The sequence below is a fragment of the Argiope bruennichi genome, chromosome 10, assembly GCF_947563725.1.
Source record: "Argiope bruennichi chromosome 10, qqArgBrue1.1, whole genome shotgun sequence".
Lineage (NCBI taxonomy): Eukaryota > Metazoa > Arthropoda > Arachnida > Araneae > Araneidae > Argiope > Argiope bruennichi.
The window spans coordinates 45,220,113-46,373,545 of record NC_079160.1 but is presented as its reverse complement, the minus strand read 5'-3'; the positions used below and the strand labels follow the sequence as shown (position 1 = coordinate 46,373,545).

Here is a 1,153,433-nt window from a genome sequence, read left to right as displayed (position 1 = left end):
ATTTCCCATCATTTCAAAATTTCAAAAATTGTTTTTTTATGATATCAATTTTATAGGAGTGCACACTTTTCCTAAATTATTTTGGCAATTTAAAAAAAAGAATCGCCTAATTTCCAATAGTGGTTTACACTGTTGCCTCGAACCTCACAAGATGAATAAATCGAGAAATTTAGAAGATTCTTGAGCCCAAAATTTATGTTTTAATTACACAAATTATTATGGGAATTGTCCTCATTTGTGAAGTTCATTTGCACAACAAATAAAGCATATACAGGGTGTCCCTGATTTCATGGGCGAAACTTTAGGGGTCGATAAAATGCCTATAAAGAATAATTTTTTGTATAGCAATGAAATATCAAAAATGGAAAATTTAGCGGGAAAAACAAAAATGATGAAGAAATAAAAAGAAATAATATTATAGTAAGTGCTCAAATGTGCAACCACCAGTATTTATATAGGCTTGGACACCTCTAACGGCTTATTGGCGTATTGTTTCGAAGATGTCTGTTGTTACACGAACAGATGCAGCAGCAGCTGAAAGTTTTAGATCTCATCATAGTCAATTGGAGTGTTGGAGACACTGCATTTTTCAGCCTTGTTTGCACTTACTTACACTTGCTTATTCTGCCTACACTTTTTATTTCCAAAGCTATATTGTTATACAAAAATTGTTTCTTTATATGTATTTTTCCTACCCTTAAAGTTTGGCCCATGAATTCAGGGACGTCCTGTATAAAACAATTAAAATAACGCGACTTTAATATCTAAGAAAATGTCGAACATGAGGTTATATCTAAACGATTTAATTTCAATTAAATATAACCAATATCCTCGGTTAACCAGCTGCCCACTAAAAGCGAATCTGGATTATAAAATAATACCAATAGTAATCTGAAATTAAAGTCGTAAGCTTAGTTTTAATTGAACTGAGATCAATAGTCATTTAATGCACTTAATTTTCAAAATGACCATTTTAAACAATCAACTAATCGAGGCTAACTTATGAAGATTTTTTTATCTATTTGTTTATTTTTCAGTGGAATTTATTTATTTTCTTACATTTCAATAAACTAAAATATTTCTATATGTGTACACCAAAAACACCTTAATTATAATTTACAAAATGAAATAAGAATATCAATACATTTCACCTATTTCCTCCGTATAGATTAACCGCAAACAAATTTAGAAATATACCATTGAAAAATTCTTGTTTCAATAAAGGAGGAAAAAAAGAAAGAACACTTGTGTAAATCGGGAGGCAAACCCTCTTGAACATTTTATCAAAATCCGTAACCTTTAAGATTGTTTCGCAATTCACTGTGACTTCTTTCTCTCCACTACATTCCCTGGAGATATTTCCGACGACCGTAATAGCTGCAGAGCCGGAACGATATTTGCATATAAACATAGTTCAGCGTCCGAGTGAATAAAATCGGAATGTTAAAATCTTTCCATTTCCAGCTGCCCTTGCAGTTCAAAAAGGCAGAGTCTGCAGCAGTTGTAGTTGCCTGCTGCTTGCACTATTGAAGTTTTCATTTTGTGGAATATGTTATTTTTATGAGGTTTTTTCCCTCCAGATTGCAGACGATAGTACAAAGTGCAAAATTAAATAGTGATGTCAACAATGTAGAATTCAATTTCCCTCCGCAAATAATACAATGAGTTTATTTAGAAATGAAAACTGCTGTGTATAAGTAATTGAATAAACATTGTTTATTTTAGCTTTATATTTTTTATGAAGAAAGGTTCTATGTTCACCATTATGAATATTTTTGTAAAGAAATGTAGTCTAATTTAAGAAAAAAATTACATTTATTTAATAGAATTCTTGCAATGATGATAATGAATTCTAGCGGATGTTGTTTTCATTAAAATGAGAATTTAAATAATTGAACAATGTGACATATTTCCGGATCTGGGCTTGAAATTATTATTATTATTTTAATATTTTGTGCGATCAACAATGCTTTTTTGTTTTTTAAAGGAATAATAAAATAATACGACTAATAATCTGAAAGATTAATAAGATAAATTTGGTTTTTATTTTCTCATAGATTATATCTCATAGATTCTGGTTAAGTTTTAAAAAGAAAACACAGTAATTTGCGTGGTATATTCCTATGGATAATTACTATCGCAATCATATATCGTCGTTTCATATACTTTCGTATTCAGCCATTAATTACAAGCATGGAGTCACTTAATTCTTGAAAAATATTCTCCAAATATATTAAATTGTACAATAATTGAAAATCAATGTCAAATATTCAAAGTTTGGCAATTCCTGGAATTATCCTAGATTTATAACTATCTTTTGAAAGGAAGAGATTGAAACTTCTGTTGTAGGCAGCAAACATTAAACTACGTTTGTTGACAATCACATTTTAATGTCTATTTAATGTGTAACAGGAATTAAGATAAAATAATTATACTACGAAGATTAATATAGACACTTAACATTTAATGAAAGCATTAACCGACCTGATATTTAACATTAGTGATAACCATTGTATTTCATTTAGTTACCTAAATACTGGCATTTTGTCTTTAATGAAACTCTTAATAGATGTACATATTTAACATTTCAATTAAGTACATTTTCGAAGATTAATATAGATACTTAACTGGTGCATATAATTAATGTTTGCAATGGGTTTAAGTAAAATTAATATCTTTAAAGACAAGGATTCTAGAGGGAGAACTGCAAAATTTTCTTTTTCTTCTTTTCAAATTATGAAAAGAAATGCAATTATCTATTCTTCAACTCTCTTATGACCAATGAACCTACCCAAGATCATGTTACAATACAATAAAATAAAATATTACTAAACGAAGCGAGATTAAGGTTTCATTAGATTAATAGCTCCATGAGAAGAATGTAATAATTTCCCTAATAGCATGCAGAATATTGCCAATATTACATGTAATTTCTGTGGAGTATTGCATGAGATTCTTTACCCATTATCCGAGTCGAATTATATGTTTGAAGTTGAGTGGGAAAAGAAGAAGAAATGCCATACAACTGAAGAATATTAAATTTGGTGGATTTGGCAGCACCTGAAAAAAATGATATTATATAAAAAATGATTACTAATGCTTTTTTTTTCTAAAATTATTTTCTACCTTTCAGGAAAACTGGCCTTCCGAAATCCATTGCATGACCCCAGAGTGTACGAGGGAGCTCCTCCGGGTATTCATGTCCACACAGTCCATGCTTATGATCCCGGCAGAAAATCTGTCATGTACAACTTACTGGACGTCCGGGATCATACGTATTTCAGTATGGACTCGTCGTCGGGCAACATCTCGACAGCAAAGACGATTGATAAGAAAGTTGGCGATACATATGAGGTATGTCTTATCTTATTTCGTAGGATAACATTTTGATACAGTATCATCAAAACACATATTCGCATAATAAATTCAGTAAAAATGCTATATTTCCACCAAAGATCTATAACAATACATGGTTCAACAATGCTATGTAAGACATTTGCGGCCATGCCGTAGATCCACAATTTTGCGTGAGGAGAGGGGACTGAAACCTTTATTAGAGAGTTTGCGAGAAAGTTCCAGGAAGACCACTCCACTGTTTTTTGTTGCTTCTATATAAATAATTGGATTTAAATCTCAAATAATGATAGGCAAATCGAGCATAAAATCTCATACTTTGAAGTTTCTTATTAAAGAAACGAGTCTTTAACTTTTTCAAGTATCAATATTATCAATACAATCAGAGTTATATCAATACACATACAAATTCAAATGTTATAGTATATGAAGCGAAAATTGTAGAAAGCTTTATACAGTCATACCTCTGTTTTTACCCTTCTTTTTGTGTGATTTTTTTATGTGTTACAAAGAAAAAGTCATCAAATAATAATGATAAAATAGAACATAAAAAATTCATCAATAAGCTTAGTATAAATAAAAAATATAACAACACATCGTAGACAAGTTTTTACATCATCAATTAACAAAAAATATATTCACATTGCATCATTTTCTTTATTAGATATGTATGAAGAATTATTGTTATAAAGTATATTTTGAAATTTTCGTTTATGTAATATTTAATTTCCATTCTATATGCGGTCTCTATTTACAACATAATTTTTAGACATGCTATAAATTATATATATTTTATAGCTATTTACGCAGTTTTAAAATATGTTTACTCATTTTAATTCATGCGGCCAATAAACTCTGTAAAAAAAACTATTAAGAATATATTAGAAAATCTTTAAGAAAATTATTAATTGTGAATTTTAAGTATTGATAATAAGATTCTAAAAATACTAATTCTACTTATTTATATTAAACAATGTATATGTGCTTCAATTAGCTTCAAAATATGATTGAAAAATAAAGCCAATAGCTTTACATTGAAGAAAATGAAAAATTATTTTAAAACTTCAACGGCAGCCGTTAAAAACAATAACCTTAATTACGAAGATTCTATAAAAAAATAATAGGTTGCTTTTCCTTAATAATGAGTTGTGCAAATAACCAGCAAATTTCCATCGCGATATTAATTAAAAAGTAAAAAGGGGTGCCTTAATTTTGTATTCTACAGCTATTTAAAAAAACAAAGAAATATCTCTAAGATTTTATTTAGCTATAAAGAAAGGCTTTATCACATAAAGAACAGGGAGAAAAACGTAATTAGCTTAATTTCCAGATGACGTCCATTTTTTCCTCCTTAAATTGAAATGAACCATACATAAACTGGTAACTTAAACGAATATTTACATTTAAAAATAACTTTAATTAGATATATTTAATTAAAGAACACGGCTACATTGAATTTCCATTTTCTCCAGTATTAAACATTTACGGAAAAATACGTTCTCTGAAAATTTTCACTTGAACTCTCTTCTTAAAGAGGTTAAAAAAGTTTTGCGACTTAATTAAAGATAACTGAAGTTTATATCACAGTAGCATTCTCGGAACACAGACTCCCAGTGACATAGGCGTCTCTCTCTTAATTATTTAATTTAATTCCACGGGAGTTACAAATAATCAAGCTGGAGCAAAAGAAAAGATATTAACGTATTTTTAACTGAATTCTGTGCATATTACCAGTAATTTCTAAAAGTTTTTTTTTACTAATTAAAGTACAGCAAAATATTTTCAAGAGAAATGGGAATTTCTATAAGTGATTATAATTAAAATAGTCACATCTTTATTCGTAAATCAAAAAGCATGCAAATTATTGTTATTAATTTTAAATTGGAATATAAAAAAATCCCATATATTATTCGGAAATTTGATATTTAAATAGTTTATGCAAATATTATAGTTCTAGAGTTGAATTTTCCTTTCAATGTTTCTTTAAATTGTTTTTTTATGCATTTAATTTATTAAAATTTTCAACCCCTTGGGTATTTTGTACTTCTATTGAGCTGTTCTGCATGTACTGAATTACTATATATTTCTTATAACATATGGAAGAACTAATTGGGTTGTCTGTTAGAATTTTTGCTCACATAATACATTTCTTATCTTACAGTGTAATTGCCAAATATTTGATTTAAGGTTTTTTTATTTGGTCAGAAATGCCAAATTTAGATATCCAATAAAGTCATAGAGCGTTTTTCACAAATACAAAAACCCATTTCGTTATATATCTCTTCAAACAAAAGAATAAAGTAACGATTTAGTAACTTGGGAAGTACAACACTTAATAACTGTATATTTCTTATAAAAATACAAGAATAAATTGGATTGTATACAGAAAAAATTGGATAGGAATTTTTGTTCACGTAATACATTTCTTATAATGTACTGTAATTACCAAATAAATGTTTTAATTCTTTTTATTTAATGAGAAACGCCAAATTTTGAGGTTCAATAAAGCCACAGAACGTTTTGCAAAAGAACAAAAAAAAAACCATTTTGTTATATATCACTTCAAATAAACAGAATAAAATAGCTATTTAGTGATTTGGAAAATGCAATACTTAGTTATTGTATATTTGTTACAAAATATGCAAGAACAAATTGGATTGGATACAAGAAAAATTGGATTGTGTAATTGGAATTTTTGTTCATATAAAACATTTTCATTATTCCGTGTAATTACCAAATATTTGATTTAATTTTCTATTTTGTGAGAAATGCCAAATGTTGACATCCAATGAAAGAAACAAAAACCCATTTCGTTATACATCATTTCAAACAAAAGAATAAAGCAACAATTTAGTTTGAGCAATACAATAATTAATTACTGTATATTTCTTATACAAGAATAAATTGGATTGGATAAAAGACAAATTGGATTGTGTAATAGGAATTTTTGTTCATATAATATATTTCTTATCATATAATGTAATTGCGAAATATTTGATTTAATGTTTTTTTATTTGATGAGAAATGCCAAATTTTGGCATCTAATAAAGCCATACAGTGTTTAAAAAAAAAAAACATTTCCTTATATATCACTTCATAATCAATCATTTCGTTACATCGTTACTAAAAGAATCCAGTAACTATTTAGTAACTTGGGAAATACAATGTTTAATTACTATATATTTCTTATAAAATATAAAAGAACAAATTGGATTGGATATAAGACAAATTGGATTGTGTAATATGAATTTTTGTTTACATAATACATTTCTTATCATGTATTTTTCAATTAAATTTTAATATTATCATGTATTAAATTTTTCATTTGGTATGAAATGCCAAACTTTGGCATCCAATAAGGTTTATAGAATGTTTTGCAAAAGAAACAAAAGCCCACTTCGTTATATATCACTTCAAATATAAAGAATAAAATTGCGATTTAGTAACTTGAGAAATACAATACTAAATTACTGTACATTTGTTATAAAATATACAAGAAAAGATTGGATTAGATACAGAAAAAAATTTAATTTTTAATAGAAATTTTCGTTCACATAATACATTTTTTATCATATAATGTAATTGCCAAATATTTTATTTAATTTTTAATTTTGTGAGAAATGCCAAATTTTGGCATCCTAGTGAAGTTATAGAGCATTTTGCAAAAGAAATAAATACCCGTTTCGTTATACATCGCTTCAAATTAACAGAATAAATTAGCGATTTAGTAACTTGAAAAATGCTATTTATATAATGAAGAAGTAACTGTAACTGAAGAAGTAAACTGTAGGTGTAAAGCTAAACATTACTTTTTAAAAAGCATTAATAATAATATGGGTGACGGCCTGAATTGGTAAACATATTCCTTATAAAAGGTTTTGAAATCAAGATAATAATAACAAACAATGTTCAACGTAATCTACTAGCGCAATACATTTTTTTTTCTAGTGCATTGGGACACATTTGGATTCATCTAAATAAAGTAGGAGTAAAGACTGGTAACTTTTTTCCATTTTATTGCATCGTACAGAAATGATTTTTTAATTGTAATTCTCTGCATAAAATATACACCTTTCATGACACCTTACGGTGGCTAGCTTGAAAATCTTTAACTTACTAAATTGTTGAAGCAATTGAAATAAATTAAAGATTTAAACCAGCAGAAGTAGCCAATCCGAAAACTTTTCTCATCGCCCTTAGTATACATTTCATACCACCTCCTGTCACATGAAAATTAGGCAAAAATTGAAGGCCACGAGTAATCAAATGTTTATTTTCAATGTCAAACACATAAGTGGAATTTTTTTTAATGTATAGTTAACAAAATTCAGGATGCTTTTTATGTCTTATCAACAGACTGATAGCAGCATTTGACAAAAAAAACTACAATTTTAGTAAAAATACCACATCCCGAATACTGTTTTTAAGCAAACATGATTATATACATACGAATGTACAGACAGACTGATGACAAACCCTCTGACGGATTTCATTGAAAATATGATATGATGAAAATATGATATAATAACTATGTACCAAATTATATTTATATAATTTTTTTTGTTGTTGTTATTTTGTTAACTTATATTCGGACAGCCGAACAGACAGACGTCTTCTGAATGTATGTCGTTGAAAATTTGAAAGAAATCTACATAATTTGATCTAAAGATCATATGCCAAATTCCATCCATGCAACCTCAAAACGTTTTTGAGGTATCATTGTCATAAATGAACAGACATAATTCCAAAAACTGTCTTTTTTTGTATTCACAGTGGTCTGACATGTGTAGATTTATCAAAACCTCAAGGTCGAATTTTTAATGATCATTATAGGTACTTTCTCTATGCATACTTATATGAGAAAATAAAACTGCATTACAATTTTACAATATTCATCACATGATACTGTTTAAAGACCTTGAATTCTTAACAAAGTCATTTAAAATCATTTAAATGACTTAAAAGTCATTCCTTTTCTAAAAAAAAAAAGTTATTTAAAGGTCATTTCCTTTTCTAGATTAAATATCCACTACAAGTTCTATTAGAAGAATTTAAAGCCCCGAATAGCTGTTTAAATTCATCTATTCCCAACACACGCTTATCAAAACCACAGACAGCTTCTAAAATATCCAATATCCGGAAGGATTTCCGTCTGAGGTTCCATCACAAATAGCTACCCATTTCAATGCATCCAATAAATTCCTTCAAATAACCCAACCGTTTTGCAGCCATCACTACAAATCAATACCCCTTTTTGCCGCTTCCACCTCCAGAGCAATCCTTCCTGGTCTACGCATCTATTCCCACGCTATTTAACGCCTATGGATTAAAGGTTCCGGCAGGAAATTCCTCCTCCCCTAGATAATGGAGCCCTTCAACGCTCTCGTCACAAAACGCGCCACGTGCAAGTGACAAGTGACGGAGCGCCGCCATGTTGGATTGACCGACACAATGAATTCGGTAATCCTCACCGGCGGAATAGATATATGCGAGGAACTGACGGTTCTTCCTCGGACTAAGGCTAACACAGATGACAAAGCGTTAAGTTCAAGTGCATACAATTTAACGTTTTGGGCCGCGAAAGTCATTCGCTGCACTGTTGTGTGAATACATGCGAATCCGCTGACCATGTCACAAATCTATTCAGATGACAGCCGCATATGTTAGATGGTATGCGATGAGTTAACGTATGCAGAAACCTTGATAAATGGACTCTGTAAAGGGCAGAAGCACATTTTGGTTAATGCCTGATGGTGTTATAACTATTCATGGACGAAACGCTTCCGAAAGTTAGGATGAAAAATAGAACTGTGAGCTGTGGATTGTTTGGTAATTCTTTGGATTGAAGTTACGGTGAGAAATGAACCACCGAATTTAAAATTAATGTAGAAATATAATCATGTTGACAATAAAAGGGATTAATCAAATTTTCTCTATAAAATTTTCAATAAACAGAAAATTTTGGACACAAATCTAAAGTTTGTTTATTAGTAAGGCAATTCATTTTAAAAACAGATAAGCAATGTGGTTGGTGTCACATCCAATTGCGAACCAAGTACTCAAGATTTCATTATGCATGCCCCTCACCCTTCGAACAATAAGTGCAACTGCTTTCTTTTTTGGCGCAATATAGCCAATATTCTACCGCCAAGCAATTGTGACTATGTGCAGTTAATAAATCCGTGTTTTTGCCCTTCCCCTATATTTCATTTAATCAGCTTTATGGGTTTAAATTTTAAATTAAATTTTGTTGTTTTATTTTACACAAAAAAAATTTCAAAAACTTTCATGCTGTTTTAACTGTAAACTGTTTAACAAAAAAGTATGGAAACAATATAGTTGGTAGAACAATCAATTGCGAACCAAGTGCTCAAGATTCAATCATGCTTGTCCCCCTCCCCTCTTCTAACAATGAGTACAGCTATTTTATTTTTGGCGCAATTTAAACAATATTCTACCTTCAAGCAATTGCGACCATGTGCAGTTAATAAATCGGTGTTTTTGCCTCCCCATGTTTCACTTTATGGATTTAAATTTTAAATTATGTTTTGTTGTTTACATTACACAAAAAATTTTGCAATAATATTCGTGTAAAACTGATCAACAAATTATAATTTAACTCGATTTTAAGATAAATAAAAGAATAAATGTAATAATATGTAATTCCATTTAAGAAATAAAATGAAAGGTTTATTAATTGAGTGTTACTAATTTTGACTAAATATCAGATATATAAAAACAAAATATATTTATATACTATTTTTTTTAAGTTATGATTACAGATTGTATAGAAGGAAAAAAAAATATATTCAGGAATATAACTTCTACGTTTTCTACTAACATCACCCCCAAGGTTGGAAAAACCAATCCTCGAAATACATATTAAATTATCCGTAAAATTTCAATCGTTGAATCGATTTTGAATCGATTTCGTTGTTATCGATTAAAACAAGTATTCCACTGTACATTTAAATCTTACAAGGACAAATAGAAAAAAAAAAAAAAAAAAAAAAAAAAACGACACTGTTTAAATGACCTTTTGAAAAACTGTATAAAAGATAGGTTCCCATCTGGCTGGTTTATCGACAGAAACAAGAAAAAAATATCCAGAATCTAAAGAAGAAGGCTTAAAGATCCTGAATTGAAAAATTGAGAAGCCTCTAGTGAGAGGCCACGGCTTTTAAAAGAAACTTCAAATACTTGTTACAGTTGTCAAGTATCAACACTTCACTGAAACCAAATTCAAAAGCCTTCTATCTACAAAATAAAATTTCGATTCGCTTTTAAATAAAATCTTATAAAAATTTAATGTATGAAAAATTAAATTATTGGGTTATATAGATGTCATATTTCTTTATTTTTTGTTCTCTTTGTACAGACTGGTAAACAGTCTTACTACTAATTCTTTAAGTAATCAATTTAATCACGTTAAAGACTACTTCAGTCCTTTATTTGTTGTATAATGATGTGTATAATATATCCACTTGTTACTAATAATGAAAGATAAGAAAAGATTAGGTAAAGTGCAATATAAAAAGAAGAAACCAAGCCATAGAATAGAAGAAACCATACTTTTTTTCTCTTTACTGTACTAATTCTCTTTTTCAGAGGCATTCTGAAATTTTGTCTTTGTCAGCCATAATCTAAAAGTCAATACTGTACGACATTTAAAATAAGTAAACAATGTTATTAAAAGTCAATACGGTTCGAAATTTCATATCAATAAATAGTGTTAAAGAAACCTGAATTTAAGCTCAAAATGCTTTCCTTTCTTTATCATATCTGATCATCTATCTAGGGGTTATGTTATCATGTTGTTCTGTTGTTCCCATATCGCATTTCAGATGATAATGAAATACGCAATTTCTTTTTAATCGAATTACATAATTTATTTATAATTTAATTTCAGCTTTCATTTTTGAAATTATAATAATTTGATGTATATGCGACGCACGGAACTTTTAAAACTCTTAATTCCAATCGTCGTCTATCACTTCACATAATAAAAAAAATGTTCAAAATGCCGCCCAATTATTGTCTAACCCAAACAGTAGCCCATAACTTTCTTGCAGGAAAATTCCCCAAATCTTAATATCCATTTGGTTATCCCAATAGTCACTCATAACTTCCAGCAGAAAAAATGCCTAATGCGCCATCCGATCTCTTCGTTAATCCTAACAGATAAATACAGTTCTATTTAGGAAAATATTCGATATGCCATGTGGTCCATTAATCAACATTAATAGTTGCCCATAGTCTACTTGACTGAAAATTTTCAAGACGCTATCCTTATTTGATGCACGGGGCATTTAGAATTCTTAATTCCAATCGCCGTCCATAACTTTATATAATAAAATGTCCAAAATGCCACTGACTATTAACTAACCCCAACAATAGCCCTTAACTTTGCTGTAGGAAAATTTCCAAACCCTTCTCCGATCCATTTGGTAATCCCAATAGTCTCTTATAACATCGTGCAGAAAAATGCCTCAATGCATCATCAGATTTCTTTGTTAATCTTAACTTGCAAATACAGTTCTGTGGTGAAAGCTTATAAGCCAGTTAACAGCTACGCTGCACGAGCAATTGCTTTTGTGTTGTGTTCATGTTAATGGGCTGCGAACCACAAGGTTACAGGTTCTATCCCCGCTCATCTCAAACCGCCACAGTTCTATTTAGGAAAATTATCAGTATGCCATGCGATCCATTAATCAACATTAACAGTAGCCCATAGTTTATTTGACTGAAAATTACCAAAACGCTATCCAATGCATTTGGTAATCCCAACAGAAGCCTCTTAATATTCAGTTTGCCAACGAATCTTTTTTGTTAATCCTAGCCATCGAACATAGCTTTCTCGTAGGAAAATTTCCAAAATCTTATCCGATCCATTTGGTAATACCAATAGTCGCTCATAACTTCTTGTAAAAATTGTTCAATGCACCATCCAATTTCTTGATTAATCCTAACAGACAAATACACTTCTGTGTAGAAAAATTTTCAATATGCCATGGCCACGCGATCCATTAATTAACATTAACAGTAGACCATAGTCTACTTGACTGAAAATATCCAAAACGCTATCCAATACATATGATAATTCCAACAGTTGCCAATAACTTCCTATAAGAAAATATTCAATTTACCATCAGATTTATTGGGTAATCCTAGCAATCGAACATAGGAAAGATTTATCTGTTTTGCAATTCCATTAACAAACTTTTTTTTAATTTCCCCTATTTACAAGGCATTTAGGCATATGAACTAACAGTTCTATTAGTTTTTTGAACGTAAGTTGAGATTATGAAGATGAAAAGCGACTTTTCTAAACTATCTTCAATTATATAAGATTAATTAGAATATAGAAAATTATTACCAAATAATAAATTAATTTTTTTTGAAAATTACAGGTTTTTCTATCACTCCAATAACGGAAAACTTCCCTGTATTATAATCTGGTTTTTCAATAATTTTTAAAATTCAATTAGTGTCGGCAATCATGCATTTAGTTGCTTAGGAGCAATGTAATGTAAAGGATGTGCAATCTAAAAGTTGTTGAAATTAAATTTTAAAAAAATTGCATCTTTCCATTATTATATTATGTGCATTTCCATCAAACATTTGAAATAAATTTTAAGATTTATAAATTTATTGAGAATTATTTCCAATTTATCTTAAACATTCCGAAAATATTTCAGAAACAAATTCTTTGAAAATTCTTATTTACTAAACGAAGCAAACGATTTTTTTTCTTTGCTTTTGACTTTTGCAATTAAGTTCTTTTTTTTTTTTGTCTTTTTTTTTATTTACGAAATGATAATAAATTATTTCTTTAGAGCCTTTAATCATGATACTAAAATGGATCCTATCTAGACTACAGCCGCAATTACTGCAAAAGAATTCGACTAACTTAATGGTATCAAGAATTTGAGAGAAACAGTTAAAGAAAAAGTGCACTTTCAACAAAAATGTCTGAAGATCCATTAAGTTTTTATTAAACCGTTGGATTTGCTTAAAGAAAATGGGAAATATACGAGAAAACTAAGCTCTTTCCAAATTTCTCCTAAAAAACATGCAATTTCCTAAGCTTCGCACATAATCACTGAATTTCAAAGTTTGCTTTTTAAACTAAAACAACTTTTACACTGGATATTAATACATCATCAGTTTATCGCATTATAATATTTTTAAGTCTTTTTATTTACGTTTATTCTCTTTTCTTGTTTAATCGGTATTTAAAACTCTTAGTATTTAAAATCAAATATTTTTGTCATATTTTTTATTAGACTGACTTTATTATACATTTTTAATAAGTAACATTTTAACATGATGATGTTTAAAAGCTAGATTATTACCTCAAAATATCACTGAAAATTATCTTTAAAGCAGATTGTTGAATATAGAGATAGTAAATTCTCATATTTTTTGTTGTGAAAACTTACTAAATAAGAATTTCTCAAAATTTTAACAAAATTTTTAATTAAAAAAAAGTATTCAAAATTTTAATGTTTTTCACAATAATTTAATAACATATTGCACAAAATCAATATTCAGATGACTTTAAAATTTAAAAAATTCCGTGTGATTTCCGTAGTTTTTAAAAAATTTTAAGAAATATTTTAATCGCTGTTTATGTCAGTAATTTAATTTTTTTTTTTTTGAAATTTTAAGAAAATTAGAATTATTTGTTATATTATTTATAGACAAGTAATCAAAGTTATAGACAATTTTAGAAAGAATCTTGGTATCTTTAAAGAATTGATTTATAAAAACTTAAATTAATAGTTTATGCAAAAAGAGGGGGAAATTCGATATTCATAATTTACAAAAACAAAATATTGTCTAAAATTATGTTTTAATCATCTACAAACAATTCTAAGAATTTTTTTTTCTTTTTTATATTTTCTTTTTTATATCCTTCTTTCAAAGATTTTTTTCTGCATATATTATAGGAATTCAAAAATTAATTATTGTTATTATTATTATTGAAAGTTATTTTCTTAGAAATTCTTTGAAACGAATAACCAACTCCGTTTATAAGTTCATAATTATATTTATTACATTAACGAAACCAAAACAAGGCTAATTCGCCTAGTTGAAAATGACAACTCGTTGCAAATTACCACAATTAAACATTAAAGAAAATTGTAAATATTAAATATGGGTAATTATAAACAATTTAAGAAAAATCAGTGGCAACTAATAAGGCAGAAACCATAAAATAAAAAAGAGAAAGAGAAAGAACCTCAAACCTCCGTATGTAATGAGGCTCGAAGCAATTACTCGCTCGAATTACTCTGAAGAAATACTTAAAATGAATAAAAAATGTTCTTTTGAATTCAAATGGCTGATAAAAAATGTTAAAAAAGGAAAAAAAAATATATTATTCTTTATTTTTGAAAAATGTCGGAAGTCAACTCCATCCCTGGAGTCACAGAAAGAAGGAAAAAAAAAAAAAAAAAAGAACTTCAACTTCTTTTACTTCAATTTTCTGAAACAAACGAGGCAAGATTTCAAGAACCATTTTTGTCGAAACTAATTCAAAGTAACCATCTTTTTTCCTTCAATGGAAAAATTAATAGCTATTTCCATTAATAGGTAACTGTTTGCATATTTAAATAGGTTTTAAGTTTTAGTCCCAGAGCTTTTGGATCAAAGGATTTTCAGCATTAGGATTTGACATTGTATACAAATCTTATTAACGTGGTTAGATAAGGGTCTTATTTGAGAAGTTAATAAAAATGATTCAATAGGCAATTTAAAACCGGTCTCTCTTTATAATCTCTATGAACTTTTAATATTTGATCTGTTGATTGAAATATAAATATATATTAAAAGTCTGATATAAAATTTGTAACCACAATAAATGGACACACTGGAGATTTCAAATTAATTGATTTTTATCAGATTATTCCAGAATCAACATGATTTAAATTCCTTAAGATAGGCCCAACGTTTTCTGACACATGTAAATTCTTCAAATATTTAATCGGTGTGGAAGGTGTGAATTTTTAATCGGTGTGGTAGACACTTTTAATTAGTAGATAATTAATATGTAAGAGATCCTGTTTAATATGGTATAAAAACTGTCCTAATGTATTGTATTAAATTCAGTTTAATGTATTAGAATCAATAAAAAATTACAAACTATTACCAGATAAACAAATGTAACTTGGCTCTAACAAGTTGGTATTATGTTGCAAGAACTTCGAGATATCAGATGAAAGGTTTTGACAAATGAAGAGTCCCATGTACTGAGGAAAGAACTAGATGTCGAAGTAAATGCCCCCTAGTTATGGGGGGTCAAAGGCGTTAACCAAATCAATGAAGGAAATGGCTTTAAAGGTTTGATTACAAGCTGAATAATACCCAACGAGAAAATAGCTTCTAGTCCCTGAAGATATTGCTCTAAAGGATAGTGACCTTCGGAAGGACAACCGCCTTCCTCTCAAGTCCTGCAGTCGGCCTCACCGCGGAGAGGGGATGCCCTTGGGCGGACCGGGCGAAGTACGTCGGGAGAATTTTCTCCTAATAGGGCCACCCAAGGCGTGAGTTCCACTATGCTCAGCTAATGGCTGTAGGTGAACCCAGAGGTCAAGTCAGTCTTCTGCCCTAGTGGTTCCTCTAACTTAAAAGAATCCTTTCTGCGTACAGCCCACCACCCCGCCACCACTGAAAGTAGCAGTATCGACAGGATTTGTTGTGGCCGACTTCAGATGGTCCGGTCGCATAATGATTCTCATACTGCATCGTCCTTCTCGCAAGATATTTTTTTTTCCTGCTAGTCCTGTTCACCTTCTTTTTTGTCTTGGCGCTTCTTATAAGCAGCTGCTGGTTGAACGCAACTTTCTGCAGATTTATGAGGAACTGACGCGACGGGGCCTCCTGGACCTGGTCTAGGCTTTCCTTCTCAAGCCGCGGTCCAACGGCCGGATGATCTTCACAGATGTTGTCATAAAATTGTCACCCTTCCTTCGTCGTTCCACCCCCGCCTGTGGCAGCGGACCCACGACCAGAGAAATCTTCAGACGGCACGCGTTCACCTTTCGACCGCTCAAAACCCTCAGTTTCTTTGACTCCCTCCCCCCCCCCCATAGCCCAAACAAATTTTCCGGTTCTTTGATGTTTATCCATCTACCGACATTTTGCGGGAAACTACAGGCGTACCACGGACGAAGGGGGAGTGTGGTCCCCCAGTGGGTTGGATGTCAGATTTATGACCAAATCAGTGAGGTGGCAGGTCGTTGGACCGCCGCTTCAGGGGGATGTGTAACAACAAGGACAGCCGACCCAAAGTAAAACTTTCCCTTATTCTTTGAAGAGGTCTTTGGAAAGCCGATACTGTCTTTAGTTCGAACACTACTAGAGGGGGTGGGGGTGATAAGCCATCCAAACTTATGTAGGAAAGATATTCTTTGAGTTAGATATTTCGTATTTTCTCTATTTGTAGAACGCAGTGCGGTCGTTAGAATGACTCTTAGAACATAGAACTCCTCTTTGATTAATTATTGAAGCACTTCTATTTTTAGACATTTAATTGTTTTTTATAATTTTGTTGATTAATATTAGAGAATCCTGTAATTTAGAAGAAGTAAGGGAATAATTCTGTATTTATAGCATTTCGTTTGGCACAACTTTAATTTTTAACAATAATTACATTTATTAATTTTTCAATCTAATTGGATCAGGCAAGATCTTTGTGCCTATGAAATTGTAAGATCTTGGATTCATTACCAAAGAATGGACTCAATCTTCTCATTCGATAGTTTAAGTACTAACAGCGAATTTTAATAAAATGCATCTGATTTTTTGGAGTTTTATAAGTAAATTATTTAATTAAAAAGTACTTAATAGGCTTAATTCAGAAAGAAAACGAAAAAAATTAAGTTGATTTTCTCAACTCTTGCTACATATTTGATATGTAACTGCTTGATTCAAAGTTTCTCATGTTTCGCTTGATTTCGCTCCTTCATAATGCGCAATTGAATATGTATATCAAACGCACCCAATTCAAACACAATCGAGCTTATTATAACCTTATTATTTCTCCAAGACTTGCTCTTTGTTTCAAACCTTTCTACCTAACATGAAATGTAATATATCTGAAATTGAAGGTCATCTGTCAACTCGTTAGAGTCACAAAATACAAGTTTTAAGTGTTAAGTTCATTAAGAATAGAAGTTTTGATAAGAGAGGGTCTGTTTAATTTCTGACTTCCTCCGGTTTGTTAGCTTTGAGTTTTAATTCAATAGATGGCGCTTCAAGTTTGATGACGATGCATTATGACGAAACGTGGGAGGCGGATATAGCTGTAAACGTGGAAAAATTAAATTTCAGTTTAGTTTAACTAAATGCATCTACAATAGCACGTTTTAACCTCAAGTAGTTTTCTTCAAAATTGTACTTTCAATTTGTAAGTATTTTGCCTTGTGTTTATATTACTTTTTTGGTTCTATTTTCATGTATTTTGTGGTTTGATTTGCTGTGGTATTATTTGGATTGTTTTTTGCTAGTGTTTTTACTTGTTTTAATCTTGTGATACTAATTTATCTCTAAAACCTCAATTTTCTGAGATTTTCGGGTCACGAGGGGTCAGTTTGTTGGACGAAAGTCAGACCCCTCACAGAAAAAATCCCTGGTTTGAATCCTTGCCTGAGGGTGATCCTTGAGAAAGTCTTCGGGCCGGATTCAGTTAATCTTTCTTTTTGATTCTTTGGCTATTAACTTAATATTTATTTCTAATTTTGGTTAAGTTCATTAAGTGACCTTCTGACATTCTTTCAATTATCTTGCGCAATTGCATGTAAGTATGTCCTCTGAAACTTGGAGTTTGAGTTTGATAAAGGATTGATTTGACTTGATTCGGAGCTAAAACCATTTCTCATTGTTCAGCCATAAATTATATGCAAACACATAATAAAAAATAAATTATTATAACACATAATAATTATATGCAAACATCATAAAAAAAGCGTATCGTCATATTTTTAAAAAGGTTAATTAAAAATCATGTTCAATGTTACAAATATTCTATTTGCTGCAATAAAAACTGAAACTTGGGAAATAGAATGTTATATTAATATGATATGTGATTACGTCAATGTGTTTTCCTTTATATGTGATACGATTAAGCATGTCCAATAAAATCACGAATTTAAGATCTATTTTGAGCTAATTCTTAAAGAAAAGTATGAAAAAAAGTCTTAAATAATAAAAAGTTTACAGAATGAAAATAAATACCGAAGAAGGCTTATAAATTACCACAGTTGCTTAAATAAAAATACGTTAACTATTTGTATAAGAAATTTTGTATTTACAAATATTAAATACAAATTATTAGAATGTGTAGACTAATGTCTATTAATTTAGTTCTAGTAACTCACACTTCACCACTGTCGGCTGAATCCCATGACCCTCTGTACTTATTAAGAGATTAGAGAGTTAAGAGATATAAAAATCTAAAAATCTAACAGTATTTTCAAGTCTAAACATGTGGAGAAATTTCACCAATAGTTTTCAGTAATTTATTTCATAATTTCATATTTTTCAATTTTATATAGCAAGTAGATGTTTGATAAATTAGACAATTAATAAAATAATTATGCTTTCTGAATTTAAAATCTAGGCAAGTCAAACAAGATGATCGCCAAAGGCTGCTAGGTAAATTTCATATGCACATCTTACAACTTTAAACGAGCAATTCTTTCATAAATATATAAATTTATTTCACGTATCTCGGAAACGGCTCTAATGTTTCGGATCAAATTTTAGATAAGGCTTTGCTTTTTAAGTTTATCTATATGGGTGTCTTTCCTGGGAAAAACACGATTTTACACACACACACACACACACACACACATATATAACATTTTTTATAACTATTAATTTGAGCCTTTTTCTATCTGCTCTTATTCCGACAAAGTCGTATAGCGCCATATTGAAGACGATTTCAACGTTGTAAAACCGAATGCAAATTGAACAATATAAGTAATGATAGATAAATTGTAAAAGGAATACTATAATTTAGCAGATTGTTTCCAATATCATGTTAAACTAAGTGCATTCATTAATGATTTTTTATTTATTTAAATGCCCAGTTCGTATGAAGGTAAGATTGAAAAATATTCGTATGTAATCAGTAGAGGATTCGAATGTAAATATTTTCTACGAAAAAACACAAAACAAATACTACAAACAAATAAAAATTTCGAGTGAAACTCGGTCATTTATATATTTGGAATTTTTTACTACGCCTAAACTATATTCAATTAGAAGAAAAACATTAAAAAATAATTATTTATTACAAAAAATCCTTTCAAAATTTTTAATAATAATCTGAGAAATGAATCATCTATTTTACTCTCAAATTATCTAATACCAAACTCAATATTTCTTGTCTCGTGATTTGAATTCTATGAAGTTCTAACACTTCTTCATCGAATAAGCTAATTTCCGAAGAAGATTATATGAAATAAGCTGTTAAATGGCTCGAAGAAAGTGTAAGTTGTAGTTTATAACGCGAATCCTGAACTAAATACGTTTGAGCACGCACCAGATAACTGTGGAAGGAATTTCAGTTGGCCGCTTACCAAAAGTGGCAGCAATGGAAAGTGGGTCTGCTCCTGAAAACGATTAAATGGAGCGTTATCTGGAAACTCTGATATCTCAGTTTCACGACAGAAACGACGGAATGTCACTTAATCACGAGGAGGAAGACGTTAGTTTCCGGAAAATTCTTGGTCTAAACTTGTAACGGCAACTTTCTTTGGGGTCACTGAAAAAATTGGGACTTAACTGGGTTTTTAAAGTTTGGAGATGGTAAAATTAGTTTTCGGTTCGGGTATCTGATATCAAGTTTTTGCCTATGGTCTTTCTCATATTTAGGATATAAGTTCTGATTAAAAGTGTTAAATTTCATAACATTATCCCAACTTGCTTAACATTTCTTAGCCTATAGGCAGAAGCTAAGAATATTATGCAATTTTTTTTAATAAAATAGATTGATAATTAGTTAATAAACGATTCAAATTATTAAACCACTGGTAATTTTTTATAATTTTTTTATAAAAAATTAAAATAATATAAGAAAATATATATAAGAAATTAAAATTATTTGAGATCAATACACTGAAATCATTATATTAATGAATACTTTATCAAATTTATAATACATTGTTCGAATTCCATTACCTCCTAATAATGTTAAAAAAAAACTATTAAAAAATGACTGACAAAAATGCAAAACTGAATACATTTTTTTTTGACATAATAAGAAAGTTATTAGAAATTATATAATTATCTATTAATTATTAGACACTCCAGAACGAGTTAATCAAGTTTTCAAAAAATGTAGAAAATAAATATGGGTTATTGAATAATTCAGGAAACTACATCTTTCTTGAAGAAACTATAATTTTTAACATATTACCTCTTTAGCTATGTAATAATGTAATTATTACTATCGGATATAAAAATGAAGCTTCATCATTTTTTTTTCATTATAGCTTCTTTTGTAATAACTTAGAAATAGAAATCGTTAAATAGTTATAAATTTGTTAGAAAGTTAGAAATCCATATATTTTACATGTTATTAAAAATTATATTACGTGTATTCTCAGTCAATACAAGTTTTGCTGGAAAAAAAAATCCAACTTTTTATATAGTTTCGGGATTCTAATTATCACATTTAGTAAAATATTTTAGACAGAAATATTTTATACAAAAAAAAACACATTCTTCTGTTATCACAACTAATTGAAGTATGACCTTTTGATTGTACGAGTAATTGTAATGGGGTAAATTAAAAAAATATTTGTTTAATACCAATCAATTGACACCTCAGAAACTTTTAATTAGATGGTGTTTTTTGAAACAGAAATTATTTAAACTCGTCTTAAATAGTGATATTCAAAGCATTCGATAGCGCAATAATGGATAGCTTTTAGTTTAGAATGTTTGTATGTGAAAAGCATATAACAGGTAGCGCAAAATTTTAGATTCGAGTTTTTTTCTATCTATGCATTAATAAGTGAAGCAATTCTAAATATTTTCCCATTGAAATCATATGCTTATAATTAATGGTTTAGATATTAGTCATTGGGTACCAATTAAAGTGAATTTTCTGTACATCTTTAATGGATTTTTAAATATATAATAATCTTGTTTTAAAATATCAGCATTATTTTTTTTAAATTTCTCATATAACTGAGGTGTCGTCCTGGTGTTCAAAATTACGAAATCCGACTCAAATTAGCCCATGTGTTGCTTCTGAATAGGGCATTAATATAATTAAAAATTTTACTTTTTCATATAATAAGTATACCAAGAAAAAGTAATGTAACTGCCAAAAAAATTCGAATCTCAAATATTTGATGATTTTTCTAATTTTAAATTTCAATGAACTCAAAAAACACATTTTCGGAATCATGTATTTGGATAAAATAGCTCAAAAACGATTTGAGCTATTTCGATGAAATTCTGTTTCTAGTTCTTACACTAAATTTGTTGTTTTCTATCATATGAAGGAAATCCATTCAAGGGAAGTCTGTCTGTCTGAATGCAATCAAACACAGTAACAGTAAACCTAAATATCTATATGAATTAATTTTAAGGAAAACAACATTAAAATCTAAAGTGTAGGTATATCTCAAATTTTGAATCAAATCCATGAATGGTCTGGCCATCTGTCTGTTTGTAAAGTCACATGTATGCAAATGGGATACATTAAAAACACAGCTACTTTAATGCATGAAATTTGGTATGTGGTTAAAATTATAGTTTTGTGTCGATTTTTCGTTACAATCTATCAAAAAGACGCGTGTATTCGTAAAGTATATATTCGTTTTTTTTTATTTCACTATACGATGAGACACAAAATATCCTTCTCAGGGACTCTGAAAATAAAACTCTGAGCTCTCATGACTTTGCCAGAGATTCATAGTTTTATGCGGGACGAGGAGAACACCTTTATTAAACAATATGCCAGAAAGTGTTGTAGAAACTAAGTAACTTACTCTTTTAGGTGACTTAAGTTTTAAAGTGACTTACTCTTTTATTTAAATAGGACTTTCGATACATTAGTCTTTTACTATAAAATGCAAATCATTCTTCCAGTAAGAATAATGTAAATTTTCAAGATAAATTCTCTTTAATTACAATTCAATTGTTTAACACTTTCGATAATTAAAGAAATAGCTCTTAAGTTTTTAAAAAGTGTCCCAAATAAAAAAATAAAACATTATTTCTCTTTGTATTAAATGTTATCTCTTGCTTAAACTTTAAAATTCATAAATGGAAATCTGACGAAGCCAAAGCGATACTTAAACAAAATTACCGGTGATTTAATACCATTGGACTAATCTCAACCTATTCCAGACTAATCTTAAACCTTTCCATTCCAATAGTTTAAACATCTCCTTATTAGGCCACATATCATTTACTTTAATAGATAGTCAGTGATGTCCAAATCTTCCCCCCAATGCAGATTTAAACCATTAGAAAGTCTGGTACGTAACGGACAGGAAATAATTACTCCTCTTCAGAATTAAACTGCTGAACTTTCAGATCAAGCGGGGAGGGGAGGGTTTTAAAGAATGATTTAATCGAACTGACCCATCTATTAGCGCTAACAACACCTATTTACTCAAAATGGAGCTCGAGTAACTAAACAAATATCCGATGGTTACACAGACCATACGATTTCGTCCATTCTACCCAAATAATCCTCAAATTTCGCCTTATAACTGCAATCAGGGCAGAACAGAGCATGGGGCTCGCAATAAGCCCTTCCTTCAACACAAGGGCGCTGGTACAAGTACCGATCATTGTTGGGCGCAATCATGGATCGGGTGATCCCGCTTATCCGTTCTGAAATCCCCTGGCATTAATTAGCAATCAATGTATTTCTCATTAAACGTGGTATTTGAACAATTCATAGTAAAGGAAGAGGGGTGTAGGCGGCAATTGGCTGGCCCACTATTTGGACAGGCTCTGTATTATGCATCCATGTTTTGACATGGTATGGCTTTGACGAGCGAAGACAGGTTTTATCACAGATTCGCCCTGAAGGGGAAGGCGGTGTTTTGATAAGGGGATAACGCGATGATAGAGCGTTCCGTCTCTGGACAGAACGGATGGGTTTGAATTGTGAAATTGTATTCGAAGTATCTCTTCGCCATCGATTATCATTGGTTGAATGTGGTCACTCGCGTGATCGGTCTATAGCGATTGTGTTAGATGGATCAGAGTTATATTTAATGGAATAGCAATAGGATTTGTTTAAGCAAGGCTTCATAAAGTCTGGAGTTGGAGTCGAAAATAAGTTGGGATCAAAGAGAATAATGGCAGAGTCTCAGACAAAAATTGAACCTTCATTTATGTATATTTATTTTAGATTACAGTAATATCTCGATTCTTCTTTTTTGTTAATTTAAAAATGTAGCCAAAAATTACAATTACAAGCAAAAATAATTGTGTGTGTTTAGGGGGTAGGATGAAAAATAAGTCGACAACCTGGTAATTATAGATATACGTTAAGATTCCAAATATAAAAAAGATTTAAACAAATGGAAATCTGCTATGGCAAATTTCAAGTTATCATGCGAGAAGGTTATTTTTTAAGTCACGTGATGTCAAGCCGATAGAATCTCATCATGTTCTTACCCATATTTCGGAACCACTAACATTTAGAAAAACAATGGTTTTTGATTATCTCATAGTCAATAGTTCATTTTTTTTTTTCTCGAGGTAAGACTTTTCTTTCGTGAAACCGGTTTTAAACAATCATGTTACTATCAGATTACGCGTAAATGCGGTTTAAACTAGATTGGAATGATGACATGACTGTTGTATTACACAATCGTTAAATTTTAGAAAAACGATGTTTTTTTTTTTTTTGTTTTTTTTTCCCCTTCTCAAAATCTTTCGAGCTCTAAAATATTTTTCGCCAGTTAGAAAAGTTGAAAATTTAAAAGAAATTATATATATAACTTTCAATATATCTCTTCGCTGTTTCGCATTCATTCCCATTTTCTTCTCTGTGCTTCTTCACGCAATAATTTCCTATAACTCTGTCCTTTATTGGCCGGCAGAAGAATCGGGAACATGGCTGACATTCGTGCCAAGTCGTAACTTTTTTTAGGTGATAAGTCGCCAAATGTGATAAACAAATATGACAAAAGTGAAAACTTTCTTTATCATTTTCTAATAAACCTAAAAGTAAAAAGTTGAAAGCGATAAATCGACAATTTTTAGTCTCTGCATTTTAAGGTTTCAAAAACCCCAAAACCAAGATAACTTCATAATCTCACATGATAAAATTTTTTTGATACTCTTTTCATATTGATTTATAAGATTTTTGGTGAGTTTACGGATTATCCATGGAATTATTTCACTTGTCACTCAATTCGACAGTTTACAATAACTATTTCAAAAATTTATTTATTCTCCGTTTCTTTGCATTACTGTAAAGTATTGATTATCTGCGGATTTTACACCCAATATGTTAATAACAATCTTCACTCATAAATTAATGATTGTATTTAGCACATAAAATATTACATATTTCTCGTAGAAAAAAAAAGTCAACCATTGTGCAATTACAAATATTTACTGTTTATTAAATATAACTGTTTATGAAGTCTGTGTATTTCATATACTGCTGATAAAAATTGTTCAAAAGCTTTTCTTAAGGTTTGTCACTCAGTAATTTTACTGATTATCCGCAATTTCCGCACCATCTACTACTGCGGATAATCGTTTTATTATAAATAGTTATGCAACAGTACTAAAATTATTAGACCACAATTATTTTTAAACTTTAGATAAAATAAAGTATACCTTCGAAATAGTTTCAGGTCCATTTCTAGACCATAGCTTGCAATTTTTCTGAGCTGACATCTCATTCTCCATACTGTCACCCGACGCAAATTTAATAATTCTTTTGAATTCTTACCGGAATGAGAATACATATTTTTAATTCACAATTTTAGAAAACGTTTAGAATATTTTTAATCATGCATATTTCATATTTGGAATACGAAAACGCATTCAATAACAAAATTCCCTTCAAAAACAAATTCAAATTTAGCGTTTCTTTTGCATTCTAACTAGAATGAGAATACATATTTTAAATTCATAATTTTATAGAAAGTTTAGAATATTTTTAATCATGCATCAGTCATATTTCTAATATGAAAACAAATTCAATTAAAAAATGAATTCAAATTTAGTAATTCTTTTGAATTCTAACTAGAATGAGAGTACATATTTTAAATTCACAGTTTTATAGAAAGTTAAGAATATTTTTAATCATGCATCTTCCATATTTCTAATATGAAAACAAATTCAATTCAAAAATAAATTCAAATTTGGTAATTCTTTTGAATTCTAACGAAAATGAGAGTTCATATTTTGAATTCAGCATTTTATAGAAAATTTAGAATATTTTTAACCATGCATCTTTCATATTTCGAGTATGAAAACAAATTCAATTAGAAAATTCATATTTAGTAATTATTTTGAATTCTAACTAGAATGAGAATACATGTATTAAATTTACAATTGTATAGAAAATTTAGAGTCTTTTTAATCATGCATATTTCATATTTCTAATACGAAAACGAATTCAATAACAAAATTGAATTCAAAAACAAATTCAAATTTAGTAATTCTTTGGAATTCTAACTAGAATGAAAACGTATGTTTTGAATTCACAATTTTAGAATACTTTTTATAATCCATCTTTCACATTTCGAATATGAAAACAAGTTCAATAGCTTTAGTGAAAATTCTAGATTGTAGTAACAAAGAGCATAAAGAAAAGATAAAAAAATTTTATAAGATTTTTGAAAAAGGGAGCTAATGCAAATTCAAAACTTTGCAAAATATTGACACAGAAGAATCGTTTGCTAATGAAAACTTTTGCAGAAAATAGGATATTTAAATTCTATTTCTTTTCAGGATTTTGGTATAATATATATTAAAGCTAACATCTGAATAATTTCGTTTCTTTTTATTTATCTCAACAAAAAAAAGTAAATTCTATTAAAAAAATATATTTCCTCTTTTGAAATTTCGAATTCAGAAATTTTCCATAAATAAAATATATTATCATAAATAAACGCACGCCATAAGAATAATAGTTCATAAATGCTTATATTACACATCATATTTTAATATAAAGATAATTTTACTTTTTCTAAACGACAGCTAATCATTTGTAGAAAAAAGCAATTGCGTAAAATTATTTTAGCTTTATCATAAACTTATTAAGATTTTTCCAAAATATGTATTCGAAACGAATTCTATAGAATATTATCTTACATTTTCTAAAGCCTTTTAAATTGCTAATGATATTATAATCAATTTTATTTCTGCTGAAAACTGAGAAATTTCAAAACTCTGCCTTGAGAATTTTTCAATTTATGCAACGTATTTTAAAAGGATCTGAATGCTGAAAAGACATTTAATAATTTGCTGGATTTTTAAAATTAATAATCGTTTGGAGATTCGTTAACTATCGTTTGCTGCAAAGTCAATTTCATCGCAATTAAAATTTGTTTAAGCTGGCTTTATTCAATTCATTCAAGTGATTTAATTCAAGATTATTTTGCAAAAATGGATCGCAATCTTCATATTTCATCCAACAAGTTTCGTTGTATTCATTTCTAAAAATGATAAAAAGCATAATCTTACAGAAGATGAATGATCTTCTGTTAACATTGAATCCAAATTTTAGATGCAATTAAAATAATCATTTATGATTTGAAATTTAATTGTTTCCTGTATTTATTGTTAAAGCTACATTATATAAAAATGATGATTTTAAATGTTTCAACTGCTATGTTTCAAGAACTGATATTTTGCAATTGTTTTAAATAAAAAAAATATATTTAAATGTTGTTGTATTTTAAATGAAATAGAAAAATTCATTATTTTCCAACAAAGGGCATACATATTTGTTTGTTAAAGTATTTTCGTATTTCATCATCAAACTTCCGTTTCAGAATAGTAAATCTTTCATTTTCGTCTAATAAAAGAATATTTCATTTATTTAGATTAACATGGGAAATTTTGATAATCTTTAATAACAATTCATGGATTAAATTTAAAGAAGAACAGGATATCCTAGCAAGTTGCAAATTACACTTTGAATTTAAATGATTCACTATCTAAATAAGCAATTGCAATATCTAAAATTAAATAGAAAATAATATCTTAAAAAAGTTTCTAATAAGCGATTTGTATTTTCAGCAATACTATCTATCTATCTATATATATATATATATATAAAACGCTACCATGCGTGACACAGATATCCCTTTGATTATTTTTTGTCGAATGGCAACTGTCAAATGTAAACAAGGCATCTTACGAATTCCAGCCTGTTTCATTGAACGTTTTAAATGCTGTATTAAATTGAGCGCTTTTCTTCAGTAATTAAATGTTATTCGAAATGTTTGGAGACTATTCATCGTATCACAAAAAATGCCATTCAATCAAAAGGAAAACTATATAAAAGAAATCAAGAAATAGGCTTCAAACAGAACGTTTATTTGAGCGCAATAACAAGCTTCATCATTGCCTAATGGTTAATCCTTATGGCTTGCCTATGAAAATATATGTCTACATATTCCAAAAAATTATCTTACAAAAATGGTCCTCGTGTTGTCTTAAGACTTAAAACCTTACATTTAGATTATATCAATTTGATTTCCACTCAGTATTTTCTCTCAATTTTAATAAGATTTTTTAATTCAAGTTGTTAATCGAAACCGTTCATCTTCAGTGAAATTTTAATAATGTTTGTAATTTAAGTTGTTACTTAATCTAAACCGTTCATCTTCAGTGAAATTTTAATAATATTTGTAATTCAAGTTTTTATTCATTCTTAACCGTTATCTTCAATGAAATTTTTGAACTAGTCTCGAACTGCTATGACACTTACAAAGGAATGTCATAAGGGTGAAATTTATCATATTCGTGGCTTTTCGCAACTATAAATTTGTATTTCTAGTGAATATAAATTATATGAAATATTATATATTTTTCAACAGACATTGTGCATTTCCCATATTGCATTTAAAATTTGCAATCAGAATTTTTCATGTTGTTAAAACACACTTTTGAATATGATTATACAAATTAGAATGTAAATGTGATTATTGTATTCCATCTGGTTCCCCCCATCATTTCCGTAAGAGTTTTGTTTCATACTTAATATCTGATGTTGTGTTCTGCACATAGTATAAGCTTTTGGCAATAAACTATAAAATTTCTTACTTGAAACAAGTATAAAATATAAAAATCTTATAAAAATATGCTATAATATTTGGTAAAAGATCTATTCAGATGTTCAATAGTAAAATATTTATGTAAATCTACGTTGCTATAATGAAATGTAATGATATTGAATGTAAAACATTTTAAGAAAGATTCTTGATTGTTCTAATATCTTTTTCAGATCATTGCTGTTGCTATCAGCCAAGGCGAAACAAAACTTCGCCAACTCCAAATCACAGTGACAGACTTCAATATCCATCCACCAGTGTTCGAACACGATGTCTACAGAGGCGAACTGCACGTTCGATCCAAAGTTGGAGTCACTGTACTCAGAGTTCGAGCCTTGGATGACGATCCAGTTCCCTACAATGCAGAAGTGTACTATAAACTGGACGAACCCAAAGACCCAAGAGGAAGATTCAGCATGGATCCTAACACTGGTGTCCTGACTCTAGCGAGGTCATTAGAAATGAGTCCCTCAGAGCCAATAGTTGAATTAGGGGTGACAGCCGTTGATGGTGGATCTCCGAAGAGATCAGATTATGCCCGAATCGAAGTCCTCATCAAAACTATTTCAGGTAAAATATTAATGCTTTTAATTGAAAAATTATCTTTTTCCTTCATCACAAACAATTGTAAGCAATTAATTATTCCAATGATTTAAATCGGTTAAAACAATCCAATGATATCCTCGACAGTACGCTAGTGTGCATATGTTTTGTTCTTTCTTTCAGTTCTTAAATTACTTAAATAGAACAGCACCTTTTCTGTATAGATTCTCCGTACTGAAAAGAGAACATAATGTCTTATTTGACCTAAAAACTAATATATAATTGCTATTCTATGTATTAATTTTTGGTTTAAATCCGCAAAAGCCAAATCGCCCGGATATACAAATAGATTTCCTTTTGTTAGAATCCATTCCCATTTCAGTACAGATCTCATGTTTGCTGTTTGTCTCACACAAATTCCATATCCCTTATTATTCCCTCTTAGATGTCCCACAAGGTACCCCCCGGGGGGCACCTCGAAATGAGGATGAGATGCTTCCGGCATGGTGGTTGGATCTCGCCACCCTGGAGGGTACACTAATAGGTGGGGGATCTGACTCCTCCCATCGATGACGGGACGTACTTCCTTCGGGGAGGGTTGTACCGTGGCCGGTGACGTCCCTTAGGACTCAACCATAGTTCCCGCCAATGTTGCTGTTGCGGCAGTCCTTTCATTCAGTTTTATGGTTTAAATCCGTGTGCCTTCGTGGTGGGTCGGAGAGTTAGATGGTTGTTTTGTCCCACATGTTAACACCTCGAAAATGAAAGTGGGAAGCTTTTAGTATGACGGTTATTTCTACCATTTTGATGAGTATAGTAACAGTGTAGGGTCAAATCACACCTCCTCCGATGGCAAGGTGTGCTTCCTGCGAGAAAAGTTGCACTGTGGCCCGTGATGGCCTTTTAGGACTCAATCATAATTACCACTTTTTATTATCAAAACATCTCGATCATTCAGTTTAAGCGAATGATTCTGGAAGATCAGGATCTCTCAAGTATGCTTTCCAGTATTAGTACAAGATATTATACAAAAAAAAAAATCAATATTCAGAATGCTGAACAACATCGCAACATTGTCGAGGGATATTTTGTTTATATGGTTATGTTCAATGGCATAGATAATTCCAAAAAGTATATGTGTTTGTTTTTCAAATTCAAGGAGGTTTAAAATTTGCATTTTTATCATAGCTGTATTTTTTGTCATTTACAATGCATTCTTCTTGTACATTTCGCACACGAGAAAGTAAACAATGATTGTATTTACTATAAGTTCATTTTCTTTAATGTTATGGGCGAGTTATTCTCCATTCCATTCAGTGTACTTGTGAACATTACCTTTTCCTGCGCGATGCTCTAAAAAAATTTCATTCTAAATATACTATGTCTTTTTAAAGAAACTGTTCTATTCGTTCTAATGGATCAAACTCCAACTGTCTTTCTCCAACTTAACATAAATGAAGAGTTCGCGCTCAAATATCAGTTGTTTCATCTTTAACCAAACTGATTTTCGAGTACAACCGATATCGAGAATTTTAGTCTAATTCATATCCTATCTATTATCCCCCTAATACTACTGCTTCAATTATAATTACTCTGCTATTATTATGCTGGACCGGTTCACATTATAATAATTGCACGAGGGGGTGCCCTAACAAGTCGGATCATTTCATCTGTGAGCATGCCATTCGCTCAAACCAGGCATTCGTTATTTACCCGATACAATTTTCGAAATAGTAGCGTATAGATAGATATGCATATAGTCATTTCAGATATCTGAAAAGGCTTAGGCGGTGTCCAGTTCTAATAATCAAACGATTTGACTGTATTGTGTAATGCATATTGTGAAGTGGGGTACGTTTTGATGGTAATGTGGATTTCTGGATGGATTTGTCTTAATTTGGCACTCGCTATGAGCTAAAGTATAATTTTAATGTTGAAAGCCAGTTCTAATCTAGCCAGCAGCTGTATGTCACCTTACTAAATATGAGAGAGCCTCTTGTTGGTAATGTGGATTTTGGATGCATTTGTTTAAATGGGTGGTTGAGACGAATTGTAATAATACTTAAATGGAATGGGCTCAATCCCGCATTAAACATATTGAATTATACGAAAGAAGTTGCTACGTTGGAACCGGTTTTCGGGAAAAATGTATCATATAATCTTACATTGGAAACTATTTTACTAGAATGCAGTGTTGTAGGAAAATGTCGCAATTCCTGTACAGAGGTATGTGTAAAATATGTTAAATCCATTAGATATAAAAGCATGGTTCTTGGAAAATTGCTACTGTTTTTATCACGAATTATATGAAGAAGATATTCTGTCAGAAATCAGTGCTTTAGAATATCTATACAGAGTCTATTTGTCAGAATGCAGGGCTATAAGGAAACGATGTTATATCCTTTAGTAATAGAAGAAGAATGAGGTGGCATTGTTGCCTTTTTTTGCTCTTACAATATATGCAAGAAAACTATTATGATTGAATGCAGTATTATAAAAATTGTCATAATTTTTTTATATACTATAAGGATACGATGTTAAATTCATTCGATAGAGATATAATAAAAACCACTGCTTTTGGAATTACATCACTAACAATAAGAATAACACTGTTTAAGTTGCTATTTTTATTGCGAGTGATATGGAAAAGGCCATTTTGTTTTAATGCAGTATTGTAAAAAGAACGTTCCAATTCTGGCATAGCACAAAATAAAAACGACTTGTTATTCTTTAGTTCTAGATTTAAAAAAAAATAACACGGTTTTGCGTTTTTTTTGGGGGGGGGATCGGACAGAGATGTATATAAGAAATGATATTGATCAAATCTATAAACACAACATTCCTCTCTAAATTTCACCTGTTGTCACCATTTTTTGAGGTATTTTTTCATTTTACTATTATTTCGTTAAATCATTAAATATAGCAGCCCAGGATGTGACTTCGACGGTGTTCTATCTAGAAATCCTGTGAGTGGTTTATCGAATCTTTCTTTGTTCTTTTCTTTGTCTTTTCCTTCCATCTTATATCCATCCAAACTGCTAGATAACTCAGTGTTATAAACAAAGGAATCGTATATGACATTATTTATATTATGTTACGTTACCAAATTGCATTGTTGTATCATGATGTCGCAATTCTTGCATAGTGCTTTGTGGAAAACTGTTAAATTTAATAGATACAGATGTAAGAGATTGAAAGTACAGCTGAAGAAGTGAGTGAGAAAATTTGATTTTTATGAAGCAAGATCCAGATTTAACCATACTCCTCCGGAATGTTCTGCCAGTTTTATGGTTGGAGTAGAAGGAAAGTTATTTCTTAAATTATATGGATGAAATCACTTGGATAGATTTTAATTTAAAGATTACAAGTCTTTGTACCGTGCCATATGGAAACTATTTCATCATTGTTTTTTTAAGAATGTCAATTTAAAATACAGATTTCAAAAAGAGTTAACTATGTTTTAAAATTACATGCAAATGACATTAAAATATCAGTTCTTTAGATGCATATGAAGAAAAATACTCTAAAACTTTGTAACGTTTTTAAAGCATTACGAAAGCAAAGAAAGAGAATGATTCAATGATTTATTAAGAATGCAAAGAATGAAGAAAAATCAATGATTCATGAAAAATTCAAAAAATAAAGAATGAAGATGAATCAATGATTCATGAAGAATGTAAAGAATGAAGATGAGTGAATGATTCACGAAGAATGCAAAGAATGTAGAGGAATCAATGATTCATGAAGAATGTAAAGCTTCTAAAGTATTGTAAATTTAGAGGCGATGCCTTTATTTATTTTGCCAAATGGATTTTTCAAAATATTCTGCGATAAATTTATTTTAAAAAAATCAAACAACTTAAACGTAATCTCAATAATAATTATTGCTTGTCAAAGCTTAAAAAAATCCTCGAAGACAAAAATGCAGCAAACTCTTTCCAACAAGAATTATCCCTTTCTGTGTAAAATAATGTTAACTCCTCAATAAAACGTATCTGAACAACTTTATTTAAATTAACACTATCCATCTAAAACTTTTTAGTCGATTGCTTAAATCGATTAAAATCTTCATCAGATGATGCGGAGGTTACATCGATAGAATAATTTATAATCAAAATCATTATAACTACAAAAAAGATATAAAAATCAAGCTTTCATGTTAGAATAATCATTTTTCGTTCATTTTCTCACAAAGGCAAACCAATCGTGCCTTTTGAGATTTTTGTCCAATCAAATATACATGACTCATATTTACTCGAATAATGTAGCATCCATCAGTTAATGGATTTTTGCTCATTCGAAAATGACGTTTTTTATGTACAGCAGTAGTGGTTTTATGGAAGTAAAACATGCATTATACGTGGAAATGCATGTAATAGGAATCGGAATATTTATTTGAAATATTCCTCGGTTGTCATGTAGAATTTGACATTATTTTGGAACTGACTTAATTTCAGAGTCAGTTCAAGATTTCTTTCATTTTTTTTTTTAATATTGCTTTTGTAATATTAAAAAAATAAAGCAATTTCATTGGCTTTATCTATGGGATTTGAAAGTTTGTGTCCTTTCAAAAGTATAAATCAAGAGAAAATTGAAAATTTTTCCAGAGATTTACTAAATTTTATGTGATTGGAATAATGAAATAATTTACATGAATGGAAGTGAAATGAATTTTAGTATGCAGATTATTTCAATGAAATAACAAACAAATATTTGGGTAAATTATATTTTTAAAGCTGAATCCTTTCATAATTCATCCATTTCTCAATATATTCAGAAATAAAGATTGAAAGCCATATAGGCATTATGTAACAGTTTTAAATTATGTGTAATATCAACCCTGTTGATCTATATCTATCTAATTTGCTGAGTTTTTCTAAACTTATCATGTTCGAATGTACATGGATAGACAGATAGAAATCTTTCTAGAAATGTACTTTCCGTGCTATAATGCTTAAAATTGTGAAATAAATCAAGAAAGATTTTTAAACACACAAAATATTTACTGCATATGTAAATTGTGTGTCAGGAAACAATCAAGAGTAATAGTCACTTTCTCTGCCTAATAAAGATGTCACGGTTCTCTTTCCCGCATAAAATTAGACAGCACTGTTAATACCAGAAATGCTCAAATTTTTGTTTTCAGTGCCGAACGAAGTTCACAAGAAAATTTTGCGTTTAAAAATATACTAAAAGAAACTGAATATGTACTTTGGGGTCTTCTTTTTTTTACCAATCGGCCCAAACTACGATTTAAGTTACCAGGTTACGTACCAAATTTCATTTACTTAAGTAGATTCTTTTTGAGTTATGGTATTTGCATGCATACGAAAGAACAGACCAACAAATGGTCAACCATTATCTTATTTAATCCTAAATTTGATACAAATCATCATATTGGATAAAAACACGTGCATAAAGTTGTATCCATCTAACCTCTTTCTTTCTGTAGTTATAACTCGGGCATTTTTACTCAGACATATTTCTTTGAAGAAGAATTTGATATAAATCTACAAGTTTTATTTATTAAGCCCAACGCATTTTTGAGTTATCTTTTTTTATCTTTTCAGTTAAGCCTAATAAATATTTTTTCGGACTCAGAAGATATCCGAACTGTGCAGATTCTTCGAAATCTCAAGCTCACGATTTTTGACGAACTACATTACTTTATCTTAGGATACTTCGAAAAAATAGAATTTAGAAAAAGGAAACCCACTCTTGCAAAAAGTTGTTTTATTGGACTTTATATAATTTCTTTACGCTTCATTTCCTTTTCCACAATTTAGATTGCAATCAATTCCCCAAAGTATCAAATAAAACAGATCTTAAAGCTACTTGGAGTAATTAATGTTAATATCATAATAGTGACTGAATCTGATTACTCTTCACAACTTTATTTCTAGCCAGCAAAAGATAATATTCCAATGCAATAAGAATAACTGCAACTGCACACGGCCTCAGCCCAGAATGTGGATTGAGGTGGTAGTGGTAGGGGTGTGGGAAGCGGAGATTTCTCCGCTTTTGTGTCACCAAACGATTAATTTATTTTGCGTGCTAAGCAAGTGTCAAAGTCTGCGCATGGGAAAATCGTAAAGAATAATAAATAACTTTGAGAGCTCTTGCGATCGTCGTATCCGGTACCTATCAGAAACGTGTATCGTGTAACGAAAGGAGGGTGCCAATGCTTGTAAAAATGCCTTTTACAAATGACCCTGATAAATATTTGGTACTGGCACGCATCTGTTATGTAAAGAATTTGAGATTTATTTCATATGATTTCTTTTTGCACCAGATGTCATGTTCTGTGCTAGTTCTTTTGTAAAGCTTTCAGAACGTTTTGTGCTTGTGTATGCCTTAACTTCGAAAATTGGCAGTTTTACAAAACGTATCTTTTGGGTTTCTTTTAATATGTTCTTTTTCAGATTTGTTATGTCAGTCATGAACCTAATTTGAATTTCATGAACACATGAAGGAAAGGCTTAGCTTTTGAAACGTAAATTCTCTACATTCGGCTTTATTACAAACGTTTCCGTAATATGTCGTTATTAGCTTTTAAAATGTCTTTATGATATTTATAGCATAAATAAATGAGTCAAACAAATTTATGGAGAAAAAAAAACATAAAGGTTTAGTTAAAACGTTCGCTTATTACGCTGTTTGCTAAAGCTAGAAACCTATGAAACCATTTGGATCTTTTTAAAATCATAAAATATAAATATTTATTTTTACTTTATCATAAACGTAGTGTATAGAAAGTATAGTAATCGTTAAGAATTCGAACTCGAGATTTTGACGAATGTCCACCTTTTTAACCTCTTTGAGTTCGAAAAACACGTTTTTGAAAAATGTCCGTCTGTCTGTCTGTGATAAAGATAATTCAAAAACATTTATGCTAGACGGATGAAATATGGTATATGATCTTTACACAATGTAGTGAAAATTTTTATCAAATTTGAGCAAAATCTGTCCTTTTTAGACATAGTCTCTCGCTGTCTGGTTATTCGAAAATAATTATCATGATAATTATAAACGGAAGAGAGCTAGATAAATCAAATTTGGTACACACATTTTACAACTATAGTGTAGACACCTATTAAATTTTGAGCCAAATTCCATAAGGGATTGACTGTCTATCGGTCTGTTCTTTCAGAGACATAAACGCTACAACTCAAAAACATAATGACTTTAATACATCAAATTCGGTATGGTATTTTGCGACCCTAAATATATTTTTGTGCCAAATGTTTATTTCAATTGATTAGAAAAAACGCAGATTCGATTTTCAGATGTTATTAACCGCTACCACGGCTTAATCGCCAAGGATGGCACGATAGATTCAATAAAAATGCTAAATTTATGCCACTATTTCTTAGCTATTTTACGTCGATAGCATGCAAGACCTGTGGAATAACATCTTTATTAGAGAGTGTGTGATAAAGTTTTAAGCTAAACCACTCCCTCTGGTTTCTATTACATCTATTGTGCCTTTTGTTTTGTTTGGTTTGGTATAGTTATATTAATGTCCCTTTTTAAAGCAAACACTAGGGCTGTTTTGGGACTGACCTCGTAATTTTGAACCTCGCTAAGATAACGAGAACGATACCTGAGCTGGCGCCCCCTCATCAAACTTCCAGACCACACCAGCTAGAGAATGTTTGATCCCGTTGGATGTAGCTTGCACCAGACCCATTTACACGACAATTCTTTGATGGTATCGGGTTTCGAGCCTGAAACCCTCCGGTTCCCAAGCCGAGACTTTACCAACAGGCCCCCCGGCCCCATTGTGCCTTTTGTAATAAAATATGTAAAATACAAAAATTGTATATAAAAGTTGGCCACCACAATTCATCAACTATATTAATAGTTTTAATCTATTTTATTCATCAAGTTTAATGCACGGTCCATTATTGCAACAAAAGAAATTATTATTTTAAAGAGAATTTAAATAATAAAGATAAAAAAATAAAGCATACTGAATGATTAATAATACATGAAAACAGGCAGAATTAATTGTATAGTAAAATGAATAAGTATTTACAACTAGCATTTAGAAGATATACACTATGGCCCGGTCATTATTGTTATCCGTTTTTAATCTCAGTGTGACATTATGGCTCTCGTAGGAATGTTCATGTATATAATAAACAGAACAGGTGCAAGGTAACTTTAATGTCTATCACAGTTTGATGCTTAGAAATAATACTTTATTAATGAGATCATACACATTAAACTATCCATAAGAAACATTATAGAAAATGAATGCAACGAATATTTCTAGCAAGATAAGTAAAATTATTTTATCTAAATAGCACTAGCGAGAAACAAAACTGCAGACACATGACGCTGTAATGGCTTAAATCTCTGTTTGGTGAGCACTAGTATAATGCCGATTCATATGTGTTTTATTTTATCTCAAAATAGTGTTTGCGAAAAACAAAAACGCAGATACGAAATTCTGTAATGGCTTAAATCTCTGTTTAGTGAGTATCAGTATACTGCCAATTCATAATTATTTTATCTTACTTTTAAAAAGTACTAGAGAAAAACAAAAATGCGAATGAGTAATACTATAATGGCTTAAATCTTTGCTTAGTAAGTACTAGTATGATGCCAATTCATATTTATTTTCTCTAAATAGTACTAGTAATAACAAAACACAATAGTACTAGTAATAAAAACACAGATAAGTAATGCTGTAATTGTTTACATCTATGTTTAGTGAATACAATTATAATGCCAATTTATATTTATTTTATTTTATCTCTAAATAATATTAGCGAAAATCAAAAACTCGGATACGAAATTCTGTAATGGCTTAAATCTCTGTTTAGTGAGTATCAGTATACTGCCAATTCATAATTATTTTATCTTACTTTTAAAAAGTACTAGAGAAAAACAAAAATGCGAATGAGTAATACTATAATGGCTTAAATCTTTGCTTAGTAAGTACTAGTATGATGCCAATTCATATTTATTTTCTCTAAATAGTACTAGTAATAACAAAACACAATAGTACTAGTAATAAAAACACAGATAAGTAATGCTGTAATTGTTTACATCTATGTTTAGTGAATACAATTATAATGCCAATTTATATTTATTTTATTTTATCTCTAAATAATATTAGCGAAAATCAAAAACTCGGATACGAAATTCTGTAATGGCTTAAATCTCTGTTTAGTGAGTATCAGTATACTGCCAATTCATAATTATTTTATCTTACTTTTAAAAAGTACTAGAGAAAAACAAAAATGCGAATGAGTAATACTATAATGGCTTAAATCTTTGCTTAGTAAGTACTAGTATGATGCCAATTCATATTTATTTTCTCTAAATAGTACTAGTAATAACAAAACACAATAGTACTAGTAATAAAAACACAGATAAGTAATGCTGTAATTGTTTACATCTATGTTTAGTGAATACAATTATAATGCCAATTTATATTTATTTTATTTTATCTCTAAATAATATTAGCGAAAATCAAAAACTCGGATACGAAATTCTGTAATGGCTTAAATCTCTGTTTAGTGAGTATCAGTATACTGCCAATTCATAATTATTTTATCTTACTTTTAAAAAGTACTAGAGAAAAACAAAAATGCGAATGAGTAATACTATAATGGCTTAAATCTTTGCTTAGTAAGTACTAGTATGATGCCAATTCATATTTATTTTCTCTAAATAGTACTAGTAATAACAAAACACAATAGTACTAGTAATAAAAACACAGATAAGTAATGCTGTAATTGTTTACATCTATGTTTAGTGAATACAATTATAATGCCAATTTATATTTATTTTATTTTATCTCTAAATAATATTAGCGAAAATCAAAAACTCGGATACGAAATTCTGTAATGGCTTAAATCTCTGTTTAGTGAGTATCAGTATACTGCCAATTCATAATTATTTTATCTTACTTTTAAAAAGTACTAGAGAAAAACAAAAATGCGAATGAGTAATACTATAATGGCTTAAATCTTTGCTTAGTAAGTACTAGTATGATGCCAATTCATATTTATTTTCTCTAAATAGTACTAGTAATAACAAAACACAATAGTACTAGTAATAAAAACACAGATAAGTAATGCTGTAATTGTTTACATCTATGTTTAGTGAATACAATTATAATGCCAATTTATATTTATTTTATTTTATCTCTAAATAATATTAGCGAAAATCAAAAACTCGGATACGAAATTCTGTAATGGCTTAAATCTCTGTTTAGTGAGTATCAGTATACTGCCAATTCATAATTATTTTATCTTACTTTTAAAAAGTACTAGAGAAAAACAAAAATGCGAATGAGTAATACTATAATGGCTTAAATCTTTGCTTAGTAAGTACTAGTATGATGCCAATTCATATTTATTTTCTCTAAATAGTACTAGTAATAACAAAACACAATAGTACTAGTAATAAAAACACAGATAAGTAATGCTGTAATTGTTTACATCTATGTTTAGTGAATACAATTATAATGCCAATTTATATTTATTTTATTTTATCTCTAAATAATATTAGCGAAAATCAAAAACTCGGATACGAAATTCTGTAATGGCTTAAATCTCTGTTTAGTGAGTATCAGTATACTGCCAATTCATAATTATTTTATCTTACTTTTAAAAAGTACTAGAGAAAAACAAAAATGCGAATGAGTAATACTATAATGGCTTAAATCTTTGCTTAGTAAGTACTAGTATGATGCCAATTCATATTTATTTTCTCTAAATAGTACTAGTAATAACAAAACACAATAGTACTAGTAATAAAAACACAGATAAGTAATGCTGTAATTGTTTACATCTATGTTTAGTGAATACAATTATAATGCCAATTTATATTTATTTTATTTTATCTCTAAATAATATTAGCGAAAATCAAAAACTCGGATACGAAATTCTGTAATGGCTTAAATCTCTGTTTAGTGAGTATCAGTATACTGCCAATTCATAATTATTTTATCTTACTTTTAAAAAGTACTAGAGAAAAACAAAAATGCGAATGAGTAATACTATAATGGCTTAAATCTTTGCTTAGTAAGTACTAGTATGATGCCAATTCATATTTATTTTCTCTAAATAGTACTAGTAATAACAAAACACAATAGTACTAGTAATAAAAACACAGATAAGTAATGCTGTAATTGTTTACATCTATGTTTAGTGAATACAATTATAATGCCAATTTATATTTATTTTATTTTATCTCTAAATAATATTAGCGAAAATCAAAAACTCGGATACGAAATTCTGTAATGGCTTAAATCTCTGTTTAGTGAGTATCAGTATACTGCCAATTCATAATTATTTTATCTTACTTTTAAAAAGTACTAGAGAAAAACAAAAATGCGAATGAGTAATACTATAATGGCTTAAATCTTTGCTTAGTAAGTACTAGTATGATGCCAATTCATATTTATTTTCTCTAAATAGTACTAGTAATAACAAAACACAATAGTACTAGTAATAAAAACACAGATAAGTAATGCTGTAATTGTTTACATCTATGTTTAGTGAATACAATTATAATGCCAATTTATATTTATTTTATTTTATCTCTAAATAATATTAGCGAAAATCAAAAACTCGGATACGAAATTCTGTAATGGCTTAAATCTCTGTTTAGTGAGTATCAGTATACTGCCAATTCATAATTATTTTATCTTACTTTTAAAAAGTACTAGAGAAAAACAAAAATGCGAATGAGTAATACTATAATGGCTTAAATCTTTGCTTAGTAAGTACTAGTATGATGCCAATTCATATTTATTTTCTCTAAATAGTACTAGTAATAACAAAACACAATAGTACTAGTAATAAAAACACAGATAAGTAATGCTGTAATTGTTTACATCTATGTTTAGTGAATACAATTATAATGCCAATTTATATTTATTTTATTTTATCTCTAAATAATATTAGCGAAAATCAAAAACTCGGATACGAAATTCTGTAATGGCTTAAATCTCTGTTTAGTGAGTATCAGTATACTGCCAATTCATAATTATTTTATCTTACTTTTAAAAAGTACTAGAGAAAAACAAAAATGCGAATGAGTAATACTATAATGGCTTAAATCTTTGCTTAGTAAGTACTAGTATGATGCCAATTCATATTTATTTTCTCTAAATAGTACTAGTAATAACAAAACACAATAGTACTAGTAATAAAAACACAGATAAGTAATGCTGTAATTGTTTACATCTATGTTTAGTGAATACAATTATGATGCCAATTTATATTTATTTTATTTTATCTCTAAATAATATTAGCGAAAATCAAAAACTCGGATACGTAATGCTGTAATGGCTTAAATCTCTGTTTAGTGAGTACTAGTGTAATGCCAATTCATATTTATTTTATCTTATCTTTAAATAGTACTAGCGAAAAACAAAAATCGGATAAAGTAATGCTGTAGTGGCTTAAATCTTTTCTTAATAAGTACTAGTATAATGTCAATTCATATTTATTTTATCTCTAAATAGTACTAGAGAAGCATAAACGCGGATACGTTATGTTTTAATGGCTTAAATCTCTATTCAGTGAGTACAAGTATAATTGCAATTCATATTTGTTTTATTTTACTCTAAATAGTACAAGTGGAAAAAAAAGCTGTAGATACGTAATGCTGTAATGGCTTAAATCTCTGTTTAGTAAGTATTAGTATAAGGCCAATTCACATTTATTCTATTTTATCTCTAATTAGTACCAGAGAAAAATGAAAAAGCGGGTACGTAATGCTGTAATGGCTTAAATCTCTGTTTAGTGAGTATTAGTATAATGTCAATTCATATTTATTTTATTTTATCTCTAAATAATGCGAAAAATAAAAACGCAGATATGTAATGTTGTAATTGCTTACATCTCTTACAGTGAGAACTAGTATAAGGCCAATTCATATTTATTTTATTTGAACTGTAATTAGTACTTGCGAAAAATTAAAATGCGAATGCATAGTTCTCTAATGACTTAAATCTTTATTTAGTGAGTATTCGTCTGCAAATTGTGAGATATTAAAAAATAATAAAAACTATTCAACTATTAATAAAAACTATTCAACAATCCAACTTTGTCAAGAGCTCCCAGCAATTTAATAAAAATTATTTCATACTTATATAATTGTGTAATCTTCATCCTTACATTCTCTGAATACTTTCAACAACCTTGCAATTTATTTCCTAAAGGAAAGTTCAATAACCGTAATATCTCTCCCACCCATCTCAATATATATCCCATTTCCCTTTTTTGACCTACCATGTACGATAACTATAATCATAAAATCTTCTCTTTTATTAGAACCAAGATATGAATTATAGATCACCACCTTAATCGAGTTTGAAAAAAAAATACCCGCCACACCGTCTCCATTAACCCCATCAACTGTCTTGATATGCTCTTTCCTTAGCACGCAATACATATACAGAGTTAAGGAATAGAGAACTGGTCGAAATAAATAGCGCGGGTAACATAGAAAACTTGTGAAACTTAAAGAGTTCAATTTGATGAAGCTCATATAAGTAAAATGTTAAAATGTAGTGATTGCTTCAAAGTACTTAAATGATTTAAATCCTTTAATCGAGAACAACATGAATAAATGTTCAAATTTGAAGTATATTTTACGATTTTTTAATGGTTTTAGTCATGTTCAGTTTTGTGGTTGTACAGTACAACTTGTTGCAAATATCAGTGATTAAATGCAATAATTAAAAAGTGAAAAAATGGGTTCAATATATTTTGGAAAAATATCACGCAAAAACACACTAATATTTAATTTAATTTTTCATTAATTAAAATTATAAATTAAAGGATTAAAAATTCGTTTCAAGGTGCATATTTCCACCCTCAAATTTTGGAAATCTAGGTCGATTTTGTATCTTATGAAGCGCTAACTCATATTTGAGTTCAGATACCACAAAATATTAAAATACTCGAGTTTTTTTTATAAGAAACCTTCTCTAATCCCCCATTTGAAAATTGTTATTACAGACGATGTCTTAAGTAGTGTATATACAAAAGAGGATCCCGCGTATTTGATGGCAATCTGGCGCATGTATGCTCTGGCCTTTTTTAAAAGTTCTCAGAAAACTCTGCCAAACCAATCAGGGAAGCATATCTAACAGACAAAGCACGTTTCTCGGGTATTCAACCAATCACTCTTTACGAAAGAGGGAAGAATCTTACAATGACATTCAGGAGTCCCGAGTTGTAATTGTAATTTCATCAAACGGACTTTTAGAACCTTTCGGTATTGTGTGAGTTAAAACCACGTCACTCTAGTCCCATGCATGTTGTCGATCAACCGTCCAATAATATCCAGTGCCATTAAAAATATAATTTCATGGGTAATATATGTCTTAATTTGACATTTTTAGCAGTATTATAATTTCATCTTTTTATTATATTTGCAAACTAGCCAGATAGATATTAAAGCTTTGTACCAAAATATATTATATAACTCTTAGTTTCATAGCTATCAAATAAAATTTATTTTAGAGCAGCTAGACATACAGAATTCCTGTGAATGAATTTCATTCAGAATTTGGCAGAACCCTAAAAAATTAGAATAAAATCCATATACCAAATTTCCCTCCGTCTGGCTCAGAATTTTCGAGCTCTCGTGTTAATAAGCAGTCAATTAGAGTGAAAGAAAGATGTAATTTCAAAAATGTATTTTGGAATTCAGGGAAGTTAGAAACGTGGATTTTCTACAAAATCTTGAGGTCCAATTCTTTTAAAGATGGCAATACTTTCTCTTTGTATGTTCGTATACGAGAAAGTAAAAAATTATCCAAGAAATTCCAGAAAAAAAAAATTGAACAGAAAGTAAATTGGTGTAATTAAAAAAAATAATTTCCTTAATTTCTGCAATGGCATAAAAATTAGTCTGATGTATTAATGTTTTTGGGATTTATCGTTGAAAAGCGCCCAAATTTCGCTTAATTTTTAATTGAAAAAATTCTAATTAATTTTTTAAAAAAACGCTCCTAGAAACGTTTTTTTATTATGTATCTATGTAAAAATTGGTAGCTGTAGATCAAACAGATTGACTGCAAACAAACTGAATTTGTAGTCACAAAATCCCAAAGTCACAAATTTGTTTTATTTAAGTCGCTGTGTTTTTGAATTATCGTGTTTACATATTTCTGAAAGTACAGATGGACAGACAGCAAATCTGATGTTCGATTTGATTCAAACTTTGACAGGTGTCTATATTATAGATGTTAAATCTGTGTATCTAATCTTATTTATTTAGCTCTCTTCATTTTGTAGTTATCATTTTAAATTATATTCGTACAGTTGGACAGATGAATTTCCTTTGAACAAATTTTACTTAAAATTTGATAGGAATCTGCAAATTTAGTGTAAAAACCCTATACCACATTTCAACCATCTAGCTCAAAACGTTTATTTTTATCACAGGCGGACATTTACTGGGGAGATTTGAAATGAAGAAATTCGTCAAAAACACGAGCTCGAATTTGGTGACGATTGCTATACTTTCTCTATATTAAGAGAAAATAAAAAGGAACTGTTACAGAAGACAGGATGTAAATACAGCATATCAAATAATCAGGAAATGCGGAAAATGAAAAAAAGAGGGTTGCTCATGCAAACATCACAATATAAAAATGAGAATCCATAATAATGCATAAAAGATGGCATATAGTTAACGGTAAAATATGATGAAGAAATCGAAGGAACAGAAACAAAAAAGCATTAAAAGAAGTCGCAAAAAAATTACGGGCTAAAATCGATTGTGGTATAACAAAATACAGAATGCTGGTCGAATGACAAGTAATATTGCTCCGTTGGAGTGGAATCAATATGAAGGATTATCTTTCGTTTTTCTGCATCGACGATCAATGGTTTAACATTACATGGGTTGACTGACCTTCATATATCATAAATATTCTATGAATGATTAGCCATCAAACTTAAAGGATATGAAATTCATAATAGTCTTCTAGCTAAATCATTACTGTTAATTTGTATATATCTGCCCGGTAGCCCACTTTTTACTAACTTAGTACAAAGTAATTCATTAAGTACATTTGCCCTGCTGTCCGTGTATAACAGAAGAAGATAACAATCAAAATACAGAATGTTGGTCGAATGACAAGTAATATTGCTCCGTTGGAGTGGAATCAATATGAAGGATTATCTTTCGTTTTTCTGCATCGACGATCAATGGTTTAACATTACATGGGTTGACTGACCTTCATATATCATAAATATTCTATGAATGATTAGCCATCAAGCTTAAAGGATATGAAATTCATAATAGTCTTCTAGCTAAATCATTACTGTTAATTTGTATATATCTGCCCGGTAGCCCACTTTTTACTAACTTAGTACAAAGTAATTCATTAAGTATGTTTGCCCTGCTGTCCGTGTATAACAGAAGAAGATAACAATCAAAATACAGAATGTTGGTCGAATGACAAGTAATATTGCTCCGTTGGAGTGGAATCAATATGAAGGATTATCTTTCGTTTTTCTGCATCGACGATCAATGGTTTAACATTACATGGGTTGACTGACCTTCATATATCATAAATATTCTATGAATGATTAGCCATCAAGCTTAAAGGATATGAAATTCATAATAGTCTTCTAGCTAAATCATTACTGTTAATTTGTATATATCTGCCCGGTAGCCCACTTTTTACTAACTTAGTACAAAGTAATTCATTAAGTACATTTGCCCTGCTGTCCGTGTATAACAGAAGAAGATAACAATCAAAATACAGAATGTTGGTCGAATGACAAGTAATATTGCTCCGTTGGAGTGGAATCAATATGAAGGATTATCTTTCGTTTTTCTGCATCGACGATCAATGGTTTAACATTACATGGGTTGACTGACCTTCATATATCATAAATATTCTATGAATGATTAGCCATCAAGCTTAAAGGATATGAAATTCATAATAGTCTTCTAGCTAAATCATTACTGTTAATTTGTATATATCTGCCCGGTAGCCCACTTTTTACTAACTTAGTACAAAGTAATTCATTAAGTATGTTTGCCCTGCTGTCCGTGTATAACAGAAGAAGATAACAATCAAAATACAGAATGTTGGTCGAATGACAAGTAATATTGCTCCGTTGGAGTGGAATCAATATGAAGGATTATCTTTCGTTTTTCTGCATCGGCGATCAATGGTTTAACATTACATGGGTTGACTGACCTTCATATATCATAAATATTCTATGAATGATTAGCCATCAAACTTAAAGGATATGAAATTCATAATAGTCTTCTAGCTAAATCATTACTGTTAATTTGTATATATCTGCCCGGTAGCCCACTTTTTACTAACTTAGTACAAAGTAATTCATTAAGTACATTTGCCCTGCTGTCCGTGTATAACAGAAGAAGATAACAATCAAAATACAGAATGTTGGTCGAATGACAAGTAATATTGCTCCGTTGGAGTGGAATCAATATGAAGGATTATCTTTCGTTTTTCTGCATCGACGATCAATGGTTTAACATTACATGGGTTGACTGACCTTCATATATCATAAATATTCTATGAATGATTAGCCATCAAGCTTAAAGGATATGAAATTCATAATAGTCTTCTAGCTAAATCATTACTGTTAATTTGTATATATCTGCCCGGTAGCCCACTTTTTACTAACTTAGTACAAAGTAATTCATTAAGTACATTTGCCCTGCTGTCCGTGTATAACAGAAGAAGATAACAATCAAAATACAGAATGTTGGTCGAATGACAAGTAATATTGCTCCGTTGGAGTGGAATCAATATGAAGGATTATCTTTCGTTTTTCTGCATCGACGATCAATGGTTTAACATTACATGGGTTGACTGACCTTCATATATCATAAATATTCTATGAATGATTAGCCATCAAGCTTAAAGGATATGAAATTCATAATAGTCTTCTAGCTAAATCATTACTGTTAATTTGTATATATCTGCCCGGTAGCCCACTTTTTACTAACTTAGTACAAAGTAATTCATTAAGTATGTTTGCCCTGCTGTCCGTGTATAACAGAAGAAGATAACAATCAAAATACAGAATGTTGGTCGAATGACAAGTAATATTGCTCCGTTGGAGTGGAATCAATATGAAGGATTATCTTTCGTTTTTCTGCATCGACGATCAATGGTTTAACATTACATGGGTTGACTGACCTTCATATATCATAAATATTCTATGAATGATTAGCCATCAAGCTTAAAGGATATGAAATTCATAATAGTCTTCTAGCTAAATCATTACTGTTAATTTGTATATATCTGCCCGGTAGCCCACTTTTTACTAACTTAGTACAAAGTAATTCATTAAGTACATTTGCCCTGCTGTCCGTGTATAACAGAAGAAGATAACAATCAAAATACAGAATGTTGGTCGAATGACAAGTAATATTGCTCCGTTGGAGTGGAATCAATATGAAGGATTATCTTTCGTTTTTCTGCATCGACGATCAATGGTTTAACATTACATGGGTTGACTGACCTTCATATATCATAAATATTCTATGAATGATTAGCCATCAAGCTTAAAGGATATGAAATTCATAATAGTCTTCTAGCTAAATCATTACTGTTAATTTGTATATATCTGCCCGGTAGCCCACTTTTTACTAACTTAGTACAAAGTAATTCATTAAGTATGTTTGCCCTGCTGTCCGTGTATAACAGAAGAAGATAACAATCAAAATACAGAATGTTGGTCGAATGACAAGTAATATTGCTCCGTTGGAGTGGAATCAATATGAAGGATTATCTTTCGTTTTTCTGCATCGACGATCAATGGTTTAACATTACATGGGTTGACTGACCTTCATATATCATAAATATTCTATGAATGATTAGCCATCAAGCTTAAAGGATATGAAATTCATAATAGTCTTCTAGCTAAATCATTACTGTTAATTTGTATATATCTGCCCGGTAGCCCACTTTTTACTAACTTAGTACAAAGTAATTCATTAAGTATGTTTGCCCTGCTGTCCGTGTATAACAGAAGAAGATAACAATCAAAATACAGAATGTTGGTCGAATGACAAGTAATATTGCTCCGTTGGAGTGGAATCAATATGAAGGATTATCTTTCGTTTTTCTGCATCGACGATCAATGGTTTAACATTACATGGGTTGACTGACCTTCATATATCATAAATATTCTATGAATGATTAGCCATCAAGCTTAAAGGATATGAAATTCATAATAGTCTTCTAGCTAAATCATTACTGTTAATTTGTATATATCTGCCCGGTAGCCCACTTTTTACTAACTTAGTACAAAGTAATTCATTAAGTACATTTGCCCTGCTGTCCGTGTATAACAGAAGAAGATAACAATCAAAATACAGAATGTTGGTCGAATGACAAGTAATATTGCTCCGTTGGAGTGGAATCAATATGAAGGATTATCTTTCGTTTTTCTGCATCGACGATCAATGGTTTAACATTACATGGGTTGACTGACCTTCATATATCATAAATATTCTATGAATGATTAGCCATCAAGCTTAAAGGATATGAAATTCATAATAGTCTTCTAGCTAAATCATTACTGTTAATTTGTATATATCTGCCCGGTAGCCCACTTTTTACTAACTTAGTACAAAGTAATTCATTAAGTATGTTTGCCCTGCTGTCCGTGTATAACAGAAGAAGATAACAATCAAAATACAGAATGTTGGTCGAATCAAAATACAGAATGTTGGTCGAATGACAAGTAATATTGCTCCGTTGGAGTGGAATCAATATGAAGGATTATCTTTCGTTTTTCTGCATCGACGATCAATGGTTTAACATTACATGGGTTGACTGACCTTCATATATCATAAATATTCTATGAATGATTAGCCATCAAGCTTAAAGGATATGAAATTCATAATAGTCTTCTAGCTAAATCATTACTGTTAATTTGTATATATCTGCCCGGTAGCCCACTTTTTACTAACTTAGTACAAAGTAATTCATTAAGTACATTTGCCCTGCTGTCCGTGTATAACAGAAGAAGATAACAATCAAAATACAGAATGTTGGTCGAATGACAAGTAATATTGCTCCGTTGGAGTGGAATCAATATGAAGGATTATCTTTCGTTTTTCTGCATCGACGATCAATGGTTTAACATTACATGGGTTGACTGACCTTCATATATCATAAATATTCTATGAATGATTAGCCATCAAGCTTAAAGGATATGAAATTCATAATAGTCTTCTAGCTAAATCATTACTTTTAATTTGTATATATCTGCCCGGTAGCCCACTTTTTACTAACTTAGTACAAAGTAATTCATTAAGTACATTTGCCCTGCTGTCCGTGTATAACAGAAGAAGATAACAATCAAAATACAGAATGTTGGTCGAATGACAAGTAATATTGCTCCGTTGGAGTGGAATCAATATGAAGGATTATCTTTCGTTTTTCTGCATCGACGATCAATGGTTTAACATTACATGGGTTGACTGACCTTCATATATCATAAATATTCTATGAATGATTAGCCATCAAGCTTAAAGGATATGAAATTCATAATAGTCTTCTAGCTAAATCATTACTGTTAATTTGTATATATCTGCCCGGTAGCCCACTTTTTACTAACTTAGTACAAAGTAATTCATTAAGTATGTTTGCCCTGCTGTCCGTGTATAACAGAAGAAGATAACAATCAAAATACAGAATGTTGGTCGAATCAAAATACAGAATGTTGGTCGAATGACAAGTAATATTGCTCCGTTGGAGTGGAATCAATATGAAGGATTATCTTTCGTTTTTCTGCATCGACGATCAATGGTTTAACATTACATGGGTTGACTGACCTTCATATATCATAAATATTCTATGAATGATTAGCCATCAAGCTTAAAGGATATGAAATTCATAATAGTCTTCTAGCTAAATCATTACTGTTAATTTGTATATATCTGCCCGGTAGCCCACTTTTTACTAACTTAGTACAAAGTAATTCATTAAGTACATTTGCCCTGCTGTCCGTGTATAACAGAAGAAGATAACAATCAAAATACAGAATGTTGGTCGAATGACAAGTAATATTGCTCCGTTGGAGTGGAATCAATATGAAGGATTATCTTTCGTTTTTCTGCATCGACGATCAATGGTTTAACATTACATGGGTTGACTGACCTTCATATATCATAAATATTCTATGAATGATTAGCCATCAAGCTTAAAGGATATGAAATTCATAATAGTCTTCTAGCTAAATCATTACTTTTAATTTGTATATATCTGCCCGGTAGCCCACTTTTTACTAACTTAGTACAAAGTAATTCATTAAGTATGTTTGCCCTGCTGTCCGTGTATAACAGAAGAAGATAACAATCAAAATGAAAGAACTATATAAATAAAATTTGATACATCTAATGTATAAATACTATCAAATTTTGATCTAAAATTAGGCAAAGTATTGATTATCTATTGATCTATTTTTTCCAAAATATGTAAATACAATAACTCAAAAAAAAAAAAAAAACGTAATGAAGTAAGTATACGAAATTTGGTTAGTGATTACAAATATATTTCTGTGCCGAATTTTGGTTTTGATAGGTCAGAAAAAAGTCCCCCGAAATGCACATTCGGTTTTCTGAAGTTTGTGTATTAACCACATCTCAGCGTTTTGAACGCCAAAAATATCGCCGAAGATCGCCAGCTAATAGGCTATTTCGTAACAAATGCCATGCAGTTACTAATACACAAATATCTTTATTACAGAGTATAAGAAAATATTTGTAGAGGACTTCTCCCGCTGGTAACTTTGTTTGTACAAAGCATATAAAAAGTGAGTATTATAATAGACCTTGGGATTTGAAGAATCTACGTTTCAGATCACTCTCAGTCCGAAAAACACATTTTGAGAATTATGTCTGCCGATCTGCGTGTTTGTGAACTTGTTTTATTTGTTTTAGTTATATTAACATTCCGTTGTAAAGCAACACTAGGGCTATTTTGGGACGAACTTCGTAATTTTGATCCACGGTCAGATGACGAGGAAGATATGAGTTCAAATACTTATACTGTCATACTTTTGTAGTAAAATGTCATTACATTTCTTCCTAAATGTATAATATATTCGGTATTCTAAGCTGAATTGTCAAAATCAGAACATTTTCAATCATTAAATTTCAAACAATCATTAAATATCCCTCTTAGGATTTATAAAGATTTACCTGTACAAATAATTTTAGTTTTCATACATCGCTGCGAAATTTGATAAATGTGGATCATATCTCGTATTACAATCGCACGGATTAACACATCTTTCTCTGGTAAAGCAACTGCTGACTCCGCACCTCCACCAAAGAGCGATTATGACTTATTTATTACGCATTATTTCATCCACTTCCGCATATATCCGCATTTCAAGAGCAGAAAACCCATCAATTCACATTCACGGACCGAAATCCGAGTTATGGTAATGCGGATATTCCAACATTATGTCATTACTCTTATTCCCCTTAGAAGATTCTGGAGCAGCAAGCGGCCATGACAGGATCCTGACTTTCACCGGAAAAGAGTTTTCCCGTTTTCGTCCGATGAAAAGTCCTCTTTTCTCTCTAAGAAACCCTGCTCTCCATCCCCTACCTCCTGCCCTTCCTCTTTCCCAATTTAAGAATATCTCTCCGGGACCCGGTAATTCATTTCGTGCTTGCTTAGGAGGGTAGCACGAATCTTGGGTAATTACACTTTTGTAGAAAGCGTGCCACCGATTTATTCTTCAACTTAGTGCAAATTCTTGGTGCACAAGCCCAAGATTTCTGAGTGATTATCTCTGTTTGGCAACACGCCGCTATGCTGTTTATTTCAACAACTTATTTTCCATTTCTTAAGTCTGGATAAGCTCGCGTGATGTGAGGGGGTAGAAAGGTTTTCTTTCCAGGCTCGTTTAGGGGTGCTGATCTGTGATTCATACCTTGGGTTTAACATAAAGGGGAGAGGTTTTATTATAATAACTATCGTAGTGGTATGCGAGAAAGAAAAATTGACATAGTGTATTTGGGCAGACACGTTTTTCAAAATTGGTTTGTTTATATAAGATAGCATAGATAGACCAAAAGAAAAATTGATGTAGTGTATTTGAGCAGACACGTTTTTCAAAATTGGTTTTTTTATATAAGATAGCATAGATAGACCAAAAGAAAAATTGATGTAGTGTATTTGAGCAGACACGTTTTTCAAAATTGGTTTGTTTATATAAGATAGCATAGATAGACCAAAAGAAAAATTGACATAGTGTATTTAGGCAGACACGTTTTTCAAAATTGGTTTGTTTATATAAGATAGCATAGATAGACCAAAAGAAAAATTGATGTAGTGTATTTGAGCAGACACGTTTTTCAAAATTGGTTTATTGATATAAGATAGCATAGACAGATAGGTCAAAAGAAAAATTGATGTAGTGTACGTCTTGAGCAGGAGCAGGCACATTTTCTAAAATTTGTTTATATATATAATATAGCATAGATAGATAAACAAAAATATGCCTTTTTAAACAGATATATTGCATTTATTTTATAGTCTTCATATATGATTGAACTGCTTTTTTTCTGAAATTTATTCCAACTTTTAATAATATAAAGGAAATGCAAAAATTCTATTATTTTTTTTAACACTAGAACTAGCAAGACCTTCATTTTGATGTTTTTCAAATTGCATCCGCAAAAGTTTGGATATAATTTATCTAATGTTCTAGAACTTTATGATGTTCTTTAATGAAAAATAAGGACAATTACATATTCAATTCCCACTCATCCATCTCAGCTTTCATATTCTCTATGACCTACAACTATTGATACCAAGATCCGTCAAAATGACGGCTTTAGCAATTTCAGAGTTTATAATATTTTATAGATCATCTATGCAATGAAGGACATCAATACGTATTTACATTCATTTATAAATCGCTTTCAGATATTTCCTGGAAAAAGTTGAATTACATTTTTTCATATAAAATTATATTGATTGATCCAAAGTGCTCGGCAGCCGTTTTAATTGGATTTATTTTTATTTTGATTATGACTCAGTTTAGAATTAAAAGCTGTAACTAGATATCCTCTAAATGTAAATAGAAAATGTTTTTTTTCATTAATAATTAATGAATTATCATATTAAATGATGTTTTTGTTAAATGATATTCTTTTATTTACTTAAGCTAAGTCAAAGGTTACAATGAAAACCAATGGATTTTTTAGTTAGTGATTAATTTTATTGGTTTATTTGAATGATTCATTTTATCATCATTTCGTTTACAAATTTGTATTTTTTATCCATTTTCACTTCGCATTGAAATGTCTTTTATTAAATAAAAAGAGTCTTCATATTGATATTGATAACATTTAAGAATATTATGGAAATTAGCTTTGTTCATTCCATTTCTTTCAATTTATTACTTTTTTGTTTATCAAAACAAAACAGAATTTTTTTTCTTTTTACTATTTAGCTTATTTAGATTCTTTAGTATCTGTAAAGATAATTATTATTTGAGAATATATTATATTGTAATGTTTACTTATAATAATTACCATTACATAATTTAATCAAGCTTTCATCATTCGAATGGCGAAACAATTATCAAATAATGCAATGTAAAAGCGATACAATATCCAATCTTACATAACCCAAAATATATACTTTCCATAATCATGATTTAATTATATATCGCTGTATAATCAAAATCCACTGGCGGAATTGCTGGTAATAGATGAGCAATGGACTCAAATTTGAATAGTGCATCAGAAATTATCTTATTCTGAATCCTTTAAATAATGCATATAAATTCATAATAATATTTAAACTTCTTTTCAAATAGTATTTTATTTTTTTCTCTGTGCTTGGCCTCTTTGGGTTGCCAAAAATTTTTAAATACAAAATTAGTTTATGAAACATTTTTCTGTAATAAAAAATTATCAAAAATAAATAAACTTTTGGATCTAAGATGGTTATCTAAATTACTTTCAAAAATTCCATTATGAAGGCATTTTAAAATATTTACTCTAGATTAAGGTACTGCTGTGGAAACATATGAATATTATTTAGAGCGGTACCTTGTAATTTTGATCTTTAGGTATAAAATGAAAATCATATTTTAGTTAACATTCAAATTCCCTGAAATCTATGCCACACCAATTCCATTCGATAAGACCCATATCAACAAATTTAAAATATACTAAGCTGATATACATGGTAATATTTCATTTCTGTAAAATCAGGTGATATATTTAGTGTTGCTGTTTTAAAATTGAAACTATACCACCCGGCTAATTGAGGCTGGAAATTTTACTAAAATAATCCTGAGGTGAACGTTTGGAAGACTTCAGATCTGAAATAACATCCGAATTTCCTGAATTCCATGCCACACAAATTCCATTCAATATGGTCATATCAGCCAATTTAAAACATGCTAAGCTGATATACATGGTAATATTTTATTCATGTGAAATCGGGTTATATACTTGGTAGTCCTATTTCAAAATTAAAACTATACCACCAGGGTAAACGAGTCTCTAAATTTTATTAAAATAATCTGCAGAAGAACGTTTGGAAGACTTCATACCTGAGTTAACCTCCGAATTCCTTCAATTTCATGTCACACCAATTCCTTCTCTCTGATCCATATCAATAAATTTGAAATATGCTAAGCTGTTATATATGATAATATTTCATGTGGAACCGGGTCATATACTTGGTACTCCTATTTCAAAATTGAAACTATACCACCAGAATAAAATATTCTCGAAATTTTATTAAAGTCCTCTTAAAGTGAACCTTGGAAGATACTTTACATAAAGCCATGATTTTGTTGTGAATATCTTCCACCATTCCAAAAAATGACTCTAATGTGCAGAGGCCCAGAGCCAATAATGATAATTATTTGGTATTAATTTGTAACTTGTGATTCTGTTTTTTCAATTACATTCAAGATTAATTAAAAGTATCAAAAGGATATTTCCCTCCTGAAAGGAGTTTATACTAATAAAGATTACATTTTTTATTCCTAGAACCTAGAGATGTCCGTTCTGCAAATGCAACAGGATCGACCGTTCAAGTATGCTGGACAAGACCAGAATTTGGTCAAGTGTTGGGCTACATTGTCAAATACAGAGAAGTTGAGAATCCTCACGGGCAACCTTCTTTTCTAAACATAACTTCAGATGCAACTTCCAAGTGTTCCACACTTGTTGAATTAAAGCCTTGGACGGACTATGAATTCCGAGTGTATGGATGGAACAGATTTGAAACTGGACAAGGAAGCACTGTTGGACGATTTGGTACTCGACCTGATTGTAAGTTTTCTTCTTTAGTTCAACAACATTTTCAATAACCTTACATTGTTTCATTTATTTTGCACATAGACCTTTCCAATAAATTGAGTTTTTTGGCATCATAATACCATTAAAATATCAAGTATCTACATAAAATATTTCAACTTCCTTGTTGCGTTTTTCAATAACATTATTTATCTTTATAATCCCCAATATAAAATATATAGATAATAATTTTCTTCGACTTTAAAAACAATGCATATGTAAAGCATTAATATTGGTGGTACAGAATTCAGTTTTATTTTTTAATCTAATGATGTTGCCGGAAATTTGGGAGATATTTTTAAAATAGTCATTAAATAAAATTGCTTTATTTTGCTATATATAATAAAACATATTGAAAGAAAATATAAACTTTATTAAAACAAAAATACAAAATTAAGGCATAAATACTGAATAAAAATTAATTTTTTAGATAATTAAGAAAATTATTCATAATAAATTCATTCGACAAATTAAAATAACAGAAGAAATTCCGTACAAATAAATCATGAATAAATTATGATTATTTGCCTCTTAAAGAAGGTAAATTGCTCCAAAAACTATTTCATCAATTTATTATAAAAGAACATACGACATTTTATAATTAATTATATGAAATTGCATAGTATAATAAATAGTTATGTTTGAAATTTAAATCTCAACTCCTTACTAAATATGAGTTTTTAACATAAAAATATGCATATTATTTCATGTTTATTTCTTCCGTCGTTAAATAATTAAAAAGTCTATTCTTAGCTTCATAGATAATGTTTTCTTCTAAATTTTACCAATAAGGAATATTTGATTAAAGAAGAATTTTGTATAAATAAACTTGAGTCAAGAATATTTTGAAATTGTTTGGATTTACGGGAAGTATTTACATTTTTATATTTATAATTTTCGAACACATGCAAGCAAAAATGGTCTAAGAGAAATTCATATTGTTATTATTTCCAACTGAGTCTAATTATATATTTCATTTATCAAATGATAATTTTGTTTAGAGTTTCTTTCTATTTTTTTTCTGATTTAGAATGTCAGCAATCTTTTTTTGATAATAAGAATTATTAATTTTTCAATGCATATATTGTAAAAAAAAAATTATTTTCATTGTTTTTATCTTACATTTATGTTTTAGCCATAATCGAAATTCAATGATTATCTGCGTATATTTCCACAAAAAATAAATATTTTTAATACACAAAAATTTCGAAAAAGAACAAACCCTTGAACAAAAAAGGAAAATGACATTCTGCTTAAAACTGAAGCGAGCATAATCAGTGGTTTTATAAGCGTGTGCATCAACAAATTTCCCGAAAGTTAAAAAAAAATGAAAAAACAGGTCCGAAATTCATTAAGATTCTAAAAACTCAACTAGAAAACACATCATTACCGCTTAAGAAACGGACGGAAAACATGAATAAGGTCTGCTGTTATTCAATAAACCTTTCCCGCTAAAAGTATTTTCCAACTTGTCTCTGGAGCAGACGATTAATCATTTTCGGAATTTAACCATCAAATTCTTTCAGGGGAAACTTAAAGAAAATGGAATTCCTTAAAAATGACAAAAACAGTTCGTGCATTCTGCGCTAGGTGGGCAAAGAACTGTTCTTTTTTTGTTTTTAAATCCATTATACGATAAGAATTAGGTAGCTCTTTATTTATTTATTTTGTGTACGTTCAGTGATTGATAAGTATTCACTATTTATTTTCCACAGCACAGTTATTAGTCTACTTAAATTAAAGCAGTATACTTACCAACGGAAAATAGTTTTTTTTTTTTTATTTATTAAATTTCGAAAATCTTTTTTTTTTTTTTTTTAATATTTTTCGCTTAGTAATCGCTGTTATGTAATTACGTGAACTGTCCGACATACATCACTTTAAAAGATGTCGACTTGTATTAGACGTAAATAATTGAAGATGACTTTAAAGATTATCGCATCTGACACTTGAACATCATTTTTCTTTTGCACTCGCATAATGCTATCTTGTCGATGTTAGGTAAACATTCTGTATTTTTAATTGTTTACATGCATCAAATGATGTGATACTTTATGGGGGCATTGTAGCTCCCAAAAAATTCTCATTTATAAGTTAAAAGAAATAGCATTCATAATTTTTACTAATTCATGAAAAATTTAATTTTTAGCATTTCTCGGTTTAAAGATGGAAATTTTTTTAATTAAATAATAATTATTATTTTTCACATCAATTACTTTACTTATTTGTCAACAAAAAACGAATTTTTGCTTTTGCATTGGCATGGTAAACTAAATTCTCTTGTTTATAAGAAGAAAATAATTGTTAAAAATGGATTTTTAATTTTTTTAAGACACGAGAATTTCTAATTTTTTCTCGAAAATGAAAGACATACATTTTATTTTTGAATCAAACAAACCAACTTCAAATTACTTTTGAATCTTCATGAGCTTCAAAAAATACTTCAAATTTTGAGTTAATTATATAAGAATAAGTTTAATTATATAAGAATTAGTTGAATTATATATTTTTAACGTCAAAATTATATAAGCAAATGTAATTCCAATTATTGAAAATTATTCTTCTTAAAGTATATTAGCATTGTCGTTTGTTTTAAAAAAAAAACTTCTAGATCCTATCTTGCAATAATATGCTAGTTAATAAAAGTTAAGAATTGTCGATTATTTCCGAATCCTTATTTCTTCCATGTTTCTGAAAATTAAGATTAAATCTCTTAAACTTTCTTATGTATTTTAGTTTGGCCGTAATAATCATTTATTAATCGACTTATTCAAATAAATGTTGCAGACACATTAGACTGCTTAGATTCAACTACAAATAAAATAATAAATAATAGTTTGAATCCTAAACTATTAAATAATATAGTTTCAATCTAGATAATTGAATATGTATTTTCTATAGATGTAAAACTTGAATCGGTTGACTGTTATCGAAAAACTTTTGCAAAATTCAATACAGATTAAATATATATAAGATAACGTAAAAAAGCTACATTTATTATTTTAATTAAAAAAATATTTTTTTTTATCTGAAATTAGAAGGCGAAGATTTAAAAACTTGAGTTAAAGAATTTAAAGAAATTCTGTTAAAATATTTATTTTACCGTTTTATATAACAAAAAGAATTAAAAATAAGAAAACATATTTTTTTTAAAATATAAAAATAAATGTTTAGCAGATTAATTTTAAACTTAATTATAATAATATCATGAGTATGAAAATTAGAAACAAAAATATTAGATTGTTAAAGGAAATTAAATAGTTAAGAATAAAAGTAATCAAACACAATATTAAAAGTGAAGGAATATTACGTAAATGACTTATAAAAATTTAACACATTTATAAATTTTATATACATATCTTCTAAATCAGACGCATCAAATATGAACTTTTGAGCTTCTAGACAACTTAAAAGTATTAATTTTATTAATGTGTTTGTTACGAACCTAAATAATTTGTCCAAGTTCCTACTGCGTTATAAAACGACAAATAGGACAAATAACAACGCATTTTGCAAAAAAAAAAAAAAAAAAAAATCCTATTTTTAAGAACCCTAAATCTACATATTTAAGAATTTACCTTCAATTATATCCTTTTCTTCATAAAGGATTATAAAAAACAACAACAAACGAATATTTCAAGTAGTTATTTATAAGTGCTAAACCGTGACCAAAAACAGAAACGCAAACTATCATCAGAAGACGGAATATCTTTCTCATTTGAACTTAAGAATTCTCGAAATTTTGTCCAAAACTTTTGTAGCTTTGAGCTCCTTCAAACCATGGACTTGTTCGCGAGATGCCATAGATAATTAGGGCTATACCTTTCTCTTAAGTGGAGTCCTCTAAAATTCTAGAATTAAAAGAAGGTAATTTCCCTCCAAAAGAATTTTTTGATATTTTAAAAAGTTGCTGCAGTCGTTAATTGTTTGATTTTGAAGGATCATTTTCGGTGGTGGAAGAAAACTGAGAGAGTATTAGTTAATTTTCTCTCTCGTTGTCTTCAAGGAATCAATTATTATAATTAGGTACACACTAGGGAGTTAGATTAGAATGGGACTTAATCTGAGAGCACCGCGGCAGGAAATAAGGTATGAGTGATGAGAAGCTGGGAATTAGTTTAATAATTAGATGGAGATGGGATATGTGGTGAAAATGAGTGTTTTTGGAAATATATTAGTTTACTTCTTAAGTTGCCATCAGAGAATAGCTGAAATGATAATACGCGTGATTTGTTCATAGTGATTTATCACCGGTTTATTAATAACTGCGATTGAAAACCAATCATATCACAGATCTAATACCATAACTAAGAGTTCGATGAGAATTTTTTCACTAACTGAATTATTTTAAATATGATTAAAATCTTCTAATCATCACATAATATTTCTTATTGAATAGAAGATTTCTTTCTGGTTCCAAAAGGGTTTGAGGGATCTATAAGAATTTAATATAATATTTGCTATTGTTTCCAAAAATAAATATTCGAGTTGTTTGTTATATATATTTGATTAGTTGATTACTTTTTAAGTATTCCTTCAAGAAATAATTGGAATAAAATATTTGTGTGATTTATTTTTTTTTTAGATTTTAAATTAACTTACTGTAAAATTGATTTATATTTAACCGTATCACATATTAATATCACAAATCATTTTTCTGAATTATTAAAACATGTTTTATTTTAGACAGAATTTTCTTCGTGTATTAACAGTAAAAAAAAAAATTACTTTTAGAAAAAGATAAAAACTTATTCTAACAATTTAAATGATTTTCGTTGATTAGTAGGGATTTTTTAGAAATTTTTCAAAAGATGATTCTATTATATTCTGTGACACTGTAACAATAGATGCTTATGAAGTATTTATAGTAAACACATCTCCAGCAAAAAAATTTTTATTTCAACCTAGTTTACAGCAATTACTAAGCATAGTCAAAAGTATTGCTACATATCTCTCATACGGTTCCAAGCGCAATAAGTCCCATACTAATGTAGACATATTTGCACTTAATGAAATGATGAATGTATGACAAATGAAAGAATTTCGCTCTTCTCGACAAAATTGAAAATTATAGAAAATGCTAGAATTTTGGCAATTAACTCTGAAAAAAACCGAGATCTGTAGATTTTTATAGAAACTTCCATGTCTTGGCAGAGGACTTGTATGTATGCTAGGATTTTAAAGGATTGAATTGATTGTAAATTAAATGCTGAATGCATTACGAGCTGGTGAGGCTGAGCTCTTCTCAATGCACTGTTAATGTTAATTAATGATTTCCTGCTTGTATGCGTTATATATATTTTTGCAAGTGCTGTTGTTTGTGTGCACCTCGGCTGTAATTTTGTTGCCTGTACATTCTATTTTCTCTCAAAATAAAGCTCCGTAATCTATTTACAAGATTACTTGGCTTTTTCTTCCGTATAGATTGAGGATAATTTTCTATGATTATATATAAAAATGATACGTACGAGCGCATATAAATGGTTAGAGATATCTAATTAATATTTACATATGACAAAGACCAAACCGGAGAGATGGAAAACCGAATTCGAACAAGACACTAAGATTTAATCTCATATTTTTTTGCCGACAACACATCTAGAAATATTTCGCAGCAGCTGATTAGATTATAAGTATAAAATTTTTCCGACCGAATATCTGTACCTCTATTGTTTCTGAAAAAGTTTATAAAATAAGAAAACTTTATTCTTATATTCAGATTACCTTTAATGATTTATATTGCTTTAGTTAGAGTTATTATTAAGTAAAAAATCTTTGGATCAGTAAATCGCAAAAACGATAGCATTTCTTCTAAAATTATTTCATGAATGTTTCATTTATATAGGATCCTTTGAAGATAAAAATAAATCCTTTAGTTAGTGAATAATTTTCATTGGATTATAACAATCCTGGAAACATATCACAATAACGGTCACGAGCACATCAATAATTATTCTAAGAAAATTGTTCTAAATTATAATACTTTTTAAAAAGGTTTTTAAGAAAGTTAAACATTTTCCCTAACAAACTGAGTAAAAAACTGCCATTGTGAGAGATACTGCCAGATTTTAAAAATATTGTTTAACAAATTTTTCTTATGTGTTAATTAATAACACACCAAATAAATACTCAGGAGGAAGAAATGAAATCGTGTTATATATAGAGAATTGTATCACTCTTCATACTGATATATTAGAATATAATTTAATTTTCCTGAACAAGATAATCATTATTTAGTTAGTAAAATTAAGTAGCTATCATTATTTATTAAGTCATATAAGAATGTAAATAATTATTTAGACTTTTGAGGGCATTAAAACGTTTTATAATAATAAAATATTTAACTCGAATCTTGATTTTCAAAATTATATCATGCATTTGATCAAATGAAGAACATTATAGAATCGAAGAATATTTTTTTCGGTGATTCAAAATAAACATACACGATTATTTCATTGTCCAAAATATCGAATTAATATTTCTAAATATAACAGTTTATTATGAATGATATATAGATGAATTTTTATCTATTAAAAATAATCTATTTGTACTTCAATTCATAGCTTTTATATCTCGTATTTAAATCACTACAAGTCACTACACTTAATCATTACACTTTCTCCCCATTCTAAGTTTGAGTCAAAAAATTCTACACATCTTTCTATAAAATAACACAAAATTATGAAGGGAAAAAATTATTTCATTTTTTTATTTTTACAAATAGCATGTTTGTACAAATTCCTTCAGTTTGAAAGATGTAATTGTATATTTACTGCTTTGATAGAATGACCTAAATTCCACACTACGTCATTAAGAAATGCCCCCTTACCTAATTCCTAGATCATACTGCAAAAGACGTTTCGGTGGCAAATTCCAACGCGCATTCATTTAACACAAACTAACTCTTCCAATTTTCGCAGTAAGTCGTTCATCATATTCATTACGTCGCCAAATTGGCGACATTGTGCTCGAAAAGTGATTAATGACAATTGCTGGGCGCAAAAGTGCAAATGACGTCCGCCAACAGATGCTCAACATACCGCAAAGACTTAACCCTCCGACGCATAGCCGAAACTCATAATTTCTCAAAATACTTTTCTCTTGAGTGGAAAATAAATTGTGGTAAAACAGTTTTGTCGGAGTGGATTGGAACGGTGGCAGTTATTTGTGCGTTCATTAGGGCGCAAAACGACGAAAAGACTCTTAAATTGGCGACATATCTGTATTAGATGAAATGAAATGGGAAGTGGTGCTTCAGATTGTCGAGTAATTTTAAGTTAAATTCGGTGAGATGCGCGGAATGTGTAGAAAAAGAAAATGCATTATTTTTGGTAACTTTATGTTACTGTAGTTTAAAAGAAAACTAGTTTCTTAATTTTAATCGCAATTTTGAATCGTACTTGGTATAAGAATGCAGTCCATGCTTGTACTTATTGCAATATCCAAATAATAATTTTATTTACCTATTATGGATTTTTTTTCATTGCTAATTATTTCTGTTATTGGTGTATTTTCATAAAGGGTATTTTTAAAAGAAGTTTTCATTTTATTTTTCTTATCTTTCTAAATGTACATTCAACGAAATAAAACCATTTTCATATTTTGCAGATTTACTTGCCATTATATATTAAAATTAATTATTTTGCAGAATACATTTGTCCAAAAAAATTTCTAAAATAATTTTTATAAATATATATATTTTATATAATTTATATTTAAAAATATATATTTGATATTTTTACAAAATATTTTTTTTATATTTTATAATTATTGTATTTGCTAAATATATTTATAAAAATATTTTATACACATTTTTATAGCTTTAATCATTTTATATAGTTTTAAATTATTTCCTGTAACATATACTACAAAAGAAAATAAATCTGTTACCAGGAAAAAAATTATCCTTTGTTTGTAAGCGGCCATGATTTGTTTATCACTTTTATTTATCTGCTTTAGTCTGAAACAAAACAATCATTTTATTCATACATAAAGAATAAAAGAATAAAAGCAAACAATTGATTTCAGTCCTTCTGTAGAGATAGATCAAAAACACAATTTCAATCTCAGACGATAATATTTTTTTTCTTCTCCTTCGTTGCCAGATCTGGAAAGACAAACAATTTGGGGAAATAAATGACTTCAATAAGTAAAACTGGATTCAATAAAAGAATCTTTTATCATTAATAATACAATAACTAATTGTAGTTTTAGAAATTATTCTTGTAATTGAAAAAATGATTGTTTGCTTCGGAAAATTTCTCTAATTATAAAACTATTTTTAGTTCATTTGTCATCAATTTAAATGAATCGTGAAAAGAAATAGAAAAGGAAATTTTCAAAATATGAATTAAAAAATAATTGGCATAAATTATATACCAAGAAAAATAGTTATATATTTAGACAATAGCAAGAAATTCGACTATTTAATAGAATTCGAATTTTTATTCCAGTAAAAATCTCTAATAGCTATGAAAAGCATCGCACTTATGAGGGATCATTCTCTAACCTGCGCTGATTTATAAAACTGAATTGACTGACAATTTTCTGTAAGTAAAATAAATGTAACTAAGGAAATATTGTAGTCGATTTCAGTCTGTTTATAATCATTTCAGAAAAAAATGGAATAAATATTAATTAATAATTTCAATTCTTTATTGATAAATTATAATGTAATATATTATCATATATTGCATTTTTAAATAGCTACGAAATTCTACATCAGAATTTTACTGTTAATATTCTTTAACCGACTCTGTTGTCGAAGTAAATATAGCTGCTTAAATCATGAATATAATAATGGATAACGCTAAATCTGATTTTATTTTTAAGATCCCTAAAATAACTGAATTGTCGAGATAAATATGGCTGCAAAAATCATAAATGTAATAAAGAATAATTCCAGAACTCAATAGTTTGTTAAAAAGCTGTAAAACAAGCTGTGTTGTTGAGATAAATATGGCTTCAAAAATCATAAATGTAATAAAGAATTATTCCAGAACTCAATAGTTTATTAAAAAGCTGTAAAACAAACTGTGTTGTTGAGATAAATATGGCTTCAAAAATCATAAATGTAATAAAGAATAATTCCAGAACTCAATAATTTTTAAGTCTCTAAAATGAACTGCGTTGTTAAGATAAATATGGTAGCAAAAATCATAAATGTAATAAAGTAAAATTCCAGAACTCAATAATTTGTTAAATGTCTCTAAAACAAACTGTGTTGTTGAGATAAATATGGCAGCAAAAATCATAAATGTAACGAAGAATAATACCAAAACTCAATAGTTTGTTAAAAATCTGTAAAAAAAACTGTGCTGTTGAGATAAATATGGCTTCAAAAATCATAAATGTAATAAATAATAATTCCAGAACTCAATAATTTGTTAAAAGTTTCTAAAACAAACTGTGTTGTTGGGATAAATATGGTAGCAAAAATCATAAATGTAATAAAGAATTATTCCAGAGCTCAATAATTTGTTAAAAGTCTCTAAAACAAACTGAGTTGTTGAGATAAATATGGCTTCCAAAATCATAAATGTAATAAAGAATAATTCCAGAACTCAATAATTTGTTAAATGTCTCTAAAACAAACTGTGTTGTTGAGATAAATATGGCAGCAAAAATCATAAATGTAACGAAGAATAATACCAAAACTCAATAGTTTGTTAAAAATCTGTAAAAAAAACTGTGCTGTTGAGATAAATATGGCTTCAAAAATCATGAATGTAATAATTTATTCTTTAATAATAATTTAAGGATAATTCATCTAACAAATGCTAATTTATGAAATTACTTTATTTTACGGATGATTGTCTCTCAATATATATTTAAATTTAATTAACAATAAAATTAATTAATTTCTAGCGTAAATCCTCTTCTTTATATATAATTACAGATCCATAAATAAAATATTTATCAATCGTACAAATTATTAACAATTATAAATTGCATTCTCAACAGGAAGTCCCCCTAGAGTATCAATTTATTGTCCAAACTAGTTACATTGTCACCGATCAATATAGCTCTCAAAATCATCGTTCTTATGAAGGATCATTCATCTAACCTTCTCCGATTTATGGGACCGTTTTGTTTGACTGGCAGAAGCTAATAAGCAACAAATGTTAATTAATTTGAATAATGAATCCTCTTTTTGATTAATAATTCCGGGGAACCAAATAAAACCTCCCATAGTCAATATTGACGTAAGGAACTTGTACCGGCCGGTCCTAAATTAAAAATACGTCATCGGTCTATGTGGTACTACTGTTTGTTTTTAATTTCGATTTCTCTTCGGCAATAATGTGACAATATTTATTTTAGTAGGCGATCTCGAAGAACAGTTCCCCAAGAGCTATAGAGAGATATTTTTAATTTCAGCAAGTAATTCTCTAAAAATATGATTTGGGTCCGCATGAGGAAAGTCATTTCCTTAACAGGGGTCAGATTGTTTGGTAATTAAAGAATAAGGCAGATTAGCATTCAATGGGATTTTACCAAATGCTTGGTTGAGTAGTCTGAGACTTAATTAGTTTAGTCTGAATATAGCAGCTGAAAATGTTTAGTCTAAACACTTGAAATTTGGTTCCATTTTCCGGTGTTTATTTTAGTAGTTGAAGGCATATCTCTTCCTTTATCTGGATTCATATCTCTTTCGCCTTTTGGGAGCTACCTATTTGTTTAACTGATGTTAATTACCTTGCGTAGAATAGAAGAGTTTATTTAACATGCATAAATATTCTGAACTAATTATTTTACCGTGTTTAGTATGATACATGCAATTAATATTGTAATAATAATCGATTGTTTTGCCTGATAATTTCTCAAAGTAAATTAACAAATAATTTATGCATTTACTACAGAGTTCAAAAGCCTTATTTAATTTTTAATCCATGGTATTGTGATTAAAATAATACATTTAGTAGTGGTACGTTTTAAGTACATTTAGTGGTAGTTTACATTTTATCTTTCCTTTTAATTAGTTGTTTTTGTTTTAACCTTCTTACGAAATATAGAAAACGAATTAGATTAGATTAGAATTATAAAGTGCACTGTGCCGAATTTCCATGAATCCAGTCAAAATTACGCCAAATAATAAAAAGTCACCAAATGTCTTTCCTGTATTATTTTGGCAACCACATAAGCCTAGCAATCCCAAAGAAAAACTCAAGTTTGGCGACTGAATAATATAATTTAATCTAACTACGACTATATTAGAGAAAACACCAAACTTAGACATCGCTAAAATGTAATGAATTTACATTTTTCTTAAAGTATTATATCCGACATTTTTCAAATGGGATATTTTTAATTTGGTGTCTCAATGTTCCATGCTGAAATTACACGAAACTATTTTGGGGAACATCTCAGAATTCAGAATCTTTGTCAGATTATGACAATATCTGTGTACTCTACTCATCAGTCGTCACGCCTCAATAATGTGAAGAAATAACATGAAAGCTAAAGAAGAAATAATGTAAAAACTAAGGAAAAAAGATTTTTGCTTATTATTACCTCAGTTTATATCAGAATAAGAAGTTGAAGTTACAAAACCGCGAAAAGCAATGTGTATTTTGATAAATTATTCATTGGTTAAATGTTCAATGTCTCTATGATGTCGTGGGATTTGACTCCATTAGGCATATTTATATACACAATAAACAGTATAAAGCTATTTAAACAAAAACAAATAAAAAAGGTTATCACAATTTGATGCTCAAAAGTATTTTGTTAATTAATTGTAGACTAACTATGAACTTCACGTTATCAGAAAAAGAATTAATTGAAGTTAAATATAACCAATATTCCGGCGAACCAGTTGCTCGCCAAAGGTGGCTAGATATATAAGATGAAACTATTATGACATTATAACTTTATAATTATATAGATTTACGAGATTACAAAGGAATTATTTTGTTGGACAGATATTGAAGCCACAAAAATACTACTTATAAAAGTAGTCAATTATATCATAAATTGAAATTGTTATGACTTTATGACATTATTATAACCAAACAGATTTATGATGTTGCAAAGAAATTATTATATTTCACAAACAGCAAAGCAACTAAAAAAATATTTATTACTTTATAAGTAGTCATTTTACGTCATAAGATGAAGTTATTATGGCATTATTGCTTTATAATAAGTATACAAATTCTTGATGTTACAAAGAAATTGTTATATTACACAAACAGCGAAGCAACATCATTATTTTATAATCAGTCACTTATATCACATCAATGACTTTACTGTCGTTCTTACTTATTTGTATGTGCTGTCCTATATACTTTGACAAAAAATAATTAAAAAGTTTACATAAAACTGCCTAAAAATTTTAATTAGACATGACTATTACATGTTACAAACCAACTATAGTTAACAAAATCAATGTAATTTGCTTTTCTTTGAAATTAATTAATTGTAGACAATTTATGAATTTTTCTTTGGAGAGAATCAGACTTTACTGTGGCATGACATTAACCAGTGACAATATGATTATTTGCAAAATCATTATTATTAATTGATGTCTATCTTTGATTAACCCCAAATATCTATACAATTCTGAACCATTAAGTTTTGGTGAGATATTGTATTTAAGTTTATTTTTAAGAATTAAATTCAACTCTCCTTATATTCATAAAATATTTATCTTTTTCAGATTGTCAGATGAACATATGCCAACACGGCGAATGCCACGTCCTGAATGAAGAACCTGGTTACCACTGCGACTGCGTGGAAGGGTACTTCGGCGAAGTCTGTGACAAGTTTGACCCTTGTTCTCGAAGCCCCTGCGAGAACTTCGGTGTCTGTCGCAACATTTCCAGCAACAAGTACCGCTGCGAATGCCTCTCAGGATTCTCGGGCCAGAACTGCAGCGAGTTCAACCCCTGTGCCCTTCGCCCATCGCCTTGCCAACATGGCGGTCGTTGTGAAAGCACTGCCAGCCATAAATATCAGTGCTACTGCACGAAGGGGTTTTACGGGAAGACGTGCCAATTTTTCGATCCGTGTTCGCTCGACCCCTGTCAGAACGGTGGAAAGTGCCAGAACTCTTCTCAAGTGGATTACGTGTGTAAATGCATACCGGGCTACGCTGGTAAGGCCTGTTGCAATCTTGATAATAGCTTAAGGAATGGGGAGGGGTTGTTTCTTTTCTTAATTAATAATAAGGGCTTTTCTGGAAAAACTGGGAAAATAAAGATTGGTTGCGTACCACGTACCATGTAGCTTGGGGATGGAGCTTTTGGAAAACATTCACCGATTGAACCGCACTATAGCTAGATTTAATTTTTAATCGTGATTGATTAAGAATTATGTTAAATATACGAAAGCCTGAGAATGAAAAATTTAACAGCAGAGGATATTCATTAAAATGTAGAAAATGTAGAAAATTTTCCACGTTGGAAGTCAATCCATTTTCAGTTGTCTCACGATTTTCCCGGATTATAGTTCTTTTATTTTACAGTTTTAAATTATATCATGCCTTTACTGGATAGCAAGTAATACCAACTTTTTTCGAGCTAGAAATATTTGAATTTTCTTATACATGTTGAAACTAATTGCTGATTTTCAAAAAAAAAAAAAAAAAAAAAAAAAAAAATTGAATTCAGAGGTTAATAATTTATAAACAAAAGTTAATTGGAAATATTATATAAAGTATTATACTGACTATTTTGATTATTTCAAATAACATATGAAATAAAAATCCAATGCTTCTATATAAAAAATTTTTAGTTGAATTATGTGAAATAAAATTATAGTCTTGTTTAAACGGTTAATCTAGACAGTGAATAAAAAAAGATTCTATTTTTATTTAAGAAATTGATTAAAAATATTATATGAGATAAATTTGAAGTTTTTTAATAATTTAAGTAATCCTATGAATCGGTGACTAGTTAATTGTTAATTAGATTAACTAACTAATTTAACTACATTTAAGTAACTAATCATTTATTTAATATCAAAAATACATAATGCTCATTATTATTATTCAGCTTTAATAATAAAATAAATGATTCTGCAATAGTTTAAAAATTTTATTGCTATAAATTAACAATAAGATTAACAAATTTATGTACAATTTCCATTTTTTATGTACAGATGGCACCACAATACATTTACAAAAAACCCCAGAAAGTTGTTGTTTCTAATGGCACTTGTCATAGACAAGCCCACTGACTTTAGAAGTCAGTGATTTTAAGCCAAGGGTGCATCTCTTGTTTTTTCAGTAGCGCCATCTAGGGCCAAGAGTACGACTTTAGCTACACACACGTCACAACCCTTTTTACGGGTCGGGCTTCATTCCTGCATTTCATTCAATCAACCACAGATCGTAATTTAGACCTGAATCATAGAGCGAAAAAAATTGTAAATATTAGATTCATTTATATCTTCTTACTTCGGAGCTTTATTAGTTTAGTAGATGATTAACGACATGGTGAAGAAACTGGATTCAGCTGTCACTTCAAAGTGGTTGCTTATAGATTTGGGCCACCGAGGTCTGAAAAAGTTGTGGTGCCATCTACTTTGAAATGAAATTTCAATACTAAATTAACCCTTTACACTCGAGAGGTGACTAACGGTCACCACTCAAGTCGGTGCATCATTTTCACGTTTTATTTATCTATTTTTCAATTTTAATTGTTAAAAATACCAACAGAATGGTAAAAAAATTACTTTTAGAGGAAATTCAACAATTATGTATATTTTTTTTTTTTTTGCGACAAACCATTGTATTAGGTGAATAATTTTGTATTAAATTACTATAATTATTTGAACTAATCAGAAGCATTATATACAATCATCATAATCATACATTACTTTAAATACAATATAACACAATACTTTTAATACAAATAATCAATCATTATTTTAAATTTTTCATCATGTTATATAACAAGATCAAATATCTAAGGATTATACATAAAGTATTATATATAATATATTGTGTATTATGTATATATAATTATTATTGTGCATATATATTTTATTAATTATATGTAAAATAAATAAAATTTAATAAAAATATTCATAAATTAAAGTGAAGCAAAACCGGCTGCAAATTCAGAATTGCATTAAAAATGTACATAAATTGTACTATATATTTATAATATTAAATTTCATGCTTATTTAGTTTATTGCAATTTTATAATTGATGTTAGTAAAACTGATTTACTACTGATGCTTGAGTAGAATTATTTCAGTTTCTAAAAATTTCATAAAGCTTCAAACGATTTTCTTCTACATATAATATTTGCTAAAGAAAATTTCATTTACTCTAACTATCTATAAAATAAAGATGTAAGAAAATTAAAAGATTTTAACTTCTTAGTAAAACATGCAAAAAAATATTTAAGTAGTTAATGAAACTGATTTTTAAACTGAGTTTTAAGATAATCCTTAAAGCAAATTAGTAAGTAAAAATTCAAATTGGCTTTCTATTACGAAATCAAACTAAGTTTTTTTTTTTTTTTTTGGCTGAGCTTAAATTTAACAATCTAGAATTATTTGGAAAATGAAATTTAAAACTGTTGAAAGTATTATCTTTTAAATTTTGACACGGCAGATTATCAAAAAAAAAAAAAAAAAAATTAAAAATCTAAAATTTCCAAGAAATACTGGCGTTTATTTTTCATTAAACAATGATAATTATATATTTTTAAAGATTAATTGCAAAATATTATTAAGAAAATTACTAAAAGTTCGCCACACTGTTTCACACGCGGAAGAGTATATTTCTATAACAATTTTCTAATTACTTTTGATTCAAAAGAGATTGAAATAAAAATTTTAAAGAATTAAATTAAATAATCTCTAATTCAAATATTTTTCTTTCAGAAAGTCTTCCGGCCCTTTTCTCTTAATTAGTCTTTAACAATTTAAATTTATCTTGTTAAAAAAATTCTAAATTTCGAACACTTTAGAAGTGCAATTGGATAACATTTATTTTCATAAATAGAGATCATAATTTAATTTCAAAATGCACCCAATTTGTAAATATTTAAAACAAAAAATTGTTTAACGTAGAAATGTAAGGTATGTATTTATTGCTTAATTTAACAATTAACAACGCTTAGGGTATTTCTATTAGTCTTTGGAAATTGTTTAGAAAGTATTTTAATTAAACATAGTTGCTACATTTCAAAAAGAGAAAACACTAACATCTGCACTAAATTATTGTTCGTTAAAACTCATTTGCATAAACGATAAAATATTTCTGCTTTCACTTTTTTAAACTTTTTAATAATTCTGCAATAAAATTACTAGCACAATAAACTTAAATTATGAACATTGGTTTGAAATATTTAAAAAATGTTTATCTATTTAGTTTAATTCATTAAGTATCGACTATGGACTACGATTATCTAACAATGTAAAATATCCGAAAATAAATAAAACATAACGATGAAGCATCGATCGTAGTAAGATTTGTAATTAATTTACACAAATCTCCAGTCAATATTTACAAAATAACTATTCAACACTCATTTTAATAGGAGTTAACTATTTTGAAATCTTTCAAAAAAATGAATAATAGTGCGTGGTAATTACAAATAATATTATAGTAGTTATCTAATTTTGTTGAAAATCCCTCTGTTGACCTTCAGATAAAAAGCAAAAATGAGATTGTATAAGCCTTTAAGCTTTCTAGATCAGAACTCATGTTTTAAGAACAAATATTTTCTTAATATACAATGTCTAGACAAAGGATTGTAACATCCCATCAGGTAATTTGTATGAAACAGACGAATTTTTCCATGATTTCATCAAGGCAATTACTCCTTATTTAACAAAAACAACAAAAAACTTCTTTAAATCCAAAAATTTCAGGAAATGTCACACAATTTAAACTCTTCTGATCCATTTACTTCAGTTTACTTCAAAAATCTGTTAAGAATTATATTTCAGAAATGTTTTTAATCCTTTTTTTATTTCTTGCTTTCATGTATTATTTTATTTTAGAGAAAATCAAATATTTGAGTCTAATAAGTTGGAAAATCTCTATTTGAATAATGAAAAAAATAAAGAGGCATAAAAGTTTTAGTATTATTCGTGAAAAATTTACAAGAGCTTGATAAAGTAATTTTGTAAAATAAATATTTTTATAAGAATGAAATGAAATTGGATCTTAATATAAAGAAGTGTTATGAGAAGAATACAATGAAATTTTCAGTAGGCAGTTCTTTTTTTTATAAGACTGTATATAATTATTTATTTTTAAACGTAAATATAATTCTATTGTATAAATAAATGAATATTAACTTACTCTTGCTAATATAATCAAAATTTCCGATTTTGCTACCAGCCGTCTTTGATGACTAATTATTTCACCGGAAATGGAAGAATATTCACTGTATTTGTATAAAATTAAATTGAATGAATAATTTTATGTTCATGATAGACACACACACACACACACACACACACACACACACACATAAACACATTCTCTTATATTATTAGCAGAGATTATCGTTTTAAATGGTAATTTTTTTCGCACAAACACAGATTTGAGAGCCATATATTCATATATTTTTTAATCATTTCTAAAGCTAAATTGTTAAAAGATTGTTAGTATTTTCAATTACTGAAATTATTCTAAATTTTTACTTCTTAAGAAAAATCTAATTCCAGCATTAAGGCTTAGCTTTCATAATAGGCGCAAATACATTACAAATCCTTATAATATTTCCAAAAGCTTTGCGAGAATAATTATTTATATAAAACAATTTTCCAGAAATTAGAAATGATTGTTATAAAAGATGTGCATTTTCCTAGAATAACTAAGATTGATTCATAATTATGTGCAGTTTATATTTGCAAATTTTAATGAAATTTTCAAGTGAGTAGATTAACTGATATACATATTTTCATACAATAATGATCAAGTCGTGTCGTCATATTATATATTTTTATTTATTTTGAAAAGAAGGCTTTGTCAGTGATCCTTTAAATTAGAAAATTTTTTATAGACGCATAATCTGCTTGAAAACTTTTATTAAGTTGCCAGATTCAATTTTGATAATTTAGTCTCTTGATTATTTCTAATGTTGCCATTGTAATGCAAATAAATCTAAAAAAATATCGTAATGCCAAAACTAACAATAAATTATATGTAATTTATTCAGAATCATCCTTTTGACATCATCTCTAATAAAATTTATTTTATTACTATGTGAGAACATGATGTTGTTTTGGTTAGAGGGTTTTGAAGCTCGAAATCGCGTAGGCAGTGAATACTGAAGCTTGAAATTGCCTAGGCAATAATATTGAGGCTCGTAGGCAATAAAGCAGAAATGGCAATTTTCATCATCATCTTTTAATCGCATGTATTTTATTACTTGCTTTTACCAGTATTGCATTATTATTACGTATGCTTCTTTGAAAGCAGATGCGTTTTTAAAAGGGTGTCCTGCTTTTACCAATATTGCTTTATTATTACATATGCTTCTTTGACAGCCGATGTGTTTTTAAAAGGTTGACGTAGAACTATGACATCATACATGTTATTTCATCCCAAAATCGGTCGGGCTCCAAAACCTTGTTTAACAGCTAGAAAAATTGAATTGAGTTTAAAAAAAGTTATCATTACCGATAGAGAAGTCTTGTGATTGTCTCAAACCGTTTTAAATTGGTTAATGACTTAAATTAATTAAGAAAAATAATAACTTTAAAATAATAATGTTCTCACATGATAACTTGAATTCTGCGATCGTAGATTTCATTTGAATTCTTTTAAATTGAGTTTCCATGAAATAAAATTTAATAAAAGTTAGACGGTACTGGAGAAAGAAATATTTCTACTATCATTTTAGTAAGAGTTAAACATACAATTATGTTATTTTTAGTTAAAAGAAACATATCCAATTTCTCTTCTTATGTTTCATTTCGAGAAACTTTTGCATATTACTAAGCTCGGCTGGAACAAATTTTGTGAAGGGAAAAAAAGACTTTTGTTTAATTAAAATTTATCGATATCAATCGATTAAGATTAAAATTAAGATTCATTCTACTGAAATCTTGTCAAATTGTTTTTAATCAATGAAACAATATTTTTTAACAATCAATATTATTTTACTTAATAATAACAAAAGAATACATTTTTAGTAATAAATAAATAAATAATATTCTCATTTAAAAATAATAAAAAAAATAAGTTTGTTTGAATATGTTTTGATTTTCTAAAACTTTAATAAAATGTTAAGATATATTGTGTTATCAAAAATATTGAAGATGTCTTAATAATCATAAAAGAATGAATCGTAGATAGATATACTGAGCAACTGAAATTTTACACAGATTTACATTATACAATAATTCCATTTGAATGTTCAGAAATTCTTTTATTATCATATTCATTAAAGGCTTAATTGATTTATAGCGTTTTTTCTATGTCTATTGAAACATTTACAATTTTGTTTTATTGTATATGTTTTTTGTTTGAAAAATGCTTTTTTAACTTTTAAGTACAGAAAAAAAAACGCGTTTTATAACTTTTATTTTACACAGATTTACATTATACAATAATTTCATTTGAATGTTCAGAAATTCTTTTATTATCATATTCATTAAAGGCTTAATTGATTTATAGCGTTTTTTCTATGTCTATTGAAACATTTACGATTTTGTTCCATTGTATATGTTTTTTGTTTGAAAAATGCTTTTTTAACTTTTAAGTACAGAAAAAAACTGCGTTTTTTAACTTTTATTTTTTATTCCTTTTCTATTATTTCTTCTTCATTATGATTAATAATTAATTCTTATGAAATTTATGGAATGTTAAAATAAATTTTTCTCAATTTCAGTATCAAATGGGATGATGCATATATAAATAAAATTGATCAATTAATCGATAATTTGTAGATTTTTCCAGGAAATTTCTGATATGGAAACCATCAGATTTCAGATGCATGCTCTTATGGTATGCATGGACTAATTGTTTAAAAATAACACAGCAGATGAAAGAAAATATGCTTATTTTTTACTAAGCGGCTTATAAAAACATTTAATATTTTCAAAATAAATTCCAGACAATACAATTAAAAAAACAAAACGAAATTCAACATCGGTAAAGAATAGCAATAAAAAAATTCACCGAACAAATAACTCCAAAAAATGCCCTTCTTACTCACTATACATCACACCTTTTCAGAATAAAATCCTCCAAAATTGATAAACAAGGGGTCCGAAACAAAAAGAAAGAGATTGACACTTCATTCATGTATTCAGCCTTTCATTATTAGTCCTTATGCAATAACCGAGTAATTTTTTTTTTCACATTCATAACCTAACATTTCCTTTCATACTTTTTCTAGATGCTTTAATTTAGATAGCTGAAAATTCAATTCATATATTCTTTGGACTGATTAGAATTTAAGCGCGCTTTGCTCGCTTCTGATTTAATTGGCGGCGTCCTCTAATTACTTTCTTATTTGCAGGCAAACAGTGTGAAATTGACATTGATGAATGTGCATCCTCTCCTTGTAAACACGGGGCCACTTGTCGAGACGGAATTAATACGTTTCACTGTCAGTGCGCCCCGGGTTATAGAGGGACAAGGTGCAAGCAGATAGGTAAGCAACTCTCTCTCTCTAAATAAAACCTAAAACATAAGTGTCTCTAAAATAGTGTTCTTTAAAAATGTGTTTTGATAGAAATCAATACTATTGCTAAGTTTCCTTCAAGTGTAATTACATTAGAATACATGTTATATATAATTATGCAAAATAAATAACTTGATTGTAAATAATATACTCATTATAACTAAAAAACATTGATAGGAAGAAATATTTTGAACAGAAGAAAGTATAAAATTATTTCAACTAAAAAATCGCCACCCCCTCGTTTATTTATAATCCTAAAGAATTTCAGCATGGTTTGGAAGCACTACAGTAACCAAATTCTGAAGTGAAACTCTACAGTAAGAATTTCCAGTACTTCCTGTAAACTAAATTTACAGAAACCTTTACAAAACATCTCCAAAAATGGTGATAAGGCTTCGGTTTGGGAAGGAAGGATTTCAGGTTCGAAATCCGATTTCACTGAAGAACAGTCGTGTAAAAAGGTGTGGTGTAAGTTAAATCCGTCCGGGCTAAACGTCCTCCCACTGGTATGGTACGGAAGCTTGGAGAGGAGCTGCCAGATCAAATCTCAACCTCGTCATCTGATCACGGTTCAAAATTACGAGATCCGTACTGAATAGCCCTAGTGTAGCTTAAAAACGGGATATTAATATAATTAAACTGAATTCATGATCATTTCAATTCAATCTGCGCACGTCCTTGTAGAAATGGTTCCTATGCAAACACAAACTAACTCTTTTTCCTATCTTTGTTTACAATAAAATTATAACTATTTTTAATGGATAAATTATTATAAATAAATGTGTATTGACTTTAACAATTCTTTTATACTGTTCGTTTCAGCGTTCTGAGACAACCACTTTTCGGTGGTTCTATCTTACTAAAGAAAACGGAAGGATGTGCGCCATTTCGTGCGAATTTATTTTATTGTCAAATGTAACCATTTCCTACTTTCCTCTTTCCTCTCACCCCTATTTTACCGAACTAAACCCATCCTAACGCATGCGCAAAAGCACGGAGGGTTTTAGAATCCGTTGGAAAATAATAAATGTGTATATATCCTCCTTCCTACCATCCTATACCACTGCCTTAGAAGTTTGTTATGCGAAATACAAATCTATATTTTACATCCAAACATTTTAAGAAGTCAAAAAATGAAATATTAGACCCTTCATTCATTTAATATCCTGAGGAAAGCACTATAGTAACCAAATTCCGATGTAAAACTATACAGTAAGAATCTCCAGTACTTCCAGGAAGCTAAATCTACAGAATCTCCTATAAAACATCTCCCAAAACCGACCCTGTAATTCCAGCATGTAAAAAAATACCCTCTTAACCTAAAGAGCCTTGAATGTCTACTTGCTCCATGGTCATTTCAATCCATTCTGCCCACGTCCTTGTAGAAATGGATCCTATGCAATCCCAAATTAACTCTTTTTCTTTTTTTTTTATGTCTTTCTTTCCAGAGCACTGTTCGCCGAATACGACGATCAGTGAGAAAGGGGTGTTCCGGTGGAATTCTACCTCCCACGGGAGAGTCCAGTTGATCGAATGTCCTTTCGGCTCGACGTTCCCCGACCGGGAATCGGCCACGGGATATGCGAAGAGGAGATGCTACCTTTTTCCCAATGGGTCAGTCGCCTGGGGACCCGTGGATCTCAGCAGTTGTAGAGAAGAGGTAATAGGGATTGTCCCCTCTATCTGTGTACCAAATTTATTCGTATAAGTAGACACTGCCATGTATTTTGAAAGGATCTTGAAATTCTATGGAGTTCTGGGAGGTGTTCATAGAATTTTAGTAGCCAATTCGAGAGAAAGTGAATCTTTGAAGGGAATTGTTTAAAGGTTTGAATCATACACGTGTTCAATTATATAAAAGGTCTCCACTATAATTTTAGTTCAATGGCCAATTTCTAAGCTTTAGGTGTAGGAATATGCATAATTCCTATTGGAAAAATGGTTAAAATAACATAGAATTATAATTTGTGCCTTTTGATTCAATTAATGCAATGCACGATTAAATAGAAAGATAAAGATTCATCTAGTTGACGTATTTGGTATTACATTTAATGCACATTTACATGTTTGATGACAAAATTATATACCAAATTTCATCTACCTATCTCTGTACTTTTTTTAATTATAATAAAAGGAAAAATTGGAAAGAATAAGATGAATTCCCTTCGATTGTCCAATCCAACATTTGATAAAATAACTGCAATTTTCTTAGGATCATTTACCTTATTTCATCGCCTTATTTCACGGGGTAGCGCATCTTCCCTGTGACCCCGGGTTCGAATCCCGGTTCGGGCATGGTTGTTCTTCATCTGTGTTCTATCTGTGAGGTGTGTGAATGTGCCCCCCCCCCCATCTATAAAAAGGGGTTGTGCAAGCGAATGCGTGAGTTTCATCTTCATATGAGCTAGAAGTCAGACTTCTGCCATCGGGTGCTCAGGGGTCTTTACCCTCAGAAGCTACTGCAGCCCATTTCCGTGGTAACGCGGGAAACACACCATCATCATCCTATTTCATCAATGGTGTTTAATACTTACCGCTCTCAGTTCTCCCAAACAGAAAGATATAATTACAACTAGATGGAGTGGTTTCCTCAAAACTTTTTCTCATTCTCTGTAATAAAGTCAGATCATTTTTGCTGAATCTATCGTGTGATCCTTGACAAGATTTTAGGCGATTAATCCTTGGCATGCGTTAATAGTATCCAAAAATCGAATTGGTGTTTCAGACACTTTTTTCTCAACCAATTGGAACAAAAATTTAACACACAACTATATTTGTAATCATAAATTCCCAAACTAAATCTGATATGTTTAAATCATTGCATTTGTGAATTATCGCGTTTACGTGTTTCTGAAAGCACAGACCGCCAGACATTCAACCCTTTGTTGGTTTTGGCTTAAAATTTGACAAGTCTCTACAATATAGATGTTAAATATATATTCAGAATCTTATCTATCAAATCTTCGTTTTGTAGTTATCGTTCATCTACCCGGTTGTATATTCGAACTGTCGGACAGACGAACTTTTTCTGAACAAATTTTATTCAAAATTTGATAGAAATCTCCACATTTGGTGTCAGGACCGTATACAAAATTTCAACCCTCCAGCTGAAAGTATTTTTGAATTATCTTTGTACAGAAAGATAATTCTAAAAAAGTATTTTTAGAACTCAGGGAGATCTAAAACGTGGAGATTCATTAAAATATCGAGTTGAATTTTTTTTTGACAATTACTATATCTTTTCTATACTACGTATACGAGAAAGTAAAAATGTATTTTTCGAGCTCAAAGGAGGTGTAAATCATGCAGAATAAAAAAAAATATGTCGAATTTTTGACCATTTTAAAATTTTCCATTCATAGATGTGAATATAAAATTCATCATCAGCTTTATTGATTGGTTAATTTCATCCAGGAATCAGCTACAAAAGCAGTATTAATATTCCTTTCTAAAAATTATTATTTCAGCATCATTAATCAGGAATAGTTAGTGCTTTAAAAATATATTCGAGGTGCATATTTCTACTCTTCAAAGTATATATGTGTCAAGTTTGATAACTCTTAATCAAATGGTAAGGTCTATAAAGCGCCAACATGAATTACACATATCATCTTTATTATTAATGTATGTACATACTTGAAACTTTGAAAATCGTTCAAAATATCGAATATTTTTTTATTGTTTAATAATATTCTCTGATCCTTTAGCTTTCAGATGATACCAAGATGTTGTCAATATTCGAAATATTTCTCGAGTTATAATTATTTTTCTTGAGGTGCTTTCATTAAAAACTCTAGTTACTGTGTTTTTAAAACCCATTTTATGAAGGATGATATTTTTCCACTATGTTGCTTCATTCAAACAATCATAACTCAACAAGAAATGAACCAAATACAGTTATTTATATATCAAAATAATCTGTATGAAAAAAGCGGATATTTTGTACTTCAATAAAAGTTAAATTTATAGAAATAAATTTTTGATAGCTGTTTAAAAGTTAAAATTACAGAAAAAATCTCGCTTTTTCTATTCACCGTTGATGAAAAAATTGTTTAAAAAAAACTATACATTTTTGTAATTTGCTTGATACAGACAACATGAAGACTAATATTAGGCATAATTTCCAACTAGAATTGTGTGTCTGTACAAATTTATTTAAGATATTATGTTTCAAAAAATAGGCTCATTAGCTCATTAAATATTATTTAATTAATTAATAATTAGTGTAATGTGGTTTTTTTTCGCAGAAATGAGTTTAAACATATATTAATAACTTACTATGAAAAAACTGGATTTTTAAAGTTAAAATTTTAAAAAAATCTTCAAGTGTGTACGTACACCTTAGAAATTTTAAAAAATAAAATTTTGAAAACAACCGCAACATTCAGCATTGAGGTCTTCTGAATAATTTCAGAATGTAATAGCATAGTTTCCCTGAAAAAAAGACATATTAAATGTTTCTAAAAAAATTAATTTTTATATAAGCGTCTGTGAACAAAAATTTCTGAAATATTTCAGTTTATTTATGTCACACGCATCAATGAAAAAGGAAAATTCGAAAAATCTCAATTAGGGGATTCTTTTTATTCTCAAAAATTTGCTTCTAAAATCTGAAGAAGGAATAGGCAAATAATCCTGTATCCATCTTGAAAAATAAATTTTTGCTAGAATAATCTTGTGATGCTTTTATAATTTTTAATTATTAGAATCTCTGAAGCTATGATCTATATCGCACTTTATTTTTCTTGTGGCTTCTACCTATTTAAATTTTCGTTAAAATTCCCAGACTTTTAAAATGTTGTCGCCAACTAATTATAAAAAATTCACATTGGTGTAAATATATCCTAAGGAGGGAAAAATAAAATTTTCAATTTTCCCCCCCGCGAAATAAGGGGAAAAGTTATAAAAATATACTTATAGCTGCTTGACGTCAAAATAAATTTGCTTATAATGTTCTTTATAAATTATGTTGCAGTTGTTTTAATTATAGTCTAGTACAAAAGGATAAAAAATTATAAAAGATTAAAATATAAAGCTAGTAGAAATTTTAATTATAGTTTCATAATAATAAATTTCTGGTAGAAATCACACTTTGAATTTTAAAAATCCTATTTTTAAAATATTTTTGCAAGTGTATTTTCAAAAAATATAATTACGAAATAAAATTAGAAATGATTTCCTGTAGAGGAAATAAAATTCTAACCAAAATATTTCCTCAAAGTTTTGATTCATCTTTTTTCGAATCAGTTGATGGGTGAAATTGTTCATCAGTGCTTAAAATAATAGTTATTAAAAACTGTGTTTGAGGTACTTGAACACATTCATTCTTTTCTGTGATTATTATAGAAAATTCCAAGTGTTTTATGAACCAGTTCGATTGCTTGATGTTTTAGATGTATAAAAAATCTCTACTATTTCATTCATAGATTTAATATGAAACAAATGAATGATGCATAAAATGATTTTTCACTTCAATACCGATTTGTGATGATTTACCTAAAATTGCTTAACCCTATCAGAACGAAATACCTAAAACTCTCATTCAACGAAATTACGATGGGGCTCTGAGACGCCTGAATATCCAATACGCCTTTATTCTTTGGTGTTGTTCTTCCAGATTATCTTAGAGTACTGGAAAATTTTCTCCTAACCCTCATATGATGTCCAAGCATACATCTGCTCAATAGCCTTCAGGCAAGAGAGACCTCTTTTATTTTAACCCCCTTAACAGCACAGCTATCGTTGCGGTTGTTAAAGGGTGCTGGAGTTTTTTTCCCCTTATCTTTGAGAGAGGAACTAATATCTAATATTTTGATGTAGATGAAATGAAATGAGCTTAGAAAAGAGAGGTCTAAACAAGAACATTGTTTTCTTCTTATAAACCTTCTTCTTCATAAGCATACTGCTATGCTCATAAACTTATAGAACTTGTTGAATATTTCCTAAATGTGAATGAAGCATGTAATTTCCTACAAAAAAAGCAAATATTACCAACTGACCGAGTTATGAATATAGATTCCATCTAGTTCAGTTATGTACAAACATGCTTCACTACTTATGATCATAAGCATTCAAAACTTCCTCTCGCACACGGAAGGCCAAGTTTTGGTTGTTTCATTACGATAATGGCGCTGGCTCATAGGTACCACTTGACATCAAATTACAAATCAAAACACCTTATGTGAAGAATTCTGAAGGCAATTCAGATCTCATCCCATATTACTTTTTTTCTGATAAAGAATATACTTAAGGAAAAAGATTCTCAACAGAAATATTGAGAGGAAGACATAAAAGGAGACCTGTAACTAATATTTATCTCATTATAAGAACGATGGCAAAAATACATGGATGTTTAAACTATTACATTTGAAGGAAATACTGAATAAACATATTCTAATTGTATTAATTTTTACGCGGTAAAATAAATCTGGACATTCTTTCCGGATAACAGTTTTAAATGTAGAAAATCGGAAGAAGAACATGCTGACATAATGTATTCTGCTATCTAGTAATTACTTAATGAGGAATTATTTTTTTACAAATAAGCTTCTCTCTTAAGAACCGAAGTAACAATTTTTGAAAACAGTATTCTATGAAATGTATATTATGTAATTTTAATTTATTAAGGACATAGACATAAAAATAACATACTTAAAAATGCATACATAGAAACTGAAATACATAGAATACATATGCATGCATATAAATACTTAGAATACATATCCATACACAGGCATATGCATGCATGGAAATAGAATACATTGAAATACATAGGCATAGAATGCATACATAGAAATAGAAATAGAATACATATCCATACACAGGCATATACATGCATAGAAATAGAATACATAGAAATGCATAGGCATAGAATGCATATAGAAATAGAAATACAGAATACATATCCATACACAGGCATATGCAAGCATAGAAATAGAATACATAGAAATACATAGGCATAGAAGACATACATCGAAATAGAAATAGAATACATAGAAATACATAGGCTTAGAAGACATACATCGTAATAGAAATAGAATACATGTGCATACATTGTATATGCATGCATAGAAATAGAAATACTTAGAATGCATATGCATACATAGTTATATGCATAGAAAGAAATAGAAATACATAGAATACATATGTATATATATAGAAATACATAGGCATAGCGTGCATACATAGAAATACATAGGCATAGAATGCATACATAGAAGTAACTCTACAGAATTTTTTTGATACAACAAAAGCTAAATTTATTTGTATCTTCTGTATTATTTTTTACTGACCATATTATTAAAATTGTTAGAACATTTTTAAAAAAAATTATGCTTCATTATACGAAATAAAATTGCATGATTAAAAGTTACTTGAAAAATAAATGTTTATTCTTGCAATTTATTCTTAGAAAATACCTCACAGGTAAATATATAATTCGTACAAAGTTGCATAAATTATTTATTTATATATTTTATAAATACTGATGATATTTGTTTTGATCAAAAGTTGTTTTCAAGGTATATTAACGTTTTCTTCAAATGTATGCTTAATAAGTGTATTCCCATAATGGAAAACATAAAAGTGCTTTCACAAAATTCATCATAATTATGAATTTACTGTTTAAATACTTACTTTAATACTTAAACACTAAAATAATTTTTATTACATTTAACGTGTTTTTTCTTATTTGCAGAATAAGCGCATAAATTTTATTAATTAATTCATCTAACACCGATTATGAGCCATATTTTTTTTTCAAGGCGTCTAGCAGTTATAAGCTGGAATAAAAATTATAATAAGGAAATTCAACTTTATTCATGTTTAATTAATCTTCAGTAACTAACTTTTGATGAAGTTATTAATCCTTAAGGAATTTTTTCCTCTCCTTCACATATTAAAAAATTTCCCAGCTGATTTAATCGATAAAAACATGAAAATTCCTATTTCAAGGAACCAATTCATTCCTGCTGGGACCGTTCTTTATGTCGTGTAAAGGACACAAAAGGACAATAAAAAAATGAAAACTGTCCTTTGAAGCTGAAATAAAATAGTAAAAGTGTTTTTCTGCGGACTTTTTACTTTCTCGTTTATCGCGGAAAATTTATTGTAGCTGTAAAAAAAAAAATCGACCTCAAGGTTTTGATAAATTTTTACGTTACGTAACGTTTTAAAACCCAAAACTTTACAAGTTTGGAATAATGCCTTTATGTCTGTCAGTCCATGAACACAATAATTCAAAAATGAACAATCTATAGACTTGAAATTTGGTATCTGGCCTTTTGATTACATTTGCAGATTTCTTCTTAAAAAATTCATGTACTGATAGTCTATTCATCCTTTTAAAAACTCGATAGTTCAAAAGCACAAGCTGACAGACAAATATACATAAATTTATCTTTAAAACTGTAGATTTTGTATCAAATTTTGAACCCCTAACCATCATTATATCATTGATCATCAACAGATGGTCAATGCAAGTATTGATCATCTATCGATTTGTATATTTGTGATGGTATAAATGTGAAAATTCAGAAATGTAGCGTCTTAGAAGTAAAAAAAAAAAATTGGTATGTAGTCTTATCATCAATAATGTTGATCAGTCTCAATTTTTTAACTCAGACGGTAAGAAAGACAGAAGTAGTTTAACCCTCCAAGCGGCAACCCCGGAAAAAGACGGAATCTTTTCTCCCTTCAAAACGGCGGACCCGTCTATAGACGGAAACAAAAACTCCCTTAAAACTGTCACTGCCCGTATTTTTACGGGTTCCAGTTTTTCCCTACCCCCAATCTCAAGCTGTGAGATAATGAGAAGGGAATGTGAGATAAGGAAAAGTGAATCGTTATCAGTGGACTATATGATTGATGTCTTCCTGCTCGCGCCCTTTTAAGCATTTTAAAATCTCGCTTACGTTCTGAGGCGTTACTTTTGAGATTTTGATAATAATTACGTATCTAAAATGAAATTTAAATAACGAGAATAAAATTGAAAGTATGAAAATATATACCTGGAATGAATACATACATAAACGTATTATTATTAATGATTTGAAACATAAGATTTTAAAGCTTTCTAGCATAAGAAAATAGTTAATGTAAAAAATAAATAAAAAATATATAATTAAAATTTGACAAGTTTCTTTTTTATAGCGTGCTTTCATTTAAGGATTTTAGAATTGACATTGCTTATGCAACTTATTTTTGGAAATAAGACACTAAACTTATTTACAGAATTTACTTAACGAACGAAACTTTTTAACTTTTAATGAATTATTTTTTTTAGTGTTCATTAATAAGTGTATTTCAAAACGGGGAGATATATAGAACCAATATATTAAAGTGCGATTTTTCGGAAAGATTAGTATTCGTTACATTAAATCCTTATTTTTATAACGTAATAAACTATATATGAAAATTGAATATTTGTTTCATTCTTTAAACCTTATAGAATTTCACACTCTTTGACGAATTCGAACAAAAGTGTAAGCATTGTAGAGATATAAGTTTCATTGTTTTTATATTTTTCCTCTGGTTTTTAATAATATTTTCAAAGTTAATATAAGCGCAGTTTTTAAAGGTTCTATTTTTTGTATCGAAATATTAATCTTATTTCACTGCACAATCTTATATATACATCGCACGATTCTGTTTATATGAAAGTGGTTTATATTGACATTTTTACTCTTAATGCTGAGTAATTTAATCCACGAATTTTAATCCACTTGAAAGTGAGTGAATGTGTGAGTTAAATGTGAGAATAAATAATTTTAAAATTGTTGCCATTATTTTAACTCCTTGATCTAATTTTATCTCATATGTTAGCATTTAAAAAATTTTTAATGCGTACAACTGGCATTTAGACTATTTTCTTCTCCTGTTTGGTCAGTTCGAGTTCACTGGATGTGATTTTTAACAAACAAGACGGGATATGATCTTTGTTTTATTTTATTTTTGATCACGAGAGTAAAAAAAATTCGGAAACTCCCACTTCCATGTAATTTGAAATTCTTTATTCTTAATAACCTTTAGCCTCACATTTTCATTTTTTAAAAACAGAACTAGTTTGAACAAGGGTGTCAGACATGAAGGTCGCTTGCGAATATTTCTATTAAAGTAGCGAATATCTCTAATTATAATGAATATGAATGTTCGTATTGGCGATCTCCAGATTAAACTGTTTGACTTAGAGCGAACGCACTTTGCCATTAAATAATTAGAAAACTGTTAACGTTCACCTCGAGAGGAAATTTTCAAAATTTTAATTAAAACTTCTGTTAATTAAAAATTATTTAAAATTTTACCATTTATCAGCGATAAAATACGAAATTATTCTAATATAATTTATACAATGTGTCATTTATACATTTGAATGTATCACCAAGAAAAATCATTCTTTGAGGTAAAATTAAGATCTTGAACTTTTAGTGTCTTATTTATTGCGATGCTAATTACGGAGCATTCTTTTCAGCCACATGGTTTATTTGTATTTCAGTAAAGAAATTTTTACCCCTTTGCTTTTAGCTTAGATCTTTTTAACCTTTTAACTAAATCATCATCAATGGGTAAAAAGCCGGAATGAAATATAAGGATAACAATGAAAACGTTTAGTTTCAATTCAAAAATAAAATAAATTTTTAAAATATGCTAAAATATTTTTAATTTAATTAAAAGTGGGGGAAAAAATTTGAATTCACAATTAATGTACAAATTATTTTTCTACTGTGATATTTTCGAATGAACTTTAAAATTTTAATAATTTTTATTAACCCTTTAAAGGGCCTTTTTTTCCTGGTCATGGTGGAGTAAAATGTTTTTAAAATTAAGATTGGCCTAGGAAAAGTAATTCATTCAACTTATTAGATCAGTTTAATCTGATTTATTAATTAATTTTTCCAATTAATAACTAAGAAATAAATCAAGGCACTTCATTTTATTTGAGATAAACAATTGAAACCTCTAACCTACAATTGAAACCTTATTGAAAAATTCGTAAGAATTTATGCCAACTTACATAACTTTATTCAAAAATTGTTGAATTTGGTGATGAGCATACTTCCATTGTCCCTTGAAAGGGTTAATTAAAATTTTAAAGAAATGATTCCCACATTCCCACTGTCCAATGTATGTAAATGCAGATTTTGGTAATTCTATTTCAAATTGTCTGGTCTGAAAAGTACCAATACAGCCAGACAAGTAATGACACACACACTCGTCCATCTTTATTATTAACTTAGACGAATGTTTGTGCGTGGCGTCTATTAGATCTTCTATATATATCTTAGTGGAATATGCATCTTAGAAAATAAAAATGCGTAAAATGTTTTTTTTTTTGTTTTTTTTTCTAAAAATTTTTAAAAATTATGAATTAAAAATAAAATGAGATTTTGAAGTGTATTCCATCATAGCTTTCAAAATTATTACAGAATAAGAAGGAATTTTTGGAAATTTTTATTGAATAAGAGATATGAGAAATCATCTGAGTCATTTCAAAAATTAAAAAGAAATATTCAGTATATACATAAAACTTTATTGCTGAATGATTCTATTCCCTGTATTTAGAAATTTAATAAGCCTGATTGGTTTCAACAAAAAAGGTTTTGCATTAATTGAAGTTTATTCACTCCCGTTTTAAATTAAGGAATTACTGTCAAGGAGCTGACAGAAAATTAAAAAAATCTGCAATACAGAATGGTACAATGAGTCTGCAATAGTATGAATTATATGACAATCAAAATTTGAAATTTCAAGATGTTTTGCTGAAGAAAACATTTAATTAAAAATTTTATATTGGCTAGTAACCTCGACGTAACACATGTGCTGATCACCAAAAGCAATAAATAACGTAAAAGTAATAAGTAAAAAAGATCAATGCAACTGTATTTGCAAAGCTTTTAAATTCAGATTTTTCTTTTTAATGATTCGTTTACCCCACGGTTTGTCGTTATCCGATTGCAAAATAGTAAGAGCTTTGATTCTAACCCGAAAAACTTAAAACTGAGATTTTTCAAAAATTGTAATTTATTTTAAAACAGTACTTAATATTCTGTAGGAACTTGATTTGCAGGTATTCAAAAAATTCCAGTTGCAAATGGTTAATTATGAGTCTAAATAATCTGTATCATTTGAGTCATTTTTCCAGGCCAAATTTGTATCATGAATATTACAAAGAAATATTTTGACAATTATTTTTATTTGTTACAGTCATAAGGCGCAAGGTTATTTCAGCATTACTGAATAACTGGCCAATTAAATATTGTATAGTATATTTAATTGTAAAATTTTAATCATGCAGATAAATACTGAAAATCGATATATTTGAAAGTGAAATATTGCATAAAATTCCCTAATTATACAATTTTTTTTTTTTTTTGAATACTGAAGAAACAAAGTTATAACGTAGTGTTACTTATCACAATTAATGTTTTAAACACGCATTTTAAAATATTAAAATAAATTGGCAATGCGCTGAAAGGGTTTTTTTTTTTTAAATTAAATCACTTGCAGGTAATGTCGAGAAATAATTTCACAGTACTACGGAATAAAATAATTTGCGAAACATATTGCAATGAAAAAAAATATTAGACGAGGACTTTCATTTTATAAAAACCAGACTAGTATCAAAATAAACATGATAATAACTTATTCCTAATATAAATTTTATGCATTGTTTTATAAAATAATCGAAAAACCTCTAAAAAAACCAATCACATTTTCGCATTTTCAGCCGATGTTATTGTCAATCTCTTCCTAAGCACTGAAAGAAAAATGCTCTTAGAAATCGAAAGACTACGATAAGAAACACCTGCTACTCACAGCATGAAATTTGCTAATCACTTCCCACCTGCAGCGCTGAACTGACCGCAAAAGGGGAAAGCAATGCTTTTGACCAAACCGCGACATTTTTAAGGTTGAACCTGTTATTCCGGCGTGCCGCTTTCGGTAAGGATAGCAATCTGAAAGCCGCCGACAGGAGGGTTAAAGTTCAGACGAAATCCATACTGAAAAAATTCAGTATGAATTTTAAATTGCTGAATTTTAAAAAAATTGGCATTTCAAAAGCAAAACAGGCATATTAATTTCTCATTAAAATTACAGATCTGCATCACATTTTGAAAATAATCAATCAAAGTATTGGCCATACATCGATTTTTATGTTTGCATTGATATAATTTGATAATTCAAGACTGTAGTCCTTAGAAGTATAGAATTTAGTATGAGATTTTATCGCCAATACTCTAGATCTGTCTCACTTTTTTGGTTCAATCGGTGGAAAAGATGACAGTCGAAATCAGTATTGAGGTTTCTTCACAGCAATATAAAGCGCAAAACGTGCCATATTGTGTTAATATACTAGAAAGAGGCAACATTGCTTACATATAATTAATTATTCAATATGTCACATTTGTTTTGAGTTGAATATAACTTATAGAATATTGTTATAAATATATATTACTGTTATATTGCTTTCCTGAGCAGTTATTCTCCAAGTAAGAAAGACAGATTTGCAAATATTTTTAAAGGATGGATACTAAGTCAATAACATCTGACCTCAGCGATAAATTTAATATTAGACAACTTGACGACGAATTTGAATACAAAAGAGACTAAAAAGAAATTTTGCGATATCATTATTAGGAGCCGAGATCTGCAGATCATTCTAGAAAATTCTACAAATGTAAAACTATAAAAAAGTAAAGCAGTTACATTAGGAGACAATTCTTTCTTTAGAGTGTTGATAAGGGAGAGATCTCTATTGCACTCTAACTATTTTTGCTGTTATCGCCTGTGTTTCTCATTTCTGAAAATGCTGTTGTTTGAGTATGTCTCGATTGCTCTTTTCATATACGTGTTTTGCCTTGTCTCGCTCCCGAGTGCACTTTATATATGAGAATGAGAAGCTTCCAGCGTGGTGGTTGATTCTCACTACCTGGGAGGGTACAGAAATGGTGGGAGTTCGCTGCCTACTACGATGACAGGACTTGCTTCCCAAGGGAACTTTGGCCGGTGATGGTTCTTATGACTCAAACTTTGCTCCCATCAATGCAACTATTGCAGTTCGGTCATTCGAATTGAATCCGTAGCCTTAGTTAGGTGGGTAGGAGGAGACAAGTTGTGGTTACATGTGCCCTTGTATTTTCTAGTGGAAAAAAAATTCATTATCCGTTATTAAGCTTACTGGATATCTTAAACCTATTATATCTAAAAATTTGATTATAATATTAGTGTTAAGCCCTCAAATAAAATTTAATTTTTCTGGCTCGTTGTGTTTATAAATTATAGTGTTCACATTTAAAGAAAAAAATAAACTTCTAGTTGACGGATTTAATTGAAAACTATACATAAATCTACAATTTTGTCTTGCAGAATGTATACAAGAATCTATACCTCTACCTTAGCGCTTTCTAAACTTTTATTTTATTCCGTATCGCTTGATGAGCCTTTTCTACTTTTGAGGATCTCGTACTAGTATATTTTTCAGCCATTCCTTTCATCAAAGAAATTTTTATTTATGCAAATGCAAAACAATTTTAATACAATCCTTGAACTCGTTTCATGAGACGACTTAGATTAAGAATAAGTTACTAGATACAAATAAAAATATATCATCTCATCCCTGGAGCTACATCAAGCTTACAAGTTAATTTATGTTTTGAGATATGCATTAAATGAAAGTATTCTTTGTTCCATCCATAAATTTAGACAAAATTTCTTACTAGCTCTTACTTTTATTTTCATTTGCCAAGGAAGACAAATTTTTATAACATGTTACTTTCTCGTGTGCTAAATATACAAAAAGAAAGAATTATAATTCTCAAAAAATTCAAATTTGAGATTTTGAAAGGAATCTCCGTGTTTCAGATCTCCACAAACTGAATAACACTTTTTTTGTATTATATCTATTTGTCTGGGAAAAAAAAATTTAAAAACTCATTGAGTTAGAAGAATGGAGTTTGGTATATGGTGTTTATATCAAATTTTTAGATTTATACCGCAGTTTTTTCGAAATTCACTTAAGAGAAATCTATCTAGATGTCCGAGTATAAATGAATAAGATAACTACAAAACGCAAAGAGCTTTATAGATAAAATTTGATACATATGCTTCGTATAGATTGTGTAGAATTGTATCGAATTTAGATCAAATCCGTCAAGAAGTTTACAGGCTATTAGTGTGTATTTTTGAAGGCATGCAAACTCTATAACTACACTACAAATAACTACAAATAATTTTAAAAAGTGAGTCATTTAAAAAGGTAACGTCTTAAATAATGAAATTTAGTATATAATTTTGTAATCACATAGAACAGATTTTCCTTAATATACTACATTATCTACTACTATTATCCTGCGTTAAATAAGAAATCTAAGTCCTCTTGGCGTCCACGTCCTTTACCCAAAGTCCACAATTTTATGTAGAATAACACCTTTATTAAAGAATGAGCGAAACCCCCCCCCTCCGTTGCTTTTACTTTTAAATTCTCTTGTTGCATATTTTTCACCATTCATTGAAAACAATACGTTCGTTATTTTCAAAGACCCGCGCGCCACATACTGGGAACAGCTGCTTCAACTTGTGGAGCTATCGTATTCACAAGCAGATCGACAGCATAATACAAATTTAAAGATTACGCAATGTATAACATTTGTTCAATCTTTCAATTAATGGTCATCATGAACACTGTCGGAAGTAATTCTAATAAGGAAATCAATGCTTTTACATTCTGAGAGGTCAGAAGTGTGACAAATAATTAAACTCTCAAAAGGGGTATTTTTGAAATATTGATAGCTATATTTTCTCTTTATATCTGTAAATATAATACAAGGACCGCATGACAAATATCGTTTCAAACTCGTTTCCTTTAGAGTAAAACACTCTCATACAAGCATAATTCTAAAAAGAAAGCAATGTTTTTTCATTCTACGAAGTTTAAAATATAACCAACCATCAAAATCTCTAGATCGAATTTTTTTTATGCTAATGTGTAATTCACTAGTTTATATTATTATCATTTCTATCCATTACATGACTATAAGGTTGAAAGTATTAGGGTGGTATGACATACGCCTAGCTCATTCTTTTTATAAGTTATAATATGTGGAAGCAGACGTAATTTTAAACAGTAAATAATATTTTTGAACTCTGAAGTCTCACGCGTGACGAATCATCCAGAGAGATTCACAGACAATGTACTTATAAGTAGAAAATATTTTTTTCTAGATTCTGGAAGGCTATGCGTGGCGAAAAATCCAGAGAAACTCAATTAAAAAGTAATTTTAAAGAGAAAATAATTTTTGGGTCTTTAGAAGACTAAGCGTGACGAATCATTCAAAGAAGGTCCCTCGCAGATGTAATTTGAAAGAGAAAATAATTTTATGGCCTCTGGAAGACTAAGCATGACGAATCCTCAGAGAAAAATTCACAGACAAGAGTAATTCTAAAGAGAAAATAGATTTTTTGTTGTTGTTTTTTTGAATTCTGGATGAATTATTCAGAGAAATTCACACACAGACTTAATTCTCAAGAGAAAATAATTTTTTGATCTCTGGAAGACTAAGCGTGACGAGTTATCCGAAAAAATTCACAAACAGGAGTATTTTAAAGAAAAAATAGTTTTGGGGACTTTGGATGAATTATTCAGAGAAATTCACACACAGACTTAATTCTCAAGAGAGAATATTTTTTTTGATCTCTGAAAGACTAAGCGTGACGAATCATCCGAAGAAATTCACAAACAGGAATATTTTAAAGAAAAAATAGTTTTGGGGACTTTGGATGAATTATTCAGAGAAATTCACACACAGACTTAATTCTCAAGAGAAAATAATTTTTTGATCTCTGGAAGACTAAGCGTGACGAGTTATCCGGAAAAATTCACAAACAGGAGTATTTTAAAGAAAAAGTAGTTTTGGGGACTTTGGATGAATTATTCAGAGAAATTCACACACAGACTTAATTCTCAAGTGAGAATTTTTTTTTTTTTTTTTTTTTTTTTTTTGATCTCTGGAAGACTAAGCGTGACGAATCATCCGAAGAAATTCACAAACAGGAGTATTTTAAAGAAAAAATAGCTTTGGGGACTTTGGATGAATTATTCAGAGAAATTCACACACAGACTTAATTCTCAAGAGAGAATTTTTTCTTTTTTTTTTTTGATCTCTGGAAGACTAAGCGTGACGAATCATCCGAAGAAATTCACAAACAGGAATATTTTAAAGAAAAAATAGCTTTGGGGACTTTGGATGAATTATTCAGAGAAATTCACACACAGACTTAATTCTCAAGAGAAAATAATTTTTTGATCTCTGGAAGACTAAGCGTGACGAATCATCCGAAGAAATTCACAAACAGGAGTATTTTAAAGAAAAAATAGTTTTGGGGACTTTGGATGAATTATTCAGAGAAATTCACACACAGACTTAATTCTCAAGAGAGAATATTTTTTTTGATCTCTGAAAGACTAAGCGTGACGAATCACCCGAAGAAATTCACAAACAGGAATATTTTAAAGAAAAAATAGTTTTGGGGACTTTGGATGAATTATTCAGAGAAATTCACACACAGACTTAATTCTCAAGAGAGAATATTTTTTTTGATCTCTGAAAGACTAAGCGTGACGAATCATCCGAAGAAATTCACAAACAGGAATATTTTAAAGAAAAAATAGTTTTGGGGACTTTGGATGAATTATTCAGAGAAATTCACACACAGACTTAATTCTCAAGAGAGAACATTTTTTTTTATCTCTGAAAGACTAAGCGTGACGAATCATCCGAAGAAATTCACAAACAGGAATATTTTAAAGAAAAAATAGTTCGGGGGACTTTGGATGAATTATTCAGAGAAATTCACACACAGACTTAATTCTGAAGAGAAAATAATTTTTTGGCCTCTGGAAGACTAAGCATGACGAATCATCAGAGAAAAATTCACAGACAGGAGTAATTCTAAAGAGAAAATAGATTTTTTGTTGTGGTTTTTTTGAACTCTGGATGAATTATTCAGAGAAATTCACACACAGACTTAATTCTGAAGAGAAAATAATTTTTTGATCTCTGGAAGACTAAGCGTGACGAGTTATCCGAAGAAATTCACAAACAGGAATATTTTAAAGAAAAAATAGTTTTGGGGACTTTGGATGAATTATTCAGAGAAATTCACACAAAGAAGTAATTCTGAAGAGAAAATATTGTTTTTTGGTCTCTGGATAATCTAAAAAATTGTCGAATCATCAAAATCATTAAGATAAAAATAATTATTCCTTGTGTTCATCATATACAAGAAAATACAAAATTATTTGTTGCGTTAATGCATTCTTAAAATGGAGATAAAAATATTAGGTATTTAATATTAATTGCCTAAAATACAAATTTAAATCAAATAGGGGAATATTATTTTTTTCTAAGAGAGGTGATTAAACTAGATAGGGAAATATTGTTATCTGGAAATCAGATCTGGAAAAAGGTTTAACTGTTGAAATATCTCTACAAAAATTTGTCTCTGGAACGAGCGGTCACTATTATAAATAGGACAAGAAATTTCACAACATTTTCTTTTTTAGTAGAAAACCTATATTATATTTATGATAGTTATATATATATATATATATATATATGATACTTTTATAATCTGCCAAGCCATGTCCCAAACTGGAATGATTACTTATCTCATTAGAAGCTCCCATTTAAACTTTCTCAGTTTAGACGAAAAACTAGTTGAAAGCACTTTTAGACAGAAACAATTAATTCTTCAAGACAAAGACTTTACGTCTGACTTTGAGAAAGACAATGACTCTAGAATAAAGAAGACTTGAAGTTTAAAGATTACATTCATTTAAAACTTTAATGAATGTGCAACGCCATAAGATTTTTAGCTTGCGGTTTTGAGAAGAAAATTAAATAAAAAAGAAATTTTGATTTTTTTTTCCTTATTCTTCCATTGTTTGTATGACTCTTTTAATTGTAAAACACAGAGTTTTCAGTTATCTTAACAAATTTAACGGCCAAATTTAGAGAATATTTAAAGTAGTACCTATTTAAATCAAAGGTTTTTAATTCGAATGCTTCGATAATTGAAATTTTTTCTCAAATTCCATGTATCTCCATTATCATAATTTCAATTTATTTCTTAATAATGAGGAAGCAAATCTAAAATAAAATTAACTTTTCCTACTTCTGAATTGCTTAAAATAGTAACTTTGTACAAAGCCTGTCTGGTCTATTTTAAGTGATATCTGCAGGCTAACGTTAATTTTGCAGTATGATTGTAGAATTGTTTTATTTAATTTGTTGGGTCTTATTTATTTATTAAAATAACTTATTTTTTTCATATAGTTATATTTTCAAAAATAGCAAAAATAAATTTTTAAAATTATAATTTGTATAATTATTATTATAATTTTTAAAATTTGTAATTATAATATTATAATATTTATAATTTATTGTGGCTTATTTTATAATTATTTAACCTTACTATACTGTACTTTCATTATGCACTGAAAAGCAGAGTTGTGTTCAACTCACGAGCTTTTGATAAAAGAATCGACTGACTTTAATTTCGGGTGCCTAACTCAAATTCAAAATAAGATTTTTTTTTTTTTTTTTTTTTGCTTTTGCTTTTTTTTTCTTTACATTAAAAGTCTATGTATACATTCTTTATTACGAAGTTGCAAAATTTGAAAGATGAATTTTTAATTTCACATACTTAATGCTATCTCTTGTGAGGAAGAATTAAATAAAGCAAAGGAAAAAAAACTAACTTTCAAGCGTAGATATTGATAAGTAATTTTTTAGTATTTATGATTCAGGTTGCGGCAAATATATGGATCCCTCACCTTCTCCCCCCCCCCCGTGCATGAAAGTGCTCGTAGCCCGAGTGGTGTTTTTATAATTAATCACTTACCCTAAGTCTACATACCTAAATTATACGAAGCTAGAAATTGGCCAAATTTAAGAATTTTGATTTTATACAAACTGGAGCATAATTCATACATAAAACATGAGAAACAAAATTTAAATAACATTGTGTGTGTGTGTGTATGTGCGTGTGTGTAATAAAGCAAAATGGAGATATTAACAATTCATAATAAATTAATACACAATATAAAACTTCGCAATGCCTAACATGGATGAAACATTATACGTTTATATATTAATTTTGTTTCAAATTTTAGAATAAAAAAAGATTTATATCCCAAATTTTAAAAACGTACCATTATGAAATCATATATATTTAAAAGATACTATTACGGTAGAAAAAAGATAAATTAAAAGATATTATTTAGATTATTTAAAAGAATTAAGAGTTTTAAAGAAATCATGATCATAAGAAAAGAATACATTTGTTTCACTTCATAATGTCAATTATGTCTAAAAGAGCTTAATAATATATAAGAAATAAATATAATATATATAGCCGCCATTGATTTTAGTGATGTACCACTAACAATCAGATACAGGCAGATGAAATGTTGAGGCTCACAAGATATTATTCCTCGTAGAGCTGTATTAAATAATAGATCGGACATGCTATTATAGCTAGAAATATATGTTAGTCAAACAAAGCAAAAAAATTATTTATATGATATGTATGTAAGAAAAAACTATCAATCCAAGAAAAAATCATGTTAAAAATTTAAAATAAACTATATGTGACTTTCTGCTATAAAACTTTTTACCAAATCTTCGCCCTGTGTTCTCACTGTAGAGTAGGCCGTAAATGGAAATCAGTGTAGGAGGAAAGAATTTAGTGGGAAATGCCGAAAACCTATGTTGAAATTGGAAGTTTTGGCCCCAAGGCATAAATAAACAAGAATTGCGGGTTTTTTTTTTTTTTGTTTCCTAACATACATAACGGATTTAGGCGGATAAAAATTGCACATTTTGTTCCCTCTGAAGATTACGTTTCTAAAGATTTGTATGCACAGTTTTTGCAATTTCCGTTAACAAAAAAAAAAAAAAAAAAAAAAAAAAATGTAATTTTTGAAGGAAAAAAAAATTTTGAAATTACCATATCGGAAAAACTGAAATTAAATCAATTACCATATTGAAAAACTGAAATTAAATCAATTACCATATTGAAAAATTGAGATTAAATCAATTACCATATTAGAAAATTAAAATTAAATCAATTACCATATTGAAAAATTTGAAATTAAATCAATCACCATATTGAAATTATTATATCGAATTTTCTAATTACCATATTGAAATTAAAAACATGTTTATTTGTTAGTTTTTTTTAAATCAAAAGGGGATAAAAAGGATTTATTTATATATTATTCTAGACAGTAAACCCTTATTAAACTGTCCACTTTCAATATTTAAATTTTATTCAATGCAGCAAAATGGATGAATTGATTGGATATTTGAAAAAAGTTCTTAGGGAATGATATAAACCTAGTTCTTATTTCTGAATATATTTCTAGGGCTATAAGAATGCCGAGGATCTTACAGGAGAACTATGGATGCTCACAGAAGATCCTAAGCATCTGAATGTGGAACGTCTACAAGCGGCTACAAAGCAGATTGAAGGAGTCATTGAATACGCAATACATGACAAAAAGGTATGAAAATAATTATTTATAATATTGACTTTTGAAATTAACTTTTGCTATTCAATGCTATATTTCTATTCAATTCTATATTTAATATTCAATTCTATATTTTATGTTTCTCTGTATTTCTGTCAGAGATAATTTCTATATAATTTTTTTTTGTAATGCCAAATTTGATAACAAAATAGATGATTATTTGTAATTACAGTGGGCATTAAGGATGAAAGCAGTCAGGAATAAAATTTGAAAGTATGATTGATTAAAATATATTTATGACAAAAAATACATTTACGACATGCCGTGTAGTTTTAAGTGTACGTCATGTTTTAATCGATTGTCCTGTTTTTAATAATCATCGGTTTCGGTTTTTTTAATGCAGTTTCTGTAGACATGCTTGAACTACTGGGTGAGAAACCTCACTCTAGTATTTTTAAATTTCTACAGACCATTGGTTTGTTGCATTTTATTTAAGTTTTGATCAATTTGGAATCTTTTTTCGAGTGTCATTAATTTATGTACTTTTACTTTTTTCATGAATGTTTTTTTAAATACCGTTTCAATGCATAACATTTAATGAATAACTTTTTTTAATATCTTTGAAATGCTTCTTACCATTTGATTGGCGCAGCATGACCAAGATATGGCTTTTGAGCCAGAAAATTTGAACAACCGACCAAGCAACGACATAAAAAATTCAAAAGTTTTGGATCAATTGATATTATAGGATAAGTCAACATCAGTTGATATTATGTTAACCTTTCATGTTAATATATTATTGTTATAGTTGACAGTATAATGAAATATCACTTGCAATCGTATTACTCTAATACAATCCCGAAATAGTTAACATACTTTTGATATTTTCACAATTACACAAAATACCGGAAATTTGACTTTTTTTTATCTAGCTCTTTACTATTTATGTCACCATAAATAAGTGCCTTCGTCTTTTTCTTCTTCTTCAAAACCCCCTTGATCTCTTGTTGGTACAGTTCTTACGCAGTAGCCCTTTTACATTTTCGTTTACGTAGAGGATGTATTATAATGTATTAGAGGAAATATAAAAATACGAATTTGAGATTTCGAAGAATTTCCACTTTCAAACCTCCATGAGTTCGGGAACCAAACTTTTGACATTATATTTATTTGTCTATCCATATGTTTGCCTGTACACCGCCCTGTACGCTGATAACTAAAAAAAAACAGTTTGAGCTAGAGATGGATGAAATTTGATGGATTTACAACCAAATTTGTAGATTTTCGTCATATTTTGCATGAAATTCATTCAGAGGAAATCTATTTGTCGGTTCTATAACAAGTGAACTCCCTAAATCCAAAACACAAAACGCTAGATAAATAAAATCTGGTGCACTAATTTAGTATCTAAAACGTAGACATCAAATTTAGACCTAAATCTGTTAAACGATTGTCTGTTATTCTATCTATACTTTCGCATGCATATACATATAGACGCAATAATTCATAAACGGAATGATTTCAATCAACGAAACTCAGTATGTTATCTTGTGACTAAAACTGAAGTTTCGTATCTAATTATGGTTCATTAGGGTTGGGAAAAAAATTTTCAAATACATATTCGTAAGATAGATTCAATAAGATTTAAGGCAAGTAATTACATTTCATAGTTACTGCTCACAAGAGATTTGAGATCTTATCCAAAGTCTATAATTTTATACGAGGAGGGGGGAGAGAACAGGACTTTTATTGAAGATTATACGAGAAAGTTTCGCGGAGACCATTCCCTGTTCGTCTCAGTAAAGATCACACATAATTTTTTACTTTCCAAAAATGTCTTTCCAATTTATTGTAAATTGATAGTTATACAGATAATAATAAGAGTGATGCAGATAATAGTTATACATTTTTAAATATAGCTATATTTAATAAAAGGCTATATAAGCATTCATTTTTTTTCTAGTCCAGTTCTTTAGCGGTAAAATTTCTTACAAAAAATAATGATTACTGTTACTCTATTTCGGAATTATTTTCTCTCTCAAAAATATAATTTATATTATGTTCACGTTTACTTATGGCATGTATTGAATCTTTTTTTTTCTTGAAGATAAATCGTTTAATGTTTTCTTATTGTATCCCTTCCCGATTTTGGCGTTTTGTATTGAAATTAAATTTTTATATATTAGGAATCCATAATAAATCAATAAATTTTCTTCCATAATATATCACGAAAAGAATATTATATCATCCAAAAATCCTATTATTATCTAATTATTTTTTTTGAATTTTTATTCTAAAATGATGTGTATTGACTTCCTTCAACAAAAACTAAAATGAAATACAGAGTTACTGCCATATTTGGATAACAAGCTTAAAAGAATTTTGTCAGACATTATTTTACCGCGTAAGTGTTTATTTTAATAAATGAAGGACAATGCATTTTTAAATATAAATAAGTTTAATAATTAAATAAAGTTTTATTAAGTTTCCTATCTTTAAAAAATAATAATAATAATATACTTTTTTGGCAAAGTATAGCCATAAATAGATTGAGAATTCTCATTCTTAAATGCCATCTACATTTATAAAAATTAAATGAAAACCATTTATTATATATGAAAAAATGTGTCTTTTGCAGTATAGAAAAAAATGGCGTATGGAAGATTACATATAACCTTTCTATTTCTATATCTACCTTTGAGCGATGACTGGACCTCTTAATTAAAAAGATTATTAAATAAAGGCTGAAAAAAACTTTTGCTAATAGTTTTCAGATAGTTAAGAAACGAAAAATGTACTTAAATATGACTTAGTCGAACAAAATAAAAATGGTATAAGACAAATTTCATTGGATTGTGCAATTTTTGTCAAAAAATATGCCACTTAGAGTTTAATGATGGCTTTACGTTTTTGCTCATTATTCTATCGTATATTTAGAACGTATATTAGAGAGAAATATGTCTCCAATATAACACAATTGAATTGATATTTTTTATTTCTCTTTTTGCTTTTTACTTCATTCTTTTCATTCATGTTTTGTTATTGCTGTTGTTTAATTAAAGATCCAAGCATAATTATTTATTCCATAGAAAACTTTCGCAATATTTTAAAACTATTTAATCATTTATTATTTATAAGTGCGTTTTTCTTTTCTTAATTTTTGCATTATTTTAGAAATTTATGGCTAAATAATCTTAATTTTTAATGACGAAAATATATTAAACGAATGTATACATATAAGAAATTAAATTGATAAAACTATATTGACAATTTTATCAAAAGAAAAAATTCATTTTGGATATTAAAGTAAAGTTAAAATTAGGTAATGAATTTTTTTAATTAGTTTTTGAAAGTTTATTGTAATTCGAATTCTAATGAAATAAGTTCTTAATTAACCTGTAATCCTATTACAAGTCAGTTTACGTTATTCACTTTTTTAAATTTTTGTGCGTTATAATTAGTGTGTTTTTACGTGTGTGCGTGCGTGTGCTAGTTTTCATTTCGGTTTTAGAAATTAAACCAGTTTAAATAGACACAAAAATTAATTTAAAATTTATTTCCTTCGATTTCGAATTACAATCATCTTTCAATATCTTATAAAATTTCATTACATGATGTCGACTTTACTTCAATAGTCGGTTATTATTAATAATAAGCAGTCAAAGTGATTAATCGATTTATCACAGTGACTGGTTATGTTTAATAATTACAGGTTATTGTTAATGCTAGCAGGATTTATTATATATTAATAATAGCAGATTAATTACATTGATCATAGTGTATGCATATAAAATAAGTAGAGAAACTTATAAAAAGTATTTATAAATGTGTTTTCCGTGAAAATTAAAGATACGAATGAAACATATATGATTAATTTGTATTATTTGATTAATTTATATTAAGTTATATAATCCAGATTTAATTTGGTATGTAGATTTCGGTTTTCCATATTTAATTCGGTATATCGATTTCGGTTTTTCAGATTTAATTCGGTATATCGATTTCGGTTTTTCAGATTTAATTCGGTATGTGTGCACATATACTCTATAAGCATTAATTGATGGCCATTGCCAAGGATTTAGAAAATACAAAAAAAATGCAATAGTGTCAGTGTATATAGCAGTAATGATCTATTTCAAAATGAGTACCTATTTATCTTGTAATAATTTAAAATAAAATAATACCAATTTGGATTGCTTGTCGATTGAAAAAAATGGTTCGAATTCATGTTGGTTCCGTTAATTATATGACGAATTATACTGTGCAAAATCTCAGCAATGTTTCTTTTTATCAAATTTTTTAAAGGCTTTTACCAAATTAAAATTTACTCAATATATTAATTCTTATTAACATTCATTAAATTCAGTAGAAACAAAAAATCTTTTATAAATAATATTTAATCAAAAATTGTACTTTATGTCAATTTTAAACAACTGTTATATTTGCACTCATTAACCCTCTGGCTGCGTAATTCTTTAAAATCACTATTTAGATGCGATGTTTGCAAATAAGTTCATATATTTTCAAAGAAAGTGAACTGATACTATATGTTACACGATAATAATATAATATAATAAAAATAAATAAGTTATAGTAAAAATAAACACTCTAAACTGCGAAAAACGCGGGATACTGAAATCGCGGGAAACACAGTTGGAGGGTTAAGTTTCTATATAATCGCCATCAATCGATTCGGTATTAAAAATTAAACTATATAGTTGGACATAAATAAAAATTATATGCAAATAATTGTGACATAATTTAATGCACGATTATCACTTTGTAGGACATCAAAAATATAAAAACAAATTTTTGGTATGCTAATATCTCTAGTTTAAATTTCTAAAACAATTATTAGCATAACTTTAAAATATTTCATTAGCATCTTAATGATATACAGAAAAATTAACAAAATTATCCTTTAAGCGTAATTAACTATCAAATTTTGTTTCTTTTTTTACCAATCTTTTATCACAGTGTCTGAAAGGATGTTGTACCATTTCTGGTACAATTAAGTTCTTTAATTACGAATAAAGAAAGCTAAGAATATTGGAACTTTAATTACAAGTATTTTTGTAACTTTTAAAAGTGATACAGACATTTCTAATTACCGTAAACGCGATGTAATCAAGTCTATTAATAGAAGGGCAATAACAATGTTTCGCATAAGTACATTAACATAAGATAAGGAGAGTTTCTTAAAGTAAACAATTTCTTAAATGTAGTCATAAACACCTTCATTGGTAATTAGGTATTTACGATATTAAAAAATATGAAAGGGTTTCGAACATCATTCAAAAGAATGTGAACTAACAATCATTTAATATGTGCAATAAAAGTTTTAGAAAAATATTGCATTTAACTTTGAATGTTCAATTTAAATTCATTTATATAAAATACAATCAATTTTTGAAAAGACAATTTGCATTAAATGAGGTTATTAGATTAAATGCTTATAAAGATGCATTGAATATGCCTAAAGTATTAATAATTACATAAATGCTTATAAAATTTCATTAGAATGAATTAAAAAGGATTTAAAAAATTCCGCTTTTACACACTTGACATAAGTGAAATTGCATAAAAGGGCATTGAATTAACTAAATAAAAAAGTATTAACTTTTCAAATTCAAACTATTTAAATTAAAGTTTTCTAATACACTAAAATAACACTTTATTTTAGAATATAAAAATGGCAATGTATTTTTAGTCTCTAATTATTATATATTTTTAATTCATTTCGAATTTGCATCATTCATAAAATAAATTCATAATTATTTTACAGAAATTTATCTTTATTTAATGTAGTATTCATTAAATAGAGTATTAGTTTAGTTCATAGTAAAAATTTATAACATGTTATTTTTAACTTGTATGAAAGCATTGTATTAACTTTACTTGAATGCATTATCTGAAGGAATTAAAAAAAAATTCCATAAAATGCTGTTCTGTTATAATATTATCTATTTTGCTGACAGCTTTTTTATTTCAGTAGTTAAAAAGCTTCTTTTTTAAAACACAATTTTATTATTATATTAATCAGTATTTTTTATTTCAATTATATTCTATTTTTTAATCTTGTTCTAAGTCACTTATAGATGGCGACACTGCTACAAAATCAAACTTGAATTTAATTACTGATCAACCGATTTATAAGTTCTAAAAAATACTTATTAACTTATTATTAACTTTAATTATTATTAATTATATTATTTATATTATTTATTAACTTTAATTATTTATTATTCGCAGTATACGATCATTAATACAATCTCTCATTATTTGTCAACCAGACAAATTCGTCATCGAAATATAAATCTCTAACAAACCAGGAAATGAGAATTAAAAAACTAATTTACAAAATTCCATGTTTAGAAAGATTAAGCAATTCCATCTAATTAAAAGTACTTTTTAAAATGGAGAAATTTTCTATTATAATTTTAGAATAGTTCGCATTTGAGTAAAAAAGATAAATAATACTCAGGATATCAATTCTAATTTAATAAACTTTTAAATAAATATTACATTAAGTTAGTTCACCGTTAAATTAGATGTACATATAATTCTTATATTAAGGTATTTTAATAGCTTTATTAGGATACACAATCTAAACGAATACAAAAAAACACTAGAAAATGTCGTCCTTTTATAATATTAGCTAATTTTCTGTCAACAAAACAAAATTTCATTTTAAAATAAGTAATTTAATTAAATGCCTCTTTTTAAAACACACCTTTATTATTATATTAATCAGAATTAAAAAAAAATTTTTTTAATCATGAAATTTATTTTTTCTCCAAGTCATTACGAGATGGCAGCATTACTACTACGAAATCAAATTTGAACCTACTTAATGATTAACTACCATTTAAATTTCAAAAAATATTAAAATAATAAATTTGTAAAAATTTTAAACCTGTATCGCTTCAGAAAATGAGAAAAAATCTCAAATCCATCGTTACAAGAATGAAGTAATTCAAATTAAACAAAGGCATTTTTTTTTAACTTCTAAAATTTTCCCACAAAATTTTAGAAAACACCACATTTTGAATAAAAAAGCTAACTACTTTTACCTACCCCGACATTAGAATGGTATAAAAACATTTCCTGCTGAATAAAGTTGTAAGTGACCCTAGAAACGAAAGAATTCGAATGTTGGTATTGGTCCATTGTGTTCGAGAACTATTGCTTCCAATTACTTGGATACTCATGTCGTTTTTATGGAACACCGAATAAAAAGTCTATCCCACCGATTCGGTGGTTATTCGGATCGGTCGGTACTGCTTCATACGATATTTTCGAGGGGTGGGGGTGGGTGGGGGGATTTAAGGAAAAAAAACTAGGAATGAAGCTCAAATAAACAATCTGTTTCAATTGAAAAAAAAAGGTTATACCTAAAAGAGGAAAGGATGCTGTGGTCTAGTTTATTTTAACATTTTGTTTCTTTCCTATTTCAAGTGCGGACACCAATTTTTAGGTTTTCTTCTAAAAGTGCATCTCATTTCGCAATCTACAATTTGAAATTATGTATATAATAATTTGTTATAAGATCTTGCAAAATTCAAAAGAAGCGCATTCCAATTACAATAGAATTGGTTATTATAGGTTGATAGGATAACGATAAAAATCCGAATTAACAAAACTCGTTGAGAAAATTTTTATGGAAAGAGTAAGCTGAAATGTAAACAAAAGTTTGTTCGAAACTGTAATATTGTTTTCCTGCACAATTACCTGCGGGGTAAGGAAGAAAAATTTAGAGATATTTTAATGTATGCCAAACCTTAAAACAAAATTGAGAGTAACTGATATATGAATCTTTATTTACTTGATTATTCATTTTTTTCAAAAAACATCTGTAAGATTGTATCTAAATTTGTCTTCTTTACACAAAAACTTACTGCACAGAAAATGATGTTCCAGATTCATAACAATGTTTAATAAATAAAAAATACAGTAATTTCTATAAATAAGCTGCTTGTTTTTATAATATTAACCCCTTCGCCTTCCTCCCTGTCTACGAAAATTTCTCTTTTTCCACTTTTTTTCGCCGCATTTGGACAAACAAAAATAAAATTCAAACCATAAAACATTTACAGAACGTTTTAAATATTTAAAAGTTTTTAAATGTAGAAAAACGCTTGGAGGGCGTTACGGCCGCCCTGCAGAAGTTTCAATTGGACACGCAAGTTTCAATTAAACCAAAAATAGAGATCCCTCCGAAAATTTTATACATACTCTCGAATAAAGGTCTTATCTTCTTACCTTCACATAAAATTGTAGGGCTTAGGTTATTCCGCGAATGCCTGGCATGGTAATGGCGAGCGATAGTTATAAAATATAGGTCTTTGGGCATGTAAAAGTACAGACCAGCAGACGGTCAATATTTTGACGGATTTGGTTCAAAATTTGATAAATATCTATATTTTAGATAATAAATCGATTCACCAAATTATATCTATCCAGCTCTTTTCGTTTTGTAGTTAGCATTGTTCGAAAATATAGTGACAGCTGTTGCGGTTCAATCGACATTTTTATATTATATGATTCTCATTTATTATATTGAATTAATCAATCCTGTTCAGAAAATTATATTTATTTTTATCTATTGTCTGTTTTCAGATTGCTCGAAATATGCTGTCCATTGTAAGTAACATGCTAGCAATAAATGAGTCACTTCTTAGAATGGGCGATCTGAATGGAACAGCAGCAACCAGGTGATATTCTTTTTATCATTATTTTTATATATCCAATCATCTCAAACAATATTTTAAAATATTATAGCAATTTTCGCGAAACATTTTTTAACTTTTTTTTCTTACAATGCATCATTAATAAAAATTAAATAGTGATGTTTTTTTATTAATTTTATTTCCAATCATGTCAAACAACATTTTAAAAGATTATAGCAATTTTTGTAAAGCATTTTTAAATTTTTTCTTCTTACAGTACATTACTAATAAAAATAAACTAAGTTTTTTTAAAATCATTTTTATATTTCCAATCATGTCAAACAATATTTAAAAAAATTTATAGCAATTTTTGTTAAGTATTTTTTAAATTTTTTTCCTTACAATACATTATTAAGAAAAATTAACCAGGTCATAGTTTTTATTATTTTTATACTTCCAATCATGTCAAACAACATTAAAAAATTTTATAGCAATTTTTTTAAACGTTTTTAAAACTTTTTTCTTACAGCTCATTACTAATAAAAATTAATTAAGCGATTTTTTATATAATTTTTACATTTCCAATCACATTAATCAACATTTAAAAAAATTTATAGTAATTTTTATTAAGCACTTTTTAAACTTTTTTTAACTTACAATGCATTATTAATAAAAATTAATCAGATGGTATTTTGCAATTATTTTTATATTTCCAATCATGTAAAGCAATATTTTAAAAAATTTATAGCAATTTTTGTAAAGCATTTTTAAAATTTCTTTACAATGCATTGTTAAAAAATTATACTTCTTACAATACATTTTTAATGAAAATCTAACTTACTATAAAAAATATATGTATCAAAGAACTTCACGAGTTTTGATCGAAATATTGATATTGCATATAGTGTATACAGTGTATTTTCTGAAATAAAATATTAATGCATCTCTAGATTTCAAACGATTAACATCTCGCATGAAAAATGTGTCGCATTAAAAATATAAAAACACTTTGTATCAATTTTGTTGTTTGAAGGAAATATATATATATATATATATATATATATATATATATATTAATGACTAACAATGGGTTTCTTCAATGACTCTTTCAGAATTAGTGAAAATCCTGGTCATCCCATTTTTAAAATTACAAAATAAAAAGGGATTAAAACTATCTAACTGTTGATTAGAACTTCTCCAAGATTAGTTAATGAGGAAAGAAAAATTTTAATACTTTCATACTAAGAAATTATATCATTAAGTAAAAAGAAGAGTTAAATCGCTTCATAAGATGGGTCATTTCGCATTAGATTATCCAAATCACGAAAATTATGGAAAAACCAAACCAGTTTTAATATATAATAAAATATCTTTCTTTTAAAATTTGTGTGAAAAAGTATTTATCATATGCAGATATTTTGAATTATATGTAAGAAATCAGTTATATATGCATTCGAAAACCCCTCAGTTAGCACGTAAATTAGTCTTTTAAAATAAAGCATGTAGATTACTTTGTAACGATATGAAATGCATACTTCAAAAGTCTAATATATTTAAAACAAATTAAAATTACAATTTAATTTCTAATTTAATTTCAGCCTTATTTCAAAATTCTAGACTAATTTCTAGTCTTTCTTCTTCTAAATGAGAATTCTATACGGATTCAGATTAATTAAATAATAAAAATTTCCATTTACTCCTAAAACTATTTTAGGAAATCACCCCTATTTTAGTTTTTGCTTTTCAAAACTCCAGACTTCTCTTGTAATAAATATTGGATTCTGAAATAAAGCAGAAGCAAATAACTTAATATTATACCAATAAAAGTAGTAAATTTACTATCCAATGAAGGTAAATTAACTGTAAAGACATATGAAATGCTCTTGATGGAAAAGGTGAAGACAAATTTTAAAATGAATTTTTGAATTAATATTAGATTTGTGAGGGTTTTAATTCAGTCTGAAACTGATATTAAAAATTAATGAAATTTATTAAATTATTGGATAAGGGATTGCTTTTACACTTATCAAGCAATAAATACTTGCAGTCCAAATGTAAATTCAAATTACTACACATTTTGATATGAAAACTTATTTTTTTTATCATATTTCTACTTAAGTTATATTTTATTTTAACTATTCTGAATTTGTATTAATATCTTATTAGTGTACATAAAATGGTTTTCAAATTCGTAGTGAATAAAAAAAGTTTTATCTCTTTCTTTTTGTGTTATAGGATTTACAACTTTTATTTTGTAAAAGGAATTATGTTTTCACTTTATTAATTGTTACTATATTAAAATATTTATGTCATTTCATGCAATTTTCTTTTTAATCATTCTTAAATTTTGGTTACATTTTTAATATACATGATAAACTTAAAACTTATTTGAATTAAACTTAAGTTTTTTTTAACTTATGATTCATGAAAAAGCTAAATTTCTTATTTTATACTACAAGTGTTGTAATCTATATGGTTTTATGTAAAAATCTTATGTTTTTAAATTATTAATTATTACAGTACAAGTTTATCAATGCAGAATTGATTTTTTTGAGAAAAGTTTTTCTATTCATTTGGTATAACTGAAAATTAACGTTAAGTATTTTTTAATTAAATATTGATCAGGTTTACATCTTTTATTTTCTTTTCATATTTATTTTTCAAAAACATATGAAGCAATTGTCTTTCATTTTCCTTAGTCACCAAATTTGGTGTAACCAGCTTTCGATTTTTATTTTCTTTCCAATTTTAGAAAGAGAATGCATGCTTTTCTATAAATGGTAGATTTGAAGATCAGAAAAACTCCAAAACTTACCCGGTTGTTTTAGACCAGGGAATATGTTCTTCAGCGTTATTCCACTTTTGGGAATTGCCGCTTAGAGGAAATTTCCCTTTAGGGAATTTGTGCTTTAGGGATTTTCGGCTTAATGGAATGAATACTTTCGACTACTTTTCCCATTTACCTTTTCATCAATATCATTTCAAACATTCCTGCGGCATTTCCTCCAGCTAATTTTGATGAAAGTATCCGAAATAATTGAAATTTTATGTTGCCATTTATATAAATGGGGCTGTACAAATACTATAAAAAATTAATAGTCCATTCATAATAATCTATCTAATCTTTAACAACAGAAATTCTTAAATTATGAATTTTTCTTCCAGTTAGGATAGCAAACATTACTCTCATGTTCCTTCACTAGATTTTTCTTATTAATATTAGTTGATTATTATTATTATTAAAAAATATCTTTCATTAATGTTTTCAAATTTTTAACTTGCTTTCTTAGTTATCGGTGGTCCATTATATTTATCTTCATTTTTAAGTAAAAAAATACTTGTATTAGGACTTGAAGGGAAAATATTTAATCAGATTTTTTGTATGCGAAATATGTACATGAAATATATCTTTCTCACAGCCTGGCAAATGTTGCGAATGAAGAAAATTAAAAAGATTTTGAATTGTTTCATTACAAGTGTTTTTCCCTCTGCAACAAAAGTATTTTTTTTCCTTAAATAGAGCCGATACGATACTTTTATTTAGCAAGCTTAAAAGTTTTGTCATCCTCACATAGCTAATTTGTTATGATTTTAACACCTCTGCCTTCCGTATGCCATAATAACCATATTGTATTTCTATTCTATAATTACACATATCCCGAATAACTCATATTGAATAACCCATATAATCCATATCTGTCTTGTAATGGATTTATAAATATCAGAAAAGGCAAAAATAAATAATCCAAGAGATAGTCAAAAACGGTCACAATACTTATCTTCTAATAATTTGTAGGGGCCGTTGTTGACATAAATGTAAAATCTAACTGTAAAATTGAAAAGCCGATTCCGCTCATTATGCGTGTCTGATACATTATATATGCTTTAAAGGCCATTGGTTCCACACATTGATGTGGCAGGGGATTTTGATACGGATTGTCTTATCCATCTGACCCTGAATCAAAACTGCAAGATCCATCCCAAAATAGCTTCAAAAATTTGGATTTAATCTAACTAGAAATGATTTAGATTTTTTAAAAAAATAGTTTTCATTTTTTTCTTCATAAAAACATTGTTCTCAAGAGGATGTTTGAGATCTCCTTTATTTATAAAGAAGACATTCAAAGTATCTTCTATTCGTATTCAGGAAAAGTGAATTCTCCTCTATCCATGATCAAAAGCAAAGCAATATTTAAGAGAATAAGCCTCGAGCTTTAATTTTATATTCTCCTTTATCCATAGCTGTCCTCTATCCAGATGATGGTGCAGTAGAGTCTATTTTTGGCTCTTGCGCGATTAAACTTAAATCAACCAACCAACCTATCCAGTTGAATTCTCCTCCATCCATAATCAAAATGAAAGCAATATTTAAGAGAATAAACTTCGAGGTTTAATTTTGAATTATCCTCTATCCATGGTTATCATCTATTTAGTTGAATTTCTTCTACCCATAATCAAAAGGAAAGCAATATTTTAGATAATAAGTCTCGAGCTTTAATTCTAAATTCTCCTTTATTCATAATTATCCTCTATTCAGTTGAATTCTTCTCTATAGACAATATCAAGATGATAAACTTCAAATTTTACTTTTTTTATCGTATTTAATGCAAAATCAAAATTTATATGATGTAAAAACGACATCGTATGCCATTTTAATCTCCTCATTTGCAGATCCTGTTTTTCCTATTACGGCTTATTCGCCATAAATTCCATCCAATGTATTTTTAACTGACCATGTAAAGGATATAGCAATGTGAGATACTTCACCTTTATCCAAAGCTCAATAAAGCAATTTATAATCATTTTATTTTCCTGCTGCTCCACAAAAATCTTTGTTTTAAATGGTTATTTTAAGATAACTTTCACGATTAAACTAAAGATTAATTCACCATCTGATTCAAATACAATTTTGTTCCAACTTAATCAGAATCCATCTGATCTAATCATTCTTTTTCAGAATAACGAATCTGGTGGACCGATTCGCTTCTGAAGTGAAGCTGGCTCGGGGCGAGGCCATCACTCTCAAGACAGAAAACTTGGTGGTGAAGGCCATCTCCTGGGACCCCGAGACGAATGATGTAGAAGACGACTCTCTCACCTTCTCTGTCAATTACCAACAGCGTCAGAGGAGGGAGTACTCGGGCAAGGGCAGGTACAGACCTTTGCCACCCTCACAGACATTCTGGGCAGAAGAAAATGACTCCCTTAGGGAAGACCAGGGATCATCTTCTTTTTATAACGTAAGTAGCCCTAATGTCATTTGATAAAGAACTGTTCAACAGCTGTTGGAATGATTAGCTCAAAGATATATTGAGAGAAATGGCAAGTGATACAGCTTGCAAGTGCAAGTCTTGGGGGCTTTAAGAAGGCAAAAGTAAACTAAATTAAAGGAAAGGATACTAAGCCAAAAGGTGGAGGATAAATACTACAGGCATCTCAACCGTACTTCTCATTTTCATTGCTTAGTGTTTCGGTTGGTTTTCAACAAAGCAAAGCAATATTAAATGTATTGTTTCCTTCTTAAACCCAATTAGACGTATGTCCATTTCTTCATTACTTGCATCGCTTTCGCTTTCATAGGCAATCGCCAATTTTTTTACTATTCTTAATTTTGAAGCAGTTGCCGTACATACAATCGAGTAAAACGCATATCTTGTCTTTCCAACTAACGGTAAAATTCTCCAACAAAACAAAAATAAAAAATAGATAAAAATTAAAATGAAATCTACCATCGCAAATTTCAAGTTATCATGTGAGAACATTATTATTTTTAAGTCATTATTTGTCTTAATTAATTTAAGTCATTAACCAGTTTGAAACAATCACGAGACTTCTCTGTCGGTCTCTATTCCTTTATATATATAAAACTTTTATTTTCAATTTTTCTAGCTGGCAAACAAAGTTTTGGAGCTCGACCGATTTTTAATATGAAATAACAGCTATGATGCCATATTTCTAAATCAACCTTTTAAAAAAACGCATCTGCTTTCAAAGAAGCATACATAATAATAATGCTATACTGGCAAAAGCAGGAAAAAATATATGTGATTAAAAGATGATGATGAAAATTGCCATTCATGCTTTATTCATTGCCTACGCGATTTCGAGCTTCTATATTCATTGCCTATGCGGTTTCGAGCTTTAAACCCCCTAATCAAAACAACATCATGTTCTCACTTGATAATACAAAAAATTTCATTCAATGCAAAATGTTTTATGTCCTTTTAAGCTTCAGGCCGTGTAAAAATGTAATCAAACTAATCGTGTTGACAAATTCTACTAAGTCAGACTTTTTTCGGGATAGAAATTAATTGAGAATATCCCAAAATAACTCGGTACAATCAGCGAAACGGTTAAAACGAACATTATAATTTATACTAGGCAGAAGCTTTTAGAAAGAAAATTTCAGTGCACAACTGTGCAGTATAGAACGTATATGCGACAAAAAAACCCCATGATTTTTATTTTTAGTCTTTTTTTTAGTTTTAAAGTGAAATAATTTTGTACTTTTATATTTTCGCCCTCTCTTATAACACTTTTGGACTTTAAATCTATAGTCATTTGCACCTCTGCTACTTTATTGTTACCCAAGTTGTAATTTTTCTTCAAACGGGGGGGAGGCTTATATTACTGAGATGAGTACACTAAATTTAATTTAAAAGTTATTTGGTAAATTTGATAATTGAAAACTATTAGCTACAATCAATTTTTTAATATAAAAATAGTTTTGTATAAAATATCCAAGTTGAATTCAGTCTATTTTAATTTTATATTCTATGTATATAAATCTTATCGAACAACAGAAATCGTTTTTCATTAAAAAAAAGAAATTAATCATTTTAAGACAATCAATCACGTTCCTTTTTAATGAAAATATAAAAATCAAGACGAGTGAATTACTAAGACTTGTGGCGCCATCTTCCGATACAGATATTAACTAAATTGCAGTGTTGCAAAATGTGCTAGTTTAGTTCGATAAAAGTAGTAGTTTAATTTGAAATATATATACTATATTTTTGCTACCCCTCTCTTAAAATATAGCTGTATTTATTGCACCCTTCATAAATAAAGCAGAATTATTAACGTATTTTTTTTAATAATTAATTACTTAAAGATCTCTTGAAGAATGTTTTCAGATATTTCACAAGACCATGCTCATTTTTATTGAATTTTTTAAACATGATTAACTGAAGAATTTTTCTATCCAACTATTTTTAAGATAACCGCAATATGCTTAACAAACAAAATGTAAATAGATTCTGTTTATAATCTTTTTTTAATAAATTTAATAAATACTTTAATCATCAAAAAATTATTAAAATGTTGATTTTTAAAATTATTTACTTCTATTGTAGGATGCAGAGATGACCATACCGCTTGAAGCTTTACTTATGGCACAAAATCAAAGCAATCAAGAATTGAGGATCAAATTTGTGGCATACAGAAACGACAAATTCTTTAGAGAAAAACCAACTGCCAGATGGAGGCATTGCTATGATGGCTCTGGGTATCGTAGAAGGTACAACTGCCTACAGGCAGAAACTACAGGTTTTCCAGGTACTGAATGCAATTTTAATTATTAAAGCATTTAATGTTTACTAACATTCTGAAACTTCATATAGATATTATTTTCACAATATCCTCTTTAGCACACAAATATCATCAAAATAAAAAATAAGCTATTGAAAATGAGAATATCATAAAATTGACTTTATTGATATACATTTCCTAAGTATTGCAACTATGTTTTTTTTTAAATCCAGAATCGCAATTTATAGATTTAAATCATTTAATTTATGGTTTGGAAATATTTTCTTGGGTTAAGTTTTAAAAAAAGTATGTTTGTTATGAAATATACTATTTTTTTTAAAAATCCGCATCATTATTTTTTAGAAACTTTAAAATTTGGTAATTTTATTATTCATCATTTTTTGGGATAATCGTTTTGTTTCTTGTGATGCCTTCAGTGATTTCTCATTCTTCGACCAATCCATGACAATCTTTACCAATCAATTCATTTTGTTTTCCATTTTAAATTATTCTAAAAAGCAATTGTCTTCCTTTACGAATGCACATTTTCATCTAATTTTAAATTCTTATAAATTTCTATATTCCTTTTATTTCTTAAAGGGAGAATAATTGCTTAATCAAATTTTTTGCCTTAATTAGGCTACCACATTTCCCACTGTAGATGCTCCATGTTATCAATAAATTACTCAAAATATGCTTACTTTGAATATGTCACTATCCACTTAGAAATCAATGTTTGCAGATATGCAATATACAAAACAAAATAAATATATATATCATGTACATGTATTAAAAGATTATTATAAGTTTCATAATATTTTGAGATTTCAGGTTGTTTTTTCAATGTTAATCACCCCATGTTTTGAATTTCATTATAAATATTGCTTTATTTCTTTATTTGTAGTTTTACTTAATTACTTTGTTTTGCAAATGAACTGAATTCTTGCTTGAAAATTTCAGGTCGTCGCGTTCTTCAGGCAAGCATCTCGAATGCAACTGTGTCCAATTTGACAGATCCACTCATCTATGTCTTGCCATCCCCTCTGAATGTCAGAGTTTTCTGCGCTTATTGGAAGGAAAGTGGTAAGAAAGATATCAAATAATGTTTCCTTAAAGAGGATTTTGAAATTAATCTAAAATTAAAACTATGCAAGCTTGTAAAACTCAAGCTCACACTCATTTCATATTTTGAAGTCATTTTGTTTCATATTCATTAATCGTAATGATTGTTAGAAACAATTAGGTTAAAAGGTAAAACTGAATATATGCAAGATCGTTTTGTCTTATATTCATGCTCACATATATTAATCACGATTACATTAGAGGATAAAACTGGTTGGATGAGAGAGTTTTTTTTTTCTCATATTCATCCAACTGTCCACTAATCTTAATGATTGCTGGTCAAAATTACATTAAATGATAAAACTGAGTTCATGTAGAATATTTTTGTCTCACATTCATCCAACTGTTCTTTAATTTTAGGCACAATTACCTTAAAGAGTAAAACTGATTAGATATGACATATTTTTCTCCTGATCTTATGAGATCATTTTGTTCATTCAACTATTCACCATTCTTAATGATTGTTAGGCACAGTTATATTAAAGGGTAGCACTGAAGGGATGTGAGATCTTTTTGTCCCATATTCATCCTTTTCGATATCACTAATAATATCGAAAAGCGATCAGAATGATAAATACACATCATATATAAATATCATTTGTCATACATTTTTTGTACTTCTTTCTCTAATATTTTGTATTTTTTTTTCTCATCACTTTTACCGTTTTATAAAAACTTTTCTCATAATATAAATGTCAGCGATATAAACGTTATTTTCACTTAGTGCCGAATGATTCAAAATTTTCATCAGTGCTGCCATCTATTGTACTAAACGAAAATCACAACACCGTGATTATTTTGTATGCAGTAGGAAACAATTTAAAATCAAATAAAATAATTATTTTAATTTAAAATGAAGATTAGTGATTAATAGGAAAAATTATAATAAAAAGTCCTAAATATTGGCCCCAAATGAGTGGTATATTCGTACTTTCAATGTAAGCTGTATGTATTTAATATATTAACTATGTTTATGTATGGTTTCCACAGAAAGAATTTGGTCAACAGATGGACTGATTACAAATCAAAGTGGAAATTCAACAGTTTGTCTTTCCTCACATATGACCTCATTTTCTCTCTTGCTGGTACGTATTAAATATCAGTTCATACTGTTTTATAAACATCTATGTAATGATTATTAATTTAAGGTTTTATGTCTTCTTAATATTAGTTATAATTTTTTATTCTATTTCACAAAACATGATTTTGTTATTGGCGCAGTTTAGCCATAATTAGCCATTAAAACACAAATAAAAACCAAAAACAAACCAAAATAATTTTACCATTTCCATTAATAGAAGAAAATGAACATTTCTTAAAAAGAATTTAATAATTTTCATTGTATTATTTTGTATCATGCTTTCACGCTAAAATACATTTAATTTCAAAATACTTTGTTCAATTAAATGTTGTATATTTCCTTAATGTATTCATAATAAACTTAAGGTAAAAGTTTTTGACAAAAGTTGCTTTCGTATATAAATGAGGATGAGGAATGCCAGACAAGTAATATTTTATTATGAGCTTTTAACCTAGTTTTCTTTTTTATTTTTTTTATTTAGAAAAAAAAAGAAAATTATTTTTAGTTCATATTTTTTGTTATATTACTTTTCTTTAGGTAAAATAATCAATAATTTTATTTAGCATTAATTAAATTGCACAGTAATTATCCAAAAAAATTATGAATAGCCATGTTTCAATTAAGGTCCATTATATAATATAAAATTAAATAAATAACTACAATCTTCAAGAACAATAAGAAATTGTTATTTTGTTGTCCTCATTTTTGTTTGTAAATTTATTATTTTCGATTTCAGTTAAGTTTTTATTACTTTTTTCTTTGTCATTCTCCATATTTTTTTTAATTTATTTTTGTTCCTACGCAAACCTTTAAAAACCTAATGTAAATAAAAAAATTAAGACTAAATTTACTCTCACTTAAAAAAAATATCTTGAGTCATATTTTAAAATTTAAATCTTATTTTTTGAAAATTTGAATTAGATTCTACCAAATTATTAATTCATCAAATTAGGAGAACAGAATACGACTTAGAGTTAAGAAAAATATAAATACTGTTTTATTTTATATATATATATTTATTTACATGTATATGCAGTACTTCCTGTTAAATGCAGAATATTAACTAATTTTAATGTTTCTTTAATTGAATTTTTCGTACTGATCTCTTTATGTCGTATCAAAGTTTTTGGATTGCTTTGAGGGAAAAATAATCTTTGCAAATAGGATTTATTTATAATTATAGATAACAAAAAATAAAAATTATTTTTAAAAACCTGTCCATCAGTATTCAGTTACTGTGCAGATGTTTCTGTATTCATAATGTATAATTTCGAATTTTTAATGAAAATTTCATTATAATCGAACAATAAAACGTTTCCAGTAATAAGATTATAATTTGTCTATTTATATGGTTTTGAAGTATTATATATTGAGATATGCATATGTTATTTGAATCTTTAAAAGAAGAAACTGTTGCCATTATTCATGAAAGTATATATATTAATCGAATTGGCAGTTTGAGGAAAATAAGTAATCCGAAAACTGTTTTCTCAGGGAAATAAAAATGGATCATATTTTTCTTTCCTATTTTCTTTTTAATTCAAACTATTATAAGAGATTTTTTATATCATTTATTTACTAACCGCCTTTTGCAACTAGCTTAATCTTCAGAGTCTAATATCAATTAAATCTCTTCTTTATTATTTCTTATCCGTGATTCCGTCATTATACTATTTTTAAGCTTCAAATTATCCTTCCATATTCTCTATTCATTATTACATGAACATTTGTAATGGTAATGAGTCCCATAATATTATTGTGTTATTAATAATATAATTGTCCGGTTTATCTATGTTCTAACCTTCGCGGTTCTGTAATTCTCCTATTCTAAATCATTATACAAACTGCACATATATTAAAAAGTCTATTTTTTTTTTTAGCTGACAACAGTAAAACAAAATCATGCAATTAAATATTTGATGTAACAAAGAATGTTTGAATATCAAAGAAATAATGATGTCTGAGGACATAAATAAATTATTGGAATAAATACAAAAATAATTTTATTAATTAATACATTTATTTCAATCTTTATTTTTAATTAATATATTTTAAATTAAAATTCCAAAAAAATTCCTCTGAGGTGCGTATGTTTGGTGTATATCATGATTTTTTTTTTTTTTTTTTGGCGTTTATTCTTTTTTTCCAGTTAGCTGTTTATTTATTGTTTTTTGTGGTAAATTTAACAAATTTTTACATGATGTTTCAAAACTTAACACTCATTTTAATTTTTCGTCAATTTTCTTCTCCACGGTGATTTAGCTGCCTTAGGATTCGAAAGACAAAATCTTCCTTCTTCTGTCGCCTTTCCCAATAGAAATTATGATTTATTATTCTTAATTTCAGTTTAATATATTTAAAACATTTAGTATAATACATTTAAAACATTATGTTTAAACGATTATAAGGATAATATTTTCACATTAATTTTACATTTCAAAATGCATTAAAATTAATACCGAAAAAAGATTTATTCCTTACCGCATCATTACATTTTTTATTTTTATTCTTATTGTCCAAGATTATTCTTACAGTTTCAGTTAAAAAATTTAATAAAAACAATTGCATTTTTTTAAAGGATCCTACTCCAAACGAAGGGATTTCACCTGATCATCTGTTTACACTTTCGATCATATCTTATATTGGATGCGGTTTGTCAATGCTGGGGCTAGTTCTCACAATAATTACATACTCTTTATTTAGGTAAATAAAAGGATTAGTTATCATTATTTCATGTTTATCGTGCTGGAGTCTATAAAATTGTAATCGCAAAAAATTATTTTGAATTAATAGAGCAATAGTAAAAACTAGTAATAATTCAGTAGTAACAATTGTATTTGAAAATAATTAATCATATATTTTAATTCTAAAGATAGTTTTTATTTAATAGTGTAAAAAATTATGTTGTGTCAATAATTTCTGAATTTGTATTATAGATCTGATGTTTAAATTTAGACAAAATAAAACATTCTTAACAACTCCATAATTATTATTCTACATGAGCTTATTTTATTGATAGTTAAAAAGTAATTTTGCCTAAAATTATAAATTTCAATATTTTTTTAAATATTTAATTAATTTTTAATGCCATTTTAACAACAGAATCATTTTATATAATCTTTAAATTACTTCAAAAATTAAATCATGTTCTTCGCTTTTTTTTATTAAAACCTAATTTAAAATTAAAATTTGTAATTTTTTCTTACTTGTAGTTGATTTAATATTATATAAAAAAAAAAAGGCTTGACGGAATTAATTTATCATGAAAATATTTAGCAAAAGTTATTGTGCTGCCATCTATAGCATAAAGCTAAAGACATTGGTATTGTAGTCTTAAAATAATTCGACAGATGGCAGCACTAAAACAACTCCAATGGGGAAACTTGAATGTTCATGATGAATGAATAGATTGCTGCATTTTAAGTGCGCTCTTAATTATTTTGATTGATAATGAATAGTAACTCCGTAAAGTCTTGTAAAGCACAATTTTAAGCTGTAATTATTCATTTTCTAATAAATTTTGACAATTTTTGAAATTGTACACATATAATAATTATTTATAAAGATTAGTTTCTTAAGAAATTAAAGAAGTCTTTGTCATAAAATTCCAGATGCTTAAATCGGGATCACCCAGGACAAATTTTAATTCATCTTTGTGTGTCGATGCTGATGATGAATGCTGTATTCGTAGTGGGTTCTCAAAAAGGACATGTACTTGGGGGAGTCGATGTGTGTGTTACAGTTGCAATTCTCATACACTACTTCCTTTTGACAACACTGACATGGATGTGTGTGGAGGCTATCAACATGTATCAACTTCTGATTCATGTTTTTGCATCTTCAGAATCCCATTTCATGCTTAAAAGAGCTATTCTGGCTTGGGGTAAGCATTATATAATATAAATCAATTGCAATTATTAACAATTATTTCCCATCATTTTATATAATGTTTAAATTTTTCATTTATTCTATTACATAAATATTTTATGCTAAATTTTTAAAATTCATTTTTAATCCCATTAAACAGAAATAATTTACCATTTTATGGATAGAAAATTCGTTTTTCCAAACTGTTTGTGTGTACTTTGCACTAAAAAACTGAAACTACTGTACATTTTTACATAAAATATTACTTTAATTACAGTAATCAATTACTGAAAAACGAAGAATGTGTGGTGCGGATTTTTTTCTTTATTGCACAAAAATCTCCAAATAATATAGCTTCAATTTTAAAGAGTCTGTACAACATAGTCTTTAAAAAAAATGAAATTGCATAATTCAAGCTTTCTTCGTAAAAAGAATTAGTATAAGTAATTATGTGTTACATCTCAAACAATATTTTAAAAAAATATCTTTTGTTTGTAGTCTTTAAACATAAATTAATTTTGTTATACTTTCATTTATTATATTTTAGCAATAATTTTCTATAAACATCATAATACTAATTATGAGACAATCTTCAAGCTTTTTCTTCCACTTATATAACGTTATAAATTTTTGTGTTTTCCCGCTTAAACTTTCAATATATTATTCCACAAAAACTGATATTTACACCATTTTAAAATTTAAAAAGTATCTTTCTAAGTAAATAAATTCAATTGTAACGCAACTGTTGACTACATTTTGTCAATTTTTTTTAAAAAACACTCTTCACATAATTTTTAATAATAAATTTCATTGTTGCAATGAAATTCAAATCGTTTTTATTGCTTTATAATATTTAATTCTGTTTGTTTTTTTCGTTATTGGTAGCTAAAATGGAAGATTAATTTTAATATCTTCACAGTCTAAATGAGGAAAATAAGTAAAGCTATAGTACCGGAAAAGACAACTTACGATTGGAAAATAAATTACCGAGACATTTATATTTTTAATAGCACAATGGGTCTTGACTCCATAGGAAGATTCATGAATAAAGTAAACAAAACATCTAGAAATCTCTTAAAATATTACATCTTTAATGTCCGTTGAGGTTAATTGAATTCAAATACAATCAATATTCTGTTAGTACCAAATTGAAACCAAAAGTGGTTAGTGGAAAATATTAACTCATTCTAATGCTCAGTTGCTTAATTTTTTTGACATAAAAAATTAATTTCGGTTGCTTAATTTAATTATTCTGACATTTGTTAATAGAATGAATTTAATGTCATAACATTTTTTTATTGTTTCAGGAATTCCATTTATCATTGTTGGAGTAACGGTTCTAATGGACTGGGAAGTTTACTACAACCGAAATGAATAGTAAGCAATCAACTAATTACATTTAATATATACATCCTAAATGATAATTTTTTTGTCCATAGCTATCTAATATGCTGAATAATAATAACTTTCTTTTAAATTAATTATTTATATTGGAATATAAAATAGTACCATAAAAGAATCATAGATGGCACTACTATCCCACATGACAAAAACACTCCAAAATTCATTAATGTTTTGGAATTCAAACTATTTTCTAGAATTTATATTATGCGAAATTTTTGTAAAGGATAACAATAAAGCTTTTATCCAAAAAATTGAATAACATTTTATTTCTCTCTTAAATTACATTGAGTTCCCAAGTAGAAGACTTTTAAGAGCTGGTCAAAAATATGGATGATGTTACACATTAGCTACGCACTACTATTATAATAAATTCTGTAATTCTTTTCTTTATGTTTTTTAAATATGAAGCTTGATAATCAAGTATATATAACAAAATAATAACACTGTGAGAACTATTATATAAACTAATAATATTATCGTGCAAGCAATTGTTACTTTTATTGGCATTGAAATGAAATGAAAATATTGAAATAATTATCTTAACTATTTTATTTTAGTTTGTACATGTGACAAAAACTGACAATTTAGCTTAACTACAAGTTTTTTGTATTTTTTCGTATCTTTAATCTGATAAAATTTAATTCAATTTATTTTTAATATTGTAAAATTTCAAAAGCATATGTTCTTTTAATAAAATAATAATTTTTACTTCTTTTAATAAATATTAATTTATTTTTTATCCAAAATGTTTCGATTTTTTTTTCATAAAATTTTTTTTTTCTTATTTAATTTCTCAAGTATGTACTATGAAATTAAAATGCAACTTACGTAGCAGAAGACAAGTCAAAATGCCCTCTTAGAAATTTAAGAGTGGCAGCATAACTTTGAATGACACTATGCAAATTTCTACCCTTCTTAGGACTCCTTACTGTTCATCATCACTTCTTTTTAAGCGCAAAAAGTTTTATTGTACAGAATATCAACCATGCTAGTTTCTTTCCCTCTTAGAATTCCTCACTGTTCAGTCCCATTTTTTTTCAATTATAGAGATTCATTACACAAAATAGTAACCACACAAGTTTCTATTTTCTTAATGATTGCTCACTGCTCTGTCACGCTTCTTTTTTTTAATATGTATTTTTAGAATTTTGCTTTTATGTATTTTTTCTTTTATAGTAGTCACAATCTAATTTTTCTTTTTTCTTATTAATAAATTCCTTATAATTTCTTATCTAATTAACAAAATCCTTATCATTTTTGTCTAATTAATAAACTTCTTATCTTTCCTAATCTAATTAATTAATTCCTTATCAGTCCTTGTCTAATTGATAAATACCTTATCATTCCTTATCTAATTGATAAATTCCTTATCTAATTAATAAATTCCTTATCATTCCTTATCTAATTTATAAATTCCTTATCATTCCTTATCTAATTAATAAATTCCTTATCATTCCTTATCTAATTTATAAATTCCTTATCATTCCTTATCTAATTAATAAATAGCTTATCGTTTCTAATTTATAAATTCCTTTTAACCACAATGTAAATGTTAAAACTAATTTCTATTTAAATATATGAAATACTTTTAAATAACATTAACATCTTTAACAAGATTCTCTAACTAGAGGTAATGATACAGTTTGCAGTTTGCCATATGCTATCAACTTAAACACTGTCTGACTTTGATATATTTCTAAGCACCGATTTTGAGGCTTTCTTTTCTCGTATTTTCAGCTGCATGTTATCAGCATCCAACCCTTACGTGTACTACATCAGCTTCTTGGGACCCTCTTGCCTGATTCTTTTTGTCAACCTGACGGTATTTCTGATGGTGACGCGAGTCCTCTTCACTCCCAGGAATGTGTCCGCCAAGAAGCCACCACAATGTAGCAAGAAAGATAAGATCCTGGTCACCACTGCCCAAGTCAGAGGAGCGTTCACTGTCATGGTAAACATTTCTTCATTGGAATCCGAAATCCATGTTATTAACAATCTTAACTTATTATATTTTGAGTATCTTCATAAATATGTATCTTTCATTAATTGGCTTTATTTCTGTTATTGCTACGAATTAGTAATCATAACAGTTATATTACTACTACTAATTATAGAAATTAATTTTAACGTGTAGAAAAAAGTAACCTATAGAATTTAATTTTTGTATATATTTTACTATGATAGGCTTGATTGACAAAATCAGTGAAGTTTCATTCTATTTTCTTTTATTCCTTATATTTAAAAAAATCATGTTAATATAAATAACTAATAAATATAAAAGCCGTTACCAAATAAAGCGAGCTTTGCATTTGTGGCGGATTGAATTGAGTGAGTATAGAACCAGAGACCTTATGGTTCGCATCCCAGTAACATGACCACAATACAAAAGCAATTTCCCGGGTAGCGTAGCTGTTAACTGGCTTATAAGCTTTCACCACACATTTATTGCTCACAAATTTGAAAAAAAAAATTGTCAACAAATTAGTATATTAATATTGTTCCTGGAGTTTATGTTCTCACACGCTTTTAAAATACGATACTGAACGAATACTAAACTACAATTAAATGAACGTAAAAGGAATTAGTTGCTATCTGTATATTACTGCAATCCGAAAGCGGGTCATGTTTTCTTGAAACACATTCAATCGGCCTTATTTAAAAATCATCACAAATTTGTATTGGTACCTACTTTTAGGAATTTTCCAATTTTAATGCGATACTCCAATAATATTCTTTACAATTATCCATCTTTGAACCTTAAGAATATTTATGTTAAATATTATTCAAACATTTATTTCGAAAACTTGATTTACATATGCTTTATAATTCTTAAATGATTGAAAATTAGAGTGTTCATTATTACCAAATATTTCATTTTGGTTATGTCTTTGCATATTTTTTTAGGTTAGATAACTGACTCAGATTAAGTCTTTAACTTAAGTATTATTTATGTTTTGTTGTTCAATCATTTGCATGAAGTCTTTCCTGTAAACTTAATTAAAAATCAGAACCCTATGATGTTGCCACCGGTAACAACAACGTCTGAAGAAGAATATCATATGTGTTCATTTTTCTTTTCTAAAGTGGAGAATATTTTAGTAAACTTGAATGTTTATCATGTCTTATCTGAAACTATGCTTTTCATTTTGAAAACTCCTAATCGAATTCCCTCTGAAAAACAAATGCAACATGCCTTTGAGTTATTCGAATCCGTTGCACCAATTACAAATAACTACAACATTATTATAAACAACGATAGAGAAAAAAAAATTAAATATTTCACAAAAGGGAAAATCTATGTGAGAATGTAATAACTGTCCTATATAACTTTCCTTGGTCATACAGACTACATTTACGTTGTAATCTATTTCACACTAGACTCTATGAATCATTTTCGCGCCTATTGATGCGTGACCAATATTTACTTTCATGTGTTTATCTAAATCTTTTGATGTCTTCCTTTTATTAAGATGCGTCATAAACTATGTCATAATGCCTTCTTTGAGTGTAAAAGGGAATGAACTGAAGGTATGATTGCGAAATGTGCTATACATGGTCCATGTTGCCGATGTAAACCAAGAGAAGTCACACACAGCAATTATTACAAGCATAATCAAAACTTTATCTTTCTCCTGCACTATAGTTAAAGTTGTTCTTGATATCCTTATTGACAAGAAAGTTACAGCCATTTACATTAAATGCAAAATTTTCAAATATACTAATAAAGTGCCTCTATATTTCTCTTATTTAAAAGTCAAAGCAAATTCTGCCGGCATTCTGGCATAGGGGTAGCGCATATTCCTCGTGATCTGGGCGTCCCGGGTTCGAATCCCGGTTCGGGCATGGTTGTTCTTCATCTGTGTTCTATATGTGAGGTGTGTGAATGTGCCCCCATGTAAAAAGGGGTTGTGCAAGCGAGTGTGTGTGCGTCATCTTCATTTGAGCTAGAAGTCAGACTTCTGTCCACGGGTGCTCAGGGTTTTTTACCCTCAGAAGCTACTGCACCCCCTTTCCGTGGTGACACGACATCAACATCATCACAGCAAATTCTACTGTTTATGATGAGCGGTAATAAATACTGAACTATGATTGTATATGTATAGTTTTTATTTACATGATTTTATTGATTATTGAAACTATATTTTCCATACAGGTTTTACTCGGAGTTTCTTGGGTATTCGGAGCCTTCGCCGTGGGTGAAGCTAGACTCATTTTCCAGTACATCTTCTGCGTTGCCAACTCGCTTCAAGGATTTCTCATATTTATTGTCAGATGCCTGCAGTACCCGGAAGCCAGGAGTGCTTGGTGAGAAATATTTTCAGCTCTAGAGTTAAAGATTGTTGATAATGTTTAATATTCCTGAAACATATATACAAACATTTTATCTGAAATAGAAGATCTGTTTCAAAATATAAATAAATATAGGAATACAATAGCTTCAACATTCCTCATCTGATACACATAATATGTATTATTAGCATGCTTTGTCGATGATATATATATATATATATATATATATTACTACAAATTATATATATTTAAAAGTCATAATATTTTAATTCCTTGCTTCTAGTCAATACTCATATGTTATACTAACTCGCGTACTGATATACTATATTATTCATGTTATGTAATTTAAATACTCATATTTCAATATTTTTTATACTTTCTTATGCTTTATTTAACCCTTTCTAAGGCCGTGGGAAGTATCCTTCCCACCAAATTTATCAATCTTTGTATGAAATGATGTAGGTTGGCATAAGTTCTGACAAATTTTTTTAGAAAGACAGAAACTTAGATGCTTCAGTTCTTTATCTCACACAAAATGATGTGTCTTGGTTTGTCACTTAATTATTAATTAACCAAATTAATTAATTAATCAAATTCAATTTATCTAATAAGCTAAATGAATCCCTTTTCTTATTCTAATTTCAAGCCTAAAAATATTTTAACATAATATGACTAAAAAAAAATGGCCCTTTAAAGGGTTAAAATATGTCAATACCTTATCTCAAAGCATTTATTTAACTCCAAGTTTCTCGACTTTTCACAAATTTATCCGCTAAATAGTTGTTATTTTAGTACCTTATTATCACTGTCTGATTATAAAGAATTTAAGATTATATATTAACAATTACAATATAAACAAGTTTAGAATTTATATATTAATAATTAATATTTTATTCAACATCCCAAGTTTAATAATCAAGCTTTTTTAATAATAATACGCTGTTAATTCTGTTGGTTTTTATTACATTTTAAAGAGCTATTAATCTTTACATTAATAATCAGTACACAAATGATTATTAGTATATTGCAAAATTTTTTTGTCCATTGTTAGTAACCTGAAAAAAGCGATACCTAAAAATTTATGCAACAAAAACAATTTACTTGAAATACCAATTAAATGTCTGCTTTGAAAAAAACCAAAATTGCCATCTTAATATATAAACAAGAATTTTATTTAATTAATGTGCTTAAGAATTTAAATGGATAAACAATACTGAGATATATTTTAGAAAATATATTTCAACATTATCTACATACTTTATATTACAGTTTTGAAACATTATAAGAAATTGTAAGGCAGTTCAAAAACGTTACATAGCAGTTTTTGTACAAGTTGTTGAAAATGCAGAATTCTTATTTTCAAATTCACACCACCATCTGAATGTCTAAATGCTGCACTATGTTTAACTTCAGATTTATTTTTTATAATTAAGGAGCTTAAATATAACTTCTACAGTGCGTATAACAATCTTTGTACAAATTTATGTTATCCATTATTAAATACAATTTCAATTATTGAATCAAATGATATTTAAATAATTTACTGAATATAAGTATTGTACATATTATATAAATTATAATTATAATATTATTTAAGTGTATACAATAATTTTATAAATATTGTACTTATTAATGGAATTTATTGTGTAAATCTACTGAAAAAAAAGAAAAAAAGATATAGGTACCAAAATCTTTTAAAAATAATTTAATATATTATTCATAAAATGCATCACAAGATATTGAAAGGCTTATTTTTTAAAAAAAGATATTAACAAATGATGCGGTTTTATTTTAAAAAATAAGTAAAAGATTGTGCATATAATATTCTGAAAATAATTTTGAACCATGTATTTTTGCTTTTTTGACTTGATAACAAATAATGTAAAAGCAAATGTAAATATTTATAGAACCGCAAGTAAGCAAACATGTCATTGCTCTTCAAATGAATGTTGAAATTGTAATAATGACGTTTTACTAAAAGAGGTTTTATGTGTTTATGTTGTGTAATACTATATGTTAACGCTCTACAGGTCATACTGTATAATCTATATTAATCACATTTGGAATTAATATACATTAGAGTACAAAAATGAGCAGTTCAAAATATTTTTTTTTGAAATTTTAATTACAATTTAAAATAATTAAAAATAAGAATTCTGAAAATTTTACTACTCAAAGATGATACAATGAACACAAAGGCACTACAATCCAATATCTAAAAAAATATTATTTCAACAATATTAATTTAATTGTTGTGTAATTTTTTTCTTAAGAATTCTAAAAAAATATTTTTTTTTGTATAATTTTCAACAATAAATTTTATTGCTGCAATGAAATTCACACAGTTTTCATCACTTCATCAAATATTTAATCATGTGATTTTCCTTTCATTTTTTAAAGCTGAGGAAGAAATATTATGTGTTTTATCTGCACAGTTTAATTGATTAAAACAGAAGTAGATGAATTACAGAAAGTGACTACCAGTTAGACCGTTCCCTTAAGAAGATACGCGCACACAATTTACAGAGCAGGTGTAAGGCTATTTTAATTGCACAGTTTTAATGTCTTTTATACTATGATGCTTAAAAATCCTTGCTTGAAGAAATGAAAAACGTGTTATGCCTAAAATAGATATAAGTGAAATTAAGTACAGCTAATACACACGGTGGACCAGTTAACTATATATCCAAATAATTTTTGACAGCAATAATTCATTAAAAAAATATTTAAAATATTATTTTTTTCTTTAAAATGAATTGTTATCAATTTTCATTTATAATAATAACTCCATAGGTAGCACTTTTCAATTTATCATTTTCATTGCAATAATTAATCCATTAAGCACCATTATTCAATATATATTTTTTCATGGCAACAATCAATCCATTAAGCACCAATGGATTAATTCTTGATCAATACACTTTTTTCTTGGAAATAATTAATTTAGTGACTTTATACTACTTTTCTCGTAGGTATCAACTTCTGAAGACTGGAACCTTCAAAAAATACCGCGGTATGGTACCACCTGGCAGTTGGTCGGGCAATTCCAATTCCGGGCACAACAAGCAAAATGGACACTCGACGACAACTCGGCTGGGCAGTGCAGACATGACTAACGTCGGACCCTTCAACACCAATGCTTTCTGGGGGCAGGAAAAGACCTCTCTCCCCGTAGATGTCACCTCTTCAGTCAAAGACGATTGCTGTGACGTCAGCTACGATGATCCGATACCCATACCTTCTGATGCCGTGCTGGACTATGCGACTATAACTCGAGGGTCAGCTCAGTTGTTGACATTCAGCAGCAGTGGAAATACATTGAAAAGTACAGCCAGCAAGGATGATAAGGCTAGAAGAGGGTCTAAGAACAAGAATATGAGCAGGTTAGATGGACAGTTATTGAATAATAATCTTTATGTAATAACGCTTTTCTTTCTTTTTTTTTTCCAATTGCCTTGAAAAGTGGTATTTTATTTTGCAACAATTGATACTGAAGTTTTCAAACCAGTTTGTGACTAGAATTTACCCATTTACTGCCAAATTTTATTTTCAACATTTTTGGCCGGAAACATTTTGGCCAACATTTTTTACCCTATTAGCATTCAGAACATCGAACGATATTCTTAGATATCTTCCCTACATTGGCACGTATTCAGAACATCGAAGTATATTGTGGGAATATCGTAGAATATTTTGTGCTAATTGGTATTTCTGTAGAAAAATTTATGTAACAGTATAATTTTATTCAAATTATATTTTGTTTTGAAAATATTTGATGTTTTTAAATAGGAGTATCGTTATAAAATGATCAATAAAATCATTTTAATAAAAGGCAAAGGACTGATTAAACAACAGATTGTTACTATAATCTTTAAATTACATATTTATATACGATATTTCATTATAGGTTATGTAACAGTATAATTATATTCAAATTATATTCTGTTTTCTAAATATCTGGTATATTTGAAAAGAGTGTCGCTATAAAATGATCAATAAAATCATTTCAATAAAAACAAAACATTGCGTAAGTATTAGATAGTTATTATAACTTTTAAAATTGCATATTTACATTATTACGTATTATTATATATTTCATTATGATATAGAAAATAAACCAAAAATATAATGCTTCAAATATAACAGTTTCATTCAACTTACAGATGAATTTCAAATCTGTCCGCTTGTTGTAAAGAAAGGAAACGCAGAATACACACTTTCTTTTATGCACAATATTGACTGATATATATAGAATAAACTGAATTGAAAGGCGTATAAAATGTAATTTTATATCCAAATTATGAATGTAAAATTCCAAATTCCTCAAATGGGGATCATGGAATCTAATGGTTAACCACCGCACACAACAAAAACACACTTACCAATGAATTCCGGAACCTACGTCTTTCTTAATTGTTTTGCAAATTATGTATAGTTAACCTCTTACTTACAAGCAATACAGAAACTATATCAGTATTTTTTTTTTTTCGTTTTACTTACAGATTCTTATATAATGCTAGAAGCTCATGTATTTTTAGCTTTAATTACATACTCATGTATAATGCTACTCTAGTAGATCATTAGAATTTTCTTACATTCAAGAATTAGCTTTACTTACAGGCTAATAAATTGCAGATTTTTTTTGTTGTTACTTACAGGCTAGTACATATGCTGTATCAATAGACTACTCTGATTTTCTTCAATATAGTAGATGTTTACGATTTTGCTTATAGGCAGATATGTTGTGTTACCAAATTTTTAACATTCCTTACATGATAGTATATATACAGGACCGATAGACCATTCGATATACTTTCCAGTTTCGATTTTCTTTACATATTTACTTTCAGGACAGTATATTAGATGCTGCGTGAGTAAATTGTTTTTTATCTTAACTTGTAGGCCGATAAACATGCAGTAACAATAGGCCATTCATATTTATTTCAACTCTTTTTTTTTACTTCTACTTACAGTCTGATATATATATAACCAATCAAAGTAAGAAATATTTTGAAAAAGAAACTAAAACTAAAACGAAACGAAATAGTTATACGAATATATATAGTAAACGAAATAGTTAGAATATATATATACTTGTCTGTAATTTGATCTCACGAAACGTGTTCATTATATGGAATCATCTCCAATCATTTTGTGGGTGTTATTGTCCTCCTGTCAAAAAAAATAATTATAGGTACTACAGACGGTCTAAATTAATTATAAGTGTTATTTTTCAATGAATTGAAAAGGAGTGAATATATCCCTATTTCATCTTTAAAATACTTGTCTGTAAAGACGATATAAGGTTTTTTTAGCTATCATTTAAAAATTACTGTAAAAATTAAAATTAACAAAAAATTGTATTTACTTATTTAAAAGACTAATATCTGGGATCAATCTTATTTTTGAATAATTCGCAAACTGAATATTTTCCTTTTTTGTCATTTTTTATAGTTACATTATATATATATATATATATATATATTTAGACAGAAAACTTTAAATTTCGATAAAAAAAAATGTTTTACATAGTTTGAAGTTGAAAGCATATAAATAAATGAGAAGTTGAAAGTATACAAAAAGTTGAAAGTTGTCAAAAGTATATAAATAAATGGGAAGTTTAAAATTGTCAAAAGCATTATAAATAAATGGAAAAAAAGCATACAAAAAGTTGAAAGTTGTCAAACGCATATAAATAAAAGAAAAATTGAAAGGTCAAATTATTTTATTTTCATTAGATCATGCCAAAATATCTTAACAATTTACGGAAGATAAATTAAAAGAAATTTAATTATAATCACTTAGTTAGAAAAAATTTAATTAATGATCAAAATCCAGATGGATATTAGAATTATTTCTGGTTTCTTATATTAAATAAATTAACCTAAGCATTCGCTATTTAATTTCTTTTTACGAAATGAATATTTAAGGACATATTGTAAATTAATATTTACATTTTATACTCTTTATCTATTATACAACTTTATTTAAAAAATTGTGCTGATTATAAATAGTTATGACTTTTTTGGCAAAAATGATAGTGAGAAAATATTTTGATATGATAAGAAGAAAGTTCAAAGTTTTGTTTGCATACAAATAAATCTATATGTTACTTTCTTTGGTCACATGGGTAGCATTAATTCAAAAACAAGTCTTCATTATTCACAAGCATAATACAACTACTCTGTTGAGTTAAAATTATAAGCTGATTGCATTTTTCAAAATGTATTTAGTCACATTTTTTTTAATATATAATTTCTTTTATCTTCAAACCTACTATGAAAGACAACTCAGACAAAAAAAAAATTCCGACATATTTTCTTACGGTTTTGCAATATTTACATTTTAATTTTTCAGCGAAAGAAATAATTGTATGCTTTAGAAATATTCTAAAAAGCATTAAAAAAACATTTGAATCTTTTAAATAACAGTTTTTCACACGAAGTAAAAATCAAATTTTCTTTTATCCATATGCATCGATAGCATTCTGATATCATAAAATTTCTCACCAGAAACAAAGCCAATGTGCGAACGTCGACTGATAACATCTTTTATTATCTTCATCTATCAGTTTCTGATGGAAAATTAGCTTTATTGTCTGGAAAAACAAATCGTAGTTGTTTTCACTCTGTAAAACTGGTTATTGAACTACATGACCTATATTGCTGGAATGCCATTTCTACCTGTACAAAAGATCTTGGATAAATTGATAATGTTTAGTTCATTTGTGAAAACCGATTTGAAGGTCAAACACGAACTTGAATTTTATGCAATCAGCAGAATTCGATAAATTACCTATAATATACAAATATTATTCATGTATTCTAAGATTACCTCATTGGCCATTATGGAAAAAACTTCTAATAATACTAAATATATCTGTAAAAAAGAAACCATGGCTGTAATTTACATAATACAGATGTTAAATTCATTCTCATTAAATTTGTAAATTGTGTTTGGTAAATTAGTAATAAATCTAGATTAAAATATATGCAAAACGCTTATTAACATAGTTATAAAAATTAATTCCGAAAAAGCCACGAAAAAAGTGTTTTATTGCTCGCGTATTGCTCAAATTCAAATTTATGCCTATACCTAGTAGAGCATTACTTTTAAATATATTGTCTGCGAACACTGAATATCAACATTTCCGTTATGTTAAACCTTAAAATGCATTACGACACAAAGAAAAAAAAGTATCATTTTTCACATTATTGAAGTTCTAATAAACTATAAATGTGTTTCAGATCCAATTCGGAATCATCTCAAGACCAATCGAAACTCGGCAGTGAACACCTTGGATCGGAAATCACCAGCAGTCATTACACCTTCGGCCTCAGCCCGGCCGTCGTAGTCGAAACGACCGACAGTGATAATGAAGACAAAAGATCCTACCGCGAAGCCGTCAAGAACGAAATTCCGGATGTCACATCCTCTAAGGACACTGAACTCAGCTCACTCCCTGCAGAACCCAAAAGCCGAAGTTCCTACAGTTCCTCCATAGGCTACATTGATGAAGAAGCAGAACGAAGGGACAAGATAGCTGCCAGCACTTTGGACAGGAAGATGTTCTCACCAAAAGGATCCACTCTGTTCGGTCACATAAAACCGGACTCTCCCCCAGATCTAGACAAGCAGAATTCTTGGCCTCGAACCCTCAGCTCTTTCATGGGAGGCAAGGAACCTATGAAGTTCTCTGTGTCTGACATGAACAGCGGTAACCAGCAGCTGAGCAAGAGAGGTCAGAATCTCGGTGAATGTCAAGACAGACATTCATGTCAGGTCATACCTCTGCAAGTCAGACCTTCAACACCATCCGCCACACATACGTTTACCCCAGCAATCAGGGACAGTGAATTCACGCATTTAAGTCCAGGTATCCACTCACCATTCAGCGACACAGCCTCATTACCGGATAGGTCAGTCGGACACCACCCACATCACCACCTGCACCACCATCATCATCACCATGCCGTACCGGATCGCTACGGTCGTGTCGTACCCCAGCCAGCGACTCATCCTTGGCACAACTCGTCCTTGGACTGCGAAGATGTAGTTGAAGAGAGTGATGTGTCCATCTCTGGACCGGCCACGCACGTTTTCGTCCCTCAGTTGCCACTAGACAATCAGCAGGGTGAGTCCACCCCTCAAAGCGAGTTGACGCCACCTGATCAAGAGACTTTTAGAATTTGGGAAAGACAAGGTCTGGTGTCTCCAAGCGAGTCCATGTTTATAGACTCGGCTGCATCGAGACTGTGAGACTGATTTTGCAGAGAGTTTTTGTGATACGCTCGTTTTTTGTGATCTGCCTGAAAGTACGTTTGAGCCCCTTCCTCCAAAGATGATTCATTCGCTGTCATGTGATATACACATACAGTTTGAGTCGTGATTTTTTGAGATTCTTTTTTTATGATTCTTATTTTATTTCTATCAGCTACTCTTTTTCTTTGATGAATGCCATTTGTATTACCGTTTCAGATGTGTGGACTCTCTTCGTCTTTTGTGAACAATGTGCATCTGAAGCTCTTTAGAGCTTGAATATCTACTTAAATTGCTGAAGTCAGCTATATTTCAGCTTTTTACAAGAGACTTCGAAACGTTGATTTTCGAAACAAATTAAGTATTGAAACATCCCTTATTCGTATCTTTGTTTAAACAGTGGTAAATATCACTGACAAATCAACAATATTATCAAACCTGGTTGAATCTCATTGTTGTAATCGTCATGGTGTATTTGATGTAATTATTTGAAATCCCGGACGAAATGTAAGTGTTTAGTGAAATATGGTATATCATTTAATCAGTGTTGTAACATCACAATCATTAAATTTCCAGGAATGATGATTTTTCTAGGTTTCACAAAATTTAGCAAAATTAATTGTATAATTCAAGGCAATTATCTACAATTATGCATCCAAATAAATATGGATAAAATTATAAATACCGAAAAATCTTGTGAAATCGTCAGCCTGAATGTAATTTCAGTATTTGAAATTACCAATCAAATTTCTGTCAAGTTAGTTGTTACAAGCAACTAGCTTATGATATCTTAAGCATTAAGTTTGCATGATTAACTGTTTATCAGAGTTTTATTGCATTTTCTTTGTGATTGTACTAATCAATTTCTTTTTAAGTCAGTTAGTTATAACTAAATTTCAAGCTCAGGTAAAGAAATTAATAATTAACAGAAAAAAATGCAAAGTTGTAACAACTGCAATGTAAAGGCTGTAAAATTATATGTCAATACAGCAAATGCGGAAATATGCTAGATGGTCTGCCTGATAAGGAAAATATGTGATAGAGAGCATTTGTGAACTGACCAAATCTACTATATATGTGTGTTTGTCTGAAGTGTTCGTTTTAAAAAATTTCTTTAAAAAGGCCGGATTGTGTTTGTGATTATGGATCAGTGCCTATGCATGTGTTAAACAGATAAAATGTGCAATTTGAAGAATGTGCTATAAAGAATTCCCTTTTTAAATAAAAACTGAAAAATATTTTGATGAATATTTATGATGAAGTGAAAATATTTAAATATCCGTAAATCGCAGTTATTATCTAGACTGATGGATTATAGTTAAGTCGGCAAAATTGTCAAACTTTCATCAAATGTTAAAATATTCGCCAAATAGAACGCCAATTTGGATGATGGCGAGAAAAAAAATTACTCCTGAGGAACATGGGAAAAATTAAAATTTATCGACCATACAATAGTGCGTGTCTATTTGATAATTGCGACTGATGTGCTATTATAGAAAATGATTATTTAAAAAATTTTAAGATATTATTCTGCATCGAGACCTTTAAAAAATTAATTCCAAAATAACATTATTTCTTTAAAAAATATTTTACTTTGTAATAAAAGAATAATACAAGAACAGAGGGAGCAGGTGTATAGAAAAGAAAATGTATATTTTGAAGAATCTAGTAACAGAATCTTTCTATCATAAGTTATAATTTCCTAAAGTCTCTCTTGTGTATATGTTCTGGCATATGCAAATTTCAATTTAACAGTTTCAGTTATTTTTTATTTATAAACAATTAATAAATTGTGATTCTGACATCCAAATATATAAATAGAATAATTCGACAAAAACATTACTTTTATCTTTTTTTTTAAATAAAGTACCGATAAATTATCAGATTTGTAATAAATCTGCTTTTTAATTGAAATTATATGATACTTGGTTGAAATAAAACAGTAAAAGAAATATTGTAGAAAAAATTATAATTCTTTGAAGAATAATTAAAATTTACAAGTTACGTCATCATTTTTTAAAATTTAAGTAATACTTGGCATCACTCACTTTAATTGTAAGATCATATATTAAGTTTGTGTCTCAAATTAAATAGCATTTTGAAAGAAGAAAAAATATTATTTGAATGATAGAATATTTAATTACTACAACTGATTTTGCATGAGTGCCAAAAATTTATAAATAATATATTAAACCATTCAGAACTCGACGTAAAAATAATCTCCGGCTACAAAGTTGAATTTGTGGCACTTTCTTGCCAAATGTGGTAAACGTTACAATTTGTATTGCAAATAATATCATTTCTAATAGCCATACAAGATGGTGGACTTTTGGCAAGATTTTGGATGCTTGACACAATTTTGTTTTGCTTGGCGAGAAACCAGACATTAAGTCTTATATATTTCAAATTTCAAAAAGTTTATATTTTATAATGCATATATTCAATTTCCTTGTTTTTCTTTTTAATACAACAAAAAATCTTATCATTAAAATGATTTTTGAAAATATTTACAATTACATTTGAATATTAACTATCACATTCGAGTTTTTAAGAGCACAAAACCATTCATCTATTTGGCATCACTTGTTTTAAAGGCTATTGGATATTTTAAATTCGAATTATACTCTTTAACATTCCATCATTTGAAATCTTTAACTTCAATTTATTATGAGATTCTGTCGTCAGACGGTTATCATCTTGAATATCCACACAAAAAATTCCCGTTAGAAAAACATTCAATTCTCTTTTTCTTGGGTTGCAACTGAAATCTATGGATTGCCACATTTAGCAAATTATCGCTTGGAAAAATTTGGCGACTACTATATTGGCGGATAATGTGATAAACAGTAGGTTAACAGTAAACCATACATTAACTTTTAATTGGAACAAAGCAACTGATTTGTAACTTGAATAATTCTTAATCTTTACTGATTCTAAAAGTTCAAGACATGGATTTTTTAAAGAAAAAAGGTACATTTTTTAAAAGAGAAACATTTAAACCAAATATACTGTTCTTTATAACAAAGTAATTCATGTGTAATCCAACATGTTTTTCAGAAGTATATGAATTCTGATAATGTATTATCTCCTCTTCTTCTTAAAAAAAACATACATTGAAAAACAGCAAACATGATCTTCAGTAAACTTTGTTTTTGATGCAAAATATTTGATTTGTGAACGAACTTGCACTATTGTCATAAATTAGTGCTAGAAATGTATTAATCTACCAAAAACATAATCATATACTTTTATACTAAAACTAATATGTCATGTCTTAGATGTGTTGTGCATTTTTGGAAGAAAATACATAAAAAAAGAGCTTCGATTAGACCCATTCACTGACTGGTTGTATAGTTGTACCTCATACGTGGCAATCGTGTAAAGAAGAATTAGAATGTATTATGTATTAAAGAACCGAGAAGAGCAATAACTTACCAGTTCGGCCTGTTGTACAGAATTCAATTTAAATACGTACTTTAACTATTGTATATGTTATATTTCTGTCCTATTGTCTACTGCCATTGTACAAACTGCACGTACCGTGTACTTTAGTGTTTAGCATGTTTAGTCTTGCAACTGAATCGTACAGATGAAGTCACACGTTGTTTTGAAGTCATTTTCTTTCACACTGAAATGTATGAAAATAATTTTTTTCGTATTTTTACTAATAAGGGCGAACACATTGACGCCATTGTTTCAGATTAAAATAACGCGGTAAGATCGAAAACTCATGTCTCTCAACATTCTAATTGATAATGAAGATTTTTTGGATGTATGAATTTTAAAAAAACGATGAATACTTTGGAAAATTAAACTGTATTTGCAAAAGAGAATTCTTTATTAAATGAAAATAGTTTTAATGATACAAAATATTGATATTAAGCTGCATAATGGAAGCTTTATTTTTTAATTCATTTTATTAATACCAAACTCTTTTTAATGATATTTTTAAAATAATTCCTTTCAATTTATTTTTAAACTAAATATATGCTAATAAATAAATTTAATAGAATCGGGACCAAATACCATAAAAATAACAGCTATTAAACCCCGTAAATATCTAATAAAGGGGTAAATGCATTTATCATTATATGCACAGTTAAACTAACAAATTATTCAATTAAATGTATCTTCAAATGCAAAATTTTTACAGTCATTTGAAATTTAAAAAATTTGTCAATACTTTTAGAACAAGTGCAATACCTGAGCATATTTTATAAAGAAATCCAATTATCTCTATTTTTCTTAAAATTGACATTTCTTTTGGAATCTGTCTTATTATATAATGCATATAAACAAAACAAATCGATAAATGCTATATTAATCTTTAAATCAACCTTTCTTACTCAAATGTATAAACATAAATATTTGGAATAATATGATGAAAGAAAAGAATGAAAATATAACAATAATGGCAAAATTTTAAAAAAATATTAATATTTCTTTGCATCTAATTACTCGAATTTTACATGCAGTTGTTATCAAAAATATATCAAACATAAAAATTCAATGTTTAATCTCTCAACTTATATATTTCGTAGTTGCTTTTCTTTAAATGTACAAGGCTTAATTTATATTGCTGACAGATTTCATTATTGTGTTCACAGAAGGTTAAGATATTCAGGAATAAAAATCGAAAAAAAGTCTTATTATATGAGTATTCTCATTATATTTTTGCTAGATGAACATCCACTTTAATTAAATACGAATGCAATTTAAAGAAGATTATCATTGGTAACAATTGTCATTCCAAACATTGATTGCCTTATTTTGCATTAATTGACAAAATATTGTAACAGTATCATTCAAAAACATTGACATTTTTAACCCTTTAACTGGTTATTTTCTCTTCTCTCTAATGAACTGGTATCCACTATTTCGGGAATATGACATCGTTTTGATTCAATTGAATACAATTCCCTAGAATACAAGAGACAATTTTGTATTCAAAGTAATTTTTTTCTGAATTATAAAATTTATACATGGCATATTTATTGTTTAAAAGTCTAAAAATGCGTTAAATCAATGCATGCGTGGCGTTCGGCCAAACGGATTAAAGGGTTAATCATGTATAATTTCCTATCAGCTTAATTCCTTTACTAATATTTTTGTTACATTCATATTTCGAAGCATGACTTTTCGATCGCACTGTATATAAAAATTTTAAAATGCATGGATTTGTCTATGTTAAGATTTCTTCAAATATCTATTATTTATTTTCTATAAATGAAGAAAATGCCGTTAATCCTTCGAAGAAATGCAAGCATTTACTCTTACTAATATTTGCTATACATTACCTTCATATGAGTGTCATTTACTATACATTGTTTAAGTGCATTGATTTAAATGAAAGTTTTTCTCGAATTGCTTTTACGTATTTAAACTGTTTTGTGATTTCTAAAGAATCTTATATCAAGCGTTCTTTCTAATGAATGGATATATTTCTATTGTCTACATATTATATGTTCTAACAGATATAATCTGATTGTCTGATTCTACAGCAGCTTTGTGTTGAGTGGTCTAGTGTTTTTGTTAACAGATGCATACAAATTAGATATATGTACGTATTTGTAAGCTATAAATGAGTTTTCAAATAAAAGATATTATGAAGCACAAATTGTTTGTTTCTATTAGTCCAATTTTGCGCAAAATAAAAATTTGTAATTCAAATTAAAAATATTAAAATTTGTATTTGATATTTTAAACTTTAGGCATGGTGTAAATTTTATGAATCGGATTAATTTTCATTTTTATAAACATTTAAGATAGCCGAATTTACAAGTTTAACAATTTCCGTCTAATTTCATGGATTACGTTATATTTCTCCTAGTTTTTATTTCAATTTTCCGTATGTTTTATGGGGCCGCGGTGGCCTGGTGATAAGGTCTCGGCGTCGGAACCGGAGGGTTTCAGGTTAGTGACCCGATTCCACCGAAGAACCGTCGTGTGAGGGGGTCTGTTGCACGCTAAATCCGTCATGATCAAATGTCCTCCCGCTGGTGTGGTGTGGAGAGTGGGGTGCCAGCTCAGGTGTCGTCCTCGTCATCTGACAGCGGTTCAAAATGACGAGGTCCGTCCCAAAATAGCCCTAGTGTTGCTTCAAACGGGACGTTAATATAACTAAACCAACCAACCAACCGTATGTTTTATTTTAAAAAAATACTGCAATTCAAGGTATACACACAGGCATGTAATATATTTGACATATAATATATATTCTGAATCGTAATAGATCAAATTTTCATAATATTTAATGAAATAAATTATTATTATTTTCATATAATTCTTTTACATAAAGAACAAATGTTTGTCTACATTCCCTAATTGTCAAGAAGTACAATAAAAATCAAGATTCTCAAACAAAATAAAATGAACAATGCATAAATAAATAATAATTTATTTTTAATTTGAATAGCCTATCACCAATTCTAATTATAGTTAATTATTTATAATTCTAATTAATTATTGAACAGTTGGAAGAATTAACACGAACACAGCCGATGTATAGATTAACATTATCTATTAAGATTTAAGATCTATAATGTAGAAACCTGTCAAATTTTGAGCCAAATCCAATTAAGGGTTGAATGTCTGTCGGTCTGTATTTTCATTAAATTTGTAAACGCGATAGTTCAAAAACGCGGTGATTTAAATGTATCAAATTTCATATGGCATTCTGTGATTACAAGTGCAGTTCAAGATTGTGTTTCAATCGGTTGAGAAAAACGTCTAAAATGCAAATTTGGCTTTTGGATCTATTAACGCATGCCGAGGATTAATCGCCAAATAACTCGCCAAAGTTGACACGACAGATTCAGTAAAAATGCTAAGTTCACGCCAAAAGTTAATATTTCGTAACTATTGCACATGAATACCATCAAAGGCGTTCTCTGGCACGATAACTTTATTAGAAAGTATACGACAAAGTTGGGGACAGTATTCTTCCTGGTTTCAAGCTCCATTTCGCCTAATATAAAATTTACGCCATTTACTTAAAATGCAATTTTATAGAACGAAAATTTTTTATCAATCGGATTTTTTTCTGCTATCTAAGATGGCGAACATTTGCAACGATTAGTGAACATTTCGCGAGCTTGGCGACAAGACTTAATCTTAAGTCTAATAATTTATTACAAACACGGTAAGTGAATATCTTTGACAATTTATATGAGTATTAACATTTGATATAGAAACATGATATTCAATAAAACAAAACGAAACAATGCAAGTTTCTTACATAAGAAATAAATTTTAATTGTTTTTTTTTATTATTATTTTTTTACACAATTTGAGTTTACAGTTCTAAAATTTCACAGAAGAAAATCGTAAGTGTAGTTTGATTCTGTTGTAAATTATTTCAAAAATAACTCAAAAATTATTGAGTACATTCACATTTTTTTTAAAAAATTATTATTAAGAACACTTGAGGAAGTTGAATGATGTAAATAATGTTAAAGATATTGAATCCGCTGGTAAAATAATGTCTTAAAATTATAATACAGAAAAGTTCAGCTTAAATACTGAATTATTCGCCATACTGGTGAACATTTCGAATTATTTCGAATTTTTTTTTTTTTTTTGTTTAAAAAATCACCAGTCTTTAAATGAAATTAATTTCAAATTTTCTACATAATTTCACCGAATATATATATATATATATATATATATATATATATATATATATATATATATATATATATATATATATATGAGCTACCTAATGCTTACAGAGTCTACTAATAGATAGCATTCTATTAGGATGTCTAAATACAGCCTTGGTATCAGCTGTCCGAGTGCAGGTAGTTTGATTTAGCTACTTTCCATCCTTCTCCAAATAATTTTCAATATTTGTGATTCAAAATAATTTATTGAATTTCCGAATACCCTTGTACAGTCACAGATAAGAATAAAATTATTAAAAAAATGGTATTTTAAAAATTTGTTTTGGTTCAATTCTAGCTTAGAGTATCTTTTAACCTCACAAAGGATGTCAAGTCGCCAATCCAGATGCCTGACCCGATAAATAATACTGCAATTATTGTGAGCTATCTAGATTTTTGACTTTGGCGATTTGACGATGTTTGCTTCCTTGACGAAGTGAAGGAGTATCTCTCACCAAGGAAGTCCTAAATTAGACTTCAACTTTTATTTTATGTAGATTAATACGTAAAAGCTTTATCTCACTTATTCTAATCAATTTCAAAAGTCATCGTGTTTTTCTTATAGATGCTGATCCTGTAATAAGGGACATATGATTAAAAATATAAGTATAAATTTATAAAGCGATGCCAAAATTCAAGAAGGATTCTGAAGTCGGGGCCAAAGTGATTGATCTGAGGATACAATGAAGTTTGCAGTGGCAAGTTTTGCGAAGAATAAAATATCTGGAAGAGTTTTTCCAACCCTTAGAGTGTTCCTTGTAAATATTTTATAAAAAAATAGTAAAAGTGAATTTCATGAATCATCTCCCGAATATGAAATTCAGATGGGAGAATTCAATATATTTGGAAATGCATATGAAACCAAAGTTAAGAAAAACATTTTAGAATTCGTAATTTAAGATTAATGTTCCTATATAAAACAGAATTTCTGAAGTTTGTATACTGCTTTTAAATGTCCTACTTAGATTTAATACGCAAATACGAAACTCCAGTAAAGAATTTTATGCAGGTATTATAAAAGAAAAAAAAAGATATCCAGAATTAAGCTATATGGAACCTTAATTAATAAGCTGAAGCTCCATTGTATAAGATTTAATAAGATGCAAGATGAAAAATGATTTGTTCAATCATTTCGTATTTTACTATTGCCTTATTTGTAAATTAAATGATTAATAAGTTAATAATGAAAATGTCGGAAAATTTATTTCTAATATAGTGATTTGGCAACAGTACTAAAATAAATCCATTTGCACCCATAACATTATTTGTTTCTACTTTAAATCATGTGATTTTAGTATTATTTAATTAATATAAGTATTTAAATTTTTGAAAAGTAATGACAGAAAATTGTCATTCACATTTTGTAAATTTTCGGTACATTTATTTTACATAATCTACATGAAGAAAACTGTTCAAAAAGCTTTTGATCCGTTATAGCTCATTCTAGAAAAACAAAACAAAATTATATGAAATTTTTCTTCATCAACTCATATTTTTCGCTATTATAACAAGATTAAAGCATATCTACACAAAATGTACAGTTCGCATGGAAAGCATATTTTTGTTGTTAATGAGTATACATATGTTTTTTTTCCCTTCAATAAATAAGTTTTAAAATATTTGTTTTAAATTTTTTTTTAAAAAAAATTAATTTTATGATTCACAATCAAGCTAATAAAATGTCTTTTCTTAATGGCATGCAAATAGATATGCTAATAAAAATAATTATGATAATCAAAAAAACACATTCATTAATTCAGTTTCATGTTTTAACTTATTTATTCTTTTACTTTCTCATATTCAAAATACAAAGAAAATTTTGTAATTATCAAAAAAATTCTCAAACGAGATTTTATGGAATGATCACTTTTCAAAAATTCCTGTACTTGAAAAACGCATTTTTGTCACTACATCTATTTGTCTGTGAACACAATAACTTAAATTTTTTGTGATATACGAATTAAACTTAAAATAATAGAATTACCACCAAGTTTACAGAGCATTTCTAGCAAATTTTGAATGAAATCCATTCGTAGAAAGTCTCTTTGTCTGGCTCTTTAAATACAAGTAAACTTGATCATTACAAAAAGTTAAGTGGATAAATGTTGGTGCATAGTTTCGCATCTAAAATGTAGATTCTTATAAAAGTTTGAACCAAATTTGTCAAAGGGTTCATTGTTTTTGAAGCAATAATTTATATTCACATTAATAATTAATAATTTAGTATTAAACGCAATCATACATTAAAACAATGATTTAAACCAATAAAATTTGGTATGATATCTTGAGATTGCAATGTGATTCCGTTTCAAATTTTGGTTTAATTCGGTCAGCAAAAATGCTTTCAATATATATATTCGCACGATAAATTCAGAAAAACCGTTCGATTCACGTCAGATATCTATATTTCATAACTATTGTACTTTAATGTCGAACAATAGCTATAAAATGATAGATGTTGCAGTTCGTCTATTTACCGTCTCAAGGCATTTGAACCATACTCTAAATCTGTAATTTTATGCAAGGAGTAGTTCATAGGATTTCGGCGAGACCAGTCCCGCTGGTATTTCTTTAAAGGTCTTACATGCATCTGACTAAGAGATATTTACCGTTGGTTGAAGAGCTTCGGGATTCATTCTTACCCTTTGAAGTTTTCAGTTTGATTATGGTTGATTTCTAGATTGAAGCAGTATATTGCTCCCTGAAGCCCTTCATGCACCTCCTCAGCGCTACTTAGTTGTTGTGTTTGCCTTTGTTTTGCCAAAAAATTTAGATATAATTAAAATTAAAGTTAAATGTTTACGATGAATAAGCCTAAAATTGAGGTCCTTTAACAATTTGTTTTCTAACTATTATAGTTTTACTATAGATTGCCATGGAAATTCGATTAATTCGATATGGAAACTTCCAATCCGGACAATCGGTCAATAAACATTTTTTTTTGTTCGGATAAAGAAGTGTCAATTATAAGATTTTTTTCACTAACTAATCATCTTTTGTCATGGATTTCAATAAAAATTTTATTATTTCGATCTAGTGATGAGATTTTAATCACATAGAAAGGAAATTATACTATCACTATCTGATAACCTAATGATTATCGAGCCATAATTTTAATTTCATAAGAAATATTATCGAGCCATAATTTTCAGCTTACTGATGAGCTTTCAGCAGTAATCTGATTCATGCCATTGATTTATATATTCATCAGAATCTTTTTAATAAAGTCTCATGTAAACTTAAATGTATTAATTTTCGTTTTATATTTTAAAAAATCATTGATTATTCAGTAAGAGGTGATTGTTGGAGTAAGTCGAAATGGAAAAATTTGAACTCAGCAAGAATGTTGAGGTTCAGAAAAGTTTAAGAATCATTGCTTTTCAAATTTAAATTTTACGCGAGATAAACTAATGATTTGAGTCCCATTCGCATTTTACTTCCTCGTATACGATGTGTACAAAGATAAATATACGAAGTACATTTGTGTTTTAGACACTTCTGAACCGATTAAAATAAAAATTTGACACAAACTCCCATACCAAATTTGATATATTTAAGTCATTGCATTTTTGACTTATCGAGTTTACTTATTTCTGAAAGTACAGACTAACAGACAATAAATCCGTAATTGAATTTGTCTCAAAATTTTACAAGTGTCTACACTATAGTTGTTAAATCTGTGTTCAAAATTTTATCTATCTAGCTCTCTTCATTTTCTAATTATCGTACTAACTTATATTCGAATATATGGATTTCCACTGAACAGATTTTATTCAAAATTCGGTAAAAAAATCGCATACCAAATTTTAACTGTCTGGATCAAAGCGGTTTTGAGTTATCTTTGTCGCAGACTAATAAATAGACGGATATTTTCCAAAAATATATTTTTCGCACTCAGTTAACGTAGAGATTCATCAAACGCTCAAGTTCGTATTTTTTTTATGATTATTATACTTTCTCTGTACCATGTATACCAGAAAGAAAAGTATCACCCAGAAAAGAAACAAACATACACTGACTGGCCTAGACATTTAGACAGATGCGTTGTATAAAGAAAATACTAGATATACTTCATTGGTAATACTGAAAGAAAAGAAAAGTAATATATTTTAATATCATAACTAATATTCTCTGGCATATCATATGCTGTATGTATCAACAAGTATATAACCATTTATACAATGATCATTGTCTTTCTTTTAGTAACTGCTACTGGCATTCTGGTGCAACTGTTTTAATGTTCTGATACAATTGGCTTTATCATTTTAGCCTAACGATTATTAACATTTTGATTTAGCCTAACGATTATTAACATTTTGATAATTAATATTCTTTAATGACTTTAATAATTTTGTTACAACTGCCGTTATTTTAGTAAAACAGCCATTAGTATTCTAGTATTATTATTATTAACATTATGATGCAATTGTATTTGATATTATGATCCAACTACCTTTAGCATTCTGGTATAACTGCCATGTGAAACAATTGTCATAGTATTTTGGTACAAATTTCATTGACATTCTAATCAAATAGACGTATTTGAGTCGTCAATATGCTTGTACAAATGATGCTAGAATTTAATAACTTTTTATGATTCCCTTAACAATGGAAATAATCTTACAGAATTCCAAGGACCTCGAAACCGCTTCACTCCTTTATCTTATCGTGTTTTCATATATGGAATTACTGAATTCGTAATTCATAAAAAGACAGAATGAAAGGACAATAACAAATGTAAAAGAACAGTGAAAAAGACAATATAAATGGATAGTAAGTATCTCAATGGTCAATCGAAAGAAAGTACACAAAGTATTGTCCAATGAATTCGAAAAGTGGTAAACATTTTCATAGTTGTCCGTGCAAATCATCGTTTGAAGAAATAATTCATTTCTACCATCCGTAATTTAAAAGATACTTTTAAGGTCATAATTTAAAAAGATTCTTATATTTAAGAAGAAACATAATTTTAAAAACATACGAATTTATTTACGTGCACATTGTAATTTTCAGACATAAATTATTTATTACATAAATAATTTATTAACAACATTTTATATTTGGACGTTTCAGTTTTCTTTGGAGGTTCTTTTATGCTGATTGACATCTCTAAAAGAAACATTTTAAACAGATATTAAAATTATTTTCAAACGCACTAATTATAATTTTCATAAATTTTATAGTTTCAAAGGTGCGATAACTTTAGAATTTTTGCTTCCAATCAAAACTCTATTATATTCTGTAAATATTTGAAAAGCCAAATAAACAATATCGCATTCATTTTTAGAAGCAAATTCAAATTTAGATTAAATCTTTAATAAGTTAAGGTGAAATTAATTTATTTTGCTGGAATAATAGTATTTAAAATCAGCAAAATCAACGTTTCCACGGAATTTATTTCAGTACTTTCACTTTTTTTGTTGATTTTAGAGAGAATACGGACAAAAATCAATTTAAAACTAACTATTGAATGGAATAGAAAAAAAATGCTTTTATAGAAATAACGAATATCTCTTTTTTATTATCAAATGTGATATCTGCATAGCGAAGATGCTTTGAAATTAGGAATTTGTATAAATATACAGAATTTCATTTTTTTTAGCTTATTCAAAACTACTTAACCTCTTTTTTTTATTGAATTCTACGAAAATGTAAAAAAAGTTTGTTTATTTTTAATAAGCCATGTTTGTATGAAAAGAAATGCCAATTTATTCACATTCAAATGAACGTGTTTATTATTTCGTTCCAATTTGCAGGCAAAAAGTTGAAATGAATGTTTTTTAAAAAGAAACCCCAAGAAAATAAAAGAATTTGAAAAACATGCATTTTAAATATGCCTATTTACTATTGCTTTTATAGCTTCTGGTGGAACAAAAAAATGTAACGTTTTCAATTGAAGTAGACTTTCAGATGGAATACAAGATTTTTTTTGTTGATATTTATCGTGACGAAAATAATTTCGCATAAAAGTCAAAAAAGTTGTTCCAAAACCCCTTTTATTTCTCTTGTTATTAATTTTTTTTCATTCTTTAAACGCTCTTTTTTTTTATGTCCTCAGACTTTTAAAGTATTTTTCTGCCTGAAACTAATAAATAATGTAGTAAATTAAAGATATTTTAAGTTCTTTTGAATGAAAAAAATGAAAAAAAGAAAATGAGAACTTTATCTTTAGTAAACCTTCACTTCCCTTTTTTTTTTTTTTTTACTTTATCAATTTGTAGCCAGTTTCATGACGAAAAAGCGTTTCAGAAAAATATATAAATAAAGAAATAAGCTGTGGCAATAAAAAAAGGTGGAAGTCACGCGTATATTCACTTTTTAATCAGATTCTTGTGTTTTCTTTCATTTTTAAAAGAGGAAAGAAAAAAAATAATATATATTTCTAAGGTTAAGTTGGCGCTAGAACGACTAGTCATTAACAAAAATATGTTTCATAAAGATTCTCTCGACCGCGTTCATTAGTAGTACCTGAATATTATAATGCAAAAAGATGGCGTCGGGTTTAAAAAAAAACACCAAACGATAAAATGAAGAACAAAGAAAAGTGCGGGAAAAAATCGGTACGCTGGGTTCGAGGTTAGCGCGAGTTGGACTTCCCGCTTTTCGTGATTCAATTAATGAAGTGCTTTAATTGTTCTTTCGGTGCTTTTAAACCAACTGCAGACAGTGCCAAGCTTTTAATTTCTCCGTAAAAACACGGCTTTTGGAATAAGTTCTCTGAGAAAATTAGTTGCAAAAAGAAACAGTTTAAAAACTTAATACAATAATATATTTAAAAAAAATAATTAAAAAAGAGCAGTTAGTTTTTCGTGCACATTACCACCTTCCGGATTTTTGCCAGTGGTCGTCAGACGATTTTTTTTTCTTTTCCTTACACACATTCGAAATTTATTTTTAATTATCGTTTTTCAACTGAGTTTCGTGGGGGTTATTACGTATTTTTTCAGTACCTTCATTCATTAAAAAATGTGCGTTTTTAAAACTAACTTTTCATTCGAGCGTTAATAGGATGTAGTGGTCGAAAGTTTAATTTATTTTGGTTTCGAGTCATTGTGTAAAAAAAATACTTTTTTTAAGAAGTTTCTTTTTCTTCAAACACTGATTTGTTCCAAGAAATGAACTTAATTTTTATCACGGAACAAGGCTTAACCAATGTTCTAAATTAAAAACGGACGAACCTTTTTTTTGCTTATTTAGCTTCCGTGTAGAAAAACCTTTTAAATTCGTCCACTTCAATTTTTTTCACAAAAATACATTAAACTACTGTTTTAAAGTTAAAACACGTCGATAAATTTAATCTTAATTCGCTGTATGGATAATTTAACATTCATACCAAAAACTTCGTTTCCAGAACTAGTGATTTCATTCCATATTCATTGCCACACAAAAATCCTTAATTTGAATTCTTTTCCATAACATTAGAACTTTTTAAGAATTAAGTGAAATTCCAAATCTAATCAGTCTGCTTTCACAGTAATCTCCAATGATTTACTTAGCTGAAGTTTCTCTGATATCGATATTTTAACTTTCATCAAGAAATTATTTTAGAATTTAAATCAAAATTAATCAAATCTCATGAAGAATTTTCTTGTGAAAGAAAATAAGATGGATTGACGATTAATACTATATTTAATACTTAACTTTACTATATTGCTAACAAATAAATATATGAATTTTGCAATTAATTCATTATTAAAGCCATTAAAGATATAAAAAGATCTTTAAATATGAATATCTTGTCATTTAATTGAAACAAATATGATTTAGAGAATCGACCCCAAATCATATAGTTTCAGAAATTAAATTTTGGTAAGATATTACAGAAACAAATGGCAATGTTTCCCCTCGATTACTTACCTATTAGAGGTTACTTATACTTATTTATTACTCGTATACTTACCTATTACGGCACAATTTGTTTAATTTGTTTGACTTTAACTTTTTAGTATAAAGAAGAAAATACAGAACTGATACTGTACTTATCTGTGATCAACTGAAATTACCCAGCATTTGCAATAAATTCACAACATGTGATTCAACGACAAACATCGAAATTCGTTTTTAAAATCTTGTTCAAAAATACTTGAACAGACAAAATAAAAGTGAGTTTACCAAAAATAGAGTTGGTTCAAAAGTTAATGTAGAGCATCAATTTTGGTGTAGAAATAATGTACTAAAATTCATTAATCTAGGTTATACATGTGTTATCGGATATATATGAATGGATTGATTGACAAGTTAGCATCATATGCCAATTTGATGAGTTTCTATTTCATTTAAATTGCTTACTTTGATTCTTTTTCACCTGGAAAAATTTACAATATGTCTATTTCATTCGGTAGCTTAATGTGTTTCAGTTTCATCTGGCTAGCTTATTGCATTTATGTTTCACCTGGAAATTTACTATATTTCTATTTCATTAGGTAGCTTAATGTGTTTCAGCTTCATCTGGCTAGCTTAATGCATTTCTGTTTCATCTAGCTAGCTTAATGCATTTCTGTTTCATCTAGCTAGCTTAATGCATTACTGTTTTATCTAGCTAGCTTAATGCATTCCTGTTTCATCTAGCTAGCTTATTGCATTCCTGTTTCATCTGGCTAGCTTACTGCATTCCTGTTTCATTTCATTTAAATTGCTTACTTTGATTCTGTTCCACCTGGAAAATTTACTATATTTCTATTTCATTAGGTAGCTTAATGTGTTTCAGCTTCATCTGGATAGCTTTGAGTTTCTGTTGAGTATTGAGTTTTGAGTATCAAGTTTCTGTTTCATCTAGCTAGCTTATTGCATTTCTGTTTCATCCGGGTAGCTTACTCTTTTATGCTTCATTAGGTAGCTTACAACGTTTCTCTTTCATATCTATAACTTTCTTATTTTTTTCAGTTATTGTGTTTATAAACCGATCATTAAACTGGCAGAAATATCAAAAGAATTCCGAAAAATAGCGTGGATTACGCTGGGTAGGGAACCAGGGAATTCATACCCAGCAAAAATAGGAAGAGCACAAAATTTCGGGTTCGAATATTTCTACGACTGCAATTAGTGTATACTTTTTACACGAGAAGACAAAGTAGCCAAAAAAGCTCATTATTTCTTCACAACTAGAAAGTTATAGTATGAACTAGAGTAAGCTCAATTTTGTACTGCAAACCATATCTCACTCATGTGGTACAAATTCTTAGAATGAAATCAATTAACAATGTCCAGTTGACAATTATTTGTGTGATGGCACGAAAGATTATTTATATATATATTTTATAGACGATGATTTCATGATATTTTAAAAATATTGGATTTAATAGAGTTTTTCTTAATATTTAGCTACTGGCAACTTATATCAGCTTCTTCAGAAATCAAAGCGGTACTTATAGAGAGCCCTGGCTCATTCAGTACTACAAAAAAGTAATTCAAAAATCAAACTCAATAATAATCAAATTGAAAATAGAAATCAAATTTCAACTCTCATTAAAAATTCATAAATGCGTCGAATGCAATTTCATTTATTTCGTAAATTCATTTTGAGAAAAGGAAAAGACCATGCCATTTCCGAAAATTATATCTCGTATTCGCTAGAAGAAACTCAAAAAATAACATAAAGGGAAGAATAAAAGATATTTTATTGAATTGTGGTGATTGAGATTGTGGTTGGATACTTTTAATAAATAGTTTATAGTAATTTCAGATTGGTGATACTTTGTAAAGAAATTTACCATGACATTTGAATCAAGGCATCCAATTGGAAAAAAAGTCATCGTACAGGATTGTGCAGCAGAATAAGTTCTCAATTAACCACAATTTTAAATTGAAAACAAAGTTAAAAGCTTCAGTTCTTGCTAATATTAAGTGTGTGTGTGTGTGTGTGTGTGTGTGTGTGTGTGTGTGTGTGTGTGTGTGTGTGTGTGTGTGTGTGTGTGTGTGTGTGTGTGTAATGACTTCCTCTTGGGGGAATATTCCTGTAGAAAATTAGGTAATACCCAACGATGATTAGCCATAAATAAAAATAATGCATTTTAGCACAAAAACAAATGATTTTTTTCGTTACAAAATAAACTATAAAATTGCAGAACTCAACAGAACAGTATTATTACAACTTAATAAATAGAAATTTTCTATTTATAAAATCATCATAATAATCTAAGCAAATAAAAAAAAAATTTAAGTATCTTCTGGTGTCCTTTATTTGTCTTTAGATGGATTTCAATCGAATTATCCGTTTAGTTTGATTAACGATGGTTGCCGAATTACTAGATTCAACGAATTTTCTAGAGTTTGTACAACATGTTTGATGCTGTTAAACATCCCTTTACTTTTAAAATCTAAGATAGCTACGGTTAACTACATGCAATAATACAGCTGATAATTCTTCCAAAAAATTTTCTTTCAAAATCATGATTAGTCCTAAGGTTCATACAACGACATAATAGTAAATTTCATTATTCTTACCATTAGATTTTAACATTAATATTTCACCAATAAATGTTATTAAGAATGTATTGCGCTCATCAAATAAATTTATCAAATAAAATCCTGCATCTCTGCAACATACAAATTAAATTCCCCTATTAAAAATTATGATGTTCAGGTACTTGTGAAAACTTTTTACACCACACAATACACATCGCTGCTGTCGGTTTGTTAAATATTCGCGTTCTTTTTTTATAACCAGACTTTCATCTAAAGCCCTGCAAATATTAGCACAAAACCTCAATGTGATCATGCAATTTTTCTACTTTCCTTTAAATTTTTTTAGTTGTAAAGTTTTCTCTCCAATATTTCCTCAAACGCTCACTGCCTGATTTATTTCCTCCCACGCACACCCATCTATTCTGTTTAGGATTCGTCGTCACAGATTTTAGAAATAGGGACATGGATGGTGTTAAAGTATAAAATTGTGCTCTAGGAAATCTTGGCCGATGGCACTGTTCTTACATTCTTTTTTATTGGAAATCAAATGACTGAAATATAGCTACCAATCTCAATTTTTTCATTTGGGAAAAAATAAATGTTGAAAAAATCTCTTGCAACCTTTCCGCGTTTAAATTAACTTGCCTGAGGGTAATATCTAGACTTCCGGCTTCAGGTTTAAAATTCGATTTTACTAAAGATCCACAATGGATGAAAGTTCAAAAATATTCTGGTAAAAAGGGTCAAACGGATTCCTGCATCTATGCTACAAATTTGGTAAAAGTATTGCTGGAGCAGATATTACTTTTATTATCTGACCTTGATTCAGAAAAAAGAAGAGCGTTTCGAAAATAGTCTTCTTTTACGGTACTTCTTTTAACTTCTTTTAAAATAGTACTTCTTTTAACGGATTCTATTAGTATATCTAAACTAAGTCAAATAGTAATTTCATTGTATAATGGAATAATTGAAAACAACCACTTGACTTAATTAGATAGATTTCTGAGCGTTGGTTTAACTCATTTGACTTTACTTTGAAGAATAAATAATAAATTAAGAAAAGAATAAATATCAAAAAGTATTTTAATTTTTTTAAAAAAATTAAATTATTTTTACATTAATTAAATTTAAAGTAAATTAATTTAATTTAACTAATTTAAATTTTCATCAAATTTAGTGATTCCATCAATATTGGATATTGTCATAAAATGATATTTAATCTTTTACATTCAGAAAATTAATTCGATGTATAATTATTCACCTAATAATACAAGGAATTTATTGCATTGGAAACTATATTATATATATATACAATTGTCTCCACTTGAATTTCCCCGAAAATTCATTTATATTTTCTTACCACTCTAAAAGTATTTTTAACAATCAAAATTAAAAATTAAATAAATAAATCGTCAAAATAATGCATCGTCTTGAATTCACCAAATAGATAAACTCCACTTTTTGATATATTCTAGTGCCAAAATACTTAATATAAGCCTTATTTTTTATATTAATAGTAAATTTACTCAACAATAAAAATCAAGACTTCCTGAAAAAAATTTACTAGCAAGTGAAAAAAAAATATTGTTCTTTTCAGAAACCATTTTACTCAACTGCATTCTCCAACTACAGTATAATTTCACCAACGTACACCACGGAATGCATTGCATTCCAAAATGTTGTACAATGCAAATGCGCTAACAAATACACCCTGCACATTTCGGCATTATTGAATCACTTGCTAATTCAAAATATTTTCTCAACAGATGATTACTACGATATAAATAAAATTTTTGAAAAATTAAACATTTAACGTAATTCAAATGCCACATCAGAAATTTTTCTTAAAAACTTCATTAGAAAAATCTGTCTTAAACAGAAAAGTAACAATTACAGCAGTGGAAATAAATTGGCTAAAAATGTTCTGTGGAGAAGTGGAGAAATCGAAGCCCATCCCACAAATAAAATATGAATTAAACGAATTATTTAATATCTTTAATATTAGAAAATATGTAGCCCATAACAACTGGATCCGAAAAATGTAAACCGGTCTTTAGAATGAATTCAATTAACAATGTCCAATTGGCAATGATGTATGTGATGGCACGAAAGATTATTTATACATATATTTTGGAGCTGATGATTTCATGATATTTTAAAAATAGTGAATTTAATGGAATTTTTCTTAATGTTTGGCTATTGGCTACTTATATAAGCTTCTTCAGAAATCAAAGCGGTACTTATAGAGAGCCCTGGCTCATTCAGTACTACAAAAAAGTAATTGAAAAATCAAACTCAATAATAATCAAATTGAAAATAGAAATCAAATTTCAACATTTTTCACAGGTCTATATAGAACTATGACACGAGGAAAGATATAATGAACCAATTGAAATTCCTCACATTAAAATAATTATTATAAAAATGTAAGATCAAATCGACATAATGGGACTTTAAATAAAGTTTACGAAGAAGATATAATTTATACAAACTACTAATAATAATCATTGTTAACTCATTAATAAAAAATGTACGATAGTAAAATTTCTCATTAATAAAAAATTTGAGGATTAAATGTGATTTTATTACTTTTCTCGCTTGTCACATCTATAAACTCCCTCAGTTCTCATCAAATTTTTAAAAACAATAACGACCACCCCAAAAATGTGTTATTTTATATATTTTATAATCCATTAAATAAAAACTACATACGGGAAAATATATTTAATAATTTTATTTGATTTCATATTTTAAATGGAATTTTGGAAAACTGAGTTTATTATCTTATTTTTCTTAACTATCTGTTTTATGGAGTTAATTGATTTGGCATGTGAGCGCACTTTGATGCAATAGGCTCCATTTTTTTCAGATTTCTAGTTATACATAGTTATTTATAAAATGTTAGTCAAAATACGTATTACCAAAAAATCTAAGACAAAGATTTTACTCACTCCAATATGACATGAATTTTAAAAAATCCAAGCTTTAAGTCAAGATTTTGAAAGATTAGAAGAAGATTTTGAAAAAAAGAAAGAAATCGTGGATGTTTCGACACGTTGATTGCATTGTCACCCATATTCAGGTGACAGCAAAAATTCTCAGCAATGCAAAATTCGGTACTAGTAAACCACGAATGTTTAATTTATATCTCCTTGTTTCAACATGTTGTTCACCTTGTGAATCGTCTGTAATTCATACTTACTATATAATTAGATATTCTCTTCTTTAAATTAAGAAACAGCAGAGTAGTATCTTATTAAATAGTGGTCCGAATCATTGGCATAAATCATGAAAGCGAACGCATTAAAAGACTGAATAATATTTATAGCAATAGGAACATTCCATGAAGAAAAGTATCCTTCGAGCATAACATAACGATATGATGTCAATTATAGGAGAATTATTTCCGATTATTATAATCATGTATATAAAATCATAGCAACTGCAAGAAAATGACATCAAAGTTTATAATTCATTAGATATAGTGTAACTGCACAAAAATAAATATTGGTTATTCAATGTATTATTATTTTATTTTTCATTTTAACAGCATAATTATCGTATTACATCAACCATTTTGCCAGCATGGCGGCTATCGATAAGAACAGACGATATAATATCACTTCCAAAACCAATGAGAAGATTCGGACCGTTAAATTAAATCAAATAAATTAAATGAAATAAAATAAAATAAATTAAATTAAATAAATGAATAATTTATAATAAATAAATTAAATTAACCGCTAAATTAATATTTTTTCAAGAATGTTATTTTATTTTGTATACAATTTCTGTTATTGTTTGTCAGTTTGTGGCAACATGTTGCGCTTTTTTAATTTAGAATTCTTCATAGAGTGAAGTTCTTTTTATAATAAAATGAGAAAGAATTGACGTTTAATTAGATTCGTTCTGTAATTGATGCTTTCTTATTCTAATTTTTTATTAATATAAATTAAATACAAGGATTTAGAATCTATTTAAACTTTGAAAAATGACTGAGGAATTTTACTAAACATAGATTGACATCGTAATGACAGAAATATTATTGGTGCTGTCGACAGAATTAAATATATTAAACCGCCGAACTAGGCAGCTGTAAAGGTAAGAGTTTTATGTTATTGTGAAATTGACTGTTCGTTATCGCGAATATTTATTTAAGTGGAACACCTGTTTTAGTTGTATCACATTGTAATGGCAGTTAGAATTTATTTTAATAAAATTTGTATTTAATGGTTTTGCATTGCATCTAAATGCAATAACTTTTAGAATTGTTTTGTAAGAATTATTTTGCATTGCATTATTTGAAGTAGAACATTAGTAGTTTTGATTCATAACTGCCCCTGTAGTCGTTGCCTTCTGATTTAATTATTTACATCTATATCAAATAGAATAATTTAGAACTTATCTAAATAACAAAAAATGACTTCAGATTTCCATAACGAATAAATTTTGTCTCGCAATAAAGTTATTGATGACAACAAGTTTTTTTTTTGTTTATTTTTCATTTTGTTTATGCACGTTCTTTATGCGATATTTCATTCCCTTACCTTATTTCAATTATAAAAAATGTTTTAATAAGTATGAATCATTGAATGAATCCAATGCGATTCATTTGATTTGTGAATGAGCCACATGATTCCTATTGGCTTCACACGATATTTTTATCACAGCTTTGTAGTTCATGTCATTGAAATGAAGACTTATGGATAATGGAAGTGTGGAGTCTCTTAAATAAATGTAAATAATTTACTCACAAGAATTTAAGGCAATTGGGTTATCATAATAGCAGTGGATCTACAAAAATTATATTTATTCATACATTTTCAAACATTTAATTTCTAAGAACAACTATGTACGAGTGCATGTTAAATTCTTGTGGGACTAAATCTCTTTCCATTGATGTCTTTCGGAAGTTTAGATAAGAAGTGCTAGTTCAGGGTCCATCTTCATAATCCAACCGTGGCAATCAAAATAGTATAGCTACAAGATTGTACGCTAACATATCTAACTTTAATAAGAAAATGTGTCAGATTATACATAATCTAAAGAATTGATAAATAGATATAAACAAATCCTGAGATTTCAAATAAAATACATCAGATAAAATTCCATTAACCAAATCTTCAAAATAGCGTTTTCTTTTTCTTACTTTCTCTTATTAGGACAATTTCATACAGCATATGCATTATATATATCTCAAAAAAATCAAAGAACCAGTCCTCCAACCAAAAACCACTGTATCGATTTTGAAACTTTTTCTATATGAATACTTACGACCTTTAGATGCATCATAAATGGCCGACTGCCCTCCAATACTATCCATTTTCGTATGGAATCTCAAAAACCTCATTTCATTGTACACTCTAAATGGTGAAAAATTCTGATATAGCCCTTCAACTACAAACACAGTGCCGGTTTCAAAAATTATTATTTCAAAATAAAACTCTTGATGCCTCGATACGTCATCAACGGGTTCCTGCTTTTTCCTTCAGTCTAAAGTTCCGATAGTCATCACAAAATAAAACTTGAACTGTACAGATTTTGCCAATTTATAGACATTTCTAATCAACCAAAATGTCCTACGTTTATTTTTAAAGTTTAATTTAAAGCAATATTTTCCCTTGTGACAATATGTCGTTCATCAAAGTTGGTTCATAATAAAGATAGCAAACAATTGATAACTGAAGGCGGCTAATCTGTTTTAATTTTAATTTCTTAAAAAATTCTCCATCATTCTTCTTAATGGAATTCTTATCAGAATTCTGTCTTTTAAGGAGATCCGAAAAAATTCTTTGCGATAAATAAAATATTACTTATAGTTGGCGTTATTTAGCTTATCTATGTTCAAATTCAAATATATATTGATCAAATTAGAATGCACTTTCTTTTCTTGCAATCATTCATCTGAATATATTGATATGAGTAAGTTAATATTATTGACATGGTCACGAATAACTAAACTGGTCGCCAAAGGGGGCTTTATTACAAATAAAAGCTACTCCTTGGATTATAACTAAGAAAGTTTACAATTTTGACCAATACCTATAGGCGCAAATGTGTATAGAGAAAGTATAAAAAAATCCTAGCTATGCGTCTCTAATTCTTACTTATCAAACCTATTTCATTAAAATTCCTATAAAATTAATCAAAATCATAATATATGATTACTTTTCGGTAACATAGGGTAAATTTTTTGACGATCGTATGATCAGTATGTTATACAGTACAATGTATAGTCAGACTGGATGACATGCGCAGTTTAGATTTTTCATGTGACTGTAAGATCATTGTCTTTCATTTGTTTTATATCAAAGATTCTCGCGAACACACAATTATAAAAGAACACAGAATAAGTAAAGAGGTCCGATGGCCAAAAAAAGTAATTTTTTGTAATTTATAACTAAAAATAATTGAAACTAATAGAAAAACTCATTAATAAAGGTGAATTAACAAGAGGTATTTTTAATGAATAAAAATAACTCTTAAATTATATATATTAGTACCAAAACAGACATTTTTCTATTATTCTTTAGTTCCTAAATTTTCTTTAAAAGGGGGAAAAATTCAACAGAATTCTTTATTAAGGGAGATTACTAAACCCGAAAAGGTAAATTCGAATCCCAGTATTAAAAAGTTATATTTTTATATCGAATTATTAAAGGTATAATACTATACAGTTTGAAAGATAATACTTTCCTGGAAATTCTTATCAGTTCTTATTTATCAGGAAGAACTTTGATGTAAGCAAATAATCAATTTCATAATTTGGTTTTAAACAAGTGACTGGTCGAATATTAAAGTAGTATTCACAAAGGTTCATAGATGGCGCATTAAGCCAGCTGAAGGAGCTCTTGCAATCCTTTTTAATTTCCAGCGGAAACTAATTTTCCATGCTCTGCGAATGTCTATTTTAATCTTCAAAAAATGTTTAAAATATATAAAAATTATTCCTCCAACATTAATTTTAGAATAAAATGTATCGAAGAAAATTATGCATTAGAAATAAGAAATATTCCAATCAAATTGGCTATCAATTTTTGTTAACAAGAAATTCTCAACATATAAATTCAAAAAGAATTCTAAACAAGTTCCCAAAATAATTCGAAGATATCTTATAATAATAATAATATTTAAGATATTTTATATATATTTAAAGTCAATTAAACTGCAATAAAATGTATGAATCGTAGATATCCCTTAATTCGGTTTCAGTAATATGATCCATTCTCGAATGATGAGAAATATTCTATTACACCACTTCCGTCACTTTATTTAAGAGACTTAAAGTTATTTTATAGTTTGCATGAATGAATGTAGATTTTATTATTTTAAGAAAAATGTATGAATTAAGAATGAAATGTACTTACGGAACTTACAGGCATAAATAAGATATATAAAACATATAGGAAACTAAATTTAATTATAAACATAATAAGAAAATCAAGAAGCAAATTATTTCCGCCTTTGCATGTCACTTTCGGTTAGGATGAATTGAATCGCGTTCCTTTGTAAAAAGGTATTTTTCTAATGTAGCGAATTAAAATATTAAGCCTTGTGAGGATTTTTGAACATTCTAATTTATTCTGCTAAAGCAGTTATTCTATTGATTAAAACATACAATCAATTTTTTTGAACATTTCATTTAATTTGACATGTTTCCTACTTCTTTTTAAAAAAGACTATAGTAATCAATTTTGAAAAAATTTTAAATTTTTGAATTTTTTCCCTCGGTCCACAGACATGATTTTTTAAATATTTTTTTCAGTCATAATTATTAATTAATCGAATAATTTAACTAAATTTTGACTTCAGACGAAGGTCGCCACATGGTAATAAGTTCAAGGAAAAATTAATTTCACAATTTCATAATATTTATAATAATGAATTATAAATTCAACACGAAGGATAATACAAATAACACTTATCATTTTAAAACAATGAAAAAGTGTTTTTAAATTCTATTTTTATTAAAATTATCTAATCAAAAGTTATTTCTTTAAATCTTGTTTATGAATTATTGTAATCTTAATTAAATCATTCTAGAATAAAAATATGAGCACGACAGTTGAAAGCTCAGTTTTCAGAATAAAATTTTTAATTTAAATTCCCTATCATTTTTTTCAAATCACAGACATATCCGGCATTCTGATATGTTACTAGGCGATTTTATTACGTTTTTTGCACGACAGTTTACCATCTATTTCCAATTAAAAATATTTTTGCCTAATTTTGTCCTATTTAAATCAATATAAATAATTTAAAGAAGAGATATCGTATTTGGACCGTCACTAGTTTTGAATCATTAGCCTAATTGGTAACCAAATCGTAACTCTAGTTCTAATAAATACCAGTCGCATCTGGCAATCAGATAGTTCCTTGAGATTGACGATTCCAAAAACTTCAATTATATACTATAACAGTAACTTAAATTGATGATTCCTCCAAAAAATTTTAACTTCAATTTTTATGCTATTTTAGAAGCGGTTCTGTTTATTAAGGTATGCACTTCCCTAATTCTTTGGGTAGGTAGGTAGGTATGGTTTATTGGCACAAGAGCCATGTGAGGCCATACTGCGCCAGTCATATGGTTTAATCCCTAATTCTTTGACATTTCGCCTAAAATTTGAAATTGGAATCAATGAAATTTTAATTAATCAAGTAATTTTTTTTTTTGGATCGTAAATTCCAATCGAGGAGACAATTGTCTTTCAGGTGACATTTGAAAAGATTTAGTAAACATTTCTTACGTAAAGATAAGATTTATTAGAAGATTCATAACGAATTCATTTCAGAAAAGGGGCTAAGATCAATCGGTAAAAGGCTTTCATTTCACGATTATAACTAAGAAAACTATCTCGAACGTAAGAACAACTGTTAATCTTTGATATTCCATAAATTTCTTTAATAGGACATGGAACCGCTTGCCGCCTTGAAATTTTGAAGGCCAAACAATCAAAATTGATTTATATAAACACTTTAAACAAAACGACTAGTCAGCTATTTCATTGAGGCTATAATTACTTGTTTTGTCTACCAACTTATTCTGTTTACGTATTTCGATAGTAGAATATCATTTAGATGGTATATCATGTGAATACATTACTGATATCCGCATACAAAAGCGACCCATGGATTGTAAAGTAATTATTGTTGTGTACCATGACTAAAAAAATATTTCTACTATTGTGATTGGTTTGAAGATATTGGTGGTCTAAGGTGAAAAATCAGTTTTAATTGAAGTTCTTCCTAGTGTCCAGTTTTTGTTATTTTCCAACTATTTTAAAATATGTTTCTGGAAAAATTCATCATATTATTTTGAAATGATATCCAAAATATCAAACACTCTTTTTTTTACTTATACGAAGCATAGAGCAAAAATTGTAGTCTTTAAAAAATTCTAACTGAAGAATCCTTACTTTGCAGATTACCCCGAGTTCGAAAAATACACTTTTGGCATTATTTCTGTACGTTTCAGAACAGGATAGCTCGAAAACGCTTTGAATTAGAAGGATGCTATATTGATTTACGACCAAATTGGCAGATTTCTATGCAATTTTGAACGAAATCCCTTCACAGGAAGGCCAATCCACATCCAAAACAATCATTCACAGGAAAATTTGGAACACAGATTTAGTAACTAAAATATAAATTTCTAATCAATTTTGAACAAGATCTATGAAACTGTTGACCAACTGCCGATCTGAATTTTCGCATGCATGCATGCAAATGCAATAACTCATAAACGCGATGATTTAAATCGATGAAATTATGCTGTGATAACAATTGTAGTTTCATATCAAATTTTGGCTTCAATTGGTTCGAAAAAAAAAAAAAGACTTCAAACATTTATTGGTTTAGTAGATTCTCTGAAAATGTTAAATTCTCGCCAAAACTACCTTTTATTACTACCGTTCGGAAGTTCCATGTAAAGCAATCTCAGCTTACCCAGGATCACTAATTTTATGTGTAGGAAGGTAGATAGCTCTTTTATTGGAGAGTATGGGCGAATATTTCAGAGAGACTATAGGCCTGGTGGTACGGTCTCGGCTTCGGAACAGGAGGGGTTCAGGTTCGAGACCCGATTCTACCGAAGAACCGTCGTGTAAGGGGGTCTGTTGCACGGTAAATCCGTCCTGACCAAACGTCCTCCTACTGGTGTGGTGTGGAGAGGGGGGTGCCAGCTCAGGTGTCGTTCTCGTCATCTGACCGTGGTTCAAAATGACGAGGTCCGTCCCAAAATAGTCCTAGTGTTGTTTCAAACGGGACGTTCATATAACTAAACTAAACTAAACTTCAGAGAGACTACTTCCGCTGTTTTACTTATATAAAGAAAAAGTATTGTTATCATCTAAAAATTCGAAATCAAGATTTTGACGAATCTCCAAATTTGAATCCCGAAACGCAATTTTGGAATTATGTCTATTTGTTGCTCTGGCAGTCTGTGACACGATAATTAAAAAGCTTTTTAAGCTAGGTGGATGTAACTTATTATGTGGTCTTTAACGAAATGTGTCAATATCTATCAATTTTGTATATCGAATTTTGAATTAAATCTATTCACAGAAAGTCTGTCTCACTGCAATCAAGAAAAAGTAAAAAATTTTCAGTTTATGGATAGTTAATTGGATAAAAATGTGTACACAGATTGCACATCTAAAAAGAAAGTTATTGTCTAATTTTGAATTAAATCCATCAAAGAGCTGATCGTCTGTTAATCTGTATATCTGTATTGAAAAATGCGATGATTTAGATAATTTGCGCTCAAACTTCTTAGGAATGGAATTTGTTCCAAACTTCACAAAAATTTAAAAATGTGGTATATGATTACATACCAACTTCTATGCTTATAACTTGTGTTTTTGAGTAATTTTACAGATTATGTCCTATTTATTTACAGATTATGTATTTACTATTCAATTCCATAAATTTATTTTTCGGTTTCAAGGTGGTATAAAACTTAGAAATATGCTAAAATCTCGAGGCCAACTTTTCTGACGATTACAATACTTTCTCTTCATATACAAAACAGTAAAAAAATGAAAGTTCAACAAACCCAATGGCGCATTATTTAAACAATACTGCCTACTTCTCCGTTGGCGTAAGAAAGCATATGTAAGTAGACATCGCCCAGTTGTTTAGCTTTCACTGCAATCTTAAACAAGGTTGAATATCTTCTTAAAGCAACGCTTTCACGAGTTGTCAAGCGGTCAAGATTTGTTTCGAGTTAAAGTTATAATTTTTTTAGTTTCTCGTATACGAAGTACAAAGAAAGTATGGCATTCATCAAAAAAAAAAAAAAAAAATCACGCTTAAGATTTCGAATCTTCACATTTAGAACTCTCCGAGGTCGAAAAACAGTTTTAAAGAATGTTCGCCTGTCTTTGACAAAGATAACTCAAAACCGCTATAAGCTACATAAATGGAATTTGGCATACGGGCTTAAAACCAAATTTATAGATTTCTATCTTTATCGAAATCCATTTATAGAGGAAGTCTGTTCGAATATAAATTAGTATGATTGCTATATGACCGCATTTCAAAATTACGCGGTCCGTCCCGAAATAGCCCTAGTGTTGCTTTAAAACGGAACGTTAATATAACTATACTATATTAGCATGATAATTATGAAACGAAGAAAGCTAAATGGATGAAATTCAGTACACAGATTTAACAATTTAGTATAGACACTTACCAAATTTTGTGCCAAATCCAAAAAGGGTTTGAATGTCTGTACTTTCGAAAACATGTAAACGCATTAACTCAAAACCGCAGTAACTTAAATATATCAAATTTGGTATGTGATTTTCTGACTTTAAGTATAATATTGTCTCAAATTTTTATTTTAATAGAAGGAATGAGTCTAAATGATTATTACGAATGTAAATACGAATATTCCATACAAGAATTAATCGCCGAAAACACTCGCCAATGATTACATGTTAGATTCAGTAATAATGCTAAATTAATCGTAAAAGTTAATATTTCTTAACTATTGCACGCTAAGGCCACGCAAAATGTTCATTGCTGAAGGGGGGGCATCTTTATTAGAGAATATGCGAGAAAGTGTTTATTTACTTGAATATTATTGTTGATCGAATTCTTATATCATATTTAAAACGAAGATACAGAAGATTTAAAAAAGGGAAAGTGTTTTCCCGATATCCAAGTTAATAGTGTGTGTGTTTGTCCGTGTGTCACGACACAGGCACATACATTCTTAAATTGTTCCGAATTCAACAAACTTTTGCACTCATGTGAGAAAGAATATTGCTCACTTCTCCAAGTCCGCTATTCGTTTAATTAGATATTAAACCAGAATTTTGCCTTTTTTTATTTTGAACTACTTTACCATTATTTTAATGAGCCTTTTATTCTAACAATGCTTACATGCAAGCTTAAGTTAATTTTTCAAGCTTAAATGAAGGTTAAAAAGAAAAGTAAAATCTTGTCATCCAATAATCTAGATGTTTAATAACAGCAGTTTTGGCTTTAGTGGGAGACCGTAACAAAGTATCAGAATCTGAGGAATAGGAAAACAAAGAGAATACCATCTCCAACAAATGCAGGGGTACCTTTCCAGTGATATCAGATATTTTTCTGTGCGATTTACCTAAATTTTTATTGATTTTTCAAAATATAATAAATAAATGAATAGTTGGGGACGATTTTGAAATTTATCCGTTATTAGTGGAAAATTATAGATAATCCATTTTTTTAGGTATAGTTGAAATACTAATCTATCGCAATGTTTTAAAATGTTAGCTTCATTTTTTATTTGTTTAGCAATTAAATTTGTTTTTAAAAGAATTATTTTTCTTTTAGATAAAAAGATTTTTAAAAAAGAATTAGATTATGAAATTACTGCCACTGAACTCTTTTGTCACTTTAATCAGCTATTTCTATGAAATATTAAATAAACAGAATTTTATTTGAGAAATATATAGTTTTTGAGTAGTGAAAAATTTGGAGTACTGACCTAACGATGCCTAAAAAAATCTGTCTCTGAAATTATAATGATAGTAGTGAAAATAAATATTTCGGAAGAAACTGAAATATTTTTTCTGATTAAAGAATAAGCATACAATCGAAGAATTCTTCGCATTTAAGGGCGACAAATCACAAAGGCTTAGTGGCAAATTTTATATACCAGACTGTGCACGAAAATAAAAATAATTCAAGAAAAAATGAAGTACTATTCACCACAAATAGATTTAAAATATTTTTATTAGAAAATCATCAAAAGTAAAAAACAAAGTTTTTGTATTTGCATTGTAATATAAAGCAAAGTAGCACGCAAGTGAAATCATAAAAAAGAAAAAAAAATCTTATTTTAACGAGTTTTTTTGTGACAGATATCAAATTTAATGATTTAAGAAAATCGTGATGATCTTGAAAGTTTTGATTTAAGAAACTCTGAGTGATAAATTTAGCTGTTAATTTCACTATAAAACATTTCATAAAAAGAGTAGAGAGTGACTGTGTTTATAAAGAAATGTTACATGAAAAAAAATCAGGACATTTTGTAATAAATGGACTCTAATGAAATGATTTTATTTGGAAGAAAATACAGCAATAAAATTTCATAAAGAGAAAATAATAGTATCATTGTTGTATCGTTTGAATTGTATTACTTTATTATAATTCTGATTCTTGTAGGATTTTGATAGCAATGACCATTCAAATTATCAAAGACACTTTCAAAGATATCTTTATATTTTTATCAACCAAGGGAAGTGGTCTCTTCAAAACTTTCTCATATACTCTACCAAACTTGTAATGTCAAAGAACGCCTTGCATGTGTCTATCGTGTCATCTTTGGGCCGCGGTGGGCCGGTGGTAAGGTCTCGGCTTCGGAATCGGAGGGTTTCAGGTTCGTGACCCGATTCCACCGAAGAACCGTCACGTAAGGGGGTCTGTTGCACGTTAAATCCGTCATGCCAAACGTCCTCCCGTTGGTGTGGTGTGGAAAGGGGGTGCCAGCTCAGGTGTCGTCCTCGTCATCTGACCGTGGTTCGAAATTACGAGGTCCGTCCCAAAATAGCCCTAGTGTTGCTTCAAACGGGACGTTAATATAACCAAACCAATCGTGTCATCTTTGGCAAGTGTTTTGGCAATAATTTCTGGCATGTCGGTGAAAACCATGCATTTGAAAATCAAATTTTGTATTTTAGATACCTTTTTCTCAATCAATTTAAACAAAGGTTTTACATAAAACTGCACTTGTAATCACAAAATCCATACCAAATTTGATATATTTAAGTCATTGCGTTTTTGAATTATCGCGTTTATATGTTTCAGGAAGTACGGGCCGACAGATGTCAAGCAATTGTTAGATTTGGCTCAAACTTTGACAAGCGTCTACACTATAGATGCTAAATTTATGTACGGAATATTATCTATCTAGCTTCCTTCGTTTTGTAGTAGTTATCTTGTTAACAACTTTAAAGGAACATTTTTTTTCTAATCATATGTTAAAATATTTTTAGGCTTGAAATTAGAATAAGAAAAGGGATTCATTTAGCTTATTAGATTAATTTAAGACACATCATTTTGTCCGAGATAACTGTAGCATCTAAGTTTCTGACTTACTAAAAAAATTTGTCAGAACTTATGCGAACCTACATAATTTCATACAAAGATTGATAAATTTGGTGGGAAGCATGCTTCTCACGGCCTTAGAAAGGGTTAACTTATATTCGAACAGTCGGAAAGACAGACTTCCTCGGAACAGATTTTACACAAAATTTGTCAGAAATCTGAAAATTTGTAAAGACCGTATACCAAATTTCAACCGTCTAGCACAAAGCATTTTTTATTTATATTTCTCACAGATGGAAGTTTTCCAATTAACATCTAACACATGGAGATTCTCAATCTCTAGTTCGAACTTTTTAACTATTACTAAAATTTCTCTATACTTCGTATAATATTAGAAAGTAAAAATATATTATCTCATCTTGCCATGCTTTTTAATAACTAATAAACAGTTTTAATTTGATTGAAATTGACTAGGGAGACGAGTTAATTTATTAATTTGTTGTTTCTAACAAACTTTAAATTTACTATAAATTATAATATGGTGAAACGACATTTTTATTTAATTTCTCCTCAATGCCGATATATATATTATCACTCTGCCATCAGAATTTCTAATCCATTTCTCATCTAATCAACTCATAGATTATGTTTTAACCTTGAGTAATTTTATCACCTGAAATTAGAAGATTATAATGTCAATATGATAAGATTATTATAAGATACAGATTATCAATTCTAATCAAAAGCCGTTAACTTAATTATATTCCTCTAAAATTGGGTATTCACTTTCAGTTGAAAAAACACCCTAAATGAAATTAAGAATTTTATGTATTGTTTCAAATAATATATTTCAGAAAAAAAATGGTCTAAATTTTAGTACAGTGGCTCAGTCTTATCAGTAATATTTAGCAAAGTATTCTTTACGAATTAACATTTCCTGCAAATAAAAAAAAAAAATTCCACTTTTCCGTGGCAAATTCTAACCGAATCAATAAAGAAAATTCCATTAATTAGCAGATTTTTTTCGAAGTTGACGTTAAAATGGTCTAAATGGGCAAAAATAATACAATATAAGGTTTCATAATTCGGTCGATTTTGATAGCAAATATTTTGATTTTTTTTTTTTTTCCTTTCTTAAAGTAGAGTTTCTGAATTATTTTACTAATAGGACTAAGGGACTGTAGAAAAATTTATTTGAAAAAAATTTAAATAAAAACGAATTTTTAACTCAACATTAATTGACTCAAAGAGCATAAGCTTGCATAGTTTCCTCATTTAAAGCTTTTCTCTAATCCAATGCAATTCTCTAATGCACTATTTCTAAAGGTTTCGAAATTAGCAAGAAAAGATCTTATTTATTTGCATTGATCATTTATGGAGTAATCCTATTGGACAAGGTTATAAAATTCTCTGCAGCTGATAAGAAGAAAGACGAAATAATTACCGGGTAATAATTATCGCTAATTATAATAAATACCGGGAGCAAAATTGGTATTGTATATATCTATATAGTAAGCAAGGAAATGGGTAATGAAATAGAATTTATATAATGTAATGAAGATTTGCAGATTATTCAAAATCTTACAAATATTCAGTAGTATATTATCTTATAGCAAGAATAATAAAGTAACTTTACAACTGAACATTGACTTGTTAACAATATTTTCAACCTGAAGTATTGCCTTCTGGAATTTCTAAAGTATGAACACATTTTGAGATGGAAGCTTTAAGTATCCTAGCAAGTAGTGCTACAAAAAAAAAAATACAATTAAAATGTACTTTTTAAATAACTTTACTTTTAAATATAAATTTTTAATTACAATTATTTGAATTTTATTCAAGATTTTTTTTTGTCGCTGAGACTTCTAACAAAAAAAGCAAATGTATTTTATAGCGAAAGAATTACGTCTGAGGTAACGCCAACAATAATTTTCCAATTGGGGGATTTTAAATAGAATTAGAAATTTTCAAATTATATATATTTATAAAGACTACAAAACAAATTTCATCTGTTTATCTTGTTACAATTCGAGATTATTGCTCATTTATATAATGCCAATTTCTAAGAAATTTAGATTTCGAAAAAATTGCTCCCATGTGCACATTTTCCATCTCCAAAATATATCTTAAGTAAATGTGATAGCTCTAGATTAAACTATGTTTTATAGAATTCAGACTTGAGCTCCAACAAATACATTCTCCCTTATTATTAGTAAAGATAGTAATATTTCATTTTTTAGCTTACATGGAAAAAATAATTGTAGAATATTACCAGACACGTGGGCAATTTCATATTTATAATACCGTCACACTTTTTTGAAAAATGTTGATCAGAATTCCACAGTCTAATCACTTTAAAAACTAGTGCGTGGCATTTCCCACAACTCCCCAAACAGAATCCTATTTAGCACGTTCGATAAATGGGTGTGCCTTTTGGGGATTTTTTTTTCTTTTTATCGCCATGTCTACTGCCCGTAAACGATCACTTTTTAGGGTCGCCTTAAAACTGTCTCGCTTAATCAATTACGTAATAGCCGAGTACACTATCGCCCGCTATATATCACCGAAAGAAAAACTACCACTCGCAACTTTATAGCGCACAAAGACGGGAGAAAAAAGAAATTTATTTGAACTTGATGATGAGCAAATTGTTGTGCCGACCTGCGTTTTATAAATAATGACATCCTTTTTAAAAGTATACGCCTAGTGCTATTGACGTCACCCAATTTCACACTTCCCGGATGTGATAATGACGCCCTCTTGTGTTGTCGTTTATGATCCTTTAAACATGTCCTGTGTTTACACAGTATTGGAGGCATCAATGAAAGTGTTATGAGCCCTGATTGCCGAGCATTTCCTGACAATGCTCACGGCCGCTTTGGTTTCCAAGATAACGAAACTAGGTAACTGATAGGGTTGCGAGTGACAGTTCAAAAGGTCTACCCTCTTCTTACTCTTTCCAATATTTATTGGTTTTGGGCTTGGAACAGTGGCCTGTTTCCGATTTAGTAGCTGTCTAATGTCATTAGTATGACGGTAGTAGCAGGCAGCTCGATTAAATAAATTTGTAAAAAGTAAAATACTATAAATTATAAAATAGTAGAGTAATATGAATATTTTTCTCAATTTATCATAGGTTGAATTCCCATTAATTTCATTATGTTCATTTTTTCCACTACAGTATCTATAAACACGAAATGTCTGCTTAAAATAAATTATGAACAAATGAGAATGTCGAGAAATAATAATTAAATGAACATGCGCTTTTATAAAATAGTACTTAAAATAAAAATTTAACATCAAATAATTCATGAACATATTAATAATTAAAATGCGTTGTAGTATAAAACTAATTCAACCAGTTTGTTTTAAAAAGAACTATAAGGGAAATTACTTAGCTCCCAAAATGCCAAAATTCGCCTCTGGCTAGTAAAGTCCTTCACTTGAGGTAGTCAGTCATTCGGGCCCTTTGCAATATTTATTGGTTTTGGGCTAGCTGCAGTGGCGTGTTTCCGACTTAGTAACTGTCTAATGCCGTTTGCATAACGGTAGTCGCAGGCAGCTCGATTAAATAAAATGTTACTACGTTGCTAAATAAATTTGTAAGACGTAAAATACTATTAATTATAAAATAGTAAGATAGTATGAACATTTTGCCCAATTTATCATAGGTTAAACTCCTATTAATTTCATTATGTTCCTTTCTTCCATTGCAGTATCTATAAACACAAATAACCGCTTAAAATATTATTGCGGATGTCGAAAAATAATAATTAGATTATTAACATGCGCATTTATTAAAAGTTATTAAAATAAAAATTTAACTTCAAAGAAGTCATTAGCATATTGGTAAGTAAAAATGCGTTGAAATGTGAAACTAATTTAACCAATTTATTTAAGAAAGATCCATAATATGTACTACCCGAGGCCCAAAATGCCTAAATCCGCTTCTGGCTAGAAAAGTCCTTTATGTGAGATAATCAGGCAACCGGGCTCTTTGCAATATTTATTGGCTTTGGCTTAGGAGTAGTGGCGTGTCTCCAACTTAGTAGCTGTTGAATGCCGTTTATATGGCGGTAGTTACAGGCAGTTCGATTAAATAAAATGTTACTAACCAAGTTGATAAATAAATATATAAGAAGTATAATACTATAAATTATAAGAAAATAGGATAATATAAACATTTGGTCCACTTTATCAATAGTTAAACTATTAATTTCATATTTCTTTTTTTTTCCATTACAATATCTATAAACACCAAATATCTGCTAATATTATGTGGATGCCGATTTTAATAATTATTTGATAAGTGTATATGTTAATAATAATCAGTTATATGTTAATAATAATAATATACACTTATAAAAATAATTATTAAATAAGAATTAACGTAAAATAAGTCTAACATGTTGATTAAGTTAAAATGTGAAATTAAATTGACCAGATTATTTAAGAAGCGACCTATTACGTATTACCCAGGGCCCAAAATGTCTTAATCCGCCTCTGGCTAGAAACGTAGTTTAAGTGAGGTAATCAGGCATCCTAATTTAATCGGAACAGCCATGAATTTTAATTGCCAGTTCCGGATTAAGAAAAGAATCTTGAATAATTGCAATTAAATGTCTGCGACAAGACCGAATTTAATTTATTAATAGATTATATTAAAAACATTAACTACATTAAATTTTCTTAATGTTAGCTACAATTCTTATTTTTAAGTGCGTAAAATGATTAGACAACTCAAATTCATTGTAAGTTTCCGATTTTCAAATTATGTGTCCTAAATTTGAAAAAAAAATACCCAGAATGGTCCAAATTTTCATTCAGCAATATACTATTTCATAAAGAGATTGAAAACATTTTATTCATTTATTTTTTTGATTACCTTTTGAAGAAAGTTTGTTCCAAAATTCTGCCAAACATAGAATGTATTCATCCTCTTGTGATTGATTTAGATACTTTAACTTAAATGAAATCTATTAAATCCCTTTGCATAGAGTTAGTTACATTTCTGACAGACACATCGAATAACTGATATTTTTTAGTCCTAAATATGCAATTTTTAAGCAATTTAAAATGTAAAATTCATATTGTTCAATATCTGAAATGGCCCATATATTATTATAAGAATTAAAATAACAATAAATGCCCCAAACAAGGATGTGTCAACTAATTAGCAAGTTATTTAAACTCATAAGTCAAGGGGTTGATGAACTAGGCGAAATAGAAAAAGCCATAGTGAAATATATTATTTAGATCATTGAATTTTTCCTTTGAATTTTAAAAAAATAACTATTTTATTATTTCTACTAATTTTTAAATTCAATTCTATATTTCTTCGATATGTTTTTTCCAATACATTCACTACCACCCCAAACCAAAATCATTGACTGAATTACACAAAATTTAGTTGCTTTAAAATATGTAATATATACTTAAAGTTAGTTATGCAATATTTAAAAAAATCAGTTTTTTTTTATATTATGAGGCTTTTTCAGATGTTAATATCTGAGTCCAAAACACGCATTCTTCAATTTTTTTTCTTTTTTTGTGCGTCTCTATGCATGTGAACTCAAAACCGAAAGAAACTAGATGGATGCGCTTTGGTTTGTGACATTTACACCTAAATAGTATTCCTGCATTAAACTAAGCTGGAAATATTATCAGCAGTCTGTATTATTATTGATTTCAGTATGATTCTTATTCAAAAAAGATGTTGTAATCAAACAAGGCAGCACTCTTACCTGTTACAAGCAAGGTTTAAACCAGCTGGAGTGCTCTCTCCAAGACTTCCTCGCATATTTTCTAACAAAGGTGTTATCCCAGAAAACGCCTTGCATTGCGTTGGCATACAATAGTTATAAAATATTAAACTTTATCGTGAATTTAGCATTTTTACTGAATCTATCTTGCCATCCTTGTTGTTTGATCCCTCGCATGCAATTAATAGTATCTGAAAATCGAATATGTTTCAGATGGTTTTACCAATTGATTGAAGCAAAACTTTGACACACAACTAGATTGTGGTCGTAAATTTAAAAACTGAATTTTATATATTTAAGTCGTTGCGTTTAAATGTTTCTGAAAATGCAAACCAATAGACGGTGAACCCTTTCTAGAATTCGGTGTCTGTATCGAATTTTATCTATATCTCTCTCTTCGATTTGTAGCTATGTTATTTTATATCAGAACAGCCAGATAGACTTTCTGTGATCGTATTTTACTCAATTTGATAGAGACCTACAAATTCGAGGTAATGACTGCATACCGAATTTCATCAGCCTAGCTTAAAGCGTTTTTGAGTTATCTTCGTCACAGACATACTGACGGACATTTTCCAAAAATGAGTTTTTCAAATTTAGAGAAGTCTAAGACGTTGAGATTCGATAAAATCTCAATTTTGAATTTTTTGACGATTACAATACTACGTACTACTTATACTACACGTACTCTATACTACCTATATGAGAAAGTAAAAATAAAAAAAGCGAAAGTAAATTCATAATTTTTGAAATTCATTTTCATGACTTCCATCACAAAATTCATAGAGCTATATTAAATTTCGGATAAAGACTATATATCTATCCATTTGTATGTGAACATCGCAAGTTAGAAATCCTGCAGCTTCAATAAATTGAATGGAACAGGCAGCATTTACATCAAAATTCCAAATTTTGAATTCAGTCCATTAAAGAGTATTAGATTATCGCTGTGCCCGAGTGTATATGATTTCGATATTTAAAGCCATATCTAGTTTGTAACTACAATTATGTCGAAAAATTATGTATGCATCATATTTTGAATAGCATCATGGAAAGGAGATAAATATTGTCCCGAAATGTTATACTGATTTCGTTTCTATTGAAATTTGATGAAACTCTATCAAAAAAAGTGTCACTTTCTAGAAATATATAAGAAAGTTCAGAAAAGAATATTCTTGAATTATGCCAACTGGAAGGCATTCCATTAGATAAGGAAAGATTAATATGATATTTAGTCAGAACTTTATGATGCAAAAGCGACTGTGCTGCACCAAACTCGATATTAAGAGATGTAAATAAAAAAGACGTGTTTTATTAAATGATAAATAATTATTTTTAAATATTTTAAGTAAAAAAAGGAGTACTCGGAATCATTTAATTCACTTTTTTGATTTCGTACACAGTTGCTATTTAGGACTCTCCCACTAATCCTGAACGTTTACGCATTTTAATAGTAAATCAAAATTTTATTAAAACTCAAGCTCAAGTAAAATCAAAATATAATAAATGTTTTAAAAAAATTAATATGTTATATTTAATAAGTAAATTTCAGGCCAATAAAAACGCTTTTAATCTGAGACAATCTCGGCTAATTAAGATGTCAGATTTTTACTGCAAAAAGAGTTCGTACAGGTTGGCATATAATTATATAACTAATTATTGCAGCAGTATAATATGCTACGTTAGAAATATAATTACGTTTAAAGCAGTATAATATATTATACTGCTTCAAACATTTTAATAATTAATGTAACTCATAAGTTAAACTTAATTACATGAAGCTTATTATGACTCTGAATATCCCACAATAATCTTGCCAATGTAATTGTAAGACAGTATCATACAATTATTGAAATCGGAAATATCATGGGAAAGACAATGTGTAAAACCTCAAAAAAAAGTTATAAAATTAAATGTACTTATAGCTTAAATTTTTGAATTTAATATTTTATGGCTTAGTTTTCTTTCCGTAAGTGAAGTTTAAAATTTATTTTTCCGAATCAATATTGATCGTATCTTTTGAATGCGAAGTCAAAATACATTTCCTTAAATTTTATCATCTTATTCAATATGAAATTACTGTAATGTTTCTATGCTTTCTATTCTTTTTTACGAATTCTTTTCCTTTATATGTTTCAAATAGCACTCGAATGGTCTTATGTATTCAATTGTTTTAAACAAATAACCAGTAATGGAATATTTTAAGTTTATTTTTTTAAATATCCTTCATTGTATCTTAAATTATAAAAAATAAATGTATGATGTATTTTCGCTTTCTATTCTTGCTTTTACAGGTTTTTTTTTTCGAGTTTGTTTTGTGACATATATTTACAAATTTATGATTACTTTAAAATATACTCTAATATTATTATATCCTGTAACTGCTTTGTTCTTTAAACAAATAACTGATATATGGAATTTTATGTCTTTATATTAACATATCTCTAAAAATGGATCCATCCAACAGGATACGAATCTCTTGTATAACACTTCCTTTCTTATTTGTTTTGTCAATTTCTTGTAACTTTCCTATTATATTAAATTGCACACAAGTTTTATGGACTGTATATTTCCATTAATCATTAAAGTAATAACCTGTAATGGAATATTACAAGTCTTTAAGCTAATAATCCTTGTCGGAAAACGTTCCATTTAGGCTTAAGATATTTGAGATCATTTTCTCTAAACAGACTATTTCATTCTCTTTTATGATTCTACGAAAGAGACTTTGTAAGCTGCCTTTTGCTATCTCATATTTATTAAACACTCATTTTCATTGCAAATAAGCAAATGGCATTCTCTAGAATATTTAAAGTATGCAGAGAACGATCTCAATTCCATTTCAATATGTCTACTAGTGTTAGGCTGAGATTGCATAATAGACGTAACTGGAAATGGCGTTATGCCAAATCGAATTTAATTTCAAAGAGGAAAACATTGTTACTCTTTCGCAATAGACATGGGACTTTTCACCGAAAAATCTGCTCTTTTTAAAGCTTCTTGGATAGTTTACCATTTGTTAAAACTTGTTTACAAAAAGTAGCTGCAATGAAATGTGTATTCTTTAAAATAGTTTTTCATGAATGTGTTTTCAAGTATTGCTTCTTAAAAAATAAAAGCATCTATTTTAAATTGAATTTCATTTTAGTTAAATTTTCTCACGAGTGAATAATACTTTTTATTCTTTTATAATGGAATTTTAACATGATACCTAAACTTGTCTGTAAAAATTATACAGTTATTCTCTAGAATAATCTATCCTGTAATAAATTTCTTGAAAAAATATTTTTTTAATTAAAATGACTGCTTAATTTTTTATAAATAGAAGTTTTATGCATGCAATTTTTATTATCTGAATTTTAGCATTCTATTAAATCTGTCAGTAAAAAATAGCAATAATTAAGATTAATAACAACCATTTAGAATTATTTGCCATGAAAATATTAAGAAATGATAATAAGAAATAAATGTATTTTAAATAAAATTCATTTAATATGAAAGGTAGTGGTCTAGTTACTCTTCTGCAAAAGATAGGAAACTGTTCATTGCAAAATACATTGCTCTTGAAGCTATTTGGAAAGCTTAACATTCTATCAAAATTTGTCTAGAAATTAGAAACAAGCCATGCATTAATTTATAAGAATTTTATACAAATAATATATTTCAAGCAAAAATTAAGATGTGTTTAAGAAAATAAGAATTATTATTACCGAATAAATTCTTTTCTAAATGGAATAGGGTTTATTCTTTTGTTAACAAACATTTAAAATTACATCAAAACGTATTTGCAAAAAGTAGCAACAATTAAGACACTTATTCTTTAGAATAGTTTGTAATATATTGCTTCTAAGAAATAAAAGAAATAAAATGAATTTTATAGGAATTAAATTTGCGTGAGACAAAACATTTAGAGATAAATGTTTTCATGTTCATAACAAATTCTTTGCATTGAAAAATGTACAATTATTGTAGTATTTTAGAAATAAATCACTTTTTGAAGATTTTTCAGCAAAAAGCATCAACTTAAAAACTAATTTTTTAGAATAATTATTAATGTAAATACTATTTTAAAAGAAATTTTTAAAAATGTTTAAAACAACGATTTTAATTTAAAAGAAGAATAAGTTATTAATCTTTTACAACAGAAGAGGTATTTTACAATGCCAAAATTTATTTTTCTTCAAATATCTTTGAACAACATTGTATCAAAGTTACTTACAAAAAAAGCCTCAATATGTGATAAATTTATTCTTTATAGAAGTTTTTTCATGTAGATTATATAAGATTAGAAAAAAAATCATTTTAAACATAATATTGCTTTCAAGCGTTTGATTGTATTGATAAATATTTGTCCATAAATATTTGATCACGCAGATAAATAGCATTTGTTTTTATCAAGTACAAATAAGACCTCATTTTGGAAATGAGGTCGATAAAAAAAAATCAGTCGTTGTCATGATCATTGGAAGAAAAAAACATTTTTTTTTAGTATTTAAACATTATTTTTTATTACTTCTATGAGTTTAGTTTTAAAATCCTTCATTAAATTATTTGGAACTGCAATTTAATATTTTTTTTGTTAGCATTTACTTTTTTCAGTTAATATTTTATTTGATATAAAATAAGCTTGGTTAGGGTGTTTTGCGTATATGCGTACATAAATGTAAAGAAATATTTTCAAATGGATGTATTCATTAAAAATATAATTAATTATACAAATGATAGCTATAAATAACTACTTCATATTTAATAGTTAACTGGTTATATTAAAAATAATTCACACAACACGTGTAAAATCTTCTTTTTTTTTCATTATCACATCCGGACAATCATTTCATTCTACATAAGAAATGCATTAGTAGAAATTGACAATGATAAATGAACTTAAGACTTTAAATTTTAAAAAAGCATTTATATTTTTTAAACTCAAGGATATTTTTCTACCATATTTGTTCCACTACTATATATCCTGTTTCGGTCAAAATCTTACCCACAAGTATTAATTACAAAATTGTTCCGATGAGGGAATTTCAGTGATTCTCAATGTCATGACAGTTATTTTCCACTCATTTTTTATAGTAGTAATTTCACGTGTATTTTTAATGTTTTTTTTCCTCGATGCAAAAGTTTTATAAAATTCAATTATCCCAAGACCAGTGACTTTCATATTTGAATTGAAATCACACTTTGTTTCGATTACATATTCTGTGATATTAAGAAAAAATTTTATATTATAAAAATCCAAAACAATCATTTATCATTTATTTTTTGGTTTCCTCATACATTTTTATTTATATCTTTGTTACTTATTTACTTAAATCATGGCAATATTTTTATTTTAGCATACATTCATTTTTTCCCAAAAAATTTTAAACCCTCAACTTTTTAATCCGGTTTAAAAGGTTATAAAGTTTTCGCAAATTTTTGATATGATTCACTTTTAGTTAGTTTTCATAAATTATTATGAATAATTTGGTATGGATCAGTGACGGATTTCCAATGAAGCTTTCTAAATAGCTGCTTAATACCGCTAGCTGAGCAGATACCTCAAGCAGGTTGATTAAAAAAACTTTTATTTTCTTAATTGGCAAATTTATAAAATTTTAATAATACAAACTATATGACTGACATAATATTAGAGCAATATTAATATATTATCAAATACAATTAGTCAGATTCCTATGTTTCTTTACTTTCACTTAGTTAAAAAAATATTTATAAAACCATAAACCTCTGCTCTCTATAAAATTACTTATAAACGCGGATGCCGATCAGTCTTGAGTCGTGATAGGTAAATAAAAATTAATGCGGATTCATAAAATTCGTAAAATAGAAAATATTAATCTAAAATAAGTTACCGACATATTAAAAATATGATCCAATGTAAAATTAAATTGACCATCTTATTAAAAGAGAGGTCATATAATATATATTTCCTACGGCCGCATAGTACTTAAATCCGCCAATGGTATAAAGACATCAGGTTAAGGTATTTTTAACAAACCTTCCGTAACATATTAGTACCATATGTGAGGCATTCGAGTGGACGTGTTTAAATCAGACATTTTAAAATGATAAACTAATGAAAACGAATCTTAGTTAACGCAGTCTCCATTTTATTATCTAATCTACATTAGAGATTAGATAGTTTATTTCAGTGTTTAATATATTATATTATTATAAATAATATAGAATCTTGTGTGCAGTTTTTCCACAAATTCATTGCCAAGTGGTGTCGCCACGTGTATGGAATGAAAATTTTAGAAAATGAATATTAACTAATATATATATTAACTAATAATTAAATTCTGGTAACAGTGAAATTTTCTATTTTCATTAAAAACACTGAATTAAAATCTTTAGACCTTTAGCATATTAGATTAATTAAAATCGATTACAAAGCTTCATTCTTCACAAACATAAAACAAATCATATTAAATAAAAAGTGTAAAGTAATGCGTAGTATTTACATACTTTAATCTGATGATTAATTCATTTCATTTCCGTTTTTATTTATTCGATGATGAATAGGAAAAACGAAGATTTTTTCAGGAAAAAGATTTATTGATAGTACGATGATGTAAATATCCTTCAGGAAATTAAACAGCAGTATCCATCAGGAAATTAAACAGCAGTATCCATCAGGAAATTAAACAGCAGTATCCATCAGGAAATTAAACTGTAAGTTTAATTGCCATACGATTTATCATATACGCTGTAAAATTTCATACTTAAAAATAAATTTTAGAATTTGTAAAATACTCACCGCTTTTGGCAACCAGATGGTTTGACATGTAAATAAGCTATTAAGTTTGAATTAAATCAATCATTTATATATAACATTTACCTCAAATAAGTATTTCTAATTATAAAATTATTATAGACATTACAGCTGTGTTATTTTAATAATTTTACACTTCTGTTTATTGTGAACTTCGTTGAAATTGGATGTAGTTTTAACGTAGTTGAAATTGGACGTTGTGTTTTCGTGGAAACTTAGCAATTATTGTATACTAGCGGTTGTTGCTGGCTAGCCGGAATTAATGCTCCCTAAAATTTTCTATTAAATATTTTATGTACTTGGTTTCTTAAAATTTTCAATCTAAATTTCCTGATTCAATTCCACACTTTTTGTTTAATTAATACTACACGAGCTCTATAAAACTGCTGAAATCGGCAAGTTCTCATACCCTGAGGAAGGGATAAAAATCTGTCTAGCTACGCAAATTCGTTTAAAAGATACCTATAATTCCCTTTCCTAAATCGACACTGTAAAGAAATAGCTATCAGAATCCCATAGTATAAAACCACCGGGAAAAACATTTGTCTCTTTCGCTCTTCTGCTTTTCTATCGCTTGTGAATCGCTATCAGGATTGGTCTTCCCCTAACTTCGTCGCATACTCTCTAATAAATTTGGCATGCCAGAAAACACCTTTCATAGCACTGGAGTACAATAGTTACAAAATATAAACTTTTGGCATTTATTTAGCACTTTTAACGAATCTATTGTGTGATCCTTCGCTAAATGTTTGAAACTTAATATCGGCATGCGGTTAATAGTAACCAAAAATCAAATTTGTTTTTACACCCGTTTTTCTCAATCGATTGAAACAAAAATTTGGCCCGAAAGTGCTCTTTTAGTCGTAAAATCTCTTACCAAATTTGATACATTTAAGTTATTGCGTCATTGAGTTTTCGTGTTTACATGTTTCTAAAAGTACGGACCGACAAACAGTCAACACTTAGATGGATTTGTCTCAAAATATGATATAAGTCGATAGTATAGATGTTAAATCTACGCACGGAATTTTATCTATCTAGCTCTCTTCATTTTGTATTATCGTGTTCACTTATATTCGAACAGCCGTACTGACGAATTTCGTCTGAACAAATTTTATTTAAAATTTGACACATATCCGCAAATTTGGTATAAAGACCTTATATCAAATTTCAACCGTCTAGCTCAAAGCTATTTGAGTTATCTTTGTCACAGGCAGACAGACATTTTCCAGAAATGTTTTTCGAACTCAGGGGGGTCTAAAACAAGGAAATTCATCAGAATCTCGAATTCGAATTTTTTGGCGATTACTGTACTTTCTCTATATTACGTATACGAGAAAGTAATATAATAATAATAAAAAAATAAGTCAATTCCTACTTTCGCAAGAATTGAACTCGCATTCTTCACCTTCACGTGAAAAATACTGAAATCCTTGCATTTTACCGATTGAGCTACTGTCTGTTGATTTCAATTTTCATTACAAACTGCTAAAACTCTATTTAAAGTATTAAAAATGAATTTAATTTAATAATTAATGAATTAATATTTGAAAAAACTGTATTAACATCAAGTGTCATCCACTACAAGTTTTAAAAAATGTATTTGAACTTGAGTGGATGAATAAAAATATTTTATTAACGATTGAAAATTTGAACAAGATGTATAAATAAATATATATAGGAAGAGTGTGAAATAATAGTAGGAATTGAAGAAACTTAAAAAAAATATAACGCCTTAATATTGCATACAACAATTATAGGCGACTTGCAATACTATATATATATTTTAGGAATTCATATCTCCACCCATTTCCCCCCCCCACATTTTTATTATTTCGTTTAAATTGACTCTGAATAGCTAATTAGCAACAGAAACGATGTGGAGAGGGACAGGTAAATTCTCATCGAAAAAATTCTCAGATACATATATTTTTTTAGCCAAGAATAAAGACAGGAAATATAAAAGATTAAAATAAGTAAGAAATTTTATTTTACGTTTCAATAGGAAAAAAAATATTAAAAACTGCTTTAAAAGCTATTTAAATTGAAATTTGCTTTGAGATTTCTGCATCAATGTGAAAACATAAATTTAAAATTCCATGCATTTAAAAAGTTCAATATTTTCATTTAATTATGAGGTTTCTCGCAGTTTTTTTTATTCCTCCGGAACTTAAGCAAAAAAATTATTTTTAACTCTAAAAGGGTTTAAAAAAATATACATAGCATCGCTTTTGATAATTTAAATTAGAAAGATTCCGAAGTTAAGCACAAGCAAATGCCAGCATTTTACTCTCTGAATAGGAGTGGGTATTTTATTTTAGCTGAATCATCTATTACTGATAAATCCCATCCTACGATGAAAAAAAAATAGTGCAGAAGAGACCAGAGTTTGAAGGTAAAAAAAATAAAGTCATTAAAACATTTTTGTGAATTTACTTCGTCTTGTATAAAAAGGGGGAGGCGGATTGGCAATAAGAGTCCTGCTAAAAGTATCCCCCATACTTGCAAATGAAAATAAGGACTTAGCAAAACTTTTAAAGTTTTATTTTTTCATCACTTCATTTCATGGAACGCAGTTCTCATCAAATAATTTCTTCTCCTTTTTTTATGTTATATATTTGTATTTTTAATCGATAATAAAAATAATTTTTTTTCCACGCAGCAAGGCACTCGTATTTAATCGATTAAAATAAATGCGTTGGTTATTTTGCATTCATTTTAATCGATTATAAGATTTTCATGTTGATAATGGGAGATTGAAGTTACGTATGTATAAAAAAAAAGAAAGAGATCGAGAAAGATAGAGAGTATGAAATAAAAATAGCGGACGATAAAAAGAAGCAAAAGAAGACCGAGGGGAAAAATACATCAGTAATGAATAAATATGCGACCAGGAGGCGCTAGCGTCGCGTTCTAGTGTCTTACCTCTCTCTTCGCTTCACTTTGCTAACTCAGCTTCCCGTGTTTTTGCTTTTTATTAATGACTTAAGGAGACGCCGTACGCTCCGCGTTTGCTTTCAATAATCCAAGCATTGGGAAGGCTTTGTGCAAATGTCATTAGAATCCAGACGAGTTTTATGTAAAAATCACGATTTAAGTGTGGGGGTTTCAAAAGTGAGGGGAAGGGAAAGGAGAAAAAAGTACGAATGCTACAAAAGGATTAGTTATGTTCTGCGATGCAAATTCATTCACACGAGCGAGAAAGACATATTTATGAAACAAAAAAAAAATATCTAAAAAAAAAAAGATGGGCGCACCAAGTTGAAACGGAAGCAAAATTTATTATAAAAGAGAACGATGAGATACGGAGAAATACATACATACATGCAGATAGGATGAACATTTGTTTGACTATATATTAGTTTGCTTCGAGTCCTTTTTCATTATTTTATTTTATTTCTTTATTCTTTTGTTTTTATGTAACCGCACCCCGCTCCGAGTTGAATGGGGGGTGGAGGATTTTGTTTTAAGACATTTAAACATCTATGTTCTTAAATCATCAAGGAGGAACAGAATATACATGGGAATGAGGGGAAAATGCCGTTTTTTGAATCATATTTCTGATCTTTTAAGCTTTAAGTGAACAACTGTTGTTTCGATTCCATTTCTTTATTCCTTTTTTTATTTTTTTACTTATGCCTTTTCTCTCGGCAAGCGCGTGATGGAATAAGAAAAGTACCATGTAAATGTTTTAATCAAATGTTCTTTATCGAAGAAAACGATAAACATTGGCGGGAACGGGGCGCAAAAATATGATTTTTAATGAATTTGAATTCGTAAGCCTTTTTTCCACAAATGGAAGTTCTCTTTTCCGTACTTTACTTTATTCGTTTTTAGGAAGGATTGTTTTAAAAGAGCACGCAAGCTTGTTCTTTTTTGCTAGAATCATCAGTAAATTGAGTTATGTTAACGAAAGTTTTTGAGTTTTAATTCCCGCCTTTTTAAGTTTTTGGATGGATGAAAAGTTTTCTTTTGTTGTGTTTTTTCGCTTAGGGCGAGCAGTTGCTCGAGATTAATTGTTTGGCAGTTGAATAATGCGTTGTTTTAATAAATGGAAAAGTAAAAGGAATTTTATTTTAAGTTATTATTATTGAGTGCTGATTGCTGTAAGTGTGTTTGATTTATGCTGGTTCGGAAAGGAAAAAAAATTGATGTAAGTAATGCTTTCAATGACGATTGAATGATGAAATTTTAAGGAACTGCTTTTCTCGTTACTTTGCTTATAAGGAAAAAATTAAGATTATTCTGTTTTTTTAATAACATGCACTAGACTTGGTGACTAATTTCTTGCCCATAATATTAATTTTAATTTGATCATATCAGCCAACTTTGATAAACTATATTTTATCGTAACGAAAAATATTATTTTAGACTAAACACCTTTGGCGAGTAAGTGGCTTAATTAGAAAATTGGCTGTGTTTTATTTCTATTAAGTAACTTATGAATTATTTCCCCTCTTCATCAGACCCGCCTCCGTATAGGACATACACGTTTTACTCATAAACATCTCATTTGTGGAGAGAGGAAACCCATGTGTCCTACATTCTGTACTGATTTTACTGTAAAACACATTCTTATTGAATGTCCAGATTTTAAATCGCATCGTGAGTTATTTTTCCAGCCATCGTCTCTAACTATGCAGGAAACACCACCCAAAACTTTTTAATTTTTTAAAAGATACTCGCTTTTTTGTGTATTTGATAGATATTTATCTTGGATAAACTTAATCCTTTTTTCAACTGCGCTCCTTTTATTAACTTAGTAATTTTTTGGCAGTTGTATCTTATTTTCATATTTTGAGGTATTTTCTTATTTATAGCTTCATTAAACTTGTATTTTAATTTTTAAATATTACTTTTGTTACTGGAAATGATTTTTAACCATGTGTAATGCGCAGTTTAGCCAAGACTGGCTGTTGTGCCATTAAACCTCATAAACCAACCAAACCCCCTTCATCAAGGCCGTGTTTACTATACTAGTATTTTGCACCTCTTCCCTGTATTGTAAATACAAAATTCATCGAGTCCAATCTCATGAAAACATGGTGCTATTAAAAATTTAAGTACCCGAGTAGTTTATTTCATTATTTTTTTCTGATAAGATATTTACACTTTCCAATTTCTCATGTAAGCTAAATTAAAAAATGGAAGCAATTAGCAAAATTTTTTCCAACATAATTTTAGAATAAACACCTTTGGTGACTATCTGTTTTACCTGAAACATTGACTGTGTTGAGCTTTTAAATAATGAATAATTTGGTGATCAACCCTCTTCGTCAAAGCCATGTTACTTTATTAGTTTTTTACATTTATTTTGCTTATTGTGAACACGATGCTTCTAATGGTCTAATTCCATGAAATCATGGTGCTATGATTTCTGAGCACTCTACTCCCTTATCTTTTCTGGTGATGTATTTACACTTTGTTTCCTCAAGTTAAATAACTACAAAAGTGCATACAATTAGCCGAATGCATTTTCCTTTATTTATAACAATGAAAGAAATTCATGCAAATAAATATTTGATGAAAGAATGAACATATATGCTTTTTATTGCAACAATCATACTGAAAGATTCTTAAAAGTTGTAAAAAAAATTTTTAAAAAATTCAGTGGAAATTAAATTCTTATTATTAAAAGACAATTTTAAAATGATGCAAGTCATAGTCATATCACTCACTGTCTGTCCGCCCGCCCGAATGCACATGGATAAAGAAAATGGAATGACTGGATCGCCGCAACAGCAACATTGGCGGGAACTGTGATTGAGTTCTAAGAGCCATCACCGGCCACGGTACAACCTTTCACGCAGGAAGTGCGTCCCGTCATCGATGGGAGGAGCCAGATCCCCCACCCACCACCAGGGTAGCGAGATCCAAGCACCATACCGGAAACATCTCATCCTCTTTTCGAGATGCCTCCCGGGTTTTTTTTTTTAAATGATGCAAAAATTAATTTTGCATAATAATCTTTTAGGGACTTATCACTCAAACTCCCAAAATCTCGATTGATTTTTTCTTAATTAAAATTGCAATCCAAATTACAAAAAAAAAAAGCGTTCCATCATACCTCACACTCCGTTGCCAAATTTTTGATAACTCTGGGTTAAACATTTTGTTCTGTTACACATATCGATTAGCAAATACATTCGCTTTACTATTGGTATTAATTAAAGCACTCTGATTGATCATCTATCTTTAGAAACTGGCAATTCCAGCTTCTGAAGGATGGGACTGTGCCAAAATTTCATTTTGCGATACAACTAGACAATGTATAACGTTGGATAATAGGCACTCACTGGCATGAATTTTTATTTGGGGAATAGGTTACCCAAAATTTTCTCGCATATTGTCTAATAAGCATAACGTACTATCAACTTCCCTGCATAAAATTGTAGCCCTTGGGTAAGACCGCAAATGACTTGCATGGCACGAAATAACAATATTTAGGAAATATTTATCTTTGCGAGAATTTAGACTTTTTACAGAATCTATCGTGTGATCTTTGGTGATTTTTTTTGGCCGATTAATCTCTGGCATGTGGTTAAAAATCAATGATTCGAAAATCGAATTCGTATTTTTGACGCCTTTATTCTAACGGATTGAAATAAGAATCTGACATAGGACTACAATTCTCTTCACAAGATTACATACCAAATTTTATTTGTCATTGTGTTTTTCAGCATTGCGTTTACAAGCATGCGATCGACAGATATGACTGAAAATTTGACAAAAATTTAAAAGTGTAAGAATTGCAGCAAATTTTTTATTATTATAAGTATGCCTTCCAGTTTCTTATTCGTTATTTTACCCCTTAGAGCTTCGCCTTTTTCCCATTTATAATCTTTAATGAAAAGCAATTATTTTATAATGATAAATTGTTCCCTTTGGTCATTGTTTGCTATTCCATATTTTATTGTATGTATAGCCATTCCTTAAAGTTCCTACTATTATTTTAGGAACACCGTGTACAGAAATATCAGTCAGATGGATATATTAAGGATGGGGTTCGAATTATCTCCATTTCCATGATGGACATTTCTCCTATAGAAGAGGATGAAATCGTTGCCTAATTTATGCCGGTTGCGAAAGAACTAATGTAAGTAATGCTTTCAATAATAACTATTGAGTTATTGAGAATATTCTTTTTTCTCTATATCTTGATATTTAGAAGAAATGAAAACATTCAATTTTACACAAATATACAGCAAATCTGTATATTTTTCATAAATTTTTTAAATGAATAGTTATTAATGTATAGAGTAATCGGTACAAATTCTTAGAAATTTCTTGGAAATTAAAGGTATTACTAGTATTTATAGTTTCGAAAGAAACAGATGCAAATATTGCCTTCAATGATGCAAGTTCAAGAAAATATAATTCTGCCATTATTTTATTTATATTTATTATTTTTAAAATAAAAGCACCTAGTTGTATTTAATCTGCAATTGGTTTAACCCTAAATAGTTATATAACAAACTATGAATAACACAACAGTTAATTTCAAGGAGGAAAAATCAGGATTTTGTTTTGTACTTTGTTTTATAAAAATAAATACTATTCGCAAAAAGCCGAGTTTTCGATCCTTCAATATTATTAAAATATATGATTTGAAGCTCAAGATATTTGATCCTCATTTTTTTAACTGTTTTTTTTAACTTTTAAGTTAAAAGTCAAGTTAAATAAAAGTATTTCGCATGTTTTTCTCATACTACATTTCTGTGCTAAAACTCTGAAAAATGGTACTCAGTTATTTGTTCATGATGACAATGTACCATTATGTTGAATTCAGTGTTATATTAGTCACTTTATTTTTATTCCTTTTGAGAAAATACCATCTCGTAACAAATTTGTGAAAACGGATTACAAATTTTCGTTCTGATTTTAATATTGAGTCTAAAAAATAGAAAAAAAGATATGAAGGGTTTGGAGTTCGAAATAAAGATTAAAAAAACATGTTATTAAAATCGTTAAAGCATAAGTCTCTGAAAATGATGAGATAAGAAATCAAAACTAAATAAGTCTCGCAATTAAAAAAAATTGAAATCATTTATAAAATATTGACATGTATAGTTATTTTTAATTATGCATTTTATTCCAATTTAAATTTAATTCTAATTTACTTAGTTTGATTGCCCTTGCTTTGACCTCTAGATTTTTGATTATAAAAATATTTTTTACCTTTCTGTACACCGATAAAAAGCAATTTTTGAGAGAAATAAACTTTTTGCAGTAAATGTTAAGTCAAACGTTTATAAACAAAGTTTGTTTGCCCTTTTATGTAAAATTTCTTATAATTAGATCCAGGAAGAAAACAATACTCAAATATTGGTGGTAAGTAATTTTGTTATGGCAGAAAATCACAAAACGTTTATAAGTTTGCTTTGTGTTTTAAACACAACACGCTGCTGAAAATGGTTTCAATGCAGTTAAGGGCAGTGGTGCATCTATTGTTGTAATCTTTTTACTCCAAATAAGTTAGTAAACAACAAAATATTTAATTCGATTTCTCATTCAAATAAACAATTGCGTGTCCGCGTTTGGTAAAATTATTACCTTTCGACCAATACATTTTCGATATTGCTTACAAAAAATGCAGGTTTTTATAGATTTCCTAAAGATAATTTAAACAGCATGAAAAAAGTTTTAAAATTACTGTTTGTTAGGGAAAGGCAGTTTTGAATAAATGTAGTTTGTCAACATATAATATTGTTTTGGAAACAGGAATTGTTTGCGAAAAAGTACAATCTGAAAGTAGGTTGGCGATTGAAAATCCGTAATAAATAAGTTGAATTTAGAAATCTATACAATAATTATTGATCGATTCGATCAGTTAAACTACCATTCCTACCGAAGATAATTTATTTTAAATAAATTTATATTAGATAGTTCGAATTATTGAAGAATAGTCAGATAATGATTATGATATTCTAGCCAGTATGCACTATGTGGATTTTAACGTAAAATCTAGATGTTTGATATAAGTCAACATTTGAACGTAAAATCAAGATGTTTGACGTAAGCCAACATTTTAATGAAAAATCAAGTTGTTTGACGCAAGCCAACATTTGAACGCAAAATCAAGTTGTTTGACGCAAGCCAACATTTGAACGTAAAATCAAGTTGTTTGACGCCAGCCAACATTTTAACGTAAAATCAAGTTGTTTGACGCAAGCCAACATTTGAACGTTAAATCAAGTTGTTTGACGCAAGCCAACATTTGAACGTAAAATCAAGTTGTTTGATGTAAGTCAATATTTGAACGTAAAATCAAGATGCTTGATGCAAGCAGACATTTGAACGAAAAATCAAGATGCTTGATGCAAGCAGACATATTTTAACGTAAAATCAAGATGCTTGATGCAAGCAGACATTTGAACGTAAAATCAAGATGCTTGATGCAAGCAGACATATTTTAACGTAAAATCAAGATGCTTGATGCAAGCAGATATATTTTAACGTAAAATCAAGATGCTTGATGCAAGCAGAAATTTTAACATAAAGTCAAGATGTTTGATGCAAGCAGACAAATGTAACGTGCACTAGACCCATACATACGATGTATTTTTATCGAAATAATTTCAAATCCGAGATTTTTGAATCTGTGAATTCTTTATCACACCACAGCGGCCTACATCTCTTCCTCAAATATAAAAAAAACAAAAAAACATCAGCGATAATCATCTCACCAAAACTTTCTCGCACATTCGTTTAAAAAGGTGTTATCCATCTCCCAAAAACTTCAAAAACTACATCTTCGAAAAGATTGTGAACACCACGAGTGCTCTGATTTCCATTTTAGGGTTCCTCACATGAAAAGAAAAGAGAATATTCATTTAAGAAATCTTTTTTTTTTCGTCCGAACCAAAATATGACCCACAATACTATATCAAGATCACCACACAGAATTTTATTTATCTAAGTTGGTGTGTCTTTGAGTTATCGCGTTTATGTACAAGCGTGTGTACAGACCGATGGACTGACTCAAATGTTGATGCAGATCTAGAATTTGAATCTTCTCTTTTCTATGCCAAACCTTTGTACCAGATTTTTTCGTTCTAGAGTTCGTTTTATAGTTATCGTGTTCATGAATTCTAGAACAGTCAGAAAGTCAGAATTCTAGTGAATGAATTTGTTTAAATTTTCTCAGAAATCTACATATTCGATGTAAAGACTAAATCAAATTTTATTCGTTAACCGATAAGCGCATTCAAGTTGCCTCTTTCACATAAACAGTATTGTAAATATTTTATGGACTCAGGGCAATTTGAATCGTGGACATTCATGAATACCTTGATGTCTTTCTTTTTTCTATAGAATCGATGGACTAGAAATGACAGCGAATGCAAACCGAACAGTATATATACTGAGATATAAAATCAGAAGTGAAAATCCTACTTCATAGTTAATACTCCAAAAAAAAGCAATTTCTTATTTAATTTTAACATGGCAGAAAGCCACCCGTTTGAATGGTTTGATGGAAGCAATGAAATTAGTTTGATTTTCATCATCAAATGAAACAATAGTGCTGAAGAATCTGTATCAAAATAAATGTATAAAACTTATTGAATTTAGAAAAAAAATTGTTCGGAAATGAAATTGATATCATTAAAATAATACTTATTTGAATTTTAGTGTAATGAAACCAACATTTCTGTTAAATACTTTTGAAAGATATATCTGAAAAACACTGAAACATGCTTAATTTTTTAATCAAATGATATTTTAATTAACTTTTGGAATATGAAAAATCTTGCAATGACCTTCTGCTTATCTTATAGAGCACGAGTGTGAAATTTCATCAAGTTCGGATAAGAACTGAAGATTTGTGTAAACCTTTGAAGCAAAACATATAAAAATTCATCTTTATACAGATTAGGGAATCGAGGCAAAATAATTAGGGAGAAAAATGGAATCGATAAAATACTAAATAAGGTTAAATGAAATAAATTCTGTTATATAATATCAGTTACAACAAATACAAAACAAAATGAAAAACAACAAATACAAAATGAAAATGAAAAATATACCACAAAATGAGAATAATAACTTTACGTGATTAATAAAGTAGGGAAATTGTAAGGCTTTTTTAAATTTTCAATCGCTTTCTTTGTTTATTATCTTGCATGAAATTTAAAATGTTTACACGGAAAATAAATTCTGAGGCATAGTATCAGTTACAAATGCAAAATGAAAATTCAAGATTTATTACAAAATGAGAATAATAACTTTATTATACGTGATTAAATAAAGTGCAGAAATTTTAAAGTTTCTTTTTTTATTTTCATTCTTTTTAATGTTTATCATCATCCTTGAAATTTAAAATGTTTGCAAGGGAAATAAATTCTGCTACATAATATCGGTTACAAATACAAAATGAAAATTCAAAAAGAGAAAAATAACTTTATTATACGTGATTAAATAAAGTAGGAAAAATTTAAGAGTTTTTTTTTAAGTCTCTTTATTTGTTCCATTTTCCATGAAATTTACAACGTAAAACGCTAATAATATGCATTTATATTATCGAATTTGAATAAAATTTATTCACACATTCTTTGAATCTCATGATTCGATTTTGTGAGATAACGGAACAAATACCACCGTTTGTTTGTTGCCAAAGCAGAATATACAAAAAGGGATTGAAAATTTCGAGATAGTGCCCATAATGAGTAGAATTTTACATCATTTATTCTAATTTCACTTTAAATTATTTTCAAGATTCTACATTTTTACCATTTAATTGATCATGAGAATTTCATATTTGATTTTTAATTCTTCATTTAATGATTACATAAAGTGTGTATACAGATTTAGTATACCTTAGAGACGCGTAAATGACCCAAATCGACAAAAAAACGTGTATCAATTTGTAACAACAGAAAATACTAGTGTTAGTGTATTTCCAGCTTTATCGGCTATTGTTATTAGTGGCCACCTAAACAAACATAATTACCTTCACTACTGATGACTTAAAAGATTCGATATTTTCATCAATTAAATTTGTTATAAAAAGTATTGTATAAGAATATTTATTATGTGTTTTTTAAATTCTTCTAATAGTTTTAGAAGTTATTCTAAAAGTTATATATACCTTTGTCACACCCTTTCATCCACAAACCGCACGAATTCGAAAAGTAGAGAGAACAAACGATTTTGCTCTATTTCTCATGGCAGAAAATGTCAAAGCTTAACACATTTACTATACTTCCGCTCACAATAGCTAACAATTTCAAAGCAACTGCAGTTAACTTCAGTTACGATAGTGACGAATCAGTCCAATGATCTCTCCGAACGATATTTCTGTTGAATAAGTCGATATGAAACTGAAGTATGTTATCATCAGCACCTAGCCTTCAACAAATTTAAAAGATGTATGCATACATTCTTAAGGAAACCCAAAGCCCGAGCTTATATGTGCATGGCAGTATACATGTGGATAATCAATTTATCAATTTTATGCCCACTAATTTTGTATTGTTGTTTTTGTTGCTGTACTCAATCATTCAGGGTTTTTATTCTTATATTTCACAAAGTAATGCAGCTTCCCTATTTTCTTCACGCTACAGAATGAAAAATATTACGACAAATATAGAGAAGTATTCTGTCCGGTAGGATTAAGCAGTATGAACTCCATAGCAGGAAGAAAAACTAAAGTCTAGAGAATAATCTTTCATTCAAGATATCATATCCCTTGATGGATGCTATTGGGAAACTTGAAAAAAAAATGAATATACGTTTTAATGAACATTTGCTTATGCTAAAATCGAGCTGGTCAATCCTTAGTTCATGTAATTTTTCTCAATATGTAACATGAATCATTGCCATATTCTTTTTCTTATTATTATAATATACCAGGACGGAACCAAAAGACTTTCGGCTAAATAATACCTTACAGACTTTAATAAGAATCATAGAAAGAAGAAAATATACAATTGTGTAAATCATTTTAAAGTATCCTGTAATAATTTTAACTGAAAAATGAAATAACTCTTGATTAAAGGTTTCTTCAGTCTGTTTATGATAGATATCCTATCTTATTTCCTATAGAAATTATACCATATTCCTAATTCATGCAAGAAACCTTGTGTTTTCAATAAACTTTTCCTACCAGATTTATGGCCATTCAATACTGGTCTTAGTGATAATAAAAGTTTTTGTCATAAAGTAACCAGGTACTTAATGACCTTCGTCTCCTCAGAGCTATATATCACATAGACTGAACTCGAACCTAAGGATATCAACTATAAAATGCCAATGTTCTTTGATGAGCTAATTTTCTTACTAAATGAAGTTCGATTCGTATTTGGGATATGAATCGGAAATATTTAGTGACCTGCTTCCACTTATGCTGCTAAGTATGAAGAAAACGGTTCTTGAGATTTTCCTTACAGCTAAATGTACAGGAGATCAATCCTAATATTAATAGTAGTATCGTGAGCAGGTTATTTGACTAACTGATCAACAACCTTGGTTCACTAGAACTTTTATGTATCATTAAATCTAGGATATGTGAACTTTTGTTTTTATGAACTGCATTTTAAAAGACTTTCTGGTTAAGATTGACTCTGAAGCTACAATAATTTGCAATGACAACAATTATTTGTATGAATAGTACATTCAGCTAGAAATTCTTGTGATAACCAATGGATGACCTCTTTCACTACTATAACTTCAAACAAAAAAAAATTGTATTGTTGCCCGATTTCATACATAGTTTTAGGCATCAATTTATGACAGAAAACGCAGAAGGAAGAGACCTTTGCTCATTTTTGACTCTTCGCTAAAAATATGGAACTCGTTTAATATTGTGTCATTTCTTTCCTAGAGATATGTTTTATGAATATGTATATATATTTTAAAGAAATAGAACCGCATTTTGAGCAGGATGGAGTAGAAAATTATGAAGTTATAAAAATATTAAAGATATAAGGCACTAAAATGTTATTTTTATAAGACAGTATTTGAAATCTTGTTTGAAAAAACTAAATGGTACTAAAACTTTACATAATGTTTAATTTCGAAATTACACTAGGAGTGTGAGCAATGAATCTATAAGACAAGGACATCTGACTTTTCAAATTTACATTCTCAGAGCATCACTCATCGCACTCTAACTATTTACGACACATTTAGAGCTTGAAAACTGTTACCTCAGAACAGCAGATCGAACATGGAACGGCCACGTATGTGGTGAAATCCTGTGTCCAACCTATGATCCTCTGAGTCGAGATTCTGAATTATAGCAGCCCTTAACTAGTTTTACAAACATGATGTAACAAGTGGAATTGAAAATCGAATTTATGATTGTGATATTTTTTTATTCGATCATAACTTACACTAGCTTTTAACAGACTTTGGAAATTATAAGCGTTAGCTGTGTACTTGTATTTTTTCTATTAAATGTTTCTTTAGAAAATATTAAAATTCTCAGAGTTTAGTAAAACTTTCGTTTTTAAGAATTGTTGCATTGGGTGGCGTTAAAAAGCGAAGATAAATGAATAAATGTTCGAAGCTTTTGTGGTTAATATATATCAAAATATGTAACCGAAATTTTAATAAAAGTATGAATCTTAAATTTATTTCATTTTAAATTTTGTTTATATACGATTCTTAATCATGCCTGCTTTTAATTGTAACATACAATAAAAAAATGTTCCGTCTCGAAATCAATTCGAAGAAAGGTACAGTACATAATATACGTTTTTTTTTTATCCTCTCAGCATTATAGATATCATATTTAAATTTATGTAATCCGAAACTAATTGCAAACTTTCTATATCGCTGTCTGAGATTGAACAAATTTCTTTTTGTAATAACCTGTATTAAATAAAGACAGCCAAAAAAAAAAGTTTTCCTCATCGCTATAAAGTAAAAGTGTAAATTAAATCCTCTCCTCCTATGTTAAAATGGGTAGGATTAATTTTTTTTAATAAAATAAACCGTTTCCAATTTTAAAAAAAATTTACAGATATAACTAATTATCATTATTAAAAACTACATAATAAAACATTCATTTATGTTTACATCGTATAATCTATTTCATAATAAACTGATTTGGAATCGTTTATTTATAAAAAAAAATTATCTTTTTAATTACTTGCTAATATTTCCAACTATGCTTAGAATAAAATTACTTTCATGTTTCTTATTAACGAATTGGCAAAAGCCGTAATTAAAATCTTTCTTATACTTTAGTATCTCCAACAGAGGATGCTCCAAAAATGAGGATGAGAAACTTCCGGTATGGTGGTTGGTTCTTGTTTTCTTAATGGATAAAACAAAATATGGAGTAAAGTCTCTTTCATTCCGATTACAGAACATTCAAAGGGAGTAGGGGATAATACGGTGCCCGATGAAGGCCATTAGGACTCAACCATAGTTCCCGCTTACGTGGTGACATGATGTGACTCTCACTAAATTTTGTTGGCTGCTATGGAAGGGCGGGAGTAGCTCGCTTTGCCAACTGTATTTCGGTATTTGTAAGTAAAATTTGAAATCCTTATAACAAATATTAAAAGTATAAAAAAATATAGTAATTGTTCTTATATTTATAATATATAATATTAAATGTTTCAACAATTTAAAATATATGAAACAAATCTTGGGCACCGCTATGTTTTTGCCTGAGCAATACTGCGCAATGGAAGGAAATGGAATGTATTTTCTTAAATTTTCTTATATATCGTATTATTTTAGAAATTTTACACCATTCCGTGTCTTTTCATTATACATTTCCCTTATTTTCTGTCAACTTACCAAAAATTTGAGCTTCATGAAATTTAATCATTTGTTTCAAAAACCTTTTATTCTGTAACCAAATGTATTTTTAATGAACAATAATGCATAAAATAGAATCGTTTAGCATTGAAGTCCTATTATATAAATTATTTTTTTGTAATTAATTTATGCTAGATCTCGAAAGATTATTCAATAAAATTTTCTGATTCATCATAAAATTCATCATGCAGTTTTAATTTCAGAAGAATTAAATGACGTAAATAATGATATTTCATTTTGTTTCAGTCTATAGATGTACTTCCGAAAATACTATGAAGTCTTAATTTTATATAGTCATCCGATCTATAAATCCCATTCAGTAAAATGTTTGACACTTCACCTTTTAAATCAAAAAGCGTTTAAACTTTCTGCGATCAAATACAACCGAATAATGAAGCTTTGAATATCGTTATTTTAAGACAATCAACAATTTCATTATTTTAGGCTTATCAATCTTCGGAAAATTCTGGACGTATTGGGATTGGTATATTTTCTTCGAAAAGGTCAATGAAGCGATAAAAATTCACGTAATTTTATTAAATAATGCTATTCAAATGTTCATAACAATCGGTTATTTTTACAAAAAAATTTAAACTTCAAACAAAAGAAAGTGTTAATATCTCAAAAAAAAAACTTGTTAAATATAATTTATTGAACCGAGGGTCTGTATAAAAATTTAAAATTTCTGACTCATTAAAGCATCTATTGCCTCAAACTACATAAAATATAATTTTTTACTTCATTTACACCAATCCCTTTATTAGATGTATAAGCCTATTAACGACAAGGAAATCAGCTATTCGGACCTGATTAGGCTAGTTTAAATATATAAACGTCCTGTTTAAAAACAACAGTAATGTTATATGAGGACGGACTTCATAATTTTGAGCTGCGGTCAGGTGACGAAAATGACACTTCGGTTGGCACCACTCTCCAAACTTCCTTTGCACACCGGCGATTAGATATTTAGCCCCGATGGATTAACGTGCACTACACCCATTTACATAGCGATTCTTCAGTGGAATCGGGTATCAAATCTGGAGTCTTCCAATACCGTGACAGAAAACTAACCACGGGACACCAAGACCTTCTGGGACCCAATTTAAGTGGATATAAGGTATAGATTAAAGATACTGGGCTTAAATAAATCGAATTATTGAATTATTAATACGATTATTTAAAAAAATTACTAAATAAAAATCTTGCATTTATTTTTCCAGAAAATATTATGATTCGTATTTATTTCATTTCATACAAACACGTACTAAAAATTAGTTTTATATATGAGTTTTAATTAAAAATTTCTTTTGCGCTTTTGTCGGCATGATGCCAATATATTAAAATTGATTGAAAATAAAACAAATTTAAACGGCAAATGGACTGATATCATTGGAAATATAATTTCTGTAATATATAATACATCAGAATAAATGCGCAGAAGAATTTTAAAATTTCTAATCAATTGGTATTTTTGCATTTTAAGTTAATGTAACAATCAATTTTGTGCTGTTACATTTTCGAAAATAATAGCGTTAAAGCGCCAACATTTTGTTCAATTTTTAATTGAAATTTCAAAATAATTCGTTACAAGGTGCAAGTTCTTTTCCTCTACTAAATGCATGTGCCAATTTAGGACAAGCGGTGTAGCCTGTACAGCACCAACACGCACATAAGTGCATATTCAACTTTAATATAAGTAGAGACGGGAATTCTGAAGAGTTCATGAGTCAGCTTAGGAAAACAAAATTTTTCGAAAGCAAGCAACAGATTTGCAACAAACATAATAAACAGGAATCCAACAAACAAGAAAAATAAATTTTTTGACAGCAAGTCGAGGCTTAACAAACCAAAAAGACGGATAACGAATACATTCTCCTCTGAATAATTTTCCTGCCTTCTAAACGCTACACATGCAAATCGAAATATTTCTGGTACAGAAACAGGAATTTGGATGCATAAAAAGTGGAATATTTCATTTTTCTCCTCATTCCAAAATACGTTCATATATAAAACTAAATAAACGAATAATTATAAAAACAACCATTTAAATAGTTCATCATTTTTTACTTTCGCGTATACGTAGTATAGAGAAAGTATAATAATAGTCAAAAAATTCGATTTTGACGAATCTCCATGTTTAGACCTCCCTGAGTTAAGGCACATTTTTGAAAATGTCCATCTGTCTGTCTGTAACAAATATAACTCAAACGCTTTGAGCTAGACGGATGAAATTTGGTACACGGCTTTTACGTCAAATGTGTAGATTTCTTTCAAAGTTTGAACCAAGTCAGTTCTGAGGACGTATGTCTGTTCAGTTGTTCAAATGTAAGTTAACACGATAACGGTAAAATGAAGACAGTTAGATAAAATTTGGCACACATATTTAGCATCTATAGTGTAGACAGCAATTTAATTTAGAATCAAATCCAAAGACGGCGGCTGACCGTCTATAGGTCCGTACTTTCAGAAGTATATAAGAGCAATAATATTAAATTTGGTATGTGATTTTGAGACTACAAATGTAGTTCTGTGTGAAATTTTTTTCAATCGATTGAGTAAAGCTCATCTAAAATACTGATTCGATTTTCGGACCTTAGTAACTGCATAATAGAGCTTAATCGCCAAATAACTAGCCAAGAATGACACAACAAATTCCTTAAAAATGCGAAACTCAAGCAAAAGATTAATATTTCATAAATATTGTACGTTAATGCCAGGTGTTCTCTGGTATAACACCGCATGCGACAAAGTTTTGTGGAGACTACTCTTGTTGATTTAAAAAAAGTTTTTAACAGCAGATTGGCAAAATAGGCAAAATAATATATTTTACGATTAATTTCATAATTTTTGTCTTAACATTAATTTCGTCACTTAGATTATACCATTTTATATAATATAAAGTTAAAAATGGCAGTAAACAACAGTAAACTTAATGAAAAACTTGTAGTTTCAACAGTAAACTTGCTGAAGAATTACATTCAATTTATATTTTTATTACTTTAAACTATTAATTGATTAAAAAATGGGAAAATCTGGAACCTTCTTCTTAAAAGCGGGATAGTTTTTGCCATTCTGAGGCCAAAGTCGGAAACCAGAACCGTATTTGCTAATTCAATCATAATGATCATATTCTATGGGCAATGTAAGATAGACATGACGGAAAACAGAATAGACATGAACTAATTAAATTAAATATCCTTTCCATATTAGTTTTTTTATTTATAAGCGTATTTCAGGTAAATATAAAACATCTGATTTAATCAGAGATAAATCTGAGGTGCTGCTTTGAACCGCATAAAAATATTAAATGAGTATAGTTTCGCTTAATTCAATATATCGGATCATCTTATAATTTTTCAAAAAGTTTATTATAAATTATCATTTGAAGTAAATCCTCAATTTCACTTGCACAACCACTTGTTAAGAAATCTCATTATATGTCATTATCTTATTCACTTGCTATGTCCGACGGTTAAGAACATTCAGTTCAGGCATTCCGCGGCACTTCTCTCAAATCGGCAAATCATCTTAGGAGAATTGATTTCATTTTCTTTCTCTTATCTAACTAAAGAGATAACATTCTATGCATTGTACATACTGAGAAGGAGAATTAAAATTTAAAACTAATCTTGTACAGATTGAATCAATTATAAACAACTCGATGCAATTTGAGAGTTATTCAAATCCCTTTTTTTTCAGTTCAGGACAAATATGCAGGATCCTGATATCTGACCTCTTTCATTCCCTTTAAAAGAACAGTGTATTTAAATAACATCTTCCATCTAATACAATACTAACTCAACTAATGAAACATATCAATTAAATACAACAGGGAACAAACAGTTAAAATTCGGGAGTGCGTGGAAACATCCGGGGCGTCTCACTTCGCTCTAATCCCTTCTTTCTTCCATTTGCACGTTTAGCTCATTTAACTATTATATTTACTATAAAGATATATTATCTCTACAAACTAAAATCTGATGTTTCAAGGTGAAAGCCATATTGCTCAGAACAAGTTTGGTAAAAACAGTTATCAAATGATTTAGGAAAGTAAGAAATTTCGAGAGGTTTAATCACCAGTTGTTATTTTACTTTCGTTTAATTTGTGCAAATATATCACTTAAATAATTATTATGATGTAAAAAATAATACTGTAATCCAATACTTCAGAGTCGAATTTTTTGTAACAAAAAGTTAATATTCAATATAAAATATCTAAGACATCTGATCGCCCACTGCTATTTCCTTCTTTGTTTGCAGTCAGTGCAGTTAAATAATGTCCAAAAAGATACTAACTCATCAAAATAAAATTACTCGAAATGAGAATTGTATTCTTCAGATGATTGTTCATGCCAAACAATTATCAAATAATTCGGCACTGCAAATCCGGGACGTCTACGTATCACGCTGCTATTCATCTTTTATTATTCATTTTGTGCGAACAGAGCAGTTAAATAATATTTATGGTTTAAAAATATGCTGATGCAACCAATAACTAAAACCTAATGCTTCAAAAGTGCGAGTCATATTGTTCTACATTAAGTACTGGGTTTCAATATATTCACGATTTGCGTGTCCCCATCCATCGCAGAAGGCAAGCTGTCAAAGAAGTAAATTCGAATTCTGGAAGTTTAATAAGTATATAAAGCAATGTGAATGTCCGCGGGAATCTTTTAACTGATAGTTACACTCGGCACAAACTTTTTATTTATTCGAACATTCGGCATGGAATGTTCGACTAAAGACTACGTTTGTATTCTTAGAAACATTTAAGAATAAATTTGACGCTCATCAATCATCCATCTCTACCGCACAACGTTATCTCATCAACGAGTAGTCAGAAAATACGAAATCGAAACATCTGGGAATAAGTTCTCTTTCCAACGCCCTAAACATGGCGACCGCCGTCACCTGAAACAAAATGAAATACAAAGTTAAAAACGTTTCACATTCTTTTGTGACTTTACGACGCAGGCAACCACAAACACAAAACACAAGCAAATGCCATTAAAAAAATAGAAATTTGAGTTGTTTATCCAATGAGAGGTAGGTGTGGCTTCAGCGATAGCGCCATGTTCAAGGGCACCAGCCAAATGCATGCCGGGAGAAGTGTTCATGTTTACCTGTACCTACCCCTTTCTAGCTTAACAGAAAGCCTTTTTATTGCTGTTTACATAAGTCTTGTCAATAACTTTTATCTGCTTATTTGGACGGAGGGTGTGTGTGAGGTACCGGATAAAAGAATAGTTTTCTTTCTTTTTTTGTTCTTTTTATTATTATTTTTTTCTTTTTTTTTATTATCCCCTTTTCCTTCTCTGGCTGAGTGAAGTGCTACTTAGCATAGAATATTCGCTTGTTCTAGACTTGAATTGCATTTTTGGGTTTTGTCAAGTGTGTTGACATCGTCCCAAGTAGTAAAAGGATTTATTAAATTGGGATGAAAAATTTTCGCGGATTTAAGCATTGTGCTTAGTTTTAGAGTAGTTGGGTCGACTTTTTTGCGTTCTCTATCCTTTTGTTTTTCAAGTAAGTGAATAGCAAGATTAACAGAAAGAGAGTTTAAAAAAGATTTAACATTTATTGAAGTTATTGAAATCTCTAGATAATAAAGATATAAAGATTTTTATTCTTGAAATTCTAACGTACCTTATAAGTTAATTAACTTTTAAGTTGAAAAAAAATATTATGGAAAATTTCAAATTTTTGTAGATTACTTTTCTAAAATGCACTTTTTTTTAGAATAAGAGACTGGAATTGTTGACATTTAGTTAATTATTTTTCTATGAGTTAATGGCAATAATTAAAAAGTAATTACTGTTAATTTTAAAATTAATATGTACTATTTAAAATGGTGAATTAAAAAATATTTTAGCGAAAATAAAACAGCGTACTTGCTAGAGATGAAAATAGTAAAAAAAAAAATTATAATTTAATCACCCTAATTAAGCCACTAATATTATCTTTAAAGAAATATTTTCAAATATACGTTTTAAAAAAATTTCAGCTTTCAAAATCATTATTAATTTCATATTAAATATCTTGTTCATAAATTATTTTCCTTATCGCACTCAAGTAAAGAATTTAAAAAAATATTTGCACATTAAATACTTAAAAAATTTTGTTATAATCAAACTGACATTTTACACCGATAATAAATATTAAAGCTTCTATCCTTATCCTCTAATTTAGACGAGATTAGTTTCAAATATCAATCTCCTTTAAATCTACGAAATTTCATTTGCATGGTTTGAATTGCCTAACGTATTCAAATTCTGCATTATCTTTCTGGTTGAATAAATTTTTGTGCATTTTTAATGGAGTTCTGATTTGTCGACTAATTTAAATGGAATTAGTCGAAATTAATACAACTTTTAGAATATTCCAGATGCATTTGATATACTAAATTTGAATGAAAGTTATCCATTTTGTGAAAATAACTAATAGCTTTGAAACGCTTTAGATACAGTATATCTTTGCAAATTAATTTTTTTAAAATGATTTATTCAGTGAATAATTTTTTAAAAAATGCATCGATTGCTTATAAGGCAGTCTGAATAACTTCTAAATATTGGGCAATTTGAAAACTAAATTGAATTTCCATAATATTTTTAAAAAAATTATTTTATATTCAACCAGACGATTGTGGAAGAACAAATTATGCTAATTATTTACTCATATATGTATTGAATAATTATTAAAATAAAAGAACTGACAAGGTATAACAGAAAATACAAAAATTTAAATTACAAAACAATTGAATTTTATAATTAAGATTAGATTATCTAAATATTTCTAAATTCTAAGATTTTTTTGAAACTTAATTATGACTTATTCTTAAAACTGTAAGACACCTTTCGAGCTTAAATGTATGTATGTAAATTTATTAGGGTTTTTATTTTGCTTTTTTTATTGAAAATAAAGTTAACGTATATAATAAGAACGAAATGAAAATTTTAAAATGAAATATTTTTGGGTTTTTTCCCCTAAAATGTTTTTTCTACAGGTTAAGAGTTCATAAAGATCGAAAATGATTTTTTTTGCCACTGTTATGAGTTGAAATTTATGCAAGTCATACTAACTAAAAGTGCACACTTATCTTTTTACGTCATCTAAATTATCTTTCTTGATTCCTTTAACCGTTTTGCCGAGGAAAAGAATTCTGTTTTCATTAATATAACTCAATATCTTTTTTTTTTAGAATAAATTCAGATAAATCATATGATTCACGTTTGAAAATGATTCCAGAAAACGTTTTTCTTTGCCATCCAAAATTAACAGAGAATAATGTTTTTATTATTATTTATTTATGGTTATTTTTATTAATTTTCCTAATTTGTTCTGCAGAATAATCAACACTGGATTAAACATTTTTTTATGTAACTAGACATATCTGATTATGCTTGTATAACTCAACTTAAATACTATATATTTATATATATGTATAGGAAAATAAAAACTGAAAATAAAAATTTCATATGAAATAGGAATTAAAAACATTATATTTCTATCAATACATTGAAATTCTTGAGAACTATTTTACTGTACTATTCTTTTCTGGGATAAAAAAAAGAACCGTCACAGTTACAGAGATCCATACTTTGCGGGGAAATCATTAAATAAGGTGTCTGCTCCGAGAAGAATGTCCAAATAAAGGATTTCTTGAAACTTTACTGGAAGAATTAAACTTTACTTAAAGGATTTCTTCTTATTCATTTGAAGTTTATCTATTTTTTCAGTTTAGTGGGAAATGAGTATAATTTCAACTTCGAACAGAGACAGTTTTAGACAACAGAGAAAGTCTGTACCGTATTAAAAAGTGAAACGAACGTTTTCATTTGTTCTATTATTTAATTCAGCCGAAATGTTTGCAAAAATTAAGTTGGAACAAATATTTTAGAAAGAAGAAATAATTTACAATGCTTTGTCTTTTTGGTAAGGGAAGCGAACGTCTTCTCTTGAAACCTTGTATGTTAAATCGTGGTAATCTACTTTGTACAAGCAATTTAGATAGAAGACAGTCTACAGCTAAGGATGAGTAAAATTCTGCTAAAATTTGTTATTAACAAAAGCTGAATTATTCTAAACTATCCTGTGTATATGCAAAGATTTTCAAAATAGGAAGATTTTGTTATGGAATATATTTCTGTTCCGCAATAGCACTTGTAAATACTGGCACCAAAGGAAGATATAAAAAGCTAAGTAAGCAGAAAAATAAAGACAAGAAATGCAGACATTTTAATAATATATAATCATTAAAATCAAAAGAAAAGAGCATTTTAGCGAGTCAACTTTTCACAGTACATGTTTAAACATGTGACCTTCTACAATAATACAAGATCCATATCGGCAAGGTATGGATCACAAATATTGGTAAAAGCAATCGATTATTTTGACTACTAGATTTCTTTCGGAATCGATCACCTTCATAGGGCATGGGCTTAATGAAACGCTTAAAAGAATAAACATACTCATGTGATCGAGGTGACCATGGAATAGTTCAATTACCAATCACAGCTCTTCCTCGGTCATCTCAGACAGAGATACCATTAACCACATTCATTTTGTTACAAAATCTGCTACTTTTGTTTTACTCTCCATAGCTTTCGATTTTCCCTCATTATTTGTGGGCATTCCTCCTGTTTTTAAATATATAAATCTCTCTTAATTAATTATATCTTATAAATTAATTTAATTATCTTATTTACAGTAAAACCATCCGATGCCTTTAAAAGTAAACACGTCTTATTGCATATAGTTGAATTAAATCGGATGTTATAAAAATGTCACAATATCATTATTATAAAATATATCAAATATTTGCAAGATGGTTCAAAATTTCTACAATAAAAGAAATTTCTTTCAGAGAAAAAAAGAATAAGCAAACCATATTTGCTTAATGTAGATTTTCCTACATGCAATATTTTTACAATAAGAAAGACATGATTATGCTATCATTCACACGATTACTTTCCGTAGAAATCTTTCAAACTTTATTGTGCTAAGCTTATTATTTGCTGGTATCCTTACAGTCCGTGATAATATCAATTATATGCGATATCTTTGCGTTTCAGTTGTCCAGCTTATATTACAGTGATTGATCGAGGCTCGGAACACTTCTGAATTGAATGGCTGCTTGCCAAATTCTAAAAAATTTGAAGGTCTTTGACGAAGTTTGGACCGTGCCTTTTCATATATCCAGGTACCTTTCATACGAATATATTCTTTTACACTTTATTCCCCTCCCCCTTATCCAATTGTTACAAATATTTTTTTAACATACGCATTGCTACTGTGAGTTGAAGAAAATGTTGCAAAGATGTTTAAATATCGGATCAAGTTTTATTTGCGCATTGCCACTGAATACTATAAATATTTCAAACAATTTTATTTATTATGCGTATTTACAGCCTTGTTACCGTCTCATTCAGTGGAAATATAATCTCCACTAATTTTTGTGCTTAATATAGTGGTTTAAATGAAAACATTAAAAAATTTTATAAATAAGGAAAGCAAAAGGCTCGACTATGAAACTGGTACCAATACTGACCGATAAGTGTTGATTTTTATAGCATTTTAATCGCTATTTATTTAGAGAATAATTTCTCAATTTATTATCAGAAAATATAATATATAGAGACAAAGTTAATTTTTGGCCACGCCTTATAAGAGACTTTGACATTTCCTTGACTTTTGCTATTTCGTTAAGTATATTTTATTGTGTATTTATAAAGCTTAGTGTAACCTTTAAAAAAATTCGACGTCGAAAACTATGGTATATTTCCACTTTTTGAAATTCCCTTTATCTGAAAAGATTTATTTTAGAATTTTCCCTGCTTTTATTTCAAAACATTTGTCTCATGATAACTCAAAACCCAAAAAATAGACGGCTGGATTTTGATATGAGATTCGCACAACAAAATTTTAGATTTCTATCAAATTTTGGGTGAAAATGGTTAATTCTGTATGTCATTTCATGTGAAAAAATCGCAATAGGCTGGTTAGAGGAAATGCGGCGTATATTTTATCAGTATCTGATTTGTAACAAATCCATCTACAGTTTTACCATCTATTATATATATGGAAATACAATTGCTCAAAATCGTCGAAACATAAATTAGTGAATTGTTTATAAACTTTTGAACCATTTTTTTTTAGATTTAATCTAATTTGAAATCAAATTCTTTGAGTGATAGACTGACGATCTGTTTGTACGCTTATACATAATTGAAACTGGTATCATATGTTAATATAGTCTTATATATGACTTACAAATTGTGAATGGTATGCGATTTTAATTTTAAGCTTAGAAAATTTATTAAATTTAGAGCCTGTCGTCGACCAGAGGTTAAAAAAAAGCCTCTTAGTTTTCTTCAATACACTATAAATTTAATCACAAAACACTTCATACACAATATTCCTTAATAAGCATATGAAAATGTTAAATAATAAATACATTCATCGGTTTATCAAAATACTTATTCTAACTTATACTATAGTAGAATTCCTATTTTCCTCTTTTCTAAAAAATTAAACTTAAAAATTAGGTTTAAATCATTAGTAAAACGTTATTTACTTTAAAATGATTAAACTTTAAAATGTATTTACAAGAATTTAATTTATAAATTTAAGGCTAAACTTGCCTTGCGATTTTCGCATATATTAACTGGAACATAGATCCATGCTTTGCTAGGAAATCACCAAATGTCAACCACAATTGTTTTCTCGACTCAGAAGTCCAAATAAAAGATCTTTCACTAATATAATCTATTGGTTTAGTTTCTATATTCGGTCTGATTTGATGATAAAATGCAATTATCATTTCACTGCGTATCTTTCCATCCTAAAACCCACTTTTAAATTTAATTAAGATCTAAACACTCTTGGTGAAAGAATAAGATACCAAATTTATGCTAAAAATAAAAAAAAAATATTAAATAAGATGAAGATAATTAAATTTAAACTATAGGGTAAGAAACTCTTTGGCTTTCTAAAAAAATAGTTTCAGCATTGCGTTGTCTAAACTGCATATTTTACACCTGCTCTTACGCCCATATTAAGTTCTAAGTGAAAGGTGTTGACAGGCTCCTGACTAGCCTCTACTTTCTATGCAGTTTTGTCTCCCACCCGCTTTAGGTGAAAGACTGCTTTTAAGCGAGTAATATCTGAAGAAGCATTAAACAATTTAGCAACAAAATAGTAAAGTCATAGTAAGCATTTTCCTTAAGTATGACACATCATGTATTTGAAGTTAATTCAATGTTCTAGCTCAGCACGCATATTTTGTTCTAAATGTTGATTTCATGCTTAGAAAACGTTGCACTTAACAATAAAATAATTTTATATTTAGCGAAGCAAATGAAATACTGAGGGAATAAAACTGAAGCATTCCTTTTCAGAATACTGTAGAAAAAATATTAATTTAAGAATTTTAGAAAACGTCAACACATTTTTATGAATGATCTATAAAAGAGTAAAATATCTTTTTTTTTTATCGAAGTCGTGCAGTCGAAATTAAAAATAATCAAAAACGTAGGCTTCTGCTAGGTATACTCTAAACAAACGAGAAATTGGATCATATTTACAATTTTTAATCAATAGGAGTTTTTTTTTCTCCTGATATACAAGGGAGGAGGGACCATAAATTCCGGCCTGATAGTAAATTATTCTTACGGAAGAACCAACGAATATAACGCAGTAAAATGTTTACTGTGAAACAGCGATGTTCTTAATTTTTTTCAATCCAATAAAGAAGCAGAAGTAATGATTTTATATTGGATTATTATGGAATTGAAGTCAATGAAGGAACGTCTATATGTTCTTTATTCGCATGAATTTAAATCTGTTATTATTGTTCCGTCTCAATTTAGGAGTTACTACAGGTCAAAGTTTTTGCAACGCCAGCTGAAGATATAGATACACTCAAAGTTAGATAACAGTTGCTGTGTCTAGTGTGACAACCGCAATGTTGGGCAATCGGTAGCTAGAATTGAAATGCAACTTTGATATCCATCGAGCTACTAAGGCTGTTGACAATGAAATTTACTGACATAAGTTATTTTATGGAAAAATTTTATAAACATTTTTATGATATTATTTGGAACACAGTTGTTTCGATATAAGTTATTTTTTATAATAATTTTTTTTGTTATAAGGGATGGACTGTTATCACCCTGTACATTTAAGATGAATTCATGATATATTTTCAAAATTTCTTGCTCTGATTATGAAGAAAACAGGCAACCTAACACCATACTTTCGAAAAGAATGCATCAAAGAATTCCATCGTATGCTTAAGGGCGTATTAATATAAATTATAGTAATTAATTAAATGAGTTAGAAATAGTGTATTGGTATGAATTAATTACTGTAAATAACCAATTACAAATTAAATTGGTCTCCAAATTTTCCAAAGTGACCGATGATATTTGACCGTGCACTTTTATAATCGCCATTACTTTTCTGTCTAAAGCAACATCTTAATGGCACATAATAAAAAGAAAGGCATGGTAAAATGAAAAGAAATAATATATTGGTAATTATTAATTCCTCAAAATTTAATAATTTACAAAAAAATATATGGCTTCCATATTTTTCACTGTTACCACTTTTACAAACAACCAATTTGAAACAGTTACAGTAATTTATCCCTTTATAGTTCTTGGGTGCATTTTCTTACCACCTGTAAGAGTTTTTTATGAGGGCCCAAAAAATATTTTAAAATGATAAATAGGCTAATTAGATGCTTAAAAGTTCGATTGATCTATCTTAAGAGCTCTGAAATACATAGTCAACAATTAAATATCATTTAAATTCAAAAGTGGTAAGTGTACTTACCACTACCCGTTCACTATGTAAGAGGCTTCGTAGCGAAATTAAGTTTCTGCGTCTGTCAATAAATTTTTACTCCTAAAAATTTTTCCAGACTTGAAAAACCATTTTTTTATATTCTCTATATCTAAGATATTCTTATATTTAATTATCATTTTGTTATTGAATTTATTTAATTTAAATTCAATATTCACTTTAAAAAATGAACAAAAATCGTTGACGCTGTTGGAATTTATTAAAATTCGGAATCTTCCTGTTAATTTTATGCACATTTAAACGTCTTTTTTGATATATTGATTATTTGAATACTGCAGTTTATGAAATTTTAATTTATTTCTTAAAGCAAAACGTAGCTAAAGTTTTATTAAATAAAATTGCATCAGATTGCAACAGTTTTCTTGTAGAATAGACAATGTAGCTAACCACCGAATCGGTCTGATAAATACAAAATGAATTTCAAACTTTGATGTAAGACATTACTGAATTTGAATTCCGTGATTTTTCATTTTAAAAAATATATATAGTTGTTTTAAATTACTTAAAATTGAGTGATAAGTATACATATCGATGAATGTTCAATGATATTTTTAGCCTTAACGCTCAGTGGTGTGCTTATCACTTTCAGTTTCCCCTGTACGGTCTCTTTTAAATATATTTTACCGCCCCTTATTTCATAAATTAAAAGGCAAATCCACACACTTTTGATGTTTCAGTATTTACATCATCGGTTTATCCTGATATAACCTTAAAATTTTTTATTTGTCAATGCCCCAGTATTATGCTCTATAAAGGATTATTATAACTTGCCTATGAAAATCTTTTTCAAATTGACCCTGCTTCTTCACCTAAACTGTCTTATTGTCAAATTATAAAAGATTTAAATAAAACAAAAATGAATATTGTATTATATAATACAGAAAGTACAAAATTCAATCAGTTATTAAAATAAATGTTACTTTATCCTCGAAAGCATCAACTCTTATGCAATTAGTTTTATGGTATTACGTTTCCCAATGATTTTCCTGTGTCATTTTATAACTCCCATTATTACTCTATATAAAGCAGCATTCTGTTGCAAGAAGATTAAAAAAAAAAGATTTAAATAAACAAAAAAAAGGAACGCCCAAAAATACCTTTAACATATGGCAGTCAGTCTAATGCACAAAACAAAATTTTCCCTAAATGCTGAAAAATTATCAGATGCGTAACAGGAAATGCGAACTGCACAAACAGAAACAGCTGTTTGTTAAGAATGGTTTAAAAAAATAACCTGTCTATTTGATAGGCTGACAATAACCAGAAGAGAAAAACATGTATCACTTTTCCAGTGGATGTTTCAAATTCTAAACTTTTGTAAGGTTTTCTCGAATATGCTTTGGAAAAACATGTGTTTCACAGAACAACATGTAATCTTGCTGTTGTAAATATGCGAAATTATTTTGTGACTTGTTGAAAAAAAAAATCCAGATTCATTTCTTTCTGCAACAGAAGTTTTTTTTTATAATGCTTTAGTTTATGGATTTGGCATCTTTCTTTTGGTTTTATTATTATATAGATTTGGCATCTTTCTTTTGGATGTTTTTTTTTGCATCTTTTTTTGATTTTTCTATTTGAAAGTAATATGACTTGATCTATATTGCCACCCACTTGCATGAATACTTTAACTTTGGATCAGACACTAAATTGATATCAAATAAATTAAAGAAATTTCATTCTGTCTGGAAAATCTATTCATTAACATCACCTAAAAGTCTTCAAATAAGTTAAACTTCTGAAAATTGTAATTTCTTTTCAAAATTTCTAATAATTTCAGTGTGCTAACATATTTTTATGTGCTTAAATTTGAAATTTCGGCCTAATCAGAAATATAATTTGGAAAGACAAGAACATTGAACTTATCCTAAAAGCAATATATCTTGAAAACGCATCGGTCAATAGCAGCATTTATATTTTCCTGTGAAAAATTTAGTATTTCATTATGAACTAACAATTGAAAATTACTAAACACATTTTGATGCTAAGAGTTAGCATACATCTTTTAACCTGAAGTATGCACATACTAACAGATATTAGAGATAAAGATCTGCTAGAAAGAAAGAAATTGCATATGACATCTAAAAATAACTAAATCTCTGAAGCTATTTCATAAACTGTCCAAAGAACTTTTAATGCCTTGAGATGATATCCTTTGTCAAATCTTCACTTATATGCACGTTTATTATATTTCAGTCGCGATATTAAAGTGTAATTTTCAGTTATATTTATGGTGTGAGCAACCGCTAGTATCCTGTGATTAGAAAATTACATGTATCGACTTTTTTTATGAATAACTTGTATAAATATCACAGAATATCAAATTCCGACAAGCTTTTCTTTGCTTATTCATATTCTACAATTAGTATTATACAGAAAGCGATGTTTGTACTTCTGGAAAAACTGCTGTGTCGATGTCGATCGTTTAAAAATAGAATTCGAGTCACCTTTTTTTCAATACATAAAAATTCTATTAGTTTTGCATAAAACTCGAATCTCATTATAGTAAAGAGATAATTTCACATGAAACCATATATCAGAAGTGAAAATAATGCATTGGTAATTGTTTCAGCTCATAAATGTGGAATGTGTGTCGATAAACAATCAATAATAAGAGATAAACAATCAATAACAATTTGAGAAATTCAGTCCGCAATCATTTTTAAATTAAAGTCTTGGATAAAATCGCTTCGGAACAAGTTGAGCTTCGGAACGGGGTTGAAAGTTTTTATTTTTATATAACATTTAGGTGAAAACAAATCATAAACTAAAGCTATAAGATCCAATTAAATTGAATCTCCTTTTTTTAAATGGCGAATCTTTCCAAACAACCCCTTTTTTACAGGATATTGGGAAATTAAATCTTTATTTTGGATGACTTTTCATGGTTAGTTACAAATCTATTAATATTTTGGCCACTTAACAAGTTATACATTCAGTGTCTTATTTAAAGAGCAGCTGCGTTTCATTCCCTTTGCTGAACCGAATACATTAAGTTGACTTTTTTTTAACTTTTCTGATAAAGTCGATACACTTTCCAAAACTCCTACATGATTTTCAACTGTCATGTAACATCCATTATCGAAATTTTGAAGTTAAAGTGCTATTTGGATCTTTGTTTATGTCTTGTTGAAGGTTTTGAGACAAAGCTACAAAATTAGTAAGTGATATTTAATAGTTAGCTATATTTGAAAACTCTTTTAAAAAACGTTTTGTTGGTCAAAGATATTTTGCTAACATTATAATTTTTCAAAAATAAAGTAAAAAAAAAAACGAATTTTTTTCGGTATTTTGCGCCACAGTTATCTTAGAAATTTTATTATAAAAGTAATTCATTGAAATCTATGAATTAAACTGCAGTTGGACGTTAATGGGTTAAATGAACAATAGAGATTTATTCCACAGAAATCTTTAGGTATTAACAATAGATCTATCAATAGTAGAGCGTGTCATCAATTAAGAAGAAAATATTAAACTACATTTTAACCGTCAAAGATTTTTGACCTATATCTACAGAGCGGTCAAATTTTCTAGATAAACACCATAATAATAAAGGTGATAATTTCAATTTCTTCAATGCCGCATTCCTGTAAATTTACAGCATTTGTCAATAAACTAACCCTAAAAGCCCCTCTTTTTCCCATGCCCAATATCAATAAAGGAAAAAAACAGAGCTGCGACGTCCAGCGAGTAAGTGGAGTGGGTGCGTCTTCAATTGCATCTGAACTAATATCCTCCTTTCCGTGAAAAATGCCGTGGAGAACCGTTTTGGATGAAGGGAAATGAACTGATTTGATCTCTGGAATAAATAGGATGGACACATTTTCAGTTAGTAAACGACTTCGGAGGAGTGGAGGGAACATCCGGGATGTGGTGGACGGCAGCTGATGGCTTTTTTTACTCGAAAGTGTCATTGAACACATCATAGTGCATCCCGTTTGATTTAAAGGGTTGAATTAAAAAAAATTATCTTACAATTCTAGTGAACTGAACTAAAATGTAATCAATGGTCAGAAATCAAATCATAAAAAAGAACTGTATACTTAAGTTCAATGCATTACTTTAAGATTAGTAAATTGTACAATCCTGAAGTTTATGAAATATTAGATAATTTTAACACGATAATGCTTTTAATCTGGTATTTTTTACAATAAATTGAGACTCATAAAATACGACGTTCTATAGGACAAACAAGTGAGTCTAGAGCTACCACAATGGGCATATAGATATTTTTTGAGTAGTAGATGTTTTAGAAATTAACCATATTTTAATGTGTTTTAGCAATAATTCAGAAATATATAATCACATAAAAACTAATTTTGTTCCAATAAAATTTAAAATTCAAAAAGTTTTTCAGTGACTTCAGTTTCAATTCTTAATTTTTCATGAATTTATTTTAAATTACTTTAAAATAGCCATAATATTTTTAAGGATGTAATGAAATTATTTCATCAAATCTCTCACTCGGATGCTTTGGCAAAAAATAGTTTTTCAATGACGACATTTTTTTTACCCCAATTTTTAATTTCTAGAGTTTTTAAAAATTGAATTTAAAGAACGTTAAATGAGTTGTAATGTTTTTTAGTGATGTAGTGAAATTCTCACCGATTTTACTGCTTTATCAAATCTTTCACGCGCGTTCTTTTGCTATTATAAAAGTTACGGTAATAAATCGGATTTTTTTTCTTCACTTTAATTCTAAAGCGGAATTTTTCACTTTCAGTTTTATTAAAATTATAAGCTTTTTAGATTCGAATTTTTCATTGAACTATTTAGTGTAAAAATCGTTTCGCCCAGAATGCAAAAGTGGGTGCAAGCAGGCTAAGCGGAAATAAATTAAGTCTAAAACACTAAATGCTATGTTTCCAGCTAGATATTATGCACACATTTTTGTATGCTATATGCACACTATCATTGTATCTGGTTAAATAGTTCTGAATATAGCCCTAATATGTAAGGAAATTGAGAAATGTTTGCATATGTAGGCATTTTGTGGCCTTAGGCAGTAAAAAATTGGAAATCCTTCTTTTAATAAAATGGGTAATTTAATCACAAATTTCAACACATTTTTAACTTTCGTGCTAATGATTTGATCTGATTATTCTTTATTTTAGTAGCTTCGGGAAATGCATATGCTTTTATTTACTTACTATGAACCATTGACTGTGTATGATTCATTATATGCTCTTTCATTTAAGCAAAAACTCACCTTTGCAAGTGTTAGTAAATACCAACGTAATGAAACGGATATGATAATGCAGCCACTTCATCATGGCCAGGTTCTTAATATTTTACAATTCGTAGAATTTGCAATTTTTTTTACAAATTTATTGACTTCGAATGAGACTCGAACTACTTGCGGCCCTCATTAGCCCAATGGCTTTAGGTAGCTGCCTAATCTGCCAAGTCGGGCTGCGGTGGCCTGGTGATAAGGTCTTGACTCGTGAGTCGTAGGGATTCAGATTAGAGACCCGACTCCACCAAAGAACCGTCGTGTAAGGGGGGGGGGGTCTGTTGCACTTTAAATCCATCAGGGCCAAACGTCCTCCCGCTGGTGTCGTGTGGAGAGGGGGTGACAGCTCAGGTGTCGTTCTCGTCATCTGACCGCGGTAAATAACGAGGTCCGTCGCAAAATAACCATAGTGTTGCTTTAATACGGGACGTTAATATAACTAAACTAATCTAATTTGCCAAGTCGAATATCCGCCACGGGTTTTCAATAACAAGAATAATCGAAAAGAGAGTTGTTAAGTAAAGATGTCTCTTTTTTCAATTAAAAACTATCTAAATGGGAATGCATTTTTTATAGAAAAAATGAGATTTTTATCATAGAACAATAAATAATTTTTATCCCAAAGTATTTTATTTTTAATAGTTAATGGAAAATGAATGCGATGAAATAAAGTGTAAATACATAACCACAGATCGGTATGCTAAAACAATTATAAATAAAATCGCCTAAAAATTCGCATAATATGTGAATAACGTGCCAATTTCAGTGAACTTATCTTAAATTAAATAAAATTTTTAAATATATATTTTTAAAAACATGGACTTGAGAACTTGAAAGTATTTTGTATTTCTCAGATTCTCAAACTAAATAAGAATCTCAGAAATACGCGGTTCTTTCATTATAAATGGCTTCAAAAACATGAAATAAATAAATAAATTTAGTAGGTGCGTAATGTTTATAAATAACAAATTTCTCATTTATTTATTGAAAAGGATTTAATGCGTGCATGTCTAAATATAATGAACATGTTTTGAGAAACTGTGTCAAAAATTTCAAAATAATATATATATATATTTTAATTCTTTTGTTCACATCTTTAAAAGTTAATTTTTAAAATTTCCGCATTTTTAACCTGTATATATTATACTTCATTTTAATTTATTTCCTGAATCCTTTAAATTCCTTTAAACTTAAGCGATTCAAATTTAAAAATTGTTATAGTAATAGAAAACATCCCAGTTCCCTCAAACTTAATTTTGGCATATACTACCAAAATTTAATTCTAAACATAACTTATCCATTTTCCATGAAATGAAAATCTATAAGACGATTATTTCTTAATAGTTAAGCGTTATTTTCGGAAATATGAGGACTGAGTGGTTTTCGTAGAACTAAGAAATCTAATCAGTAATCCCTTTTAACTAATCTGTAGAGAGAAAGTTCAATGTGCCGTCTGCTCAAGTCCCTCTTTACATAAATTATAGAAATAACTTATAAATAGAACTCAATGGTATTTAAACGAATAAGATTAAGCAACTGAAATTATTCACTGAAATGTGGTGATAGGAAGTTGGGGAACAAAATTTTAGAGTAACTAAATTTTCGAAATTAAATCAAATTTAGTTCTTAAAAATGTAATATTATTTTTCTCTTGAAAGTAAAATAAGGGAATAAATTGTTAAACATTTATTTCATAATTATTTATAGAAAAAAAAGTTAAAGATCGATTATAAATCCAAATTTAAGATATGTGAAAAACTACGAGTCTATTTTGAAAAGTAGCCCTCTACCAAAAGCATTTCATTGTTGTTAGAAATCCGATTACGATTTTAAATCAAAATCTATTATTATATAATAAAAATCTATATTACTATCTATATACAACAGAAAAAAAGTAACAAAAAGTGTGTTCTTGTTTTAAATATCAATAATGAAACAGAAAAAGGATCAAATATATCTATATGCCATCAGTATGCAATACATATATATATTGTTGTTGCTGCTGCTGCTAATTTCCATGGCTTGACTTATTCAGACCAAATCCAAAAATCCGTTGACAAGAAGAAAGTCATAAACGAGGAAGGGAGAAGAATAAATTCTCCCCAATGAAGTCCTAAACAGTCTAGAATATGTTCAGCAGAGGCCTGATGTTGGCAGCATTTCGGGCAAAGAGGGTAAAATTTTTCATCCTGAGAAAAGAAAAGACATTTAAGGTGGCCACTGGCAAGGCGAGACAGGCAAGTGTTAGTTTTTCTATCACAAGGAAGAATTAAGGACTGGCCCGGCTTATTGGCTTTATATCAATCATGAGTAGGGGGAACCATCCAATTCTTCTTATTTAGGAATTTCACCTGAGAGAATAGTTCTAAGTATGCGAGCTCAGCAGAAGATGAAGTATATATTGATACATATATATTGATATGAACAATTTTTCTCTGTTACAGCGATGATACAATGAGAATACATTAACCCATTCTTTTTTCTTTTGATTTTATAACTTTTTGCTATTATCAATGATATATTAAATTCTTTATACAATTAACTACAAAAGTTATTTAAAACAACTTAAGAATTAGATGAAATAATGGGAGATTCTAAATGTTACGAATGTTCAATCTATTTCATTTGATTGTTAATTGGTAAGAATAATGTTGACTGTCAAACTTTCTAAACTTTAATTAAATACCAATGACAAGCAAGAAATAACAAGGTAAATATCAGTAAAAGTTATTTTTTAATAATGAACTGTCATTATTCACTAAAATGGAGCAACCATATTTTATGCATAGTCAAAATATTTGAGACATAGAATTTCACAAAAGCTAATTTTCCTAAATAAAGTTTGAAGGATTCACTCTCTTATATTAACTGGACATTGCTGTCTTATCAAAATGTTTTATCAAAATTTTAAATCTGTGTTCTAGATTAATTATAAAATTGTGAAAACGCAGTGTTATTGTGTCAAAAAGTAATTCTTTTAGAAATGAATAAATAAATTATTCCTTATAACAAGTATGATGATGAAATGACCAGAAGATCTGAATTTCAAACCAGAATATTAGATATTTAAGGACAGATGTGAAATCTAATTCTAGAACTGTCCCGTTAATTTCGGCCAAAATTTTCCTTTACCATTGGTAATAACAGTAGTATAAGCTAATTCACGGTTTTAATGGTCTAAAAAAAATCTGTATGACAGTAGTAAATGGTGACTCCTGATAAATCTATCTTTAAAAACAGGGAATAAGGTTTTAGCTCGCCTTTTTATTAAATCAATCTTTTTAAAATTAAAATACTTATACGCATTTAACTCATTTCATAGTCAAAAATGGAAAAGCTGGAGACATTTTCTTCAAAACCAGGGCAAATTTTCTATTCAGAACAGAAAATTCAAAGTTCTAAGATCCTGATAATCTTGGGATGTCCAATCATAAAAACATTACGATTGGACAATCCTAGGTTATAAGAAGATTATATGAATTTTCTTGGCAGTTCTTCCGTCGAAAAGAAACTCTTTAGCAAATGGGCTTAAATTGACATTCAGCACAATCTGATAAATTGTTCAAATAACTACCTTCCCTTGCAAGAAGACTAATTTTCTTGCCTTGTTCAATTGATTTCTTACAAATAATTGGAAGATGAAATTGTATTTTTTACTGTAAACTCGATATTTAGAAGCTGCTTACCATTAGTAATATTGTAAATATGGGAACAAAAATGACTAAAGAAATTTCAAAGTTAGTTTGCCAAAGTAAAACAAATAACTATAAGAAGATTGTATTAGTTTAAATGAACCTAAAATTAACTTACATTCCTTAATGCCTCTTTGCCTCATTTCTTGGCATCTTAGAAAGCAAGAACTTCGTGAACTTAGCACTTAGCAAGAACTTTGTGAGGATATCTGCCCATTTCAGGGCACAAGAGCCATCCACATTTCTGTTAAAAGATTTATTCAGCAATTAATTAAACAAAATTTGCAAGAATTTATAAAACTTTTATCATTCGCTGGTATTAAGGATCGACTACTTTTGAGGAAAAAAAGACTTTCCTGCGAAGTAGCATAAACACCTTTTATATCAGAGGAGGCCCTCTGGTGAGAAATCGCGGAACCAAACGTTTTCAAGACTTATATGGATGTTGGGGGAAAAAAACTACCCGGTGCAGTTTGAGTTGACATCTGGTATTGCTTGTTTTAATGTTTGAATATTAGCATCAAAGAAAGGATGCTACATTAAGGAAAAAAAAAAAAGATTGGCTTATATAATAATGCACGTTTTCCAACATCATTTTCAACAAGTATCGCGTTATGCTAAGGTAATCAAGTTTTCTGGAATACCCGAACAATTCTGGATTAATCCAAAAATTGGCTGATATTTGATATAAGTATCTTGCTTTTTCTTAAAGAAGAGTAGCTCTAAATAAATAGTCAAAAGATGAAATAAATTTTTAATATTAGTTTTTTAAGAATGTTTCTTCCCAATCTTTATTATGTATGGAAGTTGGCACTTTTAATATCATTATTCCTTAAAATATTATCCTTATTTTCCCGATGTGTAAACTTGCAATTATCTTGTAATCTTGTATCAGTGGTAAAATGGAAAGGCTTCTCTAATAGCTCGAGACAATTCTTGGATTTTGGATACTGCACCATCCTATCCCTATTATATTCAGAGTCCTAGAGTTAAGTTTAAAATGCTGTCCACATGAAAGTAAACTTTCTTTAATACTTGATTGCTTTCATTAATACTTGATTGCTTTCATTAATACTTGATTGCTTTCATTAATACTTGATTTTCATTATAATGTGCTGGATTTATGATCTGTTCTTATACATTATGGATTCGAGTTCGTACAGAATATGATCTGTAAATTGATTGGGTTAAAAAGATCGTGTAATTTTATAAATCGCGATTGTTTTCTATTGTATATTAGCTTACTCGTGAATTTTATTATCTAAATGGTACAAAAAAGTAATGCGTTTTCATTTTTTTTACATCATTTATGTTTTTTTCTATGATGCAACATTTGTGGCATATTTTATTCTGTTTGGAGTAGATTTCAAAGAATCAGATTCATGAAGTAATCGACAATAAAAGGTCGAAAGTAGCTAGTACTGCATATTTTGTGATTGAATTCAATATTTTTCTTTCTAGTTTTATATTTATTTCATATTACTTTTCACAATGGTGCGAAATATTTACTGTTATACTTTCCTTTGCAACATCTATTGAATTTCCCAATAATGTGTGAAACTAATATATTTTATTTTCATTCATGATGGGTTTGATTGATTCAAAGTAGGATTTGAAATTGAAAGGAAGCAGCTTTCTTATTTTTAGTAATTATTTATTCAAATACTTCTCAAACGAAACTGAATTTTCTTTATCAATGTATCTTTGTGAAAGTGAATATTTTATGTTTCGTGTCATATTTCGTGTAGATATTTTATGTGTGTTGAAGTCATTATTTCTTGTCCGGTTGTTGGAGAAATTTGAAAATTTAAAACTGAAATTTTTGAGGGGGGGATATATTCGAATAGGTTTTTGAAATATTGATAATCTTTTTGATTAAAATTCTGTTTCATATGAATTTGTCATTTTTGATGTTTAATATGACAATCTGAAATTAAACTTTCATGGATGTATTTCGGGGCATGAATTGTTTGAGGTTATGAGACTAAAAATTTCCTTAGATCTTTACTTTTGGAGTTGATTTTCTTGTTTCTTTCTTCATTTGTGTTCTTGATATTTTTTCTTTTGTGATTTTCTTGTGTTTCCATTTGGTATACATCCCTATGCATGAGGCGTGGTGCTTTCCATGTGTAAATTGAATCCATTTGTGATATTACACACGAATAAATAAATAGATTGTCTACATAAATATCCCTCTGGTCCAAAATTTGATACAAATCTGTAATTTTTATGGCAAAATCGAATTCCAAATTTTTTTTCTTACTGCTATTTTTTTATCTCTAATACATATTTATTTAAACTTTAGATTCTAAAGGATCAAAGAGACTAACATAATTTCAGAAATGTGTTTTTAGGAAACACATTGGATTAAAGAGATTTATCTGACTTACAATATATATATTTTTTGCGCTTTGTATGAGAGAATATGAAAAGAATATGTATAACGAATAACTTGGATGTGATATTCTCTTTAGCATTTCCAGTGTTTCTATGATAAAAATCTTATTAGAAATTTCAACGGCTTTTTGATACTAAAACGGATAACTTTAAAAATCTACGTAATTAAAAGTATTTATTTAGGCAATGCCCATTTATCAAATATCTTTCATTTTAGCAAATAAAACGCAACTATAAATAAATTCATGCATTTGTATAGATTGTTATTACGCTCGATAGAAGGTATCGAAATTTGCTCTGCATATCAGATAACATGTGGAAAAGCAAATTTTATATTATGCATACGGACAATTGAAAAATAAATAGGTAAAACTAAATAAATAGGACAATTGAAATAATAGACTGATAGATAAAACTAAAAATATAATTTAGATTTTTAAAAATGAAAATTTAAAATTCAAAGAAGTAATTTGAAATAGAAAAGATATGCTATAGATGAAATTTTAACCGTGATCTGAAATTTTTACCCTGTGATGTAACTCACAAAAGAATATGCCCCTTATTCTTTATTTCAATCAACCAAAAGGCGAATATAATGGTTTTTACTTAAATAATAAACGTAAATGTCTACTTCTGAATATGTCTTGAAATAAAGAATAAAAGCTATAAATGGAAGTTAAAGAATACTAATCAATAGAAAAACCTTAATCTGAAGGGTTTTTTTTTTATTTTGTACTTTTCTGCAAATATTCTAGGAAAAATTCTTAAAGAAGTAATAACACCATTTACATATTTCTTTTTCTAATTTTAGTTTCGCAATTTTCTTGTTATTTAATTTTTTCGAATAGTTTTATTTCTCCATAATTTCTTTTAAATATTATATTCCTTTTTTTTTTTGAAAATGGAAAAAGTATTCATTAAAAACACTAGCACTTAATCAGAATGTTAGTTTATTCAAATATTAACTCTCCTTCAGCAAAAAAAAAAAAAATGTGTTGTAAAAAAACACCTAAAAATCTATAAAAAAAATTCTGCTATTCTAAAAATCTGTAAAAAAAAACAATTTTTCTTCTGAAGAATATCTTTTCCCAAATTTTATAAATTATATATAGTGATTTTGTTTTAAGGAATAATACATTACATAAAATAATTCCCTCAAATTCTATTGCACTTTATATTCTTGCAAGCATTTTTTAGGCAAGACGAAACACCTTAAATTTATTACAGTCATGGTTTCCGATGTACAGTACACTCCCGATTATCCGCGGAACTGGGTGGCGCGGCCGCCGCGGATAACAAAAATCGCGGATAATACGAAAAAAGCTAAAAACGGGTATAGCAAAAAAGAAAACAGTCCTTCCAACTTTGAAAAATCGTTTTATGTACAATAAAACGTAAAATAAACAGCAGGAAATGTTTAACTAAGGCTTCATATTTTAGTATATCACTCAAAACTGACCAACCTAAAATGCATTTTGTTAATGAAAACAGAAAAGTGCTTAGTATTTACAAGAGGCGTCAAGGATACACAGAAAAATTAATACATATGTACTGTTTTAATACGGTAATGTATTATGTAATTACAAAAGCATAACTGTAAAACTGCATCTTTTTAAAAAAATCAGTCAAAAAAAAAAAACTTTGTGCGGCAGGCGCGGATAATCCGCACCGCGGATAACCCGCCCGCGGATAATCGGGAGTCTACTGTACTTTACATCTACTCCAACGAACACCCAATATTCATACTGGTTCTTGATTGAACACTAAGGGTTGGAATTCAGAAAATGTCACATTATTTTCAGGAAAATTGTAATTTCCGCACATCAAATGAGTCCCTCAGGGCTTAACATCTCCATTTCTTAGGAATGTTGGGATTCAAAGGTATCGGAATTGTGCTTGATCATGAATATGGTATTGATTCCTTTAAACAGCCTTTCTATCCTTTAAATCTATTTGGCAAAAGGACTTCAGTACTTGAAAATTGGTATTAATATTTGTCTCCTTCAAGAGAGGATTCTTTTATTTATAAGTTAATTTATGTAAAATATTACTAATTATTTATGGATTGGTTATTGTTAAAAATAATTTAATATACATGTTTCAAATATGCTCCAATTTATTTTAATTCTTTCTATAATCATAAAGCTTCCTCCAATGCATGAGAATTTCAAGCATTTTATTGAATTGAACAAATTATTCGAAGAATTAGAAATTCCTACGTGAATCCCAGAAAAAAATGTCACTCTTATATGATTCTGTAGAGAAAATGATAAGAATTTTAACTTCAATTATCATACAGGCAAGTCTACGAGATACAAAACATTTGAACAAAACTCAGATCCATTAAAAAATTTGTGTCAAAATATTATTTATACCCATATAACAATCTGATCAATCTGACCATTCTCAAATTCTTAAGAGCGAAAAATATCACTCAGTTAACTATCTTCACAAACACAGGTTTCGAGTTGTTCAAGAATGCTCACCTCCTCTCTTTCCAAATTCCTTCATTTCGATATCATAGAGAATTTCAGTTCTTGCAATGGGCAATTCGTATCATCATACTGATGCATTTTTTGAAGAAGAAAAAAATTGAACAATTATTTCTAAAGATCACAAGATATTTTGATCAAGGTAATTGTTATATTATTAAACGAGAAACATCCTGAACAATTGATTGCACCGGTAGTAACAATCATGAAATCACTGGCTATTGATCAAGGAGATAATGTTATATTGCTAAAGGAGAAACATCCTGAACAGTTGCAGCTGCCATAACAATCACTGAATCACTGGCCATTTAATCTAGGAGATTATGTTATATTGCTAAAGGAGAAACGTCCTGAACAATTGATTGTGGTTGCAATTACAATCATGGACCCTCTAGCCTTTTGAACAGCGTTTCATCTTCTTCAAACTGCAAATCTTTCGATAGATTTGTCGCCTCTGATGATCAGATTCAAAAAAAAGAGTGTAAACATGTTTCTATAAACGTTTGTTTTTATTGTGGCATCATATTCTTCGAGGATAATGGTTCTCAGATCCTGAAAATACTAATTTTATATCAAAATGTTACTTTTTAACTATATAGTGGTAATCCTTGGAAAATTTAGAGGAATCTGAGAAGGGAACTTGGCTGGCTATTTCTGCAGTGAATTTTGATCACAGAATCATCGCTTTCATTGAAAGTATTACAAACAAACTTTTAGCTCTTTTAAATCCACAATGGCATGATTGATACTAAATAGCACTCTTTAGTGGAGTCAACTTACACTTGTCCTAGTTTCTTTCTTATCCTATCAGCAAAACTCAGAGCCATTTTAAAAGCGTCAGCTTACCGTCTCCTGGCTTGTATATATCATGTATTCTGATGATTAGGCTGAATCAAATGAATATCGTGTGCAAGAAAAAAAGTATAAAGAGATGCAAAAAGCTTAAAAGTTATGCTTTAATGTCCCTTTCATTTCTTTTTCTTCCTCTCTGAAATATTCACGCATTCTAGCTGAGGACTCGACGACCTAATGATTAGAGCATTACTTTAACATGCGACATGACTCGAGTTAAAGAACTATTGTTTATTTTTATTTCATTTATTTAATTTGTATGCAGATTTAAAGTATGTAAATTTGATAAATGTAAATATCCTCCCTGTTTGAGTGTTCTAGAATATTCCTCCAGGCATGTAAAAAGACTACAGCTAAATAAGTCTTCAGTTGTACTGCTGTCCGTTTGAAGTGCTACTGCAAAATAAATCTATTTAGAAATTGTATCTTATTACAAGTTCATTTCTAAGTGACAATATTTTTAAATCAAATCTATTTAATGTTTCTAAAAATAAACTATTCAATACATGCAAAATTAGGATAACTTGGGATATTTTATTCACATTTTTAGAAAAATTCGTTAGCTTTTTTTTCAAGGAATGAGAAACAATCGAAGCTCTGGAATATCTGGTCTCTTATGCTTTACTAGTTCATGCTCATGCTGCTTCAATGGTAATGAATTTCGATTTTTCCAGAAACAAATGCTGCATTCGTAGAAGAGTCTTTTTATATTAATTTCAAATTCTTTCAAATCGTATACAGGATCCACAGGGTAATAAACCTCTGAAAAAAAATCAACGTGTGAGGATATATATTAAGTTTTCCGGTCAACTGATGGCAAATTAAACGGGTTAAAAGGCTCCCCAGATATGGGGGTAACTTAATTTGCTACATTATATCTAGGGGCGCTTTTCTGCGGTTTAGAACCAGGTGCTGTTGCATCTAGACGATCGGTAATAACACTGGAAGATGAATGAACATGTCTGCATGTGTACCGTCTAGGATGAACGTTCCTAAGTGAAGAAAAAAGAAAATGCAAGAACTGCGGAACTTGTTTATGATACAACTTTGCTTTTAACTGGCTTTTTTTCCGTGAATCGCCGACAAATATGATCTCGTTTTTCCCTCCAGCATATTGAGCAGTTTCAGCTGTTTAAATTTGTTCCAGTCTTAACGCACCGAGTGAAACTTTTTTTCTTTTGTTCAAAAATTTTCCGTGTTAATTTCTAGTTTTTTAAAAAATTAAACTGGGTGATGAGATTATTTTTGCAGACGTGTACTTTTCAATAGTTCTCCAAGGCGATGCAGTTTACTAAGTAAAAAATAATTCATATATAACTCAAAATTATTAATAAGTTAAAATATGCTATGATGTTTGGTACTCTTTTAAATAAGTTTCATGATATAAGAATTATGTAATTATTAAATATAACTATTAAATATATTAAAATCTATTATAAAGCTGAGGTACTTAAATTGATTTTAACACTAATCATAAAATTATGGTACAAATACTACATCTTTAAATGCCGGAGAATCAGAAAGGTGAAAAAATGAAAATGAAGAACGAATGATAAAATCAGATTTTTAATACACCTATTCTAACTCCAGAAATGTCCACATTACTTCAGACGTTAATCCATTCGAGAATTATTGCTCTTTGAGAATTTCTCTCTCTTTGCTCGTATAAGCATCAAATGTTCAATAAGTGAGATAAACATTCTTAGAACCTTTTAGAAACACAATATGCATCTGTTTTAGTAGAAGGGTCAATATACTTTCCATCCTTCACATTATCATTATTCATTTTTACTTTCACGTATATGAAGTATAGGCAAAATATTGTCATCATCAAAAAACTCGAACTCGAGATTTTAACTTATCTTGTATTAGACTACTTTGAGGGCTAAAAACCCTCAAAAATGCTTTGAGCGTGACAGCTGAAATGTTTTATCTAATCACAAGCAAATCTGTAGATTTCTCAATTTTTGGATGAAATCCACTAACTTGGTGGTTTGAGTTGGTTGCTAACTGCTTGGCGGTTTGAGTACAAGTGAACTCAATAACAGCCAAACACGAAGAGCTAAGTATATAAAATTTAGACACGGGTTTAGCATCTAAAATATAAATATTTGTCATATTTTGAACCAAATTCGACAAACAGCTAACCGTCTGTCTGTACTTTCATATGCATGTAAAATATGATTAAATAATTGATGAAATTCGATATATGTTGAGTCAATCAACCAGCAGAATGATGTCGGTAATACATATTCTCGATAGATATAGTAAGAATAGTAGATTCACGTCAAAGATCTGTATTTCTTAACTACCGTTCACCAATACCATGGAAGGAATGCGCCTTATCCGCCGTTCACATTTTTATGCGGAGGAATAGGGTTAAAACTTTATTGAAACGAGAAACTTTTTTTGACGAGAATACTCCCGCTGGGTTTTAGAATTAAACATGATAAACTAATTCGCAAAATTTGTTTTTTATATCTTTCCTAAATGTTAGCGACTTGAAAATCCCGAGAAACAGCATCATTTATAATCACTAAGGGAGACTTGCTGCTTATTTCAATATCATCTGAAAGCCCTGCTCACAACAAGCGCAAACTCTTGTAAATTGCCTATAACTGGCAAATAAGAGCAAAATCGACTTTTGACATTCACACTTTCTCGGTCGTGAAGACAGTTTTACAGTAATTTACCAAGTTATCTCCAACTGGCTTTTCCGGTAGGGAAGATGCAGAGATTGTGACCTACAAAATGTCAACCTATTTGATAGGCCTGTTTGCCCGATATTACTGAACAATTCGTTCAGCAAGTATGTCAACAACAAAGAGTATAGCTTTTGTAATATATATAATATGATATTACATTTCATAAAGCTTGATTGATTTTTAAAGTTTCGTTATCTCCGTGGAAAAAAAAGAGGGATTAGCAGAACTTAACTGTCTTTATATTGTAAATCAGACAAAAATTTAAAATAAAATGCTTGTAACACATTATATTAAAATAAAAATGATTCATCGATTTCTTATATTCGTCATAATTTTAAATACAGCCTGATATATTTAACTTCACTCTCAAAGACAAAAGATGTCAGTTGTCAAATTATTTACTGATATAACTCTGCATGACCAGATTCACCGAGTAATAATTTAACTATCAGTTTATATGGCTAGATTCATCGAGTAATGATTTAGCTATCAGTTTATATGGCTAGATTCATCGAGTAATGATTTAGATCAGTTTGTATGGCTAGATTCACCGAGTAATGATGTAATTGCCAGTTTATATGGCCAGATTCACCGAGTAATGATTTAACTATCATTTTATATGGCCAGATTCATCGGGTAATGATGTAATTGTCAGTTTATATGGCCAGATTCACCAAGTAATGATTTCATTGTCAGTTTATATGGCCAGACTCGCCGAGAGAGAAAGAATAGTGACCATCTGGAAAATCGGGATGGGAGTGCTTTTATTTACTGGACACTGGGATAACATTCTATCGAATATCTAACTATATATTGCCTAACACTGCATTGTACTCATTACGTTTTTTTTTTCCATTTTTTTCCTCTTTCACAATGCGCATTCGATTCCAAAACTAAATTTGAAGGACAGGAGCATTTAACGTGTATCACATTGCATAAAAGTATTCTATTTAATGAATGTTTTTAAGATTAATTTCTCACATTTCGACATCGAATAATTGTTGCTGGTGGTTCTCGCAAATATTAATATCCTTACAAATCTCATCACACGAATGAGGTTTTTACTAAACATGTATGCCAGAAATATATTTCAACCGTAAATATGAAATCGTTAATGGCTATAAATAAAGTTAACAAGCGTAAGATATGACTTACTTTTTAAACTTTTGAGAACTGTCGTTGAGAAATTTTAGAAACTCTGAATTTTCGTGTGACAGTTTTTTGAATTCATAATTGCAAGCTGTGAAAAATTTTCTGAAATGAATCGAAACCACATTACGAAAGTGCGAAAAATCATTGCAGAACCTTTTCACTGATTTGTTTATTTCTTGTCAGAAAGTAATCTGATGTTACAATCGCCAACTCTTGCAGCATCAAAATCTTCATTATCTATTATGTCAAATATTTTATTTGTAACATAAAAACAAGACTGCATGATCAGTTTAAAAAATATTATTAAATATTTTCCATTTTTATGTTTTTAATGGAAGATTTTCTGTCGCGTCATCGCGATACATAATCCTAAATTAAATAAATAGTTAGGTTTTTTTAGTTATAGTTAAAGGTCGCGCAAATATGCAATTGGAAGAAAATGATTATATTGCGAAAGTTAATTACAGAATGTTTTTTTTTTTTTGATTAACTATACAAAAAAATTATACAATAAAGACGACACACATTTTTGAAAATTATTTGAGTGGTCGTTTTTCGTTTTATATAAACTTCATTAGCATTTTAAATCTCATTACTTTAAAGCGAACAAAGAAATGGATGGTAAATTCTCTTCAAGGATTTTTTTCTTCTGTTTAATTTCATTGTTCATTTTCGTAAGGCATGGTAAATGAGAACTGGCAAATCAGAGAATTGAGTATGCATTTTGTATCAGAATTCTTTTTTTTCTCGTTGACATTTAGCTCAAAATATGTCTCTCTGATCTTCAATTTTGTTGAAAAGGTCATATATTAAAATCCATGCGTTTGGTTTGTTGTAAATTTGAGATGGGTGGGGCCGTGGTTGCCTGGTGGTAAGGTCTTGGATTCGGAAATGGAGGGTTTCAAGTTCAATTCCCGATTCCACCGAAGAACCATCGTGAAGCTAGACTGATGCATGCTAAATCCATCGGAGTCAAATGTCCTACTACTGGTTATGTATGGAAATTTGAAGAGGGGCTGCCAACTCAAGTGTCCTCGTATTCAAAATTACTAGTTCCGTCCCAAAATAGCCCTAGTGTTTCTTTAAAACGTTAACGTTAATATAACTAAACGTTATTTAACGTCGATATAACTAAACTAAACCATTCGAATAAGGAAATTGACAGACATACAGTCAGTCAGTCGGCGATTTGATTCTGAATTTAATGAACATCTTCAATCCTGCTGATAAAATGACATACAAAATTTCATATTTCTAATTTGTAACGATTTGTGATTATCTTTCTGCATGTAAATGCGATTACCAAATTTTTCCTCAACGTATTTCATCCAAAGTTTAGCTTCAAATTATGATTTTCGTGTAAATTCCGCATATGTTTTGCTCTGACTAAATGTGGTATAAAATGCATAGATTCACCAGTTTTAAGGAGGAAATCTTCTTTCCGACGATAAGAGGATTTACTATATTTCATACAAGAAAAGGTAACTATTCTATTGAACAAATCTTAATTTTCCTGAAGAATTAGGTTAATTTATAAGATTGTTCATATTTTAATAGAAAGTATGTTATTAAGCTTATTATTTCCCAGCTTAAAGGAAAATATAATAAATATCCAACAATAAAATCGCCGCATTTGCATGCAATTACGAACATATACCATATATTTTTGAAAGGAGAATAAATAATAGTAGTAATAAGCGGACTTTTGTTCAAGTGTTTTATTGAATAAAGCTGTTTGGTCAAAATCAAAAAAAAGAATTCTGTAATATAATGGGCAATAAATGAAGAAATTATGTAATTCTACCTCATTTATAGAATTCTGCAAATCCAAATAATGATTTCGAATCCAAGAAAAATATTTAGTTTGCTACTATGAGGAACAATGTCTTGTGTATTCAAAACTTTGGTAAGAATTTAGGACGGTTCAGAAAACAAAGAATCAAAACTGTCAGGCCGTATTAATTGGTTCTCACTGTATTAATAATATTAACTTAGCCATTTCAACGCCATACAATCGTAATAATTTCAATATATAAGCTGACAGGAATGTAATATTGAATCAAAAAAATTCGAAAGATGATATTGTTATTCTTATTTTAAACCAGCTTATACCTGGCATTTTCCATAATTTAAATTTATATGTAATATTTTTAATGCAAAAACTATTTTTGTATTAACAATCCTTTAATATACTACACAATCCTTTATGTTGCACTACTTGATTTATTGTCCTTGGGCCTTCGTTATTTGTAATCACTTGAAAATGAAAGATTATATCATTTGATCCTTTCATATTTTTTAAACACCGTTAAACAACTAGTTAAAACCAGTAAAAAAATTTATTTTCAAACGGTATGAAACAGACATGATGTTCTGGATATGTTTGAATTTTGTAATTGTTCTATAACAATTCTAAAGTTTAAAGTCAAATTACATCAACTTCTAACATTTACATCGCAGTGCACGTGTCAGGATGTGTACTTTTTAAATTGATAGTTATTTATTTTATCTATAGAAAGTTTGCCTTTTTTACTTTAATCGGTATATTTTATGAATTTTTGAAACTTTTTTTTTATTTTCCCTAATATATATAAATATTATATTAATATTACGATAAAAAAATTCACGAAGAAAAATTCGAACGAAAGAATAAAAACATGAACAGAAAAAATAATGAATACTGTTCCGTTTTTAAGTGCCTTCATTTAACTCGTCTTGATTAATGTTTTTTAAAATGGAATTTTGAGATCCGTCTTTCTTACTTTCGAATGTGCTGAAAGTGTAGAATATTTTTGTATATATATTGTCTGCTACTTTGATAATTAAGTTCTGAAAATATTAGTTATCATTCCTTCAATTAAATTTCTATTTCGTGTCTGTAGCGCCATCCGATAGTGAGTTTCAAAAACAATATATCTCAATATTAAAAAAAGGAAAATAATTAGTTTAAAAAAATTATTTTTGGAATGTTAACAAAGGAACCTTTTTGGAAAATGCTGTTAATTATGTTTAATGTTATAAGTAGTTAATAAAAACTAACTGGATTTAAATTTTTTTACAAAATATCCTTGCTATCTACCTTCATATACATAAGATGACCATTTTACTCTGACCGAAGTGAAATTATTAAGTTAAATTTATTAGCAAGTGAATTTATTACCTGCAAAAATAATACAAATAATTGCGTGATATGTTGTTTGTTTCTTTATCTGCTATTACATTTTTTGCAATTTTTCATTGATTATTAATTTATTCTTTCAGAACTTTATTACTTTATTTATTATTTTAAAATGTTACCGCCCCCCCCGCTTCTTTCCGCATTTCATTTTCAGCATTCGGGTTAAAGAACATGTTAGAGTGAAATCCAGAAAATTCTTATCACTTCATTTAAGACCTACACATGCTTGCTATCATCACTGGAATGACGAAATTAGTGCACGGAATTCTTAGTTGTTTGACTTCACAAATGTCTAATTAGAGCAGAAAAAATAATTGAGGTTCTGTAAACAGTGAAACAAATAATTTATGTTGATCCAACCATCAAAATATCTTCTTTCATTATACGTTCAGAGTTGTTCATATTTGAAGAGGTAGAAAACAAAGCTATTTCAATATGCCTATTATTTTAATTAAAGGTGGTAAATCCGATGAAAAACTAGTGTTTTTCCTTTGCAAAAATATCATTTTTTTCCATTCAATATACTGGATTTCCAAATATTCTTCATAATTGAAGTTTGAATTTTGTTTCTAAGCTTATTTTTACATTGAAGTTACATTGATTTTTATAGTTTTATAGTTTTAATGACAATTCGCATCTTTAAATGTCATGTTTTCAAATTCTAAATTTTGGTAGAATTTCCATTGATGTTTTTCAATCTATTTTATGCAGAAACTTCAAAAAATATTACAATTTTACAAAGTTTTTCAAAAAAAATTCATCCCGAAAGTAACCGAAAAGCGAACTTACACTGTAAAGCAAAAATTAGCCTTTTTCACTTTTAATAATCTGTTTTTCTATTATTATACCAATTAAATTAATTTATAGATATTTAACGCTTTCCTTCTATGTTTTTCTGAAATCTATTATTAAATTAATTTATTTTAAGGACTTTATGATAAAATAATTTTATTTTTGCAAATACTTTTACAGAGATTTTCAATCTGCAAGCAGTTTATACATAGTGAATTTCAAATCGAAAATTCATTCTAAACTAGGCAATTACTTTTAAGTATCTCAATATATATATATATATATAAAGTAAAGTTATTTTATTAGAATAACTTGTTACAATAGTATAAATCGTCTAAGAAATGATTTTTTTACTTAAATAAATTACAATAGCAATTTTAATCAAATTAACATTTGGAATAACCCTTAAAAATATACTTTAATAGCATCCACATTCCAATGAATTCAATGACTTTGTGCAATACAACAAATAATATCAAAATTCTTAATACCATACTTACGTGTATAAATCAACGTGACCAGATATGATAAGTTATCGCGAATTTTAATTATACGCAAAAACTCATCTCTACTTATAATAAAGATGAAATTGTGTTGTGTATGTTGCCACTCTTCAAAACATATCATAACAAACATATCTAAATTTAACGTAGATATACTTTAGAAGATGGTAATGCGTGCCTTGTGAAATTTTTTTATAAAATTTGAATTTGTATTTTAGTGAAAAGTTAGGCAAGACTTTTAGCACTTTTTCGTGATTGTCTCTGAAAATATTACTGCACAAATTTAAATTTTGCACTTCTTCAAAATTTATAAAAATGCCTTTTTAATGACAGCATTTAAATTAATGTGATAACTTTCCTGAAATTTGGCAATATTTAAAAGTATTTTTGTGTAATTTTCAACAATAGACTTCATCGTTGAACTAAAATTTAAATATTCTCAACTGTTTCATCGAATATTGAACCGTTTAATTTTTCTGCCATTCTTGAAGGCTAAGAAAAGTAATTCTGTTTATTACTTCCCTAATTTTTATTAAGAATAAAATAAACTGACTGAACAGTATCTAGAAATTTAAAAAAAAAATCGATGAATCAGAGAATTACTCTCATAAACAATATGCTATCATAGGACTTAATTCTGTTTCGGTGATTCATGTAAACAATGAATAGAATAGGTGTAAGGCTATAAAGCTAACATGGTTTCAATGTCTGTCTCATTTTGATTTAGTAATTTTCTTCAGGATATATGAATATTAATATATGAGAGATTTCATTGAGATTAAACATAAAATGCAGTCTCGGTGACCCAACTGCTCCCCAAAGAGGATCCTAGATTGACATTAGGAAAAATATTGTCATTTTTACTTAGTGAACTTTCTATTATCCGTGGTGAATTATCTCTTTCGTGAATTATCCAAGGATCTCAGATCAGACACTTTAACAGACATTTTTAGACATGCCGTTTCTTAACATTTCTGAGTATCCATAAAATATTAAACTAAATTTACTTGTAATAAGTGAAAATTAAAATATATGAAATTTACCAATATAACAATATTTATAAAATAAAAGTAATAGTGAGGCTTAAAGTGGGAAAAATGGAAATTGTAATGTACAGTGCAAATATAAATAATAATAATAATAAATACGACAGTTATATTTTTTTCCTTTTATATTTAAATATAAAATACATCATATGATGAAACTAGATAGTAATTTGAATAAATGATACTTAATAAATTTTATTATTAATTATTTATTAAATGATGAAAAGAAGTAAGGTATATACGATTAATATGTGACATATTTAGCAACAAAACGGCTCAAAATCTCTGTCAATTCTAAGTGCCATTATGCAAGAGAGTTTCCAATATATTTTGTATTGTGTTTTTCATACCAATTTTTCCAGTTTTGTACTGAACCAATTCCAAAATTCAATTGTTTTATAATTTGTCTCGAATAATCTTTATTTCGAATATCCACACGTATAATATCTGACACTTTCTTCATAAATGGCGTAGGTACAATATGGTGATTTTCCAAAGAAATGACTCGGACGCACCGGAAAATAACCCAGAATCATTGAAATTGGATTTATATAAAAGTCTCCTCGACATTTTTAAAATTCACTGAAGGAGATGACCAAGATATGAAAATTCGATTTGTTTGTTACATGATGAATTGGTTTCAGTGTAAGGTGTAATTTTAATAATGTTTTTGAAAATTTTGATGTATTTACAATTTAGATTTCACTTTAAAATAGAACAATTAAAAAAAGTTTTAAATGCGCCCGTTTTTTCATAATACTGTTCTTACTTGTGATGTAATTAGATATTTAATAATAGACAAAAAAAATTAAGGAAATTTGAAACACAATGAATATATCAGTATAAGGTTTCGAAAATAGTATAAATTAATTTTTTAAGAATTTGAAGTTTAAAAATATTTTTCTAAAGAAGCCATTAAAGCACAATTACGCAAAATATTTAATTGAAAGTTTTAGCAGATGTTAATCTTAACGAAACAAATGATCACTAAAAGCGGCTAGTCACAAATATAAAAGATATTTTAACACTAAAAATTATTACAAAGGCAAGATTTTTTCTAGAAAAAGTAAATCAACAAACTTTTAAATATGGAAATCTGCTATTTATTAAATCATAATTATATATTCGTATTAATTCTAATTTAAATAAAATGAACTGAAAAGCATCTTGTTGATTTGTTTTTATTTTCTTGTTCATTTTATGGATTATCCACAGCTATTACCTATCTACATGGAATTAGTTTATAGTATTACCTATTTTTAAGGGATGATGTTCACTTATTTATTTATTTTGTTATCGGAAATATATTTTCATTTTTTTTTACTTAAATAGTAGCCTTTTTTGAATTTTTAGCCCTAATTATTCGATCGAAAATCAATGCAGCAGTAGAAAACTAAACGAACAAGAAAAACCATTGGTTTATTGCAATATATGTTTTCAAAGGATTGTCGCTACTACTACATAAAACGACTGACTGAGAACATGCGACTTCACCAGTGCCTAATTAGAGTTAGAAATATAATTGAGTTTTAGCAAACATTTTGTTATGTTGATCCAACCAGCAAAACATCGTCTTCCATTAAGTTCATATTTGAAGAGGCAAGAAACAACAACATTTAGCCATTTTTCCAACTGCGCAATACTTTTTTCCCCGTCGTCCGTAGCGGCAGAAGCATCTGTGTTTATTTATCAATTGAGCGAGCCTAACGATGCTGCAGACAAACAACGAACACGAAGCAGTAGAGAAATTTTTGAATGCGATTACAAGGTTGCGCAACTGAAAGAAAGAATGAAGAGTGAGAGGGGAGGGAAAAAAAGAAGCAAAAAACAAGCAAAACATGAAAAAACAAACAAGAACCGACCAGCAAACAATTTATGTCATCAAAAAACAAGAAGGAAGCATGTGAAATAACTTTTAGCGCACGCACAAGGTCATGGCAAGCTCTCTCTGCAACAAGAGAGACGTTATGTATGCATAAATGCAAAGCGTTCGTCGGCCACACTGTTGCCAGATCCCTCCCGACGATTGTAGTTTTTCTCTCCCGTTTAATAGGGAAATAGACTGGTTTAATAGGGAAATTGGCGACTTAATTTCGTTTCGTTTGTTGCAGAATATGCAAGACGACTTTTTTTAAGAGGAAAAATAATTATTTTAGGCTTTTGTTTTATTCCACACTGATTGTTATCTGTGACGTAATAATTGATTCTTATTTAATTTGTTATACAATAATATCCGTGATTGAAGTACGCTAAATAATCAGCAATCGTTTGGTTTTTCATTGTTTCTAAATAATCAAAAATTTATTGTCAGAATTTTATAGCAAAAAAAAATTGCCATAAAATGCATAATATGTATCCTGTAATGTAACATTCATTATACAATTTTAATGTTAAGATAAAGAGGTTTTAAAAAATAAGCAATTTAAAATTTCCTCTAAAATGTTTTCATGTTCTGTTCTGACGTTTTTCATGTGAGTCTTTTTTAATCCATTGAGAATAATGAGAATTTAGTAATGAAATATTTGTGATAATCAAAATTAAACTACATTGTATCGCTCTATACGTAAATGTTTGAGAGATGTTTCTGCAAGTTTTTAAATCAAATTCAAAGAATCTGAAAAATATGTTTTAAAAACTGCGAGCTGTTTCAAAATTACATTATTTGTTGTAAATTATCTATTAATTTCCCTCAAATAATTTCAAAACGTTAAAAGGGTTTACAAAATCATTTTCTGCTTGTTTAAAATGCAAACAATAAAACTATTATTTTAACTTTTAAGGAGTAAAATTTGCAATGTTTCTTTATTAATTTTCGATCATTTATTATTATGAATAAACAATACCAAGAGTTATTATAAAATATTTTAAAAGCTCTATAATGGCATGACACAGCTGGAAAAATTCATTTGCATGTTATTTCAGTTAGAAAAATTCACTTTTGATAAAAATTTCTTATCTGTTTTGAAGTTACTTGTTTGATATTATAATTAAATATTTCATACAAAATATATTAATTAAAAATATAATATTTTTTACATAGCGTATTATACATATTATTTGATTTCACTTGCTTTTTCATTATATTAGAATATCTTGTGAATCAAAATGAAAAATTGTTAAGTCACTGTAATTAGAATTCTATCTTCAGTTTAACATTTATTTTGTAAAATAGGATCAAATAAAATTTCAAGACGCCGTTTTTTTTATTGGTTTAAGTAATAAATGTTTATACATCATGTAATAACTTTTAATAATGAAAATATTAGAGAAAATGGTTGAAGAAACGAAATTTTTAACAGAATTCTGACTAACATTTTTAGAAATGAAAATATTTCTTTTTGTGATATTCTAATATTTTCATATTTTATTTTTTATGCAAATTTGTTGAATTGCATTTGATTTATTCGCTCATTAGATTATTCATATGCAATTTTACTTTTTCCGAATATAATTCATCTTAGTATATATAGAATCTTTGTATAATTATTAGTTAGTGGTGATTACTTGGGATTATTCGGTATTTGAGTACTTTCCTGTATAATATTTTAATGTATGAATTATTATAATCATGCACAGAATTCTTTGCATTGTACCATGCCACTTGATTGATTGCTCTTGGGTATTGCTTACTTGCAAACGAAAGGTACATCTTTTTTTCTTTCAGTTCTTTTGGGCATCATTAAATAATTACTTTATTTAACCATCAATAAACAATTACTTAAGATATAAAACAAAAATGTTAAAAAAATAGTGATATATTATATCATAGTGGCACTGTTTTTGTATTTTAAAATCGTCGGCTTTAAACTTTTAAAGAATTAATTGAAGAAAATTTCATAGAAAGGAATTTAGTATTACTGATAAGGTAAAATTTTAAATTGTAAGATGGCATTAAATTATTTCAAGTAAATTAATTTGTTCCCAGGTTATTGCAGAAATAACGATATTCAAAAGAAAAATCCATAACGATCTAACTAATTTCTAATTAACTGAATCTGTAATTAACTTTTGAATTAAAAAAATGACTGTATTCTTTGTCTTCTTTTAAAGAATAAGTTAACAAACTTTGGATAAAATCGGTCCAGTCATTTAGGAAGGAGATGTAGAATATACACACACAACTGAAATGATTTTTATCTATTTATATTAGGATGTTCCCCTCGAATCATATGGATGAGAAAATATCTCTTAAGATGTTACAAAATTCCGTTGTTTTTGTCTTTCGTTCTTCCTTTGCTCAACCGACAAAATATGCAATAGGTAAATATTTTTTATTCGAATAATAGAAGCTGAGTTAAATATTAATTACTTAATTTTTAGTATCATAATTTTTTATTATTTGAATTATTAACTATAATCATTGATTTGATATCATACAGGGCCTTAAAATTACATACGCTATGAATAACTATCACATTAACAATAAATAGAATATATTAAAATTTTATTGCACAAATATATCATTTTGTTAATTTTCGGAAATGTTCGAATTTTTATTCCCTTATTGATTAGATATTAGTGGTAAAACTGACCAATGGAAATGCAATTTTCTCTATTCTTATCAGTTGCTATTTGTCCTCATTTTCATTAAATGCTTGTTTTCTTACATTTGTATATGAACATAAAAGGAAATCCAGCCGTGTGAGATCCAGTGACTTCGGAATAGTTTAATGTCACATCTTATTCCTAGTCATCTGGTTAGCACATTGACATGAAGACATTAATGCAGCAATGTATTCAGCTTGAAATATTATATTCAGATATTTTTGAATGCATGGTATAATACACTCATGATTCAAGTTCAGATGCACGTCACAGTTCAAATTTATTGACTGACTGTTAAACTTCTTAGCATTTAATCAGCTCTATTAATGTCAAGTGAGCTCATATGCCATTCTATTATCAAATGGGAATTATCAGTTGCTGAATCGCTGTAATTTTAATGACTGATTGAGCAATTTTTTTTTATGAATAAAAAAGAACTTTAGTGTAAAAAATAATAGTTGTTTAAGAGAAAAAAAAATGTTTTCTATTCGGTTTACGAAATTTTAGGTAGTTAACAAGATTTTATATTTGTATTTATTAATTTAAATTTTGAATGTTGATATACTCTATTAATTAACAAAGTATGTAAAGTTGTATGGTATATCCGGTAGATAGAACGTTTTAGAAGTTTTAACTGCCAAATATTTGTGAAATTCAAGCATCCCAACATAAGTAAATATTCAATCGAAATTATATTCGATTTTCATTTGCATATAAATAGGCCTAAAAACATGCAAAATTATGAATTAAGCAATTATAATTATCAAAAGTGTAAAATTATTTAATAGAATTAATTATAAGATTCATAATAAATATTTTAGGGGCAACGTATTAAATGCATACATTTTATAGAAAAGCGTTCTATAGAATTTTATGCTTTTTTAGGTAATGTATAAAATGAGAAAAAGAACACGAAGGTGAATTTTAATTAACAGTTTTAGTTACTCGTAGTTTTGATGAAGGTAATGAATATTGGAAGCAGTTTTTATGTTTTTACTCCTAAATTTTAACTTGCCGTTTGCATTAATTATTCTTAAAATTAGTGAACAGAAATTATAGAGCTTTTATAGTCATAGACAAACATAGTTTCAAAGAAATGTATCTATAAACAATCACTAACATATTTTTTTTATATTCTAAATGGTTTATTTCTAAGCGACATGTTTAAATGCAAATTATACATTAGATCATATATGTTAAATCATTTTTTAATTCATGTTTTATGCTGAGTACAGGTAACGTAGTCAATTGATTATAAACAGGCAATATAATCAATCTGAAGATAATAATCAAACTGAAGATGCAATCAGATGAATGGAAGTATGAGTAGTAGTTTTATAAATAAGTATCTATCCGAATTTCGATAACATATGATGAAAGGAATCGACCTTGTTAGATAAGAATTTCATATAAAAAATCATTTATCATTTTTTTCGAGGTATAATAATTTTAATGTAGTACAAGAAATGAGAAATTTAAAAAGAGAAAAAAATTATTTTTTTTTTTCGATCACAACAAAAAATATTCTTAAGTAATCTATTCATTTTTGTTTCAATTTAAGTTGATATTTAAATCAAAATTGCAATGTGCAGTATTAACTTGTTATTGACATAGAGTAAATTGGTACTCCTTTCAACGATTTTCAACAATTTTATTTGTATGCCGATGAATTATACATTTCATGCTCATGTAAATGTTAAAAAATTCACCCGCTTTGCAATATATTGGAATTAAATTGCATATTGTATACTCATAGTCTGAAAAGTAGTGGTTGAATAGACAACGAAAATTTTTTTAAAGGAATAATTAAATTTATTAAAAGTAAATAATATTAAAACTATTTACTATATATGAATTTATACGATTTTTAAAAATTTTCATTTTTATTAAAAGGATTATAAATCAGCTGGTAAATACCTGTTAAGGCCTCATACTAGGTCGTGAAGAGTGAAGGAAGTAAAGAAGAATGAGTTGAAGTTATTTCACCTTTTTTTAAAAAGATGCAATGGATCTCATTAAAAAACACTCCAATTCCGTTTGTGAGAATGGTGATGGGAAAATATTCAACGAAATGAAATAAATACATATTGCTAATAGGTAATAATTCATAATGCCATAGATCAGGTTTGGGCATTATGTCGATCACGATCGACAGGTAAGACATTTTGGGGTGACCGCCGCTTTTACTAAGACCTAAGACGCATATACTAAAAGAAACATATTTATTTTAAATTATATTTTCTTTGTATGTATCTCTTGTAAAAAATTAAGTTTTTCTCATTCAAAATGGCATAATTTTAAAAGTACTTAGTTCAGAACCTCGGAATAACTCTAGGAATCTAATGAACGAAATAAAGTATCCTAATTTACAAAAAGTTGCATATCATTTAACATCTTTCTGTGGTTCTATCCATTTTTGTGAATTTGAATTTTCAACAACGAATATATGTAAGACAACATATCGTTCCCGTCTCACCAAAGACCACTTACAAATCAATTGCAAGATTATCAGTTAGGTTGCATACTGTCCGCCAGGATCTATATAATTACTAAGTCTTCTACTAACTATAACTGCAAGAACTAACTTTAGAAGAAAATTATTTATTTTTTTAATGTATTTTGAATTTTTTGATATTAAATACATTATTTGATATTATCATATTTGCTGCAGTTATTATTTTGATTGTAGTTCTACAGGTAAGTATTCGTTATTAAGTTATAATAAATATTGTAGACCTACACTACTGGCCTCAACACCTCTGCCCACCCTTACTGTAGATAATCGGTATGTCAAGTGACAATTAAGGATTTTAATTAAACATCTGCCAGCACATGATGTATATAAATTATGAAATGTGTAATTGATTGATTTTCCTAATATGCAATATGGGTATGCTGTATCACTTTTACGATAAATGCATAATTTTGAAATCCAATCGTTGTTTCCAATATTATAAAGTAATATAATATCCGTATTATACATAATTATTATCATTAACTTTTTAATAAAATTGTTTATCGAAATTGTTCTATGCGGTTTTAAGCTAATCCATTGTAAGGCATGAACAGAAGAATTTCTATTGAATCGTTATTGAAGAATCTCCATTATTATCAACTCGGGCTAAATGTAATTCACGCGGCATGCATAAGAAATATAGAGTTAATCATATTTTTTTCATATATCGGTCATTGTTTTAATCCGTAAATCTCAAAATTTCTGTAATCAACATCAAACATTAAAATGAGCTTTGTTTAATTATCATTTCTACTACTAATAAAGATGAATGTGTGTGTCTAAGCGCTCTGCTGGCCAGACTGTTTGACCTATAATTGTCAAATTTTATGTATACCATGGGTGAAATTCCGTACATCGGGGAGTCTATTTTTTAAATTTTACATAGTTTTAATTAATGAATAATTAAACTGCATTTTTGCGTTTTTCCGCTATAACTTCCAAAACTATCATCGCACTTAAATAAATTTCACTCAGTTTCAAAAGTAAAAAAAAAAAAAATTGTTTAATTATATTCATTAGTCGCGCGAATTTTTGTTGAATTTTGGAAATTTTGCTTTGAAATTCAAATAGTTTCCATTATTTCGTCAGATATCTGATCGCATGACTTTCTTCTATTGTTGAAAGCTGAAAGAAAAAGATTTTGTTTAATATCCATGTAGTTTACGAGACGGAAAAGTGAAAGTACGATACCTCAAAATTTATTAGAAAGATGAACCTCACATTTTCATTTTTAATAGCCGCATTATATCATGAAACTGGTCTCCATTAGGCAAGTTCATACACACAATAAAGAGAACTTAGGCAAGACAATTCGAAGGAATCATAAAGTTACAGCTAAACAATTTATCTGTAATCAAATATAACCAATAACCTCGGCGAATCAACAGATTGCATGAGGCGATCTAGTGTATCAAATAAAATGCAGGTTTTCTTCGTTTATTAATAACAATACAAATCAGGACGTGGTAGAGATAATTATTATATTAGAAATAACACGATGATTAATAACTAAATGCTATCAACATTTTGGCAATAAATATATATTAGTTAATATTTCTATAAGCTATTTGTCATGTAAAATTACATAAAATATCTGAATGTAAATCTTTTAGCTTATAAAAAAATATTATTCAATACAAGTTTGTCTTTATTGCGATTGTTTTCAATTATTCCGAATTATCATAAGTATATATCATACTGAAATATTATAAGTACATTTTTTAGTTTTTATATATTTATCATATGTATTATTATTATTGTTTATCTCTAAACTCTTTGAATTTTATAATGAAAAAGAAAGTAACCTACATCGGTCACGTGAAATTGTAATACGTTTCAAATTTTATCGACGATGAAAATTCTCTTTCATAAGTGTTTTCGTTACATCTTGTGACTCATTTTTATCACACAATGTTCTCAAAAAGTTTTGTAATTCCCTACAAGACAAGCCGATTTGAAATCATATCTAGATACATCAATAAACATAAAGGAACCAGAAAGAATGAGTATTAAAGCCTTATGGCGCCAGCGCCAAATATGACCATTCGGCGCTAAAACAAATAGTTGAATTTCTAAAGCTACAAAATTAATAGCAAATTTATGATGTTAAAGACTTCAATTTACAATATGTCCAAAGCATGCCAAGTAATAAAATTTGAAAAAAGAAATAAATGTAAGGGATGAATAAAAAATAAATTTAATCATTAAAAGAATTAATTGAAAATCTTTTATTTAATTATAATTAATAATCAGTAATAATTAAAAATATTTTAATTGCAATTGACATCATTTTTACTTTCTCTTATACGTAGTATAGAGAAAGTATAATAAATGTCAAAAATTCGAACTCGGATTTTGAGAAATCTCTACGTTTTTACTTTTCTGAATTCGAAAAATATATTTTTGGAAAAGGATCGTCTGCCTGTCTCTTACAAAGATAACTGAAAAATGCTTTGAGCTAAACGGTTGAATTCCGTATACGTTTCTGACATCAAAGTTGCAGATTTCTATCACTTTATTGTGTTTAATTTGTTCAGTAGAAATTCGTCTGTCTGGCTGTTCGTTTATAAGTTAAGAGGACAATTAGAAAACTAAGAGAGATAGATAGACTAAATTAGATACTTAGATTTAACATCTATAGTATAGAGACATGTAAAATTTTGAGCCAAATCCAACAAAGGATTGACTGTCTGTCGATCTGTACTTTCAGAAAAATGTAAATGAAATCATTAAAAACTGCAATGATTTAAATTTATCAAATTTGGTATGGGAGTTTGCGACTACAAGTACAATTTTGCGTCAAATTTTGTTTTAATCGGAGAAAAAAGTGTCTAAAACACAAATTCGATATTTTGGAAATTATTAACTCACGCCAGGGATTAATTGTCTCATAAATCGCCAAGGATGACACGATAGATTAAGTAAAAATGCTAAATTCATGCCAAAAATATTTCATAAGTATTTTGCTCAAAGCCATGTAAGGCGTTCTCTGGCACGACAAATTTATTAGAGAGTAAACGAGAAAGTTTAGTAGAGACCACTCCCGCTGGTCTAGATATTTTTTGAAATAATCAGTGATCTCATTAATATTGCATATTTCAGGTTACATTCAATAAAATGAAGTTGATAGCAAGGATTTCGTATAATGAAATTTCTTCATGGGACTCCAAATTTGGTATGATTGTGATTTATTTTATTATTTAAATTTTAAAAATGAAAGAAATATTGATATTTTAATAGACATTTATATGTTTATATAACCGTTTATTATTGCATGTAGTTAAGTATAAATGCTGTGTTTTCAATTGCATTATAGTCCTTTGCAAAATTTTTAGTTACATATTTTTGAAATTTCATCAGAGTTTTGAACACCAATGAATCCTATACATAGCGTTTTCAATGGTTAGGTTTCTACCGTAGGAATAAAAACTATTAAATAAACATCCTGAATAATTTGCAATACAATTTGAAAAGGATTGATTTTTTTAATATTTTAATAATCGCGTGCAAAATTTATATGATTGTATAATCTCTTTCATCAAATGCAGAATAACTTTTCTCAAAAAGATTTAATATCGAAATGCAAAATTTAAGTGTTCCCAAACTTAAGTTCATTCTTTTGAAATGTTAATGAAAACTATTTATGTTTTATCTGATTTGCCATATTAAATCATAATTTAAATTTATATTGAAATTTGCAGTTTTATGCTAGATAAAAGGAAAATCAAATATAATGCATGGTTAAAAAGCTTTGTGAACAAATTAACACATTATTAAATATTAATTTCATCTGAAATAGTAACTTTGAAATTGTTTTTTTTTATTCAATTACAGACTTTTTTTCTTGAAATTTGCAGTTTTACAAAATTACAAATTTATTAATAAACATAGAAAAATTATCAATAAAGTGGTATTATCTAAAATTTGACTTCAAAATCAAAATTCTTATGCATAACTATAGTTTCAAGTTCTGATGAGTTTTAAAATTTTGATATTTAAAAGGCTATCATTTACAACTAATCAACTAACTATATCAACAACAACTAATATTTTTTCTTTAGACAAAAACATTGAAGTACATAACTTTATAGTACGACTCGCCGAAATTTTAGGTTACCTTCTTAAATGAGGACTCAGGTTGGAAAGACACCAAAGTTCCTCAACGTTTTGAAAGCATACAAAAATCAAGTCAATGATTCCTTTCAACTATTCGCAGTTTTATTTATTTTTGCTTATTGGCAATAAATCTAAATATCATATATATATATATATATATATATATATATATATATATATATATATATATATATATATATTGATATAATAGTGTAAAATTATCTATAGAATAATTAGATTTCTTACAGAAACATTCCACCAAAGGGAAGGAAATCATAATCCTAATGATAGAAATACAACATTTGTATCAAACTGTTTAAAAGTCTTCGAAACAATTTTTTATTCTAAATTCTAAACAGTCCAACCAGGAGATTTTGGTATTTTATCAAGTTATTTTCTCATTATCATTGAATCAAATACATTTCCCATTACCATTGAACCAAACAAATTCTCTTTCATGAGATTGGAGGAAATTCAACTCAACAGCATTGAAGAATGCAAAACCTTCCTTCCTTTTCTTAATTATAAATTACATAATTATAAAAATATTGCACATAATTATGTGGTTATTTTTTTAAAAAAATGTATTTAAATAATTATAACTTTTTAGAATAAAATAGATAATTATTTCATTCAATAGAGTAAATAAATTCAAAATTATTTATTTTGGAATGCAAATTTTTTTAGACAGGGAACAAAAATTTTCTTTTCAAGAATCAATATTCAAAAAGATAATCATACAAACCAAATATTGTCGTAATAATTTTCTCAACATTTTTTCTTTAATATTATGGAATTTTCCGCTTTCATAAGAATTTCAATGTACTCAAATGATATAATTCTTAGAATTCCACATTCATATGTCCTTGTTATTCTTCTAAAAACTGCGGAAATATATTATTTGATTAAATCGGAGGAAAGGTCATTATAATATGTAAAGTTATTACTATTTCTGAAAAAAAAAGCTTTTCGAATATTTATTATTGTTGGCTGCGTTATATATATAATATTCGATACCAGTTCAGCTCCAGTTCTATTCCGAAATTATTTCTCACAGAAAATAAAATATCCTCCTATGACTGAGTTTAATTTTTATTTTCGAAAATTGTTCACCAATATTAGAATATTTATACTGACTAAGTTTTATTTCTATTATTTCCCTGAAACTGTTTTTATTATCTGAATTTGTTACTTTGATTTTCAAATAATCATTGTACATTTACAAGAAGTTTTAATAATTATTTGATAAAAAAACGAAAGAAACAATTTCATTTTTGAAGAAATATTTATTTAGGGATTGGTGTAATTTCGTTTTTCTTCACCTTTATGCAGTGCAATAAAACTAGATAAAATAAAAGCGGAATAAAATTATTCTTTAAATCTTATTCAATAAAAGAAAAGCGAAATAAAATTATTCTTCAAATCTTAGGACTAAATATTCCAAGAACATCCGATTCGTTTCACTCAAAGAATTGTACAATTGTATTTCTGCATTTATTTTACAAACTATAACTATACATTTAATGTTGTATAACGATAACTATAAAATATATTATACATTTTTAAATTATGCATATCAGCAGCGTATTCATTTTTTATTTGCCCTCAAATGACAAAAAAGCGCAATTTAGATTTTTAAAAATTCCATCATTTGGCTGCTAATTATTTATCCACGTTCCTAACGATTTCAAATGATATATCTTAGCATTTTAATTTACTTATGTATGTAATTAAAAAAATTTTGATTTCCATTGCAAGATTACTTGAATACTTGTTTGTTTGTATATAAAATATCTCATTCATTGAGATTTGAAAATGATTTTGTAAAATTTCATTTTTACAAAATCATGAAGCAACTTAATAAAAAAAGAATTTAATACTATTTTGACACTACTTTAACATAAATGAACAGGTGATCTGTTTTAAGACAACACGACTAGTCGATCCATACTGAGGGAGTGCCGCAAGATAGGCGATTAAAAAAAACTTATTTTTCTAATTGCCAAAAGAATAAGTTTGTAAAAATATAAAATTTATGGATAGTAAATTATTAAAATAATATTAATATCTTATCAAGTGTAATTTGTCAGGTTCCTATATATTTAAAAACATTCACGGAATTATAAATTATAAATAAAATCGAACCTCTGCTACAGTAGTTTTGAGTACAAGCATTGAATACTAGGAAATCTTAATTCATAATAGATTTATAATAACAGAAAGCATATCCACAAATTTAAAAAAATAAAAATATTAACCTAAAATAAATTATTAAAGCATTAAATATGTGCTGAAATCTGAAATTAAATTTACCATGTTGTTAAAAGAGGAATCTCTTAATATATTCTGCCAAGGGCCGCATAATATTTAAAATTGACAATGTATCAGTCATGTATTAAGTGTATGTATCTATTTTACATACTGTTGAAATGATTATTTAAAAAGAAGTAATTATATTATCTAAAAGTCGAAGTTAATATCTTTCCATGATCCATGGGATTTAATCATCATTTTGGTGAAATAATAATATTATTTCTTTATTTCATACATAATTATTATAATTATTTTTATTTATTTTCTTTATTGTTATTAGTGTCTTTATTGTTATTTGTACTTTATTGTTAGTGTCTTTATTGTTATTTGTACTTTATTGTTAGTGTCTTTATTGTTATCGTTGTTCGTTATTTTCATTATTGTTTATTGTCTTTAGTGTTATTTTCTTTATTAATTAATACTTTCCGATCTCATTTTGTTTTGTTTTCCCCCTCCCCTCCCCACTGAGTTATCATCTCAGATTTTAGATATACAGGAAATGCAGCTACTTCAATCATACTAATTTGTAATCCTTGGTTAATAAATCTAACCACACTGCGCCCAGCCGATTCTTTTATTTTCACATTCAAATAACTGTTACACATTTACAAGTGATGCATATCTAATTCTTGTGTTAGATAAATTGTCACAAGGTCAATGTGCATAAAGTGATCGTTAAGGTGTTCGCGCGAACCGGTTGACGACGATACGTGTGTACGAATATCGTTACTTAAGTTGCGTAAGTTTGCAGTATTCACCATTCATTATTTAAACAAATTTGCCGATGATGTATGCTAAAAACCTGCTAGTCATCTTTTTCACTGACCTTAAGGCTGCAACTAAGTGTAAATACTTTTCTCGCAATAGCCTTGGTCAGAATCTGGATGTTTGTCTACAGCTTGTTTCAATTTTCCTCTTGTTTGTGGAGGGTGTGTGATTTCCCTTTTTTGAATACTGAGGCGCAACTTGCTATTGCGGCAACTTCCAAGTACAGGTAATTGTGGGAAACTCGATTAAGTTCTTTTCCCCCTCGATGGGAAATATAATTTTTTTTTTTATGCAAATGACCTTCCTACTAATTCATGCAAGAAATTTTCCGAGTTCGATTAGAATATGTTTCTTAATGGATAATGTTCCTTAAATATGTAGAATGCATTCCTTAAATTTTATATTAATTAAAAGGCCATTTAATAATATTGAAAAAAAATCATTAAACATTGTTGGAAAAAAGCATTTAGTATTATTGTAAAGGGTTATTTAAAGTTGTTGGAAAAGATAATTTATCAGTATTGGAAAAATTACTCACCTTTGTTAGAAAAGTCACCCGATTTTGGTGGGATGGCTCATTTAACGTTAACAGGAAACAAAGTAACATTGTTACTTTGTTTCCTACAGGTACAAAGTAACATTTGTACTTTGTAGCTGTAGTTCAATCATTTTTTTTAATCTCTATAGTACATTACCACTAGTGGTATATTACGTTATGTTTTCTGGTACAAATTTTTCGATTAAAAAGTTTAATGAATGTACCGTATTTTGGTATTTTCCTGTAATATTTATTATTCTGATTTGTAGAAATATATTTAGCGTTTTCGTCTCTCTTCTCCCATTAAATTGATGTTTGTGATGGGTGTCACAATGATTATTAATTCTTAATTGTAAAATGTTTTTAAGATTTTGCGCATTTGTTTTCAATCTTATCTATGTAATACAAAACTTTAAAAGATTAAGAATCTTTGGTATGCTGTTAAGGCATTTAATGTTACTGGAAATGGTTATTTAACATTGTTGGAAATGGTTATTTAATATTGCCGGAAAATTCATTTATCATTGTTGGAAAGGTCACTCTACGTTTCTGGGAAGGGCTATTTAATGTTAGCAGGAAACAAAGTAACGTTGTTACTTTGTAGCTGTAATTCAATCATTCATTAATCTACAACAAGGTTTTTCAACCTATGGTACATTACCACTAGTGGTATATTATATTTTTTTTTGTACAAATTTTCTTTAAAAAATTTTAATGAATGTATCCTATTTTAACATTTTTCTGTAATATCTATTGTTCAGATTTTTATAAATATATTTATCATTTTTGTTAGTCTTCTCCTGTTAAATTGGTTCTTATAATGGGTGTCACACTGACCATATTAATTCTTAATTGTAAAATGTTTTTAGAATGGTGAATATATATTTTTATTCTTAACTATGCGATACAAAATTTAAAAAGTTGAGAATTTTTGATGTACTGTACTCATAATTAGAAAGCAATTTAATAATAGTACAAATTTAATAATAGTACAGCAATTTAAATTACTCAGACTTTGTTCTTAAGTCAAAAATTATTATTTTCTAAGGAATAAAATATCGGAATTGTAATTTTATCGCGAAAATGGCCGACAATTTAATTTTAGTCTTTCAAAAGGAATTTGACATTTTATACGAATTAGTCAACAAACTTGATACCTGTAAGAAATGTTTTTGAGCTATTCTTTTAGTATATTATCTTTTAGTGTATTAGTGTAGAGTATGTTCTTTTTTTTTAAACAATATGCAATTGTTAAAAAATAGCTGCGCAGTGATATCGGCAGATTATAGACTTTCAGTGACTATTATAGACTAACTTAATTCATCTTAGAATATACAGAATTATATATAATATTAGAATACATATTTTATTCATCTAATATTCTAAGATGAATAAAATTTTCTGGGCCGAATTAACAAATCTTCAGCTGCCAAAATTATCAAATGTTTCCCTTAGTTCAAATTGTATTTCTAATATTGTAAGAGTTAAATTATAAGAATTATATTTTTTCGCGAATATGACCTGTTATTAATTACAGAACATTTTAAAAACTTTTCCCTTCAAAATAATTTTTTTTATAAATGAGTGAGCAATTTTGGTATATAAGAATATTTACAAAGGAAAAAAAAAACTTTTTTTATTTCATTTAAAAATTTTCAAATTTATATATGCACATGTCTCAAAGTTAGAAACACAGAAACTTTATGAGCTCATAACGTAACTCTTCCAATAATTTTCTGATGAATAATGAACAGTTTTAAAAGTTAAACTGATGTAAATTCGGCTGTCTCTTAATTAGAAAAATTTCGTTGTTAAGACAAATTGGTTCTTCATCATTGTAAGAACTAAAAAAATACAGGAATGATATTTGTCATGAAAATGATCATCCCGATTTAAAATATGTAAATATCAATTACTAATCTTCTGCTTTAATAAGCAGGCAATATACTAGGTTTTCTTTTATGCCGTTCGAATATTACTTAAGAAAATAATAAGGTATTCTAAGAAGTTAAACTTATACTAAACCATCCAATAACCACACATCGTTAATAAATATTTATAGTTTCAATATATCAATGAAATGTTAGTACCTATCGATTAGTTTCTCTAAATATTCATGGCAAAATAAAATCTAATTTTAAATCGAATTACAATTGTCATTTTTTTTTCCTTTATGGATTTAGTACATACCTTGGGGTACTTAAAAATCATATTAAATGGCACGACGCATTTACTAATAACTACTATGATCAATTAACTAATAAAACTTATTATATTTTTATAAATAACTTATGATATTTTTGATAAAATAAAATATATAATAAAGAAAATATTGAATACATGTTTGATTAATAGCAATTCGGTCGATAAATCTCATCATTTAAAGCTGCTATGGATTACCTGCTGATTACCTTTTGACTTTTTTTGAGTAACAAAAGTAGAAGTTCCACGCCAGTTTTTATTTCATTGAGAAGAAATCGCAGTTTTCAATACATGACACAATCACGAGGCCATAAATGAGATCTTAAAATGTCACGTCAAAATAAGGAATCAGTGTTTCTAATTATTTTTCCTTTGTTATCTATTTTCCAAATCAATTTGAAAATTTTATATTTTAATGTAAAAATGTTAGTAGTTTTTCATCGTATGCAGAGTCTATTGTGATAGTTCGTTTTTTTTTTATTAGCATATAATTTTTAAATCTTTACGAATGCTCTTGCGACTGAATTTCAAGAAGAAATGGAAGCTTAATACAAGATTAAACTAGATAGCCCACTCTAAACGTTAACGTAAGGCTTCGATGGCTTAGTGTTAAGGTCACGGCTTCGAGGGCGGTAGATTCGAAATTCGAATTTGGTTTCATTAAAGATCCATCCTGTACAGGCCTGGTGCACGTTGGATCTATTTAGTAAGATTTCTTCTCTTTGATGTGATACGTCAATTTAGAGAGAGGATGCCATCTCGGGTGTCGTCCTCATCATCCGATCAGTTTTAAAAATTACAAGGTCCGTTCCAGAATTGCCTTCGTATAACTTTCAAAAGGGATATTAATGTAACCAAACGTTAAGCCAGCATAATATTAAGCAGAACGACTAAAACTACTTTGTACTAGGTATAAGAATAAAAATAAAAACTATATTTCATAGTAACAATCTGATTGTTACCCAAAAACTGATTACACATTAATTATATTAATTATATATATCCAAATAATTAATAGATTTAAAATTATATGTTAACACTAAGGGTCATAATGATTTGGTAGAAGTTTCGAAATAGTAATCGTCAGTTCATTTCTCAATTCAAGCGAGTATTCATTATAATTGTGGTATTGGTGTATGCTAAATCTATTTTCATGCCATAAGTTTCGTGTTGCTGTGGTATAGATGTCTGGAGAACATGTTGCTAACTCGGCTAAATGTTGCTAAAAAATCTATTGTCATAACCCATGTGTAATTAATGTTTAAACAATATTACAGGAATTTCAAAAAAAGTAAATGAAATGTATTAGAAAGACTTTAAATGAGTTCTCTAATTTATGCATAGTTATAAGTAGAAAGATTACCATTTCATAAAATTTATATGATGAGAGCAATGATGATGGTCGTAAATTATGACTTAAATTGCGTTTTCAGGTTGTTAGTCATCATGATTTAAAATGATGTATAACATTAAAAACTTTACATAAGTTAAAAGATGTTATCGAATTGAACAGTTAAAATCTTTTGTTTCACTTTTAAGGTTTCCTGGAGATAAAATTGATATATTCGTGATTCTGAATTCAATTTAAATTAAATTTTCAAAACTGCGACTGTTAAGATTAATAAAATTTCCTTTAATAAAAAATAAAGTGCTTGATATTTTTAGATTCTTAGAAAATTCTTAGATTTTAACTGAAAGAACCGACTTCTATCTTTACTTAAAAATGTTTTAACTTCTATTTCAAAATTGTATAAAACCTATTCGTAAAATTTTAATACTTAATATTTATCTTATCTTTTCTTTTTCCTCAAAAATTGCATTCTTTGTGATAATTCTGAAGAGTATAAAAGCGAAAAATTATGTATTAGCTGAACATTAATTGGAATATCTGCAAAATGCATTCAAAACCATGAAATTCTAATTTGTAACGCTTCGTTAAACGATAGTGAAGAAGATTGATTTTCTTAATAATTTTAACACTTTTGTCTTTTTTTTTTCATTATAATTATTACCAACATTAAGACAGTAACTTGAAAAAATTAAGACCTTATGAGTTGAAAATTTTTAGACATATTATTTACAAAATTTTAGTGAATATATCAAGGAATACTTCATAAATTGAGCATTTAAAATTTCGTCCTTAGGAAATCTGTGTATATATCCGGTTGTTCGAATATAAGTTAACAAGATAATTAGCAAACTATGAATACTATAAAAATAAAATTCAGTATATAGATGTAATATTTACAGTGTAGACTCCTATCAAATTCTAAGTCAAATTAATAGGCGTTTGCACATATAGGTGACCAACAAGAGGTTGACCGTCGGTCGATCTATAATTTCAAAAATATGCAAACCCAGCAACTATACAACGCAATGACTTAAATTTATAAAATCTGGTGTAGGATTTTATGACTACAAGTGTAGTTTTGTATCAGTTTTTGTTTTATTTCAATCGGTAGGAAAATACTAGTGTCAAACACAGATTTGATTTTCGGACATTATTAATAGCATACCTTGGATTAATCGCCAAAACACTCGCCAAGGGTCACAAGATAGCGTCATTGAAAATACTAAATTCAAGTCAACGCTTAATATTCCATAATTATTGTACGAGAATGCCACACAAAGTCTTCTTTAGAATAACAATTTTATTAGAGAGTATGGAGATAGGTTTTGTAAAAACTACTCCCAGTAGTTAGTGATTAATATATCCTCTAATCTTATTAAATATCCTGCCCATGTAATTCGTTTTATTTTTATGAATTTAACAATATTTAGTTCTTTAAATAGTGTAAACTCCTGTGTTGGTTCTTCTTCTCGAATAATTATCACATTTGATTCCACCAAATATCTTTCTTAAAGTTCCTCTTTCAAATATAACACAAATATAACTCTATTTTTCACAATTATTGCCCATGTTTTTTCAGCATCGTATGTGAGAACGAACCTAATCAAAGTTTGTTAATGAATATTCACCTTTTTGGTAAATGAGTAATTTGGTTACTTTTATACAACACGATGCTTGGTTTAAGTACGTTTCTATTATATTGAGTTTTCGTATTTAATGATTTTAAACGCAAAAAGCTTAACAGCGCTTCCCAGGTCATTCTCTAAAAGTTACCAGTCATTGTCAAGAATTAATCTCATAATTTAGAAAATAATTAGTGAATTTGTTAAATATTATATTGCCTTTTCATGCCTATAACATTTAATACAATAATTAATTACAACAATTAATTGTCCAATACAATTAATTTTGATTAATTCTGCATATAAATGCTACGATCTGGAAGAACATAAGTAATTTAACCAAAGACATCATATTTGTTTTCCATGTTTATTCTAAACATGCGAGTATAGTAAGCATTACCTTATTTCAATAATTTCTGAAATCGAATTCAAAATTACCGGATTCGATTATGTATTCATGTATCAACATCTTGCATCTATTATGCCACTTTCTTTTGTATATTTCTTTCATAAACTGATACCATACCAAGAGTCACGATACGGTGTCAGTGCAACCTGTCAAGGAATAGATGCTTCATTCAGAAATCCGAATCATTCAGTCATATATTTGTGGCAGGTGTTGAATGCATAATGATGCATTTCATGCCGCTTTCCATTCATCATTACTAGAAGGTTCGGCATTTGTTTATACATACGCCGCATGTCACATATTTTCTGTACAAATAACATTGCCAAATGGGCATAAGTAAAATAGTTGGTATTGTTAGTCAATATGGAAGGTGAATTGAAGCGATTATATATGTAGATTGTTTTGTGGTATGTTAATTACTAGAAGATGAAAACTTTAAATGTTCACAAATTTATTATTTCTAACATATAAATGAATAATTATATACTATTCGTTTCAGAATCCTGAAACTAACACTTTTCAATGATTGCACTTCGCAAAGGGATGATACGCAGGAAGATGAACAATTATTAAGCGTAATTAGGCGAATAATCTGAGTTCACTGTGTTGCTAAATATAATGATCTCCTACTTTCATTTTTTTTCTTTCATCCCTCCCTCTCCTATTTTTGATGAAATAAACGCCTTCTAACGCATGATCCAAAGAGCAGAGGGTTTCTGAATCTGAGAATGAACCCTACAGAAGTCCGTAAAACAAATAATAATAAAGTAATATCAAAATTTTTATCTATAGAATATGGATTTTATACCATTGAAAATCATTTTTTCTTAGAATCGATATGAAATAGTTAAATTTTATTAATTTTTAAATTCGCATCTATTTGTTGCATTAATACATTTTCCCGATGGCAATGACACGGCCTTTGATTACTAAGAGACATTGTCACTTAATTTTGACCTGTGATCAGATGATGAGAGCAGCATCAAGATCTCCAATCTAGTCACCGAAGTTTCACATCCAGCTAAAAATGGCCAACATGCTATTATGGATGAAACATTTACCATGCGTATTTTACGGTCTGTATTTGAGGGAATGTGTTTTTGAACACAAGAACCTTAGTTTCATTTGTACACAAAAAGCTTTGTTGTAGCCCCATCTAGATTTATATTTGGGTAATATATCTTTTTGACAAATTTAGTCGAATATACTCAAATTAATTTTTAATTCTAAATCTTGGCATAAAATTTTATTTATCTCCTCTTTATGTTTTATTATCGTATCTACCTGTGCTCGTACAGGCGTGCAGACAGACGTCTTCTAAATGGATTTCGTCCAAAATTTAATGGAAAATTAAAGCTTTTGTGTTCAGTTCATATGCCAAATTTCATCTGTCTAGCTCAAAACCTTTTTAAATTATTGTGTTCACAGACAAACATAATTTCAGATTTGCATTTTCCGTACTCAAAGAGGTCTAAAACATAAAAATTCGCAAAATTCTCGAGTTCAAAATTTTTTGACGATTACAATACTTTTTCTTTGCCTACTTCGTAAGTGAGAAAATAGTGAAGCAACTCATGCTAATGATATTCGATATGTGGTCATGTCGCACACATTGGAAATCTGCATCAAATTTTGAATTCAATAAGAAAAAACGAAATTAACCAAAATTCGTACTCAATTTTCTATTGTACAACAAAACACAAAATACAACATTCTGCATTAAAATACGTCCAATTTTAAATAGTCATGCAGTGCTTTTTAAAGTTAATTATTTCTAATAAAAGTTGTGGGCATTTAATTCAGCTTTTAGAGCATATCACTTATGCCTTTTATTCTGTAAATTGCAAATGTATAATTGAAGAGAGAGATTTTATTTCCAACTTTCCAATAAATTTTTCTAAACATTTTAAAAACTTGATTCAAGGCAAATTCGCCCTATATATATTCGCATGAAACAAATGTGTCGAGTAGTTCATTGGTATGGTGTGGAAATATGGAAAGGGATAGCCGATTGAGGTAACGTCTTCGACATTTTACTATTGTTGAAAAGTTCATTTCGAAATTCTTCCCAAAAAGTGCTTCAATACGGAAAGTTAAATAAGCTAAATTAAAAAAAAAAATTAAAATACCAAATCAATTTGTTTGTACACATTTTAAACATTGTTACTTCTTTACAAATAATAGTATTTATGCCGAATTTTTTTTTATTTATAAAAAAAAAGTAATTCAAAAGAAATCAAAAGTTCATACATCAGTTAGCCATTTTCACTGTTTTCTCCTCAAAACGTGGCGGCATTAAGGCGCTCTGCGGAAAAGTTTGCCTCTGAATGTAAAGAAGCTAAGCAGTGAAAATTCCAAATAATTTACCTTTACTTGAATACGCTTGTATCAGGAATTTAAATATTTCAAGGCATTTTCATATCAGTTATAGTTAGATTTAAATATATTATTATGAATTTAAAATTACTTATTGTGTTTTAAAACGGATGCATATATGTTATGTAATTTATAAAATTTCTCTCGAATTGCATTCTAAAAATGCGTATTCTCAGAGACAATCTCTAATCTTTATCTATTTCAATTTTCAAAGTTGCATTGTCTTAATATGCAAAGTTAAAAATGTAACTCTTTTATTATATACAAATATATGTGATATAAAATTATTAAAATTATACTTATTATGGATTTATTTAAAATATTTATAAATGTAAGTGAGGTTACTCAGCAATGTGCTAAATTTTGGAAAATAAATTCAGTAACTTTCTGAGAATCAAATCCGGCGCTTTACAGAAATCTCCCAGGATAAATTGTTTCACAGTGAACAATAATTTGTTTATATATTAATATAATTACCAAATTTCCAAATTCGTTTCTCAGTACTTAAAGGTATCATATTTGTTTATTTGTAGTGTAAATAATTTTAGATATTCTAATATCAATTATTCAAATAAAAATTACTCAGATTTTTAGCACTGCAATGTTTGAAGTAACAGACTGAAGAAATTCCAATTTTATATTCTTTAAATTTCTTATCATAGCTAAATGTCGTTGAATTTTAATTTAATTCCTAAAATGCATACATTCATTTAAATTTGCATTGATATTTCGATAATGAATAATTACATTATTTTTACCTTGTTCCTTAGTCACATTTTCCAAAACTTTCAGATTTTTAATAAATTATAAGTTCCATAGCTATTCTTAACTCTTCATATTTAATAGTTAAGCAGATAAATTTAAATGTCTGTAATTTGGCTCAAAAATTGCATTAGTTAATATTTGCACGGCCAAGCATTACCAAATAGTTTAAATCGGACTCAATCAGGCTATAACGATAAAGTTAAGCAAGGTCAGTTATAACTATTATCATTTGAATGTGTATTTGAAACTGTTAATATGACTAGAACTAGCAATAATTTTCGAACCCGACCGGCTGAAGACTCTTCGTGTGTGTGGTGGCTGGCACACGTGTAAATCCGTCGTGGTCTAAAGTCATCCATACCGAGAGTAGTACCACTAGGGGTACTGGCTCAGAGGTGGTCATTCTCTGATTCAGGTCTAAATTACGATCTGTGTATGAATGAATGAAATGCATGCATGAAGTCTGTCCCGTAAAAAGGGTTGTGACGCATGAAGTAGCTAAGTCGTACTTTTGGCTCTAGTTGGCGCTGCTGATAAAAACAGGAGACGCTCACTCGGCTTAAATCACTGACAGATAACTGTTTTTTTTTTTTTGTACATACTAAAAATTAAATATACGACAATATTACTTTATGTTAAAATATTCCGGTGTAACATTATTTTGGTATTTTAATTACAATTAAATGACTTCTTTCATTAATTGTTAGGGTTTTTTTTTACTCGTAAGGCTTTTCCCCGTAAAAAAAATGGCAATCTACTTTATTTTATTTATTCAAAAAAATTTATCAATGTTCTATGTATAACAATATTAAACTTGTAGAATACGAAATGACTCCCTTTTTTTTGTGTGTATATATATAGTTTGTTTAGTTGTATTTTATCAGTAAGATAATTTTAAAAATAAATTTTTCTGGAGTTTAATTCGCGCAATGCACTGCAAAGTTACTAATGATGAGATTACGTTTTCATATAGAAAACAAAAATATGAAGGAAAATTGCAATATATATGCATTATAATAACTCTAGGTACAGTTACACGTACTTTTTTTGGACTATTTATGTCAACACGAGACATGTTTAGAAAATTTTTTGTAATAATAATTCATTTGTTTAATAAATACATTTATCAATTTTGCATCTCCTTAATAAAATTTATTTGAAAATGCTAGGTTAATTTTATTCAAAATAGTTTGATTTCAATGCAATAGCGTTATCATTGCAAATGAGTTTATATTTAAATCAATCAATCAAGTCAAGTATCAAGTTAAATATCAAGTTTGGGTGAATCTAAAGTGAAACTTCGAGTTTGTGCTAAATTTACTTGCAAATTATTTGTTCTTGGATTTTTTTTCTTTAAAAAATAAGCTTACTTTTGATATAAATAGTTATAACTACAATAATATATTCTACTCATTTTTAAAAGAAAATTTTACAAAAATATAATATGAGTTAAGAAAATGTAAATTTAAAAAAATATGGAGTTTGCAAATTACTTATTTACTTGATTTTATTTTATTTAAACTAATGCCTTTTCGATGTAAATAGTCGCATGTGCAAGATTCATTTAAAAAAAAATAGTTTTGCTACAATACAAGACGAACTCAGAAAAGCATTTTTTTAAACAATAAATTTAATTCAAATATGACTTTTCATGGACGGCTCTAGTTAAAGGTGAAATGCAGCAGGTGTCATTCGAAACAATACGCAACAATAACAACAAAAACAAATAAACCAATAACTGGCGAAAAAAACCACAAAAACCGCAATAATAGCCAGCGCGAAGCGGTTGAATCGACGATGCATTTTTTAACAGAAAAAAAATAAGTCGAAGACGGTTCTTCTAAAACTTTCTCGGGCGCAAAGATAGAGAAAGTAAAACTGGCTGGCATCGAAAATACAGATTTGAAAGCCCAGAGCCGCGCGCTAAACTGACATCTCTCCCCTACTAAAATGGCTGCCAGTACAAAACAAAACAAAGTAGCAGAGCGATCTGTTAAAAACTTTTATCTTACGGGTAAGAGACAAGAAATAAAAGAACAGCACCATCAAAAAGAGAGAAGGAGAAAAGAAAAAATAAAATAAAAAGAGTTAGAAACAGTCTAAGAGCCATGGACGTATGACCTTGTATCATCCTAGGCAGAGGGATCTAAACTTGTCTCTCATTCTCTGTTTACCCAGCAGGTGCGTGTGACGTCACGCACAGTGGGCAAATCGCAGCCAGGAATAACAACGGCCACATCCGCGACTGTAAAGTAGTGCGCCGTTCGAAATCCGCCGATCGGATGAAAGTTACTGCAGAAACTTGTTAAAAAGTTCACATTTAAGCATCAAGAGCACCTGTTCTTTCCGAGAATATTAGTTTGGGAACTATTTTTTGTAGGCGATCGCGGAGGAATATATTTATATTTACACGCCGGTTTCGTAACACGCGAAAGCGAGCTCACAGCTAAGTGTAGGGTTGATAGAGAGAATTCTACGCAATGCCGCCTACCGCTAACTCTTCAGTGTTCCAGTAAATATGGAGGTGAGTTCTTATGAAATTAATCATGCCAAACGATTACCAGGGAGTGTCATGGTACAAACTATAGTCTGTCGGACAGTATCGAACGGCAGGGATGGGACAAAACTAACGGTTGGGATTCTTCTAACGGCGGTTATCATCAATTGCCGGCTTTTCAATCGGCGATGCATTTATAATTAGTGTTACACAATAGCTGGGGGAGACGTCATTAATATATCGTTTGCACTCTCCGAACCTAGTGAGAATGGAATCGCGCAGCTCCCGCTTATTTCTTGTATTCTATTTTTCTCTTATAAAGAACTCCAATAAAATGTCCATTTCTTCTTACAAAATTGAATTAAAAAAATATTTTTTGAGTGCAAAAATAAAATAAATGCATCCTATAGGCATTTTTATGCATTGAATAGCTCACACATGCAGAGATTTGCGATGTAAATGGGAAAAAAGAAAGTTTTTTTAAGATCTCTTGCGTGCGCGTTCGCCGGTGCAAGAGAAAAAAAGACGCCGGCAAAGAGCGCGTGGTTTGCGGCGTGTCCGTCAGCACTGTCGCCGGCGGCTCAGATGTTTTGCCGGAGAAAATTTTTTTAAGTGACACATTTTTATATCTATTGATGTTTCGGTGGGTGCTTTTCAATTAAGTTTTCTTTTTATATTTTGAACGCTTGGGTTTTTATTCTTTTAAGACATTTTTTGTTGGGAAAAATTTTTGCAAGTTACATATATTTTGAACGGTTTTTGTTTATTTCAAAAAAATATTTTGTGTTGTTGCATCACATGTCTTGTTAAACAGAGACGCTTTTCTGAACTTATCAAATTGCATATTGAATTGATTTTTTTTTATAATTCAACTTTGTATCGCAGCATTTATAATATATACACATATTTCTGTGAAATTTCCATAGCATTGAAATAAACATTTTTGCCGAAATGTTTGTTTTTAAATGTATTTTAAAATTTATATCTATATATTTTTATGAACGTTATTATTTTGCATTATTTATTTTTTAAATATATATATTATATATTTGTTTTATTTACACATGTATGAAAACTTTTTATTAATAACAGAAATATATAAAATAATTTGATTTAAAAAAATTTTTTTAACGTTTTTAATCTAAAAAAATGATCCAGCTAACTTCACAAATTACTTGAATGATCTAGATAAATTATCTAGATCATTCAAGACATGCAGATAATAAAAGTATGAATTGTTTTTTTTATTTTAGTATTGATATTGATTATATAGTTATTGTTGTTATATCCATTTTTCGTTGAATAAATGATGAAAATGAATCATTGTTAAAAACTTGATAACAATTAGATATAAAAATAAACAAGAGATATGATATTCAATTGAAAATTAATATCTCGTTGTTTTTTTGTTTTGATACTAAAATATCTTTTTCATTACTTTTATTGCAACTTGTGTAGAATTTGCGAATAATTTGTATTGATAAAAAAGAAATTAAGTAATAATCGCAATAAATATTGCAGTTTCAATTTTATGTAATGAATGTATTGTCTGAAATAAGAATTTCAAGTTTTCATTTCAGATATAATATTTATTATATAAATCAATATTAATTAAATAATTCTGAATCATCTAAAATAAAAAAAAATATATTTATCATTATATCATTTAATCCCTGATACACAGAATTTAATAATAATAAAAATTTAAATAAAATGCAATTATTTTTTATGATTAAGTTTTTACACTCGATTTAAAAAGTATTTTTATAAAATTGTGATTCTTATATCTTTTGAAAAATATTAAATTTTAGAACCTTTCAAGCAAGGATTATATTTAAAAATTTTTTTATTAATATATAGATAGTTGATATTCAAGGGGAAAAACTGTATGGATACATATTTTTAATTCAATATCTTCAGTCTAAAACTTTTTGAATCAACAGTTTGAACTACGTTTAAACTTGAGTTTTAATAACGTTCGCTTGATATTGATCTGGTTTCATATGATGTCGCTACAATTTATTCTATTTATAGCGTTCATATTACATCATAAAATCGATAATTCTGAGAATTATTACTAAGCTAGTATATTTTTTGTCAAAGACATTGTGATTTAATTCATTGTTTTTTTTTCATTATATCTGTTTGTATTATTTTATTGAATTGTAATTGTTTTAAAGATTTTGATAAAACATAGTTAACAAAATATCGCACGTTTCTAAAGTTATAATGTGAACATTATTTAAATTTATCGATTATCATCATTATTATCATAAATCATTAACTTATTATGTTATTAATGAATTAATCATGTCAACATAAATATATTTTACTCTTAATTTATTTTTTATGTCTTTAAAACCAAATTATTGTGTTTGGAATAGCATTTTTAAACGAAGATTGAAAATTATTATATAATTTCAGATTGATTAATTCACAAAATACCGTAGCATGCAATAATGAATTTATATTACATAATAAATTATTAATGCAATAATTATTTTTAATACTATATTTGAAACGCAATTAGTTAGCGTACGAATACAATAGAAATTTGTAAAAAACTGAAATACTTCGGAATGCTTCAAGATGAAATGCTTAGGAATAACAATATAAAAATTATGACATGGCATTACGTAATTTTGATTAAATTTGTATCGAAAGCTTTTTCTTTAAAAATTGGTTTGCTGGTGATGATGTAATGCTGTGACAATTTAAAACTCTTTTGGAATTCATTAAGCATTATTCGGAAAGAAATGCACTAAATAAATAAAATTCAGCAAGTATGGAAAATATTTTGTTGAAATATGTGTGCCTAACACGCGGATTCATTTGTGTACAAGTAGGAAGAAAATGTTTTTATATCCTTCATCACCTTGCTGTGGGATTAGAAGATATTTCTTTTCAGTGTTCATTAATTATTTCTAAAAACAATGTATTCATAAATAATATAGTATTATTTTGGTTGCGGAAATAATAAGTTAATACCGGTAATAACTTCACAAATTACTTGCAACCTATCTATGCATCCTGGGTTCATTTGAAGGTGTTTTTTTGTCCAGAAAACTATACAGAAATTGAGGATCTGATCTTAATGGTCATTACTAACCATTTCCCAACCGTTTCTTCAGGAGGTACATCCCGTCATAGAAGTAGAGGTAATTCAATCCCACATTATTATCTCTGTAGGAGAAGCGAGAATGTTGTTAATCCGGCTACTTCTGATTCACTTGCTTATGATGTCCCTCAAGAAATAAAACGCTGCGTACTTCTTGGGAGAGGGGGGCTTTTGGTAAAGAATTGTTTTAGTTTTGTCATATTTTTAACCTTCTGATCAAACTGAATAAAATCACAATTCCGTTCTCTTTTTACAAATTTAGTCTAGCCTCTTTAAAACAGTGTTTTTGTTAGACAACGTGGAATATATTTTCTCATCTTTTTTTCAAGTATTTCAAAGATAAGATTTATATTTCTCTTCACCTACCCGTTGAATTATAATTCATGTCTTCCTTTGTCAACAATTAATGAAAAGCGCAAGTAGTAATATATTAGTTCAATAGAATAAAACGTTCTGGAGGGTGATTAAAAGACAACAGATCGGCTATGTGACAGGAGTATAACTGGACTTGTTGGTATAACTAATGTCTTAGTGATACCACTCCTTAACGAAAAGAGGAAAACTCCGCTGGTCCAGCATTTATATAATTTGTACTGGAAAGTTAATATACATAGTTAATATATGTTAAATATGTGGAATACAGAAATTTTATTAGCATTCAGAGCACAAAAATAATTCATTCCTCCCCTTATCAGCCTGGGATAAAAATTAGCCATGTTACTGAAGACAACACTTCAAAGGAATTTTTTTTTCTTTATATAAATTTTTTAGAACTGGAAATTTTTAATGTACAGAAACATGTTTTAAATTTTAAATTCTGTAATTAATATGGTTAACACTCTCTTTGTTATAAAACCACATAACCTGGTGACATTGTCTTCATTTTTAAATCAAGTTTATGCAGTTTCAGCTAATATTACCATTTACATGGTCATGGTACACATTAAACGCGTTCGTGAGAAGACCTTCTCTCTGATTTTGCTTTGGAGAGCAGAATAACTACTCACCTTCGTCTTTTTTTTTATCTAATCTCTGATTAGAATTATGACGAACATCTGAAAATAACTTCTTTAATGTTTCTTCAAAATGAGACAAAAAAAAATCTCCAAAATGGATTTCAAATTAGTACAACTATAATAATTATCACATTTTATATGTATGATGATATAATTTATAGAATTGTTGGTATAATTAAAACATTATCGTTTCTTCTAGATTGTATATATTAATTGGCATTAAATAATTAGACTGCAAAAAATAGCATTTGATATCTCGTTTAAATTACTTCTAAGCGACTGTAAAACGTTTTTACATAATATACAGTTTTTTTTGTGTGTTTATAACAATTTCATCCTAAGTTTCATTTCGCTGATTATCCCAGACACATATGTATTCTTAATTAACAGCTGACTCTCAATAGATAACAGTAATAAAGCTTTAAGATCTAGACAACAAAAATTACTTTATTAAATCGTCCGTTCTTCAAATTTCAAGTATTGAAATATTTTTGTTTGAAATTTCTTTATTGTAGGAGAATTTAAAAATATCAATCTTAAGTAAAAAAAGTGCTTAGAAAAATGACTGAAGAAATATTTAAAATTATATATAAGATTTAAAAGACCTTTATATGCTTGAGCTAGTCTTTGTCTAAACATATTTCTCATAAATGCAATCATTATGCCAAGATATTAAATCCTCTTTAATAAATCTGTTCTTCCCAGATTGCATATGCGTTAACATACTATAGTACAGTTTAGATTAATTAGATTGCTTAATTTTGAATCTATGCGAGGTCTATTTGTAAATAATATTTGCAGGTTTATGTCGCATCACCGCCTTCTCCAAAACGTAAACGTCAACACAAACACATTTGACCCTATAGTTTATTTGAAATTTACCAGTATTAATGAAATAGCATATTGATGAAATCAGATCAGGAACCCGCGATTTTCCGGACTTAAAAACGTTCCCAGTAGACCAAGGTCATTTGAATGTATTGAATATTCATGAAACTGACATAAAGGATGAAATAATTATATTAAAACAATACAGTTATCTGCATTTATTAAAGAAATGAAAAACATAAAAATTAATCCTTCAGTTTTTGAAAAAAATAGAATTAAAAGACAAACAAATTAGTGGAAATGGTCTTTCGAAACTTCATCATATATATATATAATAATATAAGTATTTTTATTAGATAGTATATCAACTTACTTATATATTATCAATTACGTGCTATTGGCATATTATCATTTCGCTTTATTGGCGATTAATCTCAGGATTGCGGTTAATACACAATATCCAGAACACCGAATGTGTATTTTGGACATGTATTTTTCAACCTTTTTTTTAACATCTTGTTTCTTAATTTCACACAGAACTACAATTGCAGTCATGAAATCACATACTGAATTTCATATATTTAATTCAGTATGTGTATGTTATATCGCACTTTATGTTTGTGAACGTACATACTGGAGACGATTGATCTCTTGAGACACATGATCCCAAATTTTATGAAAAACTAAGATTCAGATAGTAAAACTGTGTAATAAATTTTATCTATGTAACTATTTTTGTTTTGTGGCTATGGTGTTAATTTTTATTTGAACAACTGGAGGGACAGACTTCCTTTGATATGATTCCATGCAAAATTGGACCGAAAATCTACAATTTTGGTGAAAAGACCATTTACCAGATTTCATCCATCTAGCTCCAAGAGGTTTTGAGTTATCGTTTTCACTAAACGGGCACATTATTAAACAAAATGTGGTTTTGGGACTCAGTTAAGTCTGAAACATGGAGTGTCGTCATAGTCGCGTCATTCGAATTTTTGACGATTAGACTATTTTCTCATTTTAATTTCTCACTTTGAATACGAGAAAGTAATAAAATGGTAGTATTCTGAAGTTTTGAATATTATTGAAATCTATACCAAACACAGGTGCTGTTAATAGAAAATTAATGTGCAAAACATATATATATATAGATATATATAAAGGAAAAAGTCGTACTTTCTGTTTTAAATGCTATTATGTAAGTACGAAAAATGCAAAGTATTTGAGACAAGTATAAATATTTCATATATGACTAGTGAATATAAATCTTTAAGAAAAACTACAATTTCGTATCTCCCTATAAATGTATAATCCAATAAATGATTTTTTGACTTTAGGCACTGATAGGATTTCACTTTACTTAAAAGCAATTTGACATTTCCTTAAAATTTCAAAGCTTTAAGCATTTTTCCCTGTTGAAAGAGATCATAGACATATAAAATTGCGAACATTTGACTCTTCATGTATAACCATATAAAAAAAACGTGCTTTGCATGAATATGAAATTTTTTTTATATGTCTTTGGATTGAGGAGTTTTTAAAATGGATTATTTAGATGCGGCCTTTTCAGTAAGAAATACGTCAATCTACATCACAATACAAGGGCAGAAGAGAGCGAAATCTTTCCCTTCAGTGATTTTACTATGAGATTTTGATAGGGATTTCTTTGACACTTGTGGACTTAGGAAAGGGTATCCTAGGTATATCTAAAAGAATGTTGCAAGCATTAGGGATTTCTATTCCATCGCTCAGAGAGTGAGAAAATGAATAGTCATTAGTTTTCTAGAGCGCGTATTGAAAATAATTAAATTAAAAAATGGGAATTGGATCAGGAAATAATAGAATATTTTAGAATGAAATTAACATAGACTCATTTAAGATAAAAATTAAGAAATTAATTAGGATTTAATTTATATTTTAAAAAAAATCCTGTATATATATATTGTAACTTAACTCTTTCTTGTGTATATATATTTATATAGAAAGATAGAAAGAATAATATTTATAAAACAATGTTAATAAAAGGATTTATAAGAATATTATAAATAAAAAAACAATTGATGTTTGTTTAAATTTTAGATAAAAGCAAATAAAAGTTATCCTCTCGATCCACACTCTTTACTGAAATAGATAAAAAAAAAATATATTAAATATAATTGAAATCTAACCAATATCCTCTGTAAAATAAGTTTTCTCGCAATACACAATTCATCATGAGAAAAACAGATTTAAGTGGTGCGTTTCACAATTCTTACTTTTCTTTTTTTGACATTATTTGTACCAAAAGCTTCAGTTACAGCGTCTTTGAGATTGCCTTAAAAATGTTGTTTAAAATATAAATATATTAATTACTCTTGAAACTTTTTAGGCAAGTTCCAGAGAAATATTAACAATGTTACTTTGATCATCTCATCAATTAAATGGCTTTTAATTAATTAGAAACCTTAATGCTTTAATTTGCATTTTTAGAATATGCATTTCCTTGCTCACTTTAATTATCGAAATGTTTTATTCGTTTTTAAATATGATACCCATAATATGCGTGCCTCAACTTTAAAAAAAGAATTATATATGCTGAAATTTTCCATTTCAGAATCATTGCGTATTCTCTTACAGTCTAACACAAACAATATTTGTTAGTCCGGGAATTTTCTTTGGCAAGTTCTTGGAAGTTAGTATCATTATTACACTATCATCTTTTCCGTGAAATTACTTCTAATTAATTAGAAATCTTAATATTTTTTTATTTTTAGGATAAGCATTTTCTTATCCACTTATAATTATTAAAATCAACTATGTTGGATTTGCTTTTAAATGCGACACCAATAAATTTCCAAAATCAACTAAAAAGAAGAGGAGACAAATTGAATGGCTTTTGCAATTAAATAAACTACCATTAAAAAGTTCTCTAATAAACATATTTTCGCTAGCTAAATCCTAGAATTACAATCATGGAATGTTCAAGTCACGAATTTCATAAATTTAGTAGCATAATAAATATACATAATTATAACCTGACTAAAGTATTTAGTTGCTACATGAAGAAGAGAATTAGTTACAAGGACATTTGTCCTTCCAGTTCGAAATAATTACATGCGTTTCTTGCACCAAGCATGTATCTTTTTGGGGCTCCTTCATTTGCTGCTGTATCTGAAAGTTTCTTGATTTATTCTTAATAATTGTTAATTTCAGATGTTCTTTGGTTAATTTGAATTTGATTTATACAATCAAAGAACGTATGTACCATACTTATTATTTTTTTGTAAACGAAGTACAGAGAATGTAGTGTAAAGGTAATTTAAAAAAAAATCATACTCAAGATTTTGACGAGTCTTTACATTTCACATCTTAATGAGCTCGAAAATATCATTTTTGTCATTTTGTCTATCTTTCTGTTAATAGGATAAACCAACGGGATAATTTACACTTGATAATCCAATAGGATATCCTGCATGACAGGATAATTCTGTGTTGTGTCATTATGTCTATCCATGAATTAGATTTCGTCTATCTAGTTAAAAACCGTTCAGCATAACAGGATAATTCTGTGTCATTATGTCTATCCGTGAATTAGATTTCGTCTATCTAGTTAAAAACCGTTTTGAACTATATAGATGAAATTTGGTATAGGGAATTCCGACCATATTTGTTGAATTTTATTAAATTTGGAACCAACTCCATGCACAGCAAGTCTGTCTGGATATCTGTTCGAATTCCAGTGAACTCAATAACGCCAGAACTCAAAAATCTAAGTAAATAAAATTTGGAATGCAAGTTTAGCAACTAAAATAAAGTTTCTTATCTAATTTTGAACCAGATGTGTCAAAGAGTGAACCGTCTGTCGGTATGTACTTTCGCTTGCATGTATACCCAATAACTCTTAAATGAAATTAAATCAAAGAAATTTGATACGTTATCTACTAGAAGTATAATTTCGTATCATATTTTGATTTCATTCGAAGTAAAACATTCAAAACGCATATTCGCATGATAGATCCAGTAAAATGTTAGATTCACGCAAAACATCTATATTTCGTAGCTATTGTTCGCTAATGACATGCATGACATTTGCGGCCTTGCCCTAGGTCTATAATTTTTGGCGGGTTGAGGTGGATAAGATCTTAATTGGAGAGTATGCGAGAAAGTTTCGGGGAGACCAGTCCATCTTGTGTTTCATTGGAGGTACTACGTATGACTGATACTTTTGGGCTGAAAAAATAACTTAATACTAAATTAATTTAATAATGAATAATTAACTTAAATGAATTAATTAATAAAAAATGAACCTAAAATAAACTTGTTGATTAAGGTAAAATAAATCGGTCTTTTATCGGAAAAGTTTGCCTCAAGGCAACAGGTACCTAAATACGCCGATGAACGCGTGTCTGATAACTTTACGATTACGTAAATGATTCAAATTTATATTAAGAATAAAATATTCCGACAAATAATAGTATGAAACTGATTTATTCATTGAAATACTACCCATTATTCTTTGTCGATTAAAGAGCCGTGGTGATCTAGTGATCAATTCGCATCTTCGCGATTGGAAGGTTCCAGGTTCGAGACCCGATTCCACCGAAGAACCGTCGTGTAAGCGGGTGGAGCAAAATGTCATCACGCTGGTGTGAAGTAGATGTTTGCAGAGGGGAGTTGCTAGCTCAGGTGTCGTCCTCGTCATCATCGGTTCAACTTTAGGAGAACCGTGCCACAATAGCCTTCGTTTTGCTTTAAACGGGCATTAATGTAACTAAATTAAATCTTTTTGGAGTAACTATTCAGATGGGTTATTGGGAATTTATGAGAGGTTATTTTTAAATGATGACATCATATAAATCTTTTCAAAGACTATATAAGAGTTATTTATTTTTATAAATGAAGAAAAGTAACTTTTATTCAAAAATTGGGACAACTCCGGATCGATTTTTAAAATTTTAAAAATTACTTTCGAGAAATACAATAGCTAAGAGCTTCCTAAACTGTCTATTCATAAATGAGAAATAAAATGTATCTTAAATTCTATTTTCTCACATTTCTGTAATTCTGTAATAGAAAACGTAGTTTATTTATAGGTTTTCTTAGCAAAAATACAAAGAAGCAATATTTTATACTCCTTCTTTCTTCAAGATATTTCAATAAAACTTTCAAAACTACTCGAAACCTAAATATTGTTTTTTTGCCATTAAAGTCAGGATTTAATATTTTTTCCCAATTGCTATATCTAAGCAGTTATATAAAAATACCTATGGTTTTATCTATGTATAGCGAATTTTATTTCAAAATTCGAAAATAAAATAAATACTCAGTAAGATGGTAATTAATAACAATTCAGATAAACTATGTTTTGTGGGAGAAATTTACTAATTCTGAATAATTTTTGATTAATAATGTAAAAGATCGGAGTGTTTTTTTTCGTAATGCCATGCCCATCAAGACCTCTAACCTATAAAACCTTGGGTAAAATTTTTTAATATTTCACCTTTTTTATGAAATCTCTATATACAATTAACACGCCTGACATGCTTCTATTGTAAAAATGAAATGGCCGTGTTGCCATTTACTTTAAAAAACAAATTTTTGATTTTATGGCAAGGTCTCTACTACGAGATGGGAAGATTATGAGGCGGGAAACCGATTTCATTAAAGATACGCCTTCTCTGTTCATGCTTGTTAAACATGTCTTCACAGATTAAACATGCTCGCGTTGGAGTGGCATGAAAGTTGGACATGAGGTAGTTCTGTTTTTGTTCTTATCATCTGATCATAGATTAAAATTTTGAGGCTCGGCATCGAAATTGCCCATATGCAGCTTCGAAAATGAACATAAATCAAATTAAGTGATATTTATTCTTATATAAAAATATTAATTATTACTCGCGTTGAAAAAATGATCGTGCATTTAATTGTGATATGAATTAGGAATTTGAATACAGTCCTTAAAATGAGTCTTAACGTTGATTTATATAAAGTTGCTAGTCTCCGTTTGCGACCAGCTTGTTCATTTGGGACATAGGTTTTCCTAACTGTTAAGCTGAATGCGTTTTTTTAAAAATTTAATCTTGTTATTTGATAAAATTGAAAAATATGAATTGAATGGAATCTGTCTAATATAATGTACAGCGGGTACAAATTAAATAATGCATATACTCAGGAATGAAAGTGGAAGTTACAATCCGTCTTCAGAGTTAAATATTCAACAAAAGTATTTTTTATCTTAACACTGGCCGAAGCTCGTGATTGTATGGTTTGATAAAACAATTTAATGAATTTGAATTTTTTAGTAACAATAAAAATGTTATAACTGATTATTGCGTATCAAGTGTGACTTTTAAACGAAATACTTATTTGATATCATTATATCGGCAATTAAATTAATTTTATTAAAAAGCAATTTTTTGAATTTTAAAATATTATAGAAATTTTTATGAAGTAATATTTTCTAAGGATATAGTTAAAAAATGTACTTATATTTTTATAAACTTGGACCTTGGGAATGTTCAGCCTTCTCACATGAGCTAAATTTCATTCAGTATCCGATAAATATAGTAAATGCATATCGAAACGTACAAACAAACATTCTTCGATTTATTCATTCTGAATTATTCGATAATCTTTATCACCCCACTGTTAAACTACGCTTTGAATTTAATTGATTGTAATAAAAATGTAATAGATATATGCAGAGTACTTCAAAAATCATCAGACAGACTTTAAATATAGATCAGGCATGCAGAAATAATTCATTTTTTTACGATAGGATATGGGATCTCAAATGTAAAGGGAACTTTTTGAACGGTGAGTTAAGTTTAAAAAAGTTACATAATAATAATACAAAATTATTATTACTTAACAGCCTAGTTGCATTAATAACAACACTACAAATCAAAAGTAGCGTCTGCAAGATACTTTCATTCATGTGTTCAAAGGACTTGTTGTTTGAAGTGATATACGCTTCACATCATATTGTGTATCAAATCCTGTAACTGCATTTTTTTATTATTGTAATTTTGTATTCTGTTATGTCTGTATTATACATTTTATTTGTTGCATCATTTTCTTAATTCATTGATAAACTGCCTATTTGAAATAAGAAGATTGTAAAAATAATTTATTTTTTAATAATTTTATTCTTTTGTAAAAATTGCTTTACTTTATAAGCATGACATATCCATAAAAGTCCTCACGTTTTTTAGGTATTTGTTTTCTAATTAGGCATTAGCTCATTGAACTGGAGTTCCAGCATTGAGAACTAAAGAAATGTAAATTTCATTCCTTTAAAAACACGAATATATTGCGCTTTCTTCTGGCCTTACTGCTGGCGATTCAAGTTCAAAAATATGCAAAAGGAAAAACGTGTGCGTTGAAACATTGATTTCACTTTCTTTTTTTTACTTTCTTTTTTTTTATGTGTTTCACATATATTTATTCCGCATCTTTTGTTGTAATTTTTCTCGCTTTCGCAATTTTTCCTCACTACATGATCAGAAAAGGGGGAAAAAACGATCACAAATGCCATATGTCGTTTTACACTCTTCTATTATGTCACATGAACGATTTATTGCGAATTGTTGGCTTGTTGGATATTTCTGTTGCATATTATAAACTTGTGATTTTTTTTGTTCAGTTACTTTGCTTGGCGTTTCGGTTAAAATTTGGTTTCTAATTTTATCTGAAATAGTTAATATTTTTTATTTCTAACTTCAATTTGGATGCGGCCATAAGAATGCAAGTTTAAACCTATTGTAGATACTGAAATTCTTGAGCTGTTTCAAAACCTTACGGATATATGACCGAACCTAGTTAAATATTTTTTTGAATTTATTACATTTTGTTTTATTTTTTAAGCGAAATATATAAAGTATTATAATTTCATGAGATTATGAATGACCTAAGATATTTTACCTTGAGTCCAAAAAAAAATCTGTTTTCTTATTTTGTTCTATAAATCAAAAGTTCAAACCGCCAGATAGATGGAATTTTATATTTGTTCATTTATACTGATATTGTTGATTTTTATTAAATTATGAACGAAATCTGTCTTTGGGAAAATTTTATATACTTCCGTGTGCATGTTGGATTCAGTAATTCAAAAACGTCAAAATGCTGAAAGAATGGTAGTTGATGTATGGTATATTATCCTTAAAATCCCTGATCTATATGAAATTTTGACTCGAATCCTTCAAATGGCTAATAGTTTATCGCACGGTGTCCTCGTGTGTATATGTACTTTAAAACATTGTGATGGGGGATGTAGTATGTGATACTGATGAGAAATGTAGTATGAATTTAGTATGTGATCTTGGCACCTAAATTGCACATTCGTATCAAATATTAGTTCCTTAAGAAAGAAAGAAAAATATATAAAAAACATATATGTGTTTTTCTTTCCTTTATGGCAAAGCAAAAAAAAGCTATATCTTAATATAAATAAGTCATTGTGATTATGTATGTTCCACATATCTTCTTTAACAAGTACACCGAATTCAACCAAATTGTGCATATTTATTGTATTCTAGTCACCATATTATGTATTTCCACATATTTGCACAGCAAGTAGACAGAATTCAACCAAATTTTGCATATTTATTGTATTCTAATCACCATATTATGTATTTCCACATATCTTCTTTAACAAATAGACCAAATTCAATCAAATTTTGCATATTTATTGTATTCTAACACCCTATTATGTATGTATTTCCACATATCTTCTTTAACAAGTAGACCAAATTCAACCAAATTTTGCATATTTATTGTATTCTAATCACCCTATTATGTATGTATTTCCACCTATCTTCTTTAACAAGTAGACCAAATTCAACCAAATTTTGCGTATTTATTGTGTTCTAATCACCATATTAAGTATGTATTTCCACATATTTTCACAACAAGTAGACCTAATTCAACCAAATTTTGCATATTTATTGTGTTCTAATCACCATATTATGTATTTCCACATATTTTCGCAATAAGTAGGCCGAATTCAACTAAATTTTGCATATTTATTGTACACTAAACACCATATTATGTATGTATTTGCACATGTTTTCACAACAAGTACACCGAATTCAACCAAATTTTGCATGTTTCTTGTATTTTAATCACCATCTTGTTCGTCGGGATATTGACAGCCGTTAATTTCAGCTTAATCGTTTAGATATGACTTCATATCCATAATATGTAAATTTACAGACAATAAGTATGTTACTTTAATTGTCACACATATATTCCACTCACTGTGTGTCCGAAATTCTCTATTAGGGAACAGTCCCATGACATCAAAGCGCTACTAAACATGCAAATGCCTGGTTCATCTATCGTTATAATTTCGCGGTATTGTAACTTCAATTGTTACAATACTGCGAGCTGTCTCATAAACTACAGAGATATTAAGCAAAATTCTTCTTCTTTAACTTTCAATTGTGGAAGAAAATCATGTAATCAGATAGCTGATGAAACAATGAAAATGATATGAACTTCAAAGTAAAAATGTAAATCTATAGTTGGAAATATATTTAAAACAATTTACAAAATTCAGCAAAAATTCTTACGGTTATTAAATTAGTATCGTCAAAAAGATATTTTTTTAAAAAAATTTGAAATGGTATAAAATTTACATTGTGCTATAATATTTTTTGAAGTTATAGCGAGAAAATGCCAAAATTTAGCTTAATTGTTAAATAAAATTTTAATTTAATTAATATTTCAAAACATAGCTCCAAGATGTACATTTGCAGCCTTTAAGGTATATGTCTACTAGATTCTATATCTATAAATCTATCTATAAAGAATATTGTCAGCTCTTTAAAGTACAAAAATGAACTTTTCTAATAAATTTTTGTTTATTGTAAATTAACAAACTTTTGCGCATTTTACATTTTGAAAAGCTCTATCATTATTTTTTTAATTTCTATCTTATTTTAATTGAATTTACAACAATTTTATTCGTTTTAAAATAGTTGCGATTTAACCATGCTTTTAACTTACCTAAAGATCCCTCAAACGAAGACGATCTTTCTTTCACTTCCGTATTTGTTATCAAAATGTGTATTGCTAATGTTACAAATATTAATAATTAATTAAGGAAATTAATTTTCAATGGGTTTTTTAAAAAAACCATTTAGTTTAATCGATACTCTAATTTCAATAGAAAGCAGACGATTAAGATTTAAGCCGATGAAAAGCTTTTTGTGTATTATAGTGTATATTATTTAACAGTAGTTTTTACTTTAAAAATATTATGCATGAAAAGATTAATCCACAACAATTCTAGGTATATCAATTAGTTATATACATGCGAGGTAAGGTGAAGGAATAAAATCTCTGATTAAAATTCATACACCTTGGTATGGTGAAAATGTTTCCCACTCGAAATGATGTCGCTAATGGATGAATAAGAATGCTTGCTCCATTCAGTCACTGAACCTCTTTCTGTAAATGAAGTTTCCGTTACCTTTCTAGGTCTAGGTTGTGAAGCCCAGCTCGCTTCCAGTCTCGCGTATTTCAAAGCTGAAATTTTTGGTTGAAACAAAACGGATTGTTTCATCTTTCATGTCGATTCTCAGGTAAAAGAAAATAATGTACTATAAATGTAGATAAATAATAAAAACTGTCGTAATAATTTAATGCAAATAAGCTCGTAAATGCGGTGTATTTATTTATTCACAAAAAACTATCAAAAATGCTGCAATTTATGTAATGTGAGTAAGCTATGAAAATTATTGTAATTAGTTTAATGCTGTTTATAAAAATTTGCTGCAATAGATTTAGTGTGAGTAAATTATGAAAATTATTATAATTAATTTAATGTTTGTAAGCAAATTATAAATATTACTGTAATTTATTTCATCTGAGAAAACTCTAAAAATTGTTATTATCGATATGATGTGCATAAATTATAAATTTGGGAAATTTAGTGAGTAAATTTTGAAAATTAGTGTAATTAAATAAATTTTAAAAAAATTATTATTAATTTAATCTTAGTAAATTTAAAAGATTGGTGTAATTAATTCAATATCTAGAAAAATTATTCTAAAAAATCAATGTCAATTCTTCAAAATTTCCATCATTTTCTGAATTTTGTTTTTGATTACTGCAAATTACGCAGAAAATGGATGAATTTAATGATTTTTATACGACGTGAATGTAAATGTTAAAATGAAATGAAAAGAATTATATCAAATTATTTCTTTTGTTGCGAGCTTCGTCGTTGTTTTTTTTATGTGGAAATTTTAAAACATGAAGATTTATTGAAATGATATCGTTATTTTTCTTTCAATTCTTTGTGTATAATTGGAATAAGAGGAAGGAATGTGTCACTCATATTATATCTCAACCAAAATCCAAAGCTGTATCCTTTTAATTGATAAGTAAAGAGTTTTCCTGAAATGGGATATTAGTTTTGTTTTAAAGGTAGTTGAACATAGTAAAAAAAACTTATTTTAATTTTAATTCCCAAGGTATAAAATTTTCAATTGACAAAATTCATAAATTAATTTTTTTTAAATCTTTCTTCGTACAGTCGAAATTTTTTCTCGGGATTTTGCTTAAGTATCCTGTTACAAAATTTTTGCCGACGAAATAATTTAGGCACTAAGTTTTAGAACCAATATTATAAATTATTAAATCAAATTTATCGTATTGTTTAATATTAAATTATAAGAAATTTAAGCTATATTGTAATTATTTAAATTTTCCCCCAAAAAAATCTTTTACTTAAAAGGATTTTTTTTATTTACATTAAAATTTCATTTTTTAAAAGAATTTTCTTAAAATTTTAAATTAAGAAGTGGTGATTTTATGAATAAGTTTCTCATTTTTTACGTTTTAATCTAAAGTTGAATGTATTTTAGTAATTTTTGTATTAATCGCAAAGAAAGTAATGGGGGACATTTTTATTTTGTTTTCAGCTAATATTCAATTTTCCATATCTTATTCAAAATTTCATTAATAAAAAGTATTGTATTTGGTAAAAAAAAAAAAAAATGAAGATCGATGCCTTTCCATATTTTTAACTTCCGTGATTCGGAAAAACAGTTTTACAATTATATCCATTTCAGATATATTATCATTTGTGAACATGAATTACTCAAAAGCCAAACTAGACAAATGAAATGTGGCATGTGGTCTTAATGCCAAAACTTCATGCCGGATTTCTATCAATATCTGTTCGGGTATCTTTCCAGGTATATTCTTTATAAGCCGACATATATGGACCGGACACTTAACAAACTAATATCCGGAATACGGAAAATCATATAAGCATAGTTGAATTATATAATGATACGTTTTTTTACAACTGAGGAACAAACTAAGAATGTGTTAAAATGAAAAATATGTTAATGTTTTGAGTAGCAGCAACAGGTATATCGGAATTGCAGGAGTTTCGGTAAATCTATTGTACTAAAAAACATTTGTCTATACGTGTTTTTTCAATGCTTAACTTAAAACTGCTGTACTGGTGAAACTCGGCGTGTGTTTTTTACAATAGCATTGTTTATTTTAATTAATTTTTGAATCAATTCCGTTTGTGCTTAGACTATTTATTGTTATATCTATTTGTGCGCATATATAATGTACGCCTAATTAAATTCTCATAAATGTAGCGAGCTAAGTATATGGAATTTTGTATTTGGTTTCTATAACTAAGTTTCAGATCTATATCAAACTCCGGACATCGTTGGTCATAAAAAAAAGTGATAGAGGTATACTGTGTTACTATGTTAATGCAAAAGATGAGATTTTATTCAAATGTACGAGAAATTCGAAAGAACATTTACGGTGATTGGACCTGTATTTCCATCCCTCCGTGTAAAGATTATCTTTCATTACTCCATTCTTAAATTCGAGGAAAGTTAAAAAGATCATGCTTAATTTTAGTACCATCACTGTTTTTACTTCCTCTCATATATTTTAACTGACAAATGTTCGAATTCGAGACTCACGAATTTTCATACTTCAGATATTTTTCAGACCGAAAAAAAATGACTGTCCTCAGTCCCAGTTCCGAATTTTGGGAATTATTTCTGTCTGCCTGGGAACAAGTTAATTTTAAAATGCTTTGAGCTCAGTGGATGAAATTTAATATGTAGATTTTTCCATAAAAGTTAAAGAAATAAATCAAATTTCAAACTTCTATTCATAAAAAGTCTGTCTGTCCGTCTGTTGAAGCACAAGTGAACTCGATAACTGCAAAAGGGAAAGAGATATAGGTAAAATTTGATATGCAGGTTCAGCACCTAAAATGGGATTTCTTATAAAATTTTGGATCAAACCTGTCAAAGGATTGATCATCTGTTGGTCTATGCATTGTATGAATGTAAACACAACCTAAATAAATAAATTGTGTTATGTGATCTTGTAACTATGATTATAATTTTCTGTCAAATTTTGGGTTTAATCAATCGGTAAAAGAAGTCAAAAATATATATTTGATTTTCGGGTACGTATATTAGCCACATGTCAGGAATTAATCGACAAAAAATTATCGTATATCGTGTGATAAATTCTGTAAAATTTCTAGTTTCTCGTAAAAGATCTTTATTCATAATTATTGTTTGCCAATTTCATGGAAGGCATTCGGGCTCTTAACAACACAGAGTCCACAATTTTATGCGGAAAGATAGAAGATAAAGCCATTATTGGGGAGTATGCGAAAATGTCTTGGTGTTACTGATTCCACTGATTTTTATTTTACTAATATATTTTGGAAAAATATTAATAGAATCTCTTTGTGTATACTTTGGTCCAGATGTTCTATTTTGCTTAAAAATCTTTTCCTTTATAGATAAGTTTAATATACGAATAAAAAGGAAATATTCTTTTCAATGGTAAACACTCCCCGTTTCTTGAGAAACTAAGTCCTATATTAACCTGTACTTAGCTCTTTTTTTTACATAGGAACATCTAAGCATTGGAATTTGCTGCAAAAATGCACAAAAATAAAATTCAAATTTTGTAGAATTAAATTCTTATATATCCTGATTAATACATGCAGTATTATACTTGAGAAATGATATCACACGCAATAACCTGAAAATTGATAAAATTGAAAATTACATCTATAAATTATCTAAAAACTTCTTCAAACAAATCGAGTCATCCTAGCAGAATCATTAACAACCAAAAATTAATCTGCAATAGTAAAGAGAAGCGGTCTTACCCATCAGCTACCCAGGAACTTCTTTAAAAAAACATCAAGAGTCATCGTAATTGAATCATCAAACACTAATCTTCCACAGTTAAGAGAAACATGCTTACCCATAAGTTCTTCTAGGAACTTCTGCAGCCAAATCAAGTGACATCCTACCCCAGATATCAACTGTCGTAAGATAATTTTCAATGGTAACGGCAGGCATACGTACCCATAAGCAGTTGAATTTCTTCAACCAAATCAAAAATCATCATACTCTAATCATTAACTGCCAACCATTAAACATGCGTCCTTATAAACGATTGCATAATGTTCAATCTTTCTGAAATCATCCTAACTGGAGACAATCTGACCTGAAATCTTATTTTGAATTCTTTTACTACAACTTCAGAATTATTCAAAACTTTTAATTGTCTAATAAACTTTAATTGATTCTTCTTGAATCTAGTTCTAAGAGATTTCTATAAAAATGTTTATTTACTAGATTGCTCAGATTTTCGCAAGGATCTTTTTAACTAAATTCTTTATAGGAATATTATTTTAACAATCATATTGATATATAAAAAAGCATAGATATTGTATTCAGACTAATATATGAATCGGGCTGTTTGTGCATTTTTACTTCTATAACTTATGTTTAAATTTCCATTTATCTCTTATAAATATTTTCCATTCATTTCAAAATCATTTCTTTAATCCAAACGGAAGTTATAAAGAAAGGAAGGACGGAAGTTATAAAGAATTTTATTTGTCTTAATTTTATTGCCATTTGACTATCTATGTTTTAGAATGAAATAAAACATCGCATTGGAAAAGATCGTATCGAATATATTGTTTCAAAAATTCGGCTACAATTTATGAGCATTGATACATGGAATATTAGATATAGTTTGATTTGCATAAAATCGCAACCAGGATTCTTGAATTTTAATTATTTTCGAAAATATATGGTGTTCTTTTTACAATAAGTTGTTTTTCTGCCCAAGATAGATGAAATACAAATAAACAGGTATCAAAAGTTAACAAAAAAAAATCGGAGAATTATTATGTTACTGAAGAATTTCAATCAAACCGGTTTGAATAGATATGTAAAACATCAAAGTATCTTCGTGCGCAATAGCGATTCCGTTCTTGAAGTAGCCTTTGGATACAAACAAATTTGAATTTCAAATGAATTCCGGTTGATTTGTATGAATATCTTGTTTCTCCAGCTGGCCATTTGAATTTCTGGCAATTAACGATTATACTTTGTAAGCAAAGTTCTCTTTTTCCGTCTTGCTAAATATGATTTGCATAGTTAATCGGCATTATTTGTTATCAATTATCACTTAGTGTGACATTATTGCAGTATTTCTTATAATTAAATTGGCAAATATACTTTTTTACGTTCGATTTCATTGTTATGGATAACCTGCGTCGTCCTTCATTAGTTATAGAGAATTCTGGATTTATTCTGTGAATTTAATTAGCGTCTGAATTTTAAGATTTTTTTTCTTACGTATCCTTTTGAAAAATTAAATGAAAGGATAAATTATAAGCGTTATGCAATTCTTTCAAGAATCAACAATTCTCAATAGATATTGAGCATTTTTTAAATTTAGATGTTTGGGATCTGAGTGAAAAAATAAATCTAATTTATAAAAATAAAGTTTTGTTTGTCCATATTTTATGCGCTGCGTATCGTTCAACTGATTGCGATAAAATTTACCAACTTATTGCTTTGACCTCACAAAATCCATGTTTTTCAACATGGCCAGTTGTATGTTGGGTGCGCACGAATCGGACAGCCAAGAAAAATTCATTTGTTTTTGCTGAAGATGGTAAAACAAAAAATATTGTCTACCCTAATATATACTTGAATAATGAAGTAAAAAAAATAGGATAAATATTATTAATACTTCTCCTTTAATAAATAAATAGTAAATTTCTAAATTTAATCTATGCGCCAGTTTTTGGGTGTTTTATATATATATCTACTGTAAATTTACATCTACACGTAATTTATTAACAATTACTCCATCCTTTAATGTAATTATTATTAAAATATATTACAGTAATTGATATCTAAATCATTCATGATTCCTACTGTTCTATATGTCTTATTTTCGGTTGCAAAGGCGTTCAATAAAAATAAGTATACCGAAGTGTACCTAAACATACCAAAAATAAATAAATATAACCGTTAAAATTGTAATTGTGTCATACCCCTCTCTGGAATTTAAAATCAATATTTGTGAACTGAAAACTGAATAATTTATTTTCGTTTGAACAAAATTAATGACATGATGTCAGATGTCTGTCGCATTATTGTGTGAATTGTTTGCAAACGGTTTTGTTTTCTGTAATTCTCTGGTAATATCATTTCCAAATCATCAGACATTATTTACTTAATTCAAATCGTTCTTCCTATTGTTTTCATTTTCGTCTTGAAAATGTAGACAGTAAATATTTTAGAATAAATTTATTTCATTATATGCGAATACTTTTTCAGGCTAATAAAAAAGGAGATATATTTAAAAAGTTATTTTTAAAATCTGTTTTTAAATTATAAAAAAAGAATATCGTTCAAATTATAATCTCAAAATAGATACTTGTTTTAAGTTTTCAATCCAAATATTTAATAAAACAGATGCTATTTAATTACTCGAAATAAAACTAAAAATCGCTTAGAAAGCATGCTTTTTAATTTTTAAATTAAAGCAATTATGAAACGATTAAATGAAATTTATTATTTATTTATTAACGATTAAATGAAAACGATTATGATGAACAATCATCTTTTCTGTTGGATAATAAAGAGTAGTATTTTTTACTGTTTAAGCATATTGCTTGGCTTCATTGTTGTTTAAATGTTGAAAGAAAATTCTTCTGTCAATTAATTATTCTTATTTTTTTTTTCTTTTTCAATTTGTACAGAAGTGAGTTTATTTGAAGTATTTTATTCTTAAGGTATATGATGTATAGGTATTCAAATGGATTATTTTTTTAATTATATGAAAATGCTTATATTTTTGGACTTTTGTATAAAATAGATTGAAAGAAAAGTCACACAGAACAAAAATATACAATTTAAAGCCAAGCCTTTTTTAATTGAAAAAAATATGGGGGGGGGGTGACAAAAATGAGGTATAAAGAAAAACCATTTAGTTTAGATATGTATCATACGAATTGCCCAGATTCTAACTTATACGAATTGTCCGAATTTTGCTGATAGCTTAAGAAATATATTACCTAGTTCCTGAACTGAAGTTGTAATTCTATTTGGTCTTTAAATATTGGAGTTCAGTCGTTAAGTAACAGGGCATTGTTAATTTTTTTAAAATTGCGAAACGCTAAAAAAGTTATAAAATCTTTTAAATGAACAGATTGCTAATTCTATAATTTAAAGGCTGCATAACATATTGAGAAATTATTATATCAAATTTAATGATAAATATGCGTTAAAACTGAATTTATGATATTTTTATACAAAGAGTTTTACAAAATTTAGAATTTGAGAAAACACCTTTGAAAAATGTAAAACAGCATTAAAAGATGTCTTAAACAAATATAAAAGCCATTGTAACTTCCGAAAGAATTCCCAAAAAATCGAATAATTTTATGAAGAAAAGTGTTCAGAAAATATCGAATAATCTCTCCATATCGAATTTGGTACTCCCCATAAAAAGCAGCATTTCGCAGTAGTCTTACCTTAAAATAAAAAATAAAAAAAAAATTTGAATTGTTTACGAGTTTTCTTATTGGAAGAAATAATCCAACATCTTTGATAAGATTTCATTTGAAAATTTTTAGACTTTGTTATTGATTTCAGTGTTGATAATGCACTTCAAGGACAAGGATGATACGAGTGTATAAGTAAATAAATATAGCTTCGAGTTTTAAAATTAAATTGCTGAACTTTTTAACTATGTTTAGTTAAGTATTCTTATGAGAAAATTTATTTAATATAAAATATACTAGAAGTCTGATTCCTATTAATAAAAAAAATCAACATTTTTAAGGATTTATAAAAAAATGATATTAGTTTACATTCCTTTGATAGAATTTCATTTAATAGTATCTGCATGTTTAATTTTAAAAATAAATATTTTTTTATTAAGTGTTTCTTCTAAAATAGGCTTAAATAGTATCTCTTTTTTAGAACAACTTAAATTACTCAACTTAGTTGTTACCGTACCTTTATTTTATTTTGCAGCTGCAGCATTAAAAGTTTTATTATAAAAATGCCGTAGTAATACACATGATGTAATGTTGTAACTTTTAAATATTATGTTTTTATTATGTAAGATCAACACATAAAAACAATACGCTTTTCTAAAGTTTCCTACGCGGTTATAGTTTTTATTCGATGAATTTAAAATTTATCTACGGAATTCAGTTCATGCGTGAATATTGTTGTGTAACATTTTGAAAAAAAAAGAGAAACAATTATAAATGTTGTAGATAAATTTCGATAATAGATTTTGAAGAATTTGTTGATATTAAAATGCAACAAATAACAGTAATTTCTAGAAATTTAAGATACACAACGACTTTATGCATAATTTAGGAATATACACAAAATTGTCCGTAATATTATTTTTTATTGTTTCTTATTTGCTTAAATGATTTTTAAAAAATGTTTTTATACTTATTTCTCAAGACGTTGTGTACTTCTCAGCTGATCTATTTTTGCAATCGTGAATGATGAAACTAAATTAAGATCGCAAAGTTTAAATAATTTGAAATGTTGTTATGGTGAAAAAAAAATTAATTTTTGCTAATTTAAGCTTTATAGCTGTTTTATCTATACTTTAGATACATGTAAAAGTTTATTTGTTTTTATTATTTGTAAGTCATTGTTTGTTGAAAAGATTAAACAGAGACGAATTTATTTTATTTCAAAATCGTATGTTCTAATTATTCTGATAATTATACATAGTAAACTTTTCGTTTCCGTCGTATATGAAACATATCAAACTGTTATTATTAGTTACTGTCTTTAATTATTAGTTAATATATTAACAACTTCATGAAGCTGATTTGTAGTTCTAATATTCATAATAATTTTAATCTTTTAAATTTTTTTCTTTATTTTTCTTTAGAGAATTATTTTTTAGAGTTCAATTCATCTTGTATTTTAAATCTATAATTGATTATTAATTTTAGCCATGATGCCGTACTCTATTATTTCAGACATTTTCTTGAATAGTTTGTATAGTGCTTTTTTTTTTCTTTTCTGCATCACTGTTTTTGGCTTAAAATGTGATTTTTGCTTATTTGAGTGCATTGCATTTTTTCCTGCTCCAAATGCAGAATATATATTATAATACGTAAAGAATTTTTGATGTGCAAACGATAATTAAAAGCATGCCATTAAAATAATGAATTTATTAAATATATGACAAAAATGAATGATTAGCATTTAACACTTTAAGTGAGTTAATTTATTAATTAAACAATTTAATTTATTAATTCATTAATAATATATCGATATTTCTTTTTACTGATTTTTATGGGATCAGTCATTAAATTGGAATCATTTATTCAATGAAGTTTTTTGCTATTGATTCTTCGATCTAAAATAATATCTTTTAATGTAAAGGATTTTCGGATATTTAAATCTAAAAATAACATTCTTTTTTTTATACGTTCAATAAAACTGATAATCCGATATTATTGAATGAAATGTATTTATTAGAATTTATTGAATGGCCCTTAAATACAAACGATGTTTTTTGCACCCAAAAATGCTACTCACGCATACATTGTTGCAAGATAATAATCACTTATTATAAAATATCGCATATTTAACACAATTTTTCAATGGTGAGAATATTACTTACAGTGTATATTTTGAATTAAACTATTTGCATGTTAATAACAAACAAAAATTTTGTGTTATACCAAGAATGTTTAAATTATCACAAAAATGCAAAATGAAATATTTAATTGCTGTCTCACAACAGTAATTAGAAAGCAAAAGCCTTAGAAGCCGAAATTATTGAATTTCCTTTTCTGCTATGAGAAATGGCGTGACAGAAGAGTTGACCATATAATCACTCTAACCGGTTCTCATCTATTTTAGTTGATCTATTAACTGTCAAGTATTTGGTTTGTTGATAAACTTGACATTGTGACGATATGTCCTAGTATGCGAATTGATAATCTTTGAAAACATTTCTAATTGTTAAAAAAAATGGTGGTGGTTTTTTAAATACATATTATAGTTTAGAAAAATTTCGTACGAAGTTGAAAATTGTTGTAAAAGTTAACATCTTCAAGAACATGAGATATTAGTATTTTATTTTATTACTTATGATACATACTTATTACAGAATTATTAAATTTACTGCTTATTATAGATACGTACTTATTATTATAGATACATACTTATTACAGATACATCTAGAATTAATATAATTAGAATACATAATTTCTTTTTTCTATTTTTTTTAAATTTTTATACTTAGGTTTTTTAATAGTTAAGGAAAAAAATGTGTTCTGTATTATTTGGTTTTACATTGAATTTAATGATTTGTATTAAATTGCTTTCTTGTTTAAATTGTATTGAATTAAATAATTTATTCGTTTAAATTAAATAGTTTACTTGTTTAATTCCACTATTCGGATCAAAACGAAACCAGAGAATATATTTTGCTTAAGAACTTAATTAAAATTTTAAAAAGGTGTTTCATTTTTGTCAAAATAACGAAGTATTGATTTATTTATCAGGTGTTTTTTATGTAATTTTCAGTATTTAGAAACTTAGATGTTATTTTGTTCGTAATGTTTTAAAAAATATGATTCTATTATCAAAATATGCAATTATAGATGATTGATAAAATAAATAAAAATCGAGTTCTTCCATTTTTATTTAAAAGAGTACTTATAAGAAATTTTGGTTTGCAATAAAAAGTAAGAATAATAAAATTAGCATAGCTTGAAGTGATAGTATCTAAATGTAGCAATTTTATAAATAGTTTTCAGAAATTTTAGATTATCTTATCGATATATCTTCATTATTTCATTGCTTCTAAAATGATAAATTAATAAAAAATAAAAAGTAGAAATTTCGAAAAAAAAATCATTTATAAATGCATAAAAATTCTATTATTTTTATTTAAGGAATGTTATTTCAGAAAATTTATTTATTCTCATTTTTTGTTTATTTTTATCTAAAACACATTCCAAAACCACATTTTATTCGGTGTCTTCCGTTCTGTTGATAATCGAGAATTCTATTAATTACTGAGCCCTTATCTAGAATATCCACTTTGTTTATGCTTCTATATTTTTTATGCATTACACTTTTTTTTTTTTTTGCCAAATATGTTATATATTCTTTATGACATTACCATGTATCATACAGCTGGAAATGAATGTAAAAACTGCAGAATAAAATTCTTTCCAAAATGCTTGAATGATTTTGACTTGCATTCTGAAGAATGCTAAAGAAGAATTCTAGAACTTTCATTAAATTTCCATCTATATTCGTACTGTTTCCTATATATTAAAAGCAGTTCTAACTTTCAAATGTAATTGCGCCATTTACACAGTGGTGTTTTTATTCATATTGCTTAAAATACTTTGTATTTCAATTGTTAAGAATACGTATTGAATACATGCTAAATGAATTAGATAAAATTGGACGAATTTGTTTATTACTGTACATCCCTTTTATTACTGTACATCATTTATTTGTTACATCCCTTGGGAGACCTTTTTTTAAATTTTTCTGTATAAAATCGGGAATAGTTTTTTTTAATCATTCTTACACCTTTTCGTTTACGAGGCATACAAAGAAGTTTTTGTAACCATCAAAGAATTCGATCTCGAGATTTGCAGGAATCTGTACATTTCACGTCTGTTTGAGACCGAAAGATTTACGGAATTCTGCCTATGTGTGAAATATGAAAACATAAAAACACTTTTGATATGTGTTGTTTCGGTATTTAGATATTTGATACGTGATCTTGGAACTGGATGAATGAAATTTGATTTGTGATTTTTACATAAAATTTGTAGATATTTATCAAAATTTGGATGTAATCCATTCACAGGAAGCTTGTCTGTCTTGCGGAATGAACGCAGTAACTACAAATTAATATTAGTTAGATCAATAAAATTTGGTGTACTGTTTACATTGAAAAAACATAGTGGCGTTAAAACGTAGATCCATATCAATTTTGAACCAAATCCGTCATAGTGTTGATACTTAGTTGCTCTTTACATTCGCATATAAACACATTTGTATGCTAAAATTCAAAAATGTAACGACTTAGATAAATTAAATTTGGTTTCTAATCTTGTTACCTAAATTGTAATTTTGTATCAAATTTTCGTCTCAGTAGATGGAAAAAAAGTAATTCAAAAGTATAATCGGCTATTTTTCGCTATACGATGTTGTTGCTGTCGTGTCTATGCTTACAGTGCTAATGCAAAAGATTAGAGTCCTCCAAAAACTTTGGTGACAGGATCTGCAAGTTCTGGAGCCCAATGGCTATGGAGGATTTCAATTTGGGGTGCTCCAAGTTGAAAGAGGGAACCGATAATGGCCTGGCAGTCAAAGACATGATCTGGAGTTAATTGCGAATGGAGACAGTACTTGCAGATGGGACAGGATTTTATATTGGTTCGTGAGATCTTCATGCTTTTGAAATATCCAGTACCGAGCCTAGCTATTGTAGAGGAAAGTCACTATACGATGACACATTTAATACACATGTGCTGTACTGTGAAAATAAAAATCTGAACACTCGTGAAGTTCATGGTCTTGCTTAGGTTCACAGTTTTAATGTGAGGGAAAGGAGTATCACGTATTTATTAAAGAGTGTACGAAAATTGTTGGGAAACATTAATCCTGCCGCTTTTTATATAAATGTTTAAATGGTGTCAACCCTCAAGCGATTTATGTTCTCATAGATAACATTTCAGTTCAATAATTTATATTAAAGTGCTTTATTAAATGTGAAGTATTTTATGTAAAAGATATTTTTCTCTTCCTTTATTTGATGACTTTAATTTAATGAGTTGCACTAAAATGATGATCCAATTAGTCCTTGACTAACCTTGGTCTTTGCGCTAGCAATTCATCGTACCTGAAGCTGAACTAATGGGCAATAATTCAAATAATCAGAGGATAATTGTTATTGGAAAGGCAGCTGTTCACTCAGTATAAGACGGTCTAGCATTTTCAGGGATTAGAAAAAAAAATTAATGTAATTTTCACACATTTTGTCACTTCTAAGTTTATCTTGAAGTAATTCTTAAGTTATGTTTTATGACACAGCTGTTTTTGTTAGACTTCCAAAAATGCTACATTTTTTCCCTAAATGATTACTGAATATTAACCGGGTAATTAAATTATATTCAGTTCGTTTTGCATTGGAATATTTCGTCATACCCAATTAACAGGTTAAATAAATAGTTACGCACAGAATTGGAGTCATTTGAAATTTACACCGATAACTGAACGCTTTTAAGTACGGTTAAGGGTGATATTAAGGGGTTCGGTTAGAGATTAACAGGTTAAAATGGAGCCGTACTCAATGATATAATTTGTGTACAGAAAATTTTATAAAAATGGGGCTTGGAGTTAATACAAAGTACAGGGAAGATGATGTTTGGGAATAAACTGTACCATTATACGATGTATGGCCTTATTTAAAATTTTAAGAGCTGATATTTTTATGAATTTTAATTCATTAATTATTAACTTTGATTTGACGTTTTTTCTGCGATAACGTGTGGAATTATTTTTTCACAGTTCTAAAATTTAAAAAAATGATTTCTAATGCCACAGATTTAATAATTGTGCAAATTTTTGTTGAATTTTAACAATTTTTTTTAAAAAAATATTTTTTTGTCTAATTTATAAAAATAGATTATATTGTTGCTTTTATATTCAAACCGTTTTCATTGCTTCGTCAAATATTTAATAGCGTGATTTTCTTCCATTCTTGAAAGCTAAAAATGAAGATTTTTGTTTAATATATGTGTTGTTTCCGTAAAAAAATGCAATACGGAAAACGTTAGAAAATGGATTAACCGGATAATTTTTAATAGCGCTCTGCTGCCACGACACTGGCCTCCATTAGGAATCGCATACACATTGAACAGATGTAAGATAATTAAAACAATTCAGTTTTAATGTTTGGCAATTTTATACTAAAAATTGATAGTTAGTGGAATCATGGATATGAAGCTATGTCACGGAGATTTAATTGAAATTAAATACAGGCAGTATCCTAGGTGAAACAGCTGGTCGCCAAAAGCAGCTAGTAAATAAATAAATAAATGAAATATCGATTTTTCTATATTATTAAAATAAAATGTATCTTTATGTTTATTAAGTTAAAAATGTGCCTATGTAAAGTTTACTAATTTTCAGAAGATGTTATACACTCATGATATGCTCTGGCTAGGGCAGTATAAAGCCTAGATTAGCTAATGTCATATATAAAATATATTTCGCTTGTATTTTAATTGGAAATAAATAAAAAAAATATGATATAAATAAAAAAATCCCAATTTTTTCAATTAAATTAACACAAATTAATGGGTTTGGTATAGTTATCTTACAGCACATACATTAATTCTCTCACAAACCTACACTTTTTTTTATCAACATATGCCAGTTTAAGAAAATAAATGAAACGGTAATAAAATTACCTCTTAAAAGGCTCCGTTCTCGAATTATCTTTTTAATTTGCTTAACGTTTCAAACGTGAAACAAACCGTTGCATAATCCTACTCAATATTCCAAACCCATACTCCCCCTCCTATTTAACCCCGAGAGTTGTCTTTTTTAAAGGAAAAGCGACGTAAAAACCACTTAGCGATTCTTTTTAACGATAAGTCTCCTAAAGAAGTCAATTCTTTATTCTTCCCCGGACCCCATCGCGTCAACAAAATAACCGTGAAAAAAAAATAAAAAATAAAAAAACACACAAAAAAAGGGAAATTCGCATTAGATACTATTCCCTCTTTTTTCTCACTGTGGTCACTCTCAAACCTGTTTTTAACGATGTGAAATCGAAAGCACATTTGCTTTGTAGAACTTTTGATACTAACCAACATTTTGACACTTTTTTTGACCGCCTCATTAACTCGGAACTCTTATTGTTTTTCCTGGCAGATTTCGGAATCGTCTGCAACAATTTTCACTGGCAGACGAGAAGTGATACCCTTTCTCTCTCTCACTTTTTTTTCTTCCTCCGCCGAAGAACGAAGACATTAATTCAGGTTTGTGCGTTGGCAACAGTTGTTTCTTTGAATAACAATGTTGCTCTTAGTTTGTAATGAATTGTTCCACGTTCACTGATCTGTCTCACTACGTGGTACATATGCATGTTTACGTCACTGCATTCTACCAATGTCGCTTCCTTTATTATTATTGTTTTCCTTTTCTCTCTTTTTTTGGCGCATGCAAATAGATTTGTTGTGTTTATTTAAACAACGAAGCAATCTGTTCAAACAAAACCCAGCTTGATTATTGTTATTTTTATGCAAAATGTTTTAAATATGTTTTCTGTCCTTGAAATCAGGCCGACATTTTTTTTTTTTTTTTGAAATGTAATTGTGTTAAATTAGCGAAACGGAAAAAGTTTAAAAGGAACTTTTTTACGAATTCACATTATGTTATTACATGCGTTCAATTACATGTATATCTGACAATTTTTTAGGAAAGCATTTATAAATAGATGTACGCACATTTATAAATAAATGCACGCATTTTTATAGAATTGTGTATATTTAAAAATAGAAAAGCTTTTTCATAACTGATAACCCAAAAAAAATATATAAGCTGGTATGAAACAATTATTCTGCATTTGTGACATTGATATGCATATTTTTTTAAAAACCGTAATATTTGATATAGAAATCGAATATATTTTTTATAATTGAATAATACTATTTGCTATCTCAACTAATCATTGCATTTTTTAATTGAAATTCGTTTTTTTGAAGCAAAACCTAAAGTTTGAAAAATAATAATTTTCTACGATAAAGACAGTTATTTAGTATCCTTATTTTTGGCAAATGTTAAACAATCTTAAATGATTACATTTCTTAATAAATGCAAAAAAAAAACTTTTATATAGCAAAAATTATTTTTAATGGGCATATATAGCAAAATATATAGCAAATATATTTATATTTATTTGCTATATATTTAATATATAGCAAAAATTATTTTTAATCTTTTCCACTGCAAAAGAAATTCGATGCATAATTGTTCATCTAATAAAAGGACTTGTTTATTGCTCCGAAAAATTTAAAAATATACTTGTATAATTGTTTAAAGTTGAATTTCTTTGAAAAATTGATCTGCGTCTTCTTACTTCTTTGTAGATATTTTCAATAATCGAAATTTTTTTAAATGAATAAAACGTCGAAATAATGCACCGACTTGGGTGGTACATGAGAAAAGGCATGCAAAAAGTTAAATATATTTTTAAATGCAGTACTTGATAAAATAAATATATTTTTAAATGCAGTACTTGATAAAATAAATATATTTTTAAATGCAGTACTTGATAAAATATATTTTTAAGAGCATACATCTCGTTTTTTCTAATTAAATTGCGTATAATTTCTTAATTAATTGTTCAAACTAATAATTTGGATTTGGATTTATTCGATGTAAGAAATATTCTTTTCAAAATGTCGTATTGCATCAAATGTGAATATGAGTTTTTGGGATCAATTCATATAACATCGCAGCTATTAAATAAACGTTACGCCGCGTGTCATATAACATATATATAATGTGACGTCATGTCCTAAAACCTACTATTTGCTTTGGAATCTGCATTTAAATTTGCGATACGCAAATTATACGCGATGAGCATGAATCGATTCGATTTTATGAAATAAATATTTTCGCCTTTTCGGGAATTTTTTCATAAATATTTAATTCCGCTTTTCTTATGTATTTTTGTTATGAAACCTTTGATTGTCCTTTCTCTAACCGTTGCGGTGATTCATTTAGTTTCCGATGTTTTTCATATTGTCTTTTTTATTTATTTATTACTTACTGTTCAAGAAATGTTAGTCACTATTGTTATTATTGTTTTCTGAACAAACTTCCTTTACTTCAAGGAAATATAGGCGGTCTCAGTTATCTTTTTTTATCAGGCTTTTTGTTTTATTTTTTCTTTAGGAAAATGTATATGCAAAGAGAATTTTTTTGAAATATTCATATATTTCGATAAAAACATTATATTCATAAATTACTTAATTTTTAATTGCAATATATTTGCTAACGATGAATTAAATATTAAAGAAGTGTGTTATTCTAAATAGACTAATTTAGGTGTTTATATGCTAATCTAATGTTGCAAATTTAATTGGCATATTAACTAATTTTGGTAAAAGATATAAATTAAGATATATTTTTAAAAAAATAGAAAATTTCTGCAATTTCGATTTTTAATGAATTTGAAATTATTTTAAAGGAATAAAATTAAATAATTAAATAGGAAATTAGAAACTATATAATGAACAGCTTCTTTCAAGAAAACTCTGAGTAATTTTTCATATTAGAACTATGAAAATTTTATTATATATATATATAATATTAAGGCTAAACCTCCCGATTAAGCCTGCTTAAACTGAACTTCGACATTTTGTGCCGAAGTGTTTTAGTCCCTTGAATTATAGGTTCCTTCTTTATCAGCAAATAATTCATATTACCGATAATTTATTAGATTTAGTTTTTAAAAATGCAATCAGAAGGATTATTCTTCCCAATTTAACTATACATAGATTATGGTAATCCAGATTCTGCAAATACCAAATTATTAACCAGAAGAAAAAACAGTAAAGAAATGATATCGAAATAACGAAGTAGTTTCTTCATCTCCATTTACATTTTTTTAAGTATATTCAGCAATCACTAATTCTTATTTTGTTTTATTCATTTAAATTCTTTGTTTTGTTCGAAATCTTCATCTCATCCCTCCTCTTTAGTATTCTTAATTTAATTTCAACAAATCTGAACATTTAATAGACTTTTTAAACATTTTTGAAATAATGTAAGAGTTTCGTTGTCATTTTAAGCGAATATCGTAATAATACAATTTAGCAAGACAATATTAACTAAGATAAATTTTAAAACTTTTTTAGGTAGATTCAATTGGAAGACTACCTACTGCAATGGTTCTCATGACACGACTTCGAGAAAATTTCTTCAGTTCTTAACCGATCATGGTCCCTATAACCCTAAACCTCCCTTAGTTCAAAATTTATAGACTATATACGTATAACGCTTTGCCCATGTTATCTGGTGAATAGGATAACTAGAGTAATTTTGTTTGAATTGTAACTGGATTGGAATATGTTGTTAGAAATGTAAAAATCTCGGATGAGTTCGTAAATGGCTTATCCGGCTCAAAGAAAGTGGAAATAGTGGGTGGGATGGGGGTGAAATTTTCATTTCGCTATAACTTTCTTATTACTGAAAATAGAAAAATAAATCCAATTAGCAAAACTAGTTCCTCATTAAGATAAACACCTTGTGCATTTAAAGATTTTGATAACAGCAATATCTTAAAAATTAGTGGCTGATGCTCTAATTTTGATTGTTTCTAACATCAACAATTTATGTTGCCAGATAGCAGATTAGATGTAAAGGAATCTTTCTTTGCCTTCCAGCTTGCCTTGAGGAATTTTTAAAATTTTTTACAAAGGTGTTAAATCCATATAAAAAATAACTGCATCTGCATCAGAACAACAGTAACATTTGTAGTATTTTTCATTGAATGATCTTATGCAATTAATCATGCAATAAATTATTCTTAATCACATTTTATATCTGCTATTTAATTGTGAAAGCATATTGTAAATCTACGAAATTTCTATTAACACATTGGCTGTGGTGCTGAATTTCGTTCAATGTAATTTATAAGGGTCCGCCAGTCAACGGTGATCCCTACGGCAGTCAGGGTGTTAAATCAAGGAACTGTTCTTCGCGGTAGCTGAAAATTGATGGAAGATCGATTATACGCGTTGTTACAGTGATGTATAAATTAGGAAAAAAGGTGTTACCGGATCTTTTTCATAGTAATTGGAATATAGAGAAATTGACTTTCTACTAATACCCTCTCCTCTATATCCTTGTCTATATTTTAAAGAATATAGGGTAAGGGATTACTTTTTGACTATTTCACTGAAATATTTATATGACAAGCTGTTTATTAGAACTTATTTAAGCCGTTTTTTCTCTAATTATTTATTCTGACACAGTGAAGAAACAAGCACATCTTGGCATTCATTTTCAGATTGATGCCAAAACCTTTATCTGAGAATGGAGCAGATTGGACAGACATTAAAATCTACTTATTTAATGCTGAGATCAATATAAGCTAAATCCCATTTCTAAAAAAAACATTTTAGATGATGTACTGGCTCTTGAATTGACCATGAGCCACTGCATGTAAAAATTTAACCACCGACGCCAGTCGTCAACACACCCTGGCAGTGTCGATCCGTGCCTTTAATACCCGTCAAAAGAAAAAGCTTGTAGGTAAAGAAAGAATTGGCAACTTTCGCGTAGCAACAGGAATAAATTTATTGTCTTCGTCGACACTGTAATTTCCTGTCTCGAGCAACAAAGAAACAAAATTCCATAAACAACAACACCAAGAAACGTAGAAAACACCCTACTTAACTCACGCCCAGAATTTTCACGAACCTACAATTCAAGAGAGGAGAATTTTTTTTTTTTTTACTCTATGTGCGTCCACTTCTTTTATTTTTTTTAATACTTCATTTTATATCCCCTTCCAACTCTTTTACCTTTATTCTCTTGTACGGGTAGTAAGATCGCCTGCTTGACTGAGTACAACAAGGAAAAAAAATAGCACAAATATAAAGTAAAATTTAAGTTTTAAAGTTGCAACCCCAACAGTTCGGATTACAGCCAGCAGTAATTTTACAGTCAAGATATTCAGTTCATGCAAATCTCGGACAGGAATGATTCTCCTTGATAATGTTGAGAGTAAATAACAAGTCTTAAAAAGAAGTAATAACAAGTTTTTGAGGCAGCAGTAATTTTTGCTTTTTGCTTTATTTTTCTATCTTTTACGATTGCGCCGGTACCGGCGGCCTTGACTGGGGACCTTGATCATCCTAATGCTAGACTACTTTTAGCGAGTCGTATGCAGAAGCTCCACTTTAGACAGTTATACTTATTTGTGGCACTTTTCAACAAAATAGATTTTTTTTTATTCGCATTTGTTTCATTTATTTTGAATCACGCCATTCGGGTTGCGCAAGAGCGCGAAGGAGGAAAATTAATGCCGGGGTTATTTTGAATACCAATGATACGAAAAAGGAAAGCGATAATTATTCAAATTGTATAACTTGTTGGTACAGTGAGACATTAGAGAAATTTACCTTTGGAGAAAGAGAGTAGCACTCGGGGTTTCCAGTTTGTTTATCGAAGACGCAATCTAAGTTACATCATATTTTTAACAAATTTCCGAAAAACAGAATTAACCTGTTAACTGTTTTTGACGAGTATACTCGTCATGGATATTATATCATATATATCATAAAGTTATATCATATTTTTAACAAATTTCCGAAAAACAGAATTAACCTGTTAACTGTTTTTGACGAGTATACTCGTCAAGGATATTATATCATATATATCATAAAGTTATATCATATTTTTAACAAATTTCCGAAAAACATAATTAAGCTGTTAACTGTTTTTGACGAGTATACTCGTCATGGAAAAAGTGCAACATTTTGCGATAACACGAATTTATTCAATGACAGTTATTGTATTTATATAATAAATGTTTGATTATTATACTTATAATTAATTTATTATATTATATATTAAATATATATGTTTATAGCAATTTCATATATATATATATATATAATATATATATGTTTATGGCAATTTTTTTTCGCATTTACCGAAGAGGTCGAAACTGTTAACTGGTTAAGTTCAGCGGCATTGTTTGAGGTTACAAGCAGCGGCGGATTTAGTTATATTGCGGCCCTTCTTTTAATAATATTTCCCTTTAGTTTCACATTTCAGTAAAATTTAAAATTAAACTAAAATAAAACATTAAATTGTTTATGGATTTTTTATTTTTATTTTTGTAACTTAAAAAAAAAATGTTTTTTATTCATATGTCATAAAAAAAATAACAAATTTCAAGAAAATTTAACCATAAATATTCATTAATGACTTCTTTACTTAGAAGTAAAATAAAATTGATTTATTATGGTATTTTATAAATAATTGATAAATTTCAAACAGATGTAATATTCAAAATTATTTTACAGGACTTATCTGGTGAAATATCGCACAATTATATTGAAATATATAATTAATATTTTTATTCCTTATAATAAATTAATTTATTTGACAACGAATTTGATATTTATAAGACTTTATATTTTACAATTTATAATTTTTTTTGGAACTTTTTCAAATTTGTATGGCTAAGAACCTAATAATGGTTTTAATTTGCCTATCTTTTTACTCATCCCAGTGGTTTTAGACGAAACTAGTTGGAATTCCACTAATGATTACAAGCAAAAAGCGGATTTTCAACAAGATAGTTACTTAAGTCAGCTAACTTGAGGTGGGGGTGGAGTCTTAGAAAATGAGCAGTTAGATCCAAAGGATTAGCTTATCTGCCTAATAAATAACAAAAATATCCTATAAGTTATAAAACATTAAGATAATATTAGCACTTTCCTTTTTCAAGTATAAATAGTCAGCTTCACTGCTACATTATTTATAAACTGCAAACATTTACTTTAATATTATTGTTACAAACATAAATGTTGCTCAATTATAAACTGTAATAAGTAAATAAATATAAACATATCAGATTTCTCTCAAAAATTACATATGCTCTTTGCCAAAATATTGAACACAGGCATTCACACTGAAGACATGCACATTTTCACAGAATTGCTAAAACTTTTTTAATAAATCCTAATCTTTTTTATTAAGCTCAAAATATGTAGAAATTGAAATTAAATAGACCAATATATCTATAAAAAAAGTCTTCATATTCTGCATTGCTTAAGGCTTCAATATGTCTGAAATAGATACTGACGACAACGCTATTTCTTATTTGCAATTACAGCAGAGCTTCAGAATCCGAAATAAATAAGACCAAACCCCCATTCCAATGATCGAATATCCTAATAATTGGGTAATTGACGAAAAGAAAGTTATTTGGGGAAAATCGAAATTTACTTATAACATATTAATATCTAAAAATGCACAATGCTGTTTTACGTACCGTATGGCTACATGTTGCATTAAGAAATTACTTCTTGAATATATCAAGTGATTATCAATTGTTGTCTTGTCTTCGCTTTTTCTCCCTTGAAAGATTTTATTTGTGGATCTCTTTTTTTCTTTCTTTCAAATTATTTGGGTGACTTGTAGATCGTACAATTGGAATTTTGCTATATTTCATTTCACTATATTCTTTTACTATATAAAATTTCTTTAGTTATTTTTGTTATCAATTATCGACATTTCCTTACTGAAATTTTCAAGACTGTTAGGAATTATAGATAAAAATAAATTTTTAATCACGTCCTATAATAAAAGGTTATTTTTTATCAGTCTTAAGTAATAAATAATCGTATTTTATATTCCTAAATTATATAATGAAAGTTTTGTTGAGAATTTACTTGAAAGTGAACATTTTTTTTTTCCTTCACCAATTTTTAATGGCATGGCTATGATTTTTTTTTTTTGTATATTTTATATTTTTGTATGACCTCTGTCTATATTCCAACTCGTTAACTAACTTTGTTCAAAAAATCTTCATATATACCGGATTTTGAATATTTGCACATCGTAAAAATGTACCGAATTTTTCCCAGTTTAAGAGAGATGTTTTGAACTGCCTAGTTATAATTCTCAGGTAGATATTTCAAATTAAGTGATTGCTTAAAATAAAGACGAATTACTTTTTTAAAAAAGTCACTTCTAATATGGTGATTTTTTTTTTCATTCTCTGCGAACCTCATGGCATCATCTATGATACACATTATTTATTGCAGATGTAGTCAATTTTTCTTGTAACATTTTATTTTTTCAGTTAGCGTTATGATTAAAATATAATTCTTTTTAGATAATTAAACTGGCTTTTCGCTTAATTTCGCTGGAAATGAATTCATATCTATTGATGGGATATTAAACAAACAAAAAGTCCGTTGTCGATGTTAATTCTTTTTAAAGCCATGGAAAGCACCAGTGTTTATATATCAATTTTTAAATGCATTTGGTAAGTTATTTTACCAATTTTCTCTCTCTCCAGAAGTTCAAATATCATAAAAAAATATTAATTAATAAATTAATGACATAATTTGTTTTGAAATTATAATTTTATTATAAAAATCTTTATTCAATTATTACGAGATAGTACTGCGCCAGCAACTGACATTAAAAATAAGTTTGACATTTTCTTCCCAAATATTAATTGAAACAAAGGCCTGGATATTTCAGTTTCTTATCTCACACTAATCTTGATTTGTTAATTAATTATTAATGAACCAAGTTAATCAACAAACCAAGATAATATTTACTCGGATTAATGATTTTTTTAAACCAATCTTAATCACAAAAATTATTTTATCATATCATTACTAGAAACAAAATGACTCTTTCAAGTGTTTGTTAAAGCTATAATACAGAACTCGAAAGTGTAATAAAATGGAATGTTTAATTTTACTCTAAAATTTACTAAGCCCGATTTTGTTATTTAAATAATGTGTCCTAGTTTTTGTCTTGTAATAGAGACACGGTTTTATAATAAACTTAAATAAATTTCTTTTTTTATTTAGCATTTATTTTTTACACATTATATATTATTTCCGAATTAAATTCTTGATCCGCCTCTCAATAATTCCCGCTAATTGAGTTGGTTGAATCAAAAACTTGACCCTGGTTTCTTTTTTTTATGCATGCCAGGATGAAACTTATTTTTGTATTATTATAGTATAGATACACGAAGACTGAAATACCAAGATTATATCGCTAAAAATATTCATAGATGTCTGCAATGAAGGATAATGAAGGTCAAAGTCCTTGGCCCGTCAACGAATCCTAAAATTATTCATAATTATGTAACTGAAAACTTTCATTAAGGCAAACGTTTTTCAAATTGGATGTAGGGTTAATTATAAATATTGGTTTATAAATATAGTTATTGACTCAGATTTAAATTATGTTGAATGATCAAACTTTCTATTTAGTTGATTCTGTTAGTTCAGTATAAATTAAATATGCAGGATCTTGAAAGCAAGATAGTACAGAAAACTCAAACTAAATTATGCTTAATATGATATTGGCTTGGAGCTTCCTGAATACTGCTATTTTCTATGCGTCTAATACTAAAATGACCTGGAATATCCAAGACAACCTCGAATTTCGAAACTTTGCCCCAGATTGAGTGTAAATGAACCATCTCGAAGAACGTGTACTAAAAATTATAACGAATAGTATTCATCATGTCTCTTAGTTTCATACTGCTTTAGCTCTTACATAACTAAAGGGCCGCCTGGTGGTAAGGTCTCGGCTCGTGAGCTGTAGGGTTTCAGGTTAGAGACCCGATTCCACTGAAGAAGCGTTGTGTAAGGGGGGTCTGTTGCACTTTAAATCCGCCAGGGCCAAACGTCCTCCCGCTTGTGTGGTGTGGAGAGGGAGGGGGTGCCAGCTCAGGTGTCGTGCGCATCATCTGACCGCGGTTCAAAATTACGAGATCCGTCCCAAAACAGCCCTAGTGTTGCTTTACAGCGGGGCGTTAATATATCTAAACTTACACAACTAAAGCCTTCAGCTTACTAAATGCTTCATACAGCTTTTTCAAACATTGTTAAATAATTAACTCTGTAGTCATTTTTTTTTTCATTTCATTTATTTATTTTGAAAACTTCCTCGCATCAGGCAACACACCGCCTTCAAAAGCACCTCGAATCATACCTAAGATTTTTCGTTTTGTTTTTTAATGTATGTTTATACTTACAAATTTGTTATTACTATTCCTAGCATTGATAATTATATAATTTAGGATTCAGAAATAGCAATGTAAGTTTGTAAGACCACAAGTACATATATCATTCTTATGCCTTGTCTTTGCTTAGCTGGCTGTAAGTCTGACATGACTTTAGAAATCGAGTATAAAGAAATGCTTGAAATTCCACGTGCATATTTTACTTTAAAAAAACTAGATTTAACTTCAAATAAAAAAAAAAACTTCGTAAGTAATTATTCCGATGATCTATATAAGTGAGCCTAGTTCAAATAAAATTTAACAATTCTGATTAAATGGTTTTTCTACATAATTATGCAAAATTTTAGAAAAATACTGCCTGTGATGGCGTCGTCGTCATCTGACCACAACTTAAAATTTCACTGCCAATCCCAATGCAGTCTACTTGTAACATCATAATAGGTCATTAATTTACCTAAACTGAACTAAACGGTTAAGACTATTTGAACATAAAGTACCAAATTTCAAATATATATATTATGTAAACATATTTTTTTAAGCAATAGCGTGACCGAAGAGCGTAGAAATTTTTGAATTTTTAGCTTTGATTTATTCTATCACAGGAAGCATATTATGTGCGATGGTCAAAAGACGCGTGTCCGTTTCTATAGCGACACAGGAGTGAAGAGACAGAAATTTTTCTTTTCGATAATTTTACTATGACATTTTAATGGAGATTTCTTTGATACATGTAATTTTAGGTAAGGGAATTTAGGTATCTTTAAAAGAATTTGCTAGTATTCGATACAATTTGCTTGAAGTGATTAAGGATTTTTATCCCTTCACTGACAGCGTGAGAACCTGCAGATTAAAGCAGTTTTACAGAGCTCGTGTTGAATTAATTAAATAAAAAAGGGTGGAATTGGATCAGGAAATAAGAGAACATTTTAACATTATGTTAAAATGGGCTAAATTAAGATAAAAATTAGGAAATTAAGTTTTAAATTAGAATTAAAAATATCATTGCATATATATTTGTAATGTCATATATAATATGCCTTTATAAAGATCTAAATGGAATGGAAATAACAATAAAAAATATCTCGTATCTCTGGACAAAACCAGTCGGCTCAAATATAATAGATTGCTTTTGGAGATTCTTCGAATAAGGTGATTGTTTTCTAATTCATTAAATGCAGGAGATGTTATCTTCGAATCTTCAAGAAAACCGCAGAAAATTAGATGGGAACATTAGTAAACAAATCCAAAATTGCACGCTCAGATGTCTTCCATTCTCGAAGAACCTGTCTGACCCTTGAGTTGCAACTATGTCTTCCCTTTCCGCTGCTCAATATCAAAGGAAAAACCATATGTAAAGGGGAAACCCTGGGTTTACTTGCAGGAAATGCCAAGAATCAGTAGCTGAAGTATTATTATGGGAAGAAAGATCAAAAAGTCCCTCTGTCGCAGTGCTTTTGTAAATATTTTTTCATTATAATTTCAGTGGGATAGTGAATAGTGTAATATGAAATTCTGTCTTTGCCTTTTTTTTATTGATTTCATTATTTTATTGCAAGCTTGCTTTTGCCTTTTCGAATTTTTTTCATTAACCAGACATATTTTTCTCTTCGTCTTTTTAGTCAGAAAAATTTACCTGGTGTAAGTATAGTTTATTATTAGTTATTTTGAAATAATGCATTTTGACATGGGGTCACTATAATAAAATGATGAATTCCCAAACGCATTTGTGAGTAATAACGGTATGACATAATTTTGTCGTGATCAAATCGAGTATTATCTTTTAAGCAAAAGCTTCTGCTTTACTTGATTAAATTAAATAATATGCTACAATTTCATTACATTGTTATAAATGATGAGATATATTCAAATCTATTAAAAATGGATATCTATAGTCAGTGACATTTAGTGTATGTGATAGAAATCATGCGAAATGTCATCGCTGTCTGTTTAGTTTTTTGAATATGATTTTACTATGTTAGATAGGCAGCTTTATATTTAAAGGAATGCATTTTAAAGCTTTCTTAACTGTTATTCTATTTGATGAAATTTTGAAATGAAAAGTTTTTATTTCTTGAAAATATTCTTTCGGCCATTAAATAAAAAAACTACATAATATATTACTCTCCGATGGTGTAATATATTATGTTACAGTTTTCTGTGCATTGTATATTTAATTTGTCACAAATGCTTACATAATTATTTTTCTAATAAATTTAAGGATTTCTTATTCTAGATTCTCTTTATCTTCAACATTCTCGTGGCTTTGATTCATACCATCATCTAATAAAATGTTTACTTCTTTCTTATCTCTTTATTTTAATAAAGAAGAGAATAGTTAATTCGATAATAAGTACGAATCTTACAGTCGATTCAAACTGCGAGCAGCGTGCTAAAACTAAAAAAGATATAAACTAAATAGTTTATATCCTTTAATTACAATAATACATCATTTCATTTACGCCGTATGCATAGGTAAGGCGGGGGTAGCTTTCTTTTGGCTAATATATTATTGTTCTTTTTACTGATGATGACAAATTTCGGGCGATATGACTTAAAGACCCATATCCACTTAAGATCTATCCTGTTTCTGAAGGACAGGTGCATATTAAATATTTTGTCAGAATTCTTCACGTTTGTGCGGCATGAAAGCTTGTAGAATTGAATGACAATTCTGGGTGTACTCCTCCTAATGTAGCCCTAATTCAGAATTATATCTCATGTTAATTAGTTTTTATGTGTCATTGAAATGGTTCCATTGAAAATCATTATTTACAATGGATTTTATTAATATTTAATATATATATATATATATATATATATATTATACATAAAAACTTGGAATGAGAGCACATGATAAAAATATTTTAGCATCAAAAGTGATGTAATTTCAAATAAAAAATTGCGTAACAGTTTATATTAATAATTAGAATTACTTATTAGAATTTTTTTTTGATACATACAATTAAGACTTGAAATGAGAGCACAATAATAAAAATAAGTTAGCATCAAAATTGTTAAGCGATGTAATTTCAAATAAAAATATTGCGCAACAGTTTATATTAATAATTAGAATTACTAAATGCTATATATTTTATTAAAAAAGGTCTTATATGAAACGATCTTTTATTATTTATATATAAAATAACTTACGATAATAGTTCATAAATATTCATCACAAGCAAAGACAATAAGACCTTTCGAAAAATTTAATATTCTGTTAATATTTTATTCATGTGATAGTGTTATTTAATATTTTATATTTTCCGAAAAGCAAAACGGAATAATAATTACTGCGTAGATAACAGAACATTAATATGTTCTGTGTCGCTTGTAGTTTTTATTTCGCAAGATAGTCTTTTTCTTTGTGAAGTATATGCTTTCAAGTAACAATTTTCAAAGTGCATTTATATTATTTGTTTATTTTTTTATACCAATCAAATTATTGGAAGGAGGCGGAAAGTTTTATTCTATGCTTGAATATTATTAATTTTCTTTTATAAGTGTTAAGAAATGTCGAATGCGAAATAGTTTTTTTTATACTTATGATTAATAAAAAAAATATAAGAAACGAATGATTATTATCCATAAAAAAAAGAATGCAATGTAATCTTACAGCATGTTGCCTTACAAAATTCTATGTAAAATAAATTAGCAGAATCAACATTATTATTTTAAATAAAAACTCATATGACTATGAAATATAATAGATGAAACTTAATTCTTAGCACGTATTAACCAGAGGAAAAAACCGTTGAAATATTTGAAACGTTTTTGTTTCTGATAAACTATGACTGTTAGATCTAAGCTTCAAAGTGTCAGAGGCGTAAATATAATACTTTTATTTGTTTACTTTGATCAACTTTAAAAAAATTTGTCCTTTGAGTTTATTATAAAAATATTATATAATATTATTTTTATTATTGTATAGTTATATTATCTTTAAAAAAACCCAGCGGGAGTAGCCTGTCTAAAATTTCTTGGACGCTCTGTAATAAACGTGTCTTGCCAGAGAACGCCTTACATAGCTTTGGCGTAAAATAGTTACTAAATATTAAATTTGGCATGAATCTAGCATTTTTACTGAATCTATAGAGTGATCCTTGATGAGTTTTTAGCTATTAATCCCTGGCATGACTTAATAGTATCCCCAAATTGAATTTGTGTTTTATCACAAAATTGCACTTGAAGTCATAAAATCCCATATCAAATATGATATAGTTAAATCACTCCATTTTTTGAATTACCATGTTTAAATGTTTCTCACAGGCAATCAACCGGTGGTTGGATTCGGCTCAATATTTGATTGCTGTCTGTTTTATAGATGGTAAAATCTATGTACTAAATTTTACTTAGCTAGCCCTCTTCGTTTTGTAACTATCGAGTTAAGCTATATTTGAACAGCAAGACCGACGGATTACCTCTGAACAGATTTTACTTAAAATTTTATAGAAATCTGGAAATGTTTTGTTAAGACTACACCAAATTTCGACACTCCAGCTCAAAGTGTTTTTGAGTTATCTTTGTCATAGACAGACAGACAGAGAGACGACAATTTTTTAAATGTAATTTTCGAACTTAGGGGGTGTTTAAAACATAGAGATTCGTCAAAATATCGAATTTCGTTTTTTTGACAATTACTGTATTTTCTCTATACTGCGTATGCTGGAAAGTGAAAAAGGTTTCTAAACTTTTAAATATTTCGTCTCATCTTTTAGAAACCGAATTCATACGGACTCGGTTCATCCTAGGCGCATAGAATTTTGTTTTATATGAAAGTTTGTTCTTTCGATTAGAGTTTTTATTGGCCAAAAAAAAGGAACTTTTGTAAAGATAAAACATTTATTATTAAATGTAATTTCACAATAAATATTTCTAATATACAATTTAATAAGAATTTTAAGCCCACGTCACATTTTTGTAAGTAGTAGAAATATGTATGTAAACATACTTTAGCAGATGCATGGCCGAGAGCAAGAAATTTTTGAAAAAATAACTTCGATTTATTTCACTACGGGAAGCATTTTATAATCAAGAAGCGATGATGAAACTGACGTCCGTTCACATCGCGACCAAAAACAAAATTTTCCCCTTTAATGGTTTTACTATGAAATTTTAATAGGGATTTCTTTCACATGTGTGGTTCTAAGAAATGTAAACTTGGGTAAAAGAATCTTGTAAGCATTAGGGATTTTTATCACTTCATTTGGAGGGTGAAAAAAATACTAAGACCATCAGTTTTCTATAGAGCATATAGAATTAATTAAATAAAAAGTGGGAATTAGATCAGGAACTAATAAAGCATTTTAAACTGAAAATATTTGCTAAATTAAGATAAAAATTATTAAATTATTTAGGATTTAAATTAGATTAAGAGATATTATATATCTTGCCGCGTTCTACCTAAAAAATTGAATCACAGCCCATAGTATGATGACTTATCTTTTATATAATATATGCTATTTGATGCATTTATTTATAAATATTTTTTTAAATGCGTTTTATGAAATGATGCTTTCTTCTTATCACTTTATAAAACAATGTGTCATGTATGGAATGTAGGTGAATGCCATGAGCTCCGAATTGTTCTTTTTAATCATGCGGAAGTTTAAAAAATCGAGTTCTTCCTTTAAGCACCTATTTCATTTTTATTTATTATTTTTTATTTTTGCCTATTCATTGCATTTAGTTTCTGCATTTCCCTTTTATGATGAATCTGCATAGAATAATCAAATAATTTCCTGATGTTACTTTTTCTATTCACTTTTAATGCATCAGAACCATATTTTATTTCATTTTCATATAACAGCTCGTTTCCTTTTCTGTTATTTGTTTTTATGAACGCAAATTCATACTTTATCGTTAACTGAATTTCTTGGAACTGTAACTCAACTTTATAAAATCATTAATTCCTTTCAGTAAAATTTTAAATTTTAAATGGTGAATATCATAACTCCTTTTATCTTATTTGTATGTATATATAAGTTTTTAAGTGGTTAGGAAGATGGCAACTGATCTTAACTGAGGGAATAATTCAAGGAAAGGAGAAAAACCTTACATTACCGTTTCTGTAATCGTATCATTAATGTAATGATGACCCATGTTACTAAATGAGTTTACAAATGTAAATGTTGCTCTAGTCATTTGACCTCTTTTCAAGATTGCTCAGAAAATGACACTCGTGTTGTTTCAAAATGGACTCTTAATTTAATTAGAATAAATTGCTTCAAATACTATTTTATTTTTTCAGCTTACAGCATGTATCTTATTTAACCCTTTATAAGGCATTGACAAATAAAACGTTTTAGGTTTATGTCATGATAAACCGATGATGTAAATACTAAAACATCAAACGTCTGTTGTCTTTTAATTTATGAAATAACGAGTAAATATACTCACTAGAGATCGTTAAAGAAAAATTGGAAGTGGTAAGCATAGTTGCCACTCTATTATATTGTATGTAATTCAAAACAAATTTATATATATTTTTTTCTTTAGAAATCGTGGAATTCAAATTCAGTAATATCTTACTTTAAATGCAATATGAGCTTCAAAATTTATTAGGCTGGCTGGGCGGATTGCTACATTGCATGGAAATCAAACTTTTACAATCTAATGCAATTTTATTAATAAAATCTTGTTTTTCCTTAAGAAATAAACTTAAATGTCATTCTGTTAATCAATACATCCAAACTGAAGTCAAAATTTGCATAAAATCGTTAACAGGAAGACTTCTAATTTTAAGAAATTCCAACTGCATTAACAGTTTTTGTTACTTTTTAAAAATGAATGTTGAATTTAAATTAAATAAACTCAATAATTAATAATGATAATTAAATATAAGAATTTCTTAGACATAAGGAACACAACACAGTGGTTTTTTTTCATGTCTAAAAAGTTTTCTGGAGTTAAAATTTATTGACAAACGCTGGAACTTAATGCTACGAAAATCCTTTCTTCGTGAACGGGCAGTGGTAAGCATATTTACCACTTTTGAATTTAAACGATATTTAACTATGGACTTAATTTATATCAAAGCTATTAAGGTAGCTTTATCTAATTTTAAGCATCTGATTATGCTATTTATTATTTTAAAATATTTATTTGAATCCTCATAAAAAATATTTTACAGGTGGTAAGAATATATATACCAGAGAACTATAAAGGGTTAAGGTTAATTCAGAAATGGACAAAATTCATGATATCGCAATCATATGATCACCATCACATTTCATGTTATTTGATGTATAGTTAAATTCTCATAAAATTGTTTTGAAAGTGTTGCCTTTAAAAAAAGAATTAAAATAATTTGTAAATACAAGATGATTATAATTAAAGTTCCACTTTAAAATGGTCATAAAAGGGAAACTGTTAGACCAAATGTTATCAAACTTGGTAATGATTTAAAGGAAGTCATGAAAATTTCTTTTCTGCCAAAAAAAAAGTTCAAAAATTCATCACTTGGTGTGAAATGGCGCTGTATGCAATATTGTTAAGCAAAACATGACATGAAGATATCGGATTAAAATGTTTTTAATCGTTTCTGAAACATGTTGCAAAGCATGTTTAATGTATTTTATCTCAAAAACACTGTTAATGATGATATTCAAAACAATTTGGCGGAACTGAAAGAAACGATACGCCGACATGTGCGTAACTTTCCTCCTGATATGCTAAGAGCTACTGTTGAGAATGCAGTAATGCGATTTAACTTGCTTTCAGAAAATGGTGGACGCACATTGAACATGCTTTGTAACAAGTTTCAGAAACGATTAAACACATTTTAAACCGATGTCTTCATGTCCTATTTTGTTTAACAACATTGCATTGCATACAGCGTTATTTCTCTTGTGATGTTGAGTTTTTGAATTTTTTTTTGGCAGAAAAGAAATATCCATGACCTCCTTTAAAGTAGTACTATATTTTATAACATTTGGTCCAGTAATTTTCCTTTTATGACCATTTCAAAATGTTGAATGGTCATAATGAAGAATGGTATTTTCCCACTATGTTGCTTCATTCAAACAATCATAACTCAACCAGAAATGAACCAAATACAATTACTTATATATCAAAATAATCTGTATGAAACAGCGGATGTTTTGTGCCGCAATCAAAGTTATATTTACAGAAATATATTTTTAATAGCTATTTAAAAGTTAAAATTACAGAAAAAATATCGCTTCTTCTATTCATCGTTGATGGAAAAAATTGTTTAAAAAAACTATATATTTTTATAACTTGACTGAGGCAGACAACATCAAGACTAATATTAGGCATCATTTCCATCTAGAATTGTGTGTCTGTACAAATTAGAATTGAAGATATCATGTTTCAAAAAAAATACTAACTAGCTCATTAAATATTATTTAATTAATTAATAATTAGTGTAATATGGTTTTTTTCTCACTGAAATGATTTTAAACATATATTAATGACCTACTGTAAAAAACCTGTATTTTTAAAATTAAAATTTTAAAAAAAATCTTCTAGTGTGTACGTTCACCTTAAAACGAATGGTTTGAATTTCGGATCGCATTTTTAAAAATTTTACTTATGTTTATCTTGAAAAAAATATACTTGCGATATACTTAATCTTAATACAGAAGTCTGCTTTAGCTCCTCATCTAAGGAAACACTACGGATGTGAGTTAATTGGTATAAATATCCAATGATTATTTGTTACTTGCTTTCTTTTTCTGCCATTCAGTAAAACACAATACCTCGGCGAAATCAACACTTCCTCTTCTACATGTGCCTTGCTATTCGACTTGAATAGATTTTATTCGCCAATAAACATTAGAATAAACAGGAAGCTGCAGATACGATGTATGTTTTGCTTGATGGAGTCTTTTAATATTACGTCAACCTTTATATTTATCATAATTTACGCAATCGGAAGCTAACCTTGACATACGATTGCAGCAGTAAGCAACGTTTATTTACTTTTCTACAAGCGATTATTTCTTTTTTACTGATGCGACAGTTATATGAATTATTTCCTTTGCAAAAATATTTCTTTTTTGAGTTTCAAGGCAGCTGGCGTTCAGAGGATTAAGTCGTTAAATTTGCTTATAGAGAATTTGTTTTATTTTAAATTGCATATGTTGTTTTTAAATTGATATATTGCTCTTTAATCAAATATCTTCAGCTGCTGTAATGATTATGATGTTATATCTATTTGAATTATGTGTTGGAAATCGTCATTTTAAAATAATTATGGATTTTTAAAATCTTTTATTGTAGCAAACTGTGATGATTCATTATAAATCATTTTTTTTTATTTGACTGATTTAACTATTACCTGATTACAAATTTCTATAGAACAAAATCTATTCTTAATACAATAGATTTTGTTAAAAATATAATATTTTAAATATAAATTTATATTTAAAACTATAATATTAAATTATGTTTTTCCTTTTGTTGAAAATAGAATATTTTAATTATAAATTTTATATTTGAAAATAGAAAAATAAATTTATATATTCTATTTTGAACAATATAAATTTATTGCTAAAAATATAATATATAAATTTTTGTTAAAAATAGAATCTGTTTTTAACAAATATTATTTATTTGCAACATCTAATATGTGGTCATAAATAAATTGCGAGTGGAGATTTTTTTTATCCTTTTTTTTATTGAAAACGTGCTATTTTTTTATTTGTGAATATTATTTATCTGTTAATTTATTGCTTTCACTGACTTGATCCATGGCATTAAATTGTCTCTTCATTTGTTATGCTTGTATTCTTTGTGAAATATTTTTGTTGTGATATATAATTCATTTTAAATTCTCTATGACCTTTTGAAATCTCATTTTTCTATTAAATTGAGATATTTTTTAAAAATTTAGTATATTTAGATATGTCATTCAACAATTATATTTTAAATAAAATATTACGTGGTAGTTATTCTTGATTGTAGATTGAAAGAAAAGCATTTTTTTTTTCAATTTTTGGAAAATTCATTATTATTAATTTAATCTGGCTACTTTTAAATGTGCAAAAATTATTAAAATAATCTATACACAAAATAGTCTTTCATTAGTGTAATTGTACATTTTAGAAAAAAAAATGCAGGTTTCTATGAAAAGTAAATTAAATTTAGTAAATGTTTCTTAAATTGAGAAATGTTTATTAAAGATAACCTCATTTATGGAGATAATTATAAACATTTTAATGAAGCTAAAACCGTAGAGTATTAATAAATGACACTGTGTATAAAAATATGTATAATTCAAAAATTCTTATTATATCTGATAAATGCTGTAGTATTTCAAATACGCCTCTAGAATTTATAATTTTAGTAATAAAAAAAATTATTTTGTATAACATAACATTTATATATTTATGATATTCACCTTGTACTTATCTCTAAGTTACAATATATCATCCGATTTTTGTCGCGAATCACTTTTGTACTTTTTTATATATTAGAATTCCAAGAAATTCACTGACAAGTCCTCATAGAATATTTATATCTCATAAAATCTAACGTTCTAATGCTGGTTTATATCTGAACTTTCCTTATGAAAACAGTACTCGTTAATTAACAATTCTTCCAAGATATGACGGATAAAAATTTCCACATGTTCAGGAAAACTCGAGTCGTATGTTTATAAATAGATAAATATGTAAAAAATTGCTCTTTGTAACTTACTTGTACCATCCTGGCAGTAAATAGCGGAAGAAATATTCTTAAATACTTGATTGCCCCCACTCATTTTTAAAAGCTGCCTTTAAAACTTTTGTGTCAATATTCGGTTTTCACTAAAGCTTATCAGTTAAGACAATCACTCATACTTATAAATGTTACAACTAATATTTTATTTTGTAGAAAATTTAATGAATTGTCCATATATAAACTTGAGTCTTATAATTATATAATATGAAGTTTCTTCGTAGTTTAATGCATAGCTATTATTAACCCATTCTGCAACACATACTTTCCGTTTTAGAATCCAAACCATACAAATATTTTAGAAAAATCAGAACGTTCTGCAATTTTTTTTTCTTTTTTGTAAAAATAATTTACTTTTATGTATTTAGTCTGTTATTATAATGTGAAATTTACTTTTATGTATTTTAGTCTGTTATTCCTACTCTATAATGCTTAATAACATATTATATAAAATTCTTATGCATTATTATAACACTTGATATCTAGTATTACCCACTTATTGATTACGAATCTTAGTTATATAGTTTTGATGTTCAATGTTCTCTCAAAAAAAGCATTAGATACGTTTATAATAACTTTGCACGTGTTCTATTTTTTTGTGCAAATGAATCCTCTCCTAATGGAGTCAAGTGCCATGACATCATATTGCTATTAATAATGTTCTATTGGTTGTTTCGTCTAATTTTTTGTAATACTGTAACTTTACTTTCTTATTCCTTACACAGATATTAACCATAATTCATCTTCATTTTTAGTTTTTAAAAAACGGAAGAAAACCGCTCAATAATTTATAAATAATTTAAAATGGTTTGAATTTTATTAAAACAATGATAACTATTTTTAAAGATTTTGAAAAAAATATTTAAAAGTTATAGAAATTTAGGAGTTGCGTGATAATTAAATTGGTATCGGTAAGAAAACAATTTTGTAAATGTTAAAACGGTGAGAAATCAGTTTTGTTAGATAATATTTGCCTTGAAAAGTGTCGTGAGAAAACGCCACAATCTCACTTAACTTTTAATTAATTAAAATTTTAAACTCGCTTCGAAGTGCACGTTGCCAATCTCCAAAATGTATCAATGGAAAATTTGATTGCTTTCGGTCAAATAGTTTGAACACACACACAGACATTAATGAAAATAAAAATAGAGATTATTAAGCACTTATTTAACTCTGTTCTTTCAGGAAAACCGAAAATGTATACACATTTAATTTACGATTCTAGTAAATATTTTATGATTATCTAATCTCAAACTATTTACCTATCTTCAAGCACATATACTTTCGTGATTCGTGCTTGTGAACATTTGGTTTTGCCTTGCACGCCATCTTTATGAATTTCCATAATTTCTGAATGTTAATTTTAACTTATTGATGTGAAACACAAAATTTCTCGTTAGAAAATAAAACGTATAAATATTTCAAAACTTATGTATTTCGCTGTCAACGGTTTTCAACCTATCTATCTATCTCTAAGTATGACTACAAACTTGATTCGTGATTACTGGTACTTGATCATACATAACAATTAATTTTTCCGCCCGCATATGGAACAACACAACATCATTAAACAAACTCTAATCACTAATGGTACATTTTTTTCTTCTCTAAAAACAGACAGTGTACCATGGAATGCATTATTAAGCAAAAACATCGAAACAGTAATGAGGCCATTTAGTTGCAATACCATCAAGATAAATCATTCATGACAAACAGCCTTTCTCTGATCAAACACAGGGAGGCACATAACAAGGCCCATTGTAAGAACATAAACTACATAACCAGCCCAAGTATTAACCGGACTTTATGACGTCGATACTTTCATTTAATATTGGACATCTCATCATTACAACTACTACACCACCCTTTTTCCACGACGACCCCCTTCTCCCAGAAGTCCTTCCACCAATTCGAAATTCCTGGCCCGGGCACCACCAGAACATGCTTCGTTTTCATTCTAGCTTCCTGTCATCGGATGTGTCCGTCCGTCTCTTTCGTGTGGTCACGATATCTGATACTGTCACGCAAACGATTTTGATTCCATCCCTTTTCCTCCACCCCAGTACCCCTCTCCCTTGGGAGTCAACTGTTTATTTGTACTTCTTGCTGCCTTGCCTGCCTTCCAGATTGCTCATCGGGTGCCTTTTTAAAAGAAAGCGACATTTGTAGTATTTGATCTGTCCCTGCTACTGCATCTATTGATGTTGTCTGCTCTAAAGACAGGCGAGGGTTGTTTATTGAGTAATTATGCCAGAGTCGTGAAGTCGTGCAGTTAGTTCAGCTGCAGATATGGCCATTGTCGTTGTAATGGGGATGAATTGCTATAGGGATGTGTTTTTTTAGGTTGGATGACAGTTGGTTCGTTTGATTGTCACTCGACACCCACGCATAATTGACTGATTATTGGTTCTTTTTATTTTGAGAGGAGAGGGTAAAAAATTAAAATTACCATATTGGACGCTATAGATATTAATATAAGTAGTGATTATTTCTTATTATTTCATCGGTCGTCTTCGTAACCCATCTTTAATAAACCAAATTACACCTAAACCAAATATTTTTCTCATTTTATTTTTTTCTTTGTTAGCGGCTTTTAAATGCTATGAATTTTTACGATAAATATCGTGAGAAATTGAAATAATAAAACATTTTATTGTGGGTTACCTTTTTGAGAGCACGTAATTATCTTTTGTATAATCTTATTTTAAGTCATTTTAAACAAAATATAAAATAAGGAATTTTTAAAATAAAATCCTAATATTTGAATGCAACTTTTCACAGTGTTTTTTATTTGTAACTTGGTCAATCGAATATAAAAGAAGGAAAAAAATGTTAAACATCGTGTTATTCGATATTTTATTTATATTAATTTTATTTGATTTAGTATAAATATTGATTTTAATTTCAATAAATTTGTATGCTTGGTCATAAAAGAAATGACAGCATTTAAAATGAAGTAATTACATTAAAAATGAAGTTTAAAAACCTCAAGAAATTACATTGGACCTCTAAAAGTAGCGGGGTCTCTAAGCAATTGCTTATTCTGTTTAATTAATAATCCCGCCTTGGTGGCGATGGGGAACCTGGATTAAAAAAACAAACCAAAAAGCGATACTATTACATGTAATAAACCAGATTTAATTGTGTTATATTCTAATAATATTTAATATTATTACAATATTGAACTGAAGTTATTCGCTAAAATAGAATAAGTGTGAACTATGTGTAGTCAAGTATTGGAAGAATTTTTCTGGTGCACTGATTTTTAGTCAGAACTGTAAACAGAAGAAAATTTATCTTTTAAAATATTTTTTATTAACTATTCATTTATATGAAACATGCTGGACTAACGGGCATGTTTAATTCAACATCAGAAAGTTTCCATGATATTTTTTCTTCATTAAAAAGAAGGTCAAAATTTGAGACTGTTGTCAGAACGAAACAGAACTTCAGAATTGTCCCGGTTAATTTAGGAGCATTTTAAGTTAAAATATTTTAATTCAAAATGATTTAATTGGCAAAATTTAGACATTAATCAATTATTTTAATTCAAAATTATTTCATTGCCGAAATTTGGACATTAATAAATTATTTTAATTAAAAATGATTTCGCTGCTGAAATTTAGACATCATTTTATTTCAAAATGATTTCTTTGGCGAAATTTGAACATTATTTTGATTCAAAATGATTTTATTGGCGAAATTCAAACATTTATAAATCACATTTTAAAATATTTGACGAATTAAATTGATTTAACATAAATTTGGCATTTTATCTCTTTATGAATGATTGAAAAATGTCCCAGATTGCTAAGTTTTTAAAAGTTAATAATTCATCTTTAAAAATTTTAACGACAGACTGTTTTAATTTTTAAAATCAACAACTAAAAAATGAAAACTTCTTTTTTACATTTATTATGCATATATTTCGTTTTGCATAAATAATTTAATTTAGAGAACAATGGCGATTCAGTTAGGTGATTATATTAATTTGCGTTTTGTATGGACTCATGCTGTCATTTTTGTAATACTTAAATAATCAGATACCCTAGATGACCCTGGCTATCTGATGACATTTTGTCTGCAGCTTTATAATGCCTTCCTTCCCTGATATTTTGAACGTTCCGTGTCGGCGCTCAGAAAATCTGATAATTTTACCAAAACCTGCATCATTTAAAAATATTTATAGATGAATCATAATTCTTTCAGATCTTTTTTACTTTTCTGACTAGTAATCTTGCTGATTTCGTAATTTGAATTCCTGTTTGAATGACGAGAAAAACCCAGAAGTTGACACAAAATTCTCTGAAAATCATCACTAGAATGCACGGACCTTGACATTTAAATATCACTGTAGTTACCTGTGTGAGACACCCTTTGAAAATTATGCTTATATTTGGTACCTTTTGAATAATTGAAACTACAGTTTCTCTTCAAAAAAAAAGTTTTAATAATTATTTTGATTTTAACCGATTTGATCTGTCTAAAATACGACGAAATTTTTTTAATGTTTGTTTTGAAATGTTTTTTTCTGAAATTATGAAATAAATTTTGAAATATTACTTGAACAATTATAAAAAAACGATTCATTCACCTAACACTATAGTGAAAATAGCTTTAAAATATATAGATCTTCAGAAATTTCAGTATGTAATTATTGCAAGGCATTTTTGTGAAGTTTCGAGGATTAAAGTGTAATTTTAAGAAACAATATTAATTTTATTAACAATATATTTATTTACGTCAGGTTACGTCTTTTTATTTAGCATTTCTAAAACTGCTAATTAAATTTCATTATTTTAAAACTCTTGTTACCTTTTCGAAACTCTAGATTTGCGAGCAATAAAGACATGAATGGCGTTTGGAGTATAGAACTTCTAATGTAGCTTGTTAAATACTAATATTTCATACTTAAGTTCATGATACACTATAATTTTGAAATTTTAATTAATTGAAAATTAAACGGAATTTTGACTCTTTACATCTATTTTGAAATTTAAAACATTTTCCTTTTAATGATATAAATTTAACTGCCGTACAAATTTTTCCCGAATTTTGGCAATTTTTTAAAATTATTTTTTGTGGAATTTTCAATAATAATTTAATTAAAATTCGCACCGTTTTCAAAGTTCTGTCAAACATTTAATCATGTGATTTTCTTTCCTTGTTAAGGTTAAGAAAGAAAGATTCTATTTAACATTATATGATTTACTTGAAAAATTAGAAAGTAAAACTGCATCTATTGATGAACCAGATAGTTGCTAGTATGATTGATCTCTTAAAACGTGACGCAATTACGAAGTTTCGTAAACGCAATGAAACGAGCAGAACTATTAAAATAACACGGCTTTGATATCAGCCCCAGTTTGATACTTAAACATACTTTTGGGGGGAATCATGATCTTTAACTTGAGCATAAGAGATTTTATTGAAAATAGATGTAAACGAATGTTCCCGGTGCCAGCTGTTTTTTGGTTGCGTTGTCTTTATTTTAACTAATTTATCTTTTTATCGTCTTTTTATCTCTCTATGCGTCTTTTGATCAGCTGGTCGTCAAAGACGGCTAATTTCAAATAAATAAATGTGATTTTTAATATATATATATATATATATATATATATATATATATATATATATGCACTTAATATCTAAGTTGGGCAGGCATTTCTTTTTTATACGAAACCAAAAAAATGAATTTGCAAATTCTTTTCTAAAACTACATAAATTCCATATACATTCTGCCGCTTTCTCTTTTCTGTTTTCTACCTTTCTATTCGGTTCGCTATGCTGCTCTCGCTATAATTTAGACAATGACATCTTAAGGTGTATTTATACACTTGAAACTTCAAAAATCGTTCAAAATATCGAATATTTTTTTTTATTGCTTAATAATGTTCTCTGATCCTTTAGCTTTCAAACGATACCAAGATGTTGTCAGTATTTGAAATATTTCTCAAGTTATAATTATTTTTCTTGCGGTGCTTTCATTAAAAACTCTAGTTACGGATTTTTTAAAACTCATTTTATGAAGAATGATATTTTTCTACTATGTTGTTTCATTCAAACAATCATAACTCAACAAGAAATGAACCAAATACAATTATTTATCTATCAAAGTAATCTGTATGAAATAACGGATGTTTTGTGCCTCAGTCAAAGTTATATTTATAGAAATAAATTTTTAATAGCTATTTAAAAGTTAAAATTAAAGAAAAAATCTCGCTTTTTTCTATTCATTGTTGATAAAAAAATTGTTTAAAAAAAACTATATATTTTTAAACTTGATTGAGACAGACAACATGAAGACTATTATCAGGCATAATTTCCAACTAGAATTGTGTGCCTGTAGAAATTAAAATTGAAGATATCATGTTTCAAAAAATATGCTAATTAGCTCATTAAATAGTATTTAATTAATTAATAATTAGTGTAATATGGTTTTTTCTCACTGAAATGAGTTTAAACATATATTAATGACCTACTATAAAAAACTGAATTTTTAAAGTTAAAATTAAAAAAAAATCTTCTAGTGTATACGTACACCTTAACAAAATTGGATTATTTCATTGAAATTGTGAAGAATAAAAATCGTTAAAGACCTTCAGAAGCACTTTTTCAAAGCATGTTTTACAGACCCACACATTTATTTTCTGATATGTGTCTCGAATAGCTCAAATGTTCATTTAAAATATGCATTCCTATTTCAAAAGATTTATATGAATCGCCATTTCGCCGCGTGCAGTTTAATGACTCAATGGATTTCTTTCAATAAAATTCTTCCCACCACGTGCTTTTTGTTTATTCCCTCCCACCGTACTAAATATCGTCCGTTTGCGCCGTTGCCACAGAACTTAACGCAAGTCTTACTATTCGGGCTGAACGCCACAGTCCACTTCATGCGGATTATCTCCTTATCCATCCCCCAGTGCTCGTGGGATCGTTTGCTAGTGTGTACGATCCTTCTGGTAGCCATAGCAACCATTGTTGCCCCTTCGGAAGCTTTTCCAATTAAAACTAGCCGTCCCCGCTTTTTCAAATAAACAAATAAGTGAAAAATTAATCTCCGCCAGCGTCTCAGATAGATATTGAAAAGTTCGCTTGTGTAAAACGATAATAAGTAAAATGAAAATAGGGACAGTATAAAAAAAAATTAAAAACACTAAGCCGAGTGCACGTGTTTGGGGTGGGGGTGTGCTCTGTTATTGTGTTTGTTTTTTAAGTGCATTTCAGGGGGAGGGAAGATACCGCTGTGACAGATGCATCTGAGATGACGTCATTTTCGAGCTAAAAGCAGACAGTTGTCTGATTGTATTTGGGGATACGCGTTACATGCAGCCGTGCAATTTCCAAAAATAAAATGAAAAGTTTCTTGCTGTATTTTAATATAGTTTTGGCGTTTCTCGAACTTAAACGTTGTTTAAAAATGATATATTTGGCTTATACTTTCTTTTTTTCTTTTTAATTCAAATAACTGTAATTTTAAAAAAAATAAAAGTTATGAGAAAAAGAAGCTTTCTATTTAGCTATTTAAATTATTTTATTATTATTTTAAATAGCCTATTATTATTTTTAAAAAACAATGTAGGGCTAATACATTAATTGTTTAGATATTTGGATGACTGCTAGTCAAGAGACGAAAAATTTCCCTTACTCAAAAAAGGCAAATAAACTGGAAAGTTATTCCTTCGTGTTGCCACAAGCAATGTGTCTAAAAGCAGAATTTTCAAATAATTTTTAAACTCATTAACTTTTAATTTGATGTTAATTTAAACTTTATTTTTCCTTTTTTGTCACTGTTTCATCGTCAAGTGCAATATCAATAGTAACTATGACGTAATAATAATTTTCATTAAATATTTCAAAACAATACTGGTAAAACAAACCTCAAATGTCCTGAGTTAGGTGACTCGCTACCTACTAATCATAAAGCGAATAAAACGCAATGTTTACGTAATATATATATAATAGATAGATATAAAATAACCAACATATTTGACAGCGACTTTACTTCTGCATCTAACATTCCACGTTAACAAACTATTTCTTTCTTAGGCTTTGTAGCCAATATATATTCCTCATTACAGTCCATATTCCTCATCCCTCATTAGCCCATAAACTATAACCATCCATAACTTCTTCATTGCCTCCAAAATCTGTTACAACGTGACGAGACCTCTTGCTAAACTTATTACAATTGTCATTTATTTTTCTTTTTGGATGTGGACCTGTGTTTGGATTCTGCGCAATTAATTTGCTCATGCATATTAATGAATTCAGGATCAATATCTTACTGACACCATTACAGTAATCAAGTGTCGATTGCCAAACCTAATTGCTTGGGTAGATTGACAACTTCTGTTATACGAGGGACTTGATCAGTTTCTAATATTGTGTACAGCTGGGTCATTTGTGAAAAAGATTGTACAAAATTCTTTTGAATTTCTAACATCTGCAATTATCGAACTAGGAGTCAAATCATAAAATAAAGTTGTTTCGTAGAATAAATTTCTATAAAACTCTCGTGTGGCTTTAAAATAGGCAGTAATACTTTCAGCTCCGTTTCAGTTGACGGTCCCTGACACAGACTGAACTTTCAGTTTGGATCGTGTCAGTTACTAATGACTGGCATTGTACTGTCAGTCAGTCAGTTGGCTGATAAAATAATTTTGATCTAAGCATATGCATTTAAATAAGTTATGCTCATAAATCTTAATCTGAAAATCACAAAATAATGCTCTTAAATCCATGCAGTCTTATCGCAACTTTACATAGATCTGGTTGTCAGCATATCGAAGAAATCGGACGTCGCGGCTTGACTGAAAGGATGCCAAAATAGGCTTCCGCGTTATGCATGCTCATTTATCTAAGTCTATCTAATCCATGTATTTAATGCCAGAACTATGTATAAGCTACACAAACTATATCTAAAGTCCCCTGCACAACATTGTCCAAGTGAGTAAGTGTCTTATATATTAAATGTGTTTATAAAGAGTCCGATCTCAGATAACAGTGAGATTTTTAATTTCTCGTATCTGTTGTATATAATCGGTTACTGTCTGTTTAATCTGTACTCTAGAGACCTAACTGAGTCCGTAAAACACATTTTTAGAAAATATCTGTCTTACTGAGACAAAGATAATATTAAAAGATTTCGATCTAGATTCTTGAAATTTGGTATATGGTCTTTAAATCAAATTTTGAGCAATGTCAGCAGCAAATTTTGAACAATCAGAGGAAGTCTGTCTGTCTAGCTGTTTGGATATAAGTTAACATGATAATTAGAAAACGAAGAGAGCTAGATAGGTAAAATTCAGTAGATAGATCTAACATCTGTAGTGTAGACGACACCTGTCAAATTTTGAGCCAAATCCAATCACGGGTTGAACGTCTGTCGGTCTGTACTTTCAGAAGTATGTAAACGCGATAATTCCAAAATGCGGTAACTTACATATTTCAAATTTGGTATATGATTCTGTGACTACAAATACAATTTTGTATCAAATTTTCGCATCAATCAGTTGATAAAAACGCGTTTAAAATACAAATTCGATTTTTGGATACTATTAATGCATGCAAGAGATTAACTGCCAAATAACTCGCCAAGGATGATAGATTCAGTAAAAGTACTAATTTCATGCCAAAAGTTAATATTTCGTAACTGTTATATGCTAGTACCATCTAAGGCATTCGCTGGCATGACATTTTTGTTAAAAAGTATGCGAGAAAATTTAGGGGAGACCACTTACGCTGTTTCAAGTCTCAATCCGGTTGGCGAGAGTTGCTAATATATGCCTCATTTAAAAATGTATAGGTTTTTCATCTCTCCCAGCTATTTGTTTTGTGCGTAATTTCTCATGTTGTTATTTATTTTTTTGCATTTGTGAAAACTTAAAATATTTGCCGCAGCACGCTTCACTGAATTTCCATTGTTATTATTCAGCATCGGCGTAGGCTCATAGACATTATAAATATTAACGTATTGTCTTCGTTGGCCGCTGCCGTGTTCATCCTGCGAAGAATCTCTTGATTCGTAAGCTGTAATTACTTCCAGAGAAAAGTTCTCAGTTACTAACTTCGCTATGAAAAGAAGTAAATATAAACAAACCGCCATTATAATTCTTTTCGCAATTATTAAGACATCGTAGAATTTTCCGTGCAGAAAGCTTTAAATCGAATATGAGGCGTTTCAAAAAGGCATTACCAAATAAAAGAAAAAAAAATATTCCTTCCTCTTTTTCTCATGATGGTTGTGGAGAAAAAGGAAAAAAGGGATAAAATAACAATGCAGGAAAGAGGCTTGCTCGGAGAAGAAAAACTTTATTTCTTAGTCACAGAAGATGCTATAAGTCAACAACTTCGTTGATGCGAACCACGGAGCGAAGGTAAAAGAAAAACAGAGAAAAAAGTAAATAGATAAATAAATAAAATAAGGGTGAAAAGAAAATTTTAAATGAAAAATAATAGAAAAATGTCTTGTAATCTGCTGTGTGTGAAAGAAACACGCCTCAACAATGTAAATAATCGAAAAATTTACACTGGTTTTGCGTGACCGAGGTTCTCTCATTGTTGAATAAATATCAGTTTGTGTTTCCAAAGTTAACGTTTACTGTTACTTTTTTCTATCTCACAGAGAGAAAAAAAAATATGATAAATTGCAAACTGGATTTTTGGTTTAAACTTTATTATTTTTTTTATCTTTATCTCACACTTGCTCTCATTGTTGCTCTTGGTTTTATTTACATTACAGGGACATCACTCCACAGTCAGATTTGCATTTGATTTCGTACATTTTATTATTTTATTCTAATCTTCCTTGCGTTTTACTTTTCCAGTCGCCAATCTGCAGAGTGTTTGTTTTAAGAGGTAGTTGATTTAATATGCCTCAGGTTCCTTGATGTAATTTTTTTTCGCCGTCTGGAGTTGATGGAAGTTGCTCCTCGCATTGAGAATAATACGATTTACTGTTATTGTTGTGTGAAACTGTGACAAACAATGTGTCTCAGCGGGTAAAATATTATTACCTCGCTGTCCAGTAAATTTCTAGTTAAGTTGGGAAGACTTGACTTTTATTTACATTAAAATCCTCAGTGTTTGGTAAGCTGAGTTGTATTGTAAATAAAACTGATACTGTCTCTTATGGGAGATATTGTTTAATGCATTTTTTTCGCGAAGTCAGAAACATTTCAAGACACTAAATGGGGAAATGATGTCATCCCTGACGTATCTGTTACAAAATATTATATATTTTTACTTTTTTATAGTTTTTACAAATATATTTGTCTAAATGAAATGCACGAAAAAAAATTTTTTTGGAGATATTATGGAATTCTTTGATTTATAGATTTTCTATTACTATTGAGTTACCTTTTGATTTCAAAAACTGTAAATACTCATTAAGAAAACTTTTATGGATGTAACGTCATTTTTAAAGTGATTAAATAGTTTTATTAAGTTCAAAATGCTTACATTTCATTTTAATAATTAGCAGATGCAAAGTATTGAAAATGGAGGTTGAATTATTGCGAATGAGAACGCAAAAAATTAAAAGATGAAAAAGAAAATTTTAAAAATTAAAAAAGGTGGACAATTTTGTTACCACCATTTTAATATTTTAAAAACCTTTAAAATAAGATATTGTCAATCAATTTCAATTTTTTTTTTCTGTTTATTCAAAAATATACAGCGCATTTTCAAAAAATGCATATGTAATATAAAGTTAAACAAGAAAACATAAAACAACTAAGAATTCGTGCTGTTTTCATTATTATTATACTAATTTAAATTTATTTACTTCAATTTCATAAATAATTTTTTTTTTGCAAACTAATATCATTTGAATAGCAAAAAAGTAAATATATTTATTTGGCCGCCAATTTTGACGGCTTAAGTCTATGTAGTGGTTCATTTGTTTCACTTTTTGAGACTCATAAATGACTATAGATAATGCTTTGTAAATGATATTATAAATATGCGCTATTTATGTTTTTGCTACCCAGCGTGATTCAGGCCTAATTGTTTGAAACCAAATATCAAATGGCTTAGTTGGTAATGGTCATTAGTAATTAGCTTAATTAGTAGTATTCATTAGTAGTTAGTACTGGTCATTAGTAACTGGCTTAATTAGTAGTGGTCATTCCTGTTTAATTAGAATATACCTACTATGCTATAATTAAATCAATCAATTTTAAATTATTATATTCCCAATAAGTAAATACTGACTCTGTATATTATTACTTAAATAAGAAAAAGATTCCTAAAAAATAATTATATGTTCTTGATCATTTTAGCTCTGTATTATTAAACTCTAAAAATTTATTGCAATAAGAATTCTCTGATCAAACAATAATTTTGGAGTAAGTAATAATTATTAATAAAGAAAACTAATAAAGAAAATCCGTCGTTACGATGCTAAAGATGCTTTCATACATAAATTCTTAACTCTAATTAAAAAATGCGAACCTCAAATTTTAAGTTACATGTTTATGTCAAAACCTAAATTTAATCCTTAAAGCTTACAAATCTCTTATTTTTCCCTTCTCAGAGCTCAGTTAGTAATTCTAACTTCCAAAAAAAAAAAAAAAATGGTGAAGACATTTATATTTCCTTTATAATGTTTTATTAAAATCCTATGACCACTCATCACACATGTTAGCGTGTGGTCTTAACTTCTTCCCTTCTATTTTTGCCAACATTTTTAAACAAAAAAAATTTAATAAGGACTCTTCTTAATGAAAACTTTTAAATCCGTTATGTGGGCGTTCCTTTCCCAATTACTATTTATCAAGACGTTCTGTCTGAATAATATGGCGAAATTTGATCATAACCGGACCATATAATAAACCGTTCACATCACAGTTGAGGTTGTTCTTCTTAATATACTGCTAAATAAGTGACGGAATTATTTAGTACTTATTAAGTCCATTAATACGTGGTGACACATCGATTATCATAAAAGAGCATATTATATTATTATGTATTCCATAATTTCATTATTAAACGTCCTCTATCATTTATATATCCTATCCCCACCCTCATGTCTTAATAAAAAATGCTATTCAACGTATAAAAAACTTAATCTTTGTCCGTGTAGAAAAATAAAATAATAAAAATCTTCCGTCTTAGATTATCGAGCAAATTATTGTTGAACATTCCTTGTGTCGCCTTAATCTCTTGAAGTCACTGAGATTACGGAATGTAGTCGGGGGTGGGGAATGCGAGGGACGGAAATTTTTTGACCCCACCCTTTTTTTGTGGACGGTTTTTCGAAAGAGTGTATTTTTATCATCCCCTTTTTTTGTCACGTAGACGACGGATGACTATTATTAGTAAAAATTAGTACCTTCATATTCCCGGGGCAGTTGCTTGTAATGTTTTCTTTTAACTAATATACGTGCGTGTTCTTTAAGTCGCTGCTTTGGAGAAAGAGGGAGAGAAAGTGGTTCCAATGTGCGCTCTGGGGAAAAGTTCATTTCTTTGAATGAAATGGATGCAATTGAATGTAGGGGGGAGTGCTTTCCTTTCAGATGATAACTTTTAGACCCCTTCCAAGGGACATTTCTTCTGCCATAGCAATAGCCGAAGGACTTTCTTTTTTTCCCTACAATATATAATTTTAAATCCTTATTATATAGAAATTAGTGGAGAGATGTAAAGATGAATACAGTAAAAATATATGAATACAGCAAAGAAAAAAAAGAAATTACTAATTAGCTTTTGTTAATTCGAGAAAATTATTTTTTAGGTTTCGTTAATTAAAAATGTTATCATTGTTAGATTTTTGTTTTTTATCAGCATTTAGTAAGCATATTTTAATGTATGTTTATTCCGTTCTATTTCCGTAAAAAAATTTAATTAAATTTAAAAAAATTTTACTTTTAAGTATGCTTACATTTCTGTGCCAAAAACGTAAATCTTTTTCTGATTATTTCTTCTTTTATAAATTAGTTCATCTTTAGTAAGTTGGAATCTAAATGATAAAAAAAACATTTGCTTTTAAGGCAGTAAGAATATTTTAATCAAATAAAGTAGTTTTCTTATTAACATCGAGTTCTAATGCTATGACCATGAACTATTTGTCATAAAGCAAACAAGATTTCGGATGTAATTCTCTTGGGAATTCTTCAGCTATGTGACCATTTTATTATTGTCTTATGTCCGTCCCTCTATACTTCTTATATGAATTTTTTTCATGATGTCTGCTATTCACAAGTGTCATATAATGTTAAGAAATAATGAAATAATTTCCAATATTTCTTAAAATATAATTAAGAATTATTAAACCAAATCTCTCTGATTTATTTAATACATTTTTTTTTTCGTTTAGCAGCTTGATATTTCTGCAAGAAATGACTGGATGTGTTAAAATTGGATGTGCAATATTTCACATCCAATTTTAGAGAGAGAGAGTCTATTATGATAACGAAATGTACCAATATAACAGGCAGCAGGAGGGTGCAAATGTGCCCCTCAGAATTTTATTTGCAATTCTAATTAATTGGAATTTAAATTGCATTTTGGCATTTTCCTGGCATTAACTCCCGAAAATATGATCGCACAATAATTAATTTTATGCCATTTCATAATTTCAAAAAATGCCGATCTCATATGCTAAAATGTCTCTCATACCAAAATGATATCAATTCAATAGTTGTACAAATTTTTCTTGAATCTCTGAATTTTTTAAAATTTTGCCTGAAGTTCAAATTATTTTCATAATTTCATCAAATATTTAATTTCTTTATTCTTTACCATTGTTGAAATTTTAAGAAGAAGGATTCTGTTTATTTGTGCTCTTTGCAAAATAAAAAAAGTGAATTAATGTATTACGCAAGTTAGAAAATAAATTAGCCGGGCATTTACCATGAGACTAGTCTTTATTTGGTTCAAGGTTCATGTGGACAATGAACAGAACATTACTAAGACAATTGAAATAATACGGCTATAATGTCGAATTATTTGATGAAACATAGACATGAACTTATATCAAAATGATTTAACTAAATTAAATATAACCAATATCCTGGTGAGCCAGTTGGTCACCGAGGACGTCTAACATTGAAAACTCATTTTGAAATTGTATCTTTAAAAAAACTTTTTATTTTGGCGTCAAAGCAATTTGGCAACTTTTCTCCCAATAGAATTTAGTACTTCTCCCCCTCCAAAAAATTGTCTGCATAACCTTTGATATAAATACTGATAAACTTAGAAACTAATTACAAATGCGATCCTTATTGCAGCAAAACAATGAATAAAACTGGAAATCCCATTTAGATGTATTATATTAAATTTAATTTGTTAAGTAATTATTTTAGAGATGCAGCCAAGGTAATATGATCCAGGCAAGTTTTCTTAATCAAAATAGTTAAAATCTGAACAAATGAAAAAATAAAAGTCGCGTCTTTTACCAGTAATTTTATATAAAATCTTAAACCTACCTTTTCTAATGATTAAAAATTTTAGTTTCGCCATTACAGTCGTGGTCTATTTTCCAATAAATGAATATTTCAAATGTGAACTTTTATGGAGTATTTAATTTCCAAGTTTTCGACATTTTTCTCTGGAAACAAAAATCAAGTTATATTGAATTAAAAAAATAAACAAATTAATTGAGATAAAATAACACATATAAATCTTTTCTATTGTTTCTTACCTATTCTTTAGAGTGTTTCTTGGAATATCATATAAAATGTTAAAGCTTTTTAACAATTAAAAACTTTTAACTTCGCTTTTAACATATTTATATCGCTTTATACATATTTTCAAATTTTTTATATTTTGACTACGAACCTTCATGGCTTATATTAACATCCATGATTTCGACATTCTAAAAAAGAAGAGTTTTTAAAAAATATTTTTATGACAGTATCTATGATGAAATTTTAATCCTTTATATTAACTCTATTACGGCAGTATTTGAAATAACCACTTTAATTATCGACATACCTTCGCAATTCGACCTTCTCTTTCTTGATTATATTCACAAGAAAATGAAAAATGCAACTATGAAAATGTATATCAGATTGTAGAAATTCATTTGTTTTAATTTTTAATTAATTAGCAAATTATTTTAATGTGTCTTTAAGTTATTATACACCAAAACCTCTCTAATAAAATATTTAATAATTATAATTAAAATTTTGTTGAAAAATTCAGAATATAAAGGATTAATATATATATATATATATATATATATATATATATATATATATATATATATATATATATATATATATATATATATATATATATATATATATATATATATATATATATGTATTAAATATATATATAAATATACAATATATATAAAAATTTATGAATATATATGTATATGTATTAAATATATATATAAATATACAATATATATAAAAATTTATGAATATATATGTATATGTATTAAATATATATATAAATATACAATATATATAAAAATTTATGAATATATATGTATATGTATTAAATATATATATAAATATACAATATATATAAAAATTTATGAATATATATGTATATGTATTAAATATATATATAAATATACAATATATATAAAAATTTATGAATATATATGTATATGTATTAAATATATATATAAATATACAATATATATAAAAATTTATGAATATACAATATGTGTTAAATATATATATAAATATACAATATATATAAAAATTTATGAATATACAATATGTGTTAAATATATATATAAATATACAATATATATAAAAATTTATGAATATATATGTATATGTATTAAATATATATATAAATATACAATATATATAAAAATTTATGAATATACAATATGTGTTAAATATATATATAAATATACAATATATATAAAAATTTATGAATATATAATATGTATAAAATATATGTATATAAATATACAATGTATATAAAAAGTATATAAATGTATAATATATATATAAAATATAAAAAACATCCTTTCGATTTTTCGAGTAGAAAACTCTTTCCTACCAAATATTAAAGATACTGAGAAATATTATCCATTAAAAACATGCAACATTTATTTTCTTTTTTTAAACACAGTGATAAGTTTAGAGACTACATTCCAGACTCACTTCGCTCTTATCAAATGGAAGATAAGTAGCTCGCTGTCGGTTGCTTAAATTGTTTCCATGAGAAACTTACAATGGAACTGATTTGGGGCAGAAAGGATTGAGCTTTCTGTAAACATCTAATGTAAACAAAATTGTTATCATTGTTGTTGATTTGTTTCTTTCAATTACCGTGGCCTTGACTTTCATTTCCCTTCGATTACAATATCGCTATCGAATATTCTATTACGAAACGGGACATTATCTGTTGCAAACGTCCTAATAAGTCCTTAACCATGAGTCAGATAGCGCCCTTTTTTTCAGGGTTAGATTGCGTGTCGCATTTTGGCATTGATACGCGAGTGTGAAATGTTGGCTCGTGTTTGTTATTTTGTGTTTAGTAAAATGTGATTTCTTATTAGCTATTTACTGGAATTAAATGTTTCTTCCCAACCATATACAATATAAACCATATAATGATTGCAATAACGATTTTTATGAAAGTCAACAGTGTTTATTTATGATATACAATAAATTACTGAGATCAATTAAAATGCCAAAGTTATAATTAAAGGTTATATAGTAGAAAAAAAATTATGTAGTAGAAATCACCTTTTTTTTTTTTTTTTTTTTTTTTTTTTGAAGAAAATAAGGTGAAAGTTTGAAAAAAAAATACCTAGAAGGTGAAGTTCTCAATCATTCCAAATGTTAAAGAAAGAAATTAGAAGAGAGATGACAATGTAGTGACAGCTTAGATGGATCATGTCGAGCAAAGGACGCATGACGTATAAGTTCATACCGGAACCAAAAATTATAAAAAGAATATTTCACCCGATTCTAGTGCAAATTATATCGGGGTATGGTAGATTTCCTGAACACTTCTACAGATTCGGAAGGATGCTAGACAACACATGTGTAAGTCGGGGAATAGGTTCAGTTCAGCAATACATAAGAGAATGTGTCGAACACAAAAGAATTATAGGAAGAGTCATTATGGATAGTAATTTTAACACAATATAACAATATCCAGGAAATTTTAAAATATTAAAAAAAAATGATGGAAAATATTTCTAGCCTTTTACCAACATTTTGAAGATTCTTTGAACTTCTGTTGACCGTTGTTTTCTTATCTAAAAATTTGGATAGTTAATGTGCATAACAACCAGTCATAGACCGTGCTTATACGGTTTAGTTTTGTGGTAACGGTAACTGCGTGTAATTTTTTTTTAAGTTGAAGTAGATTTTAGAGACCAGATATTTTTTGAATTTCAAAGGGCGATGTTCTAGTCAAGAATACCACTACTTCTCTGGGACTACTCATAGTTTTGCCATTGATACCATTTATAATAAGAAAGTGTATTAATATCTTATTATTCAATGGCATTGTTATATCGATGCCTGGAAGACCTCAGTTTAAATACTTCACCCACCTTCTCATGTATTGGTATACGTTCTGGAATGTTTCGATTTTACTTGTCAATAAATTACTTTATAAAAGTGAAGTGAAAGATTTAAAAATATGAATTGATCTTGATCTCATTTTCAATTTAGAATTTGTTTAGTATTCAAATCAAGCAAAATATTCTTTGTCCATTTTCTTTTGAATACTTTTTGTATAGAATATGATCTGTAGTACATTTATTCCAAAATAGAAAAGCATCATTCGGCGAAAATGTATATAATTGAAAAAATAATTTTTAATGTAAAAATTTTGTTATATTTTTGGAACGTATCGCGGAAAGAGCCAAAATATTGCTTAATTTTAGTTAATAAAATTGTTAATTTTTTTAAAAAATCAAAATCGCCCCGAGATGTTCATTCGCATTTTTCATAGTATATATATGGGCCAAATTTAATGATTCCAGGACAAATGGTCTGTCCTGTGAAACGCCTGCACACACAAGCACGCATGCACACGCATTTTCTTTTAAACTTAGCTGAGGTAGAGACTAAAATTAACCATGAATTCCATGAAAACATATATTAATTTCTTCATTTTATTCTTGTTTTTAAAAAGTGATTGCAAAGTTTTTGTTTTTCAAAAAAGCAGGTTCTTTTCTTCCTCCTGGTAATAAAGTTAGAAACATTCTTCCTCTTTCTCGGGCTTGTACGTTTTTTTTTTTTTTTTTTTTTGTTTAGAAGTATTACAACACTTCACATAATTATGTGTTTTCACAATTTTGTTGCATGCTAATTCCTGTGATTTCAGATAAATTTCAAATTGAAAACAATTACACTGTTATTCTTTCATGTTTTATCTCCTTTCATATTTCTCTACTTCATTCTGTATTTTTCCTTTGCTACGCTAATTATATGTTTCATAAATTACATTCTCCGTCCTCTACAAATTTAAAAATAAATTTTTCCACATGATGTTTTTAAATGACTATACTAGATACATTTTTAACTCTTACATTTATTTTTATTTACTTTAGCATCCTTGTTTAGCCTCGAGGTTGAAACGGAATTGCCACAAATGACCTTATCGTGTCGAGCTGAAGACTTTGAATTACGCAACTTTTTGGTGCTGTGTTAGTTGAGGAATTTTTTCACGTTCAAATAATGTAACAAAAATTACCGTTTCCTTATTTTAAAATACAATGCAAACAAATATTCAAATAAAAGTTAGTAATCAGATAATTTCCAAGGTTAAGCGAAGACTACATCACTAGCAAGTTTAAACGAATCGTTTATCATTTCAAATGAAACCGAGGTTCTTTTTTTTTCCCGTGTTGCCACATTCATCTTATTCAAAAGCTGCAGCTGAAAGCCATTTATTATTTAGAATAAATGCTCAATATCTTGTTGGACTAGGTTTATATTATGTAATAATTTTGCAAAACTGTGTTTCTGTTTAAAATTTAATTTTAAGAAACTATGTTTCTTGTAGTATCAAGTGACTAGATTTTTTTTTTACATGTCAATAAAAGTAAATCAGGCGTCTCGGATTAACTGGAATGAAAATGTTTGTCTAGTATTTGTTTGTAATTTAAATTAAATATCCTAGATTCTATTTATGAATTGATAACTCATATTAAGTAAAATAATTAGTTTTTTTGTTAAACAGTGTTTAATTAAAATAAAGTAAAAGAAATGACATTGTTTCCAACTTATGTGCGTTTATAGTCGCAATTTTTTTACCGGGTTTGTCCAGGCCGTTTTACATTATTTCTTCCCGTCACCGCCAGAAAAAAAAGATTTTCAGGAACTGGAATGACTTTTCATTTAAATTAAATTTCCCGGTATTTACTTTTTGATTAATTCAGAATTTAAGGACAACTTTATATATTTCCTCCTCTTTCCGGTCAAATCTCCTCCGCAGCATTTTACTGATTAAAAAGAAATGATTTTTTAAAAGCATTTAATGGTACTAATGTAATACTATTTTTGTTGAAAATAATTAAATATTAAATTAAACATTTTTATGAAAATTGTATTTATTGACTACTTTGAGAATGAATTGCGCGTTTCTTAATTTATAATATTTATGTTATACAAGGTCTTTAATCAGAAAATATTTAAGTATTAACATTATGAATCGAAATTAGCTCATTAAGAGATTTTTCATTGGCATTTTGATCAACGAAGTTTTCCCATGGAATCTATAGTGTCTTTAAAATCAGTGGAAGTAGTCGTCTTAGAACTTTCTCGTATATTTTCTAATAAAGGTATTAATATCCCAATCCCACCGCCAAAAATTGTAGTCTTTGAATAAGTCAGAAAACACATTGCATGGTATTGGCTTAGAATATTTAAGAGATATTAACTTTTGGCATAAATTTACATTTTTTTTAAATCTGTTGTATTATCCTTGGCGATTAATCCCTGGCTTACGGTTGATAATATCTGAAAATCGGATTTTTGTTTTTTAGATACGTTTTTCCTAATTAAATGAACTCCTATCTGGAAACAAAACTATGATTGTTATCACAAAATCACATACCGAAATTGTTGTATTAAGTCATTTCATAAGTATCTACATTATAGATACTTAAATCTGATATACCAAATTTTACCCGTCTCTCTTCGTTTTGTTGTTGTCGTGTTATTCGAACAACTGGATAGAAATACTTCCTCTAAATTTTAAATCAAAATTTGATAGAAATCTACAAATTTGTTGTAAAGGACCATATTCCAAATTTCATTTGTCTAGTTGAAAGCGTTTTTGAGTTATCTTTATCACCGACAGCAATGCGGTTTTCGTATACTTTCATTTACTTTCTGTACACTTTATATACTAGGAATTAAAAACGTTGTATATATTCGTCACATTATTTATAGTTATCGTTGAAATTAACATCTGACATTTTTCTGCAATCAGCTCATCATTTGAAAATAATTCTGAAGTTATGATATCAGTGAAAAGATTCCCATACTATTCGAAAATAACCTCGAAATATGCGGGAAAAGTGACGTAGAACTGCAACTTCGCGGCGTATAAACGAAATTATTTTATAATTACAATAGCAACAAACGGAAATATGACAAAGTGACATATAAATGAAAAAAGCACATAAACTGTGATTTATTAGTGGCCGCGGTGGCCTGATGGCAAGGTCTTGGCTCGTAAGCTGTAGGGCTTCAGGTTCGAGACCCGATTCCGCCGAAGAACCGTCGTGTAAAGGGGTCTAAAAATTATACGAATAGTATTCGTCATGTCTCTTAGTTTCATACTGCTTTGGGTCGTACACAACTAAAGGGCCGCGGTGGCCTGGTGGTAAGGTCTCGGATCGTGAGCTGTAGGGTTTCATTTTCGAGACCCGATTCCACCGAAGAACCGTCTTGTAAAGGGGTCTATTGCACGTTAAATCCGTCAGGGCCAAACGTTCTCCCGCTGGTGTGGTATGGAAAGGAGGTGCCAGCTCAGGTGTTGTCCTCGTCAACTGACCGCGGTTCAAAATTACAAGGTCCGTCCCAAAATAGCCTTTTTGTTGCTTTACAACGGGACGTTATTATAACTGAACTAAACTAAACTAAAAGCTCTGATTTATTGTACTTTTTTTATTTGCAAATGACATTTATTAAATGTTTCGTTTTACAAACGTTTTTCCGATCTTTTTCTCGAAATTATTGTTGTATTCAAATATATCTTTGGTGTAGTAAAGCATTATAATTAAACACGTACCAAAAAAACATGCACGCAAGATTTGTATTTGAAAATGTCTTCATTCCATTAAAGATTTGTGCATATTTAGACCAGAAGTCCTGAAGAAAGAGACATTTAATTTGATCTGATTTCACGTTGCGTAATTTCTTTTAATGAAGGAAATGAAATTTTATGTAAAATTCTATAATTTTAGTTAAAGCGAATAAAAATTAATTATGTTTTTACTTTAAAAATTTTTACGCTTATATTATAGGTCACATTAATTACCTGTAAAACATGTCTTTGATTAAAACCTTCTTTCCCGGAAATTATATTTAAAAAAAAAACAGGCTTCCAGCCATGAAGGAAAAAATAGTTATTGAAAAAGTATTCGATTCTTATCAAGTTACATTTTAATTTAATTCAAGTGTTAGAACCTAAAATATATATCAACTGATAAAATCAAAAAGAAAGAAAATAAAAATTCAAAAACGGACACAGAAAATTCTCGACTGAAGTTTCCAGCGGTTTGAATTAGATGTATTATCAGATCACAGCTTATTGTTCAAAACCACAAAGCCAGCACAATTAATACAAAGCCAAACATGAGGTAAATTTTTAGGGATGAGAAAAACTTTGGAATGAGAGAGAGAAAAAAAAATAGAATCGAAAGAGAGAAAAAAAATTAAAATCCCAGAAACTCTTTTCTAAATCAATTAATCATCAAAATGTAAGACACATAAAAAATAAGGTGCGCAACACTTAGATAAAAAAAAATTAACAAGTTGCATGGGAGAGAAAAAAAAATTCCGATTAAAGCGACAAAATTGAGATGAAAAGGCGGCTAAAACAGACAATAAAAAACTTGATGAAAACGTTTAAAATAAGGAAACTGAAACAATGAGTGACAATCTCTCCTTTTTTTGCAGTTCTGTGTCTGAATTTTTTTTCCTTCACTCCATAGTTTAAAAAACACTAAATGAGCAATGGCTAGAAAAAAGATCGTTTTATAAAAGCGAAGCATGCACTGAACGTAATTTTTTTGCTGCCATTAACGTTTTTAATTTATTATTCAAAACACTTTTTTTTTCTTTGCTTTTGTATGGCAGCTAGAGAATTCGTTAATTTGTTTGTCAAACAGGATGTCAAGTAATTCCTGTTGCCAAGTGTTTTGGGTTTTCCTGTATTCTGATCCCAAACCATTATGAGGCGTTTATCTTATTCTAATCGTAAGTCCCGCTGTGTTCCTATATTTCCGGCGTAAACAATAGATGCGTATTCAGAAAAAAAAAATTAAAAAATGAACAACGGTGGGGTGGGAAAAAAATGTATTTAAAAAAAAAAACATAACCCGAAAGTGCATTTTGTTTGAATTAATATCTTTTATTATTCGATTTTGCGAAGCAAGAGATACCGCAGTGAGATATATAGCCTTAATGACCGTAGTGTCAAAAGAAAAAAAAATATTGAAAAAAAAGTTATTGTGTACATATCAGACTGTAGATTAGGCATTGGATAGACGGAAATGTTGGATTCAAAAGGAAAAAGACAGAAATGAATTTTAAAAAAATGCATTGGGTAAAAAAAAAGGGAAAGAAAAAAAAGTTGCGAATCACACTTTCTCCCCCCCTCCTCCGGATGATAGAAACGGAGGTATAAGCAAAACAAAGGGCAACCCGAAATTTCCAATAATTACATTTTGGCTTCATTTACAAAAATGGGTAGATTACATTTAAAATAGTAAGAAAAAAGATGAAGGAATAAAAAGTCGTTCGCCATGCGAATAAAAAAGCAACAAAAAAAGGAGGCAGGAAACAGTTTTTAACATTTTCCTAAACTGTGCACCCCCCACACAATTCCCCAGACGGGTGGTATAACAATAGCGTAAATACTAATGTAGTTTCTATAGATCGCTGTTAGAGACTGTTTTTAAACAAAAGACGATGAAAAGGCGACGAGTCAGATAACAGAAGAGAAAAAGGTTACCAATCTCAAACATTTTTACTCTAAATCGTTTTTTGTTTTTGAAATAATAGTCTCTCCAGAGTTAGCGTCTTCCCTCCCTTTACCCCCGTGCTCCGCTTGAGGGGGGTGCTTGCCTTTTTACAAATATACCCTATTTCGTTGTGCTGTATGAGATAATAAAACAGACATTGCGCTATCGTCGTTTTTGGGTTTTTGGAAAAAGCGGAGACAAAAAGCGACAACTTCTGACAAATAAAACACTGAGTAAGAAAAAAAAATTCTAATGCAGAGAAAAGCAGAAAAAAAATTACCGGATTATACTATTGTGTGAACAATAACAATAATCGGTGCCTTACAAAAAAACAGAATGTGACTGAAAAATTAAATGTAAAAAAAAAAAAAAAAAACCCTGTGTGATCGAGAAAAATGCGTGTTTATTTGCTTAAAGATCGGTTAGGGAAAGATTTTTTTCCCCTTTTTTATTCTTCTTCGATATATATGATTTTTTTTTTATTGTCCCTCACTTGTCATTCGGTACAATGAAATAAAAATGTTTTAAAACGTTCATGGGTTTTTGTTTAATAAAGTTAAAAGTGTAAAAAAGTGGGCAAGGGGGGGGGGGAGGAGGAGAGAAATAAAAAGAGAGGGAGAGGAACTGCAGTGATAAGAACTGGTGGGTATTGTTTTGTTTCCACCTTTTTATTCGACTCATTTAGCAAAGGTTCTTGCCGAAGAAGATGCGAAAAGAAAGGCGTGACGTCATATTCATTGTTTTCCCGCCATTGTTTGTTCGAAATGGTCGTTTGGGAATCGGGCAATTTTGCGCTTTCTCTTGATTAAAAGAAAATGGCGAGAGGGTGAATTAAAAAAAAATTGGCAGGAATTAATTGCCGCCCAGAACTGACTTTGTCGTCTGCTGCTGCTTCTAAGGGCGCCCAATGAATTCGTCGTTGCCACTTCAAAGTAAAATACTACAAAAATGAGGTGCGAAAAAAGGGTGGGTAGGAAAAAAAATATCTTAATGGAAAGTCGTCAATTTTTTGCAACGTCTTTGAGGGCAAGGGACTTGCGTCGATTAAAAAAAAAAGTAGAAATTTTTTTTGGTCTCGAGTTTATTTAATTAGAAGAAAAAACGATATAAAAGTTTACGTTCCCCAGAAAATACTTCTAAGTAGAGAGGGGAAAAAAGCTGCGGCCATAATAATCATCATAAAGAACAAATAATTTTCGAACCTTTTTTTTAACATTTTTTCTCGCCTCTCATTTGGTCTTAAAAAGTGGTCTGACAAACCTTTATTATTAAACACGAGCATGGCTTCTTTAGAGAGATTGGATAGCAGCAACTCTGGGTAAACATACGAAGAAAAAAAATAAAACAAGCTTCCATAAAATTAGTGAAATAAATAGATGGCGAAAGAATGCGCTAGGAAAACAATACTGAATTTAATATTCGCCGGACAAATGAATTTCTTTCAGTAAAACAAATCTAAATAATTTTTTTAAGAAATTTTTTTTGACTAGCTTTTGTAATGAAAATTTATGGATTATTTTTAGAATATATTATTCACTTTACACCTCAAACGATAACAATGGGTTCTTTCTGTCTTTCAGATCTGGAATAACAATTAAATGCATGAATGTAGCATATAATATTACATGCATAATATTTTCAACTTGCTTTATTATGAAAATGTAATATAATGCTCTCTTTTTAAACTTATTAGATGTACTCTATTTATTTTTAAATTATTATTATATGCAAATGATTTCTGATATGTTATTTCTTATTATTAATTATTTTTTGTTAGTCAACTTATATTTTAAGAATATAAGATAACATTTCCGTTTTTAATTAATGTTATGTAATCTTTTGTCTCCAAAAAAGCTCCTGTTTCTTCTTTGCAATAAGTTTGAGTCATAAAAAAAGTCCATTGTAATTTGGCGTTGGATTCGCCGGACCTATATTAGTTCTAGTAATGTCTAGCATTTAAGCATGATCTTTGAGACCAAAGTCTCGCATGCTGGTGTGAAGTAGAAGCTTGGAGAAGGCATCGATAGCATAAATATGATGTTAGTCTCATAAGAGATCTTGTATTACTTAGTAATATTAGTGATGTCGAGTTTGTACGCATGATCCTTGAGACCATAGGCTCGCATGCTGATTTAGAATGAAAGTTTGGAGAAAGCATTGATCACAGAATTATGATGTTCTTCTCATAAGAGAACTTGCTTAACTTAATAATTTTAGTGATGTAGTTTGTAGGCATGATCTTTGAGACCAAAGGTTTTTGGTATGGAGTGGAAGTTTGGAGAAAGCATTGATCGCAGAATTATGATCGTCTTTTCGTTATCGTAGTAATTTTAATAATGTCGAGCATGTAGGCATGATCTTTGATTCCAAAAATTATTGATTTGGAGTGGAAGTTTGAAGAAGGCACTGATGGCAAAATTTTGATTTTCTTCTAATAAATGATCTTGCATAACTTAGGAATTTTAGTTTGTTGAGAATGTAGGCATGATCTTTGAGACTCCAAAAGCTCGCATGCTGGTATGGAGTGGAATTTTGGAGAAGGCATTGATCGCAGAATTGTGATGTTCGTCCCGTTGGAAATCTTATAAAACTTCAAAACATAATGTTAATCTAACTAAATTAAATCAATTTGATAAATATATTTTATTTGGTGAAAATTTTACTGTTATTCTCAGATAAATATTTAAATAGATAGAAAATCATATAAATTATTTCTTCATTTTTTTTGTTGTTGTTGTTGAACTAGATTGCAAACAACAAGGGTGAAATGTATTTTCACCCTTCTCAAAATCAATACAGCTTACCGTGGCCTTTATTTGAATGCTGTAACCTGGTTTAAAAATACAATTTTAAATTGCCTTAATGGGTTGAATTAACAAAATTGTATAAAATTTAATGATTCAATATTTTGTACCAAATAACTATTTGAAACTATTATTAAGTGAATCAATAAATAGAACTTTGATGCACTGAATACAAACTTTTGTCACTGCTTGAAAATTTTAATTCTAATACACAAGTTATGATAATGCTTATTACTAAATAACATGATATTTAGATTCTTAAATGGAAACTTATATTGTTACTCTAATATAGAATTTACTATAAATCTGTGTTCAAATATGCTTTGAAAAGCTTATTTAATATTTATTTCTGATATTTGGAGGTAATAATTGCATAAAATATTTCTCTACACACTTTACGGGTCTAACATATACGTTTAATTTTCTGTGATATTAATATTAAAACTTTATTAGCTGTAATGTTCCCCCACCATATTAAAAGTATTAATTTATTTAAGTCAGTCAACTTTGATCAGTTATATCTTCATCATGACAAAACAAAATATTATTTACAATCGTGCTTGGGAAATAAATATAGAGCATTCTGATTGGTTAGTTATGTTTGCAAAATTGTAAAATTAATTGGGAAGTGCTATTGGTTATACAGGTATAGTTTTTGGAGCTGTGGAGGGGGGTGGGTGGGGCACTGTTGTGGTCATTTTCCTCCAGGTAATATACAATGAAGTAATATTTTTTTAGATTTCTCTCAAAAGTTGGGGATAACGGTGTATTACCGACTCATCTAAAGTAATGATCTTCCATATGACATAAAAATTGTCGAAAACGGACCAATGATTGAAGATAATAGATTGGGTTTTTTTTTCTAATTATTTTAAATATATTGACCATATCGGTCTAGTCGTTAACGCCGGGGACTGCCAATTTTTTTTATTTGTTTCATCACAGAAAGTGAAAAGCAATGGGCAGAAGAGGGGGAGGGAATTAAATGATCAATGATGCATATCCAGAATTCGTATGAAATAAAAAATGAATGGGGTGGGATATTCTTCGGAGGCTTTTTTCCATAGAGTAAAAGAGAGCGTTTGGGATTTCTCTTAAAATCGGAGGATGGTGATAGGCAGTTGACTATTGATGCACCTAGCGGTCATGAAATCGTAATGTTGATTTGAACGGAGCAAATCTATCATGGATTTTTTCCAAACAGAACGCGTAGTAAAGTAATGTTTTTGAGATTTTTCACCAAAATGGGAGTCGAATGACCATTGATGACTTATCTACAGATCGCAAATTTTCATATGAACAAAATTGATAAATTCTAACCTGCGAGTGATACAGATGTAAGTCTAATTTTTCGTTTTAATTATTATTTTAAGCATGTTTAATCAAATTTATTACTTTTTATTTAAAACAAAGCTTATCTTTCCGTATTTATTTATTATTATTAATATTTTGCTTAGCGCTGTAGACTCATGAAACTATATTATTTCACACTATATTCTCTTTAGCTAAATGCAAAAATTAATATCAGCTGCATTATTTACCCAGCCATTGATTCATAACTCTTTTGGCATTATTTCGTTTCATTTTATGACTCTATATTTACCGTAAGTTTTCAGTTATTCGGATGTAAGGTGTTTTTCGAGGCGTGGAATCATATCGATGTTGATTTAAAAGTTAGACTTGAAGTGTTTCTGTAAAAGATAAATTTAAGTAAATAAGAATTGAAATAGGTGAATAGGCGTAAAAGATAACAAGGTGGCAAGATAGTGTGTGAATTGATTTTCTTTGCAACTGAATTTATTTGTCAAGGGCGATAACACTTTTGCAAAGCATTAGAGAAAGAAAATGTAAGCTCATTTTTAAATAAATTTAATTCATGCGGCGTCCTTATGTTTTTGCAATTGCAGTAAAACTTATTTAATTCTTCGCCAGTTGACAAATCCTTTTAATTTGGACTTGGATGTCTTTGGCCCATTACATCATGGACACTTGCGATGAAATTTAACTCTGATAAGAACGCTTAAATAAAAGACAAAGAAAGAATTACTAAGTAAATAAACAGTAAAAAGAATTCAAAACGTAAATAAATATTAAAATGAATTGATAATAAATAATGTTAACTAATAAAAACTCACCAAGAAAATTATATTAGTAGATTAAAGTAAGCCAGGTATAAGATTTTTGGTAATAATAAATAATATGTCATTAAATGAAATACAAAGAAATAATGAATAAACATTATAAAAGAATTAAAAAATAAATAAATATTAAAATTAGTTAAAAAATAAAAAAATGTTAATTAAAAACGCGACTAGAAAACTATAACAGTAGATTGAAGCAAGTCAGATATAAGATTTTTGGTAATAATAAATAATAAATGTCATTAAATTTTTAAAAAAGATGGAAAGAAATCACTCAAGAATTACATCTTTAAACAAATTTTTATTCAGCATGGCAGTTATAGAAAAGTTGAAAAAGTTACAGTTAAGAAAGGGAAGAGTTGCAAATTATTCAAATCTGCTTGTAACAAATAAACAACGAAAAACAAATAAATAAAATGAAAAATGAATGATGATGAAACAAAAAAAAAACGACGAATAACAAATAAAACATTATTATCTATTAGGTAATGAAGTTTTATTTGTTAATTCGGCATTTTAAGAGACTCGCGTGAAATCCGACCCAAGTGCGCGCTCTAAGTCAAAAGATTAAAAAATGCGAATTAATAAAAATAATAATAATCACATTCATGCGTTTTCTTTTATTTCGCATTCCTCGTTTTATTTCATTAAAAGAAATGTAAGTCTTTCGTTACTGTTAAAACTATTCGGTATGGCTTAAATGGAATCTTTAAAAAGAAATGCAACAATGTATTTAACTCTATTTCAATGAAATTCTATACTATTCCGTTTTTAACTGCATTTTTCAAGAAGAATTTAAATAATTATGATGCATATCTACAATGCCCATAATAAATTTTGAAATCTGAACAGCTCTGTTTGTGAGGAAAAAATATTCCTAGCATGAAAATAATGAATCAGAAATAAAATTATTATATATTTTATTTAATAAAATATAACTGATTATTAATAACATGTTTCACTCAAATTTCTACTATCTTACTTAATTCATTCATATTGGCTTTAATCTTTGTATGGAAAAAGCTGAAAAGCTTTTCAAAATTTTTGATTTAACCCTTTAAAGGGCCATTTTTTTCTAGTCATATTATGTTTAAATATTTTTAGGCTTGAAATTAGAATAAGAAAAGAGATTCATTTTGCTTATTAGATAAATTTAATTTGATTAATTAATTAATTTAATAATTAAGTAACAAATCAAGACACATCATTTTGTGTAAAATAAAGAACTGAAGCATCTAAGTTACTGTCTTTCTAAAAAAATAAAATGTCAGAACTTATGCCAACCTACAAAATTTCATACAAAGATTGATAAATTTGGTGGGAAGCATACTTCCCACGGCCCTAGAAAAGGTTAAACTATTTTTACTTCCTGTAAACTGGAAAACTCGAGACATTTAACTGAAAATCTGGACAAATCTAGGATATAATATAAAGAATAGGAAACGACCCCTCTAATCAATCTACACTTGCCTTATATACTGAATTCATCGGTGGCTAAAAAAAGGAAATAATTCATTTCATCGAAGAAATAAAAGCAATTTAAAGGCAAAACTTTTAAATCTACAGCTATAAAAATTATTATTTGTTCACATATAACCGTATATTAGCTTAACATTTTAACTAATAAAGAGCATAGAAATACGTATCTTAAATTTTTTTCTAAATAAATAGTTTAAAGCAAACGATTAGTCATACTTCTTGTGTACAGCCGACCACTCTGCCACCATGGAACGAAGTAATGTCGACAGGATTTGTTGTGGCCAACTGCTGATTAGTCATACTAAAAAATGAGCTCAAATCTGGGATTAAATGTTAAAAAGAGGGAATATCCTCCTAATAAAGGATATCCTGTCATTTTCTAAAAGATACAGTCTATTGGTGATGAGAAACAGATGAACCATCTCCAATTATTAATATTGAACCTAAAAGCTGTTTGAAGGCAAAAATGTTTAAATATGAAGCTATTTTGAATTATAATCCATTATAAGCATATTATTATACATAAAGTACTATATAATTTATAAAATATATCGGAATGCCACACTTAAAGATTTTAAATGAAGTTAATAATTTGATTGATAACGATTAGTGATTCTTAAAATCGAGACAGAATGTCGGAATTAAGAACTCTCTCGGATATATAACCACCCTTTAAACGTATCGTGAACCAACGATGAGAAAAAGTTGAACCACCTCCAATGATTTATAGGATACGTAGGTGAAATTTGGAAGTAGAAACTTTTTCAATCTGAATCCGTTTTAGATTATTATTTACTACCCACGCACAACCTCATATGTTAAATACTGTTTCAGTTAATGAAGTATTTTGAAATACCGCTCTAAAATATTTTAAATGAAGATAATAGTTTTGTGGTGACGCTTTATAAGCCAGATAACAGCTACGAGACATGAGAAATTTCTTTTGTCTAGTGGTCTTGTTACTCGGCTACGAACCCAAAGGTTACGAGTTCGATCCTCGCTTATCGCCAGTAGCAACATTGGTGACCCGATGACGAAAATACGCAAACTTCATATAACTGTTGTGGCGCCCTCTACCAGAAATAAATAATTGAAAAAAAAGCTGATAAAAAATCAGCCAATAAATAAAAAAATAAAAAAAATGAAGCTGATAAATAGTCAGCCAATAAAAATGCAGCTGATAAATAATCAGCCAATAAATAAACTAAGCTGATAAATAATCAGCCAATAAATAAACTAAGCTGATAAATAATCAGCCAATAAAAAAAAATGGATATGGCTCAACAGCCAATATATCACCACTAATAACAGCAAAAACAGGACAAAAAATCGTTCGTCTCACCTCCGACGCACTGAAGGGGGAGTAATGTGGTGACGCTTTATAAGCCAGATAACAGCTACGAGACATGAGAAATTTCTTTTGTCTAGTGGTCTTGTTACTCGGCTACGAACCCAAAGGTTGCGAGTTCGATCCTCGCCTATCGCCCAGTAGCAACAGTTTAAATGACGAATGATTTGCCGTATTCAAATAAGTCTAAGTGTCAAAGTTAGATTATTTTCAATTACAGCCAATCACCCTTTTACCACAGAACTAAGCCGTATAAACAGGAATTATTGTGACTATCTGTTATGTCCATTAACTATTTAATTTTTACCGAAGAAGCCTTAATCCAATTTAATCTAATCCATTTGTTCTCTTTAGCCTTTCTCGAGTTTTCTTTAATTTTTCAGACTTCTTTATTTTTCAAAGTTTGACTAATGAAGCGTATAGTCATTTTAATTTAAAATACAATCTACGAATGATCAAAAAGAGGTAAAATACTCCAATTCTTACTAGAAAACATATGTAATTAAAAGGCAATTTTTAAAGATATTTGCCTAGTTGTAAATATTATGATTATTCACATATTTTATACATAAAACACTTCTTTAATTAATAAAATATATCAAAAAACAAACTAACATTTTTAAATGAAGTTAATATAATAGTTTGATTGACTTGACATGACTTAATATCGAAGAGGGAGACGGAGTGGAAGAGCTAGTAATTTAAATGGGATTTTTTAAAATCTTTTTCCTAATTTGAAACATTACGACGATCCACATATTCATTATCCACATATCTTATGCATAAAATACTTCTTTAATTAATAAAATATATCAAGGAACACACTAATATATCTTTAAATGAAGTTAACATAATACTTTAATTGACGAATGATTGACTTGACATCGGAGAGGGAGTGGGAGTGGAAAAACTAATAATTAAAAGGCAATTTTTTTTTAATTCTTTGCCGAATTTGAAACGTTATGAGTATCTACATATTCACTATCCACATGTCTTATTCATAAAATATTTCTTTAATTAATAAAATATATCAAGAAACACAATAATATATTTTCGTTGACGAATGATTAACTTAACATCGAAGTGGAAGAGGGAGTGAAAGAGCTAGTAATTAACAGGAGCATTTTTAAATTCTTTGTCTAATTTGAAATATTACGACTATTCACATATCTTATACATAAAATACTTCTTTAATTAATAAAATATATCAAGGAACATACTAATATATCTTTAAATGAAATTTAGTTTAATTGACGAATGATTGGTCATCCATTAAATTCTCCCATCCCATCTGATTGTACGTTTTCATATCTAAACCTCACAGAATGCATAATAATTATGTCAAATCTGTGATATTATGTTCATCTTTTCTTGCATGTTTCTGGTGAAGGGGTAGGAGTTGGCGCACACAAATTCATCATGGCGATCTTAACATCGAAGAGGGAAGGGGGTGGAAGAGCTAGGAAATATATTCCCTGTCACACAATGTCGCTGCTATACTCACATGGGCGTTAACGAGGTTAGATAAGGGTTATTTTTTTTAGATTTATTTTTTTTGCGAGGTGATCTTTTTTCCGAAGGACTCACCTGCTTCAATTTGAGGACTAAGTTTCGAAAATTAGCCCTGATTAGCTTTTTTAAGAGACATTTTTTTCCCTAACTTTTTTCATCTTTTTTTTTTTCTATCCCTCTTTTCTTAATACCCAAGCGTAAGCATATTTGCGAGATATATGCATATTTAAACATCCGCCGGCAAATGATTTCGAACGAGGGAGGGGTGCTGGTCGTTCTAAAGACTGCCTGGCATCTGAGGGGTGAGGGTGGGAGAAAAAAAAAATTATCGTCTGTGTATTTTTTTTTTTTTTTTTCGTTATCGTTCTTCATGAGTGATTGCATTTTCAGAAGAGAAAATTGTCACTGACAACGAAAAATTCATGAAAGGGTTACGTGTTCCGTCTTTTTTGGGCGCAATTTCGAAACGATAACGAACGCAGAAATCAGGAAAAAGCAATAAGTAAGTGATTTTTGCGGAGGGAAACATCATTTACAGTATCGTGTGGGACCGAGTTGTGGTTGTCATTTATTATTGACGCTGGTTTACGTTCGCACAAAGCAACATTAACTAGATTGTAGAAAAGTATTTGAATTTTTAAACATTTCATTTGGTGTGTGAGATTCTAATTTATTTATGTTTGAAAACATTTAATCTATCATTTTATTCAATAATTAGAATTTCATTATGAAATTCTAATTATTGAAATATTTTATTTATTACCTTATCGCATAAATCTAAGGACATATAGGATAAATATGCTGTTATTAGGCAAATAAAAATCATCGAGGTTAAAATCTGAAATATTAAAACTAATTTATATTAATTGTGGATTACCTAAATTACTTAAGCAAGAGATTTTATTAAAAAATCTCTATTGATAAAGCAAGATATTCTCTATAAACGACTTGAAAATTTATTTGATTTAGAAAATTTTCAATAATAGCAGTACTGCAATGACTATTATTTAAATGCTATAGAATAAAATTAGGTTATTTGGCGACCAAATTGGCTTAGCAAAGATTTTTTTGAAATGGAAATATCATGAAACCGGATGTAATAATCGTTTTAAAAATGTAATATAAAAGAAAGCAATCAGACTTCAGACTTATTTCATGCAAAATAATAGTACCACATTGGTTGCATTTAAATTATGTAATATAATACATAACACTTTTTCTTAATTGAACCTAAAGTATCGCATGTGAAAAACGAAAAAATGCAAAAAAAAAAAATCTATAAATAATTTGTTTATTGCTTGTAAATAATTTTTTAATAACTAATCAGAATTATTTGTTAATAGTTATTAATAAGTGATATATACCAAAGAAATATTAAAAACGAAAACTAAATAAATTGAATTTTAGATTGCTTTGAATCCGAATATTATTCAAGAGAGTTTTCCTCTCGAAATACAATGAAGAAATTGTGTGCTTGGCTGTTATTAAGGACAAAAATTGTAATTAGCAAGCAATCAGATTTAATACATATATATAATAGTACTACAAAGGTTATGTGAATTTTAAAATCAAAAGTGAACACAATTATTGATAACTATATATTACACTGTAATATAATTACGCATTATACATTTATGTAAAATTTAAGCTACCAATTGCTTTCAAATAATTTATTAATCAATCGTCTGGTATAATTATTTATAACTATATAAAAAAAGATTCATAATAGAGAAATTCTTAAACTGCTTTAGATAGTTGATTTTTCGGTAAACCGTCATTCGTGGATTCCAGCCAGCGACGTTAATGATGTCGCTAACTGGATTAACTTGATAATTCACTGACTTGATGATTCAGAACTTACTGATATTGAAAACACTCATTTCATACCTTACATCAACTAAATTAAATTAATTTTTAATGACGAAGTAGATTGATTGATGTCTTTTGTATATAATAAATTAATAAATTGTGCGACCAGTGGTTTTTAAATGAAACAAACTTAATTGAGATATTTCATAATATGAACAAAGAAATGACTAAAGATTTAGAAACTGCATATTTCAAAAAGTGATTAAAAAATTGAGTCTTTCTAAATTTGTCTCTAATCAATATTAAACTTAAATTATTAAAGTTATGATAAGAAATATTTGAAATAAAGATTACAAACTTCAAATTTTAATATCTTTAAACATATTCTATAAATTTCTTTCAAATATTTATCTTAAATTATCAGCAGAAGATTTTTAGCACAATATAAACATATTCTGTACATTTCTTCATTAATTTACGGAAGGTTAAAAGGGAACAATCACGTGAACTCACGGAACACCTGCTGTAGATTCATAGGAGGGGCGGCTTGACTGAGAAACGTGACATAACACTGTGCATAATTGCAGGAAGTGTTCTTCCTCTGATTGTTTTAAAATACTTCCCTATATCCTATCTTATTGCCCTTCTCTTGATAATTGCATTATTTCTTTATGAATGCCCTCACTTCATTTTCAGTGTATTATGTGGTATTAATTCAACGTCAATTAGGAAAGTACTTTAATAGAGTCGTGATGAAAGCTGAAGAAATAGTAATTATCTGCATATGCTTTAAAGCATAAATTTCAGTTGTGTTTTGAAGCGTTTCTCCTAATAGAGAATGTTTAGTTTTAAATGCAGTAATATCCAATTGCTTAAAATCGACAGTTTTAGATTGCTGTTTTGTATTATTTGAATTGTTTTTCCAGACTTTTTAGCTGATTTAACCCTTTAAAGGGCCATTTTTTTTCTAGTCATATTATGTTAAAATATTTTTAGGCTTGAAATTAGAATAAGAAAAGGGATTCATTTAGCTTATTAGATAAATTTAATTTGATTAATTAATTTGGTTAATTAATAATTAAATAACAAATCAAGACACATCATTTTGTGTGAGATAAAGAACTGAAGCATCTAAGTTTGTCTTTGTAAAACAAATTGTCAGAACTTATTCCAACCTACATAATTTCATACAAAGATTGATAAATTTGGTTGGAAGCATTCTTCCCACGGTCCTAGAAAGGGTTAATATGCCAAAAGAGTTTAAAAAATTATTGTTTATATTTCATAGTAAAAGAAATTACATTTTGAATCATTAAGTTAAAAGTTTGTTTTACTTCTATGCTTATTATCATCCGACACATTTTACCATATCCATGATTGAGAACATAGAAATGTAAAGAAAATCGCTGCTATTATAACATTTTCTACAACTCTTGTGGCATGTAGTCTTTATAATTTAATAGGAACTAAAGCTTGATTATAAGTCAGATATAGCCAGGAATTTGAAATATTTTACTTCTACAAATTCAAAAATTCTAGATTTGAGTGCATGTAGAATATTGTAGTATATTGAATATCTTGATGCTGTGTATAGTATAAAACATCGATTTTCCCCATGAAACAACAACAACAAAAACTGTGAAGTTTTGAATCAGCATATCTCTCAAATTCCTAGTGCTAAAGATTTGATTGTTAGTGTATTAAATAGATGTTTAATTTACAACATTTCTTTTAATCCATTGGACCTCTATCTGCAAGAATTCATGCATCGTCGATCCCTTGTTATTATACACCCTTGTTTTATCTTATTTAAGTATACTAATGTATATGCTTTAATTATACTCAAGTTTTTGATTAGAGTTCCAATATCGTATACTTTAATATAATATTTGAAATGTTAACTACATCATTTATCTCAAAATGTCTTGTCTACTGTACTATTCACTTGTTAATAAAAACTCATCAGTTCTCAAAACTTAAAAAAAAAATCTAACAGAAAAGCGAAATTTTTCCTTGGTAAAAATTATTGAAAAATCATAAAATTTAGCAACTTCCTGAAATGTTTTAATAAAGTATTGATTATTTTTTATAAAATTATCAAATTACATTTTTTGTTTCGATAATTACTTGGTTTTATAATCTTTGTGATTACGTCCTTGCATTTGTATCTCATTATCTTTCTTAAATATTTGAATAATGTCAAATGTTTACTCCATGATAGTTTTCAGAATATTTTGAAAGGGGTCGCAATCACACTTGTAGAAATAAATAAGGTAGATATTAAACTTGATGCACCGTCATAATTACATAAAAATATGTTTTAAGTGCATAAAAAATTGTATTAATGACCCTGCATAATGATGCTTTCAAATCGTTTTATATTCTTATATGTCTCTATTATCAATTATTTGTAGCTTTTCTTTTTATTTTCGTCAAAGAATATCCACTCACTTGGAATCTCTAGGATCCCCTTTCAGTTAAATGGATATAAGTGGAAAGATTAATTAAGAAAAAAAGAGTTAAAGTTTACCAACTGTATACAAAATAACAACGCAAAACCTATACACAATACAATAATTAGAAAAGGAGGGTTTGGCGGGGAATATTAATTGAAGAATTTTGATGAAGCTAATATTTCTTGGAAAAGGGCTTGATTGAGGAAAGATACAAAAATTTATTCTGGGCTTCCAGAAACCGCACAAGATTTGTAGTTTTGATTTTGGACATTGTATTTAATGATTTTCTTCAATACTTATTTAATAGTTTTTTGTCTAAAGATGGTAATTAACGAATCACATTGCTTCCACTGTTATTGACGGTGCCTAGCTTTGAGTAACAACGTTTATGAAATTTGCTTTTACTGTGCATAACTGTCATTTACCATACATGTTCAAAGAATATGATACAAAAGCCGGAAGATCTAGTCATCTCCTTAGCTTCGTCTGAGACACCCGATAAGGTTATAAGGACACTAATAATGAGAGCTTCGGAATTTCTCGGGACAACTCGTGCACGCTCGGAAATGGTCGATACCCATTATCACGACACAACTGCACATGACGCCACTCAGCAACTGTTCAGCGTGCGGTGAACTAGTTTAGTACCCTCCCCCCAATCCTGGATTAAACCTCTGAAGGGATCAAGATTCCAGATAGCGGAGGCGCAAGAGAGGGAGGCAGGGCCCTTTGTTGTCGTTTTTATGTTGTTTGAGTTTGCGGGAGGTGACTCATGATGTGTTGTCCGACAGCTTGCCGACTGCAGGGAAGAGTTTGGTGGAGGCAGGCATGGGGAGGTTTGGGGCGCAAAGTAAACAGTCGCTGGATATTGTGTGAGGGGTGGTGAGGATGCGGATCGATAATTTCGGTGGGCTATCGGTTGGGCATCGTAATTATCGATTTGCGTGCGAATTATCGATTGGGCATTTTGATCGTCCGTTTTGTTTTGGTCTGGATGCGGTGGTTTCCTTTTGAAGGTTGGGTTGCAAGGATGGGTGGCAGGGTGTCTTCAGTTGTGTATGGCGGATCCAAAATGGTAGCAAGTATCAATTTTACAGTCGCCAAAAACCTTTACTGTACGTTATTATTAAATCGAAGTTACGTACAAAATAGTTTGGATTTAAATCTTTTTATTAAAATAATTATAATATGCTTGCATTAACATTTGATGTGGTGTATTCATGATAATAAAATGATGACAACATTTAATTCAGCAAGTTTTTAAATGCATATAAAGTATCCATCATGCCCTAATTTTGAAATAACTGCATGGGCTTTTTTTATCACCAAGAAAAATATTCAAAACAGTTTGGAGAATGACAATATACTGTGCAACTTTTGAGGATTAAAGTCTTTGTAATTATTGTCAATGAGTGATTTCTTTTTCTAATTTATGGCTTCTGTGTGGTTGTACGATAGGAATTTGCCAAACGTATTTAGCAAAATTGGTTTTAAAATAATCATTTAATTGAATGTATAAGGAAAATGTTAAGATTTTTGATATGATATCGTGGCCCAATTTATGAAGTAATTGACCGAATTTTTAAAAATACACTCAAGAATGATCGAATGTGTGAATTCAAGATTTGAAAAAGGATGAAAAAAATTAAATGTAAAATAAATCTCGATTAAAATCATGAGTAATCTACGTCTTTGTGGAAAATTTCACTACATAAAGACTTCTAGGTCTCGATTGCCTGGAATATCTATTATATATTATTATTTTGTGATATGAACATATACGTTATTGATGTGTATGTGTCATTATTTCCTCGCCTTTCTTTCGTAAATGCTTTTTAAAATTAAGACGTATAAAGACTGTATTTAGAGCAATAAATTTACCTTTTTAGGAAAAATTCTCGTACGGAATATACATGCTACAATAAATGACAGAAATTATTAATTGTCGCCTTAATTTTACTTCTAATTATACGGAGTAGACAGAACTATGCCGGCGTCCTGGCATAGGAGTAGCGCGTCTTCCCCGTGATCTGGGCGTCCTGGGTTCGAGTCCTGGTTCGTGCATGGTTTTTCTTCGTCTGTTCTATCTGTGAGATGTGTGAATGTGCCCCTCTGTAAAAAGGGGTTGTGCAAGCGAATGTGATGCGTGAATAGCTAAGACGTACTCTTGGCCCTAGTTGGCGCTACTAAAACAAGAGACGCTCCCTTGGCTTGAAAATCGCTGAATTCGTCAATGAGCTTGTCCATGGCAAGTGCCATTATAAAACAACAACAGAACAAAAAGACAGAGCTATTCTTAAAATTCTGAAAAGTCATTGCAAATATTGTACGAAATAGAAATATGCAGCTGCTAACGTATCCATGGGAACAAAATACACTCTTTTTAGAAACAGCATACCTCGGACTGTCTATTTACATATAAAATTGCTGTAAATAGTGACGAAAAGCTGTAACTTTTATAGCTTTTAAAGCAAATATGGTACATCTCGAGTTTAAAACATGAAGTAAAAAAAAATATATTTCTTGAGTGGTTTTATTTAAAAATAAATATACTTCCTTGTTTAGTTTTCTATATTATTTTCTGATATATTTCCGACTAAGAAAATATTTTAACATGAATTTTATAGTACTCGTCAAAAAAAAAGTGTCTTATGTCCTTCAGAAGGAATAAAATACTGTAAATTATTTACGCTTGGAAGCAATTTCCTCTAATCTGTCTAGCTTATATACTTTTTTCTTTGTTAATAAAGTGAAAAATGCTTCCTTTATGCAATCCTTTCAACTGTACTTGTATGGAGTAGATTTCCTGTTTATACTGCATGTGATTCTATTTTGTGACTGAAAAATTTGTTAGTCTTTGAATGTTTGTATTTGAATGCGTAAGGGTTTCACAATTGTCAAGATTTCTATCACTTATTTTTTCAAAAAAGCTTTTAAGATTTTTCCAAGACATCCTAATGTTTAAGTTAGTGAAAAAAATAATATAAAGCAATGGATAATTAATGATATAAAATAAACATATATGTTTCTAAACTTTTAATGAAATGATTTATTTCAAAAGGACTTTTAAACAATTTTTGAAAAATTATTTTCATTATTTATTTTTTAAAATTTACTTTTTTTACCTTCATTCTACGATTTTACACTAAGAGTTCTATGGCGCATCTAAGCATTAAAATTATAAAGAAATGAATAACAATGAGCTGCAGGAAAATTTCGACTCATTTTTAACGCGCATGGTAAAATGATAAATCATGAGGAAAAAACGATGTTTTTATTTCACGATTTTGTGCTACAAGATTTGGAAGTTGTGCAGTTCAACACGTTTCATATTATTATTATTTTAATTTTTGCTTTAATAATTTCTATTTATTTATAAATATTACTGCTACAAGATATTGTTATGTAGAAAACTTTTCCGTTTAAATGCATATCGTTTGGTAAATTTTCTCTTTATATTTTAGTTCACAAATATCATTTTAATCAAAAAAGTTATTACTTTTTCAAAGATGATTACAGTGGAAAATAAACATAATTGTAGAAATGCAGTTTTAATGTATTTTAGAATAAACGATTTATCATTTAATTTGCTTTTATTACAGTATACGTATTTCAGTGTACTGTCAAATAGTATCAAATACATTTTAAAATAATGCTGTCGCAGATGAAATAAGGGGATGAATGAGAAATTTATATTTGTAGAATATTCAAGCCAAATCTTTCCTGGAATATTTTACTAAATATAATTTACTTGAACAAATATCTGTTACTGGTTATTGAATATTAAAAAAAGAAAAACTATGAATAAAGAACACTTAAAAGTTAACACTTTGGACTTGGAAAAATAATTCGATACATATTTATTCACTTAAGACAAGGACTTATATTTTCCCTTGCTATTTTTCACATTTTCTTACCATTTTGTTGTTGTTTCTTATGGCCCTTGCCACGGACAGCCCGCTGTTACGAAGACAGCGATTTAAGCCGGAGGGGAAGCGTCTCTGGTTTTTATAGCAGCGCCAACTAGGGCCAAAAGTACGACTTAGCTACTCACACATCACTCATTCGCTTGCAGAACCCCTTTTTATGGGAGGGCACATTCACACATCTCACAGATAGAACAACCATGCCCAAACCGGGACTCGAACCCGGGACGCCCAGATCACGGGGAAGACGCGCTACCCCTATGCCAGGACGCCGGCTTACCATTTTTTATATATTTTTAACAATTAAAATTTAAAAATAAATAAAACGTCTAAACGATACATCGTCTTGAATGGTGAGTGAGCTTTGCCACCCGAGTGCAAAGGGTTAATTTATAAATTGTATATTTCAATCATTTAAAATTACGCTTTGTCTCACTACTCTTTTCCAAGCTGACGGAGCATGTAAACTCTGCATTAAAAGATTTTAGAACTGAAAACAGTAAAATGAATGTCTTTTGTTTTCCCGAAATAGTTCAAGAAAATCCAATACTTAAACACTAGCTGTTTAGTTGATCTTAGCCAATGCCGTTAGATAATGTAAATTATAGCAAACACAAAACCTGATGTGACGCTGGCTGAAATCTGATAACGTAAAAGAACTGAAAGAACAAAATTGCATTATTGTCCTCCCCCATCAAACCCTTTAGTCTCCTTTATTGTGAATCCAACCCCTTTACTCCCCAAAAGCATGAACGGATGCCCCAAATTAAATAAGTGCCTACGGTAAGTAAGAAAGGGTAACGGCCACGTTGGTTGTCATGGAAACAGCGTCTGAGCACGCGGGACGGGGGTTTGGCGTGAATAGAAATAAATAGAAAAGCCATTGTCCACCAGGCTGTCAGAGGGATATTGCTTCCTAGTCAGTCTGAAGGCAGTTAATTAACGCGATAACGCCACAACACGCCACGCTTAAGTTTCCGCACAAATATTTAAATTGGTATAAATAGTTTTCATCCTTTGGAAAAGGTAGCTCCTGTTTAATTACGAAATAATTTTTCATTGGGAATTACCGGTAAAGGGAGCTCTAGTTAATAATTTTTCAATTGCAATAATTCTCAGAAATCTATACAATTTGGGAATTTTTAAAAATGCTTTATTGATAAATGTGAGAATTTGAAGTCTTTTGAATTTTTTGCGAATGTGATATAAAGAAATTAATATTGTAAACGTCAGAGATATTCAACTTCGAGATTTTTACTAATCTATGCGTTCAAACTTCCCCCGAGTTCGAAAACATATGTTTGGTATTATATCTGTTTGTTTATGAACAAATGAATTGAACTAGAGGAATAAAATATGACAATTGACTTCTATTCCAAATTTGTATATTTCTGTCACATTTTTAACAATATCTAATCGCAAAAAGTTTGTCTGTCTGTCTGTCTGTCTGATTGTGAGCGTTACAGAATATAGACACGTATTATTATATTCTGTGAACACTACAGAATATAATGATAGCTACAGAATATAATGCGATAAATTTAATCCATCTAATACATAGTTTTATCATCTTAACCAGTTAACTATTTTTGATGAGTATACTCGCCATGGAAAAAGTACAACATTTTGCGTTATAACGAGTTTATTCAATGGCAATTATTATATTTATATAATAATTATTTAATTATTATATTTATAATTATTTATGATATTTATATAATATATATAAGTTTATGACAATTTAAATATGCATTTTCCGAAGAGATCGAAGCATTTAATTAAGTGTAGATATATATCTAATTTTGAGCCAAATCTTTCGACGGGCTGGTTGAACATCTGTCGGTCTCTATTTCCACATTAATATAAACACCATAATTCAAAAACATGACTATAATAATTGAAATTCGTTATGTTATCTTATTACTAAAATTGTAATTACATGTCAAAATTTTATTTCAATTCGTTAGGAAGAAATGCACTCAAAATGCATACTCGGTTGTTCTTCATTGTACAACGAAAACCTAAATGCTCATGTGCTGGAATCTGAAAATAAAAATCTGAGATTTCATGGCGTTCATAGCTTTCTTCAAGGTCCATAATTTTTAAGCAGAGTAGAGAGGGTAGGGATAACATCTTTATTAGAAAGTGTGGGACAAAATTTCGTGGAGACGGCTGTTAATTATATTGTTTCTTTCCATTATCTCTTTATTGTGTCATTTTAATTTTCTAACTGAATTTACTTAATTGTAATGTATTTATCGAACTCGCATTTTTTAGTTGTCTTTTACTTCTTATATTCATCAATTTCTTAAAAGCGTACAGAATTTTAGTATCTTCATAATACCAAAATAAAATATCTTTCCTGATAGAAAAGTTAGAAAAAAAATAGTTGTTAATGATAAATAAAAATAAGTAGTTGATAATGATAAATAAAAATAAGTAGTTGATAATGATAAATAAAACGTCAAACTTGATAATCATTCGAGATTTGATTATCAGTTGCTATCGACAAATATGGAAAAATTTTCATTCAAAAGCGATATGGTAGTTTTCGACCTCTTCCCACCCCATGTATTGTTTATCCTGACTCTTCACAAAGCCTTATTATGCTTCGGTCCAATTTCAGAGGACCTCCTATGAAAATATTATGTATTGAGTGGTTTTTTGATGGTTTTTGATCTGAGGATCTTGGCGAGTGCCTAGTGCTATGAGTTTTATCTTTTTTAATATCATGACTCACTGTTAAAAAAAATGCTCCACTTTAAACTGCGTTGTTCAGTGATTTGCAGATTAGAATTTTTTTTGTATTGCATTTCCTCACACTTTAAATTCTATGACAAGATCCAAAAAAATTAATAAAAGAAAATTAGAAAAATTTTATTCTTAGAATATCTGTCTCAACAATAGTTATAATTAAAATGAGACGAATAGTAACGTGTTTATGACACTGGGGTTTCTTTTATTAGTTCTATTCAGTATTACGGCTGAAACTAATTTATTGTGTATCAAGTTTATGATACTAATAGGTTTGTGACTCGTGACCCTTCGATACTGAAAGTGAGGATGATAATAGTAACTTTAAAAATAATTGCTCAGTCATTTAACGCAAAAATAATGAATTTAAGAATGCAATTTCGAAATCAATTTAACGAATTTAAAAATGATTTTGGAAAACTATCTAATTAGCTGCGTAATTGTTAAATATTTATATATATATATATATTTTATTTTGGGTTTAAGAATTTGACAATGGTTTTGTGTTGTCAGTGCATGTTTTATTCTATGCGTCATTCATCTGGTACAAAATTTATTACAATGTTTTTTAATTCCATTATCTCACCTTGTAATTTTTTAAAAATATCTAAAAATATTTAGACATAGGGGAGAAAGAAAAAAAAATGAGGAAGTTCCAGTCCCTCGTGGCTCTCGGCATACCACCACATGAACCACTTAATCCTTGACCACCCAACGTCACACCTTCATTGTTAGTGCTAGTGTTTCCATGGCAACCCGGTTCAGTATACTGTGAATAAAACTACCTTTTTCTAACTAAAACTTAGCGAACTACCTCTTCCTTTCTTTCACATGGCTTTTCCCCTCTCTTATTGTGACTGTGTAGCGGAGGTTATTTATTAATTTGTTACCCATAAATGTGATAATTTTTTATCTTTATTTTCGTCTTTTGTATTTTTTTTCTCGTGTGTTGAGTTTCTTTTGGATGTAGTGGTATGCGAAGTATGTATGGATATGATGGCATGCATGCTTCGCTTAGTGATTATTGTAATGGTATCTATTTCCCTCTTATAAGGTTTTTTTTTTTTATGTTGTGGTTATTAGTTTCGTTACGGAGTTCTGCCTGTGATGTATGCTTTGTCGTTTGTGTGAGCTGTTATGTATTTTGATCGGCTGTGATTATGATTGAAGTGGGGTCTGTTTTCCCAAGGTTGTACAAGATATGTACAATAAATTAATGAAATATTCAATATAAATTGGATTCGGTGGAAGCGAATATTGTTAAAAGGTTTTATTTATAGTAACAGGAAACCGATTTTATTTTAATCTAATTAATTGTTAGCCCAACATAAGTTAATTTGTTAATAAAAAGTATTTCTACAAAATGCTGTTTCAAGTCGAGCAGAATAAATCAATATATTTCTTTGTTTTACTAAATTTTTAACTCTTCGTAGAAATACAATAAGTTATGAAGATTTTTTTTTATGATAAACCGATTCTCTCTTGTACAGAGAAAAAAAAGAGCAGCTGAAACTAACAAATGTTTATTTTCATTGTAGTTGGGTTTTGTAAATTGTGTTCAGGACCATTTTATAATTTTCTTGTATTCGTACTTTTTTTCTTTTCTTTATAAAATTTGGCACTCTAATTTTGTTCTTTTAAAGGTAAATATGAATTTACGTAATGAGCATATTTATACAAAAAATTCTTTGCATTCAAATATTGTGTTTTTATGAAAGTATTTTTTTTAAATGTCTTATAAACTTTTCGGAAATCTTTCTTTCAGTTTTAGCCACTTCAGTGATTTTGTATTTGGTTTATCTATTCTAAATTAGGTGACAATTACTTCTGACAAACATGGTAATCAAAAACCAGATTTTCTGGGCTGAAAAAATAAAGATAAGAAATATATATATATATATATATATATATATATATATATATATATATAATATATTGTGGCAAAATTATAGCTTTGAAAACATTTATTCGTAATCATTTTCTAATAAAAATCCGAAATTTCAATAAATTTTTATAAACATTGAAACAATGATGTTTTGAGTTTCCCTCTTAGCTTATAATAAATAAAACGATTAAAATTTTAAGTAATTAAATCTTGCTACATCAACATTCATATGTTTTTATTTTTAATGATAATCAGGAATTATCTGATTCGAGTACTTCCAATATTATTTTTATTTAATTCTCAATTTTTTTATGAAAGATTTTATTACATTTATTTAATTTATAATTGGTTAAAAATAATATTATGAAGAATTATTTTTAATGATCGATCAGATTACTTTTGGCATATTTGATTCCATCACAGAAATAAATTATTCTCTAAAAATATTTCATTATTCGTTATTCAGTATGAAACTGACGAATAATAATAATTCTTATATAATTCTTCAAAAAGTCCCATTAGTTGAATATTTTAATCAAGGAAAAGAATCTGATTAGAACCTCATTGCGACATTGAAAGTAATAATTTAATTGATTAATAAATTGCTATTGCGATAAATTAATGAATTAATTATAATTGAAATAGCTTTAGTCTTAATCTAATTAATAAATTGTTGAATGAGAATGAAAGCTTTATTATTCATCTTTTATAGATTTTAATTAATTGGCGAATAAGTTAAAGTTATTGTATTTGTTTTTCTTCTAAGCCAGCACTTTAGATAGAAATTCATCAAATATAAAATTATATTTTCTAAATTAAACTGAGAATGGTTTTCATAAATATAGTATTTCAGCTCCAAGAAATAATTAATTCTCAAATCGAAATTTTACAGAATGTATTTAACAATAACAAAATCCAGACTTCTTTTTGTTAATAAAATGAACTTTTGCAGAAAAATATCATTCTTAATTTCTTTTAATACAAAATGCTTTACAATTAACCTCATCTATCCGAGTTTATTACATAAACCCACAGTTTTAAACCAGACAAACTCAATAGCAGAATTCAAAGAATGCATACTCAAATCGAAATTTTACAGAATGTACTTAACAATAACAGAATTCAGACTTCTTTTTATTAATAAAATGAACTTTTGCCGAAAAATATCATTCTTAATTTCTTTTAATACAAAATGCTTTACAATTAACCTCATCTATCCGAGTTTATTACATAAACCCACAGTTTTAAACCAGACAAACTCAATAGCAGAATTCAAAGAATACATACTCAAATCGAAATTTTACAGAATGTACTTAACAATAGCAAAATTCAGACATCTTTTTATTAATAAAATGAACTTTTGCCGAAAAATATCATTCTTAATTTCTTTTAATACAAAATGCTTTACAATTAACCTCATCTATCCGAGTTTATTACATAAACCCACAGTTTTAAACCAGACAAACTCAATAGCAGAATTCAAAGAATACATAACCGTTCTCAATATATCTTTCCATAAATTCTGCTTTTATGTACATTGCCATCAACTTCAGTCACCAGCCGTTCTCGAAATACATTTAAGGACGCTTCATCTTCGGCGTCTGTTTATCTGGGCTCATACACTTACCTCAAGCTCGGATAAACAAATATTGAATAATGTTAATCAACTTCCTCAAAATTCATCTGCCATTTTAAGCTGGGTTGACTGGTCTCGCCGTCGAGAAGGTGTCCATCCATTTTAACTTGAGATGAAAGAGCTGGTGTTTAGAACTTCAAAAATGAGTCTTTGAAGTTTATGTGACATTCTGGGAGCATGTCTTTTAAAGCTATTTACAGTTGTTCATAATGCCAAGCGATATTTAAGTTGCAAGTAATCAACTGACTTTAATTTTAGAGGGAAGTCATTAATTTATTTTTGTGTAAGATTTGTTGTAGTTGTTATTCGATTTGGCTCCTGAACAAATTTTATTCGTGATTTAATCGTCTGCGTGAAAACGTTTAGGAAAATAAAAATCGGAGAATCGCGAAATATTTAAATGTCCAGTTTTTTTTAATTATTCTGCATTAATCGTTTTTAACGAAGAGTACAATATTACTGCCAGTACAGAAGTACACTAGTCCGCCGAGGATATTGGTTATATTAAATTTCAAATAAATCGCTTAGATATTTCATGTCCATAATTCAGCCACATTGTTAGGTATTAAAGCCATCTTATTTTAATTATCTAATATTTGTTCCATCTTTTTATGTATTTGAACTTTTCTAATAGAAACCAGTCCCATATCACCATTGTGCTATTAAAAAAGTAAATATCAGGTTGGTCCATCTGATACATTTTGCGTATTGCAACTTTATTTTTTAAGATATTAAATAGAATCATCCATCGTTAACTTACAGCAATTGGAGAAAATTAGCGCTTAAATAAATAGCTGATGAAACAATAAAAACGGTTAATTTCAAGGCTATTACTGGTAATTAGGCAAAAAAAAAGTTTTTTTTATTCTGAATTTTGATAAATCTTTAAAAAAAATTGAAGGAAATTTTAATTATATGTTACGAAGCAGTGCCGTAAATTAAAAATTATTTTGTATAACTGCATGTTCCAAATGACTAATAATGTAAAAGTCATATTCATCACATTTTGTTAGAAATGCTGACTTGTGATGCTGGATGTAAAATACTGTGATTGATTTCGATATTGTATTATAGTTGGCAAGACAACGTGTTTGTGTCTATTGTGATTTTACCATATGTTTGGCACAGTATAGCCAATTATGGCTTTGCGCAAATAAAGCAGACAACAACAACAACGCCGTATTTGTATCATTGCAGTAATGAAAAAAAAAATCCTACTTTGCGTTTGAATTTAAATTAATTAAACAATATAATCAATCAATCAATTATTATTTTAATTATTTATAACTAATCATTTTCTTATGGATTTCGAATTCCTGATTGGAAAATACATGCATTAAAGCATTTATCGTCCTTCGTAGAATACATTAATGATAATGTAATAATTATTTGCGGATACATGTTCAGATTATCGGATTTTAATTTTTTTGCTATGTTTTGTGGCATAAATATATTTTAAATTTGAAGTTGGTTCCAATTCTCTATCAAAATATTATCGGAGCAATTAGCACACAATAATTTATACGAGGAATTAATATTTCATGAATTTTGCATAAGCATTCTTCATGATTCACTCGCTGTCTGCCTGGGAAAGAAAATGGGAATCCCTCAAGGCAAAAGCGTTCCAAATTCGTTGGTAAAACCTCCAGCATATACGCAGCATAAGAAAGAAGAAGACGTAGGCGTCAGTCAATGTAAAAAAAAGCAAAGAAACACAAGCAAACGGGCAAAAATAAAAACATGAGAAAACACATTTTGCAGCTAAGGTCAACTTTTGCTGGTACGAACATTTTTGCTGCAAAGCAGGATGTTTACATAAGTTGCGGCCACGTCCAACAAACAGTTGTTGATCTAAGGACTAGCCGCTTTTTTTCTGTTGACACAACTGCCTCTTCCTTTTCTGCCATCTTCTCGAACTACCAATAACCTACGCCTTCTAGCCTCTGCCATCCTGCAGTCCTTAAACTGGGCGCGGACGCCAGCAGATAGCTGCATGTATACATACCGAGTATAAATGCATTTATGGGTAGGGAAATGGCAACAGAAAAGCGAACCAATGAAAAAAGCCTCCGATGCGTTGTGGAATTATTATTTATATAACGGTAAGGATGTTTAAATGGCAATAGCTGATCTGTCCATGTCCCAGTTTGAAATAGAATTTGTCGGTATTAGTATAAAACTTGAGTATAATAAAGATGAAAATAAAAGCTTTACCAAACAAATAAAGAAAACGGGGTTATTTATTATTTGTATTTGGGTGCAAGAATTGCATGTTTTGTAATTGGATTCTTTTTTTTTATTTTTTATTATCAAAGTGATCGGCAGAGATAATTTTAAACATTTCGAAAAAATTAATAAAATTTATTTTTTCGGATTTATAGCTATGTTATTAATAATATTATTATATACGACAAGAATATTTGAATAACAATAATTGACCTGCGCAAGCTCCAGTTTCCGTAGGATTTTTGAATACTAGAATAAAGCATGGTTTGAGAAGATGATAGAAGTGCATTGAGAACCTTACGAAATGGAATTATTGGTTGTTTGTGTTTCATTCAGGTATGCCTACTCGGTTAGACTCCTTCTGATTTCTTGTATTAAATCGCTTGTTGCTGGCAACTTAGCAAAAATTACAAGAAAATCAAATTATTTCTGATTTGTTATGGGTTTAATGGCAACATTTTTTTTTCATTCTGTACCAAAATTGTAGTTAATTTTTTTATTTGTTTAAATAAAATTAGCGAATTGCTAAGAAAAAGTAAAGGGTTAAAAGCTATGTTAAGAACGGGGATACCTACGGTATTTATTTTAAAATCATGATTAAAATGTGAAAATGTCTTTAAATTTAGGTTAAATGGTAAAAATAATGTTCTAGGGATAGAATAAGAATTTCGGCAGTCACTATTGAGAATTCTCCCTGAATTGTTTTCCCCTGAATGATTTGTTGAATTCTCCCTGAAATGACTTGTAATATGTGTAATACTAAGTTTCAAGATGTTATTATCGATTTTTCAAGTGCACCAGCTTCTCCTAAAAATGTTTAGATTTTGGATATGGTATGAATAAAAAAAAAAATTAGGAATCGTGGTCTAATGCTATATTTATAATTATCCTGATACATCAGTCAGACATTCATGTCACAGCTTCCTGATGATACAGCTTTCTGATTTTAAAATATGTATTGAGATAGGATTTACAAAAAAAAAAGGATAAGGTTTCGTGAATAATTATTATTTTTGTCATAATTTTTATGGTGACGAAAAACGTTAATCGTTCGAAAGTTTTCTTTGTCTTGATATTCCTATACATTTAAAAGAAATAGATATTACTCTTAACAAGTATATTGCACTCCGTTATTGTTCTTATCACCTAATTCTGTTTCCGATATATGTCCCATATTTCAAGTTAAATGTCATTAGATGATGGGGATGAAACTTTTCCTAAACTTCCAAACTAAACTAATAAGATTTTTTTTTTTACCTGATAGCGATTTAGCTTGTACTGTTTCCCCATAACAACAGATCTTAGAATCTAGTCTCGAATCCACTATCCTCTGACCTAGAAGCTCTGATAATGACCCACCATGGCCCCTGGTTAAAGTCCTTGAAATCAAATATCATATCGCTGGTGTGGTGTAAAATCTTTGAGAGAAGGGGTGCCAGTTCAGGTGCCCTGCTTATCAATTGAGCGCTGCACAAAATAAGTAGGTATTTTTTAACCCTTTCTAGGGCCGTGGGAAGTATACTTCCCACCAAATTTATCAATCTTTGTATGAAATTTTGTAGGTTGGCATAAGTTCTGACAAATTTTTTTAGAAAAACAGAAATTTAGATGCTTCTGTTCTTTATCCCAATCAAAATGATGTGTCTTGATTTGTTACTTAATTATTAATTAACCAAATTAATTAATTAATCAAATTAAATTTATCTAATAAGCTAAATGAATCCCTTTTCTTATTCTAATTTCAAGCCTAAAAATATTTTAACATAATAGGACTAGAAAAAAATGGCCCTTTAAAGGGTTAAAAATGCCTAATATTGCTTGAAACGCGACGTTAATATAACTAAACTAAATTAAAGCGGCGCGGCGCCACAACGTTTAAATGTAAAAGATTAAAAGAATATTTCTCTCAACAAATGCTATGCGCATGGATAAATAATAGGGACAAATATTCATGTTTTTTCTGTCGGTGGAATTCCAGGAATTTTGAAATAATGTATACTCCATTTCTTTAATATTAAAATTTAGGAGTGATGCATATCAAATAGAAGAAAATCGGATTTTAAATTATAATAGAACCTTTTAGAGTTATGAAACGTTAGAAAATGAATTTCTAAGTATTAGATCGACTTTTTTTTATTCTGTATATGTCTCTAAATAAAAGTCCTGTTTCGATTTTCATAATAATCACTTTTAAGGACGCATTTTTATCTACATATAGTTTGGGAATTGACAAAAATAAACTTTTCTCTAGTGAATTTCACAGAATTTTGAGCTTCGTAGAATTTCTGAAATAGATAATATTTGAAATTTATTTCTATCTTTCTCTTGCAACTGTCGCTTTGAATATAATAGTTTCTTTGCTGTGCTGTTCTTGGAAATTTGATTAGTTCATAATCCATCTTTGATTATTTTATTTAATATCATATTGCAACGATTTCTGTTCATTTATGTCTGGGATTTATTTTTTAAAAATGCTCTTTTATATTGTCTTTATTGAAAAGTATGATATGTATTGCAACTTTGGCTTTCAATTGTTTTGTAATTCTAAAAGAATTTATTCTGAAATTGCTTTAGAGAATTTATATTTTTAAATAAGACTGCATTTTGTAAAAATTTGACAATTTATAATTATATTTCTGTGAAATATGACGCATACACATTTTCTATTACATGAAATTCAATTAAGTAACGCTATGAGAATTGAAACTTCAGGGAATTTGTAATTATAATTATATGTTATTTTAAATTTAAAAAAAATGTGCGTAATCTTTGTTGTTTTATAGATACATTTAAAACAGAAGCTGCTGCATTTTCAACTATATTTTACATTTTATTACGAATTTTCATGACTTAATGTCTTGTGCATTATAATATTTATACAGGTTTATATAAACTTTAAATTTTGAAATGCGTATAACATGCCGCATCTTGCCATTGCAATAAATTTTCCTACCTTCCTGCAGGCAAAAGCGTTTTACAAAATTGTAAAATCTGAATAATTCAAATTTTCAAAATTTTCTTTTTACAGCTTACTGTATTTGAGAAATGATAAATTGCTTGAATATGCACATATCATATTTAAAATGCATTTACCGTATTTAAAAATAGGAAATAATATTCGCAATACATACCAATGTCTTTATAATTTTTTTGTGGAAATTTGTATTCTATGAGAGTAAGAATGTGGTTTCCTTTATTACTCTCTGCCTGCATTGGGGCTTTACTGAACGCATATAGGCATTAAATCTGTTTTTATTTTAATCACGCATATATTTTACAATTTTGCATTTGCCATAAATTAATATTAAAATTGCTGTTTTAATAAATATTCAAATTATACGTTTTTCAATAAATTTTCACATACTTCTTTCCTTTAGTTTTAACTGTATCATTTGATTTAAATAAAAAAAAAATTTTACTTTGAACTTTTGTTAATCTAAACTCAAGCCACGATTTTGTTATTTATACGATTCTGGTTTGTGGATTGTTCTGATCAAAATTAGACTGATAATTTCATCAAAATATTTCTAAATATTATGTGAATTAATATATATATATTAAAATTAATATTAAAAGTTTTAAAGATCTGTATTTTTGAATTCAAATTCTGTCACATCAGAAAATAAACGAATGCATCCCTAGTGTTACATCAATGCGTTAAAGTAATTGCTTAGCAAGAGCTTAGAGGAAAATGATGATCCATTTTATTTATAATTAATTTAATTTAGCATGTTATTACACAGTGCATTAAGAATTATAATAAGAATAATTGCCTTTGCAATAAATGGCGTGCCAGAAAAGTTTATATGTTGGTATTGGTTGGTTTTATTGTTGGTAGGCTCTCTTATACCGACTGTACTTAAAATATAGTCCTTTCACAGACAGCAAATGTCGAATTTTCAAAGTTTGGGCTTTATTTTAGATTCCCAAATATTAGTATTTTCTAGAAAAAGCGCCTTTACAATCTAAATAAATACCTGAAGCATTTTTAATTCTAGGGAAGATGGAGGAGATCAGTAGTATCAATTTTGTTTCGCTTTAATGGCTGTTGCAGGTTTTTGGAATCCAACTTCGGAACTGTTTTTAAGTCCGTCGTGTTCTTAAATCTATGTCTAGGAATTAACATCTTTCCCATTGTGTGGCACGGAGGTTTGGGGAAATAATAACAGTTCAGATATCATCCACGTCATCTACCCAGTGTCCAAAATTATGAAGTCCACTCTAAATGGATCCTCGTAATGCTTCAAAATTGGATTTGGTATAAATAAACTATATGAAATTAAGCAAAAACGATTTAATTTAATAATCATATACTTGCATATTATTAGTAAAATGCGTTTTCATTTATTTCCTTTTGTTTATATCAACAAATTTTTATCTTTAAAATGATAAATAAGTATTAATATTTCGTATTTTATAATGTAAAATTTTCTTGAAATATTTGAACAGGCGCTCTAATCCTCTTCTGCATATTTCTGCAAGTGTTTCTAGTACAAGTGTAGGATCAGTTGCAAATGGCTGCGAGGTGTTATTATCTTCTGTCACGTTAGTTTAAGGAAGTTTTTCCCCGTTGCTTGTGCACATTATTTAATTCGGCTCGTGCGGTGAATTTTTCCCGTGCGAAAACCCGTTCATTTACATATCACGTATTTGTCCACCTGTTGCATGCTCTTATTGCTGAGTTTAGCGCAGTTGAACAAAGTCACAGTTCAATCCGTACAGTACCAAGACGGAAATTTGCCGAGCAGTTTCGTTTTTTTGCTATCCTCCACCCCCCCCCCCTTCTCACGCGCGTTGAAATCTGTGGTAAATGCATGCCAGTTTCCTTCTTTCGGTGATTATGATTGATGTTCTAGATATCAGTTTTAGTGGTTGTTTCAGCGGTGTGTATATGTTTCTTTTGGATGGTTTATATTGGAAATATTTCGACATTTAGAAAAATTACTATATTTAAGTTGTAATTAAATAATAACAATTGTTGTAAATAACTAACTGTTAACTAATTAACTGTAACTGTTATAATTAACTAATTTTTTTTTTTGTGTGTGTGTGTTGTTTGTTTGTCGAAAAAAACCCAGGATACTCTATAAAGTTTTTTTTTTCCGAATTTTTGTACAATAAAATTTTATTGATAATGCAACTGTTATTTAAAAGGATATATAAATTAACCCTTTCTAGGGCCGTGGGAAGGATGCTTCCCACCAAATTTATCAATCTTTGTATGAAATTATGTAGGACAAAGTTCTGACAAATTTTTTTAGTAATTCAGAAACTTAAATGCTTCAGTTCTTTATCTCAAACAAAATGATGTGTCTTGATTTGTTACTTAATTATTGATTAACCAAATTAATTAATTAATCAAGTTAAATTATCTAATAAACTAAATGAATCCCTTTTCTTATTTGAATTTCAAGCCTAAAAATATTTTAACATAATATGACTCGAAAAAAATGGCCCTTTAAAGAGTTAAGTACAATTTTAAGTCTTATTTTTTAAATTAAATTGCGGAAAGCTTTCTTATTTTATTTACTTCTTTGACTTAATATTTTTACTATCGCTTTAAAAAATACAATTTAAACTAAACTTGACATTATTTGAAAGGTTTTATTATTATTATTATTATTTTAATTTTGTGTTTTTCAAAATCTGCATGAACATTTAACCATAAATGTGAAGTAGGAAACATATTCCCAAATTTATATAAATGTATAGTAAAACTATTTACAGTTGCAACATTGTATATACAATGCCCTCAAAAAGTTAGACATTTGGATCATTTCAAAGACATTATAATTTTATAAAAAAGAAGAAAAAAGTATTTTCAGAAAATGTTATTTAAGATATACCTACTCCTCTGAGCACATTTATTATTTGTATTTTCAGCAAGTTATTTGTTTATTTTTAAAATACAATAAAGCGTAAAATCTTCCTTGAAATAGAGCATTCATTAAACTCTGAATTGTGTCATGAACAATATTAAAAATCAGATATTGCGACAGACAGACAGACAGAGACGACGTTCGTACCAAACTAGTCTTTGTACCTTTGATTCAAAACCTTGTTTAAATATAAAAGAAACTAAAATCAACAGTTAAACCGTTTATGTGTTTCTCATTCATGCGTCGTTTCGTCACAATCCAGATACAATCGAAACTACTACAATAATAAAGTATTTCGTTAATACAACTCATAAAATCCGAAATTTCGATTATATGTCGTTTACTTCGCTGGTTTCTAGATCATTTTCTTGAAGTATGTAAACTGTATCGATAACATAATTTTAGAATTATTCCTAATTGTTGGTATACCCGACAGACCTAGGATTAAAAATATTTTTAACTTAGAAAATCTTATATAAAATATTATAATATATTAAAACCTTTTATCATCTAATACTTTTTTTAATAAAAAATTACACTATCAGTTATTCTAGACGATTTTTAAAGGAGGATTGGATTTAAAGAGGAAAAAATGGAAATTAAAAAGGGAAATTTTAAAAAGTATTAGATGATAAATATATATTCATATATTTATCATCTAATACTTTTATATACATATTCATTCAACTATTAAGTAGCTGTAATTTCTTCAGGTGCAAGGACATAGGGCGGCGTAATGTCAAAAGTGTACCTAAATCTTCTAGGATAATTTCTTTAAGAATTGATAACAGTTAAAAGAAAAATGGCAAATAACTGGAATTCATATCGCTGAAAGAGTAAATTTTGAATTTTAAGGTGGTTTAAAAATATTTTTAGGGGTGATTTATGCTAAACCTTATTTCAGAAAAAAAAAGGCAAAATTTTAATTAATTTCCCAAAGCTTGAAGCTGCTGCTGTCGTCGAACATTTTTTTTAAAATTCATTTTCAAAAGCTTTACTTTTCTTGCCTTCGTTTGAGGTTGAGCGATTGTTATATTCTAGCTTTTAAGCATTCCTAAACCACTTCTTCAAATCTAATAATATTGTCAAAAGATATATTTGCAATAACTTTAAATTCTGTTGCCTAGCTAAGAAGTACTAATTTTAAAATTTTATGCCTTAAATCAATAAAGTTAATTCGATTCATACTATACTTAATCACTATTAGTTCACCAGGCGACGATTAATGTTTTTGAATTAAAAATTCCTATGCATCATATAATTTTTTTAAAATAAAAAAATGTAAGCTTGTATTAAAGATATACAGTAAAGATAAGATTCTTTTTACTTTTATGATAAGTATTTAATTTTAAATTAAATTATTGTTTACACGCCAAGTATAATGATATATTAATACCATCTTAAAATCTTGAAATTATTGCTTTAAAATAATTTTCATTTATGGCAATTATTTTGTAATAATCCAAGATATTTATTTAAATCGTGACTATATTTTTTATTTATATATCGTTTTATTTATATGTCGTCAGTTAGTTGATGCACAAAACAAATGCAAAATGACAAGAAATGAAAATATTTATGTAAATTTAAAGCCTTTTCACTTGTCTTTTTTGAATTTTTTTAAACTCTTTTTAGTTTTCTATTTTTTTATAAACATTTGCTTGAATTTCACAATGGACGTGCTCTAAACGTAGATAACAACACTATGTGAACTTATTTTACTTAATAGAACGAAAAAACTACGTAATCGATTTAGTAACGTCATTGTCTTTTTAAAAATTCCATTACTTTTCTTCAGTATCCACCCGTAGCAGAATCCTCACCAACTCAAAACATTCCTAAATTTAAATGCTCGACTGCTATTGGATGCTACTATTTGATGTCCGTTTCCGTTTTTGTACGAATCATCCCCTTACGCTGAGAAACTTTACCTCAAAGTTTGTATTCAATAGCCAAATCCCATTTTATTTTTTTACATCTTTATCTGAGGTAAACCCGGAATATAATAGAATAAAACATTAGATAATGATATAAAATTTACCCTGGAATAAGGGTACACACGCTATGTATATTTGTTTAAACGAAATTTTCTGCCATCGTTGTTGACATACTGTTGTGTCGCGACAAACCCCCCCCCCCGCAGCTCAGCGGGTTTTGGTCCAGTGGAAGCTGCACAAACATTGACCAATCCGAGAAAGGGCCCTGAAAATGTAGGTAAAATGATTTTGTGTTTGAATATTCTGAAGACGCTCTTTTGGATATCATGGTGTGTCCTCGGGATATGCAGAAGTCTAATTCATTTTATAAAACACGGTGGAACTTTCAATGTTTGTCGTGCTGCCGTGGATCTTTGGAATATAAAAGTAACCTATATTGTGGTATTTGCTTATGGAGATGTTTAAATTCCTGTAGGGATGCCCTTGTTTAATTTTTAAAATTATTTGCAGATATTTTGATAAAATTTACAAAAATCAATTTCTGAATGAGAAAAATTCAATTTTTTTCACAATGTTTAAATTAAGGATCAGTTTTCTTACCAAAAAAAAACTACATTTATTAAAATATCAATTTAATAAAACTAATTGGGTCAATGTTTCCTTTAATCAAAGTTCGTCATGATTGTTTCTATTTTCATAAGTTTCTATTTTCATAAAGCATACTAGTTGGGGAGGACGTGTAATAGCGAAAATTAGTGCATTTTTGTCAATTTAAAGAAAAAAATTCTGAATTTCCATTTTGTTTCTTTTTTACATTTTCTACTGCTTTACTTACTAAAAGAAAAAGTACGGTTTATTTGTTTAGTATTATTCTGTATTTTTAATAATTTTTATTTTGCTGATATGAACGTATTAGAAAACGGGAATCCCTCAAGGCAAAAGCGAAAATTCTCTCCGAAATTTTCTTGTATGTACTTGTACTTCTCTAAGAAATGTACTTGTACATTGTTATATGCATGCCATTGACCAACAACAACTACGAAAAAGTCAACTAATCTGCGATCTTTGATATTAATCGTTGAAATACATTTAATACATAAGCACCAGGAACCTAATGCGTATTTTGGACGCTTTTTTCCCGACCAAATAAAACCAAAATTTGACACAAAACAATTATAGTACACAAAAGTCACATATCAACTTTCATATATTTAAGTCATTGCGTTTTCGAATTTATATGTTTCTGAAAGTACAGCTGACAGATGGTCAATATCTTGTCGGATTTGGTTCAAAATTTGATTATGTCTACATTCTGGATGTTTAACATTGTAATAAGGTTCATCTATCTAGCTCTCTTCGATTTGTAGTTATCGTGTGAGCTTGTATTCGGACAAACAAATTCCATCTATCTCTTTGAAAACATTTTTGGGCTATGTTCATAGACAAGCAAATGCAATTTTTTAAAAATGTGATTATCGGATTTATGGATGCCTGAAACAAAGAGATTCATCAAAAGTCTCGAGTTCAGACTTTTTTGACGATTATATTTTCTCTGTTATATTTCATACCCTACAAAAAAAAATTTTAGAGGCAAATTTAAAAATTCCTTTCTTCCATTATTACTGAGTGTGTTTTTAGGTAAATTAGGCAGTAAATATTCTACGAATGCTTTTGCTTTGATGTAGTGTGAAAGTTTTTTTTCAACGGTTTGCCAACTCAGACAGCGTCCTAGTCATCTGAATTTCTTTTCTTGCTTTCTTCAGACATTAACTTCGAAATAAAATTTTCACTTTTATTTTTATTTCGTAGTACATATATATATTTTTTTTATTTTGCACATGCTATATTTTGCAATAGTGATCCCATTAAATCCATATATTTTGGCCTTATCCAATAAAAAAATCAAATTTTAAATAAATACATTCCATATCAATATTAAAAAAAGCATGAAAGCTAGTATTATTCGCGAATTAATTGCCAAAGGCAGCTAGCATATAAATAAATAGGGGTTTTAATATAAAAAATATACCGTTTTCTCAACTTGATTTTCATATATGATATACCAGCATATTGATATTTTATGAATGAATCATAAATTTTAAATAAGTTATGTCAATTAATATCATTTATTTTTGGCTATTTTATTTTTGTTCTTGTGGAATTTACTCCTTGTGAGTTTTTTTTTCATTTTAAATTTAGTGTCAATCCTAAACAATTGGAACAGCATTTGACTGCATGACAAATTCTGATAAATATTATGTTTACTCAATCTAAATCACAATATCTTCTAGATTAGATAAGAACTGCTTGGTATAAATTTTATGTTGTTGGCACGTGTTAAATGTCATAATTATATTCTTGAATAAAAAAAAATTGAAAAAAAAAGCTAAAGTTCTGCGTTATTGAAGCTCATTTCTTAGCACTTGGAGGAAAGCTTTTTGGATTTTGATACAATTATTTCATTTTGTCTGTCTGCTTATTGTTTATTGTTAAAGTGATATTTTTTTATTATGTATATAAGCATAATTTTTGAAGCAGAAGGCAGTTTCGAAGACAATGAAGAGATTTTCGATTTTTTAACTTCGTTTTATTTCGGTAACGGTAACAAACAGAAGCGAAGCACAACACAGAACGACACAACACGAAATGAGGAAAAGCTGATGAAAATTTTATCCCTGTAATATATACTGCGAGATTTTAATAGGGATTTCTAACACGTGTCAATCATAAGTAAGGAAATCATAGGGATCTTTTAAAAGAATGTGCTTAGCTGGACAGTATTTTATCCCTTCACTCAGAGTGTGGGAACCGCTGACTAAAACGTTTTCACAGAGCTTTTGTTGCATTAATAAAGTAGAAAACGTATAATGGAATCAAGAAATAAAAGAATATTTTAGAATGAAGTTAATATGAGCTAATTTAAGACAAAACTCTGGAAATTAATTAAGTTTAAATTAGATTTTAAAATACCATTTTATATATATATATATATATAATATAATTATTATTAACTACTCTGTTTTGATTTAACATGAGGGTCTGATTGTTTAATTGTTTAACCATGCATATATTATAATGTAGCTTTGACGAGTTGCTGGTTATGTAAGAACTGCATAATAGTATATTATTCTATTTTATTTTTATTTTGATAAATAAGGAGAATGGATGCGTATTAAAGTTTACAAAATCTTGTTTTTTTCTTTTATATATACGATGCAACTTAAGATATATCAGTAGTAAGAAGCAGGATGAAAATAAAAATCCCAAAGAGTTCAATACAATCATATATATATATATAAATGTAAGCATGTTTTAGCCGTTGCGTGACCTAATAGAAGAAACTTTTGAAATTTTAAAATTTCGATTTACTCATCATGTGAGACATAATTTCCGTACAAAAAATAAGTGGTAAGAAATATGTCAATCTACATCTCATCATAAGGGCAGAAGAAATCAAGCTTTTCCCTTCAGTAATATGGTCGCGGTGGTCTCGTGGTAAGGTCCCGGCATAGGAACCGGACGGTTTCAGGTTCAAGACCCGATTCCAACGAAGAACCTTCGCGTAAGAGGGTGTGGTCCTTCGGGACTAAACGTCCTTCCGATGGCGTAGTGTGGAAGTTTGGAGAGAGAGGTGCCAGCTCAGATGTCGTCCTTGTCATCTGACTGCGGTTCAAAATTACATGTTCCGTCCCAAAATAGCCCTATTGTTGCTTTAAAAACGGGATGTTAATGTAACTGAATTAAATTAAACCATCCAGTGATTTTACCACGAGATTTTAATAAGGATTTCTGTAAAACGTGTCTATTTAGAATAGGGAAATTTGGTATCTATAAAAGTATGTTGTAAACGTTAAGGATTTTTATCCTTTCACTCGGAACATGGAGAAAATGCTGAGACTAGCAGTTTTACAGAGCACTTGTAGCATTAATTAAATAAAAAAAAAAGATGGAATTGTTAGAATGAAGTTAATACGGGCTAAATTAAGATAAAAGTTAGGAAATTAATTAGGATTTAAATTAGATTAAGAAATATCTTTACGTATATAAACCACTAACATACATGGTACAGAAATCGCTCCTATTACTTATTATCGAATGGCATAAGTCAAGTATAAATAAACCTTTGTACGAATTTCAAACTGCTACATTGAACATTTTGAATACTGTTGAATAGAGAGCTGCAAAATGTTATTAGAAATGTTCTAAAGAGAGTTCATCATGTCAAAAAAGTTGTCTGTTGATTCAAAGAAAAGAAGATGTGAAAAGAGATCAAAAGACGGGTTTCAAACCGAAAATTAAATCGAGCTCAGAAATAGATTTAACGCCGCCAAAAAGGTAATCGCTATGACTTGCCTATCGGTTTTGTGTCGGCTTTCTGCCTATTCCTCTTTCTACAGTTTTTCCCTTAAATTTAATAATTAATTCAATTTGATGCACTATTTGTGACAATGTTTATAAGTGTTATTATGAACCCAAACTCATATAAGTCAACCATCTAACTCTCCGACCCGCCCTAAGGCACACGGATTTAAACCATAAAACTGAATGATCGGACCGCCGCAACAGCAATTGGCGGGAACTGTGGTTGAGTCCTAAGGGCCGTCACCGGCCACGGTACAACCCTCCCCGAAGGAAGTACGTCCCGTCATCGATGGGAGGAGCTAGATCCCCCACCTATTAGTGTACCCTCCAGGGTGGCGAGATCCAACCACCATGCCGGAAGCATCTCATCCTCATTTCGAGGTGCCCCCCCCGGGGATTACTCAAACTCATATAAGGCAATATACGCTTTTGTCAATCATTAACTCCATGTAGAATATTCATTTCCGCTTTTATTGCATAATATGTACAATTTTTGATTTGCAATAAATTAATTCATTTGAATTCATGTTTCTAAATCGTATCAAATAACAAGGTGAAATTCATTTTTTTTAAATGTATTCGATGTTAATTATTTAACAGCCATAATTTTAACAGTTAAATAACCCTAATTATAACACTTAATTAATTAACAGCCATTTAATAATTTGGACGAACAAACTGGTCGCCGAAGGTGGCTAGTTTATAATAACTTTATTTTTCCACAATAGATTCAAAGCAAATGCATTCAAATGTCTGAGAATAGATGTTAGCCATCAACTCGTTAGAACTATGCCGTAGCTTTTCTAACTCAAAATCGAAACGTATGGAGCTCGTTGGATGAAACACTATTTAGTCTTTGTATCAACATCTTACGCTTCTGCGCTTGCGCCAACTTGTTTTGGTTTTAATAAAATAGGAATGAGATGACTGATGGCAGAGGAGATATTTATATTTCACTAAGCAATTTATAAAGGAAAAACAATTTTTGAATTGAAACATAATAGCTCATTTCAAAAACAGAATGAAAATCAACATCAGATCAAAATAAAAAAGCGCATGGAACAAAAGAAAACTTCAACATACGCTCTTCTTGTACGCTGCATGTCGCCCCTTTATGAAGTAAAATCATCCAAAAGTGATAGTCACTGGAATCTGAAAAAGCAAGTACTGTATTTTCATTTATAGGATGAAACTAAACCAAAACTGCACTATATTGTGTAAATAGATTATTGTGTAAATAAATTGTTTAAATTATAATATTGTTTAAATAAATAGACATTTTCTATTTAAGGAAGTAAGCAGTGATTTTGTAAATTATTCTTTTATTCTCAAAAAATTGATCAATTTTTAAATACTTTAAAAACATTTTCGTCAAAATCCCTGATTAGTGAGGGATATGCTCCAAACATAAAAGCAGAAATCGAGAAAAAGATGATTTAGGAATGCTTTTAGAATTCGTATAGCTTAAAAGTGAATTACCCGAAATTTAACTCGGGAGACAATTTGATTTTGGCTCGTCTAGACTTGGAACTTGGGAAACAATAAAGCGCCCAACTCTGAAATTATATATATGAATTCAAGTGATTAGAAATGGACTCATACTAAGAATAAACTGGTTATTACATAGATAAATCGGGAAAAAATCGAGTCCCAATGAATTATTTAATTGTATCTTACACTTTTATAAATATAACATTCTTTTTCCTTAAATTCTAATATATAATATATGTAATGATGTATCTTAATCTAATTTAAATTCTAATTAATTTCCTAATTTTTATCTTAATTTAGACCATATTGACTTCATTCTAAAATGTTCTTTTATTTCCTGATCTAATTCCTACTTATTTTTATTTAATTAATCCTACACATGCTCTGTATTCAGCAGATTCTGAGGCTCCGAGTGAAAGGATAAAAATCCCTAATGTTTGCAGCATTCTTTTAAAGATACCTAAGTTTCCCTATCCTAAATCAACACATGTCAAAGAAATCCCTATCAAAATCTCATTGTAAAAACCATTGAAGGGAGAATTTCGCTCACTTTTTTGCTCTTTCGCACTTGTATCGCGATGTAAAGGGACGTCAGTTTTAGCTTTGCTTCTTGTACATAATAGGCTTTCCGTGATGAAATAAATCGAAGTTTAAAATTTCAATAGATTTCTTCTATTCGGCCACGCAACTGCTAAAAAATATATTTATATATAATATGTGAAATTTATACAAATAAAATCGAGTTTCCCTCAGGTACCTGCATTGAATTTTTTGCACTTAACGCGGAAGCATAGAAACATTTCGCACTTGCAGATAACCTTCAGTTTGATCGTTGAGCTTTATTTCTTTCTATAAATATTATATAAGCAAGCTCTCGTATTCTGTTTTATGTGAATGACATAAGAAGTTAATGGTCTAAAGAGAGTACATTTTTAACTCTATGCACCTGGAATTTTATTTATCGCTCACATAATAAATAACAAAAGTCCGTTTTTCTCATAAAAAGCTGTTGACTTTTGCAAGGAATGCTTATAAATTTGCTTTACAAGGAAGTTTGTAAATTGAAAATGTCCGACGTAAATGCATGTTTATTTGAGAAAATTCTTCTACGCTTTTCTGTGCTTTTATTGCATTGGGAAACAAGTTTAAAGATATCATATTCAGCTTTTTGTCATATTTTACATTACTTCTCCCTGGACTTTAAAAATGCATTTGTGCTAATTTTATTTTAATTTATTAATCCTTTGAGCTCGGATGGTTTCTCTCGAGTACCATTCAGGACGGTGCATCATTTTAAAGTTTTATTTATTTTATTTTTTAAATTTTGATTGTTAAAAATATTTTCAGAAGTGGTAAGAGGATGTCGATTTTAGGGTAAATTCAATTTGACAATTATATATACTTTTCTGAGCAATACACTTCTTGTAATAAATGAGTAATTATGCATCGAATGACTTGTCCAAGTGCAAAGAATTAAATTGCCATATGCCTTTGGTGATCACCTAATTCGACTGAAACATTTATTTGTTTAATTTTTCTTGAATATGTTATGCTTAAATTTCATGTACTCGATTCTCTCATATACATATTGTTGCAAACCTGTAATTTTGCTACCCGGCACGAATAGAGTATAATCGTAAGAAAGACCGTTGTACGATCGGTCCTGTACGTGCTAAGAACAATGAACTTAGAGCTTGGCGACAGACTTGGCGAGCATTTGGCGATTTGGCGGTAAATTTGGCGGGTTTGGCGACTAAATGGATAATACCGGAAAGTTCGAGAAGTTTCACGATCCATCTAGTAATAACCGAGATACACCCAGGTACTCTCTGATTGGTCTGAAGATTCTAGTCCCGCCTCCGGAACTATAAAAGACGAGCACTCCGAAGCTGGAAAAAAGTGGTGTGTATCGTAAAGAAGTTGTGTGTGTGAGAGAGAGGAGTCGGAGTCGCCGACAAATAAGAGAAATTAGAGGATTAGACAGCAAGCAAGCAAGTTGCTGAACTAATGATTAGTGATTAAATGCGCTGAGTAATTACAATTGAGTGGCGGTATTTGTAGTAGAAAAAATTTCGTAACAATATATTTACGAATCAAGTTCTTCTATATTATATTATTATAGGCATCTTGTTATTTTAATACCCTTCAATTGCTGCCTAAAGCTGTAATTCTTATTGCGTAAGGCTTACTTTTGTGTATATATGAATCTTCCTAATGGAGTCGAGTCCCGTGATATCATAGTACTTTTAAAAATGTTACTCTGGGATTTCTATCTTCTAATTATATTTTATCGTCATTTTCAGAGCTTCACTTTCACCTCACTTTTTTCCCATTATATATAAAGTGCGTAGGTAATAAGTAGAATCTTTGTTGAGGGTTAAACAATAGAGAAAGATTTGAAAGACATTTAAAGATTTGAAACAATGAAAATGATTTGAAGTCCATTGCAATAATGAAATATAATAGTTGAAAATTATATAAAAAGTATTTTTTAATAAAAAAAGTGACAAAATTTAAAAATAAAATTAACGACAAATAAATTTGTATCACTAAAAAGATAATTTTTAAATTTTAAAATGGCATAAAAAATTTTGTGGGGAAATTATTAAAAAACAAATATTTAAATCTCGCTTAATTTTCTAATTAAAATTTTAAAAAATAGCTTTGAGGTGCATATATCACCTGCCAAAGTATGTTTATGGAATTTGGTAATTCTGGGGCAAGTTATTTGCTCTAAAGCGAAAACATACATACATACATACATACATACTCTCCTTTATTATTAATAGATATTAAGATTTTAATTGCGATAATTATTATTTAAGCTGCAATAATTATTATGAACTACAATAATTAGTATTTAGCTGCTAAAGTTGAATTACGATTCAATTTATTTTTAATAATGCTTATAGTGAGATATTTATTTACTTTGCTACTCATCATTATTTTGAATTAAAATATTTCTTTTATTGCACTAAACGCAGCTTGTATTTGTCCAACCAAAAATATAATCAAAAACACCAAAAAATGCAAATAACTATGTCATTATTATGAGTTCACTAAAATAATGATTTGTGCTTATGGATTTTGAAAAATAATTTATCTTACATAATTAATCAACTTCAGAAATAATTAATTTTGTAAGTTGGGAATAGCAGATTGATATAAAAATAGATTTTAGAATGCAATGTACACATTTGATGTTGCCTGCCTATTCTTTACTTCAAAGAGATTTTGGTTTTAGATGATCAGATTCTTGTATTTTCTCTTTAAAATTTAATTAAATTCAAGTATATCGGCAGTTATTTGTAAAAGGATCCGGTTTAAGAGATCATTCCTATTAGTATTGGAATCTGTTCACAATAGTATGTAATTGGATCAAAAAAATATTGGTATTTTGAAGAAGTTTAGAGTATTAGGCATCAGTTTAATCACTTATATAGTATGGGTAAAAATTTGGTAATTCGTGTTCTAATAGAATTTTGAAACTTCAAAACGATATATGTTAATTGATTAACCCTATAAATTGAAGGAAAAATGATTTCCCGAAGTATTTTTTAAAGAAATGACGTATTGGTATAAACCTAAAGAATATCCTTGAAACAAGTTTAACCACAATACAATAATTTCTTGGGCACTTTTATTTTGGTAGTTAAGCAGGAAATTATTTGAACTTACATCTGGGTTGAGATTAAATATACTTTTTTAATAATATTTAAAGAAATACTCAATGTTTTTTCATGGTGATTTTGTTGAAACTGGCATCGTTGTGCTATTCGTTTTAGATCTAAGCGATTTACAAAGTTTACATTATTCATTATTAATATACTTTTATAATTTGAATAAGATATTAAAAATTTTAATAATTTTATTGTTGCATTGATTAAATAAGTCTGTATTGTAAATATCCATGAATCATCGCTTTAATTCATCTTATTTTCTTTTACTATTCCAGAAACTGTTCTTGTTTTTTCTGCAATAAGATTCGAATGACGAATATTTTTGAAGATTATCGTCTTTGGCGGCTACTTGAATCACATTTAGAAGCTGTTAAATTAGACCGAAATAATCAAATGAAATTCTTTACTATAGAGCCTAAATATCAAGGTAAGTTAATTTGTAAATACCTTATTCATATTATAGAAAAATATCTTTAATATTTGATTCTGGCTAGTGGCGAATTTCAAACTAGGCAAACGCTTAGAGTCGCTACATTGAAAGGGGACCACAAATGGTGATTTTTTTAAAATCTAACCGCCTCTGACGACCAGCTTGTTCGTCCAGATTATAGATAGATTTTTTAAATAATTAATATGAAATAGTTCAGTCATAGCTATTATCTATTTGGCGATGTTTCATTTGACACTGAATAAACTTTCTGTTTGGCGCCTTTTTATTATTTCCTTTACATCATGTTTCTTCTGACTGAATGAAATCCAGCTTTCACCAGATAATTTTTAACAATATTTTGTAGTTCAAGTAATTAGCGAAGCATTGGATTAAATTAATTTGTAGGTATGGGTTGGGATGTGTAGCAACAATGGCTGTTGTTTATTGTTCCCTTTTTTTCCGATGTATACATGAAATAAACTTGCCAGCATGCATGCACGATTTTAAAAAATCACAATTTGCATAATTTGAGATAATAATAGACAATAAAATAAATGCATATTCACAAAAATAATAAAATGAAAAATATTGACCTAAAATAAATCATTATTATTATATTAAAAATATGCCGAAATATAAAACTATGGTCAAATATGAATGGTCAATTGACCATCCAATTAAAAGAGGGTCCTTATAATGTATACTACGTAGGACCGAAAAGAACGATTTTTGCCACTTATAAAGAATTAAAAAAATTATGAGCAGTTTTTTTTTTCTAAAAAAGAAATCATAGAAATTAGAGCATTAGAGTAATTGTTTAGTTCGATCAAGTTAAAATCGATAAAGTATTTAGGGAAAAGTAGAATTTATTACAAAATATGTTTTAGAACTGTAATTTTGGCAGTCAGAACCATGCATAAAATTTCATTCATTTAAATCATTATTTTCATCATTAATCATACGCCATCTACCAAATTTTATTCATTTCTTAGCTATTATACTCACATATAAATTGAACATAATTTAGAAATTGTACTCGGACACAAGGAAAATCTGAAATGTTGAACTTCATCAAAATCTTGAGGTCGAATGTTTCGATAGTTGTATTTCCTTTTATACTTTATTAAAGAAAAGTGAAAAACAAAAAAATGCATGCGATACAATCAGTAAATAAATTTACATAATCTGCAGAAGATACAGTTGTTGCAAAATTATTTCCTTTAAAAGAAACTTCGAAAAACCTTGGTTGCTCTTCTACAATTTTAAATGGTATTTTCTGTAAACGAGGCGCACACATTTTCCTTGACAGTAAACAAAGTCCTTTGAAGCGAACATAATTAGCATTACTGTTCATAATCTCGCTACCAAATCGTATCCATCAACTGTCTTGCATAAAAAAGAAAAATAAAAAGGAACAAACAAATCATGTTCTTTTTCAGCCTTGACCTTCACGCCTCCTGAGACGTAGCGAGCCGATTCTTCGTCGTAAATAATGTTTCTCTGAGCTGTCTTTTTCCTGCTTGTTTATCGTGCTGTTCTTTGTAATCGTCTGCAGAAGAAATAAAGAATAAAAAAGCAGTAGACACTTTAAAGGGAAAAACATTAAAAAGAAGCAACGAGAAACAATGTACATATTCTAACGGTACCATCTGTTATTGGAAGGAAAGCTGAATTATTGTTATGTCAATCAGTTTGAATTGGAGGAAAATGTATAACTTGATGATTGTCATTCATGCTGATTGGAATTATTACCAATGTTTTTTTTTGGCAGATTTATTTTGTTCTTTTTTTTTTCGTATTGTTTGCAATTCGTAAACCGATGTCGAATGAAAATTTATAATCTATAACTTAGTGATATTACTACAGCTTGCATAAATTAATTATTAAAATTTCTAGCTCTAATTATTTAAATGTTGTGTCCTTGGCTTTGTTTGTAATATTGGTGAAACCATAAGTAAAGTTCGCTGATAGCCATTGAATATGAGTATTTTTCATAAACGTCTCATTTAAAAGCTATTAAATTTCGAATTCAAAATTTAAATGATTTTTTCCCTATTCTATAAGCAAGATACGATTTGTTTCGTTAGCATCCGTTTTTGAAGCTACTTGAAAGTTATTGAATCACGAATTTAAGCTTTTAAAGAATATCCTTCCCATTAAATAAATAAGATGCAATTTGATTTATTTGATGCACATTCCATTTTGAAACTGTTTGAAAGCTATTGTGTCTCAAATTTAAGCTTCTAATGAATATTTTAACTTTAAATTAATGAGATGATCTAATTTATACAATTAATGCCCCGTTTAGAAGCTACTCAAAGTTTTTCAATATCGAATATGTAAACCTTCAGTCTCGGAACAAAGACTTTATGCAGATCACCCTATCTATTGAATGATATATATCTCAATTTTTTATGTTGTATACTTAAAACCTATTGAATTTTGAATTAAGGATTTAAATGAATTTTTCCCCATTCTATAAGGAAGATGTGATTTATTTATTTGGTTTGCACCCCTTTTGAAAGCTAGCAAATTTTGAATTTAGGCTTTTAATGAATGTTTTTTCCCATTAAATAAATAAGATGCGATTTGATTTGTATGATGGACATCTCATCTTGAAACTATTTGAAAACTATTGTGTCTCAAATTTAAGCTTCTAACGAACATTTTTAACTTTAAATAAATGAGATGCGATTTAATTTGAACAATTAATGCCCCGTTTAGAAGCTACTCAAAAGTTTTCAATATCGAATATGTAATACTTCAGTCTGGGAACAAAACCTTTATGCAGATCACCCTATCTATTGAATTGTATATTTCAATTTGTAATGGTGTTTTTTAACATCTACTTTCACTTGGATGTCTTACTTAACAAACAATATCTAAATTATTTAACAAACTATAAAAAAAGCAATCTAGTAAACAGTATAACAACTATCTAACAATATCTAAATTGTTATGAATGAAATAATCTCATATGACTCAAAATAAATAAGATTAAAAAGAGATATTTAATTTTAAATGGTGAACAAGAAAATGAAATCGTTTGGTAACCAAAGAGAAACTGAAGAATAGAAAATCAGTGGTGTTTTTATTTGTTTTTAAAGGTTTTGGAGGGAATATATATATAATTGCATAAAACTCTCCTGTGAGCTAAAATAATTATGTTTCAAAATATGTTCAGTATGGTTTCCCTACTTCTTTTTAGCGGAATATTTTAAATTTAATCGTTAAAAACAAATATCGACAAAGAAATGGATAATGTAAAATCTATTCGTAGTTCGTATAAAGAGTTGAAGGAACAGATATTTAATGAGAAGACATTTTAAAGCGTTCGATTATTAATAAGTGGAATACCCCCTCCCTCCCTCTTCTTAGAACAATCGGAAAAATGCATAAAATGACATTACAACTAAGAAAAACACACACTTTTTCCTTTATTATACAATGTTGCAACTTCTCTAGAGGCAGTTCATAATTTTGAAGTTTGGTCATTTCACGTATTTCTAAAAATAATGCAGCATTATAAAATATCATTAAATTCGATTTCATAAATTTTGTTTCATTAAGGATTTATAAATAATACTCAACAAGTATTAAACTGTATTAGTTTGTTTTTTTTGCATCAGTTTATTTCAGATTTATCGAACTGAAAGACAGTTCTTTTCTGTTTTGTCATTAAAAATGTTGAAAAATATAAATCGGCTTAAAGTTTTCTTATTTTCTTACAGAAACACTTAAATAATTTAAATTTATTTGCATTGTACACATTTTTGACAAATTTGTCAATTTTATGGGAATAATATAAAATTACATCTATAAAATGCATATAATATTAATAATGATAAAAATGATTAATTAAAAGTTTCTATAACAGAGGAAATGAAAATGGATATGAAGATTTTTTTTATTCATTATTAATTGACTATTACTTTATCAAATGCAAATGAAATGTTTATGATTGTAAATTAATTTAAGAAATATTTAATTTTTATTAAGTTATCGCAAGCAAATTCATATGTCATTTTAAATATTTTTCTCAAGTTATAAATTATGTCACAAAAATAATTAATTTATTAATTTTAATTAATTAGTATTCTGTATTCACGATTTTGTTAAATATTCTATAAAAAAATTATTTCATTTTAATAAAAAATTTCCAAACTATGAAATTTACAAAGAATTCAACATTTCTTGAATATCTTTGAAGTCGCTTATGTTATTAATTATTATATTCCAAGAGATGGCGCTAGAGTCGTGCTTCGTTTGCTAATGTATTACATTAGAAATTCAAGAAATGATGTTAGTAAAATATTCTTCTAGAAAATTTATGCGTGAAAGTGATTTTCTTTATCAATCAAAAAAATTTCGACGTTTTCTGAAATTATTTTTCAAAAATTTCAATTAGAATTCATTAAAATTCATCTTTGAAGAGCTAAATCGAAAAGTCTTTTAAATTTTATCTTTAGATTTTTCGCTTCTACACTTCAAAAGAAAATTTTGCTTTTATCCAAAAGATTTCTAAACCTCATGTTCTTCTTCTTGTTTCATTTTGAAAATTATTTCACTAGTTTCGCAACCGGGAAACATGGTTTTCAGATTCACTATTAAAAATTATATTTAATGTCAATGATGGGTTTAGATATTTTGTGACTCTTAGGACTGACTGTACATCAAATGGATCGATTTATTTTCACATTTCAACTATTTTTTAACTCAAACAACAGATTACTGGATTATTTTATGCTAATTTTTTCTTATTTCAGTTACTTCGCGAAAATGCATATGTCTTATTTATTAACATATATTCTAATAATATATTTTCTAATATATTCTTGTAATATTTTTAATTGACTTGCTTGCGTTCACTACACATATCTTTACATAGTTTTAATTAATTTGTATTCGTGTCTTAGTAATTTTTAGCATCGAATTAATGATTCATTTTTATTCTGTCTGAAAACTCTGAATTCGATGTTTATTATTTTTGCTTAAAATTCGAACATGGTTTTAATAATTTTTTTCTCATACTAGGAAATATTTTAATTCAACTATCCTGAACCAATGATTCAAACAAATAAAAATCCATATTTTTTTATTTACTTATTTTACAAGAATGATGTATACGTTTAAAAAAAGTAAGCAAGCATATTTAAATAATTCCCAGAATGTTTTATAAAGTTACAAATTAAATTGAAATTATGGCAAAGTTCATGGAAAAGAGATCTAGGTGCCCGATTAATTCATAAAGAAAATATACTTTATATAAAAATGGCTGAAAAACCTTATTCTACTTGTTATTGATTGCTCGTAAAATTAATGGTCAATAAGATTTCATTAATAACCACAAATTATTGATTACTGACAAAATGAGTTTTCACAAGGATAGTTGGATCCCAAATATACAAAACTAATTAAGAACCTTTATTTTGTTTTATTGTTGATTGATTACTTGTAAAATTATTCATTATTATGAATTCATTAGTAATTACAAATTACTGGCTATTGATAAATTTAATTTTCTTACCGATAGTTGGATCCCAAATATACAAAATTGATTAGGAACCCTTTTTTTTGTTTTATTGCTGGTTGCTTGTAAAATTGTTTAACGTTATGAATTCGTTAGTAATTACAAATTACTAGTTAGACAGAATTAATTTTTATAAGGAAAGTTGGATCCCAAATGTACAAAATTCATTAAGGAGCCTTATTTTATTTTACTTCTAACATTGTTTATCATTATGAATTACAAATAGTAATTACAAATTATTGATTACTAACAAAATTAATTTTCATAAGGAAAGTTGGATCTCGAATGTACAAAACTGATTAAGAAGCCTTATATTATTTTATTCTTGGCTACTTGTATAATTATACATCATTTTCGTCAGCAATTTCAATTTTTTAATTACTGACAAAATTAATTCTCGTAAGGTAAGTTGGATCCTAAATATACAAAATTAAGTAGTCTTATTTTGTTTTATTGTTGGTTACTTGTAAAATTGTTGGACATTATGAATTCATTAGTAATTACGAATTATTGTGACTGAATTACAAAATTAATTTTCATAAAGTTCGATCCGAAGTATACAAAATTGATTAAGAAGCCTTGTTTTGTTTTATTGTTGGTTACTTGTAAAATTGTTTATCTTTATGAATTCGTTAGTAATAAATTAATGACGAATTGTTATTGACAACTAACAAACTAATTTTGATAAGGAAAGTTGGATTCCAAATGTACAAAAAATGACTGAGAAGCCCTATTTTATTTTAATCCCGATTACTTATAATATTATGGTTTGGTCAATAACTACAAGTTATTGATTACTGACAAAATTAATTTCTTCTTCACTTTCTATCCACTGAAAGTTTCAAAGGATTTTTTGTTTGTAGAAATTTATCCTTTTGGATCCTTTCAGATAAAACCATCCATTATAATTCTTAAAAAATACATATTTCGAAGACGATCAACTTTTACCTTGCTTGTAAGGTAAAAACACTACGGGACATTCGGTAATCCTCACCTTTGACCCCACTATTCAAAAACAAAATTATAACCACACTATGGCAAGAAAAACATAAATGATAGCATGCCACCAGGAATAACTGGTGTGGGTAACGAAGCGTTCCGTTTCTTTACCGACAGCCTTCTAATTTTGTTGACTTTACTCGAGGCATTACAGGATGTGCGGCTAAACAAAACTTTGCATAAGACTAAGATAAAGATTTACAAAAAGAGGATAGAAAGAACAACAAAGAATCCAGTTGTTAGGATGGATAAATAAACCAAACTGTGGCTTGCAAATTTAAAGTGATTTTGCACCTAAAGTGTCATAAACGTGGAACGCATCAGTTAACCGATATTGCGTAGAGGATATGGAATTGATGAGTAAATAGTTGTTGCACGTAGTTTATTATTTTTATAAAGATCCGAAGAAAAAAACACCACCATCGCTTTTGTGTTGTAGATTTTATTTGTTATTTTTGTACGACTTTCTGAATATGTTCTGTACAGTTTGGTTACATTCGGTATTTGTAGGAATGCATCGATTAAAATAAGTAGCTAGAAATAGTTAAATCATACCCCTGAAATATTTCGATAATTTTTATGCTAAAAAATGTGAGTAAATCTCACTGAATATAGAATAACGAAGATACATATGAATTAACTGTTCAGTATTTGATATGCGTACATCTACAGAGGGATGATATGATCCTTAAAGTATAATTGAATAATATGATGGGTTTTTTTTTAAATTTTAATGCAAGACACTCTGCATGCTACCTTGAGGAGATTGCATTTGCAAAGGAATATTGGATAGGCTCAAAAAAAGGTGTAAATAACTAAAAAAACTACTACAAATTCATAAATGATGAAATAGTGAATTATTTTTTAACGGTGGTAGAACTGAAGTACAATAATTATTTTAATATTTTTTCCCTTCATATTAAATTACCAACATATTATGAAGCGGCATCATATAGTAAGATGATCATATTGTTTGTGTTATAAAAATTAGGAAGGAATTCCTCAAAGGTTGACTTTTAAAAATTTAATTTTAAATTATCTTTTATTGCTGAATCAAACATAATCCTGTATAGTTGATTTAAACTCGAGGAAATCATCAAACTGTGAAGAAATAGGTTTAAAGTCAGGATTACCCCATGGTAATATGACGATTATTTCAAGTTATATGCAATAAAATATCTGGGAGTATAAAATTATTTTTATCTAACGTTTCAGGATATAAATTTAGTTAATATTTTAATATGAACTATTCATTTATAAATAAATGATTGATTAATACAAATTTAATTCAAATGTAGAACAAATTCTGGAGCTTTTTAAAATCCAAAATAAGTAGTCAGAATTTGGCACTGTATCGGAAAATTCTGAAAACATCTTCTAAGAGAAGTGCTGTAGAATGTATCAGTTAACTACAATTTATAATGGTTTTTTTTATGTACTTGTTACTAGCTAGTAGTTCAATAATGATATTTTTCTTTTATTATTCAATATCTTTTATACCTCACTTTGTATTTCTTACAATTCAAATAAATTAATTACATTAAATAGTTCAGTAACGATAGTTTTCTTTTATTATTCAATATCTTTTATACCTCACTTTGTATTTCTTACAATTCAAATAAATTAATTACATTAAGTAGTTCAGTAAAGATATTTTTCTTTTATTATTCAATATCTTTTATTCCTCACTTTGTATTTGTTCATTTCAAATAAATATATTACATTAAATAGTTCAGTAACGATAGTTTTCTTGTATTATTCAATATCTTTTATTCTTCATTTTGTATTTTTTACATTTCAAATTACTTGCCAATACAAATCATGTTTGGTTCGAATTATTTCCAATGCATTTTGTACTCTAAAATCTACACGTCATTACAGTAAAAGCTATATATTTTAGTATTTATTTTAATAAAAATCAGGCGCTTTAAAATCTAATGTCAGTATAATGTCATTCAGCGCATGAACTGGCATGAACAGAATTTCTACCTTAAGATGAAAATGGAGAAATTTAAAAATATTTTAATGTACTTGTTACTAGCTAGAAGTTCAGTAATGATATGTTTATGTTATTATTCAGTATCTTCTATCCGCATTTCTTACATTTCAAATTACTTATCAATACAAACCGTCTTTCGTTCGACTTATTTCCATTGCATTTCGTATGCTGAAATCTACAAATCACTGCAGATAAAGTTATATATTTTAGCATTTATTTTAATAAAAATCAGGCGCTTTAAAATCTAATGGCAGTATAATGTCATTCAGCACATGAACTGGCATGAACAGAATTTCTACCTTAAGATGAAAATGGAGAAATTTAAAAATATTTTAATGTACTTGTTACTAGCTAGAAGTTCAGTAATGATATGTTTATGTTATTATTCAGTATCTTCTATCCGCATTTCTTACATTTCAAATTACTTATCAATACAAACCGTCTTTCGTTCGACTTATTTCCATTGCATTTCGTATGCTGAAATCTACAAATCACTGCAGATAAAGTTATATATTTTAGCATTTATTTTAATAAAAATCAGGCGCTTTAAAATCTAATGGCAGTATAATGTCATTCAGCGCATGAACTGGCATGAACAGAATTTCTACCTTAAGATGAAAATGGAGAAATTTAAAAATATTTTAATGTACTTGTTACTAGCTAGAAGTTCAGTAATGATATGTTTATGTTATTATTCAGTATCTTCTATCCGCATTTCTTACATTTCAAATTACTTATCAATACAAACCGTCTTTCGTTCGACTTATTTCCATTGCATTTCGTATGCTGAAATCTACAAATCACTGCAGATAAAGTTATATATTTTAGCATTTATTTTAATAAAAATCAGGCGCTTTAAAATCTAATGTCAGTATAATGTCATTCAGCACATGAACTGGCATGAACAGAATTTCTACCTTAAGATGAAAATGGAGAAATTTAAAAATATTTTAATGTACTTGTTACTAGCTAGAAGTTCAGTAATGATATGTTTATGTTATTATTCAGTATCTTCTATCCGCATTTCTTACATTTCAAATTACTTATCAATACAAACCGTCTTTCGTTCGACTTATTTCCATTGCATTTCGTATGCTGAAATCTACAAATCACTGCAGATAAAGTTATATATTTTAGCATTTATTTTAATAAAAATCAGGCGCTTTAAAATCTAATGGCAGTATAATGTCGTTCAGCGCATGAACCGGAATGAACAGAATTTCTACCTTAAGATGAAAATGGAGAAATTTAAAAATATTTTAATGTACTTGTTACTAGCTAGAAGTTCAGTAATGATATGTTTATGTTATTATTCAGTATCTTCTATCCGCATTTCTTACATTTCAAATTACTTATCAATACAAACCGTCTTTCGTTCGACTTATTTCCATTGCATTTCGTATGCTGAAATCTACAAATCACTGCAGATAAAGTTATATATTTTAGCATTTATTTTAATAAAAATCAGGCGCTTTAAAATCTAATGTCAGTATAATGTCGTTCAGCGCATGAACTGGCATGAACAGAATTTCTACCTTAAGATGAAAATGGAGAAATTTAAAAATATTTTAATGTACTTGTTACTAGCTAGAAGTTCAGTAATGATATGTTTATGTTATTATTCAGTATCTTCTATCCGCATTTCTTACATTTCAAATTACTTATCAATACAAACCGTCTTTCGTTCGACTTATTTCCATTGCATTTCGTATGCTGAAATCTACAAATCACTGCAGATAAAGTTATATATTTTAGCATTTATTTTAATAAAAATCAGGCGCTTTAAAATCTAATGGCAGTATAATGTCGTTCAGCGCATGAACCGGAATGAACCGAATTTCTACCTTAAGATGAAAATGGAGAAATTTAAAAATATTTTAATGTACTTGTTACTAGCTAGAAGTTCAGTAATGATATGTTTATGTTATTATTCAGTATCTTCTATCCGCATTTCTTACATTTCAAATTACTTATCAATACAAACCGTCTTTCGTTCGACTTATTTCCATTGCATTTCGTATGCTGAAATCTACAAATCACTGCAGATAAAGTTATATATTTTAGCATTTATTTTAATAAAAATCAGGCGCTTTAAAATCTAATGGCAGTATAATGTCATTCAGCACATGAACTGGCATGAACAGAATTTCTACCTTAAGATGAAAATGGAGAAATTTAAAAATATTTTAATGTACTTGTTACTAGCTAGAAGTTCAGTAATGATATGTTTATGTTATTATTCAGTATCTTCTATCCGCATTTCTTACATTTCAAATTACTTATCAATACAAACCGTCTTTCGTTCGACTTATTTCCATTGCATTTCGTATGCTGAAATCTACAAATCACTGCAGATAAAGTTATATATTTTAGCATTTATTTTAATAAAAATCAGGCGCTTTAAAATCTAATGGCAGTATAATGTCATTCAGCGCATGAACCGGAATGAACCGAATTTCTACCTTAAGATGAAAATGGAGAAATTTAAAAATATTTTAATGTACTTGTTACTAGCTAGAAGTTCAGTAATGATATGTTTATGTTATTATTCAGTATCTTCTATCCGCATTTCTTACATTTCAAATTACTTATCAATACAAACCGTCTTTCGTTCGACTTATTTCCATTGCATTTCGTATGCTGAAATCTACAAATCACTGCAGATAAAGTTATATATTTTAGCATTTATTTTAATAAAAATCAGGCGCTTTAAAATCTAATGGCAGTATAATGTCGTTCAGCGCATGAACCGGAATGAACAGAATTTCTACCTTAAGATGAAAATGGAGAAATTTAAAAATATTTTAATGTACTTGTTACTAGCTAGAAGTTCAGTAATGATATGTTTATGTTATTATTCAGTATCTTCTATCCGCATTTCTTACATTTCAAATTACTTATCAATACAAACCGTCTTTCGTTCGACTTATTTCCATTGCATTTCGTATGCTGAAATCTACAAATCACTGCAGATAAAGTTATATATTTTAGCATTTATTTTAATAAAAATCAGGCGCTTTAAAATCTAATGGCAGTATAATGTCATTCAGCACATGAACTGGCATGAACAGAATTTCTACCTTAAGATGAAAATGGAGAAATTTAAAAATATTTTAATGTACTTGTTACTAGCTAGAAGTTCAGTAATGATATGTTTATGTTATTATTCAGTATCTTCTATCCGCATTTCTTACATTTCAAATTACTTATCAATACAAACCGTCTTTCGTTCGACTTATTTCCATTGCATTTCGTATGCTGAAATCTACAAATCACTGCAGATAAAGTTATATATTTTAGCATTTATTTTAATAAAAATCAGGCGCTTTAAAATCTAATGGCAGTATAATGTCATTCAGCGCATGAACTGGCATGAACAGAATTTCTACCTTAAGATGAAAATGGAGAAATTTAAAAATATTTTAATGTACTTGTTACTAGCTAGAAGTTCAGTAATGATATGTTTATGTTATTATTCAGTATCTTCTATCCGCATTTCTTACATTTCAAATTACTTATCAATACAAACCGTCTTTCGTTCGACTTATTTCCATTGCATTTCGTATGCTGAAATCTACAAATCACTGCAGATAAAGTTATATATTTTAGCATTTATTTTAATAAAAATCAGGCGCTTTAAAATCTAATGTCAGTATAATGTCATTCAGCACATGAACTGGCATGAACAGAATTTCTACCTTAAGATGAAAATGGAGAAATTTAAAAATATTTTAATGTACTTGTTACTAGCTAGAAGTTCAGTAATGATATGTTTATGTTATTATTCAGTATCTTCTATCCGCATTTCTTACATTTCAAATTACTTATCAATACAAACCGTCTTTCGTTCGACTTATTTCCATTGCATTTCGTATGCTGAAATCTACAAATCACTGCAGATAAAGTTATATATTTTAGCATTTATTTTAATAAAAATCAGGCGCTTTAAAATCTAATGGCAGTATAATGTCGTTCAGCGCATGAACCGGAATGAACAGAATTTCTACCTTAAGATGAAAATGGAGAAATTTAAAAATATTTTAATGTACTTGTTACTAGCTAGAAGTTCAGTAATGATATGTTTATGTTATTATTCAGTATCTTCTATCCGCATTTCTTACATTTCAAATTACTTATCAATACAAACCGTCTTTCGTTCGACTTATTTCCATTGCATTTCGTATGCTGAAATCTACAAATCACTGCAGATAAAGTTATATATTTTAGCATTTATTTTAATAAAAATCAGGCGCTTTAAAATCTAATGTCAGTATAATGTCGTTCAGCGCATGAACTGGCATGAACAGAATTTCTACCTTAAGATGAAAATGGAGAAATTTAAAAATATTTTAATGTACTTGTTACTAGCTAGAAGTTCAGTAATGATATGTTTATGTTATTATTCAGTATCTTCTATCCGCATTTCTTACATTTCAAATTACTTATCAATACAAACCGTCTTTCGTTCGACTTATTTCCATTGCATTTCGTATGCTGAAATCTACAAATCACTGCAGATAAAGTTATATATTTTAGCATTTATTTTAATAAAAATCAGGCGCTTTAAAATCTAATGGCAGTATAATGTCGTTCAGCGCATGAACCGGAATGAACCGAATTTCTACCTTAAGATGAAAATGGAGAAATTTAAAAATATTTTAATGTACTTGTTACTAGCTAGAAGTTCAGTAATGATATGTTTATGTTATTATTCAGTATCTTCTATCCGCATTTCTTACATTTCAAATTACTTATCAATACAAACCGTCTTTCGTTCGACTTATTTCCATTGCATTTCGTATGCTGAAATCTACAAATCACTGCAGATAAAGTTATATATTTTAGCATTTATTTTAATAAAAATCAGGCGCTTTAAAATCTAATGTCAGTATAATGTCATTCAGCACATGAACTGGCATGAACAGAATTTCTACCTTAAGATGAAAATGGAGAAATTTAAAAATATTTTAATGTACTTGTTACTAGCTAGAAGTTCAGTAATGATATGTTTATGTTATTATTCAGTATCTTCTATCCGCATTTCTTACATTTCAAATTACTTATCAATACAAACCGTCTTTCGTTCGACTTATTTCCATTGCATTTCGTATGCTGAAATCTACAAATCACTGCAGATAAAGTTATATATTTTAGCATTTATTTTAATAAAAATCAGGCGCTTTAAAATCTAATGGCAGTATAATGTCATTCAGCGCATGAACCGGAATGAACCGAATTTCTACCTTAAGATGAAAATGGAGAAATTTAAAAATATTTTAATGTACTTGTTACTAGCTAGAAGTTCAGTAATGATATGTTTATGTTATTATTCAGTATCTTCTATCCGCATTTCTTACATTTCAAATTACTTATCAATACAAACCGTCTTTCGTTCGACTTATTTCCATTGCATTTCGTATGCTGAAATCTACAAATCACTGCAGATAAAGTTATATATTTTAGCATTTATTTTAATAAAAATCAGGCGCTTTAAAATCTAATGGCAGTATAATGTCATTCAGCGCATGAACTGGCATGAACAGAATTTCTACCTTAAGATGAAAATGGAGAAATTTAAAAATATTTTAATGTACTTGTTACTAGCTAGAAGTTCAGTAATGATATGTTTATGTTATTATTCAGTATCTTCTATCCGCATTTCTTACATTTCAAATTACTTATCAATACAAACCGTCTTTCGTTCGACTTATTTCCATTGCATTTCGTATGCTGAAATCTACAAATCACTGCAGATAAAGTTATATATTTTAGCATTTATTTTAATAAAAATCAGGCGCTTTAAAATCTAATGGCAGTATAATGTCATTCAGCGCATGAACTGGCATGAACAGAATTTCTACCTTAAGATGAAAATGGAGAAATTTAAAAATATTTTAATGTACTTGTTACTAGCTAGAAGTTCAGTAATGATATGTTTATGTTATTATTCAGTATCTTCTATCCGCATTTCTTACATTTCAAATTACTTATCAATACAAACCGTCTTTCGTTCGACTTATTTCCATTGCATTTCGTATGCTGAAATCTACAAATCACTGCAGATAAAGTTATATATTTTAGCATTTATTTTAATAAAAATCAGGCGCTTTAAAATCTAATGGCAGTATAATGTCATTCAGCACATGAACTGGCATGAACAGAATTTCTACCTTAAGATGAAAATGGAGAAATTTAAAAATATTTTAATGTACTTGTTACTAGCTAGAAGTTCAGTAATGATATGTTTATGTTATTATTCAGTATCTTCTATCCGCATTTCTTACATTTCAAATTACTTATCAATACAAACCGTCTTTCGTTCGACTTATTTCCATTGCATTTCGTATGCTGAAATCTACAAATCACTGCAGATAAAGTTATATATTTTAGCATTTATTTTAATAAAAATCAGGCGCTTTAAAATCTAATGGCAGTATAATGTCATTCAGCACATGAACCGGAATGAACCGAATTTCTACCTTAAGATGAAAATGGAGAAATTTAAAAATATTTTAATGTACTTGTTACTAGCTAGAAGTTCAGTAATGATATGTTTATGTTATTATTCAGTATCTTCTATCCGCATTTCTTACATTTCAAATTACTTATCAATACAAACCGTCTTTCGTTCGACTTATTTCCATTGCATTTCGTATGCTGAAATCTACAAATCACTGCAGATAAAGTTATATATTTTAGCATTTATTTTAATAAAAATCAGGCGCTTTAAAATCTAATGGCAGTATAATGTCATTCAGCACATGAACCGGAATGAACCGAATTTCTACCTTAGGAAGAAACTGAAGAAATATGAAAACTGCGTATCATTTCAAATCTGCTACAATAAACTTGAAATGCTGCCTCTAAATCTTGACCTTGACATATCGATTCAAAAATAGCAAGCAGGTACAATCAAAAATATCAGTTTATATCACGTAAGAGAATGAATAAGTCAAGAGAAATGCAAGCAGATCGCGATAAGAAAAATTTCGCTAGTCATTGCTGCAAATAAAAACAAGGATAAATATTGGTAGGTTTTGCTTTCCTGATATCATAATACATTCATCCTTATTTCTTGTAACATTCAGTGTCAGATACTCCTACTGAATAATTTCCCGGAAAAAATTAATCCACTTACATGAGAATGCGTATATAAATGCATACATAATTCGCATAACAGCTTTGATTTTTATCAAAGTAACAAAGAAACATATTCGTAAATAATCAGATCTTCAAGGAAGAAATGGAATTGCAATTCGATCTGAAATTATACAAATATTAACGGATGTAAAAAATGTGCTGATACAATAGGGGATACTTTTTTTATTTTTTGTTTCATTTTTATCTGTTGCAGCAAGGTCGCAGGAAATAACATAATCATTGTGTAATTTTAAAGAAAAAAAAAATGTTCAGGTAGAATTTGCTGACTAGACAAAAATATTCAAAATATATTTATTACATAAATGATAAATATTCATGAAAATGATTGAACTTTTTGTCAGTATGTGTGAAATAAGAGGGCCTTCTTCTTTCTAATGGATCATTTGACTTCTTTATAGTCTATCGAAACTTTAAGGGAAAAGAAAGCCCAATCCTAATATTTGCTAATAAATAGATTAGTTTAGTTATATTAACCTCCCCTTGTAAAGCAACACTAGGGCTATTTTGGGACGTACCTCGTAATTATGAACCGCGGTCAGATGACGAGGACGACACCTGAGCGGGCACCCCCCTCACCATGCCACACCCCACCACACCAGCGGAAGGACGTTTGGCATGACGGATTTAACGTGCAACAGACCCCCTTATATGACGGTCCTTCGATGGAATCGGGTCTCGAACCTGAAACCTTACGGCTCACAAGCTGAGACCTTATCACCAGGCCACCGCGGCCAGCTAATAAATAGAAGAGCCATTTAACAAATTTCAATAACATGCGAAAAAACTACAAAGTGTCAAAATGTATGCAATAAACCAGTGGGTGTAGTCTTCCCAAAACCTTCCCACACACTTCCTAGTAAAAGTGTTATTCCAAAGAACGCTTGAATTTAGCATTTTTACTGAATCTATCGTGTGATCCTTGGTCCTTTCGTAACTTTTGACAATTAATCTTTAATATACGGTTAATAGTATACAAAAATAGATTTTGTGTTTCAGACACGTTCTTCCTAACAGACTGAAACAAAAGAGCGGCAAAAATTACAATTATAATCATAAAATCCCATAGGGGATTTGGCTCAAAATGTGAAAAGTGTCTAGACTATAGTTGTTAATTTTGTGTATTGAATTTTATTTGTCTAGTTCTTTCCGTTTTGTAGTTATCATATTAAATTTAAATTCGAACAGCCAGGCAGATAGACTTCCTTTGAGTGGATATGGCTCGAAATTTGATAGAAATCTATAAATTTGGTATAAAGATGGTAAATTTCATCCGTCTAGATCAAACCGGGTTTTTTTAAGTTGTCCGTCTGTCTGCCTGTGACAAAGATATTTTCCAAAAATGTGTTTTTCAGATTCAGGGAGATCTAAAAATTCGTCACAATGTCGAATTCGGATTTTTCGGCGATTGCTATACTTTCTCTATACTACATATACGGAAAGTAAAAAGAGCGGTCCCACAGTATTCACCAAACTATGTTAAACGCCATTTTAAAACTGAAAGTATATCTTCCAAAACCATAATGGACGAACGGGCTTTTAATTATACTGTCTTAGACAGCAGCCGCATTTATCATTAACAAATCATTCACTTTCATTGTTAATAAATATGATGCCTTAACTCAGCATTTTCGAAGTTGTGAATTTATCAGTATGTTTCTAAATCAAAAATAAGAGCATTAAATATATTTGAATTCGAATACTATCCATGCTAAATAAATTATTTATTCTGATTTCTACAGTGCTTCATCTATTTATACGTTTTGTTTGTTTTTTTTAGAATTTTTTTAGTATTTTTGGAAATTTTTGTATTATTTTCAGAAAGAATTATTACTTTGAATGTTATTTTCATCTATTACTCAAAATGTTATTTTCTTACTCATTCTTATTATTTTTATTATGTTTTAAATCAAAATGAAATGTAAATTATTTTTGAAAATAATATTTAAAAGTAGCAGTTATCTTTTATTAACAGTTACAGAATAATTTAAATCTTAATTTGTTTTGTGTATATTTTTATCGCGTAATTTTTTGTCCGCAATCTTTTGTATTCTGCATGAATTTTAACATACAGCTTTTATTCATATTTAAATCATTTTTAATGCACACATCTTTCAAATTTCTTCAATAAAATTTTTGATAATTTCGTGTAGCATCCAAGAAAAGAAATGCAACTCACAGCTATGTAGGCCATGACAATGTGGAGCATGATTTTTGAAGATAATTAATAAAATTTCTTCCTTATTAAGGGGCAAATTATAAAAATTTAAAATAAAATATATAAATAAGCATAATTAATAAAACGGTGAAAGATTTTTTTTGGAATTAAAAAAAGAACAGAAAAGTCTCATCTAATTTTAACAACTGAAAAAATCTGGCATAAAACATCTAAGTAATTCTAAAGTATAAATATTTTTTAAAATTTCACTTTTCAAAAATTCATTTTTAATGCTTGTTTTAACATGTATACAGGGTGTCTCAAAAACCTTGACCTTGGCTTTTATTCCTTAAATATTGATCATAGACATATACTGTAAATTACAAAGTTGCGTAAAAAAAGGTGTAAAATGTTATGAAATCGATTAAAATTTTCAGGGGATTAAACTGCAAAAAATACAAAATTTAAATTTTTCTACAGACCCCGTACAAAAAAAAAAAAAAAAAAAAAAAAAATCCCAATGAGTAAAATGTGCCCCATTTTCTAATAAGGTCATGTACAAAATTTCAGCAATTTATTACAAAAAGTCCCAAAGATATGAAACTACATAAATGCTGACTTAAACCACTTTTCTATGCCTGGATATGAGTTCGCAAAGTGGAAAAATCATGTCGGATGTTCGTGTTTTTGGGGTCGCACATAAATTAACAAAGAAAGTAATGATTAAATAAATAAATAATAATTTTTCTATTTATTGGTTCAAAAGTATTGAAAATTTGTAGAAATAATAACTTAAAGGAAAGATTACATAATTTTTTTTACAAGTACATTGACTGTGCTATTTTTAAGTTATATTCTGTAATTCAGGATATACAGTTTTCAAGTATTTTTCAGGAAGCATAGATTTTAAAATTTGTATTTAAAACTAAAGATATAAAGCATTCTTTTCTTATGATGCATTCCGGCGTCACGTCATTTGCACTGAAGCTGTAAACATTTGCATTTTAATTTGTGATTGACCCTTCACTAACTATGTTTTAACATATCTTTGAGAGTTTTCATGATAAAATTCTGAAATTTTGTACATGACCTTATTAGAGAATGGGGCACATTTTACTCCTTGGTATTTTTTTTTTTTTTGTATGGGGTCCGTATAAAACTTTAAATTTTGTATTTTTTAAAGTTTAATCCCCTGAAAATTTTAACCGATTTCATAACATTTTGCACCTTTTTTTATGCAACTTCGTAATTTACAGTATATGTTTGTGATCAATATTTAAGAAATAAAAGCCGCGGTCAAGGTTTTTGAGACAATTGTATAGCTTTAAAATATCAAACTTACAATATCATACTTATAACTTCAAATTATAATATCTTGCAGAGACATCAAAGCTTAATTTTATTGAAGCTACAACTAAAAATAAACAATTTTCATTTCCATGTCACATCAAAATTTATTTGATTTTATTGAAGTTGCAACTAATGTTGGTATGATATTACCGTTTGCATTTTACAGTAAAGTTTAATTTTATTGAAAATGGAACTTAATATAAACACGGTATTATCGTTTGCATTTCGCAGCAATGTTTAATTTTATTGAAAATGGAATTTAATATAAGCAAGATATTATAGTTTGCATTTCACAGCAATGTTTAATTTTATTGAAAATAAAACTTAATATAAACAAAGTATTATCGTTTGCATTTCACAGTAAAGTTTAATTTTATTGAAAATGGAATTTAATATAAGCAAGATATTATAGTTTGCCTTTACATTTAAATTTATTTTTATATTGAAATTTCGACTTAGCATTGAATAGTTATTACTTTTTGCTCTTTGACATTGAGTTTTAGAAACAGAATTGTTGAATGTTTCATGCATCAAATGCAAAAACAAGATATGCAGACTGAGCAAAAAGATCTTAGCTTAAAACATTCAACTTCAAGTAAAAATTCAAGTACACGTTCAAATGTCCATGTTAAATTCGGTTTCTAAATTAAATCTTAAGCAAATCAAACTTTTTTTTTTCAAAAAAGAAAAAAAAATTATTCTTCGACTTATTTTGTTTAGACACGCCCGGTGTGTCCAACCGATGCATTTAAAATCTTCTAATCTCTTGGGTTATCACAGAAATGCAAGATATCACAGAAAGTTAAGAGAGGAAAAAAAATGTGAAAGATTGAAAATAAGAGATCCTTACTAAATTCTAAACTTTTTCGCCTTTTTAAAACTTTGGCAACCGTGTAATTACACCTTGCTCCTTTATTTACGTAAATAGAACAAAACATGGAACAACAACACAAACAGCAAACCAAAAAGCCCCCAAAATTTTTCTTCCTCTAAAACCTTGTTTTCTTTTATAACCAAAAGTCTATGCAATTTTTTTTTATTTATTTTCTACTTTATTTTCTTTTTAAGTCTTCTTTCTTCTCTAATTTTTTAAATCTATATTCGTTCGCAAGAAGGGGGGGAAGAGAGAGAGAAAGTTCTAGGAATAAAAGGCAGCAGAGATAGGAGTCGGGGGTGTACAGAGGGGTTGCGTAACGGACGAATCCAATTGCCAGTGTCACAGTGTGATAGAATGGTCCCATGGGGTTGCCAGGGGTGGGTGGGTCGCCAGCAATGACATAAGTGGCCGTGTAGAAAGATAATTGTGTCTAGGAGGAGCGACGGAGGAGAGAAAAACGGATTGAGAGAACAAATTTCGGAAATAGTGTCTGTCAGATTGAGGTCGGAATGATAGAGGATTGGCTGTGTTTGGTGAGCGTTTGGCGCGAACAACAAGATTTTTCCTTTTTGTAAATGATTTACTTCGGTTGCGTTTCGTTCTGAAAGGTAAACAAAGAGCCTTTATGCTGGATATTTATGTGGCCTTATTTGTGGATTATATATAAGATGGTTTGGATTAATATTATTTTTTTTTTAAATTTTGTTGTTAGTAAAATTATAAATAATGTAATTCGGTTATTACTTTTTGGAGGATGCGGTAGTCTGTTAGTCTAGGCTTAACCCTTAAATGCATGATTATTTGTTTTGAATTTAAAAAAAAAAAACGTTTAATATAGGAAAATTGTCATAGATTACGTAAATAATATATAAAAAAAATCCAAATAATAATATGGTATATTTATTTTGAAAAAAGTTGTATGTAGACTTTTGGCAACATACAGTATTTTCCAAATTTCTATCTTGTATCTAATATAATTTTGAAATGCAATATCAAACATTGATAGCTTACCTGACAACAGAGGAGAAGTAATTTTTTAACAATTAGATAGGTAACTCTTTTATAGGGAACTCAACAATAGAAACTGCCTCCTCAGGCAACACACTGAACTTCATCCCCCACCACATTCAAATGTAAAAAAATATAACTTACCCGTCAAAAGTGGTGTCGCCTTTTTTCTTTCACACATGATTTATTGTCTATGTTTATCAATGTGCGTTCGGACACACTCAGGTTTTCGAATAAAATTAAGTGGAACTGGATGTAGACAATTGGCAACAATATACATTTAAGGATTATTATTATTTTTTTAATTCGTAGGTTAGGATCGTGCCATTTTTACTTTCTCATGTAAGTAGTATGGATAAAGTATAGTATTCGTCATAAAATTCGAATTCGAGATTTTGACGAATCTCCACGTTTTAGACTGTCCTTAATTTGAGAAACACACTTTTTGAAAAGGTCCGTTTGTCTGTCTGTCTGTCAGTGACAAAGATAACTCAAAAACGCTTTGAGCTAGACGGTTGAAATTCGGTATATGATCTTTACACCAAATTTGCATATTTGCTCATGCATTTGCATATTGCATGAGCAAAATCTGATAAGAAGTCTGTCTATCCGGTTGTTCGAATATAAGTTAACACGATAGCTACAAAACGAAAACAGCTAGACAGATGAAATTTGTTCTTCTGTTATCACCCAACCATCGTACCAGTGCGAGAAATATGATGTTAAATTAACAAAGTTCGTTTGCTGATAGGAGTTGGCATGTACTTAACTCCTTTAAAAATACTAAAAATTGGTATATTTATCGGTATCGGTAACAAAATCAAAAGTCTAATCCAATATATGGTTTCCGTAAAAATAAAATAATCATGCTTATATATATATATATATATATATATATATATATATATATATATATATATATATATATATTTTAAAAACTTTTCATGCCATTCATGCCGTTTATTTATATGAGTTGACAGTTTATGACAAGAGCTATAAATATTGCAACAGGTTGACAAAAGCTGTAAATTTTGAATTCCAAAGGTTGACAGTTGATTTTTTTTTTCGATGAATAAATCAAACTTTTCATTTATCTCATTTCCATTTTCATAATAACCAATAATAAAAGTTACTGTCTAAAATCAAAAGTTACCTTTCGACCAGTGGTTTGGTAAAAATAGATGACGTCCAATTCCTTATATTTTTTTCTAATTACTTCGTTATGTTTAAATACAATAAATGCATAAATATTTTTCTTACGATTATTAAATGCATAATTATTATTATTGACAAGTGCCATTAGAAACAACAACATTATTATTCCCTAACAAAAGTAACAAAAACCGAAAGTTCTGTATTCCTTTGCGCTTTCCTTCGCAATGCTAGAGCGAGTGGTAGACAAACGAAAGTATAAATGGCCTGAATGCCAACAGAATAAAAATGCATTAAGTTATATAAATTTTTGAAATGAAAATACATTAGAGGGGGGGGGGAGCCAAACATTTACTTACTAAACCACTGATAATGAACTGAGACTAAAAAAAAAAAAATGTTGCGGAGCTCGATTAACCCGGGTTACATCATCGCCCATTGCAACTTTGTCGACTCATGTGCCACCCTCTTCGTCTGATTAAAGTCCAAACTATTTTCAATTGTTTAATTTTTTTTTCCCCTTCGAAAATTCAGCTTCAAAACGTATCCTAATATAATTAAATATTATTCCACTGTTTCTTTCACGTGTTCAGCGTAAAATTTATAGTTTTACCCATTTAGAAAACTTATTCTTTACTAAACAGAAACGGAAAACTTAAAAGATTCCCAGCCATAATCTGTCCAGCATTACCTTAATTCTTTGCAATTAAGAATGTTTTGATTCACTGTCATTTTGAAAGCGTGACTTTCTGCTAGTGCTTCTGGTTTACCATCCCGATATTCAATCGAATTCTTTCCGAACGCTGGCGTGCTTCTTATCGGGTATTTTCAGCTGTCCACAAGTAAACTAATCCAAGCTTGACAAGTGCTCTGTATATGAGCTGAAACTCATGATCACACGCTTTGCGTTTGTTTTCAAATTGTCTCATCCCTCATGTTTTGCACTTTATCAACCAATATGCGTCTGTTATTTGCAAGTATCAGAAATGATTTTTCCGTGAAGATTTAGAAACTGCTTAAACAATATGCCTTTCAATATAAGGTACGACGAGAGAATTTTAATCATCGCGAGATTTTGATGAATTACGATACTTGCTTATTTGTCTCCTTGTCTTCGGAACACTATTTTTAAATCTTTTTTTTATTTTATTTGATTTGTTTCATATTTGTAACGAAATGTTTTCCACCCCTCTCTGTTTTTGGAGAGCTTCAATTTTAGAATTTTGAACATTGTGTGTTCTTGGCCAATATATATTATTTTAATATTTTCAAAGATTTATTATCAGCTTATCAATTAATTTAATTATATTTTGATTCCATATGATTGACACCATCTCGTAGTTCATTTGAAAAAGGAAACAAAAAAAAATAATTAAAGTAAAAAGTTCTGAATGTAGCATATTGTCGCATTGAAAAAAGACACAATCGAATCTCCATGGCCGAATGGTCATAGCACTGGACTTATAATCAAGAGATCGCGAGTTCGAATCTCCCTAGCAACAATGCGATGTACAGTTTGTGTAAATATCTAATTCTTTGATTTTATGTTTCCCTTTATTTCATGTTCCAGAAGATTCTGGACATTTCTTTAGTTTACCAGACAAGTGTTCTGGACTTTTCTTACTGCCTCCAGAAAAGTATTCTGGAACTTTCCCTGCTAATATAAAAGCAGAAGATTTGTCAGTCACTGTGTTCTCAGTTCAGTTAATAAATTGATTTAGCTCTACTTCTTCTGTGTGTGTCATTGAGTTCTATACTAAAGTATCTACGTGACAATATAAATGTGTGTTTTAAACTGCTTAAAAGTTAGTTTCATTATTGGAATTATGTCTGTGAGTGTATAAAATTGGTGTTTATTGCATTCTTTTAAAAAATTTCGTTACATCTAATAAATCTACTAAGAATAAAAACGTGTGTGTATCGGCACTCTAATGGCAAGAACATTTGACCTACAGTTACCAAATTTGGTACATATATACTTTGGAGGTTGGGCATGTGTACCTCAGAGCGTTTTTCTTTCTTTCTTCCTTTTTCAAACTTTCATTAGAATTTGAGTTAATTAAAAATTGATCTGAATCTTGGCATTTCTCCGCAATAATTAAAAATTTTCGACAATAATATTACTCAAAATGAATTTTGTGCCTTTTTAAGATTTTAATAAATGTTTTTAAATTATACTAATTTAATAGCCCTGAGGATAAATTTTGTCATTTTTCAAGAACAATTTTTTCCGCCTAGTTTTCAACTATATGTTACATTTTTGCTTTGAAATTCAAACTGTTATCATTGCTTCATCAAATATTTAATCGTTTGATTTTCTTCCATTATTGAAACCTTAAGATTAATTCTGTTTAATAACAATGCAGATCCCAAGACGATTAAAAAATGATGTTACAATAAAGTGAAAATTGGAGGATTGACGAACCCAATATTTATTTTTTAATAGCGTTGTGATGTTACGGGTTTCCATTAGAAAGGTTCATGTACACAGTAGACAGAACGTATGTAAACCAATTAAAATAACGCTCCATTAATGACTGACAGTTTGACTAATCATAGGCATGAAACTGTATCTAAACGATTTACCTAAAATTAAATTTAACCAACATAGCCAAAAGTAAAGAACTATTCGCCAAAGTTGACTAATCGACAGAAAAGTATCTTTTTATTATTTATTTTTGAAATTCTTTAAATTTTACATTGTGTTATTACATTTTTATCTCATATATTTAAAAGAGAAATGCAAATTGTTACATGACGCCGCCCGACACCTTTTTACTTTTATTCTAATTTATGTGACGATTGAAAAGAATTGTAGTGAGTAAAAAATTACATTTAATCTGCTACAAAGAAAATGCGAAACACCTAAAAGGCGTCTAGGGAGGGGGAAGCAAATGACCAAACGATTTTTCTCCACGCGTTGTTCGCTGCCAAGCGATAACTGATGGTAGGTCCCATGTAACCGAAAATAGAAGCATTTGTCTCTCTTCTCCAATAGTCCGCCCCACGTTTATTTTTCAACGCAACTTCCACTGTTTACAACTTTGAGTGAGCAACGGGTTTTCTATTCCCTGTGCTTTTAGGGTTTTATCTGTGCTTTGCTGTTCCTTTTTTTTTGTTGTTGCTTGCCTTCCTGGATCTTTTTTTCTTGCCTTCACACGCATCTGCCATGTTGTTGCAAGATGGATATTGTTTTCTGCGAACTTGGCGAATTTGGTGGTATTTTTGGGTGGTTAATTTCCGTCAAGGTTTGGCGAACGTGTTTCGGCATGTACCAACTGAATGAGAATACGGCCCGCCAGATATTAATCTTTGCTATTTGTTTCAATTCGACTGGTTTTCGGATGCGTTGTTTGGCGATTTGGAATGGTGATAAGGGTTTAGAATTGGAAATGGCTTTTGGGTTTCAAAAATTTTATGCAACTAAACAACGAGTATTTTTTATTTATTGACCCCATTTTCTCGGTAATGGCTGATTCAAATGCTATAAATCATGTAACATGTTGCAACTAATTATGCTCGTTGCATTTTTTTTATCCATTGCTGCCTATATTATGGATTTAATGCATTAAAGGAATTAAATAATGCAGAAAATAATAAGAAATATAAGAAATGACGCAAAGATTAATAGGTGAAATGAAAAAAATTATTTATTAAAAAAGAAATGTATTAAAATAAATCCAATGACCGCAAATATTCTTGAATAATTCATTTTCCTTATTAAGGTATCCAACTAGATTAAAAGCATAAATTTAGATTTTTTTTTTTTTTTTTTTTTTGCAGTCTATTGACTTGAAAGTGATGCTTATTTATAAGCATATGAAAACGTCAAATGCATTTCCTGAAGGATAAGTTTTTCATATTTCTATTGTAGAGTATCATCATGTCTTAAAAAACTATCAAGATATCTTAATTAAATTAATAATTAATGCTCCTTATGTTATGCAGAATGTAATAAACTTTGGATTTGATGTTGAATGCTCTAGAAATGGATTTATGATTCTTTAATGTAAATATTGTTGAAAAAAAATCCAAAATTGTATGGATAATTTTGTATATTATACAATTTTTTTTATTTATATATATTTCTTAGATAATAGTTGTTTGCACTTTAAGATATGTTATACATGTAATGTTATAAAGAAAAATTTAAGTTTCTTTTCTCTAGAGCAATCCTAGTTTTGTAAGTAAATGCTAAAATTTATATCAAAATATGCCTTTTTCTTCAGAAGTTATAGATATTTAAATAATTTCACTTTTATTCATCATTTTTTGCTTATATTAATATAAAAATATAATATAAACTTTAAAATATTTCGGTTTTTTTTTAAATCTTTGGACCTACTTAGATGCTTCAATAAAGTTTATATCTTAATTCGTTGCTGTTAATAGATTATTAGCTTTATATTCATTATCTACAGATAATTCTCTTTTTATTAACAACTAGCGACCTGTCAGTTTACTGGGAATATTGGTTGCGTTTAATTTTCATTTAATTTCGTGTGAAAATTTTTGATAATCGTCATTCCCGAAAAGAGTATTTTTAAGCACCAAGTTCTGATAGACATTAAAGTAGGGTTCAAAAAATCTTCACCTTCCTTATGGCATCAAGTCCCATGACATTATAGTGTCATTAAAAATGTAATTTTCCAAGTAATCTACTTCAAAATCCATGTCATCTTTCGCAATTGCTGTAAACATGACTTTCTTGTTTCGCTTTATAAACTGCACAGATAATAACAGAACAGAATCTTTTAATAAAATTAGTTTTCAACAATAAAAATGTTAAATATTTGCTGAAACAATAAAAAGGGTTTGAATTTCATTGCAACAATGAAATTTATCATTAAAAACTGTGCAAGAAAATATTTTTATATCAAATTGAGGGAAAAATTATATAACAAATTGTCATTGAAAAGATTTGTATTTTAAACAATACGAAAATTATTTTTATGCAGTAATATTTTTGGAAAGTATCGCCGAAAAACGATAAAATCCCACTTTCTATTTAATTAATTAAATTTCTAAAAAAAAAATAAGATGGAATGTCTTGCTTTCTAATGTTGTTTTTACTAGGTATGATATCTCTAGATTCAGTAGTTTGGTTTGTAAAGTGCCTGCCTATATACAAACACTGATATTATCCTTTATAATTAAAAGGAATGGAGATTTCCTACTGATATTTAATCTGCTATGGACGAGTTACGAATTATCTTGTACACATCTAGATTCCATAATGTTTTTAAAAAAGATAAATTATAATTTCTTTTTTTATTCACATTTAATTTCATTTTTTTTTATGTTTGTAGAGATGGAATCTTGTAATTGTTCCTTGAATTTCTTCCTGCTGTGCTGGCATTTTGATATTTTGCTGATTATGTGTCCTTGAGGACAATACACAATTGAGTTATCAGTTAATTCATTAGTTTAATTAAATTGTGATTCCATTCACGTAGTACCATCTGGTTGTCGATTTGAGAAGTAAAATTGATTTTAAAATTTTTATTTTATTTATAATTATTATTAATTAAAGATTGAAAGTTAGAAAATATTTGGAATAAAAAAATATCTTTTTAGTATACTAAAAAATTATTTTATAAATAATTTTATTAAATTTTTGTAATCAAAGCTCAATTTATTCGAAAGTTTATGAAAATTGAAATCTTAATATTATTATATAAAATAAATTATTTTATATTAATTATAAATGATTTTATCTCCACTCTCACAACACATGAAAAAAAATTTCTCATCCGTACAAAAGTTAATATCATCATTGAAGTATTCTAAGGACAAAGATCAAATTACTTCTCTTCCTTCATTAATAGTTCACGCGTTTCTCCAAAGATGGCGCTCTGTTAAGTTAAACGGTTATATTTCCACTTGCAGAATACTAGGCAATCCCCTAGAAATCAAGTATTTTGAATTTATGTTAATAACTGCATACATTTCAAACTGTTATGCATTATTTTCCTTTTCATTTTCTCGTCTACGTAATATAGAGAAAATATAGTAATCATCAAAAATTATGAATTCGAGATTTTGACGAATCTCCATGTTTTAGACCTCTCTGAGTTCGAAACACATATTTCTAGAAAATGTCCGTCTGTCTGTCTAACTCAAAAACGCTTTGAGCTAAACGGTTGAAATTTGATATACGTTTCTTACACCAAATTTGCAGACTTTTATCAGATTTAAAACAAAAATATATTCAGAGGAAGTCCGTCTGTACGGCTGTTCGAATATAACTTAACACGGTAATTACTAAATAAAGAGAGATAGGTAAATAAGACTCACTGTATTGATTTAACATCTATAGTGTAGATAGATTACCTGTCAAATTTTAAACCAAATTCAATCAAGGATTGACTCGCTGTCGAACTCTCACTTTCGGTATTTCAAAACACTAATTCAGAATTCCAAAAGCTAAACGATAATTCAAGAACACAATAATTTAAATATACTAAACACTATGTTTAATTTTGTGACTACAAGTGTATTTTTGTGTCAAATTGTTTCTGTTTCAATCGGATCAGAGAAACGTGTCTGAAACACAGATTCGATTTTTGAATACTATTAAGGCATGCCAGGGATTAATCGCGAAAATACTCGCCGAAGTTCACACGATAGATTCAGTAAAAATGTTAAATTCGCTCCAAAAGTTAATATTTCGTATCTGTTGTCCGCCATTGCCATGCAAGACCATCTCTGACGTGACAAGTTTATTTGAGAGCATGCGAGAAAGTTTTGCGGAGACCACTTTCGCTCATTTCATTAGATTTTCTCTCTAGTTTTTTCGTTTAAACAAATCTTATAAAAGGTATCGAGAAATAAAGAATTGATTTCTGAATGTGATTAGAATACAAATAAATGAAAATTCAGCGTTTCATTTCAAACAGATTATTTCAAATAATCGTTTCTAAATGATTTTGGACCGGAATCTTAGATGCGCGCTTTAATCAGGAGGTTGAAATAATCTCACTCCTCAATTTGATAGATTGTTCTGACAGCAGTGCTTTAGGCGCTTTGGGGGAAAGGTCACCAGAGCACATTCCCCCCGCCCCTTCCAACTTCCTCCGCTTTTCTCCCCCTTAAATGGGAAAAGCTAACCTACATTTCATTTAAAATATGGAATAGTTTTATCTGTGCACTTAACGTAATGATTCATGCTGTGCATAAAGACAGTTAAATAACGATTTTGCTTAGAATTTTGTTACATTGTATCATTTTACATTTTGAAGATATTAGCTACATTGATATAGTGGGCGCTGTCGACGTTGTATATTATTGCTCTTTTAATTAAGCTTAATACGTTTTCTTGCTGGCTTTTTTTAAGAAAATTCCGTTGCGTTTTCATGAACTTTATGAATGTCAGGTAACTATGAGAAAGAATCGATTTTTATGAAAAATATCGATTATTTTAAATTTTTGAATAGTTCCCTTTAAATTTTGATTTTCAGTTCGTTTTTTGCAGAATTACATTATTTTTTTTTTATTTTTATAAAGTACCTTTTAATGATATATTTGCCTTTTTAAATGCTGTTTCCTCAAATTTTAAATTTTAATAAAATGATCCTGAAAAAAAAAAAGACTCATACATTGAAATCCAATTCGTATTTTGCGTTCAAATTTCAGACAGTAATTTCTCAATATGTTCCGTACATCTTGAACTATAGTAATAAGCCATTTGCTTATTTAGAAAAAGATTGTGCACTTGTTTCAATGTTCCATAATGTGAAAAAAAATGAAAACTTCATTACAATTATTAGTTTGAAACCCAATATTTCAAGATTGGATAGAAATACAACTTATTTCTTAATTCAGTAGCTTTATTTCTTAAATTTTCTGCAACATTTTAAACAAATCATTTAATAAATTTTAAAATTGGAAGGTTTTGGTTTTTTTACCTTTTTACTTTCTCTTGTACGCAGAAAAAGTATTGTAATCGACCCCCTCCCCCCCCCCCCCAAAAAAAAAAATCGAATTTGAAATTGGGACGCGTTTCCAAATTTCAGACTTCATTGATAGACAAAAACATATTTTTGGAATGCCTATTTATTCGTTTCTCTGACTGCGAATACGATATTCAGAAACGCTTTGAGTTAGATTGATAAAATTTGGTTTTTGGTCTCTACTTCAAGTTATTTACATTTTTATCAATTTTGAATGATAACTATTCGGAAAAGTCTGTCTTTCCGGTTATCCGAGTATTGGTTAATTCGATATCTATAAAAAAGGAGAGGCAGATGGTTAAAATTTGATGCATGGATTTAATATTTGAATTGTTAGATATGTTTTAAAGTTGGAACGAAATCCGTCGAGTGGTAAATCTTCCATCGGTCTGTATTTTTACAAACATATAAATTTAATAGTTCAAGGAATGACTTAAATATATGAAATTTCATAAATGATTTTGTCATGACAGTTATAATTCTATGCCAAAATTTGGTTTGGTTTTAATTGGTCGGTAAAAAGACATCACATCCATAATACATGTTCGGTTTTATGGTAATTTTGTATTAATCATATTTCAGCGATTAGTCTCAAAAAAAAGCATCAAAGATCGAACAGTAAGTAATAGGCACTTTCGATACTGGTGTTCGCCAGTGGCATGGAATTAATAATTTTCCAATGTATTTATTAGAAAGTGTGGGAAAAGTTTCGGAAAAACGATTGCCGCTGGTCCCCTCCCCCCGGAAAAAAAACTCGTTCCTCCCAGTTTAAAAAAAAAATACCTTTTTCTTATATTGTTTTATTTTTAGGTGTTCTTTCAATTTTTTATGCAAAAATTTAAAAATATTATTTTATAGAAATTTTCGAAACATTAATCGCCAGCACAGTCCTATGTTTATGTATTAATGTGAGATTTACTGTTTTTTAAAATTACAATGACGCTTAATGAAATTATATTATTGTGACGAAGTGTTCTGATATTTTTACCTGAGATTTCGTTAAGGAAATTTGATTTGCTTTTATGCATTATGAATTTTTTTAACTTATTGAGGATTACTAAATAATGCTTTCTTTTATGAATTAGCATGCTGTTTAATTTTATGAGCATGAAAATTATTGCAAGGAAACATAAATGCCTTTCATCTACATGTAACGTTGTTTAAAACATATATATTTTTAATTTTTGTAAACGTTACTACTTGATTCTCTGCTTTTTATGCAAACTTTTGAAGTACAGAAAATTTTATAGTTAAATTTTCTGCTGGTTGTAGCGTAAAGTTAAAGCATAACTGAATTTATATTCCCAAATTTTTTTTAATTTTTCTCATTGGTATTCTGATTTTAAAGTGGTGTTAAAGTTGGGTTCTATTTTAATTATTTTATTTGTGGATATTAAAATTGAAAAGAAAATATATTACTTGGAAAACATCAAACTTATTTATAAAAAATATTACAGTATCCATGATAAGCATTAAAAGCAAATTAAAATATTGCTTAAGCATTATTAATTATTAAAATATTGTTTAAGCAGGCAGTAAAAATTCAGTAAAATCTGGTTCAAATTAATCTTTTAGTTAAGTTTTTGTGCCTTCTAGATGATTTTAGCGAATAATGTTAGGTTCAATTTAATTTTGCGACCTGGATTAACTGCAATAATCTATTAAATTAACAAAAAATTGCTATCATTCTCAATATTATAAAAGTTAAAAGTGTTATCATTAAAAAAAATTAACTTAATCAGTAAAATTGAAACTACATTGCATAACCCTTAGTAAACAGTTCGCCATCATTTTGCAAAATTTTGAAATATTTCCAACTTGAATAGACTTCCAAAAAATATATATATATATATATATATATATATATATATATATATCTCTTTCTGATTACATCACCTGTATGCAATCGAATAGTACACCATAAATAACGTATGACGTTAAAATGCGTTCTTTCTATGTTTTTCTGCGTTATGCAAGGCCTCAATTTCTTGCAAGACGAGGGGCCCTCCGCTTAAGGATGCGAGAGGCCCTTTCTTCCCCTCAAAACTAACAAAGCTGGCATCTTGCAGATGCTACGTTTTGGGGGGAAAATAAAGGGCTACGTGTCGGAACCCCTCGATAAGGTTTCATTACTGACCTTGACTTGGGGTTAGTTTATGGAGAAGGAAACAAAAAGGGGGCATCTGAAGAAATTCTGCGAGCGTCCCACAAAAACCACCCACTTGCTCCCTCCCGTGACTCTGTAAGGTGTCATTCCTGATAGTGGAAGAAATGCCAGGCATGCAAAGGAGGCCCAAAAGTTTCAAAGTGAAGATTTCTGGGCGTGCAAGCCCGTTGCAGTTTGTATTAAAGTCCTAACCTCCAACGGACGTTGAATCGAACAGTCGGTGCTTAAAATACCAATTTTCATAATATCATTCCATCTGTATCATAATATAAAAATGAAGTAGATTATTATATTTATTTAATTTCTAATATATAGAGTTCAAAATGCTTTCTGGGCTAAGCTGCCATTTGCATTTTCTGCCTTCAAATGGATGTTACTTGGAATGGAACTTATATCGAACTTCGTTTAAAGACCATTTATTGCATTCATTTATTGAATAAACTGCGATATTCTTTTATGAGGGATTAAAAAAAAAAGAGTCATAACCCAAAATAATGTCGAGGTATTTAGCTTTTGGTTCTGGGCTTTCTTTTTTGAACATTATCTTATAAGCAAACTGTTTTGAATTTCCCTCAGACTGAAACAAAATTACTTTTTCAGCTTAGGATCCAGAGCTAGCTGGAAAAACTTCAATATATTGTTTTAACCTCTAAAGCATCATCTAAGCAAGCACAGATCTCTTTAATATTATCCAAAAGGAATTTTCAAAAACTTTGCTAATAAGTGCATCTGAATGCATTTATCTTTTTGGTACAAGCCTTTTATTTAGGCTCATTTTCTATTAAATGTTATTTAAAATTAGTACTTCACCCGGGATAAACTGCTATTGAAGTTTGTAAATTGTGAATTTAAATATTTTTGTAGCCTTTAAAATTATTGAAATTTCTGTTCTGTTCTTCTCTTATGTCTTAACCCATACCAATTACCTATTTTTTCTTTTTTTTCACTTTAGAAAAAAAAGTTGTATGATGGTGAGATATAATGAGATTATATTTTAAAATGTTTGTAATAATTAAAATTGTAGAGCAAAAATAAGAGTAATTCAGTTTTAAAAATGTAAATTTTTTTTAAATATTAGTCTAATTTTTTGTATATTTTTATTTTTATTAATTTGTTGATATGTCAAAAAATGATAACTATAGATTGGAAATTTTGATATCATGGTAATGTAGCTAAAATACAAAAATTGTTTAATGTTTTTTTTTTTTTTGTAGAAATGTTAATTAGTTGATAAATATATAATTTTACTAATTACTGTAAGTTTTTATGTTTTGTTGTTTAACATATTTCGTGCAAATATTTTTAGTTACTTTTATTGTAGTAATTTTTTTAAATAGGTATTAGAATATTTTAATTCTTAAACTAGGCAATCAGGAATATATATTGACTTCCTTGAATTTTGATGCGGTCATTTTTAAAAATACTTATAGTAATTAAAAAAAATTAGTAGAACGAAAATGAGGATCATTCAGCTTTTAAATTTAAATTATTTTGTTTTAAATTTTATTATTCCAATTTTTCATATATTTTTATTTTTATTTTTTTATTAATTTGTCAAAAAAAATGGTAACTTTGGATTGGAAATTTTGATATCATGATAATGTAATTGAAATACAAAAAATGTTTAATGTTTTGTAGAAATATTAATTAGTTGATAAATATATAATTTTACTAATTGCAGTAAAGTGTTTATGCTTTATTGTTTAACATATTGCAAGTATTTTTAAAATTATTTTTATTGTAATAAAAAAATTAATATTAGGAATTAGAATATTTTAATTTTTAAACTAAACAATCAGTGATGTAGATTGATTTCCTTGAATTTTTTAAAAATCATTTAAGTTAGTTTAATTGTAATAAAAAAATTAAATTAGGAATTAGAATATTTTAACTTTTAAAATAAACAGTCAATGATGCTGATCGATTTTCAGGAATTTTTATTCGAATCGTGAGAATTTACAGAAAGAACAAGGGAGGTAAAAATTACTATTCTTTCATGTTTTTGAATCCGTATTTTATTATTCAATATTTCCTTGATTATTTTCAATATTAATTTTTTTCTCTCTCATCCTCTTGATCGAACTAATTGCAACTGGTTTTCTACTGTACAAAGTTGAATGTTCGAGCTAAAACTTTCCGAATTAGTTGCTTTGTGTACCGTGGGGGTGTCTTTGTACCCATGAAGGTAGGATTAAATGTCATGCCTGATCGCATTTCCACCCCTGCCCAGCCCGTAGCCTTCTCTCTCTGCTCCAAGACGAGGGCTGAACAATTGTAAAAAATAAAATAATAAAGAGAATCATGCGAAATTCTTTGTTGTGTTGAGCAGAGGCTATAGAAAAAGGGGGGGAATACATGTTTGTATGACGTCACGATCAGGGGGTGAGTTGAGGCCTCTTTGTAGGAAGCTTTCTTTCGCTCTCATTTTTTTTTTCAGGTGAATGGGGCACCGCGTTTGGGATGACGCAATTTGTTTTTTTGTTTTGTTTTAAATATTCCTGAATAGGAATAAAGCCGCTTTTTAGGGGACTGTCCACTCATTTAAAATTTGCTTTTTTTTTTTTGCAAAGCTTTCTTTTTTTGTGTGTTTGCTTATTTGGAATGAATGAATTATGGTGTTTGCTTCATGATTTATTTTTGATTATATTTAATGGTTTATTTAAATATAATATTAAAATATTTTTTAATTAATTTTTATTAAATTTATAATTTAATAATTTTAAAATTAATAATATTAAAATCATTTATTCAGAAATAGTTAAAAGTAATATCTTAGGTATTCGATTGCCACTTAAAGTAAACGCTGCAAAAACAATATTATTATTTGATACTAATGTCGAGGGAGCTTTATATCATAATCGTCTTATTTATTTGAAATATAAGCTTGAATGTATTTTATCATTATAAAAGAAGGATATAAAAAAAATCACATGCTTCTTTTGAGAAATTGTAGAATACATGAAATCGAATCGTGATGAAGACGGCATATAATCCTGTACCGTCTTCTTCAAACTTCCACACCACTCCAATAGGCAGAGGAATATAAAGCTTATTTAGAAATTGTCATTGTGCTTAAAAAAATGTGTAATCCATAGATATGCGAGGTTTCCCGAGGATATCATTTCAGAAGACAGATGAAGAGTAAAAATAAAGACTTTTTTTTTTGGGGGGGGGAGGCAAATTATTGATGTAAAAAATTTATGATAAAACACAAAAATGATGAATGCATTATTACCTCTTTTGTTATACCATTGTAAAAATTATAATTAAAACGATTTTTTTGTGTGAAAAAGTAATCACTAGATTTTCTAAACTTTAATCGAGAATCTCTAGTTATTAAATACAGGCTCAGAGTCAAACCTAAATCAAAAATCGGATTGTTCTTGTCAGAACCAGCATCTAGTTACTCTTTACTGGTATTCAGACAGTATGGCCACAAATATAATGGAATTTAATTGTTTAAAACAATTGCGTTGTTAAACTACAATTATGTACTAGAAAAATGTAATCATATTTTGTATAGAATGAAAACTGAGAAGAACTTTATTATTTTAAAAATTAAAAATAGCTATTATAAATTTTTATTATAAATATTTTTAAAAAATCTGGCTGAAGTATCACGCGAAATAGTCTTATACAGTCTGTAGAGCTCTGGCAATTCTAAGCTGTCATCTTTTTATTTAATACAGCAATCATTTATAGCCAATTTATGATAAATTGTTACAAAACTGATGAGAGGCATTAAAAATTCTCAAAAATAATAGCTTACAATAATCAAGATAATGCAATTTTTTATTTCTATTTTTTCTTTTTGGAACTAGGGAATAAATATTCCGTGTTGACGATTTGTCATTTGAATTTTTTAATGCTCCTCTAGATTAATATTCACGAGCGTTTTAAATGTCAAAAAAGACTTTTTACATCATTAAATGTGTAATTTGGAAATTGACGCTTATTCTTTGAATTATGCGACGTTTCTGCTTTTTAATAATTCAGCTGGGATCAAAATAATTGGTTTTCGAGAACCTTTTTTTTTATTTGTTGTTGTTGTTGTTGTTGTGCAAGCTTATGAATGTTTCAATCGATATATTTTTTATTATTATTTGAGTAAATCTTGAATTTCAAATAATAGGAGTAAAAATAAACTCTTAAATAGCAAAAGAATGCGTATTAAGTTTATTTGTTTATATTAATTTGATAATTTTTTTGTGTGTGTGTGTGTGTGTTTTGTCTCAAACGGTGATGATTCAGAAAATATAATTAATTTCTCTTTTCTCCAGTCTTCTGTTCAATTTCTAAGGCTGTAATAAACAAATAATATTTATTAAGATTTAAGATTATGTTAATATTTTTAATATAAGCAATCCTGTAAATTCATAAGTTGTTATTTTTATAATAACTTAATAAGTTAAATTATTTTTATTGTAAGTTATTTTTTTACTTAAGAAAATATCATTAAAAAGCGCCAAATTGAATGGTTTTTGCTGGCTTTTTTTTTTACTAATAGCATAAATTAGTATTTTAAAGTAGACGCTTTATTTAATCGTTAAATTATTTTATTGTGATATTTTTTAAATTTTATATTTACTTATCTTATTTACTTCTTCATTTCAATTTTGAAAAACTGCATCAAAATTATATTAAAAAAAAAAGAAAATTGAAATCAAAATATAATCTTTTAGCGAAAGAAATAATGTTTTGTAATTCTATAACTTTATCGTATAACTTTTAGGTAATATGCAACGAATTAAAATTAGAAACGTTTTGTAGATATTCTTTTATTTAAAATAACAATGATAAATGTATTATCCTCAAGTAATTAGATAATATTTTTATTAAATTTAATAATATTACTAACTATTAAATCTTTTATTTTATAAAAAAGTAATTATAAATTAGTAATAGTAGTTAGTGCAAAATAACTATTATTTGCGAATTTATTATTCTAATTACAATTCTTAGTTAACTATATTATTATTTTATTTGCAATATTTTTATAATAATTATATTTTGCGATTATAACTATTATTTTGCTATTACATTTTATTTAATTACACGTCAAGAACATTTAAATTGCAAATGTTATCGCTCTGTTTAATTTTTTGAGAAAATCATATGAAATTAAATTAGTATGTTTGTTATTACAATTAAAAAAATAAAATATTATCACTGGAAATTTATACTTTTCTAACTATTCCTTAGAGTTATTTTTATGAAATGAAAATTTTAAAATAGTAGTATTAAATAGTGTAAAATTTTTTTGTCAAAAACACACAAAAACTTTTAAATGTTTCTCTGATTCTTCGCTATGCAATATAAACTTAATTTTATTTTTAAATTAACTAGTTATTCTATGAGCTACAGCATGTACAAAAACAGCGAACGCCAATCAAACACCAATAAAAAAAGTGCCATTTCTACCCGACCCCTATTAAAAAAAACGGCATCATTGGCCAGATCTTCCCCCGTTTGTAGTGTATACAAGTAGTCTATAGGGGCGAATCTTCTGGGGACTCGAACCTAGGCTGGTGTTGTGTTTAGAGGGGCCTCCAAGACCAAAAGGGGCCTGGTCCGGATGTTTGGTTGCTAGGCAACAAAGGGGCCTTTGCATAGGGGATGCTCCAAGGCCCTGGACCCAGCCGCGAATCGCGAGCGAGGCGATTTTTTTATTATTATTTGTTTATTTCACCATCATTTCATTATAATTCATTTCAGCGTGCGGTTTTCGCAGAGAGCGATTCACTTTTTTTAAAAAAACGGTTCTGTGCAGCGGTTCCGCGGAGACGCTCCGGCCGGTGAGCAAGAGGAGGCGCGCTGCTTTTGAGATTTGCTTAAAAGAGAATAAATGCAGAATCGGGGCACTTTTTGGATTATTGACAATTGTGGGATAAAGGTGATAGCGAAGTTGAAAAGTGAGTGAGTGAGTTATTTATTTATTATTAGTTCGCGTTTTCATGGAAATGTTTTTATTTTCAGAAGTCTTAACGATTCAGTTAAGACTTCTTCTTAATTTATTATTCAGAAGCTTAATAGAATATTTTAGACTTTGGATTAATTAATTTTTTTCGTAGAATTTGGTTAATTGTTGTAAATTTAATGCTATTTTACAAATACTGTACTGAGTTGATATTATAGAGACAGAAAAATAAGTGAATTACTTATTAATAAAATAATTTCTTTTTAAATTTCTTTCCAACGCTTTGATGATTTTAGCTTAATATGATATTTAGTATTCAAAAGCTTATTTAAAGCTTAATTTAATTTGTTTTTGCTGAGTGGGGCTTCGGTTAATTGTATTAAATGAGTCTCACTTTACAAATGATGACAAATCGGAATTGAAAATTGAATTATTTATTTCTTTATAATAGAGTTCGCAAAAAAAAAAAAAAAAAAAAAAAAGATTTTCTAAGGTTGTTTTTTTTTTTTTGCTTTTGTTTAATATATTATTTAATTTTTAAAAGCTTATTAGGATATTTCTGAAATAATTTGTTTAGTTTATTTTTATAATAATTTGGTTAATGGATAAATATTTTCGAATTTAATTATTTTCTTCTTCTTAATTTTAAATTTGCAATTCTTTATTAATGCATGAATAAAAGTTCATGTATATTCTGTAATAGAAATAAGGAATATTATTTTATATCTAACATTTTTTTTTTAAATTCACTACTGTCATTATACTTATGAATCAAAATTTAATTTAATCTATTAAATGGTGATTAAACCTTGAAAATATTAAAATAGTATATTGCCTTCTACAGACGTGCAAAATTTCAAATGCTCTTAAAGAAATTGTGAAAAACTGATTACAAAATTCCATTTTTACAAACGTAACACAAGAGAATTTATATCGAATTGTGTAAAAATGGGTACGTAATATGGAGCATTGATTTAATTTTGGTGTATTCAAATTGGCTGCTCATTAATAGGTGTAATCGATTAAATGTAATTTCAAAGATTTTATTTTAACTAGATATTTATTTAAAATTCTGTTTAAGGATGAAATGAATATTTTAAAATTTGGTATATGGAGCATCAATTTGATTTTAATAAAAGTTTCTGCTTGCACTTTTTATGTATTCAAATAAACTGGATATTATCAATTTTTTTAACATAAAGTGAGCAGTAAAATTTAATTTTTCTAATTATATTTGAAACTTTAAGATGTATAATTTAACTAACTGCATCGCTAGCATGCATTTTTTAATGTTTAGCATTGTTTTCAAGTTAATTTGTAATTAATTATGTAAATTTTAAATTTTATATCATATTGCAAAATTAACTGTGAAATTTTCAAAAGTTATTTTTAAATTTTCAATGATTTAAAATTGAGATAATGCCGTTAATATTAAAACATTGTATTTTCTGTCCAAAGGTTTTATTCTACTTCAATAATTAAATATATATATAAATATTGAATGTATAAATATTAATTACATATTGAGGAGTAATGAAAAAAAAAACTGAACCGAGTTTTAAAAAATCGTACTTTACTTATTAATCATTTGAAATTGTTATAAATAATGAAAATTCTGTGTAAATATTTAAATTTTATTATGATATTTATTTTATAATCATAAAATGTGCTAAAATATATATATATTTTTTTAATATTCCAAATTGCGTTTTTAAACACGTTTTCCTGTTAGTCTGAATTGAAACAATTTTGAAACTAATTTCTTTTTATAAAGCTTAAAAATCTTTTTCTCTAAAGCGTCGTTTATATGCTACTATTATACTATACGCCGTTTATTTAACAAAATATATTTATGCGTTAGTTGTTTGTGTTAGATACTGAAAAAATGCAATCTTAGATGAAAAATTTGTTTATTATTGTTTGTGTATTGTATTTTTTTTCCCATACTCGTTGATGTTAAACTTTGTACTTTCCCATTAATCGTTTGATGTTAAAATTTGTATATTTTGCTAAGAGTAAAACGTTTTATTGATATGCATTTTTGAAAATTTTCATTCATAAGCGAAAAAACAATGTCTTTTAAATTACCGAAAAGTAGCATTTATCCAGCAGTTTATGTCGAACGTTAGTGTATTTAGGTTATCAGATTATTATTATTATTTTGCAATATAACTATATGAGAAATATGATAATATTTATTATTTATCGTCTCAATCTATTTTTGATGAAACTATCTTTGTATTCAGGTTTAAGTATTTGTTTAGATTGCGTATGCTATAATTTTCACTGTAATTCCTAACCACTAGCTAAGTTTTTATGAAAATTCATTAATCGGAACAGTGGCAGTATTATTAAAATTAATTGTGCATCAATTATTGCTGTATCCGTAATTAATAGTTTCTTATTTCATTTAAAAACCGAAATGCACCATATTTAATTTATGTCAAGTTTTCGTGAAACTTCATAAACAACTTTCTGACTGAAATTGTAAAATTCTAGAACATTCCAGTAGCGAATCCCGGCTACAGTGGTTAGCAAACTTGTAATTTTTATCACAAAATTTTCATTAATTTGAAATGCTATATTAAATATTTATTAAAAATCCTTTGATATGTTCTTTCATTGCTGTATGATTAACTAAAACATCCAAGTTGAATGAGAATTTTTTAACATTTTATTGAAAAGAGATGAAAGATACCCGTGTTCTTGTTTTGGTAATTGAGAAAATTTTGCGTGACTGAATTTTTGAATGGCTGATAATTTTTGGATATATTCATTTATTGATTCAAAAAGATTGAAGTAGTGACAGAATTTTTAATAAATCAAAGGTTTATAGTAATGATTTGTTCTTTAATTAGATCGAGTAGCTTTAATTTATTTTTCTTTTAACAGACTCTGCATCCTACTAAATGGGTTTGCGTATATTGTATTATATAGTTTGCGTTTAGTCAGTTTATTATTAATGTGTCTATTTAGTACATATTTAAGATATTACCTTTGTTTCTGTGCTATAATTTCCAAAAGAACTTCTAATTTCCATTTATTAATGAATTTATTAATATTCAATACTGGGGAAATCTTGAATATTTTTAAAGCAACATTGTGGAAAATAAGTGACATTTATTGACATTTGCTACATTATTACTTTTAAATAATTTATTTATATAACTTCTATCAAATTTTTAATTCAAAATTTCTAGAATATTTATTACATGTAGTTAAAAAAATGTTTACGTCATTATAAATTTTATATTGAAAGAGTTCTTTAATCAGATATCGGTCTCTTTTAGTATACATTTAAATATATTTCAGTCATTAGATGAGGAACTTTATTTTTCACATCAGAATCAGAAAATAACTTTCTCTTCAAAAAGAAATTTAAAAAAAAAAGCATCGCAGCAAAATGAATAAATAATAAATAAATAAAAATAAAAAATTTCCATTTTGTGGTTTTGTCTTATCGCCATATTTTAAATCTCCCGGAAACTTTTTATTTTCTTTCAACTATGTTTATTTATAAATGCAATATCTAAAAAAGGGAGCGAGCTAGATAGATGATATTTGGTATTTGATCTGTTCGTCATACCAAAATTTTATGTATTCACGAAATTTTAAAAGAAATATGTTAAAGAGAAACTTGTATACAATTTACTACCGTCTAATGCAAATATGATATCTAGAACACACATAAAGCTGAATGAATGAAAATTGGAATATGGTTTTGTCGCTGGAATTTTATATGTATGTTAATTTTAGTACAAATCTCATGATGTTAATTGCCTTCCAGTCTGTCTATTCAATCTGTATATGTATGCGATAATTCGTATGTACAGAAGGCTTGATGGATCAAATTAATATGTAATCGTCCGAAATTCTAAGTCTATACCGAAGTTTAGATTTAATTGGATAATGAAAACAGATACAAATGCGTACACGATCTTCATTAATTGTATAACGAAGCTAAATATGAAATGTATTATATTGTAGAAATACATGCTAAAGTAGAAGAGAGGAAATTCACATTCACTATTTTGAAAAATACCTTATTTTATATATTTTCAAAGGCAGTTAATAATAGATAGCTTCAGTGATAATACCATCTTTTAGTTTTTACATCAAATAAATCTTTATTTTTACTCAAGTATGAGATTTCTAAGTACAACACCACTCAAATAATAGTCTTCCAAAGTATTTTATATTTAACATTAACCTATAAATGGCATTTCATTGCTCAATATCATGAATTTGTTTTGTATTTACTTATTTTTAGATGATTTAGTTTCAGTTGTATTTTGTTTCAGTACCTTTTCGTATAACTCATTCCTTTTATGATTGATTGTAGGAGTTTACAATTTTATTTACCTTTTTGTGGTCTGAAATTCTGAATAAATGAGTCAATAAATTAAGAAATAATATTATGTTTGTTGAACAGAGATGCGAAGAATAAGAAATAAATAATTTGTTTAAAACTAATTATTTATCTGCGTCTTAAGATAAATAAATATGAACTGCGTCTTAAAAAGAAAATGATTGACAAATAAAATATTTCATTGCTGTAATTTAAGTTAAAAATAATTTCTTTTCTGTATTTCATTCTGCTGATATATAAATAAATAATTATATTATTTATTATTTCTCTCAATTTAATGGAAAGCAATATGTAAATCCCTTTTCTGTTCATATATTGGTTTTAAAAAATAAATTGAAATTTGATTAAGCAAACATTTTGTTTTAGCGTGAATTTAATTGAAATCTTATCGCTGTTTTTGTAAATACAAATTTAATATTATTGCTAATATTAAATAAATAGTTAATATTTCACTGTAATTGCACTACATGTAATAAATGCTTATACTTTGGAGAAAGAATCCAAATTAAAAGTGTAGTTACAGGACCAAAATATAAACTTATTAATTTCAGATGTATACGAAGTAATAACTTAAAAGAGCACTTGAATTTCAGAATAAATTTTACCTCTTCAGTTCAATGAATTAAAATACTAAAAAAAATGTAATGAATAAATTCAAATAAGACAAGTGAATAAATATAAAATAATGCAATGAATTGAATATAAAAACTGAGGTGGGAAACCACTCCGTCAAATAAGTATCAATTTCTACTTAAGAAATATTAATAAGATCAAAATTGGAATCTTAAATTGTTAAAAATTATTTTTAAAAATTAAAATAAAATTGCAAAGCATGTATTAATTAGAAACTGTGTACGAGATTGTTATCTTTCTATATTTAAATTTAGTGAGCTTAAATCGACAATTTTCGTTAGATGATAAGTTTATTTTCTCCATATCAGTTAAATGCAAAAGAATATTAATATATTTTTCTGTAATTATCTATATGAAAAATCAAAAATGCGGTACTCCACAAACAAAAAAAAGATGTAAATTTCAAATTAAATCGTATGGAATGGAAAAAATGATTTTTATTTGCATTATAATACTATATTCATTGCAATATTATAAATATGTGTTTTATATTATGTAGAGAGCAATTATTATTTTTTTTTTTCATTTTAAAAGATCCCAATTTTTGTTGTAACTTTTCAAAAACCCACAATTCTTCTGCTATGTTCTGTTGCACTGAATAAAAAGTCTTCCAAAATCGTACAGAATGGAAAAAAATAATTTACTATTTCACATTGTAATACTATATTCATTGCTATATTATAAATATGTGTTTTATATTGTGCAAAGAGTCATTATTATTATTTTTTTCATTTTAAAAGATGCAGATTTTTATTTTATCTTTGCAAAAAACCAGCAAATCTTCTCTTATGTTCTGTTACACTGCATAAAAAGTCTTCCAAAACGGAACAAACTTCGATATATTTCTAACTTCATCTTCTTTCGTATTCACCAAATCTACCCTCCGAACCTGTTTTCTAAACATCTAAGGGCCATTGGCACCGAGGAACACCATCTGGAGAAAAAAAAAATAGGGGCCCTACAAGGGTTAACCTCGCTTCTTCGCCCCTTTTTTTTAAGGGTAAGAAGGGCCCCTGACGCACGATAAGACTAAGAGAGGCCCCTTTACGTACCCCTCGTGGTCTTTTTTGAAGGTCGCTCTACCTCTTGTTGGCCCCTTTCGTAAACAACCAACCGGCTCTAAGTATGGAATTTTTAGGACGTAATTTTTTTTCCTCCATATTTTCTGCTTCGTTAAAAATGTTGCTATGTGTTGAGGTTATGTAATAAACTCTGTGATGTTACGTGCTCACGCAACGACAGTTTTTTGGTTTGATTTTTTTTTCTTTCTTTAATATTCTTTAACTTTCTTTTGTGTCGATAAATTAACGAATAATTTAATATTTTCCCCATAACTATTATTCTAAAATTATAGAAAGGATATTTTCTATAATTTGTATGAAAAAGAAATATAAAAATATGGTAAATCTCAAGAAATAATATATCACAACTATGAAATGAATTTTTAGATATTTATTATTTGTAATTAATTCAGTATACTGCTATTTTCTGAACAAAGAATATATATATAATATATATTAATATAAAGAAATATATGTGTACGTCTGTATGTGTATGTACTCAACAGAGCAGAGTATTTGATCTGTAGCTATCAAATTTGATGAAATTTGACTATCAAATTTTTTTGACTTTTGAGAATTGAGAGATGCTCTTGCAGTGATTTTTTTAAAATTTTAATTAAACAAAAATTAAGCTATATTTTTCTGCTGTTATTTCCGATATTATTATTGCACAAAAGATATTTTTTACGTCATTTTAAAATTTAAAGAATTGTGATTTTAACGATTCTTATTTAATTGCCTTGAAATTATTTCCTGTTTGTTAATTGTCTTGCAGCATGAAGACTTCATACTTAACGAAGAGATTTCCTTCCCCCCCCCCAATTTGTTGTGTGTACTCAAACGAAACCAGTGATGCACACGCATGAGGTAAATTCGGTAAAAAAAAGTTCATAAATTATGCCATCTTGCTAATAAAGACCTATGAATTGAATATTTTATGCACTCTTTTTTCAAAACTCAATAGCCTTTGCAACAGTTTTTTCATACTTTGCCTGAACATTATTTGTTATTATAAAGAATGCCTAGATTATTGCTTATAATGCCTGGAAAAAATATATAAAAAATTCTCATATTCTATACTTTGTCTAAGAATGCCCGCATTCTATAAAATGCCTAGGTATTCTATAGAATGCCGGTATTTCATACATTGTCGATAAGAATCTGATTGCGTTTCTAACTTCCTTATTTTTCACGTAACTGTATCTATTTGATATTTCACCTTTATACACTGTTATGTCTGGCGTTGAAAAAATTCTAGTTCGGGTACTCCACCCAGCTCGCAAATCGGTATTTTCGAGTTGGCGAAATACAAAGAAAATATAGATTCTAACTGCTAGACAATTCGAATTCGAGTACTCCCTTAACCCGCCCGAAAATCAGCATTTTTGCGATAGCGAAATACATCGAACATATAGATAGATGCTGACAATTTCACATCAATGTATTCGCCTAAAATTTGATGAAAATTTACAACTTTAGTCTAAGAATCACTTTGAAAATTTTTATCCTTTCCCGTAGTATCAAATTTGCGGGCAGATATAATTCCAAACATGATATTTACAAACTCTTGTGAATTAAAATGTAAAGATACTTGATAATCTCGGGATTCGATGTCTGTGACAATTACAATGTTTTTTTTCTTTGTATATAGAAATAAATATCAAACGTATTAATCGCATTTTTTTGTGATATTTCTTTAATGTGTAAATTTCTATCATACGAAATCTTAACAAATCATATTTAAAGAAGCCCAAGAAATAAAAGCAAATTTATTCATTTAACTAATATGTATAATTTGTTTCATTTCAAAATAAATTAGATTTTAATATTCATGAATCCCTTCTCTCAAATAAATAAATAATAGAAATCCATTACATTTTGAGCATTTTTGAGTTTTTATCGGCATAAAATATATCTGAAAAATAATCTTTCTCGTTAAATATGTATCGAAAACAGGATCTGACAAAAAATAAACAACTGCAATTGTAATAGGATGGTATTTATTATTAATTTCACAATGCGTTTAGAATTGATCAGTTTTTAGAAGTTTTTTTTTTTTTTAAATAATTCGCTGTTTTTATTTTCATTTTTCAATTAAGAAAGCCCTTATTATAGTGATGAGAGGAGGAGAAAAAGATTCTAAAGATAAAAAAATTTGTTAAAACTAATTGATGAACTATAAATAATAAAAACGTGTCTTATGTGTAAAAATTAAAATCTTAAAAATTGATAATCAGATGTAATTAAACGGACGCTTTCTGACACTGCTTATATTAAATTCGAAATTAGAAAATTCTCTGAAACGCGGATGCGACTGAAATTGATTTAGAAATATGGGTTCGGAATGTTCAATGATTAGGAACAGCTACATTAAGGTACTGTTAAAATTTATTTCATATACCTTTTTTTCATTTATAATACATTACATTCATATATTAAATAATACATTGCAGATAACATTTATTGCATATTATTGTTGTGTGCATGTATTGAAATGTTCTCTCTCTCTTTTGAAACCAGCGGGAGTCTCCCCGAAATTTCCTCGCGTATTTTCTAATAAATGTACTTGTGTATTATTAACCATATGCCATTGGCAAACAGTAGTTGCGAAAATGCCTATTAGTATGTTATCCTAAGTTATTTTTTTAAAGATTAATCGCTAAGATGCGATTAATTAGTTAATATTAAAAAAACCGAATGTGTATTTTGAGCGTCGTTTTTTCGAACCGATTAAAATCAAAATGTGAACACAGAACTACAGTTGTAGTCATAAAATCGCATACCAAATTTCATGTATTTGCGTTTTAAAGATACTTGTCTGTGAAAGTACAGATGGACGGATAGTCAACGCCTTGACAGACTTGGCTCAAAATTTTATAGGTTCTATACTTTAGTTGTTAAATCTACGTATTTCATTTTATTCATCCAATTTTTTTCGTTTTGTTCTATCCGGTTAACTTATATTCGGAAAGCTTGATATTGAGAAATTTTCAGGATGGATTTTATTGAAAATTTGATAGAAATCTCGTAATTAGAGAACCATATTCTAAACAAGAAGACCATCATAATTTTAAAAGTGTATTTTTCATATTTAGAGAGGCCTGAAATGTAAAGATTTATCAAAATCTGGAATTCGAATTTTTTGGATGATAGCAATACTTTTTCTTTTTATATTGTGAGTAAAAAAAAAATGGTATGCGCATTATGTATTCCTCTTACAGTTTTCTTTCTTTTATATAAAACGATACAATCAACTTATTGTTTTTTTTTCTCAGATGGAAACATTTTCTGAATTCAATTAGTTTCCCTACTTTTTCCTGTGTGAATTATTGCATTTTCGATGATTTCAAACAGCAGTAGAATAATTATCTAATGAATTCTTCTTAGAGAGTTTGTTGAATCGCCACGCGAAAGGTGAAAAATCGATTTTTTAAATTGTACTGTTATCTATTTGTCTATGAATACGATTACTCGAAAAAACGCCCAATGTACACTAATGGGTTGTGCACTCTTGAACTCAAAGATTCTAATCGCTGAACGTCTCTATTACCGGAATGTGCCATTTTAAAATTGATCAAAAATACGTAATCTATACTTATAATAAAGCTCAATGTGTGTGTGTGTGTGTGTGTGTGTGTGTGTGTGTGTTGGCGCTCTACAGGCCAGGTCATTTGTCTTAAAGCTACCAAATTTGGTACATGTATACCTTAGAGGTCGGGAATGTGCACCAGGGGTCCCTTTTTTTGAAATTTTAATTAGAATTTTATTAATTAAAAACTAACTTTCCCGCCAAAAAAATCTTCCATTTTCCCCACCGCCAACTTTTCCGCCAAAAAAATCTTCCATTTTCCCCACCGCCAAATGAGTAAGGCTTCAGAATTTTTTTTCTCCCAACAGTAATGAGGCTAGGGTTAACGTTTTTCGGCGGATTATTTCAAACGATTCTGTTTATTTTCTTAATGTTTTATGCATTTAAAATGAAACATTGTTAATTAATCCACGTTTCAGATTTATTCTGAAGTACTTTTGAATTAAAATAACACAGAATAAAGGAAATTAAAAATGTATAATCTGCATAGCGTTACCCCAACTGGCGTAGAAAAATTCACTCATTTGCGTTACCGTAAAAGGCGAAGAAAATTCACGCATGCGCACTGTGTTCTGATTGTTGGCATGGCAACCATTATCAACGGACGATTTAAATTGCTTTTAGGTTAGTTGTATGCGTTTGTAAGTAAATTGTATTTATGTTAGTTATATATTTTTTGTATATGCTTATAGTTTTAAGTACATCGTTTTTTAAGTAGTTTTTTTAAGCCTGTTTTCGACCGATTATTTTAAACGATTCATTTTATTTTCTTAGTGTTTGATGCATTTAAAATGACATTGTTAATGAATCGATCCGTTCATGATGAATCTGAGAAAATTTTGTTGATAAATTGAGATATTACATAAATTAAGAAAGATATTCTTTAGTGCTCATAAAGTTTAAACGCTCAGTGACTCTATTATCAGTAATCATATTATTAAAAAAAATGCTTTGTTTCAGTAAAAAAATATTATTATATTAATTGCAGATTAATCCTTTACACTTTAATTTAAAGCATAAATTCTACGAGGGGTAACAGAAAATTAGAGATACATATCACGTTATGACTGAAGGCCTTTATAATATTATGAGTGAATTATATGACTATCAAAATTTGAAGTTTTAAAATATTTTGCTGAAGAATCTATTAAAGTTGGAATTGCATAAAATATTTAATTATTAAAATTTTAACGAACATTAAGATTGGCGAACCGGCTGGTCGCCAAAGGCGGCTAGTAGAAAATAAAACTGCAACTTAATGACAATGTGCGAATAATAATAAGTATTGGTTTTCACGAATTAAAATATATTACATAATGAATTTACAATATAATGTAATCCATTTGTAATAATTCGATTTCATATAGTAATCAAGGAAGGGAAAGTGAAGTGAATCTTCTACGTCTATGCTTGTATAAACGTAACGATTCACTTGAATTCACATTCAAGTGAACCTTCTACGTCTATGTTTATGTTTTGAGTATCCTAAAATCTATGAAAAAGTTGGGGAATGAAATTGGCATGTGATCTTTACGGTAAAATTGCCTATGAGAAAAGGTACTGCTGCCAAATGCATACTCAATTCATTGCATAATGTGACAAAAATTAAACACAAAACGAGCCGTACTTAGGAAGTATATTGTTAAATCACGAGAACTTCCGCTGTGTAATGTGTATCATTTGAGTGTGAATCACAATGTAAATTCAAAGGAATTTTTTACGTCTATGCTTATGCCTTGAGTAACTCAAAACCAGAAAGAACTAGGGAATGAAATTGGTATGTCTTTACTGTAAAATTGTCTATGAGAAAAAGTACAGCTGCCAAATACTTACTCATTTCTTAATACAATATAATAAAGTTAAATACACGCGTGTAGTATTTAAGAAGTATGTAACTAAATCACGAAAATTTCCGCTGTTTATTGAATTTCATGGATTTCCCATTTTTACTAAATTTATTTAAATAAAAATATAATCGATTTAATTTTAGAAAAATCATTTTCTGAAGAATTCTTCCCGACTTTTATATTTATAAAATATGGGCATTTAAAATATGATCACTATTTGAATGAATATGTCATTAATGATAGCAATTTCTTTAAATAATGTAAATTTTTTATAGTTCATTTCGTTGAAGTTAGTGGTAGAGAACAATTGGACATCCCATGTTTTTGATTAATTACCTTGAATTCATCGCTTCCCTGATATTAAGAGTATCCTGATTTAAAAGTCAGAAAATTGCACCATTTTAGCTATTTTTTATTGGTTGAAGAGAAGCCATGCTTCGATGAATTAAAATATAAATAATTAATGTTTCTATCAGAACTGATTTACAGAAAATTCACTGTTTTCTTTTGAAATATCTGTTCAGGTACAAATTTTATTTTTGATTTTTAAATTTACACGAACATTTTTATCCTCAATCTTCTGTCCCTCCGATGCGGTTTTCTGTAGTCCGAACGCGTCGTAACCCTATTCCATTTCAGCACCTATTCTTCTCTCCTGGTCCAAATTCTCCCCTTTTGCAATCCGTATCCAGTTTTCTCACATACAATCACACAACGTGTGCTTAGACCCGAATTGCATATATTAGGGTGCAATCGAAACCGTCTTACTTGGCGATATATATGCACTTGACAAAACTTCGTGCAGGCTCACGTATTCATATTTTTGTTGGGCCCTCCCGCTTTTATTACGGTTTTATTCAAGGAATTTTGAGTCCGTGAGAATGACTTTTAAGAGAAGGTGTGGTATTTCACCCTTTTTCCACCGGAAAACGCCACTGGCATTTTAGAGGTACTTTACACAGGTTTTGTGTTTTTTCTGGCCTAAAAACATCGCCAGGATTTATTTTGTTTCTGTGTTTTTATAAATCCTTTTGTTTTACTCTAGAGCGCTGTGATACGGCGCCCTTATCTTTGTGAGTATATAGAGTTTACTTTTTTTAGGGAGTTTATTCTCTCTGGTATTTATTACGCACTTTCGGGAGTTTTTTAGGAAGTTTATTCTATCTGGTATTTATTACGCACTTTCAGAGGTTTGTTTTTCTAGATCTGATGTATTCCATTATGTATATTGTTTGCCTCCTCCATATTTTTCGCGCATTTGAATGCGAAGAGGCCTTAGTTTTTCATATTCTTTTATCTCTGTGTGGGGTTACATGCGAAACATATGAATGTTGCAGTTCAATCGCTGTTACTTTTTCGTGAAAATAGCATTTTGTAAAGGGTTAAGGTTACGATACTTCAAAAAAGGAGCATGTGTTTTTTAAGGAGTTAAAATTTCCAAAAATATGCCTGTTTCACATCACAAAAAAGGTCATTTTTGCATAATGCTTCTGTTGCATTCCAAAGGAACAATCTATTCTCTTGTTTTTTAGAAAGTTTAAAAGAATATGAGTTCATGAGTTCGAGTTAACGAGGTCTCATAAAGTACGAGGTCTCTGTACTTTCAGAAACATGTAAACGCGATAATTCAAAAATGCAATAACTTAAATATATCAAATTTGTTATGGGATTTTGTTACTGCAACAGACACTCTGAGACAAATTTTTGTTTCAGTCGGTTGGAAGAAACGATTGTTGAAACATAAATTCGATTTTTGGATATCATTAATCACATGCCAGGGATTAAAAGCAAAATAACTCGCCTGGGATTATACAATAGATTTAGTAAAAATGCTAGATTCACGTCGAAGTTTAATATTTCGTAACTATTATACGTCAATACTATGCAAGGCGTTCTCTGTGATAACACCTCCTTTATCAGAGATTATGCGAGAAGGCTTTGGATTGACTTCTACCACTGGTTAATGAATAATTATTACAAATTTATTTATTTAATGGATTTTTTTTGGTATTTTCTCCAACATCCCCTCTTTTCTCCCTAGTCAGAATGTCGGCGTTCTTGTTTACGCTTTTAGATTTTAGTGAAAATTTGATCACTTTAGTCATCACTTAAGTAGAGATAGGAGAAATTTTAATAAATCTGAAATGTGTGAATATCAAGCTATTTTAATTATTCATCAAAATCAACAACGAAAATTGTCTTTAACATAAGTAATTTTTATTGTATTTACAAATTAACATAATTAAAATGATTTTTTTATTTATAATTCATAATTGATTTAATAATTTTGAGACCAGGAGGGATTTCTTAGACGAAAATAGTGTTGGGTAAAGTTTTTACAGCCTAAATAAGTAGCGCGAAAAACAGGTTCAAAAAGCTATATTTCAGATGATTATCATTCTATCGGATTTTATTTGCACTCATTCCATATTCTCTCCAATTTTTCTCTTTAAGTGCTTTCTTTTTCTCTTATCTTCTATTTATTTTTACTTAACAATTTCATTAGTTTCTATCAACTTTTCCAGTCATCTCGTTGAGATCGTCTCAGACGTTCCTTTTTACACTTTGCTTTTAAGGAAAAACCAATTGAAATTGTTTTTACGACGCTGTTCAATTAATTCTGTTATCGCCAATGCCATGTTACGCAAAGTTCTTTGAAAACACTGAAAACTAGACGCACAAATTAAAATTAGACACTAGAAACAAGATCAAGAAATACGACGGCAGATCATCTGCCAGTTTCCACATGCTCATTGAAAAATGACTGCTCGTCCCGGAGCTTGTAAGACCTCTTCCCTAAAATAAAATAAAATGTTTGCTAAATAGGTCAGCAGAATTCTTGGGAAGCTATACGAGTTACCAGTTCTATGCTATAGATAAGTTTGGACTTCTTTATGTGCGCCATTCTGAATTTCAATGTTCCAGAATGAAATCTGTGGCTTTTTTTTTTTTCGCCCCTATGGCCGCCCAAGGACGTCGTGTGACACAATAGGAATGCATATTACCATATCTGAGATATCGGGGGGCTCCAGTAAGGCCTAGTTGCTGACGCCTGAGGCCATTAACATTTTACCTGCTTTCAGCGGCGAAACCGGATTATTTATCTGTTTTTATTTTCTAATATCTTCCACATGTCGAAATGGTTCAAACTCTACTCATGCGTTGTATTAATAGTCCAATATAAAAGTTGTTTTATTTTTAAAGTTCCGTTACTTAATGCATTTCCATTTGTCACTCGCTGATAATGATGTAAAATTTTAAAGTATTTTATATTAGAAAAAAAAACAGTTCACTTATCCTTATCAAAACTCGACTTTTTATTTCACTTATTTCCTTTGAACAGAACTTTTTAAAATGCTTTAAAATCTGTCGTATAAAACATGAATCAGCAATTCTTCGACACGTGTAATGTGGTAGATTGTACATAAATATAGAAAACAAGAATACAAACCATTTTATCCCCTAATTTTTTTTTTTTTTCCATTTCTAATAATGAAATTTAGTTAGTCTTTTTAAGTGGTATTTAGGTTTTAAGAAAATTATTATTACTTAAAGCAGCCTGATTTGAAATTTTATCAGTAAAATAACAGTATGCGTATTTTCTTTAATTTGCTTTATTCCACTTACTGCACCTTTTCTTATCTAAAACAGTGAAAATGGACTGATTTCTTTTGTTAATTTTATTTGCTGTTCAGCAATGTTTTTAAAATGGAGAACTGTACTTAACGCATTCCGATCATTGCAAAAAATTTGATATCAAGCATTTATAAATATAGCTTGCTAGTTCAGAATTTATTTTCACACAGAGTAAATACTGCAATCGCTAAAGAATTTATTTCTTGATTTTGATAAAACTTATACGTTTTGCGTTTTTTATAAACCTAAAAAAAACGAATAAATAATGCATGAAATTAAAAATAAAAAACTATTGAATTTATCAATTTAAATAACATGACCACCTAGTTATTTACTAATTGTTATGCCTTTAGATGAATATTGTCTGTTGTTTATACGGCAATGCCATAATATAACAGACAAAAACTGAGTAAAATGTGTATGTAATTTTTGTTTTCTACCAAAATTGCGAATAGTTGTTATATTTTGTTTCTAGTTCGTCAATGAATATTTTATCTGTTTGATTGTGTACGCATACTTATATAAAATAACGAACGCCACATTATTGATGGATGAAATTTAGTGTTTCATTAAATTTGTGCCCAATATATTTAAAAACTAAGTGAGCCATTTTAATAGATTAGCGTTTATAAATTGAGGAATTAATAAACTCAATTTATAAACATGGATATGCAGAATTTCAATCCCTTTGATCTAAAGAAAATACTTATCTAATAAAATAACAGAGAAGCAAAGATACATAAAAGAATAAAGCATCTACTCTCTAATTATAATTTTGCAAATATGGGCCTTTTCAGAATAGTATTTTATAAATAAGTTTCCGACATTTATTATTATATAAATGATTATAATTTTTTATAAAGCGATGGTTAAAATTGAAATTAATGTTAAATACGTTTTTTGGTCCAAAATGAACTCAACATTGTAAATTTTTAAGACCTCTTGAATTAAAGATGCGCCCGGATTGCAGCCCTCTAATCCCACTAGATAAGGTAGCTTATCTAGTGGGCTTACAGTATACTCATAATCAATTCATTAATATCATTGTAGGTATTAATAAAGTTATCTCTTATCGTATAATGGTATTTAAGTGAACAGTGGCATAAGTCACTTATTAAACTTCAATGTGTTAGTTTTATAACTGCATTTAAAAGACTGTGCCGTACACAGTCTGAGTTAACCCTCTGCTATGAGTACAAAGTCTACTTTATAAAATAGATTAAGAAATGTTGAAAATATTTCACAAAAACTATATTTTCGTTGAAAATTTGGCAGTGATTAAAAATTATATGTTCCAAAATATTTTTTCTTTATAATCAGCACAGTAAAAGTTCTGCATGAAAAAAAATCATCGTAGAGTAAACAATTCATAGTTAGTGATCATGAGATATCTCTCAGCATATATTTTTGCTTTCTTATTTTTAGTTTGTTTATTTATTTTCCCAATGCAACTTTAAAATGTGTATTATTACGTCATGAAACCAAGTATAATCAAAGCATACTCCATTATCAAATTTATTTATTTATATATTTAATTTTTTAAAAGATTTTTCTTCACGCTGAAATACAAAGTTTTTTCCCTATATTTTTCTTCACAAAAAACATATTTGTGTATATCTGTATTTTTCTGCCATATGTATACATGTTATTCTTTCAGTTTTTTTTTTTTTTTTTTTTCCTTTAAATTTCTTTCGGATTATAACAGGAAAGCCAGACCTATTTTACCAACAATCTGTTCCACTGGAACACGAATTTTTCTCCTACAATTCTGCAAGAGAATTCATTGTAACGGTTCTTTTGATTGATTCCCACAATGATTTCCTTAAAAAATAAGTAAATAAATTCTGAAATCTGTATACACCATCTGCTTGTCTTACACCTCCCCCCTCCACCTAAGTCTTCAATACGCGTTGCAAAAATAACTTCAATAGAAACTTCCGTATATGAATTATAGTCACCTATATATATATCGGTGCATATAAAAAAACAGCCTAGGGATTCCAGAAGCAGTTCTCTATCCCCATTCTTGTACCATGGATATTTTCACGTGTTCGATGTTTTTAATTTTTATTTATTTTTCCCAGACCATGGCGTCTTTTTTTTTTTTTTTTTTTTTTTCTTTTTTTTTTCAAAAATGTTTTTATATCTTCTGCTGTAGCAGTCTGCCCTCTAAAAATAGTCCTTTTACCATTACCAAATGGTCCGAATTAACATAACGGTAATTCTCGTATCGCATGCTTGGCGATAGTGTGCTTCGTATTTGGCGATTTTTGAATTGAGTGTTGTATTAGAAAAAAAGAAAAGAAAAACCTTTGATGAAAGTTTAGAGATATTCCCATTTTATAAGGTACTGAATGTTTTTTTTTCTCCGTTCTGAAAGTTATTATTATTTTATTTTATTTTTTGTTGACAGAAAAAAAATTACTTTTAATTACTATTTAATTTATAGAAAATTGCAGTCAACGAATAAATTATTTCATTCTTTTCTTTGTATTAATAATTTTTCAGTAATTTTTTTAATGAAAATTCAAATCACTGCAATTTTCTTTTAGTATTACATTTCTATTATTAATCCTCTGATATGATGCGATTGAGTATGAATTTAAGGATGTCCCCAAAAATGTAGGCACAGTTTGAATGATTATAATTTCAGTTTTTATTCATATATATTTAAATTAAATTTCAAAAGAATCTATGTAAAATTATAATTTTACTTTTTACATTATTATTGCCGTTACAAACATTATTGCCGTTCTGCTGATAATGTGGATTGGAGATTCATAAGTTTCAACAAGCATTTCTTTTGGTGTTGAGGCGCATTCTTTTTCTACTGCAGCGTTTGCTTCTTTCAGTATCGTCGGAATTCTGAAATTATCATTTATCTTTAAAGTATCCCCATATAAGGAAATCGAGTGGCGTCAGGTCTGGGAAGAGGCGATGTATTCTATGTGACCTCTTGCTCCAAACCATCTGTTTGGACGATTATCATCAAGATATGCTGTTATATCATATAATGATGGTGTGGAGATATTCCATTATTTATTAGGTGATAATTTTTATGTTATATATTATGTCGCATTTCACTGTGTATGCATTTTTTTAACCTCGTAATTTTTTTTGTTAAATTTTGAGTCAAAGATTAGAAAAGGGGATAATGCGATTCTAATTTCTACCTGTTCTTTGCAAATTGTTCTCTTTGACAAGTTATGGAAAAATTTATGATCTTCTTTGGTCGTTTAGGGAGTTATCTTTTTTTCTTTCTTCTATTTTTTTTCTTTTTATCACACATTTGGTGATACAAATGAATATAATGAACATAGTAAATATGATTATCGTTAAAATGATAATATATAGATTAGTTTTGAAGACAGGAAGCTGACAATTCTAATGGGTTAATCATGCAGGAGCTCTATTAATGCTTGCATAAAGGAGAAAATCTACTGATACACTGCCTGTGTTGTCAAAAATAGATAAAAATATAAGTATGTAATTCCAAAAATATTATCACACCGAAAATTATTTTTTAATGCATTTTTCATAGCATCATTTTTTTTTTCAAATTTTGACAATATTTTAAATATATATATATTTGCATAATTTTCAATAACAGACTTTATTGTTGCTATGAAGTTCGAAGAGTTTCCATTGTTTCATCAAATTTTTAATGACGTGGATTTTTTTTCCCCCATTGGTAAAAGCTAAGAAAGAAAAATTCTGCTAATCATCTGTGTAGTTTACGTAAGAAATCCGAAAGTGAAGTTATGTTGCTGCGAATGACAAAGTGCAATTAGAAAGTAAGTTACTCAAAAGAACTGTATTTTTGAACACAATGTGATGTCACTAGACTCAACTTTATTAGAATTATTCATGTACCTATAAACAGAACAGGTGCGAGACTATTAAAATTACCCGATTTTAAATTTGATGCTTGTGATTTCTGTATTCAAAGAATTCTTAACATCAAATAAGACATAAGATATTTAATTGAAGTTAAATACAACCAATATTCGCCTAGAATCAGCTAATTGTCAAAAGTGATAATTCTTTTATAATTACATTTTTGTAAGTCACATTGCTTTCCGAATACAAGAATTATACAATAAGAAGTATAGTGTTCAAAGTGAAACACATAATCTGAATAGTTAAAATGCAAATATATTATTTAAAAGGAAGTGTTTTAATCGGATTTCATATTAACGTTCTTTTAAATGCTCATTTAGTCAATTTTTATATTAATTTTATACACTAAATTCATGGCATATCCAATCTAATCTTCATTCAATCCCATCCAAATTGCTCAGATTCGTAACCTTCTATTCGCACTTGGCATCACCAGAAACAACTTGGCGACAAAAACTCTCTTCTAACTTTCGCTAAGTTTTCACCCTCCCCTATCAAAAGAAGCGGGAAGTGCCAAGTCCGTGACGTAACAACCGGCGCACCATTTTCTCTTCCGGTTTTCTGTTACTGTGGTGACGTAACAATAAGATCGAACCCTAACAATGAAATCGCTTCCCCCTACAATAAATAGGTAAATAAAAATACAACAATGCTCCCATCCCCTGGCCAAAAAAGCACTTAAAAAAAGAAGAAAAAAGGAACCCATAACGGTACCAAGTGTGCATGCTATTTTTGGGCTTAGATTTTAAGGGGGAGAGGGGTGCTGGTACGTTATACTTTAGGGTCAGCTTCCCATCTTACGGTAAAAAAGCTTTTTTTTGCCCTTCCGCATCTAGTTGTGTTGCATTGTTGACAAGGTGGGGGGAGGGGTTAGCCCCCCTCTTTTGACAGCTGGGGAGCAGGGGGATGGGTCGAAAGGACAGCTTGCTGTGCGACAGGTGCGCGATTGATGAAAGGTACACTACGCTGGTTTTGAGAGGAGATGGGACTAAGGGAAAGGGGGGGGGGGTAGAGATGGAATACTCATCACAAAGTCCCGTTAGATGCCCTCCAAAAAAAAAAAAACTTTTATTTACGCCGTAAATAAAAACGTGCCGTGTGAAAAATTGGGAACTATGTTGCCAGAAATAGACTAGCGGCTGTTTGATTTTTTTTTCCACTCCTTCTTTGGGGAATAGTTGTATTTGAATACCTTAGTCTTTATGCTAAATTCCAAATTCTCGCAGATGTTATGTAGAAATTCGTGATGATGACTGAATTTTAAATTTTCATTATCATTATATATCGTTTATTTATTTGTTAATTTTGTTTATTTTACTTAAGTATCAGATCCTACAGAATTAAATTACATTTGATTAAAAAAAACAGAAATATAGAAATTAAAGTTAACTAAAAATTTAAATTAGAAAAAATAATCTATATTTTAAGCATTTGAAATCAATTAAGCTTTTTTTTACTGAAATGAATGCAATAATTAGTTTTTGATTAAGCACTTAACTGAATGCCTACGCGTCACGTGTACTCCAAATTATTGTATTTTAAAGTTTATTAACTAAAATAAAATCATTCGCAAGCATCATGATTCAATGCAAAAATAAAGTGTGGAGTTTTAAATGTTTCAACATTCCTATGATTTCTTATTTTGGGTCATATCAGCTGCATGCTTTCGAATACGTCATTTAATTGAATATTCGAAAATATTAAATAGATAAGTGATCAGTAATTATCTGTAAATTTGGTGAGAAACTTCCTGATGTGCAATATCTTTGAAATGGTGTTGGTTATTTATGAGTTGGTTTTCTATCTAATCAAATTTAATTGACTTTGAGTTTATTGAAAGGATTATACAGTGGAAAATTGGAAAATGTTAACGTTTCTTATTTTCACAAATTATGGTTAGACAAATTTTGCCATTTTGAAATTTTCTTTTTGGAAGCAAGCTTTTAATACATGTTGACTAGCTTCTTCTAAATATTTAGGGAGATATAGTTTCTCTCCATAAAACGTATAATTTTTGTAACGAAAATTCATTTTACTAATATTTTACAAAAGTTTAAATTCCATCAATTAAGCATTTCATCATTTCATTTGACTTTTAAAATGTTCTTAATTATCCAAGTAGTCCTCAATTTAAAAAAAAAAATCTATGCAATTCAATTATAGTAAAAAGATTGTAAGTTGGATTTTAAAATAAAGAACTTATATTAATTAAATTATCTGAATGAAGAAATTATTATTTTTTAGAGTGATTATTATTATCATCGTTTTATTTTATTTGTTTATTGTTATCATTGCTTTATGGTATTTGTTTATTATTATAATTTGCGGCGTTTGAATTCCATAAATTCTTGTCCTTATTCTTGTTGAAATTTGATGTTTGGTAGTAGAAATATATAATATAATATTTATGATTAGATTTGTAACTGGAATAGAAAATGAAATTTACAAAATAAATTACAGAAAAATTGACAGAAGATTAGTAATAATTAAATGGATGAATTCTCTAATTTGTATTTTTTCATTGAAACAAAAAACACACTGCTTATAAATATGTATGCTAATGCTAGCAATTTTTTTTAATAATTTTATTCCCTTTTTTTAAAAAATTTTATTCTTATGATTTCATCCTATAATCAACCCTATGATAGTTTGATAAACTTAGATTTCATTTTACATATGTTAAATTATAAAGACTGCAATTATAACTCAGTTATCTGATTGAATTTGATAACATCTATTTTCTTATAAAAAATTTAGTATTCTTGCTGAAAATTATAGACATTATGAATAGATTATATCCATACACTCTGAATTAGAAAGAATCATTCTCTTATCATAAGGCATCTAATAAAATGAATATTATATGGTGATATATAAATTATACTACCGAATCTGATTTGTTTAAATCTACCAATCATTAACGATCTCAGCCAAACCGTATGTGGTAAACATTCTGATCTGCTGATCTTTTAAATCTGCGAAAAAAACATTATTTTCACGTCAAATTTATTCTCTTCGTTAACTTTATTTTTGCGCTGGGAAAGTGAATGTTTTTTTTCCCCTTTCTATTAAGCAAATATTTTAAAAATAATGTCATTCTTTTATCTATCTACTCTACATATTACACATTCTTCTGCAACATTTGTGTATTTTTTACAAAGAAATCTTTCCAATCCAGCTACTGGGTTAAACTTTCATCCTCTTTTTTTTTTCTTTTTTTCTTCCCATTTTTACTCCCTTTCTTTCCTATTAAAAGCTGGGTTGCATTTCTGAGTGTTCGGAATCTAAAATGAGGACGCAGACCCATGACTTAAAGAAGCGTCCCTGCCCACCTACCCTCCACAAGCATTGTTTGTGGGGCGCAATCCCGAAATGGAACGTCCCAGGCCTTGGGTAAACATTCACTTCTGCATCTCCAGCTGGACATGGTTTGTTTGGAAGGGGTGCGTGGCTCCCTTTTCCCACTCCAGTTGGGGAAATTGGGAGTGATTAAAAAATATTACAATAAAAATAGGAAATAATAAAATTTATGCTGCGTCACGTTATTACGTAAAGCTGAATGTTGTAATTGAGTAAACAAGAAATAAAAAATAACGCCATGCTAATGAGGTTTAATCCGAATAAATTGATTTCTTTTTTTGTATGAGTGTGTGGATAATTTTTTTTTTCGCGCCAGAATCCATGTTTGTTTTATGGGGCTTTTCTTCTATTTATCAGCGTCAGTTTTTATTATAATATTTTAATTTATGTTAGGTAAATAATCATACTAATGAATGTGGTTCTTTCTGAATATTATTTTTAAGGCACTAATTTTGTTTATCTTAGAATTTTAGTGCTTTTTTATAACCGATGATGCATGGGCCATTTTCATTTTTTCTCCCCATTCCAATTATTTTCGTCTTATTATTTTTTTGGGTATTTTTCTCTTTATTTTATGAATTGATTAATGATTTGAGGAATTTAAATAAATTATGTTTTAATTTTACACGAATTTTAAAAACCATACGTATACAGTTGAACTGTAACTATTAAAATTCATTTTGAGTTGAAATGTTGTATTTTTTATTTTGCCGAAATTAGATGTCTATTAATTGACGATGATTTTTAAATATGTTTGAGAACTGTTTTCCTCCTTAAAAGTGAAAGTAAGATGTTTATGGCGTATGCTATTTCCACGATGCAGCATTCTGATAACTAACAAATTATATTAAATGAATATTTTTTTGCCGGGGGATTATATTTTTAAAGGATTTTTCTTTTTATTGTAGTTTTATTTCAATGCTATCATTGTCCTTCAGTTGAATGTTGCAAAGCCTCAGATGCATCAATATGCATGATTTGTTTGTTTGTAATAATTTTTTTTTTTCGTTTTTTCATTTTTATGTTCCAAGAATTTCAAAATTTCAGTTTTGTTCTGTAAAAAAAAGTGTATTGACTAAAGCTCATTGCTAAATTGGCATAAAATTTGATGATTAAAAGAATGCAACCATGAACAAACTCTTTTTGCACGTTTCATATGAACAGAACTGTGTAATGTGATAAAAATTACTGTTACTTTTTTGAGTAATTCAAAAGAGCTTGCAAAGAGTGTATTAATGTGAACAGCTTTTTTCATTTTTTCTCTTTTGGTACTTAAACGTTCAATACTTTTAATCTTCAGTTTTATCCTAGAACAGTAAGTAATTAAATTTCTTCTTCAGTTATTGAAAATTTCTGAAAAGGCATGTATTATAGACTTAAAGTTATTATGTAAGCTGATTGTTTTTTGAATTTCCGGCCCAAAACGGTCTTGATATTTTTAGAAGAAGGAATAATATGTCGTTCAGAAAAATTTTGAAAACGGTTTTTCTAACTACTTTGATTTATTTTTAATAAAAGCATTATTCTGTGCATAATACAGGTGAATAATATTTAAAGAAAATACAAAAAAATGTAAGGAAGTTTAGCAGAAAAGATCATACAAGGCTAAGATTTTCTAAAATTAAATCTAGTTTAATAATATTTTAATATGAATTATTTACCTCATTAATTATTACTTAATTTGTTTTATTTAGTTAAAAAAATCAAAGCACTTTGGTTTGGCAATCGGTTTCTTTAAAAACTAATTCCAGATAATTTTTTTTTAAATTTTAAATTTGGGGCAAAAAGTGATAAATTAATTGTGACTAATCTGGGATGTCTTATCACTTAAGACTTTATATTATAGATTTTTAAGTTATCTATATTTCACAGTATTTCCTGTTATGTAACAAAATTGCATGAATTCGAATTGTATTTCAAACTAAAATTTCATCATAAATTATATTGCCGTGTTTTTATTAAAATTCTTGAACTGTATTTATAAACCTCGTTGTGGAATTGGAAAATGAATAAGTTTACAATCTGTACTAAAATCAGTCGTTTGAAATCTGGAAAAATATGATAATTTTGATTATCAACGCACTGCTATGCCTTTATAATCCCTGAAATCTAAAATGAACAAAAAAGATGCTACATTAGATACACTTCCATCGTTTTATATCAAATTCTTCGAACATTCCAATTCCACAAGTAAAGTCCGATAATTAAAAACTCCCTAGACGTACTGCCTCGTAATTCATCGGCATTTAAACTTTTTCAACAACTGGAGATAAGCATTATTATTATTATTATTATTTTGGAAACATAAGTTTTCGAGCCATGGGAACAAAAAGAGGAACTAGCTAAGAGAGAGGGGGGCATGGGGAGTTAAAGAAGCGATGCTAAAAAACGTCTCCAAAGCAAGTCATTATTTTTAATCACTTCAATGAGCAACGTTTCCATCCTTCCCTCCATCCCCTTACCCCCGCCCCCCTGAGGAGTGTTACGATTGCGATATTATAGTTTTCTGTTCCCGAAATGTTCTTCACAAACACCAATTCCTACCACATAAACAAACGATGACGAAGTTTTGTCTTAACAAGTCTCTGTGGGCTTTTTTGATTTGGAATTATTGGCCCGTATGAAACGCCGCGCAGTTCAATAGCAGTGTGTCCCTTAGTTTTCAATTATGAAAATATAAACTTTTATTTGAGATTAAACTTACGTCCACACTGGAGGATAATTAGGAAAAATACTTTTTTGTTATTCCCTTCCTTCCCATTCCTTTTATGTAAAGGTAGTAGGGATTTTTTTTTCTCGTCTGCTTCCTGCTTCAATTTGAGATATTATTGAGGACCGCTTATTTGGAAATGAGCTGTGATTTGTTAAGAATAAGAAAATGTGTGTTTTTCTGAATTTTTTAATGGGCTTTAGTTATTGATATTTAGCGTGGTTTTTTTTCCCGAAATCAGATGGTATTCTGGTATGGTAATCAATTATTTCGACTTAACAGTATTTCATCGTCGAATAGGTTCTTTTTTTACATTTGGATAATTTTATTGAGATTATTACCGGATTTTCAATTGCTTTTTTTCTCCTCTATTTTTACCAGTTGTTTCATAGTTCATATGCTTTTCGAAAATGCGGTTATAATTGGGATTTCTCTATATGTAGCAAAAGAAAAAAAAGTTTAATTATTCCAAAATATAATTGCGTTTTTTAAAAATATTTTTATTAGTCAATAAAATGAACAAACAAAAGTATGACGTTAAATTTAGGTATCTAATGAAATGTATATTACATTTCATAGATTAGATTAATGTATATTACATTTCATAGATTATATTTAGTTCTGTGATTTTTAACTAATGAATATGCTTGATCCTCATTGAGGAACAATAGTAAAATGACAAATCAATTTATCAGCAAATATAAGGCTATTAGACCTGCGCGATCGATTATAGCGTTTTGCTTTTATATAATCTTAAAGTTGAAAATCACTATAAGATTAAACAACTTCTCTTTCCTGAAGTGCATTTAAACTTAATATCGGTTAATAGTGTTTACATTCAAATTCATATAAGATCATTGATAAAATAATTCGATTCAAATAAAATTAGAATCACTTATTAATTAGAATCACTATTTAATTGAGTGCAAGGTTATGCCGTATAACTTCTCCCATACGGTCAAATTAAGTTGTCACCAATTACAGAAGGTAGGATTGTGATTATTATTTGTACAATCGAACTGTATTTATTGAAACTCTCAAAAATAAAGTAAATCTTCAAAAAACTGAATTGCTAAACATTCGAGGGGCCGCGGTGGCCAGGTGGTAAGGTTTCGGCTTCGGAACCGGAGTGTTTCTGGCTCGAGACCCGATTCCGCCAAAGAACCGTCGTGTAAGCGGGTCTGGTGCACGTTAAGTTCGCCCGGGCCAAACGTCCTCCCGCTGGTGTCGTGTGATGTGGAGAGGGAGGTGTCGTCCTCTTCATCTGATCGTGGTTCAAAATTATAAGGTCCTTCCCTAATTAGCCCTAGCGTTGCTTTAAAACGGACGTTAATATAATTAAACTAAACTAAACTTAAAATTCGAATTAACAAGTGAGAAACATTCAGTTTATATATCAGTTATAAACTTCGGTTTAATACTACGGGCAATTTATTGTGAGTAAAAATTAAAGATCAGGCTTTACAAATTTTTATAATTCTAACTGCCTTTAACCTTAAATGCATGATTATTTGTTTTGAATTTTTTACAAAAAATCATTTATTTTAGGAAAATAGTCACAGGTTACGTAAAAAATAAATTTAAAAAATCCAGGTAATGATATAGTATATTTATTTTGAAAGAAGTTGTATGTAGACTTTTGGCAACATACAATATTTCCCCAAAATCTAGCTTGTATCTAATATAATTTTCAAATACAACATCAAACACTGATACCTTACCTGACAGCAGAGGAGAAGTAATTTTTTAACAATTAGATAGATCACTCCTTTACAGGGAACTCGACAATAGAAACTGTCTCTTCAGGCAAGACACTGAACTTACTCCCCCACCACATTCAAATGTAAAAAAACGATATAACGTACTCGCCAAAATTAATGTCAGCTTTACTTTTGGAGATAATTTATTATCTCACATGATTTATTATCTATGGTTATCAGCATGTGTTCGGAAACGGACTCACTGAGATTTTTGAATAAAATTAAATGGAACTGGATGTAAACAGTTGGTAACAATATGCATTTAAGGGTTAATATTTCCTTCATTCAGATATGATTTACATTATTAAATCTTGGATTTCAGGTCTCTATTTTAATTTATTTTATAGTTTTCCAATAAAAAAATGTTAATCTGATCACTTATTTTTGCGTGCAATTAATTGAATTGAGGATTTGGATTTTTGGTACTGTGGCGTAGCTGCAAAAACCTTGATCAAGCTGTCTTATCCGAAGTGGAAAATTTTTTCAAAGTCACCTTTAAAAAGAGCGAGGCGGCCAAGAGCATCGCCTTCAAACGTATATGACACATTGTGTATACTTTCTATAAATCCCGTTTCTTTTTCAATGATACTTACTTTTAGACTTTTGAATCTCACGTTTGTCTGTTTTCTCTTAGATTTATACTTTATTACTTTTCGTGTTTGTTATTGTTATCGCGTTGAATGAATGAATGAGAATGCATGGGGCTGCGTGCTTTTGTGTACCTGAAAGAATGAACAAACAATGCCCGGCAAATAAAGTAGGAACGGATTCTTTCTATACATAATCCACACTTTTCCTGTGTATTGGCAAATAATAAATTTGTTTTCTTTCGATGCTGCCTAAGCATGCAGTCGCAATAAAAGCAATCAAAATATGGGACTGACTGAAAGTATTTTCCTTACACCGAGGGCTGATTGTTTTTTCTGGATATGATGAAACGGCGTCGTGATGCATGGTGAATTAATCAAACGCTTAGACAGAACTCGTCTCCTGCATGGATTTTTCTTTTCCTTTCTTTTTTTTATTGGCCGTGTAAGAAAAAATTCTCATGATGGCAACCCTGTGTTCATTTAGCCGCTTCTTGTAGTAGTTTTGATGTTTTTAAGTGTATTAAAATTTGATGATATGAGTTATTACGTTTTACGATGTTTTCGAAGTTTTTGGTATACACCACTAGTGGCGGATTAAGTTTATTAAGTCGGTTTTCGTAGTATTTTTAACTATTAAAATTTAATCGTTAATATTGTGGACCTGCAAAATTTCTGTATTACCTCCTGTGGCGAATTTAGGCATTTTTTAGCTCTAGGTAGTACTTATGATATTTTTAAGTGTATTATCATTTGATGATTGATGTTATTGAGCATGAAATTTTCGGTATCACCACTAATGGCGGGTTAAGTTCATTAAGAGATTTTTTGTAATGCTTTTGGTATTTTTGACTACTAAAATAGTGATGGTTGATATTGTACACCAGGAAGATTTCTGTATTACCTGCTGTGACGAATTGAAGCATTTTTCAGTCCTAGGTAATACTTATATTTTTAAGTATATTAAAATTTGATTTTTGTTGTTACTGAGTGTGAAATTTCTGGTATTACCAATAGTTACGGATTTAGTTCATTAAGTCGGTTTTTGTAGTAGTTTTGACAGTTTTATTAAAATTTACTGGTTAATATTGTACACTAGGAAGATTTCTATATGACTTCCTGTGGTGAATTTAGGCATTTTGCAACCCTAGATAGTGCTTATGATATTTTTAAGTATGTTAAAATTTGATGATTGATGTTCTGAAGTTTTCAGTATCACAATTAGTGGCGGATTAAGTCATTTTATTAGTGATGTTGGTATTTTTCAACTATTAAAATTTAATGCTTAATATTGTAGACCTTGAAGTTTTCTGTATTACCTCCTATGGCGAATCTAGGCATTTTGCAGCCCCATGTATTACTTATGATATTTTTATGTATTAAAATTTGATAATTAGTGTTATTGAGCTTGAAGTTTTCGGTATCACCGCTAGTAGCGGATTAAGTTCATTAAGTTGGTTTTCGTTGTAATTTGATATTTTTAAATATTAAAATTTAATGGTTAATATTGTGAACCGCGAAGATTACTAAGTTACCTCCTGTAGAGAATTCGGACATTTTGCAGCTCTAGGTACTACTACCTATGATACAGCCTCTCTTTTAATGAACCGATTGATTCAGTTACATATCCCAACGCATTTTGATCTTAATCTCTATAGCAATGATTTATATTAGATAGATTTATTTCAGTAATTAATATAATTCAAATTTATGTTAAAAAATTTATTTGTGAAAATGTATGTAATTTTTTTTAATGATTTATGACTACAAGACATCTATATTACATATTATTATCTGAGTATACGCTCAGTGTCTATAAGTACTGTAATAAATAAACGTAATAAAACAAATAAGAACTTGAGAATTATGTATGATAAAGTATTTATATTATTCTAATATTTTGTAATTTACGGAATATTTTAACATTTGGTTTCAGCTAATATTTCATATATTAAATAAATAACTAATAATATATATTATATAAATTATTATATATTATTATAAGTTATATTATATATTATATAACTAATATATATTAAATTTGATCAACTTAAATCTTTTACTTCGCTTTAATTATAATTATTTTATTGCATAAGACAGAAAATAAATAAACTGTTGAGCTGTCTCTTTTCTATTAACAGTGTTTAAATATATATTGCAAGGCATTATTGCGTTATATTCTTGAGCATGCATTCTTGAAATTATTGCGTTATATTCTTGAGCATGCATTCTTGAAATTATTGCGTTATATTCTTGAGCATGCATTCTTGAAATTATTGCGTTATATTCTTGAGCATGCATTCTTGAAATTATTGCGTTATATTCTTGAGCATGCATTCTTGAAATTATTGCGTTATATTCTTGAGCATGCATTCTTGAAATTATTGCGTTATATTCTTGAGCATGCATTCTTGAACATGTTTAATTGTGTCAATCTTGCCAGAAAACTAATATTTGGTTTCAATTAGGCTTGAATTTTTAATATCTAAACTATGATTGCTTCAACTGAAATTACTAGTTTCTATAGCGTTTCATTATTTTATTTTTTTGTATAAATAAAAAAGAAAAAAATCCAAATTATGGTAACACTGTCTTTATTGAACCCTCTGCTCTTAGAAATATTTTAAATATTCATGTTAAATATTTCATTAATTAAAGATTAATGATGTGTTAAATTTTGAATTTAAATATAGGAGCATGCTTTTCAAAAATTCTTGTCTAGGCTGAAATTAGAATAATTTCATCTTGGTAATATCGGCGTAAGTTTATTAGTATGCTTGTTTTTATGATCCTTATTACGTTTAAGAAGTATGAGCCTGAATGGAAAGAAACTAGAATAAAATATTATTATAGACTTTGATTCAAATTATGCAAATTTTAAAAATTATAACTCTTAACTGTTTGTATAGTTGATAATACTTTTATATAAATTTATGCTTTATGGTTAATATTTGAGAACAATTGAAATTAATTTATGTGTAATTTATTGTGTTTCTTTAAAACATTAATATACGTTAATAGAGAATTTCTCAAAAAAATTCAAGATCTTTATGGAGGAAATTCTTCGTATTAAGTTGTATAAACGGCTATAATCTTTCTTCAGCAGAATCAAAAAGAATATGTTCCGAAAATTAGCATGTATTTTTTTCTCAGTATGCTTATATGCGTCAAATACGAGCGAGTAACTGTATGAAATTATTTCTCCTTGTTAAAAACTGTTACTTAGGTTAATAACAGTATGAAAATATAATGATTATATTTAATAGAATATCTTCATTTTTTTTGATTTACAGACCGTAAAATTAAAATGAAACTTCTATGCAATCGTATCTATTTCGTTTATGATTTAATAACAAAAAAATGGTATTTTGAAGTGGTTTCCCCCACCAAAAAAAATTTGGAAGGAAATAACGACCAGCATTTTATTTTTTTAATAAAGTCATCCTTTCGCAAGACTTGATATCTGTACAAGTTGAAACTCCATTTATTAAACAGATAATAATTAAGTTAATTTTATAATAATAGTGAATGTGATTTATAATTCGGATATCTCTGAAAATAAGCCAAAAAAAAGTAAAAGAAAAAAAAACCCCAAGAATTAAAATAATCAGATGTAAAAGAAATAATAGTAAAAATAATAAATATAATTGAAAAAATTAACTATAAAGAGTTTATTTCACATAATATTTATAAGCTGACATATAATTCTTAAATAACTCCATACCACATTCATAATTAAAAATTGTGCGATATGCTACAGGACAGAACTAGTTCGAATTTTGCAGATAGTGGCTTTTTAAATAGTAGGTGCATCCTACGATAATGATTTTCAAAGTTTAATCCGATTTTTAATTGAATGGAATCGTAATTTTGACATTTTATTTCATTAACTTCGCAGAATGTTATGGCACAAAAACATTTTTACATCAGTTTAAAATTCATAAAAAATAACTTTTCAGTAACAATAATCATACTACCACGCAATTTTTTGTCTTTAATTTTTAAGTACGTTTTATAAAAATTTACATTTAAAGAATTTGCTCTTATTTAAATAATATTTATAGGCTGGCATGCTACATTTACCCTTATGTTCATTTTGTGTAGTGTACCATACATACAACTTTATAAAAATATACTACCACTATAAAATAATTTTTAACTTAGTTTTATTAAACACATGACATTCTAGATTTTTTAATTTACTTTTTGATGTTTTTTATAGCGTAAAGAAGCTACCTATATACATTTTTTTTTTTGCTTTTCTTCAAAAAATCCATCTTGTCACGATAAGGGTTAATGATGTGATTAAAACTCTTGACAGCTCTACCGGACAAAACATTGGACTTGAATGTAGAATTTTTCCGTAGTGAATTCTTGAATAATAAGTGCATACTAAGAAAGTGATTTATAAATTTTTAAGGTAATGGAATCATTTTTTTTTCGCCAATTTTGTAAAATATTATCGTTCAAAAACATTTTTACATTATTTTAAAATTTATAAAAATCAGTTTTCCAGAGTTAATCATGTACTTTTAGTTGTTACTGTAACTCTCTTTATACACTCGCGCACTTCACTCATATTAAAAACGTTTTTTTTTTTTGTGTGTGTGTGCACGTCACAAATGTCGTAATTTAAGAGTAAATTTTTAAAAATAAAATATACAAAAACGAATAATCAGACTGAAGACAGACGAATCAATCACAAAAGATTATCATATTACTGTACGCAAAAACATTTTTACATTATATTTTAAAAATTTATAAAAATCAGTTTTCCAGTGTTAATATTGTAATTTTCCTTAGTTTTTATGTATATATATAATAAAAAAATGTATATTTTTTAATTTATAGACCGTAAAATATGTTAAATATGCTCATGCTATGTTTTGAACTGAACGTTCGAATTCCCTTTAATTTTCTTCTTTCTAGGGGGAAAAAAAAAAAAAAAAAAAAAAAAACTCCCTTACTACGATTTTAACAATGACCAGGTTATGAATGTTTGAAACAACAACAAGTTAACATATTTTTTTATTATTAATAATCAGCTAATTAAATGTAATGACAACCTGGCTGTGATGGAAAAATCATAAAAACAAGACAATTTTAGAGAGAGGATTAAAATACTGAATAGAAAAACACAAATGCTCTTTTTGCTATTTAGATACCGTTAAATACACGATAAGAAAGCTATAAAGATTTCTCTTGTTGAGTATGTAGCAATGTAGGTTAGTGGGACTGGAAATAATTCTACGGAAAATATTCTGGAAATTCTACGAAGTGCTTTGATAGATAAGATGTTAATAAATGTAATTAAAAATGGAAGTGTGTCTGACAGATATATATTTATATGGTCTATGGATAAATAGTGTCATTTTGAGATAGTGTGTAACAGAGTATACGAAAATGTGGCGAAATGGCGTTAAAAGTAAGTGGCATCTGTAATCTAACAGCTGCTACTTTTGACATTATTTAGCCATTAGATGCTGATTGGAGAACAGCTGTATCTTGATAAGGAGAAAATTTAAAATGTCCATAAAGGATTACATCATTATGTCTGTAACAGGTTTACAATTTGATACCGTATGGCAGAAACTTTTCCCCCGTCAATCGCTACTTTATTTCCATTTAGAATTTTTTTTTTTCGAACTCCACGTGTAGAATAAAAATTTTTTAAACAAATCGAAGTATTAATAATGGCAGATAAATTTAGTGTAATGGAAATACTCTATCTATTTTAATTCTTTTTATCTCAATATAGTGTTTTTAAATATTCATTTTATGCTGTCTGGTACAAGATGCTCGATATTTGTAACGAACAAACTCTGAATTTTTATTCCCAAAATTTAATGGCAGTATATCATACTATTGTTTCATAATGTCTTTGAGACTTCCCATTATATAGCCAGAAATCAGATTTAATACAATCAATTTATTTCTCTCCATCCACATTGATTACAAAAATTCTTAACGCATTCTTGTAACAGTATAAATACATCATACCAAAAGCTTTGCCACCCTGAAGATCTTTGCTCTTCTGTCTGGAGTTGTAATCTGTAGTTTAAATATTTACATCTCATGGCGTTTTGTTGTAGGAATTTCAGTTCTAACTTACTTACTTAATTTATACTTAAATTATTAATTTGATAATTGATATGAATCACCTTTAAATTTGAAAATGCTACCAATTTTTTTAAAAATAATCAAATACAAAAAAAAAAAATGGACCAAAGTTAAAAATTGAATTTTTAAAGTTTACTCATTAGCGTTGTTATAATTTAATTGTTAACTTATGCGTTTAAATAAAATGCATAGGTATAAATCTTAAAAATATGACGTAAATGAAAAAGTATTCAGATATGATTTGCCTACTTATTCAGAATCCCTTAATATTAGCATGTTTTATATGAAAAAAATCACCCAAAATCTACTATCGTTTGTTATTACGATTCAAGTTTCACAATTTTGCAATTTTTCTTATAATAATAATTTAAAAAAACAAACAGAATTCATGCTATTAGGGGGGTGGTTACTCTCACTTCAGTACAGTTCATGAGTTTGAATTTATAAAATTAAACTTGAATGTACCAATCACAGAATAAGGACAAGAATCTTTTTTTAAATATTTAAATATGATATAACAAATAATCAATTGGCGAGCCATTTTCATAAAACGGTTAAACGATTTCCTATTTATAGTTCAAATTACTTTCATATATGCATTGTTAAGAATTCTATTAGCTACTTGTTTGGCACGTTATTGACAATCAATGATCATTTACACCCTTTTTATCACTGGCGATCAATTATTTAGAAAAATAGAACTACTCTGTAGTTGCGAAAGTATTTGATTCCAGATATCCCTTAAGAATTCTACTAAAAATCCCTAAAATCCTTAAGGGAGAGGGGGGTCTTTAAGTGTTCGAATTTTGACGCAAAAAAAAAAAAAAAAAAGATACAATTTTTTTCTTTGAAAATTCACTCCAAATTTACTATTGTTGTTACTATGATTCAAATGGCAGAATTTTGAAATGTCTCTAAAATTTAAAAAAAAGCAGTATTGTTACTCTCACTTCAGTACAGTTCGCGTTTCAATTTATAAAATCGAGCTGGAATGTATTGATAACATATTTAGAACAACAGTTTTTTAAATATTTAAATATACCCGTTTAAATATAATCAACAACGTGATAAATAAATGAACTGGCGAGCCATTTTCTTAAAACGGTTAAATGATTTCCTATTTATAGTGCAAATTACTCTCATATATGCTAAGAATCCTATTGGCTACCTGTTTGGCACGTGGAAATTACTCTCATATAAACATTGCTATGAATCCTATTGGCTATCTGTTTTGCTCGCTATCGACAATCGATGATCATTTGCACTCATTTTGTTTAAGAATCAATATTTTTAAAAAATAAAGCTATTCTCTTGTTGCGAAAGTATTTGATTCCAAATACCCCTTAAGAATTCTGCTAAAAATCCCTAAAATCCTTTCAGGAGAGTTCCTTAAGTATGCGAATTTAAGAGCGAAAAAAAGTGATGCAACTTATTCTTTGAATTTGATATCCCCATCCCTCTCCCAGTGATAAAAGAACGCGTCAGAGCCCACCACCTAACATGATCCTCAAGGCAGGTGGGTTAAAAGGAGCAGCGCCCGTCCATGTGTTTTCCCGAGGTAAACAAAGCCATCTGCCACCGAGGGAAGATGAAGAGCAGGAGGTGCCCGATGGGATGAAAAAGGGATGGAGAGGGGGAGGGTGTAGAAGATGCTTCTCTCTCTCTCCTCAACTCTTCTCTCTCAGCACGTATTCGGGTGTAGAAAAGAGGGTGAGGTAAAAATGAGGGAAAGTTGGTGGATGGAGAGATCTGTCCCGGTTGCCTCTGGATGGAGATTAAAGGAAAGTTGAGGAACGACTTGGCTGATTGGGTTGTTTGTTGGGTTGAAGGGCAACTTTAGAAACAAAAGAAATGTCGTTAAGTGGAAAAGGTTTGGTTGGCTCGACAAATCGGAATTTCGCAGTTTTACCGGATGGGAAAATTGGTTCAGATTTGGAAAATATGTTTGTTTCGGCGATGGAGTTTGAGGATGGATGATAAGTTTTTGTGAAAAAACCGATCTAAATTTGCTAGTAGTGAGGATCTCGTTTGTTATGGATGAGGAATTTAAAAAAATGTTGAGAAAGTGTAATGAATTGACTGGCTTTATAACTGAGGAAAGGCTTTAGAATAAAAAGAAATGTCGTTAAGTGGAAAAGGTTTGATTGGCTCGACAAATCGGGATTTCACAGTTTTAACGGTTGGGAAAATTGGTGCAGATTTGGAAAAGATGTTTGTTTCAGCGATGGAGTTTGAGGATGGATGATAATTTTTTGTTAAAAACCTGTCTACATTGCCGGTAGTTAGGATAGAGAAATTTATCTCGTTTAAGATGGATGAGGAATTTTAAAAAACAGTTGAGTAAGTGTTGTGAATCAAATGGCTTTATACTTGAGGAGCGGCTTTAGAAAAAAAGAAATGGCGATAAGTGGAAGGCTTTGGTTGGATCGACAAATGAGAATTTCACAGTTTTTTAACAGATGGAAATTTTTTTGGCTTCCATTAAAAGATGTTTTGATTTTGATATCCATTTATAAAATCTGAAGATGATAATATATGTTTTTCTATAGCTTTAAATTGTTTAGAATTGACAGTCAGCGGCGTTTTAAATGAATAAGCATTAAAAGAAAGGTGAGGAACAATTATTGATTGGGTAAATTGATATGCATAGGCTTATTTTAAAAACAAAAGAAATGTCGTCAAGTGGAAAAGTTTGGCGATATATTGAACTTCACACTTTTAATGGATAAGGTGAATAAGAAAGGTGAGGAATGATTGATTGGGTAAATTAATATGTGTATACTTATTTTAAAAACAAGTAATATATAAAACAAAATTTTTTAAGTCAATTTTTTTTAGGTCAACAAAAACCTTTTTATTTTAGTTACTTTTTAATAAATAATTACAAAATTGGTGACAAACTTGGCGACCATTTCGCGACATGGCGACGGATTTGGCGACTTTGGCGATCAAATAGAAATTACTGGACAAATTTAATTAATTAATTAATATTTGAAAAACTGTATTAACATCAAGTGTCATCCACTAAAAGTTTAAAAAAATGTATTTGAACTTGAGTGGATGAATAAAAAGAATTTTATTAACGATTGAAAATTTGGACAAGTTACATAAATATATATCGGGAGAGTGTGAGCTAATAGTAGGAATTGAACAAAAGAAATGTCGTCAAGTGGTAAAGTTTGGCGATGCGTAGAGACTTCACACTTTTAATGGATCCAAAATTTGCAATTGGTTTGTGGTATATAGATTTAGTAAAGGCGTTTGAATAATTTAAAATCCACTGATTAAATTTAAGGATTATGATAAAAGTATTTTATAAAACCATTTGCTCCAAGTTAGAATTGAGACATCCGTTCATTTGATGTGGATGAACGATGACGGAAAATTGAGAAAATGCCGCAGATTGAGTGATTTTTTTATTTTTTTTATTATCTAAGCGACTTGAGAATCAAAAGACATGCCGTTAGCTGATTGCAATAATTTTTGAAAACTATTCTTAAAAAGTATTTCTAATTTTATTGAAATTAATTTGGGAATAATATAAAAATGGTTTTGTGCAATAATATGATTCGAAGTTACTGGAGGAAAACTATTAAAATTCCTACTAAATTTTTTTATTAAATGTCTGATTAAAAATTTGAAGGACCTTTTTTCACTGGAACCTACAACACAAGCGGTAACTACATTATAATATTTCAATACTGTCATGTTAAAAATATATCAGTGGCATTTGAAACTATAATCGTATTGTATTTGAAGCAAAGAGATAACAGATTATTAATATATATCGTAATGCTACGTTATTTCCTTATTAGCACAAACCAATAACAGTGTCACAAAATCTTCACGGTATTACGCAACATATAGATATCAAATATGTTATTGATATCGTGCAATAGTTTGTGCTAATAGAGTTTTAAATAGCGTTTTAATATTTTATAAAATGTTTCATTCAATAAAAACCATCAGAATTATATTAAAATCTTAGAATACTATGATTTAGTAATAATTCCTCCTAATTCTAACAGATATGTTACTAGTTTTTTTTTTTATTTAAAAGTTAAATTTTTACTTCCTTTTAAGAACCTTTTCCATTATCAATCTTCCATATTATATCGAATCTTTTTTATGGGCATTCAACATTAACAACAATAGATAAACATTCTTTTTGATCATTTTAACATTTAAGACTAAATAAGTTATCTAAATTGGATAGATATTATTTGAATATGCAACTGTATATGGCTTAAGGACATTACTTAAACCTTTTTACAAAATAAGAAGTGCCACATTCTTATTACATTTTATCATTGAATGGCTCAAATAATACCTTCACCCCCCCCCTTCCTAATCAATACTGTTGTTTCCCTACCACCCCTTAATGGCCCCCTAAATTGCACGTGGTACTAATTTCATCCGATCATTTCCCTCATCTCTGACTATATCGTTTTCTTTCCCCCCTCTACTGTTTTCTGTGCAAAATATACTCCTAATACACCCAGTCGCTCGATTCCATCCCTCCCCCCATTGCTTACCCCCACCCTTTAAAGACTTTATTTTTATTTTCTATAAACCACTCTGAAAATGGATAAAAAAAATTAGCTCCCGTTTCTTTTTCGATAGATTAAGGATTTATAAAAATAAAAGATTAAAGAAAATAAGATGAGAAAAAAAATATATAAGTTAGGAAAAAATAATGGAAGGAGGGTGGGGGGTGAGGGTGAGAGACTGGCTTCAAAAATAATGAAAGCTTTCTTTTCTCCTATCCCTCCTTGTGTCCGTTGTTTATTTGTTTTTAATACCACATAATTACTGCCTATACCCCTGACTTAATGTACTCTCAATCTTTCCCTCTTCTTAAGAAAAAGTTAAAAGTAATGCAGACAAAAAAAAAAAAAAATGTCGTAGGTGCTACTTTGTATGCAAAGTGGTAAGAGTCATTGGAAGTGCAATCGGTTCGAGTTTGGTGTTGTTTAATTATTGTTTTGATTTCCTTTTCACATATTTTGCTGCATTTATAATGATTTTTGACGTTTCGCAAGCCCTTTCTGTAACTGTGTCCTAATTAAATAGAATTAAAATATTTTTATGAAAATTCTATTGATTTTTACGTAGTTATAACCAAACTTACGAAAAAAAAGGAAGTTTGTTATATTAACCTGTTAACTGGGTATGACGAAATATTTCAATGCAAAACGAATTGAATATGAGTTAATTACCCGGTTAATAGGTTAAGTTAAGTCTTTCACTTTTCACAGTTCAACAAAAATCCTTTCTTCGAATTGAACACATAACTACGTCCCATTTATTTAATATCGAAAAATTAAACACGAAGTTTACTTTCTATTGTTAAATACCATACGCTAGATTTTATTTCGATAAAGTACATAAAAAATGTTTTTTTTTCAATAAAAAATATTTATCGAGCAAAATATGAATGCTCTTTATGTTAATTCTGTAGCCTTTTTACATGTTATTGTAAATCTTATAGTCTTGAAAAGTTGCCATTCGCTGAAAAAACGGATTAAATATTAAATTCTATTGATTTTCATATAAACTTAATATCAAAAGTAAGCAATTTATCTTTTTAAGTTTTACAATTATTCTACAAAAATCATTTGTTCGAATTGAATACGCAACTACATCTCATTTATAAAATACCGAAAAATTAAGAACAAAGTTTACTTTCTATTTTTAAATACCATAAAAATATCTTATAAAACACATTTTTTCAATAAAAAATGTATAGTAAAAAGTATATAAAGAATGCATTTTTTTAAATAATAAAACATTATGTCTCCAGAAAAGTGCAGATGCTATTTATGTTAATTCTGTAGTTTTTACATATATATATATATATATGTGTGTGTGTGTGTGTGTGTGTGTGTGTGTGTGTGTTTTACTATGAATATTATAGTATTGAATAGTTGTCATTCGCTGAAAAAAAAGATTAAGTAAAAATAATTTGTAAATTAAATATTTGCCCACCGAAAATTCCTTCGTTAGTATGTGATATTTTAAATAATAAAAATAAATTATACGTACAAATATCCTGGGTATAAAAGTACACTACATATAAATGTAAAAGTGATAATATTAATTATGTGAAAGAAACATTTAAAAAAATAATTATGCTTCATTCGAACTAATTTTATTCAAAATTATATTCCAAATGCGATTTAAAGTTCTATTTAGTTTCATTTTAATCAAAAATGAGAAACAGTAATAAAATGTTTACTTTTTATATGAATTATAAGAGAGTTGAAATATAGTTAACTAAATTAATATTCTAAATTCTCAAAACTTATTTGTTTATGAAATATATTCAATTGCATCTTTGAATTTAATTACAGAATCTGCGTATATCATCACTAGTTAAAAATGCTGTTCTAATTTTCCTTTGCTAACCTTATTGAGTCGTAAATTTGTCATTTTTATAAAAAATATGATTAAATAATCGTTTCTATTGCTTATTTATCAGTATTTGAAATTTTTATTAATGTGGTTTGAATCCAGTAAGATCTTAACGATCGATTCTGTGCTCAATTATATCGCTTTTTGAATTCTAAGCTTTCAGAAACACAAATCTATTACTATAAATAATTTCATATTAAATTTGATTTGAAAGATTTATAACTATTATTTTAATATATTCCTGTTTACTACTTCTAAACTACTGTTTTAGCTTAGTCTATACCTCAATGCTGTTTTTTGAAAATGAGCAGCAAAATTAAACTCAATTAATTTCTTTGTAAGTTAAAATGCAATAAAAATTACAATGATTCTTTATGAAAATTTCTCATTAAGCGTATTTTTCATGTAATATATAGAAATATAATATCTAATTCTGAAAATAAACAGTAATTACTAAACTAAATTAATTTCTTTGTAAATTAAAATGCAATAAAAATTTCAATGATTCTTTATGAAAATTTCTCATTAAGCATATTTTCCATGTAATATATCGAAGTATTATCTATCCCTAGTTCTTTCTATTTTATTCTATTATCCAACAAAAAAATTAAAAAGACTAATTATTGATGTTCATTAGTTTATGATTCTGTTTTCAAAAATGTACACAAACATTGCTATTAAAGCATATTACTCGCATTTTAAATTCGCATTATTCTCTTTGTGAAACTGTTCGGTATTATTCGGTAGATTGTATCGTATTGTACACAAAAACTATTGTTTTTTTTTAAAAAAAATCTTTTTTTTTGTCTCATATTGTTTTACAGAAAATAGTTTTAATTCTTATTAATTGGTGTTTTGGAGACTTTTTTTTTTGCTATCTTTTTATATTTGTTTCTTGTAAGCGTGTTCTCCCACAACGGAATGGAATTCCAACAAAAAAAGTTCTGACGAGGAAAAAAAAATGTTGAACACATACAAAAAAATTCCATGCAAAAAATATTACGGGAAAAAATCGTCTGCTTAGGGGAACTCTTCCATTTCAATTTGTTAAGATCTAGTTTACTTAGTCCTTTCACAGTGTTTTCAGACATTTTATTCCAAATGGAATTTCTATTTTCTTTTTTGTCCTGTTTACAGTTAATTTTTTACTGCTTTGTATCGTTTCAATATTGTTGAATTTTTTCCCCTTCCAACATTTTTTTCTTTTTTCTTGAAATGGATTCCAGCAAATTGTTTTTTTTTAATTTTTTTTATTTCTTAAATTCGTTTGATTCCTGTGTACATCAATGTTCTGAATGTTCGAATGTTCTCCCAGATAATATCCATTGATTTAACAAAAATATTTGTCATTTATTTTCCTTTTTTTTTACCTTCTTATTTTTTTCTATTGAAAAAAATTGTCTCTTTCTATCAAAAGAAAAAAAGATTCTCTGCGAATTGTTTCTCCCTTCCCTTTGAAAGCATTAATGTGGGTGACAATGAAATTTATATTTTGTGTCAAAATCTGTTCAAATTTAAATGGAGTTCATTCAAATCTGTTCAAATTGCATTCTTTTCTTTTACATTCAGTTAATGCTAAATAATTGTTTTGTAATATTATTCCACTATCGTTCATTTATATTAAAAGAAAAATTCAAATCTGTTAAAACTACATTCTTTTCTTTTACATTCAGTTAGTGCTAAATAATTGTTATTCCACAATTGTTGATTTATACTAAAAGAAAAGATAAATATTAGGTTTATATTTGTTAATATTATATTGGGATATTTTTACTAATTTTTTTTACCGATTAATAAAAGCTTGGATTGTGAAAAAGGTGAAATAGAAATTCGAGATAAAGCTTTAAAATTTTGAAAAGAAATTGTTTATTATCAGGAAAATCCATATTTCGAGATGACTGTTTTTTCTTAAATTTATCCGTACAAATTCTGACTATACATTCTTTTTCCAAACTCAATAATTTAATTACAAGTAGTTTGCTTTCAATTCACTTGGAGTTTCAATTTGGAATTATAAACCATATTCTCTTGGGTATAATTTGAATTATTGAAGCGGAAATCCACAAAATGACTGTTGGTTTCCGATTGCAATACTGCATTAATCGGTGGAATATTTTTAACAATATTTTTCATTTTTCACTTTTCTTGCAAGGTTGTTCAAATATTGCTAATTCTAGATTTATCTCTCGCATTTTCATAGATTTAGTGTAATGTTTTTGACTTTAAGTTTTACAAATAGGTTGGTATCATATTGCTGTAATAATTCACTTTTCAAACTCTACATTTAAAATTTGATTTACATTAACGTAAAGGTAACAGTGTCTAATGATGTTGTGGTAGCCGCTTTCTTACTATGTAGCCATTTAGTTTCAAATGCATTAAATTTCTGACTGTGCAGAGTAGATAAATGTTATGCGAGTGCAAATTCTTTTTACACTTTTGATCTATTCGTGCATTTTAATCATCGCTATTCCAGATGATGACATAACTGATTCAAAATTTATGCAAATATGATAATACATGTAATTTGTTCTGTGCCATTTTATTTTTCTAATCTACTTCGCATCTCCTGTTCGATATTTATTACATTATGTCAGAGCACGTTATTAACTGTGACATCTTTATTGCTTTGAGTAGTTGAAGAAGCCAACTTTTTGTTGATAAACTTTTATATATGACTAATAGATATTTATGTAACATATTGCCTTACCCTGTTCATTAGGTTCCTGTCCTTTTTCTTTCTATGAGCTGTGCAATGCAATTAAATTAAAACAGCTCACTTGAAGTGTATGAAGTAGACAAGTATTGAAACTATTGTACTTTATACAACAAGTTGGTACCCTTTGTACAATATTTTAGCAGGAATTGAATCCATTGTACATTATCGAGCTGGAATTGAAACCATTTATTTTACAATGTAGGAATAGAACCGTCTGAACTTTACTGAGCAAGAATTGAACCCATTGTACATTATTGAGCAGAAATTAAACCCGCTATATATTATTTAGCTAGAATTGAACTCATTGCATATCATCGTATAGAAATTAAACCCATTCTATGTTATTGAGCTGAAATTGACATTATTCCACATTACTGAAGTCAATTTACGTGCATCTCAGTCACATGACTGAATTAGTAATATAAGTCTTTAATATTTTATGACTTAGCGAGATTCCTCAATGGATTACAGAATTAAATAAGAAAGGCTTATAGGACGTGAAATGAATCCATTGCTGGGTGTTCATTTTATTCATGCGACGTCGAATATAGATATCGTACATTCATTCAAAGACTATTTTTAAGTAAATTGTTGTGCATAAAATGATCTGTATTATTTGCATAACTTACTTACATTTGCCAGTACATTATTTCAATTACATAGCGTACTGGCATTTACTTCTTAAATATATACATTTGTTTTCCAACTTAAATTATTTACGTAATATACATTTACTTCTAATTTACAGTACAACACTGTTTATACTTCTCATTTGTGCATATTTAATTCATACGTCGTTTCTTCGCGCTTTTGATGCCTTTTGTTACGATTATAATGATAAAATACTTCTTTACATGACGCAGAAGACACAAACTTCCATTATATGTCGGTTTTCACTACTCATTTCGAGATCATATTTGATGAATATGTAGAATTTATATCGTTTTTATATGACTTTGAAATTTTCCATAAATAATAAATTAATAAAATATGTCCAATTAAACAATTTATGAATTGATAGAAATGTCGTGTGATAATTATGACGACGAAGAATATGACGAACATTATATATAATATGAAAGATATTATGGACCTCAAATGAAAAATTCCAATAGTTGGAAAAACATTAATGAACTTAATTCGATTCAAACTGCTGTAATTAATATAGACAGTCAGTATATGACAATTAATTTTTTTTTTATTATTATATGCTGATGAACATATAATAAGCATAAAATAATTAGTATTCTGTATAGGCGATAATGGTGTGATTTTTCTCTCTTTTAAGAAAATGTTTAATTTCAGACTTTTATTTTTATTGTACATTATATATTTTAACATCATCTCAAAAAATACTATCATACATTTACGATTGATATAATAAAACATTAAATTTGTAATGTAAGTTAAGAAGAAAACATATAATTAATGTTTTTTAATTAAAATTTTGATTTGAAATCTTTACAAATATTTTAATTGAATAGTTGTTTATCGAAGTACTGGCAATGTCTAACTATTAATCACTTCTGGTATCTTCCCAACAGCTGACATGGAATGTTGCGTCTCATAGCCGTTGTAAAATACTTTCCGTGACTTATGCCACTGTAGTCGCAAATCGTGTTATATATTTAAAAAAAAAAATGCGAGTGGCTTTTAAAAGCGGTTATCAGCGAATAATGCATAAAGAGAAATAAAGTATTTTCTTTCTGTTTTTCCCATTGCGATTAAGAAATTATTGACTGCCTCTAGTGATGATCATTGTCGAAGTCATGAAACTGTTTCTCTCTCTCCCTTCATATATTTATTATCTTCCGGTGGTTTCAAATACAATTTCCTATCGATGCTTTAAAAGTTATTTTTGTTCTTTGACTGTTTTTTATTCTTTTTTTTAAAAAAAAAAAGGGGGGAGGGGGGAAACTCGTCAAGTATCGGTATGCTTATTGTTATTGAGATTCGTTAATGTTACTTCGAAAAAAAAATAAGATTTCTATAATCGATATTTCATCATTTTATGTTTGTTTAAAAACAAAAAGAGCTAGCTATCTAGAAGACAAGAAAATGTCTTATTATATTTTGTGTGCTTAGCATATTAAATGTTCAAATGAATCGATTATATCATATATTTCTTTTGGTTGATAAAAATATTCCTGTATAAAAATACAGTTTTGGTAAATGAAAAAAAAAATTAATTGCTCTTTTGGATGAGGAAAGCAGATAAATTCTTTTATTTATTTTTTTAAAATGAAATTGATATTTTGAAAATTAAAATTATGTAGTTAATTTTGCTATATTATATAGAAATATACAGATATTTCTTTAAGAATATAAAATTTTATACATAACTTTTATTCCTTTGAGCAAGACTGTTTTTTTTAAGAATTTATGTATTATTTTACAATATCCAGAAGCGATTTTGATATTATTTTTACGGGGTTATTATTATTATTTTATTATTCTTTTTCTTACTGTTATTATTATTTTATTTCTACATGAACAAAAAGTAGTTGTAATTTATTTGAACATTTTATTTTTCATTAAAAGAATATTTTATAGAAGTAAAATTTCTTCTGTGAATCCATATTCACATTAGGAAAAAAAATTAACTTTGCATTTCATTGTACTTTTGTAGAGAAAAAAAAAAGAAAATTAGCTTTGCATTTCGTTATCCTACAATAGAAAACAAGAAAATTAACTTATCCTTTCGTTGTACTACTATAGAAAAAAATTAATTTTGCATTTCGTTTTACTACAATAGAAAAAAATTAATCTTGCATTTCGTTTTACTACAATAGAAAAAAGTTAACTTTGCATTTCGTTTTACTACAATAGAAAAAAAAGAAAATTAACTTTGCATTTCATTGTACTACAATAGAAAGGAAAAGAAAGAAAATTTACTTTGCATTTCGTTCTACTAGGATTGAAAAAAAAGAAAATTAACATTGCATTTCGCTGTACTACAATAGAAAAAAAAGAAAATTAACTTTGCATTTTGTTGTTTATGAAATATATTTTCTGTGATACATTTCTAAATAAATAATATTTCTGAAATATTCTGTTGATATATAGGCGTTAGATTACCTTTTGCTGTTAGTTTAAGAACACGTTTGTGTAGAGAGAAAATTTAAAAATGTGTACTGTCAGCACAGATGTTATCGTTTTCATTAAATCACTTTTCAATGCTCATATCACCACATGCTTTAAAAATATAACTCGTATACAGAGTGTTGTATTATCTCAAGGTAATAAATACTCTATTGCGTTACCAGCGCATCTATGACTGTGCGCATTGAGCAGACAATAGCTCTAAAAAACCGAAGACTCTAAAATATAGCGAAAAGTTAAGAGGAAATAAGCAGACGTTTTCTTGCATCCATTTCATTTATTTTCAGAACACATAATTTTTAAACTGAATTCAAAATACGTTCAAACAACAGTTATTAGGTTACAGTTAATAAAACTAATACTAAATAAAAGATCGATAGACATGACACAGAGTAAAAGATTTCGCAGTGAATCTCTAGTGGCTGTATAATTTTGTGGATGTCATTTAATACATTCATTTTGCGATTGATATAATTTTTGAATGTGACGATTCACATTATTTTGAACGATTTTTCTTTACATCTTTTAGTAATAATTTAACATTTTCTCTAATCTTTTAAAGACATCATTTGGAAAATTATTTCAATTCACTTTTAGAATTTCAGTTAATTTATCATCAATTTCGTGTTTTTAGCTATTATTTCGAATTTCATCTTTCTACTGAAATGTTTTAATAAGGAATCTTGAGCTTTGATATTATTTGTTTATTTCATTCACACAGTGTTAGAAAATAAGAGTCTAAATTTTATTGATATATAAGCTTTACGTATGAAGGCTAATATATTTTAAGTCGAAGTAATAAAAACTTGATGTTGTTTGAAGATATCAATGGCAATGATGCGGTGACTGCGTCATGAATCGTGACGTTTTCTAAATTTCATCTATTGATAAATAATTTTCGGTTTATTGAGTCCTCAAAAGTGGATTCTCAAAAACAATTTTATTGAAATTTTTATTTATTCAATGCTTGCTTGTTTTCCAGAAAACTGCAAATGTAGTCATTCTGTGGCATATCTACGTTCGTTCTTACCATAAGCAATAAGTGCTAAACGGTGTTTTGTTCATCTCGATTGGCAATGGTATGGTCATTACGTCACGAATCGTATTAACTATGACGTCATCAGGACTTTCCTCCCGCTGGTCAAAAACAGAAGTGATTAGCGAGCAGTTTTTGTCGGTAAAAATGCTCGGCTATTGGAAAAGTTTAGGGAAGGGGAGATCGAGGGAAAAAAAAATGAAAAAGCTGAACGGTTTAAGCTTGATTACCTGTACCCTATTTTATTTTATACTCTTTAACTCTTTTTTTTTTCTTTACTTTTATTTTTCCCACAGTGCTCGGGGGATCCCTTTTTTTTACTTCTTTTTTTTATCCACATAAGTTTGATGATCGTTCCAGGGCAATCAGGAAAGTCATTGTCTTATTTTAAAGTATATAGCTGTGGAACAAAATAAAGTAGTAAAAAAAAGACTGAGTGGGGATGGAAAACGGATTTAAAAAAAAGAGAGAAAGAGAGAGATGGTAGCTGCTTGAGAATCGGTGGGAAACTACTTTGTAATATCGGTTTTAAAGCCTTCGGACTCCCTTTTAATAGTGGGTTCGATTTAGTAAATAAAACGGTTTTAGCTTTTTCTTCCAGTTTAAATAATGCTCTTCCTCTTTAGTGGGTCTAATTATTCCGAAGTTTTAACATAAAGGTACTTAGGTATTAGTCCTGGGTGTTTAGTCTCTGCCTTCGTTCCTTATTGGAATTGCAATTTGTGCAATTTGAGAGGATTCGTCCTGCAAGAGCTATTTAACTCTTTTTCTGCTGCATTTGCATCACTGGAATGTATTTTGTAATGCTGTTACCCCAATTTATGAAGGGAAATACTTGAAATAGCCTATTTACGCTGTTGAACCACCTATAAACGCTGAAAAACAGACACTTAAGAGTTCTTAAAACATCCACTGCACACCTGGAAGATATCTACTTTTTTTAATTCGAAGTGTAAGAACATGATTTGGGAACAATGTTTGCCAATTCAATAAAAAAATAGTTTTACTTAACATTTTTAAATTTGCTGAAAATACTTTTTCCAACTGCGAAACTTTGTTTTTAATCCTTTCTTTTATAATTGTATTACTTTTCCTCAAATTCTGATTTTGAATTGAAATGTTTATTTGTCTCTGAATGATGTTAATAAGCATTTGATCGAAGCTTGAGATTAAAAATATGTTTAATGGCGCTTTAGCAAAGCTTTTGAGCTTCTGTGTCTGAAAAGTAAGATTGATGTAATGTAGTTAGTGGCGCAGAATAGCCAAATATGACAATGAACTACATTTGTGGTAATGTAGTTGGCTAAGGTTGATGCAATGTAGTTTATTGCCATATTTGGCTGTTCTGCGCCACTCATCGTACGAGGGAAGGGAGGGGGGACTTAGAATTGACAAGATGATTTATTTGCTTAGTTCCTAAACCTTACGACTTGTTTACGTTGCTTTCTCTTAACTGCGCATCGTAAGAATGGAAGATGAGATTATTAAGTTTATTAGACTAAAAGTATTAAATTGTTTGGATGCAATTATTTATTTATTTAACATCACAATAACATTGTAATCGAAGGCATTAAACTGATTGATGCAATATAGATTAAAAGTGACAGCTGTTTTCACAATACGTATTTGTTTTTTATTGCATAGGCTTTTTGTTTATTTGGTGAACTAGGTTTTTTTTTATTCTGTTTTTGCTCTTTAGATTTAGGTGTATTTGCAAACATTACGTGGAATATAAAAACCTTGTCCGACGTCATCAGTATGAGAATTTTTGATAAATGTATGATAAAATTGTTTTTTTAAGAACGTCAAAGTGTTGCCTTAAAAATATTTTTGCTATTTTTTTTCTTATTATTGTCTATTAAAATGTCTTACAAGTGCTGTTGCTTTCTGTCCAAGGCCTCAAAATTATTTTTAAATTCTGTATAGAATTTAATACGACAATTATTAATTTTAAAACAGTTTTGGGTCACTAAAAACTAATTAAATAATAGAATTTTTCGCAAATTGAATAAATTTTAAAATTGAAAATACGCTGGTGTTTATAAAGGTACGCTGGTTATTATTTAACCGAAGATTTGAATTTGCCACCATTCGTGCAATAAAGTGTTGGCAACTCTATAAAAAATCCATTTGCCAGCTGATAGTTTAGGGTTAGTTAAAATGGAGTGTTACACGATAAAAGAACATATTTCCATTGTTGAACAATATTTCAAAAATAATGAAAGTCTTGCAGCTACAGTTCGAAAATGTGAAAATTTGCCCTCTAGATCGTGTGATTTAACACCGTTTGATTTCTTTTTGTGGGGTTATTTGAAGTCAAAGTTCTAAGCCAACAAGCCCACAAGCACGTGTGAATTGAAGAAGGAAATTCCTCCATATTTATGCAAAATTTTCATGGAAAATTTTGACAAAAGAGTGCGTATATGTCAGCAAAGCTGTGGAGGCCATTTGCCGTATGTGTTATTTCATACATAATTCTATCTTGTGTACTTTACAATTCAATACAAATATAATAATATAAAAACTTTTTTTGTTTTGTTTAATTCAGTTCTTATGTTAGCACGTTGTTCTATCGTGTAACGATCCGTTTTTACTAATCCTAAACCATCAGCTGTCAAATGGATTTTCATAGGGCTGTCAATACTTTATACACAAATAGTAGCAAATTCAAATCTTGAGCTAATATTGGGACACACTTTATAATAATGAGAGGGAGAAAGAGATGTTCGGTATATACTTCTTGCAAAACTTCAGGATGAATTTTCATTATATTTCACTTCACCTTTCCCCTATGGAGAAATTATTATTAGAGTGATGAAATCATTCTCTCTTTATGGTTTTCTTTTAAATACCACTCTATTTAATGTGAGATAATCTTAAATGGAAATAAAAACATACTAGGAGTAAGTGTAAAAATAATAATTTTACGGTATTTTCCTATTGCAGATATGTAAAGGAAAAATTATACCACGCAGAATAATAAAACATATTTCATGTCTATTGAATTTTTTTTCTTCTGAAAATTAGCTTTAATTAATAATTTCATACAAATTCTAGAGCCTACTAAATACATACAGATATGTATTACGTGAGAGTAAATAGTTATATAAAGCTTAGAATGCTTAAAATTTAATTATTTCCGCATTCCCAAATATTTTATAGCAGGGCATTATTGTATATATTAAACTTATCTTCATATGCCCATGACATCCTTCATTTAACTGAAAACATTAGCAAAAATAAATTCTTTTCTCAGTTTGTACCATATTGTTTTCCTTTTTAAAAAAGAAATTTACTGAAGAAATGGTATAATTATACGTTTACTACCGAATGTTATAGTATATATAGAATTTTTTGTGATAAATGTTTTAATTTTTATTCTAATTTAAGAAAGCAAATCTCATATAAGCTATTTCTAACTGTGAAATGTACTACTGAATTTCCTAGTTGTCAATAAAAGTATTCCATTCTAAGACAATCCATTTTGATTAATATTGATATTGTCAGATAAAATCAAATAAATTATAGGTTTTGGAGTAAAACGCGTATATTTAGAATTGATTGAATTATCTTAATCACTAGTTTTAAAATTCCTACTAAACTAATATTTTCGTATCAAATAGTGTGTAATTTGAGGTACATTCAATCCTGTTTTTACTCAGTTAATTTATTGTTATCTTTAAATAGTATTCATTCATTATTATTCCATTCCATTATTTTTAATGTATTATTTATTTATAATATTTTGTTTCTTTGGTTTCTAATACATTGCAAACGAAATTCATAATTGTTCAAAAATATACCGATTCCCGTTTTCATTTCACGTTTAATTTCTTGAGCCTTTGACTTTTTCTTACTTCTACTAAGTAGCAACACTAAATCTCACCTCCATTCATTTGAGTTAGATTATTTTTTTTAATTCTTCCAACGCCATCTATTGTTCGAAGCCCGAAGTAATTAGAAAGCATTAGCAGTTGCCGCTCAGTGTAGTGTCTTTAACGCATTATACGAGGAAGACCATGGGACGAACCGAAGCCTTCTTGATTGGTCGACAATTGCTGAGCCAAGCGGTTTTAACGGGAAGGGAGTAGGGGAAAAAAAAGCCCTAAATGAAAGAAGGAAAAAAAAAAAAAAAGTAAAAAGCAAGAAAAAAAAACAAGTTGAAAAAAAGGGAGTTGTTTAATTTTTTCTCCCCTTTTTTTTAGAAATCGATATTTTGGAGATGTTGGTAGACAGAAGCATTGTTTTTTTTTTCTTTTCGTGTGTGTGTGTGTTAGTGTCTGCTGTATGTTGTTAGGCCGGGTTCTTTAGCGAGAATAAGAGTTTATTGTACGGCTGGTTTTAGATTAAAACGAGATGATCCCTTGGGGGATATAATGTAATTAACTGGTAATAACTTCTTAATTTCCAAATGTTTCTGGCTATTTTATGTTGTTTCACCATCTCGAATAATTAGCCCTCCACTCTTTTATTATTTTTAGTTTTTGAATTCAATTTTGCTTTGATACTGGTAATTATTTTCATTCTAGTTATTTTGAAAACAATTTTTTGTATTCAGAACTTCATGAAGTATTGTTTAAAAAAAACGCATCTTTGAAATAATGAAAACATAGACATTTTTTTTCTAATTATGTGCGGGGGCTGCGTAATTTAAGAAATAAACAATTTCAACATTTTTTTTTTTTTTTGCTCTTATTATTATGGTGATAACAGTACAAAATACAGAACAAAATTATTAATTTCATTAAAAAAATAGATTAGAGATTGAATCGTTAATAAAGAAATAATTACTTCAAGTTTTTGTTATAAACAGTATACAATGTTTTGGGGTTTTAATTGATATAAAAACAATTTTAATAAATTCTTCAGCAGAATATTTTGTAATTATTTTCGTGTATGCTTTGATATATGTTGCAATACTGTATGTATTTGATCTGCATTTTTTTTTCAGTTCTTGTTGGTGTCTTAATCTTTATAATTTCCAATAGAATTAAAGATCATGAAATTCTAGCATGAATGTTTTTTAACTTCAATCCAAAACTGAAAGTGGCATTTGTATAGTTAAATTATCATTAAGAAAAATAAATATAGTCATATAAAAATGACAATGGTATAAAAATATGAGTAAAATTAAATATATTTCAAGAAAACGTATAATTAATGAAATTTGATTTTATTTTTAGAAGATGCCATATAATCTTAAATTTAATTAAAACGCTGACTTTACTCCTTCTTCTCATAGACAAAATTATTTGTATTCCAAATTACTTTAATTTGAACTAATATTCTTATTCGGATAATTAAATATATATAATAATTAAATATTTAAATATATTTAATAATTTTAGCATTAATTGAACATTATTAAAAACAAATTAATAATATAATTTTGTATATCCGTATCAATAAATTTCTATAATTGTATGACTGTTGCCAATTACTATTTTTATTAATTTTTACTTAAAAATGCATTTATTTTTAGAGAATATAGAACCAAATGCAGAACTGAAAACATTTTTTTGCAAAAACATAAATAATTTTTTTAAATTAAAGTTCTTCTATTATTTTCTTTATTATTTCATTATTTTTCTTTAATTTTCTAAAAAAATCAAAACTGTTTTGTCGTTTTGATTCAACAATTTTTTTAAAAAATTTCGTATTTGATTTATTTTGTGTTGTTAACTGAAAGACTTATGATAGAGTAACTGTGTTGGCAGCACTTCATTGATAACAAACGGCTTTATAATTTAACAGTTTATAATTTTACTCTAGTTGTTTGTTCTTTAAAATATGATTAAATTTAGACGTTTAAATATAGTTCGACCTGCTGAGTCAAGTATTTTTTTTTTTAATTTTCCACTCATTTCATGAGTTAGGCATTAATTAAATTATTATTAAACTGTAAAATGTTTCCAACAGTAATTTGCTTTTATTCAGTTTGATAGTTTTGTATAATAGTAAAAAGATGTTTTAAAAGGGTTTAATATACCATCCATATTCTTTTTTAAACGATTAAAAATTTAGTATAGCCCTGCTGAAACCTTCAAAAGCAGGTTTTTCTGTTAAAGTCTAATAAGACTGATAGTATTATTTTAAATATCTATATCGCTTTATTTTTAAAAAAATAAAAATGCATCTTTTCGAGAATATAAAAGCTTTCCAGCTTATGTAGTCTTGTTTTCTACATACTTATTCAAGAAATTATCGATATACAGTGACAACCCAGGTTAATAATAATTTAAAATTTAATCTCTGTCTCTCCACCCACGAAATTTCGTCTATAATCAATGGCAACGCAAAATAGTAGTTCGTTGAAATCTTTATCTATTCTCCTAAGAAATTATTTATAATCGGTGACTGCTTAAGATAATAGTTTATTAAAAGCTAGGTTCTATCAAAAAACTATAAATAGTCAATGACAAAATCAAGGTAGACATACATAGAAAGCTAAGCTTTATCTACTTACAGAAAAAAATTATAAAAAACGACAATTCAAATTAACAATGACTAAATTATTGGAAACTAAAAGTGAGCCAATCGCTTAAATAATCGGTTTTGAAAGCTTCTTATGGTTACAAAAAGAATTCCATGAAATTAAATAACTTTCGTTTTAAATATGGAGTTTTACTACATTCATTATTGATATTTGGAAATGTATCCGGTTGAAATATATATTTAATTTTAAAATAATTATAATCATATTCAGTGCTTATGTAATAAGGTATAGTAATATATCGTCTTGGTTTTCTCTATACGGGCAATTTAAACTGTTTCCCGTTATAGTTTGTGAACATGGCATATGAAAAATAAAAATTTTGGATTTTAATGTTTTCAGATTCATTTTGAAAAGAATGATATGAACCAGTTGATATTTATTTGTAAAGGAGTATAAACAATCATTTTTTGTTCATCAACTCGGAGTTCGCATATAACTTTTAGACACAAAAAATAGAGATAATGTCAGTAACTAAAATTTATTTTTGTAAGCATTTTTGTATTTGTTAAAATGAGATTTTAGAACTCTTTAATAGAATCTAAATTCCTAGTGATATCTAATTGAAGCAATCAAAGCTAAGGTAAACTGTTTAACTCATTAATTGTCGCGTTAGATAAATATTTTTTCATAGGACGTAGTATTTCTTGAAATAAAGAAATAAAGTGGCTTATGAATTGCATGTGCTTCATGAAAACTCGTTATCAAAAATATTGTGAGTTAAATGCGTCTCGCATAAGAATTGTCAGGAATGTCTGGATATTTAGAATCATAATGGCATTGAGAGTAATCTTCTTGTAACATAAAACGAGGTTTCTTTGTGAGAAAATATTAAACATCTTTTGAAAAAGGTCATCTATAATAAATTCAGTGAAATTTAGTTTTTAAATGAAAATTCACGCATTTTGTTAAGTAACGTTTGAAAATTACATCTTTGTTTATTTCTATGTAAAATTTAAGAACAATGAGCTTTCAGAAATAAAATAGGAATCAAATGAAACTGCAATAACAAGACTAAGAAATAATAGAATGTATTTATTGTGTTTGTTTTCAACGCAATAGCTTCATCAGAACATTAAACATTTTTTAAAAAGTATTTATAATGAAAAGGTTTAACATTTTTCATATGTTGATTTATTTTTATCTTACCACATATCATAAAAACTATTTTCTATATTTTTACATGCAAATTTGATATACTATAACCAAACAAAAATGTTAACAAATTCTGAAATATTCTTATTTATTTTGTATATCGGCATTTTCATTTAAGCACTCTTTAACTTAATTATTTTCCTTTCTTTCCCTCCTATTAATGTAAAACAAAAAAGAAAATCTTTTTTGCAAAAAAGAAAAGGAAGTAAATCAAGGAGCGCCTTAAGTGTTGATCTCAAAGATTTTAGCCTGACTTTTTTTTTTTTTTTTGTTCTTTACTAACATAGGTATAAAATGACACCTCTTTCTCATACGAAGAGGAATAAATTTACTGCATAAAATTCTTGGAGCGTTTCTGTATTGTTCGCAACCGCGACTGTCAAAAGGCTAAAGCCCACTTACAAAACGACGTACTATAAATAAATAGATTTATAAAAAAAAAATGAAGAAAAAAAATTTGAAGAGAATATCGCCTTTATGAGCTAAAAAACCCTGTCGAAGGATCTTTTTCTCCTCTTTTCTCTGCTTCACTTTTGCTTTTTTTTTTTTTTTTTACTGCTTCATTTTTTTGTTCCCTCTGTCTCCCTCCTCTTGCCTGGATCCCAAATACCTTGTGCTGAATCGACGAGAAAAATCCCGATGTAAACACCAACTTATCGATCTTGCAAGGAACTGAAAAATAATAATAACGAAAAAAGTATATAAAAAAATGGAGAAAATGGTGAAAAAAAAGTAGAGAAAGAAAGGCGAAGACGGGGTTTTTCTGAAACCACTACTCGTGGTTACGTAACATACTACACGCGGAATAGACGAAGGTGGGAAAAGGTTGCATTTCGATCTTTTTCGGCATTTTACGAGGCTTGACTGGAGTGTCGGTAATAGGCAATAAATGATTTTTTCCACCCACCCTCGCCATTGTAGCGTTTTCTCGCTGACTGAACCGGAGAAAAAAAATTAATAAAAAAAAAAAGTGTTTGCACCCAAAGGAGGAAGCAACTACTATAAAAAAATTGCCGCTATTAATCTTGGTGCTGCCATCTAGGGAATAACGAAGAAATTAATTCGGAGGAAGATCTTTCCACTGAAGGAGGAGTGGCTGTGGTGGTTTTTATTTTTTTATTGTGGTGGTTGTTAGGAGCCGCGTTTACAGGGGTGGGGTCAGCGGCGGCTGCGCGCGCGGGAAAGAAGTGATCTTGGTTTGTTTACGCGGCGCAACGTAGCGCGTTGTTCGACTAACGGCCGCGCTGTACACATGCGACTTCTCCATGTGCGTTCATAACTCTGATTGAGAAGTCCGTCTTGTATCGATATGTTTCTGACCATCGATGACAGCGACGCCGTTAAGAGGTGATCGATTAATTTCTTAAGAACGTGTTGAGGTAAGTGGTTTATTTTTTGTTTTCTCTAGTCTAAATGAAGTGTTAATTTTTAATTTTCTTCTGAAACATTCTTATAGCCGGTATTTTATTTTTCGTTTTCCGTGATATATTTCTGTATGATTTTTGTTTAAATATTTTGTTTATAATTGTATTTCTCTTTTATTCTTTTTTTCATTTGATTTTGCTTTTAAGAATATTGTTTAACGTTTACAAAGCTTTATATATCTGCTGCTTTACATTTTTTCTGTCGCTTCTAATTTTCTATCACTTTTCTATACTTAAAATTCCACATGTTTAAACCAATAATTCTTTCATACAATGCCACATGATTATACCTAATATTTACTTCAGGTTCTGTAAAATGTTTTCGCTAATTTTTTCATTTAAACACTTCGCTTAATTAACATTATTTTGTAAGAATGCTACAGCCTTTCTGTGTCATTTTAGGAAGTATTTATAATGGCATTTAAATGGTTATTTATGCTTTATAATTAGTGACTATACCTTTATGTTAGTATTTTTAATTGAGAAATAAATATATAGCTATTTCATTGAAATCGAATGTTTGTATATTTCAAATGTGAGAGAATTTATTAGCCCTTTCCATAATTTTATTTTTATTAGTTTGAGATAGAAACACTAAAAAAACCCACTGAAAACCGTAATTTTAATTCAGATTGCATTTCTTTCTTTCTTTTTTTTTTCTTTTTCTTTTCTTTTTTTTTTTTTTTTTTTTTTTTTTTTTGTTAACAGATTGAAAATATTTTTTAATAATAATTGAAATGGTGTTTAACAAAAAAAAAAGTGAAAAGAAAGACAAAACTTTTTCCAAACTGTTGCATATAGATAAATTTATGAAATATTTAAAACTGATTTTATTAATAAAATTCAGTGGAAAATATATAATTTATTTATTAAAATTTGCTACAGTATCCGAGCAGAAAACAGTCTCGTTTCTAAATTTCATCCATAAATAATGAGTTGCCCATGAAAATTCTTGAATTATAAATTAGAAAAGTTTTGAAATGTATATTAAGCATTTGTCTGCGTTTGATTTGTAGATCTTGTTTTCAAAAATACCATATCACGATCAAAATTTCTTAAAAATTAGGGAATAATGCTACATTTATTTATTATAATGAATTTTATCAAAACTTAGTTTTATATAGTGGTTTGTCACTATGTGGACTTTTAATTATTTTTCAATCATATAATATTTAATATCTCTATTATTATAATTATTTTTTTTTATTTACATGCTGTTTCAAACTATTTGATGAATTTTCATAGTTGAAAGTTTTTCTAAAAATATCTGTTTGAAACTTATGTCACTTGACACTTTTAAAACCTAGCATTAAATTTCCATCATGCGAGATGTACGCATCTTGACTAAAATCTTCACTATATGAAAATAAAATGCAAAATAGATCATTCAGCCTAGGTCGTTGATTATAGCTCTTCCATGTTGTTATATGGCTTCAATAATTATTTTCGGATGAAAATTTTGATACTTGCATTTCACGCAACATTTCGATTTTGTCTCGCATTATAAATGAATTTTTAATTCTGAATATCTAATATATATCTTATAATATAAAAGTTTTAACGTCATATATATCTTTAATGAAATTAATTTGTTGAATAGTTTGTGTAAAATTAATATTTCGGTACTTTTATTAATATTTCGGAACTTCAAAACTGTATGCATCAATTACATCTTCCTTTGTCAATTAAATTGTAATTTTTAATCTGTAATATAACTATAATATTATAACAGCAATGCAATGCGAATCTGTCTAGTGTAGGACTGCTTGTAATACAATTGTTAACACATTTAACTATTTCATACTATGTTTGAAATAGTAAAATAATTTAAACGTCGTTCCTTTTAAAAGATGTATAGAAACAGAATTTCGTTCTGTGTAATATTTGAAGCAATAATATATTTGTGTTTTCCAAAAATTGTTAACATTTTTCAACCGCAAAAAAACAAACAAATATGTTGTTTATTGAGACATATACCGTGGTGGAATTTCATATAACATATATATCTATTATCTTTAAAGTTTTTTAACGTGAAAATAATAATTTGTTTTGTAGAATATAAATAAATAGAAATTTTCTACAGATATCATAATGGCTCAAAGATTATTGAAAGAAAAAACATCGGAAAAAAAGGAACATTAGTTTTATTAGAGATTGAAATAGATATAAAACAATTACACTTTTATAAATCATTTTTAAATATTTTTTTTCAAATAATTCTGTTGAACTTTTGACATTTAATTACAGAACTTTGTATTATATGATGATTCATAAATTATATAATTTTTCAACTAAGATGAGCATTAATGTTTCAGTGTATAAAAAGAATAATAAATAAATATATGTAAAATGAAATTTGACTGTTTTAAATATCTGGTTATTGCACATTATTCATATAAAATAACGATTATTAATATATTTCAAAAAATTATTCTAAAACTATGCAATCGCCTGTATTGCTTTATTAAATCTTCTTAAATTATTGTGAGTTTACCATTAAATTTTCAGGTATTACTGGTTAATTTTTTTTACTACACAACTTTTAATGATTCCATTAGATCTCTTAGTTGAATTATGAATTGAAAATTATGTTTTAAGTGAAACATTTTCAGTTATCGAATTGGCCTTTTCTGAAATAATCTATTATTAAGTCGAAAAAACATCACTAATTTTTGCTACTATTCTTTCTGTTTTTCTGTAAAGTAAATATTGTATTAAATTTGCAAAAAACAGCTTTTTATTTCATTGTATCGGAAATAATTTGAACAGAAAATAACTCTTTTGCATCTAATAAGACAATTCAAAAGATACGAAATATGCCGTTTTGAAACCTATCCATGTAACATTGAAATATATTACATTAATAAATAATTTAAGGTGATTTAAAAAAATCTTTTTGGTAATTAATTCATTATCTTACAACTGAGATGCATCTATATGAAAAAGGATGTTAAACAATATAAAAGTAAAGGTAATTAATGTAAATGTTTAAAAAAACCCTCATCTCATTTTGCTTATAAAATGCTTCTAAGTACTTTTTTGCAAAGAAAATCTACTTTTTCGGAGTTGTGTATCATCTTAGCCATAAACATAAACATGTGAACTATGCATACTGCTATCGTTTTTCGAAAATCAAACAACCTTAGTTTCTTGGAATTTTTTAAGTATTAAAAGTAAGCCCTTTAATATTAACTTAATTAAAGTAATACACATTAATTAAGTTTATAATACTTAATAATGTAATACGCATGACTTAAATAATGTAATACACATTAATTAAGTTTATAATACTTAATAATGCAATACGCATGACTTAAATAATGTAATACACATTATTTAAGTCATGCCCGTTTCTAGAATCAAGTGCCCTTCCCGGTTTCCAGACAGTTACCAGAAGTTAGATAACTCTATCAAATACACATATGTTGTATTTCAGCTGCTTCTACTCTACAAGATAACCTCTATTTGCAAAACAAATATCCTGAGTTCCATTTTGCGATATTTGAGTTTGCAAGCGGTAAAACGAATTACAATAAGAATTAAACGTGAGCATGTAAGATTGAAAAGTATATGATTACAAAATATAAATAGAAAATAACTGAATGCTAAAAAGGAAAAGACAGAGGATTAGATCACAATTTACCACATATCTATCGAAAAAATAAGTGAATTAAAAATGCAATGCGATTTATCAATAATTAGCAGCGACTCTAACTGTATAGTCATTAATTAATATGCTTCTACGATTTTCAAGGTATGAATAACGCTCCACGATTTTACGATGTTATATGTAGAATTTTATCGTGGAGTTTGAATTGTGATGTTTAGAATTAAATTTTATTTTAAAATATGAATCTTTGTCAAATGCTTTAAGATCATGTGTAAGAATATTATTTAATTGTATTTTATAATACCTGCTTATAAGCAAAGGAAAGTGTGTATGTGTTTGTAGTTTTGTGACTTAAAGCTAATGGATTTGGTAAATATGTACTTTTCAGGGTGGAACATTTGCATCTCATTGTGATTTTAAAAATTGATTGATTAGTTAGAATTTTAATTAAAAATCAAGTGAGATTTTGGTGGGGGTTTTTTTCGCGATAATTTCCGAAAATTTTCGAGTAAAAACACAGGGTATGGATAACGCTCAGCGATTTTAAATGTTGTTATATACAGAATGTTATCGTGGAGTATGACTTGTGATGTTTAGAATTAAATTTTATTATAAGATCTGAATCATTGGTAATTGCTTTAAGATCATGTGCAATATTATTTAATTGTAATTTGTATGCCTGCTTTTAAACATAGGTGTGTGTGTTTTGTACAGGGCAGATTGTTTGATTTACAGCTACCAAGTTTGGCACAAGTATAGCTCAGAGGTCTGGAATATGCACCTCAAAACGAATTTTTTAAATTTTAATTAATCAAAGATTAAGCGAAATTGGGAAATTTTTCTACCATAACTTCCGAAAATATCACTATAAAGAAGCAAGTTTTATATCATATCAAAATTTAATGCATTTTTATGAATTATCGATGAGTTTGCAATATTCGATCTATGGATTATGACATTAACTTAGAGCTATTTGACTTAGAGCTACTCAATTCGGAAATATATACTTTGGAGGGTGGAAAATGTGCATATCGCGGTGATGTAAAAAATTAATTGGAATTTTAATTAAAAATTAAGTGAAATTGTGATGTTTTTTTGACGATAATTTCTGAAAATATTCCAAAACATTCGCGATAAAATAAGAAGCCAGTTTATTTTAGGTCTACAAAGAAATGCAATAAAATTCTAGAATATCATATACTATATCATGTAAATAATTTGCTACAGCAAAAAAAAAAAAAAAAGCCAGGAAACTACAAATATAGTCTTTATTTCTTTTGACTGGTGGACATGGTTGTGGGAGGGGACAATCGAGAAAGACTGGACAAATTCATTTGTCAGCAGGTCTGGAAAGGGGGTGGACAAAAGGGGATGTCTCCCTAAGTGGGGGAAGAGAGAGGAACACACCCGCACTCTTGAATCAGAAAACGTGTTCTTTAAAAAGACCGAAAAAGGTTAATGTCCAACGTTTTTCTTTCTTTCTTTTTTACTTTGTTCTCTTTTTAGAGTTATACCGGACTCTTAAAAGAGGAGAAAGTTCTTGACCAATAATCTTTGCTGGAGTTGTAAAAGTTAGAGGGGCTCTCGTCCATGTTTTTTATAGAAAAAAATTCCGTTCTACGTATTTCGAACGAACAATTTTCTCCATAAAATTATTGGATTGTTTCATATTATAGTTATTTTTTTTAATGTTTAATTAAAATTTAGATAACTAGTCAAAGATTATGTAATTTTTTGATAACTAGTCTTTCTTTTTAAATTTAGAATATTACTATTGATTACCTTATTTTGTACGTCATTCAAGGGGCCATTTCAGAGTAATGTATTAAGTAAAACGGCGTGCTTACTTCAATCCTCTTGATTCTTCTTCTGCCATGCAGTATAATTGTATAAATCTTCTTTTTAATGAGTTTGCATAATCATTTCATAATGTTATAATTTCATGCAGTATTGATAAAATTTAAAATTTCCGAAATTCTGATTTTTTAATAAATAATTAAACATTTCATGATAATTTATTTACTTTTTTTACAATAAATCTTCTTGCATAACTATATATATATATATATAATATATGGCTTTTAAATTTTTATCTCAGAAAAAACTGGAATTTTCGCTTTTGCGATATATTAAATCATTGTCAATCAGCGCAGGAATTAAAATTATCCTCATCGTTGTTATAGTTCTATTATTATAGTTATTGCAATATGCAATGACATATTAATTTTGTTTCTAAATACAATTCTGCTTTGATTATTTTGAAGTATGATTTTAAATTCTGATTAAATCCCTTTGATTTAAACATATAATTCTTAAAAACATTTTTTATTATGATTTCAGAGATAGATTAATGAATATTTGCAGCGTTAAAAGTATTTTTAAGTACCGAAATGATTATAAATTAATCTTCTCTAAGGCGAAACGATGAACTAACGAGTAATATTTTAACGAAATTTGTCTGCATTTGAAACTACTCAAATTCTTAAATGTAAATCTACAGTTAGATGTACTTCTCTCGAACGAGATATTTTTTTAAGCTTCGAAGAACTAAAGATGATATCCTTTGAATTGAAGAACTTAAATTTTATAGTATGTAATATCGAATTTTGATAGTTAAAACTGAATTCTGTCAAATATATCAATTATTAATTACATTAGCTAATTGGATATATCTCTTTTCTTACACTTGCTCGTTTGACTTCGGAGAGAATTTGAGAGTTTCTGACTAAATGTAGTAAATATTAAATAAGAAAAAGCAGATTACATTCCAAAATAAAGCTACTAATTAACCAATTATATTTCCATATTTTTTTACTTCTGTACAAATATCATCTTTAGCGTAAAATTGCAAATTGATATTGATAAAAAAAAATCATAATTTTCTTTTCTCCCATAATTCTTACTACACTCTTTCGAGACTAGATAGTTCTCTAAAAGTATTTTTTTTTTTGTATTTATGTTCAATTAAATTTTTATGCATAATTTGATGTTAATTTTTCCTTTAACAGAGTGTTTTAAGTATGAAACTGTGACAGACATTAACACCGTCTTATCTTAATAGTTTTACTCTAGTTCTGTGTACTGTATGCACGAACTTTCTTAATGGAGTTGAATCCTATGACGTCAGAATATTTAAAAAGCACCAACATAATTTACTTCTTCAATACGCATTGTCCTTTGCTTCTTCACATTCTGATTGTTCCTATAAACTACGCATATAATTACCAGAATGTTTCTTTCGTATGCGAACTGCGCGTATGATTTGCAGATTTTTCCCCTTCCACTTTCAACTATGGAAAAAATATGTTTAATGAAACATTGAAAATGACTTAATCTCAGCATGATAAATGAATTAATATCAGCAAAAATATAGTTTTTTAAACTTTCAAGTGGTGTAAAATTCAGTTTTGTGCTATTTTTTTCGGTAGTTTTCGCTGATAAACATTAAAACTTGCGTAATTTTTAATTAGTTAAACTTAAATCTAATTCCGAGGTGTACTTTCTCATGAAAGTGCTTACAATTACCTTTTCCGTCAAATGTAGAAGCTGCAGATAAGACAGTATATCAACGCGTGCGCGCGCGCGCACACACACACACACACACACATACTACACACGCTCACACAGAGTCTTTTCTTGTGAATAAAGGTATCATGATGAATTGTAACTGTGTCATATTTCAGTTTTATCCATTCTTCTTCTTTTTTTATAAATGATTTTCAATCTAGCAAAATAATGAGGTCCACATTTTATTGTTTTCCTTTCAAACATATAATAGTGAAATAGAAAATTTTCAATTAGTATTGCTCCAAACTGGCTTAGCAATAGTGTCATCATCTGTTTTTAGTATCTGTTCTATTTTGCTAGTTAATACATTTCATCAAATTTTGCATTTAATGAAATAAAGCTTTGCATATCATGCAAAATGCATCGAAAGTTTAAAATTTTTCATTTCAACGACAACTTTAATTTTTCAATTTTATGAATTAAAATATAATTTTGAACTTCGTGTTATAATTTTTATTTTCATTTATTTTATAATTTTACTTTATTGCAGTGTATATTATATATATCATTTCCTGTATATTTCTAATGCATTTTTTTCAAAAAACATTATATCTATGAATTAACATAATGAGTTCTAACTGTTTTAACTGTTGATTCAATGATGAATTCTAACTGTTGATTTTTTATTTTGTTTTCAAATTATAAATATTTATGTTTCAAAATACAAAATTCAGTTTAAAGTTATTTACAACTTTAAAATTCAAGAACTTCTAAAACTTCTATATGATTCCATTCGAAAACGATTTCAGATCACGTATTTCTCAGCAATTTGCTTAACAACCTACTTTTTAAAAATTATTTTAAACTCTCTCATTTTCTTTGTATGCAAATTTATATCCTTTAAAGACTACTTCTTGTTACTTTACTGCCATATAAGATTCCTCAAATATATGGTTATTGGACTTGACTTATTTAATTTCGATGTTTAATGATTCATAAATTATCTCTCTGAAAAATAAAATTATGATAGGATAAAAATTCATAAAGTATTAACATTGCTTTACATTAACATAAATTGCATTCATAAAGCATTCGTACATTGCATTCATTGCTTTACATTAACATAAAAAACAATCAGTGTATTGTTTTTTCTTTGTTTGTTTCTCTACTTTTTCTACATATTAATCTTTATATGAATATTTTATTTTTATGCTTAATTTGTATTTATTTAACATATTTTTTTTAAAAAATGCATTTATTTTTTAAGATTATTTAACAAAGCAATGCATAATGTTCAGTATTGGATATTTTTCAAATAATGCGTTAAAATTTTAATATTCACTGCCTATGTGCAAAAAGAATTTATTAATTTGTTTTAAAAAAATTTATGAAAGAGCTCAAAAAGTTAGATTCAGTTAAGAAAAAATTCCATTGCTCACATTTGTTTATAACTTTCAGATAAATTCAAATTCTGCATTGTTACCTAATCTATTATCATATTAAGAGTAATTTCTGATATTTGGTTATTTCTGTGTTATTTGCTCTCTTAGAGGTAATTTTGAAATAGTGAACACGAAATTCACGAAATTCACGAAATTACATTTGGATGCACCTGATTAGGAAATATGATTTAAAATATTACACCAAAAATTTTGTCGGATAAAATAAAATCAGATAGCAAGCGATGTTCAATTTTTCCGAATTACTTACTTCTCATGTGATGTCTCAGTATTAAGTAATTACATCGCCGAAACCCTCTTTCTCTTCTATAAATATAGATATACAGCAAAGGACCTCTAGAGTTCATTTTAATGGAGCCTGTCTGTACAGACACCACGTATAGCTTGAAAAAAAAATTATTCTACCGAAACTATAATCGAAATTGTTCCTTACTTATTGACTTTCTTTCTCGATTATTCTCTACTCTTTTGTGTTGGGTGAATTATTTTTTTTTAAGACTCCCGATTTCTTGTGTGACCGTGTTTCTGACCTTACTGCTAAGAAACTTCTTTAAGTGGAACTTGGAGATTGTGTTTTCGCCTCGCTGTTTTTACAAATTACCGTTTCGAAAAGTGGATTTGATCTGTGGGGGTGGAGTAGCTTTCTTGAAGAATGACCCCTTAATTTCCTTTATTATTTTATTTTTTGTTCGGTAGTTCTCCCCACACCCCACTCCCTCTTTTATTTCTTTGAGGAATGTTTTTAAGGGGCTGATTTCATTACAGGGTGGGCTTTTCAATAAATTAGAAATTAAGTCGAATGTCTGTCTTGCGTCCGAAGGACGTCCGGTGGTTGTTCTTTAAAAAACGTGAGCCATGTAAAGCGGGGATACAGTTACGGATTCTTTTTCTTTCTTTATTTTATTTTTGACCGTTGAAAAGAAAAGTTTTTGAAAGACATAATAAAAATAGTAGGGGGTGGTGTGTTTTATTGTTCTTGGAAAAGTTTTTTGAGGTAAAAAAAATACTTAGTTTTTTTTTTAATAGTTTGGAAATGTTATTTTATAGTATTTTGAAATTCTGATTCTGAAAAAATATTTATCATTGAGATATGTTTGTTTTGACAGTTATTTTCGCTTCAGCTATTACTTAGATTAGATTTTATGGAATTTTCCTTTCTCTGTCTTGATATATATATTAGACCTCATGGTCACATTTGTGATAATACAATTTTCTCACTATTCGAGATATACCGATGAAAGCAAAAACAATGCAAGAGAGTGAAATACCAATTTGTCAGACTTCTTGTTTAAATACTTCCACTGCTCAATAAAACTGTTTTTCCGGATTAAAGTGACCCGGAGTCCTTTATTGCTGCAAAATTTTCTGGAATTTTCAAAATTTTTAATTATATGTAATGAAAATATATTTAAAAAATTATTATTTTATTTACTAAGAGTTAGTATATTTTATAATATCACTAAAATATCACTATATCTCAAATAGCCGGAACAGTATACTGGTTTTAAAATCTGGATTGTAAAAACACTCAAGATTAGAAGGCTTTTGAATATTATAATCTGTTATTTGTTTTTAGGTAAATGATAACTAGGAAATCAGGAAAGATTAATTTGATTTAAAAGAAAATTAGCCCCTGAAAAATTCATTCCAGTTTTTACTACCCATAAGTTTATGTATCAGACATGCATAGACAGAAGTATCTATTTTAGGAACCTCCAATCCATCTTGTAATTACAGGGTATTATTAGTACAAATGATATATATCATCATTGAGTTTTGATTGATGAGTTGATCATCATTAAGTTTTGATATCATTATTAAATCTCGGTTTTTTTTTCTCCCAATTTTTAGACTATTCTGGATAGAAATTCACGAAATCTGGTCCCTTTATTATTTTAAAATCAAACGTGTGAAATTTACTCTGTTTTTTTTATTGTAAAATATCTCCATTTTCGTACATTAGTTGATTCTCTTTTCCACTCTAGACCTGCATCTGGTCAAATAAATTTTTATGATCTATTTTCGTTTATTGGTGTCCAAATGTTGATGTATATTTCAAAATTGACTCCTGAATAAAATACCAATCAATTAGTTTAGAATACAGATTAATTTAATTGTATTTGAACTCATAATTTTTGAAAATGAATTGTGTTAAGTGCTGAAGGATCTAAGATAAATAGTTTACGACTTCAAACTTTTTTAAATGGCCCTGCTTGGAATCGTGACTCGCTTTTGAATATCATGCCATGGATTAAGCAATATAAATAATGAGACTGTAAATATAAATTTTTACTAAACAAGTTAGTTCCATGTTTTTTTTAAATTATATATTTTAATTCATAATTTTTATAAAACCCATTACTATTACTGATGGAATAATTATTTGGTAACATTCGGTTTAAACTTTTTAAAAGAGAACTTCACTCATTACATAGATGAAATTAATTAAGATAAGAATCTGTAGAAATTTTTATATATAAAAAAAGGATATTTTTATGAATTATCAGCAATTTTCATACGCTGCAACGAATTTATTTTCTTTTAAATGTTATTTGAAACGTTACTGATGAAACGATAAAATAATAGAATCATATTGCCACTCAGATGAAATTAATTAAGATAAGAATCTGTAGAAATTTTTATATATAAAAAAAGGATATTTTTATGAATTATCAGCAATTATCATACGCTCCAACGAATTTATTTTCTTTTAAATGTTATTTGAAACGGTACTGATGAAACGATAAAATAATAGAATCATATTGCCACTCTATAAAATCTTAGTAAATAGCTAATTGTGTATGCCTGTTTGATAAAAATTCAAAAATAAACAGTGATTTAAAAATAATTATATGAAAGATCGGTAACTGAAATAGTTTTCAGCTACTTAAACACCAGTTGCATTTCTGCATCTACTAATAATAAGAGAATGCGCGTAATTTTGTACGTCGGGGCTCCACAGAACTGACCTAAAGCTGCAAAATTTAATGCAGATATATTTTGGAATGCGAATGTTTAGTTAGAAGTATTTTTTTTTAATTTGATAAAAATTATATTTAAATAGACATTAAGATTTTTTAGTTTTTTTTGCGCTATCACTTCGAAAAATATTATTGAATTAAAACCGATATTTGTACCATTTTAAAATCTAAAAAATTATTTTCTAAATGATATCATGCAGTCTTTACTTGAATTTTAACAACTTTTAAAAATATAATATGAATAATTTTTAACATTACAGTTCATTGATACGTTGATATATAAACCATTTTATATTTTATTGGCCTTAATATTCATTGCTCAATTTTCTTGTATTGTAGAAAACTAAATAAATTTTTGTACATTATATCCTATGATTACATTAGGAATAAGTAAACGAAGTTACAGTATAATGAATGGCAGTTTTCATTCCAAAAGAGAGATTACCCGACATTATAGAAAGGAAAGAAGGATTTAATGACATTATAAAATAACTTTATTAAGAAAGTTCATTTATACATTGAACGGAACAAGTGTAAAGTTAATAAAATAACATGGCTTTAATGTCTATCAAAAGTTGATTTTTAAAAATACTTATTTGGGGGGGGGATATGAAGAAAATGAAGGTTATGTATAAGAGATTTAATTGAAATTTAACATAACCTATATTTCTGTCAAACTAGCTGGCTATCAAAGGCAGCTGATAAATCTATAAAACTGTTATGATAATTTATATACAGACCAAGCCAAACAATTGTAACGAAAGTTTTTAAAACTTACTAAAGGTGATTGCCATATTTACCGTCGCAGCATCTTTGAATTACGTATTTGTTTTATCGCTCAAAAAGTAAATTATCTACGTAATTAAGAAAAATGGAATACATTTTTATACTTAACGTTTTTCGTTAATCCTATTTTTCTTTGCAAAATAGTTTAAACGAAAAAATCTTTTGATCCATTATTTTAGTGTTGTGAACAAAATGAAATTAATGTACAAGAGATTTAATCGAAATTTTGCATAACCTATATTTCTGACAAACTAACTGGCTGTGAAAGGCAGCTAATATTTCCATACAGTTATTTTAATAGTTTATACATATATCAAGCCAAGGAATTTTATGAATGTTTTTTTTTTTTAATTTAGTGAAAACAATTATCATATTGACAGTCGCAGCATTTTTGAATTGCGTTTGCGCCATATCGCCCAAAAAGAATTCTATATGCATAATTGAGAAATTAATATATTTAACGTTTTTTCGTTAATCCTATTTTTCTTTGCAAAATAGTTTTAGCGAAAAAGTTTTTTGATCCATTATTTTAGCGTTCCAAAAAATTTTCTTCAGAAAAGAAAAAAACTATTTAATTTTGTGAAAAGCGTGCAATTCATGTGAAGCAACGAGAAAGGAGGTAGTATCTATAAAAACACCATGGATGCTGTTATTTTGTTTCTTTTATTTAATTGAAAATATGTCCGAATAACTGTTTTTTTCACAGGTAAGCTTCTTATCTAATTTGGCCATTTTTATTACTAGTTAGCAGCTACATTTTTCTTCCTATTTCTTCTATCATTCAATAAAGAAGTCCCGTTAACTTAAGTTCGCATTATCGAGAATTGTTTTCGAAGCCGATGAAAAATTTCCTATTTTCGAAAGAAATATTGTTTACCTTTCCGCGCGTACGCTATTTGAGCAAGTTAATGAAAATACTCTTTATTTTTATTCAGGGGGGCCATTTTAGTTTTTCATTAAGGGGAGGAATAAGCAAAACTGCTCTTCTCTCAGAGCAGCTCTTCTAATAAAAGAAGAGAGAGAGAGAATCATCCTGAAATCTTTTGCGAAATATATTACGTCGCTAAGTAAACACATTTTAGCTCGCACCAGCCTCCCAAATAAATTTTTATAAATATGTCTTCTGTTAATTTTATTTTTATTGTTCAATTATATGACCGTCTATGGAAAACAAAATAATAAAATTAAAAAAAAACACTACTTCTGGTAGGGGGGAGGAGGAGAGGGAAGGAAAAAGGAATTGAAACGAAGAGCAACTTCCTGGTTTTAATCTACCAACATTGAAGCAAGCACACACAAAACGCAGACGACATTTTTGTTTTTCTTAGGTCCGAAAAAAAAATTAAAGTGTCTTTTTCAAAAGGCAACGGGAATTGCAAATAGTTTTTTTTTTATTTTTATATATTTTTTTAGTATTTTATTTTATATATATAAACCTTCATCTTCTTTTCTCCTCTTTTTTTTTTTTTTTTTGCTTCTCCATAACAACAACAAAATAAAAATAAAGAAAAGAAACGAATTAAAACGCTTAAAGAAGAGAGTGGCAGTTAAATATATGGGGGGTCGACGACGAAGAAGAAAAGGCGGAAGGAGGAGAAGGAGTGGGGAGGGGGGAGTGATTTCGAATTTTCTATCGAAGTACAAATAAGTGCTAAACCTGCTAAATGAGAATCGGGCCAAAATGTCTCAATCCAGAAAACTACGTATATATTTATATAGAGCGAAAAAGGAGAGAGTAACAAAAAAATAACTGAAGACCTTAGAAAGGTAAGGGGACAGAAAAAGAAAAAAATTAAGAAATAAAAAGAAATCTTTCAGTAAAAACTGACGCAATCAATTTTTACTCTTTTGTATTTCAGGTTGTGTGGATGATGCTGATGATTTAAAGGATTTTTCCCCTCTCCTGTTTTATTATTTATTCCCGTCTCTTTTTCCCAGTTATATCAGGCAGTGCGTCGCCCAAATTAAAACCTGGGTTTCATTTCCTCTTCATTTCTTCCCCCCTCCCCCTTCTCCCACATATCCTACTCCCCCCCCCAAGAAACTCAAATATATATCCCAACCCCAGAAGAAGATTGTGTTTATTAAAATCGCCTCTTAGAAAAATCCCCCTTAAAAACGAACGAAAAAGAAGTATAAGAGAAATAATAAAACAAATAATACAGAAATAATAAAAATTACAGTAGCTATTCACCCCCTTTTTTTCCCTGCTGCTTAAAAGGTACAGATGGGGTAGTTTGAGGGTGGGCGTAGGGGGTGTAGGTCGAGATGGAGAAATAATGGACAGACCGACTCACGAATGAAGAGAGGAGGATACGAGTTTAAAAAAAATTAAAATATAAAAAAATACCCGAATGAACGCACGGAATGAAATGCATGCACAAAACAAACCTCGGAAACTGAAAGAAAAGTAAAGAAAAAAAAGAAAAACTAACAAGAAATAAAAGTTCGTAATTGAAACTTGCGCATACTTGCACAAATGTATTAGTCAAGACGGAAGGATACAGAAATTAAGCTGGACATTTTGTCTCTGACAGATTAAAATCATCTTTTATATTTTTAATTCTTTCTTGTGCAGTTTTCGGCGAAACAACACCAAGTTTTCATAGAAGAAGAAAAGTAATGAACAAAAAAAAATTTTTTTTTTCTTCTTTTTTTGAGGAGTTCCTGTTTACATCCCCTGAACTTTTCTATACTTATTTTATTTCAAAAATTATGTCAAATTGATTTTTCAAGGTGTCAGCCATCGTCCGTTTTGCTTTTTTCTGCGAAAAGTTTGCTTTTTTGTTGATTTTATAAATATCAGACCTTCAATTATCTTATATTGGAAAGGAGAAAAAATTTAATCAGTTTAACCAGACAAAATCCGTTTTCTTTAATATACTATTTTACTTCTGAATATTTAAAAATGTGATGATTCTGTGAAATATTTTGAAGTCAAAACTCTTACTTTCGATTCAAATAGAATTCTTTGCATGTATTTAAAGAAAAAAAAACATTCAAACAGTATGTTATATTGAATATTTTGATTGAAAATTTACATAAAGAAGTTGTACAAAGGATATATTATTATCGTAAGAATTTCTTCTCTATATACATAATAGATATTGAAAGATTGTGAAAATTGTGATGTGAAAATATTTTCTGGACATTCAAATTTGTAATATATTGAAAGTATTTTTTTTTTGTAATGCAGTTTTTATTTGAATTTCATCTACAAAGATTTAGATTCTTACGCTCTTTATTATATTTGTCTACTTTAAATTTCATCGAAACCCATGATTTGCAAACCTTTCACTGAAGATTAAATGGTTGGCAAAATATATCTACTAATAATAAAGGCGACCATATATGTGTGTAAGTATTTGCTCTTTGCTGGACAAATCGTTTGACCTAGAGCTCGCAAAGTCCGTGTGGATATATTTTGGAGGACGAAAATGTGCACCAAAGGACATTTAAAAAAATATTTATTAGAATTTTAAAGTATAAAAAAATTTAGTGTCAGTTTCGCGTTTCCTTGCTGTAATTCCCAAACGTATTAATTCACGAAACTGAGTTTTACAGTATTCAAAAATTATCTTTTTAATGGTGATAATTGAACTGTTGCTCAATTTTTTTTCTTCTGAATTTTGACATTTAAAAAAAATTGTGTAATTTTCAACAATGGATTTTATTGTTGAATTAAAGGCCGAGCCATTTTCATTGTTCTGCCAAATGTTTAATCATGTGGTTTCCTTTTATGGTTGAAAGTTAAGGACGAAGAATTTTATTGCGTTTTCAGCATATAAACTGCATAAATATTGAAGTGGAATATGCCGTGAAAGTTAAAAGCTAGATTACCTGAGCAGTTACATTTTTAATAGCACTGTGGAATTTAACTATGTTAGACTGGTTCATAAACACAATGAATAAAACATGTATAAGACTATTAAAATAATCCTGCTTAATGTCTATACGAATTTAACACTTTAAAATATTTACTTGGAAATACCATGAACGTTATGTTGCGCGTAAGAGATTTAATTGAAAGTGAACAAACCAGTATACCATATTTAAAGTATAATATAAGTATACCAGTGAAAAAACCATATTTAAATTCTTAGTTATGAATTTTTAAAAATCAAAATTTGTACCTGAAATTATCAAATTAGGTTATAACTGATTTATTATTATACTAGTTCTGCTAGTTTGAGTTCAGAAGGTCTTATATTAAGTACAATAGTTTAGTTATTCAAAATATATCAAATGAATAGAAAGTAATGAACATACTCATGAAAAATTATTTATAATTACTTTATGCAATTAGAGATAATATAGTTTTATTTCAATAATTGCGTTCTTATCATATTTTAAAAAAATAAATAAGCAACCCATGAAAATTATCTTTACTGCGTGTTGTTAATTATTATATTTCCTTTACACGAAACTGATCCACAAATAACTGTAAAAAGAGTCCGAGATAAAGGGGGAAAAAACTAGTAATGAAAAAAAAAGCGAAAATAAAAAGGAAGCCAAACCATTAAAGTGTGAATTCATTTTAATTGCAGTCATGACGAAAAATAATAACAGCTTCTGGATTTTCATTAAAAAAAGAAAGACAAAGGCAAAAAAAAAAAAAAAAATCGTATGTGCACAGAGACGAATAGCGGCAAATCAACAAGGAAGACAAGGGGAGGTACGGACAAAAAAAAAAGGCCCATAAAAAAACAACGAAACGAAACAAATAGGAAGACGAAGAAGATGATAAAAAAAGGGGTCTTCGAAACAAAAAGAAAAGAATTTTTGAGTAATAAAAATAATAGAACTATTCTGCCGGCTTGATATACAGGGGAGTTTAAATGTGTTTTGGGACCGAAAAACCGTTACCATAGTGATAGTTCCCAAACAACAGTAATATCTATTAAATCTATTAGTTTTTAGTTTCTGCAATGTTTGTCCTGCCTCTAGTTCATCCGAGGAAGGACTTTTTGTAGTTATTTTCCGTCTCTTTTAGCGGAGAAATGACGGCAAACTTGTTTACTGAGGACAATCAAGGTGATCAGCGGATGGTCACTATGGAAACCGTGTTTCGGTGCGAAACTAGGAAGAGCATCGGATGATGGGTGTAAGCAGATTGTCTAAGAAATGTGAATTGTGTTATTATTCTTAGCACATTGACGTGATTGTTTTCTTTTTCTTTTCTTTTTTGTCGTTTTTTTTTCTTTCCTTCTCTTTTCTTTTCTTTGACTGGGTAACAGGGAGATGAATTGTGATAATAGGAAACGCTATTTGGAAAATGTTGTGAATTTGTTCTGCTTATTTAATTATGTTCCTTAAGCATTCGCTGGTAAAAGCATATTTTTGTAAGTTCTGATTAATTAGGTTTCCTTTCTATGAATATAATAATATTGTACTAAATGGGAGTGGAGTAGTTGATTGGAAAAAATATGTTTTGGAATGGGAAATTTAACTGTAACGATTAGAGAACTTTTCTCATTATAAGGAATTTTGATGTAAAAGTCTATTAACCCTCTGAGTGCGTAATTCTTTAAAATAACTATGTAGATCCGATATTTGCAAATAAATTCAAATATTTTTCAAACTAAGTGAATTGATACTATATCTTATAATCATATTATACAATAAAAATCTGTAATCGTAAAAGTATACACTCTAAACTGCGAAAAACTCAGGATGTAACAGAAAACGGACTGATTGCCAATCCGCGGAAATCGCGTGATACGCAACTGGAGGGTTAATCTTGTGCCATTTTATCCTATAACTATTTATTGTTAGTTATTTTCTTGTATTAGTAATAGCCACTGAATATCTGGTTACTTGTTTTTGAATGAATATTTTTTTAAAAATTTCTTTTATTCGTTATTGTAAATTTTGGCTTGGAGAATCGACAACGCAATGAAAGTTACGAAAATTTCAGTTATACCACTGTCAGTGGTATATTAATATCGTTTTATAAATGTAAAGTTAACCCTCTGACTGCGTAAATTTTTAAAATCACTATTTAGATGCAATATTTGTAAATAAGTTCAAATATTTTTCAAACAAAGTGAACTGATACTATATGTTCCACGATAACAAAATAATATAATAAAAACCTGTAATCGCAAAAATAAACTCTTAACTGCGAAAACGCAGGATGCAATCGCGGGATACGCAGCTCTGAGGTTAAATATAAAGTCTAGGACATATCTGAGCATGTAATATCAGAAACTTCAGAATCATTGCGTCCGTAAAGTTAGTATATTCTTTCAAACAACAGGTTCTCATATTTTATACATACAAATAACGTAAGATATCAGATTGTATATATAAGAAATTTCGCTAGTTAATTGATATTTTCAGTATTTTATTCTGTATTGCAATTGGTCTCTCTTGTTAAGTGTTGTATCTTCCATATTTTATATCCTAATTCATAACTTGATTGCCAAAAATCTATATTGATTTATAAAACTAATAATGAATCAAACATGCTCTAAGAAAATGCTCATCTTAAAATGAAAATTAAAATAAGGCATTTTGTTGAGTTGCTTCAGTTCTTTTTGAAGACTACGCTATTAGTAATTAGCTGATACCGCCGGTCGGAAAATTAATACGACTTGATCTTCAAAATCTATCGGTTTAATTATTTTTTTAAGCTTCTAAAGAGACTCCGTATCCTTAAATTTACTGAAATGCTAAGAAATGGCAATTTTACATAGAACAATCGCAGATCTCTAAAATGTAATGCAATATGTGACAGCAGAAACAGAAATTTATCATAAGATTGCTATACGTCTTGAAACTAATAAGAAATCTGTAGGAAAAAGAACAAATACGCTTAGTTGGATAATTATAGTTCGTTAACGAAAGATTGAAAGAACAGAAACTTTTCATGGAATAGTTGTATATTTTTAAATTGTAATAAAATCCGTAACAGAACAAACTGATACATTACTTCGAACAATTTTTAGAACTTTAAATGAAATAGATACATTCCTTGCAACAGTTTTTTAGATCTTTAAATTATCATGGAATCTGTAGCAAAGGAAACGATACGTTCTTTGGAACAATTGTAGATCTTTGAACTGTAATGGAATCTATGACGGAAGAAACAAACTAATGAGACAGTTGTAGAATTTTAAATTTTAATGGAATCTTTATAGAAGAAACTGATACATTCCTTCGAACAGTTTTTAGATCTTAAAATGAAACTGATATCTTCCTTCGAACTATTTGTATATCTTTAAATTATAATAAAAATTGTAGCAGAAGATACGGAAGAACTGTAGCAATGTCTTTAAACTACATTGGAATCTATGACAGAAGAAACAAGCGTTTCAATGGGCAGTTGTTGGTCTTCAAACTATAATAGAATCTATGATAGAAGAAATTAAATCTTTTCATGGGACAGTTATAAAATTTTAAACTATAATGGAATCTATGATAGAAGAAATTGAATCTTTTCATAGGATAATTGTAAATCTCAAAAATATAATGGAATATGTAGCAGAGAAACTGATACGTTCCTTGGAACAGTCATAGATCTTTAAACTATATTGAAATCTATGATGGATGCAAAAGCTTTTCATTGGACAGTTGCAGGAATTGAATTTATACCAAAAGAAACGAGACCTTTTCATGAGACAATTATAAACTTTTAAACTATAATGAATGAATCTATGACAGAAGAAACAGAAACTTTACATAAGACAGTTATATATCTTAAAATTGTAATGGAATCAATGGACGTGACAATTATTCGATGAATTCTGTGATTGTCGTTATCATAGAAATACCATGCCTAGTTGATATGACAGTCATATGACGGGTAACATCTGATTGTGCCTTATCTATGCCTGTTGTGATCTATCCTTGTTCTTTTATTTACCCTGTATTATGTACAATATATATATCAACTTTAAACTGACACACAAGGCGTATTAGATGTGTGTCACATGATGCAGGTAATATATTTATCTATTATTGAAATCATTAATGAGACGATAGTTTTTAAACTGATGCACACTAAGTACTAAATGTATATCACACGATGTACATAATACATTTAACCATTATTGAAGTCACTAATGAGACGATAGATTTTAGCGAACAGAATAATTTATTGATATCAAGTGGAATTATCCATTGAGCAGTAAAGTCAAAAGTTTCAAATCCTGGGATTGCATTACAATCTTAGCAACATATCGGACGAATCATTGGGTTCTTAGGAACTCTCAGAGAACGTTGAGACTTAATAAAATTAGCCGAGGAAAAAATACACCTTTGTAAAAAAATATCTCAATTTATCAATAAAGTCTCACAGATTTCCTACATTTGAAGAACATTAAACTAACCCTTTCGATGAAGCTAAAAAGGATTATAAGACTGTCGATAGCAAAAGAATGGAAAGAGAGAAAAAAAGAAGCAGCGTAATCCCGTCCATCATTTCTTAGTTGACTAAACAGCTTTAGTAGCTATTAGCAAAAGCATAACCTCTCCGAGAAGCGACAAAAATCGAATGGAAGGGAATCCCCGCACTCAGAGGCGATTGAAAACATGTAAGTACAACTCCCTCTCAATCCCGCTTTTTTCCCGACGGATAATCAATTTTTAACGCAAGCTCTCAACCAAAATGAAATTCCACTTATATCCTTTAGGAAACAAACTTTTCTCCGTACACGGTTCAAGCTAAAAAGTGAAATCTTTTTAAAGCACCGTTCGTTATTTATTTACAGACGGGATTTTGTTTTTGTCAGTTTTTTTTCCTTCTTTTCTGCGTCTTTTTCTGCGATTTCTTCTTCTTCTTTCTCTCCCATTGGCTGTTTTTCTTTTTCTTTTTTTTTCTATTCCGTCTCAATTCTTTTATTTCGATGATCACTCTCTAGACTTTAAATCCGTATTGAACCGATAACAGGAATCACCACAAAATGTTATTATATCGAGGGTTTTTTTGGGGGGTGTAAGAAAAAAATAAATAAAACAATAATCTTTTTTTCTTCTTTTCTTTTTATTTCTTTTACTTTCTGGAGCAAAAGTCGAAATGGATTGGGCCATAAATTTATCCCTTCCTCGCTCTTGGATATGGCCTTCTTAAAAATTGGTGTTCAGTTTGAAGAGGATCGTTTTGAGGGCGAATGTTTCTGCATCATCTTTTTTAGATGTTTGGAGCAGGTGAATTTAGAAAATAGAAGAAAGAAGAAAAAGAAAGGAAGAAAAAAAAAGGTTTAGTCTCAAGTATATGCCGTGGAGAAAGTCGCTTTTTAGAATTTGGTCTCATATTTTTTTTTAGAGTTTTTGAAAACGGGTTTTTATTTATTGCAATTGAAGCCACCGAGGAAAAAAAAGCTTAAATTCTATTCGTGCCTCTTGTTATAAACATCGTAGTATGGTAATATTTTAAACTTGAATCGTCTGTTTTAAAAACATTTTTTTTATTTTTCTTTTAATTACAGAAACAGCAGTATACATACAAAAAAATGTATTTATAGGGCATAGAAGAGGTGCGGATAAACTAGCAACGAAAATTGATTAAATGCAGAACAATGAAAAATATCGCTGTGAAATATGCTTAAAAATTTATGAAAATTGGAGGACAGAATTGTGCTGAATTAAAAGGTATCATTAAAAAGCTAGTTTTAAGAGTTAAAAATTTTTAATGATTATGATTTTTGCGATGGAAAGTTATAATTAAATTAAATTTTGTGTAATTCTCTCTATCCAAGTACTTATCCTCAATTTCCGTGGGTTTGAAGTTTTTATTTTCCTCTGAATTCCCTGAAATATTTTATTTATCTTTTGCTCTTTGAGATTCAAATTATATTGTGCTGTTATAGATAATATATAACTAAAAGTTCTCTTATACGAACTCTCTCTTATCTCTTACAATATATCTTAAAAAATATACGAATTTCTTTGAAACCCTTGTATCTAAATAGAGATGTAAATAAAACATCTTTATTTAGATACAAGGATAATACTTTGAAATTAGAGGGTTAAAAACTTACAAAAAGAATGACTCCTAAAATAGCCTTGAGAACTAACTTACCAGATCATTGATTCGTTTAAAACTATATATGATCAAAACAAAATAAGTTATATATTTTAAATTAAACAGATAAAATTTGATGAATTAAATTCTAGCTTTATGATTGTACGTGATATATAGTTAAAAATTAGCTAATAAAAGGGTTATTTATTTAGCGCATCTTGTGAAAAAGATGCGCTAAATAAATATTCATTAAAATTTCAATATATTGTTCTGCATTATGTTTGCTCTTTAATTGATGAGGTCGAAGTGAGCAAAAATGTCTCCTGCAACATGGAATTATCATATGAATTGGCAGGATAGTGGATAAGAAAAAATACAACATATAATTTTTCGAAGACTGTAAGATTGATTTCGGATTTGTTCCCAAATTTCATTGATGAATGTTCGTGTTATCTTAATAATATCATTATGACATCCATCTGAATTATCCAAGATTATTTTTAAAGTAGTAAGTTTTGAATCATATATGTTCCTTCGAAATTTCATTGATGAATGTTCGTATTGTCTTAATAATGTCTTTATGACATCCATCGGAAGTACCCAAGATAATTTTAAAAACAACAAGATCCTTATCATATATGTTTCAAAATTTCATAGGTAAATGTTCGTGTTATCGTAATAACATCATTATGACATCCATCTAAATTATCCAAGATTATTTTTAAAGTAGTAAGATTCGAATCATATATGGTCCTCAAAATTTCGAATATTCAATTATGACTTTGAATCATATCATTTTAGTATCTATCTGAAATATCCAAAGATTATACAAGACTTAGTCTTATATTAATCTTATATTGACCAGTTAACTGTTTTTGACGAATATACTCGTCATTAAAAAAGTACTACATTTTGTATTATGATGATTTGATTCGTTAGGAGTAATAAGTAGTAACATCGCTAAATTTTTGCGACACAGTTTAGATACACATTTTCCGAAGAGGTCGAAACAGTTAACGGGTTAAAAATATATAACTTTTATAGGATAGAATATTCTTAATACTACAGTGGAATTTATAACTTGTTAATAGTTGTTATTTGTATGAAGTTTTCATTTTCTACAGCCATGATTTTAGTAGAGAGAGATTTAGACCACTAAGATGAGTTTATCCTAAGGCTGCGTAATTCTTTAAAATCACTATTTAGATGCGATGTTTCCAAATAAGTTCTAATATTTTTCAAAGAAAGTAAATTGATACTACATGTTACAAGATAATAATATAATATAATAAAAATTTATAATCGTAAAAATAAACGCTCTAAACTGCGGAAAACGCGGGATGCAACTGAAAATGGACTGATTGCCAACCTGCGGAAATCGAGGGATACGTAGTTGGAGGGTTAATGAAATGTGGTTTTGCATGTGATACTCTGTATTCTCTTGCTGCATGAAACTTTCACGAAACTTAAAGAGAAACATTACTTTTATTAATCGGATTCTGTGTGTGTTGCCGACATTGACTGTCTTCGCATTTAGCGCTTAAACCATTCACTGGCATCAAGTATCATTGCCCAGTGTGCTTTTTTCCTGTTAAAACAATCCTGTAAATAAATGAAACCCTTTTCCTTCGGCGGAACCGGATCACGTACCAAATGAGCAGTGGTGCGACCAGCTATTTTTCAGGACCTTTGCTTTTCATATTGACGTCCGTCCAGTTTCCATGGCGTTGGTAACTAACAAACAACCTAATAGCGTAATACGTACTTTTGTGGTCAAGAAAAACCGGGATGAGAGGGGAAAAAATAATAAATGTATATTACTTTCTTTTCTTGCTTTTTTTCCACCCTTTTCTGATCCATGTTACACATTTTGGAAACCCACAATTTGTTTGAAACAAGTCCGAAGTATCTGTGTGTGTGTGTGTGATTTATCGCCGAATGAACTCCGACATTTTGTGGTGGCGGTGGCTTTATTTTTGGCCGGCCTGGTTATTATTATTTTTTTTACGAATGCGATTCTCTGGTTGCCGAACTTAATCCGAATAAAAGGGTTAGCTGTGTTAAAGCAGAACATGTACTAATAAAGAACAAAAGAATCACTAAATGGAAGTTGTGTTGAGCGCTGGAGGCGTAGTTTAGTTTAGTTTGGTTAGATTAGCGCTATCCATTTTGAGGAACTAAGCGTGCTATCGAGGGGACAGAACACTGTAGTTTTGAAAGTGTTCGATGATGAGGATGACATTTGAATTCATATTACCTTTTTCCAAAATTTCCACACCCCACCTAGAGTAGTAGACCACAATTGATGTAACGTGCATCAAATCTGTTAAATATTGAATCTTCATTTGAATCTCTTTTCTCACATATTGAAGTATTTTATTTCTGCTGTAAATATTGTTAAGGAACATTAACGAAAAGATGACAAATGAGTAAAAGATTTCAAACTGTAATAATATTGAAATCAATAATATTTGTAGTAGTCTTTAAAAAAATAACAAAGATTTACTTTCTCAAATATTAAATATGCAAAGGAAAAAGTATCATATTCTTTAAAAAAATTTCGAACTCGAAGAATCTTTATGTTTTATATTATTGCCGTGTCCAAAAAGCACATTTTTGGAATCATATCTGTCTGGTAACGCAATAACTCAAAAATGTTTTGAGACAGATAGTTCAAATTTGGTATACAGACTTAATATAAAATTCGTAGATTTTTAACAATTTTTTTAACGGAATCCATTCACTGGAAGTCTGTCTGTCCGGCTGTACAAATGCAAATAAGCACGATATCTTGTAAACGAAAAAATCAAAATGGATAAAATTTGATACACAAATTTAATATCTAAAGTGTAGATAAATATCGAATTTGGAACCTAATATCTGAAGGGGTAGACCATCGGTCTGTATTTTTTCAAGCATATAAATGCAATAAATGAAAAGCTATCTGACTAAAACATATCAAATTTGGTATGCCATTTTATGACTACATTTGTAAGTCTATGTCAAGTTTGATTTTAATCGTCAGGGGTAAAAGTGTCCAAAATTCACATACAGTCTGCTACTTTTGTACTAATTGTATCCTAACGATACAATTAGTATCGTTAGGATACAACGATTAATTATTAATGATAACAAAAAAGTGTCCAAAATTCAAATTCAGTTTTTTTGGTACTTTTATATTAATTGTATCCCAGCGATTAATCGTCAAAGATAACATGTTAATAGGCTGTTTCGTAATTACTATTCACCAACGATTTTTTAAAATTTTGGAATTGGTTAGGAAATGATATAAATTGTAGCATGATATATTTTAAATGTTGAAACCTTATAGTTTAGCAATCAAATGCTATGTAGAATTAATCATTGTTTAATTGTACATTATTATCTCACTTTTGCATTTCTGTCTTTTAACACTTACCTGTCATTTATAATAATTTTTATTGGTACACTCAGATTCGTGGTAATTAATGTAGTTGATTTCTCGCAATTTACATTGCTTTATATTATTATTCCTTTAAAAATGTAAATTATTATTGTATCGTAACGTATATATAACGTCAAACGTAAGATATTATTGTATTTATATTATCATCAAAATTAACTATGTTTATTTTATTAAAAGCAATAAATAAAAATATTAAAATTAAAAGAGAAAGGACGAAATTTATAACTCACTTTTATAATTGATTTAGAGCTATTAAATAATGATGAGATATAAAATTCAAATCTTATTCATTCCTCTAAAATATAACTGATTGATTTTGAAATTTAAGCATTAAAAAAAGAAGTAGATTTCAGTATTAAAAGCAAAAGTTGTGCTTTTGAATGTCTATTATAAAATCAAACGATGTAGTTAGTGCGCGTACAAACGTATTTCATAATTTACGAGTTAATAACAATACCGTAACAAAATATGGCATTTCTCTATATAAAATAAAAAGAATTCAATACTTTTTTATATGTTTTATTTATGAGTGTACACCTATTTACATAAAATAACTTTTAAATGTTCAAATTACTCATAAAATACCTTTTCTTCCCTATTTTAAAGGAAAGAAAGGACATTTCGATTTTCCTTAATTTATGTTTTTTTAAGCCTTAGTAATAATGTTACTTCTATGCATTCAGATGTGTGCTCACTCTCTACTTTCATTTATTCCAGGTTGTTCATCGGCTGCTGGAGCACAAGCCACAATGAAGCATCGGTGACTGCCATTTCATCCATTTATCTGCACAATTCACTAGTTATCCTCATCAGCTCTCAGTCTCTTCATTCACTGTTGTTGAAGTGAATCCTGCTTTCACAACAGCTTTAAAATAGCACCACCATACTCTTTAAAGGTAAGGGCAGATTATTGTTTAACGTGCATTAAAAATTCCACATTAATCGGTCTACTTTGAGGAAAACTCTCCATATAGATTTTAAAAATCGCTTTTATGACGAATGCTATAATTTAAAAACCTGTTTGATTATTTTCAGTCTACATCTTTATTTTCATTAATTTGTTAAATAGCAACTTTTGAAAATTCAACCTTTAACGTTCTATCGCTATAAAAAATTAACCAATAAAACTAATGTTTAATTGGCTAATTATAATAAATTTTATTAATTGGTGATAATTAACAAAAATTAATTAAATTCCTTAAAGGTCAGTGCCGTTATTTTGGTTGGTCGATTTGCAACCAAAATTAGTTGTGCCGATTTCACTAAAAATTTTTTTATATTGTTTCAGTAAAATATTATATTATATTAACCCTTTAAAGCGCCATTTTTTTCTAGTCATATTATGTTAAAATATTTTTAGGTTTGAAATTAGAATAAGAAAAGGGATTCATTTAGCTTATTAGAAAAATTTAATTTGATTAATTAATTAATTTGGTTAATTAATAATTAAGTAACAAATCAAGACACATCATTTTGTGTAAGATAAAGAACTGAAGCATCTAAGTTTCTGTCTTACTAAAAAAATTTGTCAGAACTGATGCCAACCTACATAATTTCATACAAAGATTGATAAATTTGGTGGGAAGCATATTTCCCACGGCCCTAGAAAGGGTTACGCCAAAAGTATGCAGGGAACCCAACGTCCGCGTAGTACTGCAAGTTCAGTGCTAAAGCTAATAGTAGCTTGATACGTCTATGATACAATAGCTAGCTTGATGCGTCTTGATATAGTGCTGGCTTGACACATCTATAATCCCTCCATGTAATCACCAGGGCTGTGTACTAGTGTCTAAATAATGTGGAAGTCATAGAAAACTTGAATAAGTGCTAGTTCTAGAAGTCTAGGTTTTGCTAATTGGTTTTGAAAGTACCAAGGTACCCGGGTTTAAGCCTACATGATTATGGATTCCATAGAAAAAAGGGAACATTTCTTGGCATTTGTGACAAAAGATTTTTTTTAGAGATATTTTCAACTCTTACTCCCATCCGAAACTTGAACATTTAGCCCATCAATGCCTGATATATTTGCTTTCAAAAATGTTTCGTGTGCTGGTTGCAAATAGTGTCTAATCGACTGAAAAAATATTTTAAAATATGTAATTTTAATTTTTTTATTTAATTAAAAAAAATGAAACGTTCCGGAAATGGGACGATCTTAAAATACTAGAAAATGTATAAAAAATTTAAAAATACATAATGAGTAAACTAAAGAATTGTTCATGGCAATATAATTTTCAAATTAAAATAAAATTATTCATTATTTTAAAAACTTACTTTTTTTCTTCTTAACATCGCGAACACCGTAACTCTTGAAGAATATTACAACAAAATAATTTTAGAGTACACTTTATATGATTTTTGGTCTTCCATCTGTTAATAACTAATTCAAATAAAAGCATAGAAATAGATTAATACAATTTTGAAGTCGAAATGCTTATTTATCTAAAATTGAAGCGTATTTTTCGAACCGTCCCTAAAGAGGGACGCTAGGCATTTGTGGTTTTAAGACTTTGGATGTATTGCCCAGCGTTATCTGTAACGTATTTCTAGCGATGTAGAAGTCTGAAATATCTGAAACAGTACAATATCTGATGATGAAGTGGGCTATCATTTTAAAAAATACAGTAGCAGTCGGTGAATAATTGTTTGCCCGTTGGATTAAGAATTTCTCTATTATCTTCTGTATTCCCTGCGTTTATGCCTATGATTATAATTTGATTCCAAGGTGAACTCACTAGTAGCTTTGCTTGCAAACACTTCATGACATTGCCTATAAAACTGTTCCAGAGACACTTAAATCTGCTGTCTATTCCATAGAATCTATGAACAGAAATGATATTTCTTCAAGTATTCTAGGACTCCATCATTGCCGGAGATGCTGTTGTCGTCATTGAAGGACTACAAGGGTTTTAAGCTAAGATCTGTGCCATCGGGTATAATTAATTATATGTTTGCCAATTCTGATTTTCCAACTTTCGTACACTATCCCATTTTAAAGCTATACAAAATCCGCTCGGGACAAGAAGCGCAATTTTGATTTGTGGTCGTTTAGCAGCTAGAATCCATTTACTGAAATTTCTATAATAGTTTTAATAGTACATTTGAGCTACTGATTTTCAATGAGCCCAGAATTCAATAATGCACTCAAAGGATCTAACACTCTTATTCCTCGTGCATCCCATATTGAAATCAGAATTCGAGTTTTCAGTTTCAATCTCAAACTGATTTTCTCTTTTTTTACTACTGTGAGAAATAAATAACAGATATAGATTGGGTCTTTTTTAAATTATGCTGATAAACTATTTACTTTTCAAAATTGTACATTATAGAATATTCAGTAAGAATAAAAAAAATTAAAATATTGATTAAAATTAAATAGCTGATAATTTTAAAAAAAAATATTTTAATCTATATTAATGTATTATTATAAAAATTGAAGATTCTTGAATTTCAAAACTTTTGCAATAAAATCTTGCACCATTTGTTATTTAATATATACGAAAAACTTTCGTAATGTTGAACTAGGCCATAACTGCAAACTTCGTCATATTTTCGAACTTTTCTTCCCCTTTAATCACTACGCAAATATTCTTATTTTAACTATTATTGTTTTTGTAGTGATTCTGTGGAAAGTCTAATTCCAAATAAATGGTGCTCTTATTATGGTGTAAGCTTTTCGATCCCCGAACAATTTAATCACCTTCTCCGCGCATATCTTAATTTCAAAAGCGATCTCGTATATATATTCTTCGCTTATCTCTTTTTGTTTCAACGTTTTTTTTCTACCCTCTTTCATGAAGAATAGATAGATCCGCAGCGTATTAAGTGTTATAGCTACTAAGCCCCAGTTGACGGTTACTCGATCGTTTTGGGAAACGAAGTAAAAAAAATTACTTAAAAATTGCCGCATTAGTGCAAATCTAAGCAACTTTACTTAGTTAAGATGGGAATAATTTGGCCATATTTTTTCCCACCGAATATCTAATTTTTTTTCCTTCTGTTCTTTTTTTTTTCTACCCGCCAAATCGCTTTATTTTTTAATCGTTCAAAGATTGAGTTTTTACCTTCCTTCTTTAGAAGAACGAGCGCTTGATTCCTTTGATTTCGCGTTGAGCGATGGTATTTGAAATGTCGATCGTTAACGGTTCTCTCGTATCTTAAAGCTATATATTTAGCCCCCAAAGTTCTATTACGAAACTTAGCACTACCCCACTCATTTCATCCACCCCCTTTTCCCTGCCTCCCCTTTGTTTTAAAACTAAATGACAAAAGACTTCCAGTGTGTGTGTGTGAAAAAAAAATTCCTCCACCACCCCACACGGAATAATAAAAAATAAAAATGAAAAGCCCTCTTATTTTTCATATCTCATTCCTTCACTTCTGATGAGATCGTAAATTGTTCTCTCCTAGCCGCAAAAAAAAAGAAAAGAAAGCCCATTACGGGTGCTATAGATGCAATTTTTTTCCCGTTCCCACCACCCCTGTTCAGCTTTATCCCCCTATACGTCGACTGTATTTAAGAGAAATAAGTAAGTTCTTCCCCTGGTGAGATAAACACCATTCTACGATGAGTTAATGCCTCCAATATACGGATTTATCTACAGCACTTCATCGTTTTCCAGCAATCAGTCAGTTATACGTGCTCCTTCCTTTTTTAAGAAGTAATCACTAATATCCTTTCTTTCCTTTCATTTTTTTGGTTTTTATTCCCACATCCTTGATGATGTATGCAAAAATGATAATTGCACTTCCCAGCAGAATGCGTGTTTGATTTCCTGGGCGAAAATGCTGAACGCCAAATTATTCCTTCAGATTTATATAGAAGGGGAATTATTGGCTAGGAAATGTTATCGGGAAATAATGGCTTCGATTGGTTGGAAGGTTTGTCTTGAATTAAACGGTAAGAAGTTGATATTGGAATTCTCAGGGTGGGGGTGGGGAGCAATTAGTGCAGTCGTAAGCCTTGAAAACTTGTTTTTAATTGATCGGTTGATGGAGGAGAAAGATTGTTTTTTTGCAGATTGAAAACATTCTTAGAGACACCAATGGAATTTATTTCGTATCTGTAAAATTTGGTATTTTTTGATAGAAACTGAATTATTATTTCATTAATATTAATCAATCAGCCATCAAATCTAAGTTTCAAAAGATCAGAACTCAGTTCTATGACATTCATAAAATATTCATATGAAGTGCGGTCGCCAAAATTAAAAATTTTTTGCCGATCTTTTTCAAAGTGTCATAATTTCGACACATTACAGATTATGGAGTTTTTGAGAATTTTTGGTCTGTTAGTGTAGTTGATGAGAAAATGCAGCTTAAGTCTTACTAAAATTTTATTTTGTTAAAATTATCTGGATTTCAGAAACACTGGAATTTAGGAGAATTCTTGGTCTTTAAATTTTGGAATTTCGGCAACTCTTAAAAAAGTGTCAACTATGCAATGCTCAAAGAAATTATATAAATTTCTTTATAAAATTTCATTGCTGTTATGAAACAACCAAAAAAAAATTAGTAGTGGTACAAAAATAAACAAGAAAATATTTGTTTTTGAAAAATAAAAACAAGCCATTAATACCGGTGTTATTAAGAGTTGTAGCAATATCGAAAAATGTTTGAAAACGAAAAATATCCCGAGATGTGCTTTATTTTTAATCTTCTTTTTGTTCAAGCTAAAATAAAAAAAAATTGGTAAGATACGTTTTGATCCTTAATATTATACTTTAAGGGTTTTATTATATCATGCAGTCAAAAAAAATTTTAAAAATAAATGTTTTCATACAATAGTAAAAAAGAATGTGTTAAATTTTGTAATCTAAACTACTGTTCTAGTAATTTTATTTCCAAGTTTTTATATCAATATAATGAGAAAAAAAAACTTTTTATTGTTCTTTTTGACTAAATTAGTTGGCAGGATTGTTTATTATTTTAAATATCGATCGCGGACAGATGTTTTCAAATTCTCTTTGTAAATTTCATATTAGAATATTTCAATCTCTAAATAACAAAGATTTTTTGCCTAATATTATTTTTTTTTTCTTACTCACAGCCTGATGTTTTAGAATTTTGAAATTATACATGCTTATGTGCTCTTGATAGCGGTTTACTGTTTTAATACCTTTAGATCTTAATTATTAGTTGTTATATTAGTTAATGAATATTTAATTAAATTTTCACTCCATACTTAGTGCAGTAATAACTTTGTAGTGCAAATTGGCATTAAATTTGAGAAGAAATTAATTTCAAGATCTGTAATGCTTATAATAAAAAATTAAGAATTACAAAATTGAATAATGAAAAATAACCAAAATTAATATCTAAAATTAAATATTAAAAATGAGTAACTAAAATAAAATATATGAATAAATATTAAAGAGTTAAACCTTTGCACTCGATAGGTGACTCATGGTCTCTATTCAAGACGGTGCATCATTTTTACGTTTTATTTATTTGATTGTTAAAAATACCTACAGAGTGGTAAAAAGATGTAAAAAAAAATTCAACCTGAAACAATTATATACATATATTTATTTTTCGGAACAATAAACAAGCCCTTGTCTTAGGTAAATAATTTTGCATTTAATTACTTTTCCCAATGCAAAGGATTAATATAAAATGTTGAAAACAAAATAATAACATATTTTACATTTCTGCTTATAAAAGCGTGGCTTAAAAAGTCGTTTTTATTAAATTTATTTCTTGTTCTAAATGTTGATCGTAAAACGTCTTTTAGAATGAATAGTCCTATGATAATGATTTTATAATGGGTGATTCTTCTGATGATACTTCCATTGATAAAATATGAATTTTTGAACATAGATTACATTCAACACTTTATGCACTGTACACAACAAAATATAAAGACGCCATTTCAGAATTTATATCTACAACCCTTCGCCCCTGAAGATTTTCATTTCTAGTATATTTTAAAGTTCTACGACACTGACAACAATCAATCGTCAAACATATAATAAAAACAGGGAACAACTAAACTCAATCATCTCCAATGATAGAAGCTAAGTTTCACTTAGAAAAAGGGGGTTGGTGTGCGCACGGCATAGCCGGACTCAGAGTTCGTCGCGTGTGTGTCGTGTCCGGTTGACACTTTGGGGTCCGACCGGGTCTGCTCCCCACCCATGTAATTATAGAGCAGCTCTGTTTTTCTCCCGTCACTTGTACTTGATCTTTTTTCGGGGCTTACTTGGCCCCTCCCTCTAGTACATGTAACTTTCCGGTGCGACCACGCAAACAAATTCTGCATACTCACTGACGCACTTGTGATTGGGGGACCGTATAATGGATTCGACTGAAGAAAATTGTTATGGTCACTTTTACCCCTGATCTGTATACGTGAAGTTGTTGCATATTCATTAACTGATATTCGAATTTTTTTGTGTGTGATATGTTCAGATAAACAATGAGTGAGGATTTTGTTTAAATACAAATTGCATTTAAAATAATAATTAAAATAATTTGTTCGGAATATTTAACGTTTTCACCTGCAATAATCTCTAATATGCCATCACATTATTGAGGTTATGATAATGATATTTGCAAAAGTAATCAATAGTATTTACTTAATTGCAGAATTCCAGTTTAAGTAATTCCCTTATGGATTGAATTCTCTTTTAATAATAATCTCAAATGCTTCTCTTAATAAAAATAATCTGTTTATAATAGTAATAATATCTTAATAATACTAAATCTTAATAAAAATAATCTAAATAAATTCTCCGAAACAGAAAGAGCCTTCTAATCTAATAAAAAGATAAAATGGAATTACTCTGTCAATGATTTAATAAAAAGATTACAGTGAAATCATTTCTACATTTTTAATAGCATGAATGTATCATTAGCGAAAGTCTGAAAATTTAATTCATTTAACAATGAAAAATTTAGCATTATCCCTCCTTTAAAATTGCTATTCATAAAATAAGCCTATATAAAATATAAGTAAACTATTTAGGTTAAAACTAAATTTACAAAGCATATTTGGATTCTATGGCTGAAAAAAATGCTGGACTTCGTGTTGGCTTAAAGAAAAAAAATAACCAAACAAAAAAAAATTAATTTTCAATCAGATTTTTCAAGGACTTGAAGTAACAGGTTTTTAAAAACTCAACAATTATTCAATTCGCAATATATATACAAAAAAAATCAAGCAGAGTTTTCAAAGAAATTAGATAAAAAGTTTATAAAACTCAACTATTTTTCAATTCTGAATGTTATGGGGAAAAAAAAAATTTCATGCAGATGTTTCAAAGAATCGGGGTGCAAGTTTATAAAATTCAACTATTGTTCAATTCTTAATGTTCAGACCAATTCTGAAAGGGCAAACAACAAATTTTTTTCAAATTTTTTTCTATCAACATATCTAAATTTTCTTGTGATGAAAAGTATCAGCTAGTATAATTAGACGTTAAAATTTCCCCCATTAGTATTTTATTTTAAATTATTTTGTAAAGCTAAATGTATGATAACACAGTTATCTTTGCAGTAAAATATGTTCGCATTTCGAGAATCCTTTAATGAGACTTTTGAGGGATTTTATCCGTGTATCTATTCAGTTTTTCTTATAAAAATATTATCATACTTTCCACGCTTTTATATGTTATTTCAATTTGAATCTGTAATTTAGTATAATTTAAAATTTATTTATAGAAATTAGAATTTTTTTTCATTATTTCTTTTTATTTCCCAAATCTAAAATTTAAAGGAGATAGAGCTTTTAAAGAGTACATTAGATTAGTAGGATTGAAACATTTTTTTACTCTTTTACTCTAGATCCTTTGTTTAAAACAGTAATTATCAACTTCCACGTCTTCTCGAGACCCTATATTAGAAGCTAGAGTAAGGAAACACAAAAACAGTTCATTATTTAATATCAATCAATATACTTACATTTTTTATGCTCCGAAATTATATTGATATATTGGTGAAAATATTGAGGTTAAGACATACAGAAAGTCAACTGTCAAATTCTAAAGTGTTTCTCAAGTACTGGCTTCAGAATTTTGATTACTTTCATCTAAATTTATGAACACCCCCTCATTAATTTCCTTACTTGTGCTATAAAATAATGCAGACAATTCCTCGCATTTGGAACGCGAAAAAAATTCCATCAATCGACATCAACACCAACAAACACGCGAACCCTCCCCCATCATTATCATCAGCATAATCGCAACAACAGAGAAACCGCAAAACAAAAATTAAAAACTGTTCCCCCCCCCGCATCACCCTTGCCTTTTCTTAGCCCCATGTAGTTATTGTTGAAGTTTCTTTTCCTAGTAAGGTTGCCGGTGTACACAGTTGTTGTAAATCTCAGTTGCCGGGCGTATCCCATTCGTGGGGTGTTTGTCGCGCACGCATGTTTTGGGATATGTATGCATGGATGAATATCCGTGCGACACTGCTGTCGAATGCGTGGACATAATAAAAGGAACCAATCAGATTAATTTAAGGTCTTGTTTTCGCGACATTTAAGACTTCAACGTACCTATTATTATTTCAAATGCATGCTACGCCAAAAAACCAACGTAGAGAATTATTCAAAGATAGCTCCATGAAGCAGCAAACATCTTATAATATGGACAAAAAAATTTTACATTTATAACAGGACATCTCAAACTTTTTGCAGAAGATTTTCCGTTCTAGTAGTTATTGTCATGAATCCAAAATTGGGAAAAGGAGGAAGTGATTAAAGATAATTGTTAATATTAAGTTTAAAATAACTGTGAACAAATTTTGGTCATCAATAATTGTGAGAAAGTTTAAATCAAGAGAGTTATTTTAACAATTTTTGCTTTCAACCAATGAGAAAAATGAACTGATGATTGATTTATTTTGATTTTTTTTTTTATAGTGGAAATTCCAGTAATGATTTTGATATGTCACGTGTTTTGTAATTTGAATAAAAGGAGATTTGAACCCACAATCAAAAAATGATTTGTATGGTTAAATATTTTTTAAAATATTTTTAATTTCGTTTGTATTTATAAACGATTTTTAGTCACCCGTATTCTTTCTGCTGGAATTTAAATCTTATACTTTAAAAATAAATAAAATACTCGGTGGAAATTTTGCTCTCTTATCTCTTATATGCAGGTGATATTTTTAAATGGGTTTTTGTCTTATAATTGTGAAATGATATATTTCAGTTGTTTTTAAAGAAAGACTTCAGAAAATTAAATATATATATATATATATATATATATATATATATATATATATATATATATATATATATATATATATATATATATATAGTATATTCCAGACATAGCTAAACAATGTCTAATCTGAAATTAAATTCATAATTCTTATTATTATCTATTAACTTAACCACAGTTTATTTTCATAGATAACAGATCGCTTATTCAAAGCAAAATGTATCTATCTTTGATTTAACCATTATTTGTGCGTTTTCTTATCATACAAAATGTACATTTTGAAACAACGCATTTGAAATGCAAATTTTTTTCCTTTAATAGTTATCATTCCGATAAATTTCGATTCATGCTCAGCTAAATGATTTGAAAAAAAAAACTAATTAAAAATCTTGAAAAGGAATTAACTACGGAATATGCTAAGAACTATTAACAATAATTTTAGTTTAGAAATATTCAAATTTAAGAGAAAAGCAAATTTTGTAAGGTATTCCGTATTTACTTTTGTAAAATTTCAAAATTTACTCAGTAATTTTCAATACATTAGTAGAAGTTCGACTATAAAAGTAAGAATTTGAATTTTATACTAAATTTTTTCTTCCTATACTTCTTACAATGTTCAATTTATTCTGTTAAATTATTGGACATATTAAATATCCTTTTCAAATAAATTTTTCTACTTCAATTTAAAAGTATATGCGAGTATATGTATATATGATTCAATATCCAAGGGCAAATATATTCAAAATAATAGAAAAATTTCAATTAATGCATAGTGTTTGTTTTTATATTTAATTCTGTGCAAATGCTTATGAATAAATATGATATTCAAAAGACCTCCCGGCATTTCAAAAAGTTTTATTCGTTAACTACTATTGAAATATTCAATTTGTGTTTAGGAAATATGGTGTTCCTTCAATATTTAATATTCGCTAATTTTAATACATGGTTTCTTTACTTAAAAATGTACAGTCATATAATATTTAAAAAAAATTTACTTGTCATTGCACTCGTCTTGAATGATATTAAAATATTTGGCTGCACCTCATCAATTAATAAACATTGAATTAGAGAACCGGAATGTGATATGCAAAGTATTTTATAGCTTCCACTTACAATTTACATTACGAATTCTTTTTAAAGGTAAAGTACGGAGATTAACCTTTTGGAGCTTTCAATGCTTAGGCCACTATCCCCCATCCCCGGAGCGCGGTGTTATCTATTTATGAGAACAGTAATTAAGCAATTATACACAAAATTTGAAATGCATCGTTTTACGAACTTAGGCAAACGTAATTAAACTCCGTGCCTTTTAATAAGACACACAATTTCTAAAAAATATCCCAAAATCGGGCCCTCCCCTCCTCTCTTCAGCACACTACAAGCGACCTCCCCTCCTCCTCCTCCCTGGAACACGTAAAATTAATTAAGCATATAAGTACGGATTAATCAACAATATTTAATTACCGAGTTTTATCCATAATGCCTATTATTTAATTTGTTAATTAGTTCCCAGTTTGCATACACTAATGAAGGTTGCACGGAGTTCTCTCGCGTCTGTTTATCGATTAGCTTTTCCGAGTTTGGAATCTCTGTTGATATTGTCGCTACGGCATTAAAATTAAACATTAAACTTAATGAAATATCAAACAGCCTCTTGGAAAACCAGGGCAATACAGTATTAATTACAACTTTTCGCTTCGCGTTTATCCGATACAGCGGCAAGTATTTTTAAGGTTAATTTGGACTTTTTTTCCCCCTCATCCCCTGCCTCGCCTTCACCATTCCACTAACGAAAGGAAATAAAGTGTATTTTGATTTTATTGGTATGAGCCTAATTTCACAAAACGCTTCAAGGCATTCCGGGTTAAAAGTTGAGGAAATTTTATCGCCCGCAATTTGTAGGGGTGAAATGCGTCGTGTGGTTATTTTTAATAAGGTCGTCGTATCGCTTAATTGTGGGTAGTGTTCGCTAATTTTTGGTCGTTTATTGGGCTCCATCGTCGTATTTTGCTTGACGTCTTCGGCTGGAAGTCGCACGCGAAACTTCAGTGCGACGGACCTCTATGGGAGAAAGTAACTGCTTCTATTTCGCGAATATCGGTACAAAGATGGGATGTCTGTTACGCCTTTTAGTGATTTTATGTGCAGCGCAGGTCGAAAATAACCATTCGTGTGAAGAGATGGTGGTACAGTCAGGCTTTTTTTTTTTAAACTGACTGACTAAAACGCATTACACTGTGAAAGTATATGTTTAACTGTATCAACTAAACAGAGTAACAGATAATGAATTAGTGTTTTTTAAAAAAATTATTTGTTTTTTAACAGAGGCTATTATATTTGTTTATTTAAACAAATATCATCGAATTATTGTATCAGTGTAATATCAGTATTGTATGAACTAAATAAGATATCAGGAAATAAATTTTAAACACGTTTAGATTTATTTGCCCTTTATTGTGAACAGTTTTTTTAATGAAGAGCTTACATGGAAATCTCAAAAAATGCCATGAAGTCAGAAAAATAATAAATTGTCCTTTGATTAATTCATTTATAGAAATTGCATTCAGTTGTTTAAATTGTTGTTAATTATTTTGATTTCAATAATTTAACAAAAAAGTTCTTTTGGTTTTCAGTATATATATATATATATATACACCAGGTAATTCAAAAGCCCGTTAACATTTGAAAAATCATTAATTCACGGAATAATGTTGAAAATTAAATGTTAATGTTAAAAATTAACACGCAGACTTTAAATGACATGGGGTTTTATTAAAATCAAACAAAGTCCAAAAAACGTCTGACAAATGGCTCTTCATTTAATAACAAAAGCAATAATTAGCATAACAATTGTTTTTAGCAAAAAGACTATGTTCTTATAACAAATGCTCAACCTGTCGACCGTCATTCGAAGCAATTTCTCTAGTCGAGGAACACTGTTGTGAACAGAGTTGTATAGCATATATGTAGGTGTAGGGAGAAATTATCGTCGAATGTTATCTTTCCGCATCCCTTATGAGGCTGGACAATAGCGGTAGACTTGCGACTTCAGGTAACCGAACAACCAACGTCATGCAATGGGGTTTCCACGACAGCTTTAGAATCTTCGATAGCCCAAATTCTGAAGTTGTGGGAGTTGACAGACCTTCGGAGTATGAAATGGCCTTCGTCAGTCCGCAACACTTTCGACTAACAATCGTCATCTCTCCCTATTTTTTTCCAATAAAACTCCATGTCAATATGTGTCTCTCTGCCTACATTATTCCGTGAATTATTGAATTTTCAAATGTTAACGGACTTTTGAATCACCCGGTGTATATATATATATATATATATATATATATATATATAAATAACCAATCTAAAGTAAGAAAAAATTTTGAAAACGAAACTAAAATGAAAACGAAACAAAACAGTTTCGAAATCGCAACTAAAATTTATTACCTATTTAAACTAAAACCAAAAAGGAACTTCATAGTATTTAGAGAGCGCAATTGCAGCTACTTCTAAAACACAGATGAATTGATACAAAAGTATTAGAATCAAGTTAATAGGAAAAACAAAAATCAAATAAAAATTAAACCAAAAAAATTATTAAAAAAATATTAAAAAAAGAATCCGGCCTGAAGACTTTTTCAAGGGTCACCCTCAGGCAGGGATTCAAATAAAGGGATTTTTTCTGTGAGGACATACAGACATTGTCTAATAATGATTCCTCGTGACCCGAAAATACCCTGAAATTATGCTCAAGAGATATACCATTTTAACAGAAAGGAAATACAAAAAAAAAACAAATTAGAAAAAAATAACCACAACAAAGTAAAAATACAATAACATTATTATAATGGTTAAATAACATGGTTATTTTTTTCTAATTTGTTTTTTTGTATTTCCTTTCTGTTAAAATGGTATATCTCTTGAGCATAATTTCAGGGGATTTTCGGGTCACGAGGAATCATTATTAGACAATGTCTGTATGTCCTCACAGAAAAAATCCCTTTATTTGAATCCCTGCCTGAGGGTGACCCTTGAAAAAGTCTTCAGGCCGGATTCTTTTTTTAATATTTTTTTAATAATTTTTTTGGTTTAATTTTTATTTGATTTTTGTTTTTCCTGTTAACTTGATTCTAATACTTTTGTATATATATATATATATAATATATATGTAATGTAATAATTTTTATGATTTATTTGTTATTTGTATAGCTACAGCAGATTTAAATATTTCAATATTTAAAAACTTTGTAAATTACAGATAAAAAAATAGCCACATTTTTTGAGTCCCTAATTAAAACAAACGAATTATTGAGAAAAAGATGTGTTTTCCGTAGTGATTTTAATATTTCTGAAACTTTAATTGTTATTTAATTTTTGATAAGTAACATAAATATGTGTTTACATCCGCAAATGTAATCTTTGGGCGGAACTTGAAAAGGAATACTTCGCTCTTGGAATTTTTACCTATCTTCGTTCAAAAAAATCATATAAATTTGAAAAATAAGTAATACATAATATCATTTACACTATTTCACTTGTCTCATATTTTAGAAACGATAATAATTTTAATAATGTAGAAATAATGTTACCGACACTGACATTTTTTTCGTGATTATCATCAGTCAAGAGTTGTGTAGATTTTTTAAAAACATGTCTTCTTAGAATTCTGCTTGATAATTTTTCTTAAAATTTAAACTCTTTGTTCTGAGTGTTCGGTCAATCTGCTTGTAAATACCCACTTATTATTTTTAAAACTGACATAAATTAATCTCTGTGTGGCTCTTATTTTTTTTATAGAAACACTTAAGCACAATCTCAGAAATTTTTGTAAGAAATCCGAACTGACTGATTAAAACTCTTTCTTTCACAACATTCATCACTTTTTCAAGTATCCGACTAGTTGCACTCAACCTAGTTCCATTTTCATATGGCCGCCCAGGACGTTTGTTATTAGGTTGTTGAAGGATGTTTCGAGGTCACATTAGGGTGACGGTACCTTTCTAAAAATCTGCTGAAATTTCAAACTCCCCCACATTTTTTTTTCTTAATACCTTCGAACCTTGTACCATCTACAGTGCCGAGCGAACTCCTTAAAACAGGACGATAATGACACGCCGTTCTCTTCGATCTCTGAAATGAAAGCCCCGAGAGGAAACACAAGAGAATGGAAACACGTCTTCTCCACCACCCCTCCCTTCTCTCTGGGGGGGGGGGGAGCGAGGGAGAAGCAGCCACCGACTGAAAAGAATCCGAACGCGACGTGCAAATCAGTGCTTTATCACTCCCCAAGCATTGAATTGAACGGAAAAACAAATTATTGCGATTAAGTAGAAAGAATTAAAAGCACTGCTAATAATCGGAACCGACCGACAGTGCCCAAGGAACGTTCGAAAAAATAAAATCAAGAAGAAGGTAAAAGGGAGGGTTCTGGTGGCATAGAGGGAAGCGAGTGAGAGAGAGAGAATCGTCCTTGAAAAGAACCCACTGTGCGCTTACTACACAAAAGAAAACGCTGGCCTCAGCAGACGGACGATTTGTCAAGAATGCTGCATCTTAAACCCCGGAATGATGCTTGTGAGGCGGAATGGAAAATAAAATGGCAACGCGGAAAATAAAGATTAAAAGAAGAGAGAGAGAGCCGAAAAAAAGGGTCGGTTTTGAAGGGTGCGATAAGCTTCCGTAGGGGTGGTCTTTCGCCCGTGATACTTGTGCTTGACCCATTGTTTTGGGGGTGGAGTTGATAAGGTTGAAGTGATTTGTGGTAAGGAAGTGGAATCGCTTTTATGTGAAATCAGGCATGTCAGGATTTATGAACGTTTTGTCGTTTCTGATCATTGCAGTAATATTGTTGGTTGGAATTCAATATAGTACTTATTTTTCTTTAAAAAAATGGCATTGGTTGGAACTGCAAAACATACAAAACAGAATACACATATTTCTTTTTCATTTGCTTTAGTTGTACACAAAAAAAGCAAACAGTTATTCATTAAAATTAAATATTCTTATTTGCATACGGTTTAAATCATTCCTGACATCAATTTTTATTTTTTTAAAATTATTTTATCATTTTAAAATAATAATAATAATAACAAAAACTTTGAACAAAATGTATTAAGTTTTATTATCTCGAACAATCAAATATTATCAGAATTCTAATAAAGAGTTTCATGAAAATTTAATGTGCTTGCAAAATATCGGCTGTATTTTTTGACCTAGGGTGCAGTTTTTTTCTATTAGTTTTAGTTAAAATATTTTCGAAATCAGTTTTTAAAATTGAAGAGAATAAAAAGAAATATTTCGATCCATTTATTAGTGATCACATAAAAGAAAAATACTTTAAATTTGAAATATTTTCTCTGCTAATGTGACCAGTTGAAGTCCCATCCCAGATTTCGATTTAGTATCCTTCCTCTTGAGTTTGAATTAAATAACCTGGATTATTCCTTTCAAATTATTAGTGATTTAATATTAAAGAGTTTTTATTAAATTTAATTTTAAATAATGTATGTTTCGAAATAATGATTTGTTCCAATTTTTACGATACTCTTAATGTTGTCATCTTAATAGAAGAATAAGTCTGAAGGGGGGGAAGTCAAGTCAACCATCTAACTCTCCGACCCGCCCTAAGGCACACGGATTTAAACCATAAAACTGAATGACCGGACCGCCGCAACAGCAATTGGCGGGAACTGAGGTTGAGTCCTAAGGGCCGTCACCGGCCACGGTACAACCCTCCCCGAAGAAAGTACGTCCCGTCATCGATGGGAGGAGCCAGATCCCCCACCTATTAGTGTACCCTCTAGGGTGGCGAGATCCAACCACCATGCCGGAAGCATCTCATCCTCATTTCGAGGTGCCCCCCCCGAGGGATAGGGGGGAAGGGGGTTGTTTTATTTTTGAATCATTTTTCTTTCCAGGTTTATTTTTAATCATTAATTATTTCATTTTTTATATACTTTCTATCTACAATATTTTTCCTTTCCTTTACCTTCACCTTATCCGATGTACTGGCCTGAGATTCAAAAAGTCTGATCTATTTTATTCCGTTTTAGAATATAATTTCTTTGAATTAAAATAAATGTAATTTTTTAAAATTATTACATACATCATTATAGCAATAATGTTTTTTAAAATTCAAAATCTTCGTGGATTATATGGACAGACTCAGTAAGAGATAAAGACTCTTTATTCTACGCGAATACTCAATACCAAAGCACAGATGAAGCGTACACGAAATGTCTCTTCCACTAATTCGCAACACACAAGCAACTATTCGATAATAATCGTAACAGCAGACTTTTGAGGGATCAGCATTAAAAAAAAAAAAGATTTCATTCATCTACTGTCCTCAGCTCAACGACTAATTCTTTCTCAATTCGATTACTGACGCAACTCCGTCTCTCGAGAAAACTTCGTGACAGGGTATCGAAGTTTCTAGAACAAACGGTGGAACTTAAATTCCTAATGGAGCTATTATGAAGATTCTCGAACATTCTGCACCCTTCATTTTTCCTAATAAATTCGTTACTAAATCATCAAGTGGTTGCCAAGGCCGGAGGAGGGAAGCGGTCTTAATCCGGCATATAATCAGCATATTAGTTATTTGTAAAACTGTCTTCCTTACTATAAGACTTATTGAGCTGAGAAGCGATATTTCAAATTTATAACAATATTGAGACTAGTGATTAATTTCAATGTATGTCTGCTAATTCCCATACTATATTATGTATATTCTATACGTTTATTCATGGCAGCCCAGTTTTCTATATGGAATTTTTATTAGCATTCAGAACATCGCTTGTATTAATTTGCTATATATATTATTTATTATGAAGCAAGTTTTGTACTGAAAGAATTAACGTATGTCTTTCGGAGGTTTTTTGACCTTTACATGAAATGTGAATGTGCCCTATCTAACCTTTTTGTATGAATTTTTAACCTAATAAAACGTGATTCAGAGTAAAATAAATAAATAAAAATAAAACGTTTGTGCGTGCGTGCGTGTGTGGGTGGGTGTGCATGCGTGCGTGCGTTCATAGAGAGGAGTTAAATCTTTAAAAGTATTTATATAATTCCATATAATTCTGTTTACTCTAATAACACGTGGAGACAATTGGAGAAGAGCCTATTTGCAATTAGGATACGACCCCTAGTTGTTCGAATCGGAGAGAATCTGTCTTATACCTTTTCATCCCCGAGGCGCGGAACAGAACGTGTATTTCTTTGTGAAAGAGAGTGAAGTGATCTTTTCCTACTCGGATATTTTCTTTGCGTGGATAAAATGCGAACGATTGTTTCCGACTTATGACGTCAGGGGTTCTTGCAGAGCCACAGTCAGAAATTTTTCCGGGACACTTTACTAAGCTGGCTATTTTAATCGCTTCTTTAAGAATGCATTATCAATTAAAATAAATAAAAAATAATAATGCTATTTTTTTTAGTAATGCAATTTTTTTCTCTGCATTCGAAAATAGAATTAATTCAAAATAAAAGATTTAAAAGGGGTAACGAAAGACACGTGACATTAGAAAGCGGAGTGAAATTTGAAAAGTATGCACATTTGAACATAATATGCACACATAGTACCTATTACTGTACTGAATAATTTCTGTTCATAATTTTTTTCTGTTTATTCCATTTCATATGATTCTTTCTTTTTTTTGCAATGATGTAATATATTTCCTCTACTTTAATTATCGACTTAATTTTTAGCAGTTAGTCTTAGATAGTCATCACATTGGTCATAGTTAGTTAGCAATTAATCATCATATTTTGAAGCTACACGACGGCTATTTTGTGATAAAATTCATCATTTTGGAGTGCGGCAACCTATAACTGTAATAATTTCTGTACATAATTTTTTTTCTGATTATTCCATTTCAAACGATTCTTTTTTTTTTTCAATGATGGAATATATTTCCTTTACTTTAATTTATTGACTTAATTTTTAGCAATTAGTCATCACATTGGTTATAGTTAGTTAGCAATTAGTCTTAGTTAACCATCACATTGGTCATAGTTACTTATCAGTTAGTCACATTTTGAAGCTAGATATATGATGGCTATTTTGGGACAGAATTCATTATTTTTAAATGCAGCACTTACCTTCCAAATTTCCACACCATACGAGTGGTAGGACATCTTGTCTTAACAAATTTACCACGTACTTGACAAAATATTAAAGCCAAATCTTGAAATAGTTATTTTTTTAAAATAGTAAACTATCAGGGTTTCAGTAACATTATGCACATTTTAATTTTCTTAATGTAGTTAAATTCATAGCAAAAAGATTAGATGAATTTTTTAACAAGAAAAAATATAATAATGATTCATGATTTTATTGAACTGATACGTCTTGATGTGCCGTGCCCTACATTTGGGTTACTGTATTATACTTAAGTTATTTATTAATTGCCATAATATTCGTAAAAATATTTATATTTCTCTATAAGTTTGTACAAATCTGCTTATATTTTTATTTATTTTTTGATACGCTATGATCTTAAAAGCTTAATAAAAACTGCAAATCAAAAACAACTCTTTTGTTAGATAAAATCTGCTACTCTTTTACTACTTAAAATCATTTAAAATCACTACTGTTTTTTTTTATATTTAAAATCATAATTAACTTTGAATTTAAATAAAAACTATTTATTTATTATAAATCATACTAAACTTAAATTTTTATTTAAATCATAATAATACTATTAAAATCATAATAGTATTATTATGATAATACTATCACTACTATTAAAAATATATTAATATTTAAATTCATAATATTTAGAATCATAATATTTTTGTAATTATACTTATTACTATTTAAAATCATAATAAATTGCTTTAAAACATAAAGTACTTATTATTAAAATAACGGTAATAATGTTCTAAAATTGATATATAATTATTACTGATTCCATTATTAATGGTTAACAAAACATGACAGATGAATTTATACCCCAAAAATAAATTGCCTCGCATATTTTTGTCTGAAAAAATGCATGTCGCATCTGTACGTGATATTGACGAAATCGTCCAAGGTAATCAACATGTAGTTTTAAAAAAATTTATATTAAGGACAAACGTAATGTAATCTTTATAACATGAGACAAATATTTGCGCATGTAATCATTATTCGAATGTTTTTATCATTAGTGGGACTATTAATCATTGGCAGGAATGCAACTCAGAACATCATTAATTAGCTTTTCAAAAACTTCACAGCGGACGAAAAATATGTATAATATTCCATTTGGCTGCTGTTGGCGAGTTTAAAAATCCGCCAGACTGTGAATGATGTATGAAACGAGACAGCGGAGATGGAACCCCTAAGAATTACTGGAATTACTATTTTTGTTTCATAAATGAGAAAGTTATTATGTTAATTTAGAAAAAAAACATGTTTCCGTTAAGGATCTGCTCTTAATTTCTAATAATAAATATATTCAACGACGCTTTTCTTTAAGCTGAAGAATTATCTGATGAACAAATCTCAACAGAATAAGTTAAAAGTCAAATGGTGAAGAAAAAAATTCGCCGGTTGGGAAAAAAAAGCGGCAGAACAAACCTCCCCGGCTTAATCATCATTCGTCTTAGCGTGCTTTCAAAACACCAGCCAAAACAACCGCTCTGGTTTATTTATAAGATACAAACTATGTATTCTCATCACCGTACTTTTGCAGCGCTCGATGTCTTTTTTTCTTCTTTTCAGCGCTATAGTCTACATCCATTATGAAGTCTAATTAGAAGGAAAATGAGTTAAGATTCAATCAGAACATTCAAAATTTTGGAAATTCAGAAGAGTTTTATTTTAAAATAAAAGAAAAATGAAGCAGTTTGTGTGTGTATGTGTGGTAAGTAAATTGAGTAGAATAGGTATTAGTTAATAAGAAGTTCATAGATTTTTTAAAAAAAAAGATAGAGCTATGAATTACAGTGTATCACTAACATTTTTATCACTTATTTTGTTGTACATTGCACCAAATTCAATTTCTGTCTTCTGATTCTCTTATAAGGACGAACAGTGTTTTGATACATTCATAATAGTACAATAGCATACCATTTTACAATATTTCATGTGATGTCTTCTGATCCTGAAGTTTATAAGAGAAATTTATTATGATCTAGTTGTAATATGTTACCACAAATCTGATTAATCGGTTATTATTAATAATAACCTATAAAAGTGATGAACCGATTTATCATATTGGCGGTTATTACTAATACTAACATCGGTTATCTCTATCTTTGCTTATTATACAACTGAATGTGTGTATGTGTGGTATTTTTCTAGTTGTAGACCATTTGACCTAAAATTACCAAACATACATAGATATGAAACATAAATTATTTGGAAGGAGAAACTATGCATTTCGGAGCGATTTTTTTAAAAATTAATTCATTAAAAATGTAAACAAAAGTTTTCGATTTTTTCCCGAGATAATAAAATATTATAGATCAAACTTTATTTTTCGTCATTTTAAAACTCTAAAAATTTTCCTATAGTGATATAAATTTTAGCCGTGTAATTTAATTTTTAAGAAATTTTTAAAAACTATTAAAATCCCACCCATTTTTAAATACTGCTGATCTGTCCTATGGTATAATGATATGTATAAAGATACTAAAAAAAAAATTAGTGAAATGCATAGCATAATCAACAGAACGATATAAGATTTCTAAAATAGTATGAATTCTATATCTATCAAAGTTGAAGTTAAAAAATAATTTGCATAAAAACCATTAAAACATAATTACACAAGATGTTTCATTGAAATTTTTGGCGAATAATAGTGATTAGTTATTTTTAATAAATAGTTAATCACAATAGCGGTTATTAAACATGCAATAACATATAGTAGTAACAAATATAACTCAAGTCATTCGAATTCCTCTGAAGAAAAAGAAAGAAAAAACGAATTAAAAAAGCGAAAAAACATTAGATGATTTTGACTGGCATATTCAATAGTGATATTTTAATGCAATGTGTAAATAACATTATTTTTGTGGCCTTTAAATCATATTTTATAAGCAAATTTTGTTTCTCATCTAATTATAAGCTTTTTTCTTTGATTATATAACTATCCCGATTCCGCTTGATCTCAAATTATTCGGATAATTAGAATTCTACAGCAGTATAAATCATTATGGTTCATTTCTAAATAAAATTTAGTTCATAGTCTTTTTCAGTGCAGTGTTTGATATAACTACCATTTAATATAGCCTCTATTCTGCAGATCAAAGTTAATGAATAAAAATTAGTTTTGTTAGATAACTACGCTAAAAAAATCGATGTTTGAAAAAAAATGTCAAATATTTTTATTCAATAATTTTTTGTAATTTTCTGTTTGAATTTTTTGTCTGCGTTCATTCTTTGGAAAGTTGCATTGATTTGTGTGTTTTATAAATATAATCTTACCTGCTAATATTATAGTTAATCTTTTAATGATGTATTTTCATCTATTAATGATGTATTTTCTCAAATATTATATTTTAATGAAATCTTTCTGAAAAAATTCTTATAAATTCATAACCGAAGAATATTTTTGGTTCAAATTTCGTTTATTCGTAATATTTTTGTTATTCGGTAATATTTTCGTAATATATGCATTGGTTCCTGAACCACAAAATAATTAATAAATTCATTGAAAATGATTAAAAATTGTTTTAATATTTCATAACCTGGAAAAAAAGTGGAAATCTTATGTTATATATAAAATCCCAAAAAATTGCAAAATGTGGTAGAAATCTGACATGTTTCTAAGTTCAGACTCTATGTTATATAGTTCTTAGGTTATATGTAAATTTTTGAACTAATAATCATTTTATAAACTTCTGAATTAATTTTGTTTGTTTTATTTTTGTTTTAGCAAAAAAAAAAAAAAAAAAATGCATATTTTCGGATTTCTAAAAAAAATTTTTAATTGAAATAACTTTGTTTCATTGATGTTTTTCCCAATCTATTTTATACAAAAATTGAAAAATATATATATAAATATTTTATAAAGTTTTTAAAAACAATTCATCTTGTACTAGAAATATATATAAATATCTTTCTATTATAAAATACATAAAGTATTTAAATTGGTCATCTAGCATAGCATTCTTTTTATAATTGCTTCTTCCGTACATCTTTGTATTGAATCCAATTTATATGCAGGTTTGTCTGATGGTTGACAACTCTTGCCGATGTATTAAATCACTATTTGTATAGAAAATGCATATAATTCAAGTAGTATGTAATAGTTCTCTCTTTTCAGATGCATTCATTTAGTTAAATATTATTTAATGTAATTTGACATGATATATATTACGTCATACAACCCAGCGTCATTTAATGCGATTAATTTAGTAATAATTTATCGCTTTAATGACGTATGAAAATTTTTCCTATTCGTTTATACAGCTTATGATAGTCTTTGAGCAATAGACGTTTTTATTGGCCTTTGAAACATTGTTGCTACTTTGGTGGTCCCGCAATTAAAATCGTTCCTGGCCATTTATGATAAGCATTTATTTGACGCTCCGGGGGTGAAGGTTTTAGACCGGTCTTGTTGAATATGCTGTTTGCATGCACTGATGGGTTATTAAATGCTCTTTCAATTATAATTGTATACATATAATATCTGAGAGTATGTGAATATATAATTTACTGAAGATATTACTCTATGGTAATAATAATTTGAATGGACGGTTAATTAAAACAATAAATGGTGATAGCATGAACAGGTTTGTGAGCTCCTGAGATGGTGGAAATTGGGCGGAATCTGTTAAATTCTCTGTACGGAGAGTAGACAGTGTTGAAAGCGATAGCATAATAAAAAAACAAACAAAAAACTCAAAGAGTGTAATCAATGAAACTAAGATAGGAGATAATAGATTCTAATTATACAAAAATTAAAATTCCGCGTATTGGTAGTTGGTAAATATTCGCCATAAAAAAAGATGTAATTATGTAATTAGGAAGCAACTCTAAAATGTTTATTTTGAGATATACCTGTTCTCATGAAAATACTGAAATAAAAACCAGCCGAAGTAGTCTCCCAAAACTTTCTAGCATATTTTCTGATAAATTTGTCATGCCAGAGAACGCCTAGCATGGCACTGTCGTACAACAGTTACGAAATATTTTTTCATGTGAATTTAGCGCTTTTACTGAATCTATTTTGTCATCCTTGGCGAGTGTTTTGGCGATTAATCCTTGGCATGCGGTTAATAGTATCCGAAAATCAAATTTATACTATAGACAAGTTTTTCCCAGCCAACTGAAACAAAACTTTGTCACAAAACTGCGCTTGTAGTCACAAAATCTCATACTTTCATTTAATATATTTTATATATTGCGTTTTTGAATTATCTCGTTTACATGTTTCTAAAAATACAGACCGATAGACTGTCAGCGCGTTTATGGATTTGGCTCAAAATTTGGCAAGTGTCTGTTCTATAGATGTTAAATCTGTGTGCCGAATTTTATCTATATGGCTCTCTTCGATTTGTAATTATCGTTTTAACTTATATTCGAACAGCCAGACAGAGGGACTTCTTCTGAACAGATTTTACTTAAAATTTGATAGAAATCTACAGATTTGGTGTAAAGGCCGTATACCAAATTTCAACCATCTAGCTCATAGCGTTTTTGAGTTATCTTTTAAATAATGTGCACTTCGCAAGCATGAAACAAATCAAGTTAAATAAAAACTATATAATTACGACGTAACGTAGTGATTGATTCATAATAACATTATGATTATTCCAGTGAATTATTTGCATTTATTATTTGCAATTAATCATTGATACAACATTAGTGTGCTTGCTACCTTAAATCAAAACTTCCTAAATATTTTTCAAATTTAAAAAATAATTAAAGGTTTCATTCACATTAGATTCCCTTTACAACTTACACTTTCTTTATACATACGGGTATTGAATTATTATCGCTTCTCAAGCTTATAAACTAAGATCAGATCATTTAGTATATAATGAATACTACACGTAACCTACTAACACTTCAAATGTTCTACATATTGTTAATTGAATCAGTAAAACGACATCTTCCCCAAGCTATCTATATCTCTTTAATCTATTTAGAGAATTAAAAAAAAACATTCAAGGGGCTAAACAGAAGAAATGGTGAAAATAATGCTAGAAATCTTAAAATGGTGTTTATAATTACATTAACAATCGTATTCTAATCGTATAAATATGACTGTAATAATATTCCGCCCTGTTTGTTTTTTCCTTAAATAGAAGACACAATGAAAACAATGTTACAAATATTGTAAACAATGGAAATAACCGCATAAGCAATCGAATCATAACCAAATAAATAAGTTTGCAGCGAATTTTCGACTCCCGGCTGCATTCCCCCCCCCTCCCCCGCTTAAATAAAGAGCAACAGCTGAATAAGACATCCGCCTTGTAATACCCGGCAGAAGCTTAACTCACTTTTCACCTAAAGGCAATCAGCATTGCTCCCTTGAGCATCCGTACATTAGCCCACATTAAAAATCCTTCAAGACAATCCCTGCCAAGAAAATATTATATTTTATTCTGCTTAGGCGGGTTACGTGAGGTGGGCTGACGTTTTTGGATTTGCTTAGCTGAAATTATACCCGCTATTAATTTTTTCTCCCTAGACAACCCCCTCCAGTCCCCCTCTCCCGAGAGGATGCTGATTTGGTAACATCGGCGTCTTCCGAAACTAAATATAAACTCCCGATAGAGCTCCATGCCAGAGGTTGGAAATTCGTGAAAAAAATGGATCTGCTTTTAATGTACATTTGGAAACAATTTTACTTCCGCCAATACGCGTAGTTTCAGATAGAGTAGATACGGAAATTCAGGAAAGATTTTTATGCTGATTAAGTAGCGTTTATTATATCGTTTGAATGATGTATTTCATTTTATACTACTTAATACATCAATTAAATAATGTGTTTCATTTCATACTACTTAATACATCGATTAAATTATGTGTTTCATTTCATACTGATTAAATAAAGTGTATTACATCGTTTGAATGATGTGCTTCATTTCATACTGATTAAATAATGTTTATTACATCGTTTGAACGATGTGTTTCATTTCATACTGATTAAATAGAGTTTATTACATCGTTTGAATGATGTGTTTCATTTCATACTGATTAAATAGAGTTTATTACGTCGTTTGAACGATGTGTTTCATTTCATACTGATTAAATAGAGTTTATTACATCGTTTGAATGATGTGTTTCATTTCATACTGATTAAATAGAGTTTATTACATCGTTTGAATGATGTGTTTCATTTCATACTGATTAAATAGAGTTTATTACATCGATTAAATGTTGTATTTTGTAATTAGAAAAGAGATTCCTGAATTGACCGTGGAATCTTTTAATTGTATAAATTAATTTTCAAAATAAAATTACATTGACAATAAGTCTAATATATTCATTTAATTGTGTTTTGGATTAAGTTTTAATTTGGTAGTTAAATTATCTTAATTTTTAATTTGATATTTAAATTTTTTTTATTAAAATTCGATATTTTAACTTTGATTATTTAATTTTTTTAAGGAAAATCAAATTTATTATATTATAAAACATAAAATTTTAAATCTAGAAATTTTTTCTGACAAGGCGTCTGATTTTTTTAACAATACAATGAAAAATAACTGTTGATACAATAATTTGATTAACAGGCTTTTTTAATAGTACATATATTTATATCGAAATCGCAAATGAAAATTGTGAAATATTTTAAAGAAATTAAATAAATTGCATATCTACATAAAAAAGAGTCGGCTTTATCTTTTTTGCATCTTCTGATACTTGATTTTATTACACAGAAAAAGTAATTTTTTTAAGATTTTTATTTAATTCGGATTATTGGAACGCATTTGCTTTTGTTGTTAACGGAACGAAACATTTTATACAAATATTAATATTATTTTTGGCAGTGGATTTCCTATTTGATAAAATAATAACTGTATCTTGCCACTTAAACAAAATATATTTATAATAAACTAGTTTTTAGCTGTCCTTCACATATATTACAATGAATTAAAGATTATTAAATTGGCTAAATGAGGGATATTTTTATTTTGTTTCTTAGATTGCCATATTTGAAAATTGTCATTTTTGATTTCCTCCACAATGTCTGTCGAACAAATCAGACGCTGTCATTCAAAGATGATGATTTGGCAAGCGATGATATCATATTGGTATCAGATATTTTCCATTTATTGTATCAATATATTTTGGGCCTCTTAGTATCAACATCATTTAAGGGAGTGAACTCATCGACAATTAAAGAGAAATTTTAAAACATTTGAATGATATCTCTGCATTGTAGGAACTCTAAAGTCAGCAGCTATACTTATCTTCATTTTAACGTTTCGGACATTTGCTTAGCGATTTTTCCTTAAAGTGTTTAGAACAAATCAAAAACTCATTCATAGATGATGCTCATGTCTTATAGGTATCGGATGTTTTCCATTTGTCTTTATGAACAAGTTATGTACAACATCTTAGTTTCAGCATCGTTTAAGGGAGCAAAGTTCCAGACAGTCAAAGAGAAATTTATAGATATTTGAATGAAATTTATGCTTTATATTATCTTTCTACTTGTTTTAAAGCGAGTACCTATATTTATCCCTATTTTAACGTTTCGGATATTTACGTAGCAATTTCTTTTGAACAAATCAAAAGTGAACAAATCAAAAGCTGTCGTTCACAGATGAGGATATGAACAAGCCATGCTGTTCTATTGGTATCAGATATTTTCCATTTTTCTATCAAGTTTTAGACATTTTAGTATCAGCATCATTTAAGGGAAAAAGCTTCGAGACAATCAAAGAGAAATATATAGATATTTGAATGAAATCTCTGCATTGTTTGAGTTCTAAAGCTAGCACCTATCCTTATCTTCACTTTAACGTTTCGGATATTTTAGTGGCAATTTTTCTTTAAACTTCTTTTGGACAAATCAAAAATTGTCATTCAAAGATAATGACGGTGGACAATTGTTGGTATCATATTTGTATTATCTGTTTTCCATTTGTGTATCAACACGTTTTGGACATCTTAGCATTTAATTTAAAGGAGCAAAATTTCCCAAAGTCAAAGAGATATTTGAATGAAATTTCCGCAATATATTATCATTATATGAGTTCTAAAGCTAGCATCTATACTTATCTTCATTTTAATGCTTCGGATATTTTCTTGGCAATTTGTTCCTTGAATTTCTTTCGAACAAATCAAAAACTGTCATTCACAGATGATGGCGGTGGGCAAGCGATGGCGTCAGAAGGCCAAAATGATTCTTAAATAAACGCCACACCGAAAATAAGGATGCATTTGGTGCGAGAGAGAGAGAAAGAAAAACTTCACAATATTGGAGGGCAACCAAATATTCTATTTACGACATCATCCATTTTTAAAAGTTGGTTTGTAAAGCAGTTGTTTTCTCCCGTCTTTTATTTTGTGCATCTTTTATATCTATAAATATAGATTCTTACATTTTGAAAACACTATTTTTAGAGCTGGCAGGTGACTCCGCATAAACGTGCATAACGGCTTCGTCGGAGTTCATTTAAAATGCTTTCTTTCTTTTTATTTGCGACGCTCATTCCTTGAGACTATATTTTGCTCCCTAAATGACAAAGCAGTTTGTATGTCTTAGGAAACGAGATGAGATAGGTCAAAGGAGCTCTTTATTAGTTTTATCGTGAGTCCTCCCCACCCCCTCCCTTCTCAAAAAAATTATCCGCCCCCCTCCCCAACCAGTATTTGTCTTATCTCGTTAAAGATGGATCGTGTTGCACCATGCGTTTTAAAAAACAAAATCATTTCGTTTCAGAAGTATGGTTTTTTTTAAATAAAACTTATAACTGAGGCACTGTTGTTTTCGCGTTCCTGTCAGAATTCTTTTGAATGACAAATTATGTCTTCTTGTCATAGCCGAGAGATATAATGAGTTAAGTAGATGAATAAGAGTCTCGATATTTTATTGCCTCAGAGATTTATTTTAAATTTATTACAATAAAATAGGATTTATTAAGATTTTTTGACTTCTCTTATATGAAGTAGGCATAGTGAAATTGTTGTAATCATTAAATAAAAAAATTCTAATCATTCCTGGAATTATATCTGTCAATCTATCAAGATCATAAATAAATAAATAAAGGAGTGATCTACCCGCAAATGTCTCGCGTATTATACGATCACATCTTTTTCCCTTTTCTCTGTATAAAATTGTGGATCACTTTGTAAGGTTGCGAATACCTTACATGGTATTAGTAAATGATAGTAACAAAATATAGATCTTAGGCACAAATCTAGAATTTTTACTGATTTTTTGTAAAAATATGTATTTTGGGCCTCTTTTTGCTAGCCGAATGACTCCAAAAACTACAATTATAGTCAGTGACTCCAAAAACTACAATCAGTGACTCCAAAAACTACAATCAGTGACTCCAAAAACTACAATCAATGATTCCAAAAACTAGGATCAATGACTCCAAAAACTAAAATTATGATGCCGAATGACTCCAAAAATTACAATTATAATTAAAAAAAAACATATCAAATTTCATTTATTTAAATCAGTGCGTTTATGAGTTATTGTGTTCACATGCAAGCAAACAAATCGATAGACAATCAATCGTAATCGTTTGACGGATTTGGTTCGAACTTTAATTAGTATCTATATTTTAGATACTAAATCTGTGTATCAAATTTTGTCTGACTAAATTTTTCGTTTTGTAGTTGTGGAAATTCGCTTGTATTCGAACAAACATCCAGCCAGCCAGACTTGAAGTGAATTTCGTTCAGAATTTGATAAAAGTTTACAAAATTGGCTCTAATTCCATATACCAAATTATAGTCGTCTAGTTGAAAACTTTTTTGAGTTATTCTATGTTATATCTAGACAGAGGGATGTATGGGCTAATATAATGCTTTTTGAACTCAGGGAGATCTGAAACTTGAATATTCATTTAAATTTATCTTCAAATCACGAGTTCGAATTTTTTGACGATTATTATACTTACTCTGTACTTTATAAACGAGAAATTAAAAAAGCTAGGAGCATTAGCTTATTACGTTTTTGAAATTTGTATGTTTTTTTTATTATTTTAAAACAATAATTGAATTAATTTTTAAGATATAGTTATTAAAGAATAAAAAATATAATATGATACTTAATGATAACAAGGAATTCATAAGTTCAGCTAATTAATTAAATTCTTATTACTTTCTGAAATTTCGTATTTAGATTTATGTTTAATTTTAAACGAAATCTAAGTATAATTAAAATTTATCTGTCATTCCTCTATGTATGTAAATATGATAGTTAATAAATTCAAGATCAATAAATTTTAGTTTGGTTCAGTAAATTTTAATGCATGTAAAATTCTCATAGTTGTCGAATGATGGATTGAATACATCTGCGGGTGCACTGTTTGTTTGTATGTGTATATAAGTGATCATTATGCTTTAAGACTTACAAAAAGCTAAATAAACCTGAGATTTAATGTATGGTCTTAACATAAAAATTGTCGATTTGTATAAAAATTAGAATTCATTCAGTCAAAAAAGAGGTGAACTGAAAAGCACGTTCCATTCTTTTGACAATATTGAGAACTAAACACGTACGAAAAAAAAACTTCCTGCATTATTTTAAAAGTATACGATATAATCAAAAGAAACCATCTTAAGTTCTAATTTCATTAGAGAACTTTGTGGTTAAAAGAAAGAAATCGCGACCCCATTTAAACAGGAATAGCTATTTTCTGATTCCGATTTGTGGTTATTTTAAATTGACGAGTCTCAGTGAATCTTTTCATCTGCTTTTCTTAACAGGTGAAAGAAAGCATTTTCAGCTCGAGAGCTACACTTGAGTGTGAACTGTTTTTCCTTAATTTCGATATTGTTTTCTAATAACTTCACATAACTTTTTATAATTCTTTGTTCATCATTAAGAAAACGAATAATCGATGCATAATACCTTTTAAATTATTACATGAAATGGAGTTTTGTATTCAGAAAAAAATTTAAATTATCTCGGGAAAATATTGATTTTTCGAAGACCAGTTTATTCCAAAATTTACTTATAAATTCAATTTCCCTCTCTTTTTTTTGAAAGAATATTTATATGCATGAAGTTATTAAAATAAAACTATCTTATATCTTCTTTTACGGTTTAATTTTTGTTGGCGAAAGAAAATGAAGATTACCAGAATAAATTTTTAGTGTTAAACCCTGTAAAAATATATGCTTTAAAATATGACATTTTTATAGTATTATATAGTGTGTTATGTGTTCACTCTAATTGTGACCCAGATTGTAATTTCCTAAATCGTCAGAGATAAGCGTATATTTTCAGCTGGAAAGAATGAACACTTTTAATGAGTTGCTTAATTATTTTTTTAACTTTTTGAGCTAGTGAATTTACTGTTGGAAAAATTATGGTCTGCCTTGGTTGGCAGATCTTCTTCGAGATGGCCGTTGAAATAATCTAAATTTCTTTAAAAAGTGTAGTTCATGCTTCGTAATTTTGTTAATTTTTATTTTAAAGCTTTTTTAAATGTTAGTGTATCAAAAATGTGACTAAATATAACTTGTGGGTCTAAAGAATTATATAAAAACTTAGATTTCGTTATTTTTTCAAAAAAGATTTAAGCAACATAATATATAAAATTCTTTGTATTATTATTTATATATTTTCAGTTGAAAGTATATACCTTTCTCCAACTGTTTAGAACCTGGCTATTAAACCTGGACATCTTGAGTATTTCAGTTATAAAGTATATTAATTATCTTATGAAAGAAAGTTCTTGCTTGACTTTATTTTGGCAGCACTTAACAAAGTGAACTAATTTTAGATAGTAGTTAAATTGATTCCATGTTTTCACTAATGGGTCGCACAATGATGAGTCCATGCCAGGGTTAATTTTGTGTATAAAATATATTCGGTTAGCCTTAATGTATTAGGTTTTGAATCATGATTAACTAGCAGAATATACGAATACAATATACTGTTTCACTTTGTTGTCGAATTTCCATGATGAACTTCTAATGGTGGATTATAAAATCTCTTAAAAATTAAACTTTTGTGCTAGGTAACTTCGTAAATCTGAATATATAAACTTACTTAATAAGAGATTTATATCACATTTAGTATTCATTCATAAATTCTAGACTGTTTCATCTTTGAACTTTAAAATAATGGCTTGCTTCAACTGCCACACTTCTTATACGTACATGCCAAGTGAAGTGTTTTGTTTTATTTGTAAGTGTTTAAATTGGCTATTTTTAAATGTCTCCATTTTTAGATGTGTCAGCTTAAATTTAGCTTCCGCACTTTATTTATTACAGACAGTTGATCCTCTCAATGAAAAGGTCACTGGAGTAAATTGTATTCCTTTTTGAATATTTTTTAATTTATTTTAAGACAACTGTTTACATAATTCCTGCAGCATTTTTTTTTTCTTTCTCTCTTCCAATGTCTTAAATGTTCTTGAACGGAAAAAATTAATATATTTTAATTAATATTTAAAGTATTTTATCAATCTGCTACAAATGTACATAATTCACAAATTTTTAAAGAAATTGTCTTTCTTTCATATAATCTTTTAAATAATATACAAACCATTTAGCAATCTGCTACAAATTCACATGGCTCACAAAGTTAAACGAATTTGTCTTTTTTCCTTTTAGTCTTTTAAAACAATATTCAAAATATGTTAGCAGTCGGCTACATATGTACATGGTTCACAAATTAAAAGAAATTTGTTGTATAAAAATAAATAAAACATGTTTTCCGTCTATCTATATTTCTGCTTATTTGTCACAAGAAATTCTCTAAAATGGTTGGATAGTAACAATATGAAATTTTCTCATTTCATTTTGAGGTCCATTTTTAGGTCAATTATATTATAAAATCTGAAGGTTATATATAAAAAATAACGAAAAGTGTCAATAAATTCTTAACTACAAATACCAATAACACTTTAAATCCATCCATTAAAAACCCGCAGTCAAAGGGTTAAATGAATTGAAAATAGTGAGTAAATCTTTATATTATTGCTGTCTTCCGATTTCTTTCTATCCATGCACAGAAATACCTCAAAATTAAAAAATATATATTAATGACTCAATCGTGCGTATAAATATATCGCGAATGCAGTCTAGTAATAATGTTAGAATGTTATTGCATTGTATGGCAGATGGCACATTAATACATATGAAATAAATATGTTTTTAAGAGAGGTAATTCAATTGGCTTTAAATATTTCGCAAAAAAATTATTTGTAATGTACATCAATTCTGTTAGCTGATTGCAATAAATGTTGTTGCGGTAGTAACACAACCTAAATACCTAAACGGTTTCATAACTCAAAATAAATATGTGAATAAAAAAATATTATTGAAGGAAAAGTATTTTGTAGATATTACTGATATCGTTTGCTTCTTCTTTTGGTTTTTTAAAGAACCTGTCAATAAATAAATATGATTATTTATAAGCAAAATTATTGAACTATTTTTTGCAAAAGTGACTAAAAAAACTTTGAAATTTTATATTAAATTATTTTTACAAAAAGAAAAGAAGAAAATTCTCGCATATTCTTCATCTTATCTTAGATCTAATTCCAATATACATTTTTTTTTAAACGCAACTAAGATGTAATTTATCACTGAAGTTTTATAATGCAGTCGTCAATTATATTCAATAAATTGATTTCAAGGTGGAATATTATAAAATAGTAATTGCAAAAAAAGAAGATAAATATGCAATCTTTTAAAGAAATGCATGATTTATTCAGAAAAAAAATATTATGTAGGTACTTGTGATATTTCATTCTATTGATTTTTTAAATAACTGCAATTAAATAAATTCAGTCATTTATTAGCAACCTTGAACGATTTTTTGCAGTTGCAATCCCTTTAAGTTCTGTATTAAAATATTATAAGGAAAAAAAATCCTCACATTCTACATCTTATCTTTGATATCGTTCTTATGTGCATTTTTTAAAAATAAAATTAAGGTGTTATTTTCGCGCAAATTTCGAAAGGCAAGTCATCGATTTCATTCAAGAAATTGATTTCACAATTATCCTCCAGTCACAACGAATTTACGCTTTTTCATAACCACTTAATTATTATTCTCGCTTTTTTCCAGCCAACCTCTGGTATTCAAGAAGTAAAAGAAAGATCGTGAAAAACCTTCACAAAAAGAAAAGGGCACGAAAAAAAAAAAAAAAACTCTTTTGGAATCAACCTTCAAAATAAAACACAAAAACAAGCCACCAGCATCTTTGCCTTGCGGCTCACCAAATTCGTTAATTAAAAGACCTTCTAAGGTAAACACAAAGAAAATCCCCGTCTTCCGTACGACTTTTTTTCTCAGAGTGGAAAAAATATTTTACACCATTGCCATCAACCTGACAGCCTTTTTTTATACCCCCCCCCCCTTCTTCACCCCCTTGATGTTACCTTGTGCACCCCTGTAGCATCTCCTAGTTTTCCTAAATTGTGGTTCCTTTCGCAGCACTTCTTCAGTTAGAGTCGTCTGATATTTTATTTGAATTTCCACTGGTTTCTTTCTCTGGGTTTGTGTACATTCCTTGCACCCCCTATTCGGATCGTTTGTGTTTTTAGAAAGGGATCCTCTCTAGTTTGTTTTAGCGGTTAAAAAGTTTTTTTTTTTGGTTCAATTTTTTTTAGGATGGACCTTTATGTGCGTGTCCGTGTGATAATTGTTTTAGTTGGAAATTAACGGAAGCCCTTATTTATAGTTGCGGTGTGGCAGTTGAGAGGGGGAGGGTTTAGATTAAAAAAAAAAGTTAAGACTCAGACGAAGTTACTGGATAACTTCTCGCGTCCATTTTTTGCTAGTGTGACATAGTCTTTCTTTGTTGAAAGCCGACCGGAATGATGGCGTATTTTTCCTTAGAGTAAAAGTACATCCACTTTTTTTTGTATTATTTGAAAATGTATAATGCGAAAAATAACATCATTTTTAGTATTTTAACTATTTCGAATAGTTATTTTGAGGGGAAATAACGGATACATTTCTTTAATTTTAATTAAGAAAATTTCTGATTGTAATGATATAATTAAGAAATTTCGAAGGGCAAAGGTAATTCCTTCCCCCCCCCCCGAGATTTAAAAAAAATAAAAGAAAAATGTGCACCCACCATCATTTTTTTACGATTTTTTTTATAAAACTTTATTTAAATTTTAAAATTGTTGTGAAACATAAATTCGTTTAATATGGCGTAATTTCTTGAAAATTCATTATATTATTTAATTTCATTTTACAAAATTTTTAATTTTTATGTTAGAATAATGGATTTTCAAAAGAATGTTAATAAGTTCCGCACTCATATCTATGGATTATTGCTTGCATGCGGAAAAAAGAAGTACTTCATAAAATCTTAAACAAATATATATGTATGTGCATATATTAGTAATGAGCTATTAATATACGAAGAGTAACAGCAGAATGCGAAAAATATTATAATTTTTCTTCTGATATAATAATTACTAGCTGCCTTAAACAACCAACTGTTCACCCACCAAATTAATAGCATTTATTTAGTAATACCAGCCAACTTTGATTGACGATATCTAATCGCATCGAATGAAAGCAATATTTTAAACTAAACTTGTATGATAAATATGCATATTAAAGCAAAGAAATTAAGTGCAGAATAAAATTTGTGAAATCAATCGAATTCTTGAGTCTGGGGACCTGCCAAAGTTTTACTTTATATCTCTCGGAATTGGAGAGCGAAAGAGGGCAGACACCACTGATGACATATCTACTTGTTATGAGTTTCAAGAGGAATAAAAATTGATGAAATCAGATCAATGATTGGACCCGAAGGATTGGAGCTTTTTTTTATTTTAAATGTATGGATTGCTTATGTGTTATTGAATCTTTTTTACGGTAAAAGGAGCATTTTAAATAAAACTTAATTATTAAAATGAACTTTACAGCTTGTTCATAGTATTGTTTGAATTATTCAAAGTTGTCCATTTTGTTAATAATTTCATAACTATTGCTCATAGCTTGTTCATTTTTATAGCTGATTTTTTTCAACATCAAATGGAAAACCTCTCGTTTTATTATGGCTTAGGCCCACTTCACGTTTTGCCGATTCGTACATTCTTTTAAAATATCCTCGAAATCGAATGAGAATACCAATCTATTTGTTTATTTATCAGAAAACAGAACTACTTTAACCCTCTCTAGGGCCGTGGGAAATATGCTTCCCACCAAATTTATCAATCTTTGAATGAAATTATCTAGATTGGCATAAGTCCAGACAAATTTTTTTAGTAAGTCAGAAACATAGAGGCTTCAGTTCTTTATCTCAGACGAAATGATGTGTCTTGATTTTTTACTTAATTATTAATTAACCAAATTAATTAATTAATCAAATTAAATTTATCTAATAAGCTAAAAGAATCCCTTTTCTTATTCTAATTTCAAACCTCAAAATATTTTAACATAATATGACTAGAAAAAAGGGCCCTTTTAAAGGGTTAATATTAGTCTGGCGAGGGCTGTTAAAGCATTGAAAAAATAAATGAAATGAACTCGTAAATTAAAGCATCCTTAACTGCGTAAAAGATAACAGAGAATTGATTTATTCTTCATGAATTTAAAATTAATAAATTAAAAGGATATTGTTTTTTAAAATGTTATCCGAATACATTTGAGATAAACGTTGTCTTTTTTTCTTATATTAAAAACACTAGTACAAAAAATAGGATTTAAAAAAGCGTTTAAGCTTGAATAATAAAATGACAAAATGCTGAGGGAAAAAAAAAGTTTTTTGTTTATCTTCTTCATCAAAACAAGTATTTCCTTTTCTTTTCACTTTACGGAAATTTGACTTGGAAAAAAAATTGTTTTATTTTGCTTACAAAAAAAGAAGTACGAAAACAAAAGCGATTTTTAAAATGTTTTATTTGCATTGTTGAACCTTAACCTTGCTGCTCGGAAGTTGCAACTTCAAAAAATGAGATATAATGCTCTTTCATTTTTTTCTCCCGTTCTCTTTTCACATGTATATCTTGTTAAAGGCTTAAATGTTTTCACATTTATTTTTTCATTTTTTTTCTGAGCTACTTTTTTTATACATATATTTTACGTTGTTAGAAAAAAAATTTGTAGAGTTTGTTTTTCTGAGTTATCCTCTGCTAATCGGTGGGGTTATGCTTTATCAATAGTTCCTTTTTTTTTTTCCTTTTTTTTTTTCCTTTTTTTTTTAATTGTAATAGGATAATTCTCGATTCCTTTTTTTTACTAATGTTTTTCTTTTTGATAACAGTATTATTTTTAAATTTTTTTAATTTTAATGAAAATTATATATATATATTTTAAAAAAAGGTCTTTATTTTGAGAATAATTTGCTAGTTTGGAGAGCTTATTTGATGCAAAAAGAAAACAATTAATATTTACTTTTTATTTAAATTTCTTCTTTTTCAATCATTGTTTTAACATTGCACTTGAATATTAATCTATTATTAACTGATTGCCGTTGACGGCAAGGTGGTTCGCTTGGTATATTGATTATATTCCATTTCAGTTAAATCGTTTAGCTATGACTTCATGTTCATGATTCCGTCAAATTTATAGACATTAAAGCCGCATTATTTTAATTGTCTTACATATATTCTCTTCATTGGGTTCATAAATCTTTCTAATGGAGACCAGTCCCATGACATCATAGTGTTATTAAAAGCGTAGATGTCCAGTTTCAAATTAAAGCTATTCGTCCATGTTCTAACTTTAGCCGTAGCGTACTTTACTTTTGGTTCGTTTTGTAAACTGTACACATAATAAACAAAATTCTTTTTCTTTAACTTCAACAGTAGACAAAAATTTGCGATTAAATATTTGAAGAAACAATAAAAAAACTGCTTAAATTTCAGGGTAACTATTCAGGGTTTCAAATTAAAGCTATTCGTCCATCTTCTAACTTTAGCCGTAGCGTACTTTACTTTTGGTTCGTTTTGTAAACTATACACATATTAAAAAAAATCCTTCTTCTTTAACTTCCAACAGTAGACAAAAATTATGCGATTAAATATTTGAAGAAACAATAAAAAAACTGCTTACATTTCAGGGTAACTATTCAGGGTTTCAAATTAAAGCTATTCGTCCATCTTCTAACTTTAGCCGTAGCGTACTTTACTTTTGTTTCGTTTTGTAAACTATACACATATTAAAAAAAATCCTTCTTCTTTAACTTCCAACAGTAGACAAAAATTATGCGATTAAATATTTGAAGAAACAATAAAAAAACTGCTTACATTTCAGGGTAACTATTCAGGGTTTCAAATTAAAGCTATTCGTCCATCTTCTAACTTTAGCCGTAGCGTACTTTACTTTTGGTTCGTTTTGTAAACTATACACATATTAAAAAAAAATCCTTCTTCTTTAACTTCCAACAGTAGACAAAAATTATGCGATTAAATATTTGAAGAAACAATAAAAAAACTGCTTACATTTCAGGGTAACTATTCAGGGTTTCAAATTAAAGCTATTCGTCCATCTTCTAACTTTAGCCGTAGCGTACTTTACTTTTGGTTCGTTTTGTAAACTATACACATATTAAAAAAAATCCTTCTTCTTTAACTTCCAACAGTAGACAAAAATTATGCGATTAAATATTTGAAGAAACAATAAAAAAACTGCTTACATTTCAGGGTAACTATTCAGGGTTTCAAATTAAAGCTATTCGTCCATGCTCTAACTTTAGCCGTAGCGTACTTTACTTTTGGTTCGTTTTGTAAACTGTACACATAATAAACAAAGTTCTTTTTCTTTAACTTCAACAGTAGACAAAAGTTATGCGATTAATTATTTGAAGAAACAATAAAAAAAACGGCTTACATTTCAGGGTAACTATGTAATATATTGTAAAAAATTAAGCAATGATATGATTTTAAAAATTCCCGAAACTGAAGAAATATTTGTGCAATTACTAAATCTATTTTGATGGTATCATTAAAACAATTTAAATGGTATCATTAAAAAAACAATACTTTTAAATGTTGAGGCAGTATAATATTTATTTTTTGTGCAATAGTATTTTTGGAAGTTGGCAGTGGAAAATCCTATAATTCAGCTCATTTTTTTTGTTTATTAAAATTCTAATTACATTTTATAATAAAATCACTCCTAGGTGCACATTCCCACCTTCGACAATATATATGTGTTGAATGTGGCAGCTGCAGACATCCCACACACACATTCATCTTTATTAGTATTAAAGGTTAGCCACGAGGCTTTGACAACCGATTGATGCACCATAATTATTGATTGTATTTGCTTTAAATTATATCCCTTTTGCATAGTTTGATATTCATGAATCAATAAAAAAAATGTGTCAGATTTTAAACCCCTGCTATTTTAATAATCTTATATATGTATAACCATTATTATCATTGGGTATATAAACTATACTGACCTAGTCAAGACCCTTGGCAATATATTGCTATAAAAAAGTGCTGGCCTAATCTTCTTCAGTTTATCTATCTGTTAACTTCCTCAGTACTACAAACTTTTTTGTTATTCTTTAAGTAAACTATACAGATACTTGGCAGAATTTTTCACCCTTAGCTTTCAAAAAATGGAGGAAAACCACGCAAATTGATATTTGATGAAGCAGTTAAAATTATTTAAATTTCTGAGCGACATTGTAATCTGTTGTTGAAAATCAGACAAAAAATTTTTTTAAACAATGCCAAAATTTTAAAAAATTTGCTCAGCAATTAAATTGAATCATTAAAAAGACAAGTATTTGAATTTTGTGCTGTAATTTTTTCAGAAGTTATCACGGGGAAACGCCAAAATTTCGCTTAAGTTAATTAAGTGAAATTATGATCGTAATTTCAAAAAAAAAAAAAAAAAATATTCTGAGAGACACATTTTTATCTTCTAAAGTATATTATGCTAAAATTGACGCACACAAAAATAAACACGCGCACGCACGCACACACACACACATGTATTATTATTTATAATAGAGATTTGTTTTTACTGAACAAGCTAGCCATTAACGATAATCTGAAATCTTTTTTTAGAATACCGGAACTTTTGTGTCTAAATTTCTTTGAGAATACTTCATTTAACTTGAATTATTAATAATATCTATATTAGTTTCTAATTACATTTTTCCAAAAACTATTGCAATATCATTTACTCTTCATGGTCGTTTTTGGTTTCTATTCTTAAAAATCTATCACCAAGTTGTTTTAAATTTAACCGAATAAAATTTGTTTTGGTCACAAGTTCTGCCGTATTTTTCATCTGTGTTTTTCTTCCTTTCAACTATCAGTCGGTTTTACGACTAGTTTCTTACGTTTTAGTGATGCCAACTTGCCATAAAATTTGAACGAATTCGATCGGACCCGCAGATTTTTTTTAAAAAAAACTTTTATCAAAATCTTTTTTGAAGTTTTCGTTTACTGAAGCTGTTTTCATTTGTAATGACTTCATTGGGTTTTATGACGGAGAACACGCATAACTTCAAAATGTTTCGTTTTATTTGGCATTTGTTTTCGGCATTGTGTGATTTCCTTTTGCTGCAGCTGATATAGAATATACTTTGAAAGATAACTTTCTTTCCTTTTTTTTTATGAATATTGACGGTCAAATTCAAAAAGTAAACAACTAGAATTTTTTTAAAGCAATGGATTTGAACATTGTAAAATGTCTATTCTTTTGCTGTGTTCATAATCGTATGAATTTAATTCGGATATATGCTAAATCTATCTCCCTCCCAGGAAAAAGACGTTGACCTTTTAAATTTGAATAATGAATATTTTTTCGTCAATTTTATGTGTCTTTTCTTATATTAAATTATTATAATATTGTCTTTTCTTATATTAAATTATATCCATTATATTAAAATCAGTTCTTTTAATAAAATGGTTATGTTACAATTCTTGATAAGAACATTTCAATTTGAGGAGCTATTTATGTAGCAAATACATATGTCAATTTATTTGTTCAATTCATTTGCGAGAACAATGAATCAGAACACTTCCATATGAGAAGCTATTTATATAGCAAATATGTATGTTAATTCATTTAGTCAGTTTCATCTGCGAGGAAGATGAATCAGAACATTTTCATTTGAGGAACTATTTATATAGTAAATATGCATGTTAATTTATTTTGCCAACTCCATCTGCGAGAACGATGAAGCAGAACACTTCCATTTGAGGAGCTATATATATAGAAAACATGTATGTTAATTTATTTAGTCAGTTTCATCTGCGAGAACGATGAATCGGAACACTTCCATTTGAGGAGCTATATATATAGAAAACATGTATGTTAATTTATTTAGTCAGTTTCATCTGCGAGAACGATGAATCAGAACATTTTCATTTGAGGAACTATTTATGTAGTAAATATGCATGTTAATTTGTTTAGCCAGCTTCATATGCGAGAACTATGAATCAGAAAATTTTCATTTGAGGAGCTATTTATATATTAAACATGTATGTTAATTTATTTAGTCAGTTTCATCTGCGGGAACGATGAATCAGAACACTTCTATTTGAGGAGCTATTTATATAGAAAATATGTATGTTAATTTATTTAGTCAGTTTCATCTGCGAGAACGATGAATCAGAACATTTTCATTTGAGGAACTATTTATGTAGTAAATATGCATGTTAATTTGTTTAGCCAGCTTCATATGCGAGAACTATGAATCAGAACATTTTCATTTGAGGAGCTATTTATATATTAAATATGCATGTTAATTTATTTAGTCTGTTTCATCTGAGAAAACGATGAATTCATTTTATAATCGAGAGTGAAGTATAAGAAATTCGTATTATTATTGTTGTCTAAATATTTTGATAATAACAGTACTATCTACATTTTTCTGTTCTGATTTGTAGAGAAAAATATAGTTTTTTTTCTATATTATATATTGAAATAACAATATTTTTAGTTAATTTTACAAATTTTTTGTTTCTTACTATAAATTATTATTTTAAGCGGTCTCAGGACCCATGAAAGCAAAAAACATTCCTTTTTCCAACCCAATGTAATTTACAAATGAAACAAGTGTGAAATTTGAAAATTTAGCCATAGGATATTCATATACAATTATTATTATTTCTCATATTTTCATATAATTTCACGAAAAATTAAAAATTAAAGTTTATAAACTGAATATTTTTTTTTTAAATCAGTATCTTACTGCGCGCAGAATTCCGAATTTAAAAACTGGTCAAATTTTATAAAATTAATATTAATTTTTAGAAAAATGCTCAGTTTTGAAGTTTTATATACTTTTTATAAAACTTTTGTAAATAAAATTATTTTTTAAAAGTGTAAAGTTTTAAGAATAAGAATCTAATTAAGATTCAAGTAAATTTCTTTGGTGAATAATTTGTCTAAATATTTATGTACAAGTCTTAGAAGAACTTATTTTGAACATGTCCATGAAATTTCATATTAATGAGATAAGTAGTTTTTAAGATATACTGAGAACGAGCTTCATTTTTTTTTGTTTTAGAAAAATGACATTAAAGTTGAAAAATAGTGAAAAATGAATTCGAACAAAATAAGGCAAATTTAAAACCTCCAGAAGCATAGGCACGAAATTTTAAGCCCCCCACCCTTCCTCCTTTTGTGCATCAAAGAATGTTGTGGTTGTATATCTTTTGCTACTTTGGAAAATTAAGTTTCTGTATATATTTCATCGGTGTTGTTTTAATTTGTTCTTAATGACTCTGGAAGTTTTTGTTAAAATGTTAGCACCAAAATGTTTAGAAAAGATGGAACTCATAACATATGTTTTTTTTTTCAAAAGAAATCGAAAAATTTGAAGTTTAAAGAGTCCTGAGACCTCTTAAAAGCTTAATTTCAAAAATCAGAATTTACACAATTTTATATAAGATGGGAAATATATTTTTTACATGTCTTGAATGTGTAAAAAAAGTTTAAATGTTCATAATTCCTTAAACAGGCATTCAGAAAAAATACTATATGAGTCTAAGTATTTGTAAAATATAAATGAATATAAATAAATTTCATTTTTTTTTTACTGCATAATCTTGTATTTTTGCTTAATTTTATTTTCATTCGATTACACAGATACCATTTAACATAAATAATACAGGCTATAAGAAAAGCTAGAAAGTAATCAAATATTACAGCCAATTGTCTTTGTGTGAAACGGGTCTAATTAGTTTCCCCATTCCGCCTGTTCGTTGCTTATTAATGACTTTATTCTGCTAATCATACTTTTAATCCTGTTTTTCCCCTAAAAATAAAAACGAAAGACAGCAAGAGACTAGTCGTTTCTTCATTATTTTGATTTATGGATGCTTTGTGCTTACAGTTTTGCTGTCCTTAATCATCCTGTAGCAGAAAAATAAAAAGTCTTTAACTCAGACTGAATCACTAGGTTGCCTGGAAAGTTTACGAAAATACAGCCAATAAAAATCGAAAGCGGTAGTTACGGCCCTAAAAAATTCATGCGCCGTAATAATAAGCTCAGACTAAAGGTAAGTACCCGCCAATGAAACAAAATCACTGATTAACAACGTCCTATAATTACGTCATAATTGTACTTCCCTAATTCCGTCTACCCTCCACTCGCCCACCCCCCACATCATGCCATCGTCTATTTAAAAATCACTCACTTAAACACCCAAAACACACACGCCTAAAGGGAAGTCCTGTCCCACACCCAAAAACTCACTCCGCCCTTTTGTGGTGGCAATGGGGGAGTGGGGAGAAGGGTGTAGAATCAAAATAGAATAACTAAAGAAGAATAAAAAAAATATAACACTAAATGTGCTGATGATCAGAAACAAAAACTAAAAACTAAAAAAGAAAAAAAAAATATTCTAAAGGAGTAGCGGCATTTCGAGTGAAGTCTCTGCGGCAACTTTTCAGTCACAAAGCCCAGACCCGTGCACGACAAAAGAAGGATCGGGACGTTAAAAGATATCGACTTTTAATCACATGACCGCGGGCGAGTGATCGATAAATTAATGCCTGCAAATCGGTTAATGCGGGGTGGTCAGGCAGGCATCTTTCTCTCTCTCCCTCTCTCGTCTTCATCATCATCAGCGTCGGCAGGTTTCATGAGGGGGTGGCGTGCCTTCACACATGCGTCGGCGCGTGAATGTGTGAAGACGAGCGATGGGTGCCGTCACGGAATGGAGGGGGAGAGGTGGAAATAAGGATCTGTGGTTTCGGTTAACAAGACTAGTACATTCTATAGAACAATACAAGACTACTAAAATCTTGATGTAGATATTGTGTAATTAAGAAAGAAACAGCTTTTAAAAAGAACCAATAACAATGGTTTGACTTAGAGACTTCCATGTTCGAAATTTCACCAAATATTTGCCGTTTCTTGAGGGTCATGTGGATCTTAAATCTGTTATCCTGGCTCAAACGTCTTTCCTCTGGTGTGGCTTGGAAAGCTATCAGAGTGATGCTGGCCGGCTCAGATGTAGTCCTCTTAATCCGATCATGGTTAAAAAAAATATGAGACTATTTTCAATATACCTTTTGTACGTATGTGCGCGCTTTTTGGTCGTTTATTTATTATTCATTTTCATAAGTTTTATAAAATCGTGAAATAAATTTTAATCAAATTTAGTATCGGGTGGCACCATTAGTATCGAATCAGAATTTAACTATAGTAATTTATTAACTGATAATTAAACTCTGAAAATATTAAAATAGCGTATTATTTTCGAGAATTTATAAGTGTGCAAACTTAAATAAAAATTCAATTACATGATAAATTCGAAGAAAAATTTTCCTTACAAGGCATAGAACAATAAATAAAAGTTTTAAAATTTTATCATTAAGACGTTTAACATTATTTCGATCAAGAAGTATATGAAAACGTCATTTAATACCATTTTACGTTTGAAATCCTATTTATATGATTGAAGTACATGAAAGTTCAGAATATATTAAATATCTGCCGATTTTTTAAAATGCAAAATTCATCAATTACTGATTATATTTTTGTCATTATTTTACATCTCTGTTCTATGATATTCGTTTTCAGCATTTCTTAATCATCTTTTAAGGTACGGAGAATATATATAAATAATTAAATATTTAGTAATGCAAGGACTCATTTTTTTTCAAAAATATTTTAGCTCCCAATTCTTGTTTTTAATAAATGATACTCAAAACATAGAGATATAGTTTCGTTTTGGTGAATCGGATTATAATCATATGCAAATTCTGTGATTTTTAGAGATATTTGCATACATTAATTAATAAGCTTTATTACGATATCTCTTCCTGTGTATATCACGTATCTCATTATAAAAAAGCTTGTTGGATTAAAGACCTGTATGAGAGTTAAAACAGCTCAGTTCATAACCATAAATTACGATTTCGATATTAAAATGTGTTCAATCCCACCTTATATCTTTCGACTCAAATCCTGTATTTTACTTTTAAATGTTTTGTATGATAAATTCCAAAGCTGACACACATTCAAGACATATGAAATATGAATCTGAAATATGGTTTCTTCATAACAGCAAACACGGTTTATCCTAGTACGCTAAACACCTTTCAATGTACTTTGTATCCTATTGTCAAATAAATGGTTAATAAGTTATTTGAGACATATCACGGATAGATTACTAAATTAACCCGTTGAACATATCTACAAAAGGGAGTTTTCACTTGAATATGCCAAACTTGTGTAAAATATTAAAGATTATGCGATCATAAATAATATGCATTTATATGATTTTTCCAGTTAAAAGACATATGAATAAATGCTTTAATATTCAGATTGGCACTAATTAAATTATTGAAAATAAATTACAACCAATTTAATATAATGTTTTTTTTCTTGTATACGTAATGTAGAGGAGATATTGCAATCGTGTAAAAAATTCGAACTTAGATTTTGACGTATCTGTGTGGCAAATTGTTATAAGCGAGGATCGAACCTGCGACGCTAGGCTTTGTAGCCGAGTAACATAACCACTAGACAAAAGTAATTACTCGTGTCCCGTAGCTGATATCTGCCTTATAAGCTTCACCACAGTACTCTCCATCCAGTGAGTCGGAGATGAGACGAACGATATGTTACTGTTGAGTGGTGATGTATCGACTGTTGAGTCTAAAGCGCCTGTACCCATTTGAGTAGCGCCAAGCGTTATGGCGAGATGAGTGGTTGGTGGGGGAGTATTGTGGCGCTAGCTTCATAAACCAGTTAACAGCCTCTGGGAGGGGTGATCACTTTTGTCTAGTGGTTATGTTACGCGGCTACGAACGCTAGCGTTGCAGGTTCGATCCTCGCGCATCTCTACGTTTCAGTCCTCTCTTAGACCTAAAAACGCATGTTCCATGACACTCAGTCTGCCTGTGAAAACAGTAACTCAAAAATGTTTTCAAATAGACGGCTAAAATTTGTTAGATGGAATTATGACCAAATTTGAAGATTTTTGTCAAATTTTAAACAAAATCTGTTCTCAAGAAGTCTGTATCTGGCTGTTCGAGGAGTGCAAAGGAACTCTGTAACTACAAAACTCAAAGAGCTTAGATAAAATTTTGTATACAGGTTTATCATTTAAAATATAGATACCTGATAAATTTTGAACTAAATCCGTCAAACAGTTTACTGTCTGTCGGTCTGTTCTTTCGAATGCATGTAAACGCAATGGCTTAAGTCAGTGAAATTCAGTATGTAATCTTATGACTAATGACTACAATTGTAGTTTCACGTCAAATTTTGTGTTAATCGGTTAGCAAGAAAATGTCCAAGATGCATATTCTAGTGATGATTTAGGAAAAATGCTAATTCACAATATAGATCTATATTTCGTAATTACCATTCACCAATGGCATGCAAGGTATTCGCCGCTTTACCTAAGGCCTACCTTTATGCGGAGATGAGGGACGGAGTAAGACTTTTATTGGAGAGAAGGCGAGAGGGTTTCTTGGGGACCTCTACTGATTATAAGCCGCATTACTAATTCTGCAAATCTTATGAGCAATCTTAAATTCTATAAGACAACTTTTTTTCATTAGCTGCAGTTATCCAGTACATTAAGAATGCTCTTTATACATACCAAAAGAAGAGTCATAAACAAATTTCGAAATTTAAGTAAAACTCTATTAAAATTATTTGTGAAAAAAGATAAAATAACTTTATGTTAGGGTTTAGAAATTTGCTCTATAATGTAAACGACCTTGTTATGAGTTGAAGTAATAGGACTGCTTATTTTTAGTTGCTTATTATTAATAATTACATTTTTTAGTTAAAATTATTCCTGAATTTTATGTCTTTATAGACTAACATTGAAACGGGGCAAAGTAAGACGTTGAAAGTCATTATTACTTAAAAAAAAAAATTAAATAATTGTGCATTTTAAGGCATGTTTTCGGAGTTCCGGTTATTTCAGAGGTGCATTAAAATTTTCTAAGCGCATTCTTTCCAGTTAAGAAATTATTGAAGGGTGCGGATGTGAAAATTTTAAGCGGAGGCAATTAACGCCTCCACTGAATTAAAAAGAAACAAAAAGAAGAAAAAATATGGTTGCAAAAATAATCCTATAACTGCCGACAAAAATGAATAAATTAATCATTTTTCGAAAAGCGAGCGCTCCAAAAATACGCTAGACAAACTGATCGGGGGTGCGTTAAAAACTCACAAAACACTGCTGGTTGTCATGGAAATGTCCCGCGGCGGCCATGTTTGAGCACGTGACCGTGACGTCTGGAGATGAGAGTTTGGTTCGGAAGTTCGGTGAGCCAATCAGAGTGCGCCGTCCCAAAAAAGATTTCGTGGAATAATTAAAGTTCCAGTATCCTGTTGTTTTGTTTTCCGGAAAACGGGAGAAGCGGGGAAGGAGGTTAGATGTTTGGGAAAAAGATTGGGAGGGTGTACGGATAGAAATTATCGTTTGCAGAGTGGCAGAAGGCTAGACCGGAGATTCTGTGATTGAGAAATAAAGGAAGGAAAAGGTAAAAGAAAAAAAGAAGTAGGAAAAAGAACAAAACTTTCTAGGTTTTTCCGATTTGTTATTTTCTTAGATTGTATAAATAAAAAGGGTTTAGGATAAATATTGAAGGAATGTTTTCTGAGATTAATTCATAGATGTAATTGAAAATCTGTGTTTTTGACAGCTTTTCTGGTTAAATAATTTTTCAACTATAAGTTTTTGCTTTCGAAAATTCTGCAATTTGTGAATTGTGATTGCTTTATCTGCTTTAGGTTTTGCTCGTTCTTTGAAAATCTGATTAAATTTGTTTTACTACTATTTCTAATTTGTTTGCATTGTAGATTTATATTGATATTTTATTTCAAAGATTTATATTTTTTTAAATTTTCAACAATTTAATCGAGAAGTTTATTTTAATTGCACTTTTTTTTTTCCCAAATGATATTTATTTAAACTGACGAAGATGTCATTTTAAGTAAATATGAAAAAACCTTTATTTAACGCATTTTTCTATAACATAGAAATTATTGCATTTCATGAGTTTTTTTCACATACGCTACAACCCTTTAGAACAACTCAATCAAATTCGCTTCTATTTTTAATCCTTATTGAGATGCAATGCTAATATTATATATATTTATTAGCTAATATAATATATGTTTGTTAGCTAATAAAGTATATATTTATTATCTTACATAGTAAATAATTTTACAGTGGTAAATATAATGTGATTAATTGAATTCCGTATAAATTAACGAAACCTACGCAATGCTTAAAATAACGGATCAGATTTCTATATTGCTAAACGCAAGGTTAAAAAAAATTAACTTATCTCTATCAAATCGTCTTTTTTCTTTCTTTCTTTCTTTGACGTTGTAAAAATAAAACAACTTGTGACAATAAAGATGGAATATATTTAAATGTTTTTAATTCTTTTTCATATTTTCTGCTACTACCACATTTTTTTTGACAATAAATTCTTTTATTTTTAAAGCATTTTAAGTAATGCACTTAAAAGTTTTTTTTCTGATTAGTTTTTAATCTTTAATACTATGTATGATTCAAATGTTTATAAACATGATAAAAATATTCATTTTTACTTCAAGTTTCATGTTTACATTAAAACGCTTTAAGAAAAACGAACATATACATTGTAGTGCTTTTGAAAATTTTCGACGAAATAAAATACGAAATAAGAAATTTACTTTTTTTGCCATTTATTTATTTTATAACCAAACTGATGATAACCATTATCAAAAATGGTAATAAATACTATAAAATCACATTTCGTTAAAAGATTTGGATACTAATTATTTGATATTGTTTATAAAATTATCATACCCATTATTACGGAATTTATATAGGAAGTCTTTTTTATCAAAAATATGTTATATATAAATTCTTCATAATCATTTTTTTAAAAGACCTAAGTATTGATTTCTTTTATGGTTATTGCAAATCAGTGATCAATTATTAATCCTTTTTCTCTGGGCAGTACATACAGTACCAACAAACATTTTTCTTTCGCGATCGTATGCTCCACGGGGTGGGGCACCTCATAATTGAAAAATGAGAAGCTTTCAGTATGGTGTCTGGTTCTCGTCACCGTTATGGGTACATGTAAAAGTGGGGATCTGGTTCCTCCCATCGATGAAGGGACGTACTTCCTTCAATGTTGCAACGTGGCCGGTGATGGTCCTTAGGACTCAACCACAGTTCCCGCCAGTTTTGCTGTTGCGGCGGTCCGGTCATTCAAGTTTTTTTGTGTGCCTTCCGGCTGGTCGGAGTAGTCACTTTGTGGTTCTGGTGTCGCGATCACATATATATATGCTGTATCATACTGTATTACTAAATCATATTTTATTAATAAGAAAGCGTAGGAATTCGCTCCAACTTTGAAAATATATATCCTGTTATCACCTACGAGGTACTCAGACTCTCCCTTTTCAGCTAAATAAAATGATTGCTTAGTGAAGAAAGAATATAAGTGCACATATATCACTAGTTATTAAAAGAGGTTCAAATATCGGAGATAAAAGAGGCTCAAAATTCCAACTTTTAAGTTGATGATTGAGATATCATCTGGGCCCTGATCTAAATTTTTATTTGGGTGATTTATATTCATATTCGGTATAATCCACATTATTTTTAAATTTCATTTTCAATGGAAGTCGATTGGTAACCCTTTTAAAAGCAATGCACTATTTGCTTTAATCCATTTGCTGGATATTAATATGCGAAAGCTTATGATTATATCCGATTTGAGTGCATCAACTAATAACTCTCTTCACTAAAAGCGCTACGCACTCCTTATTTCGCAAAAACGAAAAGCAGGAAACCTGAGAAAACAGGAAATTATTATTGGGAAGGGGGGAGGGAAGCAAAAAGGTTGCCGCTCTCCCCCCACCACCACTCTTTAACTCCCCACAGCATCTAATTTCGATACTGTTAGACATTTACGGCTCATTTTAGCCTCAAGGCAAACTCCAAGCTGTGTGAGACAGAAAGGGAAAGCGATCAAAAAACAATATTAAAAGACGAGAAATAACAACCAGAAAAAAAAATAATAAAATAAACCCAAACAAGGAGTAAAACCCCGTAATTCGCGAAATTAATTGAATATGAAGAACTGTTAAAGACAGCACAGCAAAATATTATGTTAGAGAAATTTCGACGGGTTTTCCTTCTCTCTCTCTCTCTTTTCTTTTTCTTTTTACTTTTTCTTTCTTTTTAGCACCCCAAACGGAAAAATTAACGCTTTCTCGTGTTGAACATGTCCGACGTTGACGTCCGTTGTCATAGCAACGGCAGGGAGGGAAAATTATCCGCCTGCACAATGAATTAATAAAAGTAAGTTGGAAAGGAAAAGGATGGGGAAAGGGGGGAGGGAACGGAAAAACAAAACAAAAAAAATGACAAATATTTAGCGGTAAGTAAGGAAGAACGAATAGGAATAAGAGTTTTTGAAAAAAAAAATATATAATTTACACCGGGTGTTATTTCCCTAAAACCGCAAAAATGACAGAAGTAATTTAAGTTGGACAATAGATAAACACCCTGTTTTAATACCTTCGCCCAACTACTAGTGCTCAGTATGCTCGAAAAATTTTCTGACAACTTTTATAATTGGTATCGGTTTTTAAACGCTTCTTAAAAAGGGTGTCGAAAATTGTTTTGTAATTGGAGCTGTTGCCATTTGTAATGCTAGAAATATTCGTTTGGGAGTGGGTTGGGGGGTTTAGGAAGCAGAGGGGGGGGGATGAGAAAGACTCACTGGAAATGGAAAAAGTGAGTTATTAGTTTTTACCAATGCGATTACATAGAAGAAAGTTTTGTTGTGTGCAGATAACAAAATATATATGTATAAAAAAACAATCATAAGTATTTTGCGAATTAATGAAAATCTTTTCACTCGCTGTAAAAAAGGAAAAACGGATTAGTATCGGAAAAATAATGTGATTATTATAGGGAAGAAAACTTAATCTCGGCAGGTGAGATTCTTCAGATTAAATATTCAGTTGTGAATTTAATTTTCTTTTCAGAATGAACTTTAGTCGTCTCTCCTTTTGTCCATTGGAAATCTGGAATTTTCTAGAAATTTCTTTTATCGCGTCATTTTCGGTGAAATAGGAAAATTATTTCATTATAAATAAAATAATTTCTTGTTTCTTCAAAAATAAGATAAGGTTTTGTGATTTTTGATCCTAAAGACGCACTGATGTGTTTTGAGACTCCATATTCTTTTCATAAGCAATAATTTAAATGAATACTTTTTACTTTCATATAATTTTTTCCGTCGCAGCATCATGAATTTTGCTCCAATAAATGCATTGAAGTTTTTAAGATTCCTTATTATTATTTTTCATAAGCAATAATTTAAATGGATATTATTTATATCCATATAATTTTTTCCGTCACAGCATCATGATTTTAGCTTCAATTAATTAAACACAGATTTTTTTCTAATTAGAGAATATATGCCAAATATGGAATCTATCATATTATTTAGCTTTTTCATGGAGTGCATTGATTTTTTTTTTTAAATCTTGTGATTGAATTCTGTTTTATAACTTTTTTTCTTTTCAACCAGTAGAAGAATGTAATGGATATATACGGAATGTATTAACTATATTATTTTAAATCTTTAATTAGTTTACTTAAATAGACTGAATATCAAAATTTTAATAAATTTTAAATGTCAAAACTTCTGTAATAGTATGCAAGTGATGGTTTTTTTTTTTTTTTTTTTTTGGAAATCATTAAATAATGCATAAATAAATATCAAAATTTCATTTTAAATAAAAAGATCTTTTATAATAAGCTTTAATTGTTTGAAGCTTATACTTAACAGATAGAAAGAATTTTCTTATTTATTGAAAGATATTTTTATTTATTTATTGAAAAAAATTTCTTATTTATTGAAAGATTTTTTTTGTTTAATGAAAGATTTCTTTATTTATTTAATGAAAGATTTCTTTATTTATTTAATGAAAGATTTCTTTATTTATTTATTGAAAGATTTCTTTATTTATTTAATGAAAGATTTCTTTATTTATTTATTGAAAGAATGTTCGTATTCATGGAAAGAATTTTCTTATTTATTGTAAGATTTCTTTATTTAGCTAATGAAAGATTTATTTATTGTAAGATTTCTTTATTTAGCTAATGAAAGATTTATTTATTGTAAGATTTCTTTATTTAGCTAATGAAAGATTTCTTTATTTAGCTAATGAAAGATTTCTTTATTTATTTATTGAAAAATGTTCTTATTCATTGAAAGAATGTTCTTAGTCATTGAAATAAGAAAATTCTTTCAATAAATAAGAAAAATCTTATTGAAAGACTTTTCTTATTTATTGAAAGAATTCTCTTATTTATTGAAATAATTCTTTTATTTATTAAAAGAATTCTCTTTTTTAATAAAAGAATTTTCTTAATGTTTTTGCTTAGAAAATTATTTATTGAATTGTTTTGTTTGTTTCTTTTCTTTCTTTTTGTAAAAACTCTACGTTAATTGTATCACCCAATAAACTATTTTCAGTAAAAATATTTTTAATTATTTTCACGCATACACTCCCCCCCCCACACACACACAAAGAAGAAAACATAAATTGACATCATTGTTTGTGATTATTGTAGGAAATTACTTTTTTAAAAATTCATGCAAAACTTTAAATAGCTTATTCTGATAGCATTTATAATATTTACTTATGTTTTTCTTTTGATTTAATATATTCATTAAATATGTATCTGCATTGCTTTGCCATTAAAAACGTGGCAACAATATATTAATTTTAGTAAAGAGAAAACATATAAAAATGGATTCTATTAGTGTAAAATAATGATTTTACACTAATAGCATCATTTGTTATTTAAGTTTAATATAAGTTGATATAAAAGAATGTTGATTGTAAAATTAGTTGTATCGATTTAAATAAATAAAAAAGCTTTATTTATTGCCAATGAAGTTTATATTCATGAAAACTTTTTTTTGTTATTAATAATTTAAATAAATAATAATGTCATTTTCAATCTTACATTTTACATTTTTATTTATAGCCATTAAATGAAGACATTATTCTCAAACATTTTTGTAAACATTTTATAAAATGAAAATCCCAAAATATACAAAAATGTATATTTAAATTATTTCATTAATTTGTTTAGAAAATATTCCGTTGTTCTTCTTTTTTACCAGGCAACAATAATTTATTTTTCCGCCATCTGATCTTATTTTTTTTATCCAATAACTTAACCCCTGATAGTATTCTCAGCAAACTCAGTGTTTTTAATGAAGGCTGGCATCGACGTTACAAACAGTTCTCGTGATAATAAGGCTACCAATTTGAGGTAAAAAAAAAAAAAAATTGCGGATTTTTCCTTTAAGAACCAAAAGTAAAGAACAAATATATCCCATCCTTACATTCCCTCTTTCATTTTTAAGTTTTAATTTCGACATTCTTTCCCCATACCGCAAAGTGTTACGGCGGATTCTGCCATGCGGAGAAACAGTCGATGTATCTCGTTATTGACGTTATTATCCTTGGATTCATTTCAAAAAAGTTTTTTAAATAAACAATGTTAATAATAATATTATTAATAATAATAAGCTCATCGATTCCGGTGGGTATTTCTAAAACTCCTAATAACAATAACTCCGTTATGATGATGAAGAAAAAGAAAAACGGGAACAAAAATGTAAAGGAAGGAAAAAAAAGAAGAAGAAAAAAAAAATTCGAAGGAATTTAAGAACAAATAAATAAATTACGTTACCGTCCCCTCTCTGGTCCTTCCCTGCTTTTCTCTATCCGAGTTTATTAAAATATCTCATTAAATAGAGAAAACAATCTTAGGAATAATCCGCATTACTCAAGGTTGGATGGTTAGATGAATAAATTTATTTTAAATTTTCTTTCTGTTTTTCTCATTTGTTATTTTTCTGTATCGATATGTATTTTTTGTTCCCCTCGTCTTGATAATTTTTATGTAGAGTTCCCAAACATTGTCTGTCTGGAATTGTAAGTTACTCTACGAGGCAAAGTGGTATAATTCTCTGCACTATAGGAATTGCTCGCATTTCTTCAAATTTGTAAGTGTTAAAATTGTTTTATTAAGACCGCGCCACTCATTTTTGTGAAAACAAACTCTAATTGATTTACAAAAATTCAATTTTTCTGTAAAAGAAATAAATAAAAAAAAATTTTTTTTCACCTCCAGTTTTTTTAAATACTACCATAAGTTATGTAAAGTGAATATGAATTTTCTCTTGAAGAAAGTATATATATATTTTTTAATTATATTTAAAATATTTTTTTAATTCGTAAGATTTAATATAAAACGTATATATTGAATATACGTATAATTCTAAACGTGAATATAAAACGTATATATTTTTTTTTAATTTTTTGGGAATTTTATTGTTAATTTAATATTAAATAATCCTAATTTAGAATATTAATAGCTCTGAAAAAGATATGTTTTTTTAACCATGCATGTATTTCTGCAAATTAATTTAGGTTTGTGTTTTGGTTATTAAAAAACGTGATGTGGAAAAGGTAGAGTAAAATTTGTTTAAATAATATGAAATCTTAAAGGACTTCCAACTTAAAATCCAAATTAGAGAAATTTAAATTTTATAATTACAAAAACATAAACTACAAAAAATGAAAAGAATCTATTCTGATCAACAATTATCAATAAATAAAAAAATGTCGAAGACTTCCTAATTATTAAATCACTCTTAGTGCATATAATACCATTTCGATTGTCGATTCTAAAAGATCTGTTATAGATTTGTAAAAGCATGTCCCTTTTTTAAAATGTCTTTTTATAAAGTATTTTATTGTATAAATGCACTTAGGTTTTAGATAGGTTTATATACATATTTTGCGCTCCAAGATGTTTATATTTTTTGAATATTTTGATAATACTCTAAATATGATTGTTGACTTTTCAACTATTTATTGAATACATTTTTTAAACTGAAATATTTCTTTATACAATGTTGCACTTGATTTGTTAAGCTTATTTCTTTTTCCATTATTATTAGCCTTGCTGTATTGATTTTACTTTTATTAAAATAAAGACATTTGCAACCTTAAGTAAATAAATGTCGCATTTTTATTTACTAAAAAGATAAAGTCAATTAAAAAAAAGTATGATTTATATAGTTAGCTTTAGCTGCATTAATATTTCTTTAACTTAATGAGCTAATTTTTCCATAATCAAAGCACAGCTCAATTTTATTTTTAAAAAATAACAGAGATGCTCATCAGATAAAAAATATTTTTAAAAATCTAATTTTTGAGGTTTCTTTAATAAATTTTGATGAATTCTGGATTTCTTTATTGAATTCTGAAATAAAATAATCACATCATCGCATTACATTTTTAATAAGCTATCCAAGATCTTCTTCCACTCAAAAATCGCAATCCGTAAAAACATAAGAATCCGAGCCGGTAGATAGTACTTAACTTTTCCATGGGTCATACGCCACTTTTGACCTGTTCACTGTAACTGTACATACCTATGCGAAGAGTTTCATTATTATTGAATCCTTTTAATTGTCCAATGGAAATTGCTTATTTAATTCAGTCATCTGGAAGGAAATAAGAAATTTATTCTGTAAGTTTCTTTCCTCGAATACGCGATGCCCCAGTCTTTTATTAAATTTTAGTTTTGATAGCTGTGTAAATAAATTTTTTTTTCGCTTTTAACTTTATTGTTCAAATCGTTTTGCTTCGCTTTTATATATATATTTTTTATTAATACTTTTATGTTTTGAATTAGATACAGAAGTTTAGCTTACAGAGAATATAAAAATGCATCTGTTTTTTTTTCCCTTCTGTGATGATGGTCACGTTTTTTGGGCCTTTTGAAATTATTTTTATAATAATGACGAAATTGTTTATCTAGTTGGATGGTAGGGTTTTTTGCATGCAATCGTCATATTTATTTGAATTCTTTATCTTTGTTTTTCTTCCCTTTTTTAGGGATTTTTTTTTTAATTCTTTATTATCCATTCCTTACTTTTTGAAATTTTTTCCCCTCATCATATTTGCATTTCTGAACCCTTGAGGGGGTAACTGATGAAGAGGGGAATTTTTTTAAGACAATTTACTGCTCGTGTTTATTGAGTTAAAAAGGAACACATTTTGAGTGTTATGTTGATGTAAACATCTCGTGATATTATTCTATAGCAAACGACCTTTTTTTTTAATTTTTATTATTCTTTTCATTCTTTTTTAAACAAAGAACGTGGAAAAAAATAAATTCAGAATCTTAACCAAAAAAAAAACGTATTCTGTGTATTTCATCCTCATTTATATGGTAATATGTATTGAAAACCCATAGTGAAGAAAATGAAAGATTATTATAAAAGATGTTTTTTCCTATCCCTTTGCATTTTTGTCTCGATAATTGTGTTTCGAGAACACAATAAAGATTGAATTGCAAATGGATGCTAAACAATGGGTTTGCGTTGTTTCTTTACATTGATAAATGCTTTATGCTTCTTTGTACTTGTTTTTATTTTGTTAATATATATTTAAGTATTTTTTTTTTTTTTGCTAACTTATAGTTATACACGAAGTATTATAATAGAAATTAATGAGAAATGCATTATAAGTTCGATTGTACATAGATAGGCTGTGTGTATTTTACACAGTCAAAAATACATAATGAAGAGTTTGAAATAGGTTTCATATCAATTAATGCATAAAATTTTAGTGTGATTTTTTTTCTGACATTGTTTTTTTTTTTTTTTTCGGAAGTCAACAATAACATCTCTGTCCATTAAGAGTATAATACATTTCCCTAAAAATTCTTTTTAGCTTTTTCTGCTACTGTTGACTTTTTTAAAAAATCATAATTTTATTGTGTCGTTCGTAAACGTTAAAACAATTTGGCCAAATGAATCCATTATTCCTTTGATTGATTAGCGTTTTCTTTATTTGCAGTATAGATGTAGCTACATATTAACGTTTGGATTCAGTTCAATTATTATAATTCTAAATTATCAATTTCACTCTTGTTACGATACTAATTTGTAGATTTGAATCACCCATTCTATTGTTTTATAACTTTGTCCAGTTGTATCTTCCCATGTGTTATAGACATATTTATTAGCCTTTTTTAAAAAGGGCAGGTGCAGTTTTAGTATTGTTGTTGCTCATCTTGCGGTAGTTAAAAGTAACAAATAACTGGTGGAAAATAATTCGAAAACAATTTTGCAATTACTAGAAAATGTTATTATTGTCTTGATGTTATTATTTGTGTTTTAAAATCGAATAAATATAATGATTCCATTTGATTTTAAAACTGTGTTCTTATACTTACATAATATTTACAACTCTCTTGAGAAACTCTGATACTTCGTAAGAGTGTGTTTATATTGCGTACAAAAAGCCGTTAAAGTATTACCTAAATTTCATATTACAAGAGTACGGTAATTAAACTGAAAACGAGTTCGGAAACACCAAACGATATATTCGAAAGATAAATATTTTCAAACGGTAGTTTGAAATTACTTATTTAAAAGAAGGAAACAATAAACAAACTAGTAGCATCTCCTGAAGACGCTATATATAATTTTATGTCTTCTCTTTATAGAAACGACGAACAAATACTGTTACATTTTCTTTCTCTACATTTGAGCCGGTGCAATTGTTGTGCTGCTAAATCTTCAAAGTTTCACTCCCCTTTTTTTGGTTACTATTAACGCATGCCAGGGATTAATCGCCAATTATCTCGCCAAAGATGACATAATAAATTTAATAAACTTGTAAATTGACGTCAAAAGTTAAAATTTCGTAACTATCGTACGCCAATGCCATGTAAGGCGTCCTCTGGCAGAACATATTTATTAGAGAGTATACGAGAAAATTTTGGAGAGATCACTTCCACTGATTTTTATATATATATATATATATATATATATATATATATATATATATATATATATATATATATATATATATATATATATATATATATATATATGTTAAGAGAATATCTACTGAACTTCTATATAAATTTCAAATTTTTATCTCGTATCTGCAAAAGAATATTATTTGTACCGATGTATAAAATACAAAATAATTTTAATTTAAAAAGTTGTTCATTCAACCGCCTTGATCGAATATGGTGACTGAATAATTTTTTTCCCACTCATACTGAAAAAGAAGTAACTAGAAGTAATTCTTCTCTAGATTGAATGGCTGATAAATGCTATCTCACCGCCGGCTTGGCACCAGCTTTACCTCAGTAATAAATGGTTCCGATTGGAATGAGGGAAAAAAAGTTAAAAATGCAATGAGGATAGTCCCTGTATAGTTTTTATATTTCTTTTAGCGGTGTTCCCCCTCATTATGATCATCCCAGATCCCCGGCCCCTATCAAATTTAGTCAAATGCATTCATTTGGCTTCCTTCTGTAACGCGACAGTCACGGTTAAAATCGCATCTTCTTCTGCCCCGTCTACTACTGAATTCTCGCACTCCCCACCACAGATAGATTTTTTTTTCTAACCCCTTTTTAACGAACCCACTCTTTTTCACCATCGTCTTAGCGATCTTTTGAGGGATCAGGTGCAAGGTACTAAGTGTTGCGTTTAGGTTGTTGTTCACGTGAATGCTGCTGTGTTGCATAGCATTGTCACTTGATATGGATTGCTTTGTCGCATAGCATTGCCACTTAGATATGGACTGCTTTGTTGTATAGTATTGTCACTTGGATATGGTCTCTTAAAAAATGTGGGCATTTGAATGAATTTCTTTCTTTAGATTTGTTTTTAAATTAAATTGTTAAAAAATAAAATAAAAACAGTTAAAAAATTAATAAAAACAGTTTTTATTAAATTGGGTTTTTTTTTCTGATTTTTAAATTTTAATCCCAGAATGAGGGATTAGATGCAATGTACTAAATCTTGAGTGTATACCGCTGTTGAACTCTGTTTTGTTGCATACATTATTCAGACACTTAGGAATGTTATCTTTGTATATATATATTAACTTATATATAGTTATTTTAAGTGAAAAGAATTAAAATACAGAATAAATTAAATGCAAACATTTTTTTGAAGATACAATTTTATAAAGCTTTAAAAAGTTTATTTTTTATTTTATTTGTTCTACTTTTTAATCTTTAACCCGTTAATCCGTATGACCCTGCGTCATCGAATTATAGATTCTCAAATTCATAAGCTTAAATTAGGACATTCAAAGATATACTGATTTTGTTATAAACAAAAAAATTAGACCTAATCCACAGTTACACTTAACCTTAAAGTATTCTGTAGATCTTTTAATAAAATCAGTAAGACAGCAAGAAAAAAAAATAAGGAAAATAAAAATAAAATATGTTCTAATCTGATTATAAAAAATCAAAACAATTAAAGGCTTAACTTACAGTGTAATGTATTCTAAATTTCAATATTTTAGAACATTGAAAGTTACCTTTCTTCATATTCATTATTAAGTAGTGCAGTTAATGTGAAATAAAAATTTGAATAAGTTAATCAATTTATGATAATTAATACTAAAATAAAAATATTAAAATTATTTGTTATCATTGAAAATACATAAAGTGGTAAAATTGAAGACGATTCAATTTTAAAACGATGGTTACAAATTACTTTCTGGACAAACATTAAGCATTTCATTTTAAATATATATATAAAAAATAATAATAAATAGTAAATAATGTATAAATATTAATATGTATAACATAAATTTTAAATACGTACAAGTATATAAAAATGATTGCATTTTTCTCGCTCTTTTGTTGCCGTTGCGAAATGAGGAAAGCATGATGAAACAAAAGAATTTAACCAAATAATTTTCATTTCCAAAATTTCATCTCTGAAAATATTAAGATTGAATAGAGAGAGAATAAGAATATTTGTATTTTGTATATATTTTTTATGAGGTTTATTATCTCATTTCTATCAAAAAAGATACGTTTTTTCTAAAAGTTTCGCTAATTTTCTTACTATGAAGCTAAATGAAAATAACCATTTAACTCTAATTCTTGAATGGCCTAAATTATTTTTCTCAAGATTTCTTTTACATGATTTCTATTTTACTTAAAATTGAGTTTTTTAATATGTATATGTATATATAATATGTTTTTCATCTTGCCAGTGCATATTTTCTGCAATAAAAATTAAAAAATATATATATATTCTCCCAAATATATATATATATATATATATATATATATAATATTGAACTTTCAAATAAATAAATATTTTTCATACAATTACTTTTTCAAGGCTATAAAATTTTTTAAGGAAACATGTATTTCTAAAATTTTTAAGAATAATATATCTACAGATCTGGTAAATCTTTCAACTATAAGAATAGAAATAGGAATTTCAATCAATCCCTAACAATAGGAATTTTTTTTCTCAATCAGAAAAATAAATCTCAAACATACAAGAACTTACACAAACCGCGCAAGTTAAAATCTTGTAATTGCAATAATTTTACAAACTATTCTTCAAACTTAAATTTAATTCTTATCTTTTGCAATCATGTTTTATATAATTATAAATAAAATCAACTTCTTTTTCTTCAATTCAAGAGTTAAAAAAAATGTTAAGCAACAGTTTTAATTCAATTGATTGCACCCCAATCATATGTAGGAAAAAAAAGTTAATTAAGTTGATTTGAGACATGCCCTCATAAAAAAAAAAAAAAAATGTGCCATTTATTTATAATCATAATAGAAATTTTTCCTTGGGGTTACGAATGTAAGATGCGAGGTTTTCTATTACAAACAATCTCTATGTACCTTATTACCGAAATGCATTCTTAACGAGTTTTGAAATTTAAATTGAAAATTATCTACATTGAATCTTTAATTATCGGATAATTAATTCCTTATTAATAAAAAACGGGAGCTCTTCTCTTTCTATACAATTCTGGAGATCTTGTATTAAACGAGTCTTTCAACGTCCAACCTACCTGACCACCCAGGCCCTTTCACCTAGAGCTCTCCTTTTTACTCTACTTTTTTTCTTTCTGTCTCTCCTCAGTGACTCCCTTTTAAATCTCCGGGCCACCCCCTTGACTGCCCCCTCTTTTAAAGGGGCTCAACGGGGCGTGAAATTGCGTCGTTTGCATAATGAAGGGCGTCTCTTCATCTACGCCCCCGCTTTTGCGTCTTCCCCCCGCAGTCTTTTTTAAATCTTTTTTTAAGGTACCCCGACACCCTAGCCTTTGCAGAATGCTAACTCAGCTACTTTGGGTGGTTTTCTCTCCCCCCCCCCCAAATACTTGATCTTATTTTTTTTTTATTACAATGAGGGTGATAGTTTTTTCCCTCTACCTCCTCTAGCCTTTTTTTTTTTTTCTTTCACTTTCCTTGTCTCTGGAAAGGGGACAGTGACAAAAGCTATCCCAAGGTGTCATTTATTAAGTAGAAGTTATTTTCCCTCTTTTTTTTTATTATACATTTTTTTCTGTTCTCAAGAGTTGTTATTATTATATAATATGTTTCTTTTAAGCGTCCCTAGTTGCTACCATTAGATGTGTTGACGCGGATGTAGCCATCTAATTCCCTGCAGGGAGAGATATAAATGAAAAATGTTTAGCACTTGTAAATGATAGAATGTCGGGTTTAATTTATGTGGCGATGGGTTAAAGAGAAGAAAATTTGTCTTCATTTTGATCACATTCTAATCAACGTTGCAACGTCCGCTATTTCTTGAACCACGTATGATTTGAACAATTTCCGACCTACGATTTCTGTTACTTTTCAAATAGATTGACTTTAAGTCGACTTAAATGTCAGTTTTGATCATATTCTAATTATTATCTCAATGTGCTTACTTCATTTCAGTATTATATAATATTAATTATTATATAATATGTTTCTTTTAAGCATCCCAAGTTACAGCCGTTAGATGTGTTGACGCGGATGTAGCCATCTAATTCCCTGCGGGGAGAGATATAAATGAAAAATGTTTAGCCCTTGTAAATGATGAAATGTCGGGTTTAATTTATGTGGCGATGGGTTAAAAGGAATGAAATTTGCCTTCATTTTGATCACATTCTAGTCAACGTTGCAACATCTGTTACTTCGTGAGCTTCATGTGATTTGAACAATTTTTGATCAACTATTTCTGTTATTTTTCGTAAGCCTGATATGATTTGAACAAATTTTGACCAACGATTTCTGTTACTTTTCTTAAACCTTATATGACTTGAACAATTTCCGACTAACAATATATTTTACTTTTCAAACAGATTAACTTTAGGTCGACTTAAATGTCTCTTCTGATCACTTTCTAATAATTATCGGAATGTGCTTACTTCATTTCATAAGTGTCATAATGGCCTGATTTCTATCGCTTTCAAACAGGCTAACTTTAAACAAATATTTGTGACGATGGAGTTTAATAAATAGAAAACAAGTTTGTCTTTATGTTGGTCATACCTCTAAACATCTTCGCAACTTGCGTTATTATGTAGGCATTAAATGACTAAGACTAATATTTTTATTCAATCAAAATAGTTTCAATTTTTTGTGTGTGTGTGTGTGTGTGCGTGTGTTTAGAGGAATCTTGTATTCGATTTTCTTTTTGGACGTATTTGAAGGTTTATTTACTTTTTTTGGATACAAAATACAAAAAGGTAACGTGGATTAATTTTGTGGGAAAGAAATGTTCAAAAGGATTATCGAACGGTCTGGATTTCAGATTTTTTTTCTTGATTAAAAAAAGCGTCTCGAATTGGAAGTGAATGTATTACATATTTATTAGTAAATAGTTCATGTTAAAATAAAATTAACTTGATTTAATTTTTCAAAATTTTAATTTTTAATTTTTTTTTTTCACTTTACGCAATAGAATCGTAAATTGCTCTCATATGACAAATGTTAATCGAAGGTGAGAAGAAAAGTGGAACAGTAATACCATAATATTTATACTTACTTATCCTTCAATATTTCAACAATCAACTAAGTTATTACTTCAGAATTTTAAAAATTTTATATAATTATTTACAAATTTTTGGAGTTTTTTTTTTTCCAATTCCCCCCTCTTTTTTTCTTTTATACGAGAAAAGTGCTTTTTATCAAATTAAATTTATAGCATGATCCTTAATAAACATATTACCTCTTTTAATAGAAATTTTTTAGAAGAGTATTGATTGAAAATTTTCTATATCTTAAATATATATCTCTATTTCTATATCTTCTATATATTAAACTTCTGTCTATTTTGTCAGTATAAAAGATATCTTATTCTTATGAAAAGAGAATATACATTTTTATTCTTTTCCCCAATTATTTTAGAAAGATCTCTATTTTTATACTCGTTTTTAAAGTTCTTTGTTAGAACTATGACCAGCACTGGCGTTATCTGAATGAGAAATCTGTAACTTTTAAACAGAGTCCTTGTGAAAGCATTTTAATCTTATATTGTTTTGTTTTATTTATTTATTTATTAATATTTTTGGATGCAGCACCTGAAGAGTCATCATGAAAAAATTAAGAACCCGCACAACTCGGAAACTAAAATGAAGCCCGCGTTAGAGTGCTTAGAAAATTATTATTTTTATAACGTGGATAAATTGCAGTTATATATATATTCTTATATTTTATCTTAAAGGAAAGTTTGTTCTTTATGCTGAAATACTCTGCTGAATATTCTGGTCATTCCTTTGAACTATATAATGTGATGCAATATGGATTATTCTGATTCTTGTGTCATAAAACTCAAAATTCTTCTACCTAAAGAAATATGAAATCACTATATAAGTATATATGAAATATATACTATATAAAGCATATATACTTATATAGTATATATATGAAATATATACTATATAAGTATATATGATTTTAAATTGAGATGTTCTTTTCTAGCATTTCATTTCAAATTGGCCATCATATCAGATTATAAATAATGCGCTCTGTTTCTAACTGCATTTGTAATCATATAGATCTACCAATCGAAAATATAATCTTCTTGTGTAAACTTTAAAATAGCAATAAAAGTGGTCTTCGGAAATGGTATAAAGTTTTTAGGATTTTTGGATTCACGCGTAGTGAATATTGAGAACTTTTAAGTGTTATACAGTCAATAATCTAATACTTTGTTATACATTTTGCGTTTTAATGCTTATTATTATAACAGATGCGGCCTGTTTTTATTTTTTGATGAGTATTGAGGTTGATTTCTGGTATGAAAAAATGAAAATAACATTTATTTTTTCGATGTTGTTAATACACGAATTAATATTAAATCTTTAGACATTACATTTCTCTTGATTTTTGTTTTATATTTGTGGGTTTTTTTTGTATATCTATCGTACAGATTGAATAATTATAATATTTGCAATTGTTATCATATTCATAGATTTAAATTCCATTCCGTTTTAGCACTACACCTATACATTCCGTCCGTCCTAGTGCTACACCTAGTTGGCGTTGGAAAATAATAACTCTGTTTTTTGGTAATGGATTATTTGAAGGACCATAATAAATTTTGATGGTAAAAACACACAAATTGGTATTAAATATTGAGAAAAAAATTTATGTTTGATATAATTTTTTCGTTATTTTTCCCCCCTTTTCTATTTAGTAGTATCATTTTTTTTTTTTTTTTTTTTTGTAAATTGTTTGACGTAGATTGCAGAAATGTAATATTTGTATTTGATAATTTCATTTACAAATCGAAATTCCACTCCTCTTATTTGACATTTGCAAATTAATAAACTAACTCCTTAAAAATTAGTTTTCTCAAATTACCTTAAAGCAAATCCGTAAGCAGCAAATAGAGTATATTCTCCTGTACCGTAAATCTAGTTTTCACGCTCAGTTTCAACACAAGCGGGTAAGTAGAGTAAAGAAAAAAAAAATGGACGTTAGAGATCCAAACTTTACTTTTTTTCCCCCTCTCTCACACACCAATTCGTCCTGGAAAGTTATGGAAGCGAAAGGGTTATTGCGTCATGCCCCATAAGTGGAGAAAGAAAAGTCCAGGGACGAAGTAAAATATGAAAATCCTGGAAAAGTTCACGTAAAATCGGGTTTTGATCCCCGAGTCTTTTATTCCAACGCAGGCGGGAAGACGGCGTTATCGTTATGGGTACTCCCCGACGGACCGACCGCGCATGGGTGCGATTTCATTCTTCCAATTTCGTTTTTGCCTCCCACCACCCTTCCTGGAATCTTTCGAAAGGGGTGATGAATGTGCGGCATTAAGATCGCGTCGTTTGGCTTCGCCAGAATTTTCCAGAGTCCGATTTTAAGTGGAAGCGATTTTAATATTCAAACGCTCTTGAAGAAGATTTGATTCTCCAATTCCCCTCCCCCCCCCCGTCTCTTCCAGGCTTTGCGTCTCACATATTGGAGTCATTAGGTATTACATTTCGTCCTTTTAGTGTTATATTTTTTTTCTTCTATTCGAGGGTTTCAAGCCCCGACCACTGTCTCACTACTTCCCCCTCTTTTTTTTGTTAGCAGAATTTATTTGCCCACCGTACCACTCCCATCACTCAAGGCGGACTACTGTAAAAAAGGAGGAAGAAATAGAATTTTCTGAATTTGCCCGCTTCTTCTTATTCTTTGTGTTTTTTGTTATTTCCAGGAGAATAAGTTTGTTATCTTCCTGTGCCGTTTATTTCTTATTTGAGCTATTTGTCTCGCCAGTTTTGTGCGCTATTTTGTGCGCGCTGTTGAGATGCGACGGCAGTAAGTTTTGATGTTATAACTCGAAATGGAGTTGAGATTTGCGTCGTGCCCGCAAATCGGGTGGTCGTTTTAAAAGGGAGATTTATTTTTAAAACAGCGCGATAAATAATTGCGCAAATAAATGAATGCCCCTCGTCGTATAAGAAATGGGCTTTAAAATATCTAGCCGCTTCTTCATATCCCTTTTCCTTAAAGATTTTTTTTTTGCTTTTCTGTAAGGATAATAGTAAGCGGCTATCTTTTATTGTTTTTTTTGTATGCATATTTTATTTTGAAACTCTTTTGATATCTAAATTACGTAATTTATTTATTTTTTCAACCTATTTAAGTGTATTGCAAACATAAATGAGGCCGCCGTTCTTATTGGGTTACATTAAAATTGCTTGAAACTTAATTTTTTTAAAATGTGAATACATGATTTGATCTTTTATAATAAAAAATTCTACTAGAGTTAAGCAAAACCTAACAAATTGCATTTGAATTTTTTTTTTCTTTTGTACTCAATAACTTTGTTTCTATTCTTTCTCCTTATATGCCTATGAAGAAACATATAAAACCGCTGAAAAAATTAACATTCAGTATGCAATTGTACATGTTTTTTGATCATCTTCACACATAAAGGGGGTTATATAATTAGTCTGTAAATTGAATTATAAAGGTTAATGAAAAAGTTAACCAAATTACATTATAAAATTCATTTTAATTTAATTATAACCTATTTACAGTTGTATTTCTTTTTCAAAACAAAGTATATGTAATTTTAGTTGATTACAGAACCACTCACGAATGGGGTTAGGAATAGTAAGAACTTTGACAAAAATCGTGATTGGTTTTTTGCGTGCAGTGATTCAACTCTTCAATTAGTATATGAATTTTCTATAAAAATATAATAATCTGAATTATCTATAATTTTTTCTGGATATTGTAATAATGAATATTCTGAATATTATATTAATATTATAATAACCATTTAAATATATTTGAGAAATTTTTATCATCCTTATTTTTGTATAATTTCCATTTATTAGAATGATTCAAGCGAAATATCTGAAGGGTCAATATATATTTGTCGATTGCAGCAAATGCTATTGCAAATGGTAATAAATTTGTAAACATGTGAAATATCTGAAAATATTTCAAATATTATGAAATTCGAATGCTGAATTCGCTGAAGCATTAAAGATATGATACCATGTATGACATTTTTTTTAAATTTATGATCTCCCCCCCCCCCTCACACAACATATTTCCATTCTAGGAACATATCTCATTCCCATAATTTGTACAATGGGATTGTATATATTACAACGACATTTACGTTTAATGAATTTTATTAAATGTTCAAGAATGTTTCTGACTTATATTCATATTTTATAAAGTTATATTTTAGTAACATATTTATTCTTTTCTTTTATTTTTAGGTACGTATCATCAAGCCTTCTTGAAAAAAGATTCTTGTTGTAAGTGGTGTCTTTTTATTTGCTTCCTTACAGACTTAATAATGCGAATTATATTTTAATAAATTATTGCAGCTTTCTCTTTTATAGTTCTTTTTGCATATTAAAAAAAGTTTCTAAATTCATATTTTAAAGTATATGTTTTAAGTAATTGTGAAAATCAAGGATGCCATTAATGAAAACCATTTTGTCTATACATTTAGAATATTTGACAGAACCAGAGAGCCAGTCCAACCACTCGGCCACCAATTTTTATTTTATATGAAATTTTCATGATACCAAGAAATGATAGTTGTCATTAGTTAACTACCCCCACATAATCATACTCAAATATGAGAAATATTAAAAACCACGTTGGTATTTGTACGATAGAAAATTTTGGCAATGTCTAAAAGCCATTATACCGAGTTCACCAATTTTTATTTTATATGAAAACTTATGATAATTAAATACATCATCAGTGATCATCTGCTTTTCTTTATCCTCCATTTTATGAAAACTTATGATAATTAAATACATCATCAGTGATCATCTGCCTTTCTTTATCCTCCATTTTATGAAAACTTATGATAATTAAATACATCATCAGTGATCATCTGCCTTTCTTTATCCTCCATTTTATGAAAACTTATGATAATTAAATACATCATCAGTGATCATCTGCCTTTTTTTGTCCTCCATTTTAATTTTCTCGAATATTAAGATATTTGTGAACTCAAAATATTTGTGAAGATCCACATTCCATACCCCTGCGAGTGCAAAAAGAACTTTTTTGGAATTATGCCTGTCCGTCTGTGAAATAAAAAAGACCCTTTTGTATTAGGAAGATAAAATTTGGTATACAGACTTTATACCAAATGTTTAGATTTCTGTCAAATTTCAAATGATATCTATTCAGAGGAAGTATGTCTTTTCATCTGTCCTAGTGCAATAGAATACGATTGCTGCAAAATGTAAAGTGCTAAATGGATTAAATTTAGTACACAGGTATAATATCTAACATTTAAATTAGTTTCAAATTTTGATTATAATCCATCGTTAAGGTTGACCATTTGTTATTCTGTAATTTCGCATGTTTGTAAACGCAATATCTTAAATAATTTAAATTTGGTATGTAATTCTGTGACTGCAATTATAATTCTGTATCAAATTGTGGCATCAATTGGATGGAAAAAAGGATTTCGGTTACTTTTATATTAACTAAATTCCAGGAATTCGTCGACAAAGATTGTTTTTTGATCAGTAAAATTCAGGAATTCATCGACAAAGATAGTTTTTTGATCAGTAAAATTCAGGAATTCGACAACAAAGATAGTTTTTTTATCAGTAAAATTCAGGGATTCATCGACAAAGATTGTTTTTTGATCAGTAAAATTCAGGAATTCATCAACAAAGATTATTTTGATCAGTAAAATTCAGGGATTCATTGTTTCATTAGTAAAAATGCTAGTTTCACGCCAAAAATCTGTATTTCGTAACTTTTGTTCACCAATCCATGCAAGGCATACATGGCCATATTCAGGGTCCACAAGTTATGCTGGATAACATCTCTATTAGATAGTATACCAGAAAGATTTAAAGGCCAAATCTCCTGTATTTTTTCATATATCTCAACTATTCATATGATATATATATCAATTATTCTATATGACAAAAAAATTGACAATTTCTCCTTCTCAATAACTCGACCGATTTGGCCAATCAATTAAAGAACTTTATATTTATTCCCCAAGTATAATTTAAAATATTGTTGCGATAAAAAATGATTAATCTAAGTTAGTTGACGCCATTAGTTTTATGCCATTTATATAGTGGGTGAATAATTGATGATGAAAACATCTAGTATTTATTATTTCAAAAAAGTTACAATTCCTAAGTGGATTGGTATTCTAATGCTACATATAATTTTGCAAACTAATATTTGTGAAAGGGTAATACAAACCGTTTAATTAAAATTTCCCTGAAATTTCTTCATTTATCCATCCAAGGGGAGGCATGTCTTGTTTGCATCATTCTAAATCAACCGAACATTTGATGAACTTCATGAAATTGCTGTGCAATTGGAACTTTCTTAATAACCGAACCTCATCTCGATATCTCAAACGATTCTTTGTACAGAAACATTGCTCACTCCTTTGAAATCTCTTGTTTACGCTCTGTTAGTGGAAGACTTGTTCCCGACTTGAAAGTAACGCCCCGTCAATAGCTATACACTCCCTGGTGGGAGCGTAACTGGGGTAGCTAACAACGCCAGTATAAGCAACCTGCTGAAGTCTGCACAAAAATTCCACCTTGCTGTCGTTCTCCCTCTAGTTAGCCATTACGAAGAAGGGAGTGGCAACGGAGGGGATGGGGGAGGAGTAGCTCTAAACAAGGACGCGGAATCATGAAAAGAGTTCAGTGGTGGGGTGGGGGAGGTGAAGAAGTAAGAATCGTGTGACGCAATATTACGCGTAAACTGATTGCGGAAGTTAAAGGAAGTGAAGGGAGAAAGTGGAAAAGGGGAATTTTCAAACGAAAAAGACTTTAAATCGATGAATAGGAAAAGGGGAGATTAAAGAGTTCTAAAGGGGTCGGCGAAGGGGTGGAGGGAAAAAGAGGCGCAATTAAATTGTTCAGATGAGGTTGAATATTTAAAGTGGGGTGGGGGTTGTAAACGGGTGATGGATATTTGGTGGGTGGTGTAAGAAAGGCGAATAAATTCGGTTTTCTAGAAGTGGATTATTATGACTCTTGTCTTGGAGGAATCTAAGATTTGCATGATTCCTAGAACAACCGTAGCTTTTCTACTTATGCTGCATTTTTTCCGATAAAATTTTGGCTGTAGCAATTATTTATATCTTCTTTCCATACAATTTTTGTCGGAAAAAATATTTTTTGTAATGCTATGAGGTAAAAATTACAATTTCTTCAAATAATACAATGATATATTCACCTTCAGTCAATTAATCATTTATTTTGATTGATTATTTTTTTTTGTTTAAAATGTTCTTTAAAAAATTACTTAATTATTTTTTTTGCTTAATTTTACCGATATCAGGTATTTTCATGTATTCTCTATGCTCGACTACATGTAAACAATTATAGTGTTTTGAATTTAAAATTATTCAGTGATCAATGTGAGTATAATTCAGCTTTATTTATATCTGCCGTTTATAATAGAGCAATTTTTTTGTAACAAAAAGTTCTCAGAATGAAACGGAGACACATTGATCTGGAAGGATCTAACGTTGAATAAATCGTTTTTGAAATCTGAATAAAAAGTTTTTCGAGCTTTATTTAAATTCATTTTTCTAACATCATATTATTTTAAATTCGAAAATGTTTTCTTGAATTCAACTGAATGCTGATTTTCTAACGAGTATTCTACCAACAACAGAGAAATTTATTTTTTCCTTATCAATCTAATATGTGTTATAGTTTATTTATTTTATTACAGAAATATCTTGATTTTGGATTCTTTAATGCATTTCTATCTGAACCCTTAATAAAAGCTAACACAGGGAGAAGTTATTGAGAATAGAATTCCTATTTTGGATTTGACTTTGCAATTTGAAAACATATTCTACATTAATCAATACACATTTGTTAAAATTCAAATATACGAGGGCTGTCTAAAAAGATCCGACCTTGAATTTCCCTGCATACGGTAATGATGCTAGAGTAGCGCCACTGTGCATAGTGGTAGAGGACAATTAATGCGCATGCTTGAATTTTCTTCTTCTTCCCATATTCGAATTAGTCAGTCGCTCCCGGCTGATCGTTGAGTGAGGTGCTGTTATAAGTGTTCGTCGGATTTTTGATTTCTCTCAAGATGGCTGATCCAGATTTTCTTGGCGAAATACGGATTTCCAGTCTTCTCCCAACGTCTGTATTCCCCAGATATAGCTCCTTGCGACTTCTGGTTGTTTCGGAAATTGCAGGTGCCGTTGAAAGAATCTCATTTTGAGTGGAGAATAGATAATGCAGAACGGGATAACGGAGATGAACACCATTCCAAAGGAAGTCTTTCTGGAGTATTTTCGGCTGTTGAAGGATCAGTGGGTTAAGTGTGTGAAGACGAAAAGGGCCTATTTTGAAGGGAATTAGGGTCCGACTTTCGTCATGTAAGTAAGATATTTTTCCTGGCTGAAAGTCGAATACTTTTTATACAGTCTTCATATTTTACTTTAATTTAATACGTAATCTGTCAAAACTCAAATATAATACAAGAAGTTAAATTATAAATTTTAAATTTGTTTGGCATTGAAAATTTATAAAGTCAAACCCTCGCCTTTGTATTCAATGTCGTAAAATTGTTAATAATCTTATACATAATTTCATATCAAAACATTAATATTTCACTTTGTATAAAATAAAAAGCTTTTGTTTGTAAGGAGAAAAATTGTTTGCTGCACAATCAGCGAAGTGATAGAAAAACACTCAGCGTAATCTTTATTCCTTGTTGTCCCATTGTCCTGGGAGATCTTGTCCTTGATGGATTGTTCTTCAATGCTTACGAAGATGGACCGTAACCAATTTACTTAAAAACTTTCCTCTTTAATTCAGAAGCCCTGGAAAACAAATTGTTTTGTTGCCAGATCGCGCTTTCGCTAATAAAAAATAATTCGTTTCTTTTGTTTCGAGTTGAAAGTTTTTTTTTTCTTTTCTTTCGTCTTCTACAGTCGTTTGAGTTCCGATGTCGAATTGGCTGGGTTGATTAATCGATAGGAAAAGGTGTTTATCGATGTGTCCTTTCCGATTGTTCACTGCTTTAGCGCAGCTCTGAGTTGATGGATTAGTTAATTCTTCTAACACCCTTTCTTTACAACTTTTATATCCATCTCTTGATGTCTTTTTCCGGATATTCGAAAGGGGGATTGAACGTGTTAATCTGTTTGAGGACGGTATTTTACGTCCCTTTATTTAATTTTGTGCCAGTCAGTTTTTGATTTTTGTGTGGCAGCAGCTGAGAGAGTGATTGAGTCTATTTGTTTGCCGTCTTTCCAATCTTGGGGGAGTTATTCTTAAAAAATAAGACTCAAACATTCGGTCTCTTCTTCTTCTTTTTACTTATATTTGTTATCGTATACAGAAAGTGGATTGGATTAATTTAAAGTGTTATGTGGATTAAAAATATTATTAAAATTTAAAAAAATATATTCCATGCACGTATGCAATGTAGAATATTCTGTTTAAACATTTTAGTTTCCGCCCTCCCCCCCCCCCCAAAAAAAATGTAATATTAGATAGGCAACTTTTTATAAAATGGTGAACATGAAATTATTAATAATGCTGTTGTTTATCTGTTATATTAAAAAAATTATGTAAACATTGCGTTTTATACGCTTTGTGATTGGTAGATATCAAGTCGCCTGACCTATAAAGTTTGAAGTTTGTTTTGCCAGTATTGTTTGAAATATTTGAAGAAAATTATTATTGGGGCGCCTATCGATATCAGATGAAGAAGAAAATCAAAGAAAGACCGCTGGCAATTTGAAAAGAAAAGCTGATCGTGAAGCTACTAAGTTGGCATTAAAGTCTGAAAAATTAATTCAATATTTAGATATTGGACATATAAGTGATTAATATTCTCATTGTGTTACGTTGAATTTCGAGTCAGAAGTAGGCCGATTGGAAAATGTATGTTCTTATCACGGAAAGATTAAACTTTTCTAGCATTCAACGAATGGTCAGTGGAGTTTAAAAACTTGCTAACTGGAATTGACGGACTGTATTGGGAAGCATCGAGAGTGACGAGCAAAAGCGAGCAGATGGAAAAAACCCCTAGTAATTAATAAGAACATTTCAGCCTCAACGCTTTATTTTGCTGAAAGAAACACATTGATATTAAGGTAGTTAAAATTTTAACTTTGAGGCTCATTATAATTTCTAAAAATTGGTTTTTCTAAGACATATCGAGAAAGTCAGTATCAGTCAGTAGTCAGTCAAATGTACATCAAACTGACATATTTCTTAATTTAAAAGGTAGAGCTACAAAATTATTTCTAAATCAATTCGATATGAATTATTTGTTGTTTCATTTTTTTTCTAAGACATTTTCGTACTGTGTATTGTTATAGTAATGTTGGAATGCTGTAATGTTACTGGAATGTTTTTTACAAGGCTGTATTGAGAACAAAAATACGCAGATGTATTCTTATAGTTTTTATCTGTTTCCATGATATATATGGTTAATGCAATATAAAGCGAACATTCCACGTGCAGTTTTTAAGTTGATATTGAAAGTAAAATGACCAAACGCATTTTAGGTATTATCGGCTATTCTGATGTCTTGATCAATAATTTCAGCTTCAAATCTGTTTAGCTGGTTTTGATTTCATTTAAAAAATTCATGGTTTATGAAAGATTTATTGTGCAATTCGATCAATGAAATTATTCCTTATTACTTTTTATAATAGCACCGAAATTATTACGTTATATTTTCTAGATATGAAGCCGGCAAGAAGACAATTTTATAATTAACTTTCATTAATTTTTCCATGGGAAGGAAAAGTATGAGAAATTTTCCCCTCAAGGCTTTTTACTGAGAGATTCTTATAAGATTTTCTTTGATATGTATCGATTAATCTTTGGTATCTTTGGAAGAAATACCATGGCGTTAGGGACTGTTTTCCCCTTGCTCTTGCGCTGTGAGAATTACATAGTCATTGATTTTTTTTAAATAACTAAATAAAAAAAAAAATGGAATTTAGATCAGGAAATAAGAGAACATTTTAGAATAAAGTAGTATGGACTGATTTAAAATGAAAAGGAAATAATTTAGGATTTAAATCGGATTAATAGATATGTAATATCGTACAAAATTCAAATATCATCTCGAGGGGGAGGGGTGGCCAAACTGTTAACATTCTGATTCATCTTTACAAACTGATTCTATAGCAACCTGCCTTCATCTTTGGTACATTGAAGTTTTTCAGATACGAATAGCACACATTCTTTCCAAAAAAACTTTTATGGATCCCAAACATTCTTTGAAAGAAAAAAGCATTTATTATTAGATATAATGTCACAAAAAATAATTCTATGGGTTCTAATTGCATTTTTGCTGATTGTGGAAATATACATATATGTTCAAGATTTTGTCACGATTCGTCAGAAATTCATTCGCAACTCACCAGTGAATCACGTCCCACAATTAGAACTCCTGCACTAAGACAATGCTGAGAGCAAGCTGATTAATCATATCGTAAAATACGATAATTATTATCGTAAAATACGAATCGTAAATGCTTATCGTAAAATGGTTATTAGATAGAATGATTTAGATATCAATGGAATTGTAAATAAATATGCATAACTTCGTTTGATGAATATTAAAAGATATTTTATTCCAGTTCATGGAATATTTGTTATTTGTCACCCTGACGTAAGAAAACATGATATTTTTGTGACGAGAAATCAAAATATCCAGTTCGAAAAGGCTTGAAGATTATAATACCAAATTCTTTATGAAAACCCGTCATTATTATTATATAATCAGGTACTAATTAAAATATGGTATTAATTTTACAGACATTGAGGGATTTTAAATCTTGCGTCTTATTAATGTGGAGGCTATGGATTTTACAGTCACTTTTGCTAATTACATAAATATTAATTGGCTGTTTTTTTATCACACTAATCATCAGGTGAGTATATTATTCTTATTTTCCAACATACCAATTGAACGTTACTTATTAACTTTAATTCTCTGAACACACATTTGATTGTAGCCAAAAATATTTGATCTGAATTTATTTAAAACTTCATCTGAAAACTTTCGAGGGATCTGAATAAGAAAAAGAGCTGTTGGCACTTGACTGAAAGGGAGATTTATGGATTCAAACATGAATATAAATGATGCCAGCTATTGATATTTTATCTGCCACCGTAATATTGACTGCTGATACAGAAACTCTTGCAAATCGCATCGATGGAAGTTATTCAAAATTCAGATTAATATGTGCTGGCATTAGCTTGATCAGAGTAAGAAGGAAGCCAAATCTGTAAAAAATTGATTTTCTTTAAACAAATCGCGCGAGTGAAAACAAAAGCAAAATTAATGTCAACCCGGATCGACAACCCAAACAAAAAGACCCTCCCCCCTGGAAAGGAATATCAACTCTTTACATGCAGTCCAATTTAGAAATTAAACTTTTTCACCACGCATTGGAACTATACACATCCATTTCTATCTCTTTTTATTTTATTTTTCCTCTCACAAAACACAGGCAATGAAACAAATTGTCAGATTGGATTCTACAATGAAAATAAAAATAAGAAATTCCCTTCTAAACTTCCTGAACCTTTTGTTTCAAACACTTTCACCCTCCGAATCCCACTACACCCCTAGTGTGTTCTGAAATTTTACTTTTATTTCTAATCTCACCCCCTCTCCCACTATATTATACGGAAAGGGAGAAGAATCGACTTGTACCGTTTGATTAATCGATGGAACATTGTGTTTATCGATATGTCGTCTGCTATTGTCCTACGAGTCGCAGTCGATGCTTGCCGATGGATTGCCTAATTCTTTTAACACCTTTTTGCCTTATGGGATTTTCGATTAAGCAATGAAATCGATACACTGCTATGAATCGATGCGTTTCCCGTGATAAATGGCGAGTCTTCTCTCCTGTCTCGCTTTGTCCAGTATTTTATGACTGTTTTGGAACTATGTAACATCGGAAATTTTGAGCTGTTTAAAATTATTCATAAATCAGCTCATGCTCCTGTCGTTGTGTTGGAATGGCTGTTTTAAAGTAACTGGGACATGCAAGGGAACGAATAATTATAAAGGCTTGTATAATAAATTATCGAACTATTTTAGAATAAGTGCAGATTTTGTTTCTTGTCTATATTAATAATAATTTTTTCCAAGAATTTACATATGGGTTGGCTAAATGATTCGCAACAAATTATATATTAGTTTGATTATTTTATAATAACGTATGCAGAAATTCTATCGTTTTTTTAAAAATAATTATATAAAGAATGTATTGATATCGAAGCTATTCAATTAATTTAAATGAACTATGATTATAGAGCCTGTTCATTTAATTTAGATTGTAATTATCAAAGCTAAATGAGATGAAAACTTAAAATAAAGTTTTATTATTTACAAGGTTCATAAAAATATAAGCAAATTCAAAGATTTGATTTTTATAAACATTTACTTAAAATCTATTTTAAGAACGGATTTTCTTAAAATTATATAATATTGTACATAGTATTTAACACATTAATCGCTCGGTAACGTGTATATCACAAATAATGCATTTGTTTAGATTGTTTGGATCACACAGGATTCACGTATTTGCATGTATAATGAGAGTCATTTAGTCACATTCTGATCTAAATTCTGCCATCACGACAGTACGAAGTGGGAACTAAGATTTGTGCCCTAAGATCAATGACTGAAATACCTATCGAATTCAGTATCATGACCCAGCCCTTGCCATAGGAGATATGTCCCATTTTTGGAGTGGAGTTTACTATACCCTTCAACATTGCTATATATATTAGATAAGAGTGAGCCTGCTTACTTAAAAATAGCTTCGCATCCATTATGTCATGGTACATTAATATGAAGAATATAAAAAACATAAAACATTTTTCGTGTTTCTCCAATTTTTATCACACTTTATTTAGTATGATTTAACAGTAACGTATTTGATATCAACACTTTTATCTCTGTGAAGATTTTCCTGAATAAGATAGTAATTCATTGGAGGATGCTTCTTTCGAACTTCTGATATACTTTCACAATACGACACGTTGATCGTAGCTTCTTTGTATAATGAAGAAAACGCAATTTGCATTTTTGTACAATTCTTCTTTGTCCTCTTTTCTTTAGAATTTGATACAGATCAATAATTTTTCTGCAAAATCTCATACCGAATTTCATTCTTACCACTCATTGAGTTTTAGATGCCGTTTTCACAAATAGGTGGACAGAGAGATAGTCTTCTTGTTCATGGATTTTATCCAAAAAAAAAAATGTTGCAGACAAACAATTTTAATATAACGATGATATACCAAATAACATGGATTTATTTTGTTTCATTATTAAGGCAGACCTAATTCCAGACATGCGTTTCATTGCAAAACTTGAAGATCCATCAAAATTTTGAAGTCGAATGAATTGAGATGTTTATACTTTCGTATTCGATTTAAAAATTATTGGTAAAGTCTTTCCACTTCAGTTTTATAGAAAAATTAACAGGCTAATAAATATTTAATTTTTGTGTTGGCATGGCCAACATTTTTTGCATCATTAATACGCATCCCTATTAGCTCAAAATACAGGCTTATTCATAAAGAAGTATACAGTTTCAATGCACTATCAATCAAGAACAATGTTAGATATTATATGTCACATGTAGCAGAATTGTAGGGACTTATTTTAAGTTTTGTTAGAGAAAATCACAGAGGTTCTATGTGTGATCCCTTAGAAGGGGACCGGACACGTCCTTTCTGGACACTGCAGAGAACAAATTTATCTTTGGAGAATCTCGCATGTGGTCCACTGTGAATTTGTGATCTCTCTTTCCCAAAGGAGAACATTGTGCTTCTGTACCTTCCCGCTGACATGAAATGTTGCTTCATCAATAAAAACTAAGTGATGGGCAACATCATTTTCAAAACGAAGCTTCATATCGGCACAAAATTCCAAGCGCTTTTGTTTCTCAAAGTCATTCAGATTTTGCAACACCTGCATTTCGTATGGAATCATTTTCAGCATACTTTCTCAAAACTCTGCAGACGGTGGGCTGAGAAATCTGCACTTCATGACTCATCCTCTGCGTTGATTTTTCCGGACTTCATTGAATGGCGACTTCTTGTGATACTGTCAGTTTTCCAAGACTTATTCCATTCGACTCGCTAGTCACATGACACACATGCTATTGTCTATGTCAAGGAGACTTTAAGAGTACATCTAACTTGTGGTTCGTGTCTTTGACTCTTAATGTTTTAGAGCATCTGGAAAGTTTGTACTTCTTTATGAATCACCCTATATTATATAATAGATATCTCCATGAATGTTTTTCCAAGTTATGAATATCATAACGGTATTAGCGGGAATTTTGTACTAATAGGATAGTCTAACTATGTGTACGGTTCTTGTGTCCAAGTTTATGTGATTTTGTCTTCTTATGATTTTCCTCATTTACGAAGCAAATTCTATGGCCATAAAAATCTCCTAAAATTGTCTGTGCGAACTTTTAATAAACCCTTCTTTTAAATTGACAACATTTAAGTGTTCTAAAAGCTTTTCCTTCTCCAATTGTTGAAAAGTCTGGGAAACGATTCAAAGAAAAGTCTTTTCTGCTTACTCTTCCCTATTCCTTTCACGCCTTTCTCAACCCCCCCCCCCCTCCTCTTCCGAATCCTCGTCACTTCACACACCCCGACAGCCAATAACGCTCTTTCGCCACATTCGGAAAACTCCTAGATATACGCTATAAATCAAAACCCAGAGAAGATTTTTTGAAAACACAAACCATCTGAGATAAATCACTTAATAATGGGAAGTTAAAACAGAACGCTTAACACTCAATATTGTCGCAAACAATGGGGTGTTCGAAGTATGTGCTAAACAATGCAGAGGGGTGGCCTATTGTTGTCGATATCGCTTATTTCCCTTAGTCAACACCCCTTTACGCCTCCACCTTACCAATAAATCGGCCCGACACAAACAAAAGGTGCAACAAACTGGAAATCTGTTGGAAAATTAGAAAATATTATTTTGATTCTTTTGGGTAAAAGTCTCCGATATTGAATAATGGGATGCTTTATCTTAAGCTTCGCTTAATTTGTTGAAATCTGGTGTGGCATGTTGCATTTTTTTTCCTCCGCGTTGATAGCTCTTCGGGTATTGTGCTTGACAAGGAGTGTTCGTTATTAAGTTGTAAAGTGCGTCGGATGGAATTGGGAAAGCGATGTCGAGATTTTTCTTGTTTTTCTCCGTGACGAATTTACCTGGCTTATATATATATGTTCACTTACTTCACTTCCCTTCCGTGTTGTTGAATAGCTGCTCTCATTAAAATCGTTCGGCTGGAAGAAAAGGGAGTTTAAGAAATGTCTTTGGCGAGTTTTCTGAGGAATTCGAGGATTTTCTCTCGTCTGTTTCAGTATGGCCAAGAAAAGAATTGTAAAACTGGATTTTGTTAAAAAGTATTGCACTGATTGTGCATTGTATAAATATGTCATGATTAGGTTAGTCTATACTGTTTCATAATTTCGGTGTTTTCGTAAGAAATAATTCGATATAAATTATGGAACACATTCAAACATTCAATAGGGTTATTTTTAATAAAAAATTTTATAATTAAATTATTGAAATATTCAGTCTAATAAATGTGTTTTAACCCTTTCTAGGGCCGTGGGAAGTATGCTTCCCACCAAATTTATCAATCTTTGTATGAAATTATGTAGGTTGGCGTAAGTTCTGACAAATTTTTTTAGAAACTTAGATGCTTCAGTTCTTTATCTCACACAAAATGATGCGTCTTGATTTGTTACTTAATTATTAATTAACCAAATTAAATTTATCTAATAAGCTAAATGAATCTCTTTTCTTATTCTAATTTCAAGCCTAAAAGTATGACTAGAAAAAAATGGCTCTTTAAAGGGTTAAATTATATAGACTAGGTAAATTTGATTTAATGCAATTATTGAATGGTCCCGAATTATCTGAAAAAAATTCTTAACTTTAATTGTTTGTCCCAAACTGAAATATGATTCTGGCTTTTTTTGTCTGAATTTAATTCAAATGTTCCTTTTATCTTGGATTTTAAATTTTGGTAAATATTTGTATGAAAAAAGATTAACTGGATTTAATTTTAAAATTATTAGACATTTAATGAAAAATATTAAAGGAGTTCTCATTTTACTCTTTTCTGCGTGGAATATAATTTCTCAAATTTAATTAGAGAATGTTCAGTTAAGTTAGTTTGGGTTGGGAGAAGAAAATCTCCCCTTACGGTAAATAGATCTAACCGATTCTTCTGAGGAACTCTATAACTGTTGATTGCCATTTGCAATCTCTAATTGCAATTATAAAGTTAAGAACGGCCAACAAATGCCACTGAGAAAATCGCTAAGTATCAACTAATATATTTGATGTTGTTTTAATCCATTGCGCTTATTAGCAATACCTGGTCATTGCGAAACTTAAATATCAAAGAATTTTGATAACTAACAGTATTCTACCTTTTTTCATTAAATAGTTTATTTTTAAGCAAGCATTTTATTGCTTTTTTTGTGTAATGTTTATTCAAAAATATGTAAACAATATTAGAGACATCCTGTAATATATCACGAGGTTAAAAACAGCCATTAAATGCCATTGTTTTTAGATTGTCTGAGAATGTCGCAAAATATCAACTTAATATGTTTGCTGTTTTAATCGTAACTACTATGCTTGCTGTTTTATTTGAGAAAGTCGTAAAATATCAACTAATATGCTTGATGTTGTTTTATTCGGTTGCTGTTATCAGCAATGCCTGGCCATTGCCAAGTTAAATGTCAAGGAATTTTGATACTTCTATATTTTTTCATTGATTAGTTTATTTTTATGCAAGCGTTTTATTATTTTTTGTAATGTTTATTCAAAAATATGTAAACAATATTAGAGACATCCTGTAATATATCACGAGGTTAAAAACAGCCATTAAATGCCATTGTTTTTAGATTGTCTAAGGAAGTCGCAAAATATCAACTTAATATGTTTGCTGTTTTAATCGTAACTACTATGCTTGCTGTTTTATTTGAGAAAGTCGTAAAATATCAACTAATATGCTTGATGTTGTTTTATTCGGTTGCTGTTATCAGCAATGCCTGGCCATTGCCAAGTTAAATGTCAAGGAATTTTGATACTTCTATATTTTTTCATTGATTAGTTTATTTTTATGCAAGCGTTTTATTATTTTTTGTAATGTTTATTCAAAAATATGTAAACAATATTAGAGACATCCTGTAATATATCACGAGGTTAAAAACAGCCATTAAATGCCATTGTTTTTAGATTGTCTGAGGAAGTCGCAAAATATCAACTAATATGCTTGGTGTTTTAATCGTTTGCTCTTATCAGCTATACATGGCCATTGCCAAACTTAAATAACGAAGAATTTCGTTAACTAATGATATTTTATATTTTTTCATTGATTAATTTATTTTTAAGCAAGCATTTTATTAATTTTTTACCTAATAATAATTATTCAAAATATATCAACAATGTTAGAAAAATCCTGTATTTAGTGAAAAAATTGTATAACCTAATACGCTGAAAGTTTATATAAAAATAATTGTTTTGGTAAATAAACTAAAATATATAATTACATCTTTTTTTCTAAATCTTCAATTCAATCATAAATATTTAAATTACCCTTTTTTTCCTGCACCTTTATTTATATATATATATATATAAATTATCATTTACTTTTGTCTATTTAAAATAACTGTAAAGCTTATTTTTTAGTAAATATTAGTTCTTTTTTTTATTTTTTGCATGTTTTACTGCGTATTTGATAAAAAAAATATATTTTTTCAAAATTCTGCTGAAACCATTCCAAATAAATAGCAGTAAAAAACATAAATTATGAATCAGATTTAAATTTTTTTTAAAATGTAACTTCATCTAGTCTGAGAGTTATGGATTTCTTACCCAAGCGTCTGTGAAATAAAGAAAAAAAGAATAGAAAATGCTTTTACCAATATCCCAATACAATCTCAATTTACAAAAATCACAACTTGTCGAAGATTCCAAACATAATAACTTTACTTATTTCTGGTAACAAGCTCTGAATAATATGTTACTAGTTTTTCGATCAATACAAATAGTAATTTACATATTTTTTTTCTTCTCGAGTAAAGCATCATGGTTTTCTGGTTCATTACTAGCCTTTACCTTCTGCAACGTTGACCCAAAAACTGATTTCGATAAATATTTACGATTGTAATTTTTCAAACACTTCGACAGGTGCAAATTTCTTTCCCGCCATGGGGGCGTCCAATCATTTGAGCTGATGCTTTTTCGAAGTCTCCGTAATGTTATTAAGATATCAGTTATTTTTTTCCATACATTTGAGTCCATTCCTCCATGTTATTTTTTTTTCTCCACTTCATCCCGTCTCAACTGAGGTGGGAAAAAAATAATTTCTCCACCACTCTCAGAGGTTGGTAAGTAAGTAAAATATCGAAGAAAAATAAGTGATCACAGAATGAATGCATCGTAAGTTCGCGCCATTATTGCCTTATGCCTAATCAAGTCGTTACAGAAAAAAAAAATGAAAACTCCTATCATCGTTCTCTAAATTTCTCATTAATAAAAACGCTTTATTTTTTCATCATTATTCACATTTTTTTTTTCCATCGGCACTACCCCACCGTCGTTTATTTGTCTTTAATTTGAGTACTCAAAGCTCGTTTTTTTTTTCCCTCCCTCAACCCTCATTTGCTCTTTGATGTAGTTTTCTTTTCGAATTATTTGCTTAATTCGGGCAAACAATATTTCCTCCCGTGAGCATGTTAGCTACATCATACTTAAGTAATGATGAAATTCATCAGTAATCATCTCCCAAACAAAATCATTTGTCATTCATCTCATTGAGAACATCAAGTGGAGAGAAATTATCATAATCGTTTGGTTTTTCTGCGTCTGTCTTTATCTCGTCTTGCGTACCTAATATATTTCGATCGTCTGCAATTTAGTGAACAGTAGTAATGTTAGCAATAGGTGAGATATATAAAAAAAAACAAATGCTATTATCACTGCCCCCCCCCCGTTTTATTGCTGTTCTTTTTATTTCTTATTTTTATTTTATTTTTATGTTATCTTGTTCCAGTTAAAATAAAATAAATATTAAGAGCAATTAACTGATATTTGTAAAGGTATAATTTTTTTCTATATTTGTTAAAATACTGATTTAACAAAATTGAACGCTAGCTTAATTTGAATGGAATTGTAAGACTATTATAGTTAATTTTTTTTAAACTGGACCGTTGATTCATTAAGATCCTCACCTCCTTCTTTTACTGCCCAATTGCAGAAAACTATTCTTTTTAGCAATAAAACTTCATGTTAATACGAAAGAAAAAATACAGGGCATCAGGAAATTGTACCAGTATATACTGCCAGCCTAATTATAAAGACTTACTATTATAAAATGATATATGAGGGCCACAATTACAGTGGATAAAGTATCAATATAACAGTACATTTTTTCCTTCTTCTTACTTATTTCATCTATTATAAATCATATGCTTGGCGCAGTATAGCCTATTTATTCTAGGTTCTTGCACCAGTAAAATTAAATCAACCAACCATCGTCTATTATAAATAAATTTAATACGATAATAATAAAATAAATTAAAAGTATATTGTAATAATTAAAAGTGGTATCAATCTATTATTCCAAATGTTTAACTTCAATTGCTTTTGTTACATTTAATTGTGCTTTTTTTAAGAATTTTTTTTAACCACGTTAAATTAAGTTTCTTGAGTCTGTTCTGAAACGAAAGCTACAGACTTGACATCTTTTTCGCAGAGAAATAAACCGTTGAAATTCAAACTGTAAAATTCCAAAACTTCGGAACTTCAGATATGCTTGCTTTAAAAAGTTTAATTGACATGCATTTTTAGAGCACAGAATTTTTACATCACGCAATTTTTTCTTTCTACTATGATTTGCAAGGCTTTTTTTTAAATGTAAATTTTCATTTGAGTGTTAGCAGCAAAGATACATTTCTGAATTGTTTTTGTCGAATAATTTTTTATGTGATCTTGCTGATTGTATAATGTATAGAAATTTATCGAGTTTCTAATAATAGATATTATAAATAATTCTGACATTTTGATTCTGGATTTGTGATAATATAAATTCACACATATAGTGTTAAATTAATATAAGGAAATTAAAAATTTTTGCTGAATGAAGCTGCAATATAATACTCCATCTTGTTCTCCTAAAATGATAATGATAATCAACCTGTTGCTTGACCATCATTACCATATAATCATTGATTTGCTTCCTCAACCAGCAGAATAAACGATTAGGAGGATTCTGACAAGTCATCTCCCAATAGAATCAGAAATTAGAACGAGACACATAAGCATGACGTTTTATTTATAGGGCTTTCCGTTGTAATCCACTCTGCCAAACGTTAGTATAATCTTAAATGGATTCTAATAAACCATTTTAACAATGCCCTTATCTTCTTGCGTCTTTGTGTTATCTAACAGTTCCTATGGCAACCGCAACAGCAAGCTGGACTCTTCCTTCTTTTTCTCCGCTCGCAAATACTTGAAGCCCTTAATGTTTGTTTGTCCGGCCTTGTTTACTTTAGAAAAGGCGAGAGAAGGATCAGCACCGTTGCCATGGTGACAGGGTCCACCTACCCCTCTTCTTACCGCACAGTCTCCCAGTTATTTTCTTAACTTTGTTTCTTATTAGGTTGTTTTTAGGGAGTAGTGCGTGAGTGTGTTGTTGGGACTTAACGGACCGTGTGCTGAAGTGAAGAGGGACGAAGGGGGAGGGGGTGCTGCTGTGAAAAGGCCCAGAAGTAAGCATTTCCTAAGGCCCTTTTTGGAATTGTTTGTTCTAAAGGGTGGTTTTTAAGTGCGACTGCCATCGGTGATATTGACCATAAATTTGCCGGAGCATAAAAGTTTATTTTCGATTTTGTGAGAGAAGGCACTTTTTTTTTGTATCCCCCCTGCTTTGTTTGTTTGTATTGTACCATAGCATGCAAAGCGTGTCCAGTGACCGCATGAAAAATTGGCTATATATGTACTAAAAAAATTCGCACTTAGCGGAAATTGAAAAAGGAGGTGTTAGGGGGTTGATTTTTATCGATGGTTATTTATTCTGCTGAAAAAATATTTGTCTTAGGTAATTTATTCATATGCACGTCAGAGTAATAAAAAACATAGCCGCTTCTAATAGACATAATTTTTCATACATAGAAGCTTTGACATTAATTATTCATTTGTTGCTATATTTTTTCAAATATTCGTTAAAAGTAATGTATTAGGGTATATGAAAAAAGGTAATAAAAAATGTGTTAAATCGTGAAAAATCATATTTCAAAATGATCATTAATAAAAAAAGATAGTTTACCATTTTACTGTATAAAGATGACACATATAATGAAATGATTATTGTGTCCTGTAAGAAGTTAGGATGCATTTATTTTAAAAGAATTTCCGCTTTATAAATATATTTTCAAACTTCATCGAATTCTGTGTAGTAAAGCGAAATATAAATTTTGATTACGAATGTTTTGTATTATTTTACATCCTCTTTTATTAAAATTTATATGCAAGTAATAATCTCATTTAAAAATTTTAGAAGTATAAATTTAACGTAAAAAATATGATTCATTTCATTTTTAAGCTACTTCGTAATTAATTAATTAGACATTTTTGTTTGTTTTACTATCTATATGTATAAAAAAAAGAAAAATATAATTTTTAAGATTAATATGGGTTTTAATTTTATATTAATTTTTAACCATGCTAATTTGTATTAAGAAATATGGATTTATTTATATATATTTTATTTCAAATCTTAAAGAATAAAATATATTGTAAAAGGTTTCCAAATCAAAAATTAATTAATTAATTAAAACCCTTAAAGAGTCCGTCGTTAAGATAGCAAATATTAGTGATACCTGGAGCTAAATAATTATTTTGCCTTATTTCATTATAGTTAATATTAAAAATTAAACAAATTTATCTAGATCTTTAAATAGTTAGTAAAATTGTAAATTAAACATTTCAAATTTTTAATTAAAAAATAAAAATGATATTTTTCGAAAGTCTGTGACATTAAATAGGTTATTTATTAATATATGTTCACATCGTTTTTTTTAAACAAATGTTGCCTTAAAAATTAATAAATAAAAATAATGCGTAAAAAAGACCTTTTAAATGAAGCACGATTGTAATGTTTATGTTTAAATCTGTAAGATTCTTTTGTACTGTATTAAATTTCCAATTTCCTGGTCCATTCACAAACTCAAAGGAAAAAACAACTGTTGGTCTGCGATTTCTCAAGCGTAATACCCATCAAAAAATCCCGCTCCCAACCAAACCAAACCACCGACACTCCAATTTTTTTTTTCCCTTACCGAAATGGATTATCCCTTTTGCCCTCACCTTTAACAAGACCATTACTGGCCAAAAACACTCTCGTTAAAAATTAATCCAGGACAAATCCTACCCGAACAGGAAAATATTTCGAAACCATTGCAGTGCGGTTTCGAAGCTCAGATTCCGATGGAAGTTGATGTAAACACGTAACACAAGTAGCGTCTGTAAACACTAGTCTCAGGCGGATTAGTCGCCATGACAACGGTGGACGCTTCGGCCACAAAGGAACGGACTGGTGGCTTTTGTTTTGCGACTATTTTCCGTATGCCGTCAAGTAGAAGGTCATTTCTTGCGTTTGGGGAGTAAGGAGGCCCGCTGTTTTTTTACCACCGTATTATAGGAGCCCGGAGAGGATTTAAGGTGATCTACAAATGTCTGGAAAGAAGATTATATTGAGCTTTCTTTTCCGTATACTCTTGCGCCTGTTTTTTACTGGGCCGCCTGTGTTGTTCTTGTATTTTTCAGTGGCTTATCGTGTTGTCATTATAGTGGCACTTTACTTTTGATTTTTATCTTGTTTTGTGGTTTTTGGCTTTGATCAAAATAGTTTTTTGGCTTTGTTAAAAAATAACACTAATAGCTATTCGAATGAAGCTAAGTTCGAAAAAACCTAATAGATGAAAGAGAAGCTCACAGCTTTAGAGCAGCTATTCGTTAATTAGAGATTTGTTGAACCGGGAAACTAGAGCTCAACTTTTTCTAAAAGTCTGATTTATTTTACTATGTTTTTGGCTGTTTTAATGTTACACAGTTAGTTGACAAGTGGCCACAGCTCCATGGTAAATGTGTGACTAAAAGATCTGAAATTCAATTTGTATTATTTGTTTTTTGCATAAAAAGAAATCAGTGGCAAACGGTTGAAACAAAGAAAGCAGCAGAAGGCTCTAGGTATGCAATGCAATCTGGTATTCCGTATCAGAAGATTGATAACTATAAAAGATATACTTTTTATGCAAAATATGCGCGATATTTTAGTGTTTAATAAAGTATGCTGATTACAGGCAGGGAGCTTCTTAACCATTTCCTACTCTGGCTCTACTTTTGACGGAAACATTTTCGTGATTTCGTAAATAACTGGCAAAACAAAAAGACAAGTTCCAAGCCCCAACCGCAGGAAAAGTTCACTAGTGTGTTTCCGTTTCCACACTAAAGATCATGATCTCTGGATATGGTCTCCTGTCATCAACATTCACTTCAATTTCGATCGAAATCCCCCTTAAAAATTTTGCGCATACTCTACAGTAAAGGAAAAAAATATCGACTTAGTTATAAAAACATAAAAAATACATATATTGACACATAAAAAAATACATTTAGAATAAATTTCTTTCCACAACTTGTCTTATGATTATTTTATCATATCCAGTGTAAAGGAATCAGTCTAAAGGAAAATTCAAAATAATAATTGCTACGCAATTTTTTTGTATAATCCTCCTTTTTAATTTTGTACAGCTATCAATATTTTAAACCATTAACTGCCAAAAAAATTGTTTTAAAATTTTTGAGCCGGATAAATTATATATATGCACAAAAAGTTGTATAACGATATAATTATATTCAAATTATCTTTTTTAAAAAATATTTAATATTTTTGAAAAAAGGGTATAGTTATTAAAATGACCAATACAATAATTTTAATTAAAACAAAGATTGAGTAAGTAACAGGTCGTTACTATAATTTCTAAATTTTATGTTCGGTATTTCATTATAATATAAGAACCAAATCAAAAATATAATGTTTCAAATATTACAATTTACAGACGAATTTCAAATCTGTCCGCTTGTTGTAAAGAAACGAAGCACAGAATAAACACTTTCTGCTGCACACAGTATTGACTGATATATAAAAAATGAAACCAAATATATTTACGTACCTAACGTACCAAATATATTTTTGGTGCTAAGTGGCGTTTGTAAAATTTCAAAATCCCCAAACTGGGATTGTGGCAGCTAATGGGTTAAAATTAAAAGCTGTTTCTGAATTTCTTTAAATTATTTATGAATTTAGATTTTCTTCAATACCCTTAATTCCGACATTTTTTTTTAGTTTTAAAGAAAAAAAAATCACCCTTTTTATGCTAAATAAGTTCAGAAAACACGGAAGAAAAAATCGCCATCGTTCGTTGTTACAAGTACTGAACAAATTCATATTGATAACAAATTTTAGTGATTTTGCCTGCATCCAAATCTAAATATTGACCAAAACACTTGCTACTTTGGCGCTGAATATTTACTCTACCAGAAATCTATTTCTTTTCTGCATTGTTGATTTCATCAATAATATTATACACTGACCCCCCCCTCCCCCTCACAAGTCTGACTGGTCACTTCGATGAATCAAAGGCATTCCGAAACCACAATTCCGATTTCTCTATTGTGTTCCTTAGATACACAATGCCGAACCCCCATAGTTTCGTCTATTGAGATGCTCTTATCGGTTGTATAAGAAATCATAGGATTTGTATCTTGGATTTATTGCTTTGCGTCTTTTTATTGTATCTGCTGACTCGTTTTCCATTGTAGTTTTATTTCGATGTTTTGAAAGAGGAGATCCAGGTTTTGTTGTTTAGCAATTCAGACTTCCTTTTATGGCACTTAGAATTGCTGCTGATGCCAATCCTTCGATTGCAAAGTTTGCAATAGTTCACTGAGTTTTCTAGTAAGTGATGTATATTGTGTTTTATCTAGGGATATAAATAACGTACATTCCGCGGTGTTTATATTTGAGATTTGATTTGTTTACTTGGCGATCAATTGAGATTTGATTTGTTTACTTGGCGATCAATTCAGATTTGGCACTTTTATATATATAAGTAAAAATATTTATTAATACTTAACCGACTTTTAAGACCAGTTGATTCACTGAGATTAATGATGGCTAAGCATTTAAATTAAATATTTTATGTAATTTTAACTTAATGAATTCAGCAAAATATATTTAATTTTCAAATTTTGATAGATATACAACTCATTTGATTTTAGAAGCCTTTCATGGTTTTCTCCAATATGCTGTATAATTCTCTAATTTTTCTGTCTATGTCTTTATTACACTCAAACGTATCACGGGAAAGTCAACCATCTAACTCTCCGACCCGCCCGAAGGCACACAGATTTAAACCATAAAAACTGAATGACCGGACCGCCGCAACAGCAACATTGGCGGGAACTGTGGTTGAGTCCTAAGGGCCGTCACCGTCCACGGTACAACCCTTCCCGAAGGAAGTACGCCCCGTCATCGATGGGAGGAGCCAGATCCCCCACCTATTAATGTACCCTCCATGGTGGCGAGATCCAACCACCATGCCGGAAGCATCTCATCCTCATTTCGAGGCGCCCCCCCCGGGGGGATACGTATCACTGGAAAAATAATAATATTTAAAGATGAACGAACTGTAAAAATTTTTCATCTTCCATGATTCTGAAGTTAAACTTTAGTTGGAAATACAACACAATTTTAATACTTTTATTAAAAGTATCTGTTTCTCAAACGTATTCAACGTGGAAAAATAAGTCACCATTAACAATAAAAGAAAACCTAGGATGAAATATTAGTGGCACCAATGAAAATGATTTGAGGGTCATTTTGACAATGAAATATATTATTATAAAATATACTAACAATATTTTTTTAAATGGTTAAAAATTGAAAAAAAAAAAAATATCTATGCAAAATATTTATATAGTTGAAGAGATAATTTATTTGAAATTTTGGATGATTTAAAAATAAATTTTGTTAATTACAAAATGAAGAAAAATTTTATACACTCATTTAACATCAGAAGTGTAGGTAGGTACCATATTTTGAATCAAATCCATCAAAGAATGGATCAACTTTTCTGTCCTTTCGCGTGCATATAAATGCGATAGTTCAAAGATTCAATAATTTAATTAAATTAAACTTAGCTCTCTGTTGTATCATTTTAAGTGTACTTAGATACTTGCCAAATTTCGAATGAAATCTACCAAGGGATTGACCATCTGCTGATTTTTACATTATCATACATGTAAACTGAGATAATTGAATACCGCAAAGATTTAAATGGAATTTTAGATATGATCCTGTGTAAAAAATTATAATTATGTGTCAAATTTGGATTTCATTCGGTTTAGTATAAGACGTCCAAAACGTATATTTGACTGTATACTTAGTTTTCTCCACTATATTACGAAGCATAAAATCCTCACATACGGGTTTCTGAAGAAGAAGAAAAATCCTCAGCTACTTACGACCTTGTTTAAGATCCACAATCTTTATATGGGGAAGGAAGATGACATTTTTATTTGAGAATATGTGAGAAAGATTCAGGGACACGCTTCCCCATTGATTTGTAGAATTTTATTTAAAAAAATCCATCCGAAACTAATGATATTAAATTATCTCTAAAGCACATATCACTACATATGGTGTTTTTTTACTGAATGTTTAAGTGCCACATATAGTGCTGTTTTATTTTATAACTGTTGTACATAGAGTACAGTATTCCCTTATTTCATAGCGTGAGCTGAGTTCAGAATTTCCTTTATTTTATAAGTATTTACTATGTTACATTAATTCACTTTTTACAAGTATGGATAAGTTAATTACTCTTTTAATTTCAAAATAGTCTTCGTGTTGCTTCAGAATAAGAAATTAATGTAACCAAAATAGATTTTTTATTTTTAAAACACATGAAAGGCTAATTAAAAATGCTTAAAAGTGATACATTATATCCTACTCCACCCCCGGTTACTTATTTTGCTATCAGTATTCACGTCAACAGAAAAAAAAGAAGCATTTATCAAGCTTGGGGGGGGCTATTCATTCAGTTATCACTATTCATTAAGTTATCTTTATCTTAACAAAATTAATATCAGATCATTTTCTTTGTTCTCCTATTTTCAAATATTTCTCAATAAAAAAAGTTAAAGAAATTACTGAGAAGTTAAAAGAATTTTCCTCTTTATCCTCATTGTTCTTTCATTCAAATTCCCTCACAGCAACCACGAACGATTTTTAATAACTACAATATGCGGATTGTCCCTTAATTCGCTAAGCAGCCTGCGATGCAGACGACAATGAATAGGGAAAGACGAAAGAAAGAATGTATCTTTAGGTCTCTCCAGCGTTCCAAGGCCAACTGCGCTGCAGTCTTCTCGGTTATCCCCAAACACGTGTTTATTTTGTTGCCAGTTGATTGTGCAGCGCCCTCTCTCGGATCGTTTTCAAAGCAAGATTGGCGCTGTGTCTGCTTAGCTGTAGCTTCTGCTTTGTGCCCTGTCAACAGTGCATTTTTATCTGCTTTAAAACTCCATATTAGGTATAAAACAGTAAAGGGAGTTGTATTTATTCAGAGCTTAAGGCAGAATGTTTAAATTTCGCTTCATTTTTTATTACCTCTGTAAATTCTAGTGTCCCAATTCCAACCGGTAGTTCATTGTATTAATTTTTGTGTTTTTAATGTGGTGTATCATTTTCGCTAGATTTCATGGAAGAGCCGGTTAACAAATATGACCAATGTTCTATTTTTATAAATTCCTTTACTTATCAAATAAATTAATCTAAATGGGATTTTTCTTTTCGTCTGAGTTCCATTTTCAAATACATTAATTTCCACAAATATTAGCTCATATTACTGCTTTATATCGCAAGAAAATAATTATGCTCTATAATGGTGTTTGATGTGGAGAAAGAAGACAAATTTAGTGAAACGCATTATTTGCATGTCTCTGCGGTTTCATATTTGCGTATTATTTCCATTTAAACATTTACTATTACATTGTGTAGAGATTTCAGGAAATATAAAAATTACTTTAAACGATTAAATTTGTATTTCAATATTATTTCCTCTTGTGAAATATATGACATTATTAATTGTTAGCTCACTTTTAGATATTTATCGTGCAGCTTGGCGAAGTATTTAATTTTTGAATGAAGAAAATCAAATTTAAAGTTAGTATTGAGTTGTGCAGATATGAAGCAATTGCCTGAAATTTTCTGAATTATAATGTAGTTATAAATTAGTTTAAATTTGCTGATTTTTTTTAATAATAAAGAAATTCAAACGTTCAAATTTTTTTTTCTTTTAAAACATTTTAAAGATATTTCAAATACGAATCGAAAATTCTTACTTTTATATATTTCTATTCATTTCAAATTTCAGAAAAAAAAATCAAAATTCAACTTTGAATTAACTTAATTCACGGAAGACTTTGAATTAAGAGTCAGTAATTTTTTTTTCTGGCAGTAACTATGCATCATTAAAATTAATACTTGAAGAACATGTTGTTTCATGTCTTGAAAGTTGTAAGAGAAATTTCTTTGTCAATTGTGTCTTATTATCGAAAAAAAAAATAATAATTTAAAACTACATTTTACAGAAACACCTAAATGGTGTATTGTTCAAAGTGCTTTAATGTTCATTAGAATTGCAAAAATAAGTAAATAAATAATCTAATTTTGGGATGGGCTTTAAAAACTCACTTTTTTAATTAAAGTTTTTATTTAATTTTCATTGTTTTTTATTTTTATTAATCATTACTGTATTCTCTATAGTCAATATCATGGAATTTTATCATCTAATTTTTATAATCTAATTTTATCATCTAAGCAAAATTTACGTCCAGGTGGCGTTCTTGATACAGATTCCAAATTGAATTAAATAAATTTATTAGCTAATCTATTTATGACATAAAATGTTTAAATACATTAAAATTGGGTAATTTCATCAGGAATACACAAATGTATGAAATTTAAAAACTATATTGCTTAAAGAAAGTGCGTAGTATTCGAATAAGAAATACCATCTTTACCAACGAGAAACAATTCAGATGATATCAAATTGTATAAAAACAACGGTATCAGTATTGGTACGAACTATTATATGTAGATGATAGCAATGCTGAAGAACCGAAATATATATGGCAAAAAAGTTTGAGAGGATAAGTCCAGTTTAAATGTGGTCCTCATCATTTAACAACGGTTCGAAATTACGAGATCTATTTCTAAAAATAGCCCCTCGCGTTGATTCAGAATATGTTATGTTTACATTAAATCATAATCGCTACATTAAATCAAATGCATTATATCCACATATATCTAATTTCTTCTATATGGAAGGATTGGGATTCTGGTTAAAGCGTCCCATCTTTTCCTTTCTCGTTTTTTGATAATTTTTAAAAAGCATGATATTTTCCCTTAGTATCCTTGCAGCTTCAGCGCAGAAAAATAATTTAAATAGAACCGGTATAAGTCGAAATACTAAAAGATGGAATATATAGCGAAAGCCAGTACAAAAAGATGGAATTTTATAGTGAAAACCAGAACTAAAAGATGAAATATATAGTGAAAAGTACTACAAGTTGCGATATTTAATTCATATATTATCTGCTGTCAACTTATCGGATAGTTTTTAATTAATATCCTAAATTATTTTTAACCTAATTGTTTTATATTGCTAATCTATTTTTAACCAGCTGTTTAATATTTCTAGTTAAAAATATTTTATATCTTTTCATGCTATTCTATGGAGAGAAAACTTGTGAAAAAAATTGAATAATTTAATTCAAAACGACTTATTACTACAACAAAATAAAAAAAAAAATGCACATCTGTTCTGCTGCTAACTCTAACTATTTAGCTGTCAAAATTCCCACAAAAATACGTCGCAATTCCTACCCAAAATATACAAGGTGAAAAATTAAAAGAATGCATACACGAAGCAACTGTGTCCCAACTGTCTTTTCGCACGCTAACACTATATAACAATAACAAGAAAAAAATCTCTGCCAGGAACATAAAAAAAGAAACAAAATATGAAAGTAATCGCACGATCACTGTGATTTTCCAGTGTGGCGAGTGAAATTAACTATTTACTTGGTCGCACGGAACGCCACACCCTGATGCTTGTATACATGCACCTTTGCATTCAAACAATTATTTCCGGGTTTTTTCATGGAAACAGTGGTACAAATAGACAGAGTAACCTTTATGCGTTAGAATAGTTAGGTTTAGATTATGATTTCTTTAAACAAAATGAACAGCTTTTAAACTATTATGACATTTCCTTATTTTTTTTTCTTTGCTTATGACATGTTTTTTCGTGTTATTTCTGTTACATAATGATTTCACATTTTTTTTTTTTTTTTTTTTTTGTATATAAGAGAGCAGAATTTCGTTAACTAGTATTTATAGTATAACCACTGGAAGAAAATGAGATATAGTTAATGGATATTTAAGATATGATGAAAAGTACCGAATGATATTTTTAATCTGACTTAATGTATCTTATCAAGCATATATTAAGTTATTGATTAATACTATACTTAATGTATGATTTAATCAATGTCCTAATTGATGTATTTCAAAACATTTGATGTATTTCAACATAACTTACTTTTAGAACTAATTGCAGATATTTTTTGTAATTAAAATCAATACTTAAGACAAAAGTTTTTTTTTTTTTTTAAATTGTGGTTTTTGAATACTTCGAAGCATATAAAAATACGTTTAATATCATTCAATTGTAATTGGTTTAAGGGTGACGTATTTCAAAATAGTTGATGTATTTGAACATAACTTACTTTTAGGACTAATTATCGATAGTTTTTGTAATTAAACTTAGTACTTAAGACAAAAGTTTTTTTTTTATTTGTTGCTTTTATATATAGGGTGTTTATTAATTATTGTCGGGGTTTCCGTACCTCATAACTTTCAAATAAAAAATATTACACAAAAACCGATTACGTATTCGTAAATTACAACTCAAAGAATTTTACGTGGCAACAATGCGATCTTAGCGCATTTGCAGTCTGGGTAATTATGACGTCATAAATAAAAATGGCGACCGTGCAAGAAAAAGCAATGTGTGTATTGTGGTTTTTCGAAACTAAATCAGTCATAACTACTCAACGTCGCTTCAGGACCACGTGCAAGAAAGATCCTTCTTCGGATAATTCTATCAGACGCTGGTTAACACAATTTCAGGAAACTAGTAGGAACGATATGGAACGTTCTCCATAACCGCCTTCAACTGAATGCCTACAAAGTGCAAATTGTGCAAGCTTTACATTTTAATATCATTAATAAAATTCTTTGAGTTGTAATTTACGAATATGTAATCGGTTTTTGCGTAATATTTTTTATTCTAAAGTTATGAGGTACGGAAACCCCGACAATAATTAATGAACACCCTATATTTTGGGGCATATAGAAATGCGTGTCATATCAATCATTTGTGATTTGGTCATTTATGTCTTTCTTCATGATATCACCTTGAGTTATCAGTGAATAATTTACTTTAACTAAGTATAACAGCTATTAAATAATTGTAGGAAATTAATTACTATGCAACCTTGATTAGCATACATTAATTACTATACATGGACAATTGTGACACAAAGTATTTTTGTGCGAATTATTTGAATGAAAATCACTTTTCATTGTCGTGGATGTCTATTTGCTTTCTGACTAATCTACTTTCTTTTCTTTTGAAATAGATACTTAAGAATCAGAAAGTGGAAAAAATAAAACATAAAGATAAAATTAAAAGTAATTCGTGTATACTTTAAATAGATATATTATTATAAGTTCTGCAGCGCGCTATGGTATGACAATCATATTATAAATATAAAATAAAGACGTCACGCCTTATTTGCGTAATAATTTTTACTTCTTATAATGGCATATGGAACTTCATTATTCAAAATGAGAGTTGACATAAATGATACTTCATATTTATTTATAAATGCATAAAAATAACTATATTAAAGACAAGACTGAGACAAGTTTATAATTGATTTAAAGCTTATACATAGTTTTTTTTTAAATATTCATTTTTTTAAAGTAAAGTCATAGTTAAAATGACGAAAATTTGACTCCATTCGATTATTAGTTGGAACAACATTTATTGAATCGACTAATCATGTAGCCTAGCAATATCTTAATATTATATGTTCGTTTCGATCTTGTTACATATTTGTTAAAAGTTTGAATATTGCATAATTGCTATATAATGATTAATGACTCAAATCAAAAGAAATTCATGATCAGTTTTTTTGAAAAAGCATTTTTTCTTGTATTCTATAAGTTGATAATTTGGTCTGATTCATTTCCGATGTTTGACTTTTTACTACAAATACATAAATGATTAAATCTATCATAAATAAGTTTTAAAACCTATAATCAGTTAGACTCATTTAGGATGAATTTAAATTAATTTACTGTAGAAAGAGTATATATCATATTTAATTATTCGCTATATAATTAAATTAATCTGGGCGTTCCGGGTTCGTGTCCTGGTTCGGGCATGGTTGTTCTTTACCCTGTGTTCTACCTGTGAGGTGTGTGAAGGAGTTCCCTATAAAAAGGAATTGTGCAAGCAACTGTGTGAAAGTCATCTTCGTATGAGCTAGAAGTCAGACTTCTGTCCTCGGATGCTTAAGGGTCTTTACCCTCAGAAGCTACTGAACCCCTCTTTCCCTCCATCTCTTGGACTTGGTTTGAATTGGTGTTCGATCGAAGGGGGTGGGGGTAAGCAACAACAACAATATAATTAAATAATTTGCAGCTTTACAGTAGCAATATTTTGACTCATCAAAACGTCAAACGATATCTACTCATATATAATGACTTAAGTCACTTCTCTCCATACATTACCCAATCATATGCTTTTTTTTTTGTATGTACCTTAATTCTCATTGATTTTTTTTTCTCGCCGTCGCTCTCTTGTGTTCTGCGTGTAAGTGAGAAATAGCGTGACACATGAATTGTTGTCACGGTTTCCCTCCCCCCCTCTCTTCGGGAGTTGATATCGCGGTTTATGGCTGCCCAGGTCGTGCTCATTTGATCCGAAACCGAGCAGTCATTTTATTTATCTTAGCTGTACTGTAAATACAGCGAGTTGAATCGTTTGAGGCTGGACAATTTGTTTGTGGTCATATGGCATCGCATGCGGCTTCGTTTTTTCATTAAATACGTGGGTTATTTTTCGAAATCGTATATAGATATATGGCTCCTTTTTTTTCTTTTTTTTTTTTCTTTATTATCTTTTTTGGTGTTGAGTTGTCAGTAAAGGGGTTTCTTTCTTGTTTTATTTTTTTTATGTTGAGTGAATAACGTGGGTAGTTTGGAAAGGGTTATCGCTGTGTTGTGTTTGCTTTTGGTTTATTTCGGAAGATTAGCTTGGAGTATTGTATTGATGTTTCGTCATGGTTAGTCACTTTTATTGCTTTTTTATAATTGAAACGTTGTTTGACGATACTTTTATATTGGGTGTCCACTCTAATCATGATCCATTAGGTGATTTTGAAACAGTTAGATATATTTTTCCAGTTGGAAATATGTTGTTTGACGGTAATTTTGTATTGGGTGTCCACTCTAATCAAGATCCATTAGGTGATTTCTAAACATTTAGAAATAGGCTTATATTTCCAGTTGGGAAAATGTTCTAAATGACGTAAATAATTATGTCTTATGGTATTTGAATCCATAAATGAACTTTGTAAAAATTTGTAAAGTGTGTAAATTTTTATACAATCCCTTGGTCTTGCTAATTATATTTAGCTATTGGTACATTAACATTTAATGTATAAAAATGAATTTTTGTTTATTAGTATTTTATGCGCTGCCATACCATCATTCATACGATTCATATATATATATATATATATATATATATATAGCCTATTCTATAGCGCTTGAATAATAAAGTCAAAAAATAGAATAAATATTATTTATACTTCTCCTGTATACATCATTTAATTTCAATGAATATATTCATTGCCGACAAGAAAATAAATATTATTCTTTCTATCATTCCCAATTAAACCAGATTGTTATCTCAAATGATATTTTCAAAATTATTTCTTCTGCGGCAGCAACGCGCCGGGTATTAGCTAGTTTAAAATTTAAAAAAAAAATTCACTTTTCTGTGATTAAAACTATAAAATTTTGAATGCAGTTAAGTTTAACCTAACAACGGTCATGGAAGCGTCACCTCTTCATTGGCGACTTTTTCTCAGGACCAGCATTCAAATAGTTGGAAATAGTCTTATTTAAAGCTTCATAACTCGGTTCCTTTTAGTCTCAGAATCGAAGAACAAATACGTTTTGGATATTTTTGTAAATATGAATAATAGAGCCCCAAAAATGTGAAAGAATTTTTATTTTGCTGCTTTTTAGCAATATCTTAATTGAATTAAAAATAATAAAATCTGATTATTTACATCATTTAAAGTATTTTTCCATGTGGAAATATATGCCTGAATCTAACAGTTTCAAAATTCGTTATTAGACCACAGAATGAGAACTTAATTTTTTTTTACTGCATTGCTAATCGTCGTAAAATCTGCTGCTACATTTGTTTTATCTGATTACGATTCATTTAATTTTTCACACTACATTGTTTATTGTTGTTAAAATAATTGCTATTACTTGTTTTACTGTCGTCTGATTATAAAGTTTAAGATATTAAAATTGTGAAAACAGAAAAAATTGTTCTAAACTATCCGAATGATTAACAAATATTCGAAGCAATAACTGCGTCGTCGTAGGAAAAAAAAAGTTTAGCAAAATTTATTTCTTAAAAAACATGATCAAAGATTTGGAAAGAATTAGGGATGTGTAAATTATCGTTTTCATATTGAAGTTGCCATATTTCAGATTTAAAATTTATCAATTCAAGGCAATGCTTTGTACTGATTTGTGGACTGGGGCTGTTATTCGCTTAGAGTTAACAGACGTTTCTTCTAATTAAGTTAATTTAATTTATATGTAGCTTCCATTTAAAGATATTCTGTTGCATAATAAATTTGCTTTTACAAAGTTTGCATTTACAGGCGATAGGAAAAAATGTTATATTAATAAAGAATTCTCCTTATAATATAAATTTTTCATTCCCAATTATTAAACTTTAACTTTTAAACTACTATATTAAACACTTAATATAGTAGTTTATGATCATTTTATGGATAGTTTTACTCTTCTGTAACGTCGTTTGTAAGGTAACTGAGTTCGTCTCTAAGGGAGGAGGGCAAAAAAGAAAGGGGGGAGGGCACAAGAATAAGTTACCCAATAAGAATCAAAAAGCTTCTTCACATAATTTTAAAAGACTAAAATGTCATCTATAAATCCTTTGAGAATTCCTACTTTGAGTGGATATTTGAAATCATGGTTCAATCTAAAGTTCAGGAATGTATCATAATCACAAACTAAAAGCTTCTCTTTTTATTATACGTATATATAATGAAATGAAATTAGAAAGCAAATAAGATATCATTTGATATTTTTTTTTTCGGAAAGTGCAAAAGTTTGTCATCTCAATATTGAAAATTGAAATTTTCAACAAAGAATTTACATTATTATTTAGTTAACTACCTATGAAGTTAACCAGCAGCCGTCACCTTCACTGTTACCTGTAAAAGGTGTTATTTAACGCACGCTTGTTATCAGCAGAGAAAACAACGCAGTAGTATACTGAACCGGTTGAAAGAAAATGAGAAGAAGGAAAATCGAGCGAATGAAGTATTCTTTGTTATCTTCCTATTAAATCCACGCTTTCCAATTTGGTGAATTCAAGTGTTTCTTTTTTTGAAATTTCTTCCATTAAAAAATTATATATTTTCTAATTTAATTTATGAAAACGAATTTTGTGTGATTTTTTTTTTAATTTTCATACTCCTATTAACTTTTGAATTTTTTTAATTTAAGATAAACATAATAAATTAAAGATGCTTAATAGCATATTAAAGTTTTTGCACCTTTAAATTTAGATGTATGTATGTAGCTTTTTATTTGGATGTTCAATAATATTAATGCGCAGTATAGATATTTTGCAAGAAGTTGCTTTCGTTTTGAAGCTATATATTTGCTGTGATAAAACTTGAAATTTAAAGAACGGCAATATATCCATACAGAGGTTTATTTTTTTCAAAGTATCTTAAAAAGACATTAGTATAAAGTTTTTGGTATAATTTGAATCGGCAGTTTTTCATGTGCTGTAGAATTTTTTACTAATTCGTAAGGCGACCAGAGGAATTATTTATACCTACAATTCACTAGCGAGAAAATTATTTCTAATAATGGCTTACTCAGTTATACTTATAAAAAATTTATTTTAGCATTAATTATGAATTTCAAACAATGATATTTGTAATGCGTTTCAAGATAGAATGAATTTTGCTTGAATAATTATAAACCAATACAATGTTTTGATCGAAATTAACTTATACTATATAGCTATTCCATTTTATACTACCAAATTAGAAGGTATCTTCTATTTTGGAATTTTTTTATTATTTAATAGGCCAAAGATAATCTCGCATATTTAAGAATACGACATGAGTTTTTGTCGAATTGTATCATTTAAAAGTGTTATAATTTTATGTTTAAAAATATGTTGATTCGATTCACATATAGTATATAGACAAACCAGTTAATTTACTAAGTTTTTGTTTGAAACGCATTGCCAAAAAATTAATTTTTACAATTCTTAAAAATGTATCTGCGAAGAATTGCAAATTTTTTTCTAAGCCTTTTAAATGCCATGTCCATTCATTATTCCTGTATGCAAAATTTTCATGCTTCTAAATTTTTTAATCTTAAATCGAGTCATCCATATATGTTATATTTGTATATGAAAGTGTATAAATTTAATTTTCTTTAGCCTCCTTGTTCAGTCATTACAGCTATACATTCTCGACTATAAAAGGGCCATCTTATACAAAAAAAAAAAAAAAAAAAACCTGAACAATTAAGAATTCCATATATGTTATATTCATATATATTATATACATTTATTCATTAATATATTCATATGTATGATATACATATATTCATTAATACATTCATATATATTATATACATTTATTCATTAATATATTCATATGTATGATATACATATATTCATTAATACATTCATATATATTATATACATTTATTCATTAATATATTCATATGTATGATATACATATATTCATTAATACATTCATATATATTATATACATATATTCATTCATATATGTTATATTTGGATATAAAAGTGTATAAATTAAATTTTCTTTAGCCTCCTTTTTCAGTCATTATAACTATACATTCTCGAATATAAAAGGGCCATCTTATACAAAAAAAAAAAAAAACTGAACAATTAAGAGTTTTATGTATTCATATATATTATATACATATATTCATTAATGTATTCATATATGTTATATTTGGATATAGTATATAAATTAAATTTTCTTTAGCCTCCTTGCTCAGTCATTACATTACAGATTCTCGAATATGAAAATGCCATAATAATACAAAAAAAAGAACTGTACAGTTATATCGTCTAATTATTAGAAAGACGATGTATCAATTATTATTATTCTACGAATAATGTAGTATCTAAAATATAAACTAACTTAGTAGTTGTAGAAATGACTCTCCTAAGCTGTGAGCTACTTTTTTTGTATAGACGCATAACGAACCTTTATATTTCCTGACATATCTCCTTAATGAACCATTTTGTCAACCTTTATTCACTCACTCTCCGAGTTTATTTTCCCCTACTGTTTTCTCTCCCTATCTTCCCGTCCGTCTTTGGCTCCTTTCTGTATCCACCGCCAAAAACCATATTAACTCAGCCACCGCTCGTCAAGCAAAGACATTTGCTAACACCGTCCTATCAGGAATGACACCATTACGTCCCAAAGAAAAGAGCGTTGGAATATCAAACGGTTGTATCATCAGTGACTTTCTCCTGCGAAACAAAATACCAAAAGAAATATACAGACATATATACGGGGGAACACACACAAAAAAGTTTTTGGAATGCCAAAAACTTATAAGATATGACATATATATATATATTTTTCTTTATTTCTCTCTCTGTCGCTCTTAGATATATAGAGTTTTGGGGGTGGGGGGGAAGAGAGAATTGAGAAAATATCCTAGCCGGAACCATTACAGTGGGTTAATAACGAAAAACGTTTTGGAAACCACAAGGCGGTCGGTTGGTTTCTTTTTTTATTATTTTGTTCCGCTTTTAATGCTTTTATTTCTTTGCTGGCACTAAATGGGCGTATGTTTCTCTTTCTTTGGAATCGCACTTTTCTTTTAAGAGAAAAAGACCTTTTTTATGTTGTGTGTGTGAAAATGTATCCATATATCTACGCGTCTGTTGGGTGGATTCATTTGATACCTTTCTTTCATTTCTTTTTTTCTCTCTCTCTCTTTATTTCCATAGAAACAGTTAAGAGAGAATAATTTATACCCGCAGTATTTCCTTTTCATTTTCCCATTATTATTATTTTTAATGTTTTCTCCTCTCGATATTAGTTTTTATGCGATTCGGATATTGTTTTAGTATTAAAAAATTACTACGTTTTGTGGTTCCATTTTCATCCGCATTCTGCGCTCTTAATTTTCTCGATGTAATGTCGTTGTTCTCGAGGTTTTTTTTTTATTATTATTCGATTGCGCCTTTCATTTAATTAATTGTTATTGTAAGGCTTGTTGCGTTTTTTCCTTATTTTTCCGGTCCTCACTTTTCTGCAAGGTGACGATTAGCTAGCATATCTTAAGGGTGGTCAATCTTTTTTTTCGTTTGGATCTCGCATTCGACAGATATTTCTTTATATATTCATTAAAATATATTATTATCTTCATTAATATATAATTTTAAAATGTAACAATGATTTTTTTGAAATGTAACAATGATTTTTTTTGAAATGTAACAAGTAAGGGTGGGAATGCTTTGTAGATTTCGCCTGATATTTTAAACACTGAATATTTTTGAAAATGTGGGAATCGGACATGCCTGAAAAATGCGAAATGAACATTGCTTCTTTAAACTACTTAGTCGTGAGATTTTCTTTTCAGTAATGTAAACTTTTTATAAGAGCTTTTATATTATGGTAAAGAATTTTGTTAACGCTTTTACCATTTTATATAAAATTTCATTAAAATTAAAAACATTTTATATGCTAATTACTGAAACTAATTGTTTGGAAGGCGAATTGAAATTTAAATACTATGCTATTGAATTTTTTATGAGTTTTGTTGCTTTAAAAATATTTATGTAGATATTAAATTTAAATTGATTGAAAAGTTTTAGTTTCACTTTTATTTAGAGAGGGGAAAATGGAAGATGGCGATAATACATTGCTTAAGAATCCCTACATAACTGAATCTAACCAAGATATGCATGCATCAGCCTTGTGAAGGGTGTGATATTTTTTATGACCTAGTTCAAAGATACAAATTAAAAATCTACCACAAGCCAAAGTTTTAGTGAATCGGCAATATTTCAGTTATGAAGTCTAGAATTTACTGCCAAATCAAATAGATCTCACGCTGAAATTTCTATTATTATAAAAGTTTCTGTGATTCGAATAAAAAAAAATACGTAAATTTATTCTAAAATTACATATTTTGTTTCATATACTGTTTAAACTCTTAATTTTTATTTGTTTTTTTAACTTCAAGTTCTTAAGTTTTTCTGTTTTTGGAGCTTCTTAATTGCTCTTGAATATTTCTTATGAATTATTAAGGAAATAAAAAAAAATCAACATAATCAGCATATAAAAGCAATTTTATAGCTTATATATCTTCAAAGTGAATCTGCATTTCAAATCCATCATAAACAACGTCATTTTACTTGATTTTATTTTCATTTGTTTAACTCCCATCATCATCTGACAATTGTTTGTCTCTTCCAACCATTCTTTTCGAAACAATTTTAGAACACCGAATCCGAGTTTTCTTCCGCGTTTTGTTGTAACATGTCTGCATTCGTATTTTAATTTCTAGGCTCTGGATTTACCTCGAGGTGGCTATAAATATCGTAAAACCCGCAGTTATTCACAGAAACCCAATCCTAACCCATTAACTTGTACATCCTTCGCGTGTGAGTGCAAAGCCCGTAGGTACTTTAAAAGAATTCTGGTCCTAATAATCAAAGGCGCGCCACACACACAAAAGCCGAGACGCGTGCAAACCGTTGTCATGGCGACTAGTGTAACGCAACTTGTCGTTTTTCTTGAAGTAAGACCGGATAGAAACGTGATGTTTATCCAGCAGCCGGAGTTCTTTCGTGGCAGGACGTCTTCATTGGGGGAACTTTTCCAACTACATGCCCCGGTGTAGCCGCCCCAAGCGCCCTGCCTGACTCTATTAAAGATCTGCTGTTGAAGACGATCTGTTTAGTTTAAGGTATTGTTAGGGGAGCGTATAGTTAGCAAAAGGAGACTGCTTTTAGATAGTTTTTTTTCGTGAAGAATTATTTTTTTCCGTTGTAGGTATGTGGTGGTCTTGGAGAAAGAGTAGCGTTAAATGGCCCTTTTTTTAAAACAAATATATCATATATTGATTGCATACTTTCTAGCTTTGCTGCTTGTTTTTAGAGAATTTTTAGATGAAGAATTGATTTCTCCTTATGTGATCTTGGAGCGGGTCGCATGAAGTTATGGTCACTTTTTTAATTTGTGCTTTTTCTAATGGTGTAATTAATCTATGTTAATTAAATTCGATTGTTATAACTAAACAAATCAAAAAAATACTTCGATTTAATAGTTATGATGGCAGTAAAAGTGTTTCGTTAGAATGAATTTGTGACCTTGAATTACATTAATTATAAAGCGATGTTAAATGTTACTACTTTAATTGTCATCAATTATGTATAACCACAATATATTTAAGTTAAATATCTTTGATTGCAGGATAATTTTTGCTTTTTTTTATTTTACTTTTATTCTTAGGAAAATTTAAGAATATTGATGACCGTGTTCTGATTTATTTATGTATTTTTAAACAATAAATTGCGAGGAAAAGATAATGATGAACTAACAAAACATTTTTTTTTTGTAATTTGGTTTGTATTAAAATAAACAACTACGTTAAATAATAGTTTGTTTCAAGTAAAATTTTCACATTTCATAAATGTAGTTTATTACAATATTTATTATTATTGTTACGATTTCATTTAGTCGTAATTAGATTTATTATTTGTTGTATTATATATTTTGATTAAATTAAAAATTAGTCATTTAATTTTTTAAAATGGTTTCACTATCACATATTATTATTGTTTCGAATGTATTTAGTCATAATTAAATTTATTAATATATTATATATTTTAAATTAAAAATTAGTCATTTATTTTTTTAAAAAAGTGGTTTAAAATGGTTATTATTATTATTATTTTCTTTGTGATTAAAAAGATTAAAGTTTTTTTTTTTTTTTTTTTACCTTGTAAAATGTCATTTTTTAAAACTTAAACTGAAGTGGCGATGAATCCTTGTAAAATAATTTTAAAAAATGATCTATTCTATTGCATGAAACATAATAGCAATGCTGTGGATGCTATTGCAATCTCCTGGCAAATATTGATAGTGTAAAACCGAAATTTATTTTTAAATAAGCCTTTTTTTGTAATCGTATAATATTTTCACAAATACACAGTATTAACTCTTTGCACTCGAATGTCTCCTCTCAGTCACCATTCAAGACGGTGCACCATTTTGACTTTTTATTTATTTATTTATTTTTAATTCCAATTGTTAAAAATACCTACAGAATGTTAAAAAGATGTAGATTCATTTTTTAGGGAAATTCAACTTAAAAACAATTGCATGTATTTATTTTTGGGTGTAATAAAAAGATCCATGTATAATGTGGTTAATTATGTTTCGAATTATCTTTCCGAGTACAAAGGTTTAAAATCCTCGTTTTACATTTTATGCAGAGTGGTTATATTTAAAGTTCCACTTTGAAATGGTTATGAAAGGAAAAGTACTGGACCAAATGCTATCAAACTTGGTAATAATTTAAAGGAGATCATGGAAATTTCTTTTCCGCCAAAACAAGTTCAAAAATTCAACACCAGGTGTGAAATGGCGCTGTATACAATATTGGTAAGCAAAATAGGGCATGAAAACATTGGTTTAAAAACATGTTTAATCGTTTCTGAAACGTGTCACAAAGCATGTTCACTATGTGATATCTCAAAAGCATTTTTCATGGTGATAATCTAAACAATTTGGTATAAATGAAAGAAGTAATCCGCCGATATGTGCGTATCTTTTCTCCTGATATGCTAAGTACTACTATTGAGAATGCGATAATGCGATTTAACTTGCGTTCAGAAAATGGTGGACGCCACATTGAACATGCTTTGTAACACATTTCAGAAACGATTAAACACATTTTAAACCGATGTCTTCATGTCCTATCTTGCTTACCAATACTGTATACAGCGCCATTTCACATCTGGTGTTGAGTTTTTGAACTTTTTTTGTGGGGGGGGGGCGGAAAAGAAATTCCCATGATCTCCTTTAAACTATTACCAAGTTAGATAATATTTGGTCTAGTAGTTTTTCTTTTATGACCATTTCAAAGTTGAACTTTAATTATAACCACCCTATATAACGGCTGCATCGAATTTACCAAAGAACAGTTTAAAGTTCGTATTTCAATATCATTTGTAAAAAACTGTGTTTGTATATTTCTTCATAGTTTTTAATATAAACTAAAGATGGGATTTTTTTATTTGCAGTTCCAATGAAGATGCAAACATGTCTGCATCTATCTCTTTATCTGTTTAATTTCCACTTGTAAAAGTGAAAAATTAACATGTCCGTTTTCGAGTGCGCTCGCAGCGCAGACAGCTAACAAAAGCTCTCAGACTTTATCATCGCGTGCGATCCTTGTTTGCAAATGGGCGTTGACAAGCTATTCTTGTTAAGCACTTTGTCACATTACTTCATAGAACACAGTTAACCGCTTTGTTTTTAACGACGTGATGCATTTATTTAACACACTGTTTGACGCAGTAATGCATCTTAGTTCCACCTGTTCTCTCTCCCTCCTTCACGCCACTTGTTTCCTTTTGCATTTACGCGGCAAAAAGTTATCCCCCCGTGGAAAAATTGCGCATTCAGTTTAACTGGAAAATTTCTAAAGCTTCTTAAAACATCCCTTGTTTTTTATATTTTAATTCTGGCTTATCTATTTCAAGTTTTTATTAAAAGTAGTGGAAAAGAGATTTTTAAGTAAACCGTCAGTTGAAATCGTTTTTGTCCTGACTTTGATTTTTGCACGCCTTGTATATTTGCTGTATCTCTTTTCAATTACATTTAAATGTCTTGCATGATGCTAAGTTATTTACTAAAGTTTGTAGATCGATGGAACATTTTGAAAAAAATTTTCTTAAGCCTGACAAGGCATTTTTGTTTTTCTTCAAATGGAATAAGGAATGTTCTGGTATTTGGATACATCCGGCGGTATGAGTTGCATCATGAACCTTCAATTACATCGTTCAATCAAAGTATGTTTGATTCTCAAAGATCATTCGTATCTTACACACAGATACGTGACTTTTGTTTTGTAAAGGCCACGGTGGCCTGGTGGTAAGGTCTCGGCTAGTGAACCGTAGGGTTTCAGGTTCGAGACCCGATTCCACTGAAGAACTGTCGTGTAAGGGGGTCTGTTGCATATTAAATCCGTCATGCCAAACGTCCTCCCGCTGGTGTGGTGTGGAGAGGGGGGTGCCAGCTCAGGTGTCGTCCTTGTCATCTGACCGCGGTTCAAAATGACGAGGTCCGTTCTAAAATAGCCCTCGTGTTGCTGTACAACGGGGTGTTAATATAACTAAACTAAACTAAACTAAAAACTTTGTTTTGTAAATCTCTTATAAAATAGTTTGAATTTCCAGCATTGTGCAGTCCATGTAATTTCATTAGTCTAGTAATACGTTCCTATTTTTCATCCATTCTTTAGATAACAAATAAATTTCAAAAAAGGAAAGTTCTCGAATTTAGATACATTCAAAGGTTTAAGGAACATCACGAATCTTTAGCTATGCCGTTCATTTAGAGGTATGATGAGATTTTAACTCTACTGCGTATATACTACTCGCGTCTTATCCACATATATGTAATTTGCGATGTTTGGGGAATCTTTAACATGGATTTCTGATTTGTGATGGTCTCCACTAATCTACTGTTCATGTAATTCCATATTTTTGATAAGACTTTCCTATTTTTCTTTTATTAATTAAATGGCAAATTTCGAATAGACCAAAAAATGTTCTGAATATTTAAATGCATTTAAAAGTATGAGGAAAATTAACTGTATGAATTTGGGAATTTGGTGTTTGATGAATCTCCAACATGAACTGCATGAATTTTCACCAATCCATGTGACGTTCCTATGTCAATTCGCGACATTTTAATTGGTTGAATTCTTTTCTAATTGATGAGAGTCCTCTTGTTAATATATTAATTTCTATAAACACTTCATATTTTTAATGTTATTCAAATTTACAATTTCATTTTATCTATTTAGTTTTTAACATGAATTTTTAAATTTCACACTTAATGCCATAAATTTAGTTTCGGTATTATATGTCCTAGGGATGGTTCATAGTTTTCAATGAAACGAAAATAAGCTGGTTCCAAGGATGAGTACCTTCTCAGGCGAATGCCCAGAAATGTGTATGAATATGTAACTATAGCAGAACACCTATTTATAAAATGAAAGATTATTGTCTCATTGGTTAATCTTCATTGCATGCCCTTGAGTGCCGAGAAGTTACTGTTTCCATTTCTTAAGTAGACAATTTTGAGACTGGTTTTAAACGCTACTTTTTTTTCTTTTTTTTTTGGCCATCTTTCGTTGAGGAATTTGTATTCAGATTTTTTTTTAAATCAATCTCTTTTTTTTTTAAATGTAAACAATTTAAATTTTTAGCTATGATGTATTCGAAAGGTATCATGGGAGTAAGGATGTGGCTTAAATTCATTTTAACAAATTGAAAGTCACAAACTTTATTTAATGGGATGCTACATCATACTAAATATCGTTAGATTCTGTTTAGTGATAATGTATAAATACTTTGATGGTACTTTAGTTAAAATGAAAAGAATAATGATTCTTTTCTCATTTGATATGAAACATATTAACTGTAGTAGATAACTTTATGAAAAAATTTAAAATGGATAAAACCTTTATGAGATAATTCTGGGTATAGATCTTTAAAAATACACCATTAGGCTAATACCCAAACAGTTGATTACAGACTAATATTTTCGATATTTGCGTTAGAAATTTTATAGCGTAAATTTCAGTTATTTCCTATAATCCGTCACAATTTTTTAAGAACGTTCCCGTACCTTTGAAAGATCAAAATCTTTTGTACCTTAATGATTTGTTTAATTTTTTTTTAATTTGGCACAGCATTTTTATACCAAGATTTTGTTTTATAAATTTAGAAAACTGAGCTATCCTATTCCTTTATATATTCCAAACATTTTTTTTTTTACTGTGGTCTGCCTAAGTATTAAGATCTGAATGATCTACTGTGATACTAGTGCATGGGACGAATATGGTTTAATAATTTTTTTTTCTTCTTCGTAGCATTTCCCCCAGCCACAGCATGCGTTTGATCCTCTCTTTCAGAAAGTTCTGAATAGTTGTTTTATTGTAGTAGGTTTTTTTTTCTTAGTTCGTTATCTGCAACATATTCTCATTTGACACATTGATTTTTCATACCGAACAACAGATGCTGGGTTTGTTGTAAGTATTGGGCATTCCCTCCACCAAATCTCCTGGCCGGTTGGTGTTCCCCTCAACACACACATAACTAAAAGAAGTAAAAATCACCTTTGATGCAACTGGGCATCCCCATCATCATCATCATCATCACAAGCAAACCCAGCCAAGGAGAAAAGATCACGTGATGGGTCGGGGATGGGGGTGAAGCAGAGGGGGGGGGGTTAACAGAACACATCTATGCCAAGGGTGGCGGCACTGTTTGCGCACTGTTGCCAAGAACAACAAAACGCAATCTAAGAAAACACTCCTTCATCGTCTGCTCTGTTTACTCAAGGACCCCCCTGCAGCGAGATGTTTGTCCGCGCGCCAAACATCAACACGGTTCTCCAAGCTTCCCCACCCCTCTCGTTACCATAGCAACCGGCCACAGATGTCGACCTGTTTTAATTAATGTCCACGGCACCCCCTTGTTTAATAGAAGTATTGTTGCACTCGCGTCCAATGGATTAAAGTTAAAGACAGTCGAAGTTGAAGGGGTGGGGGAGGGATAGGAGGAGAGCACACTTTCGAATTTTGAAATAAAAGTGGGAGGGGGAAGTCAGCCGCTTTCGCCCTCCCCTCCACTCGTTACGCTTGGTAAGGTGCAGCCCGATCTTTACCTCGAGTAACTTTGCCTGCTTTCAATAATACACACGTAGTTTTGATTGCCGAAGAGTTTTAAGGTTCGGGGGGAGGGTTGGGTTTTTATTTTGTTTGTTAACCTGCCTCCCCCGCGGTGGCTGATGAAGTAAATGGAGATGTCTAGTATAGATTGGAGTTGCCGCTTGAAAAATGCGAGGTTGGAAGGTGTTATTGGGGTGATTCGAGTTGTGCTAATTGCGAATTTTAAGACAGACTTTATTAAATGCTTATTTTCTTTAATGTGTATCTGTTGAAGTTGATGTCGTCGGAAACTTTATTTTATGTGCAAGAAAGAATTTTTACTCCCAGAATTTTGAAATGTTTCGGCGGTTTATATGACAAAGACATGTTAAGTGCCTTTTATGCGAATCTAAAGTTCGGTTTGAATTTTTACATTCAATTCATGAATCCGAATGGATTTGAGAATATATTTTAAGTGTGTACATATTCGTTTTATCTCCGATACTAATAAAAACGAATGTGTGTGTGTGTATTTGACTGTTCGTCCTATACAGAGCAGACTGTTTAATCTCTTAGAGTTGAATTGAGTTTATTTTTTATGGCACAAAAGCCATCTTTGGCTAAGCTGCGCCAGATTCTTGAAATTAAAATATTTATATCAATTGATATTAAAATCAAAATATGGAATGCTTAAAAAAATCCAAATGTCTAAAAGCGTAAATCTGTAAATCATGAAAAAGCGTAACAATGATGTATGGGACTGTGCTAAAAATCGCGGTTAATGTTTAGATGTGATTATAAAAACCAATAATTTTTTAATCATGAATTTTTTAATCTCTTAGATATATCAATTTTGCATTGAGATGTGGCAATATACACCTTGAAACATTAAAAAAAAATAATTGGAATTTGTCTTAGTTAAAAAAAGAATTTTTTTTTCTTTGGTAACATCTTAAAATGACGTTGTAAAGAAGCATTTTTATGCAGTTTTAAAGTTCAAAAATAATTAATACAATTTAAAACAGTTAATTAAATTTACTGAAACAAGTCCTTGGAATATCTGATACTCATATTAAATTAATTAAACAGATGGTTTGTACATTAAGCATTGATTGTACAAGCGGACATGTCCGCTACTAATAATGATTTGCTTCTAATTATTAATTTTTCAAAAGAAGTAGATATGGCATTTTAAGCCATCTATTAAATTGAAAAGTGCAAAAATATAGGAATAATTGCATCAAAAAAATGTAATCATGTAATAAATATGGATATATTGTTATATAATGTACCTTGGATTTCATCGATTATGATGTAATGTAACAATATTATTGATGGAACCATATAATTGCAAATGTCCACTATCAAAAATTTGTTTATTATCATATATCGTGCAATATTAAAGCTGCAGGCATCTGCTGGTAAAGCTCTGGTTTCATGACGGGAAAATGGCAGATATAAAGATTCCATCGATGAAAAAGCTTATTTTATTGGGAAGATTTAATAGATTTCAATGTAACGGAATTTTCAAAACTTTGTCGCCGCCAAATTTGACTAAGTTGTCCTTATTATTTGAAATTGACCAAAATTATGAATGTTATTAGTCCCTATATTTCTTCAAAATGTTGTAAATCAATCAATCAATCAAAACCTCAAAAACCTACCCATTAAACTTCTAAACCTAATCAATCAGCTATTCAAAATGTACTAAACAAATCTATCATCGTGAATAAGACATTACATTTTTGTACTTTATAAATGGCGAATAAACTGCCAATAAGATTCTCAATGTTCAGTGTAATTAAATCTTCTGTAATTTTTTGTATTAATTTAGCTTTGAAATATTCTAACCTGATATCTATATTTTATATCTGATATCTATGTAACCTATGTCTTACTCTTTTAAAACTTTGATTAATTTCTGTCTTGAAATATGCTGAAATTTCGCATTTTCATTCATGTTATAGTTCAGAATGAATTGGAAAAGTTTAGTAAGTTTGTCCATCTTAAATGCCCCCGTGAGTTTTTATCTAATATTACCAATAGATTCGGCCAAAAACACGCATAATACGCAATAACATAAAAATGCTATATATGAGCCATTTATTTCGAAAATGGGGCAAGTCCATTTTTTGTTATTGCAAGATATTTAAAGGTTTACGTTTCAATAAATTAAAAAAAAAAAATATTGGTAAGTATTAATAGATATATTTTTTGTATTTTGTGGTACCAGATAATGTAAGTTTGTAATCCAATAGTGTTTACAAGGCTTATTAAAAGAAATAAGAGTTTTATTTTAACTAAATGGACTTGTCTCACTTTCAAAATTAATGAATTATTATAAACGTACTTTAATTGGGAAACATTTCAGTTGCATCAGCCTTTTTTTAATAATAAAAACAAAATACTATTTACATTTTTATAAATATTTAATCATTCGATAAAAAGTGAAACAAAACAAAGAATATTTTTTTATAAAATATAACATAACAAAAAACAATTCAGTTTTATTAAGAATTTCAATGAAATTATACATTTTCAGTTTATACCCAGGCATAATTAAATTCAATTTAATTCATGATTTAACATTTTAAAATGTTTATGAGGGATGGGAGGTATATATGGTAATAAATCCACCATGTCCTTGCATTTTTCAGATGTAATAGATCTCTTTTTTTTCATACATAAAAGATAATTTTATATTTCTGAAATTACTTGGTCTTCCTCGTTGTATTGACAAATCGATAATTTTAAATTCAAAATCTCGTTCTATCGAAGTTTTGTTGAACATTTTGTATGGCGCATCCCTTGTAAATCTGATACAGCATATAGTTAATCAATTCACGGTTTCTCCATCGGTATTTTTATTTCTTTTTAAAACCGTTTTTTTTCAGAGGTTGGGTTGAAAATAAATTTCCACGTTTAATTTCATGTACTAAAAATTTATTATGTTTTCGACAATTTTGTATTACTTTATAGTAATCCTGGGGAATGTGCAAGGAACTGGTTTCTGGATTGAATAGTTACTGGATAGTTCCACTCCAAAATCGCGATCGTTCGGTAGAAATGAATGTCCCGACAATAAAAATTTATGATCAATGATATTTATTTTGTCACTGGACTGAATAATCGATGAAGGAAGTAAACATATTATTAACGACACACAAAATTAAGGTATACTTTTTATTATTTATGAAATATTGTACAACCACCGATTTTCAGTATCAAAAATAGATAAATAGAAACACCCTAAATTTCAGACATGATGTCAAACGGCCACATTTGCTTCACTATACAGCAACCGGAGTTAAATTTTGCAGTTATATATTCGGTCAAATATAATTTCAATCTAAGATGGACTTGCACCACTTTCAAAATAAACAGATTTTCAATACTGTTTAGAGCTAAAACTGCCATCTTCCAAATACTAGAGTCTGATTTTTTTTTTTTTTTACTATAAATTTTTTATGCATAAAAAGATCATAACAAGTTTTATCTATAACTGCCATTATCCCCATTTTTTTTTCAAAACTGATCTTGCCCCACTTTCAAAATAAACGGCTCATATATCTTTATTTAAGAAGAAACATAATCTTGTAATTCTGCACCTCGAACCCAGACGAACGTAAGTCCTTTTATACAACGTTTCAGAAGAGTTAAAAAACTGAAAAGAAAGATCACGTTGCCGTAAGGTCTGATGCTCTTGAAGTTGTGGTCCCTATAGGTCTCTATAGGTGAGTTTCTTGGTGCCCCACTGGCCATACTGTTTGATCTAGAGCTGACAAATTTGATTTAAACATACTTTAAAGAATGGCATTGAAAGCATTTAGCTTGGTATTTTAAATAACATTTTAATAAATTAAAAATGAAACGGTAGTTTCGCATTTATTCTTGATATTTCCAGAAAATATTATAGAAGAATAGCATTATTTTTACATCGGTTGAAAAGTTAAAAATTGTGTTTTTCAAAGCTTCAATTTAATTGCGCAGATTTTTCAGTTGTAACAATTTATTTATTTATTTTTACATAATTTTTCATCATAATTCTTCAAAATTGTGTTTTGCAAAGCTTCAATTTAATTGCTCAAATTTTTCATTTGTAAGAATTTATTTATTTATTTTTGCATAATTCTTAATAACAGTTTTCAATGTTGGAATAATACTGCTAAATCTATTTTCATTGTTTCATTAAATATTTAATCTCTTAATTTTTTTCTATTGCTCAAAATTAAGAAAAAAAATTCTACTTATTATCTACATAACTTACATGTGGAATAAGAAAGTGAAGTTACAGTCCCCTGAATGACAATGTGCAATTTGTTAATAAATAATTGTAAATAATAATAATTTGTTAATAAATTTGTTAATACTTGAATACTTAATGTTTTAATATGATTCCATGGTTCTTGTCTTTGCTAGGAATACTCTTCTACTCAGTAAACAGAATGGATGTAAGGTTGTTAAAATATCACGATGTTACTGTCTGTCACAATTTAAAGGAAATAATGAGCAATTAAATTAATACATAAATTGTGATTAACACAAATCATTATTTCCACCGAACTGTGTGGTCTACAAAGGCAAATAACAAATGATAAAAGAATCATTTACTGTGGCGGGTTTTTTTAAATGGCTTGATGTAAATTTAGAATCTTCATGCAAAAATTCAATAACTTATTAATCGCCCTTTTTGGACTTATGTTTGTCTAAATCTGAAGTGTAGAAGTAGCTAGTATATTTGAAAATTTCGAAATTATTTCTTTAATCTTTTTCCCTAAATATTAACTACTATAAAGTTGTTAATTCATTGTTACATCTATTTTTTTTTCTCAGATTCTCATTTATCTGATATTTTAATCACTGAATAATTGGATGTCTCGGTTTAAATTCACGCACCAACAAAAAAGTTAGTACAATATCAAAATTTATAACAAATTACCTACTTTCACGCTATTCGCTATGTGATGGAATAGAAGAAGGGGGTGGGGGATGCATCAGATCTACTTCATCGCTTCGTTGCTGACTTACAAGTGAGCGTTGGATTCACTTCATGGGTTTCTCTCTTCTACATTTCATGACCAATGCAATAGCACGTGGCTTGAAAGATATAAATATATTTTCCAGTTTTTGGAGAGTATTTTTCAGACTTCTATAACTTGTTTCGTTTGACGCTTCTGTGCTTTCTATTTTCTGCGAAATGCGTCCCTTTTTCTATGTATTTGTGAGGCGTGACTCAAAATGTGACGTTCGTATTCCGTGTAATCCATCAAGATTGGACATTGGAAATAATTGAATTTGGTGGAATTTGAATTGGAGGTTTTGGAACTCTCCTATATTTAAAGACAGTGATTTTTGATCACATGTTTTGTATCTAAATGGCGATTAAGTTGATTATTAGTTGTTTTATAATGCTATGTTCTTTTCAACTCACTTCATAACAATGTCTTGCTTGAAAGAAATCGAACTTCGTGTAATCCATCAAGATTGGACACTGGAAATAATTGAATTTTGTGTTATTTGAATTGGAGGTTTTTGTACTTTTCTGTATTTAAAAACAGTGATTTTTGATCACATGTTTTGTATCTAAATGGCGATTAAGTTGATTAGTAGTTGTTTTATAATGCTATGTTCTTTTCAACTCACTTCATAACAATGTCTTGCTTGAAAGAAATCGAACTTCGTGTAATCCATCAAGATTGGACACTGGAAATAATTGAATTTTGTGTTATTTGAATTGGAGGTTTTTGTACTTTTCTGTATTTAAAAACAGTGATTTTTGATCACATGTTTTGTATCTAAAGGGCGATTAAGTTGATTAGTAGTTGTTTTATAATGCTATGTTCTTTTCAACTCACTTCATAATAATGTCTTGCTTTAAAAAATCGAACTTTCTTTTCAAGGTTTTTTTTCATGCGCGGAAAATAATTTAATTATATTTAATGGATATTATAAAAGATCGTTTGAATTGTATGTTAATGAAATGCTTGATGAAAATTGTTTAATCATTGTTAGTTTTTAATTTCAAAGTTTTTTTTCAAGGGAGGGGGGGGGCGTGGTTTTCTTGAATCGTTGCTTTGGATAAAGCTATTCAATGAGTATTATTTTATATAAGTATTTAATTAAGTGGGAATGTACATTAAATTAGAGACAAAATTATTTCTTTAAAACTAATAAAAATTTAAAAATTATGAAAATATTGTGCATTTAAGAATTAAAAAAAATTAAAATGTGTAAAATAAGTGTGATATTTTTTTAAAAAGCTACACACTGATTTTATTACCATGAAGTTAACCCATTATTGTCTACCTTTTTATTTTTTGAAAGCGGCAATTCACTTCCATGTCTAACACATTTCTTTGTTATTGCTTTGCCCAAGAAATCAATATGGATTCTCAAATTTCTAGACAAATTTCATCTGGTATATAATTTGGGAGATTTTGAAGTCAATGTCATTAGTTTGATTTTTTTTAAATTTATTTTCGAGAAATTAGAAGGAAAAATATTTTGATATTTGATATTGTATTTGAAAGAATTTAATATATATATATGGGTAAAAAAAAATTTGAAATAGCATTTCACGAACTTTTCGATTATGTTTCTAAAACAAGATTTGAAAAGAAAAATATAATCATGAAAAATATTATAATTTAATTTCTCTTCGTAGTATATCTAACATAGTTTAAAAGAAATATTCTGCACTCCGTGTTTTGCTCTGTTATGCGAAATTGGATTTTAGCGGATTAAGAAATTATGCATACATGTATCTATAGCTGTTTTATATATATTAGTAATATTATAACTGAATGTGTTTATATAAAAATACATTCAGCTATAATATAATTAATTATATATATACAAGCCTAAGTGTAAAAAAAAACGGGGGTGGGGGGGTGTTCGTTCAGGGATGGAGTCGCAACACTTTTCTTGTTAAATAATAAAGATCAATGAATTAAAAACTTTAATTATGATTGAGAATTATGTTAAGAAATACGAATGCGCCCCTATTGTCATATATAAATATAACGAAGTAATTTTTGAAATTTTAAAGTTCCATGATTCTGTAACAATTTAAAAGTTTCATCAAACTAACCTGTACTCATTTTCTTTGTCCATGATTCATTCATTTCATCTTACATTTTTTTATATAGTATCTTTAACGAGCCTGCCTCCACACAAGCTTTTACGTTGTTAAGATTTTTTTTTAATGATAAATACTCCGCATCAGCATTTAGCGCCCACCAATAACTCCTCTCATTGATTCTTTACCTAAGAAGATCCCAGCACCAAAGCTCTTCTTTATCGATACAATGCCGTATTAATCCAGATTCACTTGGAACGAATTATCCGTAATCGTTCAGTTGATTCGCCAGCAAATTCAAAGCCACTCTCTTTGTCATCCCTACTTTTCGGCCATGAAAAATAAGCACTCGGGGGTGGGGAGTAAAAATTCCCACCACCCACACTCCCTGAGTATCTTCTTAATGTGATTGTCATTTGCGCCTGCGGATTGTGGCAATTACCGGCCAAATTACCGCCATTGAGACGTCGCACTGATCGGCCGGACTGTGGCATTGATGGGCTGCAGCTCCCCTTCCAGATAAAGGTGTTTGGCCCTGATGCGCCGTTTAATGAGGGGTCGCGCACAAATTGACCTGGGAATGGCTTGTCTTATTTCTTATTTGGAGGCGCATCATCTGCGACGTGAATGAAACAGGGAATAAGTCCTTTGATTCGAAACGGTTTAACCCTTCTTTGCATAATGATGGAAATTTCAATCATTATATTTAGTGAACAAAATACTGTACTCAAAAACAGGTGTATTATAAATTGGTTGTTGCTGGTAACTTTTTTCACGACGATTGCGTAATAAGAAACGTAGCTGTCAAAAAAAAAAAAAATCACATGTCACAATCGTTATAGAGGATTTGAACTTGTCATTCCGCTGTTTGTTGTGGTTGGAAGAAAGTGCGATTTCTTCAATATATTTTTATAACTTTTCTTTTTTTTTGTTTTGTTTTTTTGCTAATAAAAGCAATAATAAGGTGGAGAAATTTAGAAGAGAGTGACATTGAAGATTTTGTACTGAGCTTAACATGTAAATTTGCATGATGATGGATATTTCCATCATACTATTTTTTAATTATATTTGTACTAGGATTTTTTAAAAAAATTTCCTTTTACCTTGGGCATGAATTATATCACAAAATTTATTATATCACATGATTTATTTCACAAAAAAGTAAAAAATCATCCAAAGGAGGGTTAAGAGAATCTCGCCGATTTTGGAGTGTTTCTGAAAATTTTCTTCTTTGAAGTCCTTTAAAGAGGGATTTGCTGTATTAAATTATTCTTTTCCGCGATATATATATATGTACATCAGGCCTATTTCAAGATATAGCAAGCCAAGAATTCTATTATTTTGAACAATTTTAAGATGCGATTTATAGTACTGAATATCTACTTGATATAGTATTGATTTTTCTTTCATTTGGGTTGTAGCAAATACATTAATACATTCTTTGGATAATTTATATGTTCATTATGATTTGTAAAAATATATTTTATAGATTCTTTTTTGTTCGTTCATTTTTTTGCTTGCTACTAATATGGTATTTCTAATTTGAATATGAGCTTTTGGTTTCTAATTCATAAAAATCGAAGAACAACTACAATATTTTTACTGTAAATCGGAAATCTTATGATAAATTTAACAGGGAGAAATAATTACATTCGTATTTAATTTCCCACAACCCTTTGCAAGTTTAAAATTTTCAAGTCTCGAAACTCTGTTCAACATTTTTCATCAAAATGCGTTACTCTTTAAATTTTTAACAAGATGCAAAGAATTTTTAGTGCGTAAAGTTGTTGATTGTTGATAAAAATATTCGGTTATTTATATCATAATAATTTTTTAGAAGAAATGTCTATAAATAGGGCCAATATATAATTATGGTGTCTATAATTATTTTGTTAATAATGACTGAACATTCTTCGAATTTTCATCTTCATTTCCATTTCTACTTTATTTTTATAATATTAAAATTTCCTCATACAAAATAATCTCTTCTCATACTATTTCAACATTATCTTAAACATGGAATAATCCTCCCCACTCTTGAAAACGTAATTGTCTTTAGAAATAAAAGTTAAAATAGTAAAACAATAGACGTCGTTTTAGAAAGAGAGATTTGAAAAATGTAAACAAATGAAAGCGATATCTCCTAATTTGTGACTTTTTTAAAAATGTCTAAATGGTCTAAGAAAGTAAATACAGAAATTAATGAAATCTCATGGGAAAAACGAATTATAAATGTCTTTAAAAAAGTAGATGAAGTAAAAGTCAGTTATAAAATAATTTCATAATTGTTTTTGAAGAATTAATTTCTGTGCATTTGTATCTGCTAGTTAATGTTTTGAAAAATTCATTATGTGTTTGTTTTTGGCATTTCAATATTATTAAAAATTCTGAAATGCCTTTTCGCGCATAATAATTTTTCAATTCTTGTAATACAATATTTTAAAAATTATCGTTGATCAATTCACTTTTGTAAATTTCTTCATAGTAAAACTTAGAACGTGTAGAAATATATGATATGGAAAAAATTCAGATCTGGATCCTGCAAGATATATTTCTTTATTTTATCTTAAGAATGAATTTTTCAATATGCGAAAACAAATGTCAAAATCACATATAAATGTAATCACATTATCGGAAAAGAAAAGTCTTTAATTCAAAAAAAATTTTCAAATCTTTAGTCTGACCTATTCTTTAACATTAGTAGGTATTCTGGCTCAATATATTAGAAATTATCAGTAATAAACATACATAATTTTAAAGCATGTAATTTTGTACGTAATAATAAAAAAAATCCGGTAAAGGAACAGTATGAAACAGAAAAGAAAGCATTACCGAATTATTACTTTTTCGGCATAACCGTTACTCATGTTGAGGCAATTGTCCCAGCGCTGGATTAGTTCAAAAGTCCCAATCTCTCATGACATCGTCAACTTATATAAGATGATCGTATGAGTCAAACATCTGACCACCTAGGAACCTCTTGGTGGGTTTAAACAGATGGAAATATGAAGGTGTCAGGACCAAAACTGCATTATTGATGCTCCAGAATGCATTCCAACAGAATCCTTACAGTTTTAGCATCTATGGTATAGACACCTATAAAATTTTTTGCCAAATCCAACTATGGGTTGACTGTCTGTCTGTCTGTATTTTTAAAAACAAGTAAACGCGATAATTAAAAAAAGCAATGACTTAAATATATCAAATTTAGTTTGGGATATTTTGACTATATGTACAGTTTTGTGTCAAATTTTTGTTTCAATCGATTGAGAAAAGCGCATCTGAAACAAAAATTCCATTTTTAATTACTATTAACGCTCTCCAAGGATTAATCGACAGATAACTCGCCAAGGATGACAAGATAGATTCAGTGAAAATGCGGCTTTCTCGCCAAAAATTAATCTTTCGTAATTATTTTACTCCGATCCATGTAAGATGTTCTCTGGTATGACAAGTTTATTAGAGAAAGGTCACAGCCGCTGGTTTATTATTGTTACTTATTGATAGTCCTTCGTAAATAAAATAAAAACAGAAGTATTGAATTTGAAGTTCTAATTATTTCATTAAATATATCGGTGATTAATAACTAGTTCATGCTTCATTGTTTCTTCATTGAAAAGAAATACTCAGAAGAATATAAATATCTGGTTGTAGCAAGTTGCACAAATGAAAAGATTTAAATCCCTATTTTAACTATATAAAATATAATATGTAAGAATTTATCGTTAAAGTTATAAGTTAAATAAACAATTCTTTTATTTGGTCGATATGATCATGAAATAAGCCGATGATCTCATAATGATCTAATCTGTGGGTAGAACACAAATTGATTCTACATTTCGAAAGGTAAAAAAGCAGCCCAGGCATTTCCACTTTTTGGTTAAAGAACCCTCTGTCTAGAATCATTGCCTTAGAACTCTTTCCTGCATAACAGTCACTCCACTCATGATCCTAAAATTCACTTCCGCGAATCTTTTCCCCACCGCCAAATTAGACACCATCTCTCCAGCGCGCAACAAAGCGTCTTGAGGAGGGAAAAAAATGTATAAAATAAAGCTTTTAGCCCTTAGGTCGAGACGCCTCGGCATGTGCAATAAATAAGTCTTAAGGCAAGAGAGGCAACCACGCGTGGAGTGTTGTCATCGGAATCGGAGGCATTAATTTCGCTTTTCGAAGCATCATGAATTTCATAACAGCACTGCGTCGTCCTGCCCTCAGCTGTGGAAAAGGGGGGCAGCCGGGCAATCACAGCGCACCCACCAATTTTTCTCCTGTGATAATGCCAAAACTGTGAACAAGAGATAACGCCTCCAAATGACGACTGTGAGGCATTTCTCTGGATATATCCATAGAGGGGAGGGATATATCTATATATATACATTTCGTTCTTCTTCGTTTTAGTATTTTTTTTTTTTTTCTATTCCACCCCATATTTTTATTTTAACATTTTCGCTTTCACCGGAACCATTTGTTAGACCCGGGATTTCGGGGTTTTCTCTTAACTTTTAAAGCCCAGTGCGTGAAACCGCAAGATAAAATTGCTTTCTCTCCCCTCGCCTCCCCCCATACACTCCCTACTCTGAGCGGTCGCCCCCTGAATTCTGTCTTCCTTCTGAAATTTTTGGATTTAACGTCCGATGCAGTTTACCCACAGTGCCCTGTTTCTTTCTAAGTCTGTGAGTAATGTACGAGTTGTCTGTCTGTCTGATTGCGTGTGTGGAAGGGAGGGTTAGGACGCTTATTCCATTTGTGTGATAGATGTGTTGGATATTTTTTTTAAACTCCAGCAGGTGTTGATTTGAAGATGGAAACCTGTAGATGCCGCAAAATGCGGAGAAGAGTTATGGCCTCGTTTCGTAGCTTTCTGTGATTTTTTTAAAGAAAAATATTTGCGGAAATCTGCTCGACGTATTGAATTTCAGTCTCTCTAAATCCCTGCTATTTTTGTTCGGTTACAGTTATCTGAAATACTTTTGAGTCTCGCTCTGGAAATAATTTCAGCAGATTATATATTTAAAGAATTTGTTGCAATATTTTTTTTTCCATTTAATCTTTTGTATACCGTTTTATATTAAAATAAAATTGCATACGGTGTAGGTTTATTATGCTTTTTGTTGGTAAATTGTTTATAGTGGATATAAAAAAAGTAGATTTCGTTAAAGAATTTATTTATCTCGTGAATAAGCGAATTTTGGGATCATTCTGTCAGCCGGAATTAATGACTGCTAAAAATTTAGATTCAGTCTTTAATACATATATATCCTAATGGTTCCCACTTATAAAATATTTTTAATTTTCAAGTTTTGTTAGACATATAATTCATACTACTTTAGAAGCCTTACATCTTTCAGCTCATAATGCTATGCGGTTCCCTATTTTTCTCTTTATATCTGTATGCATTTGATTATATCACGAAAGAAAGCTATTTTAAATAAATAGCCAATTTTTTAAAAAAATATTACCATTATTTAATTTGCAAAAAGAAAAAAAAAACTTTAATTTTTTTTTAAATACAACAAAGTTTCAAAAATTTTATTAAAAGCATGTATTGTTCTATAACCTACTAAACATATGCAAAGCTGCTTGTTGAATTTTCCTGTCATTAATGAACAATAAGAAATGAAAAAAATAGCCGGGATGAAAAGAATTTGAATTTAGTTAAACTAAAAACGACTTGAGTTTGATTTCAACAATGAAATATATTACTGTAAAATACAATTAAATAATATATATGTTTTAAATTGATTAATAATAAAAAAAATAATACGGCAAAAAAGGAATATGTATTAAGTTATTTTTATGTTCTTTGTGTAAAAGATTCTCTTTAATAAATTCAATAACTTTTTAGTATATAATTACTTTTTCCTAATTAAACATTAAAATTAAGCCAGTTTTAATGAGTGGATATCTATTAAAAAGTAACAAAAATTATTTTATATATATCTATTATATTTTATGTGGATTTCAGCTAATACAAAAATACAAATATAATCAAAAATTTTAAATTAAATTAGTTCTTACTTTTCTATGCGCATATTGACAATTACTTATTATTTTCTTTGAAGTATTAATGGATACAAATATAATAATAGTTTGTCACACATGCATTCACAGAAAAAAAACCCTGGTTCGTTAGTTAGAGTGAAATGAAATTACCACTAAAGCGAAACGTCGCTTAAATAATTACCACTAATGTGACTCCATATTTAGTTACTTTTAGTGTCGGAGCTATTTGTTACATCTTTTAAGTGTCAGTCTCATCTCAGTCACTGAGAGGCAACTCAACACTGCTAAATGGTTGACTGATTTAACTGCTTAACTGCTGGCATTAATCAATAATGCTTTCTTTTTTTTACTGTAGCTTGGTGACTTTGCACTTAAGGGGAATTAGAAAAAAAATATATTCACCCGTTCTTGCTTTACTGCTTGTGGTAATTTTTGTTTTTGCTTAATTAACACTAATTTATGACATTTGGTAATTTTAAAGAACCAATTATTTTATGAGTAGAAGAAAAATTGAATATTTCACTTTGGGATGTAATTTTTTTTTTTTTTTTGTCTTAGAGTAATTTGTCGATTTGCATTTTGAAAGAGTTAAATTAAAATGGGAATGTAAGGTGAAATGTTTCACCAATTTTATTTTTAAATTTCATAATATAATGTTTTAATATTGAATGGTGTAATAAGTTGAGTTTTTTAAAAAAAATATTTCAATTTATTCACATATATATAGTGAAGAATGAGAAACGTTATATAAATATTTCTTGCAGTTATCAGTTTTTAAATAATCGAAGACTTTACAGAAAAAATTTTTTGAATCAGTAAGTGTATTAGGGAAAAGGTGAAGTATGGAGATATTAGATGACTTGAAATTATTTCCTTCGGATAAAAATTTTCTTATCAATAAAAGTTTTTTTAAAAAGGAAAAAAAAAAAAAATAATTGAAAATTAAATCTGTATTGTACTATCATGTGGGAATATTTTTATTTTGCATTCTAAATTTTGAATATGTAAGTGGAGTTATAAAGCATACTTGGCCGCATGAAATGCATTCATGATTTGAATCATAAATAATTTTATGAAAAAACTAATACCCAAATTAATTGTATGAAAAAAATTAATAAAAGTTAATAAAAAAATTAATGAATGAAATTTTTCTGAAAAAATTAGATTGAGTGTTATTTCATAACCTTTCTGCAGAAAGATACTTCTTAATTCCTTTAGAAGCAAAATTTGAGGGTTATGATTCAGAATCCAAGCGTAAAAGTTCTGAAATCGTAAAAGTTCCTATATATTTTCATTTCTTGCGTTTCCGTTGTAAAATCAATTTGTTTTCTTATTTTACTGTGTCCAAACAGATTTCTGTTTCGATTTCTTTTTTATTAACAAGTACAATGAATTTATGTATTTTTAATTTTCTTTAGCTTTTTATTTTCGTTCCGCTTCTTTTTCTCTTCTTTACCTTCAATCTATACTTTCGAACTGTTTCTTGTCTTCGTTTTTTGTAAACTTTAATTCATTATTCTTTATGATCCATGATCTTTATGTTTTCAGAAAGAAAATAATTTATTTTAAAATTTGAAATAAAAATAAAAAAAAAAATTCTTAATCACACTTTTTAGATAAAGATTAAAAATTAATATAACCGAAAAGACTGAAACAGCATGTGGAATTTTCTTTAGCTGATTTTTTATAGAATGTTGCCAATAAATATTTTTGTTTCTTTTATTTATTTAACTTACTTTTTGTTCTAGATATTAAATTTTTATCTATGTGCATTTAATCATTTTCGAAATATGGAAGTAAGTGGAAGCTTAATTGTTGTTTTTATCAAAGTGGCAATACTTAAATCTGGCCAATCTTTTTCGAAATCGGAAATCCCACTCTCAAAACAACATCATATTCTTACATTATAAAAAACATTAATAACTTATTTTATATTCTTTAAAGAATTCTTGCCAACTCTAATCGAAAAGTTTTGATTATATAACGCCTGGAAAAATCAAGGGGCCTCAGTGACAAAGTCTTGGATTGGAGGTGAAGGATCCTTGGTTCGAAACCTGATTTTACCGAAGACACACCGTGTATCTGCTTTCTAACTTGGATTAATTCTACAGGAGACAAATGCCCTCCCTCTAGTACAATATGACTCTTTTGAAGATGGAATCCAACTCTGGTGTTGTCTTCGTCTTCTGGTCCCCATACAAAATTACTGTCTGTCCCACTAAAATGTTGCTTCTAAGTTTAATATTAATTTAGCTAAACTAAATTCAATTTGGCATTTAGGATTTCCACATGCTCATTATAATTATCACTTTCAAATATATATGTAAGAGAAGTCAAAGTCATTTTTTTTTCCTTTATGCCACCTGTTAAACATTTATATTTAAATATAAGGTTAAGACATTTTTACGTAATACAGCAAACTCCCGAATATCCGGCCTAATGTGGCAGAAGGATAAGCCGGATAGGTCGGAGCTCTATGAATTCATTTCTTTACCCCCCCCCATACCAGAAGACATAGTTTTTATACTAAAACTCATTGTTATAATATGTAATTTCTTACTTCTTATTGAGTACTAAGCCCTCCATTTATCTCAAGCCAAGTAGGCTGTGAACGCGGCCCGGCGAATCATAGAAGCCATTGCCGGTTTTTGCTGTTACACCAGGGTCTAGACAATGTATAACGCGTAATTTAGCTTCATAGTCACTAAAACATTTTACGGTTATCACCCATTTTGAAATCTCCACTGTGGTACATTTAAAAAAACATTAAGCGTATCCAAGAACAATTTATGAATATTGTGCAATTATAATCAGAGACAGCAGCAACAATTGAAGTTCGTTGCACGCTGACTAAACAATGAACAGCGAGCAGAACGCTGCTCTTTTCCTGTCACAACTTATATTTTGCACAAGACACGTAGGAGGTTCTTAGCAGACGCCCGCTGCCAATGTCTTACCAATATTACCATTGCAAGTCTTGTCTTTCTCATTTAATTACAATAAAAGAGAACTAGGCCGTGTAGTGCGGAAGCCGGAAATTCGCGAACCGGATAATCGGTAGTGTACTGTACAAAGTATACAAAATGTCTTGAATTATTCTAGTATTTAGAAGAAATTTTAAAACTATTCATTTATTTGTGCACGAACATTTTTTATCCGAGAATATTCCTTATTAGCGATAATTGGATTTCACTTTACTGCTACTATTTTTAGTATTTAGACGAAGATTTTAAAAAGTTCTTTAATGCATGTGCTAATGCTTTCTGTCGGAGACTATTCGTTATAAGCCACCATTGTATTTCACTTTAAAATGTTAAACCTAACATGATTGTGACTCCTTTGAATTCGTTCGACTTTTCATAGCTCCACTGTAGGTATGCTTCACCAAAACGGCGATCTGAGATCAGATTGTATTTTAAGCTCCACAATTCGCTCTTTTATTTTTTCTCTGATCACATAACACCAGAAAGATAGTTTTCCATCCCGCATGCTATGAAAGAAATGCCGCCTTTCTAACCAAGAAATAAAGCAAAATATAAAAGAAGGAGAATAAAAAAAAAGATCCCATTGAGCCTGACCGTCGTGTGGGTGGGGGGTGCCTAACTAAGTAGGCCCATCAAGAAGCAGGTCCGGGAGAATTTATCGCATCCGGGGGAATGCCGGATTATAAATGACTGCGGGCGCTGTAGTGACAAATCGTTTTCTTCTCTGCTGCTCGCTCTGATGCGATTTGAGAATTCTCTCTCTCTCTAGCTCTGCTTTATTTTTATTTTTGAGAGATCGGCTGTTTTATTTTATTTTTACTGCCGGCTTATTTTTTGCTTGTATTTCCTATTCTTCCCGGTGGGCTTTTATTACTTCTGCTACTTTCTCCCCTGTGTTGTTGTTAACAGCAACAGTTAGGAAAAACTTCGGCGATTTGTACGCTGCTTTGCCGAAGTGAAGATTTTGTAAAGTACTGAATGTGTCTTTGTTATTTCCGCTTGTTTGAAAGAATGTGGGAAGGCGTTTTATAATAGTTTTGTGGCATTTTATATTTGCAATTCAATACAAATTATGTCATATATTCTAACTGTTCTGCTTGTATTTCTAATTCTTATCTGTGGTTTTTATTACTTCTACTACTTTCTCCTCTGTGTGTATGCAATTGTGTGTATGTACTATTCTTCACAGCAACGGTTAGAGAAAACTTGGGTGATTTGTGCGCTGTTTTGCTGCATTGATGATTTTGTAGAGCACTGAATGAGTCCCTGAGTATGTAATTGTTATTTCCCCATGTTTGAAGGGATGTACTTCTTTAGGAATGCTTTTATAACGTTTTTGTGGCATTTTATGTTTGCGATTCAGCACAAATTTTGTCACATATTCTAATTTTTTTTTCAGTGTGTCGTTTTTATATTAATTACTTCATGTAAAAAATAGATAAATAAAAAACGGTACTGGCAATTTAGAACTCGGATTTCAAGATCTTCCATACGAATTACTCGAATCTATATGATGTATGTTATATTAAAATTATGAAACGAATTGCTTTAATGAATAAATTTTTGAAATTTGTTTGGAAAGTCTAATCTAGGATTTATAAGGGTTTTTTTCTTACTCTCAATTAATTTATTAATATTTCAAATTTTAGTTTTTCATAATCAATTATGGTTATAAAGTGTTTTTTTTTATCTTAAGTTATGGAATATTGACAAAAGAAATATTTTTCAATCATCTGTACGTAATTTTTATACACTAATTGACATATTCGCCTATGAAAAATTAAAAATAATGAAATAAATATGTGCCCTAGATATAAAAAAAAATTATTGATTTTATTTAATGTCTTTCAGTAATTAGAAAATTTTTAGTTATTTCATTTGTTTCGATTATAAAGTATTTTTTTATCATGTCAGAACATGATGTTGTTTTGGTTTGGGGTTTTTGAAGCCACAAAATGCGCGGGCAGAAAATTGGCGATTTATCTCTTTTGATGCAACAATTTTTCACTTTATTAGAAAAAAAGTAAAGAAGGTTGTCACATTTGGCAACTTATCACCAACAAAAAGTTGCAATCTGGCGCGAATGTCCGCTACTTACACGATTCTCATGTCTGTCCAATAAAAAGTAGAGTCGTTAGAAGTTATCGTCTGAAGAATCCCAAAGAAGAAAACGGGAATCAATACGAAACAGCGAGGGGAGGTATCGACTGGTGTACTATATATATATAGAGAGAGATAATGATAATAATAACATATTTTTTTTAACTTTCATTTTCAATTTTTCTAGCTGGCAAAAAAAGTTTTGGAGCTCGAACAATTTTGAGATGGGGGGAAAAAAACACATCGCTTTTATTAAAACATTAACGATTGCGCAATACTGTAATCACTTAATCATTCCAAATCAATTTAAACCGGATTTTCGAAAAAAAAATCCGTTCTCGAGAAAAGGTTTTGAAGCTTTTTATCAATTATGGGAAGGGAAAAAAACCCCATTGTTTTTCTATATGACGCATACATAAACTGAGAGTCATGCAATTGTTTCAAACCGCTTTAAACTGGTTAATGACTTAAATTAATTAAGACAAACAATGACTTATAAGTAATAATGTTCTTACATGATGGCTTCAAATTTGAGATAGTAGATTTCAATTTTATATTAATATGCTTTTTTTTATCTTATGCTATGGAATTTAAACATATGAGGAATTACTCCAACGTCTATACTTAATTTTACTATTTTATTATAAAAGAAAATAAAGTAAAAACATTAATGAAATAATTAATGTCTTAAATATAAATAAATTTTAATGACTTCATATAATTTAATAACTGAAAATTTTTACGAAAACAAAAATTTTGCAATGCAAAAGAATTAAAATTCCTGCAGAAATAATTAAAGGCACGCGAGTACCAAACTCGTGATTATAGGACATTTGATACTCTGAAATGCAAATTACTATTTTTAACTTCCGTCTTTCCCTCACGTGACTTACAAGAGTGCAATCCATATCGACTCAATAAAAATGTTTTCATCTGACGCTGATGGAATATATGCTAAATATAGAAGTGAAAACCGAAATAACACGATCTTTTATTCCGTATCAAAAACGTGTTTTCCCATTCTCAGAAATCACGCTTAAAATAAATGATATCAATAAATAAAGAATGATGGAAGAACGTGGAAGATCATACATTGAATTAAAAAAAAGATTTTGTTCCTTATTATAATATAGAATTGTTTAAATTTGAGAAAACAGCCATTTTTTCCTTTTGAAAAGTTTTTTACAGTGTCTAAAAGCATTTAAACGAGCATGACGCACGCACTTCCTTCCCATTTCTTTAAAGAAACCGAGCCTTTCAAAAAACGGGTTTACAGAAATAATAAAACAATTTGTGTCAACTTTTGTTTACAACACACGTGACCACATCACGTGCAGATAAACCCCGATCCAACAGATTCCAATATTCTATATTTAATGCTGAAGGACTGGTCTTGGAAACGTTTGTAGAAGCTTGTTGCCAATCGTGTGTTATATCGATATATTTATCTTTAATGAGAGCAGAATATAGAAATCGGAAAGATGATACGAAAACAGCACTACCCCAAAGCGAGGATCTTCGGAAACACGTGAAAATCTTTTTTGTTTCCTCTTCCAACGTCACATCATCACCATAGTTACCGAAAGCCTTTGAGCAGGACGTTTGGGTTTCTGCCATCTTTGGTCAATTTTTTTTCAAGTCATTTATAATGGCGATTTTGATACGAATAAAGGGCAAAAATGAAACAAACGTTTTTCTTAATAAAATTAAAACAATTCAATATATACTTAAATGCATTATATGCATGATTTCAATTAATTTTTTTTCTAAGGAGTGTTATTATTTGCAAAGTTAAATTGAATCCAAGCCTAGAATAAACTAACTGTGGTAAATTATTTAAATTTTATGCAATATGAAACAAATATGAAATTTATGAATTGGAATAATTATTTTAAATGAAAAAAGTATCTATCATGTAATTTTAATAATAAATTTTAGTTATATTATAGATTCTAAAAAGTTTACAGAATATGAAATTTTCGACTGTATTTAATTTTATATTAAAAATTCTTCGCGAAGATTATACATGTGAAAAAAAATTTTCTAATAAAACAAGTTCTCAAATAATGTTTTTATAAAATATATTTATTTTAAATTTGTTCTAATATTTAATTATTGTTTAATGAATTATTAGTATAATACTAGCGTATGCATTTACAATTAGCCTTCATTAATTAAGGTTATTTAATACATAATTTAAAGTGAATTCAACGTTAATTTATATAATAGATTTTTTCATATTTAATTTGATAATTGTCTATAATTCTTTAAATATTTTCTTATTTATTTTTTAAAATAAGAATTTGCATTGAAAAAAATTTGAAATTTAAATTTATCTATTAATTATTATTTTAATTATTTTCAGCAAATTTTATAGATCGATTACTTTTATTTATTTATGTTTTATACTTTTTAGACACATGATAAACATTGTTTAACTGACACTATTTTGCACTTTTTTTCAAAATTAAGACTACTCTTATCTTTTAAACCGAATATAAGAAAGAAAAATCTAAATTTGTGATACTTTAAAACGTGTACATATGCTGCACGTGAATCCTAAGCTCATAAACATAAATCTGAAGAGCGTCATGTAAATCACTATGGTAACAACCCGTTGTTTTCAAAGAGTCGCCATTTTTAGACTTTTTTCAAATGCCTGTTGAAAGCTTGCTTTTGAATGCAGTTTTTATCTACTTTTCTTCGTGACTAAAGATGGCGTAGTTACCAGATATAGTATTTAAGGAGCATAAATGATGATAGGATGACAAAAATCCGAAGATCCACTGTAAGATGCTCACAAAAGCCCGAGGATTATGTATCCCTGCTTGTATCGACGATGCGTTGCGTCTAACGGGTTATATGTGAGTTTGATAATTATTTCTAATATTTTTGTTTCTAATTTAATGCAGTTATTTATAATGGAGTTCATTATACAATTTATATTGATAATAAACTCCATTTATATTGATATTATTGGCATTTGATATCTTACTTTGTCATCTTTGGATTTAGAATTAAATATTTGCCTATTTGCAAGTTTTTAATAATATGTGAAACAATCAAATATTTATCTTAATTAAAACATATCTTATTAAATAAATTTATTAACCTTTGTCGGTTTTAATATAATTTGCTTATTTTATATATTATGTAAAATTGTTTTAAAAATTTTATTGAAAAATAATTATATATTATTACTATATTGATATAATTTATATGATTGGTATTTAATAATCACGCGATATTTAAAATATAATAAAGTAGATAATAAATTAAATGATTTTATAATATACATTTATTTAATAACTTATTATTTATTACTATCTATTCGTATGAAATTGTAATATTTTAATGATTGTATTAATGCTTTTATTCATTACTATTTAATGAAGTGATTTAAAATTTAAATTACTTATATTTTAATTTTTAGCCTATAAAATATGTAAAAATAAATTTTTTCTGTTAAATTATTTTTAAAAATGTGGCAGTCAAATGTCTGTTTATTAAAATAAAATAAAATACCGTTATGGAATTAATATAATGGTAGCTTGGAAGTGAAATTTCTTTTTTTCAAAATCATCTTTTTACATAATCTATAAGTGGTATTGCATTACTAAGCGATGACTTTGAAAATTAATTTCGGCTTTAGTGTGATATCAATTTTTTCTAATACTTTTGTATCCATGATTTTCAAACTTTTAGTGTTTTTGAACTAATGCAGTAAATAAGTTCTAAGTAATATCTTTAGCACTGGATATATTTTTTTGTATTTCCATTTTGTTTGTTTTCAAAACAAGGTTTAATTTCTCTTATTTTTATCATAAATAAGCGATAAATAATATTGAGAATAAAAAATTTTAAATATGGTTTTTAATATTCAGAAGAAACTTTTGCATGTATAAAAATTTATGTCATTCGAATATGTTTTTTTTTATTGTTTCTTTTCAGCAAAATCAATATAGTTTTAGAATATTTTTTCACTCGTTATGGCAATTTCATATGTTGGAAAAAATCAACTAAGCAACCTTTAGTTCCATAAAAAATTGAAACAATTAGCTTGTTACAATAAGAAACACAATTTAATTGTCTTTATTTGAATTTATTAATTTGTCCTATTTATTATTTTGTTATTATATTTGAATGCATTATTTTGTTCTGATTTGTATTCATAAAATTTTGCTTCCTATAGTGAAACATAAATATGTTTGAATTATATTCAACGATCAATTTTTTTAGCTTTCAAATACAAATGTATTAAATTCATTATCTTATTAAACAAAAATAAAAGATGATATAAGTTACTACATTTTTTATCTTCATGTAATCATATTTGATTTGAAATATTAAAACTCTTAAAATGATCATTTTGAAATTTTACTATTTTTATTGATTAAAATTAAATGTTAACAAACGTAGCTGGACCATTTTAATAAAGCAGTTCTCAATTATTCTGATAGAAACCGGTTAATGATGTGAAGAAAAAAAAATTGATTTGAAATATTGAAAATCTAAATTGATCTTTTTGAAATTTTTCTATTTTTTATTGATTATAATTAAATATTAACAATCGTGGCTGAACCCTTTTAATAAAGCAATTCACAATTATTCTGACTTAAATTGGAACTAATCGGTTAATGATCTAAAAGTCATATTTGTTTTGAAATATTGAAAATCTCAATTGTTCATTTTGAAATTTTACTATTTTTATTGATTATAATTAAATATTAACAATCGTAGCTGGACTATTTTAATGAAACAATTCTCAATTATTCTGATTGAAACTCTCACTTGATTATTTAGAAATTTTACTATTTTTATTGATTATAATTAAATATTAACAAATGTAGCTGGACCATTTTAATAAAGCAGTTCTCAGTTATTCTGATTGAAACCGATTAATGATGTGAAAAAATATTTGATTTGAAATATTGAAAATCTAAATTGATCATTTTGAAATTTTACTATTTTTATTGATTATAAATAAATATTAACAATCGTAGCTAGACTATTTTAATGAAACGATTCTCAATTATTCTGATTGAAACTCTCACTTGATTATTTAGAAATTTTACTATTTTTATTGATTACAATTAAATATTAACAAACGTAGCTGGACCATTTTAATAAAGCAGTTCTCAGTTATTCTGATTGAAACGGGTTAATGATGTGAAAAAAAATATTTGATTTGAAATATGGAAAATCTAAATTGATCATTTTGAAATTTTACTATTTTTATTGATTACAATTAAATATTAACAAATGTAGCTGGACCATTTTAATAAAGCAATTCTCAGTTATTCTGATTGAAACCGATTAATGATGTGAAAAAAAATATTTGATTTGAAATATGGAAAATCTAAATTGATCATTTTGAAATTTTACTATTTTTATTGCTTATAATTAAATGTTAACAAACGTAGCTGGACCATTTTAATAAAGCAGTTCTCAGTTATTCTGATTGAAACCGGTTAATGATGTGAAAAAATATTTGATTTGAAGTATTGAAAATCTCAATTGATCATTTTGAAATTTTACTATTTTTATTGATTATAATTAAATATTAACAATCGTAGCTGGACCCTTTTAATAAAGCAATTCTCAATTATTTTGATTGAAATCGGAATTATCCGGTTAATGATGTGAAATATCGACAAATAAAGGCTGATATATTACGTATTTGTGGAATGAAAGTTCTGTTTTGTTTTCAAAGAAACAAATCTAAGATTTTGTTACCATAGTGACTAATGATTCAGTCAGTACACAAAAGAGAAGAGGATTTTATTGCGAAGAAATTGGAAGTCTTGCAGAAAATAAAAATAAACTTTCGCATATTTTCGTTTGTTTTAGACAATATTGATCCCTTTTCAAAGCAATCAGGATAATATTACGCAGGAATTGTTTCGTGAAATAATGAGAAAATGTTCATGTGAGATTGTGAGATTGCTTTATTTGTGCCAGAAGTTTTTTTTCCCTAATCTCTATTTCAAAACTTGTGGATATTAAAAAAATATATATACATTCTTCTACGAAATGATAAATTTTTAGATAGGTAAAACAAATTAATAAATCGTATTGTGAAAAAGCGCTAATTCACTTAATGTTATATATCGTATAACATAATATATCATAATCATATTGGTGCGATATGGTTATGATATTTCTTGTTATGATAATACTTAAATATTCTATTGAATAGAATTAAATCGGACTGTCGAATCTAAGTTATCACATCAGAATAAATATTATTGAAAATATACTACATTTTAAAAATTAAATGCATTACTTATTATTTTTAATTTACTTAATTATTATTTATAAAAAAAAAGAAGCTTCAGTGACTTTTTAACTTTCGGAATGCTTCTTTCAAAGACACTTGCATAGTCACATTGCCTGTTAATTACTATTATAAAAAATATTGTTTATTTATATCTATACTCTATAATATCTGCTGTTTATAAAAAAAGCGTCAATGATTTTTTAACATTCAAAATGCTCCTTTCAAAGTCACTTTGCATTGCCACATTACCTATTAACTACTATTATAAAATAAATATACTCTCTATGTCTAAACTCTATAAAAACTATTTATAAAAAAAGCGTCAGCGCCGTTTTTTAACATTCAAAATGCTCCTTTCAAAGTCACTTTGCATTGCCACATTACCTATTAACTACTATTATAAAATAAATATACTCTCTATGTCTAAACTCTATAAAAGCTATTTATAAAAAAAGCATTAGTGACTTTTTAACATTCGAAATGCTCCTTTCAAAGTCACTTTGCATAGTCACATTGCCTGTTAATTTCCATTATAAAAAATATTGTCTCTTTACATATATACTCTATAAAATCTATTATTTATAAAAAAAAAATAAATAAAAAAAACCGCCAGTGACTTTTTAACATTTTGAAAGCTTCTTTCAAAGTCACTTTGCATAGTCACATTACCTATTAACTACTATTATAAAAAAATATTGTCTCTCTACATCTATACTCTATAAAATCTACTATTTATATAAAAAAAAGCAGTGACTTTTTAACATTCAAAATACTCCTTTCAAAGTCACTTTGCATTGTCACATTACCTATTCACTACTATTATAAAATAAATATACTCTCTATGTCTAAACTCTATAAAAGCTATTTATAAAAAAAGCATTAGTGACTTTTTAACATTCGAAATGCTCCTTTCAAAGTCACTTTGCATAGTCACATTGCCTGTTAATTTCCATTATAAAAAATATTGTCTCTTTACATATATACTCTATAAAATCTATTATTTATAAAAAAAAATAAATAAAAAAAACCGCCAGTGACTTTTTAACATTTTGAAAGCTTCTTTCAAAGTCACTTTGCATAGTCACATTACCTATTAACTACTATTATAAAAAAATATTGTCTCTCTACATCTATACTCTATAAAATCTACTATTTATATAAAAAAAAGCAGTGACTTTTTAACATTCGGAATGATCCTTTCAAAGTCACTTTGCATAGTCACATTGCCTGTTAAATAATAGTATGCATATAAATGAAATTTTCCAATTTACTAGGTGTTGCCATGTTCTCCATACTTTGGGACCGCAGAAGAATTTACATGTTACGGACATGCATTCTTACAGACAAAACATTTGTCAAGGATAAAGTAACTCATTAGTGTGGTGGGAAATTCTGAAAAAAACAGCAGGCCCCTTTTTTTTTAAAAAAAATGAGTAGTTTCTCATGTAGTATTAAGTACACAGAAATTAAAAAAAAAAAGCGGGGCTTAAGTAGCGTTAGTGCAAACCAATCTTAATCAGTCTTCAGAATTTTAAGTCATTTGTTCTATTTAATTAAAAATAAAGATGAACGTTTATTGAACTTTATACATTTTGTTTTTGCCATTCACATGGATAATAATTGACGGATAATATATCCATCAACGTTATTTTCTGATACGTGTATATCACATACCAAAATTCGGAATGCATTTGGCTATTTATGGCTGCCATCGTCACCAATATTCTCTTGAAATTCTTCACCACTTTGTATCTATTGAATTAATGGCATCCGACCCTCCCCAGTACCCAACCGCACTTCAAAGAACATGCACGGTAACTGCCGGAAATCAATCAGATCGCATCACTGCGGGAACGATCTAAAAATTAACCTTAACTGTATTTTAACGAGAGCTCCTCTCTCTTCCTATCGTTTGTGTTGACGATAAAGAGGAATGGGGCTACCCCCAGAGCCTTGGGGGGAGGTGGGCAGACGATTTGGACGGATATATCGTAAAGGTTCGTATATATAAACCCTTTTGCTTCGAGTGCAGCATCCCTAATGAAGTTTAAGACGGGCCGCTTATCAAAATTTATAGCTCATTCCGAGTACTTTAATGACACCATTGTTGATTAGGGCTAATCTTAATTGACGCTAAATGAGGGGGTGGACATTTTTTCTACCCCCGGCACCTCCTCACTGGCTCACTTCGCTAAGTGGATCAAGAAAGTGAAGAGTTTGTGGGAAAAGAGGGTTGGTGTTTGGAGGTAAGCATTTGCAGAAGGTATGATTGTCGTCGCCACCTGTAAGGTTTTTTTTTGCTTCTCACCGTGGGGTGGGGGCTCGACAGACTTGGAATATGAATCTATTTGTACTTTGGTGGGTGGTGGAGAAAAACCGATTGCCTCCACCTGCCACTTTTTGTTAAAAAAAAAACTCGTTTGCCTTGATTTTGTAACGAATAACTTAGAAGTTTTATACGTAAATGTAATTATTGGTTGCATATATTATTGCACCAGTCCTTAGTAATTATTGCATACTAATTATGAGATCTAGTAATTAAGATAATTTTTTACATATGGAAATAAATTAGTGCGTATCTTTTTCTAATTACAAAGCTATATGGTAATTTCTCATATAATTTGACTGCAAGCCTGGTATAAATACGGCAAAAACCTCATTTGCAGAAAAATTCGTCGAATTTTCTTCATAAATGAATACTTTATTGAGCCGACGTTCTGTCCTAGGGGTATCGCCTCTCCCCCGTGATCTAGGCGCCCCGAGTTCGAGTCCTGGTTCGAGCATGGTTGTTCTTTACCCTGTGTTTAGGGATTGAAATATCCGACCTAAAGTTCAATATCGGTATTCGGTATTTTTTAGATCTTAATATCGGGATACCGGTTTTAATACCGGTAGTATAAATTTTAGAAAAAGAAAGAAAACATAGCTGTTTCATTATTTTATTTGCCAGTTTTATTAGAGAGTGTAAATATCACAAAAAAGTAAAGGAACATCTTATTTATTTAAATCACAAAAAAGTGTAAATATCACTTTTCAGTCTGTGGTACTATTACAAATTTTTGAAATGTGATCTTAAAAAACATAATGCATCCATTGTACTGTCATTAAGCCTGGAACGTAATTTTGTGCAAAAATGATCAACTGTCGAAATCGCTCTTTCGGCATCTACACTAGTTGATGGTACTGTTAGCAATGCGCGATATACTTTTTCCAAGTATTTACCTCTAAATTCCTCATCTTCAAATAAATCGTTTTCTCTTCGGATGGTTTTGGATATAGCAGATTTCTGTATTTATTTTGGTTTATTCAATTTTTTTTATTTATTTATGGCCAATTCCAATTTTTATTCAAGAGACAATCCCTTTTCACTATCGACATTAGTGTCATCATAATCTTCGATAACTGTACCGAATTCTTACGAATATGGATAGGTTTGTGGGTAAAAATTTTTAAGAAAATTTACTATTAACTTGATCAGATTTGAATTGTTAAGTCTTTCTTCTTCTTTTTAATTTTCATTTTTAAAATCATTATAATTATGTAAATACCGCAAGACATTTTTTATTTCGGTATGCCTTTCTTCTGTGCGATTTTTCAATGTAATATATAATTCTTCAGATAGTGATGTATGCTGTTCTTTCAGTGACTGAAACATGAAATTTATTGTTGCATTAGCTGTTAATAAATTAGAATCTCTCCGACATAATGCCTCAACAGTCAGTTTTATTGGAAGTAGAGCTGATATTAAGTCGAATTCACTATCTGAAAAATTAATTTGCAGGTTTAAGTCGATTATTGCTTTGTGAATTTATTTCTCAGTTTGACAGTGGAGACAATTTTAAAAAAATTTTCTAGTAAATACCGAAAAAAAGATATTTAAACTTGTGAATACCGGTATTACAAAACTGTACAAATGCCTCGAAATACCGGTATTGCAATCCCTACCTGTGTTCTATCTGTGAGGTGTGTGAAAGAGCCCCCCTGTAAAAAACGGGGTTGTGCAAGCGAGTGTGTGAGTGTCACCTTCATATGAGCTAAACTTAGATTGCTTCCCGCGGGTGCTCACGTGTCTTTATCCTCAGAAGCTACTGCACCCCTCTTTCTCCAATCTTTTGCACTTGGTTTGAATTGTAGTTAAATCCTAGGGAGATAAGCAACAACAGCATACTTTATTGAAATAGTTATGAAGATACTCATAAAACCAGAAAAATATTTGTTACCGAATTGGAATTATATATCCAATTCGATAACAAATATTGATTTTATAATATATTGGAATTTATATATCGACAATAATTATATAAAAATATTAATGATTTGAACGATTAATGAAGTTATAAAAATATTATTGATTAATCAAATTATAAAAAAAGCATTTTAATTTTTTTAGTTTCTAATTAATGCTTTTATCTCTTACTAAACTTTTTAAATTATAATTTTTTTTATATTTAAGAATAATAAATACAAAATATCAGAGCTATCTTTAAAATTAGAATTTAAATGAAGAACTCGACATTCCAGTTATATTAAGCTAGCATTTGTATTAAGTAATGAACATCCATTTTCTTATTTTTCTATTTTAAACCCAGACATAACTCTATTTTTCATTAGTAGTAAAAATTACGTGCAACTCTTTTTTTTTTTAATTTTCATTCGCCATTACTTATAATCAGTTAATTCAAATTATTATTTCATTTGATTTGGAAATAAACTTAATTGGATGCTTGTATCAAAATTTTATTATTACATGCTCTGAGTTCTAATTACATGAATTTATTTTTCATCATAGCAGTGCTGAATCGTATCGATTACGATTATATAAGTGCATCGATATATATTTCATTTTAATACTATTTCGTGCCTGGGAATTTTCAAAATTATATATTGATGATTTTTAAATGCATTAATTTTTTATGTCTTTGCATTTATGAAATGTGTATAAAAAAGTATTTAGTTAACAAAACATTTGAATCCAAGATTTTAAAGAATTTCAGATCTCTCAGAATCAGAAAAACTAATTTTTGAAACTGTGTCTGTCTGTGAAGATGATAATTTAAAAACAATTTGCATTTGGTGAAACGACCAAATTTGGTATTTGGTCGTTGCACCAAATTTTCACAGTTTCATCATTTATATCAAATTTCATCATTTCTGGATTCCTATAGATGGATTTCATTAAAATCGATTTATTATCGATTATTTATTATCGATTTATCGTCTGTTTGTCAGAATGTAAGTGAATTCGATAGCTAAAAAGCGTAAAAAAGCTATATTGAAAAAATTTGAAACAGAAATTTAATACGTAAAATGTTGGAAAATATCAAATTTTGAGTCAGATTTTTTAAGAAGTTGACTGTCTGTTGGTCTGTACGTTTGCATGCATATAAACGCAATGACTTGAATGAATAAAATTTGATTTAGCATATAATATTTTAGTTAGTATCAGTTAAATATCCTATTTATGAAATTTTTAATAAAATCTCCGAAAAGGATGTCCGTCTATTAGTTTGTACTTTTTTCATGCATATGAACACTACAATTCAAATCGCAGCAATTTAACGAAATGCTATTTCGTATGTAATCTTTTTACTATAATTGTAGTATCATGTCAAATCTTTGTTTCAGTCAGCTAATTTTTTAAAATTAAGATTAAAAAACAGTGTGAGTAGTCTCCACAAAACTTTCTCGCATACTCTATTACATTTGTCGTGCCAGAGAATGTCTTGCATGACCTTGCGAAATATTTTTTGCCGTGAATTTAGCATTTTTATTGAGTCTATCGTGCCATCCTTATCAAGTTTTTTAAAAATTAATTCCTGGCACGCAGTTAATAGTATCTGAAAATCGAATTTGTGCTTCAGACACGTTTTTCCCAACCGATCGAAACAAAAACATTAACACTAAACTGCACTTGTAGTCACAAATTCCCATATCGAATTTGATATATTTAAATCATTGCATTTTTGAATTATCAGTAATGAAAGGGTTAAAGGTTTTTACAGGATTCTGTGGGTAAAGACTGACTGACAGTCAATCCTTTGTTGGGTATGGCCCTAAGTTGATAGATGTCTGTCGACACTATAGACGTAAAATTTTGCATCAATTTTTTTTTTATCTAACTCTCATTTTTATATTTATTTTATTAACTTATATTCGAACAACCGAACAGACAGACTTCCTCTGGCTGGATTTTGCTCAAAATTTGATAGAAATCTACAAATTCGATGTAATGACTACATACCAAATTTCACCGTCTAGCTCAAGCGTTTTTGTATTATCTGTATCACAAACAGACAAAACAGAAGGACATTTTCTAAAAATGTCCTTCTGTCCTTCGCACTCATGGAGATCTAAAACGTGGGGATTCATTAACATCTCGAATGTGAACTTCTTGACGATTCTTATATTTTCTTTATACTTCATATATGAGGAAGTAAAAAGGATATTCAAGATGCTTAACCGGTTTCCTCCGCTTTATTACATATCAGAAAATGCTCATGTGGGACTCTAAAAATAAAAATCTGAGTATATTTGATGTTCACGGCATTGGTAAAGAATGCGGGGGACAGCGCATTTATCTATCCCACTGATTTAACCCTTTCCCTACTGACCAGGCCGAATCGGCCGCACAATTTTTATATTGGTGAGCCGATTTCCGTTTCAAGCGATGTTTGTAAGATGTAAAGCGAAGAAATTCTTGGTCATAACTCGATTTGCATCATACAACCGTCGTTTGAAACATTAACCAAGATAATATTTGCATGACCGACAAAGTTATCAAAGAGTTAATTATATTTTTTCGACAACTTGTTGATTTTTTTAAATATCTTTTCACAGGTTCCTGAAACGGGACATGGCATGATGGACCATGAGGAGGATGGAGACGTCGCGATCAATTTATCCAAAAACCAGGCGCCAAGATCTGCAGACACTCCTAACGGAAATGCAGAGCCGGAGAACGGAGAGCCCCAGGTACGATTTTTTCTTTTTTTTTTCATCGTTGTGGAAAAAAATCTATAAGAAATATGTTTTCTTTACGACTTTTTTCCCTTCTAGTAGGGGAGGTTTCGTCAGAATTTTGATTTTTCTAATTCATTCAGAGTATTGATTTCCGAGTTTTATACTCTTTTCCTTTAAAATGAATCACGACTAATGTCAACCCATTAATCAAATTAACGATTAAGTTGTCATTGCAATTAATTTTGGATTATCTGCCTTTTTATTTTAGGTGACAGATTTTTTTGAGATTGAAGGAATAAAATGATTTTTATTTTCGACTTATACTATAAATTAATATTTTTATGACTGGATAAATCATTTTTTGGAAAAAAGCATGTTAGAATTATATTTCAAAAATTTTTTTTATGATTTTTTTTTACTAAACCGTTTTTATTTAGTGCAATTATTAACGTTATTCTTTGATTTTTTTAAATAGAGAAAGTTAGCTTTAATTAATAAAAAAAGATAGAATATGCATCTTTGGTCTGTTAATTTTAATTCTTTTCTCAAGTGCTATCTAGTTACCTTAAAAAATAAACTGTACAAACCAAATATGCTTTATATGTTTTATCTCGTATAGAATAATAATTTGCCAGTAATTGAAGCTTTCGATTGCAAAAATGGACGAATTTATTTAAATTATCGTATTAAGATTCTTTTCGTGGATTTTTTTAAAAAAATGTTTTAATAAAATTGAAATAAAAATTTATATTTTACCAATCTTCAAATTTAAAAAATAATTAAATTTAAAAATGGTGAAAATTATATTTTTTAGCATTTGCATTATTATTTGATTGAAAATTTTGAAATTAGCGATATAATTCACATTAATAATATGTAAAATTTATAAATTTGTTGTTTGTAAATAGAAAACAAATTTCTTATAATGAAAATTAATTTTGTATTGCGGTTTAATTAAAACATCTAGGTTGGAAACTGTTAATCCTTTGATATTTGAATTTCCTATTATTTTGGTGATTTTTAGTTTAATACTTTTCATATACGAACTATAATACCTTTAAAAAATCTGATTTACTTTATCCACTGCCGTGTGTATATATGCATTGAATTATATTGCACATTAAAAGGAATCGTACTTTTACTCATGTTGCAGTATATTTAAAATTTAAGATTTTTTCATCGGAATTGCATTCTTATATTAAAATTAGATTAAAGTTTTTTAAAAATTATTTGTAATAAAACTGATTACTATTATTACTACTAATTTTTACTAAAAGCTAATGATTATAATTGGAAATTTCTTAAAGCTGTAAAGTTTTTATAGCGTAGTTTCGCAAATACTTGGAACATTTTTATAAATATCATTTCGAAAAACTACAGTACTTATTGTATTGTGAATAAAATTCGCTAATTTATTATAAGTAATTTTTTCTTTCTCTGTACTTCCTTTGACCAATAAATAAGAAACATTCCCACAGATTAATTCTTTGGATAATTAATAATAAAATCGCACCAACACTTCTCCAAGACGATCATTTCCTTTTCTTTCCCCTTAAAAAGCCAATAAAACCACTTCCAAAACCTCTCTAGAAAGATTAATAACTAATTAAATAATTACAACTACGAATGACTTTTGCCTTTTCGACCTCCCCTTCATATCTCACGGCACTTTTTAGAAACGCATTTAAAAACCCCTCAACATTCCTTTAATATCCCACACCTGGGAGACGTACACACATTCCGAACCCATCCCCATATCGGATGTGTACATTCCCCCCATTCACATATATAGACAGATCTGCTACAGCGAATGACAGCGCAACTAGATACTGTATCTTGTGAAACGCGTTTAAAAATGGGTTGTTGGGCACCTAATGGGGGAAATTAGGGCCATCAGTGGGGCCCGAGAGCCCTCTACTGCGGCCCTGATGGCCCCACTAATGACGATAGCGGTGTACATGCGAGAGCTATTTTTTTTTCACCCTTCCGATATTTGCGTATAACGCGACTCTACCGTCGCGTTTACCGTTTCGCAGATAACGCCAAATATCATCGCTCCGTTGAAAAAGGAACTTAGTTTTTATTCCCACCGTACGAAGTATCAAAAAAATCCAGGATTTCTTTTTATGTGTTTTTAAATATTTTCTTTTGTCGGTATTTCTCCCCTGCCCCCCTACTCCAACCCCCTCTGATGTCTCGTAATTTTGCAGGTTTTAGTTGGTTGTCGTCGGGGAACGTCTTTATATCTGATTGTTGTGTTTTTTCTTTTCTTTCTTTCTTTTTTTTTAATTCTCAGGGAGAAAAAAAAACTTTACTTTTTATGCGAGTGTTTATCAGCCTGCATCATGTTTGATATGCGTTTATAATAAGTGACGCTATTTCAGGTCGCGTTATTTGTAATCATATCCTTTTATTACGCTGTTCAGACTCCGTAATGAGGATTTTATGTACCTGGTTCTGGGGTATCGCGTACAGATCTTTTAATTATACCTCTTTAAATGAGTTAATAATAATCAGGATGGTTACCGCGGGTATGGGCACGAGGTTTCAAGCGCGTAATTTTGCCTCTCCCTTAACTGTAATGAAATTATAGACGCTGTAATTTAATTTTTTCTCACTGCAAGACATTTTATATTAGCGAATTTCTGAAGATAAACTAGCTTTAGTTGTACGGTTATTTTAAATCACAGATTATATTTATTGAAATTTTACTATTGTTTATTTTATAACTATATAGAATAATTTCTGTTCTAGTTGAATTTAAATATGATGGCAGAAAATTTAAAACAAACAATTTTTATCCAAAATTTTGCTATTTCTATTAAGTAATTAGATATGCTAACTCCTTTAGAAATTATTTATAGAAATTTTTATTATTAACATTATGACTAAGTTATGCAAGTGCTAAAATTCCTATATATATATATATAAAATTTTCTCAGGATTCCTTGCGTATTAATCATTTTCTTATGTACAATTCTCCAGTATCATATTCTTAAAGAATGAAGTTGTTAAAAGAACTGAACTTTTAAGAATTTGCACAATTTTGCTACTTTCTGTTGAGGCAATGCTTCTAAAGCCGGAATAAATAAACATTGAAAAAAAAAAGATTATTTTAACTCTCAGAAAAACTCTCAATCGAGTACATAAATTTGTCTTATTAAATCGAATGCGATTTGTTTATTAAAGCATTTATCAAACTGTGCTCCATTAATGTCATTTATCTTTTTAAATTTTTGTTAATATCACCTATCGAAATTGTCCATTAAATATTTTGAAAGGTCATATTTTTCCCTTCGTTTTTACCGAAACATCGCTTTAAAATTTATCATTGTAAATTAATTCTATTCATAGAATTTCAAAAGTTTTATTGACAGTTTAAATTAAATTTGAGCATACTTTTTATTTTCAAAACATGTCGCAAATCTAGAAAAGCAGCATATTTTAAATATGTTTTTTTAGCGGCAAAAAAATAAGTAATCTACAATAACAAGAAATGATCCTAATATTTCTTTTCTCATGGTTAAAGTTTAGAAGAAATTGTCACCTTGAACTTAATATTTACTTCCGTAATATATATGCAGTTATTTTTTCAAGATGGTTAAATAATGTTTAAAAGAATTTGAATATGAAATAAATAAATAAATAAGCAACAAACACAAATAAAAAAAATATACACACCATAAATATCGCCACTTTTACAAATAAATTTTTTTATTTGAACAAAACAATTCAAATAGAATATCAAAATCATTTTTCTCCTAAACTGAATCGCCTGCAAAGTATCGGAGTTGAAAATAATAAAAATTCAAAACGCTCGACTTTGAAATGTAAATGAAAAAAAAAAAAAGTTAAAAAAAGCTCGAAAAATCGAGGAGCGAGAAAACGAAATCAACAACAACCAAAAGGGATGAGAAAAAGTAAATAAATAAAAAGTGGCGCAAAAAAAATATTCCGAAATCGCAATAAAAAAAAAGCAAAGCTTTACCAGCCCACAAATAAATAAATGTAATAAATGGAGTCTGTGAAAAAAGACGTTGTTTGTTGTTGTTGTTGCTGTCGGATAGAATTGTTACAAAAGCGGTGGCATCAGCTTCCAGTGTATCGGAGTTGAGTGGAGCGGTAACTGCGTTAAAGATTTGTTTTATGACTCTGACACTTTGGCTGGCGCTCCACGCCCCTTCTTATTTCGCTTCCTTAAATGCACTTTCGACAGATCCCGCGTATAGACGATGAAAGGGGGCCATCCACAAATAATCTAATTTCACATTTGTGGTGGAAAGTTCGTAAAGTTCTTCTGATACAGCTTGGATTTATTATTAATTTTATTTAATATTAAGGTCTTTTAATTATGTCAAACTATTTTGAAATTTCATGCAGTATATAAAATCAATTATTATATGAGACTGCTTAAAAAATTTTTTAAACTGAAAAATAATTCTTATAAACGACTGATATAACTTTAATTTAAAAAAAAGTTATAATGGCATAATATCAAGCCAATTTCCAATTTAAATAGTTTATATTTTTGTGAAATTGGATAGCCGTTTTTAACCCTTTATATCCCAACGATACTTATAAAGTACCGTTTAAATCATGATAATATTTTCACAATCTAACTATTTGTTTGTGGTATACAAAAGAACATGAAATTGTAGCTCTAACAGCAGGAAATAGGTTTCAACTAAAAGCAGAAATAAAAAAAACCCTTAAATTATTAACTACATTGATTAAGTTACATTAATTAATTTGAAAAATTATTTTTCTCTTTCCTGAGGTTTGTTCTGTACCAAAATTTTTCTAATAACATAAAAATAAAATTGACAATTTGATGGTAAAATATTTTAGTAAATAAAGGATTAAATCTATCGTAAATAATAGCGAGTTTATTTATGGCAAAGTTAATGTAAAATGCAACTTTTTTCCCAAATTAGATGATTGTAATATGTTAAAAGTCCTGATTTTTTAAATAGTACTTCTAATAGATGTTCTTTTAATATTTGGAATTAATTATTTGGTATATTTATGTTTAAAATATCATTTTTATCAATATATAAGTAAATAGACTTTAATGTTTAAATAGTTATGCATTTTCAATTATACATTTTGTTGATAATCAAAAGCTGAATAGATTATGTAGGCTGACAAAATTTTCACTTTTATACGAAATGTTTACATTTATAAATTAAATCATAGATGCAAATGCTATATTGATTAAATTTATCAAAAGTGAAAACAAAGATAATAAAATTTTGGCAAGTATTCAATGCATATTATTTATTCATCTAAAAAAATTCTTTTCCTCACACATAAAAATGGATTGTCGCTGCTTTTACATCGTCTAAATGGATATAGTCTCTTCAAAGAAGTATTATCTTTCATTTTTTTATATAAAAGTTACTTCCCTTAAGGAAATTTTTGATCTTATAATTTTATGAGTAAAGTTATTTTCCCCTCTGTTCCAAGAACCGTAATAAAAATGGGGAATATTTTTATAATTACAGGAATTTATACGTTATAATCACAGTTTATATTTCGTCATAATTGCTATATCTAATCGATTCAAATTCTGTATATGTATTTTGTTTAACAATCATCCAACTTTTCTTCTCTCTATTTGTACTTAAAAGTTAAAAAGAGTAAATTCTAATGATAAGTATTCAACAGTATTTAGTAAGCCATGAACTTATCAATAAAAATTAGCTCATATGTTTCAATACTGATAGTAAAAAATAAATGGTTTATCAGTGTTATGTTAACTTATATTTAGATAAATAGCTTTTTAAATTTTTTTCAGTCGCGACTATTTTTCCGGTAAGGACAAGTATCCCAATTCCCTTGCTGGTTAAAAATTAATGAACCCTATGAATAAAGTGTAGGAAAACCAGCGGAAATTGTTTTTCCCAAAATTTCGCGCCTACTCTCTAATGTATTTGTGTGTAGTTAACTCTATGCTGTTTTGGCGAACAAAAATTTCTGAAAAACTTATTAAAATGCCATTTTTGGCAATTTTTTGGCGATTAAAAGCTAGGATGCGATTAAAACAAAAGTATCAGAAAAACCGTACTTGTATTTTGGCGCCTTTTTATCAAATTGATTAAAACCAAAATTTGATGCAAAATTATAATTGTAGTCACAAAGTGAGAGATATCAAATTTCATATGTTTACATAATTGCATTTTTAAATTATCACGTTTGCATACTTACGAATTTATAAACTATAGATAATTAACCCCTTGACTGATTGGGTTAAAAATTCGATACATATCTGTACTTTCGATGGTAAATCTATGTGCAAACTTTTGTCCATCTAGCTCTATTCATATTGTATTTATCGTGTTAACTTTTATTTAGACAGCCAGATCAATTTCTCTGAATTGATATCCTTCATAACTTGATAGAAATCTTCATTAGAGACCATATACCAAATTTCATCCCTCTTGTTCAAAGCGTTTTGGGATTATCCCTTTCACATACATTTGTGGTGGCTGTCCACAAATGTATGTGAATAACCATTAGACAAAAGTGAGCACCTTTGTCTAGTGGTTATGTTACGTGGCTACGGAGCCTAGCGTCGCAGGTTCCATCCTCGCTCAGGCTACAGCCACACATTCAAACGTAATTCCAAAATTGTGTTTTTCTAATTGGGGGTGGGGAGAACCTGAAGCGTGGCGATGTGTGAAAATCGCGAGTTCGAATTTTTTGATGATTAAAATAATTTCTTTTTGTATACAGAGAAAGTAATAAAATATTCTTTAAAGCTATAAGTAATGATAAAATAATAGAAATTTCGTTATGTTTTGCTTGTTAACCCTAATAAAATTCCTCAAACAAATATGTCATATTGAATTATATTTGCTTATCTGCTATCATTGTTTTATATTCTATCATTATGTTTCATATTATATACTATCATTGTTTCCACAATCTTAAGTGTTAGTTTCCTTTTGGGATTTGGACCCTTGTTTTTAGAAATCGTAGTTTAAAAATTAAAATCCTCTTTATAAATATAAGACATTATATAAATATAATAAATTAAATAAATATGAGATATATATTATATTGAATTATATTTGCTTATTTGCTTTTATTATTTTATATTCCATCGTTATGTTTCATATTATATGCTATCATTGTTTTCACAATTTAAACTTCAGTGTTTGATTCCTTTTTGGATTTGGACTCATAATTTAAAAAATCCTTTAAATAAATATGAGACACTGAATTATTTTTATTTAGTTTTATTAAAAAATCACACAGACAAAAAGTGTCATTATTGTGTTCCCAACCCTAAAACTTAATTGTTTCACCCCATTTGGGTTTGGACTCATAGTCTCAGAATTCCTCAGGATTAGAAACCACAGAAATGCGCATTTTATTTTTCAATAATCCCCCCTCCAAATAAAAACACAAATACCAAAAACTCCTGCTTTTCTGTAGTGAAGCGAACGCCAAACATTTTTTCACTGACGCCAACTCTCCTGACACCCTCTCACGCACCGTTCGTTGTTGTTCATCAATTCCGAAACATCCTCCCGCATTCTATTCCACCCCCTCTCCCTGAAAAATAAGCAATAAAAAATACTCACACTCACACCCTCCACACCAAATATCAAGCTTGTCTGCCCTTTTCTTAGAACACCATGAATCACAATGCCTCCTTTTTCATCAATCAGACACTTTGCGACTATAGACCATTCATTGATTGGCGTATTCGATTTTGAACGGAACAAATAACTAACAAAATAGATAAACCATTGATCCCGTTTGAAAATCACGGAACTCATGTATTTATATATTAGATGTATTGAAAAGGGGGGAGGGGAGGGGCGTGAGTTTATTTTTTGGTGTAGTTTTCTAAGCGTTAAGAAACGGTTTTCTTTAGGTAACACAGTATAACAATAACGTTGAAGAAACGAAGTGAGAATGTGAGAGTTTTTTGGCGAACAGGAAATTATAAGCCACCAATTTATACACCTAGCAGCAACAATAATAAAAAGTGAAGAAAGAGGTGGAAAAAAAAGCCGCCATCAAAATAAAAATAAAACATTTTGTTTTGTCTGGGAGCTGAAGAGGTAAAGTGGTGTGAGTTAAGTGGTTTAAGGAGGGAAAAAAAGGGATTTTTTTTAGGAGATTTTTTTTCTCTATTCCCTAAGGTTTAATTTGTTTGTTTTAATCCAAGAGATTGAGATGCTGTGATAATAGCTTTTTTTTTGTTGTATGATTCTTATCATGTGGTTCGAGTTACAGATTAGCATTCCAGCAAATTTTGATGATAGGAATTTTTTTTTTCTTATTATTATTGCCAAAATTTCTAGGCTAAGAGATTAATACTGCTACAAAAAAAGTGCATCTGCTTTTTAAAAAAGAAGGGAAAAAAAGATGTAGAACCTTCATTTTAAAAAAAGCTACTTTATTGTTTCGATTGATATAAAGAAATAACCTTTTAAAGTTACATTTTATCATTTTTAATCATTATCATTTTCACATACCAAAAAAAATTTAAAATGTGGAAAATGTGAGTTTTATTTCATGTAAGATACTTTATTTGATAAAAATTCTTCAATTCGAAATGTAAATTTACCTGTTATAATGCATTAAACAATGAGAATAATTTATTATTTTTTTATTATGACCTATTGTCTATGATGCTTTTTATATAAATATACGCGAATTATTTTTGATGATTTTTTTCCTGCATGTATTTTATAAAAATAATTAGATAGCTCATAAATCTGAATCTCTGGAAGTTATTTGTTTTAAGTAATGAAGTTTGCTGTTTATATAAGCAATATATTTATTGTTTATATAAGTAAAATAATCAGATATTTAACCTCTTAACTGACTACAATGGTATGCACAACGATATACATATTTCATTCTGATTGTGGTGATTCATATTTTCTATCTACCCATTTTGGCCTGCATTTGAAGTACCTTCTTTTTCCTTTTTTGTGGAATGAAAATGCCGTGGAGAACTTTTTTTTGATTGACATTTTATAAATAGTAATTATCCTCCATTTATTGCTATATAAAGTAAGCAAGGACAATGAAACAATTGCTCAATGATAGGTATACAGTTTTCAATGTTGGTTGAGTTCATGGAATTATTTCATTTTCAAAGTTATCATGATATAATTTTAGAATCTCATAATGAGCTTTATATGTATATTCAATTAAATAGAATTTTGAAAATAATCTTTTAGTTAAGGTGTATGTACACACTTCAAACTTCAAAAATCGTACAAAATATCGAATATTTTTTTTATTGCTTAATAATGTTCTCTGATCCTTTAGCTTTCAAACGATACCAAGACGTTGGCAATATTCGAAATATTTCTCGAGTTATAATTATTTTTCTTGTGGTGCTTTCATTAAAAACTCTAGTTACGGTGTTTTTAAAACTCAATTTATGAAGAATGATATTTTCCCACTATGTTGCTTCATTCAAACAATCATAACTCAACAAGAAATGAACCAGATACAGTTATTTATATATCAAAATAATCTGTATGAAATAGCGGATGTTTGGTGCCTCAATCAAAGTTATATGTATAGAAATAAATTTTTAATAGCTGTTTAAAAGTTAAAATGACAGAAAAATCTCGCTTTTTCTATTCATCGTTGATGAAAAAATTGTTTAAAAAAAACTATACATTTTTATAACTTGTTTGAGGCAGACAACATGAAGACTAATATTAGGCATAATTTCCATCTAGAATTGTTTGTCTGTACAAATTAGAATTTAAGATATCATGTTTCAAAAAATAGGCTAATTAGCTCATTAAATATTATTTAATGAATTAATAATTAGTGTAATATGGTTTTTCTCACTGAAATGAGTTTAAACATATATTAATAACCTACTGTGAAAAAACTGGATTTTTAAAGTTAAAATTAAAAAAAAACATCTTCAAGTGTGTACGTACACCCTAAAATAATAATAATTAGTATCGAAACCCTAAAGTCCTTGTATGATCGTCCAACTTTTTACTTAACACTTTCAACACTACCGACGAGATATCTCGTCTTTCAGATACTTCTAATACATATCTGAAGAAGAAAATGCAACCTATCTAAACTGGCATAAGATTAAGTTTTAGACCACAGAAACCTGTAAATGGAAATGTTTGAAAGACGAGATATCTCGTCGGTTTCGTTGAAAGTGTTAAATAAGTATTTTGATGGTAATTCAGAAATCCCCTGTAAAAATAATTAAGCCTGGTATTCGTGTAAATGTTCTTTAACCTGTTAACCGGGTAATTTAAATTCCATTCGTTTTACATTGAAATATTTCGTCATACCCAGTTAACAGGTTAATATTTAATTATTCACTCACAAATCATTTTGTTAACTACAAACGTTATTTGACAAATAAAACAATTAGCAGTTGCTTCAATAATATTTAAAAACACTGCCTTTTATCGAAGTAAATTCACTTAACAATACTAATGTTTATGTCACTAAATAATTGCTTACGTATACCCTCATCTTTACATTTTACTTCGCAAACAATTCTTACTATGACTCATACCCCTTGTGCTCGAAACTTCCACCTTCAAGTCTCCGGCAACTTTTCTCACAGCGGAAGCTAGTTGTAGCTTTTTGTATTCAGTTGCTTTCACTCGCTACCCCCTAAACTTTCTCCCCCCCCCCCTCTTTACAAAAGAAGCAGTTTAAGTTATTTCTCGGTATAAATGTGCGTTGTATTCTTTTGCCTCATGTTTGACAAATTTCTCAATCCTTCAGCTGGATAAATAAATTCCGGTGTATCCTTTTTTTCTCTGTTATTCATCTTTTCTTTCTTTGAGTTTTTTGGCGAAAGGAGAACGTTGGCTGCTTGTCTGTGGTTATGATATTTTTATTTATTATGTGTCCGATATTGTGAGCTTTTAAAAGCGTTGTTTTGTTTAAGGTGATGAATGGGTTTTTCGCCAAGCAGAGTTCCACTTCCTCTGCTGCCTGCTTTTCTTGGGCGCGAAGAGGTGTTAGCAGGTTTTTTTAGGAGGTGGAAATTGGCGCGAATGAAGGTTTTTCCCCCTTTAACAGAATTAGATTTTGGAATTTTTGGGGTTAAAGAAATATTACTTTCGTCTTCAGTTAAGCAATGTTATGATGCATTTGTTTTAAAATGATGCCTGTCATTATTGGTTGATGTAATTTATCATTTTGCGTACGAAAATGTAAATCAATATATAAAACTATTTTGTTAATTTTTTATTGAAGTCTATAACCAACTGTAAAAAAATATTTTCTTCGTCTATATAATATTGATTTTATATTATTTGATATCTAACGCTAGTGTCATTTGGAATTCTCACTATGGTACTTAAGGAAATAATACTAAATGTTGTAGGCTTCGCGATTTTTTCAATTTTTAGTCCCTAAAAATATATAGAAAGTTCTGTTTTACAAAGAGACTTAACAAATACTATTGCAATGAAGTTCTTTATTCTATCCAAGTAGCACATATATATATATTATACAATATTATATGACATTAAACAATATTCGCAAGGTTATATAACATTGTTAAATGTTAAGTTATATAATATAATGCTGCACAATATTGTATAATATTGTGCAACAGGATGGGTATACATATACTTCAACTTGAAAATCGCTAATTTAAAAATTACACCGCCTGAGCGTCTTAAATAAAAATTAAGAACCAAAATCATTAGAACCTACTTTATAATTATTTGCATGCAACAAACTATAGCCTTCTCCTAAAGTTCTTAAAATTTTAAAAATTATAAGATTTTTTCGTGAATATTACTTGAATTCTAATTTTCCTATTTAATACCGCCTTCATCATTTTTATAATTTTATCGTACCAATAATGAATGCCTCCTTTGTGTATAAGAAAGTTCAGCTAAAGAATAATTTAATGCTATTATTAACAAGCATAAAATAAAAAGTTTGAGTCAGTTTCTTCCGAATCATTTGACTTTCACCAACAGTGACTGACTGACTGACTGCTTTGCTGCATTATTACTTTAAATGCTGTAGAACAGGTTCTACAGACTTCATTGCGGGAAAGAGGACTTTCTATTATTTGTGTCAAAAACGCAAGGTGTTTTAACCAGTTAACTGTTTCGACTTCAAAAAACGCGTATATATATATATATATATATATATATAATTATATAATATAATAATTATTATATAAATATAATAATTGTCATTGAATCTTAAAATGTTGCATTTTTATGACAAGTATACTCGTCGAGATCAGTTAAGTGGTTAAAAACACCCTAATTGATCATGTAATTCGCGGTGAAAATTGGTTATTTACAGTATTGGTAATGACATATTTCCACGTTTTCAAAATCAAATTTTATCATTTTTCCGATCGATTAATTTTATATTATGTGATAATCGTACAATATTTTTAATATCTGAGGCACTTATGTACAAATTTATTAATTTTATTATTTTATTAATCACTTATTTTGCTTCTCTTTATTTATGTTTGACACAGTTTATTATTTTATGAAATGAAGCTTTTTCTTTGTTCCAAGCCTGTGTTTAATTTATATAAGCTAATCAAATCATTTTATACTCTGTAGACGTAGTTTCACGAGTAGTAGTAGTAAGATTGCACAGCTTTAAATGAAAATGTTAAATACCTACCTATAAAAGCGTCTGTTAAAGGAAAGAATTCTTGTATTTTATGTGTAAAATGAACGTATATGTATATATAATATAATATTCTTTAAATGGGAGGTGGGTTAATAGATTCTGCAATAACTGTTTCTTATTTCATTTGAACGAATTTATTTTCTGTATAAATAATATGCAGTCTGAAATGCAGTAAATTCCATATATTGCTTGTTATAGGGAATAGTGAAGTACGGGATATTTTTATACAGTAGATTTCTATTTAGATAAACGCATATTTGTACAATGTATGATTTTTAAGCGTGTTATATGGAAGTTTCTTATACTTAACAAGTTTTATTTTTTCGAAATGCTTTTAAAATCACTCTTAAAGGTTATTACTTTTTACGTTTTTACAGATTAAGCTAGTAATCTGTATTTTCCCCCTTTATTAACAATTACATAACTATTAAGAAAAAACTGTTGTTAGCGTAATTTCAACTATTTTGCATAATGAAAATAGTAAATTTGATTAAAAAATTTTAAGTAATTTTTAATTTTTAAACACTGGTATTATTTTGTTTCATTTTATGCTGATTTATTTTTTCACCTTTTTTTTAATTTTCCTTTGTATTATTTTGTCTCTTACTCACTCGCGAGCTAATTTCTCTTAAGCCTGATTAGGACAAATAACCGGCAGATGGCAGCACAGAAACGAAGATGATGGTTCATAATTTAAAAAATTGAAAACGTGCATTAACGTCCATGCTGATTTTATAATTGAAAAAAGAAGCCTTTGACAAATACCGAATCTTATTTTCATTTATGGTTTCAATATAAATGTTTTTATTAATCTCAAAAGTAAATGAATTATTAGGTACTATTGTAGTTTATCTGAGGTATTAAACTTGGCTTTTATGCTGTAAAGAAATAAGACGAAGCATTTTTCTTTGGATATCTTTTATTTGTAGATAGTAAATGCTTTAATACATTTGAGATTTCAGTTACAATTAATAGTAAATGTCTGTATTTTAAGCAAATTTTTTTGTCTGAAATTATTTCTAGTGCATTAAATCTTAAGCACTAGATTTAATGTACTAGAAATGAGTATTTCTTTTGAGTTTGAGAATTTTTTAAATAACTTTGCTACTTGTTTACAAATAAGAATTAAAATCTCTTACTTAATTATTATTATTATTTATTTATTTTGTTAAGAACCGAACTTTATTAGATAATATTGATTTCATGTGCTTTCTTCTGAAATCTTTACAAGATTATTATTCATAATATATCAGTTTTACTTTTTTCATAAATGATACTTTTGCAGTTAATAATATGTTTGCAGCGAAGTTTTATAATTAATAAATGTTGGTTAATTTAAATTATTAAAGAAACATTAAATAAGCCAATATTTAATTAATCCAAAAAATACCTTTTTGTTATCTCTCTCTTTTATTACATTGTTTGAATAACATTTTTAAAAATTTCTTTAGTCATGTACGAAATATTTCGAATGTTTTGAAACATATTTTTGAAAAGGTTAAAAAAAAAAAGACATCCTTCATTTATTTCGTATTTAAAATTAATGAGTCAAAAAAAGCTAACTAATTTTCTTTAACGAAGTTCTGTTTATTTTAGTTTTTATTTTTTATTTTCGCTTATTTTTTGAATGAAATCTCGCTGATTGTGTTAATACTCCAGAAGTTTCCAAGCTCGAATGTGTTTAATCCATAAACAAAGTTAAAGTCACATTTTTCCCCCTCAGTCTGTAATCAAATTATAGCTGCGTCACTGAGCTTAAATCCTATCCTGTACAAACACGAGCCATTATTTATTTACTAAAACATTAGCGTCAATTATTTTATCGTAAAAATCCAAGGCAACCGTATGGTGTAATGGCGGAAACATCTTTTCACTGCCTTTGGGCTGATAAAACAATAACAAAAGAACAAATAAATAAAAAACTCGCTGTAAATTTGCTTACCGAAGTATATCACACGGCTAACAGACGATATTTACTTGTGTACTCAACTGTTTTTTATTTTTTCTTCTTTTTCGTTTTGCTCAGAATTTTTTTTTATTCCCAATTTCATTTTCACTTTAGGCAACGCAGAGAAAAGGGTGTTCCTTTTTATAAATTTAACTTAATTATAACCGCTCTTTCTTAATTACACGTTAAAGCCTAGCGAGTCTTCAAATGCTATGTCAACATCGAGCACGAAAATGCAGCATTGTTTAATTTTGCCATCCTTGTTTGATGTGTTTTTTTGTTCTTGCTTCTTTTCTTTCTCTCTTTCTTTCTTTTCTTATTTTGTGTGTCCCTTTTGCAAGCATTTCTCACAATTTTTTTTCTCCCTCTCTCTCTGCTTCATCCATTGCTGCTTTTCCCCATTTTTGTTTGGTGGTAGTCGTTAAATATTTAACGACGGAAATTTTTTTGTTTATTTAAGTTATTAAGACTCATTTTCACTAGCTTGGAAAAGTTCGTGCGCCAGCTTTCGCAGGAAGGAAAAATTTTTGTTTCCCCCTTAATCCCCGCTAATAGCTCAGCAACCCCCAGCTAAGAAATCATAGTGATTAGGAAATTTTATTAATAGGGACCCCCGATTCTTATTTACACGCATTTACTTTTAGACAATTTTTCATTGAACCCACTGTATTGACTTTAGCTAAATCTTTTCGGTTTTGTTGGAAAATCATCTGGATTTGAAAATTTTCAGCAAACATAAGAATCTAAAAAATTTATGTATTCTAGAATATTTACCCAAGCGAGAGGACAAGACGTATTTGAATCGGGTGGTGTGTTTGTTTGCTTTATACTTGTAGTATTTGCGTCATATATGTGTGATTAAAGCGGAAAAATTCGCCAGAGATAATGATATATATTTCTAAACATATTGTTGATATTTTTTTTTTAATTTCTAAGAAACTCTCGAAATTTTTGATGAATATTTTAAGTATGTCATCTGTGTACATTAAAACTTTTGATTTAATCGGGATTTTTTTGAGAAATTAGCATTAATAAGTTTTTGTTATACATATTAAGTTTAAGTAATACTTCAGTCTTTAGTGTGACGAAGCTCTTATGCCCATTAAAATTTTCTTGCTTGCATTTTACTTAAATACTAAAGTCTTAAAAGGGAGGTTTTTAATTTTTGATAGATTTCTTATTTTCTTTGCTTTTAAGTTGTTAATATTGTAGATTTTTTGTAGCTTGGTTTAAATAGATTTGTTAAAGTTAAATATATTTTGAAAAATGTCTTGCAATTTCTATTTGTATTATCAATAACTTTGCAATAAAACAGAAAACGAATGTATTCACTAAAATCGAATTTTCGTTTTCTTTTTCAATTGATTATTATATAATGGGCAGAATTCGTTCAATCTAATGTAAAAATGTCATTAATATTTTTGAAATTAATTTTAGCTCTTTATCAATATTATTTTCTCTACAGTCTCCTTAGATGACCATTTTCTATTTTGAAAGTGTATTGTCTTATTGATATAATTAAAAGCCCATTGAGTTAAGTGATTACTATACTTAACATATAGAATTATAACGTATACATTTATAATTATTATATGTCTTATTCCCTGGTTTGGATATGAGACCCAGTTGTCTGGCCACCATGATCACCATATCTGAAACTTTTTAATTTTTCTTCTGTGAAAACTTCTAAAACAAAAATTATATCGAATACAATCTCTTCAGAAAGTGACTTCTTTTCACACCTGCATGGTGACGCAACGATGTTCGGTCTTGTACACTTAGCTATTGCATGGAGCGTGCGCATGTCTCAAAATGCATGATGATGATTTTAGACAGCTGTTTATGTAAATGATAGGTCATGGGTAAATAACGTTATTTTTGTTTATATTAAAATTTGTGCTAGATGTCATGGTATATTTTTTCTTTTATAGTCTTTTTTAAAACCTATCCGTTTTGGAGGTTTAATTCTTTAGATAATTTTTGTGTGAAGAAAGCGAGAATTGTCGTTTTACTCGTTTTATTCGATAGTATCCGAATACACTGCATTTCATCGTTTATAGTGCTATATATTCGCTTCATTATTGGCAGGTTCATCTGATATTAGGTGATTAAAACTTAGCAATAGTGCTGTTCCTTATTATAATTCTTATAACTGAATAAAAAAATTAGCATTAAATTTGTCATATTAACGTCACGATCACTAGCTAGATTTTTAATTCTTTGGAAAAATTTTATGTAAAGAAAGCGAGAAATGTCGTTTTACTCGTTTTATTCGATAGTATCCGAATACACTGCATTTCATCGTTTATAGTGCTATATATTCGCTTCATTATTGGCAGGTTCATCTGATATTAGGTGATTAAAACTTAGCAATAGTGCTGTTCCTTATTATAATTCTTATAACTGAATAAAAAAATTAGCATTAAATTTGTCATATTAACGTCACGATCACTAGCTAGATTTATTAGACTCCCACGAGTTGCATTTACAGCTGGTATGAGATAAATCTTCAGTTTATAGATGCAAATTTTATTTTATATTGTTAACTCGATACATGAAAATAATTTTATTGCAGAGAACAAAATGAACAATAAACATACACTTCACTAAAAATAATTTGTATTTTGCTTAAACTAGTTCGATATCTCTTTAACGATTACTATTATTGCCTGAAATGATCGGTTAATACAAAATCGATTCATGAATGCGGAATCATCATCAAATATCATGTTCACTTTCTTACCTATCGTATCGATACCCGTCTAACGTAAAGGAAGTAGAATCGATTATCGCATGACCATTAGTATTTTCGGACATCCATCGATATATATCTCTTAAGTGGGCAGGAAGAAGGTAATCGTGCATAATGTTCTTGTAGAAATAAGAATATAAACTTTTTGTTTGGGGAAATAAATGGATGAGGGAGGGGAGAGTGAGAAAAGGCAGCGGATTTCTAGTAAGTAACCCTAATAGGGACAAAAATCAAAAGACTTAAAATATAAGCATCGTTGTCGTCGCCATAGATACATGGAACACAAACGAAAGCGGTCCTCTTTTCCCAGAATGCAATACTCTTACGAAGAACAAAAACATGCACCTCTCCCGTTAAGCACCGTTTCATGATAAATAAGCAAATGTCAGTTGCCCCCCACCCCCAATAAATACGTAAGAGTCCTTTCGGTTCTTCCCATTTAGTTCCTCTCGTTAGTTCTTTTTAATTTGCTAGAAACGTTTGCTTTGTTTTCTTTTCTGGCGGTGAGGCCTGTTGTCAGAAGAAAATGTAGAGTGCTTCTTTCTAACGTTATTATTTAGTTTTTGAAATTAATTACTATTACTGAGTATTTTATCAAGTATTAGTTTTTGATAAGAAGTAGCAATGTTTGTTTGGTTTCTTTTTCTTTCTTTCTTTCTTCCTTTTTTTTTTTTTTTTTTTTTTTTTTTTTTAATTTTTAAGAAGCAAAAGGATGTGAAGTTTTTCGCAATAATTTTCAAAGAACTGGAATCGAAAATTAAAGTTATTAAAAGTATTTTAATTTAATAAGAATTATGTATAAGAAGACATGTAATAGATTGACTGCTTGAAACTTTAGTTTGGATTTATTCATATGGAGACATGTATTCAATGATTGCTTATCTAAAGACTGCCACGACTCTTAATGGATAAATTTTTAACCTCTTTAATAAAAGAAGCGAAGAAATAATTTGTTAAGTCATTAATTAAAGATGAAAGACAGTGAATTTATTACCGTTCTTTAGAAACCTTAAATGAATATTGCATTGATAAACAGGATTTTTTAAAATCATTTTATTAACTAATATCGAATATATTACCGTTTTTTAGCAAACTTAAATGAATATTGCATTGATAAACAAGTTTATTTTAAATCATTTTATTAACTAATATCGCAAAATATAGCTAATGCACACGTTGTTCGAAAGATTTTAGTGACTGACAGTTCTTTCACACGATCTTGTTTGGAATAAAAATAGTTTTTAAAAAGCTTCTATTCATTATAAATGCATAAAAACTACTCATTTAATTTCTTTATTAACAACTTATCTTTAAAATATCCTTATTTAGAATAAAGGTAACTCTAAAAAGCTACGGTTCATTGTATGCATAAAAACTACTCATTTAATGTCCTCGTAAACAAATTATTTAAAAAAATAATCTTCATTTTGTCCGTCTTTAAATTTTATATTCTTTAAAAAAATTCCATTGGTATCTTATAATTTCATATGCAAGTAATTTGAAAATTAAATAATTTAATACTAAATATCCTTTAATTTTAATAAAAATGGTTTGAATTTCAGGGTAACAATATAATCTATTGTTAGAAATTAGGCAAAAAATAATTTTTGAAAATTGCCGAAAATCAAGAAAAAAAAAGTATACGTCTATTAAAGTAGAATAATCAAAAAGACAATTTTTTAAAATTTTGAAAGATGTAAAATTCATTTATTTTTCTGCTGTAATACTTTTGGAAGTTTCTGTGAGAAAATGCCAAAAAAAAAAAAAATCTTAGTTTTTAATTAATTAAAATTCTTACTAAAATTTCAAAAAAAAAAAAACGCACTTTGAGATGAACATTCCCGTCCTTCAAAGTATATATGTACCGAATTTGGTTGCTGTAAGTTTGATTTATAGAGTGCCAGCATACAAACATACATTCATCCTTATTATTAGTAGAAATATAAAGGAATAACTTCCATGCTAAGCTTTTCCTATAAAAGAAGTTATTGTCACAACCCAGACATCTGCAGTATTGTATTTCTTAGACCTCTTGGCACTTCTTTCTGCTACCTATCGTATTCAATATACAAAATAACGTTTACTGTCTGCACATCAGGTAAATTGCCGAGGCGTACACATATATATCGTATTTCCATCGAGCGCCTCTTAATAGAGAACGATCCGACAGAATGTAAGGCACACCATCGAATTTGGGGAAGCATTCTCCTCTTTCCCGAGGCGTTGGTCTTACCATCCCGTCGGGGTTGCGCTAATAGAGGATGATGAGGGCAAATGATCTATCCCTTTAGGGATCGAACTGAATAGACTGGCGAGGGAGGAATTTAATTGGTGCAAGAAAGGGGTAGATTACTTCAAAGTGGTTGGTGCTTCTTTCTGTTTGTTTCAGTATTGGCTACATATACTACGTTCTTTAACATTTTACTTGTATATATCGCCACGATGAGTTTTTAAAATCGCAAGAAGATGATTTTGTAAATGATTTTTAATATAGAAAGAAAATCAAGAATGTTTTTCCTTTGAAGATTTTTTTATATTTACATTAATACCGATATGTTTCCGATTAAACTCATTGTATGGTTAACGTTTGCATATTGGAGTAGTATCTTTCTTCTTTAATGGATTTAATCGAAATTTTAGATGTATAATTTTTTTAAACTGATTAAATGTTAATATAGCTCATTCTTTTTTACTACTGCATTTACATAAAAAAAAAATCCACTCGGCAACTGAAAGGAAAGATAGATTTCTTTACTTCTAAGTTACTATTTGGCAACATAAATTGTTGATGTTCGAAACAGTAAATATTAGACCTTGAAAATCACTTTTCAGTCCTTATCTTCTAAGATATTGCAGTTATCGAAAAATTTCAAATACATAATTTTTTTGTCTTAATGAGGCTTTAATTTGGCTAATTTGATATATTTTTATATCGTCAATATTAAGAAAGTTATTGCGAAAGGAAAATTTCAACCCCCCACCTTTCCACCTCCTTTGAGCTTGATAGGCTATTTATAAGCTCGTCCGAGAGTTTTACATTTCTAACAACATATTCCAAACCAGTTAAAATCCAAATAAAATTACTCTAGTTGTTATCCTTTTCACAAGATAACATAGGCAAAGCATTATACGTATATAAAACTTTGAACGAAGGGTGGTCTTCGGTTCTAGGGACCATGATCAGTGAAGAAATGATGAAGAAATTTTTTCCCGAAGTCTTGCTATGAAAACCATTGCAATAGGCAGTCTTCTTATAAGAATCTACCTAATAAATAGCTAAATGGGATTATAAAATATGTTTTGTGGTATTAGAAAAGCTTGGAAAGTAGAATTTCATCAAAATCTTGAAACATAGTATTTGATATTTATAATAATTTTTATTATAGAAAAAGTAATAATTCATATTCTGAAAATAAAAAATTGTTCCAGCTGTTTAAATTGTGATTCACGCAGTCTGGAAGCTCATTGTTATCCTGTATTTTTCACTACATATAAACGTGTATTATTTTAGCATTTAATGATACAATCATACTATTACATGAAAAAAATAGTTTCATTGTAAAAATATGTAGATAGATTTGAAAAAAATGGCATCAACCTAGCAATTGAAAGACTGGGAGAGTCTCATTAGAGAGTCAAAGAGCAAAAAGTAAGGAGATATATAAAAACAATTGGTAAAGAATTTTCAACGAATTTATAGGGAAAAAATTGAAGAAATCGACGAGCATATTAATATAATTTTAAATTTTTCTCATGAATGAATAAACTTAAGATATTCTTATTTATATATTGTAGCTACTTGTTATCAGCATTTCAATATTCTGGCCACAAAATGATGTATTGAATATTGTCCTTCTTCTTCTTTGCAGTTTTGAAATACTCTATTTTCATGCAAAAGAATTGACAAACGTACTTCTCTTATAAAATCTTCATCAAAATTTAATTGAAATTTGTAATTTTGGTATTCCATATTACAACTACTTTGCTAAATTTTTGAGTTATTCCGTTCACAGACAGACTGACACTATTCGTAAAATGATTTTTAGGTCTCTGAGAGATCTAAAACATAGATATTTATCGACAGTTGAGATCTTTGGTATAAATATCTAATTGTGTAGAACGCAAAATGTTTCATAAACATTCGTTAGCATTATATATCAATGCCTTTTTCAGAATTCTATGACGGAAAATTAAACTAAATAAAAACACAAAATTCGCAAGACTCTTTTGTCCTTGTCTTATTTACGCGAGTGCTTCCCTCCATTCTAAGATAAGTAATAATAAAACCGATACCTCACTTTCTCCACCCATATTCCAATAAATAACTAATACGATACACTCTCAAGTAGCCGATGCTTCATTGTTTATTAAATAATAATGGTAGTGGAGGTTGTTTGACCACTGTCCAGTCAATACATTTCATTGAAAGCGCAGAAAACGTGATTATTAAAGTTTAGGAGTACAAAAGAAATTTTTTTTAAAAAAAAGACTCTACAGCTTCATATAATGCTGCAATACAAAATCAATATTATTATTATTATATATTCGTATTACATATCTTCTTCGTCTGTGTTTTTTTATCTTTTATTTCTCTATCATGTCCTTAAAAATGTATGAGTTCGCAAATAACACAGCCACCTATATTATTATGCCCATTTCTTTTTCCTTTTCTTTTGATTTGTTTTTTCGTGCGTAAGGTTTTTGCTTTTGTAATAGAGGCCAGGTTGGTGTGGGAGTCTGCATTTTACGATGACCGTTCGTGCAGTTAAGCTTATGAGCATGCAATCAATATGCAAGATGTCGTATGATCTTCTTAAGAATATTTCCTATTTGGGTTGCCTGGTGGTCAATCAGTGAGACAATGAATTGGTCTGTTGTACGTGAAAAGCGATTGATATCTGTAGAGGTATGGTTGCGTGTTCCTGTTTTATTTTATGTACTTGTAATTTTTTTCGTGTATTTAAATACTTTTCAATATATTTCTTGATTTTTGTTCTGAAATTATTTTATTGATAGAGTTGAAAGCATGCGAAAAGAACTGAATTCTGATATTTAATATTTGTGTTTATTCTAATATAAAATTATTTGTTAGGTCCCAATCATACAATTTAATTCGCTATTCCATTTAAAAAATTAATTATTAATTTAGAATAAGAAAAGAAAAAATTGATTCTAATTATTAAACATTAATAACATTCTGAAATATATTTCAAAAATATCAATTTAATGAATTATCTTTTCTTCGTATATTTTACCTTTAAATGGGCATTAATAAAACTTTAAAATGCCTTGAAGTGTGTAAATTTTATATAACTCTCATTTTTTAGATTATTCTCTTACGTTAAACATAGAAAATATAATATCCTCTTTTTCAGTATTTCTCTTTTTGTTAATTTAACCTATTTCTTGTTTGCAAAAATTTCTCTCCTTAATTTAAATTATATTATTTTCTCTCATCCCAGAAATATTTCCAACTACTTACAATTTTTAAATATTCATTTTCGATTCTTTATTTAAGTGCTATTTAAAAGAAAAGCAGGTACTTGTTGGTTGTAACGGCAACCAAAAAACGCCAAGAAAAAATTTCGCCAATTTGGCGATTTAAATTGTTGATAAAATTGTTGAGGTTAGTATATTGAGTAGGTTAAATAGGTAGGTGGGTAATTTGAATAGGTTGAGAATAATTTTTTATAATTTTGCCAAAACAATTCTTGGCGCGTTTTGGTTTCCCTTTTGTAACCGAATTGTATAGAAAATCATGAAGTAACTCACATTGTTTACATATTTTTCTGCTGTCTACTAGTAGGTATATATTTTTAGGGTTTGATGTAGTAGTCATTATTTACTGCTATTCACTTAAGCTGAAAAAATTATTCAGTCTTTCGTAAGTAAATTCATCATATTCATTGCAACGACAGCTTTCGTTGATAATTTTCAAGATCATAATTTTCTGAAGCAAAATTTCTCAGGACTTCCGAAAAATTTACATATCTTCTATGAGATTTATATATAAAGGGAAGTACTCTTAGTCAAGTCGTAACTTAAAGATCATCATTTAGAGTCTTTACTCTAGAAGCGGCTTAAAGTTTTTTTTTGTATCACTATCTTTCAACCTCTCTACTTTACCAATCTTATTCATTTAAACATCACAATGCACGTAATCGCTTACCGTTAAATAAAGAAATAAAAAATATAAAGAATGGAAAAAAAAACTTTGAAAAAGAAGCCATCAATGGCGAAAGATCGGGGCTCCGTACGTGTCCTGAGTATACCTGGATAATAAACTCCAAGGAAAACGACTTTGTTTCAGAGGGCGAAAATCCCCAACTTTCTGAGAACCCACCCCCGAAGTGAACCCTTTAAACTTATCTTATTTTCCCTCCCCACCCCATGCCCTTCCCACGCACCACGGGGGCAGAACTTTTTTCTCTAATCGATCAATCGTTTATCATCGATTACTGGCACTGTTGCCTGAGCCTATTAAACTTCCCCCTGATTTCATACTTTAAGTGGTATCTCCGCGCGCGCACACATTGGAGGCGATATAGATATATACGATACACATATATCGATGCCGCCGTGTGTGTCTATCTCTCCCTTCTTCTCTATATATCTATATACACACACACACACACCATGACCTCCCTTCTCAACAGCTACTCCTCGAATTCCATCCCATGCATTCCGGTCTCTTAGAGTCTAGCTTCCACTTGATTGGGTCTCTAGTTTAAAGAGTAAGAACTGGTGGATGAAGTAGAAAAAAAAGTTTTTTGGCCTATCTAGTTCGCCGTGACTTTTTGTTGAAGGATCATTTGTCAGCGGCGTCTTTCGGCGACCTTTTTTCATCCCCCTTTTTCCACTGCGTCCCCCTTCCCTCGGTTTTTTTTCTCTTCATCCTCTCAAAGGTAATCTTTGTCCCCCCTCCCTCGCTCCCAAAGTTTTTCTCCACTCTTCCTTTCGCTTCTTATGTCTTTCAGAGTTTGAACGGCATTAGTTCTTTACCTAGGCCCGTTGACAAAGAGTACCTAAAGAGCAAGCAGCGAGCACAATGGTCCCAGGAAGAAAAAAATCAGCTCTTTTTTTTATTATTATTAGCAACCTGGTTAAATATGAATTGTAACTTTCTATTAATCGGAAAATTTGCTTTCAAGATGCTGTTGAGTTGCGTTGTTCTCTTAAGTTAACAAGTGTTGCAAGCTTTCTTTTTACTTTCGTCTTAAACATTGTATTTCTTGATGATCAGTTTATTTAATTTGATTCTCTCATAAACTAGCTATAAAAGGTGAGAAAAGCTCATTATATATTATAACAAAGAATGTTCAATTTGATAAACTTGTTGGGGTGACGTGCTGATGGTTTTTGATAATTGGCTTTACATTTTTTTAATGCGAGATGATAAGGGAAACGTTTAACTGGGCGTATCACCATCGAAACATCCATGGCGCCTAACGTGAGGCTTTCTAACCAGACACCACGACGTCAAATTTAACTTGCGTCCAGCTCGCATATACTGCGGGCCTTCAGTAAAATTGTGCTTTCAACTCACTAGTCTTTAATCTAAAATGTCACTTGAACGACATCGCACCGTTGGAACTTCCATGTCACCTAACGTGTGGGATTTTGAAACACGATGTCAAATCTAACTTCCAATCAGCCTTCAGTAAAGCCTTCAGTAAAATTGCGTCTTGAACTGACGATTCTCCAATCTAGAAGCTAAGATTGCCCGTAGATATTTGAACGACATTGCACAGCTGAAATTTACATGTCACCTAACGTGAGGGCTTTCAAACCACGATGTTAAATTTAACTTGCGACCAGTTCTTATAAGCGGCTGGCTTCATTAAAATTGGGTTTTGAACTCACGCCTCTCTAATCTAGAAATGAATATTGTCATTTGAACCGACATTGCACCGTTGAAACTTGCATTCCACCTAATTTGAAGACTTTTGAACCACGCCGTCAAATTTAAGTTACGTTTAAGTTACGACCAGCCCACATATACGCGAACCTTCAGTAAAATTGTGTCTTTGAAATCACAATTCTCCAATTTTAGAGCAGATATTATACATGCCGTTAAAACTTCCATGTCACCCAACATGAGTTTTTTTTTTTTTTTTTTACCACGGCGTCAGATTTATTACAGTTATTACGGCAGACATTAGTAAAATTACATCTTGGATTCACGAACTGCCTGTAAAAGTCTCGGGACACCTAACATGGTAAATATAAATATTTATTGAAAATGTTTTATTTATCAAAGCTTTAAATAAAGTCTGTGTTATAGCTTTATACAATGAATATTCTTAGCACCTTTGAAATGGTTTTCATAAAATTAATTTTAATTAAAAAAATCTTTAAATATTAAAAAGTTAAAAATGTGTGTGACAGGAAAATTAAGGATTTTAAATGGATATTGTTGAATTGAAACCTGGTTTTAGTTAGTATTCGAATCTTCAGTTATCAACCTCTTAGAAAGATTTAAAAATTTGACTTTTTTTCTTTCTGTTTTATATATTTGCATATCTGACGGTACTTCGTGAATTTATGTTGATTTGTTTTACTTATTTATATACGACATGTGTATGTTTCAATTGGTATTGAGATTTAGATTAAACGGTTACGTTGTGCTTTGCTTTATTTTTGGTGAATTCAGTTGCGTTTAATAATTTTTTAATTCATTTTAATAACTTCGATTTCTTATGATATCACCATACACTGGGTTGATTCTTCTGACAGATTTGATGAATAGTTAATATTTGTTTTCACTTTTACGCATTTCTGTTATCTATTTTACCATTATTTTTTGAGACTGTAATGATTGAAAATTAGAATAATTTTTGTCCAAATTCGATGAAAATTTGAATGCTTATCCTCGCAGCTCAAAGATATCGACGCAAAAATTATTTCCAAAACATACGACTCCGTATTTTAACAAAGATTAATTCCTTTAACTGCGAATTCATTTAACATTCTAATTAAATGACACAATTTTGGAGCGTTTATTGCTATTTCAATCCATAAAATAACGTAAAGGATATCAGTGATATTTTATACAAGTCATTTTTGAATTTTAAATTAGTTGCTGTTTTAACATAGTGATAGATTTAAATATCACAAAGATTGTAATCCAGTTCACGAACTATACTGATCATAGTTGGTGAAAATGATGACAGTACATTAAATCTCGCTAGTCACTTTTTGTATCAAAACACTGATTTAGCTATTTATGTTGTCTACTTTAACATTTTAGTCCTTTTCTAAAATAAGTACCCGGGAGACCGAGCTTCGTTGGGCAGTTATTTTCTCCGTAAAATCGTGTTTTTTCGGAGAAAAGAATTAGATACGAATCACATGCTAATTACATACGAATATTTTTCAACCTTACCTACATATGAACTGGTCATTTAAATAAAATAAATCATGAATGCACTTTGTTTAAAATCTTATTCCAATTGGTTAACTCAATAATTGCATTGTTGCCACTGGATATGAGCCGAACGTAACCGTATTCGAAAAATGTCATATAGCGCCGTCTCACAAAATTTTGACGTCTCAATTGTTAAACATCCTATGGTAAAAATTAACGTATCACGAAAATTTAAAATTTACGAAATGGTGCTATATGACATTGTCAGCATGAGAGCAAATAGAAAAAGCCTCTCATAGTTAGTTATTAAAAAAAATTGTGTGTAAAATTTCATTTTTTCAAGGAAGGCACTTATAAACTTAAAAATCAAACCTTATCTGAATATAGAATTTGATCCAAATCTTTAGAACCGTTTCTGAGGTACACGCAATAAACTTATATATTTGCAAGAATTATTCATTTAAAGTTATAAGATATTTATTAAATAACTCCTTTAATTATGGAAGACATCGTAATTTTTATTGTACAAGCTTATTTAACATCAAAATAAATAACTCACAGGGACCATATTTTCCATCATCTGTCACCTCCAAATAAATTCCGCCAAAGAACAACAGTTAGTCCACCAAGAACCACGGCACCGAAACCAAAGCCCATCATTTCGCCCCAAAGTATCTAATAAGCCCCCTCCGATACATTCCCAGGCCCGTTCCCTCAAGGAAAACACACACGCGCAGCAACATCCCGAAAAATAAAGCAGCTTCCAAACCCAGCCTTTACAGCTGCCTTCACCGCAAGAGCTTAATCATCGTATCTCTTCTTTGCCTCTCACTGTGCTTCCCAACGAAGCACTTCACTTGCGCTGGAGATGGCGTTTAACGGCGCCAATTAGCGCTCATTAGTGCCGGGCGAGACTAATTAACGGCGCAAATGACAGGGGGGTTGGCTGACCCGGAAATGTGATAGATATAGGCACTGATGACTTTTGGCTCGCGCGCCTTCTTTACCACCGCCGCCGCCACCACCCCCTGTGCGGCCTGTTCATTGAGGAAAAGGACGGTGGCCGTGTTTTGGAAGTAACGGGGTAGTATACCCCCGCGCACGTGGGAAATAAATCAGTTGGTAATTTTATGGTTTCGTCGGAGTCTTTTAAAGATATTTTCGTTTTTATCTTTGAGAGTGTTGTGCTTGTTTTTTAGAAACTTCTGTTCTTTTCTTTGTGGTGTTTCTTCGTGTAACAAGGTGTTTTTGAATACCTGGCTTATTCACTTTTAGTTTTTTTTTAAAATCAATTATCGTTTGAGGTTAATTCTTTTTTAAAAAGGAAAAGTTCAAAAAATGAGCAGACGATGAATTGCGTGAAATTTTTTAATTAATGGAAATTAATAAATAATTTAATTATCCAAACCGCGCAGTTTTTCTTTGTATACTTATATATATCAAATTTACGTTGCGTCATGAATATTATTCGATATAATATGTGAATGAAATAAAATTATAAAACCTGAATAAATTCTTTTCTAAATTATTATCTTCAATTTCGCTTTTATTTTTCGTAGATATTCAGATTTTTAAGTTAATTCTCTTTCTTCTGAAATTCGTTAGTCGAAATTATCCATTTGACGGAAGTTCCATCTGCTCGGTTGTTCAAATATAAGTCAACATGATAATTACAAAACAAAGGAGCTGTATTGATAACGTTCGGTGCACTGAATTAACATCTATAGTGTAGGCACCTGCCTAATTTTCAGTCAAATCCAATGACTGACTGTCAGCCTGTACTTTCAGAAACATGCAAACGCAATAATTCAAAAACGCAATGACTTAAATATATGAAATTTAGCATGGATTTATGACTACACGTTTTGTGTCACACATTTGTTTCAATTATTTGAGAAAAACGTGTCTAGAATGCAAATTCGATTTTTGGATACTATTTACCGCATGCCAGGGATCAATCGCCAAATAACTCGCCAAGGATGACACGACAGATTCAGTAAAATGCCAAATTCACGCCAAAAGTTAATATTTCGTAACTATTGAGCGCCATTGCCATTTAAATGGCATAACAAGTTTATTAGAGAGTAAGGTAGAAAATTTTCTCGAGACTATTCCCGCTTCTTTTTTTCAATGTCTTGCTTCTTATTTCTTAACTTTGGTGGCTTAAAGCATATTTTTTTTTCAAATACAATGTGTATCATGTATGTAGGACTGAGAAATCACTACTATTTTAGAACGCACATTTAATTACATTTAGGACGATTAGGACATTTAGGATATATATACATTAACATAAAAGAATTGAACATTCAGTAGATTTCGTCGAATACGTCTCGTCTCGTCTTTACTTTCGTCCAGATCCGTCTGATCTGACACTTCTTTACTCTCGTCCAGATCCGTCTGATCTGACACGTCTTTACCCTCGTCCAGATCCGTCTGCTCTGACACTTCTTTACTCTCGTCCAGATCCGTCTGATCTGACACGTCTTTACTCTCGTCCAGATCCGTCTGATCTGACACGTCTTTACTCTCGTCCAGATCCGTCTGATCTGCTCTCCGTCTAACCAGCGTCAACTCTGTCTAACAACCAGCAAATGGCGCTCGCCAACAGGCGCTCGTCACTACATGTATATTGATAGAGAAATGTTATTTTGCAATTTTTATGTTAGAAAACGATACTAATTGTAATTTCTTTATGTGAGTGTTCGAATTGGAAAGTTGCCGCTGTAAATGTTTTACTTCTAAAGTTTTTCTCAGATTTATATCTACTTTTCAGAAAAAAAGCAGTTACACCGATTTCAGACTTTAAATCTCTTCGGATGCTTTTGACTTCTTTATAAAATTTTATAGAAATTCAAACTTTAAGTGAAAAATAATATGATGGATCGATCTAAATTTTTTTTAAAAAAAAAAATCTTAAAAGTTGTGATACATAATGTAATTCTGAAATTATTATTTTCAAAATAACGATTCCAAAATTTAAAAAAGAAGTATATTATCTGTTTTTTTATTATTATTATTAATCTACAATTAAAATTTTATCTTGAATTTAATCATTCTTTATAAATGTTGTGGTATAAAGATAACTTTAAAAGCAATAAGCGCTTTCTTTGTTGAAATAATTCAACGAATTCGTTTTTGTCCATAAGAAAAAGGAAGTCTACTTTTTAATTCGTAATATGACGCAATTCCTTGAAAAATCTCCTGAGAAGCAATTTCTTGTGCATAAAAACAATCTTCTTATCCAAAGTCTTTATCTCTTTATCAACTCTAGACCAAACATTACCATAAAGCGACCATCTACTCGACTATTAGCGTGTTTTAAAAACATTGCTCGCATCTAGGACATTTTATTAATTCAATGGCATTTTTCTAATTAAAAAAGAATTACCAACCTTTGCCGTTAATCAAGGGACCTTTTCTTTGTATTATTAATCCCAGACGCAATAATGTAGCTACTGTTCAGTGCGGTTGCCTTCAAGTTACGCCTTATTGGTACTAGAAAAATAACTTCCGCCAGCGCTTTATTTCCCCGTTGTCCTATAGCAATGATTAGTCCACAGCGTAAAGTGTGCATTCGTGTAGTTTCTTGAGGCTTATTAGAAGTGGGACCAATTTAGATGCTTTGTCCAAAAGAGCCAGCTATATTGACTGCCTAAATTCCTTTGTGGTTTTCGTCGAAGAAATTTTTCGACTGAGTAGAAAGTTTTTGTACTGGCCTGTGCTTCTGATTTTTTATGCTTCCTGCAGTTGTAATTAAGCATTAATTTTTTATTATATTTTTAATTAAATAACAGGATTTTAATTTTAAAAAAATTTCGAAGAATTTTTTCGACTGAAGAGAAAGTTTTTGTACTGGCCTGCGCTTCTGAATTTTTTTATGCTTCCTGCAGTTGTAATTAAGCATTAATTTTTTATTATATTTTTAATTAAATTTCAGGATTTTATTGTAAAAAAAATGTTTTTGTTTCGAAGAAATTTTTCGACTGAGGAGAAAGTTTTTGTACTGGTCTCCGCTACTGATTTTTTTTTACTCCTATTACCATTGTAACTAAGCATTAATTTTAATTAATCTTTTGTTTATATTTTTTAATTAAATGAAAAGATTTTAATTTAGAAGAATTTTTTTTCGAGGAAATTTTTCAGCTGAGGAGAAATTTTTAGAATTAATCTGCTGTTCTTATTTTTTATTCCTCCTACAATTGTAATAAAGCATTAATATTTTATTAATTGTTTGTTATATTTTTAATTAAATAACAAGATTTTAAATTAGAAAATATTTTTCTTTGACGAAATTTTTCGACTGATGTGAAGATTTTCTTATTTTTCTCTCTTCTCTTCTTATTTTTTTTTTAATTCCTACTATTAGTTCACACTCTCTCTATATATATACATATCTTGTTCAAATTTTCAATCGTTAATAAAATACTTTTTATTCGTCCACTCAAGTTCAAATACATTTTTTAAAACTTGTAGTGGATGACACTTGAAGTTTATACAGTTTTTTCGAATATTAATTCATTAATTAAATTTAATTGAATGAAAACAATAAACTAAACAAATAAACTGGATTAGAATCAAGCCAATATCAGTGCGATGCCCCACCAAACGCAGATATGGTACTGCTGAATGAAGAATGCTACTATTAATACTATCATGGACATCAGCAGTACACTGTACATCAACAGTACAACAGCACTGTAGATTATGCAGTAATATATATACGAAAACTCATCGCAGCAGGTCAAGCATATGTCGCCTTGAGTCGTGAGAAATCATTAGACGGACTATTAATTGAAGAACTGGACTGCTCGAAACTCACTGGAAAGATTCCTTGCAATAATGAAGCATTACAAGAGATGGATAGAATGAGAAATTATAGACCACCATCAGCTTCATAAATTAGAAACGAAAACAAATAGAAAGCGAATAAATAATAAGAAACAAAAATAATAGTCCAACACCATATATAGAAAGGAAAATGGACAATTGCGAGGAAATTCGCTTTCTCTTTTGCCACTTAATATTGTGATTCTGTCATATGTATATAAATATTTATATTAATTGTAATTATTTAATAAAAAGTAACTAAAATAAAATTTTTCTTTATCGACCTAAGTAGTAACGGACTTAAAAAAGTTTTTTTATTACTTGCTTACTTCTCCTACAATTGTAATTAAGCATCAATTTTTATTAATTTTTTATTATATTTTTAATTAAATGGCATGATTTTAATTTAGAAAAGTTTTTTCTTCGAGGAAATTTTTCCATTCAGAAGAAAGTTTTTTTAGTGGCTTGCACTGCTGATTTTTTACGCCTCCTACAGTTGCAATTAAACACCAATTTTTATTAATTTCTTGTTATATTTTTAATTAAATAACAAGATTTTAATTTAGAAAAAATTAATAAATTTTACGATTGATTTTTTTAATATTAAGTGCCTGTTATTTATTATGGTTTTATTTAATAGCTTAATTTTTTTTCAAAGAAATTATGAATTCTTTTATGAATATCTATAATATATATTTGAACGTATTAATTATTTATTCATTTGTTTTTTACACAGCAAAAATGAAATAAAATATGAGATATATTTAAAAGAAAGGGGCATTTCATTTTGAAAATGAATCCCCAAAATGTGTAAGGAAAAATTTGAAAGATTATGGCAATTGAAATTTGCAAGGAAGAATTTGAAAAGATTACAATGATATCGAAACGTGTAAGGCAAAATATGAAATATTTTCAATTTTTGAAACACGTGTGAAAAGATTTTCGGTTTACAGATTTGAAATTTAGAGTTGAATTATCCATTTCTTATCCATCTGTAACGTAAGAAAACTAGGGATAGTATACCGATATAATTTCAACATATATTTTTGTTTATTATTATGATTCCTACGTATTTGTTATTTTAATTTTTGTTCCAAATACTTTATCTGGTTGTATATATCCAAGCTTAATAATATTAGCATGCAACAAGTCTAATAACATTTTTCTAACTTATGATGTATTTTATTATTGAATCCATCATTTCTCAACTTGTGAATAGAGATGCCTTAATCATAGCTGAATCATAATTAACCAGTTAGTTAACTGTTTCTGACGAGTATACTCGACATGGAAAAAGTATTTTGTTATGACGTTATGACGGGTTTATCAGTCAGGAGTAGTAAGTAATGAAAATTTGCAGTTTGAATTACAATTTTTGTAAAAACTCAAACCTATTCATAAATTTCAAGATATTTATAAGATTTTGAGGCCAAGTCGAAATCAAAGGAACAAATAAAAGATTATTAATAATTATTATAAAAAAACCACATATAATATGAGTTGTTTTTTTAAATGTGTCGCTGTGTTGTATTAGTCATCCAGTTTTTTTATACCTTCGTTCATATGCAATAAATATATGTTAGTTTAAGTAAATAAATAAATGTGATTATTGAAATAAAAAAAACAACACTCATTTCATTACAACATAATTTCATATTACACATACTCTGTGTTTGACGAGTGTACTCGTCATCGCTCAATTTTTGCAACGCAATTTAGAGATGCATTTTCCCAAAAGGTCGAAACAGTTAACTGATTAAGATTTTGATTATTTTATTGTTATTCGATTATCAAAAAATATTAAGATACATAAATAATATATTAAGACCATTATAAAAATGATTTGCATATATTCTACGAATTAAATGCTTTTTATTTTCAACCGTCATATAGCATCTCAGAATCACGTAACGTACATCATAGAGGTTTATATGGCAATCCAACTGCATTCACTTAATTAAATATATGCTCTCCATTTCTTAAAGATTGCGGCGAAATGAGTCTCTAAATAACGTCAAAAAAAGCACGGGGATATCTTTTATTAATTGTGCGGCAATAAAAAGACATCGCTAAGAAATCTCTGAAGCAGCCACGATTTTGTAAATTCTTTACACACTATAATTCATCTTAATTGTGAAAATGGGATTTTCGCAAAACAAGAAAGCGGGAGAAAATGTTTTTAAATTTGATTTAATACCGTAGAAAAAAGTATTCTCCCACGGGCTGTGCGTTATTCTTTAATAAAAAAAGCCCGACTCCACAAACAACTTATGGCTGAATAGCATTTGAACGCGTGCTACTGTAAAGTATAAATCGCGAATAAATCTCGCTTATTTCCTCCGGAATGCTGAACCCGAATGATTACCCTCCCCCTCCCTCCTTTTACTATAATCTATAATTCCTAGCACCGCGCATTTGTAATCGCTACCTCATTCGTTTGCTAATAACTGTGAATTATTTAGACCGCTTGGCTCGAAATGGTACATTTCATTTTTGCTCGTATCTTGGCGGGGGCCGGGTCTTGATTGCGTTTAAGTGAAATTGAATGTCGCGCGAATCTGTCGGCGTTATATTCTGTTTGATAGTGTGCCAATCTTATCCCTATATAAAAAAAGCTACTACTTGTTATATTTATCCTTTTGTTGGGTACTATTTTCTGTCATTTTTTAAAAAAATTATTAGGGTTTCTCAATTAGTTTACTGTTAAAATGAGTGTTTTGGTTTTGATTCAATTAAGAATTTTGTAGAACACCTAATGTATGGATTTCCCAGGGTTTCTGTATTAAATTTTGATGCCTAAACAATACTTAATTTTAGTTTTACGTTTAGGATTTGATATTTTGATGCATATTTTGAAACCAGGCGAATCTCAAAAAATTATTAAGGGAACGATGGACTTTGAAATAAGCAAAAATGGGCGAAAATATAAAAATCTCTTTCATTATTTCATCATCAAAATATATGTTTATATTCAACTAAAATAGTATTATAAAAAATACATTGTTCAATAAAATGAAGAGTCTTAAAGAAAAAGTACATTTTAATGAATTTTCTCAAAAAAGTATTCTAAATAGATTAAAATATGTTTGAAATGTCCCAAGTATCTTAATTTTTGAGGGAATTAAATTGTTAATAATGATTTCGGTGAAACATTAAAAGAAAACAGGTTAGGTATTTTATGTTGCAAGTTTTTATAGATACTTAAAAGCCAATTTTATTTCAGAAAAATCTGTTTGTTTGTTGTTGTTAGTTTCTTATGGCACTTGCCACTGACAAGCCCACTGTTACGAAGACAGCGATTTAAGCCTGAGGGGAACGTCTCTTATTTTTTATAGCAGCGCCAACTAGGGCCAAGAGTACGACTTTGCCACTCACGCATCACTCATTCGCTTGCACAACCCCTTTTTACAGGAGGGCACATTCACACATCTCACAGATAGAACAACAGAAGAACAACCATGCCCAAACCGGGACTCGAACCCGGGACGCCCAGATCACGGGGAAGACGCGCTACCCCTACAGAAAAATCTGAAATTCTTATGAAAATTCAATACGTGTGGATAAAAATATTTCCATAAAATTAACATTTAATTGGAATTACAAAATCATGCTCAGTTTTGTTCCAAATAAATTTATATAGGATAATAAGGAAAAATTAACAGAAAAAATTATAAAAATAAATCGCCCGAAATATTTTGAAATTCTTTGAAATGATATATCTTTTAATTTTTAAAATATATATATATTTCGTTTTAACGAGTTTCTTAAAAGATATTTGACTTATTTATATTTTAGCACATATGCATAAAACATTTCACAGCCATAAGTGAATAATTCGCAAGAGTGCTTAATAGAGTCCACCGTACCCTTAGTCGTATTCTTTTTTAAAATAAATAATTAATTCAAGATTGTAAGTAATTTATATTTAAAATTATATCAGTTTATGATTTCACTAATCACTATACAATGCATTTTTAAATGTAAAATATTATCTTCAAAGAATTATTTCAAAAACATATTTGAATATTATTTTTAAAAAATTGTCTCTAAATGGTATTAAAAAATTGTATCTAATGAAAAATAATTGATCTAGTTAACAAAGCATCAAAGACAAAATGAAAATGCAGAAGTTTTCTAATGTTGAAATCCTTATCGTTAAACTTAGTCTTTGCTGTTTGTTGTATTGAAACCGTCATAAGAAAATGATACATGATGATACAAACCTTGATACCTAAGTATGGATTTTTCTTCTTAAATATCATTATGATATTTAAATCCGAAGAACTCTGTGTATTGAAATAGTGCCAGTTGTGTGAAAATATCGAACCCAAGGAGCAATTGCATGGAGGGAATAACCAAGCCAAGCGATGTCGTTACGCTGTCTGTAAAAGTAGTTCAACTGCGTGAAGACACCTCTTGCGGAAAAGTAAACATGGGGTGCATTTACTCGCTTGATAACGAAATTGAAGGACCGAGCAAATTAATCTAGTGTTATCAGCTTGTTTAATAAATATTAATTAGAATTTTTCCTAAATTATTACCGAAGTACAATATTTATGAAGATGATTACTAAAGAATATCTCATTTTTGAAAGTCTATATATTCGCAATCAAACAACTTAGCGCACCATTCTGCAAATTATTGTCAGGGGATTGTTCTGAAATTTCATTTAACCCACGAGAGGTGTCGATAGATGCTTAGCTTTATATATATTAGATACTTTGACGAAATCTGCCGCAAAGATGGATCGGTTACAGAGGTAATTGCTTTTTCGTTCTTTAAAATGTATCTTTAGGAATCCCTGATTTAAATCAAAGTGATTTCTTTGCTGGTGTTTTTGAATTGCATAAAATATTAAATGTTATTTCGAACTAATGGTGAATATTATTGAAAAATTCTAAACAATAATGACTAATCCCATACAAATCATAATACCAGGAAGGTTACAAATAATGGGAATTGGACTTGGTTGAGTTGAAATAAAGAGTTGTTGTTGTTGTATATGGTTTATTGGCGCAAGAGCCATATTTGGCTATACCGCGCCAAGCATACGGTAAAATCAGATCAGACATTTAAAACAACACATTTTAAAAACAAGTGAAATAAAGAGTAGAGGTATTTATACTGATAGTCACATTGAAAGTTTATAAATTTTCAGTTCTCCTTTGTCGACTATGATTAAATGGTTGCCTGTCATATTTATTTAGTTAAGAGCTATAAAAACCACCAATATCATCCATATACACATTATATAACAAATAAAACCCTAAAATAACTATTGTACTTTTAAATAATATGCATAAAGGAAAAGAAAACAAATATAGGTCCGACTTAAGAATAATATATGAAAGCTATTAGAATACATTTTTATTCAAATATTTCACTTTACACTTAAACTTTATCGACTGCAATTAACTGTTGCAATATGTATTTAGTTAAGTGTTATAAAAACCATCAACATCTTTCATGTACACATTATATAAAGAGAAAAAATCCTATAATAACTATTGTAGTTTAAATAATATATATAAAGAAAAAAAAAGAATAAATCTAGGTCTGGCATACGAATAATTTATGGAAACTTTAAGAATACTTTTTTGTCAGGTATTTCATTTTACATTTAAGGTATCATCTTTTGTTTTAAACGTTCGATAGTCTTTATCAGTAATTTCCAATCGGTCAATGAGTCACCTATTATATTAATTTAGTTGAAAATTGTGAAAACATCAATATCTTTCAACTCACTTAATTAGTTCAGCAAAGCATTGAAAAGTGCAGCTTTAGAAACGTTCACTGAAGCAGTCTGAAATATTTGCACAGTGATATATTTTCATTTGACTGTTGCCATTCGAAAATAAGTAATAATAATGATTTCTGTGCCACACACGTTAGCGTTTTATCTATATATATTTTTTATCTATATGTAGCGTTATATATTTATATATCTATATATAGCGTTTTATCTAATTTGATTGTTGCCATTCGAAAATAAGTAATAAGAACGCTTTCTATGCAACTTACGTTAGCGTTTTATCTCAATATATTTTTTATCCATCTGCAGCGTTATATATCTATATACCTTATTTATATATCAATATATTATTTATATATAGCATTTTATCTATTTGACTGTTACCATATGAAAATAAGTAATAAGAACGATTTCTGTGCCTCGCACGTTAACGTTTTATCTATATATAGAATTATATATTTATATATCTATATATCTTATTTATATATCTATATATTACCTATATATCACGTTTTATCTATTTGACTGTTGCCATTCGAAAATAAATACCACGTATCAAAGATTTATGCCAGGCACGTTAGAGTTTTATCTATATACAGATGGCATTTACAATTTCACATTGCTATTTTTGAAATTATGGTTCAGTCGATGTTTAATGGTTGTCAGTTTATAAGTAAAAGCATTCAAAGTTGGAATATTCTTTTCAGTTATCTTGTACTAAAATTGATCTAATATTGAAACAATTGAATTTGTACTCATTCCCTTTACATCTAAAGAGTCCCTTCAGCAGGCCCGACTTAGACTCGTTGCAGATAGATAGCGCATTAATATTTGAAGGGGTTTGAAGGATTAGCGAAGCGTGTGCCTTTTGCTCTTCTACCTCCTCCCCCCTTTTCTGCAACGTACGGAATAGAAGGAAATGGGGAGGGTCGCCAGAACTCTCCTTCGCCTCTTTTGCGCACTGCAAACCACCAGACTCGCCGATAACTTCTGGTAATGAGGCATAGCAGACCAAAAGAGGATTTAAATAATACAACATTTGGTTGATGGTGTCTGTGTGGTCGGGGAATTGAAGAGGGGGGAGGGCACATTTTTAGCAATATATACTTTTTTCATTATTTTTCAGAAATGTATCTTCGAGTACTGGGAGTGTACCACCAATAAAAAAAATACAGAAACCTTCAACTCTTTCTTTCTTATCATACCCAGAACACCGGGTTGAAGTTTGGCGCGTGGGTTCCTCCCATTTTTTTATCTATTTATTTCTTCCCTCTCACACCCTCCCTTTGTGTTTTAAATGTTTTTTAAGTTCACCACTTTTCCTCCCTAACTCTTGGGCGACCGCCGTGTCAAGAGTAGTCGTTAAAAATTTCAAATATTTTTTTCTCTAAATATGTGTGTGCTCTGTGGGGTTGCCCCCTCTGGGATTCAGGGGAAGGGTGAAGAAAATGGAGGGCACTTGTCACGTGTTGATAGATGAATGCTGCTGCAGGAACTGGGACGGTACCTCTGTTGTCCTCGTCACCTCTTCTGGTGTTCCGGTGATGCCTTGCGATGTACCAAAAGGCATTATCAAAGTGGTACATTTAAGTATGCAAGAACGATAGAGAATTTGAATGACGTTTTGAAATTCACACCAAGGTGTGAAGAAATTCGTCTGAGTAATGGCAGGGATTCAAATTTGACACTTTAAAGAGTTTTAGAGATTTGAAGTATCACTAGATATTCTTGTATTTTAAATACAGTCTGACATTTGATGGGGTTCATTCGAGAATAAAAAGTGTATATATAAAGAAGGTATATTAATCTGGAATGAAGTATTTTTTTATCAATTGTTTTTTCTACTTTATGCTGTAGTTAAATGAGGCGAATGATATGTTTTTTAACTTTGAATATTTGACATGAAGTATAATTCAATGAGATGACGTGAAATATTTTTTCTTTTAACTTGATTCATTTTATCTTTTTATTTTATTCTTATATTAGTACCTTAAAATCTGATTTTTCTTTTCTTTTAAGTATTTTAGGTGTTGCTGCGCAATTTAGTATTGCACTGTTTAAATTTTTTCATCAGTATGCTCTTGAGATAAGATAATAAATTTTAAATTTAACTTTCTACGTTAAAAGTTCAAAAATATTCGTACATTTATATACAATTTTTGAATAAAAGTGCAATTTTATGATAGAAATATGGAATGTTTATCAAATTGATGTACTTCTCATTAAAAAAACTGGACATACTTATTATCGAAACTCACTGTAAATTTTACTTTAGTGTAAAATTAATTAATTAATTTATGAAACTTTCCTATAAAAAATCAGATTTTCTCAGTTTTTTTATGGAGTTTGTTGCATTTTGTATCATAAAAGCGAAATGCAGATCACTTTAAATAAACTGTGAAAAATGTTACCCATGTTTTTTTATGTAATAAGAAAACATAGAAACAATAGAAAACATAGAAAACCAGTCTGGTAGATATCATTTAATTCGAATATATTTTTCATTCAGAGTTATCTATCAGTTGTTGTATCAGTTGTTTATAAATATATAAGACCCTGATTTATATAGTCAGCATATGTCAGTTGTTATGTTGCTAATGACTTATAATTTATGAATGAAAATAACTAATGATTTATTTAACTTAAACTATTCTTTTAAGAATCAAAATTTTTTATAGACAATAATATAGATTTCTATTTATGAAGAAAAAAATACAAATCATGATGCAACGTAATATCATGCGTAACTTCAGTCTTTTATTTAAGAATCAGAAACATTTCTAAACAACTGATAGAAAAGCTCAATCTATACAGAAACAAATATGAATTGTGATGCAATGTAGAAGTATGTTTAACTTCAGTCTTCCAATAAAGAATCAGAAACATTTCTAAATAACTCATAGATAACCTCAATCTATAATCATACAGTAGCTTATAAATTTGTTTAATTTTAAATATTCTTTACGGGATCAGAAATATTTGTAAATAAGCGATAGAAAACTTCGATCAGGATAGTTTATAAATTTATATAATAGAAAATTTATATAGTCAATCGTAGTAAATATATATAGTCACTCGTTGTAAATTATATAGTTTTTATATTATAAATCTATAGTAGCTTATAAATTTGTTGAATTATTCTTTTAGGAATGGGAAATATTTCTAAACAAGAGATAGAAAACCTCGACCTGTGAACATATAGTAACTTATAAATGTGTTTAATCATTCTTTTAAGAATCAGAATTATTTATAAACAAGCGACTGAAAATTTCGATCTATAAATATATAGTAGCTTATAAATTTGTTTAATTTTAATTACTCTTTTATTAATCAGAAATATTTCTAAATAAGTGGTAGAAAATGTCGACCTATAAACATATAGTAGGTTATAAATTTGTTTAATCATTCTTTTAGTAATTAGAAATATTTGTAAACAAGCGTTAGAAAGCCTCGACTTATGAACATATAATAGTTTATAAATTTATTTAATTTCAATCATTCCTTTAGGAATCAGTAATATTTCTAAACAAGTGATAGAAAACTTTGATCTATGAGGATACAGATATTAATGGTGATGTAGGCATAGCAACATGTTTAACTTCCATCACTCATTTTCCTAGCGTGCGTAAAAATAAATTTAATACTCAGCAGGAATGTTACAGTAGTTCTCAATAGAAAACATTACACGTTATTAAGAAACAGATGAAATAAAAATTCTCATTTTTTTTCACCCTTCCACTATTTTTTTTCATTAGAAACGAATGTCTCATTTCTTTACTAATTTTCGGAAGTAACCAGCTACTTATTCTCGTGTGTCATTATCTTCGTGCTAGTTAGATATTTGTTAAGAGAATATGATTCACTTTCGAATACATCATTGTCGAGAGAAAAATACATTAAGGGGTGGGGGCTATTCCAAATTTCCGATACGCCCATGTAACACTCCGTTTTCACACACCCCGTTTCCAATAATAACAATAATAAAATAAGAGGAGAAAAATAAAGAGACTGGCCGGCCTATGTGTAAAAAGTGTATATATAAATATATATTCCTATCTGCTCATGTACTTAGTATTGTCTAGGGTGTGGCCGGCATGTTCAAGTCTAATTACCGTGCAGAAGAGCTTTTCGATGATCACAGCCCCCCCCTAACTCCGGAACCCCCATCTTTCCTCTACACAGCCTTGTCACGCGCAACTTTTCAAACAAGAAGATATTACTGAAAAGGGCAGGAAAAAAATAACAATATAAATGAAAACGAATGAAGTGAAGTACGATGAGGAAAAAAAAAAGTGTACTCAGGATCGTATAGGAATTAGGAAAAGCGGCATTGATAACGATTAAAGCTATTTTTCATCGCTGAGTTTTCTTTTGGGGATATTTTTTTATTACCATATCCTCTACTTGAGCTTTTCGGTCGCATATGTTTGATTATATATCCTTAGTCAATACTGTTATGGTTAGTGATCGCACTACCCCTAGCACTTGGGGACTGTGCAAAAAATGTGTTGGGGTTGAGGTGAGATATTTTTTATGCTTCGTGTCAGTCAGGGGAGCGGAGTAAAGAGAAGCCTCGGTTGTATGTTGGTGATAAAAGAAGTGCTAAAAGAAATTAACATATTGGGTAGTGAGCCAGGTAAATGATCATTTTTCTTTCTCTGCTATACACAGTAGCAAAGGAATGTATTAGTTGCTTCTCATGTATTAGTTGAATTAGTTTATGCATTAGTTGGAATGTGTTAGTTGAAAAAGTTTAATTTTATATTATTTTGTTTTGGATGAGATAGAGTGTGGCGACTACATAGATGATGGTTTCCTTAGTTAGGTTGAAAGTTGAAATTATGTCAAAATTAACGACTTTGACCATCTCTTTTCCTTAAGTAAAAATTTTGAATTTTTGTTTTTGATGCTTGTTGTGTTCAAAACGTAAAGCTCTTTGTGTTCAGATATTCAATGGAGGCTGAAATTTAAATTGATTTTAATTCAAGTAAAATTTTAAAAAATTCTTTGAAAATTTATTTTAATTACTAAAAATTCTTTAAAAAAAAAGAATGTATAAATACTTTTGCGCATAATTATTACTCAAAATAGGCTTGGATAATTTTCAATATCTTAAACAAATTTTGCCTGGTTTCATTTATTAGAACTATGGACAGCATCTTATGTTTCTGAAAATATCGAAACATTTCTTCTGTAGTAAATTTTATATTCTTGTTTTTCCTATGTAGAAAAAAAAAATAAAATAAAACGTGCGCTTACAATTTATGTTTCCCCCTCCTCTAAACTGATATAATTTAAACAATCTTTTCTTATTTTTTTCTTTTGATAAAAATGCCTTTAATTTTAAAATGTGTTTAAAAATATTAAAATATTTAGTAATATTATTTTTGCTACATTTTCCTTCCTAATAGCATGCTACATTTTATTTTAAATTAAAATGTTATTTATTTAAAATATATTTATCATAGAATCTTAAATATTGCTGCATTTGAAGAAATAAATTATTTATCGTCCTTTTAATTAACATCCCTAAAGTTCTTCTTTAAATCTACGTGGATCGAGAATTTCCATTTTTTAAAAATTAGTTTTATTATTTTGTGTAAGCGATTTTCAAAATTATTCATTAATAAAAGTGCACAAAATGTATATCTTAAAAAGTTCCTGAAGCTTGCGTGATATGTTTAAATAAAAGTTAATACTTCAGTTTTATCTAATACTGTTTAAATCTCAATTTTGTTCTGTGTTTAGTTCATAAACTTGTTTAGACAATGTTCAGCCAATGTTAGGCTAAACATTGTCTAAACAAGTTTATGAACAAAATCATTATTGGTGGCATTTATCCCCATTTCATGTATTAACTTGTCTGAACCCTTTGCATTTTTCTCAATTTTTTATTCATTTTCTATTTTCTATGTCATCCGACTCATGTTTATTGCATGTTAGAAATGCCTTTTCTTTTTTTAAATTGAAAAAATGTACTTTTCTCATTAATTTTATTTGATTACAAAAAAATGATCATAAATAACCAATAACTTATAAAATACTTTTATGAAATGCAAGTTTCATTTATTTTTAATCATAAATTCGATATTTTATCTTCATCAATAAATCTCCGTTTATATTTCGTACTGAATACATGCATAAATTTCAAATGGAGTTAAGAACTCAGGCCCAGAGAGGGTAATATCATGTCTACCTTTTAAATTATTCAGTCTATTTAAGGCGAGTATTTTATAAAGTCCTTTATACAAGTCGTAAATTTTCAGCACATTCCCTTGCAATGCATATAAAAAAACATTAAGCTGACCTACCCTAACTTAACATCACTAAAACCGTGTTCCAAAAACCACACATAACTTGATCCGCGGAGATCGTACACTATTTCTCCCTCTATATTCAGAACCAATGCAATTAAATTTTTGTTGTATTTTTTTCCACTCCTGATTCTTTTTATCTATTCAAACAGACGCGCCGCTAGAATTACGCAACCCCAGCTCGTATTCTAAACGACACAGTGGTCATTTGCAGAATAACCATTGAAATGGGATCGTCTTGTCATTTGTCAAACCCAGCCAACACGAAATGCTAAAAGGGGTTGCCAGCCCCAAACCGGCTAAATATAGACCCTCGCATCGAACTCGCACACACATAAGCGCCAAATATTATGAGGAGAGAAAAGAATTACAAGAAAACAGATTAGTATTATTGTATCGTCGTCAATTTGACAACAATGAAGCTATAATTCACTCATAACGTTGCGATTTTTGATCAGATTTTTCGTTTTTCTCGCGCTTTCTCGTATTTTTGTTTCTTTCCTGTATTGGGAGCGAGTTGATGTTCATTTCGTTAAAGTGGTTTGGAGAATGCGTTTTTAGGTCAGGCATGCGTAACAATTTTTTTCTGGTACGCTTCGGTAAATGTGTTTTTCATATTATATGTATTGGTTAGCTGCCAGTAGGTAGGTAAAATGGGGTACTCCAAATCGGGAAAATTTTGCTCAGAGAAGGATGGTTGACATCGAAAGGATATTGTGGTTTTTAATTTTCATTTGTGACTTGCAAAGTCATTGAAAATTATTGATTAATTAATTAATTTTATTGCCTTTTTCAGCCAATGCTCGGTTTTATATAAACAAATCTGAAAAACTTTGCCAAGAGAAGAATGGTTGGCATGGAAAGTTTATTGTGATTTTTAATTTTCATTTGTAACTTGCAAAGTCATTGAAAATTATCGATTAATTAATTAATTAATTTTATTACCTTTTTCAGTCAATACGCGTTTTTACATTAGACCAGTCACCTTTGACGGCATACTTGTTCTTGCCTTAAATATTCCTGGATGTTAAACTATTTTATGGAATACATTCATCTAAAATTTCACTTTGTTTTATAATAAGAATGAAAAATATAAATTCAGTGAAATCATTCTACCATAAATTGCTCGTTTGCAAATTAAGAAGTATATATTATGAAATAAAAACGGAAAAGGAAGTCCGGAATTAATGTCAGAAGAATGCAATTTTTTAAATCTAAATTTTAAAATTGGCAAAAGAATTGACTGTAGAATGATTTCATGCAACATTAAATTAGTATAAATATCTTCATAGTGATAAAAACATTGTGCAAATAGTGTAAAATTTAAAAATTAAATTTAAATTAAAATTTATTAACATTATGGAAAAAAAGTAGAGAAATGAAATTGGTATTATTTGGTTTTAGAAAATGTAAAAATCTTTCATTAATTATCATTAAAAACTACATCATCATCAAGATAATATTTTCAAATGCTATAGATTAGAAACACCAAATATTTGCTTAATTTTAGTTAAAATTTTAGACCTAGAAAAATCACCGTGACCTTCTTTTCTTGAAGAGCGGTGTCAAGATTGGATAAAAACTGTAGATAAAAAGTGACATACGAATAAATGTTCGTCTATATAGCGAGAGGTTCTGATAATCAATGAGTATACAATATGACACTACAGAAATAATTCGATGTAGGAGAAAAAATTTAACTCTTCCCTGTTTTCTGTCTGTTTTCATTATTTCTCATTTTAGAGTATGAAACGAATGTAAAATGTGGAAAAGAGTAACAGATCTTTAAATGCGCTTTGTTTAGATCATAGAAACAAAGTCCTGTATAGATATTTGTTTAGATCATAGAAACAAAATCCTGTATAAATATTTGTTTAGATTTAAAAAAAAAAAAGTCGTTGAGTCTTCAAACGAGTTTAGTTTGATTTTATGAAGGCATCGGCATCGAAATAACTTTGCTTTGTGGAATTTTTATTTTTTATATTTGCTATACTGCATCTATGTATATGAAATCTGCACTCACTTAAAAAAAATCCCAAAGTAACTGTTTTCTTATCTCTTATATCTAATTAATAATATTTATATACTATTCAGATGCAAAACTACACGAATCTTTTTGGTGCAATTATCGTTACTCTTTTTCCATATAGCGTATATTCATAGTATTACTATATATGTCTGACTGCATCTTATTGATAAATAAGACAGTAATCGTTCCGCCGATTCTTAGATACGTACGAAGAGCTTCCTTGGATATTTTACGTTTAAAATATACGGCATTGTCACAGAGTACCTCGATTTTAAAACATTAGTCTGCATTCTATTTAAATATATATTAATTATTTATCTGCCAAGATTATAATGATAAGTAATTTTTTGGCTGTAGCTTTATAGATTATTCATTTCCACATACTGCCAATTATTACTTAATGTAAGCACTGCAATATAAAACAGAAGCTGCTGTTGTTAGTAATATATTTTTACAAATGTTTTCCATACTTATTTTAAGATTCTATAAAGAGATGATAGATATTTTCTGTACTCCGTTCTACATTAGATATTGTATAGAACTATACTCCGTTCTGTATTATATATTATGTAGAACTGTACTCTGTTTTATATTAGAATCGCTCATGTACGTCGATTAGTCTTGAAAATTAATGAGAATCCTGATTTGTACCTGATAAGTTTCAGTTGTTTTAGTATTTTTCTTGTAGTTCTGATGCATTAGCCTCATGAGAATCCTGATTATAAGGATTTGAATTGACTTTAAATAAATGTATGTCTTTATACTGACAATTTTTATTGGATTTTTCCGTATTATTGTGATAATATGCTTGAATTTGTATATATTTGATAGTTAATACTATTTTTTGGACACATTAACTGTTAAGTATGTTTTCACAAAACGCCGCGGTCTGACCACAGCAATATAACTAAAACTACCTTGTTTCTTTTCATTTTTCTTTTTAAATTTTTAAGTATTGATGTTGAAAAGGATATGAAAATAAAGTTATTTAAAAGCTTCAAAAATGATAAAACAGAAGTTTTATTAAAAAAATCAAAAATACTGACATGGGACATTGTGTAGAACTTGAAATCATATCCGCATCCGATAGTTTAATTAAAAAGGACCCGTTGTTCGTATGTACTTATTCTATGTGTTTTGGATCATATATTTTATATATATGACATGAAATAGATGGTACTGACATTTTTATAGCAATGATTTATCAATTCTCTAGAATCATTACTTTTTCTTAAGGAGATATGTCTCCCAAGTATCATTCGTATCATTCTTTGATTTCGAATCGATCTTATGTGCATCTCGCAAAAAATTAGATTCGAATTCAGAAAGTTTTACTGATTATGAGTTTTAGTGAACATAGTTCTAATAAAATTATAATATTAAAATAATAGATTCTCAGTAATCAGAACTTTACACCAATTTGACTTATATTATCCGGAAAGCATTTGGAAAGCACGAAGAACAGCATGTCTCTGCAGTCATATAAAAACTTTGGATATCTAGGATGGAATAGAATGTCCGAATATTTATTAAATATTGTATAATTTTCTATTTAAATTTGTATATTTTGTGCAATACATTTATTGGCTTGCTGTTCAAATGCGTTTTTTAAATATACCTCTACTAATTCGGCTATTACATTATATCTGATCATCCTCTGATTTGTTATTTGCTACATTTCTACTATATAGGATTCAGCAAAATTGAATATTTCAAAAATTTTGTCAAAAATAACTTGTTGAGTAAAATTTTTAAAAATTTGTCGAAATAAACAAAACAGCGTCATGTTTTACAAATGCTCATAATTTTTTTTTAATATTTTGAATGCTCTTTATATTAATTCACTTTACATTGCTACTTCTTTTTCTGTTTGCTTTTATAAAATTAAAAATTTTAATTAGTTGTTATTGAAGAGTAATTCAAATTAATCAAATCGAAAATTGACCCACATGGAGCTTTAAGATTAGACCATCTAATATTAGTAACGTAATAATTTAGTAGCATTCAATATGACCTAAAATAAATTCAGCTTTTGTGTTTGAATATTTATTTCAATAGATGTTTGATTTTTAAAAAATTTATTATCTATGCATAGCGTTTGGATTAATATAAAAGTGTGAACTTCATGTTCTATGTTTCGCATATGAGGAGAAAAAATTAATTGCTTCGGTTATGTTTATAATTTTGATATATTGTAATTATGTTATCTAAATGATATGCGTTATATCAATACACTACAAAAAAAATCGAGATTTTGCCAGTCAAGATGAGAAAATGCCGTTTGTTTGTACAGAAATACTATCTTCTGGCTAACCTTGAATATATCCCTTATTCGTTACCGATTTTGCCACGAAGATTAGCATTAAAGTCACAATATTTATGTATTATTTGTTTTTGAATCCATCCCTGAAAGCGAAGAATATAAGAGGGGAACTTAGATTCTAAACGATTCTCACTTTAAATGAGAATTGTTACTTTTAACTGAAAATTACCTTTTAAAAATTTAAAATTAATTCAACAGAAGTGAGAACTTTAAAATTTAACGATTTGCGTTTGATTTAAGATTCTAAATTAATATTCGGATATCAAGGATTAAGTTATAAAATCGTACTGTCTAGCGAAAAGACATATATGCTTCTTTTTTAAAAAAAATTCTAAATCGGACACTTTACATCATTAATGTTTCCTTTTCTAAAAATATTTTCAGTGATTTATTCAAATGAGTTTGATATGAATCGCTTATTTGATAAACGACATATTAAACTTGTCATCGATTCTAATGAAATCATAAAAGTAATTTGTTGTCAGAAAAAATTATTTTTCATTGTATATATTATAAAATCTTACATGGAAAATCAAAGCCTTATTTGTTCCAAATCAAAAAATAATGATAAATTACAGATTTTTTCTATTTAAAATTGTGTTAGAATTTTATTTTACACCCCTTATTTTCAAAAATGGTAGAAATCTGTTTCATACATATTTTACAATTTGTTTTATTTCATTAAATGTTTTATTATATTAAGCTTTCAAAGTAAATCATAAATTTGATATTTCGAAATTTGAATGTTATTTCTTTCCTTTCTGCATATTTTTATTAAAAGGGGTTCAGCTGATTAATGGCAGTTTGCCGGTATTTTCATATTTTATATAACTATCTGTATGACGCTGTGAAATATGAAATCTATTGTTTTCTTTTCTTAAATTATCCCTCAGATTATATGAAAATAATACTGTAAAGCAGAAAATAAGTTTTCTAAGCACGTGAAATATACGATCAAATAGAGCAGCTATTTGATCTTGATTTTGAAAGAAATATAATTATTTGCTTTAATGCTTTTTACACAAATATACAATTTTTTCCCTATATTGATGAAATTCGGTACACGTGGCTATTATAACAAGATGATTATCACTTTCAATTTTTCCAAATCCAAAAGTGAATTTACAAAAAAAAGAGTTTGACTTTTTTCAGCTATATCTTCTGAAAATTTTAACTCACAAGAATTATTTTTATGCTATACTTAAAAATAAAAAAATATATATAAAATTATTTTTTAATGAAACCAATTCTTTGCAGTTTTTTTTTTTCTAATTTTAATAATTCCCTTTTTATTTAATTGATACACAAACTGTAAAATAGTTTTATTGTTATACTAAAATTTAAACTAATTTTATTATTCCTTTGAATCAATTCATGAATCACTTATTCGCGGGTTTTCGCCTGTGTTAAAAAAAAATGCTTTCTTCAGACATTAACATTTCACTTCTCATTTCCAATTTTATTTCGTAATTTATTTCGTAATTGAAAATGCATGCACTTTTTAATTCTTATGTTGAGTAATTTGTAGCAGACTGATTTTATTAAATTTATATATTTCAATTTTATTTAATAACAAAGTGAGATTTTAAATAACTTAAGCAGACTGACTTTTTTTTAAAGATTCATGTATTTCAATTTTATTTAATAGCAATTTGAAATTTTAAATAATCATATTTCATATAAATGATTTAAATGGTCGTTCCGGCCAAATACTTTGCTTGCTAAAATCGACTAATATTAAATATTTTCTAAAAATTCATCTGACAAATTGAAAACTATTTCGATTCTCAAATATCAATAATCAAAATCAGAAATTAGTATAATGAGATGAAGTTTGTCTTTAAATGGGTAAAGTTTCTTACGGAACCTCGTAACAAAGCTGTTATTGAAGATACACTATTTAGAGACAATTCTCTGTTGCAATTTGAACAAGAACAATGCAGAACTCCGTTCAAAGGAACCCGATTCGCTTTCTTTTTATCTTGTACATTCACCATAAAAACCAAAATAGCCAGAAAAGAGAAAGTAGGCGGAGTGGATCTCGAACACACCCAGTGATTGACAACTCAGCGGGGACCTATCGGTCCGGACGGTCGGATTAAGTGCGTCCGGGCGATGTGCCGGACTCAAGTGGTCCCGGGGGCCCACCGGACTTGCGACCCTTCCCCTCCCCGGGGTGCTGTTTGGACTCTAACAGACGCGGAGTGTCGTTGGATGCGACCCTTGTGGAAGACCCCTAATTATACCACTGAACCACCCGACTCCTTTTCTTCAACTGTAGGTACAGTTCTGTTCTGAAAGAGCAGAAGAAATCTGACAAGCAAAATCATATTTCGTTCCGTGTCTCAATCCGAGCGATCAGGGGTCCTTAGGGATCTCCCCCCCCCTTGCCTTTTATGCCCCCTTTCTTTTTGGGTTCTTCGAAGTTCAGCTCGTTCTGTTTCAAGCGTTTCTACTGTATTTTTTGTATTATTTTTGTCTTAGTTTTGGTGTTTACTTTTGTCTTTTTACCAAAAGGTGCTGTCTTTTTTTTTTTTTTTTCGTTTCTTTTTTTCCTTGTCTATTTCGAATTTCTCTCCCCCCCCCTCTGCTGTTCTTAAATGAAAGGCGTGATTGTGTTTTGGTGTTGATCGTAGTTCTTTTCTCAGTGATGCTTTTGTTTTTTTTCTTCTTCTTTTCCCCCTTCTCTTTGAAGTTTTTGCGTTTAAGAAGATTTCAACTCCCCCTCTTTTTTTTTTCTCCCTGATAGAATTCCCCCCCCTTGATAGAATTTTTTTTTTTTTTTTCTGTAATCGAAAACTTTATATCGCTCTATATTGATGACCAGTTAAAAAGAATAAGACATAGTAATTTCAAATTTTGAGTTATTGACAATATGAAATTAAATTTTGTTTTGAAAAATTATGTCTTAGCCCGAAATTGTATATGGTGAATAAGCTGAGTTTAGAAATGTTATGCCATTTTGACTAAATTTAGAAATTCTGCCCTTTTAAAAAAGTGCATCTAACCAGAAACAAAATTAATTGATTAGTTTTCTTTTTGTATGTATCGCACTATTGTATGTATATGTATATCGCACTATTGTCGATATGCGCATCATATTGCCTCATAAGATAATCTCTTACAGTGACGATATAAGAGTCGAATTGATGAATTTAATGTATTTAAATCTATTATTCAGAGAAATCAGTTACAAATTTGCAAAACAAAGACGACTTTAAATATTCCATGTGTTCTTTTCAAATTTAAATGAATCTAAATAACATTAATTATTCTAAATAAGTTGTCACCTATTTATCATCGACGTCCCTTTGTTAATAGGGTGTCTAATTTCAAGGGGTTAGTTATTGAATAAGCATACTGGTTATATTTTATTATATCTAAAATATTAATTGTTCAAGAGTGCAGTATCAGAGTATTTACTGGAAATATTAAAATAAGTTTCAAGTAGTGCCATTCTGGCAATATTTCAAATATGTCGCCAAGCTGGCATATTTTATGTTGAAAATTTTGCTGAGAATCTTTTTAAATTGCTTATATATTTGTATCGCATTTTAAATTTTAACCTGTTTTAATATTACCGATATATTACATTTTGAGTCATCGTACGATAAGATTGGATTCATCTTACCATTACTTTCTAATAAAATTCTTGGTCGAAATATTCAAATTTTTTTTTCTGCATAGTTATTTCTTTAGTGTAAATTTGTATATGAACTCTGTGTGCTTACTGTAGTATCAAGTTAAATACTGTTTTATTGTCAAAGTTTTGCTTTTAATTTGAAATTTTTTGGCTCAGTTTTTATTTTTGAAACTTTACGGATAAAGATAGTTCCCAACTTTAATAGGATGCAGATGAAATTGTTATTTTCACTGCAATAAAACATCCTGAGCTAAACTCACTTATAATGAATGGCTTGACTGCGCTATTTTACATTTAATCATGTTAAACTTGACATAGTGATGTTAATCTCAATAGTAATGAAGGAATTGCATAAAAACCAATGCGATTAAGTTAGGAAAACAAAAATTGAGAATATTAATGTATTTAATGCTTTAGTTATTCTTAATTCATATTAATTAATTATTAATAACACATGCTGGTCTAGGAAAAAAAACAGTGAATTTTTGATAACTAATAAAAAGAATATTATTTATTCTATTAAAATTACAAAAATCAGAAAAGATTTTTAAAAAATTAACGTAACTGACTTGTGATTTACTCATATTATGTTTTTTTGACGAAAAATAAGATATTAATATGTAATGAAATATTTTTTTTGGAATTACTTACAGTTTTATTAAGTAAAAATGTTAAAATGTAGTTGTGTTTCCGGACGAACTTGCTGGAATTTTTCAAAGACTGCAGATACATCAAAAAGTATTTCGGAAACATTTTAAGCAGTTATATTTTAGGAAAGAGAATTTTGAAATCTTTCATTTGTTAAAATCAGTATTTCATTTAACTTTTGAATTAACTTTGTCTCGTAAATTGTCAATTCATGGGTTTCTATGAGTTTTTAGTGCAGCTGATCATTCATTTTCAGAATCGTTTGCAGACTTCATTTCGTCTTTGAAACTTTTCTATTTACCTGTTACTATTACAACAATATTTTATGTACTTATTTATTAAATATTTATTGATTTATCTATGCTTGTCTATACGCTTGAAATATCCAAAGTAAAATTTTATTACTTCTTTGAGATGGAAAGAAAAGGCGAGTTTGAAATCCAAGATGATTTTAAAATAAAAACTTTCACATTCTTTATGAAATAGGTTTTTTACGAACATCTGACTTGAAAAAGATTCACGGTTTAAGATTATAGTTTTTAGATGCAGTATTATTTTATGTTAACAATGCGGGTATTTTTTTAAAAATATGTCTTAAAGAGTGAAGAAAGATAATTTAATCTATAAATAATGAATTAACATAATAATATTGTTTATCTTTGTCAGATATATACTTTATAAGAAGTATTTCGTAAAAAACAATGATTTATATTTTAAAATCTTAAATACCGAAATTTTGATTTCGTAGCATGTTTTTTAATTAAAACATTTGTTTGCTTGTTAATTGCATTTCTGCCATTTTTCTCAAAAGTTCTGAAGTTTTATTTATTTATTTTTCGATTAAAAAGAAAAGAAAGAAAGAAATATTATAGGTAAAAAATGTATCAAATTGTATAATTTCATATTACATATAATATGAGCGCCCATAATGGCATTTCTGCATTGTTTAGTTTCTGTATAAAAGAACCATAAGAATGACCGCCTTTGAGTAAAATTTAAACGCTTTTACTCAAAGGCGGTTTTAAATACTCTAAAAAAAAAATAAGCATTTATTTTTGAAAACTGAAAGTTCTTCCTCTTATATTTAATTATTTTCAACCTTTATATTTCAGAGCAATTAAAATTTTTTATAAACACCATATGTTTAAATTCAAAATAAGATATTAACTTAAGGTGAAAATTAAGCAAACAAAAAAAGAATTGGAAATCATTTTTTAATCAATGCACTTTTTAAATCTTTTTCTTCAATTTTAGAAAACTATGGACTCCCCTTCGTGATTTTTCTTTAGTTATATATACGTATATTGATATTGGTTTTTATGCATTTAAGTTTTCATGTATATCTCTGTGTGTTTATATTTTTGAAAGATAGTAGTTATATCTTATACCTTTAAACGAGCAATTCTTGTATGTATATATAAATTTACCTATTTATTCCGTGTATCTCGGAAACGGCTCTAACGATTTGGATCGAATTTTACACTTAGATAATGTTTTGATTTTTAAGTTTATCTATATAGGCGTTTTCCCTGAAAAAAAAACACTTTTCTATAACTAAATATTAACATGTGGCAATACATGATCTGCATAATCGTATCAGAGATGTATAGTGGAGCTTCGGACACCCATGCATTTTTCTCATATTCGATTCCGCACTTGCAATTCAATTAGATTTCTGTTATAACTTTAAGCAAGCCATAGGATTTTATTTACGGTTTTACAAATTAAAAAATAAATAAACTGCCAAGCGAATCTCGGCCTTTTAAGTACTACGTCTGTTAACTCGGAAGTATTGCTCTGAACATTTTTGAAATTTTGAACTGCAATTGAAATGTTTTTGAATATATACATATATTCTTAGAAAAGGATGTTTGAATATTTCTTAATGTACTAAAAACTTGTAGATTTAAGGGATAAAGGAGGAGCATACCGCTTATTTAAATTTTTAAATTTCATTTTTCATTAATAATGACAAGCCGCTTTGTGTCTTTTAAAAAGTAGGGCTGTGATTTATATACATCAAATAGTAACAAAGGCGCTTAAAAAGGAAAAGGAACCTTTTTGAAATAATATAATTATTTTATCTGATTTTTTATTCCCTATTTTGGCATTGAATTACTATCCCCCTAGACAAAAGTGTTTTCCGGGCGTACAATATCAAAACATTTGTGATTATTCTAAAATAACATGATCATTTTCATTTAGCAGAAACAATTTATGTTGTTCGTTCACACTAATTAAAAAGTGCACAAAAAAAAGTTACCTGACGCATCTTCCCTCAAAAGAACTTGCAATAAAAAGCGCCGCGCTTTTTGGCATCGCTCATCCTGGCAACTTTTTCTCCACCCCCTTTATCTCCATGGTCGCGTGCCGCACTCCCTTGGCCCACCCCTTTCCGGTCCTCTCTTGTAACTTTAACCGGAAAGAAACGGAACCGCCGCTGGGCGGAGTCTAGTCGACTCGTGACGTCACGGCCAATGCGCGCAGGATAGTGCGCCCTGGTCTGTCCACGCATCTTGTGGGCGGACGGTTCACGGGAAAGCGCGCATCATAAAAAAAATAAAATGAAAATAAAAATCTTTGTAGGAAAAGGAGGGAAAGAAGAAACTTAGAAAAAAATGGGAGAGGTAAAAAAAGAGGGGGAGGAGAGGGGTCGAATCAACGCGCGCATCGTCCATGCACAAGAAGTTGTTTGCTTACGGAGCGGCCGCGTTCGCGGATGTGTGCGTGTGTGTGTGCGTGCTTATGTGCGTGCCTCTGCAAGAAAACGACCGACTCTGGAAAAGTGCAGGCAGGGGCGCCCGGAGAAGGGGGAGGCGGCGGGGATAAAAAACAGAATTAAAAAAACAGATCGGCCCGCATGGCAATAGACAGAAGGAGAGGAAAGGTTGCCACGGCTAGCTAAAGGTGTTGACTTACGTCTTGCGCCGCCACCGTCGGACTGGGGCGGTGTTGACATAACGCCGGGGCGCGGATGCATTTTTCGCCGACGCCGCCTGCGAGTGTTTTCCGCTTCGCCAACCGTAAACTCTCCCCTAAAAAGGGGTCGCCGCATCCACTTTTAGTGTATCCCCATTTCACTTCAGGCACTCTGCTCTCGAGGTCAGTCAATTTTTCTCTCTCTTCCGTAATCACCTGCACCCCTCTCTATCCACCCTGGCATTTTGTTTGCGTTATTTTTATTGTGATCTTGTACTTTAAAAGAAAGCCTCTAAGAATCCGATGGAGATTTGCATCTGATTTGAATAGTTTTGGATCTGAATTTTTATTTAGCCTGCATGGGGAATTTTTTTTTTTTTTTCGGTGAGGAAATTTTTGGGGAAACTAAATTTTTAGTTGCCCCGCCTACAGCAGTCGCTCATTGGATATGATGGCGATTCAGGGATGGGGAATTTTTAATCTCGGAGCTTTACTGACGGGTGTCTGTCCACGTTTGTTTTTGAATCTCGCGCACTTTTTCCGCATCTTCTAGTTTTCTGGTTTCGCAGCATCCTTTAGTGATTATAAACAAGATGCCAACGGAATGCTCAAACTGAGTCAAAGGCGTTTAAACAAGTGCATAAACTTACCTTATGAAGGATTTAAAGAAGTATTTAGCGTGTAGGGTATTTTTTTACGAAATGCGATTTGGAGAAACAAATTTTTCCGATTGATTGTTTATGTTTATGGTATTAATTTTTTTGAATCTATTTTTTAAATTATTCTATCTTTCTCCTATTTCCATCTTACCAATGCATTAGATGCCTATCTGTTTTGTAAATTTATAAACTTTTAACTATTTTGAATGAAAATGAATATGTAATAATTTATAACTACTTCAGCTGCATTTACTTACTTATTTAAGCTTTAATGCATGTGTGCTTTTATTATTTTAGAGTATGATATATTTATAGATAATATTAATGTCTAAATATTAACGTAACTAATTTTCTTAATTTTTATCATACATTTTGTATATTGATTCCCCCAGTGTAAAGTGAATAATATATATTTATATTTTAATTATTATATTTATGCTATTATATATAATAAATATTTTAAAAATATAAGAATCGAACATTATTTAGAGTATATTTTTCATATTACTTTTATGGCAAGAACTTTCACTTTGATGTAAAGACTCGAAAATAATTGAGTCTTAACATGAATGATTTCTAAAATTAAGTAAATAAAATAAGTAATAAGTAGATTCCAAAATCTTATCTTATTTGCTGTGTTCGACCACATGTCTTTATAACTTTTTCTCTATATACATCTTGCGTAAATATGTGTCTAAAGTACATACTATTAGAATTCTGAGCCTAACTTTTAAAACTCTACCATCTAATTATTAGTATTCTTCTATTAACTATTATGATTTGTTGATTCGTTGAATAGGATTTAAAAGAGCCAAAAAATTTCGAAGAAGCGTTTTAAAGAATTAATGTGTCTTAACAAATGTTTTCTTAAATAATATTGTGTGCATTCAATGTAACTTTGTAAAATAATGAAAATTAAAATTTTTTTTTAGTTAAATCAGTTTTTTTTAATTAGGCTAGTTTTTGAGAACAACTCTATTGCTATTTCATTACACAATTTTTTAAATAAATATGATATATTTCACACTAGTTCATTATAAAATGCAGATTGACCGAATTAAAATAAATAGTTATCTTTGTCCTTTCTAACTAGATATATTTTAATATTATGCAAAATGTTAAATGAAGATAATTCATTAAAGAAAGAAATTATTTGAATATAAATTAATATTGATAATTATAAGTCAGATTGCTGATTTTCCTATACTTCCGATTCATTGGTGATTGCAAATTTCTAATTGTCTTTGTTTTATAATTATTTTTTAATTTATTTCACTGCTAAATATTTTCTTAAAGAGTTAGCGATATTTAATTGGCAGATTTGTCAACAAGATAAACGAGGATCATTTTTTTTTTTTTTCTCCTTAAAAAGTTACGTGCGATTCAAATACAGGTTAGGAGTAAATTTTAAAATGAATAAAATGTATGATTTAAATATTTTAATACTCACAGATTAAATCCATTTGTAGTTTCTCATTGAAATATTCTTTTAATATAAATTTGCATTTTATGGATAGCTTTTAAGTCTAAAAAATTAATCGGATTTACACATTGATTATATACATATTTTTTATTATTTCATATTCGAAAAGGTTTTAATTCTTATTCAAATTTTATTTGGAAATATTTTCCTGGAGGGTAATTTTAATTATAAAGAAAAAAAATTTCAGTTATCTGTATTTCGTATATATTATTTTTTGTATATACAGTATAAAATGTAATAAACTGTGCTTTAAATATTGTTTATCAATTGTTTCATACTTTTAAAACATTTTATAGAAAGTTTTCTAATATAGAGAGATTAAAAACTCGAAATTAAATAGCAATTCTAAAATTAGTAAGAATTAAAAATCTGTTTTCAATTAATTAAATTATTATTCAATTAAATCAATTTAATTATTCTGTTTTCTCATAAAATTCGAAACGAAAAAAAAAATCTTTTTATTTATGCTGTTAAATTGGCTAAAAGAATATATACAAGTTTTAACCTTACTTTTATTTGTATTTGGAAATTGGAAAAATTTCGCTCAGGTTTGCCTTCTAAAGGAACAGTCTGGACATTATCAATATTTTTTTCAATACTGAAATGTTTTAATTCGTTATAAATCAAAAGTTTCATTTATTCGTCCCCCCAAAAAAATTTTGAAAGTTTGGTTAAATAACAATTTAAACTAATTAGAAAACCGTTATCGAATAATATGCATACCTATCTTATTACAATTTTGATACGGGCCTTTTATATAGTTGTTTTTTATTAGTTAAAATTATTATTTAATTTCTTATACAAAATATTGTATAAAGTAAAACTGATCAGAAATGATTTATTAAATGCTGTGCAAGATATATAATTAAGTTCTGAGAATGTAAAGTTTTTTTGGTTTGTTTTTCAGCAAAACGTTTATTTTATTTAAAGGTACTTATAACATATATTTTCAAGTAATCTGAATATTTATTTTAAATAGCTGCAAGACAGTTTTTGAGTTTAGTTTCAAAACTTTTACGCCGTTGCTGATTTCTAAATTCACCAAAGAAGTAGAAATCTCTTTCGGTTGGTTTCTAGAAAGAATTTGAAAGAAGTTGCGACTGATTTATATCCCATTTATGAACTCTCATACATTTTTTTAAAAAATTTTATGGAGCTGTTTGAAGCAGAATTCAGAATTTAATTTAAAATGGATTAAAGGAGCATTTATATGTTTACGTTTGTGCGAAAACCCCTTCGGAAAGTTTATTTGATATATCAGAATGAAAATTCATGTGAATGATTAAGCATATATCGAAAATTGATTTAAAAATTGAAAGTGATAAATATCTTTTGCATTGTATTTTGATACATGTAAAACAGAATTGGTATGAAGTCAATAATAATAAGAATAACAGCAGAAGTAATAGTAATAATAAAAATAAAACTAATAAAAACAAAGTGTTTTCGCGGGAATATATATTTACATTATGAAAACTGAGAAAAAGTTTTAGGAAAAGTGCCTTTTGAAAATTTGAAAGCTCATAACAGCACTGTAAAGTTAAATATCATTTTAAAGATAATTTAAACAGAAATATAGTGCAATGATTTATATAATGATATATTAATTTTTTAAAGTTATAGTTAAATAATGAGATAAAAGAAACACACCTTTCTACGTTGATAAGACGTAACTTTTCTTCATTTGAATATAAACAATCAGCAAAAGATTTTAGGCAGTCAGTAAAGTGGCATCTTGTGATAAGTAAAATTTGGCAATCAATGCTGTCTTGTAACAGCAATAGGGTCATTTTTTCGTGCACTTTTTTTTGTGTGTGTGTTCTTACATTTTGTTTTGTATGTTGTCAAAACTTGTAAAAAATAATAGCACCAAAAGTTGTGGTCACTCAAAAATATATTAGAAAGTTTTACAATTTCATGAACAAGACTTAAATTATAAGGAAATTGTGAAAATCTCACTAAGGACGGTATTTCTAGATTTTTGAAGCAAACTTAATCGCTAGAAAACCACATTGGAAAAGGCAGGAAAAAGTACGCAATAGCAAGAGTTGATAGAAAGTTAAAAGACTGTGCCTAAGTGACAAAAAAAATCATCTGGTAGTTAATACAGTGAAATGGTGAAGTTGAGTGCGAGGACCATTTAGCACATCTAGTCTAAATCTGGTCAAAATGTAAGAATTTCACGGAAAAAAATACCACTCCTAAATCCGAAACAAAGATCGAGAAGTTTAAACTGAACAAAATCCCCATGTTAACTGAACAAAGAGCAATTGAGCAGCGTTATTTAGAGTGATTAAACCAAAATCTCACTGAATTGATAAGATGTAGTTTTTCTTCATTTGAATGTAAGCAATGAGCTTGAGATATTAGAAAGTCAATAAAGCGATATCTTGTTGATAAATAGAATTCAGCAACTAACACCATGTCTTGTAGTTGCTAGAAGGTTGATTTTTCGTGATTTTTGTGATTGCTATCAAGTTGGTCACTATTTTTTTATATATATATTCTTCCGTTTTGTACATTGTCAAAATGTAGAAAAAAATTTCACCAAAAATTGAGGTCACTCAAAAAATATTGGAACATTTTACTATTGCATGAACAAGGCTTCAAGTGCAATGAAATTAAAAAGAAAACACGTGGAAACCTAACTAAGGACGATATTTCGAAAGTTTTTAAGGAAATAAGTCACTAGAAAGCCCCATTGGAAAAGGCAGGAAAAAAGTGCGCAACACTCTAAGATATGATAGAAAATAATTAAAAGACTGTATTTAAGTGATAAAAGAAAATCATCTGGTAATATATAAATTGAAATGGCACTAAGCAGTGTGAAGTTTTGTGTCAGGACCATATAACACAGCTAGTCTAAATCTAGTATAAATGTAAGAATTTCACGAAACAAAGTCAATTCCAAATCCTAAACGAAAATTAAAAAGATTAAACTGAACAAAACTCCATGTTAGAAGAATAATAGGACAGTGTGATTTGGAGTGATTAAACCAAAATCTCACTTGCGTAAAATACGCAAGGTGAAGAATAGATTTTCATTTTAATTGCGTAACTCCAATAGTTAGTGTTAAGATCTGAAGTTTTATAACAGCAAAACATGTGGACAGAATTTGTGTGTTTATTGTATATAGAAGTTCCCAGAAATACATTAATGAAAAAAAAACATTATTTATTTCTAAATTGTGTCTTTCGTTTATGACTTTATCCCAAATAATGAAGAATTTATATTTTAACAGGACTGAGTTCCTATCTCGTTGTCTTGCAATTGTATATAAAAACTTGCTTCCAAGACTTTTATGGAATGATTTGGGAACAGCCCAGACCTTAACCCAATCAAGCATTTATAGATCTAGATAAAAAAATTATTAAGCAGAAAAAAATCAGCAATAAAGTCCAATTATTTAAAGGAATAATTCAATCATGGTATTACAATATAACAATTGGGCGCTGGTGAAAGGAGGCAGTCATAAGGCCATAACTGATATAACTGATATTAAAGGCTACACAATTAAATATTAATTGCTGCCAGCGTCCTGGCATAGGGGTAGCGCGTCTTCCCCGTGATCTTGGCGTCCCGGGTTCAAGTACCGTTTCGGGCATGTTTGTTCTTCTGTGCTATATCTGTGAAGTGTGTGAATGTGCACCCCCCCTCGCAAAAAGGGGTTGTGCAAGCGAATTGATGCATGAAGTAGCTAGGTCGTACTCTTGGCCCTAGTTGGCGCTACTAAAAAAGCAGGAGACGCTCATTCGGCTTAAATCGCTGACAGATCTGTCAGCGGACTTGTAATGTGCCATACGTCACAACAATTGCTATACGTGAAGATGTTTACATCTATTATTATTTCTATATGTAAGTTTTCTTCTTTTAAATTGCTTTTCTAGTATAAATATTTATTAAAAATTATTCTATTATAATTATTGATTAAATTATCTTGAAAAGATATAACTTTACAAAATTACTGTTAAAAACCTTTAAAATTCAAAAATGCGTTCTTTCAAAATGGTTTCACATTTTTGGTCACTACCAAATATATTTCGTTTATAATCTTTTAAGCGTTTTCAGTGAAATGAAAACGTAATCATTTTATAAATAACATTTTTGTTTTTAGATAAAAATTAACGCATAAGAAGTTATCCAGGCATTGCGTAAGAGTAAAAGGTCTACTTTTTCTTTATTAGAATACATATTTTTCGAACACAGATTCAGACAATTTTAATATATAATCCCATTTAGATATCTCCTTAAGTTACCTGTAAAAAATAAGATATATGACTGAAACAACTCATATTTTAAAACATTAAAATCATTTAAAAAATGGTGGATGGAAATTAAAATATGCGGATGTCCCTACACCTTCATAACAATTGTCTGTTCTTTATGTTGAAACATGTCATTCAATGTAAAAATTGAAAAAAAAATGAAATTTATGATGCATATATTACAAAGAAATAAAGATATAAAATTTCGATTAATCAAAAACATTGGGGTAAATTTTCCTTGTATAAAATGTTATATAGTGCAATTTCGAAATTAAATAATGAAAAATTGTAATAAAAAATTATTGGTATCTTGCATAATTTTAGACAGAATTCAGATTTAATGGTAACCCCAGAGCAGCAATTTTTCAATTAAGGATCCTCATTATTTAAATATCTGTTAAGATTATTATACAAAACAGAAATTTTTGAACTTTTTTTTTCGTTTTTATGAAAAATTTTATTTATTTATTTTTTGCCGATATTTTCATATTATCTTAGCTATTTTTTTTTTAATATGAACCATATTTTTTTTTCATGGTTTGATGCGAAAACAATTGAAGTGTAAGAATGTGGTAAATTTCATCTAAAATTTTAGAGACTGTGGAAGATGATGACTTTCATGTAACATTGAAAATAATTAAAAAGTGTTTTTTGATCCAGATTTTATGAAGTTGTCCGTCTAAACTAAATCAAATATTTCGAGCAATTATGCGTAATATGATTTACGTGATTTATTATCGTAGTTAATTAATTAAGTTTTTTAAAAGATGATTCATTGATAACAGACATTCTTAAGAGCAGTATAAATATTGTTCCAGCGGGTTCGTTTTATTTATTTACCAGCTGGTAGAACAATCATATCTATAAGCTGCCATCATTTCACCCCGTCTTCCCCGTTCCGTTCTCTGTTCTGCTAACTTGTGCGCTGTGACTTCTTTAATTGATTTAAAGAATGGATAAATAGATAAGACCAAGAACGGTTGATAGATAGAATTTTTTGTTTGTTTGTTTTTCTATAAATTGAAAAAGGTTTGCGTTAAGGGCATCGAAGTAATTGTCTGTACAAAATACCCATTCTAAGAATGCATTTGATATATTGATATTAAAGAGCGTGATATTAAATATATGTCTTAAGTTCTTATATCTTAAATGAAGCTATGCACATTTCATATTTATAATGTTACAAAAATCGTTATACGAATTAAGTTAAATATGTCTTTTTAAGCAACATGAATAAAGTTAACTAGATAAAATATTAAAGAGAAAACTTCAAAGCAAATTTCTGTTGTCTTTTCTACCTTTTAAATTCCAAATCTCTCCGTAAAATGAAACACATGCGTTTTAATTAGCTTTTAAATTATTTATATTAATCAATATTAAAGGAGAATAGGTATCTATTGGCAATCTACAAACCAGACCATTTAATACGTATTAAAAATTTAACACAAATATACTTTAGTGGGTAAGAATGTGCTCCTAGAAATTATTTTTTTAAAAATATTTTATTAGAAATATTTTAAATTAAAAGTTAAGTAAGATTTTATAGTTTTGCTACAATAACTTCAAAAATCATTATTTAAAAAAAAAACTGATTTTTAAGTAATTTTAAAATAAAATAATTGGTTCTTCAACGATACCATCTCAATTGCCGTGTAATTTTTTTCAGAAATTTGATAATTTTTCATTTATTATTATTATTTTGCGTAATAGATTTTATTGTTGCAGTTAAATTCATACCACTTCCATTGTCTCATCAAATATTTAGTGGCTTGATTTTTCCCACATTGTTGAAAGCTGAGGAGGAAAAATTCTGTTAATTATTTGAGCGGTTTACTTGTGGAATCAGAAAGTGAACTTGTATTATTGTAGAATATAAAATATAAAGTGCGATTTTAAATAAATTACCTTGGCTTTTAAGCTTTAGAAGCTTAGCTCATTAGATGACACTGTAATGGCATAGGATTCCACTCCATTACGAGTGTTCATGTACACTATAATAAAACAAGTATAAGGCTATTAAGATAATGCGACTTTAATGCCTACCATAATTTGATGCCTAAAAGTACATTGATGGAAAAAAAAGCTTCAATCCCAAGCTATGCTTAAAAGATTTATTCGAAATTATATTCACCTATTATTGCTGCAGCCAGCTGGTAGTCTTAGGCGGCTAGTTTGAAGCATTTCTACAAAGATTTATTTTTCCTTTTTGTCTATTGAGAACGATACAAAAACGAAACTTTTTTTAAAAAGAAAGTTCCTAATTTCACAAATTTATTCTTCTGTTTTTTTTTTTTTAAATAACGAATTTAGAGTTCAAATATTTTCTCAACAATCAACGATTTCTACATTTTCAGAGTATTTATCGTAATTTTATCATACATACGATATTTCTCAGTTTTTCCTAAATTTCTGGATTTCCCTTTAGATTCAAGTTAATCGCGCGATTTAAGAAACAAGTGCACATAAATTTATTGTGTGTAACATTTTATTTTAAAAACCCTCTTACATATTTTACTTTTCTTTTATCATGTGTGCTTTTACAAAACACCAACATATTGGCAAGATTTTATTTTGCTCGAAGCGTTTCACATCGCAATTCTAAACGAAATATTTCCCCACATGTCTCATGAGGTTACCTTCAAACACAACGGTTTGAATATATATAACAAAAAAAAAAAAATCTCACCGATAACGATATAAATATCGATGCAAAACGGGGGTCCCAATCATGCTAGATGAGATGTTTCCGTTGTCGCGTCTTTCTTTCTTTCTTTCTTTCTTTTCTTCCTTGTATATTTATTTCTACTCCTGTATTCTTACTTACCCCCCAGAAGTGAGGTGTTTTTGCGGAGAAAAAAAAACTGAAGCAAAAATCCCTTGACAGAATCTTTCCACAGTTAAAACACAATTTGCCTTAAAATTCGATCAAGGATATTTTCTTTCCTCTATCTCTTTCTTGCTTTCTTTCCTTTTTATTTCCTTTTTCGTCGCTTTCGATTTACTTGAGTTTGTATAAACGGTTGGAATGGGATAAAAGTAAAATAAATATAAATATACGAGATAAACATCTAGCCATTTTATTGGGCATAATATGCTACTTTGGAGTATAAGTTGCTGTATTTCCCCTTTCTCTGCACGACTTCGTGGGAAAGTCAATTTCTTTTTTTCTTTTTTTTTTTCCGTAACCAAAGCGAGATGGATTTGAATAGATACAAATTTTATTTAGATGCCGTTGGGGTTGTGGAGCGTAGTTTTTTTAGATGTATTTTTTCGGTTTTTTTAGTAAAAATTGTTGCTTCTGTTTCTTTTGTTCCTATTTGAATTTGGAATTTATCTCTGTTTCTTTCAAATTCAGAAGTCAGGCAGCAAATTTGGTTAAAGTATTATGTATATACATTTATTTCTTTGTAATCGATGTATGTTTTCTCTCCCCCCCTTTTTTTTGTTCTTTGTGGAACTCTTCTTTTAAAAAAGTAGTAAGATTTTTCCGTATTTTATCAGGGAGTTCAAAATTGTAGAATTATTGAAGAGAAATATTTTCTCTAAATCTCTGCTTTTGCATGGTTTAGAAGAAAAATATTTTTAAAGATATTTAAGTAAATTAAATCTTTATTACGAATAGGGATGAAATGTTCTTTTTGTGTAAATGTAAAAGGTGAAATTTCAATTAAAATATAAAGTGCCTTTAAGAAGATTAGTTTTTTCTCATATTTATTAGGAAATAATAGATTTTTTTTTAAAAAAATTAATTAAACTAAATTGAGAAAGATGCAGAATTGGAATATAAGATAATAAATCGGAAATAAAATATACAAAATACTAAATCAGTTAGTGTCGAATTAAAATTAAATTTCCGAAATATATTTATAGTAATAAGGGACTAAAATATATAAGCATATATTTTTTTTAAAACTTCATGTTGTTTTAAATGAGTTATTTTGTATAAATTATTCATAGTAATTCTGATGTTATCATTTTTCTTGTTATAAGTTATTAAAACATACTTCAAATTTCAATTACAGAAAAATTGCCAATATCAAAACTAATTAAATTTAGCATTTAAAGAAGTAACTCGGTTTTAAAATTTATCATATGTCCGTCCAGGAAGTAAATCTTCTGTGCAAAATTGTTAAGCCAATTGTTTAAAGTTATTTATTTATTTATTCAAATCAATTTAAACTATAGATACTCATTACATATAAAAGAGGGCATATCATACTGGTTTTTAAATATTTTTAATTGATTCATAACAAATAAATAATTACTTACAAAAAGAAAAAAAAACCTTTACAAGCTCTACAAATGAGAAATAAATTTTAAATTCCATTGGTTTTTCCAAGTATAAAAAGTAAAAATCTATTAACTCTATATAATATGCAAGCGATTTTATTTTTTAACATAAAATCATTCCAAAATCACGTGTTCATATAGTTTAAATTTTATTTGATTTGCCAGATGCAAGAAAAATATTTTGTTTCATTAACTGTAATAATTTGGATGATTGATTAATTATTTTAACATGATTTTAAAAGTGGGCTTAGTAATATGTAATTCAAGATACTAATATCGTATGGATAACTCATAGTCATTTCTAGTAAATCTGTTTTTGAATCAGTTGAAAGTTTATTTTTATTATTTCAGAAATTCAATCAATTATATTTATATAATATTAACTGAAATAAGCAACATTACTTCGATTGTGAGAGTCATGATTTTTATTTTTACAGGATTGATTTTTTTCTGAAGATTATTTACATTCAAATTCCTTTTTGGAATCTTATGTTAATTTGTTTTTGAAAAATTTTCCTGGTTCCGTTGTACTTTTTCCACTTAAAGTAACTAAGAAAATATGTATCTTACTTTGAAAATAAGGTATAAAAAGTAATTTATTTAAAAGACCTTTTATGTAATTTAACTTTCACACATTTTATTCTTACATATTAGGGAGAAAAAAAAACGTTCCATTTTTCGGTTTAATGTAAGCTTTCAAAAAATGAAATTGTCAAAAAATTTTATTAGCAGTTTTTATTTTTCTAACTAGTGATTTCGTTTTGAAGTTTTAAACTGATATAGAAATTAAAAATCTTCCGTGATCAGATAAAATTCAAAAAGTGAATTTGTGTTTTTTTAAAGTTTATTTCTAATTTGAAAATTGAAATTATTGCATTCATGTGATGCAGAACGAGTGAATCTCAAAAATATGAATATTATATTTCAAATTCTACAAAATTTTTCTTTTGAAATGAAAAAGTGTGTAAAACTGCGTAGACAATTGAAATTTGTTGAAGGTATATTTATTCAATGTGTGATGTCAATATGTTTGAATATGCTACAAATTTTATATATAATTTAAAATACAAAAATTAAATGTCATGTAAATGATTTGATTAAAGCAATATCATTGTAAATTCTCTATTAAATAGATATTTTAATTCTTTTATATGGTAAATAAACTATGGTTTAAAAATGTATCAACAACTTTTGAAAAAATTAATTTATATACCTTTTTGTTTTTTAGGGGAGTCGGGAAGGGGGGGAGAGGAGAATAAGTATAGCATGAAAAATGATGTAATTGGGATGTCTCCATTGTTAGAAATCTCCAATAATATCAAAGTAAATTTGGAAATAGTAAATTTTTAAATAATACAATTTTGTTTTTGCTTTAAATTTAAATGAAAGTCATTCAAATATTTGATTGGTTTATTTTAACAAAGCTGCATTTAAATTAAAATATTGAAGTCCAAGGGTTGAAGTTTTAGCTTAACTATTAAAATTCCTTTATTTTTTTCGTGAGATTCTTTATTTATGTTCTTTGTTTTCATTTTCTTTGTTTGATATGATCTTATTGAATTTTCAAATTATTATTTTAATGTAACATAACATTATCTAACATCTCTTCAGCTATTATATATTTCTTCGTTTTATTAGGGAATCTATTTCTGTGGGTTACTGAAATTCTTAATTGTTTACTTTAATTTTTTGAAAGAGATAGATGTATTTTTTAACAAATAATTCTTTAAGCTACGTTATTAAAATTTGTCTTAATAACAAGGTAACGGTTTTTAAATTTATATCCTCTTACTTAAATATACTAACTAACTATTAACTAACTTACTAACTATTTTAAAGATTCCACTTTCCAACTTAATGTATATTGCAAATTGATTTTCACAATTTTCAGAAATATATTCTTGAACCAAATAATAATTTTTTACTTATGAATTAAAAAAACATACTTGATTTATATACTTAATGAAAAATTAATCGGTAGTTATTTTCCGTCTCCTAAAATTTGGCAAAATTTTAAATTTATATGATATTTAAATATTTTGGAAAATTTGGTTTATATGTATGAAAGGCAAGAAAATCAACTTGATTCTAATTATCAATATTATGATTTATCTGTAATTCGTATCTATTTGCATTATAGATATTTCTTGATTGCAAAAGGATAAACGCATTATTAAACTTCTTAATTTTTACTAATATTGTTTTAATTTTTAAATATCACGTTTTAAAATAAAAATTAATAATTTTTATTTTAAAACGAGAAAATTTCATCGTTTAAACTCGTTTATATAAATAATATCCTTATCGCGCAATAAATATTATTCATATATTAATTTAATTAGATATGTTTTAATATTTCAACCAAATATCATCTCATTAGTTTTAAATATACATTCTATTTATTTAAATACATATTATAAATTGTATAATGCTAATAGATGTTGAAAACTAAGCAGAATAATTATTCGTTTCAAATACATTTATCTCTTAAATTTTTCAGTAAAGATACTTTTCTTCTGTATTATCTACAAAATAGTAAGTGTATGTATTAATCAAAATATTTGTTTAAATTAAGCTGTTGTTCCTAACATTATTGTTTTTTAAATATCTATTTTTTAGCGAAGTGTTTTCTCTTACATGAACAATGACAAATTGCCGAGAAAAACATCGCTTATTGTGTCTTGATTATAATTTTATATCTATCTAATATATTAGTTTTAAAGTCTAAATCTTGTTGGGAACATTGGTTTGTTCGTTATTAGGAAAATAAATTTAATTTAAAGCAAAATCCTTCAAATGTTTGTTTTCTAAATATTAGCTACAAAAACCAAAAGATTTTTAAGGTACATTTTATTGTTATTAAATATTTATTGGTATAAATACTTTTACATATGATAAATATCTTTTTTTAAAAATTGCTCTTGTCAGTACCGAATAAAAGTATGGCGAAATGATGATGATAATAATAATAAGCGTCTGTTTCGGTTTTAATATTTAAAATTCTTCCAGGAACCGACTCCGTTTCCTAGCATTTTTCTTTATAATGCATCGTTATTCTAAACATCTCCAAATCACTTAATTAGTTTCTTTAAAACACGTCCCAAGAGTGCTATGCATATCGAAAATCGCAGTAAAAATTTGTTTTATTATCTAAATAAAGTGAGACAGCATACGAATGATTCAAATTGTAAACTTCTTTATGAATTGTTTAGTAACAGCATGTGCCTTGTTTCGAATTTTCCAAGCAATTTTCTGCCTTCTTTGTAATATTAATTATCTACGTCGATTTAATGCGAACAAAATGCTTTCTTTCCGTTTTCTTCTTGGTGGTTTTTCCTTGCATCTCCGTGTAAATACCCTGGGGAATTGCATCGCTAAAATACTTTTTAAGCGTTGTATTCGTTTTCTAAACAATTTTTTTTTGTAAAAAGAAGCCTTGTAAACAAACTAGGGACAGAGTTTTTTTTTACCTCACTATCATCCTCAATCTCAAATAGAAAAAGATAATTTTTCCACATCCCTTGTGGTAGGAAAAAGGTGTTTTTCACTATAACTGTGAATGTATTTGCGATCTCTTTGCTTTCTGAGATCTTTTATATAGAACCGTATTTGTATTGGAACTATTCCCTTTTTAATCGCCACTTACTTTAAAAATAGTTCTTTCCTCTCTTGGGTAAACACATTTATATGTACATAAACGAAGAAATATGTAGGTAATGCGTATGGAGGTGGGAATAGAAAAAAAAAAGAAAGAAGGAGTTTAAACTGAAAAGTTACTGAAAAACGTTTACATTTCTTGTGTGTTTCCCCGCAAAAGCTGTGTGAGTTCGTTTTTCTCACTCTAGTTGAGGGTTAGAATAAATAAAAAGCATACAGAGCACTAATAATAATAAAAAAAAAGAAAAGAAAAAAAAACACTGGCAAATTTTTGAAAGCGCTCTGAGTTTTCTGGCAAAGTTGGGACACTTGATTTCTTTCTATCTTTCTCTTTCTCTCTCTTCTTTTTTTTTTCTCTTTTTTTTCTGTCTGTAGTATTATTTCCATTCAACGAGCCTCTTTTGTACAGCTTGAAAAGAAGAACACTTGAATACACAGCAAAAACTCAGGAATCTGTTTCACAAACACTGATGCTGTTTGCTCTGGCAGTACACACGCGCACACATACGTGCACTTACAACCGTGGTACAATGGCCAGTGGGAACAAAACGCCTGTACCACTGGACTGAAATTTTTTGAAGCTCGTTTTAAAATAAAAAAATACATATATATATATAATAGCAAAAAAAAGCCTCCCCCTCCTCCCTGTGTTTTTACAATTTCCAAGGTAGATAGTTTTGAAAACTCGCCGCCGACAATCCTCTATTTGTTTTTGAGTTAACAAGGCTTTTGAAATCTTTCAGAATGACACCTTTTTTTTTATATTTTTCTTAGGATTCCTTTTTTCCTATTTTTTTCATAAAACTTGTTGATGACTGTCAACTTAGGGACTATTTATTTTTGTATTCGAATGATATTCTTAGAACCAAACTTTTTCCGATTCGTTTGCTTAATCTGTGTGCTTATATTCTTATAAGACAAACGAATATATTTTGCATATTGAAACTGTGGAGTTCAAAGAATTTTAGCAAAGAATTTTTTTTAAAAATAATAATCGTTAGGAGAACATAAAAAAAAGTTTTTAAAAAGATAAAAAAATATATGAACTTTGAAATTTATCTAAATATACATTAATATCTTTCAACGAATTGGTGAAAAACGACGTTAAATAAAAAAGGCATACAATGGAAATTTTAATTAGAATTTTGATTTTATAAATTTAATATTACTTATATAAATTTAAGATAGTATTAAAATATTTAAACACTAATTAAACTTTAAAATTTAATATTTATCTTAAAAATGAGAAATATAATACCATTATTTTTGTATGTTTACTAATTATATATTTCTTATTTTTTATAATTCATGCTCGTGCAAATAAACATTAAATTTTAAAAAAAATCTTAAATCGTCATGAGGCTAGCTATTTTCTGTGAATACTAAATACAGCAATATACATTGTATTATTCTACTGAATATTTTATCACTTGACATATAAAATAAGTCTAATCTGCTTTAATATAATATAATAAATCTCTAAGGTCAATGTTCGTGGTCTTCCCAGAGGTTTGTTGTATACTTTCTAAAAAAAAGGTCTATCCCTCTCCCCCTCCCCCTCCCCCTCCCCGCATAAAATTATGGACTTTTGGTTAGGCCACGAATGCTTGGTATTGGCAAAGACCAGTAAATTTCAATGTGAATAAACTTTGATAGTTTGAAAAATGTTGCGGTGTTCCAATTCTCGCCAGGCATTGCCCGTCAATTCCGCTGTCACACTAGACAAAGAATCAGTGATTCTAACTTCCTAAATGCATCAGTGTCTTCAATTGATGTTGCAAAACACTCTGTCCTTAATGTAACTCCAAAATTGACTTTGAACAATTATGGCAAGTTTGAATTCAGGAGTAAAAAAAGCATTGGATTTTTTCTTTTCTTGATGCCATTTAGATGGCAATTGGATGTTAAATCCTATTTGTGCATTTGATGCTTTTTCTGTTAAAATAAAAAAAAATAAGAACACAATTATTTTATAGTAAAAAGTTTATAGTATAATATTAAATGGCTCTTTTGTAAATATTTTTTGTAATCTAGGAACGATTTTATGACTACAGTGTATAGCTGTTTTATTAACAGTATCTGTTTCAGTGTTTAAGTGAAAACAAGTCACATGAGATGCAGATTGTTTCCTACTTGGTCAATTACACATTATTTTAAATATTGTATCTATTAGCCTGTATACCACTGTGGAACTGCCTGGTCCATAGTTGTTTGGGACTTTTATAATTTTTATTTGAATATAAGTTCAAAATAAGGTCTTTGTATTTACTCGACATCAACGACTGTTATAAAGCTCTTTAACGTTTTAAATGATTTTTTTCCTTTACAGTGTTTAAGTTAGGCATAATTCATTATTTTATTATGTTAATTTTTTTCTTTTATTACATGCGTTTGCCATTTTTGATAGTTAGTTATAGTTACTATAGTTACATTCCTATTTTTTCAACGAAGAAAAAAATGTATCTTTCTGCAAGCATAAGAATAATTACCTATTTAGTGTACTAGGCAATTTATCCTTTTAACGAATAAACCCTTTTTCTTGATTTATTCGTAACTGCAATCAGGTAACAAATAAAAAGTTGTTAACTAATTGCTGAAATAAGTAAATTGATTGCTGAAATTAGTATTCGTAACTACAATCAGTTAACAAATTAAAAGTTGTTAACTAATTGCTGAAATAAGTAAATTGATTGCTGAAATTAGTATTCGTAACTACAATCAGTTGACAAATTAAAAGTTGTTAACTAATTGCTGAAATAAGTAAATTGATTGCTGAAATTAGTATTCGTAACTACATCAGTTAACAAATTAAAAGTTGTTAACTAATTGCTGAAATAAGTAAATTGATTGCTGAAATTAGTATTCGTAACTACAATCAGTTAACAAATTAAGAGTTGTTAACTAATTGCTGAAATAAGTAAATTGATTGCTGAAATTAGTATTCGTAACTACAATCAGTTAACAAATTAAGAGTTGTTAACTAATTGCTGAAATAAGTAAATTGATTGCTGAAATTAGTATTCGTAACTACAATCAGTTAACAAATTAAGAGTTGTTAACTAATTGCTGAAATAAGTAAATTGATTGCTGAAATTAGTATTCGTAACTACAATCAGTTAACAAATTAAAAGTTGTTAACTAATTGCTGAAATAAGTAAATTGATTGCTGAAATTAGTATTCGTAACTACAATCAGTTAACAAATTAAAAGTAGTTAACTAATTGCTGAAATAAGTAAATTGATTGCTGAAATTAGTATTCGTAACTACAATCAGTTAACAAATTAAAAGTTGTTAACTAATTGCTGGAATTAGTAAATTATTGCTATAAAATAAATTGCTTGAATTTTTTTTTTCAGGTACAAACAGTAGTAACTCACAGAACAATAGACATATTTCAAAAAAAAACAAAAAAAAAAAAAAAAAACAAGAGAAAATTTTAAAATTTAAACATTCAACAAAAAATTAAGGTTGCTTTTTTTGACGTTTGAAATTCTTTTAATTTTCTTTTAATTTTATAAACTTCATATATGAGAAAGCAAGGAAAAAAAAACTCTACGCACCTAAATTAGCTATCTGCTTACAGGATAATTCCAGTTAATTTTCCTAATGTGCTAATAAATACCCTATTCCAAATACATCCACTAAAAGACACAACTCAGCGATTTAATCTGATGTAAATGGATCATTGTTTAGACTCCAATCCGGGTCCCCCAACAAATAGCATCAAGTCCGAATGGAAATTCAAATAGTGGGACATGCAAATATCAATACATGCCAACAATGTAGCGGTCAAACAGAACATTTTAGAAGAGCGTTGATTCGCCAAACATCCTCGCCGCGTATTTCCGGTGTTGACGGAGTTTTCATTGAAGACGTTCGGAACTGAGATGGGCGAATTTTTAGGTCGGCGGGACATTTCCTCACTTAATTACCAGTTACAGTTGCAGAGAAGCTCGTATTTACTCTCCAGCTAAACTTTTAAAATGTCCTCTTTCGCTCGCTTTCAGAGCTAGACTGGTGCAAGTCAGCTGGATTTGCAAATAAAGCGGTGTCCGGCGCTTTGAAATACATTTCTGATAAATAAAGTGTAAAGGCTTGACGTGATAAATTTTAAAAGATATTTTAATTTGATTTTAATTTATTCCTACAGATTTAACCATTTTTGAATCGTTTTTCAAGTAAATATATTTCAATTTTCTCTAAATTTATTTTTACTGATTTTATCCGTTTTTAAATACCCTAGTGCATTTCTTTAAATAAAATAATGGATTAAATTTAAAGCAAATTTAAATCTATTCCTCCTAATTTGAACTTATCTTTTTAAATATTCTTAGACATTACCTTCTATAAAATAAAATATAAAAGGCTTGACGTGATAAAATTCAAAATATATTTTAATTTGATTTTAATTTATTCCTACAGATTTAATCATTTTTAATCCTTTTTTAAATAAATATACATTAATTTTCTTAAAATATTTGACGATTTTACTCGTTTATAAATATCCTTTTGCACCTCTTTAAATAAAATAGAGGAATAAATTTAAAGCAAATTAAAATATTATAAAATTTTAATTTGCTTTAAATTTATTCCTACCAATTTGATCTTATTTTTAAAAAATATTCTAAGATTCCCTCGATAAAATTTGAAAAATATTTTAATTTATTTTAAATATATTCCTGGTGATTTAATCCTTTTTTTAATATTCTAAGATACTTCCACAAATAAAATTTGAAGAACATTTTTAGTTGTGTAAAATTGAATAATGCCGTTATAATCCATTTTCAAATATCTGAACATTCTTTTATGGTTAAGATTTGAACGATACTTCATTTTGATTTAAATTTAATCATGCTGAATTGATTCTTTTTTAAATATTCTAAAGCATTCCTTTAAATAAAAATTGAACGATATTTTAATTTGTTTTAAATTTATTCCTGCCAATTTGATCTTATCTTTTAAAATATTCCTAAAACATTTCCTTCGACAAAATTTGAAAAGTATTTTAATTTATTTTAATTTTTTTCCTGTCATTTTTTTTTTTTTTTTTTTTTTTTTTTTTTTAAGTATTTAAAGATACTTTCACAGATAAAATTTGAAGGACATTTTAAGTTGCTTAAAACTTATTCGCGCCATTGTAATCCCTTTTTAAATATCTGAATACTCTTTCATGCATAACATTTGAACGATATTTTATTTTGATTTAAATTTAATCATTCCGAATTGATTCGTTTTTAAATACTCTAATGCACTCGAATAAAATTTGAAAGGATACATTTTTAATACGCTTTAAAAGCATTAAAATTTATTTGACTCGTTTCAAAATATTCTAATTCACTGCTTTAGATAATATATTTTTTTTATTTTAAATTTATTTACATCTCTTTGAATCGTGTTTGTGAATTATTTTTTTTTAATTTACAGTCAAATCTTTAATATGTTTACGATGAAAAAACAAGTATAGATTGAACAAATTTATAATTTTTTTTTACGATTAGAAATTAATATTTCTAAAAAGCATGTTTGATTTTTACATATGAAGAAAAGGCATTAAAATTATTAGTTTGAGCTCTTTTTTTTTTCTTTTATGAAATATTTATAAATATTTCAAGTACGTATAGAAATGTGCAAATATTATAATTCAAGTCAGTTTAATTAAAGATGAAAAAATGAAGGAGTTTACGTGATATCTTAGCGCAGTTACTTAGAGGAGATGGCAGAAAAGTTGTCTGTACAGTTTCAAGATCTGTCGAAGGAAAGGGGAAGGGCAGGAATACCATGAAACGAATTTATACAAAATATAAAAAAAAAAGGATAATACTTGCGAAAACTCTCTCATGGCCGAGTTCGTTTATAATTCAGATGTAAAGAAAGAGAATTTTTTAAAATTCATTTTACGCATAAAATCGGAAACAAAAGAAAAAGAGGGAAAAAAACGAATAAAAATGTTTTCAAAGAGATATATCTAGAAGAAATAAGGCAATTGGATAATACCACAGAAAATGCCTTTTATTTTAATAAAAAAAGTTTAAAAAATTCATCTATACTAAAAAAATAAATAAAAATTTCAGATTATTGGATTCTTAAGAATAAAAGTTTTGAAATCGATCTCTAAGGTTTTATATCCAAAAGAAATCGATAAAAAAATTTTTATACAAATTAATTCGCGGTACATGAAATTAGTACAAAATCTTATTTTAAACATAGCCAATTAGTTGTACAATAAAACTGGGATAACGCCTTATGTTAAATATAGTTAGTTCCTGATACAATGAATATTGGGATAAAATTGTATTTTTCTCATATCTGTACGACTCAAATCAATCTGTACTTAATTTTGTGTGAATTAATTTTACCTCCAACTTTTTCATTTTTATCACCATGAAATGCTGCATTTCTTATTCTTAGCCATGCTGAATCTGAATATATATTTTTTTAAATTTTACAATTGGTCATTTGACCTCATTTCCATTTCTCACTAGTAAATTTGTAATGTGAAAAGAAAAACATAGTCCTTTTCTTTAATCTAAGTTATTGTGAAAAGCAAGAGCTGCACCTTTCATTCTTGGCCATGCTATTATAAATATATTTTTTTTAAATTTTAAAATTGTTCAATGCGCCTCATTTCCAGTTCGTATTAGTAAAATTGTAATTTGAAAGGGGAAAAAATTATTCATTTTCTTTAATCTAAGTAATTGTGAAAAGCAAAAGTCTGTCGGACAAAAGTATATATTTTAAAAACTAATATAATATATCAATATTAAATGATTGGTTATAAATTTAAATAACCATGAATAAATTTTAAATTACAAAAAATAAAAATTTATTAAAATTTTGATGTTTTATAAAATTATTTTATGGATATTTTAATAATTTGTTTGAGATACTTTTTTTTTCAATGTCATCGTAAAAGTTTTTCTTTATTTTCTTTTTATCTAAAAATATTAATTCATTTTCCTCCAATTGCAATATAAACCTTAAACTATTATCATCATAAATATTTCCTTTAAAAATAATCCAATTCACTTCTTCGTCTTGCTGTATGTCAGATTTCAATGTGAACGATTGAATTTAAGAGAGGAACAAATAAAAGTAAATTCTATCCCTCTTTTTTTGCTTCGCTGCAAATAAAAGACTATTTCAATTTAAATATCATCTTTATATTTCATTCAGTAATGGAATTTTCATAAATAATCGCGAAATATTTATTAGAATATTACAAATAAAGATATTGAAGAGTTTTGATATTTTCACTTACAAAGTAAATTGTCAAACACAAAATTGCATTATGAATATATTCTTTTAGTTTCCAGAAAATATTGTCGTGTAGTTATTACACAAAAAAATCATTTCCTTATAGATTGTACATTTATGTTTCGTTTATGATTTCTGCATTTTCAGAAATTAATCAGGATAGGATTTGATTGTCAAGATTGAATTCAATAAAAATGAATCAGTTTTTATGTGTTTTTACGTGTGTGTGACAGTTTGCTTTTCCTTCAATATTTCAAATATAATTCTGTAAAGCTGTTTTACCTGTTACTTTAGTTATTATACCAAACAGCTAACTTCGTAGACTTTTGAAAAATGCATTAGGCATTTGATTTTCTTTCTTTCTTTTTTTTTTTTTTTTTCCTATTGTAATTCTTTTCTTGCTAGATATTTGATAATCCATTGATTTGTCTTTTAGATGGAAAATTATTTTTTATATTAAAGTTTTAACTCTTTTAATATGATTTTATGATATTTTCGTTACAAAATACAGATCGAAACATTTTTGAAGAAAATAAATTGTTGATAGGTACTATCCAACAATACTTTCCTTTCGACTATCTGACGAAATTAAGCAAATAATTCGATATGACAAATTGAGAAATAATTTGTTTTGCCAGATATTGAAAGGGGGGGATGCCTTTTACAATCAGTGATATTAAATTTGGTGTAAATATCAGATTTCATCCTTTTATCGTAGGTTACTTTTTATATTAGTATAATCATTTATTTATAAATAACAAACAAAATAAATTTAAATAGTTTGGGGAATTATTAAATTTGTATTTTCCTTTACTGTTGGTTTCTAAAATGAATTTATTCATATTGTTTAGTGTGTATGATTCTATATTTCCTGGAATTGAACTAGATGTTCTAAAATTTATCATGTACAATATTTCCATTTTCAAGTTTCCTTTTTCTGTTGTAAATTTTTTTAAACATACAGACAATGTGTAATAAACATAAATTACTGAGTTCTAAGAGATCAGAAAATATGAATAAGGGTGGGCTTTTCTATAAAGAAATTGTTTATAATAATATGGTTGAGGTTGGAAGCTTATATTTATAGAATTCCAAATTATCCGCTGTCTTTTTTTTAACTATCGCTGTCTTTTCTCTTTATTTTAAAAGAATTAGATTTAAAGTCGATTAATAAGTTGTAATTTCATTAATTTTTTATTCGTTTTGATGAGCTGGATCTATTTATTTTTGATAACCTAATTCTGTGAATATACTCTAATACATTGAATCCGAATTATAAGGAAATTATGATAACACATATGATTAATTCTCAGTAGGAATATTTAGTGAAGCCTTGACGTGTCATACTTTTAAAAGATATTTATTAATTAAATATATATTTGCATGATACCTTCATTTTAAATATAATTTCCGTTGTATTAAATTGTGAATTAAATCGATTTTTCAAACTGTTGAAATTTGGAGAAACTCAAATAATGTTTATACTTATTTCTGAGTTTAAATTCCAACATCTCTTTATAAAGCAATCCTAGCCATTTTATGGTGAGATGCATATTTCAAATCAAAAATTGGCGATTTCACGCTGATGTTCAATCACCTTCCCGATTGTGTTTGATCTCTTTCATAATTGAATGTCTTATCCAATCTTTAATAGCGTCAGCAGCCGATAAGTTTATCAAATATTGTTGTCACAACGCCTTAATAAATTATTCTGCAACTCGAACGAGTTAATTAGTCTTTTGATTTCCCATTTCAACATCTAAAAGAAAGCAAAGGAGAAGAGGTAGAGAAGCGATGAAGATTTAAATTAGGAAATGTCTCTACCAACAAAGTGAGAAAGGTAAATAAAGCCAGTAATCTAGCCACCTTCTCGAGGGGAAACAGAACCATGGACGACCCCACATTCAAACGAGGCAGTTCTTTGGTTTCGGGAGTTTTCATCAATAGTCTACTTACGTCACTTTGTCTGCAAGATTGGAGACTACGACGGAATGAAGGATGGTACAGTAAAACAAACGGGCGCACGCTCTCAAAAGAATATCTCTTGCAAAAGCTGCCGAGTTTACAAGTTTGCCACCACAGCGGAAAACCGGAAACATTAAGGGGTCCTAAATTACAGCGAACAGCAACAAACCGTCGCGACGGCTTTATGCCACAGTGGACATGGTAAATATATGTTTGTGGACGTTTCTAGGCTTTAAGATTTGTTCCGAGATGGAGTTTCGCTCTGAATTAAGGTGACTGTCTTTGGTTTTCTTCCGGAACCCTTTTGTAAAAGTTTTCGACGAAAAGTCTGCGTTTGTCTATCGTCTCATAATTTTCTCGGGCTGCAGAATGCTGGTTGGGGGTTTTGTTGAAATTTCTCGTTTGGAGGAACGGGATTCCTTTTACGGAATTTAGTTAATTTCAAGATATAGGGTTACTCTTTTAGAATAGAATGTGTTTGGTGTACTGTTCCATGTTCTGGAATTCGGCATTTTGTAAGTGTGTAAGCGGTGTAAATGATGGTTGGAAATCTCATTATACGCCTGGTTTTTGAACATATTATTTTTTAGTTCAGCGTGAAAGCATAAATTTATTTACTGATTTCTTTTATAACTTTATGAACAGTTTTAAGTAGATTCCTATAGGAAGGCTACCTATTGCAATGGTTCTCATGACGAGACTTATTGAAAATTTCTTCAGTCCTTTACGTATCATGGTCCCTAGAACCCAAAGTCTCCCTTCGTTTAATAGTTTATATTATATATATATAATATAACTATTGAATATTGTTTGGATTTTAACTTGCTTGAAATATGTTGTTAGAAATGTAAAAATCTCGATCGAGTTCATAAATGGCCCATCTAGTTGAAAGGGTCTGGAAATGGAAGGGGGTGAAATCTTCATTTCGCTATAACTTTCTTAATATTGAAGGTAGAAAAGTAAATCGAATTATCCAAATTAGCCTCTCATTAAAACGAAACATTTTTGCTTCTAAAGTTTTCGATAACTGCAATATTTTAGAAGTTAGTGGCTGAAGAGTGCTTTTCAAACCCTAATTTTGACTGTTTCTAACATTAACAATATGGGTTGTCAGGCAATAACTTACATGTACAGGAATATATCTAATTTTGACTTTCAGCTCCTCGAGAGGATTTCTTTTAATTAACACAGTCATTGAGTAATCGATTTTTCCGATGGTGACACTAAATGCATCTTTAAATAATCACTTGGTGGAGATTTGCGTACTTTTTAGAAATTTCGTAAAAATTTCTTTATGAATTTTTGGAAGTTACTTTCATATGATGGTCTTCAATTCTTTCGGATTATTTGTTTGTATCGAATGCTTTAGTTACAAGTAACGGGTGTCCAAAAATTAACGCAAGATTTGAATTTGACATTCTTCCTGACAACCATATTAAAAACCATTTGACAGCTGTTATTTTAGGGTTGGTAAAAAGGGAGCGTTGCACGATAGATCAACGTGTTTTTATTGTTGAGCAATATTTAAAAAGTAATGAAAGTCTGCCGGTCGAAAATTTGAGAATTGGCCCCCTAGATCGTGTGATTTAACACCATTTCTTTTTTTTGGGGGGGGGGGGTATTTAAATTCAAAGATCTATGCCAACAAGCCCACAAGCACGCGTGCATCGAAGGAAGAAGTTCAACGCTGCATCAACGAAATGCAGCCACATTTATGCAAAATGATGGAAAATTTCGACAAAAGAGCGCTATGTGGCAGCAAAGCAGTAGAGGCCATTTTCCCTACGTGTTTTCCACACATAATCCTATCCTGTGTACTTTACGATTAAATAAAAATAAAACAATTTAATGGAAAAAAACAAAGTTTTTTTTTTATTTAATTCAAATCTTGCTTTAATTCGTTTTTCTATCGTGTAAAACTCCATTTTTACTTACCATTTGAAACCATCAGCTTTCAAATGGTTTTTTTAATATGGTTACCAATTCTTTATTGCACAAAAAGTGGCAAATTGAAATCGTGCTTTCATTTTGAGAAACCCTTTAAGTTTTAAAACAAAATTATCCATTTCATCCTGTTTTATTATTATTATTAATAATAATAATAAAACAATAATGATAGCACAAAAGAGTATGTTCAATACTCTTTTGTGCTTCAATTCAAAGTATTAATAATAATAACATTTTTAAGATTATTGTTGCGACAAGTCAGTGAATTCTCCTTATAGAAACATTAAACAATTCTTTCCAATTAAGGGTTCAATATAATTCAAAAATTTCTTTTATACTTTTAACTACAACTTATTTTTGATAAATGAAATTTTTCCTTTCAGTTTCAAGCGCAAAATTTCTTATTAATCAATATTTAGTAAAAAGGAAATTCCTTTTATTATATATGTGAAAAACTCTCAAATTCTTGAAATTATGTTTCAGTTTCATTTTTATTTTTTTCGTATAATATTACTCGCTCGTCTATTCAGTGAGCTAATTACTTGTATTGTATTATATATATTGAAAGAGAACGGAGGCTGTCTGGAAAAGAACTGAAAAACTCAAAATATATTTAAAAAATGACAAAAAGCTACAGCATTTTATTTTGTGCTGTGTTACTGTTTCTTTATTTACCCTGGATTGCCCCAGAAAGAGACGAGGAATCAAAAATTTCATCACCATTCTTTTCATATGCTATATTTATAAAACAAGTTATATCCACGATAAAAAAAATTCAGCATAGATGGGGGGGGGGCTTCTCAAAACATAAATAAAAAACGGCTGATCCGACAATAAAGAATTAGATGCGCTGCAACCCGTTTCCATGACGACCATAGTATGTATGTGACACTTTTGGCACCTCGGTATAAACTCTCACCGTAGGGAGGGGTGGGTGCGACGGGGAAAAAAACCGAGGAAGAAGGGTTCTAAAACAACCAGCAAGCTAGCAGCATCTAACCTTTCACGTGCAATGGCATCACGAGGGGGCCTTTGTTTGCCATGGCTTTTGGGACTGAATTACGAGTAGCGGAAAGATGGGAGGCGGGGGAATGTTCTACTGGGAAGCCATATTGAGGAGGGGGGCTCCTGGCTGGGGTGCCGGGGGTCCCAAGGACATGCAACCCGAGAGGGGACTCTCTTTTCTGTTTGTTTCGGGACGGTGGAGGCTTCTGTAAATATTGGGCCTATCCGTAGGAACAGTGCAGAGAGAGTCTCTTCTTTTTATTTATATATATATATATCTATATATACATACATTCTGCTATATATATATATATCCTTTCTCTACACCCCTCCCCACCTTTATACCCGCACTCCGCCTTTCTTTGCTTGCATAATCCATAACAGGGGGGGGATGTGTATTGGCGATGGACGAAGCTGGAATGGGGGGGAGTGAGGTGGTTGAAGGGTGGGAAAGGAGGGACTCCCGTGATTGTGTATTATGTAAGAATAAATACAAACTTGATTGGGTACTCCATTAGTTGCCATGGTTACGCTGCGGACGTTTGTTACTACTGCCGGGGATGAAGGTAAACAAAAGGGGTGGGCTTTTCTAAACGGGGGGTTGCACTACTCTCTTTTCCACGTTGGATTGGGATGATGTTGGATGGGGGGAAGGATGGGAGTGGAAAGGAGAGAGTGTTAGTGATGACGAAGCCGGACAGACTCCCAAATCGTCTGGTGGAGAAAATGTAAACGGAGGGCACCGTGGGGGGAGGGTCGAGATTGTTTGGCCAGAAGAGAAGAAGAATCAAGGCGCGCATACATCCATACGTGCACGCGCCCCGGCATCCATACGCAACGGAGAGTGATGGTGAAAAATCTGCTGCTGCTTCTTTTGGTGTTGATTTTGCTCAGCATCAACTCATCCTCCCCCCTCCGCCAGTGATTCAACGGAATCGTATCTCCCCCCCCCCTCCCCAAGTGGCGCTTCGGAGCTTTAAGGAATAGGTGACACACACATGCCTCCTAGCAGGGCAAGATCTCTCTGTTGGGGATGGTCTCGAGCAATCGCCACTGGGAACATAACAATGTCCTCTCTACTTTGGAGAGAGCGCGCGCGCTTTCGAACACGTGGTGAGGATCTGAACAAAGGTAAGTTGCGATTCCTTGCGGAGTAGGGTTTGTTTCGTTTCCGTGTCTTTTGTAACCTGTTGCTTGCAGCCATTTCAAGAAGTTAGTTAGTGTTAATGTTTGTTCTAGGTTGTTTGAAGTTTTGTGTTGTTTTAAAGTGCTGAAAGTGAAATCATCGGATGGGAATAATGATAGTGGTTCATTCTTAAAAGAAGTTTTCGTTAGTTGCGATTTTAAATGAAAACTTGTTTTGTAAATTTTAAAATGTATGTATAAAATTTCTGTTTATTTTGCAGAATTTAGCAATTGTTTATTATATTGTTATTTATATGGGTTTTTATTTTTGTGTATGTTATTGTTTTTTTAGGCGTACTACAATTAACAATGCTTATGTTGTAATTTTTTTTTATAAATTTGAAAAATGTTGATTTTATATTAGAATTCTAATGAACTTGCTAGTGTAATTAAGTTTATTTAATGATCATTAAAAAATGTACAATGCAACAATGTGCTTAAATCCTTCCCTCAAAACTGGTCCTTGAAAAAAATCTCAATCCAGAGATTTTTTACATTGCTTGATTGAGATGAAAAAAGATCATCTCAATCAGAGATGATTTTAAATTGTATAACAAAATACGAGTTTCCAATTTATCTTTTATTTGGTAATTTTAAAATAATTTAGTATCTTTTCGTACTTTGAGAGATTTTTTTAAAAAATAAGTAATAAGATTTAGGAAGTAATTAGATTAGGATTTAGGAAGTAATTAGATTAGGATTTAGTAAGTAATAAGATTTTATTTACAAGATCTATATTTATTATTATTATATCTTGAATTAATAATGTTTTTTTTTAAATCTACTATGAACTGTGGTATATATAATTTGTATAAAAAAAAGTATAAGTATTGATAATCGATTTTTTGGAAATTTTTTGGATAAATTATTTTGTTTCAAAATATATAATTTCAACACCTTAAATTTGTTCGACTTATTTCAATTTTCCCCACCCAAAACTCAAAATTATTTCAGTTTCGAAAAATTATAATTACCCCATATGCAATAGTTGCTGTTACAGTTTTTCAATTATTCTACTAAAACTCAGAAATTAATTTATTAGTTTTCAAATATTCTGGATTGTTTAAATGTGAAAATATATATGCTTTGCTGAAAAACTATTATCATGAGTGTTATTTCCTTGAATAAGAAAAAATTTAAATGTCTATATTTTTTCGGAAATCAAAAAATGTTTTGAATATATATGACACTATGCTAAAGCATTCTTTATTAAGTGTTTTTTTATTTATTTTTTGTAAATTATTTATAAAAGTGCCTTCCTGTTTTTTATGGAGTTTTATTCGGATATATATCAGCAGTGTAACTTAAATTATCAGTATTTATTAGGTTAGTCTTATAACTAATCACCTTTGGCAACTGGCATGGTTGCCCAGAATATTGGCTTTCCTGGCTGTTAAGTTATTTATGTGGAATATTTTTATAAAAATTATCCTTATTATAAAACTGAAAAATATTTCAATAAAATGCATCTATTATAATTTACTGCGCATGCAAATTAAATGATATACTAAGAAAACTAAAACTTAAGTAAAAATCTTACCAAAACATTATAGCCCAAAGATATTTTTATCTTAATTTTTAAATTGGAAAAAACATACGATTGAACAGTTCGAGAAAATGAGAAAAATTATTTTGAATTCCATCATAACAATAAAAACGTTGTTACAGATTATGTATTAAATTAAATTTTAAAATGTATTTCTATCGGAGAATGGATTGTTCGGACATGGTATTATTAAAGAGTAATTTTATTTAGTTTTTTTTAATCAATGTTAATGTAAAATTAATTTAAATTGAATTTTTTCATTATTGTTTGCATTTCTTGTAATAATATACACAGATATAGCAATTTCTGTAGGGATTTAAGTTTAAGCAGCTTTGGTTTAAAAATCTTTTTATTTTTGAAAAAAATATAAGTTCGGTAAAAAAATATTTAAAAAATAAATAAAAAAGAGAGTGACTTAAAAAAGTGCTCTGTATTTGAAAGTGATAATTAGTCTATTTTTTTTAGAAAAATCTATTTATTGACAGCAAACTTTCAACTTTTTTTATTTCATCATTCGAAACTCAATTGTAAAATAAGGTATCGCTTGCAATGATTTTGAATAAGATAAATTTTCTGTATATAAATATCCAGCTCATTTTTATAGTTTTTAAAAATGTAATCTTTTTTCCTACGGATTTTCAACTTTTTCATAAGTTTTATTATTTTTATTTTCACTATGCTTACTTTATATCATAATTCAATCATCGTGAAATAAATCACCAATATTTGCTGATATTTTAAAACTATAATAACTCTCTATTTCAAAGGAAATAAAACTTTGAAACAGCGAATTTTATTTTATTTGGGATTTATTTTATTTAGTTATTATTATTATTTTTTTTTTGGATGATGGGTATGTCAAATAAATAATTATCGAGAATAAATTTGCGAAATATTTTGGAATAAAAAATAACGACTAAAATTTAATTTTTAATCATGTTTCAAAAACTGTGAATTTCTTTAATCTTCACTTTAATATCATACAAATATGTAATTATGTTTTTTCGTAAATGGCTCCTTCTAGTTCCTTATTTAAATGACCCATTATTTACGCCAGTAGACGTTCTGGTTAGAAGGTTGGAATTTTATGGATCACGCTATTAAATTTCGAACGATCTATTTGAATATAAAGATAGATTGATTCCAAATGCTGCCAGACTTATACGTATGATATTTGTATATAACTGGTTACTTATATCTAATATTATCTGTTTTACTACATCAGATCCGTTTTCTTCGTTGCGAACATTTTTGGTTTTATAAAATTTATTGTCAATTTAATATATTTATTTTTTGCATGAAATTAGTGATATTATGTAAAATGTAAAAAGCATTATTTTTATTCATTTATTAGTTTCATATAAAACATAGTTATCAATCTGCTTGGTTATTAGTTTGTGGAATTGAATTTTTAGCAAGATTGCTATTTCAAAGATTTTTAAAAAATTTTGACACTATACATTTTCTGATTAATTCAATTTTAAAATAAAACTTAATTATATTTTATCTATTAAATTAACTGCTGATAAAATATGACGATGAAAACGGTTTTAAACTGAACTTCATGGTTAAAAATTTAAACTAGTATAAGGATTTAAATTATTCCTCGCGTTTTATTATGATAATTAGCAGTTCTAGGGTATTATTGCATCCAATTAAATAATCTTAAATGTTTTTGTCACGTGTTTAAAATGCTTGAAGAAAATTTTAATTTTTAATGTGTTTTAATTTTAAAACAAGTAACAAATAAAATATGTTATAATTTTGTTCAAAATTTAAGATGAAAGACGATTAGGTTTATAAATTTCTCTATTTAATCCTGACACGTGTATAAACACGCATTGCATCAACCAGTAATGAGATATTATCCACGTATAGCGACTTCATTAGTCACTGACTTCAAAAGTATCTTTTGAAAAGAAAGTCTTTATCAATAGCCATTAAAACCTGTAAGGGAAACGTGGAATTACTGACTCCATATCACCCTCCCCCCTCCTTACTGAGTATTGCCACCGCAGAGTAAAGGAGAAACGCACCAGCCTAGTTGTTGGTTGTTTGTGTATGTGCACACATAGAACCAATAGGGAACCAAGTCCTTCCGTGTAAGGGTTTCCTGTCCAATTCAATAGAGTAATTTTTTCAGTGACGGATGTAAACTGGATGAGGTCCTAAGCTATTTGAGTTATGGGGCCTTTTATAAGTCCAGATATTCAATATCTGTAAACAAATATGAGTTTTCAATAACATAAAATGTGGAAATTAATATAATTAAGAGGTATACAGACAGCGAAATGATAAAGCTTTTACTAATTTTTATTATTCATAACAAACTTAATAGTGCGCAATTCAAGTCAGAGCAAAGAGAAAATAGGGAGCCCTAAGCTACAGGTTACGCATCTTATGCTAAATCTGACTCTATATGCATATTATATATGTACAGAAACTTTTTATTTACGAATTGGTTGTTGAAATCATTAAAAAGTCGAGGAGGGGGTTTCATGTTTGATAGCTGGTACATAAGCATTCTTGGCATATTACAATTTCCAAATGATGGATTATTAATATAATGTTTTAAAACTTTTTGAAATTTATTTAAAAATGGTATTTTAAAAAACTAAAAATTGTTTTTTATTTCTGCATTCATAAAAATACCAATAATTTGAAGAGCAAAGGACAAATTGATTTAAAATTTCATCGTAATGATATTGTACTTCCATTTTCCTTCTTGACATTTTGTCTACCGCTTGTCACACGCCATCTAATTGATTCACACCATATATATAACTAAATTAGCGATAGTGAAGATGAAGTTATCTAATAAAATAGAAGTTTCGAATCACAAGCGTAAACTATGGCGCGATCGTATTAATAAAAAATCGAATGTAAAAAAAAAAAAAAATTCGGCGGATGTAATCTCATCGAAACGTTGTCGCATACTCTCTAATAAAGGAATCCCTCCCCACATCCTCGCAAAAAACTGTGGATCTTAGATAAGGCTGTGAACGTGGTAAGTGCACAGATTTTTATTTTTAGAATCCCGCACGTGAGAGTCGCCTTATGCTTCACAGTATAGTAAAGAAACCCTATATTTGAGCAATAACTGTATGCATTTGGTAAACAATAATTACGAAAGATCGATCTTTAGTATAAATTTAGCTTTTTTACCGAATTAAGCATGTTATCTTTGGCAGTTAATCACTGACACAGGCACCAGAAAATCGAATATATATTTTCGACACCTTTTTTTCCACCGACTGACATGAAATTTTGAAATAGAACTATTTTTATAACTATACGAGCATATACCAAATTTCACTTATTAAAGTCAATGCATTTTTGAATTAATTTGCACGAAAAAGCGCACATCGACAAATGGTCAACCCCTTGACGGATATGGTTCTAAATTTATTACAGATTTACACTTTAGATGAAAAATATGTGTATTAGATTTGACCAATCTAATTCTTTTCGTTTTGAAATTATTTTATTCATTTGTACTCTAACTGTCGAAAGACAGACTTCTGAATAGGTTTCGTTTCTTTCAAAATTTAACAGAAACCTGCAGATGTAAAGTACATATACCAACTTTCATCCATCTAGCTCAACGCATTCTTCAGTTACCTTATTCACAAAGAGACAGATATAATTATAAAAATGTATTTTTCAGGCTTAGGAAGGCCTGAAACGAGGAGATATATCAAAATCTCGAGTTCGAATTTTATAACGATTACAATACTTTCTTTTTTTATACTTCATATAAGATAACGGAAAAGAAATATGAAATCCAACATTTTCTGTTTCAGTTCCTGTTTACTACAAATCATTTTATTTCAGTTGCTCTGAAAAAAACTATTACCAAACTTTTAGTGAAATGGAATCATTTATTATTATAATTGTTGATTTGCGCTCATTCTGTTTGAGACAACCAATCCACCCTTTCTCCCGTTTTCCTTTGCTTCGCTACCGAAAAAGCTAATTATACATCAGGGGAAGACATATGGTCGAATTTGCTGGTATTCTGACGTTGCAAAAAAATGGTTCATTACCCCTTGTCGTCACCCAGCATCTGTATCTGCTTAGCGCTGTTTGTAAATTTACTTCGTTTTAGACTAAACAATTCCCATTCCCATCAGAGTTTATTGAGGTTTTATGAATGCATTTTGTGTCCTTTGCGGTTTTTGTGACTAAATATAACAGCTGGTTCCATGCATTGTGTTTGTTTAGATTGAATGCGAATCGTTTAGGATTAATCATTTGCGCTTAGGTTATTGGTTGAATGATAATGTTCAGACGATTGAGTGAGAGAAGATTGGCGATGAATTTGGCGCGTTAGTGATTTTATAATCAATGAAACACTTTTTCTAATATTATCGATTTTAGTAATATCAAAGCACATTATTACTTTCTCGTATTCAAAGTATAGAGAAAGCATTGTAGTCGTCAAAAAGTTCGAACTTAAGTCCCCATTTTTTGACCGCCCTGAGTTCGAAAAATATAGTTTTGCAAAATGTCTGTTTGCGACAAAGATAACTCAAAAACGCTTCCGGCTAGAGGGATGAAATTTGGTATGTTAACTTTACATCAAATTTGTAGATTTCGATAAAATTATGAGCAAAATGTATTCAGAGGAAGTCTGTCCGGCTTTTCGGATATAATTTGTGGTTATATTAACACCGACAGTAGTTAAAAGTTACTTTGTAGTTAAAGTAACTTAACTCCAATATGAAAGGAGCCAGACGAATAAAATTCGATAAAATGCGATACTCAGACACACAATGAGTTAAATATATCAAATTTGGTACGGAATTTTGTGACTCCAAGTGTAGTGTTATATCAAATTTTGGTCTCAATCGACGCTTCTGAAACACAAATTAACCTTTTATTAGAGAGTGTGGAGAAAAAATTTGGGGGAGACTCTTTCCGATGGTTTTAATTTTCAATTTTATGTTTAGAGGAAAATATCTGTAATTTTATTAAACGGATGGGGGAAAATTCATAATTAATTTTTTTAAACCCTACTATAAAATTAATTTATACTCATCAGATTCGCCTTACTAATTTAATTTTGAATTACATCGTAACTCTTGAGAGAAATATATTTTAAAAAATGTTATGTTACAGCATAGTGCAAAATAATGTCCAGTTAATTATTAAACACGCAGAGTTAAATTTACCATGTGACTGTAAAGATACTTGAAGCGATGCAATATTAGCGGATTACCTTATGAGGCATTTGTTTGTTTATATGTACATGATGGACTTGATTTTTTTTTATTCTTATGTTTTTGAACAGATGAATAAAAATACTTTGGATCTTATATCAGGTATGGTCCATTCTTTTATTAAAAGACTTTTAAATAATAATGGAAATTGTCCTTACAAAAACCTGATAAATAACTTAAACATGAAAATTATAATTAATCAGATCCCAAAAAAAAAAAAAAAATTTTTTTTTGAAAATTATAGCCGATTTTAAATAAATAATGAATTTTTTTCAACTTTGATGATAAATCTTAAGAGTAATTTTTAATTTAAAAAAAATTACTTTTAATTTTTAATTCTTTTGCAATAATATAATAAGCTAAGTAAGCTCTTATGATATAGTTAGATATGATGCAATTTAAGATTAATACGAAAAAACTATACGCATAAAAATGTTCATAACTCTTTTATATTTACAGTTTAAAATGTAATACTTAGTATATTGTATTATATTCCTTATTCAGTATTAGTCAAAAACTCTATCAAAAATCAAATCTAGGAATTAATACTTTTGAAAAAGTTAATTAAATAAGTTTGATAATTATGTAAAATTTCTTTTTAAAAATGTTCTTATAAACAAATCTAGAATTATTTAGATTGTCAATCTTTATATTAATGAAAATTAATTCTTTACTAATCCTAATTTAACCTTAGTACTGTTAAACAAATCTTCATCTATAATGCAGAACATTTTAATAAGTATGTTTATTCTAAAAGGAATTTTAATATTTATTACCTCTTTACTATTGTATTCGCATGCGTAAATAGATTACAAATTATCTGAATATTCTAATGGGTATTATAAAAGAGAACTATTAAAATTCCATGAAATCGTATTTGTATTTCAAATGATAGAAATCGAAATATTACTGAGTTATTAATAGATTCGTCAAATTAGTCTGCATGTTGTAGTCCCTAATGAATCGATTAATTTCTCCTGGAATTACCTTTTACTCGGATGTAAATTATTTCTACCGCAGAACGAATAATTTCTGCCCGCGTTATTAAACATTTTGATGTCAGATTCCGGAAAAGATTTTAAAATGCTTGCGAATCTAATATTGACTTTTTTTTGGGGAAGTATTTTGATGAATCTTAATATTGGACAAATATGAAAATATATCAAGAATCTATATAAGATTTGTAAGAAGATATTTAAATATTTAATCATTGAAAAGTGTTTTAAATTTTGTTTTAATTTTTGTTTGTTTTCATATCATTTTTGCTAATGAATTTGCTGCTTGTAGCTTCATTGTTAAAATCATTTAGTTCGATTTTGTTATGCATATTAAAAATTTAAATTTGAGAACAGTGATATTAGAAGTAATTCACGATTTTATAGTATATTTTCTTTTTTAAATGTGTCATATGTATAATCAAAATTTAAGATATTATGTATTTTTCAATGTAACTGATTTTTGTTGATATTTAACATATTCTTATTTTACTAGTTTTGATTTTGTGAATGATACTTCTGAATGTACCTTGCAACTCTTCTTTAAATTGAAAGAAAATTTAATTAATCTGCACCGATCGCTTTGCCTTTTTTTAAAAAAAATAAAACTTTGAAACTATTTAGATGCTAAATATTTTAATTTAAATGGTTACAAATGTCATGAAATATTTATCAGCTAAATTAAAAATGTTCCAAATCTCTTTTTATTTCTAATTTTAACATTTTTTTTATTCAAAAATTTTTTAAACTATTTATTTGTCGGATTTTATTAATTTTTTACAAATAATCATTTCAAAACACCAGATAATGTTATGAATCGTTGCATATAAACTGAACTTTTTTTTTATCATCTTATCTGTTTCGTTTTTTTAAAATTATTTTTTATGAAACTTTGCAATAATTTGAAGGTTAAGTATCTCATTTAAATTTAAATGCATATAGGGTGATAACAAGACAACGTTCATCAACTAAATTTCAGATGTACTAAATACAGATATTGAATCGATTTTTCTTTTTTGTTTATTGTAAAATTTAAAATTATATATTATTTTTAGAATGATTTATAATTCTCAGTTTATTTTCTCTACCAAAATATTGAGATTGCTGTTGTGATAATAATTTTCTTAACATGAAAAGTGCTAAACCTGGGTTTAAAAACAAAACTTTAATTTAACCTTTTTTTTTTTTTTTTTGTCTCAAAACTTTTTTAGTTCATTCCTGAATTGGAATTTAATATTTCTTTACAAATAATTGTTTTAGAACGCCGAATTTAACATTTTTTATCTCGAAAATATTTTAGTCCATTTCTAAGTTGGTATTTAATATTTCTTTACAAATAATCGTTTCAGAAAGCCGAATTTGGCATTTTTATCTCAGAAAATTTTTTAGGTCGTTCCTAAGTTGGAATTTAATATTTTTTTTTACAAATAATTATTTTGGAACACCGAATCGAATTCAGCATTTTTTTATCTCAAAAATTTTTTTAGTTCATTCCTAAGTTGGAATTTATTATTTCTTTGCAAATAGTTATTTTAAAACGCCAAATTTAGTATTTTTTAGTTCATTCCTAAGTTGGAATTTAATATTTCTTTACGAATAATCGTTTCAGAATGTCTAAGAAAATATTGAATAAATTCAAATTAGTTAATAATTTTATTTGTCATCTTAATATATAATATTTTTTAAACATTCTACCAAATTGTTTGCAAACAGCAAAACAAAGCAAAAATTGGTAATATCTTTATAGGTGAAGTTTCTGATGTATCGTTCATCCACAAATACTTCGAAGATAGACATGTCAAATCCAGCCTACATATAATCCAATATAGCAATTATCACTTATTACTTTCACTTAAGTGGTTAATACGCTCCAACAAGTCAGTAAACACGTATTTGGCGGCCTCTATGATTGATATCAGGTGGTCGCTACTGCCGACATGCTCATTGGTTCGCAAGTTTGAATGACACTTGTCAAAACAACATCGCCGAACCTTAATCTGCTAGGGTTGATATGAAATTTTCTTAGACTTCCGATTAAACACTGAGAAGTTTATTGATTTAAGTTTGAATTAGCACTATGTATAGAATTGTAAGCATTTTCATGTATAAATTCTGATATAAACAAAAACTGAACTTGAAATAAAATTGATTAAAATTGTTCTGTTCTGATGTATGCTTCTTTGCACCTAAACGTGTGAGAATGCATAGCAAACGCCTTTGCCGTAAAAAAAAATGTAATAAAATATATTGTGATAGAAATAAAAATTGAACCTGAAATAAAATTTTTCACGATTGTTCTGTTCTGATGATTTTTGTCTTTCCTAGAGAATTTTTATGTCTTTTTGCAACTAAACGTGTGAAAATGTATAGGGAACGCATTTAATGTAAAAAAAAAATATAATAAAATGCTTTCTGATTGAAATAAAAATTAAATCTGAAATAAAATTTATTAAAATTATTTTCTTGTGATGATGATTATGTTCCCTAGAAAATTTTTGTTTCTTTGCACTTAAATGTGTGAGAATGCATAGAAAACAAATTTGCTGTAAAAAATTTTATGAAAATTATATTTTTTTTCATGAAAAATATAATTATATTTATTTTAGTGTTCTTTCAAAATCTTTTCAATTTTTATATATCATTTCAGTTTTGCAATTTATTTTTAAAACAATATCATAATTTTATTTCATGTAGTAAATACGAATTTACTTTAATCTTTTGATTCAATTTTTTTAAAGGAAAAACAAAACTTATATGAAAAAAAAAATATTTCTCATATAGTCTTGAAAAAATTTGCAATCTTTTAAAAATATTAGTAACTTTGTTGATTGATGACTTGATTGATTAAGATGAAATTTAAATGCGGTTTTCAACGTTATTTCAATAACTTCGAGCCATGACTATTAGAAAGAAATGCAATTCAGTTTCATGCGGTTTCAGTTTTTAAGAGTATGAAGCTTAAGATAAAACGGATAAGCAAGTTTGTAGCTTTTGACAGTTCAGAAAGAAGGTTTTCCGTTTATGCTGGAATCGAAATTAAAAAATTCATAGGCCAGAGATAAAGTCACCGTTATTATAACCCGATAGGCGTTAGACACCTATGCATCTGAAAAGTAAAATTATTTTAAGTTTAAATTTATGTTAGTAGAAAATTAATTTATAAATGCAGTCAAATGGGAATTATTACTATAAACACAATCGTTATAAATCGTTTGCAATCATTGTTTAAAATCACCTAAAGCATTAGCTACTGTTCTGAACATTATTATCCTATTAACCTATGAAAATTTAAAGATATAGATCATTTTTAAAAACCAAATTGATAGGGGGGGGGAATTCGTTGCCGAGGATTTTTTTAGGATTTAGAATTTTTTTTTTTTTCATTTCAAACAATTTTTTTTAATGTTTCTTAACTTTAAAATGCAGTATTTTTAGAATATTTTGTATTTTTTTCTTATCAGTTCTTTGAATTTTTAAATCCTGTATCATTATGTTAATAACTTTCTTATTAATTTCGCTAAATTGGACACTGAATTCTTATGCATGACTCAAAATTTCGAATGTCTTCTTATCTCATTTAATTCAAATTATCTATATATGCTCTACTGTTGATATAATTAGTATTTAGTTAAATTAGTATTTCTTATACTTAATATATTTAAATTTTAAATTTGATGGATAAACACCCATGGAAAGCAAACATTATTTCGAAACTTAGTTTTTGTTTCGAAACTTCTAGTTCTATATCTTATGCTGTAGAATCTCATTATTTAATTGCTGTATTGCATTGATAGAAGCTAAGAGAGATTTTCACCATACTGAAAAACTAAAAAGTTGGAATATATTACACTTTTTTAAAAGGAAAATGTATAATACAGTACACTCCCGATTATCCGCGGAATTGGGTGGCGCGGCCGCCGCGGATAACAAAAATCGCGGATAATCCGAAAAAAGCTAAAAACGGGTATAGCAAAAGAGAAAACAGTCATTCAACTTTGAAAACTCGTTTTATGTACTATGAAACGTAAAATAAACAGCAGGAAATGTTTAACTAACGCTTAATATTTTAGTATATCACTCAAAACTAACCTAAAATGCATTTGTTAATGAAAACAGAAAAGTGCTTCGTACTTACGAGAGGCGTCAAGAATACACAGAAAAATTAATACATATGTACTGTTTTAATACTGTAATGTATTATGTAATTACAAGAGCATAACTATAAAACTGCACCTTTTTGAAAAAATCAGTCAAAAAAAAAAAAAAAAACTTTGTACAGCAGGCGCGGATAATCGGGAGTTTACTGTACATTGAAGCGGTTGGATATAAGGTCTTCTATAGATATTTAATACACCAAATAGCATTTTCATTAAAAGAAAATAGCATATTAAGTATTCACATATTGTATATTGTGACTGTAGCACATCCGTCCTTTTCTTTTTGTCATATCGATACAGTTTGATGACTGCCCATCAGTCTAGTTCCCCATCTCTGTCAGAGCCAGAGGTCGTCGTTTGATATCTGTCAAACTGGACTACTATCTGACACAAGAAAACTGCGGCAATTTAACACACCACAGACCATAATCTACACCGCCTGCAGTAGAGACTGCGTAATACTATCAACACTTGACGTCATTCTTCAAAACTTTCATCACATTCCGCAAGAAAAAAAATAAAGCAAACAAGCAGAGAAAAAGCTATCAACTAACTTCGGAAATCGAAGGCAACGATCCTAGGGAAAAAAAATCTTATATTCCGCAAGATTTCATCCCATTAATCACAACAAAACCCTAGGCACAACCCCCACCTTGCAGCTACAAACATAGAGGGGTGGGAAATCACTTTTAAAACACCCTTAGTTCTCAGTCAAAGCCCAGGAAATGGCGGTGTCTTATCTACTTATGCAGCAGTATCTATGATCGGTTGACAATTTGTCGTCGGGTGTTTTTCACTCGGTTTGCTGCCGGCGGTTTCAGTTCCATTCTTAGAGGCGACAACGGCCTGTGGCCGGTTGGATAATATCGCTGTTTTTTGCGAGGTGTCATCTGAAATTTATATCTTTCTATTCAATATCGTGGTGGTGTGTCTTATAGATGGCGTTTGGCGATCTTATTTAACCGATTTATTGCTTGCTTTCCTCCGTTTGAAAGGAAAAACCTCTTTTCTAGGTTCTTTACAGCTGTTAGATGGCCTACGCTTAAGAATATTTTTTACTAAATTTATATAATTTTAAAGCATTATAAATTTAGTATAAATTATCACTGATGAACTAAATTAAAACTTTCTAACTTATAAAAAGTGTCGCCATATTCTTCCTATGTTGCCTTAATTTTTATTCTCTTTTTTCACAGTTTTATTTTATTTTATTCATTTATTTTTGATTGAAGTCAAAATTCAACATCTTAACTTTTTTACTTTTTTCTTACCTTAGAATACTTGAATTATCTGTGAATATGTAACTTTTTTTTATCGGATTTTACCATCTTTGACTAATGAAACTTCAACTTATTTGAAAAACAACTCATTGTCAAACGGACGCAACGATTAAGGGGTTAAGATTCTATTCATATTTTAGGGAACGTACAGGAAAATCTATAAATTTGAAGTTGCATACTTTAATTGTTATAAAGTATTTTGAGATTTTAATTTTAACTAACTAACTTTCGTGGGTTACTTAATAGTTTGATTATTTGATTTAAACATATACGAATATATCAGCTGTATTTCATTATTATTTTTCGTTGATATTCATTAATTATAATACAGCTTTGAAATATTATATTTATTATAGAAAAGGAATTATTTGAGAACAATCGTAAAATAGAAATTTCTTAGTTTAATGATTCACGAAAAGCTATTTTACAATTTTACCAACTTTATTCAACAAATTAAGTTGTTTGTTAATTGATTGACTATTTGACTGATCATATTTGAATGATTCAACTGTATTTGATTGCTATCCATATATGATATTCGTCATTCATTCCTTGATCAACTATATTTGATTACTATTTAATATAGAAAGGGAACTTTCAGCATCAAACAGAATTTCATGTTCTCAGAGGCTCTTTATTTTTAAGATTCGTGTGTTTAGATACGATTAACATGGTATAAAATATTGTTCATAAACTAATTTTAATGCTTTTTAAATTTCACTTCTTCTATTATTTATTTTGCTTTATTTTTACAAAGAAATAAAACATTGTTACTCTCGATATAATATTTTTTCTCTCGATATAATTTGTGTTATAAGTGTTGATATATAAGTGTTTAATCTGAAATGGAAACTTTGTGGTGTAGCGGTTGCATAACTCTACTACCTTCTCTTTCGATACAACAGATGGCGTTGCCTTATTAACATCAAAGTATATTTTCCATTATCCTTCTTGGGGGGTCATTATAAGATTGTATTCTAAATGAGTGTCATATTTTCGTGTTCGTATTTGTTTTGTCTTTTGAAATCTGAAACTTAGAAAATAATTAAATAACTGTACCGGAAACTCGTCTATTGTTTTCATCTATCTCATAGTGAAGTTGTAAAGAGTATCGTCCATTTACAGTGGATATTATCAAATTATATAAAGAATTTATTGACTGTTGAATTCATTAATATGGGTGATTTAATTTCTTTAAAAAACTGTAGTAATACGTTAGGATATTACCAACTGTTTTTTAAAAAGTGTTTTTTTTTCTTTTTGAAAACATAATAAAGGGCCGGGGGTAAATGCTAAATTAGCAAATAAATCTTTTGATTTACCAAAACTTCTGCTGATTTTTTTTCTTAATCATTATATTGCTTAAAAAAATTATCAAAGAATACTATCATCATCGAATGCTGGTCTAGGACTTTAGCTTATTGTTTTTATGATACATTTAGTTAAATGACTTTTTTCTCATTGATCTAATTATTATAATCATGCATTTTAAATAAAAATAAAATCGCAAAAATAAAAAAAAAAAAACTCATAAAAAGCATTCCAAAGATATGCTCATTAAATTGCAAATAAGGGAGAAAAAGCTTTAAATTTTAACATTATTTCAATTCAGAAAATATTTTGTTTGCTGAAATTTCGGATTATTAAACAAATTTTTTGCCGGCATTTTATAAGGATAAAAAAAATTCAATAAATTCAATTTTTTTTCTAATAATGTGCTTATTATGTACCTTTACTGGACTTACTTTTTGTCCCAAAAAAATGCTGAAATTTTATAAATATTGCCAGAATATGAGTTGCTTTTTAAGCACAAAAGCTGTGTTTATTCTTTGTAACATTCGTAAACTTCTTTTATATTTTTATGAACAATTTTTGAAAGAACTATTTGTTTTTAAATATGCTCTCAGCGTGTAAATAATGGCTCATAAAAGCTTAGTCTTTATTTCTTCCCTAAGATGGCAATGGCTTTTTATTTCTTCTTTTTTTGTCTCTTTTTTTATTATGTTCTTTCATGTATTTAAAGCGGTTGCATTTCGGGCCTTAGCTTCCGGCGTTAGAGCACTTCGTTCCAAAAATTTTTCCTCACTTTTTTGACACCTGTAATATTACTCAAGTTTCGGCGACTCTGGGAAAAAAAGAAGAACAAAGAAGGAAAAAATAAAGATAAAAGAACAAAGATAGTTTTTTTAATAATTTTTTTACTATTCTGGTTTTGCTTCGAGGCAATATTTATCTTGGATTATATTCTTGTTTGCACTTGAATCGTTTGGTTAAAGTTAAAAATCCGTAAAGAAAAGAGGCTTCGAAAAGGTGCAGGAAAAAAAAAATCTGTATATTTTCGTAAAATAATTTCAAAATTCGCTTTTGTTATAATTCTTTCGTTAATAATTTTTTTTTCATATACATATATATGTATGTTCATTATACCTTTTGTTGTTTATTGTGCTTAAAGTTTCTTTTCTCCTCTCCCCCATATTCATTTTTTCTACCTGTCTTATTGCCAAAATAAACAAGTTAAATATTGGGTATATTTACAATAACCCCTCAACTTCTGTAATCTCACTTTATGACTCTATGTTTTAGTCTTTTCCATTTTTCAAAATATTTTTTTTTCTAATTTAAATATTTGAAACAATGTCAGTAACAAGGCAGAGAATAAACAATAAAGATACATCTTGTATATAGAAAACTCCATCTAAATCTTGGGTAAATACTTCTCTTAAATGAAATATTATTTGTTTGTATATGTCAGCTGGCAACTCTTATGTTATGATTTGCTGAAAAATTCCAAACCTAAATAAAAAATATCTTAACAATAACATTATAATACTTATTTTGTTATTAAAATTTTCAAACAAAAATTGCTTTCATTTGCTTGTTTTAGTTTTTCTAATTCTTATAACTAACTGTTTTACAATAGCAACTTTTATAATTTTCTGAAAACAGTAACACTGAACCAGTTATTTTAATCTTCTTTAAGTATAGCTGGTATTAGAACTGTAGCAGATTTTGCGGCGACACATTAGAATTAAAATTAATCCTATTATTAAAAGTTGAATATCTTATATAATATCTTGGTATTTTTTTATTATTTTTAATAATATATCGGATTTTGATTTTTAATTAATGTTAACTGATGTCAATATTAAATGCAATTTGCTTGAGATTATTTCATTTGTATTTTTGTATTTGATATCAACTAAAGTTTCATCCTGTTTTATTTTCACATTTAATTATATCTAGCATTCTTTCCCTGATTTTCCAAATTAAAAAAATACACACTATTGTTGTGCATTTTTTTTTCTCGAAACTATTGGTATGTAATATGATGTAAATCATTCACATGAATTTTGAAAAACACTTTTGTGATATTTTCACACGATTTTATTTTTAAACTTTGATTTTCCTTACTGAATATAATTCATAAGATTTTTTTTTCTTAATTGCAGGGCTCTAAGGCTCTGGTTATTAAGCGGTCCAGGTCGGCCAACCATACCGACAAGTCTGGTGGCAACGAATCCAACATCCCTCCTTTGTTGATGATGAATTCGCAGCTGTTGGCTCAACATCAGCTGCAACAGCTACTGCAGCAACCGTCGCCTACGCAGTTGCAGCAGTTACTGCAACAGCAACAGTCCATTTTTTTACAGCAACAGCAGGTGCGTACTACACCCTCCCTTCAATAATTAAGTTTTAAAAGCAGAAGTTTTGACTTTGACAATAATTTTCAATTTCATTTTCATATGTGTTATCAGTTGCATTGTTCTGGTATCTGAAAACATTAAAACATAATTCTATTAATAATTATTTAAGCTGTTAAAATTCTGTTAATAGTTCTACTGTTAAGATTCGTTTAATAGTTCTACTGTTAAAACTCTGTTAATGCTGTTAATTGTTAAAATTCTGTTAATACTGTTAACTGATAAAATTCTGTTAATACTATTAACTGATAAAATTCTGTTAATACTGTTAATTGTTAAAATTCATTTATACTGTTAATTGTTAAAATTCTGTTAATAGTTCTTTAAACTATTAAAATTTTGTTAATAGTTCCACTGTTATAATTCTGCTGTTAATAATGTTAATTGTTGAAATTCTGGTAATAGTTCTTTAAGCAGCATTTTCATTCAATAATTTGAATGTCAGTTATTCATTTCCTTCTTGTTTCAGAAGATGTCTTTATTTTATGAATTTAAAGATAAAATATCATTAGTAGATGCAATTTCTATAATATATCTATTTGGTTCAGTTCTCGGAAAATTATCCGAGATTTAGTTAATTATTTAATTGATTATTATTAAAATTATTTGAAATTATCATTGTTTGTGCGATCATCCCATTTTTAAAACATTTTAAATAAAATATTTCATGAAATTTGTTATATTTAATTATACTTACTCTCCATTTTGAAGCAACACTAGGACTGTTTTGGGACGAACCTTGGAATTTTGAACTATGGGCTGATGACACGTATCTTCAGCAAATCTAAGACTCTCTATGTATTATATAATCTAATTATTGATACATTTTACCTAAAATAAATTATGAAATTTGAGTTTAGTTTAGTGAGATTAACACTTTACATTCAATATTAGTCACTGGTGACTGAATGTATTTCATGCCCCGTCAGTCATCGGTGATTGATTTTGTACTTTTCATTTAGGCCACATTAATCACTGATGAAAGACGATATATATATATTTTTAAATTATGTTCTCTTAGAAAATTTTAATATGAAGGTCATAAAATAATGCACCTAATTATATAAGTCTTATCACAACTTTAGATAGATTTTGGTTGTCGGCATATCAAACATATCGAATATCAAAGTAGGGATGTCAAAATAGGCCTGACGCTGAATGGGCCAACGTCATTTTTGGACCAACACAAAGATTAATTAGAAACTACTTTGTAATTATGAGTCGTGGTTCGACGACGTCAGTTTAGCTGAGATTCTCAATGTATACGTAATCCAATTGTTAAAATATTTTAAGTTGAGTAAATTTTAAGAGTTTTATAATTTTCAGCTCGATTATATATAACAAACTATGTTCAGTTCAAATATTAATAGAAAATTATATTTTATATTGTATAGCAATCTAAATGTTTTCTGTTTTTTCTGCCCTAACAGCAACAGCATCAACAACATCAACAGCTCAAGCAGCTAGAGTCCGTAATTCCGCACATCCAAGAGCAGATCAACCTCAACATAATGCAGCAAAGTCAAATCCTTCATCAACTAAATGGACTGAATAATGGCCTGCCGGGGCTCGGATCGTCCGACAAAAAGGCCAACCGACAGCAGTTGCAGTTGCAACTTCAGCAACTGGCACTGCAACAACACCAACTCATGCAGCAATTGCAACTAAGCAACAGGCAATATATGATCAATCTCCAACCTTTCATGCTTCCACAGGGTAAGAATTCATCATCTTTCCGTATCTGAACTATATTTAAAATTCTATTGTTTATTTCATCAAGAAACCAGCTGTGATTTTCTTGAATTTTTTTTTGCCATTAATCATTCTAAAATGATTGTAAAAATTATGCTGAGGTGAAATATTCGAAATTACAAATTTTTTAATTAAATGCATTAATTTCTAATAAAATGTAATAAAAAATTCCAAACTCGCTTCTAATATTTCAATTGGCTTTGGATTCCACAAATAATAATCGAAATATTCGAAAGAACTTACGTTAAATTTCGAGAATCATTCTCCTGCATAGTAAAAAAAATATTTGTATGCAGACTTAATGTTAAAATGACAAACTTAAATACATATTTAGCTTTTTGTTATTTTTATTAAAGAAACAGCGTTTTAAAACCTCCTTGTAACAAATGTACACCAATTTAGTGTTTCTCCGTATCAGTTTCTTATTTTATATACTATTTATCGCCTCAGACGAATGACTGATTCCCGGCGATATTTCATAGGTTGATTATATTTCATTTCAGATAAATCGCTTCATGCTCAAATTGTCTGTTAATAGACTAGATCATTTTATTGGTTTTACTAACTTTTATTTATTATATGCATGAACATTTCTAATGGAGATAACCCCATAACGTCATAAACCTACTAAAAAATTAATATCAGTTAATATCAATTTCGAGATATTATAACTTCACTTTTGATTTGGTTTGTAAACTAAACAGATATTAAACATAATTTTTCTTGTTTAGTTTCCAATGTAAAAAAATCGCTGAAATCAAGCGAAAATGGTTTGATTATCAGGACAACAATATAATCCATTGTTATAAATTCGGAAAAAAATGTATATATTTAGAAAATTTCCAACATTCAAGAAAATTTTGCATAATTATTAATTTGGTATCATTATAAAAACGTTTTTTTTAAATTTTGAAATAATGTAAAATTCATTTTTGCGCAATTATATTTTAGAAAGATATAGCAGAAAAACGGTGAAATTTCACTTAATTTTTAATTAATTAAAATTATATTTAAAATTTCAAAGCAAATCCCTCGAGGTGCACATCTTTACCTCTAAAGCATGTATTTTCCACGCTTTGTAGCTCTAGGTCAAACGGTCTGGCTTGTAGAGTGCCAGTACATATTTTCATCTTTATTATTAGTAAAGATGAAAAAGATACCATAGTTTCATTTTACATTTATGAAAATGCATACTATATTATATTGTATAGAAAAATAATTAAAAAAAAAGATGCTGTAAATATATTCTTTTTTAAAGATTGAAAATTGTTATTGTTATATTAATTAAATTTATTATGATGATATTCTTATATGAATTAATTCGGATGGTATTGTTATATAAATTAATTAGGATGGTATTATTATATAAATTAAAAAGTCTTTTATTATAACTGAATATATTAAATTCAAAGTCTAGAACTTCAAAATCCTTTCAGTACGAAGAAAATGTTCTGTTATAGGCAGAATTATATCACGTTTAAGCTGAAAAATTTAGTATTATTTTAATCTCTTTATATGAGAACGCAAGAGCCATTATATATGTAAAGCCATTATATACGTAAAGTCATTATATACGCCATTAGTTAAAAGAATGCTATTTCGTTCTCAATATATAATTGTTCGTATCATTTTCTAAGAATTTCCTACAAATGCCTTTCTTTTATTTTCCCATATATCATTCTAGTAATTACAAACATTTCATAATACTTTAAAAAAAATTAAGAATTAATATGAATTTACAAAATTCTGTAAAATAATAAAAAATAATATGCGATAAGAATTTCCTCTTATAATTTCATCTATTAACAAATTAGTATAAAATTTTATTATAGAATTATTGCACATTTACCATTTCAAATAAGGATTTCTAGACTTCTGAAAACTATTCTCAGTTGTATCCAAAATTTTATGTTCTTTTCTGTTTTGTCATTTTAGTCATTAAAAATATATACTCAATTCTGATAACTCTTGAATATATTTCTCATGTAGTTAAAATATTCCATATAGTATCTTTATATCGTGGAATTAATCGAAATTAAATCGTCTGTTATTTCTACTAAAAACTTCTTCTCATTAATAAAAGTAATTTATGTCAATTGATAAATCCAAAGCAATTCTGCCTAAATGTATTTTGTGTTCTGTTACGCGAAAGCAAATGGTATTTGTTTTGTTTATAGAAATTATTTTTCTAACTTTAAAAAATGAATTGCAAATACAAAAATTTTAAGTAATCACAACCATTATATATTCTGATATGTCAGTTATGATAAGAGAACATTTTTTGTAAATTTAATAATATACCACTATAATTTGAGAATACATTATTAAGTATGATAAAACTTATGATATTATTGAAATAAATTGATAAAAAAAGCAAATTAATTTGATATATTAGAAAAATTGAGCAAACGTCCATGATAGTATTATATTATGTCATAAATTGCCATCGTCTTAATAACTTGACGAATTGCTTCATCTTCATATTTGGAATGATTTACATTTGGAATGATTTTTATTAAATCTTTATAGATTCTCGTTTTCTTGATTTATGTTTTATGTTTTTATAGGATTTTGATTTTTTCAAATTAATATTATAGTGTTTTTGCGATGAATATACAACGCAGTTGGTATAATTGTGTAATTTCTTAAATAAATAAAGTATAATTTGTTCAAATATATGATAATATCTAGAACAGATATCTTTATTCTTTGCAATGTCATTATTTTATTCGAAATTCATTAATGAATCCAAGTTTATTTAATTAAGAATTATCATTTAATGAAAAATGTTATTTACTTCTGAATGTGTATATCTACTTTTGATTGAATATAAGGATGTTTCCTTGCGTTATTTAAAGTTAATATGACTTGATTTGCGACAAAAATATCACAATTAAAATTATTGTGTTAATGATGTATATTATGATTCACAACTGAAATAGAATTTTTATTTATAATACCGTATTACCACGGAGAATAAAATTAAAATGGAAATCTTAAATATAACCGAGCGAAAAAAATTTTTTTTTATTACTTTTGATTTTCAGTGCTACAAAAGTACAAGACTAATTTACTCCTTTAACAGAATATCTATAATTTTTTGAAGGAATTAGTAAGATTTTTTTAATATTATGTTAAGGACTTAATAAAAGATCTCCGCATGGTTCACTTGGCCGTTGTGCAACAGTTTTTATGAAATGGCTGTTCGATCTGTTTATTTTCTAGATGATACTAGCGAAAAAAGCTTCCAAATTCAAATTTCCATCTTTTCCGATTCAATATCAATTTTCTAGTTATATTCTCTTCAGAAAGAAAGACATTGTTAAAAAAAATCCTGATTGTAATGTTATTTAGAAAATAATATTATATTATTTCTAACTAGTATTAGTAAATTTACAAACAATGCGATTACTATTGAATTGATATTATTTAAAGTTGGCAGATTTATCAAGGGTTCCAAAATCTCTTTTAAGAACAACTAATGCCTTATATTGTGATCTAAGAAATTTTCCTCCGTTTTATTTTCCAATTTCTAGGTTTTTCGCAAAGTAACTTAATGAAAGAATATTGTCAATGAAAAAACAATCTTTTAATTATATTTAGCTGTAAAATGATATCTTCTTTGATATAGCATAAATTATTGACATTAATATTTTATAAAAAATAAATTAAAGTTATTATAATAAATTTAAAACATATCTACAGCGAACAACTACATCTTTATAATGTTTCTCTAATTCTTAATACTTATTTTCTTTATTTAATATAAATCTACATTAAAAGTTTTATTCTATCTAGAAAAAGATATTTTAAGGAAATATTTTTTTTTCTGTTTAACATTTACAATATACTAATATATTAATGCAAAGCATTTATCTTAATTTTTCGGTAAAAAAAAATCAACATCAAAAATTAAAATACGAGTGAAATATTAATTGTCATTTTTTTACGCATTTTATACAAACAGATTATTTCATTTTCTGTTTGATCTAAAATGATCTTCCTTTCCATTTCCGATCAAAAAAATATCTTCACGAAAACTTCAAAGAACTCTAATGTGATCTCTTTAATAAATCTGTTTTGTTATTTAAAAACTAAAAGAGGGGTGCTTGAAAAAAATTAATATGCAGTTTCAAAATTATGCCTATAAACAGAACGATCTGGTATTTATGAAAGATTAGTTTTAACCAATCTGCATTAGAATAGCGGGGAAAAAAAAGTATCATTTCTTCATGCCTTCATTAGTGCTATTACCATCCAAGCATTTCTAATCCTTGTCCAATCCTTACCCTATTTTAATTAGTTTTGTCCATACTTAAGTTTCAAGTAAAATCAGAAATAAATAATACCGATTCTATACATTAACTAGAGGGCTTAGCTATATTTTTATGTATCGCTTTCTCTTACTGAAATAAAGGCGGGAGAAAAAAATGACACCATAAGAAAAGCTACTTCAGACGTTTTATCTACTCATTTACGGATCTTTGTCCATTAAAGCTTTTCTGTATTGCGCATAGTTTTTTTACGAACTGCTTTCTTGCTGTCGTTCGTTTCTTAAAAGCATTTATAATACATAAATATACCTACTTAAGTCTGTTTAAGCTTGCAACATAATACCACTGAAAGAATTCAGATACCTTTTCCTTTAATTCGGAAACTCTTTTGTGATGAAAAATTTTTCTAGCGCACGCGTTAAAAAAAAAATATCGTAATATCATCTAGTATTTATTAAAAATCGCGGCGAATTATAAGTTCGTTAGAAATTAATGCCGTCTCGCGAAAAAAATTAATCACTTGTTCAGACAGCGTATTATATTTTCAATGATCTTTTTTTTTAATGAGAAGTAAAAAAGCTTCTTTTGCGTTCTAAACATAACGAAATTCTCTTTAATGGAATTATTCTTCCTTTTCAAGGAAAAAAAAAGCATAGGGATTAAAGGTGTATTTCCGTGAAAGATTATACGAATTCCGTCTTGTTTATTTTACATTTGTAAATTATAGGTAATTCAGGTTCGAGTTAGCAAACATTATTTTAATAATTCTCTTCAAAGCCATGTAATCAAACAATCGAAAGATTTCTCCCATCGTAAGTGCGAATTAAAAAAAAACTCAATTAATGTCTTTATTACAATTATTGTTGTTTGACCAATATCTTGTTCGTCTAAACTTTAAATCACGGCGTAAGGCTTTAATTTTGAATCACGGCATCTTCGCACGGTCACAGTTGAGCGCGAAAAAAATTAATGCACTTAAGATAAATTTACCGAGAGGTTTTAAAAATTAAAATTAAAAAGACAGAAGCGTCTGTAATTTCACGTTTGTTAGAACAGCAGGATTAACGCTGAAGCCATCAATTGTGATTTTAATTAACAACTTAATTTATTTACTTTGAATGAAATACCGTGCGCATAAGATTGTCTTGAAAAGGGCTGAAAAAAGTAAATAAGTAAATAATATTTAAAGTCAATTAATGACCTGAGCTTAGGAGGCAAACGAAATGTTTATGAAGATAAGATGACTTAAGTCTAAAATACTTCTCTTGTTTGTTTTTTTTTCTAAAATTTTTAATCGGTGGATGTTTTTTTTTATGCCGTCGAAGTCTTATATGGGTGTTCTTAGTAATTTTATCGCGAAGTGTTCATTACAGCTAAAAAATGAATCTTTCTTCATTTCTTATTATTTTTCCCTCGTTTGTTGAATGGCTTTTTTTCCCTCAAAAGTTTTTGTTTATCAGGCTTTGATGTTTGATTTTGTTTGCCTTTCTTCTTCAGTTTCCTCTCTTTGTCTTTATTATTATTTTTTCCGTCTCTCTTAAAACCTTTTCATTTTGTTTTAACTTCTAAATCGTGAAAAATTTCTTCTTTCTTGCAATTCGTTTACTAATTTGTTTTCGTTAAAGCTATAAGCGTTTTTTGTATAAAAACGACGTTTTTAAAATGGCAAGAGTTTTTTTTTTTTAATTCTCGGAAAGTTCATTTTCATGCAAATTTTATTTCACTTTAAACAATAGGGCTCTTTGATAATGACCAAGTACTATCTAATCTTGAGAGATTATTTTTATCACACAACTTCATCTTTTAAATTTTTTTTATCTAATTCGTTCATGTATGTATATTGTGAGCGATTTCTTATATCTTGTTCGAGATCTTAATTTTAACTTTTTGTAAACAAAAATAATTTAAGGTATTTTTTTTCTTTAGTTCTTGTCTTTATATTTAATGTTGATCAAAAAGATTTAGAGTGAAAATGATTTTCCGTATGAAGTAAGATATTGATTACTCTCTTCAGAGAGATTGGGAATGTTATTTTTTAAAAAAATATTTTACTTGGATTTTTTTCTCCTTTTTATTTTGCATTTTTTTATACATGCCTCGTCGCTTATTTCCTTTTTAATAACTCCTGTGTGGATTTTTTTTTTTTTTTTGCATTAATATATAGCGACATTGTTACAACAATCGGCTTTGAATTATAATTCATGGACTATACTTCCTTATTTGTTCAATTAAAAAAAATCGGCGAAATTATGAAGTTTAGCTTCAATTTTAATTTTATGTTTATCATAGGAGAAGTACATATTTTATATTTTGTAGAAAAGTCTCAGATTTACTGATTTGGATTACTTTAAAGGTTTAAAACATTTTTGAGAACCGATTCCTTTTTTATAACGTATTATTTATTTATTCTTTAAATCTGAAAAAAAATTTTTAATGTATATAAAATAAGAATGCATCGCGTTGCAATATAAGATATAAAGTAAGATAATAGCAAATATAAAGTATCAAAAACAGAATTATTAAATCATCGAGAAAATATAAAAAATTTAAAAAAATGAACAAAATAGAAATTCATGTGTAGTATTGACTTAAAAATTAAACCATTCTTAAATATAGATAAATATATGTTAATAACACGATTAGTATTTTAATATTCAAAATTTCTAAATTCACTGTATGTTGGACGAATTCCAACAAGCAATTCTCGGAGAAGGATATAAATGGATCGCATGCATATCACAATCGCCGTATCACTCATACATTAATTATTTGAATGAAGGTATTTTAATCTTGTTTCTTTATTTTAAATATTAAAAATTAGAAGTTTAAACAACTTCTTTCTGAAATGAAATGCCATTCTAACGTGACATTTTTGCGAAGGATTACCTACTAAGGTATCATACTCGTTCAGAATGACGAGGACCATTCTGAAAGCATTCTTCATGAAATTATAAAATGGGACTTTAATCTAACTAATCTAAGCTTCCAATATCAATGTGTATAATTTTTCAAACTCGAATCTGAATTGTTATCATTCATTAATTTGTATAATTTTCGCCATTTCAGGTCTGAATGCCAATGACATGTGGAAAGAAGGTTCTGGTGACGAGGGTGGTGCGTCCCTCAATGGGATGATGCACGGGGGCTCCTCTGGCGGCCGGCCCCTCATGAATGGTGCTGCTGCTCAACACGAGAGCTACTCCGTTTCCCCCGTCAGTACAGCTTCCTCTTCCTCGTCCCAAAGAAGTCTACCCCCTACCCCTAAGGAGGAACAGAGGGGCTGCTCCAGTCCTCCAACTCACGCTCTTTATGGGCACGGGGTCTGCAAGTGGCCTGGATGCGAAGCTGTGTGTGATGATTACCAAGCATTCAAAAAGTGAGCACTTACTTTAAATATTTTCTTATTATTAAGATGTTAATTCGTTAAAATTGAAATTATGACACTGAGAATGGTTCTATATTTTATCTTGATTAATAATTAATATTGACAAATGGAATTAATTAACATAAAAAGTGGAATCAGAAATATTATCAAAGCGTCAGAAATATTCTCATTTTATGATTTTTTGGACTAGAGTGTCAAATCTCATATAAATTTTTCTAACAATCCGTGTACGTGATTTCTTTCAATTCTTAATACTTAATTTTTTTCTTATTTGCAGACACTTAAATCTGGAGCATCAACTGGACGATCGGAGCACGGCGCAAGCCCGCGTCCAGATGCAAGTCGTGTCTCAGCTAGAGCTACAGCTTTCCAAAGAGAAGGAACGTCTCCAGGCCATGATGCAACACCTCCATATGAAGCCATACACCAACAATGGCACCGCCAACAACAGCAATGGTTCTAACCATAATCATCGCAATTCGCCTTCCAAGACAGAAAACGTAGGGACCTATTTCATTCTCAGTTCTGTTTGATCCTACTAAAATTCTAATCTGCAATTATCCAATGCGTCGTTCGATACCATATGTCTACAAGTACCGAGTTAAACCTGCATTGGCCTTAAGGAATTGCAGTTTTGGCGGTTGATAACTCAGCTTTCTAAATATACAGTTTTTACTTTTAGAAAGTATAATAATCGTCAAAGAATTCGAACTCGAGATTTTTGTGACAAAGATAACTCAAAGATAACTTGTCTGTTTGTGACAAAGATAACTCAAAGATAACTTGTCTGTTTGTGACAAAGATAACTCAAAAACGTTTTGAGCTTGGCGGGTGAATTATGGTATATGGTTTCAAATACTAATTATTTTCTAGTATCAAATTTGCTATTAAATTTTGTTTAAAATCTGTTCAGAAGTCTGTCTGCTCGTTCGAATACTAGTTAACGCGATAACTACAAAATGAGGAGAACTAGATAGTTAAGATTTGGTGCACAGATTTAACATCTTTATAGTGTAGATACCTATCAGAATTTGAGACAAAATCGACTCTCTATTGGTATGGGCTTTCAGAAACATATTAAACATGTTCAAAAACGCATTAACTTAAATATATCAAATTTCATATGGAATTTTATGATTATAAGTGCAGTTTTGTGTCTCTAGATGGGGCTCTTTGTCTGTGGGTTAAATAAAAGAAAATGTTACACCAAGTAAAATTTGTAACTTCGATATAACGTGCAGTTTTGTGTCTCTAGATGGGGCTCTTTGTCTGTGGGTTAAATAAAAGAAAATGTTACACCAAGTAAAATTTGTAGTTTCGATTTAACGAAATTAAACTTTACAACTACGCCAAAGTCTGATTCTTGAATAGATAGCAAATCCTTTCAACACTTATTTTTAAGTATGATATTTCAAAGTTTGTTGTTTATGCAGCGTCTAATTTACCATTATTGTATCTATCATATTGTGTATGATTTGCAACATTATATGCAACAGTGTAATACATGTTGATAATTAAGGGTTTCAGGACATCCTGTATATTTTGTTTAGCCATAACTTAATTAACGCAGAAGCTTAATAAAAGAGAGTGGTTCCTGTATGAAAGGAATTGAATCCAATCAATTACAATGCGTAAATTTTCAATATATCAATTGCAATGTGTCAATTATTAATATATCTACAATGTGTCAATTATCATTATATTAATTACAATATGCAATAATCTTACAATATTCAAATAAATAGGTTATTTCGATGATAGATACTAATTTAAATATGATGATTTTTTCTAAATGTGAAACTTCTGTGAATTAATAAAGTTATTTAAAGTTTCTACACCCTATTCCAATCAATTGCAATGTGTCAATTATCAATATATCAATTACAACGTGTCAATTATTAATATATCAATTACAATATGTCAATTATTAATATATCAATTACAATGTGTCAATTATCAATATATCAATTACAATGTGTCAATTATAAATATATCAATTACAATGTGTCAATTATCAATATATCATTTACAATGTGCAATAATCTTACAATGTTCAAATAAATAGGTTATTTGGATAATAGATACTAATTTGGATATGGTGATTGTTTCTAAATGTGAAACTTTTGTGAAGTAATTAAGTTATTTAAAATGTCTACACCCTAAAATGTATTATATAGGAAAACATTTTACAATGTATTGATGGATAGTAAACATTTGTTGTTAAATTACAATATTGATACTTTTATTAATTAAATTGTTAACGGCTGTATTTTATTAGCCTAAAATATTGTTATAAGACTACAGCAGACTTTTTCTTCAACATTAATACCTTTTTAATGTTTTACCTTTGATTATTCATCCCTAATTTCGACTATCTTTTATCCAGAACATCATGTCCAACATGAAATCAGGGCCCCCCACGTCCCCTCAGATGGCCCTCGTCCCTGCCGTCAGCAGTTCACCGCCCGCCCTATCCGCCGTCATGACGACTATGTCAAATGCGGGGCCCCTCATGGCTGCCGTCCCCCAGAGATTAGGGCCCCCTCCGCCACTCCACCCGCCCAACCCGAATACCATGGGACCTGCCCGCCGAAGGCTCAGCGACAAAAGCTGTCCGCCCCTATCTGGTAAGTATTCAAATGCTTCATATATTAAATTTTTTAAAGTCCTTTAATTCTTTAAAAGTCTTTAAAAAGTATTTAATTCTTAAATTAATTACTTAATAAATATACTTAAATATTAATAAAATAATTAATTCCTTAAAAAATCAAGGACTATATGAGCTAAATAAACAGATTTCAAATTTGTATAAGTTGCTTTAGAAAGTTGTTTCGAAAAATGTTAAATACTGTGTTAAAAATAAATTTTCTTATTTCTAATAGTATCTATTCTCTGTTTGTGTATATTTTGTTTTGAGTGGAAATCTTGAGCGCTATTTATTATTTTTAAATCTGATACAAAAAGGAAGGCGAGTAATTTTAGAGATTGCAGCAGAGTTATCGTTCGTAAATATAAATAATTGCTCATCATGATTTTTTGGTAGAGAAAATTGTGGTTCGTTTCTGATAATTATATATAATTAACAGTAATGAAAACTATTAAACTGTGTTTATTTTATTTTATTTATTTATTTGCCGAATTTTATAGAAGTTGAGTTGAAAAATTAATTTCCAATCATATCTGAACAGGGGGCAATGAGTTTAATCTAAGTTAGTCTTTTGAAATGTCAAATTGATTTATTTTAACCCTTTCTAGGGCCGTAGGAAGTATACTTCCCACCAAATTTATCAATCTTTGTATGAAATTATGTAGGTTGGCATAAGTTCTGACACATTTTTTTAGTAAGTCAGAAACTTAGATGCTTCAGTTCTTTATCTTACACAAAATGATGTGTCTTGATTTGTTACTTAATTATTAATTAACCAAATGAATTAATGAATCGAATTAAATTTATCTAATAAGTTTAATGAATCCCTTTTCTTATTCTAATTTCAAGCCTAAAAATAGTTTAACATAATATTACTAGAAAAAAATGGCCCTTTAAAGGGTTAAATAAAAACTCATTAATATCGTAATTATTGAAACGAAGTCTATCTATTTTCTAAGTTCAGTTTCTATCTGAACTTAGAAAATATCATTTCTCATTAATATCACTTTTATGACTGTACTTTGGTATTCACGCCATATATATTTTTTTAATTTTTAATCATAGTCGTACGGTTAGGAAGTTCTTAGGCAAAGAAGGGTATATTTTATTATCTTTGTTATCAAAAAATTCTAAACCTTTTTATTGAATAAAATGGAGCAATTTTTTTTTTTTAATTTTTGAAATAATATCCTCATTCCTTCCCTTCCTCCAGGTTTTTATTACAAACAATGCATAAGATATACGATTTTAAAATAATTTAATTTTTTTTTCTTGCAACAAAATTTACTACATTCCCGGTAAAAATTATAACACCACAAAAAGCTAATTATCTTCTCAAAATTTGATACTATAAAATTCTGTTATAAACTATGATACTATAAATTTTTTGTTATAAATCTTCTCAAAATAGGATACTACAAACGATTTTCTTGAAGATTACTCTGCAGAAAGATGCAAGGCATCTGTAGGTTTTAATCTAAGTAAATAGCAGATTTTTTTTTCTTTGACAAATTTCAAAGATTTTCAATTAGTAGCAAAATGTTAAAGTAATGAATTAGAAAATCATATCGCAAATGTATAAAATTTATTTTGCAACAACGTTAGAACTCTATCTACCTGATTAAAAAAACTTTAATACTTTCATAGATGATACTTATACTTTACTCTGCAGATATACTATATAATACTTTATAGATATATTTTAATGCTTATATACTTTAATAGAATTAATTTCTATTATTTAAAGCGGCACTTAAACTAGTGCACTGATGGATAATTAAGAATATTATTATTAAATTTAATAATAATTTTTATAATAATGAATGTTTTTCAAAAAATAATTGTTTGCAATTATAATTGAATTTTTTTTGGGGGGGGGGGGAAGAGGGTTCATTTTCCCGTCTTTATTTCGTTGGAAATTATAAATTATAAAATTATCAGAAAAGAATTCTAATAAGTAACGATTTTTTTTGCACTTAAATTATTTTGAAAACTGTTATTTGAAAGCTTTTTTAAAGTTGCGAAATCGAAATTAAAAAATAAACTATGAAAATTAAGAATTTTAAGAACATTTTGATGCGATTTTAAAATGATTTTTATTTTCAGAGCAGTTTATTTATGCATTAAGCCTCAAAGAATAAGACGCGAGAAATACTGAAAACATATAATATACTTTTGAGGTAACGGAGAATTTTTTTACAAGACACGATTAGGAAAATTAAGATAAATAATAACTTAAACATTTCTTCCATTTAAAAACAATTTTGATCTATTTTTGCTTGTAATAAATAATTTTTTTCAATTTAATTACATATATTCGTGAATTTAAAATAACGAAAAACTTTTGAAGTACAAAATATTAATGCTATTTAAGATTCTTAAATATTGTATTTTGTGGTTTCATTTGTATCATGTTCAAACTTCGCGATTCGAAAACAATTTCTAGCAATATTAATGTAGAGGAGAAGGGGGGTGGATATAGAGTAAAAAAAAAAAAAGAAAAAAAAGAAGAAAAAAAAAACTGCTTCCTAAACGAGTTTGTGGAATTAAAAGCCATAAAAAAGGCATTTTGCAATAAAAAATAATCACAAAAAGGAAACGGCAACTGCTGCAGACATTTAAAAGAATGAGAGATGGAAATGGTAAAAAAATAATCCTTTTTTTTTTTCATTCGTTTCATTTTTTTTTTTCGGAGAAAAGTTTCACAGAACGCAAAATAACACAAAGCAACTTTATGAATGCGAACAAATTATTAAGAGTGCCTCAGTCACAGACTGGCATGGAAGGGGGGTATACCGGAAAAAAAAATTTAAAAAAATAAAGAAAGAAAAATCAAAACGCAAAATTTTAAATAAACGACATACCCATTACCTATTTGATCAATCACGGGGATACTGCCTCCACTACCCACTCTCAACCCCACCCATTCCAGAAAAAAAAAAAACTTAAAAATAAAAATAAAAAAAATATTTTTTTTTCCGCCCATTGGACGTTTAATAAGCCATCAATGCCAATATGAGCGAAGTTGAAAAATGGTAATGACTCATTATTTACTCAATATTTCATCTTTTAAATTAATCAAAAAGCGAAAGAAAAATAATAATAGTCGAATGAATGAATGAAGAAAGAAAAAGGCAACGCCAGCCACTACCACCAAAAGCCTTATTTAAACTCGGACTTTTAAAATAATAATAATAATAATCTTTCAAAAAAATCTAGATAGGATAAGGTAGAAAGGGGGGGAAAAAAGTTCCCGAGATCGATAACGTGGAAGCGAAGTGAAGTAACAGAAGTAATGAGTTCCGTAGAGCCGCGTCGGTTCGGTCCCAGTCATAAAAACACTAAATAATTTATTGGGTAGATCAGTGTATTAGAGAACCGCAAGGAGACCCCACCCAGAACCCAAAAATGAGAAGTTGCATATATGTGTGAGGGTATATGCGCTGGCGTGCGTTTATGCATGCATGCCATTAAATCACTTAATGGAGAGCGCGATGCTGGTGATTTATAAGTCATCAATCAGAGCTTTTCGAAATTTATAATAATAATGCATTGTTTGTGCCATGGCCAGATGATAAACTGAGATTTGCTCTCTTTTTTTTCCTCTCAAACTTATTTTTTCTCTGGATCTCATTTACCTTCTTAGAGAAGAAAAGGGGAAAAAATTAAATAATATAATAAAAAAACACGCAGACGATAGATTAATTTTTGAAACTTTAAATCTGTAACTTTTCTTTAATAAATAAAATATAGCGTCAGCCTGGAGCGGAACGTAACGATTTTAATGAACTTAATGAATTGATTAAAGGTCTTTTATTATTTTTCATGGGACCCCCATTCGTTATACTTAACACTTAGAAGAAAACTGAATGGTTTTGTTAAAGAAGGGGAAAAAAAATGGGGGTTAGAAGAAAAAAAAAACAGGAAGAAAATTATTGGCGTTTATTATTATTTTTTTTTTCATCCTCCTGTTCCAGCACAGTAAAACGGAATGAATATATGATTTAAAGAAAAAAAAATCTTTTTGTATTAATTGAAATCACAAAAACAGTTTTTTTTTTCTTTCTTTCTCTTTTTAACTCTAAAGGTTTAAGAAAACGAATTTCCCCAAGTCGGAAAAAAAAAATCACACAAGAAAATAATTTATTTTATTCACGAACAAAATTCAGAGTAATGAAGAAATATGACGATTTTTTTTCTCTAACTTTCCGTAACGTCATTCATTAATCAGAACTTTAAAAATAAACGGTATTTTTAATAAATTAATTGAGCCTCTCTGTCGGAAGCTCTGTGCTGTGATTCATTTGATTTTTTTTTCTACCTCGCTCACGCCTTTCCTTTTCATAAACTTACTCTTTCATAATTTTAAAATAACTCTTCTCTGAAAACAATTGCACCCTTTTTTTTCCACCCCTGCGTTTCGGTAAAAACTATTCGTTGAACAATTAACAACTTTTGCGGTTGCCTAATTTACCAAAAGTAAAATGAATTCATCTTCAAAATTTTAAATAAATAATTAAAAGGGAGCTAACTTTGAATACGTCTCGGTTTTTAAGGTATTTTCTCATTTATTCTCAAGTAGCTGGGCTAACTTATAAAGGCAAACAAGTGGATTGATCAATTGCAACGTGTTTTGAAATATGCTAATGACTGACTCAGTTTTAATTATTTCAACATGGAAAAGAAAATTAATTATTACATATTTTGAAAAGAAAATGTACTTTCAAATAATAATTGAACAGCAAAGTATTTAATGTCATTTTTCAACTGCTAAATACATGTTTCAGCTAATACTGTTACTCAGATATTAAATATCCCATTTTATAACATTTTGTACATTATTTCCGCATTGTTGCTCGATATTTTGAATGTTGCATGATGTAAGAATATAACAATAGTTTTGTTGGACATTTTGTAAGTGTAGATGAAGTTTTCGAATCTTTTTTACTAATCATTATGTTTAATTTTACATTGCTATATTATTTAACTAGTTAACTATTTTTGACGAGTATACTCGTCATAGAAGAAGTACAACATTTTGCTTTATGACGAGCTTATTCAATGACAATTATATTTATATAATAATTATTTAATTATTAGTTATAATTCATTATTTATTATATTTATAATATATATATGTTGATGACAATTTAGATACGCATTTTCCGAAGTCGGAAGAATTAACTCGTTAAATGTCTAAGAAATTTTGTCTTGTTTGAAAAACACTTCTGTCCAAAAAATATTGTTTTTATTTGATATAATTTTTAAGAAAATAATATTACATAATTAATAATTCATCGTTATTTAAAATAATTAATATGAATTGGAAAACCGAATGAATTGTTGAAATCTGCATTTTTTTATTTAAGTTAAATAAAAAAAATTATAATGAACTTAAATAAATAACTTATCGTATTTAAGCGTTGAACTTCCACTGGGAAACAAACTTTTTACTTTCTCATATGCATTAAGAAGAAATATTATAATCATCAAATATTCGGACTCAAGTTTTTGACAAATTTCCACATTTCAGACTTACTTGAGTCCGAAAACCATATTTTTAGAATCATATTTTATTTTGAATAACTCAAAAGCTCTTAAAATTAGGTGGATGAAAAATGGTATATGGTTTTTACACCAAATTCGTAGATTTCTGCAAAATTTCAAACAAACCCCATTCCCAGGAATTCCGCCTAGCTCACTGTCTGAATATATGGGAATATGATAGCTGCTAAACGTAAAGAATTGGGAAGATAAAATTTAGTACATTGAATTAGCATTTAAGATTTAAATCAGTATGTGATTTTAAACCGGATCTATCGTGGGAATGATTTTACGTCGGGGGGGGGGGGGGGGGTGCACATTCGTATCCATGTAAACGTGATTATTCAAAAGCACAATGGTTTAGATAAATGAAATATGGCATAGTATCTTGGTGCTATAATTGTATTTCTTTGTCAAATATTAACTTCATTAGGTTTATTAAAAAAGCCCCCAAAATGAATATTGTTTTCCAAAGCTCTCACTTATGAGACACTAAAATTAAAATTCTAACCATGCATTCATGGTTTTATCCAAAAATCACGTTTTTATTTGATGCTGGAGGACAATTCCGCGTTAGACAGTTCGTCAAAACTATTCCTACTGGTTCAGATTATGGTTTTCTGAAACTGATAAACAATAAATAAAATTCGGAGGACTTGACGCCAAAATGTATTATTTTTGATTCGTGAAAATATGAGATTATGATATATACATTTAATACCATACATTAGTAAAACACAACTAAAAAGGATCATAAAAATTTCTGAGTGCTTTACTTGTTATATAGTTGCAAACGAAAATAACAGTAAAATGAAATGAAGTTTTTTGGCCGGGACAGTATTTTTACAGCAGTAAATGAAGTCAAAAAGTAATCAGTACATAATGTGCCCTATATGCTGGGGCGTCTGCTGGTATTAACACTAGGTTTATAATGAGTTGGCATATACCTATTTCTACCAAAGGGGTCAAAATGACCCCTTTTGGTATTTAATAAGAAAAAATATAAATTGACCTATCTATTATGAAGTTAAAGTAGGAAAAACTTTGATATTTTTTAATATATTTCTTGAGGCATGGTGTGATGAAAAAGCAGTTCCTCTTTGTTTATTTACTAAAAAAAATGTTTATTTTCTAATCTAGATCTTCAAAACCATCTATTCTTCTACCACCATCTTCTACCGAAACATTGACTCGCACGTCTTCTTACAAACAACCTGTAACAGCTTCTATCTGACTGACTTTCGGCTTCTTGCTTCTTATATATATGTTACCGTTAAAGTATGAAATCCGTTATTTTATAGAATACCTAGTTATTCCATGAAATAACTGATCGTGTCCGTTAGTGTAAAACTCTCTTGTATTTCATGGTTTAACTAGTTATTTCATAGAATAACGATCTGTAGCCCGTTAAAGTGTAAAATAATATATATCATATATCTCGCACGACAAATACATTTACCTTCCACCCCTACTGCATTTATGAACTATTCCAGGCCATAGGCCATAAAACAATTATATTCCCGATCCCAGTTCAGTGTCTGCGAACAAAAATTAATTAAAATCGAAGAAGTACCGGATGTAGAAATATCGCTCCGATCGGTTGCTACAGCTCAAAGCTTAGGTACTGGTCAGGGATTTAAAAAATGTTCGTGTAAAACCCAGTGTGTCAACAAAAAATGTTTTTGTTTTAGAAATAATGTTCTTTGTAATTCCAAGTGTCATTTTAGTAATCCTTGTTGTAACAAATGATTTTATGGTACGTTTCCATAAATACCATTTATACGCTGCATAAATTATATTAATTGCTTCTTTTCCATTTTAATTTTCTACCATTAGTTTAATTTCATTTTAGATAAATTGTTTATTTTACACTTGAACTGTCTCTCATTAGTTAATTTATAGAATACCTAGTTATTTGATAGAATAACTAGTTAAAGTGTCAGATTAATAACATATTACACACTTTAACGGACACGATCAGTTATTTCATGGAATAACTAGGTATTCTATGAAATAACTGCATTATATACTTTAAACGGTAACATATACACATTTTAGTAACATATACTTATTTCTACATTTATATTTATATCTATGTGCGTCCGTATCAAGCCATTACATATTTAAATACAAATGTACGTATTCTTAACAATATTTATTCGAATGGTCAAAATGACTTCTTCGGTAAATGTAGGTATATTATTGTATATCTTATAAATGTAAGTAAAAATTAATTAATTAAAGTATTCTCATAAAATACGGCAATAATTTTCTTGAAGAAAATCAACGGAATGTTTTCTCAGAGGTATAAACCTAGTCTCCTTGATAAACCTAGTGTTAATATAGCGCCCTCTTTCTATTCATCGTTTATTCCTAGTACATTACCTGTTTCGCATACATTTCATATTTCGTGACCAATTTTTTTAAGCAGAGATAGAGGAGTTTTGATCTTATCATAAAGGCTGGGCTCTACTGCCATTCTGGAGTTTCAAACTTCCGGCATCAGATTTTCGCAAACTAAACTTCTAATTTTGGTATTATATGGCGTTTTTAGTGATGTAATTATTTATTATATGTTTCAATGTTTCTAGTTTAATGTGTTTTTAATCTTATCTGGATAATCTGCCGTCTCTTATACTTGCGAAGAGGCGTTGGTGATTGGCATTCAGAGAACATTATATTTTCCACTCTCTTCTTTTGTTATACTTGGTTGGCATTATAAAATGAGATAGATAATTGACTGCTGTTTCGTCTTTGCGATAAGCCTTAACCCCTCAGAGCCCAAACTAATTTAAAGCATAGATTTCAATAAAATTCTTTTAAATTTAATTTCTTCCTTTATAAAGCTTTTTATGGAAAAATTATAATAAAAATATCGATAGATTATTTGAAAAAAGTTTTTAATAGATATACATTAAAATAATTATATTCCATTTCCTCGAATAAAAAAGAAAATATAAAGACTTTTGACTTTAAAATCTGGATATATGCCAGTTGAAACCTATTTAGAAGTTTGGGGTTGCTTATTAATTTGTTAAGAGGAGGGGTGGGGAGGAGGAAGGAAAGGAAAGTAATGGAATGCAAATAGTTTAAATACAGAAGTGAAATTTAACTAGTTGCAAATAGTTTGCTGGACGTTAATGTTAATAGTTTAAGATGAAGGTGCGGGCCCGCAGTTGTTTCATTGCATTTCCCTATTATCAAAAGAAGCTCAACATTGTTACATCTTTGCTATACCTGTGTTCAAAATATCGGTTATCATCTTGGAGATATCGTCTAATATCTTGTACGTATAAGGTATGATATGTTTTTCATATTAAGCAGTCCACATCTAGTGAAGCATCGTTTGCGCAAGTTGTTACAAAATGTTTCACTTTTCAAAGTGGCAACAAAAGCAATTTTAGGTACTTCTTATATGTAGAACATGCAACTTTTGTAAGCTATTATCTGTCTCTTATCACGTTTTTAACCAAAGTCTGTCAAACAATTGGACATTTTTCGGTCTGTACTTTTCTCATGCATGTAAACTTATTATAACTCACAAAAGCAACAACTTAAATAATTGAAACTCGGCATTCAGTTATGAAATTAGGTTCGTAATGAATTAAATAATATATCTGCACCAGAAATAAAGTTTCTCAACCAGTCAATAAAGAAAGTTTAATGCCAGATTTAAACATGAAATCCTTTCGATATTTTACCTTAAAATAAATCTGTCGATTTTTTTTAATGATCTCCTCAACGTTTGGGCGAAATCGAGAGAGCTTCAAATCGAAAAGCTTCTGTAAATTTCGAATTCTTAAAATATAATTTCGTGTCATTTATGAGAAGTAATTAAGCAATAATAAACAATAAAATCCATGCCTTGATTTTTAAAGGCATTTAATTTTTACTTCACGAAATATAAAGGAAGTATTGTTTTAGACCTCCTCTAGATTTAGACATATCTCCACGTTTTAGAGCTCTCTGAATTCAAAAAAACACAATTTTGATATTATTATGTCTGTCTATCTGTGAACAGAATAATTCAAAAAGCCTTGAGCTAGATCGATGAAATTCGGTATAGGAATTACGACTAAATTTGTAGATTTCTATCAAATTTTGTATGAAATCCATTCAGAGGAGCTTTCTAGCTGTCTAGTTTTTTTTTCTTCTGTTTCTCTTCGGCTGTCTAGCTTTTTGAATACAGGCGAACTTGATAATTATAAATTATAAAAAGCTAGATAAACAAAATTTGGTATGTTGTAACATCTAAATTGTAGATTCTTATCAAGTTTTAAACCCAAAACTTGACCGTTTGTCGGTCTGTACTTTCGCCTGCATGTAAATGTATTATGGCATAAAAGCAATGGCTTAACTCAATGAGATTCGGTTTATTCTCTTGTGACTGCAATTGTAGTTTCATGTCAAATGTTTGGTGTCAATCAACCACCAAAAAGACGTCCAAAATACATAGTCATGAAACTAATTCAGTAAAAGTGCTAGATTTACGCCGAAGATCCATATTTCGTCACTATCCATCACCATATCCAGATCCATATCACGTCACTATTCAAATTATTCACAGCTTTATTCAAGGTACACAGTTTTTTGCCGAAAAAGAAGAATAGGACCTTCAATTGAAAAGTAGGCGAGGAAATTTCGGGGAAATCATTCCTGGTTTTGAATTTGTGAATTTACTTACTACTACAATTGCAGATTTATTGTAAGCCTCTTTTATATCATATCGTAATTTTGTAATTAATAAAAGCTACTTGATATCCTTCGATATTATATAATCCCATCCTACATATGTCTCTCGATAAATCATTTAATTTCCACTCTATTTATCTAGTATTTTTTTAATGTGCATTTCATATGTCGAAGTGTAAATAGATATCGAATATGAAAAGCGAAGATATAGAGATAATGCAAATTATTAGTATGATTCCAAAATGAATACTAGAATAACGCAGATTTTAAGATGGCTATTCCATGTATTCTTCATTAAAAAATTGCATTTATAACTGATAAAAATATACTTGTGATATCTTTTGAAAGAGAAAGTAATTAAAGTAATGAAGCGGCAAATGCTGAACTTTTTCCAAGAATTTATAAATAGTTTATACGTTTGAAAGAAATAAAGAAAAAATTCAGCTTTTCTTATCATTTTCTATTTGAAACAAAATTGGAAGAACCCAAAAGAATATATTTGTCGGCGAGGGGCAAAAGGAGAATGGAAATTAACCAATTGATGGGTCGATCACTTGATGCAAAACGATGGTGAAAAACATTTTAGTGGACAAAAATCCCTCCCCCTTAAAAGAAATTAATAAATAATATGAGGAACAATAATATAAAAACAATAACAATAAAATTTTTAAAAAGGTTTTTAAAAAACCGGAAAAGAAGCATGTACAAATAAATTTTGCTGTTCCTGTAATTATTATTTTTTTCCTTCATACTGATTCATCTACTTGAATCTTCGTAAGATGACCATATTTTAATATAAATAAGTCATTGTATCACGTATAAATGTATGATCTACGTCTCTTTCGAAGCAATTGCGCCGAATACAACACAATTTTGAACACTTATTTTTTAAGACATGAAACAAAATATCTTCGGTTTTTCAAAGTGCAAAAGTTAATTAAATATTCAATTAATTAAAAAAATAATCGAAATTTTTATCATTTTTTCGCAGCAAATTATTCCCGAAAAAATATTTTTATATCGCTGTGAAATTCAGAATTAAATTTTTCATTTTCGTGCAATTTGAATTAATTTTTCAAAATTTATTAAATGATTTAACAGATTCAAAAAAGATTTTTAGACAATTTGTTATCTGTGGTTTCAAAAACCGTCTGGTTCAATTGATATCCTCATTTTTATTGTATTTTATCATCCAAAATGTCCAAAAATACAAATGTTTATTGTATTTTATCATCCAAATGTATTTTATCATGTAAATGTCATCCAAAAGTTAGCTCTTTTTACGTTTTGTTTTATACGAATATATCATACTGAAAAATAAGGACAGTAGAGTAATTTTATTTCAAATTCGAGAGGCTTTTTTTAAGTTAACAAAGAGTCGAATTTCTTGCTTATTCAAACGTTTGCTCACTTTGGCTTTATTGTTTGCTTTTTTAAAAACTATTTTAAATTTGGTTCCATTTTGACTTATTTGAATTTCTTTAGTTATAATACACATCTTTTCACATTGATTTTATTTATGATCGTTTTTGACATTCCATCATAGAAAAGTTTTAGAGTATTCATATTAATATTCTCAAAGAACATGAACAAAATTAAATAAATCCATCTTTTAGTTATATTATATGCATTATTACATATAATATCTAAGAAGAAATAAAGTTAGATTGATTTCTTTTATATTAATTTTCTACTAATTTGATTTTAACTGAAAAAAATACAAACGTTCATTCCTTAGAAATATTTCGACAATAATTTTTAAAAATATTTATTGGAACTTAGAATATTTGTTTTTAGCTTATTTTTGTTTTTAGCAACAAACTTTTTATGTAGAATTGAAACTTTACTGAACAACCTGTATCAAGGAACCTTAGATAAATAGTTAATAGTTAGTTCTCTCTCTTTAGTACATCAAGAGCATGGAAATATTTTTCGATGTATCTTTAGATTTCAAACGTGTAGATGGCAGCACAATATAGTAATTTATAAATTGCCTAATATTTTTGTTAATTTTGGATGGCGGTAAATGCGGTAATGGTAATGGGATTTAATCAATAACTTGACTGTCTCTATGTGAAATTCGTCTCCGTGTATTCAAAATTTTTTAAACCGATGTTTTTATATGTCTGATGACACCTTTTTTATATGTCTCGTGCAATATTTCTGTGTTAAATTGTGGATTGAATTCATTTGTTTAAACAGTTTAATTTGTCTATTTGCTATGAAATAGTTAATTTTTAATGAGAAATTTTAACGAAAATAGGAGATGATAATATAAGTGTTTTTATTTATTACTTTTTAAAGGCTGAGCCGATTGACTTTACTGTAGTTTAAAATGAAATTAATAATCATATAATTTATTTTTAAAAATTATTTAAAATGATTTTTATTCTTTTTTTTTGTTTGAAATTGTAATTGAAATTATTCATTTCAGATTTACATATTGTATTATATTATAGATGTATTATATGTATTATTATTATATGATAGATAAGGATAACAAAATGAATAATCTTAGAGTTGTATGAAATATATCATAGATATTTAATAATTTATTTTAAAGTTATGTCTTCTAATTATATTTCATGTTTTAAATTTATATGCTACACAGTGGTGTTTTCTATAGTACATAGTATAATATTCCCATTCATTGATATGCTTCCAAGTGTTTTTTTAAATGTTTTCCCATTTGCTTCTCAAGATATCTAGTAGTAATTTGCTCTTAAAAAATACATATTTCTAAGTTACATGAACATAATGTAGGTTTTTTTTATAGCTTTTCATTTTTGTAGCATTTAAACTGCTTGAAAATTGAAAAAAAAATTGTAGGAAAGCTCTTATTTATAAATATGAAAATTACTTCAAAAAAGTTGTAGCGTAGACATATAAAAACATAGAAGTTTTTATTTTTAATATACATGAATATTATAATTCTTTCTTTTTTTACAGTGCTTGACGTTCCTTCTCTACCTGATTCTCCTATAAGGAGAAGAGTCGTTGAAAGAGCTAATTTAGATATCACTGAAGGTAACCAATTATTTTGTTAGTCATTTTATACGCTGCATTTCTTAAATATGATTATTTGGTAATTTCTGTAATTTTCAGCATTTTTAGTTATTGCATTCTATGCTATGAATATTGTTTGTTTCTTATAATAATTATAAACCTATTCAATAATGTATATTTAATGCTTGTGACAAAAATCCTTCAGTCAAGCTTGTTGTATTATTATTATTAAATAGCTCTATCAAAGTGTAATACTAGTACTAACAAATATTTATTTTAGAATGACCCATCTTCGTTTCTTATATATTAAGTCATTTTACACTTAATTTCATTTCTTTTTAAATTTTAGAGCATTTTTTTTTATAATACTGCTGAGATCTTGAAGTTTTTGATTTTTCTTTAAAATCATATGACCTGTTGATTATAAATTTCAGAATCAGACTTGAATGCAATTTCTATTTCAAGAATGAACGAAACAAATTATATTATTATTATTTTCTGTGAAATTTGTTTATTAAAAATAAAATTTTAATCAAAACTTAATAAACCTTTATTTAAAACTTAAAATTTATTTTAAAAAATCATTTATAAATTAAAGAGTAATTTATTTAAAACTACATTCAATACTTTTATTTTAGAAAATAATTTTGATATTCCAGCTTATTGCTTGAATTTTTCAGTTATTTCACAAAACATTAGCTGTAAGAATTCATCTTAAAATATTCACAACATTATATATTAATAATTAGATAGATAATTAATAGTTTCTACTGTAGATTATATACATATTATATGTATTGTCATAATGTAATTTTCAAATATTCTTGCAAATAATAGTGGTTGTATCAAAAATTGATTGTGTATTTATCTTTCAATTTATTTGTAGAAATTCAGAGAAACAGAGAATTTTACAGAAATGCTGATGTCAGGCCACCATTTACATATGCTTCTTTGATAAGACAAGTAAGATGATTAAAAAATTTCAGCATCAGTATAATCTGATATTATGATTTTTAAGTAATATATTCATGTCTGTGAATAGTGCCTACTTTATATATATATTAATATATTTGTAGTTTGTGAATTATAGTATTAAACATTTGTTTACGAATCAAGATTTCAATGAAAATTGAATTCAACTGTTCATTTAGGAAGTGGATAACCATTTAATTGAGTAATTTGTTTTATTTGGTTTGGTTTTATTGATGCAAAAACCATTATGCAGCAGCAAACATGTGCTAATGAACTTAGTACTCGCAGTTTACAAAAGTGAATTTGAAGTTCTAAAGTTTACAGTAGTAATACTTAATGTATTTAGAACTCACAATTGTAAACTGAAATGTGTCAGCAGTCACTCTATCAAAAAGAAACAATTTTAATACATTGTTCAGTAGCCTATTTGTATTACAATCATTAATTTTGGTGTCGTGTAGTATTATAACTATTTCAGTGATGTTTTGAAAAAAACAGTAATGTTTCAAATTTTATATTTTGAAGTTAATTTTGATCACATAAAACATGTAAATATTTAAAAAAAAATGTCATTACAAATCTTCTTATTAAATCTGACTAATGATATTTGACCAGGAAATTGTTAAATATCGAATAGGATTTTTTTTTTTATGCAAGTTAGAAGCCAAATACATTATTTTTGAATTACTAATATTTCTTGTCTATGTTCAGAAAAGAAATTCAAAAGAAAAAGTCTTTTGTTTTACAGGAATATTATCTATTTTGATAAATTTTCTGCTTTGCTGAAAATAAGGATATTTCATAAAACTTGTTATTTTTAATTGATAAATTAAACTTAATTTGACATATTTGCACTTAATTAAATATTTTAATTTATTAATGATTATATGATGTTCTAAGAAGATAATTATGAAATATTACCTAATGTAAGACTTTTTAATTTTATCATTTATGTTTTTTTAATTGGATTTTCTTTTTGAATCAGTTTATTAATAGTAGATCTGCTACACATTTAAACAAGAAATAAATATGTGGAACTATGTTTGATTTGCCATTTCATGGAAAATAACTTTTATCATTCTCCATTTAGGCTATAATTGAAGCTCCAGAAAAGCAACTCACTTTAAATGAAATATATAATTGGTTTCAAAACACTTTTTGCTACTTCAGACGAAATGCTGCCACATGGAAGGTATTTATTTCTAAAATGATTATTGTTTATGTGTGTGCATATAATTTTTTTAAATAATGAAAATACTTTCTTATAAAATATAACACTTTATTGTGTCACAAATATCAGTTTCAATAGTATTTATTAAATATTTAATTGAAATATTTTATCCAGTAAAATTTTACTTGATTTTTTAAAGTCTTTTTATATCATTCATAAATTTCTTTTAATGAGACAAGTAAAAACTCAGTTTGTGTTATGTGGGAATGATATTAACTTATTAATGCTATTTTATGTGTAAAAAATTAATTTAAATGTCAATTGATGCAAATTAATATTGAATTATGAGATTTAAAATTGCTTTGATTGTTCAGAATCAAGTTAAGCAAAAACTCTCAATTCGTATTGAAATGAAACGCTTCTTTAATATTCTTAATTTTATTCTCCAATAATTTATATATTCAGTGTAGGTAAATTAAGTTTTGAAGTAATTGTCTTCTGCATGTTTATTACATTGAGTGGGTTACTTTCTGAACTTTCTCTATCTTTACGATCTCTTTGTACTTAATGCAGGCCATGTTAGTAGTTTTTCTGCATAAAGTAATTGTTCTTTTCAGGGAAAATTCCGGAACTCTTCCTTCAAGGTACTTTGCCTGTGATTTTTATTATCCCTTGCTGTTTGTTAGTCAAACTGTATTCATAATTACAAGATTAGTTTGAAATTTTTCTGAATTATCAAATCAAAATTGCATTGAAATGAGAAATATATCTTTAAAAGCTTTCTTTTGTTGTTACAATTGATTTTTTTTTCTGTTAACTATTTTATTTGAGGAAAAAAAATAAGAAAAAAATGCTTATAAATATGTTATAGCTTAGTTAGTTAGTTTAATTGTAACCTAGTAGTTAAAGAGAAAATAAAAGTACCAGCACATATTTTTCATTGATTTTTTTACTTTTATTAGAAATAAATTTAAAAGATTAAAATTATTCTTCAATAGAGTTTAGCATTTCTTTAGAAATTCATTTAACTTTTGTAAACGGGGAATTACTTTAAATTTTAAGAATATTTCATGTTTATTGATAGAAATTTTTATTTTATATATATGTTTTAATTTAGATGTTTGAGTGTCCTATATGCTTTAAGGGATTAAAATTACATTTACTTCATATTTAAGTAATTTTTAAATTAATTAGTTAAGAATGAGGTACAAATCAATATAATATTTGTATAAAAGGTAAGAAATTACTTGTTTTCATGAGAAACTAGATATAAGAGATGTAGAGCTTGTTAAATGTTAGAATTAAGCTTCAAAATTCCTTATAATCTATTGAAAGAATAATAACTTTTCACTGCAAGAAAGCTTTTAAAGTATGATAATTTTATTTTCAATTCGCATTTTATTTATCTGACTAACTAGACAGGAGAGATTTTCAAAATTTACTTTTATTTGTTTATCAAAATTTGTGTCAAATTTCTTCTGTTCTTGTCTTCTGTAAATTTTCTTTGAACCGCACATCTTAATTCTTTTTATTTCTGATTGGCAAGTGACACACTCAATGATAAAACTGCAGATGTAATTTAAATTTTGAGTTAATAAATTAATGTAGTTATGGACACAGTGACAACTTAAGTTTGGTGTTAATGGTTTACAAGCTAGTCTCTTGTAAGTATCACATTTCTAGCTGATGTCATTGTGACTTAGATTGTAGATACTGTGTTTCTGTTTGATTGCCTAGTGATTGTTAACCTTTCTAGTAGAACAAAAATATTTATTTTAACCATTATCCCTTTTTATATTAATCAGCTTTTAACTGTTAGTATTTCATTTATTTTTGTGAGAACTTTAGACATTCTTTTTTACTTTTGAATTGTTTTTATATGCAATAGTTAATATATTCTGCATGCATAAAAGTTTAGCATTTTTCTATATTTTCTAAAAGTGATGCACAATTTTAATTCTTTTTTAAAATTTCAAGCTTTTATTAAAATAAGGATATGATATATAATTAAGTAATATTATAGCAAATTATTACTAAGTAAATATAAATCACACCTTTCAAATGAATTTTATTGTGATTAAAATAATAGTTAATAACTAAATATAAAATTGCTGAAGGAATTTTTTTGGATAGATTTTTACCTTGCCTTTGTTAAATCACAAATTACTATATAGAAAAATTAAATTTATTTTTTTTTAAAAAATGCTGTATTTTATGCCATATTTGATTTAATTTTAGCTATTTATCAAATTGTATAATATCTTTACTTGAAGATATGTGTCTTATTTTGCTGTAATTTAAAAGGATGAATATTATACATCCCTCAATTTCTTTCTTGTTATCTGTTATACAAAATTATGTATTTTTTAGAAATTTTTCTGAACAAAATTGTAAATTCATTTTTGACCATAACCTTACTACCATGAGCCATTTCAAACTAAACAAATATTTTAAAAACTCAGTTGATTTCATTTGCAAAATTTTCAGATAATGGTATTAATTGATATTAAAATTTATTCCCCAGAAAAATTTTAAGTTATAAATGAGATAATGAAATAATAAAATTTATAATGTATAATAAAAGTGCATTACAAATTAAATTTATGTATTATTTATAAAATAATTTATTTAGTATTTAGATTGTGCATCACTGATACAAAATTTCATCAGAGTTTTAGTATTTTTTATATTTTAAATAAAATTGTATTTATGTATCTTCTTTCAAGATTATAAAGAAAAAAAGAAAGGACAGAAAAGGAAATAATAAAATATTCATTGATTTCATTCTAAATTTCAATTTTTTTAGTAAAAATTGAAATTTAAAATGATTTTTTTTTAACATTTGAAGAAAATTAAGTCTCTGAAGGGGACTTCGTGTAAGGATTATTAGTTAATATCTGTAGTTTACACATTGTTGAAATGCTGCTCTTAATTATTTAGAATGCAGTACGTCACAACCTAAGTCTTCACAAATGTTTTATGCGGGTTGAAAATGTTAAAGGAGCCGTTTGGACTGTGGATGAACTTGAGTTCTACAAACGGCGTCCTCAACGACTTCAAGAACGAATGTCAGGGTATGTTTTTATGTTGTACATCATTCATCAAATATTGAACTTACTCATTTTTTTTTCTTCTTTTCTCTTTCTCTCCTCCCTCTTTCCTGCCCCCGACACCCTTTTAATCGTTCCTCGACTCTCTGTGGTGATGCAACCTCCCCTTAAATGCAACTGTGTTCTCCTTCCCTGCTTAAAAATGTTTTGTTTTGTTTTTTCATAATGCGTGTGTGTGCGTTAATGTATTGCATCACCTTCATGTATGCTTTATATGTATTGTGTTCTGCTGGAATGTGTGTTAAAAAAATCGTCTGCTTTTGTTGCTGTGTTTCGATGTTTCATATTTTTGCACTCTTTCCCCCTTATTTGTTCCCCTTCTCCTCTATGGCTCCCTTCTCCTTTTCCAAAACCCTTTTCTGCACAGAATGCAATACGCACCAATCTGTCTCTCCATAAATGCTTTGTTCGGTATGAGGACGACTTTGGGTCATGGTGGCGAGTGGACGACCAGGAGTTTGTGAGACGGCGCCACCTGAGTCGCGGCCGTCCCCGAAAATACCCTGATTCTGACATCCCCTCCTCACAGTAAGCCTGCTGTTCGTTTTTTCTTACTTTCCTACTTATTTTCTTTTGACATTGGAACTCATTCGCTAACCAAGCCCACAGTGCCATTGCATGACCGCTTGCATGTTGCCTGCCTCACAGCTCTTGATTGAAATCCATTGTTAAATGTGCTCTTGCCCTTTCTTTCACTCTAACAATGTAGACATCTTATTATTATTATCCAAAATAATTTCATGTACTAATTCATATTTGTTTCTTGCAGATTGATCTCTGATATTTTATTGAAAGTATTTGTTTTAAGCTAACAAAATTGAAATGATATTTGTTTTGAATTATATATACATATGTAGTGAAATGTTTTTGTTAATTAAAAGCTCAAAGAACATAAAATATTCTACAATGTTGTCTGAAAGTATTTTAATTTTTTAACAAAACTGTGTAATATTGCAAATATTGAAGTATATTTCTATGCTATTAGAGAATATTTATCTACAAAATGTTTGCTATTAAAATTTTGCTTTTTATATTTAGTACTGTATAATTTATTTAGAAAGATTTTTCTTAAAATTTCTTATTTTATCTGGATTTAACAAAATTATTCATTTATTTATATTCAAAAGTTGGTATTTGAAGTTAAATAAAGATTTTAATAGAATGTAGATTCATGTCATATTTGTATAAAATTCAATTTTGGTATTTAAAAAAAAAATGTTGAAATTTTTATATAACATTTATTGATTTTAACAGAAAATATTTGTGTTTTTTAACATTGCAGTTGCTATTTTTTAACACTAGTTTCCCTAGATAATGTTTTTCTTAGTGTCTGCTTCATTGAGCAGAAATTTATTTGTAAAAGTGGAAAATAATCTGCTTCTGTGATGAATTTTGTTTCTGATAATTTTCATGCTTTTTCAGGAGTTATTCCAATGCTAATAATAGGCAATACATTTTATAGATCTTTTAGATAATAATTTTTAGAGTTTTAGATATAGTACTAGAGGCTGTAGTTCAAGCTGAAAACAGCTTTCTGTAGTTTCTGATATAGATGCATCAGTAGAAGTCTTAGCAAGTGTTCTGACAAATTTACTTATTATCTTTCAAAATTTCATAGTGAATTCACATTTTACTGATTTTTATATTGTGTAACTTTTTATATTTAGTAATAATATTTGCATCTTGAAAAAAATTGTGTGAACAAAATTCTCATGATTATCTTTATTCTGAATTCATCAGAATATAACTTTTATATCTAAATATCAACATAAGTAACTGAAAAACTTTATCATCACTTGAAAAAGATTGTTATTTTTATCAGTCTTTAAAGCATTTTTCATAATTGCATGATAAAATATCTTCATAATAAAATTTTCACAGTGTGTTATTGCTACTCTTAATTCATAACCAGCACCTACAAAAGATTTTATATTTTTAACTTTTAAATCAAATTCCTTTCACAAATATTTTAATAATAGAATTTTCGTGATAGAATTTTTACTAATTATTCCCAGTAATATATTCTTAGCAGAATAAATTCATATATTTATACTATTTTTATTGTTAAAAATAGTATAAAATATTAAACTGGTGCATTTTAGCAAGTTTCAATATTTAGTCATCCAGAATTTAATTTTATTATAGAATACATTCAAATTTTCTGATTGATTAAATTAAAACTTAATTTCCCAATCCTATTGATTCAATTGCTCATTAAGTAATTGGTTATAAGCAATACTTTACTTATATTTTCCTACTTTTAATTATTATAACCAAGTTTTAAATTTATTAAAGATTAATGCCACTTTTTCTTGTCAATTTATTTATAAAAACCAAGATAAATAATCATATAGTGTAGTATTTTTTATTTATAATTTTACCATACATTCTCTTATTTTATATTTAACTTATTTTTATTAAATATAAATCTATTATATCATTGCATATATTTAGCTTTAAGCTGGAAACTTTCTGTAGAGGAAAAAGAAATTCACATTCACTTATGAAATTACTCATGTGTGTTTCATAATGAGAATTTTGGTCATATATATTTATTTTATTGTTTCAATAAAATATTCTAGACAACTCTATTGAAATTGAACTTTCAATAAATTATTTGCCTTAAATTTTAATGTCATCAGCTATCTATTCTAAATGAAATGTGTTGAAATGTAAACAGTTTAATTGTGTTGTGGTTATATTATTACTGATTGTATTATTTCTTTTTCTTATGGAAATTCGTTATTCCTATAGAAATATTTTATAAACCAAGGATATTTTATTAATATTGCCTCTTCTTTTTTTGCAGATTTAAGCAATATTTTATGTGAATTCTAAATTTTATCTAGATTGTGTTTTTATTGAAATTATTAGTTAATATTAATTATTTTTATTCATGCACAAAAATTTACTTCTAATGTGCTCTACAAAAACTATTATAATTGAGAGAAGAAAAAAAAGAATATTTAATGATTCCAGTAGCAAGATTAATTTACAAGTTGGAATATATTAAATCTATTTAGTTTCAAATTTCTGTTGAAATTCAGTATAAAATCATATTATATACATACAGTATTATGCAGATATTACTTTGTATTAAAATACTATTAGTATAACAATTTGCAAATAACTTCATTATATATTTAAGACTGATTTGCTATTAAATATTCCAGTTTTAATGCAGTATGGCTGAGTTGCAAGATGTTAAAATTATAGTTTGTTTTTCAAAAAGTAAAATACTCAATCTACTTGAAAATAAAAATGAAGAATTTATAACAGTATATTATCTTTCTTAAAGTGTGTGTTATCTGGAAAAACAGTGAAATTTCATTTTTTTTAAACTGTTGTGTCCTTTTATATAATTAAAAAATGAAACTTATTTACATATGTTATTAGGTATATTTTCTTGGTGATTTTACTTTTCTTTGGTGAATGATGGTAATTATAAAAAAAGGTTTTACACATTCCATAATAGTATTATTTAATACATTTTTATTGTCTTTCATTTTGAGCAAAGATCTTGCCTTCAGGATGTTTTTATAAATCTGATACAAGGTTTTTATTTGTAATGCAAATAATTATGCCACAATGCATTTGAACCCTCTTTTTGCCATTTTAGCAGTCTGCAGATGCCAGCACAGGGTCTTGTCCCACAAGGTGTACCACTCATGCATGGTCAAGGTCGAATGGGTAGTCCTCCCCTGAGACAAAGCCCTGGGCTGTATGGAGATTCTCTCAATGCTTCTTTACAGGTTTGTTTCAGGACAAAGACTTTTTTTTATTACTTATTAATTTTCCTATATTTGATAGCAGAAATGCTAAACATTAACATTTAAGAAATACTGATTTTAATCATTTGCATTTGATTTACTCTTTTGGAATCAATGTTGTATGCTGATTAAATTTTAAATGACAAATTTATCTATCAAATTAATTTATTTTTTTTATTATATATATATATATATATATATATTTGTGGGAAAGTCTTGACATATTTTTTTCCCCATAGTCTGTAAATATGAAAGTTAATCAGTTTTGTAATTGAACCATTTTTTTGTTTGTAAATTTTTGGAAGTAAAACAATATGAGAAAGTTTCATTCTGAATTTTTAAGTTATTAGAATTAACAAGCCATGTATTTTTATCCATATTTCCCATGCTACTTTGATTTCATTTCATATTGATATGAATGGAAAAAAGAAAGTTAACTATATGTCAGTAAGTATTTTAAAAGAATAAATATATAAATTTAATACTCAAGCCATTAAAGAATTATGGGGATTACATTTTAGAGAGAAATTTTATTTCTTATTATGCTTTGTATTTTAACATCAAATTAATCATAATAAGATGGAATGATTTTAACGAGAAATTCAAGCATTTGTAAATAGAATTTGAATTTACCCATATTGAGGTTTCAGTTACTGAAAAATCATGAGTCAGTTCTCAAATTATGCAATGCAGTAAATGAATCATGAACTGGAAAAGATTTAAAGATAATCTAGAATTAAATTAATTCAAATTCATTCTAAATGCTGGATTAAGTTTTCAAAAATAAATAGTTTTTAAATAAATTTTAAGTCATACCTTTTGTTGTCAAGTATGTATTAATACACTAAATAGCATTTCAAAAATAAAATATATTGATCTTGGAGGAGAAAACAAATGTCATGTCTTACTTATTTGTATATCACTGGTGATCAGTCATCAGCAATGTTTGGATTAAATTAATATTTTTAATTCATATAATAATTATCAATTTTAATTATATAATAATGTTTTAAGGTATTTATATGGTTATCTTATTTTATGATCCTTGAAAATGTTGATGATACCATGTATTGACTGACTATGCTTCTTTTCTTTCAGGCTGCCTTGGCCGAAAGTAATTTATCCTTCCTTAATTCATCAGTGGGAGGTAGTGGAGCAGGGCCAAACACTCCAACGTCCACGCCAACCCCTGCTGCCACACCTGACTGTGTCACTTCTCAATCCTGTGGCACATCTGCTCTTAGTGAAGCAGAGCGCTATGTGGTAGAAATGATCACACATGGGATGAACAATTCGTCTATGTAAGTCATAACCTAACATATTCCATTCTTTTCTTGCTCAGATTAAGTCATTCTTTTGTCAAAGACATCTGAAAGTTGCAGTTCAAAAAGATGTACTAGGAGCAGTATAATTAGTAAATAATCTCATCTTCTTACATATATTAATGTTATATAGATTTGTATTAGAAAGAAACAAATTTGTTTCTTGTAAATGATTCAAAACTAGTATAAAGATATTAAATTATCTTTATACTAGATATTAATATTGATTTTTTTTCAGAAAGTATTAGATTTTTTATGCTTATTTTTTTCTCAATGAATAAGATATTAGATTTCAAAATATTTCTGACTTAATTTTTTAAATATGTACAATGTGAAATTTATTTTTTATAGAATAATTGTTTAGGATTTCTTGTACACTTTTTTATCTATAAACTTCATATAAATTAACAGCACCTACATGTGAACTTTCATGGGTTTATATTATTTTTATTATGCAGAATTTGAATGTTGGTATATTAGTTTCATTTTTCAAGTATGAAAGTAATTATACTTATTTGCATATGTATTCATGTTTTATGAGCATAGCAAATTTGAATGTGAAATTTAAAAAAAATAATAGATAATTCTTGTCATTAGTAATTTTTCTTGTGAGGTATTTAATAAATCCTTCCTATTATAAATATTGCTATTTATCACTGTTACTAAAGGTAATATCATTCAGTGATAGGTGAAGGTAATATCATTCAGTGACAAATTTTCATTATATTAATCATACTATTTAATGAATTGTAAGTGATTTCTCAAAATATAATATTGATTATGTACTGTGTAGTATTTTTAATCGGCTAGTGATATATTTATAAATACGAGATAAAATTTGTCTTTATTGATCATGTTGTGCCTGATAATTTCTTTTTCATTTGTAATTTTTTGCATGTGAAAGAGACTTAAACTTAATCAATCACCTATTGATAGCTAAACTGAAATTATGTTTTAATTTATCTACTTTAAAACTATTACTTTTATTAGTCAATCCACTTCTAATTAAATTCCAGGATGTGTATGAGTATTATTATTATTTAATTTCCTCTAAAGATTTATAAATTTCTTAATGATTTTATATTTAAGATTTTTTAATTATTTAATTAATGTAAATCATTAAATTATAGTTGGGATGTGCTTTTGTTTCATGTGGATTTCTTTTTTGGAATAATACTATTTTTGGAGTTTTTTGGAATATTTTTATTAAGTATTTTGCATAAATATGTGTTTGAGAAAAGTATCTAGTTTTTAAAATGCACTTTAATTTCCCTTCATATTTTATATAATGCTAAATTGAATAAAAATATTTTTTTTTAAATACATACTTGTGTTAATGTATAATGGATTTTTTTTTTTTTTTTTTTTTTTACATTTACTTATATTGTCTCCTATTTTTTTAGTTTTTAATATAGTTTATAATTCATTTATTATATATGTAATGAAATCAATCACTTTTTTCTTTTAAATTCATTAAGTGGTGGTGTGATTTGTACTAAATCAAAATTCATTTAAATGATTTGATTAACTTATGATTGAGTTTTGGAATTATTGAAATAATGCATTGATACCACATCAATATAAAGTTTCAAAAATCAAGCAACTTAGGGAATGAAAAATGGAATTCAAAATTTTCTTTTCACTACAGAGAAAATTATTATTTTTTTTATATCAAAAGAATTGTATATTATAATCTTAATTAAAAGCCTTGTAAAAGTTTTGTGTTTAAAACATGCATAAGTACCGAGAATAGGAAAAACAGACAACTTAATTAGTTTTGTGACTGTTTCATTTCAGGAATGGTTCAAACATCCACATTAAACAAGAACCTCTCTCTGATGAAACTGGTCACATGTGTCCTCCCGAAATACAGCATCCAAGGGAGGAGGAGGATCGCCACTCTGAGGCCAACTCTGATCCTCAAGGCATGCACGATGAACAAGAGGAGGACATGGAGGAAGCAGAGGACCTCTCACTTTCCTCCTCCATAAACTCTGAGCCCCAGGCTACAACATGTCCTTAGTACATTTAGATACAGAAAACTCTCCAAGCCATACATAGTTCAGTGTGCAGTTTACGGACAGCATGAAACCATGGGGGTGATTAGTGGAAAAAGAACTGAAAACTTTCAGGTTTCTGTTTCACGATAATTATATTCTTATTGAATTGGTTACTAGATTTTCAGTCAGTGTATAGTACTATCTTAAAATTATGATAGCAAATTTTTGTCATGAAGCAGATTTTGTAGTAGTTTCATCAGTGCTTCAGTATTGGTATAAAGGATATTTTTATGTATTTTTAATGAAAGATTGTTTACTAAAATCACACTCCCTGAATCAGTTAAAAGGCATGCTTTACTTTTTAGAAGCATTGTTTTCTGTATTTTTATTTCTGTAAGCCTAAATCAAGATAACAGATTAAAAGTTAATCATTATTTAATATTTATTTTATTTTTGTTTATTTCATTAAAATTATTAAATTTTCTTTTGCTTTGCTTCATTAAATTATAGTCCCTTTTTATTGTGATTTTCTTAAAAAATTTTACTGCAACAATCAATCACTCAGATATATCTAAATTAGATAATTATTTATTTTGCAAAACATAATCCATATGTGTCTAATTTGTTTTTAATTTTACTTTGAAGGAAAAAAAAGCAACCCTAAATTACACTCCAACTTTATTTTTGTATTTTCACCTTAAGGCATATATGCCTATAACCTGCTAAAAGAGGCAGTGGTACAGACCTGATTTGTTTTCAGTTCCCATTCCCACACACTCCTGTAGGATGTTATCTTGCAGCTGAAAGCAGCTGAGTCAATCTTCCGGCCAAATCGGTTCTCAATTAGATGGGGGAAAAATGCTGTGCTGCAACTACCGTGTAAAGATTACCTCACTCTCATTGCAGTATATACAGATATATACCTCACATTGCAATGATAATTGCGTATCCTTCCTTCAGTGCTTGTTCCTGGACGTCACTTCTGTTGTGAAGTGAACACTATTAGAGAGACAGTTCTTTTTTGCATTTTAGATACAAAGTGATGATAACAATATAAACAAAGTGGAATCGTTATAACAGTTAATAAAAAGTAAAAACAAACAAACCAACTTTTTGAAGTGTGATTTTTTAGCTAGATTGATGGCCATTGCCTGCTGTTTTGTCTAGGTGAAGAGCATTGGGTTTTTATAGATGTAAAAATACATGCAGAGGAAAGACTGACATTATACAATTTTATCTGTAGAGAAACTTTTTTTAATTTACAGCATATTGTCATGCCAGAGGAATTATTGTGAAAAAAAAATGGAGAAAAAAAAAATGCTTTTTACTGAAGTACCAGAGAAAAATCATTCCGTGTATAACTTAATTCTGGTATTGAATATATGTGATTGTCATGTTTTGTCTCCATGTGTTTATTAATGTGTTGAAAGAAATCTGTTTTTTGCTGATTATTCCTTTAGTATTAATGCCTAAATGTTGCCAACATATAGTTCTTCAGTTTCTTTTTACCCATTTGCTCATTTTATCGATGCATGGGCATGAGTACACGTGCATACTGGAAAACTGATTTCTGAGTATAGAATCATTGTCATTTTGTAAATAGGTAGAGCATATGATATTTAATTTTGTAATATTTTAATTATTACAGGGTCCTTGCCCTTCACCTCACTAGAGTTCAAAAAAAAAATTTTTGTTGGATTTATAAAGCAACATGATGTAGTTTTATTTGCATTTCAACCTTGTTTTTACAGGTTCACTATTGTAAAAATGTGTGCCATATGATAGATATAAGTTCCATGCAGCCATCATATAGATCAAACTCTTCTGTTGCATGTAGATGTATATATTTTATAATATTTTATTTTGATTCTGTATAGGGAAGCATTTCCTCCTTCATCGCAAGTTTGTGTTCATTCTATTGCATGGAACTCTATGTTAACTGTGAATTATCATAATAATCAATTTGATTGATTATCAATATGATAATATTAGTGTTGAAAATCTTCATACTACTAGAAGGGCAAAGACTTGCTGTTATACTTCAAAAATCAGCTTTCCCACTTATTTTTTCATTGAATTTGTTTTTTCCTATGTTGCTGCTTTGATATTTCATAATCAACTCATTTATAAGCGAATCACATTTTTGTCACATGTGTGCCATGTTGATTTAATGCTGTGAGAAAAACACTTGTTAACTTTGACACAAATATTCTACTTTGAAGCTCTCTGTGAAAAACAAGAAATGCAAGATTAATTGCTTAGCTTCATATAAGACTGAGTTAATAATGAACAGATTGTGCACATGAATATTTTTTCAACTGAGCTTCCTGCTGTGTTTTTCACTTAAAGAAGGTGAAAAATTTTCTTCCGTGTATAGTTTTAACCGCATAAATTAAACACTGTTCTAATTTCATAACATTTCATTGTAATTTTTCAATCAATGTAGTTAATAATTTCAGAATGTTATTTTTAAACATCTGGCTTACTCTCAATAAAAACAACATACCTCTAATTTATTAATGTTTAATGTATAGCATGTGCTGAGGTTTAATTTTGTGATTATTTTTTCATTATGTGATACTAATATGTGAATGAACCTTTTAAATTTATTTTATTCAAGTTTATTCAAAAAGTTCTATTTAAATTGCATAACATGTTTAATTAGAATTTTCCCTGGTTTAAATACTTAATAGATTGAACAAATTTGTCGTTATGTATATGATACCATAGGAGGAGAGTTATTATAAATGTCTGCCATAGCTGCAATAATTTTTGGTTTTGGTTCTTTTTAGTTGTTTGTTAAAAAAAAAACTGGTAATACTAAATGTATTTTGAATTTTCTATATGAATAAGATATGCTTTATGTTCAGTTGCCTCTAAAATTTATATTGTATACTTACATATCACCTATATTAGCCAAATTTTGGTTAAATGTGATACAAAATTATCCAACACTACATATCAAGCAAAATTAATTATCATTTTCACAAGTGCTGTTGTTCAAGATTGTTAATCAATACTGCAGATTATTAAAAACCTCATTTGCTAATTGTTTAGTGTATCTATATTATAATAAAAATTAAACTAATAAAACCTAAAAAAGTAGGAATCACTGTTTTAGGCATTTATTTTTTTTCTTATTATTGAATCATGTTATAATACTTTGTTGTTCAAAAAAAGTATCATCTTTGCAATTAATTTCTCAGGTTTCAATCATCAATATTATTAACCAAAAATTTAATTTTTTGCTACTAATAATGTTGTATCTGCTTATTGTTAAAAAGAATTCCAGTTTTAATTTTTCATGTATTATTTCTATTATTAAATCTTTCAGATTCTTAATATTTGATTTCATGCAAGTGTTGATTAATATCAATATAGTTTCAACTAAAGCATTTATTTTAATTAATTCCAAAATTATTTATATGCAAGTGAGTGTATTCTGTGTGCAATTTAAAGTCCTATGTGGATGTTGGAGTTTTGATTTAAATGAACAATTATTTTCATTTTTTTTATAAATAACATATTTAATACCGGTGGCAGCTGAAATTCTATGGACAATTTGATGGTGATGGTCTTTTATTTATTTTGAAAATGCATGAGGGAAATGTTATAAGATAAAAATTATCTTTCCTAGCCATTTGAAAGGACAATATCTTCATGTTTTATTTGCATGAACCAAACTCGATTTCTTTAAAAAAAAAATAAGAATCGTGATTCAATTGGTAATGCTTCGAAATATGAACTCTGTTTCTCCGTCTGCAAAAAGATGCCATTTGATATTTTCTTTTGTAGCCATTGGAAATGAATCATGTAGATGTATAGTATTGCTGTACTGTGTATTTCAGCTGATGTATTGTATTATATAAGAAAAAAATCTGTGTTGTGTAGAAATCATGTTGAACAATTGTATTTTTGTAGCTTGCACAGATATTAGTCATAGTGGTCATTTTAAGTCCAATGACCCTTGTTAATTGTGTAATTAATGATATAACATTAACGTCCCTGCAACCTAACGATTTTAAAAGTTATGTAGCAACTGACATTATGGGATATTGGGGACACAGTCAGCATACAAAATCTGTATATAAACAATTTGCTAAAATCAAAATTAATATCAAAGATACGATGTGCCTGGTTTCACTGTTAATATATGAATTTTCTCTAATTTTAAATAGTTCATTAAATGAAATTAATAATTATAAAAGTGGTACTCCAAAAATGTAAAAGTAATAATCATATTATTTTAGCAGTATATTATGGAGCTGACCTTATCCCTATATTCCTGATATCTCGTTTGTCAAGTTGTATTTTATTAGTTCAAACATAAATAAATAAAGTTTTAAAAGTTGTTTATTGAGGTTTTAAATACTTTTTATTTGTCTCGTGTTACTTAAAAAATAACATTGTTGGATTTAAACACAGAAAGCACAACATTTCTATCGCCATTCCCCTTATCAGTTTGTATCTAGTCTTGGAAAAGTTCCTGTGGTAATAACAATCCTGTTTTTAACTTTATTCAGGTTTACAGCAAGCTAATTAACATTATCTGTTACAATAATGTTGTGAAATAATTGAATTATTTTAGTTTTGTTTTAGAGTTCTTAAAAACATAATTGTAAATAGATTGTTTTTAAATTATTATTATTATTTTGTATTGATCAATAAAATTTCTTCCACATTAATATTTTACATAAAAATGTTATTGAATTAAATTAACATAAAATTGAATAATTCAAATTTTTGCTTTTTCAAAATTAGCTTGCTGTTAATCTGAATACTTTTATTGGCTAACAGTTAAATATCTAGTTTATACTTTTATGTATTTCATGTTTGATTCAGTTTCCATTGTCTACTTGCATTTAATTTCCCTCTTTTAATCGTGGCTTCAACTAATTCTGTGACTCAATGTCTACACAGAGATAGATTGTCCTATATATCCTTTCTCTTATTATTATTAATATTTTTTTATTCATTTTTAGTTTAATCTTTTGATGTTTTGTGCTTATTCATAAGTCCTTTGTATTGTTTTTATGTTCCCAAAATATTAAGTTTCATTACTTAATTTTTTATCATCAAGCTCTGAAAAATATGGCGTCAGTTCAAATAAAATTTCAAAACAATTTTTATTAATTTTTTTTGAGTTGACAGAATCGGTTGAAAATCCACTAAAGTTGTTCTACGGAATGTGAATGTATTATTGGGAAGGGAAGAATTGCCATCCACCTTAAGAAATCTATTGTTTTGATAAGAATATGAGCTAAGGATTAGCTAAGCCCACTGATGAGCTTAGCTACATGATCTCTACAAGCAATAAAATTGTAGTGTAACTCTAGATAATGAGATAGGGATACTGTAGTTTAAATGAAAGAACTTGTATCATATATAAAGAATTAATTGCTACATCAACATACCTAGATTTATGTAATGTCGCTTTTGAAGGACCAAATTAAAAAAAAAAAAAAAAGCAGGCGAAAATGTGTTATGTTTTTTTTTTTATTCATTTTGTTTCAGTTTTAATTTTTAATTCATTTTTTTTAAGGAAGAAATTTATCATTTAATTTCTTATGCTACTTTTCTTAAAAGTATGAGATTTTAACCTCTATATCCTAAACTTTTATTGCTCATAAACTAAAATATAAATTATAATTTCATTTTTATTCTTTTTAATGTTTGATGAAATTTTATTGAATTTTTCAAAAATAAGCCGATTTTTTCCCCCCGAAGGAAAGAAAAGGGTATTTTTTTTAACTGTTTAAATTGCTCACAAGAATGTTTAAAAACATTGAGATTCTGAAAACGATTTGAATAATATTCTTTCTATATAGTTGTGTACTGAGAATATGTGGTTTTGTTGCACAAATGCTTTATTAAAGTTTTGTTCATGCATAAGATAAAATTTCTCTGTATGATTTCTTTTGTAAAATAGAAGTAAATAGCTGGAAAACAAACAGTACTCATTTCATAATTTATTAAAAGACATGAATACAACAGTTTATATAACCTAAGTATGGAAGATATATTTTTAACTGACAATTACTCAGCCGATTATTTTATTAAATGAATTGTAATCTTAATTATTTATCAAATTAATTTGAAAAATTGAATGCTACAATTTTACATTTTAGCATGGCAAATGTGTCTGAAACTAAGCATTTAACATCTAAGTAAAATCTGTATGACAAGGAAGTTCTGAATTTATACTGACATTTGAGTTTTTGTGTGCATACAGAATTTTTTTACCTTTTAGCTCAGGTTTTGTAAATAAAATTCTGAATTTAGATTTTTTTTTTCATGATAATTGTTTCATGACAAATTAATTTTAACAGATAGTTTATTCACTTTCAAACTTACTATTAATTTTTAATCACTAAAATATCAAATAGTTTTAATCAGTAATTATTTTCTATATTTTTCTTATTAAGTGATATAAATTTATTTACAGTAAACTTATGTTAAAACCAGAAAAACATGGGCGAAATTTTTATTCCACTCTTAGAAATTTCATTAAGGCCAAAGTGTAATAAAGTAATTTGTACATTTATTAAAATTGCTTTAAAAAGAATATAGTAATTTTTTATATCGAAGTAAATTATATAAAGTTTATTTAAATCTTAGTAATTTCATTAAAAATTTAGGACAAAATACATTAAAGTAATTGGTACGTCTATTAAAACAACTTTAAAAAGAATATAATAATTTTTTTGGTAGTAAATAGCAAATAAACTAGACTTATATGGAGAACAATTTTTTTTAGTAATTAATGTCTATTCTGAATTTCATAATGTTTGAATATCATTTTAATCTAATAATTACTAGTTATGAATTTACAATTATGACTTGTTCTATAAAAATAATTTAAAAAATTTTGGACAGCAGTGAAAAGATTTGAATATGTGTTTTCTAAAAATATTGAGTTTTTCATTTTCCCCTTTTAAAAGAATATTTTCATTGAAATCATGATGTTTTAGGGTAATCTAAGTTTCAAGATGTGAAATACTGATGTTCAATAAAAACAATGAAGTATAATTCATTTTCATATTCATTCATTAACAAGTATCAAAGACAGTTTACATTAAATTTGTTTATTCATTACAAAAATAACATATTTACATTTTTTTTCCACAATAAGCTGTGTACTTATCACGGTTCAACACAAACAGCAATAAAATTTATTCCAGGTAACTTTTTTTACAACTTAGTTATATTTACAAAAATGAAATCTATTTATTTTAACTATACGAGAAAGATACAATAAAATATTTTAATTCAGATTCATTTGGGTTTTAAATGTTATAAATATTTCAAATATTAAATGAAAAAAAAATCATAAAAATTTCATAGTTATTATGAAAATGTTTTTAAATATAAAAATATATGAAATCGGAATAATTTGTTGTAAAAAGTTTTTATCTATAAAACCTAACAATCAGATCTTCATTTAATGAACTGACAAACAGATTTATTAACTTGTTGTTGATAATAAACCTTCTCATATGAGAAATGAAGGGCAAAAATGCAGTATACAATGTTTCCGACCTGTTAAGGACACCTTCGTGTTCACTTTTATGTAAAAAAGAAAGAAAATCTGAATTTATTCTTAGACCCAAAATACTTTCAACCACTCACAAAAAAAAAATGTACCAAAAATTGTTAATGAAGTTAGAAAGAAGCATATGAATGAAAAATTTATATAATAATGAAATAAGATGAAAATGAAAAATTATTTGCTACTACTAACATATCTCTAAACACATTAAGCTCAACAGCACCATGGGTTTAATGCCTTTCTGGATATTTAACTTGCATCGTGATACTGAAGATTGAACAATGATTAATTTGTTTCAAATTTTACGAATAATAGTACTATTATAATACTTTATTTATTAGGAGAAATTTTATAAACTCTAAATTAATTTTTATAAAGTTTTAAAATTTTATTTGTTTTTTTACAAAGTTATACATATTTTATTGAACAATTATGCATGTTTCCACGAATATTAATTATTAAGAATTTTGAATTTTAAACAATTAATTCACAACTGCTTAAAATATTTTCAATTATATTCTAATTGCAGATCAATATGATGAATTTTAAATACTTTCTTCTTGCTTTATATTAAATATGATTTTTTGAAAAAAATTTAAAATTTAATTGAATTTATTACTTTGTAATTAATTCATCTAGATCAACATAAAAAATGTATTTAAATAACATAACATTTTATTATAAACAAAAAGAACAATTTAATAACAAAACTAATATTCCTTAAAATTTTTTTTAAATAATTTTTAACGTATCAGTATATAATAAAATAGTTATAAAATTCCTGTTCATAATTATAATATAATTTAAAAAAATCTTGTCTTATTATTAAATAATTAAGTAGTCTTCCATCATATACATTTAAGCAAATCAAATAGAATAAATATTTTGTGTTATAAAAACTCTTCCTAATATAATAATCCCGGTAGTACACAGATGCTGTATAATATTGTGCAGCATTGTACAATATTCACAATATTGCATAATATCAAAAAATATTGTTTAATATTGTGCGGCATTGTACAATATTCACAATATTGCATAATATCAAAAAATATTGTTTAATATTGTGCGGCATTGTACAATATTCACAACATTGCATAATATCAAAAAATATTGTTTAATATTGTGCGGCATAGTACAATATTCACAACATTGCATAATATCAAAAAATATTGTTTAATATCGTACAGCATGAACTACCTGAGAGACTGGAGGGAATTTCTCAAATCACATGTATGTAAATGGCATTTCATATCACCAGATATTTTCATTGTGCATACTTCCAGTTCCAAACCATGAACTTTGTTAATTGTAACTATACCACTAGACCCTAGTAGCACACAAATATTGTACAATATTGTATGACATTAATCAATATTCACAATATTGTGAAATATAGATTAATATATAATAAGTACAGTATTGTACAATATTGTGCAACAGGCTGTGCTACCTGGAGAGTTAGTCATTTCTGAAGGTGGGTAAGTGATACTATACACTGGAATAATCAAAGCCACAAAGTATCCAAATTGCTCACACAAACATTGTCCTTTATCCTCTAGGGGTCAAATGGCCTGATTTCCAGCTTTGAACTGTCTGTAACACTTTCCCTGAGCTTTTACTATACACTGTCCTATATCCTTGAGTTGTAATGATTGTGATGGCCATTGGAAAGTATGGAGCCTCCAGAGCTCTTGTGCAAAGGTTCTTTGCTGGAGTGTTGTGAGTACCTACTGCCTGGCCTCGAGTGGACAATGGCGTAATGGTCACTGGCATTGCTCACGGAGCGGGCAGTGGAGTTGAGGGTGGACCCACCGGACAAGTAACCGGGTTTGTGAAGGGAGCTGCGAGAGCCGTAGTGAGATCCAGAGACCCATCCAACTCTGTATGGATCATAGTCATCCATTTCAGAAGGTTCTTTGTCTACCACCTGTAAAAAGTGAATCATTTATTAAACTATGTGCATAGAAAGGTACATAAATGGGACAGAATTAAGCAATAACAAACATACGCTAAGCTAACAGACAAATTTTATAACTTTTATATTTTTACATAAAATCCTCAAAAAATGTTTTAAACATATGCTTCCCGTTACGCCCATTACGTTAAACTTTAAACCGGCTACTCCGACCCGCCCTGAAAAATCTGAATGACGGGACCGCGGCAACAGCAGCACTGGCTGGAACTGTGGTTGAGTCTTAAGGGCCATCACCGGCCAAGGCACAACCCTTCCCTAAGGAAGTACGTCTTGTCATCGATGGGAGGAGCCAAACCCTCACCTTTTCGTGCACTCACAAGGATGGCGATCTGACCCACTCGTCCCCCAGGGGGGGGACGAGTGGGTCAGATTAGTGACTTTTGTTTATATTATTTTCAGCAATTCAAGGCAGTTTTGTGGAGCATAGTTCTTGCCTATATATCGCTGCATTTCGATCATTAAATTTTTTCAATATGCCTTCGAGTGATTCAGAGTAGTGACTTTTGGTTATATTATTAGCAGCAGTTCATATTATTAGCAGCAGTTCAAGGCGGTTTTATGGAGAATAGTTACGATTTAGCATGGCAAAACTGCAACTAATAATTGACAGCAGCATGCGATGCAGTCAGTAATTAGCAGTGATGCAGTTTGGCATTTTCCCCATTTCTGTAGGTTGCAATAAACATTTTTATAAATTTGCGAACACAGTTAAGAACTAGGTAAATGTATAAATATTTTATTCAATCTGCAGGCGGGGTCAAGATGCCCCGGGCTTCACAATCTTAAGGGTTCTGTAAAATATACTGCACTATATATATTATATAGTGGTAGTTGTAATTAAAAATGGAGGAAGGATTCTACAAGAAAACTAATATTTTGGAGTATCTTGAAGAAACGGTATTAACAATACTTATGATGATGATGTCGAGTCCGTGTTGCCACGGAAAGGGGGTGCAGTAGCTTCTGAGGATAAGGACCCCTGAGCACCTGAGGGCAGAAGTCTGACTTCTAGCTCGTATGAAGATAGACCCACACACTCGTTTGTACAACCCCTTTTTAGGGGGGCTCTTTCACACAACTCACAGATAGAACACAGGGGAAGAACAACCAGGCCCGATCCAGGAAAGAGGGAAGACGCGCTACCCCTAAGCCAGGACGCCGGCTACAATATTTATAGCATGGGGGGGGGGATGAATTACACTATGAAATTCTTTTTTTTTCTCGATAGGTGGCTTGTAGCTTATTAGAAGCTTTTAGTTTCTTAATTATATCAAAAGAACAGCTACTTCCAATTCCAAAAACATTTTGCTGATAACAGAACCAAGAATATTTTTAAAATTAACTATGACTTGACTTTGTCGGAGATAGAACGTGCTTCATTAATAAAAATTTTTTACCAAGTGAGTAACAATTATGACGCTTCTTTGAAATAATATCATCTTCAAGAATGAAATAAACTATGGTAAATCATGGTAGAAATAAATTATGGAACTCGGGTGTCTCCTGGAAGTAGAGGATGAAGCGCCTCATCCTAGTTCTGTCTTCTTTTGGTGGGAGAAGTAGCAACATCTTATCAGTTGCCAAAAATAATATTAAAATAGGGCCTTACCTCTGTTTTTGTACATGTGCAGGTCAGGGACGAGCAGAGGAAAATGTTGACTATCAGCATGACCAGAAGCAGGATTGCGAGGCAGATGCATAACCCTATCAGCCATGGGAACCTCCACTCAGTGCAACTCTCTAAGGATTCAGCCACTGAAAAATGAGAAAGTCAACCGTCAGCATCTTGCGGTTACAGAAAACGATCGTTTGCTGTTTTACTTTCTCGTAAACGAAGTATAGAGAAAGTACAGTAATCGTCAAGAAATTCGAACTCGAGATTTTGACGAGTCTCCACGTTTTAGATCACCCTGAATTCGAAAAACACATTTTTGGAAAATGTCCGTACATCTATCGACGACACAAATAACTCAAAAACGCTTTGAGTGAGACGTTTGAAATTTGATATACGGTCTTTACACCAAATTTTTACTAAATTTTGTGCAATATCCGTTCAGAGGAAATCCGTCCGCTCGGCTGTTGGAAGGTATATTAACACTATCGCTACAAAACGAAGAGAGCTAGACAGATGAAATTCGGTACACAGCATTTAACATTCATAGTGTAGACATTTGTCAAAGTTTGAGCCGAAACCAATAACGGTTTGACTGTCTGTCGGTCTGTACTTTTATAAATATTTAAAATTATTTAACTCAGAAACCAAATGACTTAAATATCTGAAATTTCGTATGTGATTTTGTGTCAACAAGTATAGCTCTGTGTAAAATTTTTGTTCCAATCGGTAGGGAAAAATTTGTCTAAAGCATAAATATGATTTTTGGGTTCTATTAACCACATGCCGTGGATTAACCGCTAAAAATATTGACCAAAGATGGCACGGCAGATTCAGTAAAATTGCTACATCCATGCCAAAAATTGATATTTCGTAACTATTGTACGCCAATGTCATGTAAGTCGTTCTCTGGCATGGCAAGTTTATTAGAGAATGTGTGAAAAATTTTGGGGGGAACCCTCCCGCTGATTTGAATGATCGATATCACAATAAATTTCTATACCATTCCTTTGTATGTGATAGGACCCAACTAGGGGTTGCAATACCGAACCAGAATTTCAATACCGGTATTCGGTATTTTTTATATTTTAATACCGGGATACCGGTTTTAATACCGGTATTAGAAATTTTAGGAAAAGAAAGAAAACACAGGTGTTTCTTTGTTTTATTTGCCAGTTTTGTTAGAGAGTGTAAATATTACAAAAAATAATTTGTAACTTATAAATTATAACAGTATATAATCACAAAAAAGTAAAGGAACATCTTATTTATTTAAATCACAAAAAAAGTGTAAATATCACTATTCAGTCTGTGGTACTATTACAAATTTTTGAAATGTGATCTTAAAAAACATAATGATTCAATTGTACTGTCATTAAGCCTGAAAAGTAATTTTGTGTAAAAATGACCAGCTATCGAAAACGCTCTTTCGGCATCTACGCTAGCTGGTGTTACTGTTAGCAATGTGCGATATACTTTTTCCAAGTATTTACCTCTAAATCCCACATCTTCAAATAAATCGATTTCTCGTCGGATGGTTTTGGATATAGCTGATTTCTGTATTGTATTTTGGTTCGTTCAAATTTTTTTATTTATGGCTAATTCTAATTTTTGTTCAAGAGACAATTCCTTTTCACTATCGACAGTAGTGACATCATAATCTTCGATAAATGAACCAAATTCTTCTGAATATGGATAGTTTGTGGGTAAAAAAATTTTAAGAAAATTTACTCTAAACTTAATCAGATTTGAATTGGTTATTTTCTTTTCTCATTTTCCATTTTCATTTTTAAAATCATTATAATTATGTAAAAGTCGATTATTGCTTTTTGGATTGGATTTCTCAGTTTCAAAAATCGCTCCATCATTAGGAGTAAACTGTTCCAACGTGTTTTAGAATCTAATTTTAACATATATTCTGTTTTATTTTCAGTTAATATATATTTTAGTAATATATCCTTTTTTAAAGGGGCACGTTAAAATATCTTAACAATTTTTCGAACTTTATAAATTTCATCCTCATTAGCATTATCTTCTTCAATTGCATTGTTCATTATCTTTATTGTCAATATCACTGTCACTCTTACTCTCTTTGTCGTGGCTGGTTCGTGAGTGCTTTGAAAAAATTAGGCAAATAGAAAACTTAATAAATTTATTGCAGATTCGTTCGAGTTACTCTGTTCAGTAACTCCTTCTCCTCCAAGAGCAAACACTCGAATGACATCACTCTTTTAATTACACTCTCGCTAGTTTTCTAGCGCCATCTATGAACGTTTATTTCCTAACGCTTCAAAATCCAATCACTACACTCTTCAAAGTTGGAATCCGAAGTTTCTATATCCACAGTATTTGGATTCTTCTGTTCTTTGTTTTTTTGGTATAATACATCTATTACTCCTAATTGAATTCCATGTGCATATCACAACCGCTGATTTGCACCAATCAACTTTCCAACTTTTTTCATAACTGTTGCTCCATCAGTCATTATGGATACAATATCTTCTTTCAGGGATAATCCATGTTTCTCTAATTTAGATTTAAGCAATTAATTAAGCCATTCATTAGTTAATTAATTTCGCCCGTTAGGGAGACATAAAAACAAAAACGTATGCTATTTTGCTATGTTGGCGATCCCTGAACATATAGTGGAGACAATTTTAAAAATTTCTAGTAAATACCGAAAAACCGGTATTTAAACTTGTGAATACCGGTATTACAAAATTGTACAAATGGCTCAAAATACCGGTATTCGGTATACCGGTATACCGGTATTGCAATCCCTAGACCCAACATATCCAATATCCTTTTCAAATGAATGGATATAGATAGTTAGAAAGCGCTCGTTTTTACTATTTCAAACCATTAATTATTCCCTTGTTTTCTACCAACAAATCATTGATTTTTACCTCCTTTCATTTCTATTATTAAAATCGAATTATTTGTTTGTCAACGCTCTACAGAGTCACTCATTTGACTGAAATCACTAAATTTGGCACAAATATACTTTGAGCGTTGAGAATATGCACTTCGGAGCGATTCACTTCGAAATTATGATATTTTAATCAGTTAAAAATTAAGTATATTAATTAAGTATATATATTAATTAAAACTCTAATGATAATTTGCAAAGATAATTTTTACTCAACATTTATACTGCAACAATTTCCAATCGAACGATTTAGTTATCAAGCACTCTTTTTGTCTTAATTTTAACAAATTTTTAAAACATATTTCTTTGCATAATTTCCAAGCATACTTTTTATTTTTAGAATCAAAAAATATTTATTATTTCGTCTTTAAAATATTTATTATTCTGTTTAAACAAAGTTTTAAAAATATTTCTGTACTTAAATTTCAAGAAAACTTTTCATTTTTAGAATCAAAAAAAAAATCATTTAACAATCATTATTCATTTAAAAATCATTTCAAATTAAGATTTATCAGCATAAATATTTATTTAATGTCCTTAAATCAATAAAAATTAATAAAATTGTGCTAGTAATTTTATACATATATGTATTTAATTAATATCGTAATGAATATTTTTTATTGTTTAATCAAATTTTTTTTATAAAATCTGAGAATAAAACTCTTTAAGAAATTAATGTATTCCGTAAATTCAGAAATTATAATTGAAACTATTTAATTATTTTTACCAACATATTTTAATCCAACTAATATGCTTTTAAGGTGAATATGTGTTTCATCGTTCTAAAGATGGAATCAATATCATATTTTATATGAAAAAAAAGAAAGTGAAGTTGGTGTTGACAACAAGTAATTTAATGTCCGATAAAGTCGAAAAGTACTTCTTGTAACCTAGACACGTTCATGGAAACAAAAAAAAAAAAAAAAAAAAAAAAAAGGTGAAAGACTACTTTAATAAATTATTTTAAATTTCTATCATAATACGATTCATAAAATTATTTTGTTGAGAGTAATATGAATATGGAATTACGCATGAGAGATTCAACTGAAATTAAACACGTTTTTGGCAAAATGCTTACCACCAAGGGCGACTAGAGAACCATAAATCTACTCATTACACTTTAAGTTAAACAATAGGATGAAGTAATAAATCTTTCTATATGGTGATTACACAAAATGCAGACAATTTCCCTGTGGGATATAAATCTTTATAAATCATTGGTGTAGCATATGCATTAGTATATATCCAAAAAAAATTCTACTGGTATTGTACTACCACCATAATAAGAAAGAATAAGCATTCTTGAATTTCCTCTATATATAAATTAATATTTAAAAATGAAATCTATACTTACGTATGGGATCTCCTGGCTCAATGATATAGGCAGAAGTGGAGGCCATCAGTTGTCCATCTTCTGTTCCGTTTCTTACACGAGGAAGAGCTCTGGGAAGTGGTTCAGAAGGTCTCCGACACGGGACCTGTTGAAGAAACACCCTTTATATAGAACCTCTTTAAGAAATCGTATTTCGGTACCATTAAAAATATTCTTATTCAAAACAGTTTTCTGTCTCCTGTTCTGCAATCAGATTTCAGTGACATAGGAAATGCATCAATCCATCAATAATTATCTTCTGTTACGGCCCGGGATTTATTTCATCCCCGGAGGCATAATTTATGTACAAGAATAAGTGGTCAGAAATAGGTCAGTCTACATCGCAATACAAAAGCAGAAGAGCAAAAGAAACCGAAATTTTCCCCTCAATGGTTTTTACAATGAGATTTTGAAGGGATTTCTTTGACATGTGTAGACTTAGGAAAGGGAAATTTAGGTATCTTTAAAAGAATGAGGTAAACATTAAAGATTTTTTATCCCTTCTCTCGGAGAGTGTGAACCTGATGAAGTAAGCAGTTTTATAGAGGGAGTATATAATTAGTTAAATGAAAAAGTGGAATTGAATCAGGAAATAACAGACTATTTTAGACTAAAATTAACACGGTCTAAATTAAGATAAAAGTTAGAAAATTTATTAAGATTTAAATTAGATTTTTATATATATATATATATATATATATATATATATATATATATATATATATATATATATATATATATATATATATAACCAATCTTAAGTAAGAAAAAGTTTGAAAACGAAACTAAAATGAAAACGAAACAAAAACAGTTTCGAAATCGCAACTAAAATTTATAACCTATTTAAACTAAAACCAAAAAAAAGAACTTCGTAGTATTTAGAGAGCGCAATTGCAGCTACTTCTAAAACACAGATGAATTAATACAAAAGTATTAGAATCAAGTTAATAGGAAAAACAAAAATCAAAAAAATTAAACCAAAAAAATTATAAAAATATAAAAAAAGAATCCGGCCTGAAGACTTTTTCAAGGGTCACCCTCAGGCAGGGATTCAAAGAAAGGGATTTTTTCTGTGAGGAAAAACAGACATTGTCTAAAAATGATTCCTCGTGACCCGAAAATCCCCTGAAATTATGCTCAAGAGATATACCATTTTAACAGAAAGGAAATATAAAACAACAAATAAGAAGAAATTAACCACAACAAAGTAAAAATACAATAACAAAAATAACAATAAAAAACAAAAAATAGCACAAAATTAAAAATTAAAAACGAAAAGGCCAGTACATACCATTAACAGTCAAGAAAACTTTAAACTATTGATTGTGATTCCCTGTTTTTAAAAAACTAGCGGTAAATTATGTAAACAGATGTAGGCTCCCAGCGCCATCTATTGAGTAATCCAATATGCAAGGAAAGTTCTATTTTTATTTAAGCCAAAGGATTAATCCCAAACCATACCTTGTTTAATTAAAAAATTGACATTACAGTAATTTCTAGGAAATTCATTTTTAATTAAATTTTTAAGGAGGTTGTTTGATGCTTCAATATAAGAATTTTTATTATTGCAAACCCTTTTGATCCTGTTGACTTGTGAGAAAATTAGATTTTTGAAAATTTTAGAGTTTAGATTGGAATGGTAGTTACATAGTTTTGTTATTTTAAAGTTGAAATCATCCCTTTTATCGTATATACCAACTATTGCTTTATCATTAGCAATTTCGATATAGCAATTATAGGATTCCTTTTTTTATATTTTTTTATATTTTTATAATTTTTTTGGTTTAATTTTTTTGATTTTTGTTTTTCTTATTAACTTGATTCTAATACTTTTGTATATATATATATATATATATATATATATATATATATATATATATATATATATATATATATATATATATATATATATATATATATAGTTAATTATAACATCTGAGAACTAACTTTACAGCGCTTCATTTAATTTAATAAGAAATGAATATTGGTTACAAGAAAGAATGAAAATGTTTTTTACCTGTTCACATGGTCCTCTGCACAGTACAATGTCGCACTGGACATAAATTTTATTAGAATCGGGAAATTTGAATATGGAAGATAAGTGCGCATTGGCAGAGTGACTTGTGTCATTGTAATGGAATGGTGTTAGGAATGAAGTCAACGGACATCTAAAAGAAATGAGATATATTTTATTAATTTATACAATTATCAAATAATTATTTCACAGAACATCGATATTGTTTAATTATATATCATGAAAAAATTTCAAAAAAAAAAATCTGGTGCGAAAATGTTATAAATATTTATAACTAGTATGAATTTGTAATAAATCTTCATTTAATTATAAAAGAAAAAAAATATCGATAACTAAATGTTATATGGAAATAAATATCGGTAACTAATTGCTATATCGATAACTAATTGTTATATCGAAATAAATATCGATAACTAATTGTTTGAATTTGTAATAAATTTTCATTTAATTATAAAAGAAAGAATATCGTTAACTAATTGTTATATCTAAATAAACATCGATAACTAATTGCTTGCATTTGTAATAAATTTTAATTTAATTATAAAAGAAAGAATATCGTTAACTAATTGTTATATCTAAATAAATATCGATAACTAATTGTTTGAATTTGTAATAAATTTTCATTTAATTATAAAAGAAAGAATATCGTTAACTAATTGTTATATCTAAATAAATATCGATAACTAATTGTTTGAATTTGTAATAAATTTTCATTTAATTATAAAAGAAAGAATATCTCTAACTAATTGTTGTATCGAAATAAATATCGATAACTAATTGTTTGAATTTGTAATAAATTTTCATTTAATTATAAAAGAAAGAATATCGTTAACTAATTGTTATATCTAAATAAATATCGATAACTAATTGTTTGAATTTGTAATAAATTTTCATTTAATTATAAAAGAAAGAATATCGTTAACTAATTGTTGTATCGAAATAAATATCGATACTATCGAATTTGTAATAAATTTTCATTTAATTATAAAAGAAAGAATATCTCTAACTAATTGTTATATCGAAATAAATATCAAAAACTAACTATTTGAATTTATATTAAATATTTTTTTAATTATAAAAGTAAAAATATCGATAACTAATTGTTATACCGAAATACATATTGATAACTAATTGTTTGAATTTGTAGTAAATATTAATTTAGTTATAAGAGAAAAAAATTTGGAAGACTAAATGTTATATCGAAATAAATATTGATAACTAATTGCTTGAATTTGTAGTAAATATTAATTTAATTATAAAAGAAAAAAAATCACAATCAAAGTTAAATAAAGTGTTATTAAATATTGCAAAGTGTTATTAAAATATTGCACATTTTAATGTTACATATTTTTTTAAATTATAAAATAACATTAATAAATAACAAAATAAATTTTTTGAATTAAATTTTAATATAAAATGCTCACACATTTTAAGTGGATATTTTTTTTCAAAGAAAATCCATTGCATTCTACAATTATATAAAACACGCTTAATAATTCCTATTTGATATCAGTAATAACAGTATTGAAATGTTTTAGGTCAATTACTATTATGTATAACAGTACATTCAAAAACATTCCTGTACTTATAAATGATGAAGAAATTAAAAATATAATTGTTTTCAAAAAATAGTATTATAAATGCACAGTAATTTCAATAATTAAAAATTGTCCTTTTTCAATTTTTTCCCAATGGAAACACATCAACATTTTATAAATGCGTTAACAATTGAGTAAGTCTGATATTGGCTTTTTCAACATTAATAATTTCATTCAAAAATGAATAATATTTCTAAGAATACCTACCCATTCCCATCTATTAAAGGCGTTTCTGTTGTGTTTGAAGAGAAACTCAGACAAGACCTCACTTTTAGCTTGTGAATGCCTGAAAGATGAAGAAATAAATTATTTCTCCTTGATTCTTCATTCATTGTTTCATTATGCAATGCTTCATTAATTATAAAGAATACATTTGTTGAAAATTGGATAGCAACAAATTGCTGCTCCACAAAATAAAATTCTTTAAAAATTTGTAAAACATACCATCAGGCTTGGTCATTGCAGCTCTTAGTTCATAATCTTGATTATAGATAAGCTCTTGAACCTTTTTGTTGTCATGATAAAAGTTTAACGTAACTCTTGAAGTTTCGTTTCTAGAAAGAAAAAAAAAGTATGTTAAGAAAGCTAATGTGTAAAATTCAACTACTTAAGATTGCTTTTGACATTTAAAAATGTTTGATTACTTTTACACTATGCAATTTATTGTTTTAATTAATTGCATTATTTGACTAATCAAATGTTATTAATTAATTACATTTAATTAGTAACATTTTAGTTAATTTTTCAACTACTTTCTAAAAATTTAAAGACATTTTCAATATATGCGGAAAAATCCATATTTCATTATTATCCAAAATAATTATCCAATTTTAATATGATCGATTCTGCAGGAATTTATTCTTAAAAATTTCATTTACTTATTCATCTTATTTTATTTTATGAATTCTCACTTCTAAATATTTTTTTTTTCTCTAACAGAATGAAATTACGGAAAGAAAAAAATACTGACAGCAAAATTTTCGTTTGGAAGTGCAAACGATTTAAAAAACGAACTTTTTTTAGGCAAGATTTATGTTTCGTGCTGCCCTCTATAGAGCAAATGTTGAAATTATAATTTTTCTGAGTTCAATAGATGGCAGCACAATTCTGAGAGAAATTTATATCAATGATTTCAATTTTTACTAATTTACTTGAATAAAAATTAGAAATCTCAAGAAAAAATAAATTTAAAAAATTATTCCATCTTGTATTTTCTCCCAAAAATTCTAATCAATTTATTTTAAATATTTAATAAAAGTAGAACAAAAATAAAGAAATATTAAAATCTTTACATCTTTTTAAAAACTTAAAAATTTTAGACATGTTGATAAGTTATTTGGGTTTCTGATTAAAGGAATATTTCCTGGCTTAATTTTTAACAGATTTTTATGCATATTTTTGAGTGAATTATTTTACTACTACTATTACTTTTTCCTTTCCTCAATGTACGCTATTTTCCTCATAACATTGGTGGATAGTTAAAATATTAATAAACGATAAAGTTAATTTATTTTAAAAAAAGGAGAACTTTCAAACTGAGCTTTATTACTAGATATGGAATATTACAACCACTGGATTATTTTCAAGATATGGATTATCCCTTTAAATTCGTAAAAGAGACTCTCGGAAATTAAGGGGTGTAAAAATGCTTACCTAGCATTTCTGAATCCTGCTTTTCCACAGGTTAAGAAAAAGTATTTGTCTTCAGACAATTCTAATGTTGGATGAACTCTTACAGCTAATGCTACTGTAACATCACCTGAACTGGGCTATATAAAATAAAAGAGCACGTCTTTAGCATTCAACTCAGATTTGAAACAAAATACATTATAGTATAAATAATTGTAATTCTTATAAAGATTATAACGATGTTAAATCAAACTTTTCAGTTAGAGAATATTAATCAAATAAATAAATCAACTATTATTATTTTATAACAACTACATATTTTTTAAAGTGCCCTCAAACATAAGTATCCATTTAATATCACTATAACAATTTTTACATATTTTCAAACGAAACGTGAGTTAGATTCAAAATTTACTTATTGTTTTGCTTTTAAGATATATTTAATCTATGAACTGAATTCGACTTAGAAGGCCTTTTTTAAAAGAAATAAAACGATGGTTTATATTAAATCGCCATTTAGAATCAATATTTTCGAATATGTTCAATATCTTTTGTAACAGATTGGATTGAATACCCAATGTTATAACAATATTATCCGATGCTGGACTTTATAATATATTTCGCCGGCATAATAATATTATTAATTTAAACCAAAATTAATGGGTTTAATTGCTTTTTTTATTTTAAAGTTAATACTCACTAACAGAAAGAGTGAATTATTATCTAATTATCTTTCAAAGATATTGGTATTGAATGCCGCCAAAGAAAGGAACAATAAAACAAGCGAGTTCAAAATTTATATCTTGTTGTTGCATTAATGAAAAATTCTGAGACATCATGTTTATTGATATATTACTCTTTTGTTTATAAAAAATTCATTTTGATTATAAAAAGATTTGACAGATTTTTATATAAAGTAATGATTAACACATACACATAATATATATAAGTATATATAATATTATTTATACAATTTTTCAATAAATAGTATACGCATAATAATATATGTATATATAATATTATTTATGCATTTTTTTCAATAAATAGTATGTGAAGTTATATAAAATTATATAATATGGGTTGTTTGAAGCAAGAAAGTTAAAAGGTCTTTTAAAAATTTTAAAAAGATAATTTTAGTTATTCAAAAATTTTGAAACATCCTTACAACACACGTAATAAGCATGATAATAATAAATGTTTCTTGCAGCACATGTTATAAGCTACGACGTTCTTGCAGTGTCCACTTATAAAAAAGTATAATTAAATAAATAATTTATACATTGCTAAGTTGAATTTAAAATAGAGCTTACATTTTTAATTCACAGAATAAAATCCTGGAAATACGAAACATTCATGTTCCTAAATGCATGATCTAGTGACGAAGTTTAACATTATAATTTTATTTTTTCGCAGCATTTTCGAAATATTCTAACAGTGCTAAAGTGCAAATATTCAATTATTTACAACATTTTTTATAACTTTCTCATGGAAAATATAATTAAACAATCTATGCATTTCTGAATTGCTTTTAAAATGCAGCATAAATTTAATTTCAAAAATGAAATTATTGCATTGTAAAGCAGTTAATACCACTTTAAATGCCATTTCTGGTCAGGTTTATATAGAAGACATCACCATTGTAATTTTATAAATACAAAAATATTCTGACATCCCATGAAATAAAAATGAATAAATTCTGAATTATTACTACATACTTATGCTTTCATGCTATGCTATGGTGACTTGTCTTTAAAATACGGAGTATTTTTAATTCACCGAATAAAATCCTAATATTACAAAGCATTCATATTTTAAAATGCTTTTCCTTTCTTAAAAGATTTATGCCACTTGAATCAGGCATTAAGTTACAAAACAGATGGCATCGACCCCTTAATAATGCACTTTCTCATTCGCATGGAATATAGAAAGGAATAAAAGAAGGAAATGATGATGAATTTCGAAGAAGTTATTATTATATTTTTCTTTTATTTCTCCTGTGCAGCATTCTGTTCGGGAGGCAAGGGTCAGCTGCAAGGTTAGATGACAAAAGCATTCCTCTATCAAATCCGGCACCGACCTTGATTCCGAAAGTTCGTGACACTTCGGACACTCGTAGAACCGAAAGTCCTCTTTCAGCGGATGCCTTTTTACGTCAAATACGTGCATAATGTAGAAAGGAAAGGATCTCCTTTTAGAAAGGAATTAAGGATCTTTCATACCGATGCTTTCGCTGAAGAGTTAAGAAGACAGATGAATGGGGAAGTAAGACTAGCAGCTGCAACAGGCCGGTCAACAATTCCAGTTTAGTCGTTTTTAGATGCTTTTTTGTTTTCTAGAATATGAAGCATATAAAGAGGAACTACTGTAGTCGTCAAAAAAAAATTTGGCCTCGAGATTTTGATGAATCGACACGATTCAGACCTCCATAAGGACGAGAAAAAAAATGTTTTGAATTACGTCTGACTGTCCAACAGTATGTGAATAAGATAACTTAAAAATGAAGTTAGTTGGAAGCATGGTTATTCTTCTTTTGTGTTCTATCTGTGAGGTGTGTGAATGTGCCCCCTGTAAAAAGGGGTTGTGCAAGGAAATGTGACGCATGAAGTAGCTAAATCGTACTCTTGGCCCTCGTTGGCGCTGTTGAAGAAAACAAGAGACGCTCACTCGGCTTAAATCGCTGACAGATAAATGCCGGTGGGCTTGTAAAGTGCCATAAGTCACAACAACAGATGTGCATTAAATTTTCCTTCTAACTTTTCCCCTTAGATTCGATCCTAGCCTAAGTTTTCCTTTCGTTTGACTCCAGAGTCTCGATAAATCAATTTATAGAAACTCTTCCTAACGTTTATCAATTATTTAGCATTTTATAGTAAATCTATCACGCTTTTACTTTTTTTTAAAAAAATTTATCTATTTTAATTTTTTTTTTTTTTTTTTTTTTTGCAATTATATGTTTGCATTTATTGTGTAATTGCATTTATCGTAACATTGTGCAAAGTGAGTACAAATTATGAACCCAATTTAAAAAATCATATTTTAAATTGGGTTCATAATTTGTACTCACAATTACAATAAGTGATATATGAATTTAAAGAGAAATATATCGCTTTTTCTACCATTGATCAACAGATGGCAGCCCATTCATTGAACGCTGGGAGTGAAATCCAAATGATAGACAGGAGTTTTTGCACAGAGAGAGATCCCCAGATCTAACACCATGTGATTTCTTTTCGTGGGGTGACATCAAAGACATTATTTATGCCCCACCAATTCCAACAACACTGCTAGAACTTAAAGAACACGTTTGTGCAGCATTCAGGACCATTGACAGAGTGATGCTACAAAATGTTTGAAACGAATAGGATTACAGATTGGACGTATGTCGTGTCACAGGAGGGTCATACATCGAACATTCTTAACTGATAAATTCATGTTCACTTATTGTAATATGTGCAGTAGTTTCAAAAATATGATTTTTAAAAAATTCGGGTGAATCATTTGCATTTACTCTGTATTTTTGTTCCTTCTAGAAATTCAAGATTCGGTTCACACAGAAAAATTCAGAAATATAGTATTTACTATATATGTCAAGTAAGAATGCGCGTATATATTAAAAATTGGAATCTTACTCAAAGTAATGTTCAGTACTTTTTACACAAATTATTAACGTAAGAACAATCTTAAAGCGCTTTCGAGTAGCTTTTCTCCCAATTGAAAAATCTATTCTGGATACTGAAATAAGTATGATGTTCAGCCAAGGAAATCAAGTGAGAAATTCAGGGAATAATACTTATTTCTTCAATGACTTAACTTTGGTCCCGCTGTTCGTATTTGATTGTTTCAAAATCGATGGAGCAGAAAATAAAGTAATAGGATACAAATACATCGAAAGTTCAAGTACAGCACGATGGAAAGTTTGTTGATACAGTTATGTGAATGGAACTAAGGGACCGTCTAAATATTGAACTTAAGAGATCAAAGAAAAAATTACTTGCAAGTGAACCGATAAAGGATGTTCATTTCTGGCAATTTTGGATATAAGCAGTGAATAACCGAGGTAATATAACCCAAAATCCTAATTCACTAAGATTTTATACTATTCAATCATGACTATTAACATTATTCAGAAAATTTTATAATTAATTGTAAATATCTAATATGTTAATATTAAATTTTTTCTTTAAATTTTTATTGTTTTAAATATTTTTTATTCAAATTAGTTATTTTTTTTATTTCTACTATGAATCAGTCATCAGATGCATGTAAATATAGTTCTTACTAACTTTAGACAAGACTGAGAATTCTCATGAAAGTTAATGCCAATTTGGCGACTCATTTGATGAAGCTTGGCGATTTTTTTGAAAACTATTTGTTTAAAAAGACGGTTACGTATTTTTAAAAGTGTATTGAATTATATAAATTTTCTCGATTATTTTACGAAGAGGATTTCATAGATGATTCATAATTAGTTCTTTATGACAAGCATGACATAAAGTACATATAGAAAGTTAAAAAAATAAACATATTGTTTTTTAAAAAACAATTTGTTTAAAATGAGGATTATGTATTTTTAAAAATATATCGAATTATATAAATTTTCTAGATTATTTTATGAAGATGATTTCACAGATGATTTATAATTAGTTCTTCATGACAACCATGCCATAAAGTACATATAGAAAGTAATTGTTATACAGTAAGCATAAATCACAGCTAGATCATAACATACGGTATAGTAATATACAATATAAAATGTGAAATTAATTTTATTTCTGTTGTACCTTTCCCTAATGCGGTAGTGAAAACAATTGATTCTTGAAAATATCGCAGTTCATTACGTTATAACAAGGTGAAATGTTGATCAACGGAAAATCTTGGCTCAATTTTATAGTTGAATTTCTAGATGGTCATTATTAATCATACGTTGAAAAGGATTATGTATTTCTCAAGTGCATATCAGTAATAGGTTTAGTACTTTGACCGGGCTCTAACTTATTTATTTATTTACAAGTATTATGTAATCTTTTATAATGCTTCACAAATATTATATAACCTTTTATAATGCTTCATAATTACTATATTACTTTTATATTATTACTATATACTTTTATATATTACTTTTACTGTAATACTTTTGAATAAATTTTCGTCGTCCATACCATTAAAATATTTTTATAATGCTTCACAAATATTATATAACCTTTTATAATGCTTCATAATTACTATATTACTTTTATATTATTATTACTATATACTTTTATATATTACTTTTACTGTAATACTTTTGAATAAATTTTCGTCGTCCATTTCATAAAAATATTATAATTTGTGCTTCTTCATGATTTTGTAATTGAGTTCGTTATTTATCACCTCTTTCTCGTAAAAAAAAGAAAATGTCAAAGAAAAAGTGTAACCTATTAACTACTCCCCTTTCCACAGTATTTAAAATTCTGAGGAAAATTCTCAATCGTCAATGTGTCGGGTTTAGTTTAGTTTAGTTATATTAACGTCCCGTTTGAAGCAACACTAGGGCTATTTTGGGACGGACCTCGTCATTTTGAACTGCGGTCAGATGACGAGGACGACACCTGAGCTAGCACCCCCCTATCCACACCACACCAGCGGGAGAACGTTTGGTCAGGACGGATTTAACGTGCAACAGGCCCCTTTACACGACGGTTCTCCCAGGCCACCGCGACCCCATCAATGTGTCGGGAGATGTAACCAGGTCTTTGAACTGAGTTTTTGTTAATAACGGTCCTTGTTATAAATGGAAAATAAATGACTTAATTTGCTAAGTAACCAAATCTAATAAGCATAGAATATGCCAGGTTCGTTTCTTGCGATAAATAGGAATAATTATCCCAACCGTTTATGGATTTAAATAGATGAGAAAGGAAAAAAAAAAAAAAAAAAGGAGAAGTGCGTTGAAAGAGGCACGAGACAATTTTAACTACAACTTGTAGTGGATGAAATAACACATAACAAATTAGAGGAGATGCTTAACTTAGTATTAGGAATTATTGATTATAATAGTTGGGATAATTAGGATTAATTATTACAGATATTTATGAATTTAAATAAATGAGATATGTACTGAAAATGGCATGAGACAATTTAACAGTGTTGTTGTCGTTCCTGATGGCACTTGTCCGAGACAAGCCCGCAGACTAAGTTAGCGAATTAAGCTGAAATGTTTACATCTCTTGTTTTTCAGTAGCGCCATCTAGGGCCAAGAGTATGACTTAGCTACTCAAGCGTCACAACTCCTTTTACAGGGTGGACTTCATTTATTCAACCACAGATCGTAATTTAGACCTGAAGCAGAGAACGATCACCTCTGATACAGTATCCCCAGTGGTATTGCTCTAGACATTGAGGACTTTGTGACCACGACAGATTTATACGTGCGCCAGCCACCACCACATACACGGAGAGTCTTCGGCTGGCGGGTTGGAACTCACAACACAAGGGATGCGAATTCAACGCCCTACCAACCAGGCTATCCCGGTCTCAATTTAATAGTTTTTAGCTTCAACCTGGGATGTATGAAATAACATATAACAAATTCGTAAAAATGCTTAACAGCAAGTATTAGTAATTATAATAGTTGGGATAATTAGTAATAATTACACTAACTATTTATGAATTTAAATAAATGAGATGTGTATTGAAAGTACATTGAAATGGATACAATTCAATACAATTGTTAGCTTCAACCTGATGTTTATAAAATAAAACTTTTTTGCATGAAGATACTCAAAAGCAAGCATTAGGAATTATTAATTAATGCCAAAATACACTCATTTGATTATTATTATAAGCATCAGAAAATTCCAAAGTGGACTCACCTTTCTGAACTGCACCCCACAGTAACGGGGGTCGTCCTTGTCCGCGTGCAAATCCAGGGTGAGGGTGGTGGTCCTGCCCCCTCGTCCCTGTGCGACGCATGGACCCGACCTGTAGTCCCGGGGGTGGATTATGCCCCTGAATGGATGCTGCGTCGTTACATCTACGATCATTTGGCCTCGCTCACAACGGTGGGTCACTGTAAATAAGAAAAGAAGTGCGTGAATATGATTAATAATCGAATAGTATTACTCTTTTGTGATTATTTAGAAAAGATTATAAATAAACTAAAATATGCGGCTAAAAAGTTCCTAGAAAGGGATTTTATACATACATTATTAAAAATAAAACTATATTTCATTAAGACGATTATAAAAAAATGAATGAATATACATAATAAAAAAATTTCTTTGTTATTATGAGGAAAAGCTTAAAAATAAAGTATAATCTGTAGATAATTAACCAATTAATACTAATTAAAAGAAATAAAGGAAATGACTTAACACACACACACACACACACACACACACACACACACACACACACACAAACACACACATATATATATTCTAATCACTTAAATTCAAAAATAAAAAAAACATTTTAACATCTGCGTTAAGGTGATATATCTGGCTGCTCAGAGTCTAACTTCTGTAGCTTTCACTGCCCCACGTGAACTGCAATACACGTGGAACACATGTGAATAAAAATAAATGCCTACTCAGCTAAATGTTAGAAAAATTCTTTTTTGAAGCCATATAAGCTCCAAATATTTTCTCGTAATTCTTTCTTTTCCAGCTTTTAGCCTTGCTGTGGTGAATGCTTCGCTCTATGGTTATAATTTTTAATAAAGTTTTTAAAAATACTAAAAATTTGATCTTTTAATTAGCCACAGAATTGAAAAATGAAGTTATAAATTTAAACAATTCATCGTCTCATTAATCGTCTGTAAATTAAACAACTCCTTTCTCAGACGATTTTTATCATACACCGATTGACAGCTTTCTAACAAACAAAACGATTTCCTAAAAAGCAAGAATCATTCTGCTTAAATGCAAGTTTGAAGATTTTAATTAATCCTTTTGCATTTCGAAAGGGAAGTAAAAATCACGAACTTATAATTATTTAAACACTAAAACAAAATACAGCCCCAGAATTTATATTTTCCTTGTTTTTACCAATCAGTTTAATTTTGTATGCAACGTAAAAAAAAATATGAAGGGGGAAAATAATTAACTTGTTCTTTCGACTTATAATTAATTACCTGCGATATTGGAATTAGTTTATTGAATTTCAACTGTATTGTTACAACAGCTTTAAAAATAATCATATGATAGAAATATTCAAAGTTGCATCTAATTTTGAACATTTCTTATTAACACAAAATGTTGCACGATATTCCTATTATGTGATTCCATGTTCTGAGAATACAAATATCTGGAATGGTTCAAATGAATTTTTTGAATCCTTTGAATTTTAGTTCTTTTTTATCCATGGATTCAAAACAAAGCTACAGATCTATATACTTTAAGCAGTTATCGGATGCATTAGTGAGAATCTGAAATTGTTTTGTTTATAAAATTCTTTTTGTAAGCTCAGAAATTATCAAATTTCATATGAAATTATTTCTCGAACAGATAATAATTATCTTTTTAATTCGAATTCATCTAAAATATGCATGGATTCCATAAAACAACTCTCTATGTTTATGTCTATGGGTTTATAACAAAAATTAAGTTTTTTTTATCAGGCTCAGTGACGTCAGAAAATTATTATTTAACTACTAAAATACGTCGATATTATTATTTAACTACAAAAACATGGTTTAGTCGCGGCATGTATCATTTCGATTTAATGAAAGGCATCTGTTTCGACGCACAGAAACAAACTCAGAGTGTCGTTGGGTACAAAAGAGCCCAAAACTACTGAATCTGTACTAAGTGTACATTTAACCGGAAAGTTTGCTTAGATGTTTTCGTTTTTCTATAAAGCTCCAAATGTTTTTAAATTAACTATTTAAATTAAAGGATCATTGGCAAAGCCTGAAACTTTCATAAGCTATGAAAAGATCACGATTCAACAAACTGGAATAAATGTATTAGCAAAATACTTAATGCTATCAAAAATATATTTTTCTGTTCATCGAATTAATCTTTCTGAATCGAATCTGAAATGTCTGGTTTTCTATGAGTTTGAAATTTTAGAAAATAAGATTTTGTGTGTTATATATTTTTCCACCTCGTTCTAGTATTGAAAAGTATGTACAGGATGGTCGTAAATTCTTTTAATAATTAGAAAACAATTATTATAAAAGAACCATTGAATAGAATTCTGTAAAATTTTTACTATGGGATCGTCGTGTTCTTACATATTTTAGTCCAACAGACATTGCAATCAATGTAAAAAGAATTATTCTACACTTTATTGTTATCAAAATGGCATCAAAGAAGATAAAAGTTCCATGTGTTCTTTAATTCCATAAATTTAAATCGTCCATTACTGTTCTGTATCAATGTTGAAGTTACATAAACAACAATGTTTTTGCAATGCCAGATGAAGATACTGATATACTTAGGATAACAGATGCTATTTCTAGGGTGACCGTTTATAGTATTTGGCGAAAATTGGAAAATCATCTTTACGTACTTCGAACTTCCAGTGGTGTTCACAATGAACTTTACTGACGTAAGTAGTTTTTTTTAACTTTATAAATATCTTTACAAATATAGAAACAACCATATGCCAAATTAAAATAGCTTTTTTAGTATAATTTTTTGTGACCAAATCAAAGACTTTGTGATTGTGTTTTGTTTCGAAAAGTTTAACTTTGATGAAAATATTTTTATTTCTGACTATGTTAATTTACCTATAAATGATTATTTTAAAGTTTGAACACAGCTGCAAGACGCTTACTTAATTTTATCTTTAAATTATCTTTTAATTATGTCTTTATAATTTGAGCCAATTTGTATTGTAATAAGAAATATTAAATTTGATTTTATATCAAAATGATTTAATGATCTCTCAGTGAATCGCAGATATAAATTTTTGACCCTTCACAACAATCATTATCCTGAACTGTCGTTTCTATTTATTTAATGTCTATCCATGTTGATAATGTCAATGTTTAGAATTAAGTCGATCGGATAGTTTATTTTTTAATATGGTATTTGATTCGAATTTGATTGGAATTTTTACGTTGTTTTTATAAATATAATATGTAACTATATAACATAAATACAGCTATACAATATAAAAATATAAAATATGATTAAAATATGTATGTAATATATATTAGTAAAAATATAATTATAAACAATGTATAAATCAAAGTATTTCTGGTATAACAAAAGGTTCTAATCTTGGACCTATAATTTCTATTTTATTTATTATTGATCTATGTAGTATTTCAAAATTTACTGAACATCGTTTATTTTCAAACGATTTGAAATTATTTAATATCATGGATATTGCTCTATTGCAAAATTATCATGATAATTTGTTTTAATGGACAATATGTTATTTTTGAAATCAGAATTTCTGAAAAATACAGCATCATTAGTTAAAATCGAAAATCTCAACCTATGATTTACTCTTAGCAAATAAATAATTTGTTTTATGTCTCTTAGATTCTGTTTTTAACCTTGGAATTGTTTTGACATAAAACATGGTTTTTTCAAAACATATTTAAGACATTGTTTCAAGGAACGATAAATATTTAGATTTGTCGAACGTAAAATTTAAAAAAATTCTAATGAGTTTATTTTGAATGTTCCGTATTTCCATGTTGTCCAATCTGATATTCAATGTTACAATAACAATTGAGGATACTTGCGATAAAAATAAGTCCCAGAACAAGTGTAAATTAAATTTATGCGCTATTTGTTGTAATAAATAATTTTTATTCTTATGGTATATCTTCATGCTATCTGTGTGTGTATCTATGAACGTGTTTTGACACTCCTAGCTTGAAATCCTGATGTGACCTCTCTTGTGTATTATTTTCCATAAGTATGACTGACTGTTGTGATTCAGTAAGTTAAAAATATTTTGCTGCAGTATCAGGATATTTACAGTCAACAGGCGATTCCAGAATGTGTTTGTCAATTGAAACGTGTGGATATATTCTCATAATATAAATTTTTACAAAATATTTAACAGGTTTTTAAAGAATATGATATCCTTAATACGCTCCCAGATATTTTTAAAACCAAATATTTACAGTCTTTTAGTTCCTAATGTATTTTTAATGTTTTTAAAATTGAATGTTATTAGTTTTAATTTCTCCTTTGCATTCTTCAAGGTTTCAATGTTCATTATTTACATTTTCTAAATTCTCAATCTTTTTTAATAGTTTTATGATTCCATACTTATAGTTTTTATTTATTTTTTGTGACTGCTTGATGTTTGTTCACTTTATAATGTATTCTGTAACTTCAGCTTATTTTGCATTGTAAATTTTCTTTAAATGAATAAGGAAAATGTACACACTAAATATTTATAATTAGAAAATGTACTAAGTTTTTCTTATTTAGAGCGGAGAAAGGTCAAAGTCATTATGGTACGCATTATAGAATAATGTAGAAAAGCATGTAGAAAATCACTATTTTAAAATTAATATGCATTATTTGAACTGAAATCTGCATATTTATTATATGCATTATCTCACATTTCAAATAGTCCACCTGATAACTATATCATTTATTCAGACTCAAAAAGTGTCTTAGAATCGTTGACATCACTCCATCGTTTCTCTCATCCATTGACTTTTAACATACTTGAACTATATGATAATCTCACTTGCAAGGGGTTCAAAGTTCTTTTCTGCTGGGTTCCTTCTCACCTTGGTATACGGGGAAATGAATTAGCAGACAATCTAGCGAAATCTGCTACCAGTATATTAAAATCTCCTATTCCATTAAAAGATATAAAAAACCACGTTAAATCCAGTTTGCATTTCAAATGGCAAATCCAATGGGATCTTACAGAGGCAAATAAACTTAAAACAATAAAACATCTAATCGATTGTTGGCCTTGTTTGCCTAGTAGAAAATTTGATACCATTCTTACCAGATTAAGAATTGGCCATACACGGCTCACACATAAACATTTGCTGTTGGGGGAACCCGCACCCCGATGCACAGCATGTCAGTGTCCTATGACGGTTCTTCACATTTTAATAGAATGTCCACAATTTAACAATGAACGAATTCGCTACTTTCACTCTCCCCAAATTAAATTAAAAGATATTCTTCATAAAGTACCCCATCCCCACCTTTTTACCTTTTTAAAAATGATTGGCTTTTACTTTTCGATTTGATTCTTAAATAACTTTTAGATTCTGTTTTACCATGCTCTTACGTTTTGTAGATTTTACAGGTTCACAAGTTCAGGAAAATGATGCAATTTAGAAAGAAATTTTTAAACCTTTAAAATAGGATTAATCTTACCGTATGTTTGGCGCAGTTTAATCAAAAATGGTTCTTGTGCCAATAAACTTCATCAACCAACCAACCAACCAACTGCATATTTATTAATCCAATATATGCTAATGATAGTTATAAAGTCAATCAATTCGCACTTAATATGAATCAAGACAGATGAAAAAATTATGATAAAGTGACAACTGAATTACTTTTATATTATTACAACGCCACATTACCCCCCCCCCCGCATTCCTATTGTGTAAATCGATCCTGATGTCTTGGGGAAATGTGTGAATGAAATGATAATGTTTGTGGAGCCTCTTTTTAAAATTTTTAATAAAATTTCTGGTAGAAAATGGAGAGAATGGAGTATTTAAAACCGTTTGCAAAACTTTTAAAGAATATAATTACTTTTATGACATTCTGCGCTTGTGTATGTGCGTGTTTGTCGAAAAACTAAGACATTGGTAGAATATGCTTTTAAGGATTATATATATATCTTATACTGGAAAACAAAATTTCAACAATCAAAAAACAAAATAATAAAATGAAAAGGTAAATGAACACATAACTCCTCTGAATATAGGCTAACAGGGTGTAAGCAATATCATTTCAAAACAAATACAAACAAGCCCTTAATAAATAGCTAAAAATGCATAGATGCTTAAAAAATAGTAAAATTAAGTTGTACAAATAACAGTAAATTATTTACACATATTTTTATGTAAACTAAATATTTTAAGAATAGAAAAATTAGGGGCTTTCTATTATTATCCATATTTAAAATATTTTTCCCATGTTCTGAAATGCATACCACCGAGATTCGATGTTTTTAAAGTCTTTAATTTTCCCTTTACAACGCTCTGAAGAGATATAACTGAATTTTAATCACCTTCATTCCATATTAACAAGTTATCATAAGATAAAAATATTAGATAAAATGATACTTGAATTCTAATTCACTGAGTCTGTTATGAATTGATAGTTACAGAAAGAATTGAATTACAACAACTTGGTAATTCTATATCAAAAAATAGTCATAAGATAAAAAAAAACATAAGATGAAAAGAAAACTACTCTGAATCGATCATTCCAAAAAGTGTATTAAATCACCAGAATTTTATTTATTTGATTTATTCTAAATCAACAAATAGCCATAGGATAGAAATATAAGTAGAAAGTAATAGTATTCTGAATCGATTGCTCCAGAAAGGAATACTCGAATTCTAACTGCCTGTACATTTTATTAGAAATATTCATAAGATAAAAACAGGAGGTAAAGGTAAGTATTCAGAATCGAACTCCTAGAGAGAAGAAAAATCCTTGGAGCCACTTCTAACAATGGTCTTCCCGCTCCCGTCGTGGCATTTCGAACACGCCGTTCGTGTTGCCACGCTGAACTTAACACTTCACAAAAGGGCAATTAATTAATTCACAGCTGCAATTAAGTAATGACCCATGTAATTAATTTAAAGTCGGTGATAAATGACAGATGATACGGAAGTAAATGGAAACTGCCTAACCGCTTGCCTACAGGCATTCGTTCTGAAACAATTGTGAGAAAATTGAATGCGTAATTGTTTAGTAGCGAAGATTAGAAGAATAATGTGATGCCATTTTACTAGTGGCAAATAATTTCGCTAGAAGATTAATGAATACCATCACGATGTCTCGGAGTGTTTTCTCAACGTTGAAATTGTTTTATTAAAGCAATCATTGTATTAAAATTTTCAAAAACAAACTATCAATTATTAACACACTTAAGAAGTAAGTAGAATAATTAGTGGTTTCTAATAGTTACAATAATCTTTGTAATGTATGCTTTGTAATTTGGCAAGTAGTGATTAGTTCAATTTATGGTAAGGAATTTCAATTTTCAGTTTTTATTTTCTATCGGTTACTTCTGAGCTTGAGCGTTCTACCGTGAACAGTTAACTATTAAAAAAACATCGTTTTCCATTCGCTCGTTTTTTAATTACCATTTTGAATTTTATCACCAAAAAAAATGTATGCTCCACCTGTCTGAAGATATGGTATATATTTCGAAATTTTTGTTCGAATTTCTTTAAATAATTCCTGTTCAAGTAATTGCAATGTCAGCGAAATGGAATAAGTTTATAGACAGCATAAAAATAAAATTCAAAATATAAAATAATTCCAATTGAACCGAAATCTGGCATTTTCTAGAGCTTCTTGACAGCATATCAATTTCTATGGTTAACATTCTCATAAGGAAGTTTTAGCTTACTTATATAAGGAATTTCAAATAATTGCTTTAATTTCTTCTTTGCAATGCAAACTACTTATAACAAAACTATCCATTTTATAAAAATGGCAGACATTATTTTATTTTATACAAATAAATTTTTTTCGAATGCACTGATTTAATCGAAATTTCTGATTCAGTTTACTTGTTTAATTACCATGTATTATTTAACGATAATTGCGATTTAAAACAAATCATTTAACTACTAAATTTCTCATCGTGTTCGTTCACTTTTTAAACTTTTTCTTTAAATTGTATATCATAACTCCGAACAGATGTAGTAGTAAGAGAAAGCAATCATAATATAAAATAACGTAATTAAATGCTGGAAATGAATACATAACAATAGTACTGTATAAAGAGAGCAACATCTGGTTCAGCTATCTATTGATTAGTACAATGAGTGCCGATTCTAAAACCTCAGTGACAAAAAGAATTAAATTTTTTTTCTTATTTGCTAACACAAAATATACAGCTTCGATAAATTTTCCTTAAAGAAAATGTTCATAAAAGAAAAGAAAAAAGTCACGGGCGCTTTTTAAATTCAGATTTTCTAAAATTATTAAGATATCTCCGGGTCAATGAATCCTATTATCTGGAACAATTTATAACAAGTATTCTTGATTAAAAAGCGGTCTAGTTTTTGCATTGCTATTCTTCGCTTTTACAAAAGAAAAGAGAATTCTGAAAAAAAACACTATATAAAAGAATTCTTTCACATTTTTAGTAATCGTTTGCTTTCTGATTTAAAAAAAAATCCTTTTTAGAGTTGAGATGTCTAAATTGAATTCCGCAGATGAAAAAATGAATTTAACTTTTTTCTCAGTAACTGGCACAAAATATACAGTTAAAAATATATATAAAAAATTATAGGTAGAGTTTTTGTAAAATTTAAATATAGAAATAATTATTTATGATTTGAGATATATAATTTAAGTTTTTGTAGAATGCTTCATGCATTTAGCTGTATTAGAAATTTCATTTTTTCGAAACTGAACTTAAATATTAATTAATTTTCAAATTTACTGTAGACCCGTGACTCGAGCAGAAGGAAAATCACATTACTTGATTTGTATTTTTCAGTTTTTAGAAATTTAACTATCCAACATAAAAAGAATATTTACTAACAATGAAATAACTTGATTTATTAAGATCTCTTTCAAATTCAACGATTATAGTTTTTTAATACTTCGAGCTTTTAAAAAAATGTAAACAAATCTTTTATTTTAGTGATATATTATATAAATACAACCGGTTCTGAAATTGGAATAGCTACGACTTTTAAATAAAATAAGAACTAAATAAATGAACTTCATTTAACTTTCAAATAAATAAACACGAAATGACTCTATTGAAAGACAATCAGTTTATGTGAAAAACATGTCAAGGAAGGGCGCTGCTGTTGAAAGCAAAGTTTCACTGACACTGGTTCAGTTGACAGCTGATATTTTTGAAAGCAATCAAATGGAAGCAATTTTCACTCACATTTTTCATTTCAGGCAAATATATGTTAAGAATATTCATTTTCAACCAACTTCACATTTTTATCTTGCAGTTTTTAGTTAACCTAATTTTGTTAACGTTTTGGTTCACGGTTCTGAACCCGGAAGTGAAAATGATTGTGACTTCGAATATAGTCATGCGCGCATTTTGAATAATAATTAAGCAATAACAATTATGGATTGATTGGACTTGTTGATTGGTAAAGTTATTAATGATTCTGAATGTTGTCAGAAAGGGCTCATTTCAAGGAAGGGGAATTACTTTTTATTTCATCGGTCACATACGTATATATCCATGTGTTTAGATCTGAAATATAGTAAAGAGAAACGAGAATGTGTTTTGGATCTCTTCCACTTCATATCCGAAATCCTTAGCATCGTATAATCGAGAAATGAATTAATCTAAAAAAAAATTAAAGTCAGAATAACAGATTTTTTATCCTTTGATTCAAACATTATCTCAGAAATTCCGAGACATATTTCTTTTTCGTGTAATCGTTTGGCATAAAATTATACTAAATTTATCAGCAAGTATATCTCTATATCGATTGTTAGCTGTTTTAGGATGTGATATAACTTACCAACGGGTGCGAATTCTTCATCCTCTTCTTCATCAGTTAGAAACTGTTGGCCTGGTACCTAAAACAAAAGCAAGCAAATTAATATTTATTTCAGTAAATGTATATAAACAATAAAACTATAAAAAAATGCACATGAATAAAGAAATTGAAATTAAATTTCATATATTATCATTGCAGCAACTATGGAGCAACTGAAAAGTATAGATTCTGTGGAATAATCATAATTTCATTTGTGAATTCAGACCTCTTAAATCGCTGAAAAATTCTAGAAAACTCTCACTAAAAAAAGGCAAATGGCTAATTAAGATAAATATGCTTTTTAATGCGGATAAATCAGTATTTAAAAAAAGAATGGACAGTCTATGAAGTAAAGAAGCACTGGGACTGATTCTGAACATACGTGTTGCGTTCTTATGATTGATGTCAAACTGTATTAAGAAGATGTATGGCGCATGCGCTACATTATCTAAATTAAATTGTTTCTAGACGTCTAATTTTATATAGAAAATGAATGAATTAATGTTAATTAAATATTACTCTTAATAAAGTTAAAGGCATAAAATTTTCAGATGCATTCCATAATATAAGTCTGTTCTGTCTTGCTTTAAGAATCATTGTAAATTAATTAATACACATTACACAGATTATATGTCTGTATCAAACAATCGTTGGTAAATTATTTATTTATTTAAATTGGAGATAGCATAAAAAAGATATTTAAACTCATGAGATTCATTAAAATAAAACAAAATGATTACATGCAAGAAGTAACATACAGATGGAAAATACAGATGGTTTGATTTCATAATACTGAATATAATTTCAGATATAATAAATAGAGCGGCAGATTTAGTACAAATTATACCAGCGTGCGGCCCTAAGCATTGCACAATACGAAGTCCCTCTATTAATAACTGGTCCATTTAGCTTCATATTTCAGCTTTTTTTTAAATGAGACAAAATCAAATTATTAACAAAAACGGATTAATTATTTTTATTTTAATAACTTGACGAAAAGGCATATTTTTATTTATTTAGTCTTTCCCCATATTATATATATTTTAAAAAAAAATAACTAAAACGGAAAATTTGCCATAGTTATTAATTAAATATTACTTTACTCACAAATAAAAGCATGCAATTATTGTCATAGATTAGAACATAATAATAAATATCAAACAAATATAACATTCAAAATTATTATTTTAAAGGACCAGTGAACTGAAACATAACACGATCCATTAAATGGATCACCAATATCGCAATGCACTGTAAATAAATAAATAATTAATTTGAATTTATTTAAAATTGATTTTAATAATTATGTAAACACACGTTGCAGTTCTAATGATTATAATTTATAAATTTATTGGGCTATTAGCCAAATAACGTTTTTTTTAAAAATTGGTTTGCCTGTGCCAACCCCCGCTCAAAGATCAGCGGCTCTAGGCAGCTGTAGACGGCCAAGTGTAGTTTCATTTTGAAAAAAGTAAATATTATTCTTCAGAGTTCTAAACAATGAAAGTTTATTATTAAATCTTGAATAGTAAAAACATTATTCTGTCACCACATTTGTGTTTTATCTGAAACTGTTAGTATCAACTTTCTGAATCTATTTAATTTAATAAAAACAAGAAATTATTTTGTATTTCTAAGTCAGAAAACATTCTTGTGGCAAAAAATACAACATTAAGTAATCTTTATTTTACAACGTTTCAACAAAATTTAGTTTTATTCCGGTCACATATTTTTAGATAAAATGCGAGTTTAATCTTGTAGTATTTGACAAAGGTCTTTTATGATGTAATAATATAGTTATTGGCGGCTTATGTATAGGAAATTATTTGATGTATCAATACACCTAGATAAATAGTTCTAATTACAATCTTAACATATTTAAAGAATAATTTATACATTTGCATATAATTTAAATATTGTAATAGGCATTATCTTTAGTAAAACGTTCTGCTGAAGACGAAAATTTCATTTCGGAGAATTTTTTTATAACTTTATATACGTCACCTATTATATTTTTAGAAAAAATATGTTCTTTAATAAGTTTTTGAGTATTATTAATTTACATTATCATTGCTGGTATAAAACTATTGATTATTATAAAACTGAAATTTTAATAGAAGGAAAGAACAGTATCCTTTAAACATTTCTTACTTTGTAACTTTATACACAATAATACAAGGGTAAAATATAATTACGAAAGAATAAGGAATTGATAAAGGAATGTTCATTACGCAAATGTAAAACAATGTGGTGAAAGAATAATGCGATAATTAATTTCTATGATTTCAAAATGATTAATCTAGTTAAAATCTGACGAACTATAAATAAAATTCTGCAGGAAGTTGTGATTCTAGTTACTATGTTCGCTTCAGGAAAATCTAAAAATACGAAAATTACTTTTTCGTCATTAAAATGTAGTTGGTCTCATTATACAGAATTAAAATCAGATATTTTCCTCTAAAAATTAATTTTAAGAATGAATTCGGATTAAAAATAGAACCGCTTATTTTTTATTTAGAAATTCCAAATCAGCATTCAAAAGAAATATTTTTATTTAGAAATATTCTCATTTCAGTGTATTCTGATTTAAGCAAAGTATACAGAAGCAAATACAATGCTTTTTCCTTGGTTTTAAAATAGGAGTGAAAAAATAATTTATTGCCTATGAAATTGTTTGAGGAAGGATTTGCTGTTTGTGTTTGTTGGTGTGTTCAGATGAGGATTACTTTATAAGAATAATTTACTTCAGATTTCTGCAATAACATATCATTGGGAAAAATATTTAAAAAACTTTATTTTAATAATATCAAGCTGATTACTTATAAATGGATAATTTAAAAATTTTTCATAATCAGTTCCAATATTTTTATTATTTACTTTTAAAATTGATATAAAAAGTGCTACATTAAAAAAAAAAATAAGATTTTTAACATAACCACTACAAATAACGGAATTGAATAGCATATGATTTCATTTCTAAATAAATTAACTGCTACGAATTCTGTTATGGTTATACTATTATTTATATCAATTAGCAAGTAATTTTATTTAATTTTTGATTATATATTGTTTATGGCAATCCAAACTCACATAAAATTAAAGAAGGAAATGAGCTATAAAGTTTATATTCTTACTCCAGCTCTTATTTTCTAGATATTGTCAAAAAGAATATTCTAATATAAGATTTTTTAAAATATAATTATAAACATTATTAAAATATCTCTTTTCAACATATAAACAAAATAAAGATGCTTAATAGGTAGATGTCTTATAAAAGTAATTCTCTAAAGTACTTTGAGAAGGAAAACAAATAAAAAATATTTGTACAAAATAGTCTATCAAAAAGACAAACAAATTTCATTTTTTTAATAAACACCAGCTATTATTCAATGATATTTTACACCTCTAAATGTGTAACTTAGTAAGTGAACGAGTAATTCGTATTTTTAAAAAAACTACGTAAAATCGTCGTGTTGAAACAGAAACTAGTAGTTAAAAAAATTATTATGAAAGCTTACATAAGGTAACATTTAAAAACAAACGATTATAAGGAAATAAACAATAATATACTAAACACTTCATTTGTTTTAAAAACACGAATAAAATAGAATCCGAATATTTTCTTCCACATAGTGAAGTTACAGACGGTTCAATTTACCGACGACGTAAAAACTAGAGTCTAAATATCTTACATAGTGAACCTTCAGTTGCATAAACCACTCGATAACATACGACAAAAAAATTATTCTAAAGAAAACAAGAACATTTTTCAATAAAAAAATTTTTTAAAAAAAAAACTCTGTTTTGAATATTTCATTCAGTTAAGTCTGCAAAGCAGTCTCATAAACTCACATAAAGGACGACTTTGGTCCAAGTCAGGGTCATATGTGGTAAGCTCTAGATTCTCTACGTGATGAAGTTATCAATTGACATACCATACCAACACGAAAGAACTGTAAACAAAACAGATATCACTGCTTTCCATTGAAAAAGCGCAAGAACTTGCCGCCCACATTGTACCCGTTCTATTCTGGAATTACGAGAAATTTTTTTAACCGACATATTTTGTTCGATATCATTTCAATCACAACCTTGCGGAGTAGTCTGAATACATTACTTTTTCTTCTTTTTCTCCGTCTTTATGACTTCTACCACCTTCGCCTAGTTCAATTTAGTAAGGTAATAAATATTCTAAGTTCTCGAGAATGTGTATTATTACGGTTATTCAAACATGGAATTTGCAGAGCGCATTTTGTCTCTGCATGATTCTGAAAGATATGTTGCATTTTTCCCACAGAAATATTTTCTCAAATTATGTTATTGTAAAATGTGTTCACGGATATTTAGAATTTAATAAAAAAGTTTTCATTTCTCGACTGAGTATAAACTGGATTCAATAATTCAAAATATTTTTTCTATCTCTCGTTTTGTTATTTTTTTAAATAGATGAATAGATTGTTGTAAGACCAAAATCGTCTGCTGAAATGAATTTTTTTTATTTGAGAAACAATTTTTAAAATAATACCAGTTCAAGAATTTGTAAAACAAATGATGGGAATAGAACAGTTTTTTGTATTTTTCGTTTTCACTTATTTGTTATGAGATAAAATTCTAGTCTCAAGAAAAATAATTTAAAAATCTTTCTAATGGAACATTCTTCATTTCGGCACTTGAGTTAGTCATTTCATACCACCATTTTTATTTTTATTAAAAATTTATGAAACAATTCAAGTGAGGTAAATCACGTGATTACATATCAAATCTACCGATCACATTATAGATACTCAATATCCGCATATTTTCATGACCTAACGACTTGCGTTGCATTTTGACATCTTGCTTACATTTTCTGTAACCTTTGCTAGTCAAAATATTTCATTATTATTGAAATTTTGTTTATTATAATAAAAATTACCGAAATAAAGCGTTTTTCATAAAAATCCAGACTCATTCAAAGCATGAATTGTGCAAATCTGAAATGATCTCTAGCATGTAACATATTGCATACCATAAATTTTTAACATTTTTAAATTCAGCACAGTTTATTTTAAGCACAGTTGTTAATACTAAAAATCAGAAATATTATTACATTTTAGCAAAATTTTGATTTGCCTGAAAAAAGCACAAATACCACTCTTCAAAATTAATAAAATTCTAGTACAAAGATTAGAATCCTCTCCGAAAATAAAATATAAACAAACAATTATTTCAATTATAAAAAGAATTGTTCTTAAACGTTTAGAACAATAAATTCAAGATTCCAACGAACTACCAAATCTGCATTAGCAAACCCTAGATCATATGTATCATGATAGCACTGAAATAAAAAAAATGAATGTAAAGATTCAAATAAATCACAAGAAACAAAGTGCAATAGTGATTAAAAATCATTTTGCGTTTTCAAAGTTAAAACTATTTTTTACTTTTTGAACACCCAGTATAAATCGCCAAATTTTACAACCCAAAGTTTTATATGGCTCCAAATTCACTTTTATCATCTGACCATAAATTCTTAACATTTAAATTCAGTCCATTTTATTTTAAGCACAGTTATTTATAATAAAAATTAGAATTATTATTATTTTTAAGCTTAAAAAGGCATAAACACCGTTCTTGAAAATTAATAAAATTCCAGTACAAAAACTAGAATCATTTACGAAAAGAATATATAAACAAACGATATTTTCAATCAGTAATAGAACTGTTCTTAAATGTTTAGAATAATAAATGCAAGATTCCGATGAACTGCTAAATCTGCATTACAAATCACAAATGAAAACATTAAAATAAAAATGAATGTCAAGGTTTAAAAAAATAACAAAAAACAAAATGAAATATTATTAAAAATCATTTTATGTTTTAGAAGCTAAAATTGTTTTTTTTTCTCTTAAAAATACCAATATAAATCGCCGTCTTCAACAGTTAACACATCTTTTCGAACCTTTAGTTTAATCAAAGCAAAACAATTGAAGCACCATTAGACAAAATTTTCCCGTTAAACACCGAACAGCTGCCCGGCACTTCTATACAAATACTTAAAGGTAAACTCTCTTTATCACACGTTTTAAAAGAACGTAAATCATGGACAAGGGGGAAAAAAACGGGGAACTCTTTTAGTTTTCATCACTTGCGCTAGCGGTTGGAAGAAGTTTCCGGGTTTTCTAATTGTTCTACCAGAAAAGGTCGCCAGAATTTTTTTTTTTCTTTTTTTTTTTTTTCTTTTCCCAAGCAATGGGCTTGAAAGAAATATGGTCAGATCTCTTTGTTCAAGGGCAAGCTGGCGCAAATTACAATAGAACAAGCAAGATGGTAGCGTTGATTTAAATTTAATTGGACAGGTCGCGAAGTACGAAATTAATTAAAAATTCCATGGTTAGCATTTTGGAATTGGGTATCTTGTTTCACTTCGTAGATCTTGGACCGGTTTGGGTAGTGGCCGAGGGTCAGTTGTTTATCTTTTAGGTGGACGCCCGTTCGTGTGAAAAGCGCATCCAATACTTTTACATGTGAAAAAAATTTCTTAAGGTAGAGGTCAGTTCCACACACACATGGTTGATTTTTGTTATGGCTTCGTGAAACGGAATTAACGGTACAAAAAAGTTCCTCATCCGACTCGGTATGTGATATATTTATTTACAAAAAGTAGTGCGAGTAGAAAGCCAGATTTTTTTTTGCAAACGACTTTCTTTGGAAGAATTTTATAAATGAAGTAATAATGAAACGAAATAATAATGAGATAATAAAATACCTGATTGTATTTTTATTAGAAAAATTAAACATTACTTAGGAAATTATTATAAAAGATGGATTTTTGAGAAAATGATAAAGAAAAAATAACAAAATTAACATCAGAAACAAAGTATTGAATGAAAATCTTTAAAATCGAGACAGTTAGGGAAAAAATCTTAATTTGGATTATTATTATTCTACTGTCAAATACAGAAACAGAAATTGAGATTTAGAATATTTTTATAGAATATATATCTAAAAATTGCGCATGCATTATTCAGTTTTGAAGCTCCGATTCAGCTATTTTTGATCAATAAATTCTAAAAACAATGATTCTGAGCAAAGTATAATTACGAGAAGACACAATTCAAAGATTTAAATTTGTTAATCAAAGAATATGAATCAGATTTTCTTAAATATTTTTTTTTTAATTTCACAATATATGGACTATAAAAATATTCATTAAACGAAAGAATATGTCAGAATTCGAAAATTCTAAGGTTAGAGTAGCTAATAATTATCAAATCGTTTTATTTTGGAGCCTCATTTAAAAAATAGGGGGAACAATTTTTGGATAAGTTCTAATTTATCGAAAAGATGAAGCTTGATTTAGGATGTATATTAAAAAAAAACAATGTTATTTTATCAAGTACTAAGACATAAAATGTATGTTATTATTTACCATTGCTATAATAAAAAAAAATATAACATTGAATGATGTTAGGAGTTGGATCACAGAGATTAACCTTTCACAAGAGAAAAATTTATTAATTATAATTTAATAGTATAATAAATACTTTTTATAAGATTTATTCTATAAAATGTCCTATATTTCTTTGCATTTTTTTCCTTAACTGTTTAATATGCAAAAAATGTACAAGTAACTCTTAATTAGAACCTGGGTTTTTAGATTTATCTTAATGAGATCTCTTATTCAAATTTTAGATCTTATTGAAGATTTTTAGAATATTTATTGAATTTACTATTTCGTAGTAAACCAAAATAAGCTATAAATTTTTAATATATTTTCAAGTATAAGTTATAATTTTTTAATAAAATTAAGTTCGTTAGTATTATTTAAAGTTACTCCCTTACATTAAAACCAATAGCATATTTGAAAGAAATCGAAAGGCAAAACAGCTTGAAAATATATTTATAATATATTCAATTATAAAGATTACAGCATTTTTTTTATGTAGATGCTGTGGAGACAGCATCATTCAAATAAAAAAAAATTTAAAAAAATGGCTATGAATCTTTCTTTTTTCATTTATTCATCAGTATGAAGTAATTTTGTCAAAAAACAGCAAGAATTTAAATTGTCTCATGGTTTTGTTTACCTGAATTTGTCTACCAAAACGCCTAATATCAAGAATTAATCATTAATTCGTATTAAATTCTTTACACTTCAAGAGAGTTTATATTAGTCGCCATATTCGATATTAAAACTAGTATTTTTTTTTTTTATTTCTATTTATAAGATTTACTAGAGATACTTCGGATAAAAAAAATGCAGCAACTGCAAACAGTCTTTCGAAAAAAAATATTTTCAAATTCATTCGATTCATCTAATAGTTGTGGAAAAGTTTCTGAAGCTATACGACGATTTCTACTAGCTGCTTGTCAATACGAATAGCGAAAGCATTCTTTGGCGGGAAAAAATCACCTGCTCCGGTTCTCTATTGTCAAGGCATATGATTATGCACTCGCGTAGGAGTCTTCGACAACCCTTAGAAGAATTGGAAAAAATGTTCTTTGAAGAATATGTAGGCCACTTTGCGAATAAAATGTTGGGTGCTTCTGAAGTTAGGATGGTGCGTGGTACATACAGAGTTCTGGAAGGGTGGACTAAATAGAACAACATTCGACCCCATTTTTTTTTTCTCCTTCCAAGCAAAAAGAAAAAGTTTTGTTCTTTAGTTGCATGATGGCCTTGGTTTTCATCAAGGTAGGTGGTTCTTTGTTTTACTAAGATAGAAATTGTTTCTTTTTCATTCTTTCATCTCTTCTGCAAATAGTAAACCACTGGAACAATAGGTTCTCAATTGGAATTGTGGGTGGTATGAAGAATATAAAAAATATCACGCGAAAACTTGTGAGTTTCTGAATTCTTTTGAGTTCTGATACATAAATACAATGAAATTAGAGTAGAAAATTTTGAATATGTATCTTAAGATTTAATGAATGATTCTTATAATAAAGAAATGCAATTTTTTTAATTTTAGATGAACAAGGTAAACAAGAAATTTTAAACTTAACAACAGACGTTTTTTAACAAATCAATACCATTTTGAAAATTGATGAAGTTAATAATTAATATTTCTAACAGCAGAGTGGAGCTTTTGAAACATTTTAAAAATAATAGGTTGAGGTCCACGTTTTAAAATGAGCCATTCTTACAAATAAATAGTAAAACGATATCTAGCGTTTTTGAAATTAAAGGTTATCTTAAATAACTAGTTTTTTATAATAAAGTGCAGCAGCAAAACTTTTTCCTAGATTCTCATAACTTATTACACAGATTTCTTTCTTCTCCCCTAGTTTGTCTTCATGGTGATGAATGGGATAGCGGATGATGCCAAAATGCAATTTTAAAAAATCAAATTGTTGATTGAAAACAGAGCTACAAAAAGTCATTCTCTTATGAATGCCTATTCACAAGCATTGCCAACACAAATTTGATTTATAAATAAATGGAATGTTTTAATAATAAACAAAGCAGTGTATAAAATTTTTTAATAATTTTTCACTCATATTTTAAACATCAGTGATTCATTATCATTCTTAATAATACATTCGCTTTTTTAGTTATATTTGGAATGCATTTTCTAATGTTTTATATTTTTATCGAATTTTCAAAACCGAATGTTTCAAATAATATATGTGAATATAGACTGTGGACAACTGCAACTTCCACTGCAGTTTTCCAAAGGTCACCTATTGGTAAAATCTGACTTGATTGGAAAATTTGATATCTTGAATACAAACTAAAGTCAGTCAGTTTGAAAAAAAAAGTCATTCCATTTATTTGATTAATTTCACTACTGTTTTGGATATCTATATGAATGATTATAACTAACTTAAAATATCAAACTCAGTAATAAAATTTTCAGTACTACGGGTGGCACATAATCCTTGTCCAAATATCCCTAATTCGAAATCATTGCAGAAATTACTACGCGCACATATGGCCTTGTAACAATAACATTTGCTCTTAACGTCTTAAGGAAGATAAAGCATTAAAAAGTTACGGATATAAACACCTTAACGATATTTTCCCCAAAGCCCGTTAGGATATCAGAAAAAAGAAAGAAAGTAACTGCTTCACTCTTAAGAACAGGAATAAGATCTAATTCGTTTCGAGTTAGCCTTGGCACCGTTTCTAAGCAGTCAGAAAAGTTGAGCTGTGCTCAAAATATTATAAAAGCAGACGATCAAATTGCTTCGAAGCGATGTAAATCCACCGGAAGAGAAGTGAATTCGAAGAATGTGTTTCAAATGAAGTGGAATAATTGCTCTCTCAAGTGAAAACAGTTGTAGAATTCTTGCAGCTGTTCTTTTGTGTTGATATTGTGGTCCGGAAGTTGTAATCAAATGCTGAAAGTAGTTTCAAAGTATAAATGTTTTTGAAAGTCGGTTTTGATATTAAATCATTGATTTTAATTGATATCTTTTTTTTTTTGTTCAGAGGTATTGCATATACAATTTATACACTGGAAAAATAAATATATATTTCTACAGTTATAGAACAAAATTATGATCTTTCAAATAGTTGTTTTAATGTCACCATTTTGCAAAACACTAAAAAAAGAATTATCAAAATTTAAACGAAATTCTATCAGCCAAAAATATATGAAAATGGAATTTGTTGCTTTGATGCTGATAAGATTTAAAAAAAGAAATTTATCAAAAAATTAGAACTAAAATGTTAAATTATGAAAAATAAATTCTATAAATGGAAACACATGAGGAACGCTAATTTTCAAACTAAAAATGGTAATAAACGTTTATTTTTAGCATTTAACAATTTTTAATTAAAAAGTCCACCAAATTAACAAAAATAATTATAAACGATATTTTAAAATTTGAATTAATAGGAAATTCAAAGGAAAAATTTGAATTATTGGCGAATTCAAATTTAAAATTTGTAAAATATTTGAATCCCATCGTATTAAAGTAAAAAATCAATAGTTGTTAAAAACAAATTTTTCTAAAACTTACACAAAATTGATTAATAAGTTTTTATCAGATAATATATTTTTATTAAAAAAACAACACTGATGTCAGCAAAAAAAAAAAAAAATGTAATTTCAAGTTTATTATTTTTAAAGATTTTAACAAATAATAAATAATCAGTTCTTTATATAATATGATTTTTCCAAAAGGTATTATTACTATATCTTGTTTTTTTAATATCTTTAGATTTATAAAACAGCAAAAGATAAATTTATGTACGAAATCAAACATTACATAATTTAAATTTTGTTTCGAATGTTGAAAATTTCACTGAAAATAGCATTTTGATCTTATAAAATTAAGATTTTTGTTATCTTATTTTGATAGATTAAATAAAAAAACTGAATGTACAGATAAAAAAATATAGCATTCCATGATATTTACATGAAGCATTTTTGACATGGAGTCAAAATTATAATATTTCCGAATAAAAACATTGCAAAATAAAAATTTAACCGACAAGTAAAACTAAATAGTGAACTTATTAATTAAATGAATAATTAACTATTAGCGTGTGGTATTTGCTTTAAAGAAAATGATTTAAAAATCATAATTATTATGGTGTTGTTTAGTTATTAATAGATATTAAATTGATAATGAAATGATCGGCAATAAGAATAAATTATAATTTTTTCTTATCATAATTTATCATCAATAAGATGATCCATCTTTGTTGAGAAGCTAATTATGATTATAAACATGGAAGATAAATTTATAGACATAAACTGGTCGATTCTATTGTTTTATAAATTAAATTTTATAGAATATTCAATGCAATTAAGTTAATAATTATTTTGATTAATAATTAGTTATAAATTTAAGAGCAATTGTCGAGAATTGGCATTTATCAACTAAATCATAAAGCTCTCTTATCATCCCAAAGTGGATTTTCATTCATGTACTTTTACTGCATATTTTTAAAAATTGCATCAATATTTTTTTATCATTTTCTTTGAAAACCATTACTTAAATTCATAATCTGATGTAATGTTCCTCATAGTAATAATTAAATCAATCCTTCCAATAACTCTGGGAAATATTAGAAAATCCACTAAAATCCTATTTAAATCTACCGGGAAGGTAGATATATACTTATAGACTATGAGAACAAAAATGGCGCCAGATTTTGGAGGCATGTTTAAATATCGATAATATTGCAAATCTTTTTATTGGTAATATTTACGAAAAACGGTCGCCAACTCATGGTCTCTAATAGAAAAGTACCGGTAAATATCTTACGAACAAATACTATGCCAAACTGAAATAAGCGAGCATTTAATTGACGATAGCATAGAAATGAAGTGGTTTCAGTATCTCGCATACAAAATTTTTTTAATTAAAAGTTATTATTAAAAAATTAGAAAGAAATTATATTAATTTTTTAATAAAAATATTTTAATACAAAATTTTAACAGGATTTGTGAATCAGTAATAAAGTAAAAAAAAAGTTTTATTAATTAATCAGGAAATTTTTGAAAAAAAATTAATTCATAATTTAAATGCTATCTGATTTCATTATGAATAAGTACGAGTATATACCCCTTGTAAATTGTTTAGGAAATACTGTAAAAAAAAAATTTAAGACCTTGGAACCTGTATGCAGTTATCTGAATACCAAGCCAATCAATTGCATAACAACGTGCAATTAAAGTTTGTGTTGTATTCTAGAAAAGATTGCTAACATATTTAATTATATCAAAGACATATTTCAGAACATTTTAAAATTCAGAAACCACACACGAACTCAAATTTCCATTTTAATACAATTTTATACATTTAAATAAAAAAAAGTACTTTATCTACGTTGCTTCATCTTTATTTAGCGTAAAAAGTAAAAAAATAAAAGTAAAATCTAATAAATTGTAGAAAATTGATTGCAAAACAATTGAATAAAAAAAAATTCTTAACGACAGATTCTTCTATGTTGAGTACAAGAGACCTAATAAATTCTAGAAACATGTCATCAACACAACCGGCCAACCACGAAAGAAGATCAGAGGGGATACCTCTTGCCGGTGGCCCGTATCTGATCGGAACAACTTCACCGTAACCGTGTCTACTGGTGTTACGTCATGAAGAAGAGTCGGCTGCTAAAAATACTTTCTAGGATATGTTCTTCTTTAAGCCGATTGAGATCAATGATGCGAACTTCTTTTCAAATCGTGGACGGTACTGATTATTCTGATGCAGGTGCAACTCGATGTTGTTGCTAGGTTGTTGACTTGTTCTACAATGGAACCGCACCACTTGTTGCTGAGGGCTTTATAGATGATTGATTCGCCGCGATTTGAATTTCAGTAACGGGATTTGGATCAAATCATTGTTTCGTGAGACCATCAATGGATGCTGATTTTATAATTTGTTGCTGAAAAAATTTCCCAAAGTAAAATTTTAACATAATGCAACATGTAAACCTCTTAAGCTTATGGTCATTAGATGAGATATGTAACAACATAACTGCTTTTTTTTTCCTTGCAGGGTTTCATAGATGAGTTAGTTCTCTAATATTTGAATTGTTATACAATGTAGCCAGCATCATTTATTTTTGAAGAACATTATATATGATTGATCCTCCGAGATTTGAATTCCAGTAAAGGTACTTGATGTTCCGTGACATCATCAATAAATGATGCTTGTGCAATTTCCTACTGAAAAAGTCCCGAAAGCGAATCTTTATCCGTTATATGTAAACTTCTTAAAGTTATGATGAGATGTATAACAACATAATTGTAATTTTTTTCTTGCACAGTTTCATAGATGGCTTGTTCTTTCATATCTGAATTCTGCTAGAACATGGTTGACCGGTAATAGGGTTCTTACATAAAATGAACAGCGTTAATGTTTTACATAAGCATTAGTAAACCTGAAAGTTCAAACGCGACTGAATTATGAAAGCCCATAGCAAAATTCTTATGTAAGTGTATCGCTCTACAACGACAGAATTTACACAGATGATACAGGAAACATTAGCTAAAATATGTCATCTTTGATCATTTTATTGATGATTATTAAGGATTTAAATTCCATTGATGAAACTGAATGGCATAAATAATCCAATGTCACTAATATTTTCAGCAAGAATTCGAAAATACATATCTTCTAGATATTGTGAATATATACCGACAAAAAAATATAGTTGAAATTCTTTAAGAAATTCAAAAGAATATTTCATTTTTGAAAAATTGATTTCCACAGGAACAGTAAAGAGTTTCAATTATGCTGTAAAATGCAAAGGGATTCAAAAACCTTGAAAATTTTGTGTTTGAAAGGAACAAACTGATAATTCAGAAAGTCAAAATTGAGAATGAATTTTTACCGATTTCTCGAAAATGCTCTTCATCTAGAACAATTATTAAAGAATGTTCTTAATTCCAGCATTGCATGATTTTTAACAAATCTGCTTCAAAGATAAATAGGTTAAAAATACTCTAATCTGAAAGAAATTTGAATTAAAAATAAACTTCTAATAAAACTGATGCAATATATGCAAAATATTAATTTATCAATGCAACATATTAATTTATTAAGCGTTCTTTATTTTACAAATTTTATAAAATGCTTCTAAAATTTCAGAGAAAAAGTGTTTATGTTTTGAAATTATTAATATATAACTATTTCACAAAATTTTTCTTAAAAATCTGACAAAAGTATTATTTATCCACATTTAAAAACACAAATACTGATTATATAAATGATGTTTAATAGATGATGATAAATATAAAACGCAATCTTTAAGACTTAACTTATTTATAATTAATTGAAAGAGTTTCATAATTTTAATATTGGTTAACATTAAAATGAACATATATAAAATAAAATGACACGGGAAAGTATTTTATTTTTAGAATAAAATGTAATATTTAATTCAGAAATTTCATGTCTTCTCATAAAAATCTAACTACTCTAATATACAGTCATAAAAATTTTTTTAAAAAATTATCAGAAGTATTAATTTTTTAGTTAAAACTCAACGAATTCTTTTCATGAACTATGTAATGGATTTAATAAGATTATTTGTAAAAAATAACTTCATAATAATGAATTACTTTGAAAAGAATTATTAAAAGTACATTTTACAGCCTGAATAACTTTAAAAAGGAACAACATTACACCCAGCCAATAGATAATAAATTTCTTCATTTGAAAGAGCTTACAAGGAAATAAAATAAATTACTTGTAAACTATAATCACAAAGCGAAAACACTTTGAATTCTTAAAATTAGATTTATTAGCGATTTATTACACGTATTACTACATATCAAACGCTTGAAAGATTTAATTACAGCCAATAAAAAAAAATTCCATCTATAATTAAAATCACAAAATGCAAAATTTCTGTGAAACAATGCAGTAATTCAACAAACGATCTACCAAACGATTTCTGAACAACACGCAATCACGCGAAGAAGAAAAGATCAAGTTACGGTTCCGATTCTCTGGCGAAAGAGCAATCGAGGTTAAAAGAGAGCTGTGGTTGGGAGAACATTTTTGCATAATAATCGTCGGAAAAATCCTCGCATTCTTTATTCATGGTCCGTACTCTAGTCACACAAAAACTTATATTTTTAGAAAAATCAGTGATCCAAATTCCTCTCATTCGATCGGGAAATAATAACCTTATTCTCACGACAGAATAGGGCTTTTTGTATTTGGCAGCATGAAGTAAATATATCTTTATCGTCTGGATCAACATCTATTTAAAGTATCAATTTTAATGTACAATAAACCAAAAATGCTGGAATAATGATTCGATAGTTGTGAACAATTATAATTCACTTGTCTTTACTTTATATAAACGAATCTTTGATAGTATGATATAACTATATTTTTCTTGATAAATACATTGGTTCGTGTCAACTTTTGGCCAAACCTGCCAAGAATTAATTGACTATCTTTCAGCTTTTCTATTTGAGTACAAGTGAATTCAGTACAGGTATTTGATTTCAATACCAAAATTGTGAAGTCAATCAAAGGAAATGAAAAAAAAAAAAATCCATGTTCGATTTTCTATATAATACAAATTCAATACAAAATTTGTGCAAATATAAGAGGAAGTCTAAAGAATAATACTCCAGATTTTCATTATTTCTCAATTATTGTGCAAAAATTCCTGTATATGAAATTACAGTTCTTATTCATTTATACATGCATTTATTAGTTAAAATCGAACTAATGCTTTCTGTTTTATGCTGTCAATGATGAAACAGTTGACCAATTCCATATTCCGTTATATTTCAAATCGGAAATAGTTACTTAGATTTTTTCCATTCCATTTTCAAAGTCACCCACCTCTTATAACTCCAAAATACTAATGAGAAAATAAGCCCAAATAGCAACGCGAATTCAGTCATGGTCGTATTGCGGTGCCTCTTGGGAACATTAAACCGGCATTTCTACATTAAAGCTAACGGCTTCCTTTGTTGACCAATGTCCGCTACCGAAAACAATGGTATACATTTCAAGCATTTAACCAATCTTTTCCCCTTATTGTTTGAATTCTATTACGACGGAAGTGGGAAAAATTGTCACGAATCTGAATGTTCTCTGGCGAACACTTTTGTGTGAAGTTCAGATTTTAATTTATCCATCGTATATAATCATCTATTTTATTTTTTAAATAAAATAACATTGACATATTATTAACTTGTATAAAATATATAGCTAATTAAAAAATTAGACTTAAAATATTTTAAATTGGCAAAATTTGAAGAATATATAAAAAATAAACCCATTTAGCTAATAGATAACTAAAAACTAACTTTTAAATGTCTAAAAAATTGATTATTTTACTTTATTACTTGATTTATTGAAAAAATTCACTTTAGAACAAATGGATTGGTTTATAATAAGAATATTGCAATAATTTATAAAAACGGAAAAGTAGGGGTTTTTTTTTTTCAATCACGTAATAAAGAGCTCCTTTCAAAACTGAAAAGTTATCGTATAAAATGGTTCGTTATATTTTTATCCACTACTATAAAAACCTTTCTAAGTTAATTTATCAACACAAAAAAAATTTGTAAAAACATTTAAAAAAAAAACATACGAATCATCTAAAGATATGAATCAGAAAGATCATATGGATTATAAGAACAAGGGAAAATTATAAGTATTTTGGTAAAAAACAAATGTACGTGAAGTAAAAAAAAAAAAAATGCCATTTAAATGGTTCTTTTAAAGTATAAATAAAAATTTCTCATGCAAAAAATTCTAAACTATTTTTGAAAATTTTGATGATCTAAACCTTTAATTTCAAAGCAAGTAAGATATCTTCTCTTTCAATATAAAGTTTTTTGATAAATGTAAAATGATAGTTTTGCATTTATCAAAGAACTAGAAAAAAAAACTCGGTTGATATTATACAATGTGTTTCCTCATTTCTATTGAGCTCGAATGAAAAAAAAAAAAAAAAAAATCGTCAGGCGAAATCCAGCACTTTTAGCTGTCAATCTATTCTGAACTTTTATAAACAATAAATTACACTTTATATACACACAACTTCATAAAATGTAGCATTCCAACGTCAGATTTATGTCAAAGAACGAAGACTATGTTAAAAATAGCGAAATGCATCAACCCAGTTTCAAATGGGCGCCATTTTCAGCTTACACTGTGTATTTCCCTTTCATTCTTCACTTGCATGGATTACATTTGCTTTTCTTGTGAAAGAAGGGATTATGGGATGCCAAACACTATCGCGTGTGTTTATAAGCCGAAATCACAATACTTTTCAACAAACGGAAAAACGCCTACGTGGCTTAGATTTGACATGGCTTTATTTGCATCGGTTTTAAAAATAATCTCTAAGGCGAAATGAAAACATTCAAATCTAGAGTTCGAAAGTATATGGAAAAGGGAATGAGGGTATTTTTTTTTTTTTTTTTTTACATTCTATATAAAGTTTATTTAAAGAAAATAACTGTCCACAGAATTGCCTGTATTATTTTTAAGAGCTGAACTTGGTGCAGAATAAACAACATGGTTTAGAATAGAAAATGTAATCTTACTCTGAAACTGTAACTTTCCACTTTTAAATCTACTTTGAAACCCACTAACAATTTAATCCATGAATATTCTAAATCCTTAAAAGAATATTCATCAGAAATAAAATATATTTAAGTAGTTATTGTTAGTATTAATATATGTTTATCTTTACACTTCTAAAATTTAACTTAAAAATTTCACAAAATTTCATTACTAGCACATCTTTAAAAAAATAAATACACAAAACTAAAACTGATGGAAAACATTAATCTTTTGAAAATAGGTTTTAAAATGTTTGATGCCAGTGGACTGAAAATCATTTGCTACTCATAAAATAAAATTTTTTTAATAGCAAACGATTTTTGAAATATACAACAAATGGATTTAAAGGTTCGCTACAAGAAAATTAAAAATAGTAAATAAAGCTGTATTTTACAACATGAAAATAAGAATGCCATCAGAATATTCGTTGCTACATATAAAACGAAAAGAATATAATCGAAGAAAAGAAATTCAATTATTATTATTTACAGTTTTGATTCAATTTATTTTTATGAAATTACCTGCATTAATTTTCACACTACCTGATTTTCTAATATGTTCCTAAATTTCAAAAATTCCATTTGATTGACTTAATAAAATATAATCGAATTCTAAACAAGATATTTTTTTCATTATAACCTTAAATTGAAATGTGAAAATAAAAGTTCAATTATATCTATAACGGCTAAAAAAAACTTTTTGTTTAAATTTGAACATTGAAGAATAAATACTACGTCATTTAACTTTCGATATTTTCGATTGAAAGATAAAGAATATTTGGAAATAGAGATTTTTAAAATATAATTATTCAATACTCAGAAATGAAATGTGTACAAAACTAATCATCCATAGGAGATATCTACTGCCAAGTATACTGGCGAAATAATTATACTACTATTATAAAGGTGAAAGTTTGGATGGATGCATGTTTGTTAGTCAATCACGCCAGAACGGCTGAACAGAATTGGATGAAATTTAGCTGAGAGATGGATTATAGTCTGTAATAGGACATAGGCTACTATTTATTTATTCCGTTTAATTGAGTGGTTAATTGTTTATTAATTAAAAACTAATTTTTCGCCAAATGAGTAAAGCATCAAGGGGTTTTTGCCCCACGCCAATGAGATTAGGCTTAACATGATTTTGACTATTATTTCATATGATTCTGTTTTTCTTAGTGTTCGATACATTAAAAATGAAACATTGTTAATGAATCGATCTTTCGGATTCATTCTGAAGTACTTTTGAATTAAAATAAAGCAGAATAAAGGGAATTAAAAATTTATAATCTATATTGCGTTACCCCAACTGACGTAGAAAATTCATACATTTGTGTCGCCCCAATTGGCGTTGAAAATTCAGGCTTGCGCAGGAGTAACAAAAGATAAAGCCATTGATGCTATAAATTCCACTCTATTTCCACGCGTACGAAGTCGAGGGTAAAAGCTATTAGTATAATAATTGAAGTGTACTGCGATAGCCAAGCAGTATTATTTTATAATTCAGTGTTACAATGGTAAGACATGTGGTATTATTTCACATTTGCAGTACAGCATTGTGCTGATTTTGGATCTTAACTGCTATGACCAGATATTCAGTGTTAGTCAGAACAGTCCCAGATACTGTGACCCGAGTTAAAAAAAATTCCAGGTATAGTCCCATATAATTTTTTAAATAAAATATTTCGAAATAGCTACATTATTATTTATAATTACAAAACAAAACTTTTTTTAAACCTTTAATTTAATTTAAAAATTAATTGCTGAAAAACTATCCTCACATATTTTACTATGAAAAAATATGGTCAACTTTCTTTAGTAAATAATCCAAGCATCATAAAGTAATTGTTTGGAATATTATTATCTCATATTAATGACCAAATCTAGTTCTCAGCTTAATGTTCTTTCTTGACCCTTCTCCCATGTATTGTCCAATATATTGACTGTCCTGCGTTTAAATTCAAACAATTTAATTATTTAAATATCATCTCCAATTTTCGCATATTATATTAAGAGCCAGATAAACATCCGTTGCACATGAACCGTCTAGCGATAACATCTTTGCGACTTTTAACGTTTGAGTAATTTTTTAACACCTGTTGTATATCTCGAAACCTACTGTAGCAGTGAAACAGATCCTATTTTTCTGATTGGTGTGACTGACTCATATGTAATGAGTCAGCCAAATTACACATTCAATTATATGACAAGAATCGCTTATGACGACGTAGGAACAGAATGTCACGGTTATGCTTTTGTTTTGACCACTAATTCTAGGTGTCACAGATCCACGATCGAATGAAATAAATAGCACTGCACAACAAACGCAAAGTAGGTTACTTCCATCTGTAAGAGAAATAACCGTCTTTCATCCTTTCAATTGAGTTAAAATGAACTTGAGAGAGCCAATTAAAAACCGTTCCATCTTATTTGAAGTTTGGAAGAATCGTGAGAATGAAATCGTTTGCTCAGAATTCAGAAAGAATTTTCTTGTTAGAACAGTTTTATCGCATTTTCTACCATAATTATTCTTTTATAAGCCATACAATTGTTCTTAGCTTTTATTTAGCTTTGGATCAGATAATTTTTCAAGCAGCTTGAAAATTGGAGAATTTTAATAAATTTAGCACTTTTGAACGATATAGTATAATACTGTTAATTGTTGGTCATCTTCTAATGTATTGAGAATTTACTTGCAGCTCTTTATGTTTTGCTTTTTTTAACTCTATTTTTTATCGTTTTTTGCTTCAAAAAAATCAAATACATTATTATGTAAAATCTCTAAGTTATCAACTTCGATAAAAGTTAATTTTATTATTTTTTTACTTCATCTATTAAATTAGGGGGTCTCCCCCAAACTTTCTCGCATACTCTCTAGAAAACTTCTTACATGCCATTGGAGTACAACTGTTGGGAAACATGAATCTTCGGCGTAAATTTAGCATTTTTACTGAATCTATCTTGTGATCCTTGGCGAGTTTTTTGGCGATTAATCTTTGGTAAGTGGTTAATAGTACCGGAAATAGAAATTCTAATTTAGATTCGTTTATCCCAACCTATTGGAAAAAAAGAAAAGAAACCGTTTTGTAATAGTCTATTCAAAAATACTTCAAAAACTTTTATTCCTATTTTAAATTAACAAATTTCTTAACAAGATTAATGAGCCCTGAAAATTTTTTAACTTTTTCAGCATATGTTAAAATTATTCCAAAATATTGTTTCTGAAGGATATTCACAATTAGTTTTAAATTCAATATCAAATTATCGAATGATTCAAAAGAATTGCCTCGCTGAGATAGCATTTGCAGCATCATACTATCAATGCATAATCTGAAAACATTATACGATTGAAGTAATTTGTTTAATTTGCTTTTAATTTGGAGAATATAAATAGTTCAATCGTTTGTGAGAATTAAAATGTTTCGAATAATACCATTGCATTTAGATAAAATAATTTTAGATTTAAAAAAAATCTACATGAGTGTTGGAAATGATAAATATCGAATATATTTTTAAACAAGACGAGTATTTTATCGCTGGCAAGGTGACTTTATTTATGTTTAAGAATAACAAGGACATTTTCTAAAAGTCTTAAAATAAATAATTAAACATAATTAATTCATTAATTAAATAAATGTTTTTTCATTCAGTAAGTGGTTTGTTTACATCATTACTAGTAAGAAAAAGCTAAATCGGTGTAAAAGAAAATGCATTCAATTTAAAATTGATGATTAAAGATTCATTAATTAAAAGATTAATAATAAAAGTCTGATAATTAAAAAAGAAAGAAAGAGGGAATAATTTCTAGAAATAATGATTTTTGAATCTCAAACTAGATTAAGAAAAGAAATATTAGAAGATTTTAGAAAAACACTTCCAAGTTCAATAAACAATATATCACATTTTCAAACCACAATCAACACATCAATTTACACTTCCATGAGACAAATCAAGAGTAACTAAATATGAAAATGTTACATATCTAGCTCCTTCTTAAAATTAATGCTCCAGCAATCAAGTTTAATAAAGTGAAAATAAATTCCAGAAATAATTATTTGTCTGAGATATAAAGACAGACAGATTTAAAATTGCACATGTATTTGCAACAAACCTCATTTGTGCCAAATAACAACAAAAATCGTTCAATAAACTAAATAATGCTTTTATCAAGTCACAATAAAAACATTAATATTTATTCCTATAAAACAAAGCAAGTGTAATTAAATGTGAAGTTACCGATCCACGAATTAATTAGAATTAATGTCTCAACAATCAAATTTAATAAAGTGGGAATAAATTCGATAAATAATTTTTCTTAGATGTAAATCATCAGATATTTTAGAATTGCAAATCTATTTGCAAAAAACCTCATTTGTGCCAAATGATAAAAAGAAATCCTTCAATAAATTAAATAACACTTTTAGCAAACCACAATAAAAACATCAATATTTATTCGCATGAAAGAAGACTTATTAAAAATATGAAAATGTTACAGTCCCAAGAATGAATTAATGTTTCAACAATCAAGTTTAGTAATATGGGAATAAATTCTAGGAATAATGATTTTTCTGAGAAATGAATTACCAAACAATTTAGAATCAACAATTTGGCGCCAAATGACAACAAAAGCTGTTCAATAAATTAAATAACATTTTTAGCAAATCACAGTAAAAACATCAATCTTTATTTCTATAAAACAAAGCAAGTTAATTAAATAAGACGTTACAAATCCAAGAATTAATTAGAATTAATGTCTCAACAATCAAATTTAATTAAATGGGAATAAAATCTTGAAGTAATTATTTTTCTGAGCAATAAATTTCCAAATGATTTAGAATCATATATCCAAGTTCAATAAACCACGATTGTACCAAACGATAACAAAAATAGTTCAGTAAACTAAATAACGCTTTTAGCAAACCACAATCAATCGCAAGAACATCAATGTTTATTCCCATAAAACAAAGTGAATGTAATTAAATATGAAGACATTGCGGATCCAAGAATTAATTAGAATTAATGTCTCAACAATCTAGTTTAGTAAAATTATAATTTTTTCTGAGAAATGAATAACTAAACGATTTAAAATCATATATTCAAGTTCATTAAACCACGCTTTTACCAAACGATAATAATAATCGTCATAAAATCAGTGATCAGTGACTGTGGGATTTTTGCTTTTTACAAGAAAGCTATCAGTATCGGCTCCCACACTTGAACTCAAAACTATTAATCACAATTGAAGGGTGACCTAGAAAAAGCTAGGGCGGAGAAAAATGGTGAAAGCTAAAATGATCCAACAACTAATGAGGACAACAAACGAAGACAGAGTAGATTGGTGTCGCGGACTGAGGGGTCAATTCCAACCAAGGCATGTGGGTTGCAACAGGTTTCTTTGGCGGATATTCTTGGATGGAAAAATCTTGGAGCGTACATTCCTCGACTTCCGTTTCCTGATAAAAACTGAAGTGTTAACATAAACAGGAAATGCTTGCTGCCTAATTTATTTCGAGAATTTTTAACAGGTGCTGAAGAAGTATTTTGATTTAAATGTCAGTCTTTATCTAGTGGCATAAGTGTGTTCTCAGGTTATGGAATTTTTGGAATCTTGTTTAATCAAGTGATCATTATGAAATAAAAGTTTAATTATGTGTGTTTAATAGCTTCCAGGAATGTGGTTTTGCTTCCTGTAGATTGTTGTAATCAATATTAATTGTAATTGCTTCATTTTAAATTCCAGCGATTTATTTTAATTTCAGAATATAAACATGTATCATGATTTTTTTAAAGTCGAAATTTAGAGATGATTAGTTTTGTTTTTTGAAAAGAAAAATAGATTTTTAATTAATGTTTCGAATGTATTCAAGAAAATAATCTACATGGAATATTATTCTTTTTCCTAGAAATTATTTTCTTGCATGTTCTTTTAAGAGTTCAGACCAAATATAGTTATTTTTTTTAAAAAACATTATTGATTCATAATTTTTATTTTTTTGTTGAGTACATTTGTTTTGAAAACACAAAATAATTAGTATTTTTTTAAATAGGAAACTGATAAAAAAAAAGATTAATTTACTTCTAGAAATAAACCTTTCAGTCTGTATATCATCAAATTCGAAGAACCGATGTTGTTTTAAAAGAAATTTGCGTCATTTAGTTTTTCTTTAACTCACAAAATTTAAGAATGCATATTTTCTTAGGAAGAAAATAATGAAAAATTCACAGAAAAGAATATCAAAATTTCCAAACCTCAAATTTCTTTTAAAGGAATCTTCAAGTTAGATATAAAAAAGTTTAAATATATTATTAAAATTATTAATAAAATTTTATTTTTTTACTATTGTTTTATTCATTAAAACAACAAACTCTGTATATTTATTAATAATGCATTATTTATTAAAACTGTTTAATATTAAAACGAAAACTTTTATTTTTGGTTTAAAAATTATCGTTTTCCCCTTCTAAATATCCTTTTTAAATTCTGCTTTTTGCAAAATCCTGATTTGTGGATAATTTAAAATTCTGCAGGTTTGGAATCAACCAAGCTTCACTGTAATAAACAATATTCTCATGAATAAACATGTTAAATGATATAAACGATTTTTTTTTTTTTTTTTTTTTTTTTTTTGAGAAAAGTCTTCAATTAAGCTATACGAATTCGTACTGTCCGTTTAGTATTTTAAAGACACATTCATATAAATAGAAAAATAAAGATACTAACTATAACTTTGTAATGCAGAAGACTCAGAAGGACTTCCTCTATTGTCTTTAGATTGATGTCTACTTATTATTATAAGATCGCATTGATAATTTGATTGCAAATGACGGCTTAAAACTTTCAAAAGTAAAAGACATCGTAATATTAAAAATCCTAACACGTCTATGAAGTGCAGGGCATTTTTGCGCAAATGACATTACTTTCAAGCGTACCGGAAACGCATAAATTAACTGACCCCCTCCGCGCAAGCCGATTGGCGGAAAACAACAACATAACATTGAAGAAAGCGGTCACAGTTACCGCGTAGGCGAAATCATTTCTTAAAAAGAAAATAATAAATAACAAGGTGTGGCGAAACGCGTCGGCAACATACAGTCGGAAAAGGGCAGAAACCAGCAACGACGGAAATAATAAGTTGCATAAAGGGACTGGTGAATACTGAAAAAAGATCTTTTGAGTATAGAAAAAGGCGGCAGGATTGTTTTTGCCCAGGTGTTCCTATCTACGCACAAATTTAAGATGCATACCACGATTTTTTTTAAATCTTTTTTGATAACAAAGTGGACCCTTTTAAATAAGTGTTGTACATTTTATATGAAAGGAGAATTCTTCAATGTCACGATGCTGCAGTGACTTACTGGGCAGCAGAAAAAAATTTTCACGGTTCCAGTGATGCTAATCGGTCATCTCCAGGGTGGGTAACATTTAAGTTTTTGACAATGCTCTGATGGATGACATTACTTATATCTTGAGATCAACAATTTGTAAAACTAGCGGATCTGGTGAGGAACTACAAAATATATAATTATTGTAAGAAGAATACAAAAATAAATATAGGTTTATTTTATTATTACTTTTAAAGGTGTATTTTATTATAATTTTAAAAGGTAAGACAGAAGACCTCTTACAAAATGAAGTATGGGGTCTCGTAGATCACATTGCTAAATTAAAGGGTGTCCCAAAATTAACGCCAAATTTGAATTTACCACCATTCGTGCAGTAAAGTGTTGGCAACCTTATTTTTAAAAAAAACATTTGATAGCTGGTAGTTTAGGGTTAGTAAAAGTAGAGTTAAAGCAAGATTTGAATTAAATAAAAAACACAGTTTTTTTCCTTTAAACTATTATATTTTTATTGAATCATAAATTACACAGGATATAGTTAGGTATGGAATAACACGTAGGGCAAAGGGCCAGCAGGGCTTTGCTAGCACATATGCACGCTTTTGGCGAAATTTTCCATGACCATTTTGCATAAATGTGGCTGAATTTCGTTGATGCAGAGTTGAATTTCCTCCTTCAATGCTCGCGTGCTTGTGGGTTTATTGGCATAGACATTTGACTTCAAATAACCCCATAAAAAGAAATCCAATGGTTGTTAAATTACATGATCTAGAAGGTCAATTCTCAAATTTCTGAATTGTGGCCGCCAGACTTTCATAATTTTTTAAATATTGTTCAACAATGAAAACACGTTGTTCTATAGTGTAACGCTCCATTTTTGCTAACCCTAAACTATTAGCTTTCAAATGGTTTTTTAAAAGGGTGGCCAACACTTTACTGCACGAATGGTGACAAATTCAAATCTTGCGTTAATTTTGGGACACTCTTTACAAGTAAAAGTAAAAATAATACAAAAATACAGTGTTGTTCAAAAGGAAGGAGTAGATTTAAAATATTAATTTCTATTAAACGACAATATAGACAAATTCTACATACCATTAGATAAAGGAAAGCTTAATTTTATATATTCATGATGAATTTCATATATTAAGCAACGGAAATAGGGACAGAACACCATTTATTTATTTTTTTGCTCCACTTGGAATGGCTACTGAACTCAATACTGTAAAATTCGAACTCACAGACCTTGGAAAGTAAAAAGAATAAGAGATATACACTGTTCACTCTCGGATTCGGAAACTCTCCGCGCTTTTGCGCATGCGCCAGGAAGCGTCTATTTCGTCGGAAAAGGACTGAGATAAAAGATGAAAGGTGGAAATATTTACTTTTAGCCATAGAGTGAACTCAGATTACTCGCGAAGTAATAACCGCTTATCTTTCTACATGTCATTCTTTAGTTAAGTATAATCTTCATAAAGTGCTAGTATCGTATCTTGAAATGAACAGTACATGCTATCTTTTATGTACCTTCACATATACGCAAGTAGTACACAAATATTGTATAATATTGTTTAATATAGAAAAATATAATATCAAACAATATTGTTCAACATGTTGTGATACCTAGGTGAGACTCATTTCCAAAGGCTATGTTCAAAAGCATTGTGGATATTGTTCGCCAACGGATTCAAAAACCCTTATTCCGTTTGCGCATGCGTTAGGACGAGTTGAATTTGACAAAACATGGATGAAAAGAAAGATGAAAGCATAAGACGTTTACATTTAACAGTAAAGTTTATTTCGCGTACATTCTTCCACGTTTCACCCCTTAGTGAGATAGAATCGTCGAAAAGTTGACGCCTTGGGATACTGAAACAAACAATACACTCAATATTTTCATTTGACGAGTGAAAATGTCCAGTACATTCCACTTTGCATTTATAAATATCATATACAAATTTCGAGTATCAGCTGTAAATCTATTAACGACGAGGCGGTTCCTTGTTAAAAAACGAAATGTGCTACGTTACAACAATGGATTCACTTTCTGCACGCCGCAGCTCTAAAAATGTCCTTTCTGAGACGTCGCTAATTTATTATTAAAAACCAAACAACAACGTTTTTACCGACATTATGCAAATGCATAAATTAAAATTTGAGCTTTTCTCTATCAAATAATGTATCGTATGTGACTGTATTATCAGTCTGAAGTTAATATATTCGGCCTTGATTGGGATTAAAATCCTTTCAAGTATATTATTTTTTTAACATAAAAACTTCCTTTGTATAAAATCTTACAATATACAAAATCCTTTTATCGTATGAAATCTTTATTGTCTGCTTTTAGCTAAAATTATAATATCAACTGAATCAGACGGTTTTTAAAAATCACCAATAGCTAATTTTCAGCATAAGTAATTAATAGTTGTAATAGTACGGAAGTGTAAGGAAAGTTTTACTTTGAACGACTGAATTAAGCTTAGTTTTAAGCTTGGTTAAATCATTACATTAATACCTATAAAAGCATAGACAAAAAACGTATTAAAATATGTGAGAAATTAAAAAAAAATATTACCAGAATACTTCGAAGTGTAAAAACAAATATTTTTGTTGATTTCTAATTAATTAATTTTTGTACTTTGATCAGTTGATTGTATTATTTCTCATGTCTTTTAAAATAAGAATACAAAATTTGGTTGAATTAAGCCTAATTGTTTAAAAGGAAATCAGGGACATATATACGTATTCATAAAACTTTCTATTTTAATTAAGATTAGAAATACTTTGAATCCTCTCAGTTTTTCGGAATAACAGTAAAAAGAAAAAATTCATTCAAATTTGTAAATATAACATCAGAATATAATTTACAATATATAAATCTGCATACAATACAAAATTTGACTAACTGGAACCTCATTTTTTGGGTATTATTCATTTATATTTAATTTTTATTCCAATCATATTTATTAAATAATCGTTTGGGCTGTATCATTCGTTAGTTTTTATTTCTATGTTTCATATTTCCATTAAATTATGGATAGTTAAAATTCGGATTTTTTTTTTTGTGGCAATTGTGTAATTTTTAAATCCTTTTATTTTTTGGTTAATTACAGACAGGAATATTATGTATTTAAACTTATATTCTATGTATGTTTATAAATCTATACTTATTAATACGCTATTAGATATCTAGATTAGGATTATATTTTCATATAATTACTTTAATTATTGTTATGTAATTTGAAAAATTTAAAGTTTTTAAGTAATTATTTATATTAGCTTTCTTTTCGCGGTTATTTGTTTTTACTTACTGCTAGAGCATTCCAACTAAGAGTTTTCACAAATAACGAGCGTTAAATTGGCTTCTAAACAAAAACCAAAAAAAAAAAATTTTTTTAATTGTTTTTTAAATCTAAAATGGTTTTTGTTGGAACTTGAAGGTGTTTTAAACATATTTAATCCTATAATGGACATTTCTTGATTAAATAAACTTAAGGCTGAACTGTATCTACATGCTCGAAATTATTATATTGTATTTCATATTATGTAGCTGTCGTTAAATCATTTTTTAAAAATTTTAACTTGATTTATGCTCGTAAAAATGAAACTTCATAATTAATACTTTTTTTAACTCGCTTTTCGATATGCTAGAATTTTGAAATGTTGCCTATTTATTCATTCTCGATGATAACAAACTATTTTAATGGTTTCTAAACTTAATAATAGTTAATTTAATTAAATTCGAATACCACCGCTTCGTAGCTGGTTTGAGAAAAAGTTTAAGCTCATACATTCGTAATATTTATAATTAAGAATAATAAATTAAAGTCTAAAAAGAATAAGATAATTCAATTTAAAAATTTTACTACATTAATAAGTCTTTATGAACTTTATTTTCTCGTATTGTATCAGATTTCTTTAATGTCAATAACTTTGAATGTTTAATTGAAAAACAGCTAACAGTTATCCTTTCATATACCCTCATTACCTATAAAACTATCAATGAGATATCAAAAATGGAACATGATATACTGCACTGTCAGCTTTGATTAATGCAGTTATCCAGCATCCCACGCCTATTGAACTAGTTTATAATCCAAACAAATGGACTAATGGCTATCAATTAATCGCTTTAAAATGCAGTGATAAATTTGTAGAAAAAATATATATAATCTTTAAATGACACTAATATTTTATTATTAATAAGTTGTTCATTTTATTTTGAATTGTTTGATGTATTGTTCATTTAGGAGAGACACAGAATGAAATATTCATTCTTTCCGAGACAATATATCATATGTTTAAACCAGAGATGTAAGATTTTGTGTTCCTCTGTATTGGGACAAGAAATAATGACAATTTGTCTTTTTAACAATTATGAAATAATATCCTAAACCAACTAAAATGATCTTGATCATAATTTTTTTTAAAAAATTTCAATTAAAAATTCGGGTGTAAATATTTTTATCGTCAGAGAACCAACAACTTTACGAATTCTGATAAAGAATGAATTTGCAAAAATAAGGGTCCTAAAAATAACAATACTTTCAAATTTTAAAAATCAAGATCATTTCGATATGCGTTAATGGAATATTTTAACCAAACGATTTTTTTTGTCGCTGAACTTTGTTATTTCTGGAGAAGAAATAATGAAATGAAGCTTTTTCATAAAAAGAAAATCTGTTTACTCTTAAAAAATATATCATAAAATTTTTAACAATATTTAACTTGTAGTAGAATGAAAAAAAGAAAAGTAAATAAATACATAAAGCAGAAATAATGAAAATAAAAAAAGAAAGAAGATAATATGAAATGTGCCCTGCTCATTTTAGCATTGCATTTATTTATCAGCAAATAAGTTGCACTCACTCGTTATTCAGCAATAAATTAAGAAATTGCGATTTTATTGTTAGTTTCAACTTTTGATTTTAAATCGTTTATTAAAATATTTTTCGGCGGTGAATATTTTTTATTAACAGTTTTTAATAATCTAATTACTGAATAAGTAAATTCCAAGCATAGCTAATTATTCATAAATGAGTTAACAGAAATAATTTGTTAAAAAATTACGATAATTATATTTTTTAACCTAAATAGATTATTGATTGTATTCAATAATTCATATATATTTAATAATCAATGCTCGTACAAATTAGCAGCAATCACGACTGTTTCTTTTAGCTTCAAAATGTTTATACAATTGTCTAGTACTGTAAATTTCGTGATGTCACGTGATATTAAAACTGTTCTGAACTAATTCTGAAAGCTATGGAATATTGGAACTTCTCGAAGAAAATAACTTTTCTAAAAAAAACGGGATTTTTTTCAAAACTTTAGTTAGAAGTTCAAATAAAAATTCTTCCAGAATTTTTACAATAAATTTATTGTTAATATTCGTTTTTGTATTCTGAGACGTCCATTTTTAGACGGTTCTATCTCACTAAGGGGTGACACACGGGAAGATGTGCGCCATTTCCAGAATTTACGTTATTGTTAAATGTAAATATCTCTTCTTTTTCTCTTTCCTCTTACCCCGATTTTGCCAAATTAAACCCATCCTAACGCACGCGCAAAAGCGTGGAGGTTTTCAGAATCCATTGGCAAATAATATACTGTTTTAAAATTTAAAAAAAAAATAATAAACATTTCTGTGATAGTAATTTTTTCTTTCAAAATTTTTTTTCTGTAATTTGTACACATTTTTATAAATATTTTACATAAAATTTACGGCAATACTTTTCATTGTTTTAGTAACTATGCTTATATTCTTACACTATTTTTAATTTACTTTTTATCGGTATTCTAATGCTGTTATGTATTTAAATGTAAATATAAAAATTAAAATAAAAATAGACGAATTAAACCTACAACATTACCACGCAACAATGTTTTACAGACTAGACGTTCGATTTTCTTTTAATTATATATGATAAAATGGAATTTTCAATGTATACTAAAATGGAATATTTAATGCTAAAATAAAAGCGATTAAACTTTAAATGCATATAAAGACGTAATTGAAAGAACCTATATTTCAGACATATACTGTTATGCGATTTCAAGTAAAATAAGCTATTTTTTTCAGTAAATTTTTGTTTAAAAATTTACAGATGTTTTATTAAACAAAATGAATTATTTAAGATTAAGGCATTATTTAAATTTAAGGTAACGTAACTTTATCAGTAAAATAAATATCTTTAACTTTCTTATTATAAATAAATGAAGTGAAATATTTTTTGAACTAAAATATAAAACATTTTAGAGCATTTATAAATGTATTATTTATGTATTGTTTATGCATTTATGTATTGTCAGGCGTAATGGATTCTATACAAAATAAATAATTCCATAAAAAAATTCGAAACACAACCATAAGAGTAAATCACTTTCGAATTCATTTTTTTCATAAAACAGCACGTTTTCGATAGCTCTGAATTCATGCTATAGTATTTATTCAATTCAATCATTAATAATACTCTTGATTCCACATACAACAAAATGGTAATGTCAAAACACTTTCTATCATAAAAAAAAAACATTGCCTTCAAATCAAACATCAAAGTTAATCTCTGTGGTGTATGAAAAGTAAAAAAAAAAATGTATATAAAAAAAAGAAATCTGTTAATACAGAACAAAATGAAACAACCGACCTCCACTTCGTTGTTCTTTTTAATCGTTTGCATTTCCTATAATACCAATTCGTGAACTGGCAACACAAGGTTAAGAAGTTCAATGGCCCAATTTTGCTCGGTGGTGATTGACCATCTTTGGAATCGTTTGCTGCGATTGAACTTGCACTTACGGTTTTTAATGCCCAATGGTTAATGAGACCATGGAGTTCTTTTTTTTTATGTACGCCAAAAAAACCTGATTGGATTCTATAAAGAATATTTCAAGCAAAGAGGAACATCTTTTGTTAAAAAGGAGAGAAGTACAAGGTTACTAACTCTACGACGTAAACACTACAATGAACAATAACACTTTTCTTTTCGTATATCGAAGAATTTTTATAGATTTGTTCTATTTATTTGAAGGTTTAAGGATTGCCAAATCAAAACAAATAATTCAGTGTAAAAATAGTTTTATTTTTTATTAAAAAATGTAATAAGATGTTTTTTACGCCTCAATCATATCTGAAGAAATATTTACAAATTATTTACTTTAACAATTTACTTTAACTTATTTTGAGAAAAGTGAAATTTTGCACATAATTTTTTCCTCAAAGTAAAATTATAGAATTCAAAATTTCATTTTAATTAAACTTTATAGGTATATATAACTATATATTTTCCAATTAAAAATTAGTTATGTCGGACTATGTAACTCAAAAATATTCTATTGTATTTCTTTTTACTATTGAAAAGAAATAAAAATAATGTTTTCAAAATTATACAACTTTCAATTATTCTTTTATAATTTTAGATTTGAGCTAATCACCTTTAAATCACCTTTGTGTGTGTGTGTGTGTGTGTGTGTGTGTGTGTGTGTGTGTGTGTGTGTGTGTGTGTGTGTGTGTGTGTGTGTGTGTGTGTGTGTGTGTGTGTGTGTGTGTGTGTGTGTGTGTGTGTGTGTCTTGGCGCTCTACAGGCCAGACCGTTTGCCCTAGAGCCACAAAATTTGGTATATGTATATCTTGGAGGTCGAAAATGTGCAGCTCGAAGCGATTTTTTAAAATTTATAACTAGAATTTTAATTAATTAAAAATTAAGCGAAATTTTGACGTTTTTCCGTTTTAACTTCCAAAAATATAACTGCACAAAATTGATTTTTACATCCTATTGAAGTTCAAAAAATTATCTTTTCAATGGTACTAATGTTTTAGTCTATAAATTAAATTTCTATTTTTAATGAATTTTTAAAAAAATATATAATTTAAGCATATTTTTCAAGAATTTATTTAGCTCTAAATTAAAATAAAATTTAATCTGCACGAGCACATTTGGGAAAAAAAATTAGCTTTTATCAACAAGTTGCCACCACATGAACAAAAGCTCAAATTAGAAAATAAATGTTACTGAAAATTAAGTCTAGAAAAGTGTAATTTTCGGCACATGCCGATGTGAAATGAAATAAATAAGAAAAATAATATTTTCTTTAAAAAAATGAAAGATAAAGTATTCTATGATCTTTTACGATATTACATTAATAGTATTTTCATCATTTATTTTTCACAAAATAAAAATAAAATTTAAGTTGCACAAGCACATTACGTTTGCTTTATAGAAAATAAGCTTTTATCAACGTGTTGCCATCAAATTGACACAAGCTGAAATTAAAAAATAAGTTAAATATTGCTGCAAATTAAGCAGAGAAAAATTTAATTTTCAGCACGTGTCTATATGAAGTGAAATAAATCTGAAGTGTGATATTTTTTTTAAAAAGAAATGAATGCAAACAAAAGTTTTCTGTGGCGCTTAAAACAGCTATATAATTAATTCAGTTTTATTTAAAGCACACATAGTTTATTATGTACATGCTATCCATTTTGATCTCACAGTCGAAGCTAATAAGAAATGCACCATTATCATGAAATTCTTTCCTCTCATTTAATGTTAAATTTGTACATTTTTCTTATTTTTTTTATTTTCCCCCTCTTCGCATATTAAAAATAAAATACACACACACACATTTTGAATGTTTTGGACGCATAACAGTAGACAATTTCAGATAAAGCAATTGAAGAGAACATTCATCTGAAAAAGATATTTTAAATCAAATCGTCGAATCTTTAATGTGCAAATAATTGAACCTAAAAAGTTTAATTCGTAAATTTGGTACTGATCTTAAAGAAAATAATCTATATTTATATCTAAATCTATAATTATAATAAATATGAATGTGTGTGTCTATGTTGGCTTCGTTCTACCTACAGCTACCAAATTTGGCACGCGTATACCTTAGAAGTTAGAAATGGGCACTTTGGTGCGATCTTTCTGAAGTTTTAATTATAATTTTAATTAATTAAAAATTAATTAAAATGAAATGAAATTTCTGCGTTTTTTCACGACAACTTCCGAAAATATTATCGCAAAAAACTGATTTTTGCGTCAAGTTAAAGTTTAAAAACTTATAATTTTAATGGCACCAATATTTTAACTTATAAATTAGATTCCTTTTTTCAACACATGCATAGGAAAAAATTTGCTTTTATCAAAGAGTGGTGATCATATTGGCAAAAGTTTAAATTTAAAAATAAGTGAAATATTAATCCAAATCTAGAAAAGTGCAATTTTTAACATGAGTCTGTATGGAATGAAATAAATTAGAAATATAATATTTCCTAAAAAATAAATGCAAGACAAAGTTTTCTACGGTCTCTGATTTGTGAAAATTTAAATATCACTATTTAATAAAAACGGGCGATTATAGACCACTTCATCGATCGTTTCAAAGTTGATACCCAGGGTTTCTCAAGACTGATTGACCTAAGATTATGAAAATGCTCATTGGTTTTACCTATTCTATTCAAAACTTCAGGAATCGATCAGATTTTATAGCAAAAGATAGAAACGTTCATTTATTTATTTAAAAGTTGAAGTGTCAAGAATGTTTTGCAGAAGGATTCCTTAGGATCAAGGGACTATATAAAATTTAGACTTCATAATTTTTGAAGTATATTAATACACCGAAAAAAAAATATTATAATTCACACCAATTCAATCCATTTGAAAGTAAAACTAAAAACTAATTTTATGATGGATCTGAGAACTTTTTGTTGAATAATTCTTGTGATATTACATGAATTATGAAATTTTTTCTGTAGTACACAAGATTTAAATGCTGAACGACTCTGCTCTTAGTACCTATATTTTAAAAAATGCTTGGTTTCAGTAAAAAAAAGTTTTTTTTTATATTAATTGCTATTTAATTATTTACACTTTAAATTAAGGTTAAAATTTTATGGGAGTTGACTTAAAATTACAGAGATATTTAGTACATTAAGGCTTAAGGCATTTATAATATTATGCCTGAATTAAATGACTAGCAAAATTTGAGGCTTAAAGCATTGTGATGAAGACACTATTAAAAGACAAGTTACATAAAATATTTAATTGAAAATTTGAAAGTACATTAAGATTGGCGAACCGGCTGGTCGTTAAAGATGGCTAGTAATTCGATAAATTTATAATCAAACACATATTGCTCACGTCGGATGATTCATAATTGAAACCAATAAAAAAATAGAATATCTATCGATAGAAAAGTTTAAAATGAATTTCTGAAATAAATAAACCTAATTTCGAAACTTTTATGGTCTTGATATTTTAAACTGTTCTATGTTCGAGATCTCTTGTTTCGAAATAACGAATACCATTTCGAAAAAAAATCGTTTGCACTTTAGTATATAATGAAGCTTAATACAAAACTGCTATATTGTGTAAAAATATGGGAAAATAAATTACTTTCGCTCGTTAGGGAGTAAGTAGTAAGTAGGCAGTAGGTAACAGTTTCAATTTCTTATTCTAGATATATTTAAAAGATATACTTCATAAGTTAGCAGTATATTAAAAACAATTTCGCAAATATTTCTCACCTCGTATTGTACCTGAGTTGAATGCAAATATTTACAGATGAAATCTGTTTTAGTGTCTTGTAGTAGTTGTATAAGAGATAAGAAGAAAATGTTGCGAAGCCAATATTGATTATCAGTAGTTGGAACAATAAGACGAAGACCCTTACTTCCTCGTTTTAGATCCAAGATAAGAAAATCTCACCATGTGAAATGAACATTTTAACGGAAGTGAAACAGAAGTCTGTGGGAGAACTTCAGAAAGAGCACTCGTTTCTTAAACAAAGACAAATGGCCGAAAACAACAGTGTTTCGTCTTCGATTTTATATCATGTAATGTCCTGAAAGGAAACAACAGTGTTTCGCCTTCTATATTATATCATGTAAGGGCCTGAAAGAAAACAACAGTGTTTCGTCTTCGATTTTATATCATGTAATGTCCTGAAAGAAAAAACAGTGTTTCGTCTTCGATTTCATATCATGCAATGTCCTGAACGAAAATAGTGTTTCGTCTTCGATTTTATATCATGTAATGTCCTAAACGAAAATAGTGTTTCGTCTTCGATTTTATATCATGTAATGTCCTGAACGAAAATAGTGTTTCGTCTTCGATTTTATATCACGTAATGTCCAATTGAAAAAAGGCTTTGACTATGTACGGAATGGTTAAATTAAAGTAACTCTATTCAAATCACTGCAGAGAAAAGTTTTGATTTCTCTTGGGAAATTTTATGATACTAATAATAAATACAGAAAGCATTTGATAATCACAAAATTGTTAATACCAAAATGCTCTTATTATCAAAATAGACTAAAAAAAATTTTTTTTTAATGGAAAAATTAAATTTTGAATACTATATAAACTATAGTATTTGAAAAGTACAGCTCATCTTTTAGTTATACAGGTAATAATAAGCATTTTCTTCAACTGGAGATGGTATTTAAAACCCATGATTTCAAATATATATTCTGAAAATGTAAAAATCCAAGAATAAAATTAAAGACCCGCTTAAATACGAAGAAATTACATTTAACAAAATTCAGACCTTAAAAATATGAGTTCATCAAATATAAATTATAATCCCTTCAAATGATGTAGAGATGTATTGTTTAATCAATAGTAAATTCCATGCATTTAACTGTATGATTATTATAAAAAACTTATCTGTGTGCTAATCAATAAGATATGTATTTTACGCATTGAAATATTGTTAACATATTGTTAATTAATTTTTCAAAGAGTGATTTTTGTTAAATAATAATCATAGAATATCTGCGATTTCAAAAGAAGATAAAAGCTATCGAATCAACAAAATGTATTTTGAGAAGAATCTCATATTGTTTAAGAATTTATTGTAAATATGCTCAAATACTTTCTCATTTCATTTTTTTTAAATTTCTTATTTAACGATTTTTGTTTAGTTAAAAAAAAACGATTTTATTGAATATCTTTTTGGTATACTGTAAAAAATAATTTTATTCTCAAAAGGTGACTTATCATGATAAGTCGATAATGTCCTAAAAATAAAGCAAATAATTAATCTTTAATATTTATAATGTATTTAAAATATTCTAAATTAAAATATAAAAATCTAATTTTTAATAATTCATCTTTGTTAATTTTTTAATTACAAACTTTTTTTCATATTCTTTTTTAAAAATAAATAACAATCTCATTTTGATTTTACATCATCTATATAATAAATTATATTTGAATACATTTACTACATTATTATCTATATAATATCGATACCTTCAGAATTCATTTATCTCATCATCGAAACACCTACACACAATAAAAATAAAACTACTCTTTTTCCTTTTGTATTTAATTCCAAACGTTAAAAAAATCCTGATTAAAAAGAAAACGCTTACCATAATCGTTACTCAAATACTGAAAATTAAAGTTTTGGCATCATTAAATTCATGACATACTCCCCTAACCAAAATTTAAATTTAGAAAGGTCAAAGGCGTTTCTGAAGACCAGTCTCTGAAATTTATTTTCTAAGGAAAAGGTCATACAGATACTTCTTTGACCTGAATTTCTTGTTTAGGTTGCTTAAAAGTCAAATTATAGATTCAAGAGAAATTTTTCACATAAAAAAAAATCACCATTATGAATGAAAATTCCTTGACCTTGTGCCACTTGAGAAGTTATTGAGTTACAAGAAAACACGTTATTTTCACTTAAACGTGAGTTTTCAGAAAATAATTTTAGAAACTTAGAAGCAGAAGTTTGAGAGAATTTGATTTTATGAAGAAGAAAAAAGTAATTTACCGTAAAAATTATTTTTTAGTTATTATAAAATTTTGATAAAAAGAATTTGGTTTACAATTTTGATTACTTTTTAATAGTAAAAAAGTCAATAATTCTTTTTTTAAAAAATCGTTTGGAAGTAAATGATTTCATGTAAATTATTTATGAAAATATATCATTCTTAAATAAAAAATCTATCTGATAATTTTTAAAAATGCTTATAATTGGTATATATTTATTCTGTATCGTTTTTTCTTTTGAATAAATGAAAGAAGCAGCTGGCAGAGAAAATGCCTTAAACATTCGAAACAACTACAAATGGATTACGTAACATATTTTTATTTTTCAAAGAGACTATTTTAAATTTTTTCAAATAAAAATTTCAAAATAATAGCGCTGTATAATAATGATGCAGAAAAAATCTGCATGAAAAAAAAATAACTAGTTTACAAGAAATATATCTAAAAAAATTAGACCCATTAAAAAGTCGTTAAAAATAAGACTAAAAATGTGCAAAAAGTTATTCTTCTTCTGAATAAGGAACAGTGCACCGACTGCACGAAATACAACAAATAAAACAAAAAGAAATCGTAGCATCAAAAAACACGAACCTTTTTTTTTTTTTTTTAATTTTATTTTGTCGGCGAATCTATGATCATAGAACGTAGTTTCATCGATCAACGGATGGCAACGCTAAACGAGATCGAAATTACAGCGAAAACAGAAAGGGTCGTCATGCCTTAGAAAACAGCGAATTGAGATCTCAATGACGACATTAATTTCCTTGTGTTCGACCTACAGACAAAACGATTTTTTTTTCTCGCCATCGAAAAATTCGAACGTTAAAAAAAAGTCGTCTGTAACCTTGCCTTAGTCTCATGTCATCAATTATCTCGAAATTGTTTTTAAAATGGGAGGTGTACTACAGCTGAGAGCCTTACAACTTGTTTTTTAAAATTTGTTTTTTGGAATTATCGTTCTCCTCGGGTAGGGTTAGCAAGACGCTAGGAACACACACGAGGCTGGAACGAATTTACCGACATGAGCTTTATAAGCATCAGTGGTTAAGTGGACATTCTGAACCCTTTAACCCGGATGTACAGGATAGCTATGACTATAACGTACTTTCTAAGCGATGACTTTGGCATCAAGAAATGCCAGAGTCAAGAGCAGAAATAATAATGCATATTAAGTACTTAATGGGCTATGAATTCTATGAAAAATTTAAGCAGTTAACTGATTAAAAAGAGTTGATGTTACGTAATAAATAAATAAATATAAGGTACTTTTTTAGCTTTATAGTTCTTTTAGATAAACACTGATGATTAATTATTATTGTAGCAGTTGCATTACTCTATCTTCTCTTTTGGATGATAGATGGCGTTGCCTGATTAGGTACGCATCCCATAGTACATTGCGATTCTAATCATAAAGAGATGATATGCTGTTTTGTTAAGGTGCACGCGTCAATGCCTTGTCTTGTTTTTCGTGTTTGTGTTTGTTTTGTGGAAAATGTGATCATTAAAGAAATGCTCCCAAAAACATACGTTCTCTTGCTTTCATTGCACGGATCATAATGATTTTCATTCCATCACTCTATTATGTTCTCATTGGTAGTACTGACTTTGATAGAATTAACTTGTGCCCCAAAGACTTCTTTTAAATACTAACATCTATTTAATAGCTAAAGCTGAGATTTTTAGATTCATATAACTGAAGCAAATTTGATTCAACTCCATATTTTTTTATTATTGTTAATTTATTTTTTATGAATAGACATATAATTTAATAATCCTACAACTTAAACAACAGCAGATCAATATGGCTTCCGATTCTGACATCAATTCAAATTGGTTTAAGGTCTCATACAAGAAATGTCGAATTCTTTATTATATTCATTATCAAATCTTTTTGTCCATTTGTTGTTAAAACTCATGACGGCATATTACTTAGATTCAAACTGGGGAAAAAAATGCAATAAGAAATTCTTTTTTATATCAGGTTTTATATAAAAACAGGTTTATATATTGACGGAAGAGAATATAGACCTAAATTTTTTATAGCAGCCATTTCAGAAAAAAGACCTATATTCTTTGGTAAATATCTAACGCTGCAAATGAAAATAGGAAATTAGATGTAACAAATAATTTCCTATCCATAACATTAAAAAAAAGACGATGACAAAAAGACTTGATGACCTGCAATGACAAAAGATTGCACTTGAAATAGTATAAATAGCTGAAAATTCCAATTTTCTTCCATTATCGTTTCCAAAAACAGAAACAGAAAACTCACACAAAGCTCAATACTACGTAATACTTTTTACAGATTCATGAGCTAATTTTCGAGTAAAATCCCTTTTCCGTCAAACTCTTAATAGAATTTTCAAAAAAAGCACATGCTTTTTTCCAATAAGGAAATTAATTAAAACCATACTGATGGGGAAAATTCCACAACAAATCAGATCTGTGCAATGACTTTATTTAAAGCTCCAAAATTTCCAATATTTCCAATTGCAAACGATTACACCTAGAATCACACTGGTGATCAAAAACTCATATTTTTTTAGATAAATACAGCAAAAATATTCACTCATAAGTCACTGAATTCAAATACTACAAAATACTTTTTTAGTGAAAAGATTTATTCGCCAAACTCTTAATAGAATTTCACAAGCTTCTTTCCATTCAATAAATGATACCATTAAATCGCTGAAAACAACAATAAGTAAAGTAATTTAAACCGCATTCATGGGAAAAATTCCACAACAAATCATATTTCTATAATGATTTCATTTAGAACTCCAAAATTTTCTACAGTTCCAGTTGCAAAGAATTACAATAGGAATCCCATTGGCAACCAGAAAGCTTTGGCAAACTTTTTAAAATAAATAAAGCAAAAATACTCATCTATAAATCACTGAATTCAAACCTTAACCTACTTTTTTATTTTCTCATATACGTCGTACAGATGAAATTCGTTAAGATCTTTAAAAAAATTTGTAGATTTCTATCAAATTTTGTGCAAAATTCGTTTGGAGAATGTCTGTCCGGCTGTTCGAATATAATTTAACAGAACTACAAAACGAAGAGATCTAGATAAATAAAATTTGATCCACAGAATTAACATCTATAATCTAGACAACTACTCAAATTTTAAGCCAAATCCTTCAAGGGATTGACTGTCTGTCGGTCTGTACTTTCGAAAGTATGTAAACGTGATAATTAAAAGACACAATGACTTAAATATATAACATTTGGGGTCGGATTTTGTGAGTACAAATGTAGTACTGAGTCAAATCTTTCTTTTGTTCGGTTAGAAGAACGCGTCTAAAACCCAAATTCGATTTTTGAATATTATTAACGACCTTCCAGGAAATAATTGCCAAATAACTCGCCAAGAATTTCACAAAAAATTCAATAAAAATGTTAAATCCATGCCAAAAGTGAATATTTCGTAATTGAGGCTTTCTTTGGGATAACACCTTTATTAGAGAATATGCGAGAAAGTTTGGGGAAGACTAATCCCGATGGTGTAGTGAAATAGCTTTGTAGTGAAACTCTATATAGAATTTCTAGAAATCACAAGCTTCTCCCCATATAATAAATAATTCCATTAAATTAATCCCTGAAAGCAACAACGAAGTAATTAAAACCACATCCATGGGAAAATTCCACTGACAAAGGCAGAAACTGTACAATGGTCCATCAACATCGACGACCAGTTGGTACAGCATAATAAAAGGTTAAAAATTACTCAAAGCCAAGCTATTAAATATTTAATATTATGATTCAAAGGAATAAGTAAAAAGCACATTTTGCTTGACCTTCGTTCTGCTTTCAGGTGGAAGTCCCCATTCCACTGCAAGAACCCTGCAGACGATAAGGAAATTGACATACTTTTCTTCAAGAAGTGGATAAAAATTGAGTTTCAAGTACTCCCACCTGAATGGAAAAGGTCACAAGCTTTATCCCAGGGTTCTGAAAAAGGTTTTTTTCCTCTCTCTCTCTCTCTTCTATTGAATAGAACATTGTTGAAGGAAGCGATTGCATAAAAGAATGTTTAAGCAATTTTTATTTTAAAACACGGTGGTCAAGAACAGGCGAGATTACCGTTCAATCGGTATAAAGGTGTGTCAGGATTTATACATTGTTTGGAGTTTTATACATTGTATAAAATGAATGTAGTTAATACAATCAGTATATTTGTTTGGAAATAATGTATAAAAGCGTGCTCTACCTTTTGGAATCAAGGTTAACACAACAATAAATTCTTATACTTATGACAATAATTTTAAAAATCGTTTTTAGATAATCTTTACTAATATTGTGTGTGTGTGTTGGCGATCTACAGGTCCGATCGTTCGACCTACAGCTACCAAATTTGGCACATGCATACCTTGGAAGTCGGGAATGCGCACCTGGAGTCTCTTTTTTTGAATTTTTAATTAGAATTTTAATTATTAATTAAAAACTAACTTTCCCGCCAAAAAAATCTTCATTTTCCCCACCGCCAAATGAGTAAGGCTTCGGTTTTTTTCCCCACGCTAACAAGGATAGGCTTAACATAGTTTTGGCCTATTATTTCAAATGATTCTGTTTATTTTCTTAAGGTTTGATGCATTTAAAATTAAACATTGTTAATTAACCGATCTTTCAGATTCATTCTGAAGTACTTTTGAATTAAAATAAAACAGAATAAAGGAAATTAAAAATTTCTAATCTGCGTAGCGTTACCCCAACTGGCGTAGAAAATTCACGCATGCGCATTGTGTTCTGATTGTTGACAACTATTTTCAACGGATGCGGACTTGATTTAAATTATATTTAGGTTAATTATAAGCTTTTGTAATTAAATTGTATTTATGTTAGTCATATATTTTTTGTATATGCTTATAGTTTTAAGAGCATCGTTTTTTTTTAAATAGTTTTTTTAACCTGTTTTCGACCGATTATTTTAGTCAAATTTAATTTGACTTTTTATCTCATTTGAGTTGTCAAATTAGATACAAATCTACTTTATACAGTAAAAATGCATAATTCTTAGATATTTTTAACAATTTAATTAATTAAAAATTAAATCAAATTTTAGAATTTTTTAAAACATTATTTTACCAAACCGATTTTAAAATTCAAAAAATTACGTTTTTACCATGCAAATGTTTCTCAGAATATTTATTCATTTTTGCTCTTATATTACATATTGTTATTATTATACCATTAGTTTATATGTACCATTTTCAGAATTTTTTCAGACTATTTATTTATTTTTGCAAAATAGTCAATACTAGATTTCATAGTTGAAATTCAAATCGTTTTCACCGCGTCATCAAAAAATACAATCACGTGATTTTCTTCCACTGTTAAAAAATTAGAAAGAAAGATTCTACTTATTTTCTGAGCAGTTTATATGAGGAGCAAGTTAATAAAATAATATTGCCAGAAAAGACATCATGGAGTTTGAAATAGAGTATCTAGAAATTTCAATTTTTAACATCATTATGACGTCATGGGACTCAACTTGATTAGACATGTAAGAAATAAACAGAATAGGTGTAAGGATATTAAAGTAGCAGGGCTTTAATGTTACACCTGTCATAATTTTGTGACTAAAAATATTTTGTGGTTGAAATCATACACATCAAATTATCCTAAACGATTTATTTGTTATAATACGATTATAATTATAATTAATCTATATTTCCGATTATCCAACTGGTCACCAAAGATGGCTTGTACAAAGAATAAAAATACAAATTCTTAGAATAAAAATTAATCAATAGAATAAATTACTTATGAGTAGATACCGGAATACATTAATGCAAGGAACCGACCAAAATAAATTAATTCAGTAACTTCCCATTTATAAAAAAGGACAAAAATTAAGCAAAGTTCAAAGTAATTATTTATCCATTTAAAGTAATATCCAACAATTAATCAACAAGCAATAAAAATAAAATTGCTCCTAAAATCGAATTCATATAAACAAGTCATTCATCCATCATATTCTCTCTTTTCAAGATAAGTTTTTAATCAAAACAATTCACTCTATAAAGAAGTCGGCACTTTAGTGAGAAGAGCAAAGAAATATTTTACCAAAACATTTAACTTGAATAGGAAGAAATCTAAACCAGTAGAACAAAGGAAATCAATCTTTTTGTTTTAAATATAAAGCGATTACCATCTATTAAATAATCTGCTTTGGTAATCGACACTACTTTAACAAAAAATCGCATCGATCAAATAGAAGGAAAAACCATGCAAAACAATGCTCATAGGAATGCTCAACACAATCAATCTGAGAAATTAGGGCTTTGCTATGCGGGTGCCTTGATGGAAGATCATAACAAAATAAGATCATAATAAATAGGCCGGATATTAATCATAAAAAGTAATTATCTAAACAGAACCCGGAATCAATTAAAATATTATTTGCTATAAATAAATGCAACTCGAAATCTGTGATCTTCCATTATCTCTTCCTGAATTACATCTAATATAAATGACATAGTTGAAAATATTATTATTCTAATTCGAAAACGAACATTAAAACGAAAATATAAAAAGTAATTTACCGTGTGTATTAAGAAGATTGCGGCAATACTGTTCGTTCACGAATTCAAAAACCATCCGCACTTTTGCGCATGCGTCGGGATGCGTCCATTTAGTCAAAATAGGGGCGAGAGGAAAGATGAAAGGAGGAGATGTTAACATTTAACAGTAAGATAAACTCGGATTATTTGCGGATTTAAGAGACGGAAAAATTGCGGATAACTCATAATACTGACGAAAAAAGTACTTATTCACAATAAAATACTTTAGAGCAATTTTTCTTCATAGTAAGGAGCCTAAACATTAAATAACGATGAATAAATGAATGATTTCTGTTCTTAAAATTTGGCGATTCGCTTTTTTTACAAAACAATAATAATTTTTTATATTGAAACACTATTTTTCAAAATTTATTGCTGAATTTTTTTTGATATCATCTTGAGGAATCTATATAATCTATATTTCAATCTCATTTCATTATTCTATCTTTGATATCATCTATCAACCGGAATCTATGGCAAGAGATTAACAATGGTACATAACTTCGCTCACATTTAATGATATATAAAATATTCTTAGTGCCAATCCTGAATGCCTTTTTGCCCCTTGAACTAGCCATATAAGCAATCAATACTCGCTTTTCAGTTAAAACAGCACAGTGCTCACATAACCGTATGTATGCGTGGGGGAACGAAAAAGTATCTTAGGGAGAGGAAATCAAGGTTCCAGAATGAAAAAAAATTCCGGAAATGTGCTCATCTTTTCGTGTTTCACCCCTTGGCGAAATAGAATCGTTGAAACGTGGTAATCTCTGGAATCGAATAAGTTTGTGAACCACTATCTTATAGCATAAATATGAGTAGTTTTTTCTTAGTCAGTGCATATGTTACTTGAAAGACTGATATATGACAAATGTCGATATTCTCCGGTGAATGTTAACACCCATCGGGAGAATATTCGTAAAATGAAGTTTTGACATAATCTATCAATACTTTCATATTTACTCTAAAATATTCTTAATCCAAAAGCAGTCCCGTTTTTTTTTATTATTATAATTTTTCTCTTTTTTACTCACAAAAGAAAACAAAAGAATGAAAATACGCACATGAGGGACCAACCGGAACCGGAAACTGAGGCAAGACTATCAAAGCGAAACGGTCGTTGTCGGCTTCTTTTCTTTTTGCTTTTTTTTTCTCCCCAAACTCTTTTCTCTTTTTTGCTGTTTCTTTTCCTACTTTAGAGGAAACCGCAGAAATATCAAAGGGATTAAGCGACACTTTTTTTCATCATTTTCTCTGGCTTCTTTTTTAATTTTTCTTTCTTTTCGATCGCATTTCTGTGAAAACGGATGTAAAAATTGAATTCTGTGTGGCAACTCTGCGGATGGTGTACAAAAAAAAAATAGCCAAGGCCGGACCTTTTCAAGTTAATGCGGCATTAACGGATTTTTTAGTTAAATGAAAAAAGAACAATTTGTTAATCAGATTTGGATAATTATTAAAGACGATTACATCTTTGAATTAAAAATGAACGACAACTTAATGCAGATTCTTTTAATGTAATATTGTGATCCATTTTCCACGAATTAATTGTTTATCTTTTGAATAAATGATTGAAATTTTGTGGGATAAAAAGATTTTTTTTACGAAAGAATTATCGTTTTCACATACTTTCAAACTTACAGATGGTCAAACCTTTCAATCATTTGTTCAAAATTTTGTAAATATCAGCAATTTTAATGATAAATATATAAGTTAAATAATAAGTTGATGATAATCTATAAGTTAAAGATAAACCTATAAATTAAATGATAAATCTATAAATTAAATAAAGTTTCAAATGATAAATAATTTGTTAATATTTATAAATAATATTTTTTAGTTATCTTGTTCAAGTTAGCATATACGGATGGACAGTTTCTCCAAATCCAGATTTCTTCGCAAATTTGATAAAAATCTGCAAACTTGTGAAAAGGCAAATTGTCAAATTCCATGCCTCTTGTAATGCAGCAGTTCATTGAACTTTATGAGCTGTCGTATTCATAGATCGACAGACTTAATTTCAAAAATATGTTTGTTGAGCTCAGGAGTATATAAAATACTTACATTAGTCAAAATTTTGAGATAAAATTTTTTGTATCTTACAATATTTTCTCATTGAGTACTTAATATACGAGAAAATGAAAAAGAAACTTATAATCGACGTAACAAGTAATAGTAGATAATTTTCTGACAAAAAAAGAAGAAAATTTAGCAATAAAAACTCTTGTCACTCTTCTTGCTCAGACGATTTTGATATACTTCTAAAAACAAATATTTTTTGGAATAATTAAATAGCATTATAACCTGTCAATGTAAAATATTTCATTAAAGATATTTTCAAAATATCAAAAAAAAAAAATTACCTGTGCATTTATTAAATACTATTACTTTGTTCGAATTAAATGAAACTATTAATTTGGTATAATATGCATGAATAAGCTTCAATTCCACAAAATTCTATAATAGAGAATTTTTAATAAAATGAATGAGCAGTAGGAAAACAATGTTTCCATTAATTCCCTCTTAGAATAATACAGAAATTCTAAAATTAGAAAATACTACAGAATATATTTAAAATGATAAGACTTCCACAGAACTCTAAAAATAAATATCAATTTCCCATCAAATTTCTTGTAAACATTATAATTAAAAGAATAATCAGCATAATCTTTTCTAAAAGAGGTAATATTAGTACTCAATTGGTGAAATAATCTGGAAAAATGGAAACGTATAATCACTTAATGCGAAAGTTACTTATGATTGACATAAGCTGTAATCCTAAGCAAACTTTCGTATGACAATCCTATCACTAATTTGAATATGGAAATTCGTTGGAAAAACAGTTAGTCATATTTATGCAAAAATGATGGTTCCTAGTTGATGAATGGCGTCTTTTCTGGAACTATTAAATAATACAAAATAATCTTTCAGTCATCCCTCAAACGAATTAAAACAATTAGTTAATTACCAATAGTTTGAATATAAATGATGGTTAGAAAAACAAAGAAATTCTTTTATTAAAAAAAAGATTATGGACCTACCATGACAACGGCAACGTCATGATGTTTCAGAATTCCTCGGTTGGACAAAGTAATCACATCATAATTTGGAAAAACAATTATAATTTGTAAGTTTAAGGAAAAGATTACAATTAAGTGAAACTAATTTAGACAAGCGCATAAAGCTCTAATATCATGAAATTTGATATTTATTTAATTGTTATGATCGAATTATTAATAAAGAAATAATATTTTGATTATTTATGGCAGAATAGAGAATTTTAATGGATTTACTTTGCATGTCCCTTACTATGGGGATTGATTTAATTAACTATTTTGTTTTATTTATTTTCGAAATAAACCCAGAAATATTCCACGCATGCTCTATGCTCATCGTGGCTAACTAAGGCCGGAACTGAAATAATTTTGAAAAATTTTAATCCATCAGATTGGTAACGGAGTTAAAAATTCTCGGTGTTTTTTTTTTTACATACTGAAAATTAATATAAATATTGTCGATTGCAGTTCTAGATCAACTTTCACGATGATCAGAACGTTTTCTGAAGCATTAAATAATTTACAGCCGAACAAACATTCATCCTTAAATAAATATATCCAGTATCCGTTATGTAATACACGCATATTTGAAAAAAGAATCGACTTGAAGAAAATGACGCTATATATTTGTCGCAGCATGGCGAAGTTTGGCTATTTTACAACTACACACATTAGTATACATATTAAGAAAGGCTCTTTTTTTTTATTCTACATATTTTCTTTTATAAATCATTCTGAAAAACATTCACGATTAAATACACTGAGAAATATACTTAAAAAGAAAACAGTTGCAAGACTCGCAGACGATAAAGCTTTTATCTTTTTTTGCTAGAATAAGTTATTTTAAAATATCTATGAATAGACCTAAGCTCTAAACTTTATTTATAAAAAGGCAGAATTCGTATTCCTTAACTGTGGAAAAATATTCCGATAATTCATTAAGAATTTAAGCCAAACTTCTATTTATAAGCTTCACATGACTGTTCTAAAGGGCAATAATCAGTGTTTCGAAATTCTTTTTAAAATGCTTTTTGATAAACATTTGTAGAAAAGACCCATATATGGCAATAGCGATACTAGAATTACAAATCTTACTTGGTAAAATACTAAAATGGCTGTTGTATGAATAGTTCTACCATTAAAAATGCTATGAAAGTATTTTTTTTTTTTACATTGTAAAAAACATATTGATGAAAACGACTTTTATTTTTAATGTTGAATTATTATGTGATTTGTGTCATTGGGATATAGTTTAATTCATAATGTAACCATTTGGTACACTTTTAATATTTTTTTAAATTCCACGAAAAAAATATCAATTTTTTTATCTTATTATTTTATATTTCATTGTTTATTAAATACTATCGAAATATTTTTCTTTTTGCCTTATAAAAAATATACTGATAAAAAAGGACTTTTATTTTTATTGTAGAATTATTGTAATGTGATTTGTGGCACCGGGATATAATTTGATTCATAATGTAACCATTTGGTACATTTTTAATTTTTTTTTAATTTCACAAAAAAATTTTAAAAATTTCAAGCACATATATTTCTTTTGTAAAAAATAATAAAAGGTCATTCATTCTAGGGTTAGCATTTCTCTTGAATGTTGCCAACAACTGAATAGGATGTACAAATAAGAATAATATCTACAAAAATCATCGACGAAAAAAAAACAACTTTCATTTTTTCCCACAAATTTTTTTTAATAACTACGATTAAAAACACCAATCCTAATAATCCCCTCTATAAAAAGATTGAATAATCTACTTGACAAAAAGACAACATGGTGAACTAAGCTGAGAAAGAAAAAAAGGAACGAAAGCGTATAATCACTTTTCCCCCACTCCTAAACTTAACTCATAATCGGCATAACATGCTATCATAAGCAATTTTCACACGACGATTCTTAACTGCCAGTTCGGGTGTCTTAAGTAAATATTCCTAATGGAAAGAAAGCACTGCCAGTCAGAAGTATCTATTTGCCAAGGCGATGATTCTCCAAGTGGTGCCTGCTGAAGAGCACCTTTTGTGGGAGAGGATCACTGAATCAGAAAAATGCACGCGCTTAAGGAGTGGAAATCTTCCTGCTTCGGGTAAAAGGGAGTTGATCTTAATTTAAAAGAGCCGTAGTTCCGGTCGACGTTTCCTCACTTTAAAGCTCAGGGGGGTCATCGAATGCTCAAGTTTACTCACCTCGGCTAAACAGTTAAAATGAAATGACAGTTTCTGTTGTGTTCAATGCCCCATTGGAGAAAGGATCTTCTTCCTACCAGCTTAATCTTGGCGCTTTTTTTTTTTTTTTTTTCCTTTACTTGGCTTCTTCCTTCTAGGCATTTAGAATGCAAGAGGAATTTGTTGGCGCAAAAAAATACATTTAAATATCTTAACGCTTGGCGTTTTTGTATTGTTTCTGTTTAAATTTTTGTAACGCTCCCGGAATTGATAGTTAGAGGGGGGGTTTTTTGGTGAAAAATTTGTCCTTGCATATAAATGATTCTAGTGCAAGGTCGTGTGAGATATTTTTTTATGTCATCAGCAATCTGTAATTATATCAGTTTTTAAGACAAAATGGGTAAATTTTTTATGTCCGAATATTAAAATTAGATATTTCAGTCTGAAAATACAAGTAATTAAATCTAAGCTTTATTTTAAAAAGAGCAATCTTTATGTAAATTTCGATAGAGTTTGTCTCTATTTACGTGCCATATGTAATTACGCATTATCTGAAAACTTGCTTCTTTCAATATAATATACAATGGATTCCAAAATTAAATAGGCACGTAAATTAATGATAATGAGTTAATTGAATTGGATTTAAAGATAATAAAGTAAAAGGTAATAAAAGTGCAAATCCAACTTGAAAGTAAAATAGCTACATAACTGCAAGACATTTCAGTGATACTAATACCATTTGTGATTGTGAATTTTACCATATTAAAATGTAAATTAAATTAAATTAATATACAACATAGGCATAAATTAAACGGATAGAAAAGAATGATTTATTATGAAAAACTATGTAGTCAAATATGAGAGAACATATGATTATAAATTCATGTAACAGTTCAATTAGTTCACAAATGTTCGATATGGTTATCTTCGTTAATCTGAAAATGGTTTATCAGTAAATCAATTCCCACGAAATATTTGTGAACGAGTTCACATGAAGTAAAGTGAAATTAATGTAAATAGCATCTGTTTTAGGAGCAATTTTCTGGTAGTCTTGGTGAAAGTTTTGTTTTATTCGTATGGCAGAACAAGTTACAAGATATCATAGACAGTATTTCTTATTTTTTAGTGTTGTTATACATCTCAGTCATTATAAGAACACAGGAAACTGATGAACAATTCCGAATTGCTTTTTATCCAGATAGGATACAACAGTCTCAAGTTCTTAAGTTTACGAATGGATAATTTTAGATGTTTGCTACTAAATTGGTAAGTTACAATAAATATTTTGCAAATTAAGAAATGGTTCAATCAATTGTTTTTATCCTGGTATGTTAATTTATTTTAAAATTTAGCGAGTTCATAAGTGTCTTCCCAAATAAAATATCGGTATATAATTGTTCACTGCCATCTGTAACCCAGGGAGAAGTTAATAAAGTCCCAACTCTTTGCACGATTATCGGATACGAAATTCGAACTTTTGTTCTGGCGTCTACTAACAGAAATATACATCTTTTTTTAATACTTAAATTGACTAATTTAATGTGTAAATTAAACTAAGCATGTATAAATAACAAATTTATGACATATGCTGATTTATTATATTCTGCCTTCACAGATCAAATAAAAATTATTGCTATTGCTTATATTTTCTTACAATATTTTTTGAAGTTTCGTTCTAGGCATTGCATTTTTTGTTATTTCTGTCAATCCGCTTTTAATTATTAGTTTTGAATTGAGTTTTCATAAACATTTTGATGGATAAGATCCCATTACAAGGAAACAAAACTTATAATATTTTTATATCTTTACTCCTAAAGTGTACTGCAGATAATATATATATATTATTTTCTAAGCCCTCCGCCAATGTGCATGATATTTTCTACTAAACTTTCGTCAGCTATTCTGTGATAATCACATCTGAGATACTGCTCACAGAATAACCGTTCATTTAGAGGGACATATCTTCAAATATTATATTAAACTCATAAAAATAACTGCCACCATGTGTTTACTTCAACACATTTCATTTTTATGTAATATTAATATCTATTCTATGTTCTGTACGAATATGTTCTCAATTCATAGTCAAAAAGAAGTATTTAACGTTTAGAGCCTTTCATCGCATTCTTTAAATCTTGTATCATAATTAGGGGCCATTTTAAGAAAATGGAAAATGTTATTTGTTTTGATAGGATATAAAGGCAGACCGGCAGGAAATATTAGGTAATTAGTTTCTGGAAAATTCAATTGGAATGTTTTTATTTTAGATCCTATTGATACTTTTTTTGTTGAAAATCTATTTATTGAGAATTGTTCTGAAAGAAAATATGAAGCAATATTTGTTCAATTTTAGAATTGTTCGTAAAGAAATTTTACGAAAATATTTATACGCCTACTTTCAAAATAAGTGATTTAATTTACGTATATTTATTTTTATAGGATTATAAACATTGTCTATTTTATGGTGAAATATGAATACTAATATAAATATAATCGAGCCATCATCATTATTCATGAAAACATGATAAGAAATAAATCAATACAATTGTATAAAAACATGAATATTCAAAACAACATATGTTTTTTGACAATTTATACTAATATTTTATTTATATTGACAGAAAATGAAGGGAATTTTGAAATTATAAATATTTTAAACGTGACTTTTTTTATACTTATACTCTACAAAATTCAACTCTTCTATTTTCAGAAATGTTTATGTAAACAACCATAAACCAAAGCATCACTGTTATATTTAAATTTCGCTAGTCAAATTTGCCAAAACATTTTATTGCGACAAATCACTTTTATAAGCAAACAACATCTGCTCTTAGATTAGACACACGATAAATAGTGGTTGCATATTGTTCCGAAACAACAGCTGACAATAGTAGTTCCAGCTATCATATAAAATTTTTGTATGTTCTGTTTTTGACAAACAAGATTTTGTTATGTATTATATAGGAAAATTTCAACAACATTAAAATTTAAAAGCATCGGATTAGAAAATTTCAATAGCATAAAAATTTAAAATTTTTGAAAATAGGAAAAAAAGCAAATTACTATTCTAACCAGTTTAATTTGGGAATTTTACGTTACTTCATTAGAATGTCAAAAAAAATACTTTTCGTGCCAAATATTTATAACTAGCCACCTTTGGAGACCAGCCGGTTCGCCAATCTTAATGTTCGTTAAAATTTTAATAATTAAATATTTTATTCAAATCCTACTTGAATAGTTTCTTCATCAAAATATTTTAAAACTTCAAATTTTGATAATCATATAATTCACTCATAATATTATAAAGGCCTTCAGTCATAACGTAATATTTATCTCTCTAATTTTCTGTTAGCTCCCGTAGAATTTATGCTTTAAATTAAAGTGGAAAGGATTAATCTGCAATTAATATAATAATATTTTTTACTGAAACAAAGCATTTTTTTATAATATGATTACTGAAAACAGAGTCACTAGGCGTTTAAACTTTATGAGCACTAAAGAATGTCTTTCTTAACTTATGTAATATCTCAAGAATTTGTCAACAAAATTTTCTCAGATTCATCATAAGCAGATCGATTCATTAACAATGTTTAATTTTAAATGCATCAAACACTAAGAAAATAAACATAATCATTTGAAATAATCAGCCGAAAAATGTTAAGCCTAGTCTCATTAGCGTGGGGAAAAAAACTAAAGCCTTACTCAATTGGCGGTGGGGAAAATAAAGATTTTTTTGGCGAGAAAGTTAGTTTGTAATTAATAATTAAAATTCTAATTAAAAATTCAAAAAAAGGGACCCCAGGTGCACATTCCCGACCTCCAAGGTATACATGTAAAAAATTTGATAGCTGTAGGTAAAACTTTCTGGCCTGTAGAGCGCCAACACACACACATTGAGCTTTATATAAATATAGATTTATTCGAATGATATTGCAATGATGTATAAATCAACAAAACGAGTCCTTTTCTCAGAATCCATAATATTTTATAGAAAATAGCCTTCTTAAAGAATTTTTTTTCATCATCCAAATCAAAACTAAATTTTATTGTAAATTATTTTAAAATCAGTTCTTCAAAATAAAGCTCAACTATTTTTAAATTTAAAATTGATACTTTTAATGACTTCTTCTAAAACCATTTTATTTATTATTCTTTTAGGCTTAAGAACGAGTTTTAGCTAAACGGATGTGGGAAAACCCATAAAAGCGCGGGCCCCGAATTGAGATCAATCGGCCTACGACTGGCCTTGATGAAATCTTGCAGATTCAACATTCCACTGATATGTCGATTTAGCAAGAATTTATCTCGCTTTCTAAAATAGTCAGCTTTTAAAAATGACAGTTTTTCAAAGAAATTCTTTATTCATTTAAAAAATTGAATTTTCAAATTATAACAAGTTTATATGTAATAATTTATTATTTTCTTAATTTTTTTTGAATAAATATAATAAATTTTGAATAGAAAAAAATGACGAGAAGCAACGGTCGAATCTGAAGAAATGAAAGCATATTTATTTACTAAACTTTATTTCACTATAGATACCATATTCGAAATTTTTGCATTTTTAACAATATTTATTTCAATTAATGTTTTCAAATTATCATGAAATCCTCAATATTAGAGTTCATCATCTTTTTTATAATAATCTGAGAGATTTACTTTTGGACCTGTACTCAATCATCTCCTTCAATCTAATAATTTTTGTAGAATTCCCTTTATCTTCTTCTTTTCAATAAAATTTTAAATTTTTCAACAAAGTCAAAAACCTTTTTTTAAAGGAAAAGATTCATATAATCTTGAGAATTTTTCTTGTAAATAAAAAGAAACATATTTTCTTAATAAATGTTTAATACGTAATTCATCCAATTTTTATTTTCAAACCATGTTTTTTCCAATTATTTTTTTTTCAAACAATAATGATTGTTAACTATTTTAATGATTAGTTTTTGCTTTTAAGTTTTTGATTACATTTCTGAAAATCCAATAAATTAATAATATAGGCAGTACAAAATTCTAATTAAATTGATTTTCAATACTACATTGCATATAAATAACAATTTTCAACAGTAAACTTCATGATTTTACTAAAATACCACAAACATCTAATTTGATTATATCTTTAATAATATAGTATACATTTCAAACATTACATTAAGCCGTTTTCTTTTAGTAGTTGATATAGTACAGCATAAATAAATTTTTTTTTTTTTATTTCGAAAGAAAGGTTTGATAGGAAACTATTGAACCTAAGATGAATTTATGAAATCACTATATATATATATTTCATTTACTAGCTTTGATCTACAATAGCTCTTATTATTATGAAGTTATTTTCGATTTAAAAATATCCCAAGTCTTATTAAAAGATTGTTGCGAATAATGATAAGCAAAATATTAATATAGTTAATATAATAATATTAATTGCCTGGAAATTCTTTATTAACTAGTAATCTAAAAACACATTGCTTATCTCATGTTACAATTCGTGCATTAAATATAACTACTCTAATAAGGAAATTAGCAAAAATATTAATTCATTGTTACTATTGTTTCATCTATCCTTCTGTGAGGAAAGAATCTAAAATAGATGTTTTGAATTGCAGGTATTTAATATTCTGCTTTGATTTGAATTCATATTCCACTGTTAATTGTAACTTTGTTATATCATTAATTGTAACTATATTAAGATTGTTTATTATTATAATAACAACAATCTTTTAATAAGTTTTGGGATATTTTTTCGTGAATTATGAGTTAAGTTTTAGAAATCATAAAAAAAAATAATGAACTTTAGTTTTTTTAAATTTTTAATTTCCCAAATTACATTCAAAAATCAATGTTAAATTTTATTTTTATATTACAGACAATATTTATACAGACAATATTTAGACAAGTACACTGAAAATATGTATGAGATAGTCTACCTCAACTTTCGGTAGTTAATCTTTGGCAATCAGATCTCATTTATTGTTTACAGGATAAAGCCTATTTAGACACATGTTGTAACACTAACAATTATAGTAAATATCTCAAGAATATTAGTCTTTTTTACAAGATATGCATTTAAAAAAATAAATAAAATAATACACTTTCGTTAAATTATTAAAATTATATTAAATTCCAATAAATCTTTCACAGTCAAAAACAATTTGAAATATGAAACTATATTGACCAGCTTTTAAAAGAGGGGCTTTACCACTATTAATTCGCCATTGTTTTTATGTCTCCCCCCCCCCAAAAAAAACAACTCATAAAAGTTTAGTTTACTCTTAACAAGTTAATATAATTTCATACTTATAAATGAAGTGAAACGAATGAATAAAAAAGAGAGGACACGGTTGGTCAGTCAGTTGTGAGTGCCAAGTTCAAGTAAGATCAAAGATTTTACCAGACTAATATTTCATTTTTGACAGGTTGCACCTCTTATCATAATGCGATATAACTTCTAACTTTAAATAAAATTTCATAACCTAATAAATGTGCTGAATTAAATCAGTATTGAAAATAACATTTATCAACTTATTGCATTGCTTTTAGTGAAATGATTTTTTTTCTTTGCCACAAAAATGAATTCATTTTGTAGCAAAGAAAAAAAAACTGTGTAGCCTATATTTTCCAAAAACATTATATAAATGCATGAGAAGTAAAAAAAATTGAACGGGAAAGTCTATTCAACGAATAAACTCGTAAAAACATAAAATTTATACAGCGGAAATTTAATAAGAGCATATTAAAGTATTTACAAACCATTGATAGTGGTCCCCAGGAAACTTTCTCGCATACTCTCTAATAAATGTGCTTGCGTATTATTAACTGTATGTCACTTTCGAACAACAGCCACAAAAGAACTATTAAAGTGCGCTTTTTTGGCTTAAAAGCTGAAACACAGTCAAGAAAAAATATCAGTAAGTCGAGTGCATATTTTGGTCTTTTTCTCGGTTGATTAAAACCAAAATATGGCCAAGAACTATAATGCCAATAAAAGAACTATAATCTTAAACTTTTATACCAAATGTTACCCAAATAGCTGTTTACATTTCGTAACTATGGTGTTCACCTGTTCTCCGACAGAGAGCAGGTCAGACTTCCAGTCAATGTATTTTGTTCAAAATTTAGTAAAAGGGTTCCATAACAAATTTCATTCATCTAGCCTTAACTTTTTTAGAGTTAAGATACTCATATAAAACAGGCGGCTGAAAGACAGCAAAATACAGTATATTTATTTCGGACTAAAAAGGGTCTAAAACGGGAAGATTCGCTAAAATTTCGAATAGTCAATTTTTTTGACTATTACAATGCTTTCTTTTTATATACTTACAAGAAAGTGAAAAAAAAAAACTAACAAAAATGATAATAAGGCTACAACCAAAGAAAGATCAAGAACTTTTCAATTTCTTTTTGATTGTTCCGATTTTAAAACTGATATTTAAAATTAGTAAGCTGTGGGTATAATATGCACTATACAATTATAAATCAAAATTATATATCGGATTATATATTTATTTTAAAACAATACTCCAAAATTCAATCACAAAAATGAAACCATCTGCAATACTATTCAAAATCTGTCAGAAAAACAAATATCGGTTTACAGCAATGGAGCCTATTCGTGTGACTTCAAAGTCACGTGATATATATATCAGTGAAAACATTATCTAATACTGCGCAGTGACGTCACTCTTTATTCCTCAAAAAGCGCGGTTGATGCTGAAGTGATTGGAGTCAGCGCATTAAATATATATCACGTGAACTCTGTCGTCATCCAATGAGCTTACGATGTAATTAATTATCTTATCATAATATGATGTTTCTGTCAAATCGTTATATTTGGCGAAGAGTTATAAAAAATATACGTTAAGATTTTAGATCCTTTGCGCCCTTTAAAATTTGGGCCTATTGCATTCCAATTACGCCACTTTCTTCATCAATTAACTCATGAATTAAAGTACAATACTTGTAGCATAATATTACATTTCTTTTGATTGACAGAAATTTCTTTTGATTAAGGAAACAATGATAGTTTTTCAAATTTCAAAATAATATTTATTTTAAAATAAGAAATTAAATACCATATCCTTACTGATATAATGAAGGAATTGCATTTATTGTACTTTTTTTTTCGTTTTTGTAAACTAACATATTAGAGACTACAATCCAATGCAATCTGCAAGGTCTGCATTGGATTGTGAAATCGTCATTCTGTTTTGAACGAGACATTCCTAATTAATGACAAAATTAATTATTTCGGTCAATCAGTAAATTAGTAGGCGTTTCACACAAAAAAACACTTCTGTGTTATTGATTTCCTCTTGCCAAAACTGGATTTCTTATCCAAGAATGTTAATTTCAAGCTATCACGCAATTCTTATTAACTAGAGTGTAATTAATCTACAACCGAATTTATCTTGTGCAAGAGATAGTATACGCTCTGTGTTTTAATTCTAGTTTCACTAATTCGGTCAGCTTTAAAGTTTTTCATTTAAATCGGTTTCGTGCTTGTGGTGATTGTTTATGAGCTGTAAATCTTGATTGTGTAATTTTACTGAAATATTCTTTTATATCATCTAGGACATCTATCTAAAATAATATTAAATTTTCAGATAATAAATCAAATTATTTTTTTTTAATTTCGTGTATGCAATATTCTAGGGGAAAAGCTATAATTTTTAAAATTTTTATATCAAGATTTTGAGGACTTTCTACTTTTCAGACTTGTCTATTTTAGTAATCAATTTTTAAATCGCTTAGAAATAGATATTTATTTCAAATTGGAAAAATACTCTAAATAATAATGTAATAAGTAATAATAATGTAAATAACCATAATTTATAATGCTTAAGTCAATAAGTATAGTATTAAAAATATAGAGTTTTTATATTTTTTATGCAAAAACTAAGTCCAATCAGTTGTATACAATCAAATGTTTTTAATATATTCACAATTTAAATAGAAACGCTTTCCTCTTTTGCACCAATTAGGGCAAATTTAATTTATCTAGCTCTTTACTTTTGTAATTACTGTGCTTATTTGAACAATCGATCAGATTAATGGAGGTTTGCAACATGGAAATTCGTCAAAGATCTCGAGCTCGAGTTCTTTGACGAATTGACTTTAAATACAGCTTTCTTTCGGAAATTCTTGACTTTGAATACAATACTTTTTATTTGTATACTTTGTATATGAAAAATTAAAAAAAAACACTATTAATTTTCAAAAATAAATCTTTTCTTCATATTATTAACGAAAATTTCGGAGAATTATTATCTTTCCTTTAATAATGTTTTCATATTTCAGAACACAATAGAAACTACATTCGTGTTCATATAACATATTTCTATAAATAAATGTAAGTAAAAATAAAAACAGCAATTAAATATATTTATACATTTTTGTCAGAAATTTGAAAACGCTTACATGTGTACGAATTTTTCAAACAAACTATTAATAAGTAAGCTTTATATGTCAAGCTAAAGTTTTTTCCATGTTATGTACACTAATGGAGTATAAAACTGAAAGATTTTTATAACTCCCTTTTTATTTTTGCTGTTTACACAATTATAAAAGAACTTTTTAAGCATTTTCTATATAAATACTGACGTGAATTTTCTTAATAATATACATTTTAATCATATTTACTAACAAAATTTTCACTTTGTTTTCAGTTTATTTCGTTTTTTAATGTTTTTATAATAATTACAACTCTTTGCTTCATTATTTCAATAATTCCGACTACATTATTCTTTTACCTTAAGTTTTACGATTCCATTATGATTAAAGCAATGGTTTCCTGATTTAACCCTACTTTTAAGATGAAGATGCCGATAATGATCTACATTTTTCCATTTCCTCAGTTGTGTTTTTATAATGTTCTTAAAAATTATAGATTAAAAACCTTTAACGAATACTAAAAAAAATGTTCCGGAAGCTTTTCTTACACATTATATGTAGGCGTAACGTCCTTACATGAATAAAACATATATCTTAACTTATAACAATCAAGACACATAAATCAGAAATTTAGATCGTGACGATAAATTATACCATAGTTCACGAACTGACTTGAATGAAGATTTATGGATATTTTTTATCACACCTTTTGAAGTTGCAGACTACATTAACACGCAAGATACAAGAGATTTTCGGTTATAGTGCTTATAGAGGAAAGCGAAAACGAAATTTTGACTGCAAATATAATAAAAATTATAATTAATGCAAGAATCAACTGGTGCATAATTATTAAACACCCTTTTTTATTTGTTAGAAATTCATGTAATGGAATTTTACAACCTCTAAGGTCATTTTTAGGTTTCTATGGAACAAAAATAAATTAAAATACTTGAAATATGTAAATAAAAGTAATGCAAAGCAAATTAGATTCTTTTTTATTTTTTATAGCTAGGCTTTTAGATGCATTATTAAATAATTCCAATAAAAATAACTCTCAAAACCTAAATATGATTATCATTTAATAGTTAAGCTTGAATAACTTTGAAATAAAAACAAAAAATATACAGTCTAATTATTAAAAAAATGTTAAACTGCCTTTTAATATGACATTTTATTATCTTTTGAAACAAAAATAATAATTTACATTTCTGTATTCATAAAGTACAAAGAAAACAAATCAAAATCTAAAGAAGTGCAAAATGAAACAAGAAACCGGTACTTAAAATTGTCTATAATTTTTTTATATCAGATCTTATTTCAAAATACAGCCGGCATATAAAAACAATCTCTTTCAAAAATATTTTTAAATAGATTTTTCACTGCCGTTCGATTAAGAGATTTAAACAAAACAAGAACTGCAATTTTAAAATTCAAGTAACTTTTTCTTTCATTTTTTAAATCAAATGCTGAATATGTTTTATCTATTACACATAACAAAAATACGGAAGTATTCGGGTGGATGCAAAAAAGAGTAGAATATTAAATGACGATAAAATTGATGAAATGCCATTTCTGAAAAAGTGTGGAATCAAAACACTAATATTATTACAGTTATAAATAGACTCTTACAATGTGAAAAGAATCAAAACACTGATATTATTATAGTCATAAATAAACTCATAATGACTGTTATAAAATAGTTCCTAAAAATGAAGACTATTTTTTTAAGATGATGTCAGTTAAAATTCATGATAACACAAAAATTAAAATGATATATTATTCCCTACTTTTTCTGCGCAATCGTTTTTATTTTAAATTCCAATCTAAAAAAATATGGCAACAACGGTTTTGCAATAAAAATATCATTTGGCAATTTCGTTGCATGAAACCGCTTTTTTCCTATGCTACATATGACTAATAAGATTTCCGTATGGAATAAAAATCGCACAGAAAACAATAGGTAGGAATCGCATAAATTGTGGAAGGCATTATTGCGTCATATACGTAAGTAGCACGCACATATGCATTCGTAAATTCCAGATGCCTTTGTAGCTCTTTAATGAAGAGAAGGCAATCCAATTCTCTGAATTTTCACGAAAATAATAATAATAATATACATTTCATTGAATAATAATACACATATATTGTGTTCTTTTCACAGTATACAATTCTGAAAAAAATGCGACCCTTTGATGTTTTTAATAATTAAAAAAATAATGCATTTTAAAATGACGCAAACTTGAAATAGAAATAAATTTCAGATGAATAAATTGTTTTTGTATTTAAATGTTTGTTTTTCATAACATATTTATTCTAAACTTGGGAAATTACGCTTTGTTTGCATTTCTGGGTTAAACATCGAAACCGATACATTTGTGTGAGATAATAAATCAATTTCAAATATTGTAAACAATAATTAATTCATCTAAAGTTATCTAAATATCGAAGATTTTAAATATACAAAAATTTGTAAATAATCTATAATCAAACATTCCGCTAATTTAAATAGTAATTTTAAAATAAAAAATAAATAAAATGTGACTAAACAAGAATAAATAAGAAATTTCAATATTTGACAATTGATTCGGCGAAGAAATTTCAAATTATTGAATGAATTCTTTATCCTGCTCAAAATAAATCCTTTATCCATTTCGGGATAAATTTTTGAAAATTAATGAATAATTTTTTCGGTACTAATTCAAATTTTCAAATCACCAGTCAGTTTTATATTTTTTAGATATAGCACAAGATGAAATATGTTATAACAGATCAAATCTCTTGCAAACTTTGGTAACTAAGATTTCACACACAAACACAAAAAAATTGTCATTTACTAATTTTAGTACTTGGAAAATGAGTTTTCTTAGCGCTTGAGTTACGATGAATTGTAAAAGTATACTGGATATCTATAATATATTGCTAAAAATTAAAAGTAAATTTTGATTAATGCAAAAAAACTAAAAAGTTTCATTGGTCGTTTAATGAAATTTCATTAAATTTCAATATGTTTCATTTGAACCAACATTGAATTATATTTTTTATATATATTGTTTCAAATAAAATCTCTTTAACAACCATCATTATAAAATAACCAAAAAAAATTCTTTCAGACTTCCTTGGATTAATCTAATTATCATTTTTAAAGCTGTGCTAATTTATGAATGGTTCAAAAAATCTGAAGCACTTTTCTTACATAAGTAAGTTCCTGCATATACCTTGGAAACAACATTGTACTACCGCTAAAGAATTGCACTATGTTTTCAGTGTTAAAAAGGGTATTGATTAGAAGGCGGAAAAAGAAAAAAGAAGAAGAAAAAGGGGGAAAAAGGCTGGGAAAAAAAGAATTTGTAGAAAAAGTTCAAGCTTTTAATGTGGGGTCGACTGTGTGAGTTTTAGGTCAACTAAGAAGGGAACTTTTCCCACACATTTAAGAAAGAGTTGTAGTAGGTCGTGTTTTTATATGCCGGTTCATTTTGTTTAGCTTTTCTATTCAAGTGAGATAGGTCAATGCCTCAAATGAAGCTAAGCTAGTGCAAACAAAAATACAGCTGCTGTTTTATCCTTTCCATAGTTTGCATTCCACAATTCGATTTGAAAATTATTCGTCTGAAGAAAATTCAAACGATTATTTATTTAATCGTCTGAAGATAAAGAATACAGTAACTGAAATGAAGTTAGAAGCTAATTTTTGTTTCAATGTATGAATAAAAGGAAATTTCTGGAAAACTTCATTTGAATGTAGTTTTATGATGAAATTATGGCAATTCATTTACTGTAACACTTTTTCATCATAGTAAATATAATGAAAAATAGCTAAAACTTTATGATAACTTTTTAACTAGTTAATTTATAGTTATTGAATAGCACCTAAAGTTTAAACATATTTAAAATCTTTTTAATTAATAATTCATGGTAGATAATTAGAGAAAATTTTGAAAAAATTAAAAATGGAGTTGAATATTAACAATGAACTTCGCAAGAAGTACTGTTTGTAAGATATTCCATCATTTTTATCATAAACGACAAAATGTAAAAGAATGAAGCATGTTAGATGAATATTTTTCAAAATTTATTTATAGAATTCCAAAAAAATCCATAATAATTGAGCATAAAAAATGAAATACAAGTGTAATGATTTTTTTTAAAAGTTTCGAATAATCAAGAATTAGGCAGAATAAAAAAAAATATTAGAATAAGAATTTCTTAATAAGATTAAATGCAGAATAATTTAGAAAAGTTTTTTTTTTATACCATCTAGACAAGAAGACTCGGTTGAGAGAAAAATGTCAGTGCAAAATTTGGAAATAAATTAATTAAAACTGTATTTCTCCATAAAATTTGTTCCTGATCATTTTGAAAACTTTTTCAAAGAAGCTTGCTTTAAAAAGAACAGCAACTAGAAAATAATGACAAAGTACAAAAAGGAAGTGTATTTTAGAAAAATGAAGTAATAACAACTTTATAAAACTTATTTTAGTTATATTTTTTAAAAAATATTAAAAGCTCCTGAATATATATTAAAAAAAGGCCTTGCGGTTTATCGTAATCCAGAATTAATCTGTATGTGTTCACATTCACTTTTTTCATTTAAATTATTAATGGCACCTTCATAAAAAAACGATTATTTTTATTTGCTGAATTATAATTTCGACACATGTAAGGAAAAATAAAAGCCAAATTAATTTGAGAGATTTCATCAAAGTTGTAATTTAAAATAGCTACTTGCATTACAATTCGAAAACATCAACAATTTTACCTATTAGTAATTTAATTTATCTCTTAAAGACAGCTGTAATTGAGGAATATATATTTTAAACAGGTAGAAATAAAGCTATTTGTGAATGAATTTTTTTTTCTAGAATTAAAAGTTTTTAATACTTATTCAGATTAGATAATGTAAATTGGCCTGTTTTGCGTTTTTATTGTTTATGTACTGATTATCTGCTAGTATTTCATGAGAAATATGTAGTTCCCCCTTTATTTATTTTATGATTGTTATTTATTTATTAAACAAAATTTAAAAAAAGTTATTCTTCAAAATTAATGAAGCATTCATACTTTTTAAGCAATTCTTTTTTGTTGTTGTAAATCAAAAAGTAACATATAACGTGCTTGATGATTATAATCAACCCATTTATGATATGTAAAATTGCAAATGCCTTTTACCTTTTAATTTATCTATATATTATTTATCAGATATTTAAGGTATGATAATATGTTATTTATAAATTATAACGTTAGATATTTAAAGTATAATAACATATTATTTATATATTATGAAGTCAGATATTTAAGGTAAGATCACATGCTTGATTTGAAATATTAAATTTCACTTCTTACAAACTGTTATATAGAAATGCATGTATGAAATGAAAAACAAAACCAGAGCACGCATCATCTTACTTTCCTTCAAGTGTTTCGGTAGACTATATATTTATTTTTTGCGGCCTTTCCAGCGGCGAAAAAGTGAAATCTGTTGCGTTACCATACATAAAAATGAGCGACATTAAACACCATGTCATGTCTCCACCATGTGACAAAACTACGTTAAAACAATTCCTAAGCCACCAGATGCGTGATGCCATTCCACAATGAATAAAAGTTAAAAATAAAAGTAAAGAAAAAACACTACTCACCGAAACCAGTCTGAATAGAAGAAATAGGCCAACACACCAATACCTAGTGAGTTCCATGATTAGTTCGCGCACAAAAAATTCGAAACAGAAATCACAAAATTTCGCACTCAAATGACAACACAAACTTTCAAGTTGCTCCCATGTCGCGGTACGTCAATATGTCAATCCGTAAAATGTCGCTTTTTACTCCTGGTGTTCGGCATAACGTGGGATAACTACTGAAATCGCAGATTTTAAATGCGTAGATGTTTCGCGAATGGAACCGCGTTCGAATATGAGTGGTTTCCTTTCTCCTTACCTGGTAACGAGGTGGCGCTGGTGTAGTTGTGGAACTTTTTTGCTATTGTTGCAATTGTTGTGACGTAATGAGTCACGGGGAGGGGGAAAACTTTCTTATTAGCTGCAGGGTCACTTTTGATAGTTATTTATTGCTTTATGAAAGAAAAACAGGTGTCCTTTTAAGCAGAAGTGTTTGACAGTGACGGAGAAAGGGTTAGTAGAAGTGGTTTCGCTTTAGTTTGAGGCAACAGGCGGGTATGGAATTCTTCTTTCCGGTTCATTTTTTGAAATCTAATATTTAGGAAGGAACTGTCGAAATGTTAATATATTCTTTATCTAAAATTATCACGAATTTATCTAAAAAGTCACGACTGTTTTGCACAACGTAATAACCACTTTTACTCATAATTTTACTTGTTTTGCATCTTTTTTAAATTTTTGAAAATAAAAAAGAATGTTTCATTGTGTAAGATTTATATATAATATCCCTAAATTTTACGTTTGAATTTTAGTTGAATAAAAAAATTTTTTTCATATTTATTGACTTCGATTTTCAATATTTTATCTTACATAAGTTGAAATTCTACTTAAGATTGTAACAATAATTAAAAGTGAGATATTCTCTCATTTTAAAACTTCCATTGTTGGCGTTGGAATTTCCCATTATTTTTACTCTATACACTATGGAAAGAAAGTATTATAACATTAAAAATATATTTGGATATTTTGATTAACCTTTACTTATCAATCAAATTTGGCGGGCCGTCTCAAAACAAAATTATGGATTTGTATATGTTTTGGAAGAAATCGGATGAACTGAAATCTTTCTATATGCCCGTCAATGTATATATGAAAGCATCTAAGAAATTCAGCGCATGGTCAATCAACTTTAGGCCAAATTGGGCTACTGGTTGGCTGCGTGTCTGTCTTTCTACTCTCATATAGGTAAACATTTTAACTGAAAACGCAGCAATAGAATAATTTTTAGCATAATTGTGAACAATAATTGGAAATCCAAAATGCTTACTCGATTTTCTTTGTTGCGTTATAAAATTAAACACAAAAATGTGCCATAATTCCTAAATATACAAGAAAGTTGAATGAAGAAATGTATCGATGTTTATTATACCAATCTTACAAGCGGCGATTGATAATATGCAGACTAATAATTTTAACACAATGATTCCCAATATTTTTGATTGTGAGGATTACCTATTGTGTGAAAAATATTGAGATACGCAAACTAAATATATGCATAAAATATATACGCACGCACGCATACACACACACATATATATATGCTTTATATTTATTTAATATTGTTTTTTAAGGAAAAGGCTTCATTGTTACTATTTAGCTGTCACAATATAAAATCACTGGGAGTGGCTGTACCCAAAACTTAATCGCATAGTAGGGCCGCGGTGGCCTGGTGGTAAGGTCTCGGCTTGTGAGCTGTAGAGTTTCAGGTTCGAGACCCGATTCCACCAAAGAACCGTCGTGTAAGGGGGTCATTAGCACGTTAAATCCGTCATGCCAAACGTCCTCCCGCTGGTGTGGTGTGGCGTAGAGAGGGGGGTGCCAGCTCAGGTGTCGTCCTCGTCATCTGACCGCGGTACAAAATTACGAGGTCCGTCCCAAAATAGCCCTAGTGTTGCTTTACAACGGGGCGTTAATATAACTAAACTAAACTAAACAAACTTCCAATAAAGGTCTTATACCCATACTCCAGTATAAAATTATAGACCTTGGTTAAGATCGCAAATGCCTTACATGGCATTAGCGAACAATAGTTACGAACAGTCAACTGCGAGGAACTAACATTTATATTGAATCTATCGAGCGAATTTCGTGGTCACTTTTTTTTTTTTTTTTGGTTAACCGAATGAAACCAAAATTTGACACAGAACTATAGTTGTTGTCACAAGACAACATATCGAATTGTATTCATTTAAGTCCTTCCCTTTATGAGTTGTTGCATCTGCATGTATGTGAAGGTACAGACTGATAGACAGTCAACCCTTTGACATATTTGGTTGAATATTTGATACAAATACCAATTTAATATGCTAAAGACTGTGGAGTAAATTTTATCTACTTGAAAATTTGAAAGTAATGTATAAATTTTGTCCCCAGTCTATATACCAAATTTCATTTGTCTAGTTGAAAGCGTTTTTGAACTTTCGTGTTCATTGGCAGGCAGAATTCCAAAAATTCAAATTTTTCAAACTCAGAACGGTCTGAATGCTGAATGGTCGTCAAAATTCAAATTTTTCAAACTCAGAACGGTCTGAATGCTGAATGGTCGTCAAAATTCAAATTTTTCAAACTCAGAACGGTCTGAATGCTGAATGTTCGTCAAAATTCAAATTTTTCAAACTCAGAACGGTCTGAATGCTAAATGTTCGTCAAAATTCAAATTTTTCAAACTCAGAACGGTCTGAATGCTGAATGTTCGTCAAAATTTCGAGTATGAATTTTTTGATGATTATGACGAATATGAATTTTTTAACTTCTTCTATATTTCGCATACTAGAAAATAAAAAAGCACGCAATCTTTAGTCAAAATAAAAATAAATAATAAATGACTTCTGACAGCATCCCCCCCCCCTTATCCCTCCTGAGAAAGTTAGCATCTGGTCTTCATCCTCAAGTCCTTTTCTACATTCAGTTTGTTTCTATACTTAAACTGATGTTGAGAAAGATTACCAAAGTTCTCGACTACAGATTAGTGATCGATAACTCCATCCAATGTTTCAGTGCAAGTTTGGCAAATGCCGAACATATATTCAGAACCAGACCAATAATGTCTTAATGAAAAAAAATTTCAGAATCTGATTACATGACAATTCCGTTAACAGTCTTTGTCATTTGATGGTATGGCTTTTTTTATGCTGACCTCTTCAAAATGTTTAATTCTCAACTATTGTTTTTTGGAAAGCACCACGTTAAAAAAATATAAAAAGATAGCTCCACAGTGCATCAATACATATCCGTGATCGATAAGTAGGAAACCATTGTTTAAGGCATTAGACTGCTTCAATTATTTAAAATTTAATCGTTGAAAATCAAATGAATATCTGCCGATATAGTTTCTCTGTTAGATTATAAATGTCTGCTTGTTTAAAAAAAACAACCAACTAAAACACATTGATAACTATATCAAGTAAATGTCCACGATTATTGTCAAATAATGTGTGCAAAAGAGTTGTCACCATAATTTGTGACTAATATAACGAAGTCTAACCTTTTACTTTCATTCGTTAAATGATACATTACTGACAGATATTATTATAAATCATGATTAAGATACTTTTACATAACATCTGATTTTTAGTCACATTTTAATCTGAAAACCAGCTGCAATGGTCTACGCAAAACTTTTTCGCATACTCTTTAATAAAGGCACTATTCCAGAGAACGCCTTTATGGCAATGGCGTACAGTAGTTACGAAATATTAGCCTTTAGGGTGAATATAGCATTTTTACTGAATCTGTAGTGTCATCCTTGGCAAGTTTTTCCGCGAGTAATCCGTGACATGCAGGTAATAGTATAGTTTGTGTTTTAGACGTTTTATTCTTAATCGATTGAAGTAAAGATTTTACATAAAACTACAATTTTAGTTACAAAATCTCATATCAAATTTATATAATTAAGTCATTCCGTTGCTGGAGTCCTGGGTTAGGGGTAGCTCGTCTTCCCCGTGATCTGGGCGTCTTGGGTTCGAATCCCGGTTCGGGCATGGCTCCTCTTCATCTGTGTTCTATCTGTGAGGTGTGTGAAAGTGCCCCCTGTAAAAAGGGGTTGTGCAAGCGAATGTGTGAGTTTCATCTTCATATGAGCTAGAAGTCAGACTTCTGCCTTTGAGTGCTCAGGTGTTTTTACTCTCAGAAGCTACTGCACCCCCTTTCCGTGGTAACACGGGCACGACATCATCATCAAGTCATTCCGTTTTTTAGTTATCGCGTTTAGATGTTTCTGAATATAATTTCATGCACAAGCCGACAAAAAAAAAATCAGTTCCTTGGCTCAAAATTAGAAAGATGTCTATTTTATGGATGTTAAATCTTTGTTCCAAATTTTACTCTCTAACTTTCTCCCTTTTGCAGTCATTGTGTTAACCCTTATGTTCATTTTGTATAGTATACCATACATACAACTTTATATTTATGTTATTTTATTTTTATTTTTTTACCCCCAAATATGTATGTTTATTATAAAATACACATGCCTAAATGTTTGTTCTTACACATTTTTATATATACATACTTATATACAATTTTTTTTTTTTTTTTTTTGCTTTTTTTCAAAAAAGCAATCTTGCCACGATAAGGGTTAATGTATTTTCGTTCAGCTGGACAGACAGACTTCCTCTGAACGGATTTTGCTTAGGATTTGATAGAAATCTAGAAATTTGCTGTAAATACAGTACACCAAATTTTACTCGTCTAGTTCAAAGCGTTTTTGAGTCACCTTTGTCTCAGACAGACAGACAGATGGACATACATTTTTCAAAAATTTCTTTTTTGAACTAGGATTGTCTAAAATGTGGAGATTTTTCAAAATCTCGAGTTCAAGTTTTTTTGATTATTATTACATTAAAGTAAAAACTTAAAACTTGGTATTATAAATTTTTTTTTTGCTTTCTTTAATGATTTTACATAATAATATATTGTTATTGTAATTTGTGACTGATGCACTTTGATTAATCTTCAACAGTTAGTCACACTCTAGAGTTCGAAAAAAAAAGATTGTCAAAATTTTTTAGGTTTCTTTAAAACGTAATAAAAGTTCTTAACTTAAAGATTTTACTTAGCAAAGAATTAACAATATAATTTGTAACTTATGTACTTTTGTCTAATTTTAGAATTTTTATCAAATGATATGTAAATAAATTGTTGGTTGCTCTAACTTATGCAGAATGTACCCCTGCTTAATCTTTTAATTCTGTAAGATAAAAAAAATATCTATATTATCTATAAAGTACATATATAATTTTGACCATTAGTTTTTTCGCATTCTAATTCATGTTGGCGAAGAAACGAAACAAATGATATTACCAAAATGATTACGATATCTTGGTCAAATTAAACCTATCATTTGCATCCTTTGGGGCAGTTAATACTTACCATCTATTATTCATATTTCCAACCCCGCCCTCCTTATGTCTGATATTTTGTATCTCTAGAAACATGAAAGAAACGAAACCGAAAGAAAAAATCCTGATGATATTACGGTTAAAGTTTGCGTGTACCATCGTTTGAGTTTCATATTAGTATTCGCCGCTCCGTTATTTAGTCGAACTCAGAGCTCGGTTTATGCAAATAGAACTGAATTGGTATGCTTAGTTGGCGAAATATTACATGGAATTGAGATTTGGAGATGGATAAAAAAAATGGTTGTAAGAAATTGCTAAAGATAGTATTGTTATTACTGGAAACAGAATGTGTACTTAATTCCTGTGTGGTTTGAGTTTTATCATAGAATATTTTCGCGAGTCAAAATAAGACCTGGGAACCTAATGATAGTTCAACATAAAATTGTCTTTACTATCTTGATTATCAAATGAATGTTTTAGTAGTACAGGTAGTTTGCGCATGTAATTTTGAAGTTAATTTCAACTATCTCATCACATTTAAGTCAAGAATATATCGATGTGCATATCTGATTGATTTAATCAACATATTTTTTTCTCAGCAGCTCAACAATACATTGCGTGGTCAAAAAAATCAAATTAAAGATTACGCAATCCATCCCTAGTAAAATGTAAGAATATCCTTGAGATCTCATACCGTTTTATATATTCACTCACAAAACCAAGGTAACCGCAATGGATTGGTCAGATTTTTTTATCTTTTATGCCCGTCCTTAGAAAAAAAAATTAGACCTTTAAAACTTTTTATAATTACAAAACATAAAGAACTGGATATATAAAATATGATGCATAGATTTAGCATCTAAATCCAGATATTTATCAAATTTTCAACATCAAACGGTTAACAGTTTGTCGGTTGTTACTTTTCGTGATGTAAACGGAATAACCCAAAAATGCCATAACTTAAATAAACGAAATTCGGTATGGAATCTTTTAACTGCAACTGTAGTTCCGAGTCAAAAATTGGTCTCTATCAATGAGGAAAAAAGACGTCCGTTTATGTACTGATCCCCAACAACTTTGATACGATATCTACACGATGTTGGGCGACATTCAGAATGTCAGACAACATTGTATCGTGGAGATATCGTAAAGTATCTTGTGCTAGTAGGATTCACACCATAGGTTCTGTAAAAATACTAGATTCCAGCCAAATATCTATATTTCGTAATTATTGTTCTCCAATCATCCACGGTCTTACTCAAGGTCACAATTACCTTTGAGAGTGAGGGGTGGGTAGTCATATCACTGACTCTCCGACCCACTCGAAGACACACGGATAAAGAATACTGAATGACCGGACCGCCGCAACAGCAACATTTGCGGGAACTATGGTTGAGTCCTAAGGGCCATCACCGGCCACGGTACAACCCTTCCCGAAAGAGCACATCCTGTCATCGATGGGAGGAGCCAGATCCCTCACCTATTTATGTACCCATCAGAATGGAGAGATCCAACCACCATACCGGAAAGATCTCATCCTCATTTCGAGGTGTCCCCCTGGGGATCTGGGGGAGTAATTCTTTTATTAGAGAGTATGCGAGAAAGTTTTCAAGTGAGCATTTCTATTTGTACAATTCTCATATTTATTGGTATACAGACTGGCAGAGCTACGGACAAACAAGATTAATACCGAAAATTGGGATATTTTTCGCATTTAGGAAGGTCAAATCCTCGTAGATTCATCAAATCCTCGAAGTCGAATTTTTGGACGATTGCAATCAGAGGCGCTTTCGGAAAACCATGTTCTCCAGGCATCCATGGTCTTACCCTGGGTCCATAATTTTATGTAAAGAGAGAGCGGAGGGTAACTCTTTTATTAAAGAGTATGGGTGAAATTTTTGGAGTGATCATTTCCACTTGTACAATTCTCATTTTCGTAGGCGTATAGACTGGCAGAGTTACAAATAGGCAAGATTAATTCCAAAATTGTTTATTTCGGATTTAGAAAGGTCAAATCCTCGTAGATTCATCAAATTCTAGAAGTCAAATTTTTGGACGATTGCAATCAGAGGCGCTTTCGGAAAACCATGTTCTCCAAGCATCCATGGTCTTACCCTGGGTCCATAATTTTATGTAAAGAGAGAGCGGAGGGTAACTCTTTTATTAAAGAGTATGCGTGAAATTTTTGGAGTGATCATTCCCATTTGTACAATTCTCATTTTCGTAGGCGTATAGACTGGCAGAGTTACAAACAGGCAAGATTAATTCCAAAATTGTTTATTTCGGATTTAGAAAGGTCAAATCCTCGTAGATTCATCAAATTCTAGAAGTCAAATTTTTGGACGATTACATTTACAGACGATCTTGAGAAGGGAGAGGCTGGACGAATTTTGGTTATAATTTAATTTTTATGTATGTGAAGATTTAAAGTTAAAGGGAAAAGTCCAAAGGTAATGTTCTCCTCTTTATTTTCTTTAATTTTAAATTAATATGGTGTTTCTTTTTTTCTTCATAGTACGGAACAGAGTGTCGTCTCATACCCTCTCCCCTCTCCCCGTATCCGTAGTCATTCTGGTCACTAAACGGATTGGTGGGCATGACACACGAATTTTATTAAGTTATTTACAGAAGCCAAAACAGAAACAAGTATTTACAAAATTTAAATTAATATGTAACCGGTTACAAAAATTTTCTATGTCAAAAATCAAGAGTTCTGTGCTTATTGCTATTGTTATCATAACATAGTAGACGAAATGGCAGTTGAAAAAAAACTAATTTTAAATAATTTGGTTCATAATTAATTTGTATTATATAGTGAAGAAAACGGAATACGTATTTTGAAAGTCTTCCTTTTTTTATATCCAGTTTGAATCAAAATTAAACAGTGATCTGCATCTTTGATGATAAGGCCTCGTATCAAATTTAATTTGCTTAACGTTTTATGTTTTTCGAAATCGTATTTAGATACCAACAAATAAACAGAGACAGATATACAACCATTTGATAGATTTGATTCAAAATTTGGAGCAGAAAAACAATTCTAGTAAGAAAATCAAATGCTATTCTTAACCCTGTTAGTTCTTAGTATTATCGTGAGTTATCGCATATGTATGCATAAGTATGGATAGGCAGGCAGACTTCTCATAAACGGAATTCATTCTAAATTTCATCTGTTCAAGCTCTTTATATTATTTACTAACCGCGCTCACAGATAAAAAAAATATATATTTTGAGGGCCTTAATAATGTCGAATTGTACAGGTTTGGTGTCTAAAGTCTTAACTTCAGAACCTGAGATTCCAGATTTGAAAACCGATTCTACCGAAGGACCACTATGCAGATCTGGCAAGGTCAAGCGCTCTCCTTCTAGTGTGATGCGGAATTACAGATGGGAGGGGGGCGTTCAAGTGTCTTCCTGAGGCTGCAAGTGTTGAAAATTCTGAGATCATAAAATACTTCTAGTGTTCTACAAAATAGAATATTAATATAACTAAATTAAACTAAAGCGTAGGACTCCAATAATATTTGGTCTAGCCGACTGAAGACTGTTGCTGATGATAATAATTCCTCTTTCTATTCTTCGAAGAGAAAATAATAAAAGCGCTTTTCAAAAATAAAATAATAAAGTATGTGTCAAATACAGTATTCCACAACGAATACGAATTTTTTTCAAAATAATTAGGAGAGAGAAGAAAGAAGAGAAGACACAGAACACCCACGCAGTTTTCCAAATTTCCAAAGACATCTCACAAAAAAACACCTTACAAACAAGCTATTTCTTAATAGAACACCAAATAAAATTGCATTTTACTACCCCATTCCTCTCCCACAGGGCATTTCACTACATGTTTTACTACACACTAAAACAAATTTACATTCTTCCTGCCCAAGAAAACAATCAGTTGCGACCGGCACAATATATTTTATCTTCTTTCTGAGAATTGTGAAATAATAACAGCAAATACACGCGTCCTTCTTAAAGCAATTTTGTGAATCCAAGCGTCGACAAATGTTTTTCATGAGACCATACAGAGTATAATGTCCTTCAACACTGGGGAGGACGGGCGTCAACAATGTACCCACGCGCTCGAGTGTCTTCCAACGGCCTTTTTTGTGAGTGAAAGTGTTACTCAAATCTCAGCCCTTTTGGCCTTGGATACCAAATTACAGGTGCGCCAAAATAAAAGTCCTTTTTTTGAAATTCTGTTTCAGCGGTAATTACATGGGTTTTGATTCCATCTTTTAGTATCGTTCATGTAATGCATTTTTGAATAGATTCTATCATTAGAAAATGATGTGGAACAAAACAAACAGACTTTATATGGCTTCGAAACATTAAGTTTTTGAACGTGCCTTTGTTGTATATGCTAAAAATTTTAATTAAGGATGATCACACTAATCATTGTTTATTTATTAATTTAATCAAATGTACATATTATAATTTAAGTATATAAGTCCACTCTAATCATGGCCCGATATTAAAGTATTAAAAGTAGGCATATACTTTCAATTGGAAAAGTGCACTTAACGTTTTAAGAATTATAATTTATATTACTTGTATCTAAAAAAATAGAATTCCTTTTTTTTGTTATTGTTGTTGTTTTTTTCAAAAACTGTGTCCAGTTAGTCATATTCAATAAAAATGTTTTTGATACACAAACATTTCGAGCAAAAAAACCACCACCACCCCCTTTTCGACCAAAATTAACTGAATTATGACACTTTTAATTTCATAATTTTAGATCAATTAATAATCACCTAGAGAAATGATATAAATGTTTTATGGTATTTGACTTAATAAATGCGCTAGCGGAACCTTTTTACATCGTTACCTTTTTACATCGTCTGTTTTCAAACAATTCCCTGATCCTATTAGGCATATTTAATAAAATAGTATTTTAAATTTTAAAAAAAAGACATTTTGCACTTTTATAATTAAAACAGATCAAGTTATGAAGCTTTCAATTTCTTAATTTAAGGTCATTCAATGACAGCCTCCAGAAAGTATTTTGCTTTCGTTAATACATTTTAGTTGAGGTATTCATTTAAATAATCTAAAATAATAATATTCAAAATTTCATAACTAGAACAATTTACTCACAGAAAAAGTGGAACTCTTTTTTTATTTAAAATCCCAATGTATCAAAAATATTTATGAATTGTCACTAACAGTACAAGGAGTTGTATAAAAATAGAGATACTGTATTTTTTCATCAGAGGCTGAATTTTAGTAGCATAAAATTTAATTCTTTAAGACAGTTAGAACATTTTTCAAAAGAAAAATAATATACTTAAAAGTTTAGAAATTAATTATCGGACCACAATTAGAGATGACATTTTGTGTGTTATCTCTCATATGTTGTCCTAATATGAAAACAATACAAAATAATGCGAGAAAATGTCACTCATGTGACTTTGAACGTTAATCTAAACAAAACAACATTAATCATAAATGAAACTGAATCTTAATCAGTTTCAATTGTCATAAACATATGCATATTATGTAACTAGCCGCCTTTGGCGACCAGCCGGTTCACCAATCTTAATGTTCGTTAAAATTTTAATAATTAAATATTTTATGCAATTCCAACTTTAATAGATTCTTCAGCAAAATATTTTATAACTTCAAATTTTGATAGTCATATAATTCACTCATAATATTATAAAGGCCTTCAGTCATAACGTGATATGTATCTCTCTAATTTTCTGTTACCCCTCGTAGAATTTATGCTTTAAATTAAAGTGTAAATGATTAATCTGCAATTAATATAATAATATTTTTTACTGAAACAAAGCATTTTTTTTAATAATATGATTACTGATAATAGAGTCACTGAGCGTTTAAACTTTATGGGCACTAAAGAATATCTTTCTTAATTTATGTAATATCTCAAGAATTTGTCAACAAAATTTCTCAGATTCATCATGAACAGATCGATTCATTAACAATGTTTAATTTTAAATGCATCAAACACAAAGAAAATAAAATGAATCGTTTAAAATAATCGGTCTAAAACAGGTTTAAAAAAAAACTACTTAAAAACGATGTACTTAAAACTATAAGCATATACAAAAAAATATATAACTAACATAAATACAATTTAATTACAAAAGCATGCAACTAACCTAAAAATAATTTAAATCATTGAAAACAGGTTAAAAAAACTACTTAAAAAACGGTGTACTTAAAACTATAAGCATATACAAAAAATATATAACTAACATAAATACAATTTACTTACAAAAGCATGCAACTAACCTAAAAATAATTTAAATCATCCGTTGATAGTGGTTGTCATGACAACAATCAGAACAATGCGCATGCGTGAATTTTCTTCGCCAGTTATGTAATTTGCGTGAATATGTCGCCAGTATGTATGTTATACATTTTTAATTTCCTTTATTCTCTGTTATTTTAATTCAAAAGTACTTCAGAATGAATCTGAAACATGGATTAATTAACAATGTTTCATTTTAAATGCATAAAACATTAAGAAAATAAACAGAATCGTTTAAAATAATCCGCCGAAAAATATTAACCCTAGCCTCATTACTGTTGGGAGAAAAAACTAAGCCTTACTCATTTGGCGGTGGGGAAAATGGAAGATTTTTTTTGGCGGAAAAGTTGGCGGTGGGGAAAATGGAAGATTTTTTTGGTGGGAAAGTTAGTTTTTAATTAATAATTAAAATTCTAATTAAAATTTCAAAAAAGGGACCCCAGGTGCACATTCCCGACCTCTAAGGTATACATGTACCAAATTTGATAGCTGTATGTCAAATGACCGGGCCTGTAGAGCGCCAACACACACACACACACACACATTGAGCTTTATTATAAGTATAGATAAATAATTGATTATACATATAATAATTAAACAATTATTATATAAATAAAATAATTGTCATTGAACAAACTCGTCATAACTCAAAATGTACTTTTTCCATGACGAGTATTCAAATCAAAAACAGTTAATTTGTTCACGGAATTTCATCACGCTGAAATCAAAATTCTCTTATTGTTTGAACAAAAATTTTTTAGCGAAAAGCAGTGTAAATCAAAGTTTTAAATGATATCTAAAAATCTCAGCTTTGAAATATTCAGATTTTTTTTTAAGCCAGCCTCTTAATTTACTTAAAAATATTAGAACTTTCTCAACATTTCCCGTAATATGATAAAGTAAGCGAAATCACAACCACAATAACTGAAAAGAAATATATAAAAACGAAGTAAAAAACGTTTTGAATGCTTATATGATATTTTATGATAAATTGCAGACGATAAAATTTAAACAAATCATCAAAAATGAAGACGCTTTAAAAGGGAGAGGAAAACAATGCAATTAGAAATTTTGCTGCAAACGATCTTGTTATAATTTAAATCATATAAAGATAATTTTCATGATTTTTTTTATTTATTAATTTGGCTACTTTCTAAATCAAAAAAGAAAATAAATTTCTTCCTGGCAGTATATACATATATATAATATTGTCGTGGATTAGTGAAGAATATCTTTGAATTTATTTGGAAAACAATCGATTGAAAATCAAAGAAAAAAGATATTTCAGCTACTTTTGTTTTAAATTTAAAAAATTTATTTCAATAATAATTTTTCTAAAAATTTGAAAACAATGATGAAAGTACGGTGTCGAAGAGTTTCAAATTTTAAAATATCTCGGGAAGATATTTTTAAAGTTCTCAAAATTCAATAAATTGCATCAGAAGTAGAAAACAAATTTCTTTAGAGCGACAATTATTTATTCTTCTAGATGGCGCGTTGGTCCCCCCCCCCTTTATTCATTATAAATGTTACCATCGAAAAATAAGTGCTCAAAAATTATTTATAACACAAAATATTATAACACATAAGTGTCAGTTTTGTCTGGACACCGAAGACATGTATATACATACATGATTATTTCCTTTTTTAAACTTAGAATTAAATCTGTAAAGAAAATAAAATAAAAAACAATTGTAAAAAAGGCAATTCGCATAAAAATGCTCCAAGAAATAATAAACATTAAATAAAAATCAAAGTTATTTTCTATTACATCTATTAAATCCAAAAAACAATTACCGAAATTTCATATTCAAATTTTACGTAACTTATTATTTGCCTTATGATTTCTTCACTTAAAATATGACAAACACATCATTCATAATTTATTTTTCTTTCAATTTTAGACGAGTCTGACTTTCTGAAAGTCACGCTACTTAATGAAAATGGGTGGAACAGTTTTTAGAAATTTCACGCCGAATTTTTCAGCCCATAACTGCGAAAAGGCACCGCTGAGAGTACATCAATCAAAATTATAAATTTGAATTTTTTAATTCAGTTTTGGACCTTGTGAAGTCTTTTTGTAATACTGTTCTGTGATATAGAATTTAAAGTAAACTAAAGAATTTAAAATGTTCTGTAAGCTTTTATAGTACATTATTATTCCTTTTGTATTATTTTATTTTATTTTTCGAAAGATTTTTTAAACCAAAATTCTTTAGCATTCATTAATTATTTATTATTTATCATATAGAATTTAGATTCAGTTTTTACTCCGTTGTAAATTAAATATTATTGTTATGTTCAAAATTTCTAGGCAATTTTGATGTGTTCCTATCTTTTGTTCATCTTTGAGTCCAAAACAATCGTTTGCATATAAAGGGACCAAAATTAGCGCAAGAGTTGAATTTGCCTCTATTCATGCAGTAAAGTGTTGGTAACCCTATTAAAAATAACCATTTGACAGCTAATAGTTTAGGATTAATAAAAATGGGGCGTTACACGATAGAACAATGTGTTAACACAAGATTTGAATTAAATTAAAAGCATAGTTTTTTCTTTAACTTGTTATGGTTTAATTGAATCATAAAATATACAGGATATGGTTATGTATAGAATAATACATGCGACACATACGCCCTCTTTTGTCGGAATTTTCCATGATCATTTTGCAGCGTTGAATTTCTCTATTCAATGCACGTGCACTTGTGCGCTTGTTCTCATAGATCTTAGACTTAAAATAATCCCATAAAAAGAAATTCAGCGGTGTTAAATCACACGATCTAGGGGGCCATATCTCAAATTTTCGAACTGTGGCAGCCAGACTTTCATTATTTATGAAATATTGTTCAAAAATGTATGCACGTTGTTTTCTTGTGCAACGCTCCATTTTTACTAATTCTAAACTATGAAACATCAAATAGTTTTTAATAGGGTTGCCAACATTTTACTACAAGAATGGTGGCAAATTCAAATCTTGCGTTAATTTTGGGACACTCTTTACAAAGAGAGAAAGCCATAATATTTAAAAAAATTCGACTCCAAAAATATGATTAATTTCCGTGCTTTAAATCGTCCTGGGCCCTTTAAAAGACAGCTTTGGATTTACGATTGTCAGTTCAGATTATATATAAACTCCATAAACCAGAAATGTAACTAATTGATCAAATGAAATTAAATGTACGATCTTTACACTAAATTAGCAGATACCTTGCAAATGTTTTATAAAATCTGTATAAAAAAACTTCTGTCTTTTCGTTCGCGTGCGTGCGTGTGAATGTGATAGCAAAAATACAGCAAGCAAGGCAGATCAAATTTGGAATATGGTTTTACACAAGAATTCTGTGCACGAACTTGCATATGTGCACACATATGTTTGTATGTGTATGGGTGTGAAATGAAACTTCTGGTAAATTACCAGGTGATAAGTTTATTTGTTTTTTAAAAAGTTTTTCTTTCTTCTTCATGCTGATCAGGAAACAGGTTCAATTTTTGAAGATACTTTAAAGGTTCTTTGTTAAAATCCGTGATAAATATCAGAGCTATACATAGAAAAAAGGGGGAAGGCAAGAAAAAGAAGAATTGGAAACGTATCGACAGCTTATATAGCTTTAAAACAGGAATATCCGAAATTTAATTGAGCACGTCTTGAGCATAGTGAACGAAAATGGATACATCTCAGAAGTTAAAATAACAGAATTACAATCCAGTTGTGTGTTTGTGTCAATTCGAAGGATTGGAAAAATATTTTAAAATACCTATTAATTAAAAATTACGGATCTTGAAGTACCTGATGACTTTATATACACATATATATTCTAAAATTTTCTCATATTTCCTGATCCAAGTCCTACTTATTTATTTAATTATTTCTAACACGTGCTATAAAAAATTGATAAATTATGCACTCACCTTACTTGATAACTTATATATATATACATATATAATAATATTTCTTAATTTATTAAATCTTAACTAATTTCTTAATTTTTATTTTAAATTAGTCCATGTTAATACCATTTTAAAATATTATCCTATTTCCTGATCCAATTCTCAATTTTTATTTAATTATTTTTAAAACATACTTAACAGAATTGGCGACTCCGTCCTTGCCACACCAGTAACAAAGGGATAAATCCTTAACACTTACACATACTTTTCATAGATACCTAAGATTCTCTTGACTAAATCGCAAAGAAATCCCTGTCAAAATCTCTTAGTAAAATCACTGAAGAGAAAAATTTCTGCCACTTTGCTCTTAGATCGTAATGTAAACAGACGTAATTTATCGTCGCCTCTCTGCTGTACAAATTATGTTTCTATGCAAAATAAATCAAAGTTAAAATTTCAAAAGTGTCCTCTTATTGGCCACGCAATTGCAAATGTGTGTGTGTGTGTGTGTGTGTGTGTGTGTGTGTGTGTGTGTGTGTGTGTGTGTGTGTGTGTGTGTGTGTGTGTGTGTGTGTGTGTGTGTGTTGAGGAAAAAAGCATTAATGACTTAAAGATGCAGAAAATTAAAATTTCGTTTATGATCTTTGCCTCAAAATCTTAGATTTGTATCAAGTTTTGTTCCAAATAGGTCACTGGTTCAAAATGAGTGCTAGATTGTTTCCGCTTTAATTAAAAGCTTAAGGGAAGACTTGCCCTAATGTTTAAGTATATGAGGCAAAGGAATAATGCCATTGGTTGACAGCAAGTTTTAAATGATATTATATATATATATATATATATATGGCAGTATAGAAGAAAGACAATTGATTCTAAGCATGAAAATCCCGTTTGATTTTTTTTATTCTTAAAAAATCATGAAATATACCGGAGATTGCATCATTTCCTTGAGAACCTGTCACTTTCTACTGTTAACTGAAATACGCACTACTAACCGAAAACTGCATCTACATTCTGCTTTATATTTATTTATCTTACAGCATTAATGACGTTAGCTGGAATTCCTCAAAATCGTTTGCAGTTCTGCTGTGTCAGTAAACACCTAATATTTACGATTCTCGGCAGTAATTATCTTCTAATTATCTGTTGCAATTCTTTCGTAACTTTTCCTACAAGAAACGCATAAAGAAGAATTAACGTCTGGAAGTAAAAATGTTGATTATCATTTCTTACCTAATCTTTTTTTACCTAATTTCTCACCTAATCTTTCGCAATCTTCATAAAATGTATCGTAATTAGAGATCTAAACACTGTTTTCCTGGATTTTTATATACCCTAGTGTACAAATAAAAAAAACTACTTTAATCTCAAATTTATAAAATTTTGAGTCAAATTAAAATAATTTTGGCTCAATTATTCTTGATTCTATCTTTCAATTTATTATTATTATCTAATGATTTAACCCTTTAAAGGGCCATTTTTTTCTAATCATATTATAACATTTTTAGGCTTGAAATTAGAATAAGAAAAGGGAATCATTTAGCTTATTAGATAAATTTAATTTGAATAATTAATTAATTTGGTTAATTAATAATTAAGTAACAAATCAAGACACATCATTTTGATTGAGATAAAGAACTGAAGCTTCTGTCTTTCAAAAAAAAATTTGTCAGAACTTATGCCAACTTACAAAATTTCATACAAAGATTGATAAATTTGGTGGGAAGCATACTTCCCACGGCCCTAGAAAGGGTTAGAGATTGCATAAAGAACTTTTATTTAACTTGACTAGCTTCATGATATTGCTCATATTATTGGACCTGACTTCAAAATGAAGAGAGTTGAAAGCATTACACGCATCTAAGATAATTTTTTAATAGTAAATTTAGAATTAAATTCATTGGCTAATTTAAAATGTTTAACAAGTGCAGTCATTAAGCTTGAAGTGAGAGTAGTTTTTCTTTGCCCAAACCGTGTGTGTGTATATATATATATATATATATATATATATATATATATATATATATATATATATATATATATATATATATATATATATATATATATATTGTTACGAAATTTCCGGGGTTCCTTTGGATAGTGGGGATTATATGGTGTGGAGAACGCTCAATCAGCAGGAGGCAGTAGGAAATAAAACAACGACGTTTATTTACACGAAGACACACAGGACAGCACAAAGACGACAACTATATACAGCACAGAAGACGATTATCTTCAGCCGAGACGTGCAGCATACAACACATTATACACAGCAGCATACAAAACAGCATACACAGCAGCATATAACAGACTCTACTGCAGACAGTAGCACACAGCTTAGTTCAGCACTAGCTTCACTCCGTCGCTGCTCCGCTTATCTCTGGAAGGCCAGTTTTTTACCATCGGTTCCGACTACGACGACTCCATAGGTCCACGACTACTCAATTCACCACTGGTTCACGACCACTCTCTCCGATCTGGTTCACGACGACCACTACTCTTCCACTTCCGACTCCTCTTCGACTCCACTGGTTGGCGATTCAATTCACCACTAGTGCCAAAAAACACTATTATAACATAACATAACAATTCACCACTAGTCCACCACTGCTCAATTCACCGTCGACTCCCCGGCAGTTGCAGCTCCTTTTATAGGTCTCAGGAGGTGGGGCTAGAAGCCTCTCAACCAATCAGGAACGTTCGAGGCGTAACTCGGTTCCTACTGGACGGATCGGGAAAATTCAAATGGTCGCCAAGTTTGTCGCCAGGCTCTGGGACCTCCTATGGAACCGACTATGCTGGGAAGCCGCCTCATAGATTCGTAACAATATATATATATATATATATATATATATATATATATATATATATATATAATAGTATTTTCTCGTATACGGAGTATAGAGAAAGTATTATAATCGTCAAAAAATTCGAACTCGACATTTTAATGATTCTTCACGTTTTAGATTAACCTGGATTCGAAAAACACATTTTTAGAAAATGTTCGTTTGTTTATCTGTAATGAAGATAGTTCAAAAACACTTTAAGCCAAGTGGACAAAATTAGGTATACGGGTTTAAAGCAAAATTTATAAATTTCTATCAAATTTTGAGCAAAATCCGTTCAGAGGAAATCTGTCTGTCCTGTTATTCGAATATAAGTTAGCACGATACTTACAAAACAAAGAGGACTGAATGAATAAAATTCCGTATACTTATTTAATTTCCTTAATATAGACATCTACCACATTTTGAACCAAATTCAAAAAGGCGTTGACCGTCTGTCGGTCTGTACAAAACCACAATGATTTAAATATATCAGATTTGGTATATGATTTTGTGACTTTAAGTGTAGTTTTGTCATATTTTTGTTTCAATCGGTTGGAAAGAATGAGTCTAAAACAGAATTCCATTTTTGGATACTTTTAACCCCTGCAGGAATTAATCGCCAAAAGCACTCGCCAAGGATCACACGATCACAGTAAAAATGTTAAATTAACGCCAAATATTAATATTTCTTAATTATCGTAGCTAATGTCGTGGATGACGTTCACTGGGATTTATTAGAGAATATGCAAGGAAGTTGGGTATTTGTCAGTTGTAACAGTGACCAAAAAGCGCCAAGAAAAAATTTCGCCATTTTAGCGATATTAAGCGTCAAATTATATAGCATGTCATTCGCACGTTCAAATTTTTTCATAATAAATAATAGAGTATATTTTTATAATTCGGCGAAATTTTTTCTTGGCGCTCTTTGGTCGTGGTTAAAACCGAGTTGTACCGAAAGTTTTGAGAATTCCACTCCCGCTTGTTAAATAATCAATTTTCTAAAAAGTCCATTAATGGAATAATACCACCACCCCCCATAACAGATAGTCACGCAAATGCCATTTTGAGCTGAAATTTTGTGGGGTAGGAATAAAAATATTGTTTCTTATGAACTCTATAAACATAAATGTACATAAAATTCCAATTCAATCTAACTTTCACCTATTTTACAAAAATAAAAAAACAAATGATTAATAAAAATTATATTAATTTAAGGTAACAATATTAAAATTCACTCAACTGTTCAGAGCAAATAAAATAACTACACTTATTTTTGTCTTTATAATTTCCAAAGCTTAGATTCTAGCAGCTGTGAAATTGCAAACCATTTTGGCATTTTTTCAGGAATTCTATGGCTCCAGAGCTATTCTGTCCGTTTCCGCCTCACTACTTTCTAAAGATTCTGCACCGTTGTTATATATTTTAAATTCTCTTTCCGATTAATTTTTAGTTTTCACAAATTCCTTGTAAATTTTCAAAGTAGTTTTTGGCTACATCTTAGTTAAAATCCTCTCTACAGTTTATGGTTTTCAAATCGCCTTTTTTTAATGATATGGGCAGAGTCTATTTAAGACATAACATCAACCCTCCCAACCTGATTAGTTTTGTCGATTTATTGAAATCGGTTTGAGATGGCTGGGTTTAGCAAAACTGTTCATCAACCTTTGAATTCCCTTAAAATAAATTGGCTAGCTTCCGAGAACTCAATGAGTTCAATGTTCAGTGAATTCTTTTCTTGGAAACGTTTTTCCTAAAAAATTGTTTCACAAAGATTAAATTGTAGAAACGTATAAACAAGATTCAGGGATTTCGTAAGATATCCCTTCTTCCCTGTAAAATATTTCCAGTGATTGCTTATAATTGGTACTGGCAAAAATACTCTTTATTAGTCCTTCGTGTATAATTTCATAGCTTTTATAAAATATATGAGGACCACGGTGGCTTGGTGGTAAGGTCTCGGCTTCGAAACAAGTGGGTTTTGGTTCCGAAACCCGATTCCTCCGAAGAACCGTCGTGTAAGCGGGCCTGGTGAACGCTAAATCCATCGGGGCCAAACGCCCTTCCACTGGTGTGGTGTAGACTTTTGGAGAGGGAGGAGCCAGCTCAGGTGTCGTCCTCGTCATCTGACCGCAGCTCAAAATTATGAGGTCTGTCCCAAAATAGACATAGTGTTGCTTTTAAACGGGCATTAATATTACAAAACTTAACTAAACTTATAAAATAAACAAAGTATGCGTTAGGTTACAAACTTTTGATACAAGACAATACCGTGCATCAGGTGTCATTTCGTCAAGAATCACCCCATATATAATTTATTCAATCTACAGACATTGCTTCAATTAAAATTTGCAAAATTAATTAAACATTATTTTGTTACTTTGACAAATGCTGGGTCTTGTAATATTTGCAGATAGAAGTTATTTTTATTGCTTCCAAAAACAGCGTTATCTTAAAATATACAATCTTGAATTTATAAGGAAAACGCCCATTTCTCTCAATGCCCAAGACGGCTCTAAAAATATAAGAATCTGCCAATACCATGCAGGGCATTCTTTGGGTAACATCTTTATTAGAGAGTGTAAGAGAAAGTTCAGGAGAGACGACTCTTAATTGTTTTATTAGAGTATTAGAAATAATACATAAGGAATATTTTATTAGAATATTAGAAATAATATATAATGTTACGAATCTGCGAGGCGGCTTCCCAGCGTAGTCGGTTGCATAGGAGGTCCCAGAGCTTGGCGACAAACTTGGCGACCATTTGGCGACTTGGCAACGAATTTGGTGACTTTGGCGCCAAATAGATTATACCCGAAACATTGAGAATTTTCCTGATCCGTCCAGTAGGAACCGAGCTACGCCTCGAACGTTCCTGATTGGTTGAGAGGCTTCTAGCCCCGCCTCCTAAGACTTATAAAAGGAGCTGAAGCTGCCGGGAAGTGGTGGTGAATTAAGTAGTCGTGAATCGACGGTGAATTGAGTCGTGGACCAGTGGAGTCGAAGACGTGGACCAGTGGAGTTATCGACGGTGAAGAACTGGTCTTCCAGGGACTAGCGGAGCAGCGACGGAGTAGAGCTGCTGTGTATACTGTTGTATGCTGCACGTCTCGGCTGAAGATAATCGTCTTCTGTGCTGTATATAGTTGTCGTCTTTGTGCTGTCCTGTGTGTCTTCGTGTTTATTTAAATAAACGTCGGTGTTTCATTTTCTACTGCCGCCTGCTGATTGAGTGTTCTCCACACCATATAACTCCCACTATCCAAACGAACCCCGAGAAATTTCGTAACAATAACGAATTTAAATCAAATTTAAGTGACATATTTCAATCAAACTTGATTATTTCTTATTATCTATACTCAATATTGATTACAGTTCTGTAGACTTAATGAAGCTTTATGCCTTATGATGAATGTGCATACAGCAAATATTTCAAATGGCCAAAGGCAATGATAAATTTAGTCTAATGTCTTTTTCAAGTAACATTTTTTGATTCAACATTACAGTATAAAATACGATATTTTTAAATATATGGATAAAACGAAAATAACCTGACACCATAAATGAAAAACATCAAACTAACTCTATAAACTCAATTTTTCGCTGTTTGTCTGTCTGTGAAAACAATAACTCAAAAATACTTTTGATTTTGACAGATGGTATTTGGTATATGAATTTTAGATCATATTTAAAGGTTTCTATTGAATTTTGAATGATATATATTCAGTGAAAGTGTGTCTATCTGGCTGTTTGCTCATAAGTGAACTCAATAACTGCAAACCGCAAAGAATTAGACAGATAAAATTTAGTGCATAAGTTTCGCATCTAAAATAGCATTTGAACTAAAGCATTCCTACAGCATTTGAACGAAATCTGCCAAAAAAGTTTACAATCTGTTGTTCAGTACTTTCTCATACCTGTAAACATGAAAACTCAAAAACACAATGACTTAAATTAATGAAATTTGTATGTAATCTTGTATCTATTGTTGCAGTTCTATGCCAAATATTGGCTTCAGTTGGTTGGAAGAATGGAGTCCAAAATACATATTCGATTTTTTGATACTTGTATATTGACCGTATGCCAAAGAATAAAAGGCCGAAAATAATCGCCAAATCAAAAATAATGCCAAATTCAAGCAAATATCAATATTTCGTAACTATTGATAGCTATTGCCATGTAAAAAAGGGAATAGAAGCTTTATTTCGAGAACAGTCGAAAAAAATTTTGGAATAGTATTCGCCTATTTTTCAAGATATCTTTTATTCCATTCAAAGATTAAAAAAAATAATAATAATAATAAAAAAGAACGTTGTTGATTGCTATTTCCGAGATAATAAAGTATAGAAGCAATTTCATTTACATTTTCTGATATGCAACTGAATATCTAACGAAAAAGTAATCCGTTGTAATATAGTTGATATCAACAATCTAATGAAAGAATTTGGAACCAATGTGTTATTATGAACCGAGCATCTTCAAACAAAATTTATATGATTTAATTTTTTTTTATCTAATATGCGTTTCCGTAAATAACTCAGTTATTTAAAATGATTTGATACGATTCATTTTTTTATGATCTATCGATAGGAAACTGTTTCTTAAAAAAAGAAAAGTTTTTCGACCCTAAAATCTTTTAAATTATTTGAACTGAAATTTTAGATTCAAAAAAATAGCTTAATATGTATGCGATAAAAGTTTTAGCAGAAGAAACTATTCAATTTTTAAAATAAGTTCAACTGGATTTCAGTTTTCAATTGGCTTTGATGCTAAAAATCACGTGTTACTTAGATCCAAGTTACTACTTTGTTACAAGATTTGTTACTATTTTGTTATTAGTTATTAAAGAGTCAGGAATGAAGCGACGTCATAAATTCCAGAGAATGTTCTAATTAAGTATTCCATTCAAAATTTCCTCACGAATGAAATCAATGTCTGTGACATTATAATCACATGGTAAATGTATGTGTCCACACGTGGCATTTAAATACGCATCTGCATTATTTAGAACGGATGTGTATATCATTAAAATGCTGCTTATTTAAGAGTTAAGCAGATGTTTGGAATAGAAAGAATGCATTCATTATTCCTGGCTTTAGCCGTTGCAATGAAAAAAATAAACACAACAAATGTACGACAAGGTCTCTTAATTTTTCATTAACAATCCTAGGTTTTTAAAAGCGTAGAATGTGAAATTCTAATGAGAATTCTTTTAAATTTACGTCAGACTGTGTAATGTGTTTTTTTGTGTAACTCTAAATAATGTTAATAAATGGATTTAGTTATTAGCTTATTTATTTTACTACTGAAATACCGATCGGAAGTGAAATCTTTTCATATTTAATATTAATATTTTTAACGTAAAAACTACTTTTGTATAAAATATTATAATACACAAAATCTTTTTATCATATGAAGTGTGTTTTTTAATTAAAATAAAAATATCAATTGAATCAAACGATTTTTACAAAGCAAACATAAATTTCTATATATCAAAATCGTTTTCATCTAATCAATAATTCATTAAATGTTTAAAAATGTAATTAAAAATTTTAAAAAAATCATTAGATGTAAATGCAAATGGTATCAATGAAAAATTAAAATATTAAATTTTTAAATGGTATAACAATAATTTTTGTGGCATAATTTGCTCTATAGTTACTTCAGGAAAAAGGCAAATCTCCGTTGAATTGCTGTTAACTGAAATAATGACCTTTCGTATTGTAAAGAAAAATTAAGAAAGAATTGTTCAAAATTTTAATTAGATTTTTAATTAAAAATTAAGACATTTTAACTTTTTTTCTCAATAATTTTACAGTATATTATTGCACAAAAATAACCTTTATACTACTTAAATGTAAGAGAATTTTTTATAATTTTTAAAAATATTTTGTAATATAGTTTACAACTTTCAACTTACTTACTTTTATACTTTTCATTGCTTTATTACTGTATTTATGAACAAAAGCATGCTAGTGATATTAAATATAATTTTTATGAGTATTGTTTTTATTATGATTCAAAGCAAATTTTGAAAAGATGAAAGAGTCAAATCTAAAACATTTTCATGTTGCAATATGTTGAGCTACAAGTTCGAATCTCCTTTTTAACTTATTAAAAATAATATTAATAAAATATAAGGTAATACAGGATATTAAATGTAAAGAAATAAATATAAATTTAATTTCTTTAGTTTCTATCCTAAGAAAATTGTGAAACTGTATAGATGTACATTATCTTAATTTATATAACTTCTCAAAAACCATTATACTTCATTTTTATAAATTTCGTTCTAAATATGTGAAATAAACCGGAAACGCATCTAAGATCTTCGTACACTCTTTTTTTTTTTTAATTTTCATTTACGTTTGTTTTCAGAAATTCAATAAGCATGAAAATTGTTTAGGCTTTTTTCAAATTATGTCATTTGTGTAACTTTTTTTTATGCAAAACGTTATTTGCATTACAAATAGCTGCACATACTTTTTTTTTTCATTTCTATATAAATGATTTTGTTGTAAAAATTCTTCTCTTATTTTAAAATATTTTTACAAATAAATATTTTATAGAAGCTTCAAAATAGTTTCTTATACAAAAAAAAAAAAAAAAAAAAATCTACAAAAAAAATGGACTACAAAAAAAAAACAGCGACAGAAATATAATTTGTGTGTTTTAAGACTTATAGTTAAATCCCTTTTTACTTCCCAAGCTTCTGAACGCCTTCACTTATATTCATGAAATTATGACAATTAATCTTAATGAATTAATTATTAATCGTACTTAATAATTTATTAATTATTAATTTTAATGAGTTATGAATAGCCACTTTAGCATAATAAAAGCTTTAGCTATCCATAATTCATTAAGACCATTTACAGCGTCATCTAGTAAACGTCAAGAGTCAGGTGCTGAATTTATTAATTAAAATTAAAATTAATTTATTAATTACGATAAAACAATTAATAATAGAATTGTAATAGCATGGATTTAGCACAAAAAATTTTTTTAGTGTAGTAACAAATAGTAAGTATTTTATAAGGAATTGCACACATAATTCTTGTTAATAAAAGGCGGTTACCACGGATCAAGAGGTTTTTTCAGATTTCCGAGAAATGTTTAACAAAACGGCCGCTAATTGCTTTTCCAATATAATAGTATCGTTGGAGTATGTAAAGTCTATAAAAATTTATGAAACGCTTTTAACAGTTTATTTAGCGTTTTGCCTCAAATGGCTTAACCATAAAGTAACGTGTATAAAGATATTTTTATTTCAGAAAAAACCAGCATAAAATGGGGCTGCGATAGCCTGGTGGTAAAGTCTCGGCTTCGGAACCGGAGGGTTTCAGATTCGAGATCCGTTTCCATCGCAGAACCGCCGTGTAAGTGGGTCTGGTGCACATTAAATGTGGAAGTTTGGAGGAGAGTGCCAGCTCAGGTGCCATCCTCGTCATCTGACTGCGGTTCAAAATTGCGAGATCCATCCCAAAATAATCCTAGTGTTGTTTTAAAATGGGATTTTAATATAACTAAACTAAACCAAACCAACATAAATTAATACTTTTATAACTATCACCATAGAATCTGAAATCTGTTAAAATATCAGATTAGATTCTTAAGTCTTTTATTAAGGTAATCTACTTATATGTCTCTCAAAGTTTCAAAATTTTACTAAACTTCAACTTCCTAGTTTTCATTCTATTTTATTATCATTGCGTGTCAATCTTCCCTTCGCATTTTTGATGTCACCGCTTTCGTTGGCGTCTCACATAAGGGAGGAAACGACTCACTCATTTCTTCCTACACTTCAACCAAACCCTTCAAAAGAAACCGGAGGCACTATCACCACCTTTCCATCTCAACCCTTTTTGCATCCGAAATGGAGCCAATCAAAATGAAGAATAATGAGCTCATTGTACCGATACCAGCCACTTAACCACAATGAATGAACCATCATGAAACATCAGTCATATCCATGAGTAACATCATTAGTCTCAAATACGAATCAACGCTCAATTAACGGACGATAATGGTGAAAATTGTCTATAATTTTTTTTACAATTAAAATGACCATCGAAAGTAATTTACTAAGTGTCATTGATGTTGTGACGATATGAATCGGCATTGTTACGTTGAAAGGTGTCCTACTTTTCTGATGGATCTAAACTACCTAAAATCGAATGGTTCATACACATTGATTGAACTACGGTGATTGAATTTGTTTATTAACAATACAGAAATCACATTAACTTTTATTTCTGAATGCTTTTAATCAGTCTGCTTAGTATGACATGTCTGGATTTGATTTATGATGCAATCAAAATAATTGATGGTCCCTCTATGCTCTGAGGAGCTCCGTGTCTAAACAGTATTCAGCAATATATTACATTTTATTTCATTGATGATTTTGATATCAAAAATGTGTTTTGGTATTCCAAGCAATAAAGATCGTTACAATATGTTTTGATTTTATTATGAGATCTACAGGGAAAAGGTGCCGGCGTACTGGCCTAGGGGTAGCGCGTCTTCCCCGTGATCTGGGCGTCCTGGTCCTGGTTCGTTCATGGTTGTTCTCTACTTTGTGTTCTATCCTTGAGGTATGTGAAAGTTTCCCCTTGTAAAAAGGGGTTATGCAAACGAGTGTGTGAGTGTCATCTTCATTTGAGTCTAAAGTCAGACTTCTGCCCTCTGGTACTCAGGGATCTTTACCTCAGAAACTACTGTACCCCTCTTTCCCTGATGTCTTGGACTTCGTCTGAATTGGTGTATGAAGGGGGACAAACAACAGTAAACAGTATCCTATGTAGTAAATTTTGCCGGCTTTCTGGGTTAGGGGTAGTGCGTCTTCCCTGTGTTTTGGGCGTCCCGGGTTCGAGCCCCGGTTCGGGCATGGTTGTTCTTCCCCCTATGTTCTATCTGTGAGGTGTGTGAAACAGCCCCCACCCCTTGTAAAAAGGGGCTGTACAAACGATTATGTGAGTGTCATCTCCGTATGAGCTAGAAGTCAGACATCTGCCCTCGGATGCTCAGATGAAGTCAAAAGCTACTGCTCAAACTCGGCTTAAATTGCTGAATTCATCAGCCGGCTTGTCTATGACAAGTGCATATGTAACAACAACAGGGAAAATACATGGATAATTGTGTATTCGATCAAGCCATTGATTTGTAATACATTTGATCCAAATTGAAATTTTAAACTTTTTCTTAAACTTGTTATAGATGTTGTTCCGGTTGAATACATTTTTCTGATACGATGCCCAGATGAAAGTATTTATACATTCTATAAAAGGCTGTAAAAGTAGAGTATTTACTTCTGTTCATTTTTGCTACAGATGCTGCAGGAATAGAGTTCTTTCTTTTATTTATGGGTTGTATGGATGTTGTAATTGAAAGATAATTACTATTGTAACTGAACCATTCTGTTTCTGCAATAATTATTCTGTGTATTGCTTTAATTTAAAATTTTTTTGCTTCGTTCTTATTTAAGTTTAATTGTATCAGTACCCTCTTTTTAAAGCATGTAAAAGTTCATTTGGTACACTCTTCATAATTTTGAGCTCCAGTAAGATGACGAGGGTGATACCTGATCTAGAACTCTTTCTCCAAATTTCAGCATCACGCACAACGACAGGATAGTTGAGGATTTGCTTTTACGCATATATTTGGACTTTTTCTTAAGAACAGATACTTATCTACAGCTTAATTCAGTCTGGCGACCTTATGCAATTGCCTAACCTTCTAGTCAACAGGTTACAACAACAATGCACCCAATTAGGTATATAACCAAGTAGGCTTTACCACTAGACCCATTTGACCAACATTTGGTTTTGACCAGCTCTATATTGAAAATGACTGAAGTGATTGCTTCTAACTCAAAGCTCAATACTTTTTGAAGTATCCGCTAGAATTAATCAATCTTAATTATAAAAATAGATAAATTTACAATAAATAGTGATATTTATAGTTAATTTTCGCAAAAATAACCAAAGAAATTGAACTAATCAGCGGAAGTGGTCTTCACAAAACTTTCTCGCATACGCTCTAATCCTTGCATAGCATTGGCGTAGAATTGTAACGAAGAATTAATCTTTGGCGTGAATATAACCTTTTTACTAAATGTCATCCTTGGTGAATTATTTGGCAATTAATTCCTGGCATGCGGTTTGTGTTTTGGATGCCTTTTACCCAACCAACTGAAACAAAAATTTGACACAAAACTATACTTGTAGTTACAAAATTCCATACCAGATTTGATATATGCAAGCCGTTATGCTATTGGGTTATCGAGTATACACGTTTCTGAAAGTACAGACAGACAGACGGTCAACTCCATGTTGGATTTGTCTCAATATTTGATAGATGTCGAGAATATAGATCTTAATACTGTGTATCGAATTTTATATATTTCGCTCTCTTCTTTTTGTAGTTATCGTGTTAAATTATATGGGAACAGCCGGACAGACAGACTTCCTCTGAGCGGATTTTGCGCAAAATTTGATAGAAATCTACAAATTTGGTATAAGGACAGTATACCAAATTTCATTTAGTTAGCTCAGTGCTTTTTGAATTATCTTTATCACAGACAGATAGACATTTTCCGAAAATGTGTGTTTCGAATTCAGAGAGGACGTGGAGATTCGTCAAAATCTCGAATTTTGGCGAAGGAAATCTCGAATTTTGAATTCGAAATTTCGAATTTTTTTCAAGATTATTTTACTTTCTCAATACTACGTATATGAGAAAGTCAAAAAGAACAGAGATTAAAGGCATGCAAAAATAATTCTACAAAACATACTTGAAACGAAATAAGTGTAAAACTGATGCCACAAAATAGAATTATTAAATAACAATAAAACCAGATAAACGTGAGAATAGCTAATCAAATAAATAAGCTATTGCTTCAATAATGCTGAACAATGATTAATCATTTTTTTCCCGTAATTAATTTCACATATATAATGAACTAATGACTCTTTAGTATGCTTCAAAGAATAATTTATCTCGAGCGAGAAAAATAAATCCTATTTGAAGTAATGAAAATGTAATCGTTTTAAGATGAAAATGATGGATGGTTAATTAAGCTTTACAAATGTTTCCCTTCCCCCACCCAACCCCCCAAAAAATGAGAAAAAAAATCGTTTGTTTTCGAAAGATAGGATGTTGACAAATCTTATACTTAATGACTCAGAAAGGTTAATACCGCAGCGTATGCTACTCCATTGAGCATTGAAAGTGAAAATAGAAAAGATATTGGCTACTTTGATTAGTTAATGAATTGTTCATAGCAAGCGTTAGTTCTTTTCAAATAAATTGTAAATGTAATAATGATTTTAAAATTTTTGAAGTAATAAAAAACATTTATCATTAAAATTAAGCTTCACACTATATTTATTAAGCATTGAGCTTATTTAATTTTCGCTCCAATCTTAAAACTTTAAACGAGATTCTTGTAGAAATAAATTTATTTCGTGTATCTCTGACGATTTGGATGAAATTTCATATTTAGATCAGGTTTTTCTTCTTATATTTATCCATCTACGTGTATTTTCTGAAAGTGCTTTGATTTTACACACGAAAAAACATTTTTTATAATTAAATATTGGCATGTGGCTATACATAACCTACATAAGCATATCAGACATGTAGTAATGGTTAGGGCTCCGGACTTCCCTGTATTTTTCTTATGTTCGATCCTGCCTTTGCAATTCAATCAGATTTCGCTTATAACTTTAAACGAGCCAGAGGATAGGATTTTATTTGAAATTTTACTAAAAAAAATTAACAGAAAAATAAAACCTTGCTAAGTGAAGTTTGGTCTCCTAAGTGCTATCTTTAAAGTGATAAATCTTCAAGATATCCTTTACGTATATTACGTTTATAATAAGTAAGAACTACAGTGTATTGATAATGGAGTCGAAGATTTGGCAAGCCTTTCAAAAAAATAGCTAGATTATCTATTCCAGGTCATATTAAATCCAGCAGAGTTAAGGACATATAGAGGATGTAACCTCCTTTGTTAACCAGTAAGAGTGATTTACCAAAAACGTTCTCACATATTTTCTAATAAATGTGTTAATCCCATAAAATTATGACAGACCTTGAGTAATTCAGACAACACCGTGCTTGGTATTGGCGTACAATAGTTACGAAATATTAATCACCTTTGGCGTGATTTTACTATTTTTATTGAATCTATGCTATCGTAGGATTCTTGGCGAGTTTTTTGGCGATTAATCCCTGGCATAAGTTTAATAGTATCCAACGATCGAATTTCTTTTCTAGAGACGTTTTTCTAAACTGATTGAAACAAAAATGTGACACCGAACTACAATTGATATTTTTAAGACATTGAGGCATTTTGAGTTATTATGTTTAAGTGCTGAAATCACTAACCTACAGACGGTCAATTCCTTGTTGAATTTCGTTCAAAATTTGATAGGTGGATGTTAAATCTGTGTGCCGAATTTTATCCATGTAGCACTCTTCATTTTTTAGTTATTGTATTAACTTGGCGCACAATAGTTACGACATATTAATTTTTGGCGTGAATTTAGCATTTATATTGAAATTATTGTGCCATCCTTAGCGAGTCTTTTTGGTGACAAATCTCTGGAATAAGATTAATAGTAACCAACAATCGAATTTGTGTTCTAGACACGTTTTTCTCAAACGATTGACACCAAAATTTGACACAAAATCTTAAGCCATTGCATTTTTTTAGTAACCGCCTTTACATGTTCATGAAAGAACAGACCGACAGACCTTCAACCCATTTTGGACTTAATTCAAAATTTGTTTGGCATCTACACAATATATGTTGAATCGGTGTGCCAAATCTTATCTATCTAGATCTCTTCCTTTTGTAGTAATCGTATTAGCTTATATTCGAACAGCCGGACAGATTTCCTTTGAACAGTTTTCACCCAAAATTTGTTAGAAATCTGCAAATTTCGTATAGAGACCGTATGCCAATTTTCAGCCTTATAGCTCAAAATGTTTTTGAATTATCTTTGTCATAGACAGACAGCCTGACGGACATTTTCCAAAAATGTGTTTTTCGAACTAAGGGAGATTTAAAATATGGACATTCATCAAAATCACGAATTGGAATTTTTTGACCAATACTTAACTTTCTCTATACTACGTATATGAAAAAATACAAAGGTTTGGAGGTTCGTATAAATAATTATCACTTCATTAGATATTCTTATTCCAGTGCTATTCAAAATCATAGAACCATCGTCAGATATCTTTAGTATAATTTCCGAATATGATTTGTTAATGCGCCGAATACCGATGAAAATATTTTCGACCATGATAAGGCATTCTAAAAAATTTTGTCACCTTCTTGAGGTGGGATTTGTAAATGCACCAAATCTTGATGAAAATGTTTTCGACCATGATAATGCATTCTAAAAAAATTTGTCACCTTCTTCAGGTGGGATTTGTAAATGCACCAAATCTTGATGAAAATATTTTCGACCATGATAATGCATTCTAAAAAGTTTTCTCACCTTCTTGAGGTGAGATTTGTAAATGCACCAAATCTTGATGAAAATGTTTTCGACCATGATAATGCATTCTAAAAAAATTTGTCACCTTCTTGAGGTGGGATTTGTAAACGCACCAAATCTTGATGAAAATATTTTCGACCATGATAATGCATTCTAAAAAATTTTCTCACCTTCTTGAGGTGAGATTTGTAAATGCACCAAATCTTGATGAAAATGTTTTCGACCATGATAATGCATTCTAAAAAAATTTGTCACCTTCTTGAGGTGGGATTTGTAAATGCACCAAATCTTGATGAAAATATTTTCGACCATGATAATGCATTCTAAAAAAATTTTGTCACCTTCTTGAGGTGAGATTTGTAAATGCACCAAATCTTGATGACAATATTTTCGACCATGATAATGCATTCTAAAAAAATTTTGTCACCTTCTTGAGGGGAGATTTGTAAATGCACCAAATCTTGATGAAAATATTTTCGACCATGATAATGCATTCTAAAAAATTTTCTCACCTTCTTGAGGTGAGATTTGTAAATGCACCAAATCTTGATGAAAATATTTTCGACCATGATAATGCATTCTAAAAAAATTTTGTCACCTTCTTGAGGTGAGATTTGTAAACGCACCAAATCTTGATGAAAATATTTTCGACCATGATAATGCATTCTAAAAAATTTTCTCACCTTCTTGAGGTGAGATTTGTAAATGCACCAAATCTTGATGAAAATATTTTCGACCATGATAATGCATTCTAAAAAAATTTTGTCACCTTCTTGAGGTGAGATTTGTAAATGCACCAAATCTTGATGACAATATTTTCGACCATGATAATGCATTCTAAAAAAATTTTGTCACCTTCTTGAGGGGAGATTTGTAAATGCACCAAATCTTGATGAAAATATTTTCGACCATGATAATGCATTCTAAAAAAATTTTGTCACCTTCTTGAGGTGAGATTTGTAAACGCACCAAATCTTGATGAAAATATTTTCGACCATGATAATGCATTCTAAAAAATTTTCTCACCTTCTTGAGGTGAGATTTGTAAATGCACCAAATCTTGATGAAAATGTTTTCGACCATGATAATGCATTCTAAAAAAATTTGTCACCTTCTTGAGGTGGTATTTGTAAATGCACCAAATCTTGATGAAAATATTTTCGACCATGATAATGCATTCTAAAAAAATTTTGTCACCTTCTTGAGGTGAGATTTGTAAATGCACCAAATCTTGATGAAAATGTTTTCCACCATGATAATGCATTCTAAAAAAATTTTGTCACCTTCTTGAGGTGAGATTTGTAAATGCACCAAATCTTGATGAAAATGTTTTCGACCATGATAATGCATTCTAAAAAAATTTTGTCACCTTCTTGAGGTGAGATTTGTAAATGCACCAAATCTTGATGACAATATTTTCGACAATGATGATACATTCTACACATATTTTGAGATCTTCTTGAGGTTAGAATCATCAACTTTTAAGATGTCAGGATTAGTATTATCGCAAACTTTCTTAAGCTTTTATTATTTGATCATATTTCCTTGTCAATTTTAATAGCTCCCATTTTCTAGTGAATTTCGTTTAATTTTTCCTCACCTTTCAGTGATTTTTGCTCAACTTTTCCCACCTTCCAATAGCTTTTTTCTTCAATTCCTATTATTAGTACACACTCTCCCTATATATATTTATATATCTTGTTTAAATTTTCAATCGTTAATAAAATACTTTTTATTCATCCACTCAAGTTCAAATACATTTTTTTAAACTTGTAGAGGATGACACTTGATGTTAATATAGTTTTTCTAAATATTAATTCATTAATTAAATTTAATTAATTTGTAATACTTTAAATAGAGTTTTAGCAGTTTGTAATGAAGATTGAAATCAGCAGACAGTGGATCAATCGGTAAAAAGCAAGGATTTTAGTATTTTTCACGTGAAGGTGAAGAATGCGAGTTCAATTCTTGTGAAAATTAATAATTTTTGATACTTAATAATTTTTTTGATAATTATTTAATAAAAAGTAACTAAAATAACATTCTTCTTTGTTGACTTAACTAGGAATTGAATTAAATTTTTTTTTATTACTTGTTTCAATTTCCTTTCCTTTCAATAATTTTAATTCAATTTTTCTAACTTTTCAGTTATTTTGTACACTTTTTCTTACCTTCGAGATATTTTTTCAACCATAAACAATTAAAATAAAAATGCTATTCGTGATATATAAATGTTTTTTATTCATTTTTGAAAAAGATAATTTATTTTAATTTAAACGCAGTGTGTCCATTTTTACATTGATTTCAGTGATTAGGGGGTTGTTTTGTATTTTTTGCGATTACAAGTGAATGATGAAAGACAGATAAACCTTGCTAGGGGTGAAATGTGATGGTTTTTTTTTTTTTCTTTCTCTGTCTCTGGTTATTTGGTTTTTAAAAGGCGAAATAAAAAGTACCTATTTTGTGGTTATGCGGCGTTTCTCTCAAGACTGTAGCCAAGGTTATTTATAATTCCTTGTTCCCCAAAGTCTGCACCACTAAGTAACATCCTTTATTTCAAGGCCACTGTGCTATTTTAAAATTATAAAAAAAAAAAAAAGCTTTGGCGCACAATAATTACGAAATATTAGCCTTTGGCGAAAATTTAGCATTTTCGCTGAATCTATCATGTCATAACTTTGGCGAGTTATTTGGCAGTTTATTCCTGGCATGCGGTTGATAGTATCAATCCATTGAAACAAAATGTTGGCACAGAACTACAGTTGTAGTTACAAAATCGCTTACAAAATTTAATGAATTTAAGTCATTGCATCTTTGAGTTATGGCGTATACATGTTTCTGAAAGTATAGACCGACCGACAGTCAATTCCTTGCTGCATTTAACTCAAAATTTAATAGATATCCTAGACTATAGATGTTAATTATTTGTGCCGAATTTATCTCTCGTCGTTTTGTAGTTATCGTGTTAAATTATATAGCGAATAGATGGACAGACAGACTTCCTCTAAGATGAGTTTGCTCAAAATTTGAGAGAAATCGACAAATTTCGCATAGCGACTGTATATCAAATTTTTCATCGCTTTAGATCATAGGTTCTCAAAGTGGTCCAGGGGTCCATAGGTGACCACACAGGGGTCCACGTAGACGTGAAAAGAAAACAGGGGTTCACAAGTTGCAAGTGGGGTCCACGAAAAATTTTCTGGTTTTCATAAAAAAGAACAAAAATTTTGGCTTGAATTTACCTATCAACATAGGTAGGTAGCATCATTCACTAGGTAGGTACTCAGAAATATTCGAGACTCAGTTCAAACACAGAATTAAATAGAACAATAGATAATAGTACAAGTGTAAACCACATATCGAGACTTCCAAAGTGCCGCCCGTGCGCCCGCTCGTCCGGAATGCTTGTTTAGACCTGCAAAGGGATGAAATGCGACTTGCGCTGTGCTACTTTTTTAAAACTGAAAATGTGCTATTTTTTTTTTCTTAACACCCCCAATTTAGGGTGATATTTTTTAGGAGTTTTGAGAATACAGTAGAAATGTAGCAGCAGGGGGTCTACCGAAAATAATAAAACTTTGAAAGTGGTCCACGAGAAAAAAAAGTTTGGGAACCTCTCCTCTAGATCAAAGCGTTTTTGAGATATCTTTGTCACAGACAGACATATGGACGGACATTTTCAAAAAATGTGTTTTTCGAACACATAGTAGTCTAAAACGTGGAGATTTGTGAAAATTTCAACTTTGAATTTTTTTGACGATTACTATACTTTTACGATTTCTTTCTACTCTTCTTTTTATACGAGAAAGTGAAAAAGCTGCAGTCTAATTTTTGCTCCAATGTTTAATTTGTCAATATATAAAAAAAATTGTATTGTAAATTACATTAGCAGTGTTCTACTAACTGTCCTCTATTTTGTTAACTCTATTAATTCTAAATTCACTGATAAAATTTAAATATTCGTTTATTTGAAGGTTTTCGCAAAATATTAAGTTTTATTTTCTCAAAACCGCAGCCGGGGTCATTTATAATCTCTTGCCTTCTAAAGTTTTTTATAACTTTACTAAATATCCTGAAGTTTAGAGCCACTATAATATTTCAAAAATGAAAAAATAAAAAAATTTCAATCCTGTTTTTACTTAAAATTTCAGTTTATTAATAAAAAAAAACATGCTGTAAATTACATTTTCTGCTGATTAGTCTCGATTCTATTAATTCTAATTCATTCTGTATTCGTTCGTAAAACCTAAATAGTCTATTCACTTGAATAGATTCAAAACATATGTGAATTTAATTCTAATTTACAATTAGCATTAACCTTTTCTACATGGTTCAGAACAAATAATTTTTTTCCAAGCAACCACCTGATCTACATAAACGTTATCCGGACCAGCTCCCGTTATATAATCAGGTGTAACAATTCACACAGTTTTATCATGGAGAGTGAACAGGGCGTGGCACATATTCAATGCGCAAACAAAATTGCTATAATGTTAAATGGGGCTACAGATCCTGCTCAGAGCAAGAGAAAACCGCCTGGCTGCAATCCATCCCTCGCCACTTTCTTCAAGGCGAGAACACTTTGCTTTTCCATCCTTTCCAAGTAGTCCAATGGCTGGGCAAACAGCTGTTGACCTCCATCGGGTGTGGGCTCAAGCATCCCACTAAATTATGCGATCGTCGCAACGTCACAGGGCCCTGTGGGGGCGCACCCCCTCAGGGCCCAGCAGAAGTCGTCCTTGCTTGCAGCCGAACAGGTCGCCTACCTCCTTCAGATGAGCCGTATATGGAAGAGGCTGTCCGATGTTGAAAGCTGATTGGAGACGCAATCCATTTTGTGGCAGAGGCATGAGTAAAACAGGTAGATTTGCAGTGGCGACACTGCAGGGAGGGTAATACCATCACCAGAAGGAGTGACATCTCAATGTCTGTTGGTTGCGTTTTCGTTTCTGTTCTTTTCTTGACGAAATTTCACTCCAGACTGCTGAGACAATCAATATGTTGATTCGTTTAGGTGATGTGTAGGATTTTGGTTTCGTTTTTTTTAATCGTAGGAAGTTTATAACTTAGCACATAACAATGCTTCTTTCGCAGAAAAGTCATTGCTCAAAGGTTTAACTAACTTTTCTATTCAAATGAGAATACATCAACATACCGCACCCACCCTATGTTAATACTGTTTGGGTGTGGACACTGATGCGCGAAGCCGGAAGGTTTCTAAGTTTATCTTCTAATAAACAATAGGACTGAATCAATGGCATCGAGTGGATAAGTCACACTTGGGACATAACATGATTTTTATTAAGTTTTTCTTTATGGGTTTAAATTCGCCATTTACTTGACTGTCTAAAATAAAAATATATAAATTTTGGACCATAGTTTTTGAAAAACTGCTTATATTTAAGATGCATATTGGAACTCTTATTTACCCCTACTCGCCCTGAGACACACGGGTAAATCTGAATGACCTAACTACTGCGACAACTGAGCGGGAGCTGAGATTGAGACCTAAGGGCCATCACCGGCCACGGTCAACACCTCCCGTTAGAGGTACATCCCGTCATCGGTTGGGGATAGCCGACGCCACATTATTTCTGTTCCCACCCCGATGACGAGAATCTACCACTATACAGGAGACCGTTTATCCTCATATCTGAGGTGCACTCCAGAAGAAGGCTATTATGACTCGACTCCACTTTGAAGGATCATGTACACTATAAACAGAATAAGTGGAAGGCTGCTAATTTAACACGACATTAATATCTATTACGATTTAATGCTTAAAAATATTTATTTGATTGAATCGCGAATTTTAAGTAGGTATAATAAATTTAAATGAAATTAAATACAACTAATATTCCTGGCGAACAAGATGGTCTCCAAAGTCGGTAAGTATTTTCGTAAGTATCGACGATAGGTTTTAAGAAAAGGAATCAGCCACGTCATTTGAGATTTAAAGTGGTATTCAATCCAAGTTTAGAACTTTATACAGACACACATCTTTAAAATATAGTATTGCCCATCTCAATTTTTGTAATTTATAAACTTATTTTTAAAAAATACACAGAACCTTATTTAACAAAAGAAATATAAATGTAATATACTAGATTATATGATCGTTTCCAATCGATTTAAAATCTTGTGTACTCGCTTGTACCATGGAAGATTTCTGAATTATCGTTTGCTTCATCTACTTAATCTTTAATATTGAATTATTCAGTGAGCATTTATGAGCTTGCACGAAAAAAAAAGAATTTTTTTATGACTATATTGCAGATTTCACGCCAATAGAATTCATATAAATATTTCAGATAGAATACAGTCTTTCATCTAGGTGTAATTTTTTCTCTTTTTTCATCTCTTTTTTTTTCATAAATTGTCTCACTTTTATTGATTAAAAATTTAATATTTCAGAATTCAAAAAAAAATTATTTGAAATGATATTCCTAATATTAGAACTATTTACTTATAATGGGCAAAACCATTTTTTATAAGGCTGGACGCTATTGACTACTAACTATTATTAACTATTCTTATGCTAACTATTTAATTAATTGTCACGAAACATTCTCTAAATACTTCATTTCACTTCCTTATACTTCATAGTATTTGCAAGAAAAAATCTGAAAAAAATCTTTTCCTTAACCTTATATTTCCATAGGCAGAAAAATTATTAATCTTATGTCAGTTTCAATCTTATTGATATACATACTAGCCGCTTTTGGTGACCAGCCGGTTCGCCAATCTTAATGCTCGTTAAAATTTTAATAATTAACTATTTTATGTAATTCCTACTTTAATAGCTTCTTCCTTAAAATATTTTAAAACTTCAAATTTCAATTTACTCAGAATATTATAAAGGTCTTCAGTCATAACATAACCTGTATCTCTCCAATTTTCTGTTAGCTCCCGTAGAATTTATGCTTTAAATTAAAGGGGAAATGATTAATCTACAATTAATCTAATAATATTTTTTACTGAAACAAAGCATTTTTTTTTTTGTAATATGATTACTGAAAACAGTCACTGAGCATTTAAACCTTATGGGCACTAAAGAATATCTTTCTTAATTTATGTAATATCTCAAGAATTTGTCAACAAAATTTTTTCAGATTCATCTTGAGCAGGTATATTAATTAACAATGTTTAATTTTAAATGCATCAAACACTAAGAAAATAAACAGAATCGTTTAAAATAGTCGGTGGAAAACAGGTTAAAAAATTACTGAAAAAATGATGAACTTAAACTAACATAAATACAATTTGTTCAAAAGCATACAACCAACCTAAAAATAGTTTAAGTCGAGTCCGCTTCCATTGAAATGTAAACAATCAGAATACAATGCGCATGCGTGAATTTTCAACGCCAGTTACGGTAAAACAAATGCGTGAATTTTTCTACGCCAGTTGAGGTAACGCTATGTAAATTAGAAATTTTTAATTTCCTTTAATCTGTTTTATTTTAATTCAAAAGTACTTCAGAATAAATCTGAAAGATCGATTCATTAACAATGTTTAATTTTAAATGCATCAAACACTAAGAAAATAAACAGAATCGTTTGAAAAATCGGCTGAAAAATGTTAGCCCTAGCCTCATTGCTGTTGGGGAAAAAAACGAAGCCTTACTCATTTGGCGGTGTTGAAAATGAAAGGATTTTTTTGGCGGGAAAGTTAGTTTTTAATTAATAATTAAATTTCACATTTAATTAAAATTTCAAAAAAGGGACCCCAGGTGCACATTCCCGACCTCCAAGGTATACACGTACCAAATTTGGTAGCTGTAGGTCGAATGGTCTTTTCTGTAGAGCGCCAACACACACACACATTGAGCTTTATATATAAGTATAGATTAATTTCAGACATTAAAAAAATGTGAAATGTTGTCAGTTTAGAAAAACGTGAAGCAATTTTCTCCAAGAATATAGATGGCATTTAATTTCCATTAAGGCTCTTATGCATAGCTTTACGATCATAATTTTGTCAACAAATTGTTTTTAAGCATTAAATCATCATAGACATTAAAACCTTGTTACTTTAATAGCTTACATCTGTACTGTTAATTGCTTACAGGAACTCTCTAATGGGAATGATATATAATTTAACCCTTTTCACTCGGATGGTTCCTCTCACTCACCATTCAAGACGGTGCATCATTTTGACGTTTTATTTATTTATTTTCAATTTTAACTTTTCAAAACGCCTACAGAAGGGTAAAAAGATGTAGATAAATTTTTCGAGGAAATTCAACTTAAAACAATTATATATTTTTTTATTTTACGGAACAATAAACAAGCCCTTACATTAGGTGACTAATTGTGCATCGGATTACTTTCCCGAGAGTAAAGGGTTAATAACGCTATGATATCTAATGATATCATAGAGCTATTAAAACTGCATGATTCATCTATGTACGAACCTTTCGCTGTACTGTAATTTCTGTTTCTTTAATAATATAATAATGTTTATTTAATAATAATATTTAATATTTCTTTAATATAATTCTTTAATATATAATAATATTAATATAATTATAATAATTAATATATGTGATAACAGCACAGGTATTAAACATAAGGTATACACATGATTATGTAACACACAGGTATCTGTTTATGTTTAATACCTGTTTATGTTTAACACACAGGTATTAAACATAAACAGGTATAAACATGATTTATTTTCGTAGTTTTCAACAACGAAAATAAATCATGAGATTCAATATTTTATGAAACATTAAAATCTGTTCGAATTTCTGTGCAACTATGAAATCTGTCGATAAAAATTATGCAAAAAAATTATTAATTATCTTAATTATCAAAAATACAGAAAAAAAGTGCATGATAAATAAATTGCTAGCATTAAAAAAATAATCTATTAAATTTTAAAAAGGTATAAAAAAAATTTTTGCAAAAATATTTGGAGGTGTTATCGTGGTAAACTCTAATATTTTGATTATTTTTGAAATAAATCAGAATTCTGATTAAAATTTCAAAGCATTCGCTTCAAAGTGCACATTCTCCTCCTTTAAATTAAATTTGTACCAAATTTAATAAGTCTACGTCAAATGATTTGATTTGTATAGTGCCAACATGCACACATATTCTTCTTTATTACTGGTAGATAAACGAAAGGGGAAATGTATAATTATTCTTATTATTCATCGATTATATGTAAATATATCGATTGATATAGCAATTGCTAATTATCATTTTTATATTGTCTCGAGAGCTATGGCCTATTTTGTCATAAAGTTAAATAATAAAAATAATCTCTTAAACTTTTTATCGTTACGAAACATCTGAAACGAAACTTATATAAAAATTGATTGTAAATAACTCTATCTCAATAAAATGTTCGACGTTTTTAAATGCATTCGAAAAAGCGTTCCAAACAGTTTAACTTTGTGTTCTGAAAATCAAATATGTCAAATCAAAAGTGAATAAAATATATCATTTCCTTCTTTTTTCCTATTTAGCATTTTGTGTAGTCAGAGAGGTCTAAAATGTAAAGTTTCTTCAAAATCTCGAGTTCGAATTTTGTGTCGATTACAATACTTCGTATACGAGAAAATATAAAGGAAGCTATACCTATTAGATCAAGTAGTCTGATGACATATCTGAATATTAAACAAAACGTTTATAACAGAAATATATTATGTCCATCACAAAAGATCTTAAAAATTAATTAAAACAAGGAACTAATCAGAAAAACTGCCACAACTTCCATATTTGCTTAGCTCTGATGCACTGGAGCTTTCATTTGAACTCAATTACTAGAATCATATACTTGATAAGAAACGTAACATGGTATAAATCTACTAGATTTATACCGTCATATATTACGTGTGTGGAAGTCTGCACTTTATTTGTATTACGTGTACCTGTGTGTGTAAGTCTACGCTTATACTAAATTTTAAAAACCAATCTGAAATCAATTTATCATTTAGACCAGAGGTTCCCAAACTTTTTTTTCTCGTGGACCACTTTCAAAGTTTTACTATTTTCGGTAGACCCCCTGCTGCTACATTTCTACTGTATTCTCAAAACTCCTAAAAAATATCACCCTAAATTAGGGATGTTAAGAAGAAGAAAAAAAAAAGTAGCACATTTTCAGTTTCAAAAAAGTAGCACAGCGCATTTCATCCCTTTGCAGGTCTAAACAAGCATACCGGAGAGGGGGCGCACGGGCGGCACTTTGGAAGTCTCGACATGTGGTGTACACTTGTACTATTATCTATTGTTCTATTTAATTCTGTGTTTGAACTGAGTCTCGAATATTTCTGAGTACCTACCTAGTGAATGATGCTACCTACCTACGTTGATAGGTAAATCTAAGCCAAAATTTTTGTTCTTTATTATGAAAACCTGAAAATTTTTCGTGGACCCCCACTTACAACTTGTGAACCCCTGTTTTCTTTTCACGTCTACGTGGACTCCCGTGTGGTCTTCTATGGACCACTGGGGGTCCACCTGGACCACTTTGGGAATCTATGATTTAGACTAAAAAAATGTGTTTAATTTTTAGTAATTATTTAATTTTTTTAATTTAATAAAGCTTTAAATATTATATCTCTTCTCTTAACTTTGATTCTCTCTTCTATATTTAAAGAATTTACAGAATTTCTTCTCTTGATTTAAGACAATCTAAAACTTAGCAAAGATCTTCTAAAACGGGAGACATCACCAGACAAAGAGACAGAAGGTGAGGTATTATTTACAGTAAAACATTAATAACATCTAGTGTTTTAAATAAATTTAATTTTTCGAATATCCCAATATTAGATTTAAAATGGGAACTTGGAAAAGTATCAAGATAGCAAAGTAACCATTAAAAAAATATCATTTTTTTTATATTGTAAAAATATATATTGGCAAAATTTTATTTTTATTCCACAAAGGGATTTTTATTATTATTGCAGAATTTTTATAATGTGATTTGTGTCGTTGGGATATTTTTTAATTCATAATGTAGCAATTTGGCACATTTTAATTTTTTTTTTAATTTTGCGAAAAATTTATTAAAATTTTTTAAACAATTTTCATAAATTATATGCAGTTATTCAAAGCCCACACGCACATTTTTTTCTAAAGAAATAAAAAGTCATACATCATGTGTTCTAGGTTAAACTACATGAGGACGCTCTTAGGTTTGATTCTGCTTACTTACTTCAGAGAATACTGTTCATTTCAGTATTCTGAGACGACCACTTTTCGACGATTCTATCTCATTAAGGGGAGAGACGCGGAAGGATGAGCGCATTTCCGGAATTCTTCGTTATTCTTTGACCTTGATTTCCGCCCTGTTAGGTACTTTTTTGTTCATTTTTGTTCATTTTCATTTTTTCTATCCGTATTATTTTAATTCAGTCTGCGAGTAATCCGAGTTTATTTTATTGTAAAATGTAAACATCCCCTTCTTTCATCTTTCCTATCACCCCTATTTTGACGAATTCAACCCATCCTAACGCATGCGCAGGGTTTTAGGACCCGTTGTCAAACAATACCCGAATCTCTCAATCAAGGACAATAACAACAGAGTCGAGCATTTTGTGCCAGTAACTGCATTTGTTAAGAAGCATCGTGCAAAAACAACGGATTCCAGAAGCATTTAGAAGCACTGTTTACTTTGAAGACATAACAAAGCTCACTTTAACGCCAATAAAATTTAATTAGAAGATGGGCAACAATATGCCACAGTTCCCTCAAAGAAGATTAAGTATTGACCTATTTGCTTCAGTTGAATTGCCATGCATGCACTCCATGAGAATCGGCTCATGTACACTGGAGCCACACCACTCTTTTGCAACAATGAATATTCGGTAAATATTCAAGAATTTAAGTATGCATAAAACGTTTTTATGGCCGTAAATTCTCTATCCCAACTGCCTTCAATAGTCTTTCTCTTTTTTGGACAAAGTAGATCACCATAAAGTGGGGAGCAATTTTCGTTCACTTTCTCCGGGTAATTTCAAAGGAACAATGGAGTTTTCTTAAGCGCGTGTGATAATTATTTCTTAAAATGAAGAATGATAATTCCGCGTCTCACGCGTGCAGAGATAGTTACAGTCTCATTGGCAGACTGAGAATTAACTTTTGGAAAACAATACCCAAGAAGCTACGCCCTGTTATTGATTACCTGCTTTTTTTTTTTTTTTTTTTTTGAGAAAGTGGTGTGTTGACTGTTTTTAATAATATTTCGGATGATGGATATGTGTTTATCGTAAAAAACATGATCGTTTTGTTATAAAAACGTGAGAAATTAATTCTGGAAAAGAATTTTAGAAGACAATATGTGTGAAGATCACTTAAACCCTTCAGTTATAAAAAAATCTTAAAGTGGAGAAGCTGTTTAATTAGAAAACTTCCATTTGATACATAAAAATAATTCAGTATTTTGATTTCTAATGATAAGGTAAATGAAAATTAAATAAATTGACTATCATTAAAAATTTAAAATTATTTAAGAAACACTTCTTTAACCCTTTCTAGGGCCATTTGAAGTACGCATCCCACTAAATTCATCAATCTTTATATGAGGTTATGTAAGTTGGCAAAAGTTATGACAAGTTTTTCAATAAGGTAGAAGCTTAGATGCTTCAGTTCCTTATATCATACAAAATAGTGTGTCTTAAATTTGTCATTTAATTATTAATTAACCAAAGTTAATTTATCTTTTAAGCTAAATGAATCACTTTTTTAAGCCAATTTCAATCCTAAATAGATTTTTATATACCATGTATTAATAAAAATATATTAATATCCATTTGATACATAAAAATAATTCAATATTTTGATTTCCGATTATATGGAAAATGAATATTAAATAATTGATAATCATTAAAAATTTTAAACTATTAAAAAACCATTACTTTAACCCTTTCTAGGTCCATGGAAAGTATACTTCCCACCAAATTCATCAATCCTTGTACGAAGTTATATAGATCAGCATAAGTTCTGACAAGTTTTTCAATAAGAGAGAAGCTTAGATGCTTCAGTTCCTTATCTCATACAAAATGGTGGGCCTTGCTTTGTTATTTAATTATTAATTAACCAAATTAATTAATTAATTGAATAAAATTAATCTAATACGTTAAACGAAGGTATATCACTTTTTCTTAAGTCAATTCCAATCCTAAAAATATTTTAATATAACATGAGTAGAAAAAAATAGCCTTTTATGTTAAGACAATAGATTTCAATTTTTTTTAGAATTTTAAACTCAACCTTTTTTTCTTTAATTTTACATGTCCACCAATAAGGTTAAATTATATCCCTAAAGAGTCCATGTCAAATTTTTTAAATAAAATTTCATTTAATAAAACAATCAGTGCTAAAATATATCGCTCACATGGAATAATAATTATAAAATTAAATATAAATAATTAATTAAAGTTCACATTTCATTCATTAAATGTGCCAAGCCTAAATATAGTCCCTCACTTCTCTCGTATAATTCTTGTACTTTACATATCAAAATTAGTCAGTTATGAAGTTAAATTTTTGAAAATGAATATAATTTAACTGTTTCACTAGTAAACTTGAATTATTAAATAATAATAAAATTGGATTATTAAAGAGTAAAGTTGGATTATTAAACAGTTAACTTGTATTATTACATAATGGTAAACTTAGATTATTAAATAGTAGTAAACTTGGAGTATTAAATAATAATAAACTTGGATTATTAAATAGTAGTAAACTTGGAGTATTAAATAATAATAAACTTGGATTATTAAATAGTAAACTTTGATCAATAATTAATCGCACTTTACGTATCAAAATTGGCCAATTATGAGGTTAAATTTTCGGAAATGAGTATAAATTAACTAAGCCCCTTTTAAACTTCGATTATTAAATAATAATAAGCTTGGATTATTAAATAATAATAAACTTCGATTACTAAATAATAATAAACAGATTATTAAATAGTAAACTTTGATTAATAAATATGAAGTAAATTTAGTTAAATCTAAAAACTAAAACACATTTTTGTGACTTTTAAATGGCGGAAATAAGTATATTATTTCCGAATTACAATAATATGATGCGCTTTTCTTTGTGTGTGTGTGTTAAAATTGGAATACAAAAAAAAAACCCTTTATTTATTTAGAAATAAGCATGAATGAAAGTTATTTATTCATGTTAAACGATCGAGAAATCACGATCGAAAAACTAAATAAAACAATTAACTTAAAAATTACTTTTCCGGAACATTAAATCATTTCCTTCCTAGATGCGAAACTTTGTTGTACATCATCCACAATCTATCAGGTCTGATTTATGAAAGAATGCTACAAAGCGCGCCGAGGATAATATTTAAACTTTCTTAACTACAAATTGGTCATCCGACTGTAGTAAAAAGCTGACGTTCCTTCAAGTGACCAGGCCTTGTCACAACTTTGTCACACTTGACCTGTCACGCAACCCCGATTCGCAAACTAAAAGTTCCGACACGGTGATTTCACAGAGTGGCGTCATGCCGTCTATGTTGCCATTCATAATTAATTCGAGGGGAAAACTCCTGCTTTAAAAATCGTCTGACTCATGAATTAGCTTAAGCGTGTGCGAACGATTTAATGGGAGGGAAATGGAACGTTTATGTTCTTTAAACAGCGGATTCCCTTTTATGTCCAGACGTTTTTGTTGGATATTCAAAAGACCTGAATAACTATTAAAAATTATGTAACTTTTACATCTTTTTATGCATTAAGTTATGCGTCATCTTCGTGTTTTCTTTTTCTATCTACCTTAATAAAAAAATAAATATGAATATGAGACCCAAATTAAATTTTAAATTTTTATAAATTAATAGTTGATACATCCGGCGTAATTTGAGAAGAAAACATTTTCATATCTGATTTTAAAATATATAACATTTTTTTTTTTTTGTATAAAAGTATTTTTTTATAAAATGATGCGTCAAATTCTATTTTTAACTACTGCTTTACTTTTAATTAAAATGAGAATATCATTTGAAAGAATCAATTTTTAAATATATTTTCTAAAATTAGATTTGCCAAAAGATTTTTAAAAACTGCCAATGCTCTTTCCGTCAGTTATGAATTATTTTTAAAGAATTATATTAATTTAACTATGCAATTCAAGGGAAAATTCGAAGACTAATAAATATAACGATTTAAAAATTTATAAACGAAATTCTATTATCTATTTTGACGAAATCGTAAATAAAATCTTTTTTATGTTTATAATATTTATAAGAAAAGTTTTAAGCAAACACAGGCATTAGTTTAGTTTTCTATAGTGTATAAACATTTTATGGTTTCAATTTTATTTATACAAAATTTTTAAGCTTTTTTAATTTTAGAAATATAATATTTTATTCCAGAAATAAGCAAAACTGAAGATGCATATTATTACTATTGAATAGAAATAAATATATCGCAAAATGATTAAATTCACAATTAATTGCTCCGTAATCAGGATCTAGGAAATTAATCATGTGTTTGTAAAAATGTTCCATGAGAAGAGGAAAGGGAAAAAAAAATGGCATTGAGATTGAAGAATAGGAACTTTTATACATCTACGAATAATTTTTGTAGCCAAATTTTGAATTCTGCTTTCGTAATATTTTTGTTCGCATCAGGTTTTATTATTGTTGTTTGAACTTTCATGAACAATTGCTTGAATGTTTTATTTGGATCTAAATTTAAGCGAGAATTAAAATTTTTGCTCACCTAAAAAATCAAGCAAAATATGAAGTATTATCATTACATAAAAATAAACGTTTCTATGAAATTATGTAATTTTTAATTTGGGGATTGCAGAATAAACGGAATATATTTCATTCGATGTTTGTATTAGACATGTTCTTTCACGAATGTCTCAATAAGAATCATAGTTATTGAACAGATTATGGTTGTTAAATGATTAATTATCAATTATCTTATAAGTGATCCTATAAAGATTATCATATTAAAATTCAATAGAATTTTAACTTGATTATATATGTAAGCTTTATGTATTACGCATATTTTGTACCATGTGACATGTAAGATGTAAATAATCATTCAAAACGCTCTCTGTCTCATTGATATTAGAGTAACCAAGTTTAGCACATAGTTGCATCTTGAGTATAAAATGTAACTATGAGTCTAAAAAAATGCCTAAAAATTTTGATTAGTTTTTAATTAAAAATTAACCAAATTTTTAAAGTTTCCATTTGCAACTTTAGACCATTTTTTTATACAGAAATTTATTTTTAAATTATTTTGAAATTTAAAGATTCGCTTTTCAGTTATTTTATTTCCATATAATTTTTTTTTCTAATTTTAATAAATTTTTAGAGATATTTTCAAATGGATTTATGATAATACTTTTTATTATTTTTAGTAACTGCATTTAAACGCACGCAGGCGCATATTGTGTGTGTGTGTGTGTGTGTGTGTGTGTGTGTAAGGATATTTTAAACTCTCAATTTAACCAATTTAATTTCTAAAACTTTATCTTAATTTAACCCATAGTAAAGTATTCTCTTATTTCCTGATCTAATTCTACTTTCGGTTTAATTAATTCCTTTGTAAAAATAATGCGCCATCAGCACTACGTATCAAATGAAAGTGATCCCTTCGTTGCCCTTGACAAAGGTCAACACATGCATTCAGTCGCCACGTGGCCAGAAATCCCATGTTATATAAGACTAGTGATCATTTGTTTCTTCCCTTTTCTTACTTCTGCTTTTGTGCCGCACTGCGTCTTCTTGTATATAATCATGCATATCTACCGTGAGAGAATAAAGCGAATTTAAAAATCCAAAGCGTATTCTATGTCTTCGAACCTGCATTCTGCTTCAACCAAAATAATATTGCATATATATATATATAATATATGGAGCATATTATTATTGCAATATTTTAAATTAAAATATAAAAATTATATTTAGATAGGCAAATCAGTGCTAATCTGTGTTGCAATAATTTAGAGTGAATTTTAAAAATTATATAGATCAGAACAAAAACACGTTGCGAGAATTTAGAGTGAATTTTAAGAATTATATAAAGATAAGCAAATCAGTGCTAAAATATATTGCAACAGCTTAGAGTGAATATTAAAAAGTATATAAAGATAGGCAAATCAGAGCTAAAATATGTTGCAATAATTTAGAATGAATTTTAAAAATTAATATAAAGATAGGCAAGTCAGTGCTAAAATATATTGCAATAATTTAAAATGAATTTAAAAAATTATATAAAAATAGGCAAATAGTGCTAAAATATATTGCAATAATTTAAAGTGAATTTTAAAAATTATATAAAAATAGGCAAAGCAGTGCTAAAATATATTGCAACAGCTTAGAGTGAATATTAAAAAGTATATAAAGATAGGCAAATCAGAGCTAAAATATGTTGCAATAATTTAGAATCAATTTTAAAAATTAATATAAAGATAGGCAAGTCAGTGCTAAAATATATTGCAATAATTTAAAATGAATTTAAAAAATTATATAAAAATAGGCAAATAGTGCTAAAATATATTGCAATAATTTAAAGTGAATTTTAAAAATTATATAAAAATAGGCAAAGCAGTGCTAAAATATATTGCAACAGCTTAGAGTGAATATTAAAAAGTATATAAAGATAGGCAAATCAGAGCTAAAATATGTTGCAATAATTTAGAATGAATTTTAAAAATTATATAAACATAGGCAAATCAGTGCTAAAATATATTGCAATAATTTAGTGTGAATATTAAAAATCATATAAAGATAAGCAAATCGTATCTAATATATATTGCAATGATTTAAAGGGAAAATTATATAAAGATTGACAAGTGATAGCAAAAATATGTTGCAATAATTTAGAATGAAAATAAAAATTATATAAAGGTTGACAAATCGGAGCAGAAACATGTTGATATAATTTAGAGTGAATTTTAAAGACAAGCAAATCAGTGCTAAAATATGTTGCAATAATTTAGAGTAAAGTTTAAAAACTATATAAAGATATGCAAATCAATGCTAAAATATGTTGCAATAATTTAGAATGAATTTTAAAAAAATATATAGAGACTGATAAATTAGTGCTGAAATATGTTGCAGTAATTTAGACTGAATTTTAAAAATTATTTATAGATAGACAAATCAGGGCTAAAATATATTTCAATAATTTAGAGTGAATTTTAAAAATTATACAAAGTTGGACAAATCAGCGGAAAAATATGTAGTAATTTTCTGGATTAGGAATTCGAATATACTTTAATTTTTTTTCAACATTATGGAAAATGTTGAGCACTTTTTTTCTACTTGTTTTACAGTCGTTAACTAAACAAGTACAATTTTCGTTCTTGTGAGGTCATCATTTTCAAAGATATATAAGAATTCCTAACATTCAAATAAAAGGCACATTCTTCTCTTCAACATAAATCTTGCAGACCTACACGACTGTGATGAGCAAAACGGGGCTCATTCTGTGCAAAATAAGCCTTCAAGCGACAGCTTACACAGATCTAACAAGCCAACTAAGCCTATTTAGAATTTTTGACAATAAGTCAACGTGACAAGACTACCGCGGGCCGATGAGAAAAAAACAACAGGCATTCGAATTACGTCCGAAACAAAGGCGTTGGTCTGCTCCTAACCGTATCTCATGCAGCAATTCTTTTGCGGGAACAGCAGCATTACCATAGACAAGAAAAGCGAAAGCGTGCTAGAAAGCATCGAAAACGAAATTCTCAAGCGGAGAAAGGTGGCCATTGTTCCCAAATGGACTTTTATTGCCGCCAAAAGTATTGTGTCCTTGCAGTTGAAAAAGCGGACGATATAAATTCTGAAGTCTTGCATGTGGGAGTAAGAAATGTCGAGGTCCGTGAACTTCTTGGAAAGATGGTGAGCAGTGGTTCTCAAACTTCGACTCTGGGTTAAGGTCCTGTTCGGGAAAGTTTATTGGTTGCTGTTCGGTTCTTTATGAAGCACAGGAAGGATGTGGCAGTTGTTTTCTGCGAGTCGAATAAAAAAAAAATGTTTTTCTGATGATATTGTTGTGAACAAATAGATAATGATACGAAATGGATATGGGACCATTTTGAATGCAAAAGCAAACGAATACTTAGGGAAGAATATCCATTTTTTTCAAATCTCCAGTTTTACGCTCGCAGAAGATGCCTTTAGACCTTAATTTATATTCGATTCTATATTTAGCATTGCTAGTGAAATTATTTTCATGTTTTTATTATTAAAATATAAACTGTTTAATTAATTCCCTAAAACGTCATTAAATTTTTTATTACACTTCATACTTTACTATCAAGGGCACTTCAAATATAGGCATGAGAAGCTTCCAATATGGTAGTTGGTTCTCGCTTCACTAATGGGTGTAGTAATGGTGTAGAGTTGAGTTACTTCAATTCCAATGACGGGATATATCACCTAAAGGAAGAATTACATTATGGATGATAATGGACATTAAGACTCAACGATAGTTTCCGTCTCATTGCTGTCGCGACGACGATCATTCAATTTAATTCTATACCTCCAGCAGACACAGGAGTAATTCCCAATGGCTATATTTCAGTATTTACAAATAGAAATTGAAGTACTCTTAACATAACAAATATTTATAGCAAATTTTAAAGGTAACGTAAGTATCGTAAGCATGAAAGTAAAAATACATTTTGCAGTAGCATGCCGGAACAAAAGCAAAAGCGCATTAAACAAAGGTATTTTAAAAAAATATGTGTAATATTTTAAATTTTTTATATAAAATATTTTAATGCCAATTATATACAAAATCCTCTAATCGTTCATAATTTTTTAATGTTAAAGATTCCTTTATATGAAATATTATGTAAAGTTTTTGTATCGTCTGCAACTTTATTTTTAATTAAAATACGAAAAACTTTTGCACCAAAGAATTTTAATATCTCCTTTTTCGGGGGAAAAAAAACGAAATAATAATCCCAAACGATTTTATTATTAATTTTTATAGAATGATGTAGAATTTAATTAAGAGTGAGAATTTAATTAAATATTGTGAGTGGCATCTTAAATATGTGCTTACAATATGGGAAATGAAAGCGGCTGCTTTTGGCGGTAAATTTCAATCGCCATCGACCTTTAAAAGCAAGTAATCAAATTTTGAATCATTTTTTAAGGAACAGAAAGTTTCAAATTAATTTCTAAATTGAATAAACATTTTTCAGCTATCAATAATGTAAAATAACTCTTATTTAAATATCTTTTCCGTATTTCAGTTATTTAAAATTGAATTAACTAAACAAATTTGTTTGTTTATACGGTACAGCACATGCACAATAGGAAGATGATTTTTAATAAATAAGAAATTAATTAAATTTCAAAGAACCCCCACAAAAATCTGCCTTATACTTAATTCCATTTATGGTCAAAATTTAAAGATAATTTACACAATAATTTAGATTCCAACCTTGGGGCAATCTAAAAACCAAAAAGTAAAATCGAGGCAATAAAAATAAACAAATGCCCAAAAAAGGTTATTTATTCAATATATTTACTATTAGAATTGTAATAATTCAAATTAAATAGGATTTAAACTGTATAGATTATCTAACACTCGGAATTGTATATTTTTTCTCTTATTCCCACATGATAGCTGTTAATAACTTAGATTAACCTACTTCTATTACTAGATTTGATTCTTGAAAATTTTACTTATTATTTCTGCCTTGTGAGACTAAAAGTAAAGATGGGCATGAGTTTTTAGGAAAACTGTTGAACAAAAATTCTGCCATCTCCAGATTTGGGTTAAAATCCTATTTATGAAAGTTTTAAGGTCGAAGTTCATTCCTTTAAAAACGCAGGACGAGTGTGACAAGTGGTTTCTACTAATCAAGCAAAATCAGATACAAAATATCTGTATAAAAATACTTATAACACGCAGACGATAAGCAAAATTGGTTTGATGTTCAAATGTGATTCTTGGGGAAAATATGAAAGAAATTATCGACGGCAATTGTTAAATCTTTTAAATTTTAATTTATAAGATTTACATTCTGTTAATAAGAATTTTTATTTAATAAACTTATTTTATCTATTTTTTATGTTATACAACAAGACAGCTCTGATTTTATTACATAACATGCTAATAAAAACCATATTAATTTTGTCAACAATTATTGTGATACTATATTTAGTAAGAGAGAAGTAACAATAAGTAGCGTACATAATTTTCTCCGAAATAATAATTAAAAAAAATAATGATTGACAATATGAAACAGAAATGAAAGTGTTGTCAATTTTTCTTCGGTGTAACTGTTATTTATTTTGAGCCATTTATCACAATGCTGGATTGTTTCAAAATCCAATCTCATAGAATGTCGTCTGGTCGTGTATGGTCATCGTAACATTTCTGACCGTCGAGGAACCCTTAGGATTTTATGAATGCTCTAAAGCTTCACAATCGAATCTGTGCCGCTTTCATCCATTTTCTGCGACAACCCCATACATATCGACAACGTTCTATGAGATCAGGATTTTCAAACTGGTTCACCACTGAGACAAATGTTTCAATACGAATGACTCCGAAAAGTAATAAATTGGTAATATTTTCCATTCTGTTTTATATGGACTTGCATCTCATTTTTTATTATTATTTGCAAAGTTACTTGCGCTGTATATTGATACAACATCATAATATCAGTATCGGTACAAATACAGAAGTTCTAATTTGCTGGGCATATTCTATCAAATGAAACCAAAAATGATTCAAATGGTAAAGACTCATTAGAATTGAAATTTTTGTCACATAAAGAGAGATAAAAAACCCATTAAAATATCTGTTTGAAGCAAATCTTCAAATAAAGAAAATTTGCAAAGAAACAGGTTCGATGAAAAACATTCTAAACAAGAATTTTTGAACTAGATTGCTCCAAAAACAAATGATGCATTCACAGTAATAAATATTCTCTTTTGTAATGCTATTAAATGCCAAATAGCTCCATTTCGTAAGAGCAAAGCTATAAATCAGCAGAAATAGAAAACTTCATTTCTTTGGTTAAAAGCATTTATTATATAAAATTATTAAACACAAAAATTTGTTTGATAATACGAGATAACAAAGAAAAAATGTTTGACAATCTAGTTCAAAATTATAAATTAGTTTATTTTCCCTAGAACAATAAAAACATGACTGTCAAAAAAAATGGCAAACGATAATTGCGAAACAGCAATTTAAATCGTAACAAACTGTTTATTACATTATTTTTAACTGACTTTTTAAAAACAATTTTTTTAAATTATTTCCAAAAATTCATAATACACATTTCTTGGCTTTCTTTAAATATATTTTATTGAAAATCAACAAGTCCCGATATATTTTTCAAGGATAGTGATATGAATATTTTAAGAGAACCCAGAAAAAAAATCTTATTTTATTACGAATATTTTACTAAGAAATATTTATTAAATTATTATTTATTGTCTAGTCATGTAAGAACATTTATGGAAAAAAAAATTTATATCATATGTATAATTTAGCGAACAATTATTTTGACATTCTACTTGGAAAATTTGTGTTCTGTATTGAACTGACATTATAATTAACGCAATCTATTCTATCAAAAAGGAACAAAAATTCTTTTCGAAGAAAAGAAAGAAAGAAAGAAAAAGCGTCACGCTAAATATAATTTGTTGTCTGCTGTTGGAAGTAACAAAATGAAACGATTAAAACACCTAGACAAAATAAATCTTCAAAAGACGAGCGGCAAGTACCAGCACAAAGGAAGCTTTTCAATAACAGACGTTCTAAAAAGAACTTTCACTCGTTCTGGACCAAATAACTCCGGCAACAAATGAGTGATGTATTTTGTAATAATGAGAATTCCTTTATGGAATGCTATTAATTACAAAATTGCTTCGTTTCTTAATTGCGCTGCTACAAATCATCAAGGGGTAAAAAAAGAACATCCAGTCTTTTGGGACAGGAGATTGCCAGGCAAATTTACGAAAGCAGAGAAATTGCCAGGTACCACGCAAAAAGACTGGATTCTTTCGTGGTTTTTCTGTGTACAAATGTTGTCTAGTTTTTCTGGAAATGAGGTCGGGAAACGTGTAGAACATTTTCCCACAAAATCCTTGATTTGTGGCTGTTCTTTTGTCAAGGTCTAGGTCGTGAAAATTTGAAACGCTCGTTGCTGGTACTTTGATTCTATGAGTTACGATGTAAGAGAACATTATGCAAGAGTTTGGAATGTTTGGTAATATTTTGCGTTTGAGTTCAATTTTTTTATATATGCTCTTTGTCGCTTTTATTGTTTTGGGTGGTTGGCTTTTTGGCATTTTTCATACGAAATGAGAATTCTTCATGTGCATTTGGATTTATTATTCTCTTCACAAATAGCGTTCAGAAAATCTATTATTCTGTAGATTATCTTTGGAAATGTGTCTTAAATTTATTTCAATCGCTAAATGAAACAAAAAAGACATTGCCTTTAAAAAAAATTCTACATTGATTTTATTTTCAATGAACAATAAAAACTTTTAAAACTTGACAGACGATAATTACAACAAATCCTTAACAATATAAAGAACAAATGATATTTATTTTTAAAGCGTAACAAAATGTGCGGAATATTCTTATGCATAAATAAAAAAAATCTTCAACTTTTTCAAATAAAATAAATTTTCAAATTAAGTTATTCTTAAGTTATTCTTTTCTTTTGCAGAAATTTTGTAAAATTATACATCATACGAATGCATTTTATTCTCGCACAAATTCATGGAAAAATGTTGCGAAAGAGCTTATAAGCTCTATTTAAAAATAATCTATTGTTCTATTTTAAATAATTTATTAAAGGTTTAATCATAATGATTAAACCATGATCATCTACAAAGAACGAAATTAATTTTCAGTATTCGAATAAAAATTTCCCTTTTATTTATTTTTCTGAAACTAATTTATCAACTGATATTCTTCTATTTCTTTATTTATAAGAGACAATTTTACATTTTAAAATTGATACACTAACATAAAAAAGAATTTATTTTTAGTATTTGAAAATAAATAGTTGCTAATAAATAGTTGATAATTAATAAGATATGTAAAAAAAAAGAATTATTGAACTTCACCATTCGAAATTAAAATGTTTGAACAAACGAGCAAATTAAATAAAAATTGCTTAAAAATAAGAATTTGATTAGAAATGGAATTTCTCATTGTAAATACATCTCTATTAATTATTGATTAATCCTTCGATAAGCTTATTAATTCAGAAAAATATTTTCTAAACTCGTAAAATATTAAGATGGATTGCGTAGGTACAGGGTGTCCCACAAGGTATGAAGTGTCTAATTTTTACACATTCGAATAAAACATCAAGACGAGTATTTTGATGTTTAACATGTGGGGTTCCCGAATATAGCGCCATGGTCTAATTAAGGTGTGACGCTTGTGTCATGAAAACTTCAAGAAATGAGAACAAAACAAAGTGAATATTGAATGTTTATTGAGAACTTTCAATACAATAGATTTTCAACATGTCGGTCTTTCGAACAAATAAAATAGTGACGTTTGGAATCGAAGTTCTCAATTGTTTTCTGCAAAGCTTCTGTTCAATTTCCTTGACCTAAGTTTCAATTGTTGCTCTCAAGTCATCCAATGTTGAGGTCTGTATGAGATACATTGAGTCTTTCAAACGTCCCCATAAAAAGTATCACGGATTAAGATCCGGTGAGGAAGGTGGCCATTCTCTACCATTATTTGTTACGTAATGGAATCCAACTCGATCAGTCTATCGTGAAAATGTTCAGCTATGCGATCGAAGTTTCGAGAGTGCGGTGATGTCTAGCACTATCTTGCATAAACCAATAATCGCTTAACTTGTTTATGCCATGCAAGAATGGGATGTCACTGTCATTCAAAAACTTTCACTTTCTGAACATTAGGTTCCGTTCTTGCACGCATCTCTGTTTCCTTTTCACATTTTCTCTAGCACATCTGGATTCATAATGAACGTTTTTCGTGTAATTAGGCTATGACGCTATATTCGGTGACCCCCACATGTTGTATATCAAAATACCCGTCTTAACATGTTCTATCCGAATCTGAAAAAATTAGACGTTGCGTATCTTGTGGGAAACCCTGTACATAAAATATTGAAACTGAACAGATATGAACAAAATGAAAATTGATATTTGTGCAAAAATGATTCTAAATATATTATAAGAACAAAATGAAATTTAGACATTAATAAATATTTGTCAAAGAAATTCAATAAAATTCTACTTTAATAAGAATTGAAAATCTTGTTTAAGTTAGAGACAAAATTCAATGATTAGAAATTCCATCATTAGAAATGCGGTATTCCGGTTTATCAAAATAGTTAAAACAATTTCTGATGATATGCTCTAAAATTATTGTCAGAAAAAGCCAAAAGTAAGCTCAAAATTTAACATTCCATTAGTCGCACCTTATCACACAGACACTAGATTATTTCTTTTTTCAATAACTAAATGTCTAAAAAACAATATATGTCTGATAGAATATTTTTTGTTATCTTTCTAGTCCGTTTTTGAAAATTTTTTATTGCGTTTTCATTTATGTCTTTTTTAAATTGGGTTCATATATATATATATATATATATATTATTCTATTATTAAGCTATATTATTTACTAGCCGCCTTTGGCGACCAGCCGGTTCGCCAATCTTAATGCTCGTTAAAATTTTAATAATTAAATATTTTATGTAATTCCTACTTTAATAGCTTCTTCATTAAAATATTTTAAAACTTCACAGAAATTGATTGGCTTTTGGCTTTTATTTTTTTTTTTTTTGGGGGGGGGGCTCTTTTCAGTCATTTAGAAGTATTTTAAACATTTTTTAGTTAGAGTGTGTTTTGTCACTCTATGGTTTTCTTCATAAATTATTTCTCCATGGTTTTTATTTCTTGTCGGTCAATCCGCAATCAGCTAATATACCATGAGCAATGAGATGGGAAAGAAATGAAGAGAAGCGACTATTTCTGTTCTTCCGCGGAGCTTTGTCTTCGTCGAACTTTTCGATCATTGCTGCTTTGCGCGCGCTTATGATAACGTGAATTTACTTCTGCTCATCTGCTCACCACGTATTATTATTATTTTATTTATTACTAGCCGCCTTTGGCGACCAACAGATTCGCCAATCTTAATGCTCGTTAAAATTTTAATAATTAACTATTTTATGTAATTCCTACTTTAATAGCTTCTTCATTAAAATATTTTAAAACTTCAAATTTCAATTCACTCATAATATTATAAAGGCCTTCAGTCATAACGTAATCTGTATCTCTCTCATTTTCTGTTAGCTCCAGTAGAATTTATGATTTAATTTAAAGTGGAAATGATTAATCTGCAATTAATCTAATAATATTTCTTTACTGAAACAAAGCATTTTTTTATAATATGATTACTGAAAACAAAGTCACTGGGCGTTTAAACTTTATGGGTACTAAAGAATATATATCTTAATTTATGTAATGTCTCAAGAATTTGTCAACAAAATTTTCTCAGATTCATCATGAGCAGATCGATTAATTAACAATGTTTAATTTTAAATGCATCAAACACTAAGAAAATAAACAGAATCGTTTAAAATAATCGGTCGAAAACAGGTAAAAAAAATTACTTAAAAAACGATGAACTTAAACTAACATAAATACAATTTAATTACAAAAGCATGCAACTAACCTAAAAATAATTTAAATCAAGTCCGCAATCAGTCACAACAATCAGAACACAATGCGCATGCGTGAATTTTCAACGCCAGTTAGGGTAACGCTATGCAGATTAGACATTTTTAATGCCTTTATTCTGTGTTATTTTAATTCAAAAGTACTTCAGAATGAATCTGAAAGATCGATTAATTAACAATGTTTAATTTCAAATACAAACATTAAGAAAATAAACAGAACCGTTTGAAATAATCGGCCGAAAAACGCTAACCCTAGCCTCATTATTGTTGGGAAAAAAATTGAAGACTTACTCATTTGGCGGTGGGGAAAATGGAAGATTTTTTGACGGGAAAGTTAGTTTTTAATTAATAATTAAAATTCTAATTCAGAATTTAAAAAAAGGGACCCCAGGTGCACATTCCCGACTTCCAAGGTATACATGTACCAAATTTGGTAACTGTAGGTCAAATGGCCTGGCCTGTAGAGCGCCAACACACACACACACACACACACATTGTGCTTTATATAAGTATAGATTAATATTAACAGTATATACTGCTGTATCTGACGGGTATAGCAAGACCACAATTGTTTGAAAAAAGAAGAAGAAGAAAAAAAAAAAGAAAAAAACACGGGACTAACAGAGTGTTCAAAAAATCTAACACTCATAAATGAATGTCGTAATTTTTTTATAGAATATCGATATCGATGTCAAATTTGATAACTCTAAACCTAAAAGTCTATTTCACAATGCACGAACAGACGATGTTCATATTCAATTTAATTTTATTTAAGATAGGTACATTCCTTTTACTTTTCTATAAATTCTCATCAAACATTTCTTCACAAATTTAAGTCTTCCATTAGATTAATAAAAATAGTATATTTTTCGAAAATATATTTACATTTTATGTATTTCTATATAAGCTAAACAGCTGTCACTTTGAATTCTTTAAATCAATATAAATGAAAAAGAGTTAAAAAGGCGTGAAGTACATACTTTCACCAAACTGCTTGATTAAACCCGAGACATAATAACACTTTTTATGTCGCTAACATGTTTTTTTTATATATGCTAATCAGACAAATATTGATTGATAAGAATGGTACGAAGTAGAGGTCATTGACTTTCGAATTAGATGTCTAATCTCTCTCTACGTTCCAGCTGCATGAAGTGGAAGTGTGAAACAAAATCTTACTTTCGAATGCTGTCTAGAATTACTCATTCTTTTACGTCTGATGCGCTTTCGTTAGAATTTTCAACAATCCTTTCAATATTTAAATAATAATCAACTAAATATCGTACAGTAAATTAATAACAATTCTTTCAAACTTTAAATAGTAATCAATTAAATATCGTATAGTAAATTAGAAGGGAATATAGCATTTTATTTAATTGCTAGAATAAAAGATGAAAGACATTAATTGTTGAATATTATCTGAATAATTATTGATAATGCATATATCTTTTTTTTATATGCGAATTTTAAATTAAGAAAAGAAATGTTTTACTTTTCTAAAATAAAACTTTACAGTTTATTTTTACTACCAAAAAATTTATTTCAATTTCTTTTTATGTATATTATATTAATAAATAATCTTTTATTTTTATTCAATAGAACTATGACTAGAATGACAACAAAACACTTTATTCGGAAAAAAAATAATCTCAAAAGAGATATAATATTTTATGATACTTGTGATAAAAAAATAATGACTGAAATTTTCACACTGAATCGATTTAAAAATAAATACAGTGATAATTTTTATTTTATTAATTATAAGAGTAAAATTTGTAATATTTTTAGAATTTATATTTTTTTTATTTGTATATTAAAACTTTTTAATAGCAAAATTCATAAAAATATTTGCGAATTGCAAAGGCTTCTATAATAATAAAATTATTTTGAAGCAGAATCATTATGTTTATTTAAAATTGGGCGGTGCAAATTATATATATTATTCAAAATAACGTTATTTAATCGTTAGGAAATCAATTTTTTTTTACTTGTTATATCGTATTTAAATTTACCAAAAATTTAACAATTCAACATTAAAATAATTTTTAGGCTTCCAAAAATTTTAATTTGTTTTAGATATTATTTAAATTTTATTTATTACAATTAATAAAAATAAACCGAGAATTAAATTAATCTACTTTAAAAATATTTTCAGCAATCCTTTTTAAATGATTTTTTTTTAATTTTTTTGGTAAAATATTTTCTAAAACTAAATTTTTTCTAACAGCCAAGTTTATAACTGTTAGAGAATTGCATTTTTCCAGGAAGATCGTTTTAATATTCAAAGCTATATGAAAAATTAGTCTGGATTCTTTATTATTAAAACTAGCCTCCTCTGGCCATTGCCCGATTCGCCAAGAATATTGGTTGCGTTTAATTTCAATTAAATCTTGCATGCATAACTTGGTATTTATGATTTCTTGCAGAGAAGTTGGTCTGTGGGATCGATTCTCGAGACATCAAAGTAATAGTAAAAATTGTCTGAATAATCTATTTAAAATTGTATTTTTAGCATTAAAATAATTTCGATTCGTCATGTAAATTACTCTGATTAATTAGCAAAATTTTTCTACCTTAGCAAGTAACGATAGAAGAAAACTATTCTATTAAATATATAATGAAGAAGTGAAAATTATTTGAATTCCATTGCAACAATGAGACTTACTGTTGAAAATTATTTTAAAAAAAATTAATTCCAAAATGTTTATTCCTATCTTCCCAATTATATATCTATGCCAAATTTGGTATCTCTAGGCCAAGCAGAGTCCTGTAGACTGCCAACACATACACTTTTCTGTATTACTAGTGAAGATGAAATTTCTATAATTGCATTATGTCGTCCTTTAGAATATTGTTTTAATGAACTTCTTTTTTTGGAACAAGAAACAGTGATAACACTATTTCTGCCATCATCATTTCTCCTTCCATTTTTAACAAAAAGTTTTTATTCCTTGTTTAGCCAAAAGCTTCGATTGCGCCATAATTGTTCCTTCTTGATTCAAAATCTTGAGATAAAAATATGCACTGCACGCAGCGCCATCTTGTAATAAAAAACTGAGAACTGTAACAAATTAGACGGAGCTGTGATTGTAATACTTGAAAATCTGCCGAGGCTCCCAAATAAAAAACTTGATCGTGATTAATTAATAAGGAAAATGCTTGTCTTTTATGTCTACTTCATGTTTATGTTTTCTGAAAGCAATACATTTAAAATAACTTTTTTAAAACTAGTTGGTATTATTAATTTTCGTGCTCATCCAACATTTGTTAATTTCTCGTATATGTAGTTTAGAGAAAGTACAGTAATCGTCAAAAAATTCGAACTCAAGACTTTAATGAATCTCCACGTTTTAGTCCTCCTTGAGTTCGAAAAGCAATTTTTGGGAAATGTCCATCTGTCTGTGACAAAGATAACTCAAAAACGATTTGAGACAGATGGTAGAAATTTAGTGTATAATCTTTACACCAAATTTGCAGATTTTTATTAAAAGTTGAGTGAAACCTGTTCAGTGGAAGTCAGTCTGTCCGGCTGTTCGAATATAATTAATACGCTAACTCCAAAACAATGATTTAAAAAAAACTCTTGTGGATATTCCTTAATTATGAATATTTAATCAGAAATAAACAGTCACTCCTAAACTTTCTGTTCGGTAAATATCATAATCTAAATCTGTTAATAGACATTTAGCAGACGATTCCTTTTCAGACATTTTATAACTGCTACTATTTTTATTTTGTTAAAATATTATTAAAAATTAAAAGCAAACGATTTTTTCTTTGATAAACATATTTTATTAATATTATTTCGTTTATTTGTTGTATAATAGCTGATGATCCATTGTAAACCTTCTGGAATCTGGCAATGTTTGTGAGATACTTTGTTATGTTGAAAGAATAAACAAGCCGATGGAATTCCAAATTGCTTGGAGTATAATTTTAGTTTTAAGAATTTAAGATGCTCTGCAAGCTATAGTTTGAAGCTTAAGAAAACGGGTTGTTTTCTAGAAAGCATGCAAAACTTTCATTGGAAAGGTAACACTACCTTAATTAGAACTTAGTTAATATATCCTTAGGATTAGGATATATTAGGATTGAAGATTGTTGCCTTCCTTTGCTGCTGAATTGTTTTGACAAAGTAATAATACCTAAATTTGACCTTTATTCATATATCTTTAATCCAAGATTAAGATTAGTGTCATTTTGTTACTGTTGATATTTCATTGTAAATATATCATAGAATAACCTTCAGACATTACAAAATAAATAAAACAGATAATTTTATTTTCAGTTTGCTATATTTCTAATGGCTGTAAATAATTTACATCCATGATTTTTATGACAATTTTTATCTTATAATTTTTTAAATACATTCCACCATCTCTGGATAACAGAAGTACGAAAAGCAACAAACCACCGACAATTCTGTCGAGGATACAAAGCATTTAATAAATCAGATGCCGGTTGATTGCCAACCTTCAATATCAAATCAGTATAATAATCCTATGGTCCACTTCAATAAAGCAAATAAAATTTTAGTAGTGTTTCATTAAAAATTGTTTCCATTCTTCAATAGTTACAACAGGATGTTGCGTGACGTAATAAGCAATCTTTTCTTCACCAATTGAAGTTCAGCGGGTGCATACAATTATTTTTATATCCGAAAGCATTCGTAAAAACAAAAAAGCAGAACCATTTCCCAGTTGTATATGTAACGGTTGCTCGTAGGTACTCGTTTCGTTATGTTCAACGGTGTTGAACGAATAGCGAAATTCTTTTTATTCGTTTGGATGAATGGCGTATTCGTTTTTAAATCCTTTTGATTTAATTCGTAATCATTGAAATGAAATGAATAACACAGCGAAGACTTGTTGGAAGAAAAAGTAAGCGGTGTTCGTATCCTGTTGGAAATCGTATGCCATTCTTATTTGTCGTTTATTTATTATTTTTTTAATATGCCTTGTCGTCGAATGTGGTAGTTGAAAAGATTGTCTGTCTATCTGTCAGAGGAAGCTATAGGGTATTCATAGAAAAGAACAATAAGTCAAAGTCAAGGTTATTAGGAAAGAAAAAAGAAAACACATCGCACGTGTAGTGGTGCATGGCATTAAATATATTAAACAGAATTCGAATAAGAAATACAAAATGCAGAATGAAAGTGAAATGGGTACTGTGTTTTTGGAATGGAAGGATTGTTTTTAAAATATCAAGGTTGTGTTGATAAATGTCGAAGGTTTGTTGTAAATATGTCAAAACGCTTAGAATGTCGTTTTGTAGTACTTCTGGAAGACAAAGAAGCAATTTTTACGAGTTAGTAACCATTGTTAAAATATTCCTTAAAGATATTTTTCATAAAAGCCACAAAGCTATAATTTTCTCACTTCTCAATGTCTTCCATTATGTATAACTGAAATATTTTTTAAAGGTAAATAGTTGTGGGGCACTTCAAGATATAGTATTCAATGTTATTTTAATGGCATCCATTGTTAAAATCGGCTGGTTAGAGGCTTTTTAAAATTTTACACTATGGCTAGTTCGAAATATAAGGACGAACAGTTTTTATAAATATTTAAGGAGTTTGGTATTTATGATCTCTATATTAAATATTAAATGCATATCTCCATATTAAAGATTCTTAAAATGCAGTTTACAGTGGAGAGTTAACTTGCTAAAGAAAATTGCATTTCCATTGTTTTAACGACAAAAATATTTATTTTAATCAATTCCGAAGAACATTAAGCATATCAGAACACCATAAAGTCAGAAAAAAATACAAGCGAAGCGGCAGAAAGTGAAAAATGTTCTGATTCCTCGTGACCCTTGACCCTCAAGAGATATACGATTTTAACAGAGCATAATTTCAGGGGATTTTCGGGTCACGAGGAATCATTATTAGACAATGTCTGTATGTCCTCACAGAAAAAATCCCTTTCTTTGAATCCCTGCCTGAGGGTGACCCTTGAAAAAGTCTTCAGGCCGGATTCTTTTTTATATTTTTTATAATTTTTTTGGTTTAATTTTTATTTGATTTTTTGTTTTTCCTATTAACTTGATTCTAATACTTTTGTGTGTGTGTGTGTATATATATATATATATATATATATATATATATATATATATATATATATATATATATATCATTTCACTATAACTTTCTTAATATTAAAGATAGAAAAATAAATCAAATTAGCCAAATTAGCTTCTCATTAGGACGAACAACTTCTGCATTTAAAGTTTTTCGATAATTGAAATATCTTAGAAGTTAGGGGCTGAAAAGTGAATTTCAAGCCATATTTTTGACTGCCATATTTTCAAGCCATATTTTGACCCAACATCAATTTATGTTGCCAGTTAGTAACTTATATGTACATGAATCTACTTTTTCCTTCCAGCTTGCTGAGAGGAATTTTTTTAGAATAGAAGCAAAAATTCTGGAAAGTTCCACTAAAATAAATCTCAAAACATTTTATTTAAATATCAGTATATATATTCGTCAAGGTTGTTTAATTCTATTTCAATTACCGCTCTACTTACTTCACTTGCACTTAAATCCATATAATGGATGCTAAAAAGTACCAAAATAAATAATACGGATATAGTATACACCGGAAGAGGAAGTACGTGAACCCGGGTATTCTCCTTGAAATTCTATTTTCGTTGGAAGTCGTGCGGTGCATAAGAATTCCCTGGGAACGGACAATACGACTTTTATGACTTTAAATGGATCATCTGCCACGCGCACTGGGTAATTTACCGCAGACGATTTCCCCTTCTATTGACATGGAAGAACGTCAGCTCCTTTGTTCGAAGAGAATGCTAAGAATCCGCGGTTGTGGTTATTCAGAATAGTTTGCTTTATTTTCGTTCTTTTCGAAGGATATATTTGCGTTGCTCCTTTCCGCTTTTACCATGCAGTAACAGTGCATGGAATAGCATTAATGGTTCTTTATATATTTGTGTTTTGAAATTCATTGTTGTGGTAAAAATTTCGCAAGTGATTTTTTTTTTTTTTTTCATTAAGAAAGAGTGGGTGGTCGGTATGGTGTGGCCGGAAGAGTATTGAAGAAAGTGATTAATGTTTTTAATACATTTGGATCTTAAGTTTGATATTAGAATTTTTCAGCTGATTTAAATAAGAATCAGTTTTCTGTGAGTAAAAGGATAAGAATGTCTTGAAATAATTGAATTACAAAATGTTATTGATATAAGCATGAAATTCCCTCATTAAATTCCCTCATTTCATAAACCAGAGGGAGTGATCTCTCAAAAAATTTCTCCTTACTCTCTAATAAACTTGTCATGCCAGAGAACGCCTTACATGGAATGGCGCACAATAGTTACGAAATATTAACCTTTGGCATTACTATAGCCTTTTACTGAATCCATCGTGTCATCCTTGGCGAATTATTTGGCGATAAATCGCTGGCATGCAGTTAATAGTACCCAAAAATCGAATTTCTATTTTAGATACGTTTTTCTCAACCGATTGAAACAAAAATTTGATACAAATCTGCACTTGAAGTCACAAAATCTTTTATCAAATTTGATAAATTTAAGTCGTTGTGTTTCTGAATTAACGTATTTTTATTTTTGAAAATACAAATGAGCAGACAGTCGACCTGTTATTGGTTTTGGCTCAAACTCTAATAGAAATCTATACTACAGATGTTATATCTGTGTACCAAATTTTATCTATCTATTTCTCTTCGTTCTGCAATTATCGCATTAACTTATATTCGAATATCTAGACAGACGGACTTCCTCAAAACATATTTTACTCAATATTTAATAGAGATCTGCAGATTTGGTGTAAAGATCGTATACCAAATTTCATCCACCTAGCTCAAAGTTTTTTTTAGTTGTCTTTGTCACAAAAGACAAATAGACGGACATTTTCCAAAAAATGTACTTTTCGAATTCACGAAGGTCTAAATCGTGGGGATTCGTCAAAATCAAATATGATGAAGTAAAAAAATAACTTAATTCAACGTAACTTAAACTGTTATATTCGATTTTCTACCCTTTGAGACCCTTTGAGAATGCCGTCCAGGGCTCCTAACCCACCCTATTTATGTCACTGAATAGAGAGAAGAACTTTAATATTCTTGGCATAAGCGAAGCTCAGTTGAAAAAAAATTGAAATTTTGAACCACAATCAGCTTGATGAGAGTTACTATACGTATTAAAAATTAAAACTGAATACAGAAAATAAACTGAGATCACCATCGAATCGCCTGTGGTGTTAATCGAATTCACTAATTAATAAAAACTTAAGAGTGCATTGAGTTCAGTCATCATCCGACGGTTTTAGTTAACTTCATCTATATTCAATGAATCTAGAATAAGATCTAACAGCCTGTGGATACGGTTACTAGGTCGGGTCAACACGATGAAGTGTTTTTAAAGCATTGAAATGTAATTCATCCCTTTTAAAACCAGCAGGAACGCTCTCTCCTCAATGTTCCTTGTGTGTGTTTACATAATATTGCGTCGTTTGTGCTCAATTTCGTAATAAAGTGAATGAATCTGCATGTAGATTTTTTCCCAGTAGTGATTGATTGAGTACTTTGAAAACCAGAAGGAGTCCAATCCCTATCTCAGTTTCCTCTTAGATGTTTGCAATGTTGTATCTTTTACTATCATTTTTGTAGAACGCAGAGCAAGATTTCATTTAGATTGTTCTCCCATTGACAGAAAAGGCGTAGCGAAGGAAAATGGCTCCCGTAGTATAACGGTATTTTTCGCCCCTAATCGACATCAATAGCTTTGAAAGTGCAAACGGCGCTGAGGCGTATTATTTTATCACCATTCCTATAAATTTTTCTTTAACAAATGATATAAACGTGATTGATTCGGCTATTCGAATATAAATTAACATAACAATTACAAAATAAAAACAGCTAGATAAATAAAACTTGGTACACAGGTTTAACATCTATATATACTTGTCAAATTTGGAGCCAAATCCAACAAGGGATTGATCATCTGTCAGTCTGTAGACGCGATATTTCAAAAGCGCAATGCTTAAATGTATAAAATTTGTATCGGATTTTGTAGCTACAAGTCGAGTTCAATTTTGCATCAAATTTTTATTTCAATTGGTTGAGAAAAACATGTATAAAATACAAATTCGATTTTTGGATAGCATTAACGCATGTCAGGGATTAATCGCCAAATAACTCGCCAAGGCTGTCACGATAGAAACAGTAACTAGCGGTAGTAGTCTCCCAAAGGCTTCCTCATATACTCTCTAATGAACTTGTCATGCCAGGCAATGCCTTACATGGTATTGGCATACAATAGTTACGAAATATAAACTTTTGGCATGAATTTAGCATTTTTATTGAATTTTCATATTTTTACTTAGAATTTATCAGTTTTCATATTGTTTCTTATAAAAACATTTTTACGTTGCCACTCACAATGCTTATTTAAATTCTACATAATCGTTTTTTAAATTATTAATATTATAAAAAAAATTAGTTGTATAGGCTATATGTTGTATTAGTTTAAAATTACGCCAAGCTTTCTTTTTTTTTTCTCTCTAGAAACAAATAGATATTAAAATTCTCTGGTGAAACGGACTTTCTCATTTTTATCTATACTTACATAAAGCTCAAATACACACAAAAGCGCCAACACACACACACACACTCGCGCGCGCGCGCGAGTGTGTGTGTGTGTGTTGGCGCTCTACAGAAAAGACCATTTGACCTACAGCTACCAAATTTGGTACATGTATACCTTAGAGGTCGGGAATGTGCACCTGGGATTCCTTTTTTTTTAATTTTTAATTAGAATTTTAATTATTTATTAAAAACTAACTTTCCCGCCAAAAAATCTTTTTATTTTCCCCACCGCCAAATGAGTAAGGCTTCAGATTTTTTCCCCAACAGCAATGAGGCTAGGGTTAACATTTTTCAGCCGCTTATTTCAAACGATTCTGTTTATTTTCTTAATGTTTTATGCATTTAAAATTAAACATTGTTAATGAATCGATCTTTCAGATTCATTCTGAAGTACTTTTGAATTAAAATAACACAGAATAAAGGAAATTAAAAATGTCTAATCTGCATAGCGTTATCCCAACTGACGTTGAAAATTCACGCATTTGCGTTACCGTAACTGGCGTTGAAAATTCACGCATGCGCATTGTGTTCTCATTGTTGACAATATTTTCAACGGATGATTCTTGATTTAAATAATGTTTAGGTTAGTTGCATGCTTTTGTAATTAAATTGTATTTATGTTATTTATATATTTTTTGTCTATGCTTATAGTTTTAAATACATCGTTTTTTAAGTAGTTTTTAAACCTGTTTACGGCCGATTATTTTAAACGATTCATTTTATTTTCTTAGTGTTTGATGCATTTAAAATGAAACATTGTTAATGAATCGATCTGTTCATGATGAATCTGAGAAAATTTTGTTGACAAATTCTTGAGATATTACATAAATTAAGAAAGATATTCTGTAGTGCCCATAAAGTTTAAACGCTCAGTGACTCTATTATCAGTAATCATATTATAAAAAATGTTTTGTTTCAGTAAAAAATATTATTATATTAATTGCAGATCAATACTTTCTACTTTAATTTAAAGTATAAATTCTACGGGAGCTAACAGAAAATTAGAGATATATATTACGTTATGACTGAAGACCTTTATAATATTATGAGTGAATTATATGACTCTCAAAATTTGAAGTTTTAAAATATTTTGATGAAGAAGCTATTAAAGTAGAATTGCGTAAAATATTAAATTATAAAAATTTAAACGAACATTAAAATTGGCAAACCGGCTGGTCGCCAAAAGCGGCTAGTAATAAATAAATTTAAAAAAAAGAGTGGGTAAGGTCTCACTAAAACTTTCTCGCAAAATCTCTAATAAATTTGTCTTGCCAGGGAACGCTTTACATGGCACTGGCATACAACAGTTACGAAATATTAACTTTTGACGTAACCAAATTTCAACCGTCTTTCTGAAAGTATTTTGTATTGAATGTGTCGTGTGTGGCGATTACTTCCAGGTATGCATTAAGAGTATTCAAAAATGAAATTTATATATTAGATAGGTTTTCCCTCAACCAACTGAAACAAAAATTGACATAAAACTGCATTCTTAATCACAAAATATCATACCAAATCTGGTTCAAACCATTGCAAATTTGAATTATGTTTCTGAAGTTTTAAGTTACATGTAAGTTACATAAGATAGTAAAGTTACATGTTTCTGGAAGTACAGACCGACAGACAGTCAACCCGTAATTGGATATAGCTCAAAGTTTGACAGGTTTTAGATTAAGATGTTAAATCTATGTACTGAATTCCACCTATCTAGCTCTCTTTGTTTTGTAATTACCATGTTAATTACATTAGAAAAGGCGGACACATTTTATTTGAGATTTGATTAAAATTTATAAATTTGTGTAAAAACCTTATACCAAATTTCAAAAGTCTAGCTTAGAGCATTTTTGAGTTATCTTTGACACAGACAGACATACAGACATTTTCTAAAATAAGGGTTTTTGAACTCGGGGTGATCTATAACTTGGAGATGCGTTAAAATCTCGAATTGAATTTTTTTGACAATTACTATACTTCCTCTGTACTACGTTTAAGAGAAATTAATAAAGTTTCAAACGATAGAAATATTTCATACATTATATTTTATATTTAATATTCTTTTATATTGATAAAAAGTTTTAAAACTTTGTCGTTAAATGCGTTTTAATGTTTTAGCATGTGATGAGTATTTAAAATTTTGATCACACACTTTGAAGAATAAAGAAGTTTCAATAAATATTTTGGACAATTCGACCTTTTTTTGTTTTTTTTATTCAATAAAAACATTAAAAAAATTGATCTCGAACAAAGCCGGATATATCAGCTAGTTCGAATTAAACAAATGCTGCTATATTCCAAGGTTAAAAATCAAGACAATTGCGTAATTTCTTGCAATTTTGCGTCTTGTAGTTAATTTCTGAGAAATTTTATTAGTTGAACATCATAAACAATGATCAATCAATTTCCTTTGCATTTCTGACTCCGTGACACGAAATTTATAATTGCGGTAGCGATTGTATCGTTTGCGTTTATTTTTATTTCAGCCATCATTAAAAAAAATCGTTTGCTTAAAAAAAATTCTAGATAATATTTAAATACATGTTCTGAGAATATTCAAAGTCACATGATTAAATGAAATGGAATCATTAAAACAGATTATATTTTTTTAAAATATTTTTCAAGAAAGAATTCTTAAAAGCGGTATAAACAATTTATAACGGTGTTAATCTTAGAATTTTTTTTAAAATGCAACAATATTCTTATTTAGTTTATTCCAGAATTGATGACTAATTTTATGAAAAACTTTTTTTGTTAATACATGTGTAAAATACATGATTTTTGTTAATATTCGTTTAAATACTTCTTTTTGTTACACATTTTAATATTTTTTTTTGGTTTATAAACTTTTAAATGCTTGTCGTTGGAGGTTCAAATACAACATGAATTTCCACTCATAATAAAGACTAACGGACTTTGGCAGCCATTTACTCAATCAAAACTTAATGTAAATTCTTCAGCAAAATAATTTTAAGTTACAAACTTTAAGTATCATATAACTCATGTTATTTATAAAAGTCCAGAGTGAATGGCCATTCATGTACCGTTCTGTAATATGTATCTTTCTAATTTTCTATCGACTCTTGTAAAATTTGAACTTTAAATTGAAGCGAAAGTGATTCAATTTCAATTAAAACAAAAACTCTTTGGCTGAAATTAAACATGTTTTTTTTAACTATGAATACAGAAAACAAAATCTTTCAATATTGAAATCTTATTTTTACAGCAGAATAATTTTTATAGTTTATGCAATATTTAAAAAAAAATTATTTAATAAAAATTTCTCTGATTTGTCATAAAATTCATGGCTTTATTTTCAAAAAGAATTAAATGGCGTAAATAATGAGGCTTTGTTTTGTTTTAACCAATAAATGTACTTCTGAAAAAATTCTGAAGTCTAAATTTTAAACAGTCCTATGATTCTAAAGAATCATATTCAATGAAATATTTTTAACATTTCAACTGTTAAATAATTGTATCTTCTATGACCAAATCTGCCCGAGTTATGAAATTTTGAATATCACTATTTTAGGAAATCAACAATTTCATAATTTTAAGCTAATTAATCTTAAAGAATCTCCGGTGGCTAATAGGCTTGTCTTCTTTGAGATGGTCAATGGAGTGATCTAAAAGCGCACGTTTTTATAAGATAATAATATTCAAATTTTCACATCTCACTCAGTTTTATTCGCAATACAATAGGCCTTGTCTTTTATTTAAAATATTAGTGTCTATCAATTACTTTACTAAATATGACTCACGGACCGAGTAATTTTATATTTTATATAAAATTATAAATTTTGTATAAAATATAAAATTCGAAATTTATCAGAATATTTAATAATTCAAACTGCATAAAATGGTATCATTTACTTCTTTTTGACCATTTATGTCATATTGCGATATGGTAATTATATATATAATATTGTTTAGAGATTATTCTTTATATATATATATATATATATATATATATATATATATATATATATATATATATATAATGATATTTTAAACTCTTAATTTAACCAAATTAATTCCCAAAACTTTAACTTAATTTAGCCCATAGTGAAATATTTTCTATTTTCTTATTTCCTGATATAATTCCACTTTCGGTTTAATTAATTCCTTTGTAAAAATAATGCGCCATCAGTACTATGTATCAAATGAAAGTGATACTTCCATTGCCCTTGTCAAAGGTCAACACATGTATTTCATCGGCGCGTGGCCGGAAATCCAATGTTATATAAGACTAGTGATCATTTGTTTCGTCCCTTTTTCTGCTTTTGTGCCGTGCTGTGGCGGACGTGCCTTGTCCGCGTCTCTGCTTGTAAATAATTGTGCTTTCCTGGATGGTGGTAGAGAGAGAATAAAACGAAATTAAAAATCCAAAATGTCTCTTCACTGCTTCAATCAAAATACATTACATATATATAAATCATGTTTGCCTTAAATAGTACAGAATTGGTAAATAAAAAATGTAGTTACTTTAAAATTTCACAGTAGCTTTTATCTTGTACATATCTTTCTAAAAAATATCCTATTTCATATTTATTTCATTACTTTCAGACATGTGCTCAAATTTGTACGCTTTTCAGTTTTAGTTCACAGTAAAAGTTAACTTAATCTTTTAATTTGAACTCTTGCCAATGTTATTTAAGAAGAAAACACTGAGAAATTACTATAATCGCTAAAAATTCGACTCCGAAGGTTTGATGAACAAGTATTTCCCAGTTTCCAGATTTTTCAGAACTCGAAAAACACATTTTCAGTATCCAAAGTATACATACAAGTATTGTAATGGTTAAGAAAAAAAAAAAAATCCGAACTTAAGATTTTGACGAATCACACCTTTCTAAGTCCGAAAAACAACATTTTTAGAATTATCTTTGTCCGTCCGTCTATTAACGCGATAATTCAAAAATGCTTTGAGATATATATGAAATATGGTATACAGTCTTTAAAATGAATATGTAGATTTCATTCAAATTATTGAACAAGATCTATTCACAGGAAGTTGTCTGGCTGTTCATCAACAGGGGAACGCACAAACCATAAAATGTAAAAAGCTAGATGGGCAAAATTTGGTGCATAGATTTTTCATCTAAAGTGTAGATACATATCAAAATTTAAACTAAATTCGTCAAAGGATTCAACCAACATGTCTTGGTCTGAACAGTTTTAATTATATTTACTCAAAGACGCAATATAATTTGGTGTGTGATTTTGCTACTAAAAGTGTAGTTGTTTGTTAACTTTTTGTTTTCAATTGAACTGAAAAAAAAAGGTGTCGAAAATTCATACTAGATTATTTTTTCACTACGCAAAACAAAACAAAAACTTATATATAGAATTCTGAAAGTAAAAATCTGAGCACTTGTGTATTTCAGAACTTTCCTAAGTTCCAAAATTTTAAGTGGGATGAGAAAATTTCGTGGAGACTATTCTTACTGCTTAGAATTATGCTAGTCAGTCTCTGAACATTATAATTCAACATCGTAATGAGCTACAATACTCCGAGAGACTTAAAATTTGGTAAGCGGCTACTTCACAAATTTGCAGATTTTGGACAATATATACTCCAGTGAATGGAATGAATGGAGAAATATGTCTATCCATTCATCCATACCCAAAAAAAAACTAATGATTAAAATCACAAATATAAAATATATGAAATTAAACCAATAGATTTGTCATTAAAATCGTAAATCTCAATAGCATTTTTACTCTAATACAGTAACACTTACGAGTATCCGGTGTGCGACTATCCGACTTCCGTATTTTCCGTCCTAATATTCTTTTTTCATAATTAAATGAGGAAGGCAAGTCATCTATTAAGAATTTTTCTAAAACCTAAAGACTGCAATTTTTGACTCTAATCTTAGTGTTACCTTTGCATATCTGATGTTGTTGTTCTTGTTTCTAATGTTAGCTTTCTCTTGTTAACTCGACTTGCAATGGACAAGGTCGCTGGCGAAGTCAGTGATTTTAAACCAAGGGAGCGTCTCTTGTTTTAGTAGCACCAACTAGGGCCAAGAGTACGTCTTAGCTACTCACGCATCACATTCGCTTGCACAACCCTTTTTTACAGGGGGGTACATTCACACATCTCACAGATAGAACAGATGAAAAACAACCATGCTGGAACCGAGACTTGAACCTAGGATGCCCAGATCACGGGGAAGACGCGTTACCCTTATGCCAGGACGTCGGCTTGCATGTCTGTGAAATCATTTATGAGTGAAAAATAAAATCAGTTTGAACCAATTTTTTCAAGAACTAGGCCTACGATTTACTTAAACGTTTTCTTTATGTTTCTTACATTTAAGTTGGGTATCACAGAATTTAAGTTAAAATGTGAACAGTTTATATCCTTTAACTTATTTTTTCTTTAATAAATTCTTGAAACGTGTAAAGCAGTATATAAACGTATATAAACTACCAATACAAACCCTTCTATTTTAACTCGACAAGTTACCGGCAACTGATTCTGTGATTCACCGGACAGTGGCTGTGTTGATATTCAGATAAATTGAGGACTTAATACTCAAAAAGAAATGATAAAATATATATTATTACAGTGAATTTTGGCATAAAAACTTTGTCTTCTAGTATTGCTGGACAAAGAAATGAATACATAGAACTCCGGCCTATCCAGCTTATTTGTTATCCGGGCAGTCCTTCCGCCACATTTGGGCCGCGGTGGCCTGGTGATAAGGTCTCGGCTTGTGAGCCGTAGGGTTTCAGGTTCGAGACCCGATTCCACCGAAGAACCGCCGTGTAAGGGGGTCTGTTGCACGTTAAATCCGTCATGCCAAACGTCCTCCCGCTGGTGCGGTGTGGCGTGTAGAGGGGGGGGTGACAGCTCAGGTGTCGTCCTCGTCATCTGACCGCGGTTCAAAATGACGAGATCCGTCCCAAAATAGCCCTACTTGGGTTTAGCCGGATACTTGGGTTTGGTTTGGTTATATTAACGTCCCGTTTGAAGCAACACTAGGGCTACTTTGGGACGGACCTCGTCATTTTGAATCACGGTCAGATGACGAGGACGACACCTGAGCTGGCACACCCCCTCTCCACACCACACCAGCGGGAGGACGTTTGGTCATGACGGATTTAACGTGCAACATACCCCCTTACACGACGGTTCTTCGGTGGAATTGGGTCTCAAACCTGAAACCCTCCGGTTCCGAGGCCGAGACCTCACCAGGGCACCCCAGATACTTGGGAGTGAACTGTACATCAAAAACTGCTGATGGTTTGTCCACCTACACATAGGTCAACACGTTAACTCGAGAACACAACTTAGACATGCAAAATCTGGTACGTTGTCGTGCCAACAACATTACAGAAATGCAACAAATTTTGGGTCTAATAGTTGGAATTGAAAATACACTCGCAAATTTATCAGCTATGAAGCACGAAATGTGCCAAGTTAGGTGAGCATACCAGAATATCACTCTAGCTGGTTGCAAAAGTGTTTTAAACGTGAATACTTTTAATTCGTATCGGTTTTTACGATTTGCGTGTGGATTTCAAATCCACTGGAGTTGTTTGAGCTCTGATTGCATTTACCGTTGCGTGTAACGTGTAATGACGTGCCTTGAAATCATCCACCGAATCTGTTTGCCTTCTAATTAAATTTCAAGTTACGCATATTTAACGAAACATGCAAAGTAAAGAGTAATCAATCATTATTCTTTCATCAGAGCATAATATTTACGTTTGCAGAAGTAAGATTGTGTGCCTTTCGAATGATTCATCTCAGTATTTTTTATTTGCAATTTATTGAAACCAAGGTATGTTTTAACCCTTTAAAGGGCCATTTTTTTTCTAGTCATATTGTGTTAAAATATTTTTAGGCTTGAAATTAGAATAAGGAAAGGGTTTCATTTAATTTATTAGATAAATTTAATTTGATTCATTAATTAGTTTGGTTAATTAATAATTAAGTACAAATCAAGACACATCATTTTGTGTGAGACAAAGAACTGAAGTATGTTAGTTTCTGTTTTACTAAAAAAATTTGTCAGAACTTATACCAACCTACATAAATTCATACAAGGATTGATAAATTTGGTGGGAAGCATACTTCCCACGGCCCTAGAAAGGGTTAAGCAAATCTTGCTATATTTATTTTAGCATGATAATGATTATAAATTGGGATAATTTTTGTGTAATGATAACTCATTTAAAACTTTTCTACTGGACTGACCGTTAAATCAATGTAGAGATTCTCAAACCCATTTACAATGAAAAAATTGTAACGCCCCCTTTCTCCATAATAATTAATCACCCCGAATATTAAAATATCTTTTCATATTACCAATAACTATTGATAATGTCGTGTCCGCGTTACCACGGAAAGGGGTTGCAGTAGCTTCTGAGGATAAAGACCCCTGAGCACCCAAGGGCAGAAGTCTGGCTTCTAGCTCATATGAAGATGAAACTCACACATTCGCTTGCACAACCCCTTTTTACAGGGGGGTACATTCACACACCTCACAGATAGAACACAAATGAAGAACAACCATGCCCGAACCGGGACTCGAACCCAGGACGCCCAGATCACGGGGAAGACGCGCTACACCTATGTCAGGACGCCGGCTCCACCAATAACTATTAACTATTAGAATATCTGCTTATATAGCTATTAATAATCATAAAGTGAAAATAATATATAGTAAATATAGTAATATATAGTAGTATATAGTAATATATAGTAGTATAGTAATATATAGTAAAATATTGTTTATTAAAAATTTTAATATAAATATAAAATTAATCAGAATTCTAAACTAGCTGGAATGATCTCCCAAAACTTTCTCGCGTATCCTCTAATAAATTTGTGCAGAAGAAATAATTTTAGAAATATATTTGGAAATGTGAAATAAGTGTCTTGCTTAATTAGGAATGATAGAAAGAATGATATTTATTTTCTCGTCGACAATGAATACATTCATTGAAATTGAATGATACATAAAGTAGAAGTATAAATAATTGTTATTTTATTCTTTTTTTTTTACTTTAGATATAATAATAATGTCTATAACCTTCGCGCAACTGCAAGCATTAAGTCGGCAAAATTTTATTGCAATCTGAGGAACGGTCAGCAGCGCATAAAATACAAACAAGCAAAATTTCATTTTTATATACTATGCCACTAGCGACCAATAGTTATGAAAGAGCATATTACAGTGCGAATTTTGTCAATTAGTAGTTGGAAAGTGGTTAACAAAAAATACGAGATCGCTTTTTTCTGACTGATTGAAATCAAAATTTTATACAGACTTACAATTGTAGTCATAAAATCATGAACAAAATTTTATATATTTAAATCCTTGTATTTTTTTAATTGTCACGTTTACATGTTTGTAAAAGTACAAGCCTACAAACGATCGATCTTTTGAATACATATCTACACTTTGGATGTTAAATCTGCATAACAAATTTCATCCATGTAGCTTTAACATGTTCATGTGCATTCAGATCGAATAACAAAAAAGACTTCCTCTGAATGAGTTTCGTTCAAAATTCGATGGAAATCTTTAAATTCGGAATAAAGACAATATACCAAATTCCATCTGTCTAGTTTAAAGCTTTTTATGTTGTCATGTTCACGTGCAGATAATCCCAAAAATTTAATTTTTGGATTGAGGAAGATCTGAAATGTGAGGATGCATCCAAATCCAACACGGGGATTACCATCTGTCCGTCTGTGCTTTCAGAAAATTGTAAACGCGATTAACTCTACACAATGACTTGGATATATCAAATCTGGCATGGGATTTTGTGTCTACAAGTGTAGATTTACGTCAAATTTTTATTTCAATCGATTGATAAAAATTTATCTAAAACACTAATTTGATTTTCGAATACTATTAACCACATGCCAGGAATTTACCGCCAAAAATCTCGCCAAGGACCACACGTTAGATTCAACAAAAATGCTAAATTCATGCTAAAGATCAATATTCTTTGGCAATTAACCACTGACATGCAATTAATATATAAGTTTTTTTTTTCAATTATTCCCGATATTAGCCCGATACATTTCCCTTCCACATATCTCTATCTCCTGTAGATAGTATTCTTTGCTATTCTAGATGGAGGGATTTGTAAGAGCATTAAGGTTCTTTTCCATGTGAAGTCTATTTCCTAAACCACCGTTAATGGTCTCCCCAGACTTTCTTGCTTATTCTCTAATAAATGTGTCATGCTAGAGAACGCCTTTCCTGGTGTTGGCGTACAGTAGTTACGAAATATTAACTTTTGGCGTCAGTTTAGTATTTTTAGTAAATCTGTTGTGTTATCCTTGGCGAAGTATTTGGCGACTAATCTCTGGCATGCTTTAATAATATCCAAATATTGAATTTGCATTTCAGACGCATTCTTCGCGACCGATTGAAGCAAAGATATGATACAAATCTGAATTTATAGTCACAAAATCCCGCATCAAATTTGATATATTTATGCCTTTGCATTTCTGAAACAGCGCGTATGATGTTTTTGAAAGGGCAGACCGACAGACAGTGAATCCATCGTTGGATTTGGGCTCAAAATTTGACACATGTTACACTATAAATGTACCGAATTTTATCTATCTAGCTCTCTTCATTTTCCAATTATTGCGTTAATTTATATTCCTACAACCGGACAGACCGACTTTCTTTGAAGAGATTTTATTCGAAATTTGACAGAACTCTGTAAATTTGGCATAAAGACAGATTTATCAAATTTTAAACGTCTAGTTCAAAGCGTTTTTGAGTTACCTTTGTCACAGAGGGACGAACATTTTCTAAAAATATGTTTTTCAAATTCAGGATGGTCTGAAACGTGAAATCACAGACAGACAGACAGACGGACATTTTCTAAAAATGTATTTTTCAAATTCAGGATGGTCTAAAACGTGGTGTCACAGACAGACAGTTGGACATTTTCTAAAAATGTGATTTTCAAATTCAGGATGGTCTAAAACGTGAAATCACAGACAGACAGACGGACATTTTCTAAAAATGTATTTTTCAAATTCAGGATGGTCTAAAACCTGGAGTCACAGACAGACAGTTGGACATTTTCTAAAAATGTGATTTTCAAATTCAGGATGGTCTAAAACGTGAAATCACAGACAGACAGACGGACATTTTCTAAAAATGTATTTTTCAAATTCAGGATGGTCTAAAACCTGGAGTCACAGACAGACAGTTGGACATTTTCTAAAAATGTGATTTTCAAATTCAGAAGGGTCTAAAACGTGGAGTCATAGACAAACAGTTGGACATTTTCTAAAAATATGTTTTTCAAATTCAGGATGGTCTAAAACGTGAAATCACAGACAGACAGACGGACATTTTCTAAAAATGTATTTTTCAAATTCAGGATGGTCTAAAACGTGGTGTCTCAGACAGACAGTTGGACATTTTCTAAAAATGTGATTTTCAAATTCAGAAGGGTCTAAAACGTGGAGTCATAGACAAACAGTTGGACATTTTCTAAAAATATGTTTTTCAAATTCAGGATGGTCTAAAACGTGAAATCACAGACAGACAGACGGACATTTTCTAAAAATGTATTTTTCAAATTCAGGATGGTCTAAAACGTGGTGTCTCAGACAGACAGTTGGACATTTTCTAAAAATGTGATTTTCAAATTCAGAAGGGTCTAAAACGTGGAGTCATAGACAAACAGTTGGAGATTTTCTAAAAATGTGTTTTTCAAATTCAGGATGGTCTAAAACGTGAAATCACAGACAGACAGACGGACATTTTCTAAAAATGTATTTTTCAAATTCAGGATGGTCTAAAACCTGGAGTCACAGACAGACAGTTGGACATTTTCTAAAAATGTGATTTTCAAATTCAGAAGGGTCTAAAACGTGGAGTCATAGACAAACAGTTGGACATTTTCTAAAAATATGTTTTTCAAATTCAGGATGGTCTAAAACGTGAAATCACAGACAGACAGACGGACATTTTCTAAAAATGTATTTTTCAAATTCAGGATGGTCTAAAACGTGGTGTCTCAGACAGACAGTTGGACATTTTCTAAAAATGTGATTTTCAAATTCAGAAGGGTCTAAAACGTGGAGTCATAGACAAACAGTTGGACATTTTCTAAAAATATGTTTTTCAAATTCAGGATGGTCTAAAACGTGAAATCACAGACAGACAGACGGACATTTTCTAAAAATGTATTTTTCAAATTCAGGATGGTCTAAAACGTGGTGTCTCAGACAGACAGTTGGACATTTTCTAAAAATGTGATTTTCAAATTCAGAAGGGTCTAAAACGTGGAGTCATAGACAAACAGTTGGAGATTTTCTAAAAATGTGTTTTTCAAATTCAGGATGGTCTAAAACGTGGAGTATTGTCAACATATCGAATTCGAATTTTTTGTTGATTACTGTACGTGCTCTATACTACGTATATGAGAAATTAAAAATGGGATGGCGCAAAAATGGCTGAAAACTTAAATAATTTTTTCAAATACTACCTTGACCGATTAATGTTCTTTTTGTTTCCATATAAAACCATTTCGGATGAGTGAGATTTTTTTACCAACTTAGGGACTTGTAAGCATGTTAAAAGCTCTTTTCCATTAAAGTCTACTTCCCAAAAAAACGTAAATGTGCAAAAAAGGTTGCAAGTTTTAAACATCTCTCCTTAATGGTTTAACTCAGTGAGTTGGATATCAAGGAAACTGAGAAGAACCCTAACTGCGTAAACTTTACTTTTTTTTCTTCCACTCCACATTGCAATCAATTTGAGGTGACCTTAACGAAACTTATGCTGGGGTAATTGGAAAACTTTTTCGAGCTTGTTAAGCTGAAACCCCACCGTGCAGAACTCGTCGAACAGTAGGTAATACACTGCAACATTTCTAACTGGGGTATGAAAAATACAGTTCTTTTTCTGTGGTAACGCATGTAATAAGCAAGCTCTCTAAAAGGAGTGTTTGTGATCACTAATTACAGAACACAGCTGGGGTGAGGATACAAAATTCCAGGAATTGACCTTGAAAGCAGTATATTATGTAAGTTAAAGGAGTCTCGGGGAGTATTTTTCTTCTTCCACTTCTTTAATAGGTGTGTCATTTTTTTTTTTCAGTAGGAGGTTTTGATTTAAATCTTTGTCTTTGTTTACCGAAGTCGGTACCTAGAACTGCTGCTTCTTGAGGTTTCTCACGGTTATTAAAAAAAAGCTGAAGAAGTTTGTCCAATAAATTTTATTCTTGGTATTTGAAACTTGTTTAATCATTAACTGTAAATTGGAGAATTTTTTCCAAGAACCATTACCGAATATTGGAAAAAAATTACACCCTATTAAATGTTCAGAATCTTAGCGATAACTCATTTTTGACACTTTATATATTATCCCTTTACCACGCCTCGTTAGAGATATATAACAGAAATGCTAAATAATGCATGTTTTCACTAAGTTACTCCAGTAATTTTTGAACTATTTATCCGACTCTTGCTCCTCGAGGCTGAATTTAGAATTTCTCAAGACTTTCTATGTTAGATTCCAAGAAATACTCCTTGAAAAATAATCAATGAATGAAATATTTCAAAATGAAAATGATGAAATTAAGTTCTATCTTGTGGCGTCCCTGGAAATTGAGATTCCAAGACATGAGGATACATATTTTGGAAATTTGTGTTGTTCGTCTATAATAATTCAATTGGATTCCGTTTAATTCAAACTCATGGAAACCTGCCATCGTCTTCGTCCTCTGATGAAGCTTATCCTTCCATGCGCTTCCGTATATAAATGATTCTCTTTGTTCAGATTTGCTACAACATTCAAATGTGACACTTTTGTTAAGGAAAAACACGTAGTGTACGATTCCAGGCGCCAGATTTGATCTTATAAAGTAAGATCGAGGATTTTCTATACACCATTCTCTTTGTAACTAACCTGGTGCCATGGTTATTTATTCCTCCTCATGTTGTTTTTCCGCTGGTGAAGCTTATCTCTCTAGCCAAATTCATACTTCGATACTTTCTGTGCATATTTCTTACGACTTTTTGTATATGAAGTACATAGAAAGTATTGTAATGGTCAAAAATTTCGAATTCCATAATATGATGAATTTCCATGTTTTAGAACTCCTCGAGTTAGAAACAGACATTTTTGGCATTATATATGTCTTTTAGCTTGCATGCGACAAAAATAACTGTGAAATGCATTGAGCTAGATGGGTGACATTTGTATATTGTCTTTACACCAAATTTGTAGAATTCTACCAAATTTTGAGCAAATTCCTTTCAGAGGAAGTCCGTCTGTCCGTCTGTTCGAATATTAGTTAAAGCGATGATTAGAAAATGAAGAGAGTTAGATAGATAGTATTTGATACCTAAATTTAGCATATATAGTATAGACACCTGTCAAAGTTTGAGACAAATCTAACTGAGTGGTGACTGCCTGTCAGTCTGTACGTTCAGAAACATGTAAGCGAGATAACATAACTCAGAAATGGAGTTATTTAAATATATCAAATTTAGTACGCGATTTTGTGACTATGATTGTACGCGATTTTGTGACTTAGCTGTGTCAAATTTGTTTCAATCCATTAGAAGAAATGTGTGTAATACACAAATGCAGTTTCCGAATATTATTAACCGCATGCCAGAGATTAATCGCCAAATAACTCGCCAAGGATGACACAGTAGATTCAGTAAAAATGCTGAATTTACGCCAAAAATCAATATTTCCTAACTGTTGTATGTTAATGAAATGCAAGACGTTCTGTTTCCCACAATTTTTTTGAGAGCGGTGGAGGATAAGACCTTTATTTGAGAGTGTGCAAAAGAGTTTTGGGGAGATCATTCCTGCTGGTTAATTATGAGAACTCAGCTAAGTGAAAATTACAAGACTTAATATTCTGTCAACTTTGTGGTCCTAAAAAGTAAAACAAATGTACAAAGTCTTTTTCTATAGAACTGCTATCTTATAATTATCCTAGGGTCAAGACTACTATCTCATCTGGGGTCAAGGCTACTACTATATAATTACCCTGGGGTCAGGACTACTACTATCTCATAATTTATTACCCTAGAGTCAGAACTACTACCTCATAACTACTCTGGAATCAGACTACTATCTTATAATTACCCTGGGGACAGGACTACTACTATCTCATAATTTATTACCCTGGGGTCAGGATAATTACCTCATAATTACTCCGAGATCAGGACTACTACCTTATAATTACCCTGGAACAGGACTAATACCTCATAATTACTCCGGAATCAAACTACTACCTTATAATTATCCTGGGGTCATGACTACTGTCTTATAATTAATTACCCTGGGGTCAGGACTACTACTATCTCATAATTTATTATACTGGGGTCAGGACTACTACATTATAATTAATTACCCTGGGCTAAGGACTACTACTATCTCATAATTTATTACCCTGGGGTCAGGACTACAACTTTATAATTAATTACCCTGGGGTCAGGACTACTACTATCTCATAATTTATTACCCTGAAGTCAAGATTATTACCCCATAATTACTCTGGAATCAGACAACTACCTCATAATTATCCTGGGGATAGGACTACTACTATCTCATAATTTATTACCCTGGGGTCAGGACTACTACTTAATAATTACCCTGGGGCCAGGATTTCTACCTCATAATTACTCTGGAATCAGACTACTACCTCATAATTATCCTGGGGATAGGACTACTACTATCTCATAATTTATTATCCTGGGGTCAGGACTACTACCTCATAATTACCCCGAGATCAGGACTACTACCTCATAATTACCCCGAGATCAGGACTACTATCTTATAATTATCTTGGGTACAGGACTACTACATCATAATTAACCTGGAGTCAGGACTACTACCTAATAATTACCCTGGGACCAGGACTACTACCTCATAATTACCCTGGAGTTATAGTTAATAGTGCCTTCCCTTGTTGCTTCGCCATTAATGAAACTTATTAATCCTTCAAAGTCCACTCTTCAATTTTTATGCCTGTATATACTTCCTAAAACTCATCAGTTGTGAAATTTCAGCTACGTAAAGGACAAGTGGCTATCGGCTTTATTCATCAAATTTAGCGTTTTGAAACAAATATATAAATCTTTCTCTATACGACTACTGGGCTTCTCTCCCTAGCCAACCCCCACCTTCCGGTGCTCTTCTACTGACGAAACTTATAATTTGATTGCCACACCTCAATGTTTCTGTTTTTACATACTTCCTACAACAATCGGTCGTGACTGCAATGTATCTAATTAACAATTAGTTATTCGTACGATTGGTCACGTGATTGAAGTGGGAGTTATGGAACGCTTCAAGGTTAAACAAGTACGTTTTGTTAAAATTGAAGAGAAAATAATACTTTTTGTTAATATTATGAAAATGACACTCACTTTATTCCTTTCAAGATATCCAATAAATGTTTCTCATTTACTTTGTTATTTGTTTCATTTGATTCATTTTTTATTGTAAAATATTCACAATCTGCGCAATAACTTCTCTAAAATATCTAGCAACCAACTACAAAATCAGCTGCTGACTTCCCGTATGTCCTGTTTTAAAACTTATTTCGAATACTGGAGATGTGTTTTAGTTCTTTTTAGAAAAAAAAAATGTACTGTTCTAATGTACATTGCCTAAGACCACAAAATATTAAATTTGTCACTGAATATTATACAAATAAAACGTTTCATCACATTTGGCGTCATATTTCTTCATGACGCCAAATATGATAAGGAAATTTAAGATTAATAAAATTCGTTGGCGCCATTGAAAACTTTTGAATATGAATGCGAAAAGAAAAATCATACGATGCACCGCACGCCACTTTCCCTCTTTACACCAATGGAGGAAACTAAAAAAGACTTTTAGATAAGTCTTATGCTCATATTAAGCTAAAAGTTAGTGGAGTCATTTGTTCTATCTCAGTCTCTTCAGTACAAGGTCAAAATTATCATCTGGACTACAACTACAAATTAATGTACCTGCGTAGACACTCCCTAAGCGCGAAAACTGGCTCTGATATTTCTTTTGTTATAAATAAAGTTCATCTGCTTTTTTAATGACTCATCCAAGTTAATAAATTAAACAACATTCTCCAATGATGTGTTTATTCAAATTCTTTTAAGAGAAAAAAAAATGGAACAAAAAATTATCGTCTGCTTAACGTGTTTTTACGGCATCTCTTCCAGACAACCAAACTCTAGAAGATTAAGTTCGCTTTTTTTTTTTACTTCTTCTCTCTCTGTAAGTGTCATCTTTCCCTTAAACTTGTCTGCGGGCTCGCAAAACAATAAGAAATAGATTTTGACCTTGATTCCTGCGTGTGGGGGAACTGCCTCGCCTACCGAAAGTGAGCAAACGTGTTCGAGTTGCAAAGGGTTTCTGAAATGTCTTGAGCTGACAGCAAAAATCTCGTAGGTGATTTAATAGTATTTAAAATGAGTCTGGTTTACTGTAGGTTAACTAATCAAAAGGCGTTCGATTTTGGAAAAATCACAAATACGATGAGGTAAATGCCCTAATATTTCCTGGATCAACATCGAGATTTCGGATATTGTAAGAAGACAAGAATTATCTAGAGTAGTTGTAGAACATATTGCAATAAGAATAAATTTTTTTTAAAAAATAGGTTTTTATTAATGCAATTTAAAATGATTTTTTTTTATCAAGAGCGATAATTTTTACTTTTTCGTGTACGTAGTATAAAGAAAGTATAACAATCGTCGAAAAATTCGAAATCGGGTATTTGACGAATCTTCACGTTTTAGTGAAGATTCCCTCAGTTCGAAAAACACATTTTTATAAAATGTCCGTCTGTCTGCCTGTGACAAAGATAATTCAAAAACGATTTGAGCTAGACGATTCAAATTTGGTATACAGTCTTTACACCAAATTTGCAGATTTCTATAAAATTTTGTGTAAAATCTGTTCAGAGGAAGTGCGTCTGTCCGGCTGTTCGAATTTAAGTTATCATGATAAATACAAAATGAAGAGAACTAGATTGATAAAATTCGGTACACACATTTGATATCTGTAATGTAGACATCCTTCAAATTTTGATCGAAATTCAGCAAAGAGTTGACTGTCTGTCAGTTTGTACTTTCAGAAAAATATAAACGCGATAACTCAAAAACGGGATTACATAAATACATAAAATTTGATATGAGATATTGTAACTTCAAATCCTTTCTTCTATCGGTTAAGAAAAATGTGTCTAAAACCGAAATTCGATTTTTGGATAATGTGGTGACGCTTTATAAGCCAGATAACAGCTACGAGACATGAGAAATTTCTTTTGTCTTGTGGTCATGTTACTCGGCTACGAACCATAAGGTTGCGAGTTCGATCCTTGCCTATCGCTAATAGCAACAATACTATTAAAGCATGCTAGGGATTTTTCGCCAAATAGGTCGCCAAGGATGACACAATAGATTCCATAAAAATGCTAACTGTTATCAGAAATCAAGGATTAAAATATAAACATAAAACAACAAACGAAAAGGCGGTAAAAGCTATTATTTTTTACTAATAATAACAGAAAATATGACTGCCTTGGATCTGCAAATCAAACAGGTCGTCTAAATGTACCAAATTCGGCATAAATATTCTTTAGAGGATTCAAATATTCAATTCGGAACAAATTTAAAAATTTGAATTCATTAAAAATTAGTTTAGATATAGGATTTTTCCGCAACAAATATTGTTATATTTTTACATCATTTTAAAATTCAAAACACCACCTATTTATTGATATCAACTTCCTTGTCGTGTACCTTTTTCCGAATATTAACACGTTTAAAAATAATTATATAATTTTCAGTGATATGTTTAACTATTGCAATGAAGTTCAAAACGTTCCCATTGTTTCATCAAATATTTAATAGCTTGATTTTCCCCTATGTTTAAATCAAAGGGAGAAACATTCCTTTTATTATTTGCAAAATTTATATGAGAAATAAAAAAAATAATTTTACATCTTGATTTACAATGAATTTAAGGTGAATTTCATGCTTAAAATTGCTTTATTAAAGAAATCAGTAACATCAAGTCATGCATAAAAAATGTAATTGAATTCAATTACAGCCAATATTCCCAGTCCCTGATCTCCATAAGTGGTTAATCTATACTTATAATAAAGCTCAATGTGTGTGTGTGTTGGCGCTCTACAGGTCAGGTCATTTGACATACAGCTATCAAATTTGGTACATGTATACCTTAAAAGGTCGGGAATGTGCACCTGGGGTCCCTTTTTTTGAAATTTTAATTAGAATTTTAATTATTAGTTAAAAACTAACTTTCCCGCCAAAAAAAAATCTTCCATTTTCCCCACCGCCAACTTTACCGCCAAAAAATTCTTCCATTTTCCCCACCGCCGACTTTCAGTTATTTTTTTCTCCCAACAGAATTGAGGCTAGGGTTAACATTTTTCGGCGGATTATTTCAAACGATTCTGTTTATTTTCTTAATGTTTTATGCATTTAAAATTAAACATTGTTAATTAATCCATGTTTCACATTCATTCTGAAGTACTTTTAAATTAAAATAACACAGAATAAAGGAAATTAAAAATGTATAATCTGCATAGCGTTACCCCAACTGGCGTAGAAAAATTCACGCACTTGCGTTAACGTAACTGGCGAAGAAAATTCACGCATGCGCATTGTTTTCTGACTGTTGACATGGCAACCAACGGATGATTTAAATTATTTTTAGGTTAGTTGCATGCTTTTTTAAGTAAATTGTATTTATGTTAGTTATATATTTTTTGTATATGCTTATAGTTTTAAGTACATCGTTTTTTAAGTAGTTTTTTTTAACCTATTTTCAATGATTTAAATTATTTTTAGGTTAATTGGATGCTTTTGTAATTAAATTGTATTTATGTTAGTTATATACTTTTTTGTATATGCTTATAGTTTTAAGTACATTGTTTTTTAAGTATTTTTTTAAACCTGTTTTCGATCGATTATTTTAAACGATTCATTTTATTTTTTTAGTGTTTGATGCATTTAAAATTAAACATTGTTAATAAATCGATCTGTTCATGATGAATCTGAGAAATTTTTGTTGACAAATTCTTGAGATATTACATAAATTAAGAAAGATATTCTTTAGTGCCCATAAAGTGTAAACGCTCAGTGACTCTATTATCAGTAATCATAGTATTAAAAAAATGCTTTGTTTCAGTAAAAAATATTATTATATTAATTGCAGATTAATCATTTACACTTTAATTTAAAGCATAATTTCTACGAGGGGTAACAGAAAATGAGAGATATACATATCAGGCTATGACTGAAGGCCCTTATAATATTATGAGTGAATTATATGACTATCAAAATTTGAAGTTTTAAAATATTTTGCCGAAGAATCTATTAAAGTTGGAATTGCGTAAAATATTTAATGGTACGACCGGAGTTTAACTCCTGCTTGGAGCAATTTTTAAAAATCGCCAACAACGACCTTGCGAAATGTTCAAAAGCAAAGGAGCAGATGTTCAATTATAGTGCATAATAAAGATTGCCGGCTTTAGAGCGTTATCGCAACTTGGCGAAGAAGGGGGTTAAACTCCGGTTCAACCTATTTAATTATTAAAATTTTAACGAACATTAAGATTGGCGAACCGGCTGGTCGCCAAAGGCGGCTAGTAATAATAATAAAACAAAACTGTATCGGGGAAACGATTTTTAGAATCTGATTTGGCAGTTAATATGAGTAGAATGAATAAACTATGTATGAATATTATAATTATTATAGAATTTAAACTCTAATTATCAATTACATATCAGATATTGAAATTTAAAGAACCATTTAAAATAAACATGTTCAGTAATGCTTTTCTAAGGAAATCATAAATTACAAATTTTAACTAAGAAATTTAATTGAAATCAAACACAAGCGATTCCGGACAAACCAGTTGGTCTCAAAAGGCGGCTAAATGCCAATTAATATACATGAATTGAAAATCAATATATAGGGTTTAATGAATTTTGTTGAAATTTGCAACATTATCAGAAATAACGTTGAATTTTAATCAGAGAATATTTCAGAATAATATCTCAACTCTATACAATAAAATAAAAACAATTATTTAATATTTAATAAATTTATATAAAAATGTAAATTATCTCCTTGTCATATCATCTACAATTTCATTTTTTACTGCTGTGTTCGATTCCTGTGTTTCTAATAATTATTCTTGGAACATCATAGAATTAAATTAAAAATAGTTATTCAAATTTCAAAACACTATATAAAGTTAGACGGTCTAAACAAATTGTGATTTTCGGTCAAATCTATGTTTTGAACGTAGAGATGATATCTTAACGCTGTGCCTTAATGATATTTAAAACAAGTCTGGTTAGTTGTAGTTTGACTAGTTAAAGTCGTTCTTTTTCAGAAAAATTATAAACCAAATCAAAATACTATCAGGTAAATGACCTAAAATTTCCTGAATCTTGTTTCGAGATCTGAGATTTTTCCTTACTTTATCACTATAAGAATATCAGAATAATCTATACTTATAATAAAGCTCAATGTGTGTGTGTGTGTGTGTGTGTGTGTGTGTGTGTGTGTGTGTGTGTGTGTGTGTGTGTGTGTGTGTGTGTGTGTGTGTTGGCGCTCTACAGGCCAGACCGTTTGACATACAGCTACCAAATTCGGTACATGTATACCTTGGAGGTTGGGAATGTGCACCTGGGGTTTCTTTTTTCGAATTTTTAATTAGAATTTTAATTATTAATTAAAAACTAACTTTCCAGCCAAAAAAATCTTCCATTTTCCCCACCGCCAACTTTTCCGCCAAAAAAATCTTCCATTATCCCCAGCGCCAAACGAGAAAGGCTTCAGTTTTTTTTTCTCCCAACAGTAATGAGGCTAGGGTTAAAATTTTTCGGCGGATTATTTCAATCGGTTCTGTTTATTTTCTTAATGTTTGATGCATTTAAAATTAAACATTGTTAATGAATCAATCTTTCAGATTCATTCTGAAGTACTTTTGAATTAAAATAACACAGAATAAAGGAAATTAAAAATTTCTAATCCGCATAGCGTTACCCCAACTGGCGTAGAAAAAATCACGTATTTGCGTTATGTAACCGGCGAAGAAAATTCACGCATGCGCATTCTGTTCTGATTGTTGCCATGACAACGTTATCAATGGATGATTTAAATTATTTTTGGGTTAGTTGCATGCTTTTGTAAGTAAATTGTATTTATGTTAGTTATATATTTTTTGTATATGCTTATAGTTTTAAGTACATCGTTTTTTAAGTAGTTTTTTTTAAAACCTGTTTTCAACCGTTTATTTTAAACTATTCGTTTTATTTTCTTAGTGTTTGATGCATTTAAATTTAAGCATTGTTAATGAATCGATCTGCTCATAATGAATCTAAGAAAATTTTGTTGACCAACTCTTGAGATATTACATATATTAAAAAAGATATTCTTTAGTGCCCATAAAGTTTAAACGCTGAGTGACTCTATTTTCAGTAATCAGATTATAAAAAAATGCTTTGTTTCAGTAAAAAATATTATTATATTAATTGAAGATAAATTCTTTCCACTTTAATTTAAAGCATAAATTCTACGGGTGCTAACAGAAAATGAGAGAGATACATATTACGTTATGACTGAAGGCCTTTATAATAATATGAATGAATTATATGATAATCAAAATTTGAAGTTTTAAAATATTTTGATGAAGAAGCTATTAAAGTAGAAATTGCATAAAATATTTAATTATTAAAATTTTAACGAACATTAAGATTGGCGAACCGGCTGGTCGCCAAAGGCGGCTAGTCTAGAATAAATATAAGGAACTTAACTTCCCAAAAAGAATTCCAAATTAAACGACAATTCCACAAGAATTCATTTACATTTTTTAAATAATCGTTTGCTTTCTGATAGGAAAATACTGTAGATGTTGCTAAATGTTATAGCTAAATAACGTTTTTTTAATCATGTAAAAGAATTATTTATATACATACTATAACATAATAATAATTTAATACACAAATAAAGATTTTTATTGAGGCATTAAATGCTACAAAATAATTTTTTCCAAGAATCCGGGTGTCAGAATATAAATATATATATAAAAGAATATTTTATATACCGTAAAATTTTAATTCGTAACCTATTTCAGTTTTAAATGTTACTTAAGAACTTTTCTTTTTCATGACATGAATCTAGTTTAATTTCTACATAAAACTATTTCTAACTCTTCATACGTTTACATTTTATAATATACCTTTAAATTTTTTGATTAAAAAATCTATTCTCTACTTTTATGTTTGATAATAAAAGGCTGCTACTAAAATTCTTTTAGTTATTATTACTTTTTTTTTACTTTTTAGCCATTAACATACTACCGAATTTCTTAATATAATTATAAGGTCATCACTTTTTTCACAAATTAGTTAAAAAGCAATAGTTCTATTATGGAATCAAAATTTAATTACAATTTTTCGATAAATGAAGGACTATATTTTAAAATTCTTCAATGAGAATGAGCATTGTCATGTTTCTAAAAACACTCAACTATATATAATTTCAGATTTTAGCCCATCAAGAAGAGTTAAAAATTAGAGTGAAACAAAATTTTATTTTTACGAATATAAAATTCGCAAACATGAAAGATTTTAAATTAAATAAAAGCTTGCAAAATGCTTTATCAGTCAATCCTTGTTGTAATGGTGAATTTTTTACTAATCAGTTTATTTTAAAGTTTGGAAGTATATTAAATGAAATTTAGCAAATCAATACATCTGAGCATTTTGCTATAATCAAACCAAGCAATTACAAAATTTTCTTCGTTTCTGACGAAAATAAAACTTGTATACATTTTAAATGAAAAAAAATGCAAATAAATAAATTCGATAAACTAATTCATGGAGATAACACAAGACGATAAATCATTCACATAATAAACATTTAACTGTATTTAATTTTTAAAGATATTATTCTAAATTCAAATTGTTTGGAACAAAACTTTTAATTTCAATGAAGTTAATGTATTCAAAATTTAATTTTTGTGTCCAGATCACACAACAAATTTCTTTTTCTTACTTCTGAGTTTTCTTTCATTTTCTTCTTTTTTCTTTATTCCTTTTTTATCTGCCTTTTTTTAAGTATCAAATAAATACAAATAACATACATTATAATCGTGTTATTTTATTGGCCTTACGCCTATTTTGACCATTACGTATACGAATCCAAGTGGTATCAAGTTTTTAAAGACATTATAATGCTATTAAAAACGTAACTGCTCAAATAATTTACTTTCTAAATCTTGCATTACTATGAATTTATTCTTTTATTCCGTATTTGCCATCATAACTATCTGATTCATCATATTTAATACTATTTATATTTAATTTCATTGAAATTGCTCAGATTTATTTTCATGCCGACAATTTTGTCAAGTTATCAGATACTAAAGCCGTGTTATTTAAATTATCTTACATATGTATTGTTCATTGACTACATAAATCTTTGTAATGGAAACTAATTCTATAACATAATATTGTTTTCGAAAACGGTTACGGTTTCATTTATTTTGTAACTAGTCGCCTTTGGCGACCAGCGGGTTCGCCAATCTTAATGTTCGTTTAAATTTTAATAATTAAATAGGCTGAAGCGGAGTTTAACCCCCTTCTTCGCCAAGTTGCGATAACGCGCCAAAGCTGGCAATCTTTATTATGCACTATAATTGAACATCTGCTCCTTTGCTTTTGAACATTTCGCAAGGCCGTTGTTGGCGATGTTTAAAAATTGTGCCAAGCAGGGAGTTAAACTCCGGTCGTACCATTAAATATTTTACGCAATTCCAACTTTAATAGATTCTTCAGCAAAATATTTTAAAACTTCAAATTTTGATAGTCATATAATTCACTCATAATATTATAAAGGACTTCAATCATAACGTGATATGTATCTCTCTAATTTTCTGTTACCCCTCGTAGAATTTATGGTTTAAATTCAAGTGTAAATGATTAATCTGCAATTAATATAATAATATTTTTTACTGAAACAAAGCATTTTTTTAATAATATGATTACTGATAATAGAGTCACTGAGCGTTTAAACTTTATGGGCACTAAAGAATATCTTTCTTAATTTATGTAATATCTCAAGAATTTGTCAACAAAATTTTCTCAGATTCATCATGAACAGATCGATTCATTAACAATGTTTCATTTTAAATGCATCAAACACTAAGAAAATAAAATGAATCGTTTAAAATAATCGGTCGAAAACAGGTTTAAAAAAACTACTTAAAAAACGATGTACTTAAAACTATAAGCATATACAAAAATATATATAACTAACATAAATACAATTTAATTACAAAAGCATGCAACTAACCTAAAAATAATTTAAATCATTGAAAACAGGTTAAAAAAAACTACTTAAAAAACGATGTATTTAAAACTATAAGCATATACAAAAAATATATAACTAACATAAATACAATTTACTTACAAAAGCATGCAACTAACCTAAAAATAATTAAAATCATCCGTTGATAATGGTTGTCATGGCAACAATCAGAACACAATGTGCAAGCGTGAATTTTCTTCGCCAGTTACAGTAACGGAAATGCGTGAATTTTTCTACGCCAGTTGGGGTAACGCTATGCAGATTATACATTTTTAATTTCCTTTATTCTGTGTTATTTTAATTCAAAAGTACTTCAGAATGAATCTGAAACATGGATTAATTAACAATGTTTAATTTTAAATGCATAAATCATTAAGAAAATAAACAGAATCGTTTGAAATAATCCGCCGAAAAATGTTAACCCTAGCCTCATTACTGTTGGGAGAAAAAGAAATTGAAGTCTTACTCATTTGGCGGTGGGGAAAATGGAAGATTTTTTTGGCGGGAAAGTTAGTTTTTAATTAATAATTAAAATTCTAATTAAAATTTCAAAAAAGGGACCCCAGGTGCACATTCCCGACCTCTAAGGTATACATGTACCAAATTTGGTAGCTGTATGTCAAATGACCTGGCCTGCAGAGCGCCAACACACACACACACATTGAGCTTTATTATAAGTATAGATATAGATATAGATTTCCGCGGCGTTGTAACTTTATTGTTATTTTTCATTTTTCGTATAAGTACACAGATATTAAACAGAATCCGTCTATTTTAATTTTCAGCTAAGGAAGTAAATCATGCTATTAAATATCTGATAAAACAATGAAAACGATTTAAATTTCAGGACGATATTGTAACTATTGTTAGAAATTAGGCAAGAAATATTTTTTTAAAAAATAGCCAAAATTATGGCAGAATTTGCGACTATTATAACAATTTGACATCTAATAATGTCAAAATTTTAAAGACAATTTTTTAAAGTTTAAATAGATGTAAAATTCTGTACAATTCAGTGGAATTTGTGCAAAATTATTTTCGGAAGTTACCGTGGAAAAACATCACAATTGAGTTGAATTTTTAGTTATTTAGAATTGTAAATGAAATTTCAAAAAAATATATTATTATATTTTTGGAAGTTATCGGAAGTTTTAATTAGAATTAGAATTATTTTTTTTAAAAAAATTGTTCCGATGTGCACATTTTTACATTTTAAAGTATATATACGTGCTAAATTTGACTATAGGCCAAGTACGGCGCTGTATAGGTCTGGCCTCTACAGCTGCCAACACACACACACAAATACACACACATTCTTATTACTAGTCACCTTTAAACCCAGTTGGTTTGCCGGAGATATTGGTTATGTTTAATTTCAATTAAATTGTTTAGATATAACTTCGTATCCATGATACTGTGGTGAAAACTTATAAGCCAGTTAACAGCTACGCTACCCGAGCAATTGCTTTTGTATCGTGGTCATGTTACTGGACTGCGAACCAAAAGGTCCCAGGTTCTATCCTCGCGCATCACAATCCGCCACATTGGTGACCTCGGACGACGAACTTTCAACCTTAATACAGCTGTTGTGGCGCCATCTACCCGCAACTAAAGTTGTCAGACTCACTTGACGCAGCAAACGCATCAGCAACCACTCACCCACACACGGTCGCCATAACGCTTGGCGCTACTCAAATGGGTACAGGCGCATTAGAATCAACAGCTAAAACATCACCACTCAACAGCATATGATCGTCTCACCTCCGACTCATTGGAGGGAGAGTCTGTGGTGAAAGCTTATAAGCCAGTTAACAACTACGCTGCACGAGGAGTTGCTTTTGTATCGTGGTCATGTTGCTGGACTGCGAACCACAAGGTCCCAGGTTCTATCCTCGCGCATCACAATACTTTGAAATTACTAGATATTAAAGATGGGTTACTTTAATTTTCTTTCATGCGCTCTTTCAAGTGGATGCGAGTCCCATGACATCACAGTGCTATTAAGAATGCAAATGTGAAATTCCATCAAATTCTCAGACATTAAAGTTCTGTTATGTATTCCTGATATCACAGCGCTATTATGTCAGGTTCATCAGTAAATGTAACAGCATTGTAACATCACTTTTTTATTTGTTTTATAAACTACGTAGATATTAAACAGGATCCTTCTTCAGCTTTTAACAGTGGAAAAAAATCACACTATTAAGTATTTGATGAAACAATCAAAATGATTTCAGTTAATTTGTAATAATGAAGTACTGTCATAAAATATACTTAAACATTTATTAATATTTAATTAAATCTAGACTAAAGAATTTTAAATTGACTAAAAATTATTACTAATTTACTAAATAATTATTAAAGACTAAGAATTTTAAATTGGCTTCATTGGAACGAAAATTTGTTGAATTTTAAAATGGTGTAAAAATTATTATTGTGGTGGAATATTTTCTGAGGTAACGTAAAAAAAAAAAAACTTCAAAATTTAGCTTATTTTTAATTAATTAATTCTAATTAATTTTTTTAAATCTGTATCAGCCGTATATTCTCATCCTTCAAAATGCATCTAGGTCAAATTTGGAAGCTCTAGGTCATGTAGAGCGCAAACACAAAACATTCATTTTCACTTTCTCTTATAGAGAAAATACAATAATGATAAAAAAGAAAAAATCGAACTCGAGATTTTGAAGAATTTCTACGTTTCAGATCTCCCGGAGATTGAAAAATACGTTTATAGAAAATGTCCATCTGCCCGTCTCTCTGTAAAAAAATAATAACTCAAAACCGTTTTGAGTTAGACGGTTAAAATTTGGTATGCGGTTTTTACACCAAATTTTCAAATTTCTTTCAAATTTTGAGTAAAATCTGTTCTGAGTAAGTTCGTCTGTCCGGCTATTCAAATATAAGTTAACCCGATAACTACAAAATGAAGAGAGCTAGATAGATAAGATTCAGTACAAGAGATTTGATCTCTGTAGTGTAGACATCCGTCATACTTTGAACAAAATCCAACTACAGGTTGACTGTCTGTCGGTCTCTACTTTCAGAAATATGTTAGCGCAATAATTAAAAAATGCAATGACTTAAATATATCAAATTAGGTATGAGATTTTGTGACTACAGTTTGTAGTCTTTCATCAGTTAAGAAAAAAAGAGTTTAAAACACAAATTCGATTTTCAGATATAATTAAGCGCATGGCAGTGATTAATCGCCAAATAACTCGCCAAGAATGACATGCTAGATTCAGTTAAAGTGCTGAATTCATGCCAAAAGTTAATATGTCGTAACTATTGTACGCTAATGCTATGTAAGGTGTTCTCTGAAATGACAAGTTGATTAGAGATTGTGCGAGAAAGTTTGGGGAGATCACTCAAGCTGGTTATTATAATTAGAAATAGAGTAGATTTATGTTTTTCACTGACACACTGGCAAATACTCTAAATGTTCACGAATTTCATCCAATGTTTGATACAGATCTTTCTATTTCGTTATCAAATATAATTGAAAAACTGGTGTGTTTTTTTTCGTATTTTTGAAAGTAAAATATATGTATTCCTTTTAATCTCGAATTTTTTTAACGATTGCATTATGGTATCTTTTTAGGTTTAGTACACGAGCAAATAAAAATTCTTTAAACAAATGCAAAATTATTGCACATTGTTAAAAAAGATCACTAATTCTTTTAGCATGTGAACTTTCAAATTATTTTTATTATGAAATTTTATTTGCAAATCATAGTTAATTCTCATTTGGTAAAATGCATAATGATATAACCTTGTTAAAATAGAAAGAAGAAGAAAAAATGATTGTGAAAAAAAAATTTCTTTTGTGTTATTAAACCTACAATATAACAAAGATGTGATGAAATTATTGCAAAATCCACAAAATTTCTTAAATAAATTCCACCGAGATTACATTGTGCGCGGCCTTTTATTATAATCAAAAACGCCATGAAATTCGGAAAGTCAGATTTTCCTTGAACTGCTATTGTTTACACCGAGTACATCGTAACTGCAGGTAACGGTTGTTCATACTGCATAATGACACTATTTTTATCGTCATAATAACGCAATTCATTGTAATAAACAACAGACAATTGACAAATAAGCGAGAATAATTTGGTCGAAAAATAAGATCTCGCAATGATGTTGTCAGCAATATTTTCATGATTCATTTGCAGCTGAATAAAGAATCGTTTGCGCGCAAATGAGTCATTTTTTTCGCAGAATTGTGTAAATTGTTGTGGCAACGTTATAAAAATTTATATTTTCTTTCCAATCGTTTGCTTATTAGAAATTCCAAGAAATATAGCATTAGCAAGGATGATAAGCTTCTACTTGTAGAAAAAGTTATAAATTTGTTCGATAAACAAATAAATTCTAGGAAATATTGCTACGAGCCTGGAATCAAAGTGAGAAAAATAAAATAAAATTTTTTTTTCTTTACCAATTTTATTAATTTTAATTAATACTTCCTTTAAATATAAATTATTTTCTTATTTTTACTCTTTTTTAACTGAATTTCAAACAAACCTACATATACATATGTGCTTGTGTATATTTGTTTTAGTTATTGTTCTATAAATGAAGTTAAAGTTGGACAAAATTAATGAGTCTGTATGCGTGTTTCAGTTATTTTCCTCTAATTATAACAGCGATATTTTCTATGTTTTTTTAATGTTTTGCAAGACAAATTTCAAGTAAAATATTAATAAATAATGTTAAAAAATAAAAAAATATGTATTATTTTATGTTTTTGATATTCTGTTGCTAAAAAAATGGAATTTAATTAATGTTTTTAGTTTATAATTCATTTTTAAGCATTTATGAAGAACTAGGTTAAATTTCATTATTAATTTTTAAAACTTTTTTTAGAAAAATTACGAACCAGTACATCAGTATAGAAATTCAAACTTTGTTTTGGTATGAATTAAACATTAATATAATGCGCATTTTCATAATCAGCTGTCTGAATTTTAAAATTACAGTTTAATTAATGATCGTTCTTATATTAAATATAAAAAGTACTGAGCACTTTCTTTTAACTAAAAAATTATTGATCAAAAATCAAAAGTTGACATTGTCACTCCTTTGCTGTTGTAATCTGAATTTTTTCATTTTGAAATCAGGAAATTTCATTAAAAAAAACTTTTATTTCATTTTAATTATCAATTTATTTTTTAAAAAATTTAAACATTTGTGGTTAGTGAGGGTAGTTTGGAACAAGGAGTAATTGGGAACTTTGATTGTGTACGCACCATTTAAAACTTGGCTAGGTGGGAACATGTGCCTTTTTTAAGGCACTCTAGAGGAAGACGACGATATTTATGTTATGTCTAGGAGACGCTGTAGGCATGATATATTCAAACCTTTGTTTCAGTAGTATTTTCTAATGTTTGTTAACTTTAGTTGCATCCGTGATAAACAAAATGAAATTAAAACTTTCCTAAAATGTAATTATTAATTAATACATTTATGCCAATATTGTGATTATTTTCTAAATGTCGTCATTAAATAATTCTTTCATACAAAATGTCACTAGTGATTATGAACATTCTGAAACTAATAATAATACTGGCTAATTAATTACTTAATTTGGAGAAAAAGCATGTTGTTGCTTCTTATGGCACTTGTCATGGACAAGCCCGCTGTTACGAAGACAGCGATTTTAAGCCGGTGGGGGAGCGTCTCTTGTTTTTATAGTAGCACCAACTAGGGCCAAGAGTACGACTTTGCTACTCACGCATTACTCAATCGCTTGCACAGACCCTTTTCACAGGAGGGCAAATTCACACATCTGACAGATAGAACAACCATGCCCAAACCGGGACTCGAACCCAGGACGCCCAGATCACGGGGAAGACGCGCTAACCCTATGCCAGACGCCGCATTGTTTATTGAACTCTCCGGAACATGATCATGTACTCGCATGAATCATAAATTTATTTTCGTTCTTTTAAAAACATTCTTAAATCAAAGAAAATGATATATTCTGTGAAAGTTCGTTCTCAATTACTCTAGCTTTACCTATCTCAAATTGCGACGTTAAAATTAAGGTTTATTATTATTAAATTTGATATCAAATCGAGTAACATACATAGATACCATGATGTCAAAATGGCATTTATGATCTGAAACATCGAAAACCATCAGAATCTCCATATTGAACATTTCATCTGGTGCAATATTTTACCTGTGCATTTAGTTCAGCTATTATTCCCTGAATTGTATTCCCCATAGAGCAAACATAAAATAACAATCAATTCCAAACAATAACTTCTGCATTCATTCATTCTTTGACAGCCCCAATTTCTCTATAAGCATTTTGCTCCATTGCAAAAGTTTTATGAATTATAGATGAGCAGCGAAATCATTTCAAAATTAAAAGCCCTTACGAAACTTTCAAATTCTACTTGAAGTATTTGGGGTACAATCATTAATTTTGCATATGAATAAGCATTAGGAAAAAGTTATCCATTCTCGGCGAAACCAGTAGCAGACGACGATTCATTGTTGCCAAACCCAGATAAGCCAATTTACAAGTTCTGTTTCTACTATTAAAAACCGCTATTCCAATTCTATTGTTTTCGCGATGAAAAACGGACTAAGAAACAGTGATGTCCAACTGGAATTTTGATACGTTTTTCGCGCGATCTGACCTTAGCAATTGAATAAAATGAACCGACTGATGCCTGGCACGAGGAATTATTATCTTGGTCCTTAAACAAAGAAATAATGGAAATGGAAATATGCAGTTTATCAGTAATACAGATCACGTTCGATATTTTTTTTAAAAGGGAATTCTTTATTTCTATCCCCAGTCTTTGGATTTTCTAAACAAGATTTTTGTCTCGTGTAAAACCAGGACTCCTACAAATGTTAGAAATAACTTCAAATGGGTTAATATAAAAGAATATTGGTGTCTTACATAGCCTTCTTTTTTTTCTATTTTTTATACTTTGCGGTATAAACAGTTAATTATTTTTACTTATACATCTTTACAAAGCAACAAGAGACTTAACCACTATTACTTATTCTTTTTCCTACTTTTAGAGATATATTGAATGTATAATTTTTTTTTACTTCCTTCTATACGTAGATTAGTATACGTATGTTAGAGAAAGTATAGTAATCGGCAAAAAATTCGAACATGAGATTTCGATAAATCTCATTTCCATTTTTAGATTTCCCTCAGTTCGAAAAACACATTTTTAGAAAATGTCCGTCTGTCTGTTACAAAGATAACTCAAAAACTCTTTGAGCTAGATAGTTGAAATTTGGTATACGACCTTTACACTAAATTTGGAGATTTCTATTTAATTTTGAGTAAACTCTATTCAGAAGAAGTCTGTATGTCTCTGTTCAGAAGAAGTCTGTATGTACCAAACTTGGTACAAATAAACTTTGGTGAGTGTAAATTTGCCCTTGAAGCAATTTTTTTTTGAAATTTTAATTGCATTTTAATTACTTTAAAATTAAACAACATTTTGGCGTTTATCGCACTAATTCTCGAAATTATTGCTCAAAACTAATTTTAATACCATTTTAAAAATTAAAAATTAGTTTTTAGTTGTTCAAATTTATTTAACGTGTATTTATTACTCAAATTTTTGCTATCTTTAAAAAAAATTTGAATGTTTTTTGATAATAGATTTCATTGTTTCGTCCATTATTTCATCAAATATTGCGCGCTTTTCGTCCGTTGTTAAAAGCTAAGATAGAAAAATTATGGAAATTGTTCTCACAGCTTATCCAAGAAATAAAGAAATGAAGAACCAATACCATGAAAGGCAATTTGCAATTTAAAAAAAATTCCTCTCGGTAAGCTGAAAGTCAAAAGTAGATTCCTTTACATCTAAGTTATTGCATGGCAACATAAATTGTTACTGTTAGAACCAGTAAATATTAGGGCTTGGAATTCATTTTTCAGCCTCTAACTTCTAAGATATTGCAGTAATTGAAAAAAATTAAATACAAAAGTTGTTCGCCTTAATGAGGCGCTAATTTGGCTAATTGGATTTATTTTCCTATCTTCAATATTGAGAAAGTTATAACTATATGAAATTTTCAACCCCACATGACTACCATTTCTATCCCCTTTGAGCTAGATGGACCATTTGCGAACTCATCCGAGGTTTTTCCATTTCTAATAACAAATTCCAAGCCGATTAAAATCCAAACAAAATTTCTCTAGTTATCCTATTCACAAGATAACATGGGCAAAGCGTTATATATATATATATTCCCGGTCTTGTCATGAGAACTAATGCAATAGTCTCAAGACAGGGTAGATTACCTACTTTAAATAGATAGGTAGTCTTCCTATAGGAATCTACTTAAACTAGATTACCTACTTTAAATAGATTACCATCAATTTCACAATGATGTTACAAGAATTTTTATTCATATACATTATGAAACAGAATTGATACAAAATAAGAATATAATAACAGCTTTAACTCTTGACCTACGAATTTACTTAAATTCCAAATTGTATTACACATCCTATTTCGGACATTTATTTCCATTTTTATTCCTATAATTTTATAAAAATCATTATTCAATTATTATCAATTATTCAAGCATCAAAAAAGCATTTTAAATTATTTAATATTTTTACTTAATTGCAAATTTAAAACTAAATATTCAGTAATTCAATGCGCTTGACAGACATCTCATTGCATAAAAATGAATAATCTCTATCGCAATTAGATGCATCATAATACCTTATTGAGAGAATTATAAAGTGCTCCAAACATTTAAATGAATTTAAACATAATATAATCAATAATCACTGCTAATTACCTAGTCACCAGATTATCTAGACACCGAATTAGCTAATCACGGCTAGTAATTTAATAACTTTAGAACTTAATTGTCCATTAATCGATTTAGTAAAATTCCCATGGTTGCGCCATCTGGTAGTCAGTTAAGAAAGAATAATTTGAGATTCCATAATATTTATAGTAGTAAATTATAAGCAAAGTTAAAAAGTAGAAAACATTTAAATAAAGTTTTCTACATTTCAAACTATTAATAAAAGTATATTTTTAAAAATTATTTATATTAAAATTATTTAACTGTTTAATGGGATGATATATATTATTTTGAAAATATATTATGTTGATTCAACTCGATCATTGAGGTTTAACTGTAACCCGATTAACTGGATCAATATCAGATTTTGGTTCTATGACTTAGTTTGAAGTAAATATTTTGGATTGGAATTGTTCCTAAATGTGCTATATTGGATTGTTCACTTATAATACCTTCAATAGCTATTTAATATAAATATTTTAATAAGTAATATATTAAGTGCTTACACTTAAGTAGATTTTATTTATTTTCTATCGTGAAAATAAAAAGCTCGTATTTAAAAAAGGTAAGTTAGATTTAAATATCAAATTATCTTTTTAAAACATTCAGTTGCTAACTAAAATAAATCTGTCTACAATTTTACTTAATATAAAATATCGCTACGCTTTTGTAAAGAATCCATATCATAATTGTTTATTTATCTTTCTTTATTTGTACATTAAGAAAGATAAATTATTTATTTATATTAATTCTCTTCTTTATTTTTATTTGTTTTCCAGTTGCATTATGTGTGGATTTAGGCCATTAGTAGCGTTAAAATTAGGATGATCATGCATCTTAGAATAATTTATAAACCTTTTTAAAACCTTGATTTAAAACTATACATGAGAGTTGTTGTTTTCGTCTGCTTAAATTATGGTTAAATAATTAGAACAATAATGTGTTGAAGACCTTTCCAAATTTCCAATCCTCACCAATCATTTGTTGTGACCCACGGTTGTTGAAGTTTTGATGCTCGGTGGTTTAGTGGTTTCTGAATGTTTTTGTTTAACGCACTATGGATATAATGTGTACCAGATCTCTATGTAGAATGCATCTTTCATGGAATTGACTGTATTCTCTACAACCCTGTGCGTTTCGAAGCCAATTCAGATCAACGTTTTTGATGCACAGTAGATATAATGTATATCAGATCCCTATGTAGAATGCATCTTTCATGGAATTGACTGTGTTCTCTACAACCCTATGCGTTTCGAAGCCAATTCAGATCAACGTTTTTGATGCACAGTAGATATAATGTATATCAGATCCCTATGTAGAATGCATCTTTCATGGAATTGACTGTGTTCTCTACAACCCTATGCGTTTCGAAGCCAATTCAGATCAACGTTTTTGATGCACAGTAGATATAATGTATATCAGATCCCTATGTAGAATGCATCTTTCATGGAATTGACTGTGTTCTCTACAACCCTATGCGTTTCGAAGCCAATTCAGATCAACGTTTTTGATGCACAGTAGATATAATGTATATCAGATCCCTATGTAGAATGCATCTTTCATGGAATTGACTGTATTCTCTACAACCCTGTGCGTTTCGAAGCCAATTCAGATCAACGTTTTTGATGCACAGTAGATATAATGTATATCAGATCCCTATGTAGAATGCATCTTTCATGGAATTGACTGTGTTCTCTACAACCCTATGCGTTTCGAAGCCAATTCAGATCAACGTTTTTGATGCACAGTAGATATAATGTATATCAGATCCCTATGTAGAATGCATCTTTCATGGAATTGACTGTGTTCTCTACAACCCTATGCGTTTCGAAGCCAATTCAGATCAACGTTTTTGATGCACAGTAGATATAATGTATATCAGATCCCTATGTAGAATGCATCTTTCATGGAATTGACTGTGTTCTCTACAACCCTATGCGTTTCGAAGCCAATTCAGATCAACGTTTTTGATGCACAGTAGATATAATGTATATCAGATCCCTATGTAGAATGCATCTTTCATGGAATTGACTGTATTCTCTACAACCCTGTGCGTTTCGAAGCCAATTCAGATCAACGTTTTTGATGCACAGTAGATATAATGTATATCAGATCCCTATGTAGAATGCATCTTTCATGGAATTGACTGTGTTCTCTACAACCCTATGCGTTTCGAAGCCAATTCAGATCAACGTTTTTGATGCACAGTAGATATAATGTATATCAGATCCCTATGTAGAATGCATCTTTCATGGAATTGACTGTGTTCTCTACAACCCTATGCGTTTCGAAGCCAATTCAGATCAACGTTTTTGATGCACAGTAGATATAATGTATATCAGATCCCTATGTAGAATGCATCTTTCATGGAATTGACTGTGTTCTCTACAACCCTATGCGTTTCGAAGCCAATTCAGATCAACGTTTTTGATGCACAGTAGATATAATGTATATCAGATCCCTATGTAGAATGCATCTTTCATGGAATTGACTGTGTTCTCTACAACCCTATGCGTTTCGAAGCCAATTCAGATCAACGTTTTTGATGCACAGTAGATATAATGTATATCAGATCCCTATGTAGAATGCATCTTTCATGGAATTGACTGTATTCTCTACAACCCTGTGCGTTTCGAAGCCAATTCAGATCAACGTTTTTGATGCACAGTAGATATAATGTATATCAGATCCCTATGTAGAATGCATCTTTCATGGAATTGACTGTGTTCTCTACAACCCTATGCGTTTCGAAGCCAATTCAGATCAACGTTTTTGATGCACAGTAGATATAATGTATATCAGATCCCTATGTAGAATGCATCTTTCATGGAATTGACTGTGTTCTCTACAACCCTATGCGTTTCGAAGCCAATTCAGATCAACGTTTTTGATGCACAGTAGATATAATGTATATCAGATCCCTATGTAGAATGCATCTTTCATGGAATTGACTGTGTTCTCTACAACCCTATGCGTTTCGAAGCCAATTCAGATCAACGTTTTTGATGCACAGTAGATATAATGTATATCAGATCCCTATGTAGAATGCATCTTTCATGGAATTGACTGTATTCTCTACAACCCTGTGCGTTTCGAAGCCAATTCAGATCAACGTTTTTGATGCACAGTAGATATAATGTATATCAGATCCCTATGTAGAATGCATCTTTCATGGAATTGACTGTGTTCTCTACAACCCTATGCGTTTCGAAGCCAATTCAGATCAACGTTTTTGATGCACAGTAGATATAATGTATATCAGATCCCTATGTAGAATGCATCTTTCATGGAATTGACTGTGTTCTCTACAACCCTATGCGTTTCGAAGCCAATTCAGATCAACGTTTTTGATGCACAGTAGATATAATGTATATCAGATCCCTATGTAGAATGCATCTTTCATGGAATTGACTGTGTTCTCTACAACCCTATGCGTTTCGAAGCCAATTCAGATCAACGTTTTTGATGCGCAGTAGATATAATGTATATCAGATCCCTATGTAGAATGCATCTTTCATGGAATTGACTGTATTCTCTACAACCCTGTGCGTTTCGAAGCCAATTCAGATCAACGTTTTTGATGCACAGTAGATATAATGTATATCAGATCCCTATGTAGAATGCATCTTTCATGGAATTGACTGTATTCTCTACAACCCTATGCGTTTCGAAGCCAATTCAGATCAACGTTTTTGATGCACAGTAGATATAATGTATATCAGATCCCTATGTAGAATGCATCTTTCATGGAATTGACTGTATTCTCTACAACCCTGTGCGTTTCGAAGCCAATTCAGATCAACGTTTTTGATGCACAGTAGATATAATGTATATCAGATCCCTATGTAGAATGCATCTTTCATGGAATTGACTGTGTTCTCTACAACCCTATGCGTTTCGAAGCCAATTCAGATCAACGTTTTTGATGCACAGTAGATATAATGTATATCAGATCCCTATGTAGAATGCATCTTTCATGGAATTGACTGTGTTCTCTACAACCCTGTGCGTTTCGAAGCCAATTCAGATCAACGTTTTTGATGCACAGTAGATATAATGTATATCAGATCCCTATGTAGAATGCATCTTTCATGGAATTGACTGTATTCTCTACAACCCTATGCGTTTCGAAGCCAATTCAGATCAACGTTTTTGATGCGCAGTAGATATAATGTATATCAGATCCCTATGTAGAATGCATCTTTCATGGAATTGACTGTATTCTCTACAACCCTGTGCGTTTCGAAGCCAATTCAGATCAACGTTTTTGATGCGCAGTAGATATAATGTATATCAGATCCCTATGTAGAATGCATCTTTCATGGAATTGACTGTATTCTCTACAACCCTGTGCGTTTCGAAGCCAATTCAGATCAACGTTTTTGATGCGCAGTAGATATAATGTATATCAGATCCCTATGTAGAATGCATCTTTCATGGAATTGACTGTATTCTCTACAACCCTGTGCGTTTCGAAGCCAATTCAGATCAACGTTTTTGATGCGCAGTAGATATAATGTATATCAGATCCCTATGTAGAATGCATCTTTCATGGAATTGACTGTATTCTCTACAACCCTGTGCGTTTCGAAGCCAATTCAGATCAACGTTTTTGATGCACAGTAGATATAATGTATATCAGATCCCTATGTAGAATGCATCTTTCATGGAATTGACTGTATTCTCTACAACCCTGTGCGTTTCGAAGCCAATTCAGATCAACGTTTTTGATGCGCAGTAGATATAATGTATATCAGATCCCTATGTAGAATGCATCTTTCATGGAATTGACTGTATTCTCTACAACCCTGTGCGTTTCGAAGCCAATTCAGATCAACGTTTTTGATGCGCAGTAGATATAATGTATATCAGATCCCTATGTAGAATGCATCTTTCATGGAATTGACTGTATTCTCTACAACCCTGTGCGTTTCGAAGCCAATTCAGATCAACGTTTTTGATGCGCAGTAGATATAATGTATATCAGATCCCTATGTAGAATGCATCTTTCATGGAATTGACTGTATTCTCTACAACCCTGTGCGTTTCGAAGCCAATTCAGATCAACGTTTTTGATGCGCAGTAGATATAATGTATATCAGATCCCTATGTAGAATGCATCTTTCATGGAATTGACTGTATTCTCTACAACCCTGTGCGTTTCGAAGCCAATTCAGATCAACGTTTTTGATGCGCAGTAGATATAATGTATATCAGATCCCTATGTAGAATGCATCTTTCATGGAATTGACTGTATTCTCTACAACCCTGTGCGTTTCGAAGCCAATTCAGATCAACGTTTTTGATGCGCAGTAGATATAATGTATATCAGATCCCTATGTAGAATGCATCTTTCATGGAATTGACTGTATTCTCTACAACCCTGTGCGTTTCGAAGCCAATTCAGATCAACGTTTTTGATGCGCAGTAGATATAATGTATATCAGATCCCTATGTAGAATGCATCTTTCATGGAATTGACTGTATTCTCTACAACCCTGTGCGTTTCGAAGCCAATTCAGATCAACGTTTTTGATGCGCAGTAGATATAATGTATATCAGATCCCTATGTAGAATGCATCTTTCATGGAATTGACTGTATTCTCTACAACCCTGTGCGTTTCGAAGCCAATTCAGATCAACGTTTTTGATGCGCAGTAGATATAATGTATATCAGATCCCTATGTAGAATGCATCTTTCATGGAATTGACTGTATTCTCTACAACCCTGTGCGTTTCGAAGCCAATTCAGATCAACGTTTTTGATGCGCAGTAGATATAATGTATATCAGATCCCTATGTAGAATGCATCTTTCATGGAATTGACTGTATTCTCTACAACCCTGTGCGTTTCGAAGCCAATTCAGATCAACGTTTTTGATGCACAGTAGATATAATGTATATCAGATCCCTATGTAGAATGCATCTTTCATGGAATTGACTGTATTCTCTACAACCCTGTGCGTTTCGAAGCCAATTCAGATCAACGTTTTTGATGCACAGTAGATATAATGTATATCAGATCCCTATGTAGAATGCATCTTTCATGGAATTGACTGTATTCTCTACAACCCTGTGCGTTTCGAAGCCAATTCAGATCAACGTTTTTGATGCACAGTAGATATAATGTATATCAGATCCCTATGTAGAATGCATCTTTCATGGAATTGACTGTATTCTCTACAACCCTGTGCGTTTCGAAGCCAATTCAGATCAACGTTTTTGATGCACAGTAGATATAATGTATATCAGATCCCTATGTAGAATGCATCTTTCATGGAATTGACTGTGTTCTCTACAACCCTATGCGTTTCGAAGCCAATTCAGATCAACGTTTTTGATGCACAGTAGATATAATGTATATCAGATCCCTATGTAGAATGCATCTTTCATGGAATTGACTGTGTTCTCTACAACCCTGTGCGTTTCGAAGCCAATTCAGATCAACGTTTTTGATGCACAGTAGATATAATGTATATCAGATCCCTATGTAGAATGCATCTTTCATGGAATTGTCTGTGTTTTCTATAAGCCTGTGTGTTTCAAAGCCAATTCAGCTTACTTTATAGATTCACAGAGACATACGGCTCCTACATTCTCTCGAATTTTCGAAATTCAAAAAGTCTGGTCACTTTAAAAACCTTTAAGAAACGTACGTAGCCCTTTAAACATGAAAACGATAATATTGACTCTCCTTCACGAACCTTGTTCCTTCCATCCCTAGCCCCTTTTTACTTTTCTGCTTTTGAGCAGACGATGAAATGTTTCGCGTTGGTTGCCGACAGAGGACATTCGAGGACACCTACGAGATCAAGTAGGCAGCTGTGAATGAACTTCACACACCCTTTATAAAAGCAAAAGGACGTTTTTGTTGCTATTCTGTTATGTGTGTTGTGCGTTTGACTGGCAGGTGGTGCCATTGTTCGATCGTGAGTAATGAGGAATTGTTGATTAGAAGGTTATTAATCAATCTTAAAAGGATGGCGGTTTGTTTGTACAATATTTATGAGTAGTGCCAATTATTTATTCATCGGTTTCTTTTATATGCATATGTCCTACTAGAAGAAGATTGCTAACTCGAAAATTGAAAAAGTGGTAATATAGGAAATATTATCTATTATGGAACAAAACAAAATAAAAAAATAATAATAATAAAGACTTTCAATGGTATGGCGACAGTCTTAGAATTGCACTGAAAATTCATAAATTGCAGATCCGACTAACCAGAAGACCCAGAGTTAATGAGACTATGATGTATAGTAAATCAGACGTCATGGGTCTTAAGTTTGTGTATTGTGATAATTTGGCAAATGAAGTGTCGATTTATTGTCTGATCACAGGGTAAATGATTCCATTTTCGAAATAATTAGATTTTCTGAATTTCAGTCCTAGATAGTGAACAAAAGGTGTTAAGTCGGAATAAAAAATCAATATTTGGGACTGTCCAGCTTTTAACATCTAATAACTGTATTAGTGATTATATTAATTTGAGACCGCACATAATCCGAATTAATAATATTCAAAAGAATTAAGATTCTATGGGCGAAAATTGTTTAACTAAAACAAGATGACCATATTCTATGTATAATAAAAATTTAGGAGAATGTGCCAAAAGATAATTTTTGTAAGATTAAATTAATTTAACTTTTCTGAAATCAGCTATTTACTTATAAATCAAAAATCGAAATTTCCTAGGATGTTCTATTTAAAAAAATCAAGGCAAATCCCAGACATATTTACAAAATGAAAAAAAAAAAAGTCACAAACAGGGACTGGCCTGACTAATCCGGGACTTCAGTCACATTTATTTATAATAGTCATTGTATCGTACCAAAAGATATACATGTTATTAATTGCAGTTGAATAAAATTTTAATTTGTATACATTTTAGCAATTGAATCTTGTTGTGGAATATCTACTGTTTATATCAAATCAACAAAGTTCACTTTAAAAAAAGTTCTCTCAGATAACTGGAAGACAAAGATCTATTCTCATTTCATCTTCGAGGTCGAATCCTTCCTTTGGCCCTTTTCTTTAAAGATACAAAAAACACCTGAAAAAAGCAAGAATAAAAATTAAAGAAGACCTACACAAATTAATATATGCATGCATTTTAAGTCATAGTAATCCACATCAGATTTAGATTTATTTGTCTATAAATTTATGTATATTTGAATAAAATAATTCAAAACAGCAGCGGGCTAGAGAGGTGAAATCTGAATATTACTTTATCACCATAATAGAATATCTATATTGAAGTTTAGGCTTGAATATGGCAAAGGGTTGACTGTATAGTCCGCCTGTCCATCCTAGTATATGTGAACAAAGTGACTCAAAATTCCAGCGAATTAGATAAATCAAATTTAGCAGATAGATCTTCCATATATTATAGACATTCAGTATATAGAAATACTAATTGGAAAGGAAGTTCCTGTGTAACTCCTGTATGCAAGATATATTCACTGTAGTAGATTTTCGGCCCAATGAATGTTTTTTTCATACTTCCGCAAAACGTAAACTAAAGAGAGGTATTGTTAAATATGTTTAATCTATTCCATCTACTAAATGGGGATCAAGTCAAGCCTGCCATATTTGAAAAAATATGAGAAAGTTGGAGAGAACTTATTCCTTCCGGTTTTCCTTTTCGTTAAGACTATGGGCCGTGGTGGTAAGGTTTCGGCTTCGGAACCGGAGGGTTTCAAGTTCGAGACCCGAATCCACCGAAGAACCGTCGCGTAAGCGGGTCTAGTGTACGTTAAATCCATCTGGGCCAAGCTTCCTGTGGAAGTCTGGAGAAGGGTGACAGCTCAGGTGCCGCCTTCGTCATCTGACTGAGGTTCAAAATTACGAAGTCCGTCCCAAAATATCTCTAATGTTGCTTTAAAACGAGATGTTAATAAAACTAAATTAAAGTAATCATTAAGACATGATGCGTATTTCTTTTATGTTCGTTCTATAACGTTCATGGTATTATCTAGTCTACAAATATAATTTAAATATGGACAGAGCCTGATTCAGCAGATGTGCAGAAAGTTAAGTAAGTGTTATTTAGAAATTGGGATTCCTTTCGTCGTTATCTGACATTCGAATCAACGAAATGAAAGTTACCTATAAAAAAAATTGGTGGCCATTTTGATTTGTTCAATTGGAATTTGTCTACCATTCAAAATAATGAGTTTTTCACCCACTTACTGCCCACTTGAAAATTCACTGAGGTGTGTGGGACATCTTACAAAATTACAATTAACAAAAAAAAAAAAAAAAATGAGAAAGAAGAAGGTCTGCCATTCTGTTATTTAGTTTCTTGTTTAATTTGAAAGCCGTGCGTATTTTACTACTTTAATGTTAGACTACTCTTAATTCGATAAGTACAAACTCAATGAATCACGTGAAATATGAATGATTAATTTTGTAAAAGGGACATAAAATATTTTACTCATCATAATTTAGTTTATTTACTGCAATCGAGATTTTAAAAATGCCTTAGAAACAACCAGCGGGTGTGGTCTTGCCAAAACTTTCTCGCATACTCTAATAAACTTGTTGTGCTAGAGAACGTCTTGTATGCTGATGGCGTACATTAGTTAAGAAATATTAATTTTTAGCGCGAAGTTAACATTTTCACTGAATCTCCAGTGTCATCCTTGGCGAGTTATTTGGCGATTAATCCTTGACATGCGTTAATAGTATCCGAAAATTGCAGAATAAGCAACAAACCCACAAAGAATTTTCCATATAAAGGTATATATACTATACATCTATATCCAAAGCTAATATGCTATGCATTCCCTCCAAAGCTACATTGCTATGAATCTTTAGCATCACTTTCTTCTGTAGTTAATGTCATAGAAAAAAAATAGAGATTTACAGGAATTTCTTAATAAATACCAGGTCAGTGAACGCCCCCGGCCTTGACGACAAAAATGAAGGTTCTAGAAAATAAAAAAAAATTATGGTGATATTTCTATTAGGAACTCAGATCCTGAACAATTGATACCCGATCAGAGAGACTATAAAAAAGCGATAAAACTAAAGCGAGTCTAGTCTATTGAATTCTCTTTTTGAAGTGTTGATCGCAGAGCGAGCTGTCCAGATGCACTGTCGCTCTTACTTAATATGATTTCCTATTGAACTGTTGTAGTTGATTTCTACAAGTGCTATCTATCTGTACGCTTCGGCTGTGATTAGCTACCTATGTTCTAAGGTTTTTTTTTTTTGAAATAAAGTATCGTTATCCGTTTTCAAGCTTGTTGAACTATTCATCGTACACTCACTGGAGAACAACAGTATATTAGATTCATTCATTTGAATTGCTGCACAATTGTAGATTTTATTTCATTGAATCAATGTTATACGCGTTATCTGGTAAATCCATTTCCTTTACTTAAATCATCGGAAAACTCTTAGTTATATTTACGTTCTTTTCAAAGCAACACAAGGACTATTTTGTGATGAACCTCAAAATTTTGAACCATGATCATAGGAGTGAGTATTATATCTGAATTGGCGCCTTCTTTATCCAAATAACCTCATGATTTTGAACCATGATCACAGGAGCGAGTATTATATCCGAACCGGCGCCTTCCTTATCCAAATAACCTCATAATTTTGAACCATGATCACAGGAGCGAGTATTATATCCGAACCGGCGCCTCCCTTATCAAAATAACCTCATAATTTTAAACCATGATGATCACAGGAGCGAGTATTTTATCTTAACCTGCACCTTCCTTATCCAAATAACCTCATAATTTTGAACCATGATCACAGGAGCGAGTATTATATCCGAACCGGCGCCTCCCTTATCAAAATAACCTCATAATTTTGAACCATGATGATCACAGGAGCGAGTATTTTATCTTAACCTGCACCTTCCTTATCCAAATAACCTCATAATTTTGAACCATGATCACAGGAGCGAGTATTATATCTGAACCGGCGCCTTCCTTATCCAAATAATCTCATAATTTTGAACCATGATGATCACAGGAGCGAGTATTTTATCTTAACCGACGCCTTCCTTATCCAAATAACCTCATAATTTTGAACCATGATCACAGGAGCGAGTATTATATCTGAACCGGCGCCTTCCTCATCCAAATTTCGCTTCACATCAATAGGAAAATGTTTGGACCCAACGGATTTAGCGAGCAGCAGAAGCAATTTCTTGGTGATTCTTTAGTTGAAACAGATTTTGAATCTGGAGCCTTCCAAACCTTAATCCGAATCCTTTGTGTTAAAGATTCTACATTCTATTGTAAAAATGACTTATTTTAATATAATATCTGAAAAACGAAGCTTCGCTCAGCAGTTTTCTTTTTGTCAAATCGTGTTATCGTGTTTTTGGAGATAATATTTAGATGCTAACCACATACTGATTACATAAGTAAGATTGAAAAATATTCATATGAATTGGTCTTTTAAATAAAAAAAAATAATAAATGCACTTAGTTTAACATATTATTCAAAACAATATGCTATATTGCTGTATTTATTTTACAGTTTATCTATTATTACTTATATTTTTGAGCTTGCGCTCAGTTTTACCCTGGTGAAGTCTGGTCCTACATGACATTGTCAGCATGAAAGCAGAGAGAAAAAGGTTCTAATAGTTATAAAAAATGGGGTTTTTTTTCCATGTAAAATCACAATTTTTCAGGAAAGACATCTATGCAGACAAGCCTAAAAAACAAAGATATTAAATATAAATACATAAGTAAAAAAATGAAACAAAAAGCGCAACTCGAACCGAGGACCCACAATACACACGTCATTCATATTTTTCTGACTACTATGCTGTACTGCCCATATATCAAAGCGAAACTTCAATATACTTATTCGAATAGTTAAAAAAAAGGGGTTTTTTTTCCCTCGTGTAAAATCTTGTTTTATCAGTAAAGTCACCTATATATAGATAAAACCAAAACCTTATTTAAATACAAAATTTGATCCAAATAGATAGAGCCGTTTCCGAGATACACAAAATAAATTTATATGCATATACAAGAATTGCTTGTTTAAGGTTATAAGATTTCTGATCTATCTTTAAATTTCTTTCATAATTCTAGTTTTCAAATTTGTATCATAATCATAAATGAACTTATATCCTTTACTTTCTTACCTTTGCTTTCAATGAAAAACAAAACAAAGGATTTATAATTCAAAATAAATTAAATAATATTGTAAATAAGCATCGTGCATTCGTTATATGCAGATCTCCGAACAAGCGGATATAAAATACTACAGCGAAACCTTGATTTTGATAATACAACTATGCAAACAAGCTTTTTTTTTCAACTCATTGTAACGTAACTCGGATTCTTCAAGGGTTTCTGTCAAAAATATAATCCAATCTGACATTCAAAAAAGAGAAACTTAAGATCAAGGCATTTTTATTATAGTCGTGAACTTGCATATTATTCCAAATACAATAAGCCAGTATAAGAGACATTCGCTGAATCGGAACCTTGTAGAACAAAAGGCGCTTTTTAAATTATAAACGTAACTTTCACCTTTAATTATCTGTTCTCTCTATTTCACTTTAAAGTAATTATGTATTTCGTTGTTAACAATTCGTTGTTAACAATTTCGTTGTTAACAACAAGCATATAGAAACAATTTAATGATTGACGTCTAAATATGCTAGTAGAAATGAGGGAAAACAGCCTTGTACGATCAAGCAAGACATTACGGGTTTCATGGTCTAGCTTTCAAAACTTTAATGCCTTTTAGTAAAATAATAATTTAAAAAGCTTTATGATATTTATTTATGCAAAATTAGCTGTTTGATAGAAGACTGGATTCCTAATAACTGTGTTTGAAATGGAAAATGATTACATTTTAGAAACTCAAAGCCTAATGTTGAGATGCTTGTCCTTGTGTGGGATTGAATTTTTATTATTTCATAGTTCCTGAAAATGATTTAATGTTTTATACAGGTATTTTGTATAAAATTTGCAATGGTTTTCAGCGAGTCTAATATTTTATCTTTTATTGATTTATTTAATCATACACATAATAAAAAAAATCAAATGATTATTTATTAATTTTCCATGATGATAAAACATTTTGAAAAATTATTTTTTCATTTTTTTTGCAAACTTTTTGATAAGTTGGCGAACATATTTCTTATAAATAAAGCAGCACTACTATAATTGCAATTATTTTATTATTATTTATTTATTTGAATTTATATTTTCAAAATATAAATATTGGAGCATTTTTATAGACTTTGAGTCTTATCAGCCATTCCAATTTCTCTTGTGCTTGTAATTTTAAACATCAATTAGTTTTTTTTTAGTTTTAGTTATATTAACGTCCCGTTTGAAGCAACACTAGGGCTATTTTGGGACGGACCTCGTAATTTTGAACCGCGGTCAGATGACGAGGACGACACCTGAGCTGGCACCCCTCTCTCCACACCACGCCACACCAGCGGGAGGACGTTTGGTCATGACGGATTTAACGTGCAACAGACCCCTAGGGATTGCAATACCGGTATACCGGGATACCGAATACTGGTATTTTGAGCCATTTGTACAATTTTGTAATACCGGTATTCAAAAGTTTAAATACCGGTTTTTCGGTATTAATTAAAATTTTTTAAAATTGTCTCCACTATATGTTCAGATATCGCGAACATAGCAAAATAGTATACTTTTTTGTTTTTATGTCTCCCTAAGGGCGAAATTAATTAGCTAATTAATGGCTTAATTAATTGTTTCAATCTAAATTAGTGAAACATGGATTATCCCTGAAAAAAATATTGAATCCATAACGATTGATGGAGCAACAATTATGAAAAAAGTTGGAAAGTTGATTGCTGCAAATCAGCAGTTGTGATATGCACATGGAATTCAATTAGGAGTAATAGATGTATTATACCAAAAAAATAAAGATCAGAAGAATCCAAATACTGTGGATATAGAAACTACGGATTCCAACTTTGAAAAGAGTAAGAGTGAGAGTGATATTGACAATGAAGATAATGACAATGTAATTGTTGAAGATATTGCTAATGAGGATGAAATATTAACCTATCAAGAATTGCTTCCTATAATTTATAAAGTTCGAAAAATTGTTAAGATATTTAAACTTTCCCCTATAAAAAGGATATATTACTAAAATATATACTAACTGAAACTAAAACAGAATATATGTTAATATTAGATTCTAAAACATGTTGGAACAGTTTACTCCTCAGGATGGAACGATTTTTGAAACTCAGAAATTCAATCCAAAAAGCAATAATCGACTTAAATCTGTAAATTAATTTTTCAGATAGTGAATTCGACTTAATATTCAGAACTATATCAGCTCTACTTCCAATAAAACTGACTATTGAGGTATTGTGTCGGAGAGATTCTAATTTATTAACAGCTAATACAACAATAAATTTCATGTTGCAGTCACTGAAAGAACAGCACACATCACTATCTCAAGAATTATGTATTACATTGAAAGATCGCAAAGAAGAAAGGCATACCGAAATAAAAAATGTTTTAAGGTATTTACATAATTATAATGATTTTAAAAATGAAAATGAAAAAGAAGAAAAGAAAATAACCCATTCAAATCTGATTAAGTTTAGAGTACATTTTCTTAAAATTTTTTACCCACAAACCTATCCACATTCCGAAGAATTCGGTTGAGTTATCGAAGATTATGATGTCAGTACTGTCGATAGTGAAAAGGAATTGTCTCTTGAACAAAAATTAGAATGAGCGATAAATAAAAAAATTTCAACGAACCAAAATACAATACAGAAATCAGCTATATCCAAAACCATCCGACGAGAAATCGATTTATTTGAAGATGAGGGATTTAGAGGTAAATACTTAGAATAAATATATCGCGTATTGCTAACAGTACCACCAGTAGCGTAGATGCCGAAACAGCGTTTTCGACAGCTGGTCATTTTTACACAAAATTACTTTTCAGGCTTAATGACAGTACCATTGATGCATTATGCTTTTTAAGATCACATTTCAAAAATTTGTAATAGTATCACAGACTGAATAGTGATATTTACATTTTTTTTTTTTTTTGTGATTTAAATAAATAAGATGTTTCTTTACTTTTTTGTGATTACATACTGTAATAATTTATAAATTACAAACTATTTTTTGTGATATTTACACTCTCTAACAAAACTGGCAAATAAAACAAAGAAACACCTGTGTTTTCTTTCTTTTTCTAAAATTTCTAATACCGGTATTAAAACCGGTATCCCGGTATTAAGATTTAAAAAATACCGAATACCGGTATTGGAATTTTGGTCCGGTATTGCAATCCCTACAGACCCCCTTAAACGACGGTTCTTCAGTGGAATGGGGTCTCGAACCTGAAACCCTCCGGTTCCGAAGCCGAGACCTTACCACCAGGCCACCGCGGCCCTTTAAACATCAATGCTTTTTGGGAAACTATTACAGTCTTCGCGCCTCAAAATATGTATTTATACAAAACCGGCCATAGTGGTCCCACAAAAATCTTTCTATCACATTCTGTTGTTAACCCATAGAACGCCTTGCAAAGGGCCGGGATAGCCTGGTTGGTTGGGCGTTGGATTCGCATCTTCTGGTTTGCGAGAACAAACTCCGCCGGCCGAAGACTCTCCGTGTGTGGTGGTGGCTGGCACACGTATAAATCTGTCGTGGTCACAAAACCCACATGTCGAGAGTAATACCACTGGGAGTACTGGTTCAGAGGTGATCGTTCTCTGTTTCAGGTCTAAATTACGATCTGTGGATGGGTGAATGAAATGCATGCATGAAGTCCGTCCGTAAAAAGGGTTGTGACGCGTGAGTAGCTAAGTCATACTCTTGGCCCTAGTTGGCGCTACTGAAAAAACAAGAGACGCTCAATCGCTGACAGATAACTGTCAGCGGGATTTTAAAGTGCCGTAAGTAACAACAAAAACGCCTTGCAAGGGATTGACTTACAATAGATAAAAAATATTAACCTTTGGCATGAATTTAGTATTTTTGCTGAATCTATAATCCTTGGCGAGTTATTTGGCGATTAATCTCTGGCATTGAGTTAATAGTATCCGAAAATAGAATTTGTGTTTTAGATGAGTTTTTTCCAACTGATTGAAACAAAAATTTGACATAGAACTACAATTGTAGTCACAAAATCTTATGCCGAATTCGAGATATTTAACTCATTGCATCTCTGAATTAGCATGTTTACATGTTTCTGAAAATGAAGATCGGCAGACGGTGCCTTGATGAATTTGAAAGATTGAGTCAAAAGTCAATATTTCGTAACTATTGTACACCAGTCCCATATAAGACGTTCTCAAGGATGATCTTCTCATAGAATATGCGAGAAAGTTTTGGGGTGACCACTTCCAATGGCTTTGACTGTTTCTTTCTATTTGTGCCCAATGTATATCATAAAGTAAAGATGAGATTCTTTTAGGCCCGTTTCTATGGGACTCTTCTTTTTCTTCCTTTCATTTTTATCACTGAAATAATTTAAATAATATATGCGCCATGAGTGCATTTTAATTAACTGAAAGTAACTGAAACAACTAAGAACGTAAAATCACAATTTGATAAAAAATATAAATAAATAAATTCGAAAGAAAAACACAAGCCACTTTTCAATAACAGAACTCTACTTGTACATTTTTCTTAACTTCAGAAAAATAATTATTAAAATGAATTTTATTTTATACATCATTGAGCCCATGACGTTCTTCAAAAGTCATTCTTTCTTAAATTCAGAAAAAGAATTATTAATATGAATTTTATTCCAAACATTATTGAGCCCATGACATTCTTCACAAATCATTTTTTTCTTAAATTCAGAAAAAGAATTATTAAAATAAATTTTAAACCATACATTATTGAGCCCATGACGTTCTTCAAAAGTCATTCTTTCTTAAATTCAGAAAAAGAATTATTAATATGAATTTTATTCCAAACATTATTGAGCCCATGACATTCTTCACAAATCATTTTTTTCTTAAATTCAGAAAAAGAATTATTAAAATAAATTTTAAACCATACATTATTGAGCCCATGACGTTCTTCAAAAGTCATTCTTTCTTAACTTCAGAAAAATAATTATTAAAATGAATTTTATTTTATACATCATTGAGCCTATGACGTTCTTCAAAAGTCATTCTTTCTTAAATTCAGAAAAATAATTATTAAAATGAATTTTATTCCAAACATTATTGAGCCCATGACATTCTTCACAAATCATTTTTCTTAACTTCAGAAAAATAATTATTAAAATGAATTTTATTTTATACATCATTGAGCCCATGACGTTCTTCAAAAGTCATTCTTTCTTAAATTCAGAAAAATAATTATTAAAATGAATTTTATTCCAAACATTATTGAGCCCATGACATTCTTCACAAATCATTTTTTCTTAAATTCAGAAAAAGAATTATTAAAATAAATTTTAAACCATACATCATTGAGCCCATGACGTTCTTCAAAAGTCATTCTTTCTTAACTTCAGAAAAATAATTATTAAAATGAATTTTATTCCAAACATTATTGAGCCCATGACATTCTTCACAAATCATTTTTTCTTAAATTCAGAAAAAGAATTATTAAAATAAATTTTATTTTATACATCATTGAGCCCATGACGTTCTTCAAAAGTCATTCTTTCTTAAATTCAGAAAAATAATTATTAAAATGAATTTTATTCCAAACATTATTGAGCCCATGACATTCTTCACAAATCATTTTTTCTTAAATTCAGAAAAAGAATTATTAAAATAAATTTTAAACCATACATCATTGAGCCCATGACGTTCTTCAAAAGTCATTCTTTCTTAAATTCAGAAAAAGAATTATTAATATGAATTTTATTCCAAACATTATTGAGCCCATGACATTCTTCACAAATCATTTTTTCTTAAATTCAGAAAAATAATTATTAAAATGAATTTTATTTTATACATCATTGAGCCTATGACGTTCTTCAAAAGTCATTCTTTCTTAAATTCAGAAAAAGAATTATTAATATGAATTTTATTCCAAACATTATTGAGCCCATGACATTCTTCACAAATCATTTTTTCTTAAATTCAGAAAAAGAATTATTAAAATAAATTTTAAACCATACATTATTGAGCCCATGACATACTTCGTGAATCATTTTTTTCTGAAATTTAGAAAAGATTTATTAAAATGAATTTTATTCCATACATTATTGAGCCCATGACGTTCTTCAAAAGTCATTTTTTTTTCTGAAATTCAGAAAAGATTTATTAAAATTAATTTTATTCCATAAATTATTGACCCCATGACATTCTTCGCCCATCATTTTTTCTTAAATTCAGAAAAAGAATTATTAAAATGAATTTTATTCCATACATTATTCAGCCCATGACCTTCTTCACAAGTCTGAATCATCAAAATGTTAATCATAGTATTTAAATTCACTGCTTAATCAGTGCCTTTCCGAACAAACCAAGGCCTCGCCATTCATTCCCACCTGCGAGAATGGGTGACCCGTTGACAACTTGATGTGCCGTTAAACCCAATTTAACCACCCATTGTTTTTGACACATTTGGCAGAAAGAAACAACACAACCTAGAATTAGGAAGTGAGAAAGTAGCTCTGACCCTCTTTTCAGATCCGAGAGTCAGAAATTACTCTCGAGGTGGAGTTATCAGGCCTCACGAAATTAACACGAGACCATCACCTTGGAGAATGGCACAGACTGGAGTAGAACTGATTCAACAGGTGTCAGTGCCCTCGCTCGGCCTAGGATGTCGTGGTTTATGGGGCTACCACAACAGTAAATAAGGGTCTCCACCCATCATTAGGCCCCCTGGACAACATCCCAAATTGCACTCCCCGTGAGAAATATGAGGAAGTGGGCGAAATTTCAATCAATGTTTGGATGCTAGACGAGTGGGATCCGTTAGAAAGAAGTATTATCTCTAGGATAAAATATCTTTGATGTTCTTGTGATGAGCCTTAAGGTTCCGTGTTTTGTCTGTTGTTTGCCAAGAAGGAATATGAACTTGAACTGTTGGTTTATTAACTACTATCCACCTTTGGCGACTGGCTGGTTCAAACGGAATATTGGTTGCATTTGATTTCAACTAAATCTCTTGATGTATGCGATTTCCTCATAAAAGTACCATTATGATAGACATTAAAGTAGTGTTATTGAAATGCATTGTTCTATTTATTATATACATCCTGATATAATCACACCCATGTCATTAATGTGCATTTAAAAACTTAGATGTCCTGTTAATCTATTTCAAATTGCACGTTATTTTTTGGGTTAATATCTTTTCTCTTTCTCTTATCTAAATTATGCCGATAATTGGAATTCTTTCGACAACAAAAAAAAATTATTTGATGAAACAATAAAAATGATTTAAGTTTCATTGAAAAATAAATTTTATTATGGAAAATTACGCAAAAACCAACAGGAATAGTCACCGCAAAACGTTTTCGCATACTTTCTAATAAACTTGACAAGTCAGTGAATGCCTCATATGGACAAAGTATTAGTTTTTGGCGTGAATTTCACATTTTTACAGAATCTATCGCGTCATCCTTGGCGAGAAATCCCTGGCATGCATTAATACTACCCAAAAATCTAATTTGTGTTTTAGACACGCGATTCCTTAACCGAGTGAAACAAAAAAATTGAGAAAAAAACTACACTTGTTGTCACAAATTTTTGTCATTGCGTCTTTGAATTATCGCATTTACGTGTTTCTGAAAGTATAGACAGACGGACAATCAACCCGTAGTTAGAATTCAAACAAAATTTGACAAATATCTACATTATAGATGTTAAGTCTGTGCACAGAATTTTATTTATCTGGCACCCTTCGTTTTGTAATTATCGTTATTAACTTATATTGAAACAGCCGGATAGACGGATCTCCTCTGCACAGATTTTACTCAAAATTTGACAGACATTTTCAGCTTTGGTGTAAAGACCGTATACCAAATTTCAATAATCTCGCTCAAAGCGTTTTTGATTTATCGTTGTCATGAGCAGACAGAGGGACATTTTTTGAAAATGTGTTTTTCGAACTCAAGGAAACGTGGAGATTCGTTCAAATCTCGAGGTCATTTTTTTTAATGATTGCAATACTTTATGCTTCCTATACGAGAAAGTAAAAAGGAGAATTTTAATGCTATAAAAATCCGTTTTGTGTTATAATATTTGCAGGAGTTATTGCGGAAAACAGCCTAAATTTTGCTTAGTTCTTAATTAACTAAAATTTTAGAAAATCGCTCTGAGACGCAAAATGCATCTATGTCAGATTTGGTACACAGTCTGCGCTGTAGAGGGTGCCTACACTTTCTTCTTGATTATTGGCAAATGTTTGACTACTTAGCGTTGCTCTATGATTTAAACATCAAAACCTTGTTGGAAATGCGAAAAGAAGCAAAATAAAATAAACTTTGTTTTTAGTTAATATCTTTCCATTCATGAGATATTATTCAGATTTTTCTAAAATAATCTCGAATGAATGAATTTCAAAAAAGTTTTTAAGACGCACTTTTAATTATGTACTTTAAGACACACTTTTATTTATTTATAATAGTAATTTTTTTTTTTTTACTGTTTAAATTTCGAATTTTTTTTACAAATATATTGCAATCTTAAATTATTTTTTTTTTCAAATTCATTACCAAATGACGTCTTTTGTAAAAAAAAAAAAATCAAAATTTAAATAGAATAATGGATTAAATGATAACTACGTTCGGAAAATATTTGATTAGTGCATTGTTATGGAAATTATGTAACTGAAGAAAATTTTTAATTTCTTGTGTATCGAAATGGAGTAGAAAATTGACTGCTAAATTCTATCTTTATCTTGTTCCAGTCATATAAAATAAAGATGCGTAAAAATAGAAAAAAAATAGCTATTAATAATTGGTTCTATTCAGCATTTCTTCGCATTTTTAATTGCCCATTAAAGTTCATTCGTGCAGCTGCAAAACTCATCAGAGATGTTGCATTTCTAAACAATCCTAACAATTTGAGAAGAAAAATCAGACTACTTAAGAAATGAAAACAAGATAACGCCGAAGAAAATGCAAAGAAGGAAGATGTCTTACAGAAAAGAATACGCCCTCGATTAAATGTGCGTATCAACAAAGAAAATTTTATTTAATATTTTCTAAACCTGTACTGCAAAGTGTCTCTTATTTGCATCACAATATTTAGTGTTTTACCTAGTCTAACTTAATTTTCAATAGATTAATTAATGATTAATTCTTTAGGAAGGAGATTTTAATTCAGTAATTATTTTAGGGAATTAATTTTAAATGAAAAATTAATTTCAAAATTTTCCTTACATTCCTTATACTTATCCATATTTATCTCAATTATAAAATATGTTATTGGAAAATATTATTATTCGAGAATTCATTACAATTATAAAGATAAAGAGTTATTATAATAATCAAAATCAGCGGTGCTGATCTCTCCGACATATTTTTATTGCAAAGGAATAGGAGAAAATAGTAAGCTGGAAAGATGTTGCGAAGTATCATTTATGTTACCCATTTCCGAATTTCTGTGAATGGAACAATCTTGCACATGAGTGCTTTGTGCTTCGCAATATAGTGGAGAAAACACAATATGTATTTTGGATGCCTTCCTTTCAAGTCACTGAAACTAAAATTATTACAGAATTGTTATTTTGGTAACTAAACAACGCGTCGAATTTCATTCATGTTTAAGTTTTTGTGTTTTTGAATTTTCAAGTTTAACCCCTTGCGCCGGAGTGCTCCACTACAAGGAACACATAACTTCGCTCGCTTTTAAAATCGTTAAATTCAAATATAAATGGGGGGGGATATGTTATGTAAAAAGATTATAAAAAATGTATAAAAAGATTCACTTTTAATCTCCTTTCTTAATAATCGATGACAGCTTAAATCAAGCTGATCCGTAATTTCTAGCTACAGCACATTATATAAAAGCCCATTTTTTTCAAGGAATTTTGTTAATTTTTTTCTAGTAAAAAATAATTGTCAGAGAAATTATTTCAGTGTTATATTGTTGGCTGTATCTTAAACTATTTATTCAATATATTTTTAATTTTTTTATAGAGAAAGCATACGTATAAGCGTTGGATAAAATTAGATATTCCATCAGCTGGAATATTGCTCCGACCGTGTTACTCCGCGGAACGCTATGCCGGAAACAGACCACTTGCTATTCTCCCTTTTTCGTGGAAAACGAACTCAATTCGAAAAATAGTGTTGGGGAGGGTCAAAATTCTTGGAAATGACCAACCCTTAGTATTTGTCTAAATTTTGTATTTTTCTTTCTTTTTTATGAGTAGCTTTGGTCATTTTTACTTAGAACTGAACGGAGTTTCCTACTTTTTTATTTTGAATTTCGCTAACGTTCCTTTTATTTAATAGTGCAAAACTATTTTAATTATTTACTATAGCTTATTTTTTATTTTAAATGTAAAAGTGGATTTTTTTGTAAATTAATTGTATTGAAAATAACGCGGAGAGATCAACTACTTTTTTTCCGAAACACCAAAAATGCTTCAAAAATGCCCTCTTACAGCGAATCTGAGTATGCCTCTTTTTGGTGCTCCTTTGATCTCGCTAAATCTTCTACACAGGTATAACGTAGTATTTTTTAATTCAAATTCTATAGATTTTATTCATTTTCGCTCTTTGCTGTAATGCCAGCTTAGTCGCACTTTTCAGAGCTCTAGCGGCGCAGGGTCCCAGGAGATGGAATATCAACCCCTTAAAAAAATCAAAATTATAAATGCAATCTTCACGAAATTTATTATATGTACTCCTATAGGCCTAAATAGGTTTCTACAAATTTTTTTGTTTTGGGTTTAAAATTTAACGGGTAGTACACCTCAAAAGGTTAAATGTATTTGAATATAAAAAAAAATAATAAATAAAGGAATGGTCAACTCTTTGACGAATTAAAATCAAAATTTAATGAAAAATGGTACAACCGGAGTTTAACCATTGCTTGGCGTAATTTTCAAAAATCGCCAACTTGCCAACAACGGTCTTGTACCGTGTTTTGCGAAATGTTCAAAAGCGAGGGAGCAGATGTCCAATCATAACGCATAATAAAGATGAAGGTAATAGGTTTGCCAGTCTAGAGGAAACGGAGGTTGTCAGCTTTGGCGCGTTATTGCAACTTGGCGAAGAAGGGGGTTAAACTTCGGTTCACTCTGAAAAATCTGCATTTTGGATGCTAAAAACGGAATTTTATCAGCCAGCCCTTGACATTTTAGAATTATCGTGTTCACTTACATATAACAGACAAACTTGCTCCATATATATTTTATCTAAATTTGTTAAAAACCTACGGATTTGATTTGAAGCTCACTCACCGAACTTAATATTTTTAACACAAAATATTTCAAGTTATCATATTCATACACAGGAAAGCACACAGACACAATTCCAAACCAGCAAGAACGGTTTCCACAAAACTTTCTCTCATACTCTCTAATAAAGATGTTATCCATGTCTTGCATGGTATTGGCGTACAGTAGTTACGAAATATCACACTTTGGCGTGAATTTAGTAATTTTACTGAATCTTATCCTATGATTCTTGGCGAATTAATTAATCCCTGGCATGCTGTTAATAATATCTGGAAATCGAATTTGAATTTTAGGCACGGTTTCCTTACCAATTAGAACAAAGATTTGAAACAAAAATACACATGTGGTCGCAAAGTCACGTATCAAATTTGATATATTTAAGTTGCTGCATTCTTTAAAGTTATTGCATCTGCATGTTTCTGAAACGATCAATCCATTCTCAGGTTTGGCTTAAAATTTGATAGGGGCCTATACTATAGATGTTATATATGTGTACCGAATTTTATTCATTTAGCCTCTCCTCATTTTGTAATTATCTTGCTGATTTATATTCGAACAGGCGCACAGACAGACCTCATTTGAATAGATTTTGCTCAAAATTAAATTTACACATTTAGTGTAAAGACCGTATACCAAATATCATCCGCCTAACTGAAAGCGTCTTTGAGTTATCTTTGTCACAGACAGACAGACGGATATTTTCTAAAAATGTGTTTTTCGAACTCAGGGTGGTCTTAATAGTGAAGATACGTGAAAATCTCGCTTCAAAATTTTTTGACGGTTACCATCTTTTCTCTGTACTACGCATAAGGGAAAGGAAAATGTACTTTTTAAACTCGGAGTAGTTTGAAATTAAAACGTTATTGAAATTTCAAGTTCGAATTTTTTTTACTATTACAGTATTTTCTATTTGTCTCTTTCGTAGAAAAAAGGAAAAAAAAAAAAAAAAAAACAGTTGACCAGAGATTTTCAAATGAATCTGTATATTATAGACCTCTTTGAAGAAACCTTTTTGTTTGACCTTTATTTTTAAATTATTAAGTCTATTTATGTCAGTCAATCGGTCTCGGTAAATTTCGAACACAATTGCTTCTATAAGTAGCGAGGTCGGGCCGCGGTGGCCAGTTGGTAAGGTCTCGGCTTCGGAACCGGAGGGTTTCAGGTTCGTGACCCGATTCCACCGAAGAACCGTCGTGTAAGGGGGTCTGTTGCACGTTAAATCCGTCATGATCAAACGTCCTCCCGCTGGTGTGGTGTGGAGAGGGGGGTGCCAGCTCAGGTGTCGTCCTCGTCATCTGACCGCGGTTCAAAATGACGAGGTCCGTCACAAAATGCTTCAAACGGGACGTTAATATAACTAAAACTAAACTAAGTAGCGAGGTCAACAAATGAAATTCCATAAGACATCTTAGCACTATAATAGTACATTTGTGTCAAATTTTGTCTATGGGTACGTCTCTGTCTGAACGCGATAGCTCAAAAATATTTTAATGTATCCATGTGCCTAATGAAGACTATTGGACAAATGAGGGGAAAAAAATATATCCGGATTGCGTATATGACGACGAAATTAAGCAGAAAATGCATTATATTGTGTTACTGTACAAAAAAAAAAAAAAAAAAAGTTGAGACGAGAACTGCCACAGGTTTTATTAGTCCTTTGCTTTGTATTCCATTCATTAACATAACCGCAACTGCAAAGATGCTACCCCCGCCCTCCCACTTTGTGTCATTGATTGGTCAAAACGAGGTGAACTAATTCATCAGGCTGCCATGACCATAAATCCAGTCCTGAGATGAATGCGAAATGGCCCCCATGACGACGTTACAGCTCATTTGTCCACAATCCATGAAGGTCCATTACCTGGTATTGACATGGAGGTAACTCAGTCATAAACAATTGTTATACCCACAAGGAAAGCAAGAATATGATTTCTTATACAGCAACTTCACATGCCCATAATTGAGATGTCCCCCATTGAGATACGCATAAGCATAAACAACGTTTTTAATTTTTAAATCTACTTTTTACCCCCTTATGCGGAGTTTAGCTGTTTTATTTTTTCGTCCACAGTAAGAATTGAAAATTATCGGCCCTGGCGTTATCATCTAACCCCAGATAAAATTTTAATCAAATAAGTTTCTTTAGGATACCAAGATCTAATATTCAAATTATTTTCTTATCCTTTTTCTTTTTTTAAATTAAAATATAATATAATTTGAGCAATTGTAAGCCAAACTTCTCTCAGACACTATATTTGTATATCTTAATTTTTTATGAAAGTCATTGAAAATTACATTATATAAATATAGTGTCTAGTACGTTACATAAATGCATTGCTATTCGTTTTCTATTGAGCATTTTTCAAAAAAAAAAAAAAAAAAAACTTCGTTGCAGCATTATTAGTGTTAGCTTTAAGTATTTCGCGCTATAGGCAGTGGGCATTATGAAACTCTACTCTTAATAAATTGATAAATTCAGTTTATTTTTACATATGCTTTACTTCATCAAAATATTAATGATTTATTTTAGGTTTTTTTTTTTTTTGAATAAATTTGTGAAAATGCATGTTATTATTTATTCTGACTCATGATCCGGCATCTGCGTTTATTTTGGCACAATATTACTTAAGCAGACGCTTCATGTTTGTAAATACTGTAATACAACGTAAGTAAACATAATGAAACAGATAAGAACATAATTATACTTGTCAAAAATGTTAATATTATCTTAATATTTTATGATTTATAAAATTTATATTTTCCCAAATTTATTTTATTTATTTATTGCTGTTTCTCTGCTGCATTTATAATCCAGCAGCCTAATCTACTTAGGAAATTCGTAACTTAATACGTCAACATAAGATTTTGACCGAAAAATGATTAAAAAAAATTAGTTATTTAGACAACAGTTTTATAAAAAATAACCTTTCTGAAGGGTAGACAAGAGAACAAACGAAATATAAGTGATGTAAAAGTGTTCTTAATAATATATTTTATTATTTAAGATGGCCTCCTTGGAGGAACAAGGTATTCGAATGCTTATTTGTAAGAAAATGTAATCAACTTGGCTTCCAATAAAGTTGACAATACCCTGCTGCCATCTATGAACAAATTCTAGAAACATCTGTGATAAAAAAACAGCGGTTTTCATGTTCTGTAATAAACCTATATTAGTGTTTATCATACTCAAAAAAAAAAAAAAAAAATTAAATTATTAATATAAAAAAATTATAATAATAATAATAAATGTTGCCTACATGTTCTTGCCTCTATTCTTAAAAAAAGTTTTTAAAAGAATACATCTATTTCTGTTTTGAAGTAGTAACAATGGTTTATATCAGAATGTCGTATTCGGAATGGATCGAGACCTACTGTATCATGTGTGTGTTTGTTTCAAAATAAATAAATAAATAAAATTTTATAATAATAATAATAAGAAGAAGAAAATAAATAAAATAAAAATAAATTAAATGTCACAAAAAACATTAAAAAAACAGGTTCACGGCCTGGAATGCAGAAAATGTGTATACATCACGTTTTTCTGGATAACGGCTATACAGAAACCATTTGAAATTATAAAACAACACTGCTAAAATATGATTTTTATCGGTACGTAATTCGATTTTTTCGTATTTGTAGTCATATTTCGAGATACCTTCCTTCCTCCACGGATTAGATGAATTTTTCAAAAAATAATGCAGATAATAATATGAAACTTTTACGTAATATTCTTTCCTGACTAACACATACTTAAATAAAATTATAAAGTTTCACTCAAATGAAATAAAAGAATTGGGGATAAATTCATATATCAAATCTCAAAGATTTGCTAGTTCGAAGCTTTTCCAAGTTTTCGTGCTCACATGCTGGCAGTGAAAAATTCGAAGTAGAATTTTTGACTGTTATAATATTTTCCTTTCGTATAAGAGAAAATAAAAATCCTTAATGCATTGCTTCTCAAACGTTTGGAAAAGATCTGTTGATCCACGGACTGAATTTGAAAAGTGCTTGTAAGAAGGGATTTTCTAAGGTGCACTTGCTCAAAATATACAATAAAAAGAGAACATTCTTTGTTTTTAAATGCTGTTTGACTATTTTTAATTTCTCGTATACGTAGTATAGAGAAAGTATTATAATCGTCAACAAATTCGAACTCGAGATTTTGGCGAATCTACACGTTTTAGAACTTCCTGAGTTCGAAAAACACATTTTCTGGTAACTGTCCGTCTGTCTGTCGGTTTACCTATCTGTCTGTCTGTCTGTGACAAAGATAACTCAAAAACGCTTTGGGCTAGAGGGATGAAATTTGGTATATGGTCTTTACAACAAATTTGTAGATTTTTATCGAATTTTGAGCAAAATACTTTCAGAACAAGTCGGTTTGTCCGGCTGTTTGAATATAAGTTAACACGATAACTACAAAACGAAGAGAGCTAGATAGATAAGATTTGGCATATAGATTTAACCTCTACAATGTAGACCCATATCAAACTTTGAGCCAAATCCAACGAGCAGTTGATCGTCTATCTGTCTGTACTTTCAGAAACATGTAAACGCGATAACTTAAAAGTTGCAATGATTTAAATATATCAAATCTGTTATGTGATTTTGTAACTACAAGTGCAGTTTTGTGTTAGATTTTTGTCCTGATTGGTTGCGAAAAACGCTCCTAAAACATTCCGATACTATAAAAAGCACGCCAAGGATTTATCGCCGAAAATAACACGATATATTCAGTAAAAATGCTAAATTAATATTTCGTAACTTTTGTACACCAATGCCACACAAGGGATAATATCTTTATTAGAAAGTATGCGAAGAAGTTTTAGGGAGACCACTACCCAAAATCATCCTTATCATCCTCGTTATCATCATTATCATTATCATCAAAACCATTTGATGGAATCATCTTATTATGCAGTAGAGGCCTTAAGCAGTGTACATTATGTGGTCTCCCTTTTAATAAATTGGTAAATTAAACATTGAAATGCATTTTCAATTTGATCTACATGCTAATCTTCATTTAAGATTAATTTTTTTATTATATTGTTTGTGAAAATAGATATATTTATTTATTATGACTCATGGCTGCGAACCACCTAGTCAGCACACAATTTTACTTAAACAGAGCCGGTGTCCTGGCATAGGGGTAGCGCGTCTTCCCCGTGATCTGGGCGTCCTGGGTTCGAGTCCCGGTTCGAGCTTGGTTGTTCTTCCTCTATTCTATCTGTGAGTTGTGTGAATATGCCCACCTGTAAAAATTGGTTTTACAAGCGAATGTGAGAGTGTCATCATCATTTGAGCTAGAAGTCAGACTTGTGTCCTTGGGTGCTCAGGGATCTTTACCCTCAGAAGCTACTGCACCCCTCTTTCCCCGATCTCTTGGACTTGGTCTGAATTGGTGTTCAGTCCGAGGGGGATAAACAACAATAAATAGTAAACTGTGCAGTAAATTTTGCCGTCTTCCAGGCCTAGGGGTAGCGCGTCTTCCCCTTGATCTGGGTATCCCGGGGTCGAGTCTTGGTTCGGGCATGGTTGTTCCTTACCCTCTGTTCTGTCTGTGAGATGTGTGAAAGTGCCCCCTTGTAAAAATTGGTTTTACAAGCGAATGTGAGAGTGTCATCATCATTTGAGCTAGAAGTCAGACTTGTGTCCTTGGGTGCTCAGGGATCTTTACCCTCAGAAGATACTGCACCCCTCTTTCCCCGATCTCTTGGACTTGGTCTGAATTGGTGTTCAGTCCGAGGGGGATAAACAACATAAAATAGTAAACTGTACAGTAAATTTTGCCGTCTTCCAGCCCTAGGGGTAGCGCGTCTTCCCCTTGATCTGGGTATCCCGGGGTCGAGTCTTGGTTCGGGCATGGTTGTTCCTTACCCTCTGTTCTGTCTGTGAGATGTGTGAAAGTGCCCCCTTGTAAAAATTGGTTTTACAAGCGAATGTGAGAGTGTCATCATCATTTGAGCTAGAAGTCAGACTTGTGTCCTTGGGTGCTCAGGGATCTTTACCCTCAGAAGCTACTGCACCCCTCTTTCCCCGATCTCTTGGACTTGGTCTGAATTGGTGTTCAGTCCGAGGGGGATAAACAACAATAAATAGTAAACTGTGCAGTAAATTTTGCCGTCTTCCAGGCCTAGGGGTAGCGCGTCTTCCCCTTGATCTGGGTATCCCGGGGTCGAGTCTTGATTCGGGCATGGTTGTTCCTTACCCTCTGTTCTGTCTGTGAGATGTGTGAAAGTGCCCCCTTGTAAAAATTGGTTTTACAAGCGAATGTGAGAGTGTCATCATCATTTGAGCTAGAAGTCAGACTTGTGTCCTTGGGTGCTCAGGGATCTTTACCCTCAGAAGATACTGCACCCCTCTTCCCCGATCTCTTGGATTGATGCAAGCGATTGTGAGATGTGTGAGTGGCAAAGTCGTACTCTTGGCCCTAGTTGGCGCTACTAAAACAAGAGACGCACCCCCTATCGGCTTAAATCGCTATCTTCGTAACAGCGGGCTTGTCTAAGTGCCATAAGAAGCAACAACTTAAAAAGACGCTCATTGAATTATAAATACTGTAATAGTAAAGTAAATGTAACGAGTATTTATAGAAATCTGACCAATTGTGCTTAATAAATTCCTAATATTTTATTATTCTTAGAATTTTTATTTTTATAAATTAAGTAATTTGTTATTTTATTATAATCTAGTCTAATAGCATTTTTTCGCACCTTTCTCATCCAGACTAGCTCCCCTAAGTAATTGCCTAATAGGAAATCTGGCATTATTTTGAATCACAGTACCTCTACACTGAACCTCTTATTACAAAATAAGTAGTAGTTAAGTTTTAACAGCTAATTGAAATCTCAAATATCCTTTTTTAGATGAGTATCTCGACCATCAACCAGGAAGGCAGGGAGCATCTTCTCTTTTACTAAATGAGTAAGTTTGTAAAATTTTTCGATTTTCCATAAGACGACTTTCTCTTTCTTACTTTCTCGTATGCGAAGTATAGAGAAAGTAAAAAAGTAATCGGCAAAAAAATTGCATCTCGAGATTTTGACGAATCTGCCCTTTTTAGAACTCTCTAAATTGGAAAAAACACCTTTTTGGAAAATTTCCGTCTGTCTGTCTGTAAAAAAAATAATAATAATAATAATAATAATAACTCGAAAACAGTTTGAGCTGGAGCGTTGAAATTTGGAATACGGTCTTTACTCCAAATATGCTGATTTCCGTTAAATTTTGAGCAAAATCCATTCTGAAAAAGTCTGTCTGTCCGGCTATTCGAATATGATGATGACTACAAAACGAAGAGAGATAGACAGAAAAAAATTCGGTACATATATTTAACATTTATAGTGTACACACCTATCAAAATTTGAGCTAAATGCAACAGGGGGTTAATCGTCTGTCGGTCTGTACTTTCAGAAACATGTCTAAAAATATTTTTATGTCTAAAAATATAGTTTTGTGTCCCATATTTGTATCAATAGTTTTGGAAAAACGCGTTTAAAACACAAATATGAGTTTTACATACTATTGATGCATACAACGGATTAATCGCCAAATAACTCGCCAATTACGACTCGCTAGATAAGCAAAAATGTTATATTCATGCCAAAAATTAATATTTCTTGACTATTGTGCGCGCGGTATTCTCTGGCATGACAAGTTTATTAGAGATTATGCGAGAAAGATTTGAGGAGACCACTTCCGGTGGTTTCGACATTAAAAATGTAATGTAACATTATTATATTATGCAATATAAATTGTAAAAAAAAAACCAATGAGATTCAACATAATATATTTTAATATATACCATGAAATATATTGGTATCCTCAATTCAGTTTGTTAACATATTTTCTGATAAAGAAAATAAAATTATGGAAAGATTTAAAATTCATAATAATAAGAATTATATTTTAATAAAAACAAAAAAAATTAATAAAATTTTACCGAGGATACAAAAGTACAGAATAAGTAGCAATAAAATAATATTTTCGAAATGTTAATAAAAGAAATGAATATTTTCACACACATCCCCCCCTTCTCTCCCAATCAATCAATCCTGATTCGGAAGGGGGGGGGGGGTTGCACAACGAACATCAGAAATCGAGGATAGAAATGTAAATAAAAATATAAATGTTTCTTTAAGACCTTAAACCTCTGAAAGTTCTTCGCCAATTGCTTTGAAATTTTAATACAACTTTTCAATCAAATGAGCACATATTTTTATATACCAATCACTTAAATGTCGCACTTATGACAGATAAAATGTTTATTTCTATTTTTGATAATGGTGTCCAATAGATGGTGCCCTGTAAAATGACACCATCTATTGGATATAATACACGTTATGCTAATTATTTTACAATTCCAGTTCAATGTTTCCGATTGCTTTGTTAAATTAAATTTTCATAAATTTCAATTTGTTTTTATTTTGATTTGATTTGAATATTTCATGTAACATCCCGTTGTAATTGAACAGTATATTTTTTTGTAGCGCTTATTTCTTGCACTCAGTGGAATCGCTAAAGAAAGAAAGGACTGTCACACACACATATACAAATCAGCTCTATAATAAAATTGGCTAAACTGAAATCGACGATGAAATATAAGATGATATACTCAATGCCCAAATCGATATGGATTTGAATAAAGTTGAGATGAAAAATATAGTGCATGTATCTTGGAATACGCTGAATCCAATTTCACCATATATGATAGACTCGAAATGCTCTAAACCTCTTTTGAACATTAATATCCAACATAGTTACAGGAAACCATGGATATCCTTTATACAAAAGAAGATCAGCGGAGGATTTCGGTAAATTGAAATGCGAAACGATTATATTGAAGTAGATAATCGGTGGATTGTTCCATATGCGTCTTAACTTCGATTCAAAAGAGGAAAACAAACCAACGGACAATCTAGTGTATCCATAGAAACTACTATAGGCTAGATTGTACACTAGGGTGGAACGAAAATGGTCTTAATTTTTTTCTTAGATATTAGTTTGGTATTAATGGAGCCGCCTTTTGGTTAAAAACGAATGTTTTAAAAATTTGTTGCAATACAAAAACATTTTGAGGTGGAACAAAATGTTTGAAGTTTGTAAAAAATGGAAAAAAAAAAATGTCAAGTTTTAAAATGGGAAATGGATGAAATTCATGGATGAAATTTATTACACAATATTTACACCCAATTTGTAAATTTCTGTCAATCTTTGAGCAAAATCCGTTCAGAGGAAGTCTATTCATCCGGTTGTTCAAATATAAGATAACACAATAGCTTTCAAACTCTACAAACGTTAAAATTCGGTGCACAGATTTAGATTCTATAGTATTGACAACTGTCAAATTTTAAGCCAAATCCAACAAAGAGTTCATCATTTGTCGGTCTGTATTTTCAGTAACATGTATACACGATACTCAAAAACGTAATGACTTGAAGATATCAATTTTAGTATGTGATTTTGTGATTATAATTGTATTTCAGTTTCAATAGATTGAAAAAAAATCCCGTCTGAAACTCATATTTGATTTTTCGATTACTGCTAACCGCAGACCAGGCATCAATCGCCAAAAAGGCGTAATAGATTCAGTAAGAATACTAAATTCTTGCTAAAGGTAAATATTTCTTCACTATTATATGCCAATGCCGTGAAAGGCAACGTTCTCTGAGATAACACATTTATTAGTAAGCATGCGAGAAAGTTTTTGGGAGACCATTCCCACCAGTTTTGTTTTTTATTTTTTATCATTTTTATCCAGTAATCCTATAAACACCCTGAATGTCGTAGTTTTTGAAATTATTTATTAATCAGATCTTTTTTCGCTGTATTTTCGTTACTGCTGATTTTCTCGTGTTTTTCGTTTGACTATTTTCATTCTTCCTTTTTCTTTTTCTTTAAAATAAAGCAAGGAAAGAACATTTTCTGTGTACGAGGCAGCAATGTAAAATATGCCCCATTAGCTTAACACTACAATATATATCGAAAAGATTTTAAGCACCCCCTTCTCTAGATCTCGAAGCAAAGATAGTCACTGCTAGTTCCTTTGCAAGAAACTACCATTGCATGCGAAGAGTCAATTCTGTTTTTGGCTAGTTAATGGCTCTCTTAGTTGAATTCTGAGTGCTCTTTCTGTTTCCTATCTGCTCGTATTGTGAGTTTCTATAAAATTTGTTCTTTGTGTACGATAAGGACATTTTTTTTTCTACCTGTGCTTTATTTTTAACTGTGGCTTAAAGTATTGGTTTTCATTTTTCAGTATTTAGGATACTTTTCACCGATTGATATTCGAAACAATATTGTATGTGAAAAAATAAAATATATTGACTAATTACTAATTGAAGAAATATGTAAATATAAATCTGCAAAATTAAAAACGCCAAAAAGGTTTCTAAAATTTATCAGTAGACACAGAAAAGTTGCATATCAATAAACACGCAAAAAAGTGTTCCCGAAATAATATTACATATAATTATGAAAACGAAAATTATTATTATTATTTTCCAAGACCCTTCTAATGAATGTGATTTATTTTAAAACCAGGATCAGAATTTAAATAAGTGTCTATAATAAGTCCTAAAATGCCGTAGCTATATTTAAGCAAAAGATGCAGCACTTATATAAATGTGAATGCAATGAAAAATCTTCGAAATTTATTCTGCATATAAGTAAAATTTATTTTGAACTTTAAAAATATTGGGATAAATTGCATTGGAATATGTTCAATATTCTACATGTGAATCCGACTATTATGAATGTAAGTAAAATTTAGTTTGAGTTATAAAAATATTGGGATAAGTTGAATTCGAATATTTTAAATATTCTACATATAATGCGAATCCAAATATTCTGAATATAAGTAAAATTTATTTTGAGTTATAAAAATATTGGGATAAGTTGTATCCGAATATTTTGAATATTCTACATATAATGCGAATCCAAATATTCTGAATATAAGTAAAATTTATTTTGAGTTATAAAAATATTGGGATTAGTTGTATCCGAATATTTTGAATATTCTACATATAAAGCGAATCCGAGTATTCTGCATATAAGTATAAAATTTATTCTGAACTTTAAGAATATTGGGATAAGTTGTATCCGAATATTTTGAATATTCAACATTTAATGCGAATCCGAGTATTCTGCATATAAGTAAAATTTATTCTGAACTTTAAAAATATTGGGATAAATTGTATCCGAATATTTTCAATATTCTACATGGAATGTGAATACGAATATTCTGAATATAAGTAAAATTTATTTTGAATTATAAAAATATTGGGATAAGTTGTATCCAAATATTTTATTTCTCTGAATACATATAGAATTCTAGAAACTTTAAGCAATGAATATGTTCAAAAAAATATATTATTTTGAGGATGCAATCTATTTAGATTTAGATTCAACTCCTTATTTGCATCGAAACTTTCTTATTTTAACTAATTTTATGAATGATGATATATTATTAAGCTATATATGATTTAATAATATACTACAGTAATGAAAAAAAAGATAGGACCAACGAAATGTAAAATTTAAACTGTTTGTTGCTGTATATTATAATTTTTAAAACAACAAGAATATAAATAAATGCAATATTTGAAGTTATTTTGAATAACATTTCCTTTTAATTTATTACAGTTTTACTCATGTTTACTTTTACAATAGAAATTTGGAAAGTAAAATAGGGCCAGTTACAAATTTGGCTCCCAAAACAGTTAATTATTTAGAAGCTTTCTTTCTTTTTTTAATGATATCTACCAATCGAGATATCATAGATTCCACAAGCCTTTCTTTGATGTTAATTTCGATATTTTTTCTCTCGAATTTCCGATCGTATATTTTAACATATTTATTGGCGTAACTACACCCACCTGCATGAATACACGAGCCATCTATTCCCAGAAATTTTCTGTAGGGCTCAATTTGAGACTTTTTGAAGGACAGTCCAATCATTCTACTTCATTTTCTTGAAACCATGACTTTGTATATGATGAGACATGGATGAGGCATCATTTTGTTGCAAAATATAATGACCATTTGTATTGAAAGTAGATTCTGATAATAATTTTTCAGCAAGCCTATCTTGATATCCTTCATAATTAATTTTCATTTTCGAAAAGGCTATCGGAGTTGTTCCATTATGAGCAAATCCTCCCCCAAAAAATATCGCTACCACAGCCGAATCGGCGTATAGAAAACATTCTACACTCACGACGTAAATACTGCCAATAATACTGGAAGCCGCCAGTCCGTCCAAATTAAATTTCTTTTTATCTGGGAAAATTACGCCATTTCATTTGTTTCTGAAGCCAAATATGCTGTTTTGCCAATTCTACATGATTAATCATTTGTAGCTTTGTTAGCGAAAGCTGTTTTCTCATTTTGATATCTTTTACATGTGAAAATTTTAAAAGTACATTATGCGAAGTTCTACTTGTACAAGACCGTTGCAATTCATTTTTAATTTGAGTAGAAGATTGGTGTTAAGAAATTCATGGCTTATTTTTGATCAATTAGATATAAACTTTTTTTTATCAAATCATTTATAAGTAGCATAACGATCTCAAAAAGTATTCACAATACTTTTTGAGTGTTTAAATCATTTTGCAATTTCTCTAAAAAACAAACAACATTCTTTAAAACTAAGAATTTTACCTCGTTCTTCTTCACACAGCTTTTTTTTTTTCCTTCAAATAACTAAGAAAATATTACGATATCGTCAAAAACGCTTTTAACAGAAAACAGAAATGACGTTAATAAATAAGTTTTTGTTGTAAAATAGGAGAAATAAAAAAACACGGTATAACAACGAAGAAGAAAGAATATTTTTTTTATCAAAAGAATAATACAAATTTAACTGTCAAAACATAGGGTGAAAATAAACACCGTTTGTGTAAATAAAATGAACATGCGTGGTTAAAAAATGTTTTTATAAAATCGTTTGCTTTTATAATTGAGTTCTAATAAACTGAAATCCTTTGGAAAAACTTTTTGTACTTCTAATAATTGATTCATAGTAAAAATTAATTAAGAATATTATAAAAAATTGAATGGCTCTATTTTTATGTTCAACTTTGTACAAATATTTAAAAAAAATGATTAAAACATTTTAAAAATTTCTAAATTTTTATTAAAAACTAACTTTTTTCTGCTAGATTAGACTCGTTAAAAGATTTAATATAAAAAATTATAAAATTTAGAAAATATCGAAAAATAACAGCTGGGCCTATTTTTTTTTCCACCACTTTACTAGTTTTCACTAGTGTACTCGAAGAAATTGTGGTTCTATAATTTCATTCAAATTATTTGAAAGACACTGAGGGGGGGAAAAAAATGTTTTAATCTGATTTTCTAAATGTCTGAGGCGCCATCTGTTGAATGAAATGCAAAACAATCTATTAATCCGAACACGAAGAATTAAAAAATAAAATTAAAAAAATTCCTCTCGGCAAGCTGGAGGGCAAAAGTAGATTCCTTTTCATCTGAGTTATTCTTTTCAAATTCCTTTCAATTCTTAGACAAAAGCAATAAAATTTTCGATTTTGATAATGAATTTAATAAATGATAATTAGACAATGAATTTATTGTTGTAGCATAATTCAGTATTTATAGCAACTCAAATAATATTAAAGTTATAAATATTATAAAAAAATGATATGCAAATATAGGATTGTTTGTTGAAGTTTTTAAGTAAACCTAAAGGTTTGTACCAAGTGGCAAGAACTAAAAGTTCATCTATGCGTTTTAAACATATTTGAAGAAATTGACTATCATATGCAATTATTTTTCTTTCAATTAAATGCAGAGAATACCTTTTTATGATTAAAAAAATAAGAATTTATTGCTTGATTTTTCAATTATATTGTAGGAAAAAATCGTCTGCTCTCATAAAGGTGGAATTAAGATCTTATACGCTGTGGTTTGAATATTCCAACTATTAATTGGAGTAAAAAAAAGTTTTTAAAATAATCATGAGTTTTTTTTTCTTTTTTAATATTGGTATTTGTATATTAACTGCATGTCCTTGGCGAACTTTAGATTAAACCACATGAAGTTGGCGAACATAATAAACTAACATGATGTGTTTAACGATTAACCGCTATGTTTAGTACAAGTAACCACAGTTGGATGAAAACTATAATTCTATATAATATTTTAATTTTTGTTCTATATAATATTTTGTTCATACAATATACTCTCAGTAATGCGGTAGATATCAAACCAAAGAACCGCGAAATTAACAAATGCTCCGGAATAATGGTTGCTTTTAAAAAACAAAATATTTATTGAATAAAATATGCAGAATTTTATTTAAAAAAAAATTAGTCTTCATATGATGGATATTTCAAAATTAGAACAGTGACATTTTTTACGTTTTTCCAAGGATAATTGACATCCAGTTAGTAAATTTGTCGATCAATTTACTATAATAATCTATACTAGATTATAATAGTCAATTTCATTATAAGTATTTTCTTTGAATAGCAAATTAAAAATTCAATCATTCCGACAGTATTTAATCATATATAAAGATGTGTACTACACTTGAAAAAACAGCTGACAAATTTTAGATAAATTCCTAATGGGTAATGAAATCCCTATTCAGTGAGTGTATGAGTGATTTCTCGCTTTTGTGTATATTGTCAGGTAGAAAATAATTTAGTTTATTTTGAAAAAAGGTTACACGGTGGCATATGGAGCCAAGTTATAATTTTTTAACGATAAATATATTCAAAAGAATTAAAAAACATGCTACTTCTAGAATTTTGTTAATTGATCCATTTTTCATAATGTTATCGTTAAAAATTTTATACCTCAAATTTTTAGATCTATTAAAATTTTAGGGAAATTCATCCCCAGAAATATTTTATTGGTTAAGATTTGGTTTATTTATTGATTTATCATTAAGAAGTATATTGGTCTAACCGACCCTGTACTTCTTAATGTATACATTAATGTTTCTGTAAATACTATACTTAAATGCCAAGTTTGTATTCAGTTTTTGTAGCTATAAAAAGAATGATTGGCGTATACAAAATTTTATGCTCAGTGAATTTTATTTCGCCCCTTTTTTTATTGAAGGTATTGCTCTTGTCTCTTGATCAAAATCAGTAACTTAAAAGTGCTGGATAAACTGTTAACATTTGAAAGCACGACATTGTTCAGTCACAAAAAATAAAATCGCATTTTGTACATTGTACTACATAAATTGTTAATAAAAGAAACAGTCAAAATTCGGACTTGAAATCACCTTTTAGCCTCTGACTTCTAAGATATTGCAGTTGTCGAAAAGCTTTAACTACAAAAGTTGTTTGTTTTAATAAGGCGTTGCTGATGAGACAAATTTGGTTTATTTTTCTATCTTCAATACAAAGGAAGTTACAGCTTAATATAAATTTCAACCTCCTCACCAATGAGCTACACGGCCCATTTAAGAACTCATTCGAAGCTTTTACATTTCTTATAACATATTCGAAGCCGGTTAAAATTTTAACAAAATTAATCTAATTATCTTGTTCACAAGGTAACATGGGTAATATAAATATTACCGCATATATATAAATAACTTTTGAACGTAAAGTGGTTTTGCGTTCTAAGGACTATAATTGGTGAAGATCTGCAGAAATTTATCCAAAGAAATGTCATGAGAACCATTGCAATAGGTAGTCATTCTACAAAAAATCTACCTACAGTCTTTAAAATTATAATTACAATTTCAGTAAATAATACGGTATTCTCAGAAAAATTAGCATAATGGTAGAAGATAATAAGACTCTTAAATAAAAATACTAATAGCTGTTTCTTTATTTTTACATTTTTGTTTAACATAAACTGTTTCGAAAACCATACCAATTTTCATAAATTAATCAGCATGTTTTCCTTATTCGCAAATCTTATTTTTGCATCAGAAATATAGGACAGACCATTTAATTTTGATTAAATTAAATTTAGTTGAAAATAACTGATGAAAGTAATTTCACATAATGCTGGAGAATGAATGGAATAATAAATAATGTTGTTTGAAATCATTGTGAAATGATGGAAAACTGCAAAGAATACTTAAAATATGAAAGGCGTAATATGCATACAATAAGCATGACTGTACGTCTAGACTCATTTACGGTGATAAAAAAGGCTGGCATGTGAATAAATAAAATGGTTAGCAGAATTTGTTTTTTGTACCCGCAATCTAAAGATAGACGTTACATTACCTAGCATAAGTAAAATGTAAAAAGCACTAAAACGTTTGGATTTTTTTTTTTTCATGTATTATGACGAGATTTTGAAAATTCTTTGTCGGATTTCTAAGTGCTACTACAGAAGATTCTCGAGTATCCAGCCTAATTATATATATATATATAATATAAATGAATTATTTCTCAGTTTAGGAATAATTCACTTTTACGAAACTAACCGTTTTTTAAGTTGCTATTTTATTTATTTGAAACTTGCATGGATTCATATTGAGTAGACACCCGATTTTATATTTCCGGTATTGAAGTGAAACATTATTAAATTTATATATACCTGTTTATCTTTACGTCTTCCGGATTTACTTGGCGATTTTCAAATTCTGTCGAGATCATCACTATAACGGATTTATTTGACGATTTTCAAATTGTGCTATGAATGTCAAGATGATGGCAAAATGGTTGCATATCCAGTTTATTTGGCGATTTTCAGATAACGCCAAGCCCGCCAGGGCCCATTATACATAAATATCAAGATTTCGCAAAGATGGTTCGTGATGATTTGCAATTTTTCCTTTTTAGCGACTTATCGTTGGGACTGTAAAAAAATGAACATGAACCGATTTATCTAACCAGCAATTTCTCCCCTCGACTGTCTAGTAGACAATACGGCACCTTCTTTTTCGGTTCTTAAAAGAATTTACACCCTGAACGTATCGAGACAGTAAATACTTTAAGATCACAGCAAGCTTCCAAGAAAGGATTGTCCACGCTGATTTTCACCTGCATTTAAGAAATATACAACACTTTTTGTTTCGTCGCATAATTAGAAAATAAAAATCGAATATGAATTTTTCTTTTTATTTATTGGGCTTAAATTTTAAAACAGATATACAATTTTGGTTTTAAAATGACACGACAAACTTAATTTAACAGGGGCAGGAAATCTTTTCGTCAAAAATTTGATAGAAATCTACATATTTGATAATGGACTGAATTTCATTGATTTAGTTTTTGTACTCTCATACAAACAGATATAATTCAGAAGTGTTGTTTTCGGATTCATGGCGGTCTGAGTTTATGAAGACTCATTAAAATCTAGAGGGGGAGGAGGAGGTTTAAAAAAAACCAAGGGAAAAATTCTCTTTTATTTATAGTTGGGTTAATCTATTGTTTCATTAAAATTTTTAAAAAATAGTAAAGAAAACAAACGGGAGTAGTCTTCCTAAAATTTTCTCGCATACTTTCTAATAAACTTATCATGGCAGAGAACACCTTTCATGAACTGGCTTACAATAGTTACGACATATTAACTTTTGACTTGGAATTTTGGCTGAATCTAGCCTGTCACATTTGGCGATTAATCTCTGGCATGCGTTTAATAGTGTTCAAAAATCGAATTTGTATTTTTGATACATTTTTCCAAACTGATTGAATCAACAATTTGACACAAAACTGCACTTGTAATCACAAAATTTCATACCAAATTTGATACACTTAAGTTACTACGTTTCTGAATTATCACGCTAACTTATTTTTGAAAGTACAGGCCCACGGACAGTCAACCCGTAGCTGGATTTGGCTCACAATTTGACAAGTGTCAACACCATAAATGTTGAATTTTATCTAGTTCTCTTCGCTTTATAATTACCGTGTTAGATTATAATTGAACAGACAGACAAATGGACTTCTTTTGAACAGATTTTACACAAAATTTGATAGAAATCTCCAAATTTGATGTAAAGGCCTATACCAAATTCCAACCGTGTAAAAGCGTTTTCGAGTTGTTTTTGTCACAGACAGACACTTTCTAAAAATGTGTTTTTCGGGATCTAAAAATGTGTCAAGAGAGATCTAAACCGTGAAGACCCGTCAAATTCTGAATTTCGAATTTTTTGATAATTACTATACCTTCTTTATACTACGTATACGAGAAAGTAACAATGTTATACAACAATTATTATTTTTGTACATACGTCTTCCTTCAAATAGCATATCCGGACCATGGGTGAAGGGCTGGCATATGGGTCCCTGCACATCGAACACTGACACAATAATTGCGCCTCTTCCTTGTTCTGAGCATTTAGAAACCCTTCTTCCAAGGCCGTGAATTTTGCCTGCTCTTCTGGGGACGCCGGGATTTATTTTTCTCACACTACGGTGAGAAAACTCGAAACCTTTCTCGCAAATCTTGACGTACTCAAAATCTGTCGAGCAATCTTTTGTTTCCTGGCATTGGGTCCGTTCGGTTTTCGTTTTCTGTTTTTTTTTTTTTTTTTGTTTTTTTTTCCCTTGTTTAGAGACTATCGTAAAATAACTGGTTTCTAAGCAAACTGGTTGCGAAAATAATTTTTCTTTTTCATGACATCAATAGCTGAGTTTTTAAAAATTTTAATCATGTTTAGTTTACTTTCTTTTTGCATTCATTAAAAGTGATTATTTTCTTCTTTAAGTAAACATTCTATTTCTTTTAATTTTACATTACATGTTCAAATGCTTCTATCATTAGCTCAAACAGATAAAAAAAAAACTTTTATAAAAACAGATTATACAAGTCTTTTTTTTTTCTGATTATTTTTTAAAAAAAATGCAATTGTATTTATAATTATTTTTCTTTCTAAAAATTAAATTATTATCCAAAAATTAGGAGAATTAATATTTATTTTTGCATAAAAAATGAAAAAGATATTAATTTAAACTATTTCAACTCTATGAAAATTATGGGCTTGGGCAAAGTTGTGAATTACGGCTCTCAAATTTTTATTTTCAGTATCCCACGCATGAGAGTTGTGTTCTTCTTAGTATGATAAAGAACGCCGTTACTTGCGTGTCTTGTATGGTATTGGTGAAAAAGAATTACGTAATACCGATTTTTGGTGTGAATCTAGCTGGCAATCATTGGCAGTTTTTTGGGCGTTTAATCATTGACGTGCGATTAATACAGAGGCAGTAAATCGAATATGCATTTTGGATAGCATTTTTATCTGACCGATTAGAACAAATATTTCACGTAGAATTACAATTTTAGTAATAAAATTTCATTTACTTAAATCATTGCATTTTTGAGTTATTCTGTTTATATGCATTCGAAATTACGACTCGAGAGATGATCAAATTTTCGATTGATTTCGTTCAAAACTTAATAAGAATCTACATTTTAGGTGCTAAATCTTGCACAAAATTTTTATATCTGGATCAGTAAGTTCTGTAGTTGCCGTGTTCGCTTGTAATGCTAATTTCGTTCAAAATTTAATCGAAATCTACAAACTTAGTCTGCATTCCATATACGAATTTTCATCAGCTAAGCTAATGTGCTTTTGAGCGATCGCGTTCACAAACAGATAATATTTAAAAAATAAAATTAAATTAAAAAAATGAGGAGATGGGGGACTTACAGAGCTATGAAACTTCGAAAAGTCGCCATAATCTCGCGTTTTTGACGATTATAATGTTTCCTTTATGTATATTTCATAAATGTGAAAGTAAAATGGTAACAACTTTTTGAAGGAAATGGGGAAAATATGTTCTTGCTCCCCCCCCCCTCACCTTAACTGAAATCTAATTTGTGGATGCAAATTTTAATTCAATAGTCGTCGCACATACATATATTTTATTTTATGACGAAGTTTTAAAATTTTATTGAATGAATATACACAATATGCTGATACGATAAATCTGAAAGCTGGTGCGCAAGTTTAATTTTGGAATCCAATGCGAAAGAAAAATAACGTCACAATACATATTTAGACAGTAAATAGTTAGGATGATATGTGCACTTATGTTTAGTCACCTGTCTGTGTCATGTGACAACATGCAAATCAATTCTTTTATTATATTTATTGATCTTCGTTTAGCAATTCATAAATACGAAAAATGTTACAAAGTCAAAAGAAAATACTGAATAAACTATTTAAATGTAATTTACCGGTTATAATCAAAAATTGTAAATAACGAACGCTGATAGGTGAACAATACAAAGGTGAAACAATAACTAAAAAGGCAGATAGCTGGATGACAAAAATGATTATTAAAAACAATTTTTAAGAGCATTTTACTTTATTAGAGCCATTAAACAGCAGATTCACAAAAAGCATATTTTTAGTCATCAGACAATTTTTTTAATTGTAGTGTGTGTATAATCAATAATTGAAAATGAAATTCTGGAAATATTTAAATATTGGATTGTAATTAAGAAAACAAATGTACAGTCAGACACAAAATATACTACCAAATGGAACCACTAGCACGGAACCAAAATTTAATTATAATTAAGTTAATACAATATTAATATTAGTACACTTATTATGTATTACTAATCTAAAGATGATCGCGAATATATAAATGCACAAAATTTATCATATATAATTAAAAATTAACTTTTAAAAATTATACAAGAGTAAAGGTGATAGCTATGACTATGACAGAAAATACAGATAAAAAGGAAATAATAATTAAAAACAATTTTTAAGAACCGCTAAATATATTGTAAAAAATTATTTAACGTTTTTAATTCTTCAGATAAATTTTTTTTTATCTGTCGCGGAATCAAAATTTTATTTAATTAATCATTAACTGACAATTAAGTTCTGAAAATATATAAACAGTGGATTTTAATGAAGAGAACAGACATGAATAGTGAGATAAAAAAAAAAAAAAAAAAAACATACTAACAGATGGAGCCGCTAGCATGGAACCAAAATTTAATTATAATAATTCGATTAACTGATAATTAAGTTCAGAAAATATCAATACTACGTGTTATATCGTGAATACATAAATTACAGATAAAACGGAAATAATAATTAAAAGCAATTTTGAAGAGTATTTTACTTTATTAGCGTCGTTAAATATATTGTAAAAATTATTTTACATTTTTAATTTTTCAGATAAATTTTTTTTATCTGTTGCGGAATCAAAATTTTATTTAATTATTAACTGACAGTTACGTTCTGAAATTATATAAACAGTGGATTGTAATGAAGAGAACAGAAATGAATAGTTAATTTATAATAATTAAATAATAGTCAGATAAAAAAAACATACTACCAGATGGAGCCGCTAGCATGGAACCAAAATTTAATTATAATAATTCGATTAACTGATAATTAAGTTCAGAAAATATTAAAACTACGTGTTATATCGTGAATACATAAATTACAAAAATTTCAAATTTCCAGTATATTAGAAAATGAGCGAAAAAAAATTACAAAATCCCATCTTCACAAACATGAAGCAAGTGAAATTAAATAAAAGTGTTAGAAACAATAGCCACACGACAACATGAAATTAGAGGTTCCGCGCAGTAATGTTTGTCGTGTGACTGTACCGACATTCACATTTAACTACAAGAGAACAGTAAATTCTATTTATTAGTACACCTATTAACTATTACTAATTCTAAACACAACTACTACATCAAATCTATCTATCTATCATAACCGTTCCGCCAGCCATATGGCTCCAAAACAGCCCACTTTTATTGTTTGAGTTAAGTATTTATAAAATGGAGCTTTTGGGGCGTCGTGTGCAAGTCCGGTATCATGATGGTGTTGTTCATCGTCTCTGAACTTCTTCAAAATGTCCAGAAGTTCTTTGTTCTTGACTGGATCATCCGCTATCAAGTCCCTGATTTGACGATTGTAATGATCAGCGATGACTTCTTCCACTGCGACTGTGCAGGCCATGGCACTTTCTTTACCCAATAATGCTGTACCTAAGCCAAAATAATAAAATATAAATATAATTTTTAAAAATAAGATTTAAAAAGGACTTTGATTAATGAGATTTTTAGAGATAAAAACAAAGAATGTAAAGGTAGTCCTAAAATTAACGCAAGATTTAAATTTGCATCCATTTTTGCAGTAAAATGTCGGCAAACTTATTAAAAAAACCCATTTGACAACTGATACTTTAGGATTAGTAAAAATGGAGAGTTACACGATAGAACAACATGTCAAAAATAATGAGCCTGGAGGCCACAGTTCGAAAATTTGAGAATTGGCCCCTTAGATGATGTGATTTAATACCATTGGATTTGTTTTTATGGAGTTATTTGAAATCAAAGGTCTATGCCAACAAGCCCATAAACACGCCTGCATTGAAGGAAGGAATTCAACGCTCCATCAACGAATCCAGCCACATTTATGCAAAATGGGAATGGAAAATTTCGACAAAAGAATGCGTATGTACCAGAAAAGCCATGGTTGTCCTGTGTGTTATTCCAAACATAATCTTATCTAGTGTGCTTTACGATTCAATAAAAACATAACAATTTAAAGAAAATAAAATTATGTTTGTTATTGAATTCAAATATTCCGTTAACACGTTGTTCAGTCGTGTAAGACTTCCTTTTTACTAACCTTAAACTATCACCTGTCAAACGGTATTTTTAATAGTGTTGCCAACACTTTACTGCACGAATGGTGGCAAATTCAAAGCTTGCGTTAATTTTGGGACACCTTTTACAAGTGTGACTCGCTGATGGAAATATTGTTGAGCCATATATTATCTTTCACTTGAAAAGAAAATGAAAGTAATGATGCGGGGTCAAAATAATTTAATTTATAGATACTTTTTACAGTTACAAATCAAAGTTAAATAATTCATTTGTGTGAAATATGCTAATATAATTTAAAATTCCATTTCAATAGAGTACTAACTATAACTTTACAGTTTAACATGAAACACAAATGTCGCAAGATTCGCTAAGCTTTACAGCATTCAGTAGTTCGACCAATGCTAAAATTGAGCACCTTAGCAATTATCCATTATTTAGGATCTTGCGAGATGAGGAGCCGAGCTTTCTGGAAATTTCTTATTTTGAGAATCAGAACCTCTCAGTTTTCAAACAATATTTAGCGTTAAATCCATTCACCAAATCAAAATCGACGCCACAATATTCTAAATAAATAAGGGCTTTAATCAAATTTATAATTTTTATTTTTTAACGAATATTTAGGCGGTGGTTAATTTCCTGGTAGTTCATTGCGTTTTCATTTTGACTATCAGATTTTTATCAAGCAATGGAGAATAATTTTTTTTAATTAAGACTACTAGAAATGTTCTTCTCAAAAAAAAATATTTTTACTTTTTTTTTACTCGCCAATATATTTTACAGCTCATTATAGTAATTATTATAGAATTCTGTATTCAATTATTTCCCTAATTGCTTCCCAGATGGCGCCTCTCAGATGGAATGAAAATGAATCGCTTAAATGATAAATTGAAAATAAAGTACAATCCTCAGCAGCGTAAGACAACAAATTCAGAATTCAGATGTTTCAAGAAATGAATGAAAAGTTGAATATTAAATCCCATTGTAACAAACATGAAAAAGGTTCAATTAAATAAAAAATGTTGAAGTGAGAAAACTTTGTACTTGGTGTGATTTGTTTCATTTAATGCCAAAAGTTGTGTCTTTTATGAACTTTCGGAAACACTATTTATGCAGAGAATTAAAAATTATTCAAAGTATCACATGCACAGCCTTTGAGAAGAAAAAAGAGATCACATGGATATATGACCGGTAGCTGCGTTTTTAATGAACTGTAAGGGCGAGTCTTGGAGTGACTTTGAAAATGGTTCTTACACCAATGTGCTCGCAAGCACACACTTAAAAATTTAGATGAGTGAGGAATGCAATAAAAGGAATGGTGGTTTTATGTTAAGAAAAAACTAAATTTAATAAAATTGTAATATTAAAAAATAAATTAACTGCTTCACAGCATACAATTAAAAGTTATTTTTAATAATTTTCTATCCTTTTTTAATCTTTAATTTAAAATTCACTATTATAATATTTGAAGTATTGAAATTCAGTTTTACACTAATACACTACTAGGTGGCGCCACTATTACAGATGCAAAACTTAATCGATGAACCGATAATTGAATTCTAGAAATATTAAACTAGGGTATTGTCATCGAAAATACATATCTAAATAGAAGCTAGATAATTAAAAGATTTTATAACTGTACGTCAGGAACGAATATAAATAGATTACAAAATTCCACTCCTTTAGGCATGAAAAAATCAAATTAAATAAAAATAATAAAAAATTAGGTAGCTTACACCATATGGAAATTAAACTGTAACTACGTGATTAGTGAATTTAACTGTCTTAAGATTGAACTGGAAAGGATAAGTTACATAAAAGAGTATAAAACATTATCAAACTTTTTTTTTGTAGCAATGTCCTCTTCTTCCTGCAGTATTATAGAATCGTATTATATGAAAACCATGTTTTTACAATATCCTATTTTACAAGGGATTTCTGCCCCTTTTCTGCTATATTTAATGACGCGATACTTTTCGATTCGCTTGATAAAAATGTATGATTTATAGAAAATGTTAATCCTTAAGCGTGATTTCAATCTATAATTTATAGTTGTGATTACATGTCACAGGTAAACAAATAAAAATATATATATATTTGATTTTAATTTAATAAAGTAACATACAAAAATGACAATAGCACATATAATAAGCGAACATTAATTCTATTGGCAACAGAAAAGTCAATTCATACTCTCTCATACTTTGTACGAACTCACACTATTGAGCGATGACTTACACTTTTTAGATTTCTTAAAAACTAACGCATGCCTTATATTTTCTTGTTCTAGATTGGCGATTTGTTCATCAGGCGATAAGTTAATCTATTTCCTGTTATCTACATCTCTGTAATTTTGAAAGTAAAAAAATGTAACTATACTGAAAGTAACTATACTGAATTTAAGATTATCATCATAATCAGAGTTGCCACGCCACCGATAAAAAACGGGAAAACACAAGGAATTTAAAAACGTCTGAAAAGTAAACACCAGGAAATATAAGGAATTTTAAGTCTCTTGGCTATTTTTTTCCTATCTAAAAAATACTGATTTCTCAAGATTGCAAAAACAAAAGATCGTAGTCATAGTTATTATAAATGAAACAATACCATTCGTGATTGTGTAATGCTGAAACTCATCCCTTTTCTTTCTTTCCTTTTTTTCTGTATAGATCCTCCCAATTTCGATTTGCGAGAGACGGTTGTTCTTTTTCCACGAGATTCACGAACTGCAGCTGATGAACATGGCGACTGCGTGAAAGAATAGAATATATTTTTCTGGCGGGAAAATTCAATATGCGGGAGCAACGTATTAAGCTGTGGTATTTAGTCAACCACACCTGAATTTATTGAATGGTTTGAATAAGCTCATAGATTCTCAAATAATAAACATAGTAGATTAGATTTTTTTTTTCTATGAGTTGCTTAAAATCGGTATTTAATATGAATTAGACGGATGAAAAAAATCAATCTTGATTTTGCTGAATGGGTTCGAGAAGTTCCACAAAATATATTTAGTACGCACTTCTGGTTTTGTAAGAAGATAATAAACCTAAGTAATACGGGAAAACTGGCACTTACTAGTCATGCCAAAAGAGTAAAACATACAAGACTCTGTGCCAGTTCAAAAGAGTCATCAATCATGTTATATCTAAAAGGAATACAGGAAAAGATGACACGTCGAATCCCAAAACGTCAAATTTAAAGATTGAAAATAAACCGATTTCGAACGTTTTAGTTTAAGAACAATAATTTAAAGTTGAATTTTTATAGGCATTAAAATTTGTTGGTCATCTTCATCTTTTAATGCATTTAATGATATATCGGAATTATTTTCACACATGTTCATTGAAAAAGAAATAGATTTAAAAAATGTACGTTAAGTCATACAGAAATGTTGTACTTTATTTGTTACGGATTCGGTCCATTAGCTCCTTGAAACTGATGGCTGAAAAATCTGCAGAAGTTGCAGAAATTGATGGCCAAATATTTGAATAAATGAAAATAAGTAAGTAATGCTGTTTTGTTAAGTTAAATGATTTGTATCATAAAAAAAAATGTTTTGTGTTTCATTTCCCCCGAGTTCTCAGTTTTGTGTGGCTTACATTTAAAGATCACGAGAGGTAAATATATATAAATTTTATCTTGCTAAATACTAGATAATAAATAAAGATTTAAAAAAAATTCTGAATATAAATATAAACCTTCTTTTAATAAGTTATTTCGAATAATGTTAAATTGTTGCTTCCTTTCCTTGCCTTTTCCACTCCTTAAAACTGCATTCCATTATAACTAGCACACGAATGCTATTCGCGCATTTCCACGTATCTTGAATGTGCATGCAGGGAAAACCCAAGGATTTTTTTTTTTTTCTTCCGGATTTGAATGGCAACCCTGATAATTTTCATATTACGTTATAAGAAAATCATGATGACAGAAGCCTTACTGTTCACTTATTTGAACTTCATATTTACCTGCTCCAAGAACAAATCCAGCCACGTTCCAAATCGGCAGCAACATAGAAGGCCTAGCACGGTACTTAGGTAAAAGTTCCTCAAATTTCTTCAAGTGATCTTTCTCCTGGTCCCACATCTCTTTAATAACTGATCCTACATTAGTCTGTCCTAGGACAGCCATCTGTCCAGCGTATATTCGATCGGCGCCGAATTCTCCGGCATGATCCACCCGCAGAATTTTGTCCTGAAGGTTTCGTCGCTTATAGGAGCTGGTTTCTTGAAAGGCCTTGGTGGCAAGTCCACGTCGCAGGACGCAAAATGTTGTCAGGGGAATTGCGGTCATCTTTATCAAATCAGAATATCTGCAAAAATAGAAAGAATGAGATTAATTATCTGTGAAAACAGCCGAAAGAAACTTGCACGTTTAAAAATAAAACTAAAGAAAGCGATCTTCCCTAAACTTTTTGGCATTATCTCTAATGAAGTTATTATCTTTCTAACCCCGCTTAATATTTGTAGACCTTGGGTAATGCCACGAGTGTTCAGATTTTTATTTCCAATGGTCCGCAATGAGAGTTTTGTGTTTCGCAGTATAGTAAAGAAAATAGCATACGCATTTTGGAAGCTTTCTTTTACCAATTGAAACAAAAAATTACAATTTTAGTAAAAAGATCACATACAAAATTTCATTTAATGGAGCCATTTTAATTAGAATTTTAAAAGAAATATTTTAATTATATTTTTCAACAATTTATTTCGCACAAAATAAAAATAAAATTTAACCTGCATGAGCACGTTACGCGTTAGAAAAGTATAATTTTCAACCCGCATAAATGAAAAATAAATAAATAAATAAAATATTTTCTAAAAAAAAATGCTAGACGAAGTTTTCTATTATCTTATACAATAGCTACATTATTAATTCAATAAATCAGCTTTATTTAAGGCAAACATTTATTAATATAAATTCTTTCAATTCAAGGCCCAACGGCTAATTTTTAAACCTTTAATAATAGAAATACATGCTTTAAAATGGTCTATACGAATTAATTAATTATATTTCTTGTAACTTGAGTCAACAAAGGCTATAATAAATTACGAATGTTTAGCTTTTATATAGATCCTCTGTTCAGTGAATCATATTTAACGAAATATTCTTGAGACACTAATATTTCAAATAAAAATATTTGCATTCCAATCAGCTAAATCAGTCGCTAAAACCGACTAATTTATGAAAATTTGAATCTCACTATTCAATAAAAAAGGGCGATTTAGACCACTTCATCAACCGTCTCAAAGATGATACCTCAATTATTCTCTTCAATTATTAATGATACCCAATTATTCTCTTCGAAACTTTATAAATCGATTCAGATTTGACAGAAGAAGATAGAAACGTTCATTTACTAATTAAAAAGTTGAAATGTCATGAATATTTCGCAGAATATGATTTCTTAAGACCAAAGGACTGTTTAAAATTTAGATTTCGTAATTTCTTGAAGTATATTTAGAGACCGAAACAAAATAAAATATTTGTATTCACATCATTTTCACCTTTTGAAAGTAAAACTAAAATCCGAATTTTAGAATGAATCTGTCTCATAGTTTACAAAAAAAAAAAAAAAAAAAAAAGCTTGGTTTCAGTAAAAAATATTTTTATATTAATTGCAATATAATCATCTTTATTTTAATTTAAAATTGAAACTTTACGGGATCTAACAGAAAATGAGAGAAATACATAGTTCATTACAGCTTGAATTATATGACTAACCAAATTTGAAGTTTAAAAATATTTGACAAAGGAGCTATTGACAGATGAGTTAAATAAAATATTGAATTAAAAATTTTAACAAGCATGAAGCTAGGCGAACCGGCTGGTTGCCAAAGGTGGCTAGTGATAATAATAAATAGTAGTATATTATATATATATATATATATACGATTAATATATAACTATACTTTCTCTATACTACGTATACGAGAAAGTAATGAAAATTAAAATTATTACTACAATTATTATAATTAAAAATTTATTCTAATAAATAATAAACAGATATTAACAGTTGTACATGGAAAAAAAATTTAAAAAAAAAGACAATCCAACTCCGTATCAGGTAACTAATACATCTTTATCTCGAAGAAGTAAGGTAATACTAGTATTTAATTCGATTTTCAATTATAAATTATTCTTTTACTGCGAGAAATTTGGCAATGAGGTATCAACTTCTAAGTGCACATTTTAAAATGTGAGTATTTTCGCAAACCTCAGGGACAAGTTTTAATGATGTATGTTTCTAAATCAATTTTTGCATAATGTTCCGGTACTGTTTCAATTTTAAATTGTAAACTACACTCACTTAAGTACAATTTTTGCAATCAAGAATCGGAAACCTACAAGATGGCAATTGATACCCGATTGCAAAACTACGTCCAGTAATTAAGTAAACTGAATAAAGCTATTGGCTTTTTGATAATTTTCATGTTTTTATTACTTTTCTGAAAATTCTGATCGTAAACGAAAAGGATATTAGATGGAAATCAAATCATAATTTATTTTGATTTCGATTAAATTTTTTTGAAATGTAGCACAGACTGACGGAACTTTCACAATTACAATTCTTTTTTGTTTAAAACAGTTTACACAATACTATTTTTTTACGAGAATTTTTCAGCGAAAAAAAAATAATAATACAAATGATGATACACATATATTAAGGAGACGAATCAGTCAAAAATTTGGTTTTCTAAACTATTTGGTTTACAGTTATCGAAGAATCTGTTAAAATACTATTTTAATATTTTTTCACCCCCTAACTTTTTTCTATATGATCATCATCATTTAAAATCTAGACAGAGAATTTGAGAAGCTTTGATATATAATTTTTAAAATTAAGTTATAAAAATATCGATCCATATCTTATTAGGAAAAGAAAGGGAAAAAGACTTAAGTATTATTTTCTAGAAGTTGATTCTTAAACAAAATTAAATTGCTAATTATTAATTGAAATCGTCTTTTTTTTATCTATTGATATTTTTAAATTTATATTTCTTATATAAAAAGAAAACCAAAGAATTAGTAAATAAAATTTAACTAAATAACTAGTAATTTTTTTCAAAGTAAGCTTAGATAAAGGCTTCAACGTTTTAAGAATCAAATAAAAACAAAGGATATTCGCTTTGTTTAAAATATTAAGAAACTGTTTTGTACGATATAAAAGCTTACTTCAACGGGTTTTTTTTTTTTTTTTTTTTTTTTTTTTACGAATACAATGGCTGAGTTGTTATATCGCTGTTGAAACTCACGATGAAATAAAAAAAGAAAGAGGAAAATAAAAAACCTTTCTTTCAAACAACTTTTGAAATTTCGCAACTATTCTGAAAGCGTTCGGGAAATACATCTAGAAGAGAGTAGAAAGAATGATATTGCAACTTGTGGTCGCCGAATAAGCAGCTGAAATGACAATAACGTAATATATTTAAAATACACGAAATCGTTTGCGGAGTTTTAAAAGCGTCATAACAAGGAAATTCTTGGCTTTGTCGTCAACAAAGCCTAACAAATTCCTTATCTATACTTATAATAAAGCTCAATGTGTGTGTGTGTGTGTGTGTGTTGGCTCTCTACAGGCCAGACCATTCAACTTACATCTACCAAATTTGGTACATGTATACCTTAGAGGTCGGGAATGTGCACCTGGGGTCCCTTTTTTTTGAAATTTTAATTAGAATTTTAATTATTAATTAAAAACTAACTTTCCCGCCAAAAAAATCTTCCACTTTCCCCACCGCCAACTTTTCCGCCAAAATAATCGTCCATTTTCATCAACGCCAAATGATTTAGGCTTTAGTTCTTTTTTTCTCCCAACAGTAATGAGGCTAGGGTTAAGATTTTTCGGCGGATTATTTCAAACGATTCTGTTTATTTTCTTAATGTTTTATGAATTTAAAATTAAACATTGTTAATTAATCCATGTTTCAGATTCATTCTGAAGTACTTTTGAATTAAAATAACACAGAATAAAGGAAATTAAAAATGTATAATCTGCATAGCGTTACCCCAACTGGCGTAGAAAAATTCACGCATTTGCGTTACCGTAAAAGGCGAAGAAAATTCACGCATGCGCACTATGTTCTGATTGTTGGCATGGCAACCATTATCAACGGACAATTTAAATTACTTTTAGGTTAGTTCTATGCTTTTGAAAGTAAATTGTATTTATGTTAGTTATATATTTTTTGTATATGCTTATAGTTTTAAGTACATCGTTTTTTAAGTAGTTTTTTTTAACCTGTTTTCAATAATTTAAATTATTTTTAGGCTAATTGCATGCTTTTGTAATTAAATTGTATTTATGTTAGTTATATACTTTTTTGATATATCCTTATAGTTATCGTTTTTTAAGTAGTTTTTTTAAACCTGTTTTCGACCGATTATTTTAAACGATTCATTTTATTTTCTTAGTGTTTGATGCATTTAAAATGACACATTGTTAATGAATCGATCAGTTCATGATGAATCTGAGAAAATTTTGTTGACAAATTCTTTAGATATTACATAAATTAAGAAAGATATTCTTTAGTGCCCATAAATTTTAAACGCTCAGTGACTCTATTATCAGTAATCATATTATTAAAAAAAATGCTTTGTTTCAGTAAAAAATATTATTATATTAATTGCAGATTAATCCTTTACACTTTAATTTAAAGCATAAATTCTACGAGGGGTAACAGAAAATTAGAGAGATACATATCACTTTATGACTGAAGGCCTTTATAATATTATGAGTGAATTATATGACTATCAAAATTTGAAGTTTTAAAATATTTTGCTGAAGAATCTATTAAAGTTGGAATTGCATAAAATATTTAATTATTAAAATTTTAACGAACATTAAGATTGGCGAACCGGCTGGTCGCCAAAGGCGGCTAGTCAAAGAATAAATAGAACTCTTTGTTAAAAAAAAAAAAAAAACGATTCAGCTACATTTACTATTGCAGCTGCTTTTATTTACATTAATAAAAAGAAATTGTCAAAACTGTTTATTTTTCATGTACAGCAAACTCTAGATGATTTTTGATTTTATTTAAAATTTGACACATTATATGTCTTTCAATATGAAATAGGAATTTAAAATGAAAAAGTAAAAACTAACAAATAACAGATTTCAACTTTAATCTCTATTTAATAAACAGAATATTATCAAACGATTTTTTCCCCTATCAAAAATGTGTATTTCGTTAATATGAAACAATAATTACTAATAGATCAAACAATGCAAAAAGCGAAAACACAGATCAATCACATTTTAAAATGCCTCACATCAAAAAGTATAGCTACAATTTTGTTTTTTATTTATTATGCAATCTTATATTTATAGAATTCTGCACAAATATTTTAATTTTTTAAATATTTTGAATTAAAATTCAAGTAATTTTTAAAAGTGAAAATAAAAAAACCCATTAGCAATTTAAACAGCATTAAAGATGCAAAATAATATACAAAGTTAAAATATGTACAAAGAAATAAAATTATAAATATATATTATGCTTTAAGGCCCATGGAATAAATAGTACATTCATACTTTAATAAATTCCATGCTTCTTATCAATAAGATAAAAAAATAATGCGTTAGTAATTATATTTTGACAGAATGCATATATATTACAGAAACCGGAATGCAATAACCCTGAGAATCTTAGAATTTTTATTTTATAATTTTTTTAGCAGTAATATTCTTTTTTACATTCACTTTGCCGATTCCATTCAAGTTCTTTTATTTAATAATATTTTATGCCAATCTTTTGATAATTCTATCTTTAACTGAAACAAGTAAATAATAATGAAGAATGTATGAGACAATAATCTTTTTATTATTATTATTATTTTTACTTTTAAATTGTTAATAACCCTAAAACCGCAGACAACTATAAACCTTTTAGAGGCTTTATCATTTCAAATGAAATTATCTTCGGTACTCGAGAACTCCCGATGGAGAAAAAATACTCTTTCAATAAGCATGAATATGATGGCTACATGAAAATAAAGAAACATGTTTCCACTCTGGGTTTTCTCACCGTTGACTTCTGAAGTTGTGACATAAAATTTCTTCTATCGCCGATATATTTCACTTTAGTCTTATTGTTTGTCATTGGCATATTTTATAAACAATGCGGCGAAATGTAGTCATTGAAGCGTGACAATGAAGACTACAGTATTTGTATGCTATGACGTCACATATATTTGTTTTAGTTTTGAAGATATAAGTGGAAATAAAATAAAGAAAGAAAGAATGCCAGTAAATAAATAAATACAACCATTTTGAATGGAGTGATAAATATAGTTAAAGCTATTGGCTATCTCTTAACGCTACTGATTTCTGAAGAGAATAATTAACAAAGCTACATTTTAATCATACTTAATAAAATGCTGCATATATGAATACTAAAAAGAATAACTTATATTTTCTTAGTTCTTTCGTTTCGGTTTTATAATATCTGATGTTAGAAACAGTCAAAATTAGAGCGTCATTTTCAGCCCCTAACTTTTAAGATATTATCGAAAAATTTTAAATACAAAAGTTGTCAGTTTTAATGAGGCGCTTATTTGGCTGATTGGATTTATTTTTCTATCTTCAATTTTAAGAAAGTTATAGCGAAATGGAAGTTTCAAACTCCCCCCCCCCAACATTTTCATCCATTTTGAGCTGGATGGGCCCTTTACGAACTCGACCGATATTTTCACATTTTTAACAACATATTCCAAGCCACTTAAAATCCAAACAAAATTACTCTAGTTATGATATTGACAAGATAACATAACAAAACGTTATACACATATTATATAAACTTTTGAACGAAGGATTGTTTTGGGTTCTAGGGACTATAATCGGTGAAAAAAAAAACAAAAAAAACTAAAGAAATTTTCCTGAAGTCTTGTCATTAAAACCATTGCAATAACTAGTCTTCTTATAGAAATCTACCAAAAATGTTTATTATTTGAGGCATTAGAGTTTCACCATTTTAAGATATTTTCAATGATATTGAAAATTGCGTCGTTTAAGCATATTTTATAAAAATATAACTTGTAAGAGACAAAACATATACAGTCATTTCGAAATGATACGAACACTTAAAAAAATGTTTTGAAATTTGGGGTATTAATGTTCAGATCAAATATTTCGACGGTACTTTAAAAAAAAATTTTGCAATTGTTCTTTAAATCCATTTAAATTTTAAGAAAGGAAAGTTGCAAATTTAAAAAGTTTAATTTTTATCCATCAACCAGACTTAACACAGGTTACATAAAAAGTAAATTAATATTTCTCAAGAATAATAACATTTCATTCTAAAAACGCTGAATCTGCGTTTCCTCTGAAACATATCATTCCTGATCAATGTATCTAGAAACATCGCAAAAATATTTGAAAATTTACGGAAAACAGAGTTTTAAAAAAAAACGTATTTACTTAAACAATTTACATTTTCTCAACTTTTTGTCGTTAATGAAATAAAATACATTACTGATCTTATTAGAACCACGTTTTTTTAAAAAATTTATTCATTTTTTTTTCTTTCCATTTAGTAATTCGGTTAAAATTACAAAGGAAGAAAATGGAAGTACAAAAGCATATCGAAAATTAAATACTTAAAAATGAACTTATTTAATGGCATAAGATTCACCAAACGATTTTAATTTGAGGATGAATTATGATTTAAATATTATTTGAATCTACAAGAAAACGATATTGATTTTATTCTTAAAAAAAAATAAACATTTTTTTTTATAAAATTGAAATATCTACATACAATGAAAAAAATTAACGAAGCAGACTTAATGATAGAACGTACAAACATCTATGCTTAATTGGAAGAAAAAAGAAAGGAGAAAAATAATTGAAATTAGTTTCAGCAAAGTTCAAGCTATTTTGCGCAAACCAACTTTGTTGAACACACACAGACTATGAAATAGTTTATATTGCATATTAACTTTAGAATTGAGTTTTTAAAAAATATTAATTACAGTACATTTAATCGGATCTTTAATGGGTCATTTTGATGTTCGATGAAATCAATAGAACGAAAAACTGGCTTTCAGAAAAACATGACTACTACTTCTATTTGGAAGAATTTGCAAAAGGCATCAATTTATATTTCAGTAAAATGGCAATATAAAGAGAAATGTCAAATAATTAAAAAGAAAGTGTCTCCTGTTTCTTATGAATGCGTTACAACTTGGAAAACGGTACAGCAGATCATTACAAGTTTCTCGCAAATTTTCACAGATCTTTCACCTCTAGCAACATCGAGTTGTTATTCATCGCCGATTAAATACCTTTGAACGTAAGCAGATTAAAGTATCGCAACAATGGCGACATCATAAACGTTGTTTTGATGTCGGGGACACTTATTATACATAACGGATATCAAAATTACATTTATCACAAACATCAACTAGATAAATGGTATTAAACAAGAAGATGAAAAAAATGGAGATAAATGATAAGATGCATAAATAGCAAAGCACGATAAATCTAGTATACAAATGGAGGCAACTGTTTATCTTGACAGCAAACATTCCAATAAGAGCAGGATTGTTATGCTGTTGTACAATACTTCTTTTATATATAGAAAATAAATTTCATGTGTAATTAATTTCTAAGAACTTTTTTCGCTGAGATAAAAAAAAAAAAAAACAAAAAAAAAAAAAACAAAAAAAAAACTCCATTTTCACTGTAACTAAAACTGAATATTTATTTTTCTGACAGCATCTTTAAATTTAGCATACTCAGCAAAATTCGAATAAGTTCCTGGCGATCTGTTGATATCACTTCTACATTTGCAAATGGCGGATTTGAATATACCTTCCTCATTTAGTTTTGATACGAATAAATTTTATGAATTGCATCTGAAGTGCCAGCAACAAAATTTAATTAACAAAAGAGATTAAATTCGTAACTGTCGATTACTCTTTTATTCTTCATTGACAAATGCTCCACTGTAAATGAGTCAATAGATAAACTGCCAGTGAGCCAACTCAAATTGCAATTCGTGCACTGCGTTTACAAAGATTTTTCCATAATAGAGTTATCATTTAGAAAATCTGGTGGATTTCTTTGAGTAAATAAATCAATAAAACTGGGAGACCCGAACGATATAGGTAGACTAAACAATACAAAAGACGAAGAAGAAACGATAAAAGAACGATACAGGCAGAAGAAATTTTTATAGCATTCAGCAAAATGGAATCAGGCTTTTTTCTTAATTTCATCCCCCCCCCCCCCATTTTGTATTTGATTTTCGATTCAAGCCCAAAGGATTCAGATTTCAAAATTCCTTTAAAAAATATTTATAAAGCCTTACAATTTTTCAAACTGGTACTTTTTCAAAACTGGATTTCAACTTTTGTCTCCCCTGATTGCATACACGATAAATTTTAAAGGATTCACTGAATTTTTTTTTCATTTTATATTATATATTTATTAAATAAAAACATATTTAAATTAACATAGTAAAACATATATAAAAACGTAATATTTTATTACTATTTTTGAAATCATTTTTATTTGGTATAAAAATAGGTATTTTTATTTTTATAACGTACGAAAAATATCATTTAAGCAAACATATTATATATATTTAGATAACACATAAACTATATTATATATAAATATCCTATATTTTATTTTACACTTTAACGATTGTTTGCACAAATAAGTTTGTTTAATTTCTAAATATTTTAAGGTATTTACTTACACAAATTCGTCAATAATTTTGAGCAACTCTATAAGTTTTAAAATGTTATATTTCTAAGGATAATTTAATTTAGATTGTCCTAAAGACCATTTTAAGTAATTCTTGGTGATATTTAAACTCGAAATTCCTGTGAATGCCTAGTTATAAACTCTAATCACATTTTTTATTCTTAATATAATTAAAATTGTAATTAAACATATTTTTGTTCAAAAAATAAAATCCGCATTTTAAATTTTAGCGTTAAAGGCATTTCTAGAATCAGAAGGCCATATTATTCCATGAGATTAGATTGCTTAGGTCAAATACATCACACCAATTTAATTTTGGAATCTACTAAGGAGTGACGTGTTGTACCACATACAACAGCTAATAGTTAAGTGTTGGCTTGCATGCGCATTTACGTATGTCACGTGAGTCGGAGATTCTATTCTTCAGATAAACTAATAATTTTGAATAAGAAGCTTATCTGGAAAGATACGAATTTTGAAAATTTTTTCAAATAAGTCTGAAATAAGATATTAATGAACCAAAATTGAAATTGTCAGATATGAGAATTTTGCAAAAGCAACAAACTATTTTATTTGGAACAATAAAGTTGTATAATATTTCAAAATATAAATGCTGAGATGAGTCATACCACTTGAGAAGAGTCAAAAATGAATCAAATTTATTCTCACGTTCTAAATTTAATTTTCACGTTGTAAAATTAATTTTCAGAAGTCAACAATGACAAATCGTTTTAACTTAAAAACATAATTTTATATAATTAAAAAAAAAATAAAAACATTTAAAAATCCATGAATAGCTTAAATTTAATTATTCAGCTTTTTTTTTTTTTTACAGGATATCTTTTTCTTAAAAGTTTTTTTTGGTACTATTGAATGCTTTTCACTGATGTTTAATATTCCGCACATTTTTTTTTATTCTTTTCTTTCATTATATTATTGTTTAAACTATTTCAGGCATTTTTTATTTCTTAGCCAATTTTTCTTTATTTCCTTGTTTTTATTTATTTATTCATATTAATATATATTATTATTATTTCCTATTCGAACTTTGACTTTTTTTAATTATGTAATAAACAACAGAATCTACATTTAAAACGAAGCCTTTACACCATAATTTATTAGACACCAAACGATCAAATATTAGTGTATATCCTCACTTTTCGCTTATCAAATCGTTCTTCTTTTCCTTATCAAAAACCTCTTTTTTTTTTTTCTTTTTTTTTTTTTTTTTTTGCTTGTTTCTAATTTAGTACAACTAAGAAGTAATGCCTAATCGTTATATTTAGAATAAATGATAAGATATTATTCGAGCGGATATAATATAACAAATAATGAACAAGCATAAGAATATGCTAAGTGTTTTATCGTAAGATAACAGATGGTTTTGCTTATTTTTTTATTTAATTATTTATTGCTTCCAACTGAGAATGCACCAGTTCCTTGAATAAACTATAACAGCCTTTCAACATCTGTGGAAGAATCCAAAATGATTGGCATCTAATTAATGTAGAATACGAGAGGGCCAAAAAACTATTATTTAAACAAAAACAAAAAAGAATTTTTCCGTTTTTTTTTTTTGTTTTTTTTTAATAATGGTAGCTATTGCGTTTCATTTGCTTTCGCAGCGTAGTTTTATTATCTTTTCTCCTTTCGTTCTGATTTAAACAGCTACTGAGAAAGAAAAACCGTTTTATAATATGTATTTTTTTTTTTTTTTTTTTTTTTTTTTTTTAAGTCTCTTGCTTCAAAATCTTCTTCAGACATTTTCTCATCATCAGATTCACTGCTTTATTAAACACAGCTTGGGACAAAAAATAACAATGTTTAAAGGAAATAATTTGTTTTCATGTGATACTCATCAAAAGTGTCAAACGATTTAAATTTTAGATTAACTGCAGGACTGGAGGTGGAAAGATAACTAGTAAGCTGTTACAACACATTAAAATGACATGAAGATGACACACACACTTATTGCCACGCAAATGGCATCAAACATACTAATTCCTTTACCTATAGAATGAAATATACAATTATGACAGATACGAATTTATCTGGTTAACAACTAATGATAAAAATCGAAATGATAAAATGAATACAACAACAGTATATAAGAAAAATAATGTCAATTTCATTAAATCACAAATTAACATATTTAATGAAATCTAATAATAAAAAAACAGAAAGCATTAAAAGGTAGAGTGCATTATTTGAACTTTCAGGAAAATGGTTATGCTCTAACCCTTTTCTTCCAAATATTTCTTAGAAATCAGTATTTTTATGAACACATTAGGGTAAAGACACCAATTATCGACACTTTAATAATTTTTCAAGTATCTCCCCAATAACTTTATGAATTAATCCATCCTTATGCTTAGAAGATTTTTCATACTTGCCCACGCCTACTAACTACTGCTGTAATAGAAATTGTCATTTGAAAATGATATTCATATCATTAGGAAATAGTATCAAAATCTGTGGAAAGGATCTGAAACCCATAAACATAACATGACAATAAAATGGGCAAACTTTTGAATCACTTTTTAAGCGATTGAGTGATAAAGAGTATTGGGAACGCGCTTCATATCAAAGTAGACTTGGCACTGATGGACATTGGTGGCCGATTCATTGAGCTTTAAAACGGTGCCAAGCTTGAAATTCAAAGCAACACCAAATGTTTATTTAATTCACATTTAAATTGCAAATGTCAGTGTTTGGTGGCATGTCAATATTAGGTGCCTTTTCTCTACTATAGATTTTCTATTTCCTGCTAAAAAACTCACATATTTCCTAATAAAGATGCTGTCCCAATTATCTTTGCCTAACATGGCATTGGCTTTGGCATACAATTGTTACGAAAAATTCAGCTTTGGCGTAAATTTAGCATTTCCTTGGCGATTAATCCCTGGTATGCGGTCAAAAGTATCCAAAAAAGTATTCCAATTTGGGTTTCAGACACGTTCTTCCCAACCGATTGAAAAAAAGAAATGACTTATAATTACACTTAAAGTCACAAAATCACGTATCAAATTTTATATATTTTAATCATTGCATTTTTGAGATACCGCATTTACATGTTTCTGAAAGTACGGACCGTCAAACAATCAACCCATAATAGGATTTGGCTCAATATTTGAAACCTGTCTAGACGATAGATATTAATTCTATGTATCGAAATTTATCTATCTAGCTCTCTTCGTTTGGTAATTAACATTTTAACTTATATTCGAAGAGGCAGACAGACTTGCTCTTAGCAGAGTTTGCTCAAAATAAGACAAATCTACAAATTTGGTTTTAAGCCCGTATACCAAATTTCATCCGTCTAGCTTAAAGCGTTTTTGAGTTATATTTGTCCTTGACAGACAGAACGACACTTTCCAAAAATGTCTTTTACGAATTAAGATCTAAAACATGGAGATTCGTCAAAATCGCGAGTCCAAATTTTTTCACGATTACAGTACTTTCTCTATACTTCGTATACGACAATGTAAAAAAAAAAAAAAAAAAAAAAAAAAAAAATATGGTTGACAATATGAATTTTAGTTCTTTTGTTTACAGACGAATTAACATAAATTAAAGGGTAAAAAACAAATAGAAAATGATGAGCTCTTGAAAAAAATTAAAGCTAAAGGATTTACCTTAGATACCAGGTGGTGGAAGGGATCAATTCTTCTTCAACTACAACATAGATCAAAGTTTTTATGTTCCACTTAATGCATTCAGCAATTTTATGTTGAATTACAAAGGCTTGGTGGCGGTAAAGAAAATGTCTGAAATATCTTTCTTCTCAATACTGACACATATATTTTTTACATACACGAAAAAGGCAAAATATCATAGTTCCGAAACACACGCATCGAGAATGAATTTTCACGGACAAATCCTTCATACAGAAAAAAAACAGATTGTGGAATGCAGTAATCGAATCATAAAAGAACATTAAAATGCTGCGACCATACATTAAATGATCACAAAAATGCATATTTCTTCAATGCAATGTCAAAACTTGACTGTAAAATGTTCCAATATCTTTTACTGCAGTCCTTTGAAAACAGTTTTGAAAATTTGTCTTTCTGTTTTATTTCTTCAAAGTCTTAGTGCAGGGGGTAGAAAAAGTATTAAATATCTTTCTTCTCGATGTTGTAACATACATTTTTTACAACAACTTCAACATAGATCACAGTTTTTATGTTCCACTTAATGCATTCAGCAATTCTATGCTGAATTACAAAGGCTTGGTGGCAGGGAAGAAAAAGTCTGAAATATCTTTCTTCTCAATGTTGGCACATATAATTTTTACATACACGAAAAAGTCAAAGCAATACAGTGCCGGAACACACACATGGAGAATGAATTTTCATGGAGAAATCCTTCATACAGTAAAAAGATTGTGGAATGAAGCAATCGAATCATAAAAGAAAACTGAAATATTTCGACCATACTTTAAATACTGATCACAAAAATGCATAATTCTTCAACGCAATGTCACAACTTGACTGCAAAATGTTCCAATATCTTTTACTGCAGTCCTATGAAAACATTTTTGAAAGTCAGCCTTTCTGTTTTATTTCTTCAAAGGCTTGTTCAAAGACATGGGGTCGAGGAAGAAAAAGTCAGAAATATTACAGTGCAGGAACACACACATGGCGAATGAATTTTCATGGACAAATCCTTTATACAGTAAAAAGATAGTGGAATGAAGTAATCGAATCATAAAAGAAAACTGAAATACTGCGACCATACATTAAATACTGATCACAAAAAGGCATAATTCTTCAACGCAATGTCACAACTTGACTGCAAAATGTTCCAATATCTTTTACTGCAGTCCTTTGAAAACATTTTTGAAAGTCAGCCTTTCTGTTTTATTTCTTCAAAGGCGTATTCAAAGACTTGGTGTCGAGGAAGAAAAAGTCGGAAATATTACAGTGCAGGAACACACACATGGCGAATGAATTTTCATGGACAAATCCTTTATACAGTAAAAAGATAGTGGAATGAAGCAATCGAATCGTAAAAGAAAGCTGAAATACTGCGACCATACATTAAATACTGATCACAAAAAGGCATAATTCTTCAACGCAATGTCACAACTTGACTGCAAAATGTTCCAATATCTTTTACTGCAGTCCTTTGAAAACATTTTTGAAAGTCAGCCTTTCTGTTTTATTTCTTCAAAGGCGTATTCAAAGACTTGGTGTCGAGGAAGAAAAAGTCAGAAATATTACAGTGCAGGAACACACACATGGCGAATGAATTTTCATGGACAAATCCTTTATACAGTAAAAAGATAGTGGAATGAAGTAATCGAATCATAAAAGAAAACTGAAATATTTCGACCATACTTTAAATACTGATCACAAAAATGCATAATTCTTCAACACAATGTCACAACTTGACTGCAAAATGTTCCAATATCTTTTACTGCAGTCCTTTGAAAACATTTTTGAAAGTCAGCCTTTCTGTTTTATTTCTTCAAAGACTTGGGGTCGAGGAAGAAAAAGTCAGAAATATTACAGTGCAGGAACACACACATGGCGAATGAATTTTCATGGACAAATCCTTTATACAGTAAAAATATTGTGGAATGAAGTAATCGAATCATAAAAGAAAGCTGAAATACTGCGACCATACATTAAATGAACACAAAAATGCATAATTCTTCAATGCAATTTCACTTGACTGCAAAATGTTCCAATATCTTTTACTGCAGCCCTTTGAAAACATTTTTCAAAGTTAGTCTTTCTGTTGCATTTTTAGCATTTCTTCCCTTTCGAAGTTTTCTATCATTTTCTTCAAATCTAAATTTTTACGTATCAGAGCTTCATTTTCACTACTTTGTTTGTTAGAAGACGATAACGGAAGGATTTCAGAAAGAAGTGTCAGAGGAACGTTCGAATTTACAGAACTTCGTCGTTCACCTCGTGCTTTGTCACAATTTCTCTCTTTTATTCCAGGCATTTGTTGTTGTTTCGTATTCCTTTCACTTATTTTCGGTCTACGAGCCTTTCTTAGATTGTGCTTTTCCTTACAAGCCTTTTCCCTGTTAGGATACAATTTTCTTTTTTCTCTATCCTGTACTCCAGCAGCAGTTTCTTTCTCCTAAAATGTCAAAAATTTAATGATTTAATAATCAACATTATTAGCATGTCTTTGAAGTTAAACAAAATTTAAACGAAATAAATTAAATGTCATACTTTGAGACAAAAGTACTCACCATGTTCACAAAACTCTTTGATAAATCAAAAACAAAGAAATAAGCTCTTTCAGCTCTCAGCACGATGACGAAAAGAAGAAAAAAATGTTTTCATTCAATTTAGCTGCCAATTGAAGAAATCAAACTTTTCGAAATAATATCGTTTTCTTCTGCAATAACAACCACGAGACAAACTTAGGAAACAAATTACGAACAGAAATAAATGGATTTAAAAAAAATATAAAATAAATTATCGATTTTTGTAAATCAAAATGGAGCCAAAGGTGTTAATTTAATTGAAAAATCAGCTCTTAAGAATAATAATAAAAAAAAAATGAAATAAATATCTAGATTTACTTTTAATGAAGGAAAAATTTGATATTTACAACAGAAATAAATAGAATAGAAAAATAAACTTAAATAATGATATTGCAAAAGAATAAGAATATTCCATTTTTTTCCTCTTTTAATAATTATAGATTAAATTTTTTTTCCAAACCTACAGTGGCTGAAACAATTGAGAGTACACCTTACTTTTACTAGATAAATCAGACTTTCAATATAAATAACACAGTACCGAGAAGTGCAAACATGTTTTTATTTTTACACATGACAAATGGTTTAATTTAGAGTAAAAACAAAACACAATCAACGAAAAATTTCCAAATTGAAAAGTTTCAGAAGTATTTTAAATAAACATCTGCAGATTTTATATCTAAGTTACATTAAATAACAGCAAAAAAAAAAAAAAAAATCCCATTATTACATTTTGGAATAAAATACACATACAAACAACTTACTAAACATTCTATGATAACCAAATATGTCTGCTAGAAGGTATCCGATCTAGACTATTTTTTGTATCAAAATAATAAACATGAAAGAAGAGATTAAACCAGTGCTTTTCTTTTCTTTTTCCTCTTTCAGAATTTACCGATTTTGATAATCTTATCATTCTTTCTTATCAAACCGACGATATCGTTTCATTTAAGCAAACAGTTTTACAAGTTTGTATGTTCTAAAATTATTTAGGAATATAGAACCAAAAATGGAAATGCTTATACAATTTAAATGAAATTCAAGCGCTGCCAAAATGCTCAAATAACCCATATATTACCCTGAAAAGTAGTGGCGGATTTAACCAGTTAACTATTTTTGACGAGTACACACGTCATGGAAAAAATTCAACATTTTGTGTTATGACGAGCTTATTTGTCAGGAGTAATATGTAGTGACAATTTGCACTTTGAATTACAATTTTAGCAAAAACTCGCACATATTCGTAAATTTCAAGATGTTTTAAATATTTTGAGGCCAATCGAAATCAAAGGAACAAATAAAAGATTATTAATAATTATTATAAAAAACCCGAATATAATATGATTTTTTTTCTTCTTAAATGTATCCCTGTGTTGTATTAGTCATCCCAGAAGCAATTAAGCAACCATAAATTGTTTTAGATTTTTCAGTAAGTGGCGCGTCTAGTAATAAAAACCGGGATGAGGATCCTTTTGTACCATGCTTTGTTCAATATCATTCTCTAACAGCAAATTAAAATATTAAATTATTTTTTATATTTATTTTCGTTTATATGCAATAAAAAATGTATATTACTTTAAGTAAGTAAATAAATGTGATTACTGAAATAAAAATTTCATTGCAACATAATTTCATATTGCACATACTCTGTGTTTGACGAGTGTACTTGTCATCGTTAAATTTTTGCGACACAATTTAGACACGCATTTTCCGAAGAGGTCGAAACAGTTAACTGAGTAAGTCAAGGATGCAGATATAGCGGGAACACCCCCGACCAGCCAACAACTAGGTCTTTGCACACTGTAACCGGAGGGCCCAAAGTCAATGATGCATGTGTGGGGGGTCTTTCATCTTTCTTTCAAATAGAATTAACGGTTAGTAGGAGAAAAAATTGTTTGTATGGATTTTTAAAACATAAAAATACGAGGTATTTCTAATCCAAAGGCGGCATAATGTTAAATTTTGTCAGTTAGAAAATTAAAGAGAGAGAGAGTGAATTATTCAAAATGAATTACACGAAAAAATGAATTACGAATCACATTATTCAAAATGAAGACAAATCCAATGTACTTGGTATATCTATTGATCATTTTAGAATTCTGTGAGCTTAAAATCTGTTGAATTGATAAAGAGTAAAGGGTCTGTGCGGGGCATTACCTACAGCACTAATCTTTTCTAGGTGCTTCCGCAAGGATCATCAACTTCCCGTAAACATTCCTACTAGCTTTAAGAGAACATGGGGTGGATATAACGGGGGGGGGGGGTAATGAACCCCCCCAAACCTTAGACCATATTTTGTAGCCGGGGAGAAATGATTGATACAATATAAATTTATGATTGTTTGATAAAAGAAAAGTATGGTTGGAACAGATTGGGTAAAATAATTAAATAAGTTCATTTTTAAAATCCATATTTTTGTGACCTTACAAATGCAAGCTTAAAAAAACAATCAAAGCACTTCATTAATAAATAATCACTGTAAAGATTCAAGTAAAGACGGTGTGTCTGTAAAAGAGTACTGCATGTTACATATTATACACTGCGTAAAAAAAGTAGAAGGACAGTGTCTTTTTGCCAATTAATACCTCTTATTTTCTCCTAACTACCAGATATTTATGCAGATTTAGTTTAATGACACTTGTTTTCATTTTAGGCAAAAATTAAACATCTCCCCCTAATATTATTAAGAAAATTAGTATATATAATTTCCGATGCGTAAAAAAAGTAGAAGGACACTTGCTAATATATTTAATTTAGTAAGTTGTTCTTTATTTAAATAGTGATTTTGTACTTTGTTTATCCTTTTCTGTCAAAAAAATCTAATTTGTTTAAAAGTTACGTTGTTTCTCCGTTCTCAGAAATGCCTAAAGGAATACCTTTGAACAATTTGCAAAAGGGGCAAATTTCCGCATATCAAAATGATGGTAAAGGTGTCAGAGAGATTGCTCGATTGTTGCAGGTGAGCCCCAATACAGTTTCAAACTTTATCAGAAATCCTTATAAAAATGGAAATAAAAAGAAGACTGGTAGACCGAAGAAGTTAACACCACGTGATGAAAGAAAACTTGCTCTAGTGCTGAAGAAGAACAAAGGAAGTGTTTCAAAGGCAAGAAATCAAGCAGGACTTAATCATGTGACGAAACAAACAGTTTACAACTATATTAAAAGATCTAAAAAATTCATTTTCAAAAAACGGAAACATCATCCTAAGTGGAAACAAGCTCACATTGATAACCGTTTAGCGTGGGCTAAGGAGCACATGTCCTGAACTACAGAATGGACTTCTGTGATATTTTCCGACGAAAAGAAATTTAACTTAAACGGTCCAGACGGATATCAGCACTACTGGCATTGTCTGGGGACTGAAGGCGAATACTATTCAACACGACAAATGGGAGGAGGGAGTTTAATGATTTGGTTGGCTGTTGGATAAGGAGGAAGGACAAGTCTGGTTTTCTTAAATGGTAGGCAAAAACATACAGACTACATTCAAGTGTTGAATTCCGAGCTTCTTCCTTATGCCTCTGACATGGGGGGTGAATAGTGGAGATTTCAGCAAGACGGAGCTTCCATTCACACCGCGACTGGAGTCAAAAATTGGTTCCTAACAAATAATGTGGATGTTTTACCATGATCAGCCAAAAGTCCTGACCTTAATATAGTGGAAAACATTCGGGCAATGTTAGTTCGTCGAGTTTATGCTGATGGAAGGCAATTTAATTCGCAAATTCAACTTCGAGAAGCATTGAATGACTCGTGGGACAATTTTTGTCAAACTGAAATTCAAACTCTATACAATTCACTTCCAAACAGAATATTTGAAGTTATAAAGGTCAATGGGAAGACCATTCCTTATTAAAGTCACTATTTTTTCTTTCATTATAATGCTGTCCTTCTACTTTTTTTTACAAAGTTTCAAAAAAGAGAAACTATTTTTGTTGCCATTAATATTTTATGTTTGAACATCATAATTCTGATGTTAAAATTGTATTTTTGAAATATTTGTTAAATGTTTCTAATAAAAAATTTTAATAAAAATAAAATATTTTTCGGTTATTGTTACAAAATCAAGTGTCCTTCTACTTTTTTTAAGCAGTGTATTATATATATATAATGTAATATACTCCATATATTATATATAGAGTATTATATGGCTGAAGCTTAGGATAAATTTAATGTCGCCGATTGGCAATCATTGAAGCTTTGAATAATGATTAGCAATATTTTTTTTTTATTTCCTTCATAATTAACTAAAATTTAGTACCAAATCTCTTGTTCCTGGCTGATGTGGTGTTTTTTACTGATTCCTTCCCCCAATCCCTCCATAAAATCTATGTACCCACGATTATATTCTTGAGCAAATGATCCCCTCCCCAAAATCTTGTATTTGTCACTGAAGAGCAGCTAGGATATTCCTGACATTTTAATCAGTTCAACCACTAGCACTATGACCTCCATAATGCTTCCCTGAGCTTGGGGGTGGGTATGTCACTTCCATTGGCATTTGCTTCGTTTGTAGCTTCCCAAGGATGGGACCACCTATTTCCCCCTCCCAATTCGCTTTCCCTGACCAGTTTTATACGCATTTCTTTACCCTTACCTAGCTGAGTGCTTCTTCTGTGCCCCCACCCCCTATGACTGCTGCAAAGCATTTACCGGGTTGAACCGTTTTGCTTAAGGAAATTTTCGGATACCTAGGGCCACCTTTACAGTTGAACGTATGAGGCCTGTTACAATTAGTACACTTAACAGTTGCGGACTCTTTTTTTTTTTTTTCCCTCCACAGGGCAAACTTTAGAGGGGTGGTTACCAGCACAAAAAACATTCTTAAAAGTGGATTTAAGCATTTCATGGCCTCAAGCATGACATGATGAGACTCCTGTGTTTATAAATGGGTCGGTTTAGTTTCATATTTCAACTCATATTTGTTCTAATAAACATCTTAATAATTTATCTTAGTTTTTTATTTTCTATTACACAAAGTATAGTAATCATCAAAAAAAAAGTTTTAGAGTCCTTCCGTCTGTCTGTCTGTGACAAAAGAATCTCAAAACCACTTTGAGTTAGAATTTTGAAATTTGGAATCCGGTTTTTACACCAGATTTGCGGATTTCTATCAAATTTTGAGTTCATATCCGGCTGTACGAATCTGGTACAAGAATTTCCCTACAGTAAATTTTAAAAATGCTTCTTTATTATACTTAACCGATTCAATTAGGGGAATTTTATTAAAAATTTTTTTTCATTAACTGGATTATTTTTTGAATCCTAACCAACCACATCACTTAGCCCCAAATTTGGGACTCCAGCTGAAAAATGTTCGACAGCAGCATATCGGTTACTTGCTAGTTGATCAACCGTACCAAATGTTCACAACTCCAGACGGCGCTGCTTTCGCTGTCCGGTTAAAGTTAAGGTCAAAAGAGTTGATGAAATACAAAATAGTAAATGCCCCTGCTGTAAATTTTATAAAGAAATTAAAGTAAACTATAAATATATTTGCAAAAGAATTAACAATTCATAGTCATATAAATTAGTTATTAAAATTTTTAAAAAATGCGACATATTTACAAATTTATAAAACAAGAATAATATTAAGTTTTATAAATAACATTTAATAATTCGGCAATATGATATAAATACATCACTAAATAATAAATCGTTTGCTTTTTGCAAAATTTTATTTTAATAGTAAATGGTAAAATGTATTTTTTCTTCTTTTAATTTGTTTATTTTATACGATGTGTATACTCATCAAATACAGTTAACTAATAATGAAGCTTAAATGATATGAAGTTTATTTTTTTAATATTTCATCCAGTAATTATTCCTTATTTCCAAACTTTCCTCTCAAGAGATAAGAAATGATGTAATGATATAAAAATAGTCAAGAAGAAAATAACAAAGAACTGGAATTAAATTCGTTAATTCCTCGCCCCCCCCCCTACTCTAAAAGAAGACAGATTAAATCCATGAAAAAAGTAGCTATCGTTAGGAATGGTCGCATTTCTTGACGTCAAGAACATAATAAATAAATCAGGCAATGAAAAATACATTAGTAAAAGTTAAACTGGAAAAAGGATGAAAGGTCATGAAAAAATACTTATCGCATGAAAAAAAATTTATTGTTTAAGTAACATATATTTGAAAATTAATGCTGCTCAAAATATAAAATCAAACTAATTAGCGTAATCCTCATAAAAAAAAACCGCACAGCTTTTAAAATAAAACTCGTTTATTCACATTTTTATCCATGTTTATTGTTTTACCCACAATTAGAAAAATAAAAACAAAGGAAGGTTATGTCGTAAACGCGCCTTTGTATCATTTTTTTAAAACGCGCCATATTTTGTAATCACAGATACACGAGGTTTTTTTTTTTTTTTTTTTTTTCATAGGGAAATAGGTCATTTCTTTTTGTGTGCAACTTTAAAATGTAACAAAGAAAAACGAATATTATTTTAGAAAAGTACTTTTCCCTTGTGATGGATTAAATCCAAAATATTTTACACATCAACAATTTTTATATACAAATCACATATCCAATTTCATGTGTTTAATTCGTTCCGTTTTTGAGCTATTGAATTCACATATAAATGGATACAACATTCTTTAAAAAAAAAAACAGCGGTAGTGGTTTTCTCAAAACTTTCTCGCATACTCTCTAATAAATTTGCCATGCCAGAGAACGTCTTGTATGCTGATGGCGTACATTAGTTAAGAAATATTAACTTTTAGCGAGAACTTAGCAATTTTACTGAATGCATCGTGTCATCTTTGACAAGTTTTTTGCCGATAAATCTCTGGCATGCATTAATGGTATCCAAAAATCGAATTTGTGCTTTAAACGCATTTTTCTCAACCGACGGAAACAAAAAAAATTGACACAGATATATACTTGTAGTCACAAAATTTCATATCAAATTTGATATATTTAAGTCATTGCTTTTTTGAATTATTAGTTTATACGTTTCTGAAAGTACAGACCGACAGATAGTCAACCCGCCATAGGAATTGGCTCAAAATTAGATAGGTGTCTATACTATAGATGTTAAATCTGTGTACCGAATCTTATTTATCTAACTCTCTTCGTTTTGTAATTATTATGTTGATTTATATTCGAACAGCCGGACAGACGCACTTCCTCTGAACAGATCTTACTCAAAATTTGACAGAAATCTGCAAATTTGTTGTAAAGACCGTATACCAAATTTCAACCGTCTAGCTGAAAGCGTTTTGTGGTTATCTTTGTCACAAACACACAAAGGGACATTTTCCAAAATTGTGTTTTTCAGAGTTAGGATGATCTAAAATGTGGAGATTCGTCAAAATCTCGAGTTCGAATTTTTTGGTGATTATTACACTTTCTCTATACATTCTCTATATTCTTTCTATTGTATACGAAAAAGTAAAAAACGACAACTCAGATTTATAATGATTTATCAAAATCTCGATATCTGTTTTATTTACAATAATATTTGTCTAAAGGCTTACTGTTTTGAACATTAAAACCCTTCCACAAGAAAAGGCTAAACAAATCGTTTTTCCATATTTTATTTTAATTTGAAAAAAAAAAAAAAAAAAAAACCTTTTTTGTCAATTCGACAAGCCATTCAATTAAAAATACACAAATTAACATTATTGAATTATTTTACGCTATAAAAAAATCAAATAAAATAGAAATGAAAATGAAATTTTTAGTTTATTACACCTATGTCGCTCGCTGACCGAACAAAAATCTATTTAGTATTAGAAATGTTTGCGAAAACAGAAATTTCTCTATGCGCAATGTTCACAAAAATGCACTTCAATAATACATAAAATTGTGAATTGTATTTACAATAATAATAATAGATTCCTCTGCATTAATTAAATAAAAACATCTCATAGGAAGAAACATTGTCTAGTTTGCCACGAAAAAATACATATCTGTCTACTCTCTTGATTTAAAAAAAGATAACTATTTTTATATCAATAGTAGAAGTATAAAGAACGCAACAGAAACACGAATTCGTAGAAATCAACTGAATAAAATATTCTTGGTAATGATTGCATCACAGAGAAAAATTCTGAAAACGATTTCATAGAAAAAAAAATAAACTGAATGAAATAAGCATAACCAGATAATCGTTTAAATGAAAAAGAAAAATAAATAAATTTGTGAGCGAGAAAAAAAACTTACATAGGAAAAGGAAATTAGGTAAAATTAAATTTTTAAAAAAGTTTAAAAAAAAATACCTTTAAAAATTGGTATTATTAAAATGGCAATTTTTAAATTTTTGAAACGGTGTAAAATTCAATTTTGTGCAATAGTATTTTCGGCTGCTACTGCAAAATAAAGCCAAAATTCAGCTTAATTTTTAATTAATTAAAATTCTACTTAATAATTTCAAAGAACATCGCTGCAAGGTGTACATTTCCGCCTTTCAAGCTATATGTGTGCCATATTTCGTAGTTACATATCAAATGTTCTGGCCTATATAGCGCCAATGTATGCACAAGTACTCATCTTTATTATTAGCAGAGTTAGGGATGAATGCACTTTTATATTAAAGATATATACATTTAAAAAAATGTTTTTATTTATGTTTGTGTCAGTCGAGTTGAGGTTCAGAGTTAGCATTCCAATTTCCATTAAAATTAGAAGTGAAAATACTTTCATACAAGACAGCAGCAGTATGTATATAATGAAAATAAGATTTCAAAAAGTCAGCAAAATATAATCAAAATCTTAAATATAACATAATAATATTTATGGCATCAAATGCATAAGTCATATCACCGTTCTACAATACGTAATATTAAACCGGTATTATCAATCACAGTTTAAAGTCCAACTTGCGCATCAGACACCAGCAGCCCCATCATGAAAAGCTCTTGCTATTGTTTGCTTTTTATGCACATGAGTGCCTTTAGGTTGGCCAACAGATACATATATCTTGACGAATTTTAAACAATTATTATATATATTTTAATCTAATTTAAATTTTTATTAATTTCCTAATTCTTAACTTAATTTAGTCCGTATTAACTATATTCTAAAATATTCTCTTATTTCCTGATCCAATTCTCATTTATTTATTTCATTTATTCAACCCGCGCTCTATAAAATAGCTGATCTCAACATTTTCTCACGCTCCGAGTGTAGGGATAATAAACTCTAATGCTTAAAACATTCTTTCAAGGATACCTAACTTTCCTTTTCCTAAATCGACATGTGTCAAAGAAATCCCTATCAAAATCTCACAGTAAAATCACTGAAAGGAAAAATTTTGCTCTCTTCTGCTCTTATGTCGCGACGTAGACTGATGCATTTCTTCCTCTTATTCTTTGTACGTAAATTATACCTCCCGTGGGAAAATAAATCGAAGTTTTAAAATTTCAAAAGTTTCTTCTATTTGGGCTACGTAACTACTAAAACATGTTAATATATATTTGAGAGAGCGAGAGAGATTATAAATATATATTTTTTCAATTAAAATTGAGGATTAAATATTAAATAACTAACAGCCATTACATGATAAATAACAGCGAAAGCAAAACCACAACAACATAAAATAGATGTATAGAAACGACGTTTCATATGATGAGTTTGCACATTTATTTTTATTTTCCACAGTTACAGGGTCAAGTGAAATCATATTATTAGCACAGCAATAGGGATGGTGAAGCGATGGAGGCTCTTTAAATCCATCTTAAGGAGCGATATGAAGACAGAATATTAGTGCATACATTTCACTTTTTAAGGATAAATATTAGCGAATAAAAAAATTAGGAGTGGTCTTCTCAAAACTTTCTCGCATACTCCTAATAAACTTGCCCGATCAAAGAATGCCTTCCGTGGCATTTGCGTGCAAGAGTTACGGATTATTAACTTTTCGCATGAATTTAGCAATTTTACTGAATCTATTGTCCCATCTTTGGCGAGTTTTTTGGCGATTAAACCCTGGCACGCCGATAATAGCATTCCCGAAATCCGAAATTGTGATTTAGACATGTTTTTTTCAACCTACTGAAAAAAATTTGACACAAAACTGCACATACAATTACAAAATCTCTAGCCAAATTTGATATAAAGTCATAGGGTTTTTCAATTATCGTATTTACATGTTTCTGAAAGTACAGAAAGGCAGACAGTCAGTCCGAAGTTAGATTTGGCTCAAAATTTGACAGCTGCCTACACTATAGATGTTAACTCAGAATACTGAATCTTATCTATCTAGCTTTCTTCGTTTTGTAGTTATCTTGTTAACTTATACTCGGACAGACGGACTTCCTCAGAACAGATTTTACTCTAACTTTGATAGAAATCGGCAAACTTGGTGTAAAAACCATATACCAATTTTCAACCGTCCAGCTCAAAGCGTTTTTGAGTTATCACATAGAGACGAACGGACATTTTCCAAAAATGTGTTTTTCGAACACAGGGAGGTCTAAAACGTGAAAATTCGTCGAAATCTGAAGTTCGAATTTGTTAACGATTACTATACTTTCTCTTCACTACATATGAGAAAGTGAAAAGTTCGCATAGGATCCATTTACCACAACTTTACAGTTGGTAAAGTTTTTTTATTCAGTTAAGGCATTTTATGGTCAATTTAATAAATGAAAGAGTCTACGTTAGAGTAGGGAAGGGAAGGGAAGGGGGAAATGCCATTTATTTCTAATCAAATGACAAGAAATGAAGGAAATCATTAGATATAGAAGGTAATTTGTGAGAGAACTATTCGATTCTCCTATTATTATCGAGTAATATATAGGAAAAAACTTTCCTGGTTTATTTTTGCAGTAAAATCTACGTTACGTATTGAGGAAAACTATACAACTAATACAACTTCTATTCAACATTCCTTTTCAAAAATAAATTTTAGCGCTACTAGTTTGGAAATACATAGATACATGATGTTCATTACTTAAATTTTTCATTGATAAATTAAAAATTTGTTTGAATACGATTACTTCGTTTCGGAGACCCAAAAGTAAAGATTATATGATTGATATACGTTTTTAAAAGCAGAAATACACATTTCGCAATTGGTTTTTGTGACGTAGCGTGTTCTCTTAAATCGTTCGACCAGGCGTATGCTCATATCCCGCATTACGTTATCTTATGTATGAGAAAGTAATTAAAGCAAGGAAAAAACAGTTAAATTAATTTGATTTTCTTTTATATTAATGTCACTAGTTAGATAAGATAAATATTGCTTATGTTCCATTCTTGTATTAAAAATTTTATCTAATTTTATCTATTTTTTAAATTTATTTATTTACCCTTTTCCATATTTGTGACTAGGATCTCAAAAAAAAAAAAAAAAAAAATGGAAGTATTGTTGTGATGAGCTCTTTACACCATTTTTTTTTAAATAATGCAATATAATTTTTTTTTTTTTCCCCTTCTTTTCTCACTTTTCTCAAGACAAGTGATTGAGCTGGACCTAGATCTACCAAGATTTTCCCTGCACTTACTATTTCGATAACGATTTTTTCTTTGGTAGTTTTTTCAAAACTTTAATTAAAAAAATATTAGAAATTTTAACCGATTTCCTTTTGATTTATATCGTAATATTATCGTGCAAATACCCCTTTTGCACCACTTTATTTTTTTTAAGCGATGCCAATTGAATTTTAATCCCCCCCTTAAAATCTAACAGGGAAATAAAAAATTTAGCTAGTCGAAATTAAACACACCAGAAAAGTTCTTTTCTTAGAATAGTTCAAAATGGTCGATAATATTATAAAGATATCTTTATTATATTGTGTAGCATTCAGAACGTTGAACATATTGTAAAATGTCCTTATGCTAATAGGAATAAGCCATTTTCTGAACACATTTTCGTTCCGATTATATTCTCATCGATTTGTTAGAAATTTAATTGTTGAGCCTACAAACCTTTCAGTGAGTTTGTTTCGTCTACGGCGGAGTCAACAAATAACACTAGCATACATTATCATAATTCTTACACTCAGAGTCATTTCAGAGCCAGAGTGTGTTTGTTGACTGAATAATGTAAAAGGAAACATTTCCAAATTTGAATTGTGGATTGTATGGTGAAAAAATTCAATAAGCTGAAATACAAATAAAAGTGTTTTATCCTACAAGAAAACACAAATATAATATTAGAACATAGCCGAAATGTGCGTAAGAACAGTACTTATAATAATAGTCAAATAGCTTCCATAAAATCACTATTGCAAAGAGAGACATCGTTTACTTGATTACTCGCATCTGTCAACTCACAAGTCGCTACTAACCACCTCGCATTTTTATCTCACAGCTTTTAATAGATTCAGTATCATGGCACAAAAGTAGAACAAGCGCTGAAACTCGAGTCTTAACGGAGCTATCACCAGAATTCTGAAATATTCTGGGTTCTTCGTTTTTATCGCCAAGGCCGAGGTCATTGACATAGCTTGAGTTTTTTGCAACTATGACAGGGCTTTAATGGATGTTAAAACTATATGTAAACTCTTTTCCTTATCAGGAGACTAATTGTGCAGGGAAGCAATTTAAAAATTCTTACCATTATAAAAATCTTTCTCTGAAAGTGTCCGTCATGGGATTTACTTGCATATAGCAATTCGTGAATCAATTATTCATACTACAATCTTTCCCATTGATCTAATCAAACCTCATTCTAAAATTACCTTCATAACAATTTTTAAATTTTCCTGAAAACTACTCTTTATAATTTCAAACACTTTTTACTTAATTTTTTTTCACATCATACACCTAATTTTAAACACAGTAAACATTAAAGACAATTGAAATTCAATAATCTGACAGATGTATATATTTGTATAGGAAGAGCACTTTTCTTTAACAGAAAACAATCCAAAAATATAATCATATACACTTGAAAAACAAAGACAAAAAAAAAGGGGGGAGAAGAAAGAAAAAAGAAGCAGCACTATATCGATTAAGTAGAATTTATCCTCACCATAACTTTATACTTTATATAACTTTCCATTAGATTGATTAACTATCTACCATGAAAAAGTTAGTAAATGATTTGTTTGTAAAATAACAACTCTTCATAATCACCTATTTTTCCTTTCCTTCGTTGATTATTGTTTTAAAACTATTAAATACTTATAATGCATAATAGTACACTCCTCAGAACAATTCAAATAATATTTGGCAAATGAAGCATTTTATACTATAGCAATAATCATATATACATTTTATTACTTTATTGTAATAATAATCAAGCTCAGAAATTAAAGATTTTTGAAATTATAAAATCCATTAAACCCCAGCATATTAACAACAATACAAGCAATTAAGTTTTGCAAACAGAACTTAAGATCAAATTATAAATGCCAAATTTATCATAAAATAGAGAATTTCTTTGGAATTAGATTCAGCTTTTTACAAATCTATTCCAGTTTCAATCAGGCTGACTAAATTATAGCAAGAACACTTTCAACTAAGTACTGTTGGAACAATCACATCTTTGTAGCACAAACAATACATATCATTATATAAAATCTTAGTTTGTAAAAAAGCAAAGTAAAAAGGCATTCAAACAAATGAGTGATGGGTGATAAATGCTCATTATTCATATCTTAAGAATTTAATTACATGGCTTTCAACAATTTTACAATTATTGAATATTTAAACTACGATATCAAAAAAAGCTACATCATTTTGATCAAATTAAGATACACACAAAAAAAGACTATCCCTTCAAACGTGTAATAATACTATATATATATATATATATAAACAAAGTGAAAAAGTATCAATTTCACTTTTTAAATACTTTTTTTGTGTGTAGATTCCTGGTCTTGGAATTAGAAGTGAAAAAAAGAATTTAGATAACACCATTTAATGAAAAATAAATAAAAGGTTTTGTAAACAACTTCAAAGTTCTATGTAAAGATGGCAAGGAAAAAAATACATGGATCAGCAAAATTTTTTCTGCTGAACTTTGGTTTATTTTTTAAAAGTGTTAAAAATAACATAAGGCATATTCAAAAGTAATTCATGAATGAATTAGCTGCATTAAGCGGAAGATTTTATCATGAATTCATATGATGTTAAAAAATAAAAGAAGGGAATTTCCAAAATCTTCTCATGGAGTAATTTAAGTATTATTTTAAATAAAAACTTCACCATAAAACAATGATAAATCTAACCTCCAAATTTACAAGTAAGTTATGCTAATTCGATGAAAGATTCATAAAGAAATGTTTCTAATAGTTCATATTAGTTATATGAAAGCTAACCATACTACTGATTAAAAGGAGTACTACAATTTCAGATACATGAACTGCAAAAAGAAGTTTAAAATGAGTACACATATTTCATTATTTATAGATGAAAATTTCATTTCTGATTGTATATATTGAATTTATTATTAAAGAAAAAAATTATTCTGAAAAAATTATTTAATACTGTAATAGTTTATCACTTATACAGATAAATTGTAATAATAACTAAACTTATATAAATTCTTTTAAAACGTTACATCAACTTTAAAACCATTAAAGAATTTTGTAAATAACCAAGTTCATACAAATTTTAAACATTAAATAGCTATAGGCATCATTTTATATTTTAGCACATTTTTTTTTTACTTATAAAAAATACCAGATATATATTAATAACTTCTAGACTTGATCTAAAGACTCAATCTTTATTTATAATCTTCTAAAAACTCCATCTATATACTAGGAACTCGATATTTTTTAATATACTAGGCAAACAAGTGTATTTTTTAAATAAATATATATAAATATATATATATATATATACAGTGTCTCAAAAATTTGAGAGTACACCTTACGTTTACTTGATAAATGCGACTTTCAATATAAATAACACATTAACGGGAAGTGCAACCTTGTTTTTATTTTTAGACATAACAAATGCTTTAATTTAGAGTAAAAATGAAGAAAAATCAACGAAAAACTTCTAAATTGAAAAGTTTCAGAAGCATTTTAAATAAACATACGCAGAATTTTGCCTCAAAAAATTGAGAATACACCAATGAAATTTTTGCAATATCACGCATAGAAACAGAACGTCACTATTAAATTGCATGTCTTTTGGCCCTTATAATGGTCTCTAAATGTCATGGTACCGATTCGACCAATTTTTGGTGGTATCTGAAGATATTTTACCCCATTCTTCTTGCCCCACTTGTTTTAAATGGGTTTTGTTTCTAATTTTGTGTTTTTGAACCCCTTTTTCAGGTATGGCCCATGAATATTCAATGGCATTGATGTCAGAGTACTGTGGTGGTGTGTGTAACTGTTGTTTACAATGAAAAAGACATATTTTGACGTTCCATTCTTTCTGTTTGGGGTCGTTGTCCTGCTGGAAAATGGAATTTCCATCTAAACCCAAATTTTTAACACTTTCCTTTAGATTGCTGCTACCATATGGTTCATCCAACTTGTTGCAGAAACTTTTCAAATCATAGGCAGAAGTGTAAGTGCTGAAACTGTGCTAAATGCCATTAAACAAGCTGGATATAAAAGTAGCATTGTTAGAGAGAAACCGTTCACCAGCTTGCAAATTCAGAAAAAGCATTTGAAGTTTGCAAAAACTCATCAATTGAAGACCAATAACCTTTGGAAGAAATCTATATTTAGCAATGAAAGAAACCTCAACATTTTTGGCAGTGACAACCATCTTACTGTATGGAGAAAGCCTAATACTGCTTTGTATCCAAAAAATTTACGTCCTACAGTTAAACATGATGGTGACTCCGTGATGATTTGAGGTTACATGGCTTCATCCGGGGTAGGAAATTTTATTTTTATAGATGGCATTATAAATTATATGATTTACTTGGATATACTTCGCAGCAATCTAAAGGAAAGTGCTAAAAATTTGGGTTTAGATGGAAATTTCATTTTCCAGTAAGACAACGACCCCAAACAGAATACACGTAACTTCAAAATATGGTGTCTTTTTCATTGTAAATAGCAGCACCACAGTACCCCAACATCAATCCCATTGAATATTCGTGGGCCATACCCGAAAAAGGGGTTCAAAAAAACAAAATTAGAATAAAAACACATTTAAAACAAGTGGTGCAAGAAGAATGGGGTAAAATATCTTCAAATACCACCAATAATTGGTCAAATCGTTATCATGATGTTTTGAGGCCATTACAAGAGCCAAAAGACATGCAATTTAATAGTGACACATTATTTCTATGCGTGATATTGCAAAAATTTCATTGGTGTATTCTCAATTTTTTGAGGCAAAATTCCGTGTATGTTTATTTAAAATGCTTCTGAAACTTTTCAATTTAGAAGTTTTTTGTTGATTTTTCTTTATTTTTACTCTAAATTAAACCATTTGTTATGTATAAAAATAAGAACATGTTTGCACTTCCCGGTGTTGTGTTATTTATATTGAAAATTGGATTTATCAAGTAAAAGTAAGGTGTACTCTCAATTTTTTGAGCCACTGTATATATATATATATATATATATATAAAATCTAGGTAATATATAAAGCATTATATGAACTGCAACATATTTCATGTCAAATTTTTTAAAGAGAGAAAAAAAAAACTTTCTCTTAACTAAGCATATTTACTAAATGTATATATATATATATAAAGTTGGAAAATTTAAATGAAAAGGTTTTAATCTCAAAATAAACAACCCAAAGTCAAGGCTAAAACATTTCAGTGTGATAGGAACAGCATATATCTAATTAATGTAATGGATTTTAAGTTTCATAATAGGGTAAGCAAATTGATATTTTTATTAATTCTTTCAGTTGTCTTAAAAAATTCAAATGGCTATGATTAGGCAATTCTTTTTCTACACTGAATCTCCACATTTACAGCCAGTGAAGCAACATGTTCATTGTCAGATTTGATTGAAATTAAAGATCTTAACAGCACCAACAATTTGAAAATCAGTACATTCTATTTGAAGTCATAATTATGCCCCCCCCCAAAAAAAATAAACAATAGAAAGCAATCCCAGAAAGAATTTATGTAGTCTGTAATGATCATTTTGTGTTCAAGATGTATAATTGAACACGTTTTTCCCATACTAGCAGCAATGAATTTTCACTTTCTAACAGCACGAGAATTTCAAATTAAGTTTCTTCTGTTGTTGAAGACTAACTCCTTTAGATTAAATGTACCAGTAATATATATTTTTTTAATTGGGTTATGGGATTTAATTAAAAAAATGTGTATAAAATATTTGTATTTGGAATAAAAGAAATAGTTTGTACATAGAGAAACAAAAACAAAAAATAATAATAAAATACTGCTTGTTGTAATCTGTATGTCAGAATCAGCCATACAGAAAAAAATCACATCAGAATGCCTTAAAAGCATTCATAAAAATAAGTCCTTTTATTAAAAACTAAAAACATTAATTTTATGAATTTAATCCTAAAATACCACACGGAAGCTTATTCCTTCCCTACCATATGGAAGTTTATTCCTTCCCTACTATATGGAAGCTTATTCCTTCCCTAACATATGGAAGCTTTTTTTTAGTCTTGACTTTAGGTAATATACAGCTTAATTTCAAATAAAAAAAGTATTTATTTAAATTTGATTGATATAAATTTATCCTATAAATATACAAAATTAAGATAACATAATGCTCCCATATGCCAAAATTTGAAAGGAAAAAAAAAAAAAAGGCATTATCTATGATGTGATGGAGAAAATCATCATTTCCATCTAAACATATCAACACATTGACATTCATCTTCTGCTTATGTTTCATAAAAATTTTGCTTTGTTTCCCCACCTATCTCTATATTTCAATACTTTATGTTAAAAAAAAAAAAAATCCCTTCAGAATATTTGAACCACAGATTTTAAATTTGAAATTTATATTGAATAAATCACTAAATAAATTATTAAATAACTTAATAACAAAAATTAATACCATTGACCAACTTTACAAATAAATCAACTGCATCTAATACACATATTAATTTTGAATACAATTCATATTTACAATAACATGCATAATTCAGTAATGTAAATTAATATATTATTATCTTTTTTAAAAAAATATCAGCTCTACTATTCATTCAAATATTTATTTAATTGTAGTAATGAGATCCAACATCATATAAGCAATATGCCATGAGCAAAGTAATGAGGAAGGAAAATCTTAATAGAAATTAGTTTATATAACTCACCTTCGAAAAAAAGTACAGATCATAACAATCGAAATAATAATTCTCTTTCTTTTTAATAATCGCGAACATTAAACACAATTAGCTTAAGACTATATCAATGAATAATGCAAACATATGCAAGTTAATTTGCAAACATTTAAATTCATTCATAGCAACCAACTAATACAAATAAGCTTTTACGTAATTGTTTTGATTATTTGCAATTTTCCAGTTACATTACAAGTAACCATCAATTTCCAAGTTTCATAAGAAATAATGGCAACTCTTTTACTTTTATATCACATGTTAGGGAAATATATTAATTTTTCAATATGAAAGATTGAAGAATGAAAAATAATAAATTTTATAGCTTACCATTTTTAAAATTCAGAAATGAAAGTATATTCCTCTTTTTAAAAAATACAGGTATTTACGACATCTCACAAAAATAACTCATTATGCTCACTCTGAAATATTTATTCAATAATCAAGGATTTTTTGTTGCTAATTAATGCAAATTTTTTTTTTTAATTGTACAACCTTCCTATTACTTTCAAAGCTACTTCGTAATTTGTTGCTGATGTGAACAGTAGATGGCGCTGTGGTATTTCCCTGCTATCGATCGGCTGCCTTGGTCGAAATTTACAGCTGCAAGGTTGAAAACACGGCTTACGCCATGCCATTACCTGCTCAGACTAAAATCTTTTTGACTGACGCGCGCATGACGACTCAGTGAATTTCTAACGTTTTTAAGGTAAGTTTTACTCTTTACAACTGTTTTATGTAGTGGAAAAAACCCAAAATGTGGCTTTATATCTCTAATATTCACTATTTTATCAAAACGTATTTCACAATACGTTACAATAAACATAGATGAATCTCACTTTCAATATGCTACAGCGCAGTCGCAGAAAGCAAAATGGCGCTAGACGAAGTAAGGAGGATAGGCGTATTATAATGTGCTTTTAAAAGATCGCTTTGAACGAAGAAACATCATTTATTATGTATAAGTTTAACAGATGTATATCCAAGAAGAAATGTAGCTTATAAGAAGTACCTACCATGTGTTAAACTTAGAAAAATCTTGTGGCTCCGAGGAAAGCTGACCTCTTACTTCCACCAAGGAGGAGTGAACTAGCAAGGGAATTTGGCGCAGACGCACACATATACTGCTCAATGGAGGTGCTCAGTTTTCCGATTTAACATCATAAATAAAAGCTCAGCTGTAAAGCCGAAAAGTGGGCGTTTGTTGGACAAGAGGATTTTAATTTCCTTTATTCTGTGTGTATCGCGTTTTCATTTTCTTTCCCCACCAAACTTTCCAAAATGACCGTGGAAGTAGGCATAGCAAGCGCTTCAAGCTTAGGTTTAGCCGTCTACGTAGATATGTGTTGTCGATCGATATTGAATTTCGTTAATCTACGATTGAAAAACCGGCATTTTCTGTGTTTTAAGAAAGATGGTTAAAACCATTACCATCTCTCGAACAAATGTATATTTTGATTCAAAAAGTATAAAGGCCAAGATATCTTAAAAGAAACTACAATGATGATCCAATTACAAGGTAAATTGCATGTACTTCCTTATATATGGTGTAATCTCATGTATTGACGTTTATGCTTGTTTTCACATTACTACCACTTTTGCTGGTTGTTAAATTCGTTTCCTGTGATCACAATAAAATATTGTGAATGAATGTGGGAGGTAATAAAAAGAACGATTGAAATCTTATTACTTTCCTATATTCGTCTGAATTCTAATAAATTTATTGATTTATTTCACAATGTCAATTTTAAGCTTAGCCGTGGAATGGAAAATAAAGCCGTTTTCATGGAATTTGTTAAAATTAAAATAAGACTAAAGAATTCTTTAAAAAGTTATTTTTAAAATTATTCTATATTTGTTAAATTGGTTCCAATAAAATCGATGAAGAATGTAGCCTTCTTTTGATTTTAAGTTGTTTCGTTTCATTAATATTTTTTCTTTGGTGACTATTTTAGTAGTAAATATAAAATTTTAATACACATAAGTTTTCATAGCAGATATTTATCTGCACAAATTGTAATGATTAAAAAAATTTATTTGCAACACTACATTTTTACTTTTGCTTATTATATTTGTCAAAATATTTAATTTTAGAATTTTCATGACTCCATATTTCATAACTTCCCAATTTTTTTTTTTTTTTTTTTTTGGAAGGAGATGAAATGTTAACTTCAAACTTCATGTGTAATTCATCTGCAGAACATCTTTCAAGTGGTTGATTCAAATAGGGGATAATAGGAAATTTGTTTTAACTAAAGAATAGTTAGGTTATATTTGGCAGTTTCTTTTTTAAAAGATTTGGAATTATACCATATTCTTTAATTAAGCTGAAATTTGGCATGTAGTTTTATTATCGAAGTTGTAAATATTTTAGACTGATTCACTCAAAGGGAAAATATTAAAATTTCTTATTTGGTTATTATTAATTCCTACTTTTGTAGACTGAAGATTGTTTATACTACATTCTAAAATTATGTTATGAAAATTAAAGGAGAAAAAAACATAGCAGTTTGTTATGTTATTTGCAATCAAAAACAAAGATCTCGAAAGCTATTTCTGTAAGATAAGCATTAGGAAACTACAATTTTATATTCATCTTACAAATTTCATTACATATGTTGAATAAAATATTATCGTAATTCCCACTGACTTAAGAATTAAAAGGATTGATATCCATTGCTATTTTGTTATATGTTTGATTGTATTCTTGCATTATCACTCTATTATGAGATGTAGTTAACCGCAAGTCCTTCTTTTGTTTCATTCGTATTCTTTTTATAAAGGGAACTTTGCATTGTTCATGAGTTAATAAATCATATTATACTGATTATGTTTTATATTCTTGTGATATATGAATCTTCTTGAAAAGAGACAAATTTATAATTTAATAGAATTATATTCATGTATTTTAATAGCTGTTATTCCTGATAATTGTTTTTGTATATACATTTTAATGTTTTTAGATCTAACATTGATAGCCTTAGATATAGCTTCAAAATATTGTATTAACCTAATCAAAATCATAATCTCTGGTATGGTTATTTTTTTTTTCATGTGAAGTCCTTTTACTACTACTGTACATTGCACCAGACCCTAATAAAATGAAGTTAAATAGGGTTTGCATTGCAGAAGTACATATGCCAATGACGGCAGACTGAATTTACCGTTTATCGCTAAATTTCTCGCCAATTTGGCGGAGGCCGTATACGGGATCTGAGCCCAACTAGCTACAATTTATCCAATAAGACCAAGTATGCACAAAACCTCTATGGTGACAAGTACTTGCTATTGTTTGCTCCATCTGCATATGTGCAATGTTCCTTTTGTGCATATTTGATTATACTGCTATCTTGTAACTCTCCAAGTGTGAACTTATCTTTATGCTAAAAGGATGTATTATTAGTAGTACTTATTAGCAGTAGTATACTAAATTGTATCAGGGCTAAGTTAAAATTGTGAGGTTTTGATCAAACCACATTTAAAAACAAAACATTTGACATTAGAATATGCATTTTTAACTCAATTTTGATTTGTTTATGAAGATGTAATTCTTTTTATGTACGTAAATTCAGATGAGTTAAGTAACTAAGGAAAAAGTTTTGTGCATGCCAAGATATTTCCATTTATATCTGATGTTAATTTTGAATATGTTAATTTGCTGCTACATAATGTATTTTTGACATTGAGATTTTTAATTTTTTTTTTTTTTTTTTTGAGATATATTTCTTAGTGTATGTTGATCTTTTTTAAAAAAAATTTTTTTTTATAAACTTCAAAATTTTTATCAAGTGGTTTTTTGTTGTCGTTATTTTCAAAACTCTTTTTATAACAATTTTTTGTTTTATTTTTGCTTAAAATACAATGTTCTGACCTTAATTCGTTGAAAAAGTTTTTAACATATAACCTGCCTTTCCTTCATCTAACATATTATAGGAAAATTGCATTAATGATTGATTAGTTGCTAAAAAGTTTTCTTATTGACAGTATGCTTAAAAAAATTGAATTGTAATTGCTGGAATTGAAGTCTTTTTCTGTATCGTATATTCTTCTTGTAATCCATTATCTTTTTGGTATAACAACGTTCTATTCTATTATTAGTTAAAGGTTATTTCTATTTTATTTATCACTTTTTTTTTTTCCCATGAGGTGGTTTTCTTAAATCAATATTGTGAAATTAGAGTTGATAAGATTAGATTAAAAGACTCAATAAGATTTCTTTAAAAGACTTTATGCCCCCTTTAATTCTTTGGGTGAAGTTTTAAATTTTTTAAAGTGATGATTGTTGATAATGTGTAACTTAAAATTTCCCTTTTCTTATATATTTGAAAATATAATTTGTACAGTTCGATATTTTTATGGATGAACTAAGTAGTATGTTATTTATTGCAGGTGACATGTCTTTCGAGGGGGATGGCACCGAGACTAAGGTACTCCTTACTGCCAAACAATTGGAAAATTTGCCAAGAGACAAAGTTTTTTTGTTTAGTCGGTGAGTTAACTATTACTAACCTAATGTTTATATATTGGCTAAGACAAATGTTTAATTCAAGACATATGCTATTTGATAGTGATTTTTTAAAGTTATTATATTGTATAACAGGTGTTCAGACCTTTCTAGGGTACAGGTTACTTAATTTTTTTCATGGTGTTGTGGTCCACCCCCAGTGGCGTAAGTGTGGTGAGCTAAAAAAAAAAAAAGAAAAAAAATGTAAAATATTTAAAAATTAAATAATAAGTCTGGATTGTATACTTACTTACATAACTACAAGTATAATAATATGAAATGATGCATTTAATGTCAAACAGTTCAAGATGGTAAAAAATAAATTCATCTAAAGTTAGTTCTTATAGTTAGTAGTCTCTCTGCATGCTGTGAATATCTCGGTATATAATTGCTAATTTTGCACTGGATTCTAAATGACCATCTCTGATACAGCAGATGTTGTCTTAATTGTATTCATAATTGAAAATGCAAATTCACAAATGTAGATAGAGCCAAAGAACGGTGTTGAATAATATGCAACTGTTTTTTAAATTGGGATACTTTAAAGGTACTTTTTTTTTAAGATACTTAGATTCCAAAAGTTATTCCTAGGTTCTGAACTGCATTTTTAAAATTATAATCCATTTTGGAAGAAAAAAAACTTTGTTTTCCTCGAGAGATAAAAAGAACATATAATTTATATTTTTAGTTATTTTTTTACACGTTAGCATTGACAAATGGGTAACACATGAATGTATCTGTTTGTTCTAGTCTATTAAATTCTTGAAAACATCTCTCGAGTTCATAGTGAAGTTTTATTATTTCATTATGTTTCTCTTTGTTTGTGTAATATTTCTCTTTGTTTAATGAACCTTCATTTTTAAACAGCTCATCAGAAATATTTTTGAAATTTTTCATCGATGTTACTTATAGCTTAGATCTTAGTAAAGGCGGTCACCCCAAAATGTTTTGGCAGTCCACCAGTTGATCGCGATACATTTTATGCCTACCTCTGTTATATAACTTATTTTGAAAGTTAAATTTTTTTGCTATTGCCTTTTTCTTTGAATTAAGAAATATAAAAGTTCTAGTTAATAATAATGTATTGAAAAGAAATGCTTATGAATAATCTGAAGGTCAGGTTGCTAAAACTATTCATTTCAAAAGGTAACAAGGAGCCTTCTAGTGGTGTTTAAAAATTGTTCCAGATTAAAATGCACATATGTATCACCTGTCGATGCTCATCTTGTAGTAATGCACAGTTGGTATGGCTGGCTATGAGAAATGTCTGTAGGGAATGCATTTACGACACGCTGGTTCCGAAGAGGTTAATTTTGAATGACTTAGACAAATTTCAGAACATAAGCAATGTATTTTTTTGTCCAGCATATAGATTTGTCTTGTAAAATTTTAAGCAGTAATGAAGATTGAAAACAGTTTTTAAGCAGTAACTTTTTTCTCTTTCTTGCTTACTTCCCGTTGTTTTGTTTATTCTTGCTGATAGAAGTAGGAGGATATTATTTTATTGTAACTAGCACATGAGTGCTATTTGCATGTTGCCTCTACTGCTCATACACAGCAAACACCCAGGGAAATTTTTTTTTTTTTTTTTTACCAGATTTGCAAGCCAACCTTGAACAACCTGTTTTTTTAAACAACCACTATAATCAAAGACATTTGGCAAGAGGTGTTGTCTTGATAGGCATACATTAATGTTTTGCTTATCATATTTACCAGTTTCGTTTAGAAAATACACAATCACTTTATATTTGTCTAAAATTAGTAATAATCTCGGTAGAGGTCTATTTTGTAATGTTAGAATAATAAATATTGTATACATTTTAAACTTAAAGGATGCAAGTAGGTCAATGTCTCTGTAGCATCCTAATGGTTTAAAAAAAAACTTATTGATTTGAATAAAATGTTTTGATGCTAGTGTAACTATGTGAATTTAAGTATTTTGACACAATTCAACTATTATTTATAATCTAACTTAGAGGCTTCGTTAGAGATATGAGTTTGAGGTCCAGTCTGTGGAAGAGGGTAATAATGAAATTTATTTTCCATATTAAGGTTGTTATGCAGAGTTGTAAGAGAGGATTGTTTTGAGGAACTAATGTCTTTGTTTTTGCCTTACGGGCTTTGTTAAGTCAGTACAATACGCTTGGGACATACTTTAAGAGGTTAATTTAAATAAATTTTATGGTAGACATAAATTAAATTTTTAATGTTTCTTTTTCTTTTATTTATATTTGTCATCAGTTATTTAAAAATATATATATATAATAATTATTTTTAGTATGAGTACGGGGTCTGCCATCAGCACAGATGTGACCTCAACAGTTAATCACTCTATCATCCCGGATGATATGAGTGATCCTTCTTCCTCTTTGGATAGTCCAACATTTGATGACTCGGATCTGCTTAGCTCATCCAATGTTGCAGATGTCACTGCACAACTTGCTGCTGCAGGTAAAGATAACTATTTTGTTTTTTAGCTTGATAACTAAAAGGTAAAGATAACTAAATTTTTAATTTTTAGTTTATGATTTTATTAATTCTCTAAATTTGTATTTTTCAACTTGTAGGGCCAATTGGGATGGCTGCTGCAGCTGCTATTGCTACTGCCAAAAAGAGAAAGCGACCTCATTCATTCGAAACAAATCCTTCAATTCGGAAACGTCAACAAACAAGGTTATTAAGGTACTACTTTGAATAGGCTTAAAAGCAGCAGAAAATTCTTTTCAACTCAACTTTCAAATTCTAAGTCAGCTTAGGAAGAAGCTTTATTTATTCGAATTGACATTTTTTTGCTGAAATACTAATATTTTTGTTATTACTCATTTGCTCAAATATTTTATCTCTAACATTTTAATATGGGAATGTATAAAAGATCATTTAATTATTTTTACAAAATATGAATAGAATAGTTAGTCTAAATTGTGAATTAATCTGAATTTTGAAAACATTTGCAGTATTCTTTAACCAGAACTATTTTGTAGAATTACTCAGAATTTACGCTTTTTTTTTTTTTTTTTTTTTTCAATATTGCTTTAATTCAAATAAAATATCTGTTTTTATAGAGAAAAAAACTTGTATATTTTATGCAATAGTTCATGGCAGTGCTACTTGACAATAGGTTAAAGCACATTTCTGATTAATAAGAGAGGTTTTTTATTGAAAGAGCTCGAAGAAACTAAACAAATTTCATCGTGTAGGATATTGCTTGTTGCTTAAATTGTGTTCAAATGTAATATTTAGTGTAACGGCTTATCTTTCGCCATAATGGCACTTGCTGCAATATTTATAATTACATGCAGAAGATCTTATATTTAGAAATTAGGCTATTTACTATTAAACATTCTCAGTAGCAATTGATTTCTTATAAAAGGGTGCCATGTATTATTGAAACAGATCTGCTAGGATAGAACTATAGCATTTGCTTATCAATGTTTAAAAAATATTTCAACAATTTCCTCTTTTCTTTTCTTATTTTGAAGTAAAGGCTCTTGTTTGCAGGAAGCTGAAAGCTACAATTGACGAGTATACTATCCGAGTGGGTCAACAGGCTGTAGTTCTTGTTGTGACGCCTGGCAAACCCCAAAATAATTTTAAAGTATTTGGTGCACATCCGTTGGAAAATGTGGTATGTTAGATTTTTATTTAATATTTTTAATGCTTGTCACTTTTCACGTTAGGAAAGTAATCTCATAAAATTTTTGTTTTTGTATACATTTCATTTTTTTTTCTTTCTTTATAGGTGAGAAACTGCAAAAATGTAATAATGCAAGAATTAGAATCTGCTTTAGCTCAGCAGGCACCTCCACAGACACAAGATGACCCAACATTGCACGAATTGCCACCGTTGGTTATCGATGGTATACCAACGCCAGTCGAAAAAATGACTCAAGTAATTTGCTTTTATTTCTTGAATGTTAGGTGCTTGAGGGATTCAGATTCTGATTTATAACTTCTATGAAAGTTTCTGTAAATGGATGTTTAAATAAACTTTCCAATCAATAGATTTGTTTTAATAAATGGTTTAATTAGGTATAAAAGAGAGCCTAAAAACATTCTTTCCGAAATGCAATTGTGTATTCTAGCATGAAGTTTTGCTATTGCATGGTAATAATTTATTTCCATTATATGCAATGCAATTTCAGATGTAGCATCTTTCTTTTAATAATGTTCATTACACGTGTACCATAATGTTTTCAAGTAGTATCTAAAATAACTTCCACAATACAGTAGATTCTCGAACACAACACGTGACCAGACACCTGTTAAATTATTTAGGCTATATAGAATCATATAAGCATTACTGAATTGATTATAATAAAACTAATTGATCCTTTACAATGAGCATTTTTTTAGGTGTGGGAAATAAGCCAACAATATATTAGGGAACAAAATATTATAGTGAGGTGTGAAGCAGCAGCTTATTAAATAAATTATATACTGAAAGAGTTTTAATAGGAAGGAATGCTTCATCACCAAATGGCATGTTCCATTAGGTGTATCGGATCAGGAAGAAATTAATTATACGGCATAACATCAAATATAACGTACTATTTTTAATATTTATTGCACAGTTGCAACTCGATAGGTTTCCAATTATGCACTTTTTCATTGCAGATAAAATTTTTTTAATTAAGGGTATTTTGCAATTTGTTTTGGAGATAACTTATTGTAAGGTAGTTTCTTTTCATTTGCAATAATGGTTTTTTTTTATATATATTTATGTATAATCATCCAATTTAGACTAGTATCTTTTAATTTTTATATTATTAGCTTCAAAATCTGTTGATCAGTTTTGGAATACTTCATTTATATGTAATTTAAGGAGTATTGTGAAATAATATTTATTAGCATAATGTAAATAGTCAATAAATATCTTGGCAACTAAAAATTTTTAAATCCATTGTATGTCATAAAATTATAAAAATTTAACTATAGTGCTGTCAAGTCTAATCCAGTAAATGAATAATTTTTATATATATATATTGGCTCAGAATTAGCTTGTTAAAATCTAAATTTATCATTGTAGAATGCTTATTTTTGCAGGCATCTTGTAATATTTTTGAGTTTGTGCTATTACATTTTTAAATGTACTATTTGCTCTTGTATAAATAAATTGTGCATGTTGTTTTAGAATATTCTTTAAAATTTGGTTTTGTGTACATATTTCCATTTTAAACTTTTAGAAATTTTCTCCTGGTTTTATTTTGTATTAATTTGAGCACATTATAGTGCAAGAAATATGTATTTATTGTATGCATGATATATTAATTTCAAGTTATTAGCTGATGGTTATTATCTATTAACTGTTAATAGAGGTTTTATTTATTTATAGATTTTGTTAAATTTAAAGAGAAGGGAAAAGCATTTAAAATGTTTAGGCAATCTTTCACCTTTGAATACATAGATGTTTAATAGAAAAGTACATATATTATGCGAGGGCTTAATTAACTGTTTAGGCTGTAACATCAAATACGTTGTAGTGTTCACATTTAATTCTAATTGTAACTTTAAAAAATAATTTTATTGTTAAATTGATGAAATGATGATTTGGATCCTTAACACATAAATTGAATTTTAGTAACATTTTTCATCTTAATGTGTATCGTATGTTAAGATTAAATATATTCTTTCTCCTAGGCTCAACTACGCACATTTATTCCGTTGATGTTAAAGTATTCTACTGGGAGGGGCAAACCTGGTTGGGGTAGAGAATCTACAAGGCCTGCATGGTGGCCAAAAGAGCTGCCTTGGGCTAATGTGAGAAGCGACGCACGTACAGACGAAGATAAACAAAAGGTTATTTTTTTTGTGTGTGTGTTGTATTTAAAGTAATCAACTTGCAATTTCTCTGGTTTATTATGGTATTATTTAACTCTATTTTCAGTCATTAAGTAAGAATTTTGAAATGAGTATAAATGATTTATCCTCCTTTGTACAGTTTATATGTAGGCTTTTGAATGTAGCCATGAATTTACTATAGCATGACTTTTTCACTTCATTTTGATTTTTTTTATTTGAAAATTTATGAGGTTTTTCTCCTTGCTTGCTTACCTAGATTTCTTTTGCGGCTTCATTGTTAAAACCGATCTCAAATGTACATGCTAATATTTATACAGCAAGATGCTTATCATTAAACACTTGTTCATTTCTGCTACTTTGTGTACCATACCTATTTTTTCTGTAAGCCCTTTAAAATGATGAAAAATGACAAGTTTATTTATATACAGTTGTATTTTTTGCATATTTTAGTTGCTGGTATGTAGATGGAAAAAGTCTTAAAGTTGTATTTTTCTAATCTATAAATCCTATCTTAATTAGGTTTCTTGGACACATGCCTTGAGGCAAATTGTAATTAATTGTTATAAATATCATGGGCGAGAAGATCTTCTTCCGGCCTTTACAAATGAAGATGATAAAGAAAAAACCAAAGCTGCAATTCAAGCTCAAGCATCAGCTATTGAATCGCTAACTGGGACTCAGGGTGTAAGTCTTCTCTAATTTTTTTTTTTTTTTTTTTTTTTTTTAAGTTTATAATAATTTAATTTTACTTTGTTTGGGAAAATTAAAAAATATATATATTGAAAAAATTTTACTAAGGATTTTTATTTCTGTAGACTTTGTATGCTCAACCATTAACGACACATGCTTATCCGACAATGGTGCAGACAATAAGCAACCCTGATGGAACAGTTTCTCTCATACAAGTTGATCCTAACAATGCTGTTGTTACATTATCGGACGGTACGCAAGCTCAGCTTAGAACTGTAAGTTTTTTTTTATATGTATAATTTCCAAAGGATTGATTTTATTTCATATGATTTGAATATTGTTTTTATTCTAATTTGGAAAATGGGGATTATATATATATATATATATAAATTTCATCTCAAATGTTTAATGGGAAGGACAGGACTGTTAGGCACTTTTAGGTATTATTAAGGGTTTATGAAATGTTATATGTATTAAAATATAAATACATCAAATTTTTTAAAAAGCATTTTAAAACAAAATATATTTTTAAAACATTAAGATATATAATTTTTAATTTTTTTCTTATTACCCAATATAAATTTATTTGGAACAAAATAAAATATAATTTTTGTTATTCCAATTAAATGCTTTAGAAATTGATCTTTAATGAGCTAAAAAAAAACAAAAAAAACTCGAAACATAAAATACATACCCCATTTTCTTTTAATGTTTGACTGAAATTTTTATTATCAATTTCATTTAATTTCTTCAAAAATTAAGACATCTGGAACATTTCAAAGATATATAAATCTAATTTTGTTGCTTATTTCAAAGTCTACTGTTCCATTAAGCTTCACTAAATAAATTCTTTATTTTAATACACATCGCTTTTTAAATTCAAGTATAGCCTTAAATAATTGCAGGTTTTAGATATGTGCATTAGAATAAAATTCATGAAAAGGATTAATGTCCATTAACATTATTGAAAAACAATAAATGGTTTCCTTGGTAATCAATTATCTGTTTAATCTTTATCATTAGTGGAACTTGAGTCCCCCTCCCTTCCTCATAGATATGGGATTCCTCTATTCTGCATCTTTCTTGTTCTAAAGTTAGTTAAGTTTTTAGCTTAGCCAATAAAAGAATTCTAAATTCAAATGAAATTTCAGAATGAAGATCTGGGTAGCACACATCTAACTTTCCAGATTTTTGCATTCAATCATATATCCTGAAAACTATTTTGAATTGGACTTGGATATTATAGTCATCTTATATTAATTTATTTTTTCACTGATAGATTTATGAGAAAATGATAATATTAAGAAGTAATTCTAAATTCCTTAATACTTGTAATCTTGTTAATTTATGTATAGTATTTCCGATGCTGTTAGGTCTGACTTCGGTGAAATTTATTTTATTCATGGGCAGTTGGGAAAAGTTAGAATAACTTCAATTCTGATTCCAAATTTTAAAAAGACAAATATTACAAGTAATAATGGAATGTCTATAAATACTTTTTGTACAATAGAAAAATTAAATATATTTTGATCCCTGCTGACACTTACTTTTTAGAACTGATGTTCTAATTGGGATATGAAGCAGGAATAGTAAAGACGAGTCCCTTGTACTATCAGACAACAATCATTTTCTGGTAGTTCTCTAGGTCCTGGATATTGTTCACATAATGCATATTTCATCTTAAAAAGTGCTTATGATGTAAAAACGTGCAACTTTGGAATGACAAATGCAAGGAAATGAATGAATCTTTTATATTGTTTGTCAGTGTGCCAACAGTATGGTGTATATAATTCTCAAATATGCATATGCCTTAAGGTTAAAATAAATTAATATTTTTACGTATGTTTTCGTGCTGAAACATACCGACACCTTATGCAATTTCTAATGTACAAAATTGCAAGATTCTGTTTCGTTTAAGAATTATTTCTGCCCAAAGAGTTGTATGTGAAATTATTTGAACTGAAAATGATGAAATAGCCTGACACCTCAAGTGAATCTGATGAACAGAATTGCTATATTCTGATTCAGTTAGTAAATGGATCTAGAAATAATTTAAAATGCTCTGTGATTACAAATAACAAATTGATATCAAATGAAAAGAATCCTGCAATTATGAGAGCTTTTTAATTTTTATGCCACATTCGTTATCTTAAGTCTAATTTGAATATCTTCCTGTTATCAAAGAGGTTTTCCTTTTGCTATTTCAATGCTTCTACATGAATGTTGACATTTTTAGGAATGAAGCATCCATCCAAGTTAGCTGGGAATTAGTTAATTTCAAAAAACGTTGGAAAAGATAGCAGAATTTTATTTTGTTGGTTTTTTTTTTTTTTTCTTCCCCCTCCATTTTCATGATTATCTAAACCAAAAGGCAAATTGTCTTGTAATAAAAAATTGTTTAAATTATTTTTCAAAATTAAAAACTATGCATCATTATAAAACAGGCAACATCCATGCATTTTAAACATGCAGGTATATATATGCATGCATATGAAATGATATTTTTCCTAACATGTTTAAATCTTGCAGTTACATCTTATTATACAGCTTGCAGTACCATTGCATTAAATAGAATGGTAAAAGCAAAGAAATTGGATGAATTCCTCATACTACTGGTCACTGTATACCATAGTTAACTGGTATGCATATCCTATAAGGTTAAAATAGATTAATATTTTAACATTTGTGTGTACTGAAAATGATTAAACATGCTGACGCCTCATGTCACTTCTAATGCACGAAATTGCAAGATTCCGAATTATTTCTGCTTAAAGTGTTATATGTGAAATTATTTGAACTGGAAATGATGAAACAGCCTGACACCTCAAGTGATTATGATGAACGGAATTGCTATATTCTGATTCAGTTAGAAAAATACATATATAGCTCATTTAGAATGCTTGTGAAATTCTCTGGTTATAAGTAGCAAATTGATTTGTAATGAAAAGAATCCTGTAATTATGAGAAGTGTTTTTTTTTTTTTTTTTTTTTTTTTTTTTGTCAGATTTTGCTATTTTATACCTGATTAAAATATTTTTCAATTACTTCTACTCAAACAGTATAAAGAAAAAAACCTTCCAATTATGTTTTTTTACTACTGTTGTTTTACTGTTTTTATTGTATGTAGTACATACTAGCTGATATATCCTGGGTTACTGGTGATGAATTATTTTTGTACTTTTTGTTAATGAAAAATTAAATATTTAACTGTCACGAGAATTGCTATTAAAAAAATTTCTATTTCGTTTATATTTAATTGGTCCAAGTAAGCAAAATCCTTATATCGTGCAAGACTTATTTTTTTTATTGTCAGAAATTCTATTGCGTTTTAGAATTTTTAACATCAATAATGTTGTTAAACTCTGCGTTACTCTTTAAACATTGTGAATGGCAACTTAAATATCTGTTTACATCATGAAATGTAATACAACCATTTAGATCTGTGAACTTCAAAACAGTTTTCAGCCTGAAGAGATATTGCACTGTAATATAAATGTGTAATTGTCTTGAAATCTTTTTTATACTTTATGAGCAATATTTAGAGAGGGAAATCAATCATTTGGATTGTTACAGGAGATGAAAAATTAAGACGAAGTAGTAGATTATGTAGACGACGATTTTATGTAGATTTTCTATTGCTATTATTTTCATTTCTGTATTTAATCTGCATATTTTATAGTATATGTATCAAATTAATATTATTGAATATGTATTAATTTTTGAAATATTATAGTAACTCTTGAATGAGGAAATAGTACTAGTTATATAAAAGGGATTTAATGTGTTTCTGTGATGTGAATATAGTCTAGAGTGCTGATTTTAATTGATGTCTGGATTATTTACTGAATAGCTTGATTACATTTCTTGATTATAATGACTAATATAAGGAAGAAATACCAATCTGATTATGTATAAATTTGCAGTCATTTTATAACATGATGAATATTGCATCTCTTAATTGATTTTTTTTGTAGTAATCAGTATCAAGATTTTGGAGCCAGTTTATTTCTTTTCAAAAATATTTTTCATAAAACTCATATTAAATACCTGGGAACTGTACTGTAATTATAACTTTAATAATGCCGTAGAACTCATTATTGGAAAGATAAACATCAGAAGATATTATCAAAGATATAAATAACATTGATATTTAGAAAGTGCAACAAAACTTAGTATTAATGCTAAATTTTTTATTAAATCATGTTCAAAAATATGGCAGCAACAGTCACTAGGGAATTAAGAAATATGGTTTTGGGACATAATAAATTTTTATTTCTTAGGTGTTGAGTTCTAATGCTGATGGCGAGTTAACAGCCGGAACTCATCAAGTCAATGGACAAACTGTGACTCCAATAAGCATTGATCTTAATGGAGAAGGTGGAGCTCAAGCTGTCGCTACCTTGACTGAAGCTACAATTAATCCCGATGGCCAGATAATTCTCACTGGTGAAGATGGAACTCAGAGTGGTAAATATTTTTTTCTAAATATAACATTGCTGATTAATGCAAAGCTTTAAATAATCGGTTTTAAAAAGTGCTAACCGTGTGGACTGTTTTAGGTTCAAATTGTATGAATTATTTAGCAGATAATTATCAGAAGTAAATATAAAGTCAATGAAAAGATATACATTGCTGCAAAGTTATTTATTGATCAGTTGCTTGAAACAGATCTTCTTAAAATTGAAAAGAATCTTAAAATTTTCATTTTTATTTTGCATTGGAAGGGGGTGGGGAGCGGTTTGCCTTTTAATTCAAAATAACAAAGTTCACTATGAAGTAATTCGAACAAACGCGAGTAATCGGTCGTGGTGCATTCCATATTCCCATTCCCTGCAAGTGCAATAATAAGACAAAAATAAACAATTGAAGTCAATGATTAAATATGTTAGCAAAAATTGTCACATATGCGCAGCAAATTACTTGGCTGCAAATGTCATTGATCGGCATAGTAAGCCTTTTCAAGAGGGAGAATTTCTGAATGAAGCCTGGTTAGCTTTTGAGGGTTTTGATAATAAAGGTAAGATAATTCAGTGTATCAAAGATATTCCTCTATCAAGAAACACAATAAAAGAATCTCAAAACTGGCTGGAAATGTAACACATGGCTTTACTCCGCTCCTTTTATGTCACTATGTCTTGACGAAAGTACTGATGTTACTAAATCTGCACATTTAGCTATTTTTGCTCGATATTTTGTAGAAAACATCATTAAGGAAGAATTAATTGCAATAACAATCATTGTTAACAACTACAAAGGGCACGGATATTTATAAAGATGTTGAAAATTTGTATGCTGAAGAAAGAAATTGATTTGAAAAGAATAGTTTCAGTAACAACTGATGGTGCACCAAATATGGTGGGCAAGTAAAAAAGGTTACATTAGTTTATTTCAAATAGACGTAGGACATTCAATTCTAGAATTTCAGTACATTATTCACTAACAAGCCTTGTATGCTAAGAGTGGTTTAACGTCTTTTGATAATGTAATGGCGTTAGTCACAAAAATAGTCAACTTCATATTGTAAATAAACGAAAGTTTGTTGGTGAAGTCAACTCGGTGTATAATGACTTACTAATATAAAATAATATTCGCTGGTTGACCCGCGGGAACGTACTTGAAAGGTTTGTTGACTGCTTGAAAGAAATCGGACTGTTTCTGCAAGATGGGGTGGAGATTGATCAATACTTTCAGTTGTTGGATATTATGTGACTTTCAAAATTAATATTATTTACAGACATATACCAACATTTCAATGAATTGAACATAAAACTTCAAGGCACAAATAAAACAATTGTCATCGTGATGGATCTCATTTGCATTTTTATTGCTAAATTGCATGTTTTCAGAAACGATATTATTGCAAGAAACTACAAACTTGAAAAAAATATCAATATTATATATCAAATTTTGATGTATACGAGAAACTAGACGATGAAAAAGTTATTGATGAATTTATTTCCGTAATTCATTCTTCAATGAAGAAATTTTCAGCGAGATTTTCACAGTTCAAAGTATTATTGGGAGTTTATTATGTACCCCTCAATGTACTTATGTACTCATTCGATAAACTAAACTCTATTCAATTTTTTGGGAATTGAAAATCAGTTTGAAATGCAACTCATTGATTTCCAGTCTAGATCAATATGGATTTAAAAATTTATTGAAAGAGAAGAGAAGAAAAGTTGAAATAGAAATATTAACAAACAATATAAGTAAAAATGAGAGTAATGAAATTTTGGAAACATGGAATTAATTCCAGACACATTTAACTGTGTGAAGAAGCTGGCTCATGCTATTTTAACCATATTTTCATGTACTTATGTCTGTGAGTCATTATTTATAGAGATGAATAACATTAAAGACTCGCTTGGAAACCGTTTGGCAGATGACTCCCATTCAGCATGCATGCTGCTAAAAGTAAACCTTACAATCCTAATTTAAGTTATATCTTATCTAATCTGCAACAGAAGCATAATTAAAACATTTACTACTATGCAGTGCAAAATATTTTTTTGTAGTAAAGAAAGAGTTTTGAGTTGTTAGTATTTAATTTTGTTATTTTCTCAATCGCAAGTCAAAAGTATTTGACGCCACGTCTATAAATCATTGAACATTTCTTTAGAAAAAAATGGCTCGTTGATCCATAAAGGTTCGCCACCCCTGGCGTGAAATATTGTAGTGTTATTATATTTTATGTTTAATTTGTCTTTGTTTTCATATGAATTCATTTAAATAGTTTAAAACAAGTATTTGGTTAGTGAAAAAATTTTATTGAAATAATATCAATATTGTCAAAAAGAATTTAAAATTTTAGTGATACAAAAAAAAAATATATTGCAAAATCCTCTGTTATTGGAGAAAAATATGAACATATCAATTTACTTTTAAATAAAATTTTGGAAAAAATTTCTTTGGGCATATTTCTTAAAGGAATTATACAGTTTGGTAGCTCTAAATCCTATTATCTACCTTTTGGAGCATTTTCAGTAATTTTTGCATCATATTGTTGTTTTATGCTATTTAATCTGTTATAATAATGTGTTTATGTTCTAACAGCAGTTACATCTTCTTCAGCATAATTCTTTTCATTATTTGTTTTTCTTTGCTCCTGCATATAATTGTGGGGAGATTGCAAGGTTTTAAATTTTGAACATCTCTAAACTTGCTTTCATTTTAACCAAGAATTGTGAGAATGTTATATTTATAAATGAATCTTTTTATGTTTGCGTATGTGTTTTAATAATAAATTTCATATCTAAATATTATTCTAACTTTATGTATCGACTTAAGATTTTTAGTATAATACATATTTAAATGGTTGCTTTTTACAATATCATTAACTAATTTCAATACAATTGAATTTTTAGAATGGTACAAAAATGGGTTCTATCTCAAAATTTCCTAAATTATTGAAGAAAAACGAAAGTTTTTTAAAATTTGGAATTTTTGTTAACATTCTTGGCTATATTTAGATTCCAATTGGACTATTAAAAGAATATAATGTAGATTAATATCACAATTAAATTTTGTTTTTCATGCTTTGTAGCATTTTTATAAAATGTTCATCATTTGTTTATTATTTTAATATATTTTAGCTTTCCCTGTGTCCGGCATGGTATCCATTCCTGTGTCCATGTATCAAACAGTTGTAGCTAACATTAGTCAACTGACTGATGTCCAAGCTCATGGCATTCAGGTTGCAATGGCCCCCATAGTCACAGAATCCAATTCAGAGTCTCCAGTAAATGTTACCTCGACATCAGAAAATGTCAATGTACTAACAGCTGTTACGTCTTCTTCTGCACAAGTTTCAGAACAGAGTTAATACCTCAATATTCATCATAGTCTTGAATGTTTCATCACCAAAAGGTATTCTTTTTCTTTAGATTTCATTTTGTAATATATTGATTATTCAGTTTACATATATTATGAACTGAATGCTATGAATGAGTATTTTGATGAAATATTGTGTTCTAAAAGTAATACTGTGCATATTTTATTTTTGATGTATTTTGTTTAAACTTATTCTTGCAAATAGGTTCATTTAGAATCAATGGATAAATTTAATTTTTAAGAGTAATTTAGTTAAACTAATTGTTCTTTATTGAGGTAGCAGTTATAATCATGTTAGGGTCTAGGTTTATGTGTTAGCACTTTTTATCTTAAATATAATAAATTTTTCTGTGTATGAAAAAGTTCTTTTAATTATCTAACAAAATGATCGTTTCTCTGGTTTTATTTCTCTCAACAGAATATGTTCTTTTTAATTTTGATATATATTTAGAGATGTGGATTATGTTTTCACAAAACGAGTGAAGAAAATTATTGGAATGTCCAAGCCTTTCTTTAATCTTACTTATTTAAGAATAATTAGAAATATAGATTGTATTTACATCTTGAAATGGTTAAAATATAAACTATAATTATATTTTACTATATTATATTTATATATTATAAAGAAAATATGATGGTGAAACATAAAATATATATTTATATAAAAATGTTATTAATTTTTAAGGAACAATATGCTCTCATAATTATTTTTTGAAATACAAAAATTTAGAAATCTTAAGCATTTAATATGCTTAAGTACATTGCTTTTAAGGAATTGATTATTATAGGCAGTGAAAACTTTAATTTGTCAAAAGTTTTAAGCAACCATAATACAGGAACATAGCACATTTCTGCATTCTTGTGAATAAAGAAAAGCTTCCATTAGAATTAATGAAATTTTAAAAACAGTCCTTCATTTTGCAGAATATTGATAATGAGCGGAAAGTAAAAAAAATAACATAATGGTTACTTTAAGGATGATATTTGGATACTATTTAAATGACTGCATAATGGCATATTATATAGCATATGTTAGTGGTTTATCCTTGAATTATTAAGTACATGATACTTAAAGTAATTGATTTATATTTGGATTTTTAAAAGCATTAAAAATATGTAAAGTAATTGTGAAAGTCAACGATTATAGTCCTCCACCCCCAACCAATAAATTGATTTCAAATATTTTAATTTCCTGTGAAAGTTTGTGATGACTAGATACATTATCAGTGATCATTTGCCTGCTCTTTTCTAGAGAAAATGAACTTCATTCTCTGGCTGAATTTTATGACTAGAGAGAACACTATGAGATTCTTCTATTGATCAATTTAGTTACTTTTTTTTTTTAACCTTAAACAATATGGTAATAATTCATTTTAAATTTCTTTTAATTTTTTAATTCTGCAAAATTTTTTATCTATTTATTATAATTCAAGATTGTGTAACATTCATGCTTCATTATTTCAGTAGACATTTCATATTTATAAATGATATGCCTGTGGAATCCTGATAACCTATCATTTGATAAACTTTATTTAAAGTTTCCTTTTTTAAAGTGTCCTTTTTTAATAGAATTTATATATTTTTATAATGTTTATTTCAATCAACTTGCATGTATCTCTAGGTATGGAGCTGTCTAGTCAGAAATTTTTCACTATATCTGTTAGGGGAAAATAGTCACTACAAAATTTTCCAATTTGTACCAATTTCACTAATTTTTATTTCATCTGAAGGCTTATGATCTTTAGATATATAATCAGTCATCTCTGGCTACCCTCCTTCTTTGAGAGAGATCCCAAATAAAATCTAAAGTCTACTGTATCAACAATAGGATTTTATTTCCTCAGTTTTATGAGCATCTTTTGTGTGCATAGCTAGCTAACAAAGGCTTTCAAAGAAGAAGAAAAAAACCTCTGTAAGCATGTTTAAATAAAATTCTTTCATGTATAAGATAAAATTCATTTAAGTTAATGGGCAAAAAGCTGGATATAAAAGGAAGTCAATCTTTTATAATTTTAACAAAGTGAAATTTGCTGTATTATAGATTAATTTACTTTTCTGTCTTATTCATTTAATTTTTTTTTTCTTTTTAGAGGCAAGAATTTGTGGAAATAACATTGCATAGTCATCTTTTTCGATTTGTGATCTTTTTTTTTTCTTTTTTTTTTTTTTTTTCATGCTGTACATACTTTTGTTTCATATTGTACAAAACTTGTCTCTTCAGTATTTGCTGTATGCATGTTTCAGTACTGTGATTTTTTAAGACCATGCTGTTAAATCATCCAAATGGGAAAAACATTTGTATGTGAACTTTGTAGCTGTGTATTTCCATGGTGTTCACCTTTTGGGAGTCATTTTTATATTCCAACTGAATGTAAAACCTTTGTATATATGTCTAATTTAAATATTGGAAATATTTGTATCATAAGATTTAATTTACTTTGTTATTGTTTTCAAGAGTTTTTAGAAGTTAATTGATCTCGGTTATTGTAACGTAATTTTAAAAAACTATATCCTTGTTGTTTAAAGGATTTGTTTCAGTATCCTCAGTTGTAATAAAATGGCAGTTGCACAATTTATCATTTATGGAGTTAATTTTTCATAAGCATTGAAACTCAAAATTTACATTTTTTTTTTTTTTCAGTAAATTTTGTTAAACCTCTTGTTACTATCCCATGTTTAGTCTTTTAAGATAATGCTTTTCAAATCTGTGCAATATTAAATGTGCCTTCAGTGCTTTTTGGATTGACACTGTTTTTTAATATTCTTTTGTTTTGATGATGTGTAATGGTTTGTAATTAAATAAATTTCAAAAAAAAAATTTAGTGAACAAAACTATATTATTAATCTTCAAATTGAAGAATTGTGTGGTTTTTGAAAGGTGAACTGCTTATCATTTGTGATATTAATCTTAGTTTCATAGGTCTGTTATATTTACGTTTGTTTAGTTTAAAAAACAACAAAGAATGTAATTTGGACTTTTAAAAAGTTATGACCAAATAAATATTTTATTATATTAATTTTTTTTATTGACTGTTTTTTCTGACTATGAATCGCATTTTTAGATGCAATTTTTTATATATATATATCCATTGCATACTGCCATTTTTTTTCGAACTGTGATAGTTTCAAGTTCTGTTGATTGCAATCTTTGTTGCAGTTTTATAGAGTTTGTAGACGTTTTGTTTTTATAAGTATCTGATGTATTTAAAGCATTAGGTTTATTCTAGTCGTTTCCTGTAAAAACTGTATTGTATCGCATAAATGTGTGCCACTTTCATTGCATTTGTTGATTTTGCATCATTTTTATGTGTTGATTTTTGGCACTAAAAACAAAATCTTGTCTTGAAAACGAATTTCAGTGAGATAAAATACCTGCTAATCATTCTGTAGTACAGTACAAACTTGAATGTTTTGATGCTTATGTAATTAATGGATCGAATGCAATGAAGTCATAGCAGTTTTTTTTTTGTATTAGTTTTTTATCAAATATTAAAATATCATTTGTAGCTTGATAAATGCAGTAATTGTTTTCTGTATTTTAAAATATATTGCCGATTGATTATTCAGTGATTAAAAAAAATATGATTTTGAGTTGATGCATTGTAGGGTATTATTTATTTTGATATGTCCATAAAGGCGATAAATATGAAATCAGTAAAAAGATTGATTCAAAGGCAGCTCATTTTGAAGTTATAATCTATTTGTCATTTTTGGAATCTGGTGTTTAGTATATTTTTAACCAAGTGGATTATTCAATTTTCTCTTTAAATAATCTTCTGTTTCATTGTAAAAAAGGTCATTGAATTTGGAATGTGTTTGAATGCAAACTCCATTTCATGTACTTTACAGTACTTATAGCTTAAGTAATGCTTTTCATTATAATAATTGATATTATATAAAATAAACATTATTTATATTTTAAGCTTTTTCTAAATTTTGAAGTTATCTTTCAATGAACTGTATATTAATCTTAAAGCATTAATACCAAACTTAATCAACATTTTTTCGTGTTCACTACATTTGCATGATTTTTAACTTTATTTTTTTTTTATTAACTATATATAATTACTTAGTTTTTTCATCCAGGAATGTTGAATGAATTTCTTTACTTTTTTATTATTTTCGGTGAAAAATTAATATTGACAATTCTTGCAATAATTCTTATTCTTGTAGGTGAAGGTGGAGAACTGTTAAAACTCGGATGCAATATCATTTATCATTTTTACTCATCATAAATATAATACATAACTTATCTTCATCAGCAAGAGTTAGGTGTGCTGACCACCGTCCCTTTAAATTTTATAAAATATTTAGAAACAATGCTTGCCTATAATTTTATGGGACATGTTGTAAATTAATATTTACTTTTCATAATTTCCTTATGAAGTTATTTTAAGGGAAATCGTGCTCATTTTGAAACAATTTTTTGGTGAATGTCATTCAATTTGAAATACATATCTATGCAAACTGTTCTTTTGTACGGTTACTGTATTTGATGGGCATTGAATAATATTCTTAAATTTCCTATTGTTTATTTGTACATTCAACTTTAAAGAAATGATACATGGGTAAATGTATTGTGATTTCTTGTTTCCTTTGAGAGTTTTGCCCAGAGTATTTTTTTTTTCTCACATTCTTAAAATCTACACAAAAGGAACTTTTTAAAAGTTTCAACTGTATAAAAGTGTACAGTTATTCTTGACAATACTACAAGCAGTGTAGTCATAGATCTTAGTGTATATATATTATTAGAATGTGTGAGATTTAATTTATGTGAAATTGTTATGAAAATATGATTTTGTGTCTGTAGCCTGTAATAAATCATCTTATCAAAAATAATAAAATATTATTGAAACTGTGTAGATGTGTTGCATGATGAAGGACATTGAACAAAATCTGATTAAATAAATAAAATTGCAGCTTAATTTTTTAAGTAGATTTTCAGTGTGAAGTATTTAAAAAAAATTAGTAAAAGAGTGTACTATGAAGCAGTAGATATATTACCCAGCAAATTGCTAGTGAAATACTGGAATATAGATTGATGTAAATAATTCTGGGCTTGAAATAGCTATCCATTTTGTTAGAATCAAAACTAACAATATAAACTTTAATTCTTTGAAGTATTTAAGTAGATATGTGCAGTTTTATAATTCATGAATTCAGTAATATTTAAATACACTATGAATTTAATTAAAATTGTAAATTTTTAATTGAGAATTTTCAAATAAATTTCTCTTGGTAAATGAAATAAAGTTTTTTTATAATAAATATTTTGAATGGCAATTTTTGTAAGGCAGAGGAACTAATAGATTAAAAGGTTTTTATCTATTTAAAAGCAGACAAAATTCAAGATATATAATTGCATTCAGAAAATGCCAATGAAATTTTTTGAAGATTGAACATATCACAAAAATTTGTGAGAACAAGATCATTATATGAATAAAATAATTGTTTCAGGATTATTTTAAAAAAAGAAGAAAAAATCCCTTTGCAAAATTTTGACCTCTACAACAACAGGGAGAATGTTTCCATAATAAATCAACAAAAACAGATTGAAATTGCTGAAAATTATTTTTTCTTTAAATCTCGTAAGATTTGTTTTTCAGCAATTTCAAAGAAAAAATAATTTTCAGTAAAAAATTTGATTTATTTCTCATATTATTAGTGGTGATATATTTTATAGAAATATATGCATGAACTGAAACTAAAAGAAAGTATTTCAGTTCTTTTGTGGAAATGTATCTGAAAAAAATAGATCATATATTTTTCTTAATGAAATCGGTTATAAAATAAAATATTTGGGCATATTAAAGAATAAAATATAATGTCTAAAATTCAGTTTCTAATCGAATAATATATATATATTAAAATATCTATACTTCTTTTATTGTTTAGTTTAATATGCAATTCCTTTCATAATTTAATATGTAATGTAAATTTTTGTACCAATATCACTGAAAACTACAATATTAAAATTATAGGCTATTTAAAAACAGTTTTCAAGAGTCAGCAAAATTTTCAAATTATATCACTTTTTTGAATGCATTATTATATGAAAAGTGTATGTAGTACCTTTTTTTCTTTTGTTTTTTAAACTAATAAAAAGATATATTCGGTTTTGTGATTCAAACAATTTGTTATTTAGGCATAAAAATTGCACAGATAAAATATTTGATATTTTTGTTTACTACCCTTAGATGTGTTCTTAATTTCGGAAATCACTGTTCTGGAAGTTTTATTCTTTAATATCCAGCTTTTGACATTATGCTTTCTGGGAAAATTTAGTGTTGTGGGAAATTAAATCATCTGCAGAAATACTATATTAAGAGCAAGGAATTAGTGTAGCAATTGATAAGACAATCAAAATATTTAATACAGCAATTTATGCATACATGCAATGCATCTCAATTGAGCAAATTCTACATTTGCTAGTTAGTCTGAGAATATCTCTTATTCGAGTATTTATTGAGTTAAAAATTTTCGGAAGAAAGAAAAATAATAATAATAACCTGATGATGAGAAAGTCCGTTTTTAACTGGAACAAATTTTACGAGAATAATTATATTAATATTGAGTTCCGTTCAAACATTTTATAGCTTAGACCTAGCTCTCTTTTATCGTAATTAAATGAGGAAGGTAAATATCTAGTGAGAACTTTTTCAAAAACCTGAAAACTTTTAAGTTTTGATTCTTATCCAAGGGTTACTTTTTCATATCTATGTAATCATTTATCAGCGACAAATAAAATCATTTTGAGCCAATTTTCTTGCGAATTAGGCCTTCGATTTCAGTTAATGTTTTGTTTATATTTCCTACATTTAATTTGTATACAATTTATGCTAAAATATGAAAAGTTTATATACTTGAACATTTTCTCTAATAAATTCTTGAAATGTGCAACGCAGTATATAAACTACCAGTACAGTGGTAGGGATGACGAATATTTTACGAGCGGTTATTACGTAACCAATGTCAAAAAGTCACAAATACCAGATCAATACTTTTCAAACAGGGCTGTGATTCAAATCCTTGATACGGTTTTTCTGGTGATATTTCGATTATAGGTCTTGGAACACGATATTAAGTAACAATCGATACGATCTGCGAATGGGTTGAAAAGTGGACGAAACGGTTATTCTTGGAATTATCATATCATTGAATTGCATATTACTGAATTTATCGGAGCGGTGACTTCACTGGAAAGTGTGAAGTAACCGCTCCACTTCATGGGAGTGACCTTGACTCTCCGATAATCGCATTTGATGATGCACTATTCCAAAAAGATAATTTTTAATTGCTTGTGACATGACTGCATATATTCTGTTTATTGCTGACGCCATCTATTTTTAGAATATAGAACTACAGTAAGCATTTTAAAGAAGTGATACACTTTTAATTCAAATTTTTCGGAAAATGGTTTACTCCAGTAAGGAAGTTAAATAAATAGTTTAGAAAAAAAATCAAATTTAAGAAGTAAGCTGAAATAGATAAATTAATTCAATCACACGTTACTTAAATTAGTAAATTAATTATAATTAATAAATTTTATGTTTAATACTAATTAATAATTTTTAATTAATAATATGATTGAAATAATAGATATTTGGAACAAATATTTAAAAATAACAATATCAAAATTATTTGTTATTCAAATTCGTGGATTATGCATCTCTAATTCTTACACTGTACTTTTATTGCGTATGTACTTTTTATGCGTAACCAATGTCCAAAACAGAAAAGATATTGAAATGTATTATCAAAATATGATTCGAACAAACAGCCGTTAACTTATCCAGCTATGAAGTTGAGAGTTCAAAATATAATTCAAGGTATTCGAAATATAATACAAAATATATCTTGATATGTTAGACTATAAAATGTTTGAAAAGAATTCAATCTTTAAATAATTATGCTCATAAAATTTATTCCACAAATTAAATAATGCATTAATAAAGACGCAAACAAAAGAAAAATATCATTGAAAATGTACAGTGGCTCCCAAAAGTGTTCGTACACTAAAGAAATTTGCAGAAATTGTGTTCTATACTTCTTAATAAAGCATTTTATTAGTTGGTTTTTTTTAATTAGCATCTTTAAATAGTTCTTAATAAAACTAAACAAATATTTTTATAAAAAATCAAGTAGTATTGTTCTAAAAAATAAATAAATAAAAAATGTCACAAAATTAGAACACAAAAGTCTTCGTACATCCAAACATTATTTATTTAAATTCATCATAAAAATATCTTTTGCGGCTTATTTTTCTTCTAATTGAAAAATACACTAAAATCGTTTGATTTCAGTATTTAGTATCACAATTATTTATTCTATTTACTTTATTCTTAGATATGACGCGCATTCGTAAAGAAACGAGTTTAGACGTACGAAAATTAATTATATTTCATTTTAAAGCTGGAAAATCAATTAGAGGCATTGCAACTATAACTAATCTACCTCATTCAACGGTGCAAAGCATAATAAAACGTTACAGAGAGGGAAAAAGGATTGCAAACAAGCCTCGTAATGGTCGCCCTCAAATTCTGTCAGCTAGAAGTCAAAGAAATATTGTGAGTAAATTTCTAAAAAATCCACGTCTGAGTGCAATAAAGTTCACTTCACAATATAATGAATCAAATGGAACTTCTATTTCCTGTGAAACTATTCGTAGAATTCTTCGGAATGCCGGTATACATGGCCGCTCTGCACGAAGAAAATTCTTTGTAAGAAGAACAGAATTGCTAGGCTTAAATATGCCAAATCTTTGATAAACCAGCCAAAGAGCTATTGGAATCCTGTCTTATTTGCAGATGAAAGTAAGCTTAACATCTTTGGGTCGGATGGGAGAATCATTGTATAGAGAAAGAAAAAAAAAAAAAAAAAAAAAAAAAAAAAAAAAAAAAAAAAAACGAAGAACTTGTGCAAGTTTGAGATTCGAACTCGCAACGTTAGGGTTCATAGCCGAGTAACATAGCCACTAGACAAAAGTGTACACTCCTGTCCGGAAGTTGTTATCTGGCTTAAGATGTTACCACCACAATAGTCCCCCACCAGTAAGTCGGTAGAGTTTATCGCGCCAAGCGTTATGGCGAGTGACGGCGAGCGTGTGTGAGTGGTTGCTGCCGGTAGATGGAGCCACGACAGCTGAATGAAGGATGCGGTTATTCAGAACCAGGGTCACCAATGTGCAAGTTTGAGATTCGAACTCGCAACGTTAGGGTTCATAGCCGAGTAACATAGCCACTAGACAAAAGTGTTCACTCCTGTCCGGAAGTTGTTTTCTGGCTTATGATGTTACCACCACAAACTTAATCCCAAGAATTTAGTTGGAACAGTAAAACATGGCGGTGGAGGTGTCATGGTTTTGGGGTGTATGTCAGCGGCTGGAGTAGGCAATTTAGTATTCATTGATGGTATAATGGATCATAGAGTTTATATAAATATTCTCAATAATAATAATTTAAAAGTATCAGCACAAAAATTGGGCATTTTAAACAACTTTGTGTATTACCAAGACAACGATCCTAAGCACACGGCCATGAATGTTCGTCTTTTTTGCCTCTGTCATTGCCCTCAAACCCTTAAAACACCAGTTTAATCACCAGATTTAAACCCTATAGAACATATTTGGAAAGAATTAGAGGTGCGAATAAGAAGTCACGGCATTAAATCGAAAATTCAACTGAAAGCAGTAATGATCGAAGAATGGAACAAGATCGGTGCAGAAGTACCGACCGTTTAGTTAAATCTATGCCCAAACGTTTAAAAGCTGTTATAAAGAATAAAGGATATCCTACTAAATACTAAACATTTATAAAAATTTAGAAAATTTCATTTTTAGTGATGTTTTTTTAAAGTGTATGATCACTTTTGTGTTCTATTTTTGTGCAATTTTATTTATTGTCATTTTTAAAAAAATAATTTGCATTGTAATTAAAATTTATTCTTCACTGCTTTATTAAGGACAGTAAAAAAATGCTATGAAAAAAATTTTTATGTAAAAATAAGAATATATAATGGCAAATAATGAGGTTTTTAATTGATTCTTGTTGGTGTACAAACACTTTTGGGAGCCACTGTAGATAAAGAAGATTTATTGCAATGAATATAAATTTTTATGTTAATTCTCTTTATTGGCAACTATATATCCAATAACATTATCACGAAAAATTCGCGATTTTGCCCCATGTTCAAAATATTGAACAATATCAGGACTCATTTTCTTGTGGTAATAGAGCTATATATACTATTTTCAGGATTTATGAATTTTAAAAATATCTTTTGAAATATCAAAGGAAATTTACAAAATTCCATTTTTTTTCTCATAATTAAATTAATTTGGAAACGAAAGCTGAAGGGAAATTAAGTATTAATTACAATTAATAACTTTTATATTTGATACTAAGCAATAATTTATAATTAATAATATAATTGAAATAGCAGATATTTGGAACAAATATTTAAAAAGCACATTAGCAAATTATTTGTTATTCAAAAAATCGTGGATTATGCATCTCAAGTTTTTTATATTATTTTGTACATTGTTTTCTAATGTGAATTTCAAAAATGTTCATTTGGTAACTCCAATTTTTTTAAATACTGATAATTGGGGGATGGGCATCAATTAACATATTCACAGCATGAGATAATTTCATTTTTCTTTGGAGAAACTGAAAATTATTAATTTTTATTTTTTGCTGAGATAGTTATTTTGATACAGAGCGACATAGAAACAATAATATAGTGATCACTTTCTCTTTTATCATTATATACTTATAATATTTATAAAGACCAAGATAATTTTTAACGTGAAAATAATTTAAGGCCTTAAAATACTTTTAAATTGAGTTTAAATGTTATTCACATTTTTATACAGCAGCTAAGCTACTCGGAAGAAATTTACGAAAGAATAATATCAGCCTTTTCGAATTTGGCAACACTTGTATTCGTATGCCTTGTTAAACGTGGTTTGGGCTGTCGGTGCAGTTCGAAAATATTTAATAGTTATTTTCTCTAAATTTCCGTAATCTTTATAATATTTGACAATGGTAAGCTTTAATTTTCCTTTTTCATTGAACTATTAGTTTTAATTTAAAGTACAAATGTTTAATTATTGATTTTGTAATTGTATATGAGTTACGATGGTTAGTGTTAACTTTCGATTACCTGCTTTAGTTTAATTTTTTTTAAAATTACAATGCTTTATATTACAGTTTTCATTTTGATTGTAAAATTAAAATACGTGTGTTGTTATTGGAGACATCTAAACGATTTGAATTCATGTTATTTAAATGAATTATTTTCTTTTGACCTGCTTGGTTGTCCGAACTAAATGGCATACATTCCATTCTTTTAAATGAATTAAACATATTTACATGTATATGCATTTTGTCATTCGTCCAAAATTTATCAATTTTTATAAAATTCTCGTTTTTAAATTCTCATTTGGCCGAATTCGAAGTAGAATAGTATTTTAAAATAAATCGACTAATTTTGAAACCACGTTGAAATAGTGTGAGCTAGTATTAGCGAGTTATATTTTTAATATCCAAGTTATTGTTAAAATTGTGTTTACAGATAGTTAATAATTAATGATAATAAGTTACATGATTTGATTTTTAACTAGTAATTGCGTTTTAATTGAATGAGGTTAAATTATGATTTGTAAGGTGTATTTTTCTTCTTCCCATCTCTAGAAGTTTTACTAAATTGAAACAGCCATTCATTTGCTATAAATTCAATTTCGTTTATTCTATTTTGTACTAAATTTTAATATATGTTGTAAAAAAATAGATGTTAAGTCTTAAAATAGGCATCTCATTGAGTAATGTAAATATATCAAATCTGTTAGATTTTAATTTTTATTACAGAATATATTTATAAGTTTTTCTTTTTTGATGAATATCTTGTAGTTTTGTACACATATTTAAAAGTTTATATTTCTGTATCATAGAGCAAAATGCACTCATGAAGACATGTTAATTTATATTCATTAAGAATTTCTTAATAAGCATACTGTTTTCCCTTACAATTTGATTCTGGTTTGCTAATTAATCCTGTTTTTCTTAATGACCCTTGATTTGATGTCAAAATCATATATTCATGTATTTTTAAAAGGCTAAATATTAATTAAAGGGAGAAAGTTTTTATGACATATGATTCCATTTGTGATAAGATTGGGTTATTTGTATATAGCAACAAGGTTACTTATTTTTGTTGGGGACATAATCAGCATACATATTTTTGTCTAATATTGATGTGCAAATGTGATATTTTTGTAGATATCAATACTTCAGAATTGCATTTTATAATACTTGATCAGTTAATTTTCTTTTATATGATAATTCTACAATTATTGTCTACACAAATGAATCTTAGCTTCACAGGTCTTAAAAAAAAAACAGAAGAAACTGTTGAAATTAAAAAAAAATATATTGACTAAATTCTTCATTAAAAATTAAGAACTGTTGAAAGTTTAAATTAAATGTAATTATAAGTGTTTAGTATGAGACCTTCCAGGAATCTGAATAGTATTGAAACAATACAATAATTTGCATTTTTTTTTTTTTGTATGTATGGCTGTTTTTTTTGGGGGGGGGGGCTACTTCAAACAGCATGAATTTGCTTCACCATTATCGACTGATGTTGTCATGTATATTTGCTGTCTTCCAAAGTATCAAATGAGATATGTTTAAAAAAGTATGATGCGAGTTATCACAGTCAGTTGTATTTTTGGAAGAGTTCATATTGGAAACTTGAGTGGAAAATATAGTTATGTTTATTTTAAACTTTCAAGCATTATTTATAATTTCCTATGAATAACATAGTTTTATTTTGTTTTGTTTTCATTTATTAGCCATTCAAAGTTAGGATGTTCATTTATATACACTGTGTAATATTTGTAATATCATAAGCACTGTGTTGTTAATTTATTAATTTTATTGTTCAGTTAATTATTTGTTTGGTACAATCCATTATTTATGAAGTTCAGCTGTATTCGAACCCTTTATCTTGTCTATGTATGGCATCCTCAATTTTTGAATTACATTGCCATATTGATTCAATTGAGATGCTAATGGATTGAATGTTATTAGGTTGTATTTGTGCCTTTATTAATAAATTTAGTTTAAAAAATAATTTGATATATGATAGATATTAGCACTAGAATTTAATTAAAAATCCCATTGTCATTTTTTATAAATAAATTTACTTTCATGTTGTCATTTATATTCAATTATAATGAAATATTGTATATGATATGTAGACTACCAAAAGACGTAATAATGGAAGGAGTAAACATGGACGAGGCCATGTCAAGCCTGTCAGATGCACCAACTGTGCCCGTTGTGTACCTAAAGATAAAGCTATCAAGAAGTTTGTGATCAGGAACATTGTTGAAGCTGCTGCTGTTAGGGATATTCAGGAAGCCAGTGTTTATGAAAGTTTGTACCTTATGTGTATTTTACTGTTTTTATACATAGAAAGTTTTTATTTCAAATGAATTTTTCATTCTTTAATATTTAATAAAATCTAATGTTTTAAATATTTTTATATATTGCTAAATTTAAAAGATTATGCATCTCATTATTTTAATTGCTTATGTAACTGTGAAAAAATCTGCTGCTGTTCAGAATCGTGATTTGCAGAGAGTAAGTAATGCTTGAAAATTAAATGTTAAGAGGAAGGAATAGTTTTTATATTTTAATTGAATTTGTGTAATTATGTATAAGATAAACTATTTCATTTTCCCTTCAAATTATTAAATATCTCTCAAGTTGTTGAATTTCATTTAGGTTAAAAGTTAATAGCAATTATGAAATCCATATCTATGGTTTGAAGGATGGTCAGATCTTGAGTTCAAGATTAGAGGATCAAGAGCTGCGAATTCATTTTGATCTAATGAAAGGTGTACCTTGTATATGTTTTTTTTTTTTTTTCTTGATGAATTAAGCCTTTGTATTGGTTTGAAGGGAAAGTTTAGAGAGTGAGATGTGGTCACCAAAGCGTCTTTTTTGTAATACCACCCTGTTTCAAAGGGTAAAGATATCATAAAGACTATTTGACATCCAATGAGTTCTTGTTTTAAATTGTTCCTTATTCTATCAAAGATCATTCGACAAATGATCATAAACTGCTGTATCCTTTGAGACTGTTTTTGATAGTGGTTTAAAAAAAAAGGCAAGAAAAATCATTTTATTTTTTTAAATTCAGATTTGTTTCGAGATTAAGTGGTAGAAAGTTAATTGATGCATTTCAATTAAACTTAATTAATCCTTTTATATATTTTAATAGAAAGTAAATTGAGTTCCAATTATCTGATTGAACTGACAGTTTTAGACTGTTTTGGATATAAACTGAGATGTTAAATAAAGAAAAAGTTCCATATATAGAGAGAAATTACTGCATATGAACTACTATTCCGTTTCAGTATCTTGAAACTGCTACTATCATTCTATTAGAAAGATAAGCACATTTCCAGAATTCTTCATTTCCGTCCCATTAGATACTTTTTAGTTCTGTTTTTCATGCGAGTGCTATGTCGTTTCTGATAGCACCATTTTATTATGACTGAAAATTGCACACTGATTGCTTATATGGCTAGTTCAAGTATTAAAAAAACTTTCATAGCTGGCATAAATTTTTTTTAAGGGAGCTCTGTTATTATTAAATGTTATGCAGATGAACTCAATTATTAAGCTCAAAATGTGCAAAAGTTTGTAACAAATAAGTTTGTTTTAACCTAAAAAATGACAGTTTTGTAACAAAATAAGAATTGTCAAATTTTAAGAAAAAAAATCTTCCATTTATTCATCATAATCTAATGTTTGTACTGTTCAGTGAATAATAATTATTCTAAAGTATGTCATTATGAATTACTATCTTTTTTCCAACAACGTTACGAGTTATTTATCTGCTGTTTTTACATCTTCTGATTCTGTGTATAATCTGAGTTCACCTTATTTTTAAAATGTAAACATCTGCTTTCATTTTTCTTCTCATCCCTATTTTGATTAAATAAACACATGTTGACACATGTATAAAAGCACAGAAGTTTTTAGAATCTGAGAATGAACAGTATGTATGAAATTATAAACTACATGTGTTATGAAATCTATAAATATTATCAGATATACATTAAAAAAAGGAATCCGCAATTGAAATTATTTATGAGCATTCATTTATGCTTGCATACATCAAAATTATATATGAATAATGCAGTGTGTATCCACCTTATTTTAATTAATTTGGACTTTTTCTCTTTATTATCTAAAGTTGATTTTGATAATAAGATTCATACAATTTAATTGGAATTTTATTATATTACAGCTATAATTATTTAGAGGCACTTTCACAAATTTCCATTAGTGAAAATTGAGTTGAATATGTTTTTATATTTCTTTTTAGCTTATGCTTTACCTAAACTTTATGCAAAACTTCATTATTGTGTGTCCTGTGCTATTCACTCCAAAATTGTAAGAAATAGATCAAAGGAAGGCCGAAAGGACAGAGCTCCCCCTCCCAGGTTCCAGAGGCCCATGCAGGTGAGTTCAATCTCAGTTTTTTTAACGTGAAAAGTTTATGTAAAATATCTTGCAATAACTTGATTAATATTTTATTTAAAAATATGTATATAATTTGTAATGTGCAAGATCTTATCATTTGTATAGTATATTAATCTTTGAAAATTAAATTGATCTTTGTTTATGTAAGTATTTAGTGCTATTAAAATGGGAGTAAATAGTATTCTTCCACAATCCAAGTTGACAGTATAGAAAATTCTTTACAATGAATCATATTGTCTGTGTATTTTCTGTAAGGGGTTCAAGGTCACATTTTCTCCCACGTTACTGGTACCAGACAACCAATGAACGAGGTAGAAAATGCGATCTTTGAAGCGCCTAGATAAAATAGTTATCTATAGTTCAATGTCTCTAGTTTGTGCAAGTTATCCTTATTGTGAACAACATTTATAACTTCTTTAGAATGAATATATTTTTATCTCGTGCTATTCATTCTATTTTCTTAATCTTATTTAGCAATGGATATTGCATCCTTAAGATGTGACAATTATTAAGAATGACAGTCAAAATCAATTATTTGTGATGTGGTATTGGAATTTCCATTGTGTTAGTTGAATATAATTTTTTATATAAATATATAAATCAGAATAATTGATTTTGAAACTTTATTCCAGAATAAATCAACTATATAAAAATGATTCACATATTTATATACTTAGTTATTGATTTATTGAAAAAAAAATTACTATAAATTAAGTTCCATTTCATCTCTAGTAGTGATTTAATCATTTTTTGGAAATTGAATGCACTTTATAGTAATTTTTCTTAGATTTTTTTAATAGGTCAATAATAAAGGCATAACTGCTTGGATTGTGGGATTTAGTGCTATCAGAGTTGAATTTTATTATAATTCTGGAATATTTTTAATTTTTTAAACACTTAATATAAATTTATTCTTTCTATTAATTATATTTTAATTCTGGGGTTTACGTTTAGCACAATTCATTATTTTTTTTCAGAGTCTGTGTTATATATGATTAATACAGATAAAATCAGTGCCATATTAATGTCTTGATAAAAAATATGCATTCTGTATGATCTCTTATTTTATTAAATGCATCTACTTTTATGAAATGTATAATAAATACACTTGGAAATGTTTTTTAAATTTATGAGGATTAATACTGATTAATTTATGTAATATAAATTGTTTCTTAATTGCATTCCAGCTCCAAGAATGGTTTCACATGCTGTTCTTGGCGTACCTAGTATGCATAGACTAAAAGTTACAGCGCTATGCTATGGTTTTATTATAAACTTTATGCACGATCTGTAACAACATTTGATATTTTTAAAATTCATTGTGAAATCTAATTTTCTTTTACATGATTAGATTACATTTTGAATTCCATTAAAACTATTTTCTGATCTTAATTGTTTTTCTTAACCTAATAAGGCATTGTGTTCAAAATTCTTTAATGAGGTATTTGAATGTCATCATATTTTATTTAGTTTATATTTCTTTTCACGTTAATATTGGCTTAATCTGTTTTCAAGTCATATAAAATTGGAAGCTTGAAAATTTTAGTTCTTTCCCCATTAATCATATCAAAGCAGTTTGTATAAATGTTTTAATTTTAATTGAAATGGTTTTATGTATAGAATGTATTTAAATATGTTCTATAAGTACACTGTAAAAGATGTTGCAGTAAAAATTATCAAGGATATTTTAATGCATAATATGATTTGAGGGTTTTACTTTAAATTATAAGGGGTTTTCATATTTTGGAAGCTACTTTAATTGTATAGAAATTCATCACTACAGTATTATGTAAGTTCTTAAAAAAATTTCATTTAAATTTATTTTACTTTAAAAATCTTGTATTGCATTCCAGCTCCAAGAATAGTTTATCCTGCTATTCTTGGCGTACCTAGTATGCATAGAACAAATGTTACAGCGCTATGCTGGTGTCTAACCATAGATGCTCATGCACGATCTGTAACTACACATTTTTAATTATGTAAAACATTAATATTCTTATATGTTGTATGGTCTGATAGGCAACTGGTTCAATTTTCTATTTTTAGATAAATATTACATCAAATGTGTAAGATTTTTATGAGCGGAAATGAAGTAAAATTTAATCTTTGTAACTGCAGCAAAAGCATACTTTATTTCTTAGTAGATATATTTTTCTTTCAGTAAATATCTAATTCTTTTGAGATTGTACTTTTGGGGGGGGGCAAAATTCTATTCCGACTGATAATTGCAATTCAATATCATTGCATACACACACTGTGGTATCCATTGCTTGGCTCAGAAATTCTTTGCCTACTGTATGGATTTTGTTTCAAGTATGTTAATCATGTCATGTATATGTTAATTGGAAGTATATGATGGTAAAAACTAATTCAGATTGCTAAAGAAATTGCTTGCAAACCAAAGCATTATTGGTGGTGGTGTGTAATGGACCCTTTTGTGCAGCAATCCTTGAAAAATTTTATCTTTGAGGAATATATTTTTGTTTTTAATGTATGGAACAATTTCTTATAGTGCTGTGCTATATGTTTCGTATCAGTTCTGTGGATTTGTTTTAAAATGCTACATTTATTCTATGTGTTTAAAAAATACTTCAAAATATTGAGTGAAAGCTTTTTAATTACAAATTTTGTTGCATTCCAGCTCCAAGAAAGGCTTCCCATGCTTTTCTTGGCGTACCTAGTATGCATAGAACAAATGTTACAGCGCTATGCTTTTGTCTTACTAGACTTTAATGCACGATCTGTAACTACAGTTTTCTGATTGTTCAAAATTCAATTCTTGGATTATAAGAATATAAAGCAGCTTCTGAATTGCATTCCAGCTCCAAGAAAGGCTTTCCATTCTTTTCTTGGCGTACCTAGTATGCATAGAACAAATGTTACAGCGCTATGCTTTTGTCTTACTAGACTTTTATGCACGATCTGTAACTACAGTTTTCTGATTGTTCAAAATTCAATTTTTGGATATTAAGAATATAAAGCAGCTTCTGAATTGCATTCCAGCTCCAAGAAAGGCTTTCCATGCTTTTCTTGGCGTACCTAGTATGCATAGAATAAATGTTACAGTGCTATGCTTTTGTCTTACTAGACTTTTGTGCACGATCTGTAACTACAGTTTTCTGATTGTTCAAAATTGAATTCTTGGATATTAAAAATATAAAGCAGCTTCTGAATTGCATTCCAGCTCCAAGAAAGGCTTTCCATTCTTTTCTTGGCGTACCTAGTATGCATAGAACAAATGTTACAGCGCTATGCTTTTGTCTTGCTAGACTTTTATGCATGATCTGTAACTACAGTTTTCTGATTGTTCAAAATTCAATTTTTGGATATTAAGAATATAAAGCAGCTTCTGAATTGCATTCCAGCTCCAAGAAAGGCTTTCCTTTCTTTTTTTGGCGTATCTAGTATGCATAAAGCAAATGTTACAGCGCTATGCTTTTGTCTTGCTAGACTTTTATGCACGATCTGTAACTACAGTTTTCTGATTGTTCAAAATTCAATTCATGGGTATTAAGAATATAAAGCAGCTTCTGAATTGCATTCCAGCTCCAAGAAAGGCTTTGCATGCTTTTCTTGGCGTACCTAGTATGCATAGAATAAATGTTACAGCGCTATGCTGGTGTCTTCTCATAGACTCTTGCACGATCTGTAGCTACAGTTTTTAAGTTGATCAAATTATAATAATGAAATATCAGTTATCAAATTCATTCTAATTGTAAAAAAAAAAAAATTTATTACTTATTTATTTAAATAGGTTACATTACTACTGTAGTAAGCATAGAATGCTTGATTTTTTTTTTGTATGATCTTAATTTATGGAAATTTGAGCCTTTGCTTTTTAAGATTTTATTTTCTTGGTTTAAGAGATATTTCTAAATCAAGTTTTACTGATATGGAATATGTATGTTTTGTAGTTTTTAGAGAAATCATAACTTGCAAAATATTTTGACTGTTTGTCTTTAGAATAATTTTTATGGTTTTTTAAATTCTTTGGCACTCTAAATGTATAATATTGTCTTAAATTTTATTTAAGTATATACATGAGGGTTATAGTTAAAAGTTCTTGTACAACATGAATCTTTTATTCCGATATTCATTATCATCCTTTAAAATTCTTATAAGATTTGTTAAATATTAGTTCTATTTGGTTGGTTACTGTTTTGAATATATTTATTCAAGACAATCAAAATGCTGTAGATAAGGATGTCTTATAAAAAATATTGCTAGTAAGAATTTTAGCATTTTTTTAATATTATACATATGCTAATTGTTTTGCTTTTCTTTGTCCTTAGGATGCTGGACAACGAGGAAATGCTCCACGAGTTATGCCACCAAAATAATTTGAAAAATAAATGATTTTTACAGTCTTTTGAGTTGTTTTATTTTTCTTCGTTAATTTATTTTTAATGCAGTGAATGGATTTTTAAAAGTAATTCTTGTATTATGCCACAGTGTTTTAGTATCAAATATTTAAGCTTGCAAACAGTTAAGAATTAGGAGTTGAAATTGTTTCAATAATAGGCCAGTTAGAATAAGATTTTTTCTATTTAGGCTGATTTAAATTTTTTTACAGCAAAATAGATTAGTTTAAGTAATTGTGTAAAAATAGATTGCTTTATGTTCATCCTTATTTCTATGGAGGGAAAACCTCTAATGATTAAAAAAAAAGTTCATTGTAAATCATTAATAAAATCAATTTACAATAATTGAATAAAATTAGTTTAATTCCTACAACCAACAAATTAAATTTTCTGTACCAGAAAGAATAGATTCAAATTAATCATATATTGTATGCCTTTTAGCATAATATTTAAATGTGAATTTCCAAGAAAATGTAAATATTTAGAATATTTATTGCATATTGATATAAATTTAGTTTTAAAAAGTTATCTATACAAAACAGTTTTTAATTGCAGCAATTTTGAACCAATATGTGAACATCCAGTACAAAGATATTGAAATAAAGTAACTCGGTGTTTTAATTGCAGTTGAAAGTTAGTTTTGTATTTTCCCTCAGTGCATTGCATTTCAAGTCATAAATCATGCTGAAGTACTTAATATCTAGATTCATGTAAATTTATAAATTGCTTTAATGGTGATAACCTAATATTAACTAATCATGGCTTTGAATACTTTTGAGAATTTTTAATAGATTCATGATGAATAATTTGGTGTTTTTTTATGGTTTAGGTGAAAACATTCTTAATAATTAATAGAAAATAAGAAACTTGTATTGAAACAATATTTTTTAAATCGATAACAAGCATTTTTAGTTGTGAAATCTTTGAGCCAACAATGAGTATTTATTAACATGAAATAAAATTTTTAATATGGAGACTTGTTTCCAAATAGCTTTTGTCTATTTTCAAAGTTGAATATTAAGTTAGCTAATCTGTAATTTAGAAGTTTATAATTTTCTCTAATTCGTGAAATTAAATTTTTGGAGATTGCTTATGAAATTTGCCTTTTTTCTATTTTCCCAGCCTTCTATTTTATAACAAGGATGTTAGGGGAAAAAATTCATCAGGATTTCTGGCTCCAGTTTTTATCATTTGACTAAAACTGGGCTAGTTATTTAAGGTTGTTCTAAAATATTTGTCTTCAAAAGAAATTTTTTCAAAAAAATAAATAGGGGGTGAGGAAAAAAAAAAGTTTGGTTCCTTAGATACCTTAAATTTCAAACAAGGTTATGAAGTTTATATTTATTTAAAAGATTAATTTTTAGGATTGATTTGAATTAACTTTCCAGAATTAATGTTTTGAACTCTTAAAAAGGGAATGTTGCTACAGAATATGTTTTTGATATTTTATTTATATACTGAAATTGTGAAAAAAAATAATGGCAATACTTAGTTTTATTATTCTTAATTATTTTTGATTAATAATTACATTGTACTGTATTTAAAGACATTCAGCATAGTGATAAAGGAAATATTTTGAAAATTAAGTTATTCTAAAATGGGTAATTTTCTCTTAAAATCATAATGAAAAAATAATTTAGAAAATATTGATTTTCAGAATCAAGATATAAAATTACTTGAAGCTATATATAATTTTAATTTCTTCCTAACATCACTTGTCAGAGATTTACTACTTTTATTTATTTTAAATAGTAATATTTTTGAGGATAAAAATTAGAATGTGCTGCTTTAAGGATATATTCTCCAGTGCTGTCATATTTATTTCTCATAAAATGTTTTTAAAAAAAACATTCTTGGAACAGTTCTGATTTCGCTACACATTGCAGTGAGCAATATTTATTTTAGACTTAAATAACCTCTTAATTTACGTATACATTGAATTTTAGTTGATATTTGGCAAGATGATTAGGAATTAAAAATTATATGCTGGTAGTATTTTCATATATTTTTTTGTCGTCTGTAGATGAGGTGTGCGATCTCAAGTAGTAGACAAATTAAAAAAAATATTTTATTGTATGAAAAAGTTACTTCTGACTTTCTTGATTTATATATGATCATGTTAACTCCAAAAGAGACGATATAAATCGATGAAATTTGTAATGTAATCTTAATTGAGGAAAATTTAAGAAACTTGTATTTTGATTTCATTCCATTAATGGCAATGTTTAACATTTACCCTTCACTGTAGAATTAAACTAAATTCTTTAATTCTAAAATTTAGCCATCTTAAGAATTATTTGAAAAACATACTTTTTGCTATTTATATCGAATGAAATTTCCAGCTTAATTTGCCTGCTTGTTGCTATTTTGACATCCAAGGTAAATATTAAATATGTTAACGTAAATAAATAGAACATAATTCTTAGTAAAAATGTGAAATATTTATTAGTAATTACGTGTGAAAATGGATTTCAGCTATATACATTACATTTCTGTTAATCATATTTGCATTTGCATTGCCCCCAGTTCAAGAGCTATTAACAATTTTTTGTTGTGTGTAAAGTAACATTGCTGTGATTAAAAATAAATTTTTCTTAATTGTGTGGAGGAAAAAAAGATCAATCAAAAAATCTGTTTTTTATTACTTAGCAGCAATAACATGGAAAAACTAGCAAAACTTTATTTCATACTCTAATGAAGGTGTTATCCCATGGAATGGCTTGCATGGCAGTGATATGCAGTGGTTATGAAATATTTATTTTTGGCGTGAATTTAGCATTTTTTTTAAATCTATCGCGCCATCCTTGGCGAGTGATTTGGCGATTAATCCCTGGCATGCGTTTAACAGTATCTGAAAATTGAGTTTGTCTTTCAAGCGCGTTTTTACCAGCCGATTGAAACAAATATTTAACATAAAACTAGATTCTTAATTTCGTTTGACGTTTGTGGAGTAAAACTAGATTCTTTAACGTTTGTGGAATTTCTTGCTCCATTTGTAAAAAACCTTCTGGATGTCATTTTCCCCACCGGATTGGGTTAGTATTCTCTTGTCTGGGTTAAAAATATCTAGATTGATTTAAACGGACAGCTTGGTTTGGTTTGGAATCTGTTATATAGAAACAAACAATTATTTTATCTATGATTGAATTATGAAGATAAAATGTATTAAAAAAATGATTTAAGCGTTAAATACAAAATAGAAAATTCTTAACAAGTATGAAAGTTTACCTAAAATAAAAAAATAAGGCTTCAGTAGAATTAAAAATTTCTCAAGCATTTCTTCGCAAAATTTTGAAAAATCGCAAGCTTTTTGTGAGCAAGACCAAGCAATAAAAGTTGATGTTTTCGCATGGAGGATGAAATTATTAAAAAAAAAAACACCAAAAAAGAAACACTTGACAATTTGAAACATGGCATGCAGCATCGTTCACAACTTTTAACCCTCTAACTGCTTATCCCGCTATTTCCGTGGGTTTTCTGTTGCATTTTGCATTTTTCCCCAATTAATGTGCTTATCTTTTATGATTGCAGTTTTTTTTTAAAAAAATATTATTCTATTATCGGGTAGCATACAATAACAGTAACTTGTTTCAAAAATAATTGAAAAAAAAAAAGAAGTTGTGCAACCCCCAAAGAAAGTAGCTTAAGTTCTCATCAGTTAGTAAAATGTTTCTTTTACATTCTTCTATGCGCACACGGAGTTTCCCATTTCTATCTGCAAAATTTGCAGAGAATGCTGATTTTTAAATTTAGACGAATTAATCGCAAATTTAGACAGAAACATTAATTTTAGAAATACAAATTTATTTAATGCAGAAAAACTGTCATAAACAAATATTTGTCTGGTAGCACATTTCTCAACGATTACGTCTAGAAAGAAATTTGAAATCACATATAACCTTGCTAATTTTGATTGGCCAATAGTTGCAACTTCAACTTTATAAAAAAAAAAAAAGACATTGAATTTTGAGAAAATTAAAATACCTAGGAGAAGTTGTAGAATACCATACAAGAAAGTAAAATTTTTTGCTTGCAGTTGTATGCGTAATATTTAACTTTCTAAAAGATTGACTTATTTCATTAACTTATTCATTGACTTATTTCATGCTTAATTCTAGAAGAAAACAAATGTTTTTTCCTAAATTCCCGGTATCCTTGTGTTTACAGAATGGATTAGTTATAACAAACTACAGGATTCTTGCTTCCCTTTGGTAGAGCGTCGGATTCGCGTCGCTTAGGTTGCGAGTTTGAACCCCACCGGCCGAAGATTCCCCGCGTGCTTGGTGGCTGACGCGCATTAAATCTGTCGTGGTCACAAAGTCCTCCATGTCGACAGTAATACCACTGGGGGTACTGGATCAGGGGTGATCGTTCTCTGATTCAGGTCTAAATTGCGATCTGTGTTTGAGTGAATGAAATGCGTGAATGAAGTCCGCCCCATAAAAAGGGTTGTGACGTGTGTGTAGCTAAGTCGTTCTCTTGGCCCTAGATGGCGCTACTATAGAAACAAGAGGCGCTCCCCCCCAGGCCTAAATCCGCTGTCTTTGAACAGCGGGCTTGCCTGCTAGTATGGCAAGTGCCATAAGAAACAACAACAACAGAACGGAAAAAGATAAAGAATTATACAGAAACTGACATTTCGGTCAAATTTTCAAGTTGCCTTCATAATGGAGTATGAACATCAGTTCAAAGTTCAACATTTAAAAAAAATATAATTAAAAATTATTATTAGAGGATATTTAAACTTAATAAAGTACCATCCATACTGCATTCATGAAATTTCACGGATTGCTACAACAGTTCTACAAACAATGACACGATCGATGTCTAGAATTTTGCGATTGTGGCCTACCTTAGGTAAACACAAAATTTTCTTTTCTGAAAAATGCAATTTGAACAAACGATCGTAATTTTAATCGAGATAGAAACATTAATATTCAAAACTACTATTTTGAGTACTGTAAAAATCCGTTCTTCATACAAGAAGTTCTTCATGAACGGCAGTTATAAATCAGTGGTATTGTATTTTTTTGAAAGCACATTGGTAAATCCCACTTTGTGCAGTAGTATTCTGAGTGGTTAGCGATGTATTCAATTATTTTTGATTGCCATTATGACTGACTTAAGAGATGAATTGCGTTTTTTGAGTACATACTTTATAGATCTTTTGGTAAATTCAAAAAGCTTATCTTTATGTCATATATGATGAACTGGATGACACGCAGAAAAGTATTGTTAAAAGAATGCAGCTTTGTATAGACATCGAAGAATGCGTTATTACTTTTTGATTCTGTCCCGTGAATAATCTTTTTGTGATAAATACATTATCTCTGAAAATTACTATAAAAGTTTCTTTCTAACACCTATCAGAGATATGATAAAATGATCTAAATCAATAATTACGCAATGATATAAGTAATTAATCACAATTTTATTATTTTTACTATACTTTCGGAAAATATTAATCCATTAACCATAATCCATTTTTAAAACATCTTTAAAATCAAAGAAAACATTGTCTTTTCATTGATGCAAATTTTATTTCTGTGCACCTATCTTAAATTTTAATTTATTTAAAAAATTATTTTTAAATATATTTTACAACAATTCTTTCCATTGTTTCTATTACTTCTTTTTTACAGACGCTCGTTGAAATTATATTACAGTTTTTGTGAGTACTCTATTGTTGCTCTATATTAAGAAAAATATTTAAAAATAAAATACAGATAGACTAAGCAAGTCTGAAACAGTATTGTGCTATGATATTTTGAACTAAAACTTGAAACCACCCTTAATTTTTCGTAAAAAGATATTGTTACGAAATTTCCGGGTTCGTTTGGATAGTGGGAGTTATATGGTGTGGAGAACACTCAATCAGCAGGCGGCGGTAGAAAATGAAACAACAACGTTTATTTACACGAAGACACACAGGACAGCACAAAGACGACAACTATATACAGCACAGAAGACGATTATCTTCAGCCGAGACGTGCAGCATACAACCAGACTCTACTGCAGACAGTAGCGCACAGCTTAGTTCAGCACTAGCTTCACTCCGTCGCTGTTCCGCTTATCTCTGGAAGGCCAGTTCCTTTACCGTCGCTTCCGCCTACTCTTTTGCTTCCGACTACTCTTCGACTCCACTGGTTCACGACTACTCCCCAGCAGCTGCAGCTCCTTTTATAGGTCTCAGGAGGCGGGGCTAGAAACCTCTCGACCAATCAGGAACGTTCGAGGCGTATCTCGGTTCCTAATGGACGGATCGGGAAAATTCTCGATGTTTTGGGTATAATCTATTTTGGCGCCAAATGGTCGTCAAGTTTGTCGCCAAGCACTGGGACCTCCTATGGAACCAACTATGCTGGGAAGCCGCATCACAGATTCGTAACAATATCAATTAACAAATGTATACACAATGTTTTTTCTAACAAAGGTATAGAAAAAGTTTTTGTTTTCTAATACTATGTTTGAATAATTAAGTTTGCATTATATGCAATACGATACAAACTTAAAAACTTTCCTTCGAAATTTTACAATGAATAATTTTAATAATTCCAAATGTTAAATGGAACCTTGAAAAACAGTTTCAGGCAACATTCGTGTTTCGCTTTTATTTTTCAAGATATCAGATGAAAAGCGCGTGCGCACTATATCAAACGGTACAACTTTTAGTTTCATATTTAGGTGATATGCGTCATATCATTGTGACATCATATGAATAAGCTGCATTCAAACCACTGTGGGAATGAATTGAAATAAAAGAAATCAATTGCTTTAAATTTGAGGACATAAATCTGTTTCAAATAAATTAATTCATTTTGCTATTTATAAAAATTTCTTCATAAATCCTTCTTTTCTAGTGTCGCAGTTAGAAATTTTGCTATTAAATTTTAACAGAACATTGAGAAAATGTTAAAAGTTACAATGGAATCTGTAAAGCAATCAGTTAATTTTTTCTTAAAAGCAGTAGAAGAAAACAGTCATTTAATCTTCCTAATGGAAGAGAAAGTTTTGATTTCGGTAAAGTTTGCCCGATTTGTTTTGTTCTCCAGCAAAGTTTCATTCGCAAGAATTCCAGCGAAAACAGCAACATAACAACTGCAGTTGTTGCCAATGAAAAAGTAGAAATTGCATTTCCCAATAAATGCATTCCTGATGACGTATTCACCTTGGTTTTTGTTATATTATCTATTTTTGTAATTGTTTCCTGGCTTTTCATATTAGAGAAAAAGGACAAAACTCGAAGATATAACTTTCTCTTTGTGTATGATTATTATTTCTTCTATAACAATAAAAGGAAAATCGGAAGAATTGTTTGCAAACATTTATATAATTAATATTCTAATAAATTCCCAATAAACTTTTATATATCTAAAATAAGGAAAATCAATGAACCACTCACTCAGCAATTGCTCAGATTTCGCCCATTTTCATTTAATACGAGAGTCATAAAGTAAAGGGTCACTTGAGATTATTAGAAAAAACAGTGCATGTATTCTAATAACAAAAAAAAAGTGATTTTTTTACGTAGCCACTAGGTTTTATACAAAAACTAACTTCTTGAAAAACCGGTTTTAACCAGTTTTCGAATTTTTGTCAAAAAAAAATAGAATATAGAAAAATATTTTATTTAATTTATATAAAATAAATAAGCAAATCAATGTCAAAGTCAAAATATATAAAAAAGATTAAGAATTACATACACTTACACAAAATAACGAAAACTCAAACTAAAATTTTAAATAACATTTATATTATTTTCACTAATTTTAATTTACTAAGAAAATAAGATTAAAAAAAAACATAAAATATCCACTAAACGGTGGATAAGTCTTGTTCTTGTTTTGGACACAATATTGCCTGAAATTGAAAATACTCGTTCACTAGCTACTGAGCTTGGTTTTATAGTTTTCATTTCATTAAATAACAAATCTATTTTTTTTCTTTTATTCGTTGACACAAATAATGAAAATTCTGCTTTCAGTGGCTTTGGATTTTTAAGTTTTTCTTCAGGGTCTTCAAGAAACCTTTGAATTGATTTTTCCATGGATTCTTTTAAAAAAGCATCACTCTGATGAGTAGTTTCTTCGATTTGTTCTTCACCAGAATTGTTTTCCATATAAGAATTCGGAAATATTCTAGACAATATCTTTCCAGATAACTCAATAATTTCAGTTTTTGAAGCTAAAGAAAGTACACTAGATTTCTTCGCCGAACTAGAAATGTGCAAATACAGCAAAGCAGTTGCCAATTCTACTTCTTTCTTGAATTCGTTCTTCTAAGGCATATAATAATTTCAAACATATTTCAGTGTTAAAATTTTTTAGTTCATTTAACAGAAATTCAGATATACTTTAATTTATTAATTAATCAATTTATTAACAAATTGGTAACTCGTCGTCTAAGCCTTCAGCTGCTAGACGAATCGGTCCCAACTGATAAAATTCAAAATATTTGTTTGTTTGAAGAAGAGGAATATCCAGGTGTTCAGGAAAATCGGTTGTTTAAATTTAAAAACCGGTTTCCAAATGTGACAAATTTACTTTAAAAAACCGCGTTTGAAAAACCGACAAACCCTAGTAACCACCCTGAACTTCAAGTCACTTTTCCCAATGTTTCAATTCTTTTTATTAGTCAGAAAAATAAATTTTTCTGTTGTATCTGTAACCAGTTTTGCACTACATCAATAACTTCTTCATTGGCTGCAAATCTTCTTCCCTTTAGCGCTTTCTTTAATGGACCAAATATATAAAAATCGCTTGGTGCCAGGTGTAGACTGTATGGCGGGTTTTTCAACACTTCGAATCCCAACTACTTTATTGTTTCTGCCGACAGTTAGGCAAGATGGGGCCGAGCATTACATTACTGCAGGATGACACCTTTTCGCAGTTTTCCAACGATGTTCGAATCTGATTTCAGGGTTCAATTTCGTTCGCAACACATTACAATAATTCTCATTGATCACGGTTTCACCTCTTGGGGTGAAATGAACCGTTTCTGCATTTTCTATGACCTAGAATAATGTTAATATAATCTTACCAGCTGATAATGACGTTTAAATTTCTTACTTTCTGGTGATGAGGGGTGTTTCGAATCCATGCTTGCACTCTCAGCAAACTAAAAGCGAATCACTACCCTCATTTCCTCCTTGGTGGATATCGACAATGGAGCTGCCTCATTCAATGGTCTGATACACTCCAACGATTAATGCGGGAATGAAAGTGATATGTTCCCTAGAAGTGTTGTCTACTACACTTATTCAGCGATGGACATTAGCAGTGTTACCAAATCCTGGAAAGAGAAAATATAAAAGTTCTTTTACCTTTTGACTTTCCCTCATATTAAAGCTCATGACCTCTAAATATGACATCATGACCTTACATTACCGTAACTGGGAAACTCATGCGACAGTGGATGCCAAAACCGATTTCGAAAATATTTGTTTCATAAGAAAGTTTGTGACTTCTTGATACGTCATCAATGGTTGTCTATCCACTTCCTCTGAGTTCCGAAAGATAATGTAAAACAAAGCTTTGATACAAGCATGAATTTTACCTACTGGACCGATATCGCCAATTAATTTCGCCACATTGCTACCATAGCTACCAAATGCTCTGTCATTATTATGCAATAATAATTCAAAACTTTCTTTGTTTTGGTAGGATGTTTTTTATCAGAATAAACTGATATGAATAAATGGTACTTTTCCGGTAGTTGTTGGCAAGTGAAAAATCGCCAAAAAATGTAGAATTCCGCCAAATTTGCGTTTGGTTCACAATTGGTGACATTTGCGCCCGGCTAACAGAAATGTACCGAATAAATTAATCTTATGAATGACAACCGCCTTTGGCGAGCATAGCAACTATGATTAATGGTATTGACATATTGTCTATTCGTTGCATGTGAACACAATGGCTTAAAATACTGTTACTATTTTGTAATAGTGCTCCCCTGCGTAGTAAAGGAGATAATTTTATAGATATAGTACATAATCACGTCTTATAATGTCTTCTGAATGGATATTAATGATCACAAGAATGGCAAGTAATTTGTCGATCAGTTAAGAACTTGGCGATGGATTCTACTGCAAAAACAAAGGATCCGAAATATTCGAGAATCTTGTGGATAATTAAATCAGAACTCGAGTTCCATCGTTTGTTCTAGAACATTCGATGATATATGAAGATACAAATAAAAATCACAGGAGCACAGTCTAGAATCATTCGAATTGAGCTCAAAATATATCGAATCGATAGTTGATTTTTTTTTCTGAGTGTTAGGGTTGTTCATTACAGATTTGCTCCTCGTAGGGGATTGTTTACTGTAAGTGCTGCTTTTTGTACATTTCGTTTGTGTCTTTTCTGCATTTGTATTTTGTTCTCGTGTAGAAACTGGCGAAAGTAGTCTCCCTAAAACTTTCTCGCATGCTCTCTAATTAACTTGACTGCCAGAGAACGCCTTACATGGCATTGGCGTAAAATAGTTACTAAATATTAACTGTTGGCACGAATTTACCATTTTTGCTGAATCTATCGAGTTATCCTTGGCCGAATTTGTGTTTTAGATACGTTTTTCTCAACCGATTGAAACAAAAATTTGACACAGAACTAACTACGCTTGTAGTCATAAAACCCCATATAAAATTTGATATATTTAAGGCATTGCGTTTATAAATTATAATGTTTACATGTTTCTGAAACTGCAGACCGATAGATCATTAACCCATAATTGTATCTGGCTCAAAATTTGTGAAGTGTCTACAGAATAAATGTTAAATCTATGCACTGAATTTTCTCTACATAAGTCTCTTACTTTTGCAATTATCGTATTAACTTACATTCGAACAGTCAGACGGACGAATGTCCTCTGAACAGATTTTGATAGAAATTGATAAAAATCTGAAAATTTGGTGTAAAGACTGTATATAAAATGTAAAGGTGTATACCAAAGTAAAGTTTTGTATACCAAAGTAAAAGTTTTGGTGTAAAGACTGTATACCAAATTTCATCCTCCTAGCTTAAAGTGTTTTTAAGTTATCTTTTCACAGATAGATTTACAGACGGACATTTTCAGAAAATGCGTTTTTCGAACTAAGGGGTATAAAGCGTGGTGATTTATCAAAATCGGGTTGGTTGGTTTGGTTTTGTATCGTTTATTGGCGCAAGAGCCACTCTTGGCTATACTGCGCCAATCAATCAAAATCGGGAGTACGAATTTTTTGACGATTACTATACTTTCTCTATACTTCATATACTAGAAAGTATAAAGCGTTGCTATTTAATGCTCTGTCTGTTTTGACTAGGGCCTCGGTGGCCTGGCCGTCTGGTAAGGTCTCGGCCTTGGAACCCTAGGGTTTCAGGTTCGAGACCCGATTCCACCGAAGAACCGTCGTGTAAGGGGGTCTGTTGCATGCCGTAAGGGGGGGGGGTTACGTCATGATCAAACGTCCTCCTGCTGGTGTGGCGTGGTGTGGAGAGGCGGGTGCCAGCTCAGGTGTCGTCCTCATCATCTGACCGTGGTTCAAAATGACGAGGTCCGTCCCGAAATAGCCCAGTGTTGCTTCAAACGGGACGTTAATAAAACTAACCCGAACTAAACCTAAACCTGTCTGTTTGACTTTTTAATAATTTTTTTGGATTTTACCGTAACAATACAATGAACTAAATTTGTTTGCTAAGAATTTTTTCAAACAAAAAATTTAATTGTAAATATAACCAAAAACATCGCTTCTTTCACAAGCAGCTTTATTATTATTCTTCATTTTCATCACATTTCTAAAGTTTAAAACAAAACGACGAGTCCCAAATTAGCATTTCAAACATTCATATCTGATACAAATCTACGATTTTGGAAATCAGTTCATAAAATTACTCCGCATTCGAAATTACCAAATGACACGAACATCTGCATGAAAATGACGCCTATCTTTTATAAATTATCCTTTTCTCTGGGAAGAGTCGCAAATGAGGCCTTAAATGACCTAGTAATATTCATTCGATAATTCTGTGATTTGTATCGTTTAAGATTAATGGTAGGATCTTTATTCTAAATGAGATAACTTTACTTTCGGAATCATGAATCTATTATTTTCGTTTCCTCGTATTCAGCGGCGGATTTGGTATTTTATGATCTTATGGAATTCGCATTACTCGGTCATTTTATTAATACACTGATCAATTATTTTAGTATTGCTATTTAATAACTGACTTAACTTCAGTATATTTTTAACATGTTCCTGATTTATTTTAGGCTAATTTTTTTTAACTTTAATGACTTTGACACAATTTATTTATTTATTTTATTGATTTATAAGACGCAAGGTTACCTGGAATTCATACTTACATTATATTATAAACTATATATACATGTATGTGTAACATAATTTTAATAGATAGGTAATCGAAAAGATACTTTACTTTTAGAATTTAATAATAATTAATTAATCGATACTTTTAGAATTTAATTCGGATTTGTATTTCCATGGGAGTCATGATTTGTAAATGGGTACGAAGGCGGAACGCCTTTCTTCGCATCAGAAAACAAGAGCAAAAGTGACAGAAATTTTTCCCTTTAGTGATTTTTACTAAGATTCTGATAGGGATTTCTTTGACATTCGTCGACTTAGGAAAAGAAATCTTAGGTATCTTTGAAAGGAATCTTAGGTATCTTTGAAAGGAATCTTAGGTATCTTTGAAAGGAATGGTTAGGTATTAGAGATTTTTATCTCTTCTCTCATGACGTGTAAAACGAAGCATCAGTAATTTTTTAGAGTGCTTGTTAGAAATAATTAAATAAAAAAGTTGAATTTAAATCAGGAAATAAAAAAAATTTCAGAATGAAGTAACTTGGTCTAATTTAAGATAAAAAATTGAAAATTAATTAAGATATATCATTATTTGTATGCGAATAATGCATTGTAGATGTAATGCTCATAATGTTTTACCTATGTTTTTACCTAAGAATTACTAGAGTAATTTTTGATTGAAATTTAAACATCTCTGGATATGTTGCAAGGAGAGTTCGTTCGTAGAAAAGGGGTGGAAAGAAAGGTAATCTTCGTAGAAAAAGGTGCTAGCTCAAAAGGAGTGTAAATGGTGAAGGGGGAAATTTTTATTTCTTGATAACGTCTTTGCAATTGAAGATAAAGAAATAAATTAAATTAGGCGAATTAGGGTCTCATTAAAACTTTTCAAACTTTTGTACTTAAAGTTTTTCGATAGCGGTAATTGCTTATAAGTTAAGAGTTGAAAATCACTTTTCATCCCCTAAGTTCGATTATTTTTTATTTGATTTGTATTGCAGCATTTAAAAAAATTCTACCTTTCTTTCCTTTATCTAAAATTGCTTAAATGCAAGGGTGACAAAGCTTAATGATTTGAAAATAAAAATTAAATAAATAAACATAACATATCAGTTTTTTATTTTCAAATCATTAAAAACTAACTAAAGAAACTTAAATATCATTGATAAAAGCCTTTGTCGCTATATTCCTCACTATTTATATTCGAATTCAAACATATAATATCATAAATATTTATTCTATTATTATGTAAAAATGACCAGTTTCGGAAAATTCTCACTTCTTTAAAAAATCTCTTCTATAAATGTATCTAATTATATTTATTTATTTATTTAAATGTTGCAAAACAAATTATGTGAAATATTTACTTTGCAATAAATACTGAATTTGTGATATCAATAAAGTCCCTTATCTGTGACTGCTTCAATATGCAATATTTCATTGTTTTTGCCTAAGGTTTATAAGGAATTTAAAAATATGAACTTATATGATAAAGAATCTATTTTTACTTTCTAACTTGCCGAAGGAGTTTTTTTGTTTTTGTTTTTAAAATAACTTGCAGTTGCTTTTGCAAGAATGGAATTAAAACATTATTTGCTAATGATTCCAATTGAAAATTTGGCAGTTTACGCATCTCAGTTCGTTTCTTATCGATAAGAAATTTTGGCAATTGTGCTGGGAAAATTTGAATGGAAAGCATCGGAAATGGGCTCCCTGAAACTTTCTCGCATATTCTCTAATGAATTGCAATGCTAGAATTATATGGCATTAACTTACAATTGTACAAAATTTTAACTTTTGGCATGGATGTAGCATTTTTTCTGAATTTGTAGCGTGATACTTGGCGAATTATTTGGCGATTAATCCCTGGCATGTATTAATAGTATCCAAAAATTGAATTTGTGCTTTAGAAATGATTTTCTCAACCGATTAAAAAAAAATGTCAATAAAACTGGATTTGTAGTCACAAATTCCAATAACAAATTTGATGCCGGCGTCCTGGCATAGGGGTAGCGCGTCTTCCCCGTGATCTGGGCGTCCCGGGTTCGAGTCCCGGTTTGGGCATGGTTGTTCTTCTGTTGTTCTATCTGTGAGATGTGTGAATGTGCCCTCCTGTAAAAAGGGGTTGTGCAAGCGAATGAGTGATGCGTGAGTAGCAAAGTCGTACTCTTGACCCTAGTTGGCGCTGCTATAAAAAATAAGAGACGTTCCCCCTCAGGCTTAAATCGCTGTCTTCGTAACAGCGGGCTTGTCAGTGGCAAGTACCATAAGAAAGAAACAAACAAACAAACAAATTTGATATATTTAAGTCATTGCAGTTTTGAATTATCGCGTTTATCTATTCCTGAAAGTAAAGACTGTGGTGAAAGCTTATAAGCCAGTTAACAGCTGCGCTACCCGAGCAATTGCTTCTATATCGTGGTCATGTTACTGGACTGCGAACCACAAGGTCCCAGGTTCTATCCTCGCGCATACCAACCCACCACAATAAAAATATCTATTATATTACTATTAATTACTATTAAAAATATCTATTATATTACTATTAAAAATATCTATTATATTACTGGCATATTTAGACTTATTGCAATTTACAAAAGCATTTTTCTTTCGTTTTGTGTTTGTCTTTGTAATCACTTACTATGCTCTTTGGGCCTCGTTTTAATGGGAGATTAGGTTCAAAGACATAAATGTACAATTTGAATGCTAAGATCTCATACCAAATTTACTTTGCCTAGTTTATAGCATTTTTGAGTTATCGATTTTTACAAATGGGCAGATAGATAGATTTTGTGATTGAAAGATTTGGTGCAAAATGTACTACAGATATGCAATTCCCTTTTCCAGATTTCATATATCTAGCTTAGTGCGTTTTTCAATTTTTTCATTTCACATAAAATAGGACAGAGAGACAATCTGATATAATAGTACAACTTTGATTAGAAGTTATATACCAAATTTAATTTGTCTAGATCTTTTCATGTTGAAATTACAGTGTTCTTAGACATACAAGTAGACATTATTTTACGCATGCAACGAAACACACACACACACACACACACACACACACACACACACACACACACACACACACACACACACACACACACACACACACACACACAGAGAGAGAGAGAGAGAGAGAGAGAGAGAATGTTATTTATGGAGATTTAATTTAATTTCCATGCTTATCCATCTATTCAAAACAAATGTATTAGATTTTAGTAACATATTTAAAATATGGCTGCAAATGTAGAATAACTTTTAAATTATTCTATTTAAATATTCCCTTCTCTATTTTCTGTAAACTTTGATGCCAGATTTGCAATACTTTTAAAACCAAAATAAATAAACATGTCCACCCAACTGCCTACAAAAAATCAGTGATTCTTTAGGGGGCAAAGGTTTTGAGGAATAGTATACTTTTATGTATACCCTTCCTGACTTTTCAAATACCGCACTCTCTGGGTGCAATGTAACTGTAACCCAAGATAGAGATCCCTATTCCTAGATTTCTTTACCCAAGAAAATGAAGAATATGTGACAAGAGGGTGCTTTTCCATTAGCGGATGATAAGATGGCCCGGAGGAAAATACCAACAAAAAGAGCCCTGCAAGGGGAGGAGGGGGCTGTTTCCGGATCAGCGGTGAAAGCTTAGAAAGAGGAGATGAAGTAACTGTACTGAAAGCTTGGAAGTCTGTCTGTCTAGTTTTGGTGTAATGTAATAAATATGTTGTCGTTATTTATGCTTCAATTGTCGATGAATTATTATTGGTTGATCAATTGGCAGACGTGTTTTATTAAATTTATATGTGTTATTTTTAATTAATAGGCTTGTTAACCTTTCTTCGATATAAATCGATATTTTTCGATTTGTAAGGTAAATAGCTATAGTCCTCGGATAATGATTTATAAAAAATAATATGAACTATATGAAGGAAAGGAGAAATGGACATGCGGGGAAAGAGTAAGGATTTTTCTTCATAATTTTGTATTTTTTTTATATGCATCTTAGAACACTAAGGTTTGGATAACTGTGTGTATTAATTAATTTATTTTTAAATAAAAATATATGCAGTTTTTTTCCTTATTTTCTTTTCTACGAAGCATACAAAGAGGTAAATACTGTAATCGTCAGAACATTTGAACTCAAGATTTTGACGAATATGAATGTCTTTGACACTTTTATTTAACACGGTTTATTTCTTGTAGATGAAGAATATTTATAATCTATTTTTTTTACTCCTTTCCTTATGCATTAGAACTCTGAAATTGTATATAGTTGAATGTTCCAATGACAATGCAATATTTAATCATTACAGAGCATTATTAGAAAGTTAATCAATTTATTTTAATTAAATTTTGATTTCACTTCAGTGGCACCGTCTAGTAATGAATTTAAGAAAAAAAATCAATTAAGAACTATGAAATACTTGAACGCGTAAAAAATATAAATTATTAAAAATAAATTTTTTTCAAACATGCCATATTATTTAGCCATATATTCTATAGCCATATTATTTTTAAAGCCTTATTTATTATGTAAGTAAGCATTTCTAATGGAATAAAATCCCAGTAATTAAAGAAATGTCTGTCAGCGTAACTCATATTTTAATAGCATTTAGTCTTTATGTATTACTAGCCGCCTTTGGCGACCAGCCGGTTCGCCAATCTTAATGTTCGTTTAAATTTTAATAATTAAATATTTTACGCAATTCCTACTTTCATAGATTCTTCATCAAAATATTTTAAAACTTCAAATTTTCATAGTCATATAATTCACTCATAATATTATAAAGGCTTTCAGTCATAACGTAATATGTATCTCTTTAATTTTCTGTTAGCTCCCGAAGAATTTATGCTTTAAATTAAAGTGGAAAGGATCAATCTACAATTAATATAATAATATTTTTTACTGAAACAAAGCATTTTTTATAATATGATTACTGAAAACATAGTCACTGAGCGTTTAAACTTTATGGGCACTAAAGAATATCTTTTTTAATTTATGTAATATCTCAAGAATTTGTCACCAAAAATTTCTCAGATTCATCATGAGCAGATCGATTCATTAACAATGTTTAATTTTGAAGGCATCAAACCCTAATAAAATAAACAGAATCTTTTAAAATAATCGATCGAAAACAGGTTAAAAAAGCTACTTAAAAAACGATGTACTTAAAACTATAACCATATACAAAAAATATATAACTAACAATACAATTTAATAACAAAAGCATGCAACTAACCTAAAAATAATTTAAATCAAGAATCATCCGTTGATAATTTTGTCAACAACCAGAACACAATGCGCATGCGTGAATTTTTCTACGCCAGTTGGGGCAACGCTATGCAAATTAGAAATTTTTAATTTCTTTTATTCTGTTTTATTTTAATTCAAAAGTATTTCAGAATGAATCTGAAAGATCGATTAATTAACAATGTTAAATTTTAAATTTACCAAACATTAAGAAAATAAACAGAATCGTTTGAAATAACCGGCCGAAAAATGTTAATCCTAGCCTTATGAGTGTTAGAAAAAAACCCCCAAAAAACTGAAGCTTTACTTATTTGGCGGTGGGGAAAATGAAAAGATTTTTTTGGCGGGAAAGTTAGTTTTTAATTAATAATTAAAATTCTAATTAAAAATTCAAAAAATAGGATCCCAGGTGCACATTCCCGACCTCCAAGGTATACATGTACCAAATTTGGTAGCTGTAGGTCAAACGGTCTGGTCTGTAGAGCGCCAACACACACACACATACACACACACACACACACACACACACACACACACACACATACACACACACACACACACACACACACACACACACACACACACACACACACACGCGCGCGCGCGCGCGCGCGCGCGCGCGCATTGAGCTTTATATAAGTATAGATAAATTCATTTCAACTCTTAAACAGAATCTTTCTCCTTTAGTTTTCAAGGAGAACGATTCTTTTATGAGTTCATAAATAGAATCTAAACTCATAAACAAATTCTGTTTATGAGTTTAGTTTTTAGTGGAAGAAAATCATGTGATTAAATATTTAACAAAATAATAAAAAACATTTTCAAATTTATTGTGAGAATGAACTTAATTTTTAAAAATTATGAAAAAATAAAAAAAAAAAAAAAAATTCTAAAATTCGTATGAAATTTGTCTAATAATTAAATGAGTATAATTAAAAAATCATTTTTTAAAAAAAATTTGGAATAAAACTTATTTTTGAAAGTTTGTGCGAGAACGAGCCATAATCTCATTAAATTTTGATCGCATAAAATAAAACAAAAAAACTGTGCCTCGGGATTTAGCACATTCCTACTCTCGGGAGTATATTTCTGGCAAATTTAGTTGCTTAAGGTCAGACAGTCTAGCCTGTGAAGCGCCAACATTCACCCACATATTCATCTATCTTTAGTGGAATCATTTTATGTGAAATTACAGACAACGGGAAATCGTGACGGTATACTAAATATATAATTAATTATTGCGCCCTATGCCACAGAAAGATTCATCTGCTATCTAATGCATTGCTTGCATTTCGAAGACATTATTTCAGCAAAAAAAAAAAAAAAGTACGTTATTATAACGTTTTTTTTGGTAAATCCGATGTTTAGATTTTAGTTCGATTATATTAACATTCATTTTTTAAAGCAGCACTAGGATTATTTTGGCACGGAACTCGACATTTTGAGCTTCGGTGAGGTGACGAGGATGACCCCTGAGCTGGAACCCTCTCTCCAAACTTCCACACCCCACCAGCTGGAGGACGTTTGGCCTCGACGGATTTAAAGTGAGTGCTTGCACGACGGTTCTTCGGTGGAATCGGGTCTCGAATCTAAAACCTTATCACCAGGCCACGGCGGCCATATCAGGTTTTGAAACTTAAAATTAAAATCCTAAATTTAATAAAAATATGAAGTGAACAACTTAAAAAAAAATTAGTTTTAAAATTTCATCTTTTTATATTGTTTTTTTATTAAATAAGTAAAGTAATTTTTAAAGAAATATATTATAAATTTTAAAAAAATCAATATAATTTGAGTTTTTCTAAGACCATGAGAAGCATATTTACCCACAAATCCATCAATTTTTAAACGCCAGGGTTAAATTACTCTTTTCTCGTATACTTAGTATAGACAAAGTACAGACATAGTATAGACAAAGTATAGAACTAGACAAAGTACAGACATAGTATAGACAAAGTATAGAAATCGTCAAAAAATTCGAACTCAAGATTTTGACGAATCTCCATGTTTTAGGCCTTCCTGAGTTCGGAAAACAGACTTTTGGAAAATGTTCGTCTGCTCGTCTGTTCGTGATGAAAATAGCACAAAAACGGTTTGAGCTAGATGGTTGAAATTTGGTATATTCTCTTTACGCCAGATTTGCAGATTTCTATCAGAGTTTAAATAAAATCTGTTCAGAAGAAGATACAAATATATTGCAGAAGAGATGTTGAAAAATTTCAAGGTAGTCAGTCATCCTACAGAATTTTTCTTCCTCAATCGCACTTGAAGTATTATTTTGAAATTTTAGGCAACTAGGAGCAAAGTGAAATATTTCATTTAGGTATAACAGAAATAGAAAGGACATCAGGAATGATGGAATATGAGTTTGATTTTCGACTATTGCTGATTTAAAAGAAATAATCCTAGTAAGTTCATCAGAAGAGACGTGGAAACGATATAATAATAACAATAAGAAGAAAACACCAAAGATATTCGTTAATATAAACAATTAAAACATTTTTCATAAACACAGTGAAACATGAGATAATTAACCCTTTCATTACTTATCCGATCCAACCAACCATGGAAATTCTACCCTGGTGGGTTGGTTTCTGTTTCAAACGAGAGTTGCAGCATGTGAAGCAAGACCAACCTTGGTGATAATTCATTTTACATTCTGCATTTCTCATTTGAAACAGAAACTGGCCAGCCAGAATAGAATTTGCGCGCCGGTTGGGCCGGATCCGTAGTGAAAGGGTTATAGATGTCAAAATATTTTGAGCTATTTATCCCAAAATACAATATATTGTGAAAAAAACTATATGTGATATAGAAAAAAAGATTTCATTTTTAGAGAAGATTCTGAAAATGATATAAAAATCGATTATTAAGAAAACAGGAATTTTTCAAAAGTATTTTTCTATAGACATGCGCAATCGATATTATATTTCAATAATTTCAAATCATCAGAAAGTAAAGAACGATTCAAGACTGTATTTTGAATAATACAGTTATTACTATTTCAGTGCAATTGGCTTACTAATTAAAGATAGTCGAATCTTTTTATGTCTAACATCCACTAATCAGCAAATAATAGTAGCAAGGGAGATAAATTAATTTTCTATATTTTTTTTTTAGATACTAGTTGCCTTTGGTGACCAATTGGTTGACCAGGGATACTGGTTCTATTTAATTTCAGTTAAATCGCTTAGACGAAATTTCATATGTCTGACGATTCCGTCAAATTGTCAAACATTAAAACCTTTTTTTTTTTTTTTTTTTTTTTTTTTTTTTACATATGTTCTAATCCTTGTGTGCATGAGAATTTCTAAAAGGGACTAGTCTCTTAACATCTTAGTGCAATAAAAATGCATATGTAAGGCTTATCTATCTTTCAAATTCCGAAATATTGTAACTTCACTTTGCCAGCCGTCTTGTAAACAACACATATATTAAGCAGTATCTTAATTCTTTATTTTTTAGTAAAGGAAGAAAATCGTGCAATTAAATATTTGATAAAACAATGAAAACGATTTGAATTTCTGTTTAATATTACACTCTATTGTTAGAAATAAGATAAAAAATATTTTTAAAAAATTACCAAAATTTTTTACAAATTTATAATTATTAAATTACTATATAAAAAATTAATTTAAATTTTTGAAGCAATGTAAAATTTTATTTTTGCGCAATGATGTTTTCTGATGTTATCACAGAAAAATGCCAAAATTCAGCTTTATTTTTAACTAGCCGCCTTTAGTGACCAGCCGGTTCGCCAATCTTAATGTTCGTTAAAATTTTAATTATTAAATATTTATGTAATTCCTACTTTAATAGTTTCTTCATCAAAATATTTTAAAACTTCAAATTTTGATAGTCATATAATTCGCCCATAATATTATAAAGGTCTTCTGTCATAACATAATAAGTATCTCTCTAATTTTCTGTTAGCTCCCGTAGAATTTATGCTTTAAATTAAAGTGAAAATGATTAAGCAGCAATTAATATAATAATATTTTTTACTGAAACAAAGCAATTATTTTTTATAATATGATTACTGAAAACAGAGTCACTGAGCATTTAAACCTTATGGGCACTAAAGAATATCTTTCTTAATTTATGCAATATCTCAAAAATTTGTCAACAAAGTTTTCTCAGATTCATCATGAGCAGATCGATTTATTAACAATGGTTAATTTTAAATGCATCAAACATTAAGAAAATAAATAGAATCGTTTAAAATAATCGGTCGACAACAGGTTACTTCTTACAAGTTAAAACTACTTAAAAAACGATGTACTTAAAACTATAAGCATATACAAAAATATATATAAATAACATAAATACAATTTGATTACAAAAGCGTCCAACTAACATAAAAATAATTTAAATCAAGTCCGCATCCGTTGATAATAGTTATCAACAATCAGAACACAATGCGAATGCGTGAATTTTCTTCGCCAGTTAGGTAACGCAAATGCGTGAATTTTTCTATGCCAGTTGGGGTAACGCTATGCAGATTAGAAATTTTCAATTTCCTTTATTCTGTTGTATTTTAATTCAAAAGTACTTCAGAATGAATCTGAAAGATCGATTAATTAGCAATCTTTAATTTTAAATGCATCAAACATTAAGAAAATAAACAGAATCGTTTGAAATAATCGGCCGAAAAATCTTAAACCTAACCTTATTAGCGTGGGGAAAAAAAAAACTGAAGCCTTACTCATTTGGCGTTGGGGAAAATGAAAAGATTTTTTGATGAGAAAGTTAATTTTTAATTAAGAATTAAAATTCGAATTAAGAATTAAAAAAAAAGGACCCCAGGTGCACATTCCCGACCTCCAAGGTACACATGTGCCAAATTTGGTAGCTGTAGGTCAAACGGTCTGGCCTGTAGAGCGCCAATACACACACACACACACACACACACACACACACACACACACACACACACACACACACACACACACACACACACACACACACACACACAATTGAGCTTTATATAAGTCTAGATTATGAAATTTTAATTAAAATTTTAAAAAATCACACCGAAGTGCACATTTTCACCCACCAAATTATATGTATGTTAAACTTGGTAGCTGTAGGTCAAACGGTCTGGCCTGTAGAGCACGAACACACACACAAATTCACACATATTCATTTTTATTATCTATGGAGAGAGTATATAAGCTACAAAGCACTTCTTAGCTTCTGAGCGGATTGATAACAGACATAAAACAATCGATAGATAGATTTTTATTTAATTTTTTCTTGAAATAAAAAAAAAAAGCGAAATCTTTTTCAGACCTTTCTGATAAATTGTTCGATGTTTGTAAAGTTAAATCGCTTTTATTATAGATATTGATGATTATTTTCTGTTTTGTTTTTAAAGGTGATTTTAGTTACAGCTTATTATCAGTAAAAGAAATGGATAGAAATAGTATCTGGTAATTTCAAAAACAAAATACCGATGATGAACGTCTTTTTAGTCTTCTCATGAAAGAATAAGAATTTGTGAATGCTCAGACGTCTTTTTTTAAAAAAAATAAATTCTGAAAATTTTGTATTGTCTGTTAATGGAAAAAATAATCATAGAAAAATAGGTTCAGCCAAGAAATATCTGTAAAACGAGAAGTAAGGGAAAAAATGTTGTTCCATGAAATTCCAGAACAGACAATAATAATAAAAGATTTCATCTTCAAATTTTTATTAAAGTTAGTTTTTAATCTATATTGCTTATTTATAAAAATTTTAAGTTTGTCACTAATAAGATGATAAGTGGAAAAAAATGTTGTCAAAACTTATTTTGTTTTATTTCAAAAACTTAAAATACTGATACTGAAGATACCTTTTTTTTCAGACGACTATTTGAAAAGTTATATAATATCGTCTGCTCTATTATACAATGGAAAAAGCATTTATATTTAGAACTAAGAAAAAGTATCCCTGTTATGAAATCTTAATCATATGAGGATATTTTTTTGGTTTGGTCCATAAAATGACTGATTACAAAACCCAAAAAGTAATATATATATATATATATATATAATATAAACTGCTTATGTGCCAACAAAAGAGTAATATTGCTCAATGATATTGCTATTAATATAGACTACTATAGTTTACTATTAATATAATATAATTAAACAGTCAAACTATATTACCTGTTTAATAAATATAGTTTGAAATATGTTTTAACACACATACAAACCGCCTTCGACGACCAGCTGTTCGGCCACGATATTAATTATCATTAATTTAGTAATATTAACCAATTTTGGTGAGCTACATCTTTCCATACGAAATGAAAGATCTATTTTGAATTATTCTTGAGCAATAAATAAACGCAGAACATAATGATTGGTTAATTATGTATGTGAAGCGGTGATATTAATTGGAGAAATTGATTCTGTTTTTGAGGCTGGGATTTGTGTTGAAGTTTATTCTGTGATATCTTTAGAAAATGTAAAGCTTTTGTGAGGCGACGTATATAGATATTCACGAGTTTTGAAATGAAATAAAAAAGGGAGAAAATGGTACAATGGCATTCTACCTGGTTTTCTCTTATGGAGAATGTACAGTAATATGGAGGCTATGGTCTATGATATTTTTTTCTGAAAAGGGCAGGGAGCAGGAAACCAATGGGGACCGTATCTAAGGGGCGAACCAAACAGTATCTAGGGGAATCATAAAAATTTATATAAAATTAAAAAAATGCCAAAATTGGACAGTGCTGGACTGAAGTACTGGTTTTTTGTTTCACTAATTGTTTTAATTATATCAATGAGAAAAAAAAGCCTGGCATCCTTTTTTTTTAAACATTTTGTACATCAGTATTAAAGTTAAAATTTTAAAGCATTTTTTTCTGAAAAAATTGGCGAGAATACTTAAATACCATTTTTTTCTTTGCCACAAGTAGCTCCTTTTTTTTTTAAGAAAAAAAGACAAGTTCAATATTCTACCAAATTTGTAGAATATTTACATGAAGTTATCAAAGTAATGAAATCACCATAAACGAATACAAGAATTATTATTAATAAGGCATATGGCCATGGTGTACAATACAATTTTGATTCGCCTGGGAATCGAATCATATAAGTGATGAATAGTGTTTAGAGGATTATTGTACCATTTTTCATGGAGATATTGTGAAAGTTTAGAGAGAGATACAGTTGGGGAATATCAATTTCTGATTTTACACTCTAAAAGAGATCGTAATGGTTCTATTACATTGAAGTTGAAGAACTGTGCCAAGGAAGATGTTTCACTTCAGCCTTATGTTCATCAAACCGTGAATGGACAAATTCATCTGCATGAATAGAAGCATTATCATCTTGGAAAATTTTCAATCTTTTGCAGGAAACAAAGTTTGGTTTATAGGATGGACTTGGTAAGCTACAACGTATCTATATCCCCCACCCCCTATCCAGTGATCCTTCCTTTCAAAGTTATGACTGTGCCAACCTAAAACCACTACACGGCTGTCCATACATACCATGACAGATCCACCTCCATGCCTGACATCTTGATGAAGAAAATCAAGATCATACGCTTGTGCAGGTGTCCCCCAAAATGTGGGGGAAATGTTGAAGATGATTCATCTGACCATATAACTATTTTCCACCAATCGTTAGTAATCGTAGTCCACCAATCGTTAGTAATCGTAGTCCACCAATCATAGTAATAACTATTTTCCACCAATCGTAAAGGTTTTATGTTATCATACCTGGTTCAATTGGTAACCCAAAAGTAGTGTAGAAGACGTTTGATATTAACATCTATGATAAGTGGCTTGGGAATTGCTGCTCTGCCGTAAATGTTCTATTTATGAAGGTGCCTCCTAACTGTATTTATTGATAATGATGATGATGTCGTGTCCGCGTTACCACGGAAAGGGGGTGCAGTAGCTTCTGAGGGTAAAGACCCCTGAGCACCCGAGGGCAGAAGTCTGACTTCTAGTTCATATGAAGATGAAACTCACACATTCGCTTGCACAACCCCTTTTCACATGGGGGCACATTCACACACAGACAGAACACAGATGAAGAATAGCCATGCCCGAACCGGGATTCGAACCCGGCACGCCCAGATCACGGGGAAGATGCGCTACCTCTATGCCAGGACGCCCGCAACTGTAATTATTGACACTAAAGAATCCAGATGCTGATTGAGTTCTATAGTCAATTTGGTTGCAGTTGTTCGCTTTTTAGTCTTTACAATCCGCTTCAATACCCGTCGGTCTCTTTCACTGAGCTTCTCTTTCCTCCCACAGTTTTGCTTCGTAGAGTTTGTCTTGTCGCGCTGTGTTAAGATTTTAGACACCTTACTTCTAGAAACAACCTCTTAAGATTGGAATGTTTCGTTCACAGTTGTTCCAAGCAATTGGAATCCAAAAATTTGGCTTCTTTGAATTCTGCGAAGTTTCACATTTAATGCTTTAGACAAAAATAAGGTTTTAGTGACAGATTCATTAAAGCTGTCTAATACTACCCTGATATATACTTTTTATTTAAAAAAACCAGTAGCTTGGATTATATTTTAATGCTTAGTAAGAGCTTTCTTAAACTTCACTTTTATTCGCAGATGTTTCTATTATTTTGATAACTACCTGTTGTTGTTGTTGTTTCTTATGGCACTTGAAATGGACAAGCCCGCTGTTACGAAGACAGCGATTTTAAACCGGTGGGAGAGCGTCTCTTTTTTTTTTAGTAGCGCCAAATAGGGCCAAGAGTACGACTTTGCTACTCACGCATCACTCATTCGCTTGCACAACCCTCCTTTTTACAGGAGGGTACATTCACACATCTCACAGATAGAATAACGGAAGAACAACCATGCCCAAACCGAGACTCGAACCCAGGACGTCCAGATCACGGGGAAGACGCGCGACCCCTATGCCAGGATGCCGGCTTGATAACTACCTGTATATATTAACACACATATAAATTTTAAATATTACTTTCAATAAAATATATATATATTTCATACACGTATGGAGTTCAAAACTAAATCATAACAGTATGACATGTGATAGAAAAACTGTAAGCAAATTAAGATTTAAATAGATTTTAATTTTTATTAATTTTTTTTTTGAATTTTTCAAAGGAAGTTTAATAAGAGAAAAGTTGTTTATTAGGATTTCTTATTGTACTTTTTTAACGCTTTAGCTTTTAGTTATTGTGTTTTGATGGCGATAATACTATAAAAACATTTTCCTGCTGTTCCGCACTCATAAAAACATGTCTCACAGATTTTTAAATTTTTAATATTTTCGACTTTTTGTCGACTAGATAGATATATTTCATAATTTATAATTATATGTAATGAATTTTGAATCCTGTCGACTAAATAATATGTAACATATTTTGATTGAAGTAGAATGCAGGTTCGAAACAGTGAAGAGACTTGGCATTTTTAATTACGTTTTATTCTATTCCGAGTGGCAGGCATGATTATATACAAGAAAACGCACCGTGGCACAAAACAGAAATATGAAGAGCGAAAAAAGGGACGAACACATGATGACTTGCCTTATATAACATAGGATTTTTGGCCAGGCGCCAATTCAATACACGTGTGACCTTTGACACCTTTTGAAGGGTAAAAGTATCACTTTCATTTGATACGTAGTACTGATGGCGCATTATTTTTACAAAGGGATTAATTAAACCGAACGGGGAATTGGATCACGAAATAAGAGAATATTTTAGAATGAAGTTACTATGGGCTAAATTAAGATAAAATCTTGGAAATTAATTAAATTGAAATTAGAATTAAATATCATTACATATATATATATATTATGAAATCTGGAAATCATTTTTTCTATAATTCACCACAAGATGGCGCCTCTTTAATAAAATTAAAATTTAATCAAAACTGATTGATTAATTAATGTTAGAGTTCTTCAATAGTTAATTATTGTATTATCATCAAATAATTCAGAATTCTAGTATATCTGGAAATGAGCGAAAATTGACTATAAAATTCCATCTTTGCGAGCAAGAAATAAGTTAAGTTTAATAAGAATGTTTTTCCAATTTCATCACTAAATATAAAACAAAAAGATACTTATACTTATACTTAAAAAGGTACTTTTCATTTGTCTAAAAATGTCAGACAGAGTTTCTGTTCCTTTTTTAATTTAACCAATCGGACAACTATCAATTTCCTCCAAAAGAATTTTTACAATTACTAAATTTCTCTATACATTAAGCCTTGTCATCGATAAAAATCTAATTCATAGTTGTCCAATTTTAGCAAGGGCAAAGATAACTGAGAATTCTAAAAATAATTAATAGGTTTCCGTCAACATTCATCAAATACGAGCCAAAAGGTCAGAAGAAACTAGTTCCTCTCTGCGATAACAACTTTCAGATTTTGTTGATAAAGAGACGAGGCTTAAAGTATAGTACCAGTTTCAACGACTGGAAAGTTTGATTAGTTAGTTTTGTGTGGTTTTGATTAGTTTTCTTCGATCACTTCGGAAAAATCTAATTAACTTTTTAAAATCTGAACCGAATTTTCTGTTCGGAAACTTCTCTATTCTTAATTTATTCGGAGAGATTTAAAGTTACGTTGTGTTGGTTGCATATGTTACACAGGAGAATGCCCTTTAAGAATTTGTTAAGTTGATAGAATTTCGCGAGCAATGTTTCGAAACAAGGTTTTTAGTTAGAATGATACGTTTGCACTTTGGAAAAGCTATACAAATTTTACGTAGCTATACAAAAGGTTATACAAAGGCTTTTAAATCTATAGAAAATGTATGTACAGAGTGATTCAAAAGTCTATTAACATTTGAAAATTCAATGATTTACGAAATGATATAAGTGGGGAAGTAAAAACTGACGCACTTACTTAAAATGACATGAGATTTTATTAAAATAAAAAAAAAAGTGCAAAAATGGCCAACAGATGGCGCATCATATGATAGCAAAAACAATAATAAGCATAACAATTGATTTTTACCAAAAACTTTGTTCCTTATCGCAAATGTTTAACATTTCCTGTTACTTTTGAATGATTTTAGATAAATGAAAGGAACACATTTTCAGAATTATTTGTCAGACATATTTTTCTTTTATCTATTCTTTTTCAGATACTGTTTTTCTTCTTCTTTTTGAATCCTATTATTTTGTTTTAATTCAAACTTATATATTATTCATTTGCATTGTTTTATAAAAAATAAACAATTTCTCTCATATCTTTCATCGCATTTTTATTTTGATGAAATTATAGCCAGTAAGAGCATGCGCAAAAAGGTGTTAATGCACAAAAACAGGTGATAATTTTGAAAAAAAAATCTAAATGATTCAAAATTAGAATTTCCAGCCTTGAATATAAAATGTGACCCTTTTCGACAAAATAAATTATTCCCACAAAAGATGCAGATTCAAAATTTTTTAAATACTGTTACAGAAAAACCCGTAAAGTGAAAAAGTTTAACAGACTCAGTAAGGAATTAAAATTATATATTCTCCACAAAAAAGCAAATAGAAAGTAAAGAAACATATCCGAATCTGATAAAAAGGCAGCACTCGCAATGAGCAGCAGCACATAAGCAGCAAATTGACATTAAAAAATTGCAATATCTCAAAGCGAACTCGTCGAAGATCAGTATTCCAAAGAGAAACTTCTTTTAGTACTGACTTATATTTCTTCTCTCGACTCGTCTATTCTTCATCTGTGCGCTCCCGCTTTTTATGTTGTTGCTTCTAATGGCACTTGTCATAGACAAGCCCGCTGACGAAGTCAGCGATTTTAAGCCGAGAAAGCGTCTCTTGGTTTTCAGTAACGCCATCTAGGACCAAGAGTACGCCTTAGCTACTTACGCGTCACAACCCTTTTTACGGGCTGGACTTCATTCATGCATTTCATTCACAAATCATAATTTAGACCTGAATCAAAGAACGATCACCTCTGAACCAGTAACTCCAGTTCTATTACCCTCGACATGGAGGACTTTGTGACCACTATAGATTTATACGTGCGCCAGCCATCACAAACACGGAGAGTCTTCGGCCGGTGGGTTCGAACTCACAACCCAAGCGATGCGAATCCAACGCCATACCAACCAGGCTATCCCGGTCTTTTCCGCTTTTTATAGTTCCCATGACAGACCATTGAATGTTACAGAACAAACTCCAAAACTCGAGTACTAATGGAGATATCGCCAAGTTTCTCGAATACTCGAGATCATTTTTGTTGCCAAATTCGTCTAAATCTACAAGTTTGTCATCAAGCCCGTGAGTACTTGCTCTAGCAATATTCATTAGAGCTGTCTACTACTCTTTATCTGTGAGCTTCCGCTTTTTACAGCTTACTTGAAAAAGCATAGAATGTTAAGGAATAAATTCTAGAACTGGAGTTCTAATGGAGTGTCGCCAAGCTACGCGAATATTCGAGATAATTTTTGTCGCCAAATTCACCCAAGTCACCAAATTGTCACCAAGCATGGAAGTCAGCAGTATTCTTTAGAGCTATCTGTAAAATTCTCTACAGTAGTAGGTGGCTTACTGTTCAGGGAAACAATATTACAGATTTATAAAAATATTCACAATATTAATAAAGTAATATATTTAGATATTTGTTTGTTTTGAAATACTTATTATAAGCTAACAGATAACTGGGTATTTATTTTATTGATTACTTTTAAAGTTGATTATAGTTCAGAAAAATATCAGGTTGAATTTTGTTCAGAATAACTTTTATCAGATTAAAAACATATTTATGCACTGAATTAAAAAAAAAGTCTTCAACAATTCTGACGAACAACTTATTTTTTTAAATCTTCATCCATTGTCTTTAAATTAAATTCCAAAAAGTAAAGTATTTCGTAACAATGTTGTTTAATTGCTTCATAATAAAATTTATTTTACTTTTTTACATCCATTAGTTTTTTTTTTTTTAAATCAGCATATTTTGAGTTTATAGAAATAAAAATTATTTTGATACTAAAAAATTTAAATTGTAACACTTTCTTTTCTTCAAGGTTTGTCTTTATTCTAAATGTGAAGACTGGAAAACTCCATGTATGAATTTTATATGAAATAAATAAATTTCTGTGTAATTGGATTAAAATGAAGAATATTTGTTAGCATTATGTGGATTCTTATTTAAATATATATTCATATAACACGACATTTTTACATCTTTGGTACTTTAGCATAGTAAAATACACCGTTGAAAGAATAGGTTAGGGAATAAGTAAGCAGTATATAGAATTACTTATTTCATTGTCCGTTCTTTTTTTCTTTTTTAGTCACAGTAATCCTGTTGAAGGTTTTGTAAATTAGTCTCTCTTAAAATTACCAAGAGAATGTGTTTTTGGTGTTCTTTAAGGTAATCCTTTTGATCCAGAATACCGAGTTTGGTACAAATATATTTTGGAGGATGGAATGTGAACCTTGAAGGGAGTTTTTGATTTTTTAAGTTGAATTTTAATTAATTTGAAAATTAAGCTAGAATTCGGCGTTTTTCTGTGAATATTACAGCCTTTCATCCCTTTAGTGGGTCGATAAACTGAAGACCAAGCATACTTGGAAACTAAACACTAGGGATTCCGCGTTAGGCCGACTACCTAACCGGGACATATACCTGGCATCTCAGGGCCCTAGGTCAAGAAAGCAGATATGAGCACTGTAAGCCTTGATCCTCATGAGCTGTCGTGCCACTGAGTTTGTTTAGTTCTGTTAATATTAATGCAAAAAATAATTTTCATATTCTTTTGAAGTCCAATAAATTACGGTTTTTATCATAAATCAATTTAATTGCTTGAGCACAAACCAATTTAGTTGGCGTTCTATTTTCCCTCATTTTTGACAAATTTTTATGAATACAGGGTGTTCATTAATTATTGTCGGGGTTTCCGTACCTCATAACTTTCGAATAAAAAATATTACGCAAAAACCGATTACGTATTCGTAAATTACAACTCAAAGAATTTTATTAATGATATTAAAGTGGAAAGCTTGCACAATTTGCACTTTGTAGGCATTCAGCTGAAGGCGATTATGTATTCGTAAATTACAACTCAAAGAATTTTATTAATGATATTAAAAAGTGTTAAGAAAAAGATAATTTAATCGTAATTATTATTACCTTTTTCGGTTAGTTTTCCTAGCCAAAGTTCGAAATGTACGCGAAAATGCCTACATAAACAAAAGCATAGTTTGCTTCTGTTCTTTCTTGAGAAATTGTTTCTTTTAATCTTTAAACATATTCATCTCGTAAATAATAAATTATCATAATCTCGTGCTAATTTAATATTGTCTAAGATTAAACTATTTAGATGCAATCATCTGACTAATTAGCCTAAGATTTCGGTATTTCTGATTCGAGTCGTAACTACTGTGCAATATGCAAATGTAAATCTGTATGTACATGTAAATCAATCACGTGATCGCCATGAGATTATATAAAAGCGGATCCCAGCTTTTGTAAGGATATATCCGAATCCATTCTCCCGCTGTCTGGCTTGCTTTTCGCTCTAGCGACGTTTGTTTGCTACGAGTTTCAGAAATGTCTGAGAATAGACAATATAATACTTTCTGTGCTTTTAAAATTTTGTTAAAGTAACTTCTTGATTTTATATTTTCTGTTGAACCTTAATGAATAAATCCCGTTGATGTTTTTAAAAGGATGTTGATCTCCAATCAATGAACTTTTGAATCCTTGGCATCGTAAGTAGTATTAGTATGCGATTAGATGAACTTTTAGACCACTGCGTGATATTAGAGTTTCTTCATAATTAGATGCAGCCAATGATACTCGTCATTTCATAAGAAGAAATTTTAACAAAAAGATTAATGAATTTGCACATGGCTGCCCTTCGTGGCTCGTAACACATCGAGACGAAATTCGATTTCCCTTCAAGTGTCCGAATTATCCGAAGGAGGATCTTTCTTGTACGTGGTCCTGAAGCGACGTTGAGTAGTTATGACTGATTTAGTTTCGAAAAACCACAATACACACATTGCTTTTTCTTGCACGGTCACCATTTTTATTTATGATGTCATAATTACCCAGACTACAAATGTGCTAAGATCGCATTGTTGCCACGTAAAATTCTTTGAGTTGTAATTTACGAATACATAATCGCCTTCAGCTGAATGCCTACAAAGTGCAAATTGTGCAAGCTTTACACTTTAATATCATTAATAAAATTCTTTGAGTTGTAATTTACGAATACGTAATCGGTTTTTGCGTAATATTTTTTATTCGAAAGTTATGAGGTACGGAAACCCCGACAATAATTAATGAACACCCTGTATTTTTTGAGATTACAGTCAACGATAGATTTAATTATTGCGTTAAAAATCAATAGTTTCCTTTGTTTTATCAAATATTTTACGGCGTGATTTTTTTTTCATTTTTAAAAGCTAGGAGTTTAGTTATATTAACGTCCCGTTTTAAAGGAACATCCAGGCTATTTTGGGACGGACCTCGTCATTTGGGACCGCGATCAGATGAGGAGAACGACACCTGAGCTTGCACCCCCTCTCCAAACTTCCACGCCACACCAGTGGGAGGATGTTTGGCCCCGACGTATTTAGAGTGCCTTACCAAACCTGCTTACGCGAAGGGTCTTTGGTGGAATCGGGTCTCGAACCTGAAGTCCTCCGGTTCCGAAGCCGAGGCCATACTGCTAGGCCTCTGCGACCAATTGAAAACTTGAAAAAAAAGGTAATGAATATTAACTACGCAGATTACATGAATAGTTGAATTAATTTTCGAAAGGCAGCATGCTACAATCTATTTCAAGTGTGTTCATGTATATAGTAAATAGAACAGGTGGAAGTTATTTAAATAACATGAGTTTAGCTAAAATTATCTGGTAGTATCAAGGAGACTAAGCTTCGCTAAACAGGTTTATTTTTTTAAAAAGTAAAATCGCGGTTTTTCGGATAAAATATTTAAATACAAATCACATACTGACTACATATGGACATTTTTCATTCTTATCTAGATATGAACTGGTCATTTAAATAAAATAAATCATGAATGCGCTTAGTTTTACATGTTACTCGAATTGGTTAACTCAATAATTGCATTATTGCTATTGGATGTGAGCGAACGTATTTGTATTCATTTAATGAAATAGCGCCATCTTGCGAAATGTTGAGGTAGCAATATATTTATATCCCATGGTTTAGTTTTATAATTTTAGTTTTAATTATATTAACGTCCCATTTTAAAGCAACACTAGGGCTATTCTGGGACGGTCCTCGTAATTTTGAACCTCTGTCAGATGACAGGATGACATCTGAGTTGCCATCTCCCTCTCCAAACTTCCACATCACACCAGTGGGAGGATGTTTAGCATTGACAGATTTAACATGCATCAGGCTAGCTAACATGACGGTGTTTCGGTGGGATCGATTACATGGTAGTACCAAAAAGACCAGTTTCGCTCTACATTTTTTTTTTTTGTAAAATTATGCTTTGTTTGGAGAAAATATTTCGATACGAATCACATACTGATTACATATGAATATTTTTCAATCTTACCTACATATGAACTGGTCATTTAAATATATATATATATATATATATATATATATATATATACACAGAAGTATTAGAATCAAGTTAATAGGAAAAACAAAAATCAAATAAAAATTAAACCAAAAAAATTATTATATATATATATATATATTGAATGCTTTTTTATTGTTTAACATACTACTTGAATTGGTTAACACATTAATTGCATTGTTGCTCTTGGATGTGAGCCGAACGTATTCGCATTCGGATAATGTCCTACAGCGCCATCTCACAAAACTTTGAGGTACCACTGAATTATCATCCTATAGCAACAATGCAAGTACCACAAAAATTCCCGAGATGGCGCTATATGATATTGTCAGCATGAGAGCAGATAGAAAAAGGCTCTTATAGTTAGTTATGAAAAAAATGTTCTATTTTTGTGTAAAATAGTGTTTTTTTAGGAAAGACATCTATATTGACAAACTTAAAAAACAAATACCTTATCTAAATATAAAATTTGTTCCAAGTCGTTATAGCCGTTTCTGAGATACACGAAATAATTTTATGCATATACAAGAATTGCTCGTTTAAAGATATAAGGTGTTCTTGTTATGAGGGTGAATATATTCTTTGCCATCTATTTTTAGTAACACATATATTATTGCTTTTATGAATGAAAAATATCAGTATCTAATTTAAATTATTGTTTTGAAATTATAAATTATCGTTGCAAGAAAAACATAATTTTTACAATGCAATACTACAGAAAAAGTCATTGTAAAGTCAGCATCATAAATTGGGATTGTAGAAAATTTTTGATTCCACGCTTGAATTCAATGCAAAATTTACATTAAGAATATAACCTACTTTCCTTTATCAAAAACTTGTTAATAATTTTGCTAGATTTGATCATTTTATAAGTTTGAATACTTAAATTATTTTATTTTTTGATAAATATCTTCTGGTAAATCATGTTCAAAATATGTATATGTAGAACAGGCATTGTTGACTAATTGCTAAATGTGGAAAAAAGAAAGAAAAAAAAATTAAAAAAAACTTAGTCTTAATTTAATTAGAAAAATTTCCTTTTATTAATTTCCCGCTATTAACTTCGAGCGTTTTACTTATTTCCTGCTGCATATGTTAAATTAGCTTTCTTCAATCGTAGCGTATTGTATATAAATAACGTTACACGTACATCCAAAATACTCAGTACTGTTTCGAAATAGTGATGAAATGATACTCCTAAATAGGGATTAGAAATGTTTGCAGTCGTAAAATTAATACAAAATTAACCCTTTCGCGACGGGAAGCTCAAACGCGCGCTTATCGCTGAGACTGGCAGTCTCTTTCGCGAGTGTCTGTCCAGGGCAGGCGGGTTTTCTCGCTATTAAGTCTAAATCCATGAAATTACCGAAATACCAACGCGTTGTTTAAAAATGTTCTGTAGAGTATTTAAACGGCATATGCTATATATATATATATTACACATTTTATTTCCAATTCAATTAAAAAAAATTCACGTCTACAAGATCTAATTATCGTTTAAAAATTCGACTGCAAACCGAAATATGCAACGCTGTAGCGAAAATAAAGCACCCCTGGTTACTATAAACAAATACCACGTGCGCATTTAAAGAGCCATTATAAAGCCTGCCATTCGGAAATATTCTTTTCTATTTATGTTTATATAATCAAAAACCACGTGTATGTGAGTCATGCTATTCTCATTTTCAGTAGAAGGTCAAATCTACAGGTATTTGATACCATATAGATATACAATGCCATCTTGTGTTAAAAATAATAGTTTTTAAAACGTTTCAGGACACTGGCGCAAATGTGTGACGGCCGGGGGTTAACAAGAAAACGCTCTGGCACGCCAGCGTGTCGGCCGGGAAATGAGTGAGTTTCTTGCTGGCACGTGTATGTGACAGTCGGCGCGAAAGGGTTAAAGAAGATACACTTGATGATGCGCTAATGTACATGTTTAAGAAATACAGGATGATTCATAAAGAAGTATACATTTTCCAGATGCTGTAAAACATAAAGACGTGAATCACCGCAAATCGTAAGGTAGATGTATTCTTAAAGCTTGTGTCACGCCATTGACAGAAATCACATGGACAGTAACGTGGGTATCATGGGACTAGTCAGTCGAAATAGCGGCGTCTTCAGTGGAGAAGTCTTTTTGTGTTCTGCAATTTAGCAAAAAGGAATCTGCAACTGTTTGGCAAAGGCATTTTCGATCACAATTCGGAAAAGAAGTTCCAGTTAGAAAATCTATCAATCAATGGCATGAAAAATGTAAAACTACAGGATGTTTGTACAAAGGTAAGTCTTGGATGATTGACTGAATCACAAGAAGTCATTCAATGAAGTCCGAAAAAAGCAACGCACAGGGTGAGTTCGTTAAGTGAAAACTTTTCAGCCCACCGTCTGGAGAATCTTGAGAAAGAATGATTCCAAACGAAGTGCAGGTGCTGCAAAATCTGGATGACTTTGACAAACAAAAACGCATTGAATTTTGTGCCGATATGCAGCTTCGTTTTGAAAATGATGATTTTGCTGATCGCTTAGTTTTCATTGATGAAGCAACATTTAATGCCAGTGGGAAAGTATACATACTCAGTGTTCCCGTTTGGGGAAGAGAGAATCACATATTCACAGTTTAACACATGCCAGATTCCCGTAAGATAAATTTGTTTTCTGTAGTGTCCAGAAAGAAAACGTAAGGCATCTTTTAAGAGGTCACACATAAAAAATCAACAAAACTTAAAATTAAACATCTACAATTCTGTTACAGGTGACATATATTATCTTAAATTGTTCTTGATTTATAGTGCATTGAAACTGTATAATTCTTTATGAATCACCCTGTATAAGGGAATAAATTATTGAAAATTCAACAATTCTTTAAAATAGGTCAAAATCTGAAAAAAAAAGGATTGTAAAAAGACCCATTTACTAACAGTAAAAATATGAGAATTTCTGATTTAAATTCTTTAAAACAAACTTCAGTAAATGCCTACGAAATATTCCAAGGGAAAGTTGGATTTAATTTTTAATAAATATATTTACAATATTAAGCACTTGTACATTCCTTTCTTGTACTATTGGCTTTTAAAATCCTAATCGGGTTTAGTGTTTATAAAGGTAGCAGAAACATTCCTACCATAGGCAAGTAAAAAGCAGGTTCATGGAAACCAACGTAGTTTAAAAGACCTTCCAGACTGTCTTGGGACTGGCTTTGAGTGCGCCGAAACTGGATTACATCTCTTTTTCCCAAAATATGTTCTACTTAAAAAGCGAAAGTTCCTGCATTTGAATGAATTTTCTGAGAGGACAAGTCTCTTAAGGAATTTTACACTCGTATCCCTATATATTACTTCTGTTGTTTTTGTTAATATTTCCTTTTATCAACTATTAGGTGCTTACATGTATTTTGATCATTTTTTTCACTTTAAAAAAGCATTTATTGAGAAAAATTGGTATAATATATATCAATCAAAATATGTACCATCATTTTCTACAACTTTTTCCCATTTTCGCCCAATAAGTATTGCAATTGATTGTCTTCGAATTTTTTTGGTCCTCCAGACCCTTCTTTGTCCTTGACATTTAAATCGCTAATTATATTTAATTGCTAATTACATTTCGCACGGTTTCAGCACTTACACTTTTGCCTATAATTTGAGAAGTTTCTGAAGCAAGGTTTGACTGCACTTACTTTAGGATCAATCTGAATTTCTTTCAAAATTTTTCTTTTTGCGTCATCACTCAGAATATCTTTTCTTCCTTTTCCACATTTATTTTCAACCAATCCATCATTTTTAAACCTTTAAAGGGCCATTTTTTTCTAGTCATATTATGTTAAAATATTCTTAGGCTTGAAATTAGAATAAGAAAAGGGATTCATTTAGCTTATTAGATAAATTTAATTTGATTAATTAATTAATTTTGTTAATTAATAATTAAGTGACAAATCAAGACACATCATTTTGTGCGAGATAAAGAACTGAAGCATCTAAGTTTATGGCTTACTAAAAAAATATGTCAGAACTTATGCCAACCTACATATATTCATACAAAGATTGATACATTTGGTGGGAAGCATACTTCCTACGGCTCTAGAAAATGTCAAATTTTATAATGATTTTCAGGACACAAATGTGGTTTCTAACAATTTCAGCTATTTTACGATAAAAGTTTTCTTTTTTAAATTATCTTAATGCGGATTTCCTTATATCAGTACTGGTTTCTCTTCGAGGAGACATTTTCGAATTAAAAATTTTGCTTTAAGTTTATCTAACAAACTTAATCATACAAAAAAGATCGTTTGAATAGGTTTAAGATAAGATTACGCAAAATTAGATTAAAGTAGAAATCAATTAGATAATTTTTAGTGGCAGCAGTTAAAAATGTGCTAACACTCTCTGTATTCACAATTTTTTGTGGCAAAACTCTGCATATGTTTATTTAAAATGCTTCTGAAACTTTTTAGTTTAGAAGTTTTTCTTTATTTTTACTTTAAATTAAACCATTTGTTATGTAATTTTATTATATTAATACTTTTTAATATTTATTGTTATGTTTATTATTATTATTATTATGTTTATTATTATTATTTATATTAATATTTTTCAATATTTATTGTTGTTATGTAATAACAAATAAAATAAAAAAGAAAAGATAAAAAGATGTTTTTATTTCTTGGTAATAAGTTATTTATAATGAGAGTCGGATATTTAAAGTAAAAGTAAGGTGTACTCTCAATTGTTTGAGCCACTATATATATCCATAAATTTAATATAATTAAATTTTGCAACAATATTTAACTAGAGATTAAACGTTGCATTTTACAAAAGGTTTGTAAGTAATGAATATAGTTTATAACTTCTACTGTAGTTTAACACATTCGCTGTCCCATATCTCCTGATATTTGGACTTTCTGCCTAATTAGATCACCCTTTCTTTGCTATCTCTTAACTATAGTAGAAAAGGGACGATCTAATTAGATAGATGGTCCAATACAATTAAATAGTTTGTGTGGACTATAGACGAGTCACACGGCAATCTACATATTAAAATTTCTCATCTATAGAAGATTTGGAATTACATATTTAAATCATATTTTAAAAGAATTTACAGCATTTTAAAATCGATTCGCTGAATATGTATAAATATCCTTTTTAGGATTTATCTTTTTTACTAGCTAAATATACCCATGACCTTCGAGAATCCTGAAGGTCACGAGAACACAATGAAATTCCAAAGCATTCATAAATAAATCCTTTTTAAAAAATATTTTTGATACAAAAGATTATTTATTTTACAAAATATTATAAAGCACAAAATCTTTCTATCGTTTGCAACTTTATTACTTTCTCGTACACATAGTATATAGAAAGTATTGTAATCATCATCATCAAAAAAAAAAAATCAAACTCGAGATTTTGACGAATCTTCACGTTTTAGGCCTCCCTTTGTTCAAAAAGCACATTTTTGGAAAATGTCCATCGATCTGCCTGTGACAAAGATAACTCAAAAAGGCTTTGAACTAGGCGGATGAAATTTGGCACGCAATCTTTGCATCAAATTTTTAGGTATCTACAAAATTTTCGGCAAAATCCCTTCTGAAGAAAACTCTCTGTCCCATTATTTGAATATAAGTCAACGCGATAAGTGGAAAACGAAGAGAGCTATATAGATGAAATTCAGAACAAATATGTAACAGTTTTAGTTTAGAAACCTATCAAATTTTGAGCCAAATTTAACGAAGTTTCTGTACTTTCAGAAACATGTAAACACGATAATTCAAAAATACAATGACTTAAATGTGTCAAATTTGGTATGACATTTTATGACTACAGGTGTAGCTTTGTGCCAAATTTCTGTTTCTATCGGTTGGGAGAAATGCTTCTAAAACACAGATTCCATTTCCCGATACTATTTACCGCATGCCAGGGATTGATCGCCAAGGATAACAGTAAATTCAGTAAAAATGCTAAATTCACGCCAAAGTTTAATATTTCGTAACTATTGTACGCCAATGGAATACAGAGACATTCTCTAGAATAACACCTTTATTAGAGAGTACACTAGAAAATTTTGAGGAGACCAATTCAGCTGACTTTCAGCCCTTTAACCCTTTAAAGGGCCATTTTTTTCTAGTCATATTATGTTAAAATATTTTTAGGTTTGAAATTAGAATATGAAAAGGGATTCATGTAGCTTCTTAGATAAATTTAATTTGATTAATTAATTAATTTGATTAATTAATAATTAAGTAACAAATCAAGACACATCATTTTGTATGAGATCTGAGAACTGAAGCATCTAAGTTTCTGACTTACTAAAAAAATTTGTTAGAACCTATGCCAACCTACATAATTTCATACAAAGATTGATAAATTTGGTGGGAAGCATACTTCCCACGGCCGTAGAAAGGGTTAACTTATGAACCAGAAGTCAAATGTGTCAAATTATTCAAAACAGATTCAACCACTTCCAATATGCACAGTGCATGCGTTTAGCTTTTAATTAGATGCATTCAAAACCAAGAAGTGGAGAAGGCCACATTATTGATGCTCCATCACAATAAGGCTCTGGTTTACAAGTTATTAATGGTGTTAAATTTAAACATCATAATCTGTTCATTTCTGTAAACAGAATATTTACTGGATATCACTCAACACGATTTTTTATTCCATTTAGTTCTGGTTAGTTATATTAACATTCCATTTTAAAGTAACAATAGGGCTATTTTGGGACAGACTTCATCATTCTGAACTGCGATCAGATGGCGAGGATGACTTGTGAGCTGCATCGCTTCTCCAAACCCCAATTGTGGGAAGGCATTTGGCCTCGATGAATCTAACGAGATCACCGTATAACCACAGCTGCTTACATGGTGATTTTTCGGTGGAATCAAGTTCAGAACCTGGAACTCACCGGTCCTGGTACCGATACCATACCACCAGGCCGATGCGACATCAAATTTTTGTAGGGATGAAAAATTTCCTTAAAGGGCAACCATTCTCAAGTTCCAAAGAAGTGCATCTATTAAAGCAGGAGGTCACAAAAGCAGCCTTGCAGTCCGCATTTGCAACTTTATAAGGCAAAACTACTTAGTTTGTACCAGGTAAATACTTCACCCAAAAAAGCCCAAAATAAACGGATTCTTTCTGTATTTATTCTTTAGTATTAAAATTTCCGGAATTAGTATTTTAATTTGATTTAATATACTTAAATTAAGTATGCTTTCTTATAAATCTTAAGAATATAATTGCTGTTTAGAAGAAACCTGATTGAAATAAAAGTAGAGCATTGTCTTCTTTACCTAGACTGTTGGCATTGCTTAAGAAAACAAAAGGCCAAGAAAGATAAAAAAAAGAAGAAGATAAAGAAATGTGAAAAAAAAAACAAAAAAACACGCACACAAACAGTCTGAAAATCCGAAGTATCTTGTCAAACAAAAGAAAGTCAGGTCAACGACAAAGGCAAAGAAAGAGAGACAAAAACTCGACAAATAAGCCTCGTGTCAGTCTTCACGCTCAAAATGAAGTTGTATTTTTCTTATCTTTTCTCTCAAGAGTGACTCAAGAACCCGAGAATGAAGTTTGCTTATAACACAATTCTTATTAGCGATTCTTATTCTTCATTCAATAATAAGAATTCTGAGCCTTATCATGAAGCAATTGTTACTTCGGTACTGTCGAGGTATGATTAAATTTTACGCCCACATGTCTTTTTTTTGTTATGAAAGAAACTAATTTAAAATTAATGAATATCGCTATTTTTGAGTTCTAAAATGAATTGGTAAGACTCGTTTTAAATAAATATTGAAAGAATTTGGGCGATAACATTTATTTAAGGTTTTATTCTTGAGGTTATTATTATAAAGTTTTTTAATGTAATTAAATTAGCTAATATACGCTGAGTTTCTCAGGGTAAAAATGTCATCAGATTTCAATACTTGTAGCATTACTCTTTAAACTTGGTTGAAATTATTTGTGCTGCAGTGTATTTCTCTGATTATGTTTTACCTTCTTCCGTGTTGTTTGACCAGCCGAGTAGCAGTTAAGCCTCTTTTAATTTTTTTTTTGTACTTTGTCACGAAATTAGAAACACTTTGTATTTTTTCCTCCCCCCTCCCCTTTTTTACTTTCTTGTACAGAGAATTTAGTTTATTTTAAATATATTAATATCCAGTTTTAAAGCAACACTAGGGAAATTTTGGGATGGACTTCGCAAATTTGAATCGCAGTCAGATGACGAGGACGACGCCTGAGTTGGCACACCCTCCTCTTTAAGTTTCCGCCCCACACCAGCAGCAGGACATTTGGCCCCGTAAGATTTAGCGTGCACCAGATCTGCTTAGACGACGGTTCTTCGTTGAAACCGGTTCTCAAACTTGAAACCCTCCGGTCCCGAAGTCAAGACCAAAACTTCAGGCCCCTTGTATAGAGTATGTATTGTAATCAACAAAAAATTAGAATTTTAGATTTTGACGGATCTCCATGCTTCTCTCTGAATCCATGAAACACATCTCTGTCTCCATAAACGCGATAACTCATAAACGCTTTGAGCTAGATAGATGAAATTTTGTCTTTATACCATATTTAAAATTTATATCAAATTTTGAGCTAAAATTTATTTATAGGCAGGAAGTCTGTCTGTCTATCTGAAACAGCTGAACACGATAACCTCAAAACATAAAAAATGAATACATTAAATTTGATTCACAGATTTAATATCTAAAGCATGAATCCCTATGAAATTTTTCACCGAAATCATCAAGAGGCAGATTGTCTGTCTGTCTCTATTTTCACATAAATACACCCACAATAATTCAAGACCGCATTACCCTGGATAAATGAAATTTGGTGCCCATTTTTAGCATCTAAAGTGTAGGTCTTAATCAAATTTTAAATGTCATGAAATGAAATGGTCAAAGGTTTTACTATCCGTTGGTCTGTACTTCGTATGTACATAAGCTTGATAAAAATCAGTGACTTATATTAATGAAATACGGCTTGCGATTTTGTTACTGAAATTGTGATCCTGCACCAAATTTTGGGTTCAATCGACCAACAAAAAGGTGTTCAAAATACAATTTCGGTTTTCTTTACCCTACTAAGAAGTACAGAATTTTTATATGCGGAATTCTGGATATACAGGCTGATAAAAAAAATAACTGATGAAATCTGTATTTCGTATGAACAGTGGCGGAATTCTCACTAGGCAACTTCCAAGAGCTGCTGAGTTGAAGTGGGTCGTGAGATCTTTAAAAATTGCCAGATAAAAGACATCATACAAATTATAAATAATATGAATTATAAAAAATTAGACTAATATTTTCATTTTGTTAAAAATAACTTTGTCAGGATCCTATATATATATATATATATATATATATATGTGTGTGTGTGTGTAATGATATTTTAAACTCTTTGTCTAATCCAAATTAATTTCCAAAGCTTTATCTTAATTTAGCGCATAGTAATTTTATTCTCTTATTTCCTGATCTCATTCCACTTTTGATTCAACTGAAGCTATGTAAATTTTACTGCGCCATCTGTTGACCTTACCAAGGTGAACACGAGTATTCAACTGACACGTGGCCGGAAATCCCATGTTATATAAGACTAGTGATCATTTGTTTCGTTCTCTTTTTCTTCCTTACTTCTGCTTTTGTGTCGCACTGTGGCGGACGTGCCTTGTCCGCGTCTCTGCTTGTAAATAATTATGCTCTCCCTGAATGGATATTAAAATTAATTTTAAAATGTAAATTGTCTCTTCAGTGTCTTCGAACCTGCATTCTGCTTCAACAAAAATAAACATATATACTAATTAGTAATAAAAACAAAGTTAAGAGGTTAAAGCTTATATACTAATTAATAATAAAAACCAAGTTAAAAGGAAAAAATAGAATAAAAATTAAACCAAATAAAATAAGAATCCGGTCTGAAGACTTTCTCAAGGGTCCTCTCAGGCTGGGATTCAAAATAAGGGATTTTTTTCTGTGATGAATCTGACCTTAGTTCAACAGTATTGATCCCTCGGACTACTGATGGATTAAGGTTTGATTCCTCACAGAATAAAATACCTTATTTTGAATCCCTGCGTGAAGGTGACCCTTGAGAAAGTTTTCAGACCGGATTCTTATTTTATTTGGCTTAATTTTGATTCTATTTTTTCCTTTTAACCCTTTCTAGGGCAGTACGAAGTAAGCTTTCCACCAAATTTATCAATTTTTGTATGAAATTTTGTAGGTTGGCATAAGTTCAATACTTGTAGCATTACTCTTTAAACTTGGTTGAAATTATTTGTGCTGCAGTGTATTTCTCTGATTATGTTTTACCTTCTTCCGTGTTGTTTGACCAGCCGAGTAGCAGTTAAGCCTCTTTTAATTTTTTTTTTGTACTTTGTCACGAAATTAGAAACACTTTGTATTTTTTCCTCCCCCCTCCCCTTTTTTACTTTCTTGTACAGAGAATTTAGTTTATTTTAAATATATTAATATCCAGTTTTAAAGCAACACTAGGGAAATTTTGGGATGGACTTCGCAAATTTGAATCGCAGTCAGATGACGAGGACGACGCCTGAGTTGGCACACCCTCCTCTTTAAGTTTCCGCCCCACACCAGCAGCAGGACATTTGGCCCCGTAAGATTTAGCGTGCACCAGATCTGCTTAGACGACGGTTCTTCGTTGAAACCGGTTCTCAAACTTGAAACCCTCCGGTCCCGAAGTCAAGACCAAAACTTCAGGCCCCTTGTATAGAGTATGTATTGTAATCAACAAAAAATTAGAATTTTAGATTTTGACGGATCTCCATGCTTCTCTCTGAATCCATGAAACACATCTCTGTCTCCATAAACGCGATAACTCATAAACGCTTTGAGCTAGATAGATGAAATTTTGTCTTTATACCATATTTAAAATTTATATCAAATTTTGAGCTAAAATTTATTTATAGGCAGGAAGTCTGTCTGTCTATCTGAAACAGCTGAACACGATAACCTCAAAACATAAAAAATGAATACATTAAATTTGATTCACAGATTTAATATCTAAAGCATGAATCCCTATGAAATTTTTCACCGAAATCATCAAGAGGCAGATTGTCTGTCTGTCTCTATTTTCACATAAATACACCCACAATAATTCAAGACCGCATTACCCTGGATAAATGAAATTTGGTGCCCATTTTTAGCATCTAAAGTGTAGGTCTTAATCAAATTTTAAATGTCATGAAATGAAATGGTCAAAGGTTTTACTATCCGTTGGTCTGTACTTCGTATGTACATAAGCTTGATAAAAATCAGTGACTTATATTAATGAAATACGGCTTGCGATTTTGTTACTGAAATTGTGATCCTGCACCAAATTTTGGGTTCAATCGACCAACAAAAAGGTGTTCAAAATACAATTTCGGTTTTCTTTACCCTACTAAGAAGTACAGAATTTTTATATGCGGAATTCTGGATATACAGGCTGATAAAAAAAATAACTGATGAAATCTGTATTTCGTATGAACAGTGGCGGAATTCTCACTAGGCAACTTCCAAGAGCTGCTGAGTTGAAGTGGGTCGTGAGATCTTTAAAAATTGCCAGATAAAAGACATCATACAAATTATAAATAATATGAATTATAAAAAATTAGACTAATATTTTCATTTTGTTAAAAATAACTTTGTCAGGATCCTATATATATATATATATATATATGTGTGTGTGTGTGTGTGTGTGTGTGTGTGTGTGTGTAATGATATTTTAAACTCTTTGTTTAATCCAAATTAATTTCCAAAGCTTTATCTTAATTTAGCGCATAGTAATTTTATTCTCTTATTTCCTGATCTCATTCCACTTTTGATTCAACTGAAGCTATGTAAATTTTACTGCGCCATCTGTTGACCTTACCAAGGTGAACACGAGTATTCAACTGACACGTGGCCGGAAATCCCATGTTATATAAGACTAGTGATCATTTGTTTCGTTCTCTTTTTCTTCCTTACTTCTGCTTTTGTGTCGCACTGTGGCGAACGTGCCTTGTCCGCGTCTCTGCTTGTAAATAATTATGCTCTCCCTGAATGGATATTAAAATTAATTTTAAAATGTAAATTGTCTCTTCAGTGTCTTCGAACCTGCATTCTGCTTCAACAAAAATAAACATATATACTAATTAGTAATAAAAACAAAGTTAAGAGGTTAAAGCTTATATACTAATTAATAATAAAAACCAAGTTAAAAGGAAAAAATAGAATAAAAATTAAACCAAATAAAATAAGAATCCGGTCTGAAGACTTTCTCAAGGGTCCTCTCAGGCTGGGATTCAAAATAAGGGATTTTTTTCTGTGATGAATCTGACCTTAGTTCAACAGTATTGATCCCTCGGACTACTGATGGATTAAGGTTTGATTCCTCACAGAATAAAATACCTTATTTTGAATCCCTGCGTGAAGGTGACCCTTGAGAAAGTTTTCAGACCGGATTCTTATTTTATTTGGCTTAATTTTGATTCTATTTTTTCCTTTTAACCCTTTCTAGGGCAGTACGAAGTATGCTTTCCACCAAATTTATCAATTTTTGTATGAAATTTTGTAGGTTGGCATAAGTTCTGACAAATATTTTTAGAAAGACAGAAACTTCTTCTTCAGTTCTTTATCTTACACAAAATGATGTGTCTTGATTTGTTACTTAATTATTAATTAACCAAACTAATTAATGAATCAAATTAAATTTATCTAATAAGCTAAATGAATCCGTTTTTTTATTCTAATTTCAAGCCTAAAAATATTTTAACATAATATGACTAGAAAAAAATGGCTCTTTAAAGGGTTAAATAATATTTTGTTTAAGATAATAGGAACATCAATTTTAGAATGAAAGATTTAATTGAACTTTAAGGTATATGACTACTTGAGAGATGACATTTTTTGAAAAACTTTCGAAAATTATTATTTGAATATTTGTATAAAAAAGATTTAAAAAAATTCATTACACCAAAATATCCCATTAAATTTTCTAAAGTCTTTTAAAAATTGGAAAATCGGTTTTTTTTTTTGGCTAAAAAAGAGATATAAAAAAAATATCTTCTAACTTAGAAGTTTATCAAATGATTTGCCTAAAATTTTAAAAATAGCTTAAGAAATATATTATTTTGTTCTTTAATTAAAAAAAAATTGCCATATTTCTATCTAAATATTAGGATTAGATTGATAAATAACACGAATTTTTTAATTTTTTTTCCTTCTAAATCTGGTATAAAATATTTCTAAATGAATAAGATTCTTTTTTTCTGGCTCGGTAACTGCAGAACATATTGAGAAATTAGCATACTAAATTTGAACAAACAAATATGCTTTAGATTCTAAATTTTGAGTTTTTTTCGTAAAAAAATTCTATCAAAGATTAGAATTTGGAAAAATAACATTTAAAGATGTAAAATAGCATTAAAATATATGCAAATACAAATATAAAAATCTCCGTAACTTCCCCCAAAATAGAAACAAAATTTTAATGTTTTTATAAATAAACCTGTCAAACATTAAAAATATTAAATAAAAAATAATAATATCACGAAAAAATAGACTTTTCAACATAATTTCTTACCTACGAACAACCAGTATTTCAGTAGTTACAAATAGTATTCTACGAGAACTATCATCAAAAGTGGCTAATAAAACTGTTACCTATATTGCATGAATCCAACTCATTACAGTTTTTAGAGTTATCATATTCAAGCAAACCTCCTGACAAAGTATCAGAATTCTTAAAGTTATTATTTTTTTGATTAAAGGAGGCAAAAGGAACATCTGGAGATTTATTAAGTGTTGGAAAACTATTAAAAAAATTTCCATACGAGAATGCAATTTACAAAGTTTAGATTGCTTTGTTGGTGAATTTTAAATTCTAAAAATTTACATTACATTTTTCTACAATTTTTTTCAATTGATTACAATAGAAAATTTATAAAAAAGCTTTCATAAAAAGGCTTTTCGCAAAATGCTTTCACAGTTAAATTAGATGCAAAACTATGCATATTAATAGCTGTTAGAAATAAGTAATTGCTTATAGGAATAAAATGTTTCAACATTGCAAATGAGATTGAGATGTTTTTTTAGATATATTGAATGAAAACTCTGTCTAGATTTGGAAACTTTTGTCTAAATATAAAATCATGATAATGTTTTTGTCTTGATTCATCTGACCTGTCATCATTCGATGTAATTACATCAGTCGTTGTATTCTATGCTTAAAAGATTTACACATAGGTTTGAAAAGAAAGTCTGCAAACATTTACGTGTTAATAAAAATTATATTTTGGGATTAATTTTCAAAAAACTTTTTAAAACTGGCAATTAGTTCAGTTTAGTTATATTAACGTCCCGTTTTAAAGCAACACTATGGCTATTTTGGAACGGACCTCGTAATTTGGGACCATGGTCAGATGACGAGGACGGCACCTGAGCTGGCACCCACTCTCCAAACTTCCACACCACAATAGCGGGGGGATTTTTGCCCCTGACGGATTTATAGTGCACAGACCCATTTACACGACGATTCTTCGGTGGAATCGAGTCTCGAACCTGAAATCCTCTGGTTCCGTAGCCGAGACCTAATCACCAGCCCCCTGCGATCCTGAAAACTGACAAATGTATTCGATTGAAAGATTTGATGCAATAATGAATTCTTTTGAATTTTTTTTTTACTTTAATAAAAAGCATTGTTACATACATGTCTTGCTTAAAACCAGTTTTGAAAAGGTTTTCAGATTTAAAGTAAAATCGTACAGAAAAAAAAATTAATTTTATGGAAAAGCTAATTTTTTGAATTTTTAAGTGGTATAAATAATTTTTCTTGAGATAATAGTTTCTAAATTTATTGAAGACAGTAAAAGCAAGAAATTTAGAGTAATTTTCATTTATTTAAAAAAAACTTTAAAATTTTTTGAAGAAATTCTTTTTTTAAAGAGCAACTACTATCTAAGAAGTAACTATAAAGTAACTTTTCTAAGTGATACGATCTTCGCTATAAAGTGATTGCATGGTTTTTAATCTTGTGATATGCGTGACACGATATACAATTTGCAAATATTACATCAAATATCACATTAAAAGAATAGAACGCCAAATTTATAACGCCAAATTTAAATTAAATAATGAGATATTATCATTCATTTTTTTTAGAAACACATTTTTTCTGAAAGATACATTTTTTATTATGTTTCTCCCAAAATTAATTTTTTTTTATTTAGTGGCAAAACAAAATCTTAGCTTCAGTTGAAAAAATTGAAAAATAATTTTTAAAAAGTATTCCATAAAAAGCTTAGTAGATTGTATTCATCTGTAATATATAAATAATAAAATATCACACGTAATTTATGTGTAATATTTATCTATAATATACTGTATATATAATATATGCATATATAATATGTAATATTATTATGTATTACATATTTATTTGCAATTTGTAATATGAAACAATAGAATATGAATCATAAAATAATCTTTATTTTATCTTAACTAACTTAATTTAACTTTTTGAACTGGCATTGTAATATATTTAAATAACTTTTTAGAATAATTGTAATACTAGTTTTTAATAATAAATTATTATGATAATTATAATAAATACTTTTTATTAAAATAAATATAATGCAAGAGACTGAATTTTCTATCAATATAGAAATTTAAAAGAAGCCGATTTAATTAGCCAAAGCAAACGAGAAAAAGTACCCAAAATTTATTCTTTCCTATT

At 29.0% G+C, this 1,153,433-nt stretch overlaps 6 protein-coding genes and 1 long non-coding RNA gene across 21 annotated transcripts; 5 read left to right on the top strand and 2 right to left on the bottom strand.

The window, feature by feature from the left end:
• The first annotated feature begins 3,138 nt into the window (after window positions 1-3,138).
• On the top strand, window positions 3,139-135,694 carry LOC129987924 (uncharacterized). Its single transcript, XM_056095922.1, has 19 exons — window positions 3,139-3,354; window positions 28,817-29,213; window positions 55,203-55,487; window positions 68,173-68,610; window positions 75,953-76,087; window positions 77,566-77,777; window positions 97,542-97,679; window positions 106,266-106,360; window positions 111,273-111,555; window positions 113,671-113,872; window positions 114,806-114,928; window positions 115,958-116,052; window positions 118,627-118,751; window positions 119,660-119,931; window positions 121,223-121,292; window positions 123,057-123,270; window positions 125,473-125,624; window positions 128,582-128,992; window positions 132,857-135,694. The coding sequence occupies exons 1-19, from the start codon at window positions 3,244-3,246 to the stop codon at window positions 133,866-133,868; spliced, it is 4,770 nt and encodes a 1,589-aa protein (XP_055951897.1). The 5' UTR covers window positions 3,139-3,243; the 3' UTR covers window positions 133,869-135,694.
• A 110,366-nt stretch (window positions 135,695-246,060) lies between these two features.
• LOC129987925 (forkhead box protein P1-like) lies at window positions 246,061-782,500 on the top strand. Of its 8 annotated transcripts, XM_056095925.1 has the most exons (18): window positions 257,536-257,735; window positions 376,235-376,386; window positions 497,045-497,223; window positions 564,091-564,129; window positions 638,704-638,838; window positions 738,358-738,567; window positions 740,040-740,325; window positions 747,702-748,011; window positions 748,298-748,520; window positions 750,407-750,647; window positions 763,853-763,930; window positions 764,796-764,872; window positions 765,972-766,073; window positions 766,670-766,696; window positions 768,993-769,126; window positions 772,782-772,914; window positions 774,031-774,233; window positions 776,052-782,499. In XM_056095925.1, exons 5-18 carry the CDS (start codon window positions 638,725-638,727, stop codon window positions 776,275-776,277), a joined length of 2,364 nt encoding a protein of 787 aa, XP_055951900.1. In that variant the 5' UTR covers window positions 257,536-257,735; window positions 376,235-376,386; window positions 497,045-497,223; window positions 564,091-564,129; window positions 638,704-638,724; the 3' UTR covers window positions 776,278-782,499. The 8 variants fall into 8 exon arrangements, with proteins under 8 accessions (XP_055951899.1, XP_055951903.1, XP_055951900.1 ...); XM_056095924.1 differs by lacking the exons at window positions 257,536-257,735; window positions 564,091-564,129 and adding an exon at window positions 246,061-246,174; XM_056095928.1 differs by lacking the exon at window positions 564,091-564,129 and having other exon boundaries at window positions 257,535-257,735; window positions 772,785-772,914; window positions 776,052-782,500.
• Window positions 782,501-784,556: 2,056 nt separating this feature from the next.
• On the bottom strand, window positions 784,557-878,836 carry LOC129987922 (uncharacterized). Its single transcript, XM_056095921.1, has 10 exons — window positions 878,547-878,836; window positions 813,581-813,638; window positions 803,808-804,004; window positions 796,981-797,096; window positions 795,772-795,881; window positions 795,535-795,613; window positions 793,712-793,862; window positions 791,677-791,800; window positions 787,391-787,536; window positions 784,557-785,733 (listed from the first exon to the last, which is right to left on the bottom strand). Exons 1-10 carry the CDS (start codon window positions 878,601-878,603, stop codon window positions 785,437-785,439), a joined length of 1,335 nt encoding a protein of 444 aa, XP_055951896.1. The 5' UTR covers window positions 878,604-878,836; the 3' UTR covers window positions 784,557-785,436.
• A 97,518-nt stretch (window positions 878,837-976,354) lies between these two features.
• Window positions 976,355-1,029,595, top strand: LOC129989144 (uncharacterized). Its single transcript, XR_008785731.1, has 3 exons — window positions 976,355-976,493; window positions 1,011,107-1,011,164; window positions 1,029,440-1,029,595. It is a non-coding gene; the product is annotated as an uncharacterized LOC129989144 (long non-coding RNA).
• Window positions 1,025,788-1,066,012, bottom strand: LOC129989143 (5-demethoxyubiquinone hydroxylase, mitochondrial-like). Of its 6 annotated transcripts, none has more exons than XM_056097478.1 (4): window positions 1,065,899-1,065,973; window positions 1,044,120-1,046,583; window positions 1,030,742-1,031,085; window positions 1,025,788-1,026,149 (listed from the first exon to the last, which is right to left on the bottom strand). In XM_056097478.1, exons 3-4 carry the CDS (start codon window positions 1,031,064-1,031,066, stop codon window positions 1,025,869-1,025,871), a joined length of 606 nt encoding a protein of 201 aa, XP_055953453.1. In that variant the 5' UTR covers window positions 1,031,067-1,031,085; window positions 1,044,120-1,046,583; window positions 1,065,899-1,065,973; the 3' UTR covers window positions 1,025,788-1,025,868. The 6 variants fall into 6 exon arrangements, with proteins under 6 accessions (XP_055953453.1, XP_055953454.1, XP_055953455.1 ...); XM_056097479.1 differs by lacking the exon at window positions 1,065,899-1,065,973 and adding an exon at window positions 1,065,213-1,065,420; XM_056097480.1 differs by lacking the exon at window positions 1,065,899-1,065,973 and adding an exon at window positions 1,046,699-1,046,828.
• Window positions 1,065,474-1,088,582, top strand: LOC129989142 (DNA-binding protein P3A2-like). 3 transcript variants are annotated; one of them, XM_056097474.1, is made up of 12 exons: window positions 1,065,474-1,065,591; window positions 1,069,272-1,069,371; window positions 1,071,665-1,071,837; window positions 1,071,954-1,072,068; window positions 1,072,885-1,073,011; window positions 1,073,126-1,073,275; window positions 1,075,024-1,075,182; window positions 1,075,705-1,075,869; window positions 1,076,001-1,076,150; window positions 1,080,156-1,080,342; window positions 1,083,471-1,083,744; window positions 1,085,799-1,088,581. In XM_056097474.1, exons 2-11 carry the CDS (start codon window positions 1,069,277-1,069,279, stop codon window positions 1,083,698-1,083,700), a joined length of 1,551 nt encoding a protein of 516 aa, XP_055953449.1. In that variant the 5' UTR covers window positions 1,065,474-1,065,591; window positions 1,069,272-1,069,276; the 3' UTR covers window positions 1,083,701-1,083,744; window positions 1,085,799-1,088,581. The 3 variants fall into 3 exon arrangements, with proteins under 3 accessions (XP_055953449.1, XP_055953448.1, XP_055953447.1); XM_056097473.1 differs by lacking the exon at window positions 1,065,474-1,065,591 and adding an exon at window positions 1,066,194-1,066,401 and having other exon boundaries at window positions 1,071,954-1,072,059; window positions 1,085,799-1,088,582; XM_056097472.1 differs by lacking the exon at window positions 1,065,474-1,065,591 and adding an exon at window positions 1,066,194-1,066,401.
• A 6,036-nt stretch (window positions 1,088,583-1,094,618) lies between these two features.
• Window positions 1,094,619-1,103,635, top strand: LOC129988808 (40S ribosomal protein S26-like). The gene is made up of 4 exons (XM_056097080.1): window positions 1,094,619-1,094,753; window positions 1,096,970-1,097,147; window positions 1,099,111-1,099,247; window positions 1,103,561-1,103,635. The coding sequence occupies exons 1-4, from the start codon at window positions 1,094,751-1,094,753 to the stop codon at window positions 1,103,606-1,103,608; spliced, it is 366 nt and encodes a 121-aa protein (XP_055953055.1). The 5' UTR covers window positions 1,094,619-1,094,750; the 3' UTR covers window positions 1,103,609-1,103,635.
• The last annotated feature ends 49,798 nt before the right edge of the window (window positions 1,103,636-1,153,433 follow it).

Excerpts from the sequence above, each read along its gene's own strand:
- LOC129987922 (XM_056095921.1), bottom strand. The coding sequence starts at position 878,603 with ATGGAACTCACTAGGTATTGGTGTGTTGGCCTATTTCTTCTATTCAGA. Across the intron at positions 797,097-803,807 it reads GTGGGGTGCAGTTCAGAAAG|CCCAGTTCAGGTGATGTTAC; the intron begins GTGAGTCCACTT and ends TATTTTATATAG. Across the intron at positions 785,734-787,390 it reads GCACATGTACAAAAACAGAG|GTGGTAGACAAAGAACCTTC; the intron begins GTAAGGCCCTAT and ends CACTTTTTACAG.
- LOC129988808 (XM_056097080.1), top strand. Across the intron at positions 1,097,148-1,099,110 it reads GGAAGCCAGTGTTTATGAAA|CTTATGCTTTACCTAAACTT; the intron begins GTTTGTACCTTA and ends ATTTCTTTTTAG. Across the intron at positions 1,099,248-1,103,560 it reads GGTTCCAGAGGCCCATGCAG|GATGCTGGACAACGAGGAAA; the intron begins GTGAGTTCAATC and ends CTTTGTCCTTAG.
- LOC129989143 (XM_056097476.1), bottom strand. The coding sequence starts at position 1,064,881 with ATGATCTGTACTTTTTTTCGAAG. Across the intron at positions 1,031,086-1,064,858 it reads ATCTGTACTTTTTTTCGAAG|ATATTCTGATTTGATAAAGA; the intron begins GTGAGTTATATA and ends CTATTTTTGCAG. Across the intron at positions 1,026,150-1,030,741 it reads TGGATTTGTTCTTGGAGCAG|GTACAGCATTATTGGGTAAA; the intron begins GTAAATATGAAG and ends ATTTTGGCTTAG.
- LOC129987925 (XM_056095924.1), top strand. The coding sequence starts at position 638,725 with ATGATGGACCATGAGGAGGATGGAGACGTCGCGATCAATTTATCCAAA. Across the intron at positions 748,012-748,297 it reads GATTACCAAGCATTCAAAAA|ACACTTAAATCTGGAGCATC; the intron begins GTGAGCACTTAC and ends TCTTATTTGCAG. Across the intron at positions 772,915-774,030 it reads CTCTCAATGCTTCTTTACAG|GCTGCCTTGGCCGAAAGTAA; the intron begins GTTTGTTTCAGG and ends CTTTTCTTTCAG.
- LOC129987924 (XM_056095922.1), top strand. The coding sequence starts at position 3,244 with ATGTACAACTTACTGGACGTCCGGGATCATACGTATTTCAGTATGGAC. Across the intron at positions 113,873-114,805 it reads AGAAACTACAGGTTTTCCAG|GTCGTCGCGTTCTTCAGGCA; the intron begins GTACTGAATGCA and ends TGAAAATTTCAG. Across the intron at positions 116,053-118,626 it reads CCTCATTTTCTCTCTTGCTG|GATCCTACTCCAAACGAAGG; the intron begins GTACGTATTAAA and ends ATTTTTTTAAAG.
- LOC129989142 (XM_056097472.1), top strand. Across the intron at positions 1,073,012-1,073,125 it reads CACATCCGTTGGAAAATGTG|GTGAGAAACTGCAAAAATGT; the intron begins GTATGTTAGATT and ends CTTTCTTTATAG. Across the intron at positions 1,075,183-1,075,704 it reads CAGACGAAGATAAACAAAAG|GTTTCTTGGACACATGCCTT; the intron begins GTTATTTTTTTT and ends TATCTTAATTAG.